Source organism: Musca autumnalis, unplaced genomic scaffold, assembly GCF_047663935.1.
Source record: "Musca autumnalis isolate F117 unplaced genomic scaffold, ASM4766393v1 scaffold_3, whole genome shotgun sequence".
In the NCBI taxonomy this organism is placed as follows: domain Eukaryota; kingdom Metazoa; phylum Arthropoda; class Insecta; order Diptera; family Muscidae; genus Musca; species Musca autumnalis.
In genome coordinates, this window is record NW_027411866.1 from 127,721,303 (window position 1) to 128,845,847 (window position 1,124,545).

At 35.4% G+C, this 1,124,545-nt stretch overlaps 10 protein-coding genes, 1 long non-coding RNA gene and 19 other non-coding genes across 32 annotated transcripts; 20 read left to right on the forward strand and 10 right to left on the reverse strand.

The window, feature by feature from the left end:
• Positions 1 to 8,842: 8,842 nt before the first annotated feature.
• LOC141397713 (nose resistant to fluoxetine protein 6-like) lies at positions 8,843 to 83,547 on the forward strand. Its single transcript, XM_073974348.1, has 9 exons — positions 8,843 to 9,409; positions 45,940 to 46,199; positions 65,762 to 65,934; positions 72,962 to 73,113; positions 79,016 to 79,503; positions 79,567 to 79,760; positions 79,828 to 79,953; positions 82,643 to 82,985; positions 83,055 to 83,547. The coding sequence occupies exons 1-9, from the start codon at positions 9,160 to 9,162 to the stop codon at positions 83,250 to 83,252; spliced, it is 2,184 nt and encodes a 727-aa protein (XP_073830449.1). The 5' UTR covers positions 8,843 to 9,159; the 3' UTR covers positions 83,253 to 83,547.
• Positions 83,548 to 107,539: 23,992 nt separating this feature from the next.
• LOC141397718 (uncharacterized) lies at positions 107,540 to 129,051 on the forward strand. Its single transcript, XM_073974358.1, has 9 exons — positions 107,540 to 109,040; positions 121,463 to 121,701; positions 121,763 to 121,986; positions 122,049 to 122,428; positions 122,495 to 122,870; positions 122,928 to 123,096; positions 127,467 to 127,660; positions 127,722 to 128,187; positions 128,251 to 129,051. Exons 1-9 carry the CDS (start codon positions 107,981 to 107,983, stop codon positions 128,671 to 128,673), a joined length of 3,531 nt encoding a protein of 1,176 aa, XP_073830459.1. The 5' UTR covers positions 107,540 to 107,980; the 3' UTR covers positions 128,674 to 129,051.
• A 3,905-nt stretch (positions 129,052 to 132,956) lies between these two features.
• LOC141400070 (uncharacterized) lies at positions 132,957 to 137,561 on the reverse strand. Its single transcript, XM_073979485.1, has 4 exons — positions 136,595 to 137,561; positions 134,407 to 134,639; positions 134,028 to 134,338; positions 132,957 to 133,968 (listed from the first exon to the last, which is right to left on the reverse strand). The coding sequence occupies exons 1-4, from the start codon at positions 137,453 to 137,455 to the stop codon at positions 133,154 to 133,156; spliced, it is 2,220 nt and encodes a 739-aa protein (XP_073835586.1). The 5' UTR covers positions 137,456 to 137,561; the 3' UTR covers positions 132,957 to 133,153.
• Positions 137,562 to 146,454: 8,893 nt separating this feature from the next.
• On the forward strand, positions 146,455 to 151,896 carry LOC141400071 (uncharacterized). Its single transcript, XM_073979486.1, has 5 exons — positions 146,455 to 147,446; positions 147,515 to 147,543; positions 150,355 to 150,487; positions 150,561 to 150,744; positions 150,805 to 151,896. The coding sequence occupies exons 1-5, from the start codon at positions 146,712 to 146,714 to the stop codon at positions 151,362 to 151,364; spliced, it is 1,641 nt and encodes a 546-aa protein (XP_073835587.1). The 5' UTR covers positions 146,455 to 146,711; the 3' UTR covers positions 151,365 to 151,896.
• A 19,124-nt stretch (positions 151,897 to 171,020) lies between these two features.
• Positions 171,021 to 905,206, reverse strand: rdgA (retinal degeneration A). 3 transcript variants are annotated; one of them, XM_073974355.1, is made up of 22 exons: positions 904,427 to 905,206; positions 867,498 to 867,609; positions 712,213 to 713,008; positions 655,321 to 655,396; positions 540,437 to 540,469; positions 394,734 to 395,676; positions 385,255 to 386,858; positions 248,287 to 248,425; positions 236,485 to 236,688; positions 218,851 to 218,977; positions 207,395 to 207,716; positions 191,478 to 191,658; positions 191,006 to 191,415; positions 190,619 to 190,915; positions 185,013 to 185,239; positions 184,740 to 184,949; positions 183,815 to 183,866; positions 183,627 to 183,680; positions 177,791 to 177,854; positions 177,278 to 177,435; positions 171,889 to 172,052; positions 171,021 to 171,291 (listed from the first exon to the last, which is right to left on the reverse strand). In XM_073974355.1, exons 6-22 carry the CDS (start codon positions 394,821 to 394,823, stop codon positions 171,239 to 171,241), a joined length of 4,356 nt encoding a protein of 1,451 aa, XP_073830456.1. In that variant the 5' UTR covers positions 394,824 to 395,676; positions 540,437 to 540,469; positions 655,321 to 655,396; positions 712,213 to 713,008; positions 867,498 to 867,609; positions 904,427 to 905,206; the 3' UTR covers positions 171,021 to 171,238. The 3 variants fall into 3 exon arrangements, with proteins under 3 accessions (XP_073830456.1, XP_073830457.1, XP_073830458.1); XM_073974356.1 differs by lacking the exons at positions 385,255 to 386,858; positions 394,734 to 395,676; positions 540,437 to 540,469; ... (2 more) ...; positions 867,498 to 867,609; positions 904,427 to 905,206 and adding exons at positions 255,079 to 256,208; positions 296,677 to 297,131; XM_073974357.1 differs by lacking the exons at positions 385,255 to 386,858; positions 394,734 to 395,676; positions 540,437 to 540,469; ... (2 more) ...; positions 867,498 to 867,609; positions 904,427 to 905,206 and adding an exon at positions 255,079 to 257,052.
• On the forward strand, positions 236,298 to 236,371 carry TRNAI-AAU (transfer RNA isoleucine (anticodon AAU)). Its single transcript has one exon. It is a non-coding gene; the product is annotated as a tRNA-Ile (tRNA).
• Positions 520,303 to 521,118, reverse strand: LOC141400072 (uncharacterized). Its single transcript, XM_073979487.1, has 2 exons — positions 520,887 to 521,118; positions 520,303 to 520,815 (listed from the first exon to the last, which is right to left on the reverse strand). The coding sequence occupies exons 1-2, from the start codon at positions 520,974 to 520,976 to the stop codon at positions 520,315 to 520,317; spliced, it is 591 nt and encodes a 196-aa protein (XP_073835588.1). The 5' UTR covers positions 520,977 to 521,118; the 3' UTR covers positions 520,303 to 520,314.
• On the forward strand, positions 551,544 to 551,615 carry TRNAC-GCA (transfer RNA cysteine (anticodon GCA)). The gene has a single exon. It is a non-coding gene; the product is annotated as a tRNA-Cys (tRNA).
• On the forward strand, positions 565,850 to 568,498 carry LOC141400074 (uncharacterized). Its single transcript, XR_012412075.1, has 3 exons — positions 565,850 to 566,023; positions 566,092 to 567,267; positions 567,325 to 568,498. It is a non-coding gene; the product is annotated as an uncharacterized lncRNA (long non-coding RNA).
• On the forward strand, positions 571,301 to 571,372 carry TRNAC-GCA (transfer RNA cysteine (anticodon GCA)). The gene has a single exon. It is a non-coding gene; the product is annotated as a tRNA-Cys (tRNA).
• TRNAC-GCA (transfer RNA cysteine (anticodon GCA)) lies at positions 571,814 to 571,885 on the forward strand. The gene has a single exon. It is a non-coding gene; the product is annotated as a tRNA-Cys (tRNA).
• TRNAC-GCA (transfer RNA cysteine (anticodon GCA)) lies at positions 573,000 to 573,071 on the reverse strand. The gene has a single exon. It is a non-coding gene; the product is annotated as a tRNA-Cys (tRNA).
• On the forward strand, positions 576,589 to 576,660 carry TRNAC-GCA (transfer RNA cysteine (anticodon GCA)). The gene has a single exon. It is a non-coding gene; the product is annotated as a tRNA-Cys (tRNA).
• Positions 577,981 to 578,052, forward strand: TRNAC-GCA (transfer RNA cysteine (anticodon GCA)). The gene has a single exon. It is a non-coding gene; the product is annotated as a tRNA-Cys (tRNA).
• TRNAC-GCA (transfer RNA cysteine (anticodon GCA)) lies at positions 580,984 to 581,055 on the forward strand. The gene has a single exon. It is a non-coding gene; the product is annotated as a tRNA-Cys (tRNA).
• On the forward strand, positions 584,603 to 584,674 carry TRNAC-GCA (transfer RNA cysteine (anticodon GCA)). Its single transcript has one exon. It is a non-coding gene; the product is annotated as a tRNA-Cys (tRNA).
• TRNAC-GCA (transfer RNA cysteine (anticodon GCA)) lies at positions 585,146 to 585,217 on the forward strand. Its single transcript has one exon. It is a non-coding gene; the product is annotated as a tRNA-Cys (tRNA).
• On the forward strand, positions 585,798 to 585,869 carry TRNAC-GCA (transfer RNA cysteine (anticodon GCA)). Its single transcript has one exon. It is a non-coding gene; the product is annotated as a tRNA-Cys (tRNA).
• TRNAC-GCA (transfer RNA cysteine (anticodon GCA)) lies at positions 586,108 to 586,179 on the forward strand. The gene has a single exon. It is a non-coding gene; the product is annotated as a tRNA-Cys (tRNA).
• Positions 589,416 to 589,487, forward strand: TRNAC-GCA (transfer RNA cysteine (anticodon GCA)). The gene has a single exon. It is a non-coding gene; the product is annotated as a tRNA-Cys (tRNA).
• Positions 601,784 to 601,855, forward strand: TRNAC-GCA (transfer RNA cysteine (anticodon GCA)). Its single transcript has one exon. It is a non-coding gene; the product is annotated as a tRNA-Cys (tRNA).
• LOC141397721 (farnesol dehydrogenase) lies at positions 614,180 to 615,476 on the reverse strand. Its single transcript, XM_073974364.1, has 2 exons — positions 614,500 to 615,476; positions 614,180 to 614,429 (listed from the first exon to the last, which is right to left on the reverse strand). The coding sequence occupies exons 1-2, from the start codon at positions 615,070 to 615,072 to the stop codon at positions 614,253 to 614,255; spliced, it is 750 nt and encodes a 249-aa protein (XP_073830465.1). The 5' UTR covers positions 615,073 to 615,476; the 3' UTR covers positions 614,180 to 614,252.
• TRNAY-GUA (transfer RNA tyrosine (anticodon GUA)) lies at positions 824,693 to 824,849 on the reverse strand. The gene is made up of 2 exons: positions 824,813 to 824,849; positions 824,693 to 824,728 (listed from the first exon to the last, which is right to left on the reverse strand). It is a non-coding gene; the product is annotated as a tRNA-Tyr (tRNA).
• Positions 841,405 to 841,559, reverse strand: TRNAY-GUA (transfer RNA tyrosine (anticodon GUA)). Its single transcript has 2 exons — positions 841,523 to 841,559; positions 841,405 to 841,440 (listed from the first exon to the last, which is right to left on the reverse strand). It is a non-coding gene; the product is annotated as a tRNA-Tyr (tRNA).
• TRNAY-GUA (transfer RNA tyrosine (anticodon GUA)) lies at positions 842,223 to 842,320 on the forward strand. Its single transcript has 2 exons — positions 842,223 to 842,259; positions 842,285 to 842,320. It is a non-coding gene; the product is annotated as a tRNA-Tyr (tRNA).
• Positions 862,620 to 862,717, reverse strand: TRNAY-GUA (transfer RNA tyrosine (anticodon GUA)). The gene is made up of 2 exons: positions 862,681 to 862,717; positions 862,620 to 862,655 (listed from the first exon to the last, which is right to left on the reverse strand). It is a non-coding gene; the product is annotated as a tRNA-Tyr (tRNA).
• A 116,571-nt stretch (positions 905,207 to 1,021,777) lies between the features above and the next one.
• TRNAC-GCA (transfer RNA cysteine (anticodon GCA)) lies at positions 1,021,778 to 1,021,849 on the forward strand. The gene has a single exon. It is a non-coding gene; the product is annotated as a tRNA-Cys (tRNA).
• A 10,502-nt stretch (positions 1,021,850 to 1,032,351) lies between these two features.
• LOC141398305 (uncharacterized) lies at positions 1,032,352 to 1,044,211 on the reverse strand. Its single transcript, XM_073975587.1, has 4 exons — positions 1,044,064 to 1,044,211; positions 1,037,237 to 1,037,460; positions 1,032,693 to 1,032,764; positions 1,032,352 to 1,032,508 (listed from the first exon to the last, which is right to left on the reverse strand). The coding sequence occupies exons 1-4, from the start codon at positions 1,044,124 to 1,044,126 to the stop codon at positions 1,032,352 to 1,032,354; spliced, it is 516 nt and encodes a 171-aa protein (XP_073831688.1). The 5' UTR covers positions 1,044,127 to 1,044,211.
• A 20,837-nt stretch (positions 1,044,212 to 1,065,048) lies between these two features.
• Positions 1,065,049 to 1,066,380, forward strand: e(r) (enhancer of rudimentary). The gene is made up of 2 exons (XM_073974365.1): positions 1,065,049 to 1,065,149; positions 1,065,225 to 1,066,380. The coding sequence occupies exon 2, from the start codon at positions 1,065,402 to 1,065,404 to the stop codon at positions 1,065,711 to 1,065,713; it is 312 nt and encodes a 103-aa protein (XP_073830466.1). The 5' UTR covers positions 1,065,049 to 1,065,149; positions 1,065,225 to 1,065,401; the 3' UTR covers positions 1,065,714 to 1,066,380.
• A 36,446-nt stretch (positions 1,066,381 to 1,102,826) lies between these two features.
• Rbm13 (RNA-binding motif protein 13) lies at positions 1,102,827 to 1,109,805 on the reverse strand. The gene is made up of 4 exons (XM_073974363.1): positions 1,109,632 to 1,109,805; positions 1,109,523 to 1,109,569; positions 1,108,658 to 1,109,450; positions 1,102,827 to 1,103,214 (listed from the first exon to the last, which is right to left on the reverse strand). Exons 1-4 carry the CDS (start codon positions 1,109,644 to 1,109,646, stop codon positions 1,103,026 to 1,103,028), a joined length of 1,044 nt encoding a protein of 347 aa, XP_073830464.1. The 5' UTR covers positions 1,109,647 to 1,109,805; the 3' UTR covers positions 1,102,827 to 1,103,025.
• Between the last annotated feature and the right edge of the window lie 14,740 nt (positions 1,109,806 to 1,124,545).

Genomic DNA, 1,124,545 nt, shown 5'->3' on the forward strand with positions numbered 1-1,124,545 from the left:
TTTCAATGGATGCACATTTCTAGAAATGTTAATTTTTCTTCCTTCGGTAAAGGACCTTGTGACAACAAACGAAATCTAAAAACTGATCGGAAACAGGTTCTTCCTCGTCAAACTCTTAACAAGTAGCACTCGACTTTGCGGATAGGAATATACCCTGAGCCTGTGTGAATTGCAACTTTCATCTATAGAGAGACATGTGACCATTGAGGTCCTAAGCTTACACATCTTATCCAGAGAGGTCTTAAACTGCACTTCGCTGAAAATTTTTGAAATACTCTGCGGAAGTTTGCCGAAAGAGTAGATCGATATGGCCCATCTTCGAAGTTGATCAAAATATCACGAAGGCCAAATTTTGAACCGAATTGGTTGATCTGTTTGAGAATTATCGTGCTCTCCAGGCGGCTACCCAGAGGAACGGACATAGCTAAGTCGACTCCAAGTTTTCTGGCCCTAAAGCCATTATTTCGATGGGGCACATATTGGCTAAAGCTGAGAGTATAAAAATGTAGATTGGGAAAAATTGTGTTTGTGGATTTTTGCTAAAAAAATGTATACATGTATAGACCTTGGATTGGGCGACATAATTTCATTTTAAAAGAAGTTAAGACTGGATTCCAGAGTTTTCCTTGTTCCTGATCAATTTATGAGAAAATCCACAATTTCTATAAGTGAAGTCCGACGATTGGACGCCAATATTAGTGTATTGACAGATGCACTATATGGCGACATAATTTGTCATTTACATAACCGCGATTAGGTGCTAGAATTTCTTGATGGATAGACTAACTATTGCTCAGCATTAGTTCTCGGCATTCAGAAATTCTTTGTGATAAGTAGACATCGGATTGTTCATATTTTTGAAAATTATAATGTTAAGATATTTGAAAATTAAATGTTATGATATTTCTAAGGTTTTTCGTTGTATTCGCTTTCTTTTGGTCTTACCGAAGTGATATCACTGAATTTCATAACATTCACTGTAGTTATGAATTATTTGATAGATGATACTCCCAAATATATGTATATGGGATTATTAATATATTCATTGTTTTGACCATATATTAACTGTGACATATTGTCAAAAAAGTTCTAAAGACAAGATAAAATCGGCCACGAAGACTTGTTAAAAATAGCATTTGAATTAAAAAATATTAATGAAAATTATTTCAGTAGAGTAAGTCTAAAATAAGGTTTACATCTTTGCTAAATAAGACATTTTCGCTAACATAAACTTTCAAAATTTTGGTCAGGTGCCCCCCCCCCGAAATGAAATCCTGGCTACGTCCCTGGCAGGAAGAACGAGTACCCGACGATTGGAACCTGAGTATCCTGTGCCCCGTCCACAAGAAGGGAGATAAGACTGTATGCTCTAACTATAGGGGCATAAGTCTACTCCCTATTGCCTACAAGATCGTGTCAGGGATATTGTGGGAACGACTAAAGCCTATGGTCAACGAGATAATTGGACCATACCAATGCGGCTTTAGACCTGGCAAGTTCACCATTGACCAGATATTTACCCTGCGGCAAATCCTGGAGAAGACCCAAGGGATGCAGATCGACACCTACCACCTTTTTGTCGATTATAAAGCAGCCTTCGACAGCCCGCTGCGTTTAAAGGTATTCCAAGCCATGTCTGAATTTGGTATTCCGCAAAGCTCATCCGGCTTTGTAAAATGACTTTAACTGACACGAGGTCCTCAGTTAAAATAGGAAAGAACCTCTCCGAAGAGTTTGGTACCAAAAGAGGTTTCAGACAAGGAGACAGCCTTTCGTGTGACCTCTTCAACATCCTGCTAGAAAAGGTTATACGAGAGGCAAACGTCAAAAGAAGTGGCACAATCTACACCAATAGTCACATGTTACTTGCTTATGCTGATGATATAGACATCATGGGCCGATCAGTAAAAGAAGTAACAGATACCTTTATAAAGGTCGAAGGAGAATCTGCTATGTGAGAAGACCAAGTTGATGGTGTCGACGCGCAATACGTCCATTGAGCTCGGACCGACTGTGGATGTTGGTTCCTATAATATTGAGGTAGTAAAAGACTTCGTCTACCTCGGCACCTCCGTAAACACAACAAACGACATCAGTTGTGAAATAAAAAGAAGAATTGTATTGGCCAACAGATGCTACTTTGGTTTAAGTAAGCAGTTTAAAAACAAAGCCACATCTCGTCAAACAAAAATAACGCTCTAGTAAACACTGATACTACCCGTGCTGATGTATGGCTCCGAAGCCTGGGTACTTGCGCAAGCAGACATGGCAGTGCTTTGGTTTGTTTGTATAACGGCTGTTACTTTCGATGATGTTATAGTGACAGATCCGAGGAGGTGTGCGTTTTAATTTAATCGACAATTTAGAGAGCACCCCCAAAGTGATAGAGCGAAGAGGAGTGTACTAGGCCGTATCAAAACCCTCTTAGCTGAGGAGTTACCACCACAATTTCTGATGAGCGTTGTTGCAGATTTCATCCGAAACGCGAAATTATCCAAAGCACTTAATCTCAATGCCAATGCTTAACCAATTTTATGATCCCGTAGTTGAGTATTTGGCATTTGTCCTCATATTTGGCATAGCCTCCCATATTGTACCAGAAGCCTAAAAAGCTCGCAGGGTAATCCCGCTACTAAAACAAGTTATGGATGCCAGCACAGACGAATTGAGAGGTCAATTTTCCTCCTGTCGCCAGTTGGGAAGATTCCAGAGCCACCTGTCGCTAGCAGGAAAGATTCTAGAGATATTTTTGAGTTGCCTGCCCAACATTAGCGTTGGGTGCCACCGTGGTGCAATGGGTCCCATATCATTGAGCTAAATATGAATCGGGGTGCACTCATTGATATGGGATGTTGTGGAACAATGTTTTTTTATGTTGCCCAACATTAGCGTAGAATGCGTAAAATGCACAGTACTACAACAGAATTACACGCCATATCCACACAACTATGCCATGCTATTCGATGACATAAGATTTCCCTTCAAATTGGGACAATTCACTGACTGTATCGCCTCCTTATAAAACAATGTCATGACTGCAATTTCCCAACTTAAACTTATATATCTCAAAAATTATACAACCTAGGAAAAACTAAAATAAACCTAAAAATTAGAACTTTGACCGGGATTTATTTAAAAAGCGTTCAGGCGATTTTTTCTTGTTTTTGATTTTTCTATGAACATTGCTGTTTCAGAATTCGCAAAACTTCTTAGGTGTAAGCGGTTTTTATCTAAAGTTAGTTAAGGCGCACAGTACATGACATTTTTTTATAAGTGAATGGTAAAACCTACGAAAATGTCATAAAGGACAATCTTGTGGAGAATTTTCACTGCTACAACATTTTCTTTAGTTCCTTGCGGTTTTTGAGCAAAATCGTGAAAACCTAAAAAAATAAGAATGTGAATTTTGACTGTGATTTATTTAAAAAGTGCTCCGGCGATGTTTTTTTTTTTTTTGATTTTTCTCATCATCCCAGGTGTAAGCTCCTTTAATTTAAAGTTGGTTTAAGAGCCTCATAAGTGCTTATATGATTTTATAATTGTCTATAAGGCATTATAGGTGCCAGTATTGGCCTTATAAGCACTTATAAGGTCTGATAAAGTCTTATAATGCCTTATAAAGAGCTTGTAAGGCCTGCAAAGACCTTATTAATGTTTATTTAACTGTCTTATGAGCCTCATAAACTCTTATGAGTACATATGAACGCATATTAGACAATATAAGTGCTTATGGGGCCTTTTAAGCATTTATAAGACACTTAAATAAACATTTGTAAGCTCTTATAAGTACTTATAAGCATTTATAAGGCCTTATAAACACATATAATGCATTATAAGTACTTATAAGACATTATGATTGCGTCTAAGACATTATAGGTGCTTTTATATGTCTTTACAGACACTTATAAAGTCTGATAAGCACTTAAAAGGTCGTGTAATATACTCTAATGACTTACAAAATTTATTAATGCTCATTCAAGTGTCTTATAAGCCTTATAAGCGTTTATGGCGTCTTAGAAGCTCTTATGAGCTCCTATAATGGCATATACGACATATAAGTGCTTATGGGCCTTTATAGCCACTTATAGGGCATATGTCATGCATTTTAAGTGGTTAGAAGAATTCATAAGTGCTTGTGAGTCCTTATGAATGCCTGTAAGACATTATAAGTTCACTTATATATTCTTATAAGCACTTATAATGCCTTATGAGGGATTATTATATATTTTAAGAGCTTGCCAATATTTATTTAAGTGTCATATAAGACGTATAAACATATGAGTGCTTATCAGGCCTTAAAAGCATTCACACATCACTTAAATAAGCATTTGTAAGCCCTTATAAGTACGTAGAAACACTTATAAGGTCTTATAAGCAAATTCAACACATCATAGGTGATTATAAGGCATCATAACGTCCTTATAAGACGTTATAATTGTCTGTAAAACATTATAGGTGCATTTATAAGGTCTTATAAGCACTTATAAGGGATTGTAAGGACTTATAAAAGGTTACTTATGTTTACATAACGTCTTATAAGCACTTATAAACGTCTATGAGCTCTTATAATGTCATGTAAGACCATATAAGGCTTTATAAGTTCTTATCAGGCCTTATAAGCACTTACAAGACACTTAAAAAGGCATTTTAAGCCCTATAAGCACATATAATGCATTATAAATGGTTATAAGGCTCCTGAATGCTTATAAGGCTTTATAAGACGTTATAATTGCCTATAAGGTATTATAGGTGCACTTATAACGTCTTATAATTACTTAAAATACCGTTTATAAAGTCTTATGAGCATGCATAAGGCATTATATATAAACACGGTGCTTTTGAAACAAATTTAAATGGGAGGTGCTTGCACCTGGGAAGTTTTTGCAGATTCTGAAACTACATTGTTCATAGATGAGAAAAATGAAAAAAAAAAAACAAAAAACTAGGTTTGGACTAAATATGACGAAGGCCAAATTTTGGACCAGATCGATTTTTCAGTTGGAGAGTTATCCATATTCAAACCTGATCTATATCTGGTAGATATGTGTAAAGTATGCACCAAATCGGTCGCTCCCTTCAAGATTTATCGTGCGCACAATTTTTCCGAATTTTTGTACTTTTGTTAGGGAGGTACCTGAAGGAGTGAACCGATATGGCTTACCTTCGAACGTAAACTTAGTTCGGACAAAATATTATGAAGGCAAAATTTTGGATCGAATCGGCAGATCCATTCGAGAGTTATCTTGCGCTCCATCCACTACACACGATGTCATAGGAATTTTTTGTATTATTCAGGCTATTTTCTCAGGAAGTATGGTTTTGCCCCTGATGAAACTTGTACCACCGTATAGGGGGCCGCGAATACAAGTTGTTACAACAAAAATGAAAACGATTCGAGAGCAGGTCCTAAAATGAACTTTTCCGAAATTTTGTGTGAGAGGTACCCGAAGGCGTGGACCGATTGAGTCCATATTGGAACCTCATCTAAGTTTGGTAGAAATTTTACGATGTGCAAAGTATGGACCAAATCGGTTACTTCATTCAAGAGTTATCGTGTTCAAATATTTTCCGAACATTTTCGAACTTTTGTGGGGGAGGTACCCGAAGGAGTGGACCGATATAACCCATCTTCGAACTTAAACTAAGTTTGTACAAAATATTGCGAAAGCCAAATTTTGGACCAAATCGGTTCATCCATTCGAGAGTTATCGTGCGCACCAGCCAGACAGACAGACGGACGGACATTGCTAAATAGACTCCGTCCAAACATACTTGGGGTCTAAAACCATTATTTCGATGAGGCACATTTTGCCCGTATGAAAGTGTATATACTCTCATTAGCATAAATGCTGAGGGTATAAAAACGCCGGAGCGCTTTTTAAATAAATCGCGATTCAAGTTGACGTTTTTAGGGGATGTTTATGTTATCACGATTTTTCTTAGAAACCGCAAGTCCTATCGAAATGGTGCTAAAAAATGTTGTAGCTGTGAAAATTCTCTAGAGGAATGACCTTTATGATTTGTTCCCAGGTTTGACCATTTTTTGAGATAAAGAAGCTCAGGATACATTTTATGGTTTTTTGTTAGAGTTTCGCGATTTTGCTTGAATGCGGCAAAATCTTAAAGCTGTGGAAATTCTCTACAATACTGGCTTATGTAACTTTTCCTAATTGTCCCAATTTGAACTTCTATATCTCAAAAACGGTAAAACCGACGAGATTACCATAGTGATCAATCTTGTAGAAAATTTTCATAGCTACAACATTTTCTTTATTCCCATTTTGATGGGACTTGCGGTTTCCAAGCAAAATCGCAACAACCTAAACATCCCCCAGAAATGTCAACGTGAATCGCGATTTATTTAAAAAGCGCTCCGGCGATTTCTTTTTGATTTTTCTCATCTATGAACATTGTAGTTTCAGAATCTGCAAAAACTTCCCAGGTGCAAGCACCTTCCATTTAAATTTGCTTCCAGAGCACAGTAGAGTTGGGTAATCTAGTTCCTAGTTATGTATACGCAGTCTGTTCAAAGAAAAATTGTTGGCCATTGGAACTGCGAAGTGAACTAGATAGTTCCATATAGTTCCTTTGGCACAACTCTAGAGCACAGTGTATATAAAAGAACTTAGTGATAAGTAAAAATCGAACTGAGAGTGCACAAAAAAGGTACTAAAATTTACTAAATTTGGTATCAATTGCATATTTTGAACGGATATAACTAGAATCTTGAAATTTGGTATGGTAATCAAGGTTGGAAAGTGGCGCTGATATAAGGAAATGGTTTTGGAATTTCGGACTAATGTATACGAAAGGTACTAAATTTAGTACAACTTGGATTTGTGTGAATGGATAGAGATGAAATCCTGAAATTTTGAATTAAGACTACTGTTGGAGCATAGGATTGAGATATTGAGGTAGTTTTGGAAACGCATACTTTCGTGTACGAAAAAGTACTTAATGGTACCAAATTTGGTACAAATTGCATTTGGGTGTGCTGCTAGAGTGTGGGATGAAGATATGGAAGTAGAGTTGGACATTAAAACTAAATTGTACTAAATTCGGATTTGGGTCAACGGATAGAGCTGGAAACCTGAAATTTGGAATAATGATTACTGTTGAAGTTAAGATTTAGGTCGTTTTGGAAAGACGAAATGTAGTAAAGGGTACTCAATTTGGTACAAGTTGAATTTTGAGACGGAATAGAGTTGGAAGCATGAAATTTGGAATTATGATTGCTGTTGAAGTTTAAAATTGAGATATGGAGGTGGTTTTGGAAATTCGTACTTATGTGTACGATAAGTACTAAATTGTACTAAATTTGATTGAACGAATAGAGATGGAATCCTGAAATTTGGAAATAAGATTACTGTTGGATTGAGGTAGTTTTAGAAATTCGTACTTATTGTGTACAAATAGTTGTAAATGGTACTAAATTTGGTCCAATTTGGATTTGGGTGAACGAATAGAGCTGGAATCCTGAAATTTAGAATTAAGAATACTGTTGGAGAGTAGAATTGAGATAGTTTTTTGAATATCGTACTTATGTCTAGAAAAGTACTAAATTTGGTACAATTTGGGTGAATGGATAGAGGAGGATCCTCGGAATCAGGATTACTGTTGGTGTGAAGAATTGATATATGGAAGCAGTTTTGGGAATTCGAACTTTTGTATACCAAGTAATACTAAATTTAGTACAATTTGGATTTTGGTGAACGGAATTCTGAAACTTGAAATTAGGATAACTGTGGGAGTGGATGATTAAGACAGTTTTGGAAATTCGTACTTATGTGAACGAAAAGTACTATGATGGGAACTAAAAAAGTTGCTGTCATAACAATAATATCGTCAAAAATGGTTTTATTGTATTCTTATGTAATCTCCAGCATGGACTGAATCTAAGATCCGAAATTGCAGCCAATTGGACAATGCCTATTCGGATTCTTTGTGTGTATCTGGGAAATGAAAACTCAGTTTTTGAAATTCGAATTAAAGGGAAATTAAATGCTGTGCGGTATTTAGCTAACGGGTAAAATAATAATTCTGAAATTTGAATGTGAAGGGGTGCGATAAGGCCGAACAGTACTTAAATGAAATTAAATGTCAATTAAAATAGGTATTATTTCATCAAAATGTTCAGTGTTCACCATTTTCATATTAAATATTGTTTATTTGTATATTATTTCCTTTTTGCGTACGAAGTAGCGGGTATTTTGCTAGTGTATTATAAAAGGTTGTAAGGCCTCTTAAGTCCTTATATACCCTATAATACCTTGAAAATTTTTTAGACGGAGCTAAATACCAGAATAAATTTGGATTTTTTATGGTTCTTTGACTTAAAAACTATTGACTACAACAAGGAGAATATAATAAAAACGGGTTTTAGGAACAACCAAAGATTATACTATGTTTACATTTACGAAATCCACTCCATTTCAACTGTCAATTCCATTGCTCAAACGTCAAATGAAATCCAATCGATTTCAGATGAGTTTTCATTTGACGTATACACAAAGGAATTGACAGATGAAATCGAGTGGATTTCTAAAATGTAAACATAGTCTTACAATAAAAGTGGATTTTTTAAAGGGTTTTAGGAACAAATGAAAGGCCATAATAAACAAATTATAGCTTCAATACTGTTGACAATATTTTCAATGGTAATTTTACTAACCAAACCAAAGACTTAAACTCAAAGTGCCAAATCAAAACACAACAAGTTGCAAAGCATTTCAAAAACAAGTTAGTATGATCAAACATGTTCGAATAGCCATAAATTAAAGCTAGTTGCGAATCCATGGGTAATGAAATTTCTAAGCTTGGAGCAGCAGCTTGGCTAGGCTGTGGTAATGTTATTAACAGTTGAGTTTTAAACATCAACGCGTACGGTTGGAAAAATCGGAAAATTTCAAATAAAAAAACAAATCTATGAAACGACTTAAAAGAAAATAAAAATTAAAAAAAATATTGAATAAAAATATAATATATAAATATAAAAGTGAATAGATATTTATGTGAACATATATCAGCATACACAATCTAATCGAAATCGAACACAGGTGTATGCTAAAGAAAATTTTGCATAAAATATAATTTCACTTGTAGTGATAGTGTGCAGAAAAATCATTCCAATCGACCGGGTGTGCAATAAATTCAAGTGTTATGAAAATGTTAAAATATTCTTATAATTTTCGTATGCCTTACGTTGGTTTTTGTTTATTGTTGCTGTTTGCATTTACTTCAAATACTGTGGAAGCGGCAGATCTTAATAATCATCATCGATCATATTTGACTCCAAATGAAGTTTTGCTATTTCGTGAAAGTTTGGAATTTATAAAGGATGCGCAGTGTCAGCGTGATTTAAATGTCACATTGTGGGGCCTATTGTCGAACGCCCAATGGGCGATATCCAGTAAGTAAAGTGTTTTCTCTATATATTAATGCGATGTCCACATACATACAATGTAATTGTAAATGCAATTAATCAAAGTAGTGATTCAATAATGAAATTATTTGATTTTCATATTGGTTTTTGTTTTTATTTTATTGTAAATATTGGAATCTCTTTGTGACGTTGGATGATGATGATATTTATATTTCATAAATATTCGGATGAATATCACCAGTACGAACGCCACTTTTGTCGACAATATTCAAATAACCAGAAAATGTCGCCTTTTTTTTCTCCAAAAATAAATAAGAACGGAGATACCTACATACATATGTATATCCTCAGCCAGTGTGAATTGAAACTTTCATCTATGGACAATATAGAATCGAATACCGGATATGCAACCAAAAATCCTTTTCCCCAATAATTATTTATTAGGTGGCTTCCAGATTTTGTGGTCTTTTTTTGACGTATGAACTTGCCGACAAAATGAAAACTATATACTTGGGTTAAAGATTAAAAGTCAATTTAGTAGTCCCATTTGGAAGTGGATCTTATTTTGGGAGTCAGAATCTTCTCAGAAATCTCAGGAAGTGTGGACTTGCCCCCGAAAACAAAATTGCAAACAAATTTCAAAACCATCCTAGACAAGCTGTTAAACTGTACTTTTTCGAAATTTTGTGTGGTATGTACAAGAAGGATTCTGCCGATTAAGTCCACATTCAAACCAGACCTATGCCTGCAAGTAATATTAACATATGAAATGTAACGACCAATTTGGTTACTGCCTTTGAGAGCTATAGAGCGCACAATTTTAGCGAACATTTTAGAACTTTTGTGAGGAGGTACCCGAAAGAGTGGACCGATATGACCCATCTTCGAACTTAAACTAAGTTTGGACAAAATATGTATTATGAATGCCAAATTTTAGACCCGATCGGTTGCTTCGTTCAAGAGTCTTTGCTCAATCGACTCAAAACTGTCTGAAACAGATTTGGTCCAAAAATACTTGAGGTCTAAACCTATTATTTCGTTGAGGTATATTTTTGGTTATCATAGTGTATATACCATACCATCTTTAGCCTAAAGACTGAGGGTATAAACAGTCCTTAAATTGCACTTAAGCGAATATTTTAAACTTGTTGTTCATATATGGCCCATCTTCGAACTTGATCTAAGTTTCGACAAAATATTACAATATCCAAATTGCATGCACATAATATTACCAAAGGACCAAACTGGTTGATCTGTTGGAGAGTTATCGTGTGCTCCAGCCAGACAGACGAACGGGGTAGGGCTTAATCGACTACATGTTGTCTGAAACGGCTTTCTTCCAAACATTGGCCTCTAAAACCATTATTTCGATGAGGCACAAAGTGAAAATACCTTTGTTAGCCTAAAGGCTGAGGGTAGACAAATCCACGTTTATTGTGGTCTTAAGCTTCATCCGAAAATCTTCAAAAATCCACTGGGTACATGTGGTCCATGTGGTATTTGGTTGCATCGAAACATTGTTGTTTAAAAAACCACGAACCTCTGAAAAATATTTGTTGAAAAATCCCCAACCCTTTTAAAAATATTTTTCCTTAAAGCCATGAGCCTCTAAAAAATATTTGTTGAAAAATCCCCAAGCCATTGAAAAATATTTTTTTTTTTAATCCATGAGCCTCTAAAAAATATCTTTTTTAATCTACGAGCCTCTGAAAAATATTTTTTTAAGAATCCACGAGCCTCTGTAAAATATTTTTTAAGAATCCTCTAATTTTTTTTAAATCCACGAGCCTCTGAAAAATATTTTTTTACATTCAGGAGCCTCTAAAAAATATTTTCTTTTTAATCTACGAGCCTCTGAAAAATATTTTTTTTAAATCCACGAGCCCCTAAAAAATATTTTTTTTTTAAATCCTCGAGCCTCTGAAAAACATTTTTTTTAAATCCACGAGCCTCTAAAAAATATTTTTTTTTAAATCCTCGAGCCTCTGAAAAACATTTTTTTTAAATCCACGAGCCTCTAAAAAATATTTTTTTAATCTACGATCCTCTGAAAAATATTTTTTTTTAATCCACGAGCCACTAAAAATATTTTTTTTTAATCCACGAGCCTCTAAAAAATATTTTTTTTTTTAAATCCACGAGCCTCTAAAAAATATTTTTTTTAATCTACGATCCTCTGAAAAATATTTTTTTTTAATCCACGAGCCACTAAAAATATTTTTCTTTAATCCACGAGCCTCTGAAAAATATTTTTTTTTAAATCCACGAGCCTCTAAAAAATATTTTTTTACATCCACGAGCCTCTAAAAAATATTTTTTAAAATCCACAAGCCTCTGAAAAATATTTTTTTTAATCTACGAGCCTCTGAAAATTTTTTTTTAAGAATCCACGAGCGCCTGAAAACTTTTTTTTAAGAATCCACGAGCGCCTGAAAACTATTTTCTTAAGAATCCACGGGCGCTTGAAAACTTTTTTTTTGAAATCCACGAGCCTCTGAAAAATAATTTTTTTTTAAAAATCCACGAGCTTCTGAAAAATATTTTTTTAAAAATCCACGAGCCTCTGAAATATATTTTTTTTTAAAAATCCACGAGCTTCTGAAAAATATTTTTTTAAAAATCCACGAGCCTCTGAAAAATATTTTTTGAAAAAAGAAAATTATTTTTTGAGAAATATTTTTTTTTCAAAATCCAGGAATGTCTGGAAAATATTTTTAAAAATCCACGAGCCTCTGAAAAATATTTTTTTTTTTAAATCCACGAGCCTCTGAAAAATATTTTTTTAAATCCACGTGCCTCTGAAAAGTATTTTTTTTAATCCACGTGCTCTGAAAAGTATTTTTTTTTTTAAATCCACGAGCCTCTGAAAAATATTTTTTTAAATCCACGTGCCTCTGAAAAGTATTTTTTTTAATCCACGTGCTCTGAAAAGTATTTTTTTTTTAATCCACGAGCCTCTGAAAAATATTTTTTTAAAAATCCACGAGCCTCTGAAATGTATTTTTTTTTTTTAATTCCACGAGCCTCTGAAAAATATTTTTTTTAAAAAGCCGCGAGCCTCCACGAGCCTCTGAGAAATGTTTTTTTAATCCACGAGCCTCTGAACAATATTTTTTGAAAAAAGAAAATAATTTTTTTAGAAATATTTTTTTTCAAAATCCAGGAATGTCTGCAAAATATTCTTAAAAATCCACGAGCCTTTGAAAAATATTTTTTGAGAAATATTTTTTTAAACATCCAGGAATGTCTAGAAAATATTTTTTTTTTAATCCACGAGCGCCTGAGAAATATTTTTTTAAATCCAGGAATGTCTGGAAAATATTTTTAAAAATCCACGAGCCTCTGAAAAATATTTTTTGAGAAATATTTGTTTAAAAATCCAGGAATGTCTGGAAAATATTTTTAAAAATCCACGAGCCTCTGAAAAATACAAAATCCAGGAATGTCTGGAAAATATTTTTAAAAATCCACGAGCCTCTGAAAAATATTTTTTAAACATCCAGGAGTGTCTAGAAAATATTTTTTTTTAAATCCACGAGTGCCTGAGAAATATTTTTTTTTCAAAATCCAGGAATGTCTGGAAAATATTTTTAAAAATCCACGAGCCTCTGAAAAATATTTTTTTTTTTAAATCCACGAGCCTCTGAAAAATATTTTTTTAAATCCACGTGCCTCTGAAAAGTATTTTTTTTAATCCACGTGCTCTGAAAAGTATTTTTTTTTTTAAATCCACGAGCCTCTGAAAAATATTTTTTTAAATCCACGTGCCTCTGAAAAGTATTTTTTTTAATCCACGTGCTCTGAAAAGTATTTTTTTTTTAATCCACGAGCCTCTGAAAAATATTTTTTTAAAAATCCACGAGCCTCTGAAATGTATTTTTTTTTTTTAATTCCACGAGCCTCTGAAAAATATTTTTTTTAAAAAGCCGCGAGCCTCCACGAGCCTCTGAGAAATGTTTTTTTAATCCACGAGCCTCTGAACAATATTTTTTGAAAAAAGAAAATAATTTTTTTAGAAATATTTTTTTTCAAAATCCAGGAATGTCTGCAAAATATTCTTAAAAATCCACGAGCCTTTGAAAAATATTTTTTGAGAAATATTTTTTTAAACATCCAGGAATGTCTAGAAAATATTTTTTTTTTAATCCACGAGCGCCTGAGAAATATTTTTTTAAATCCAGGAATGTCTGGAAAATATTTTTAAAAATCCACGAGCCTCTGAAAAATATTTTTTGAGAAATATTTGTTTAAAAATCCAGGAATGTCTGGAAAATATTTTTAAAAATCCACGAGCCTCTGAAAAATACAAAATCCAGGAATGTCTGGAAAATATTTTTAAAAATCCACGAGCCTCTGAAAAATATTTTTTAAACATCCAGGAGTGTCTAGAAAATATTTTTTTTTAAATCCACGAGTGCCTGAGAAATATTTTTTTTTAAATCCAGGAATGTCTGGAAAATATTTTTAAAAATCCACGAGCCTCTGATTTTTTTTTAAATCCACGTGCCTCTGAAAAGTATTTTTTTTTTAAATCCACGAGCCTCTGAAAAATATTTTTTGAGAAATATTTTCTAAAAATACAGGAATGTCTGGAAAATATTTTTAAAAATACACGAGCCTCTGAATTTTTTTTAAATCCACGTGTCTCTGAAAAGTTTTTTTTAAATCCACGAGCCCCTGAAAAATATTTTTTTAAAAATCCACGAGCCTCTGAAAAGTATTTTTTTTTTTTTTAATTCCACGAGCCTCTGAAAAATATTTTTTTTTTTTTAAAAATCCGCGAGCCTCTGAAAAATAGTTTTTTTAAATCCACGAGCCTCTGAGAAATGTTTTTTAATCCACGAGCCTCTGAACAATATTTTTTGAAAAAAGAAAATTATTTTTTGAAAAATATTTTTTTTAAAACCAGGAATGTCTGGAAAATATTTTTAAAAATCCACGAGCCTCTGAAAAGTATTTTTTTTAAATCCACGAGCCCCTGAAAAGTATTTTTTTAATCCACGAGCCTCTGAAAAATATTTTTTGAGAAATATTTTTTAAAAATCCAGGAATGTCTGGAAAATATTTTTAAAAATACACGAGCCTCTGATTTTTTTTTAAATCCACGTGCCTCTGGAAAGTATTTTTTTTTAAATCCACGAGCCTCTGAAAAATATTTTTTGAGAAATATTTTTTAAAAATCCAGGAATGTTTGGAAAATATTTTTAAAAATCCACGAGCCTCTGAAAAATATTTTTTTTAAAAATCCAGGAATGTCTGGAAAATATTTTTAAAAATCCACGAGCGCCTGAGAAATATTTTTTTGAAATCCAGGAATGTCTGGAAAATATTTTTAAAAATATTTTTTGAGAAATATTCTAATTGTATTGAGAAATATTTTTTTAAAAATCCAGGAATGTCTGGAAAATATTTTTAAAAATCCACGAGCCTCTGAAAATAATTTTTTTTACAATTTTTTTTAAATATCCAGGAATGTCTGGAAAGTATTTTTTTTAAATCCACGAGCGCCTGAGAAATATTTTTTTTTTAATCCAGGAATATCTGAAAATATTTTTAAAAATCCATGAGTCTCTGATTTTTTTTTAATCCAGGAATGTCTGCAAAATATTTTTTTTTAAATCCCCGAGCGCCTGAGAAATATTTTTTTTAAGTCCATGACGCGCAAGCCTTTGGAAAATATTTTTAAAAATGCACGAGCCTTTGGAAAATATTTTTAAAAATGCACGAGCCTCTGAAAAATGTTTTTTTAATCTACGAGCCTCTGAACTATATTTTTTGAAAAAAGAAAATAATTTTTTTGAGAAATATTTTTTTAAAAATCCAGGAATGTCTGGAAAATATTTTTTAAATCCACGAGCGCCTGAGAAATATTTTTTTTAAATATGAAAAATTTTTTTAAAGATCCACGAGCCTCTGGAAAATGCTTTTAAAAACGCGCAAGCCTTTGGAAAATATTTAAAAATCCACGAGCCTCTGGAAAATAATTTTAAAAATGCACGAAAATATTTTTAAAAATCCATGAGCCTCTGAAAAATATTTTTAAAAATTCACGAGCCTCTGGAAAATAGTTTGAAAAATACACGTTTATTGTGGCCCACATTTCAATCATATATACTAGGTCTGATCTGTTAGTAAAGTAATCGCCTCAGATACACTTATGCCAGCGTTTCTCCCAATTTTCAAAACTCTTATGAAATACGCTTTTTAGTATAGCCAACAGCTCTTGTTTCGAATTTTCTCTTATCTTCTCATTGTAACAAATCGTTTTCCTTTCATCGCTGCCTTCTGTTTTGGGAAGAGGGACAATTCAGCCGGGGCCAATTCCGGTGTATACGGCGGTTGAGGCATGATAACGGTTTTGTTTTTGGCCAAAAAACGCATGCATAAGCATCGATGGTGCAAAATTCATGATTGGTTTTCTGACTAATTGCAAACGGTGCATAACTTCAAAGTAGTATTCCTGATTGACCATATGACCTTTGGCAAGAAATCATGATCAAAACAAATTTCTCTCAAACTCACCAATAACAGCCTCAGGTCGTAGCCCCTTGTAAGGTCTTCTATAGATAAAAAAAAACATTAAAATATGCGAAGCCTACTATCATTTTTGGTACCAACAATATTTGCCTAAAAAATTCACTTGTGCGAACTTAGGTCCAATTTAAAAATCTAAAACAACAGATCTGCCACGGCTTTTCGAGAATTAATCTTTTTTGAATTGAATTAAATATAAATTTAAAATACGTTTTATGCGCGTAAAATGATCGAGCCGTACGACTATAGTAATTGCTTACCTGTTGTTAATGACATGTGTCCCATTAAAAACTATTAATTATTTAAATTAATAATTTTTAAATACAAAAATGTAAATTGAGAAACATGTGTATGAACATTGAACACACATTCTTCAAAAACTGAATTGAATGTAATCAAGTTCTACTAAGCATGTCAAACAACATCCCATCACTAGAATTTCTCTAACAAATCAAAAGACTTAAGCAATAAACTCGTTGACATTTGTACATCTCACCTGGAAGTGGTTATTGCACGCTGACACCTAATTTGTAAACAGTGTTTTTTTGTTTCGAAACACGTCCTTTTTCTTCGAACATAAATGGAATGGCTTATAAATATGACCACTTCTATTTACGTTAAATGCATTCAAAACATTTATATTTTTTTTTGCTACTGTTGCTACAAATTAAGTTCAATTGCATCATCATTAAAATGCTGCTGCAACAATGGACTCAAGTGGAGGAGGTGGAAGATGAACGTCCCGTTCACAAAAAGAAAGCAATACAGTGTTTGCATAAGCGGATATGAACAAGTACAAAAAGTGTCAGTCGGCTTTGCCGATAGAGATTTATCCGCAGCCTGTGTGAATTGCAGGTGCGCACCGATATTGCCCATCTTTGAACTTAAACTAAGTGTCGAAAAATTATTAAGTAGGGCAAATTTTGGACTGAATCGGCTGATCCGTTCAAGAGTTATCGTGCGCTCCAGCCACTACACATAGGGGTTTTTTACAGTTTCTCAGGAAACTTGTACCGCCCCTAAAAAACATGTACCGTCGAAATTGAGCAGCGAGCAGGCCTTAAACAGTATTTCTCCGAGATTTTGTGAGGGAGGTATACGGAGACTTTGCAAATCACATTATTTCTTCCAGACATGGATCAGGGTGGAATATGGACTATGTATATCGATACCTCCCCCACAAAAATTCACAAGTGCAGTTTAAGGAATTGAGTATCCGATTTGACTGAAACTTTACACATCGTGACATTTCTTTTAAACGTACATCAAGTTCCAAGAAGTTGTATATCGGTTACCTGCCTCACAAAAGTTAAATATTTTCGCCATAAGTACAGTTTAGGGGATACTCGAGGATAGTATTGAAATTTTTACCGTAGGTTTTCCTTGTGGTCCTATTTACAGCGATATATCTTTGATTGTGAGCAAGACCATTCATGCTGACATAATGGCCCGAAAGGTGTCACAAACACTTACTTACTCATAGTTGGACCTCTATTAAACTTTTGCCCAATAAGACGAACTAAGATACTTGTTGCTTTATTTCTCCAATTTGGAATACCGTGTTTTCGATCTCGTCTTCCACTTGTTTACTCCATCGAAGCCAATGTAGCATGTGTTGGCCTGATGTTGTTTGTTGTGTTTATGACAGTGCCTAGGATAGACCGCAAAATTATATGAAAGAACTTCCACAGTCCAATTTCTGTGCGTTGCGTCGTTATCATCGCAGTTTACTTCCAGATCCACTTTAACAGATTCTTCTTCAACCTTCCTAAAGGTACCACTTACTTATTTTACTGATATCAATATTGTCAGCATAAGCAGCAACATGTGGCTATTGGTGTAAGTTGTGACATTTCTTTTGACATTTGCATCTCATATAAACTTTTCCAGTAGGATATTGAAGAGAACACATCAAAGGCTGCCCCATTGTCTGAAACCACATTCTTTTTTTGTTTTGGTCTAGAGACAGCCAGAGGCTCTTATGAATGTCGAACTGCTAACTACCACGATGTTTGTCGCTGCAAAGTCTATCAGCCTCATTCCATTGTCAGATGTTTCACGGTGGAGACTGAATTTCCCGCAGATGTTTCATTCATTGCGAAGCTGGAGACCAGATGTTTTAAACTCCGACCATCTACAAATCTGCAACCAAACCCAGCAAAAATTCGGATCCGCTAGTCTTTACGTAACCCATTACAAAGTAATGTAAACAAGCTTCTTTTCGCATTACAAGTAATCTGAAAAGTAATGGGTTACTTTATAAAAAATTTGCAAGGCAAACCTACTTTTTTTGCTCTTCACTAAGTAATGAGGACGGTGACACAGTGTGTGTGTGTGTCCGACTATAAATCCTACGGTTGTGTGTTCAACACTCACTGTCGGCACGCGAGTTTTTTTTTAATTAAAAAATAACAGTTCATGGTGCACATGTGCACTACTCATTTAAGTTCTTAAGCAACCCTTAATATTCGTGTGCGTGGCACAGTGTGTAGAGTCTTTAGCTAGAAATCGGAGGGTTCATGGGTTCAATTCGGGCAGACAGCGAAATAAGATAAAGTAAAATAAAAGTAAGAAGTGTGATGAAATTAAAAACAAATTCTCCACATCAACTGTTCTAAAAATATAATTTTTTTCACCTTACTTTTCAACTTCTAGTAGCCACAGAATAACTAGTTATTCTAGTGGTCATTAAATAACTGGAAACTGAGTGCGACATGCCCTTGTAAAAATAATGGGGTAGAAAGGGGGTTTGTAAGTAGTTACGGCTGCCAAAAATCCCTTACAAAACCCATGATTTTGGGAGGACTTTTTTTGCTGGGAACTCATGCTTTATGTCATGGCAGCTTTAATACAGTGCGTCGCGTTTAGGTGGCATATTCCCCATATGACTGTAATATCGGTCTTGCATTTTATATCCTCAGTATTTATGCTAACGAGGGTATATACACTTTCCTACGGACAAAATGAGCATCATCGAAATAATGGTTTTAGACCCCAAGTATGTTTGGAGGAAATCCGTTTCAGATAATTTGGAGTTGATTTAGCCATGCCCGTCCGTCTGTGTGTCTGGCTGGAGCGCACGATAACTGTCGAACGAATCAACTGGTTCGGTCCAATATTTGGTCTTCGTAATATTTTGTCCAAACTTAGTTTAAATTCCCAGGTCCCAATATGGACCCTATCGGTCCATACCTTCCCGAGAAAATGGTCCAACATATTAACCGGTTATGTTCAAAAGTGGTCCAAAACCTCTAAGTTATACGGTGACCAACTGAAATGTCTCTCAAAATAAGATCCACTTCCAAAATAAAGTATGTCGATCCATTCCTTCAGGTGCCTCCTCCGCATCATTTGCGAGCTTTAGTTCATACGCCCAAAAGCTCCACAAAATCTGGGGAAATTAATTATTGGGAAAAAGGATTTTGGTTGCGTAGCCGGTATTTGATTCTATATCGTCCATAGATGAAGGTTTGAACTCGCACAGGCTGAGCAGGTATATCTATGTCGGCAAAGCCGACTGATACTTTTTCACTAGTTTCAGTGGCAAATCCATACTGCCTGAGAAAATGGACGGAAATCTGTAAAAATTCCTATGGCACTATGTGTAGTGGTTGGAGCGCATGGTAACTCCCGAATTGATCAGTCGATTTCGTTCAAAATTTAGCTTTCGTAATATTTTGTCCAAACTTGGTTAATTTTGAAGTTGAGCCATATCGGCCCAGTCCTTCAGGTACCCACCCCCACAAAAGTTCAAAACTTTTCGCTAAAATGGTGTAATATTTCTAAGATATGTAGATCAGATTCGAATATGGACTTATAATATGTCAACTCCTTCGGGTACCTCCCACACAAAATTTCCGAAAAGTGGAGTTAAAGACCTGGGGCTCAATTCTTGTTCTATGAAAATTTGAAATGCAAACTTTTATAAAAGAAATAAATGTCAAATGAAACAAGTAAAAAAGTGTCAGTCGGCTTTGCCGACAGATATGTACCCTCAGCCAATGTGAAGTGAAACTTTCATCTACGAACAGGTCAAATGCATTTAGAGTCTCTTAAGAACTGTGTGACCCTTTTTGAACATTTGAACTTGCCAACAAAAATGTGGATTAGGAATTAACTGCACTAAGGCACAAATGTTGAACCTTTGTGGGGGAGGTACCCTTAGGGAGGACAGATATGGGCCATTTTAGAAGTTAAACTAAATTTTGACAAAATATTAGGAGATCCACAGTGATCTCCTAATATTTTGATATTAGTGACATTTTAAATATTGGGGAGAAGTACCGGAAGTTGTGGACAGGTATTGCCGCATGAAACTAAGTTTGGATATAATATGACGAAGACCAAATGTTGGACCAAATCGGTTGAACAGTTCGAGAGTTATAGTGCTCTCCGACAGCCACATATGGTGACATAGGGATTTTTAACACCTTTCGGGCTGTTTTCCTAAGAAATATGGACTTGCCCCTGAAAAAACCTTTACCGTCGTAATTGAGGTAGCGAATGCAAATCACATCAACAAAAATCAAAATGATTCGAGAGCAGGTCTTAAAGTGAACTTATCCGAAATTGTGTGTGTGAGTTACCAGAAGGAGTAGACAAGTATAGTCCATATTCGAACCTGATATATATCTGGTAAATATATAAGGATGTGCAAAGTATGGATTACATCGGTAACTCCCTTCAAGAGTTAACGTGCGCAAAATTTGTCCGAACATTTTTGAACTTTTGTGGGGGAGGTACCTGAAGAAGCGGAACGATATGGCTTATCTTTGAATTTAAACTATGTTTGGCCAAATTGTGGAACGAATCGGCAGATCCGTTCGAGGGTTATCTTGCGCTCCATCCACTACACACGGTGTTATAGGGGCTTTTTGCATCTTTCAGGATATTTTCTCAGGAAGTATGGACTTGCCCCTGATGAAACTTGTACCGCCGTATGGGGGGCAATGAATACAAGTTGGTGCAACAAAACGCAAAGCGATTCGAGAGCAAGCCCTAATCTGAACTTTTTCGAAATTTTATGTGGGTGTAGTAGAAATTTCACGACGTGCAAAGTATGAGCTAAATCGTTTACTTCCTTTAAGAGTTATCGTGCGTACAAATTTTCCGAACATTTTCGAACTTTTGTGGGTGAGGTACCGGAAGGAGTGGATCGATATAGCCCATCTTCGTACTTAAACTAAGTTTGGACAAAATATTACGAAAGCCAAATTTTGGATCGAATCGGTTGATCCGTCCGAGAGTTATCGTGCGCACCAGCCAACCAGACAGACAGACGGACGGACATTGCTCAATCGACTCCAAATTGAATGAAACACATTTCGTCCAAACATACTTGGGGTCTAAAGCCATTATTTCGATGAGGCACATTTTGCCCGTATGAAAGTGTATATACCCACGTTAGCATGAATGCTGAGGGTATAAAAAATTATAAAGCAAATATTTGTCATTAAAAATTTTCATAGAACAAGAATCCAGCCCCTGCTCTCGAAACCCTTTAATTTTTGTTGTAATAACTTGTATTCGCTGCACCAACAACGACGGTACGATTATCTTCAGGGGCAATTCCATACTTCCAGAGAAATTGGCACGAAAGCGGTAAAAACCCCTATGACATTTAATGGCTGGAGTGCACAATAACTATCGAACGTATCAATGGATTGGGTCCAAAGGTTGGTGCAGTTGAAAACCTGCGAATTCCTTTGAAAATTTTTGCAACAACTTGTATTCGCAACGGTCAGGGGGAAGTCCCGTGAAAATGGCAAGAATGCTGTACAAACCCCATACGGCCACCATCAGTTTATTTGGTCAAAAATTTGGCCTTCTTTATATTTTTTCCAAACTCAGTATAAGTTCGAAGATGGGTCATATCGGTACACTACTTCGGGTTCCTCCCCCACAAAAAAAGTTCAACATTTTAGATTAAGTGTATTTTAGTGTATGTTCGAAGATCCTTTGGAAAACTATACCGATGCAACTCCCTTGTGGCCCTGTTTACAGTGCTATTATATTTTTCATGGGCAAGTCCATGCTTCTTGACATAGTGGTACAATAGCTCTAAATTATACGGCAGCCAACTGAAATGAATGGTGGTCGCGATATTTATCGAAAATATATGACTCCCAAAATAAGGTCTACTACCAAAATAGATTATGTCGATGTATTCTTTCAGGTACCTCCTCGTCAACACTTTTGAGCTTTAATCCGAATATATATTTTTGTCGGCAAGTTCTTACGTCCAAAAAGTTACAAAAAAATCTGTATACCCTCGAAAATATAATTATTGGGGAAAAAGACTTTGATTGCATAGCCGGTATTCAATTCGATATTGTTAATAGATGTCATTTTTTACTTGGTTTTTTTGGCATTTAATCATCACGCACAAAATATCAAATTTAGAAAAATTTGTATTCGAATCATTTTAGAGAAACAGGCCATAAATCTGTTTTTCCATTTTTTTAGAAAAAATATTTCAAAATATGAAGATGAATATATCATATCATAATATAAACAAAACATAAAAATATTCATCTTTGTGTGAGAGAGAGAGAAATTCAACATCTGTGATTCATGTCTCTGTTGCATAGCATCATCATTAAGACGTAGTAGATTAGACTGCACATTTATGGCAAAATCTTTGTTAATGATTTTATGAAATATTATCAGATTTATTATAAAAGGAATTCATTTCCAAATACCGGTTCGATTTTAAAACGAATTCAATTAAAAACTTAGGAGAGGACAAGAATTTCTATATTCCTTAAAATATCAAATTAACGATAATTCATAACAAAATCCAACAAAAAATGCCTATTAAGCTCACCGTAAAAAAATCCCCCCCAAATAAAGAGTGGATTTTTACTTTTGTTTCCTATTTTTTTACAAACAAAGCAAAAATGTCAACAACCTGTTTCCCATCTAAAGCCAAACATACGTCACTAGAAAGTGACTGGCTTATCGAGAGATGATGTGACTGTGATTCTGAAAAGTATCACTTTAGCACTTGAAATGAATTAAAAACTATTACTTGGCAAAATTTGTCTGTTGTCTGTGGATTTCTTATTTCATTTAATTGTTAAAATGCATCAGTCACTCCTGTCACCCCTCAATGACTCGCCGATGACAATTGTTAAGAAGAACACCACATGTTTGGCATGTGCGTTCCAGGTACTTTTGTCTTCTTAGTATTGAAAACAAAACAAAAAATAAATATTTGTTATTTTTTGTGTTCTTAGCGTTATAGTTACATCTTAAATCAATTGTTGCTGCTTTGTTTGGTTCTTTTTTAGATGATTTGACAAATAATGCATCTTTTTCACACTTTAAACAATTTTACAACGCGTTGTTAATTGAAGTGGTAATTTTTACATGCCTCCCATATTAGAGTTCCGTTTAATATTCGCATATATTTCTATTACATTAGAAAGAAATGTAAGATTTGAGTTGTCTAAAAATTAGACGACTTCCCAGGTGTGTATTTTCAAAACAGTAGCAGAAACTTAATTATCTAAATAATATCTGGCGAAGGGAAGTGCTTATAATTATGAATACACAATTTATATGCCTATTTATAAGAAACTTGTTGCTAGTTATCTAGTATTTGCATATACATACATACTACATACATATGTATGTACATCGTCAACATTTACTCCATTTGTGGTTGGTCACTAAGTTTGTTTCTTAAGTCTTTTGATTTGTTAGAAAAATGCTAACAAGTATATTGCTTAGATCTCTCAGATCACAGATCTCTTGACATTTAAATTATTTCAATTTATTACAATGCATGACTATTTTTTTGCCCACATAGTATTGATTAAAACTAATTCGCATGCGAAATGCACAATCCACTCGTAGAAAGAATTAAGTAATAATCAATGCATTTTATTACGGCATAAGTATGCAACTTACGTTCAATACTCTAAGGCAATTGACTTCAACAAAACATGTTTCAATTAAATACGTTTTTATTACACAATTGCAGATATAACAGTTTTCAGGGACCAAATAAAATAAAATACAATATAAAATCAGCGGGTAAGTTTAAGTCGGTTAATAATTGATGCCGGCAACGCATTTGTCTGGAAATTTATTTTTAGTTTTGTTTATTTTAAGTCGTTCACTCTCAATCAACAAAATTATGGTTTTAGATCCCTAGTATGGACGAAATCCGTTTCAGACAACTTGAAGTCAACGGAGTTAGTTCAAACCAGGGTTTCGGAGTCGGAGACTACGAGTCGGAGTCAAGCAATTTTGCTGGAGTCGGAGTCTGAGTCGAAAAAAATAACTCGACTCCGACTCCGGGCAAAATTTTTTCCACGTTATAGAAATATAACATTCAATTTGGAACAAAAGATTTTTTAAAAATCATTATTTATTTTAAATGAAAGCTTTAGTAAAGTTTTATGACAATTGAATTAAGATTAGACCTTCAACATCTTTTGACAGAAGACTTACTGGTCTTCTCACAAAGGTCTGATGGTTTTCTCATCTTTTTTTCTATTAGAAGACATTGTAGTCTCTATGGGAAAACCTACGGAATACCCTGTGACACAAAATGGAAGTCTAGATCTGAGGGTCGAAAAATTCCTTTTCGGAATGAAAGTCCCAATTGAGAACCCCATAGCTGAAATTTCTTACTTATGACATACGGAATTTTTTGGGGTCAATCAAAAAATGCAATCAATCATTGAGAAAGTATCTTTATATCTCTGCTTGGTGATATTGTTAAATCATTTTTAGATGACATGTTTTCAGTTAAATAGAAAGAGGAACCTTTCTCTCGAATATGCTGTCCTTCTAGCTCAGTTCCTTGCACTTCCTCTTTGTTCTTGAACTAAAAAAGTAAAACAAAATGCAATTTTCTACAAATTTTCCACCGAAAATTAAATTTAGATTTCCCATATCCAAGAAATGGATATTGCCACGTTTTCATTGTCCTTTATCAGTTTTACTCGTTACTTTCTCAAAAAACCGTATGTTTATGTATTTCGGTAAATTTCGCAAACACTATTAACTATATAGGAAATTCGTATGGTTACGCTTCTGAATTAGGTCATCATAAATTCGTTGTTGGTCAACGACAAATTCATCTCTCCATAACTCAGAAGTCTGACAAACGGCGAATCTTTCTTCTAGGATTCATTATATCCTCTATGAGGTCTTTAGATGTAGACATTCAAATAACCGGATCTGTACGCCAGGAACAGATATAGTTCATGTGTATCCGAGTTTTCTACATAATCATTAGCATATACAAAATTCAGTATCTCAAATATTTCAATAAAATTATCCACTCTACACCAAAGTTCAAAATGTGAGCGCTGAATTTTAGTTTAAGGGGTAATCCCTACTTGTAAAATTCAAAAAAAGTAGAAAGTATAAATAGCATAGAATATGTGGTCAAATTTTTAAGTCGATCGGAACAATATTGCCTTAGTATGAGCTTTGAATGGGAACAACTAATTTTATTTTGTATGCAGCATACAACGGCCTCAAAACTTCGTAATATTTTTGTCTTTCAGATGAACAAAAAAAAAAAAAACTGCCAAAAGTTTTCTCGGAAAAAATGCCCTTTCATTTTCACATATTTGGAAAGCTTAAAGATTTTCTCACGCGGAAATATTCCGTCCAGAATATGAATATAAAGAAAAACTAATACATTAGCCTAACTAGGCCAAAATATAGGAAAAAGTTAAACATTTGTGCACATTTTATTAATTTTTAGTGGTATAGGAATTCAACCTAGGAGTCGGAACCGGAGTCGTGAAAAAACTCGTCTGGAGTCGGAGTCGAGCCAAAAATACTTCGACTCCGAAACCCTGGTTCAAACTTTACACATTCTAATATTTTTTCACACTTAGCTCAGTAGGCCTATTCTGTAACCCCCCAGCAAAATGTTCGATGCCAAAGATGCCATTTAATCATGGGTGAAAGTGATATGGCATGTCATCTTTTATTATTATTATTATTATTTATTAATAGATTTTTCTTAACTTAACATATTTATTTACATATTAGTTTAAAACTATAATCTATATATAGGGCTAGCATTATGCTGTAAGCCATTATGAGATAATTATATTTAAAATTTAGTATGATCAGTTACAAAATGTATATGATTGTTTACATGAACATGTTTTTTTTTCTAAAAATTGAATTCATTTATTATTAGAGATCTATAGCTAATGGAATCTTCTAAATATTTATATAAGGATATGTTATTAAAACCATTTAGTATCTTACAAACATCTATTAGATTGAGGGTATTTTGGCCAAAGTATTTAAATCTGAAACATCTATATATCGGACAGACACCAATAAAATGTAAAGTGTCTTCAGGAACATTCATGTTGCATACGGAACAATTTACAGTATCGCCATTTCTAAAACATCTGGCGTTTAGATTAAGTAAGCCACATCTTGCTTTAACTATTAAACTGACGGCTCTAGCAGAGAGTTTGGTTGTATGTATTGGTTGAAGGTTATAATTCAATAGACGGTACAAATCATGATGTTGTGAGTTTAATGCATTTGTACAGAAATCTTGGTGTTCTTTTGTAACAAGTAATTCTATAATTTCTTTGGAATATAAACAAATTGGTACACTGCTATCATCGGGAGAGTATTGCAGAACGGAGCAAATATTAGCCCAGTCTCGTGCCCAACTTATTTTCTGGATTATGATTGCCTCAGCTAAAATTCGTGGAAGTCTTTGCTTGTTAAGCTTTAACACTTTATTTATGTAATCGAAATGAAGCTTTAACGTGGAGGTAAATAATGAATTCCAACCAGTTTCGATATGAAGAACATAGGTCGGAGTATTGTCTGGGAGGAACAAAATCTTCTTGATGAAGAAACGAAATAGCTTTTCAACTTCATCATATCGCTTGCAACCCCAAACTTGAGCAGCATAAAACATTATAGACTTGGAGCAAGCATCAAATATCTTTAACTTATTAACATGTGATATTTGTTTATGTGAAATATACTTCGACCATGAAGAGTTAATGGCTATCTTTGAGGATGTAAGTTTACTTTGTATGTGTTTGTTGAATGATAAGTTAAAGAATAAGTCTACTCCAAGATATTTATAGTTATTAACTATTTCAATTGGCTCGTCACCAAATTGCCAGTAAAGATTGCTAGATATTCTTCCGCCTATACGAAAAATCATAACTTTGGATTTAGAAAGGTTGACTTTTAAACTCCACAATTCGCAATAATTTTGTAATACATCTATCATTTCCTGGAGTTCTTGAGGTGTATTTGACAGTATAACGATGTCGTCTGCATACAATAAAATTTTTATGTTTGTATTTGCCACACTTATACCGTGCGGGAGAATATTTGGTAAATCATTTAAAAAGAGCGAAAACAATAATGGACTGAGGATACAGCCTTGCCTCACACCCGATTCCACTGAGAAAAAATCTGAAAAATTGTTTCCATCCCAAATCCTGCTGTTTGAGTTTGTGTATAAAGACTGTAAAATTCTGACAATTTTAGACGATAATCCTAGGCTTGACAGTTTATAAAATAAGCTGTTCCTTGGGATTAAGTCAAATGCCGAAGAGAAATCGACAAAGAAAACGTATGTACGATTGTTTTTGAGGTTATTGAGATTTACAATGCTAGTTAGATTGAAGATATTGTCAACCGTGGAGTACCCTTTTCGGAAGCCGGCTTGGAATTCGTTTAATACATTGTTTCTGTTCACCCATTCAGACACCCTATTTAGTAGGATGCTACAGAAGATTTTGCATAGAGTATTTATGAGGGATAGTCCTCTATAGTTGGTAGCCACGTTAGGGTCTCCTTTTTTGAATAATGGAATCAGTACTGATCTCTTGAAAGAAAATGGAATATCCTCGCGAAGGAAGATTCTATTGAATACTGTTAGTAAATAGTTACGAAAGTATGTGGGAGCGTATTTGTAGTATTCATATGGGATACCGTCTTCACCAGGAGATTTGTTCAATTGTAGTTTCTTCAAAACTGCATGGAGTTCGCATATCTCAATTGGGGAATCCAGAATAGGGTCAAGCCAGTAAGGCTGGCACCAAATTATTTTCTGTGCATCGTCTGTGCTTGACAACAATGCCCCAAAATGTGATTTAAAGTCATTGGCACTTAATGTACTTCCAGGAACGAAATTACGATTTTTCATAGAATTAGAGAGGTTCCACCAATCTTTGCTACAACTCACAGAATCCAACCGTTTTAAATTGTTATTGTATAATTCCAACTTTTTCTTTTTACAGATATTTTGAAATTTAGCTCTTGAGGTATAATATCTTGTTCTATTTGTAGTGCAATGACTCCTTCTATATTCTTTTAAGTTTTTACGCATTACTGTCCTTAGGCGGTAACAACTCCAGTCAAACCAGTTCTGTTTTGGCTCAAAAAACTTATTTTTTCGGGGTTTAACATTTGCTAGTTTTATCGCATCTGTCACCAATTTAACCATGCCATCCACTGATGTGTTATTTTGAAACGATTGTATATTCAAAATGTTTTCAAGATTCAGTTTGTATTGATCGTGGTATTTTGGTCTCCAATATAACCGTTCTAAAATAATCTGGGACTTTTCATAATTTATGTAAAGAGGAATCTTGATGTCAAGGCATAAGGGCATATGGTCAGAGAAAGGTTCAGAACCTATCTTGAAGTTATTAATGTAGTTAAGAAAATTTAATGAACAAACACAGTAGTCAATAACTGAGCTACCCATAACTCCACAGAAGCTATAATCCCCATTCTCATCTCCCAATGCTCTGCCGTTAACAAAGATTGTCATCTTTTTAGCATCTTCATCGATGAATTTTATATGAGCGTGGACCCCAAAAGATGCTATTCATTTTTGGATCCAAAGCTTGTCATTTACACCAATGCTTTGGCATGTCATTTTCACCAACCATTTGCAACTACATTATCATTACGACGAGAGTTTTAACAACGTTGGTTGTGATTTCGAGCCTCCGACAACATCAAGCCTATTGTAAATAATTAATCTTATATATTTAGAAAAATGTGTATAAATAAAAACACAAAATTCATCTCTATTGGATCGATGGAAAGGGTTCAAATGCTGATGAAAAGATGGAATCTTTCACGACTTCCTTTGCGTGGGTTCAAATGCTGATGAAAAGATCGGATCTTTCACGACTTCCTCTGCATTGGTTCAAATGATAATGCAAAGATCTGATCTTTCACGACTTCGTTTGAACCAATGCGAAAGATGCCATGAAATCACGTCATCACATGGAACACGTTCCTTCAAATTTTGCTGGGCCCCAAACATTACTTATTGTTAATTTTTATACTCTCAGGCTTTAGGCTAGAAATGGCACACTGAAAGAAAAAGTCACGTAATATGAATGAAATCCTACGTTGTACCAATGAAATTTGTCATTGATTTTGAACCAACGTGGAGCTTCATTGAATAAATGAAAAAAATGAAAAATAGTAAAATTAATGATTTTTTTCATTAACGCAATGAAACTCCTTCATTGATGCAATGAAACTTCTTCATTGATGCATTGGCACTTTTTCGTTAATGCAATGAAACTTTTCCATTAATGAAATGAAAATCCTTCATTGGTGCAATGAAACTTTTTCATTGTTGTAATGAAACTTCTTCATTTATACAATGAAGCCTTACGTTGATTCAAAATCAATGACACATTTCATTGATGTAAGATTTCATTCATGTTATGAAGTCATTTCTTACTCAAGTAATGAACAAAAATGAAGTCAATGCTAAATATGTTAATTTCGTTTTATTGCAATTAGTATTGACCATGAATACTCGTACAACAAGTCATTTTTATACCCTCCACCATAAGATGGGGGTATATTAAGTTTGTCATTCCGTTTGTAACTACTCGAAATAATCATTGCAGAACCCACAAACTATATATATTCTTGATCAGCGTGCAATTCTACATCGATATAGTCAACGTTTTGGTAAAGCTCCCATATAAAACCCTGTTTATAGTACACGTCACTTTACGATATTTTGAATGTATTAGTCCCATTTGACCTCAGAATCGGTTGTAACTTTGTATTTTGTGTTTTGAGAGGCTAAGAAACATTTCTACCATAAAATGTTTACATAGGTCCACGTCTTGCTATAGTCCCCATAGGACGCTACCTCCCGATTTTCGGTATTTTGAAGGTTTTACCCTCATTATCACACCGAAATGGCTGAAATTTGGTGTTTAGTCTTCGTTGGGGGTACAAAACTTTCCCCCAGAAATTTGTAGGTATAGAACGGTACCTCCTGATTTTCGGTATTTGAAGGTTGTGACCTCAATATCTCACCGAAATGATTGAAATTTGGTAGTAAGTCTTCGTTATGGGTATACAAATTTCCCCCTGAAATTCGTCGGTATAGGTCACTTCAATATAGTTCGTGGTGGAGGGTATAAAAAGTTTAGCCCGGCCGAACTTAACGCTTTTCTTACTTGTTAATTCTTCAGGTATTAACCACATTAATGATAGTATTGCACGTTGTCATCTGTAAGAAAAATTTAAATAATAAACAAATTGTTTACAAATTAACCGGTTCTCTAAACAATAACTAACCTCCAACTTTTGTGGCTGTGTCATTTATTTATTTATTTATTTATTTTTTTATTTATTTATTTATTTATTTATTTATTTATTTATTTATTTATTTATTTATTTATTTATTTATTTATTTATTTATTTATTTATTTATTTATTTATTTATTTATTTCTTTATTTATTTATTTATTTATTTATTTATTTATTTATTTATTTATTTATTTATTTATTTATTTATTTATTTATTTATTTATTTATTTATTTATTTATTTATTTATTTATTTATTTATTTATTTATTTATTTATTTATTTATTTATTTATTTATTTATTTATTTATTTATTTATTTATTTATTTATTTATTTATTTATTTATTTATTTATTTATTTATTTATTTATTTATTTATTTATTTATTTATTTATTTATTTATTTATTTATTTATTTATTTATTTATTTATTTATTTATTTATTTATTTATTTATTTATTTATTTATTTATTTATTTATTTATTTATTTATTTATTTATTTATTTATCTATTTATTTTTTTATTTATTTATTTATTTATTTATTTATTTATTTATTTATTTATTTATTTATTTATTTATTTATTTATTTATTTATTTATTTATTTATCTATTTATTTTTTTTTTATTTATTTATTTATTTATTTATTTATTTATTTATCTGTCTATATATTTATTTATTTATTTATTTATTTATTTATTTATTTATTTATTTATTTGGTTATTTATTTATTATATTAATTATATTATTTATTGTATTAACTTGTAGTAAATATAATGTTAATACGATATAGCATTGACTACAATGGTCATCAGCTATGAAATGATTGGAAGGCGCGCTATCTATCGAAAAGAAATGAGTCCAAAAATAGGATACACTTCCAAAACGGACCAAACCTCCTAAATACGTAATTATTGGGGTTAAACGATGTTGATTGTGTAACCGGTAGTTGATGTGCCCATAGATGTAAGTCTCAATTCACTCAGGCTGAGGGTATATCTCTGTCGGCAAAGCCGACTAATACTTTTTTCAAAGGACACCGTTCCCGAGGAAAAAGAAACCAAGGGGTATTCCTAAGAAGCTCAATAGGTCTTCTTATTAGATGCCCAATAGGTCTTCTTAATAGAAGACCAATAGGTCTACCTTATAGGCCGTCTAATGGCTATATCACACCATATGATTTTTGACATGTATGTTGTCACTTTGGTATACTAATATACAGACCAGCTAATGGCGTACATGTGAACAAGCATATGGTGTGATATAGCCATAACTAGAAGACCATTGTGTCATCTTATAGAAGATTTGAAAGCATTTTCGGAGATGTAAACAAACAAATGACAACGTTGTGACACACACAAAAAAAACATAAAATTTTTAGACCATATAAACATCCAATTCTATAAATACTTACACATAAAAAAGCTGAAAACAGAGAATTATACATACATTATGTAAATTAGATAACAAACTATTAGGCATTTCTTTAACCTTGACCTTCACAGAGTCATAACAGTAAATTTAACATGTAAATAAACAAATGAAAACGTGGTGACACACATTAAAAATATAAAAACAACATAAAACCACATAAACATCTAATTAAATACTTAAATACAGAAAAAAAAACTGGATCATGATAACAGAGCATTTTGTATGAATGTCTGTGAATTTGAAGTTAAATGGAAAACCTGCAATTTTGGGAAGCGATAAAAATGACATGTATGAACAAATATTGAGTAATTACATTTCAATATTGTATGCAATTTAACATTTCAAATTGTATTAACAACAAAAACAAATAGCTAAGTAAGTGTTAGCACATAGCTACTTCATCAGCCATGACTGTGAAATGTCAACAAACCGAAAAAGAAGAAGAGCTTACATATCACGGTCCAGACACGAAACTTGACACCGTTTAACTATTTATTTTCTTTTTATTTTAATAGACATGTAATTAAAAGAAAAAACAAAAACTTATTCTTTCTTGACTTAAAAGAGGTAGGTATAAATCATGTTAAGATCACATCAGCTCGCTTCATGCTAAGTACTACACGCTTAGTTAAGCGCCAATGTAATGAATGAAACCAGTTTTTTTATGAAGGTAGTCACATTTGTTAATGAAGAACTACTTAATAATGGGTGGGGTGTAATAAATGCATATACATATTTGAATAATTATGTAAAATGTTTGTTTTCCTTTGGCGCCTGAATTAGAGCACGTCAAATTTACATAACATGGCTAGCTATTACATTTTGGCAAATATGTGAATATGACATCCCACTTAACGCTTAATTTTAATGGGCTTATGTGTTTTTTTTGTTTTTTTTTTTTCTTTTTGAGGAAAGATTGATAAGTCCTCACTTTGATATGTGTCGAAATTCAATTGGATACGTGCATTTGTTTCCATTTCTACATTATTCAATTGCCATCATGATTGTATCCTTTTGAAGGACTACACCTCAGCGCTGTTTCAGCTAAGAACTCATCGGTTATAAATACCTATTAAGTATAGGTTTGGTTTTTAATCAATGCCACACGCTTATCTTACGGATTCTGTTTCTGAAATGTCCAAAATCTAAATAAGGAAAATCACATTAATGTATTACTTTTCAATATTTAATCTGCTAACATTTTGAAGACAGATTTACAGTGTTTTTTGCCATTTTGGGTTTCGCTAACAGGCCATATATAGGATTGTTATACTTGTGATTCTAAGTTATTTGATACGAATATTGTGGATGTAGTCTGCACAGCTCATAGAAATCTGCATCCAAATGCGAAAATTTTGTGCGAATATTTTTCTAAAAATCATATTTTTTGGGTCTAATATTTGCAATTGTCATAAGAATACTTAATACTCCATTTCATTTTAGTTTTTTACAACTGAAATGTGAAGAAATGTCCATTACTTTTGAAGTTTTTGATCCTTCGACCCATGTCCATGCTTCTCCCGTACGACCCGCCACTCCCACGAAGAATTAAGTATGACTGATATCAGTTTCAAAATTTTATTAACTTTTAATCTTACCAAAACAAATACAAATGATTTGAATCATACCAAAAAAAATTATATTTTAACAAAAATTTTGTAGATTTTTGTATCGGATTTGGTTCAGTTTCGTATGTTTTGACCGTTAAATTTTATGGCGTGTTATGTATTTTCATATTTTTTTCATAATTTTTTTCTATAATGTGTCAAAACTCTTTATTTTCTTATATTTGACGCAATGAGCTATAAATAATTGCAAAGCCGATATCGGCTTGATATCTTACCAATCATTAATATGTAAATTGTATATTCTACCAAAAAATGTGTCAATATCCTCTTAATTCAAGTCCAAACTTCGAATAATGATGTAAATACAACTTTTTCACAAGTCCGAATGTCCCTTTGGCTTGATTGAATATCACTATCCAGCATTTTAATATTCCACTAATGTAACCACTTTATTGCCACAATGGCCCAATGTTGCCCACAGGCAACTTTCAAATTTCAAAAAATTATAATTACTGATTGGAACTGTAAATTGTATGCTGTTTTTTTTTTTATTAGTTCAACATCTCAGTAAGATTTTTCAAAAATTTTTTGTTGCTACTTGTCAATTCATTTGACATTTAAGGTAATTTTTTAAAATTACTAAAATATTTCATGTCCAAAATTTTACTCGCAGATCCGTTCGAGAGTTATCTTGCGCTCCAACCACTACACACGGTGTGATAGGGTTTTTTGTATTTTCAGGCTATTTTCTCAGGAAGTACGAATTTGCCCAAGATAAAACTTGTACCGTCGTATGGGAGGAGGTGAATACAAGCTGTTACAAAATCGAAGTGATTCGAGAGCTGGTCCTATACGGAACTTTTCCGAAATTTTGTGTGGGAGGTATTCGAAGGTGTGGACCGATTGAGTTCTTATTGGAACCTCATCTAATTCTGGTACAAATTTCACGATGTGCAAAGTATGGACCACATCGGTTACTCCCTTCAAGAGTTATCGTACGCACAACTTTTCCAAACATTTTCGAATTTTTGTAGGGGAGGTACCGGAAGGAGTGGACCGATATAACCCTTCTTTGAACTTAAACTAAGTTTGTATAAAATATTACGAAAGCCAAATTGTGGACCGAATCGGTTGATTCGTTTGAGAGTTATCGTGCGCTCCAGCCAGACAGACAGACGGACGGACATAGCTAAATCAACTATATGTTTTTAGTTTTTCATGGCTCATGGACCGTTGAGGAAATTTGTAAATACATATGTCGTTTTTCTTAATAGGGGAGATACCATGCCACCTCCGAAATTCATGCTTACATTAACCACGGAACATTCTACAAACTTTCGTGACAATCGTTTCACTAGTTTTCGAGATATAACATACGTAAATACCGGCCGTGGTCGGGACTTCGGACACCAAAAAAAGAATATTTGCAAGCCGATGCATTCATAAGTTTAGCAAATATAGCTATTATAAAACAACAGGCCCCCGAATTTCACCAACATAGCATTTTGTACCACGGGTGATTCCCGAAAATTTCATGAAATTATGTTCAATAGTTTTGAAAAAAATGTATTGAAAAGAGTGGGCGTGGTCATCAGTTTTAAAGACATAACATACTTTAAAAAGCGAGCGTGGTCCCGTATTTTGGCTCCAAATATGTAAAGGGTGTTTTTTTAAGCTAGATAGAACTTTAAATTGTAAAAAGTAACACAAAAAATTAAATTTTGATGAAACTTTTTTTTATTTGTTTCAGTATACTCTGACAAATCATCATGAATAGACTCACGCTTGAACAACGCTACGAAATTATCCAAATTTACTTTGAAAATCAGTTGGCAAATGACCCGTTGTTTTATCGCAAAATTGTGTTCAGCGATGAGGCGCATTTTTGGCTTGGCTGGTTTGTTAATAAGCAAAATTGCCGCATATGGAGTGAGACCAATCCACAAGAGACCCTACAGACCCCATTACATCCAGAAAAATGCACCGTATGGTGCGGTTTTCACGCTGGTGGCATCATCGGACCTTATTTCTTCAAAAATGAGGCCAGAGCTCGCGTTACGGTTAATGGAGATCGTTACCGCACCATGATCAATGATTTATTTGTTTGAAAATATGGAAGACATTGATCCGGAGGAGATGTGGTTTCAACAGGATGGCGCTACGTGCCATACGGCGAACGCAACCATCGACTTATTGAAATCAAAATTTGGCGATAAGTTGATTTCGAGAAGTGGACCTGTCAATTGGCCTCCAAGGTCGTGCGATTTGACACCTCTCGATTATTTCCTGTGGGGCTACGTGAAGTCACTGGTTTATGCTGATAAACCAGCAACAATTGATGCCTTGGAGGCCAGCATTGTTCGTGTTATTCGTGACATACGGCCAGCAGTGCTCGAAAAAATGGCCAAAAATTGGACGTCCAGAATGCACTTCGTCAAGAACAGCCGCGGTGCCCATATGCCCGAAATCATTTTCAAATGTTAATGTCACGTATTGATCTTTCGATTACAATTTAATTTTTTGTGATATTTTTTACAATTTCAAGTTCTATCGGGCTTAAAAAAACACCCTTTACCTCGGAGACACAACCCCATTGTCTCCCAAAATTAATGGTGAAACCGATATAATCATAAGTTTTGGCATATACATATAGCGTTTGAAAGAAATGCGTGGGAAGTTACCCCACCTCCTCTGAAATGCATAAAGTACACATTGCCACGACAGACCTTGAGCATTTGCTACAAATTTTATGCAAAGTAGGTTGGCGTAGGTGGCCAAATAACGGAAATATCGCAATAATCGGTAATACGTCCCATTATTCCATTTTTCCATTTGTTGTTTGAAATCACGCTACAGGTCTGAATTTTGATCGCATCATCACGAAATGTTGGGGGTTGATAGGGTGTCTCGCCGAGAAAGAAGCCTATTGATGTTAATGATGGTCGGATAATATTCAGAGAATGGGCCCGGAATGGGCAAAAAACTTATGTGGAGAACATTCAACGTTTTATTCAGATGCGAATATCTCTGCTTCAGTAGGCGTATTCCAAAAGGAAAGATTTCCTTTACATTGTTGCAAAATAGGTTAGCATAGGTCGTCATACAACGGAGATATCGATCGATCACGATCGTCACGATATTTTGGTGGTTAATAGGGCTCCCAGAAAGGAAGAAGCATATTGAGTTTGGTAATGGTCGGATAATATTCAAAAGTCGAAATGGGCAAAAAACTTATGTGGACAAAAATTCAAAGTTTTATTCTTATAGTCCTATTCCAAAAGGAGCAATGAGGACAACACCAACTAGGGCTTTGGAAACAATTTTGTTTGTACACCCAATAGATATTCAAGTAAGATATGAGGCAGCCATCGCAGCTACAAGGCTAAAGTCGATGAGCGAGTGGATCGAAAAGAGCCACCAAACATACCACCAAAACATATTAAAGGTCACAATGGGTGAATCTATAAATCAGGTAGTATCGGACCGTATACCTGAAACTAATGAAGTAGCCATGTGTGAAGTGTCAATACCTGACAGAGACATGTGGATCGGGGGAGCTCTATCACAGATTCCTGCTGGAAGCTGTGGTTTTACGGACGGGGCTGTGCTAGGATTGAGAACCGGACTGGGTCTTTACATACTGGAACCGGAAACGGAAATCTCCCTCCGTCTGCAGGATCATAACACGATCCTGCAGTCGGAACTCCGGGCGATAACAGAGTGTCTGCTTTGGTTTGATACTCACACAAGGCCTACCACTGTAAATATCCTTACGGACAGCAAAGCAGCCTTTGGAGCTATATCAACCAAGACAGTGAAATCTAGAACTGTCTTGGAATGTATTAAATCTACAAATAATTACTCTCAACACGGTAAGGTAAACATTATATGGGTACCAGGGCATACCGGGATTAAGGGTAGTGAATTAGCAAACTCCTTGGCAAAACAAGCCAAGGAGCAACCCACGGTAAGTCTAGAAAACGCTAAGCCGTTTAAAGCTACGCGACTAGAACTAAAGACATGGGCAAAAATGCACATATATCCCTCTAGAGTTGTGAAGAGAAGGGAAAAACACAAAAATCCTATGGGGAAATCCAGACGAGGACAAAACAAAAGAATTACTTTTACTAAGTAAAAAAGATATTAGTAGACTGACAGGAATCCTTACAGGTCACATAGGTCTAAAAGCGCACCTGCACAAAATAGTTTGTGCAGAAAACAGTGAATGCAGAGCATGCGGAGAGGACGACGAAACGTTTTAACATTACCTCTGTCATTGTCAAGCCTTCACAAATCTGAGAACCCAGTTACTAGGGAATGACATTATACCAGGACTCGACCAAATTAGGACAATCGAGTTCAAAAAGATCAGAGACTATGTATATAGGACAGAGATCCTACACTAAGTCAAAAAAATTAAAGGAACTCTTCCATAACCAAAATTAGAGCGCACAACAGACCTACCTATAGCTTAAGTGTATGTCCACTTGAGCATGTGGTGATCTAGTATCACCCCTTTTTTCAGCCTAACCTAACCTAACCATTCCAAAAGGAAAGTCCGTCAATGGATGAGGAAAATATCACCTTTATTATGATGCAACATAGGTTGGCGCACATTCCACTTTCCCGTTTTTTATTTGAATTGCACTGACGAGTATCTCAGCTTTGGTTGGATGCGTTTCAACAATGAAGATATGTTCCCAATTGCTTTACCAAAATTGGTAAAATGCTTATGATGTTGATGGTAAAATGCTTATGGATATCCCAATTTCCAATTTATGCATGTTTATTTCCATGTCAGATATTTCTGCTTCCTTTGGACATATTCTAAGGAGATAGAGAGAGAGAGCTTGATAATGAAACTGAACCATCTGAGCTTTAAATTAATACAAAATGTGACATTTATGGTAAAATCTATATAAATAAAAATCAAATGTCGATCGTTGGTAATGGCATCAGAATAGAACGGCTGGATCGATTTGGATAATTTTTTTTGTTAAATGTTCGCCATAATCCGACTTAGGTTTTTATGTAAAGAAAGTTTAAACACGCCCACTTTTTCAATTTTTAATTTGTATCATTTCTACAATGAAATTGCCAGGGAATGTGCAGGGATGGCCTCCGGTTAAAATAGACTACAAGATTAGTTGAATTTCGGAGAGGGCGGGGTATTTCCCTATATACTATACCCTATTTCGTTAAAAATCCTATATATATATACAAATAAAAATCACAACATTTGCAAAATTGCATACGTGCAAAAATTATGAATGTTGAAGTTGGGTACCTTTCCCACGCCTTTCTTTAAAACGATATATGTATGTATAAGCCAAATTTATGATTTGGAGCCAAAATAAATATGTTATATCTAGAAAACTGATTACCACTCTCACTCTTTGCAATACATATTTTTCCAAAACTACTGAAAACAATTTCATGAAATTAAAAAAAAAATCAGGAATGTCCCGTGGTCCAAAATGCTATATATTTGTAGACGAATTTCGGGGGCCTATTGTTTTCTAATCGCTATATTTGCTAAACTATTGCAAATTGCGATGGTTGCGCCCCCGATAGGGAATAACGATATATTTACAACTTTCCTTACATGGTGAGGTTCAGCGGTCCATCAGGCATGAAAAACTTAAATTTGTTTAAACTTTTATAATTAGAATGCTTTATTGTAAAGACATGGGACCTGGACGATAATAAATCTTAAGCAGCATCAATGGGCACAAAATTCGACAAAGTCCATAAGAGAGATGAAAGGTTGGAGACAAAATCTGTCGATAAATTTTAAATCCTCCTCAGTTTGACAATGGACCGAAGAAGTAAATTAGAAAATATCTATTTTTGAATTTTCAAGCATAAAGTCCATAAAAAGTTGTAATTAAAACTCATTACGACGGGTCAGCAAAGTGGACCGGGTTCTGCTAGTTAAATAATGAAATTATAAATACATCATCTAAGATATCAAAAATAGATAAATATTTGTAAACAAATAATTTTATTTACTGAATTACTAATTTTGTAAAAAAATCATCTTCGTCCCCTTATTCAATCAACTTGCATCGTTCATTGTTTCAGTTTGAAAAATGTTTGTGTGTCTGGTAATTACTTTTATTTATTTACATATTTACTTCTATTATTTATATGCATTATTTATGTAAATTAAAAAAGTTAATACGTTCATTTGTATTAAACTCAGATCGTAGTTGCTAACTAGTTGTAAGTGAAATTAATATTTTGCAAAGTGAATAGTTGTTGACATAGAGCGTTGCAACGATTTCCATTGAAATTTTATGCGAATAAAAGTTACTCAATCGTGTATATCAGCATTTATTACGTGAATATTGTGTAGAACTATAAATCTACAATAACGTGAAACATCTCCTTTTTTCTTAAAATCGAATTTGTAATTTTGTCGCAGATATTACGAAAAAGTAGAAAATTATTATTTTTGCAGGTTGTTGAAGACGAGCAGCGAAGACAAATAGTGAATCATCCATAAATACATTTTTAAATATTTTTTTACTGCATTACATTAAGATATTATGTTGTTTACTTTCCACAACATTCGGACAATGACGTCTTCAGCGTGACAGTTTCCTGACAACCAAATGATTGGTGACAATTACTCCTCGAGTGCTTGCCAAAACAACAAATTGTCTACATTGCGATTGATATCAGACGCTCATTTAACACGAGAGAGTTGTTGGCAAAAAAGACAGTTCTAAATACAACAAAAACACTACGTAAAACAAGTTGTGTGATTTTCAATTTTCCGGTATTACCATTGAAAACAACAACAAATAGTTTTTTTTTAATTTATTTTGGTAAACCGGGTTTTTTAAATAGTTAAACCCAATATACGAAAATTGCAATACAAACAAATATTTGCGATATTCTAAACAAAAAATGTACTTACATTGTGCTGTGGGTTATTTCGATTTGAAAAGATGTAGGAAGAGAAAAAAATATTTAAAATGAAATAAAACTAGTTTTAAACTAAATCAATCAAATGTAATTACTGTAACACAACCCTGCATTGCAAAACCTGCATTTATTACACTGTGCAACAGAAAAAAATAATTGTAAGAATAGTCGAACTAACAAACGAACGAAAAATATAAATAATTTTGAAAAAGTAAGACAGTGGCACAAAATAAAACATATCAATATATGGGCAATGTTGTAAAAAATTTAACATACAAAACTGAAGTCAATTTTTGCCCTTTTATAAGTCCCGGAAATTATGACGTATCTGACATACATTTCTGACTGCGTATATTACATACATTACATACGTCAGAAACGTCGTAAACCTAGCCAAAAAACAAGGTTTTTGACAGAATAAACAATCTAATTTTATAATCTAAAAATCTATGTTTTTCATAATAATAAAACTCATTTTATTATTTCTTTTGAAATCCTTTTTTATTAAAAAACAGTTTTCACTCTAAAATATACATTTTATATATATTTTTAAAAGGTTTTATTTAGCTCACCCAGTTTGTTTTATTATTTATTCTTGGGTCAAATTTAGTAATTCAAATTTCACCCTCTTCCTGTCAACCGATTAATCTGAAATTTTGTATACACTTTGGATTTTGGTGACAATACAATTATGTTTATTCATTATCATTATAAATTCAAGATGGCGGCCGCTACAAAATGGCGGATAACGTAGGTTTTATCAATCCCATCAATATGGGTATCAAATGAAAGTGCTCAACCAGTAGAATACAATGTACTATATAAAATTAAAATCCAAGATGGCGGCCTCTACAAAATGGCGGATAACTTAGGTTTTATCAATCCCATCAACATGGGTATCAAATGAAAGGTCTCAACAAGTAGAATACAATTTACTATGCAAAATTGAAATCTAAGATGGCCGCCGCTACCAAATGGCTGATAACAATTTTTTATCAATCCCACCAATATGGGTATCAAATAAAAGGGCTTGACAAGAAGAATACAGTGCATCTTATAAACCCGAAAGCCATACAGTTTCTAGCTAAGTACAATTACGGGACGGCTGAAAGAAGAATGTTGCCTTTAATACTATCATGGGCTCCTACAATACATAAAATGCAGGGCAGCACTGTGGATCACGCAGTCGTATACTTAGGTGCGAAACTGTTTGAAGAAGGTCAAGCCTACGTGGCTCTTAGTAGAGTAAGATCTTTGCAGGGACTACGTATAGAGGAGTTGGACTGCAATAAACTAACGGGCAAGAAACCTTGCAATAATGAAGCACTAAATGAATTAAACAGAATGCGAAATAAAAACTAAAAACTAGAAAATAAAAATAGGTAAAAAAACTTTTTAAGTTAAACGGTTTTATGTTAAACATACATTGCAATGTTTAAGATAAATGTACTAAAAACCAAAAAATAATAAAATAGATACAGTCGTGGGAATTATAAACATATGCATAGACTAGACTAAAATAAAACCGTGGGCCACGTCAATTGTCTACAAATTATCGACTTAGTGTGCGATAGAAGAATCGTTTAATTCGTCGTTAGGCAGTTGGCCCGCAGACGCTGAGGAAATTACTTACTATTTTCTTGCTCATGGAAATTCCAATAGTTATACACTCCATGTAAATAAAAGAGATGTTTCAACTAGTTTGTCGTTGGACATTCACACTGCTGCCTGGCGAGGAAGCGTTTCACTGCTCGTAGTTTGTCTTTAATCCACAAAGTACTACTCGCTCACTACTATGAAACCTTAAAACTCGCTTATAATCGAGCTTGCTAGCTTGTTTCCACATTCTAGCTCTACTTATCACACGTCCATCGTTGTCGGTTGAACAACTGCCTAATTATAGTGTAACATTACAAAACAAACATTTTAATCAACGATTGTAGACAATTGACGTGCCCCACGGTTTTATTTTAGTCTAGTATCTATTTTATTATATTTTGGTTTTTAGTACATTTATCTTAAACATTGCAATGTATGTTTAACATAAAACCGTTTAACTTAAAAAGTTGTTTACCTATTTTTATTTTGTATTATATGAGTATTATACTTATGTTTGTTTAATACTTCACCCGCAAATTCTTTGAATCATACATAAAGTAGTGGTAGTGTTCGGAATATGTTGTAGGTGGCGTGCTAAATGAGTAATAAATATAATTTATTGTTTATTTATTTAAGTTTTTTTTTTATAAAATAAAATATTAATAAAAATATGCTTTTATTTGCAAACAAGTAAAAAAGTATCAGTCGGCTTTGCCGACAGCCCTCAGCATATGTGAAGTGAAACTTTCATCTACGGACAGATCGAATGTATTTAGGGTCTTTTCAGAATTGTTGTCCCTGTTTGGACATTTGAACATGTCGACAAAAATGTGGATTAGGATTAAAGTTCGCAAATGTTGCGGAGGAGGTACTTAAAAGTATTATGGAACTGGATCTTATTTTGGGAGTCATATCTTTTCGATAAATATCACGCCCACTGGTCATTTCAGTGGGTCATCGTATAACTATTGGGCCAGATAACATAATATCGCTGTAAACAGGAACACAACGAACAGCATCGGTATACGTTTTCAAAGGATCTTCGAACAGACCCTAAACTGCACTTTGACACAAATGTTGAACTTTTGTGGGGGAGGAACCCTAAGGAGAGAACCATTATGGGCCATTTTAGAAGTTAAACTAAATTTGGACAAAATATCAGGAGATCCAAAGTTTGGACCAAATTGGTTGCCCCGTTTAAGGGAAGGCCGAATTTTGGACCAAATCGGTTGATCAGTTCGAGAGTTTTCGTGCTCTCCAGCCACTACATATGGTGACATATGGGGTTTCTATACCTTTCGGGTTGCTTTCTCAAGAAGTATGGACTTGTCCCTGAAAAAACTGTTACCGTCTTATTTGAAGCAGCGAATGCAAGTTGCTTCAACAAAAATCAAAATGATCCGAGAACGGGTCTTAAAGTGAACTTATCCAAAATTTTGTATGTGAGTTACCGAAGGAGTGGACAAATATAGTCCATATTCGAGCCTGATCTATATTTCTACCAGATATATTAGGATGTGTAAAGTATGGACCAAATTGGTCACTACCTTCAAGAGTTATCATGCGCACAATTTTTCCGAACATGTTTGAACTTTTGTGTCGGAGGTACCTGAAGGAGTGGACCGATATGGAATCGGCATATCCGTTCGAGCATTATCTTGCGCTCCGTCCACTACACAGGGTGTCATAGGGTTTTTTTTGCAACTTTCAGGCTATTTTCTCAGGAAGTATGGATTTGCCCCTGATGAAACTTGTACCTTCGTATGACGGACAGTGAATACAAGTTGTTACAACAAAACCCAAGGCGATTCGAGAGCAGGTCTTAAACTGAACTTTTCCGAAATTTTGTGTGGGAGGTACCCGAAGGAGTTTACCGATTGAGTCCATATTGGAACCTGATCTAAGTCTGGTAGAAATTTCACGATGTGCAATGTATGGACCAAATCGCTTACTCCCTTCAAGAGTTATCGTGCGCACAAATTTTCCGAACATTTTCGAACTTTTGTGGGGGAGGTACCCGAAGGAGTGGACCGATATGGCCCATCTTCGAACTTAAACTAAGTTTTGGACGAATGCCAAAATTTGGAGCCGATCGGTTGCTTCGTTCGAGAGTTATCGTGTGCACCAGCCAGACAGACAGATGGAAGGACGTTGCTAATTCCACTTAAAATTATCCGAAACTAATTTCGTCCAAACATATAATATAATTATTCCACAAACATCCCAGGCGGGACAAGGGAGACGTCTCTCATATCAATGAGTGCATCCCGATTCATATTAGCTCAATGATATCGGACCTACAGTTTATCGCCGAGTCCGAACGGCGTGTCCTAAGACACTACTTGTAGAGAAGTGTTACATGGCTGCAATACTCAGGAAATGTCGCCAACATTACTGAGGGGTATTTTGCTACCGTTGAAAATTTGATGTTGCCTGGCCGGGGAATCGAACCCACGACATTTGGCGTGCAAGGCGGGTGTGCATACCATTGCATCACGGTGGCACCCAAACATACTTTGGATCTAAAATCATTATTTCGATGAGGCACATTTTGCCCGCATGAACGTTTATATGGTAAAAACCAAAAATGTTCTACAATCGATGAATCCGAGTTTCACCCTTCAGAAGTCGGGAACTGTTAACAAATTCTATATAGTATGACTGAAATTCTTTAAAATGAAGTGTTAACCTTACTTTTATAGACCTATGCCCAAAGAAAGACTCGAAGAATAGTCCATGGGCAACATGATGCTAGTGAATGATTTTTCGATACATCCACTGCATCCACCTAAAATTGATGCTGACATTTTGAAGCCGGAATTTCGGAGTTTTTTGAATTTGATAAAAAAAATTCAAAGATTCAATAAAAAATTTATCGATTTTCCGGGGATAAAAAAATTGTCATATCGACGAAATTCGATAAAATTATTTGATCGCAAAGTAAAAATACAACTGATAAAATATTTCACATATTGACAAAAATATTTATCAAAATATTCCACATTGTGTTTGAACAAAAATATTTTCTTGATAAAAAATTGTATAAAAAATCGATAAATATTTTAGTCAATATGTGAAATATTTTATCAGTTGTATTTTTACTTTGTGATCAAAAAATTTTATCGAATTTCGTCGATATGACAATTTTTTTTTATCGCCGGATTTGTTTCTGTGTATATATTTGGTTTCATCTTTTTCTATTCAATGTCTAGCTACTGTAGATATTTTAAATATATATTTTTTTAGGTTTATACGGACTCTGGGGCAGGATAATTTGGATTTACTTAAAGATTTTTTTATTTTTTGTTGATTTTTCGCGAAAATTAAAATACATTTAGTAAATATTTTAACATCTACGATTACATATGGAATGCTGTTAGCGATTTATGCATAATTTTTTTCATAAAAACAAATAAGACATTTTTAAATATTTTTTATTTATATGAGAATAAAAACCGCTATAACTATTGCGCGCATCAGCCGATTTTGTGAACGCGAACGAATTTGAAACCAATTTTTTTTTCCTTATAGTAGTTGTGCTGGCAAAATTTAGTTTTTAAATTTTTCAAATGGAATTGCAAATGAAATGGATTTAATAAAAGAAAAAATAAAAAAATTGAACTTTGTTGCACAGTGTAATCAATGAATCCTATCGGTTTGCATCATCACGACACCACAAACACCACAACACATCATATGCCAGCGATTTGTAAATTAATCGATTGGTTTTGTTACAACTTTCTTGTCGACGATAACACATCAACCTTATCTTCTTAAAAAAACAATAGGAATCGTTTCTAATGTATATTGTTGTTGTTATTAGCATTGTTATTTAATTACTATTATTTCAATTGTAATTAATTCATTTATTTTGCATTACCGTATTTCAGTGTATGATGCCTCGGTGCGAAATGCCATTGGTACCGGCAGTAAAGTCTACTATCAAATGGGACATTTTGATCAGTGCTTTGAATCATCTTCCACTAAGCCAACAACAACAACAATAGAAACATCATCGATTGGTGGTTGGAATTATCAGGAAGCAGCAGCAATACCTGTTCAATATTGTCTAGTCGATGTGATGATGACAACTGGAATATCATCGGTGGATTTAGATGATACATCCAAACAACGACACGAAGAAGAGGAGGTAAGAATTTGCATTACTTTAAATGTGGTGGCATTTATTCATAGTTTATTTGAAATAAACAAAAAATAAACATTTTTGTTTTAATTGACTTATTAATATGTTTTTACCACAAAAAGTCAAAGACTAGTCAATGAACTCAATGACTAATACAAAAATATTGTTATATGTATTAATATTCCACATTAAAAATTCATTTAAATATCTTTGGAAACTACTCACGGTGCTCTTGAACCAACATTAAATAGAAGGTGTTTACACCTGGGAAGTTTTTGCGGATTCTGAAACTACAATGTTCATTGATGAGAAAAATCAAAAAAAAAAAAAACAAAAAATTCGCCGGAGCGCCACGATTTTGCTGGGAAACCGCAAGCCTTATCAAAATGGCACTAAAGAAAATGTTATAGCAGTAAAAATTCTCTACAAGATTGTCCTCTATGATGTTTTTGTAGGTTTTACCATTTTTGTTATATAGAAGTTCAAATTTTGACAATTTACTGACTGTATGGTCTCCTTATAAAACTGCAATGACTGCAATTTCCCAACTTAAACTTATATATCTCAAAAATGGTACAACATAGGTAAAAATTACGAAAGCCAATCTTGTAGAAAATTTTCACAGCTATAAGATTTTCTCTAGTCCCGCTTCGTAAGACTTACCGTTTTCAAGCAAATTATGAAAACCTAAAAAAACACATAAAAATGTCATCTGAACTTCTATATCTCAAAAATGGTAAAACCTAGGAACAAATCATAAAGAGCAATCGTCGAGAGAATTTTCTCAGCTACAACATGGGGCTATTTCGATAGGTCTTGCGGCTTCCAAGCAAAATCCTGAAACCCTCAAATAAACCTAAAAATGTGAACTTTGACCGCGATTTACATATGTATATCAAAATACCTCCAGCGATGTTTTCTTGTTTTTGGATTTTTCTCATTTATGAACATTGCTGTTTCAGAATCCGCAACAACTTCCCCTATGTAAGCGGTTTTCATTTAAAGTTAGTTAAGGTGCACCTTTCATGACATTGCTAAATAAGGATACGATAAAGTCAGTGCATTGTCCCAATTTCAACTTCTATATCTCAAAAATGGTAAACCCTAGGAAAAAATCATAATGGCCAATATTGTAGAAAATGTTCACTACTACAACATTTTCTCTAATCCCATTTCGATAGGGCCTGCGGTTTTCGAGCAAAATCGTGAAAACTTAATAAAACCTAAAAATTTGAACTTTGACCGCAATTTATTTGAAAATCCCTCCGGCGATTTTGTTTTTTTATTTTTCTCATCTGTGAATATTGTAGTTTCAGAATCCGCAAAAACTTCCCAGGTGTAAGCACGTTTAATTTAAAATTAGTTAAAGTGCACCTTGATACTGTATAAATATGTAAGTCCAAGGATTCATTTTACTCACAGCATATAATCTGGATTCCCCAACAGGGTAGGGCTACTGATTTGTATATATTTTTAAGGACACCCATTGTTCGCGAACACAATGTCTCGCAGATGATCTCGATCAGCAGTCATCGATTATCGTTGATTTTTGAATCAGCGCCTATTCGAAGCATGTGTTTTTAAGAATTTTTCAAGCGCCTTTTTGAAGCTTGTTTTTTTTTAAATTTTAAGCGCCTATTCGAAGCGTGAATGTTTTAAAATTTTTTTCCAGAGCCTATTCGAAGCCTGGATTTTTAAAGAATTTTTCAAGCGCCTATTCGAAGCGTGGAGTTTTTAAGATTCAAGCACCTATTCGAAGCCTGGATTTTTAAGATTTTTTTCAAGGGCCTTTTTAAAGCCTTTTTTTACGAATTTTTTTAAACGCCTATTCGAAGCGTGGATTTTTTGATGAATTTTTTTCAAACTACTATTCGAAGCGTGTTTTTTTCAGATTTTTGTCCAGCGCCTATTCAAAGCGTGGATTTTTTAAGAAATGTTTTCAAGCGTCTATTCAAAGCTTAGATTTTTTAAGAAATTTTTTCAAGCGCCTTATTCAAAGCTTGGATTTTTTAAGACATTTTTTTAGGGGACTTTTTGAAGCGTGGGTTTTTAAGAAATTTTTTCAAGCGCCTTATTCGAAGCCTGGATTTTTTAGGTATTTTTTCAGGGGACTTGTTGAAGCGTGGTTTTTTAAGAATTTTTTAAACGCCTATTCAAAGCATGGACTTTTTTAGATTTTTTCAAAAGACTATTCGCAGCGTGTTTTTCTGAGATTTTTTTCTAGTGCCTATTCAAAGCGTGGATTTTTTAAGTATATTTTCAAGGGCCTTTTTGAAGCGTTTTTTTAAGAATTTTTGTAAGCGCCTATTCGAAGCCCGAATTTTTTCATGCGCCTATTTGAAGCGTGTGTTTTTAAACGCCTATTCGAAGCGTGTAATTTTTAAGAAATTTTTTCAAGCGCCTATTCGAAGTCTGAATTTTTAAAGTATTTTTTAAGGGCCTTTTTGAAGCGCTTTTTTAAGAATTTTTGTAAGCCTGGATTTTTAAAGAATTTTTTCAAGCGCCTATTCGAAGCGTTTTCTTTTAAGATTTTTTTAAGCGACTATTCGAAGCGTGTTCGTTTAAGATTTTTTTCAAGCGCCTATTCGAAGCCTGAATTTTTTAAGAATTTTTTCAAGCGCCTATTCGAAGCGTTTTCTTTTAAGATTTTTTTAAGCGACTATTCGAAGCGTGTTCGTTTAAGATTTTTTTCAAGCGCCTATTCGAAGCCTGAATTTTTTAAGAATTGTTTTTGAAGCGTGTTTTATATGTATTCAAAGCGTGTATTTTTTAAGAATTTTTTTCAAGCGCCTTTTTGAACCGTTGTTTTTTAAGATTTTTCAAGCGCCTTTTTGAAGCGTTGTTTTTAAGCGCCTATTCCAAGTGTGGTTTTTAAGATTTTTTTCAAGCGCCTATTCGAATCGTGAATGTTTTAAACAATTATTTCAAGCGCCTATTCGAAGCCTATTTGTAGAATTAGCCCTCCAGTTCATCCGGCATGAAGACATTGCCGCCTTCAATGATGTTATCGCCAGCATATGGGAAATGAACAAACTCAAGTTAGTGAGGAAAGGCCACATTCCTCAGGTCAATAAGTTGTTCGTGCTTGTCAGAGTTTGGGCAGTATGTTCTATACGAAGACTTAGACTTGAAGAGATGGGAACTCTTCCACAGTGAAAAGTAGGAGAACGATACAATGGCTCCACGGGCAGTCTGACAAAGTCTAAGGACATGGTATTTTACGTCTCCATCGCTGACTGCTTCCAAAGAGTAAAGGCGAGAATCGGCGTGGACGGAAAACCAGCAAAAACAGGGAGCTGAAATTCTATTGAAGACGCCCTTCGAGTTCGCCTGGAAACACTGGTCGTGTGGTGGCTCTTTTTTCTTCGTAGCATTGGTTGGTTTGATAAACTACCTTGGCAGTGGTATCATTCCGGATCTCAGTCAAGCAGAGGAGGTAGGAGGTGTGATTTGGGTCGGTTTGGACTTCGGATGTGGTTCCTCTGTTGTCCTTACACAATTTTTTGGTGGAGAAGATTTTCTAAGATTTTTTCCTTTTGAGGTTTCATCCTTCAAGAGATGTCCTGCTTGTGTTGTGGCAGAGCTTCTCGTTGAAGAAGTTGTTGGAGTCACCAAGATGGAATCACCCATTGCACGTGGAGCCAAATCAACATAACTCCCGATATGACCTTTAGGAGCTTTAGGATTAATGTTGAACTCAATTTGCCATCTATGGACAACGGAATGAGAAAGAGAGAGTTTGTTTTGATCTGGTTTTTTTCTGGACAAGTGTGCAACATTTGCTCAACACTTTCCTTTCGAATTTGTTCAACACTTTAAATTTTTTTCTTATAAAAAACTTGTTCTCTCTTAGCGTGATGAACGAGGCTTCCCTGTCGACGAACTTCTTGAGGTATTACCGCGGCATACCAAAAGCCACCTCTTCCTTAGCTATCCCAAATACAACACTAATTTAGGCGATGTGAACATTCTCGCCTAATTGGTTTATCGAGGTTTCTTTCTCAACTGCATTCTGACATGGAATTCTAATTCTACGAGTATAGACTTCAACCGATTTACCAATATCTTGGATTCACAATGAAACTGGCTTTATATGGTTAGTGCTGGGGCCGAGGGTAGTGATGGAGGTTTAGAGGACCACCATGACATAGCCCTCCTTTACCATGGCAAAAACTTCACAACAAAGTCTTTTCTACGTTGAAAGTTTAAGATCACCTCTCATATAGCTTTGACATTTTTACAACAGGTAGGCCTTTCGACACCGATTACGACAGTTTAAATTTTTCGTGTGTCACGTCCGTACTTCCCGAGATAATTAGGGGGCTAAGACTGTAAAAAACCTACAACCACCAATTGAAATGACTGATGGACACGATTACTTACGAACTGAATATTTGATTTGGCCGAAACTTTACACATGGTAAAATTTCCTTCAAGCGTATATCAAGTTCCAGGAAAGTCTATATCGGATAACATTTCGACCGTAGTTTTAGGGTTGTTCGAGAATAGTTTTGATTTGTTCACCGAAGGTACTACTTGTGGTGCTGATTACACCGATATAATGGTTTTCGTGAGCAAGTCCATGCTTTCTGGTATAATGGTCCAAAAACTCTACATTGACCAACAAACATTATATGTGGACCCGATAACAACCGAAAGGAGTGACTGACATGGGTTCATTTCACATTAACTTAAATAAAATAGAGAGATGGACGACATCGGACAACGTCTTCCCGCTATCATCCTGACAAGTGTTCAAAATCTTCGTATAAGTTCATAAGTGTCGTTTGAGGACTGTTTTGACATTTTAATCGTAAATAGTCCTTGTGATTCTGAAATAATTTTATTTTCGAGGGCAGCTCTTTGCTTTCTGACATAATAACCCAAAAAGCTTTAAAAAATCCTACTTTGATCAGAATTATCACAGTTTCTCTATAGGGAATATTCTTTGAAACACTGTAATTGGTTGTTTCCTAACTGCTGCGTTTAAGAGTGCTTTCGCTGCAATACCATTCTAACATTAAATATGGAATATTATTATTATTTTTTTGAATTATGCAAAAATGTGCAGCAACCATTGCGACAAAGCTATTAGTCCATGAATTGTTTCTAGAAGAAAAATAAAATTCTACGTTTATGCAATCGAGTGAATGATTACCGATCGTTTGGTTGCAAGTGACCGCCACATAAATACCAGTTTGGTAAATGACGTCCGACATATGGGGAAATCGACGACAAAACAAAACAAATATTCTGCAAATGTCCAACTGGCTGCCTTTCCGCTACTGTGACTAGTTTTAGTTACAACAACATTCAACTTACATACTTCTCTCTGTAAGAACTTGTCGTAGAACCGCTTTATGGGGGAAGTCATTAAGCAAAAAAAGAACCGGCTGGTTCGGTGACTAGTCACTGAAAGTGATAGTTTTTAGTCGGCATCATAGCTGAAATCAAATGAGAAACAAAACAAAAATAAAAAAAACGTTTTTTAGTACAGTAGTAGAAACCAAAAACAATGTATGTATGTCAATGTGTTTATAAAAACATTGCAAAAGTAGAACAATGATCTTTTTTGAGGAGATCAATAGGAACTATGGGAGAAGGAATAGAAGTTCTAAAAAAACCTACTGGTCCTCTATGAGAAGACTTATTGATCTTCATGATCTATGAGAAGACCTACTGGTCTTCTATGTGAAGACTTATACGAGGGGCACTAAAAAACCTTCTGGTTTAGGCAACACGCAGAGTCGACAGGCGTCATTTGACATTTTTTTTAAAGTTTGACATTTTTTAGCCTAAGCGTACTCAGGTCAGTTTGAAATACGACTATATGCTGGGTTGTTTAAAGTGACTCGAAAAAATCACTTTCCAAAAAATAAATGGAATTTACTTGTAAACATTTTCGTCCGATAATTTTTCACAAATTTTGACGTGGATAATCGCGACAAGAACGCATCGATCAAATTAAATCTTTGTATGTCCATAAAGGACCATTCTATAGCACTATGAAAAACTGGTTTAACGAATTCAATCGTGGCCGACACTCGCCAAAAAACGAATGTCGTGAGGGACGTCCAAAATCGGACGTTGTGCCGGAAAATAATAAAGCCGTGCGTGAACGGATAATGCTAGATCGCCATGATATTGCGACGCCGGAAGTCGGACGTCGTTTCCGGCTCACAATCGGATATCTATATTTGTATGTAAAGGATAACTACATATACATAAGTGAATTATACTTACCAATAGCCTCAACAGCTCAACATCCAACCAAACGCGCATGCTTATATCCATAGGCATTGATGTAAACAAGCAACAACTCGAGTGCTCGGACTTGAAAAACAAGTAGCAACAACTCGTGTGCTTTGACTTGGTTACGCCGGACCTGTAAACAAGTCGGACACGTAAACAGGTCGAACTGGTAAACAAGAAGCAACAACTAGCGTGCTTCGACTCCTGGGTACTTCGGACATGAAAAACAAGTAGCAACAACTCGTGTGCTTTGACATTGAGTACGCCAGACTTGTAAGCAAGTTGGACTTGTAAACAAGTAGGATTTGTAAACAGGTCGGCCTTGTAAACAAGAAACAACAACTTGTACGGTAGGCTCCAGGACGTTATGTTACAACTGGCGTCTGGTGACCCTATAAAAGGAGTGGCGAACTTACAGGACTGATTAGTCAGTGTGCAACCGTGCGAACCAGTAGCAACGAGAATCCAGAGAAAATCCAGGTAAGTAGAGTGGAAAGTGAATTGTGCGGACTTAGTGTGAACGGCGTAGAAGGCGAGTTTCCGTAAGCCGCCTTCTGAGGACCTCCCGAGCACTGGTGAGTTTTCATAAGCCACCATCACAAACCGGAGCCCCAAACCACGACAAAGGAGGCGAGTTTTCCTTCAGCCACCTCCCTAGTACAGCCCGCGAACCGGTGAGTTGTGAGTAGCCACCGTCACTAGGAAACCTAGTGTACCCCTGTACAAGGCGACGGAAAGTGAGTTTCCCACGCCACCCCCACCTACATACACGACTGTTACCGTGAGTTGTTGTAAGCCACGTCACAGGAGAACGGCGGCCCCTTGCAGAACCTCCGGCGGATCCCAGCTATTTAAGGACTAAGTCGAGATCGTATTATAATTTCAAATAAACCAGGTTAATCTACCCCTACAACCCTAACTCTCTTTATTCCTGTCACTGAAAGAAATAAATTTCTGTGACGAATTCTGGCCACTGCGAGCTAACCTCAGCCAACGGAGCCGGAGGTGCCGTTACACTATATACCATGAGATAGAGGCACTCTTGGGCATTTCTTCCATCAACTAATATTTGATATTGCATGAACTCCTGGCCGCAAAAATGAATTTTTATCGCTAGATCCATCAAAATTGGTCAACTGTTCAAAAAAGGCTCCTGTGGATTGGTGCAAAGAAATTGTGAATAAAAACTATCGCGGCGCTTCAAACGACGTTTATAACATCGTCACAGACGACTAGTCTTAGATCTATGCTTAGGAGCCCGAAACAAAATAGGAATTGTAGCGACTATACGGCTTGAGAAATGTAGGACGGTTAATTCTGAGTGTTATGCTACAATCTGTTTGCCTGAAGTCTCCTGAGAAATTCGAAAAACGAACAAGAGAAGACGAACCGTTCTCCAATATGACAATGCGAGCTCTCACACGTCGATTCAAACCTGTGCCTGTATGACCGGACAAAACGTGGAATAGTTGGGTCATGCGCCGTTCAGCCCTGACTTGGGATCCAATGACTTCATCTGATTCCAGCACATCATGAAAAAAGGCGTGGTCAACGATTTTCGCCGCCAATAGATGCTGTAAAAGCGTTCAAAAACAATGTTTTGGAGGGTTCTCAATCAAGTCACTGTAAACAACCCAACACATGGTCGTATGTCAAACTGTCCTGAGTACGCTTAGGCTAAAAATTGTCAAGCTTTTCAAAAAAAAGTCAAATGACTTCTGGCGACACTGCGTGTTACCTAGGCCAGAAGGTTTTTAGTGCCCCTCGTATAGCTTCTATTACCTATTGGTCTTCCATAAGAAGACATATCGGTCTTCTGTGAGAAACCATATTGCTCTTTTATGAGAAGACCTATTGGTCTTCTATGAGAAAACCTGTTTGGTCTTCAATGCGAAGACCAATTGGTCTTGGTCTTCTATGTAAATACCTATCAGTTTTCTCTATTAAGACCTGTTGGTCTTGTATCAGAAGTCCTGCTGGTCTTCTATGATATGACATATTGGACATCCTTGAGAAGATCTAGTGATATTCTTTAAGAAGACCTATTGGTTCTCTATGAGAAGACATGTTGGTCTATGAGAAGACATGTTGGTCTATGAGAAGACCTGATGTTGTTCTATTAGAAGCCATATTGATCTTATTGGCCTTCTATGAGGAGACTTTTTGACCTCTATGAGAGTTTTTGGCCGTCTATGAGGATACTTATTGATCTTCTATCGAGAAACCTATCGGTTTTTATGAGAGTTCCTGCTCGTCTTCTTTGAGAAGACATGTTAGTTTTCTTTTAGAAGACCTATTTGTCTTCTGTGAGAAAACCTATTGGATTTTTCTGAGAAGAAATATTGGATTTTCTGGGTGAAGTCCTATTGGTCTTCTATAAGAGGACCTATTGGTCTTCTATGGAAATACCTGTTGGTCTTCAATGAGAGGATATCCGTTGGTCTTCTTTGAGGAGACCTGTTGATTTTTTATGAGAAGATCCGTTGGTCTTCTTTAAGAAGGCCTGCTAGTCTTCAATGAGAGGACCTGTTGGTTTTCAATGACAGGATCTGTTAGTCTTCTATGAGAACACGTATTGGTCTACTATGGAAAATTTTATTGGTTTTCTATGGGAGTACCTGCTGGTCTTCTGTCAGAAGACATGTTGGCCTTCTATGAGAAAACCTATTGGTCTTCTATAAGAAGACATATTGGCCTTCTATAAGAACACCTATTGGTCTTCTATAAGAAGACATATTGGTATTCTATAAGAGGACCTATTGGTCTCCTATAAGAAGACCTATTCGTTTTCTATAAAAATACCTATTGTTCTTCTATAACAAGATTTATTGGCCTTCTATAAGAACACCTATTGGTCTTTTATAAGAAGACATATTGGTATTCTATAAGAGGACCTATTGGTCTTCTATGAGTAGATTTATTGGACCTCTATGAGGAGTCTTATTGGTCTTCTATGTAGAAACATATCGGTTTTCTATGAGAGTACCTGATGGTCTTCTGTGAGAAGACATATTTGAGAGGTCATATTGGTCATATATAAGAAGACTTGTTGGTCTTCTATTAGAAGACCTGTTGGTATTTCATTAGAATGTTAATTTGTCTTCTATGAGAAGATCTATAGGACTTCAATGAGAACACATGTTTGACTTGGTCTTCTAGGTGAAGTCCTAATGGTCTTCTATTCGAAGACATGTTGGTATTTCATTACAAGACTCATTTGTCTTCTATGAGAAGATGTATAGGATTTCTATGAGAACACCAATTGGTCTTCAATGGGAAGACCTTTTGGTCTTCAATCAGAGGACCCATTTGTCTTTTATGAGAGGAAGTAGCGGTCCTCTTTGAGAATATTTATAGATCTTAGTGAGGAAATCTACTATTTGGCCAGCTGTGAGAAGACTTATTGTTCTATAGACATATCAGGAGACATATGAGTGGGTTTTGTTGGACAGTTAAACAAATGCAGCCTGTCGGCGGTCTCAATCCACATGAATGGGTGCTGGTCTCCGAGTACGACATTTACACTGTACCTTTATACTGCCTGTGCAACTCCACCAGTGCGAATGCTATACATGCCTGTCAGATATATTGGTAGATCTGGAGCTTCTCGTTATATCTTTGGACATCTCTCTTTCTAGGCCATGAAGATCTCTCTTGACGTGCCTGAGTGGATAAACCTATCCATGAGATTGTGACAGGGATGCTCACCACGATAACACCCAATCAGGTACTGAATCGACAACATATTGTAAAATCGTGGCCTCCTCATGAAATTGCTCAACTGGTGTTATGAAGACGCAGATTTGAATATTTTTGCACTGAATTGTTCAAACATTTTCATACCCCACTGGTAGCCCATAGCTTACCACAGACCGGTCTATTGATTGTTAAGTGTTAGACAAGGTTTATTTGTCTGCAACCCAAGTGTTGTCGGCCAACGACTTGATGACCTTTTCATTGATCCATTCTCTATCTTTATACCCTCAGCATTTATGCCAACGAGGAAAAATGTGCCTCATACGGGCAAAATGTGCCTCATCGAAATAATGGTTTAAGACCCCAAGTATGTTTGGACGAAATCCGATTCAGACAATTTGGAGTTGATTTAGCCATGTCCGTCCGTCTGTCTTTCTGGCTGGCTTGGAGCGCACCATAACTCTCGAAGAGATCAACCGATTCTGTGAAAAATTTGGCTTTCGTAATATTTTGTCCAAACTTAGTTTAATTTCATAGATGGGTTATAACGGTCCACTCCTTCAGGTACCTCCCCCACAAAAATTCAAAAATGCTAGGAAAAATTGTGCGCACGATAACTCTTGATGGGAGTTACCGCTTTGGCTCATACTTTACACATCCTAATATATCTACCAGATATAGATCAGGTTCGAATATGGACTATATTTGTCTACTCCTTCCGGCACCTCCCACACAACATTTCGGATAAGTTCACTTTAAACCTGCTCTCGAATAACTTTGATTTTTGTCCACAAATGGTCCATATCGCTCTTCTCCTTAGGGTACCTCCCCCACAAAAGTTCATAATTTGTGTCTAAGTGCAGTTTAGGCTCTGTTCGAAGATTCTTTGAAAATGTATACCGATGCTGTTCGTTTTGGTCCTGTTTAATGCGATATTAGGTGTGTGCGATAACATTCCCAGCAATAATTACTCAGTCAGTTCCAGCACCCTCTCTCAGTGAATTTTACTCTCTCAAGCAAGAAAAAATTGCAGAAAGTTATCGAACAGCGTTTTGCAAAAACTTTCAAGAAAGTCAGCTGTTTCCGAAAATGTATGAAATTTGGTTTTGTTTCTTTTGATATTTTAAACCAAACGGAACAAAAACACAAATTTTAAAATTGCAGTTTACTTATTTAATGCTTTAATCCTATCCACTACGTTTTAGAATCGAAAAAAATGTGCAATTGTGAAATTTTCTTGGTCAAAAATGTTAACATTTCGAGTTGTTTACATTGAACAGGTGATTAAAAGTCAGCTGATCATTTGATGTTCTCAGTGACAAAACTCTCCAAAAATCTCTCCAAACTCGTTCTCTTTTGCTGGATAATTTTGTTATCGAACAGCATTCTGTAAAAATTTGTACAAGTTTTTGGGTTATCGTACAGACCTATTATTTTTCTGTGGACAAGTCCATGCTTCCTGGCATACTGGTCCAAAATTTATACAATGACCTACTGAAATGACTAGTGGGCGGGATATCTATCGAAACGATATGACTTCCAAAATAAGATCCACTACCATAATGGACTGTGTCGGTCCATTCATCCTCCACAACACTTTTGAAAACCAAAAAGGCCCACAAAATTCTGAAAAGACCTTAAATACATTCGATAAAGTTTCAATTACTTATATCACACAATATCACGCTTCCGACAAATACTTTAATTTTTGTAGCGGAAGTGTAAAATCCCAGACAAATTTATTTTTTAATTTACCCTTTCTCGAACCCAATTTAATTCATTAATAAAAAATGAAATTAAAATTCAAATTCGTAGCGTAAAAATATTTCCTATAACATTTCTATATGTTTAGCAGTTGAGATTTATTCCCGACATTCGAGTCGTTGACTCTTTGACGACAGCCCAATTAATAATCTTGTTTAAAACCGACTGGTGGCATGAATATATTTATTGCATGTTTTTGTGTGTAATAATTTATATGAATTATTCATAAATAAATATAACCTGTTGAAATTTTGGCAAACATTTTATCTACATTATATGGCAAATTATACGAAAATAATTTTTGCAGAATTTGTAATTCTATTCAAAGCGTGATAAAAGTGATTTAAAACAAAATGACATGAACTTTGCTTTGATGTAAATGTTTTATTGATTTTGTAAAATGTCAATGACCTTTTCAATATGTTTAACAGCATCTTAGTTATACATATTGAAAAGGGACGAAGGAAGGAATATTGAATTCAAAATGTGTACTATGTATAAACCCTGATGACCATAGAGGGCATGTAGCTGCATATTTCATATTTTACTCACTGCTACATTTGTCATACTGCATTATCACTTCTTTACATCTCAATTTGTACACAGTGGTGTTTTTCTTGTTCTGTTATACCAGCATTATCCCAAAACAGTAGTTATTTAAAATGACCGCTTTCCCTGAACTTAGTCCAGCCTATGATTATACCACGTGCTTAAAATAGTATTATTAAAATAAAAATAATATTTTTAAAATTACGTGACTAAATATATACCAATTATTTGATATAATATTGGAAATAATTTTAAACTGCTGTGAATTATGATAATGATAATTTTTTTTCTAATAGAAATTGCATAATGGAAATAAATTTAACAAATCGGTATTGTAATGAAAACAATTAATGCTGTTGTATAAAGTAAATAACAAATGATGACAAAATAAATGCAAATAAAAAATTTAATTTATTAATGATTCTATTTAATAATATCCTCTTAACACACGAGTTATGTAGGCAATAATCTAATGAGACCTAATAAAGAGGTTTAATTGAAATGTATGCATTTATCATTTGTGATGATGTAAATTAAGTACTTAGTTTGAATAATTGTAAAGGTTGTTGATGATCGTTTGAAATGTTGACATTGACACACTTTTAAGATAGTCCACAACAGTGCATAATTAGACCCTACACCACTATGTGGGGAGGGTATTATAAGTTGGTCGTAGATCGATACTTACATATACCAAAACAAGTAAAAAAAATCAGTAGACTTTGCCGACAGAGATATACTATAGCTGGCAAACTATCGATATTTTCAACATTAGATATCTTCGGAGGGTTGGCGTTTTTTTATTTTTTTTATTTGGGATGACGACTTCTATTTTGTTTTTCAAAATAGTCAGGCTTAATCCCATAGTCGTTTTTTTAATATTTTATTAAAACAACTTTAATTTATTAGTGGGAAAAATTGGCGATGTTTACCAAGGGGTAAGGCAGGGAAGACTATAGTTTCAGATCTCCCCACAGATCTTCCTCAGTTCCCTTGTTTCTTGTTTTTCAACAAGAAACTTTTTATAAAACAAGTAAAAAAGTATCAGTCGGCTTTGCCGACAGAGATATACCCTCGGCCTGAATATATTGAAACTTTTTTTCCCAAAAAAACGTATGTAATTAGGGGGTTTTAAAAATTTTGGGCGTTTGAACCGACAAAAATGTTGATTATGATTAAAGATCAAACGTTTTGCGGAGGAGATACAAAAAGGAATGGATCGACATTGACCACTATGAAAGTGGATCTCCAGCCACTACATATGGTGCCATAGGGGGTTTTTACACCCTTCGGATTGTTTGCTCAAGAAGTATGGACTTGCCCCTGAAACAACTTTTACCATCGCAATTGAGGCAGCGGATGCAAGTTGCTTCAACAAAAAGCAAAGTGATTCGAAAGCAGGTCTTAAAGTGAACATGTATCCGAAATTTTGTGTGGGAGGTACCGGATGGAGTGGACAAATATAGTCCATATTTGAACCTGATCTATATCTGGTAGATATATTAGGATGTGTAAAGTATGGTCCAATTCGGCCACTCTCTTCAAGAGTTATCGTACGCACAATTTTTCCGAACATTTTTGAACTTTTGTGGGGGAGGTACCTGAAGGAGTGGACCGATATGGCTTATCTTCGAACTTAAACTATGTTTGGACAAAATATTACTAAGGCCAAACTTTGGACCGAATCGGCAGACCTGTTCGAGAGTTATTTTGCCCTCCAACCTCCTCACACGGTGTCATAGGGGTTTTTGCAACTTTCAGGCTATTTTCTCAGGAAGTATGGACTTGCCCCTGATGAAACTTATACCGTCGTATGGAGGGCAGTGAATACAAGTAGCCAAAACAAAAATCAAAGCGATTCGAGAGATGGTCGTAAACTGAACTTTTGCAAATTTTTGTGTGGGAGGTACCCGACGGAGTGGACCGATTGAGTCCATATTAAAACCTGATCTAAGTCTGGTACACGCTCCACGATGGGCAAAGTATGGACCAAATCGGTTACTCCCTTCAAGAGTTATCGTGCGCACAAATTTTCCGAACATTTCCGAACTTTTGTGGGGGAGGTACCGGAAGGAGTGGACCGATATAGCTCATCTTCGAACTTAAACTAAGTCTGGGCAAAATATTACGAAAGCCAAAATTTGAACCGAATCGGTTCATCCGTTCGAGAGTCATCGTGCGCTCCAGCCAGCCAGACAGACAGACAGACGGACGGACATTGCTCAATCGACTCCAAATTGTCTGAAACACATTTCGTCCAAACATACTTGGGGTCTAAAACCATTATTTCGATGAGGCACATTTTGCCCGTATGAAAGTGTATATACCCTTCATAGCCTAAAGGCTGAGGGTATAAAAATGATAATAATTAATATAAAAAACGCCAACCCTCCTAATTGTGAGATCGGGCACCGTCAAAATGTTGTTTATTGCTGTAGTATGCAATACCAACAAATAAGTTATGTGTTTTTCGCTGAGAATCAACGAACGCATAGCAGTGGGAAAGATTAGGGTTTGTTTGCAAGTGAGGTTGGTCGAGTTTAGGTAGTGCCAAAGAAATTCTCGATCAGAGTGTGTCTTTGCACACGTATCTATTTGAGCGGGCAATTGACACTTGGGTATAAAAAGTTTCTTGTTGAAAAACAAGAAACAAGGGAACTGATGAAGATCTGTGGCGAGATCTGAAACTATAGACTTCCCTGCCTTACCCCTTGATAAACATCGCCAATTTTTTCCCACTAATAAATTAAAGTTGTTTTAATAAAATATTAAAACAATGACTATGGGATTAAGCCTGACTATTTTGAAAAATAAAATTAGATATTTTCGATATTTCATTTCAAAGAATCGATGGCTATCAATATTATCGATAATTTGTCATAACAATTAATTTGAAAATAAAAATGGCGAAATGTCTATGCTTTTGTTGACATTTTGCACAAGTACTTAACAGACTGTACATTAAATAAAAATACCGAAGAGTTAAATTTCAAAGACACACTTTTATTATTACTCGGAGCAAAGTTATCAGATATGTAGTTATTATGTAACGCGTTGGAATGGACTTTGCTGAATGAGTGAATTTTTTGGACGTGTTTCCACTTAGCTACTACTTATGAGAAGCGATATACATACTCGTCTAGAACTACATAGTTGCTTAAAATAGTAGTAATTAAAAATATTTACAGGGTTGCATTTAAGGGGTGTTTACACTAGCCATCAATGTCATATGACCTGAAATTTTCCATCGTTATACAGTCCCTAATGTGTGCAATATTGGGAATTTTCCTTACGCCATTTACTTTTTGCGTCCTCACCAGCAAAAATGCAGTGAAATTACGTATCCACATTGTCTGTGTGGGCAAATATGGAAAGTTTTTATTTCGGGTCATATGACATTGATGGTTAGTGTAAACGCCCATTTAGCTGTTAACTTTCAAATTTAATTCAGAGATGCATTTTGGAACTTAAACTAGGTTTACACTAATGTTTAAGTAAATATATACGTTTACATAGGAATTCATGATTTTTAATGTCATGTTCACACGAGCGTTTGAAGTATGTACGTTGTTCGCCTGTCGAACGACGTAGAAGAATTAACCCATTTCCACGACACCATTCCCAATTAAGAGAAACATAATTTATTTTTCCTTACTTTGTATTTCCTCGTTTTTATGAGAATTTAAACAAATAGCACGTGTAACATATATTAAATGAACAGGAAGAACACTAACATTTCCTGCGAATGTATATTTTACATATAATTGCACACCTTTCATTCAAATTTTCCATTAATTCTGAACATTTTGGCATTCTCATTTGTTAGAGATGGGACATATTTTATCGTTCGGAGAGTAATTCTACTTGAACAACGTAGAAAAATCGTCGTTCGTTCGCAAAATTTTGTATGGGGAATCAAGTAATTTATTCGTATTTGAGGGCCGAACAACGAATAGAGAACGAACGACGTTCCGTGGAAACGGGCTATAACTTAACATACTAAATAAAATATTTCCAAAATATATACAGTGGACCGCTTCAAATTGCTTTTATTTAATACAAAAAATACAAAAATACAATACAAATACACAGAAATAAAATTAACTTTTCCGAAAAATTGGTACGTGTGACTAGGGACTTAGCTTTCTCACGTCCACAACACCGAAATGTCGCTTAATTTCTATTCATTTCAATAGATTTTAGGTTAGGGGTCTTTAATCCGATAATATCGATAGAAAAATTCGATCGATATTATCGATAGTGCCATCGATTTTTTGCCAGCTCTAAGGTATACCCTCAGCCTATGTAAATTGAAACTTTCATCTGCGGACAGATCGAATGTGTTTAGAGTCTTTTCAGAATTTTGTGGCTCTTTTGGACATTTGAGCTTATCGACAAAAATGTGGATAGAATGGACGGACATAGTCTATTATGGAAGTGAATGTTATTTTGGGAGTCATATCTTTTCGAAAGATATCGCGCCCACCAGTCATTTCATCGTATTCGAATAACTTTTGGACCAGTATGCCAGGAAGCATTGAATTGCCCCGTTCAAAAGATCGGGAATAGCATTTTAGTGACATTTTTTTAAAATATTGGGGAGAAGCACCGGAATTTGTGGATCAGTATTGCCCATCTTCGAACTGAAATTATGTTTGGACAAAATATGACGAAGGCAAAATTTTGGTCCAAATTGGTTGACGAGTTCGAGAGTTATCGTGCTCTCCAGCCACTACATATGGTGCCATAGGGGCTTTTACACCTTTCGGGCTGTTTTTTTCCAAGAAGTATGGACTTGCCAATGAAAAAAACTTTTGCCGTCGTAATTGAAGCAGCGAATTCAAGTTGCTTCAATAAAAATCAAAGTGATTATAAAGCAGGTCTTTTGTATTGGAGATACCCGAAGGAGTGGACAAATAGGGTCCATATTCGAATCTGATCTATATCTGGTAGATATATTAGGATGTTTAATTGTTGACCAAATCGGTCAAACCCTCAAGAGTTATCGTACGCACAATTTTTCTGAACATTTTTGAACTTGAAGTGCTTGAAGGAGTGAACCGATATGGCTTACCTTCGATCTTATACTTTGTTTGGACAAATTATTAAGAAGGCCACATTTTGGACCGAATCGGCAGATCCGTTTGAGAGTTATCTTGCGTTCAAACCACTACACTCGGTGTCATAAGGGTTTTTAACCTTTCAAGCTATTTTCTCTGGAAGTATGGACTTGTCCCTGATGGAACTTGTACCATCGTATGGCGGGCTGTGAATACAAGTTGTTACAACAAAAATCAAAGCTATTCGAGAGCAGGTCGTAAACTGAACTTTTCCGAAAGTTTGTGTGGGAGGTACCCGAAGGAGTGGACCGCTTGAGTCCATATTGAAACCTTATCTAAGTCTGATACACATTTCACGATGTGCAAAGTATGGACCAAATCGGTTACTCCCTTCAAGAGTTATCGTTCGCACAAATTTTCCGAACATTATCGAACTTTTGTGGGGAAGGTACCGGAAGGAGTGGACCGATATAACCCATCTTCGAACTTAAACTAAGCTTGGACAAAATATTGCGATAGCTAAATTTTGGACCACATCGGTTCATCCGTTCGAGAGTTATCGTGCGCACCAGCCAGCCAGACAGACAGACGGACGGACATTGCTTAATTGACTCCAAATTGTCTGAAACGGATTTCGTCCAAACATACTTGGGGTCTAAAACCATTATTTCGATGAGGCACATTTTGACCGTATAAAAGTGTATATACCCTTAATGCTGAGGGTATAAAAAAATTAAAATAAAAAATAACATTAAAAAAAAGGAAAAATTATGAAAAAATAAATAAAAATACAAATAAAATAAAAATAGAATAAAAGTAAAATAAAATTAAAATAAAATAAACATAAAATAAAATAAAAAGAAATATAAGGTAAAAATAAAAGAAAAGAAAAATGAAATAAAAAAATAAAATTAAACAAAATAAAATGTTATATAAAGTGAGTAATGAAAAAATAAAATAAAAAATAAAATAAAAGTAAAAAAATTACAAATAAAAATAAAATGAAAATAAAATAAAAGAAAAATGAAATAAAAATAAAATAATAAAAAAAAATAAAAAAATAAAATAAAATTAAAATAAAATTAAAATAAAATAAAAATAAAAATAAAAATAAAATGAAAAGAAAATAAAAATAAAATAAAATAATCACTAGCAAATGATCACTTATCAAAAATACGGGTCCTGTGGAACGGAAAAATTTGCGAATTGTCAAAAATATTTTTATAAAGGAATAAGAATAAGTCTTATATAAGAAGACCTGGTAGTGTTCTATAAGAAGACCTGGTAGTCTTCTATAAGATGAATATCTGGTGCTATTCTAAAAGGAGACCTGGTGGCATTTTATAAGAAGATTTGGTGGTCTCTAAAACGACCTGTGGCTCTTATATATACAGACCTGGTGGTCTTCTATAAGATCAGGTGGGGTTTTATAATAAGCTCGGATGGACTGTTATTAGAAGGCCTGGTGGTCTTGTATAAGAAGACCTGGTTGTCTTCTATAAGACATGATGGTCTTCTATAATAAGGCTTGGTGATCTATAAAAGACTTGGTGGTTTTTTATAAGAAACCCTTGAGAAAAATAGGCCTTAAGTAAGTCGAACAGAATTCATAAAAAATTGTCTAATGAGTCTTCCAAAATTTTGCCGAGATTTCGGATATCCAAATTTTGGTTTACTGGGTACTTGAACTATACAAAAAGTTTAGCCTCCACCCCAATAAATATATATTTAGGCATATTTTTTATGTATTTTTCACAAATCGTCAAAGATTATTTATAGAAACAAAACAAACTGCATAAACAAATAATTAACTTGTTGGAAGCTACACGTCAGCTTCCAATAAATCAATTTATTGTTTTATTGCCTGCCTTACAGTAAAGCAAGGTAGCCAAGCCAGGGCATAGCAAAAAAAAATACAAAAAACACTGCAATTTTCATGCAAAACAAATTGAATTCAATGTAAATGCCAAACGGCAAATGGTGTAAAGTCGTCGTCAAGTCCCAATGCAACCCACTACAGTGGTTGGCCACCACTTGGTTGGTGGTGGTCTGAATCTTAACAATAACGAATTGAGTGAATGAATGAATGTCTCGAGCATTGTAATTACACAAATTAACTTGAGACGTACGACAGACCGGACAACATCAAATGTTAACATTTGCCTTTTATATGTAGTTTAATAACCACTATTGTTTTTATTTACTGTTGCTTTTATTTTGTTTTTATTGTTGTTTTTTGTTTTACAGACATTGATTTCGCACTGGGGCGAATGTGTACCGGCCTCCTGCAGTAGCTCAGATGTTGCAATTTTCTTGCACCATATTCTGCAACGCAATGTGACGGTCAACGATAAAATGTGCCAATTGTCACCATCGACGAACGGAAGCCGAACCATATCGGTTGGAATGTTTGTTTATGCGTAAGTACAATATTCTTGAGATTGATTTATGGTCATTGTTAAGGAGGGACAGGGGGTCGAACAGACTTAATTTCGATTTCAGTTGCTTGACACTTATTCGATTGTGTAATAACTGTTAAGTGCTGTAACTGTAAATGGTTGTTGTAGATCACAAAATAAAACAAAAACGACATGTAGACAGACTATGCATATATAGAAGACATAAATGGGTTTTTGTTGAAAGAATTTTGGATTAAAGACCTGAATTTCGATTTTTTAAAGGATTTTAGAATCCACCATTGCTAATGCTCTTATTTAACAAAAAGAAACAGTTGTCTTCGACACAATGAGCTAGATCGCTAGATCCTAAACTACTAAAACATCATATAAGAATCGGTAGCCGAATAAGAGCTCTCTTTGGGTCTGTCTAATGGATTGTTTTTGACATTCAGATCAGACTTATGGGCGCTAAGTCTGGGTTTGAATTTTGTTTTGGTAGTGGAAACGTAAACCTTTTGACATACATATATATGCGAGGTCAGATCAAAAAAACAATTAAAAAAGTATCAGTCGGCTTTCAGCCTATGTGAATTTAAACTTTTATCTACGGACAGATCGAATGTATTTAGGGTCTTTTCAGAATTTTGTAGCCCTCTTTGGACATTTGAACTTGCCGACAAAAATGTGGATTATGATTAAAGTTCAAAAGTGTTGGTGTATATACTTTCGTTAGAATAAATGCTGAGGGTGTAATAACCGTTATTTCCAAATTTCGTGAATTGTGTATGAGGAAGGCCCAGAAGGAAGGTCGAGGAGAAAGGCACGTTAAGTTCGGTCAAATGTGAAGATTTTGTTCAGTGTTTTCTTCGACTGTAATGGCGAAATGCATATCGAATTCTTTCTGCAAGGTCGTAAGGTCAATAAGGAATACTATCTTGAACTTATGCTCCGAAGCAATTCCTCAGAGGCGCACAGAATTGTGGAAAAAGCAATAATGGGTTTTGCACCATGGTAACGCACCCGCTCACACATTGATGCTTGAGCTTGAGCTTTTTGCCAAAAACCAACCACCGTATTCACCAGACTTGTCCCCAGCAGACTTTTTCCTCTTCCCAAAACTGAAGACACCAATGAAAGGAAAGCATTTTGCTACGATTGAGGTGGTACCAAAATCGAAACAGGAGCTGTTGGCTATACCGAAAAGAACGTTTTGGAAGGGGAAGACATACATAGTTATTGATGAATAAATACTTTTTGAAAAAAGTTTAATTCGAAAAATATGAATATTTTTTGATCAGACCTCGAAACCCTTGAAAACAATTCGTGATTGTAGAATTGATCTAAATTGTAGAATGATTCAGTAGTCTTATATTTCAGCAAACTTCTGGTGGTTGATGACCGATTGAACCCGGTTTTTTGAGGTAATTTATACCAAGTAAAGGGACAGCTTCGGCGCAATGTATGAATGTACCAAAATGAAATAGGGACTTCGAAGTTTTTACAGAAATGGATAGAACCCGTTTGAGGATTATCTTACGTAGTGCCGGCAGGCTTTTTTATCATTTGCACTATTATCTCAAGAAGTAAGGACTTGCATTTCAGAAACATGTACCGTCGTAATGGGGAAACGAATACAAGTTGTTACAACAAATACCAAAGAGATTTTAAATCCAAATTTTGGACCGATTCGGCTGATCCGTTCGAAAGTTATAATGCGCTCCAACCACTACACATGGTGCCATAGGGGTATTTTAAAACTTTCAGACTATTTTATCAGGAAGTATGGACTTTCCCCTAAAAAAAGTGAACTGTCCGCCGTAGTGGAGGTAGCAAATCCAAGTGGTTACAAAAAAAAACAAAACAATTTGAGAGCACAAATCTTGTGTGGGTAGTATTCGAAGGAGTGGACCTATATACTCCATATTCGAACCTGATCTATGTCTCGTAGAGATATTACGATACGAAAAGTATGGGCAAATCGGTTACTCTCTTCAAGAGTTATCGTGCGCACAATTTCTCCGAACATTTTAAAACTTTTGTGGGGGAGGTACCTGAAGGAATGGGCCGATATGGTATATCTTTGAATCTAAATTATGTTTGGACGAACATTATGAACGCCAAATTTTAGACCGAATCGTCTGATCCGTTCGAGAGTTATTGTGCGCTCCAACCAATACACATGGTGCCATGGTGAGTTTTTAAACCTTTTGGACTATTTTTTCAGAAAATATGGACTTTGCCCTGAAAAAAAAATTGTGTGGGAGGTACCGAAGGAGTGGACCAATAGAATTCATATTGAAATCTCATCTATATCTGGTAGAAATTTCACGATGTGCAAAGTATGGTTACTCGCTTCAAGAGTTATCGTGCGGACGATTTTTCCGAAAATTTGTTTTGTTGTTGTTGTAACAGAGATTATTATTATACGTTTGCATGTTCGTTCTTCTGCTCAATATGGCTATTGGTCTATCTCCAGTTCCAGGAAAGTGGCTGCTTCTATGGAATGTAACCAGAGGTCCACTGGAGTTAGATGAGAAGGTTTGGCAGGGCAGTTGAAAAGGGGCAGTGTGCAGATGTTTTGCACGTCGCGACCAATATCCACCCAATAAGAATTTAGGCGACTGCAATATCTCGAACGTAGTTACGCTAAAACTACTCTGGTTTGTGGTGGCAGCTGACGCTCCTCTGCTGTGATGTACTCAGAGGACTTTATTCACACTGTATTTGCTCATGGCCTTAGCAACTGAGTCCGTGTGAATGCTATTCAGACCTGCCTGATATGACTGTTGATCTAGGGGTTCTCTCCTATATTGTTGAACCTCCCTCTCTTGAGCATGAATATCCTTCCTGATATGCCTGGGTGTGTCGCGCCTAGCCAGCAAATGGTAAGTGGGATGGCTCTCACGGTAACACCCGAGCAAGTACTGCAACGGAAGCATCTCATTCTGTTGCTGTAATGGAAGAATCTTTGCCTCGTCATGTAGATGGTCCACTGAAGACTTGAGGAGGCAGCCTGTTGCTGTTCTCATTCTGACAAGTTTAAATCTCTTTCCAATGCGTATCAACTAAAATCAGGGACCAAACTGGCGCCGCATAGCTTACCACAGACCGACCTATCGCGATATACGTGGTCAACAAGGTTTCTTCATCTGCACCCCAAGTGCTGCCGGCTAGGGACTTGAGGACTCTGTTTCTGCATTTCAGTTTGTCGCAGGTAGCTGCGGCATTCGCGGACGACGTGAACGTAGTGTCGAATGTGATTCCTAGAATTTTGGGGCAGTTTGTGGTCGGAATTCTGCTACCATCGACCACGACATTCAACACTCTTCTATACAGCGCCGTCCATGTGGTGAACATATTCCTCGCGTGGAAAAAGGCGGTAAGATCGGCAAAATAGGAGTTCAGTCTCTCACAGACGTTACGATCTCAATGCCGTCTGTAGGGGGCGGCATACAGGAGAGGTAGAGGTTAAACAGTTCCGGAGATATCACCCCATCTTGGTGAACTCCCCGTTTCATTCAACGGGGTTTGGACTTCTTGTTCCTGCATTCCACGTACGATTGGCGACCACACATATAATTGATTATCAAACGTTTCAGACTTGGTCGGACGGTTGTTTGCTCAATGTCCTCAAAGAGTGTGGAATGCCTGAAGTATCCAAGGCTTTTGATAAGTCAAGAGCCACCATCTCCGTTCTATCACACGGCCTATCTTGGTTGAGTCCTCAACAGATATAGGTGGAGATGGCATGCAGCGCTGTTGTTGTGTTGTGCTGCTTACGGAATTCATGCTGACAATCGGTAACTGGATAGCTATTTGCTAATCCCGTCGCCTCTGCTGGGAAGTTTGGTCTCACTTTGGGTATAAGGCGAGCGGCTGCAGCAGTGAGGATGTATCGAAACGTCCTTTCCGCTACCTGAACATCAGGAGAATTGGGCAGTTCTCTGAAGCGGTGATTGGTAAACTCTCTGAAATCCGGTCAATCGGCTTTCTTATGATTGTGCGGCGTTCAGAGGTGAAGAAATCAGGTGTTTTGCTTATAGAGACAATCTAGAGTCATTTGTCAGACCCGTTGACACGATGGTTATGCCTGACGAACTGTGTCACTCTCCTCTAATTCTGGTAGGAGCGTCCTCATTGACCGTGCAAAACGTAGAGCTATCAATCTGCTCAGCCAGCGCTCTACCACCCCTCTGGTCGTTTCCAAGGGCCAAATATCACTTATAATGATGAGCATTAAAGTCCCCCAAGACCAGACGATTTTGACCTTCCATAAGCTTGCTAATGTTAGGCTTTTGTGGGGGAGGTATCTGAAGGAGTGGATTGATATGGCTCATCTTCGAACTTAAACTAAGTTTGGGTGAATATTACTAACGCCAAATTTTGGACCAAATCGGTTCATCCGTGCGCACCAGCCATACAGACGGACGAACATGGCTAAATCGACTACAAATTGTCTGAAACACATTTCGTCCAAACATACTAGGGATCTAAAGTCTATATACCCTTGTTAGGATAAAGGTAAGGTCACATTAGGCAAATACTTGCTCCAGCGACAGGCAGTGTGCGCTTACTGATAACAAGTGAGCATAAATTTCAATGCATTATTTACGCTCACTTGCTCTCAGTAAGCGCCACTGCCTGTCTATGAAGCAAATATTTGCCTAATGTGACCTTACCTTGAATGCTGAGGATATAAAAATGGGTGTTCTAGTATGACATACATTGGAGGTTCTGGTATGACATACATAGTTTTAGCAGTACGGTTTGACGTACGGCCATGGGTTGGAATTTAATTATCTTGTGAACAATTTTCACAACTTTCGACGTGGATTATCACAGTGCATCGATGAAATTAAATTTGTGTACGGCGATAAAGCACTATCCTGTAGCTCTGTGTAACACAGGTTTAATTAATTCAATCGTATCCATCGCTCGCTCAAAACCGAACGTAGTGAAGGTAGTCCAAAAACGGCAGTTGCTCCAGAGAACATTGATGCCATGCGTGACATACCGTGAGATAGAGGGCATTTCTTCCACCAGCATACATTCGAACATCAGTCCGTGCAAAAGGTTTGTTCTTGTTGGATCCTGCACAATTTGACAATCGCTGCAAAAACGCTCTTGTCGATTGTTGCAAGGAAATGTTAAAAACATATAACCACGGTGGTTCCAAAGACGTTTATAAGGTCGTCACATGCGACGAATCTTGGATCTATACGTATGTGACCGAAACAAAACAGCAACCGATCATGTGGATCTTCGAAGACGAGCCAAATCCAACGAAAGTTGTTCATGTTATAAGCATTGCGAAGCAAATGGTCGTCTGGTTCTTTAGTAAAATTGACCATGTGAGCAACGTAGGACGGTTAATTCTGAGTTATACACTATAATTTGTTTGCCTGAAGTCTTCGGATAATGCCCTAGACAGACGGCAGCGTTAATTTGCATTAAGATCGGCATTTAATTTTACCCTGACAGACGACAGTTTCTGCATTTACGAAACAGCTGATTGCTGGTGAACAATTGTTTTGTTGTTGTTTGCAATGTAAATTGTGCTCTCTCTCCTACATGAATATGGGTTCTCTTTTACAGTATTGCCATATTAAAATACCTAGATTCAATATAAATTCAGTTTGATTTTGTGCATTAATAATGTGGATAATGCACGAATTAATTTGAATTAAGGCAGTTAATGCAAATTATCGCTGCCGTCTGTCTAGGCTATAAAATCGAAAAACGAATAAAAGAAGACTAATCATTGTGCACAATAACAATGAGAGTTCTCACACATCGATTGAAAATAGCGACTTTTTGACCAAACAAAACGGGGAATTCAAAAACCATGTTTTGGAGGTGTTTTGTCTGTCTGTCTGTCTGGCTGGCTGGAGCGCACGATAACTCTCGAACGGATTAACCGATTCGGTTCTAATTTTGGCTTTCGTAATATTTTGCCCAAACTTAGTTTAAGTTCGAATATGGGCTATATCGGTCCACTCCTTCCGGTACCGCCCCCATAAAAGTTCGAAAATGTTCGTAAAATTTGTGCGCACGATAACTCTTGAAGGGAGTAACCGATTTGGTCCATACTTTGCCCATCGTAAAATGTGTACCAGACTTAGATAATGTTTCAATATAGATTCAATCGGCCCACTCCTTCCGGTACCTTCTCCACAAAATTTCCGAAAAGTTCAGTTTAGGGCCATCTCTCGAATCGCTCTGATTTTTGTTTTAGCAACTTGTATTCAATGCCTTCCATACGACGGTACAAGTTTCATTAGGGGCAAATCCATACTTCCTGAGAAAATAGCCTGAAAGTTGCAAAAAAAAAACCCTATGACACCGTGTGAGGTGGTTGGAGAGCAAGATAACTCGATTCGGTCCAAAATTTGGCCTTAGTAATATTTTGTCCAAACATTGTTTACGTTTGAAGATAAGCCATATCGGTCCACTCCTTCACGTACCTCCCCCACAAAAGTTCAAAAATGTTCGGAAAATTTGTTCATACAGCAACTCTTGAAAGGAGTGGCCGAATTGGTCCATACTTTACACATCCTAATATATCTAATAGATATAGATCAGGTTCAAATATGGACTATATTTGTCTACTTCATCCGGTACCTCCCACACAAAATTTCGGATAAGTTCAATTTAAGACCTGATATCGAATCACTTTGATTTTTGTCTAAGCAACTTGCATTCGCTGCCTCAATTTCGATGGTAAAAGTTTTTTCAGGGGCAAGTCCATACTTCTTGAGCAAACATCCCGAAGGGTGTAAAAACCACTATGGCACCATATGTAGTGGCTGGAGATCCACTTCCATAATAATCAATGTAGATCCATTCCTTTTAGTATCTCCTCCAAAAAAATTTTGATTTCTAATCCTAATAAACATTTTTGTTGGTTCAAACTCCCAAAATTAAAAAAAACCCTAAATACATACGTTTTTTGGGAAAAAAATTGTACCGGCTGAGGGTATATCTCTGTCGGCAAAGCCGACTGATACTTTTTTACTTGTTAAATTTTCAACATTTCCTTTAATTTCAGCGCCATCGTATTGTTCTTTGTAATGCTAACCATTTTATGTACCGGCTACCATATTTACTTGAAACAATCTACTCAAAGTCACGACGATCTGAAGAAAGCAATGAACAGTAATGATGTCTGGAAGACTGCACTATTATCCTTTTCTGTCATTGGTAAGTAAAACATTTCGGGAATTTGAATATTAGAAACACGGCTACAGAGAATTTCAGCCGACCTTCTAATATTTCCACAAGAACATCAATGACTATCTGCAGTAAAAACCTGGACTTAACTGAACTTGGTATTTTGGTATCATTTCTTGGGACCTATTGACTTTCCTTGGACAAAAATTATAGTATTGTAATCATGTTCACAGCGGCTACTCGCTATTAAAAACCCGATCCGACAAGATTTAAGAGCAGAAGGGGAAGGCTCAGGGCACACGATATAAGTTTGGAATGAAAGGCCTCGACACATAAGAAGCAGGGCATTCTTGCTTGAGTCATATTTGGTAAATGACTAAAGACCAAGTTCGACCTAATTCAAATTAGATCCTGAAATCTTTTTATTATGTCGAACTTGGTTTTTAGTCTTTTATCAGATATGACTTCAGCCAGAAAGCCATCCCTCTTATGTGTCGAGGCCTTAAAGGCCTGGGTACATAAGCTGCCTCGCCTGCTTACCTTGTTTGCCTGCTTCATTACTGACATTACAAAAATAAAAGAATAACGAAGAAAATGCAACCTAGATCGAAATTGGCTCGGCCTTCTTTATTCTTTTATTTTTGTTATGTCTGAAATGAAGCAATCAAGCAAGGCAAGCAGGCGAGGAAGTTGGGGCACGTTTCAAAGGAATATTACGATTTGCATAGTTTCGGCAAATCGGACACTCAGTTCCCAAGTGATTTCGTTCATAAATCAATTTAGTGAGTGCCGGCAGGGATTGTAGTAGGTCAGGTATATGATCTTAGATAAGAACAAAATACATCATGGTAATCAGTAGAGTTGGGCAATCTAGTTCCCGGAGCGGATAGATCTTTCTAGATCCTTTTTTCCAAAAGGAAATAGTTTCTTAATAGTTCCGAGACCGACATAGTTCAAGAATTTTTCTCTTTCATCGTTCTTTTCGTTCCAAATAGTTCCGAGACCGAAATAGTTCACCGAATCTTTCTCTTTCGTCGTTCTTTTTGTTTCCTTCGTTCCAAATAGTTCCGAAATGTTTTCATGGTTTGGTGGATGATTTGGCATAAAAATAAATAAATTGCAGTGAATAAACAGCAACGACGGAAGATCGACGTAGGCGTTTAATTGAATGAACGAGAAGAACGAAAGGAACTATATGAACTGAAGGGACTATATAAACGCAAAGAGCTGGATATAGTTTCAATAGTTAATTGTCCGAAATAGTTCCATGGAACTAGTTCGTTCCGTAACTACACAACTCGGTAAAATGGTAAAAATTCAAACTTTATTTTCGGACAGAATTTAAACTGGACTTACTCTTGTGCCAGACACTGAAAATAATACATGAAAATATGTTAGCTTTTGAAGAGAGCGGAGGTAAAGGAGCTCCCTTTCTTCCTTCTTACCCATAAGCTCAAAACATTTTCATGAAAATGTTCATAGTCTGGCACAAGACTTAATTAAAATTTTAGAACATTTATGGGAAGGTTGCCCTTGTGACTGTGTCAATATTGTTCCTCTTCAAACTTGATCGAAGTGTGGAAGAAATCGGTCACTCCAGTGAAGACATCAAACAGCGGAAGGGACAAAACTTTCAAGACCTAATAAATAAGTTATCATCTGTTAAGTCCAGTAAAGAATTCTGGAAAACGGCCTCGAACGTCTGGAAATATAGGCAGAACAAACCACCTAATAACTCGTGGGATGACCAACAAAATGAAGAATACCTACAGATGTTAGCTGCCAGCACGGAGAGCACCAACAATCAACAGACAAGAGCGGTTTCGACACAGCACCACTCATCTCCACCACCTCTCAATTTTAATGATTTCGTAACGTTTATCAAATCCAGAAGCTCTAATTCGGCACCCGGCCTTGATCGGGTCTCATATGAATTCCTTCAAAACTTATCCAATGACGCTTTAAGAGCATTTTTCAATCTGCTCGATGAGGTGTGGAACAGCGGAAAGATTCCAGAATCCTGGAGGGATGTGCGGATTTGTCCTGTGCCCAAAAGAAACAAAGATCCAACTGACATTGCGAATTATCGTCCCATATCACTTCTTAGTGTCCCTCTCAAATGCCTGGAGGCCATGTTAAAGAATATGTTACAAGTCCACGTTGAGAACAATAACTTATTACCAGCAAGGTCGTATGCCTTTAGACCCGGGCACTCGACATCTATGTGTATCAACGACTTGAGCAACAGCACTTATGCTTCTAAAGCCAAAGGTCACCATGTCTTGGGTGTTTGCTTGGATGTGGAGAAAGCCTATGAAAGAGCGGATAATAACATCCTACACCTGAAGCTGGGGCAAGCAAGAGTTAATGAACACATAACTAAATGGATTATTGATTTTTTAAGCAACAGAAACATTTGTTTGGGCAAAGGGAAGGTCACCATCAACAGCGGTCTGGCTCAAGGCAATTGTCTTAGTCCCCTGTTATTCAATTTGTATACTGCCGAACTTCACAGGATTGCAGATGACAACTGTAAAATTTACCAATTCGCCGACGACTTTTTTATACTGGTACATCACCGCGATTTTGTAACAAAAAAATATCCTCAACACGAAAATAAATCAGTTCGCGAGTCGCTGCGAGGAATTAAAAATGAAGTTCAACCCAGCCAAAACAAACACCATTCACTTCAATAGGAAAGCTCGACAGCTGGAAATCTTATGCAATGGTACTCCGATCCCCCAGGTTCCCAAAATTAAATACCTATGATTCTACATACCATCGAAGAACACGGCTAATGACCACATTGATTATACACTGAATAAAGTAGATAAAACAAGCCAATTTCTAAGTATCCTGGGTGGTTGTAGTTTTGGCATAGACCCCCGTAAGTCATTGCTATTATACAAGACGTGTGTCAGATCCAAGGTTGAATATGGGGCGGCAGCTCTGGGTAATGCGGATAAAAAGTCACTCACGAGAATTAAGATCGCAAACAACTCCTTCCTTAGGAAATCCCTTGGGTTAATCAAGGCAACACCTACACAATATGTATATCATTTAGCAGCGGAATTACCACCTGAATCGAGATTCCAACTTTCAGCAGCAAAGGAAATCATCAAGTCATATGCGTACGACAGACCCATTGTCATGACATTAGAAGAATTACCACAGAGCATTAAAACAGGTATCAGCAAAATCCTGAATAGATTCAGGCATATAATCAAGGATGTGGGGAAGTCGTCACCGATCCCCTCGAAGCCAACTAATGTCACTGTCTTGGATGACTTTTTCGAAGGCCAAGGGAACCGAACCAACAAGAGACTATCTTCAATGTCAGCGGAATTGATCGCCCGGATAAAGACCATCGAATTCGCAATCAATAATGATATAAGCAACGTGGCAATCCTTACGGATAGCCTAAGTGGCGCTCTGGCCATCAGAAATGGAGGGAAAGGTAACGCTTTGGTGCAGTCTTTTGTCAACTTGGCAAACCAAATAAACGGTAGGATCGAGATACACTTTATTCCTGGACATTCAAACATCTTTTTCAACAAGGCGGCTGATAAAGCAGCAAAGAGAGCGAAGGAAATGGGTACGGAATTGAACACCCCCTTAACCATTGATGATGCAATTAATATGGTCAGTGACGAACTATGGGCGGAATGGAATGATAAATACATCAACCTCACAAAACAGTAATTCACACTTTCTCCGTATATTTCCCCAAGCAAGGAAACGACCTTGGTTCGGGAAAATTGACATCAAGCCTATTAGGTGCAAACAGCTTAACAGAATTCTAGCAGACAACTGCTTCACTAACAGTACATTAGCTAAGATTGGTGTGAAACCCAGCGCTTTATTCGAAATCTGCAACACGGAAGAAACTGCCGATCATGTCTTATTTAAATGCTCAAGACATAACATAACTCGCAACTCATTTCAATCAATCAACTCAATGGAAGAATTTTTAAACGAACATGGTTTTGAGAAAATTTCAATAATTGCTGAGTTCCTGGATAAATCACATGTAGAACTATAGGCGACTAACTAAGTCGTCCACATCTATATCCTAGCGGTGTATTAGACACGAGCCAACGCTGCCCGGGGGTTGATTTTGATGTCGTCTACCTCCAATGCAGTTATAAAATTCAAAAAAAAAAATCGGTCACTCCCTTTGGGAGTAGTTACCATAAAAGAACCCGAAGAGCATACGCTCGTTACATACCCGCTGGTCGAATACCCCGACATTTGAACAAATTTCCCAACAAAGGCGACGGTATTAGCAAATGAAGTCAAAAGACTAGTAGGAGAGGCGGAAGAAGTGAAGCAATGCTACATTAGTACAGGGTAAAGTAAATTGTGGGCAAGGGTTAAATTACCCTTTATTTTCAACGTGAAATTGACAGATTCGAAGGGGGCGTGTTTTATTTAATTCGGCAATTTATGGAACACCTCGAGAGTAATTGGGCAAAGAGGAGTGTGCTACTCCGTAAAAGAGCCCTCTCAGCCGAGAAGGTATCACTACAATTTACGATGAGGCGATGTTGAGGAAGTCATCCAATGTTCTGGGTCCACACGGAATCTCAATGGTAATGCTTAAGCAACTGGATGAAGCTGGAGTTGAGTAATTTGACAAGTTTCCTCAAATTGTTGTTAACCAGGAAAGTTGGCAGAGTGGTCTCGCTACTTGAGCCAAGCAAGGATGGCAGCAGTGGTGACTCGTACAGGCCAATCAGCCTCTTGTCGCCAGTGGCAAAGATTTCAGAGGTAGTACTTTTCCCCTATGTCTACATACCTGACTTTCTACAGTTCCTCCATCTGAGGAATATGAAAATATCCGCAGGTAAATCCACTGCCACACTGTTCACCACCTGGACGGCTGAAATGAGGCTCCCTCTGAACATATTGGTGTCTTGATTCCGACTTCTAACTACCCCAAAATATTGGGTGTACAGTATGAGTACTCGGAGGAGAGCACACCCAATCCATCGCAGCAGAAGAACGCCAGCTGTCAATGTAAACACGATTGGATTTAGCGTAGTTGAGATCCTTACGATGCAATTTTTATTGGGCGAAAAAGTAATGGAACGATACTTAACACACGCCGCATTACATTCGGTATGTGTTTAATTGTCCAGCTAACCCCACTCACCCGCCTCCTGATTATTTTTGGACGCAGCCAGTCCATGTTGCAGAAGTTCTAGTTCCAAGAGGATCTATATTGGAAAACATCTTCCATGTACCTCCTTCACAAAAGTTCAAAATTGTCCCTTAAGCGCTATTAGGACTACCCCAGGTTGTAAATGAAGAAGTTTTTCGTGGGCAATTCCATGCTTCCCGAAATATTGACATTGGTACAACCTTTGCACATCGTGATATTTCTTTCACACTTAAATCATGTTCGAATGTGTTCGTCGGGTACCACCCACACAAAATTTCCATTTTTAGCAAATTTCCAGGATGGTTTTGAAAATCTCACAGCAACTAGTCCTCGCGGACTGACTGAAATAATTACCCTAAAGCTATTAATGTCCTACGACCACCAAGTATAGCTCTTAAAGGGAGTCTTCGAGTTGGTTCAATCATTGCACATCGTCATTGTTATTCCAAACTTACGTCAAATTCGAAGGTGGACTTTGTCGGTCCACTTCTTTCGCTAACTCCCGCACAAAGGTCCAAACATTTTGGCTTAAGAAAAACCTGTCGGCTGATAAATTCTAAACTTTTCTTATTTTTCCCGCCATCCTTATTACAACAGTAATGTACTGGGAAAACAACCCATACTTTTATTCATTATGGCACAGGCTGAGGTACATCTCTGTCGGCTGTCGACTGATTCGATTCGCTGTTACCCAAAACATCTACTGACATTTTTTACCTATTTTTCAACAAAAATTATTAATTTTTTTTTAACAAATTTATCTATCAGAAAACACCAAGAAACTGTTTCAACCCTGCCGAGATCAAAATGGTTTGAATCCTTTGAATGGTGTTAAAGCTTTGGCAATGATTTTCATACTCTTCGGACATGCAGCAATATTTATATACGGCAGCCCCTCTTATAATGTTGATTTCATGTCGGAGAATTTAAAGAATCCCTTCGTTGGTTTTGTTACCAATTCACTGCTGTTTGTTGATGTCTATCTGCTGTTGAGCGGTTATCTGTTCTTTCGCATAGCATTTGTGGAGGTAGAGAGGCGAAAGGGACGTTTAAATCCTCTGTTTTTATATCTCGGAAGGTATATTCGTCTAACCCCTCCATATATGGTTGTTATTGGCTTCTATATGACTTGGTTTGTGAGCATTGGAAGCGGTCCCATTTGGCAGCAGCGCATTGAACCGCAAGAGGAACGGTGCATTTCCTCGTGGTGGCTGAATCTTTTATATGTTAATAATTACATAAATACTGAGAAATTGGTAAGATTATTTTAATAAAAAGAAATAACAATATAATTAATATCCGAATGTCCCTGCTTATAGTGCATGTTTCAGTCATGGTACTTATCGGCAGATACTCAACTTTTCATCATAGCTCCGTTCATGTTACTGTTGATATACAAATACCGTAAATTGGGGTTATCTGTACTGGCAGCTTTAATTGGCCTCTCTTCAGCGATACCATTTGTGACCACCTATCTGAAGCAGGTACAGCCTACATTTATGGTCACCAGCAAGTAAGTAAATTGATCGTTTGTTTGCACAAAAAATGTAATATGTGTTTTACTTATTTCGCAATTATAGAGAGGCTGAAGATGTTGTTCTGGTCGAATACTACCGTGACAATTACATAAAGACTCACATGAGAGCATCAGCTTATTTTATCGGCTTGGGAATTGGTTATTTGGCACATCTAATCCAGTGTAAAGGGTAAGTTGAAAATCTTCTTCAAAAGAACTCAAAAGGTCTTCCGGGTGGTAAAAAGGGCAAAGGGTGTTCCGTAGTCTAGAGAAGTCCTCGAAGGGGACTCCTGTTGTCTACAGAAAATTTTAAGGGGTCTTCTGTTGACTACAGGCAATTTTAAGAGGTCTTATGTTGTCTACAAAAGACCTCAAATGGTCTTCTGTTATCTACGAAAGACCTCAAGAGGATTTCTGTTGCCTATAGATAACCTCATAAGGTCTTATGTTGTCCAAAGGAGACCTCAAGAGATCTTCTGTTGTTTATAGAATACCTCAAAATATCTTCAGAGGTCTAGAAGGCTTCAAGAGATATTCTTTTGCCTGTAGAAGACCTTAAATGATCTTCTGTTTCCTATAGAAGACCTCAAGAGTTCTTCTACCGCCTATATAATACACCAAGAAATCTTATGTTGCCTACAGAAGACCTCAAGAGGTATTATGTTGTCTATAGAAGAACTCACGAGTTCTTCTGTTGTCTATACAACACAAAGGTCTTCTGTTGTACATAGAAGACCTCAAGATGTCCTATAGAGGTCTTCTGTTGCCTATAGAAGACCTCAAGATGTCTTCTGTTGTTTATAACAGACCTCAAAATGTCAAATGGTCTTCTTTTGCATGTAGAAGACCTTAAAAGGTCTTCTTTTGTCTACAGAAGATCTCAGAAGGTATTATGTGGCCTATAGAAGACCTCAAGAGGTCTTACGTTGCCTATAGAAGACGTCAAGGTGTCTTCTGTTGTTTATAGAAGACCTCAAAAGGTCTTGTAAGGTCTAGAAGGCCTCAAGATGCCTTCTTTTGCCTGTTGAAGGCCTCAAAAGGTCATCTGTTATCCACGAAACATCTCAATAGGTCTTCTGTTGTCTTAACAAGACATCAGAAGGTCTCCTGTTGTCTATAGGAAACCTCATAAGGTCTTAATTTGTCTAAAGAATACCTCAAGAGATCGTCTGTTGTTTATAGAAGACCCCAAAAGGCCTTGTGAAGTCTAGAAGGCCTCAAGAGGTCTTCTGTTGTCTGCAAAAGATCTCAAAAGGCCTTCTGTTGTCTAGAGAAGACCTAAAAAGGCCTTCGGTTGCACAAACAAAACCTAACGAGGTCTTCTGTTGTCTAAAGAACACCTCAAGAGGTCTTCTGTTGTATATAGGAGACCTCAGGAGGTCTTCTGTTGTCCATAAAAGACCTCAAGAGGTCTCATATTGTCTATAGGAGACCTCAAGTGGTTTTCTGTTGTCTATAGAAGACCTTAAAATGTCTTCTGTTGTCTATAGAAGACTTCAAGAGGCCGTCTGTTGTCTATAGAAGACCTCAAGATGTCTTCTGTTGTCTATAGAAGAGCTCAAGAGGTATCTTGTTGCCTATAGAAGACCTCAAGAGGTCGTCTATTGTACAGAGAATACCTCAAGAGGTCTCCTCTTGTCTATAGAAAACTTCAAAAGGTCTTATTTTTTCTACAGAAGACCTCAAAAGGTATATACCTCTTGTTCCATAAAAGACCTCAAAGGGTCTTCTGTTGCTCATAGAAGGCTGGAAGGGGTCTTCCGTCTTCTCAGGAGGTCAGACGTTGTCCATAGAAGAACGTAAGAGGTCTTCTTTTGTCCATTGAAGGCGTCAGGAGGTCTTATGTTGTCTAAATAAGACTTCAGAAGGTCTCATGTTGTCTATAGAAGACCACATAGGGTCTTGTGATGTCTATAAAAGATCTCAAAGGATCATCTGCTGTCCATAGAAGGCCTCTATATTTCAACTGTTGTCCATACTAGACCTCATTGAATACCTCAAGAGGTTATCTGTTGCCGGTAGAAGGCCTCAAAAGGTTTTCTGTTGTCCAACTAGGACAGCAAGAAGTCTCTTATTTCGCCCATAGAAGATCTCAAGAGAATTTTCTTTGTCCATAGAAGAGTTTACAAGGTCTTCTATTTTCCATATGTCCATAGAAAATCTCAAGAGGTCTTCTTTTATCAATAGAAGTCCTCAATTAGTCTTCTTTTGTCCGGGGAAGAGCTCAGGGGCCTTAAGTTGTCTATAGAAGACCTCAGAAGGTCTTATGTTGTCTGTAGAAGACTTCAAGGAATATCTTGTTCTATAAAAGCCTCATGACCTCATGAGGTCTTCTGTTGTCCATAGAAGACCTCAAAATGTCTTCTATTGTCCGTTGAAGACATCAAGAGGTTATCTGTTTCCCTTAGAATCTCAAAGGATCTTCCTCTGTTATCCATAGAAGACCTCAAGCGGTTTTCTGTTATCCATAGGGGTCTTCTGTTGTCCACATATAAGTCTTCTATTATTCAAAGAAGTCTTCCAAAAGATCTCCTCTTCTATTTTACACAAGAAGACCTCAAGGGGTCTATTGTTATCAAGGGATCCTCCAATTTCTTTATAGGACCTCAAGAGGCCACCTGTTGTGTACGGAATATATCCAGAGGTATTCTGTTAATAACAGGAGATCTCATGGGTTATTTTGTTACCTACAGAAGCCCCCAAGAGGTATTCGGTTGTGTCTATAATACATATAGAGGCCTTCTGCTGTGCGTAAAAGACCTTAAGAAGTCCTATGTTGTCTAAATAAGACCTCAAGTGGGCCGCTGTTTTTGTACGAGCCCAAGGGGCTTTCTATTGCCTGATCCTATTAATATTTTATTACTTTCTATAAATTTCAGAATCAAATTGTCCAAAACCTTGGTGCGTACAATGTGGATTGCCGGTTGCATTATGGGAGTTGGTTCAATGTTTTCCCTAAGCCGTTTCTATTCAGATTCCTATACACAGCTTGAAAGCACCATTTATGCTGGACTACATAAATTAGCTTGGAATTTGGCAAGTGGTTGGTTGGTTTTAGCGGTAACCACGGGGCATGGTGGATGGCTACAGCGCATGCTAAGCTGGCGAGTGTTTGTGCCATTTTCACGTCTCACCTACTGTGCCTATCTGTGCAATGGCATTGTGGAACTTTATAGCACTGCAAGTCTAAGAACAGTGGAGCATACGGGCTACCTTGAAATGGTAAGTTAAGAAAAATATGTCAAATTACAAAAATTGAAAAAAAATCCTTTTTCCTTTTCCACCCTTCAGACAAACTACATGCTAATACACACCCTGAACACCTTTGCATTGGCCATTGTTTTAAGTCTGATCTTTGAGTCGCCTCTACATGCTGTAGTACGTGTTCTGATGCGCACTTTTGGTGTTCGTGGTGCAACAAATAAACCGCAGAGCAATAATTCGGCAAGTGACGCAACTCCCTCTACATCTGAAGAACAAGTAGCCTAAATTAGTTTTTACCATTAAGAATTACAACTGTGATAGTTTTTAAGTGAATTGAATCGGGTATATTTTTTTCTTTTTTTTTAAAGAGATACTTATAAAAACATTTCACATTCATTCATCCCATTTCATTCGTTGTGATAGAGAGTTCGTTCGACATACTATTCACTTTTGATTCATTGAACATCATCATTTTTAATGTTAATTTATGTAATATATGTTTGTATAATTTTTTATTTAATTAAGTATTTTTACTTGCCCCCCTAATAAATGGTAATAAAGGCCAAAGTGTTTTTTATAACTCTTTCTTGTTTTATTTATTCCGTTGTCTTTCGTTGTCTATAGAAAACAGGTCTTCCGTAGTCTATGGTAGACCTCAAGTGATTTTCCGCTATATATAGAAGACCTCAAAAGGTCTTCCGTTGTTTATAGAAGACCTCAAGGGGGTTTCCTTTGTCTATAGAAGACCTCAAGAGGTCTCCCGTTGTTTATAGATGTCTTCAATAGGTCGTCCGTTGTCTATAGAAGAACTTAAGTGGTCTTTCGTTGTCTATAGAAGACCTCAGGAGTGCTTCCGTTATCTATAGAAGACCTCAAGAGGTCTTCCGTTGCCTATAGAAGTCCTCAATAGGTCTTTAGTTGTCTATAGACGACCTCAAGGAGTTTTTCTTTATCTATAGAAGACCTCAAGAGGTCTTCCGTTGTTTACAGAAATCTTCAATAGGTCGACCGTTGTCTATAGAAGACCTCAAGTGGTCTTTTGTTGTCTATAGAAGACTTCAAAAAGTCTTCCGTTATCTATAGAAGACCTCAAGAGGTCTTCCGTTGCCTACAGAAGACTTCAAAAAGTCTTCCGTTATCTATAGAAGACCACAAGAGGTCTTCGGTTGTGTATAGCAATCCTCAATAGGTCTTCAGTTGTCTATAGAAGACCTCAAGGGGTTTTCCTTTGTCTATAAAAGTCTTCAATAGGTCGTCCGTTTTCTATAGAAGACCTCAAGTGGTATGTCGTTGTGTATAGAAGACCTCAAAAGTTCTTACGTTATCTATAGAAGACCTCAAGAGATCTTTTGTTGTCTATAGAAGACTTCAAGAGGTCTTCTGTTGTACATAGAAGGCCTCAATAGGTTTTCCGTGTTCTATAGAAGACCTCAAGGGGTCTTCTGCTGTCCATACAAGACTTCAAGAGGTCTTCTGCTGTCCATACAAGACTTCAAGAGATATTCCCTTGTCTATAGAATACCTCAAGAGGTCTCCAGTTTTCTATAGAAGACCTAAAGAATACTTCTGTTGTCTTTGGAAGACATCAAGAGGGATTCAGTTGTCTATATAAGACCTCAAGAGGTCTTCCGTTTTACATAATAGACCTCAATAGGTTTTCCGTGTTCTATAGAAGACTTCTTCCCTTGTCTATAGGAGACATCAAGAGGTCTTTTGTTGTCTATAGGACACCTCAAGAAGTCTTCTGTTGTCTATAGGAGACCTCAAGAGGTCTTCTGTTGTCCATAGAAGACTTCAAGAGGTCTTCCGTTGTCTTTTGAAGAACTTAAAAAATCGTCCATTGTCTATAGAAGACCTCAAGAGCTCCCAAGTTTTCTATGGAAGACCTAAAGAATACTTTTGTTGTCTTTAGAAGACCTCGACAGGTCTTGTCTCAAAGGATCTCCTATTATCACAGCATCGGTGAACTGCCCATTCCCACAAATCTTCGGGTAGCTGAGAGAATTTTCCGGGGCATCATCACAGTAGCAGGCGCTTACTACACACCTGCTTGTCGAATACCTGAAATTAGACCAAATTGCCCAAAAGAGGAGAAGGGACTAGCAAAAGAGTGTGTTTTAGCTACGTTGTACGAACCCTGAATATCCAACATTCGGGAACATACTCTTGAAGTCAACAGCCTAGTAGACGAGCATAAGTTAAGTAAATTTTAGGTAACGGTTAAACCACTCTCGAATCAGGAAAATATGGATGTTAGGACCACCGCTATTGTCAATGGCAGAGGAGGCACCACTACAATTTACGATGGGCGATGCTGCAGATGTCATCCGAAATGAGAAATCATCCAAAGCATTGGGACCACACGGAATCGCAATGGTAACGCTTAGGCAACTTGATAAATGCGGGGTTGAATTTTTTAAACAAGTGTCCTTAAACTATGGTTATCCACTAATATTCTACCAGAAGCCTGAAGTTGAAGAAGTTGTCAAGGTGGTTCGGCTAGCAAATCGTGTAGGCCAATCTCTCTCCTAACGGCAGTAGAGAAGATTCTAGAGGCACTACTTCTCCCCATGTTGAGAAGCAGGTTCCCAGGATGGATTCCGGAAAATGCACAGAACCACAACAACATTACACGCCATATCCACACATATCAGTTGAGAACTGGAGCAGAACAGACTGTGCGACTGAACATGGAGGCTCTTAACGTATCGATACCGTCATCTATGGCTAGCTGGTTGAAACTTGTTTGAAAAGTTGAATAATCAACTACATGTGTGAACGCCAGTCGTTTGTGGAATTCTGAAATAAGAAGTCCAATAACCGTAGAGTGAAACAGGCAGTTCCCCAAGGTTGGGTGATATCTCCGAAACTGTTCTACGTCTCCTGTATTCACATTAAGATCGTAACGTATGCGGATGAGGTACCTTGTCATTTGCGAAAGGCTGAACTCCTATTTGACTGATCTTACCACCTTTTTCCACGCAAGGAATATGCAATTTTCCGCTACTACATCTACGGCCACTCTGCTCACCACATTGACGGCAGAGGTGAGAACAGAGTTGAATGTCATGGTCGATGGTAGCAGAATTCCGACCACAAACTATCCCAAGATTAAAAGGGTCACATTCGACAGCATCTTCATGCCGTCCATGCCTGCCACAACTATCTGTGCAAAACTGAGATGTAGGAACAAGGTCCTCAAGTCCCTTGTTGACCACATACAACGCGATAGGTCAGTAAGCTATGCGGCGCTAGTATGGTCCGCGAATATAAGTGCAACGCTATGGAAAAATATGCAAACCTCTTAGAATGCCGCTCTGAGAACTGCAACAGGGTGCGTCCTCATGTCTTCTACTCTTCTACATTAGGAGACCAAGATTCTAGTAAAGCAACACAATGGCAGGCCTTCGTTGCAGTACTTGCTGGGATCTTACCGTAACAGCCGTCCCAATCTCAATATGGCTGAGAGGATCCCCGACCCCCAACTCAGGCATGTCAGGAGCGATCTTCATGATCTAGAAAAAGAGGTCAAAAATTTCAAGAGAGAGTGAGATGCCATAAACATATATCGTGTGAATGCAGTCCTCGCAGAACATCCCCCATCTATCGCATCTAAGGAGCGTCAGCTGCCACGACAAACCACAGAAGTTTTGGCTCAACTACGCTCGAAATTGTGCATCCATCTGAATTTCTATAGGGCAAGGATCGATAACACCCTGCAAAACATCTGACCAGCATAAGGCACAGGCCCGAACGACACACTGCACCTTCAACAGCATTGCCAAACTTACTCAAGTACATCGCATCGAAGCAGCTACATTCCTATAACTGGAGATAGATCCAGAACCAGATTAAGCAGAAGAACGAACATACACCATGGTTCAATTATTAGATAGATGTAATGATTATACCATGACATACACCATATCAAAATACTGTTACAACAACAATAACCACTTCGAGCTTATAATTGTGCATATAACTCCCAGGGTGGACTGGACCCACAACTCCGCACCCCTAGACGGTATAGAGATTTATGGCGATGTCTTCAAGACTGAAACGAGAATAGGGGCAGGCGTCTATATGATTATCCTCAATTTGCGGCTTTCATATAAGTTGAACGAAAATTGTAGTGTCTTCTAAGCTGAAATCTTTGCAATCACAAAATCTTCAGAACTGATAAACAATATTAAAAAGGGCATAGTTCGACCGGTTAATCCACACTATCAAGCCTGCGGCGGATTTGAACTGCAACTGCAAACAATAAAATCAATGATTACTATGTGTTAGGTCCCGGAACATTGCAGCATCGAAGGAAATTAAATAGCGTATGAACTAACGAGTCGCTGATGGGAGTCAAGCGATATCCGAATCGAGAAATCGGCAAAGAACCTAGCTGCTGCAATGTTTCCGGGCAATCCCCTCCAAACGAAGAACCACATTCCTACTGTGAAGAAAACCGACCAGAAATTTAAGGTAGGCATAACTACAGGTCACTACAGAATAAGATCAATGCCATGCTAATGGGAATGATATGAAATTGCCGACTACTACAGGCTGGGTGAAGATAAAGAAGAAACAGAGACAATCGAACAGTTATGTCTTTGCCCAATGTACACGGCTGTGGTTGAACACACAATCCAATCTCTGACAACTTTCTGTCAAACCTAGTCAACAAGGGTCTGAGATATCAGCAGCGTGTAGGAACGACCACACCACAAACCATTACAAATACTCTCTCTCTCTCTCTTAAGATGAACACAGTGGACCACATGGTTTCCAAGTGAAGTAGCTGTCTAATACAACAGTACTTAAAGTGTACTGAAGCAAAAATTTGGAATATGTATTTGTGATGGAGGTACCCAAAGCTGTTTTTTCATATATACTTACGGTGACCAATATTTTTGAATGAAAATAGAGTACACATACGAGGGCCACAACATAAGTTTCTGGGCTAGACAACAATGCCAGGCGGCATTTACCATTTCCATTGGAAAGCTTAACATTTTCTAGCATAAGCGTACTCAGTATGGTTTGACGTATCACGTATTGCGTTTTTACAGGACTTGAAGAATTAATTTGCAAAAAAATATGGAATTTACTTGTGAACATTTTCGTCCGACCATTTTTAACAATTTTCTACGTGATGACGACACGATGAAACAACATCCTATCGTCAGTAGTCAATAGGGTTTCGTAGTCCGAGTTGGAGTCGAGCAATTATGCTGTAGTCGGAGACTGAGTGGACAAAATAGCTTGGATCCAACTCCGGGCAACAATTGTTTTCTAAATTTATCAAAAATGAATTTCAAGAACTTTCTTGGTCCAATTAGTTACAACTTTAGCGTGAATTTGCAAGCTGGGTCGATTTCTTACTATTATCGTATAGAAATGTATAAATATGTTGGAATATCCCACACATTCTTGATCAAAAATATGATCAATAATATTCCAAGAAGATAAAAGCCTGCCCAATTCAGAACTTCTTACTCAGAGTTTCAAATTTCGGTGATTACGTATTTTTATTTTAATCGTAAACAAAGAAGTTTTGTAGTTGTGTATTGTAATCGACAAATGTTCTTTTCAAGGAGCACACCAGAAAAAGGCCAATATTTAGGAAAAAATTGGAAACTTGTATATATTTTATTCATATTCGACTCCGTAGTCGAAACAAAAATGGCTCGACTCCGTAACGTTGGTAGTCACATGTAAAAGGTTTGCCGTAAAGTAAATTGAGTTTTTGTGAAATTTATTGAAGAGGATAGAAGGAAGGGTAGATCCCGATCTCTACCAAACACTCAATATATTTTACGGCAAACTTTGTACGTCCAAGATAAACGACATCATTTGTCAGACCAGGTGACACGATGTTTATGTCTGTGACACTTGCCTCTAATTCTGGAAGGGGCGTCCTCATTGACCGTGAAAAAGGGAGATCCCTATCCCAAAAACTCAATTTACTTTACCGAAAAATTTGTACGTGTGACTACTGACATATCTCTGTGAAAACCCGGTTTAATGAACCGGACGCTTGCTCAATAAAGAAAGTAGTTGGGGTGGTCCAAAAACTGCCGTTGTGACAGAAAACATTGAAGCCATCCTTGAACATTTCTTTCACCGGCTTACATTCCATACTGCATGAAAACCTGGCCTGGCCTGGCGTGCAGAAGTGTTTAAATCAATAAACAGTAATTTGAAACGACTGATATAATTTCAACAAAAACTATATTTGGTTAAATTTCTGCCTAGGTTTCTCGGATTTCATTGTATTACCTTTGTATTCACATGTATTTGTAAAACAAATCAAAAATAGAGGACAAAAAGTGCATATGATGAAAATAGAGGACAAATAGAGTACGTTGAAAAAATGGAGTACGGACACCAAAAATAGAGTACTGTCCTCTATTATTTTATTTATTTAGCGTATGGATTTTCCGAAGATAGGTACAGAGTTTAGTATAAACTATATATTATATAATTTTTTTATTTTTAGCAGATATATAGATTTTAAAGGTTTAATGAACTGAGCCAGGATATTGCTTCTGGTGTAAGGGATTGGATTTCCTCAATGCGTCCTGGGAATGAAAGGATAGGGCAGGTGTGGATAATGTGTTCTATAGTCTGGGAAGGCGCACCACATACACAGCTAGCGTCATCGGAAAGGCCCCACCTTGTTAGAGACTCTGATGTTCTGGCTGTGGAAGTACGTAAGCGGTTTAGGTTGCACCATGTTTTTCTGGGAAGGTTGAATTCTGTTGTCCGGTTATCAGGATTAAATAGAGGGCTGCTGCGGCCGCAATCATTCCACCGCATCGACCATTCTTGTTGTATATTATAATTCTCGATATGGAGTTGCTTAGCTAACAGCAATGGCGGTTTTCTTGACTTGAGTCTCGATGCGTAGTTTATCGATAAGTCTTGATTAAGAGGGATACTGGGGTTTGCCACTATTTTTGTATACTCTTGGAGCAGAGATTGTCTTCTTCTTAAAGAGGGGGGTTGGATATTAGCTAACATTGGTAACCAATCTGTCGGTGTGGCCTTTAATGTTCCAGTTATGATTCTCATGGAGGTGTTCAATTGTGTGTCGATGCGTCTTACGTGAGGGCTATTCAGCCAGATCGGAGAACCATATTCAGCAGTCGGATACACCAGGGCCAGAGCAGACGTACGAAGGCAGCTGGCGGATGCTCCCCAAGTTGTTCCAGCGAGTTTCTGGATTAAATTGTTTCTTGTCTTCAGTTTTTGGGCCGATTTTTCTAGGTGCTGTTTGAAAGATAGGGTTCTGTCAAGAATTATACCAAGGTATTTCGGATTGAAGTTGTGACAGAGGGTGGCACCGTTAAAATTTATTAAAAGTTTCCTGTTTGCTTCGACGTGAGTGAGGTGGAAACAGCAGACTTCTGCTTTCGAGAGGCTAGATTTTAGTCTCCATTTGTGGCAGTACGATGATATTAAAGACAAATCTGATTCCAGAACCTTCTCTATGATTTCGAAGTTCGTGTTTTGAGTTGCGATTGCCATATCGTCTGCATAATTGAATTTACGGGAAGCTGTTTCCGGAAGATCATGGATGTAAAGATTAAATAGGGTTGGGGCAAGTACCGAACCCTGGGGAAGGCCGTTATTGAGTTTTTTGGTTCTGCTGGAGCTGTCGTTTAAGTGGACGGTAAAAAGTCTGTCGCTGAGCATAGCCTGTATAATGTTGCATATCCTACTGCAGGGGATTATTTTGTTTAGTTTTAGTAACAGACCATTCTTCCAGACTGTGTCGTAGGCTGCCGTTAGATCAATGAAGGACACTCCGGTTTTCTGCATTCTGTCGAAACCATTCTCGATGTAGTTCGTGAGTGCCAGTACTTGGTCGGTGCAACTTCGGCCCTTGCGGAAACCTGCTTGTTCGTTGGGGATGAATTTGTCAATTTCATCTTCAATGCGGCATAAAATTAGACGCTCGAAAAGCTTCAAGCACACCGAAAGAAGAGCAATGGGCCGATAACTCGATGCTTCCGCTGGATCTTTACCTGGTTTCAAAAGCGCGATTACTTTTGATCTTTTAAAGGAGCGGGGGAGGTGGCCAGAGTGCAGAATGTCTGTGTAAAATCTTGCTAGCCATGCTTTCGTACGTGGTCCGCTGTGTAGAATAAATTCAGGGTAGATGCAGTCGACGCCGGCGGCTGTTCCTGGTTTCATTTTTGAGAGAGCATGGTCGATTTCAGATGTAGAGAAAGGATGTGAATAGAGATCGTTTGGGGTTGTGTTGTTGCGTAGTTGTTTGACTTCGAGGTTGATTTTGCGTGAAAATGGTTTGTCTTGATCGGCTTTAGATAGTTTTATTATATGTGAAGCGATGGCATTTGCATTCACAGATGGTTTTGAAGATGGAGGAGGGTTAGCAGCTCCGAGCTTTCGTAGGAGACTCCAAGCTTTGCGACTGGAGTGCTTGAAGTTCATAGTGTTGACGGTGTTGACCCACTCCGAGGTCAAGGCTTTTTATTAATTCATCTGCAACTTGGGGGTCTTGTGTGGAACGGAACTCTTCCAGAAGGCGTTCACTTTCTTCGTTCCAGCAAGGGATGAAATCTTTTCGGTAACCACGGGGGATACACTTTTTTGCTGTTGCGATGATAAGTCCGGTGAGCCGATCGAAATTCCTTGCAGTTGGAGGGATGAATCTGATATCGCAATCAAGTTTTGTTGTGTATTTCGACCAGTCGGCTTTCCTGAAGTTCCATCTTGGTTTTGGGTTGGACCGTATGGCTGGTATTGTAACACCGATATTTATTATAGCTGGCCGGTGTTGACTTTGTGGGAAGTTGGGGAGTATATGTCGTGATGCATGGAGCGGTGTGCCGTTAACGCAGGATACAAAACATAAGTCAGGATTGTAATCGCGGTTCCATCTTGCCGAGTGAAAACTACCGGGATCTTTTGCGTCGAATAGCAGGTGCAAATCGTTCATTTCGGCCCATTGGGATAGTTGTTCACCATTTTCGTCTTCGTTGACGTACCTCCAGAGGCTATGGTGGCTGTTAAAATCTCCACAATATATAGCTGGGTGGGGATAAGTGGGGAGTACATTTTCAGACCAAAATATAGCAGGAGGTTTGTATATATTAGAGATATGCAGACCTTGAATTCGTGTTGTGATTAGGGATATATCACCTTCGTCTGTACATTGGATAACCTCGGCGCCGCTAATGTTGTTATGGATGTACGTCGCGATACCGTATTTTGGGTGGTTGATGGCTGCTAAAAGTTTATAGCCGGGGATGTGGCCTCTGTTGTCTAATATTTGCTGGGATGATGTGTGGGTTTCCTGTATTAGGACAACGTCAATTTTTTCATCTGCCAGTATGCGGGACAGATAGTCTGACTTAGCATTGCTGATGCCTTCAATGTTTAGTTGGCATACTCGGACCTGCGGTCCTACTGCTTTATTTGATTTTGCCATTTGTTCAATTATGTGTGCTTAGGTGGTTTCTGGTTCCTTTTTAACCTTTTTTTTGTGCTCATGTATATATAATTATCTTGGATAGATATCAATACGGATATCAGGCATATGTTCACCTGAGAATCGGACAGTTTTTTTTCTTTTATTTTTATACCCTCCACCATAGGATGGGGGTATATTAAGTTTGTCACTACGTTTGTAACTACTCGAAATAATCATTGTAGACCACACAAAGTATATATATTCTTGATCAGCGTGCAATTCTACATCGATATAGCTATGTCCGTCCGTCTGTCCGTCTGTGGAAATCACTCTAGCGTCCGAACGGATTGACGAAGGTTGATGAAATTTTGGGAAAATATGTTATTTTTACGTAGGACTTTTGGTATTGAAAGCGGGCTATGTAGGTCCACGCTTTCGTATAGCCCCCATACAAAATGACGCGTGACGCGTCGTCGTTTTAAGGAATTTTTAAGATATTTGGCCCATTTTACCACCGAATTGGTTGTAATTTGGTACTTTGTGTCTCCAGAGGCCAAAAAATATTCCTACCAAAGTTGGGTTATATAGGTCCACGTTTTGGTATAGCCCCCATATAAAGCCCCATATAAAGTACGCGTCATTTTAATATATTTTGAATGTATTAGACCCATTTGACCGAAGAATGGGTTGTAACTTTGTATTTTGTGTTTCCAGAGGCTAAGAAACATTTCTACCATAAAATGTTTATATAGGTCCACGTGTTGATATAGCCCCCCATAATACAATATCTCCCGATTTTCGATATTTTGAACGTTTAGCCTCATTATCACACCGAGATGGCTGAAATTTGATATTTAGTCTTCTTTAGGCGTATAAAACTTTTCCCCAGAAATTTTTAGGTATAGGTCCACGCCATCGTATAGCCCCCATAGAACGGTACCTTCCGCATTTCGGCATTTTGAAGGTTGTGGCCACATTAATCCACCGAAATGGCTGAAATTTGTGGTGGAGGGTATAAAAAGTTCGGCCCGACCGAACTTAACGCTTTTCTTACTTGTTATTTATCAATTTGTTGGGTTTTATTCGACATTTCTTGTAAACTCTGTGTATATTTTCTTCTTAAGCCAGGAGGTTCTCTTCGGTTGATATTGAATAAAACTTGATTCTTTGGCTTCCGATTCGCTGTAGTTCATTTAGCGTTACCCAGGATGCACCACGAGGAGGCGAACTACGGTTGCATCCCCTATTTCGTAATATATCGTGTTAATTGAGCATTTTTATACCCTCAGCCTTTAGGCTATGAAGGCTATATACACTTTCATACGGGCAAAATGTGCCTCATCGAAATAATGTTTTTAGACCCCAAGTATGTTTGGACGAAATGTGTTTCAGACAATTTGGAGTCGATTGAGCAATGTCCGTCCGTCTGTATGGCTGTCTGTCTGTCTGGCTGGCTGGAGCGCACGATAACTCTCGAAGGGATGAACCGATTCGGTTCAAATTTTGGCTTTCGTAATATTTTGTCCAAACTTAGTTTAAGTTCGAAGATGAGCTATATCGGTCCACTCCTTCCGGTACCTCCCCCACAAAAGTTCGAAAATGTTCGGAAAATTTGTACGCACGATAACTCTTGGAGCGTGTACCAGACTTAGATCAGGTTTTAATATGGACTCAATCGGTCCACTCCGTCGCATACCTCCCACACAAAATTTTGGAAAAGTTCAGTTTAGGAACATCTCTCGAATCGCTTTGATTTTTGCTTTAGCAACTTGTATTCACTGCCCTCCATACGACGGTATAAGTTTCATCTGGGGCAAGTCCATACTTCCCGAGAAAATAGCCTGAAAGTTGCAAAAAACCCCTATGACACCGTGTGAGGAGGTTGGAGGGCAAAATAACTCTCGAACAGGTCTGCCGCTTCGGTCCAAAGTTTGGCCTTAGTAATATTTTGTCCAAACATAGGTAAGCCATATCGGTCCACTCCTTCAGGTACCTCCCCCACAAAAGTTCAAAAATGTTCGGAAAAATTGTGCGTACGATAACTCTTTAAGAGAGTGGCCGAATTGGTCCATACTTTACACATCCTAATATATCTACCAGATATAGATCAGGTTCAAATATGGACTATATTTGTCCACTCCATCCGGTACCTCCCACTCAAAATTTCGGATACATGTTCACTTTAAGACCTGCTTTCGAATCACTTTGATTTTTGTTGAAGCAACTTGCATTGCTGCCTTAATTGCGATGGTAAAAGTTGTTTCAGGGGCAAGTTCATACTTCTTGAGCAAACATCCCTAAAGTTCTAAAAAACCCCTATGGTACTATATGTACCATTCTTTTTAGTATCTCCTCCGCAAAACTTTTTATATTAAATCCTAATCAACATTTTTGTCAGTTCAAACGACCAAAATTTTTAAAACTCCCTAAATACATGCGTTTTTTGGAAAAAAAATTGTTTCAATATACACAGGCTGAGGGTATATCTCTGTAGGCAAATCCGACTGATACTTTTTTACTTGTTTTAGTTGATCCCTCTTGTGTTGTTGTTGTTGTAGCAGCATATAATGCTGGGTTGGCAGCCGCTGGCCGAAACACTTTTGGTTTCGGGTCAATCCGGTACGTAAGAACCCGCTGCCGTGGGATTGTCGATATTGTGTCGATATTGTTTGTGCCGGTGAGGATTTTTGACCTTTAGTCCAAAAAAAATTTTATCATCGTGATTGAGGTCGCTGCAAAAAACAACAAAGCGAACGGGGAAATGTCCTTAAACTGCAGTTGTTCGAAAAATTAAGAAAATGTTCGTGGGAGCTACATGGAGGAGTGTACAGATATAGTTCATAATCAAACCTGATCTGTGTATAAATATTACGAGAAAAACATATTGGATCAGATTGGTTGATCCATTCGAGAGTTATTGTGCCTATTATTTCACCGATAAATTTGTGGACGAGATATCAGAAGGAGAGGACCGATATGTCCCACCTTCGAAGATAAGCTAAACAAAATATTAATAAATTTGCAACGAGTTATTGTACGCTTCAGCCAGACACAAGGACGGACATTGTCTCCAAATTGTCTATAACGAATATCGTCCAAACAATCTTGGGTTTTAAAACCATTAAACTATGAGGCACATTTTTTTATCGTATCTCATTAACCTAACGGCTGAGGGTATGAAATACATTATGAACGAAAAACAAGTAAGAACGGCGTTAAGTTCGGCCAGCCCGAACTTGTCATACCCTCCACCACGAGTTGTATTGAAGTAAAATGGAACAATTAGTTTCCTTTCGTATATGAAGAATACTAAATACCAAATTTCAGCAAGTTCTGGAAAACAACGTGGTTAACCTTCAAAATACCGAAATTCGGCAGTACCGTTCCATGGAGGCCATATCATCAAAACGTCGATCTATACCTACAAATTTCTGGTGGAATGTTTTTAGACTCAAAGAAGACTAAGTACCAAATTTCCGATATTTCGGTAAAACCTTCAAAATGCCGAAAATCAAGAGGTACGCTTCTATGGGGGATATAAGAACCCACAGACCAATACTGATAATTCTCTTCTGGAATATTTTATAACCCATGGGAGACTAAATAACAAATTTCAGTCTTTCGGTGGGATATTGACGTTAGAACCTTCAAAATACCGAAAATCTGGAGGTACCGTTCTATGGGGGCTATATCGAAACGTGGACCTATACCGACGAATTTCAGTTAGAAAGGCTTTTACTTCCAACAATAACTAAATACCAAATTTCAGCCGTTTCGGTGGGTTGCTGTGACCACAACCTTCAAAATACGGAAAATCTGGGGGTACCGTTCTATGGGACCTATATGAAGGCGTGGACATATACTGAAAAATTTTTTACAGAAGACTAAGCACCAAATTTCAACCATTTCGGTAGAATATTGAGGCCACAATCTCCAAACTACCGAAAATCGGGAGGTGCCGTTCTATGGGGGCTATACTAAGGCGTGGACCTATACCGACAAATTTCGTATGGAACAGTTAATACCCTAAATAAAGAACAAATACCAAATGTCAGCCATTTTGTTGGGATGCACAATTGGAAATGAGGACACAAGAACACTTTTGTACACTTTGGTGGTTTATTCACAACTGACGATCATTCTACAATATGTACAGGTACTTATATGTATACATCTTACAACATATTCAGGTATGTAAATATTTGCATTGGTACATTTCCAATACATTTCGGTGGAATATTGAGGCCACAACCTTCAAAATACCGGATCTAGGGGGTACCGTTCTATGGGGACCATACTAAGGCGTGGACCTATACCGAAAAATTTCCCGGAGAAAGTTGTAAACCCCCAACGAAGACTATGTACCAAATTTCAGCCATTTCGGAGTTATCATGAGGCTAAAACCTTTAAAACACCGGAAATACGGAGGTACCGTTCTATGGGGGCTATACTAAGGGGTGGACCTATACCGACAAATTTCATATGGAACGTTTAGTATCCCAACTGAAGACCAAATACCAAATTTCAGCCATTTAGCTGGAATATTGAGGTCACAACCTTCAAAATACCGGAAATAGGGAGGTACCGTTCTATGGGGGCTATACTAAGGCGTGGACCTATACCGACAAATTATATATGGAACGTTTAATACCCCAACATGAGGACCACGTACCTGATTTCAGCCATTTCGGCGGATTATTGTGGCCACAACCTCCAAAATACCGAAAATCGGGAGGTACCTTTCTATGGGCACCATATGAAGGCGTGGACCTATACCGACAAATTTCTGGTTGAAGTACTATGTACCAAATTTCAGCCATTTTGGTGTGATAATGAATGTCGAATGTGTGAAATCAAAATGTCGAAAATCGGGAGGTACCGTTCTATGGGGGCTATATCAAAACGTGGACCGATATATCCCATTTGCAATACCAAACGTCCTAGGAGTAATAGAAACTTCTATTCCAAACTACAAAGCTCTATCGTAAAAACTGCGAGCTGTATCTTGATTTCAACAGGCGGATGGACGGACGGACAGACGGAAATGATTACATCGACTTAGAATTTTACCCTGATCAAGAATATATCGACACCTCCAAATAATAGTATGCTAAGTCTAAAAAGTAAGTTTTTGTCAGGAGAAGCTCTCAAAGTGTGGAAATTTTTTTGAACTTCAGTACTATGCTAAGTCAATATTTGTTTATAACTTCTGTGCGGATTGACCGATCATTACCAAAATTTGACAGAATTTAAGTTAAAGGACGTTCGACACCTCCGAATAATAGTTTGCTAATTCTGAACAGTGAGTTTTGCAGAACAAGCTCTAAAAGTTTGGAAATTTCTTTGACCTTCAGTAATATGCTAAGTAAATATTTGTTATACCCTACACCACTATGTGGGGAGGGTATTATAAGTTGGTTTTGGCCAAAAAGTTTGTAACGCATCGAAATAATGGTCGTAGACCCATACTTATATATACCAAAATGAATGTCTCGACGAGCTGAGTCGATCTGGCTATGTGTGTCCGTCCGTCCGTCCGTCTGTCCGTCTGTCCATCTAAACCTTGTAATCACGCTACAGGTCGCAATTTTGATCGGATCCTCACGAAATTTTGGATGTTGATGGGGGTCCCGTAGGGGAAGAAGCCTATTGATTTTGGTGATGGTCGGATAATATTTAGGGGTCGGAATGGGCAAAAAACTTATGTGGATAAAAAGACAACGTTTTTTTCAAAAGCGAATATCTCAGCTTCTATTTGGGGTATGCCAAAAGCAAAACCTGACAATAAAAGTAGAAAATATCGCCTTTCTAATGATGTAAAGTAGGTTCCCTTAGGTGATCAAACAACGAAGATATCACAATAGTCGCAAATAAAACCCAATTTTTCAGTTTTGCAATTTTAATTATAATGACGAATATCACAGCTTTAGTTGGGAACTTTCCAAAAGCAAAGCCTGGCTGTGAAAGTAGAAGATCCCATCTTTACAATGGTGTAAACTAGGTCGGCGTAGGTGACCAAATAACGGAGATATCGCAATAGTAGGTACTACATCCCATTTTTCCACTTTTTTGGAAATCACGCTACAGGTCTCAATTTTGATCGGATCGTCATGAAATTTTGAGGGTTAATGGGGGTCACACAGATGAAGAAGCCTATTGATTTTGGTGATGGTCGGATAATATTTAGGGGTAGGAATGGGCAAAAAACTTATTTGGAGAAAAAGACAACTTTTTTTTCCAAAGCGAATATCTCAGCTTCAATATGGGGTATACCAAAAGCAGAACCTGGCCATGAAAGTAGAAAATATCGCCTTTCTAATGATGTAAAGTAGGTTCTCGTAGGTGGTCAAACAACGAATATATCGCAATAGCCGCTAATAGAACCCAACGTTTTATTTTTGCGATTTTAATAATAATGACGAATATCACAGCTTCGGTTGAGGATCTTCCAAAAACAAAGTCTGACTATGAAAGTAGAAAATCCTATCTTTACAGTGATGCAAAGTAGGTTGGCGTAGGTGGCTACATAACGGAGATATCACAATAGTCGACAATACATCCCATTTTTCATTTTTTTGTAATCACGCTACAGGTCGCAATTTTAATCGGATCGTCACGAAATTTTGGGGGCTAATGGGGATCCTACAGAAAAAGAAGCCTATTGATTTTGGTGATGGTCGGATAATATTCAGAGGAATGGGCAAAAAACTTAATTGGAGAAAAAGTCAACGTTTTATTTCAAAGCGAATATCTCTGCTTCTAAAAGGAGTATATCAAAAGCAAAACCTGCTGATGAAAGTAGAAAACATCACCTTTGCAACGATGTTACGTAGGTTGTCGTAGGTGGTCAAACAACGAAGATATCGCAAAAGCCGCTAATAGAACACAACTTTTAATTTTTGCGATTTTAATAACAATGACGAATATCACAGCTTTGGTTCCGGACCTTCCAAAAGCAAAGTCTGACAATGAAAGTAAAAAATCACATCACTACAATGATGTAAAGCAGGTTGGCGTTGGTATCCAAATAACGGAGATATCGCAATAGTTGGTAATACATCCCATTGCTACAGGTCGCAATTTTAATTGGATCGTCTCGAAATTTTGGGTGTTATTGGGGGTCCTACAGAGGAAAAAACCTTTTGATTTTTGATAATGGTCGGATATTATTCAGGGGTCGGAATGTGACACAAAAAATATTTGAAAAAAAGGCCAACGTTTTATTTCAAAGTTAATATCTCCCTTCTATAGGAGGTATATCGAAAGCAAAACCTGGTAAGGAAAGTAGAAAACATCACCTTTACAACGATGTGAAGTAGGTTGTCATAGGTGGTCAAACAACAGAGATATTGCAATAGTCGGTAATGCATCCCACTGTGCAATCACACTACGAAATTTTGATCGGATCCTCACGAAATTTTGGGGGTTGATGGGGGTCTAACACAGAAAGAAGCCTATTGATGGTTGGCATACATCCCACTTTTCCATTTTTTTTTATTTGATTGACCTGTGTTAATGTAGACATTCAGAGCAAAGGCGCTAAGCTATCCCAATTTTAATATTTTGAATTTTATTAGTCAAAAGCTTATGAACAGGGGTAGTGGTGTAGGGTATCGCATAGTCGGCCCCGACCCGACTATAGCCTTGGCTCACTTGTTTATAACTTCTGTTCGGATTGTCCGATTATTACCAAAATTTTACAGAATTTTAGTTAAAGGACGTTAAATATAAAACTGTAAAGAACTTAAAAACATGCTAAGTCGACTTAGCATACTATTGTTTGGAGGCGTCGATATATACCTTATAGAGTCTCCGATGAATATTTCGATGTGTTACAAACGGAATGACAAATTTAATTATACCCTCCATATTATGATGGAGGGTATAAAAACCCCTACGGCCAGCATGTGTAGTGGCTGGTGCGCACGACAACTCCCGAACCGAATACTGCGTTGGTCAACACTTTGCACATCGTAATATTTCTTAGAATATTAGATGAAATTCAAAAATTGGAAAACACCATGGAATGCGGTGGAAAAATAGATGAGTTAGGCAATTTTTATACCATCCACCATAGTTGAAGGGTATATTTAGTTTGTTTTTCCGTTTGTTACGCATTGAAATTCTCATTTGCAACCCTATAAAGTATTCATATTTTTGATCAGGATAGAATTCTGAGTCGATATAGTCATGTCAGTCAGTGCGTCTGTTGAAATCAAGCTGCAGCTTTAAAATTTCTAAAATAGTGCTTTGTAATTTGGTATAGAAGTTTTTATTATATCGGTTCAAAATTGGGTTAAGTTCGAAGAGGGCCATATCGGTCCACCCCTTAACTATTTGTGATGTCAAAATGTGTGGTGCCAGTTTTAAATATATATTTTGGTTTAATCATTGATGAAATTCTTTAAACTATGTTTAGACGATCTATGTCTCGTAGACATATTTTAGAGAAAGGTCTTGAATATTTATGGGGGAGGTACCTGAGGGAGTGGGCCGATATCTTCGAACTTAAACTAAGACCGAACCGGTTGATCCGTTATCGTTATCGTGTGGAAGGAAAGACATGACTTAAACTCCTCTAAATTGTCTGAAACAGATTTCCTCCAAACATATTTGGGATCTAAAACCATTGTTTCGATAAGGCACTTTTTGATCGAATTTAAAGTGTATATGGCCTCGTTAGCCTAAAGGCTGGGGGAATAAAAATGCCATACCAAAACGTGAACCTATGTTCGAAAATGTATGTTGGCTATTGTATATAATTTTCGGTGGATACATTTTTTGACCACCTTGAACTTAAAATTCCAAATTTCAGCCAATTTAGGACGAAATACCTTAACCATAAATTCAAAAGTAAAGCGCACGAGAGAGGTTTCGGGAGAAAAGGAGAGAGGAGAAACATCTTTTCCGCAAGAAAAAGAGAGAGATGGAAAAGCGGGAGTGTGAAAAAATCGAGATGTACATGAGCCAGAATGAAGTCCGACAAATCTACCAAAGAGTGAAGCATCAAACTGATGGCTTTGGTACAGGCACCTCCTCCTGTAGAGACCAGCAATGTAATTTGGTAACTGATACAGATAGTGTGCTCAGGATATAGAAAGAACACTTTTCAAGCCTGTAGGTATCCGATGGCTTACCAGCCGAGCTGTTCAAAACCGGAGGCGACACGCTGATAAGGTTTATTCATCAGCTAGTTACCACCATCTGGCAGGAAGAACGTGTACCCGACGATTGGAACCTGAGTGTCCTGTGCCCGGTCCACAAGAAAGGAGATAAGACTGTATGCTCTAACTATAGGGGTATAAGTCTACTCCCTATTGCCAACAAGATCGTGTCAGGGATATTTGCGAACGACTTAAGCCTATGGTCAGCGAGATAATTGGACCATACCAATGCGGCTTTAGACCTGGCAAGTCCACCATTGACCAGATATTTATCCTGCGACAAATCCTGGAGAAAACCAAAGATTTGCAGATCGACACCTACCACCTTTTTTCGGTTATAAATCAGCCTTTGACAGCCCACTACGTTCAAAGGTATTCCAAGACATGTCTGAATTTGGTATCCCGCAAAGCTCATTCGGTTTTGTAAAATGACTTTAACTGACACGAGATCCTCAGTTAAAATAGGAAAGAACCTCTCTGAAGAGTTTTGTACCAAAAGAGGTTTCAGGCAAGAAGACAGCCTTTCGTGTGATCTCTTCAACATCCTGCTGGAAAAGGTCATACGAGAGGCAAACGTCAAAAGAAGTGGCACAATCTACACCAATAGCCACATGTTTCTTGCTTATGCTGATGATAAGGACATCATGGGACGATCAGTAAAAGAAGTAGCTGATACCTTTATGAAGGAGAATCTGCTAAAGTGGGTCTGGTGTTAAAAGGCGGGAAGACCAAGTTGATGGTATCGATGCGCAATGCGACCATTGAGCTCGGACCAACTGTTGAAGTTAGTTCCTATAATTTTGAGGTAATAAAAGACTTCGCATACCTCAGAACCGCAGTAAACACAAGCGGACATGGCAGTGCCTGGTGTGTTTGAGAGAAAAATTCTTCGAAAGATGTATGTATCTATATCGACGTCGCATGAACCACGAGCTGTATCTGCTATACAACGACATCAATATAGTTAAACGTATCGAGATGCAACGATTGCGTTGGCTAGGCCATATCATAAGAATGGGCGATGATGAACCCGCTAAAAAGGTGTATAAATACGGGCCGCTTGGCGGTGCACGCAGAATTGGCAAGGAATAGATGGCGCAAACAAGTGGATGAAGAAAAGGCGCGGTATTTCAGAGTGCGAAGCAACAAATAGAGAGAATTGGAGATCTTTTCTTAGTTCGGCTTATAGAGCAAATGTTCTGTAATGGACCAGCTAAGTAAGTAAGTACTCCTAGTACAGGGCTACTAGCATATGTTTATCGTGAGCAAGCCCATGATTCCTGATATAATGGTCCTATCGAGAGGGATGAGTCTCAAAATAAGACACACTTCCACACTTTAGGTCCCTCTCCCCAGACTTTTAAGATTTCATCCTAATCCATATCTTTGTTGGCAAGTTCATACGTCCAAAATTCTGAAGACCACCAAAATACATGCGTTTTTTAGGAAATAGTTATTTCAATTCACACAGGCTGAGGGTATACCACTGTCGGCAAAGCCGATTGATCCTTTTTTACTTGTTAATAAGAATATTCCCCACAATATCATCAACTCTGCACTACCGTTAGGCAAATAAAGAACAGATCGTAGGAATGAAATTGTTCCATAAAAAAGCATGGTATAAGTAAAGAGGTAGATTTAAATGAAAAAAATCTATAGAACCCTTGTTTTTCCTGAATTCCTAATGTCATGTTCACACGAGCGTTTCAATTACGTTGTTCGCCTGTCGAACGACGTACACGAATTAACCCGTTTCCACGACACCATTTGTAATTAACAGAAACATAAACAAAATTTTCTTCATTTTTGTTTCCTTGTTTTCACGAAAATTGGAACCGAAAACACATAAAATACACATTAAATGAATAGGAAAAGCAATAGACTTTCCTTCAAATGTATCTTCTATGTTTAAATACACACATTTCATTCATTTTTTCCATAAATTCTCAATAATTTTGTATTTTCAATATATTTTTATATGTTTCTATTTTCAAAATTAAAGAGAGAGAGACATGTCATAACAATATTTGTGTATACAGACTTTCAGTTATTTGTTTCCTTTTTCTTTGTGATTTTTTACGCGATTTTGAACTAATGGCCAAGAAATGTGTGTGGAATTAAGAAGGAAACACAACCATCTTCCTTCTGCATATACAGTTGAACCTCGATTATCCGTGAATCGATTATCCGGGAACTTCCATTATCCGTGATAGAAAAGAAATATTGGACTTTTTTCCATTTCTTCTATTTTCGTTATAAAGTTCATTACCCAGGAGTAAAAACACACTTTCCAATTAATTTGATTAAGCAAACAAAAGGTAAACAAACGAAAACTGGAAATTCTCCCGTATTACACAATTTGTGTATTTATGGTATCACAAAAACCATGGGACAAAGTCAATTCAGATGAATCTGATGATAATGATATTATGTATCCTTCTAAAATTGGGTGGATTACCATAACAAATTTAATAAAAATTTCAGATTTTCATATTATTGTACAATATTATGCCATTTTTACTTAAAAATATTTTCAAAAACTGCATAAAAGCATTGCCTCCATTATCCGGGAAAATCGATTATCTGTAATGCCTCCGTTCCCGACCATCACGGATAATCGAGGTCCGACTGTATATAAAATGTTTAGTTCATTAATTTTCATTCATCTTTTTCCTTTTTTCTAAAAATGTTTGTGTTTTCAACAAATATTTCAATTTTGAATTTAGACATGTCATAATTATTTTTTCGATAAATTCTCTCATTTGTTATGGATGGGACATACTTAATCGTCGTTCAGAGAGTATTTCTAATCGAACAACGTAGAACAATCGTCGTTCGTTCATAGAATTTTGTGTGGGGAAATAAGTAATTTATTCGTAGTTAAAGGTCGAACAACGAATAGAGAACGAACGATGTACCGTGGAAACGGGCTATTAAACTTCAAAATTAAGCAACAAGTGGGTTTGTTTGCAACACCAATTTTGAGCATTTTATAAAAATCGCGAAAAATGAATGAAGGACCAATGTTTCTCCGCATAATCAAGTTGTGGATATGATAAAATGTTTGTTTCAGTGATAACCTGACGATTTATTTCCATACAAATGTTCCAAAAATAATTTTAAAAATCATTGAATTGGATTGTTATACCCTACACCACTATGTGGGGAGGGTATTATAAGTTGGTTTTGGCTAAAAAGTTTGTAACACATTGAAATAATGGTCGCAGACCCATACTTATATATACCAAAATGAGTCGAGCTGAGTCGATCTGGCTATGTGTGTCCGTCCGTCCGTCCGTCTGTCCATCTAAACCTTGTAATCACGCTACAGGTCGCAATTTTGATCGGATCGTCACGAAGTTTTGCATGTTGATAGGGGTCCCGGAGGCGAAGAAGTCTATTGATTTTGGTGATGGTCGGATAATATTTAGGGGTCGGAAAAGGCAAAAAACTTAGGTGGATAAAATGACAACGTTTTTTTCCAAAGTGAATATCTCAGCTTCTATATGGGGTATACCAAAAGCAAAACCTGGCAATGAAAGTAGAAAATATCACCTTTCTAATGATGTAAAGCAGGTGCTCGTAGGTGATCAAACAACGAAGATATCACAATAGAAACAAATAAAACCCCAATTTTCATGTTTGCGATTTTAATTATATTGACGAATATCACAGCCTTGGTTGAAAACTTTCCAAAAGCAAAGTCTGACTCTGAAAGTAGAAGATCCCCTCTTTACAATGATGCAAACTAGGTCGGCGTTGGTAACCAAATAACGGAGATATCGCAATAGTCGGTAATACATCCCATTTTTCTATTTTTTTGGAAATCACGCTACAGGTCGCAATTTTGATCGGATCGTCACGAAGATTTGAGGGTTAATGGGGGTCTCATAGATGAAGAAGGCTATTGATTTTGGTGATGGTCGGATAATAATTAGGGGTCGGACTGGGCAAACACTTATTTGGAGAAAAGTCAACATTTTATTTTAAAGCGAATATCTCTGTTTCTTTAAGAGGTATATCAAAAGCAAAACGTGGTAAGAAAAGTAGAAAATATCACCTTTACAACGATGTAAAGTAGGTTGTCGTAGGTGGTCAAATAACAGAGATATGGCAATAGTCAATAATGCATCTCATTTTCCGATTTTTTTGTAAACACGCTACAGGTCTCAATTTTGATCGGATCGTCACGAAATTTTGGGGGTTAATGGGGATCCCAAAGAGAAAGAAGCCTATTGATTTTGATGATGGTCGGATAATATTCAAGGTTCGGAATGGGCAAACACTTATTTGGAGAAAGGTCAACGTTTTATTTCAAAGCCAATATATCTGTTTCTTTAAGAGGTATATCTAAAGCAAAACCTGGCAAGGAAAGTAGAAAATATCACCTTTACAAGGATGTAAAGCAGGTTGTCGTAGGTGGTCAAACAACAGAGATATCGCAATAGAAGATAATGCATCCCATTTTCCGATTTTTTTGTAATCACGCTACAGGTCGCAATTTTGATTGGATCGTCACGAATTTTTTGCGAGTTGATGCGGGTCCCGCAGAGGAAGAAGCCTATTTAGTTTGGTGATGGTCGGATAATATTCAGGAGTCGGACTAAGCGAAAAGCTTATGTGGAGAAAAGTCAACGTTTTTTATGCGAATATCTCCGCTTCTGGTTGGAGTATTCCAAAAGGAATACCCGTCAATGGAAGAAGAAAAGATCTCGTTTATATTGATGCAAAGTATGTTGGCGTAAGTGAGCAAACCGAGATATTACAAAATTCAGTAATATACCCAATATTTCCATTTTTTGTAATCACGCTACAAGTTGGTATTTTGATCGGATAGTGACGAAATTTTTGGGGGTAGATGGGGGCCCCACAGAGGAAGAAGCCTATTGATTTTGGTGATAGTCGGATAATATTTAGGGGTCGGAATGGGGAAAAACTCATTTGGAGATAAATTCAAAGTTTTATTCTTTGTGAATATATCGGCTTCTAGTAGGGTTATTCCAACGGCAAAGCCTGTCAATGGAAGAAGAAAATATAACCTTTACATTGGTGTAAAGAAGGTTGGCGAAGGTGGTCAAACAAGGGAGATACCACAATAGTCGGTAATGCATCCAATTCTTCCTTTTTTTGCAATCAAGCTACAGGTCGTAATTTTGATCGGATGGTCACGAAATTTTGGTTGCTTATGGGGGTCCCAGAGAAAAAGAGGCATATTATTTTTGGTGGTAGTCGGATTATATTCCCTAAAAGAAATGTTTACCAGTGAAAAGTTTATGCACAGGGGTAGTGGTGTAGGGTATCACATGGTCGGCCCCGTCCCGACTATAGCCTTTGATCACTTGTTTTTAAAATTGTTTGACATATTATTCAAACACCACACACACATACACAGTTTGTGTATATTGTTTTGAAGTTTTAGGAATACTCGAATGAAAAAATTTAAATTGACATAAAGCTTTGGCTAATAGTACGTTTACATATAACCGGATTTAACAAACCCACTGGGTTTTAAATGTCAATTCCATTGCTTATATGTCAAACAAATCCTAATAAAGAAGGTTAACCCGAGAAAAAGCTCTAGTGTGTACGGAGTTTAACCTTTCTTATTAAACCATGTAAAAAAGTAAAGATAAAATTTCATTCCTAAAACATAAAATCAAAACAAAGTCCATATTTATATTAGGCAATTTTCCTTGCGACAATTGCCAGTTTGAAGGAGAGAGAGGTGAGGCATAAGTTAACCCTTTGCCTCTCAACGCCCTCCCTCACCAACAAACTGTCAATTGCGGCATATAAAATTGCCTGATGTAAATGCGGACAAAGTGAACGGCATAGATTTGCACAATAAATGTGGCAAAGTACTCACCAGCCGCCGGAGGGCTTTCTATGTGTTTTTGCGAAATTCGAAATTCGCCAACATTTAATTTTGACAATAATTTTTATTTTGACATGTGCAACAAGTGCAACGGCCTAATGGTCTCTATGTGGCAAACCACTGCCACACAATATTCAGTTGCAGCTGTATTTTCGAATTGAACGGTCGGTTAGGCAAGCACCACAAAGGCAGGCGCTGTCTGGTGAAGGGAGATCGGAGAAAGACGCGGGACGGAAATATAAAATATATATAAAATTTCAAACGAAACAAGTGCATATTTTTAGAAATTCTTTGCTGAAAATTTTACGAATAAGAAAAATTCATTCATAAATTAAAGAAAAACTAAAGAAATTTTTATTGGAAAATTGTTAATAATGAAAAATCACAATTAATTTATATAATCACAAGTGAAAAATCAAAAGCAACCTAAATACATATTTGTGAGTGTGAAAATTAAAGGGACACCCATCAATCCAACGAACCAATGAAAGTGAATCGATAAAAGAAAAAACAAAAACGAATAGCAGACGACATAAAAATGTCCCGGGAATCGTTCAAATATAAGAAGTGGTCTTGGTTTCTGGTGATTCTGTTGCTGGTCCTAACATTTTTGCCACCATCACAGGAATTTACCTTTGGTTGGGGTGATGGAGATGATGATGACGGCAAATCTAAGGAAGCTGCTTCCACCTCAACTGGCAGGGAGGCTCGTAAACAGCCAAAACGCCACCTGGTCGAGAAGAAACATAAATTTCACAAAATTGAACGTATTATACCCGAAGGCTATGAGGAAGAGGCCGATGATGACGAAGAGGGGGGAGGAGGAGAAGAAAACAATGAAAGCAACAACAATGAATCTACTAATGTTGAGGATGATGGCGGTGAGGAATTAGATGAAGATATGACAGCAGAAAACGGCGAAGAAGGGGAAGAGGAAGATGTTTCACGCAAGGAACGTGCAGCATCTATAAACAGTGCCAACAATGATGACGAAGAAGAAGAGTATCGTTTCAAAAAGGCGCGTAAAGCTGAAAAACCAGCACGTTCTTCTAAAAAGGCACCCGCCACTGCTGAAAGTCAAGAAAAATCAGGTTGGTTTTCTTCACTATTTAGTTGGGGTGGTGGGGGATCCTCTAAGGAAGCGTCGAGCAAACAACAAGAATCTGCAGAGGAAACCACGCCGGCTGCATCGAAATCAAACGGAATTATTGATTGGATTTTATGGTTGGGTGAAAGAACAGGTCGCCTAAGACCCGACTCCACAGAAGACACCTCTGTCCCAGCTGCTTCGGATAGTAGTGGTGAAACATTGATGGATTATTTAAATCGTTGGCCTTTTAATAGCCTCTTCCCTATTGGAAAACCACCTAAACCCATTAAAATGCCCAAAGTGGCCAAGAAGCCTAGCAAGGATGCGTCGCGTGATGAGGCGGCCACATCTACTGAACCACCAATGAGCCAAGAATCATTTGATAATTTACTCTATAGTTTGCCAAATTTTATTGTCAAACCTCAGGATATTGAAAATGGTGAATGTCGGGAGCAGTTGCAGATTTTCCAACGTCAATTAAGGGGTCACAAGTTATGGACTTTGCAGAGTAAGTTTGAAAGTAAAGGAAATACATATGTACTTATATTCTGAAATTGTGTGTTGTAAAGTAGGGGTAGTACCAGTGTCTGGTATATTGTGATTTTTTTTTTGTACTAGAGGTGTTTATCTCTTTAAACTGTTGGTCCGAGCCTTTTCGGGAATTTTCGTTTAGAATAACCCTTATAGTGTAGTACCGCCCAGAACAATACCGTCGACAAAAAACATGTGTGTATGCTTAGCGAATCTAATGTCGGATGTCCGAGACGCAAGGCGCTTCCGAAAAAGTCGTTCCGATTTCTTTTATATTTTTAAGCGATTTTTCATCCATTTCGTCCCAAATTTGGAATGATTGGTTTGCTGGGTGTATACGTGAAAAAAAACAAGTCAGATTTACATTAGGCAATTTTGCTTGCGCCAATTGTCAGTTTTATGGAGAGAGAGGTGAGTTATATGGTAACCCTTTGACTCTTAACACCCTCTCTCACCGACAAACTGACAATTGCCCCAAGAAAAATTGCCTAATGTAAATATGAATCAACAGCAAACCAAATGTTTCATGTCCGACGCGAATGAACGATTTCGGAAATATCATCTTAATTTTTTTTCGATTTAATCTCGATTTCTATTCCACTTTCATAAGTGATTTTTCACTCATTACGTTCGGAACGAAATGGATACGATTTTACTCCGACAATTTCGATCCGAAATCATGTGAACTTTCCCTACTATTTCGGATCCTTAATTGGACGTAGTATTCAACAATCGTTCAGAGAGGCTCGGATAGGTTGTTTTCTAATTTATTTTTTGATTTTGTGTTAGTTAATATTATCCTGCATAAAAACAACAAACATTGTTCCACAACATCCCATACGGGACAAGGGAGACTTCTCTCATATCAATGAGTGCACCCCGATTCATATTTAGCTCAATGATATGGGACCTACTGTTTATCGCCGAGTCCGAACGGCGTGTCCTAAGACACCACTTGTAGAGAAGTTTTTCAAGGCTGAAATACTCAGGAAATGTCGCCAACATTACTGAGGGGTATTTTGCCACCGTTGACAAATGTTTGGTGTTGCCTGGCCGGGGAATCGAACCACCGACCTTCTGCGTGCAAGGCGGGCGTGCATACCATTGCACCACGTGCCATCCTGCATAGTCTTATTAGTCTTCGCCTGAGTTTGGTATTACGGCAAAATTAATAAGGCAAAATTAATAATAGTCTTATTAATTTTGCCGTAATACCAAACTCAGGCGAAGACGGCTTTATAATCGACGAACAGGTGGCCTGTTTCGATCTTTAGACAACAAATACCGTATTCCGTCATGTGTGTACCCTGCAAACATTTTTCAAAAATATTAATCGCTTATAATAATATTCGCGGGGGTGATCAATTCAATCGCGGAAGAGCGCACCTAAGAATCTTCTGCGAATTTCCAGTATAAAGTAACTGTGTCTGGGAAGCGAATCCCGAGGAAGAATCACAGATAAATCATCTGGAAGATCTTCATAAGATCAAAATGTAAAGAAAAATTAAAAAAAGAATAGAAAAAATGAAATTTCTTGTTCACTCTTCTTTGAGTTTTGCTTTTTGTTTCTTTCATTTTTTGTTTAGTTTTCTCCTTTTATTTTCTTTTCTGCTTTGTTACTGTTTTTAATTATTCCTTTATGTTGTGGTTATTTGTTATAGGCACTGTACTCAGTTCTGTTTCCTCAGTCACTATGTTGTCTTTTAGTTTAACTTGGCAAAACCTGGACATGTATAGTTTGTCAATACTCATAATATTATACGTGCCATTTATATCAAACATCTGTAGAAAGTGTATATGAAAATTATAAGCAACAAAATAAAAAATGTTAGTAACAATCATCTTTTGCTCTTCCAGAAGAGTATTCTGTGATTCTCTAGGGCGGTCTAAGAAAAAAATTTAAACAATCGTCCAATGATCGCCTTTGGGAATCACAGAAGATTAATCTGAGCGAACAATCTTCCACAATTTTGAGAAATGTTTGCAGGGTAACGGAGCTTGCTTGTGCTGTGTTTGAAGCTTTTCGACATCCAGATTCAGTTCAGTGTTAGATCGCACTTTTGCCGCAATATTGAGACGGGTTCGTACCATGTCTGCCACAAGGAAATGTTTTGGCTCAGAAGTTAGTTTTGTCCCAGAATTTATAGCATATTGTAGTAATGGTCGTAGATCCACCTTAATATATACCAAAATGAATGTCTCGATGAGCTGCGTCGATCTGGCTACGTATGTTCGGCTGACCATCAAAACAGGTCGCAATTTTGATCGGATTGTCACATAGTTTTTGGCGATGTTGGTCATGGCCAAAGAAGGGAATAGAAGTCATCCTTAATGAGCTTATTTAGGATATGGTGGTCCATAGCAGAGCTCTATTGAACAAAATACCCCCATATGAGGCTTCTATAAAATAAATGACATCCATAGGACGCATCTATAGTATAGAAGACCCCCATAGGAGGCTACTATAGAATAGAAGAATAGAGGCTACTACAGAATAGAATACCTCCGTAGGAGGTTACTATAGCCTAGACGCCATCCATAAGAGGCTCCTTTAGAAAAGAAATCTTGCGTAGGACGTTTCTATAGAATAGAAGACTTCCATTGGAGGCTTGTATAGAATAGGAGTCCTACGTAGGAGGCTCCTATAAAATAGAAGAACTCCGTAGAAAACACTTTTGAGTAGAAGACCTCAGTAAGAGGTTCCTATAGAAAGAAGACTTACGTAGAAGGCTTCTATGAAATAGAAGACCCCCGCAGGAGGCTCCCTTAAAATTGAAGGCCTCCGTACGACGCTCCTTTTCAACAGAAGACGTGGTTCCAATAGAACCTTACGTGGTTCCAATAGAATAAAAGACTTTCGTAGAAGGCTCCTAATGAATAGAAGATCTCCGTAGGAGGCTTCTCTAGCAGAGAAGACCTCTGTAAGCTTCTATAGAATAGAATACCTCCGTATGAGGCTTCTAGAAGAACTCCGTAGGAGGCTTCTATGAAATAGAAGATATCCGTAGGAGGTTTCTATAGAATAGAAGACTTCCGTAGGAGGCTTCTATAGAATAGAAGACCACCGTAGGAGGCTTCTATAGAATAGAAGACCACCGTAGGAGGCTTCTATAGAATAGATGGCCTCCGCAGGAGGCTTCAATAGAATATAAGACCACCGTAGGAGGCTTCTATGGAATTTAAGATCTCCGTAGGTGCCTTCTATGGAACAGAAGACCTCCGTAGAAGGCTACTATGGAACAAAAGATCTCCGTAGGAGCCTTTTATAGAACAGAAGACCTCCGTAGGAGGCTTCTATAGTATAGAAGACCTCCGTAGGAGCCTTCTATAGAATAGAAGACCTCCGTAGGAGCCTTCTATAGAATAGAAGACCTCCGTAGGAGGCTTCTATAGAATAGAAAACCTCCGTAGGAGGCTTCTATAGAATAGAACACCTCCGTAGGAGGCTTCTTTAGAATAGAACACCTCCGTAGGAGGCTTCTATAGAATAGAAGACCTCCGTAGGAGGCTTCAATAGAATAGAAGACCACCGTAGGAGGCTTCTATGGAATATAAGATCCCCGTAGGTGCCTTCTATGGAACAGAAGACCTCCGTAGGAGGTTACAGAAGACCTCCGTAGGAGGCTTCTATAGAATAGAAGACCTTGGTAGGAGGCTTCTATAGAATAGGACGTTTCTATAGAATAGAAGACTTCCATTGGAGGCTTGTATAGAATAGGAGTCCTACGTAAGAGGCTCCTATAAAATAGAAGACCTCCGTAGAAAACACTTTTGAGTAGAAGACCTCAGTAAGAGGTTCCTATAGAAAGAAGACTTACGTAGAAGGCTTCTATGAAATAGAAGACCCCCGCAGGAGGCCCCCTTAAAATTGAAGGCCTCCGTACGACGCCCCTTTTCAACAGAAGACCTCCTTACGTGGTTCCAATAGAATAAAAGACTTTCGTAGAAGGCTCCTAATGAATAGAAGATCTCCGTAGGAGGCTTCTCTAGCAGAGAAGACCTCTGTAAGCTTCTATAGAATAGAATACCACCGTATGAGGCTTCTAGAAGAACTCCGAAGGAGGCTTCTATGAAATAGAAGATATCCGTAGGAGACTTCTATAGAATAGAAAACCTCCGTAGGAGGCTTCTATAGAATAGAAAACCTCCGTAGGAGGCTTCTATAGAATAGAAAACCTCCGTAGGAGGCTTCTATAGAATAGAACACCTCCGTAGGAGGTTTCTATAGAATAGAAGACCTTCGTAGGAGGCTTCTATAGAATAGAAGACCTTCGTAGGAGGCTTCTATAGAATAGAAGACCTCCGTAGGAGGCTTCTATAGAATAGAAGACCTCCGTAGGAGGCTTCTATTGAATAGTATACATGCGTAGGAGGCTTCTATGGAATAGAAGATCTCCGTATGAGCCTTCTATAGAACAGAAGACCTCCGTAGGAGGCTTCTATGGAATAGAAGATCGCCGTATGAGGCTTCTACAGAACAGATCTCCGTAGGAGGCTTCTATAGAATAGAATACCACCGTAGGAGACTTCTATAGAATAGAATACCTCCGTAGGAGGCTTCTATGGAATATAAGGTCTCCGTAGGAGGCTTCTATAGAATAAAAGACCTCCGTAGGAGGTTTCTATAGAAGAAGAAAGCTATAAATAAAATTTGAGAATTAAGAAAGATGAAAATGGGGATCGGCACAGCTTCCCAGAATGTTGCGAGAGATTGGATTGTTTGTTTACCAATCAGCTCGATTTTCCCTGAGGAAGAAGAACATCTTCGGATATCCTGTAGTAACACTTAACACTAATGTTGCAGTGGCCCGTGATTATTCCAACCGCTAATTTTAGGTCGCACTTCTTATTAGAATTAGCCAGATTGCCTTGAAAACCTTGCATCATGGTTCATTGTGCTAAAATCTAGCTAGCCTTACCCCCCTGTTCAGCCAGCAGCAAGAAATGGCATAAGCGTGACTTGACACGCCAGTTCAACCGCCCTTCTTTTCCTTCAAAGATGTAGTGACCTGAGACCGAACATAAAGTTACGATTACACCAAAGGTGTTCATACAATCGAAAACCAAAGTAGAATTAACAGAGTAGTCTCTGAATGTTTTAAGCTATACACATATATAGGTTAATCACTGGTCCATTGATGTCCCTTTTCCTATTTTTTATTAAATTTGCAGTCTTTTTTATGGCAAAGATTTCAGCTTGTCATTTAACTTAACTTACATAAGAATCTAACTTCGAGGGTATCGCTGTATACGCTTACACCTGATCCAGTTTCCATCTTATAACCGTCGGTATAAATTGTCTAATGTCGTCTATAAATGGGGTGTTGTCGCTGCAGACCTCTCTGTCGGGTATGTGTACAGTTGATGCCTCGAAGCTAATTTGTGGTGATATATATTCACAGTTTTGACCTCTGAGGACGATAGTAATTCTATTCACCGTAGGATCGCAGTACTACCATTCAAAATTAAGAGTCCGTTATGTTTTGTGTGTAGATTCACAACTTAAAACGCGTTTTTCACGAAATGGCATTTTTGGTGAGCTTATTAAATACATACAAATCTTGCCTTTAAGCGGGACTTGGACGAGCAATTTTGCACATATTTTACAAAACCGGTTTAATATGTGGTTACTGTTAAATTTTGAAAAAAATAAAGCCCTAATAAACATGTGCTTTTTTGATTTCAAATTATTAGGGATCCCAAATATTTTTGCAAGAATTCTACTATCTGCGAGAAATTATGCACTTAGTGGAATGATTTTGAAACATTCAAATTGAAAATGTAACTAATTTTCATTCATGTTTTTCAAAATATTCAATCAAATGTGAAAAAATTTTAGTTTTTTTTAATTGCAATCATTTATAGACATTTTCTTGTTTTGTTTACATATGCAGGTGACACTAACGTTACAAACAAAAACAAATTTCTATGTATTTGTTGTAGTATTTACTTTACCTTATATTGTTCTACCATGAATATTCACATTAAACGTTAATGCCAAGAAGATCTTCCTTGAAACTGCATTATCAGTAGACATCGGATTTTTGCATGTTTTTTATTTCTCATCCGATTGGACTCAAATTTTGGATCTAGGCATTTTAAGGGTCAATTTTTTGATATTTGGGGTCATATCAAAAACATGCAAAAAATATGCAAAAAATATGCAAAATATATGCAAAAAATATGCAAAAAATATGCCAAAAAATATGCAAAATATGCAAAAAATATGCAAAATATGCAAAAAATATGCAAAATATATGCAAAAAATATGCAAAAAATATGCCAAAAAATATGCAAAATATGCAAAAAATATGCAAAATATGCAAAAAATATGCAAAATATGCAAACAGATTTTGACCGAAAATCGTCATAAAAGTCGTGAAATTGACATTTAAAGTTGGAAAAACCATCAAAAAATACATAACAGTGTCAAAACTAAGACTGTTGACCGTATAACGTCGATTTTTTATGTTATTGAGACCTACAGTGTGGTGTAGGGTTTAAAAGAATTGTATTGTAATACAATTTTTTATTATTAAACTATGCAAAAATATAAAAGTTGATAAAATATCAAACGTTCTATGAAAATTCAATATTTTCTTTGTTATAATTTGTAGCGTTTGGCTGGTTATTGTGCAAAGGGAACAAATCGATGTCGGATTTTTTAAGGCTGCAAAAGTGTTTAGTTCGGTCAGATTTTAAGACTGCCAAAGTTTGAGCACAATTGGAATATGTTAAAATCTGCCACTGGGGCCTCGACATTATGCAAATCTCGATTTTTTGGCTATTTAGCGATTTCGGCAACCCATTTTTCTGGAATGGTTAAAGCTTTTTGTCCATATTAAGCATTAAATTAAAGGCCATTCTATTCTTAACATTTCTTGCTGAACAACAAAATATAAGTATATATAATAAATCTAATACTAAATAGGTATTACAGAACTCGAGATAATAAAGCCAATGTCCCGAAAAACGTGACTAGGTACGCCTTTGTGAGAAAATGGAGACTATTAAAAAAACATTTTCTTCATTGTTAACAATTTTTGGAATGAAAACAAATGTATTTTACATTTTGTTCTAAATTAAATTTATTCGTAGTCAGGCATCATGTGGTTTTGGAGCTATCTGGGTACAGCTGACTACTTGAAGAACGCTCTGCAAGTTGCTTACCATCCTTTGCGCCTTCTGGAAATTCGGAGTTAATGTTTAATCTTTTGAACAACAAGAATTATGCCAGAAAATTTTCAAGGATTTTCGGCAGTTGCTCTTTTGGAAGTTTAGATCGAATATTTCTGAAGAAATTTAAATCTTTACTTTTTAATATTTTTGTCGCCTTTTGGCTCTTTACGGCGTTTTGCACCGTTGGATCAAACAATGCCAGGTCAGCAAGTTCAGGACTAAGATACCACAGATTATTAATTATGTTGTTACTCCCTTTTTCGAAAATTTGTGTGTCAATGTTTTCATATTTCAATACATTTTCAATGATGCTGTTTTGATGCTAAACGTATCGTAGAATCTGAAGAACCATCTGTCCCGAAAACAATTAAGCGTGGCTTCAAGAAAAACGTAACTATGCAATTGCCATTGGTGCTGGACCCCTGTAAGGTGTATAAGAACGTTACTAGTATCATTATGACTACAGTAGAAGCTATCGGATAAGATCTCTAGAAGCTCTATCCGTGAACAGCGGTGAATAAACCGTGAAAAATAAACGCAACAGCTTCAAGGAACGAAGCTATTTGTGTGCACTGGCATGGAAAACTATTACCAAATATTCTCAAAACAGGGAAGAAAAAACGGGTTGCTGCTCTGGTATCACATGGGGGTAAAGAACAACTCCTAGGTGTTCCTGAAACTGACAGTAGCTCATGGGAGAAACAAGAACTAGCAGTGTACAAATGCCTAGAAAAATGGGGTCTCAACAGCTCGAGCAGATATTAGGTCGAGAGCTTCTGTACCACCGTACAAACTCGTTAGAAAATTATTGAGAGGGATTTTTGACTGCAAATTTGGAAGCACATCCGGACATCAACCAAATATATTCAAGCGATTTCTATAAGAATAGTCTGCGATTGACAAATCCAAGTACGAAGTAGGCGAGAGTGTTTTAGAACTACTGCCCAACCCACTTCCCAAGAACAAGAGGCCGTAGAAGCACCTTGCGTTTAAATCGTTCGAGACTGGACGCCCCCAGAATGTTTTTTCTATTTTATTTATTTATTTGGTATCCCACACGACAACAACTGAGTGTTATAAGTGAGAGTTTGGGTTATTCATTTTACATAACGTATAATGAACAAGATGCCAACGTGGTGCATTGGTATGCACACCCGCCTTGCACGCTGAAGGTCGTGGGTTCGATTCCCCGGCCAGTCAAACATCAAAGTTTTCAACGTTGGCAAAATACCCCTCAGTAATGTTGGCGACATTTCCTGAGTATTTCAGCCATGTAAAACTTCTCTACAAGTGGTGTCTTAGGACACGCCGTTCGGACTCGGCGATAAACTGTAGGTCCCATATCACTGAGCTAATATGAATCGGGGTGCACTCATTGATATGAGAGAGGTCTCCCTTGTCCCGTATGGGATGTTTGTGGAACAATTATTATAATGAACAAGATAATGTTTATATAGATATAATATAGGATATATTGGGTAAACATTATCAATAGGTTAAAAAGAACAAGAGACAATAGATTGAGTTTAATACAAAAAATAGTGAAAACGATATTCAGAAATATTTTTAGGTCCAAAATAAGACCTAAACCGCATTATACGAAAGGCATTCACAAACAAATATCAGATAAAGAAAATAACAAAATGATAAATCATATATGGTACCTTAGTCCTGAACTTATTGCTCTGGCATTGTTTGATCTCATAGTGCAAAACACCGTAAAGATCGAAAAGACGACAGAAATCTTAACAAAGCAAAGATAGAAAATTACCACATGATTTCAAAATTTAGACACCTCGGTAAATGGCATGTAGAAATTACCAAACGCGTAGGTAACGATAACTAATAGGTAGCTACCTACCCGTTTACCCAGGCGTTGAAATTACGGGCATAAGTAAATTAAAATATGTATGAACAAACTGTAAGCATTTGTCATTGAAGCCATACAATGAATGTACATTTAAAAAAGGAAATGGATAGCGATGCCATTTCACGCCCGATATGTCTGATGAGTCTCTACAAAAGGCGAAACATGTCACATAATGGTGGTTGTGGGGGTTCGAATCTTCGGCTTTCCTTTTTCACTTGCAAACATCATCGGTCAATAAGCTCGACTCCAACGAGAAATGAATTAAAATAGATCTTCGCCCTAATAGGCAGCATTTTCAAATAAAGTAAAATATATTCGTTTTCATTTGCAAAAATTTGATAATATAGGAAGAAAAAAGTTGTTTTTTTAATAGACACCATTTTTTCCCTAAGGCCTTTTTCGGGACATTGGGTTTATTATCTCGAATTCAGTAACACTTACGTACTTTGTTGTTCAGCAAGAAATGTTAAGAACAGAATAGCTTTTAATTAAATGCATAATACGGGCAAGTAGCTTTAACCGTTCCACATATACGGTCCGTCGAAGTCGCCAAATAGCAAAAAAAATAGATTTTCATAACTTCCAGTACCACGTTTTAACATATTCGAAATGTGCTCAAACTTTGTCAATTTTAAAATCTAACAATACTAAAAGGTTTAGGCGGCTCCCCGGCTAAAAAATCCGAGATCGATTTGGTCCTTTGAGTTAAAACCAGCCTTATGCTACAAATTAAATTAAGATGCTAAAAAAAGAAAATATTGAATTTTACATAAAACGTTTGATATTTTATCAAATTTTATATTTCTACAGAGTGTAATAATAAAAAATGGTATTACGATACCAAATTTTTATACCCTACACCACACTGTCGTAAACGGTCTCAATAACATAATAATCTGCTGAAAAAATCGACGTTATACGGTCAACAGTCTTAGTTTTGACACTGTTATGTATTTTTTTATGGTTTTTCCAACTTTAAATGACAATTTTACGAGTTTTATGACGATTTTTGGCCAAAATCTGTTTGCATATTTCGCATATTTTTTGCATATTCTGCATATTTTTTGCATATTTTGCATATTTTTTGCATATTTTGCATATTTTTTTGCATATTTTGCATATTTTGTGCATATGCAAAATATGCAAATATGCAAAATAAATACGAAATATGACCCTGCCATTGAATTTAGATTTCTTTGAAACGAATTTTGGTCCAATCAGAATCTTCGTATCTTTAATATTAAAAAATATGCAAATATGCAAAATCCGATGTCTAATTATCAGTTTTAAGTTTACCAGAACGCTACAAATCTGTTCGGAAACCCCAAACTATAATAATGGGGGTTAGGTGCCTAAATGCCCACAAATGGCACAACAAAACGCTTTTAAAAAAACGTGTAGCCATAACTATTTAATAATATTGGAAAAATTCAAGAAAAATTATTTTGTTGGTCTTCACATACATATATGGATAACCACTTAATAGAAAGGAATATAGGTTAAACGGTCTATAGTCTTTTGGAAATGTATTACTTGACTTTTTCCTTTGGGAATCCTCGTCACCGTAACATCCCTCCACAGAACCTGGATGAAATATTCTCCAAATTTCTGCAGCATTGCAGATTCAGGCTATTTGAAGGGTTTGAAGATGTTTATCGGACGGCATATAATTTTCTCGATATCACTCACTTCGCATGTGACATGTTAGCATATGATTGGATCACTTAAGTGATGTGGTACGTCCGTGCAGTTTTGAAAGTGAGTGTTAGATAGGATATCCTAGAGTCTCTACAATAGAGCTTATCTACATGCCATCTTCACATTTGATACTTCTGATAAATTTGGTATACTTCGAAATAATTCTGGCTACGTCCTTAATACTGGAATGTGGTTTTCTCGTTGGCTGGGTCCAGTCGCTTCCAGGGTCTCCATAAAGATCTACTACTCCTTATACATTGAAATACCAGGTTTCTCCCATTAGGGGTTAAATCAAATCTACGACGATCTAGAGTTACGAAGCTGATTGACAAATCGGGTTCTATAATGATCGGGTACAACGATTTAACGATTATATAATGGAATATGGGAGCAGCGTTTGTAACGCCTAACTATTATTACTACAATAACAGGCTACGATCTCGTACTTGGTTCCTCTACGAGCCGAAGCTCCTGAGATAGACAGAATACCGAAGTGTCTGTGGGGGACAGGAAGACGAAACCTCTGTGTATTCATACACTCGTCTATTGATTGGGGAGTACAATGACGTCATTAAGACTTCACCAATCTTCTTTTGCCGATCCAAATTCCTCCCTTTGAAGCAAATTGTCAGCTTTTTGGTTTCGGCCACTGATCCGGCTCGAAAGACCAATGTTAAACTAGGATCTAAGAAATGACAACAAAAGTCTTTCTTCTTTGAATACTTGCAGTGCTCTTTTTTGTTAACGTAAAAAATATGGTTAACAACTAAATATTACAATCTGACTTAACCTAACTTAGACTAGTGTGTAAAAGAAAGATAGATAGCATCTATCATACAATCTTATAGAAAACATACTTCGTTATCTCACATGTGGCATGCAAACTCGCTACACATAGCTATCATAGCATGCAGGATAGATTACAGGGAAAGTCTTACGAGTATCTCATTTTATTCAAACGACCTCCTACAAGAAGACGGTCTGTCTACAACATGTTTATCATTCTTAATTGGGCTGCATTTTATAAAAATAGATCCCTGCTTAACTAAAAACCTCTCACCTCGTTTTATTATAAAATCAGCCTGTTCGCGACGTGATCACTCTGTGCATACAGAATGCAGAAGTCCCTATGTTGTACAGGAAGCAGAAGCCTCTGTGTGACAGGAAGCCGATGTCTCTTTGTGAGACAGAAAATCGACACCGCTGTGTGGCAATGTATTGATATAATCGCCACAATAAGTAATCCTTACAACATTTGTAAACTTAATCTCTTACCCAGGATTACCTTGGCAAATGGCAAGTTCCCTGCACTAGCGAGATGCCTTTCAGCATACATTACTGAAATACTTATGTGACCAGTGACACAGGGTGAATGAGAATTATATCCTTGCAAGCTGTTAGCGTCATTAATTAAATTGCAACAAAGTTGATTAAATCCATACATACATTGTGTAGATGTATATATTGTATAGATTTAGATGTTCCAAAGAACTTAATCAATATTAATTACTGGTGCAATAAAAGGTCCTTTGTCATTTCGTTGGTTCAGTTCACATGAACACATTTCTTCTGAGAAATTCAAAACCACAACCCTTTCTGGCTTCCTTTTTTCAATACTCCTTTGTAATTATAATTTAAAATATCATTTGCAGTGTTGGATGCTACGGGAAAAGTTGGCCCCGGTCTGCTACGAGGCAACATCAATCAATTTGGTGACTTCAATATGTGTACCGATATTAAGACAATTGTTAAGGTAACGTCAAATCATCCGGTGAGGATACGTGGTAAATATTGTCTAGCCCACATAGAGACACAAACTTCGGTGAGTGAGCTAAAGATTCCGGTACATATGTTGCATGGTCGTGGTCTATTTAATAGTCATTTGGGAAATGTAAGTTATCCGTGGATGTTTAACTAATCAGTATCACAACAGAAAAGTTACTGCCTTTCAGCCCTACCATTTCATACCACGTTATGGTGTAGCAAATTGGGGTATTTGTGTTCCGAATGCTTGTGATGGTGATGTTGTGCGACAAATGTTACAATCCAGTTTGCAGGACTATAACAACACGGGAGTGGAGCTGCATGTGGATGTTGATGGCAACGACTGCTATGTCAAACAAAATCGTAAATTTTTCAAACTCCTGCAGAAGGATAAAAAGTTTTGTGCCACAGTGTAAGTAGTCAAGTTCATGGAGATTCCCTTTAGATTCCAACTTCTTCTCCATTTGTGTTTAGTTTATATATCCTTGGACTTTTCTTGCTCTCCTTATCTACAATGGCTTGGGAGAATTGGTCACGAATACAACCAATGCTGCAGCATGTCGTGGCTTTAGTAAAACTAGTTTTTGAGGCAATCAAATCAGGGGTACAGAAAATATCTGATCTTGTCAAAGCTTTAATGGACAAATTTAAAAAGAAAACAGAAAGTTCGGAAGAAGAGAAAACGGAAGATGAAGCCAAAGGTGGTGAAGAGAAAAGCGATGAAAAAGAAGAGGAAACAAATAAGGAGGAAGAACAAGAAGCTGAGGCAGAACCCGAAGCGAAAGAAGAAGAAACAGAACCCCAGAATGAAGAGGAAACCAATGCAGAAGCTGAGGAGGGAGATTCAACAAGTGGTAAATATCGAAAAATTTTCAATTAAATTGTGCATAATATAAATTTAACAAAATATTTTACTTCAGATAATCTCTCTTTCAATGCCTTGGCTTTGGAAATATTCAAATCATTTTCGCCCAAACGTAGCCTTGACATACTCATGGCCGATGACGATGCTCACGATGTACCATTTCCTTTGTTTCACGTGCTGAAAGTGGTTGCCACTTTTATGTTGTATTTATGTTTGAAATTTCTGATGATTGGCCATTTGCCAATAACAAATCGTGATCAACTTGTTCGCACCTTTGATAATCCTCTGACGATTTTAATACGTTCACCAATGATTTATGCCGATATTTTATTATTAATTAGTGGTTTCTTAACGGCCTATCAGCTATCCGAAGAAATGGAACAAAAATCCTATATTCAACTATTAAAACGTATGGCCTTGAAAGTTAGTCGGTAAGTTGGATTAAGGAAAAAATGATGTGGAAATTAATTTTCCTATTTTTATTGCAGTTATTTGCCGACAATTTATTTGTTGATATGCTTTCAAACTTGGATTCTGCCTCATTTGAATTCCGGTCCATTGTGGCCAAATCTGATTGGACACAATTCCCGTCTGTGTGATGACCAATGGTGGAGGAATATTTTAAGTCTACAAAATGCTATTGATTTTGAGGAAACGGTAAGACTAAAAACTTCATTATCTACTATCATATGGAAGGTCTTATGTCTTTTCATCATATAGAAACCTATTTTTGACATGGAAGAGCTCATGGTCCTCTAGATGTAGAACATTTTTTGGTCCTCTAACCTAAATAAGGCCTCATTGTTTTCTATTATATATCCTTTATCATATAGAATATCTCAAGATTTTTCATCAGACATTTTGTCTGTCTATTGTCTTTGTCTATTCTCATACGGTCTTTGTCGAATTTTTACGCCCATTGCTGCTGTTTAGGATTTTTTATCGTCCATGCCCCTTGTCTTTTTACTAAAGCGATCTATCCATGGTTTAATAAGAAAGGTTAGCCAAAGCTTTATGTCAATTTAACAGCGTGTTTTTGTAAAAATGATTGCCTGTCACACGAACCGTTCGTACTAAAACGTATACGTTCAAAATTTGGTTCTTGTAAAATTTTACGAACCATTCGTTTTTATCTGAAAGCTTTCGTCTATTTTATAAAAGCTTTTATTTTTCAGGGTTTCCATGATACTTGTTTTGTGAATTTTGCATAGGCATTTGGACGTAAAATGTGTTACTTGATGGCAACCCCGATAAACAGATGACAAACAAAAAATAAGAAAAAAATGTAATCAAATTTGTCCAAAAATAATTGTTATAATATGAAGAAACGGATGTACATATACGCGTGTGCTTCTATGGAAATAAATAAAATTGCATTCCCTTCCAGTTTTCGTGTGTTTTGTGCCATTTATTACTCAAATTATTTAATTTTTATTCAAAACGATGGGTCTTTTCCATTCGTTTATTTTTGACGTATTCGTTCGTCTGATTTTGTTACGAAAACCAAAAAAAAATTACGAAAATAAAAAGCTTTCATTTGTTTGTCACACGAATACAAACGTCAACCGCTATGAAAACCAAATTGTGTCTTCGTTCATGAAATCGACGAACGAATGGGCAAAAACTTTTTACAAAAACACGCTGTAAATTTTTTCAATCTACCTCTTTACTTATACCATGGATCTATCTTTATAATTATAAAAGTTAAAAAAAATGGTTAAGTCAAACTCTACCGCTTATACCCCGGTTACACAGTGGTCTTGGGTTTCAAATGTCAATTCCATAGCGCAAACGTCAAATAAATCCTCATGAAGCAGCAGGTTAACCCGGCAAAAAACTAATGTAACCGTACTATTATTGAGACTTACAGTCAACCAAAAAAGTCTACATATACCAATATATATACAAATCTCGAGTTTTAAGGATAAGGAAATATTTTTATGTACATAGTTATATTTCAAATCTCTAGTAAACAAAATTAAATACAACAAAAATATATTCCATAGTACGAAAAACAGTAAATTCTCTACAAATTAAAAACAAACAAAAATTGAGAAAAAGTGTAAATACACCCCAATATGGATATTACCGTAAAATGTATGGAATAAGCAATATATCTTTTACATTTTCTTGCTTTAGCGAATGCCTTGGATTAATTGCCGTCGTTTCAGGTCAGAGTTTGATGAAATCTCATTACAGTAGACCTATGCAGATTTCTTTGAGTTTTTGAGTTTGTTACTTTATAAAACCCCAGAAATTACAATGGGACTGATAATTTTGAGATCCTAGAGCGATTTGAATTTGTCCTTGTAGTCATTATATGATCCTGAACTTTGCAAAATGTACGAATTCCTGACTTTTTTATAGGTTTCACGGCATCAGAGAAGGTTACTGACGCCAGGATCGTGCAATCATCCGCATACGTTACGATCTCGATGCCGCACAGAGGGGAAACATATGCCTAAAGTTGCTCAAAACTCAAAATATGAAAATCGTTTTTTAATGAAAAAAATGTTGATAAACGGCAACCGGACTCTTTTCTACATTTGCTATAACCATCCTTGACTTTGTAAGATTAGCCATTCCAATGCAGCAGTCGATTGAACTCAGCCATACTGAAAACAAAAAGTAAATTTTCGAAAACTAAGAAATTGGGTGAACATTAAAATGACATTATTTTCGCGAAAATTTATATTTTTCAAGATTTATTGTTTTTGTACAGTCTCCGAACAAGATTAGCATTTAAAATTTTCAGATTGATTTTACATCTTTGCTCTTTAATAATGGTGATACATATCCTCTTTATGAAAATTTTTTATGATAATTTTTAAGATTACTACAATTTCAATAGTGAACAAGTCTATTTCCCCGTCGTTTCCCGACCATAGTTTCTTCTAACGTTTTATGCGCTTGAGTCTCAAATATCAGATTCAATCATAAAAAATTGCGCATATTTGCGCCATTCCGAAAAAATCGAATTATTCTCAACTAAAATATGAAATATTTTTATATGGCAAGGTTATGGCAAGGTTTACTCACACTAAATTTTGTTCCGCCTGATAACCGGGGCTCTTATTTATCAGACTAAACCAACACCTATCAAATATGTTTGCATTATTCAGAAACATTCACGGCTTTTCTCATGTGAATTGAGAAAAATTTAATTTAAGTAAGTTTCAAAAAATAAAATTTGAAATGAGATTTATGTATATGGGACTATATATACATCTGTACCGATTTGTTTGAAAATTGGCTCAATGTTTTTTAGGCTAGTTCAGGTTGCATGTGTCAAATTTCACTGATTTTGGTGCAATTTTATCTCATATCAGATGTGAATATATATGGAAGCTGCATCCAAATCTGGACCCATTTTCATTATTTTCTGTAGGATTAATCCTTGTACAGAAGATATGCTTTTTGCAAAATTTTATATTAATCCGACTGTAAATGAGCTTTCTAGGGCTTTTGATCAACTTTTAACACAAATTTTCCCTCTGTGTGCCGTCTGGAGGAGGCGGAATACAGTTTGAGAACTTTAGTGAGATACTGCACTCCCGGCTCATCCAGCTGTTTCAACATTACCATGGAAATTCCGTCAGGGCCCAACGCTTTTTTTAGCATTTAGCATTCCTGATGGCATTCGTAACATCATCCATTGTAAACTGTGGTGGTTTATCCTCGGCAGGAAGAGATCTCATGCGACGTAACACTCTTCTTTTCGCCCTGTCACTTTCGGGGTGCTCGACAACTGTTGATTGAAGTAACTTGTACTTCGGGTCAGTCAACGTAACGTCGCCAAACGTGACTGAGGTCCTGTCATACCTCCTTCCGGGGTTGCAACTATTCAGATGATTTAACCACGACGTAGTACTCTTTTCTTCATGTTACGTCGCATTAGATCTCTTTCTGCCGAGGATGAACCACCACAGTTTACAATGGATGATGTTGCGAATGACATCAGGAACGCTAAATCATCCAAAGCGTTGGGCCCTGACGGAATTTCCATGGTAATGTTGAAACAGCTGGATGAGCCGAGAGTGGAGTATCTCGCTAAAGTTCTCAAACTGTCGCTAGCCACCCTTATTGTTCCCGAAGTCTGGAAAATGGGCAGGGTGGTCCCGCTACTGAAGCCAGGCAAGGATGCCTGCAAAGGTGAATCGCCGTTTTCGCTTTTGTCACCTGTAGCGAAGGCCCTTGTGGGCTTAGTCCGTAAGCAGCACAGCACAACAGCTCTGCACACCATCTCCACACATATTTGTCGAGAACTCAACCAGGAGCGGCCGTGTGATAGAACAGTGATGGTGGCGCTTGATTTATCAAAAGCCTTTGATACTGTCAAGCACTCCACGCTGTTCGAGGACATCGAGCAGACCACCCTCCGGCCAAGTCTGAAACGTTGGATAATCATCTATGTGGAATTCAGGAACAAGAAGTCCCGTAGAGTGAAACAGGGAGTTCCCCAAGGAGGCGTGATATCTCCAGAAATTTCACAACCTCCGGACGGCATAGAGCTGGTAATGTATCCACAAGCTTTTCAAACAGGCTTGGATAACATTGACAATGATGCAGTTGCACGCGCAATTCAATGTATAGTGTGAATTCCGTATTCGGACACCACAAGGAGAATAACGCCAAATGCCGAGGTAAACAGAGTGGTTTTAGCTCTATTAAGAACCGGACGTATTGAGCCCCTCAATTCGTATTGAGCCCCGATGCACAGCATGAATCCAACACATGTCCTGCAAGTGGACTGGGACGGCATGATACCCTGCCTCTTTGACTAGCTAAGCTCACTTTCCTGCCTCGAGATTTTGTGTGTATACAGGCCGTCGTTGCAGAGTAAAGCTTAAGTGAATTTGAACATTTAGTAAAATTATAGTCAAAAGACCGAGACCATTAGAAGTCTATCCAAGTTCAGCTAAATAGCAAAAACTTATTTTCCTATAATATAAATAATTTCCAGCGATAACTTTCTTCGTACGTCTAATATTCTGCTTTTTCTTCTTTTTGTAATAATTTTCCTGTAGTGCTCACCCTCTACCATTCAACTAGCCTTGGAGGTGCAATTATATCTAATGGGACCACTTGTGGTATGGCTCTACTATACAGATTCGGATGCATCATTTTTTGTTTATGGTGGTTTGCATGCCATGTCTGTGGCGGCTCGATATGCCAGAACAAATAAGGAACATTTGTCGATGACCCTTTTCCATGGCATCAAGTAAGGATGGATTGCAGACTGTTCCAAATGTAAGTCTAATATATTCTTTTTTTCATTTCAGTGTCAGTAAATTCTATCGCACAGCCAACATTTTATATTCCTCTCCCATAAGTCGTGCCACTACCTATCTTTTGGGCATTGGAGCTGGTATCTTTCAACGTTCCAATAATGGTGTTTTGGATTTAACCCCCGAAATGGTGAAATTTGGTTGGTCACTGGCAAGTTTGGGTATATTTTGGTGTTTCTGGTCTCCAGCCTCAAGTATGCGCACTGATTTCATCTATACCTCATCGGATGCAGCCTCATATGCTTCATGGTGTCCTTTGGTATTTGGTCTAAGTCTTTGTTGGTTTATTTTTATGCTGCCAAAAGAAAGTGAAAATACGGTTTTGAAATTTTTAACAACATCCAAAGTGTTTTTGGTCCTTTCGCGTCTTATATTTCCCATACAAATGGTAATGTATATTGTGGTGCTCTATGGAACGGCAAAGGTCAAGGAAACGGATAAATTTCACATAAGCGATTTCGTAAGAAGAGTTAATAAAATGAATTTCAGATTTTTATTTAAATTTGTGTTTTGTTGTTCGTAGGTAAATTTCCCAGAAATTGCTTTGATTTTACTTGGTGCCCTTGCCGTGGCATTTCTCATTGATATACCCTCGCAAAATATTCGCCGTTTAATTATAAATCGCATATTTATTGAACGACCTCATTTGGATGGTGATGATCATGCCACAAGTGAAGGTGAACCAATTTCCGAGGCATCAGAGGAAAATAGTGAGCAGGTGCCAACCAGTGATACTCCAGAACCCCCAGATACTGTATGGGCTTCAGATCCTGAAGAGGAGGAACAAAAATATATTCAAAGGCGACGTAGTTCTTTGCTGGAAAGTGATACCGAAAAGGCAGCAGATAGTAAGAAACAGGAAGCTGCTGAAGAGGGAGAAGAAGAGGAGGAGGAGGAAGAAGAAGAGGAAATTAGTGAAAAAGAAGAAGTTAAAAAACGTCCCTAGACTCCTTACTCCCTCCCACTCCAAAGTTGTGTTCATAAGCCCAACGAAAAAGACAAATATCGCTTAAAGTAATCTCAATTTGAAAACACATTATATAAAATTTGTTATAATTGTTGTTAAAGTATCCTACCGTATTCATAGTTTTTGATTCCAAGATATGCATAAATTCTCCCCAAAAAATAGCATTTCCCATAAAACGAAAGTATCCCATATTAAATATAAACATATATATGTATTTCTTTTCAATCGTCCAAAATCAATTTTTGTATTTTATAGTTTTAATTTTTAATGTTATTTTATACAAGTGTTCATTTATTATTGTTAAATAATATATTATTTATTTAGGTAAATAAAGAATATGTTCAAAACCCTAACAAATTTATTCACAGATGGATATGGAATAAAAGTAAGAAGTAAACAAAATAAGAACGGCGTTAAGTTCATTCGGGCCAAGCTTATTATACCCTCCACCACGGTTGAAGTAAAATCGAACAATGAGTTTCCTTTCGTTTATAAAGAAGACTAAATCCCAATGTTTAATTACGAATAGTTCTATTCACTTTTCAAATTATGATGTTTCATTTCTTCCAGAAGTGTAACTTTGTGTTTTCGATGTGTGTGAAGATAAAGGGGTCGATTACGCATTGCCACTAAACTTGAGTTGCGTTGTCAATTGTCAGCACAACTGAAATCAAATGTTGTATTATTGGAGTCAACCCAACTGGGTAGTCGATGAACGTGTTATCGATCAGTGTTTTTTTCAAACTTGTGAACTCTATTAAATCAAAAAGGCACAATTCGCAAAAAAAACTATTTTAAAATGATAAGTTCAGTGGAATTATTTTTTTATGATTAGAAAATGTACAGGACATGACATCTATTAGAAGAAATTTGAGAGACAAGTCGAATCCATTGGAATTGCCAGCGTTGGTCTGTTTGCCGGCATATTTTTCAAATGAATTTGAATTTTTCGGCATCATGCCGAACAGTGTAAAAACGGCCAAAATGACAAAAAACTTTACCCAAACGTTGCATGTGTTTTCAGCTTAAACGTGTGCGCTGCGTTGTGATTTTTTGCGGAGGCAAGTTTCCAAAAATCCCATGGCAATGATTACAACAACAATTGCATGGCTCAATCTACATTGTCGAAATTATTGAAGGAAGTTGAAGTTGTCCACTTGATAGGGGACAAATTGGATCGTTTCGAAGTTGACGGAGGAGGAAAAAGACAAAACAAAAATCATTTTTATTCAAAAAACTAAATTCCCTGGTGTCGACTGTATAGATGGAACCCATGAGCACTTTGGATTTGGACTCAATTTATCAATTATTATTTCAAACTGTTGTTTTGTTGTTATTTTCACCAAATTTTTGATACACAAAATTAATTAATCATGCATATAATCCACAATTGTAAAAAAAATGTGATTTCCCCTTCAATTTTACTTCTTGTTTCTTCGAAAATATTCACTGCAACTGAAAATAACTGGTTGCTGAAAAATAGCCGGTTCGTCAACTGAGATTCGCAACTTCAGTTGAAGGTTGCCATACATAAAGTAATTTTGACAACTGGCAACTCCACTTAACGATAATTGCTATCGATAATCGACCCCAAAATCGATTTTTAACTAGCGGAGACAAAAACCACATAACTAGTGGTATAACAGATTCGTATGAAGGTAAAAACGATTTTGAAAAACGATTTTCAAAGATATATGTTTTAGGCTATTGCTCCTAGCGAAATCTGTGGGGGGTAGGAAAATATGGCGTATGCAGCTAACTAGAGCAATGGCTTGGCTATCAGTGATGCCTAATGGAGTCAATGTAGAAAGTTAAACAAAATCGAGCGATGATGAAATGCTTTCATATATGGGATGGGCCTATTGAGGGGCCTCCTAGACGAAATCTGAGGGGGTAGGAATATATGGCGTATGCAGGTAACTAGAGCATTGGCTTGCCTATCAGAATATGCTGATATCCAATGGATTCATTGTAGAAAGTTAAACAAAATCTAGCGATGATGAAATGCCTTCATATATGAGATGGTCCTATTGAGGGGCCTCCTAGCCGAAATCTGTGCGGGGTAGGAAAAGGCATAAATTAAATACTCTACCACCTGGCGGAAAAATCTGAAATGTTCACCACAGGTAGATTTTTACGTCCTGATTACAAAAATATAAAGTTTGTTGGGGGAAGTTCAAGTGCCCGAAATATGGGCCTCTAAAGTTCCAAAAATTCCCCTGTTAAAGTAAGAAAAAATATTAAATTAAAAAAATGTTGTTCCCGTGCCCTAAATTGGCTCCTGTCCATAGGAGAAAGTCGTAAATCCCCGGCCGATGGCCGGCTACTTAGAAAAAACTTACAATTAAAAAAAAAAACAGATTTATTTCCGACAGCTGGTAGAGTATTCAATTTGTTCAAATCTTGCTATAGGTAGAACTTTAAGTATAGTACACATTGACAAGCAAAACTGACAGTCATCGAGGTCTGTATCGTGAATATCAAAGCCAAACTGAAAATTTTCTTTGGTAATCTCTAAATAATACCGTATATATTGTATTTCAAACGTTTTTAGCTAAATACAAGTTGTTATTTGCCGGAAATTTGTCCTAAAAGTACGTTGACTGTCAGTTTTGAATGATACGACTTTACGACTGCTTTTTATACGTCGCTAACTTATCCAAAAACATCAGTAATTACGTAATTACCGAAATGATAAGCATTTTAATTTTACCGATTTTTGTCGGTAACTCAAAAAAACGAAATAGATAATCGCAATACAAAACACTGTGTAAACATCACCTAATCATTAATTAACTATGCATTTGTAATAAACATAATTTATTTTAAACTATTTTTCAACAAAATAAAAATACATAATTACCAAAATCACTTATTTAACGTACGAAAAGGCGCGACATGACAAACGAATTTCAAAAGGGAAAACAGCTGATCTTCTTGTTAGGGTAAACAGCTGATTTTTAAATAACAATGCAGCTTTAATCTGAATGAACGGCGTTGAAATTCTCTACACACATGACAGCAAAAATTTACCTCACATTAACGGTAATTTTATATGGAGAGTTTGGAAAACAGCTGGGCAATATCAAAGTCATGCGAATCACAATGACGGCGTTGTCAGAAATAGCACGGGAACATGGTACAATAATACAGATAGCATTATCATGCCAGCTGATGGTAACATAATGTGTCAACTGCATTGAATTGATGTCAAATTTTGACACCTTATGTTACCAACAATTGCCGATGCGGCTACCTGTGTATTTGTACCATGCACGGGAAGCAACAGTTTACTAATTAATTACAGTCGAACTTCTCTATAACGAAATTCTCTGCCAGGGGCCCATATCTCGGGAAGTATGGACTTCCCCCCAACAAACTTTACATTTTTGTAATCAGGACGTAAAGATCTACCTGTGGTAAACATTTCAGATATTTCCGCCTGCTAGTAGAGTATTCTATTTATGCCCAATATAGTCTCTTTATAACTTTTTTATAACGTATTAGTCTTTCATTCCCCACAGTTGCGTTATAGAGAAATTATGAAGATAGCGGCGTTATCGTGATAATAAACGTTAGGGTGATGACTTTTGAAATTTCGGAATTAACTTCCTTTTGCTTACTCTTAAGCCACACGTTGAAGCTTTCACAGCTTTTGGGAGAGAGCGGAGGTGAAGGAACTCCTTCATCCGTCCCGGGACAATATGGATGCACTCAGTTTGTTACATCCGCATTCACCACACTCGAACTTCGGTGAGATGCAATAAATGCCGGATATGGGTGCATCTCAGGGCTTGTTCTGGGCTTGTCGATGTGAAGGAGTACAACATGGACTAGTTGCTGCATTAGAATACGGAAGATAAATAAATACACACATGTACATTTAATGTAAGGGAGTAGCAGTCGGGTGTGCAACTGCCGAGGTAGAGTTGCCGAACGTATACATCCCGCCGATAAATAACTGTACTCCAAGTTATAGGCCCAACATTAGTCCGCTTTTGTAAGATCATAACCGTCTGGTCTTGGGGGACTTTAATGCTCATCATGAGCTGTGGCATTCGGTCTTCGGAAATGACTAGAGCAGTACAGTGTAATAAGAAGTCCAAGCGCCGAAGAATGAAACAAGGAGTTCCCCATTGTTTCTAAAAAAACTACAACTTTTTTAATACATACATTAATTAAATATCTATTTATTATAGATAAGAATGAGAAACATAAGTTACATAAAATTGTTGGTAAAACCACACACAAATTAAAAAATATTTTTGTTTTCTTTTTCAAAAAGGAACCAATTCAAGTTGAACATAAATTAATAAAATATTTAAAAACATTCTTTCAATGATAAAACATGTTTTAAAAGGCCAAAGTCAATGATAGCAACAAAACCATGCAAAATTTGTAAAAAAAGGAAAAAATAAAACTCATGAGTTACTCAAATAAAAAGTAATTAAAAGATATTTTATGGAGGCCCATAAGCGTTGAAAGGGTGATGGAGAGTGGGATTAGTCGAGGTATTGGGAAGTGATAGAGGTACTGCGTTTATTATATTGGCCACAAAAATTCCCGAGGATTGTGGTACTGTCGGGGTAGATGCATGTTGTGGTATAAATGGCATTGGTGCTAGTTGTTGCATCATCGTATGATTATCAATATCATTTGGGCCCGTCGAATCTTCTTCATGATTTCTCGGTTCATTTTGTGGTTGTTTTATAGATTCTGCATAAGAACATCCGGTAATCCACAATGGTGGCATCATAATACGTTGCGATGGATGATAGTATTGTGTACCGCCATAGAGAACATGACCCAAGACATGTGTTACAACAAATCGTGATTGTGTCAGGGCTACTGGTAATAGTTTCAAGGTAACATAACGCAACCCCTCACAACCTTGACCAAAATGACAAGCACGAAATGCTATATATTGCCGGGTAGGCATAGCTCCGTTGGTTCCAGTTGCCTTAAAACATAATGCCATTACAATTTGTGTATCATTGAGATTATACTTCAGCGGTGGTTTGTTGCGATATTTTGGCATTATGGTACCAAAGATGCGGTGGCCAATTAAAGGCCAATTTCTTAGATAAGTACAATCGCTTTGTACCCGAAAACTTTCCTTGTATGCCGCTAAGAGAACATCCTCAGAACAATAGGAGAGAGATATGACAGCAGAGCTTAAGTCAATCAGTTCATTGAGATCAAAATGAAAATCTGGAGGAACACCACTGGCAGGCACAAAGTCAGGGGAATATGGACCAAACGAGATCATGCCCACTGTGAAGGAAGAAATGATATATTAACCATCTACATATCTAATATTTAAATAAACTTACAAAGATGTGCTGAATCCTTCTCCACCATAAAAACATAATTGTGATCCGGAAAAGTTCCAATGGTTTCTATCAAAGCACACACCACTTCACACATACGTGAATGTATGTCGACCAATTCATTGGTGTTCATAATGCAAAATGTAGCACTTACACTACCGTGGGCATCGCGTAGTACCACCACACCATATTGTAAATGTTCCTGTTCATAGTAGCAGCCAAAGATTATAACAGGTATATGCCAACAATTGGCAATACATTTGAGACGTAAGACGGCATCAAAATCTGTACCACGCATGCGGTGTAAAGATTGTCTAATGCAAAATTGAAGAAAAACCATCATAAACCAATAAACCAAACTTGAAATGAAAATGAAACTTACTGTTCCGAAGGTTTTGCCCATTCAACATCCAAACGTCTTCCTCGTAGCTCGACACCTTGCAGTTGTTTTAGGCATATCTCGGCTGCTTCACGTGTGGTAAAATCGAAAAATGCTGTGGTACGAACTTTTGAGATTTTGCACACTGCTGTACGTGGCACATATTTGACCAGTAATTCAATAATGTCACGATTGTTCACGGTTAGGTCCACATTACGAACGAATAAGGTTTTGGACTGGAAAGATAGAATATAATCATTTTTCATGGAAGATTTTCGAAATTTGTATATTTGTAAGGATAAAAAGACTTTTTAAAGAATTTGTAAAGAATCATTTTTCATGGAAGATTTCATGGAAGATTTTCGAAATTTGTATATTTGTAAGGATAAAAAGACTTTTTAACGAATTTGTAAAGAACATTTTTTTTATAAAAAGTGGATATTTAGGGCGTATGTTTCCGTAAAATGTGGATGATCAAACGTGAATTTTTTAATGAATATATTCCTATCAAAACTTGGTTTATTATTTTCCGTATTTTCCTATCAAACGTGGGTTTTTAAAGTATATTTTCCTATCAAACGGGAAATTTTTAAAGAATATTTTCAAATCAAAATAGGATTTTTAAAACATTTTAAGGAATATTTTCCTTACGAAGCGTGGATTTTAAAGAATATTTTCTTAACAAACGTAGATTTTTTAAAGAATATTTTCCTATAAAACGTGGATTTTTAAAGAATATTTTCAAACGTGGATTTTTTAAACAATATTTTCATATAAAACATGAATTTTTTTTGAAGAATATTTTCCTATCAAAAGTAGATTTTTTTGGAGAATATTTTCCTATGAAACGTGGATTTTTTAAGAATATTTTCAAACGTGGATTTTTAAAGAATATTTTCAAACGTGGATTTTTTTAAACAATATTTTTCTATCAAATGTAGATTTTTTTGAAGAATATTTTCCTATGAAACGTGGATTTTTAAAGAATATTTTCTTAACAAAGAATATTTTCCAAAGAAGATCTCAGACGTGGATTTTTAAAGAATATTTTCTTAACAAAGAATATTTTCCAAAGAAGATCTCAAACGTGGATTTTATAAAGAATATTTTCAAAATGGGACTTCAAACATGGATTTTTAAAGAATATTTTCCAAAGAAGACCTCAAACGTGGATCTTTTTAAGGAATTTTTTCCTATCAAATGTAGATTTTTTCAAGAATTTCTTCCTATCAAACGTGTTTTTTTCAATATTTTTTTTCCTATCAAATGCGGATTTTTTCAAAAATATTTTTCAATGGGGGCCTAAAGCGTGGATTTTTTAAATAATTTTTTAATTTTTACTATCAAACGGGTGATTTCCTTTTTTTTTTAACAATATTTTGCTATGAAACGTGCATTTTTAACCAAAATTTTCCTATAAAACGTGGATTTTTTAATCAATATTTTCCTATCAAACGTGGATTTTTTAAAGAATAAATACTAATCAAACGTGGACTTTTTAAATAATAAATCCCAATCAAACGTTGACTTTTTAAAGAATAAATCCCAATCAAACGTGGACTTTTTAAAGAACAAATCCCAATCAAACGTGGACTTTTTAAAGAATAAATCCCAATCAAACGTGGACTTTTTAAAGAACAAATCCCAATCAAACGTGGACTTTTTAAAGAATAAATCCCAATCAAACGTGGACTTTTTAAAGAACAAATCCCAATCAAACGTGGACTTTTTAAAGAATAAATCCCAATCAAACGTGGACTTTTTAAAGAACAAATCCCAATCAAACGTGGACTTTTTAAAGAATAAATCCCAATCAAACGTGGACTTTTTAAAATTTATTCTTCAATCAAACCTGGATTTTTTAAACAATATTTACCTATTAAAATAAAATTGGAATTCTTTCCAAAGAACGTGTTTTTTACTATTTTCCAATATGACATCAAACGTGGATTTTTTAAAAGAATATTTTCCAAAAGAGGCCTCATATGTGCATTTTTTAATGAATACATACTTTGGAAAAAAGGACCTCAAATATTTTCCAAAAAAGAGCCTCAAATGGGAATATTTTTCAAAAAATTACCTCAAATGTGAATTTTTTAAGGAATATTTCTCAAAAAAATGCATCAAATGCCATTTGTTTGGACCAGAAAAATTTTGTATTTTTAAAATATTAATTTAAAGAATTTCTTACCGCTTTTGTTGCATTATTCTCGCGATCCGTATGGGCCCACACAACCTTCAAATCCTTATCCCACATACGTATCAATCCAGGTGTTATATTTTTCTTGGCCTCCAGAGCATGCATATGCGACGGAAAATGAACGAAAACATGACCACGATTTCCACTACCCTGTGTAGAGGAGACAGCATCACCATCACCACAACCGGCACCACTTTCACCACCACTATCATTTGATGAATTAGATGGTCGGGTATAGATACGTTCCATGCTAGGAAATATTTTACGAAATTGCATTTCAATTTCTTGTTCATCCAAATGTTTCGGTATGTTGGTAACAAACAGCCGACATTTCTCATAGGAATGCAGAATTTCCAATTTGCGTCCGATTTGAACATAATAATGATTTAAAACTTCCATGGCACATGCAGCATCCTCTTCATTGGTGTACTTAACATAGGCATAACCACGATATGATTGATTAAAGTCCATTGGAAGACGTATTTCATAGATTCGTCCAAATCTCAAGAATGGAGCAAGTAGTTTGTGTTCTTCCAAATCTCTTGGAATACGACGCACAAAAAGTTCGCATACGCTACTTGGTGGTGGCCCAACCCAGTCTTCAGGAGGCCCAAGTACCTTGCGGCCATTCATGTGCATCAATTCTAAGTTGGGTGCTTGTTGTTGCCTTTGTGTCGGTTCTCCTCCTGCTCCAGCCACATTGCCATATTCACAGTTATTACGAGGCGGATGGTGATTGGGAAAGCTTTCAACGCCGAAGTTGTTCACATTGTTGTTGTTAGTAGAGGTAACAATATAGTTTTGAATAGGAATTTGTGGCATAAAGTTGAAAGCCATTTGAGTGAAGTCCATTGTGTCTCAAATGCCGCGTTATATTTTCACAAGAACAAATTCTGATAAATTGTGTCGCATTTGCTCGCAGAAAATGTCGTTGAATGAATAAAAACCGTTGTCTAACAGTGCTGCCAAGTTTTAGCGAATGTAATCAAAGGCCCGTTAGTTAAATTTGACGCCGTCAGAAAATATGAAGTCCAAAGTATAGTACACATTGACAAGCAAAACTGACAGTCATCGAGGTCTATTTCGTGAATATCAAAGACTAACCCAATGATTACACATGCAAGTAACTTACAGACAGTTGTGTATACATATTATAGTCGAAACTTCAATTTTTTCGAACTGACACTTGCATGTGTAGACGTTCGGAAAAAAATTGAAGTTACTTTCAAAGCACTTACATTGATTACTGACAAGAAAATTTTGTCGGCAGTGAGGTTGTTAGTTGGTGTGGCAATGAATATGTGTGAGTGTATTTGTGTTTTTCGAACTGCCACTTGCATGTGTAAACGGGGGGTTACTGAAAATGTTCTTTTGTAACCTCTAAATATAGCCATATGTAATGTATTTCAAACATTTTTAGCTAACTAAAATTTGTTATTTGCCGGAAAAATGTCCTAAAAGTACGTTGACTGTCAGTTTTGAATGATAGTGTGTACTCCCCTCAACGTATGTAATAAGGTGGTATTTACACTACATGGTACAATAATACAGGTAGCATTATCATGCCAGCTGATGGTAACATAATGTGTCAATTGCATTGAATTGATGTCAAATTTTGACATCTTATGTTGCCAACAATTGCCGATGCGGCTACCTGTGTATTTGTACCATGTTACACTAGGCATCAATGTCGTACGAGATGTCACTTGTTTTATCCATTAGAGATTCTCTACAGTTTTGTTCCAAAACTAAAAAGTTTTTAAAATTTTTACGACTTTTATACATTTTACACGAAACCCCGTTCACGTACACAAAAAAGATGTAAAATGTTCACTTCTCTTTAAAGAAATGGCCTTCTGATTGGTTAAGAACGGGTACGTACGGGAACAAACATAATGTTTGTCAAAATTGGTGTCATCCAACTTTGGGTATGTGCGTCCACACATGCAAATTTATCTTCATATGACATGACCTTCAAATATAAATAACAGCTGTTTTTTCATTGTTTCAATTTATTGTTAAGGGGTAGTTTACACTATATGTAAATGTCTTATGACATGAAATTTTCCATCATTATATAGTCGCTAATATGTGCAATATTGGAGATTTTCCTTACGCCATTTACTTTGTGCGTCCACACCAGCAAAATTGTAATAAAATTTCGTCTCCACATTGCCTGCGTGGGTAGATATGGAATGTTTTTATTTTGCGTCATATGACATTGATAGATAGTGTAAACAAACTCTAACCCTGCGTTTACAAATGACAGGACAGTTGACTTCATGTATTGGTTGTCAAAATCCCAAAACTTGCCTTTATGACGTAGGCGTCCAGACAACTGCAAAAACAGTTGTAAAATTATGAATGAAAATCGTCGATTTCTTTTTGTTTTCCGTTCACATATTTTGTTTTTGTTCATGTTTTTTGTTTTCAACACATTTCAATTATTATCTCACACATTTTTACAAAAAATAGGTTCATTTGAATCAAAACCTTATAAATTATCCTCGGGTGTTCCACAAGGAAGCATATTGGGACCATTATTTTTTAATATCTTTATAAATGATATTTATACATGTTTTAAATATGCCAACTTTTTGATGTATGCAGATGATCTGAAAATCTTCCTTGCTACAAAATACCAAAATGACTTTTTGAAAATTCAATCTGATTTGAATAGATTCTCTGATTGGTGTAATAATAATCGTTTGAATTTAAATGTTAAAAAATGCGTTCATTTGTCATATTATCGTGTTCGCAATCCTTTGCACTATGAATTTACTATTGATCAGACAATTCTGAAAAAGGTTGAGGAAATTGAAGATCTTGGCATCATTTTTGATTACAAACTTTCTTTTACACCGCATTTAGATAAATTAGATTCAGCGATCCTTACACTTTTAAAATATTGTTCACTTCTTTTGTGAGAGCAAAACTAGAATATTGTTGCATTATTTGGAATCCTTTTATTGCAGTAAATGTAAATAGATTGGAGAGAATACAGAAGAAATTCTTAAATTCTTTGTACTCATTACATTTTACACGACCTCTACCAACATATGAGTCTAGGAGTATGCTAATTGGTTTGGAAACATTGGAAAAAAGGCGCAAAATGCATTCATTGATGTTTATATACGATTTAATAAATAATAACATTGACTGTCCATATCTTATGTCTAAAATATCATTTAACATTCCTCGTCGAAATCTCAGATCACACAATATTTTCTCGATTGATTGTTACCGCCAGAACTATATTATAAATAGCCCGCTAGTTGGTGCTCTACATAATTTTAATAATTTAAACAGAATATCTGTTATCGATTTTAATACTTCAAGAGAGTCTTTTAAATCTTTTTTAAAGCAATTTTTAGATTAAAATATTATTGTTTATATGTTTAAATATATAATTTTGTACATAATTGTATTAAGATTTTAAAAAATTTTAAAATTTATATTATAAAATTTAGAATTTGTATTTAATAAGGAATATTACATATATCGCAGTCTGTAAGGGAATTTGCCCATAGACTTAAGAAATAAAGAAATAAATAAATAAATAAAAAAAGTCAAAATCTTGTTAACCCGGCTGTCTTTGAAAGAATGATGGACAGCTGGGAGACAAACGACAAATGTATGTATGTGTTAGTAAATCAGAGTTGTATTTGAAGACAAACTGTCTAGTGTAAACGCCTAGTAAGGTGCAAATAATTAATTTTGGCTGGAGAATAATGAGTTTAACAATCGCTGATAAAGAAATTGCTGTGATCACTATTATATTAATGACATCTTCAAAAAAAATAGGATACAAGAAAAATTAAATTGAAGAAGTACAGTTCTTTATGGAGACATTAAGGCCGCAGCACATACGGTCCGTTGAGCTTTGCGTTACAACAACCACTTGGTATCACTTACACTTTTCATATGGTTGTTGAATATCTAAATATTGATGCCTTTTCATTTTCTTTATCCATTTTATTGTTTAAATGATTTATGATTCAATTATTTGCGTCTGCCAAACAAAACAGCCAATAAATTTATGTTTACATACGAGAGTGCTCCCTAAAGGTCTGCGTACATAAGCTGCTCTGCCTGATTGCCTTGCTTTCTTGCTTCATTTTTGACATAATAAAAATAAAAGAATAAAGAAGGCCGAGAAAATTTCGAACTGGGTTGCCCTTTTCTTTTTTATTCTTTTATCAGAAGTAAGCAAGGTAAGCAGGCAAGGCAGCTTATGTACGCAGGCCTTAAGGCCGCCATCAGACCATCTGCTTTTTCACATGTATGTTGTCACTTTGGGTATACTATTATTAGACATCGGATTTTGCATATTTGCATATTTTTTAATATTAAAGATACGAAGATTCTGATTGGACCAAAATTCGTTTCAAAGAAATCTAAATTCAATGGCAGGGTCATATTTCGTATTTATTTTGCATATTTGCATATTTTGCATATGCACAAAATATGCAAAAAATATGCAAAATATGCAAAAAAATATGCAAAATATGCAAAAAATATGCAAAATATGCAAAAAATATGCAGAATATGCAAAAAATATGCAAAATATGCAAGAAGATTTCGGCCGAAAATCGTCATAAAAGTCGTAAAATTGTTATTTAAAGTTGGTAAAACCATCAAAAAATACATAACAGTATTCTAAACTAAGACTGTTGACCGTATAACGTCGATTTTTTCAGCAGATTATTATGTTATTGAGACCATTTACGACAGTGTGGTGTAGGGTATAAAAATATGGTATCGTAATACCATTTTTTTATTATTAAACTATGTAAAAATATAAAATTTGATAAAATATCAAACGTTTTATGTAAAATTCAATATTTTATTTTTTGTAGCATCTTAATTTAATTTGTAGCATTGGGCTGGTTTTAACTCAAAGGACCAAATCGATCTCGGATTTTTTAGCCGGGGAGCCGCCTAAACCTTATAGTATTGTTAGATTTTAAGATTGCCAAAGTTTGAGCACAATTCGAATATGTTAAAACGTGTGGTACTGGGGCCTCGAAGTTATGAAAATCTATTTTTTTGCTATTTGGCGACTTCGACGGTCCATATATGTGGAACGGTTAAAGCTACTTGCATTACGCATTTAATTAAAAGCTATTATGTTCTTAACATTTCTTGCTGAACAACAAAGTACGTAAGTCTTACTGAATTCGAGATAATAAACCCAATGTCCCGAAAAAGGCCTAAGTGCAAAAATGAAGCCTATTAAAAAAACAACTTTTTTCTTCCTATATTATCAAATTTTTGCGAATGAGAACGAATATATTTTACTTTATTTGAAAATTTTGCCTATTAGGGCGAAGATCTATTTTAATATTAATTTTAATTCATTTCTCGTTGGACTCGAGCTTAATGACCGATGATGTTTGCAAGTGAAAAAGGAAAGCCGAAGATGCGAACCCCCACAACCACCATTATGTGACATGTTACGTCTTTTGTAGAGACTCATCAGACATATCGGCCGTGGAATGGCATCGCCATCCATCAAACATTCCATCAATGTAATTTTGTTTTTACAAAGATGGACATTTGTACATTCATTGTATGGCTTCAATGACAAACGCTTTCATTTTGTTCATACATATTTTAATTTACTTATGCCCGTAATTTCAACGTCTGGGTAAACGGGTAGGTAGCTTCCTATTAGTTATCTTTACCTACGCGTTTAGTAATTTCTCCATGTTATTTACCGAGGCGTGTAAATTTTGAAATCATGTGGTAATATTGGTGATTTTTATTCATGATTTCGCAAAATCATTGCCATATAGAAGTGTTTTACAACTTTTAACACATTGGCAACGATTAACCAGGTAAAATCCTTGGTGTAAGTAACACGGGCGTTTTTGACTCGATAACGTTACCTATGCGTTGAAATTATAAACCGTTGCTTACACGGGAGATATCTGTGAACTCATAGATAGCTAAGTCTTGAAATTACGGGCATTAATTGACTGACATAATATGGTTTTGGAGCCATCTGGGTACAGATGACAACTTGGTGATGAACTCGACTCCTTGCTATGTTCCTCAAAATTTTCAAGTTATTTACCATCCTTTACCCCCCCCTGGTAATTGATGTTCTGTGGTCAAGTTGCATTATCTTTTTCAAGAAATTCGGAGTTAAAGTTTAATCTCTTGAACAACAATTAAGTCTCACTTGTAATTATGCCTGGTAAACCTTTTTCTAGGAATTTCGGCAGTTGATTTTTGTAAGTTTGGATCGATTATTTCTGGAGAAATTCTTTGCTTTGTTAAGATTTTTGTCGTCTTTTCGATCTTTACGGTGTTTTGCACTATGAGATCAAACAATGCCAGAGCAATAAGTTCAGGACTAAGGTACCATATATGATTTATTATTTTGTTATTTTCTTCTCTGTTATTTGTTTGTGAATGCCTTTCGTATTAAATAAATCTTCAATGCGGTTTAGGTCTTATTTTGGACCTAAAAATATTTCTGAATATCGTTTTCACTATTTTTTGTAGTAAACTCAATCTATTGTCTCTATTTCTTTTTAACCTATTGATAATGTTTACCCAATATATCCTATATTATATCTATATAAACATTATCTTGTTCATTATACGTTATGTAAAATCAATAACCCAAACTCTCACTTATAACACTCAGTTGTTGTCGTGTGGGATACCAAATAAATAAATAAAATAGAAAAAACATTCTAGGGGCGTCCAGTCTCGAACGATTTAAACGCAAGGTGCTTCTACGGCCTCTTGTTCTTGGGAAGTGGGTTGGGCAGTAGTTTTAAAACACTCTCGCCTACTTCGAACTTGGATTTGGCAATCGCAGACTATTCTTATAGAAGTCGTTTGAATATGTTTGGTTGATGTCCGGATGTGCTTCCAAACTTGCAGTCAAAAATCCCTCTCAATAATTTTCTAACGAGTTTGTACGGTGGTACAGAAGCTCTCGACCTAATATCTGCTCGAGCTGTTGAGACCCCAATTTTCTAGGCATTTGCACACTGCTAATTCTTGTTTCTCCCATGAGCTACTGTCAGTTTCAGGAACACCTAGGAGTTGTTATTTACCCCCATGTGATACCAGAGCAGCAACCCGTTTTTTCTTCCCTGTTTTGAGAATATTTGGTAATAGTTTTCCATGCCAGTGCACACAAATATCTTCGTTCCTTGAAGCTGTTGCGTGTATTTTTCACGGTTTATTCTCCGCTGTTCAAGGATAAAGCTTCTAGAGATCTTATATTTGTAGGGATCCTCTCTGATAGCTTCTACTGTAGCCAAAATGATACTAGTAACGTTCCTATACACCTTATAGGGTCCAGCACCAATGACAATTGCATAGTTACGTTTTTCTTGAACAGATGGTTCATCAGATTCTACGATACGTTTAGCATCAAAACAAGACCTAGACCTCATTGAAAATGTATTGAAATATGAAAACATTGACATCCAAATTTTCGAAAAAGGAAGTAACAACATAATTAATAATCTGTGGTATCTTAGTCCTGAACTTGCTGACCTGGCATTGTTTGATCCAACGGTGCAAAACGCCGTAAAGAGCCAAAAGGCGACAAAAATCTTAAAAAGCAAAGATTAAAATTTCTTCAGAAATATTCGATCTAAACTTCCAAAAGAGCAACTGCCGAAAATCCTAGAAAAAGGTCTGGCATAATTCTTGTTGTTCAAAAGATTAAACATTAACTCCGAATTTCCAGAGGGCGCAAAGGATGGTAAGCAACTTGAAAGTTGCGAACTACATAGCAGAGCGTTCTTCAAGTAGTCAGCTGTACCCAGATAGCTCCAAAACCACATGATGTCTGACTACGAATAAATTTAATTTAGAACAAAATGTAAAAGACATTTGTTTTCATTCCAAAAATTGATCAAAATGAAGAAAATGTTTTTTTAATAGTCTCCATTTTCTCACAAAGGCGTACCTAGTCACGTTTTTCGGGACATTGGCTTTATTATCTCGAATTCTGTAATACCTATTTAGTATTAGATTTATTATTACTTATATTTTGTTGTTCAGCAAGAAATGTTAAGAATAGAATGGCCTTTAATTTAATGCTTAATATGTACAAAAAGCTTTAACCATTGCAGAAAAATGGGTTGCCGAAATCGCTAAATAGCCAAAAAATCGAGATTTGCATAATGTCGAGGCCCCAGTGGCAGATGTTACAATATTCCAATTGTGCTCAAACTTTGACAGTCTTAAAATCTGACCGAACTAAACACTTTTGTCGCCTTAAAAAATCCGACAACGATTTGTTCCATTTGCACAATAACCAGCCAAACGCTACAAATTATAACAAAGAAAATATGGAATTTTCATAGAACGTTTGATATTTTATCAAATTTTATATTTTTGCATAGTTTAATAATAAAAAATTGTATTACAATACAATTCTTTTAAACCCTACACCACACTGTCGGTCTCAATAACATAAAAAAATCGACGTTATACGGTCAACGGTCTTAATTTTGACACTGTTATGTATTTTTTGATGGTTTTTCCAACTTTAAATGTCAATTTCACGACTTTTATGACGATTTTCGGCCAAAATCTGTTTGCATATTTTGCATATTTTTTGCATATTCTGCATATTTTTTGCATATTTTTTTGCATATTTTGCATATTTTTTGCATATTTTGCATATTTTTTGCATATTTTGCATATTTTTTGCATATTTTGCATATTTTTTGGCATATTTTTTGCATATTTTTTGCATATATTTTGCATATTTTTTGCATATTTTTTGTATGTTTTTGATATGACCCCAAATATCAAAAAAATGACCCTTAAAACGCCTAGATCCAAAATTTGAGTCCAATATGATGAGAAATAAAAAACATGCAAAAATCCGATGTCTAACTATTATACAGAACAGCTGATGTCATACATGTGAAAAAGCAGATGGTCTGATGGCGGCCTAATGGCCCTGACGTTGTACGTCGCGTCACGCGTTGAAAGCAACAACCACATGCAAAATGTGTAAGTGATGCCAAGTTTGTTCTTGAAGTTTTCATGTGGTTGTTGTAACGCAACGCTTAACGCGCCGTATGTGCCGGGTCCATAATTGGTTGGGAACGGGTACGGCATGGGAACAAACATAATGTTTGTCAAAATTGACGCCATCTATACAACTTTGGGTATGTGCGTTCACACATGCAAATGTTATTTTCATATGGCATAACCTTCAAGCAACAACAAAGTTGTCATTCAGAACTGACAATGTGTACCCAGCTTTACTCAAACGCTGAATGTATTTACAGCTTTAATGCACAAAATCAAACTGCATTTAATGTGCATTTCGGTATTTTAATATGACAATACCGTAAAAGAGTGCCCATATTCATATGAGGGATAGAGATATTCATGCTCTGAGACACAAGGAAAACAAAAAATTACAGTACAAGCAACAACAAAACAGCAATCAGCTGTTTCGTAAATGCAGAAACTGTCGTCTGTCAGGCAAAAATTAAGCTGAAAACAGATACAATGTTTGATTAAAGTTTTGCGTTGGACGTCGAGAAAAAAACAACAACAACAACAGGGCGACGACGACACCAAAGTCCAGCGTTTATCTGTTTGTCGGCATATATTTCAAATGAATTTGAATTTTTCGGCATCATGCCCAACAGTGTAAAAACGGCCAAAAACGACACAAAACTTTACCCAAACGTTGTATGTGTTTCCAGCTTTAAATGCAAATTAAATTAGGGTATTAAACGTTCCAATTTGAATTAACGAAACGGGTGTAAAGTATGGCGCTACTACACTAACACAAGTTTGGCACCACTTTTACCAAGAAATCGTAAAATCGAAGCCATCATCTATGACTCACCCTGTTATTGTGACAATACAAAAGTACCGTTGGATTTTACGTCGCATTTCTTCGAATGAAAAAAGCAATGAATTGAAATCTGTAAAATACATTACTAGTGTATTACTACTATAAAAACTGTTTAATTGAAATGTTTAGACATTAATTCGTGAAAAAAATATTAGATTTCGATAAAAAAAAAACTTCGTACAACACAAACAAATTTAATGGCTAAATAAGAAGTAAATCCGTCAGCTTCAAAGTAAAACTTCCAAAATGATCAATAACGTCAGTGACCGCAACAACAATGGCGGTCCCTCTATGGTGACCAATGTAAATTTTGAACCTCTGCCAGTTATATTAGAAAATGGTCGCAAAGTGTATGGGCCACCTCCAAATTACAGCCACCCACCACCAACATATCAATGTGAATTGTATGTAACACGCATTCCCACGCACTTGGATGAATTGGCATTTTTAATGTGGTTGCATCGTATCGGTCGGGTCTATGAATTCCGCTTAATGATGGACACCGGTAGCTCTACTCGTGGTTATGCCTTCATACGTTTCTGTAGTGAGAGTGATGCTCTGGCTGCCTTTGAACTTCTCAAACATTTATTTGTGTGTGGAAGTGAAGATCGTCTTGGTGTTTATCGTTCTCAGGGTAAAAATCGTTTGTACATCAGTGGCATCCCCCGTTCCATACCTTTGCATATATTGCAGGAACAATTTAAGCTGTGCTTCCCACAAATGCATAATTGCACAGCTTATCCACCATTGAGGAACTATAATAAAGCAAAGTCGTCCTCAACATTAAATTTTGTAGGAGGCTGTGGTGGTGTTGGAGAAAAAGAAGAAAATCGTGGATTTGCATTTATCGAATTTAAAGATCATGAAATGGCACTGGAAGCAAAGAAGCGTTTAACTCCGGGTCGTGTACGCATGTGGGGTGTTGATTTGAAAGTTCAATGGGCAAAGCCGAAGGAAGAATTGCAGGCAGGTGGATTGAAGGTAAGTTTGTGTTTGCGTAAATATGTATTGTTAAGCAATAAATTAATTTGCTTATGTTTTCGTTACAGAATATGAATGGAGGATATCCTTACAATCGGTAAGTTTTGTAAAAGTATTATTGATATTTCAGATTTATATCAGCCAGGTTCTACAAATAAATAAGTCATACCCCCATTATTATAAGTCTTCTTTTGTTATAGTTTGGATTTACCGAACAAATTTATAGCGTTCCGGTTAAGTTAAATTTAAAAGTGATGATTGAATTTTAAGGAGGAGCTTCTTGCCATTAACTTTCAATGTGAGAATTATATTTTTATGCCTTCAAATTAGTTTATTTTGTATTTTAAAATCCGTCAGATAGTAAAAGAACACATGTAATAATGGCCCATAGATTTTTTCCATTTTTTGGGGGCTGTCAGATAACAAGTCCAGTTATAAGTTTTTAATTATTTCACAGGAACATGTTTTAGGAACCTTGGAGGTATCAAAGTTCCTTAACTACCTATGATTTGTTCTCAACAGACCAAGCCAATATTGGTGTCAAAGTAAAGCCACGATTAAATCTCCCCTCTATAAGTAAAAGTTAATAGGGATGTCCGCCCTTCTACCGGCAATTTAAGACTTTCAAACAGTGAAAATCATTAGGGAAACGTTTGAAATTACAATCTTCAAATAATTACATAACAAAGATCAATGAATAAAAAACAGGCCCCAGAGAAAAATTTGTTCCTTCGATATTCATACGACGTTATTCCAAAATCGTTCAGAAATCTTTACGGAGATTCGGAAGGTACCTCCGATTTTCATACCGCATTATTCCGTAATCGTTCAGAAATATGTACGAAAATTCGGTGACCAAATTTCCTAAGGATTTTCTTCCGATTTCGTTCCGAATTCTGACCAAAATCTATCCGATTTCGCTCCGACATTTTGTTCCGAAATTTCGTTCCGAAATTATGTCAACCACTTCATACAACTTTCGGAACATCATCTAATTTAAATTGTGATGGTTCCTACTCGGCAGAAAGAGATCTAATGCGACTTAGTATTCTTTTCTTCGCCCTGTCACTCCCGTGGTGCTCGACAAACTGTCGATTAACACGTTCGCGGACGTGAATGCTATAGCATTCATATTCATTTACTTGTATATAATCGTAAGTTAGGAGCAGGTTGAATGTTTGGACTGGATTCGGATCGATCTGAAATTTTTACCACAGGTAGGGCTTGCAGTGCTGATCACGCCAATATATATATATATATATATATCATGGGCAGGAATTCCTTACTTCCCAAGATATAGACTCCGAAAGTTCAAAAAATCCCTTGGTTTTGACGATAAGTTTAGTTTAAACCGAACTTTTTTCATATATAGCCGCCCTTCGGCCGGGGATTTAAGACTTTCTATGCCGTAAGTTTTTGTGATTAATATACATAATACGGCTTATTTCAAAAATATACATAATATAATAAATAATAAAACATAATTAAAAAAATTAAGCTACAGTGTTTTATTTATAAATGCCGCAATAAGTATATTCGTTTTCATGATGGAATCTCTTAAATAAACCCTTGCCGTTTAATTTTGTCACCATTTCTAATTTAAATGCAAGCGTTTTATTTGAGAGATCCGATCATGAAGAATATAATTATTGAGGCTAAGTGAAAAAATATTTTCTAGTTTTAAGCGCATTTTTAAATAAAACACTGTAGCTTAATTTTTTTACCGTTATATGGAGGCTATCGTAAAACCTAAACTTTTGTCCACAATTTTTGTGGGCAAGTGTCTGTGCCATTGGGAACACCAAATGCCAAGTAACAGCCAATTCGGGGTTAAACATGAAGATAAAAACCTCAAAATATCTGAAATCGGGTGGTACCGCTATATGGGGCTATATGATAAAATGGACCCATATTGGGGTTGATTGTCATCAGAATCTGAAAAGTGTGTAAAGTTTTTGTGTTAAAAATTAGTTACTAGATTTGAACTAAACAGACAGACAACAAGACAAGTTAAATAAAACACTGTAAAAAAGTTAGGGCCCGAGTATATAAGCTGTCTCGCCTGATAGCCTTGCTTGCCTGCTTCATTTCTGACATAAAAAAATAAAAGAATAAAGAAGTCCGAGCCAATTTCAATCTAGGACTGCCCTTTTCTTCTTCTTTTATTTTTGTTAAGTCAGAATTGAAGCAGGCAAGCAGTCGAGACAGCTTATGTACCCAGGCCTTTATTCTCAATGATATAGTATTTTAGCATTTGTGGGATTGGTTCATTGGAAGAAGAAAAGATCTAATGTTTCTCGAAAGTTAACGAAAAGATCCGATGTTTCACGACTTATATTTATCATTCAGGAAATAGGAATTGGCAAAGGCTGAACAAAAGATCGGATCTTTCACCACTGCGCTTACAACAATACCAAATATCCATTGAAATCATAGCATCGCACAGAACCACTTCGATAAATTTTTGAGATGTTGATTTAAAACTGCCAGGCATTTAGAATTTATTATTCGGTATATCTTTGTAATATTTTTGAATGTACCTTGTATTGTTCTAAATCTCTGCTATTGCAAGCCAGTTGTACAGGATCAGTGTACAGGCTTTTCAGTTTTGCTGTGGACATGGGTGTGTTGGCAGGACCGTATCGTTTGTCGGATGCGTCTTGGTGGATTCTGTACCACAATATGATGATTAGTATGATCAACCATACGAAATGCAGGGAGGAGCTGTTTTATGAGTTAGTTATTAGAGTTCGATTACTTTCAAATCGATGCCAGATGATAAAGGCATTAGTATCTGACGCAAATACATGCATATCCCGGTGTAACAATTTAAATTGAATACATATGTACATACATACATATCTAATGTCATTAATTTTAACAAACTTTTTTTTATTCCCATTCCTAGAATCCCTGTTCATCCCTTCATTCCTAATGATTTCTGTGCCAAATTGCGTCTATATTGTTTGGCCAATAACTTTTGTATTCCCATCGTGGTTTATGGGCCAATAAGTCCAGTTTATTATTTGCAGTATGCTGGGGTAAGTATGACACAACATACTAAACTTACCAAAAATCTACAACTTGCTTCTCATTTTTTCTATCTGTATTCAGATTCTACTCAAAGACAGTTCATCCGGTCATTATACAATGTTGATATTTGAAATACTATTCGATCGAATGTCCGACATACATTTGGCAATGTGTGAATTGGCTGTCAAAATGATTGAACGCCATGTGGGACAAATATTTGACCATGCCTTGTTTAGAATTGTTAGTGACAACAAAGCTGAATTGGGTAGGTAAACATGATACCTTACTGCAAAACACAAATTTTTGAATCGAATTTCTCTTTCAGTCCACACCTTTAAAAGTTACGAAGAACTTTGTAACGAGCGTACTTTGTTGGGAAATTTTCTTCAATCTAAAACTATTTTAAAATTGGCTTATTCCATGAAACTATTGGCCGAGCATAATTCAGAAAAACTTTTGCTGCTTTATAAGCGATCATTTCTCACCTCTCAGCAGGTAGCAGCATTTGAGTTGGATGTGGAAAATCCCTACACAAAGTTTTACTCAATTCTGCCAACATATCGTAATAATCAAAAATTAAATAATAATTTTAATAATATGGAAATTAATTTATTACAAAATCCCGATATTGAACATTTGCCATTGAATTTCAATGTGAATTTCTGTAAAGTTTCAAATTACAGAAATGAACGGCTATTGACCAAAATACGAATGGCCGAACATTTTAATTTGAAGTCACAACATGGCTATGGGGTCAAGTATCCCCTGCAATATGTTGATTACAATAGTTTGGCTCAGCGTACATGTTATCATGTAGAACAGCGAGTCAATTCGAATCCCATATGGATTGCTGGACAATCTTATCAAAAGTCGATTTATAATTAAGTTCAAAAGAGTATTTTGAAAACAATGACGAAACAACATAATATTAAAAACTATATTAAGATTATCTTTACGCACAGCGAATGAAACACAATTACGAACTTTATCACTTGATGCATTTTTTATCTGTTTATTTTCTTTTTTTATGAAAACTTGAAAGTGAAATTTTTTGTTTTAAAATTATTATTATTTTTATTTAATTTTATGTTAATGTATGTTTGTTTGACTCTTATACCTGTATGAGATTGCCTTCTGTTGTTTCGTCCCTCTTATTTTAGTTATTAAGCTATAAATTTCAAAAAGGAAGTCGAAAGTTTTGGTTTATTCAAATCGCTCATTTATTATTGTCTGTCTCTTATTACGTTAAGTCTCTACAACTTCACTATATTTACGCTGATATTAAGTTTAAGTTTTTTTGCACAAACACGTATGCCTTACCGCCGCCACACACCTACCGTATCGTATGTGAAGGAATAATATATGGTGGCTATTTATCATAATCCAATTCAAATAAAGTTTATTACTTAAAAAATTACCGACGTTTAAAATATTTTTTCGAGGGTGGGATATGGCATCAATTTTGGATTTTTTAAAACATTGTGTACGTCTGTTTCAGTCATGAAACGTGAATTTTTCTCAACGACGCAGTGGTTAAGAATTGTTTTTTTTTCTGGGCATAACTCGATGTTTTTGTAATCGTCGATTTCTAATTTATATGTGGAATTCGATGGTATTGTAACTAGGTTAGTTTTAAGGATGTGCAGCTCCAAAATAGTATAGTTACTATCTTGGAGGAATCCTTTGGTCCAGTTTGAAGATGGGCTGCCTTCCAAAACGTCAGTATCTTTGTAGTCGTGCATGAAACTAGGGGTTCTTGGTTCGAGTTTTATACTAGAGAAATTTTATGAAATTGCAGTAGTGGGGAACTCGACCTAAAAACCCCTAGTTTCATGCACCACTACAAAGTAACTGACGTTTCGGAAGTCAGCCATGATGATTGGAGAGTTTTAATGGTTATTGCTTGTTGTATTGAAGAAATTTCTGGAATATTGATTCATTGTTGACCGATGGTTTGTGTTGGAAATAGAAATAAAATGAGTAGTCATTAAAAAAGGATAATGGGTCTGATGAGAGTATCTATCTCGTATCTCGTCGGTGTTTTCTTGTGTGCAGCAAGGGGCAACTACAATCTCACGACGACGGGTCCTTCTATAAGGGATTGACTCGTAACCACACAACATCCGTGTAGTCGTTGTTGTTCCAATCTATAAAAATGAATTCTCTTTATAATTTAATTGCAATGGACCCCAAGGGTAAGATCGAGGAAATAGTGGACTTGATGAATTTGAAGACTATCATGGTAGCGCCGTTGCAGGTGTACCAAGCACAACAGCGTTGCGCTGTTTAACCGCTACCTCTCCTGTGTACCACCCACTACAGGAGACATCGAGATCGTAATGTATGCGGATAATTTACGATCGTGGCGTCAGGTGCCTTCCCTGGTGACAGTTGTGAAAGACTATTTGACCGATTGTACCACTTGTACCACATTTTTCCACTAAATCTACGGCCACTCTGTTCAAAACATGCACGACATAGGCGAGAAGAGTGTTGATTATCGTGGTCGATGGTAGAAAAATTCCGACCACTAACTAACCAAGATTCTAGTGGCCACATCCGCGCATGCCATAACTATCTGCGACACGTTGAGATGTAGGAACAAGGCGCTCAAGTCCCTAGCCGGCAACATTTGGGATGTAGACAAATAAATAAGTGCAACGCGATGGAAAAATATGCAAACCTGTTTGAATGCCGCCCTGAGAACTACAATAGGTGTCTCCTCGTGCCATCAGTGGACTGGAGATTAGGAAGCAATATTCTTCGAGTACAGCAACACAATGGCATGCTTTCGTTGCCGTACATGCTAGGGTGTTCATCCCAATCACCATATTGTGGATATGTCTTCACTCCTTCCTTCCCCTTCCCATAATAAAAACTCAATTATTGTTTTTTTTTTTAATCAGAAAAATTAGGTGTCTTTATTTTCGAATTGAGATTTTAATATTTCTTTAAATTGTTATTATTATTTTTTTAAATAAATTTATAATTTCAAAAAAGTTTGCTAATATTTACAATTTGTTGTTGAGAGTTTCTATATTATAAGTATTAGTTTTTTGTTTTTAATTTAAAAAAGTCTTTATTTAAGGTATTTATAATTAAGTTATTGTGTAATTTTGTTTGTAATGGAATGAGAAGGGGGACTATGTAGTGATTATCAAAAAAAAATTGTGGATTTGAAGCAAAAAAGTAATGCTGAATAAGAAGTATTAAAAACAATGTTCTGCAAAGAAAACATCTTTTTCCACCTTTAAATTCATTTAAGCTTAACACAGAGCCCAATGTTAAGATTAAAATCCATTGGTGGTGGTCTGAAATTAGGAAAAAAAATAATAATAATAAATTAAAATACTAACGTTAAATATATTGTTTTTAATATTTTTTTGTTTTAATATTTTCTTTAGAAATGTCTTAGATTATTTTAGAAAATAAAATTTGTTTATTTTTGTTGTTGTTTGTTTTTTGTTATCTTATAATTTAAAATTGAATCAAATTCCTCAGTGCTTGCAGTGCAGTATTTTATTTTTTTGTTATTATTTAATATGTTTCGTTTTTAGAAGTTTCAATACTTTTGCCTTTAATATTAAGTTTTCTTCTGTAAATTTATTTTTTAAAGTTATTGAATATTTCGTTTATTTCCTCGTGTGTGTATGTGTATTTCTTGTTTACAATTTACATACATATCATATTAAAATATGTATTTTTATCCCTTTTTTTGTTCAAAGAGTTATAATTTTCGAAAAGTAGTTTTTTAGTTTTGTTAGTCTATTTTTTGTTTTTGCTTTTATTATTTTGTATTTTTAGAAATATATTTATTTACAATATTTTGTTATTGATTTTCTTGTATTGTTGTTGCTGTAATTCTTGTCAATTACTTATAGAGGTGAATAGTTTTTTGTTTTGTGTTTTGGTTTCCACTATTTTTGTAGGTTCTCGCTAAGTTTAAGTTTTATTTTTTTTTCTTCTAAATAGTCAGACTTAAGTAATTTCATAAAATGAAATTTAATCATTTTTATAAGAAAACGAGAGTGAAATAATACAAAAACTACAAATGATACAGAGGAAACTTATATAATAAATTAAATACAATATTTTATTATAAATTATATGTGTGTCCCCGTACTTTTTAATGGTAAAAGCAGTAGTAAAAGAGCGAACTGCGAAAAATGAGACGCACACACAACTTTATTCTAAATGTACGGGAACGGAAAAATGAAAAAAACGTCAAAAAACTTGAACGAATGTCAGAGTCGGCCTACCAGCCAAGCAGGAGGCGACAACAATTGGCCTGTTCCCGTACTTTATAAAGTGGTAAATGTCGTAAAAGTTGTAAAAGTCGTAAACGATTTTCATATAAATTTTGTGTACGGGAACGCAAAATGTGTAAAAGTGGTAAAAATTGTAAAAACTTTTTAGTTCCTGAACAGAGCTCATGTTACTATTTTTACATGCTCAAATTTGTCCTGTAAAAAGTTTTTAAAGAGAGCGTCATGATGCGCCATTTTTGTTTAAAGAGAAGTGAACATTTTACAACGTTTTTGTGTACGGGAACGGTTTTTCGGGTAAAATGTGTAAAGTTGTAAAAATTGTAAAAACTTTTTAGTTCTGGAACAAAGCTTATATTTATGTATATTATAAATTATAATTTGTAATTCATTTGAGAAGATTATAGGCGATGGTCCTAGGGGATCTTCTTTCGTTTAGCCACTCCTCTCAGAAAAATTTCAAAAATTTTCCATAAATACCCATAATTGCCTTCAAAATTATAAAGTTTTTTCGATATTGGCGGGTTTGGGTCGCTTATTTAAGACTTTCTTCTATGGACAAGAGGTGCAAATCTCGGGTACAAGAAACAATATTTTTTAATTGTACATTTTTTCTAGGTAGTTCGGAGAGGATTTAAGACTCTCTCCTCTGGACAGGTGCAAATATCGGGTACGGAAACAAAATATATTTAAAATTGTTCTGTGTTTAGCCGGTCATTAAGCAAGAAAATTGTTGGAACTTCAGACGGCTATATCTCGGGAAGTATACATTGCCCAGAAAAAATATCACAAATCAGTAAAAAAACACTATCTGTTGAAAAAAGGTTCAAATATTTCTGAGCGCTTGGCTAAAGAGAAGATAAGCCATCCCAGTTCATCGTTTTAACCTACTGGTTTGGACCATTTTCTTGCCGCAGCAGCCAATGTATGATCAAACATCGTTGTAATCAGAATCACTATCTTTGATGAAAGTTTTAAAACAGTCCTCGGAATAACATGAATGTAATAGCTGAACTCAGAAAATTTTGTCCACAGGTAGGTCTCGGAATGCCTAAATATCAAGCCAGGGAAGTCCGTATTTTTCGTGAATGTTTCGAAAAACATACATATGTATGATTTTTGGCAAAAAATAATTTTGAAAAAAATTATGATCGCATTAGCCTAGTTTAGAATCTATCCGTAGGAGAATGAAGTCGAGGGGGTTTTACATGCTTCTCGCTTTGTTCTAACCATGTTGGACCATTGCACCGGGGGTCGCGATACAATGCGTCGGCCAACGCCCCCTTGAAATTACCCAGAGTACTCTCAGAGAGTGGTAGCTCTCCACAGAGTCCCCAAGTCTATCCCGCAGGTACCAATTCGAAGATCCACAATTATGGGCTTCACTTCCCTCTTGGTAAGGGGTTGAATCCGTAGGTGAATGTCAACAAAAGTCCCGGCAGAAAAAAAATTAATTTTTAGTTTTCTGTGGAAAAAATTTCATGTCCAGCCGCCACACTCATCTTGCTCCCAATCCACGAACAGCCCTTAAAATGCGCTTAAGGGAAAATTTTGAACTTTTGTGAGGGTGGTATCGGAAGGAGTTGCCCGATATAGTCGAAATTGGTGTAGAAAGGTTGGAACAATTTCAGTTTCAGTCACCGTATGATTTTGTATAGCATTTTGGTCATTATGTCCGGAAGAATGGACTTGTCTACAAAAGACAATATGTTGCTGTAAACAGGGCCACAACGAGTAACTTTGGTAAACATTTCAAAACGATCCTCGGTCAGGACTTAAACTGCGCTTAGTCGAAAATTTAAGACATTCGAGAGGGAGGTACCCGAAGGTGTTGTCTAATATAGGGACATTATTGGAAGTTGAGTTACGTTTAAGAAGCCATTTTCACGATGTGCTCAGCTGTAGCCTGAAAACAATTAACATCTTATTGAGCTTGTTAATCATTTTAGTTGACTCTGAGAAATCTTTGATCAGGGACTATCACCTCAACAACTATGTTTTTGTGTTCGTATATTCTTCACCATGGAAGTGGCAATGTACCCCAGAATGACTGTTCCGAGCTTTTTTGGTGCCGGCAGGGATATGAATCTGTTCCGTTTACCACATGTCAACATCAGTGAGATGTAATTGGTGCACTTCCGATGTTGCTCTGGACTTAGCTGCCCGCAGGATAACTGTGCTACGAGTTATGTTGCTGCTTGTTGTTCAGGAAGATCTCCCAACAAAGGAAGCATCTTAAACAAAATGTTTTTGTTGAGCGCCCGGGAATGTATTGTTCCTGCAATTCAATTTAAACGGTCTTCGCAACAAAGTCAGGGAAATTGTAGACTTTGTGAGTCTAGAAACATCATGGTCGCCGCGATCCAGGTAACAAAGCACAGCCTCAGCTGTAGCTTGGCATGGTGTTATAATGTTTTGCGAAAGGATCTGTCAAGAAGGGGGAGTAGAACATACCTTTACTATACACCAGGCTGTCCAGTACAGACCTACCACGCTTTACTCTAGTGACCCATACGTGGAGTGTACGGTACAGTGTGGAAATGCCAAGGTGGAGTTGTTAAATGTGTAAATGCCGCTGATGAATAGTTGTGTCCTACGTTTTATACCTGATATTAGTACACTTTTGGATGGCAATAACCGTCTGGTGATATGGAACTTCAATGGCCATCCTGAGCTTTGGCATTACGGCCCATTCAATGGCCAGGGTATAGCGCTGATCTAGCAAATTTTGCACGGTGAATGAAAACGTTTATACGAGAATAAGAGGAGTTTTCCATAGCTCGCCAGACATCACCATTGTAACACCCAGTCTGATAAATTACGTGACCTGGCAACCCGTCGTTTTCCTTGCCTTAGAAAATCTTTCTACCATCGTCTCGTTAGCAGCCCACCGGACTTCATAACTTCAGACCGCCTCTAAACCATGGAAAATCTGATTAGCTAGGTTTCAGAGAATTTACCAATCACCGCTTCAGGTAGCTGCCCATTCCTTTAGATCCTCGTGTAGCTGAGTAGATTTTCGGGTACATAATCACAGCTGCACGTACCTGCTGGTCTAATACCCGAAATTGGACCAAATTTCCCAGCAGAAGCGACAGCACTAGCAAATGAGTGAGTCTTACAAATCCTGAATACCCACGATTTAGGGAACTTACACTTGTAGTCAACAGCTTGGTAGGCCAGCATAAGTGGATCAATTAAAGCAGGATTAATAAAACTGTGGACAAAGGTTAAATCAATCTGGAATCCGGGAAAGAAGGACGAAAGAAATACTGTAACTGTGATAGGGTTAAGAGGTGTGTGCTATCTTTCAGAGGATGTCCCACCACCATTTACGATGAGCGATGTTAGAAATTTCATCCGAAACTTGAAATTATCCAAAGCGTTAGGCCCACACGGATTGGTAATGCTTAAGCGATTTGATGAACCCGGAGTAGAGTATTTGACAAGTGCCCTACAATTCAGAAGCCTGAAACGTTCACAGACAGGTTGCGCTACTGAAGCCAGTCAAGGATGCCAACAGAGGTGAATCGTACAGGCCGATTTCTTTCGTGTCGCCACTAGCAAAGATTTTAGAGGAACTACTCCTCCTCAGCATTCTGCGATCTCCATATCTGAAATAACATCCAAAAAGGTATTTCCACATGGATTCCCCCACCTACCGTGGACAAAGAGCTCATACTGAAAATGCCGGAGCTTCAGAATTTATATCTCTTTACATCTGGCTGTAATATCACTAAGTATAACCCCTTGTAAATATAATGAAGTTATGTATATTAAGGTGCGTGAGGGAAAGCTTCATTTCGGCTTGGGATATATTCGGCTCCATCCTGACGCAATTCAGTAAGAGGAGGGAAGCAACAAGACCCTACCCATCTTGCAGATTAATCAGCAGCATTGTAATGCTGCTACCGCTGAACTACTCTTGTCTACAAAAAGGGAGGGAGGTCCAACAATATAGGAGAGAACAGCTAGATCAACAGGCATATCAAGCAGGTTTAAATAGTATTCACACGGATGCAGTTGCTAAGGCCATAAGCAAATATAGTGTGAATAAAGTCCTGGAAATAAATCCCCCATCTATCGCAGCTGAGGAGCGTCAGCTGCCACGACAAACTAGAGTTGTTTTGGCTCAACTACTCTCGGGATATGGCAGTCGCCTAAATTTTTATTGGGCGGAAATCGACCGCGCCGTACAAGATATATTTTCAACTGCCCAGCCAAACCTACTTATCTAACCCCAGTGGAACTGTGGTTACATCCCATTGAAGCAGCCACTTTCCTGGAACTGGAGATAGACCCAGAGCCAGATTGAACAGAAGAACGAACATACCCAGCGAAAAGTTTGCCTCCAGAGAGACAGTTAAATGATATGTACAAGTGATTTGGAAGTGCATCAAATTATGCATTTTCACTCATGATTTTTACAAGGGAGTGACCCCGGAAAGAGGCAATGTGAGGAATGGAGTGAATTTTCACAACTCCGTTTGAACTGCATAAAAACAGGCCGTGAAAGAACTAGTCTACATTGCACTACTTCCAATTTATTTTGCTGGGTACCAACATAATAAACACTGTTTCAACAACAACAAGAATATGGTTTCAGGACTAAGCACTGCCAACTTTGACGTCTCCGTTTCGTCCGAGGGGGATAATAGGTAGGAAAAGCTTCAATTAATATTTCTATCTAATGCCTTTTCAGGACCTGATCTAACTCTCTCCAATCTAGATGACTCTGTCATCGAAAACTTGAAGCTATCTCACAGTTGTTCATTTCCGGACCAAATGAAGATAATTTTCGAAATGCTTTTTAAAGGAGGCTGCCAAAGGGATAGGTACACAGACTCTAATCCGTTATCTATTGGAAATATAGAAACAGCTGAAATACTTGGACAACTTGACTGACGCTCTTCTTTGCAGCCATAAAGATGTCTCTCCATTTGTTTACCGTGCTAGGAAATCCCAACCGGTTTGGTGGAACAAGGATCTTTGCGAAATGAGGAAAATCACAATAAGTTGATATAGTAGAGAATTTGATTGGGACTCATTCAAGGCGAGTTTCAATAAATACCCTCCATCTGAGGAATATGAAAATATTCGCCGCTAAATCCACTGCCAAATTGTTGACCATCTGGACGGCTCCCTCTAAACATATTGGTCGACACCATCGAGTCTGGCCACTACCCCAAGATATTGAGGGTATTGAACGACTTAAACGTTCGCGCAAGCCTAAGCTATTTGCGATAAGACCAGAACTAGGAAAAATGTCCTCAAGTCGCTGATCGCTGACAAAGAAACCTTGTTGTAAATCAATAGGCGACCGATATTTGGTATGCTATACGGAGGTAAGTAAATGTTGTCGCTATGCATTGGAAGAATATTCAAAACTGTCAGAAAGCCGCACTGGGGATTGTAACAGGGTGTTACCTTATGACAGCAGTGGACTATGTTCATGAGGAGGCGAAAATTTTACCGGTGCATCTGCACAACATTATATTGTCGATGCAGTACCTGCTTTGGTGCTACCACCGTGAGCATCTTTACTGCCCTCTCTTTCTGAAAGAAAGGGTTCTTCTGCAGACCCTTTAGAAGAAGAAAGAGTGCTTCTATAGACTCTTTCGGATACAAACGCTAACCTTTAGATCAACGAACCTATCAGTTAGGCTTAGGCAGCATTCATCCTGATGTATTTGCATCCCATTTGCAAAAGAATAAATAAAAAATTAAGAGATCAAACAAAAACTTACTTTTTTGGGGTAAAAGCAAATAATTCATGAAATAAAACAAAGAAATTATTTTTTAAAAGTTTAATTTCATTGATATTGAAATAAAATTATTAAAAATTAAAGAATTTTTTGAAAATAAATAATACATAAATAATTAATATATAAATTGTTTATAATTATTTACAATACACCATTTGTATATATTTACTTCTACTTCAAATCCAAATATCATTTTTAACGAAAAAAAAATATTTAAGTATTTAAATAAAAAATACTGAAAATCCCAAAAAAAAAATCATTAGAGTACAAACAAAAATATGGACGATTGAAATATATATTTTTGTTGCTGTTTCAAAAATCAATTATTAAACATGAATGGTGTTCTTAATTTCAAAGAATCATAAGACTTTCGTTACAAATGTTTATATTTATAAATATTTATATTTGTTTTACACACACAAAAAAACAGAAAAAGAATGGGGGTTATTCTGAACGAAAATTCCCCGTGAGTTTTGTCTTTTCGCCTTGTCAACATAAAGGAGAGAGTGAGAAAATTTCTCGGGAAATTTTCGTTCACGATAACACCCATTGCTTTTGTTTTTCTCGTTTCTAATAAAAGTGTTGAACTTTATCTAATAAATTTATTGAACGATTTTCAATATATACTTGGAGCAAAAATTGTTATTGTTTTGAATGTTGTGGGATAATACAGTACGAGCCGACAGACAACCGGGAATATTTATTTTTTTCCAAAGCGACATTTCCGCAACAGTAGATATGACATCGTGATATTATGCAATAAAACAAAATGATAAAAATAAAATTTTGTTAAAAATTTTGAAGCAATTTAAGGTGAAAATATGAATGACAGAAATTTACACTTACAAAATTGGAATAAATGATGATAATACGCAGCTTCAAATTCAACTCGTACTGCCTATCAGCTATTTTTTCTTTATACAACTGCTCATCCCAAGTAAATGAGAATTAAACTTACTTAAATGAGAATCCAAAGTCTAATTTGTGAACAATATTGTATTTAATAGAGAATATTACTTCAAACCACAAATAATTCTCATTTAGTTTGGACTGCAATATGCTATAAAGGTTTGTTCAATTTTGAATTTGCAAATTATCGTATCGTTTTTAAAGTATTTCTTCTGGTTCTTCATCAAAAAGGTGTTTTGAGTAGTTCTTCTTCTTCTCCTTCTTCGTTTTTAAAAATAGTTTTAGTTCCTTGGACCCGGTTAAACTCCGAACAAGTGATTTGATTTTATATAATGTTAAGTGTTTAAGTGTTTCAATATTAAAAATAAATACGATTTTTCTTTATTAAGGTGCTTTTATATAAAAAGTAATGGATTTTAGTTTTTATTAAGGAAATATTTTGTTTATAAATCATTTTTTAGGGTCTTCTTAAATTTTCTAAAAAAAGTGTTGTTTGACAATTTTCGATTTTTTTGTTTTAGATAAATTAATGCTAAATTGCTTTTTGTTGTTGGTATTTTTTAATTAAAATGTTTTGAATAAGTTTAGCAAATGTTTTTTAGTATTATACAAATTGTATTTGTATTTAGGATTTTTTTTATAAAAATAGGAGAAATCGTTTAATAAATTTCCTTTGAAATATTGTTTTAGTTGTTATTCTAATATTAGGGTTTTTTGTTTTCTATTATTTTCATTTGTTTTCGCTAATTAAAGATTGTCTTCGTCTTCTACAAATATGAGTTGTTTGTTGTTAGTGGAGAGTTTTGGATTTTTTTTTTGGAGCAGAAAACAAACTCAAGTTTTTTATTTTTGATTTTAAGTTTCAAAAACAATGTATTGCCAAATTTTTAGGGGCTACAAAATTTGCAATAGATTGTTTTTTTTTTTTATTCAAAAATATTTTTTTACTTTATTTTCTTTTAAACAAGCAAAAATACCTTAAATTATATGGTAATAAATTATAATATTTATTGTTAGTGTTTATATCATTCGTCAATTGTTGGTCTTTTAAAGAAAGTCATATTTAAAAATTTTGACAAATTTTTAAAATTGAGTTTCTTTGGATCTCTCTTTCAAAAAAAATTCTGGCAGATTTATTATTTTTTGGACATTTTAATTAATAATTCTTTATTAAAATAATTTTCTTGGTTGTGTAACTTTAAAGTTGTGTTTTTTTTTTTAATAAAAGGTATAAGTATTTTATTAAATTTAAAAATATGTGATTTATTTTACAAATTTATTTTAATTAATTATTTGGTCTTTTTTAATTGTTATTTTTAAATAAATAAAATTTTATTTTTTTTTTTCAATAAGTAGAATGTTATTAAGCAAGAATGGGCATTTGGGCATTGAATATATTTTGACAAGACACCTTTTACCCCCTGTTTTTGTAAAAAACTTTTTTCTTCTCACACGAATTGTCAAATTTTGTAGATCGATTTACTTGCCTAAGCGCAAATGTAGACCGCTAATTTTTATATGAGGAACTCTTTACTAAATATGGAACGCGTCTACGAAAAATTAGGTCTGTATGTCATCTGGCGGCAGAGCTATGGATGCCTAAATTATTACGAATATAGACGAACGAACAAAAATTAGTTACAAAAACTGGGGGTTAGTAGTTAAAAAATTTCAAACTAATATCAATGCTCATTTTTGAACAACTTTTTACAGAAAAAAAAGAGAAGAACAAATTCAATGGAGGAGAGCCAATTTTAAGAACGTAAGTTAGAAAATTCTTTGAAATATTGGCCAACATTAATAGAATTTTTGTTTTTATACCAGAGTCTGAAGAAATAGAAATGGCGATTGCAAAGCATAAGGGGGAATTTGCCCTGGAGAACACAGAGAATTTGGTGCGGAGACAGTAATGGATGAAGAAATTGGATTCAAAGTCCACCAGATCAGCTTATACCAGCGAACACGTCTGGATAATCATTGAACAGTTCCTCGAATGTAGAACCTCTGCTATACCTAGAATTCTAAACGTCCTACTCTATGCATTTCTTATATGGTTCACTATATCGCCTACATTGTAATGAGGAAGATGGAAGTTTTTGAATGAATATATGAATCTTCCTCAATTACTAAAATTTCGAATTATTGATCAGATTTATTCAGACTTCTTCAAATACTTAGCAATTTTGAAGGTAATGTCGTACAAAGCATCTTGATTTTTGAAGAGAACTTTAGTTGAATTATTTGTCGACCATTGGCATTACAAAACATCTCCCAGCATGTCCCCAACTTCGTCATTGTATTCATAGTGTGTTCAATACAGACCTACCTCACTTGAGCTATACTCTAGTGACCAATACATGGAACGTATGGTGGCGGTAGCACCATATTTTGTTGATGAGTGTAAATAATTGTGTCCTGTGTTATATCTGATATCACTTCACCTTTTGAGGACAATAACCGACTGGTGATAGAGGACTTTCTTTACTCATGATGAACTTTGGCATTTCGTCTTAGGCAATGACCAGAGGCTTACAGCGCTTACCAAGCAAATTGATTGCTTTACATTTTGCATGGTCAATGAAGCCGATTCTATAAGGAGTAGATATTCGTTGCTGGCCAGACATCACCATTGTTGCACCCGGTCTGATAAATGACATATCCTGGCAACCTGTTATTTTCCTTGGCTCAGATTATCTTCCGATCATCATCTCCGTTAACAGACCACCTGATTTCATAACTTCTGATCCCCCTACTTTTCTGAACCATGAAAACGTTGATTGGCAAAAATTCAGATAATGTACCAATCACTTCTTCAGAGAGCTGCTTATTTCCTTAGATCCTTGGGTAGGACATCATCATAACTGCAGCAGCTCACTACATACCTTCTGGTGGAATACCCGCAATTAAACAACATTTGGCAGCAGTGGCAACGGGACCAGCAAATGAATGAGAGTGATGAGCTTCGTCGTACGAAACCTGAAGACCGAAGAGTTAGGGCACTTACATTTGAGGTCAACAGGCTAGTAGGTGAGCATAAGTAGGAAAAGTAGATAAACCTCCTGAGCAATGGTGGCAGTAACCATTTACCTATTTTCCTAGTGATTAAGGAGAGGTGTATTTCGGAAAGGAAATTTCTGCATAAACGTAAACTAATGGATTCCCTGGGGAAGGTAAATCTGGAACCAGACTTCGCTGCTATTGAAGAGGTGCTGGGAGGAGAAATCGAAGATGCTGTCTCAACACTGGATCCAAAAAGGGTACCCAAGTATTGGTGGGATAATGAACTCTCAATCAAATATAGGAAACAATTAGCAGCGGTGAAGAAAGCGAGGAAATATCCTAATTATGTTAACCTTACTGATGCCAGGAAGGAGGTAGAAGAATGGAAGGAGATGGTGGTCAAGGCAAAGAACAACAGTTTTCTTGCAAAAATAGACGACCTGAACAAAAATTCAAATACCCGAGAGGCGTGGAGATTTATCAAAAATGTGCGGAACCGAGATGTGGCTGCGGACAGACCATGGAACAGTGAGAATGATGCGGAATACTTGAGACTGCTGAAAGATGAAGTGCCTGATGATGGTAGCGGAAATGTGGTGATGTCTGAAGTTGGTGAGAATCAGGATGTTATCACTTTTGATCTGGACCACCTTGAACGGATTCTAGCCAAGAAGAAGAAAGGTTCAGCGGCTGGGCATGACAAAGTGACTAATGAAATGATCAATGCTCTTCCTGGTATTTCCAAGAGAGCTATTCTAACGGCCATGTATGATGCATTTTTGGAAAATTCTATTCCAGACAGCTGGAGAATCATTCGTATTGTTCCTATTCCCAAACCCAACAAGAATCTAAGTCAAATCAGGAATTATAGGCCAATTTCCCTAATTCCGGTCTTCATCAAATGTATAAACCTAATGTTGAAGGATATGTTGATGGAGTTTTTAGATGACAATCTGGTGTTACCAATTCGTTCCTTTGCCTATAGGAGTGGCATGTCCACTTCTAGTTGCCTAAATGAATTCTTACATAGAGTTGCGCTACTTAAGGCGAATAATTACAAAGTGTTGGTTTTGTCCCTGGACATTAACAATGCCTATAATTGCGTTAAAATTGATATTCTGGCAAAGCTAATGAATAAATATGGCGTAAACGGACGGATTACGAACTGGATCGTTAACTTTTTCTCCAAAAGGATCTTAAGACTCGGCAACAATGAAATTGAAGTAAATAATGGGATTCCCCAGGGTAGCTGTTTGTCACCAATCTTGTTTAATATGTATACTGCGAAACTTCATGACCTGGAAGATTCTAACACAATGATTTTTCAATATGCTGACGATTTTTTATTGATGGTTTTCAACAGAGACTTTGATATGGCGGTCGAACACCTTCAAAGGAAAACAGTCTCTTTCCAAAGAATATGTGATACATTGAATCTTTCTTTGAACCCAGAAAAATCTAAGACCATCTATTTTGCAAAAAACAGCATTAAACAAATCTCTTTGACCATTAATGGTAGTCTGGTTGAGCAGGTCAAAAAGATGAAATTTTTGGGCAGGATTGTGTCTAATTCTCTGTCGGTGTATGACCACTACTCCTTTATTGACGACTCCGTGAAAAGGAGGACTAACTTACTGAGATGCCTTATGTCTGTCAAAGGTGGCCTTCATCCCAATGTGTCATTGAAGACGTATAAAAGTATTGTGAGATCGAAGATTGAATATGGAAGAACGTCCACGGCCCATTCACCTGTTTACGTCAACAAAAAAATTGAACGGCTACAAAATGATATGCTGCGTAAGTCCTTGGGAGTCCCCAAATCGGCGCCAACGCATGCTGTGTACGCACTGGCTGGTGAATTGCCTCCAAAATATAGAGCCAAAATCCTAACTGTTAAAGAGATTATAAAAATTATGCTTAAAAATGAAAGATTATACGACATCATATCGGACAACCCTAAAGTCAAGTCCAGTTATAGCACTGTGTTTTATGAATTTGCTGACATTCTCCAGAACATTAAAGTCACTCGATACTGTTACCAGACGAACTTAACCATTCGCCTCAATGTCCTTCAAACTAGCAAGAATGATGCGTCTAGCGAAAGTATCCAAGCCATTTATATAAGTGAAGTGGCTTACTATAAGAGTAATAACTTCATTATTTTTGCAACAGATGCCTCGGTGAAGGATAATGCCACAGGTTGTGGGGTTTTCAACGTGAGTCGGGGTCATAGATTCCTCTTCAAAATATGCAGTAAAACTTCTTCGATGTTCGGTGAACTTTTCGCCAAGCGAAAAGCATTAGAAGTTGCCGTCGAAGATCGTTATGAAAATTGTGTCATTTTTACAGACAGCCTTGCGGCCTGTAAGGCTCTGGGCTCTGATAAATCTGACAATTTTCTGGTTGCAGAGTTTCACAATATGCTTCAAAAATCTTGCATACAAAGGTGCCATGTAATATGGACACCTGGTCATAGAGGCGTTCCCTTCAATGAAGAGGTAGATTGGTTGGCCAAACATGCTGTTGAGAATGGTGCTCCTGTTTGCATTGGCCTTACCCCTTGTGAGGCAATAAAGAGTTAAGGACAGAGTTCTTAATGACTGGAATGATGAATTTACCGAATTATCAACGAATAAAGGAGGGCATTTCTTTCAATTTGTGGACAATGTTTTTGATAAGCCGTGGTACAAAGATATCGAGCTGAGCTCTTCCGCGAAGAAGCTGATTAATAGGCTGATAATTGGTCAAACCTATGACAAGGTTTTCCTTCACCGGATTGGAGCCTGCGAGACTGATCTGTGTGAGGTATGTGATGTCCAAGAAAGTGCGCAGCACATTATCTTTGATTGCCCTAAATTTTCTACTGCACGTACACAATTCCTAGAACTATTTTCCCAATACCATGAACTTGCTTCTCTTCTACGTTCTAAAAACACACACTTCTATAAACTCCTTACAGACTTCATCGTTTCTTCCAATATTCACCTGTGATCCTTTTCAACCTATACTGTGATTTTTATCTGTGATATTTAACCTAAGATGCTATGCTATAAGACTGAACTAATGAATACTCTCCGATCCCCTTCCCCAAATTGCCCTTTTGTTCTATTTTCTCAACAGATCTGGAGCCTTCGACGTTACATTGCTGGTCACTGCGGGCGGTGCCCTATCGATTTTATGGATTTTTACCTGATGCTTTTGTGTGCTTCCTGCCGGATTATATCTAGCCCACACTTCGTTAATACACTATACCTTTTCTCAACCAGGTGTTCGTGAATGTCTTGTTATGTCTATCTGTATGTTTTGAATGTTAACTTTGTTTGCCGTATTTTTTTGGCTGTTTATTTAAGCAGCGCTCGAATAATTTTTATACACTGACGTACTGGATTCTTGTGGAGTTTCAACCTGGCGTTTTGCATCCTAAGGGTCGCCATTTTGTTCCCTGATTGTTGGGGAGTCGCTTAAAATCCAAAAAAAAAAAAAAGAGTTAGGGCACATACATTTGAAGTCAACAGGCTAATAGGTGAGCATAAGTAGGAAAAGTAGATAAACCTCCTGAGCAATGGTTAAATTACTCTCGAATCCAAGAAAGAAGGATTGTAGAACGGATTCTACTTTTAACAGCGTGACACTGACAGAACTGAACTGCGCGTGTTATTTTAACCGGGAGAAGAGGAGTTTGCATCGAATCAGGGCTGTTACTTTCAACGACGCGACAATGACATAATAGAGGAAGTGCGCATGATATTTTATCCGGCAGTTTATAGAGTATGTGGTAGGGCGAAGAGAAATGTGCTACCGTCGTATAAGAACCCTCTCAGCCGAGGAGGGGAGGTATCACTACAATTTACGATCATCCAATGCGTTAGGCCCACCTGAAATCTAAATGGCAATGTTTAAGCAACTGGTAGAAGCCGAAGTTGCTTATTACAGGCCGAATTCCCTCGTGTCGCCAGTAACTTTTGAGACACTACTCCTTCCCAGTTGCTCAACATCAGCATTGTTTCTGGAAAATGCACAGTTCTAGAACACCATTACACACCATATTCACACCTATAAGTCGAGGACTGAACCAGAACAGGTCGTGCGACTGAACATTCATGTTCGTGGACATAAAGAAGACTTCCCTCTGGCCGTGTTTGAAACACTAGATAATCAACTATATGTGTGGACGCCAGTCGTTTATGGAATTCAGAAATAGAAAGTCGAAATTGGAAATACACACCCTCTAGACGGCATAGAGATTGCAAATTATGAGGATGATTGCACGATCCTTATCATGATCTACATAGCTCGCTTAGTTCAGTTCTTCCATTGGAAGAATACGAAAATATTCGCCGTTAAATCTACTGCCGTAGTGTTCACCAAGTGGACGGCTGAAAAGAGCCTCCCCCTGAACATATCGGTCGATGGTGTCCTGATTTTTTGTAGGAACAAGTTTCTCAAGTCGCCGGTCGGCAGCACATAAGGTGCTGACAAAAGTCAGGACCTTGATAAAGCTATTGGTCAGTCTGTGGTATGCAAATGTTGCAACATGTTGCCTCTGCAACATGTTGCCTCCTTATTACATCAGTGGATCATCTTCATTAAGAGACAAAGACTTTATATGTACAACAACAGAACAAGATGATGTCAATGCAGTATCTGCTTCGGTCTTATCGCCGTGAACATGTCAGCCGCAATTTTGTGTACAGCTTTCCCGACCCAGGCACGTCAGTAGAGACATAGAGGTACAAAGGAGAAACCTAGATCAAGGAGCCTATCAGGCAGGCCTGGATATCATTCGTACTGATGCAGTTGCACAGACAGTTCAACGGTATAGTGTGAATGGCGTACTCGGATACCACCTTCAATCCATGGCAGTAGAACAACGTCAGCTAAATTAAGATCCGTAATGTACAACCACCTCGAATTCGCAGCATAATACCATATAGACTATGTCCGCGCCATACGCTGCATCTGTTTAATTTCCCAGGTATACCAACTCACCTGTCTCCGGATTCTTTATGGATTCACCGAGTCCATGTTGCAGAATTTTTGAAACTTTGCACAGATATTAAAGAACAGTGTGATTCTGCGGTCGTCATTCGATTTATCCCTAAATATCAGTTTTTTGCCAATGCGACATATTTCAGTTATTGTTCCATACCCCTTATTTAGCCATATAGTAGACAGTGACAGTAGGAATACATTAACGCAATCGGTAAGTAAATGAAGTTTTGCAAATCATGATGAGCATCGTTTTACCACGACATTGGCAGCTCAACAGGTCATTAATTGATTACAGCGAGCGATCATGGGAGGTATAACCCTAATGTTTTCTGAGTGCCAGGTTCTCTAAGCTCCTCTTCCTCGCAACTGAACTATACAGAAACAAAATAAATAAAATCTCCCAGGAGGCCACAGGCAGATGCTAAAGCGTCTACCGTGTCTGAAAGGGAAAGCTTTAATGGAAAAAGAGGCCAGATAATTCGAATGCTGCAAGATTCCTACCGAAAACAGTAAATTGTGGGTAAAGCACACTGCGATATCTGTAAAGGTGATTGAACGGATCGGGTCCTAACGTTGATGACATTTGACAATGTTTAAACATCCATTTAGTCGATCTTACCAGCCACTTCCAAGAAAGGAATTTATAAATAACCACCAGTAAATCTAAGGTCACACTGTTTACTACAAGGTCTTAGGCCATGTTTATATTATAGTCTTTTGGAGGGTTAACCTTCTTCATGAGGATTTGTTTGACGTATATATAATGGAATTGACATTTAAAACCCAGTGGGTTTGTTATATAAAGGTACTATTAGGTGCCAGAATTTGATGAACAGAAACATAACCCTCTCGGACATCTTATAGAGAGGGTTTATGGTAAGCTATAAGTCGTCAGTGTGGTCTACGAATACAGGTGTAATGCAAAGAAAGAGTATTGAAACGTCTCATAATGTCGTCCGTAGAGATTCAAAAGGATACCTTCTCAGAACCTCCTTTAGTGAACCCTATCACGGACAATACTTTACGCAGAGAGATTGAAATAAAAAGCGAATTAGTTCAGTTACCTATTGACGTATGTTAAAACTCTCGGCTTGGTTTCGAATATTGTAATTGCTCTTCTTGGGCCAGAACTAGTTGTAGAACTGCTTTTTTTTTCTTAAATTTTTTAAAGGATATCTTGTCGAAATATATTTCTTAAAAATTTTGACATCTTTTTTTTTGCAAATAAAACCACATAAGAATTCAATTATTTTTTAATAAAAATTACATGTTTACGTTTTCAATGATGGTTAATATCATATTTCATTCCTCCAAAAATAGAAATTTGCCAATTTTAAAATTAAGTTCTGTTATTATTTTGTTTGATTAAAAATTTCTTTAAATAATAATGTTTTGTCTTTTTTAGTTCAAATTTCATTTCATTGTGTTTTTTATTATTTTTTTAATTTTATATCACAATAATCGTTTTCAAAATATTTCAAATCTAAATTTATTATTATTATTTTGTTTTTGTCATTTTTAATTTGTGGAATTCTTAAAGAATTTTAAAGAAAAAAAACTAATAAAATTGCTGGGAGTTTTTAAATTTAATAAATTATTTTTAAATATAGTTTTTTTGCATAAGATTTTATTATTTTAATTTTATTTTAGACCGTTAAACCTCTTCCATTCATTTTTAATAATAATTTCACTTAAACTTAATTACATTTGTTTGCTTAAAAACTACAGAAAAGATCATCGTTTATAATTATCATAAATATTAAATAGTTTTTAATTTTAGATTTTGCCAAAAAAATATTAAATTAAAAAAATCGCAAATTCATTTTGTTTATTTTTTCTTCATGTTCACGTTATTTCCCATATTTAAAAATCGTTCTTGGCCTTAAGTTTTACAAAATTAAAATAAAAATTTTATATTAAGAATTATCATTGTTTTTAAATTATATTATTATTAATATTAAATGGAATGTTTGTTTTTTTTTTAATTTTAATAATTAATTACAATTAATGTTCAGTATTGTGTTGGTGTCATAAGAAATTTGTTGTTTGTTGTTGTTTTTATGTGACAAAATATTACATCCGTATGAAAAAATCGTGTGCATTATTTGGAAAAAAAGTAAAAAGTAGAAAAAATTTAGTTAATTATGATTTGTATTAATCTTCTAGCATCTACGGTGAATTGAAATTATTTTTTCCATGGGACTACTACCTCAAAAGCTACAGACACAATTATTTGTTTTTTTTCTAATAATTCAAAAAAATATATCTTAATTTTTAATTACATTACACTATTTTTAAAGAAAAAAATTAAGAAACTAATGATTGTTGTTCTTGTTGGTTTTCTATGTATGAGTATATTGGTTTTGTTTTCAATAAGTGGTCTTTTTTTGCTGTTGTTGCATCATCAGTTATTGTGGATTTTGTGTGTTCCTAGTTTTACATATTTTTTTTTTAATTTTTATTCTTCTGTGCCCTTACTTTCCAAATATGTGGCAATCTCAGTGTGATTTTTGTTGAATGCCACCATCATCGCGGTATTTCCATTCAAATCCCGCAACTCCACATTAGCTCCGGCTGCAACTAACATTACGCACAAATCGCGTCTGCCAAGTTGGGCTGCTACATGCAAAGCTGTTTGTCCCCTGAAATTAAAAAAATAATAAATGTGCGATTAGAAAGGTTTTAGCCAAGTAGAAAAAATTTTTATCCAAGGGCCAATTAGCATTGAAAACCACTTTTGATAAGGAAGGTAATATCTTCTTCAATATTCTAAACACATTTAGTTGAGGTTGTAAAAAAGTCATAACCTTAGTGTACATTTGCCCGACATTAATTCGCTTTTGGAGGACAACAACCATCTATCACAAGGGGACTTTAATGCATTCAGCCCTTGACAATGAGCACTGGCCGAGTAAATTGATAGCTCCACTTTTTGCACGGCAAACCAAGACGCTCCTACGATAAAAAGGGGATATTTCCACAGCTCGGCAGACATCACCATTGTGGCAAACGGAGTGATAAATGAAGTGTCCTGTCAACCCGTCATTTTACTTGGCTCAGACCACCTTCCGGTCATCGCCTCCATTAACCCGACTTTATGACCTACGAAACAGATTAGCAGGAGTTCAGATAATTTACCAATCACCGCTTCAGAGAGTTTCCTATTCCCTCAGCGTCTCTGTTAGCTGAAAGAATTTTTCACGTCATCATCACAGCTGCAGACGCTCACTAAATACCTGCTTGTTTAATACCCGAAATTAGACGAAATTACCAAATGAGCATCATTAACTTTGTCGTACGAACCCTTAAAACCCAAGAATTACGGAACTAACTCTTGAATTCAACAAACAAGTGGGTGAGCAAAAGTCGCTAGACCACCTGAAGCACTGCAAACAACATTCGTACAGGATTAAGTAAATTGTGGGCAATTGTTAAATCACTCTCGAATCTTGGAATGAAGGATGATAGAACGGCTGTTACTTTTCAGCGTGGCAGTGACAGATGCTATTGGCTACAAGATCAGAAGTAGAAACAAGATACCTTGATTCCACTTTTGAGCTGCCTTATTGAGCTCTTAGAAAGCAATAGGCCGGTCTATGCTAAGCTAGGTAGCGCAAGCAACTGCTATTTGCTTAAAAGTTGGAACAAAGTCTTAAAGCCGCTGGCCGGGGGTGCTGACAAAGATACCTTGTTGTCCTCTTATAAAGAAATAGACCGGTCTGTGGTAAGCTATGTGGAGCCAGTGTGGTATGCAAATGTTAGCGATACTCTATGGAAGAATATTCAAACCCGCCAAAATGCCGCCCTGAGGACTGCAAAATGGTTGCTGTAACAATGTTTTTATTGTGGGTTTGCGTGTTCGTTCTTCTGTTCAATCTGGTTCTTCATCTATCTCCAGTTCCAGGAAAGTGGCTATATCTATGGGATGTAACCACAGATTTACTGGAGTTAGGCGAGTGGGTTTGGCAGGGCAGTTGAAAATGTGCGGTGTGTCGTGCGGGCCCATGCCGCATTCTGGACAGATGTTTTGCACGGCGCGACCAATATCTGCCCAATAAGAATTTAGGCGAGTGCAATATCCCGAGCGTAGTTGAGCCAAAACTACTCCGGTTTGTCGTGGCAGCTGACGCACCTCAGCTGCGATAGATGGGGGATGTACTCCGAGGACTTTATTCACACTGTATTTGCTTATGGCCTTAGCAACTGCGTCAGTGTGAATGCTATTCAGACCTGCCTGATATGCCTGTAGATTTAGGGGTTCTCTCCCATATTGTTGGACCTCCCTCTCTAGAGCATGAATATCCATCCTGGTATAGCCAGCAGATGGTGATTGGTATGGCTCTCACCGCAACATCCAAACAAGTACTGCAACGAAAGCATCTCATTGTGTTGCTGTACTGGAAGGGGTTCTCTCCTATATTGTTGGACCTCCCTATCTAGAGCATAAATATCCTTCCAGATATGCCTGGGTGTGTCAGGCCTAGCCAGCAGATGGTGATTGGAATGGCTCTCACCGCAACATCCAAACAAGTACTGCAACGAAAGTATCTCATTGTGTTGCTGTACTGGAAGAATCTTTGCCTCGTCATGTAGATTGTCCACTGAAGACTTGAGGAGGCACCCTGTTGCTGTTCTCAATGCGTCATTCTGACAAGTTTGCATCTCTTTCCAATGCGTATCAACTAAATTCGGGGACCAAACTGGCGCCACATAGCTTACCACAGACCGACCTATAGCGTTATATGTCGTCAACAATGTTTCTTTATCTGCACCCCAAGTGCTGCCGGCTAGGGACTTGATTCTGCATTTCAGTTTGTCGCAGATAGCTGCGGAATGAGCGGACGACGTGAACGTAGCGTGGAATGTGACCCCTAGAATTTCGGGGCAGTTTGTGGTCGGAATTCTGCTACCGTCGACCACGACATTCAACTCTCTTCCAAAGTGCGATGTACATGTGGTGAACAGAGTGGCTGTAGTTTTTGTGGCGGAAATCTGCATATTCCTCGCGTGGAAAAAGTTGGTAAGATCGGTTGAATAGGAGTTCAGTCTCTTACAGATGTCATCATCGTACATATATCGTCATGGGTCGTACAATCATCCGCATACGTTACGATCTCAATGCCGTCTGGAAGGGCGGAATACAGGAAAAGTAGAGCTTAAACAGTTCCGGAGATATCACCCAGCCTTGGGGAACTCCCTGTTTCACTCTAAGGGGTTTGGACTTCTTGTTCCTGAATTCCACGTATGACTGGCGTCCACACATATAACAGACTATCCAACGTTTCAGACTTGGCCGCAGGGTTGTCTGCTCAATGTCCTCAAACAGCGTGGAGTGCCTGACAGTATCAAAGGCTTTTGATAAGCCAAGCGCCACCATCATTGTTCTATCACACGGCGGTCTCTGGTAGAGTCCTTGACAAATATATGTGGAGATGGCGTGCAGCGCTGTTGTCGTGCTGTGCTGCTTACGGAATCCATGCTGATGATCGGTAACTACATAGCTATTTCTGACGCTGGGGAGGACTAAGGCCTCAAGGGTCTTTGCTACAGGCGACAAAAGCGAAATCGGCCTGTACGATTCACTTTGCTGGCATCCTTGTCTGGCTTCAGTAGCGGGACTCCCCTGTCCATTTTCCAGAGTTCGGGAACAATGTCGGTGGCTAGCGACAGGTTGAGAACTTTAGTGATATACTCCACTCCCGGCTCATCCAGCTGCTTCAGCATTATCATGGATATTCCATGAGGGCCCAACGCTTCGGATGTTTTAGCGTTCCTGGTGGCATTCGCAACATCGTCCATTCATTGTAAACTGTGGTGGTTCATCTTCGGCAGGAAGAGATCTGATGCGACGTAGTACTCTTCTCTTCGCGATGCCACTCCTGGGGTACTCGATAAACTGTCGATTGAAATAACTTGCGCATCTCTTCGGGTCAGTCAACGTAACGTCGCCAAACGTAACTGAGGACCTATCTTCCCTCCTTCCGGGGTTCGAGTGTCACTTAACCGTTGTCCACAATTCACTTAAAACGGCACCAATGTTGCAACTCTTTAGATGCAACATGGTGCGTCCTCATGACAACAGTAGAGACGAATATATTACCGGCGCATTTGCACAGCCAGATGTTGTCGATGAACTAACCCAGGCACGTCAGGAGAGATTTTCATGTTCTGGAGAGATAGGTCCACAGGTACAAGCGAGAGCGTCTAGATCAACGATCTTATCAGGCAGGCTTGAATAACATTCCCACTGATGCAGTTGCGTAGGTAGTACAAAGATACAGTGTGAATGCCGTACTCGAAGAATCACTCCACATCCATTGCTGAAAAAGATCTATTCGTATTGGGTGCGAATTGATGGCACGTTACCCAACACATGTGGATGTGGACCACATGATGTACTGCATTTGTTTAATATATATAATTGTTCCACAAACATCCCATACGTGACAAGGGAGACTTCTCTCATATCAATGAGTGCACCCCGATTCATATAAGCTCAATGATATGGGACCTATCTATTGTTTATCGCCGAGTCCGAACGGCGTGTCTTCTTCAGACACCACTTTGTAGAGAAGTTTTACATGGCTGAAATACTCAGGAAATGTCGCCAACATTACTGAGGGGTATTTTGCCACCGTTGAAAATTTTGATGTTGACTGGCCGGGGAATCGAACCCAAGGCGGGTGTGCATACTATTGCACCATCTAAATCGACTCACCTGCCCCTGATTCTTTATGGACACAGCCGGAACCTGAATCAGGTAAAGAAATACGAGCGAACATAAAGGCGTTGCTATAAAAGCACAAACCTTTTGGCAGCGTTCTAAGATGGCTATGATGACATCTTAGAGCCCCCTGGCTTTCAGGAAAAAGTAGAATGTCTCAAGTTCGTTAGGGTTGATATCATAGAACCCAGAAGAAGGAAATCCTATAGGTGCTCCTATAAAGCTTACTCTCAAGGAGCAGAATGGCGGAGCAAATTGTCGGTTCATATTTTTCTTTTGTGCATGCATCTTCCAGAGGGACCACATAGACGCTCGATACCAAAAAGGCTCTGTACCTGGGTCGTTCCTTCAATGACTTTGTTGCTACTTTGATTTCGATTTCTTCCTAACATTTGCCACTCTGCTACATTTCCAGTATAAATTGATTTATATTTGGCATTTAGTTTTCCCAGAGGTCAGAAAACTTCTCCACCTAAAATTGTGGACGAAGCTCCACGTTTTCGTATAGCCTATTGCTGTAGCGTCCGATATCAGGTATTTTGACATTTACCAAATTAGCTGCATTTTGGTTTACAGTGTTAAAAGAAACCTTTTCCACCACTAATTTTTCCATTATTGTATACTTCATGGTGGAGAGCATAAAATAACTAAATGCTCATTTTTTGGCGGATTCAAAGTGGTTTTGGCCAGTGGTTTGACTATATCGCCACAACAAGCAGAATGATATTTTTAGGTTATTTTAAAGCCTACGCCTACGGGCTTTACATGCAATTTTATGTCTTCACGGTGAGCCGTCCAAAGACGAACTGAGCGGTCGGTTCAGTTCTCCTAGCTGGAAGGGTTGGTCGTGTCCTTAGATGTGTACATAGAAAAAGGAACTAAGTGCTTAATTTTATTTGTTCTGATTGATGTGGTGCGTATTAGTAATATAAATTCGAATATAGGTTGCGTATGCTTTTTGTCGTTACTCATTCACACAAAAGGTTTTATGTTGACAACTTGTGATCTATTTGAGTATTGTTTCACAGTTTTTTTCTTAGAAGGAAGACACTCACATTTAAATTAAATAATAAACGCGGTATAGAATTTACCACTTCCGTGTAATGTAAAAATACATTTTTCAAATAATATTTTTTTACTTACATTTCTCTATCTTTAATATTAATTAAGCGACGTGATGCACACGATACAATATATTTAAGAATATCCTTATGATTATATTTGCAAGCGAAATGTAAAGCAGTTTGTCCACTGCGGTTAACTGATTGTAATGAGTATCCTTGTTCATGTAGTGCACGTAACTGAAACAGCAAATTGAAAAGAAACGAAAAAATAAATGGAAAAAGAAAATTAAATAAATTATAATATAAATAATTATACAGACAAATAACCAAATCAATAATTAAAATTAATAAATATTTGCAACAAAAATTAAAAATCAATCAATTTACAATATCGGGTAAAGGGATAGGAATGATTGTGAGGATTTTAATTTTCTTTTGTTGGTGCCAATTGTTTATGAATTAAGAAACAATAGACAGGTACTATGACAAACAATGGACTTGGGAAATATTTTTCGTTTTTTTTTGCATAAATTTGGAATTTTAGGAACATGAATTTTTAACAAATAAAAAGGAAAAACCATTATTTGAATACCATCAATAAGTCGCCACTTTGAGCAGCTAATAGTATGGCATCGGAAGTTTGCTCCAATATAGGACTGTTTGTTGTAGGATATTTGTTGGATGAGATTTTTCCACAAAATGTTGATAAAATAGAACATAAATTTAAAATAATTAATAAATATAAGAATATACTAATTTTGTCAAGTTTAAAGAAATCTTGAAGTACATAAATAAAACTTGATATTACAAATATTTTAAAGTGCACGTGGTTAATGTAAAATAGTTTTTGTCTCTCCTAAAGTAACGAATGCGTTCTTAATTTTATAATTAAATGTTGTATGGGATTCGAAAAAAAGCAACGAATGCATTCTTAGTTTTGAAAATTTCGTAATTAAAAGTTGTATGGGATTCGGAAGACAATAAAAATCTGTTTTCCGCGAACATCCCTCGAATGACAAGGGGAGACTTCTCTCATATCAGTGATTACCGATTCTGTAGTCAAATTACTCATGAAGATATTGACCGATATATTTTCCACCATTAAGCGGAACATATTGCTAATATAATCAAATAAAATTAAAACAAGTAAAAAAGTATCAGTCGGCTTGGCCGACAGAGATATACCCTCAGCATCGGACCTAAAGAAAAGAAGTGAGACACTATGGGGGTTATCATGAATGAAATTTCCCCATGAGTTTTGTCTTTCCGCCGTTGGACTTAAGGGAGAAAGTGAAAAAATTGACGGGGAATTGCAGTTCATGATAACCCCCTAAACTTCTGACGTCTATATAATACAGCGTCGCCCATAATATTTCCATCATTACTAAAGCATGTGTGTATGCATGGGTGAAAAAAACAACAACCACATGATGTTCATCTTTTGTTTATGTACACGTACACTGTACGTGAGAGAGAGAGAAGCATATGCAAAAACAACTCAGTGGGCGCCCTCACTAAACTGTCTTTGCAAAGAATCGCGTCCCTGATAAAATACGATGTACAACGTTTGGAACAAATCGCTTTTTCCCTTCGAGCGTTATGTTTTTTTTAGCTTTTTGGCCATTATCTTAAGAAGTAAGGACTTGCCCCTGAAAAAGCATGTACCGTCGTAATGGGGAAAGCGAATAGAAGTTGTTACAACAAAAAACCAAAGCGACTCAAAATACATTTTTTGGACCGATTCGGCCGATACGTTCGAGAGTTATCATGCGCTCCAGCCACTACACATGGTGCCATAGGGGTATTTTAAACCTTTCGGGCTATTTTCTCAGGAATTATGGACTTTCCGCTGAAAAAACGTGTACTTTTGTAATGGAGCATTTGCAAGTTGTTACAAAAATAAGCAAAACGATTTGAGGACAGGCCTTAAACTGCACTCTTCACAAATTTTTTGTGGGAAATAATCGAAGGAGTGGACCTATATAGTCCATATTCGAAACTGATCTATGACCCATAGAGATATTACAATACGAAAAGTATGGACCAAATAGGTTACTCCCTTTAGAATTATCGTGCGCACAATATTTCCTAACATTTTCTACCTTTTGTGGAGGGGGAATCTGAAGGAGTGGACGGATATGGCCCATCTTCGAACTTAAACTAGGTTTGGACAAAATATTACGAAGGCCAAATTTTGGACCAAATCGGTTCATCCGTTCGAGAGTTATCCTGCGCTCCAACCACTCACATGCTTCCATAGGGGTTTTTGCAACTTTCGGGCTATTTTCACAGGAAGTATAAATTTGAAATTTGTATCGTCGTATGGGGGGGCAGTGAATACAAGTTGTTATAACAAAAATCAAAGCGATTCGAGAGCAGGTCCTAAACTGAACTTTTCCGAAATTTTTTATGGGAGGTACCCGAAGAAGTGGACCGATTGAGACCATATTGGAACCTCATCTATGTCTGGCAGAAATTTCACGATGTAAGGAACAAATCTTTTACTCCCTTCAAGAGTTATCGTGCGCCTATATTTTCCGAACATTTGTGAGGGAGGTACCAGAAGGAGTGGACCGATATAACCCATCTTCGAACTTAAACTAAGTTTGGACAAAATATTATAATAATTATAAATAATTGTTCCACAAACATCCCAGATGGGACAAGGGAGACTTCTCTCATATCAATGAGTGCACGCCGATTCATATTGGCTCAATGATATGTGACCTACTTTTTATTGCCGAGTCCGAAACGGCGTGTCTTACGACACCACTTGTAGAGAAGTTTTTCATGGCTTAAATACTCAGGAAATGTCACCAGCATTAGTGAGGGGGAATTTTGCCACCGTTGAAAATTTGATGTTGCTTGGCCTGGGATTCGAACCGCAGACCTTCTGAGTGCAAGGCGGACGTGCTAACCATTGCACCACGGTGGCCCCACGGTGGCCCCAATATATTACGAAAGCCAAATTTTGAACCGAATCGGTTGATCCGTTCGAGAGTTATTGTGCGCTCCAGCCAGCCAGACAGACAGACGACGGACATGGCTAAACCAACTCCAAAGTGTCTGAAACGTATTTCGTCCAAATATTCTTGGGGTCTAAAAGCATTATTTCGATGATACACATTTTACCCTCGTTATATATACCCTCGTTAGCATAAATGCTGAGGGTATAATGACACCTTAACTTTGGACACCCACCAACATTCTTACATACTTAATTGACCCTCTACAGAACATTTGCCCTAAAAGCCGAACTTAGAAAAGATTTCCTCTCTATTCGTTGCTTTATTTCTCTAATTTGGAATACCGCGCTTTTCTATTTCGTCTTTCACTTGTTTACTTTTACGAAGCCTTGGCCTTCCAGTTCTGCGTGTGCCGCCATGTGGGTTCATCATTATCTCAAATACACCAATCACTGACCTATCTGCTTGCGCAAGTATCCATGCTTCGGAACCATACATTAGCACGGGTAAAGTGTTTTGTAAAATGTTATTTTTGTTTGACTGCCTCTTCCAGTCTTTAAACATCTTACATAAACCAAAGTAGCATCGGTTGGCCAATACAATTCTTCTTCTTATTTCACAACGTGTTTATGACTGTACCGAGGTAGGCGAAGTCTTTAACTACTTCAAAATTATATGAACCAATTTCCACAGTTGGCCCGAGTTCTATGGATGCATTGCGCGTCGACACCATCAACTTGGTCTTGTCGTCGTTTACTGCCACTTTAGCAGTTTCTCCTTCAACTTTCTTGTAGGTATCAGTTACTTCCCAGCAGTATGTCCATATGAATTTCGAGATGTTCGCTGTGGAGACTGAATTTCCCCACTGTTGGGCCAAAGATACTCTCCTTTCCAATTTTGGATTTAAACTCGCATAGAAAAAATTAATATCATGGGCAGGAGAAAGGTCCTAAGTTTCTTCTAAGCGCTCTTAAAATATATATTTGGTCTGTTCGTCCTTGTCTTTAGTGGGAGCATGAGCGTAAAGAAAGCTGATGTTGACGAATTTTGCTTTTATCCGTATTGTATGTAGCAAGTCTTTCATCCACTGCGGTGAAGGACACCAGATGTTTAAACCTCCGACCAGATGTTTAAACCTGTTTAAGTGTGACAGTTTTTAGCTTTAGCGGACAGTTTGACATGCGACCATCTTTTGGGTCGTTTTCAGTGGCTTGATTGAGACACCCCCAAAATATGGTTTTTGAACGCTTTTACAGCAACTTCGTTGACCACGTCTTTTTTCTTGATGTGCTGCAATCAAATGAAGTCATTAGATCCAGAGTCAGGGCTGTACGGCGCATGACCCATCAATTCCACGTTTTGTCCGGTCAAACAGGCACTGCTGTGAATCGATGTGTGATAGCTCGCATTGTCATGATGGAGAACGATTCGTCTTCTTTTGTTCGTTTTTCGAATTCCTCAGGAGACTTCAGGCAAATAATTTGTAGCGTAACACTCGGAATTACCCGTACTACATTTCTCAAGCCATATAGTCGTCACACGATCAGTTTTGCCGAAGAAACAGGCAACCACTTGCTTGGAAGGTCTTCTCTTATGCACAACTTTCGTTGGATTTAGCTCGATTTCGAAGACCCAGCCGGTCGATTCCTGTTTTGTTTCGGGCTCCTAAGCATAGATCCAAAATTCGTCGTCTGTGGCGATCTTATAAATGTCGTTTGAAGCACCGCGATTGTTTTTGTTCACAATTTCTTTGCACCAATCCACAAGAGTCTCTTTTTGAGCGATTTTTGCAAAAAAATCCATTTTTGCGGTCAGCTGTTCATGCAATACCAAATTTTAGTTGGTGGAATAAATGCCCAAGGATGGCTCAAACTCACGGTATATAACATGGCGATCTTGTATTATCCGTTCACGCACGGCTTAAGTTTTTTCTGGCACAACGGCCAATTTTGGTCGACCCTTACGATCTTCGTTTTTCGGCGAGTGTCGGCCACGAATGAATTTATTAAACAAGTGTTTCATAGTGATATAGAACGGTATTGATCAATGCACTGTAAACAACACAACACATGGTCGTATGGCAAACTGTCCTGAGTACGCTTAGGCTAAAAAATGTCTGGCGACACTGCGTGTTATTTATGGATTAATCGAGCTAACATGGCCTAAGGAGTTTTGTATTGAAAAATGAAAAATTCTAGCTTTATACCACAACACACATTCAACCAATTACCCGTTTCGCTTGGTGGTTGCCAAAGCTCGTCAGGAGTATTTTGAATGTTAATTAATGGCTAGAAGACAAAGGCTGATTTTGATAACTTCTATTTATACAAACATTTTTACAAATTTGTAGATATGAAGTATTTTATTGAAGTCTTTTTCTTTATCAAGTCACCCTAGTGTCTTGTGTAGAAATCAATTGCTCAATACATACACATGTACAATCGAAGGGGGTTTTCCTTCATGAATTGCAATGCCTACTTTTTCAGTAGTTATGATAGATTGGCTGTGGTCTAGAGCGCTAGGACATCGACAACATTGTCTATTTGTTGGAGAGGACCCAGGTTCAAACCTCAGCTGGGGCAGCCGGGCCAGGTTTTCTAGTACCCCTCGTATAGATAATAAATGTCATGGTGAGGGTTGCGTGTGTACAGAAAAGAGATATCTAGTTAAACAGGGATCTATTTTAATAAAATACAGTCCACTTGAGAATGATAAACATGTGGTAGGCGGGCCGTTTTCTTGTAGGAGATCGATAGAGTAAAATGAAATTAGAATTTCCATTGTTACGTGTGGTATGTTTGATTACGGGATGTAATCTATGCTGCAGACTGATAATGTGTAACGAGTTTGCTTGCCACATATGAGATAACGAAGTATGCTTATGGCGTCTCCATAACGTTTTATGGCAGATGTTTTCGTACACATATGTATGTGCTCTCTCCCTCTCTCTTTTACACACTAGTCTAAGTTAGGTTAAGTCATATTATACTATTTAGATCTTGAGATTATTTTTGAAATTAATAAAACAGTGCACTACAAGCATTCAAACAGGAAACACTTAGTGCAGTTTTCTTAGATCCCAGTTTAACAGGTGTTGTTGTGACGCCTTTTCCAATCCAACATATTTCCTGTATGGCAGTAATATTGGCCTTAAACTGCGCCTTCTGTATAAAGAGTGCGAACATTATAGGTGCAGATTCGTAGATCATGGTCCTTTAAACGTTTGCCGGGGTTGTCGACTTTAGAGGATTTTTTTTCTTTTTCTTTGTTTTTTTCTTCATAGAATGCTTTTTGAATGAATGGGTTACAAGCCCATCCCGACTTATTACCATTCTTATGGATGAACGGCCGTCTTCTATAACACTAAGGAATTTTATAAAAAACTTCTTACATTTACTATTGAGTTACTTATATACTGATGAATATTTATATATGAGATATTCATTGAACTAAATCATGTACCTGAATCCATAACCAAATACATCTTCACTGAAGCTGAAGAGACGATCCTGTGGGCTGCAGCACAAAATTAGAATATGTTTAAAAAACAACTTCCAAGTTCTTATTCTAACCAATTCAAAAGTTTACAAAGCTTTAGGGATATTCTAGCGATAAATTGCATATTTTTTAATGAATCTCTGAAAGTTTACCTCTTAAATTTAATGACTTTAATGGGTCTCGATCCAATGGTTAAGTCATCATCTTTATTTTAAAACAATTGAAAATAAAAATTAGAAAAATAAATATTTCAGATCGTTGATTAAAAAATTATTTTTTTCACTCTTGACTGATATATAAGAAGAAATATGTTTAGTGATAGAGCATCAATGAGATTTGGAATGTATTCTACACCATTCTGGAAAACATGTTTTGAATTTATTACTGATACTGAAGTACTTAAAGAATAAAAAACAAAATGTTCCAACGTGGCATGTTATTTTGGCCTTTGAATGATGTAGAATTACCGTCGAACTGTGGCACATTTCTAGCAATACTCATTAGATCAGACGAACCTACCTATAAACGGAGTTAAGGAGTTAACTAGAGGTTGTTTTGATAGGTTGGTTGGTTGTTTGGTAGAGTGGTGGTTTTGGTGTATGAGGTTTTTTGAGTGTGGTTTTTGGTTACGAGGAAGGATCTCGGTATACGGTTTAGCCTTTGCTGTCAAGATGTGATGTTAGTTAACTCTCTCTATTGCTCCCCACGCTTTTTCTCTCTTTCTCTTCGAAACAAACATACTCAATTCAGCAAGGACTAAGCTGTATGCTGAAATCTCATAGATGATCAGCAAATGGAGGAGATAATTATTTTTTCTTTTAAATATAAAAATGTTATAAACTAAAATTGTGTGTGTCTTGTTTTGTCGTTGTTATTGAGGATTTGTTGGGTTTCTGGGGGGAGGGGGAAATTGTTTTCTCTCCCCCCTTTTTCATGTGTTTTTTTGTTTGTTTTGTTTTCTTTTTGCGGCTAGCTTTTTCTGTAGTTATTGTTTGTTTTTGCCTTAAACTTGTACCGGTTTCTTACGATAATAATAATGGCAAAACATTCGTTTATATACATATGGAGGATTCGTACCGGTTGCTTGACCCTGTTGATCCATTTGACGGCGTTCATTTTGTGCCTGCCTCTGTGAATAGGCAGCAAATGAACGCTCCTGGTCGGGAGTCTGTGGCATTGTGGCCGCCTCATGATCCAAAATGTATAGTTCATCGACGGCAATGTCACAAATGTAATGGAGATGCTCCTGGGCACGATCTATGCGGAAATAGTGTTCGGCGGTGCAGGCTGGAAAATAAAGACGATAATTGGGTTTTATTTGAAGAGTATTTTTTTTTGTCTTTTACTTACAATCAATAAAACACCAATCTTGCGACACCTTAGGATAATGTATCGATTCTTCAAATCTCTGTGTTAAAACATTGCGAACATGTTCGAGATCATTTTGCGATTCAACATCCATTCTACCCAATTTATTGGCCAATTTACGCAGCATATCCTTATCGTAATGATATTTTTCATATTGATCCATTGTAATGCGTAGAACGGTCAAATGCAAGACTTCCAAGGGATTTACTCTGTAAGAGAAGATGAAAAAAAAATATTTAAATAAAGTTTGAAATCTACATATTGAATATGGGAATTGAAGTTAAACAATTCTATAAAACTTAAGTTGTTTAGAAACATTGAAATAATTCGCATTAAAAAACCTCTGTTAACGAAGCGAACAGCCTTTTTTCAAATAAAGATAGTGATTATCTTGGTAAAGGGTTTTTGCGTGGAGGAGGGAGAGATATTTACTTAAACAGAGATATATTTTTTAATATACAGTCCACTTAAACGCCGTAAATATGTTTTAGGGGTACAGGAAGTTTGATTTGATTGGTCCTTCGAGTCTGATCAGTGGTCAAAACCAAAAACAGGGAAAGCTGACAATGGTTCAGCAGGAGGTAACAGTGAGAATTCATAATATCCAAGTGTGGATATTGTCCTTAAGGGAAGAGATATTCACTATGCTGTGTTAAAATGGGTCGGCGTCAGGAATTAAATATGAAGTGGAACGACTTTTTGTTCTCATAAACTTAGCTATTGAGGAAGTCAATGAAAGCCAGTCTGAGGATTACAATGAAGCAATTTATGAGTACGTTAATAGTCAGTGGGCAGCAGCATCGAAGCTGGCAGCAAAAAATGTAACGAGAAAATTCTCCAATTTTTAACAAAGAAACAGGAAGTGGCACCAGTGATATAAATGATAATGGACAAATATAAAATATTCCATTTTGCCACTGTAATGCGAGAAGATCCGAGAAACAGAAAACCAGCATATGGAGCGCAAAATGTCGGAAGCAAAATTAAGAGTCATGAATATGAAACTTAAAATAAACTGAAAGAAAGCTGAAGAGGCTAAAACAAGCCTTGAAGCTAAAGAGAGCGATCAGTGTGACGTGATTCGAGACCTACACATTAAAAATGAAGAAGCCAAAAATAAATTCCAGGTCGTTGAAAACCAAGTGGTCGAGCTTCAGAAAAATTTGGACAACGAGCTATTGTCCATCATGGAGATAAAGAAAGCGAAGACCCAGATAATGAAAGATGTCATGATCTGGTTAAAATAACGAGAAGAAAAGAGGCAGTCAAGCTTGCCAATATTTTACAAGAGCAAGTTAAGAATGCTCTGCACGATGCCGAGGAAAGCAAGGTAGCCAAGAAATAATTAATATCGGCTAACCTTGAGGTGAATCGCGAGGTCTAGACTTTGAAGGCAGAAATTATTCAATTAAATAAAGATCTAGTTATATGAGAAAAGCCAAGCCGTGTAGGCGAAAGGGAGCTTGAAGAGTTTGTTGCAAAACTAGCAGCTAATGAAGACACAACAATGAAGGGCAAAGGATTAGCAATTTCGGAGAAGGTGTGTCGAGCACCTGAAGCCTGAAAATGACTATTGGGTCGCACACAGCACACAGGTGACGATGTCTTAAAAGAAGCTAACCTCACAATAAGAAAATATCTTATAGTGAAGCTAGTGTCAATGGAATCAACGAGAAGGACGGATTCAGGCGATATTGTTGCCATTAAATCCCAATCTACATTAAGTAAGTTTACTTGCGGCAATCCTCAGATTGTAGGAGAGAGCTAAAATGTGCCGCGCGTTCACCCATAAGAACGTTAAAAACTTGGGTTTGGGCGCGGGGTTAGTAACCCTCCCCTAGAAAAAGCAGCCTTCTATGAAAAAACAAAAGAAAAGAAAAACAAATACCTCTAAAGTTGACGACCCCGCAAACGTTTTAAGGACCATGATCTGCGAATCTGCACCGGGAATGTTCGCACTCTTTATAGAGAAGCTGCAGTTTACGCATTGGCAGATGTACTTGAAAAGTACAAGGCCGACATTACTGCCATACAGGAAATACGATGGAACGGGAAAAGCGTCACAACAACACCTAAAGGTGACGCACTCTATTATAGCTGCCATGACATAAGGCATGAGTTTGGTTGCGGATTTGTAGTTGGTCGGAGGTTAAAGCACCTGGTCTCCAGCTTCACACCAGTGAATGAAAGACTTGCTACAATTCGAATAAAAGCAAAATTTTGCAACATCAGCTTTATTTGCGCTCATGCTCCCACTGAAGGAAAGGACGAACAGACCAAAGATATATTTTACGAGCGCTTAGAAGAAACATATGACCGTTGCCCTGCCCATGACATTAAAATCATTCTAGGCGATTTTTAATTCCAAAATTGGAAAGGAGAATATCTTTGGCCCAACAGTCGGAAAATTCAGTCTCCACAGTGAAACATCTGACAATGGTATGAGGCTGATAGACTTCGCAGCGGCAAAAAACATGGTAGTTAGCATCACCAGATTTCAACATCTCGACATCCATAAGGGCATCTGGCTGTCTCCAGATCAGAAAACAAGAAATCAAATTGATCACATTGTGATAGATGGAAGATATTCATCGAGCGTGTTGGATGTGCGTTCGTTCCGAGGAGCGAACATAGACTCGAACAACTACCTTGTTGCAGCAAAGGTACGCACCCGGTTAAACGTTGCAAATAAAGCACGAACAGACACAACACGGAAGCTGGATATCGGTAAGCTGCAATCACAACAGATAGCCACAGCATATTCCACTCAACTAGCCCAATTGCTTAATCAAAGCACTCCTCATCCCGATAACATATCAGCGCAATGGCAAAGTATTGCCCACTCCATGCAAACAGTTTCAAAATCCATACTTGGATACCAGAGACCTCCACCAAGGAATCCATGGTATGATCAGGAGTGTCGTGCTGCTACCGAAGAGAAAAATTCGACATATAGGGCTACTTTACAAGCCGTAGCAACGCGTAGCGCACGAGAGAGGTATCGGGAGAAAAGGAGAGAGGAGAAACGTCTTTTCCGCAGGAAAAAGAGAGAGATGTAAAAGTGGGAGTGTGAAAAAATCGAGATGTACAGGAGCCAGAATGAAGTCCGAAAATTCTACCAAAGAGTGACGGATCAAACTGATGGCTTTGGTACAGGCACCTCCTCCTGTAGAGACCAGCAAGGTAATTTGGTAACTTACACAGATAGTGTCCTAAGGATATGGAAAGAACACTTTTCAAACCTGTAGGTATGCAATAGCAGCAAAGACGACGAAGGTACCACAGATCCAATCCCAGAAGATGGTATTGAATGTATACCGCCCGGCCAAGATGAGGTAAAGTCAGCAATAAACCGGCTGAAGAATAATAAGGCAGCAGGAGCCCATGGCTAACCATCCGAGCTGTTCAAATCCGGAGGCGACACGCTGATAAGGTGAATTCATCACCTAGTTAGCACCATCTGGCAGGAAGAACGAGTAACCGACGATTGGAACCTGAGTATCCTGTGTCCCGTCCACAAGAAAGGAGATAAGACTGTATGCTCTAACTATAAGTCTCCTCCCGATTGCCTACAAGATCGTGTCAGCGATATTGTGCGAACGACTAAAGCCATGTCTGAATTTGGTATCCCCGCAAAGCTCATCCGGCTTTGTAAAATGACTTTAACTGACATGAGGTTCTCAGTTAAAATAGGAAAGAACCTCTCCGAAGAGTTTTGTACCAAAAGAGGTTTCAGGCAAGGAGACAGCATTTCGTGTGATCTCTTCAACATCCTGCTAGAAAAGGTTATACGAGAGGCAAACGTCAAAAGAAGTGGCACAATCTACACCAATAGCCACATGTTACTTGCTTATGCTGATGATATAGACATCATTGGACGATCAGTAAAAGAAGTAACCGATACCTTTATGAAGGTCGAAGGAGAATCTGCTAAAGTGGGTCTGGCGGTAAACGGTGAGAAGACCAAGTTAATGGTGTTGACGCGCAATACGTCCATTGAGCTCGGACCAACTGTGGAAGTTGGTTCCTATATTTTTGAGGTAGTAAAAGACTTCGTCTACCTCGGCACCTCCGTAAACACAACAAACGACATCAGTCGACGGTGAATATCGACGTCGCATGAACCACGAGCTGTATCTGCTATACAACGACATCAATATAGTTAAACGTATCGAGATGCAGTGATTGCGTTAGCTAGGCCATATCATAAGAATTAGCGAAGATGATTCCGCTAAAAAGGCGTATAAATACGGACCGCTTGGCGGTGCACGCAGAATTGGCAGGCCAAGGAATAGATGGCGCAAACAAGTGGATGAAGAGACGAAAAGGCGCGGTATTCCAGAGTGCGAAGCAACAAATAGAGAGAAATGGACATCTTTTCTAAGTTCGGCCCATGGAACAAATGTTCTGTAATGGGCCAGCTAAGTAAGTAAGACAAAAATTGCCGCAAGAAAACTCGCCCAATGGAAAGCAAAATAATCAGAGAAGGATGACTTCCTTCGGTGAAAGAAAACGATGTCCAAGCCCAGAAAGGTAAAGCTGCTAAAAACAAAAGACGACAATCTTCTACACTGGAAGAAAACGTTGTACAATACCCCGGAATAACCCAGAATGAAGATGCATTCAAATGGACATGGTTTAGCTGGCAGTTTTTATCATTGATTTTTTTTTTATATTTAGAATTTTAATTGATTTTTTATAATTTGAATATTTTGAAATAACTTTTGATACTCATATGCATACATAATTTTTGGGCCCCCAAGAACGGTAGTTTTATCTTCTTATTTATTCTTCCTTACTTATAGGTTGAAAAGATCCACCCTTGTCGTCATATCAAAATCCACTTCTGTTAAAATTGACAAATTGTAATGAAAATTCGCTTTTATGCAATACTGCTTAATCTCCCTGACTTCTAATACCGAATGCACTTGTTTACCGGTGATATCCAAATACTGTGTATGGGTTACCGCATCATCTACTGCAATGTTCTAACCGTTACAAATACATATGTATGTGTAGATGTGTTTACAGAACACACAACGTGAAAGTTTGTGTCCGTTTTAATTAAGTTTTTTAAATTGATGATGCTGTGGGGAATATATATTGCATGTCAAAGTCCTTACATGTTATCTGGATGAAGGTGGTGGTAGTTGGTTCATGGTAGAAGATTGACGATGTAAACATCTACAAGTCATCTAACTGTGGCATAACAATTTTATTGCATGTTTTCAAACCCTCACACACATACACGCTCGCTAGCTTTCAAATGGTGTAATATCTTGAAAATTGACCTGAATTAAGAGATTTCTACTGCCATAGCCTTTTCATTGCATATACCTACCCGCCACCACACAGTCATCCATATTGGCTTGACACATTTCAAATGCAAGGACAACAAGTAGTTTCTTACTATTTTTGGCATGAAAGCACAACGGCATTTGTTTTCTTTTAAGCGAGGGTGTGAAAAGCGGGCGAGGAAAAGAATCTCACGTATGATTTCAAAATCTCTCCCCTCACACACACCTCGCCTCCATTCACTCTCTATTTTTGTATGACCAATTACACTTGTGTATAGTAGTACTACTTACTGGACATCGGCAGGACGACGACTTTTACGTTTGGCCAACATAATGGCCTTATTCAACAATTCCATTTCGATGATGGAGGGTTTCACACGACACGCCTCACCATCCACTTGCATTGGTATGGTCTTACGAGTGGTTATACGTGCCGTACGACACTGGCATATGCATGTACCATGGAGACCGGCTTGTAGCATTGGCAATTGATAGGTTGTAAGGCCAACAACTTCAATGAGACCATCATCAATGGCCGGTTTTGATTGTCCAAATGAGTCATTCCAGGGATGAGTGCCACCGCCATAGCTGCAAAAATGAAATGAAAGAAAAGCAATTTTTTATTATTTTGCAATTTCCCACAAAATTCATTTTTCTTCTCTCCACCCCATCCCTTACCTTGGAATATTAAGAAATAATACAGCATGACATCCCGCATCCTTCAATTTCGCCGTATAATCTTGGCCATCACATTCCAATGTCACCCATTGTGATAAATTACGATATTGACGCAATATCAAATCTTTGCCACCCATTTGTCCGTAATACATTTTATTACGCAGCCGAGAATTGAATCGCTCCGGATGAGCCTCTCGTGCCTCATGAAATTCCAATGCAATATGGGCATCAACACCAAACGAAAAGTAATTATTGATCACATTTAACGGTACATTATCTTTACTCTTGTCGACATTATCATCTTCGACATCCTCATTGGGTGTTACCTTTAGGCGCCAACGATCCATTAGAACAGACTGTGACATACCGATTTCTTTTAAGATTTTACCAATCGGTTCATCGGTATAGCCCTGAAATAGAAAATGTAAATTTTTAGGGTTTTTCGTAACATCTCTACGGGCTATATACTTACACCTCCCCATCCTAGGGCTCGAGCCAAATCATTTCCAGTACCCAATGGCAAAACACCAACAGCAGGTGGTGGCTGAATTGGGGGATTCAATTGATCCAAAACGGAAAGTACCCATCCAACGGTACCATCACCACCACAGGCCAAGATACGTAAATTGGGAGCTTTGCGGAATAATTCCAGGCTGGAAGAGAGGAAAAAAGGAGGTTTAAAAATATTAAAATCTTGAGTTTTGAAGGTGATAAATAAACCAGAAATTTGCACTAAATATGAAGTTGGGGCAATTGAAGTCGGCAAACAAAAGTAGTGGGACCTACAAAAGGTGGCTAGAGCGATGAAGGCGTTACGTTGGGGTGACTACCTAATTGTAATTTTGTTCGAAATTTTTTTGATATTTCTAATTTTGGTTTTATTAGTGTTTTATTTTTTAATATAGATCCCCGTTTACACTGGTCGTTCGAGCCGGATTAGTGATCGAAATCATGAACGCTGGAAAGCTGAAGAATTTATCTCAAAAGGGAGGATATTCGGTCAGCAAGAAGAGCTAGTGGTGAAGTCTTACAAACTATCTTCTAAGTCTGGAGATTGCCTTCAATAAGTTGTTGTCCCTTTTTGCTATTTAATTGCAAAGATCGAGGAAATAGAAGATTTCATGAGTCGGAGGAATATCGAGGTCGCTGCGGTGCAAGAAACCAAACTCAACAACAACTGTAGCTTACAACGTTGCGATGCTAAAGAAAGATCGCACCAGAAGTGGAGGTGGGGGATTGGCTTTCCTATTACACCAGTCTGTCCAATACAGACCTATCTCGCTTGAGCCTGTCTCTAGCGACCGTACATGGAATGTATGGAGGTAGCAGTCAGGTGTGGAACTGCCGTGATAGAGTTGCTGAACGTATACATCCCGCCGAGAAATAGCTGTATCTCAGATTACGTGCCTAACATTAGCCCGCTTTTGGAAGGTCATAATCGTTTGGTCCTGGGGTACTTTAATGCGCATCATGAGATGTGGCATTCGGCCCTCGAGAACGACCAGAGAGGTACAGCGCTGGCCGAGCAGATTGACAGCTCTACGTTTTGCACGGTCAATGAGGACGCCCCTACCAGAATTAGAGGAGAGTGTCACAGCTCGCCAGACATAACCATCGTGTCACCTGGTCTGACAAATGACGTTACCTGCCAACCCGTCATTTCCCTTGGATCAGACCATCTCCCCATAATTGTCTCCATTAGCAGACCACCCGATTTCATTACCTCTGAACGCCGCACATTCGTCAATTATAAGAAAGCTGATTGGCCGGGTTTCAGAGAGTTCACCAATCACCGCTTCAGAGAACTGCCCAATCCTTCTGATGTTCGGGTAGCGGAAAGGACGTTCCGAGACATCATCACATCAGCAAAAGTGAATCGTACAGGCCGATTTCGCCATTGTCGCCCGTAGCAAAGACCCTTGAGGCCTTAGTCCTCCCCAGTATCAGAAATAGCTATAAAGTTGCCAATCATCAGCGTGGATTCCGTAAGCAGTACAGCACGGCAACTGCGCTGTACGCCATTACCACACATATTTGTCAAGGACTCAACCAGAGACGGCCGTGCGATAGAACAGTGAAGGTGGCGCTTGACTTATCAAAAGCCTTTGATACAGTCAGACACTCCACGCTGTTTGAGGACATTGAGCGGTCAACCCTCCTGCCAAGCTTGAAACGTTGGATAGTCAATTATATGTGCGGACGCCAGTCGTACGTGGAATTCAAGAACAAGAAGTCCAAACCCCGTAGAGTGAAACAGGTAGTTCCCCAAGGTGGGGTGATATCTCCGGAACTGTTTAACCTCTACCTCCCCTGTTTTCCACGCCCTCCAGACGGCATCGAGATCGTAACGTATGCGAATTACTGCACGATCCTGGCGTCAGGTACCTATCCTCATGACATCTGTGAGAGACTGAACAACTATTTAAGCGATCTTACCACCTTTTTCCATTCGAGGAATATGCAGATTTCCGCCACAAAATCAACAGCTACTCTGTTCACCACATGGACAGCGCAGTTTGGAAGAGAATTGAATGTCGTGGACGACGGTAGCAGAATTCCGACCACAAACTGCCCCAAATTTTAGGGGTCACATTCGACACTACTTTCACGACGTGCGCGTACGCCACAGCTATCTGCGACAAACTGAAAAGTAGGAACAAGGTCCTCAAATCCCTAGCCGGCAGCACTTGGGGTGCAGATAAAGAAACCTTGTTGACCACATATAACGCGATTGGTCGGTCTGTGGTAAGCTATGCGGCGCCAGTTTGGTCACCGGGATTATGTGGTACGAATTGGAAAAAGATTCAAACCTGCCAGAATGCCGCCCTGAGAACAGCAACAGGGTGCCTTCTCAAGTCTGCAGTGGACCATCTACATTAGGAGGCAAAGATTCTTCCAGTAAAGCAACACAATGAGATGCTTTCGTTGCATTCGTTGTCACCATGAGAGCCATCCCAATCACCATCTGCTGGCTAGGCCCGGCACATTCAGGCATATCAGGAAGGATATTCATGCTCTAGAGACGGAGGTCCAACAATATAGGAGAGAACCCCTAGATCAATAGGCATATCAAGCAGGTTTAAATAGTATTCACACGGATGCATTTGCTAAAGCCATAAGCAAATATAGTGTGGATAAAGTTCTCGGAGTACATCCCCCATCTATCGCAGTTGAGGAGCGTCAGCTGCCACGACAAACCAGAGTAGTTTTGACTCAACTACGCTCGGGATATTGCAGTCGCCTAAATTCTTATTGGGCGGAAATCGACCGCGCTGTGCAAGACATCTGTCCAGTATGTGGCATGGGCCCGCACGACACAAAACACCTTTTCAACTGCCCAGCCAAACCTACTCATCTAACTCCAGTAGATCTGTGGCTACATCCCATCGAAGCAGCCACTTTCCTGGAACTGGAGATAGACCCAGAGCCAGATTGAACAGAAGAACGAACATACAAACATAATAATTAACACTGTTACAACAACAACAACGACTTTAATTTATCGTCAGTGATATTCCGGGATATAGGATATCCAGAGCCTGGAGATTCAGCATTGTACTTAGAGCAGGCTGAGGATATTTTGTGTGGTAAAATTCAAAAACCATCCCGTAGGGTATTTTTTATCTATCCCAGTCACATGAGCCGAATAACCAATTACAAAATAATGTAAACAATATAACTTTGGAGTGCAATCATAAAATCAATTTTTTTATGACCAGAAGAAGACCTAATGATCTTCTATCAGAAGAAGTCTCAATGATCTTCTATTAGAAGACGACATAATGACCTCCTACAAGAAGAAGCTATGATGGCATTCCATAAAAAGAAGACCTAATGGTCTTCTATCAAAAGAAGACCTAATGGTCTTCAACCAAAAAAAGACATTATGGTCTTCCATTATAAGAAGAAGATCTGATGCCTTCTACTGGAAGAAGATTTGATGGTATTTTGTCAGAAGAATACCTAATGTCATTTTATCAGAAGAAGACCCAATGATCCTTTATCGAAAGATGGCCCAATGGTCTGCTATCAGAAGGTGACCCAATGGTCTTCTATCAGAATACCTAATGCCGTTTACCAGAATAAGACCTAATGCTATTCTATCAAAAGAAGATCTTATGTTCTTCTAATGGTCTTCTATCAGAAGAAGACCTAATGATCTTTCGCCACAAGAAGGCCTAATTGTCAGAAGAATACATAATGGAGGCCTTATGGTCTTCTTGATAAGACTAAATGGTATTCTATGAGATGGTCTAATGGACGTATATAAGACAACCATGTATGATAAGGACTGGTGCGTATACGCCTTGACAACACTAATACGCCTTTGATTACATGGAATTTGGTATTCCTTGAGAAGAACTTACGGATTGCTATGAGACGGACTTACGGCCTTCTATGACAAGGACTCATGGGTCTTTATGAGACGGACTCACGGTCTTTTATGAGAATGAATTTTCTTCCTTTTTCCCTGATAAGACCTTGTGGCCATCCGCCAGAGGACATTTTAGTCTACTATGAATAATCATATTAGTCATTAATGAGAAGACTATCTGGTATTCTCTGAGAAGATCCGCTGGTTGAAAAATATTTAGAAATCCATGAAACATTTAATAATAGAAGGTGTTGGTATGACGAACGCTTATGCGTATACGTTTTTTTAAGAAAGATCTAAAGTTCTGTAGGTGAATGTTTTCGATCTCTTCAAAATTTTATTTGTGTAGAAAACCCCTTAGCTAATAAAAATCAAAATTATTTGACTGATTTAATAGAATAAAAACACAATCATCCCTGAGAATTAGTTGATTCCTGAAAGAACTTATAGGTTTTCAAATGCTTTATTTATATTCCAAATTATTGCAAATATTTGTGCGGGGTTTCATTTGTTGTCTATGCCAATTTTTGTGACGCGACAGACCAGCCGATTGTTGATAGGATTTGCCACAAATATCACATTTGTATTTCTTTTCCGATGAATGAGATTCCAGGTGATGCCTTAAGGTGGTGCTATCCGAAAAGATTTCGGCACATATAATACAACAATGCCTGGAGCTATGCTGTTTCACATGGACATCCTTGTGCGCCGTCAGCTGATACGATGATGGAAAACTCAAAGCACAATATTCACAATAATAAGGCCTTTCACCGGTATGTTGACGTCGATGCACCACCAAATTACATTTAATCCTTGTACGATAGCCACAATATTCACACATATAGGATTCTCGATTTGAATGATAGCGTCTCTTGTGTTCACTTAAACGTTTGGGGTTTTTAAATAGGCGACTACATTGCGGAAAAGTGCATGGGAATTTTCCAGGACCCTTGGAATGTTGGGATAGGGTGTGGTACTGGAGATTTGTACGGCATTTGAAAATTTTCTCACATTGTTCACAGCTATAGGAGACCTTTAAAATAACATATTTACTTTAAGAATATTTTTGTTTGCAATTTTTAGTCTGCTTTACCTTTCTGACCATCTCGTGGTTGTCTGTGAAATTTGTGGTAGCTTGTGGTCTTGCCCTAAGTAAATGCCCAAGTCAATTGATTCTGTGTGAAATTTATTCGCACGGAACGTGTAATGATCAACGATTTGTGTTAAAATGAGAGATTATCTTAGAGGTTTTATTGTTAGTTTTTTTCTTTTGTTTATTTCAAGCAGCATCTGAGCAGAGAAACTGAGAACGCTGCAAATAAATTGTGAAGGTCTAATTTTAACAATAAAAACATTTATTTGCAATTCTATGCAAACTCTTTAGGACTTCTGCTGCTGCTACTAGATGCAATGAAATTAATCAATTCACTTTCGGTGTAAAACAAATAAATTAACTAAGCGGTGACGATTAAAATGTGTGTGGCATTTGAATGTACACTATGAGGCAAAAGTTGGTGGCACCAACAAAATGTTTCGGAAATAGTGATGAGACTAAAGTATTTACGCACTTTAAGAAAGTTGAAATATTTAGTTTGAAAACTGTAAAAACTCTTTTTTTTGAGCTACCTACTATGTGGTCGAATGAGTGGTATTTTAGTAGGTGTTGAGGTCTATGAGACCTTTCATGTCATTACCATGAGGTCATGCAATCTTCTGTAGTCTTATAGAAGGCTTTCTTTGTCTAATATAGAACTATGAAAAAGCTTCTATGGTGTCGACCATGAGGTCTTTTGTAATTTTCTAAAAAAACTCTGTGACGTCCTTGTTCTTATTGAAGAACATGAGGTATTCCCACCAGCTCTTCTATACTCTTTTTAGAGACTATAGAAGATCATCGTGTTTTTAGAATTATAATGGACCATAAGGTATTCTATGGCCATATGGAATACCAAAGCGTCTTCTAAAAGATTATTGAGCAGGCAATAATATCTTCTACATTCGTCAAAAAGACTCTAACTATGGAAAAATAGTAGGATATGAGGTAGAATAAACGGAACGGAAAAATTGAAGATCGTATGAACTTTGAAACCTTCAGTGGTTTGATAAAAGATTTTTAGTTTTTTCATAGTCTAAGCAGAGCATGAAAAAATTCATGGGATCTACTATGGCCTTAAAGAAGACCATAAGGTCTACTATAGTCACCTAGGAGATTACGAGATCATTAATGATTTTAGAAATGGTTGTCAAGTCTTCTATGGGGATATGGAAGATCGTGAGGTATTCTAACCTTATAAAATACCATGATAACTTCTTATGGTCGTATTAATGACTACGAGGCCTCATTGAAGTCCGTGAGGTTTTCTAGGATCCTTTACAAGTTTATGAAGTATTTTATAGAATAAAATTTATTTACCTTCTTTTTAAACATTTATAGATGAAATGAAGCAAGATGTCAAATTGTTGCAGAAATTAAGTAAGGAAGTCTGTACAAATATTGTTCTGATTTATGTAGATTTTTATTTTTATAGAATATAAATCATTCGTTGAGAAAACGATCATACCCATGTCCTAAGAATTTTCTTTTCTCCTAACAGAAAGCTTTGTATTTTAAATGAAATTATTATCTAATAATATTCTTTTGTTTCATTGTAGATGTACCACCGAAGATTTTTCGATAAAAAATAAAAAAAGTGTTGTTTCCATTAACGAATCCGCTACTTTATAATATCTCTATTCTGCATCTACGATTTTTTTGAATCTTGAAATTGAAATGTATATATGTACATACAAAGCACAATATTCACAATAATAAGGCCTTTCACCGGTATGTTGACGTCGATGCACCACCAAATTACATTTAATCCTTGTACGATAGCCACAATATTCACACATATAGGATTCTCGATTTGAATGATAGCGTCTCTTGTGTTCACTTAAACGTTTGGGGTTTTTAAATAGGCGACTACATTGCGGAAAAGTGCATGGGAATTTTCCAGGGCCCTTGGAATGTTGGGATAGGGTGTGGTACTGGAGATTTGTACGGCATTTGAATATTTTCTCACATTGTTCACAGCTATAGGAGATCGTAAAAATAACATATTTACTTTTAGAATATTTTTGTTTGCAATTTTGTGTCTGCTTTACCTTTCTGACCGTCTCGTGAAATTGTCTGTGACATTTTTAATAGCTTTTGGTCTTGTCCTAAGTAAATGCCAAAGTCAATTGATTCTGTGTGAAGCTTATTCGCACGGAACGTGTAATGATCAACGATTTGTGTTAAAATGAGAGATTTCGATAAAAAATAAAAAGTCTTGTTTCCATTAACGAATCCGCTACTTTATAATATCTCTATTCTGCATCTACGATTTTTTTGAATCTTGAAATTGAAATGTATATACATACATACTATATAGAAAAAAATCTTGTTTTCATTAACGAATTCCCAAAAAGAAAATGAACGTGAAATATTCAGGGTTATTATGAATGTAAACTCCCTGTGAGTTTTGTCTTTCTGCCGTTTCAACTTAAAGGAAAAAGTGAGAAAACTCACTGGGAGTTTATTAAAAATATTTCTATAAATATATTATACTAGCGGACCCGGCGAACTTCGTCTCGCTATTAAGGAATAAAATTTCATACAAAAACTCAATTTTCGATTTTTCCAATTTTCCGACTTTTCCAGAGGGATTTTCCAAAATTTTCTTCTGTAAAGACCTTCTCCTTGAAAATGCGAATAACTGACAAAAAATTTTACAGAAATCGGCCTAGCCGTTCTCATTTTATGAATTACTATACATTTTTTACACCATTTTTATATATACCCAGCAAAATTTGACGGAAGGGGTTCTTTGCGATGACGTGATTTCATGTCATCTTTTGCATTGGTTCAAAGGAAGTCGTGAAAGATCCGATCTTTTCATTAGGATTTGAACCAATGCAAAGGAAGTCGTGAAAGATCCGATCTTTTCATCAGCATTTGTACCCATTCCATCGATCCAATAGAGATGATGTTTGTGTTTTTATTTACACACCTGTTTATTTTCATTTTGGTATGCTCCAGTACTGCAAAAATCTACTAATTTTTTCTATTTTTTCCGATAATATAAAGGAAAAATTGTTATCGTAGTAAAAATAAGTAGATTCTTGCAGTTTCTGGAACAGACCAAAGTTGTTAGAACTGTCGTCGTGATGTTGTCTTACATTTCCTGCATATCAAAGAACTAAAACTTCTAAACAATTGGTATTATATGAAGTCCCAACCATCGAGCTAAAAATAGAATCGGACTGCACACATTTCTATTTTAAAAGTTCCCTTCTCTGTTCTAAATCTGACATAGAATGAAATCAATCAAATCTCGCTTCTTGGAATTTGAAAAAAAAGCCCGAAACGAAAAGAAACAAGAATCTGAAAATAAAGAAGAAACTACTTTTGGAAAGAAACAATTAAAAATAAATAAATTAAGCATAAATGGTATTTTCCATAAAAAGTCTCTCCTCCCCGTTCGTTACATTTTGTTCTTAGAAATCCCTAAAGCAAGCCGGGTTGTAGATCCCTACATATTTCCGTCACTAAACAAAAGAGTATAAATTACCAAAATGTTGTTATAAAATAACAAAATTATAAAATAAAAGTAATTTACGAAATAAAAATACTTAAAGGAGTGCATTTGGAGTCCATGTCGAAATCTGAACTGGTGATGGGAAGATAATTGAAAAAACCTTTTGTAAGATAAAAGAATATCAGTTGTGGAGAACGGAGGAAGTAATCTTTTGCGTTGCAGCGGTGGTGATTACATTGCAATTTTGGATGTAAACTTTTGAAAAACTAAACTGATAAATTAATTGTAGTTATTTCATGAATTCGTTTGAATTAATAAAGAGTTTTGTTTTTCATGAAAACCATATTTCAATACAGCATTTCCATTTTCCAAACAATACATGAAAATTTCATGCCAAGGGGTTGGTGAAAATGACATGCCAAAGCATTGGTTAAAATGACATGTCAAAGCATGGGTGAAAATGACGTGTCAAAGCATTGGTGAAAATGAAATTGGTGGAAATGACATGTCAAAGCATTGGTGGAAATGACATGTCAACGCATTGGTTAAAATGACATGCTTAGGATCCAGAAAAGAACGTCATCTTTTGGGGTCCACGCTCATATAATATTCATCGATGAAGATGCTAAAAAGATGACATGCTAGATCACTTGCACCCATGATTGAATGTCATCTTTGGCATTGAACATTTTGCTGGGTATATGGTAACATGGGGCGCCTTCGCCACGTTTTTTTCAAAATGTTCTCATATCGACATCATTAAAGTTTTTCCAAATATTATTTTTGGTAAGAATATTAGCATGTCTTGACTATAAGTTTTGATATATAAATGATTATAATTTTGTTTTTAAAATATTATTTTTGAGCATTTACAAAATGTCTAAAAAGTGGCGAAGCCTCCCCACCCATGGGGTAGCTTCGCCATCGACATAGGACATATATCAAGGGACTCTAAAAATGGCATTTACCATACTTCCTTCCCAAATATCAACATTATGCATAAAAGAAACATGTTTTCTATTTAATAATCAAAAATGATTCTAAAATTTACAAAAAGAAAGATATTCTAGCCGTTAATTGAAGTAGGTACCTTGAATTTAGGCATAAAAATGAAATTTTTGCCAAATTAGATAGGTTTAGAACAATATTTGATTTCAACTTCACATTATAGCGTGGTATATCAATAGCATAAACAATTTAAGTTAAACCTGACATATTTCTCACATTAACCCACAACACACCTATCATGGCGTAGCCGCCCCACCCCCTACATAGTTCATAATATGAATATATTAACATTTATAATTACTTTTATCATGCAAATTATTTGGATTTTTATTCTTCAGTAGTTGTCTATTAACGGTATAAAATAAAATTTTGATATCACAAAAGGTATACAAGATATCACAAAATATACCTACCATAAATATTTTTCGCAATACCCCAAAAACATGAAACCGCGTGCATCAGCAATCATATATTTGATAGAAATGCCAATTTTTGGGAGATGAAAGATCTTCGTTAAACTCACAATTTTTCCTTTAACGGCATTTCTGTAGCAGTTATAATTATCAAGAAAATCGGTGCTGGCGAAGGCGCCCCAGTGGCGAAGCCGCCCCATGTTACCATATATATAAATTATAATTATTTATTAAAAACTTCCATGAGGTCTCATAGTAGACGGTGAGGTCTTCTATGAAGTCTTCTAAAAACTCCATGAGGTCTTCTGCAATCTTTTATATAAATCCATGAGGTTGACAGCACGGCTGCTATAGGTAGAGCTTAACGACTACGTTCTTTTAATCGCTTACTTATCGAATCCACGGAAGTCCCACACATTCAAAAAGTCAGTTAAAGAATCGCATTACTGGACATCATGTACAAATAACTTTGTATATACTTTTGGGTCATGTTAAGACGCTGGAAAATCCAACAATTAATAATAAATCTTCAATTAAAAACCAAACCAAAGATTTTGTTAACATCACAAATCGTAAATTATGTTTCCACAAGTCTTATCGGGTTGGTATTAAATCTTCAGAATACGCAGTTGTAAATATTTACTGCATATGACAACGTTTATAAATTATAAAGTTTTTGTTATGATCATCACAAGTCGTAAGCACTCAGGTTAAAGCCCCTTAAAAGGGTCACAGTAATCTGTAACGTATTTAAATAGCAAGAGAGAGAGAGAGAGAGGCACGATCTGTTTATCTTTCCGACTCTTAGACTTCTTTAATCTGAATTTCACATAAAGGAAGAAGACTTCAAGAGTCCGATGGCGATATGGGTGTGCCTCGCTTGGAAAAAGCTGGGACAACTCATTGCCGGTCGTTATTTGTAATTACCTAACCATTTTTTTGTCGCACCAACATTGCATGATCGATTGTGCCAAAGGCATTATCTAGGGCTACTACAAACCGTTCATTCGGCGGACGTTATGATTCTCCTTCGCTATCTGGTTTGTATGGTTTTGTTAGCGGAATTATCCTCGTTATTTTCCAAGTCTATGAAATCACTGACCTATTGACCGATAGAGTCCGGATTGCTGGAAAAAGGCTTTTTATGCTGGGCCGATATTTCAGCAGCACTCAAATGCCATTAGGTTCCAGGACTTTCGATAGTTTAGCTCTTCTGATTGCAGTGTTGATGTTATAAATGATTTTGTAAATAGGACAAGGCCTCTCTATTGGAATTTAGGGCTCTCCTCTGGGATTTCGGACTGCTCTTTTTGTCCTGTTCTGCTCAGTTGGATGTGCAATACATTGATGGTGATGGTTGATAATGAGTTTAGCGCACATTATTTTGCATCGATGATGTTAGCACCTCCAAAACTTACAGCCGTATTTCCTCTCGGTGTGTTGGCTATGAGACTTTTTACTGTGGCCCGGAGCTTGGTGTGAACCAATTTTACAGTTGTCCAGATGTTCCACCCATTTAGCTCTGCGATGCTGGCTGACGAGGTTGTTGACTTCGTCATACAGATTGGAGATTCTTTGATCATCTGGAGATGACTGGCGGATCTCGTCTCGTTGTTGTGCGAAACGAGTTTTTTTACAAGCCGAGTTTATTAGAAGAGTAGTTTCCAGCCTCACAGGGTCTGTGACTATATACATATTCCGAGAGTCAGCCGGCTACTAAATAACGAACCATAAATTGACGAACAATCTATGATTTCAGAATGATTCTGCATGATGTGTATAAATATCGTTAAACTTTGTTTGGTTCCAGGTGATAACAAAATAATGGGAATCGAATAAGCTGATGAACTATTGGTGAATCGATATTGATGAAGCCAGTGCCGCTACTATATACACACACTTCGCAGTGACAAATGGAATATGAATGCAAGGCAATCTGGCCTGACATCTTGCAATGTAGAACTAATTTTAATTTATTAGAGTTTGTAGCGGCAGTAAATTTCAAATATCATTTAACACATTTAAAAGTCAATACTTCTTTCAAATAATGAAATAAACGTTTTACAAATGTGATTAGGTTTGTCCTTGTACTTTCTCAGTAAATATTACTCAGTAACTTCTTTTTAGAGAGGAAAGCATTTTATACTCTTTCAAAGGAAAAAATTAAAAAAGTAAAAATACAACATTCAGTAAAAATTTTCAATTTGATTAATATTTACGATTATGATATTTGAATATTTTAAACTTTTGACAACTGCCTAAAGCTACAAAATGTTACTGAACAAAATTCCTTCAGTAAAAATTATAAGTTCTCAGTAATAAAAATTTCAAAACAAGTCTCTCAATTCATTCACTTTTACTGAACATTTGTGTAAAAAACAACATTCAGTAATAATTTGTAATAATTATTACAAATTATCGAGTACGCAGACACACTTATTATGTGCCTCTGTCACCAGTCTATGCATGATCATTCAAAATTGCCCATTCGTTTATATGCAAAATTTAGTTTTGAGTGTAATAAGCGCTCTTGAAAAATATGTTGACACCAACCAAATGAATTTGTTTGATTACAATTGTCAAACATTTGTTACAATGTGTTTTGGTTTTTTCGCATAAAAAATGTGAAAAAGTTGTTTTCAGACATTTTATTAGCGTGGCGTTTTTTTGTGTGAAAAGTGAAATTTGTTAAAACAACAAACTGAACATGAAAATTTTGACACTATAGAAAGAGCACTGTATTGGATTTTAATTTTAATGCATGTATTGGTCATACCACACCATCAGGTATTCTATGCTGTGACTTTCGATGATAATATCAATAGCCATCCTATGAAAGTTTTTAAGAAGACATCTACTTGTCTATTATTCTATTAGAAGACCTTCTTGTCACGACAATAACTTCTGGTCATCCATAAGAAGTGCTCCTGATCTTCTATAAGAAACACTTGTGGTTTTCTATGTGAACATCTTTACGCATTCTTTGAGAAGGTCATCTCCTGTTAGAAGGCCTTCTGGAGATCAAAATTCTGAATGATGGTGTTTTATGGAAACACGTTTTCATAGAAATCCTTAAAATAATTGAAATATGTATATAATTTGAAAAAAAAAAAAATTTAAACCAGTAAGGAAAGGATCAAAGTCGGGCGGGGCCGACTATATGATACCCTACACCACTGTGAATATGTAAAATATAAATCGGAGCTATATCCAGATCTAAACCGATTTTGATATAATTTGGCACATTTATTTCCAGACCGAATTCAGTCACACATTCCAAATATCATTGAAATCCGACTTATATAGCGTGTTTGGAGCAGGAAATACGCGAAATCGGCCGAAAATATATATGGGCGCTATATCCAAATGAACCGATTTCGATATAATTTGGCACATTTATTTCTAGACTGAATTCAGTCACACATTCCAAATTTCATCGAAATCGGAAATATATAGCGTGTTTGGTACAGAAAATACGTGAAATCGGCCGAAAATATATATGGGAGCTATGTCCAAATCTGAACCGATTTCTATATAATTTGGCACACTTATTTCTATACCAAATTCAGTCAAACATTCCAAATTTCATTAAAATCGGACGTATATAGCGTGATTGGTACATCGCATACGTGAAATCGGGCGAACATATATATGGGAGCTATATCCAAATCTGAACCGATTTCGATATAATTTGGCACATTTATTATACCCTCAGCCTTTAGGCTAAGGAGGGTATATACACTTTGATACGATGAAAATGTGCCTCATCGAAATAATGGTTTTAGACCCCAAGTATGTTTGGACGAAATGTGTTTCAGACAATTCGGAGTCGATCTAGCCATGTCCGTCCGTCTGTCTGTCCGTCTGTCTGTCTGTCCTGCTGGCTGGAGCGCACGATAACTCTCGAACGGACAAACCGATTCGGTTCAAATTTTGGCTTTCGTAATATTTTGCCCAAACTTAGTTTAAGTTCGAAGATGAACTACATCGGTCCACTCCTTCCGGTACCTCCCCCACAAAAGTTCGAAAATGTTCGGAAGGTTTGTGCGCACGATAACTCTTGAAGGGAGTGACCGAGTTGGTCCATACTTTGTATAGCGTAAACCTTCTACCAGAGTTATATGAGGTTTCAATATTGTCTCAATAGGTCCACTCCTTCGGGTACCTCCCACACAAAATTTCGGAAAAGTTCAGTTTAGGGCCATCTCTCGAATCGCTTTGATTTTTGTTTTAGCAACTAGTATTCACTGCCCTCCATACGACTGTACAAGTTTCATCAGGGGCAAGTCCATACTTCCTGAGAAAATAGCCTGAAAGTTGCAAAAAACCCCTATGACACCATGTGAGGTGGTTGGAGCGCAAGATAACTCTCGAACGGATCTGCCGATTCTGTCCAAAATTTGGCCTTAGTAATATTTTGTCCAACATAAATTAAGTTCGAAGATAAGCCATATCGGTCCACTCCTTCAGGTACCTCCCCCACAAATGTTGAAAAATGTTCGGAAAAATTGTTCGTACGGTAACTCTTGAAGGTAGTGTTCGAATTGGTCCATACTTTACACATCCTAATATATCTACCAGATATAGATCAGGTTCAAATATGAATTATATTTGTCTACTACATCCGGTACCCCCCACACAAAATTTCGGATAAGTTCACTTTAAGACCTGATATCGAATCACTTTGATTTTTGTTGAAGTAACTTGCATTCGCTGCCTCAATTACGATGGTAAAAGTTTTTTTAGGGGCAAATCCATACTTCTTGAGCAAACAGTCCGAAGAGTGTAAAAACCCCCTATGGCACCATATGTTGTGGCTGGAGATCCACTTCCATAACGGTCAATGTCGATCCATTCCTTTTAGTATCTCTTCCGCAAAACTTTTGATCTTTAATCCTAATCAACATTTTTGTCGGTTCAAACGCCCAAAATTTTTAAAACCCTCTAAATACATACGTTTTTTGGAAAAAAATTGTTTCAATATACACAGGCTGAGGGTATATCTCTGTGGGCCAAGCCGACTGATACTCTTTTACTTGTTTTAGACCAAATTCAGTCACACATTCCAAATTTCATCGAAATCGGACATATATAGCGTGTGTGTTACAGAAAATACGTGAAATCGGCCGAAAATATATATGGGGGCTATACCAAAACTTGGACCGATATAGCCCATCTTCGAACTTGATCTTCCGACGGCTAAAAAAATGGTATTCCTGTATGTTGCGAACGGACGGACGGACATGCATAAATCGACTCAGAAAGTGATTCTATGTATATCCCTAGAAGGAACTATGGGTCTATCTCGCTTCCTTTTGTATGTTACATACAAATGCACTAACACATAATACCCCTTACCACATAGTGGTGTAGGGTATAAAAATCCAAGAAAACTACATAAACGATGGTTTTTGCTTGTGCGTATACGTTTTGACAACACTAATTCGCCTTAGATACTGTGAAGGTCAATTGAAATTATGCACAATACATATTTACAGGTAGTCGGTTCTCTATGAAATCACTTTCTGTTTTCTATTCAAAGTTCTATTGCCCCTTTTCGAAATCTTGTTATCTTCTATAAGAAGATTTCGTGGCCTTCTATGAGAAGGCCTTTTCTATGGAGTCCAATTATACATGGAATATATTTAAGGGGTTGGTTACCTCTAGTTATCACTTTCAAAAAATAAAAAAAAAAATGGTTTATTTTGATGTACATGTAGTATAGAGTATGCCGCAAAAACCAAGTCGATCTTGAGAGGCTGTAATGGTTCACCTTAAGAAGGAAATATAGGAAAACAATTAAAAGTCTTTGAATGAGAGCAGATTGTTCGTATACGTGTTGACATCACTCATACGCCATATAAGATTAGCTTATTTTAAAATTGACAGATATGAAAGAATATTTTCTTCCTTTAAACAAAAATTTCTAATTTTTTCCGCAGCCCCCATTATTTTCGCAGAATTAAGACTATACAACATTACCCCATCACTTTGTTCCCCAAAAATGTTAAACGCAGTTGTTCTGTTTACTTACCCAAATTTCGGTCCACCTTGTGTCAAATCAAATACTTGTCTTGGATTTAGGATATTTTGGAATTTTCCCAATAATTTGACACCTTGATTGCCACCCGATTTGGGATTAATATAGACAATGACGGGTATAACTTCAGTCGATGGTATGGGCTTGACAATGAATGCTCGCTGATCCTTCTTTTCATCTTTTTTGCCACGTTTACTGGCCACTCTGGCTTTTTTATCCTTGGCACTGTTATTGACACGAATCGATGATTTGAAATTTCCCTTGCTGGGCAATTTGACAATCCATGAAGGTGGCACAATAATGGGGGCATAATTACCTGAGTGTAGAGAGAGAGAGGAAGAAAAGAAGAAAAATATTTTCAAATTAGTGGATTAAATAAAATCAATTTTCTCTTTTGATTTTTTATTTTATTAAAATGTTATTTTTAGCACATTTAGAGCGTAACAAAATCACATGGTGGCTGTGTTGCTGTTGTCATTTGATATTGACTCTTAACGATTTGTCGTTGTCCATGATGCAACATTCTATTATTATTTTTATTATGGTCTGAAGTGTTGCTGCAACTGCACTTGAAACGGTATGTGGCAGTTTGATTGGCATTAAGTGTCAACTCATGCAGTTCAAGTATGCTTTTTGTACTTTGACGGTGTATACAAAGTGGAACTGTAGCCAAGCCACCAAGTTGATAAGTACCGGCATCACCAACGACGACATCACATTGAGATTGTAAATGATTATGATTCTATTCCATTTTGTCACACCATAATAATCAGCACATCACATCAAATGTCCTCTGCAATCACCAGGATATTGAGGACTCAATGAATGAATGCAATGGTTGTGCTATGTTACCCAAGAGAATTTAGGTTAGCGGTTAGAAGAGTGAGATAATTGGAAGAAATGTGAAAGTACTAAAAAGAAAATCTTTTTAACATTTCAAATATTGGAAATCCATTAAGTTGTTGATGGTGGACTAGGAGCAAGGACATTGCCCAGAAAAGTTTTTTAGATATATGTATTTAGTAAATACAATCATGGTTTAGAGGTTTTACCTTTATGTTCTGTGGTGTGAGGACTACAGACTATTACGTCTAATATCGTGTACCGTGGACTTTGTGTGCAACACACATATTCTAAGATAAACAGATTGTGCAAAGGAGAATTGATGGATGCCATAAAATAATAATAATTTAATAAATACAACTATTCTAAGAAGGTCCATTAGAGGGAGAAATAAATCGAAATGTCATTGGATACGCTCGCAGCCATTAAGGTGATGCGGAGATATGTTTTTGCAGCAGTTCTAAGACATAATAATAAAATTGCTCGCTAAAAATCAATTCTGCTCTGATGATCCCTTACTGAAAGATTTTCTATAACGACCACCGGTGCGTATACGTGTTGACAGCAATAATACGCCTTACGTGACATGAAAACTTTAATTCTTGAAAAATGTGAAACTCAAAAAAGATTTCTTACGCGTAGTCGGTTATATATCTGTCCACGTGTTAAAGTCGAAGTTCGTATTATCTTTTAGAGAAAATTAATTTAAAAATTTTTGGGATAAACGTCCTAAAATTGGATTGGGATTTAGATTAGAATTCATAGTCTTCTATGGAAAGTTCTTGTAGCTGTCTGTAAGAAACCTTTCCTTGGGTATTAACAAGAAGATCTTTCATGAGAATTGGACTTCTATGATAATGCCATATTTTTTCTACGCGAAGACCTTCTGATCTACTGTCAGAAGTCCCATTTTAGTCTTGATGTGGAAACATAATTGTTTGAATAAGGACATTTCTTTATTACATTAATCGAAATGAAATCGCATTGCGGAAAGCATACCTACCCTTAAATCTCATTTCATAAATCACTATATTTAATACGGGTGTACCTGAATGCGTATAACTACCGTCAATAATTATACGCTCAGATAAATAACAAGATATTGGATGATCCTTAGAACGATATTTGTGAAAAAATGCCAAGAAAACTTAAAATTAATAGACTTTGTACGACTACTACCGGTTCGTATACGTGTTGACACCAATAACACGCCTTAGGTGACATAGAATTTTATGTTAACAGGTCATCATTTTTTTTTTCTTATGAACAATTTTGTTGTCTGTTGACCTTCGAAAAATATGTATGTTTATTATTTCTTAATGGTTCGAAGGCTATAATAAACCAGTTCGAACTGCCCACAAGATGGCTAAGTTCAGGACATTTCTATGAGAAGAACTTGGCGTTTTATATGGGAATAGTTGTACTTTTAATATAAAACCAAATACTTACCGATGGGCTTCTATGAAGAAGATCTAATGGTCTTCTATCAGAAGAAGATCTAATGGTCTTGTGTCAGACGAAGGATGAATGGTCATTTATCAGAAGACAGCCGAATGGTCCTGGCTCGGAAGAAGGACGAATGGCCTTCTATCAGAAGAAGACCTAATGGGCTTCTATCAGAGAAGACCAAATGGTTTCCTATCAAAACAACACCTAATGGTCAAGAAATATTGTTCTTATACCAGAAGAAGACATGAAGATCCTATTATCTTCTATGAAAATTCCTATTGGTCTTCTATCAGAAGAAGACCCAATGGTTTTTCATCAGAAGAAGACCTATCGGTCTTCTATCGAAAGAAGTCCAAATTGTCAAGAGTATGTTCTTAAACCAGAAGAAGACATGAATAATAGTCTTATATAGGAGAAGACCTAATTGTCTTCTATCAGAAGAAGACTTAGCGATATGCTATGAGGTGACCTAATGGTCTTGCGTTATAAACTAGAATGGTCTTCTATGAGAAGAACTAATAGCCCTTTCTATGAAGAGTTGACCAAATGGTCTTCTATGGAAAGATTTGATGACATTTTATGAGAAAACATGATGGTCTTCTATAAAAAGACCTAATGGTTCTATGAGAAGGTCTAATGGATATATCGACACCTCCAAATAATAGTATGCTAAATCTAAAAAGTGAGTTTTGCAGGAGAAGCTCTCAAAGTTTGGAAATTTGTTTGAACTTCAGTACTATACTAAGTCAATATTTGTTTATAACTTCTGTTCGGATTGACCGATCATTACCAAAATTATACAGAATTTAAGTTAAAGGACGTTCGACACGTCCAAATAATAGTTTGCTAATTCTGAAAAGCGAGTTTTGCTGGACAAGCTCTAAAAGTTTGGAAATTTCTTTGACCTTCAGTACTATGCTAAGGAAATATTTGTTTATAACTTCTGTTCGGATTGTCCGATCATTACCAAAATTTGACAGAACCTGAAAACATGCTAAGTCGACTTAGCATGCTATTGTTTGGAGGCGTCGATATGTAAGACGACTATAAAGGCTGGTGCTGCGTATACGTGTTGACAACACTAATACGCATTCTCTGACATTTTGTGTTTTACGAGAAGACTTAATGGTCCTATATGAGAAGTTCCTTTGCTCTGCTATGAGAAGATTTTAGGGTCTTCTAATTGTCTTCTATGGAAATACCTAATGATCATGCTTGAGAAGATCTAACCTAATGACCTAATGGTTTTTTATCCAAAAATACCTATTAGTCTTCTATCAGAAGAAGACTTAATGGTCTTTCATTAGAAGAAAATCTAATGGCTTTTTATCGGAAGAAGCCGTATTGGTCTTCTACCAGGAGAAGACGTAATGATCATCTATCAGAAGAAGACCTAATGGTCTTCTATCAGAAAAAGATCTAATGGTCTTGTGTCAGAAGAAGGACGAATGGTCATCTATCAGAAGAAGACCAAATGGTCTTGGGTCAGAAGAACGACGAATGGTATTTTATCAGAAGAAGACCTAATGGGTTTCTATCAGAATAAGACCTAATGGTATTCTAAAAAAATAAGGTCTAATGTTCTTCTAATGGTTTTTCTTTATCGGAAGGAGCCGTAATGGTCTTCTACCAGAATAAGACCAGAAGTAGTCCTGATAGTTCCTATAAGAAGATCTAATGATCTAACAGAACAAGTCATAATGGTCTTCTATCAAAATAAAACCTGATGGTAAATCAGAAGACCTAATGGTCTTCTATCAGAAGAAGGCCTCATAGTCTTTAATCAGAAAAAGACCTATGGTATTCTATCAGAAGAAAATCTAATGTTTTTTTTTTATCGGAAGAAGCCGTAATGGTGTTCTATCAGAAGCAGACCTAATGGTCTTCTATCAGAAGAAGATCTAATGGTCTTGTGTCAGAAGAAAGATGAATGGTCATCTATCAGAAGACCAAATGGCCTTAGGTCAGAAGAACGACGAATGGTCTTCTATCAAAAGAAGACCTAATGGCTTTCTATCAGAGGTAGACCTTATGGTCTTCTACCAGAACAAGACCTGATATTTCCTATAAGAAGACCTAATGATCTACCAAAAGAAGTCATAATGGCCTTCTACCAGGATAAAACCTAATGGTAAATTAGAATAAAATATAAAGTCTACTATCAGAAGAAGATCTAATGGTCTTCTATCAGAAGAAGGCCTCATAGTCTTTAATCAGAAGAAGACCTGTGGTCTTCCATCAAAAGAAAATCTAATGTTTTTTTTTTATCGGACGAAGCCGTAATGGTCTTTTATCAGATGAAGATCTAATGGTCTTCTACCAGAAGAAGACGTAATGATCTTCTATCAGAAGCATACCTAATGGACTTCTATCCGAAGAAAATCTAATGGTCTTGTGTCAGAAGAAGGACGAATGGTCATCTATCAGAAGAAAACAAACGGTTTTCTACCCAAAAAAAGACCTAATGTTCGTCTATCAGAAGAAGACTTAGTCATCTGCTATTAGAAGACCTTGCGTCATAAATTAGAATGGTATTCTATGAGAACACCTAATGGCCCTTTACATGAAGAGTTGACCAAATGGTCTTCTATGTGAAGATTTAATGATATTTTATGAGAAGACATGATGGTCCTCTTTAAAAAGGCCTAATGGTTCTATTAGAAGGCCTAATGGACATACATATACATATAAGACGACTATGTGCTATAAAGGCTGGTGCTCCGTATACGTGTTGACAACACTAATACGCTTTCGCTGACATTTTGTGTTTTACGAGAAGACCAGTGGTATTCTATGAGAAGTTCTTATGGTCAGCTATCAGAAGATTGATGGTCTTCTATGATAAGACATTATGTTCTTCCACGAGACGACCTATCTTCTATGAAAATACCTAGTGACCATGCTTGATAAGATATAATCTTCTTGTATGAGAAGATCTAATGGTCTTTCACAAGAAGAAGACCTAATAGTCTTCTTCTATAAGAAGAATACCTAATCGTCTTTTATCAGAAGAAGACTAAGGGCTTTTCCTTGCGAAGACCTGTTGGCCTTCTTTGAGAGGACATAATGGCCTTCTCTGAGAAAACCTACTGGTCTTCCATGAGGTGAACCAGTGGTCTTCTAATAGAAGACCATTATATTTCTTCTCTATTAGTAGATCCTATGATATTTTAAGCTACTAATGGTTTGTTTTACTAAGACGATTCGAATTCAAATTCTAACTACTAGGAAACTTCTGTTTTTGAAAAATATTTCATTCATTTTTGTTTTCAAACTAACAAAAAATTTCTACAAGAGTTTGGTAGAAATTCGTGCGAATTAGAATTCGAATCGTCTTAGTGAAACAAGCTATAAGTAAAATGATAACGTGTCTTCACCCTTCCCCGCTTAAAAAATAAAGCAAATTTATGTGTTGTCACTTGAGGTAGGATTTCAGAGTAAATTGTACATAAATTAATAGGGAAACCGGTGGCTTATGATTTATGTCGCTACCTATATGCATCAATGGACCACTTGAATTTCATTCATATATTTATGGAAGTATACTCTCAAAAATATATAATAATAAAAATAAAAGCAATGTAAAGAAATAAGTAAGTACCCAACAATCTCAGTGACATATTTGTTAAAGAATAAACATTGAGGATATCTAGTGATTCCATAAATTGCATATAAAAGTCCACTTCGTCCTATAAAATATAACACACATTATATGCCACCTTTGACATTATTAATATTAATTATACGTATCAGTTTTAATTAAATATTTTAATTTTCCCCCTACCAAAGAGAACCCCATTTTGTTTCTATCAAACATTTTTACAATAACTTCAACATATTTGTGCATATAAATTCCTGTTTTAACATACATAACCGTTGGTGGCTGTGTGTTTGAAAACCTGTTTAGTTTATTCATAGAATATGTAAACATGGTCACCAAAAATTTTGTCAAATTTTAATCAATTCCACCATAGCTGTCACCATTGAGAAAAACAACCAGAGTTGATGTGATGAAAAACCAACCTAGAGTTAGAAAAACTGAATTAAATGATATCTTTCATAGAATTTAAATATGAAATTAAGTTAAATGGACATACATGATATTGACATCATCGCACCTATGGATTCTATTTAGTTTGATTAGCTTTTGTTGGATACTTTCAATCTTTTCAGTTTTCATTTAAAACACGAGAGGTAATAAAAATGCCAGAGTATAAAACTTGTTTAGATGCAGGAAACTGCTATAATTATTATCCTGTCATATCACAAAGTTTTATGAGAAGAATATTGCATTTATAGTGTCCACACATGTACATATACCAAAGCTTCATAATTTCAAAGTAAAGTGCTACGATATATGAGGTCAATTTACGCACACACATTGAGTGTGTAAACTGATTGCATCAAATACATATTTTAGCACTTGACTAAATGGAATCTAATTTCCATAGACTTCTGTTTTCTTGACCACATATAGAGTTCCATGTTCAACTGACATTTGGTTATTTTAATGTCAAGGATGTGTTAGGAAATTTGTTATGCCAAGGTGGGGTGAAATATAATTAACATACAAAGATTTGATTCAAAATCGATATTAAGAATTTCTCACTATTTTAATTAATTTTGAAGAATCCTATTACAAAATGTAATTGAATTCAAAGATTTTGTCTCTAATGAGAAACTTCTTGTCAATTCATATTTATGCATTTGTTTGTGTGTGAGAAGAAGGATGAGAGCTTAACTTAAATCAAAAAATTAATATATTTACTTTATATTGGATTTGTGGTTTTGAAGTGGCAATTAAGGTAATTGCCTTAATATAAATTTGTATTTTCTAGAAAAATACTAAAAACTTCCATAGATTGCGCTGTAACAAAATTTGTCCATTGCAGCGTATAAGTAGTGACATATATCATACGCCAACGGCAATCCAATTAATTTCGTTTTGATTAGATCTCTTTACTATCTCAACTGGCAACACATAAAACTACATTTATTTTCAATAAAATGAAGTGTAAATCTGTATGAGGTCGTGGTGTGGGCTTCAATGTTGCCAACAAATGTATTCTTTGCCACCATCATCATCCAGTTGAGAAATGTAATTAAAATGAAAGGATTAATTTTAAAATATTCCGTTCTAACTATTTTAATTAAATTCAAGCCTCCACTTAATTGCTGGTCTGAGAAGAAGAATTTAATTTGAACCTTTGAATTAAGAGATCTTCTATAAACTAAATGTATGGTAACTTGAGAGTATCTTACTTCACTCAATAAATTTACTACAACATTTCATTTGCTATTTGCTATTATTTCTTACCACTAAAGATAATGAGGGAAATTAAAGTGGTCCATTGATGTGTATAAGTAGCGACATAAATCATACGCCACCTGATATCCCTATTAGTTTACCTTCAATTTGTGCTCAATAGCCACTTCAAGTGGCAACATACGTGGATTTTTTAAAGAATATTTTTTTCCAAGGACGAACAAAAAAAGATTTTTAAAGAACATTTTTTTCAAGGACCAACAAAACGTGAATTTCTTTTAAAGAATTTTTTCCAATGACCACCAAACGTGGATTTTTTAAGGAATATTTTTTCCAAGAACCAACAAAACGTGGATTTTTTAAAAAAAATCCATGGATCAACAAAACGTAAATTTTTGCAAAATTTTTTCCAATGAGCAACAAAACGTAAATTTTTTATTTTTTTAATGAGCAACAAAACGTGGATTTTTTTAGGAATATTTTGCCAAGGACCACCAAAAAGTGTTTTTTATGAATATTTTTTCCAAGGACCAACAACACGTGGATTTTTTTAAAGAATGTTTCCAACGACCAACAAAACGTGGATTTTTTATAGAAAAATTTTTCCAAGGACCAACAAAAATTGGATTATTTAAAGAATATTTTTCTAAGGGAAAAAAATCCAAGGATCAATAAAACGTGGATTTTTTTTTAAAATATTTTTTTCCAAGGATCCACAAATAGTAGATTTTTTAGGAATTTTTTTAAGGCCCAACAAAAAGTAGATTTTTTAGGAAAATTTTTTCCAAGGACCAACAAAATGTGGATTTTTTAAAGAAAATTTTTTCCATGGACCAACAAAATGTGGATTTTTTAAAGAACATTTTTTCCATGGACCAGCAAAAAAAGATTTTTTAGGAATATTTTTTCCAAGAACCAATAAAAAGTAGATTTTTAGGAATATTTTTTTAAGGACCAACAAAATGTGGATTTTTTAAAGAATATTTTTTCCAAGGATAAAAATCGTGGATTTTTTCAAGAATATTTTTTCAAGGGCCAACAAGAAGTAGATTTTTTAGGAATATTTTTTCCAAGGACCAACAAAATGTGGATTTTTTAAAGAAAATTTTTTTCGCGAATTTTAAAAAAAATATTTTTTTAAAGAATATTTTTTCCAAGGAACAACAAAAAGTAGATTTTTTAGGAATATTTTTTCCAAGGACCAACAAAATGTGGATTTTTTAAAGAAAATTTTTTTCGCGAATTTAAAAAAAAAAATATTTTTTTAAAGAATATTTTTTCCAAGGGGCAACAAAAAGTGGATTTTTGAAGAATATTTTTTCCAAGGACCAACAAAAAGTAGATTTTTTAGGACAATTTTTTCAAGGACCCACAAAATGTGGATTTTTTAAAGAATATTTTTTCCAAGAACCAACAAAACGTGGATTTTTTTAAAGAATATTTTTTCCAAGAACCAACAAAACGTGGATTTAAAAAAATCCAACGATCAAGAAAACGTGGATTTTTTAAATATTTTCTCCAATGAGCAACAAAACGTGGATTTTTTTAAAGAACATTTTTTCCATGGACCAGCAAAAAAAGATTTTTTAGGAATATTTTTTCCAAGAACCAACAAAAAGTAGATTTTTAGGAATATTATTTTAAGGACCAACAAAATGTGGATTTTTTAAAGAATATTTTTTCCAAGGATAAAAATCGTGGATTTTTTCAAGAATATTTTTTCAAGGGCTAACAAGAAGTAGATTTTTTAGGAATATTTTTTCCAAGGACCAACAAAATGTGGATTTTTTAATGAAAATTTTTTTCGCGAATTTTAAAAAAAAATATTTTTTTAAAGAATTTTTTTTCCAAGGACCAACAAAAAGTAGATTTTTTAGGAATATTTTTTCCAAGGACCAACAAAATGTGGATTTTTTAAAGAAATTTTTTTTCGCGAATTTAAAAAAAAAAATATTTTTTTAAAGAATATTTTTTCCAAGGGGCAACAAAAAGTGGATTTTTGAAGAATATTTTTTCCAAGGACCAACAAAAAGTAGATTTTTTAGGACAATTTTTTCAAGGACCCACAAAATGTGGATTTTTTAAAGAATATTTTTTCCAAGAACCAACAAAACGTGGATTTTTTTAAAGAATATTTTTTCCAAGAACCAACAAAACGTGGATTTAAAAAAATCCAACGATTAACAAAACGTGGATTTAAAAAAATCCAACGATCAACAAAACGTGGATTTTTTTAAATATTTTTTCCAATGAGCAACAAAACGTGGATTTTTTTTAAATATTTTTTCCAATGAGCAACAAAACGTGGATTTTTTTAAAGAATATTTTTTCCAAGAAGCAACAAAACGTGGATTAAAAAAAATCCAAAGATCAACAACACGTGGATTTAAAAAATCCAGAGATCAACAAAACGTGGATTTAAAAAAATCCATAGATCAACAAAACGTGGATTTAAAAAATCCATAGATCAACAAAACGTGGATTTAAAAAAATCCAGAGATCAACAAAACGTGGATTTAAAAAATCCAGAGATCAACAAAACGTGGATTTAAAAAAATCCAGAGATCAACAAAACGTGGATTTTTTTAAATATTTTTTCCAATGAGCAACAAAACGTGGATTTTTTTAAATATTTTTTTCCAAGGACCACCAAATAGTGGTTTTAAGAATATTTTTTCCAAGAACCACCAAATAGTGTTTTTTTAAAGAATATTTTTTCAAAAAAAATATCTTTTCAAGAACCACAAAACGAGAATTTTTTAAGGAATAGTTTTTCCAAGGATCAACAATACGTGGATTTTTTAAGAATATCTTTTCCAAGGATCAACAAAACGTGGATTGTTAAAGAATATTTTTCCAAGAATCAACAAAACGTGGATTGTTTAAGAATATTTTCCCAAGGATCAACAAAACGTGGATTGTTTAAGAATATTTTTCCAAGGATCAACAATACGTGGATTGTTTAAGAATATTTTTTCCAAGGATCAACAAAACGTGGATTGTTTAAGAATATTTTTCCAAGGATCAACAAAACGTGGATTGTTTAAGAATATTTTTCCAAGGATCAACAAAACGTGGATTGTTTAAGAATATTTTTCCAAGGATCAACAAAACGTGGATTGTTTAAGAATATTTTTCCAAAGGAGCTCGCCTTAAAGTCTTAAATTTCTTCCATTTTACGTCGTCAATAAAGAACCTCTTCTTTCTCATCATATTTTTCGGTTTGTGAATATAACTAGCGAACTATTAAAATGTCTTGTATTTATGTACCTCAACTTTTCAAATTCTTTTGAGTTTTATAACGAAATGAAATATGTTGAAATAATTAATCTCCTCTAATTAATTGCATTTTCATCGGCCAAGTTGACCCCTGGGAAAATATAACCGAAAAACTTATATTTCTTGTGTATGATTAAGTTACTTCTTGCAAAAGAAAATTTGTAACGAAAGACAAATGTTCCGGCAAAGTGTACATGCAAACATTTCATTTGTAACTTTTAAATGACTTTTGACAGTGCAGCATCAGTTAGAACTTTCTCCGTGTGTGCGTCACTTGTTGCATGACCCAAGACAATCGAAATGAACGAAGCATAAATTACAGCACAAATGGCCTGACATTTGTAATGTGTTTATTTAAAGGATATTATGTGTCAAAAGAAGAAGATGAAGTTCAAAGATGACGGCATATATAGTCTGGCTAATGGCACAAATAGTTATTGTAGCTTTTCCTAAATAAACACTTAACACTTGCTTTCAATGACATTTCTAAAGAATTGTATTTTTGCGCCCTTTTACTTAGCACTTGATGGCGTATGCGTGTTGTCACTACTTATACAGCCCAGAGGACTTTGAACAAAACCCTTTCCCTTATTAATTCCACCATAATACTTACCCATTTTACATTCTTCGCCAATTTTCGATTGATTGAAACAGGATTCTTTATTATGATAGACCTCATGACACCAGGCACAGGATAATGCAACAATTTCCTTTGAACCAAACAGTTTGCCTTGCACAGCCTGAAAAAATACAAAACAAAACATTTGTATTTAAACTAGGGCAGTAAAAACCAACAAATTCAATTGCCAACAATTGGACAAAAAATATTTATAAAAAGTAAAATTCAAGATTTTGTTGCAATCCAACTAAAAAAAGAAAAATTCAGCATGAACTGCATGCATGTCCTCCTCCTTTAGAACTGTAATGACTAGATATAACCACTACTGACATCACTTGCATTTTAAGAGTTGACGATGATGATGAGAATGACGTGTCTGTGTTTCGGAACAACAATGTTCAACTGATTCAATACGTGATGCATTCAGTGGTAATAAAATAACTGGCATGTCCTTCAGTGGTATTGTCTTTGTATATTTTCTTCTTTTATGTGGAGAAAAGAAAACATGAAGATTTCTAGGAGTAAAATCTAACAACGACCACCATCATCGCAACGTAAATTGTGAAAACGCAATAACAACATTTTTATTAAAACCACTTGTGATGAACAAACACCCAGACAAAAACAAATGTCGGGTGTGAACCCAATTTATTGTGATTTGAGTGCGTAAGCACTGCTGCGAAGTAGCAGCTTTATTATCGTGTTTTATTGCAGAAGATGTGGGAGGTAGATGGTATCTGCACTTCGTTTTTCTCCTCATCAATCTTTGTAAGGTTTATTCTTTTATCTTTGTGTTTTTGCCAGGAGCAATAAATTTTATGCTTGTGTAAAAAGAATACAATATTCATCCTCTAGTAAAAAAGCACCAAATATTATGACATGCCTTCTGAGAGGGTAAATGTTTTTTTGGTCGTATACTTGATACGACGATTGTGACAATCTGTAATAAGCATACGCCACAATTATGATTATTAATATTACGAATATACATTGTAGCAATTGAAATATTTTTTTACATTTACAATCATTCTTTGGATAATAATTCCCTCGTGGAATACACAGATATTATATATAAGCCTGTTCTTCAGACTGATAAATATTGCTGAACAAATATCCTGGAAAAATGTTGGATTAAATATTATTTATAAAAACTATAAACAACTTTGAAGGGTCAAACATTGCTTAAACTACTTGGCGCATTAGTAACGACAACACTCATACGTCACATGAGTACAGGTCGTCTATAAAGACTCACTTCAGTTCATCTATAAAGACTTACCTACAAAAAAATATTGTTCCAAGGATCAACAAACGTGGATTTTTTAACGAATATTTTGTCCCAAGGACCAATAAAACGTGGATTTTTTAACGAATACTTTTTCCCAAGGACCAACAAAACGTGGATTTTTAAAACAATATGTTTCCAAGGACCAACAAGACGTGGATTTTTCAAAGAATATTTTTCCAAGGACGAACAAAACGTGGATTTTTTAAGAATATTTTTCCAAGACCAACAAAGCGTGGATTTTTTAAGAATATTTTTCCAAGACCAACAAAACGTGGATTTTTTAAGAAATTTTTTTCCCAGAACCAACAAAACGGATTTTTTAAGAATGTTTTTTCCAAGAACCAACAGTACCTGGATTTAAAAAAATAATTTTCCCAGGATCAACAAAACGTAATTTTTTTAATTTTTTTCCAATAAGCAACAAAACGTGGATTTTTTAAGAATACTTTTTCTAAGGGCCGCCAAATACTGGACCACCAAAAAGTGTTTGTTTAAGAATATTTTTCCAAGGACCAACAAAAAGTGGATTTTTTAAAGAATATTTTTCCAGGGACCAACAATACGTGGATTTTTTAAAGAACATTCTTTCCAAGGACCAACCAAAAGTGGATTTTTTAAAGAATATTTTTCCAGGGACCAACAAAACGTGGATTTTTTAAAGAACATTCTTTCCAAGGACCAACCAAAAGTGGATTTATTAAATAACATTCTTTCCAAGAATCAAGAAAACGTGGATTTTTTAAGAATATTTCTCAAAGAAACAAAAAAATGGATTTTTAAGAATATTTTTCCAAGGACCAACAAAACGTGGATTTTGTTATGAATATTTTTGCAAGGACCAACAAAATGTGGATTTTTTAAAGAATATTTTTTCCAAGGAGCAAGAAAACGTGTTTTTTTTTAAACAATATTTTTTTTTCAGGGACCAAGAAAACGTGTTTTTTTAAGAATATTTTTCAAGGACCAACAAAACGTGGATTTTTTAAGAATATTTTTCCAAAGAACAACAAAACGTGGATTTTTTAAGAATATTTTTCCAAGGACCAACAAAACGTGGATTTTGTTATGAATATTTTTGCAAGGACCAACAAAATGTGGATTTTTTTAAGAATATTTTTTCCAAGGAGCAAGAAAACGTGGGTTTTTTAAATAATATTTTTTTCCAAGGACCAAGAAAATGTGGTTTTTTTTAAGAATATTTTTCCAAGGACCAACAAAACGTGGATTTTTTAAGAATATTTTTCCAAAGAACAACAAAACGTGGATTTTTTAAGAATATTTTTCCAAGGACCAACAAAACGTGGATTTTTTAAGAATATTTTTCCGGTGACCAACAGAACTTTGATTTTTTTAAGAATATTTTTTCCAAGGACCAACAAAACGTGGATTTTTTTAAGAATATTTTCCAAGGACCAAAGAAACGTGGATTTTTTTAAGAATATTTTTCCAAGTATCAACAAAACGTTGATTTTGTAAGAATATTTTTCCAAGGACCAACGATACGTGGATTTTTTTAAGAATATTTTTCCAAGGACCAACAACGCGTTGATTTTTTAAGAATATTTTCCAAGGGCCAACCAAAAATGGATTTATTAAAGAATATTTTTTCCAAGGACCAACAAAACGTGGATTTTTTAAGAATATTTTTTCCAAAGGCCAACAAAACGTGGATTTTTTTAAGAATATTTTCCAAGGGCCAACAAAACGTGGATTTTTTAAGAATATTTTTCCAAGGACCAACGATACGTGGATTTTTTTTAAGAATACTTTTCCAAGGACCAACAAAGCGTGGATTTTTTAAGAATATTTTTCCAAGAGCCAACCAAAAATGGATTTATTAAAGAATATTTTTCCAAGGGCCGACAAAACGTGGATTTTTTAAGAATAATTTTCCAAGGGCCGACAAAACGTGGATTTTTTAAGAATAATTTTCCAAGGGCCGACAAAACGTGGATTTTTTAAGAATATTTTTCCAAGGGCCGACAAAAAGTGGATTTTTTAAAAATATTTTTCCAAGGGCCGACAAAACGTGGATTTTTTAACAATATTTTTCCAAGGGCCGACAAAAAGTGGATTTTTTAAAAATATTGTTCCAAGGGCCGACAAAAAGTGGATATTTTTTTTTCAGGGACCAAGAAAACGTGTTTTTTTAAGAATATTTTTCAAGGACCAACAAAACGTGGATTTTTTAAGAATATTTTTCCAAAGAACAACAAAACGTGGATTTTTTAAGAATATTTTTCCAAGGGCCGACAAAACGTGGATTTTTTAAGAATATTTTTCAAATAAATGTTCTTCGTCTATAAGAATATTTTTGTAAGAATATTTTTCCAAGGACCAACGATACGTGGATTTTTTTAAGAATATTTTTCCAAGGACCAACAACGCGTTGATTTTTTAAGAATATTTTCCAAGGGCCAACCAAAAATGGATTTATTAAAGAATATTTTTTCCAAGGACCAACAAAACGTGGATTTTTTAAGAATATTTTTTCCAAAGGCCAACAAAACGTGGATTTTTTTAAGAATATTTTCCAAGGGCCAACAAAACGTGGATTTTTTAAGAATATTTTTCCAAGGACCAACGATACGTGGATTTTTTTTAAGAATACTTTTCCAACGATCAACAAAGCGTGGATTTTTTAAGAATATTTTTCCAAGAGCCAACCAAAAATGGATTTATTAAAGAATATTTTTCCAAGGACCAACAAAACGTGGATTTTCTAAGAATATTTTTTCCAAAGGCCAACAAAACGTGAATTTTTTAAGAATATTCTTCCAAGGGCCGACAAAACGTGGATTTTTTAAGAATAATTTTCCAAGGGCCGACAAAACGTGGATTTTTTAAGAATAATTTTCCAAGGGCCGACAAAACGTGGATTTTTTAAGAATATTTTTCCAAGGGCCGACAAAAAGTGGATTTTTTAAAAATATTGTTCCAAGGGCCGACAAAAAGTGGATTTTTTAAAAATATTGTTCCAAGGGCCGACAAAACGTGGATTTTTTAAGAATATTTTTCAAATAAATGTTCCTTTCAGCTTTCTGCAGGTAGTCTATAAAGACGCCCTTCAGCTCGTCTATAAAGACCCCCAGATTCAGCTCGTTTACAAAGACTTCGATCAGCTTGTCTATAAAAACTATCTTCAACTTGTCTATAAAGACTTCCTTCAACTTTTCTAAAAATATTCCATTAAGCTCGTCTATAAAGACTCCTTTTCCAAGGACCAAAAAAACGTGGATTTTTTTAAGAATATTTTTCCCAGGACCAACTAAACGTGGGTTTTTTAAGAATATTTTTCCAAGGATCAACTAAACGTGGATTTTTTAAGAATATTTTTCAAATAAATGTTCCCTTCTATCGTCAATAAAGACTTCCTTCAGCTCGTCTATAATGACTTTATGCGGGTAGTCTATAAAGACTCCCTTCAGCTCGTCTATAAAGACTCCCTTCAGCTCGTCTATAAAGACTCCAATCAGCTCGTCTATAAAGACCCCTTGCTTCAGCTCGTTTACAAAGACTTCCATAAGCTTGTCTATAATAACTATCTTCAACTTGTCTATAAAGACTTCCTTTAGCTTTTCTAAAAATATTTCCTTCAGCTCGTCTATAAAGACTCCTTTCAGCTCTTCTATAAAGACCGGACCGCACGAGAGAGGTAACGGGAAAAAAGGAGAGAGGAGAAACGTCTTTTCCGCAGGAAAAAGAGAGAGATGGAAAAGAGGGAGTGTGAACAAATAGAGATGTACAGGAGACAGAACGAAGTCCGAAAATTCTACCAAAGAGTGAAGCATCAAACTGATGGCTTTGGTACAGGCATATCCTCCTGTAGAGACCAACAAGGTAATTTGGTAACTGATACAGATAGTGTGCTCAGGATATGGAAAGAACATTTTTCCAATCCGATTTATCCGATAGCGAAGACGGTGAAGATACCACAGATCCAATCACAGAAGATGGTATTGAATGTGTACCGCCCAGCCAAGATGAGGTAAGGACAGCAATAAACCGGCTAAAGAATAATAAGGCGGCAGGAGCAGATGGCCTACAAGCCGAGCTGTTCAAAACCGGAGGCGACACGCTGATAAGGTGTATGCATCAGCTAGTTAGCTGACGATTGGAACGTGAGCATCATATGTCCAGTCCACAAGAAGGGTGATAAGACTGTGTGCTCCAATTACAGGGGCATAAGTCTGCTCCCTATTGCATATAAGATAGTATCTGGCATATTGTGTGAGAGACTAAAGCCTATGGTCAATGAAATTATTGGACCCTATCAGTGCGGCTTTAGACCTGGCAAATCCACCATTGACCAGATATTTACCTTGAGACAAATCCTGGAAAAGACCCAAGAAATGCAGATCGACACCTTCCATCTTTTCGTCGATTATAAAGCAGCATTCCACAGCCCTATACGTTCAAAGGTGTTCCAAGCCATGTCTGATTTTGGTATTCCTGCAAAGCTCATTCGGCTTTGTAGAATGACATTAACTGAGACGAGATCCACAGTTAAAATAGGAAAGAACCTCTCCGAAGAGTTTATTACCAAAAGAGGTTTCAGACAAGGTGACGGCCTGTCGTGTGATCTATTCAACATCCTGCTGGAAAAGGTCATACGAGACGCGAAGGTCAAAAGAAATGGAACGATATACACGAACAGCCATATGTTACTGGCTTATGCCGACGACATTGACATCATGGGTCGATCGGTAAAGGAAGTAACTGACACCTTTACAAAAGTCGAAAGAGAATTTGCTAAAGTTGGTCTGGCAGTAAACGGCGAAAAAACCAAGTTGATGGTATCGACGCGTAATATTACCACAAACCCCGCACCATTTGTGAATGTTGGTACCTACAATTTTGAGGTAGTAAAGGACTTCGTCTACCTCGGCACCGCCATAAACACAACAAATAACATCAGTTGTGAAATACGAAGAAGAATTGTGTTGGCTAACAGATGCTACTTTGGGCTGAGTAAGCAGTTTAGGAATAAAGCCACCTCTCGTCAAACAAAAGTAACACTTTACAAAACACTGATACTACCCGTGCTAATGTATGGCTCCGAAGCATGGGTACTTGCTCAAGCAGATAAGGCAGTGCTTGGTGTGTTCGAGAGAAACATTTTTCGAAAGATCTACGGGCCACTCTGTGTTGAAGGCGAATATCGGCGTCGTATGAACAACGAGCTGTACCAACTATACAATGACATCAATGTAGTTGAACAAATCGAGATACAACGATTGCGATGGCTAGGCCATGTTATAAGAATGAGTGATGATGAACCCGCTAAAAAGGCGTATAAATACAGGCAGCATGGAGGTTCTCGCAGATCTGGAAGGCCAAAGCTTCGTTGGAGCGAACAAGTGAAACGAGTTATCAGTAAGCTACATATCCCAGATTGGGAAAATACAGCAGGATTGGAGATTTTTTCTTAGTTCGGCTTATGGAACAAATGTTCTGTAAAAGGCCAGCTAAGTAAGTAAGTAATACTTCTGAAAAGAAATAGAAATTCCTAGACTTCCTTGAAACTTGATTTAAGTTTGATAGAAACATTTCCGTTGAAAGAGGTTGGACTAATAACTAATTTAAGTTCGGGTCTAAGTAAACGAGCTGTGAACTTTGGACGAAATCGATTGATCCGTTTGAGAGTTATCGTGAGCACCAGTAAAACATACTGACTATTTGGCGTATTAGTAACGACAACACTCATACGTCACAGGTATATCTACAAAACTTTCAGTCAGGTCGTTTATAAAGACAAAGACTCTCTCTCGTAATCTGCTGGCGCTACTCGTATATCTTTGCTATAAATTTTCAACAACTTTCCATTGACGTATTATTAACGACAATACTTATACGTTACATGCATCCCTTAGTTTAACAACAAATTTTCACAGAAGTCCCAGCTGCATTTAATTTCATAATATATGCAACAATTAGCTTTAGTAAATCTCTACTCTCTACAATATTCGTATACTCGTATTTGAATGGTGTTCTACATAATAATCCATCTATAAATTAGTTTCTTAATCTGCAATGCATTGCTTTGGGAATTATCAAAACCCAAAGATGCCATGAACGATGCACACAAAATATTCTTAAGGAAATGTGCACACACATCTATATATAACTATGGTAGATGGTTACCAATTGGAAAGGGAGTAAGATACTATTCTAGATGCAAATCATTTGCTACCCCACACAAATGCTTTAGTAGCAACCAAGTGTATATCAATGTTATTTGCTGGGGTATTTTCTTTGCAGTTCAGGTGTATTCTATGCATGTGTGTATATCCTGCATAAGACTTGAAGTTTATGCACAAAGGATATAAACCCCATGATAAAGGAAAATCAGAGAATACTTTGGTTATTACAGTTTGGATGGATGGAATATATGAAATACATAATTATATGTGCGTTTTGTATACGTGAAATATAAACCACCAAAGAGTGTCTGAAGTTTCGTGGGGCATATATGATTTGCTTTGGCAACTTTGTAAATTGGGGGTCAAGTTGTAGCAAACTGGTCTTATAATATTGACATGAAATATAATACTGATGATATTGGGCTGAATTTATGAATGATCACACATGCGTATAAGTGTTGACGCAACATATACGCTACCTGTTTCTGTAGAATACTTAAGTATAGTTTTAGGGTTTCTTATAGACGAGAGTATCATTATGTCTCATCATATAGGGAGAAAATCATTAGGTCTTCTCATAGAAGGGAAGGCCATTTGGAATTTTTATATTTTTAGGGATCTTTCTACACAAAAAGATGAAGTTTTCTCGCAGAAGACCATATCATGTAATAACATAGATGAGAATATCATTGGGTCTCATGATATAATTAGTTCTGCTCATAAAAAAACCAAGTCTCCTCATAGAAGGCTATAAGTTTTTTCATATAAAAACATTAGTTCTTATCAGAGGAGACCAATAAGTCTCCTTATAAAGACTATATTTATACCCTCAGCCTAACGAGGGTATATACAAGTTGATGATGCGATAAAAATGTGCCTCAAGGAAATAATAGTTTTAGGCCCCATATAGGTTTGGGCGAAATCAGTTTCAAACAATTTGGCTGTTTGGAGCACACGATAACTTTCGAATGGATTAACAGATTTTGTTCAAAACCTGGCGTTCGTAATGTTTTACCCAAACTTAGATCAAATTCGGAGATGGTCAGGTACCAAAATGAGTGAACCGAACCTTCCGGTACCTCCCAAACGAAAGTTAATTTTTTCACTATAATGGTGCGCACGATATCTCTCGAATAAATCTACCGATTTGGTTCACAATGTGTTCCCTGTAACATTTCTTCCAGATATGTATCGGATTCGAATATGGACTATATCAGTCCACTATTTTCGGTACCTTCCACACAAAATTAAAAAAAATGTTTTTCACAAGTTTGTTTGCACGATAACTAAGAAAAACTCCCAAAATCAGATCCGGCTTCAAGATGAACTATGGATTGTTCTTCAGCTCGTCTATAAAACATTTTTTTAGCTGGTCTCTAATACTCTCTTCCGTTCCGTAAACTCCCTTCAGCTCGTCTATAAATTTTCACTTCAGCTCGTCAATAAGGACTCCCTTCGTCTATAAAAACTCTCTTCAGCTCGTCCATAAAGACTCCCTTCAGCTCATCTATAAAGACTGCCTTCAGTTCGTCTATAAAGACTGCCTTCACCTCATCTATAAAGACTCACTTAAGCTCGTCTATAAAGACTCCCTTAAGCTCGTCTATAAAGACTCCCTTCAGCTCGTCCATAAAGACTCCCTTAAGCTCGTCTATAAAGACTCCCTTCAGCTCGTCCACAAAGACTCCCTTCAGCTCGTCCATAAAGACTCCCTTCAGCTCATCCATAAAGACCCTTTAACCTCCTCTATAAAGACTCGCTTAAGCTAGTCTATGAGGACTCCCTTGAGCTCGTCTACCAATACTCTCGTCAGCTCATCTATAGAGACTTCCATCAACCCGTCTATAAAGACTCGATTTAGCCCGTCTATAAATACTCCCTTCCGCTCATCTATAAAGACTTCCCTAAGCTTGTCTACAAAGACTCCTTTCAGTTCGTTTATATAGACTCTTCTCAGTTCCGAGATCCGTTATCGTCAATAAAGTCTCGCTTTAGGTCGTCTATAAATACTCCCTTAAGATCGTCCATAAAGTCAACCTTCAACTCGCCTGTAAAGGCTTTCTTCAACTCGTCTTTAAAGGCTGCCCACAGCACGTCTATAAAGAATCCCTCCATCTCGTCTATAAAGGCTCCCCTCAGCTCGTCTATATAGGCTACTTTAATCTGACTTTTACTCAGCTATAAGGTCTGGATTCCCTTCTTCTATAAAGTCTCGCTTCACTTCGTCTATAAAGTCTCGCTTCGGCTCGACTGTAAAGACTCCTTTCAGCTCGTCTAGAAGAAAACACATTTGTTCTTGTTCTTTGTCTATAAAGACAGCATTCAGCTCGTCCATAAAGACAGAATTCAACTCATCTAAAAAGACTACCTTCAGTTCGTCTATAGAGACTCCTTTCAGCTCATCCATAGAGACTCCTTCCAGCTCGTCGTTAAAGACTCCCTTCAACTTGTTTATAAAGACTTCCATCACCTTGTCCAGGGACTAACAGTGGATTTTTAATATAAGTTTTATCATGGCTATAATCGCGGATTTTTAAAAGATTTTTTCAAGGACTATCATAGCCACTATCGCCAGAATTCAAGGATAATTTTTCAGGGACTAGTATTTGAGTCATATCCATCGACTTTTAAGATTTATAAGCGCTGAGTATTTTTTAGGAATATTTTCAGGGACTATCGGAGACACAATCGTATAGTTTTTTAGGAATATCAGAGCAATACCGTGGACTATTTATCACCTTTTTTAGGGATTATCGTGTAGAATTTTTTACAATAAATTTTAGGAACAATGGAAGCTACATCCTTGGTATTTTAGGACTATTTGGTCAGACATAATCTTGGATTTTAACGAATATTTTTTAGATACTATAGCAGCTATAACCGTGGAATTTTCAGTAATATTTTTCAGGGGCTATCAAATCCATAAACGTAGAATTTTTATACCCTCAGCCTTTAGGCTATGAAAGGTATATACACTTTCATACGGGCAAAATGTGCCTCATCGAAATAATGGTTTTAGACCCCAAGTATGTTTGGACGAAATGTGTTTCAGACAATTTGGAGTCGATTGAGCAATGTCCGTACGTCTGTCTGTCTGTCTGGCTGGCTGGAGCGCACGATAACTCTCGAAGGGATGAACCGATTCGGTTCAAATTTTGGCTTTCGTAATATTTTGTCCAAACTTAGTTTAAGTTCGAAGATGAGCTATATCGGTCCACTCCTTCCGGTACCTCCCCCACAAAAGTTCGAAAATGTTCGGAAAATTTGTACGCACGATAACTCTTGAAGGGTGTAACCGATTTGGTCCATACTTTGCCCATCGTGGAGCGTGTACCAGACTTAGATCAGGTTTTAATATGGACTCAATCGGTCCACTCCGTCGGGTACCTCCCACACAAAATTTTGGAAAAGTTCAGTTTAGGAACATCTCTCGAATCGCTTTGATTTTTGCTTTAGCAACTTGTATTCACTGCCCTCCATACGACGGTATAAGTTTCATCAGGGGCAAGTCCATACTTCCTGAGAAAATAGCCTGAAAGTTGCAAAAAACCCCTATGACACCGTGTGAGGAGGTTGGAGGGCAAAATAACTCTCGAACAGGTCTGCCGATTCGGTCCAAAGTTTGGCCTTAGTAATATTTTGGCCAAACATAGTTTAAGTTCGAAGATAAGCCATATCGGTCCACTCCTTCAGGTACCTCCCCCACAAAAGTTCAAAAATGTTCGGAAAAATTGTGCGTACGATAACTCTTGAAGAGAGTGGCCGAATTGGTCCATACTTTACACATCCTAATATATCTACCAGATATAGATCAGGTTAAAATATGGTCTATATTTGTCCACTCCATCCGGTACCTCCCACTCAAAATTTCGGATACATGTTCACTTTAAGACCTGCTTTCGAATCACTTTGATTTTTGTTGAAGCAACTTGCATTGCTGCCTCAATTGCGATGGTAAAAGTTGTTTCAGGGGCAAGTTCATACTTCTTGAGCAAACATCCCTGAAGTTCTAAAAAACCCCTATGGTACCATATGTAGTGGCTGGAGATCCATTCTTTTTAGTATCTCCTCCGCAAAACTTTTGATATTAAATCCTAATCAACATTTTTGTCAGTTCAAACGCCCAAAATTTTTAAAACTCCCTAAATCATGCGTTTTTTGGAAAAAAAATTGTTTCAATATACACAGGCTGAGGGTATATCTCTGTCGGCAAAGCCGACTGATACTTTTTTACTTGTTAAAAATATTTTTCAGGAATGATCGCAGCCATAATCTTTAATTTTTAATTATTTTTTTTTTATGGGCGGACAGATCCATTCCATATTTAAGAATATTTGTAGGTACTATCACAGCTATAACCGTGGCATTTTCAGTGATATTTCTCAGGGGCTGTCAAGTCCATAAACGTGGAATTTTTTAAAATATTTCTTAGGGACGTTCGCAGCCAAATCGTTAATTTTTAATTATTTTTAGGGACGGACAGTTCCATTCATTTGGGCTTTTAAGAATATTGTTGCAGATACCATCGCAGCTATAATCGTACATTTTTTAAGGGATTTATCCTAAGGACTATCAGAGCCATATTCGTAGAAGTTTTAAATAATTTTCCAGGTACGATAGAATATGTTTTCCAGGGACTAATGGGGTCCCAACCGTAAATTTTTCAGCATATATTCATTAGGGATTATCAGGTCTGTAATGCTGGATTTTCAGAAGTTTTTATGTAATGAATTTGTTTGTCCCCCTGTAGCGTATGAGGGATGTCAACACTTATACGCCTCTAGGCCTACAACAAATAATTGTTTTAATTTTATAGAACGACAGAACCACATTATTTCATGAAGTGATTCATGTACATGTTAATAAACATTATCTGGTAAGAAGGACACATAGACCGTGAATGGAATCGAAACAGTAGGCATATGAGGTGGCAAGAGAGTGGGAACGCTTAAGTCTCTGGATGTGCATGAAATCTACCTTACCTCTGATTGTGGAGAAGACAGGTAAATCATAAACAAGGACTTTTTAAATTATAATGATAAAGGTCATAATAGTCCATGTTTATGGAGTATGTTCTAAGGGACTATCTGTTCCTCCTTAACGTATAAGTAATGTCAAAACCCATACGCCCCAAAGTCTTAATGAACTATCTAATCACTCTATTTTTAATTAATGAAATATTTTCTTAAATTACTACTGCGAAGCAAATAGTATAAATAACTTTTGAACCACTAATTTCCTCTTCAAACAATTACTTACATACATTTCAATTTTCCTAAATACAATTTTTACTAGACTTCTTTCTACCGCATCAGCATTTTATACGAGCGTATTTTCAACATTTTATGCAGAACAAATACCGACAAATCCCTTATTTACGACATTTGCGCTTAGATCACACCACATTACATTCGTTTCAATGCTTGCAGCAGGTACACAAGAATTTAGTGGCATTTACCGATACTCCAAGGATTTTGCAGTTGCATTTGCTAACTATTATAAAAGAAGACGAAACGAGAAGAAGAAAACTAAGATCCCAGCATTATTTCTAGTCTACAGTGTCTCATTTTGTGGCGAGGAAAACTATAAAAAGTGCTTACTTAGTGATGTTGTTGTTGGTGGTGGTTAAAACTTTCCCATGGAACGATTTGTTGTTGTTGTTGGAGAAAAGGAGGGAGCAGTAGTTGATAGCAAGGATTTTGTCATTTTACTTTTATTTGAATTGCCATTAACGTTTTCATTTGAGTATTTTCCTTTTTGTCGTATAAATGTTCATGACATGTTTTTCTGCTGAATGGTTTTACTGGAATAAGGAAGGCCACGATGTTTTCACTTCGATTTACAATACTTATGGGAATTTCATTTGTAAGATGAAATTTAAAATATGTAAAAAAATTAGTTTAAGTTGGGAGACGATAAGATACTTTAATCGATAAAAACCACCTGCAGAGGTAGCCATAAAAAAAATTAAGCCATAATTGTGGAGATTTTCTGGAATATTTTTCAGGGACAATCAAATCGAGAATTTTTTAAGAATATTTTTTAAGGACTATCACAACCATAAGCAAGAATTTTCAAGGAAATTTTTTAGGGACTATCATAGCCATAATTGTGGATTTTTTAAAGAATATTTTGAAGGACATTTCAACGTAATAATAGTGGATTTTTCTAAAGAATATTTTGAAGGACATTTCAAGGCAATAATCGTGGATTTTTCTAAAGAATATTTTGAAGGACAATAATCGTGGATTTTTCTAAAGAATATTTTGAAGGACAATAATCGTGGATTTTTCTAAAGAATATTTTGAAGGACAATAATCGTGGATTTTTCTAAAGAATATTTTGAAGGACAATAATCGTGGATTTTTCTAAAGAATATTTTGAAGGACAATAATCGTGGATTTTTCTAAAGAATATTTTGAAGGACAATAATCGTGGATTTTTCTAAAGAATATTTTGAAGGACAATAATCGTGGATTTTTCTAAAGAATATTTTGAAGGACAATAATCGTGGATTTTTCTAAAGAATATTTTGAAGGACAATAATCGTGGATTTTTCTAAAGAATATTTTGAAGGACAATAATCGTGGATTTTTCTAAAGAATATTTTGAAGGACAATAATCGTGGATTTTTCTAAAGAATATTTTGAAGGACAATAATCGTGGATTTTTCTAAAGAATATTTTGAAGGACAATAATCGTGGATTTTTCTAAAGAATATTTTGAAGGACAATAATCGTGGATTTTTCTAAAGAATATTTTGAAGGACAATAATCGTGGATTTTTCTAAAGAATATTTTGAAGGACAATAATCGTGGATTTTTCTAAAGAATATTTTGAAGGACAATAATCGTGGATTTTTCTAAAGAATATTTTGAAGGACAATAATCGTGGATTTTTCTAAAGAATATTTTGAAGGACATTTCAAGGCAATAATCGTGGATTTTTAAAAATTTTCTAGGACATTTCAAGGCGATAATCGTGGATTTTTCTAAAGAATATTTTCAAGGACATTTCAAGGTGACAATCTTGAATTTCTAGAGAATATTTTCAAGGACATTTCAAGGCAATAATCCTGGATTTTTTAAAGAATATTTTGAAATATTTTTTAAGTTTTTGCCTTTTTAGGGGCGAAGGCCATTATTTGTGAGATTTAATTAATTTAATTAATCGAGCTTTTTATGACCTAAGGAGATTACATTCGCTAGATATCGTGGATTTTTTAAAGAATATTTTCAAAAGACATTTCAATGCAATAATTGTGGATTTTTAAAGAATATTTTGAAATATATTTCAAGACAATAATCGTGGATTTTGTAAAGAATATTTAGAAAGACATTTCAATGCAATAATCGTGGATTTTTTTAAGAATATTTCAAGGTAATAATAGTGGATTTTTTAAAGAATATTTTGAAGAATATTTCAAGGCAATAATCGTGGGTTTTTTAAAAAATATTTCAAGGCAATAATCGTGGATTTTTTAAAGAATATTTCAAGGCAATAATCGTGGATTTTTTAAAGAATATTTCAAGGCAATAATCGTGGATTTTTTAAAGAATATTTCAAGGCAATAATCGTGGATTTTTTAAAGAATATTTCAAGGCAATAATCGTGGATTTTTTAAAGAATATTTCAAGGCAATAATCGTGGATATTTTAAAGAATGTTATGAAAGACATTTCTAGGCAATAATCTTGGATTTTTCTAAAGAATATTTTGAAGTACATTTTAAGGCAATAATGTTGGATTTTTCTAAAGAATATTTTGAAGGACATTTCAAGGTTATCTTGGAAGAATATTTTGATGGACATTTCAAAGCAACGATCGTGAATTTTTTTAAGAATATTTTGATAGACACTTCAAGGCAATAATCTCCAATTTTTTTAAGAATATTTTGATAGACACTTCAAGGCAATAATCTCCGATTTTTTAAAGAATATTTTGAAGGACATTTCAAAGCAATAATTGTGTTTTTTTAAGAATATTTTGAAGGACATTTCAAGGTAATAATCGTGGATTTTTTAAGAAAATTTTGAAGGACGTTTCAAGGTAATAATCGTGGATTTTTTAAGAAAATTTTGAAGGACGTTTCAAAGCACAATTATTGTTTTTTAAAGAATATTTTCAAGGACATTTCAAGGTAATAATCGTGGATTTTTTAAAGAAAATTTTGAAGGACATTTTGAGGCAATAATCGTGGATTTTGCTAAAGAATATTTTGAAGGAGATTTCATGACAATAATCGTGGATTTTTTAAAGAATATTTTGAAGGACATTTCAAGGTAGTCTTGGATCTTTTAAAGAATATTTTGAAGGACATTTCGAGGTAATAATCGTGGATTTTGCTAAAGAATATTTTGAAGGACATTTCATTGCAATAATCGTGGATTTTTCTAAGGAATATTTCGAAGTAAATTTTAAGGCAATAATTGTGGATTTTCTAAAGAATATTTTGAAGGACATTTCAGGCAATAATCGTGGATTTTTGAAAGAATATATTAAAGGACATTTTAAGGCATTAGTCGTGGATTTTTCTAAAGAATATTTTGAAGGAATAATCGTGGATTTTTAAGGAACATTTCAAGGCAATAATCGTGGATTTTTAAGGAACATTTCAAGGCAATAATCGTAGATTTTTAAGGAAAATTTCAAGGCAACAATCGTGGATTACTTAAGGAATGATTTGAAGGACATGAGGATGATTCTCGCACGGATCAACCGATGGGGTCAAAACTTTGCCAGATCCAATACAAAGATGGGCCATATCAGATCACAATTTCTTTTACCTTCCCCACAAATCTTCTGAGTTTTTCGCTACATATGTTCACAAGATTACTCCCATAGACAAATAAAAGAATAGACAAAGAAATCCTCTCACCATAGACTAATGAATTTATCGACGTCAGATTACTCAATTTTTCCGCGGTCAAGTAACTCAAACCCGAAAACTGAAAAAAGATCGAAAACGATTTTTGAAGAAAATGCCAATATTTTCTTTGGTATTTTTATCTGCGAATAAAGTTTCCCCCATCAAAAATTAACCTTATGTAGTCTTTTGCCAGAACAAAATGTTAAGTTGTATTTTTTTGGCATTTTATATTGAGTTTCTTAGTTACCACACTCAATTCGAACATACTCGGTGAGAGCAATTCGTCGTCTATAAATCCATTGCAATAACAATACATTTTTAAACTATTTATGCTGGTAAGAGCCAACATTTGGGTAGTCTTTGACCAGATCTACATCCTCGTATAAACAAATTCAAATTCAAAATCTTACAGTTATCCCAAAACAAAATGCAATTGAGTGAGATGTCTGCGTAGTTTTTGTTAGAGCGACCCCTACAAAAAACAAGCACACTACAATTTCTCTTTCTATTCTTTTATTTGTTTATGTTACTCCTATAAAAATATTCTGAATTTTTATTTTGATTTTTATCAAATGTTTGTTGTTACATTCCCTTTATTGTCACAAATGTATGGCAACATTAAATTTTTAAAAAAACTCAACTGTTCTCTTTGTTTTTTCTCTTGCCACTTTCCTTAAACACACAGTTTATTTTATTTGCACTAAAAGAGATGTCTTTAGTAAAGGAAAAAATGTTTTGTTTTCAAAACGAAGAAATGTAAACAAGAAAAGCATGCAAATGCCGCCCTTTCCAACCTTTCCCAACAAAATGAAAGTGTTATTTTCAGTTCACACTTTTTCCGTGTGTGTTTGGCTGTGAATTCATGATATTCTTCACACATACGTTCGTTATATGGACTCATCAAGTATTTGTTAGGTAGTGATAAAAATTTGTTTTTGTCTCTCAACTAAATATAGAACGCCATAGACCGCCAATATGTGAAGAGAAATAACCCAACATAACATTTCTTGATAATGGGGTAGGTTGATGTGTTTGGTTGGTGTCTCGGCTAACATTAGCACAAGGGTGTGAGACACATAAGTGCCTGTGTGTGTGCATGTGCTTGTGGTCTGTGGTCATTTGTTTGTTTTGTTTTTTCAACCGGCCCATTAGCTCAGTTGGTTAGAGCGTCGTGCTAATAACGCGAAGGTCGCGGGTTCGATCCCCTCATGGGCCATATAATATAAATAATGTAATTTTTTAGTTTTTGTTTTTTCTGATTTCATAGTGATTTTTGTTGAATTTTTAAATGATAGTAAATATACATATATTTTTAATAGGGGAACTTACCTTTCCACATTGTTTACATTTGCCCTTTTCCATTTTACGATGCACCCAATGATGATGGGTAACCGATTGTTCCCTGTATTGCCGTACACCGACATCACGATACGTTGGCTTACAAGCTAATTGAGTCTTTTCATTAACAAATGGAATGCAATTTTGATGCGCAATTAATTGGCATGCCGAGCATTTCATGCGTTGTCCACTTTTCTGAAAGTTAAAAATAGAACAAATGTGAATTAGTAAAAAAAATAATTAAAAACACGACAGAAATTATCAGTCGTTTGCTGACAGAAATATAGTCTCAATGTATTAAAATTAGAGTCTTTAATATATGGATAGATTAAATAATAGTTTCCCCTGAGAATCTATTAAATAAAATATAAGTTTTGGTTTTTAGAACTTTCGAAGCCTGGTATCGAACAATATGACTTTTGGTAAAAGAATCCGTAAAAATTCAAAGCTATCCAAATAAACCAGATCTAAAACTGGATCTAAGCGCAAAATGTGGATTGAATGGTACCAGATTATTATATTTTCTTTCTGAATTATAAATCATTTTCAAAGGTCGTTGGACTTATCAATTTCTTAATTGACGAGCCACTAATTGTTGCTGTATTCAACATTTTTCTGTAATTTGTAAAATAATTTAAGAATCCATTAATATTCATAAATACCAAAAACAAAAACATTGTCTGACAATTGATATTGTTGATCTTAACGAAAATGGGAGACAACAACAATTACTCATCACATCAGTTTTTTGTTTGTTTTTAAAACGACAATTTGAACATTACCAGACATATGACAAATGAAATCGATCAATCAACAAATTAAAAGATACAAAAAATAATTGCAGACAAAATATTCGTTATTTAAAATAAAAAGTATGCCTCGCTGTCTGGCAAAGGGGAATTTCTACGGACCAATAAAAAATCTAATTTAGTTTTCAAAAATTTCATTGCTAATTGAAGTAAATAAAACATTTACATTTTCCATTTTCAGGCAGTGTTAAATACAGAAGTCAATGGTAAGACGAATTTAATTCTTATTTGGCCACGATTTTCAAATTGTTATTATTCATAAATTATCTAAGGCCGTATAACTTATCTATTCTCAAATTAACAACAAGTATACGCACTGAGTAACAATTTAATAATATTAGTCATACGTCACCCAAGTCATAAAAATTTATATTTAGATTTGATGGAGAATTTCTTGCTATTTTTAATCGAATACACTTTTAGATTGCTAATCATAATTTTTATTAGGTGCCTATAAATTTAGCATCAAGTATTTCTTCAAAATTTATATTTAAATTTTATGAGATTTATTTTAAAAATGCCTTGCGCTAATAATGCAGTAAATATTTCAATGTTGTGACCATCATGTGCGTATTGGGAATATTGGTGAATAAAATTTGTACTTGTTAATGTTATGTATGAGTTTATTTTTTATTGTGCTTGTGCCCAATAATGAAAAGATTGAAAATGCATTTTTCTTTGGAAAAAATATTTAAAGTCTGATTACTACATTCAACTATGAAAATTTGGATGGAGACTTCTTTGGTCAGGTATTGTGATTTGACACAGTGACGTATACGAGATGACAGTAATTATATGGCGACCTTGTTTTGGTTTTTATACCCTCCACCATAGAATGGGGGTATATTAAGTTTGTCACTACGTTTGTAACTACTCGAAATAGTCATTGTAGACCCCACAAACTATATATATTCTTGATCAGCGTGCAATTCTACATCGATATAGCCATGTCCGTCCGTCTGTGGAAATCACTCTAGCGTCTGAACGGATTGACGTAGGTGGATGAAATTTTGGAAACATCTTTTATTTATACGTAGGACTTTTGGTATTGAAAGCAGGCTATGTAGGTCCACGCTTTCGTATAGCCCCCATACAAAACGACGCGTGACGCGCCGTCGTTTTAAGGAATTTTTAAGATATTTGTCCCATTTTACCACCGAATTGGTTGTAATTTGGTATTTTGTGTCTCCACCAAAAAACATTCCTACCAAAGTTGGTTTATATAGGTCCACGTTTTAATAAAACCTCCATATAACGCCTCATATAAAGTACGCGCCATTTTAATATATTTTGAATGTATTAGTCCCATTTGACAACAGAATCGGTTGCAACTTTGTATTTTGTGTTTCCAGAGGCTAAGAAACATTTCTACCATTAAATGTTTATATTGGTCCACGTTTTGATATAGCCCCCATAGGACGATATCTCCCGATTTTCGGTATTTTGAAGGTTTTGGCCTCATTATCACACCGAGATGGCTGAAATTTGGTATTTAGTCTTCGTTGGGGGTATACAACTTTCCCCTCCCCAGGAATTTGTAGGTATAGGTCCGCGCCATCATATAGCCCCCATAGAACGGTAACTTCCGATTTTCGGTATTTTGAAGGTTGTGGCCACATTAATCCACCGAAATGGCTGAAATTTGTGGTGGTGGGTATAAAAAGTTCGGCCCGACCGAACTTATTTTTATAAAATACAAAATGGTAAATATATAAAAAATAAGTTATACAAAATATAAAACATAAAATGTAAATAATTAAATATACAATATAACATATAAAAAATAAATTGTGAAATATAAAACATATAAAAACTAAAATAATATATAAAACTATAACAAATAAAATATAAAATATAGAATTTCAAAAATATAAATTGTAAAATAGATAAAAAATAATTTAAAAAAAATTAAGTTTCAGTGTTTTATTTAGAAATGCACTTAAAATTAAAAAATAATTTGTCGCTTAGCCTCAATATATATATTCTTTCTCATGATAGAATCTCTCATATAAAACGCTTGCATTTAAATTGTGAATGGTGGCAAAATTAAACGGCAAGCGTTTTATTTGAGAGATTCTATCATGAGAAAGAATATATATATTGAGGCTAAGCGACAAATTATTTTTTAATTTTAAGTGCATTTCTAAATAAAACACTGAAACTTATTTTTTTTTAAATTATTTTTTATCTATTTTACAATTTATATTTTTGAAATTCTATATTTTATATTTTATTTGTTATAGAATATATATATTGAGAATATATATATTGAGGCAAAGCGACAAATTATTTTTTAATTTTAAGTGCATTTCTAAATAAAACACTGAAACTTAATTTTTTTAAATTATTTTTTATTTTTAACTTTTTAGTAAATACAATTTTTGACCACTGAGATCCCCAAATGCCGAATTACAGTCCATTTGAGCAGAAAATGTAGATTAAAATGCTTGAAATTGGGTGGTACAGTTATATGGATGCTATATTAAACCTTGACCTACGTCCACAATTTTTAGTGGGAAAGTTCCTGGACTATTGAGAACTCCAAATGCCAAGTTACAGCAAAATACCAGAAGTCGGGTGGTACCGTTATATGGAGGCTATAGGAAAAAATGGACCCATATTGATTTTGGTTTTATATTCATGTATTGTCATCTAAATCTGAAAAGTGTGCAAAGTTTTAGTTCGATTGGTCAACTACAACCGTGTTAAAGATCAGTTACCACATTTGAAAAGGGGGTCAAGTTAGACACCGTAAAAACACTGTTAAAATGGACCAATATTAGTTTTGATTTCATATTCATGTATTGTCATCCAAATCTAAAAAGTGTGGAAATTTTAAGTTCGATTGGTAAACTGCAACTATGTGAAAAATGAGTTACCAGATTTGAAAAGCAAATTAGATAAAACACTGTAAAACAGTGTAAAAATGGACCAATATTGGTTTTGATTTCATATTCGTGTATTGTCATCCAAATCTGAGAAGTGTGCAAAGTTTTAGTTCGATTGGTCAACTGCAACCGTGTCAAAAATGAGTTACCAGATTTGAACTAAACACACACAAAGGCAAGTTAAATAAAACACTGTAAAAATATAAAAATAATGTAAAAATATTAACTATAAATAATAAAATACAAAATTTGTTTTGTTATAGTTGACGATTCTATGATTTGATTGCTTAAGTCTGGGGTATTCCCCCATTTACAGAGAGTAATGTTTACAAAACGCACATAATGTAACATATAAAATTAAAATAAAAAATTTGAAATAAATTATGCAAAATAAAAAATATATATCTTATGCAATATGAAATATAAAGTTAAGATATAAAATAAAAAGATAAATATAAAATTTAAACCATATAGAATGTAAAGTATAAAATATAAATACAACATATAAAATACAAAATACATATAAAATTATAATAATGTAAAATATAAAATAAACAAGTAAAAAAGTATCAGTCGGCTTTGCCGACAGAGATATACCCTCAGCCTGTGTATATTGAAACAATTTTTTTTCCCAAAATACGTATGTATTTAGGGTTTTTTTTTTAAATTTTGGGCGTTTGAACCGACAAAAATGTTGATTAGGATTAAAGATCAAAAGTTTTGCGTAGGAGATACTAAAAGGAATGGATCGACATTGACCGTTATGGAAGTGGATCTCCAACCACAACATATGGTGCCATAGGGGGTTTTTACACTCTTCGGGCTGTTTGCTCAAGAAGTATGGACTTGCCCCTAAAAAAACTTTTACCATCGTAATTGAGGCAGCGAATGCAAGTTGCTTCAACAAAAAGTAAAGTGATTCGAATCAGGTCTTAAAGTGAACTTATCCGAAATTTTGTGTAGGAGGTACCGGATGGAATGGAAAAATATGGTCCATATTTGAACCTGATCTGTATCTGGTAGATATATTAGGATGTGTAAAGTATAGACCAATTCGGCCACTCCCTTCAAGAGTTACCGTACGAACAATTTTTCCGGACATTTTTAAATTTTTGTGGGGGAGGTACCTGAAGGAGTGGACCGATATGGCTTATCTTCAAACCTAAACTATGTTTGGACAAAATATTACTAAGGCCAAATTTTGGACCGAATCGGCAGATCCGTTCGAGAGTTTTCTTGTGCTCCAACCACCTCACACGGTGTCATAGGGGTTTTTTTGCAACTTTCAGGCTATTTTCTCAGGAAGTGTGGACTTGCCCCTAATGAAACTTGTACCGTAGTATGGAGGGCAGTGAATACAAGTTGCTAAAACAAAAATCAAAGCGATTCGAGAGATGGCCCTAAACTGAACTTTTCCGAAATTTTGTGTGGGAGGTACCTGAAGGAGTGGACCGATTGAGTCCATATTGAAACCTTATTTAAGTCTGGTACATATCGCACGATGGGCGAAGTATGGTCCAAATCGGTTACTCCCTTCATGAGTTATGGTGCGCAAATTTTTGAACTTTTGTGGGGGAGGTACCGGAAGGAGTGGACCGATATAGCCCATTTTCGAACTTAAACTAAGTTTGGGTAAAATATTACGAAGGCCAAAATTTGAACCGAATCGGTTTATCCGTTCGAGAGTTATCGTGCGCTCCAGCCAGCCAGAGAGACAGACGGACGGACATTGCTCAATCGACTCCAAATTGTCTGGAACACATTTCGTCCAAACATACTTGGGGTCTAAAACCATTATTTCGATGAAGCACATTTTGCCCGTATGAAAGTGTGTATACCCTCGCTAGCATAAATGCTAAAGAAATAAAAATATAATAAAAATTAAAAATAAAATATATATAAATAAAAATCAAATGTCTTTCATTGGTAATGGCATCAGTTGAGTACGGCTGGACCGATTTGGATAATTTTTTGTTTTAAATGTTCGTCATAACCCAACTTAAGTTTATATGCAGAGAAAAGTTTGACCACACCCACTTATTTCAATTTTTCAATTTTAATCTTTTCTACAAAAACTACTGAACTGATTTTTCGGAAATTGTCAGGGACCCCGGTTAAAATAGGCTACTAATTTTGTTGAATTTTGGAGGGGCGGTGCACTTCCTCTTATAACCTATTTTTTAAAATGCTATATTTAAAATAATTACGAATGTATCGATTTGGAAATTAATTTGCGAGACAATTGTGGTTGAATATCCGACCTTACGTACTTTTTTTGGATCCAAAGGCTTGACCATGCCCACTTTTTAAAATATGTTACATCTACAAAACTACTGAACCGATTTTTCTTTTCAGGGAATGTGCAGGGATGACTTTCGGTGGAAACAGGATGGATATTTTCTTGAATTTCGAAAAGGGCGAGGTACTTGCCTTTGCCATATGTAAAAAAACACAATATCTTTATGAATAAAAATCAAATGCCGTCATAACCCAACTTATACCCTAGACAGACGCCAGCCTTAATTCAAATTAATTCGTGCATTATCCACATTCTTAATGCACAAAATCAAAAGGAATTTAAACTGAATTTAGGTATTTCAATATGGCAATGCTGTAAACACAATTTGCATTGAAAACAACAACAAAACAGTTGTTTACCAGCAAACAGCTGTTTCGTAAATGCAGAAACTGTCGTCTGTCAGGTAAAAATTAAATGCACATGTTAATGCAAACGTTGTCTTCTGTCTAGGGTATTAGGCTTTTAGACCACTTTTTTCAATTTTCATTTCAATTAAAATTTTCCACTTAAAGTTTTTCTGCAAAAACTACTCAACAGATTTTCCTAAAATTGTCAGGGCAAAGGCTACATATTTTATAGAATTCCAGAGGGGGCGGGGTACCTCCCCTATGCGATATTTTTAAAAACGCCATATTTGCAAAAATTATGAATGTATCGGTTTAAACATTTACGGATTAATCTACAATGTAGTACTTATTTGGAGCCGAAAGACCCAACCACGCCTGTTTTTTAATGTTATATCTCCAATACTACTGAACCTATTTCCATCAAATTTGCAACAAAAGCCCAATGTTTGCCTTGTTATGTATATTTTATGAATTTCGGAGGAGTTGGGGTACCTTCCTCACGCCTTTCTTTTAAATGCTATATGTATAAGCCAAACTTATGATGATATTGGATTCAGCATAAATTTTGGGATGCAATGGGGTTGAGTGAACCCAAGGTACATATTTGGAGCCAAAATACCAGACCACGCCCACTTTCCACTTTCAGCATAAATTTTGGGAGGCAATGGGGTTGAGTGAACCCAAGGAACATATTTGGAGCCAAAATACCGGACCACGCCCACTTTTTTAAATATGTTATATCTTGAAAACTAATGACAACACCCACTCTTTTCAATACCTTATTTTTCCAAAACTATTGAACCTTATTTCATGCAATTTTCAGAAAATGTTCAGGAATATCCCGTCATCCAAAATGCGGACGAATTTCGGGAGCCTATTTTTTTAAATCGCTATATTTGCTAAACTTATGAATGCATCGATCTGCAAATTAATTTTCGAGACAACGGTGGTTGCGCCCCCGATCAAAAAAAAAAAAAAAAAAAAAAAACGATATATTTACAAATTTCCATAAATGGTGAGGTTCAACGGTCCATCAGCCATGAAAAACTAAAACATATAAGTCTCAATAAGCGGGAGAATTCGACTAAACCATTTTTTAAACTTTTGTAATTATATCGTTTTAGGATAAAGACGATAATAAATTGTGGTGTACGTTTTACCAAGAAAAAGCTAAAAAGACCTTGTCACTCACATACCTTGTCACTCAATATAGCAGATTACCTTTTGAAGTCTCTGAAACTTTAACAAAAAAAAGACAATAAAATTCCACCCTCCGGAATATCTTATCTGAAAATAGTTCCAAAAGTAGCTGGACGTATTGTGAAGTGCATTAATCCTCGTCAATGGGGAATGTAAATACGCTTTAAATTCATTACCTTCTACATCGGGTTTCACAATCACTTACTCCAAGCTGGAACTATGCAGATTTCTTTTATTCTAAACCTGCCCAAAACAAAAAAAAGTTGAGAGATGGTGGGGGATCTCTCAACTTTTTTAAAATCTTCTCCAATTTCACTTGATTTTAAATTATGTCTTCGAGGTCTTCGCTTGTTCAATTATAGGAACAAATACTAACAATCTATTCCTTTGGTCACATAAATCTAAACCTTGAAAAACAGATAATACAAACCGAGATAGTAGTGTAAACGACCGTGATTTATTGGCAACTTAGAATTTTAATTTTGTTTGTTTCATTTTATTTGTTCGGATTAAGGTATGGAATACTCTTAATCATTAATTTATGCCTTCTTTATGATCATATTTTATTTGTAAACAAACATCATTGGAACTCCAGAAGTCGATAAATCTTGAAATTGACAAATTCCAACAATAGCAATCTGTGACCTATAACATTCATCAATTCGGCTTCAGCAAAATGTTCCTTCTATTGGCATTGATAAACAAAGAAACGATGGCACGTCTCGTTCATGCTCCACTGGGATTCTCAGCACAAAGTATTTCAATTTATAGATTTTGCATCCATTTAGCCTGTAATCAGGGAAACACTGAATTAAGAGAAAGTCAATATCACTTTCACTACACTCACTTTTTTCTGCTTTTTAAATGAGCATTTTCTATTTAGAATTCACTAGACTTGAATTTTGCTTTTTTCTCCTCACTCCATATCACTTATAGTGTTTTGTTTTGTTTTTGTCGTTTATCACTCCATGCTCATTCATATGTTCTATTCATGGTATGTCTTGATCTCTCATCTTTCGTATTCACCACTGAAGTAGATAAAAGGTGATTGTCTCGGATATATGTAATCACAGTGTAGAACATTTAATTAATTGCATTTAATTTCTTAAATACACTGGAAAAATAAATTAAATGGCGATTTTCAAAATCTACGCAATTTATTTCGTAGATTCAATCATTTTTTCATTTTAATTTATAAATTATTTTTCGATAAAATTATCGATAACAATTAGATATTGAAGTGGCAACTTCACGCACTGACCTGACGTTTCTGTATACGATATTTCATATTTTCCTTTGCACAGACTTTTAACTACAGCCAACATAGCTGTGGTATTACATTAAAAAATTTAATTCTTTCTTTCTTTCGGAAACAGTTAATCAAATCACATCTAGAGTGCAAAAAAAAAATCTAAAAATCGTCAAAGTCTTAAACATAACCTGAATTTCAAGTGATAAACTGTGATATTATCATCCAACAATTATTCAATATTTTACACCTGAAGGTAAATTTCTTATTTCGGCCCAGAAAGAATCCTATTGTTAACCAAAGTGATTTTTAGGGAATCAGTGAGCATAACCTGTACAAAACCAGACGTATTGAAAAAACCGTGTGTGTGGTAATAATTGCCTGATCCTGAATATTTTTCTGTCTGCCTGTGGCAAAAGCAATTATATTAAATATAATTTTCAAAAACCTCCAAACCTCTACAGAAGATCACACTACCCACGGGGTAGCTGTGGATCTGGAAATATTTATACGGTGCCTTTTCCGACGCACTTTAAAAAATTCGGCCGCTTAGAAGTCTTCCCAACGGTACCATTTCGATCTTTCTGTTGGCATATATTGGAGTCTCCGATAAGAATTTCACGTTATGACTTGGAAGTTGCATAACCACATAACCACATAACCTACATTCGATTCGCCATCATATTACTTTAACCTTGAAGTGATCTAATCAAAACCTAACCTTAATTGAAAAGGTTCAAAATATTTGGTCTACTGCTACGAATATTCATTTAGTCCAAGCATTTTGGTTATTGCCTATTCGGAAGACAGAAGTGCAAATAAAACACCATTCTACTATTCCAATGTACCATTATCTGCCTGGCAACATATTCTAATTTGGCTGGTTTCCGTTTGAACTCCCAACAAAGTTTGCCAAATATGTCCCAAAGGAGTGAAGGTTTAGTCTGACATAACCCCATAACTATCTCTGAAGTCCCACTTCTATACATGCTGCTTTGAGGAACGAAGACTATAAACCTGCAACTAAACTGAGCATGCATCAAAAATTGGAAAAATTCCATTCAACTATCAATAATTAGCAACCCCAATGACCATTAGGCAAATGGTATAGCGATGATGGAATATATATACTTATTTAAATAAGGCTGATCAAATTCATAACCATAAAACAAGTATCGTTTAAATATTTTTCATTAAGATAAAATTGAACATGATATGCAATTTAGTAATATTTGATTATTTAAGCGTAAATATCTTTTAAAAAGTGTTTTACTGAATTCTTTATACAACACTTGAATTTATCATATATAAATGTATGAAATTAAACATATTTAATATATGATTAAATATCTTTCATAAATGTAGATTTTATTTCTCCAAAGATTGCATATCAAGTTCAATTATTTTCAATTTCGATGATTAATTTAAATTTAATTCATTTATTTGCACGATAGATAAATTTAATGACATATCGCATGATAGAAAAACATCACCCAATCTAGAGTAATATTTACACCTTCCACCATAATTACCTAGCAAACTGTACAAGCATCCAGAACTTGAGAAGGCCTTCATCAATTCCGGAGATTGTGGTAAGTCGTACAAACCAACGTATTTGTATTGTATAGATTAATGAGAGCAATTATGCAAATAAGAGATATTTCATTGTCGAAACTCAGTGTGCTCTCTTCAATCAGTGAGAACCCACTATAGTTTTTTTTTATCTCTTAATCAATAATTTAACATAATGCACTCATTTTATGCTCTTGTGTGGTGATTTCTATCGTTGTTTTTTTTTATTCCAACCTAAGTATCAATTAATTAGACATTAGAGGTATTCACTCTTAAAGCTCTTTTTTTCGTGCATAATTTTTAAATTTTAAAATCATTATTATGTATACTAGTATTTTTCTTTTCGTCTGAATTTTCTTTAATATTAATATAACATATTGTCTACCTAACTATGAATTGAATAAAATTATGATAGAATTCAAAATGAATTGGTAATTGAATTATAAGACGTTTTCTTACATAAAGGGATGATTGTCTAGTTTTGGAGTGACATATAATAGGGGTCCATATAAATGTAGCCATTATGGACATAGGATGGAGTGGGTTTTGAGGCAATTTCTCAACACCATCAGAGAAATTGAATCATCTATAGCTTTTATTTTAACAACCAAAGTTCATTTAACCATAACTTCCATTTCATTTTCGTTTATTGGGGTCATAGTTTACAGACTTATTTCTTGCTTATATTATAATTGGTCCACCTTTAGATTATTCGATTTTTTCTTGTTAGTTTGTTTATGAGGGAGTCTAAAATAATATCTGTTTTGTCAAAATACATTGATCTTAGAAGGACAAGAACCCCCCTATCCCGACTGCAGCTACCTAAAATGGCTCCCGCTGTCCTATCCTAGATCAAAGGTCCTGATGCATTGTATACAATAAAATTGCATCCTAACGAAGGTTCCCTTCGGTACATTACAAAATCCGTAAGAGGAAAGAAAGGTTACAGACAAAATCTGCTAGTAAATTTGAAATCATGCTCGGTTTGACAATGGACCGAAGAAGTGAGGTAGAAAATACTTATTTTTGAATTGTCAAGCATAAAGTCCATAAAAAGTTGTCATTAAAAATAATTACGACGGATCAGCAACGCGGACCCGGGTCAGCGAGTATAAAATATGAATTATAATAATAAAAATAAAAAAAATATTATAGATAAAATATAACCTATTAACGTATGTCTGTGACTTCGGATGTGGTCATACTTTCTGAGTATTTGATTGAGGTGAGTGGTCTCAAAAGCATGGTTACATAGAAACGCAAATGATATGGCAATTTCCTTAAATCTGAATTTCTTACAGTTTAGAAAAAATTCTTCATTTTGAGAAAACTTTCAAGAATTTCAATCATTGTACGATGACGTCTGGGTTTCGAAATTCTTATTATATCTCTATTTATTTCTTAATTGAGTCCATATTCTAATACTTACAATGCATTCCTCATTGAGGCAGCATAAGTCACCCGACACTGATGTTGGTTTCCAATAATGTTCACCTTGAATGGCATTTTCCGTCCAATCGGGAACAATGCGAATGGGTCTTCTGGTGCCCAGTGATGGACCAGTTCTTCTGCAAAGAAAACCAGAAGAAACAAAAAATTATTTACAAGAAATTCCCAAATAAAAATTATGAATAATACAAGAAAATAAAAAACATTATCTACTAAACCGATATTAAGTTATACACATAGCAATATACCGGAATTATCTTATTATACAGTCAACTTACTGTGATTTATATGCATTAATGTTTAACAACTTTCTAAGGGCGTATTAGTAGCGGCATAACTCATACGCTACCTTTTTTCTTCAATATATTGCCAAGTGAATAAATGTTCAATGAATTTTTAGTGCAAATACAGCTTCGAGGAAATACACGAAAATTAAAAAAATAAAAATACAATAGCATGAGATAAGTTACATTGTTATATTCTTCCTCACCCATATGTACATAAATCTGATTTAAACACATCCATGCAAATACCTTTAATATTATTATTTTTTTGCCAAATAACCACAAACACAAAATGACAATACTAACGGGTTCCATGAAAAAATACATACATATGTATATCCACTTATCCGTGTAGACAGATAACGATCGCATGCCACAAAAATGTTGTCGTTAGGGATTATGTTATAGGATGTAATGACATTTGCAGTCTATTATTTTGAGAATGGGCAACTTCTTTGCATAGGCTTTTTTTGGAAAATCTTGAAGATTGCTTTAGGCGCCATTGTTGTGTACTTTCACGCGGAGGGTCAATGGTTATGTCTATGCTAAACATGACATATGGGCTCACCGATAAGGAGGAGGTCTTATTTTATGGGGACAAGATCAGTAATAAATTTCTGCTGTGATAAAATCCCTCCGCGGAATGCTAACATTCTTTGCCATGAGCCAAATCTCTCCCCATTTTCATTTTAGGATACTCGTGGGAAATATTTTTGGTGGGCAAAGATTGAAATCTGTTGGGTAGGTTATATAGATCTAAGTTTATGAAAAAGACTTCCTATAATTTTTCTTAATTTCTTGCAAACCTTTTGCCCCACATTTTCGTTACAATCTAATATTTTTATTATTATGTTTTTTTTTGTCATACAAATTGAATAATTTTACATACAATTCTGCTTGACTTTTTATGTTGGCTTTGTAGCCTTACATATTTTGTAAATAAAGCTGGAGATTTTCAACAACAGAGTTTATTACGTGTAATGTGATGAAGTGTAAAAGGGAATTATATTTTGGTAGTTGTGCTGCGATTTCAGCAGATGTTGGTAATGTTGGCAATTGTCGGTATGCTGTATACGGTGATAATGATGATGACTTCCATAAAAAAACAAGTTTATAAAAAAAAGGTATCTGAACATAACTTTGCTGTAAGGCAAAATAAGGATTCTTTAACTTTTGGTGGTGCGTATAAGTGGTGACGTTGATCATACGCAATCCATTTGTATGTCTTAATATGTAATAAATTTCGTTTATTTTGTTTTAATAAAATGAAATTATAGAACAAAAACTAACCTCACCTCTAAATACCGGAGATATTCCTCCATGACTGAAACATTTAAAAAAATTTCGAAAGAAAGGGTATCGCGAAAATTTTAAAATAATTAATTAATAAAAATAATCATTGGCTAACCTCATGTAGTCTTGTCATATTTTCTGAGGTTTTAGTAGAGGTGATAGCTCTCAAAAGCATGCGTACATGCAACATCAGATGAGATTGTACTTGAAATGCTCATGGGTATTTTTTCGAAGATGATCGCCAGGTTTTCTAGAGTAGACCATGAACATACTGAAGACCAGACTTTGGCCTACAGAATGCCATGAAGTCTTACAAAAAACGATGAGGTCTTCCGTGATCTTCGAGAAGATCACAATGATGGCTTTTTTGGTCTTATTGATGTTAATGGTCTATGGACCATGAAGTTTTATACGATGTGATATATGGTATAGTTTTATGGAATACGATGACTTTTTCTAGGGTCTTATGGAATATCTTGAGGTCTTCTATAAAGAACACAAAGTCATGAAATGATCTATGTAGACCAGTATATCTTCAACGGTCGTCTAGAAGTCCATGAGCTCTTCCATCGAACTATAGAAAACCATGAGGTCGAACAAATGGTATTTTAGTACATTTTGAGGACTATAAGACCTTCAATGGCCTGATCATGAGAACTGCTGTGGTTTTACAGAAGGTATTCTTTGTCTTATAGAAAACCGCGAAGATTCCTACGGTCCAGACCATGAGGTCTTCTATTATCTTCTAAGATAACTCTGTGGCGTCCATGGTCTTGTAGCAGATTTTCATGTGTTTCAGACCATCAGCCTTTTTTTAGAATTATAGGGGACACTGAGGTTTTCTGTGGACTTTTGGAATACCAAAACGTATTCTATAAAGATCACAAAGTCGTCTAAACGATAATTGAGTTTTCTATGAAGACATACATTCTACATTCATCTAGAATTCTCTAAATATGGAACTTTAGTAGACCATGAGGTAGAATAAACGGACTGTAGAAGATCGTAAGGTCTTTGAGATCTTCAATGGTGTGATAAAATATCTTTAGGTTTTCTACAGTCTAGAGCAGTGCATCAAGAAATTCATGAGATTCTCTGTGGCCTTAGAGGAGGCCATAAGGATTTTAAAAATGGTTGTCATGTCTTCTATGGGGATATAGAAGTTCGTGATTTATGTTATGACCTTATAAAGTGTCGTTATAACTTGTTATGGTCTTATTAAAGACCACGAGGCCTTCAAAGATGTTTACAAGTCCATGTGGTCTTATATATATAATAAAATTCTTTGGATATGACATAAATGTAGAATTCTCTTTTCTCTTAATTAACAGCTTTTGTATTTTTAATCAAATTATTATTGAATATTTAATAATATTTTTTGTTTCATTGTAGATGTATGACTGAAAATGTACCAATAAAAAGTCTTGTTTCCATTAACGAATCCACAACTTTATAATTTCTTAATTCTGCAGCAAGGATTGTAGATCTAGATCTTGAAATCGAAATTTTCCTGTTAAAAATGTTTACTCCCAAACAGAAAAAAATCTTGTTTCCATTAACGAATTCCCAAAAAAAATGACTATAAAACATTGAAAATATTTATAGAGATATATTATTATAATTTTTTTAAACTTCCGTGAGGTCTCATTGAAGACCGTGGGACCTTCTCCTTAAAAGTCCATGAGGTGTTCTGCGATTTTTTTAAAAAATCAATGAGTTTTCTAGGATCTTTCACTAGTCGATGAGGTCATTGCAAAATACCACCCGGTCTCCTTTTTAGATTATCATAAGAAATTCTATAGTCTGTTCAAGCAGCATAAGGGCTTTTGTAATATTATAGAAGATCATTAGCTCTCCTATAGGCTATAGAATATCATAAGGGTTTTGTTCACTCGTCGAACAGGCAGATTTTGTAATAATGTTTTGGTGAGGTTATTTTGTGTAGAGGAGAGAGATAGATAAACAGGAATCTATTTTTAATATACAGTCCACTTATAGAGATAAGAGTATGGTGGGGTTCTTCTCACCAAGAGTAGAATAAAGTGAGGTAAGACTTTCTATAGGCAGAATACCTCCTAAGGTCTTCTATAGCCGGAAGACCTTGTAAAGGTCGTAGTCAGAAGATTTGCTAAAGGCCCTCTGTGGGCATTATACCTTAATACCTCCTAAAGTTCTTCTAAAATCAGGAGACCATCTAAAAGTCTTCTATAATCAAAAGACCTACTAAAGCTCTTCTAATGATCGTCTAAAGGCAGAAGGCCTTCTCAAGGTCTTCTATAGTCAGAAGACCGTTTAAAGGTCTTCTATAAGCAGAAAACTTTCTAATGATCTTCTATAGTCAGAAGACCTACTTAAGGAATATGTCTGATATAGATTACTGGATGTAATCTATGCTGCAGACTGATAAGCATTTGTAGCGATTTTGCTTGCCACACATAAGATAACAAAGTATGTGTATGACCCCTCCAAAATATTATATGGTAAATGCGTTCGTACACATTTATGCACGGCAACCATTCAAATAAGAAAGTCGCATTGTCCTCAGTCGCAGATCTCAGTCTCATTGAGCCCAAAAATTGCTAGCAAGCCTCAAAAGTGAGGAAATTGGTTCAGCTGGGAGAAAAAGTGGTGTAGTGCCTCATAAGCATTCACTGAGAAATAACTTTTTGTCTTTGTTAGAAATATAAATTCAGTTTAACACTGGTCCTTTGAGTTGGTTTAGCGGCCTACACCAAGAAACTGAGAAAGCTGTGAATTTGCTGCAGTCCTATGAAACTGGTGAAGTATTCATATCCAAGTGTGGATATTGTCCTTAAGGAATATTCACCAGGTCCTTAAGGAATATTCACCAGGGTGCGTCAGAAGAAGACGGCCGCAAAATTCGAATATGAAGTGGGGAGATTTCTTGTTCTCATCAACTGGGCTATTGAGGAGGTCAGTGAAACCCAGACTGAGGAGTACAAAGAAGCCGTATATAATTACGTTGAAAGTCAGCGGGCTTCAGCATCGATGCTGGCAGCAAACAATGGAATAGTAAACATGGTCTAATTAAAGCACTAGGCCTACATGGTCTTTCAGGATGATGTATTTTATGGTGTAATAGACTACCACGAATTTTTCATAGATAATTTGGACATAGAAAAGGCAGCGAAGTATTTTCTGTTCTCATAAAAGACCGCGAGACCTCTAATTGACTTGTGGAATACCGCAAAAGACCATGACAAATTCTGAGACCTTATAAGAGATCATGGGGTATCTTATGGTCAGAAAGAATATGTCTTAAGAATACCATGGGCTACTATCTAATTTTGTTTCAATAAATTCTTTCTCTTGGGATATCATACGTAATACGTCGTGTCACTATCCTAATTATACCCTCAGCCTTTAGGCTATGAAGGGTATATACACTTTCATACGGGCAAAATGTGCCTCATCGAAATAATGGTTTTAGACCCCAAGTATGTTTGGACGAAATGTGTTTTAGACAATTTGGAGTCGATTGAGCAATGTCCGTCCGTCTGTCTGTCTGGCTGGCTGGAGCGCACGATAACTCTCGAAGGGATGAACCGATTCGGTTCAAATTTTGGCTTTCGTAATATTTTGTCCAAACTTAGTTTAAGTTCGAAGATGAGCTATATCGGTCCACTCCTTCCGGTACCTCCCCCACGAAAGTTCAAAAATGTTCGGAAAATTTGTACGCACGATAACTCTTGAAGGGTGTAACCGATTTGGCCCATACTTTGCCCATCGTGGAGCGTGTACCAGACTTAGATCAGGTTTTAATATGGACTCAATCGGTCCACTCCGTCGGGTACCTCCCACACAAAATTTTGGAAAAGTTCAGTTTAGGAACATCTCTCGAATCGCTTTGATTTTTGCTTTAGCAACTTGTATTCACTGCCCTCCATACGACGGTATAAGTTTCATCAGGGGCAAGTCCATACTTCCTGAGAAAATAGCCTGAAAGTTCCAAAAAACCCCTATGACACCGTGTGAGGAGGTTGGAGGGAAAAATAACTCTCGAACAGGTCTGCCGATTCGGTCCAAAGTTTGGCCTTAGTAATATTTTGTCCAAACATAGTTTAAGTTCGAAGATAAGCCATATCGGTCCACTCCTTCAGGTACCTCCCCCACAAAAGTTCAAAAATGTTCGGAAAAATTGTGCGTACGATAACTCTTGAAGAGAGTGGCCGAATTGGTCCATACTTTACACATCCTTATATATCTACCAGATATAGATCAGGTTCAAATATGGACTATATTTGTCCACTCCATCCGGTACCTCCCACTCAAAATTTCGGATACATGTTCACTTTAAGACCTGCTTTCGAATCACTTTGATTTTTGTTGAAGCAACTTGCATTGCTGCCTCAATTGCGATGGTAAAAGTTGTTTCAGGGGCAAGTTCATACTTCTTGAGCAAACATCCCTAAAAACCCCTATGGTACCACATGTAGTGGCTGGAGATCCATTCTTTTTAGTATCTCCTCCGCAAAACTTTTGATATTAAATCCTAATCAACATTTTTGTCAGTTCAAACGCCCAAAATTTTTAAAACTCCCTAAATACATGCGTTTTTGGAAACAAATTTTTTCAATATACACAGGCTGAGGGTATATCTCTGTCGGCAAAGCCGACTGATACTTTTTTACTTGTTTTTAAGTTCCAGTTTGCCTTATTATGCTGATGGTTTTCATCGAGATTTTCGCCTTGATAAGTTAAAATATCCATTTCATTGGCTTCAACGTCCCACCTTCTCACCAATGTAAGATTTTCTGATACAATCCAGAAGAAACCGGACATATGTTCAAAATTGGAACATAACTCTAAATTGAATGCAACGTCCCGTCATTTGCTAATAAACTTAAAGTTTTATTTCAAACATAGAAAACCGACCAACTAACATTTTCGTTACGCGCCTAAAAGTATACACCACTTATCGGAAAACGAAATAATTGCAAAATTACATTTACAATATACCACACCTTTTAATTTTTCCATTTTTATATTTTACCCGAACAAAAAGCATTGTCATATGTTCCTTATGCGCCTAAAAGTATACACCACACATGCGTTAATAACACTAATTAATGGTAATATGATTATATCACAAATATTGTTGAAATTTTCTTCCTGAAACTACTTCAAAGCTTTTCCCTTCCAAAAAAAAAATATAAACATGTTTCATCACTTACCGCTGACGTCGCATGGCACCCAAGGAATCTAATTTCCTTTGGCGAAATGCTGATTTCCTTTGCATACCAATCGATGAGCGACGAAATTGACGCGTCAACAGATCATTTGAATTGGTAGCATATAAGGCGGCCGGCGAGGGAGAGGGTGATTTAGTGCTACGTTCCAATTCTGAATCTGAATACATGGCGGGAGGTGTTGGTGAATAATCACTAAACACAGAATCACAAGTATTATTGCCATTGTCATCAGAACTTTCCAAAGACATTGGATTACTTGGATGCTGATGACGGTGGTGGTGGTGAGGTCCATGGTTATGATGATGGTGGTGGTGATGATGTTGTTTGTGTCTTCTTTGCTGCCCATTATGATGGTCGTTTTGATCCGCCACATCGCTAAATTCTTCATAGCTTGAGATGCAATCATCATCAGTTTCATCCTGCATACACAGCAGTAAATGGTCCAAGTTAAAAATATCGGAATGACTATCACTGCTGGTTGTACTGCTGCTGCTACTACTACTACTGCTGCTGCTGCTGCTCGAGCTACTATCATTATTGCTACTGCAATATGTAATGCAAATACTTGTTGTGGTAGTTGTGTTATTGTTGTTGTTATTATACGCCACAACTTGGTTGCAAGCAGGGCTAGCTGTTATATTGTAATTTTGTTGATTATTGTTATTGCTTTCGTTGGTTTCCTTGGAGTTTTGATTATTAGCTGTGTTATTATTATTATTGCTATTGCTTTCATTAGTCCCTCTAATGCTACTTCTCGTAGTAGTGGTAATGCTGGTAAGGTAATCACTGCTGCTAGTTTGGGTCGACATGTTAGTCATTGTTTTTGTTGTTGTTATAATTAGGGCAGCCATAGTTGAAGTTGTTGGTGTTGTTGTGGTGGTGGCTTTGTTGTTTAGGGTTGTTGCTGGTGCTGTGGCCATTTTAAATTCTTGCAATTTGTTGATTTCCTCACCAAGGGTCTTTTCATCCAAAGTCAAGTGTGAAATAAACATTTACGTTGCGGGGTTAGAAACTCACTTTTTGTTATTGGCACAGAAATTGCGGGTTTACGTTATGAGTTTTTATCACAGATAATTGTTATGGTTTTCACAAATTATTGCCTTTTAGTTACGCTATTAAAATAATTATTTAAAAATTATCATTAAGTTTTACTTTTTTCTGGCTTACATATTGTCTTCTATATTTTCCAATTCCCCGACAAGATTGTTGCTTTCATTCATTATTCAAAAACAAAATATATTGCCACTTTTTATCACTTAATCTTAATAATCATTTGTTTGGGAGTTTCATTACGAAATTGAGTTCCACTAATCAAAATATTAATAACTTAAGCTACGCAGTGTGCAGTGCGCGGTGACACGCTTGACTTTACCACAGGTTTAACGTTCAACCCCAAAGAGAGAAAATGAAAATACGAATGAAAGATAAATTGCCATGAGAGAGATAAAGATAAACACTTACAAACAAATCGAGAAAAAACTAACAATACACATAAAATATAAAAATCCAATGAATATAATTATGAACAATAAGAACAACAGCAACAACAACAACATTGTCAGCGGCAACAAACGAATGAATCCAGGTGCATTCATAAAGTAATTAAGTTGGTTTTTATTCTACACATGTGGGCTATACATATTAGGGTGGATTTTCTATTATTCATGTCCATTGTTGCAAACAAAAATGCCATTCTTTCTTCTTTGTTTCATAATTCATTTCATTTTTTTTTATTTCAAATTTATAGATGATATGAAGCAAAATGACACATTGTTGCTAAAATTAAATAAGGAAGTCTATAAAAATATTATTGTGATTGATGTAGATTTTTATTGTCATGGAATGTAAATCATTCGTTGTCAAAATGATATACATTCTGTCATATCCATGTCCCAAGAATTTTCTTTTCTCTTAATTAATGGCTTTGTATTTTAAATGGAATTATTATTTAACAATATCTTTTTGTTTCATTTTAGATGTGTGTATAACTGAAGATGTGTCGATAAAAAGTCTTGTTTCCATTAACGAATCGGCATCATGTATTAAAAAATTGTTTTTAAATACAAACTGAACAATCTTGTTTCCATTAACTAATTATCAATTCTCAAAACAAAATAAACATGAGCATGAAATATTAAAAATATTTCTAGAAATATATTTAAATATTTATTGATAAATTCTATAGTAAAAGTACCCTAACAAATATTTAAGATATTTATGTGATTTCTTTAGAATATTTTAATGAGAACTAAATGTTTCGCTGTAATCAAGGATTGTATAAGATTTTCTTTGAAGGGCTATTGTTTACTCTTTAACAACATTTCTGCAGGACAAACAGACGGACAATTGTGGTTTCCTTAAGAATATATTCAAAAATAATTAGGTACGAAATCGTACATTTAAGGGTCTATAAGAATTTCTTTCAAGGACCATTTTTAAGACAATCAGAAAACTATGAGGTTTAAAATCGTACACTCTTTAAGAACATTTTGCAGGGCGCACAGACGGACAATCGTAGTTTCTTTAAGAATATTTTCAATCACTGTTGGGTACAAAATCGTAAATTTAAGAATATTTCAAATTTAAAAGGTAACATTTATTTCATAAGTTTACGTTGCAATACCTAGGAATCCATATAAAAAAGTATAATTTCGAAAGGTGCATCGAAAGAAAGAGAAAAAAACTATATGCGAATGAAAAACTTCACAAAATTTTGCTCGAATAGTCGTGTTAACGTGCAGGTTTAGTGTATTTTACAGGGATTGTGCGTGCCAAAATCTGGGATATAATTTTCCTTTTCTTGAGAATATATTTTGAAAAAGAATCAGAGAACTATCAGGATCAGACTTGAAATATTTGAATTGAGAGATTACCAGAGCTATTCGTAAATCTTTAAGAATATTTTGAAAGATTTTCAAAGCTGTAAAAGCAGATCTGAGAAATTATACCAACTGAAGAACAAAGAAGAAAGGTCAAATGAATATTCATATACGAGCTTGAGACGTTAACTAACGACGCAGCAAATAAAAATTATATCGAAACTGATTATAAACTAACAAAGAAACTTATTGGAATAAATATTTCTTCAGACATGCCAATAAAATCTAGAGATGGAACTCTCCTTTTTGAACACCGATGATCAAATAATAAGTTGGGGGAGATAATATCATGGAAACTTTCAATAACTATCCTGATATCTCTATTCTCGAAGTGTACAAAAGTTTAACAAATCGTGATGAAATTTCCACTCCGGACATCCGAAAGTGCTTCTCACTACTGGAAATATCTCTTTTAGAACTCCTTTTTAAGTTGTCGTGTGCATTTAGGGTGAAGTAAATTGACGTCCAATTCGCTCATAATTAGTAATGCGTTCTAACATTGAAAAAAAAAAAAAAATAACGATGAAATATGGAATCTCAAGGTAGCAAAAAATCCTAGAAAATATATCTTATACGTCGTGGTGTTTAATGTGGGTACCTGCCATGCGGCCTACCCCACAGTGCTCTTAACACCGGGTGAATACAATGCGTCTACCAACGCCCCCGCACGGAAAGTACGGGTACCAATTCGCTCACACGTATTTGGACGAAATCGCCTCCTTGGTCAGGAGAGGAGCCTCTCTAAACTCCTGCCTTTCTTTGGGACAGGCACCCTGTTGAAGTGCAACTCCACACTGGAGCCGAAACTCTACCCGCGATTTGGGTCTAAACCACAGACACCGCGATGCTCCCACAAGGGGGCCAACACCAACTGCCAGGCCAGATCCGAAGATCTGGGGGCACCTGGCCACCGGTACCAGAATATAGCCTCCGGTCAGGCTTCGTGGCCAATGACCACTATCAGTTGGACTCCAAACAGCCCCGGACTGGTGACCTCCTCCATATAGCCAGCGGATCAACAAACAATACAGGACCACAAATAATTAACATGCTGCCCTCACGGACTGCACAATGGGCCCACAGGGACCGCGGCAACGGACATACGTTATACCCATATTGGCTAAAACTCTGATGTCATCATTGTAAGGACATTCCGTCAGTATATGCCTCCAGTCCTCAGTCGTCCCACACCCACATAAATCTGTCCTGGACAGGCCTCTTGCATATAAAAATGCATTTAGAGAGCCATGCCGCGTCAGTAAGAATCCCAGACTCATGCTAAAGGGCGGTCCAGTACGAACGTTGCGTCACGAATAACTTCGTACGTCACCCGCCCTTTGTCACTGTCCGTCCACCTAGTCCGCCACCTAACAGCAGCACGCTCCCGAAGGATTGCACTGCGCCGCCTAACATCCCCATCCACCAGATCAGAAGGCCCGAGCCAATCATCCTCAGACAGTTGCAAGCCACGCTTCAACTTGTACAGAACAGTCCTACATCTCGCTTCCAGGTCAAAGGGCAGGGCGCCAAGTAGCACCTTCATTGCGTCCGTGGACACAGTGCGACACACTGGCAGGCATGCTAACATGACCACACGTTGACACGACAAGAGCTTCCTACGCCCAACAACAGATTCTGCTGCCGCACACCATACAGGCGCCCCATATGTTGCACAGGAAACAAAGAGTCCACCATATATGGTGCGCACGGAGCGTCTGCTCAAACCCCAGTCGGTCCGCAAGACCCTTCTAACCATACCAGCTACAGCAGTTAACTTGTCCTTCAAGCGATCGAAGTGCGACAGGAAATTCATTCTCTCGGCCATAGTTATCCCAAGGTACTTGACTTGCTTGACATACCGTATGCCGTGGTCACCAAATCGAACGTGGGGAGGTCGACTGTGTGCTAATCTGCCTTTCAGCAGCATAAGCTCAGTCTTCTCCTTTGACACCTCAACACCCACTCGGTCACTCCAGACCCCTACGATGCCCGTGGCCTCCTCAGCACGACGTTCCAGTTCGACACGAGTCTCACCTTCAATCATAATGAGGAGATCATCAGCATACGCACAGATCTTGAAAGTGGTCGCTAACTCCCGCATCAGAAAATCCATCATGAGGTTCCAAATAAATGGACCACAGATAGACCCCTGAGGGCAGCCCCGCTCCACATCTGTCCAGTGAAATAACTGGACCAGAGAAGAAACTCCCGACACCCGATCTCAGACAGCTTTACGAGCACGCTATCCCACGAAAGGAAGTCAAATGCCTTTGAAGTCAACAAATATACCTAAGACATATTTGGCACTTGACCCGCTCAGACAGTTCTGCACATGCATCCACGCGTCCACAGTACCTCTACCCTCGACAAAGCCGAACTGATGCGGTGAAGGACTCACGCCGCGGCACTCCCCAAGCCTTGCCACCATAATCCTCTCCAGCACTTTTCCAAGCACTGGGAGAAGGCTTATGCCCCGATGCGAGCGAGGATTACTCCTTACCCGATCAGGCGACTTGAGGAGCACCACGACACGAGCTTCCTTCAACGCACGCGGGAAGTACCCCTGGTTAATGCAACCACCAAGAACGGACTCAATATACTCAGGCATGACCTTCCAGATGACTTTATACATCCTTCCGGTCATGCCGTCGATACCTGGCGATTTTCTACTCCTAATCCGGCAGATACTGTCCGCAACTTCACTACGCTCCAAGTCTGGAGGCTCACCCAACTCCCACACAAGCGGGGGAGATGAATGAGTCTCCGACCGTGGGAAGGAATTAGAATCCACCGGAAGATCATGGAGCGAAATAAAAGCAATAGCAAAATTCAGATCATTGTGGAGGATGTTTGTAGAGGAAGAAGAGAAAAAAAAGAAAATCAGATTATTTAAAAATACTTTTGAATGAGAGTCGGAAGACAGTCAGGCCCACAACTGTAGAATGTTTTTGAAGGAATGTCAGGGCCATAATTGTGAATATATTTAGAATTCTCGCGACTATTATCGTGCAAACTTTTAGAATTTCTTTAATGACAATTATAGGTATGCTAGGACTTCCATTGAACCCTTGATTGTTTCGCTACACTTCTTTCCATATTATTTTGATAAGATATGGTGTATTTTCCCAATAAATTGTTTGTGAGATTTGAGTGACAGAAAAAAATCTACTAACGTTAATTTGTCTTGTCTGAAAGTTCCTTAGTTGATGATAGTTGGTCTCGATGTTATATTAAACACGTTCAGACAATTTGTGATCGCTTAGATCTGCATCTGCTGAATCGTTTTATGCTCTTTGAGAGCAAAAGTCCCGTTTCCCCCTATCATCTAGTTCATCCATTTTCAATATTTAGTTTCACAATGTGGTATTTTTTGCTCTTTCGTGGATATGGGTTTTCCAGGTTTGTTACCTGTAAAGTATCACTGCCAGCTGCTTTTTCACGTTGTAAAATCTTTCAATGAAATTCTTCGAGTATTTCAGCAGTTCAGAACTCGGCGATAGTCGAACATCATTCATTCAACCTTTAAAATGGTTAATCTCACGATCCCACATTATTAGAAAAATCCGCACTTCTCTTATTTAAGAATTTACATTTCTTCTTCAGGCGTAGTTAGAACACCCTGCATATATCATTACAGCCCGAAAAGATATTTGGACGATTATGCAAAACTAGAATTTTTTAGCTTTGTTCCTTTTTTAATAGCAAAAGTAGCAAAAGAGAGATCTGTCAAAATTGCTCCCACGTAACAAGTTTTGCACAAAAGTAAAGGAACGGAAACATAGTAGATTTGGCAGCAATTTCAAAAAACAAACATGGCTGCGTAAAAAAAGTAACAAAATAAACTTCACTGTTTGTAATTCTTTATTTCACTCATTTAATTTTTTTTTTATTATTTTTATTTTATTTCTTTTTATTTTGCTTTGACAGTGTGTGTTGTTTTATTTTTTCTTTTGCCGTAATTATCAAATCAACAGTTTGACAGATTTGTCGAGCAGAAAGCAGTAAAAGAGAAAGCATTATTGGCATGCTCTCTCTTAAATTTTGCTCCAAGTTTTACTACTTTTTGGGGGTAAAGGAACGCTTTCCCAGTTAAAAATGGTAAAACTGGCAAAACTTTAACGTAAAGGAATAAAGCTTTTATTCGAACTAACACCAATTTCCTCCCTAATAAACGTTAATTTATTTGTTCGGAACTTGCGATTTCTACCATTGGAATGAATGTATGTACGTAGTCATGTTCAAGTCTTTATCAATACATCTCTGATGTTTATCTTTAGCGAGGCGTTACCAGCGTCAGAGTGCTACTTTTCGATGACATACAGACACACAAACATTTTACAGTTGTAGGTAGCTCTTATACTGTTGGTGTTGTAGCTGTTGCTTTTTATTATCCGTCTTTAATTGTAGCATTTTTGATTAGCAGCTATTTATTTATGGGGTGTGTACCCTCGGTGTGTATGAATGAATTTTCAGTAGAGAATGGTGTAAAAAAAAAAACAAAATAGTAAACATTACACTATCTGACGAAATAGAAATTTACAATGGAATAGGAATTTTTACAACATTAAGTAATGAGAGCGCAACAAATTGACCTTACGTAAATTTTTGTTTTTGTTTTTTTTTTTTATAGAAAAAAGTTGGTTTTCCCTTTTGTATAGTTTAAAAGATCAGTAGTGTTGGTAACATTTTCTTGAGTATTTCAGCCATGAAAAACTTCTCTACAGTTTGGACTCCGCGACAAATATCAGATCCCATATCATTGAGCTAATATGAATGGGGCATAGATATAAGAGAAGTCTCCCTTGTCCCGTATGAGATGTTTGTGGTACAATTACATAAAAGATTAGATTTCTACAGACAATTCCCAAACAATGAATGAGTGGTTTGTATATTGGAAAGTTATCTTCGAGCCTTAGGCAATAGATTTTACATATTTTCCACGAGCATGGTCGAAGGAACAAGGAAAAGATTTATCTGCATTTATCAACATATATTCTTTATGAATATTCCAACCATCGATCGTTATTACTGTTATTACTTTTTTCTTTGGAATTTCTATATTCATTCATTATCACGCTGGTTGCCAGTTCATACAATGTTGAACGTTTGATAACGTCATGTTTACATTAGAGATTTTTGTCGGGTTAATTGTCTTTATGAGGATTTATTTGTTGTATAGTCATTGGAATTTACATTTGATATCCAGGGGAATTACTAAATCCAGTTATATGTAAACGTACTATAACAAATGTAATAGAAAGTTGTTGGTCCCAGTTTTATTTATTAGTTTTGTAATGTACGCCAATTTAAATAATTACAAAGAAACCACCAAAATGTCATAATTACTCTAACAATATTTTCTTAAGAAGAAGTTAAGAAGCCTATTGCTGATGGTCGGATAATATTCAGGGGTCGGAATGGGCAAAAAAACTTCTGTGAGGAAAAAGTCAAGGTTTTTCTCTAATACGAATATCTTCACTTCTATAAAAATAATTGCAAAAGCAAATGCTGATAACACTATGCAACACTGAAAATACAAACAACTTCTAGTACGAATTTTTTGAAAGTACATATTGAGACCACAAAAACCCTAGTAGGGTTTCGTCCTTCCAGATCCAGTTCGGATTTTATGGCCTCATCTAAACCGGGCTAAAACTAGAGTTTTTTTTTGCATTTATCGGGCTTTTATCTCAGAAACGATTAGGAATTTGGCCTGACTGTATTTGGCAATATTGTAGCCCTAAACTAGTTGAACTTATCTTTTAAAAAAAACACATAAGAAAAACTCCATCTAGGGCATCAAAATCTATAAAATATAGAAAATTTTACATAATTGCTGAAATTCTGGTCAGTATCGGCTAAACTATTGGGAGTTGAACCAAGTAACTTTTTGCAAAAATCTTCCATATAAATTTCTCAACAATTCTTTAGAACATTCTGAAACTCTAAAATGCTTACTTCGTGTTGTTTCAGCGGTATTTTGCATCATATCTTTTACAACACGTATTTCAAACATAGTTCCACCAACAGTTTATTCTCGCATTTCGGATTTCACTACATTATTGACATTTTTATTAAATCGTCGTTGAAAAATGTACTGAAAACAACGGCATAGAGGCACTTTACAACAATGACATGCAACGCAACGGGGAATATTTTTCCAAAAGAAAATATTCAGAAAAAATTAAGCGTTTTGGATATACGGTGCAAAATGTATAAAAATTGTGGAATTTTTGTATATATTTTGAAATTTAAGGCAATAAATGTTTTATTCTTGTCCTTATCTACAAATTTGCTTCATGTTTCGATGGGGCCATAAAATCTGAGCTGGCGTGGTATAATTAAATTTGTCATACCGTTTGTAACACATCGAAATATTCATCGGAGACCCTATAAAGTAAATATATTATTGATCAGGGTAAAATTCTAAGTCGATATAACCACGTCCGTCCGTCTGTTGAAATCAAGATACAGCTCGCAATTTTTAAGATAGAGCTTTGTAATTTGGTATAGAAGTTCCTGTTGCTCCTTGGATGTTTGGTATTGGAAATGGGCTATGTCGGTGCACGTTTTGATATAGCCCCCATATAATGGTACCACCCGATTTTCGGTATTTTTAAGATTTTAGCTTCAATATTCCTCTGAAATATCTAAAGTTTGGTATTTAGTCTTCGCTGGAGGTATTAAACTTTCCCCCAGAATTTTGTCGGTATAGGTCTACGGCTTCATATAGCCCCCCTAGAACGGTACCTCCCAATTTTCGGTAATTTGAACGTTTTGGCCTCAATATTCCTCCGAAATGGGTAAAATTTTGAATTTAGTCTTCACTGGAGGTATACAACTTTCGATATGAGTTTTGTCGGTATAGGTCCACGCCTTAATATAGCCCTATAGAACGATACCTCTCGATTATTGATATTTTGAAGGTTGTGGCCTCAATATTCCATTAAAATGGCTGAAATATGGTATTTAGTCTTCATTTGGGGTACAAAACTTTCCCCCAAAATTTTGTTGGTACTGGTCCAAACCTTCGTATGGCCCCCATATTACGGTATGTCCCGATTTTCGGTATTTTAAGGGTTGTTGCCTCAATATTCCTCCGAATTGGCTCAAATTTGGTGTTTAGTCATCATTTGTGGTATAAAACTTCCCATATGAAATTTGTCGTTATAGGTCCACGCCTTTATATAACCCCCATAGACGGTACCTCCCGATGTTCGGGATAATCCATCGAAGTGACTGAAATTTGGTATTTAGTGTTCGTTGGGGTTACTCAACTTTCCCCTCTAATTTTGTCGGTATAGGTCCACTGCTTGAACAGTACCTCCCGATTTTCGGTATTTTGAAGGTTGTTGCGTCAGGGTGTTATAAGGTATTCCAGGGTGTTATAAGGTATTCCTGAAAAGAATTATTAGTATAGGTTCACGTCTTCCTCTATTTCCCATAGAAGCATACCTCTTGATTTTTGGAATTTTTTAAGTTTTTTTTACCGAAATATCGAAAATTTGGTAATTAGTCTTCTTTGAGTCTAAAAATTTTCCACAGGAATTTGTCGGTATAGATTGACGAAATTTGCTGAAATTTGGTAATTAGTCTTCTTCATTAACAAAAGGAAACTAATTGTTCCATTTTAATTCAATACAACTTGTGGTGGAGGGTATAACAAGTTCGGCCCGGCCGAACTTTACGCCGTTCTTACTTGTTATTTTTTACCTATCTCACTACAGATATCAATTTTGATCGAATCGTCACGAAATTTTGGTGGTTATTGGGAGTCGCGGAGAGGAAGAAGCCTATTAAGATTTGTGCTGGTCAGATAATATTCAGGGGTCGGAATAGGCAAAAAGCTAATGTGGAAAAAAATTCAATGTCTTAATCCTATGCCAATATCTACGCTTCTAGTAGGGGTATTCCAAAAGGAAAGCCCTTCAATGAAAAAAGAACAATAATGTGAAATAGGCAGGTGTGCATCCCGCTTTTTTATTTTTTTACTTTGAATTGTATTGATGAATGTTCCAGATTTGGTAGGGCGCATTTCAACAAAATTCAAATCTTCGGCTTTTCTTTTTCACTTGCAAAAATCATCGGTCATTAAGCTCGATTTCTATGAGAAATTAATATTAATTATTAATCTTCGCCCTACTAGGCAATTTCTTCAAATAAATAATAATTAGCTTGAACCAGGCGGCGGTATGGACCCACGTTCTTGAAAAAAACATGGAAAAAATTGTTGTCAAAGCGTGGTAACGTTGAGATCCATGCTCATATCTTCAAAAGACTACGCTAAGCCATACAATGAATGCACAAATATCCACCATAGTAAAAAATAAATTGCATTCGAATGAGGAAAGGTTAGATGATAGCGAAACCGCTCCACAGCCGATATGTCAGATGAGCCTCTACCTAAGGCGAAACATGTGGTTTGTGATTCGTATCTTCGGCTTTCCTTTTTCACTTGCAAAAATCATCGGTCATTAAGCTCGACTCCAACGAGTAATTAATTAATTAAAATTAATATTAAAAACGATATTCGCCCTAATAGGCAACATTTTAAAATTAAATTAATATATATTAATAAAGACATTCTGAGCTTGCGTTGCCAAAAGTGGTAAAATATTTTAAATATAGAAAAAAAAAAACGCTCAGGTAACCCAATTTCCAATTTGTGGAATTTTATTAATTAATTTGGTTCAGTTAGCCCTACGTCATTTTGTACAAAAGCCAGGTTGGCTGATACCCTTCGTATCTCCACAAAAGAAATGTTTATCAATGGAAAGCTTATACCCAGGGGTAGTGGTGTAGGCTGTCACATAGTGGGCCCGTCCTGACTTTAGCCGACGATCACTTGTTCTAATCCTAATATTTTAGGATTATTTTTTTTTCCTTTTGCTGCGAACCACTTACATAATCATGACAAGAATTAAATTTTTTTATAATTCAATTATCCAATAATTCATACAAATTGTTAACCTTACAACATTGTAACTCCTGACATATATTTATGACTTTGAATTCGGTTTGATAGTCTACTTTTGGTGACATACTTTGCTGCGGTTTTCCCGAGTTTGTTATAAATGGTGGATTTATTTTCTACACCTCCTTTTTTGCATTCATTTGAATAAATCTTTACATTGACTTTTTTATTATTCTCTTTGAAGCTGTATTTTTCCGCCCAGCCAGTCATTTTGCTGCCATGACCGCAAAGCAATTAAAACAAATGACAATTTTAATGGATGTGGATGGGATGGGTTCGTTCATTGGTTGCTCGGATGGTGACATTAATGACAAGCAAGTCTACGATTGCCAGAGTCGAGTTGAGTAGACTCGGGACGTTATGGTTGATTTAATGCATAACATATCATTAGCTAATTGAGCAGAATCTGCCTTTTTCCGCTTAGCTGTCTGGATGATAAAAACCACAATGTAAATTTTACAGGTAGCTAATGATTTCAAAGTTTGTTTAAACCGATATTTAGAAAGTTTAGTAACTATAATTGTTGTATTAACCTCAATTTTAATTATGACAACAAAGGAACTTAGAACCTACTGTTTGCCCAATATAATGTAGGATAGGTTGGGTTTTAAAATCGATGAAACTTGTATCATCTGTTGATAGTTATGTATATATGTATAAACGCTACTGCAGTAAAATTGGGGGTAAATACACAAAATGAAAGCTTAACCCTGACCACGGATTTTGGAAAATGTTTAGGCAACAATTTGCCATATTTTGACTCTGGTTGTAATTAACAATTAAGAACCATTTACCGCAGACGTCTTTGAAGGGAAAAGGTCAGAAGTTTCTAATATCAGTATCTCATAGCACGTATCTATTTTCGGATCATTCATAGGTAGATTTTGAATTCTTTACATACTTTCTGCTCGCTCAATTAGAATAGGTTTTGTATAAGGATAAACAAATTAAATCAAATAATTTGTTTGCAAAAAATATACACACAATTGTAGATTTTTAAAAATATTTATTTTTTATTTTTATATATCTTGAATTTTGTAAAACTTTTTGTATTTATTGTTTATTTTTCGTGGATTTTTAAAAATATTTGTATTTTATTTTTATAAATCGTGGATTAAAAAAATATTTATATTTTATGTTTATAAATCGTGGATTAAAAAAATATTTATATTTTATTTTATATAAATCGTGTATTTTTTAAAAAAAGATTTTTTATAAGTCGCGGTTTTTTTAAAAAAATATTTGTTAGAAATTGTGGATTTCTCAAAAATATTTATTTTTTTAATTCGTAGACTTTTTTAAACACCTTTTTTTTATAAATTTTGAATTTTTTATAAATATTTTTTGTAAATCGTGGATTTTTTAAAAAATGTTTTTTATAAATCGTAAATTTTTTAAAAAAATATTTTAATAAATCGTGGATTTTTTAAAAAATATTTTTTTAAAACGTGCATTTTTTAAAAAATATTTTTTTAAATCGTGAATTTTTTAGAAAATATTTTTTATAAATCTTATTTTTTTTTAATATTTCTTATAAATCGTGGATTTTAAAAAAAATATTTTTTATAAATCGTGGATTTTAAAAAAATATTTTTTTAAATCTTATTTTTTTTAATATTTCTTATAAATCGTGGATTTTAAAAAAATATTTTTTTAAATCGTGAATTTTTTAAAAAATATTTTTTTTAAATCGTGAATTTTTTAAAAATATTTTTTATAAATCTTTTTTAAAAAAAATATTTATTATAAATCGTGGATTTTTTAAAAAAATATTTTTTATGAATCGTGGATTTTTTTTTTTTTAAATTGTATTATTTAAAAAAAACTTTTTTTTAAAATCGTGTTATTTAAAAAAAAACAAAACATATTTTTGTATAAATCGTAGATTTTTTAAAAAAATAATTTTTGTATAAATCGTAGATTTTTAAAAAATTTTTGTATGAATCGTGTATTTTTTTTTAAAAATAACTTTCGTATGAATCGTGGATTTTATTTTAAAAATAGTTTTTGTAAAATTTGTGATTTTTTTAATATTTTTAAAAACCGTGAATTTAAAAAAAAAAAAACGCTGTCAGGACCTAATACTTTGGATGATTTAGCGTTCTTAATGACATTTGCAACATTATCCATTGCAAACTGTGGTAGATATACCTCGGCGGGATGATATCTAATACGCCGTAGTACTCTTCTCTCCGCCGGGGGGCGGGGAACAGTCAGTGTAACGTCACCAAACGTGACTGAGTTCCTATCTTCTTTCTTTCAATTGCACACAATTCGTTTATTCCGGTTCCAATGTTGCAACTCTTAGTGCTGACCGATAATCCTGTAACTTCCAGTGTCAGCACCCTTACTCTCGTGTCACTTGGGTTGTCTCAACTACGCTCATCACACACATTTACTAGTACCGCCGTCTCTGCTGCGAAATGCGTCCCTGCTGGAATATTAACCTTCAAAATACCGAAAATCGGAAGGTAAAGTTCTATGGGGGCTATATGAAGGCGTGGACCTATGCCCTATGGAAAATTGTATATCCCCAACGAAGACTAAGTACATAATTTCAGCCAGTAGCATATTGAGGCCACAACCTTGAGAATACCGAAAATAGTGAGGTACCGTTCTATGGGGGTTATATGAAGACGTGGACCTATACACACAAATTTCATGTGGAAGGTTTTGTACCCACAAGGAAGACTAAATACATAATTTCAGCTATTTCGGTGTGAAATATCGAAAATCGGGAGATGCCGTTCTATGGGACCTATATAGACAAATTTCAGCTAGGAGGTTTTATACTACCAACAAAGACTCAGTACCAATTTTCCCCATTTTGGAGGGATAATGAGGCTAAAACCTTAAAAATACCGAAAATCGGGAGGTACCTTTCTATGGGGGCTATATCATTTTTTTTTGCATCCATGAAGAATTAAAGTAATTTTTTCACCATGTCACTATTTCCTATAACCCTCATTAGTACAAATAAAATACATTGATCAACTTAAAATCGTGCAAATAAAACCAAAGAAAATATATATTTTCATATTTACATTATCAACATATCGGATTTAAAATCTCCAGTAGTGCGTTTCTCTAACACATTTTTAGAGTTACCGACAAAAATCGGTAAAATAAAAATGCTTATAATTTCATTAACTATATTATTCGGTAAGTTAGCGATCAATAAAAGGTATTAGTAAAGTTCTACCGATAGCAACAATGTTGTCAACTTTCATTTGAGCTTTTAATTCATAATTTTACGTTTTAAAGTTACCGATTTTTGTCGGTAACTCAAAAATGAGTTAGAGAATCGCACTACAGTTTAATTTACCTGAGAACTCAAACATTCTGTGTATATAATTCAGTATTTTTTTGTGAATTTTCATTTCATACGTTTTTTAGTATGATAATCGCTGAGATATTTCTGGGGATAAAGATTATCGTCCCTTAGTTCACATATTTTTTCTTCAGCAAAGAAACACTTCTTGCTTTCTTACATTGAACACCGTAGTGTTAACGTAATAATTATAATTACGTATACGCCTCATTGTCCCACCAATTAACATTAATCATAGACCACCATGTCCACAGTCATTCTGAAATTCAACTTATATATATTTTTCTTTAATATGTATTTTATGTGAAAGAGTTTAGATGTTACTGTTCCTACTAAACTATCCAAAGACAACTTTTCATGGCCAATTTACTTCAGCAGAAATTGCAATTATGTATACGCCCTATTACCACCACAATTAATATTATTCATAAACAACCATGTCCACAGTAATTTTGAAATTTTAATGATAATGTTTTCCTATATATTTCAGGTACAAATATTTAGATTTCACCGTTCATACTTAAATATGCAAAGCCATCCTTACATGACCAGTTTAATTCAACCGAAAAAAATACCTCCAACGCACCTTATACTTACGAATCATTTAATATTCCCCTTCGGTTTCATATAATTTAATAATTGCAACTCATTTCTGAGATAATGGAAAAATGAAATTAAATTTTCATACGAAACAATTTATTTAAATAAACAACATAATGTGTTAATAAAGAAATTCAAAGCACTCTTTCTAGTAAATGACATCCTGTATGTTTCCGATGCCATAGAAATTCTCTAGCCAATAGGATGAAGCAACAGACATTGCTTTCTCATATTATCATCACCATTATCATAATCATCATCTAACACATTATTATTGACTTCATCTAACTCATATTATAGACATCGTAATGGCAATGAAGTTTTGCTTTGAAAATGGTTGCATATATTCTCAGAAAAAAATTAAAATATAAAACACTTGATTTAAATACGCCTTCTTCTCTTTTAAGTATTTTAATTTCCACAACTTCTAATTTACGACGAAAAATAAAATAAATGAATAACTTTTTTTACGACTTCTTCGCCGGAAGTTTAACAACTGCAGCAGTAATAAAACACATTAGGAAAAAGTTATTTTTCTCTCGGGAAAGTTTCCAGACATAACTTCTATACACAAATATGGTAAATTACGAAAGTTATACAAACATTATATGTATATCTTACAAAATAAGAAGTTGTTTACCATTACTAAGTTGGAAAGTCTGCATATTTTTTCAATATAAGAAAGAAATGGAGAACTGATCTTGTATTCCGTTTCATCATAAATTAAAACAATTTAATTTTATTACTAATACGTCACAAATGCCCTCAAAAATTGTCCATAAATTTGTTGATAGCATCAACAAGTATACGCACCAAATGGTTGCCTATTAATAACACGTATACGTCACACAAACACATTAATATTAAAATTTAAGTGTTATGGACTTTCCTCGTTCTTTTTGGTAACGAAATATATCACACATGTTGCTATGGAAGAAACCTTGTAAATTGTGAACAAATCTTTCAACAAAAGTAGATTTTTTTATTTTGTTTTAATTGGCAAACTATTTAATCAGGTCAATGTTCTCTAGTCCATAATATTTTTCGCAGTCGATTTTTGGATTTGTTTATTTTTCATGACAAATATTGATTTGGAAGTGTCAATTGATGAGAATTGAAAATTAATTACTCAGCGAATGAATGAAATAAAAATGAATCGATTTTTGATAGACAGGGTGCTTCTAGAGAGACTTTTTGATAGAGAATATTTTGATAGAAAGGGTGCTTCTAGAGACCCTTTCTCATAGAAAGAGTGCTTCTGGGGACCATTTCTCATAGAAAGGGTGCTTCTACAGACCCTTTTTGATAGAAGGGGTGCTTCTAGAGACCCTTTTTGATAGAAAGGGTGCTTCTAGAGACCCTTTCTGATAGAAAGGGTGCTTCTAGAGACCCTTTTTGATAGAAAGGGTCCTTCTATAGACGCTTTTTGATAGAAAGGGGGCTTCTAGAGACCCCTTTTTGATAGAAAGGGTGATTCTAGAGACCCTTTCTGATAGAAAGGGTGCTTCTAGAGACCCTTTTTGATAGAAAGGTTGCTTCTAGAGAACATTTTGATAGAAAGGGTGTCTCTAGAGACCCTTTCTGATAGAAAGAGTGCTTCTAGAGACCCTCTTTGATAGAAGGGGTGCTTCTAGAGACCCTTTTTGATAGAAAGGGTGCTTCTGGGGACCATTTCTCATAGAACGGGTGCTTCTACAGACCCTTTTTGATAGAAAGGGTGCTTCAAGAGACGCTTTTTGATAGAAAAGGGGCTTCTAGAGACCCCTTTTTGATAGAAAGGGTGATTCTAGAGACCCTTTCTGATAGAAAGAGTGCTTCTAAAGACCTTCTTGATAGAAGGGGTGCTTCTAGAGACCCTTTTTGATAGAAAGGGTGCTTCTAGAGACCCTTTCTGATAGAAAGAGTGCTTCTGGGGACCATTTCTCATAGAAAGGGTGCTTCTACAGACCCTTTTTGATAGAAAGAGTGCTTCTAGGGACCCTTTTTGATAGAAAGGGTGCTTCTAGAGACGCTTTTTGATAGAAAAGGGGCTTCTAGAGACCCCTTTTTGATAGAAAGGGTGATTCTAGAGACCCTTTCTAATAGAAAGAGTGCTTCTAAAGACCCTTTTTGATTGAAAGGGTACTTCTAGAGTCCCTTTCTGATAGAAAGGGTGCTTCTAGAGACCCTTTTCGATAGAAAGGGTGCTTCTAGAGACCCTTTTTGATAGAAAGGGTGCTTCTAGAGACCCTTTCTGAAAGAAAGACTGCTTGTAGAACCCCATTTTTATAGAAAGAGTGCTTCTTGAGACCCTTTTTGATAGAAAGGGTGCTTCTAGAGACCCTTTTTGATAGAAAGGGTGCTTCTTGAGACCCTTTCTGATAGAAAGAGTGCTTCTAAAGACCCTTCTTGATAGAAAGGGTGCTTCTAGGGACCTTTTTGATAGAAAGGGTGCTTCTAGAGACCCTTTCTGATAGAAAGAGTGCTTCTGGGGACCATTTCTCATAGAAAGGGTGCTTCTGCAGACCCTTTTTGATAGAAGGGGTGCTTCTAGAGACCCTTTTTGATAGAAAGGGTGCTTCTAGAGGCCCTTTCTAATAGGAAGGGTGCTTCTACAGACCCTTTTTGATAGAAAGGGTGCTTCTAGAGATCCTTTTTGATAGAAAGGGTGCTTCTAGAGACGCTTTTTGATAGAAAAGGGGCTTCTAGAGACCCCTTTTTGATAGAAAGAGTGATTCTAGAGACCCTTTCTGATAGAAAGAGTGCTTCTAAAGACCCTTCTTGATAGAAGGGGTGCTTCTAGAGGCCCTTTTTGATAGAAAGGGTTCTTCTAGAGACCCTTTCTGATAGAAAGAGTGCTTCTGGGGACCATTTCTGATAGAAAGGGTGCTTCTAGGGACCCTTTTTGATAGAAAGGGTGCTTCTAGAAACCCTTTCTGATAGAAAGAGTGCTTCTAAAGACCCTTCTTGATAGAAGGGGTGCTTCTAGAGACCCTTTTTGATAGAAAGGCCCTTTTTGATAGAAAGGGTGCTTCTAGAGAGCCTTTCTGATAGAAAGAGTGCTTTTGGGGACCATTTCTGATAGAAAGGGTGCTTCTACAGACCCTTTTTGATAGAAAGGGTGCTTCTAGGGACCCTTTTTGATAGAAAGGGTGCTTCTAGAGACCCTTTCTGATAGAAAGAGTGCTTCTAAAGACCCTTCTTGATAGAAGGGGTGCTTCTAGAGACCCTTTTTGATAGAAAGGGTGCTTCTAGGGACCCTTTTGATAGAAAGGGTGCTTCTAGAGACCCTTTCTGATAGAAAGAGTGCTTCTGGGGACCATTTCTCATAAAAAGGGTGCTTCTACAGACCCTTTTTGATAGAAGGGGTGCTTCTAGAGACCCTTTTTGATAGAAAGGGTGCTTCTAGAGACGCTTTTTGATAGAAAAGGGGCTTCTAGAGACTCTTTTTGATAGAAAGGGTGATTCTAGAGACCCTTTCTGATAGAAAGAGTGCTTCTAAAGACCCTTCTTGATAGAAGGGGTGCTTCTAGAAACCCTTTTTGATAGAAAGGGTGATTCTAGAGACCCTTTCTGATAGAAAGAGTGCTTTTAAAGACCCTTCTTGATAGAAAGGGTGCTTCTAGGGACCTTTTTGATAGAAAGGGTGCTTCTAGAGACCCTTTCTGATAGAAAGAGTGCTTCTGGGGACCATTTCTCATAGAAAGGGTGCTTCTGCAGACCCTTTTTGATAGAAGGGGTGCTTCTAGAGACCCTTTTTGATAGAAAGGGTGCTTCTAGAGGCCCTTTCTAATAGGAAGGGTGCTTCTATAGACCCTTTCTGATAGAAAGGGTGCTTCTATAGACCCTTTCTGATAGAAAGGGTGCTTCTATAGACCCTTTCTGATAGAAAGGGTGCTTCTATAGACCCTTTCTGATAGAAAGGGTGCTTCTATAGACCCTTTCTGATAGAAAGGGTGCTTCTATAGACCCTTTCTGATAGAAAGGGTGCTAGACCCTTTCTGATAGAAAGGGTGCTTTTATAGACCCTTTCTTATAGAAAGGGTGCTTTTATAGACCCTTTCTGATAGAAAGGGTGCTTTTATAGACCCTTTCTGATAGAAAGGGTACTTTTATAGACCCTTTCTGATAGAAAGGGTGCTTTTATAGACCCTTTCTTATCGAGTGGTAGAAGTCTATAGACCCTTTCTAATAGAAAGAGTGCTTCTATAGGCCCTTTCCGATAGAGAGGGTACTTCTATAGGCCCTTTCCGATAGAGAGGGTACTTCTATAGGCCCTTTCCGATAGAGAGGGAAGAGTGCTTCTATAGCCTATTCTGATAGAAAGGGTGCTTCTGGAGACCCTTTTTGGTAGAAAGGGTGCTTCTAGAGACCCTTTTTAGACGAAAGGTGGTTCTAGGGACCCTTTATGATAGAAACAGTGCTTCTACAGAGCCTTTTCGATAGAAAGGGTGCTTCTATAGACCCTTTCTGATAGAAAGGATACTTCTATAGATCCTTTCTAATAGAAAGGGTGCTTTTATAGACCCTTTCTGATAAAAAGGGTGCTTCTATATACGCTTTCTGCTAGAAAGGGTGCTTCTACAGACCCTTTCTGATAATAAGGGTGCTTCTATATACGCTTTCTGCTAGAAAGGGTCCTTCTACAGACCCCTTCTTATAGAGTGGGTACTTCTATAGACCATTTCTAATAGAAACGGTGCTTCTATAAACCCTTTCTAAAAGAAAGGGTGCTTCTATAGACCCTTTCTAAAAGAAATGGTGCTTCTATAGACCCTTTCTGATAAAATGGGTACTTCTATAGACCATTTCTAAAAGAAAGGGTGCTTCTATAGACCCTTTCGAAAAAGAAAGGATTCTTCAATAGACCCTTTCGAAAAAGAAAGGATTCTTCAATAGACCCTTTCGAAAAAGAAAGGATTCTTCAATAGACCCTTTTGAAAAAGAAAGGATACTTCAATATACCCTATCCGTTAGAAAGGGTACTTCTATAGACCCTTTCCGTTAGAAAGGGTGCTTCTATAGACCCTTTTTGATAGAAAGGGTTCTTCTATAGACAACTTCTGTTAGAAAGGGTACTTCTATAGACAACTTCTGTTAGAAAGGGTACTTCTATAGACAACTTCTGTTAGAAAGGGTACTTCTATAGACAACTTCTGTTAGAAAGGGTGGTTCAATACACCCTTTGTGAAAGATTTCTTTCTTTCGAAATAGATTTCTTTCTTTTGTTCTTGTTTTCCAACTTATGTTTGCCAATATTTTTGTCTGTATCTTATTTAGCTATTCCTTTTGTATTTTCCGCTTTCTAAGAACACAAATGTGTAGTAGTCGTTTGTTTGCTTTGAAAGACACCTATTCTTGATTTTTTATTATCACCATATTGTGTATACGTCACAGGTGCCCTCAAATACAAATTACGTATACGTTCGGAGAGAGGGACAACCCCATACAAATGCTATTAATAATAATTATACGTCACCTTTAATTTTGATTCCGTTCTTGTTGAAAATAACAAAGGAAGGCGAAACAATAAAAATTATATAAATACATTTTCAATTCTCAAGAAATGCCATAGATTTTCTCAAACAGATGTCAAGATGTCAAAATAAGAAAAATTATTAAATTTTGAAATGCTATACACATATACACACTATCAGAAAAAGGAGAGTAATAGTCCAATGTATTAATAATAAATTGAATGGGTGGAGATAGTTAAGATTGGCACACATAAGGAGTATGATATTTGCGTCTCAGTTATCGGTTATAAAAGGAAAATATTAAAAAGCAATTCAAATCTGGCTATGACAGACCTTTATTATTTTACCCGAAATGCTTTAAGCACGAAATTTATTCTCCTATTAGATTATTATTTGTTTGTGTTTTTGTTTTTTTTTTTTGTTGACACTCATAAATGCTCTTATAATGAATTGTAGAAATAATCTACAATATTTATTTTTATATAAAATGATTGTTAAAAATAAATCCAAAAGTGGAACACTATTATTAGATGCTGAGACACATTCGTTTTTTTAAGTAATTATATTTACAAATATATGTATATATATGTACATAAACATATTGAGGAGGTGTATAATTTTCGCTTTTGTGACGTCAATCGCATCAAATTGTATTTCTTTCATATGCATGCATGTCATTTGAAATTTTGCATACAATTCAAATGTTCACATGCAACATTTACTGCATATTTAAAACAAAAAACAAAAAATCAAATTTGTGTTGTTTTTAATTTGTTTTTCTAGTTTAGATTTGGAACGACATTTTTATTTTTATATTTACACAAAAATATCACTCAAACCACCTGGCGTGTAACATATTTTTGCACTCATCTATTAAAAAATAAAGCTAATAAATAAAAGTGAAAAATTAAATTTGTTGGCTTACATCCAGTCACTGCATACCACCACAGAAAAGAAAAACAGGAGGAATTTGTTATTAGAAACAAACTCACTATAGATGTTAATATTAGTATCCGGGAAAGGAGTGAACTTCTATGGAATTACGCCGAATCGATTAGTGACATACACATTTCCGAGGATAAAATAGATTCTACTGTTAGCATTGGTCTATTTCAGGAGGAGTCCTAGAGATATGTCGAAGATTATATGAACTCACTTAAAGAGAAATGTTTCATTGCTCATTGAGCCCATCATGGTGCTATGGCGATTTATCTGCCTTGTGCACTGTATGCATATCCAGGTATGATTCCCAAAACATATCACATTACAAATGTAGTGGTGAAAATAGCCGCATATAGTAAGCTATATTTCCTGAGTATTTTAGCCATATAAAACATCGCTACATGTGGTGTCTTAGAACACGGGAGTGTATTAGGATGTCCTGATATCACATTGTGTGTTGTATGTAGCCATGTTCTACTGCATCTTATTTTCAATTGTTAAGGCAAATTAAAACACTTTCACTGCGATGATAAAAATATATTTCAATGATTTATTTTTATTAGATTTCTTTATATATTTTTTATTTTAATATATTTTAGCCCACGTAATAACAAGCATGTGCGACAAAACAATATGTCTGGAAAAACATCAGATTATGCATATCAAAATGTTATGACAACTTCTCTACAATTCAAGGACAAATCAAACAGATTTTATCTTAAATTTATATATATTTTTTTTTAAAAAGAAAATGAGGTAATATTTCTGTGGGTAAAGTTGATTTTGCTGGAAACTGCAAATAGACCAAAACCCAAAGGTACTCTTATCAGGATTGCTGCTTAGTATCGTTCATTCCCTACATGCAGAGAAGATATTTTGTAGGATCAATCATATTCTAAGTACAAAATACTATATTTTAAAAATCTGAAAATATATATTGTTGATCCAACTCAAAAAAAGATTTCAAGCTTATTTTGCTTGCAAATCACACATGAATACCGGCGTAATTGTCGCGCCACAACAATAGTATGCACGTTCTGATTCTCACAAAAACACAATTTTTTGGCTACCATCTGTAACAAAGCAAAAAAATAAAAAAATTGAATCGAATCCCACAGAAATAAAGTACCAAACTTAGCCAAGAGGAGGGCAAATAAATAACGCAGCACCGCGAACAGAAAACAACAACAGAACACAACTGTTGAAAATACCCCATCAAGACAATTTTGAAATTTAAAAATAAATTCAAAATAAAGAATAAATCTTTCTATTTTTTTGAAAATTTAAATGTCATGGTCGTCGTTGTGTCGCCATGTCGAATTTTTTTGTAGTTTGCATTTGAGTGCCGTTAAACCGTGTTGTGTTGTAGACCTCCTCTTCTACTTAAAAGCATTTTATGCATTACATGGGAATTTGATGAGTATGTGACAGGCAAAAATACGGACAGACACACACAGACAGAGTGTAAAAGGGTGACAAACTGTTAGTCTGAATGGCTGACATATGGGACACATTTTCCGTTAATGGTTTATTTCTTTGATGTGTGTGTGTTTTTTTTTTGTTAATTTTTCGTTTTTAATAAGCAAAAGCATTTGGTTCCATGTTTTCTGTAATGGGACAATGCGATAAATTATTTTTCTTTTTTTTTTTTGAATATTCAATGGAAACATTAATTTTTAGAAATTAAACAAGTGACAAGTTGAAAGGCATTTAGTCTTTGAGCCATTAGCTTATTTTCTATTATTAAAGGGAAAAACATATTTTCTGTACAACTCTTCGGAGGATCTAAGCTTCAGAGGAGAGTACATTACTTTCCAATAGTTATATACTGTAACTGTATTCCCGGAAACAATTATGGAAATAGGGTTCATTTTGTTAGGTTGGTTGTTTTGTTATCTTTGGGAAACGGTAAAATATCAGGGATTGTTTGAATGTGTTTGCCGCTAAGGTAACACAAGTTAGAAGACCCTTAAGGGGTGACCCCCGACTTGTAAATTTTAGAAATTCCAAAAATTTTTTTTGGCTTATTTTAAAGTAAAAGTAGATAAAAATATGTGGTAAAATTGTGTTTTGTATGCAATATAGAAACTAAAAACGTGATTTTCTCGAAATGTGAATTTGAAATCGGTGCCAACTCTAACTCGAAAACTAATGAACCGATTGTCATACAATTTTGTAGGCTTATTAAGGACATCAAAATCTAGGCCTTCCTTCATCGATCGATATTATATAAAAAAATTGACCTTTTTATGACCAGAAAACGTAAATGTTTAAGCCAAAAATTAAAATTTTGCCTTTTTTAAGCCAAAAATTTCAGTAAAATCGGATCTATATAAATAAAAATCAAATGTCGTTCGTTGGTAATGGCATCAGTTTAGAACGGCTGGACCGATTTGGATAATTCTTTTTTTTTTTTGAAATGTTCGTCATAACCCAACTTAGGCTTTTATGCAAAGAAAATTTGACCACGCCCACTTTAACGCCCACTTTTTTCAATTTTAATCTTTTCTTTTCCTGAAATTGTCAGGGAATGTACAGGGATGAGACGCGTAATTTTTAAAAAACCCTATATCTGCAAAAATTACGAATGTATCGGTTTGAAAATTTACGGATTAACCAACAACCTGGGTACATCTTTGGGGCCAAAAGACCCGACCATGCCTGTTTTTTATACCCTCAGCATATATGCTAACGACCCAGCAAAAAATTGGATCCGTTAGTCATTATTTAACCCATTACAACGTAATGTATGCAAAAATAACTACTTATATTACTCATTACTAAGTAATGAGTACGGTGGCACAGAGCTTGTGTATCCAACTGCAAAACCGAGGGTTGTGAGTTCAACGCTCACCGCCGGACGTGTGTTTTTTTGGTAAAAAAAAAAACAAGGAACAGTTGGTGGTGCACATGTAAGTCATTAAACAATCCTTAATGTTCGTGTGTGTGGCCGAGTGTGTAGTGTGTTGGGCTACATAGCACAAGTTCGTGTGTTCAAATCCGGGAGAGGGCGAAGTAAAAAAAAAATAAAAAATATGAAGTTTGTTGAAATTGAAAACAAATTCCACCTCAACTGTACTAAAAATAGAAAATATAATTTTGTACCTTATTTTTTTTAGCTAATTTTTCAACTTCCAGTGGCCATGAAATAACTAGTTATTCTATCGGTTATATTGGTCATAGAATAACCAGTGCGACATGCCCTTGTTAAAATAATGGGTTAGTAGGGGGTTTTGTAAGTAGTTACGACTACCAAAAAGTACTATAAAACCCATTATTTTGGGAGCACATATTTGCTGGGGAGGGTATACACTTTCATACGGGCAAAATGTGCCTCATCGAAAGAGCAAGTTCGGAAGAGGGTGGTCGGAGGTCCAGAGGAGGTTGTTCCGAAGTTCGGAAGAGGGTGGTCGGAGGTCCAGAGGCGGTTGTTCCGAAGTTCGGAGCAGGGTTGTCGGAGGTCCAAAGGAGGTTGTTCCGAAGTTCGGATGAGGGAGGTCGGAGGTTAAGAGTAGGTTGTTCCGAAGTTCGGAGGAGGGTGGTCGGAGGTCCAGAGGAGGTTGTTCCGAAGTTCGAAAGAGGGTGGTCGGAGGTCCAGAGGAGGTTGTTCCGAAGTTCGGAGGAGGGTTGTCGGAGGTCCAAAGGAGGTTGTTCCGAAGTTCGGAGGAGGGTGGTCGGAGGTCCAGAGAAGATTGTTCCGAAGTTCGGAGGAGGGTGGTCGGAGGTCCAGAGAAGATTGTTCCGAAGTTTGGACGAGAGTGGTCGGAGGTCCAGAGGAAGTTGTATTTTTCACTCGCGAGTAAAAACGAGTAAATCGGAGCTCTGAATTTAGCCATGTCCGTCCGACTGTCTGGCTGGAGTGCACGATAACTTTCATAATATTTTGTCCAAACTTAGTTTAAGTTCGAAGATGGGTTATATCGGTCCACTCCTTCCGGTACCTCCCCCACAAAAGTTCGGAAATGTTCGGAAAATTTGTTCGCACTTTCTTGAAGAAAGTAACCATACTGTGCACTTCGTGAAATTTCTACCAGACTTACATAGATCAGGTGCTAATATGGACTCAATCGGTAAACTCCTTCGGGTACCTCCCACACAAATTTTAGGAAATGTTCAGTTTAGGACCTTCTCTCGAATCGCTTCGATTTTTCTTGTAACAACTTGTATTCATTGCCCCCCATATGACGGTATAAGTTTCATCAGGGGCAAGTCCATACTTTCTGAGAAAATAGCCTGACAGGTGCAAAAAAAAACCCTATGACACCGTGTGCAGTAGTTGGAGCGCAAGATAACTCTCGAACTGATCAGCAGATTCTGTCCAAAATTTGGCCTTCGTAATATTTTATCCAAACTTAGTTTAAGTTCTATGATAAGCCACATCGGTACACTCTTTCAGGTACCTCCCCCATAAAAGTTGAAAATGTTCGGAAAAATTGTGCGCAAAAATTGTGTGCCCCTGTAGTACCATATGTAGTGGCTGTAGATCACTATAACCCTCGAGCTGGACAACCGATTAGGTCCAAAATTTGACCTTCGTCACACTTTTGTCCAAACTTAGTTTCAGTTCGAAGATGGGCTATACCGGTCCACAACTTCCAGTACTTCCCCCCAATATTTAAAAATGTCACTTGAACAGGGTATCCAATTTGTTCCAAACTTTGGATCTCCTAATATTTGTCCAAATTTAGTTTAATTTCTAAAATAACTCATATCGGTCCTGTCCTTACGGTACCTCCTCCACAAAAGTTCAGCATTTGTGTCTAAGTGCAGTTTAGGATCTGTTCGAAGATCCTTTGGAAATGTATACTGATGGTGTTAGTTGTGGTCCTGTTTACAGCGATATCCACTTCCATAATGAACTATATCGGTTCATTCCTTCAAGTACCTCCTCCGCAACACTTTTGAACTTTAATCCTAATCCACATTTTTGTTGGCAGGTTCACAAAATTCTGAACAAAACCCTAACTACATTCGATCTGCCCTTAGATGATAGGCTGAGAGTATATCTCTGCCGTCAAAGTCGACTGATACTTCCTTAAGGCCTCGACACATTAGAAGCATGTCATTCTTGCTTAAGTCATATCTGGTAAATGACTAAGGACCACGTTCGACCTAATTTAATTGTGATTCTGTAATTTTTTTATTAGGTCGAACTTGGTCTTTAGTCTTAAATCAGATATGACTTAAGCAAGAATGCCATGTTTCTTATGTGTCGAGGCCTTTACTTGTCTTAAATATGTTATATCCCCAAATACTACTGAACCGAGTTCCGTGAAATTTGCAGAAAAAGCTCAATGTTTGCCGTTATTATGTATATTTTATGAAACTGATGACCACGCCCACTATTTTCAATACATTATTTTTCCAAATCTACTGTACCTAATTTCATGTAATTTTCAGAAAATGTTCAGGAATGTTCCGTGGTCCAAAATGCTATATATTTGTAAACGAATTTCGAGGGCCTATTGTTTTATAATCGCTATATTTCCGAAACTTATGAGTGCATCGGCTTGCAAATTAATTTTCGAGACAACGGTGGTTGCGCTCCCGATCAAGACAAATGACTTATTTACAAATTTCCTTAAATGGTGAGGGTCGACGGTCCATCAGCCATTAAAAACTACAACATATAAGTCTCAACAAGCGGGAGAATTCGACTTAACCACTTTTTTAACTTTTATAATTAGATCGCTTTAAGATAAAGACAAACGACATAGAGGATAATAAATCCTAAACATCATCCATGGGCGAAAAAATACGACAAAGTTCGTAAGAGAAAAGAAAGGTTACAGACAAAATCTGGTGATAAATTTAAAATCCTCCTCGGTTTGACAATGGAACGAAGAAGTGAGGTAGAAAATACCTGTTTTTGAATTTTCAAGCATAATGTCCATAAAATGTTGTCATTAAAAGCCAGCAACGCGGACCGGGGTTTGTTAGCATTTTTAAAAGAAAAATCGACCGATGAAGGACTAGATCTTTATGTTCTAATTAAGCCCACAAAAATATATGGTGTACAAAGAAGACGTTACGTGGACGGTCATTTGCCACAAAACCACATAATATTTTTTCAACAAAAAATATTTAGACACTAGATTAAAATGTGCTATTTCGGATGAAAAAAGATCTATCAAAAAAGTTTGGTAGCTTTCTTGGACAAAATCGTGAAAAAAACATTTTTGGGCTTTACAAGAGCAAGTAGGAAACACTTTCGTGATTTCGCCCTTCAACCGTTTTTCCAGCCATCTCCCCGAGATATAATCAAACTCACATCCTTATGCTACCAATTTGAACAAAACAGATTCTCTTTATTTGATAATGACAAGCATAGATCCTAATGTAATAATTTATATTCTTACTTCTTCATAAGCTTCGCCAGTGTCTTCTTCACATTCATCTCCTTTGTTTTTATTTATTTATTTTTTTTAACAACAGTACTATTTGTTTACTCAGAATCCACGAGGATGCTTCTTCTTCCTCCACAAATTACTCATTAGTAACAAGAATCGTCTTTATTTTCCATTGTTGAATCGTTTTTCTTTGAACTTTGTATTACAGGGGTCTGTCTGTTCGTTTGTTGGCAATGGACATCATCACCACGACCGCAGACTGTTCGGTGACTGATTGATCAGTCACAAGATTTGAATTGTTTTATTTCAATTTTTTTCAATGCCAACACAGATTGAAATTTGCCAAGAATAATTAATTTACACATTGGACGACTGTTCGCATTTTCACACCCCGATGATTGAACAACAAGTGGTTGGTCAAATGAGTGGGTCAGCGGCGCACAGTGGTTCAGGATCGTTTTTTCCTGTTCAAAACTATGTAACTTTTGAACGAATAGAGATATTTTCATATTTCAGATCACATAATCAGCTTTCCAATGCATTAAAAAGATTCGAATTCGGTTTATTACGGACAGGTTTAGTTGCAGAGAAATTTAAGAAATTTAAAATTAAAAAATTGAGTTTTTGATATATTGCATCAAAATATGAGTTTTTTAAATTTTTAAATATGTTTTATCTATTTAAAAAAGGTCAAATACCATAAAAAAAAACAAAAATAAAAAATTGTAATTTTTTGTAATTTTTTTAAGGGTTGACCCCCACTTGTCAATTTCTGAAGATCGAAAAAAATATTGGGCTATTTTAAAGTATAAGTAGCATAGAATATGTAGTAATATGTAGATCGGAAAAAATTGACCAAGTTATGAGTGTTGGAAGGGAAAAATTCATTGTGATTTGTATGTAGCATAGAAACTTAAAACGTGTTTTTCTCGAAATAACATTTTGAAAACGATGCCAACTCTAGCACAAAAACTAATAAACCGATTGTCATATAATTTTGTGGGCTTATCAAGGACATCAAATACGATAGTTTTTCTTTTTAATCGATCGTTTTTTATTTTTAAATTTTTTTGCCCGTTTTATGACCAAAAAACGTTAGTTGATTTAGTCAAAAATTGAAAATTTGATTTTTTGACTCCACCATTTCGTAAAACATAATATCTTTTTATAAAATCGATCGATGAAGGACTAGATCTTTACGTTCTAAATAAGCATAAGAAATATACGACGATCGATTCATAAGCTTTATAGCTAGAGTTAGCACCGCAAATCGCTTTAATAAAAACAGGGTTTAGACGGACGTAACATTTTTCAACAAGAAAAATTCAGAAAGTAGATTAAGTTGTGCCCCTTCAGATGAAAAAAAAAACATCTACTAAAAATTGTTCATAGTTTGCTTGGAAAAAATTCATGAAAAATGGATTTAATTGGTCTTTACAAGTGGGGGTCACCCCTTAAATTTTTTTTTTTTCAACAAATTTATTTTTTTTTCCCCGAAATTGAAAAAAACTCCTTATATAACTCTCATGTAATTTCAAAAAAAATTAAAGAAGTGTTTAACGGACGAAACGGGGCGGGTACGAAAGTATATATGGGCTGAAAGAGGACACTCTCGGACATCATTCTGTGAAAACGGAACTTTGTTCCAAGCTATTCCCTAGAAGTTCTAGTTTACTAAAGTTGGAATTTCACTAAAATTTACTACCTGAGGGGAAATAAAATAGCTCACATCATGTAAACGCAATGAACACAATATCAGTTATAGTTTCCGAGAATATCTATTTCTTTCCCTAAAAATTTGCATGAATGACGTATTTTCAAAATTGAGAAAAAATGGTCGTCTTTACGAGCACGCCACGTCCACATCTTCCAACATTTTGCCCTATTTTTATACCCTCCACCATAGTGTGGAGGGTATATTAACATAATTTTTCTGTTTGTAACACATCGAACCAATCACTTGCGATTATATAAAGAGCGCTATATTTTTGCACCCGAGTGTCTTTTTTCCATAGGCAGGTCAAGTTCGATGGGCTGAATTGGACCACTTTTTGGTATGGCCCCCATATAACGATACCTCCCAATTTTCGGTATTTTGGGGACTGTAGCTATTTTTTGACCGAACTACCTGTAATTTCACGTTTGGGGTTCCCAGTGGTCACGAAATATCTCCACTAAAAACCCTCCTATTTTCGGTATTTTGAGGATTTTAGCAAAAAAATTTGACCGAACTACCTTTAATTGGACAGTTGAGGTTCCTAGTAATCACAAAATATCTCCACCAAAAACTGTGCAATTGAACATTTGAGGTTTCCTGTGGTCACAAAATATCTCCACTAAAAACCGTCAACATAGGTCCATGTTTTGGTATAGCCCCCATATAACGGTACCTCCCGTTTTTGGTATTTTCAGGATTTTGGCTAAAATTTTTCACCGAACTACCTGTTCCTTAGGTTCCAAGTGATCACAAAACTTCTTCATTAAAAACTGTCAACGTAGGTCCATGTTTTGGTATAGACCCCGTATAGGGGTACCTCCCGACTTTCGGTAGCTTTTCCCCGATTTTCGGTTTTTTGCGTTTTAGCTAAAATTTTTGGCCCAAGTATATGCAATTCGACATTTGAGGTTTCCAGTGGTCACAAAACTTCTCCACCAAAAACATAGGTCCACACTTTTTTATGTTTTTTTACGTTATTTAGGTATTAGTGATCACAAGATATCTCCGCGTAAAATTGTGGACAAGAAAGAAAATAATTATTCCGTTTTAGTTTAGAATATTTTATGGTGGAGGGTATAAAAAGTTCGGCCCGGCCGAACTTAACGCTTTCTTACTTCTTTTGGTTTCATTAGTTTCAATATGTTTACTATCGAATCCCATATAGAAATTAACAATCGGTGATGAAAAAAAATTGGGGTTTTGGCCAGGAAAATCGATTCCTGAACCACTGTGCAACGGCAACTAGTGAATGATTCTACCGTTAGCCAGCTACGATGTGAAAGATAATTACACATTTGAGATGTAGAGCAATTTCATTAGAATTACTTTTCCGTAATCTTAGCCGAGGGGATGGTGATGATTCTCAAGAAATGTATGGTTCTAATTGGTTTTAACGTGGCAAACCCCCAAGGCTAACTTTGTCAATCTTTCGTCTCCTAATCGTATATATGTATAAGTTCTTTTTATTTGTTACATATATCTTGTTATTTGTTACATATATCTCCTAATCGTGCACTTCTCCATACTCTCCTCAAGGTGACCAATTGATGTGTGCCGGATGTTTACTTACAGATTTTTCAGTAATGGCAAAAAAGTCCTCAGCGCAATGTATTTGAAATCTCCTGTATATCTCAGCTATGTAAAACTTCTGTTGTGTCGTTAGACGAGATGCGGTTCGGAGTCAGCTATAAAAATGAAGTTCTGTATCACTGAGCGACTAGAATTATTAATGCTTCGCTAAAAGGACTGCGAAGGGGAACAGATTTAAAACCTCAGAGGGTCAAGGAGAAAGAAATTTATTTAAATGAAAGTGAATGAGGAACCCCCGAGAGCAAGAGTGTGAGATAAACAATAGAAACGGAATTTTGTAACAAATGAATTTCTCTAGAAGAGAATTTACATTGAAACAAAACGTAAATTAATAACGTAATTAAAACCGCAAACAAAAAACATGAAGAACAACAAAACACAATAATATTAATAAAATAAAAAAAAAAACACCAAGTCACAAAAGCAACAATTAATGAAACCCACAACAATAATACGTGATGCCACAAAACTCTCACACACACAAATAAAAATATTTTCTTTTATTATTCTTTTTTTGTATTGCTCGCTGAGGAAGCTTATACACACTTCCCGTTGAATAAATATTTTATTTAATTTTTTTTGTGTGTCTTTCCTTATCCACCATTCAAACAAAGATAAAATAGCTTAAAAAAAGACAACTCTATGCCATGAAGATAAAAGAAAAATTTATTTAACATTTAAATTTTAAAATGTTCATTAAAATTCCACTCCCTACCGAAAGCAGCAGCATAAAAAATGGGCTAAAACAATATTGCCTCACAATGCAATGAAACAACAATGGTGGGTGGGAAGAGGTAGATTTTAAGTACACACAATAGCAACAACAAAAAAATGCTTTTAATTATGTACACATGTGAGTATGTATGATATGGACCGGTACTTATTACTCAATTATATGACAATTGTTTATTAGGGTCAACCACTAATACAACATGTTTTTTCCCCAAGAATCTGATGATTATCAGAATCAAAGCTGCATCTTTCAGTGATTATGAAACCAAGGCTAGGGGGTCAAAGTCTAGCAAATTTTGCTAGGGTCGGAGTCGTGAAAATCGACTCTGACTCCGAATGCATTTCGTATTTTTAAGACAGTTATCCCTAACCTATTTTTTTAAATAATCACATTGATAGATGTCGAAAAGTGTGTCAGTGAATTTAACGGCGAATATTTTTCATATTCATCGGATGGAAGAACTGCACCATTATCTAGGACCCGACGTTATATCGCATGTTTTATCTCTATGCTGTCTGGGGGTAGTGGAATTTTAAAAATGTAGAATTTAAACAGTTCCGGAGATATCACTTATACGGGTCGTACACTTTTTATTTCTGAATTCCATAAACGACTGGCGTCCACACGAATGGCTTAATATCTACTCGTAACGTTTCAAACACGGCTGGAGGAAAGTACATATTAGCAATATCGTCGAACAGTTTGAAATGTCAGGTCAAGAGCCGCTGTTAGGTCGCACGGCCTGTTCTGGTACAGTCCTCGGATAACATATGTGGATATGGCGTATAATACTGTTGTGGTTCTGTGCATTTTGAGGAAGCCATACTGACGTTTTCGATAAAGGTAAACTGATCCCCATCATGGGGAGGAATAGTGCTTCTAGTATCTTCGACAGAATGGAAATCGCCCTATACGATTTGCCTCTGCTGGCTGCAGTAGTGGGTCCACCCTGCGAACTTTCCAGGCTTCTGGTAACAAAAGGATGGCTACCAGAGTTTTTATACCCTCAACATTTATGCTAACGAGGGTATATACACTTTCATACGGGCAAAATGTGCCTTATCGAAATAATGGTTTTAGATCCCTGTATGTTTGGACGAAATGTGTTTCAGACAATTTGGAGTTGATTGAGCAATGTCCGTCCGTCTGTCTGGCTGGAGCGTACGATAACTCTCGAACGGATGAACCGATTCGGTTCAAATTTTGGCTTTCATAATATTTTGCCCAAACTTAATTTAAGTTCGAAAATAGGCTATATCGGTCCACTCCTTCCGGTACCTCCCCCACAAAAGTTAGAAAATGTTCGGAAAATTTGTGCGCACGATAACTCTTGAAGGGAGTAACCGATATGGTCCATACTTTGCCCATCGTGAAATGTGTACCATACTTAGATAAGGTTTCAATATGGACTCAATCGGTCCACTCCTTCGGGTACCTCTCACACAAAATTTCGAAAAGTTCAGTTTAGGGCCATCTCTAAAATCACTTTGATTATTGTTTTAAGAACTTGTATTTACTGCCCCCCATACGACGGTACAAGTTTCATCAGGGACAAGTCCATACTTCCTGAGAAAATAGCCTGAAAGTTGCAAAAAAAAAAACCCTATGACACCGTGTGAGGTGATTGGAGCGCAAGATAATTCTCGAACGGATCTGCCGATTCGATCCAATATTTGGCCTTAGTAATATTTTGTCTAAACCGGTCCACTCCTTCAGGTACCTCCCCCACAAAAGTTCAAAAGTGTTCGGAAAAATTGTTCGTACGGTAACTCTTGAAGGGAGAGGCCGAATTGGTCCATACTTTACACATCCTAATATATCTACCATATATAGATCAGGTTCAAATATGGACTATATTTGTCCACTCCATCCGGTACCTCCCACACAAAATTTCGGATAAGTTCACTTTAAGACATGCTCTCGAATCACTTTAATTTTTGTTGAAGCAACTTGCATTCGCTGCCTCAATTACGATGGTAAAAGTTTTTTAGGGGCAAGTCCATACTTCTTGGGCAAACATCCCGAAGGGTGTAAAAAGCCCTATGGCGCCAAATGTAGTGGCTGGAGATCCATTCTTTTTAGTATTTCCTCCGCAAACTTTTAATCTTTAATCCTAAGCAACAAGTTGGTTCAAACGGCCAAAATTTTTAAAACCCTCTAAATTGTTTCAATCCACACCGGCTGAGTGTATATCTCTGTCGGTAAAGCCGACTGATACCTGTTTACGTGTTTATCGGCATTTCCCGCTAATTTTTCACTTCGGAAATGATGCTGTCTATCATATCTATTTATCGGGACATGTTATATACTAAAAACGCTCTATATATACATATGTATGTATGTAATATATACGTCCATCCAGTTGCTTAAGCATTACGATTGGGATTCCTTGTGGGCCCAAAGGTTTGGATCATTTTGCGTTTCGGATGAACCTCTTCTGCTGAGAGGTCTCTTATGCGGCGTAGCACACTATATAACTCTTGAGGTGTTCTATTAATTGCCAATAAAAATATTACGCGCCCTTATTTGGATCTGTAAATGTCACGCCGTTGAAAGTAACAGCCGATCTACCGTCACTCTTCGAAGAATTTAACCATTGTCTACAATTTGCTAAACCAATGCTGCATTATTCAGGTGGTCCAGCCATTTTTCCGCGTATGCTCGTCTACTAGGCCTTAGGGACATCAAGAGTAAATTCCCTAACTTTTGGGTCTTTAGGGTTCGTTCGACAAAGTGCGTCACTCTCATTTGCTAGAAACGCTCTAAGCTTCTCGAGAATCTGTGGGAATGGACAGCTCTCTTAAGCGGTTATTTGCTAAATCCTCAGAACCCTTGCCAATTAGCTTGTTCGTGGCTCAAAAAAAGTCAGAGGTCACTAAATTGGGTGGCCTGTTAACGGAGACGATGGTAGGGAGTTGGTCTCAGCCAAGAGAAATTACGGTTTGCCAGGACACATTATTTATAAGACCGGATGTCAGAATGGTGATGTTTGGCGAGCTGTGGCAATCTACTCTTTTCTTCGTAGGAGCGCGATTTCGTTAACCGTGCAAAATGTGGAGGTGGTACTACTCGACCAGCGTTGTACCCATCTGGTCGATGCCTAGGACGCTATGCCAAAACTCATTATGAGCATTGAAGTCCCCAGGCACCATACGGTTTTTGACCTTCCAAAAGCGAACTAATACAGCGTTACGCAAGAGAGCGCCCACGTACTTGTAGCGAACGTTTCTCTCTCCACACATACAATTTAAATTGAAAAAGTATGCAATATAAAAGTATGGTGCCTATCGCTGAACTAACATCAGTCATATAACGCAGGGTACAACTACAAATTAAGTAATGCTTCCTCGGGAGTTTCACACTTTACACCTACCCTCTACGAACAAAAGGCACACAATTATTGAGATGACGTCCCAAGGTAGAAGATTCCTCCTAGTTAAAAACTGGCCAAAAACTACTCAAGGGTACTTGAACGAATCTTAAACTATACATAAGTGAACATTTTGAGGTTTTATGGGGAGATGATCGTTGCAGTTGTCCGATAGAGTCGATCTTTGAACATGATTTAAGTTTGAGAGAAATATTACGCTGTGCAAAGTTTGGGTCAATGTCAGTGACCCCTTGCAATAGATATAGAGCTCGGAAGTCATTATTTATTTATGCATTCTAACTCCAATGCGAAGCATAGGACCGCAACAAAATTATTCCATGCTAATCTATTTAATGCTAAATGTTTGATTTCACTCCAACTTCGTCCCATACTCGCAGCTTCAGCCTCAACAGACCTTCGCCAAGTGTTTGCAGCTCTACCTGTCCTGCGGCTACCTTGCAGATTCTACTCAAGCGCTTGTCTGGCAATGTCCTATATCTTTCTATAGGGTATGACCTATCCATTTCCATTTTCGTCTCCTTATTTCTAGGATAACCGGTTCCTCTTTCGTTTCCCGCCTCAGTAAAATGTTTGATGTGGTATTGGGTCAGAACATGCCTATTATTCTTTGCAAACACCTGTTTATGAACACTTGCTGCGATTTTCTCATCTACGAACATTGCTGTTTCAGAATCCGCGAAAAATTCTCAGGTGTAAGCGGTTTTCATTCAAAGTTAGTTAAGGTGCACCCTGCATACCATTGTTTTATAGGGGGCCATACAGTCAGTACATTGTACCAATTTGAACTTCTATATCTCAAAAATGGTAAAGCGAACGAAAATACCATTGAGGTCAATCTTGTAGAGAATTTTCACTGCTACAAAATTGTTTCTAATCCCATTACTATAAAATTTGCGGTTTCCAAGCAAAATCGTGAAAACCTAAAAAGGCCCTACAAATGTGAACTTTGACCGCGATTTATTTGAAAATCCCTCCGGCGATTTTTTTGTTTTTTTATTTTTCTCATCTATGAACATTATATTTTCAGAAACCGCAAAAACTTCCCAGGTGTAAGCACCTTTCATTTAAATTTAGTTAAGGCGCACCGTGGGCACTTTTTGGTAGTCGTAACTACTTACAAAACCCCCTACTAACCCATTATTTTAACAAGGGTATGTAGTTCGGAATAACTAGTTATTCTATGGCCACTAGAAGTTGAAAAATAAGCAAAAAACATATGTTCTGGAATAGAACAGTTGAGGTGGAATGTCTTTTCAATTCCAACCAACTTCATATTTATTTATTTTCTTGCTCTCTGCTGAATTTGATCATGCGAACTTCTGATTTGCAGCGGAAAACACTACACACTATGCTACGCGTACGAACATTAAGGGTTGTTTAAACGCTAACATGTGCACCACCAAATGTTTATACCCTCAGCTTTTATGCTAACGAGGGTATATACACTTTCATACGGGCAAAATTTGCCTCATCGAAATAATGTGTTTCAGACAATTTGGAGTCGATTTAGCAATGTCTGTCCGTCTATCTGGCTGGAGCACTCGAACGGATGAACCGATTTGGTCCAAAATTTGGCTTTCGAAATATTTTGTCCAAACTTAGTTTAAGTTCGAAGATGGGTTAATCGGTCCACTCCTTCCGGTACCTCCCACACAAAAGTTCGAAAATGTTCGGAAAATTTGTGCGCACGATTACTCTTGAAGGGAGAAACCGATTTGGTCCATACTTTGCACATCGTGAAATTTCTACCAGACTTAGATGACGTCTCAATAAGAACTCTATCGGTAAACTCCTCCCACACAACGTTTCGAAAAAGTTCAGTTAAGGACCTGCTCTCGAATCGTTTTGATTTTTGTTGCAACAACTTGTATTCACGGCCCCCCATACGGCGGTATAATTTTCATCAGGGGCAAAACCATACTTCCGGAGAAAATAGCCTGAAAGTTAAAAACCCCTATGACACCATATGTAGTGCTTGGAGCGCAAGATAACTCTCGAACCAATTCGATCCAAAAATTTGGTCTTCATAATATTTTGCCCAAACTTAGTTTCAGTTCGAAGATAAGCCATATCGGTTCACTGCATCAGGTACCTCCCCAACAAAAGTTCAAAAATTTCGGATAAGTTCACTTTAAGACCTGCTCTTGACTAACTTTGATTTCTGTTGAAGCAACTTGCAATCGCTGTCTCAGTGGCAAGTCCATACGTCTTGGGAAAACAGCTCGAAAGTTGTAAAAAACTAAATTTGGCCTTCGTCATATTTTGTCCAAACTTAATTTAACTTCTAAAATGGCCCATATCGGTCCTCTCCTTAGGATACCTCCCCCACAAAAGTTCAACATTTGTCTCCAAGTGCAGTTTAGGGTCTGTTCAGAGATCCTTTAGAAATTTATACCGATGATGTTCTTTGTGGTCCTGTTTACAGCCATATTATGTTTACTGTGGACAAGTCCATCCTTTCTGGCATACTGGTCCAACAGACGTACAATAACCCACTGAAATGAATAGTGGGCGCGATATGTATCGAAAAGATATGACTCTCAAAATAAGATACACTTCCGTAATGCACTTTTGTCGGTCGATTCCATCCTCCGCAAAACTTTTGAGATTTAATCCTAATCCACATTTGTGTCAGCAAGATCAAATGTCCAAAAAGTGCCACGAAATTCTGGAAGGACCCTAAATACATTCAATCTGTCCATAGATGAAAATTCCAATTCACATAGGCTGAGGGTATATATCTGTTGGCAAACCCGATTGATACTTTTTTACTTGTTTTTTTTTATATGTTATCAGTCATTTAACTCGGTGACAACAGGAGGTATGGACTTGCCCACGAAAAACTGTACCTCAATGTAACCAAGGACTATATTCTAGTGTTGTGAAAATTTTAATTGAAAAAAATGATACCCTTTGTATTGGGAGAACCAATAGAGCTCGTATCCTGAAATTTAGAATAAAGATTACCGTTGGAGTGTGGGATTGAGGTAGTTTTGGAAATTCGTACTTATGGATACGAAAAGTACTAAATTTGGTACAATTTGATCTGAGCGAACTGATAGAGCTGAAATCGTGAAATTTGAAATTAAGATTACTGTTAAAGTGAATGATTGAGGTAGTTTTGGAAAACCATACTTATGGTTACGAAGAGTACTAAATAGTAATAAGTTTGGCATTGGATTTTGTATGGGATAACCGCATGCAGCTGAAATCCTGAAGTTTGGAATTAAGATTACTGTTATTATTTCGTACTAATGTCAGTGTAGGATTGAGATATGTGGTTGTCTAAATACGTACCATAAGTATACGAAAATCTTTATAAATAAAAAATCAAATGTCTTTCGTTGGTAATGGCATCAATTGAGAACGGCTGGACCGATTTGGATAATTCTTTTTTTGAAATGTTGGTGATAACCCAACATAGGTTTTTAATTTGACCACGCCAATTTCAATTTTCAATATTCATCTCTTCTACAAAAACTACTGAACCGATTTTCCTGAAATTGTCAGGGAATGTACAGGGATGGCACTGTAAAGGATGCATATTTTCTTGAATTTCGAATGGGGCGGTGTACTTCCTATTGCCATATTTAAAAAGACGCCATATCTTTATGAATAAAAATCAAATGCCGACATAACGCCCCCGAAAACAGGCTACATATTTTATTTAATTCCAGAAGGGGCGGGGTACCTCCCCTATGTGATATTTTTAAAAAACGCTATATTTGCACAAATTACGCATGTATCGGATAAAAAATTTACGAATTAATCTTCTTTGGGGCCTAAAGACCCGAGCACGCCTGTTTTTTTTAATATGTTATATCTCCAATACCACTGAACCGATCTCTATCAAATTTACAGCTGTTGTTGTTATGTATATTTTACAAATTTCGGAGGAGTTGAGGTACCTTCCCCACGCCTTTCTTTTAAACGCTATATGTATAAGCCAAATTTATAATTAAATCGGTTTCAGCATACATTTTGGGAGGCAATGGGGTTGTGTGTAGCCTAGGTATGTACATATTTGGAGCCAAAATACTGGTCCACGCCCACTTTTTTAATATGTTAAATCTTGAAAACTGATGACTACGCCCACTCTTATCAATACATTATTTTTCCAAAACTACAGAACTTGATTTCATGCAATTTTCAGAAAATTTTCAGGAATGCCCCGTGGTCCAAATTGCCATATGTTTGTAGACGAAGTTCGGGGCCTTTTGTTTAATAATCGCTATATTTGCTAAACTTATGAGTACATCGGCTTGCAAATTAATTTTCGAGACAACGGTGGTTGCGCCCCCGAGCAAGAGAAAAGATATATTTACAAATGTCCTTAAATGGTGAGGTTCAACGGTCCATCTGCCATTAAAAACTAAAACATAAAAGTCTCAATAAGCGGGAGAATTTGACTTAACCATTTTTTAACTCTTACAATTAGATCGCGTTAGGATAAAGACTGGGAACATGGGCGATAATAAATCGTAAACAGCATAAATGGGCAAAAAAACCGACAAAGTCCGTAAGAGACAAGAAAGGTTACAGACAAAATCTGTTGATAAATTTCACAATGGACCGAAGAAGTGAGATAAAAAATACCTATTTTTGAATTGTCAAGCATAAAGTCCATAAAAAGTTGTCATTAAAAATCAATACGACGGGCCAGCAAAGCGGACCGCCGTCAGCTAGTGTTTTATAAAATTCTTCATTTGACATTTGTTTTCTGTTTAACAGAAAATTGCTCTGTTTCAGAACATGCAAGAAGCTATTGTTTTTTACTTCGAAAATAGTAAAAATTAGTAGATTCTTGCAGTTCTGGAACAGACCAATCATTTCGCATTAATAAAATAAGCATTAAACCCAGCAAATACATTTTTACAGTTTTTTAATACATACATATTATATAAAATTCCTTAAATGTTTGAATTTTTAAATCAATAAATTATGGCTCACTGATAGATTATTTATCATTATTCAGTTCAAGAAACTGAAAACTGCTGTTTTATAATGTTGCAATGTACAAATACAAGTTTACAATTATGACAACGCTGTTAACACAAAAGGTACATAACTCAGCATACCACCAAGTTATTTTAATAGCTGGACTCTTTAAAATCCTGTATTAATACTTAATGTAAAACAAAGACACAAAATACCGAAACTTTTCATCCCATGTGTTACACTATGGAAAAATTAAACAAGCGTCGCACCGCACACACACCACATTATTATTATTTTTAAGCAGCAAATTTTTATGACCAAAAAAATAAATTGGACTCAATTTGAAATAATTCCATGATTATTACTGCCGCCACAAGCAAATGATTTCGTTGCATTGAAAATTCACGTGTTGTTTTATAAAATAAATTGAAACAAACAACATATTTCCACTTTTTCAATAAAAACTACATATTGAACTTTTTTCACATTAACCCATATAAAAATTTCAATATTTTATTAATTTTTCACATCATTAGCAAATTGATCAGACACAAAAACAATTTCCCTCAAATAAACAACAACAAATTTCGACATATCCCGCTGTTTGTTATTGTTATTATTTTAGTTGTCACATCTAGTTGTGTTTACACTTTACGTCACAAACATTACAACACGTTACCGAATAATAATGAAAAACAATCTTATTTTCTTCTTCTATTCTCTCTTTATGTTGCTCACTTCGTTTCGAATGAGGGTTTTTGTGTTTTTATGCGCCTTCTTCTTTGCAGTGGCTGGCATCAAACTTAAAAACCGCGTATCCGCATATAAAAATATATCCAACGTCAGACTAGAGACTGTTGATTGTATGGCCAGATTCTACCGCTGATACTTGAAAAGCCTTTTTTTCGGTTTTTATTTTATTTTTTGTTGTTGTTGCTGCTTGAATTTTTGTCGCAGCCATTGTGAGAGAGAACAAACGTTTGTCATTCATGGATGACTAGGGGGTTGGATGGAGCGGCATTGTCATCCTCATCATTCACAAGATCATCGTCGCTATTTTGTCGTAGTTTGTAGTCATTATTGTAGCCACTCTTTGTTTTTGATGTTCTTTGAGAGACCAACCAACCAATAATGGATGTGTTAATGTCGCCAATGCGGTGTGCTGCTGCATCGCACGTTTCGTAGAGATTCATTATTAGCTTCTCTCATACTCATAGAAGCTTAACCACATGAGAACAAAACACTGACAGTCAAAATTAATCACAATTCTTATTCATATATTTTTCCTTCTTTTCTTTTTTTCAGAAATCCTGACATTCTTGGTGATGATTCTAGTGAAACAAGTGATGGAAAAATTACAATTGTTTAATCTTATGGGGACACAGAGTAAAAGTCGTTGTGTATATATTGTCAAAAATTTTGTTTCCATATTTTGGTGATATATTAACTGAAACAAAATAAGTAGAAAGCTATGGCATTTATTATTTTGGAGCAAGTTGAGTTGAGCCGCTCAGCTAATTTTTTATACCCTCAGCATTTATACTAAGGAGGGTATGTATATACACTTTCATACGGGCAAAATGTGCTCATCGAAATAATGGTTTTAGACCCCAAGTATGTTTGGACGAAATGTGTTTCAGACAATTTGGAGTCGATTGAGCAATGTCCGTCCGTCTGTCTGGCTGGCTGGATCGCACGATAACTCTCGAACGGATCAACCGATTCTGTCCAAAATTTGGCTTTCGTAATATTTTGTCCAAACTTAGTTTAAGTTCGAAGATGGGTTATATCGCTCCACTCCTTCCGGTACCTCCCCCACAAAAGTTCGAAAATGTTTGGAAAATTTGTACGTATGATAACTCCTGAAGGTAGCAACCGATTTAGTCCATAATTTGCAACTCATAAAATGTCTACCAGACTTAGATGAGGTTCCAATATGGACTCAATCGGTCCACTCCTTCGGGTACCTCCCATACAAAATTTCGGATAAGTTCAGTGTGATGTTCCGTGTGATGTGGTTGAAACGCAAGATAACTCTCGAACGAAACTGCCGATTGGGTATTAGTAATATTTTGTCCAAACATAGTTTAAGTTCGAAGATAAGCCATATTGGTCCACTCCTTCAGGTACCTCCCCCACAAAATTTCAAAAATGCTCGGAAAAATTGTTCGTACGATAACTTTTGAAAAGAGTGGCCGAATTAGTCCATACTTTACACATCCTAATATATCTACCAGATATAGATCAGGTTCAAATATGGGCTATATTTGTCCACTTCATCCAGTACCTCTCAAACAAAATTTCGGATAAGTTGACTTTAAGACCTGCTATCGAAACACATTGATTTTTGTTGAAGCAACTTGCATTCGCTGCCTCAATTACGATGGTAAAAGTTTTTTAGGGGCAACTCTACACTTCTTGAGCAAACAGCCCGAAGAGAGTAAAAACCCCCTTCCATAATGGTCAATGGCGATCCATTCCTTTAAGTATATCCCCCGCAAAACTTTTGCTCTTTAATCCTAATTAACTTTTTGTCGTTTCATACGCCCAACATTTTCAAGACTCTCTAAATACATACGCTTTTTGGGAAAAATTGTTTCAATATACACAGGCTGAGGGTATATCTCTGTTGGCCAAGCCGACTGATACTTTTTTACTTGTTTTCTTTAAATTGTACATGGACAGGAGCAAATTTAGGGCACGGGAACAACATTTTTTTTAATTTAAAATTTTTTTCGTAGTAGCTGGGCTTTAACCAAGGGATTTTTGAACTTCAAAGGACCATATCTCGGGAGGTATGGATTTCGTGATCAGGAAGTTGAGATCTACCTATAAAAAATTTCATCACGATCGGAGCTGAGCGGCTCAACTCATCTTATGCCATTATTTTTAGTCTTTGGAAACAAACAAATTTTGAAATTATGTGGAGAAAATACTTTCGATTCATTGTGTCAGGAAGCACGGATCATAAAGAACATAATATCGCTGTAAATAGGACCACAAGATGTACATTCGGTAAAAATGTACAAAAGATAATCGAACAGATAGAACAGACCTTAAACTGCATTTAAACAAAAAATGTTAAACTTTTGTGAGGAAGGTAACCTAAGGAGTAGACCGATATGATCCACTTTCGAACTCAAACTAAGTTTGGACCACATATTCCGAGATTCCAAGTTTGGACTATCAGGCAGGTTTGAATAGCAGCACAAATGTACAGTGTGGATGCCGTCCTCGGCAAATCAGACACTAGTGATTTTAGCCCAGTTAAGATCCGAACGAAAAGATATGGATAAGCGGGAGTGTATGTTCTAACTATGGGGGCATAAGCCTTCTCCCCATTGTCTACAAGATAGTGTCAGGGATATTAGGCGAACGACTAAAGCCTATGGTCAATTAAATAATTGGGCCCTACCCATGTGGCTTTAGATCTGGCAAGTCTACCATTGACCAGATATTTACCCTGCGGCAAATCCTGGAGAAAACCCAAGATTTGCAGATCGACACCTACCACCTTTTTGTCGATTATAAGGCAGGCATCGACATCCCGCTACGCCTAAACGTATTCCAAGTCATGTCTGAATTTGGTATACCCGATAAGCACATTCGGCTTTGTAAGATGACTTTAACTGATACTAGGTCCTCAGTTAAAATAGGAAAAAAGCTCTCCGTAGAGTTTAGTACCAAAAGAGGTTTCAGACAAGGAGAGAGCCTTTCGTGTGTGCTGTTCAACATCCTGCTGGAAAAGGTTATTCGAGATGCAAATGTCAAAAGAAATGGCACAATATACAGCAACAACCACATGTTATTGCTTATGCTGATGATACCTTTAAGAAGGTCGAAAGAGAATCAGTAAAAGTGGGTCTGGCGATAAACGGCGAAAAGACAACGTTGATAATGTCGACGCGCAATGCGTCCATAGAGCTCGCACCAAGAGTGGAAGTTGGTTCTTGTAATTGTGAGGTAGTAAAAGACTTCGCCTACCTCGGCAACGCCATAAACTCAACAAACAACATCAGTTGTGAAATAAAGAGAAGAATTGTATTGGCCAACAGATGCTACTTTGGCTTAAGTAAGCAGTTTAAAAATAAAGCCACATCTCGTCAAACAAAAACAACACTTTGGCTAAACCATATCATAAGAATGAGCGATAATGAACTCGCTTAAAGGCGTATAAATACGTGCCATATGTCGTTACACGCAGAACCTGCAAACTAGTGGAAAAAGAGATGGAAAGACGCGGTATTCCAAAAAGCGAAGCAACAAACCCGGGGAATTGGAGATATTTTCTTAGTTCGGCTTATGGAACAAATGTTCTGTAGTCGGCCAGCAAAGTAAGTAAGTATGGAATCTACACAAAATTTCAAAGTTTTCCTACATGTGCAGTTTAGGGCCATAACTAGGATGGTTTTGAAATTTTTGCATAGGAAGTCCTCGCGGCTCATATTTCGACGGTTATTGGGCTGATGTGGCTGCCCAATATCTTAAATTGTCTATACAAATTAATTAGTCCCTGAGCTTAAGAATAGGTAGGTCTCAATGTATTTTAGATCTGTGAATCACAATGGAAATAGTAGATTTTTAATAAAGATTTTCGGTATAATTTTATCTTCTAACGGTGATTTTCTTAAATTTTAATTGGAATTATTTATTTATTTCCCTATTTAGTTTATACAAATTAAAGATCGCAATTATAATTCCATGCATCGCATGGTCATGTCACTTTTCAAAAGCCCCGAACATTTTCATTAATACATCAAGACAGTATGGTAACATATGACTCCTTTTGATTGATTCCGATTTCTTTGTCCATTTACATTGGATATGCGCATTATTTTACATACTACTACTGCATATAAAAATGTTTTGGTTTGCATATCTTTTTACCGCAACTGAATGACTTTTTTTGAGTCATAGAATGTGGATACCTACTTCAGACGCACACGAACAGTGATATTGTTTTGAGCAAATGATTGTTTGTTAATCATCAAGAAGTGACGTTGGACGTTGCGATTTATTTACGTCAATCAATAAGTCCGCCCTTACGTCAGTGCTTCGAAACATGGCATTTCTCATAATGTTGCATATGGTTTTTTTTTAATAATTTGCATACGGAAGAAACACATTTTTTATAGAAAAAAATACTTGAAAACAATTAATATAATGAAAAATTTTATTGTTATTTCCGATTTTATTTTTTATGCCTGAATGAAACCTCGCTGGTCTTTTCTTTGTCACGAAACAGGATAATATATACCACAAAAAGTTTGCATACAGAAATGGTGTTCAATCAACAATGTACAGGTATGTGCCTCTGAACAGCGCATTTTTACATTACTCATGATTTGTTCAAGAAGGTCCTTCCGACTTCCCCTTTTTTGCAGGGATAGCACAAAAATGTACGTGAAGTATTCAAATTTTAATGCCGTTCTATTTTTTCTTTCAACTCTGCAATCTGAGAGATGCAAAAAATGTATCTAAACAAACTAAACATTTCAATAGATATTTTGAAACCAAATTTGTCACAAAAGACTCGTGTGTTCCCCACCCATTCCCCATATAAAGCTACACGACAAATATTATATGTCAACACCAAATTTCGAGTAAGGTGAATATCTGAGTTATTCTCTTTCATATTTCATATGTAAGATATTGTCTTTCACTCATTTTATGAGAGTAAGTTAACAACAAATAGTGTTTTTGTTGTTGTATTCAGTTTGTTCTGACAGTGGACACGGCTGCCAGATTTGACGATTTATCGCCATTTGACGATTTTTTGGTAAAAAATTGATAAATGACGATTTTTGGAAATTTTGCTAATACAGTCATAAAAAATTTTGCAAAATTGAATTTGTAAAGACTTAGTTGATTTTAAAAATTAATTGTTAAACAATAATCACAATAATCGTTATTTTTGAACCTTGAAATTTTACCAGAACATGTATTTTAGCTTTATGTATCAGATTTCATCAATGGTTACGATATGTTTGGGTTCATATGCAAAGGAATTTTTAACTAGAACCAAACTGAATTCAATGAAAACAAGCAAAATATATAATTGCACTGCTCCAGAATCTGCAACAATCTCCTATTTTTTTGGTAAATTTATAAATGAACAAAAAGTCAAAATTTCAACAATAGTAGATTCTGTTCTGGGCAATTAAATGCGTTTTATTAAGCTTTGTGCAGAAATTTTAAAAGTTTAATAGATTTGATTTTGCAAATAGTTTTATTGATTTTTCGACATCCTTAACGAACTTTCACATTTTGTCAACAAGAAGGAGAAGCAAAAATTGGATTCAGAATTTCGTGAACTAAAGCTTTTGGATTTTGAGGAAATGTTTGAAGATAATGACACGGATTTATTTCGCATTTTAATATATGATTTGAAACGTGTTGATGGTTCATATGTTTTTCCTATAATAACAAAATTGTTAAAGAAAATAATAATACATAGGTATTACCACATTCGCCAGCACATGTTCAACGTGTTTTCAGCCAAGTAAATCTTCACAAAACGAAATATGTATCGAAATTCTTTTCATAAGGATTCAATGTAGAATATACTTATCAAAATAAATTGTTTGACACATTGATTAAACACGACTTGTTAAGAATGTTAACTCAAATATTTAATTACAAAATCGTTTAATTAATCATTTAATTTAATACTGATTTGATGTAAAAATATGTTCACTAACTCGAAAATCCATTTAAAGCTTATTTCAATTAAAAATATATTTTAATATAATTTAATATTACCATTTTAATTTTTGACGATTTTATAAAACACATTTGACGATTTTAATCTTAAAAATTGTCATTTTGACGATTTTCCATAAAAATAATCTGGCAGCCCTGACAGTGGGGCGAGCAAAAAACTCACAAACAATGTGAGAATGAGCGATCGCAAACGAATGTAAGAATGTATAAATAAGCGTTGACAGCCCAGCTATGTGTTTATTTATCGGTCTGCCAGCAGTATGGACTGTTTTCGTTTTGTTGCCTATTGCGGTATGGAACGAGCTGTTGTTTTTGTTGTCTTTTCGTAAAATGGGGGCTTGTTTTCAAGTTCATTGCTACGTCAAGTATAATGAAATAATTAATTGACTTTTGAACTATGAGGTGGTGGTGTGTTGTGTACATCTTACAGCGGGTTCTGATTTCATCGCTAAGAGATTATAACAAAAATAATAAATTATGAGTAACTATTATTTTCTTTGGGCGTTAAGAATTTTGTATCATTGTTACACATTAATTAATAATGGAACAGGAATGCTGAGCAAGTTTCTGCTTCTTGGAGAGGTTTTAGAAAAAACAAGTAAAAAAGTATCAGTCGGCTTTGCCGACAGAGATATGTAATACCCTCAGCATGTCTGTGAAATATTCCCAAAAAACGTATGTATTTAGGGGGGTTTTCAAAATTTTGGGCGTATTAACCGACAAAAGTATGGATAGGATTAAAGCTCAAACATTTGAGAGGATATCGACAGATAGGGCTTTTTTATCACACTAGCCTACGAAAAACATAATATCGCTGTAAACAGGGCCACTAGGAAAACCTTCGGTAAAAATGTGCAAAGGATCCTCGAACAGACCCTTAACTACACAAAAATGTTGAACATTTGGGTGGGTGGTACCACAAGGTTTGGACAGATAGGACCAAAATTTGAACATAAACTTAGTTTCGACAATATTTAAAGATCCAAGGTTTGGATTAAATCGTCTATGAGAAATCGCGCGTAACATTTTAGCGAATATTTTCAAACTTTTGTGGAGGAGGTACCGGAAGAAGTGATAGGTCCACTTTAAGCACCACATTCGAATTGCATCTTATATTCGAAGAAATACTACAATATCCATAGTGTAGACGAACGCAGTATTCGGTTTGAGCTCTCCAGCCACTACATATCGACGCCTCCAAACAATAGTATGTTAAATCGACTTAGCATGTTTTCAAGTTCTTTACATTTTTATACCCTCAGCCTTTAGGCTATGAAGGGTATATACACTTTCATACGGGCAAAATGTGCCTCATCGAAATAATGGTTTTAGACCCCAAGTATGTTTGGACGAAATGTGTTTCAGACAATTTGGAGTCGATTGAGCAATGTCCGTCCGTCTGTCTGTCTGGCTGGCTGGAGCGCACAATAACTCTCGAAGGGATGAACCGATTCGGTTCAAATTTTGGCTTTCGTAATATTTTGTCCAAACTTAGTTTAAGTTCGAAGATGAGCTATATCGGTCCACTCCTTCCGGTACCTCCCCCACAAAAGTTCGAAAATGTTCGGAAAATTTGTACGCACGATAACTCTTGAAGGGTGTAACCGATTTGGTCCATACTTTGCCCATCGTGGAGCGTGTACCAGACTTAGATCAGGTTTTAATATGGACTCAATTGGTCCACTCCGTCGGGTACCTCCCACACAAAATTTTTGAAAAGTTCAGTTTAGGAACATCTCTCGAATCGCTTTGATTTTTGCTTTAGCAACTTGTATTCACTGCCCTCCATACGACGGTATAAGTTTCATCAGGGGCAAGTCCATACTTCCTGAGAAAATAGCCTGAAAGTTGCAAAAAACCCCTATGACACCGTGTGAGGAGGTTGGAGGGCAAAATAACTCTCGAACAGGTCTGCCGATTTGGTCCAAAGTTTGGCCTTAGTAATATTTTGTCCAAACATTGTTTAAGTTCGAAGATAAGCCATATCGGTCCACTCCATCAGTTACCTCCCCCACAAAAGTTCAAAAATGTTCGGAAAAATTGTGCGTACGATAACTCTTCATGAGAGTGGCCGAATTGGTCCATACTTTACACATCCTAATATATCTACCAGATATAGATCAGGTTCTAATATGGACTATATTTGTCCACTCCATCCGGTACCTCCCACTCACAATTTCGGATACATCTTCACTTTAAGACCTGCTTTCGAATCACTTAGATTTTTGTTGAAGCAACTTGCATTGCTGTCTCAATTGCGATGGTTAAAGTTGTTTCAGAGGAAAGTTCATACTTCTTGAGCAAACATCCCTGAAGTTCTAAAAAAACCCTATGGTACCATATGTAGTGGCTGGAAATCCATTCTTTTTAGTATCTCCTCCGCAAAACTTTTGATATTAAATCCTAATCAACATTTTTGTCAGTTCAAACGCCCAACATTTTTAAAACTCCCTAAATACATGCGTTTTTTGGAAAAAATTGTTTCAATATACACAGGCTGAGGGTATATCTCTGTCGGCAAAGCCGACTGATACTTTTTTACTTGTTATATTTAACGTCCTTTAACTTAAATTCTGTCAAATTTTGATAATAATCGGACAATCCGAACAGAAGTTATAAACAAATATTTACTTAGGATAGTACTGAAGGTCAAAGAAATTTCCAAACTTTTAGAGCTTGTCCTGCAAAATTCACTGTTTAGAACTATTTAATTACCAAACTATTATTTAGTGGTGTCGAACGTCCTTTAACTTAAATTCTGTCAAATTTTGGTAATGATCGGTCAATCCGAACAGAAGTTATAAACAAATATTGACTTAGCATAGTACTGAAGTTTAAAAAAATGTCCACACTTTGAGAGCTTCTCCTGCAAAACTCACTTTTTAGACTTAGCATACTATTATTTGGAGGTGTCGATACGTGTGTGTCATGGGTGTTTTGACACCTCTCGGGCTGTTTTCTCAAGAAGTATGGACTTGCGCCTGAAAAAACATTTACGGTCGTAATTGAGGAAGCGAATGGAAGTTGCTTCAACAAAAATTAAAGTGATTCGAGAGCAGGTCTTAAAGTGAATTTATCCAAAATTTTGTGTGGGAGGTACCCGAAGGAGTGCACAAATATAGTCCATATTCGAACCTGATCTATATCTGGTAGATATATTAGGATGTGTAAAGTATGGACCAAATCGGTCACTCCTATCACGAGTTATCGTGCGCACAATTTTTCCGAACATTTTTGAACATTTGTGCGGGGGGGTACTTGAAAGTGTGGACCGATATGGGTTATCTTCGAACCTAAACTAAGCTTGCACAAAATATTACGAAGGCCATATTTTGGACCGAATCGACAGATCCGTTCGAGAGTTATCTTGCGCTCCAACTACTACATACGGTGTCATACTGGGTTTTTGTAACTTTCAGGCTATTTTCTCAGGAAGAATAGACTTGCCCCTGATGAAACTTATACCATCGTATGGGGGGCAGTGAATACAAGTTGTTACAAAAAAATCAAATCGATTCAAGTGCAGGTCCTAAACTGAACATTCCTGAAACTTTGTGTGGGAGGTACTCGAAGGAGTGGACCGATTGAGTCCTTATAGGAACCTCATCTAAGTCTGGTAGAATTTTCACGATGAGCAAAGTATGGTCCATATCGGTTACTTCCTTCAAGAGTTATTGTGCGCACGATTTTTCCGAACATTTCCGAACTTTCGTGGGGGTGGTACCGGAAGGAGTGGACCGATACGAAATATTACGAAAGCCAAATTTTGGACCGAATCGGTTGATCCGTTCTAGAGTTGTTGTGCGCTCTAGCCAGCCAGCCAGACAGACGGGCGGACATGGCTAAATCCACTCCAAATTGCCTGAAACACATTTCGTCCAAACATTCTTGGGGTCTAAAACCATTATTTCGATGAGGCACATTTTACCCGTATGAAAGTGTATATCAGCAAAAATGTCTAAAATCGTATTTTCCATTTCAAAAAAATCAAAAAAAAATTTTGATACTACATCTATGATTTTTGGTACATAGATTAAGAAAAAAATCGTCATTCCAAATCTGTTTTCGTTACCAACATTGATTGTTGCGCGCAAAAGATATGACCGTTTTAATTATGCTAATTAGAAAAAATTCTAAAAAAATCGCGGCTTAATATAGTAAGCTGTTATATCCAATTGTCGTTAACTGAATTCGCACCCTTTGAGAATATGCAAAAAAAAATTCAAAAAGTTTCAATGGATTCGCGAAAAATTAAATTTGTTAAATAATTTCACGTATTTACAAACATATTTTTGAAACAATAGCGCTTATACTTACAAAAAAATATATAAAAAAATTATAGCAGCATCCAGACATTGTGAGGAATAAAATGAAACCTAAGTCGTGAAGTTTGGAGCTACTGTATTCGTGTTATTTGCAAAAATACAATGAAAATGTGACGAAAAAAATAAAAATTATGTTATTCTAATTTTATTTTTTTATGGCTTTATAGGAAATGTTGAAGAAAAAATGATTGAGTTCTTCGTCATTTTCGTCCAAATTTCACGCAATAATGAAGATATTCCGTTGCAACAACTTTTTCACTTATAGTTTTCCTATTGGCGAATATTTTTAGAACATTATATTAAATCACATGGAATTCCAATTGTGGCATAACATTAAAATAATGTTATATTGAATATTACAACATTTGAAACGCATAGAAACCGCGTAATAGTGGAAATCACAAGATGCGCATCCGATTTTCCAAAACAGCGAATCAATCCCTCTTATTTGATATACACTTTGTGAAATTCCATTTGACGACCACGATGTAGCATCAGTTGCATGTTAGGGTGCAAAAAACAGTAAAATGCCCATAATTTCCACGAAGTACATTTGCATTTTATGCGCATCCGATTTCAATGATCACCATTAAAAAATACATTATACTATGTCATTTCAATGCGATCCATCAAGAACCGTGGATGTAGCATCGCACTCAGTTTTTAGAAAAAATCTATTATATCTCCGGATTCGCGAACGTTTTTCAATATCTGTTTTCGCACATTGTAAATATGCGTTTCGCTCTATTTATCTATGTAGGAATAACACATCTAAAACGCGTCTAAATACGCGATATTTTCAAAAATATTTTTTGCATATTTTCGAAATTTGAGGGGTATCATATCCGCCGATCTAATGGATGGATTTAGACGCGCAAAGATTTGTTAGATTCAGAACGTAAAAAAACTAAATTCACGCGGGTTTCCACAGAAATCGAAAGGCATTTGTAAGTTTTGAATCCAAAAAACTGGTTTTTTAAAAAAAATTACGCACAAAAATTTCGATTTTAAGCTGAGATTGTTGTGAACCTTTGAAGGCTACACGCCCGAGTTATACATCAAACAATGCGTAATCGCGAGTACTACAATCTCATAATCAGTTTTTAAACGAGTACAGTTGCGCGTTCCGATTAGAGCAAAATTTCAAAAAACCAAATTTTTCAGTCTTCAAAATGTCAGCATCCGTTTGAGATTGAAGCGGTGGTTATATTAAAAAATCATACATTAGAAACTTCATCTCTGAAGTGTATTCTTTAACTTCTTCTTTGAACATTATACTCTACATTGTATTGTAAAGCCACTAATTGAAAATTGACTTAAAAAAAACTCGTTTCCTTCAACGATTTTTTTCTATTTTTTTACATTAATATGACCACAGCTTCCGCTCAAATTATAATTTTAAGAAATCCATCGGTGAATCGTGCTAAAACAGTTTATTTTATCTAAATGCCTTCAAAAGTTATGGTATATTACAACAACAAGTTACAATACCCCGTACCTCAGTTTCAACAGAAGTAAATTTTCTACAAAAAGGCCGATATACCCTCGTTAGCATATATGCTGAGGGTATAAAAAATAAATAAAAAAGAGAAACTTGTGGCGGATCATCACAAAATGTATTTACTGGGGTAAAGAGGTTTACATTTTTATACCCTCAGTCTTTAGACCAATACCCTCATTAGCCTAACACACTCTGATAAAATTAAACTATATGCACTATGTACGTCCAATCCTTCCGGTACTTTTCACACAAAATTTCGGGAAGTGCAGTTTAAGGCCAACTCTCCTATCGTTTTGATTTTTTTTGCAAAGATACAGTCCATTGTCCTAATTTGAACTTCTATATCTCAATAACGGTAAAAACTACGAAGATATCATAAAAGTCAATCTTTAAAAAAATGTTCGTAGTTACACCTTATTTAGTCCCATTTCAATAGGACTTGCGGTTTCCAAGCAAACTCGTGAAAACCTAAAGAAACCCTTAAAAATGTCAACTTGAATCGTAATTTATTTAAAAAGCGCTCCGGCGATTTTTTAAGTTTTTTGATTTTTCTCATCTATAAACATTGTAGTTTCAGAATCCGCAAAAACTTTGCAGGTGTAAGCACCTTCCATTTAAATTTGATTCAAGAACACCGTGCTGTGTATATGAAATAATGTTTAAAATTTATAGGCGAACGGGTCTCAACCTGTTCTTAAGTCTAAATGTTTGAACTTCTGTGAGGAAGGTACCGAAAGAAGTAGACCGATATTGTCCACCTTGGAATTTGATATAATGATTGGACCAAATCCAGGACTCCATTTAAGAACCATTTTGGTTGATCGTTGTAGGTTCTTTACAGCTTTAGCAGCTTTATTTTAGTCAGTATGAACTAATCCACGATAAAAATTGTACAGTCATAATATGAGACGAGAGCACAATCTGCTGTAACAATTTCAGAACGATACGATGGGCATGTACCTCAACTGCAGAAAATTTTAAATTTTATGTGAGAGGTACACGAAGGAGTGTATCGTTATAGTCCATATTTGAACAAGATTTATGAGTGAAGCGAATGTGATGATGCGCATAGGTTAGACCAATGTCAATCACTCCGTTCGATAGTTATAGTACACATCAGGCAAAGAACAGTCCTTAAACTACACTTAGGCAAAAAGGAGGGAACTTTTGCGAGGGAGGTACCCGAAGAACTTCTTGAAATTACTGTACGTTTGGAAGAAATTTTACGATATGTTTCCGTTAAGTTTCGGCCAAATAGAATACTCAAAATGGTTTATTTTTGTTATGTTTGTAAATGTTCGGGCTAATCAGTCATTTGAGTTGGGCAGGCTTATTTAGAGCTTTTGGGACATTATTTCAGAAAGCATGGACTTACCACCGAAAAAAATTGTACCGTAGACCAAATCTGGTTCTCCCTTCAAGGGTTATCGTTTGCGCCATTTTAAAGAACAATTTTGAAATTTTCTGGGGAGGTACCCGACGGTTTGGCCTATCTTCGATCTAAAACTATGTTTGAACAAAATATTACGAGAACTATATGTCGGACCGAATCGTTCCAATATGTTCAAGAGTTGTCGTGCGCTCAAGCCAGCCAGACAGACAGAAGGACGGACATGGCTAAAGGACGGAAATGACTTAATCGATTCCAAATTGTCTGTCTAATTTGATTATTTCGATGAGGCACATTTTCATAGTATTAAAGTGTCTGAGGTTGGTTTTGTGTACCGGATTGACCTGAGGAAACATAAATTGGACATGTACCGTTACCCCAGAAAATACATGTTCGTGTCAGTGTTGGTTTTTTATTCTAAAAGAGTAATGTCTAATAGTGCCTGCTGCGGATTCGGTACTGGTCCGCGCCGGGATAGAGAGTAACCCCCCTGACCATTGTTTTGCTCTATTTGTCACCGTCCGATGCCTTGAATGGGTACATGTCAGGAATTGTTTAAACCTGACCTAACTGAGCGAGTACAGATATAGGTACTATGCTGCATCGTGCAGCTCCAAAATCTTCGTCGTTGTCAACAGATTATGAAGCTCCCCAGCAATTTCCCCAAAGCACGATCAGTAATGATTTACACCGAGTATTGCTGTTCCAGTTCCTGGCAATGTAACATTCCTGCAGTTAAACTGTGATAGTCTTCGTGAGAAGATTATTGATTATTGATACAGGAGGAACGAAGATGGACAACACCTGCAGTCTTCGAAGTTGTGATGGATAGATCTAAATACTGCATTTGGAGTGATACGTAAAGGAAAAACTTACAAACTTGTCAGAAGGTAATCCTGAGAACTGCAACAGGGTACCTTCTTATGTCTTTGTTGGTCCACTTACAGAAGAAGACTGAGATTTTGCCGGTGCGTCGGCACAACAGGATGATTTCTGTTTGGGTTCAATGGACAAAGCCATTCAAATCACCACCTAGTGGAATGGAAACGCCACGAAGGGATGTCAGGAAAGATCTTCATGATCTGGGAGATAGAGGAGTGCCCAAACATACATATACCTGGGAGATAGAGGAAGGTCCAAACATATAAAATAGAACCTCTAGACGAACAAGGATATATTTATTTTTTAGCCACTAAAATAAGTAATATGACTTTTTTACCTTTCTGAAAGAAAGGGCGTTCCTAGAGACACTTTCTGAAAGAAACGTTGCTGCTATAGACCCTTTCTGAAAGAAAGACGCTATCTGAAAGAGATGGTGCTTCTATAGACCATTTCTGAAAGCAAATAAAAAAGCTCAAAACAAATGCCCAACCCATTATTTTAAAAGGGACATGTCGCAAGAAATTTGTAGTTATCTGTTGGTCAGTAAAATATGTTGTAGTTCTAGAGACGCTTTTTGAAAGAAACGTTGCTTTTATTGACCCTCTCTGAAAGAAAGGGTGCTTCTAGAGACCCTTTCTAAAAACAAAGGGTACTTCTAGGGACCCTTTGTAAAGAGGGTGCTTCTATAGACCATTTCTTAAAGAGAGGTTGCTTCTATAGACTGAACGGCTGAACACTGCATAAGCGATTCATGCAAAAATATGCAGAGAGATAGAGGCACCTTTTCTGCTGTTTGAACTTCATATGTGAAGTTCAAATGTGATGTGATGTTTTCTTTTAACATGTCTATTTACACAGAACTCAGACTATTAGTGCGTCTGTTTACTTGCTGGTTCTCAGAAGAAGAAAAGTCGACATTGGTTTTAACAGATCATATCCCAGGAAGATTTGGTAACAATTGTTACTATATATTGAGTAAACATACCTAGCTTAGTTTAACGTCCCTAAAACATTTCCGCATAATATTTTCCCAAGAACTTTTACTTTTGTCATAAATAATCACGCGCTACTGCAATAAATAAAGCGATAGTGGAAAGAAAATGGGCAAGGGGCCCTACCAGCAGATAAGTAACACAGTTTTTAAATTTCGGTGGAAAAAAATAAATTAATCTCCGTCAAGACTAGGTCAATATTTGTCACTATATATTTTTTTTGTTCGTTTATCAAAATACACAATATCTTATTAAAGCCATAAACAAATGCAATCATCAGGGTTTCAGAGATTTAGTGTCATAATTTATCAGCGAAAAATGACACACATATTATTTATGGCAGCAGGAAATGTGGGACAGAAAATACAAGCGAGAAGTAGAACAAGAGAATCATAGAATACTCGTGACTATGGTGGGATATAAATATGATAAGGTGTGGCTATATGTGTGTCATAGTTGTATCGTATATTGGTCTTTTGTTGTCCATATTCGAACCTAACTTAAGTCTGGTAGAAATATTACGATGTGCCAAGTTTGGACCATGACGGTACAAACAATACAGACAGTCGGAGGGGTAGGCTAAATCGAAATTGTCTGAAATTGATAAAATTGATTTCGTCCAAACATATTTTGGTCTAAAGCCATTTTTTCAATGAAGCATGTTTTTGATCGTATCAAACTGTACGTACCCTGGTTATACCAAAAAGCTAAGGTTAAAAGTTCTTAAAAAAATAAATTTTTTTATGGTCTGTTCCTCTATGACGCACAGTGCGAAATATGTGAAGTTTTTAATTCAATTTTTATTGAATTCCTTCTGCTTCACTGCAAATGGTCCGTACTCTTTTTGGCGATATACTTAGCGAAACGACTTAAAAATTCACAAAAAAGTTGCACTTTTGTTTCATAATTTGTATACCCTCAGCATTTATGCTAACGAGGGTATATGGGAAATGTTGCCAATTATTTCATATTCCATTTCCAAAAAATGGATTTTTTCTTTTCGCACCACATTAACCATTTTTGGTACATAGGTAACAAAAAATTCCCCAGTACAAATCCGCTCGCGAGCAAATTTTTGGTTGTTGTGGACAAATGTTATCGCGGTTCTACTTCTGCTTTTAAGAAAAAATTATTATAAAAACGCTAATTATTTTATTGAGCACAATTGTCACTAAAAAGTTATCACGAAAATGTATTTTATATTTTGTTCATACTTAGTTTAAGTTCGAAGATGGGTTATATCGGTCCACTTCTTCCGGTACCTCCCCCGCAAAACTTCGAAAATGTTCGGAAAATTTGTGCGCATGATAACTCTTGAAGGGAATAACCGATTTGGTCCATACTTTGCGCATCCTGAAATTTCTACCAAACTTAGATGAGGTTCCAATATGGACTCAATCGGTCCACGCCTTAGGGTATCTCCTACAAAAAATTTCGGAAAAGTTCAGTTTAGGACCTGCTCTCGAATCATTTTGATTTTTGTTGTAACAACTTGTATTCATGTCCCCTCATACGGCGGTACAAGTTTCATCATGGGCAAGTACACATTTCCTGAGAAAATAGCCTGAAAGTTGCAAAAAAAAAACCCTATGACCGTGTGAGGTGGTTGGAGCGCAAGACAACTCTCGAACGGATCTGTCGATTTGGTACAAAATTTGGACTTAGTAATATTTTGAGCAAACATATTTTAAGTTCGAAGATAAGCCATATCGGTCCACTCCTCCAGGTACCTTCCCCACCAAAGTTCAAAAATTTTCGGAAATATTGTTCGTACAGTAACTCTTGAAGGGAGTGGCCGAATTGGTCCATATTTTACACATCCTAATATATCTACAGATATAGATCAGGTTCAGGTGGGTGACGTAGGGGATGGAAGATACCAAGGAACGGTCCTGACCGGTTTTAACATGGCAAAGCCCAGGATTTATCTTGGTCCCTCTTTCATCCCAAGTGGACACTGACCTCCCCGTGGTGTCACCTGGGGAACTGCCTTTAACACCCGTTAAAGGTAGTGAGCTAACATGTGCCGCGCGTTCACCCATAAGAACGTTAAAAACTTGGGTTTGGGCGTCGGGTTAGTAACCCTCCCCTAGAAAAAACAGCCTACTATGAAAAAACGAAAGAAAAGAAAAACAAACCCCTCTAAAGTTGACGAACCCCGCAAACGTTTTAAGGACCATGATCTGCGAATCTGCACCTGGAATGTTCGCACTCTTTATAGAGAAGGTGCAGTCTTCGCATTGGCAGACGTACTTGAAAAGTACAAGACCGATATTACTGCCATACAGGAAATACGATGGATTGGGAAAGGCGTCACAACAACACCTAAAGGTGACGCACTGTATTATAGCTGCCATGACGTAAAGCATGAGTTTGGTTGTGGATTCGTAGTTAGTCGGAGACTAAAACATCTTGTATCCAGCTTCACTCCAGTGAATGAAAGACTTGCTGCAATTCGAATAAAAGCTAAATTCTTCAACATCAGCTTTATCTGCGCTCATGCTCCCACTGAAGAAAAGGATGAACAGACCAAAGATATATTTTACGAGCGCTTAGAAGAAACATATGACCGTTGCCCTGCCCATGACATTAAAATCATTCTAGGCGATTTTAATGCCAAAATTGGAAAGGAGAATATCTTTGGCCCAACAGTCGGGAAATTCAGTCTCCACAGTGAAACATCTGACAATGGTATGAGACTGATAGACTTTGCAGCTGCAAAAAACATGGTAGTTAGCAGTACCAGATTTAATCATCTCGATATTCATAAGGGCACCTGGCTGTCTCCAGATCAGAAAACAAGAAACCAAATTGATCATGTTGTGATAGATGGAAGACATTCATCGAGCGTGTTGGATGTACGATCGTTCCGAGGCGCAAACATTGATTCGGACCACTACCTTGTTGCAGCAAAGGTACGCACCCGCTTAAACGTAGCAAACAAAGTACGAACAGACACAACACGAAAGTTAGACATCGGTAAGCTGCAATCACAACAGATAGCCACAGCATATTCCACTCAACTAGCCCAATTGCTTAATCAAAGCCCTCCTCATCCCGATAACATATCAGCGCAATGGCAAAGCATTGCCCACTCCATGCAAACAGCCGCAAAATCCATACTTGGATACCAGAGACCTCCACCAAGGAATCCATGGTATGATGAGGAGTGTCGTGCTGCCACCGAAGAGAAAAATGCGGCATATAAGGCTACTTTACAATCCGTAGCAACGCGTAGCGCACGAGAGAGATACAGGGAGAAAAGGAGAGAGGAGAAACGTCTTTTCCGCAGGAAAAAGAGAGAGATGGAAAAGCGGGAGTGTGAAAAAATCGAGATGTACAGGAGCCAGAATGAAGTCCGAAAATTCTACCAAAGAGTCAAGCATCAAACTGATGGCTTTGGTACAGGCACATCCTCCTGTAGAGACCAGCAAGGTAATTTGGTAACTGATACAGATAGTGTACTCAGGATATGGAAAGAACATTTTTCAAATCTGTTGGTATCCAATAGCAGCGAAGACGACGAAGATACCACAGTCCCAATCCCAGAAGATGGTATTGAATGTATACCGCCCAGCCAAGATGAGGTAAAGACAGCAATAAATCGGCTGAAGAATAATAAGGCAGCAGGGGCCGATGGCTTACCAGCCGAGCTGTTCAAAACCGGAGGCGACACGCTGATAAGGTGTATTCATCAGCTAGTTAGCACCATCTGGCAGGAAGAACGAGTACCCGACGATTGGAACCTGAGTATCCTGTGCCCCGTCCACAAGAAGGGAGATAAGACTGTATGCTCTAACTATAGGGGCATAAGTCTACTCCCTATTGCCTACAAGATCGTGTCAGGGATATTGTGCGAACGACTAAAGCCAATGGTCAACGAGATTATTGGACCATACCAATGCGGCTTTAGACCTGGCAAGTCCACCATTGACCAGATATTTACCCTGCGGCAAATCCTGGAGAAGACCCAAGAGATGCAGATCGACACCTACCACCTTTTTGTCGATTATAAAGCAGCCTTCGACAGTCCGCTGCGCTCAAAGGTATTCCAAGCCATGTCTGAATTTGGTATTCCCGCAAAGCTCATCCGGCTTTGTAAAATGACTCTAACTGACACGAGGTCCTCAGTTAAAATAGGAAAGAACCTCTCCGAAGAGTTTGGTACCAAAAGAGGTTTCAGACAAGGAGACAGCCTTTCGTGTGACCTCTTCAACATCCTGCTAGAAAAGGTTATACGAGAGGCAAACGTCAAAAGAAGTGGCACAATCTACACCAACAGTCACATGTTACTTGCTTATGCTGATGATATAGACATCATGGGTCGATCAGTAAAAGAAGTAACTGATACCTTTATAAAGGTCGAAGGAGAATCTGCTAAAGTGGGTCTGGCGGTAAACGGTGAGAAGACCAAGTTGATGGTGTCGACGCGCAATGCGTCCATTGAGCTCGGACCGACTGTGGAAGTTGGTTCCTATAATATTGAGGTAGTAAAAGACTTCGTCTACCTCGGCACCTCCGTCAACACAACAAACGACATCAGTTGTGAAATAAAAAGAAGAATTGTATTGGCCAACAGATGCTACTTTGGATTAAGTAAGCAGTTTAAAAACAAAGCCACATCTCGTCAAACAAAAATAACGCTCTACAAAACACTGATACTACCCGTTCTGATGTATGGCTCCGAAGCCTGGGTACTTGCACAAGCAGACATGGCAGTGCTTGGTGTGTTTGAGAGAAAAATTCTTCGAAAGATCTATGGACCAATCTGCGTTGACGGTGAATATCGACGTCGCATGAACCAAGAGCTGTATCTGCTATACAACGACATGAATATTGTTAAACGTATCGAGATGCAGCGATTGCGTTGGCTAGGCCATATCATAAGAATGAGCGATGATGAACCCGCTAAAAAGGCGTATGAATACATGCCACATGGCGGTGCACGCAGAATTGGCAGGCGAAGGAATAGATGGCGCAAACAAGTGGATGATGAGATGACAAGGCGCGGTATTCCAGTGTGCAAAGCAACAAATAGAGAGGAATGGAGATCTCTTCTTAGTTCGGCCTATAGAACAAATGTTCTGTAATGGGCCAGCTAAGTAAGTAAGTAAGTATAGATCAGGTTCAAATATGTACTATATTTTTCCCCTCCATCCGGTACCTCCCACACAAAATTTCGGATAAGTTCACTTTAAGACCTGTTATCGAATCACTTTGATTTTTGTTGAAGCAACTTGCATTCGCTGCCTCAATTACGATGGTAACCATTTTTTCGCAAGTCCATTCCAACAGCACGAAGGGTGTAAAAAAAACCCTATGGCACCATATGTAGTGGCTGGAGATCCACTTCCATAATGTCGATCCATTCCTTTAAGTATCTTCTCCGCAAAACTTTTGAACTTTAATCATAATCAATATTTTTGTCGGTTCATACGCCCAAAATTTTTAACAATTTTTTTTCCAAAAAACGTATGTATTTCGTTTTTTGTTTCAAATTATTTCAATATATACAGGCTGAGGGTATATCTCTGTCGGCGACTGATACTTTTTTACTTGTTTCTCTGCCTTTCAATAAACCATCACCATTTATAAATGTGCGTACATGATTGAGATAGCCAGTGAGAGCTTACTGAGAGCAAGTGAGCATACATTTCAATGTGTTGCACATTGAAATTTACCCTCCCTTGCTTTTAGAAAGCGCCCACTGGAGCATGTGTTTGTTTTTTTGGTGGCTTTTGGGTTTGTATTTATTTGCACCCAAACATATAATTTGTTTGCAGGGCCAAAACTCATGTTATGTTTGGGACTGATTGCAAACAAATATGTTTGATACATATGTTAGAGAGGCCTTTTTCACTCCGTGTACTTTCTGAAAAGCGAATAGCGCGCGAGGCGAAAAGATTTTTAAAAAAATCGCGCGATTTTTTTTAACAAATATTTTCACAATTAAAGAAAATACAAAATGTTTGTAAAAATAAGCAAATACTTTAAAAATCGCTCGAATAAAAAAAAATAATTGTTTCTTACTACTCCAAATTAAGAAAAAAAGACAAGGGAGGATCTGTGGCGAGATCCGAAACTATAGTCTTCGCTGCCCTTGGTAAACATCGCCAATGTTTTCCCAAATTGTTTTAATACAATAATAAAACAACAACTATGGGATTGAATCTGACTATATTGAAAAGCGAAAAAATATATATTTACATGTCTATATTGAAAATTTTAAATAATTATCATACAAAAGGTCTTCGTCGAACACCGTAGTATGGTAAATCTTCTCCTAACTGCTACTGATAAAATTTCGTTTTTAAATAATCTTATGAAATCAGGAGGATTTTGTGGATACTTTGGCATTGGTTGGCGTTCAGGAATGGACCGACATAGACCATGGGGATGCCATAGGGGGTTTTTACACCCTTCGGGCTGTTTTCTCAAGAAGTATGGACTTGCCCCTGAAACAACTTTTACCATCGTAATTGAGGCAGCGAATGTAAGTTGCTTCAACAAAAATCAAAGTGATTCAATAGCAGGTCTTAAAGTGAACTTATCCAAAATTTTGTGTTGGAGGTACGGGATGGAGTGGCCAAATATAGTGCATATTCGAACCTGATCTATATCTGGTAGATATTCTGAGAATGTGTAAAGTATGGACCAAATCGGTCACTCCCATCAAGAGTTATCGTGCGCACAATTTTTCCGAATATTTTTGAACTTTTGTGGGGTAGGTACCTGAAGGATTGGACCGATATGGCTTACCTACGAACTTAAACTAATTTTGGAAACAATATTACGTAGGCCAAATTTTGGTCGGAACCGGCATTTCCGTTCGAGAATTATCTTGCGCTTCCATCCATAAACATGGTGTCATAGGTTTTGTTTTTCAACTTTCAGGCTATTTTTTCAGGAAGTATGTACTTGCCCCTGAGGAAACTTGTACCTTCGTATAGCGGACAGTGAATACAAGATGTTACAACAAAAACCAAGGCGATTCGAGAGCAGGTCCTAAACTGAACTTTTCCGAAAATTTGTGTGGGAGGTACACGAAGGAGTGGACCGATTGAGTCCATATTGGAACCTCATCTAAGTTTGGTAGAAATTACACGATGTGCAAGGTATAGACCAAATCGGTTATTCTCTTCAAGAGTTATCGTGCGCACAAGTTTTGCGACAACTTTTGAACATTTGTGGGGGAGGTACCTGAAGGAGTGGACCTATATGGCCCATCTTCGAACTAAAATCGAATCTGGACAAAATATTTCGATACCCAAAATTTGAACCGAATCGATTGATCCGTTTGAGAGTTATCGTGCGCACCAGCCTGCCAGACAGACAGACAGACGGACGGACGGACATTGGTAGATCTACTCAAAATTGTCTGAAACGGATATCGTACGAACATACTTGGGGTCTAAAACCATTATTTCTATGAAGCACATTTTTGGTCGTATCAAAGTGTAAATACCCTCTTTAGCCTAAAGGCTGAGGGTATAAAAATCGTTGGGAGTTATGTCCGCTTTTCTTCGAGGACATAACTTCCAACGAATTTTGGGAGTTATGTCCGCAAAGCAAAATTAAAATTATTTTTTTTTCTGGCTTAATTTATGAAATTATGTCAGTATCAGTTCGATGAAGTTTTACCAAACTATGATATTCGACGAAGACACATATTAATTGTTATTATGTACTACCAAACACCTGTTATTGGAAAATTTTTGGTTTGATTGAAAACAAAATGAAATCAAATATTTTTCAAAAAACAGAAGTTGAGTAGTAGTTTAAACGAATTTGACTTGGAATCGTCTTAGTGAAACAGGTCATTTGTATTTTTTTTTTGTTAAAACCACATGTTTAAAACCACCTAATTATCCTGAGCAAAATCCATTCATAAATCATTTACATTAAAATATAATCTATACTTTTCATACATGCCAGTTGATAATTGCCTTTCACTTTATTACATATTTTGACAGATAATTTATTTTAAAACTTAGTGAAAAATTATGCATGACATTTGAATGCAGTCAGACTGAAATTTACTAAATTTATGGCCAATGTTCATTTCATATTATTTTGTTGTGTTTGTGTTGGTATGTGTGTGTGTGCATGAATTTGAAATTGAACATCAATCATCGAAAGTGAAATCAAGCGTTAATGTGAAAAATAATTACAAAGGGATTTTATTTGAAATGCTTTTATCAGATTTCGTATGCAATAAATAATTCTAAATTCTACAATTTTATCGAAATATATTATTGGGAATTTGTTGAAATTCCTAATTTGCATGGGAATTTTGGGGATTGCATATCACATTTAATTTATACTTTGATTGAAATTACAATGAAAATAAACTAGTTATCAATAAAATTGGAAAATATTTGATAGAAAACATGTTAAACAGTTATTCATTTGGGATGGCCTGAGTATTGAGGTAAGCTTAAAGCTTTTAAAGCATTTTAAATCGGAAAACGGAGCTAAAAGTTTTCTACTATGAAAAGGTCATTCATAAGGCAAATTAATGTATTTTTTTGTTTATTTCAAAGTTAAAATTTACAAGTGTGGCTAAAACCTTTAAAATATATGAAATAGGCAAATAACGTTATAAGGTCTATACCAAAACATGGTAAGGCGGTCCCCCAAGAAATTAGGTAACGGTTCTCAAAACCTTGGACTATTGTGGCTTGATATGTGTTGAGGATGGTTGATAAGTCAGATCTCAGTTGTACAAATATGCCTCTGATGCCTCTGAGTAGGGTTCTCTCGATATCCGAAAACCACTGGAGTATGTTGCTGTGGGATTGATTGTGTTCATACCCGCTTACAGTGACAGTCTGTCGATGTAAGATAGACTGACGTCCTGGATGTCGACGTGTATTTCCGTATGTACCTGGGGGTGGTTGGGATGTTGCATAATGTGGTGGTTGGGATGCGTTAGTAGATAACATGACATCAGGAACTGGCACACTCGACATCTGGGCACATCCGGTTGCGAATCGAAGACCGTTATTCTGGGTGACTTGCAAAGATTTCCACGGGGTATCGCTAACAAATGACGGCGACAACTCCACGACTAGCGGATCTACGTTCCGGAGGAACCCAAGCAATCGGCCAGGGATCGTCATCTCAGTAACATCTCTTTCCAAGCTGCAATTTTTGTTGATATTCTTCCGATTCATAAAGTCCACTATGTACTCGATATCACGTCGGAGTCCATTGCTCCCAACACAGAAAAAAAAACTACACAAATACCAACATATCTTTACTAAAGTGGTAGGCGCTGTCGGAAATGCTGATATATTGAGATTCCGGGTCAATCCGGCGTCGAAGAACCCGTCACCCTGCGATTGAGTAAAAGAGTTATTGTTGTTGTAACACTGTTTTTATTATATGTTTGTGAGTTCATTCTTCTGCTTAATCTGACTCTGGGTCTATATCCAGTTCTAGAAATGCGGCTGCTCCGGTGGTCCATCCTCAGCAGAAAGATGTCTAATGCAATGTAGTACTCACCTCTTCTAGGTTTGCGCGACAAATTGCAGATTAAAATAAAATGAGAACCTCTTTGGATCAGTCAGCGTAACGTGACTGAGGTCCAATATTGCTTCTTTCCACGGTTCGAGAGTGACCTAACCGTTGCCCATAATTCAATTATTGCGGCACCAATGTTGCAACTATTCAAATGATTTAGCCACTTGTTCCGCTTATGCTCACTAACCAAACTGCTAACTTCCAGTGTTCGCTTTCTGACTTTGGGGATTACTGTGGTTGGCACGACGAAGCTCATCACCCTCATTTGCTAATCCCGACGCCTCTGCCGGGAAATTTGATTTGATTTGACTGCAGCAGAGATAATACATCGGAACGGCTTCTCTGCTGCCCGAAAATCAGAAGGGTTGGGCAGGTATCTGAAGTGGTGATTAGTGAACTCTCTGAAACTAGGCTATGTTAGGTTTCACATGGTTGATGAAAGTTTGGCGTTCAGAGATGATGAATTTGGTCGGCCTGCTGATGCAGACAATAATGGGGAGATGGTCTGACCAAAGAGAAACGACGGATTACAATGTGACTTTATTTGTAAGACCAGGCGACTCGATTGTTATGTTTGGCGAACTATGACACTTTTCGCTAATTCTGGTTGGGGCGTTCTCTTTGACCTTGCAAACCGTACAGCTGCTAATCTGCTCAGCCAGATCCTGCTGAACATTAAAACTCCCCAAGACCAGATGGTTATGGCTTTTCAAATGCGGGCGTATGTTGGGCCTATAATCCAGATAGTAGGTATCTATCAACGGGATGTTTACGTTTAGTAACTTTACCTCGGCAATTCCACACCTGACAGCTTTCCCATATATACTATGTACGGGTCATTAAAGCCTGGCTCAAGCGGGATGGCTCTGTAGTGATTAGACTGGTGCTATCCTTACCCAAGATACTCGTATTCTTCCGATTCATAAAGTAGACTATTTCATTGTAGTCTATTACAACTACATTGCAGAAGTGCCTCACATGGACAAGTCCAGAGCAACCACTAAGATGCATCCGCTCTCAACACTTATTTCATCTCTCCGAAGTTTGAATGTAGTGGATGCGGAGTGTAAAAAAACGAGATCTAAAACCGAGCACATCCAAGTTAGTCTCGAACGAAGCAACCGACCAGGTCCAAAAATTGGCATTCGTAATATTTTGCCCAAACTTAGTTTAAGTTGGAAGATGGGCCGTATAGGTCCACTCATTCCGGTACATCCCCCACAAAATTTGAAAAATTTCGCTTCCAGACATAGATCAGGTTCGAATATTGACTATATCGGTCCACTCCTTCGGGCACCTTCCACACAAAATTCGGAAGAAGTGAAGTTTAAGATCTCCTCTCGGATCGTCTTGAATTTTTTTCAGCAGGTTGTCTTTGCCGCCTCCTTTACCATAGGAGCATTTTTCGCGGGCATGTCCATACTTCCTGAGATAAAATCCGAAAAGCTCCAAGAAACCTTGACAGCACCAACTTCAATTGCAAGTCGGCAAGATAACTTTCGCAGTGACATTCTATGTGGTCCAAACATTATATAATTTCATCTAGTCTTGCATCAGGATGGAATATGGACGGTATGGCAAAATTTGGGAAAAGTGCAGTTTGAGAGCTCATCTTGGATCTTTTTGAATTTTCCCCAAAAATTTCTTCTTGCAGGCCCCCTGTTACGAGGTCTGAATTTGTTCGTGGGGTAAGTCCATACTTCCTGAAATAATGGCCCAAAAACTAAAAAAACCTGCTGGTACCAACTAAACGGGGTAGTACGTAAGACAACCCTCGAAGGGAGAAACCGATTTGGTTGAAACTTTGTACATCGTACTATTTCATACAGCCTCGAATTATGTTCAAATATTGACTACGTCGGACCAATCTTCCCACACAAAGTTTAGAAAGAGTGTAGTCTAAGGACCTGTCTGGTATCGTTTTTAAATTTTTGGCAACATGTTGTGTATGCGGCCCTAGTTAAGACGTAAAATTTTGTTGGGGGATAAACCCATATTCATGACAGATTTACCCAAAAACTCGTTTTCTTCTTTAGGGCAGAGGCTGAGGGTATATCTCTGTCGGCACAGCTGACTGATACTTTATTACTTCTTCTCCATATCGGCAGAGACCAAAAGTATCTGGAGCAGGCTCCCAAATTTTTTCCTTGGTAAGAACATTAAGGGTTGTGTAAAGATTTACATCTGCATCAGATTTACCCAAAAACTCGTTTTCTTCTTTAGGTCCGAGGTTGTGGGTATATCTCTGTCGGCACAGCTGGCTGATACTTTATTACTTTTTCTCCATATCGGCAGAGACCAAAAGAATCCGGAGCGGGCTCCCGATTTTTTTCCATTGTGCATTAGCGAGTTTCATTCATGACCTCGACCTAAGCTTTAAGGAAGTATTTATTACGGAGGAATATCTTTCAAAATATATGTTCCTGTCTGTAGTATATAACTTTTTGAAAACTTCTTTGGCTACGATGCGATTTATTCGTAATCAAATTCGAATACTTATTCTGTTTTGCAGTAGCTACGTTTAATTTTAAACTAAACGGATTTATTACTATGGCAAAAATAAATTCTCTGAAATATGGGTAGAAATTTAAAATTGTATCAGAATATCGCACAGATACATTCATTATTAAATCTCTAATTGCTGACATAAAAAAAGATTTAATTACCACATTATATTTAAAATATTGTAAGTATTCCGTTTTGCTCATCTACACTTGATATATATTAAATGTCAATTTAAATAATTCATGCAATCTGCAGATTTCAAACGATAAAGCACTTTCAACTTAATTCATTTGCTTGCTGTTCACTTATATTTGCAATTTGCCACAGTTGGCTATTAAATGCAACAAAATGATAAGCCAAAAGCAAATAAATGTTCATGCAATAAAATGTTAATTGGAAATACAGAAATAAAGTACACAGCAAATTTGATGGCATGACATTTAAATAAGTAGATGTTTTTTTTTTCCTAACTAATTTTCTGATTAATTATATTTTTGAAATTATTTTACTAGTAAAAAATAACATTTCGATCGTCGTTATAAACGTAAATTTTTACAAACGAAAGCAACTGTGCGTATAATGTATGTCAACACTTATACGCTCGGTATACCAGATTATTAATAATAATAATACGCCCGGTTGGCGAAAAACTTATTCTCATTTCAGCATTAAAGCTAATAATTGTTGCATTTTATATAACGATTTTCACCACCATTTATGTTTTTCTTTTGTCCCCTTGCCTAATTTATCGCACCTCTACATAATTACCATTCAATTCGTAAAACATTGAAAACCCTTGTTAAAAAATCCTCATCATTTTGCAAACAATTTAAATAAAGTCATAAACAGTTGGACTTTATTTAAACTGCCTGTGGCGTGGAATACTTAAAATCAAAATCATTAATAATTTCAAATAAATTGCAATTTATGGTCATATCATGGTTTTCAAATGCACGTGTTGTTCCAAATGAAAAAAAAAACATAACTATAAAAATAAGCCACAGTTGCAAAGCGGCGTTAGGTTTTGTCGGAATTACATACACAATATTCTCATATCTTCAATTTATTTTTGTGTGCAAAAAAATGTTCATTCATATCACGATGATGATAACGATGACAATCACAATAATGGCGCTGCTGCTGATGACGAAGAAGAATATTAAAAAACGTAATGGCGCGCAAAATTGTGTTCACTGATGGTGACTTTGTGGAATTTTTAACGCTTGTTTTTGTAATGGTTTGTAATGACGATGAAAATACTTTATAATCTGACCCGCAAAGGATGCTCCTAGACTCTTTCTGAATGAAAGGGTTCTTCTATAGACTCTTTTTGCAAGAAAATGTGCTTCTATAGACCGTTTTTGCAAGAAAGGTTGCTTCCATAGACTCTTCCTGAAAGAAAGGTTGCTGCTATAGACCCTTTCCGAATGAAAGGCTGCTCCTATAGAGCCTTTCTGAAGAAAAGGCTGCTTCTATAGAGCCTTTCTGAAAAAAGGGTGCTTCTATATAGACCCTTTCTGAAAGAGAGGGTGATTCTATAGACCCTTTTAGAAATAAAGAGTGCTTCTATAGACCCATTTTTAAAGAAAGGGTGCTTCTATAGACCCACTCTGAAAGAAAGGGTGCTTCTATAGACCCACTTTAAAAGAAAGGGTGCTTCTCTAGACCCTTTCTGGAGGGAAGGGTGCTTCTAAAGACCCTTTCTGAAAGAAAGAGTGTTTCTATAGACTATATCTGAAAGAAAGGGTGCTTCTATAAACCTTTTCTGAAAGAAAGGGTGCTTCTATAGAACCTTTCTGAAAGAAAAGGTGCTTCTATAGAACCCTTCAGAAAGAAAGGGTGCTTCTATAGAACCTTTCTGAAAGAAAAGGTGCTTCTATAGAACCCTTCAGAAAGAAAGGGTGCTTCCATAGAACCTTTCTGAAAGAAAAGGTACTTCTATAGAACCCTTCAGAAAGAAAGGGTGCTTCTATAGAACCTTTCTGAAAGAAAAGGTGCTTCTATAGAACCCTTCAGAAAGAAAGGGTGCTTCTATAGACCCTCTTTGCAGAGCTTCTATAGAACCCTTCAGAAAGAAAGGGTGCTTCTATAGACCCTCTTTGCTGTGCTTCTATAGACTCACTCTGAAAGAAAGGGTGCCCCTCTAGACCCTTTCTGGAGGAAAGGGTGCTTCTATAGACCCTTTATGAAAGAACGCGTGCATCTATAAACTCTATCTGAAAGACAGTGTGCTTTTATAGACGCTTTCCGAAGAAAAGGCTGCTTCTATACTGCCTTTCTGATGAAAAGGCCTTTTGAAAGAAAGGGTGTTTCTATATAGACCCTTTCTGAAAGAGAGGGCAATTCTATAGACCCTTTCTGAAAGAGAGGGCAATTCTATAGACCCTTTCTGAAAGAAAGGGTAATTCTATAGACCCTTTCTGAAAGAGAGGGTGATTCTATAATAGAGCCTTTCTGAAAGAAGTGGTGCTACTATGGACCCACTCTGAAAAAGGGAACTTCTCTAGACCCTTTCTTAAAGAAAGGGTGCTTCTATAAACCCTTTCTGAAAGAAAGGGTGCTTCTATAGACCCTTTCTGAAAGAAAGGGTGCTTCTATAGACCCCTTCTGAAAGAAAGAGTACTTCTATAGACCCCTTCTGAAAGAAAGATTGCATCTACATACCCTTTCTGAAAGAAGGAGTGCTTCTATAGACACCTTCTCAAAGAAAGGGTGCTTCTATAGACACTTTCTCAAAGAAAGGGTGCATCTATAGACCCTTTCTCAAAGAAAGGGTGCTTCTCTAGATTCTTTCTCCAAGAAAGGCTGCTTCTCTAGACCCTTTCTTAAAGAAAGGGTGCTTCTATAAACCCTTTCTGAAAGAAAGGGTGCTTCTATAGACCCTTTCTAAAAGAAAGGGTGCTTCTATAGACCCTTTCTAAAAGAAAGGGTGCTTCTATAGACCCTTTCTGAAAGAAAGGGTGTTTTAATAGACCCTTTCTGAAAGAAAGGGTGTTTCAATAGACCCTTTCTGAAAGAAAGAGTACTTCTATAGACCCCTTCTGAAAGAAAGATTGCTTCTACATACCCTTTCTGAAAGAAGGAGTGCTTCTATAGACACCTTCTCAAAGACCCTTTCTCAAAGAAAGGGTACTCCTATAGACCCTTCCTCAAAGAAAGAGTGCTTCTATAGACCCTTCCTCAAAGAAATGGTGCTTCTATAGACCCTTTCTCAAAGAAAGGGTGCTTCTATAGACCCTTTCTCAAGGAAAGGGTGCTTCTATAGACCCTTTCTCAAAGAAAGGGTGCTTCTATAGACCCTTTCTCAAAGAAAGGGTGCTTCTATAGACCCTTTCTCAAGGAAAGGGTGCTTCTATAGACCCTTTCTCAAAGAAAGGGTGCTTCGATAGACCCTTTCTCAAAGAAAGGGTGCTTCGATAGACCCTTTCTCAAAGAAAGGGTGCTTCTATAGACCCTTTCTCAAAGAAAGGATGCTTCTACAGACCCTTTCTCAAAGAAAGGGTGCTTCTATAGACGCTTTCTCAAAGAAAGGGTACTTCTATAGACCCTTTCTTAGGGAAAGGGTGCTTCTATAGATCCTTTCTTAAAGAAAGGGTGCTTCTATAGACACTTTCTCAAAGAAAGGGTGCTTCTATAGACCCTTTCTCAAAAAAAGGATGCCTCTATTGACCCTTTCTTAAAGAAATGGTGCTTCTATAGACCCTTTCTTAAAGAAAGGGTGCTTCTATAGACCCTTTCTTAAAGAAAGGGTGCTTCTATAGATCCCTCCTCAAAGAAAGGGTGCTTCTATAGACCCCTTCTCAAAGAAAGGGTGCTTGTATAGAACCTTTCTCAAAGAAAGGGTGCTTGTATAGAACCTTTCTCAAAGAAAGGATGCTTCTATTGACGCTTTCTTAAAGAAAGGGTGCTTCTATTGACCCTTTCTCAAAGAAAGGGTGCTTCTATAGAACCCTTCTCCAAGAAAGGGCGCTTCTATAGACCCCTTCTCAAAGAAAGGGTGCTTCTATAGACCCCTTCTCAAAGAAAGGGTTCTTCTATAGACCCTTTCTCAAAGAAAGGGTGCTTCTATAGACCCTTTCTCAAAGAAAGGATGCTTCTATTGACCCTTTCTTAAAGAAAGGGTGCTTCTATAGATCCCTCCTCAAAGAAAGGGTGCTTCTATAGACCCCTTCTCAAAGAAAGGGTGCTTGTATAGAACCTTTCTCAAAGAAAGGATGCTTCTATTGACGCTTTCTTAAAGAAAGGGTGCTTCTATTGACCCTTTCTCAAAGAAAGGGTGATTCTATAGAACCCTTCTCCAAAAAAGGGCGCTTCTATAGACCCCTTCTCAAAGAAAGGGTGCTTCTATAGACCCCTTCTCAAAGAAAGGGTGCTTCTATAGACCCCTTCTCAAAGAAAGGGTTCTTCTATAGACCCTTTCTCAAAGAAAGGGTGCTTCTATAGACCCTTTCTCAAAGAAAGGATGCTTCTATTGACCCTTTCTTAAAGAAAGGGTGCTTCTATAGACCCTTTCTCAAAGAAAGTGTGCTTCTACAGACCCTTTCTCAAAGAAAGTGTGCTTCTACAGTCCCTTTCTCAAAGAAAGTGTGCTTCTACAGACCCTTGCTCAAAGTAAGTGTGCTTTTTTAGACCCTTTCTAAAAGAAAGGGTGCCTCTTAAGACACTTTCTATAAGAAAGGGTTATTTTATAGACCTTTTCTGAAGAAGGGGTGCATTCTTTCTTTCAGAAAGGGCGCTTCTATAGACACTTTCGGAAAGAAAGTGTTCTTCTATAGACACTTTCAGAAAGAATGGGTTCTTCTGTAGACACTTTCGGAAAGAAAGGGTTCTTCTATAGACCCTTTCGGAAAGAAAGGATTCTTTTATAGACTTCTTCGGAAAGAAAGGGTTCTTCTAAAGACCCTTTCGGAAAGAAAGGGTTATTTAATAGACCATTTCGGAAAGAAAGCGTCCTTCTATAGACCCTTTCGGAAAGAAAGTGATCTTCTATAGACTCTTTCGGAAAGCAAGGGTTCTTCTAAAGACCCTTTCGGAAAGAAACGGTTCTTCTTAGACCCTTTCGGAAAGAAAGAGTTCTTCTATAGACCCTTCTTTAACGGAGCTGTAGTCAGATAACGTGTCAGAAGTCTTCCTTAGCCAGATGACGTTTCGTTGGTCTTCTATAGATAGAAGACTAGTTACAGGTCCTTTCATGGGTCTTCTATACATAGAAGACATTTCACAGATCTTCTATTGATAGTAGACCTTTTGCAGATCTTCTATAAATAGAAGACCTATTTATAGATAGAAGACCTTTCAAAGTTCTTCTATAGTCTCAAGACCTTTCACAGGCCTTATATACCCAGAAGACCTTACAATGGTCGTCTATAGCCCGAAGATCGTTACGGGTTTTCTATAGCCACCCAGCAAAGTGTTCAATGCCAAAGATGCCATTCAATCATGGGTGCAAGTTATCTGGCATGGCATCTTTTTAGCATCTTCATCGGTGAGTTTTATATGAGCGTGGACCACAAAAGATGATATACATTTTTGGATCCAAAGCTAGTCATTTACACCAATGTTTTGACATGTCATTTTTACCAACCCTTTGCAATGACATCATTACGACGAGAGTTTCAACATCGTTGGTTGTGATTTCGAGTCTCCGACAACATCAAGACTACTGTAAATAATTAACCTTATATATTTAAAAAAAAATGTGTATAAATAAAAGCACAAAATTCATCTCTATTGGATCGATTGAATGGGTTCAAATGCTGATGAAAAGATCGGATCTTTCACAACTTCCAACCAATGGTTCAAATGATAATGAAAAGATCGGATCTTTCACGAATTCGTTTGAAACAAAAGATGCCATGAAATCACGTCATTGCATGGAATCCCTTCCTACAAATTTTGCTGGGCAGAAGAACTTTCACAGTTCTTCTATAGCCACAAACCATTTCAGGAAAAAAATCCTAGAAATACACACGTAACATTACGCAACAAAAGATTTGCTCTCAACCCCTAAACAAAACACCTTTAAATAGTTAATATAGTTCAATGACAAATGTGCTGTGGTGCGCAGACCACAACAAATAACACAACAAGAAAAATCTTGTAATTGTGTAAATCATTCATTCACCTTTTTTATTCGTGTCATGTTTTAATCCATTCTTTGTTATTTGTTTTACCTGTGGCGAAACAGTTGCCTTAGGTCGTTGTTTTTGTTTACGGTATCAGTGTCATTTCAACCTCTACAACAAGAGGTCATACAATTTTACTCACACAGTGCTTACAAACCACACACACACACGAGGCTCTTATTTAAATAAACTTCTTATTCATGTCAAATGTGTGAAATGATATATAAGTATGTATATGTGTGGTTTATTTGATGAACTGTCACCTTGTAACATTAACCACAAATTCCAACACATAATACGTCTTCCATATACCTACTTACAGACATACCTCTACCTTCCTTTCTTTCAAAGTAATAAACCCAGGGAGACTGTAGGATTTGCAATAACAAAGTAAATTTGTGATATATGGTAAAGAAAAATAAATTACACATTTCTGATGGTCGACGATGCTAAAAGTAGGAAAATGTTAAACAAATTTTAATTCTGTCGTATAAGTTATATAACACGCATACGTCACATGGCACGCATATTTAAAACACTAATACGCCACACTAGACAGGCTACATATTTATGCAATTACAAAGGTATTTTCATTTGCTTGGTATCATTTCAGAGAATACCGTAGATTTCTTGGATTTCATTAAAGTACGAGGCCTAGATGTATCTGATGTTTAATTCAAATTAATCTCACTTTCATCCCATAATATTTTTTGCTTCCGTACACATGTGACACAAAGTTGATTTGCGGTTGTAATCTCTCTGATGGAAGACTTTTTATGGTAAATTCTTTTTTAACGAATACCGGAAACCTTCCCTAGAAAAACATTAACCATAATCCATTTAGCTACCCTCAACCGCCACCATGACAAAGGTAAAAAAAAAATAAAAAATAAAAACCTTTATGCCCCGGCATCAGTTTTTGGGTAGCTTAATAGGCTAATGATTCCCACCACAAAAACGAGGAAATTAAATGGCATTTTCTCTCACCCAAAAGGGTTTCTTGTCTTATTTCCTACATTTTTTTGAAGGGATGTCATGCGCAGCACCTTTATGATGGCTTTGATTTATGTCAGGAAGGCCATGGGTTCTTTTTTCGCACCTTCTGAAAAGTATAATATTTTCTATCTATTATAGAAAAATGTTCATTGTTTTGTTTGTTTAATTGTTTGTACCGTATGGACTCAAAACCGCTGAACTAATTTTCCAGAAATTTTCATAGAATTTAGCATTCTTTCTATTTTGCGCACAGTTTTATCTAATCTAAAATAATTATACAATATTTCTTGGAACTTACAATGTAAGTTTAACACCAACCACATAATCTAATCTCTTTCTTAGCAAAAGCTAAGCAGAAAATTAATTATAAATGTATTTTGCTGGACAGGAGTCTTATCTATTAGTTGATAGATTTATTTATTATTAATTAGAAATTCTTTATAAAGAACATACATATCTAATATTTCTAAAAATTCTCAAAATTGAATATCGTTATCTAAAAAAAGAAACACCAGAATGTAATTTTAAGATAAATTTGGTAGCAATGGATAAAAATTATAAATAACACTGTACAACACAAAAAATAATTACAAGATAATTCGGCCAGATTATGAAAGAGGACCGAAAAAAAGAAGACACGTGTATCGCCGTTTTGAAAGTTTACCTCGGGAAGTAACATAAATAGGCGTGGCAAGTTCCTCCCATTTCTACAGGTATTGAAATATTCGACATCAGAATCCTTGGAATCCTTGCATTTTAGGTATAAAGTGTCTTTGGCAATATTACTGACAACAATACGGGGTATCTTTTTATGGAAAAAATTAACCCTCATACGAGTCGCTAAAGGGGTCTTTTTGGTCCATTTTTCCAAAAACGTTTAAAAACATTTTTAAAATGTGATCGTATCGGTCAATTTTATCAGAGCAGGAGTAGCTGCCATCATTATAGTATGGATGTTAGGACTCGTATGTCAGATATACAGTGGCTCCAAGCGAAAGTCGTACACCTAATGACATTTTTTTAATTGACTTATATCTCCGATACAAAAAGGGATATGAAGAAAGTATTTACGCAGCTTTATAGTGTATTTAGTCGACAATTTAGAAACACGATATAATAAAATAATCAACCCGTTTACATTGTTATAAAGTTAAAATATCTGAAATACTAAGAATTTTAGCACCAAGCGAAAGTCGTACAGCAATTATAAAGACAAAATATTTATAAATATAAATCGTCCTTCGGCATATTTCTGGTTTCAGTTGAATTCTGCAATCGATTTAGAATATTTTTGACCAGTTTTGAACAGCTGAAGTTTAAACTATGTCGCTGTTTGTTTGGAAAATCTCTCCTATAAAGATGTCTGGAAGTATAAGTCTTCTGGGACATTTTCCATTTATAGAACCACTATAGACGATTTATTGTTCAAGCTTGGACTACAGTCCAGCCAACCCATGTTATTGAAACAATTATTTAATACCAGTGGTCGCAAATAATAAGCTTTTATGCTTGAAGTCAGAGTTTTGGCAGAAAGAACAACGCTTACCTTGACCAATATATTATTCGACAGGTAGTGAGAACTAATTTTAATTATAAAATCTCACAGTTTGATTCCCAATGACTTCAGAAAAATTATAAAACAAAGATTCAAATCTGAAAGATAAGCCCCACACGCCCACAAATACACTGATGCGTTATGTTCTATTATTCGTGTATTAGACATGAAGCAATTTGTGGGATTTTTCACAATGTAATGTCAGGTTTCGGACAGAACTTGTTGGATCTATGAAAATTACACTCTTTTAAGAAAATTTATGCATTCATCGCTATTATTTTGATATTCTAAACATCGCTCTTGGATAAATTTATGTATAGCTTTTTTGCGACTTTTTTATCACCAATTGACAAGGTATTTATGTTGTAAAAATTTGAGTGCACATTGGAAAAATAAGCTTCCAAATATTTTTCTCAATCGATTAGAGTGTCGGGACACTAAAAATCAACTCATTTTGCACTTCGTGTATTAAACTATCCAAAAGAAAATATTGTTTTTTTAATGTTTTAGTTATTTTAAATATTTCATATGGTTTTTTTTCTTATTAGTAGACATCAAGGTATTGAATAGCTTTGCAGTTTTAATTTTCGATATCTGCTGAATCTAAAAAAAATTGTTTTTGTAAAGTTAAATAAATAATTTTCTCATGTTGTTTCATAAAAATAATTTTTATTTCATTTTTACGCTTCTTTCCCATTTAACCTGATACAAGTTTCCAGAATGGACCCTGTCAATTGTAAAGAAGCGCAGATGTTACGCTAAATCGATCGTAGGATTTAACAAAAAACAGGAACATGTACTAGAATTAATTATTTTAACAAATAGTTTGTCTTTATAATTGCTGTACGACTTTCGCTTGGTGCTAAAATTCTTAGTATTTTAGCTAATTTAATTTTTCAACAATGTAAACGGGTTGATTATTTTATTATATCATGTTTCTAAATTGTCGACTAAATGCACTAAAAGGCTGCGTAAATACTTTCTTCATATCCCATTTTGTGCCGGAGATATAAGTCAATTAAAAACATTTCATTGGGTGTACGACTTTCGCTTGGAGCCACTGTATATTCACTGGACAATAGCCGTAGACTATGCTCAGGAACATTATTTTAGTTAATGGTACTAAAATACGTAATTTTTCAAAGTCCGATTTGGGTTATCAATCTTTTCCATATATATATATTCATGGCAAAGCCCAGGATTTATCTTGGTCCCTCTTTCATCTCAAGTGGACACTGACCTCCCCGTGGTGTCACCTGGGGAACTGCCTTAAACACCCCTTAAAGGTAATGAGCTAACATGTGCCGCGCGTTCAACCATAAGAACGTTAAAAACTTGGGTTTGGGTGTCGGGTTAGTAACCCTCCCCTAGAAAAAACAGCCTACTATGAAAAAACGAAAGAAAAGAAAAACAACCCCTCTAAAGTTGACGAACCCCGCAAACGTTTTAAGGACCATGATCTGCGAATCTGCACCTGGAATTTTCGCACTCTTTATAGAGAAGGTGCAGTCTTCGCATTGGCATTGGCGTACTTGAAAAGTACAAGGCGAATATTACTGCCATACAGGAAATACGATGGATTGGGAAAGGCGTCACAATAACACCTAAAGGTGACGCACTGTATTATAGCTGCCATGACGTAAAGCATGAGTTTGGTTGCGGATTCGTAGTTAGTCGGAGACTAAAACATCTGGTATCCAGCTTCACCCCAGTGAATGAAAGACGTGCTGCAATTCGAATAAAAGCTAAATTCTTTAACATCAGCTTTATTTGCGCCCATGCTTCCACTGAAGAAAAGGACGAACAGAACAATGATATATTTTACGAGCGCTTAGAAGAAACATATGACCGTTGCCCTGCCCATGACATTAAATTCATTCTAGGCGATTTTAATGCCAAAATTAGAAAGCAGAATATCTTTGGCCCAACAGTCGGGAAATTCAGCCTCCACAGTGAAACATCTGACAAAGGTATGAGGCTGATAGACTTTGCAGCTGCAAAAAACATGGTAGTTAGCAGTACCAGATTTAATCGTCTCGATATTCATAAGGGCACCTGGCTGTCTCCAGATGAAAGAACAAGTAATCAAATTGATCATGTTGTGATAGATGGAAGAGATTCATCCAGCGTGTTGGATGTACGATCGTTCCGAGGCGCAAACATTGATTCGGACCACTACCTTGTTGCAGCAAAGGTACGTACCCGTCTAAACGTTGCAAATAAATCACGAACAGACACAGCGCGGAAGTTGGACATCGATAGGCTGCAAACACAACAGATAGCCACAGCATATTCCACTCAACTAGCCCAATTGCTTAACGCGAGCACTCCTTGTCCCGATAACATAACAACACAATGGCAAAATATTGCCCACTCCATGCAAACATCCGCAAAATTCATACTTGGATTCCAGAGACCTCCACAAAGGAATTCATGGTATGACCAGGAGTGTCGTGCTGCTACCGAAGAAAAACATGCGGCATATAGAGCTACTTTACAATCAGTAGCAACGCGTAGCGCACAGAGAGAGATAGGGAGAAAAGGAGAGAAGAGAAACGTCTTTTCCGCAAGAAGAAGAGAGAAATGGAAAAGCGGGAGTGTGAAAAAATCGAGATGTACAGGAGCCAGAATGAAGTCCGAAAATTCTACCAAAGAGTAAAACATCAAACAGAGGGCTTTGGTACAGGCACATCCTCCTGTAGAGACTAGCAAGGTAATCTGGTAACAGATACAGATAGCGTGCTCAGGATATGGAAGGAACATTTCTCCAATCTGCTAGTATCCAATAGTAGCGAAGAAGATGATACCACAGATCCAATCCCAGAAGATGGTATATAACTATACCGCCCGGCCAAGATGAGGTAGAAACAGCAATCAACCGACTGAAGGATAATAAGGCAGCAGGAGCCGATGGCTTACCAGCCGAGCTGTTTAAAACCGGAGGCGACGCGCTGATAAGGTGTATGCATCAGCTAGTTAGCACCATCTGGCAGGAAGAACGCGTACCCGACGATTGGAACCTGAGCATCCTATGTCCCGTCCACAAGACAGGAGATAAGACTGTATGCTCCAACTATAGGGGCATAAGTCTTCTCCCTATTGCCTATAAGATAGTGTCAGGGATATTGTGCGAACGACTAAAGCCTATGGTCAACGAGATAATTGGACCATACCAATGTGGCTTTAGACCTGGCAAGTCCACCATTGACCAGATATTTACCCTGCGGCAAATCCTAGAGAAAACCCAAGAGATGCAGATCGACACATTTCACCTTTTTGTCGATTATAAAGCAGCATTCGACAGTCCCCTCCGATCAAAGGTATTCCATGCAATGTCTGAATTTGGTATCCCCGCTTTGTAAGATGACTTTAACTGATACTAGGTCCTCAGTTAAAATTGGAAAGAACCTCTCCGAAGAATTTTGTACCAAAAGAGGTTTCTGGCAAGGAGACAGCCTTTCGTGTGACCTATTCAACATTTTGCTGGAAAAGGTAATACGAGATGCAAATGTCAAAAGAAATGGCACAATTTACACAAATAGCCACATGTTACTTGCTTATGCTGATGACATAGACATCATGGGACGATCAGTAAAGGAAGTAACTGATACCTTTAGGAAGGTCGAAGCAGAATCTGCGAAAGTGGGTCTGGCGGTAAACGGCGAAAAGACCAAATTGATGGTGTCGACGCGCAAAGCGTCCATAGAGCTCGGACCAACTGTGGAAGTTTTGTACCTACAATTTTGAGGTAGTTAAAGACTTCGTCTACCTCGGCACTGTCATAAACACAGCAAACAACATCAGTTGTGAAATAAGAAGAAGAATTGTATTGGTCAACAGATGCTACTATGGTTTAAGTAAGAAATTTAAAAACAAAGCCACATCTCGTCAAACAAAAATAACACTATACAAAACGCTGATACTACCCGTGCTAATGTATGGCTCCGAAGCATGGATACTTGCGCAAGCAGATAAGTCAGTGATTGGTGTGTTTGAGAGGAAAATTCTTCGAAAGATCTACGGGCCGGTGAATATCGACGTCGTATGAACCACGAGCTATATAAGCTATACAAAGACATGCATATAGTTAAACGTATCGAGATGCAACGATAGCGTTGGCTAGGCCATATCATGAGAATGAGCGATGATGAATCCGCTAAAAAGGCGTATGAATACATGCCACATGGCGGTGTACGCAGAATCGGCAGGCCTAAGTTTCGATGGAGCATACAAGTGGATGAAGAAATGAAAAGCGCGGTATTCCAAAAAGTCAAGCGAAAAACAGAGAGGAATAGAGATCTTTTCTTAGTTCGGTCTATGGAACAAATGTTCTGTAATGGGCCAACTAAGTAAGTAAGTAAGTAATATTCACCATAGATATTTCAAAAACAGTTTGGAGCGACCACACACAATGTTCTGAAAGAATTTATTATGAAAAACATCAATAAAATATTCAACAAAAATGTGAATAAAAACGGTAGAATATGGTCCTAAATCATATATAAAAAGCGAAAGCTTCTGGAGATGTTAAATATTATAACTACAAATTTCTTTTGTTCAGAGACACATAATGAAATTTGATTTGGAACATTTCTTCTTTTGACACAACCCCCAAAAAGTGAGGTATTTTAGGAGATTTTTGACTCAGTATTGAATAAATTTTAATTAAGAGTCGAAAAGTTTAACAAATAATTTCTACCTATAATATCTAATTTTGTAACGTCATTTTCTAAACAAGGTATTTTACTTAGATATCTAGTTTGTTTTGGGACTTACAATGTAGACTATTTCTTCTTTTAGCACCGTTCGTCTAGAATTAAATTTCATGTTACTTTCATGCATCAACTCGAAAAAAGGAACAAAACAAATTTATAAAAAAACCTAAGGGTGTTTTGTTGGCAAACTTGATGTATATATTTTATTGATATATATTGCAAACATATATTTTATTTATTCGGCGACTTATATTGAAATTTGATGGAGATTATTTTTGTCTTTGACGTCTTCTATCTAGAATGAAGTTTTGTTGGACAAAACTTAATAAACTCAGATAAAGTACAACATTAACCCTAAGACGTGATTTTACTTTTGGCAGATTCCTGGCATTTAGGTACGATTTAGAGTTCTGGTGTATTCGAGGACCTATAGTAAAATTTTATGACAAATGATTTTGTAGAATATTTTGATCTGATACGATCACATGTTAAAGGTGTTTTTAAACGTTTTTGGAAAAAGGGACCAAAAAGACCCCTTTAGTGACTCGCATGAGCGTTAATTTTTTGCATAAAAAGATACCCCGCATTGTTGTCAGTAATATTGCCATAGACACTTTACACCTAAAATGCAAGGATTCCAAGGAATCTGATGTCGAATATTTCAAAACCTGTACAAATGGGCGGAATTTGCCACGCCTATTTAGATTACTTCCAGACGTAAACATTCAAAACGCCGATACACGTGTCTTCTTTTTTCGGTCCTCTTTCATAATTTGTGCGGGGTATCTTGTAATTTTAAAAAAGTTAGATTTGTTGTTGTACTGTGTAAAAAAAGTAGCAGTTGGCTTTGCTGACTGAGATATACCCTCAGCATATGTGAATTGAAACTTTTATCTACGGATAGATCGAATATATTTAGGGTATTTTCAGAATAGTGTGGCCCTTTTTGGATATTTGAACTTGCCGACAAAAATGTGAATTAGGCTTAAAGTTCAAAAGTCGCTGTAAACAGGACTACAACGAACAGCATCGGTATAGATTTCCAAAGGATCTTCGAACAGACTCTAAACTGCACTTAGACACAAATGTTGAACTTTTGTGGGGGAGGTTCCCTTAAGAAGAGGACCGATATTGGCCATTTTAAAAGTTAAACTAAATTTGGACAAAATATTAGGAGACATAAAGACCAAATTGTTTGCCCCGTTCAAGAGATATCGTGCATACTATTTTAGTGACATTTTTTAAATATTGGGGGGATGAAACGGAAGTTGTGGACCGGTATTTCCCATCTTTGAATTGAAACTTAGTTTCGTATGGAAACTTAGTTGTTACAACAAAAATCAAAGGGATTCGAGAGCATGTCCTAAAGTGAACTTTTCCGAAAATGTGTGGGGGAGGTAGGCGAAGGAGTGGACCGATTGAGTTCATATTGGAACATCATCATGCAAAATATGGATGCATCCAAAATATGGATGTGCTAAATTGGATTTGTTGGAAGATGCAATAATTTAATGCTTATAAGGGTTATCCCTTATCGTTAACCGATCGTCATAAATTTTTGTAGGATTCGTTTTTTAGCCACAGCAAAGAACTGCTAGAGTTTTTTCATCGATTGGCCTTTAGAGAAGTTTCGTGAAAATGCACCTTTGGACCCATACAAATTACTATGGAAACAAAGATCGCTAGGTTGGCACTGGTCAACGTTAACCGATCGCCATTAAATTTGGATTTTTGGGTTTTTGGATCAAATAGAAAAAAATTAGGGGATAGGAGTTCTAAAACAAGTAAAAAAGTATCAGTCGTCTTTGCTGACAGTGATATACCCTCAGCCTGTGTGAATTGAAATACTTTTTTCCCAAAAAAAAACTTATGTATTTAGTGGGTTTTCAAAATTTTGGGAGTATGGACCAACAAAAGTATGGATAGGATTAAAGCTCAAAAATTTGCGGGAATATCGATAGATATAGCTTTTTATCACACTAGCCTACGAAAAACATAATATCGCTGTAAACAGGGCCACTAGGAAAACCTTCTGTAAAATTGTCCAAAGGATCCTCGAACAGACCCTTAACCACACAAAAATTTCGAACATTTGTGTGGGCGGTACCACAAGGATGAGACAGATAGGACCCTAATGTGAACATAAACTAAGTTTCGACAATATTTAGAGATCCAAAGTTTGGACCAAATCGGTTGCTACGTCTATGAGAAATCCAGCGTGCATTTTAGTAAATATCTTGCGCTCCAACCACTACACACAGGTGTCATAGGGGTTTTTTGTAACTTTCAGGCTATTTTCTCAGGATGTATGGACTTGTCCCAGATAAAACTAGTACCGTCGTATGGGGGGCGGTGAATACAACATGTTACAACAAAAACCGAAGCGATTCGAGAGCAGGTCCTAAACTGAACTTTTCCGAAATTTTGTGTGGGAGGTACCCGAAGGAGTGGACCGATTGAGTCCATATTGAAACCTTATCTAATAATGGTAGACATTTCACGATATGCAAAGTATGCACCAAATCGGTTACTCCCTTCAAGAGTTATAGTTCGTACAAATTTTCCGAACATTTTCGAACATTTGTGGGGGAGGTACCGGAAGGAGTGGACCGATATAACCCATCTTCGAACTTAAACTAAGTTTGGACAAAATATTACAAAAGCCAAATTTCGGACCGAATCGGTAGATCCGTTCGAGAGATATCGTGCGCTCCAGCCAGCCAGACAAACAGACAGACGGACGGACATTGCTCAATCGACTCCAAATTGTCTGAAACACATTTTGTCCAAACATACACTTGGGGTCTAAAACCATTATTTCGATGAGGCACATTTTGCCCGTATGAAAGTGCAAATACTCTCGTTATCATAAATGCTGAGAGTATAAAAATAAATTTTGTGTGTTTTTTGGGTCACTCTAATGTACATATTCTGGCGAACAACCTAAAATAATCGGAGTAACGGAGATTGTTTAGTAGAGTTATTCCATGTAAGAGTAATTTTTTGCCAGATAAGCCAATTCAAGCCGCACGTGAAATCGTAGGCGTAACGGGAACGATTCCAATGAAAATACTCCGATTTTTGGAATCGTTTTTAAATGTTTGGTAACATGTTGTTCTTGCGTTACGACGAACAGTGACCAATTTTGCCAAAAACCTGGCCAAAAATCTAAATATTATTGGATTTTTACCTAATCTTGGGTATTCATGTTTTTTGGATCGCTGATTTCATTATACCCTCAGCATTAATGCTAACGTGGGTATATACACTTTCATACGGGCAAAATGTGCCTCATCGAAATAATGGTTTTAGACACCAAGTATGTTAGGACGAAATCTGTTTCAGACAATTTGGAGTTGATTTAGCAATGTCCGTCCGTCTGTCTGTCTGGCTAGCTGGCTGGAGCGCACAATAACTCCCGAATGGATCAACCGATTGGGTCCAAAATTTGGGTTTCGTAATATTTTGTCCAAGCTTAGTTTAAGTTTGAAGATGGGTTTATCGGTCCACTCCTTCCGGTACCTCCCCCACAAAAGTTCGAAAAATCTTGGAAAATTTGTGCACCCGATTTCTTAAAGGGAGTAACCGATTTGGTCCATATTTTACACATCCTAATATATCTACCAGATATGGATCAGATTCGAATATGGACTATATTTGTCCACTCCTTCGGGTACCTCCCACACAAAGTTTCGGATAAGTTCACTTTAAGACTTGCTCTCGAATCACTTTGATTTTTGTTGCAGCAACTTGCATTCGCTGCCTCAATTACGACGGTAAAAGTTTTTTAAGAATTGAAAACATTTTTGGTTAATTGCCTTCAGTTTTTTGTGGCTCATTAAATTGTATTCGATTGCCCTCTCTCAGACTTTTTGGTATCCTTGCAATTTTGCCGCATGATTAGACAATTTGTCTGTTTTGCTGCTTCAATGGTTTTATTTTTCTAAGATTTCGCATCATTTGTTCAAAAGAAGAAATGAAACACAGTTCACCATCCACCCAAGCGGAAGTCAATGGTCATTGGACACAGTTAAAATTCAATTCAGTCAAGGTTTCATTAATTACTTGTTGTTGTTGGTTGGGGTCTGTTAGGTTGCCAAGTGTACGGGCGGGCTATGGCGGCATATCTGTTTTGAACATTTTTGCCAAGCCATTAAATTAATGTAACCATTTCATATATTTTTTAATTTTTTTTTGTTTTTTTGTAACTACAGTAAGTAGGATAAATGCCATTCATACCAAAAAAAAATGTTGGTGTGTCCTTTACCTTTTTGTTGGATTTATGAACATGAAAAGAACAACTAAAACATTTATCAGACGTTTGCTTTCCTTTAATAAAAATTAGATGAATTGTAAAAGGGAGATGGAAGAGCGGATGGAGTGTATTTCAAGTTGGTTGGCATTTTCTTTTTTTTTTTGAAATATTGAGCATTGAATGGTTTGAGTTTTGGTAATTTGTTACAGAAATCAAAAGTGAGTGACACCACCCATTCTGTATTTTACTTCATTCGGTTTTCAATTGTTGAAGATTTGTTTGAGAAATCATTTAAGCCATATGATAGCTGTCATGAACAGGTGTTATTTAATCTCTTCATGATGCAATACTTCAGCATTATTTTCTCATTTTGCCACATTCTTAGCTAATAATGCTTTTTTCGTTTATTTATTTTAATTATTTTTCAATCACATTTTTTGATGAAAAATCATAAATGTTTCTTGATACAAAGAGCAGGAGCAGTTTGGGTTTTGCCAAGAGGTAATTAGAACACAAAAACAACTAAACTAACTAAGGTGACGACTTTTGACCTTTTGTTCCCACAACTGTTTCTTTCTGTAGCAGGACTAATTTAACTTTTGCTTATTTATGACTAAAACAAGTAAAAAAGTATCAGGGATATACCCTCAACCTCAGACCTAAAGAAAAGAAGTAGCATAAAATAGTTCAATATAATACGACGTACAACGTTTGGACTAGATCTATTTCTCTCTTCGAGGGTTATCTTACGCACTACCCAGTTTAGTTGGTGCCGGCAGGATTTTTAGAGCTTTTGGGCCATTATCTCAAGAATGGGGAAAGCGAATACAAGTTGTTACAACAAATATCAAAGGGGTTCAAAGGCCACAATTTGGGGCGATTCGGCTGATCCGTTCAAGAGTTATCGTGCGCTCCAACCACTACACATGGTGCCATATAGGTTTTTTACAACTATCGAAATATTTTATAAGGAAGTATTGACTTGCGCCTGATAAAACTTGTACCGTAGTAATGGGACAGCAAATACAAGTGTTACAACAAATGTCAATGCGATTCGAGAACAGGTCCTAAACTGAAATTTTCGGAAATTTTGTGTGGGAGGTATCAGAAGGAGTGGACCCATAGAATCCATATTGGAATCTCAGCTATGTCTGGTAGAGGTGTCACGATGTGCAAAGTGTGGATGAAATCGGTTACTCCCTTTAAGAGTTATCGTGCGCACAATTTTTCCGAACATTTTCGAACTTTTGTGGGGGAGGTACCTGAAGAAGTGGACCGATATGGCTCATCTTCCAACGTAAACTAAGCTTGGACAAAATATTTAGACTGCCAAATTTTGGACCGAATCGGTTTATCCGTTCGAGAGTTATCGTGCGCTTCATCCACTATACATGGTGCCATAGCGGGTTTTTACACCTTCCGGTCCATTTTCTCATTTTCTCCGGGCCCCTCAAAAACGTGTACCGTCGTAATGGGAGCAACGAATACAAGTTGCTACAACAAAAATCAAAACGATTCGAGAGGAAGTTCTAAACTGCATTTTTCCGAAATTTTGTGTGGGAGGTACCCTAAGGAGTGGACCGATTGATCTATGTCTGGTAGATTTCGTACCGATTTCTAAACGATTTTTCGTAGGGGAATTCGATTAGATTTCGTTCCGATTTCAGAGAGAGGGCCTGTTTATGTATGTCGATAAGAGTGTGTATTTCAAATTTGTTTTTTGTTTTGAAGCAAAAGCAAATGAAATAATATTTCAAAAACTAAAGTTTGGGTGTCTTTCATGCGCACACATTTTCGCTTCGAAATACATAAACTGGGGGTAAATTTGCCTTCGAATATGATACTGTTTTTCTTCCGATTTCGGTACGAATTGCGATCGATATATCGGAAACAAATTTCCCTTCGCACAGCAACCACCTTTTGTATATATCAAACAAGCAACATTTTACTTTGTTGTCGAAAAACAAAATGCTTGGTCTTAAAATTCGCATATACAATTTTTAAATATTTTGAATATAAATGCAACATATAAATATTGAACCTAGTGCTGATAGACTCAACATATTCGTATACAAAGTTTACATCGTTCTACTATAACTACAAAATGATATCAACAGTGACAATCATTAGATACCTTTGAAATTATAATCTTCCAATAAAAAACATAACAATGAATAATTGATCAATAAAAAAGATGCGTCAGAAAAAAAATTTTCCTTCGATATTCATACGACATTATTACAAAATCGTTTAGAAATCTATACGAAGATTCGGAAGGTACCTCAGATTTTCATACGACATTATTCCGAAATCGTTTAGAAATTTGTACGAAAATTCGTAGGAAAAAATTCGCATTCCGAATTTCCCAAGAATTTTCTTCCGATTTGGTTCCGAATTCTGACCGAAATCGATCCGATTTTGCTCCGAAATTATGTCAACCACTTCATACAACTTTCGTTAAGATATCGTTACGATTTCGGATGCGAAATCGGACGTATCGTCAGAATTTTGTTCAGATTTCGTTACGATTTCGGTACGATTGGTTTGCTGAGAATCGAGCGGGTTATGTCTAGCAAGATGAACTAGTTCAGTATCGGAAATAGTTCATTTCTCTTACGCAATCCCACCGTATCGGGTTCTTTCGTACCGAATTGACCCGGAACCACACAACACCCGTGTTCCGGCAAGCAGCTGCCACCTCAGTGTACACAAGTTTGTATTTGTTGCGTTTTTCTGTGTTGGGAGCAGCACATCCTGTGTCGGAACGTAGGAAAACCCGGCGCCAATGCTCAGTTTTTCACATCCGCATCCACCACACTCAAACTTTGATGAGATGCAATAGATGTCGGGAGGGTCTCAGGGATTGTCCTAGACTCGTCCTTACAAGGGACTACGACAGAGCCTATGTTGCTGCATACTGTGTGCACACAGCGCCCGGCGAGTGGTCGTAATCAGAATAAACCACAGAATATGGACAGGTGGTCCTGTTACTGAATCCTGGCAAGGATTCCAACAATCAGCATAGTTCCACTTTAGACCCCTCGCAATGCAATCAACTGTAAATTTTTACATGGGCATGTCCTAGGAAGTAACCAATTGGCAATTTATGCACTACCCCTAGATGGTACTGCACTAGTTCCAAGTTTACACTGTAAACTTTACAGTATGTTGAATCGTTCCTCCCCTCTGTTTTTATTCGTTTAGTTCGGGACAGAGAGGTGTCAATTGGTTCACGTCCCATTACTTAGGGTTTAATTTTGTACTAGTACGGAGTAGAACTTTGGTACAACTGATTTAAGGATGGTTTAGAAGATGTCAATGACGATGTTCACCCTGGTAGCCCGAGCACATCAACAATCGATGAAAACATCGATGCAGTGATGAAAATGATTTTGAATAATTGTCGACATGAATTCTTGCCACATAGTCGTACGATCAATAAGGAATATGTACTACCTTGCGCTACCTTGTTTCGCAGAATTGTGGAAAAACCAATGATGGATTTTGTACCACGATAACGCATCAGCCCACACATCGATGCTTGTGTGTGAGTTTGTGGTCAAAAACAAAATCGTTATCATGCCTCAACCACTTCTTGGCCGCGAACTTCTTAAGGCGAACTGAACCAAAATAATTAATAATTAATTTTATATTTGACTACTGTCGACATCTGCTTGGTACTGATTGAAAGGTTTGCTGGTATATTTGGTTAGTATTTTACATGTCTTTAATACACAAAATAGAAGCAAAGGTATTTGTGATTAAAGTAAAAACTTCAAAATATTAAAATTGTGATACCTTAGCGCCTTTTGCAACTCTGATATTTTACCATAAAATGTCATATTTTGTATTTATTGAAAGCTCAGATGGTTTTGTTTCATTATCAAGCTCTCTCCTTGGAATATGTCCAACAGAAACAGAAATATCTGACATGGAAATAGAATTCAATAAATTGGAAATTGGGATATCCCAGCGTCTTTTTCAACATCACAAGCATTTCACCAGTTTTGGTAAGGCAATTGGAAACATTTTAAAGCTCAGAATGTCTTCATTGTTGAAACGCATCCAACCAAAGCTGAGATACTCGTCAGTACAATTCAAATAAAAAATGGGAAAGTGGAATGTGTGTCAACCTATTTTGCATCTTAATAAAGGTGATATTTTCCTCATCCATTGATGGGCTTTCCTTTTGGAATACGGAGATATTCGCATAAGAATAAAACTTTAAATTGTTGTCCACATGAGTTTTTTTGCCATTCTGACGCTTGAATATTATCCGACCATCAACAAACCCTATATTCTTCTATTCTTCCTCTCTGCGAGCCGTATTAACCACCAAAATTTCGTGACTATCCGATCAAAAGTGAGACCTGTAGCGTGAATAAAAAATGAAAAAATGGGATGCATTACTGACTTTTGCGATATCTCCGTTGTTTGACCACCTACACCAACCTACTTTGCAACATTGGAAAAGAGATCTTATCTTCTTCCTTTTGGAATACGCCTACTAGAAGCGTAGATATTCGCATACGAATAAAATGTTGAATGTTCTCCATCTAAGTTTTTTGCCCATTCCGACCCCGGATTATTATCTCGCAATCACCAAAATCATTAGGCTTCTTCCTCTATGGGACCCCAATTAACCCTCAAAATTTCGTGATGATCCGATCAAAATTTCGACCTATAGCGTTATTAAAAAATGGAAAATGGGATGTATTACCGACTATTGCGAACCAAAGCTACTTTGCATCATTGTAAAGATGGGATTACCTACTTTCATAGTCATGATTTCTTTTTGGAACTGTGATTTTGTCATTATAATTAAAATCGCAAAAATGAAAAGTTGGGTTTCATTAGCGACTATTGCAATAGATTGTTAGAAAGATGACATTTTTTTCTACATTCATTGCCAGGCTTTGCTTTTGGTATACCCCTTATAGACGCTGAGATATTTGCTTTGGTATAAAAGGTTGTTTTTTTTCCAAATAAGTTTTTTGCGCATTCCGACCCCTGATTACACTGTGAACCGAAATTTTAGGGGGTCGAAAATTCCTTTTGGGGATGAAAGCCCTTGGTGAGTACATACAGAACCCCGAAGGACAGATCCGCCGTGAGTCGAACTTCTGATTTATGACGTGATGAATATTTTGCTAAAGACCCAGACTTTGTTCGCTGCTGTTTGAGCTTATTTTTAAGATGACATGTCTGCATCCAAATCAAATGAAGATTATTTTCGTAGAGTATTTCGTTCTTCTAACTCGCTTCTCTCAATGTCCTTTTCGTCCCTTATTTTAACAACCGCTATAAAAATACCACAAGACAACGTTTTTCAGCTTCGAAACGTTCCTCACAAATATCGCTCAGAAAATTTTAGGTACGGCTCTCATTGACAACAAATCGATTTTGCCGCATTACAAAACCAACTTATAATACCGTCTCCACATAGTGGTGTAGGGTATAAAAATCGAACCGAGAGATGTTGACTATACCAAAAAGCACGTTTCAGAAGTGTTTCGAGGAAGTAAAAAATCGCTAGCAGACATTGCATTATATATCTACGTAGAGTGCTTTCAAAAAATTGTCAAGATAAAAATTTTAAAATTATTTTGTGCATGAGGTTTTTTATCGAATCACCTTATATGTAAGATTTTATCTAATCTTTGTAAAATAGTCATCACCCTATTATCCACCACCTTCCACAAATATATTTTCGTAATTCAAAAGACCTTCAAACCAGGGTTTCGGAGTCGAGGTAATTTTAGCTCGACTCCGACTCCAGACAATTTTTTTCACGACTCCGGCTCCGGCTCCGATTCCGGGCCGACTCCGAGAGTGAATTCCTATACCACTAAAAATTAATAAAATGTGCACACATTTTTAACTTTTTCCTATATTTTGGCCTACATAGGCTAATGTGTTAGTTTTTCCTTACATATTCATTAGAAAGGGCATTGGTTCGAATACATTCGAACATATCAATATTTTTTCTGCCGAATCTTACATTGAAAATAGCAAATTTAGAAAGTTTTGTTTTTGAAAATTTTGCCTTTTTAGGCGAAGATAATTTTTAGTATTAATTTGTAAGTAATTTCTCTTTCGAAATTGAGCTTAATGATCAATAATGCATGTGAAAAAGAAAAGCCGACGACTCGAAAGTTTTTGTCGGTTTTCCTTTTTTGCACGAGTATATTCTGGACGGAATTCTTCTGCGTGAGAAAATCTTTAAGCTTTCAAAATATGTGAAAATTAAGGGGCAATACAAATCATAAGGACTACATGCAATACAAATTATAAGCAATTCAAACTGGATGTAACCCAACATTTTAGTGCGCTTACCCTTAAATGGAGACCCCCAGTTGTAAAGCTCAAGAAAAGCCATTTTTCATGTTTTTTTCCGAGAAAACTACGTAACTTTTAGCGCGATTTTTTTCTTCATCTGAAAGCGAAAAATATTACGAAGTTTTGAGACCGTCTACGAAACCCTGTTTTTATTAAAGCATTTTGCGGTGCCAACCAACTCTACCTCGAAAACTGATAAGCCAATTGTAATATGTATATTTTGTTGGTCGATTTCGAGAAAAACACAGTTTATTTACTGCATACAAAATAAAATAAATTCTTCCCATCCAACGCTTATACTATGGCAATATTGTTCCGATCGACTCAAAAATTTGATCACATTTTGAACTTTGGTGTGGAGTGGATAATTTTATTGAAATATATGAGATATATTGTGTAAACAACCCAATCTAGTCCGGTCAAAATAGACATGCGTATAAGGGGGAAATAGCAAAAATTCCCACAAAGCTGAATTTTGGTGGATAGCTAGGGTTAGCCATTAGAAGCAACGTCCTAAAAGTCCCCATCGATCCCATGTGTGCAAAACAAGTTATTCGGTGTCAAAGGTCATTTTTGGAGGCATTATTCAGTTTTTTTTAATTTTTCTCAAAAACGGTAAGACTTAGCAAAAGCCGGCTAAAGTAATAGTTGTAGATTCAATAATTGTCTGCAAGAGTGGTCTTTATGATTCTTAAAAAAGACTTACAATTTTCGAGATATCGCGATCTAAAGGTCAAATAAAAAATTAGCCGCGTAAGTACATTATGAGGCGAACCGGTTAAAGTAACGACACTATGTGTTAGATACTTCCGTAAGCTTTCAAACGATATCCACTTTGCAGTAATCGGTTCAGTAGAACAGGGTATAACCCGGTTTTTAAATTTGGCCTTTCGCGTCGAATAACCGGCGAACCGAATCCGCAACCGTTGAAAATTATACATTTCCGTAATCAGTGCAACAAACCCTACCTTCGGACACAACTTGAAAAAAATCGGAGAGTTTTCGTTGGGGTCGTTCCCGTTGGGCTTTCGATTATACATGTGGGTTAAATGGGCTATTTTTGCATAAAATGACTCTAACATTGAATAACTCTACTAAACACGCTCCGATTTTGTTGGAAATTTTTTTAAGAAGATAGCTATAATTTCGCTCTTCAAGAAAATATATATTTTTTTGGGGGACAGACCCGATTATTTTAGCCGGTTCGGTTCCCTTATAAGTGCATAAAAATCATGTGTTTTTTAGAACAACTATTCCTTAAGAATGGTTCCTTCTAGGAAAAAAATTATAAAGGTCAAACTTGTAGATAATTTTTCTATCTACAATATTTACTTTAGTCACTTTTTGATTAGATCAACCGTTATCAAAAATAAATAAATAAAAAACCCTTAAAATTTGACCCCGAATATTTTTTTTTTTGCACACATAGGATCGAAGGGGACTTTTAAGACGTTGCTTCTAATGGCAAACTCTAGCTCTCCACCAAAATTCAGCTCTGTGGGAATTTTTGCTATTTCAATGTCTATTTTGACCGGACTAATTAGCACACGATAAAATTAGCATGAAAATATTCTACAAAAATGTTGCTAGGAAAATTTTATGTAGGGTCGGTCCACTAAGACAAGAAATCGATATTGTCATGTTTCCATTGTCCTTTATCACTTTTACCCGATCCTTTCTCATGAAAACTCTATGGTTATGTATTTCATTGAATTTCGTATATGCTATTGATTGTATAGAAAACTCGGATACACATGAACTATGTCTGTTCCTGGCGGACAGATCCGGTTATTTGAATGTCTACATCTAATGCCCTCATTGAGTACATAAAGAATCCTAGAAGAAAATAGGGATGAATAGACTACACTTCAGAGGATAGTAAATATCCTGTGAATTGTCCTTTAAATTAGTATAAAATACCGTTTGCATATATGTTTTCTTATAATTTTCTTTTAAAATAAATAATGAATTAAAAAAAGTTCTTGTTCCAAATTTAATCTTATGTTTCTATAACGTGGAAAAAAATTTGCCCGGAGTCGGAGTCGAGTTATTTTTTCCGACTCAGACTCCGACTCCGACTCCAGCAAAATTGCTCGACTCCGACTCGTAGACTCCGACTCCGACTTCGAAACCCTGCTTCAAACGTTCTAACGCAATTTAATTCACCATTTTAAACAAATTTTAGGTTTTCCCGATTTATAGAGTTTAACGATTTCCGGAAATGAAAAAAGACGGGAATTCACAAACTCTATATATTTATTATCGCAGCCTTTTAGTACCACATTACAATTAACTCCCCATGTAATGGTTAAATTCCAAGTGGTCATAAGCATCGAATTTCTAAAAAATATGATTAACCCACATAAAGCCATTGGTCGTTTAAACGTCACAAAAAATGGTTGCAAAACTTTACGTAAAACTCGGATATCTTCGCAGATGTTTGTGTGTTTTTTGTTTTGCATTTGATTATAGTATTGTTTGTTATCTGTCATTCCTGGCTTATAAAGGTTAATTGGGTGTATGCATTTCCACGCAATTGGCCACATACGCAAACAATTAAAAAAATCGATTTTTTTGCAGTTTTCGACTTTTGATGAAAAATTTAAATATGCCATATCGACACCTCCAAATAATAGTATGCTAAGTCTAAAAAGTGAGTTTTGCAGGAGAAGCTCTCAAAGTGTAAAAATTTTTTTGAAGTTCAGTACTATGCTAAGTCAATATTTGTTTATAACTTCTGTTCGGATTGACCGATCTTTACCAAAATTTGACAGAATTTCAGTTAAAGGACGTTCGACACCTCCAAATAATAGTTTGCTAATTCTGAACAGTGAGTTTTGCAGGACAAGCTCTAAAAGTTTGGAAATTTCTTTGACCTTCAGTACTATGCTAAGTAAATATTTGTTTATAACTTTTGTTCGGATTGTCTGATTATTACCAAAATTTGACAGAATTTAAGTTAAAGGACGATAAATATAAAAATGTAAAGAACTTGAAAACATGCTAAGTCGACTTAGCATACTATTGTTTGGAGGCGTCGATATAAATTTAATCATAAAAGATACATTCATATAAAATCAGGGATTTGTTAGGAATGTAACAAAAGTATTTTCTCAATCAAAAACCAAGGGATTGGCATGCAACAATACACCTGTATTACCCTTCAAAGTTTTCGGGACTTTTAAAAGAAGTCCCAATTGCTGGAAAACTATACTCTTAAGAGAAAAAAAGTTTTTTATTAAAAAAGCTAAAAAAGTCTCAAAAATATCATTTTCACATATAATTTTAAGTTTTCTCAGAACAAAAACTCTCGGCGCTAAGTGGGTTAATTAGCATGACCTTCATATTTCATTGCATTTCTTTACTCAACATTTTTTTGCGCAAAAGTTTAAAGACGAAGCGATTATTTTTCTTTGATAAGAACATCAAAGATATATTCTAGGAATTGTAACAAAAAGTTTAAACATTTCCAGTGTAATTTTTTCAATCATCTTATATAAGTTACCGACAATTTTAAGATACTTATCATATTGTAAAGTTTCCTTGGAGATGAGAACTACATATTTCAGATAATTAATTACGTACCTGAAAAGGGTGAAAAAAATAAAAGCAAAAATTAGTATTAAAAATATTTTTCTTTAATATGAATAAAATTAGATTAATAATAAACTAAAGAAAGAAATCACAAAATGGATCTGCCAACAATAAAACATGCAAAAAATCTGTGGGGGAGAAAAATAAAACTTAAAAATAGTATTTATTTAGAAGAAAATAAAACAGTCTTATTATAAATGCTGAAAATTAATAAAAAAAATGATTATTAGTAAGGAAAACATTGCAAAATATACAGCTTTGGTTTTTACAGAAAACTACATATGTTGAAAATTAAAATTAAGAAAAACATAGTTTTATTTCCAGTATTTTGAAATAATTTCTAATGTGTGTCAGTAAAAACATACATTCTGAGAAAAAGGATTTCGGCTAAGTAGCCGGTAAACATTATTTCTGTTGATGAAAGTCTCAATTGACTGAGGCTAAGGGTATATCTCTAACTTACTGATACGTTTTTACTACGTTTTTATGTTTGGTGTATACACCCAGAGAACGGATATTTCATTATTATTAAAAATTTTGAAAAAAAATATATTGTTGCTTCCATATATTTTATGGCATGCATCCTAATAACACAAAATATCTTGTTGAAGCAACAATATACATTGTTGTCTTTTTAAAGTATCCTATTTTGTTCCCAAAATTTGATTGCTCCCACGATATCTCTTTAATAATTGCTTCTGCTTGACGACAAAAAATAAATAAATAAGAACAAAACCATATGTGATCAAATGTTTTAATTCCCATATAATGTTCTTTTCTTATTCCATACATTTAATAAAAATGCAATAAAATTTAAGAGATATTTAATTTTCGGTTACGAATTATTGCAACACTTGTTAACCCCAAGTCTTCACACCACTGCTACCCAGTACGAAAGCATGCCTGCCTTTTGTTGGTCACTGTGTGCATTTATGGCTGCACAACAAAGTTTACGACAGACAACGACCATCAAATACTAGTGGCAATACACAAGAATACAAATAAAAAAATTAATTGGACCCCAAAAATGTTTTATGTCTTTATTATGAGCTTTTGTGGCACTTGTTTCTTCCGCTTACAATTTTTATAACCTTTGTCGGGGGAGTTTTGAAACCGCCACCGCAACATTGGCGGTAACATTTTAAGACAATTTTATTGGCATACAGAGACCAGGAGAAGAAAGGTATTCCTTTTACGAAAAAGAAAAAATAAACTACATCACATCTTGATATTATGATGGAACAAAACAGACATAAAATGTGGATAAGGAATGACCCTTCTTCTTTTGGACAACAAATTGTATGAACATCGAAATAGGTGTTAAGTATTATATCAGGTATCCGAGTATTTAAATAAAACAGATTTGTTGGTCTCTTAAATACGTACATACTAAATATACACGTGGTAATGATTAAAGATTCTATAAAAATATTATATTAAAATTTTTGTGAGAATTTAAGTTTTTGCAAAATATTGGAACTCATCGAAATAATGAAGAAGATCTACCAGTAAATTTCAGTAATAAACGTTCGACAAATATTTGAAGTAAAATCCGCAACCTCGAAAGGTATTTAAAATAAAATCCACGATTTCGAAAAATATTTAAAATAAAATCCACGACCTCGAAATATATTTCAAATAAAATCCATGTAATTAAAATAAAATCCGTTCTTTAAAAATATTTAAAAAAATTCACATCATTTAAAAATGTTGAAAATAAAATCTAACTCCTTTAAAATTTTTTAAAAAAATCTGCGTCATTTAAAAATATTTAAAACAGAATCCAGTTCCTTTAAAAAATATTTTAAATAAAATTCACGTCCTTTAAAAATATTTAAAATAAAACCCACGTCCTTGAAAAATATTTAATATAAAATCGACATCCAGGAAAAAACATTTAAAATGAAATTCATGTCCTCGAAAAAATATTTAAAATATTATTCACGTGCTCAAAAAATATTTAAAATAAAATCCAAGTCCACGAAAAATTATTTAAAATAAAAATCAAGTCCTCGAAAATATTTAAAATATAATTTACGTCCTATAAAAAATATTTAAAATAAAATGCAAGTTCGCGAAAAACTAATTAAAATAAAATTCCCTTTTTTTTAAAAAAATATTTTTAATAAAATTCAAGACCTAGAAAAAATATTGTAAATAAAATACACGTCCTCCAAAAGATATTTAAATAAAATTCAAGTCCCCAAAAATATTTAAAATAAAATCCACGTCCTCAAAAAAATATTTAAAACAAAATCCAAGTACCAAAAAAAAAAAAAATAATTAAATTCACGACTTCGAAAAAATATTTAAAATATCATCCACGTGCCCGAAAAATATGTTAAAAAAAATCAATGTCTTCAAAAAAATATTTAAAATAAAATCCACGTGCCGGAAAAAATATTTAAAATAAAATTCAATTCCTCGAAGAAATTTTTAAGATATAATCCACATCCTCAAAACAGAAATATTAAAAAAATCGATGTCCTCGATAAAAATTAAATAAGATCCACGTTCTCAAAAAAAAAAAAAAAAAAATATTTAAAATAAAATCTGCGTCCTTTAAAAATATTTAAAAATATTTTGAATAAAATCCACGTAAAATCTTTTAAAATATTTAAAATAACATCCATCATCTTTAAAAAAATATTTAAACTAAATTCCATGTCTTCTAAACATATTAAAAATAAAATAGACGTTTTTAAAATATGTAAAATAAAATCCACGGCATTTAAAAATATTAAAAATAAAATCCACGTTCTTCAAAAATATTTAAAATAAAATCCACATCATTTAAAAATGTTTAAAATAAAATCTACGTCCTTTAAAATGTTTAAAATAAAATCTGCGTCCTTTAAAAATATTTAAAATAAAATGCACGTGCTTTAAAAAAATATTTAAAATAAAATCCACGTCCTTTAAAATATTTAAAATAAAATCCACGTTCTTGAAAAAATATTTAATATAAAGTCGACGTCCAGGAAAAAATATTTGAAATAAAATTCACGTCATCGAAAAAATATTTAAAACAAAATTGACGTCCTCGAAAAAATATTTAAAATATAATCCACATGGTCAAAAAATATATTTCAAATGAAATTCAAGTTCACGAAAAAATATTTAAAGTAAAATTTAAGTCCTCGAAAATATTTAAAATATAATTTACGTGTATTTAAAATAAAATACAATTTCTCGAAAAATTAATTAAAATAAAATTTCATTTAAAAAAAATATTTTTAATAAAATTCACGTCCTAGAAAAAATATTTTAAATAAAATACACGTCCTCAAAAAGTATTTAAAATAAAATTAACGTTCTTAAAAATATTTAAAATAAAATCCACGTCCTCAAAAAAATATTCAAAACAAAATCCAAGTCCTCAAAAAAAAAATTTTAAATAAAATTCACGACTTCGAAAAAATATTTAAAATAAAATTCATTTCCTAGAAGAAATTTTTAAAATATAATCCATATCCTCAAAACAGAAATATTAAAAAAATCGATGTCCTCGATAAAATATGTAAACAAAATCAACGTCCTCGAAAAAAAAAATTAAAGAAGATGTACGTTCTCAAAAAAAACACATTTAAAATAAAATTTAAAATATTTAGAATAAAATCCATGTCCTTGAAAAAATATTTAAAATAAAATCCACGTCCTTTAAAAATATTTAAAATAAAATTCACGTCCTTTAAAAATATTTAAAATAAAATCCACGTCCTTTAAACATATTTAAAATAAAATCCACGTCCTTTAAAAATATTTAAAATAAAATCCACGTCCTTTAAAAATATTTAAAATAAAATCCACGTCCTTTAAAAATATTTAAAATAAAATCCACGTCCTTTAAAAATATTTAAAATAAAATCCACGACCTTAAAAAATATTTAAAATAAAATCCAAGTCCTTTAAAAATATTTAAAATAAAATCAGCCTCCTTGAAAAAATATTTAAAATAAAATCCACGTCCTTGAAAAAATATTTAGAATAAAATCCACGTCCTTGAAAAATATTTAAAATAAAATCCACGTCCTTGAAAAAATATTTAATATAAAATCGACGTCCAGAAAAAAATTTAAAATGCAATCCACGTACTCCAAATACAAATATTTAAAATAAAATTCAAGTCCTCGAAAATATTTAAAATAAAATTCAAGTCCTCGAAAATATTTAAAATAAGATTCACGTCCTAGAAAAAATATTTTTAAGAAAATCCACTCCTCAAAAAATATTTAGGATAAAATTCACGTCCTCAAAAATATTTAAAATAAAATCCACGTCCTCAAAAAATATATAAAACAAAATCCAAGTCCTCAAAAAAAATATTTAAAATAAAATTCACGTCCTCGAAAATATATTTAAAATAAAAATAAAGTCCTCGAAAATAATTAAAATATAATTCACGTCCTTGCAAAAATATTTAAAATAAAATCCACGTCCTTTAAAAATATCTCAAATAAAATCAACATCCTTTAAAACCATTTAAAATAAAATCCACGTCATTTAAAAATATTTAAAATAAAATTCAAGTCCTCGAAAAAATTATTAAAATATAAACCATGTGCTCAAAAAAAAATATTTAAAAAAAATCCACAAAAAATTATTTAAAATAAAATTTAAGTCCTCGAAAATATTAAAAATATAATTCACGTCCTCGAAAATATTAAAAATATAATTCACGTCCTCGAAAAAATATTTAAAATAAAATACAAGTTCTCGAAGAACTATTGAAAATAAAATTCACGTCCTCGAAAAAAATATTTAAAATAAAATACAAGTTCTCGAAAAACTATTGAAAATAATATTCACTTTCTCAAAAATATATTTTAAATAAAATTCACGTCCTAAAAAAATATTTTAAATAAAATCCACGTCTTCGAAAAAATATTTAAAATAAAATCCACGTCCTTCAAAAAAATATTTAAAATAAAATCCACGTCTTCGAAAAAATATTTAAAATAAAATCCACGTCCTTTAAAAATATTTAAAATAAAATCCACGTCCTTGAAAAAATATTTAAAATATAAACCACCTGCTCAAAAATAAAATCCACGTCCATGAAAAATTATTTAAAATAAAATTCAAGTCCTCGAAAATATTTAAAATATCATCCACGTGCCCGCAAAAATATGTTAAAAAATCAAAGACTTCAAAAAATATTTAAAATAAAATAATAAAAAATAAAATTCACGTCGTCCAAAAAATATTTAAAATAAAATTCACTTCCTTGAAGAAATATTTAAAATAAAATTCATTTCTTGGCAACAATTCTTAAAAAAATCTATTTCCTCGCAAAAATAGTTGAAATAAAATTAATTTCGTCGCAAAAATTTTTAAAATTAATTCCACGTCCTCGAAGAAATATTTAAAGTGAAATCCAAATCCTCAAACAAAAAAAAATATGTATATATAAAAAATCGGTGTCCTCGATAAAATATTTAAACAAATATCAATGTCCTCGAAAAAAAAAAAATAAAATAAAATCCACGTTCTCAAAAAAAAAAAAAAAAAAAAATCATAATTTTGTCTGAACCCACCAAACCTCTCTGCTTAAAAACATTAGAATTTTAAAAATCATAAACCGCATTTAATATTTAAATATATTTGCACAGATGCTTTGTTTGTTTTAAGTTAATATTAAGTTTTGCATATCTTTCAATTTTTTTAGTGTCTCAAAAACCTTCATTAGGGCTGGGTTTATCCTTCCTAAAAATGTCTTCATTGTAGTTGTTGAAAAATGTAAGGCTGATAAACAAAATTAAGCAATATTTCTTCTTTTGAAAATAAATGTCAAGATAACAAGCTAAACATACAAATTTATGAATCAGCAAATAAAACTGAGTTTGCAACAATTTTGCTTGTGTTGCTGATCATGTTTGTTAACTGCCACTTAACATAACAAGAAAGCTATGAATTGTTGACATAATCATAAACTAAACAAATACAGAGGCAGCTGACAAATCATAAAAAGGGCATCATCATTACCGTTATCATTTACATAACATACATACATAACCGATTCTATGTAAAGATTTTCAACTATCCCTTAGAATGATATTTTGTGTATTTTCTTTCGTCGAAAGAAAAAAAAAACACAAAACTTATTTCCAAATAATTTTTATTTATTTTCCTTAAGCCCAATACCACCACAATTCATTTCCTTTTAACTTCCATTATCCATGAAATTGTCCTTTGTTTGCCTCCCCACATTCAAGGCAAATCCATATTTCTGCCACATTCTGGAGGGTTTTACTTCGATGATAGCTGAATACATTTACTATTGGAAATTGAATCACTTGATATACCACAGACCTTCACACACCAACTGACAGACAATGTTTACCAGAATAACGATAACAGCAACAACAACAGCCGGATGAATGAGAATGAATGATATAGACGTATAAATGGTTAAATGAATGAGAATCAATGAAACAACTTCCCTTGAAATTATACCGACGAGAATGACATGAACGTCTAGGCGTAACAAAAAGGAAATTGAAGAATAGAATATCATGTAATTTTTGCCTATGGCAAACAACAAATATGTAATAAGCAAGTCATTGTAGATATATGTATGTAGTTGTATATTTTATAAAAGGATATTTACGAAATACGACTATGTATAGTAACGTAAGAGGTCGTTAAGCTTATAGTCTCAATAGAGGAAATTATGATAGTTGTACGATTTAATAGATGTTTAAACTTCGACATCTATAAAATTGAGAACTTTAGATTTAATACATAGGTCAAGTTAGAGTTAGGTTGAAAAGAGGGGCGAGAAATCGAACCATCTCCTATGGACAAAAGCGTAAACCACAGTAGATCTTCATGACCTTTTGTGTCCTTCTGGCGGTTTATATCTTATACCACATTGGAAATTGTTAGTTAATTTTAGATCCATAGCTTGCAATATTGGCACCAAAATGATTGTTTCGGGGAGCTAAGTCAATCTGGCTATGCCTTTCATTCCGCCCGTATGTTCATATAAATCGTGTAATAAAGTAAGAGGTCGCAATTTTCGTCAGATCGTCTCGAAATTATTGTTGTTGTTTTTTTTTTTTTCTTTTTGTTAATGGTCAGAATTGACCATTACCTTGTGATACAGGTAAATTTGTATTCTTTTACGTATATATCCGCACATATTAGACGAGGATCAACCGTAACAAGCCGTTCTTCATGGTTGCGCTTGATTTATCAAAAGCCTTTTAAACAGACCAATGGCGTAGCCAGAGAGAGGGACCCGGGGCCGGGATGCATTTCTGGCTACGTCCCTGGAACAGACTACACTCTGGCCATGTTTAAAACGTTGGATAATCAGTTATATGTGTGGACGACAGCCGTACGAGAAATTCAGCCCGAAGCCCCGTATATTGAATTAGGTAGTTCCCCAAGGTGAAATGCAGTATTCCATGCCCTCCAAATGGCGCAGAGATCGTTAACCATACAGATGATTGTACTATCTTGGCGGGTACCTTCCCCAATCAATCTTGTAAAGTTTTCGCTCGAGAAAATATGCATCATGAGAATGAACCGCGGAAATTAGCACAGAATTCAATGTCGTTGCCGACGGTAACATAATTCCGACCACTAACCATCCCAAAAATCTAGGCGTAATATACGACAGTATGCTCAAGTCTTCCACTCATACCAAAGCTATCTAGGCGTAATATACGACAGTATGCTCAAGTCTTCCACGCATACCAAAGCTATCCGCGACAAGCTGAGAAGTAGGAAAAAGGTTCTCAAGTCCCTAGGTGGCAGTGGACCGCGAAACATAAATGCAAAGAGATGGAACAATATTTAAACCTGTCAACAGGGTACCTGCTCATGGCATCAGTGGACCATTTGCATGATAAGACGAAGATTTTTTCTGTTCCACAACACAATGCAATGCTAGGGTGTTACCATGAGAGTCATCTAATCTCAGTATGGTGGATAGGTGTCCCGCACCTAGCTTGTCAGGAAGATCTTCATGATCTAGGGAGAGAAGTCCAACAAACCTATCATACATGCCTGGTTGGAACTCCCACAGCTCTAGTCGTAGACGTGGATTTTATTTTTTTTATGTTGAACATTTTTCGAGCACTCGAATTTTATTTTCAATATTTTTTGGGGTGGCCACCGTGGTGCAATGGTATACACGCCCGCCTTTCACGCTAAAGGTCGTGGGTTCGATTCCCCGGCCAGGCAACATCAAACATTTTTCAGGTGGCAAAATACCCCTCAGTAATGTTGGCGACATTTCCTGAGTATTTCAGCCATGTAAAACTTCTCTACAAAGTGGTGTCTTAAAACACGCAGTTCGGACTCGGCGATAAACAGTAGGTCCCATATCATTGAGCTAATATGAATCGGGGTGCACTCATAGATATGAGAGAAGTCTCCCTTGTCCCTTCAGGGATGTTTGTGGAACAATTATATTATATATGTATATGTTTTTTCGACGACGTGGATTTTAAATATTTTTGGAAGTTGTTTTAAATATTTTTTCGAGAACGTGGATTTTATTTTAAATATTTTTTCGAGAACGTGGATTTTATTTTAATTTTTTTTCGAGGACGTGGATTTTATTTTAAATATTTTTTTCGAGGACGAGTATTTTGTTTTAAATATTTTTTCGAGGACGAGGATTTTATTTTAAATATTATTTCGAGGATGTGGATTTTATTTTAAATATTTTTTTCGAGGACGAGGATTTTATTTTAAATATTTTTTCGAGGACGAGGATTTTATTTTAAATTTCGTGGATTTTATTTTAAATGTATTTGAGGTCATGCGATTTAATCTTTAATGGTTTTTTGTGTCGTGGATTTTTTCGAGGACGTGGATTTTGTTTTAAATGTATGTTCGATGATGTGGATTCTATTTTAAATATTCCCTCGAAAAGGTGGATTCTATTTTAAATATTTTTCGAGCTCAGGGATTTTATTCTAAATATTGTTTCGAGAACGTGGATTTTATTTTAAATATTTTTCGAGGATGTTGATTTTACTTTAAATATTTTTTGAGGATGTGGATTCTAATTTAAATATTTTTCTAGCTCATGAATTTTATTCTAAATATTTTTTCGAGCTCGTGGATTTTATTTAAATTATTTTTCGAGCTCCTGGATTTTATTTTGAATATTTTTTCGAGCTCGTGGATTTTATTTTAAATTTTTTTAGAGGATGTGGATTTTATTTTAAATATTTTTGAGCTGGTGGAAGTTTTCGATTGTATTATAAATATTTTTCGAGCTCGTGGATTTTATTTTAAATATTATTTCGAGGACGTGGATTTTATTTTAAATATTCTTTCGAACTAGTGGATTTTATTTTAAATACTTTTTCTAGCTCGTGGAATTATTTTGAATATTTTTTCGAGCTCGTGGACTTTATTTTAAATATTTTTTCGAGCTCGTGGATTTTATTTTTGGAGGTCGTGGATTTAGTTTTAAATGTTTTTGAGGCCGTGGAATTTAATTTTTTAGGACGTGGACTTTAAATATTTTCTGAATTTATTTAAAATATTTTCCGAGAATTTGGATCTTATTTTAAATTTTTTTCGAGAAGGTGGATCTAATTTTTAATATTTTTTCGAGCTTGTGCATTTTATTCAAAATATTTTTTCGAGCTCGTGGAATTTATTTTAAATATTTTTTTCAAGCTCGTGGATTTTATTTTAAAAATTTTTTCGAGGACGTGGACTTAATTTTTAATATTTTTTCGAGATTGTGGATTTTATTCTATATTTTTTTTTTGAGGACGTGCATTTTACTTTTAATGTTTTTTAGTGCTTTTGGATTTTATTCTAAATATTTTTCGAGCACTTGAACTTTATTTTAAATATTTTTCGAGCACGTGAATTTTGTTCAAAATATTTTTTCGAGGACGTGTATTTCATTTTAAATATTTTTTTGAGCTCGTGGATTTTATTCTAAATATTGATTTTATTTATTTTTCGAGCTCGTGGATTTTATTTTTAATATTTTTTTGATCTCGTGGATTTTATTTTAAATATTTTTTAGAGCTCGTGGATTTTATTTTAAATATTTTTGAGCTGGTGGAAGTTTTCGATTGTAATATAATAATAATTGTTCCACAAACATCCGATACGGGACAAGGGAGACTTCTCTCATATCAATGAGTGCACCCCGATTCATATTAGCTCAATGATATGGGACCTAGTGTTTATCGCCGAGTCCGAACGGCGTGTCTTAAGACACCACTTTGTAGAGAAGTTTTACATGGCTGAAATACTCAGGAAATGTCGCCAACATTACTGAGGGGTATTTTGCCACCGTTGAAAATGTTGATGTTGCATGGCCGGGGAATCGAACCCACGACCTTCAGCGTGCAAGGCGGGTGTGCATACCATTGCACAACGGTGGCACGATTGTATTATAAATATTTTTCGAGCTCGTGGATTTTATTTTAAATATTTTTTCGAGGATGTGGATTTTATTTTAAATATTTTTTTCGAACTCGTGGATTTTATTTTAAATATTTTTTTCGAACTCGTGGATTTTATTTTGAATATTCTTTTAGAGCTCGTGGATTTTATTTTAAATATTTTTTCGAGCTCGTGGATTTTATTTTTTGGAGGTCGTGGATTTTAAATCTTTTTTGAGGTCATGGATTTAGTTTTAAATGTTTTTGAGGTCATGGATTTAGTTTTAAATGTTTTTAAGGTCATGGATTTAGTTTTAAATGTTTTTGAGGCCGTGGAATTTAATTTTTAGGACGAGGATTTTAAATATTTTCTGAATTTATTTAAAATATTTTCCGAGGATGCGGATTTTATTTTAATTTTTTTTTCGAGAAGGTGGATCTAATTTTTAATATTTTTTTCGAGCTTGTGAATTTTATTCAAAATATGTTTTCAAGCTCGTGGAATTTATTTAAAATATTTTTTTCAAGCTGGTGGATTTTTTTTTTAAATATTTTTTCGAGGACGTGGATTTCATTTTTAATATTTTTTCGAGCTTGTGGATTTTATTCTAAATATCGATTTTATTTTTAATATTTTTTGAGTACGTGTATTTTACTTTAAATATTTTTTAGCACTTGTGGATTTTATTCTGAATATTTTTCGAGCACTTGAACTTTATTTTTCGAGCACGTGAATTTTGTTCATTTTGTATTTTGCCACCGTTGAAAATGTTGATGTTGCATGGCCGGGGAATCGAACCCACGACCTTCAGCGTGCAAGGCGGGTGTGCATACCATTGCACAACGGTGGCACGATTGTATTATAAATATTTTTCGAGCTCGTGGATTTTATTTTAAATATTTTTTCGAGGATGTGGATTTTATTTTAAATATTTTTTTCGAACTCGTGGATTTTATTTTAAATATTTGTTCGAGCTCGTGGATTTTACTTTGAATATTCTTTTAGAGCTCGTGGATTTCATTTTAAATATTTTTTCGAGCTTGTGGATTTTATTCTAAATATTTTTCTGAGCTCGTGGATTTTATTTTAAATATTTTTTCGAGTTCGTGGATTTTATTGTAAATATTTTTTCGAAAAGGTGGATTCTATTTTTAATATTTTTTGGAGAAGGTGGATTTTATTTTTAGTATTTTTTTGATAAGGTGGATTTTATTTTTAATATTTTTTTAAGGGGGTCTCCTATCTATGGAAGACATTTAGGAGGTCTTTTATCTATGAAAGATCATTTGATTCCTAGAAATACTTTCGAAAGTCTTCTAAACATACCGCTAGGAGAGCTTCGCTCTAAAAAAATACTTATAGGAGGACTCCGCTCTATTATGACAAATAGTTTTAATCTCCTCATTTAACTTATTTGTATATTTTATTTCTACGGATACCGTTTTGCGCAACGTATTTCTAGTATGGCCTGGGCTTCTGTAGCCTTGAGGACTCCAATCTAGGGCGATTCTGATAATGCTTTCTAGATGAAGTGTGTTCCCGATTCAATTTTATTTTCTCTTAGTGATTTGACGCCCCATGGATTCTTAATTTTTTATTCCATAGTTATATATATTCGATATTTCGGTCAAAACATACGGAAAATTATGCACAGACTTGGAGTCTTTGTATACGTTTTAGAGTGCTCAAGTTTTACTTCCGTAAAGTAATTTTGTTCTTAGACATGCGTTGACAATTTGGAGTTTAGTTCGAAGGGATATTTGCGATGATTTCCATGTTTTATTTAGTTGATCAAATGCGGATATATCCAGCAAAAAATCTCATTACAAAACGCCCTACTAGCCCATTATTTTAAGAAGGGCATGCCGAGCAAAATAGGTTATTATTTTTGGCCTACTTATATAAGTAGTCACGAGTTTTAGTAACTACTTATTTACGTGGTCCGATCGAGCAATTGAAGTAAATAGTGAACTATGAATTAGAGTAGTGAACTAGTTCAGTCGAAAGATCTGAACTTTATTGAGCAACCTTTCAAATGAACAAAAATTTACTGTACCCCATAATGCGCAGCGAGAGTAGTTGTTGATTGTGTCTAAAGAGTCCAACACAGTTCTACTTATAACACATACCCCCATTATTATAAGTCTTCTTTTGTTATAGTTTCGATTTACCGAACAGATTTATAGCGTTCCGGTTAACTTAAAGTTAAATGTAATGATTGAATTTCAAGGAGGAGCTTCTGGTCAGTAACTTTCAATGTGAAAATTATATTTTTAATGCCTCCAAATTAGTTTATTTTGCATTTTCAAATCCATCAGATAGTCAAAGAACACATGTAATAATGGCCCATAGCTCAGCAAATCAACATACATATCATAAAATCTGTGACAATACAATGTCACAATAGGCCAAGAGCATCTTTACATACAGAATACAATTGGCAAACACCTCTACTCTGGCAACTGTCTTTTAATGTGAACTTCTTTATGGTCGCAACTCAACATTGTTAGCAAATTTGTGTTATCAGCATTTGTGTCACATTTCAGTGAAGTTAAATAGAAAACTGATAACCATAACTTAACTTGACTCGGCTATAATGGTTGACAATTGTTCTTGTCAGTTTTCTTTCTTTCGTCTTGAGAAAGTAAAGTCATTGTGAATGACCCATTTATTTATTTCTTTCTCTGCGTGGCACCCTTGAACCTTGACAAAAAGGCGGAGGTGACATGTTTGTTTTTGCAAGATATTAAAGGAGACGTTTAACACGACGTTTTTGTTGTGATGCTTAGAGGTAAGAAAATGTAAAGCTGAGATTCGATATCGTGTGTCAATTGGAAATAAATTTATTGACAGTCATTTATTCCAACACACGTGCATTATCAGCTCTATTATGATACGTTTACAACAATTTCACATGTGATTTTTCTCATGTTCTCACTTTTTTCTTTTTCTTTTATCTTGTATTTTATGTTTGTATTTCATTTCGATTGATTGTTATGGTAAGAGAAATTGAAACATGTTGCAGGTGTGTTAATTCACGATTATTTTTACAACATCATTGAGTTGAATGTTCGGCAAATACTTTATTTAAATAAACGTATTATGGAGCTACTTAAACGAGTGCATGTGCCAACGATTTTTACCACTAAAGTTAAAAACAAGTATCTGAATGAAAGTTATCCAAATATGATTTGCGTAGAAAATTAAATTATTGGCAACTTTCACAAAATGCCTTTTTAAGTCCCAGCATTAGGTAATTTTCCTTGCTACATTTGTCAGTTTAATGGAGAGGAGGTGAGGCATGTGGTAACCCTTAGCCTCTCAACGCCTTCTCTCACTGATAAACTGACAACTGCATCAAGGAAAATTACCTAATGTAGATATGGACTAAATTTTAATAACTTACAAAAAAATAATACTTATATTACACTGTGCAACACTGGAAATACAAACAACTTCTAATGGGCATTTTCTGAAAGTACATATTGAGACTACAAAAACCTTAATTGGTTTTTGTGTTCTTAGATCGGGTTTAGATTTCATGGCCTCATCTAAACCGACCTAAAATTAGCATTTTTTCAGTGATCGGGCCTTTATCTCCGAAACTAATAAGAATTTTGCTTTGACGTAGGGGATGAATGATACCAAGCAACGGTCTTGACCGGCTTTAACATGGCAAAGCCCAGGATTTATCTTGGTCCCTCTTTCATCTCAAGTGGACACTGACCTCCCCGTGGTGTCACCTGGGGAACTGCCTTTAACACCCCTTAAAGGTAGTGAGCTAACATGTGCCGCGCGTTCACCCATAAGAACGTTAAAAACTTGGGTTTGGGCGTCGGGTTAGTAACACTCCCCTAGAAAAAACATCCTACTATGAAAAAACGAAAGAAAAGAAAAACAAACCCCTCTAAAGTTGACGAACCCCGCAAACGTTTTAAGGACCATGATCTGCGAATCTGCACCTGGAATGTTCGCACTCTTTATAGAGAAGGTGCAGTCTTCGCATTGGCAGACGTACTTGAAAAGTAAAAGGCTGATATTACTGCCATACAGGAAATACGATGGATTGGGAAAGGCGTAACAACAACACCTAAAGGTGACGCACTGTATTATAGCTGCCATGACGTAAAGCATGAGTTTGGTTGCGGATTCGTAGTTAGTCGGAGACTAAAACATCTGGTATCCAGCTTCACCCCAGTGAATGAAAGACTTGCTGCAATTCGAATAAAAGCTAAATTCTTCAACATCAGCTTTATTTGCGCTCATGCTCCCACTGAAGAAAAGGACGAACATACCAAAGATATATTTTACGAGAAGAAACATATGACCGTTGCCCTGCCCATGACATTAAAATCATTCTATGCGATTTTAATGCCAAAATTGGAAAGGAGAATATCTTTGGCCCAACAGTCGGGAAATTCAGTCTCCACAGTGAAACATCTGACAATGGCATGAGGCTGATAGACTTTGCAGCTGCAAAAAACATGGTAGTTAGCAGGTCACAGATTTAATCATCTCGATATTCATAAGGGCACCTGGCTGTCTCCAGATCAAAGAACAAGTAATCAAATTGATCATGTTGTAATAGATGGAAGACAGTCATCCAGCGTGTTGGATGTACGATCGTTCCAAGGCGCAAACATGGATTCGGACCACTACCTTGTTGCAACAAAGGTACGTACCCGTCTAAACGTTGCAAATAAATCACGAACAGACACAGCGCGGAAGTTGGACATCGATAGGCTGCAAACACAACAGATAGCCACATCATATTCCACCCAACTAGCCCTATTGCTTAACGCGAGCACTCCTTGTCCCGATAACATAACAACACAATGGCAACATATTGCCCACTCCATGCAAACAGCCGCAAAATCCATACTTGGATTACAGAGACCTCCACAAAGGAATTCATGGTATGACCAGGAGTGTCGTGCTGCTACCGAAGAGAAAAATGCGGCATATAGAGCTACTTTGCAATCAGTAGCAACGCGTAGCGCGCGAGAGAGATATCGGGAGAAAAGGAGAGAAGAAAAACGTCTTTTCCGCAAGAAAAAGAGAGAAATGGAAAAGCGGGAGTGTGAAAAAATCGAGATGTACAGGAGCCAGAATGAAGTCCGAAAATTCTACCAAAGAGTGAAACATCAAACAGATGGCTTTGGTACAGGCACATCCTCCTGTAGAGACCAGCAAGGTAATCTGGTAACAGATACAGATAGCGTGCTCAGGATATGGAAGGAACATTTCTCCAATCTGCTGGTATCCAATAGTAGCGAAGACGATGATACCACAGATACAATCCCAGAAGATGGTATAGAATGTATACCGCCCGGCCAAGATGAGATAAAAACAGCAATCAACCGGCTGAAGAATAATAAAGCAGCAGGTGCCGATGGCTTACCAGCCGAGCTGTTTAAAACCGGAGGCGACGCGCTGATAAGGTGTATGCATCAGCTAGTTAGCACCATCTGGCAGGAAGAACGCGTACCCGATGATTGGAACCTGAGCATCCTATGTCCCGTCCACAAGAAAGGAGATAAGACTGTATGCTCAAACTATAGGGGCATAAGTCTTCTCCCTATTGCCTATAAGATAGTGTCAGGGATATTTTGCGAACGACTAAAGCCAATGGTCAACGAAATAATTGGACCATACCAATGTGGCAAGTCCACAATTGACCAGATATTTACCCTGCGGCAAATCCTAGAGAAGACCCAAGAGATGCAGATCGACATATTTCACCTTTTTGTCGATTAAAAAGCAGCATTCGACAGTCCCCTCCGATCAAAGGTATTCCACGCAATGTCTGAATTTGGTATCCCCGCAAAGCTCATCCGGATTTGTAAGATGACTTTAGCTGATACTAGGTCCTCAGTTAAAATTGGAAAAAAAATCTCCGAAGAATTTTGTACCAAAAGAGGTTTCAGACAAGGAGACAGCCTTTCGTGTGACCTATTCAACATTTTGCTGGAAAAGGTAATACGAGATGCAAATGTCAAAAGAAATGGCACAATTTACACCAATAGCCACATGTTACTTGCCTATGCTGCTGACATAGACATCATGGGACGATCAGTAAAGGAAGTAACTGATACCTTTAGGAAGGTCGAAGCAGAATCTTCGAAAGTGGGTCTGGCGGTAAACGGCGTAAAGACCAAATTGATGGTGTCGACGCGCAAAGCGTCCATAGAGCTCGGACCAACTGTGGAAGTTGGTACCTACAATTTTGAGGTAGTTAAAGACTTCGTCTACCTCGGCACTGTCATAAACACAGCAAACAACATCAGTTGTGAAATAAGAAGAAGAATTGTATTGGCCAACAGATGCTACTATGGTCTAAGTAAGCAATTTAAAAACAAAGCCATATCTCGTCAAACAAAAATAGCACTATACAAAACGCTGATACTACCCGTGCTAATGTATGGCTCCGAAGCATGGGTACTTGCGCAAGCAGATAAGGCAGTGCTTGGTGTGTTTGAGAGGAAAATTCTTCGAAAGAATCGACGTCGTATGAACCACGAGCTATATAAGCTATACAAAGACATGAATATAGTTAAACGTATCGAGATGCAACGATTGCGTTGGCTAGGCCATATTATGAGAATGAGCGATGATGAACCCGCTAAAAAGGCGTATGAATACATGGCACATGGCGGTGCACGCAGAATCGGCAGGCCTAAGCTTCGATGGAGCAAACAAGTGGATGAAGAAATGGAAAGCCGCGGTATTCCAAAAAGTCAAGCGAAAAACAGAGAGGAATGGAGATCTTTTCTTATTTCGGTCTATGTAACAAATGTTCTGCAATGGGCCAACTAAGTAAGTAAGTAAGTAAGTCTTCAGCAATATTGTAGCCCTAAAGTAGTAGAACTTACGTATCAAACAGATGAACTAGGAAAAGCTACATCTAGCGCATCAAACTCGTTAAAATATAGAAAAATTACATAATTTCTGAAATTCTGGTCAGTAACAACTAAGCTGTTGGGAGATGAAACAAGTAACCATTCTAAAATTTGTTCAAATATTGTGACCATCAATTCTTCAGAACATTCTGAAACTCTAAAATTGTTACTTCACGTTGTTTAAGTGGTATTTCATAACATACCTTTTACAAAACTTATTTCAAACAATGTTCACACAGGCTGTTTATTCTCATGTTGGGGATTTCAATGAATTATTGAAATATTTACCAAGTTTTTGTTGGAAAATTTGCTATAAACAAGGCGACAGAGGCATTTTACAACAATATGATGTTCTGAAGAGTTGTGTATTTCATTCCAGAGAATAATTTCCCAAAAGGTAACATTAAGAAGAATTTCACATTTTGTAAGATACGCTGCGAAATATACACAAATTATAGTATTTTTAGATATATTATAAAATTTGAGGCAATAAATGCAGTTTTTCGAGTTCACTATTTCTCCAAATATTTTCTTCTTGCTCTTATCTACACGCTTGCTGCAGATGTCAACACAAGATGCTATTGGTTTCAGAGATACAGCCCGATTTGTTTAAAAAATTCGATCTTTAACCATGTTTAGATGAGGCCACAAAAACCGAACCCGATCTAAGAAAACAAAACCCAAATATGGTTTTTGCCTATTGGTCCTCTACTTTCATAAAATTCTGGACAGAAGTTGTTTGCACGCGATTGGATCAACAATGTTGCACAGTGTTATTATATTAAAGCAAATTATTGTACCAGAAAAAGGCCATATGTGTTTTCTTTCTAATAATAAGATTGATTTTCTGCAAAAAAAATTACAATTTATCTCAAAAAGAACTGAAAAATGCACGTGTTTCAAATTTACGTTTGTTTCCACGAAATTGTAAAGATTTTTTTGTTTTACAAAGAGGATTTTCACGAATGGTGTATTACAGGTGATTGTGTTTTTTTCAATCCAAGAGTAACGGTACATTCTTCATGCCAATTACAAAAAATCCCCATAAAATCAAACACGTGTGGAATTTGTTTTTTTTCTGGTTGGTATTCTCAGCTTGGATTCCTCTTCAATTATCCTTTAACTGATGTGCTTTTTTATTTCACTCAAGTGAAGTGGATTACTTACTTTGCATGTCGAATTGAAAAATCTTGGACAAATTTTATGTATTAAAAAAAACAAATTGAAAATACGTGATTATTTTTTTTCAATTAGATCTAAAGAATCATGGAGATTTCGCAATAAATTGAGGTATGGATTGGCGTATAACCAATATATAAATAATACGACCTAAGGACTTCTATTCAAATCAATTATACGTAACAATGTACAAACATAAGAAGAGAAATAAAAAGTTAATTAAACCAAAATAAAAAGTTTATTTAACCAGAGAGGCTAGGCTGTAGTCGGTACGGCGACGACTAACTGATGCCCTACAGATACTAAAGTTATTTGCTGGCTGGATTCTAGTTCTACGAATATTTGAAATGAAAAATATTTCTTTTATACAATTTTTCATTTGAAAATATTTCTTTTTATAATATTTTTTATTGGACATTGTTTCCTTTATTAAAAGTTTCTTTTCACATTTTACAGAAACATAAATGTGCTTCCGAGGCTAACTGAACCAAAATAGTTACATTTGTCCAATTGAAGTTAATATATTTTTATAAATTTACATCGATTACACTGTGTGTAATTTTTTGAGTCATGTTTTATTAACCATGTTCGGACTCCACAGTGTGATAGAACACAAAAAACGAGAAGACACGTGTCTCGCCGTTTTTCCCTATCTCATCAACTTTCGCGGTTATAGGCCTACAAATGTTTGAGGCTTTGATGTAAAAAGGGTCACTTAGTCAGGGCTATATCTTCTAAACCGTTAGGAAATTTGAATTTATCTCAGAGGCAAAGTTGTAGCTCTTGTCTTAAAGAACAAAAATTGTGAACACATATAATCCATCAAACTTCATCTGCAAGGTCAAAATCGCTATGGTCAAATTTCTTTAAAAATGTTGTCTCAAGTTTTGTTATACAGCTATCAAACCGATCAAATTTAAAGCAAACCAACAACTACAAAAATGTACCTCAGATCTCAACAAACATCTTTCTAGAATATACGAACTCTGTAGAAACGGATCTTAATGGTCAAAATAGCAAAACAATTTCGATTTTTATCCTCTTTTCTCGGTCCCTGCTCCATAGATACTAAACTGTTCAAAATTCAAGAAAACAATGGACCACAATAATGTAGCAAATATATCAGCAAACAACTTTCTGGGACATACGAAATGTCTGTGACCGGTTATTAAATGTGAAAATAGCCAAAATCTTTTGAAAATATCCAATTTTTATACTTTTTCCTCCGACTCTGGTCCAAAGATACGCAACCGCCCAAAAATTAAGGATACCGTCAACCACAAAAATGAGCTTGAACAATCGTTCCTAGAATCTTCATATGTTCTAAAAAGTTGTTTATTGAAATCTTAGCTACATTTTTGTGGTTGACGGTATCCTTAATTTTTGGGCGATTCGGTATCTTTGGACCAGTCGGAGAAAAAGGTATAAAAATTGGATATTTTCAAAAGATTTTTGCTATTTTTAAAGATTTTTGCTATTTAAGAACGTTTCATAGACATTTCGTATGTTCCAGACAGTTGTTTATGGATGTCTTTGCTACAATATTGTGGTTGATTGTTTTCTTGAATTTTGAACGGCTTAGTATCTATGGAGCAGAAGCCGAGAAAAGAGGATAAAAATCAAAATTGTTTTGCTATTTTGACCATTAAGATCCGTATTTACAGAGTTCGTATAGATCTAGAAAGATGTTTATTGAGATCTGAGGTACATTTTTGTAGTTGGTTGTTTGCTTTAAATTTGATCAGTTTGATAGCTGTATAACAAAAGTCGAGAAAAAATTTAAAAACAAGTAGGAAAAGCGTTAAGTTCGGTCGGGCCGAACTTTTTATACCCTCCACCACAAATTTCAGCCATTTTGGTGGATTAATGTGGCCACAACCTTCAAAATACCGAATATCGGAAGGTACTGTTCTATAGGGGCTATATGATGGCGTGGACCTATATAAACAGTTTATGGTAGAAATGTTTCTTAGCCTCTAGAAATTCAAAATACAAAGTTACAACCGATTCTGTTGTCAAATGGGACTAATACATTCAAAATATATTAAAATGACGCGTACTTTATATGGGGCGTCATATGGGGTAATACCAAAACGTGGACCTATAAAAACCAAGTTTGGTAGGAATGTTTTTTGGCCTCTGGAGACACAAAATACCAAATTACAACCAATTCGGTGGTAAAATGGGACAAATATCTTAAAAATTCCTTAAAACGACGACGCGTCACGCGTCATTTTGTATGGGGGCTATACGAAAGCGTGGACCTACATAGCCCGCTTTCAATACCAAAAGTCCTACGTACATACAATAGATTTTCCCAAAATTTCATCCATCTACGTCAATCCGTTCGGAAGCTAGAGTGATTTCCACAGACGGACAGACGGACAGACAGACAGACGGACGGACATGGCTATATCGATGTACAATTGCACGCTGATCAAGAATATATATAGTTTGTGGGGTCTACAATGATTATTTCGAGTAGTTACAAACGTAGTGACAAACTTAATATACCCCCATCCTATGGTGGAGGGTATACAAATTAGATGAATTATATGTGTTCACAATGTTTGTTCCTTAAGACCAAAGCTACAACTTTGCCTCTGAGATGAATTCAAATTTCCTAACGGTTTGGAAGATATAGTCGTAACTAAATGACCCTTTTTACATTAAAGCCTCAAACCTTTGGAGGCCTATAACCGCAAAAGTTGATGAGATACGAAAAGACGGCGAGACACGTGTCCTCTCTTTTTTGGTCTTCTATCACGCTGCGGTGTCAGAATATGGTTAATAATTTTCGTTTTGCACAGTGTTAACTTAAAGGTATATCATAGAGAAAAACTAGAGCAACAATCTCAACACAATCTGCATTAATTTAGATATGAAAGTTGTTTGAAAAATATGACTAACTTATGTAAAGTTCCACGAAATTTAAGGCCTAGTTGTTTGAGGTTTGACATCTTTCTTCGATTAATCAAATCAAAAGTAATTATTTTTAATTTTTTCTCTTTTGCGTTCAACTTTTATGACCTAAGAGGTACATTGAAAAATTAGCAGTCTGCCGAAGTCCCACACACCAACCATTATTATGCTATATTTCACGGGTGGTTAAGTCCGATCATTAGTAGAGGAAGACTAAACTTGGTAACTATCCACTGGGATTCGATTCCATTGCATAATCGAATTTACAATGGTCGTTTTGTATTATGTTCGTTCGTGTATTATATTAGTTACCAGGTTCTGGTTCCTCTGTATCCACATTCAAGAATTCTGTAACCTGGACTGGTTGTGTTCATAAAAAATCAGGAGGCAGGTGCAGTTTATGTTCAAATCCACATGCCGGGCATGTGTTGGGTATCGTGGCATCAATTAAGGCCAAATACGAACTGATGCGGCTGCATCGTCCGGATCGTAAACTGGGCTAAAACCACTCGACTTTGACTTGGTAGCTGACGTTCTTCTGCTGCGATGGATGGCGGTGGTCCCCAAGTACGTCATTCACACTGTATATCTGTGCTACCTGCGCAACCGATGATATCCAAGCCTTCCTAATAGGCTCGTTGGTCTAAAGGTTCTCGTTTATACCTCTGGACCTCCCTTTGTAGATCATGAAGAGCTCTCCTGACATGCCTGGGTGGAGGAAACCCATTCATTAAATCGTGACAGGGATGCTAACGGCGATAACACCCAAACAAACACTGCATCCAAAATGTCATGTTGTTCTGATGCACCGTAAAAACCTTCGTCTCCTCATGGTTCACTGGTGTCATGAGTAGGCACCCTGTTGCAGTCCTCAGAACGGCATTATGGCAGGTTTGAGTATTCCACTGCGGAGCGCTAACATTTGCATACCACGTTGGCGCCGCATATCTTACCACAAACCGGCCTATTTATTTGTAAGAAGTCAACAGGGTTTCTTTGTCAGCACCTCAAGTTCTGCACGCAGAGAAAAAATATTTTTCGTTTTTGTTGGAACAAAAATATACGTTTTGGTTCCAAAAATGTATTTGTTTTGTTCAAACATTGCAATCAAAATCCAAAAATACCATCTTTTGTTCCAAACATAGAAAACAAAAACAACTTTCGAATTTCCGCAATATTGTTAAAATCGTTAACAATACCGATTTTAGGAACTATCATAATCTAATTTTGTTTACAAAAAGTATTGTCAATACAGAAAACCGGCCCAGAAATTTTTGATTTGAGTGCATATACTTCTCATATACACTTTTCGCATAACTTGGATATAAATGTCGCGTATAATATTGCAATCTTTGATGAACACAATACATGGTTTGCTGCATTGGCTGACAACAAAGACAAACAAAAAGCCACAAGAACCCACCACAACATAAGGAATAATAAACACCATAACAAACATGACAAGGAAAGAAGAATGAAACAAAACAGAAACAAATAAAACAAGAGTCTCACAAGTACATACACACAAAAACAAAGGCAAAGGCAGCATGTGTCATACAAAAACACACCACAACTCACCAAAATTGTTTTTTTCAACACGGCATCGAATAGCGAGAGAAGAGAAACAAATTTTCGAAGAAAAGAGAGAAATATTGTTCAGTTGACACAAACTATTTTTGGATTTACAATACTACATGAGGAATCCAACAATATGTTAACAATACATATTTTGCTCTTGGAATATTGTTGGATCAAACATATTTTTTTCTCTGCGTGTGCCTGCCAGCGATTTGAGGGCCTTGTTCCTACTTCTGATCTTAACGCAAATAGCTGTGGCTTGCGTGGACGACTTAAACATACTATGGCAGGTTACACCCAATATTTTGGGCTTGTTAGTGGTCGGAATCAGTACACCATCCACCAATATGTACAGTGGGAGCCTTATTTCAGACATCCAAGTGGTTAGGGGCGGATATTTTAATATTCCTCAGATGGAAGAACGGCACTATGTCAACTATGTAGACATTTAACCTATCAAATATGTCATCTACGATAGGACCCGACGCCAAGATCGTACAATCATCCGCATACATTACGATCTCTGTGCCGTCTGGATAGAGCTGGCAAACTATCGATATTCGAAACATTAGATAGTTTCGACATTTTATTTCAAAAAATCGATTACCATCGATATTATTGTTAATTTGTCATCACCATTAATTTGGCAATGAAATTGGCGGAAATGTCTATGCTTTTTTGACATTTTGCAAAAGTAGTTCACAGAATAACGGGACAATTGTTTTTATTTAATATACAAAAATACATCATATTTTTCTGGAAATTTTGTACGTGTGACTACGGACTTACTTTCTCACATCCACTAAACCGAAAAGCCGCGAAATTTATATTTATTTCAATGAATTTTAGGTCTGCGGGTTTTACTCTGATAATATCGATCTATTATCGAATCTGAATTTTTTAAAATAATCAATATTATCGATAGTGTCATTGATTTTTTGTCAGCTATACGTCTGGAGGGTGTGGAATTTCAGAAAGTTAAAGGTTAAACAGTTTAACAGAGATATCACCCCTCCTTGGGGAACTCCATGCTGCATTCTACGGGTTTTGGACTTCTTGTTTCTGAATTCCACAAACGACTGTCGTCCGCACATATAGTTGATTACTCAACGTTTCAAACACAGCTGGAGAGTAGTATTCTCTATGTCCTCGAACAGCTTGGCATGGTTGACGGTATCGAATGTCTTCGATAGGTCAAGAGCCACCATGACTTTTCGGTCGCACGGCCTGTTCTAGTTCGGTCCTCTACTGATATGTGCTGATAAGGCGTCCATGTTGATGTTGGGCAGCTGGAAAACAGCTTCTCAGGAGTGAAATCGGCCTATACGATTCCCCTCTTCTGGCATCAGTAAAGGGACCACCCTGCCAACTTTGAGAACACATGTTAAATACTTAACTCTGGCTTCATCCAGTTGCTTAAGAATTACCATCGATATTCCGCATGGGCCCAACGAGTTGGACGATTTCGCGTTTCGGATGGCATCTGTAACATCGACCATAGTAAATTGTGGTGGTACCTCCTTGTCTGGGAGGGCTATTCTTATACGGCGTGGCACACTTCTCTTCGCACTATCATTCTCGGGTTGCCCTATGAACTGCCGGTTAAAATAACACGCGTACATTTTTTAGACAGTTACTGACACGCCGTTGACAGTAGCAGCCATGCTGTCATCCTTTTTTTCCCGGATGCAAGATTGATTTAAACGTTGCCCAGAATTTAATTAATCCTGTACCAATGTTGCAGTGCTTCAGGTGGTCTAGCCACTTTTTCCGCTTATGTTCGTCTACTAGCCTGTTGACTTCATGACTTGGGTCTTCAGGGTTCGTACGATGAAGCTCATCACGGTCATTTGCTAGTCCCGTCTGCCGGAAAATTTTGTCTTATTTCGAGTATTCGACCAGCAGTCATGCAGCCAGCGGCTGCTGCAGTAATAATATCCAGAAATTTTCTCAGCTACCCGAGAATCTGAGGGAATGGGCTGCTCTTACTTGGTTCAGGAAAGTAAGATGTTCAGATGTTATGAAGTCAGGTGGTCTATTTACGAAGGCAATGATAGGAAGATGGTCTGAGGTAAGGTAAATCACAGGATGGCTGGTCGTAGTCATTGTTTACGCAAAAAAATACTTTGATGGCAAGCAGCTTTATAATGTATTTTCTTTCCTCATTGAAGACATCAGCTTTCGTCGGCTTCCCTGCTGTTCCATTTCTCATCTCATTATTCGCCTGAAATTTGTCGCATAGTTCTTCCACCTTCTTACACATGGCAGTTATTGTATGGATACGTTATCCTCTACTTTCTACTGTCTATGGCATAGATTTTAAAGCTTCAAAGACTGTACTTTGTTCTCAATATAGCTCCTCGCGACTTGGTATTATGCAAAGTTAGTTTTGTCGTTTGTAACGTTGATTTTTTTCTCGATTTCGATCATCATATGATTTTCATCGTTCTTTGTTCTTCGTCGTAGGATTATTTATTATACTTATTCTTTTCTTGTCGTGATCGTTCTTCTTCTCATCATCGTTATATAAATAATACGAAAACATTTTCCCGTCGCCGCTATTACATTCGAATATGAATCCGGTTCGAAGGACCAAAATGTAAATATGTGGTCCATTCAAGTCACGCAGAAGTTCCATTTTTATACCCTCAGCCTTTAGGCTAAGGAGGGTATATACACTTTGATACGATGAAAATGTGCCTCATCGAAATAATGGTTTTAGACCCCAAGTATGTTTGGACGAAATGTGTTTCAGACAATTTGGAGTCGATCTAGCCATGTCCGTCCGTCTGTCTGTCCTGCTGGCTGGAGCGCACGATAACTCTCGAACGGATGAACCGATTCGGTTCAAATTTTGGCTTTCGTGATATTTTGCCCAAACTTAGTTTAAGTTCGAAGATGAGCTACATCGGTCCACTCCTTCCGGTACCTCCCCCACAAAATTTCGAAAATATTCGGAAAGTTTGTGCGCACGATAACTCTTGAAGGAAGTAATCGATTTGGTCCACACTTAGCACGTCGTGAAATTTCTATCAGACTTAGATGAGGTTCCAATATGGACTCAATCTGTCCACTCCTTCGGGTACCTCCCACACAAAATTTCGGAAAAGTTCAGTTTAGGACCTGTTCACGAATCGCTTTGATTTTTGTTGTAGTAACTTCTATTCACTGTCCTCTATACGACAGTACAAGTTTCATCAAAGGCAAGTCCATACTTGCTGAGAAAATAGCCTGAAAGTTACGAAAACTACTATGACACCGTGTGTACTGGTTGGAGCGCAAGATAACTCAAGAACGGATCTGCCGATTCGGTCCAAAATTTGGCCTTCTAATATTTTGTCTAAACTTAGTTTAAGTTCGAAGATAAGCCATATCAGTCTACTCCTTCAGGTACCTCACCCCCAAGAGCTCAAAAATGTTCGGAAAAATTCTGCGCATGAGAACTCTTGATGGTAGAGATCGATTTGGTCCATGCTTTACCCACCCCAGTATATCTACCAAATATATATCAAGTTCGAATATGGACTACATTTGTCCACTCCTTCGGGTACCTCCCACACAAAATTTTGGATAAGTTCACTTTAAGAACTGCTTTGGAATCAATTTGATTTTTGTTGAAGCAACTTTCATTCACTGCCTCAGTTACGACGGTAAAAGTTTTTTCAGGGGCAAGTCCATACTTCTTGAGAAAACAACCCTAAAAGTGTAAAACACTCTATGGCACCATGTAGTGGCTGGAGAGCACGACAACTCCCGAACCAAATACTGAGTTGATCCACACTTTGCATATCGTAATATTTATTCGAATATTAGATGAAATTCTAAGGCGGTGCTTGTAGGTCCACTCCTTCCGGTACCTCCCCCACCAAAGTTCGATAATATTAGCTAAAATAGTACACGCGATATTTGTCGGTTCATACTCTTAAAATTTTCAAAACACCTCAAATATATACGTTTTTCGAAAAAAGTGTTTCAATTCACACAGGCTGAGGGTATATCTCTGTCGGCAAAGCCGACTGATCCTTTTTTACTTGTTTATTTACATATTCATAGACGAGCTGCGGCTGGTCCCTTGAGCCGGATCACATATCATTATTTTTACATGTTGGTCCTTCGAGCCGGATATAATATCATATCCAGTTTTCCTTTTGAATACATCCAACAGAAGCAGAAACGTCATGGCAATAACATTTTACAAATTGGAAATTCGGATAGCTGAGAGTATTTTGGTATTTTACCACTTATAGTAATTTTGCTCACTCCAACGTCTCCAAAAACAGTTGGGATAATCATCAATGCAATTAAAATTAGAAAAAATTGGATTTATTGGACATCTCTGTGGTTTGACCACCTATGCCAACCACCTTTTATTTTAATACCCCTAATATATCAATAAATCTATATAAATATTAAAATCAAATGTCGTTCCGATTTTCAAAAAATTGTCAGGGAATGTACCGGGGTGGCCCCCGGTGAAAATTGCCTATACATTTAGTTGAATTTTGGAGGGGGTGGGGTACCTCCCCTATATAGCATTTTTAAAAAAATGCTATAGTTACAATAACTACGAATGTATCGATTTGGAAATTAATTTGCGAGACAATGGTGGTTGTGTCTACACCCGTACGACTTATTTGGGACCGAAAGACTTGACCACGCCCACTTTTTAAAATATGTTACATCTACAAAACTACCGAACCGATTTTTCTGAAATTGTTAGAGAATATACAGGGGTGGCCACCTAAAACATGCTACATATTTTATTGAATTCCAGAGGGGGCGGGGTACCTCCCCTATGCGATATTTAAAAAAACCCTATATTTCGATGAAAATTGCAACAAAAGCTCAAGGTTTCCCATTGGTACACGCAGAAAAATATATGTTAGAAATATGTTTGGATCCAAACAAATATTTTTTGGGACTGATTGCAAACAAATATATGTTTGGAACCAAACATAATTTGTTTGTGTCCAAACAACATTTTGTAACATATCTCAATTTTATTTGTTTGGGTATCAACATATTTTTTATGTTAGAACATATTTTTAATAGGTGGAGAGAGGATTTTTGTCAAAGAGAGTAACAAGAGGGCTCTCGCGGCTGCGGAATGTTGTTTTATAATAAAGAGCTGTGTGTATGGTGTAATAAGAGACGCAGAAGCTTTTCGTGCTTAGTTGTTTTTAACCAACGTAGCAAACGAAGAGGAAAAGAAAAAAATGAAAATAATTGTGTTATTCTTTTTTCTAAATACAATCGTTGAGTAAAGACGGTTAAGTGAGTGAATAAATCAGTGTTTTGTCTTTTCTTAAATTAAATGGCCAATACATTTTATAATTGTATCAAAAAGGTGAATGGAAATATTTTATTGGACATTAATACATTTTTCATATACATATGGGGAGTGAAATCGGACAATTTGGTTTGATTTCCTTTATTTTTTGTTATGGTGATTCTGCTGATTAACAAAATATTTTAGTATTTATCAGATTTTTTTTTTTTTTTTTGACTAACGGTTCCAGAGATATCGCGCCTTGAAAAAGCCAAATTCTCAGAAATCCCCATATGTATATTTGAAATATGGATGTATCTATTTATTACCTTATATAATCATTTGATTCCAGATGCAGATTTCCCGCAGATGATTTGAACTTTGAAGAATATGTGTTTTATTTCACAACTAAGGAGAAGCGTTCAACGATGCTTCTATATCATTTTTGTCTTTTTAAAAGTGCGACTTTTTATAAGTTATTTCATTTAGTTTTTTCTGTTATTAAAGTCTGTTTTGTCTTTCTTTGGAATTTGTTATGTACCTATGTGTCTGCTGTGCTTTTGTTTTTTGCTATGCCTTTCAATAAAACACCACCTCTTATAAATGTGTGTATATGTTAGAGGTATCCAAATAAAAACCCCAAAAGCCACATAAAAACCAAACACCTTCACCAGTGGGCGCTTTCTGAGAGCAAGGGAGCGTAAATGTCAATGTGAAACACAATGAAATGTGTGCTCACTTGCTCTCAGCAAACTTGAAAACTGATGACCACTCCCACTCTTTTCAATACATCATTTTTCCAAAAATACTGAACCTAATTTTATGCAATTTTCAAAAAATGTTCAGGAATGTCCCGTAGTCCAAAATGCTAGATATTTGTAGACGAATTTCGGGGGCCTATTATATTATAATCGCAATATTATCGCAATCCTAAACAGTGAAAAATCCGACAAAGTCCGTGAGAGAAAAGAATGGTAACAGACAAACTCTGTTGATAAATTTAAAATCCTCCTAGGTTTAACAAGGGGCCGAAGAAGTGAGGTGGAAAATATATATTTTTGAGTTGTCATGCATAAAGTCCATAAAAAATTATCAATTAAACTCATTACAACGGGCCAGCAATGCGGACCGGGGTCTGCTAGTAATAGAATAAATATTCGTAAATAAACATTGTATTTTCCCCCACAAAAGTTTTTTTGCACATTCAACCCCATATACCCCATCTTTAGCGACACAACAAAGAATTTTTTCCGCAAAAAGCTTGTGCACAGAAGTGTCGCCTTGGTCAGCTCCGTCCCGACTATAGCCTTTGCTTACTTTTTATTTAATTTTTTTCTTGAAATATATTTTTAGTTTCAAACGCAAAAAAGCTTATTTCTTGCTTATATAAACCCTTTCCACTGCACGTGCCATCAATTTTAAGTTCCTTCTGAATATAGCTATTTTGTTTTTGATGTCATATTTAGAGCTCAAATTCATTGGTGTGACACAAATATTACGTTTAAATACATTTACTTAAGATCCAGAGGAGGCTTAGAATATGAAAAGAAGGACAAGTCAGGTAACAACATACATTCAAATGAAGAACTGTACCCACATAATACTCCCGCTTCTATTGCGTTTCTAATACCATTGTTACCACAGTTAAAAACAGCTTATGGTAATATACCATAAAAGTAATAAGCAGAGAAGAGAAGGGGAAAGCTGGAATGCTAGAAATGTGTTACTTCAATGCAGAGAATAATGTGCGTAGAGATGCAATGGAATGAGAACAATTTGAAATGCCAGAAGTTGGTCTCTAAATCACCATTACATTTCTCTGAAACGTTATTTCATTTGAAATAAAACCATAAAGGTACTAAACATCTGTGTTTCCATAAATTAAACACAAGAAACATATTGACTTGAATATTTGAATACTTTGTTGGGTATTTTGATGTTGTTTCTGAATCCAAAACTTCATGCCAGCCAGCCTGCCAATTATAAGGGACTTATTTATGGAAATTTAATTAAAATTTCTATGCCAAATGAAATTCCTGCCAGTACGTTTTTCTGCTCTGAAATGTTTTATTTGTTTTAATGCTGAAATAGAATATAGAAATTCTGTTAACTTTTTATGAAGTCTTGCAATTAAAAGGACAACCGACGTACAGTGGTTCAGAATCATTTTTTCTGGTCAAAACTTTGTAATAACATAATCAGCTTTCTAATGCATTAAAAGCATTCGAATTCGGTTTAGCAGTTGCAGAGGAATTCAAGTTCAAAGTTAACCAGTAAAGAAAGGATCAAAGTCGGGCGGGGCCGACTCTATGATACCCTACACCACTGTGAATATGTAAAATAAAATAAATATATTCGATATAATTTCGCACATTAATTTCCAGACCGAATTCAGTCACACATTCCAAATATCATTGAAATCGTACTTATATAGCGTGTTTGGTGCAGCAAATACGCGAAATCGGCCGAAAATATATATGGGAGCTACATCCAAATCTGAACCGATTTCGATATAATTTGGCATATTTATTTCTAGACCGAATTCAGTCACACATTTCAAATTTCATTAAAATCGAACATATTTAGCGTGTTTGGTACAGAAAATACGTGAAATCGGCCGAAAATATATATGGGAGCTATATACAAATCTGAACCGATTTCGATATAATTTAGTACACTTATTTTTAGACCGAATTCAGTCAAACATTCCAAATTTCATCAAAATCGGACGTATATAGCGTGTTTGATGCAGCAAATACGTGAAATCGGGCGAAAATATATATAGGAGCTATATCCAAATCAGAACCGATTTCGATATAATTTGGCACATTTATTTCTAGACCGAATTGAGTCACACACAAAAAATTTCATCAAAATCAGACGTATATAGCGTGTTTGGTGCAGCAAATACGTGAAATCGGGTGAAAATATATATGGGAGCTATATCCAAATCTGAACCGATTTTTACCAAAAGCAATAGCGTTCTTCCTGTGGCTGAAAAATTATATAATTTGGCATATTTATTTTTAGACCGAATTCAGTCACACATTTCAAATTTCATTAAAATCGAACATATTTAGCGTGTTTGGTACAGAAAATACGTGAAATCGGCCGAAAATATATATGGGAGCTATATACAAATCTGAACCGATTTCGATATAATTTAGTACACTTATTTTTAGACCGAATTCCGTCAAACATTCCAAATTTCATCAAAATCGGACGTATATAGCGTGTTTGATGCAGCAAATACGTGAAATCGGGCGAAAATATATATAGGAGCTATATCCAAATCAGAACCGATTTCAATATAATTTGGCACATTTATTTTTAGACCGAATTTAGTCAAACATACCAAATTTCATCAAAATCGGACGTATATAGCGTGTTTGGTGCAGCAAATACGTGAAATCGGGCGAAAATATATATAGGAGCTATATCCAAATCAGAACCGATTTCGATATAATTTGGCACATTTATTTCTAGACCGAATTGAGTCACACGCAAAAAATTTCATCAAAATCAGACGTATATAGCGTGTTTGGTGCAGCAAATACGTGAAATCGGGTGAAAATATATATGGGAGCTATATCCAAATCTGAACCGATTTTTACCAAAAGCAATAGCGTTCTTCCTATGGCTGAAAAATTATAGTCCCTAATTTTCAGCTGAAGCGGACAAAAAATGCGACCTGTACGTTGCGAACAAAAATACATGGACAGACGGAAGGACATGCATAAATCGACTCAGAAAGTGATTATATGTATATCCCCAAAAGGAACTATGGGTCTATTTCGTTTCCTTTTGTATGTTACATACAAATGCACAAAGACATAATACTCTTACCACAGTGTGGTGTAGGGTATAAAATTTGGGCATTATACATACTTTCATACGTTAGCACAAAGAAAAATTGATGAATAAAAATGGCGTCAGAGAAAAAATTGTTTCCTTCGATATTCATACGAAATCGTTCAGAATTCTTTACGAAGACTCGGAAGGTACCTACGATTTTCATACGACATTATTCCGAAATCGTTCAGAAATCTGTACGAAAATTCGGAATAAAAATGGCGTCAGAGAAAAAATTGTTTCCTTCGATATTCATACGAAATCGTTCAGAATTCTTTACGAAGACTCGGAAGGTACCTCCGATTTTCATACGACATTATTTCGAAATCGTTCAGAAATCTGTAAGAAAATTCGGAAAAAAATCGATTTCCGAATTTCCAAAGGATTTACCTCCGATTTCGTTCCGAAATCTGACTGAAATCGATCCGATTTCGCTCCGACATTTCGTTCCGAAATTATGTCAACTACTTCAGATTTCAAATCCGAAATCGTCCGTATTTCGTATCGGTTTCGTTCTATGTCGGTTAATATTGGTTTGCTGGGAAGACACCACTTGTAAAAAAGTTTTACATGGCTGAAAAGCATTACTGAGTGGTATTTTACCACCGTTGAAATTGTTGAAGTTGCCTGGCCGGTGAATCGAACACACGAACTTCAGCGTGCAAGGCGGGTGTGCATACCATTGCACCACATCGGCACCCGGCATTCTATAATTAGTACCGTTTAACGTTCTTATAACTCCATACAGGATTAAGTTAACAAGTCCTAGAGACTTTTTCATTCTCTTCTTCACTTTCTTATCTATACAGATTCACCGAGCCTCCCGGTTTGGAGTCTTTGCAGCTCGGCTGTTGGGCTTCAAATATAACCAAGCCTTGACGCAAATATTGTCCCTCATTTATGTAAGTTTCCTTGAGCGATATATGTGTGTATTAAAAGGCCATCTGTCTCATATACAAACCTATCTCAAAAAAAAGTTCTAACATCCTCATCAAAGCCGAAGTCTTGGGGCCATGCTAGAATTAATGATATCACATAACTTGTTAATGTTAGTCATCAACAAAATGACTCTGTAGAAAAGTTTTAAAGATTTGTTTAGTTTCAATGAAGCAAAAAAAAATGAAAATGTGATGGCCTAAAAGAACAGACTTGAAATAATTGTCATTAACATTTTGGCTCCAATGGGGGGCGAAGAGAGAGATAGGCACTTTGCAAAAATAAATGTTTTACAAAACTTTGTACAAATAAACAACAACGGAAAAACTGTTTAACATGGACAATTTTAAGCATTAATTTTTTACAAGTTGCCAACAACCAAAAGAAAAAGTTGGTCATTTCATCCTTATCGCTCATTCGTTGTCGTCGATGTGGAGGATCTCTTACAAAATGTGTCTTTCAATAAATTATGAGGAAATTAAAATTTTAAAGTTTTGACCACAAGTAAAAACTGAAAAAAAACAACAAACAAAAAAACGGCCAACAATGATGTAAGGCAAATGACAGCAGACTGTGATGACAGAAAATGCCACAGACCTTTAGGCAAAAAAGAGAAGAAAAACGCAAAAAATAAACAAAAAGAACAAAAGACCAAAAGTGTCCCCGCTTCCACCAAAACCACATCACATCAAAATGTGATGGAAGGAAACGGAAACAAAGTAACCACAAAGTAACTGTAAAAACAACAAGGAAAACCACATGCATGCAAACTTAAACGGGCACACACACACACATAGACATGCCAACCCACCCCCTTAATACATACCCATCTGCATACATGCCAGCCGTTGTACCGGCCATTGCCAATGCCTTGTAACGTGCCTGCTCATCGGTTGGCAAAACAATATCCACTGAACGTGAACGTGTTGCATTTATATTGGGTACGGCCAGGAAACAACCATCACTGGGTTGCAGCTCTTCCGTTTTATTACCCGACGATACTTTCGAAAAGCAGGAATCAACAGAGGCGGCACGATCACGTCTCAAATCAGGTACAGTTAAATAAATATCACGCACAACTAGGGCATGTTTGTTGCTGGGTGTTATTGTTGCTGATGTTGTTGTTGCTGTAGTCAAGGGTGTAGCACCACCACCAGGTGGAGCGGGTGAACCACATATGGCCAGTGTGGAAATCTCATCAATTGATGAATTAACCCCATCCATGGAAGATTTCAGTTGTTCCTCTTGCGAAACATTCTCGAGGGAGTTACCTGTGGGTTCAACAAATATAGCTTCTTGGCGGGATATGGAACGTCTGCGTGGTCTTTGACTGGGAGATGATAATGGCGGTGGCATGTCATCATGACCTAGTGTAGGCATTGTCGCCGACATGGCGCAGGCAGAGGAGGCGATAGTAATGGCAGGTGAAAAGTCATCGGTACTGAAGGCTGGTGGTGGTGGTAAAGTTACATCGAATGATGGCGCTTGTGGCAGTAATTCTAGGGGTGATATGGGTGGTGGCGGTGGCAATTCCATAATTGGACTATCGCACACAGATAAAGCAAATGAAGGCGATGCCGGCGGTGAACCCGGATCTATGGGAAATGAATAGGAGGGAAAAGGCGGGTAGTCACCGTTGGTCGGGGATAGCGTAAATGTTATGCCGCAGGGTGTGGTCGGTGGCGGGGGCATTAATGTATTACCAAAATGTGGTGAATCATGCTCGGACTCTTCGAGACCCTCATCCTCGGATGTGGTCACAGAACTACCAATGGTATGACGTCGCATTTGACGGGGCAATCGAGCTCGGGTCTCATCTATACTACTTGTAACCATACCACCCAGACGTATATCCATTTCTAGGGCCGCATCGTCGTACACATCTAACGTTTCAACACTCTGCTTATCATCATCGGGGCAGGCATTTAATAAATCGTCATCAGTGGCTTCACCTTCTTCCAGCAGACCAACATCCGCCGCCTCCACTCCCTCCTCTTCGTCTTCTTCCACCAGATCTTCATCGATTTCGGCAGTTTCATCTTCATTGTCATCGCTAAGTTCAGAACTTGTTAAACTATAGCTGGGCGTTTTCATTTCATGACGATCGAGTAGATAACGCTGTTGAGCTCTCATCTGTTTCTCATATTCTTCCAAATAGAAACAGTGGATGCAGGGCGGTGGTGTTTTGCTCGATGAACTTCGACGATTTTTACCACGACGCGGCACTTCGAGAAATGTGCCAGAATCATCACTGCCCGCTGAGGCAGCAGCCGAATCAAAGGAGTGCGAACGTTGGGCATGCATGGCCTGCGGCACTTGCAGGAAGCCTCCCTCCGAGGAACGTTCATCCGATGAGGATTGTTGTTTCAGGAAATGCGAAGACATTCGTTGTGACTCCAGTTGCATTTCATCAAAAGAGGCTGAACGAACCTGCAATGGGGGTAGAAGAAAGAGAGGGAAGATTAGAAAATTATCACGAAAAAACAGAATATAATATAAATTATGAAAAACTGGTGATAAAACTTGAAATTCTCTTCTTGAAATTCTACGCTTGTGGTGCTTAAAGTCTTCTTGAAAAATTAGGTAAAACATCCACGCTTGTGGTGCCTAAAGTCTTCTTGAAAAATTAGGTAAAACATCCACGCTTGTGGTGCCTAAAGTCTTTTTGAAAAATTAGGTAAAACATCCACGCGTGTGGTGCCTTAAGTCTTCTTGAAAAATTAGATAAAAATCCAGGCTTGTGGTGCCTAAACTATTCTTGAAAAATTAGGTAAATCATCCACGCTTGTGGTGCCTAAAGTCTTCTTGAAAAATTAGGTAAATCATCCACGCTTGTGGTGCCTAAAGTCTTCTTGAAAAATTAGGTAAAACATCCACGCTTGTGGTGCCTTAAGTCTTCTTGAAAAATTAGATAAAAATCCACGCTTGTGGTGCCTAAATTATTCTTGAAAAATTAAATAAAAATCCACGCTTGTGGTGCCTATAGTCTTCTTGAAAAATTAGGTAAAAATTCCACTCTTGGGATGCCCAAAGTCTTCTTGAAAAATTAGGTAAAAATCCATGGTTGTGGTGCCTTAAGTCTTCTTGAAAAATTATATAAAAATCCACGTTTGTGGTGCCTAAACTATTCTTGAAAAATTAAATAAAAATCCACGCTTGTGGTGCCTAAAGTCTTCTTGAAAAATTAGGTAAAAATTCCACTCTTGGGATGCCCAAAGTCTTCTTGAAAAATTAGGTAAAAATCCATGGTTGTGGTGCCTAAAGTCCTCTTGAGAAATTAGTTTAAAATTCTACGCTTGTGGTGCCTAAAGTCCCCTTGAAAAATTAATTCAAATATCCACACTTGTTGGGCTTTTTTACAAATAAAACTTGATGGCGTATACGTGGTGTCATCAGTCATACGCAACAAATAACACGCTATTTAATTCTGGCTATTTTGGTAGGAAGTTATAAGTTTTAACTAGACATGCAATGAAAATGGATGAGAAAAATAATTTGGTCCCACCTGAATATTACTTTAAAATTACAACCATGACACATTCCTTTTTTTTTTTTTTTGAAACAAGGACGATAAGATGAGTGATGGCGATTTCTCACAAATCCTTATTCGTAGTTTTCTTTTTTCGTTTTCATTTTGTGACGGAATATATTGCGATGAGGTAATGTGTACAACAAACAATGTGTTATTGTTGTAATGAAACCCAAAGAGGCTGTCGGTCAGCTAGTCCCCCTCCAGCAAAAGATGTAGACATACGAGTATGTATATGGCAGAACGATAAAAGACTGCAGGCGCCATCCAAGCTATGTGTTTTGTGCATGTCATAAATAATACCAACAAAAATTGCGTGTGTGCGCGATACATGATGCAAATATTTTGCGTGTGTCTGGGTTCACAAAAGGCTACGATACAATCCTCTCAAATACATGCACTTACATCTGAGCAACAATGTATATACTTATTGTTAAATTTAAATTAATCCCTAAAGTGGTTGCCTTCTATGGTTTGCATCTTTAGTAACACTGCTCTTTTGTTATGACACATGACCGTAGGCATGGTAATGATGAATGTTTTCAGAGACCTCGGGCATAATAAAAGTAGATTTTATAAGAGAACTCAGAGTTTGTAATCTCAGGATTTGTAAAGAAATTCTTCAAGATGACCTCAGATATGACAAACGTGGATTTTAAAGAAAATTTTCAAGAGGAACTCATGTATGGCAAACGTGGATTTTAAAGAAATTTTTCACGAGGACCTCAGGCATAATAAACGAGTATTTTTTAAGAAATTTACAAGAGGACCTCAGGCGTAATTACCGATGATTTTTAAGTAATTTACAAGAGGACCTCGGACCTAATAAACGATGGGTTTTAAGAAATTTAAACAAAGATTTTTAACAAATTTTACAAGAGGTCTTCGGACATACCTCAGGCGTCATAAACGTGGATTTAAAGAAATTTTCAAGAGCTCTCAGGCATAATAAACGTGGATTTTTAAAGAAAATTTTCAAGAGGACCTCTGGTATGACTAACGTGGATTTTAAAGAAATTTTTCAAGAGGATCTCATGTATGGCAAACTTGATTTTTAAAGAATTTTTTCAAGAGTATCTCATGTATTGCAAACTTGATTTTTAAAGAAGTTTTGATTTTGTACCGTCTTTGCATAGAAAAGCGTGATACTGTAGGCCCATTCCACCGGAAAGGATGCTTTTGTAGACTCTTTCCAAAGAAAACGGCTCAAGGCATGGTAAACGTGGCATTTTAAAGAAGAAATTCAAGGTATGATAAACGTGTATTTTTAAAGAAAAGTTTCAAGAGGACCTCAGGCATACTAAACGTGGATTTTTTAAGAATTTTTTTCTAAAAGACCTCAGGCATTATAAACGTGGGTTTCGAAGGAATATTTTCAAAAGGACCTCAGGCATGATAAACGTGAGTTTTTAAAGATTTTTTTTCAAGAAGACTTCTGGCATTATAAACCTGCGTTTTGAAGGAATAAAAACGTGGATATTTTAAGAGGACCTCAGGCATCATAGACTTGGACTTTTTTTAAGAATTTTTCAAGAGGACCTCAGGCATCATAAACTTCGATTTTTTAAAGAATTTTTCAAGAGGACCTCAGGTATCATAAAGTTGGAATTTTTAACGAATTTTTTCAAGAGATGCGTCCTCCTCATAAACTTGGATTCTTTCAAGAATTTTTTCAAGCGGACGTCAGACATCATAAACGTAGATTTTTTTAAAGATTTTTTTAAAGAGGAACTAATGCATCATAAACTTGGATTTTTTAAAGAATTTTTTTTTAAAGAGGACCTAATGCGTCATAAACGGATTTTTTTTAGGAATTTTTTCAAGAGGTCCCAAGCATCATAAATTTGGATTTTTAAAGAATTTTTGCAAGAGGGCCTCAAGCATCATAAACTTGGATTTTTTAAGAATTTTTCAGAGGACCTCTGGCATCATAATGTTGGATTTATTAAATAATTTGTTCAAGAAGACCACAGGCATCATAAAGTTGGATTTGTTATAGAATTTGTTCAGGGAGACCACAGGCAGCATAAACGTCGATTCTTTGAAGAATTTTTTTAAGAGGACCTTAGGCATCATAAACGTGGATTTTTTTAAAGAATTTTTTCAAGAGGACCTCGGGCATCATAAACATGGATCTTTTAAAGAATTTTCTCAAGAGGACCTCAGGCATCATAAACGTGAATTTATTATAGAATTTTTTCCACAGACATCATAAACGTGGATTTATTATAGATTTTTTTCAAGAGGACCTCAGGCATCATAAACGCGGGTTTAAAGAGGACCTCAGGTATGACAAACTTGGATTTTAAAGCAATTTTGCAAGAGGGTCTCGGGCTAAAATTGTACGTTTTGAAAGAAATAATCAAGAAGACCTTCGGCATAATACACGTGAATTTTAAGGAAAATGCTTAAGAGGACATTTCCGAAGGAGTTTTCTTCTACAGACTCTCTCCAAAGGGAAATGGGTTGCTTCAGATCCTCTCGAATGGAAAGGTTGCTTCCACTGACCATTTTCAATGGATTCATTCAAAGGAATGGGTGCTTCAGCAAACCATTTACAAAGTAAAGCGTGCTTCTACAAAATCTTTCCAAAGGACAGGGTGCTTCTACAGATCCTTTATAATGGAAGGGATGCTTCTATATGCCCTTTCTAAAAGAAAGGGTGCTTCTACAGACCCTTAATGGAAAGGGTGCTTCTACAGACCCTTCAATGGAAGGATTGCTTCTACAGATCCTTACTAAAGGAAGGTGTGCTTCTAAAGACCCTCTCCAATGAATCCACAGGCTCTTTCCAACGGAAAGGATACTTGTACAGACCCTCTCATATGGAAAGGGTGTTTTTAACATAAGGGGTGTTTATACCTTTTCAAAGGTAAGGGTCCCTCTTCAGAGATTTTCCAAAGGAAAGTGTGCTCCTACAGAGGTTTTCCAAGGAAAGGGTGCTTCTGCAGAAACTTTCCAATGGAAAGTGTACTTCTAAAGACCCTCTCCAAAGGAAAAAGGGAGTTTTTGGATACGATTTTCAAACCCCTTCTAATGGAAAATATGCCTCTACATAATTATTGCTTCTAGACCCTTTCCAAGGAAAATGGTGCGTTTGTACAGCCTTTGCATAGAAAATCGTGCTAATGTAGACCCATTCCACAGGGAAGGCTGCTTTTGAATACTCTTTCCAAAGAAGCTCTCATAGACTCTTTCCAATGGAAAGTGTGCTCCTTTAGACTCTTTCCCAAGGAAAATGTGCTCTGGTAGACGCTTTTTAAATGAAAGTGTGCTTTTACAGACTCTTTTTTAAAGGTCCTTTCAAGGGAAATGTTGCTGCTACAGGCCCCTTCAAGACAAATGGTGCTTTTACCGACTCTTTCCGAATTAAAAATCTTTTCTACTGGCCGTTTCAAGGGGAATTGTGGAAAAGACAATGGAACTTTAATGCAGCTGGCAATATATTGTAACCACTGTTCCAATAAGTGGTTCATGCATTATTTTCCCACCTATGTATGTACCTGATTACTGAAAAATGACACTACTTACGTTGTTGTTGTTGATAATGATGACAAAGTAGTTGTATAAACAAACACGCATTGTTAATAATGATGATTGACATCGGTCATCATTGTCAAAGGGGGATTTGTTGACATATATGCCATGTAATATTTAAACAAACATATTAAATATGCTCTTTTGTTCATATACATATGTGTGTCCGTGTGACATTATTAACACACTTTATGGGTATCATTTTATTTAAAATTCTGGCAAGTGGACAATGAAGGACAAAAATCATGTTGTAATGTCACATGATGTTTTACAACAATAACAATAAAAATAACATGAAATAATAACTACAGTCTGTTATGTGGAAGAAAAATCTGTGAAAACATTGTTTGTCAACAACAACAGCAACAACAATGAAGATTGTGGTTGTAATGATACAACAATGGCAAAGAGATGTTACAAAACCCAAAGAGGGAAAGGCCAGAGGGAAAGGCCTGTGGAGGTGGAACATCATTTAAAATTCTTTTGATATGCCATATCAAATCATATACACCCCACGCACACACCCATACACAGGAATAATGAATTACTGCTTAACATTCTTTTGTCATTAAAGACTTATGTCCATTTTAATTATCCCAGAAGCGACCACATTATCTACATGTAAATTTGCAGTAGTGGGTTTTCTTTTTCGCTTATCCTTTTGTGCATTGTTTCGTTTAATAAGCTCTACTCAAAATGGCCATAAAGCATAACTAGCTGGCTTGCTGTTATATATAATGACAAAGGTAAAGAATCCCGAAATAAAGAATAATGTATAAAATAGTTGAGCTATAAATTACCATATAATGACATCTTTTTGTTGTTTTAAGGATAGTTACCCAAAAAGGTGTATATACTCTATCGGTCGCTTTATTACCAAGAAGTTTTTGAAGAAATAATTAAGGAACGAATATAAATTGAGAAAGGTATTACATAGGACATTAACATGTCCGTTTGAACAGATTTAACACGAAAAAGAAAGGGAATCATATGGAGACACTGAGGGGCTTGATTAAAAATTCAATTAAAACAAATAGAGATCTGTCACCTTAGAATATTTGCAATTAAGTTTTAAGGTGCGAAAGTTATGACTGGCCAAATATATGTGACGCATGGTATTGTTGTTCATACCTACGTTATGTATGATTCTGATCGAATTTAATACAATAAAATCCAGGATTGACATTGATTCCACTTCCTCCCTTTTTTGAAAATTAAACCCTCGTAATATTTTGTTGAAACTTAGTATAACTTCGAAGATGGGTCATATCGGTCCACTACTTCGGGCACCTTCCTTTCCACTAAAATGATGTGCACGATAACGCTCGAAGGCAGTAACCAATATGTACCATATTTTGCACATCGTAATATTCATACGAGATATAGATCAAGTTAGAATATGGGTCATGTCGGTCTATTCCTTTCCGTACGTACCCCACAAAAGAAAAAAAATCGCTAAAATGATGTGCACTATATTTCTCGAACGGATCAACCGACTTGGTCCAACGTCTCCTTGTAATCTTTCTTCCAAACAAACACCAGATTCGAATATGTTCTATATCGGTCCATTTCTTCGTGTGCCTCCTATTCAAAAGTTCACAAAATTTCCCATAAGTTTATGGGCATGTCTCGCGACTTTTCGCAAACTTTTGCAACAGCTTGTCTTCGCAGCCCCTATACTTTATCAAGACCTCTTAAAGATATTCTATCAACAGAATACCTCAGAAAAGTATTGTATCTACAGAATACCTCATAAATATCTTCTATCTGCAGAAGCATTGTCCCAATTTGAACTTCTATATCTCAAAAATGGTAAAATATACGAAAATATCATAAAGGCCAATCTTGTGGAGAATTTTCTCTGCTACAACATTTGCTTTAGTGCCATTTACATAGAACTCGCGGTTTCCAAGCAAAATCGTGAAAACCTAAAGAACCCCTAAAAATGTGAACTTAAATCGCGATTTATTTTAAAATCCCTCCGGCGAATTTTTTTTTTTTTTTGTTTCATGATATTTCTCATCTATGAGCATTGTAGTTTCAGAATCAGCAAAAACTTCCGAGGTGTAAGCACCTTCCATTTAAAATTAGTTAAGGCTCACCGTGTGGAAGATCTCATAAAAGTCATCTATCTACAAAAGACAGCGTAAAGGTCTTTACTACAGAAGACCTCAGAATGGTCTTTTATGAACAGAAAACCTTACAAGACCTCAAAAAAGTTCTTCATCAATAGAAGACCTCTTAAAGGTTCTCTCATGCTCATAAATGTCCTCCATATACAGAAGACCGCATAAAAGTTTTCATCTACAGAAGACCTCAGAACGTCCACTATCAACAGAAGCCATTACATTAGTGTTATGGCTTTTTGAAATTTTTTCTCAAAAATGATTTCCTGTAGTGAAAATGAATGAACTTTAGCTTATTAATGCCTAAAATAACATTCATTCCATTTTATTATAAAAAAGGTTTTGTACAAAACACTTACCCCCAGTTTTTGTAAAAAATTTTATTCTTCTCACACGAATTGTCAAATTTTGTAGATCGATTTATTCGACTTAGCACAAATGTACAGCGCTGATTTTTAAATGAGGAATTCTCTACTAAATATGGAACGCGTCTACGAAAAATTAGGTCTGTATGTCATCTGGGGGCAGAGCTATGGATAACTAAATTATTACGAAAATAGACGAACGAACAAAAATAAGTTACAAAAACAGGGGGTTAATTTTTTTTTTTGAAAAACTATTATGAAATGGAAACAATTTCAGTAGAATACCCTATAAAAAACTTTCTATTAACTTTCTTTTGTTCAATTTACATTAGTGTTGACTGAATTTTATTTAAATTTAATTAATTTTTTCATAGAAATATATTGTTCTTCAACATTTCAAATGTCACCTGAAGGCAAATGCATAACTGCTGAATTGCGAATATTTTATTTCACTCAAAAATACGTAAGTGCAAAAATTAAAATAAAAAAAAAAAATCTACAAAACAATGAACGAGTAAAACGAACAGCTTGAAAACAGAATTTTAAATTGCGAACCAAATAAAAGCAAGAATAGATGCTAAAACAACAAAAAAAAACATGTCTCTATAAAATTTTATGGAAATTCTATGCATAACAATTGTTGGTTGTTGAGTTAGAAAAATAAAACAAAACGACAAAAAAATGAACACTCAAACATCAAATCATAGTTAAAATATTTTCTCTCCCTGTTACAAGGATTCATTCGCACCTGTTTTGGCACTTCCAGACTGTTTTGAGTTTTCATTTCGGCACCAGTTGGGGTACGCGAACGCGTAAATGTTGTTCTTAAACGCTGCATTGTTGAGATGTCGTTGTACGAGTAGCAGCACTTTTGGGTTTCGGCTTAGCGGGGGAAAACACAAATGTTCCTGTTATTGTAGCTGTTGTTTTTGTTTTGTTTTATAAAGCTTTTAAAGGACAACAATTTGTTGTTTGATGTTGTTGTTGTTGTTTTTGATGATATTTTATTACAGGTATATTTTTGAAGTTTTTACTTTTTGTAAATGATGATGCGAATTGTAGTGCGGGTGTAGCTGCCGATGTCTGCTGTGATGCGATAAAATTACTTCGGCTTCTGTTGTCTGCCTTAAGTGCAATACTGCTCTCACCGTGAATGTCCTTGAAATGTTGGTTGGTTTCAAAGAAAAACCTTTTTATAAAATTTTTATTTTTATTGCTGTTGTTATCGATTGTTATTTTATCGTCTGTAAAAATGGTATTATGTTTGTTTTTGTTGTCTCGTGTTCTTTCCTTTGCTTCTTCTTTTTGCACTTTCTTTGCTATAGCCACCAATAATGTTCTTAAGGCCTCTGTCGTTATGGCTTCTATCAATATGGTGGCTGCTGCTATTACTGTTGCTTCTATTGTTGTTGTTATTTCCTTTAAAACCCTTGAGGTTACCAACTCATCAAATCCCATTTTTTATTTTAAAGAAATGGCTAACGACGGAGCACAAACAGGCTTTTAATAAGCGTAAACAACTTGTTTTTACCTCCTTAACTGGAAAAAGAAAAGGGTTTAATATCCATTTTCAAGGATGTTTTCCATTGCCAGATTTATCAGAGATGACATTTGTATCGTTTTTCCTTTATTTATTTTCTCAAAATCCCCAATTGATGTTTGTCTTTTTCCTTTAGGCCAAGCGTTGTAATCTACAAATATACAATAAAAAATATGAAAGAATTGTTATTAATTTTTTGTCATATATTTGTTATTTTAAAATAATTATGTATATGTAAATATTTACATAATCGTAAACAAATTGTTTATAAGACATTAAAAATGTGAAACAAATCAGGGCAAAATATTTCTCATTCATACGCGGCAAAATTGTCGATGCCAAAGATGCCATTCAATCATGGGTGCAAGTGATCTGGCATTTCATCTTTTTAGCATCTTCATCGATGAATTTTATATGAGCGTGGGCCACAAAAGATGCTATTCATTTATAAATCGTGAATCTTTTAAAAAATATTTTTTATAAATGGTGAATCTTTTAAAAGAATTTTTTTAATATTATGGATTTTTTAAAAAATATTTTTTTTAAAATCGTTGGTTTTTAAAAAATATTTTTTTAAAATCATTGGTTTTTAAAAAATATTTTTTTATAAATCGTGGATTTTTTAAAAATATTTTTTTATTAATCGTGATTTTGTTTTTCAAAATAGTCAGGCTTAATCACATAGTCGTTGTTTTAATATCTTATTAAAACAACTTTAATTTATTAATGGGAAAAAATTGGCGGTGTTTACCAAGGGGTAAGGCAGGGAATACTATAGTTTCAGATCTCGCCACAGATCTTCATCAGTTCCCTTATTTCTTGTTTTTCAACAAGAAACTTTTTATACCCAAGTGTCAATTGCTAGCTCAAATAGATACGTGCGCAAAGAAACACTCTGATCGAGAATTTCTTTGGCACGTCCTAAACTCTAGCAACTTCACTTGCAAACAAAACCAAATTTTTCCCACTACTATGCGTTCGTCGATTCTCGTGATTTTTTTAAAATATTTTTTTATTAATCGTGGATTCTTTAAAAATATTTTTTTATTAATCGTGGATTTTTTAAAAATATTTTTTTATTAATCGTGGATTTTTTAAAAATATTTTTTTATTAATCGTGGATTTTTTAAAAATATTTTTTATTAATCGTGGATTTTTTAAAAATATTTTTTTATTAATCGTGGATTTTTTAAAAATATTTTTTTATTAATCGTGGATTTTTTAAAAATATTTTTTTATTAATCGTGGATTTTTTAAAAATATTTTTTATTAATCGTGGATTTTTTAAAAATATTTTTTTATTAATCGTGGATTTTTAAAAATATTTTTTTATTAATCGTGGATTTTTTAAAAATATTTTTTTATTAATCGTGGATTTTTTAAAAATATTTTTCATTAATCGTGGATTTTTTAAAAATATTTTTTATTAATCGTGGATTTTTTAAAAATATTTTTTTATTAATCGTGGATTTTTTAAAAATATTTTTTTATTAATCGTGGATTTTTTAAAAATATTTTTTTATTAATCGTGGATTTTTTAAAAATATTTTTTTATTAATCGTGGATTTTTTAAAAATATTTTTTTATTAATCGTGGATTTTTTAAAAATATTTTTTTATTAATCGTGGATTTTTTAAAAATATTTTTTTATTAATCGTGGATTTTTTAAAAATATTTTTTTATTAATCGTGGATTTTTTAAAAATATTTTTTTATTAATCGTGAATTTTTTAAAAATATTTTTTTATTAATCGTGGATTTTTTAAAAATATTTTTTTATTAATCGTGGATTTTTTAAAATTTTTTTTTTATTAATCGTGGATTTTTTAAAAATATTTTTTTTATTAATCGTGGATTTTTTAAAAATATTTTTTATTAATCGTGGATTTTTTAAAAATATTTTTTTATTAATCGTGGATTTTTTAAAAATATTTTTTTATTAATCGTGGATTTTTTAAAAATATTTTTTTATTAATCGTGGATTTTTTAAAAATATTTTTTTATTAATCGTGGATTTTTTAAAAATATTTTTTTATTAATCGTGGATTTTTTAAAAATATTTTTTTATTAATCGTGGATTTTTTAAAAATATTTTTTATTAATCGTGGATTTTTTAAAAATATTTTTTTATTAATCGTGGATTTTTTAAAAATATTTTTTTATTAATCGTGGATTTTTTAAAAATATTTTTTTATTAATCGTGGATTTTTTAAAAATATTTCTTTATTAATCGTGGATTTTTTAAAAATATACTTTTTAAAAATATTTTTTATTAATCGTGGATTTTTAAAAATATACTTTTTAAAAATATTTTTTATTAATCGTGGATTTTTAAAAAAATACTTTTTAAAAATATTTTTTTATTAATCGTAAATTTTTTAAAAAAATATTGTTTTAAATTGTGGATTTTTTAAAAAATATTTTTATAAATTGTAGATTTTTTAAAAAATATATATTTTTTTTTTAAAGTCTTGAATTTTTTAAAAAATTTTGTTTATAAATTGAGGATTTTTTAAAAAGCATTTTTTAAAAATCTTAGATTTTTTAAATAATATTTTTGTTTAAATCATGCATTTTTTTAAAAAATATTTTTTATAAATCGTGGATTTTTTAAAAAAATATTTTTGTATAAATTGTGGATTTTTAGAAAAATATTTTTGTATAAATTGTGGATTTCTAAAAAAATATTTTTATTAAAAAAAATATTTTTGTATAAATCGTGGATTTTTTTAAAAATAATTTTTGTATAGATCGTGGAATTTTTAAAAATAATTTTTGTATAAATCGTGTTTTTTAAAAATAATTTTTGTATAAATCGTGTTTTTTTTAAATAATTTTTGTATAAGTCGTGGTTGTTTTAAAAATAATTTTTATATAAATCGTGGATATTTTTTTAAAAATAATTTTTATATAAATCGTGGATATTTTTTTAAAAATAATTTGTGTATAAATCGTGGATTTTTTAAAAATTATTTTTGTATAAATCGTGGATTTTTTAAAAGTAATTTGTGTATAAATCGTGGATATTTTTAAAAATAATTTTTGTATAAATCGTGGATATTTTTAAGAATATTTTTTTATTATTCGTGGATTTTTAATTTTTTTTTTTTATTTTTCGTGGATTTTTTAAAAATATTTTTCGTGGAGTTTTTAAAAAAACATTTTTGTATAAATCGTGGATTTATTGAAAAATATTTTCTAAAAATCGTGGATTTTTTAAAAAATATTTTTTACAAATCGTGGATTTTTTAAAAAATATTTTTTACAAATCGTGGATTTATACTTTTTTAAAAATCGTGGATTTTTGAAAATATTTTTAACTTGTAAGAAAGTATCAGTCAGCTGTGCTGACGGAGTATACACTCAGCCACTGACCAAAAAAAAAAACAACAACAACAAAACTAAACCCAATAATTATGCCGTATAAAAAAATATTGATTTCATATCTGTAGGTAACGTAATGTGGGCTATATTTAGTATAGCCATTGACATATACCAGCATTTTAATCTTGCGGATTTGCCATTTTGGTTGGTGCCGTCAGGGTTTCTGGAGCTTTTAGGCCAATATCTCAAGAATAAGGACTTCCGCATGAAAACAAGTGTACCGTCGTAACTCCGCCAAAGACGGTCCCAAGCCCGGTTGCAAAAGGAGGAGGGAATTGTCACGAGCCCAGAGGGTGGACTGATTTATCCACAGTTCACCTTGGGACTAGCGACATATATAAAAACACTTTTAAGATCAAGGTAGTGGGAGTTGTGCTGAGGATCTGAATGGCCGACAAGTGTCTAAAGAAGTCTGGTCGCTAGCAATTCCCCCTCGACGCCAGGGCACGGGTCGAGCTGTACTTATTTATAGCCTAGTCTGCGCAAGCCGTCACTGCGTACGATGGTCCATCCCCTTACGGCACACTCGTGGGATCAATACATGGAGAAAAATACAAAAACAAACAAACACCAAAACAAAACTCCTCGGTTGCAGCCTGGCAACTCCTCCGAGGATGAACTCTTAGCATCCAGCCAGGAGCTGGTAGCTAGCCAACTAAGTGTAGTCAGCTCTGCAAACAGCTGTGACTCACTTCAACAACAAAATACCAACAAAACAGCGACTCTGTCCGTCAAGAAAGATGGACAATCTACTGAACCCAACCTAAAAAAGAAAAGTCCGTCCGACGTTCGGAAATCCCTGTACCAAAAGGCGAAGTTTATTCTCGGCAAGATAGCCAAGAATGCTGCTAACGGTACAGTGGATGAACGGGATGAGGCGGACAAGCTCAAATATACACAAATTGTTGAGGAGTATGAGAAAGCCAAAATCTCACATATCAACGATCGCCCATCTTCTTCCAAGCGAGAGCGTTCCCGGACGGAGGACACAAAGCCCGCAAAGCGAAAGAAGCTCAAACACAACACCACTACATCATCTACAACAAAACGCCCCTTCAATGAAGTTGTTAAGGACAACATGCTGGTTGCCATAGCTAACGAAAAGGAGGGTAAGCTGTCCCCTATCACCACGGCGGAATGGGGTACTGTAGAAACCAAATTGTCGGAACTGGTTATGGAACACGTTGATGCATATACTGCCAATAGATCTACACATCAAAGCAACTGCGGCCTCCAATGCTGCAAGGCTACGTGCTCTAGGCATGTGGAGAGATAGAGCCTACGGACATGCCTGCGTGCTTCTCAAACTACCAAGAAAAATAGCAACCAACGCTGATTACTGTACTCCTGCAATAACCTTTGATCAGCCCTTTAAAGTTCAATTTCCAAGCAGGAAAGAATGGAACAATAGTACACCACTGAAGGGGTACGACATCAATGTATACACGGACGGCTCTAAGATGAACTGTGGAGTCGGCTCTGGTGTCTACTCGGAAGAAGCAAATATATCTACATCAATAAAGCTACCAGAAGATTGCAGTGTTTTTCAGGCAGAGATACTGGCTATTAAGGAAGCTTGCAAAATACTTCTACAGCATCACTCACCAAACTCAATAGGAATTTTTGTCGACAGTCAAGCGGCGCTCCTAGCATTGAGTTCAAATATCGTCACATCAAAGCTGGTGAAGGAATGTAAAGAAGAACTCGCTGAGCTAGGACGTCTGACCAGAGTAGTTCTCATTTGGATTCCAGGTCATAGGGGTCTTGAAGGTAACGAAAAAGCAGACGAACTAGCTAGAGCGGGATCTGCCTCTAACGAACTCTCAAGGGCGTCAGTCGCAACACCATTGGGAGTAGTTAAAGGGTATATCTTCAAATACTATCTTTCACAAGCTGAGATCAGATGGGACAAGACTGAAACTCGTAAAATATCAAAATCTACATGGCCACACTACAACATCAAACGTACAAAGTTCCTGATCAGCCAAAATCGACGGAACCTGGCAAGGCTAATTGCGGTACTAACAGGTCACTGGGCCATTGGTAATCACGCAAAGCGTCTACATATTCCATACAATGACTACTGTCGCAGCTGCGGAAACGAAGAAGAGGAAGAAACGGTTGAACACCTCCTCTGCTCCTGCCCTGCACAACTGCAAAAAAGACTGAAAACCCTGGGACGGCCGTTCCTGCACGATCTTACCGAGATAACCGAACTAGATCTGGGAGACCTTCTGAGGTTTCTCACTTCATCAGGCTGGATATAAATTATCAACACAACAAACATAATAACAGTCTCTACACGAGTGGTGTGGTTTTCAAAACGGTATATTTAAAATACTAATTGAGGCTATGAAGGCTATAGCCACCACGTAAACCAACCAACCAACCGTCGTAAAGGAAGCCGCAAGGACAACCTACTGAAAAAAATCAAAACGATCCGAGAAGAGCTCTTAAAGTTCACTTTATCCGAATTTTGTATGGGAGGTACCTTAAGGAGTGGACCGATATAGTCCATATTCGAACCCGATCTATATCTGAAAGATATAATACGATGTGCAAAGTTTGGATCAAATCGGTTGCTATCTTCGAGAGTTATCGTTCACATCATTTTAAAGAAAATTTTTGAATTTTTGTGGGAGAGGTACCCGCAGTAGTGGACCGATATGGTCCAAAATAAGTTTTAACAAAATATTACGATACCCAAAAAATTTGGTTCGAATCGGATGATCCGTATCGTGTGCACCAGCCAGCTAGCCCGACGGACGGACGGACGGACATGTCAAAATAGACTCCAAATTGTCTGAAACGAATTTCGTCCAAACATACTTGGGGTCTTAAACCGTCATTTCGACGAGGCACATTTTTGGTCGTAACAAAGTGTGTACACCCTCTCTAGCCTAAAGGCTGAGGGTATAAAAATCGTGGAATTTATAAATAATATTTTTATAAATCGTGAAATTTAAAAAAAATATATATTTTATAACAATTCAAGGTGCACTTGAACCAACTTTAAATAAAAGGATCTTACACCTAGGAAGTTTTTGCGGATTCTGGAACGACAATGTTCATAGATGAGAAAAATCAAAATAAATCGTGATCAAAGTTCACATTTTTAGGTTTTTTTAGGATTTCATGATTTTGTTTGAAAACCGCAATTCCTATTGAGATGGGATAAGAGCAAATATTGTAGCTGTGAAAATACTCTATAAGATTGAACTTTATAGTATTTTCGTAGGTTTTAAAATTTTTTGAGATATAGAAGTTCAAATTGGGGCAATGCACTGACTGTATTGCCTCCTTTTAAAACGATGTCATGTACCGTAAAAAATGAACAAATCATAATCATAACATAGGAACAAATCATAAAGCAAAAAAGATCGTGAAAACCTAAAAAACCCTAAAAATTTGAACTTTGACTGCAATTTATTCAAAAAGCGCCCCAGCGATTTTTTTTTTTTTTTTGATTTTTCTCATCTATGAACATTGTAGTTTCAGAATCCGCAAAAATTTCCCAGGTGTAAGCACCTTCCATTTAAAAACTATATCTTATAAATCTTGGAATTAAAAAAAAATAAAAAATATTTTTTATAAATCTTGGAATTTAAGAAAATAAAACATATTTTTTATAAATCTTCGAATTAAAAACTAAAAAATATTTTTTATAAATCGTGCATTACTTAAGAAAATATTTTGGGCTTAATAAGACCTACATGAGGTCTTTTATACAAAGAATATCTTTAAGAGGCATTATATACACATACGTACAAGTATATTAAGTCCTTTTTCCGCATGTGATATGTATTTTGATTTAAAATTTCTCTACGCTTTTTATACCCTCCACCATATGGAGGGTATAATTAAATTTGTCATTCCGTTTGTAACACATCGAAATATTCGTCGGAGACCCTATAAAGTATATATATTATTGATCAGCATAAAATTCTATGTCGATTTGATCATGTCCGTCTGTCCGTCCGTCCGTCAGTCCGTCCGTCTGTCTGTCTGTTGAAATCAAGATACAGCTTGCAATTTTAAAGATAGAGAGTCAAAATTTGGTACAGAAGTTTTTATTACTTGCAGGATGGTTGGTATTGAAAATGGGATATATCGGTCCACGTTTTGATATAGCCCCCATAGAACGGTACCTCCCGATTTTCGGTATTTTTAAGGTTTTAGCTTCATTATCCTACCAAAAAGGCTGAAATTTGGTACGTAGTCTTCTTTAGGGGTATAAAACTTTCCCCCAGAATTTTGTCGGTATCGGTCCACACCTTCATATAGCCCCCATAGAACGGTACCTCCCGATTTTCGGTATTTTTAAGGTTTTAGCTTTATTATCCTACCAAAATGGCTGAAATTTGGTACGTAATCTTCATTAGGGGTATAAAACTTTCTCCCAGAATTTTGTCGGTATCGGTCCACACCTTCATATAGCCCCCATAGAACGGTACCTCCCGATTTTCGGTATTTTGAACGTTGTGGCCTCAATATTCCACCGAAATGGCTGAAATTTGGTATTGAGACTTCGTTGGGGGTACTCAAACTTCCCCTTTAAATTTGTCGGTATAGGTTCACGCCTTCATATAGCCTCCATGGAAAGGTACCTCCCGATTTTTCGTATTTTGAAGGTTGTGTCTTCAATATTCCACCAAAATGGCTAAAATTTGGTATTTAGTCTTCAGTGTGATATAAAACTGTTCGACAGAAATATGTCTGTACAGGTCCACGCTTTCATATTGCCCCATTTCTGACTAAAATTCGTCGGTATAGGTCCACGTTTCGATATAGCCCCCATAGAACGGTACCTCCCGATTTTCGTAATACTGAAGATTGCGACGTCAATATCCAACCGAAATGGCCGAAATCATTTATTTCGTCTTCCAAGAGTTATAAAATATTCGAGAAGAGTATTATCAGTATAGGTATTTTTTAAGTTTTAGCCACATTCTCTTACCGAAATATAGGAAATTTGGTATTTAGTCTTTTTTGAGCCTACAAACTTTCCGTAAGAAATTTGTCGGTATAGATCGACGTTTTGAAATAGCCTCCATAGAATGGTGCCTCACATTGTTTTACCGAAATTGCTGAAATTTAGTATTAAGTTTTCTTCATACACGAAAGGAAACAAATTATTCCATTTTACTTCAATACAACTTGTGGTGGAGGGTATAACAAGTTCGGCCCGGCCGAACTTAACTCCGTTCTTACTTGTTATTATTACTATTTTCTTCTTAGATTGTCTCCAAGGCCAATTACTATGTTTTTGCATGCAACAAAACAAAATAGAAACAAATGCAGCTCAAAAAAAATCAATTCCCTGCCAATTTGTTCACTTATTAACCGATTTTTTATTTACTCTCTTTCTTCTATTGCCTTTTGTTTGGAACTGAAATCACAATTCAATAAATTATAATGTTCTATTCAGATTATTGCCTACATAGCTATGAACCCTGGACTACTTACAAGAAATTCCCATAAAATTGGCTAAAGAAATCAATGTTTAGAATAAAGCAAAAATGAAATGTCCTGAATTGCCGTTGGTTACCGTTTAAAGTTTTTTCTTTAAACATACATACATATATACAATGTACATATCGTCACCATAAATGCCAAAACTCGTAACTAACAAAATAATAATTTTATAGGAGAAGCACAAAACGTTATAAAATGAAAAACAGTTTTTTTTGGAATATTAATCTTATGAAGGCGAGTATATGGGATATTATCAATCATATACGAATGGGAGTAAATAATGAAACCAAAACCGCGAAAACGCTTGGTTTTGGGATTCATCATTACAACAAAATCTGCAATGTTATTTCATTTTCCGAAATGCCTTTTCTTGAATAGGATCGTTATATTTTAACGTAGAAGCTTGAAATTTTGCAATGTATTTTAGTCTTATGTATTAGATTCAGTTATAAAACTAATTTTGACTTTTTTGGAGATACGACTACGGGCATTTATGGTGACGATATGAATGTTTCTTGTAGACAATCTCTATCGATAACAGAATTTGTTTAAGTGATGACATGATTTTGATAAATTGCTGCACTCAAATAACATAGATCTGACCCAAAAGAAGAAGTAGAACAAGTATTGAATAGGAGAAAAAAATTCAACACATTCAGTTGTTTTCTTTTTCCATTCTTTAAAAAAAGGATAAGTGTTACTTAACACAAAAGTTTAGTTTCCTTACATGTTGAGAGGTCCACTCTGAGACTTCTACCGTACACACACATTCACATACACATATTTGCCAAAAATCATTGATAGGTTCTTAACTTTGTTAAAGTTGTTTTTTCTTGTTTTTCTTTTTCCTATTTGTGTTTCTCTAAGCCTTCTACTCGAACTAAAGCAATATGGATTACTATGTTGTCTAAATGTAATAGAGAGAGAAACGAATGTGAATGGAAAATCACAGGTAGTAAAACTAATACAGGTTAAGTGGAAAAACTTGTTTTACATTCTGTTTTTCATTGATTTGATTTTAGTACCAATTTGTGTTTGTATTTAAGATTCACAGAGATTTGTTAAGAGGAATTATAAACACAAGCTAGATTTTGTAAGGATAATTCGGTGTAGAGTAACGGGGTTATACACATGACTTTAGAGAAATGTTTTAGAGGGCCAACAGAAGAGGGTTTCAGATCCTTTAAGGCCCGAGGTACTAATAAAGGGAGCCAAAGGTCTTAGGTACTAAGAATATCCAATATTTTTAAAGATTTCTACTGAGATAGTAGATGAACACTGGCCTAAAGACTGTTTTGTCAAAAGGTGAAATTGTCAATGTACGATGGGCAGACCAAGTAGAATATCTCCCTCCAAAAAGTATTTGTAGAAAAAATCGAAAAATTGTGAAGCAAATATTGTTCAAAATCTTGGAATTTTAAAGAATATTTTTAACATTCCTATTCACCTCTCTACCATAAACTAGCCACAAAACATCTTAAATTTTTGGTTATTCATTTGCCTACCAAAAACAAAAAAAAAACGCAGTACATCAATTAACTTCTTCCAACTGCTATTTGGTTTTTGTTGTGTGTTGCAACGGTGTTCCAATGTTTACTTTTCAGTTTTTTTCTCATCTCCTTCCTGTCTTCATCAAACAGTCAACTACCTGCCATTTCTACAGAGCCTGGGGACATGTTATTTGCTACATTTTGGCCAACTTCATTGGGACCAACTCCATAATTGTTGGATGATATATTTCTCTCATAAGGCCAGCCAGTGAAGTGTAGGAATTGTTTACAATGCTGAATATGAATCTTGTGAGCAGAAAAAATCCATATAACCCCTGAAACTATGCACGTGTTTTTGTGTTCAAATAACGTACTTCAATGACTGATGTTGTTAGTGGTGGACAACAACAAAAAATTTAACTGAGTTTTTTTATTTACAGTTGGTCAATTTGTTGTTGAAATAAAATGAAATTTTAGTAAAAAATTGTGTAAAGCAGACCAAAAATGTAGTTCTTAAATTGCAAAGTGTATCTTTGTATGTTTATTTTTTCTGGTTGCTCTCAGCTAAATTAAATAAAGTTGTTGATTAAAATAGTTTTTGTCGCCACAGGAATACTACCATAAATTTAGAGTTTGGAACTTCGAATTGTATAAAAAAAATGGAAGTTGTCTTGTGGACAAATGATCGATATACGAAAGGATTTTTGATTTATACGGATACGTCCAACAGTGACTAGCCACATCTTAGAGGTAGGAGATAAGACACTAAACATGAAATATCGGCGAGCTATGGAGTTCAAATAAAGGAAAACATCTCGAAAAATTGTGAAAGTTTAACTAGCTCAAAAGTCTCAAGTCTAATTTTTAATTGCCAAAACAAAGTGGCACAACTTTTAAGGAGGTCCCACATCAATAAATTGAGATTTAACAAGTAAGAATCAGACAGCTGTGCTGATGGAGATATACCCTCAATCACGGAAAATAAAACAATTAAGAACGTCGTTAAGTTCGGACGGCCCGAACTTATTAAACACTCCACCACGAGTTATATTGAAGTAAAATGGAACAATTAATTTCCTTTCGTTTATAAAGAAGACTAACTACCAAATTTCAGCAAATTCGGTAGAGCAATGTGTCTAACTTTCAAAATACCGAAAATCGGGAGGTACCGTTCTATGGGGGCTATATGAAGGCGGGGACCTATAAAGACCCATTTATGGTAGAAATTTGTTAACCCACATAAAGACTGAGTACCAAATTTCAGCCATTTCAGAGGAATATTGGGACCACAACCTTTAAAATACCGAAAAACGGGAGGTACCGTTCTATGGGGGCTATATGAACCTATACAGACTAAATTCTGGGTGAAAGTTGTATACCCCCAACGAAGACTAAGTGCCAAATTTCAGCCATTTCGGTGAGATAATGAAGCTAAAACCTTCAAAATACCAAAAATCGAGAGGTACCGTTCTATGGGGGCTATATGAAGGCGTCGACCTTTACAAAAAAAAAAAAAAAAAAAAAAATCTGGGGAAAGTTTTATACCCCCAACGAAGAATAAGTACCAAACTTCCGCTATTTCGGAGGAATATTGAGGGCACTACCTTCAAAATACCGGAAATCGGGTGGTACCGTTCTATGAGGGCTCTATGAAGGCGTGGACTTGTACCGACAAATTTCATATGGAACAGTTAATACCCTAAATGAAGATCAAATACCAAATTTCAGCCATTAGGGTGGAATATTGAGGCCACAACCTTCAAAATACCGGAAATAGGGGGTACCGTTCTATGGAGGCTATAATAAGGCGTGTACCTATACGGACAAATTTCTCGGAAAAAGTTGTGAACCCTCAACGAACACTTTGTACCAAATTTTAGCCATTTCGGAGGGATCATGAGGCTAAAACCTTTAAAATACCGAAAATCGGGAGGTACCGTTCTATGGGGTACCGTTCTATGGGGGCTATACTAAGGGGTGGATCTGTACCAACAAATTTCATATGAAACGTTTAGTACTCCAAATGAAGACCAAATACCAAATTTCAGCCATTTAGCTGGAATATAGAGACCACAACCTTCACAATACCGGAAATAGGGAGGTACCGTTCTATGGGGGCTATACTAAGGCGCAGACTTGTACCGACAAGTTTCTGGCGGAAAATGTTATACCCCCAACGAAGACTAAATACCAAATTTCAGCCATTTCTAAGGAATATTGAAGCCACAATCTTCAAAACACCAAAAATAGGGAGGTACGTTCTATATGAAGGCGTGGACCTATACCGACAAATTACATATGGAACGTTTAATACGGATTATTGTGGCCACAACCTCCAAAATACCGAAAATCGAGAGGTACCGTTCTATGGGGGCAACATGAAGGCGTCGACCTATACAAAAACAAGTAAAAAAGTGCCAGTCGGCTTTGCCGACAGATATATACACTCAGCCAAAGTGAAGCGAAACTTTTACCTCCGTGGAAAATGTGGAATAGGAATTAACTGTGCTAAGACACAAATGTTGAAATTGAGCATTTTAGAAGTTTATTGAGCATTTTAGAAGTTTAACTAAATTTTGATAAAATATTAGGAGATCCAAAGTGATATATTTTAAATATTGGGGAGAAGTACCGAAAGTTGTGGACCAGTATTGCCCATGTGACTAAGTTTGGATATAATATTACGAAGACCAAATGTTGGACCAAATCGGTTGAACAGTTCGATAGTTATCGTGTTCTTCGACCGCCACATATGATGACATAGGGGGTTTTACACCTTTCGGACTGTTTTCGCAAGAAATATGGACTTACCCCTGAAAAAACTTTTACCGTCGTAATGGTGGTAGCGTATGCAAATAGCTTCAACAAAAATCCAAGTGATTCGATAGCAGGTCTTAAAGTGAACTTATCCGAAGTTTTGTGTGAGAGGTACCAGAAGGAGTAGACAAATTTGGTCCATATTCGAACCTGATCTATAGGGTTTTACACCTTTCGGACTGTTTTCGCAAGAAATATGGACTTACCCCTGAAAAAACTTTTACCGTCGTAATGGTGGTAGCGTATGCAAATAGCTTCAACAAAAATCCAAGTGATTCGATAGCAGGTCTTAAAGTGAACTTATCCGAAGTTTTGTGTGAGAGGTACCAGAATGAGTAGACAAATTTGGTCCATATTCGAACCTGATCTATATCTGGTAGATATATTGGGATGTGCAAAGTATGGATTACACCGGTCACTCCCTTCAAGAGTTACCGTGCGCAAAATTTTTCCGAACATTTCTGACGTTCTGTGGGGGAGGTACCTGAAGGAGTGGACCGATATAGCCCATCTTCGAATTTAAAATATGTTTTGGTAAAATATTACGAAGGCCAAATTTTGGAACGAATCGGAAGATACGTTCGAGAGTTATCTTGCGCTCCAACCACTACACATGGTGCATCTTTCAGGCTATTTTTGCATCTTCAGGGTATTTTCTAGGGAAGTATGGACTTGCCCCTGATGAAACTTTTACCTTCGTATAGGGAACAGTGAATACAAGATGTTACAACAAAAACCAAGGCGATTCGAGAGCAGGTCAGAAACTGAACTTTTCCGAAATTTTGTGTGGCAGGTACTCGAAGGATTTTACCGATTGAGTCCATATTGGAACCTCATCTAAGTCTGGTAGAAATTTCATAATTTGCAAAGGATGGACCAAATCGGTTACTCCCTTCAAGAGTTATCGTACGCACAAATTTTGCGACAATTTTTAAACATTTGTGGGGGAGGTACCTGAAGGAGTGGACCTATATGGCCCATCTTCAAACTTAAATCGAATCTGGACAAAATATTTCGATACCCAAAATTTGAACCGAATCGATTGATCCGTTCGAGACTTATCGTGCGCACCAGCCAGACAGTGTAAACACCCTCTTTAGCCTAAAGGCTGAGGGTATAAAAATCTGGGGAAAGTTTAATACCCCCAACGAAGACTAAGTACCAAATTTCAGCTATTTCGGAGGAATATTGAGGGCACTATCTTCAAAATACCGGAAATCGGGTGGTACCGTTCTATGAAGGCTATAATAAGGCGTCGACCTATACGGACAAATTTCTCGGAACAAGTTGTGAACCCCCAACGAACACTTTGTACCAAATTTTAGCCATTTCGGAGAGATCATGAGGCTAAAACCTTTAAAATACCGAAAATCGGGAGGTACCGTTCTATGGGGGCTATACTAAGGGGTGGATCTGTACCAACAAATTTCATATGGAACGTTTTTTACTCCAAATGAAGACCAAAAAGAAATAATCGATTGCTCCCTTTGAGAGTTGTCGAGAGGGGCTCCAGAACTTCACTTTATACGAATTTTGTGTGGGAGGTACCCAAAGGAGTAGACATATTCGAACCCGATCTATGTCTGGAAGGAATAATACGATGTGCAAAGTTTGGACCAAATCGATTGCTCCCTTCGAGAGTTATCGTTCACACATTTTACAGAAAAATGTTGAACTTTAGTGAGGGAGGTACACGAAGTAGTGGACCGATATGGCCCATCTTTGGTCAAAATATTGCGATACCCAAAATTTGGTTCGATTCGGTTGTCTCGTTGGAGACTTATCGTGCGCACCAGCCAGACAGACGGACGGACATGGCTAAATCGACTCCAAATTGAAACGAATTTCGTACAAACATACTTGGGGTATAAAACCGTTATTTCGATGAAGCACATTTTTGGTCGTATCAAAGAGTATATACCCTTTCTAGCCTAAAGACTGAGGGCATAAATAGGGTCTCACTAATTGAGAGGCGACTTTAAATGAAAGGTGCTTACACCTGGGAAGTTTTTGCGGATTCTGAAACTACAATATTCTTAGATGAGAAAAATCCAAATCAAAAAAAATGCCAAAGCAACTTTTATATAAATCGCCTTCAAAGTTTAGTGTTTTTTCAAAAACCTATAAAACCCAAAAATTGGACCTGGAACTATGTCCAAAATGGTTAAAACTAGAAAAATATCATAAAGGTCGATCTTGTAGAGAATTTTCACTGCTACAATATTTTCTTTAGTCCCATTTCGATAGTTCTAGCGGTTTCCACGAAAAATCCTGAAAACTAAAAAAAAATAAATATGTAAACTTTTTTTCTCATCTATAAATATTTTAGTTTCAATACTTTATGATTTTTCTAACAGAGGAGGGGTGCTTTTCTTTAGCATTTCGGGAAGGTTTAGTGGTGTATTCTGTTCCAGTCTTCAATCACCGTAAGAGACGATTTAATTTTGCAGAACTGAGGCATATGTTGGCGATATTTCGGTTTCGATTTTTGGTTGAATCAATTCCGAAAATTAAAGATTTGTTTCCTCTTTCCAATTTTTAAACCTGCACCACATAATATAGGGTATATATTTTTTGTCATTCCATTTGGAACTCCTCGAAATAATCATTTTAGATCCCACAAAGAATATATTCTTGATCAGGGTGAAATTCTACATCGATATAGCCATGTCCGTCTGTCTATCCCTCTGTAGCAATCACTTTTGCGTCAGAACGAAAGTATAACCGACATTCGATCAAATTATGTTAGGTCTGTAGAACTTTTGGTATTGAAAATAGGCCATATAGATAGGTCCACAACCAACCAACCAACATAACCCGATGCATTGCTTTAAGAAATTCTTCTAAATTGGTTGTAATTTGGAATTTTGCGTTAAAGAAAGCTCTCTTCGTTCGTCTATCTGTCAGGCTGGTATGAACGATAACTCTCGAACAGATCAACCTAATCGGTCCACACTTTGCACTTCGTAATCTGTTGTCCAAACTTAGATCAAGCTCAAAGATCCACTGTTTTGGGTACCTCCTAAGTGGCGCTTAACTTCAAGGTATTCAAGAATTCATGATGCACCATGTCATTGACGTCGATGAAAACAGTGAGCAAAACCTTCTTTGATCCATACATTACTCGCAAAAATATAAAATAAACATTTTTGATCAGACCTCATAGATGCGAGTATGGGTCTTCATTAACATTTTTCAAAAAATAAACGCCGTTCTTCTCGTCCCAGCGGCACCTATAATGATGGTACAATTTCGGATTCAAGTCCGGATATACTTACTTACTTACTTAGCTGGCCCATTACAGAACATTTGTTCTATAGGCCGAACTAAGAAGAGATCTCCATTCCTCTCTATTTGTTGCTTTGCACACTGGAATACCGCGCCTTGTCATCTCATCATCCACTTGTTTGCGCCATCTATTCCTTGGCCTGCCAATTCTGCGTGCACCGCCATGTGGCATGTATTCATACGCCTTTTTAGCGGGTTCATCATCGCTCATTCTTATGATATGGCCTAGCCAACGCAATCGCTGCATCTCGATACGTTTAACAATATTGATGTCGTTGTATAGCAGATACAGCTCGTGGTTCATGCGACGTCGATATTCACCGTCAACGCAGATTGGTCCGTAGATCTTTCGAAGAATTTTTCTCTCAAACACACCAAGCACTGCCATGTCTGCTTGCGCAAGTACCCAGGCTTCGGAGCCATACATCAGCACGGGTAGTATCAGTGTTTTGTAGAGCGTTATTTTTGTTTGACGAGATGTGGCTTTGTTTTTAAACTGCTTACTTAATCCAAAGTAGCATCTGTTGGCCAATACAATTCTTCTTTTTATTTCACAACTGATGTCGTTTGTTGTGTTGACGGAGGTGCCGAGGTAGACGAAGTCTTTTACTACCTCAATATTATAGGAACCAACTTCCACAGTCGGTCCGAGCTCAATGGACGCATTGCGCGTCGACACCATCAACTTGGTCTTCTCACCGTTTACCGCCAGACCCACTTTAGCAGATTCTCCTTCGACCTTTATAAAGGTATCAGTTACTTCTTTTACTGATCGACCCATGATGTCTATATCATCAGCATAAGCAAGTAACATGTGACTGTTGGTGTAGATTGTGCCACTTCTTTTGACGTTTGCCTCTCGTATAACCTTTTCTAGCAGGATGTTGAAGAGGTCACACGAAAGGCTGTCTCCTTGTCTGAAACCTCTTTTGGTACCAAACTCTTCGGAGAGGTTCTTTCCTATTTTAACTGAGGACCTCGTGTCTGTTAAAGTCATTTTACAAAGCCGGATGAGCTTTGCGGGAATACCAATTTCAGACATGGCTTGGAATACCTTTGAGCGCAGCGGACTGTCGAAGGCTGCTTTATAATCGACAAAAAGGTGGTAGGTGTCGATCTGCATCTCTTGGGTCTTCTCCAGGATTTGCCGCAGGGTAAATATCTGGTCAATGGTGGACTTGCCAGGTCTAAAGCCGCATTGGTATGGTCCAATAATCTCGTTGACCATTGGCTTTAGTCGTTCGCACAATATCCCTGACACGATCTTGTAGGCAATAGGGAGTAGACTTATGCCCCTATAGTTAGAGCATACAGTCTTATCTCCCTTCTTGTGGACGGGGCACAGGATACTCAGGTTCCAATCGTCGGGTACTCGTTCTTCCTGCCAGATGGTGCTAACTAGCTGATGAATACACCTTATCAGCGTGTCGCCTCCGGTTTTGAACAGCTCGGCTGGTAAGCCATCGGCCCCTGCTGCCTTATTATTCTTCAGCCGATTTATTGCTGTCTTTACCTCATCTTGGCTGGGCGGTATACATTCAATACCATCTTCTGGGATTGGGACTGTGGTATCTTCGTCGTCTTCGCTGCTATTGGATACCAACAGATTTGAAAAATGTTCTTTCCATATCCTGAGTACACTATCTGTATCAGTTACCAAATTACCTTGCTGGTCTCTGGAGGATGTGCCTGTACCAAAGCCATCAGTTTGATGCTTTACTCTTTGGTAGAATTTTCGGACTTCATTCTGGCTCCTGTACATCTCGATTTTTTCACACTCCCGCTTTTCCATCTCTCTCTTTTTCCTGCGGAAAAGACGTTTCTCCTCTCTCCTTTTCTCCCTGTATCTCTCTCGTGCGCTACGCGTTGCTACGGATTGTAAAGTAGCCTTATATGCCGCATTTTTCTCTTCGGTGGCAGCACGACACTCCTCATCATACCATGGATTCCTTGGTGGAGGTCTCTGGTATCCAAGTATGGATTTTGCGGCTGTTTGCATGGAGTGGGCAATACTTTGCCATTGCGCTGATATGTTATCGGGATGAGGAGGGCTTTGATTAAGCAATTGGGCTAGTTGAGTGGAATATGCTGTGGCTATCTGTTGTGATTGCAGCTTACCGATGTCTAACTTTCGTGTTGTGTCTGTTCGTACTTTGTTTGCTACGTTTAAGCGGGTGCGTACCTTTGCTGCAACAAGGTAGTGGTCCGAATCAATGTTTGCGCCTCGGAACGATCGTACATCCAACACGCTCGATGAATGCCTTCCATCTATCACACCATGATCAATTTGGTTTCTTGTTTTCTGATCTGGAGACAGCCAGGTGCCCTTATGAATATCGAGATGATTAAATCTGGTACTGCTAACTACCATGTTTTTTGCAGCTGCAAAGTCTATCAGTCTCATACCATTGTCAGATGTTTCACTGTGGAGACTGAATTTCCCGACTGTTGGGCCAAAGATATTCTCCTTTCCAATTTTGGCATTAAAATCGCCTAGAATGATTTTAATGTCATGGGCAGGGCAACGGTCATATGTTTCTTCTAAGCGCTCGTAAAATATATCTTTGGTCTGTTCATCCTTTTCTTCAGTGGGAGCATGAGCGCAGATAAAGCTGATGTTGAAGAATTTAGCTTTTATTCGAATTGCAGCAAGTCTTTCATTCACTGGAGTGAAGCTGGATACAAGATGTTTTAGTCTCCGACTAACTACGAATCCACAACCAAACTCATGCTTTACGTCATGGCAGCTATAATACAGTGCGTCACCTTTAGGTGTTGTTGTGACGCCTTTCCCAATCCATCGTATTTCCTGTATGGCAGTAATATCGGTCTTGTACTTTTCAAGTACGTCTGCCAATGCGAAGACTGCACCTTCTCTATAAAGAGTGCGAACATTCCAGGTGCAGATTCGCAGATCATGGTCCTTAAAACGTTTGCGGGGTTCGTCAACTTTAGAGGGGTTTGTTTTTCTTTTCTTTCGTTTTTTCATAGTAGGCTGTTTTTTCTAGGGGAGGGTTACTAACCCGACGCCCAAACCCAAGTTTTTAACGTTCTTATGGGTGAACGCGCGGCACATGTTAGCTCACTACCTTTAACGGGTGTTAAAGGCAGTTCCCCAGGTGACACCACGGGGAGGTCAGTGTCCACTTGGGATGAAAGAGGGACCAAGATAAATCCTGGGCTTTGCCCTGTTAAAACCGGTCAGGACCGTTCCTTGGTATCTTCCATCCCCTACGTCACCCAAGTCCGGATATAACGACCCAAAAACTCTAAAAAAAAACTCGGACACCAACACAAATGGCCCATGAGCACGAATTGAGTATCCAATGTGGCCAAAACATTGAACATCGTAAAATTTCTTCTAAACGTACTCGTATATGAAGTTCGAAAAAGGTCTATATCAAGCTACAACTTCGATTAGTTTACAATTTTCGCAATCTTTGCATTGTTTTCCCAAACTTAAATCAAGTTCGAAGATGAACTATATCGGACAACACCACGAATCTCCCTAACAATTTTAAAAGTTTTCTAATGTACAGTTTAAGGTCTGTTCGAGGATTATTTTGAAATTTTCGTTGAAAGCAGTCCCTGTTTACTGATTACAACAATATAATTTTTAACGGGGACAAGACCATACATCTCTACACAATGCTCCAAAAGTTCTAAAAATGCTACTACAATCAACTAAAATGGCTGGTTACAGGGTAAATATCGAAAGTAAGTAATAACTCACAAAATTAGATCAAGTTCCACGTTAGACTATTTCGGTAAATTCTTTCATGTACCTCATCCGCAGAAGATCAACTCGGTTGTGCGCTTATTCAAATCAATATTTTTGTTTTAACTCGAAATCCAACCTGTTAAAATGTCTCTTTTTTGATGATATTCTCAAGGAGTACAGTAAGAAGTAATCCATAACAAATTTATTTTAGAGAAATTAAAGATGTTAGGAGTAGATATGAACACATTTGGTACCAAAAATTATACTTTTTTTTCAATTTTGGCCAATGGCAGCTACCACTGTGAGGTGTGGCCTTTCCAACAAACATTATCCAAATATCTGTATATGTTCACAAATTGCAGGGAAAAAACGATACTGAATCATTGCGACCCCAATTTAGTAGCCAATTATCCTCAACTAAAGAACAAAATGGATGCAATTCAAAAACCAATGTTGTAATAAATAATACAGAATATGTTTTGAATTTAAGGCAACCTTGAAACCTTTTTCAGAGTGAATAAACTTAGTTAAATCTTTTTCAATCTCAAACTTTGTTTTGCCACAATAAAATTGATTTTCCATTGAAATTTGTCTTTAAACAAACCTCAATTTATTGGGTATTTACGAGCAGCAGATTATTAAATGCAATTTTTGTGTTCATTTATAATTTTGATATTCCTCTTCTTGGAAACTGAAAAGAACAATCCTTGCAAGTCAGTTAATTTAGAAAAAAGTTCTTCTTGAAACATAAAATATTCTAAAAGATTTTCTCTGTTTTGTGCTGTGTTGTTGTCGTTTCTACTTTGGAGAATAAATATTGAAAAAAAAAAAACATTTTATCATTGTGTTGAGAATAGTGGGATGGATGGTGCATTGAGACGCTTTATATGGATTTTTATAGCATATTTTTAAGAACATCAATTTCTTTTCAGATGTTTGTTTTTCTTTTACTTCATTTTTAAAACTCTATAATATTTTATAATACGCCAGAGATATACATATTTCGCTGGAAAGCACTTGTAGTTTTATTGATGCTTAGATTTTTGACACAACGCCCCTGAGGCAATGGAAATTTTCAAAAGAAATTCTTATCATCAACACATATAAAGGAACAAAAATTGACTTTTCAAAAATAACCTGTAAACCTGTATGTAAAGTCCACATAAACCTCAGTGGTTAAAATGTAAATGAAACCGTACTTGTCATTGTTCCTTGTTGGGGGTGGAGGGCAATGTTTATATTTAATTTATACTAGTTGTATGTGTGTGGATAGGTGGGTGGTTTAACGGAAATGATATACGTATCCGTTTACCATTGTAATTTCCCTTTAGTGTTGTTTTGACCCTCCCCTCTTGGCTATTTCACATGAATGAAATACATTCTTCTACTCGCATTCCCATTCAATATTCCACAAAAACTTGTTAAAAATTTACCAAGAACTCATTGAATATTTATATGAAAACCGACAAAAATATATGGCGAAATTTGTCGTTGGTATTTTATATGTGTGTGCGCTTGTCCTCATGCCCTCCTGTTTTGATTCATCCAAGGTTTGTGTGGGAGTGATGGGGCGGCGAACAATCATAAAGTCAAATATTACAACCAAAAACCTAAAAAGAAGAGCTATACACATAAACAAACCATTTAAATCGCCATCACAGTAAATTTTCATTTTAACGAGTGGAAAAAAGGTCTTTTTGTGTCTGTCCGGGAGCTAAACGAAAAAAAAACATGTATGGCCTTGATACGATTGCTGGCCCTCTCTAACCTAGCCTGAAATTGTTGTTAGATCATCCTGTTTTGAGTGGAACTTTTGTTTTGTAAAATAAGTCAAGTCACGTCTGTGTGAATTTTTAATGCCGTTGCACACATCCACACACACGTGGATTCTTTCCAGCTCACACTTTGTGATGTTTGACAACAATTCCATATGTCACACGACCACAGAACAACATCATCATCACAGTCAGCATGGCACACATGACGGCCAAAATAGTCACACACACACACTCACTCAAGTGAAGTCCTTTCTAAAATTATTTGAATATTATCGGGGGCCATATCAACGTTGCTTGGTGAAGTGGCTGTAGCATCAGAGGCAGCTGCCAAGAAACGATACACTACTTCTCTCTTCTCTACTTCTCTGTTTGGCCTTTGGCAATGACAATGATCACTTCACAAATTCTAGACCCTGAAACGCAATTTTCCAAAAATGTCACAATATGCGGCAGTGTAACCTAAATGCATTAAACCGTTAACATGTCATTACAAATAACATTTTTCTTAGGATAATCTTGTTCGTTACCACTGCCAAAATTTCATGAATATGGAAACCAAAACATGTCCCTCTCGAACATTCACATCATCGTCATAATTTTCTATCGAATACTTATTGGCCAAAGGGGAAATTATGTTTTAACTTTATTACGACAGTATTGAACAAGCACGTATTATTGACGTTATATACATTTGTATATGTATGTAACATAGACCTATTTACATACTAAAATAATTTTTAAAGACAATTATTTTCAATTTCTGCATGTTGTAAACTTTGTAAGTATCCGAATGTGTTGTCCGATATATGCCTTCTAGGAGAAGAGAGATACATATTACGATTTGAGAGAAATATTACGATGTGCAATAGTTGGAGCAATGTCAGTCAGCCCTTTCGATTACCATGACCACCGTCCATTTGTGCTGGTCACCGTAGGATTTTTTACAAGCTTTTTTTGGGCCATGATGTCTGGAAACATGGACTAGTCCACAAAGTACATTATAATTGTTCCACAAACATTCCGAAAATGACAAGCGAGACTTCTCTCATATCAGTGAGTGCATCCCGATTCATATTAATTCATTGAGATGACACTTCCTTTCTTGTCGCCAAGTCCGAACGGCGCACAATGCACAGTGGTCCCACTTGCGACAAAAATATATATCGTCGGATCAATCTGATTTTTCAGTATATGCTAAAAATAAGTAAAAAATACTTTAGCCAAAAAATCTTCAATATGGGTCCAGTTTTTCCTATAGCCCCCATGTAGCGGTACGATCCGATTTCAGGTATTTTGAAGCTTTTATTTACATTTTCGACCCTAATTGGCTGTACTTTGGTATTTGGGCTTCCCCATGGTCAAAAACCTTCTGCGCCAAAAATTGTGGTCTTACGTCCAGGTTTCGGTATAGACCTCATATTACGCTACCTCCCAATTTCAGGTATTTGGAAGATTTTATCAACATTTTCGGCACGAAGTGGTTGTAATTTGCCATTTTGAGTTCTCAATGATCAAAAACCTTCTGTGCCAAAAATTTTGGTCTTAGCTCCAGGTTTCGGTATAGCCCTCATATTGCGGTACCTCCCTATTTCACTTATTTTGAGGTTTTTACCTACAGGGAAGAGAGCGCACACGTGCTCTCAGTAAACGGTTCTCCTTCCACACATAATCCAACTAATTGAAAAACATGCACTCACACAATCACACCCCGAAAAGTATGCAACAGAAATAGATGGTGCCTATCGCTGGTCTACATCAAGAATGGTCACAGAAAGAGCGTACAAAAGAGAACAAATGTTTTGATTTGTTATTGTTTTATAGCTTGCGTGAATACAAACTTACCAACACACTTGTATAAGTTGCCAATATTTTGAATACATTCACATTTTCTCCGTTCTCTTTTTGGTCATGCCTGGTCTACATCAGTGCCGCACAGCCATTTGTCGCTGGTTACGAAGATTTTCGGCAATTCACACACACACGACCCGAACACAAAAAATGAGCGTGCAAGAGAGAACAAATGTTTTGATTTGTTTTTGTTTTGTAGCCTGCGTGCCCAGCAAACCCAGTATGAAGTGGTTGACATAATTTCGGAACGAAATGTCAGAGCGACATCGGATAGATTTCGGTCCGATTTCGTAACGAAATCTGAAGAAAATCTATGGGAATTTCGGAAAGGCAATTTCTTTTCGACATTCGTTCCGAAATCGGAACAAGAGCCACCATAACTGTTCGGTTCAATCCTAGGCTAATATGAAGATGTGCATTTTCCGGAATCCAAGTGGATATTGGCCAATTGTTTTAATATTACCATCTTTATTCCCCATCTACCAAAGCGTTTTGGATAATTGGGCGCCACTTATAACGTATGTAATCAGTCATTCATTGTAAGGCTGCAATGGTACATCTTCGGCTGAAAGAGATCATGTAAACCACTCGCCTCTTCGCGGTTTCACTCCTGGGATGCTCTATCGACTGTTGGTTAACATAACATGCGCACCTTTTCGGATATGTTGTCTGTACGACGTTAAATATGATAGATGTCCGTCCATTCTGTCACAGGGTTCGAGAACGCCTTTACTATAATTTGGTTCGAAATTGTTGATCCGTTTGCGAGTTATCGTGCGCACCAGTCAAATTGTCCAAATTGTCTGAAAGGAATTTCGTCCAAATATACTTGGGGTCTAAAACCATTATTTCGATGAGGCACATAAGCTGAGGGTATAACAACGCGGCATGGACATCGCTCAGACGCTGTTGCCCATCGTCAACGATGATGCAGACAACTGGTGACGAATCATGGGTGTATGGCTATGACATTAAAACCACAGCCCAATCATTCCAGAAGAGCCAAGACCGAAAAAGCACGTCAAATTTAAATGTCGTAATGAAGAATACTACCTGGAAGTTATGCTCCGTTTGCGCGAAGCAATTCGTCGTTAAAGCACAGAATTGTGGAAAACCCTATAATGAATTTTGCACCATGATGACGCAACAGCTCACACATCGATGCTTGTTTTTTTTTCGAAAAGTTCGGGAACGCAAAAATGGAAAAAACGTCGAAAAAGCTGGAACAAATGTCAAAATCAACGTACCAGCAAATCAGACGCCGGCAGCCATGTTACTTTTTTTTATACGCTCAAATTTGTTGTGTAAAAATTTTTTAAAGAGAGCGTCATTCAGCGCCATTTTTGTTTAAAGAGAAATCAACATTTTACACATTTTTTGTGTACGGGTTTTCGGATAAAATGTGTAAAAGTCGTAAAAATTGTAAAAACTTTTTAGTTCTGGAACAAAGCTCTAATTTTTTTTTGAAATGTTCGAGTTAAGATATCTTGTAATCCTTGCGTTTTAGGTATTTAGAGTTTTTGGCAACATTACAAAGAAGGATGTGGGGAATATTTTTGTTAAAAATTTTAACCCTCAAGCGGTTTATCAAAGGGGTCTTTTTCCCCCTTTTTTCGAAAATCTTTCAAAAACTCTTTTAAACTTTGATTATATAAAATACAAATATTCTACAAAATTGTTCTTAAAATTTTACTATAGGTCTCAGAATACACCAAATCTGTAAATCCTATCTAATCGCCAGGAATCTCTAAAAATTAAAAACACGTTTTAGGGTTAAAGTCGGACTTCATCTGAGTTTATTCAAAACATAACACATAATTTTAGAGAGATGACGCCAAAGACAAAAATATTCTTCGTCAAATTTCACTATGGGTCACCAAATGAAATGTTTTTTTACATTATATATCATGAACATACCAGTATAAATTTTGCTGAAAAAAAACATGAAAACATTTTCCATTTTTTTATGATTTTCTTTTTCCTTCTTTTTTCGAGTTGATACATGAAAGTAATATGAAATTTTGTTCTAGGTGAAAAGTTTCAAAAAAAGAAAAATTCTACTCAATATTTCACTATAAGTTTCAGAATAAACCATATATCTAGGTATACTATTTTCTTAAGAAAATTAGATTACAAATTTATAAAATTTAGGATGAAATTATTTGTTTTAATTTTGGACTGTTAATTTTACATAATTCCATACTGGATCAAAATCTAATAAAATTCTTCACGGATTACAAGGTAACTTAACTCGAATATTTCGAAAAAAAAGTAGAAATGGGCCGAACTTGCCCAGCCTACTTTGGTTACTTTCCGATGTAAACTTTAAAAATAACGATACACGTGTCTCATATTTTTAGCTCTACTCTCATAATCTCCTCGGTTTTCCAATCATTAAAAAAATTTTTTGTATATCAAGTATTATCTTTAAATAAGATCAATCAAGCCAGTATTTAAAAATGTGCAATTAATATTAGCATAACTACACTAATAACACAATAATAGTATTTGACAAACAAGTTCAACACACATTTCTCATAAAACAACATCTGGGCCAGTGTTTTTTTATAAAAAAAAATTCATATCTTTATATTGACACAAATCTTCTGCTGAGTGTCCCTAATACCAAAAAACGATACCAGAAGTATTTTGTCTTTTTGGAATAAACTAACATCAAGGTGTGATATTACTTCTTGTTATAACATCAAAAATAAACATTTGTTCTTAAGTTAACATGAAATTTCCTTTGTTAAATATTTATGGGACACAAACCGTTGGACCAGGTATAAAATATCACGAATGAATGGATACGTATTTGTAAACATCACAGCCATTTAGTTTGAATTCAGTGAAGCAACAAACATTTGTTTCTCCATGCAATCCCTCCTTTGCTGTTTATATTTCATTCATGCATTCTGCTGGCTGGTAAGCTGTAATATTTTTTTTTCTTCTGCTGTTGGGGTTTTATTCATAATTTTTTGTAATAAATAATACTTTGTGCCCTGTGACAAAATGTAGCCCACAAAATCGGTCTCTGGTTTCTCTCTCCTTCTCCGTTTTCCGATGCAAAAAAGCCAAAACCAAAAGTACAATATCGCTAACGCCAGAGGCGGCATATCTGTGTACAGTTGTTGTTAATGTACTATCCATCTTCATTTCATTTCGATGTCACACCTTTCTTTCCCCCTCATTGTCGTCATCATTGCTGCTATCGTACAACCACGAAGACCACAAAAAACAGCTATAAAATTTTTTAACACATTTCGTTTTTTTCCATTCATTTTTTCATTGGAATTCTTTACATTTCAAAGGTGTGCAACGAAATTCAAAGCATACTTTAAGGAGGAGGCAGACATTAAAGCTTGTGGCGCTGACATTCGCCCTCGTTTTTAATGTTCATTATGTTGAATTAAATTTTAAAATTACACAATTAAATTTAAATTGAGTGGAAAGAATGGCATTTAATTATATTTTGTTTCTTTGGCAAGGCATTTGAAAAAGAATTCACAATTATTTCGATTATGGGTTTTGGCCCTTTTTACCAACTAAATATTTTACGATCATCACCAAAAGTTATAGGGAATCTATTCTGGTTGGAACCCGATCACCATTCAAAATTTAAACTGATATTGCAGTGACACTGATCCGTAGCGAGATCCGAAATTATAGTTTCACAAACCAAACGGCCAGTAATAAATTAGTTGTTTTAATAAAATAACATTGCAATTAAGACAATCTAATTTTGATTTACCAAAATAGGAATTTAATCACTAATTAAAATTATTTAAAAATACAAAGTTTTTGTTATTATTAAATTCACTAAGGTCCACAACATAATCTCATTTATAATTCAGCCTTCTTGAAAACTGCATAAACATAATTAAAAATGGTCATAATTTATTATGGTGGCAAAGTTTTCATCACAAATTAAACAAAGTCCAATATTTAACTTTAAGTTTGCAAATAAACGGTTGTTTTTTCTCTTCTTCTTGCTTACTTATTGTCCATTAACATGGTTCAACTTTAACAATAATTTGTACTTAAAGTTCACTTTTTTAAAACAACAAACAATTTATTTGCACCAAAAAGTTTACTTTGTATTATTTATTTATTATCTTCGAATCGAATTTTAAAAGGAAAAAAACTTTTATCCCCCAGCAGATAGTACAAGAACAACAACAAATTATCCCTAATAGTCATGTTGTTGCTGTTGAGGTAGAGGTATGGATAAGTTACAAAGTATATTTTGTGCAACAAAACCAATCAAAGTAGATTAAGTAGATAAAAGATGGTGTTTGCATTGCATTGCATTTTAAGATGAGAGAGAAAATTAAGAACATATCTCTTTAATAAAATTATTTAATGAAAATTTTATAAAATTTGGACCATTATCGAAAGAGGTATGGAGAATAATATTATAGGCAACAAAGATAAAGACTACTAAGCACTTTAGTGCGAGAGGTATAAGAAAAAGTGGGCCTAACTAAATACCCGGAAATTTTTTGGAGCCCATATTTCACGAAGTGTTGGTTTCCCCGTAGCATAAAGAGTATCGAATTGGGTGATGACATTCGACTTTTTTTTAAATAAAAGTTCCAGTTGAATAATGAACTTTTGTTTATCAATGACTAATTAAAGTTTATTTTATTTTAACAGTGAAAAAAGTCACACACAAACCACTTAGTAATTATATTTTAGTGAAACATTAAACTATTTGCGTTTTTAAATAATATACATAAAAAAATAAAACAAGTAAAAAAGTATCAGTCGGCTTTGCCGACAGAGATATACCCTCAGCCTGTGTATATCGAAAAATTTTTTTTTTCCAAAATACGTATGTATTTAGGAGGTTTTAAAAAATGTTGACGTTTGAACCAACAAAAATGTTGATTAGGATTAAATCGACCGTTATGGAAGTGGATCTTCAGCCACAACATATGGTGCCATAGGGGGTTTTTACACTCTTCGGGCTGTTTACTCAAGAAGTATGGACTTGCCCCTAAAAAACTTTTACCATCGTAATTGAGGCAGCAAATGCAAGTTGCTTCAACAAAAATCAAAGTGATTCGATATCAGGTCTTAAAGTGAACTTATCCGAAATTTTGTGTGGGAGATACCGGATGGAGTGGACAAATATAGTCCATATTTGAACCTGATAGATATCTGGTAGATATATTAGGATGTGTAAAGTATAGACCAATTCGGAAACTCCCTTCAAGAGTTACCGTACGAACAATTTTTCCGAACATTTTTGAACTTTTGTGGGGGAGGTACCTGAAGTAGTGGACCGATATGGCTTGTCTTCAAACTTAAACTATGTTTGGACAAAATATTACTAAGGCCAAATTTTGGACCAACTCGGCAGATCCGTTCGAGAGTTATCTTGCGCTCCAACCACCTCACACGGTGTCATAGGGGTTTTTTGCAACTTTCAGGCTATTTTCTCAGGAAGTATGGACTTGCCCCTGATGAAACTTGTTTCGTCGTATGGAGGGCAGTGAATACAAGTTGCTAAAACAAAAATCAAAGCGATTCGAGAGATGGGCCTAAACTGAACTTTTCCGACATTTTGTGTGGGAGGTACCCGAAGGAGTGGACACATTTCACGATGGGCAAAGTATGGACCAAATCGGTTACTCCCTTCAAGAGTTATCGTGCGCACAAATTTTCCGAACATTTTCGAACTTTTGTGGGGGAGGTACCAGAAGGAGTGGACCGATATAGCCCATCTTCGAACTTAAACTAAGTTTGGGCAAAATATTACGAAAGCCAAAATTTGAACCGAATCGGTTCATCCGTTCGAGAGTTATCGTGCGCTCCAGCCAGCCAGACAGACAGACAGACGGACGGACATTGCTCAATCGACTCCAAATTGTCTGAAACACATTTCGTCCAAACATACTTGGGGTCTAAAACCGTTATTTCGATGAGGCACATTTTGCCCGTATGAAAGTGTATATACTCTTTCTAGCCTAAAGGCTGAGGGTATACAAAAAAAACAAGTAAAAAAGTATCAGTCGGCTTTACCGACAGAGATATACCCTCAGCCTTTGTGGGCTGAAATACTTTTTTTCCAAAAAAAACGTATGTATTTAGGGGTTTTTTCAAAATGTTGGGCGTATGAACCGACAAAAATATGGATAGGATTAAGGCTCAAAAATTTGTGATAGGGTTTTTTTACCATACTAGCCTACGAAAACCATAATATCGCTGTAAACAGGGCCACTAGGAAAACCTTCGATAATAATGTCCAAAGGATCTTCGAACATTTGTGTGGGTGGTACCCCAACGATTGGACAGATAAGGCCCAAGTTTGAACATAAACTAAGTTTCGAAAATAGTAAGAGATCCAAAGTTTAGTCCAAATCGGGAGGTACCGGAATGAGAAAACTATAAGCACCACTTTCGAATTTCATCTAATATTCGAAGAACTATTACGATATCCAAAGTGTGAAAGAACGCAGTATTCGGTTCAACCTCTCCAGCTACTATACATATATGGTGCCATAGGGGCTTTTTACAACTTTCGGGCTGTTTTCTCAAGAAGTATGGACTTTCCCCCGAAAAAACTTTTACTGTCGTAATTAACTGAGGCAGCGAATGTAATTTGCTTCAACAACAAGTAAAAAAGTATCAGTCGGCTTTGCTGACAGAGATATACCCTCAGCCTGTATAAATTGAAACAATTTTTTTTCCAAAACACGTTTTAAAAATTTTGGGTGTTTGAACCAAAAAAAAGTTGATTAGGATTAAAGATTAAAAGTTTTGAGTAGGAGATATAAAAAGGAATGGATCTACATTGACCATTATGGAAGTGGATCTGCAGCCACTACGTATGGCGCCATAGAGGGTTTTTCCACCCTTCGGACTGTTTGCTCAAGTATGGACTTGCCCCTGAAAAACAATTTACCGTCGTAATTGAGGCAGCGAATGCAAGTTGCTTCAACAAAAATCAAAGTGATTCGATAGCTGGTCTTAAAGTGAACTTATCCGAAATTTTGTGTGAGAGGTACCGGATGGAGTGGACAAATATAGTTCATATTTGAACCTGATCTATATCTAGTAAACGTATTAGGATGTGTAAAGTATGGACCAATTCGGCCACTCCCTTCCAGAGTTACCGTACGAACAAATTTTGCGAACATTTTTGAACTTTTGTAGGGGAGGTACCTGAAGGAGTGGACCGATATGACTTATCTTCGAACTTAAACTATGTTTGGACAAAATATTACTAAGGCTAAATTTTGGACCGAATCGGCAGATCCGTTTGAGAGTTATCTTGCGCTCTAACTACCTCACATGGTGTCATAGGGGGTTTTTGCAACTTTCAGGCTATTTTCTCGGGAAGTATGGACTTGCCCTTAAGGAAACTTGTACCGTCGTATGGGGGGCAGTGAATACAAGTTGCTAAAACAAAAATCGAAGCGATTCGAGAGATGGCCCTAAACTGAACTTTTCCGAAATTTTGTGTGGGAGGTACCCGAAGGAGTGGACCGATTGAGTCCATATTGGAACCTCATCTAAGTCTGGTAGATATTTCAGGATGTGCAAAGTATGGACCAAATCGTTTAATTCCTTCAAGAGTTGTCGTACGCACAAATATTCGGAACATTTCCGAACTTTTGTGCGGGAGGTACCGGAAAGAGTAGACCGATATAACCCATCTTCGAACTTAAACTAAGCCAAATTTTGGAGCGAATCGGTTGATCCGTTCTAGAGTTATCGTACGCTCCAGCCAGACAGACGGACAGACATGGCTAAATCTACTCCAACTTGTCTGAAACATACTTCGTCCAAACAAACTTGGGGTCTAAATCCATTATTTCGATGAGGCACATTTTGCCCGTATGAAAGTGTATATTCCCTCGTTAGCATAAATGCTGAGGGTATAATTATATAGAAATATCGTTGAACGGTTCTTCTTAGTTGTGAAATAAAACACACTGCACAAATGCTTGTCTTTCGTAATATTTATAATTTTTTACATACAAATAAACTGTTTTATAGGACCTAGAGGGGAGGGGGAGGCAGCTGCCCCTCCCTAGCTATTCATGGCTACGCCCATGTTGGTCACCGCAGCAGTTTTAGAGCTTCTGGGCCATAATCTGTAGAAGTATGGACTTGCCCTCCGAAAAGAAAAATTGTTTCGTTTTAATAGGGGCTTGATGAAAATGTAAAGTGCACTTTTGCGAAAAATTTTGAAGCAGCAGATCGATATGGTCCCTATTAGAAGCTGATCTACATGTATGTCTGAAAGAAATATTATGATGAGCAATGTTTGAAACAAACCTTCAAGAGTTATCGTGAGTACAACTTTAGCGAAAAATTTTGAACTTATGTGGGGAAGGCATCCGAAGGAATGGACCAAACTTTGATCTTGATCTATATTTGGACAAAAGATTACGATGTACAATTAGATGCCGCCGTGATGCAATTGATTTGATCCAAAGACACTTGGGGTCCAAAGCCGGTAAATTCGGACGACTTCATTTGAGTCACAATATGGGATTCACAACATTTTCCAATACAAGGAGAGATTTAAGATGAATCAACTCCCTATTTTCCTTAGTTTAAACCAATTTCTTTGACTTGCCGATATGCCATAATTTTAATATTTTAACAAAACTCACACAGAGAACATAACAAATTTACATATTTATATATGTATGTGTATGTTTGAGTATAAATGTGAGAAGATGTTATTTTCCACTCGTTAAGAAACAAGTGGCATTTCTTTCATTTTCTGTTTCTTCTTTTCTGCTACTGGGTATTTGGCTGCTAAATTCAAATACAATATTTCTTTTTTTCTCGTTTCAAAATCAGGTGTTAATTGCTTCGACATACACTCGAGAAAACAAGTATGTGGTAATTGTCTCGTTTTCTTGTCTCTCGTTATGTGGTTCAAGTTATGACCATGTGTCGTTTTTTTTTTCATTTTACGGTAGCAACCAAATACAGCAGCAGTAGCATGGAAGAGCAGTAGCATCGGCTTGTTAGCCTAAATGCGTTAATGAATGGCTGAGTGGATGGATGAGGCGGGCAAAGGGTGAGAGCCAAGAGATTTTTTTGGGATTTGTATGGATATTTGGTTGGTGCATGATTTTTTCACACTGAATAATTTCAGAAAGAAACAGAACACACAACTAGACAAAAACGCACACACCTTGACATAACAAGGTGTTCTCGGTGTTATTCCCAACTTTGGCTTCCATGTGGGGAGGGAGATTATTATACAAAGTTAGGCTTTATTTTTTTACAGAAGACTTTTTTTGTAGTTTCTTCTTAAATTCACACTTCCAATTGTCTGAAATTTGTTGGCTTATGATTTGGAATTTTGTAAATCAGTTGATCGTGAGATTTCTTGGCGTTAAAGTGATTTGAAAATATATTTTTGGTGGTGTCTTGACTATTGAATAATAAGTCTTTGGTTGGTGTCTTTTATCCTGCAAAAAACAACAATTAAGGAACTTGGCAAGATGTCGGAATAGCTGATTGTTTTTTTGACTAACAAAATTTTGTTATACGGCTATGCCTCATCTAGTCAATTGCTTTAATTGGAAAACAACGATGCGATGCCGGAGTTTTTTGGAATAATATTAAAACCAAAAAAGTGATAAAAAAATTGTGTTTCGAATATTATTTTGAAGTTTATTGGAGGATAGACTTCCTAAATTAAAAAGGATAGTAAAGGAATCCAGGATTGAATAAAATAAAGAGTTAATTTAACCACTAACCCCGTGCCTAATTTTTTCATGGATCAACATTTCTTTTAGGGAGATACTAAAGTTATTCGCCACCGTGGCCTTATACCTTATAACCTAATCTGTTCTCTGAAACCATGACTAAGGACTGCAAAGTTGCACGAAATTTAAAGTCTAATTGTTTAATGCTGAATATTTGTCTTCGCCCTCATCAAATGAAGTGCAATTACCCAGTTTATCACAAAGTGTTTCGATGAGATGAATTACGAACTACTAAATCTACTTGTACTTATTTTCAAAAGTAATGCTATAGCTATTGTCTCGGGCTACAATTTCCCTCAACATATTAATTTTTCTAATTAATACTTTTTTCATGGTCAAAAAGTAATGAATGTAGAAAATTCACAATTTTGTTTTTTATATTTGTGCCTTTAACGAGCAAACCACTGAGATTTTCGTTCCAATACTAAGACAACAATTGCAGCTGAGACGTTAGGTAAGAACTCTCTAGTACATCGCAAAAGCATTGGAACGCTCCTTCACAAGACAATGGCCTTGTGAAAGTTAAATGTTTTCGTAAAAATATTGATAAGTTACCATTTGCTCTTTCACAAGGCCAATGCTTTTGCGATGTACTAGAGAGTTCTTAACTATTGTTTTGACTGCATTTTTTGTCTTAGTATTACAACGAAAATCTCAATGGTTTGGCTGTTATAGACCAAAATATATAAAAAAGAAAAAAACAATTAAAAAAGTATTAGTCAGCTGTGGCGACAGAAATTTACCCTCAGGATCGGGCCTAAAGAAACCAAACAAGCACAATGCTTCTGACGCCTAAAGAGTTTTTGAGTTTTTGCCCCAATTTCTTAGGAAGTATGCATTTGCCCCCGAAAAAAATGGGCATACAAAACATGTTGTCAAAATTATATTATAAATACGTTTATATATAATCGGATTCAACAAACCCACTGGGTTTAAAATATCAATTCTTTTGCGTATACGTCAAATAAATCCTCATTAAAAAGGTTAACATTGCAAAAGGCTATTATATAAACATGGCCCTACCCAAAAAAAATTCTCCCAAAATAATGGGTTTTAATAGTACTTTTTGGTAGACGTAACTACTTACAAAACCCCCTACTAACCCATTATTTTAACAAGGGTATGTCACACTGAATAACTAGTTATTCTACGATCACTAGAATAACTACCTAGCAAACCAAATGTCGGATGTCCAACGCATTTGAACAATTTCGCTCCGATTTCGGAGAGAATGTCGGAAGTAAATTTCCCTTCGAATATACCAATGTTTTTTTCCGATTTCGGTACGAATTCGGAGCGAAATGTCGGAAACAAATTTTCCTTCGCACAACAAAATCAAGGGGTTGCTTTAATTTTAGTTTTTTGTCGAAAAACAAAGTGGTTGGTTATAAAATTCGCATATACAAGTTTTGAATATTTTAAATATAAATACAACAAATAATAACACTGTGCAACATTTTTAAGGTGATCTTGTGCAAACAATTCGAACTGAGGATTTTTTGAAAGTGCAGACCCAAACGACAGGAAACCCTAATTGGGTTTTGTTGTGTCAGATCCAGCTCGGATTTTATGGCCCCATCTAAATATTGAGTTTTTACAGAAATTCGGGGCTATATCTCTGAAACCAATGCGAATCTTATTCTGACCTCTGAAGCAAATTTCTAGATAAGGACAAGAATAAAATACTTCGAGAAATAATGAACTCGAAAAACTACATTTATTGCCTCAAATTTCAAAATATATGCAAAAGTTCCACAATTTTTATATACTTCGCACCGTATCTCCAAAACCGTTAATTTTTTCTGAATATTTTGGAAAAATATTCGCTGGAATGTAACACACAACTCATCAGAACATGCCATTGTTGTAAAATGCCTCTATCACGCTTTCAGTACATTTTTCTTCGACGATTTAACAAATATGTCAATAATCGAAATGAGAGAATAAACTGTTGGTGTGAACTGTGTTTGAAATACGTGTTGTAAACTATATGATGTAAAATACCGCTAAAACAACATGAAGGAAGCATTTTAGAGTTTCAGAATGTTCTAAAGAATTGTTGAGAACTTTATTTGGAAGATTTTTGCAAAAAGTTACTTGGTTCTACCCCCAATAGTTTAGCCGATACTGACCAGAATTTCAGCAATTATGTAAAATTCTATATATTATAGATTTTAATGCCCAAGAGTTTTTCTTATGTGTTTTTTCAAAAGATAAGTTCTACTAGTTTATGGCTACAATATTGCTAAAGACAGCAAGCAAATTCCTATTAGTTTCTGAGATAAAGGCCTGATAAATGCAAAAAAGTGTAGATTTAGCCCGGTTTAGATGAGGCCATAAAATCCGAACTGGATCTGACAGGACGAAACCCTACTAGGGTTTTTGTGGTCTAAATATGTACTTTCAAAAATGCATACTAGAAGTTGTTTGCATTTTCAGTATTGCATAGTGTAATTTAAGCTAGTGAACTTAACATATTCATACACAAAGTTTACGTTGTTCTACTACAACAACAAAATTATAACAACAGTGAAAATCATTAGAAACGTTTAAAATTACAATAAAAAAATATAACAAAGAAAAATTGGTCAAAAAAGAGGCGTCAGAGAATCATTTTTCCTTCTTTATTCAGGTAAAATTCAAATTCTGAATTTCCCATGGATTTTCTTTCGCTGTCATTCCGAAATCCGACCGAAATTTCGATCCGAAATTATGTCAACCAATTCATACAACTTTCGTTAAGATATAGTTACGATTTCGGATTCGACATCGGACGTAGCGTCAAAATTTTTTTCAGATTTCGTTACGATGTCGGTACGATTGGTTTGCTGGGTAGTTATTCTATGGCCACTTGAATTTGAAAAATATGCTAAAAACATATGTTCTATTTTTAAAATATTTGATTTGGAATTTGTTTTCAATCTGCAGGATTTGATCTTGCGAACTTCTGATTTGTAGCCGAACACACTACACACTAGGTCACGCGTACGAACATTAAGGATTGTTTAAACGCTTACATGTGCTTGAATGTGCACCACCAACTATTCTTTGTTTTCTTTAACAAAAAGTACCCGGCCGACGGTGAGCATTGAACACACAACCCTCTGATTTGTAGTCCGATATTGGGACATAATTCGAGGCTGTGAGATATAATACGATGCATAACATTTGGAACAATTTAATACCCAATCGATACCGGCAACCTGTTTTTGAGATTTTGGACCATTATCTCAGGAAGTATGGACTTGTCTCCCAAAAATATTGCGCCGTCGAAACAGGATCTGCAAGAATTGTTTTTGGGAAACAATTCAAAACGATCTGCGATAAGCTGTTAAACTGCACTTTTCCAAAATTTTGTGTGCGAAGGACGGGACCGATATAGTCCATATTCTAACCTGCTAGATACATGACTAGATCATATAATACGATGTAAAAAGTTTGGACCAATCAGAAACTCCCTGTAAGAGTTATCTTGCGGATTTGCGATTTTAGTTGGTTCCGTTAAGGTTTCTTGGATCTTTTAGGCCATTATCTAAGAAGGTATGAAATTGCCCCCTAGAAAATTGTACCATCGTAAAAGGGGCTGCAAGAACAATCTGCTTAAAAATTTTCAAAACAATCAGAGAGGAGATTTAAATGTCACTTTTTCTGAATTTTTGAAGTAATATTACCATATGCAAAGTTATGACTAAATCGTTTACTCCATTCGAGGGATATCGTGCGACCATTTCAGCGAATTTATTTAAGTTTGGGGGGAGGTACCGAACGCCAAATTTTGGACCCGATTTTTTGCTTCGTTCGAGAGTTAGCATGCGCATCAGCCAGACAGACAGACGGACGGACATTGCTCAATCGACTCCAAATTGTCTGAAACAGATTTCGTCCAAACATACTTATTTCTATAAGAAACATTTTTGGTCGTATCAAAGTCTGAGGATATAAAAATGTTCAGAGAAGTAATATGTACAGAGAACGAGACAATAGCTACAACTTTGCTTTTGCAAATTAAAAAAAAAACAAGTAAAAAACGGTAAGTTCAGCCTGGCCGAACTTTGTATACCCTCCACCATAAAATACTCTGATCGGTCCGTCGTGGACCTATGTCCATAATTTTTTTAGGGAAGTTTCTTGATCACTGGGAACCCTAAATGACCAATTATAGCTAATTCGGTCTGCAAATTTAGCTAAAAATGTTAAAATACTTTAAATCGGGCAGTACCCTTATATGTGGGCTGTACCAAAACGTGGACATATATTGACAATTTTTAGTGGAGAAGTTTGTAGTCCATTAAGAACCTCGAATGTCAAATTTCAGCTAAAAGCCTCAAAACACTTTAAATCGGGAGGTACTGTTATATGGGGTCTATACCAAAACGTACACCAATCTTTGGAATTTTTGGCAGACAAGCTTTTTGGTCATTTGAAACCTTAAATATCAAATTTCAGATAATTCGGTCAAAAAATGGGGAGCTAAAAAGCCTTAAAATACCTTAAATCGGTCGGTGCCGTAATATGGGGGCTATACCAAAACGTGGACCTATTTTGACAATTTTTAGTGGAGAAGTTTCTAGTCCATTAAGAACCTCAAATGTAAAATATCAGCTAATTCGGACAGAAAATGTAGCTAAAAGCCTTAAAACACTTTAAATCGGGAGGTACCGTTATATGTGGTATATACGAAAACGTGGCAAATTTCAGCTAATTCGGTCAAAAAACATAGATAAAAATCCTAAAAATACCTTAAATCAGGTGGTACCGCTATATGGGGGCTATACCAAAACGTGGAACTATATAGCCCATTTTTGAACTTCACCTGCCTATGTAAAAAAGACACTCGGGTGCAAAATTTTAGCGTTCTATCGCAATTATTGCGGACGCTTGGGTTATTACATTACATTAGACGGACGGACAGACGGACATGGCTAGATCGTATTTGAATTTTATCCTGATCAAGAATATATATATACTTTATAAGATTGCAAATGATTAGTTCGATGTGTTACAAACAGAATAACAAACTTAATATTCCCCACCCTCCATACGAGTACTATGGTGGAGGGTATAAAAATATTGCAAGTCAAACAACCCCAAGAATTGGAAACGCGAAGCGCCATACATAAGCAGATAAATTTGGATTTTTTCTTCTTTTACTCCATATAACAGTTGTTATATCTGTTGTATTTTATTAATTACAATTTCTGACAACTTTTTCCATAAATTTAAAAATCCAATAAAAATAACTTTGCATTTCAATTGATTGCTAAATAGTAAAACAATCGTTTTTGTAATTCATTCGCTAATTGAAGTGAAATTGATACGCAAAATTACAATTGCAATTTTCATTTGTATTAAACATACATGTTTATTGCCCTCCCAGTTAGTTGCTAACAATAAACCAAAACTTTTTTTCGTTTCAATGAAATTCATTTAACTGATTAGAAAGTTTTCGTATTTTTCTCTCGCGCACTAATGAACAAATTTTCCCATTTTACCCCACTAATGACTTTGGTGAACAAATGCATTTCAATGAGTTGTAGTTGGTTGCGAGAAATGCAGAGGATTTGAAAATATTTAAACTTTGTTGTCAAACTCTGTTTGGTAAATTTTACTAGCGAGGGAAGTTTGACATGTTATGACAGCATTATTTTTAAATACTGTCAATAATAGTTTTGCAAGGGGTTGCAAACTTTTGCCGTAACAAGCATATCAGTTATGTCATGTGAGGAGTTTTATTTTTCGTGGGGATTTTTGGTAATTCGAAGCTAAAACATAATATTCTTACGTTTCTGTGAGTGGAAGACTAGTGACATTCCTAAAGCTAAATTAAAATTTAAATGAGAAATAAGATAGAAAGAACCTGTTCTAGTTCGTCTGTTTTTTTGTTATCATGACCTCATGACCACGTTCGAAATACTCTAGTCTGCTCTATCTTAGTTTTTCTTTCCGCTCTTTCACTAGCTTTGATTTTACAGTATTTGATTTCAATGCTATTGAGTTTATTGCATGGCCAGTCTCTTCGCCTGAAATATACTGCTTGTTCCGAGAAGACACTCGATTCGACTCCACAATTCATCTTAGAGCAGTCCGTGTATATCTTGAAATTCACTAGGAAATTCACTCGAAAAGGCCGGTCAAAGGTCATTGCAGAAGTGCACTAGTTAGTATTAATTCTATCTCTCACGAAACACACATGCATGCATGTCCGTATGCTCTATCTCTTCACATTCCGAGAGCACCTAGCCTGGCAATATTACAAACCGCACTTGCTTTGATGTATATATCCATTGTAATATCGACGCCTCTAAACAATAGTATGCTAAGTCGACTTAGCATGTTTTCAAGTTCTGTCAAATTTTGGTAATGATCGGACAATCCGAACAGAAGTTATAAACAAATATTTACTCAGCATAGTACTGAAGGTCAAAGAAATTTCCAAATTTTTAGAGATTGTCCTGCAAAACTCGCTTTTCAGAATTAGAAAACTATTATTTGGAGGTGTCGAACGTCCTTTAACTTAAATTCTGTCTAATTTTGGTAATGATCGGTCAATCCGAACAGAAGTTATAAACAAATATTGACTTAGCATAGTACTGAAGTTCAAAAAAATTTCCAAACTTTGAGAGCTTCTCCTGCAAAACTCACTTTTTAGACTTAGCATACTATTATTTGGAGGTGTCGATATGCACCATTATGTCAAAGGCGTCAGCCGGTAAAGTCTGCATTACCCCTTGTGACTTATTTTATAAAAAAACGTTCATCTTCACTGACTGGCGAAATTTTCATTAGACTTTGTCAATAGAAAAAACTTCAGTCCTCTCTGACTGACGTTATCTAGAAAATCTTCTGTTCCAAGGTATTGATGATTTTTCAGTTTTGAGTCCTGATGATTTTCTTCGTTAGAAAACCACTGAGTGATGACTTTTATAAGAAAAAATGCCAATCCCCCGTGACTGATGCATTTTCATATAGTCAAAAATACAGTCCTTGCTGAGCGATGAATTTTTCGTTAGATAAACTTCAGGCCCCATGGGTTGATCACTGTTTTGCACTTTTTGGTCCGGACTGATGACTTATTTTATAAAAAAACAAAACTTTCATCAATTTTGAACTGATTAAATTTTCCTTTAGAAAAACTTGACGCTTCACTGGCTAAAGACTTCTACCATAGAAAAACAACGTAAGTTTCAAGAAAATGAGGACTTTTTTCCAGTCTTGAGCCCTGATGACTTCCTTCTTTAGAAACAAAAACTTCCGTCCCCATTGACTGACAACTTTTATAAAGAAGAAATGTCAATGATGACTGATGAATTTTCTTATAGATAAAAAATCGATATTCTCCGATTAATGACATTTTCGGAAAGAATAACTTAAGTGTTTACTGACTAAAGTTTTTTTTTCATATGAAAAACTTCATTCCGCATTGACTGATGACTTTATCAATGGGAAAAACTGTAGTCTTCGCTGATTGTATTTTTTTTTCTACACAAAAAATACACTTGACTGATGACTGACTGATGAATTTTCTTATAGATACAAATTCAGTCCTCGATGCCTGATAATTTTTGTCTCGAAAAAATCTTCAGTCCCAAACAATTAATTTGTTAGACTAATGACTTTTTGTAAAATACAACAAAAGAAAAATGTATTTGACTGATGACTGACTGATGAATTTTCTTATAGAATCACTTGTAGAACTAAAACTCAAATTATTATACTTAAGTCTTTACTGACTGATGATTTTTTTCTATATTAATAACTGCTGTACTCACCGAAAAATGAATGAAAAAAATCTTCAGTCCTCGCTAACTGTTGACTTATTTCTATAGAACAAATGCATTTGACTGATGACTGACTGATAATTCGTCCTATAGATAAAAATCCAGTCCAGTGTTTTTCTCTAGAAAATCTTGATTCCAACAGATTGATCATCTTTTCAATCTTCATTTCTCTCTCCTCCGCATCACTTTGGAACTTTAATGTTAATACACAGTTTTGTCGGCAGTTTCAAATGTCCAAACAGGGCCGTATATAAAACTTTTTATTCACATAGCTGTGGGTATATCTCGGTCGGCAAAGCCGACTGATACTTTTTTTACTTGTGTTTTCTTTTTTATTTGTAGAAAAAATGACAGCCCTCGCTTAATGTTGGATATTTTCTGTAGAAAAACATCAGCCTAAGTAATTTTGCCTGTTGACTATTTTCTATAAAAAAAAACAAATCAGTCCCGAGGTATCGCTGATTTTTTTATTGAAAAACTATAATTTTTTTAGACGTATGACTTTCTTAAGGATTTTTCGACACTTCCTATTATACACCTCAACAACAATTACACATTCACGTTTATCTCTTCGTTTTTGTCAATGACACAGCATGTGTGCTATTGCTGCTGAATAGCTTATTTCAGGGAGTTCATGTTCTGGTAATTGCATTCTTAGCACATGGCAAACAAAAATACGAGCTTCATCAAAGGTACAAATAATGATTATGACTTCTAATTTTATATGTAGGACAGGGTGCTAAACGTCCATACTTCAATTCAACAGTTCTAAAATATAACATATGTTTTCTTCACATTATTTGTATTATTTGGTAATGGAAGTTGTTGCAGAGAACGTAAAGACCCCCAAACCTCTTCCAATTATGAAATCTCAAAAATCGTTCGAATTATGTCAAAACAACGACTTAAAGTACAGCATACAAAGTTTTTTATTATGACTGCAGAATTCACAGGAAACGTAAACAACATATTGTGCCACATTGTTCAGAGTTTTACATTTTGCTTAATTATTTGCAAAACAGTTAATTGGGCTATGTGTGGAAGCAACGTTTACATAACAAAGCCTCAAGTTATATACTTTTACGTTAGCGTTAATCAGTTACAAAAAAGTTTTCTCCTTCTCGTCCTTACTTTTGTGGATGTTCATTAAATATTTAACATGCCATCTGATGATGAAGAAGTTGAAGATGATTATGTTGTTCATGATGTGATTATGTCGTTGTTCTTGAGTCAAAATCTTTTGTACATATATACATGTGTCATCGTAAATGTTTTTATGTAGCATAAGTATAATGCTAATGATACGTTTGAGGAGCAATTCTCAGCTTAACACAGTTCAAAAGTGTTTATGTAATGTATAAAAACATAATATTGACACAATTACACATTTTGTTAATGACAATAATGACACTTATTATGTCAATAATAATATAATATAAAAGGTAATATGTAATTATATATTAAGGTGTACTAAGCACAGTTTAAAAAATATGGTTACTGGAATCAGTTTCTGAGAGCATAACTTATATTGTAACCATTTAACAGAACATATTGTTGCCTTAAACCATACTATGGTATTTGTCAAAAAATGAATGGTTCCAAAAAATATTTATAGTTCCCATAAAATGTTTACTGTAACCACATTTGTCCTCTGCATGTATGATAACTAGAGGTTTTACGGAGTATACATAAACGAACTCTGATGTCCGAAAGCTATTATGTTCTCAAAATATGTTTCCTCTGACCATATATTTCCTCTGTGTGAATATTAATTAAATATTTTACTGTTTTTACATAATCCAATATTCATTACAAAAAGGAGAAAAATGAAATGAAAAAAGTGAACTGCAATAAATTATTCCACTTATATGTCCCAGCCCCAACATATGCAACAAAATGTTATTATTTTCCACTCCCCACAATTGACCCTTTTCTTCTTTAATCAACAGTTTATTCAACCTCAATGTTTTATAGCAATTTGCCATTTTTCTACCTCGCTCACTCTACTTCTAATAAAAAGGGTACAATTTATTTGTTCGTTGTAATGGAGAATATAATAAATAAATCCAGTCATAGACAACAGTTGTTCTGGGCGTCCTCCCCAACCACAAAACATTGAAGTATGGACAACGGTTAGCATATAAGTAATAAATATGTAGTTACTATAAAAATGCCCTGCTCTACATATAAAATTAGAAGTCATAAATATTATTTGTCCCTTTAGTGAAGCTCATAAATTTTTTGTTCTTGTTTTTTGTTGCCAGAGGACTTAGAAAGCAATTACCAGGACATGAACTCCCTGAAATATGCTGCGCAATAGCAACAGCACACATGCTATGTCATTCACAATAAAGGAGAGATAAACGTGAACGGGTAATTGATGTTGTGGTGCACAATAGGAAGGGTCGAAATATCATTAAGGAAGTTATCAGCTTAAAGAGATTGGCATTTTTCTATTAAAAGTCTTCCGTCCGTTGGGAGTAAAGTCTTTTTTTTTTTTTTTGTTGAAAGTCATCGGTAGAAAGATCTTGGACTGATGTTTTTCTACAGAAATTATTTATTAGTGAGGGAGCATTGGAATTTTTTTCTAGTGAACTAAATAATAGTCTTTGTGAACTGACATTGTTTTCTACCAAAAAAATAACAGTCAGCGAAGTTAATAATTTCTTCCTATAGATAAAGTTGTCAGTACATGTTTCATGAATGTAAAAAATATTTTTCACAGAAACTGCCAATATTTTTAAGTAGTTATTTCTTTCATCTGAAGGAGCATATCTTATACTGTTTTTGGAATTTTTATTGTTGAAAAATATTGCATAGTTATGTGGAAAATTGCCATCTGCGAAACCATTTTTTGTAAAAGCGTTTTGCGTTGCCAACGATAGCTCGAAAACGAATTCGCCGATCTTCGTATATTTTTTGGGTGTTTTAAGAACATAATAATGTTGTCTTAAACAAAAACAGAATCAATTTTAAAACAATTGTAAACAAAGTCAGAATTTCGATTTTAACAAAAAAATTACCGTTTCTTTTGTCCAAAACAAATCTGTTTCGCTTAAAGACAAGACTTTTATGTATATATTTAATAAGCTCACCAAAAGTATATGCGGTCGATTCATTCGTTTTCGACATATTTTTGGCACCGACAAACGCGTTTTAAGTTGCACCTCTACACTAAAGATAGGCAATGGAAAGCAATAATCGATTTTTGACTTTTCGACTTTGGTCTAAAACTAAAAATGCGATTTTTCGGTCTGGCGATTATTTAAGTGGTCTTCAAACTCGCCTTTCGACTTTATCACAACCACAGAAATTCGATTATAATCGAATATTCGTCGATTTTAAAGTTTTCTTTTGAAACTGTTAAACCGTCAAGTCAAACATTTTGCCCAAAAACTCGAAAAACGATCACAAGACAATCGACTATGCTATTCTCCCTCCAGACAAAAGTCGGTTGCGATTTTTAGACTTTTGACTGCAAAAAGTCATTTAATCTAAAGTCGATTTACTAGAGTTGGGCAATATTTCGATCTTTCTAGTTCCTTTTCCCAAAAGGAACTAGTTCCTTAATATAGTTCCAAAGTTCCAAATAGTTCCGAGAGCGATAAAGCTCAATGAATATTTCTCGTTTATCGTTCTTTCCATTTCCTTCGTTCCAAATAGTTCCGAGAGTGAAGTAGTTTAACGAATCATTTTTTGTTTTAATCTTTTGGTGGATGAATTGACATAAAAATAATTAAATTGAAGCGATATAACGAGGAATTAAATGAAGAAAATAAATTATACAAATGAAAGGAATTATATACACGGCTGGAACTATATGAACTATATAAATACAAGAGCCGGATATAGTTCCAATAGTTCCTTGTCCGGAATAGTTCCTTGGAATTAGTTCGTTCCGGAACTACACAACTCTGCGACTTACCTATCCCTACTCTACAGACAACACATAACGGGGTTCTTCACTTTGAACGGTCATATCTCAGCCAATTTCGCTCCGATCGACTTAAATTTTTTTTGGACTACCTGTACTTCAAAATAAGTCAATATTTTTTAAATTTTTTGAAAGTGATAAGTAGAGGGAACCCCATAAGAAGTATTTCATCAGCCCAAGCGGATTGAAGTTTTTTAATACAAAATGTCAATAGTCCCACAAGTCAATCCCTTTGGATTAAAGTTTTTCTAGAGAATAAAAGTCATCAGTCAGCGAGGACTGAATTTTTATCTATGCGAAAATTCATCAGTCAGCCATCAGTCAAATGCATTTTTTTTTCTATAGAAACAAGTAAAAAGTCAGCGAAGACTGAAGTTTTTAACGGAAAAAGGTTACAGTCAGGGAAAGCTGAAGTTTTTCCTATACACAAAGTCATCAGTCGGTGACGACAAAGTTTTTCATAAAGAAAAAAAAAATTATCAGTCAGTAAAGTCTTAAGTTTTTCTAAAAGAAAATTCCATCAGTCAGAGAGGATTAAAGTTGTTTTTTATATAAAGTAAGTTATCAGTCCCACAGAACTGAAGACAGAAAAATGTCCAATTCTTTGGGACTGCAGTTTTTTTTAGAGAAAAAATAATCGACCAGCGAGGACTGCAGTCTTATCTATAAAAAAAATTATCAGTCAGTGAGGACGGAAATTATTCTAATAGATCAGACCTACAGGAATGAAAACTGCAAAAAATATCTATCTATCGGTACGGATGTTTTTTTTTTTTTTTTTTCTACAAAAAATCATTATTCAGTTTTTTTTCTTTAACAAAGTCATCAATCAGTGAGGACAGAAATAATTCCAAAGAAAAAAAAGCATGAAGGCTGAAAAAGTCATCAGTGCTTTGGAACTGAAATTTTTTCTAGATAACATCAGTCAAGAAGAACTGAAGTGTTTCTATAGAAGACCCATGACCTTCTAAAGGAAAATTTCAGCAGTCTAAGAGGATTAGCGTTTTATTATTCAAAAGGTAATTAGTCCTACAAGTCAATTCGTTGGGACTAATGGTTTTCTAGAGAAAAAAGTCATTAGTCAGCGAGGACTGAGAATTATCAGCCAAGTTGATTTTTTCTATAGAAACAAGTCAAATGTGAGCGAGGAATAACATTTTCCAACCGAAAAAAAAATCCGCAAACGATTGACGACTGAGGTTTTTCATGTAGTAAAGAAAAAACAATCATCAGTCAGTAAAGTCTCAAGTTCTTCTAAAGCAAAATTTCATCAGTCTAAGAGGATTGGAGTTTCTTTTTTAAGAAGTTATCAGACCTACAGGTCTAAAGAGTATTAAGTTTTCTTCTTTAAAAGTTTATCAGTCAGAAGATTTAAAAGTCATCAATTCTTTGCTACTGTCGTTTTTTCTAGATAACATCAGTCAGCGAGGACTGAAGTTTTTCCATAGTAAATATCATCAGTCACAGAAGACTCATGTTTTTCTAAATTAACATTTAATCAGTCTGAGAGGATTGAAATTTTTTTATAAAACAAGTCATCTACCCAACAGAACTTAAAAAAGGGATCAATCCGTAGGAACTGATGTTTTTATTTAGAAAAAGTCATCACTCAACGATGACTGAATTTGTATCTATAAGAAAATTCATCAGTCAGTCATCAGTCAAATGCATTTTTCTACAGAAAAAAGTCAACAGTCAGCGAGGACTGAAGTTTTTCTGTTGAAAACGTCATCCATCAGTCAGTGAAGAGTCAAGTTTTTCTAAAAGACTGAAGACTGAAAAAACTGAACGGGTTTGAAGTTTTTCTAGAGAAAAAAAGTCAAAAGTTATAGAGGACTGAATTTGTATCTATAAAAAAAATCGTCAGTCTGAAGTTTTATTTTCTTTAACAAAGTCATAAGTCAGTGTTTACGGAAGTTTTTCTACAAAATTGAATTGAACTGAACCAGCTACGACTGAAGTGTTTCTATACGAAAATTCATCAGTCAGCGAGGACTGAAGATTTTCTTTATGCAAATTCATCAATCAGTAAAGAGGGTTATTTTTCTAAAGAAATGTGGCATACAATAGTGTAATTCGCTATGTTTACGACTTGAGAAGAATGCAACATAATTACACCTTTTTCTAAATCTCTATACGGGATAAGTTTCAGTTCCCTCTTAAAAACTAAATCATTTCTTTTTCTACACAAGCTTATTCATAAGCAAACCCCAAAATACCTATTTCAGAGACTTGGATTTAACAGATCCAACAGAGTCTTGTTTCAAATTAGTTCTTTATTGGCTCTATGCGCCTATGGAACACTCTACCCTGCGAATTACAAGGCATCAGCAAATCCTGCAATTTTAAAACAAGTCTTTTTAAATATTTTAAACATATTGAAACGGTCACTGAAATGTAAACACTTTAAATTTTATATGTAAACAATATTCCATTTCCCAATTTTGTTTAACTTTCTATTTTTTTTCTTTATTTTTTTTTGTCTTATATGTATTAACTGCATTAAAATGTAAAATTTGTATTAGTGTAAGTTGGATATTATAAATAATTTACAAATCCTTCACTGTAATTTTAGATCCATATCTTGTTGTGTAGGAATAAACAAATAAAATAAATAAATAAAATAAAATAAATAAACAAATCATCAATCCCAGAGGACTGAAACTTTTTTTATAGAAAAATGTCAAGGACTAAAATTTTATCTATAAGGAAAAGTCCTCAATTCCCTAGGACTTATGGTTTTCTATAAATGAAAGTCATCGATCAGCGATGATAGAAGAATTTTTCTTAAAAGATCAACGGCCAGTGATGACTGAATTTTTTCAGTAGAAAATGTCTTCAATCAGGGATGTGTGATGTTGTTTTTTTCTATAGAAAAAAAAGCCCTACACGATACAGATAAAGCCCTACACGATGTTGTTCAATAATGTTAGTACCTAAGCGATAGATAACTAGATAACTTCGGCGTGGAACAAATCAAAAGTAATTAGTTAACCACCATGCTGCAAAGTGGAGCCGTTAATGCCACACTAGAAATAAGCTTGTAAATCAAGGAACTCCACAGTGTGGGGTGATTTCACCACAGCTTTGGCTCCTTGTTATATGTAAATGAAATCCCAGTTAAACTCGGCCACATGGGTTTTAAGATGGTTACTTTTGGTAACGATGAGCTGAATGACATCTTGAACGAAGTTAGACTACAGGCATTGAATTTGTTGTACTTTCATTCATGTTTGTTTTCATAGTTCAATGACGTCGTCATTGCTGTTTTCTCGTTTCTCTTGTATTTGTCGCTTAGTGCGTGTTTTTGTGTGCTTGCCGCATTGTTAAATTGGTGGTGGTCTAGAAGCTAACAGATCTTCTGTCTAGAAACATCGAGAACGAGAGGTGATTGGGATAAATACAGAGGAGTGGCGAGACTGTCAGTCAGTTGTGATTGAGACGACAAACTGAATAGTCGGTTAAAAATGAAGTAAAGGAAAGCTGTGTGCTTACTAGAGCCAAGCTGTGTGCTTAGTAATTAAAGTCAGTCATGAATTGTATCGCGACTTATAATCATCGATTAGTAAAGAAGTAAGAGAAAGCTCTGCGCTACGAGTATTAAGTATTGAAGTCGTTTGTGAATAAGTGTAATAAAGTAAATAAAGCATTGTAGAACCGTAATCTAAAACGAACTCTGCTTTATTTGGTACAAATCGTATCGAAAAAATGAAACATCGTCTACATGGGATTAAGTTAAATCTAATTCCGTAACAATATGATTAAAAGCCCACCTGCTTACAGCAAACGTTACCCTCCCTCTTCCTACAATTTAACTTGATACAAGAACCCTGCACTTACGCAATTACAACAATGCGAGTTTCCTGATGTAATGTTACTAAATTCTTTACATTTTACGAATATTTTCTTAACATCTGTATGTGCCCTAAAAGTATGCAATACGTTTTGCTCATAACTTTTTCAAGTCAAGTATGTGTATGTACATACATACATATGTATGGTCTTAACATTCTTTATCAAACTATGTCCTGTTTGTCGTTCTCCTAAACGTATGCTATGAATTTCTTAAAATACATACACTTCAAATATTTCAATATACCTTTTTTTAATTAATAACAAAAAATTTCATCTCTTTTCAAGTACATAGAATGAATAAAAAATATTTGTTCAAAGTTCTAAATATGATGTCAACAACTTTATTCGTGCATTTAGTCGTTTTCACCTCCCTTCCGCACGCTGCGTTCACAGTCACCCGCACACACACGTGTTATACTTGTCGGGTATGCTTTGCACGTCAGCATTTTAGATATGCTATACATTTTTACTTTAGTTTTGTAGTTATTCTAGACTCTTTGTAGTTCAGTCAGGCGCAGGCATGTCCAATGGTTACGTGCATAGGTATGCCGCCGTCATGTATGTGTGTGTAAATATGTTTGAGGTATGTGATATTTTACGAGTTCTCTCTCGGCTGTATCTGGCTGTGCGTGTGCAAAATTTCCATATTGTTGTTTTCCTTTTCTTCATATAACACTTAAAATTTATTGTCTGTACAATATTATGTGATAAGTGTGTGTGTGTGCGTCATCCGCAAAGTACTAGATGAGTGTGCTTTTTACCGGAGATCTTTCACAGTTTGGATATGCATACTTTTAGGTGGCAATAAATCTAGGTATCTATTAGGGTGAGTTTGAAATCTATTAACAATAAATATTATTACATTTTATAAAACTGGAACCATATTATCTGTAGCATACTTTGGGGAGCAGGTATTTTATGAGTGCATGATTTTTAATGAATTAATTCAGTTGCGTGTTGAAAACACATGTGCCCCATTTGTGTTACGATGCTATAAAACTTTGTAAACTATGGTGAATCGCAAGCTTAGTAAGGTTTTTAACATTTTGAACGAAATATATTTCTCAGAACTATCAATAGTATCTTGGTGTAGTATTTCAAGTCTTTTTGGATTGGCCACACCACCCTAATATTTTCACGAATAAAGTTAATATCACTTAGACAAATATTTTCTCTGCATATACATCATGTATCAAATATGCATATATGGATTCTGCAAGATTTTAACTGACTTTCTTTCTAATGACAAATATGTATATTCATATATGTATATGCGGTTTTACGTATGTTGGGTTTTAATGAGTTTAATTTTTAAAAGGAAGCAAATATTTAATTAAAACACATAATTTTCATGAAAGGTCTGCGGGAGTTGTAGAAATGCGTAGTAACATGGGTATAAAGGCTAATAACAAAAAAAATATAACTGAATTAATTCCTTAATTCGAAAACGTTCACCTACAGTAACCCATTTTTAGAGAAAAAACAAACAAGGACGGCGTTAAGTTCGGCCAGGCCGAACTTGTTATACCCTCCATCACGAGTTGTATTGAAGAAAAATGGAACATCTGCACAGTGGATCCATCCATTGGCCAAAAATAAAAAAAATTAATGTCAAAATTTTGGTACAACATCTGACATGGACCTTTTTAAAAATATATTAGTTTTTGTTTCATTCGAACGTGATCTTCTTAAGAATAGCTTCAAAAGTCGGAACATTTGACTAATATTTTTTGTTGTGAGTACAACCTATATTTTAAGTGCAAGTAAATATATTCAAAATATCGCGAAACTAATACGTGTAGCAAAATATTATTGTGGATTTTGAAGGAGGGGGTAATAGCTTAATTTTCATTAAAAAGTAGTGTTTTAGCATGTTGTGGAATTCTAGTTAGCTACATATTTTCTTAGTGTATTTTGTAATGCCAAATCGATCATATACTTAAATTTGACCTAAGGTTTTAGTCATGATGCCCACAAGTGCCCACCTCGGGAATTATTTCCAAAGTAGGTCATAGGTTTAAGATTATTCAGTATTAAAATCAGCTGCCATCTAGTGCCAGACTATAAATGGTGGGCCGTTGACTAAAGCTGCCTTAGAATAGGGTTTCTATGGATATATTAGCGCATAACTCTGTTATCTGACCACGTACATTAACATAATTGGCATCAGTGGCAAGATGAAGAAATCTCCTTCCAAATTTGTCTTACGTTGGCTGTAGGTGCCTTTCAGGAAGAGCGCTATAAGATCTATATAAAAACTTGTACCAATTTTCAGACAAAAATTTTGATTTTTTTAATCCGTTAAATTGGTTGGATTTTATGTTGTTTTGGAGATTGTTTTGTTTCCCAAAGCCTATTTTTGCATCATAAGATAATCGGGACCTTTGTACATGTCATTTTGTATTAACATCATTAAACAATTCTTACCATATACCCCCTCCAGAGGGGAAATGGGGGGAGAATGTTACGCTCGTGGTTTCTTAAAACACTCTTCGCAGCAGCACAAAGCTGTAACCTGCGCATTGGCTTGATTTTTACACTCTAAATATTTTTGGCCACTTTTTCCACACAAGTGGATCCACTGTGATCTGGTTTCCTTTCGTTTATGAAGAAGACAAATACCAATATTTCTGTAAGATAATGTGGCTAAAACCTGAAAAAATCAAATATCAAGAGGTATGCTTCTATGGGAATATACAGACTGTTTCTGTATGTCGAAAGAAGAATGTGTGCGAACGAAACACGTTCAAACTCTTGTGTGTTTTTCAAATTTGTTTTTTGTTTTGAAGTAAAAGCAATGGTAAAATTATTTCGAAAACTGAAGTTCGGGCGTGTTTCATTCGCACACATTCTTTTTTCGACATACAGAAACAGGCTGATAGTAAGACGTGGACCTATACTAATAATTCTTTTCTGGAATAGTTTATAATCCAATGGAAGACTAAATAACAAATTTCAGTCATTTCGGTTTGATATTCTATGGGGGCTATATAAAGGTGTGGACCTATACCGACAAAATTAGAAGGGAAAGTTAAGTACCCCCCACGAAGACTATATACCAAATTTCAGCCATTTCGGAGGAATATTGAGACCAAAACCTTCAAAATACCGAAAATCGGGAGGTACCATTCTATGGGGGCTATATGAAGGCGTGGACCTCTACCGACAAAATTAGAAGGGAAAGCTAAATACCCCCAACGAAGACTATATACCAAATTTCAGGCACTTCGGTGGATTATTGTGGCCATAACCTTCAAAATACCGAAAATCGGGTGGTAACGTTCTATGGGAGCTATATAAAAACGTGGACCAATATAGATCATTTGCAATACCAAACATCCTAGGAGTAATAGAAACTGCTATACAAAATTGCAAAGCTCTATCTTAAAAATTACGAGCTGTATCTTGATTTCAACAGACGAACGGACGGACGGACATGGTTATATCGACTTAGAATTTTACCCTGATCAAGAATATATATACTTTTCGGTCTCCGATGAATATTTCGATGTGTTACAAACGGAATGACAAATTTAATTATACCCTCCATATTATGATGGAGGGTATAACAAGAAAAACCAGTAAGGAAAGGATCAAAGTCGGGCGGGCCGACTATATGATACCCTACACCACTGTGAATAAGTAAAATATAAATCGGAGCTATATCCAGATCTTAACCGATTTCGATATAATTTGGCACATTTATTTCTAGACCGAATTCAGTCACACAGTCCAAATTTCATCGAAATCGGAAATATATAGCGTGTTTGGTACAGAAAATGCGTGAAATCGGCCGAAAATATATGTGGGAGCTATATGCAAATTTGAACCGATTTTGAAATAATTTGGTACACTTATTTCTAGACCGAATTCAGTCAAACATTCCAAATTTCATCAAAATTGGACGTATATAGCGTGTTTGGTGCAGCAAATACATGAAGTCGGGCGAAAATATAGATAGTTTTTTCTGAGCCAAAACAGGGTAAATGTCAAAAATGACCACGAAAACGCGACAAAATCGATTAGTTGTCAATAAGAGTCGTACCTAAAATTTTCTGAGCGACATTATTGCAGAACATGTCGAAGTTGAAAAATTCATCTTGTGGTACTTTTATTGTGGTTCTTGAAATAAAGGACGAAGAGGACATGGAAGGAAGCGCGTTAGAAGGTCGAAATGTTCCACTAAAAAGATCCTCATTAGATTTGACTGAAGACATGTCATAATAAAAATAAGCCAAAACAACAGCGAACAAAGATAGAAGGCTATTTTCTGATGGGTTGTAGGGTCTCCAGTGAAAAATTCATCACGCGATAACTCAAAAGTTCGACTCACGGCGGATCTGCCCTTTGGGGTTCTGTATATACTCATCAAGGGCTTTCAACCCCAAAAAGAATTTTCCATCCCCCAAAATTTCGGTTCACAGTGTAATTATTTTCTTTCCTGTCCACCACGCAAACCTAAATAAGGTCAACAAAGGAATCTAAAAATGTTTTCAATCGGGCGGCACCTTTGTATGGTGCTATATTAAAGTGTGAAAATTTTGGGTGGAGAAATTTACGGGTTGGCAAAATAATCTTAATATAGCCTCCATAAAATGTAAACAGCTTCAAGAACAGTGGTTGGATACAAAAACATTCACGAAACAACGCATGGTACGATGAGGAGGGAAGAATGTTACATGCAGAGCTACCTTACAATCAGTATCGAGAGAATAGAAGAGAGCAGAAGGTCTTGGCCCGAGAAAAATGAAAGAATGGAGAAGCGCTAGTGTATAACTTTTGGACTAGTATGTCAGGAAACATGGATTTGTCCACGGAAAACATAATATCGCTGTAAACAGGACCACAACGAACAGCATCGGTATACATTTCCAAAGGATCTTCGAACAGACCCTAAACTGCACTTAGACACAATTGTTGAACTTTTTTGGGGTTATCTAAGGCGAGAACCGGTATAGGCCATTTTAGAAGTTAAACTAAATTTGGATAAAATATTAGGAGATCCAAAGTTTCGACCAAATTGGTTGCCCCGTTTAAGAGATATCGAACATACCAATTAATTGACATTTTTATATATTAGGAGGGGGGACCGGTATTGCCCATCTTCGAACTGAAATTAAGTTTGAACAAAATATGACGAAGGCCAAATTTTGGGCCAAATCGAGAGCTATCGTGCTCTCCAGGCACTACATATGGTGCCATAGGATTTTTTACACCTTTCGGACAGTTTTCTTAAGAAGTATGGACTTGACCCTGAAAAAACGTTTACCTTCGTAATTAAGGCAGCGAATGCAAGTTGCTTCAACAAAAATCAAAGTGATTCGATAGCAGGTCTTAAATTGAACTTATCCGAAATTTTGTGTATGAGGTACCCGAAGTAGTGGACAAATATAGTCCATATTCGAACATGATCTATACCCGCCATGCACGATAAAGTTCGTGTATTCGATTCCCCGGCCAGGCAACATCAAACCCTTTTCAACGGTGGCAAAATACTCCTCAGTAATATTGGCTACATTTCCTGAGTATTTCAGCCATGTAAAACTTCTCTACAAGTGGTGCCTTAGACACGCCGTTCATTGAGATAATATGAATCGGGGTGCACTGATATGAGAGAAGTCTCCCTTGTCCCTTCTGGGATGTTTGTGGAACAATTATATATAAAAAGTATGGACCAAATCGCCACTCCCATCAAGAGTTATCGAGATACCTGAAAGAGTGAACCGATACGACTTATCTTCGAACATATACTAAGTTTGAATAAAATATTACGAAGGCCATATTTTGGACCGAATCGGCAGATCCATTCGAGTGTTATTTTGCGCTCCAAGCACTACACACGGTGTCATAGGGGTTTTTGTTTGCGCCTTCCAGGCTATTTTCTCAGGAAGTATGGACTTGCCCCTGATGAAACTTGTACCGCCATATGAGGGGCAGTGAATATAAGTTGTTACAACAAAGCGATTCGAGAGCAGGTCCTAAACTGAACATTTCCGAAATTTTGTGTGGAAGGTATCCGAAGGAGTGGACCGATTGAGTCCATACTGGAACCTCATTTAAGTCTGGTAGAAATTTCACAATGTGCAAAGTATGAAGCAAATCGGTTACTCCTTTCAAGAGTTATCGTGCGCACTAATTTTCCGAACATTGCCGAACTTTTGTGGGGGTGGTAGCGGAAGGACTGGACCGATATAACCCATCTTCGAACTTAAACTAAGTTTGGACAAAATATTCCGACAACCAAAATTACGTCCAAACATACACAGAAAAAAATATTTCAAGAATTTTTACATATTTTCGTTCGTGATGTAGTTTTTTCATACTGTTCAGGTACCTCACATAAGATACATGTGCAGTTTCTTATTTCCATCCGAAAGCCACTATTTTTTTCAATAATATGTAAGATTTTCATGAGATTCAAACTCACTTTCCTATTTTTCCCTATATTCCACTATTCGTTCTCATATTTCCTCTCTTGGTTGAAAAATGCTCTCAACATTGTTCTCGTTTTCTTTGGAATGGACCCGTATTGACAATGTACCCTCCAAACATTAGGAAGTTAAATATATCTTCTCTCCGTAAATGCGTCTCCGTAAAGTGCCTGCATTCAGTTAAAAATGCGAATGTTGTCTATTTACAAGAACAAATATGTTGTTATCGCTTTTTTATCCGAATGTGGTCACAACTGCGCGACTTACAGTATTATAAAAAGCGACACTTTATGTTGTACAAAAACAAATGCTTAAAGTCTGGAGTATTGATACTAGAGTTGTGTCGTTCATGAACGAACCGGTTCAAAGGAACGATTCCGTGAAAAGAACGAACGGATCCGTATCCAGCTCATTCTTTTATATCGTTCATTTAGATCCCCGATGGACGAGTCATTGCTGTCAAAACAAAACCACCACCATTAGCTTTGCATACACACAAGCACACAAGCAAGCAAAAAAAACAAATGCATTGGTTTTGCAGTCAAACTCTAAACAAACGCTGCGTTAGCGCAAGAGCACAAATTTCCACAAAAAACAATGATTCAGAGAGCTACTCTCGCTCAGTAACAGCACATCTCGGTCATATCTTTCTTTTGCATCATTCGTTCATCTGGTTCTTTCATATCAAAACCACCACCACTACGTTCAGAAACAAAACCACCCCATTAGCACACAATGTGTCATTCGTGAACGAACATTTTCAAAAGAACGATTCGGTGAAAAGAACGACGGAGTCATATGCAGCAGAGAACGAACGACTTCAAAAGAAAATAACACAGTTAAATGTATTGTGGAACGAAAAAGAGCCAAAGAACGAACTAAACGACCCGGATCTTTTTGGTGAACGGAATGAAAAAGATCGATCCGCTCAATGAACGAGATTGTCCAACACTAATTGATACTACTCTCTATTATAGAGAGTAATGTTTTCAAAACAATAGTGGCAGCATTACAAAAACAATTTATCTTACAAAGAGTTAAGCGAATTGTAATGAAAGCAAATAAGTACAATAAAAAATGAGTTGATTGAAGTGATGTCTTCAGTTCTTGTGATGTTCTGTTACCAATCGGTACAAACTTGATACAAAAATTTAAATGAAAATAAAGCTGTTTAGATTCTTTATTGTATATTAACAACTTTTATAAAAAATTAAATCAAACGTATTATTATTCACTTGAATTCAATGTTAATGCGGTTATAAAGGTGCATTGTATTATAAAATTTGTTTCTTTTTTATCAATTGTATAATAAAATGCATCTTTTATAACCGCAGTAGTGGAACAGTTTCTTTAGTCATTTTTGTCTTTTCGGAAACAAATGCGACTGTCGCAGTAGACACAACAATCCGTTTTCAGTGACTTTTGCGTCAAGCAAGCGATAGAAAATGTTTGGAGGGGTATCAACAAACCAGAACACAACCCCCACCATCGTCTCACCAACACATTGAGACTACATCAACAAACCACACCACACACATACATACCACAACAACATACCTAAACTACCACTCTACCACTGTAGGTGGCAACAATTTTGTTGTTACTCGTAGTTAACTGAGAAAGCAAATAACGACAGTGCGTTTGGTGTCGAAAAAAAAACAAAGGGTTTGGCTGTATAGTTCGCAACTACAAATTGCTGATAACGTGCTGATAGACTCAACATGTACCCTGCCAGCAATTGGAAGTGAGTTTCGCACTCCCTTGCCTAAGAGGTCACTCCGGAGACACCCCAAGGAAGATCGTCGGTGAATTACACAAACAATTTCTATTGCCTTATTGTGACTACGTTTTATCGCGTATGCCGACACTTCGGAGTGACTTCTGAGTGACTTCCAAGGCGATTGTTTACATTTATTTAATGATTCAACACGTTTGAACAAATATAGAACATCTGATGATTATATGAGACGGTGGTGCAGTGGTAAGCACACTCGCTTTGCACTCTGAAGGTCCACACGGTGCTCTTGAGTCAAATTTAAATGGAAGGTGCTTACACCTGGGAAGTTTTTGCGGATTCTGAAACTACAATGTTCATAGATGAGAAAAATCAAAAAATAAAAAAAAAAATCGCCGGAGCGCTTTTTAAATAAATCGCGATTCAAGTTGATATTTTTAGGGGTTATTTAGGTTTTCACGATTTTTCTTAGAAACCGCAAGTCCTATCAAAATAGTACTGAAGAATATGTTGTAGCTATGAAAATTCTCTACAAGATTGACCTTAATGATATTTTCTGAAATTTTGCCTGTTAGGGCGAAGATCATTTTTTAATGATTTTATTAATTTTCTCGTTTAGAGTTAAGCTTAATGATCTGAAATTATTTGCAAGTGAAAAAGGAAAGCCATGGATTCGAACCCACATAGTCACCAAATTACGTTACCTGGTTTCATTGGTGGTAAAGCAAATCTTCGGACGTATCGACTATGTAATGGCTTCTCTGTCCTAGAACTTATCGTTTTTCAAATGCAAATGTGTTTTTATACATTAACGGATATTTGGCCGTTGAAATGTATTTTCTTCACAACAACCGCTTTTTGCGATGCCTTTGAAGTTATGAGTTTTGGCTTTGAACGCTAACACGCCGTGACAACATTTTTTTGATATGTTTTCAAGGACGTGGGTTCAAATCCCAGCCGGGCTCAGCCTATTTTTTATTTTTTGAAATTTTGCCTGTTAGGGCGAAGATCATTTTTTAATGATTTTATTAATTTTCTCGTTTAGAGTTAAGCTTAATGATCTGAAATTATTTGCAAGTGAAAAAGGAAAGCCATGGACTCGAACCCACATAGTCACCAAATTACGTTACCTGGTTTCATTGGTGGTAAAGCAAATCTTCGGACGTATCGACTATGTAATGGCTTCTCTGTCCTAGAACTTATCGTTTTTCAAATGCAAATGTGTTTTTATACATTAACGGATATTTGGCCGTTGAAATGTATTTTCTTCACAACAACCGCTTTTTGCGATGCCTTTGAAGTTATGAGTTTTGGCTTTGAACGCTAACACGCCGTGACAACATTTTTTTGATATGTTTTCAAGGACGTGGGTTCAAATCCCAGCCGGGCTCAGCCTATTTTTTATTTTTTGAAATTTTGCCTGTTAGGGCGAAGATCATTTTTTAATGATTTTATTAATTTTCTCGTTTAGAGTTAAGCTTAATGATCTGAAATTATTTGCAAGTGAAAAAGGAAAGCCATGGACTCGAACCCACATAGTCACCAAATTACGTTACCTGGTTTCATTGGTGGTAAAGCAAATCTTCGGACGTATCGACTATGTAATGGCTTCTCTGTCCTAGAACTTATCGTTTTTCAAATGCAAATGTGTTTTTATTCAGATCATTAAGCTTAACTCTAAACGAGAAAATTAATAAAATCATTAAAAAATGATCTTCGCCCTAACAGGCAAAATTTCAAAAAATAAAAAATAGGCTGAGCCCGGCTGGGATTTGAACCCACGTCCTTGAAAACATATCAAAAAAATGTTGTCACGGCGTGTTAGCGTTCAAAGCCAAAACTCATAACTTCAAAGGCATCGCAAAAAGCGGTTGTTGTGAAGAAAATACATTTCAACGGCCAAATATCCGTTAATGTATAAAAACACATTTGCATTTGAAAAACGATAAGTTCTAGGACAGAGAAGCCATTACATAGTCGATACGTCCGAAGATTTGCTTTACCACCAATGAAACCAGGTAACGTAATTTGGTGACTATGTGGGTTCGAGTCCATGGCTTTCCTTTTTCACTTGCAAATAATTTCAGATCATTAAGCTTAACTCTAAACGAGAAAATTAATATTTTCGTAGGTTTTACCGTTTTTAAGATATTGAAGTTCAAATTGGGACAATGCACTGACTGTATCGCCCCCTTATAAAACAATGTCATGAAGGGTGCGCCTTAACTAACTTTTAATGAAAACCGCTTACACAGGGGGAGTTTTTGTGAATTTTGAAACAGCAATGTTCATAGATGAGAAAAATCCAAAAACAAGAAAAAAATCGCTGTAGGGATTTTTAAATAAATCGCGATCAAAATTCACATTTTAGGTGTTTTTTAGGTTTTCACGATTGTGCTTGGAAACCGCAAGTCCAATCGAAATGGAGCTAAAGAAAATGTTGTAGCTGTGGAAATTCTCTACAGGATTGACGTTTATGATTTGTTCTCAGGCTGTACCATTTCTGAGATAAAGAAGCTCAGTTTACATTTTTAGGTTTTTTTTGTTAGGGTTTCGCGATTTTGCTTGAATACGGCAAGTCTTATCGGTATGTGACCTGAGAAAATCGTATAGCTGTGAAAATTCTCTACAATGTAATTTTTCCTAGGTTGTACCATTTTTTTAGATATATAAGTTTAAGTTGGGAAATTGCAGTCATGACATTGTTTTATAAGGAGACGATACAGAATTGAATTGAATTTGAATAGTCTCAATTTCAACTTCTATATCGCAAAAGTTGTAAAACCTACGAAAATATTATTAAGGTCAATCTTGTAGAGAATTTTGATAGCTACAACATTTTCTTTATTCCCATTTTGATAGGACTTGCGGTTTCCAAGCAAAATCGCAAAAACCTAAACAACCCCAAAAAATGTCAACTTGAATCGCGATTTATTTAAAAAGCGCTCCAGCGATTTTTTTTTGTTTTTTGATTTTTCTTATCTGTGAACATTGTATTTTCAGAATCCGCAAAAACTTTCCAGGTGTAAGCACCTTCCATTTAAATTTGATTCAAGAGCACCGTGCCGGGTTCGCTCCCAAGTCAGGCAAAAAAACATCACATTTTTAAAATGACAAAATTAATGTAGGTGGAAATTGCAAAGAATAATTTCTCTAAAAGAGAAGAGAAATAAAAAAATAAATAGAAAATAAAAAATATTAAAAAAATAAATAAAAATAAAAAAATTAAAATAAATAAATAGAAAAAAATATATATTTTTTAATTTCTAGAACTATCGCGGAAATGATCTTCCAGAAGTGTCGCTGGAGTGACTTCCAAGACGACACACCGGCGTGGTTCATTTCTTCACAACGGAGGTCACTTCAGGGTGACTTCTGCGACTATCGCCGCGACTGTTTTCATCGCCCTGGGCGACACGCCTAAGTCACTTCCGCGATAGTTTTTGCTTGGTATGTACATATGGTTCGTATTGTTCTGTTATGTTCACAAGAGGATAACAACTTTTGGTTGGTGGTGTGTGGTGGTTGTTAAGTCTATAATAACAAAAACAAAAACTCGCCAAAATTGTTTTTTTTTCAATCTCTCAGAAAAAAACAATATTTTTTTTTGCTTTATGAAAGGCGTTCATGAAATGCAGAAATTTGAACTTTGGCAAGACTTTATGAACACTATTCCTGAAATGCAGTAATTATTTTTTCTGTGTACTTGGGGTCTAAAACCATTATTTCGATGAGGCACATTTTGCCCGTATGAAAGTGTTATATACCCTCGTTAGCATAAATACTATTTTTCGCCATCGATTAGTAAAGTCGCTTAAGGACAAACTTTTTATGTAAAACTTCGATGTTACATAAAAATCACAATGATTTTTTCCTTTATAACGCACATATCTCAGTTTTTTTGCTCAATACACTCGAATTTTTTGCAACGTATTCTTTTCTACCTGTATTTTAAAATGAGCCAATAAAAAATCGATTTTTTAAAATTTGAAAGTGGCTATAACACCCTAATAAATAATTTTGTATCTGTTCCTGAGCGAGCTGTGTTTTGCGAAATATATAATTTTTATTTGTATTTTTTTTTATAAGAATAACTATCAATTTGAAATCCAGAAAAAATTACATTTATATATACCCAGCGAACCAAATGTCTGATGTCCGACACGTCTGAACAATTTCGGAAGCAAAGTCGTTCAGATTTCGTTCCGAATTCTAAACGATTTTTCGGAGAGGAAATAGTTCAGATTTTGAACCGATTTCGTTCAGATTTCGGAACGAATGTCGGACAGAAATTTCCTTTCCGAATTTCTTAAGGATTTTCTTCAGATTTCGTTACGAAATCGGACCGAAATCGATCCGATGTCGCTGCGACATTTTGTTCCGAAATTATGTCAACCACTTCATACAACTTTCGTTAAGATATCGTTACGATTTCGGACGATACGTCCGACATTTTGTTCCGATTTCGTTACGAAGTCGGTACGATTGGTTTGCTGGGTACATATGTACATACGTATGTATGCGTATGTGTACAAAGGAATTACAATGCAAAAAAGCTTTCAACTAGTTATTAACATAAATATATGAAACATATTCATATTTCCATATTTCATGGTAACTAACAATTAGACACAGGTAAGTTTATTTAGAAATTCCGACATAAAAAAGCTCTATCATTAATATTTCTCTTTTTTTCACTAACAACATAAATGGCATAAAATATACATATTTTATAAGGACATTTACATGTATACACGTTTTGGTTGTCAATGTGTTTGTATAACACAACAATTATTTCCAGGATATAGTACTTTTTTTTGTGTGACAAATAATTTGTCACTGAGACGACGAAGTTAATAATTTGTAAAAGTTGCACACAATATGTCAGACAGCTATAACCGGACTATTCGAAATGATTTATGATTTAATTTTTTTCCTATGAAAATTTTCAGAGAATTACAATGACAGCTAAGGTTATATGGTATAAATCTGTTTGTTTGGGAAGGTGGAGGGAAAATATGGAAAAATATTTGAAATTAATAACCAAAAAATAATTGTTTAATTAAAGACCATAAAGCAATTATTGAGCTTGGATAATATATAGAGAATACACAACATATAATTTACAATAGATTGAACCCATAAATAACATATTATTAAGCGGTAGACAGTTCCAGGTTGCCGGTTGTCACTGTGGATATTTTCTAGGAATCTGCTATTATTTATTAATCGTTAAAACTTATAGCTGTTAAAAGCTTAAAATATTAATCATTATGCCCCATCTCTGCTTTAATTTTTTTCTATTTGCTTACAGAATAAATATACCCATATGTTATGTGCTACAGATAAACTTGTATGTAGTTTTATGCATTTAGTTCTTCTAGGATTTACGCCACCATATTTTTGCTTTAGTGGAACAAACAAGTATATTTTTTTTTAATTTCACAGAGGAAATTTGACACGTGCCGTAGTAAACTCCGTTAATGGGTGTTCATGGAATTTACTACCACATTTCATATTCGTAGAATGCTATGAATGATATATAAAGGAAAAACACATGGGAAAAACTTAGATTTTTTATATAAGGCCGCGAGATTGTTTTTAATATTTACGGAATTCTAACGAATTCACGTTGAATTTATTCTTGATGAAATAGTGTCGATATAAAATTGGAGAAGAGTTGTTTGATTCTGTTCAGAAAAAAACTAAGAGAACTTCTCTACCTTAGTTTGACGCCTTTTACACAGAGCCAGGGTTCACATTTCTACATTTCATGAACGCCTTTCATAAAGCAAAAATACTGGTAGATAGTTCTAGATTGAAAAAAAAACAATTTTGGCGAGTTGTATTGTTTTTATACCCTCAGCATTTATGCTAACGAGGGTATATACACTTTCATACGGGCAAAATGTGCCTCATCAAAATAACGGTTTAGACTGCTATGGCACCATATGTAGTGGCTGGAGGGCTCGAACCGAATATATTACCGAATATAGCTATATTATGGTTTTCGCAGGCTAATGTGATAAAAAGGCCCTATCTATCGATATCCTACCTATACTTTTGTCGGTGCATACGGCCAAAATTTTGAAAACCCCCTTAATTCATTAGCTTTTCTTTTTTTTTTTTGGAAAAAAAGTATTTCAATCCACACAGGCTGAGGGTATATCTCTGTCGGCAAAGCCGACTAATACTTTTTTACTTGTTATTGCTCTTTTTTATAATGCTGTTATTTTGTATTATTGTAATTTACCCTTTCTTCTAATGATTTTTACTGTACATGTTGAGTCTATCAGCATTGGTTGAGATATTAGATGTTGTCTTTATATTAAAGAAATAAAAAAAATGCAAATGCGAACTATATCGTTCAGTCAATCACTTTGTTTGTTTGTTGTTTTTTTTTTTTTTTTTTTTTTGACAACAAACGCACTGTATGTGTTTGGTTAGTTGTTGCGACGGTGGTAGTTTAGCGTGAAGCGTTTAGCTGTATTTCAATCAGGTTGTTGTGTTGTGGTTTGTTGATACAGAGTCAATGTGATGATGATGATGAGACCATTCAAAAGAAAAAGAGAACAAAGTTGAGAGCATTTACCAAACAAGAGAGGAAATATGAGAGCAAATAATGGGAATGTAGGGAAAATTATGCAAGTGATTTTGCATCTCATGAAAATCTTACATATTTTTGAAAAAATATTGGCTTTCGGATGGATGTGATATAAGAAACAGCAAATGTATTTTATGTGAGGTACCTGTACGGTGTGAAAAAAACTACACGAAAATATGTAAAAACTAATGAAATATTTTTTCTGAGTATTATTTGACCACATACGACAAGCCATGTGGTACTGATTTAAAGCTCAGTCACTCTTCTTAATTAGCATGTTACATGTTATTAATACACCAACTAGAAGCAGAAATATAATGCTTTCAAAATATGGACATTGGGTTAGCTTATCGCATTTTCCCTTAACGGGGTATCAACACTTTTGGTATTGGTTTAAGGCTCATTAGGTCTACTTTCAGAAGCAGAGATATGTACCATGGAAATAAAATTCTACATACATATATATGTTCCCGCAACATCCCCGAAGGGACAAGGGAGACTTCTCTCATATCAATTTGGGATATCTGAGGATGTTTTTCTATGTCTCCTATATTTGGCCAATTTTAGTGGCAATTTAAAACTCAGAAGGTCTTCTTAATATTGTTCACATTTATTGTCCTCGTACATCATTGTTTGAACTCCTACACCAACCTACTTTGCATCGTTGTAAGGCAGATGTTATACGAGTACTTTCAACGTTGTTTTCAATGTTGTCTTTTCCTCATATAATTTTTTGCCCATTTCGACCTGAATATGATCCGATTATACCGATACCTATAATTTGTTATACATACAGGTGGGTCTGTGACCCGATGTATCCCAGCAAAAGTTCGGATCCGTTAGTCATTATGTGACCCATTACTAAGTAATGTAAACAAAAATAACTACTTATATTACTGTTTACTAAGTTATGAGTACGGTGGCACAGAGCTTGTGTTTCCGACTACAAATCCTAGGGTTGTGTGTTTAAAGCTGACCGTCGACCGGGTACTTTTTGACTTCGTTATAGCCATTTCAGACCCTTGGCAAGAAGAAGCAGATTTGTTGGATGGTTCGGCAAAATGATGTCAAAGATTAGATCGCGTGTTTAACCACGATTCGCAGTCCCCGAACGGTGAGCACGGGATGCTCGATTGTCTCTGTCTCTTCTTCATCTTCACATAACCTGCAGTAGTCTATTTACAGGGCATTGATCTTTCTCTGCAGTGACGCGTAATTATTCCCACCGTTAGTTGTAGGTCAGATTTCTTCCTAGAAAACAGAAATATAGTTCTTCATTTGGAGAGGAATGGCTCGATTGCCATGAATACCTTACTTCTAGCTTCATTGTGCCAGATCTGGATAGCCTTGTCCCAAGATCCCTGTTCCATCAGCCGCACGAAATGGCACAACAGCCATATCGGTTGACTCTAATCCGCAACGCGCCAGTTCATTTCATTATATGTTGCAATGACCCGTGACCCAACACAAGGTAACGATTAATTTTAGTGTCTCCAGTAGGTCTATTCTGTAACTTTTATCGATTGAAAAGTTGTTAAAATTTCATTTGTTTTTGTAACCAACTACAAAACAAACAAATGAAATTGTTGTAAAATAAACAATGAGTAAAGTTGTTAAAAAGTTACTGAATAGGGGGGCAGGCCCCCTATTCAAATGAAATTTTAACAACTTTTCAATCGATAAAAGTTACAGAATAGGCCTACAGGGCGTTCTTGCAGTCCAATACCGCCGCAGACTTGATAGTATGGGAAAAGAGTTATAAAAGGGCCTCGTGGATTTTTTAAAATATTTTTGAATGACCATCAGAGGTATAATCACGAATTTTTGAAAGAATATTTTTGATGAACCATCAAAGGTATAATCGCGATTTTTTAAAAAATATTTTAAGAGGAAGAACGAACAGAGCTGAAATCGTTGTTTTTTTTTTAAAGATTATTTTTAGATGGACCTACAGAGCTATATTCGTGCCTTTTTAAGGATATTTTTAAAGAGTCCAACAGAGTTATAATCGCGGATTTTATAAAGGATATTTTTAGAGGGACCTCCAGAGCGAATTTTTTAAGGATATTTTTAAAGGGGTCTATAGAGATATAATCTTGGATTTTTGAAGAATATTTTTCATGATCCAGGTATATATTAACCGATCCAACTATGTCCCTCTTCAGGTTAGCTATCAATTCCGCGGCTTTTTTGATTAAAAAGATCTTTAAACTGTATGACAGCTGTATGTTGGGATTATCGCTGTAGACGCCTGCTCCTGTTCCCGTTTTCATATTGGTGCCATCGGTATATACCTCTATTCCGAATAGATGTGAGAATTGCGGGTCCAGGCCTCCCTGTGGGATATGTGTACATTAATCTAGCCGAAGGGCAATTTTGGTGATACATAATCACAGATTACACCCGTTCCAAGTGGTATAAGTATTGATCTATTTGGAGTTGTGCCATAAATTAATCTCCTTGAGCCTAAGTGCACTCTTGGCTGCCAGTTCCTACACTACGAGATTCAATGGTTGAAGATCAAGTTGTACATTGAGGGCAGCTCATAGCACCGGTGCTCTTCATAGCACCGGAAAGGGTCTTAACAAGCACTCTTTGCTTTGAATAGGGTCTTTAGAAGCATGCCTTCCTTTGGAAAGGGTTTTTAGAAGCATGCCTTCCTTTGGAAAGGGTTTTTAGAAGCATGCCTTCCTTTGGATAGGGTTTTTAGAAGCATGCCTTCCTTTGGAAAGGGTTTTTAGGAGCACCCTTTCCTTTGGAAAGTGTCTTTAGAAGCACCCTTTCCTTTGGAAAGAGTCTTTAGAAGCACCCTTTCCTTTGGAAAGAGTCTTTAGAAGCACCCTTTCCTTTAGAAAGTGTCCTTAGATGCACCCCTTCCTTTCGAAAGAGTCTTTAGAAGCAATATTTTTTTGGAAAGGGTCTTTAGGAGCACCCTTTCCTTTGGAAAGTGTCTTTAGAAGCACCCTTTCCTTTGGAAAGTGTCTTTAGAAGCTCCCTTTCCTTCGGAAAGTGTCTTTAGAAGCACTCTTTCCTTTGGAAAGTGTCTTTAGAAGCACCCTTTACTTTGGAAAGTGTCTATAGAAGCACCATTTCCTTTGGAAATTGTCTTTAGAAGCACCCTTTCCTTTGGAAAAGGTCTTTAGAAGAACCCTTTGCTGAAAAGGTCTTGGGAAGCACCCTTTCCTTTAGAAAGGGTCTTGGGAAACATCCTTTCCTTTGAAAAGGTGTGTAGAAGCACCCTTTCCTTAGGACATTGTCTTTAGAAACACACTTCCCTTTGGAAAGGGTCGTTCGAAGCAACATTTCCTTTGAAAAGTTGCTTAGAAGCACCCTTTCCTTTGGACATTGTCTTTAGAAACACCCTTCCCATTGGAAAGGGTCTTTGGAAGCAACATTTGCTTTGGAATTGGTCTTTAGGAGCACCCTTTCGTTTGTAAAGCTTCATTAGAAGCACCCTTTCGTTTGTAAAGCTTCATTAGAAGCACCCTTTCTGTTAGAAAGGGTCTTTAGAAGCATCCCTTCGTTTGGGAAGGGTCTTTAGAAGCATCCCTTCCTTTGGAAAGGGTCTTTAGAAGCATCCCTTCCTTTGGAAATGTTCTTTAGAAGCACCCGTTCACTTTGTACTGTTATAGCTATTTCTGGTAGTAATTGTTTTGTACATAATTCTACTAAGTAACTTTATTTTAATTACTTATTTACCACATCAATTGTTTGCACTTCTTTACCTCTCTCAGCTTCTCTCTATATATGTATCTTGGTATTTTATTATAACTTTCCAAATATACTTGGTAAAGGTGGTATTTAAGACATGATGAAATTGTAGGTATTTTCAGGTGCTCACAACACACCCACTTCGCAACACTTGTTTTACAATCTTCAGTTTTCATGCATGTTTACCTAATATTAAAAAAGAAAAATTTCAAACAAAATAAACTTCTTTAAATTACTTGCCAACACAAACAAAGAACATTTTCTCCTAGTAGATAATTATATTTTTGTTTTTCTCTCAATGGCCATTTATTCGTTAGAATTTCCAAGTTTCTAGAAAGCTTTATTTTCGCCAGCCATAAAAAATTAAGCAAACTTCATGAAAAATTATTATTCTATTATGAGAGATAATTTGAAAGTACAAAATAGCACGCACGATGAACATCACCCTTAAAGTATGCAACAAAATATAGTTATGCCCCCCCAAACAAGCAATTTAAAGAGTAAAGAGATTGAGAAACTGCACACATGAAATGGATGGATTAATGTGATGTTTTGTGGGTAGTTCTTATACTAGTTGTAAGCGGAACTACTAAAGAACATTTTTCTAAAGCAACACAGCCAGAAACCGAGTAAACTAATGACACTGATCGATGAGTGTATAGTACAATACAGAACCCGATAACGCAGATGTACACTTTTAGTTATCTATTCTATCACAGTTTTCTTATGAGGCACATTATCCGCCAGGAATTAGGACATTCATCTATAGCCAAAAATACTTCCTTCTAGAAAATTATTTATAAAGGTCAAACCGAAACTGTAACACCCTCCCCACATTGCAGTGTAGGCTATAAAAAAATCCTTTAATATTTCCCACCACAGTAGATGAAACCTACATGCCAAAAAATTAATATTCTTTCTTCACGTGTAATTTTTGCTTCTCGGCTAACTCATTTTATTTGCAATTAAATCCCAACATATGTACGTGAGAGCACAAGATAACACACAAACTTTACCCAACACAAATTACAAAGAAAGAAACATAAAAGTTATGGGCAGCAGAATGGACTTTCAGTCACGTGATAAAATGAAATTTATTATTGCCACATGTTTTTCGTTTTGTTTTCATGGGGAGACACATCTGTGATGATGTGGTTTCAACAAGTTAGTCAATTGGTGGGTCTTAGTAGACTTATGTAAAGAATGTAAAAAAATAACAAAAATACTGTAAGACAAATAAAATTGCTGGACCAACAACCAATTACTTTTTTCCTTTATGTTTAACAGCAGCAAAAACAACAACAATAACATGCATCAAGGACATCTCATCTGCTTGTGCATCTTTTAATAAATAATTTTGTGGCTTTCTACGTCCTATTTTTGTATTTGCTTACCTTTATTGTGCCATCATTAATATACATGTTTCCATGTCATGCCGAAATTAATTTACTTGTTAATCCTTATATTTAAGGTGAACGTGGCTATCCTTGAAACAGATGCCATTTCTAACATTATGAAGTGAAGATAGAAGTTTTTGGGGTAAATTAATGACACTCAAATTGAGTTGTAAGTGGATACTTAATTTTCATTATTTATTTTCGTAAGGCTGTAGTCGTTTCTCATACTCTTATTTAATTTATGTATGTAGCCTAGCTTAGAAGTTTTTTTTTCATAAAATTGAAAGCAAGATACGTCAAACGAGAGAAACAAGACAATTTCTTAGTAATTATATAAATTATACTTTATACTTTGTAATTTATAAATTATAATATTGTAACTTATAATTTTGTAATTTATAATTTTGTAATTTACAATTTTGTAATCTATTATTTTGTAATTTATAATTTAAAATTATGTATTTTATAATTTTGTAATATACGATTTTGTAAAATATAATTTTGTAACTTATAATTTTGTAATTTATAATTTTGTTATATATTATTTTTTTAATTTATCATTTAATAATTAATAATTTTTGTAATTTAAAATTTTGTAATTTATAATTTTGTAATTTATAATATATAATTTTGTAATTTATCGTTTAATAATTTATAATTTTTGTAATTTATAATTTTGTAATTTGTAAATCATAATTTATGATTTTGTAATTTATAATTTTGTAATAAATAATTTTGTAATTTGTAATTCATAATTTATAATTTTGTAGTTTATAATTTTGTAATTTATAATTTTGTAATTTATAATTTTGTAAATTATAATTTTGTAATTTATAATTTTGTAATTTATAATTTTGTAATTTATAATTTTGTAATTTATAATTTTGTAATTTGTAATTTTGAAATTTGTAATTTATAATTTTGTTATTTATAATTTTGTAATTTATAATTTTGTAATTTATAATTTGTTAATTTGTAATTTTGAAATTTATAATTTTGTAATTTATAATTTTGAAATTTATAATTTTGTAATTTATAATTTTGTACTTCATAATTTTTTAATTTATAATTTTGCAATTTATAATTTTGTAATTTATAATTTTGTTATTTGTAATTTTGAAATTTATAATTTTTTAATTTATAATTTTGCAATTTATAATTTCGTAATTTATAATTTTGTAATTTGTAATTTTGAAATTTATAATTTTGTAATTTATAATTTTGTTATTTATAATTTTGTTATTTATAATTTTGTAATTTATAATTTTGTAATTTATAATTTTGTAAATTATAATTTTGTAATTTATAATTTTGCAATTTATAATTTCGTAATTTATAATTTTGTAATTTGTAATTTTGAAATTTATAATTTTGTAATTTATAATTTTGTTATTTATAATTTTGTTATTTATAATTTTGTAATTTATAATTTTGTAATTTATAATTTTGTAAATTATAATTTTGTAATTTATAATTTTGTAATTTATAATTTTGTAATTTATAATTTTGTAATTTGTAATTTTGAAATTTGTAATTTATAATTTTGTTATTTATAATTTTGTAATTTATAATTTTGCAATTTATAATTTTGTAATTTATAATATTGTAATTTGTAATTTTGAAATTTATAATTTTGTAATTTATAATTTTGAAATTTATAATTTTGTAATTTATAATTTTGTACTTCATAATTTTTTAATTTATAATTTTGCAATTTATAATTTTGTAATTTATAATTTTGTTATTTGTAATTTTGAAATTTATAATTTTTTAATTTATAATTTTGCAATTTATAATTTCGTAATTTATAATTTTGTAATTTGTAATTTTGAAATTTATAATTTTGTAATTTATAATTTTGTTATTTATAATTTTGTTATTTATAATTTTGTAATTTATAATTTTGTAATTTATAATTTTGTAAATTATAATTTTGTAATTTATAATTTTGCAATTTATAATTTCGTAATTTATAATTTTGTAATTTGTAATTTTGAAATTTATAATTTTGTAATTTATAATTTTGTTATTTATAATTTTGTTATTTATAATTTTGTAATTTTTAATTTATAATTTTGTAATTTATAATTTTGAAATTTATAATTTTGTAATTTATAATTTTGTACTTCATAATTTTTTAATTTATAATTTTGCAATTTATAATTTTGTAATTTATAATTTTGTTATTTGTAATTTTGAAATTTATAATTTTTTAATTTATAATTTTGCAATTTATAATTTCGTAATTTATAATTTTGTAATTTGTAATTTTGAAATTTATAATTTTGTAATTTATAATTTTGTTATTTATAATTTTGTTATTTATAATTTTGTAATTTATAATTTTGTAATTTATAATTTTGTAAATTATAATTTTGTAATTTATAATTTTGCAATTTATAATTTCGTAATTTATAATTTTGTAATTTGTAATTTTGAAATTTATAATTTTGTAATTTATAATTTTGTTATTTATAATTTTGTTATTTATAATTTTGTAATTTATAATTTTGTAATTTATAATTTTGTAAATTATAATTTTGTAATTTATAATTTTGTAATTTATAATTTTGTAATTTATAATTTTGTAATTTGTAATTTTGAAATTTGTAATTTATAATTTTGTTATTTATAATTTTGTAATTTATAATTTTGCAATTTATAATTTTGTAATTTATAATATTGTAATTTGTAATTTTGAAATTTATAATTTTGTAATTTATAATTTTGAAATTTATAATTTTGTAATTTATAATTTTGTACTTCATAATTTTTTAATTTATAATTTTGCAATTTATAATTTTGTAATTTATAATTTTGTAATTTGTAATTTCGAAATTTATAATTTTTTAATTTATAATTTTGCAATTTATAATTTCGTAATTTATAATTTTGTAATTTATAATTTTGTACTTCATAATTTTTTAATTTATAATTTTGTAATTTATAATTTTGTAATTTGTAATTTTGTAATTTATAATTTTGTAATTTATAATTTTGTTATTTATAATTTTGTTATTTATAATTTTGTAATTTATAATTTTGTAATTTTGAAATTTATAATTTTGTAATTTATAATTTTGTAATTTACAATTTTTAATTTATAATTTTGCAATTTATAATTTTGTAATTTACAATTTGGTAATTAATAATTTTGTAATATATAATTTTGTGAAATATAATTTAATAATTTATATTTTTTATTTATAATTTATAATTTTGCAATTTATAATTTTGTAATTAATAATTTTGTAATTTATAATTTTGTAATTTATAATTTTGTAATTTATAATTTTGTTATTTATAATTTTGTTATTTATAATTTTGTAATTTATAATTTTGTAATTTGTAATTTATAATTTTGAAATTTATAATTTTGTAATTTATAATTTTGTTATTTATAATTTAAAAATTTGTAATTTATAATTTTTTACTTAATAATTTTTTAATTTATAATTTTGCAATTTATAATTTTGTAATTTACAATTTGGTAATAATTTTGTAATATATAATTTTGTGAAATATAATTTAATAATTTATATTTTTTTATTAATAATTTATAATTTTGTAATTAATAATTTTGTAATTTATAATTTTGTTATTTATAATTTTGTAATTTAAAATTTTGTAATTTGTAATTTTGAAATTTATAATTTTGTAATTTATAATTTTGTTATTTATAAGTTTGTAATTTAAAAATTTGTAATTTATAATTTTGTACTTAATAATTTTTTAATTTATAATTTTGCAATTTAAAATGTTGTAAATTATAATTTTGTAATTTACAATTTTTTAATTTATAATTTTGCAATTTATAGTTTTGTAATTTAATAATTTACAATTTAGTAGAGTATTGAGAAGGATTCAGAATCAATTAAAAATCTCAAATTACAAGTCATATAGTAATTAAAAGTATCAAATTACATATCTTAAGTAAACAAATGGGGTAAAAAGGGTCGCAGACTCATTTATAAAGTAAACAAACAGCATACCATGAGATGGGGTGACCGTGGGAAATTCTTGGAATTCCTTATGCTTGGGGGAAGCATGTCCACTATCAACGTGGGGTGGCTTCGTTTGTCCGTCCGTCTGTCCGTAAGCATGCTGGATCGTGTCCATGATCAATGTGGGTGGTCTCGTTTGTCCGTCTGTCTGTTGATTGATCTAATTATGAAGCATTGACCATTGTTGAGGCATTGTGTTTATTGTATGTTTGTGTGTATGTCGTTTGGTTCCTTTTGCTTAGCATTGGATCAGCAGCCACGATAGCTTTATTGTATGTTTGTGTGTATGTCGTTTGGTTCTTTTGCTTTACTTTAAGTCAGAGGACAAGTGTACTGAGTATTTACTGTGTGTTTGAATATGAATTCGATCGATCTTTTCGATTTGTTTATTATTATTATTCGATGAAGGCGACAAAATCTTTAATATTGAATTGAAGGGTGGATTGAATTTTTGGTTGCTTCAAATTGATCTTAGCAATGGATTTGGATATGTATGCAAATATGATTGGGAGAGTTAAGGGGGAAAGGGGAACCAATGTGTACAAATGAGAAATCGGTGACCATTGTTGGGGCATAGCGTTTGTATGTATGTTATTGAGCTTCCTTTAAATTTATGCTGTGTATGTTTGCATTAAACCTACATTCAGCATTATACAATATCGGATTTGTTTTGATTAAATGTTATGAAGCTGGGTTATTGAATTTTTTAAAGACGACACCACGTCTGGTTCTTTAAACCATATATATATTTATAGATGTATGTATATTTCATATTCATATGTTCACATTGGCCTTGAAAAGGAATATGTTTAGATTATGACTTTGATTTCCTTACATCTGTGTATGGAAGAGTGAAGAAAGATTTATAAAGCTACTGTAGGAATCAGTTCCTCACTTTCAATTGAGAGTTTGAAGGAATAACATATCCCATTCAACATCAGCTTAAGTTAAAGTTCCTTAACGATTTCAACAAATCCAAAGATTTCTAAATAGTGAACTCATACTATAGTATAAAAGGAACAAGTGCAAAAAAAGTTTAAGATTTAAAGTGCTTTTGAAAAAAAAAAAATGGAAAGATTCGAGTGTAACGTTTGCTCCAAAAAGTGTGTGTCTAACGCTGCATTAAGGAAGCATTTGCAGTCCCACAAAATTTGCAATATATGCAATAGAATACTGCTACATTCGCAAGCGCTTAGAACACACTATGCTGTTTATCATCCGGAGTATCCGCAAGGACTACAACGTCAGGTTAATCATCAGCAGCAGAGATTAAGACAGGTGCCTCAATACCAACAACAACAACCTCTTCAGAATCATGGAATATGGCAAAATAATGGATTTTGGAATCAAGATAATCGATTATGGCAGCGATATAATCAACAGCCTCAAGCACTCCAACAATATCAAGACTTATGGAATAACTCTCCTGGATTTTGGCAGCCGTACAATCAACAGACTCAAGCACCCCAACAATATCAAGACTTATGGAATAACTCTCCTGGATTTTGGCAGCCGTACAATCAACAGTCTCAAGCATCCCAACAATATCAAGACTTATGGAATCACTATCCTGGATTATGGCAGCAATATAATCAACTGCAACATACACCACAACAACAAGTCAATCAAGATTTCGGATTATGGCAACAAAACAATCAACAACAGCAGGTGCCCCAACAATATACAGGTATATGGCACCAAGGTCATCGGTTATTACAACAACAACAAGCAGAATTTCAACATCCATATACTATGAATCAACATCCTCAACAATTACCGCAACAACAGGAACAACAAGTTGATCAAAGCACTCCTATATTTAAATATTGCGAATATTGCAAACTTTTTATAATAAGCACAAATTGGCTTCAGCACTGTAAAACAAAAAGCCACAGACAGAAAGTAGGTGGACGAATTAATGATGATATGACATTGGTCAAAAGTGGCTTCAGCAATAGGGTGCAAACTTTCCAATATAAAATAAAAAGGGATACAATTGATGTCGACTACATATTTCGTGAATCGAAAACAGCTCTAATGAATCAGCTTGATGATGCCTTAATCCGCCATGATTTAATAAAATTCTATTTGGAGCTTGGAGGAAAATATGTCAAAATTTCTCAAGAAAAGGTGATAGAAAAAAATATTTACCACAACACAAAAATGAAACAACTCTCTAGATCTGATAATATAGAGAGTCAAATAAATGATCATTTTGACTGCATTAAAGTTAAAATGTCTGAATTTCAAGAACGGGGATCTGGTTGGGCTCTTTCAAACATAATGAGCCTGAAAATTCACATTAATAAGTGTTGTCCTATAAGAGGTTCGCACTACATACCAACCCCCGAAGAACTGCTTGATAGACATGCATGCATAAATGTATACAATAAAGATATATATTGCCTAAAGTGGAGTATAATTGCAGCGTTGCTAAACCCCAAAAACCCCTCAAGAACGTCATCATACGGGAGGATTAATATTGAATCAGATTTAGTCAGTTTGCAGAATGGCATAGTCCTTAATTTTAAAGGGATGGAGTTTCCGGCGGATGTCAAACAAATAAAAATATTTGAGGAAAATAATCCAAACATAAGTATAAATGTGTTTGGATATGATTATAAATCAAAAGCTATCGTTGGTCCGTATTACATCACTCAAAAGGAAAAAGATACGCATATAACGCTGTTACTTCTAGAAAAGGATGATAAAGCTCACTATATTCTAGTGAAGCATATATCTAGGTGAGTTATAATAGTTCAAGTATTATTTTAACATCGTTATACTAATTTTTTATTTTCCCTTAGGTTAATACGTCCACAGATAACTAAGAATAAAAGACGTGTATACATCTGCAACCAATGCTTACATTATACGTTTAATAAAGATTTAATGGATAGACATAAGAATATATGCAGCAGGATTGTGACCAGAATGCCTGTAGAAGGTAAATCGACCTTAGCATTTAAGAATTTCAAAAAACAAATGTATGTACCTTTTGTTATATATGCAGACTTTGAATGTATTTTAGAAAAATCAGGTAATAATGACAATATTGTTAATAAGCACATTCCCTGTGCTTTTAGCTTTTATATAAAATGTAGTTTTGACAGTAGCTTAGATAAGTTTTTTATATACACTGGTGAGGACGCAGCCAAAAAATTTGTTGAAATGTTAGATAAGGAATGTAAAGAAATCTATACAAACTATTTAAGCGTCAATAAACCTATGTCACCTTTAACTCAATCACAATTAGAAGATTTTGATGCAGCAGTAAATTGTCATATATGTGAAAAGAAATTAGACAATGATAAAGTTAGAGATCATTGTCACATTACTGGCGAATATAGAGGGGCTGCACATAATGAGTGCAACCTCAACTATACAGTTCCAAAATTTATCCCAATTTTATTTCACAATTTTTCATCGTATGACTGCCATCTGTTTATAAAAGAACTCATTAAGTATATACCTAGGAAGAAAACTAATATAATTCCTCAAAATAAAGAGCTTTACATCTCCTTATCTCATATCATTGATATGGGAAATAATGAAACACTAGAATACAGATTTTTGGATAGTTATAGATTCATGGCGGCAAGTTTAGACACTCTAGCCAGAAATTTGAAAGATGACGACATGTTATCGGTAAGATCACACTTTCCTAACAATAATGAATTCTCGTTAATGAGGAGGAAGGGCATATTTTGTTATGAGTATTTAGATTCATTTCAAAAGCTCAATGAATCAACTCTTCCTCCCATAGAGGATTTCTATAGCAACCTAAATAATAAACATTGTGATAAAGACGATTATGAGCATGCTAAGAAAGTGTGGGAAAACTTTAATTGTCGATCATTGAAAGAATATATGGAATTATATTTAAAAACAGATGTGCTCCTACTGACTGACGTTTTTGAAAATTTTCGCAAGTCTTGCAAAAAGGATCACCAGCTCGATCCTTGTCAGTATTATACTGCGCCAGGGCTAGCTTTTGATGCGATGCTGAGACATACGAATGTATCGCTTGAACTGATTAGGGATTTAGACATGTTTAATTTAATTAAAAAGGGTATACGGGGTGGTCTAACCCAATGCTCAAAAAGATATGCCAAAGCTAACAACAAATACATGAAGAATTTCGATAAGGATTTACCGTCAAACTTTTTATTATACCTAGACGCTAACAATTTGTATGGTTGGGCTATGAAACAATTTCTTCCCATATCAAATTTTAAATTTCTGGAGCCAGAAGAAATGATTATAGACGAAGAAGAAATAAAGAAGCTTCAACCAGATTCTGACATTGGATACATATATATAGTTGACTTGGACTATCCAAAAGAACTTCATGATAGTCATAATGATTTGCCCTTTTGTGCACAAAATAAAAAGGTAGGGGGTTCTAAATATGAGAAGCTTATTGCTGATTTTGCTCCAAAGAGGGAGTATCCAATTCATTATATGGTTTTAAAGCAATGTCTTGAAAATGGACTTAAATTGAAAAAAGTTCATAGCGTTATTTCCTTCAAACAAGCTCAATGGCTTGAGCCATATATAGATAAAAACACCGCTAAAAGAAAAGAAGCAACCAATTCGTTTCTTAAAGATCTATATAAATTATATAATAATGCAGTATTTGGTAAAACGATGGAAAATGTTGACAAACGAAAAATTGTGAAATTAGTAACTGAGTGGGAAAGTGAAGATCGGCGCACATTAGACGCCAGAAAATTAATTGCAAAGCCAAATTTTCATAGTATGTCGCAATTTGATAATGATCTTTGGGCAATACAAATGAATAGAGTAAATGTATTATATGATAAACCAATCTATCTAGGATTTTGTATTTTAGAATTAGCAAAGTGGAAAATGTATGATTTCCACTATAATTACATTAAGAAAAAATTCGGAAATCGGGCCACTTTATGTTATATGGATACTGATTCTTTCATTTATGATATTTTATCGGAAGATGTTTACGAAGAAATTAAACCTGATATAGATTTATACTTTGACACTTCCGATTATCCTGAAAATAATATTTACAACATACCACGGAAAAACAAAAAAGTAATCGGAATGATGAAAGACGAGAATTGTGGCAAAATAATGAGTCTTTTCGTGGGTTTAGGAGCAAAAATGTATTCTTTTAGAACTGAAGAGGATGAAGAGGTAAAAAAGGCTAAAGGTGTAAAGAAGAGCGTCATATCAAAATATTCCATATATGATTATAAAGATTGTTTATTTAATGAAAGCACTACTAGTGACATAACACTTAATTTTAGATCTAAGATGCATCAAATATATACAAATATAATGCATAAAGTTGTCTTAAGTTCTAAAGATACTAAGAGAAAGATTATGCCAGATAAAGTACATACTTTAGCTTGGGACCATTATAGTATAGAATTAAATGATTTAAATAACGGGCCTGAATTGAATGATTTAATAAATTTACCTGAATTTGTAACCGATATGGATATTGATTTAGATTTAGATACAACACTCAGTACCGAAGATTTTAATAACTTACCCCCATTTTAAGGTATATATTGTTATTGTAATACCTAAGAAAATACTTACATTATGAAAAAAGAACATCTAAATAAAACAAAACTTGTATATTGTTATATAATAAACATGTGTTTTATTTCATTATTGAATTTGCATGATGCAAAGGTAAGTATACAAATACATACAAACTTATACTATTTTTCTGACAATTCCAGTCAATGGAACATACTCTACCAGACGATCATGGATAATTAAGCAGTATGCTGAGGTATTTGGAGGAATTGGTGTATTGGTTTCAAATTGAATTTTTAAATCGATGGGTCCATTCTTCACAGTTTCGTTTTGATTGCTGATGTCAATAACGGCAATGGGGTTGTCTTTAAAACTTGAATATGTGAGAAGTGGTTGTGGTTCCCTCATATAATAAGATTGTTGAAACTTGGCATACATGTCATAGAGTACTGCATAACGATTTTCTCCAAACTTTAGATTCAAATCATCATACGGATAAGTTTCAGAGTTCAAGTGAACTTTAATATTTTGAAGTTCACAGTGTTGTAGCTTGTTGTCTCTTTCAAATATCAAAGCAACGTATCGAGGTCTTTCGTGATTGGCAGACAATTTAACACTCCAGCTGTGTTGCCTTCCACCAGCAAAAGTTGGATTAAAGTAGCAATCCCAGCTGCGGAAAGCTATCGGTAAAGTTTTTCCATCCTTGATTGTTTTCAAGAAACTAATCTTTCTATAGTCTGACAAATGAATGTGTTGTACTTTCCAAACAATGTTTGTAATAGTGAGTTGAATTTCTTCGTTTTCAGCAGTTGAATAACATACATTTTTATCGTTGGCGCTTCTTAAGAGAATCAAGTCATGTTTACTATTGCAAATTACTTTATTAAAGTCCTCTGCAAAACCCAATAGACGATTCAAGGGAACACAAAAATTGAATGAGCTTGTATTTACGTCACCATCTGGATTCCAGCCTGCATTACTCATAACCTTGCTTTCAGATTCACTTAGAGAAATCCAATTTTTAACTTTTGTTGTTGTACCCAGATAACGAGTACGATCAATTTCAATTCCATTTAGCTCATAGCGAATTTCATCAAACATGTAACCCACACAATTATTCCTCAGTTTAGCATTCTGTGAAACATCCCCCTTTGTATTTTTCAAATTTCCTTCAATGTATAGATAGCTCCCCGATGGTAGTATGTAAAGATCTTGATTTTGTATACTTATACGAATTTCATCGTTGTTTTTAAATGATTGGATGTATGGAACATAGCTGTGGTAGTCTCTCTTTACAATATTCTCATCAGAGATTGGACGTTCATTAATATCGAGTATTTCAGACATTTCGTTTAACTTTTAATTTAATGAGTTTTAAAAATTCTTTATTTTCCTTGGTTAGGAGAGGTCTTGTCGGTTTGACACCTTGATGTTGAATGTGTTTTGGTGTTTGTTTATGGTTGTATTTATTGTAAATAATCATGGTTGTCTTGGTCTAATATGAATTCGTAGAGTAATTTCTTCTCCTCTAAAGTTTATCAAGCGTCCTTCTTGGTCTAATATAAGTATCTCCAGATGACTTATTTCTTTGACGTTCACCGGCAAATAAATGAGATTCATCGGTCTCTCAGCCAATTTATATCCTGGAGGGACATCAAGTGCAAATTCGTGTAGAATATGCGCAGGCGACCCATTCATGAATGATCCAGTAACAATGTTGCAATGTATTTGTATAGCATTGACCTTTAGAATGTTTACCGGAAGGTTTGAAGTATGCTTTTTACCTGGTTCTAAAATTTTTTCGGTAAAACCAAAGAGTTTTGCTATAGATTTCTCTTTATCAAAGTATATGGGATCATGAGAGGATAAGATCTCTATTTGTAGCGTATTATTGTTGGCTTTAATTTCAATTGATCTATTAATGTGGATTGCTCTATATTGTGTTTCCAAGTAGTGAGCAATATCTTGTAGTTCATATGAACCTATGGGTATCTTTATAATTTTGTCGCCGATATGGAAGAGATTGTTATCATTATCCACATTTGGTATGGAATTGTAGGATTGAAAATCAATTAAACAACACTCATAACTACCCTCTCCCAATTCAATAGGAGGTGAATAGTTTGAGTGTAAAATTGATGATTTACCCGTCAAAGTAAACGTTCTTGACATTGTCAGTTCCTTTCTAGTAATAAGTAAAAACAACAAATATGCATATGTTTATATAGGTTTTTTTTTTTTTTTTTTTTTTTTGTATTTATTAAAATACTAAAATATATAAAGTTTACAATACATTTGTCTTATCTATCCAGGAATTATGCTTGCTTGAAAATCCCAGCCATTTTACAAAGACTTTATCACCCTTTGTTTTTAATATTTTTTCTACTAAGTATGTGTTGGGATATTTTGTGGGTAAAAGTTCTTCTTTATAGAAACATCCATGTATGGGATTTCCTTCGTAGTCTTCTAGTAAATAAGTAGCAGGGTTGGTTAATCGTATTCCTCTTATTTTGAATATTTCTGTAGTCCAATTTGGCGTATACCCCTTTTCAAATTGATGTTTATATTTGCTGATGCGAACATGATCACCCACACGGAGATTTTGCCTCTTAAAGATTTTTATATGGTTATACACAGTTTTTAACAACATCTGCTCATTCGATGGATTTACTTGAATAGGTGCCATTTTTATCGTTCGATGACGTGTTTTGTTGTATTGATCAACCAGGTCTCTATAAATATCAATCCATTGATAATTTCCATTGTAGCTAAACTCCTTCCACATCATGCCCTTTAAAGTTCTATTGAAGCGTTCAACAATTGAGGCTTTCAATACACTATAAGTAGAGTAGTGGTTTATTGAATGTTTCTGAATTAATTTTTTAAATTCCTTGTTGAAAAATTCTTTTCCATCGTCGGTTTGTAAATTCTTTGGAATTCTTCCATCTTTTAAAATTTTTTCAAATGCTCTATATACTTCCGTTGCTGTTTTTGTTTTAAGTGCTTCGCACCAGGCAAATTTCGAAAAGGTGTCGATAACAGTAAGCATAAATCTGTAGCCCTTGTTTGCTTTAGAATAGCTGCCCATTTCAACTAAATCAGCTTGCCAAAGATCATCGATGCCTTTTGTAATAACCCTTCGTCTTTTAAAATTTCTTCGTGCTTGAGAGTGGAGTTCGTTTACCAATCCTCGCTTTTCCATTATTCAAGTTTTGGGGGATATATTAGAGCAATTGAGTTGAATGGGGGTTGAGATAAGACTTTAAAAATTTCCTTATGTGATTGTTTGAGATGGGATATTTCTTCTCTTAGTTGAGTACACTCCCGAATAATATTTTGGTTTAATACTTCTTGTATGTGCTTGATTTGTGAATGTATGTATGCTTGGTTGACTGCATCCGTTCCTTCTGTTGGGGGTGCAACGTTCCTAACTTTTTTATTTTGCACGTCAAGGTTGTTATCTTCGTCAATATTAATTCCCAGTATTCTCGAAACATTGTCTCTTACTTCTATTGAGTGGGTTTTTGGATTATAATGATGACCAAACTTGTCAACAGTCATAGGTTGTTTGTTTCCTTTAAAGTTTACTTAATAGATTATGTTGCCTTCTCGCAGTTCTTCGATAATCGAAACAATCTCATTAGTATGATTATTGTTTCCGGCTTGTTGTGATGCCATCAACAGCTTTAATCGTTCTACCAACTCGTTGGGATCGTCCCAGTATATATAGTTGGGTTTACTTGGACTTAGTGTCATTAAGCCTTTGCCACTGTGAGTATCCCCCATTAACTTTTTAATTATCCGCTTATATTTTTGTCCTTTGTTCCCCTTGATTCTACCATTAGGGTCATAGTTTATTTTAAATGCATTTGAGTCCAACAAGATTGTTTTATATATGTCGAGTTCTGTAGGATCATATTTTTTGGGGTTTTGATAAAATAAGAGTTCAAATAGTCCTGGTGTAAATGCCCAATTTTTATTTCCAATCGTAATCTTTTCATTACTGATTTTCAGTGGTTTATCTCCAAACATCCATTCACCATTTTCATCTTTATGCGGTCCATATACTGTATCTAGTTTTTATTTTTCTTCAAGAGTGTTAGACTAATAGGATCGTCTTCATCATCCTCATTTTCTGAATAAAATGTGTCATCTTTCGAGGTGTTGTAAGTATCATAATTTTGTGAATAATCTCCTTTGTCATCTTTTTCCTCCAAAATGCTTGGCTCTAGCTTAATCTCCGGTTTATATTTTTTAAAGGGTGTACTCGCAACAAAAGATTCTCTAAATGAATCCATATTCTCCTTCTTGGGTGCAATCATTTTGCTGGCATTCTCAGTTGAAAGCTTTAGTAGTTTGTTTATGGGTTCTGTTAGTGGTTTAAAAGTATTTGTCAATTCAGTAGTTTTAGCATCTTCGCCCATTTTAATGCTTTGAAATTTTCTTTTCAAAACATTTTTGGACTTTACAAGTCGTTTCAACATTGCTTCCTCCATGGTTGCAGGTGTACTAATGTAAATAAACTATATGTCATCTTTTAAATAATATTATGGTTGAATAAATGTATGAAAGCCTTTCCGATATCTCCCAGAGTGAATTTCATCATCTTTAGAAATCGTCAGAAATCCATACTTTTCTTTCCAGCATTCATGACACATGTCTTTGAAGATATCAAAACTCATGTCACATCCTACATGATCGTTGTATATGTGTCTTAAATTCAGATCGTCTTGTTTAAACATGATTATCATATTGGCATTATCACGCAACAAATGCTTTGGGATACGGGTGTATGTTTGACATAAGTAAAATGAGTCAACACTCTTATGTCGACCCATACTAAAATAGTTTTTAATATTGTTCTGTTTATCACATGATACATCGTCAAAAATCATGATTGAGTTTGGTTTTATTTCATCTGGTTGTATAACATCATCATTGTTGGTGAATGTAAACAATCCCATCCCTTTTACAGAGGAAATCAGTTTCTTTAGGTACTCATATTTAGGTTGATATAGCGATTTTGAATAAATGTAAACATTTTCAAATTTTAATCCATTTGGGCTTTCAATCAAACTAAGCATAACATTCGTCTTTCCACAGTTTGATGGACCCACTATTAATGCTCGTATAGTATTGGGTAACAAAGTACTATGTCGTGGGGTTTTCCTTTGTATAAAGTCCCCATTTCGTACTGTAATTTTAGCTTGTTGCTCAACTAATCTCATGTTTACAACTAATGATTAGTATAAGAACACATGACTATTTATAATATATTAAACCAATTTACATATATCTTTTGTTTAGGAGCTGTAAAAAAAAAAGTATAAAATGATTGTTTACAACGCAAATCGATTTATTAGAAAGAAAGCCGTTAAAGGAGGAGGACTTGTAAATAAGTTGATAAACTCTCTTCCAGTCGAACTTCATCTACCAGGCTATCAATTTTGTGGACCAGGTACAAAGCTAAGAAAACGTATACAAAGAGGAGATCAAGGTGTTAATCCACTGGATGCTGCTTGTAGAGTACACGATATTGCCTATTCGCAGAATAAAGATATTGAACAACGTCATATTGCTGATCGTGAACTAACTGAACGAGCTTGGGAACGAGTAAAATCAAAGGATAGTAGCATTGGAGAAAAAATAAACGCATATCTTGTAACTAATATAATGAAGGCTAAGACTAAGCTTGGCATGGGGTTGGGAACCAAAAAACCCAAACAATTGATAGGACAACAAATTTTTAAAAATGCTGTAAAGAATGCTACGAATACACTTAAAAGCGTTAAACCAACTGATATTAATGCTGCCATAAAAATAGCAAGGAAAGAAATACAAAAGACATTCCGAGGAAAAAAGTCAAAGGTGGTCATACCAAGAATAATAAGGGTACCCAAAAGGGGAGGATTTCTTCCTCTCATACCTATTCTAACTGGTTTGGGAGCGTTGGGTGCATTAGCTTCGGGCAGTTCAGCGATAACCAATGCAGTTTTGAATGCTAAAAAAGCCAAACAAGAGTTGCAAGAGCAAACCAGACATAACAAAACCATAGAAGCTATAGCTATGGGTAAAGGTCTCTATCTCAAACCATACAAAAAAGGCTATGGAATTTATGTTGATGAAAATGAAAATCCAAAAAACTAATAAAACAGCTGCCCAAAGGTCCACTTGCCGATACACATATAAATACCTTTGGAAAAAAATACATACCTCACTTTAGAGGTGTTTATATGCGAGATAAACTACCTAAAAAACCGTATCGAAAAGAATGTGGTATCATAAATTTAGATATTGACAGTGGTCCAGGTACCCATTGGGTAGCATATTATAAAAATAACAATATCATCGACTATTACGATAGTTTTGGGAACCTTCAACCTCCATTAGAAGTTTTACATTACTTGGGACCAGCTACAACATATAATTATAAAAGAGATCAACGATTTAATACATACAACTGCGGCCATCTTTGTTTAAAGTTTTTAATGGAAGTGAGCAAGATTTTATAAATAAAATACACCAACAACAAAAGTATTCTCTACAGTCTAATTCAACTAATCCAAGATGTCGTATCTAATCCAAAGATCGGATGTAGCATTTGCCGACTTTCAATATTGTCATGGAAATGATAAAAATATTTTCATGAAGGAACTCTCATTTATGTGTGGAACTTCTGTTATTCCGAATCATTTTTTGTTTCGACCACCTTATAGTGCAAAGGAGCTTGATGGAGAAGCACTCAGAACAATCAACTACACCAAAGCACATGTGAATGGATTAGACTGGACCGATGGAGAAATCTGCTACAATGATATCGAGGATGTTCTCTCACCATTAAACAACTATCAATACGTTTTTGTAAATGGGAAAGAAAAGAAATGCTTTTTGGAAAACTATCTTCAAACTAATATTGTTAATTTAGAAAGTAATATGAATCTTAGAACTCGTCAAGATTATTTCACCAACTGTCCAATTCATTTAGATTCTAAGTATAAATGTGCTGTTAATAATGTATTTAAGATATTTGTATTCATTGAACAGAAATGGTATTATATTCGTGATATAATACAAGATGGATTATAAAACCCAAAATTAAATAAATAAAGTAAATTAAAATAAAAGCAAAACAGATTAGTGTGTTTTTTTTTATTTTTATTTGTTTAAAATTTTATTCAGAGAAGTACAGACAATGAATGTGAACAATAATAAGAATATTGTTGAAAACTTATTTACTCTACTGGTTCCGCAAACATCTGTACCAATTTCAGGAAGGATACGATCTAAAATGTCTGGGTTGATGGGAATATTGTTCGTAACACGTCTTCTCATCAAGGGGCAACTGTATGACCATCGTAAATGTTCTTCCGTCGGATCATCAGTTTGTTCCCAACGATGAATATCCACTTTACAAAAATGGCATCTAGTCAAATCTCCTATCCCAGTATAATAAAGTCCCACTGCAGCCATTTTCTTTGTATCTGGATACGATAACGGCCAACGATCAAACGTTTTTAAGCGATGATTTTCCCTATTAAGCGCAGGCATCTTTCTATCTAAAGATATAATTTCAAACTGAAACCTCTATCCCCCCAAATTTAAATAAAAAGACTTGAACATTTTTAGTTTATTAAAGTTCTTTATTTGTTAATTTCTTTTTGCTTAATACGGTGGATAATAAAATGTTGGAATTTCCAACTGTTTTAATTCTAATTTATATACATCTGTTCCGCTACCATCTTTCAAGGTTGATTTTATAACGGCATATCCTCCACCAGCCAATTGCCTTATATGTTCGTCTCCTAGTGAGAGAAATCTTGTTGGCAAGTATAGAATAGAGTCATTTATCCGCAATACAATTCTCTCCCCGTATTTTGTTTTGGCCTTGAATGCACCAGTTATGATGTAATCCTTATTGTCCTCCATATCCTTCAAAGGAATTATTGATTTGATGTTGAAGGAATTGAAGAAGCTAATTAGGTCTCGGCTCGCCATGTTTTCACTTGTAATTTAAATTTAATACTGTGATTCCTAATTAAAATTATTTGCTTTTTATACTAAAATTGTAGTGTGATTAACATTAATTTTGCAATATTGTGAAATTCGTTAAGCATACATATGTTAAGCCAACTAAAAGTTCTTGTCGATTTCTTATTTGTAAAGATTGATTTCTTTTTTTCGCTATTCCCCTTTCCCCCTTCACTCTCCTAAAATAAGTCTATCGTCACTTTCCATACACAGACGTAAAGAAATCAAAGTCATAATCTAAACATATTCCTTTTCAAGGTCAATATCACCACAAACATACATACATCTATACATACATATAGGATTTAAAGAACCAGACGTGGTGTCGTCTTTAAAAAATTCAATAACCCAGCTTCATAACATTTAATCAAAACAAATTGAATATTTAGTAATATTGAACGTAGGTTTAATGCAAACATACACAGCATAAATTTAAAGGAAGCTCAATAACATACATACAAACGCTATGCCCCAACAATGGTCACCGATTTCTCATTTGTACACATTGGTTCCCCTTTCCCCCTTAACTCTCCCAATCATATTTGCATACATATCCAAATCCATTGCTAAGATCAATTTGAAGCAACCAAAAATTCAATCCACCCTTCAATTCAATATTAAAGATTTTGTCGCCTTCATCGAATAATAATAATAAACAAATCGATAAGATCGATCGAATTCATATTCAAACACACAGTAAATACTCAGTACACTTGTCCTCTGACTTAAAGTAAAGCAAAAGAACCAAACGACATACACACAAACATACAATAAAGCTATCGTGGCTGCTGATCCAATGCTAAGCAAAAGGAACCAAACGATATACACACAAACATATAATAAACACAATGCCTCAACAATGGTCAATGCTTCATAATTAGATCAATCAACAGACAGACGGACAAACGAGACCACCCACATTGATCATGGACACGATCCAGCATGCTTACGGACAGACGGACAAACGAGACCACCCACATTGATCATGGACACGATCCAGCATGCTTACGGACAGACGGACGGACAAACGAAGCCACCCACGTTGATAGTGGACATGCTTCCCCCAAGCATAAGGAATTCCAAGAATTTCCCACGGTCACCCCATCTCATGGTATGCTGTTTGTTTACTTTATAAATGAGTCTGCGACCCTTTTTACCCCATTTGTTTACTTAAGATATGTAATTTGATACTTTTAATTACTATATGACTTGTAATTTGAGATTTTTAATTGATTCTGAATCCTTCTCAATACTCTACTCAATTTAATAATTTATAATTTTTTATTTATAGTTTGGTAATTGATAATATTGTTATATATAATTTTGTAATTTATAATATCGTAATTTATAAATTTACCTGACTGTCTCCAGATCAAAGAACAAGTAATCAAATTGATCATGTTGTGATAGATGGAAGACATTCATCGAGCGTGTTGGATGTACGATCGTTCCGAGGCGCAAACATTGATTCGGACCACTACCTTGTTGCAGCAAAGGTACGTACCAGTCTAAACGTTGCAAATAAAGCACGAACAGACACAACGCGGAAGTTGGACGGCAGACACAACAGATAGCCACAGCATATTCCACTCAACTAGGCCAATTGCTTAATGAGAGCACTCCTTGTCCCGATAACATAACAACACAATGGCAAAATATTGCTCACTCCATGCAAACAGCCGCAAAATCCATAACTTGGATACCAGAGACTTCCACAAAGGAATTCATGGTATGACCAGGAGTGTCGTGCTGCTACCGAAGAGAAAAATGCGGCATATAGGGCTACTTTACAATCCGTAGCAACGCGTAGCGCCCGAGAGAGATATCGGGAGAAAAGGAGAGAAGAGAAACGTCTTTTCCGCAAGAAGAAGAGAGAAATGGAAAAGCGGGAGTGTGAAAAAATCGAGATGTACAGGAGCCAGAATGAAGTCCGAAAATTCTACCAAAGAGTGAAATATCAAACAGATGGCTTTGGTACAGGCACATCCTTCTGTAGAGAACACCAAGGTAATTTGGTAACAGATACAGATAGTGTACTGAGGATATGGAAGAACATTTTTCAAAACTGTTGGTATCCAATAGCAGCGCAGACAACGAAGATACCACAGTCCCAATCCCAGAAGATGGTATTGAATGTATACCGCCCAGCCAAGATGAGGTAAGGACTGCAATAAATCGGCTGAAGAATAGTAAGGCAGCAGGGGCCGATGGCTTACCAGCCGAGCTGTTGAAAACCGGAGGCGACACGCTGATAAGTTGTATTCATCAGCAAGTTAGCACCATATGTCAGGAAGAACGAGTACCAGACGATTGGAATCTGAGTATCCTGTGCCCCGTCCACAAGACGGGAGATAAGATTGTATTATCTAACTATAGGGGCATAAGTCTTCTCCCTATTGCCTATAAGATAGTGTCAGGGATATTGTGCGAACGACTAAAGCCTATGGTCAACGAGATAATTGGACCATACCAATGCGGCTTTAGACCTGGCAAGTCCACCATTGACCAGATATTTAATCTGCGGCAAATCCTGGAGAAGACCCAAGAGATGCAGATCGACACCTACCACCTTTTTGTCGATTATAAAGCAGCCTTCGACAGCCCGCGGCGTTCAAAGGCATTCCAAGCCATGTCTGAATTTGGTATCGCCGCAAAACTCATCCGGCTTTGTAAAATGACTTTAACTGACACGAGGTCCTCAGTTAAGAAGATAAAAAGTGTTTGTACAAATATTCAAATACTTTTTGAATAAATAGCGCGATTTTCTTAACAAATATTTTTACAATGTAAAACTTCTCCTAACTGCTACTTACATAATTTCGGGCATAATTTCGTTTTTAACTAATTTTATGAAATCAGAAGGATTTTGTGGATACTTCGGTATTGGTTGGCACTTAGGCCTTCTCAAATCCATAATTCCGCTTACATTCTAACTTCTACCTCCAGATCTTGTATAAGTAGACCTCCAGGTCTTCTATAAGGAAACCTCCAGATCTACCATAGGAAAACCTCCAGATGATGTATAACAATTCTTGCAGATTTTCTAAAATAACTCCTCCAGATATTATATAAGATGGCCCCCACGTCTTCTACAAGCTGACCTCCAGCCCTTCTATAGGATGACATTCAGGTGTTCTATAAGAAGTCCTTCAGATCTGCTATATAAAGACATTCAGGTTTTCTATAAGCAGTCCTCCAGTTTTTCTAAAAGAAGGCCTCAAATCTTTCATCAGAAGACCCTAGGTTTTCTATAAGAATATCCTAGCTTTTCTATAAGAAGACCCTAGGTTTTCTATAAGAAGACCCTAGGTCTTCCATAAGAGGCTTTAAATGTTCTAAAATAAGATCTCCAGATATTCTATAAGAAGACCTTCTATGTGAAGACCCCCAAATCTTCTAATAGTAGACCTCCAGATATTCTATGAAAAACCTTCATGTCTTCTATAAGTAGACCTCCTGGTCTTCAATGAGAAGATCTTATGCTTTTCTATAAGAAGGGCCCCTGCTCTTCTATAAGAATACCTCTTGCTCTACTATAAGAAGACCTCCTGCTCTTCTATAAGAACACCTCCTGCCTTTCTATATGCAAACGTCCTGCTCTTCTATGTGAAAACATCCTGTCCTTCTATGAGACGACCTTTTGCTCTTTCAGGAGAAGACATCCTGCCCTTCTATGAGAGGACCTTCTGCTCTTTTATGAGAAGACGTCCTGCTCTTCTATAGGAAGACCTCTTCCTCCTGGTCTTCTATAAGATGAAATTTAATTAAAAACTTGAATATTTTAGTTTTGTTTTTTTTTCCTTTAAATACATTCTATGCCATATGGCATAGTGTCCAAAAACCACTTTTCCAAATAAAATGTTAAAAAATTAGTTTTGATTATTCATATACTGGGCTTAAGTATATATAAAATTGGAAAAATATATTTTTCAGATCAAAAACAAAAAAGAAGCACCGAAAGGGTTAAAATAGGAAAGAACCTCTCCGAAGAGTTTGGTACCAAAAGAGGTTTCAGACAAGGAGACAGCCTTTCGTGTGATCTCTTCAACATCCTGCTAGAAAAGGTTATACGAGAGGCAAACGTCAAAAGAAGTGGCACAATCTACACCAATAGTCACATGTTACTTGCTTATGCTGATGATATAGACATCATGGACCGATCAGTAAAAGAAGTAACTGATACCTTTATAAAGGTCGAAGGAGAATCTGCTAAAGTGGGTCTGGCGGTAAACGGTAAGAAGACCAAGTTGATGGTGTCGACGCGCAATTCGTCCATTGAGCTCGAACCGACTGTGGAAGTTGGTTCCTATAACATTGAGGTAGTAAAAGACTTCGTCTACCTCGGCACCTCCGTAAACACAACAAACGACATCAGTTGTGAAATAAAAAGAAGAATGCTACTTTGGTTTAAGTAAGCAGTTTAAAAACAAAGCCACATCTCGTCAAACAAAAATAACGCTCTACAAAACACTGATACTACCCGTGCTGATGTATGGCTCCGAAGCCTGGGTACTTGCGCAAGCAGACATGACAGTGCTTGTTGTGTTTGAGAGAAAAATTCTTCGAAAGATCTACGGACCAATCTGCGTTGACGCTGAATATCGGCGTCGCATGAACCACGAGCTGTATCTGCTGTACGACGACATCAATATTGTTAAACGTATCGAGATGCAGCGATTGCGTTGGCTAGGCCATATCATAAGAATGAGCGACGAAGAACCCTCTAAAAAGGCGTATGAATACATGCCACATGGCGGTGCACGCAGAATCGGCAGGCCTAAGCTTCGATGGAGCATACAAGTGGATGAAGAAATGAAAAGGCGCGGTATTCCAGAAAACGAAGCGAAAAACAGAGGGAATTGGAGATCTTTACTTAGTTCGGTCTATGAAACAAATGTTCTGTAATGGCCCAGCTAAGTATCTAAGTAATTTATAAATTTGTAACTTATAATTCAGAATTTGTAATTTATTATTTATAATTTATAGTCTCTATTTTATAAATTTTGATTTATATTTTGTGTTTTATATTCCATATTATATATTTTGTATTTCATATTTTATATTTTACATATTACATTTTATATTATATATTTAATACTTTATACTGTGTATTATATATTTTATACTTATATTGATCTACAGTTGGTTGCAAAATATTATTCATATAAATCCAAGTTTATAAATTGTTTAACTTACCTCGGAAAAAAGTCTGAAAAAGAATAAATAAAATTTTTGTTATAAATATTATTTCATAAGTAAACTATATATAATAAAAAGTTAATTATCAAGACAAATTAAGATTACTTTATTCTATTCGTTTTCGAAATGTTTAAAGAATTACATGGATCTGCAAACAGATCAAAACAGAATCCGTTTTAATATAATAGCGGTATTCACTCATGTTGGTAAAGTGGCATTGTAGATCTTGTACATCTTGTTAATATTGTAGATCTACAAGTGTTTACAATACCATAACAACAAAATACATGAAAGTTTAATTTACCCCAGGGTTGTTAATTTACTCGACCTAAAAGTATTGTAAACATTCCCTTGTACTTTTACAAGGGTTAGAACAGCTGATTGTTGTGTCGTCACTTTGTCGTGAGTTTTATTTATTTCGGAGTTTTGTTTTTTTTGGTAGAAAAATGGGAAAATCAAAAGAATAAAATAATAAAAGAATGGAGGCCAAGAAAAAAACAATTTTTTATGAAAAAAGTGTAATAAAACTGAAACTAAAAGATAGACTTACGGCGACGTTATGATGCTTTGATTTGTTTACGATATTCACAAAAAAGACATTCACACTTCGTTGTAAAAAACCCTGGTACATATAGTACATTAACAAGAGTTGTAAATCTACCACAATGAGTGAATACCGCTAATATTTTTTTTTATAATTATTGTTTATTTTGATGCAAACGAGTATTAACTAACTCCCTCTCAAAAAAAAAAAAACATGTTGTTCTAAAATTCCAAACAGCAAAACTGCCTCAGTTTAAGCCGAATTAATTTACAAATAATAAAAGTTCGTTGAATAAATAAAAAATAAAAATGTCCAATCCAATATTTAAAGCCTGTAGATACCGTTATTGTTTTATACAAATCTCGTGGATTAACTACAGCGTAATTAAACAAATCAAATTGTTTTATTTTGAAAAAAAAAAGTGAAATTGAATTGCAAATTAATGCCAATTATTTTCTGCTTTCAATTGTTCTTTTCCGTACATCCCTAAATATGTATGTCATTATTGCATTCAGATGTCATTATTGCATTTTTAATTTGCCCTTTGTATATGTAAACCATTGTTAAAATTCAACAAATTATTAACACATTTACAATACCCACACACAAAATGGCCACATATCAACAGCTACAACAATACTGTAATGTCAAATTGGCTAATTCCAATCTCATTATAAGGATTAACAACAAATCGATACAAATAATTTGTAAATTATAACAAATTTTATTTTGCATACATGAAAGCAACAACTCTTTAATGTTGTTGCATTACGAATAGCATAATTTTCATCTTATTGAATTGCAAATGAACTCCCCCTCGCACCATTTCGCATATTCGCCCATGTGGAACCCATGTTTATGGGGTATTTGTTTCATAGTGGCTTTACATGTGTTCTACAGTGTATTGTGTGGTTATCATTCTATTGACAAAGAGGCAACAGTAATAGAATTTAAGTCATTTTAATCCAACATACATACCGTAAAACCGATTATGATAAAATATTTACATAACATTTACATATGGATAGACAAACAAACGTATGTCCATATATGCATATATATGGGCACAATGGGCGCACTCGAGATATGCGTACAAGAGCCAAAACATAACATATTCAATGTAAAGGATTTTAGGTATGCTTAGAATTCTATGCCGTTTCATGCATATCTAATGTAGCAGATGACGGACTTCGACTGAATGTACACTCGAAGAAATTCCTGGATATGCAAAATATTAAAACAAGTAGGAAAAGCGTTAAGTTCGGTCGGGCCGAATTTTTTATACCCTCCACCACAAATTTCAGCCATTTCGGTGGATTAATGTGGCCACAACCGAAAATAGGAAGGTACCGTTCTATGGGGGCTATATGATGGCGTGGACCTATACCTACAAATTTCTGGGGGAAAGTTTAATACCCCCAACAAAGACTAAATACCAAATTTTACCCATCTCGGTGTGATAATGAGGCCAAAACCTTTAAAATACCGAAAATCTGGAGATATCGTCCTATGGGGGCTATATCAATACGTGGACCTATATAAACATTTTATGGTAGAAATGTTTCTTAGCCACTGGAAAAACAAAATACAAAGTTACAACCGATTCTGTTGTCAAATGGGACTAATACATTCAAAATATATTAAAATGACGCGTACTTTATATGGGGCGTTATATGAGGGCTATACCAAAACGTGGACTTATATAAACCAACTTTGGTAGGAATGTTTTTTGGCCTCTGGAGACACAAAATACCAAATTACAACCAATTCGGTGGTAAAATGGGACAAATATCTTAAAAATTCCTTAAAACGGCGACGCGTCACGCGTCTTTTTGTATGGTTGCTATACGAAAGCGTGGACCTTCAAAACCAAAAGTCCTACGTACATATAATAGATTTTCCCAAAATTTCATCCACCTACTTCAATCCGTTCGGACGCTAGAGTGATTTCCACAGACGGACGTTTGTGGGGTCTACAATGACTATTGCGAGTAGTTACAAACGGAATGACAAACTTAATATACCCCCATCCTAAGGTAGAGGGTATAACAAGCAGTTAATGGAGTTATTACTGCTCCCCAATAGGATAGATCTCGCTTAAAGCTCTGTTGTTCCACAAAATTAATCTTTAATACTCTGTTTCTCTATATCTTCTTAAATGAAAGCGAATGAAGGACTCTTTTATTCGAGTTGTCGTTCCTTACATTCTTCAGAACTCGAGCTATAAAACACCAGTTCCAATATTTTATATTTATACACTCAGCCTTTAGCCTAAGGAGGGTATATACACTTTGATACGATGAAAATGTGCCTGATCGAAATAATGGTTTTAGACGCCAAGTATGCTTGGACGAAATGTGTTCAGACAATTTGGAGTCGATGTAGCCATGTCCGTCCATCCGTCTGTCTGTCCTGCTGGCTGGAGCGCACGATACCTCTCGAACGGATGAACCGATTCGGTTTAAATTTTGGTTTTCGTAATATTTTGCCCAAACTTAGTTTAAGTTCGAAGATGAGCTACATCGGTCCACTCCTTCCGGTACCTCCCCCACAAAAGTTCGAAAATGTTCGGAAAGTTTGTGCGCACGATAACTCTTGAAGGGAGTGACCGATTTGGTCCATACTTTGTATAGCGTAAACTTTCTACCAGAGTTATATGAGGTTTCAATATGGTCTCAAGAGGTCCACTCCTTCGGGTACCTCCCACACAAAAGTTCGGAAAAGTTCAGTTTAGGGCCATCTACCGAATCGCTTTGTTTTTTGTTTTAGCAACTAGTATTCACTGCCCTCCATACGACGGTACAAGTTTCATCAGGGGCATGTCCATACTTCCTGAGAAAATAGCCTGAAAGTTGCTATAGCCCCTGTGACACCGTGTGAGGTGGTTGGAGCGCAAGATAACTCTAGAACGGATCTGCCGATTCCGTCCAAAATACGGGCTTAGTAATATTTTGTCCAAACATAGTTTAAGTTTGAAGATAAGCCATATCGGTTCACTCCTTCAGGTACCTCCCCCACAATAGTTCAAAAATGTTCGGACAAATTGTTCGTACGGTAACTCTTGATGGGAGTGGCGAATTGGTCTATACTTTATACATCCTAATATATCTACCAGATATAGATCAGGTTCAAATATGGACTATATTTGTCCACTCCATCCGGTACCTCCCACACAAAATTTCGGATAAGTTCACTTTAAGACCTAATATGGAATCACTTTAATTTTTGTTGAAGCAGCTTGCATTCGCTGCCTCAATTACAATGGTAAAATTTTTTTTAGGGGCAAGTCCATACTTCTTTAGCAAACAGTCCGAAGAGTGTAAAAACCCCCTATGGCACCATATGTTGTGGCTGGAGATCCACTTCAATAACGGTCAATGTAGATCCATTCCTTTTAGTATCTCTTCCGCAAAACTTTTGATCTTTAATCCTAATCAAAATGTTTGTCGGTTCAAACGCCCAACATTTTTAAAACCCCCTAAATACATACGTATTTTGGAAAAAAAATTGTTTCAATATACACAGGCTGAGGGTATATCTCTGTCGGCAAAGCCGACTGATACTTTTTTACTTGTTTATAGTATTTTTTATATTTTCAATTTATACATTTTTATTTTTTATACATATTTCATATTTTTGATATTCATATATACAATATTTTTTATTTTATTTTTTTATATTATACTAGCTAACCCGGTTCCGCGTTGCTGGCCCGTCGTTTTGGATTTCCGTGTAAGGCTTAGTAATCTATCTACAATTTGTATATCTAATAGATAGATATTCGAAACGAATTGACGATAAATCGACGTTTTGGTATAACCCTCATGCAATGGTATCTTCAGATGTAAAATAGAAAATTACTTTTATTATAGCCTCCACCATAATATGAAGGGTATAATTAACTTTATGATTCTGTTTGTAACAAATCGGAATATTCTTCGGAGAACCTATTAAGTATATATTCGTGATCAACATAAAAAATAAGTGAATATAACGATGTCCGTTTATCTGTTGAAAACAAGATACAGCTCGCGATATTTTACATAGGACTTTTCAATTTGGTACAGAAGTTTCTATTTTTTTTTTTTTTTTCGTAGTATGTTTAGTATTGAAAATTGGTTATATCAGACCACATTTTGATATAGCACCGACTGACCGCCCGATTTTCCAAATTTTCTAGGTTTTAGCCGCAAACCGCCGAAATGACAATACTTTAGTATTTAGTCTCCCTTAGAGACATAACGCATTTTTGCAAAGGATTATCAGCTTAGGCCCACGTTTTGATAGAACTACACTAGAACGGTACCGCCCGAGTGTCGATATTTTGGAGGTTTTAATCCATTATCCCGCCGAAATGGCTGCAATTTGGTATTTAGCATTCTGTGTGGGTATAAAACAATGTCGTGCTTTGGTATTGTTAAAGTTACGAAGTTTTTCGGCAATTCACACACACAAGAATTATCGGCATATAGGACGGTACCTCCCGAGTTTCGATAATGTTAAGGTATTAGTCTCATTATTCCACCGAAATGGCTATGGCAATTTGGTGTGTTGTCTGCATTGTTGGTATATAACATTCCCGCATAGAATATTCGGTAGAAGTTTTTTATGTAGCCTTCATTGAACGATACCTTCCGATTTTCAATATTTTCAAGGTTTTAGCGGCATTATTCAACAGAAATGGCTATATTTGGAGGTATCAAATATTTTAGCAGAGAATTGTCGGTATAAATCCATGTTTTCATTTATAAAACGATACCTACCGATTTTTTTTGGGGATTTTGAATGTTTTAGCCACATTATTCAACCGGAATGGATTAAACCTGATTTCAATATAATTAATGGTGGTGTGCATAAAAGTTGGGGCCGGCCGAACTTAACGTCGTTTTTGCTTCTTGTTAACAGAGAGATGTTTCATTGAACACGTTATTATTTTGCACTCCTAAACATGAAAACCTCTGTGATTCATAAAAAATGACTTCAAAATGCTATTGGGTTTATCTGGACTTTGCTGTATTAAAAAAACGTGGTCTTGATCGAGTTATTCCAAGCACTGAAGTCAATGTTCATGCCATGTTTGCTGTCCCACTTACGAAATTTGTAAATCGCGTTATTTTGCTTCCAAAACACCCATTAATGGCAGATTGCAATTGTATTGAGTACCAATACGTGTAAAAATTTCTGATATTTAGCGATTTGTTAAAACCCGTTGTTGGGGAGGTCCCCCATACCCTCCATTTTCGGTATTCTCCCACCTTATGAACCTACACACAATTTCATCCAATTCGGTCCAGCCGATTCGGAAGTTTAATTTAGGAAATCATGCCAGTCTTAAAAAAACCCTATATGCATTTAGATAGGTTATAATAGATACACCGAATTGCTGGCCCATCGCTTTAGTGACCAATGCACATTTTTTAGACGTTCTTGTTATTTAATCATCTTTGAAATTATGTTTTGCCTGATTTCTCAATCGATTTTTTGGAATTTCGGTCAAGGGACATTTAACATTATATGGGTTGTATCGTATTCCAAAATGTGGGGTTGATCGCGCTTTCCAAATTATTGAAGCCGACGCTTACTAAAATTAAGGATATTACCTATAATTACACATTTTAAAAAAAGAATTGGGCTGACCGCGATATTCCACTTCCGAGATGGCCATTCAGGATCAAGACAGTTATTACGATAGTATTGGAATACATTTTTAAACAGCACGTTCAAAATTATCTTTGATTTCACGTCTTCTTAAAAAATTTTGTGGGGGAGGTAGCCTGGTCACTCCACTGACCAGTATAAAAAATAGCTAAAAACCTATTCTCAGACCTAAAAACTCAACATAAACAAGTAAAAAAGTATCAGTCGGCTTTGCCGACAGAGATATACCCTCAGCCTGTGTATATTAAAAAAAATGTTTCCCAAAATAAGTATGTATTCATGGGTTTTTTAAATTGTGGGCGTTTGAACAGACAAAATTGTTGATTAGGATTAAAGATCAAAAGTTTTGCGGAGGATATACTAAAAGGAATGGATCGACATTGACCGTTATGGAAGTGGATCTCCAGCCACAACATATGGTACCATATGGGGTTTTTTTCACTCTTCGGGCTGTTTGCTCAAGAAGTATGGACTTGCCCCTGAAAAAAAAAACTTTTACCATCGTAATTGAGGCAGCGAATGCAAGTTGCTTCAACAAAAATTAAAGTGATTCGAGACCATGTCTTAAAGTGAACTTATCCGAAATTTTGTGTGGGAGGTACCGGATGGAGTGGACAAATATAGTCCATATTTGAACCTGATCTATATCTGGTAGATATATTAGGATGTGTAAAGTATAGATCAATTCGGCCACTCCCTTCAAGAGTTACCGTACAAAAAATTTTTCCGAACATTTTTGAACTTTTGTGGGGGAGGTACCTGAAGGAGTGAACCGATATGGCTTATCTTCAAACTTAAACTATGTTTGGACAAAATGTTACTAAGGCCATATTTTGGACCGAATCGGCAGATCCGTTCGAGAGTTATCTTGCGCTCCAACCACTACATACGGTGTCATACACGCAGAGAAAAAATATTTTTCGCTTTTGTTGGAACAAAAATATTTGTTTTGGTTCCAAAAATGTATTTGTTACGTTCAAACATTGTAATCCAAATCCAAAAATACCATCTTTTGTTCCAAACATAGAAAACAAAAACAACTTTCGAATTTCCGCAATATTGTAAAAATCGTTAACAATACCGATTGTAGGAACTATCATAATCTAATTTTGTTTACAATTTTTGATTTGAGTGTATATACTTCTCATATACACTTTTCACATAACTTGGATATAAATGTCGCGTATAATATTGCAATCATTGATGAACACTATAGATGGTTTGCTGCATTACCTGACAACAAAGACAAACAAAAAGCCACAAGCACCCACCACAACATATAAGGAATAATTAAACACCATAACAAACTCCGGTATAACACCAAACCTCAAAACACAATGAAGATAGAAGAACGAAATAAAACAGAAACAAATAAAAAAGAGTCTCATTGTTGGTATACATACACACAAAAACAAAGATAAAGGCATCATGTCATACAAACAAAACTCACCATAATTGTTTTTCTCAACACGGCATCGAATAGCGAGAGAAGAGAAAAAATTTTCGAAGAAAAGAGAGAACTATTGTCCAGTTGACAAAAACTATTTTTGGATTTAACAAAACCCAATGGTTGCAATCACAATACCACATTTGGAATTTAACAATATCTTTACAATACATTTTTTGCTCTTCGCATATTGTTGGATCAATCATATTTTTTCTCTGCGTGTAGGGGTATTTGCATACTTCAGGCTATTTTCTCAAAGAGATTGGAGAACAGGTCCTAAACTGAAATTTTCCGAAATTTTGTGTGAGAGGTACCCGAAGGAGTGGACCGATATAATCCATATTCGAACTTGATGTATGCCTAGAGGTAGTATTACCATATGCAAAGTTTGGTTCAGTTCGGTTACTGCCTTCGAGAGTTATCGTGCGCACAAGTTTTGCGACAATTTTTGAACATTTGTGGGGGAGGTACCTGAAGGAGTGGACCTATATGGCCCATCTTCGAACTTAAATCAAATCTGTACAAAATATTTGCATACGCAAAATTTGAACCGAATCGATTGATCCTTTCGAGAGTTATCGTACGCATCAGCCAGACAGAGCGACAGACAGACGGACGGACATTGCTAGATCGACTCAAAATTGTCTGAAACGTATATCGTACAAACATACTTGGGGTCTAAAACCATTATTTCGATGAGGCACATTTTTGGTCGTATCAAAGTGTAAATACCCTCTTTAGCCTAAAGGCTGAGGGTATAAAAATGTCATCGAATTCGATCCAGCCGTTTCGAAGGAGTTTAATTTCGAACATTATATTTTATATTGTATATTTTGTAATTTATTTTTTAAATCTTATATTTTAGATATTATATTTTGCATTTTATATATTATATTTCGTATTCTATATTCTATACTTTATTTCATATTTTTTTAATTTAAAATTTTATATTTTATTTTTATATCCTGTATTGGTAAAATAAACATGTTCTGTTAATAACACTGTACAACGAAATTGAACTTTTTTAAATTACAAGAAACCCCGCACAGATTATGAAAGTGGACCGAAAAAAAGAAGACACGTGTATCGGCGTTTTGAAAGTTTGCATCGGGAAGTAACCTAAATTGGCGTATCAAGTTCCGCCCATTTATTTATTTTTTTTTTTTATTTCTAATATGGTCCTAAATTCTATAATGATGGCAGCTACACCTGCTCTGGCTAAATTGACTGAGTTAACCCTAGAAACTGACATAAATGTGTGTATCATGAATGATCATAACAAATTTAGTTAGGATATGGCTAGTTACTTCGATTTCAAGGGTTAATTCAGTCAATTTAGCCAGAGCAGGTGTAGCTGCCATCATTATAGTATTTAGAACCATGCCAAAATCATGGATCTTAGGACTCGTATGTTAGATATATTCACTGGACAATAGCCGTAGACTATCCCCGCATTTTCAAATACAATATCAGTAACCTATGATTTATCCTGATGACGTTATTTTATTTTATAGTACTATCAATATTTATCAATATTTTCCCTTTATATATTCACCATAGATATTTCAAAAACAGTTTGGAACGAGCACACATAATCGTCTGAAAGAATTTATTATGAAAAAACATCAATAAAATATATTTTGTGACTGTAAATAACGAAAATGGGAATAAAAATGGTAGAATATGGTCCTAAATCATATACATATAAAAAGCGAAATCTTTTGGAGATGTTAAATATTATAGCTATAAATTTCTTTTGTTCATAGACTCATAATGAAATTTGATTTGGATCAATTCTTCCTTTGACACAATCTCCAAAAAGTGAGGTATTTTAGGAGATTTTGACTCAGTATGGAATAAACTTTAATTAAGAGTCTTAAAGTTTAACAAATAATTTCTACCTATAATATCTAATTTTGTAACGTCAATTTCTTAACAAAGTATTTTAATTAGATATCTAGTTTGTTCTGAAATTTTGTGTAGAATATTTGTTCTTTTAACACCTTTCGTCTAAACCTAAACCTACTTTCATGCATCAACTCGAAAAAAGAACATAACAAATTTATTCAAAAAATATTTGGTTGTTTTGTTGGCAAATTTGATGCATATATTTTCTTGATATGTATTCTAAATACATATTTCATTTATTCGGCGACTTATATTGAAATTTAATGGAGAGTCGTTTTGTTTTTGACGTCTTCTATATAGAATGATGTTTTGTGGGACAAAACTTAATAAACTCAGATAAAGTACAACATTAATCTTAAAACATGATTTTACTTTTGGCAGATTCCTGGGGTTTAGGTACGATTTCGAGTTTTGGTGTATTCGGGGACGTATAGTAAAATCTTATGAAAAATAATTTTGTAGAATATTTTGATTTGATACGATCACATTTTAAAGGAGTTTTTACACGTTTTTGAAAAAAGGGACCAAAAATATCCCTTTAGTGACTCACATGAGGGGTAATTTTTTCACAAAAGACACTTTATACCTAAAATGCAAGGATTCCAAGGAATCTGATGTGGAATAATTCAAAACCTGGAGAAATGGGCGGAACTTGCCACGCCTACTTAGGTTAATTCCCGACGTAAACTTTCAAAACGCCGATACACGTCCACTTTCACAATTATTTTTTGTGTTGGACAGTGTAATCCACTACAATCACATTTGTGTGCCTGAGAAGTTCATGAAAATAGTCTTACGAAATTCCGCAACACCGACACGTAGGTCTAACCCGGTGTTGCCGAATTTGACAATTTATCGTCATTTTGACGATTTTTTTGCGCAAAATTTAAAAAGACGATTTGACGATTTGATTTGATTTATGGTCCGAAATTACGATTTTTCACGTAAGCCAGAAATGCATGAAATAAAAGACCACAACTACATTTTGACCAAAATTTCATGAACGATTTTAAGGAAAACAATGTTCCAAACTCGATTTTTGAGCTATTTTAATGTTTTATAGCAATTTCTAGACGGATTGGCTATATTTAGGCACATATCAGGAATACAGGTATTTTCATAGTTTTTGTTGCCCCATATTCAAATTACATCAGCTGAAAAGTTTCGTTTAGTTTGTTAATGGAAGAAAATCTTCCTTAAAAAGTTTTCTAGTTAAAATATTAATTAATTAATTATTAGCTTTAATAACTTCCTACTTCCTAATAACTTCCTCTTTAAGCTGCCTTACAACGAAAATGTACGTGTACCGACAAACATGGACGGTCACACTGTCAAGCAAGCGATATTTGAGCTAAGCTGTCATTCAAAATGATGCGTACCCAGCTTTTCATGCTGCATTACTGCAAACTCGATAACCATAGGAAAACTATCATCTTCTGAGAGCTGTTTTTATAGCGGTATTTAGGTGATATCGGGTTAGATTTATGGCTCAGGGTTGTTTATCTTATGTTGTCAGTCGCATACACAAAAATATCAGCGAGAAATCGCATTAAACTGTAACCAACCGAGTTTTGGACCCTGTTGCCGATTTTTTGACGATTTTCCAAATTTTGTTGACGATTTGACGATTTCCGAACAAAAACTGTCGGCAACGCTGGTCTAACCCCAATATTTGCTCCGCTGTAGTTTTGAATATTCCTCTAATCTCTAATCTCAATTTTAGTAGAATGCATATTAAGTCTTGAAACCACAACAACAACACGAGAATGCGCTTTCCCCGCAAAGATTTGATTTTTTTCATTTTAAATATTTTGGTTCTCCATTCATTGCATACTTTAGCAAAAATTTTCCATGATAGTTCGAGTGCTAAGCGAAGAGGAAAAGCTTGCATTTGTTTGGTTGACCTAACAAACATTTACATTAACATTTATGAAATGGAGTGAAACGAGGAGGAGCAGTGGCATTAAAAAGAAAGCAAGAGATAAAGTAAACCTTAAATGGGAATACCAACTATTCTCCGAAGCATTTTACCAATATGACTGTTTTTTTTTCGGTTTTATGTCTTTACCATATCGAGCTAAGCAGACAACCAGTCCGCATACGATTTACGGACAGATGTGCAGTAAATGCAAATTCAAAACTGGTTTCTTTAGAAATATTTGCATAGATATGTAAATATCCTCGAACCATTCTGTGATTTTTTTGTATCGAGTATTTTTTCTGATTTTGTTTATTCAACAAAATAAAAGCTCTTCAATTTGAATAGATTGAATGGCGAAGAATTAGCAAAGCAGAAAATGTAATTGGTAAACTAATTGTTCAGAGTGGCTGGAATGAATACCTTGCTAGCTTTGAGTTCAACAAGGAAAGCCCTCGAATGGGTACTTCAAATTATCTCTCCCTCTTTTAAACTTTTGACTGTTATATGTGGTTAGGTAAGCTGAATTAATTTAAAATACATATGGAGTCAATTTATTCTATTCTAAATGAAGTTAGTTGAGTAAATTCAATTTCCTTTCAAAATAATAATTGGTATTTCTTCCCTACAAGTAACAACTTTAAGGCCCGGGTACATAAGCAACCTCGTCGCCTGGCTTTCTTGCCTTGCCTTATTTCTGAGGCAATAAAAATAAAAGAATAAAGAAAGCCGAACCAATTTCGAACTAGGTTGCTCTTTTCTTCTTTATTCCTTTATTTTTATTATGTCAGAAATGAAGCAAGGCAAGAAATCCAGGCGATGAGATTGCTTATGTACCCAGGACTTTAGAAATTTGTATTATTTATTAACTTCCCGAGGTCTGCCCTGGGGACATACATATTTCGTTCGTTATTAGAAAAATGTTTCCTTTAATTAGCATAATTAAACTCATTATAATGGAAAGATTGACCCCTTCAAATGCTAATTTTGCCAAAGTTTGTTACACACCTCTTAAATGGCAGTTAATTATGGTCATAATCAAATTTAAATCATAGCAATATGGTCAACACAAACAAATGTGTATTAAAATTAGACGTCACAATGCAGAATGTTTCCACAGAATATTTTATTCTAAACTTTTTCCAAGTTTTGCATAACTTCTTTCAAGTTTATTTTTTCCATTTTTTATAAAGTTTGAAAATAGGGGTAGTCAACTTATGAACCACAAAAAGGTTAACCAAGTTGTTTTAAAAATCAATATCAAGAAATGATTTTTTATTTCGTCAACCCTTTCTGTTTTACATTACTAAACTCAAAATCCACCCTGTTTTTTCCTTTTAACCCTTCCTACCTTTAAATCATCCCATTAAAATATACAAGTTTATGCCAAGATGCAAAACGTTTAGAACTTAATTAAGCTTCTTGTCCGCTTGTTTCCCAAAGATTTCATTTTGAAAACTCTAATGAATTCCAACTTTCTACCCTCCACAATTTAATTATAAAGTTACCGTTTTTAAGGTACAAAATTCCGTTGAAACAATACCTTAAGAATTAGCTTGAATCTTGTGGACAATTGAAAAGAGCAAAGTTTTACGAAGCATTTCACAGTGTTTAATAAAAAAAGCACACACAGACACAGATGCAAAATAAAAAGGCTGTTAAAATCTACCAAAATCTTTATCGCCAGTTAATGGTTTATAGAGAATTTTTGGGTCGACACAAAATTATTGTGGAGTTTGGGGCAAAAAGAGGGTAAATGATATTTCAATGTTAGCAAATCATTAGCTAAAAAATTAAAATTTCTTTCTTTGTAAATATCTTGAGGCATTGATAAAAACTCTTACTCAACTTTTAATAGAAACATATTTTGATTAATTTGGTGTTGTGACGGACGACATAATGGGACCGGATATCACAAAGGAGAGATGTAACATATTCAAAATTAAATAAAGAAGTTAAAACCCTTTTCTATTTCGTGGTGAAAGGTATAACAATGAGTTGGGTTAAATGTTTAAAAGACTAAAGTGTACGTTTTTTTTAATTCATTAAAAGACCGTCATCGGGTATTGGAAGAGCTAATAACAACAATTGTAACCTAAAATCGTAAACGGCTATAGCAAAATATAAGGTTCACGTTTCTATAATTCTGCAATCGTATGATCGCTTTGATAAAATAGGAGTAAAATATTTTCGACTGGAAGAAATAATGACCCAAACACTACAAATAATGACCCAAACAAGGCTTAAAGGTTTGTAAGGCTGGCTCACCCCCTAAATTGTTTCCATTTGATCCAAAAACATTAAATATAAAATTTTATTTTCAGCAAAAAACAAGTAAAAAAGTATCAATCGGCTTTGCGGACAGAGATATACCCCCGGCCTATGTGAGTTGGAACTTTCATCTACGGACAGATCGAATGTATTTAGGGTCTTTTCAGAATTTTGTGGCACTTTTTGGACATTTGAACTTGCCGACAAAAATGTGGATTAGGATTAAAGTTCAAAAATTTTGCGAAGGAGGGAATGGACCCACATAGTGCATTACGGAAGTGGATCTTGTTTTGAGAGTCATATCTTTTCGATAGATATCGCGCCCACAAGTAATTTCAGTGGGTTATCGTACACCTGTTGGACCAGTATGCCAGGAAGCATGGACATGTCCACGGAAGAAATGGGCAAATATAGCCCATATTCAATCCTGATCTATATCTGGTAGATATATTAGGATACGTAAAGTATGGACCAAATCGGTCTGTCCTTTCAAGAGTTATCGTGCTCACATTTTTTCCGAACATTTTTGAATTTTTGTGGGGGAGGTACCTGAAGGAGTGAACCGATATGGCTTATCTTCGAACTTAAACTAAGTTTGGACAAACTATTATGAAGGTCAAATTTTGGATCGAATCGGCAGATCCGGTGTCATAGGGTTTTTTTTGCACTTTTCAGGCTATTCTTTCAGGAAGTAGGGTTTTGCCCCTGATGAAACTTGTACCGCCGTATGGGGGGCCGTGAATACAAGATGCTACAACAAAAATCAAAACGATTCGAGAGCCGGTACTTAACTAAACTTTTCCGAAATTTTGTGTGGGAGGTACCCGAAGGCGAGGATTGAGTCTATATTGGAACCTCATCTTAGTTTGGTAGAAATTTCACGATGTGCAAACGTTGGACCAAATCGCTTACTCCCTTCATGAGTTATCGTGCGCACAAATTTTCCGAACATTTTCGAACTTTTGTGAGGGAGGTACCGGAAAAAGTAGACCGATATAACCCATCTTCGAACTTAAGCTAAGTTTGGACAAAATATTGCGAAAGCCAAATTTTGGACCAAATCGGTTCATCCGTTCGAGAGTTATCGTGCGCACCAGACAGCCAGGCAGACAGACGGACGGACATTGCTAAATCGACTCCAAATTGTCTGAAACACATTTCGCCCAAGCATACTTGGGGTCTAAAATCATTATTTCGATGAGGCACATTTTGCCCGCATGAAAGTGTAGCATAAATGCTGAGGGTATAAAAAGGCCTACCAACGACAAAATCGAAACCCTAATCACAATACTAACTCATAATGCACGGGAGAGTAGTAAGTTAAATGAGAACTGAAAATATCAGTTAATGAACACCATCCCGAAGTAATACGAGAGCGGTTCTCTCTCAAGAGAGATATATGCTTGAAATGCTCCACATCATCAATGTACCGACGGAGAAAAGGATGAATTTTAAAACAGATACAGAACACTGGGCAGCAATTTATAGAAATGTCATAGAAAAACATAAATGTGGCAAAAAACTTTAGTTAGAAGTCATCTGTGAAGAAAGAAGGTTTAAGTTGTCATCTATTGACTTGTAACAATGTAATTATTACATATTTGATAAATATTTTTGTTTATATTTACATATAAGTAAATGTTGTTTTTGTTGTTCTTTTACTTAAAGACAAATCTCCCTGATGATGATCGTCGAAGGCGATCGAAATATCGGAAATAAATACACATATAAAACAAAATAAATGTTTGTTTTATTATGAGGACCTTGAGCCGAACAATAGATTGAAATAAAAACTTAAAGATCAAAGGTCAACTAAAAACTACATCCAAATTGATTAAAATATTTATCCATTTTTTTTATTTTGAACTGATAAATCATTTCACATATTGACAAAAATATTTATCAAAATATTCCACATTTTGCTTGATAAAAACAAAATATTTTCTTGATTAAAAAAATTGTTGAATGCATTTTTTCCAATCAATAAAAAAATATTCATATTCACAATTTTTTTTTTTTTTTTTGTTAAATACAAACCCAAACGCCACAAAAAAAGATACATACACACATTTATAAATGGAGGTGGTTATTTATTATTTGAAATGCCAAGAACAAAAGCAACACCAGACGCATAGGTACATAAAAAATAACAGATGAAAGAAAGAAAAACGGAATGGAATAATTAATAACAGAAGTACATAATTATTTAGTGCCACACCTTAATTTGAATATAAGAAAAGAAATAAATCACTTTTAAATATAAAATACAGGGAACATCATTAAACGTTGTGAAATAAAAAACATTCTTCTGCCACATTGAAAATCATCAGCGGAAAATAGGTATCTGTAATGTGAGAATTAGTACATCAATATATATTTGAAATATATAAAATGTTTTGATGTTATTACCAATATCACATGCGGTTGCTTCTTTGTCCAATAAAATATTCTTATTATCCTTTTTCATATTCGTGAATTCAATTATAAAATGTATTAGCCATTTAATTTACTTCAAAAGCACCTTTACTTTAAGAAAACACACAAACACAGATTTATGCACTACCGATCCACATACAACGACTGCTCTAAAGGAACTGCCAAAATAAACCAAACTGATGGGTAACAAATGTTATCTGCCTTCCTAAACAACCTAGCAGAAAAAAACATGAGAACTCGTACCGTTTTTTCTTTCCCTCTCCGTTTGTTAGGTTCATAAAAATCAGCAACAAAAAGCAGTAACAAACTTACATACAAGCCTTCACCCGAGCACAAATAAATAAACAAGCCAAATGCCACACAAAAAAATGCAAAATATGCAAAATATGCAAAAAATATGCAAAATATGCAAAAATATGCAAAATATGCAAAAATATGCAAAATATGCAAACAGTTTTTGGTCGAAAATCGTCAAAAAAGTCGTAAAATTTACAATTAAAGTTGGAAAAAAGCATCAAAAAAACTTTAAAGTGTCCTAAATTAAGACTGTGGGCCATTTAACGTCGATTTTTTAGCAGATTATTGTGTTATTGATATCTCTTACGACGGTATGGTGTAGGGTATATGATATTGTAATACTATTTTTATTCTTAAACTATGCAAAAATATAAAATTTGATAAAATATCAACCATTTATGTAAATTTAATATTTTCTTTGTCTTAATTTGTAGCTTTAGGCTGAAATCGATGTCGAATTTTTTTAGGCGGGGGTGCCGCCTAAACTGTTTACTTAGATTAGATTTTAGATAGATTTAAGATTAAGATTGCCAATTGAGCACCATTGGAATAAGTTAACACGTGCTACTGGAGCCTCGAAGTTATGAAAATCTCGTCTCTCTCGGCGACCCATATCTGTGGAATGGTTAAAGCTATTTGCCCGTATTATGCATTAAATTAAAAGCCATTCTGTTTATTTTATATTCAAAAACAAAACGCGTAAGTATTACTGAATTCGAGATAGAAAGCCAGTGTTCCGATTAGGGCGAAAATAGAGCCTATCTGGGTATAGCCGACTACTTAAAGAACTTAATTGGTTGTAATCTGTGGTGAGCTCGACTCGGAGTTAATGTGACTTTTTTATGAATTTCGAACAGTTGTTCTTTTGTAAGTTTGGGTCGAATATTTCCGGAGTAGTTTCCATCTTCGCTTTGTTAAGATTTTTGTCGCCATTTGACTCTTTACGGTGTTTTGCACTGTCGGATCAAACAATGCCAAGCCAACAAGTTCAGGGCTAAGATACCACAGGTGATTTATCATTTTTTATTTCCTTTTTCTGTCAATGTTTTCGTATTTCAATAGATTTTCAATGAGGTCTAGGTCTTCTTTTGATGCTAAACGCTTCGTAGAATCTGAAGAACCATCTGTCCCGAAAATAATCAAGCGCAGCTTCAACAAAAACTCCTAACCATGAAATTGTCATTGCTGTTGGATCCCTGTAAAGTGTCCTATAGGAACGTTAGTCGTATCATTTTTTCTACAGTAGAAGCTCTCGGAGAGGACCCCAACAAATATATGATCTTTAGAAGCTTTATCCGTTTATTCTGGAGAATAAATAGTGAAAAATACTAGCAACAACTTCAAGGAAGATACCCCAAAACAATGCTATTTGCGTGCCCTGGCATAGAAAACTATTACCAGGTATTCCCAAAACAGTGCAGAAATAACGGGTTGCTGTTCTGGTATCATCTGGTATGGGGGTAAAGAACAACTCCTGGGCGTTCCTGAATCTGACAGTAGTTCAGAAGAGAAACAAGTCTTAGCAGTGTACGATTGCCTAGAATAATGGGGTCTTACCAGCTTGAGCAGATGTTAAGTCGAGAGCTTCTGTAGCTGCGTACAGATTTATAAGAAGTATTGTTGAGAGGGATTTTTGACTGCAAGTTTGGCAGCACATGCGGACATCAAACAAACATATTCACGCGATTTCTATAAGAATAGTCTGCGATTGACAAATCCAATTTCGATGTAGGCAAGAATATTTTAAAACTACTTCCCAGCTGACTTCCCAAGAACAAGAGGTCGTAGAAGCACTTTGTGTTTTCATCTTTCGAGCCCGGTTTAACGCGCCTAGAATGTTTCTTATTTTGTTTATTTATTTTGTATCAAAGGACAACAACTGAGTGTTATAAATGAGAGTGTGGGTTATTGATTTTACAAAACCTATAATGAACAAGATAATGGTTATGTAGATATAATATTGGATGGATTGGGTAAACATAATCAATAGGTTGAAAAGGATTAGAGACAATAGATTGAGTTTAATACAACAAATAGTGAAAGCGAAATTCAGAAATTTTTTTAGGCCCAAAAAAAGACCTAAACCGCATTGAAGATTTATTGAAATACGAAACAAATATTAGATAAAGGAAATAACAAAATGATATATCATCTGTGGTATCTTAGTCCTGATCTTGTTGGCCTGATCTGATAGTTCAAACCACCGTATAGAGCCAAATGCCAAAAATCTTAACAAAGTAAGCAGAAGAAGATGGAAAAAACCAAACTAATAGTACGGTTATACTAGAGTTTTTTGTCGGGTTAACCCACTTCGAGAGGATTTATTTGACGTTTGCGCTATGGAATTGACATTTGAAATCCAAACCCACTGGGTTAATCCGGCTAAGTGTAACCGGGGTATAAAAAAAGAACAACTGCCGAAATTTCCAGAAAATGTCTTCCAGGCGTAATTACAGGGTATACTAACTTGTTGTTCAAGAGATTAAGCATTAACTCCGAATTTCTTGAAAAAGATCCTGTAACGTGACCGCAGAACATCAATTACCAGGAAGGGTAAAGGATGTTAAACAACTTGAAAGTTGTGAACGACATAGCAGAGCAAGGAGTCGAGTTCATCACCAAGTAGTCATCTTTACCCATCTTAAATAAATTTAAATATGAACAAAATGTAAAAGACATTTGTTTTCATTCCTAAAAATTGATAATATGGGAAGAAATAAGAAATAATTTAAAAAATTAAGTTACAATGTTTTATTTATAAAAGCACTTAAAACTAGAACATAATTTTTAATGATGGATTCTCTCAAATAAAACGCTGGTGGCCGTTTAATATTGCCACAATTCTTAATTCAAATGCAAGCGTTTTATTTGAGAGATTTAATCATTAAAAAATATTTTCTAGTTTTAAGTGCATTTGTAAATAAAACACTGTAGCTTATTTTTTAACTATTTTTTACTTTTAACTTTTCAGCATTTAATTTGTTTGACCACTGCGAACCTAATAACAAAATTAAAGCCAATTTAGGCCGAAAATGTAGATAAAAACTTTAAAATACCTGAAATCGTGTTGTACCGTTATATAGGGGCTATACCAAAACCTTGACCTGAGTCCAACATTTTTAGTGAGGAAGTTTTTGTACCATTCGGAACCCCAAATGCCAAGTTGTAGCCAATTCGGCCTAAAATTTTAACCAGAATCCTTAAAATACTTTAATCCGGTGGTACTGCTATATGGGGGCTCTAAGAAAAAAATGGACCCATATTGGTTTCGGTTTCATATTCATGTATTGTCATCCAAGTCTGAAAAGTGTGCAAAGTTTTAGTTTGATTGGTCAACTACAACTGTGTGGAAAATAAGTTACTAGATTTGAACTAAACAGACACAAAAGCAAGTTAAATTAAACACTGTAAAAAGGGTTTTTTCACAATAGATTCCATTTTCACCCTAAGGCGTTTTCGGGACATTGGCTTAATTATCTTGAATCCAGTATTACTTACGTATTTTGTTGTTCGGCAAGAAATATTAAGAATAGTATGGCATTTAATTTAATGCATGACACGGGCAAATAGTTTTAACCGTTTCATAGATATGGGTAGCTGAAGTCGTCAAATAGTCAAAAAGTCGAGATTTTCATAACTACGAGGACCAAGTGGCATGTGTTAACATATTCCAATTGTGCTGAACCTTTAACAATCTTAAAATCTAACCAAACTAAACACTTTAGGGAAGTGCCGCATAAAAAAATCCGACATCGATGTTTTCCCTTTGAGTTAAAACCAGACTAATGCAACAAATTAAGACAAAGAAAATATTGAATTTTAAATAAAATATTTGACTATTTAACAAATTTTATATTTTTTAATAGGAATTGTTTTGGCTCGAGGTCAGATGAAAATAAAAACAAAGAATTGTTTTTTATTTGATTTTTATTGTTCCGATATTTCGATCATATTCTATGATCATCATCAGGGAGTTGACTTAAAAAAGAAACAATGACAAGAATTTTTACATTATTATATTAGCAAAAACTTAAACAAATTTTAAAAATTGTTTACATTTATTTGTTGTTTTTCTTTTTTATCACCACATTTGATGTTCTGTTCTCGTTTGAGTTAGGTTTTCAACTAAATTTTTCCGTGCTTTTTAATAAGGTTTCTGTATATTTGTGCACAGTGTTCTTTGTCAGTTTTATAGTTCATGCGCTTTTCTGCAGGGATATTAATTATATGTAACATTTCTAACATATATCTTCGTTTATAGTTGTTCTCCTGTGTTAAAATATCGACTTTTTCAAAATTGGGGGTATGTCCTGTTAAGGAACAGTGAGCTGCTAGGGCTGTTTTTTGTTCAATGGGCTTGTTTCTTGCTTTTTGGTCCGATTTATGACCACTTATCCTAGTTTTAAGTTTAGTTTTTGTAGTGCCAACATATACCTTTTGGCATATGTTGGACTTGTCACCATTGCAGCTTATTTTGTAAACAACGTTAGATTTGTCTTCAAGTGGTATTTTGGATTTTGTTCGACTAAAAACATGTAAAGTCCGAGAAAGTTAAAAATAATGAGCCAAGGGCAGAAAAAGTATACAAAAGATCAACATACGTACCCGGTTTCTCAGAACGGTTTTCCAAATCAAATCTATATAACAAAGATGAATTTCAATTAGAGAGAGGATGTCGGAAGTAAATTTCCCTTCGAATATGCTAATGTTTTTCTTCCGATTTCGGTACGAATTCGGATCGATATGTCGGAAACAAATTTCCCTTCGCACAACAACCACCTTTTGTATATATCTAACAAGCAACATTTTAGTTTGTTGTCGAAAAACAAAATGGTTGGTTATAAAATTCTCATAAACAATTTTTATATATTTTAAATATAAATGCAACATATAAAAATTCAATGTAGTGATGATAGACTCAACATATTCGTACACAAAGTTTACATTGATCTACTATAACTACAAAATGATAACAACAGTGAAAATCATTAGATACATTTGAAATTACAATCTTCAAATAAAAGACATAACGAAGATAAATTGATCAATAAAAAAGAGGAGGCGTCAGAGAAAATTTTTTCTTTCGATATTCATACGACATTATTCCAAAATCGTTCAGAAATCTTTACGAAGATTCGGAAGATAACTCAGATTTTCATACGACATTATTACGAAATCGTTCAGAAATCTGTACGAAAATTCGGAGGAAAAAATTCGAATTCCGAATTTCCCAAGGATTTTCTTCCGATTTCGTTCCGAATTCTGACCGATATCGATCCGATTTCGCTCCGACATTTCGTTCCGAAATTATGTCAACCACTTCATACAACTTTCGTTAAGATATCGTTACGATTTCGGATCAGATATCGTACGTAACGTCCGAATTTTGTTCCGATTTCGTTACGATGTCGGTACGATTGGTTTGCTGGGCTTTTTAGCATCTTCATCGATGAATTTTATATGAGCGTGGACCCCACAAAAATGCTATTCATTTCTGGATCCAAAGCATGCCATTTACACCAATGCACAGTGCGAAATATGAACACTTTAGCGGAACTTTACTAATAACTTTTAAAGGAAAAGGTGTAGATTCCTAAAATTTTGCACAAATGTTTCTTATATTAGTGGAGAGTGTGGGACTCAAATTGGGCCACATAGACCCGAGGTTTCCTGTAGCGGACATGTAACGGTGGCTGCCGTTTTTACGTTTTACATTCATTTTTCAATCGATTTTGATGCAAATTGGTATATTGAGTTTTCAGCGGATAGAAAACTTATGCACAAAATATTTTTAATATAGGTTCGCGTTTTGGAATAGCCCCACATGCCGGGTTCCCTCATACTGGGTATTTTAAAGGTTAAAGACAAAAATTGCAGCCGATTTTGATGCAAATGTTAATTTTAAGATGTTAGCGAATAAAAAACCTCCTCACACAAAAGCTGTCAACATAGGTCCACTTCTGGGTGAAGTCCCCACAACCCTACACATCTTTTAAGGAGTAAAATATTAATTTTTTTGTTTTCATTTGTATCTATAATGTTTATTGGTCCATTCAGCAGGTCTGGTATTTGCACCGCAGCATCTAAAAATGTTGCACTATATGTATGTAAATCACCAACATTTAGAGGTCAAAACTATCAAAAATTGCGAGAGGTTTCTTAATTTTACAGAAATTATCACTGTTAGAATTAGTGAGTTCATTTCTTCAAAACACAGTCAACAATGGCGTTCATTGTCGCGTTTACCTTCCACTTTTGGAAAATGCAACTGAATGGAATTCCAGAAGTCTTTTTAGAAAATCTTGAATATCTCCAAAGACCGCGCGATACCGCACCAGTTTTATAGCTTTGTAAACAGAGGAGAATCCAAGCTTTCAGATTATATATATCTTAACACGTGAATGTACGTAATTCACTTTTGAAATGACCACGGAAAATAAAAAATTACAAATTTGAAAACTTCAAAAAATCACTTCTTTCCGACTAAAATTGCACGAAAACAATAAGGGGTTTTTGCGTTTTTTTTAAGTGTAAAATATCATAATTATTTTTTAAAATATTAAGAAAAATAAATCATGGCATACTGACTTACCATTTGTCCGCGCCACTCCATTTTTTTTTAATGAATCAAAAATACATTTCTTACAAAAAATAAATCATTAAACAAAAGTGCAACTTTAATTGCATTTTTTAGCCGTTTCGTGGAGTAAATCGGCAAACTGAGTATGGACCATTTGCAGTGGAGTACTTAGCTAACGAATTCAATAAAAGTTTAATAAATTTCATTACTTTGAAAATCCCTTAAAGTTCCACTAAACTTCCCAAATTTCGCACTGTGCAATGCTTTGACATGTAATTTCCACCAACCCTTTGCAACGACATTATCATTACGACGAGAGTTTTAACAACGTTGGTTGTGATTTCGAGTCTACGACAACATCAAGCCTATTGTTAATAATTAATGTTATATATTTAAAAAAATGTGTATATATAAAAACACTAAATTCATATCTATTGGATCGATGGAAGGGTTTCAAATGCTGATGAAAAGATCGGATCTTTCGCGTCTTCCTTTGCATTGGTTCAAATGCTAATGAAAAGATCGGATCTTTCACAACTTCGTTTAAACCAATGCAAAATATGCCATGAAATCACGTCATCGCATGGAACCCCTTCCTTCAAATTTTGCTGGGTATCTTTTTCCACCGTCTTTGGGTCCTTTTGTCTATATGTATCTTTATGTACATGTATCCTTATGTACATGTATCATTATGTACATGTTTCCTTTTTTCTTGGAATTTCCTTTACCAGTTAAAACAAACAATGTTATTTATTTTATTTCGAAGGAAACTTATAGCAACGAATGATTGTTGTTGTATACGTGACGAACAAGATTATCTAGTGAAGAAATGTATCACCTACAAATTAATGATGGCAAAACAATAAATATTTACAGAAGTGTTAAGACGCAATACCGGAAGTTATTTTTCTAATGATGTTTAAATAAAACAAAAATATTGTAAAAGAAATTCAAATGTTTTTCGAACGGGGGGAAAAACACCTACAAATCCTAGGGTATTGAGATATACAATGTGTCTATCATTCTCCTCTCACTTCTTTTACATTTCCAAGGCTTTTGAATGAAATTCAAGCTAATGCCATGTTTTACACTCATCACATCCTTTGCCTTGAGCACACATACAAATGTACCTACATGTGCACATATTTCTTTTATTTGCAGATTTTTGCCCCTAGCTACAAAAAGAAATCATTCACCGGAAAAAATCAACACTTTACATTCCTGACATTGTATTTGTGTTTCCTTTTGTAACGTCCATATTTACACAAAGTTGTCTTATAGTTTTTTGTTCCTAACGATGTAGAAACAACAACAAGAACTGCAGAAGTCGGAAATCTATGCCATTTTAAAGGTCTAGACAAAGATATGCCGACTTAAATCACGGAAAAGATGTGAAAAAAGAGAAAAAAGCTAACTCCTAAACACATGCATGTAGACCATGAAGAAGATGTTACACTTCACACATTTTAAAACAAATTGTATTCAAGCCCATCGCATTTTAGTATCTTTGGACCAGAAAAGTGTAAAAAATGAATATTTTCAAATGTTTTTTGCTATTTTCAACTTTAAGAACCGTTCATAGACATTTCGCATTTTCCAGAAAGTTGTTCATTGATGTCTTTGCTACATTATTGTAGTTGGTTGTTTTCTTGAATATTGAACGGTTTTGTATCTGTGGACCAGAACCAGAGAAAACAGGATAAAAATCCCATTTGTTTTGTTACTTTGACCTTTAAAAACCGTCTATAGAAAGTTCATATGTTCTAGAAAGATGTTTATTGCGATCTGAGGTACATTTTTGTAGTTGGTTCTTTGCTTCAAATTTAATCGGTTTGATAGCTGCAGACCAAATCCCGAGAAAAATTTTTAAAGAAATTTGACATTGGCGATTTTGACCTTGTATATGAAGTTTGATGGATTATATGTGTTCACAATTTTTGTTCCTCAAGACAAGATCTAAAACTTTGCCTCTGAGATAAATTCAAAATTATCAACGGTTTGGAAGATATAGTCTTGCAAAATGGCACCTTTATACATCAAAGCCTCAAACTTTGGAGGCCTACAACCGCGAAAGTTGATGAGATAGCGAAAAACGGCGAGACACGTGTCTTCTATTTTTTGGTCTTCTATCACGCTGCGGCGTCAGAATATGGTTAATAAATTTCGTGTTGCACAGTGTAAGTCAAAGCTTAGGACTGGCATATGGTTGTATGTTCTTCTTTAATCTCAAGTGTTCACTGGCTTTCTTAGTGAAATAAGTGGTGTTGCATTGTTAAAGTTTACTGTTAGCTGTTTTATAAAAATTATTTTTCATCCTTCTTAAAATGCAAAAGATTTGCTTGTTTGCATTGCTTTGTACTGGGTTATTTCCTATAGTTGGCCCCCAAAGTTTAACGGCCAATGTTCATCCTCATATTTTTGTGCAAAAAATATTGTTAAAGTTCAATTAATAATAAAGTCATTATTATCAACTTGTATTTTACTCGTGTAGAACAAAGTAGCAACAATTTGTAGCAATTTAGATATTAAACAATAAAACAAAATATTTTAAAATAACAACAAAAAAAAAAATAAATTACCAAAAATTTTCATTATTATTCAATGATGCATTAAATTGGAAAACATTTTTAGCAGGCGGTTAAACTGAAGCGGCTGATTATTAAAAGTTTCTGAAAGGCATCATTCGAATGGAAAAACATTACAACAAGTCATGATTTTTATAAAAATAGGGCTTATTAGCCTGGCCATAATATATAACAACATAACAAACGTGGATGGGGTAAGAGAGTGAGAGAGACACACTTTAAATTATAGCAATTCTTAGCAGTTATCTTATGTGTTTATATCTTTAGGCCAAACGGTGCTATGACGTAACCTTAACTACCTTTCGTACTACCGAAACTGCGGAATATCGTTTCTATATGCGCATGAATAAAAACAATTCGCTGTATGCTGTAACACGTGTCCTGCGTCCTGTCAACCTGCCAACATGGAATTTCATTTTGTTACAATATAATCGCAACTCACAAAATGTCTTATTTAATACAACGGTAAATGTTTGTAATTTTTGGATGAATATGAAACGTTTACGACTTGTCGCCCAATTGGCTGAATACCTGTTGAAGCGGCCAAATTCGGGTAATTTAAGTCTTACATGTCCACTGGCCATCGGGACATATACTATGGAAAATATACATGTTCCCGATGATTTGACTTTGTTTAAGTTATTCTATAGACCGAATACAACATTTGGACTGTTTGGAAATGTCTACGATCAAACGGCTAAAAAACAAATGTTGCTAAAATGTTCATATGAAATAAATGCTACAATTCATAAGATATGTTAGATACGAGAGGAAAATAATTACCGCTCTTTTGTGGATGTTAAGACGTGTTACTGGCGTGTTGTGAAGTGAAGATTTGTAAAAATATTTTCAATAAAGTGTTTTCTTTATAAATAAATATATCAATAATTATATGCGATGCCAAGGTTTTAATGTGAATTTAATTTACTTTATTATATTGATTTAAAAAAATTGGCGCCCAACATGGGGACATGGGTTGCCATGGATAAATAATGATGTTTAAATGCAAATTCTTTGTGTAATACAAGAAGAGATATTTTACATTTCAATAAAAATGGGAGAGTACAGCACCTTTTGTAATAACTACAAAGTATGGACTTGGTATTGAGTTAACGAGAAGAGAAATATACGGCATATAAGAATTCTCTTCTTGTCTGCAAAACATAGCACTAGGGAGAGGTTTTTTAATAGCTCTCATAGGGAAGATCCCAAGCAAGGGTCCCGATTGGTTTTAACATGGTAAATAGCAGGACTTATCTTGGTCCCTCTTTATTTTCATGAGATGCAAATTCACTTTCCTAAGCTTCCCTACATTGTTGTTTGGTAAGTGCTCTCAACTTTGTTCTTTTCTTTTGAATGGTCTCATCGTCTCACCACCACGTTAACACAGTATCAACAAACCACAACAACACACAACCTTACTGAAATACAACTAAATGCTTTACGCTAAACTACCATCGTCGCGACGCGTCCTGACAACTAACAAACCAAACACCTACTACAGTGCGTTGGTGTCGAAAAAAACAAAGTAATTGGCTGTACGATATAGTTCACATCTACATTTTTTTATCTCAACCTGCTGCATATTGACTCAACATGCATGTACATATGTTTCGTATTGTTCTGTTATGCTCATAAGACGATAACAACTACAGTGAACGTCATTAGAAGAAACAGTAAATTGCAATAATACAAAATAAAAGCATTAAAAAGCAGCAAAATTTGTCTCTGGTTTGGTTGGTTGGTGTGAGGTGCTTGTTAGTCAATAAGAACAAAAAAAGTAAACAAGTATCAGTCGGCTTTGCTGACTGAGATATACCCTCAGCCCATGTGAATTGAAACACTTTTTGGACATTTGAACTTGCCGACAAAAATTTGGTTAGTTCGAAAGTGATGCGGAGGAGGTACTTGAAGGAATGGACCGTCATAGTCCATTGTCGAAGTGGATCTTATTTTGGGATTCATATCTTTTCGATAGATATCGCGCCCACTAGTCATTTCAGTTGGTCATCTTATAACTTTTGGACAGTATGCCAGGAAAAAAAGGTCCACGGAAAACATAATATCATTGTAAACAGGACCATATCGAGCAGCATCGGTATGCATTTTCAAAGGATTTTCGAACAGACCCTAAATTGTGGACACAAATGTTGATCTTTTGTGGGGGAAGAAGTTTAACTAAATTTGGACAAAATGTTAGGAGATCCAAAGTTTGGACCAAATTGGTTGACTCGTTCAAGAGACATAGTGCATACCACTTTAGTGACACTTTTTAAACATTGGGGGAAGTACCGGAAGTTGGGAACGGTATTGCCCATCTTCGAGCTGAAACAGAAGCTTGGACAAAATATGACGAAGGCCAAATTTTGGACCAAATCGGTTGATCAGTTCGAAAGTTATCGTGCTCTCCAGCCACTACATATGGTGCCATAGGGGTTTTTACACCTTTCGGTGTTGTTTTTTCAAGAAGTGTGGACTTGCCTCTAAAAAACTTTTACCGTCGTAATTAAGGCAGCGAATGCAAGTGGCTTCAACAAAAATCAAAGCGATTCAGAAGCAGGTCTTAAAGCGTACTTATCCAAAATTTTGTGTGATAGGTACCCGAAAGAGTGGACAAATAAAGTCAATATTCGAACCTGATCTATATCTGGTAGATATATTTGAATGTGTAAAGTATGGACCAAATCGGTCACTCCCATCAAGAGTTATTGTGCGCACAAGTTTTCCGAACATTTTTGAACTTTTGTGGGGGAGGTACCGGAAGGATTGGACCGATATGGTTTATCTTCGAACTTAGACCATGTTTAGACAAAATATTACGCAGATTTATCGAGATTTATCTTGCGCTCCAACCACTACACACTGTACCACAGGGGTTTTTCACCTTTAAGGCTATTTTCTTAAGAAGTATGGACTTGCCCCTGATGAAACTTGTACCGTCGTTTGCGGGGCAGTGAATACAAGTTGTTGCAATAAAAATCAAGGCGATTCGAGAGCAGGTCCTAATCTGAACTTATCCGAAATTTTGTGTGGAGGTACCCGAAGGAGTGGATCGATTGAGTCCATATTGGAACCTCATCTAAGTCCGGTAGAAATTTCACGATGTTTGGATAAAATCGGTTCCTCCCTTCAACATTTATGGTGCGCACAAATTTTCCGAACTTTTGTGGGGGAGGTATTGGAAGGAGTAGACCGATATAGCCCATCTTCGAACTCAAATTAAGATTTGACAAAATATTACGAAAGCCAAATTTTGGACCGAATCAGTTGATCCATTCGAGAGTTATCGTGCGCTCAAGCCAAACAGACGGACACGGCTAAATCAACTCCAAATTGTCTGAAACGGATTTCGTCCAAACATACTTGGGGTCTAAAACCATTATTTCGATGAGGCACATTTTGCCCGTGTGAAAGTGTATATACCCTCGTTAGCAAAAATGCTGAAGGTATAACAAAACTCCCAAAAAAAAATTGTTTCAATCTCTCAGAAGAAACCAGTATTTGTTGCTTTATGAAAGGCGTTCATGAAATGCAGAAATTTGAACCATGGCAAGACTTTATGAACACTTGGCAAGACTTTAACAAACATAAATATTGTGTGGGTCTGGCAGTCAACGGCAATAAGACGAAGTTTATGGTATCAACACGCAAGACGTCAAGACGATTTTAAAGTAGTAAATGATTTCATTTACTTCGGCAAAGCCATAAGAAAACCAACAACATCAGATTTTAAAGAAAAAGAAGAATAATATCGACCAATCGATGTTACTTTGGTCTGAGTAAACAGTTTAAAAGCAAAACCACCTCTCGCCAAACAAAAATCATACTCTACCAGACACAGATCCGAAGCAGATGAGGAAGGACATGGTGTATTTGAGAGAAAAATATTTGGAAAGATTTACGGACCAATATGCGTTAACTGGCGTCGTATGAACCGCGAGTTGTACCAGCCTACCGACATTGATATAGTAGAGCGGGCAAACTACCGATGTCAGCAACATTTGATAGTTTCGATATTTTCATTTCAAACTATCGATAGTATCGATACTATCGCCCTTTCGTTTAAACACACAGTGGAAAGAGGTGACAAAAATATTTGTAGATCTTAAATTTCCAGTATTGGTTCCTGGTGAAGAAAACACATTAAAACCGCAAAAGTCAACTTTGTAGGTCCATATAAAAGTTCCGCATGCTATAGGGTATTTTGAGCTGTTTAGACACGTTTGCACTTTCTAAAAATATGTCTGTTCCAGAACTTCAAGAATCTATTAATTTTTACTATTTTTTCGAATTATAAAGAACAACAATTTTATCGTAGTAAAAATTACCAATTCTTCGTCTGTTCTACTATTTTGAAAAAAAAAAAAATATTCTGGATCTCAAAACACTGATATGCATTCTGATGTTGTCTTATAGCATGTTTATATTATAGGTTTTTACCGGGTTAACCTTCTTTATGAAAATTTTAAACCCAGTGGGTTTATTAAATCCGGTTATATGTAAACGAACTATTAGAAAACAATTGAATACTAACATTTTGGTTTACATAATGGATACTCCATGAATTCTAAATAAATACCATGGCGGAATGATAAATACCCAAAAATACATTGGAAATTTAGCCAATTCAGTTTTGTCCGATAATATCGATTGAAAAAACTATCAATCGATAGTGACCTTCAAAAAAAAGTATTGATATTATCGATAGTACCATCGATTATTTGCCAGCTCTATGATATAGTAAAACGTATGGAGCTACAACGTTTGCGTTGGTTGGGCCATGTCAACATAATGGATACACGCAAAAAAAAATCGGCCTCTCTAACATATGTCCCAAACATATTTTGCAGCAAACATGTATATGTTTGCAACAGTCCCAAACATAATATATGTTTGGGTCTGCAAACAAATATATGTTTGGGTCTGCAAACAAATATATGTTTGGGTGGAAACAAATATATGTTTGGGTGCAAACATATATATGTTTGGGTGCAAAGATATTTATGTTTGGGTGCAAAGATAAATATGTTTGGGTGCAAACAAAGATATGTTTGGGTGGAAACAATTTTATGTTTGGGTGCAAAAAAATACAAACCTAAAAGGCACAAAAAAAACAAACACACGCACCAGTGGGCGCTTACTGAGAGCAAGGGAGCGTAAAATTCAATATAAAACACTTTAAAATGTGTGCTCACTTGCTCTCAGTAAGAACTCGCTGGCTATCTCTATAGTATACACACACATGTTGTGGTTTTTTATTGAAAGGCAAAAGAACAACAAACACATAGGTACATACAAAATTCCAAAGAAATACATAACACACTTTAATAAAAGAAAAACTGATTGAAATAATTTGTAAATAGTCACACTTTTAAAAAGGAAAAATATATAGAAACGTAGTTGAACGCTTCTCCTTAGTTGTGAAATAAAACAAATTGTCCTCATAGTTGAAATCATCAGCGGAGAATCGGCATCTAGAATCAACGGATTATGTAATGTAATAAATAAATATGGATATGTCATATTTCAAATATACATAAGTATGTATGCAATTACCAATATTAAATGCGATTTCTTCCTTGCCCAATAAAATAATTCCATTCAACTTTCCGATTCAATTATAAAATGTATTGGGCATTTAATTTATTAAAAACCACAATTTCTTTAAGAAAACACAAAACACTGATTTATTCACTCACTTTACCGTCTTGTCTCTACAAAGGCAACTAAAACACTGAAGAAAGAAAAAAATATAATTCATATCATTTTTTCTTTTCTTCTTCTCCAGCTAAGTTGGTTAACAACAACAAAACAAGAAACACACGAGTTTGACGCATACATGCCACCAAAGCCCCCTTCTTCGCTTCTACGTCTTCTATTATACAATACACACAACTCTTTATTATAAAACAGCATTCCACAGCCGCGAGAGCACTGTTATTACTCTCGTTGACAAACATCCTCTCTCCACCCATGAAAAATATGTTTTACCCAAACATATCAAATTGATATATGTTACAAAATGTTGCAAACATATATTTGTTTGGACCCACACATATTATGTTTGGATCCAAACATATATTTGTTTGCAACCGGTCCCAAACATATATTTGTTTGGATCCAAACATATTTCTAACATAAATTTTTCTGCGTGTAAAGATGCCACCGCCAGAATGACATATGAATACGAACCATCTGACGGTATACGAAGGGAAAAACTCCAATGGAAAGACCATGTTAAATATGAAATATTGGAGAAGTAAAGTAGAAGATCGGTGCGTTTTGAAATTTATTCCTATTCACCTTATGGGACAACAGGGTCTGTTTAGAATAAAAGCCATCTAAGTAAATATAAATGAGACCACCAAAAAATGGTTACTATTATAGAACAGGTTGCGTGATTAGGGTCTGTTCTAAAAGACATCAAAATTGTCGGCCAAAAATTAAGTAGTTTTATTATCCACGAAGCATTATGCCTATGATTGTAGAAATCATTCTAAATAAAGTTGAGTTTCTTTCGATCCGTTGAAGAAGACACATCAGCCCGCGTGTTTTGGTCTTTGCCCCCGTAGTTTTCTTGGTGCATTTGAAGCGACGAGGAGTCCGTCGCATCAATAACAGAATTCAAATTTATACTAGATTTCCCAAATGATGAGCCTGGTGTAGAGATTGGCACATGATTCGCCGAATATTGGAAAACGGAAACCCAAGTTGAAAGAAATATCTTGCAGGCATCGAACGAGGTAAATATGATTTTGGCAAATCAATATAATATAACCTTGAAAAGAAAAATAATATCTGGTGATAGAAATCATCTGTGTATTGAATTCTTATTAGTTCAACAAATTACATAATTTTACTGCAAATTTCATTCCTGATTGGTGAAAATCCGAAGCATTGGTGCAAAATGTCATGACAAAAAACTGGTGGTAAATGCCATGACAATAAACTGGTGCTAAATGCCATGACAATGAATTGGTGAAAGCGTATGTCACTACTCCCTAGTAAATGTCATCGGTGATTCACCTAAATTTTCCACCGATGACAAGTCATTTGCACCCATGATTCAACACATGATTTGTCATCGAACATTTTGCTAGTCTGCTATTTTTTTAACTTGTTAATTCTATTTTCCTCTATTCCCAATGACGACATCTTCTATCTTTGTAGAGATATCTTAACTATATAGACCTTTGAAACATCTTCTATCTATATATGTCCTTCAATGACCTAATGAGTCGAACGAGATTTGGATTAAAAAATATTTGTTTGCTACTCGTATTTCAATAAACTCATTTTATTAAAAAAAACTTTTGGATATAATTGCCAGTTTCAAATATATTTATATAATATATTATACTTTTTTAATAATATTTAATATTTTATACTTTTTTCCTTTAACACGATTTTGTAACGGTTCCATTAATTTCATACGAACATTTCAAGACCAGTTTCTTATTTTTCAGTTGGGAATAGACATTTCCGAATAGCCCGTACATAGTGTTCGGACGATAAATGTAGCGCAAAACTCCAGTGTCTGTCGGTACATGAATATTCTTCATAACATATGTACCCACCTCCAGGGGACAGGCTAAACTCATATTGCCAGAATTGGGATTTTTGAACAGGGCATTGCCCAAATTACCAAAGAAACGTATACGCTTCATGTAACGCCAAAAATCACAAACTTTAAATGTGGTATTATAGAAACTTTTCGTCAACTCCTTGCGACCCTCTTTGGTGTATTGGACCAAATAAATGTTCCACATGGGTGTTGGTATGGCTTCCAATACCTTTGTTACCGAAGACAGAGTTTGATTGGCATGTTTCACCATGGTAAAGCGATAATCCGGGGATTCAGTTGTGCGAAATGTAAAAATCTGCATGCGATAACAGTCCTGGTGGTGTTCGAGGAAGATCACAGAATTAAAGGAAATAAGATAAGAGCTGGGTTAATTTATCAACTTACCGCCTTACAAATAACTACCAATTGCTGGATTATGAGAAGTCCCATTAGACAGAATCTCATTGAGTTTGTTATCGGAGCAAATGACGGCATTGGGATTTTATTTAAAAACTAAAAACAAGCATAATGCTTCAATTTCAATGTGAACAAAAGCCCCACCAAGCTTTTACCTATATTTTAGTATTTTTCGCTTTTTTATCGTTTCTTCCAGATTTTTCCAAGCCAAATGCCCGGATGGCTATTCGTTACTCAAATGAAATGGTTTGATTTCATGTGAACACATGGATATAATTGATTTTCGGTAATTGTTTTTTACGAATCCATTGTTTTAATAACTCATTTTGTTTGTTTGTTTGTGTTATCAGAAAGGTTCATCTGTCTGGGGGCAAGCTTTATTGTTAGGTTATGCCGTACGTGAAGCGATTATCATCGTTTCAATGGTTAAAAATAGTTGTTCATGTTGGGTTATTTGAAAATAATTTCTTTAAATATAAAAAATTAAATTTATTGTGATTTACAAAATGGAGATTTGTGGTAATCACACAAACAGTTATTAATTTAAATGTTTCACGGATTGTTAATTTTAAATTATTTATTTAAAATGGTATATTTGTTTTCAGCAGAACTCTACTTTACTTGTTTTTAAAATTCTTGGGGCTAACAATTGTTTCCCTATTTGCAATTTAGATTTTTAATTACAATTATCATTCATGCGATACGTACGCTTCCTCTTCCCACTTCGTTGGCGATTTAAAATTACCCATTGTTAAACAGTCAATGCTTTTAAAGTAATGAACTTTTAGATCTAAAACTGACTTCTGGAAAACATATAAAAACGTTTACCAATGAAAATAAAGTAAGATTTCTAATAACCAATAAAAAAGAAACTCCCTCCAGCAACATTCCTGTTGGTCATTGACCCCCATTTGTGTCATTCATAATAATAACCGACTCAATCAGCCAAATGCATTTGGCTAATATTTTTTGTTCAATTTGCTTTGCTCAAAGTTTTTTCTCCAGAATGAAAAATAGTTTTCTCTTTTTATGGCAGAAAGCCAACTAACGAAACCAAAGAAAGCCATTCAATTGCATGCAAAGTTACATTTATTATTTTTCCGCAATTGCACAAAAAATGCAATAACATTTAAAAGGAAAAAGGAATTTTCACTTGAAAAATAATGCAAAGGATTCAGCCAGTGGTACCAACAAGTTAATACACGGACGAAAAAAAAACGGTCTCTCTAACATATTTTGCAGCAAACATACAAGGTGGCGCAAAAGTAAACTTCCTATGTTTTTTGGCTGTAATTAAAAAAAAAAAAACTTTGATTCTTCTTGTAGATTATTTTTATTTGGTATTTTTATTTTTTTACATCAAGTCCAGAATATAATGTCAGATAAATGGCGGCCACCACAGTTTATTGTCATTTGAGCCATTTTTATGGCATTTTCCATCACTTTGGCCAAAACTTCCGGCGATAGGTCCTTATATTCTTGACGGATATTGTCTTTAAGAGCTGAAAGAGTCTGAGGCTTGTTGACATAAACCCGCGACTTCAAAAAGCCCCACAATAAGAAGTCTGGAGCGGTCAAATCAGGCAATCTTCACGAAATTCAAGTTGTGCCAAAGTCACCGACCGATTATTGGTCAAATAAATAGTCACCAATATTCCGCGTTCTGCAGCAGTGTAGCGCAACGTTCCTTACTAACGTGTATTTCGCATGTGTTTACTACACAAATGTCAAAACAGAAATGACATTAGGAACCAATCACAAAATTTATAGCATTTTCTGAAAGAAGGATTACTTTTGCGCCACCTTGTATATATGTTGTATCATAAAACCAGTGAGGAAAGGATCAAAGTCGGGCGGGGCCGACTATATGATACCCTACACCACTGTGAATATGTAAAATATAAATCGGAGCTATATCCAGATCTTAACCGATTTTGATATAATTTGACACATTTATTTCCAGACCCAATTCAGTCACACATTCCAAATCTTATTGAAATCGGACATATATATCGTGTTTGGAGCATAAAAAAAACGAAATCGGCCGAAAATATATATGGGTGCTATATCCAAATCTGAACCGATTTCGATATAATTTGGCACATTTATTTCTAGACTGAATTCAGTCACACATTCCAAATTTCATCGAAATCGGAAATATATAGCGTGTTTGGTACAGAAAATACGTGAAATCGGCCGAAAATATATATGGGAGCTATATCCAAATCGGAACCGATTTCGATATAATTTGGCTCATTTATTTCTTGACTGAATTCAGTCACACATTCCAAATTTCATCGAAATCGGACATATATAGCGTTTGTGGTACAGGAAATACGTTAAATCGGCCGAAAATATATATGGGAGCTATATCCAAATCCGGACCGATTTCAATATAATTTTGCACACTTATTTATAGACAAAATTCAGTCACACATTCAAAATTTCATCAAAATTGGGCGTATATAGCGTGTTTGGTGCAGCAAATACGTGAAATCGGGCGAAAATATATATGGGAGCTATATCCAAATCTGAACCGATTTTCACCAAAAGCAATAGCGTTCTTCCGACGGCTAAAAAAATGGTATTCCCCAATTTTCAGCGAAATCGGTCAACAAATGCGACCTGTATGTTGCGAACGGACGGACGGACGGACATGCATAAATCGACTCAGAAAGTGATTCTATGTATATCCCTAGAAGGAACTATGGGTCTATCTCGCTTCCTTTTGTATGTTACATACAAATGCACTAACACATAATACCCCTTACCACATAGTGGTGTAGGGTATAAAAATATATGTTATAATAAAAAATATATTTGGATCCAAACATATGTTATGTTAGGGACTGTTGCAAACATATAATATGTTTGGATCCAAACATATTTTATGTTTGCATCCAAACACATTATATGTTTGCTGCATTTTTTTTCTGCGTGTACCATACAGAATATGTACACGCACAATTATACAAGGGTAAAAATAAGTTATTGCACATCAAAAACTAAGTCGAAATAAGGTCTAAGCACTCTATAGGTTGAAGATACACGCAGAGAACAAATATGATATTAACTTAAAATATATGAAGGGAAAAATATTTATTTTAAATACAAACGCATGAAAAAATGCCTCTCTAACATATGTGCCAAACATATATTTGTTTGCAATCAGTCCCAAACGTAACATAAGTTTGGGTCCTGCAAACAAATATATGTTTGGGTGCAAACAAATACAAACCCAAAAGCCACAACAAAATTAACACATCCACCAGTGGGAGCTCTCTGAGAGCAAGGGAGCGTAAATTTCAATGTGAAACACATTGAAATGTATTCTCACTTGCTTTCAGTCAACGCTCACTGGCTATTTCAAACATATACACACATTTATAAATTGTGGTGGTTTATTGAAAGGCATAGAAAAAAAGCAAAAGCGACAACAGACACATACATAGGTACATAAAAAATTTCAAAGAAATACATAACAGACTTTAATAAAAGAAAAACTGAATGAAATAATTTATAAAAAGTCGCACTTTTAGAAAGAAAAAAATTATACAGAAACATCGTTGAACGTTCTCCTTAGTTGTGAAATAAAACACATTTTCCTCAAAGTTGAAATCATCAGCGGGAAATCGGCATCTGGAATCAAATGATTATGTAATGTAATAAATAGGTACATCCATTTTTCAAATATGCATATGTATGTATATAAAAAATATATTGATGTAATTACCAATATTAAATGCGATTTCTTCCTTGTCCAATAGAATATTTCCATTCACTTTTTGATTCAATTATAAAATGTATTGGACATTTAATAACTAAAAAGCACCATTTCTTTAAGAAAAGACAAAATACTAATTTATACACTCAGTTTAAACTCTTTACTCAATGATTGTATTTAAACGACTGAAGAGAAAAAGAACAACATAATTATTATTTCTTTTCCTCTTCGCTTGCTACGTTGGTTAACAACAACAAAGCACGAAACACACGTGTTTTACCGCACCACCCCACCAAAGCTTCTACGTCTCCTATTACACCATACACACAACTCTTTATTATAAAACAGCATTCCGCAGACGCGAGAGCCCTGTTGTTACTTTCTTTGCCAAAAATCCTCTCTCCACCCATAAAAATATGTTCTAACATAAAAAATATGTTGGTACCCAAACAAATAAAATTGAGATATGTTACAAAAATTTGCAAACATATATTTGTTTGTACACAAACAAATTATGTTTGGATCCAAACATATATTTGTATGCAATCAGTCCCAAACAAATATTCGTTTGGATCCAAACATACTTCTAACATATATTTTTCTGCGTGCATACATTGGAAGATTCTATATGTAACATTGTTCCTATAACAAAATTGTTTGTCACACACGGTGCGCCTTAACTAAATTTAAATCAAAGGTGATTACACCTGGGAAGGTTTTGCGGATTCAGAAACTACAGTGATCATAGATGAGAAAAAATCAAAAAAAAAATAGCCGTAGGAATTTTCAAATAAAGTTCCCATTTTTAGAGGTTTTTTCTTTTGTTTTTACGAATTTCTTATTTGAAAATTTTGCCTTTTAGTATTATTTTTTTAATTTTTTTTAATCGAGCTTTATGATCTATATTGAAAGTGAAAAAGTTTTCAGAATTTTGCTAGGAAACGGCAAGCTCTGTCGAAATGGCACTAAAGAAAATGTTGTAGCAGTGAAAATTCTCTACAACATTTTCTTTAGTGTTACTTCGACAGGGCTTGCCGTTTCCTAGCACAACCTTAGGATTTGTAGTCGGAAGCACACGCTTTGTGCCACCGTACTCCCCTGCAAACATTTTTTCAAATTTTTAATCGCTTAAAGATAATCTGCGATTCGCGGGGAAGATCAATTCAATCGCGGAAGAGCGCGCCTAATGATAACCTGCGAATCGCCGACATAAAGTAACTGTGTCCGGGAAGCGAATCGCGAGGAAGAATCGCAGATTAATCATCTGGATGATCTTCAGAAGATCAACATGTAAAGAAAAATTAAAAAAAGAATAGAACAATTGTTTTTTGTTTCTTTTATTTGTTGTTTTGTTTTCTGCTTTTGTTTTCTTTTCTGCTTTGTTATGGTTTTTAATTATTCCTTTATGTTGTGGTTATTTGTTATAGGCACTGTACTCAGTACTGTTTCCTCAGTCACTATGTTGTCTTTTGGTTAAACTTGGCAAAACCTGGACATGTGTGGTTTGTCAATACTCATAATATAATACGTTTATATCAAAGTTCTGTAGAAAGTGTATATGAGAATTATATGCAACAAAATCAAAAATTTTAGTAACAATCATCTGTTGCTCTTCCAGAAGAGTCTTCTGTGATTCCCAACGGCGATCATTTGAAAAATGTAAGAAAAAAATGTAAACAATCACCCAATGATCGCCGTGGGGAATCACAGAAGATTAATCTAAGCGAACAATCTTCCAAAAATTGAAAAAATGTTGGCAGGGTCATTACTTAGTAAGTAGTAATATAAGAAGTTATTTTTGTTTACATTACTTTGTAATTGGTTACATAATGACTAACGGATCCGAATTTTTGCTGGGTTAAATTCATTTTCATGTATAAAATTGCTACAACCAAATTTTTTAAACTTAAATAATGTGGCGCTAGAATGTAAAAAAAAATTCAACAATAATGGTAAAGACCAAAATTCTTTTACAATTCCGTTTGAAAAAAAAAATTTGCGCGCACGTCTACGATTTTTGGTATAGAGGTTAAGGAAAAAATTGGTTTCAAATCCGTTCGCGTTGGCCGATGCGCGCAGAAGTTATAGCGGTTATTGTTCTCATATAAAGAAATGTTTTTTTCAAAATGAATTATTTGTTTTTATGAGAAAATTGACATGTACATGTTAAAATATTTACAAAATTTATTTTTATTTTTGTGGAAAATCGACAAATAAATATTTAAATATTTTGCTAAAACCCCATACAATAATGAATGTATTCTGCTAAAACTTCATCAAGAAATGTGGTTTACAATCACGAAGGCTTAGTTTCTTACAGGGATATCTTATAAGGATAGGAAATTAATAGTAATATAGAAATCATTCAATACAATACAATCATTCAAATATGAAAATTAAAAGAATGCCATTGGTTGGTGCGCATTCGACATTGGATACAGAGAATCAATCTCTTCAAATATCTGTGCATGCTGGTTTATAATAAAGAGCTGTGTGCATGGTGTAATAGGAGACGTAGACGTTTTGTGATGTGTATGCGTAAAACACGTGTGTTTCGTGCTTTGTTGTTGTTAACCAACGTAGCAGGAGAAGAGGAAAAGAAAAAATTGTATTAATTATGTTGGTCTTATTTCTTCTGTGTTCTAGAGACAAACGTTGAGTAAAGACGGTAATGTGAGTGAATAAATAAGTGCTTTGTCTTTTCTTAAAAAATTTTGCTTTTTAGTAAATTAAATGTCCAATAAATTTTATAATTGAAACAACAAATATTTTTTTCGTTTGTTTTTTTTATTGTTGAAGATTCAATCTCATTTGATTGCTTGAGTTGGAGAAGTTGAGAGAAGTTGAAGTTGAGCCATTGCACTGTGGTTTAGCTTGTATGGGAGAGAGCGACAAAAATATTTCTAATCAAGATATCGATCTCAAAATTTTACAGTAAACTCGTAGTGACTAGAAGATAATTTTCCCCAAAATTCGTCAGGATTGGCCCGCTTTTAGATATAGACCCCTCATAACGGAACTTCCAGTTTTTTATTAATTTCAGGATTTTGTCTACATATTCAAAGTTAATTCGCTGTAATTTGACATTTTGTGTTCTTTGGTGATATTAAACATCTTGCGTAGGTCCATGGTCGATAGAGGTCCATGTTTTGGTATACCCCCATGTAGACGTTTCTCCCGTTTTTTATAATTTCACGATTTTGGCCAAATTTCCAACTGAATGTGCTGCTATTTTACATTTCTAGTTTATAAGTTGTGTATTGCCAAAATTCATCAATATATGTCCACATTTTGATGTAGTCCTATATCTTGTTAACTCCCGATATTTGGCACTGTGTGGAGCTTAGATCTACGCAGGACTTCCGTGTTTTTACTTTCAACGGCAGATAATTCTTGAAGTGACATGTATGTTTCAAAAATAATGGTGTCTTTTATAGCGATAGTGTATACGATCTTACCAGGGTTTAAAATGCTAACGCCATATTAGCAAAAGCACCGAATTTTTGCAGCTTTGCCTGCTAAAATTTCTTCGAAATATGTTTAGCAACAATGAACAACGGCAACATGTAGCAACAAATTTCACAAAAATATTGCTAGCGATGCTGATGCTATTTGATATCGTCGCTGTCATAAAATAGTATCATACACGCATACTCATATTTTGCAGCACACATGATCAACACATATCAGAAAAGACAATAAGCAACAAAGTTTCAACGGCTTAGCCAGGTTTTCAGCAAACAATTGTTTTTGATATCAGGGTTACCAGTGTAATGCATTAAAAATCACGATATAATTATTTCCAATTTTTCGTTCAAAGCTCATGTGAATTTTTGGTGAAGCCGTTTAATATATATTTTTTTTATTTTTAAACAATAATTATTAGTATTCTTTAGGTTCTACCATATGATGGAGACATTTTGACATTAAATGCTACATTTTTTATTACTGCGTTGGCAACTCTAATCAGAAAAACACACTCTGTTGCTATTTTCCTGCGACGTATGGTCAGCCGACTGCTAAATATGTAGCGTGGTTGTCGATTATGCCTAACGAAAAAAAGATTAGGCGTCGAAAACGAAATAAGTAAAAATGCACAAAAATAAATATGCGCTTGGTTGCTTATTTAGCCATGTGTGTCAATATTGTGTAGCAGTTGAAGTGTACCGCTAATGCTAATGGTTTTAGATGCTGGCTTTTAAACCCTGGATCTTACAACTTAGAGAAATCATATCTCGCAATGCTGGCATTGACAAAGTTTTTTGAACACCATATTTCAAAACATACAAATGTGAAAACACAAATTCATAAAGTAGTCCCAAAAACATAATTTTTTATAAAAAAAGATCGAAACAAAATGCAAAACACCAACACCGATTGCTTGAAAACACCCAAAAATCCTATACTAAACATTCACAAAACTCGGAGTATACTCAGTATAATGAAAACTGAAAACCGCTCGCAACTTTCGGCAGACGAGATAATTTTTTTCTAATTCCGGACACTTCCACGAACATTTAAGTAAAAATAACGTGAGGATCCGCGAGGATCCAAGGTACTAAAAGTCTATTTCTTTTCACAATATTAAATTAAAAACTCTCACAAAATTACATTTCAAAAGAGATCAATTTTACTACAAAATAAAGATACAACTTTATGATGTTATCAATTAAAAACAATAACAATACCATTAACTTTAACTTCCATTTCTTACTATAGTAATTTTACACATTACTTTTTTGTGATATCAGTTGAAACTTGTCACTACGTTAATGGAAATTTCAATGTCTCAATTTCTTCAAATGGAAATGCTCACTTCTGTGGCTCTGCTTTAGCAAGTACCGTTAGAAGTTGTAAAAAGAAAGCCGAAATACTACAATTTGATGTGTCTACGAAAGATTTGAATAGTTACAATCATAATTTGTAGACATCTATTTTGGTATTTTTGTCGCGGGCTGGGACCACAGTGCATTGGGGGAATACTCCAACTCAAGCAATCAAATGAGATTGAATCTTCAACAATAAACAAAATAAACAAAAAACAGGGGAGGCACGCTCAGGGGAACTTTGTACCTATGTGTCTTTGTTGCTTTTGTTTTTTTCTATGCCCATCAATAAAAAACATCACCATTTATAAATGTGTTTACATGTCAGAAATAGCCAGTGAGCGCATGATGAGAGCAAGTGAGCGCTTGCTGAGAGCAAGTGAGCATGCATTTCAATGTTATTCACATTGACATTTACGCTCCCTTGCTCTCTGAAAGCGCCCACTGGTGCATCTGTTTCTTTTTTTTGTATTTGTTTGCACCCAAACATATAATTTGTTTGCACCCAAACATATATTTGTTTGCAGGACCCAAACATATGTTATGTTTGGGACTGCTTGCAAACAAATATATGTTCGCTGCAAAATATGTTTGGGACATATGTTAGAGAGACCATTTTTTTTTGTGTGCATATTTCGATGTTTAACTTCAAGAACCGTGGAAGTGCCTCCGCATTCTATTTTAGGTAAAAGACCCATATTATTCGCGAATCTCGGTAATTTATGACACGATATTTCGCGAATTAACTAAGCGCGCATAAAGGATTCCACACGAAGGACAAAACGCCTCTGTAACATACACTGCCGCTCACTTGAATGGAACCCCCCTGCAAAATTTTATTCAAGCTGAAGTTTTTAAGTTTTATTATATTTTGCTTCATGTGTTTGGAGTAAACATAGTCACTCATTTGCATTCAAATCTAATTTGTATAAGAATTATACAAGGAAATTTACCACTGTAGAATATGATGGCCTCTCTAGGATATCCGCATTTCTTTTCAAAAATTTTAGTTTTGATGACTCAAAGTGTACAAAAGTTTATAAAATTTAAGTATTGATGACTCAAATTTTATAAAATCGTGATGAAATTGGCACTCGGGATATACGAAAATGCTTCTCACTACTGGAAATGCCTGTTTTAGAACTCCTTTGTAAATTTTCGTGCGCATTTAGAGTGAAAGAATTTGACACTTTTCACCTAGTACTAAGTTTCATATTACTTTCATGTATCAACTCGAAAAAGAAGGAAAAAAATCATCAAAAAAATGGTAAATATTTTCACATTTTTTTAGCAAAATTGATACTTATATTTTCATGATATGTAATTTGTGCTTTTGATGTTATCTCTCTAAAATTATGTTTTGAGGGACAATTTTGAAAAAAATCAGATGAAGTTCACTTTAACCCTAAAACGTGTTTTTCATTTTTAAAGATTCCTGGCGATTAGATAAGATTTATAGATTTCGTGTATTCTGAGACCTATAGTAAAATTTTATGGCGAACAATTTTATAGAATATTTGGATTTGATAAAGGAGTTTTTGAAAGATTTTCGAAAAAAGGACCAAGAAGGCCCCTTTGGTGAACTGCATGAGGGTTAAAAAAGTTGACAACGACACTATATACCTAAAATGCAAGGATTCCAAGATATCTTAACTCGAATATTTCGAAAAAAAAAACTAGAAATGGGCGGAATTTGCCCCGCCTACTTTGGTTACTTTCCGATGTAAACTTTAAAAACGCCGATACACGTGTCTCTTACTTTTAGCTGGAATTTTGTTGTACAGTGTTATTAAGCACCTCTTAAAAAGTCAAGAAAAAATCACAGTGATTTTCATTGCAATTTTCAACAAATAATTTAGAGTGCAGTGGCTGGATTCTTTTTCTATGAAAATTGGAAATGAAAAATGCATATTTCCTTTATAATTTTTTCATTTGACAGTTTTTTTTTTAGTTTTTTGAGCCCCAGGTCTATAAAATGTACGGTTAAGCCAAAAATCGGAAGAGAACATAAAACAGTTTTTATACATTGATGCCAACACAACTTCCGCGTAAATAAATTTTAATGGTCGATATTATGTTTCAGTTTCAGTCATACTATATAGAATATGTTAACAGTTAGCTAATTCTGAAAGGGTAAAACTCGGATTCATCGATTGTAAAACATTTTTGGTTTCTATCGTATATAGGGGACCCGGCGAACTTCGTCTCGCAGTCTGTTAGATTTTTGGTTTGTTAGAGCTCATTTAAATTTGCGTTTTAATAAATTAACCTATTTCGAACAGAGGGATCCGATCACTCCGATACTTGATAAAAGTAACCACCTTCGTCTTCATTTCTTTCTGACTTCTCTGTTTAAAGTGAACTTCCGAATTCGAAAGTCCGGAATTTAATCATAGGTGAACACGGAGAGTGCATTTGTATGCAGAATCCTAATTTAAATTAGAGGTACGCTCTGAATTAGATGCAATGGCTCTGGTAAGACGGTCAACTGCGGTAATTGTACCAATATAACAAATTAATATGTCGCCCGATAAAAAATATTTGTCCATAATTCGATCAAAACATCTTCAGTACCTCCTATTTCTTGCTTTTTATACCATCAGTCTTTAGGCTAAATGTGCCTCATCGATATAATAGTTTTAGACCCCAAGAGTGTTTGGACTAAGTTTTTTCAGGCAATTTGGAGTTGATTTAGCCCTGTACGCCAGTCTGGCAGGTGTGCACGATAACTCTCGAACGGATCAACCGACCCAAATTTTGAACTTCGTAATACCTTGCCCAAACTTAGTTTATGTTCGAAGTTGACCCATATCGGTCCACTCCTTCGGGTACCTCCCCCACAAAAGTTCGAAATTTTTCTGTAAAATGGTGTGAACGATAACTACTGAGGGCGCAATCGATATGGTCCAAACTTTGCAAATCGTATTACACCTTCCGTATATGGATCGGTTTTGAATATGGACCATATCAAACTACTCCTTCGTGTACCTACCACACACAATTCGGAATAAATGTAGTTTAGGAGCTTCTCTCGGATGGTTTTGACATTTGTTTTCAGCAGATTGTCCTTGCGGCCCCTTTACCGAGGTACATTTTTTTTGGAGGCAATTCCATACTTCCTGAGATACTGGCATAAAAACTCCAAACAACCCTGACGGCACCATCTAAAATGCCAAATCCTGAAGATAACTTTCTCAGGGAGTTTCTGATTGGTCCAAACTTTGCACATCGTATTATTTCATCCAGTCCAGTCGGTCCAGTCCTTCGGGTACCTCCCTCACAAAATTTGGCAAAAGTGGACTTTGAGGACTCGTCTCGGATCTATTTAATTTTTTTTTTTGTTGAAGGTTGGTTTTGCGATTCCTCTTACAACGGTTCATTTTTTTCCGGAGTAAGTCCATGACACCCTGCCGGCACATAAGTACTTAAACTGCTGTACTTAAACTATGAAGGAAAACTCTCAATTTTTTCACAATTTTTTCCAAACTTGGTTTAAACTTGTGTTTGCCTCACTTTTGTTGTTGGTCAAAGGCTGAGGGTACAGCTGACTAATACTTTCTTATTTGTTTCTTTCCAATTTTGAATATCATACCTTTTCGATATACATACATATGTTTGTATTTGATCATTTGCAATTGCGTCCCAGCTCTGCGGGAACTAAACTGATTGAATTCATACTCCTTTTCAGTGGGAATATCACTTTTTAGTAACATGATAGGACCTAGACAGTATCAATGTATATCTGGTGCCGCCCAAATTTTATACGACATAAGTCGAAAGTAGATATATGCCACAACCTCATTTCCAATGAAATTACCTCCGAGCTCTAGATTTTTCAAATAACCCACCAATTTTGTGGATTTTGTACTTTTTTCCTCAAAACTGTGGAAACCATTTCCTGCGTTATCATATTCATCTTTTTAATCGGAATCAGACCGGAACTACTACTAATCTTTACAAACTCTAAACTAAACTCTCTCTTTTTATTAACAAAGTTTTCGCTGTTAATTTTCTAAAAAGACGATTAAAAATAAATGAAAATCGATTTGATAGTGAATAAAAAAATGTCTATACAACTTTCAGAAACTGACAAAACAGAGTAGTACAATGGACCCTGACAATTGGTGCATATAGAATTTTTGCCAAAAATTGCAAAAAAAAAAGTGGCACGGTATACTCCTAACATGAAGCTACATAGAAATGTGTCAAAAATATTATTTGCTTCTATTTTATCCCTCTTTCATAATCCATCAGATTTTTGTAGTAATTATTTGTTGCGTTACACAGTGTATGGAGGATAGGTGTGTACTTTACTCACAACTTTATAACTTTCAGAACTTTAAACACTTTACTTAACATAATCACTTGTTACAAAATGTTAAATTATGTAATTAGTAGACATTTCGCAGGCTACTTAGTCTTACAGTCATACTAAGTCATTAACCAAACATTAATTTTAATAAAATCAGTAGTTTTTAAAATAAAGTTATGGAAGAGGATTATCACCAAGGAATAACAAGTAAAAAATAAATCTCTGTGGACTTTTGCAAAAGCACAGAAAATGATGAATGTTCGTCTACCAACTTTTATTTGGCTTAACTTATTCGACAACGAAAAATGCGTTTTAGGGGTAATTAGGAACTGAAAGTGGGTAATTAATGAATTTAATAGGAAAAAATTCGATATGGGCATCTGAAATGCCCAAATATTTAACTCTCAAAGATTTACGTTGAGGGTTACGCCTTTGGCTATTTCAGGTGACGATATGTTTAATTTCAACTATATACAAATTATGCAGAACTTTTCATCTAGAATCAAAAATCCAATCAAAAGCAATATTCTCTTAAAATATCGACAAATAAATGAAAAATACATTAACTTGATCAAAGTACCTTGTTATATACTAACTGTGGCACTTCTTCCATCTTCTAATCCAATTTAAGTTCACATTTTAAGTGAATTTAAGTGTTCTTAAATTGGCTTTCTTTCAGTGAACAATAATGTCATGGCAACACTTGTGGCAGTTTTGCAAGGCATGGTCGATGGTTGTCGATTGCCTTTGATGCCACCACTTACATAGCTTATAGGAAGGAATCAACAAACAACCAATCATACACAGACACAGAGCCGAGCATTTATTCTAAGGCTTAACGGTTTCTTTTGGAATTACGTTCAAATATCAAAAAAAGAGCCTTCTCTAAGAAAAATGAAAAGAAACAAAAACAAAGCAAATATTTTTAGAGGCGGTAATACCGGAAAACAATTACATTAGAGGTAGTAAACCTCGGTAAAGGAAAACAAGAAAAAAAAATAAAACTAATAGAAACTAGGTTTCATTAAAATGGCATGGAGGAGAAACTCTTCATTCGTCCTGCTTTGACTTCTTCTTGTTATTATCCATGCATTTATTGCCTTCTAGCAGTCAAAGTTCAATTTTGATTTTTCCATTTTTTCATAATGGGGTCAAAAGTTTTTTTTCTGGTTTACTTAGAATCAACAGCAACCATTCATTAAAGAGCCGCGTTTATTTGCTCCCTAGGTTTATTAAGAGGCAGCAAAAAACTCCTGCCACACCAAAGGAAACAATCAAATGAACGGTGCGGCAATGTTATATTTTGCGCGCTTTCCACCACACTTCATTCTTCTTCCATCAATCGTTCAACGTTTCATCCTTGAAGCATTCAATCTTTGTGTATCTACTAACCACACGCTTGGTTAAATATTCGTCCGTTTGGTCTCTAAGTACGCCCCGACCATGTTTCAAAAGTTAAACAAAGTTGAAAGTGAATAATTTGCATATGGCTTACTTAATCATTGACCAAATCCCTTAGAGGCAGACGCACACACACAATTTATATGTTCGACAAACGAGCGTGCAAAAAAGAAAAGAAAACGAAAGCAATCATAATAGAAGTTTTCTATGCAAAACTCTTGCCTTCCCATTTCCGCCATAAAGGTATACAAATGGATGGATAGATGGTTGTTTGGTTAGTTTGATGGTTATTAGCCCCAAATCGTTTGGTCTGTCTCAACATTCGCTTACAAGAAAATCCTCATATTGGAAAATACAATTACAAAATTGTAGGTTAACCTCCAAAGCCATATCTCCGTGTATATGTAAATTTGAAAGTAAAATTAGAAATGTTCGGCGTTCTGTGTTTCATTACGTTACGCAATTTCCCCATTGGATTATTCTAAAAATGTTGTAAGCGGATATGTCTGAAGATGGTTGAAATTTAAAAAGTGTAGAAATTAAATTTTGAGTACTTGAATTCAATTGGTAGCCGCAGGATTTTTGGAGCTTTGGGACGTTATGCCAAGAAGCATGACCACGAAAAATATCGTAATCAGAACCACTTTCTGGGACCTTTTTAGGAGAAAGGTTAAGACCCTTGCTAGCTGAAAGGGTGCTTCGTAGGGCTATTACTAGCAGAAAGAGCGAATCGTACGACTTTTTCTAGCAGAAAGGGAGCTTCGTAAGACCCTTTCTATAACAAAGGGTGCTTCGTAAGATCATTTATAGCATAAAGGGAGCTTCGTAAGACCCTTTCTGGCACAAAGGGTGTTTTTAATACCCTCTCTAGCAGTAAGGGTGCTTCGTAAGACCCTTTCGTAAGACGCTTTGTAGCAGAAAGGGTGCTCCGCAAGACCTTTTCTAGCAGAAGGGATGCTTCGTAAGATCTTTCTAGCAGAAAGGGTGCCTAGTAAGACCCTTTCTAGCAAAAAGGGAGCTTCGTAAGACCCTTCCTAGAAGAAAGGGTGCTTCGTAAGACACTTTCTTGCCGAAAAGGTTGCTTCGTAAGAACCTTTCTAGCAGAAAGGGAGCTTCGTAAGACCCACTCTAGCACAGAGGGTGTTTCGTAAGACCCTTTCTAGCAGTAAGGGTGCTTCGTAAGACCCTTTCTAATAGAAAGGGTGCTTCGTAAGATGCTTTGTAGCAGAAAGGGTGCTCCGTAAGACCCTTTCTAGCAGCAAGGGTGCTTCGTATCATCCTTTCTAGCAGCAAGGGTGCTTCGTATGACCCTTTTTAGCAGAGTGGGTTACTTCGTATGACCCTTTCTATGGGTTATTTCGAAAGACACTTTTTAGTGAAAAGGGTACTTCTTAAGACCCTTTCTAGCAAAAGGGTGCTTCGTAAGACCTTTTCTAGCAGAAAAGGTGCTTCGTAAGACCCTTTCTAGCAGAAAGGGTGTTTCGTAAGACCCTTTCTAGCAGAAAGGGTGCTTTGTACGACCCTTTCTAGCAGAAAGGGTGCTTCGGAGGACCCTTTCTAAAAGAAAGGGTGCTTAGTAACACCCTTTGTAACAGAAAGGGTGCTTCGTAAGACCCTTTCTAGCAGAAAGGGTGCCTGGTAAGACCCTTTCTAGCAGAAAGGGTGCCTGGTAAGACCCTTTCTAGCAGAAAGGGTGCCTGGTAAGACCCCTTCTAGCAGAAAGGGTGCTTCGTAAGGCCCTTTCTAGAACAAAGGGTGCTTCGTAAGACCCTTTCTAGAACAAAGGGTGCTTCGTAAGACCCTTTCTAGAACAAAGGGTGCTTCGTAAGGCCCTTTATAGAACAAAGGGTGCTTCGTAAGACCCTTTCTAGAACAAAGGGTGCTTCGTAAGACCCTTTCTAGAACAAAGGGTGCTTCGTAAGGCCCTTTCTAGAACAAAGGGTGTTTCGTAAGACCCTTTCTAGAACAAAGGGTGCTTCGTAAGACCCTTTCTAGAACAAAGGGTGCTTCTTAAGACCCTTTCTAGAACAAAGGGTGCTTCGTAAGACCCTTTCTAGAACAAAGGGTGCTTCGTAAGACCCTTTCTAGAACAAAGGGTGCTTCGTAAGACCCTTTCTAGAACAAAGGGTGCTTCGTAAGACCCTTTCTAGAACAAAGGGTGCTGCGAAAGACCCTTTCTAGAACAAAGGGTGCTTCGTAAGACCCTTTCTAGAACAAAAGGTGCTTCGAAGGACCCTTTCTAGAACAAAGGGTGCTTCGTAAGACCCTTTCTAACAGAAAGGGTGCTTAGTAAGACCCTTTCTAACAGAAAGGGTGCTTAGTAAGACCCTTTCTAACAGAAAGGGTGCTTAGTAAGACCCTTTATAACAGAAAGGGTGCTTAGTAAGACCCTTTCCAGCACAAAGACTCTTAAGACCCTTTCCAGCACAAAGACTCTTAAGACCCTTTCCAGCACAAAGACTCTTAAGACCCTTTCTAGGGTGCTTCGTAAGACCCTTTCTAACAGAAAGGGTGCTTAGTAAGACCGTTTCCAGCACAAAGACTCTTAAGACCCTTTTTAGGGTGCTTCGTAAGACCCTTTCTAGCAGAAACGGTGCTTCATAAGACTGTTTCCAGCAGAAAGCGTACTTCGTAAGATCCTTTGTATCAGAAAGGGTGATTCGTAAGACCCTTTCTAGCAGAAAGGCCGCTTCGTAGGACCCTTTCTAGCAGAAAAGGTGCTTCGTAAGACCTTTCTAGCAGAAAGGGTGCTTCCTGAGACCCTTTCTAGCAACAAGGGTGCTTCGTAAGACCCTTTCTAGCAGAAAGGGTGCCTGGTAAGACCCCTTCTAGCAGAAAGGGTGCTTCGTAAGACCCTTTCTAGCAGAAAGGGTGCCTGGTAAGACCCCTTCTAGCAGAAAGGGTGCTTCGTAAGACCCTTTCTAGCAGAAAGGGTGCTTCGTAAGACCCTTTCTAGCAGAAAGGGTGCTTCGTAAGACCCTTTCTAGCAGAAAGGGTGCTTCGTAAGACCCTTTCTAGAACAAAGGGTGCTTCGTAAGACCCTTTCTAGAACAAAGGGTGCTTCGTAAGACCCTTTCTAGAACAAAGGGTGCTTCGTAAGACCCTTTCTAGAACAAAGGGTGCTTCGTAAGACCCTTTCTAGAACAAAGGGTGCTTCGTAAGACCCTTTCTAGAACAAAGGGTGCTTCGTAAGACCCTTTCTAGAACAAAGGGTGCTTCGTAAGACCCTTTCTAGAACAAAGGGTGCTTCGTAAGACCCTTTCTAGAACAAAGGGTGCTTCGTAAGACCCTTTCTAGAACAAAGGGTGCTTCGTAAGACCCTTTCTAGAACAAAGGGTGCTTCGTAAGACCCTTTCTAGAACAAAGGGTGCTTCGTAAGACCTTTCTAGAACAAAGGGTGCTTCGTAAGACCCTTTCTAGAACAAAGGGTGCTTCGTAAGACCCTTTCTAGAACAAAGGGTGCTTCGTAAGACCCTTTCTAGAACAAAGGGTGCTTCGTAAGACCCTTTCTAGAACAAAGGGTTCTTCGTAAGACCCTTTCTAGAACAAAGGGTGCTTCGTAAGACCCTTTCTAGAACAAAGGGTGCTTCGTAAGACCCTTTCTAGAACAAAGGGTGCTTCGTAAGACCCTTTCTAGAACAAAGGGTGCTTCGTAAGACCTCTTCTAGAACAAAGGGTGCTTCGTAAGACCCTTTCTAGCATACAGTGTGCTTCGTAAGACCCTTTCTAGCATACAGCGTGCTTCGTAAGACGCTTTCTAGCATACAGCGTGCTTCGTAAGACGCTTTCTAGCATACAGCGTGCTTCGTAAGACCCTTTCTAGCAGAAAGGGTGCTTCGTAAGACCCTTTCTAGCAGAAAGGGTGATTCGTAAGACCCTTTCTAGCAGAAAGGGTACTTCGTAAGACCCTTTATAGCACAAAGTGTGCTTCGTAAGACCCTTTATAACATAAAGGGTGCTTCGTAAGACCCTTTATAGCACAAAATGTGCTTCGTAAGACCCTTTATAGCACAAAGGGTGCTTCGTAAGACCCTTTATAGCACAAAGGGTGCTTCGTAAGACCCTTTATAGCACAAAGGGTGCTTCGTAAGACCCTTTATAGCACAAAGGGTGCTTCGTAAGACCCTTTATAGCACAAAGGGTGCTTCGTAAGACCCTTTATAGCACAAAGGGTGCTTCGTAAGACCCTTTATAGCACAAAGGGTGCTTCGTAAGACCCTTTATAGCACAAAGGGTGCTTCGTAAGACCCTTTATAGCACAAAGGGTGCTTCGTAAGACCCTTTATAGCACAAAGGGTGCTTCGTAAGACCCTTTATAGCACAAAGGGTGCTTCGTAAGACCCTTTATAGCACAAAGGATGCTTCGTAAGACCCTTTATAGCACAAAGGGTGCTTCGTAAGACCCTTTATAGCACAAAGGGTGCTTCGTAAAACCCTTCATAGCACGCACAAAGGGTGCTTCGTAAGACCCTTTATAGCGTAAGGGTGCTTCGTAAGACCCTTTATAGCACAAAGGGTGCTTCGTAAGACCCTTTATAGACCCTTTATAGCAGTAAGGGTACTTCGTAAGACCCTTTCTAGCAGAAATGGTGCTTCGTAAGACCTTTTCTAGCAGAAAGGGTGCTTCGTAAGTCCCTTTCTAGCATAAAGGGTGCTTCATAAGACCTTTTCTAACAGAAAGGGTGCTTCATAAGACTTTTTCTAGCAGAAAGGGTGCTTTGTAAGACCCTAACACCCTTTCTGGCACAACGGGTGCTTTAACGCCCTTTCTAGCACAAAGGGTGCTTTAAGACCATTTAAAAGACAGAAAAAGTGCTTTGTACGACCCCTTCTAGGAGAAAAAGTGCTTCGTGAGACCCGTTCTAGCTTAAAGGGTACTTCGTACGACCCTTTGAAAGACTCTTTCTAGCATAAAGGGTGCTTTATAAGACCCTTTCTAGCAGAAAGGGTGCTTCGTAAGAGAAGGGGTACTTCGTAAGCCCCTTTCTAGTAGAAAGGGTACTTCGTAAGACCCTTTCTAGTAGAAAGGGTACTTCGTAAGAGCCTTTCTAGCAGAAAGGGTACTTCGTAAGCCCCTTTCTAGCAGAAAGGGTACTTCGTAAGACCATTTCTAGCAGAATATACATATATATAGCTTCGTATATAATTCGATGAAGCACATTTTTGATCCTATCGTATATCCTAAGGGCTCCCTAGATTGTGGTTTGGCGAAGTTATATTTTTTCAGATTTGTCTTATAAAAACATGAAGTTGTTTCTAAACTTGTATGTTGTACTTACCACATAAGCGATCTTGAAGCCCTCGCGAGCTGAAATAAAATAAAATAAAACATCATTGTATTAAAAATTCGTTTAAGATTAATAATCTATACTTATATTCATACGTATGTATATATGTATGCATGTATAAGAGCTCGGGGTTTCTATGTGTCTTCATAAAATTCTATAAATTTCTGTCATCGTCTTTGTCCTTTTTTAGTATCAATTAAATTTTAGAATAACAAATTGTAGTCCTGTTTATTCTCCTGGCTGATTGCAGCAATGAATCCCAATGGAAGTTATTTGCGTCCCAAAAGAGGACTGGTGCTACCTTTGTTCTAATTCTCTGTTCTTTTTTTTTGTAATTCATAAATAGTAATTTGTCATAATACCTGGGTAAAAATAAAAACAAAAAATATTATACAAACGGAGAGGTATTCATTTTTTTTGTAGGACTTTAGTTCAATGGCATGCTGCTCACATTTCAAATGCAAGTCCCCAATGAAACATTTCTATGTCTCATTTTTCCTTTCTGGTTGCCTTCAATGAAAGAATGGATGGATGAATGGGCCAACAAACAAATGGATAGATGTCCTTTTTAACGGCGGCCCAGTCAACATTAACATTTTAAATGAGTTTCATGTGCAATTGGGACTTGTTAGTTTGGGTTAATGAAGAAAGAGAGAGAGAGGGCCGGTATGTGTTGAGAATTATAAACAAGAAAAAGTCCACACAAAAACATATAAAAGCCATTTGCTAAATATATTCCTAGACATTTGTTTGCGACCTGAATTTTTGTGTGAATTTAATAGCGAATGGGCAACAAAGCCAGAAAGATACACAGCACGGAAAGGTGATTTCAGTTTAGTGGACAGTAACTCCATTTTTACATGGACGGTATTAAATGAATATATAACTTAATGTATAACCCCACATGTCTTACCATGTCTCATTACAGAAAACATTCCCCAGGTCATTAGTGAAAAGGAGAGAAAAATGTTACAACAAAACTGATGATACTTGTCGCCGCCAGCCAGCATGCACATTAAGAACACCTTAGACATGGAAGAAAACAAGCAAAGAGGGTTGTTGCTTACACAGTGGCTTAACGGCCAACAAATAGTCACAATTACAGATTAAATGATAATTAAACATTAAGAGGGAGCAGGGAAGGAAGATACAGAAGCATAAAGGCTAAAAAAACATCATGTTATGTTGGTTGTTATTAGATGGGGGAGGGTCGTTATTGTCGTTGTGGAATCCTTTTACCAAAATCCTTTTATAAAAACAATCAAATAACATGACTTTCCTCTTTTTATGGATGGGCGTGTATTCATGAATTAACGCACGGACTGCTGTGGTAGAGAACGAGTGGTAGGCTTTGGACTGTAATGAAAGTGAAACATCTGTGAGTTGCTGTAATTTAAGTCCCCACTGAATACACGAGACAAAAAAGACATAAAATGGGAGGTGTAATTAGCACCTTTTTTCGGGGGAAACTTTAATGAGTTGTTTAATTTGTTCTCCAAAAATGTACCTAAAATAAGAAAGGAAATCTTGGTAAGGGAGGAAATCTATAGGATACGCAAATCTTAACAACAGTGTGAGGTTGTGTTAATATGCATGTTGTCCCGGCAATAACTTGCATTTCCAAGTAAGGGGTTTATATACATACAACTTTTTGGTACCTGTAACTACTTACAAATAAATGTACTTGTTATTCTATGGCCACTAAAAATCGACAAACAGCTTAACATGTGTTCTATTTTCAGGAATGTTGGGTTGAAGTTATGTTCAATTTTAGCACTCTCCATATTTTTAAACGCCGCACCAAAATCATAACCTTTGGGGTTTTAACCCGGTACACACGCTCTATGCAACTGTACTCAATACTTAATGTGTAAAATAAGTAGTGTTGCATTGCAAATTTCAAACAATTGGGTACGTGCTGTGGACATAACCCTTATTGATTTTTCAAAGCCATTTTTTGGAAAAAAAAACTTCAAAACTAGAAATTTCTAGCCAAATTGCCTACAAAAGGACATTAATTACAATCATGCCAAAATTACGTCAGGAACATCATTTTTATCGGAATCAAGCTACTGAAACGATAGGGAACGAATTATTCCACCATTTTACTTACTAAAATGGCATTAAAAGCGAAAAAATTTGGAAATTATTAATCGATTATTGTGGTGCCTCATTTTCAATACTCAATAAAAAATTCCCATTTTGTGTTTCCGGTAAAATTTTAGTATAACGGAATATTTTTGTATGTCATCTTAAAGGCAACTTTTCCGCCTATAAACTTGTTTTTTGAACTGTCAAAAAATCCCTCCAGGTTATCAACGTTTACATTTTTTATTTCAGGTCGCATCATTGAAAAATGAAGTAAAAAGACATTTAAGATTTTTTGTGTTTTTACCCTGTTGACCTTTTAAAGGACATTCAAGTTTCAAAGGACAAAATTTTTCAAAAAAAAATATATATATATTTTAAATACTTGTACTCACCGCACGAAGCTAATGTCAGTATGATATTAAAGAAGAGAGTATTGGCTTTATGTAATAATTATAAATTATTGCATTCAAGGATAACAAGGACATCAAAATGTCCTTGAACACTTAAATACTAAAAATCGTTTGAATATCCTTTAATATACTTTATGTAGTGCACACTTCCTAAAATTTCAATATCCCAGCTTTGTAAGTTATTTTTTAATAAATATTTACACGAAATTCTTCAAAGAATAAAAAATAATTTAAAAAAATTAAGCTTCAGTGTTTTATTTATAAATGCACTTAAAACTAGAAAATAATTTGTCCCCTAGCCTCAATAAGTATATTCTTTCTTATGATGGAATCTCTCAAAACGCTTGCCGAGAAAGAATATACTTATTGAGGCTAAGCGACAAATTATTTTCTAGTTTGAATTTATAAATACAAAACACTGAAACTTAATTTTTTTAAATTATTTTTTTATTTTTAACTTTTTAGTAAATAATTTTTTTTTTTATCACTGAGCACAAAATTATACATCAATTTAGGCCGAAAATGTAGATAAAAGCTTTAAAATGCCTGAAGTCGTGTGGTACCGTTATATAAAGGCTATACCCAAAACCCGGACTTATGTCCATAATTTTTGGTGAGGAAGTTTCTGTACCATTGAGAACTCCAAATGCCAAGTTACAGACAATTCTGCCTAAAAATGAAGATAAAATCTTTAAAACACTTGAAATCGGGTGGTACCGCTATATGGGGGCTATACCAAAACCTGGATCTATGTCAACAATTTTTAGTGTAGAAGTTTCTGTACCATTGGGGACTAGAAATGACAAGTTAGAACCAATTCTTCCTAAAAATGAAGATAAAATCCTTCAAACACATGAAATAAGGTCGTACCTCTATATTAGGGCTATACCAAAGCCGGGACCTATATCCACAATTTTTGGTGGGGAAGTTTCAGTACCATTGGGAAACCCAAATGCCAAATTATAGCCTATTCGGTTTAAAAATGGAGATAAAATGCTTAAAACACTTCAAATCGGGTGGTACCGCTATATGGGGCCTATACCAAAATCTGTACCTACATATTTCCATCAACTTTAGTAAGGAAGTTTCTGTACCAATGGGGGGTTTCATTGCCAAGTTACAGCCAATTCGGACTAAAAATGAAGATAAAATCCTCATAATACTTGAAATCGGGTGATACCGCTATATGGGGGCTATACCAAAACGTGGACCTTTGTTCACAATTTTTGGTGGGGAAATGTCTGTATCATTGGGAATCTCAAATGCCAAATGACAGCTAATTCGGGCTAAAAATGAAGATACAATTCACAAAATACCTGAAATCGGGTGGTACTGCTATATGGGGGCTATAGGAAAAATGGGCCCATATTCAGGTATTGTCATCCAAATCTGAAAAGTGTGCAAAGTTTCAGTTCGATTGGTCAACTGCAACTGCGTTAAAAATGAGTTACTAGATTTGAACTAAATCTGGTGGTACCACTATATGTGGGCTATATAAAAAAATAAACCCATGTTGGATTTGGTTTCATATTAATGTATTGTCATCCAAAGTGTGCAAACCCAGCAAACACAATGTCGGACGTCCGATGCGTCTGCTCAAAGTCGGAAGTTTTTTCCGACGCGTCTGACCGACTTCGGTCCGAACTCTGTCCGAGTACGTTGACGAACTTTTTTCCGTTCTCTCTCTCCCTCTCTGAAGGGAATTTTTCTATTTTCCCTTGTGCTTCTTTAGCAAAACTAAGTGTAAATAAGCAGAGAGAAAAGAATTGTACATGTTTCGCTCGCACATTGTAAATGTGTAATTGTTGATGTGCGGCGTTGATGCAGTACAAACGAAAATTTGAGTGCTCGGGTTTTAATTTCTGTATCGGAGAACAAATTTGGTTTATTTTTGTTATGCGTGATGATGCATGATAGTGCTTAAATGTTATTCATAGTGATCGGTTGCATACATATTTATTTATTTTTATGAAGTTAATGAAAGTAAAGATTTTCTTCGTCAAACTTCAACACTATTCCGTGGAAAGTCACATGTTTTATATTTGTACATGGCCAAAGTTAAGTTTCTTAACACTTTTATGTGTATCAAAATGTTTTGCATGTGAAGACATGTATTTTTTCATATGTATACTAATAACAATTGTTTTACATATTTCACAGATCGTGTTGACGAATTTGTTGTTCTCCACAGTTTGTTTTTCCATATAACACAGCAAAATATGATATTAAAACCTTTAATATGTTTATAGTAGATAAACTTTCATGGGATTGGGATATTTCATGAACTAACTGTTTATTTTCAACATCTTTTAATAATAATGATGGTAAATAAATCAAAATGTCATACGATAGTTCATCTGACTTCGCAAACACTTTCGAATTTCATAAGATTTTACTTCCGAATTCGGACCGATATCTGTCCGAAAGTCGGTAAATAAATCATCAGAGTTCGGACTGAATTCGGTCCGAAAGTCGGCTAAAACTTCCGATTTTCATCCGAATTTCGGTCAGAGAACACGTCAACCACGCCATATGACTTTCGGTCAGAGTTCGGACCGAATTTGGATCCGAACTCGGACGTTTCATCCGACTTTCGGACCGAATTCGGTCCGAACTCTGATGTTTCTTCCGATTTTGGTTTGCTGGGAAGTTTCAGTTCGATTGGTCAACTGCAACTGTGTGGAAAATGAGTTACCAGATTTGAAAAGCAACCTAAACTAATCCAAATAAAACACCCTAAAAACCCTGTAGAAATGGACCAATATTGGTTTTGATTTCATATTCATGTATCACCACCCTTAGTCTTCTTACGACGCTTCGACTTCCTCGATTTGGGCATAGGCATCATTGTGCCGACCCACCCTAATATACGTTAATAAACGTGAACAAATTTCAATCTTCAAAACGTATACCAATACCCAAGTTGAAAAAATAAAAATAAAAAAGGTCGACCCACCCTAATGTAGGTTTAAAAACTTACAATAATGAAAGTTAAAAACACTTCCACCAATACAGCGGGTGACCAATAGGTGGTGAAAAGTGGGCAAAGTTTCAGTTCGATTGGTCAACTGCAACTTTGTAAAAAATGAGTTACCAGATTTTAACTAAACGGACACCAAAGAATGTTTAATAAAAAACTGTAAAAAACATTTTATTATGTATCACTGTGCGACACGAACAAAATTAAAAAAAAAAAACCATATTCTGACACCCCAGCATGATAAAAGACAAAAAATAATAAGACACTTGTCCCGGTGTTTTTAACCATAACTTCCCTCAAACGTTTGAGGCGTTGTTGTCAAAAGGGATCAATTTGTCAAGCTCATATCTTCTAACCCGCTAAGAATTTTAATTTGCTCTCGGAGGCAAAGTTGTAACTCTTTTCTTAAAGAACTAAATTCGGAACACATAAAATCTACCAAACCTCAGGTCAAAATAGTCAAGGTCAAATTATCTTTAAAATTTTTTCTAGGGTTTGGTTTACTAGCTAAAACACATATGTTTTAATTTTAGAACAGTTGAGGTGGAATTTGCTTTCAATTTCTACACACTTCATATTTTTAGTTTGCTCTCTGCTGGATTTGATCATGCAAACTTCTGACTTGTAGCCGAACACACCATCACCATTTATTTTGTTAACAAAAAACTTGAGTACCGACGGTAGGAGTTGAGCACACAACCCTCGAATTTGCAGTCGGACACACACGCTCTGTTCCACCGTACTCATTACTTAGTAAGGAGTAAAGTAAGTAGTTTTGCCTTGTAGAATTTAAAAAAAAAATAACCCATTTTTTTCAGCTTACTGGTAATACATAAAGCAGCTTTTTTACATTACTATGTAATGGGTTACATAATGACTTACGTATACGAATTTTTGCTGCCATATCACCCCAACCGATATTTTTATTTTCCGTCTGCCGGATATTAACATACAAATTTCGGATTTTTAGCCAAACTTAATACACACTGTGACACGCTTACGAACCTTAATGCTGAAAACAAATCTAATGTTTGGGTAAAGTTTTGTGTCGTTTTGGCCGTTTTTACACTGTTGGGCATGATGCCGAAAAATTCAAATTCATTTGAAATATGTGCCGGCAAACAGATCAACGCTGGACTTTGGTGTCGGCGTCGCACACTGGTCGAAACCACTGATCTAGCGGCGCGAAAGTCAAAAAATCGAACTATAAAATTGCGAAATATTTTCCATTGTATCGATAACAGACACTTTGCAGACAAAGATTTTGTTTTTTCATTTTTGTTGTTGTAAATATTCACTCAGTTATTCACTATCAAATACAAGAGTTTTTGTTGCATCAGATTTTAAAAAATTTTTGCAAAAAATTAACTTCATATTTGTTTAAATGTTAAATAAACTCGTAATGAAAATTGACAAGATATATTTTTAATTTATAGCAGAGGGTGTGATTTAAATTATAAAAATTAGTTTGGGGTCTGGAGGTACTTAGTTATATAGCAATAAATTTTGAAAAAATTAAATTTTTTAGTGTTTTTTATGGGTTGTACGCGCTTGTTCCATAGAGTGCATCTTGTAAACTTGGCCGAACTTAGGTACGATTATTTTTTGGGAAATGAAATTGGACTCTCTGGATACTGAATAACCACATTCGGGCTGCAAATATTTGCAAATCTTTTGATGACTGCACTTTTAAAATAAGGGATTTTGCATGAAATTCATACAAATTTAGCTGTGCATTTGCATGGAAGCTAAATCAAAATATGGACCTATCTTGAGAAATGTTTGCAAGGAGGAGTTCTACCCCCGGAGTCACTATAATACCATATTATAGCTAAATATGTTATTAAATATGGGATAACAAGTAAAAATTCAACGAATCGGGGGTACCATAAAAGGGGCTACATCGAAACATAAATCCGTATTGAAAATGTTTTGCAGGAAGATTTTATATGCAGTGAGAACACGGAATGCAAAATTACAGCCAAGTTGAATTAAAAATATGGTCATGATATTCAAAATACCTTAAATTATGAGGTACGGTTACATGGGGGCTATATCAAAACGTGGACCTATGTTCATAATTTTTGGTGGAAATATTTTGTGACCACTAGGAAACCTAAGTACCAAATTACAGCTAATTTGCTACGAAATTGTGGCTTAAATCCTCAAAATACCGAAAATCGGAAGGTACCGTTATATGGGGGCTATACCAAAACATTAGCCGATATTGTTCATATTTGGCCCATTATTACCCACAGGTACAAGCTGAGTTTGTGCAAAATTTCAGTGACGTATCTCAATTCGTTTGCAAGTTATGAATTTCGCGCCGCTAGATCAGTGGTTTCGACCACCGTGCGTCGCCCTGTTGTTGTTTTTTTTTCAACGCCCAACACAAAACTTTAATCTAACATTTGATGTGTTTTCAGCTTAAGATCTTTAAATGCCGCAACAAATTCAAAATTCTTGGTTTTGTAATAAATAATTAATTTTGCATTGCAAATTTTAAACAAATAACCAATAAGCCTATTGTAATTCGGAAGGTACTTAGTTTTTATTACCTTTTAATGTGTTCATAACCAAATAATGGGGTTCTTAACCACTTACTTATTAACTACTTACTTACAAACAACTTACCCTGCGTTTACAAATGCCAGTATTGGCAAGACAATAGCAAAAATACAAACAAACACATTTATAAATTTGTAAATACCCAGCAAACCAAAATTGGAAGAAACATCAGAGTTCGGACCGAATTCGGTCCGAAAGTTTGATGAAACGTCCGAGTTCGGATCCGAATTCGGTCCGAACTCTGACCGAAATTCATATGGCGTGGTTGACGTGTTCTCTGACCGAAATTCGGATGAAGATCGGATGTTTTAGCCGACTTTCGGACCGAATTCGGTCCGAACTCTAATGAACTATCTGATAAATTTCTGATTTATTTACCGACTTTCGGACAGATATCGGTCCGAATTCGGAAGTAAAATCTTATGAAATTCGAAAGTGTTTGCGAAGTCAGATGAACTATCGTATGAAATTCTGATTTATTTACCATCATTATTATTAAAAGATGTTGAAAATAAACAGTTAGTTCATGAAATATCCCAATCCCATGAAAGTTTATCTACTATAAACATATTAAAGGTTTTAATATCATATTTTGCTGTGTTAAATGGAAAAACAAACTGTGGAGAACAACAAATTCGTCAACACGATCTGTGAAATATGTAAAACAATTGTTATTAGTATACATATGAAAAAATACATGTCTTCACATGCAAAACATTTTGATACACATAAAAGTGTTAAGAAACTTAACTTTGGCCATGTACAAATATAAAACATATGACTTTCCACGGAATAGTGTTGAAGTTTGACGAAGAAAATCTTTACTTTCATTAACTTCATAAAAATAAATAAATATGTATGCAACCGATCACTATGAATAACATTTAAGCACTATCATGCATCATCACGCATAACAAAAATAAACCAAATTTGTTCTCCGATACAGAAATTAAAACCCGAGCACTCAAATTTTCGTTTGTACTGCATCAACGCCGCACATCAACAATTACACATTTACAATGTGCGAGCGAAACATGTACAATTCTTTTCTCTCTGCTTATTTACACTTAGTTTTGCTAAAGAAGCACAAGGGAAAATAGAAAAATTCCCTTCAGAGAGGGAGAGAGAGAACGCGAAAAAGTTCGTCAGAGTAGTCGGACAGAGTTCGGACCGAAGTCGGTCAGACGCGTAGGAAAAAAATTCCGACTTTGAGCAGACGCGTCGGACGTCCGACATTGTGTTTGCTGGGTATGTATAGAGAAAAGTATGAATGTATTGGTGAAAATGGTTTGTAACTTTGCTATTGTCTTGCCAAAACTATCTGTGTGTAACAGCCTAGTTACATAGGAAGAAGTACTTTATTTCATGTGAACAGTGAACAATTTATTGAAGACATAAAAATTACATAAATGTCCTCTTGAATGTAAATATGTCATAAATAAGTAATTTTTACGCAGCATATAAAAAATTAAGAAAATAAAAACTAACTATATATGTTATTATGCGGGTCATTTTGAGTAAGGTTTTATTAGAAAACTTTTAGCAATGCAGAGTTGTCATTACATTGTAATTCATTAAATAATTAATTGTGGCTACCAATGTTTGCGCGTTAACATGTGACTTTCTCTTTTGTAATAGCAATAATATGTTTTTTGATCACTCTTTCCGAGATACCATCAGTGTTGCCGAATTTGCTGATTTATCGTCATTTTGACGATTTTTTGGCCCAAAATTGAAAAATGACGATTTGACGATTTTATGGTCCAAAATGACGATTTTTCACGTAAGCCAGAAATGCATGAAATAAAAGACGATAACTACATTTTGAACAAAGTTTCACGAAAGATACTAAGAAAAGCAATGTTCCTAACTTGATTTTTGAGCTTTTTTATGTTTTGTAGCAATTTCCGGACGGATTGGCTATATTTAGGCACATACATATCTGGAAAACAAGTATTTTCATAGTTTTTGCATGAGCTGAAAACTTTCGTTTAGTTTTGTTAATGGATGAAAATCTTCCTTAAAAAGTTTTCGAGATAAAATATTAATTATATCTATTTTGTTATAAAAAAATATGAGTCAAGCTTTATTAGCTTCCTACAAATGCCCTCTTTAAGCTGTCAGCCAGTTTGAATGACAATTTTTGTCGATTTCCGACTGCCCAACAACCAAAATATACGTGTACGGACAAACATGGACGGTCACACTGTCAGGCAAGCGATATTTGAGCTAAGCTGCCATTTAAAATGGCAATATGTACCCAGCTTTACCATGCCGCATTACTGCAATCTCGATAACCATAGGAAAGCTATCATTTCTGAAACCAGTTTTTATAGCAGTGTTTAATTGATATTGGGTTAGATTTATTGCTATGTGTTGTATATTATATGTTGTCAGTCTCATTCACAAATATATCAGAGAAAAATCGCATTAAACGGTAACCAAACCGAGTTTTGGACCATGTTGACGATTTTTTGACAATTTTTCAAATATTGCTGACGATTTGACGATTTTTTTGACGATATCCGATCAAAAACTGTCGGTAACGCTGGATACCATACATATTTTTAAGGGGACATTTGTCGTAATTTGTTCAAAGCTTTAAATTGTGGGAGTAATAAAATATATTCCTATTTAGGAAATTTATTCCTATTTAGGATTTAGAAAAATATTTTTCACTATGACAAAAACTATTGTTGTAGGTACAATATTTCATACCAATCTGACTTGTATATCTTTACAACAACATTTTGTTCTTTAAATTTTGACGGATCAATTAATTTTTTTTTCGCTGCATGTAGCATTTTTAAGATTATAAATGTTAATTTATTTCCAGGACTTAATGTAGTGTAAGCTTTTGAGAGCCACTATATAATGTCCATAAACAATTGACTATTTGTCTAGAGACAATTGATTACTTCAATTTATTATCTTATCTTCGCAGCAAATACTTATATAACTCTGATGCAGACAGCAATAATTATGATGAGTTATAGAAGGAGTTATATATTTTATGACTAGATAATTTTGGGGAGTTTTCAAGTTGGGGATATAGCTCAGTGGTAGAGCATTCGACTGCAGATCGAGAGGTCCCCGGTTCAAACCCGGGTGTCCCCTAAAGTCAACTTTTTTTGAACTAGTTTACTTAATTTTCATTATCAACTGAGGAAGATGTTCTCAGCATCCTGATCGAATGGTTTGGATTTGTTTGAACGGATAGAGCTGGAATCCTGAAATTTGGAATTAAGATTACTGTTGGAATGTAGAATAGAGATGTGTAGGTAACTTTGGAAAATCATACTAATGTGCACGAAGCAGTACCAAATGGTACTAAATTCGATACAATTTGTATTTGCGTGAACAGATTACTGTTGGAGTGTAGGATTGCGGTAGCTTTGGAAATTCGTACTTATGGAAAAGTGCTAAATTAAACAACATTGGCTATAATTTGGATTTAGGTAAACGGATAGAGCTGAGATATGAAAGTAGTTTTTGGAAAGTCGTGTAGGAAAGTGCTAAATGGTACAAAATGTTGTACCTTTTGGTATTTGCTATATGCTACAGAATTTTTTACAATTAGTGATTTTGTAAAGGGGTAGAACTGGATTTGAAATTCGGTATTAGATTATCAATTGTTGTTTAGAGTGGAGGTAGGGAGGAGGTTTTGAAGACTCGTACTTATTTATACGAAAAGTACTAAATAGTACAATAATTAGTCTTCCCCTGAAGATATAAATTCTGAAACGTTTTCTTATTTGTACGAAAAGTTTGTTATCATGTTGGTACCAAAACCATTTTGGTATTGTGTAAACGTTTAAAGTAAGAATTACCTACTATAGGGGAAGGAGAAGTACTAAATAGTACTAAATTTGGTGTTGGGTGTAGGAACAAAGCTTGGATTATATAATTTAGACAAAAAAATACGAAATGGAAAAATATTTGTTATGAATATCACTCTAAAATTTGAGATACAGTTCGGAGTTTGAAAAATTGTACTGAATATTGTTCCATTGATTTTATGTTAACGCCAAGGCGTTTCTAAATTATGTACTGGAATTATGTAGTCACACCCCAGCAAACCAATCGTACCGATATCGTAACGAAATCGGAACAAAATTCGGACGTTACGTCCGATATCTGATCCGAAATCCTAACGATATCTTAACGAAAGTTGTATGAAGTGGTTGACATATTTTCGGAACGAAATGTCGGAGCGAAATCGGATCGATTTTTTGTTTTTTGTATGTAAATTTGAAAACGTGGTCCAATGCGAAAGTTTTGTTAACTAGAAGGTTGTTACCCCCTGATAAAAAAGGCCTACATTTAAATGCTTCAAACAAATTTACCGTTATATACGTTTGTCACACCCGTGCACATTAAGTAACATTTTTGTATAATAGTTTTTTTTCTAACCTTTCATGCCACAAATTCCGAATTTCGGTTTGAAAATGTGCATAAAATCTTCAAAATATTCTAAATTTTCAAAATATCTCATTTCTTAAATTAAACTTTTATATCCTTTGAGTATTCAAGGTCCAAATTAAAAAAAAAATTGACAATATAGATTTGTTCTATTTTTAAAATACACTATTCGTTCTTGGTGAAACCGCTGAAGCTAGAACCATGAATTGTGAATGTGCGTTATTGTTGTTGTGAAGGGGTGAGATAGAGTTTAGCGTTTGGAAATTCCTACTGAGAGCGAATGCTGTGTTAGTGATGGGTAGACATCGGATTTTTGCATGTTTTTTATTTCTCATCTGATTGGACTCAAATTTTGGATCTAGGCGTTTTAAGGGTCAACTTTTCGATATTTGGGGTCATATCAAAAACATGCAAAAAAATATGCAAAAATATGCAAAATATATGCAAAAAATATGCAAAAAATATGCCAAAAAATATGCAAAATATGCAAAATATGCAAAAAAAATATGCAAAATATGCAAAAAATGCAAAAAATATGCAAAATATGCAAAAAAAAATATGCAAAATATGCCAAAAAAATATGCAAAATATGCAAAAAATATGCAAAATATGCAAAATATGCAAAAAATATGCAGAATATGCAAAAAATATGCAAAATATGCAAACAGTTTTTGGCCGAAAATCGTCATAAAAATCGTAAAATTGTCAATTAATGTTGGAAAAATCGTCAAAAATCTTCAAAGTGTTCTAAATTAAGATAGTTGGCCGCTTAACGTCGATTTTTTAGCAGATTCTTGTGTTATCGAGACCTCTTACGACAGTGTGGTGTAGGGTATAAAAGAATGGTATTGTAATACAATTTTTTTATTATTAAACTATGCAAAAATATTAAATTTGATAAAATATCAAACGTTCTATGTAAAATTCAATATTTTCTTTCTTATAATTTGTAGCGTTGGGCTGGTTATTGTTCAAAGGGAACAAATCGATGACGGATTATTTAAGGCGGCAACCGCATAAAATTTTTAGTTTGGTCAGATTTTAAGACTGTCAAAGTTTGAGCACAATTGGAATATGTTAACATGTGCCACTGGGGCCTCGACATTATGAAAATCTCAATTTTTTGGCTATTTAGCGATTTCGGCGACCCATTTCTCTGGAATGGTTAAAGCTTTTTGTCCATATTAAGCATTAAATTAAAGGCCATTCTGTTCTTAACATTTCTTGCTGAACAACAAAATATAAGTATATATAATAAATCTAATACTAAATAGGTATTACAGAATTCGTACCCGAAAAACGTGACTAGGTACGCCTTTGTGCGAAAGTGGAGACTATTAAAAAAAACATTATCTTCATTTTTATCAATTTTTGGAATGAAAACAAATGTCTTTTATATTGTGGTTTTGGAGCTATCTGGGTACAGCTGACAACTTGAAGAACGCTCTGCTATGTAGTTCGCAACTTTCAAGTTGTTTACCATCCTTTGCGCCTCCTGGAAATTTGGAATTAATGTTTAATCTCTTGAACAACAAGAATTATGCCAGACCTTTTTCCAGGATTTTCGGCATTTGCTCTTTTGGAAGTTTGGATCGAATATTTCTGAAGAAATTTTAATCTTTGCTTTGTTAAGATTTTTGTCGCCTTTTGACTCTTTACGGCGTTTTGCACCGTTGGATCAAACAATGCCAGGTCAGCAAGTTCAGGACTAAGATACCACAGATTATTAATTATGTTGTTATTTCCTTTTTCGGAAATTTGTGTGTCAATTTTTTCATATTTCAATACTTTTCAATGAGGTCTAGGTCTTGTTTTGATGTTAAACGTATCGTAGAATCTGAAGAACCATCTGTCCCGAATACAATCAAGCGTGGCTTCAAGAAAATCGTAACTATGCAATTGTCGTAATCGTAACTATGGACCCCTGTAAGGTGTATATGAACGTTACTAGTATCATTATGGCTACAGTAGAAGCTATCGGAGAGGATCCCTACAAATATAAGATCTCTAGAAGCGTTATCCGTGAACAGCGGAGAATAAACCGTGAAAAATAAACGCAACAGCTTCAAGGAACGAGGCTATTTGTGTACACTGGCATGGAAAACTATTACCAGATATTCTCAAAACAGGGAAGAAAAAACGGGTTGCTGTTCTGGTATCACATGGGGGTAAAGAACAACTCCTAGGTGTTCCTGAAACTGACAGTAGCTCATGGGAGAAACAAGAACTAGCAGTGTACAAATGCCTAGAAAAAAGGGGTCTCACCAGCTCGAGCAGATATTAGTTCGAGAGAGGGATTTTTGACTGCATCCGGACATCAACCAAACATATTCAAGCGACTTCTATAAGAATAGCCTGCGATTGCCAAATCCAAGTTCGAAGTAGGCGAGAGTGTTTTAAAACTACTGCCCAACCCATTTCCCAAGAACAAGAGGCCGAAGAAGCACCTTGCGTTTAAATCGTTCGAGACTGCACGCCTCAGAATGTTTTTTCTATTTTATTTATTTATTTGGTATCCCACACGACAACAACTGAGTCTTATAAGTGAGAGTTTGGGTTATTGATTTTACAAAACGTATAATGAACAAGATAATGTTTATATTGATATAATATAGGATATATTGCGTAAATATTATCAATAGGTTAAAAAGAAATAGAGACAATAGATTAAGTTTAATACAAAAAATAGTGAAAACGATATTCAGAAATATTTTTAGGTCCAAAACAAGACCTAAACCGCATTGAAGATTTACTTAATACGAAAGGCATTCACAAACAAATATCAGATAAAGGAAATAACAAAATGGTAAATCATATGTGGTACCTTAGTCCTGAATTTATTGGTCTGGCATTGTTTGATCTGATAGTGCTGTTATGTCACCCTTCGATGCGCCGAACGTGAAGGATCACCTTCACTTTACACCGCTGTATTTTAATCAGCTGTTCAACGCCGTCCAAATGTTTGTCGGCACCGCGCTGATCAAATCTGACATTTTGCTTGCAAAAAAAAAAGGCGCCATGATTGCAAAAATCATTGCAGTAGAAAATTCTGAAGAGGCAACAAGCCGAAAAAAAAGGAGAATAACGAAGAAGTCATAAAACTTCTTCTCGCAAGTGTGGCTGTACACAATTTTATTAATTCTTCAAGAACAAAATTGTTAACACCATTTGTTCCTATTCTTCGAAAAATAATTGCAGCATCAAATGGTAAGTTGCTTGCTTTCGCGGAAAATAACTCGGAGGAAAATTCTCATTTTTTTTCTGGAAATTTACAGAACGTTGCAACTGGGCAGGATAACTGTACTTTACACGCGGTTGGCCGTTCATCATTAGGCCTGACCACGTGCATCTTCCCATAAGACACACCATCTCCACCAATACGCCCCAAACACCTATGAATTCGTTGCACATGCAATAGTTTCCATAACCTAAAAATTGCATGCAGCCACACACCACACAACACGTTTGCCTCTTCGTCCAAAAATTATTCCCGACAGCAACACCAGTCGCCATGTGTTCCACACAAACACACTTCTAGTTTGTGGTTCACGTCTGCAATTTAATTGTATCGTATTGTCACCCCGCCAATTGTGACACCAAACATAATTGAAGACATCGTATCATCACTGGAATCTTGCTGGTTGACCATAAGACAGTCGTTCGCCCATCCACCATTTTGGAATGGCCTTGTACAACTTTACACGTGTCATAATGACGGCTTCCAGAACCATCTAACCTTTGGGCTACGCACAGCAACTTAGTAAGCCACAAATTAGTGCAAGCAGTCGTCTACAAATTTTCAACCCAAAATTGGATTACAATAAGGCGGAATCCTGCATTTCTAATTCGTGAACACGCCACCTGATCGACCATTTGTCTGTCCATACTGTTCTGGAAAAATCTAATAAATTGCATCGCTTCTACATCCCAGTGCAACAGCAGTTCATTTTGTTACGTCACCAACTCGGATTATAACCACCTGTTGTGGCACACATCTGTGCACAACATAAACCCTGGTAAGAACACAGTGTTGACAATCAAAAGTCATCAAGTCGATTTCCACGTGAGAATTAACAACAACCCGATCGGTGTCATCATAAAATTCCTGCTGTTTAATTAAGTGATGTTCAGTGGTTCTGGGCCGCAACATTATTACCATTGTGTAAAATTAACAACACTTAACTGGCAACATAAGATTTTGTGAAACATTAACTTGCTCTGTTAAGTACACCTCATCAAGAAGTTGGAATAAACACCACCATTCTCATGCATTTTACCTCCACCTCTCTGTTTGCATCAACGTTCTGTTAGAACATTCTGTCCTACGTCACCACATTCATCTATAATGGACGGTCTCAATTGTAGGCCATAAAGGCAATAGTTAGCTGTTATAGTCTCCAACAATAGTCAACAACGGCAGTGCTTTCAACGTATTCATTACAACAACAGTGGTAAATAGTCAACAACAACAGCGCTAAATATCATCAAAATTATTTTGGCCACAACAGAATTCTACAGTAGTGATCGTCATCAACAAACAACATCCCTCATTTTATTCATCACAAAGGCAACAGTCAACAAAAGCAGTGTTTGTTTCCAGCAAAATTATCTCGTCGGAACTGAAGTCCACACTACGCAGTCAACAGCAACAGTAACTGCAAGAATCAACAACTGTTCAACAACAACAAGTCCAGCCTACCATCGTCTACATCTGGCAGCAAAAGCAGTGGTAAATAACATCAATATCATCTGGCAGCAACAACAATTTAACAGCCGTGACGTTTACATCATTCATCCAGCCTTATGAACACACAAGAGTTATAAGTATAGGAAGTTTGCGTAAGTCTTAAAATATTGAAAGAAAAGTTATGGACAGTATAATGGGAAGCCATAGTATATCATTTTGCATGGTTTACCATACGTGGTCCAAAAGTTTTGTTAAATGATTATTGACTTTTAAATGATTCATATTTATATTTTGCAATTATACAATTCACCTGTTGTCTAGTTGTAAGATATATACCTTTTCGATTTCCTATTTATACCACCTGGCCTTATATTCTTTCCTATACAATCTTATACGATTATTTCTTGCCATCTATCTGATCTATAGTATTATTCTAATTTATACTGCTATACACAGACTCCTATTTCAGTTTAACTAATAGTTTGTTTTTTTTTTATCTGAAATCTAATCTTTTGCAAAGTTATCTAAATTACGCTTCCTCGAAGCATACTTTTAGGCTTATAGGAATTGTAATTTATCTGATTTCTTTTTATACATAAACTTTTATCTTTGTTGATGTTTACCAACTTTTGTTTTGGTAATCCCATTATCTAAAATAACAACACCATCTGTCTTTGAGATAGAAAAATCATTTCCTTATCTTTTCGAGCTCGACTAGGCAGGGAAAAATTTTAATGTTACCATATCGCTTGTGCAAATTGGCACATATTGATGGGAAGACCAAACCGGTTATTAATTTTTGCTTTATATTTAATTATATAGATTTTAAATAACTTTAAAAGATATTTCATCCTAAGGATGAACAAGTTGTATAATGAAATACCTGTTATCATTAACTTAAGCTTAATTTAATTAATAAGTTAAGATAAGTTATATGAAATTGTTTGAGCCCTACTTAGGCACAATAAATTGTTTGAAGTCATGAATGAAATGAAGATGCTTGAGTAGAATGTAATCATGAATCGGTAAGGTAAGAAGGTATAAGGGTCAGTGAAGAAAATAGTTTGGGGGTCCTCTTAGTTCAGAGGCCCATTAGGGGGTTCATGTTAGGAACCCATAGGGAGGGCACAGGGTACCCAAATTCCACCTAGGGGTACCAGCAACAACAACAACAACCAAATTCAATACAACAACAAGGTTTTTCCTGTTTTTCTTATAAATTGATATATTTTTTTTGTATGTGCCCAAGTGCACCTCCTCGCCGCTAGAGCTTAAGCCGGAGCCAAAATAGTCAAATGCCATTGTCACCTTGGTAACCAATAGAGGTCATACTTGCCAGGCACGTTACAAAATGGCGCCCAACGTACAGGCCGATGTCTTAGGTTCAACTCCCCTTAATGGGAATTGTTCCTGAACATTAGGTGTATGAATTTTTGTTTGATTGGTTTTCAGTATGTCTTGAGTTGTTGTTATATTACAACATACCAATTGCGACTTAAGGTCAATTAAATTTTAACATCATTTCTTGAATTCCATCTTAAAGGAAAAGAATTTTAGTCGTCTTGCAAGCCTGAGTTTATGTCAAGCTGCAATTTTGTGACAAAACTTCTGCGTTATTGAATTCATACTTCGACTTTCTTTAAAGCTTTATAATATATTGTCATCTGCAGTTGATTATTTATGATCATTTGCATGATTTGCGATATTATAGATGCTTTAATATATTGATTTATTAGAATTGAAATTTTTGGGGAAAATTTTTGACTGCGCTTTTCAAAGATAAGGAAGATTGTTTGTTGTTGTTGTTTATTCTTTTTTTATCTTGGCTGATACCTTAACCTTCTACCAATTACCTTATACATTTTATGAGCAAATTTTGACCTGAGATTATTGGAAAAATTTTCTGAAAGTTATTGAAAATTAAATTTTTGATATTTATTCGATTGTTGGCACGTTTAAGACATAGTGAGTTACCCAGTTTTTTTTGGCACCTGCACTAACGAATTCTTTTGGCACAACTTTTTTTATTTCTGTCTCCGGTTTGAGAATTGTATATAGCACTTCGTCGTGGAACCTGGTGAAATTTTCGAGATTTTAGTCGAGTGTGAGATTTACTTTTGAATTTCTCGGGACCTTTTGATAGTAAAGGGGCCTTCGCTATTTTACTATACACTTTGCTTGAAGTTTTCTACAGTAGAATTACTATTCCAATTCAGATAGCTAGAAGCATAGGGTCGTCGCCCACAAGACTTTTGTTTTTTTTTCTTTGTTTTTAAAAGACTACAGGAGGGGTTTGATAGGCTCAAACTACCGATTGTTAGTTCTTACTTTTTAAAATATACAGGCTTTAAGTAGTAGTATATTTTTGTTTGTTTTCACGTACACACAGGGTGTACACAGAACTGGACTAACTGTACCCGAAGACTGGTCTTCAGTTCGACTCGAGGTCAGCTGAAGTACCTTAAGGTTGTAGGGGCGGTATAGTCTGGAGAGCCTTCGGACGGCAGCGCTCAACCTTGAGTTGGAGCATTTTCCGTAGGACGGATTGTTGTCTGGTTGTCGATTTCCCAGTGTCTCTTTAGAAAGCCGTTCTATGCTTAACTAAGGATACACTGAAGAGACCTCGAGAAACTTTTTGAGGAAATTCTAACCGGCAACAACCACTCCTACGTTTGAACAGTCTACTCCATAGAACAATAGGGGTAGGCGAAGAGAACTGAAGAGCCTATCGAAGTTCTATTTTCCTTTTACCAGCCAAGACTTTATTCGAATATTATTCGAACTAATTTTACCCGGACTTACAAACTTTTACCCTGATCTACCACAGCCTAGATAATCTACTGTCTCAATTTATTCTGTTTTTCAGGATTTTTGAGTTTTTTTTTTTTCCTGCTTATGAGAAACTTTGCAAGATTTATTGTTTTTTTGGTTAGATCCTTTTTTGAAATACCTGACCTGTTGGAACCATTTAAATTTTCATATTGAGTTTTGTTGCGTATGAGATTTTCTATATTGGACTTTTCGGAACCTTAAGGCAGTAACCGTGATTGACTGTTTCATCTATATATCTTTGGTATTTTTGTTGAATTTATGGTATCATACCTACCTTTTTGAAAACCTGTCGGTCATTAGAGAAGACATTTTTGGATTTTGAGCTTTTTATTGAAATTTCTTGTTGGACTGAGTAGTACAAGGACATTTTTTTTTGTGTAACTTTTGTTGATTTGTGGGACATCATGCAGCCTGCGACAGGTGCTAAGCCAAAAACTTACAGCATTATTACCAGGTCGACAAGCCAAGCAGTAGGAGAAGCTGCTGGAACAGAACCAGGTACCGGATCAGGTATCCCAGCTAGCGCTGATGGCAATGATCCGCCTACACCAAACGAATTTGCAAGTCCACCTACTCTTTCGCAAGTAAATGAGCAACCAAGTACAATTACTAGGCCTTCGTTTAGTCCCTTGACCATTCGAGGCAATGATGATGAGCAAATTGAAAGACTTAGTAGCACAGGAGTTCTTGAGGTAGTTCAGTCCGCCTTAGAGGCCACCCAAGCATCAATGGTTGAAACCATGAAAAAGGAAATGCAGAAAGCGGTTGCTGCTGCAGTTCAAGCTGCTTTTTCTCAATCTTCCGTTCCTCCAGCTAATCCTATTAACAGACAAGAACCACATTCTCAAAGCATTGATTGGCCTCATGATTTGCCACCACTACAAACCGATACCAGACATGCAGGATCGGGTAGTAGAAACCAGGAAGTTCCAAATCGAAATAGGGAAGATTTTAGTAGGCCCAGGTATCCATATCTCAGTAAGTGGGGCATTAAGTTTGATGCTACCCCAAAGACACCAAATGTCGAAGATTTCATCTTTCGAGTAGAAAGACTTCGGAATAGTTATGGCTGCCCAGAACAAGAATTGGTTGATGAATTTCATCATTTACTGGAAGGCCGTCCTTGTCAGTGGTACTGGGGTCTGATCCGTCAATATCCAAATTTGAACTGGGAGATGTTAAAGCTGTGTATAGTTAGGGAATTCCAGCGTTTTCAATCAAATCTTGATGTAATGAGGCAGATTATGGACAGGAAGCAGGGGAGAGATGAGTCTGCTACACAATATATAGACGCTATAAATAATCTGCGTACTCAATTAAGGGAACCTTTGAAAGATTTTGAAGTTATAGACATCCTCAAAGCTGGATTGAAACCCAAACTTGCCCATTTAACATTTAGTGGCACTTTTTATTCGGTGGAACAATTCCGAAATGAAGTTAGGAAAGCTGAAGAGTTTCTTGAAAGGGAATCGTCGATGAGATTCAGAACAGGCCAACCCCCTCGAATGATAAATGAAATTAACGATTCTGATTTTGATGATTTAGTCCATGATGTTGAGGAGTTGCGTTTACGGCAGAAGCCAACTGGTGTTTCCAAAAATGAGCCTTCACGGTGTTGGAATTGCGGCAGCAATGGCCACATTTTTAAGAATTGTTCTAGTTCTCATCGTTCAGTATTTTGTTTCCGCTGTGGATCTCCAGGGGTTACCACTCCACAATGCAATAATTGCAAACAAATTAGTCGTCCTTCTAATGCCTCTAAGTCCGTGGACTGACTAAGCTCATCCGATGTTTCCACTTCTATAGACCCAATCTTTTCTGATCCGTGTAGAATATTACCCAGACTTTCCAATAACTTAGACAAAACGAAACCTGATTTTACCCTACCATTCCATGTACGCATGGCGAACTACAGGAAGGCCCGCGAGCGCATTTTTAACTCGGAAATTTCGACAAAACCTGAAATTTTCGTTTCCAAAAGAATCTTGAAAGCTCGTGAGAGATATAAACTTAGATGTCAGAAGAGATTATCGTTATCTTCTACCAATTTTTGTGATTTTCATTCCAATGATCCTCGACCATTCCGAGAAGTTTTGATTAATGGTATTCCCGTATTAGCACTCTTCGACAGTGGGGCTACTGTTACCTGTTTAGGTAAAAATTGTTTGTCGTTTATTGAAAAATTGAATTTGAAGGTTATCCCAATTTATAAATGTAGTGTCGGTACTGCTAATGGGCAGAGAGTTTCGTGTTCAGGCAAAGTTCAAGTAGAGCTCACGTACAATGGCCAGACGGAGACCATGGACATCTATTTGATTCCTGGTCTAGAGAATCCAATGTACTGTGGTGTTGATTTCTGGAAGAAATTTAGTGTTGCACCTAAACTTGTAAGCAGTGTAGAGATCAAGTCCGATATTCAAGATTCTGATATGCATACATTGTCTCCAGACCAAATGCTGATGCTTGACAAAGCAAAAGAAAGTTTCAAAGATTTTGAACAGTTTGGTCTTGGGAAGACAAATCTGGAAGAGCATATTATAGATACGGGAGATGCTCCTCCGATTAAACAGCGCCACTACCCAGTGTCTCCAGCTGTTGAATCCTTGATATATTCGGAACTTGATCGCATGCTAAAGTTAGGTGTGATAGAACCCAGTACTAGTCCTTGGAATTCGCCGGTCACGCTCGTACGCAGAGGAGAGAAGAATAGGCTCTGCTTGGACGCGCGGAAACTGAATGACGTTACGATTAAGGATGCGTACCCACTACCCTTTATAGACTCTTTGCTAGGACGCTTACAAGACACATATTTTATCTCAAGCATCGACTTGAAAGACGCGTTTTGGCAGGTCCCTCTGGCAGCTGATAGCCGTCCGAAGACTGCGTTCACAGTACCGGGGAGACCACATTATCAGTTCACCGTCATGCCGTTTGGGTTGTGTAACGCTGCCCAACGGTTATGTCGGTTAATGGATAAAGTGATCTCACCGGAACTGAAGAACAAAGTCTTCGTATACCTTGACGACCTTTTGGTCGTATCTCCAGATTTCGAGACTCATGTCGATCTGTTGAGCAAGGTAGGCATGATGTTGTCCAGAGCAAACCTGACCATAAACCTGAAAAAGTCGAAGTTCTGTCGACGTCAGCTGAGATACTTGGGATACATCGTCGGTGAGGGAAAATTAAAGCCCGACCCTTCAAAGATTGATTCAATAACCGACATACCAGTACCGAAGAATACGCGTGAGGTCCGTAGATTTTTAGGAATATCATCGTGGTTTAGGCGATTTATTAGGAATTATGCCGAAATTACAACTCCTCTTACTCGCACCTTGAAGAAGGGCAAACAGTTTTCCTTTGACGAAGAAGCAGTTGAAGCGTTCAACAAACTTAAGGCAGCTCTCACTACAAGCCCAGTGTTAAGTCATCCAATTTTCGATAAGCGGTTCTACGTCCAATGCGACGCATCCAACATAGGGATTGGTGCCGTCTTATACCAGCTAGACGCTGAAGGTCTTGAACGTCCCGTCGCCTTTCACTCCGCTCAGTTATCCAAGGCTGAACGGAATTATAGCGTAACTGAGCGGGAGTGCTTGGCCGTTATCAGCGCAATAAAAAAGTTCAGACCGTTCATTGAACTTATGCCCTTTACGGTGGTAACGGACCATAGCGCTTTGAAATGGCTGATGGGACAGAAAGATCTCAGTGGTCGGTTGGCAAGATGGAGCCTAAAACTCCAAGCCTTTAATTTTGAGATACAACACCGAAAAGGTTCCCAAAATGTGGTCGCCGACACCTTATCGCGTGTTCATATGGATGAACTTAACATGTTTGTGGATGAGAAACCTTTAGTCGATTTAGAGTCACCCGAATTCAAGAGTGAAGAGTATTTGAAGTTAATCGATATGGTCAAAGAAAACCAGGACAGTCTTCCAGACTTAAAAATTTGCGATTCTTTCGTTTATAAAAAGACAATCCCGTCGGATGGCACCCAGGTGCATGAGAATTTCATATGGAAGTTATGGATTCCTTCAGATTTGACCAGATCTTTAATCGAAAAAGCACACATGTCCTCGGTAAGCAGTCATTGTGGGATAGGTAGAACCATCGCGGGGCTTAAACAGTATTTCTATTGGCCGAAAATGGCAAGTCAAATTCGTGAGTTTATAAATTCTTGTATTGTTTGCAAGGAGACAAAAGCTCCGAATCAAATCTTACGCCCGAAGATGGGAAGTGAAACTGTGACTGACAGGCCTTGGCAGAAAATTTTTATAGACTTTATCGGACCATTTCCGCGATCGAAATCAGGCAATACTTATGCTTTCATCGTTTTAGATCATTTGACGAAGTTTATTTTGCTGAAACCGCTAGCGAAAGCTAATTCGAGAAACGTCATTCGATTTTTGGAGGCAGAAGTGTTTCATAAATTCGGTGTACCGCAGATAGTTCACTCGGATAACGGTAAACAATTCGTTTCTTCAGAGTTTACTAGTTTCTTAAAAAGATATGGTTGTCAACCGATGCGAAATGCCGTGTATTCGCCACAGGCGAATGCATCGGAACGCGCAAATCGTACAATCATAGCGGCGATTCGGTCATATGTATCCGAAGACCAAAAAGATTGGGACCGATATCTTTCGGCCATCGAATGTTCACTTAGGTCTACTGTGCATACATCAATCGGATGTTCGCCTTATTTTGCACTCTTTGGAACGCATATGGTCACTCACGCCAGCGCATATGATTTGTCAACGAAACTAGGAACTCTTGAAGACGGAGCTGTTGAAATTATACCGAAACAAAACATGCTGGAAATAGTCAGGAAAACGATCAAGGAAAAACTTCATGATTCTTATGACAAATCGGCAGCCCGATATAATACGCGATCTCGAGAGGTAGATTTTAAACCAGGGCAAGAAATCTTGAGACGCAATTTTGTCTTAAGCGATGCTTCGCGCAATATTAATGCGAAATTGTGTAGAAAATTCGCAAAGTGTAGAGTGGTTCGGAAAGTGGGAAACGCATTATACGAAGTTGAGGACATGCAAGGCCGGAGTATAGGGAAATATCACGCGAAGGACCTACAGCATATAGTCCCCGCGAAATAGTTGCCCGGCTTTATTCGATTTTTTTTTGTCGTTGTGAGATTAATCTCAGGGTCGCAGTTCTTCCTCACCACATGCGGCATATTAAGGCTGACTTCCCGAATCAGTGGACCTGCGACTGGTCTTCGGTAACTTTTCGGGTTTGTTATGTCACCCTTCGATGCGCCGAACGTGAAGGATCACCTTCACTTTACACCGCTGTATTTTAATCAGCTGTTCAACGCCGTCCAAATGTTTGTCGGCACCGCGCTGATCAAATCTGACATTTTGCTTGCAAAAAAAAAGGCGCCATGATTGCAAAAATCATTGCAGTAGAAAATTCTGAAGAGGCAACAAGCCGAAAAAAAAGGAGAATAACGAAGAAGTCATAAAACTTCTTCTCGCAAGTGTGGCTGTACACAATTTTATTAATTCTTCAAGAACAAAATTGTTAACACCATTTGTTCCTATTCTTCGAAAAATAATTGCAGCATCAAATGGTAAGTTGCTTGCTTTCGCGGAAAATAACTCGGAGGAAAATTCTCATTTTTTTTCTGGAAATTTACAGAACGTTGCAACTGGGCAGGATAACTGTACTTTACACGCGGTTGGCCGTTCATCATTAGGCCTGACCACGTGCATCTTCCCATAAGACACACCATCTCCACCAATACGCCCCAAACACCTATGAATTCGTTGCACATGCAATAGTTTCCATAACCTAAAAATTGCATGCAGCCACACACCACACAACACGTTTGCCTCTTCGTCCAAAAATTATTCCCGACAGCAACACCAGTCGCCATGTGTTCCACACAAACACACTTCTAGTTTGTGGTTCACGTCTGCAATTTAATTGTATCGTATTGTCACCCCGCCAATTGTGACACCAAACATAATTGAAGACATCGTATCATCACTGGAATCTTGCTGGTTGACCATAAGACAGTCGTTCGCCCATCCACCATTTTGGAATGGCCTTGTTCAACTTTACACGTGTCATAATGACGGCTTCCAGAACCATCTAACCTTTGGGCTACGCACAGCAACTTAGTAAGCCACAAATTAGTGCAAGCAGTCGTCTACAAATTTTCAACCCAAAATTGGATTACAATAAGGCGGAATCCTGCATTTCTAATTCGTGAACACGCCACCTGATCGACCATTTGTCTGTCCATACTGTTCTGGAAAAATCTAATAAATTGCATCGCTTCTACATCCCAGTGCAACAGCAGTTCATTTTGTTACGTCACCAACTCGGATTATAACCACCTGTTGTGGCACACATCTGTGCACAACATAAACCCTGGTAAGAACACAGTGTTGACAATCAAAAGTCATCAAGTCGATTTCCACGTGAGAATTAACAACAACCCGATCGGTGTCATCATAAAATTCCTGCTGTTTAATTAAGTGATGTTCAGTGGTTCTGGGCCGCAACATTATTACCATTGTGTAAAATTAACAACACTTAACTGGCAACATAAGATTTTGTGAAACATTAACTTGCTCTGTTAAGTACACCTCATCAAGAAGTTGGAATAAACACCACCATTCTCATGCATTTTACCTCCACCTCTCTGTTTGCATCAACGTTCTGTTAGAACATTCTGTCCTACGTCACCACATTCATCTATAATGGACGGTCTCAATTGTAGGCCATAAAGGCAATAGTTAGCTGTTATAGTCTCCAACAATAGTCAACAACGGCAGTGCTTTCAACGTATTCATTACAACAACAGTGGTAAATAGTCAACAACAACAGCGCTAAATATCATCAAAATTATTTTGGCCACAACAGAATTCTACAGTAGTGATCGTCATCAACAAACAACATCCCTCATTTTATTCATCACAAAGGCAACAGTCAACAAAAGCAGTGTTTGTTACCAGCAAAATTATCTCGTCGGAACTGAAGTCCACACTACGCAGTCAACAGCAACAGTAACTGCAAGAATCAACAACTGTTCAACAACAACAAGTCCAGCCTACCATCGTCTACATCTGGCAGCAAAAGCAGTGGTAAATAACATCAATATCATCTGGCAGCAACAACAATTTAACAGCCGTGACGTTTACATCATTCATCCAGCCTTATGAACACACAAGAGTTATAAGTATAGGAAGTTTGCGTAAGTCTTAAAATATTGAAAGAAAAGTTATGGACAGTATAATGGGAAGCCATAGTATATCATTTTGCATGGTTTACCATACGTGGTCCAAAAGTTTTGTTAAATGATTATTGACTTTTAAATGATTCATATTTATATTTTGCAATTATACAATTCACCTGTTGTCTAGTTGTAAGATATATACCTTTTCGATTTCCTATTTATACCACCTGGCCTTATATTCTTTCCTATACAATCTTATACGATTATTTCTTGCCATCTATCTGATCTATAGTATTATTCTAATTTATACTGCTATACACAGACTCCTATTTCAGTTTAACTAATAGTTTGTTTTTTTTTTATCTGAAATCTAATCTTTTGCAAAGTTATCTAAATTACGCTTCCTCGAAGCATACTTTTAGGCTTATAGGAATTGTAATTTATCTGATTTCTTTTTATACATAAACTTTTATCTTTGTTGATGTTTACCAACTTTTGTTTTGGTAATCCCATTATCTAAAATAACAACACCATCTGTCTTTGAGATAGAAAAATCATTTCCTTATCTTTTCGAGCTCGACTAGGCAGGGAAAAATTTTAATGTTACCATATCGCTTGTGCAAATTGGCACATATTGATGGGAAGACCAAACCGGTTATTAATTTTTGCTTTATATTTAATTATATAGATTTTAAATAACTTTAAAAGATATTTCATCCTAAGGATGAACAAGTTGTATAATGAAATACCTGTTATCATTAACTTAAGCTTAATTTAATTAATAAGTTAAGATAAGTTATATGAAATTGTTTGAGCCCTACTTAGGCACAATAAATTGTTTGAAGTCATGAATGAAATGAAGATGCTTGAGTAGAATGTAATCATGAATCGGTAAGGTAAGAAGGTATAAGGGTCAGTGAAGAAAATAGTTTGGGGGTCCTCTTAGTTCAGAGGCCCATTAGGGGGTTCATGTTAGGAACCCATAGGGAGGGCACAGGGTACCCAAATTCCACCTAGGGGTACCAGCAACAACAACAACAACCAAATTCAATACAACAACAAGGTTTTTCCTGTTTTTCTTATAAATTGATATATTTTTTTTGTATGTGCCCAAGTGCACCTCCTCGCCGCTAGAGCTTAAGCCGGAGCCAAAATAGTCAAATGCCATTGTCACCTTGGTAACCAATAGAGGTCATACTTGCCAGGCACATTACAGTGCAAAACACCGTAAAGATCCAAACGACGACAAAAATCTTAACAAAGCAAAGATAGAAATTTCTCCAGAAATAATCCATCCAAACTTACAAAAATCAACTGCCGAAATTCCTAGAAAAAGGTTTACCAGGCATAATTACAAGTGAGACTTAATTGTTGTTCAAGAGATTAAACTTTAACTCTGAATTTCTTGAAAAAGATAATGCAACTTGACCACAGAACATCAATTACCAGGAGGGGTAAAGGATGGCAAATATCTTCAAAATTGTGAGCGACATAGCAAGGAGTCGAGTTCATCGCCAAGTTGTCATCTGTACCCAGATGGCTCCAAAACTACATTATGTTAGTCCCTTAATGCCCGAAATTTCAAGACGTAGCTATCTATGAGTTCACAGATATCTCCCGTGTAAGCAACATTTTATAATTTCAATGCATAAGTAACGTTACCGAGTCAAAAACGGCCGTGTTACTTACACCAAGGATTTTACCTGGTTAATCGTTGCCAATGTGTTAAAAGTTGTAAAACACTTCTATGTGGCAATGATTTTGCGAAATCATGAATAAAAATCACCAATACTACCACATGATTTTAAAATTTACACGCCTCGGTAAATGGCATGTAGGAATTACCAAACGCGTAGGTAAAGATAACTAATAGGTAGCTACGTACCCGTTCACCCAGACGTTGAAATTACGGGCATAAGTGTCTGATGTGCTTCTACAAAAGGTGAAACAAGTCACATAATGGTGGTTGTGGGGGTTCGAATCTTCAGCCTTCCTTTTTCACTTGCAAACATCATCGGTCATTAAGCTCGACTCCAACGAGGAATGAATAGAAAAAATAGACCTTCGCCCTAATAGGCAACATTTTCAAATAAAGTAAAATATATTCGTTTTCATTCGCAAAAAAATTGATAATATAGGAAGAAAATTTTTTTTTTTAAATAGACTCCATTTTTGCCCTAAGGCCTTTTTCGGGACATTGGGTTTATTATCTGGAATTCAGTAACACTTACGTACTTTGTTGTTCAGCAAGAAATGTTAAGAACAGAATAGCTTATAGTTAAATGCGTAATACGGGCAAGTAGCTTTAACCGTTCCACATGTATGGGTCGTCGAAGTCGCCAATTAGCAAAAAAAACAAAAAAAAATGATTTTCATTACTTCGAGGCCCCAGTACCACGTTTTAACATATTCGAATTGTGCTCAAACTTTGGCTATCTTAAAATCTAAAGATACTAAAATGTTTAGGCGGCTCTCCGGCTAAAAAATCCGAGATCGATTTGGTCCTTTGAGTTAAAACCAGCCCAATGCTACAAATTAAATTAAGATGCTGCAAAAAAGAAAATATTGAATTTTACATAAAACGTTTGATATTTTATAAAATTTTATATTTTTACATAGTTTAATAATAAAAAATGGTATTACGATACCATATTTTTATACACTACACCACACTGTCGTAAATGGTCTCAATAACATAATAATCTGCTGAAAAATTCGACGTTATACGGTCAACAGTCTTAGTTTAGAACACTGTTATGTATTTTTTGATGGTTTTTCCAACTTTAAATGACAATTTAACGACTTTTATGACGATTTTCGGCCAAAATCTGTTTGCATATTCTGCATATTTTTTGCATATTTTGCATATTTTTTGCATATTTTGCATATTTTTTGCATATTTTGCATATTTTTTGCATATTTTGCATATTTTTTGCATATTTTGCATATTTTTTGCATATTTTGTGCATATGCAAAATATGCAAATATGCAAAATAAATACGAAATATGACCCTGCCATTTAATTTAGATTTCTTTGAAACCAATTTTGGTCCAATCAGAATCTTCGTATCTTTAATATTAAAAAATATGCAAATATGCAAAATCCGATGTCTAGTGATGGGATAAAACCAGCAGTCAAGTCTGAAATTGGCAATATGAGTCGCTGTTGGTGTATGTTTGTGATATGAGGTAGTAGTTTTGGAAACTCAAAATAAAAAAATATGGTAGCTGTGAAGGGGTGCGATACGGCAGATATTTTTTTTTTTTTTTTTTGAAATTCAAACTACAGTGTACAGTACTAAAAGGAATTAAATCGATTAAATGTTGGTATTAAAAATAGGTTTTGGTACAACAGAATCACCAGTGTTCACCACTTCCATATTAAATATTGTTCATATATATTTTATTTCCTTTCCGCATACAAAGTAGCGGGCATTTGCTAGTACATTATAAAACTATGAAGTAGGAGATGCTTATACCCTCAAATTCTCCCTCTCAGTGCAAAAGGGAAATCATCGACCACTGTGATTGTGAAGAAACTTAACCTAATTCGAATAAAATTTATTTTGAGTTATGACACTCTTTGATTAAATGTGTGATATGTTTATGTTTGTTATTTGTTTGAAGAACTTTGTCGACTGCAACGAACGTTACATCATCAGAGGGGATATAGCTCAGTGGTAGAGCATTCGACTGCAGATCGAGAGGTCCCCGGTTCAAACCCGGGTGTCCCCTGGCCAAAATTTTTTTCATGTCTAGGTCCCTTCAGGACTTTATCAACATCCATCCTTACGATGATGCACTAAGTGACCAAAAAAGAAAACAATTTTGTACATATTCACTTTATGAAGTCGACACATTGATAAGGAAAGGCTCGTTTACTTTGAAAGTTATATAAAAATTAAGCAATTTTGGAAATTTACAATATCACATCGTTCGAATTTGATATTAAAGAACGACTAATGAACGACTGACGTTTATAAAAAAAAACAAGTCGAAATTAATTCATCCAAAAAATATCGTGGCCAAGTTAAAAAAATCTCATACGATTCAATGAAGTTGTTCATTTCAACTCCTATTTTAATTTTTTTTTACATATTTTTCATTCAAAGAATTTTTTGATTTTATTCCAAGTCCCAAATTGAATAAAGACATTATTTTCATTGTGTTAAATATGGGGATATAGCTCAGTGGTAGAGCATTCGACTGCAGATCGAGAGGTCCCCGGTTCAAACCCGGGTGTCCCCTAAAAAGAAAATTTTGCAAGCTATGGTACTAAAGATTTCACTTTAATGTCCTCGGTTACACTTAACCGGATTAACCCAGTGGGTTTGGATTTCAAATGTCAATTCCATAGCGCAAACGTCAAATAAATCCTCTCGAAGTGGGTTAACCCGGCAAAAAAACTAGTGTAACCGTACTATAAACTTTAAATATAAAATTGTTGTTATTGTAAAACAAATAATTATTGTGGAGTGTATCGAGTAAACTCATTTAATAAACAGCTACTTTCTCAAAATAGGCTATTTGCAATTATAATAATAGTGCCTGTCTGTCCTGTAAACAATAATTTATTTGCGGCTTTTTCCTAGGCTTTTTCCTAACCTCATTTTTATCCTTGTATCTTTAATAAATAGCTACTCATATATTTGACATGACAGACACATTGTTCTAATAGATACCTTTCCATCATTTAAATGCACAATTATTTACCATTGAAGTTTGATGAGCTTTATCAAAGGGAATGTTTTAACGCAGCTACCAAGAAGAAAACGTTAATTGCAAATTCTCATTATCAATGTTAAATTTCTTTCTTTCTTTTCCTTTTCATAGGCAGCCTGCCAATCAATAACGTAGAGTGAAAACGAAGATAAAGTAACAAATGACAATCATCAAAACCTCATTTGCATTTTTATCTTTGCCAATGAAGGAAAGTTGAGATGTTTTTTTGTGACTCTGTGCAAGAAACACATTTTTCTATGTGACCTGACGAATATGAATCAATTGGAAGATGATAAATTTTATTAGGTATATTTATGGTTTTTGATATGTAAATTAGCTATGGAATGATGTATTCAAAAATCGTTTAATGATAAAAAGTAAAAAGGAGAGAATCCATGTGCATACAGTTTTTCGTGGAAATAAATTTTTTCTTTATAAATTAGGATTCTCCAGGTTACATAGAATCCTAATTTATAAGAAAGAAAGAAAATTTAATAGAACGTAGGAATTTTTTAAAAGCCATATCATGGGTGTATGAACGTCAATGTAGCTCGCGAACTGTTTTTCCAGCTGTTGTTCGACAAATATGAAATGTAAATAAATATTATTTAAGAAGAATAAAAAATAAAAAAATCTAATTAGGGGACACCCGGGTTTGAACCGGGGACCTCTCGATCTGCAGTCGAATGCTCTACCACTGAGCTATATCCCCCACACAAACACATTGAGCTCAGTGGTGTTGTGGGTTTGTGCTGTCTCACAGATATTCCGACAAATAAGAAAGTGTTTATTATTTTCCCAGCTATTTTGTTCTAAATCTGAGGGAGAACCTCATCCTAGTCATAATAGCATCATGGTATGGAAAATTGCCACTTGACATGTTGCACTACAAAAAACAGACATGCCAATCTGCAAATATTCGGGTCATGGATTATGAAGTATGAGAAATAACAACCCTGCAAACATTTTTTTTAATTTTCAAACGCTTAATGATAATCTGGGATTCGCGGGGAAGATAAATTCAATGGGAAGGGTGCAACTAAAGATCTTCTGCGAATCCCCAACATAAAGTAACTGTGTCTAGGAAGCGAATCCCGAAGAAGAATCGTAGATTAATCATCTGGAAGTTCTTTAGAAGATTAAAATATATAGGGGGTTATCATGAATGAAATTTCCCCGTGAGTTTCGTCTTTCCGCCGTTGCAACTTAAGGGAGAATGTGAAACAATTCATGGGGAATTACCGTTCATGATAACCCCCATAGTAAGAAGTAAAAAAGAAAGAATAGAATTATTCATTGGGTTTTTTTTTATTTGTTGTCTTTGGAGTTTTATTTACCCCCTTTTTGTTTTCTTTTCTGCCCTTGTTATGATTTTTAACTATTCCCTATGTTGTAGGTGGCGGTCAGTTATATACTGCTTTCTCATTCACTTTGTTGTCTTTCTAGTTAAACTCTGCAAAACCTGGGCATGCGTTGTCTTTGTTAATTCTCTTAATATTATGCGTGACATTTATATCAAAGTTCTGTCGAAAGTGTATATGAGAATTATATACAACCAAATCAAAAATGTCAGTGACAATCATATGTTGCTCTTCCAGAAGAGTATTCTGTTATTCTCTAGGGCGATAATTTGAAAAGTATAAGAAAAAATTGTGCTTGCAGGGTACCCTGCAACATTTTAATTTTCTAAAGATCTTCCAGATGATTAATCTGCGATTCTTCCTAGGGATTCGCTTCCTAGACATAGTTATTCGCAGAAGATTTTTAGGCGCGCTCTTTCGAGATTGAATTGACCTTCCCCACGAATCCCAGATTATCGTTAAGCGATTGAAAATTTAAAAAAAAATGTTTGCAGGGTAGAGTCACACTAAAGCGAAATACGTCTGTATTGGACAGAGTTGCTGTTGAATAGGATTGCAAGTCCACCGCTACATTCGCTGCGCTACATTCTTCGACTCATAAAATCCAGAATATCCTTGATTTTCCCACTAAGATCATCACAGTTAAACTGCATGAATGTCAGGAAGGGGAACAGCAATACTTCGCCTTAATGACTGCGGCTGGTACTACTGTTTGGGAGAATGTAGGGGAGATTCATAATCTTAAGGCGACAACGAAGACTCACTGGGGATTAAGTTGACGCAGTGTTAAGCAACATAATCCTATCGCAGAACTTCCTAGGAAGGTCAGGCCTGAACCATTCCTGAAATGTATCCATTTACAGCATCCGTTACACCTCAGCAATATTTTAGTTTGTTTTCGAAAATCAAAATCGTTGGTTATAGAATTCGCATATACAATTTTTAAATATTTTAAATATAAATGCAACATATAATAATTGAAGCTAGTGCTGATAGACTCAACATATTCGTACACAAAGTTTACATTGTTCTAATGTAACTACATAATGATAAGAGTGAAAATCATTAGATACCTATGTTTGAAATTATAATCTTCTAAAAAAACAGAACAAAGAAAAATTGATCAATAAAAAAGAGGATGCGTAGAGAACAATTTTTTTCCTTCGAAATCATACGACATTATTTCAAAATCATGCAGAAATCTTTACGAAAATTCGGAAGGTACCTCAGATTTTCATACGACATAATTCTGAAATCGTTCAGAAATCTGTACGAAAATTCGGAGGACAAAAATTCACGTTCCTCATTTGTTCCAAAGATTTTCTTCCGAATTCTGAACGAAATCGATCCGACATTTCTCGTTCCGAAATTATGTCAACCACTTCATCTTGTGTACCCCAACTTTATAGTAGAACAATGTAAACTTTTTGTGTGCGAATATGTTGAGTCTATCAGCACTAGCTTGAACTATTATATGTTGCATTTATATTTAAAATATTTAAAAATTTTATATGCGAATTTTATAGCCAACCAATTTGTTTTTCGACAACAAACTAAGGTGAAACCAACCAACTTTCGTATATATATAACAGCAAGGAGTTAGATCAGTGATAGCCACCAACAACAACTTTCCTATGCCCGCGGGCACACGACACACACACGTACACTGTAAACACCTTCGTTCGGTTAACGCATTGTTTACGTTTCCACACCCACTAGCGCAAGTTATAATCTGCAAATGAGTGATTTTGGCCATCACTGAGTTAGATACATATATACGAAAGGTGGTTGTTGTACGAAGGGAAATTTGTTTCCGACATATCGATCCGAATTCCTACCGAAATCAGAAGTAAAAAACACTGGTATATTCGCGAGCAAGCAAAGAGAGCTTCTCTTTCTATTAACGCATTGAAAGCAGGGGTGCCAAGTTGGCGGTTTTCCCGCTACTTGTAGTGATTTTTGACGTACAAAAACCACTGTTTAAGCAGGAATATCAACTGTTTTAAGGTAAAAATCGCTACAGACCTATGGTGCGTATGTGGCTGTAGCGATTTTTACCTCGGAACATTTGGCATCCCTGATTGAAAAACCATGTAATCACACAATTGCTCTGTTCCAGAACCTGCAAGAAGCTACTATTTTTTACTTCGATAACATTTTTTCCTTTATGTTATCGAAAAAATAGTAAAAATTAGTAGATTCTTGCAGTACTGGAACAGACCAAATGTTTGCTCAATTTTGTTGTGTGCCGATTGCTGCTCTAAACTCAAACTGTGACCAGTTTTGTCATGCATTTCATAGTCATTTTGGTGATCAAATGCATGTGCTATTTTAGCTCACTACCAGTTCGCCTAACTCAATATTGTTGTAGTACAGTGTATTTTTTGTGTTTATCAAACATAGACCATCCAACGCCCACAACACAATTTTGAACAATAGAACAAAATCGATACAAAAGCCGACATCAAAACAAAAACTGTCTCAAATTGCATTTCAAACCCACACATTTGGTCTGTTCCTTTACGTGCAAGAATCTTAAAGTTTTACTACTTTTTACTCGAAAAGCGTTCCTTTACTTCAGACACCATACAATTCATATGGGGGCAGTTTTCAACTTTTTCTACTTTTGCCGGTTTTACCATTTTCAAAAGTAAAGGAACAGACCAATTTTGTTCTTAAAATAGACTTAGAAATGAAATAATTTGATAAAAAATATTTCAAACATGAAAACTACATTTGTAGTTTTAAATCTTATCTTAAAAGTTGGGATGTGATTTTAGAATCGCAGTTTTGTAAAGCAAAAAACAATGAAACAATAATCGAAAAAAATACTACAAAATTGAAAATAAATGGAATCTAAATATAGAAGGGGATATAGCTCAGTGGTAGAGCATTCGACTGCAGATCGAGAGGTCCCCGGTTCAAACCCGGGTGTCCCCTTAAGTTTCAATTTTTTTCTTTATGTTTTTTTTCATAGATATGTATGTATGTACCCAGTGTCGGATGTCCGACACGTCAGAAAAATGTCGGAAGGAAAATCGTTCAGATTTCGTTCCGATTTCTAAACGATTTTTCGGGGGGGAAATAGTTCAGATTTTGTACCGATTTCGTTCCGATATCGGAGCGAATGTCGGTCGGAATTAAATTTCCCTTCCGAATTTCCCAATGATTTTCTTCAGATTTCGTTCCGAAATCGATCGGATTTCGCTCTGACATTTCGTTCCGAAATTATGTCAACCACTTCACACAACTCTCTTTAAGATATCGTTACGATTTATAGATTTTTGACGTAAAAAACCATTTCGGACACACAGTTCCCCGATGAAATTGAAAAACTATGCCAAAGGAAATGTCCGATGTATTTAGAGTCTACTTTCGTTTTTGCTCTTTTAAATGGGCCACATTTTTACTGAAAAATTTAGCACGATCGTGACCAACGTGCAAGTTGTGATAAATCTTGTCATGCAGGATTCAAATTTTACAAAAAACGTAGTTTTTTGTGAAGGCACGAACACGCACTAGTCACGGCACGACACGCGCCCTCTACATTCTTCGATCCCTTCCAAAAAATGAATTAAACCATAGAATTGCTTGTACAGTTGAACGTGTGCCAAAGTTATTCTACAATAATTTCTTCACGAAAATACTTTTTATTTCCAAATGTAAATTATTCGCTTAAATGTGTTAAATTCACACGTACAAATTTTGCAGCAAAGTAAGTTTGTACGTGTGAATTCAGACTATAAGTATGACCAAAGAAACCTTCGATTTGAGAATTCCTTTGGCCTTATCTGAACTCAAAAAACTGTATTTATAAACATGACAAAGAAAATATAAGGCTTCCCATAGTTTTTTTCTTATGCATTTCATAGTAATTTTTGTGACCAAACTTAGCTTAACCTTTTACCACCACTAACAGTTCGCCTAACTCTATATTGTTGTTTGTTGTACAGTGCATTTTGTATGTTAATCAAACATAGACCAACCAACACCCACACAATTTCAACAATGGATCAAAATCGAAACAAAAACTGTTTCAAATTGCATTTCAAACCCACACATTTTGTTCTTAAAATAGACTTCGAAATGAAAAAAATTGATAAAAAATATGTCAAACATGAAAACTACAGTTGAAGTTTTAAATCTTATCTTAAAAGTTGGGATGTGATTTTAGAATCGCAGTTTTGTAAAGCAAAAACAATGAAACAATAATCGAAAAAATACTACAAAATTGAAAATAAATGGAATCTAAATATAGAAGGGGATATAGCTCAGTGGTAGAGCATTCGACTGCAGATCGAGAGGTCCCCGGTTCAAACCCGGGTGTCCCCTTAAGTATTCATTTTTTTCTCCTTATGTTTTATGCATATGCACGTAAATATACATATTTGGCGTGTAATAGGGATGTGTAGTGAGGAATATAAAAGATACTACGATACTGTGAAACATATATGTAAATATTCATAAATCCCACAACATAGGCATATAAAATTGACTTAAAAATAAAAGACTTCTTTGCATTCTGAAATACGGTGAAGGAAATGTGTGAACTGATGATAAATTGAACCCATAGTATTGAAATAAATTGTTCTCTGAATCAAAACACTTTATTATTAACCTCTGTTGTTACCAAATCTCCTAACACATTATACAGAGATTAATTGTAAGTATTTCAGAGAGATTAATTGTATCATTACCAGTTCGCCCTCATTTTAAACATCTAACAACATTTTCCCAAAAATTGCTGCGAACATTTCGACACCTCCAAATAATAGTATGCTAAGTCTAAAAAGTGAGTTTTGCAGGAGAAGCTCTCAAAGTTTGGAATTTTTTTGAACTTCAGTACTATGCTAAGTAAATATTTGTTTATAACTTCTGTTCGGATTGACCGATCATTACCAAAATTAGACAGAATTTAAGTTAAAGGACGTACGAAACCTCCAAATAATTGATTGCTAATTCTGAAAAGCGAGTTTTGTAGGACAAGCTCTAAAAGTTTGAAATTTCTTTGACCTTCAGTACTATGCTAAGTAAATATTTGTTTATAACTTCTGTTCGGATTGTCCGATCATTACCAAAATTTGACAGAATTTAAGTTAAAGGACGTTAAATATAAAAATGTAAAGAATTTGAAAACATGCTAAGTCGACTTAGCATACTATTATTTGGAGGCGTCGATTTGTAGTGTATTGTAATGTCTTTACAACTGATAATGATGATGAGTTTGCTCCCTCCTACACATTACATGTTTTTTAGGACAAACTAAATGTGTTAATTTTTTTCTTCAAAAATAGACTTCCCCCAAAAAAATGTATTTGATAACAAGTGAGCCAAGGCTATAGTCGGGTCGGGGCCGACTATGTGATACCCTACACCACTACCCCTGTTCATAAGCTTTTGACTAATAAAATTCAAAATATTAAAATTGGGATAGCTTAGCGCCTTTGCTCTGAATGTCTTCATTAACACAAGTCAATTTTTTTGAAACGCATTTAAGTGCATCGACAGTACAACCCAAATAAAAAATGGAAAATTGGGATGTATGCCAACCATCAATAGGCTTCTTTCTCTGTTAGACCCCCATCAACCCCCAAAATTTCGTGAGGATCCGATCAAAATTTCGTAGTGTGATTGCACAAAAATGGAAAAAGGGATGCATTACCGACTATTGCGATATCTCTGTTGGTTGACCACCTATGACAACCTACTTCACATCCTTGTAAAGGTGATATTTTCTACTTTCCTTGCCAGGTTTTGCTTTCGATATACCTCCTACAGAACGGAGATATTAACTTTGAAATAAAACGTTGGCCTTTTTGCCAAACATTCAAAAATCAAAAGGTTTTTTCCTCTGTGGGACCCCCAATAACACCCAAAATTTCGTGACGATCCAATTAAAATTGCGACCTGTAGCGTGATTTCCAAAAAAGTGGAAAAATGGGATGTATTACCGACTATTGCGATATCTCCGTTATTTGGATACCTACGCCAACCTGCTTCACATCATTGCAATGATGGGATTTTTACTTTCATTGTCAGACTTTGCTCAGGTCAGGAACCAAAGCTGTGATATTCATCATTATTATTAAAATCGCAAAAATGAAAAGTTGTGTTCTATTAGCGGCTTTTGCGATATCTTCGTTGTTTGACCACCTACGAAAACCTACGTAACATCGTTGCAAAGGTTATATTTTCTACTTTCATCAGCAGGTTTTGCTTTTGATATACCCCTTTTACAAGCAGAGATATTCGCTTTGGAAAAAAAACTTTGTCTTTTTCTCCAAATAAGTTTTTTGCCCATTACGACCCCTAAATATTATCCGACCATCACCAAAATCAATACGCTTCTTCATCTGTATGACACCCATTAACCCTCAAAATTTCGTGACGATCAAAATTGCGACATGTAGCGTGATTACAAAAAAATGAAAAAATGGGATGTATTGCCGACTATTGCGATATCTCCGTTATGTGGCCACCTACGCCAACCTACCTTGCATCACTGTAAAGATGAGATTTTCTACTTTCATAGTCAGACTTTGTTTTTGGAAGATCCCCAACCGAAGCTGTGATATTCGTCATTATTATTAAAATCGCAAAAATAAAAAGTTGGGTTCTATTAGCGGCTATTGCGATATATTCGTTGTTTGATCACCTACGAGAACCTACTTTACATCATTAGAAAGGCGATATTTTCTACTTTTATTGTCAGGTTTTGCTTTTGGTATACCCCGTATAGAAGCTGAGATATTCGCTTTGGAAAAAAAACGTTGTCTTTTTATCTACATAAGTTTTTTGCCCATTCCGACCCCTAAATATTATCCGACCATCACCAAAATCAATAGGCTTCTTCCCCTCCGGGACCCCCATCAACATCCAAAATTTCGTGACGATCCGATCAAAATTGCGACCTGTAGCGTGATTACAAGGTTTAGATGGACAGACGGACAGACGGACGGACTGACGGACGGACGCACATAGCCAGATCGACTCAGCTCGTCGAGACATTCATTTTGGTATATATAAGTATGGGTCTACGGCCATTATTTCGATGCGTTACAAACTTTTTGGCCAAAACCAACTTATAATACCCTCCCCACATAGTGGTGTAGGGTATAAAAATGTTTAAACATTTAAACTACATTTGTATTTAAAATCTTAAAAGGAAGTTGGGATGTGAACTTGGAATCCCAGTTTAGAAGAAATTTAATTTTAAAAGAAATTAACTAGAAAATTACAATTAAATTCATTATTAATATAAGAGGGGATATAGCTCAGTGGTAGAGCATTCGACTGCAGATCGAGAGGTCCCCGGTTCAAACCCGGGTGTCCCCTTAGTAATTCTTTTTTTTTTATAATTATGACTAATGGAATAGAGTTGGTAATATTAAAAACATACTATATACAGTCGAACCTCGATTATCTGTAATGGTCGGGACCGGAGGAATTACGGATAATCTATTTTCCCGTATAATGGAGTAACACTAGCCTAAACAACCACCACTACCACACTAAAAAATCAAATATTTATAGATTTCGTTTGTTGTCGGAAAACACTCACTATATCAACAGCATTATTTCGCATATACAATTTTTTTAATTTCTTTAATATAAATGCAAGATCTAATCACTCAAGCTAGTGCTGATGGAATCAAAATTTATGTACATATGGTTCACATTGTTCTGATTTACAAGATATACAATTCTTCATTAGGAAAAATCAATTAGAAGAAAAACGTTTAAAGAACAATATTCACAAAGTTAAATAAAAAAGCTAATTTCAAAATAAAATAAAAAACTAATTTCAAAATAAAATAAAAAAGAAACTAATTTCATCAAAATAAAATAAAAACAAAAAAACAAAATTTTTATAGAAAAAATAATCTTATAAAAAATATAAATAGAGTTTCGAATATACATAATTAACTTTTTCTTGCTTTAAAGAAGGTTATTTTGAAATGAATGAATTGGTTCATATTTTGCAAAAAAAATCATATATTCCATGTTTATGCTTCATTCGAAAAAGAAACCAGTATTAATTGCTTTATGAATTAGGTTCATACAATGTAAAAATCTGAACATTGGAAACAATTTTAGAACACTATTCATAAATTGCATGAATTTGTTTTTTTCTGCGCTGTTTCTGATGTATTTTTAATCAAAAAATATGGGCTCTTACAAGTAGCTATAAACAAAACCAATTTTGAATTTAATGTGGAGTTTAAATGATTGAAACTGTTCTAAAATAATTCGTTTTTGTATTATTTCCGTCCATTGAAATTTCATAGAATAATTCCGGATCATAAAGATTTTCGCGGTTAATTGCCGTAAAATGAACAAAAAATGCTGTGTTTTCCATTCCAGGATAATGTAGGTTTACGTATAGCATTTCCAAATTAAATGAAACCTTTTCCAAATTGAATGAAACCTTTTCCAAATTGAATGAAACCTTTTCCAAATTAAATGAAACCTTTTCCAAATTAAATGAAACCTTTTCCAACTCAAATGAAACCTTTTCCAAATAAAATGAAACCTTTTCCAAATTAAATGAAACCTTTTCCAAATCAAATGAAACCTTTTCCAAATTGAATGAAACCTTTATTTTTATTGAAAGAAAAAAGTCACAATATTTTGAAAAGAGAAAGAAATAAAAAATTATATGGGTTTTTAACGATTTTTTACTTAAATTCTAATGTTAAGTAATAATATTAAGGTGTAACTCCCTGCATGTTTTGCTTCCTTGAACTTAAACATTTCATCATTTTTGGGAATCAATTAAGGTTATAGCGAAATAATCCTAAAAAGAGAATTTAGGCTTATAGAATTCCTAATAACACTGTGACACAAAATGGAGGTGAAAATCTGGGGCAGAGATAATTCCTTTTAGGGATGAAAGCCCTTGGTGAGTATATTAAGAATCCCGAAGGACAGATCCGCCGTGAGTCGAACACCGTGCACGGTGTGCCTTAAGCAAATTTAAATGGAAGGTTGTTACACCTGGGAAGTTTTTGCAGATTCTGAAACTACAATGCTCATAGATGAGAAATATCAAGAAACAAAGAAAATCGCCGGAGGGATTTTGAAATAAATCGCGATTTAAGTTCACATTTTTAGGGGTTCTTTAGGTTTTCACGATTTTACTTGGAAACCGCGAGTCCTATGTAAATGGGCCTGCAAAAAATGTTGTAGCTGTGAAAATTCTCCACAAGATTGACCTTTATGATATTTTCGTAGGTTTTACCGTTTTTGAGATATATAAGTTCAAATTGGGACATTGCACTGACTGTATCGCCTCCTTATAAAACAATGTCATGCACCTTAACTAACTTTTGCTGAAAACCGCTTACATATGGGAAGATTTCGCGGATTCTGAAATAGCAATGTTCATAGATAAGAAAAATTAAAAAAACCGAAAAAATCGGCGGAGGGATTTTTAAATAAATCGCGGTTAAAATTCACAATTATAGGTTTTTTTATGTTTTCACAATTTTGCTTGGAAACCGCAAGTCGTATCGAAATCAGTCTAAAGGAAATGTTGTAGCTGTGAAAATTCTCTACAAGACTGACCGATAGTTTTTTCGTAGGTTTTACCATTTTTGAGATATAGAGGTTCGGTTCAAATTTTTAGGTTTTTATCTTAAGTCTTCAAGATTTTGCTTGGAAACCGCAAATCATATCAAAATGGGACTAAAGAAAATGTTGAAGCTGTGAAAATTCTTTTCAAGATTGGATGATTAATTTTTTCCTAGGTTGTACCATTTTCAAGATATATAAGTTTAATTTGCGAAATTGCAGTAATGACATTGTTTTACAAGGAGGCGATACAGACAGTGCATTGTCTCAATTTGAACTTCTATATCTCAAAAACAGTAAAAGCTACGAAAATATCATAAAGGTCAATCTTGTGGAGAATTTTCACAGCTACAACATTATTCAGGCCCATTTACATAAGACGTGCGGTTTCCAAGTAAAATCGTGAAAACCTAAAGAATCCCTAAAAACTTAATTCGCGATTTATTTGAAAATTCCTCCGGCGATTTTTTTTTTTTGTTTCTTGATATTTCTCATCTATGAGCATTGTAGTTTCATAATCTGCAAAAACTTCCCAGGTGTAAGCACCTTCCATTTAAAATTAGTTAAGGCGCACCGTGAATAGTATTCTTGAAAGAATAGTTATAAATGTTAGATACCTTTAAATTTTAAAAAAATATTTTGAGTAAAATGTTCCTAAAATTACCGCTGTAGCTACAATTTAAAACAATTTTTGGGCGAAGTCTTTTCATAATTAACACGATCTTTGGTCGAATGCGAGATTCTTCTTTTGGTACACAATATTATATTTGTAAGGTCTTTTACTATTCGTAGATCACAATTTCTGTTTTAATTTTTCAGTGGGAACAGCAAAACTAAAACAGAGGTTGAATTGCAATTAACAAAGAGATTACGAGATTATTATATAATAACGAAGTCGTTGTACATAATTTTTCAACTGTCGCACATTTTTAATCAAAAATTTATCTATTATGAACAATTTTGTAAACCGAAAACCGGGTTTTGCAAAAAAAAAAAAAAAAGGAAAATTTCAGTTAACCGAAAACCATTTTGTTTGGAAACCCCATTTTTCTGGACACCCTAGTAAAGATACTTCATACAATCCGTCGGAAAGGATGCTGAAACAACCTGTTCTATTGAACATGACTTGATAGACTTGTTGGTAAGGCTTCGACCAATGCGACTAAGTTAAGTCTTAAAAGAAGACTGTGAAATAACCTAAATTGAAAAAAATATATTTTGACTTAAGACGCTCTTTGAGTACATGTACGATATGCTTGTTATATCTCTGCAGAAGTTTGTCAAGGACAACGACTATTACATCATCAAAGGGGATATAGCTCAGTGGTAGAGCATTCGACTGCAGATCGAGAGGTCCCCGGTTCAAACCCGGGTGTCCCCTGACCAACGTTTTTTCATGCCTAGGTCCCTTCAGGACTTTATAAACGTCCATCCTTACGATGATGCAAGTGGACAAAAAAGAAAAAAAAATTTACATATTCACCTTATAAAGTCGACACATTGATAAGGAAAAGCTCGTTTAACATACAAATTTTTTAGGTAACGTACATTAAAAGTTATGTATGTATATAAAAATTAAGCAATTTTGGAAATTTACAATATCACATCGTTTGAATTTGATATTAAAGAACGACCAATGAATGAATGAACGACGTTTATAAAAACAAGTTGAAATTAAAAGTTGCATACAAAAAATATCTTTGCCAAGTTAAAAAAATCTCATAGATTCAATGAAGATGTTCATTTCTACTCCTATTTTAATTTTTTTTACATATTTTTCATTCAAAGAATTTTTCGATTTTATTCCAAGTCCCAAATTAAACAAAGACATTATTTTCATTGTGTTAAATATGGGGATATAGCTCAGTGGTAGAGCATTCGACTGCAGATCGAGAGGTCCCCGGTTCAAACCCGGGTGTCCCCTTGTCTATTTTGTGTTAATATAAACTATTAATACCAAGTAAGACTTATAGAAAAGACAGTTATTTCTTGAACTATAAATCATAAAAAGAAAGATTTCAGGATAATAAGTTGGAATTTTACATAAAAACAAAAATTAACCCTGGAGATTTTCAAGTGAATAAAACTTAGTAACAACTCGAATGACTTTATCACATTTTGTCATTGCACATTTGATGATGCAGCTCAGTGGTGGAACGGTAGAGCATTCGACTGCAGATCCGAGAGGTCCCCGGTTCAAACCCGGGTGTCCGTCCCCTGCATGAGACTTTTTTCGGCTAAAAACTTTTAGAATATTTGTTTCTAAAGTCAATAAAATTAACAAAAGACAAAGAATTTAATGACTTTTGTAATTTACTGAAGTCATTAAAATTAAAAAAAGAAAAATTATTCGAAATGGCAGTCATCGTTTTTATCTCGTCAGTGCTAATGTTTTAATGGAAGACATTTGATGCATATAATTCCAATTTTCATTGTGCACACATACAAGAAAACCAATGTCAAAATAAATGTCATAATCAACATCAGTTGCCAAGATAAGGCATGGGGATATAGCTCAGTGGTAGAGCATTCGACTGCAGATCGAGAGGTCCCCGGTTCAAACCCGGGTGTCCCCTTGACTGTTTTTTTATTTATTACACAAAAGAAAAATGTTAAAATTTTTATTTTTTGATTTATTACACAAATTCCGAGAATTTTTAATTTTGTATTCAAAATTTTGGTTAATCAAAACTTATGCAAAGATATGCAATTAATTAATGTTGATTTCATTATATTCAGTGCATAAAATTCGCATTTCCTTTTTATGTATCGAAGTCACTAATCTATCGGGCATATTTTGCCCGTTCGACACATGGGGATATAGCTCAGTGGTAGAGCATTCGACTGCAGATCGAGAGGTCCCCGGTTCAAACCCGGGTGTCCCCTGAATCGATTTTTTTATTTTTTTTTATAATAAATATTTTTTGTTTAATGTTATAATTTAAATGACAATTATATAACCAGCAAATAGTTTGACTCGAAAATTACAATTAAATAACCAAGTGTTCCTATACTGCATCTTGTTACATAAATCTAATCATTCTTGTTTTTTTCTTGTTGAATACATGAATCAACCTTAAAAATTTAAGAAAGGCAAATTAGTTTTCATATTCTTATGGAATAGCCTTTGCAAAATATCTCAGAATGAAAATTTGTATCAGTGCTTGTAGGTAGCTAAAAATTAACATGGATTTGAGTAGAGTTCAACAAATGATGTTAAAATTTAACAAATGTGGTGCCATTTTCACGACTTCGTTTGTATCGCATCGAAACAGACAGTGCAGTCAAGACTGATCTAAAGTCATTTCTTGATAGACAGATTTTGTATTATAAGTCGTTTTACTACAGCGGGAAGTCTAGTTTATAGCTGTTTTAGCGTATGATTTAAGTATTATAAAGGATGTTTTTCGGTCATTGAAGAATATAGTCGATTTTGAAAGTTAAGTTTGCTTCCTAACTCAAATCCTCGATATTATAAATTACTTGAGAAATTACTTTTGATATATCTGGAAAAAGATTAAATGCTATTATCAGGGAATCAGAAATATTCAAATTTAGAATTATTGTAACTTAACTTTTACCCAACTACCGATGTATAAAAATGTATACATATGGTAACATTGCACTATAGGTAATTTGCCCTGTTTTTGAGGCAAAAAGTCGATTTTGCAACTTTTAATAATAATAATTTTTTAGTTGGCATGGAAAAATAACATGTCAAAATTTATTAATATGAATGTACTTTTTCAAAATAGCGTCATTATCGCGGTTTATATTGCAGTCAAAGTGAGAATTTCGAAGAAGAACTAAAAAAATATATATTGTAAGGCATATTTCAATGTACTTAGCACCGCGGAAAAATAAACCAAATATAAATATATGTAAAATGGAACAGATTGGCAATTGCGAGAAAAATTTATTTCATATATAATATAGCTTAAACATTTTGGGTAGCGACCAAAAAACAAAAAAAGGTCAGAAATAAATATTTTATTTTTGTTAAACTCACTTCATATAGACTTATACTAAATTGGCCGTGTTTGGCCGTGATTTTGCCACCTAGAACACATTACTGAAAGTCTTCTGCATTGGTATTACTAATATTTACAATGTTTAAAAAAAGACTCAATAAATATAAACTTAAACTTAAACTTGGTATTACTAGGTTTCAAACCCCGATTTTGCCCGTTTTTTGATATTTATGAGATTTTATTAGGTTACTTCTCAATAAAAAGTCTTAAAATTGTGTAAGTTTGGTTTGAGGAAATAAATAATGAATATAAAAAATATTGTTGTCTACAATTTCATTGCAAGTAAAATAAGTAATAGCGACAAATTGTTCGTTATATCCGTGGTTTTCTATGAACGGTGCGGCAGTAGTAAGGTTTATTTTATCTCTCTTTAACATTTTTATCATTGATACGGTTTAAAGGAGTACTAAACTCGTCTTTATTAACATATGTTCAAAAAATATACAAAATTATTATAACAATTCGTTGGAAAATCTTCTCGCGGGGACAAAATTTGTGTTACTTACTACCGTGATCGCTTTCATCAGTTTGTTGTGTATAAGAAACCTAATGAAGATGGCATTGGAAAAAATAGCTTTGTTCGTTATATACGTAGTTGCTTATAACCGTTGTTCCTTATATCCGAATTTATCTGTAAAAATCTTTGTTTTATCTCACTTTTACACATAAATAATTTAAAAAGTTAAAAAAATCCTTTAATTCCGCTTTTATTAATTTTTGTCTCAAAAACAGGGCAAATTACCTATAGTGCATTGTATCGTTAAGGATACTTGCATACTGGAATTGATCCATAGTACCCTTAACCTTGTGTAATGGTCTGGCACCACGTGATGATACAGCACCCCAAAGCATAATGGATCCCCCGCCGTTTTAAGAGTACCACGGGTATATTTTGAATTGTACTCGGTACACTTATGCCCTAAACACATCCAACGTTTGATTAGTTTTGTGTCATTTCTGATAGAAGAATAGATGACAGCATTTTGCCTTTTATTCATCTACCAGAAGTGACGCAAAACTTTACTCAAACGTTGGACATGTTTTCAGCTTTAGGGCGACGTACATATTTTTCCATCTGGGGAGACTCTATTGATCTTCGTCCCATCGAAAAATAATACAGATGTCCAGTGGCGTTGCTTTCTTGCAAATTCCAAACGCAGCTTTCGAATTCGTTCTGACAGTAATGGCTTCTTCCGAGAAATTCGCCCAAAGAGTCCAGCTTCTCTTAAACGACGTTTTACAGTGTCTACTGATGGCTTTGTTGCATGTCCACCCGGATCTCGTTTGCGAATTTATGGGGATGTTTTTTTGATTCGCGGACTATTTTCATATCATCCCAGGCTGTCGTTATTCTGCTTCTTTTTTTACGGGGCAATTTTTCTGTAGTAAAATTCGTCTTAAAATATCTTATGGCGTTGTGCACCTGGTTTTGGATACTTTTAAGGCAGATGCAATTTGTCTACATGTCCCTCCATCACGATGCATTTGCACTACAATCTTCCTAGTACTGACGTCACAAGATATATTTCTACCCATGATAAACAATGGTATTTTTATTCGGCAAACTGTGTAATAACTAACCGTTAATAACTCTATTAATATGTATTAAAAAGATGTATATTTGCAATTTTTACTAAATGAACGGTCTGCGGGCGGAATTATATCTTCAAAAGTACTATATGACCTGCTTTATGGCTCTATGATTGCGGTCAGGACGGTCATATAGACCAGAATTCATTTTCGTCTATATGTTTCTCAAATAAATTATAGGATTCCATGTGGATAAATCGTGCTTATTATGAATGGATTTGATTTGAAAACTCTCGGATGAAAAGCTCGGCTTTCAATGAATGACCCATAGTGAAGCAATGAAATATATGTATGTACATCAGAATACTTGAGTAAAGTCATTAACAATGGGTAAGCAATTCCCTATATCTAAGACATTCAGCATTACATTTCAAAAACTTTGACTACATCACTCGTTCACTTCAAGAATGACTGATAAGAGACACTGAATTGACTTAAATGGCAAACAATGGCTTGAAAATCGAGACACTTTTTTGCACAATGTGAATTTTAAGCCCCGTTGGGGATATAGCTCAGTGGTAGAGCATTCGACTGCAGATCGAGAGGTCCCCGGTTCAAACCCGGGTGTCCCCTTATTGAGAGTTTCGTTCTTCGTTCAAGTCTATGACTTCCGGTAGACTTGAACTTTTTACTCAAAACCATGATTTATGTAAGAATTTGATAGATGTTATAGAGAAGCAGCATAAGATGACCTGTTGTTGGATATGGCGGTGGTTTCTAGAGGCGGGAGAAACATTGCGGCGAGGCTAGTCAAAAACTGCATAAAATATAATCCGTTTGAGCGAAACTGGACTTAAATGTCCTGCACCACCTTGCAATTAAAGCAAAATATTTCTTTTACATTGGATCGATACAGTGTATGCAAAGTTGCAAGTTTAATTAAATAATTTGATTTACTTTATCCATCACCTATTCTCCCCAGAAGTTTCTTGTTTTCTTTTGACATCAAAATCTAACAAAAAACTTTCCATTAGATTTGCAAAATAAAATCATTCTCAAATGACTTGTAATAAAAGAAAAGCAAACCAAATATTACAGTCATAAATATGTATCTAAATGACAAATATGTATGTAATTTCATCTCATACTAACATACGCACATACATATACCATTTGTTATTTAAATAGAATGAATGAATAATGGGGCATGACTAGAGATCAGGGAGTTCATATTGATATTTGCCTCGTAAGGAATATCAATAACATGGGTACTTCGGCAGAATCACACAAGCATCACTGGTACATACATACATATATGCTTTTAATGACCTCAAGGATGTTCTATAATGTTATGGTTTGGCATGTTATTTAGTAGACAAGATGAATGAGAAGGGGTAATGATTTAGGTGAAATTTATATTATGGTCATAAATTAAACAATAACATAAGACCAAAGTCATACCAAAGAAGGACATGACAACTGGGAAACATAATAAGACTAGTTAGGTATAAGTATTGTAAAAAAACGAAATTGAAAATTATGGCAAAATGGAATATTCATGTAAAGGGGAATATAGAAATTAATGTTTATGTAGACATATTAAAGGATGCTTATATTGAGGAGTAAAACAAAAACACACTCAATGGGAATAAGCTAAATGTTATTTAAATGACAAATTAAACCTTGAACTATGACATTTCTCTGTTGGGAAACTTGACGGAATGTAGGATTATAAAGACGTATAATATCAATGGTTTTTGAAGAACAAAGCCATAAGAAATTTTACAAAATTCACAACAAGGATAATTTGTATTCCCAGCTAACAATTTTTTCCGATGGCATTGATTTCCGAGATTTTCTGAATATTTTTTTTTAATTTTCCGATTTCTCCAAAGAATCTCTGCTCATATTCTGAAAAATCTTAAGAGTATTCGTTCCGATTTCTAATCGATTTTTGTTCAGTTGTCTAAATTTCCCCAGCATTATCCAGAATTTTATTTCCAGATTCGGACCGATTTCTTTCAGAAAATCTAAATTTTCCTTGCAAAAAATACCTTATTTCTAACGATTTTTGCATTCTACTACAATGTAGTAACAGAAGTCCACTACAATAGTGAGAGCATTTGCCCTGCAAACAAAAACTATCGCGGAAGTGACTTAGTGTCGGCCAGAGCGATGAAAACAGTCGAGGCGATAGTCGCAGAAGTCACCCTGAAGTGACCTCCGTTGTGAAGAAATGAACCACGCCGGCGTATCGTCTTGGAAGTCACTCCAGCGACACTTCTAGAAGATCATTTCCGCGATAGTTCCAGAAATTAAAAAAACATTTTTTTATTTTTTTCTATTTATTTTTTAATTTTTTATTGTTATTTATTTTTTTATTTTTCTTCTCTTTTAGAGAAATTATTCTTTGCAATTTCCGCCTACATTAATTTTGTCATTTTAAAAATGTGATGTTCAGATAGAAAATGTTCAATATTTGATCAAATATGTTGAATCATTAAATAAATGTAAACAATCGCCTTGGAAGTCACTCCGAAGTGTCGGCATAGGCGATAAAACGTAATCACAGTAAGGCTATAGAAATTGTTTGTGTAATTCACCAACGATCTTCCTTGGCGTGTCCCCGGAGTGACCTCTTAGGCGAGGGAGTGCGAAACTCAATTGCTGGCAGGGTGTAACAATGTTAAGACGGAATTACCGATACATATTTAACAATAAGTAAGTAAATAAAAAAAAGATTTTAATTAACTTATTTTGTTTTGGCAATAACTGGTATTACTTTTTAAGTGCATATTTTGTATGTAAATTGCAAAAGAAATAATTTTAATTTTTAAGTTTTACCTTTCTAGGACTAAGGCTCTTATTTGTGAGATTTTTAATTATGTAATTGAATTAATCGAGTTATATGACCTAAGGACATTCAATTAAAAAATTGATATACAGTCAGGGACAAAAGTTTACATACACCCCCTAAATCTCGGGTATTAGGGTTAGTAGTGATTTTTATGAAATTCCAAGTATGCAGTTTTATTTCGTCTAACTAATAAACAATATTTAATAGAACAAAAGTATATTCCATAATACAAATAACGGTACATTTTACAAAAACCTAAAAATGATGGGGACAAAAGTTTACATACACCCCAAGGAAATAAGCGTATTGCCGTGCAATTTATGGAATTAACAGCAAAATTTATACATTTTATTGTTTTGGCGAATGCCTCTGGGTGTTTGAGATATATTTTAGAGAAAAGAAAATAATTCTTGGGGGTCAAATGCCGTTATTTAAGGTCAAACTTCTTGTATAGCTTGTTGAAGCCGACCCTTGCTTAAGTATTTGCGTTTTTAGGTATTGCACTTAAAAAAAAAACACAAAATTAGTGTCAGATTACAAAATATTGAGACCCTAGAAAGCTTTGGAACTGTTCTTGTGCGAAATATTGCTTCTTGGACGTCGATAAATGCTCGCTTTTCATCAGATTTCTGAAGAAGTTAATAGATTCCGCGGAATTCTTGGTGCAAATTACATATATAAGGCCTTGAATTGCCTTGTAATATGGTCTGATACAATCCTCTGGCATCAATTGAATCAGAAATGTGAAATATTCTGTTACAAACCTGTTCCCGAAGCTTCCAAAGCATCAAAATGTAAGCACTACCAAAAAAGCATGCAATTTGTACTGTGAACAACGTCGCTTTCGTATTATGATCATTACCGTCACTATAGGGGCGAAAAGTTTCGTATAATTGTACATTTCTGAGTTAATTGATGCCAGAGGATTCTATCAGACCATATTACAAGGCAATTCAAGGCCTTCTATATGTAATTTGTACCAAGAATTCCGCGGAATCTATTAACTTCCTTAGAAATCTGATGAAAAGCGGGCACTTATCGACGTCCAAGAAGCAATATTTTGAACAAGAACAGCTCCAAAGCTTTCTAGTGTCTCAATATTTTGAAATCTGACACTAATTTTGTGGTTTTTTTAAAGTGCAATACCTAAAAACGCAAATAATTAAGCAAGGGTCGGCTTCAACAAGCTATACAAGAAGTTTGACCTTAAATAACGGCATTTGACCCCCAAAAATTATTTTCTTTTCTCTAAAATATATCTCAAACTCCCAGAGGCATTCGCCAAAACAATAAAATGTATAAATTTTGCTGTTAATTCCATAAATTGCACGGCACTACGCATATTCCCTTGGGGTGTATGTAAACTTTTGTCCCCATCATTTTTAGGTTTTTGTAAAATGTACCGTTATTTGTATTATGGAATATACTTTTGTTCTATTAAATATTGTTTATTAGTGAGACGAAATAAACCTGCATACTTGGAATTTCATAAAAATCACTACCAACCCTAATACCCGGTATTTAGGGGGTGTATGTAAACTTTTGTCCCTGACTGTACATTAGCCATGAACAAAGCAGTACTCTAGCGTCGATTCATGGCACAAATACTACAGTCACACATATTATAATAACACAAAATATCCCTGCCAACATTTGCTATCTGTTTATTGTCCAATGAGTCACTTCAATTAGATTGCACAAACGAATGCGATAGTCGCATTCTTATCCAAAAAGATAAAGCTCTCGGGAAGAACTGTTCCACTCATTAGATACTTTTTTGAGTGTCTAATTGGACACTTCAGAAAGTTATAAAAACGATAATATCGGTGGAGCAGTGGTAAGCATGCTCGCTTTGCAATCTGAATGCCCGGGTTCGATTCCCAGGCCAGTCGACATTTTTTTAATGACAAATCTTTTTTTAACTATAAAACATTTATATAGCTAAAAACTTGATAAAAATAATAATAAATAAAAAAGAACAAAATTTTATTTTGATTTTCTTTTTAACTTAATTTAATTCCTTTTTATTTTATGTTTTGTTTTATTGTTGTTGTTGTTGTGTCGTTAATCCATTGTTTGGGTTATTTTTAACTTTTTGGTTTTTTATTATTTAATTTAATTCATTATATTTTTATAATTGTTTCAGGAATTGTAGCTTATATTATTAATTTTGTCATTTGAAAAATGTGATGTCGCCTGACCTGGTAATCGAACCCCGGACATTCACATTGCAAAGCGAGCATGCTTACCATTGCACCACCTGAGTATATAACCATCTGTGTACAAAAGTCTTATTTGTTCAACTTACAACAATTCTAAAAATAAATGTAAGCTGTCTAATTTGTATCCAAATAAAGGATGGAAAATAGATATGTCTATCTAATTTCCATCCTTCATTGGGATATAAATGAGATAGCTTACATTTATTTTTAGATACATATGTTATTGTTGTTATTTGTCTATCGTATTCTTTTCTAAATGGTGACTGGATACGATACAAATGGGATAACAATGCAATTGTTATTGTATATTAGACAAATGTCGCATTTTTACAGAAAATTAGACACCAAAAAGATCCTCATTTATAAAATTAGATAAAACTCACTTCCAATTGCTGGCAGGGATATTTTGTGCATCATTGATATACATACATATGTATATAAAAAAATATATGAATTTAATTTTCGACTAAGTTAACATCACTTGATTCGAACATGTATGAGTTGTAATCTGATGAATGTTGCCAGAATTAGGAAAAATCATACAAATTAAGATTTTCCTCAAAGTCGACCAATAGTCCAACAAGTAAACAAGTCGGCTAAGTATTTAGGGTCTTTTCAGAATTTTTGGCCCTTTTTGGGCATTTGACTTGTCGACAAAAATGTGGATTAGGATTAAAGTTCAAAAATGTTGCAGAGGAGTTACTTAATGGAATGGATCGACATTGTCCATTATGAAAGTGGATCTTATTTTGGGAGTCATAGCTTTTCGATAGATATCGCGGCCACTAGTCATTTCAGTATAGCCATCATGGCAGTAAGCATTGACTTCTCCACGGACAACATAATATGTCTGTAAACAGGACCACAACGAACAGCATCGGTATACATTTTCAAAGGATCTTCGAACAGACCCTAAACTGCACTTAGACACAAAAGTTGAACTATTGTGGGGGAGGTATCCTAAGGAGAGTACCAATATGGGTCATTTTAGAAGTTATACTAAATTTGGACCAAATATTAGGAGATCCAAAGTTTGGACCAATTTAGTTGCCCCGTTCAAAGATATCGTGCATACAAATTTAGTGAAATTTTTTAAATGTTAGGGGGAAGTACCGGAAGTTGTGGACCTGTATTGCCCATCTTCGAACTAAAACTAAGTTGGGACAAAATATGGTTCCTTAGGGGTTTCTTACACTTTTCGGGCTGTTTTCTCAAGAAGTATTTACTTGCCCCTAAAACTGTAAAATATATTTTGTGACCGCAGATAACGAAAATGTGAATAAAAACGGTAGAATATGGTCCTAAATCATATATAAAAAGCGAAATCATCTGAAGGTGTTAAATGTTATAGCTACAAATTTCTTTTATTCAGAGACTCATAATATAATTTGATTTGGAACATTTCTTCTTTTGACACAACCCCCAAAAAGTGCGGTATTTTAGGATATTTTGACTCAGTATGGAATAAATTTTAAATTAGAGTCTAAAAGTTTAACAAATAATTTCTCCATATAATATATAATTTTGTAACGTCATTTCCTTAACAAAGTATTTTACTTAGATATATAGTTTGTTCTGGGACTTACAGTGAAATTTTGTGTAGAATATTTCTTCCGTTAACACCTTTCGTCTAAAACTAAATTTCATGTTACTTTCATGCATCAACTCGAAAAAAGAACAAAACTAATTTATTCAAAAAATATTTGGGTATTTTGTTGGCAAACTTGATGTATATATTTTCTTGATATATATTGTAAATGCATATTTCATTTATTCGGCAACTTATATTAAAATTTGATGAAGAATATTTTTGTCTTTGACGTCTTCTATTTTGAATGAAGTTTTATGGGACAAAACTTAATAAACTCAGATAAAGTACAACATTAACCCTAAAATGTAATTTTATTTTTGGCAGATTCCTGGCGTTTAGTGCGTTTTAGAGTATTGGTTTATTCGGGGACCTGTAGTAACATTTTATGACAACTATTTTGTAGAATATTTTTATGTGATACGATCACAGTTTATAGGAGTTTGTAAACGTTTTTGAAAAAAGGACCACAAAGACCTGTTAAGTGACTCGAATGAGGGTTAATTTTTTTCATAAAAAGATACCCCGCATTGTTGTCAGTAATATTGCCAAAGACACTTTATACGAAAAATGCAAGGATTCTAAGGAATCTGATGTCGAATATTTCGAAACCTGTAGGAATGGGCGATACTTGCCACGCCTATTTAGGTTACTTACCGACGTAAACATTCAAAACGCCGATACACATGTCTTCTTTTTTCGGCCCTCTTTCATAATCTGTGCGGGGTTTCTTGTAATTTTAAAAAAACTTTTAAAAAATTTTAAAAAAAACTTTCAACTTTGTTGTACAGTGTAATGAATAAAAGAAAAACAGACAACTAACTGAAGAGGTTGCCGACGTCTGAGCGTTCTAAGCCACCACCAGCTTGTCTAAACTTCCGCAGACAAACATTTATGATCAAATCTCCTAATGCAAATGAGGTAGGAAAACCTAACATAGTAATTGTAGAGAACATTGAATAATATGGTCAATGTCGGACATTAACATTAATATATGGTAAAAACGAAAAATGTTTTACAATCGATGAATCCGAGTTTCACAGTTAGAATGACTGAAATTATTTAAAACAAGTAAAAAAGTATCAGTCGGCTTTGCCGAAAGAGATATACCCTCAACCTGTGCAAATTGAAACACTTTTTTCACAAAAAACTTATGTATTTAGGGGGTTTCAAAATTGTGGTCTCGTATGAAACGACAAAAATGTTGATTAGGATTAAAGTTCAAAAATTTTGCTGAAAAGGTACTTAAAGGAATGGACCGGCATAGACCATGGGGGTGCCATAGGGGATTTTTTCAAGAAGTATGGACTTGCCCCTGAAACAACTTTTACCATCGTAATTGAGGCAGGGAATGTAAGTTGCTTCAACAAAAATCAAAGTGATTCAATAGCAGGTCTTAAAGTGAACTTATCCAAAATTTTGTGTGGGAGGTACCGGATGGAGTGGACAAATATAGTCCATATTCGAACCCGATCTATATCTGGTAGATATTATGAGAATGTGCAAAGTATGGACCAAATCGGTCACTCCCATCAAGAGTTATCGTGCCCACAATTTTTCGGAATATTTTTGAACTTTTGTGGGGTAGGTACCTGAAGGAGTGGACCGATATGGCTTATCTACGAACTTAAACTAAGTTTGGAAACAATATTACGAAGGCCAAATCTTTCAGGCTATTTTCTCAGGAAGTATGGACTTGCCCCTAATGAAACTCACAGCGTCGTATAGAGGACAGCGAATACAACTTGCGTAAACAAAAATCAAAGCGATTCGAGACCAGGTCCTAAACTGAACTTTTACGAAATTTTGTGTGGGAGGTACCCGAAGGAGTGGGCCGATTGAGTCCATATTGGAACCTAATATAAGTTTTGTAGAAATTACACGATGTGCAAAGTATGGACCAAATCGGTTATTCCCTACAAGAGTTATCGTGCGCACAAGTTTTGCGACAATTTTTGAACATTTGTGGGGGAGGTACCTGAAGGAGTGGACCTATATGGCTCATCTTCGAACTTAAATCGAATCTGGACAAAATATTTCGATACCCAAAATTTTAACCGAATCGATTGATCCGTTCGAGAGTTATCGTGCGCACCAGCCAGCCAGACAGACCGACAGACATACAGACAGACGGACGGACATTGCTAGATCTACTCAAAATTGTCTGAAACGGATATCGTACAAACATACTTGGGGTCTAAAACCATTATTTCGATGAGGCACATTTTTGGTCGTATCAAAGTGTAAATACCCTCTTTAGCCTAAAGGCTGAGGATATAATGAAGTGTTTAGGAGGGATCTCATAATGTCGACCATTAAAAATTATTTTAAGTGGAAGCTGTATTGGCATCAATGTAGAAAAATGGGTTGAATCCAACAGGTTTTTTATGCTCCCTTCCGATTGCTGGCTTATTCTTACATTTTATAGACCTATGCCCAAAGAAAGATTCAAAGAATACTCTATGGGCACAACATGATACTAGTGTATGATTTTTCGATATATCCACTGCATCCACCTAAAACTGATGCTGACATTTTGAAGCCGAAATTTCGGGGTTTGTTGAATTTTTTTTATAATCCGGATGCGCAACAATGTGATGTTCAAAACTCACAATAGGATTATAGAACTCGTGATTATACGTCGTTTAATGTATATCTCATGAGTGTGCTCCGTACAGCATCCTAGTAATTGGAGTCTAAAAGCCAAAATTTGATGCGTGAATTTTCTTTAAATTTTTTTTTTTGGTGTAAAATTTACAAGTGTCATTCAATTTCCTTTAAATCCCTCGTGATTTTAGTTTTTTTTCGCGACGGATCTAATGAGTTTTTCCGTGCTCGAATCCATCCACTAATACGGTGAATATGGATACCTAGAATATAGGAAAATCTGGAAAAATTTTGAAATCGGCGTACTAAGCCGCGACTTTTTTTTTAAATTTTTATGTATATGACATCCTTTATGCGCTATTATAACATTTGCGAAAAGGCATGTCATTAATTACAGAGATACGCGAGTAATATGAGTCTTTTACCGAAAATAGAATGTGGAGGCACATCCGTGGTACTTGCAGAAACTATTTGAAATAGGTGTATACTGACGTATTTTTGATCAAAATCATATGCACATTGTGCGAATTTTACCCACATTAAGGTTTTTTGCATTGTGTGATGCAACTGACGGCACACTTTGCCGCTGAGTGAAACATGGAAATATGCATAGATATTGAAAGAGAGATTCGCTGTATCCAATCGGATGCGCATCAAATAATTTTAAGTAATTCGCGAATGACAGTCTTTTTCATTTTCATATTTTTTGAATGATTGTAATTTCAATCTTACTCTTAATTTCCTATTCTTATAAGTTATCACAGTTTGCAGTTAAGCTTTTGTGATGATAAACCATATTTATTGAAGAAGTTTTAGCAGAATTCATGAATTATTGTATGGGATTTTAGTGAAATAGTTGGATAACTCCCAAATATTTGATTTTCTAATTTTTCTAATCAAACCAAGAAATGTATTTGAAACAATATTTCAACAATACGTTTCTTCTCTTTTGTTGTTGCTATAATATGCAATTTGCATTGCATTGTGTAGTTTCTGTAGATAGTTTTAATTTATTTTTTAGAGATTTGTACGGACTCTGGGGCAGGAAAATTGGGATTTACTTGAATTTTGTTATTATTTGTTGATTTTTGACGAAATTAAAATTGAATTTAGTAAATATTTAAACATCTACGAATAAATTCTCTCATAAAAATTAATACGTCATTTCTTTAAATGAGAATTAAAACCGCTATAACTTTTGCGCCATTGGCCAATTTTGTGAAAGCGAAAGGATTTGAAACCAAAATTTTTTTCTTAAACTCTACACCAAAAATTGTAGACGTGCTCGCAAAAAAAATTTAATATTTTTTTCAAATAGAATTGCAAAAGAAATTTGTGTTTTACCATATACAACGTTCGAGCATAAAATAACATCATAATATGCCTGATGATCGGACTTAACAATCGTAGTATAATGATTGGACGTGAGGGACTTCAGTAGACTCGCAATTTTTCAATGTTCCTCATAGGTCATTATAGGCCGAACGTGGACCGATACCGGTCAATTTTTGGGGGAAAGTTTTGAACCCCGAAAAAGACTTAATACCAAATTTCAGCCGCTTTGGTGAAACAATGAGGCTCAAACCTTCAAAATACCGAAAATCGGGAGATACTGTCCTATGGGGGCTATATAAAATTTTTTTGGTAGAAATGTTTCTTAGCCTCTGTAAACACAAAATACCAAATTACAACCAATTCTGTGGTCAAATGGGACTAAAACATTCAAAAATCTTAAAGTGATGTTTACTATATACGGGGTGTTATATGGGGGCTATACCAAAACATGTACCTATATAAACAATTTTTGGTACAAATGTTTTTAGTCTCTGGAGACACAAAATACCAAATTACAACCAATTCGGTTGTCTAATGGGACAAATATCTTAAAAATTCCTTAAAATGACGACACGTAATGCGTCACTTTCTATGGGGGCTACACCAAAACGCGGACCTAAATAGCCCGTTTTCAATACTAAAAGTCCTACGTATATACAATAGATCTTACCAACATTTCATCCACATACTTCCGACTTCCACAGACGGAAAGACGAACGGACATGCCTATATCCATATAGAATTGCACGCTGATCAAGAATATATATAGTTTGTAGGAAATAAAATTATTATTTCGAGTAGTTATAAACGGAATGACAAACTTAATATACCCCATAGTATGGTGGAGGGTATAAAAATAGTATAAATTCCTTATGAGGGGGAATCGCTTATGTTTAAATAATTATTGAATTAATTGTTATACTGATTTTTAAGCTTCTCAACTTATTTTCCTTCACCACGTTACACTGTGGTTCCGCCCGTGGACAAAAATCAAAAAAATTATGTCGACAAATTTGATTACGATTGAATGAAATATTCTCTAAACACATTAAATTTTGATTACCCAGTAATATTTTTGTCAATTTACAGCGGTAATATGCCAAGTTAAGTCGAAGAAGTTGAGATTTGTATGTGGTGCCTTAAAAACGAAAAAAAGATCCGCAAAGCATTCGTAGCTTATGAGTGAAATTATAAAAAAATTAAGAGGTAAATGTACAATTTCCAAAATGAAAATTATAGTTGATGGCATTGAAAATATTCTACAAAAAAAAACAAATTCAAAATTCGTTTTCTAAGTTCCTTAAAAATAAATTCTTTGTAAATGACTTTTTGTGCAATTTTTAATATCATTGCTATAAAAAAGCTATAAATTTATGTTGAGTTTTACTAATGTTGGCCCCCGTAAGGGCAAGTCCCTATTTTTTTTTTAAATACAGGGGAAAGTCTCTAGTTAACGATAAAAAGAAATCCATCTGCCACCCTGTAAGTTATTCCCCTTATACCACGTCTGTAAAATCGTCAAAATACCAAATATAGGTAGGTACGTTTATATGGGAGCTACATCTAAACATGGACCTATATTGAACATTTCTTGCAAGGTGGTATGTTGTTCCCTCAGAACACAAAATGCAAAATGACAGCCAAATCGATTGGAAAATTTGGCCAAAATCGTCAAAATATAAAAAATCGGGCGGTACCTTTATATGGGGGCTACACCCAAATGTATACCTACATCCATTAAAATTGTTTCTCTCTCTCTTTTGGGCTCGTTATAAAACTATGTTTAAAATTTCGAGGCATTAGCTCGATTAGAACTATTTTTGGCACTCCTTTCCAGACAAGTGGGACCACTGTGCGTAACTTAAATTTTTTTAGCTAAATTGAATCTTTATTCACAGAAGGCTCTTGTCCACAGGTAGTGGTGTAGGTACGTTTGTATGTTTATCGAAAGAATTGGAACCAAAAAAATATTGAAGCGGAAAATCCGAACACAAAAGACAAAATCAAGAATTTTAAAATAAACTCAATATTTCTTTAAGTATTATTACAAAAACACCAAGAAAAAAAAATTCCTAAATTAAAACAAAATAATCAAAGTGGTAACGCTATCTATGATGTACACAACCTACCAACAAGTTCGTTCGTTTGATTGTTGTTTCTCTTTTATCTTGGCAGAATTATTTTTAGCTGTTCTCGCTGCTACGGTTTCATGACTGTGCTGTAGTTGTTTGTGTGTGGTCATCAACAGTGAAAACGATCATGTGTGTGTTTTACTTTACATTCATTTTATGTAAGCGAGTAAAGCACTTTAGAACAACGTGGGGATATAGCTCAGTGGTAGAGCATTCGACTGCAGATCGAGAGGTCCCCGGTTCAAACCCGGGTGTCCCCTGTATGAACTTTTTATTTTTTTATTATTTATATTTTATTTAAAATAAAATGATTTCCAAATATGAACACGTTTTATTGCAAATAATTTATTTTAATTAACAAACAAAACAATTATCATTTTATAGTTTAATTATGTTTCAGTATTTTTTGAAAATTTAAATTGTTTAAATACCTACCTATTTAAATAAGCTTTTAACATTTACCATCAACCAATTTGATGTAGACAAATGGATTATTTGTTTAAAACCCTCTGCTTTCAACCATTCAATTTAATTATGACCAGCAGGACAAAGTAACCACAACACACTACCTGCCACAATGCACTAATTGCGAATTTGTGAACATGTGGTCGGTCTGCATGTTCAAATTTCGCTAACATTTTATTTACATACCTACATACATATGTATGTACATATGCATGTATGGATAAAGTTACTGTCCCACCTATTGAATAAATTGAAAATTGAATAAATCACATCATTGGAGAAAAAAATTAGTGTGCTTTAACCGAAATTATACTGGTCAAGGGAACGTACAGTGTTGGTCACACAATTAGCACACCCCACTACCAACATTTATTTTGCCTAAAAAGTCCTTCAAAAGTAGTTGTATTTAATAAAATATTTGTACTAATATATTCTCAGTAGTATGCTTAAAGAATACAACGCAATACAGAAACTGAAACATTATTGTCAATTTGAATAACCTCCAAAATGTAAAAAATGTCCTAAATTCACTGGACACGTAATTAGCACACCTTAAAAGAATCGCTAATATTGTGAATAGTTTCAATATTTTCGTCCATATTCAGTTTTAAATCCCTTTCGTTTGGGAATAAGTTCCAGTCTGCTAGTTATACTCTCCTGCAGTCTCCGAAATTTTAGTGTCAGATTTGTTCACATGTAACAAACGCATTGAGGCAAGTCGTTCATAGAAACATCAAATAAAACATCATATTCTTGTTCATCTTTGTAAATTTGCGAATAGTGGGATGTACCCACCAGCAGTGTGCATCTGTAAAGTCCGCTTGACACAAAAATTTTCATTAAAAAACTGTAATATGATGCGTTGAGCTATTGATTTTATAAATACTTATCCATCTGGACTGAATTTTACCGATATGTCGTGATGTATGTCACGGTAAACCTATGTTCATCTCTATGGGACCTACACAAATTTCAATAATTTTCTAAACATAAGACAAATGGGAGATAGTCTAGTGAGAACGCAAGGTAATATGTTTCCCGGAGCTTAAAACGATTAAATTTGAAATCAATAATCCAGAAAACATTTATCTTCAATAGTATATGCCTACTTTTATGGATTTTAACCAATTTCAGCAAACCTCAAAATCCCTTATGGCCAGAGAGGGGTTATACCTTTAAATATACCCACGTGCCACGTGTTCATCTAGTGCTTAATTGACAGTTTTGTAATGATAGGTCCTTGGTGTTATTCAGACGTGTAATTTTGAATTACAAATGGTGTTATAAGTTGATTTTTCTTCACATAAGGGTGCATTTTATTGATCTTCTTTCTATAAACCCCTTCCAAATCGAAAATTTTCTTGAATGAATCATCGACCTTAAACACTTTTGGAAAAGTTTTTGCACTTTATATTTAAATTTCGGTAATCGGTTAACAATTCCAATAATTTCCGATCCAATTGTACATTTGTTTTTAAAGTTTTGGCGACTTTCTGACGTTTAAGTGTACATTACAAAAAATGGTCCGCTATTGGGATATATTTTGAGATTCCGGGGTGATAAATTATTTTTTCTTTCAAAAAATGATTTATTCAATACGTTTTGAATATGAATTAACAGCAATATAAATTAATTTTTGTATATTAACTGAAATAAATTAAAAAATCTTATGGTGTGCTAATTAAATGTCCCCTTGATAATTTGGGCGTCTTCACAAAACTTTTATTTTCAAAAAACCACTGATAATACTATTCACTTATATCATTAAATCTGTTAAATACATTATAGAAAAGGATTTTGTTTACGAAAATATTTCAATTTGTCCTATCAAAACTCTTAGCTGACTGAAATCATTTTGCACCAAAGGGGTGTGCTAATTCTGTGACCAACACTGTATTTTATAAAAATGAATGAATTTTCTCAAAAACTGATCTTGCAATCAGGACAGATAATAAATTTACAAATTATATACCTTTTTTGAAAAACAATTGTAATAAGATTTGTTTCGATTTTGGTTGAATTGGGTAATGTTCAGTCGTAGATACAATAGTGGCAAGTATTTACACAACAATTAGAAGAACAGAAATATTTGTCATTAAAATAAATATTTCAAAATATTAAAACTGAAACAACTCTGATGTTTGACAATCAAAACCAATATTTGGTGTTCATGTAAAACTCAGATGAAGTATGTAATTTCATTATACGAGTATTATATATTTTATACCTTATATTTTAAATATTATATTTTATTTTACGTTTTGTATATTATGCTTTATATTTAATATTTTATATGTATATTAGACTTTATATTTTATGTCTTTATATTTTATATTTTACATTTTACATTTTACATTTTAAATTTTATATTTTATATTTTACATTTTATATTTTATCTTTTATATTTTATATTTTATATTTTATATTTTATATTTTATATTTTATATTTTATATTTTATATTTTATATTTTATATTTTATATTTTATATTTTATATTTTATATTTTATATTTTATATTTTATATTTTATATTTTATATTTTATATTTTATATTTTATATTTTATATTTTATATTTTATATTTTATATTTTATATTTTATATTTTATATTTTATATTTTATATTTTATATTTTATATTTTATATTTTATATTTTATATTTTATATTTTATATTTTATATTTTATATTTTATATTTTATATTTTATATTTTATATTTTATATTTTATATTTTATATTTTATATTTTATATTTTATATTTTATATTTTATATTTTATATTTTATATTTTATATTTTATATTTTATATTTTATATTTTATATTTTATATTTTATATTTTATATTTTATATTTTATATTTTATATTTTATATTTTATATTTTATATTTTATATTTTATATTTTATATTTTATATTTTATATTTTATATTTTATATTTTATATTTTATATTTTATATTTTATATTTTATATTTTATATTTTATATTTTATATTTTATATTTTATATTTTATATTTTATATTTTATATTTTATATTTTATATTTTATATTTTATATTTTATATTTTATATTTTATATTTTATATTTTATATTTTATATTTTATATTTTATATTTTATATTTTATATTTTATATTTTATATTTTATATTTTATATTTTATATTTTATATTTTATATTTTATATTTTATATTTTATATTTTATATTTTATATTTTATATTTTATATTTTATATTTTATATTTTATATTTTATATTTTATATTTTATATTTTATATTTTATATTTTATATTTTATATTTTATATTTTATATTTTATATTTTATATTTTATATTTTATATTTTATATTTTATATTTTATATTTTATATTTTATATTTTATATTTTATATTTTATATTTTATATTTTATATTTTATATTTTATATTTTATATTTTATATTTTATATTTTATATTTTATATTTTATATTTTATATTTTATATTTTATATTTTATATTTTATATTTTATATTTTATATTTTATATTTTATATTTTATATTTTATATTTTATATTTTATATTTTATATTTTATATTTTATATTTTATATTTTATATTTTATATTTTATATTTTATATTTTATATTTTATATTTTATATTTTATATTTTATATTTTATATTTTATATTTTATATTTTATATTTTATATTTTATATTTTATATTTTATATTTTATATTTTATATTTTATATTTTATATTTTATATTTTATATTTTATATTTTATATTTTATATTTTATATTTTATATTTTATATTTTATATTTTATATTTTATATTTTATATTTTATATTTTATATTTTATATTTTATATTTTATATTTTATATTTTATATTTTATATTTTATATTTTATATTTTATATTTTATATTTTATATTTTATATTTTATATTTTATATTTTATATTTTATATTTTATATTTTATATTTTATATTTTATATTTTATATTTTATATTTTATATTTTATATTTTATATTTTATATTTTATATTTTATATTTTATATTTTATATTTTATATTTTATATTTTATATTTTATATTTTATATTTTATATTTTATATTTTATATTTTATATTTTATATTTTATATTTTATATTTTATATTTTATATTTTATATTTTATATTTTATATTTTATATTTTATATTTTATATTTTATATTTTATATTTTATATTTTATATTTTATATTTTATATTTTATATTTTATATTTTATATTTTATATTTTATATTTTATATTTTATATTTTATATTTTATATTTTATATTTTATATTTTATATTTTATATTTTATATTTTATATTTTATATTTTATATTTTATATTTTATATTTTATATTTTATATTCTATATTTTATATTTTATATTTTATATTTTATATTTTATATGTTATATGTTATATTTTATATTTTATATTTTATATTTTATATTTTATATTTTATATTTTATATTTTATATTTTATATTTTATATTTTATATTTTATATTTTATATTTTATATTTTATATTTTATATTTTATATTTTATATTTTATATTTTATATTTTATATTTTATATTTTATATTTTATATTTTATATTTTATATTTTATATTTTATATTTTATATTTTATATTTTATATTTTATATTTTATATTTTATATTTTATATTTTATATTTTATATTTTATATTTTATATTTTATATTTTATATTTTATATTTTATATTTTATATTTTATATTTTATATTTTATATTTTATATTTTATATTTTATATTTTATATTTTATATTTTATATTTTATATTTTATATTTTATATTTTATATTTTATATTTTATATTTTATATTTTATATTTTATATTTTATATTTTATATTTTATATTTTATATTTTATATTTTATATTTTATATTTTATATTTTATATTTTATATTTTATATTTTATATTTTATATTTTATATTTTATATTTTATATTTTATATTTTATATTTTATATTTTATATTTTATATTTTATATTTTATATTTTATATTTTATATTTTATATTTTATATTTTATATTTTATATTTTATATTTTATATTTTATATTTTATATTTTATATTTTATATTTTATATTTTATATTTTATATTTTATATTTTATATTTTATATTTTATATTTTATATTTTATATTTTATATTTTATATTTTATATTTTATATTTTATATTTTATATTTTATATTTTATATTTTATATTTTATATTTTATATTTTATATTTTATATTTTATATTTTATATTTTATATTTTATATTTTATATTTTATATTTTATATTTTATATTTTATATTTTATATTTTATATTTTATATTTTATATTTTATATTTTATATTTTATATTTTATATTTTATATTTTATATTTTATATTTTATATTTTATATTTTATATTTTATATTTTATATTTTATATTTTATATTTTATATTTTATATTTTATATTTTATATTTTATATTTTATATTTTATATTTTATATTTTATATTTTATATTTTATATTTTATATTTTATATTTTATATTTTATATTTTATATTTTATATTTTATATTTTATATTTTATATTTTATATTTTATATTTTATATTTTATATTTTATATTTTATATTTTATATTTTATATTTTATATTTTATATTTTATATTTTATATTTTATATTTTATATTTTATATTTTATATTTTATATTCTATATTTTATATTTTATATTTTATATTTAAATATTTTATATTTTATATAAATGTACGTTTAAGATTTTAATTAATATTTCTCCTTTATTAATTCATATACCTCGAACAAAGTTATAATTTTAAGATTAAGATAATAGCTTTGTTCCTTTACGTTAAAGTTTCTTCAAGTTTTCCATTTTTACCATTTTTAACTCGGAAAGCGTTCCTTAACCCCAAAAAGTTGTAAATCTGGAAGCAATTTTTAAGAGAGTGAGAGAGCTAAAATGGCTTTCTCTTTTACTACTTTCTGCTCGACAAATTTCGTTGGAAAATCTGTCAAACTGCTGATTTGACATTTATTTGACAATTAAGGCAAAAGTAAAAAAGAAAACTACGCGCTTTGTCAAAGCAAAATAAAAAGAAATAAAATAATAAAAATGTAATCCAGTGAAATAAAAAGCAGTAAAATTTATTTGGTTTGTTATTTTTTTGAGCAGCCATGTTTGTTTTTTGACATTGCTGCCAGATCTACTATTTTCGCGTTTCTTTACTTTTGTGCAAAACTTGTTACGTGAGAGCAATTTTCACAGTTTTCTGAGAGAAGAGAGAACATCCCTTTTTTGCTACTTTTACTATAAAAAATTAAAGGAACAAAGCTAATAAATCAAAAAAGGCCTTGTCATGTCCATAATTCATTACTAGACATCGGATTTTTGCATGTTTTTTATTTCTCATCCGATTGGACTCAAATTTTGGATCTAGGCGTTTTGAGGGTCAATTTTTCGATATTTGGGGTCATATCAAATATATGCAAAAAATATGCAAAATATATGCAAAAAATATGCAAAAAATATGCCAAAAAATATGCAAAATATGCAAAAAATATGCAAAATATGCAAAAAATATGCAAAATATGCAAAAAATATGCAAAATATGCAAAAAATATGCAGAATATGCAAAAAATATGCAAAATATGCAAACAGTTTTTGGTCGAAAATCGTCAAAAAAGTCGTAAAATTTACAATTAAAGTTGGAAAAAATCATCAAAAAAAATTTAAAGTGTCCTAAATTAAGACTGTTGGCCATTTAACGTCGATTTTTAGCAGATTATTGTGTTATTGATACCGCTTACGACGGTGTGGTGTAGGGTATATGGTATTGTAACACTATTTTTATTGTTAAACTATGCAAAAATATAAAATTTGATAAAATATCAATCATTTTATGTAAATTTAATATTTTCTTTGTCTTGGTTTGTAGCTTTAGGCTGGTTTTAACTCAAAGGGAAGAAATCGATGTCAGATTTTTTAGGCGGGGGTGCCGCCTAAACTGTTTACTTAGATTAGGTTTTAGATAGATTTAAGATTAAGATTGCCAATTGAGCACCATTGGAATAAGTTAATACGTGCTACTGGAGCCTCGAAGTTATGAAAATCTCGTCTCTCTCGGCGACCCATATCTGTGGAACAGTTAAAGCTATTTGCCCGTATTATGCATTAAATTAAAAGCCATTCTGTTTATTTTATATTCAAAAACAAAATGCGTAAGTATTACTGAATTCGAGATAGAAAGCCAGTGTCCCGATTAACGTGACTACGTACGCCTTAGGGTGAAAATGGAGCCTATCTGGGTATAGCCGACTACTTGGAGAACGCATTGTTTTAGTTGTTCGTCCTTTGTAATTAATTGGTTGTAATCTGTGGTGAGCTCGACTCGGAGTTAATGTGACAGTTGTGAACAGTTGTCCTTTTGTAAGTTTGGGTCGAATATTTCGGGAGAAGTTTTCATCTTCGCCTTGTTAAGATTTTTGTCACCATTTGACTCTTTACGGTGTTTGATAATATGGGAAGAAATAAAAAATAATTTAAAAAATTAAGTTACAATGTTTTATTTTTTAATTTTTAATGATGGATTCTCTCAAATAAAACGCTGGTGGCCGTTTAATATTGCCACAATTTTTAATTGAAATGCAAGCGTTTTATTTGAGAGATTTAATCATTAAAAAATATGTTCTAGTTTTAAGTGCATTTGTAAATAAAACACTGTAACTTATTTTTTTAACTATTTTTTATTTTTAACTTTTCGCATTTAATTTTTTTGACCACCGCGAACCTCATAAACAAATTATAGCCAATTTAGGTCGAAAATGTAGATAAAAACTTTAAAATACCTGAAATCGTGTTGTACCGTTATATAGGGGCTATACCAAAACCTTGACCTGAGTCCAAAATTTTTAGTGAGGAAGTTTCTGTACCATTAGGAACACCAAATGCCAAGTTATAGCCAACTCGGCCTAAAAATTTAACCAGAATCCTTAAAATACTTTAAATCGAGTGGTACTGCTATATGGGAGCTCTAAAAAAAAGGACCCATATTGGTTTTGGTTTCATATTCATGTATTGTCATCCAAGTCTGAAAAGTGTGGAAAGTTTTAGTTCGATTGGTCAACTACAACTGTGTGGAAAATAAGTTACTAGATTTGAACTAAACATACACAAAAGCAAGTTAAATTAAACACTGTAAAAAGTTTTTTTTTTACAATAGACTCCATTTTCACCCTAAGGTGTTTTCGGGACATTGGCTTTATTATCTTGAATTCAGTATTACTTACGTATTTTGTTGTTCGGCAAGAAATATTAAGAAAAGTATGGCATTTAATTTAATGCATAACACGGGCAAATAGTTTTAATCGTTTCATAGATATGGGTAGCTAAAGTCGTCAAATAGCCAAAAAGTCGAGATTTTCATAACTACGAGGACCCAGTGGCATGTGTTAACATATATATACTTTAACAATATTAAAATCTAACCAAACTAAATACTATAGGGGAGTGACGCATAAAAAATCCGACATCGATGTTTTCCCTTTGAGTTAAAACCAGACTAATGCAACAAATTAAGACAAAGAAAATATTGAATTTTAAATAAAATATTTGACAATTTATCAAATTTTATATTTTTTTAATAGGTTAATAATAAAAAATGGTATTACAATATACATATAACCATATTTTTATATCCACACTGTGGTAAGGGGTCTCAATTGCTTAATAATCTGCTAAAAAAGCGACGTTAAACGGCCAACAATTGTAATTTAGGACACTTTGATGATCTTTCCCAACTTTAATTGTCAATTTTACGACTTTTATGACGATTTTCGGCCAAAAACTGTTTGCATATTTTGCATATTTTTTGCATATTCTGCATATTTTTTTGCATATTTTGCATATTTTTTGCATATTTTGCATATTTTTTTGCATATTTTGCATATTTTTTGCATATTTTGCATATTTTTTGCATATTTTGCATATTTTTTGCATATTTTGTGCATATGCAAAATATGCAAATATGCAAAATAAATACAAAATATGACCCTGCCATTGAATTTAGATTTCTTTGAAACGAATTTTGGTCCAATCAGAATCTTCGTATCTCTATTATTAAAAAATATGCAAATATGCAAAATCCGATGTCTATTCATTACGAATATCAAGAGAAAAAGAAGTAAATAAATTATATTACAATTTATATCAATAATTTGGTTATTTATCCCGTATATGACATGTGTGCGTTTTTATTGGTTTGGTCTGTTCGACAGCAGGACATGCCACAACAACATTTATCTCGACATTAAGAGCCGCAATACCATGATGACAACATGGCGGTAAATATATTGACAGTGGTATTTTAATAATTATATGAGATGACATGGTGGAGAAGGGATACCATTATAGACAAAAAACGCTAAAATTTTATCTATAAAATATACAATTGTAATTTTTACAGTGCAAACTTAGAAATGTGTTTTTTTCGTATAAAATTTAGTCTTGATTATTGTGGAATCTAGAATCAGCAAGATTTTTTCATGTAACATACGAGAATTTGTAATTTTTGTATGTATATTTATGACGTTTATAAATGTTACAATCGTCAACAACATTTCCATCCCTGACCATTAACGTTGAAAAAATGGACGAAATAAAAAATGGCACATTGCCAAGGAAATGATAACAATGATGATGAGATTGGTGTAAAATAGTCGTTGAATAAGGATAATGACGCAGTGAATTTATTATAAGGAAAAAAAAAACACAAAACGAAATCAATACATCCTTAAAGCTCACTCTTCCACAACATACGCGAATATTGTGTGAGAAAATGCAAAATATCAATTAAGAATGCAAAATTAATTGCATTAATATTTAATTCTTATTATTATGTGGTAAATGGAATTTAATATGACCTTAAGTTTATATTCATTCATATCTATGGCCATATTGGTTTTGTATTATAAATAAAATTTGAAATAAATAATTAAAAGATGGCTGATAACAATTTTTCCTATAGAATATTTAACGGAAAATGCCAATGTTGTCCCATAACTTTAGAGTATTTCTATAACAATATTTTCTTTTCAACAGAGCTTCGATAAAATTTTTCCTACAGAAAAGTATATTCGATAACAATTTTTCCTACTGAAAAGATGTTCGATAAGAACATTTCCTATTTAAAAGTTGTTCGATAATAACTTTTCTCATTCAAAAGTTGTTCTATAGCAACTTTTAAAGTAGATGCTTTGTTCAATAACAACTTTTCTTGTTGAAAAGTGGTTCGATAACAATCTCTCCTATTGAAAAGTAGCCCGATAACTACGTTTCATATTAAAAAAGTTCGATAACAAATTTTACTATAAAAAATTGTTCGACAACAATCTTTGCTATAGAAAAGCTGTTCGAAAACAAATTTTCCCATAGAAAAGTTGTTCGATAAAAACTTTTTCCATAGAAACGTTGGTCGATAACAACTTTCCCAATAAGAAGTTTGTTCCATAACAACTTTTCGTATAGAAAAGGGTTCCCATAACAGTTTTGCCTATAGAAAACAACAACAACAAAACAAAATTTCTCAAAGAAAAGGTGTTCGATAACAAACTTTCCTATTAAAATATTGTTCGTAAGAACTTTTTCTATAAAAACTGCTTTTCCTATATAAAACTAGTTCGATAACAACTTTTTCTTAAAAAAAGTTGTTCGATAACAGCATTTCCCATAGAAAAAAGTTCGATAACATTTTTTTACAGAAAAGTTTGTCGATAACAAATTTTTCTATAAAGAAATTGTTCGAAATTCCTATAGAAATTTTTTTCGATAACAACTTTTCTTATAGAAAAATTGTTCGATAACAATTTTTCCTATAGAAACAAATTCGATAACAAATTTTCCTATAGAAAAATGGTTCGATAGCAACTTTTTCTACAGGAAAGTTATTCGATAACAACTTTTGCTATAGAAAAGTTTTTCGATAACAACTTTTTCTACAGGAAAGTCATTCGATAACAACATTTCCTATAGAAACTTGTTCGATAACAACTTTTCCTATATCAAAGTTATTCGATAACAACTTATCCTATAGAAAACTTGGTCGATAGCAACTTTTCCTATATAAAAGTTGTTCGATAAGAACTTTTCCTTTAGAAAAAATGCTCGATAACAAAGTCGTTCGATAAGAAATTTCCTATAGAAATTTCCTATAGAGAAGTTGTTCAATAAGAACTTTTCCTATAGAAAAGTTGTTTGATAAGAAATTTTCCTATAAAGAGATTGTTCGATAACAACTTTTCCTATAGAAAATTTCTGTAGAAAAGTTTTTCGATAACAATTTTTGCTACTATTGCTATAGAAAAGTTTTTCGATACCAACTTTTCCTATAGAAAGGTTGTTCGATAACAACTTTTCCTATAGAAAAATTGTTCGATAACAATTTTTTCCTATAGAAACAAATTCGATAACAAATTTTCCTATAGAAAAATGGTTCTATAGCTACTTTTTCTACAGGAAAGTTATTCGATAACAACTTTTGCTATAGGAACGTTTTTCGATAACAACTATTTCTACAGGAAAGTCATTCGATAACAACTTTTGATAGAAAAAATGTTCGATAACAAATTTTCCTACAGAAAAGTTGTTCGATAACAGCTTTTGCTATCGAAAAGTTTTTCGGTAACAACTTTTCCCATAGAAAAGTTGCTCGATAACAAATTTTCCTGTAGAAAGGTTGTTCGATAACCACTTTTCCTATAGAAAGGTTGTTCGATAACCACTTTTCCTATAAAAAAGTTGTTCGATAACAACTTTTCCTATAGAAAGGTTGTTCGATAACAACTTTTCCTATAGAAAAATTGTTCGACCACAACTTTTCCTACAGAAAAATTTTTCGATAACGACTTTCCGTATAGAAAAGTTGTTCGATTACAACTTTTGTGTCTTGAATAATACTTCGATAACCACTTTTCCCATAAAAATGTTCATCGATAGCACCTTTTTCTTTAGATATCTATACTATTTCTTTCAACTTGCACTTGCTAAAAATCTACATACGCATTTCACTAAAAAATGTTTGTTCCTATTGTTTGTTGACGTTATCAAAATAATTGCTTATTAAAATTTTACACTTTGAGATTTTTGTTTATTTTTTTTTTTTTGTTTTTATCAGTCTAAAGCAATTTTGTCACACAGTTCAATACCATTCACCAACAGCTCTCAAGGTAATCTCTTGAACTTGACAGTGGGGACCACTGGAAAGGGCATAGATAACAGCATTCGCAACATCATCAGCTTGAAGAATAACATCTCCCAACATTTCTTTAGTTTCATCGGGAACAATTTCAGTGGATACCCAACCGGGACTAATATTCTAGAGGGAAAATGTATAACAATATTTTCATTCCACATTATCTCTAAAGAAAAATCACTTCTCAACTCACTGTGGTCTTAACCTTAGTCTTCAGGGTCATAAGTTCTTGGCGGCAAATTTCATTAATGGCATTCAGTGCAAATTTAGTGGGGGTGTAAACATTTAAGCTTGGATAATCTGGACCTGGATTATAGCCAGCCAAGCCAGCGGTACTGTTAATAAATATCAAATGTCCGGCCACGTTACGTGCCTTCATGCTCTTAAAAGCACCTTGGGTACAATAAATGGCACCCATAAAATTAGTGTTCACCACATCCTTGATATCTTTCATGGGCATGTCCACAAGATTACCATCACGTATGGTACCGGCATTATTTACCAAAATATCAGTACCACCCAACTTTTCATCAATCCATTGGAATGCCGATTTGACATCATCTTCTTGGGAAACATCACATTTCTTGTAGAAGAAACGATTTTGTTGTTCCGTAGGAAGAGATTTTTTCAATTCTTCCATACGTTCTACCCTACGAGCTAAACCGACAACTTTAACTCCGGCTGCCAGAATTAGTTTGGCACAGGCAGCACCAATACCGGAGCTGGCACCTGTTACAACTGCTACACGATTTTGCCAACGTTCCATTTGGGAATAACAAGAAACAAATTCGCGAAAGATGTACTTAAGCTATGGCGATCTAATCGCAACTAATTGAACGAAAAACGTTTAAATTTTGTGTTTATTTTTCCATAATGCTATCAGCCGGTTGGCTGATTGACTGGCTAGCTGATAACATGAGTCAGCAGCGGGTATAGACTGCGAATGCAAGCGTCTGAAGTGGCAGAAACATGTGTTATATACCACGTCACTTGTTATAACTTCTGCCGATAAGTATTTATTTCTTTATCAGCAGCAATACATTGTCATCGATACTTATCTCGTAAACTTACAGAGAAAATAAACAAAACTATTTTTAAAGATTTAGTCTTATTCTCAATGATGCCAGATTCGTCAAAAAATTATAACTGTAGAATTTAAAATGAGTTTAAAGCGGGATACACACGATCAGTATTGACTGTCGATTTTTCGGAAATATCGATAAATGTCCAACTGTCCAGCAACCACAAAATATTTTGTGGTTGCCTGATGATTGACAAAAACGAACGGCCAAACTGGCAAGTAACCGATTATTTGAACAAAAGTGACAGTCAAAACTGATCGTGTGTACCCCACTTAAGGATTATTGTAATAATGAAGTAATTCGTTAACAACTATTTATATAGATGAGTAGTCCGATAACAACTTTTCCTATCGAAAAGTACACCGATAAGAATTTTGTCTATAGAAAAGTTTTCCGATAACAACTTTTTCTATAGAAACGTTGTTCAATAAAAACGTTTTCTATAAAAAAGTTGTCCGATAACAACTTTTTCTATAAAAAGTTGTCCGATAACAATTTTTTCTATAAAAAAGTTGACCGATAACAACTTTTCCTAAAGAAATGCTGTTTGATAAAAACTTTTCCTATAGAAAAGTTAGCCGATAACAACTTTTTTCTATAGAAAAGTTGTCCGATAACAATTTTTTTCTATAGAAAACTTGTCCGATAACAACTTTTCATATAGGAAAGTTGTCTGACAACAAATTTTTTACCGATAACAACTTTTCCTATAGAAAAGTTGTTCGATAACACCTTTTCCTACACAAAAGGTGTTCGATAACAACTTTTCCTATAGAAAACTTGTCCGATAACAAATTTTCATATAGGAAAGTTGACCGATAACAAAATTTTTTATAAAGAAGTTGTTCGATAACAAAATTTCCTATAAAAATGTTGTTCGATAACAACTTTTCCTGTATAAAAAACAATTTTTTCTTTAAAAAAGTTGACCGATAACAACTTTTCCTAAAGAAATGTTGTTTGATAAAAACTTTTCCTATAGAATATTAGCCGATAACAACTTTTTTCTATAGAAAAGTTGTCCGATAACAACTTTTTTCTATAGAAAAGTTGTCCGATAACAAATTTTTTCTATAGAAAACTTGCCCGATAACAACTTTTCATATAGGAAAGTTGTCTGACAACAAATTTTTTATCGATAACACCTTTTCCTATAGAAAAGTTGTTCGATAACACCTTTTCCTACACAAAAGGTGTTCGACAACAACTTTTCCTATAGAAAACTTGTCCGATAACAACTTTTCATATAGGAAAGTTGTCCGATAACAATTTTTTTTATAAAGAAGTTGTTCGATAACAACATTTCCTATAGAAAAGTTGTTCGATAACAACTTTTCCTGTAGAAGAAAAAAATTTTTCTATAAAAACGTTGACCGATAACAACTTTTCATATAGGAAAGTTGTCTGACAACAAATTTTTTATAGAGAAGTTGCCCGATAACAACTTTTCTATAGAAAAGTTCTTCGATAACAATTTTTCCTATAGAAAAGTTTTTCGATAACAACTTTTCCTATAGAAAAGTTGTTCGATAACACCTTTTCCTACACAAAAGGTGTTCGATAACAACTTTTTCTATATAAAACTAGTCCGATAACAAATTTTCCTATAGGAAAGTTGTCCGATAACAAATTTTTTATAGAAAAGTTGTCCCATATCAACTTTCTCTATAGAAAAGTTTCCGACAACAACTTTTGCAATAGATTAGTTGTTCGATAACAAATTTTCCTATAGAAAAGTTGTTCGATAACAACTTGTCCTATAGAAATGTTGTCCGATAACAACTTTTCCTAAAGCGGGGTACACACGATCAGTTTTTACTGTCGATTTTTCGGAAATATCGATAAGTGTCAAACTGTCCAGCAACCACAAAATATTTTGTGGTTGCCTGATGACTGACAAAAATGAACGGCCACACTGGCAAGCAACCGATTATTTGAGCAAAACTGACAGTCAAAACTGATCGTGTGTACCCCACTTAAAGAAACGTTGTTTGATAAAAACTTTTCCTATAGAAAAGTTAGCCGATAGCAACTTTTTCTATAGAAAAGTTGTGCGATAAAAATTTTTCCTATAAACAAGTTCTTCGATAACACCTTTTCCTATAGAAAAGTTGTTCGATAACAACTTTTCTTATAGAAAACTTGTCCGATTACAGCTTTTCATATAGGAAAGTTGTTCGATATAAAGAAGTTGTTTTCCTATAGAAAAGTTGTTCGATAACAAAGTTGTCTGACAACAAATTTTTTATAGAGAAGTGGTCCGATAACAACTTTTCCTATAGAAAAGTTCTCCGATAACAACTTTTCCTATAGAAAAGTTGTTTGATAACACCTTTTCCTACACACAAAAGGTGTTCGATAACAACTTTTCCTATAGAAAACTTGTCCGATAACAACTTTTCATATAGGAAAGTTGTCCGATAACAAATTTTTTTATAAAGAAGTTGTTCGATAACAACATTTCCTATAGAAAAAATTGTTCGATAACAACTTTTCCTGTAGAAAAGTTATCCGATAACAACTTTCTCTATAGAAAAGTTTCCGCCAACAACTTTTGCAATAGATTAGTTGTTCGATAACAAATTGTCCTATAGAAAAGTTGTTCGATAACAACTTTTCCTATAGAAAAATTGTTCGATAACAACTTTTCCTATAGAAAAGTGGTTCGATAACAATTTTTCCTATAGAAAAGTTGTTCGATGACATTTTTCCCTATAAAAAGTCGTCTAATAACAACTTTTTCTATAAAAAAGTTGTCCGATAACAAATTTTCCTATAAAAATGTTGTCCGATAACAACGTTTTCTATAAAAATGTTGTCCGATAACAACTTTTTCTATAAAAAAAGTTGTCCGATAACAACTTTTTCTATAAAAAAGTTGTCCGATAACAAATTTTCCTATAAAAATGTTGTCCGATAACAATTTTTTATAAAAAAGTTGACGGATAACAACTTTTTCTATAGAAAAGTTGTCCGATAACAACTTTTTCTATAAAAAGTTGTCCGATAACAACTTTTTCTATAAAAAGTTGTCCGATAACAACTTTTTCTATAAAAAGTTGTCCGATAACAACTTTTTCTATAAAAAGTTGTCCGATAACAATTTTTTATAAAAAAGTTGACGGATAACAACTTTTTCTATAGAAATGTTGTCCGATAACAACTTTTCCTATAGAAATGTTGTCCGATAAAAAATTTTCCTAAAGAAACGTTGTTTGATAAAAACTTTTCCTATAGAAAAGTTAGCCGATAACAACTTTTTTCTATAGAAAACTTGTCCGATAACAACTTTTCCTATAGAAAAGTTGTCCGATAACAACTTTTTCTATAAAGAAGTTGTCCGATAACAACTTTTTCTTTAGAAAAGTTGTCCGATAACAACTTTTTCTGTAGAAATGTTGTTCGATAGCAACATTTTCTGTAGAAAAGTTGTCCGATAACAAGTTGTTATCCGATAAAAACTTTTCTAAAGAAAAGTTATCCGATAACAACTTTTTCTACAGAAAAGTTATCCGATAACAACTTTTTCTACAGAAAAGTTATCCGATAACAACTTTTACTATAGAAAATGTTTCTGATAACAACTTTTTATATAGAAGAGTTGTTCGATAACAAATCGCTTAATGAAAACAAAGGTGTCCGATAACTAATTTTCAGTTAGAAAATTTGCAACTTTTCCTATAAAGAAATCGTCTTATAAGACTTTTTTATTACACAAAATTTGTCCGATAACAACGTTTCGTAAAGAATTAATAAAAAAACTTACGTTATAAAAATCTGAGAATTTACCTGAAATAAAGAAAAGATATTTATATATTAAAAAATTGTATACAACAGTATATAGTTTATATTAATGGTGCATTATTATATGAATTGCGATGGTAGCGTCTGAAGTTAAGTTTCTTGGGGCCTCTGTTTCCTTTTGTACACTCCAAGCCTAACAAGAAGTTTCAATGTTAATTCAATAATTTGTTTTGAATTGATTCGCTTAGAAATTATTCAATTTCTCATTAGACCTATTTTGAAAAGATTAACAAATTTGTGGTGCCATATTCAATTCGACATACGAAATATTTTTTTCGATTTTTGGTTAAATAAAAATTCCAAAACAATAATAAAATACCGACAACCAACCATAAAAACAATGATGATGGGCATCACAAGAATACCAGCACCTACGTATCTCCATTATTACAATTATTGCTGACAATGACGGTGTTTGTCATGACGGTGGTGGTGCTGATGATGATGACGATGATGTCAGTGACAATAATGATGACAGAGATGCCTACACCAAAAGCCCACAGAATATGGAGCACATATTGAATATTTGTTGGAATTTTAATAATTATTTGTTGAACAACAAACGTCAGTCAGCCGCATGTGATGTGAAGCGATGGTGTTGTGTTTGCCCTCGCCTATGTGTGGGTTGGCTGATTCCATGGACTTGGCGGCATGCGCCATAGAGAAGTACGCAGGAATAAAAGTTTTCAAGAGACCAGCAAATTTACAAATTTAAAATTACTTTTTGAACATGGAAATCGTGGAAAAAGAGCAGCAACATACTTCAAGATATGGAAATGAAGGAAATGTTGGTAGATGGATGGATGGATGTATGGAATGGGTGCCGGCAAGAAGTTTGCTGATTTTTGAATTTTGAAAGAAAATCAACAAACATCACAAACACGTACTCAACATATTTTAAAGAATATCAAACGACGACCTATTGTTGTTTTCTGTAGTTGGCCCAATTCTTCTCTTGTTGAGGTTAAGTTGAATAATAATTTCCTCTTTTTCCCTCATTGCCATTTTCAACAAAAAGTGTTAAGTACTGTTTGTTTTAAAGTACTTTGCCATGTTTTGCCCTTAATGGGGCCACCTCATATAAAGAATTGCTTAACTTTTTCGTGGCAAATAAGTGTATATGATGAGGGCTGCCAGCCACCAACCAGTCAACACCCCTCTTTCTCTCTCTTCAAACGCCATTTCCTTGGGATATTAATGGCTCAAACCAAGATTAAGAAACCCTCGTGGTAAATGGAAAAACTTCATCCGAAACTTACACACATCCAAAAAATATACATACATGTGTATGTACATACTTTTCGACTTCATGAGCAAAAGTTGGAAATTTTTATTAAATTTTGTTTTTCTCTTGTTTGGATGTTCATTTACAAGTTTAAGTGAAAGCAACAAAGTTGAAATGCATAAAATTCTTTAAAAAGTAGTTAATTTTTTCGTGATAAATTTAATTTTTCATCCTAGAAAAAATTAGATTATAACAAAAATGCCACACTACAATTTTGATTTCATGAGAGAGACACGTGGTTGTCGACCGTGGAATATTTAAAAAATATTTTTCAAGCGTAGATTATTTAAGGAATATTTCTACAAACGCCATCATCAGGGCGGGGATTATTTAAAGAATATTTTTCAAGGGTCGTCATCAGAGCGTGGATTATTTAAAGAATATTTCTAAAATAGCCATCATCAGAGCGTGGATTATTTAAAGAATATCTTTACAAAAGCCATCATCAGAGCGTGGATTATTTAAAGAATATTTCTACAATAGCCATCATCAGAGCGTGGATTATTTAAAGAATATTTTTACAAAAGCCATCATCAGAGCGTGGATTATTTAAAGAATATTTTTACAAAAGCCATCATCACCATTATTTAAATAATATTTCTACAAAAGCCATCATCAGAGCGTGGATTATTTAAAGAATATCTTTACAAAAGCCATCATCAGAGCGTGGATTATTTAAAGAATATTTTTACAAAAGCATCATCAGAGCGTGGATTATTTAAAGAATATTTCTACAAAAGCCATCATCAGAGCGTGGATTATTTAAAGAATATTTTGTTAAGGACCATCATCAGAGCGTGGATTATTTAAAGAATATTTTGTTAAGGACCATCATCAGAGCGTGGATTATTTAAAGAATATTTTTACAAAAGCCATCATAAGAGCGTGGATTATTTAAAGAATATCTTTACAAAAGCCATCATCAGAGCGTGGATTATTTAAAGAATATTTTTACAAAAGCATCATCAGAGCGTGGATTATTTAAAGAATATTTCTACAAAAGCCATCATCAGAGCGTGGATTATTTAAAGAATATTTTGTTAAGGACCATCATCAGAGCGTGGATTATTTAAAGAATATTTTTACAAAAGCCATCATAAGAGCGTGGATTATTTAAAGAATATTTTTACAAAAGACATCATCAGAGCGTGGATTATTTAAAGAATATTTTTACAAAAGCCATCATCAGAGCGTGGATTATTTAAAGAATATTTTTCTAACGGCCATCATCAGAGCGTGGATTATTTAAAATATATTTTTTTAACGGCCATCATCAGAGCGTGGATTATTTAAAGAATATTTTTTAACGGCCATCATCAGAGCGTGGATTATTTAAAGAATATTTTTTTAAGGGCCATCATCAGAGCGTGGATTATTTAAAGAATATTTTGTTAAGGACCATCATCAGAGCGTGGATTATTTAAAGAATATTTTGTTAAGGACCATCATCAGAGCGTGGATTATTTAAAGAATATTTTTTTAAGGGCCATCATCAGAGCGTGGATTATTTAAAGAATATTTTGTTAAGGACCATCATCAGAGCGTGGATTATTTAAAGAATATTTTGTTAAGGACCATCATCAGAGCGTGGATTATTTAAAGAATATTTTTACAAAAGCCATCATCAGAGCGTGGATTATTTAAAGAATATTTTTACAAAAGCCATCATCAGAGCGTGGATTATTTAAAGAATATTTTTACAAAAGCCATCATCAGAGCGTGGATTATTTAAAGAATATTTTTCTAACGGCCATCATCAGAGCGTGGATTATTTAAAATATATTTTTTTAACGGCCATCATCAGAGCGTGGATTATTTAAAGAATATTTTTTAACGGCCATCATCAGAGCGTGGATTATTTAAAGAATATTTTTTTAAGGGCCATCATCAGAGCGTGGATTATTTAAAGAATATTTTGTTAAGGACCATCATCAGAGCGTGGATTATTTAAAGAATATTTTTAAGGACCATCATTAGAACGTGTATTATTTAAAGATTTTTTTACAAAAGCCATCATCAGAGCGTGGATTATTTAAAGATTTTTTTAAAAAAGCCATCATCAGCGCGTGGATTATTTAAAGAATATTTTTACAAAAGCCATCATCAGAGCGTGGATTATTTAAAGAATATTTTTTTAAGGACCATCATCAGAACGTGGATTATTTAAAGAATATTTTTAAGGACCATCATCAGAACGTGTATTATTTAAAGAATATTTTTACAAAAGCCATCATCAGCGCGTGGATTATTTAAAGAATATTTTTACAAAAGCCATCATCAGCGCGTGGATTATTTAAAGAATATTTTTACAAAAGCCATCATCAGCGCGTGGATTATTTAAAGAATATTTTTACAAAAGCCATCATCAGCGCGTGGATTATTTAAAGAATATTTTTACAAAAGCCATCATCAGCGCGTGGATTATTTAAAGAATATTTTTACAAAAGCCATCATCAGCGCGTGGATTATTTAAAGAATATTTTTACAAAAGCCATCATCAGCGCGTGGATTATTTAAAGAATATTTTTACAAAAGCCATCATCAGCGCGTGGATTATTTAAAGAATATTTTTACAAAAGCCATCATCAGCGCGTGGATTATTTAAAGAATATTTTTTTAAGGACCATCATCAGAACGTGGATTATTTAAAGAATATTTTTTTAAGGACCATCATCAGAACGTTGATTATTTAAAGAATATTTTTACAAAAGCCATCATCAGAGCGAGGATTATTTAAAGAATATTTTTTTAAGGACCATCATCAGAACGTGGATTATTTAAAGAATATTTTTAAGGACCATCATTAGAACGTGTATTATTTAAAGATTTTTTTACAAAAGCCATCATCAGAGCGTGGATTATTTAAAGATTTTTTTAAAAAAAGCCATCATCAGCGCGTGGATTATTTAAAGAATATTTTTACAAAAGCCATCATCAGAGCGTGGATTATTTAAAGAATATTTTTTTAAGGACCATCATCAGAACGTGGATTATTTAAAGAATATTTTTAAGGACCATCATCAGAACGTGGATTATTTAAAGAATATTTTTACAAAAGCCATCATCAGCGCGTGGATTATTTAAAGAATATTTTTACAAAAGCCATCATCAGCGCGTGGATTATTTAAAGAATATTTTTACAAAAGCCATCATCAGAGCGTGGATTATTTAAAGAATATTTTTACAAAAGCCATCATCAGCGCGTGGATTATTTAAAGAATATTTTTACAAAAGCCATCATCAGCGCGTGGATTATTTAAAGAATATTTTTACAAAAGCCATCATCAGAGCGTGGATTATTTAAAGAATATTTTTACAAAAGCCATCATCAGCGCGTGGATTATTTAAAGAATATTTTTACAAAAGCCATCATCAGCGCGTGGATTATTTAAAGAATATTTTTACAAAAGCCATCATCAGTGCGTGGATTATTTAAAGAATATTTTTACAAAAGCCATCATCAGCGCGTGGATTATTTAAAGAATAGTTTTTACAAAAGCCATCATCAGAGCGTGGATTATTTAAAGAATATTTTTTCGTGGGTGGGTTATTCAAAGAATATTAACATAATTCCAAGAAAATAAGTAAAGTTTCCTTAAAAATATTGAAAAATAATGACATATTATCTTCTTCGAAATTCTTGGAATATTATATTTCTGCCTAAAGATATACACATCAAATATGTATGAGTATTCCGTGTAAGCCAAAGAATAACACTTTGTATAAGAATTAAAATTCCAAATACTGTCTTTCATGGGTTTGGAACTGCTCATTGTAACTTAGAAGGTGGGTAGAAAAATATTAACTTAAATATTGTTAAGTTACTGTTTTTTGGATAGACATTTACAAAATTAAGCACATGAAAATTGAATGACGGCATGTTTATCCCAATTGATATGGGAAGACAAAAGTGGTGATGGCCAAAAGAAAGAAAACGAAATGTCAGAAAAAACACTGTTTCAGAAAATACTCGAGAGCCAAATTAACAACAATAGCAAACATATCAGTTGTGTTCGCTGAGAGAGGATAACGCTTGACAGGCATAAATAAACACTCATGTTACTGTGTTCTGGGAATATGAAGAAAACCCCTTGGCGAAGCATTCAAAAAAAGTATTATGCTTCTTATATTATCAACATACATACATACATATGTATATCATCCCGAGAAGTATGCTATAGATAAAGGGGATATTTAAATGTTTAACTGGATATAATGTTAAGATGATGATAAATATAAATAAATTTTCCTGTTACTTCCATCATTTTGTTTCTATTTCCATCACATTTTAAATTAATTAAATTTAATAAATTTAATAAGTTTTAAAGTTGATAAAAATAACTTTCAGTTATATTAAATTTTCGTATCATCCAATATTATATTCAATTATTACTGCAATTCTTATGTAACTTTTGAAAGTTTGTTTGTTTTTTTTTCTTAGAAGACAAATACGAAAATACATATTTATACTCGTTGAAATTTATGTATGCGTTCGTTCCTCTGTTAAAATTTCTCGGCCTTCCTGCATGTCGGAAGTAAACCACTGCAAACTGCATGTAATGAAAGTAAAACTCTGACATAAATCAAAGCAGAAAGTAAAACAAGACAAAAACAACATGCGTAATGAATACACATGACAAAATACATATGGTAGGTAAATACATACATTTTTAAGTCAGTGTGTTTAAACAAAAATTAATATGTCATAGGGATATAGTTAACCCAGCAAAAATTTGAGACCCACTTGAGGCGATTAACCCCATTACAGTAGCGAGTCTTCGTAGAAGCCCTGAAGGGAATCTTTCCACGCTCTGATGATGACCCCTGAAAAAATATTCTTTAAATAATCCTCGCTCTAATGATGGCCCTTAAAAAATATTCTTTAAATAATCCACGGTCTGATGATGGCCCTTGAAAAATATTCTTTAAATAATCCACGCTCTGATGATGGCCCTTGAAAAAATATTCTTTAAATAATCCACGCTCAGATGGGCCTTAAAAATATATTTTAAATAATCCAAGCTCAGATTGGACTTGAAAAAATATATATTTTAAATAATCCACGCTCTGACGGGAATTGAAAATATATATTTTAAATAATCCACGCTCAGATGGGCCTTGAAAAAACATATTTTAAATAATCCACGCTCAGATGGGCATTGAAAAAACATTTTTAAATAATCCAAGCTAAGATGGGCCTTGAAAAAATATATTTTAAATAATCAGATGGGCCTTGAAAAAGTATATTTTAAATTATCCAAGCTCAGATGGTCCTTGAAAAAATATTTTAAATAATCCACGCTCAGATGGGCATTGAAAAAACATTTTTAAATAATCCAAGCTAAGATGGGCCTTGAAAAAATATATTTTAAATAATCAGATGGGCTTTGAAAAAGTATATTTTAAATTATCCAAGCTCAGATGGTCCTTGAAAAAATATATTTTAAATAATCCACGCTCAGAATGGCCTAGAAAAAAAAATATATTTAAAATAATAAAAGCTAAGATGGGCCTTGAAAAAATATATTTTAAATAATCAGATGGGCCTTGAAAAAATATATTTAAATAATCCACGCTCAGATGGGCCTTGAAAAAATATATTTTAAATAATAATGGGCCTTGAAAAAATATATTTTAAATAATCCACGCTAAGATTGGCCTTGAAAATATTATTTTAAGTAACCCACGCTCACATGGGCCTTGAAAAAATATTTTTTAATTAATCCACGCTTAGATGGGTCTTGAAAAAATATATTTCAATTAATCACGCTCAGATGGCCCTTGAAAAAATATATTTCAATTAATCACGCTCAGATGGCCCTTGAAAAAATATATTTTAAATAATCCACGCTCAGATGGGCCTTGAACAAAAATATGGGCCTTGAACAAATATATCTTAAATAATCCTTTGAAAAAATATTCTTCAAATAATCGACGCTCTGATGGCCCTATAAGACTGCCTTCATGGCGTCTATAAAAACTCCCTTCAGGGGAGTCTATATAGAGGGCTTGGAGGAAGTCATGAAGGGACATCCCTAGAGATTTCCACACTTTTATACACATCCAAAATACACAAAAAAGAGAAACTCTAAATAAAAATAATGCAATTGAAACTAAAACAAACCATTTCTGTTTTCCGAACAAAAGGACACCCATGCGTATGCAAATATGAGAACTTTTACAACTTCTACACACGCACACATCTATACATTTTCAAATATCCCTACAAAGGACAAATAGATTGAGAACAAACAACCCGAAGAAAAAAACATGTGTTGCATACTTTATGACCGACCATTGTCGTTCTCTACAGGTGTGTCGTTCGTTGTATGCGTGGCAAAAGTTTCCTTCGTTGTCAACATTAAAATGTAGATTTTTTCTGTTTTGGAAATTCATATTTGTTCGTCCGTTTGATTTCTACAAGCTGCTGGTGGCACAACTACAGATAAAGTCCCACCAACGAGTGACAACGATGAAGTATATTAAAAACTACCATTGAGGGAGCAAAATACAAATGCAACAAATGACCATTTGTTATGTGCCTTTTCAGGTCTCCTTGTGGTGGCGGTATGCATGGTTGAGCTTGGGGGGTATGTGGGTGTATGTGTCCTTTTTAACCATTGTTGACAGTATAATTTATATTCTTTTTCATATTGCCATTTTTATGAGCTTATATTTGTGGCAGTTGTTTAAAACAGGCACTAACCGATGTGGATGGACACGAGTATCGAAAGTGAGGAGGAGTATTTACATGGGAAATGTGTACTTAGGGAACCAAGACTATTTGAGGGAATCTTTACAGACGAGAATGTCTATATAGAATAACTATAGTACGTCTTTAAGTCCTGAAGGACGTATTTATAAATGTCCTGAAGTGAGCCTTTAAAGGTAGTCTTTATAAAAAAACCCAGAAGGAAGTTTCTATAGAGGTCCTGAAGGGGTATCTATAGAAGCCGCGTTTTAATTTTACGGATTTTTGTTACAGAATTTTACTATTGAAGAGAGTCTTTATAGAAATATATAATTTACCTCAACTGATATTACCACACCCCTTTTTGAAATCAATGTGCAACCATTGTCATAATGGTTGCAAATTGTGACAATGGTTGGTGAGCTATTTTTAGGAACCGACATAAAGCCACAGGTTGTTGCAGTTCAAACAAATGAATGGCCAGAGAAATATGGTATGATAAAACAATAATATGGTTGTTATGAACAATTATTCACTTCACATATGGCACAACTGATCAGTCGGGCCATCCAGCCAACCTACATGCTGTATTGATTTTAAAAATTCTTTGATTGTGTAAATGGCTGAGGCAATAAAAGCTGTAGGGTAATGTTCATTTATAGCAATCGAAGAATTTTGTGAAATATGTGAATGGTTAAATCGAAGGATGAAGGATACATATGAAAATAAAACAAGTAAAAAAGTATTAGTCAGCATTGCCGACAGAGGTATACCCTCAGGTTGTGTGAATTGAAACACCATTTTCCCAAAAAATAGGAATGTATTTAGGCGGTCTTCAGAATTTTTTGGAGCATGAATTTGCCAACAAAGATATGGATTAGGATAAAATCTAAAAAGTTTTGTGGGGGAGGTACCAAAAGAAATGGGCCGACATAGTCCATTTTGGAAGAGTGTCTTATTTTGGGAGTCATTCCTCCCGATATGGATATGGAAACATGGACTTGCCCACGAAAAACATCATATCGCTACTAGGAGTACCTTTGGTAAAAATTTCCAAAAGATAGTCGCTTCGAAAGTTATCGTGGGCATAATTTTTGCGAAAATTTTTGAAGTTTTGTGGGGGAGGTATCCGAGGGAGTGGGCCGTTATGAACAATCTTCGAACTTAAACTAAGTTTGGACAAAATATTACCAAATTAAACTTTGGATCGGTTAATCCGTTCGAAATTTATCGTGCGATTCAACCATTACACATGGTGTCATATGGGGTTTTTAAACCTTTCGGATTATTTTCTCAGGAAGTCCACTCTTGCCACTGGTAAAAATGTGGGCAGCGAATACAAGTTGTTACAATAAAAATCCAAGTGATTCGAGAGCAGGTCCTAAACTGAAATTTTCCGAAATTTTGTGTGGGAGGTACACGAAGGAATGTACCGATAAAGTCCATATTGGAATCTCATCTATGTCTGGTGGAAATTTCACGATGTGCACAGTATGCACTATGTAGCTTTAAGAGTTATCGTGCGCACAATTTTTTCCGAACATTTTCGACCGATATGGCTCATCTTCGAACTTAAACAAAGTTTGTATAAAATATTACTAACGCCAGAGTTATCGTGCGCACCAGTTAGCCAGACAGGCAGATGGACAGACGAACGGGTCGGAGTGGATCGATATAACCCATCTTCGAACTTAAACTAAGTTTGGACAAAATATTACGAAAGCCAAATTTTAAACCGAATCGGTTGATCCGTTCGAGAGTTATCGTGCGCTCCAGCCAAACAGACAGGTAGACAGACGGACGGACATTGCTAAATCAACTTCAAATTGTCTGAAACGGATTTCATCCAAACATACTTGGGGTCTAAAACCATTATTTCGATGAGGCACATTTTGCCCGTATTAAAGTGTATATACCCTCGTTAGCATAATTACTGAGGGTATAAAAATATCGATTTTTAGGTTATAAAATTCGAAAGTTTATTCTGTCAAAAACCTTGTTTTTTCCTAGGTTTACGAAGTTTCTGACGTATGTAATATACGCCTGAAATGTATTTCAGATACGTCATAATTTCCTACAGATCATGGTTTAGGGTCCGTTTGAAGATCCTTTAGCAAAACCCACTGATACTTTTTTACTTGTTTTATCTGAATTTACCAGAATATTGCTAATTTTATTTCAATAATTTTAAATTAAGACATGGAAAGAGCTTACACGTGGGAAGTTTTTGCAGATTCTGAAACTACAATGCTCATAGATGAGAAATCTCAAGAAACAAAAAAATCGATTGGAGGGATTTTCAAATAAATCGCGATTTAAGTTCACATTTTTAGGGGTTCTTTAGGTTTTCACGATTTTGCTTGGAAACCGCGAGCCCTATGTAAATGGACCTAAGGAAAATATTGTAGCTGTGAATTCTCCACAAGACTGACCTTTATGATATTTTCGTAGGTTTACCGTTTTTGAGATATATAAGTTCAAATTGAGACAATGCACTGACTTTCGTTAGGCCCATTTACATAGGACTCGCGGTTTCCAAGCAAAATCATGAAAACCTAAAAAACCCCTAAAAATGTGTACTCAAATCGCGATTTATTTGAAAATCCCTCCGCCGATTTTTTTGTTTCTTGATATTTATCATGTATGAGCATTCTAGTTTCAGAATCTGCAAAAACTTCCCAGGTGTAAAAGATTTTATAATATTTTCATTTTTTTTTTTTTTTGACTAAAGTTTACTCATAGCAATCACAGTTTTAGTGAAAGGAACTGAAGTGGATACTTTTGAATGTGACTCACGGTATGTTCGTCGTTGTCTCGTGGGATGAAAGAAAAACCAATACCCGTCCTGAATTTCGCATTTTAAAGCCGATCACAACTCATGCTTAGTGTATTCAATATCCGAGTTTACGGCCCACTTTTTGGTCAATAGCGATTTATTGCTTTAATGCAATTTTTTCAATTTACTGAAGCTATTATTTGTGTGTTCCTTTTAATCCCAATTTTCTTCACATTATTATTGTTTCACATCTATAAATTATTAATTCCCTCAATTTGTTCCATTGATCTGCACATCACTATGTCTGGATGTACATATGTATGTGTGCCTATTTATTTGTAACGTATATTCCCCACAGATTAATATGTTTTTGGGTAGAAAAAATTCCAAAAAAGTTATTTATTTTATTGATTGTCAATAAATCTGCTGATTGAATTCATTTATAAACAGAATTAAGTGAAAGTGAAATGTAAGTATTTGACACAACAAATGAGGCGCTCAGCGCCAAAACGGCCTAACCCACATGTCCCAAAAAATCAAACAGACTATAAAAAAAATTCCATATTGCATTGAATAACACTAGGTAATACTACCCAGCAAAATAAATTGGAAGTAGTGCAATGTGGACTAGTTCTGTCACGGCATGTTTTGATGCAGTTCAACTGGAGTCGTGAAAAAGGCACTCCAGTCCTCACATTTTAACCGCATTTGGATGCAATCCAAAGAATCAAATCCACTTGTCACATTTTAACAACATCCGGATGCAGTTCAACGAAGTCGTGAAAAAGGCACTCCGTTCGCTACATTTTATTAGCAGTTCTTAGAGATCCCTATATGTACATAAATCAGATTGTACATCTCTACAGGCAGCGGCTTTCATTTTCCAAAAAGAGATAAGCGTGTTAACATGTCCAAACATTAGTTAATACAAACTAAATAATATTTAATATTTAAATAATATTTAATTTGTGAACATTTTTCCGGCAACTCACCAGAAGAAAATTTCCGAATGGAGTGCTGTTGGAGTAAGTGTCGAAATCTTAACTGGTGATGGGAAGACAACCCATTTAGCAAATGAAGCAAAAACAGTTCAGCTTGGAACAAATGCAAGCGGAGGAAACACGCATGTTTGCGATTGAATTCAATGGAGAATTTTCATAATTTGTGTTAATGTAATAAAGTTGTTAATATTTTTGTTTTGCACAAATAATAAATGCATTTTATTTGTTCTGGCATATTTTGTAATGGCTTGCACAATTTCCGCAGAATGCCTGTACCAAACACGTGCTTTGGACTGCCTCCTATTCTACCCCAAAGGGTTAGTTAAAATGCAATGCCAAAGGGTCAGTTAAAATGCAGTGCCAGAGGGTCAGTTAAAATGCAGTGCAAAAGGGTTAGTTAAAATGCAATGCCAAAGGGTCAGTTAAAATGCAGTGCCAAAGGGTTAGTTAAAATGCAGTGCTTTGGAGTGCATCTTTCTGTAGTCACGCTCTTGTAAAAATCATCAGTGAAAATGCATAATTTGATGCACATCCAGATCACATGTACATATCATTTAACTGCATCTTTGGAGGCAAACATTTTGCTGGGTACCTTCTAAAATAATGCAATATGAAATTTTTTTAGAATTTATTTCAAAAGGTTTCAGTTAAATCTTTACAGTCAGTTTGATATTTTTGGGCATGTGGGTCAGGCCGTTTTGGTGCTGAGCGCCTCAAATACATATTCATCCTTATTTATAGCGGGATTGTTTTAGGTGCCCAAAATTAGGCATTACGAAAATAAAACAATTATTTCAATGATTATGTCCATTAGATGAAATTATTCCTAAAGAGGAAATATCAAGTGTAGAAAATTTATTATTACTTTGAGTTGGGAATTAAATCAGCGTTGCCAACTACCCAGCAAAAAAAGTCCTCCCAAAATCATGGGTTTTGTAAGGGATTTTTGGGAGCCGTAACAACTCGCAAACCCCCTTTTTCCCCATTATTTTTACAAGGTCATGTCGCACTCAATTTGTAGAGTTGTGTCGTTCATGAACGAACCGGTTCAAAGGAACGATTCCGTGAAAAGAACGAACGGATCCGTATCCAGCACATTCGTTTATCTCGTTCATTTAGATCTCTGATGGCCAAGACATCGCTGCTTACAAAATTTGCAGCAAAACCACCATAATTAGTTTAACACACAAAATCTACTTACGCGAGCTGCGTTAGCGCAAGCATCACAAATTTGTACACACAAAACAATCAATGATTCAGTTGGCTCGTATCGTTCAGTAGATCATTTCGTTCATCTCGTTATTTTAGATTCCCTGGTTCTTTTTGCTTCTTTCGTTCATATTCAAAATCACCACCACCACGTTAAGAAAACAACCACCATTCTTTGCACACAAACTGCGTTACCGAAAGCATCACAAACTGACACACACAAAACAATCAATGTAGAAAAGAGGAACCATGAACGATATTCAAAAGAAAATGATGGACTAACATGTTTTATTGAATGAAAAAGAGCCAACGAACGAAGTGAAGGACCCGGATCTTTTTGGTGATCGGAATGAAAAAGATCGATCCGCTCAATGAACGAGATTGCCCAACACTATCAATTTGTAGTTATTTTATGACCACTAGAATAACTAGTTATTCTGTGGCCACGAGAAGTTGAAAAGTAAGTTGAAAAAATTCTATTTTTAGAACAGTTGATGTAGATTTTTTTTAATTTCATCACACTTCTTACTTCTTACTTTTATCCTATGCCACGCACACGAACATTAAGGGTTGCTTAAGAACTTAAATATGCAGTGCACATGTGCACAACGAACTGTTATTTTTTAATTAAAAAAACTCGAGTGCCGACAGTGAGCGTTGAACACACAACCCTAGGATTTATAGTCGGACACACACTCACTGTGCCACCGTCCTCATTACTTGGTGAGGAGCAAAGTAAGTAGGTTTGCCTTGTATTTTTTTTTTTTTAAGAAGTATCCCATTACTTTTCAGATTACTTGTAATGCGAAAAGAAGCTTGTTTACATTACTTTGTAATGGGTTACGTAATGACTAATGGATCCGAATTTTTGCTGGGATATATTGCATACTTAAGGGCAGCATGCGGCAAAAAGGGGCCCTTAATGAGAGTGACAACAAAACAACCACCATTTGGCCTTCACTCAGAAGTCAACGAAGAAGGTTGTGCCGTCATTTGTCTTGTTGTTTTATTTAGGAATTTATCTTAAACATCGTAAAAGAGGTAGAAAATCAGCTGTGCAATAAACAGAAAGCGAAGTGTTGTAAAAATAAGTAAAAAAGTATCAAAGTATCAAAAAGTAGCCTATGTGAATTGAAACATTCATCTACGGATAGATCGAATGTGTTTAGGGTCTTTTCAGAATTTTGTGGTTCTTTTTGGACATCCGAACTTGCCGACAAAAGTGTGGATTCGGATTAATACCCCGGTTACAATTACCCGGATTAACCCAGTGGGTTTGGATTTCAGATGTCAATTCCATAGCACAAACGTCAAATAAATTCTCTCGAAGTGGGTCAACCCGGCAAAAAACTCTAGTGTAACCGTACTATAAAGTTCAAAAGTACTGCGGTTTTGTTCATTGTGGAAGTCGATCTTATTTTCAGAGCCATATCTTTTTGATAGATATCGTGCCCGCTAGTCATTTCAGTGGGTCATCGTATAACTTTTGGACCAGTATGCCAGGAAGCATGGACTTGTCTACGGAAAACATAATATCGCTGTAAACAGGACAATAGTACACAGCATCGGTTCCACACATTTCCAAATAATCTTCGAACAGACCGTAAACTGCACTTAGACACAAATGTTGAACTTTTGTGGGGGAGGTACCCTAAGGAGGAGATCGATATCGGCCATTTTAGAAGTTAAACTAAATTTGGACAAAATATTAGAATATTCAATGTTTAGACCAAATTAATTGCCCCGATATTTTGCGAAAATTGGGGGAAGTACCGGAACCATCTTCGATCTGAAATCACATTTTGGACCAAATCGGTTGATCAGTTCGAGAGTTACCGTGCTCTCCAGCAAGTATGGACTTGACTTGACACTGAAAAAAATTTTACAGTCGTAATTGGGACAGAGAATGCGAGTTGCTTCAACAGAAATCAAGGTGATTCGAGAGCAGGTGTTAAGTTGAACTTACCCGAAATTTTGTTTGGGAGGTACCCGAAGGAGTGGACAAATATAATATATTCATATTTAAACCCGATTTATATCTGGTAGATATATTAGGATGTGTAAAGTATGGACCAAATCGGTCACCCCCCTTTAAGAGCTATCGTGCGCACAATTTTTCCGAACAGTTCTGAACTTTTGTGGGGGAGGTACCTGAAGGAGTGGACCGTTATGGCTTAAATTCTAACTTAAACTAAGTTTGGACAAAATATTACCAAGGCCGAATGTTCAACTGAATCGGCATATCCGTTCGAGAGTTATCTTGCGCACCAACCACTACACACGGTGTCATAGGGGTCTTTTGTAACTTTCAGGCTATTTTCTCAGGAAGTATGGACTTGACCCAGATGAAACTTTTACCGTCGTATGGGAGGCGATGACTACAAGTTGTTATGATAAAAGTCAAAGCAATTCGAGAGCAAGTCCTAAACTACTCTAAATTAGGCCTGCTCACACACATACAAACACATTTTGTTATTGTGATGGTTTTGAAACAAAACATTTTGATAGTTTCCCACTCTACAATTACACGGATAAGCTAATAATTAGCATACACATTCATTAATTTCAAGAGAATCAAGTTTCGTTTATTCTCCAGTGGCTACACAAGAATTTATAATTCAAATATGATGTTTTGTTCGAGTAATGTTGGTTTGTTGTGTTGTCTTGTGTAATGGTAAAAAAGTGTATATTGAAAAAGTGTATACTGAATGTCATGCAAGCAGGTTGATGCCGTTTTTTTTTTTTTTTTTTTTTGGGTACACTGAAAAGATTTTGCAGTTTACAGCATATATGTGGAGGGAAAAATTTGAAAATGATTTTTGTTTTGTATTAATATTTTAATGACGCAGAATGCCTCGTCTGCAATGCAACAATAAAAAATGTATGTATGCTTAGAAAGTTTTAAAAAATCATTTTTATATACAATTTGTTTTTCTCTCAAAAAAATTAACATATGAAGAAAAATACTCTTCAAATTATGAAGTTATTTATAGAATTTTTAATTTAAGTCATACAAAGCGAACGCGCCAACGATTTTTTCATTTCACACTCAATATGAAAATCATCACCCTGTTCTATCAGTGTAATTTTACCCACACATAAACAATTCTATAAATTGGTTTATTTTTCTAATTCTCTAAATTGGTTTATTTTGCGTTTTCAAATCCATCAGATAGTAAAAGAACACATATACTCGTATAATGGCCCATAATGTTATATTTTATTGGTGTGCAAATATTACCTCACAAATAGAAGTTTATTCCAGCGTTAGGCAAAAGAGCGCACACGTGGTCTCAATGAAAGTGTCTCTCCACACACACACATTTCAACTAATTGAAAAAGCATGTACTCACACAATGGTAAACCCTAAAGTATGCAATAGAAAAATATTGTGCTTATCCCTGGTTTATTCTCATAGTTAAAGTCAAATAGAATAAAAACTTCTTGCACAAACTTGTGTTTATCATCTTTGGCATAAACATTAGATCCTAAAAGTATGTTTAAATTCTTTAATTAGCAAAACAACAAACACATACAAGTGCAATAAATTAACAATTGGAATTCGGTTTATTTTATGATAAAGTGTAAGTGATTACAAAATACCTATAAAAACCAGTTCGTCATTGAATATGATCTTGGTTTTCCTAAAAGTATACTTCAATTAATTTTATTATTCCTGAAATAGCCATTAAAAATAACAAAATAAAGTGAACAAATTAAAAGCTAACTACAGTCGAACTTCTTTATAACGAACTACTCTGTAACTAATACTACTCTATAACGAAGTTGTTTTTAAGGCACAAGGTGAAACTCTCTCACAAAATAATCCCTCTATAACGATTTTTTTCTATAATGTGGAGAAGTTCGACTGTACTTCAATATAATTTAATCTTAGGACAATGCTATTTCGTATGGACATTGTTTAAAATTCTATAAATAAAGTAAATAGAATTCATGTTCATTGCTGTTATGGATACTTAACTTCCAGTTCATAAAAATAATTATTTGCTCAATTTGAAAGACCAGCAATCATTGTCCTGACATACACTTTGTTTGTTCACTTCGACCGTAGGCTGTGTTGAAATTTCTTATAATTTATTAACAAAGTTTGTCGGTACAAAAATACAAATTTTCTTACAAAAGATGTAACAAATTGCTTTTGTTAAAGTCTGTTATTTCTAAGAACTTAAAAAATTATAGAAATGGCTGAACAGAACAAAAAGCTTTGTCTGGTGTTTTTAAAAGACTTGCTTTTGTAGTGTAAAAAAAGTTTCCTTGACTGACAAATATGGATGAGCTGCCTTACGCTCCGCCGCACAGTGGTTCAGAAATCGATTGTCCTGGTCAAACCCCAAATTTTTTGTCGTCACCGATAAAAAATTTGGGGGGTTTTTTTTTGTCGTCACCGATGGATTTCCTGAAAGCCTTTGAACGAAGCAGACGTGTTTTTAAACTTACGGAAAATTAATAAAACAATTTTCAAAAAAAAAAAAAAAAAAAAAATCTGAGCAAATTTTCTTTCAAATCTTGAAATGGATTTGAATTCAATAGGCAGTGTCGCTAGCGATCCTGCTGAAAACATACCTCCTGATAAAGGCAACCAGATATCGAGATCAAAATCTAGAATCGGCATGCTTTTGCATGCAGCTTGTTTCAATGAACATGTGTCGCCAGAACCTGAATCTATTGATGAAGATCAAACGCATTTGAACCCTACAGCTACGAATACAAGACGCAATGAGGAAAATTCCACGAATCTAATAATAAGTTTGGAAAATCTGCCTTCAATTGATACAAAGAATTTGCAAAACCCAAATTCCATGCAAGACCCTTCAACAAGAATTTCGTCATTAGACGCTGATAGCAACATGGAACACGAAGAATTGAACTTACCTGATGATGACGATGATTTCCAATCGCAATTAGCAATAGAAAGGCTAAGGTAGATTTATCAAATGTTAAATTTAACACTACTAAAAACGCAGCCGGTCAATCGACCGCATCATCAAATAGATTTGCATTATTAGGCGATCTTGATGTAAGATCAAGTAACACGTTTCAAAACAAAGTTCCACTGAAGGGCACATTAGATGTAGAGAAGCCTGTTGGCAATAAAAAACCTTTCTGTCCCCCAATTTTTCTTTTTGGTGTAGATGTCCATAGTCTGATCAAAGATTTAAAATCGAGGAATATTGTATTTAAGGTAGTAAACAAAAGCAGAGTTAAAAGTAAGCTTTATTTACAAGACACACAAGTACATACTGAATTAATGAACCTCCTCCGCGAAAAAAAAAATAGACTCATACTCTTTCACACCTAAGGAGTTAAAACGCCAATCCATTGTTTTGCGTGGCCTTTTGCATGAAACAGCTGTTGATGATATTAAAGCGGATATTGATATGTTGGTACCTGGTACAGTTCAAAATGTCTCCAAGTTCACTACTTCATTCTCGAGGAAAAACGATATAGACACGGGTCTCTTTCTTGTTACTTTGCTTCCTGGTAAATCGGTATCAGAATTAAAATGTCACAGGTACGTACTAGAACAAAGAGTATATTGGGAATTGCCTAGGAAAAATTTGGGTAATGTGCAATGCTGGAGATGCCAAAAATGGGGGCATATGTCTAACAATTGTAATAGTGAAACCCGCTTGCGTAAAATGCGGAAAAAATCATGCGAAAGGAGAATGCCAATTTGTACAAACTGCGGAAAATTTACCATTTTGCGTAAACTGTGGCAATCATGGTCACCCGGCAAGTTTTAGAGGTTGTCCTGAGTATAAGAAATATGTTGAGCTTAAGAAGAGAGCTAAAGCAGTTGCACTAAAGAGGACAGAACAAGTTCACAATAATGTCGTAAACACTTTAAAATCTTTTACTAAGCCAAGTATATCCTTTTCGGATGCCTCTCGTGGAATTGTTAATGCTCGTACTCAAATTTCTTCAACAAAACCTAAGATTATTGAAGAATTTTTAAAGATTGCAAAAGAAATTTGCCCACCTAAAGTAATATCATTAGAAGACAAGATATCTAAATTTATAAGAGAATTTAAATCATTTTCAAAGGATGAGGCTGTGCACCAATGTGTCAGTCTCCTACGCGAAGTAAACGAAGTTTATGGTCCATAATTTTCTTAATTTAATAACTTTTAACGTCAGGTCACTAATTGTGTATGGCCGTAGATTCGAACTATATAATCTAATCAACAAGTTTGATGTTGATATTGCTTTCCTTCAAGAAACGCACTTGCGCCCGGGAGTGAGAGTTTGTTTCGAGGGTTGTAAATTTCTTCGGGACAACAGTTCACAAGGTGTTGCCATAGTGCTTAGGCAAAATTACAAATTTAAAATAGAAGTTATTTCCGATTTCTGTTTTCCTAGTCTTTTTGTCTCTATTGATGTTTCTATTAATGGGATTCCTAGAAAAATATTGCAAGGCTCTATTTATATCCCTGGGAATTCAAATCGTTCTCAAATAGTAAGTTCTTTAATGTGTTTAGGTAATTATTTAAGAAGTTTTGATTTCACCATTGTTGGTGATTTCAATGCCAAGCATGTTTCATGGGGGGATTCTATGAATAATTCAAACGGCATTCAGTTGCATGATTTTCTTGAACAACACCCGCATCTTTTTACTAGAATTTCTTCATCTAATCCAACTTTTCCAAATGGTACGTCTTACTTGGATCATTTTATCTTCAATTCAAATGCATCGGACTTACCCAACCCATCCTATTCCATCTCAACTTTGCCCACATTTTCAGACCACTTCCCTCTTAAACTTAATATCACGCTTCCATGTGTAGAAATGGTTCTTCAACCTCCACCTAGTTTTATGAGCTACAAAAACACGAACTGGATCGATTTTAAACATGAGGTAACACAAGGTATTATTAATGATTATCCAAGTTCTGTTAATAACTTAACAAACGAGGAAATTGACCAGCATATCGAAAAGTTTACTTCAGTCGTATGCTCAGTCTCGGAATCTCATTCGGAAAAAATTGAAATGGGAAGACGAAAGTTTTTAATTTCTGATAGAATTAAGAACCTTTACAGAATAAAGTATGGTTGGCAAAAACAACTTAAACGAATTTATCAACGTTCGAGTGATAGACATAATCCGGAATATCGTATGTTATCGAAGCAGATTCAATTGTTGGGTATCATGATTAAAAAACAGGTTGAAATGGAACAGACCGAAATTTTCAGAGAAAAACTACGGGAAATTAAGCCCGGGCCTAACGCACATAGGCAAGTTTTTAAGATCATTGGTCATCGGAAGAGTCTCCCTCTACAAAAATTATCTGTTGATGGCATAATGATAACTAATGAGTCGGAATGTCTTGATCGTTTAAGATTGTTTTTTTCAAGTTTATATAATAGTCCTGTTCGTCAACCTTCTAAAGAAGCGCTTATAAATAGCTACATTGCCAACCTTCCACAACATAGTATTTCTTTTTCAAATGACGTAGATTCCAGAAATCCAGACGGGTGTGAAAGTCTTACAACTATGGATGAAGTTTTGGGCATATCTAATGAAATTAAGAATAAAAAGTCGGCCGGTCTCGACGGACTATCTAATTTTATTATACGTAAGCTTCCTGTCAAAGCATTTGAATTTTTAACCATAATTTTTAATAATTGTATTTCTAATGGATATTTTCCAGATTCTTGGAAAATTTCCAAAATAATACCCATTAAAAAAAAGGCCAATACTGCAGACATCTCTAATCTGAGACCTATCTCTTTGCTTTCAAATTTAGGTAAACTTTTTGAGGTAGTTATTCGGAAAAGAATGGATTTTGGAGTATCGTTACCATATATTCCAAATTCACAGTTTGGTTTCCAGAAGGGTCATTCAACAGTTGATGCTATGACAAAATTCCATAATGATATAGTCTTGAACTTAAGAGATAAAAAATGTACTGTCGCTGTATTTCTTGACGTTGAAAAAGCTTTTGATCATGCTTCTCACTATGGGATATTAGCAAAAATGATAAACATTGGATTTAGTCCTCAGATCATAAGGCTGGTTAAAAGCTTTTTCACAAACAGACAGTTCTGCGTGCAATTTAAAAATAAGTTATCAGATCTATCAAATGTTCACTGTGGTGTCCCCCAGGGATCAGTTTTAGCGCCCCATTTGTACAACATTTTTATGTACGATTTCCTCCACGATTATGAAAACTCCTCAAGCATTTTATATGCTGACGATTCCTTGCTATACTCGCACCACGAATCACCTTTGAACCTTGTCTCCCAATATCTCAATGAGGTGCATCAGTATTTCAATAATTGGGGTATCAAAATAAACACGTCAAAATGTGAAGCCATTTGCATAAGAAATGCTTCTGGAAAATGCAAACGTTTTGTGGTTCCAGAAAGTAAAACTTTAAAGCTTGTTTTAAACGGCACTGAAATTCCATTTAAAGACAAAGTAAAATATTTAGGTGTTGAGTTTAATAAACTTTTTAAGTTTAATGCTCACGCGAGAAAGGCGCGTAATAAGGCTCAAGGTGTCTTTGTTTCTTTTCTAAAAATTCTTAGTAACAAATATTTACCAGTTAATACGAAAATTTTATTGTACAAAACTTGCATAAGACCCATTATTCTTTATGCGTTCCCAATTTGGTTTAATATTTCGCCGACGGTAATGAAGGAACTTGAGATACTTGAGAGAAAAATTTTAAGGTATTGTATCGGGAAGAACTTTATTTCTACCAATAAAAGATATTCCAATAATTTTATTTATTCCAATTCTAATGTGAAACGGCTTTCCAAATATGTTTTTGACATTTTGGACAAGTTCAACTTAAGATTGGAACTTCATGAAAATGCACATATGATAGAAGTAGTAAACAGTCAGGCAAACTTTGGATTGTCGAACACACAATATCTGTCTCCCTTAGGTTACGCAAACGAGGATCCTTCCGGTATTACCCGCTTTTATGAAAGGGCGCTCGCCGGGACAAATCGTGGGTAGATACAGGATTACCTATTTTTTTATCAGTTTTTGTTTGTTTTATTATAATTTTTTATTATTCTTAGTTTTAAGTTTCAACTCCTAGATTTAAGATTTGCACTTTATGTAAAAGTCCCGGGAGCAAGGGCGTACACTTTTCCATGTTATTTCACCATATTGTCATCCTATTAAGTAACGCATGATGCTGTATAACAAACAATGTTATTAAGATAATACATTATAGTCTTAAGGTTTTTTTTATCATATTGTACCAATATCATCTTATTGTTGAAAAAAAGACTCAATAAATTAACTTAACTTAACTTGTCGTCACCGATTGTTAATTCGATAGTAAACATATTGAAACTAAGGAAACCAACAAATTAGGTCAAAATATTGAAAGGTGTGGGCGTGGCGTGCTCCTAAAGACGACAATTGTTTCGCCATTTTGGAAAATGCGTAATTTTTGCAAATTTCTGAAGAAAGAAACAACTATTTCTCGGAAACTATAACGGATATGGTGTTCATTTTTTTGTTAGGTAGGCAGGATTGTTGTCTTTAAGAACCGTTCCAATAAATTACCGTTGCGTTTACACGAAGTGAGCTATTTTATTTTTCCTTAGGTACTAAATTTTAGTGAAATTCCAACTGTTCTAGTCCACTAACTAGACCTTTCAGGGAACAGCTTGGAACAAAGTTCCGTTTTCACAGAATGATGCCCGAGAGTGTTCTCCATATATACTTTTGTACCCGTACCGTTCCGTCCGTTCAACACCTTTTTATTTATTTTTTTTTTGAAATTACATTGGTAAACATTTGTGTGTTTTCCATACCATTTCCCATATAAATTACAGCTTTTTTACATAAATGGACCTTTTTTATATATTAGTTTTTATAATAGAATATAATATAGGGTGTTTTTTTAAGCTAGATAGAACTTTAAATTGTAAAAAGTAACACAAAAAATTAAATTTTGATGAAACTTTTTTTTTATTTGTTTCAGTATACTCTGACAAATCATAATGAATGGACTCACGCTTGAACAACGCTACGAAATTATCCAAATTTACTTTGAAAATCAGTCGTCGATTCGCGCAACTTATAGACGACTTCGTCATTTGTATGGCGTACATAATCGTCCATCATTTTTTGGCTTAACGGGTTTGTTAATAAGCAAAATTGCCGCATATGGAGTGAGACCAATCCACAAGAGACCCTACAGACTCCATTACATCCAGAAAAATGCACCGTATGGTGCGGTTTTCACGCTGGTGGCATCATCGGACCTTATTTCTTCAAAAATGAGGCCGGAGCTCGCGTTACGGTCAATGGAGATCGTTACCGCACCATGATCAATGATTTTTTGTTTGAAAATATGGATGACATTGATCCGGAGGAGATGTGGTTTCAACAGGATGGCGCTACGTGCCATACGGCGAACGCAACCATCGACTTATTGAAATCAAAATTTGGCGATAAGTTGATTTCGAGAAGTGGACCTGTCAATTGGCCTCCAAGGTCGTGCGATTTGACACCTCTCGATTATTTCCTGTGGGGCTACGTGAAGTCACTGGTTTATGCTGATAAACCAGCAACAATTGATGCCTTGGAGGCCAGCATTGTTCGTGTTATTCGTGACATACGGCCAGCAGTGCTCGAAAAAGTGGCCAAAAATTGAACGTCCAGAATGCACTTCGTCAAGAACAGCCGCGGTGCCCATATGCCCGAAATCATTTTCAAATGTTAATGTCACGTATTGATCTTTCGAATAAAAAAAAATTGATTACAATTTAATTTTTTGTTTTTCAAAATAGTCAGGCTTAATCCCATAGTCGTTATTTTAATATTTTATTAAAACAACTTTCATTTATTAGTGGGAAAAAATTGGCGGTGTTTACCAAGGGGTAAGGCAGGGAATACTATAGTTTCAGATCTCGCCACAGATCTTCATCAGTTCCCTTATTTCTTGTTTTTCAACAAGAAACTTTTTATACCCAAGTGTCAATTGCTAGCTCAAATAGATACGTGCGCAAAGAAACACTCTGATCGAGAATTTCTTTGGCACTACCTAAACTCTAGCAACTTCACTTGCAAACAAAACCAAATTTTTCCCACTGCTATGCGTTCGTCGATTCTCGACGAAAAAACACATAACTAATTTGTTGGTATTGCATACTACAGCAATAAACAACATTTTGACGGTGCCCGGTCTCACAATTAGAAGGGTTGGCATTTTTTGTTTGGGATGACGACTTCTATTTTGTTTTTCAAAATAGTCAGGCTTAATCCCATAGTCGTTGTTTTAATATTTTATTAAAACAACTTTAATTTATTAGTGGGAAAAATTAAAGTTGTTTTAATAAAATATTAAAACAACGACTATGGGATTAAGCCTGACTATTTTGAAAAACAAAATAGAAGTCGTCATCCCAAACAAAGAACGCCAACCCTCCTAATTTAATTTTTGTGTTATTTTTTACAAATTCAAGTTCTATCGCGCTTAAAAAAACACCCTTTAAATTGAGTAATTATTCAAGCTCGAGGTCATGTTTAATTTTTAAAGTTTTCTTTATTAATCGATATTTCGCAATTTCGTCAATTGCATCTTCAGGATGATCTACAATAGATAAGTATAAACACACAATAAATTAGTATCACAGAGGGTTTCTTTAGGCACTAAGAATTAACTTACAAAAATCGCAAAAAACACGTCAAAACAAAACTTAAATATTTACTTATAAACTAAGGTAGCATCACTACCATCGTCAGCTGATGTAAATATTGCACTAATGTTTCTTATCGTATTGCGTTTTCTTCATATTCTTAGCTTTGCCTATTAAGCCTCTGTAACTCAATGCGCTGTTGTCGACGTCTGTCTTAAAATTCATTCGTTGTGTTGTTGGTACATTTAGAACATAGATGGGCTTTCTTGCACGCCAGCGTTGCTGTGTTTTGTTTGTCTTTTTCGTTGTTACAACATAAATAAACATTTACGGGTCATTTTGCAAATTTGTTTTTAATATCATAGTTTTTTGGACTTGTTAAGATACGTTTAAAAATTATTAAAAAAGCAAACAAATTTTAACAAAAACCCAGTTCTAATTTTCCCTTAAATTCTATTTAAGAGAAATTTTGCCCATCTATGATTTAGAATACACCATAGATGGGCAAAATGTCTCTTAAATAGAATTTAAGGGAAAATTAGAACGGGGTTTTTGTTAAAATTTGTTTGCTCTTTTAATATTTTTTAAACACAGACGGTATCTTAACAAGTCCAAAAAACTGTTATATTAAAAACAAATGTGCAAAATTACCCGTAAATGTTTATTTATGTTGTAACAACGAAAAAGAGAAACAAAACATAGCAACGCTGGCGTGCAAGAAAGCCCATCTATGGAATACACAACATCTCCATCGTATACCGTTTACTGTGATTAGACTCATTCTCAAGTACTCTCACATTCTCAAAGTTTGGGTAATGTGAGTTATTAGCACAGTGGCTCACAAGTGCTGTTTTTGGTTTTTCATTGTTCTGTCTTTGTTTTAAATCAGACTTGTGAGCTGAAAGTCTTGTTTTTAGTTTATTTTTAGTTGTTCCAACATATAATTGTTGACATTGTTCCTTTTCATTGCCGGCGCACGGTATTTGGTATACAATATTGTTTTTTTCGGTTTTTTCTATCTTTGTTTTTGTGTTTGTGAATAGTTTATTTAAAGTGTTATTGCATTTGTGAGCTATAGTACATTTTTCTCTGTCAAATATATTAGATTTTTGAATCCTCTCTGATATATTGGGTACATATATCATGGATTTATATATTTTCTCAGCGTTGCTTTTTACATCTTTTTCCAGTTTTTGTTGATTTTTAATGTGATCATCAATTAGCGTGTTTATTAGATTTGTTGTAAAATCATTATTATATAATGAATAATTTAAAAATTAAACATGACCTCGAGCTTGAATAGTTACTCAATTTAATAACATAAAAAGGTCGATAATACACAAAATTTGAAAACACCCTTTATATGAATTTTATGAAAACCCAAGCAGTTTTTTTAGTTTTAGAAAAAAATAATTTTTTTGAAAAAAAAAAACTATTGATAAAATAGTAAAAAAAAATCTTCCAAAACATTTTTTTAACTTTTTATACCCTTAGCATTTAGGCTAGAGAGGGTATATACTAGGCCGTGGCGATTTGAAAACCTTAATGGGCCCTTCGCGTTTCTGATTCCTGGGATTTAACTGATCAAACAAGTCCACTAGACCATAGGTCTACGGTCGATAATACACAAAATTTGAAAACACCCTTTATATGAATTTTATGAAAACCCAAGCAGTTTTTTTAGTTTTAGAAAAAAATAATTTTTTTGAAAAAAAAAAAACTATTGATAAAATAGTAAAAAAAATCTTCCAAAACATTTTTTTAACTTTTTATACCCTTAGCATTTAGGCTAGAGAGGGTATATACTAGGCCGTGGCGATTTGAAAACCTTAATGGGCCCTTCGCGTTTCTGATTCCTGGGATTTAACTGATCAAACAAGTCCACTAGACCATAGGTCTACGGTGAAAATCGAGCCTCCCGATTTTGACTTTAAGTTTTTTATCCACTTTTTTGATATTTTGGCATATAACGGCCAAACCATTGAGATTTTCGATCCAACACAAAGACAAAAATTATAGTCAAGACAGTAATTAAGAACTATCTAATACATCGCAAAAGTATTGGAATGCTCCTTCAGACGGTTTTGGAATTGAGAAGGTGCAAACTTTTCGGAAAATGTCGATAAATGGCACTGTGCTACAAAAGTTGACCAGAAAAAAATTCAAGCGTTCTGATGCAAAATTCTATCGTGTTGGGATCCATGGAGAACTAGAATGCCTTTAGTTCGTTTGGGTCACTTCGTTTTATTTTTTATAGCGGCAAAATCAGTGATAATCTGGGTTTCTTACATTTTCAAATTTAAACGGACATATCTTCTTTTTTCACAACGGATTTCTATTGATCCTTCTTCCTTTCAAAGGGGTGAATTATATCTTTCGATAAATTTTTCGATTTTTGTCCACGGGCGGAACCGCAGTGCGCAGTAGGTTTGTGTTTGGAGCTTCTCCACTATGATCTTCCCACACGTCTTAAATAGCGCGATTGGAGCAACATTAAGACGAGTTGGACTTTTGTGAAAAATAAGTTTGGATAAAATTTTAAGAAACATTATTTCGATGAGGCATTAAATTGTATGTATAAAAAAACTGAACAAACATTGTTCGGACAATATGCAAAATCCTTATTGATTTAATTTGTTGATTTCAAATTAGTTAAGTTTTGATAATCTGGTATGGTTATAGCGAAGTCCCCCTTGTCCCTTCTGGGATGTTTGCGGAACAAAATAGCGAGTAAACCCCAAATCTATATATATATAAAGTAGAAAAATGTTTGTACGTTTGTTTGTTTGAAGTTTATGGATTCAAAAACCGCTAAACCGATCTTCCTCAAATTTTCAGAGTATATCACTATATGACCTGAAAGTAACATAGACTATAAAATGTTTTGAAATTCCGCGTTGATCCGGGGATATAGCATCAGAATTGGAGGTACCTCAAAAAATTTAGATGTTGTATGCAAATATCTATAGAATGGTATCTTTTACCATCTCCAAATTTTAGATGTGTGAATGAATTTGGTCTAGAAATACATTTGCCAAGTTATATTGAAATCGGCTCAGACTTGGATATAGCTTCCATATATATTTTCGGCCGATTTTAGGTATTTGGTGCACGAAACACGCTATATATCTCCGATTTCAATGAAATTTGGAATGTGTGACGGAATTCGTTATAGAAATTAGTGTGCCAAATTATATCCAAATCGGTTCAGACTTGGATATAACTCCCATATATATTTTCGTCCGATTTCATGTATTTGATGCACCAAACACGCTATGTATACCCGATTTTAATGAAATTTGGAAGAAAATTGGCCTACAAACAAATGTGTCAAACTATATTATACCTTAGTCGGGGTAGCGAAGCGCACTGGGTTCAGCTAGTTTAATATATTTTAGCAGCTTTTTCGCCATTTGTCCTCTGTCCCAATTGTTAAAAATATTCTTCTTTCCAATTTCTGTTTAAAATCGCCTACAATAATTTTTAAATACACCTTAAACATATCATTGGTCCGTTAGTCCTTCCCAGCAAAAATTCGGATCCGTTAGTCATTATGTAACCCATTACAAAGTAATGTAAACAAAAATAACTACTTAAATTACTGCTTATTAAGTTGTGAGTACGGTGGCACAGAGCTAGTGTGTCCGACTACAAATCCGAGTGTTGTGTGTTCAACGCTCACAGCCGGCCGGTTGCTTTTTGTTAAAAAAAAGAACAAGAACACTTGGTGGTGACATGTTGGGGTTGTTATCATCAGGACCATAGTCGCACATAAAACCTTCTGCCATTTATCAGAATTGTAGACAGTCTTTTCATCAAGATTTGTTAGCCTTTAGCAAAACACAGAACCTCAGCTAAACTCACATCTTATTTCAGCAGGTTTAATTCAAATATAGACTGTCAATCCTGAAATTAGTTATTGTACTATTACTAGACATCGGATTTTGCATATTTGCATATTTTTTATTAATAAAGATACGAAAATTCTGATTGGACCAAAATTCGTTTTGAAGAAAACTGAATGCAATGACCGGCTCATATTTTTTATTTTTTTGCATATTTGCATATTTTGCATATGCACAAAATATGCAAAAAATATGCAAAATATGCAAAAAATATGCACAATATGCAAAAAATATGCAAAATATGCAAAAAATATGCAAAATATGCAAGTAATTTTTTTGACAAAAATCATCAAATTAAATTTGGAAAGTCATCAAAAAGTGTTCTAAATTAAGTTTATTGTCGTTAAACGTCGATTTCTTAGCAGATTATTATGTTATTATATATTATTCCGCCACAGCAATAAATCTGGACTAAAAGACTTAGAAAATTTCCTATAACCCAGCCTTCTTATTACAACATATGTTGCTTTCTAATACAAATTTGTTCAAAAACTCAATCAGAAATGTCAAAATGTACGTATCCAAATATGTTGATTGTTTCTGCTTCTGACAGAATACCAAATGAGCTAGAAATTAAGACTAAGAAAATATTGAATATTACATAAAATATTTCATATTTTATTAAAAACATATAAAAAAAAACATATATGTACGGTATTGTATGTATTTTCCTCTGAATTTTCCACACGGAAAATAATTTCAAAAAGTGAAATTTTTTTAAAATCAATATTTGTTAAAAGTTGAAAACTACTAGATTCGCTTCATTATGACGTATTCTAGACAAATCGACAAAAATATTCCCTTTTTGGGCATAAATACGGAAATAAAAAATTGTGAAATTGGGGAAAGGAAACAAATTCTGCACGGAATTTTTATTCATGATTGCACTGATAACTATATTTTAATACCCTAAGGGTATTATGTGTTAGTAAATGAGTTTGCAACATGCAAAATGAAACGAAATAGACCCACAGTTCCTTTTGATGATCTGCATAGATTCGCACTTATCCATCTCGCCATGTCTTTCTGAAAACAAAGCACAGGTCACATTTATAGACCACTTCGCATAAATATTGGGGATTTTTTGGCCCTAGTGCGATCCCTATTTTGGTAAGAATCGATTCAGATTTGGATATTGCTCCCATATATACAGTACATTCGCGATAATCCCTACACCACAGGTTTCGGCGGTATCCAAATTATCAAATTGTTCGGATTAACGAATTGTAAGGAAAATAAATTATTTTATATGATTAAATTACTCGTGGAAGTTATATAATAATAGTTTTTTAAATTGTAATTGCTAATAACGAACACTTAAATGTAAGTGCTCTACGTGTAAAAAATAGTGAGATTTTTCTACTCGACAATCCGAAAAAAAGCCAATCAGATTGTGAAAGTAGTGCTAGAAATATGGCGTTTTTAAAGTTTAGATCAGGATGTAAGCAAACCTAGAGACACATGTGGAATTTCATCGTTTTGTAAATTAATATTCCTTGAAATCTTTGCCTTTTAGGTGTATAGTGCATTTGGCAACTTTATTGACAATATTGCGGCGAATATTTTTCTTAATATATTTATTTATATCCTATACAACAAGACTAATGTGTCATGAAAGGTTTGTCCTTGTATTCGATAATTTTTACTAAATGTTGCTGAAACATTTTTTTACCAACTTCTCCATTAAACAACTGTCAAAATTCGAAGCATTGGTAATAATTAGTACAAATTATCGAGTACACGGACAGGTATAAATTAAACAATTGTCTATACAAAAGGACTTTTCGATTGTGTTTTTCTAAGTGATGTCATTTTGCACTAATCATTGGGCGTTCTTCATTTTGCTTATTATTCATCGTGGATGGGTATAACAATAATGCATTACTTTTCGCCGAGGAGTGAATATTTTCCAATTCTGCATTAAGCGGTTGTATGCGTACCATAAAGATCGATATTATAAAATTATGTATTTTTAGTGCATTAAACTAAAACCATGTCAATATTAAAGCGGCAATTAGAGCATTTTTCAAAGAAGCTTTTTGACCACAAAGAACAAAAATTGCCAATTTATGTCTGTATATACTGAATAAAGGTCTAAACACTATAAAATATATTCAAATCTAATATGTGGATATTCAAAACGTATACTTCTAATTATAGTTATATTCCAGAACCTGGAATCGTAAATGGAACTTTAGTACTTTTTCGCATTTTGCGCTAAAAAGCGAACCCTTTTTCCAAAAACTAGAAAAAATTGCGCTTTTATCTAAACAAAAATAGCGATGACTAACTCTAGCTCCTTTGTTTTTCTGCAAGACAATTTTGGCCGATTAGAAACTATCACCATATTTGGACACGTTGATTTTGACATTTCTGATTGAGTTTTTGAAATTTTTCCATTATCTACATTCGTATAGGAAGCAAAATATGTTGTAATAGGAATGCTGGGTTATTTGACATTTTCTCACCTTGCGAAAACTGATTTAAGTCTTGTTAGTCTAGATTTATTGCTGTGGCGGAATATCTGGAGAGTCTCCATAACATAATAATCTGCAAAAAAACTATGTTAAACGTCAAAAAAATTAATTTAGAATGCTTTTTTGATGATTTTCCAAATTTAATTGACGATTTTTGACAAAAAAACACTTGCATATTTAGCATATTTTTTGCATATTTTGCATATTTTTTGCATATTTTTTGCATATATTTTGCATATATTTTGCATATTTTTTGCATATTTTTTGCATATTTTTGATATGACCCCAAATATCGAAAAATTGACCCTCAAAACGCCTAGATCCAAAATTTGAGTCCAATCGGATAAGAAATAAAAAACATGCTAAAATCCGATGTCTAACTATTACTTTAGGCCTTTGAATTTTCCCTTTGTTATGTACATGATTTTCATGATTTATTATAATAAAATAAACTAACAACAAACAGACAACATGCACATGTGTTGATTTTTCTACATACTTCCGTGCATGAATTATTTAGCAAATAACAAAAATAAACTTTCGTTTCCTATATCCGGTTGTCGGTTGTCTGCAGAAACGTGTGCTTAGACAAATATGTATTTATGCATGCAGGTAAGTAGGGCAGTTAATAGTAGCTGTATTTGAAATGCTGATTTATTGACCATCAATATTTCATGATATGTTATTTCGATTTCCTTGATTCATTTTATTTTATTGTGTTAGCTGGGAATTTCTATGCCACAAAGAATGGCTGATAAGGGGATTAAATCTATGAATGGTAGAGAATAAAAGCTTAAGGACATAAATATATGTATGTTTTCCCTTGTGTAGAGCCTATCAAACTCTTGGGGAAACAGTGCTCCGTGTTGGCATATAAAAACAAACATGATAATGTGTGTGTGTGAGTGTAGGCAATGAAAGGCGGTGAAGTTCTAGTGGGTATGGGATTGATGTATGTATATTAGGGTTATGACTTTTTTACAACCTGGTATCCCTGTATCATATTCTGATAAACTTTTACCTAAGATTAGATAGAAACTTAATTATAAGGTGATTCGATAAAAAACTCAAGCACAAAAAGCTTTTAAAGTTGTTGTATATGAGCTTTTTGAAAAAATTTTGTAGTCCATTTAAGCACATGTATAACTCGAAACATGCTTTAAAGCCACACGACATAACCAAAATGACATATGCTTTTGTTTCTCACCAATTTTATCGCCATATCATTACATACATATATATAATTTTTTATCAAATACATACACTCCGGTTCATCTGAATAGAACCAACCAATATTTTCCTACAAATACCGTTATATCTGACGATAAGAGAGGAATTGTAAATTATTTTTTGTGGACATGTAGAGTATATCGACACCTCCAAATAATAGTATGCTAAGTCTAAAAAGTGAGTTTTGCAGGAGAAGCTCTCAAAGTTTGGAAATTTTTTTGAACTTCAGTACTATGCTAAGTCAATATTTGTTTATAACTTCTGTTCGGATCGACCGATCATTACCAAACTTAGACAGAATTTAAGTTAAAGGACGTTCGACACCTCCAAATAATAGTTTGCTAATTCTGAAAAGCGAGTTTTGCAGGACAAGCTCTAAAAGTTTGAAAATTTCTTTGACCTTCAGTACTATGCTAAGGAAATATTTGTTTATAACTTCTGTTCGGATTGTCCGATCATTACCAAAATTTGACATAATTTATGTTAAAGGACGTTAAATATGAAAATGTGAAGAACTTGAAAACATGCTAAGTCGACTTAGCATACTATTGTTTGGAGGCGTCGATATAGTAGCCGATGTTTTCAATACCTAACATGTTTCACATATGCAATATAACGGTACTTTTTACTCGCGTTATGAAAAATTGTCAAAATATTAGAATGTTTTAATGGTTCACCAGGATAGAACCACCCTAAGAATTTACACAAATCCTTTGTTAAATGTGGTAAACTTTTACAAAAAACTATTTATAATTATAAATAAAGGCCGTGAGAGTGATTGCCAACAAATATTGTGTAAACAATTTGTATTAGGGTCTCGGAATTTTATGAAAATCGATGCTTAGAGCTCCAAAAAATATTCATATGAAGAAATCGGTAGAAACAATTTACAAAGTCAAAATTTTATACTGAATTATGTTCAAAAATTTCAAGACTACAATTAAATTACAAAAAAGTCAAATTTGATAGGCATATGATTATGTAACAGAGAAAATATGGTAAAGATAACTCAAATTTCTACCTTTCCAATCCAAAAATTGATATTTTATCTCAGGAAAGTGAATTCAAATCGATAGTTTCCACACAGTTTTGTTAGCTGTGGACATCTTTAGGTCAAAAAAATAAATAAAATCCCACCGACGAACGCTCTATGTCACCATCAAGTCCTTGGAATTTCAAAAGGTTCTAAGTCATTTGATGTGAAGAACCAACTTAGGGATAGGGGAAGGCAGACGTTAATTTTTTCCAAAGGAAAGGGTTTAATTTTATTGTGATGGAGTTCACATATTTTTTACTCATGGTATAAGTACCGAAAAAATATTTCTGATCCGTTATTACGCAAAAAAGAGCGCCTCTGTTTCTGTGCTTTCCATGTCATGCGATATCTTCTAAATCAAAGCCCTTGATGTTGACATGAAGCGTTGCGCGGTGTGATTTTCTTAATTTTTTGGACCTGTAGATGTCCACAGACAACGAGACCGGGTGGAACACACCGATTTGCATTTACATTCCTGAGATAAAATATTAATTTTTGGATCGGAAAGGTAGAAATTTGAGTTATCTTTTCCATATTTTCTCTGTTTCGGACTCATAAGCCTATCAAATGTGACTTTTTTGTAATTTTATTGTAGTCTTGAAAATTTTGAACATAATTCAATATAAAATTTTGACTTTGTATATTGGTTCTACCGATTTCTTCATATGAATATTTTTTGGAGCTCTTAGCATCGATTTTCATCAAATTCCATGACCCTAATACAAATTTTTTGCACAATATTTGTTGGCAATCACGCTCACGGTTTTTATTTATAATTACAAATAGTTTTTTGTAAAAGTTTACCACATTTGACAAAGGATTTGTGTAAATTCTTAGGGTGGTTCTATCCTGGTGAACCATTAAAACATGCTAATATTTTTAGCTTTTTCCCAAAAGCGAGTAAAAAGTACCGTTATAATGCATATGTGAAACATGTTAGGTATTGAAAATATCGGCTACTATATACTCTACATGTCCACAAAAATATAATTTACAATTCCTCTCCTATCGTCAGATAAACGGTATTTGTAGGCAAATATTGGTTGGTTCTATTCAGATGAACCGGAGTGTATAACTTTATTCCATATATCATATCAATTGAAACTGGTTTGTGCGTGAACTTTTTCAATATTCAAATGGAATAAACGTTATTTCAGTTATTAATAGGCAAAACGTCATTGATTCGTGCAACAGGTAATAAGTTTTTTGAGATTTTTTTCTTTCATAGTAAAACAGATACCACAGATCCAGTCCCAGAAGATGGTATTGAATGTATACCACCCGGCCAAGATGAGGTAAAGACAGCAATAAAATGGCTGAAGAATAATAGGCAGCAGGAGCTGATGACCTACCGGAGGCGACACGCTGATAAGGTGTATGCATCAGCTAGAACGCGCACCCGACGATTGGAACCTGAGCATCCTATGTCTCGTCCATAAGAAAGGAGATAAGACTTTATGCTCCAACTATAGGGACATAAGTCTTCTCCCTATCGCCTACAAGATAGTGTCAGGAATATTGTGCGAACGACTAAAGCCCATGGTCAACGAAATAATTCGAACATACCAATTCGGCTTTAGACCTGGCAAGTCCACCATTCACCAGATATTTATCCTGCGGCAAATCCTGGAGAAAACCCAAGAGATGCAGATCGACACCTACCACCTTTTTGGCGATTATAAAGCAGCCTTCGACAGCCCGCTACGTTCAAAGGTATTCCAAGCAATGTCTGAATTTGGTATCCCCGCAAAGCTCATTCGGCTTTGTAAAATGACTCTAACTGACACAAGATCTTCAGTTAAAATAGGAAAGAACCTCTCCGAAGAGTATTGTACCAAAACAGGTTTCAGGCAAGGGGACAGCCTTTCGAGTGATCTTTTCAACATTCTTCTAAAAAAAGGTTATACGAGAGGCAAACGTCAAAAGAAGTGGCACAATCTACACCAATAGCCACATGTTACTTGCTTATGCTGATGATATAGACATCATGGGACGATCAGTAAAAGAAGTAACCGATACCTTTATGAAGGTAGAAGGAGAATCTGCTAAAGTGGGTCTGGCGGTAAACGGCGAGAAGACCAATCTGATGGTGTCGACGCGCAATGGGTCCATTGAGATCGGACCAACTGTTGAAGTTGGTTCCTATAATTTTGAGGTAGTAAAAGACTTCGTATACACAACAAACGACATCAGTTGTGAAATAAAAAGAAGAGTTGTATTGGCCAACAGATGCTAGTTTGGCTTAAGTAAGCACTTTAAAAACAAAGCCACAACTCGTCAAACAAAAATAACGCTTTACAAAACACTGATACTACCCGTGCTGATGTATGGTGCTTGGCGTGTTTGAGAGAAAAATTCTTCGAAAGATCTACGGACCGATCTGCGTTGACGGTGAATATCGACGTCGTATGACCCACGAGCTGTATCTGCTATACAACGAAATACAGCAATTACGTTGGCTAGGCCATATAATAAGAATGAGCGATGATGAACCCGCTAAAAAGGCGTATAAATTCGAGCCGCATGGCGGCGCACGCAGAATTGGCAGGCCAAAGAATAGATGGCACAAACAAGTGGATGAAGAGATGACAAGGCGCGGTATTCCAAAAAGCGAAACACTAAACAGAGAGAATTGGAGATCTTTTCTTAGTTCGGTCTATGGAACAAATGTTCTGTAATGGGCCATCTAAGTAAGTAAGTATTTTTTCAAAAAAAGTTTATTCCAAAGTGGTTTGTGCGTGATCTTTTTAATAATTAAATGCAATTAACGTTAGTTTTGGCATTAATAGGCAAAAGTTCAGTCAGTCTCGCTACAGGAAATCATTTTTGAGAAAAAAGGTAAAAAAGTCATAACCCTAATGTATATATCACATTTAATAAATGCTCTTACCTTCAGTGATTTTTGTGCAGGATAACTTTGTTACAGGACAGGGATTTTCCACAAAAATTCCGTTGCTTAAAATATGCTGTAATGAAAAGGTAGAAAAGAAAGAAATATTAAATTTTTAATGTAGGTGTTAGAAGGGTAATATGTTGTAAATCGGTATTATTAAATTTAATATTGACGTTTGTTTAGACTGAATGAATGTCATTTGGCAAAGAAAGCGAATATGTATTCTAGAACTTGTAAAATATACTATTTTTCGAATTTTATGCTAGAAAAGTGGTTCAGTACTCCAAAAAGTAGCAAAAAAGGAACAAGTTCAATTCCAAAAGCAGACATAATAGAAAAGTTCAAAACATTTGGTGACCGATAAATAACTACTTAATGTTTATGACATCCCAGCCAGCATTTTTTGAAAATTTTAATCAAATTCGAGTCTTTTTTGATCCGACTGCACGATTAAAAAGCTGGAATATGAGCTCATTTTCTGATCATAAATGACTCCTTTGTCGAGAGGAAAACGTAACCTCAGGCGACTCTTCTAAACAAATCACAAATTAGTCTTTCTCTGCATTATTTTCGAGTCGTTTTTGCCCATTTTCTGATGGTATATAAAATTTTTTTCGAGTCGTTTTTGCCCATTTTCTGATGGTATATAAAATTTTTTTCGAGTCGTATTTTAATCATTTATTGGTGATTTGTTGATTATTTTGGGACTCTTTTTCGAGTCTTTTTTGGGTCATGATTATTATCGTTTATGAGTCTTTAGGGAGTCATTTATGAGTCTTTTTATTATTTTTCTATTCTTCTTTGTTTTTTTGTTCCTTTCCTTTGTTGTGTTGTCTTTTCTGCTTTGCTATGGCTTTTAATTATCCCCTTTACATGAACATGTGTTGTGTTTGTCTATACTCTTAATTTTATACGTTACATTTATATCAACGTTTTGTAGAAAGTGTATATGAGAATTATTTTCAACAAAACAAAAATAAAACAAAACAATCAGTATTTAATCACCTATCTGTTCAAAATATGATCAGAAGATACATAATTATAATCGCTTTTCAAACACCTGGATGACCATTTTTTGATTAAGCATTTTTCAATCTTCTGATGATCAAAATGTAACAATAAATACGAAAAAATAGTCACATTTTAAACGCCTAAATGATTTATTTGTGATTACTACACATTTGTTGTTGTATTTTAATTTTAACTCTTTTCAATCGTTACAAGGAGTCACTTTCGAGTCCCTTTCTGATCATACAAGCGACTTAAACATTTTTTGATCACCAAAAGGACTCTAAAATGACCTCAATGTGATTTTTGAAAAAAAAACAATCTTCCAAATGCTGGCTGGGATGTCTTTATTAAAATTAGGTGTATGTTGTTGTTGTAGCAGCTACTACACATGTATTGGTATTTATTTTCTTCTTTAACTTCCCTGTAGGGACTGTGGCCGATTTAAAGCTCACATAAAGCTAGCTTTTTTTAAACATAAGTGGCGTTTTATCGATCATTTTGCCTTATGCCAACTGACTAATTTTACAAGGCGATGAGCGCCTGAGTAGTCAGTATTGTCCAACGCCAGATAACTTTTCGACTGATAATAAACTAACTTTTTTTGCCTATTTTTAGTCAGTTTAAAACATAATGTGAAAAAAAAAAACAATTTTTGTTTCTGTGTGTTTTTTATTTTTGACTTTTCATATTCTCTCTCTCCCTCTCTTTGTCTCTCTCTCTATTTTTTGTTAGAGAGAAGAAGGGGCAAATTTGTACATTTCCTTTGTGTTCCTTTTTAATTCCAGAATAATATGAGTAATATGTACGAATATGTTCAGTCCATCAACACTGTATTCTATAACTGGATGCTGCATTTATACGAAGAATATTAAGAAAAAGCAAGTGCGAATTATTTATGCATTTGTGCCTTATTTCTTCGACAAACACAAATACTTTGCAGACGGTACATGTTTCTGTTTTCAGAGTGGTTAATCTCTAGATAACTTTTCGACTAACTTTATATTGGTCGAAAAGTTATCTAGACATGGACAATTGCCGAAAATTTTTTCTGTTCAAAGTGGTTCATCTCTAGATAACTTTTCACCCAGTTTTTAGTCAGTTTAAAAATTATCGATCTATTACACTGCTCAACAAAATTGAAAAAGTTGAATGTTTCAGACGAAGTTGCAGTTGTTTCTAGATGAAATCGGCGAGTTATTTTCAAATCCGGTCCCGGTTTTTCCCCATCAGCTCTTGTTTTTGAGATATAGCTCAAAATCGGTTTTTACGAGTTTAACCCAGACTTTCGTTATTTTCGGATACAAACAAATATTTTTTTGTGGGTTTTTCGACATTAATATATTAAGGAGATGTTGTACGCTCGATACAAATCGGTTTTGAAATAGTTATGGTGAGTATATATCAAAAAAATATAGAAAATATACGACGGACCTTGTAAAAACAAGAGCTGATGGAGAAAAACCGGGGCCGGATTTGAAAATAACTCGCCGATTTCATCTAGAAACAACTGCAACTTCGGTTGAAACAAAAGTCCTGTTGACCAGTGTTATCAATCATTTTATCAACTGGTTAATAAAAGTCCGACAGGGTTCAAGTCCTGAAATGACTCGATCTGAATAGGATTAGTCCATATTAAAACAAAATATAGGTGAGTTGTTTTGTCTGGGAAGGGATATGGACTCATGTTCCGCATTACGCCATCAATTGTGACCCACTGAGAATTGTTTGTCTTGGCAGCTGTTAAGGTATAAACAGAATCAATCGTTGCTTGCTTTGCTTGCTTCCAAATGTCAAATTATAAAGGAATGCCAGAGCCTCTTTGCAATTCCGCCGGCTTTCACCCACCACCATAGTATGGAGCGTATGTTAAGTTTGTTTTTCTGTTTGTAACACATCGAACTGATCATTTGCGACCATATAAAGATCTAGCCAAGTCCGTCCGTCTGTTGTAATCACTCAAGCGTTCGCAATAATTGAGTTAGAGTACTATATTTTTGTACCCGAGCGTCTTATTTCCATAGGCAGGTCAAGTTCGAAGATGGGCTATATCGGAGCACTTTTTGGTATAGCCTCCATATAACGGTACCTCCCGATTTTCGATTTTAACTAATTTTTTTACCGTACTACCTGTAATTTCACGTTTGGGGTCCCAGTGGTCACACATCATCCAAAAACTGTCAACATAGGTCCATGTTTTGATAGAGCCCCCATATAGCGGTAACTCCCGATTTTCGGTATTTTGTGGATTTTTACTAGATTTTTGGCCGAACTATCTGTAATTTCAGGTTTGGGGTTCCCAGTGATCACTTAAAACCGTCAACATGACCTATGTTTTGGTATAGCCCCCATATAGCGGTAACTCCCGATTTTCGGTATTTAAAGGATTTTAGCTAAAATGTTTGATTGAACTACCTGTAATTTGACATTTGAGGTTCCTAGTAATCACAAAACATCTCTCTATATAACGGTACCTCCCGATTTTCGGTATTTTGTTGATTTTAAATACATTTTTTTTACCGAACTACCTGTAATTTCACGTTTGCGGTTTCCAGTGGTCACAAAATGTATCCACTAAAAACCATCAACATAGGTCCATGTTTAGGTATACCCCCATATAAAACTGTACCTCCCGATTTTCACTTTGATATAGCCCCATATAAGGTTCCCTACCGATTGAATACATTTTTAAGTTTTTTTTACCTTATTTAGGTATGGTCACAAAATATCTCCGCCTCAAATTGTGGACAAGAAAGAATATAATATTTTGTTTTAGTTAAGAATATTTTGTGGTGGAAGGTATAAAAATTTCGGCCCGGCCGAACTTAACGATTTTTTACTTATTTGGTATTGGGATTTTATGGTGTGTTATGTTCCCAATTCATTCTCCCGCTCACTGTAAATGACAAAGGCAAACTTTCGTCAACAAAATAGTTTTCGTATTTTATGAGCCATTAAGAGACACTTGATTGATTGTTCATCATAGAATCATAATTCCATTATTTGCAGTTTGCGTAAAAATTCGATAATAGCTAAAAGCCAATAACTACATCAAGCATTTGATTGTTTTGTGTACCTTTCACCTCTCCTCCATCTCTCTGTCTCTCTTCCTACGTTTATTTGCTTTCAATTTACTTTTCCTTTGGGGGATTACAATTATAGCTAACGTGTACATTGTAGTTACAGGTATAGGGAAACAAATCTACAGCACTGGGAAAATAGTACTGTCAATAGTACCAATATTTAGTTTTTGATTTGTTGGAGATTTGTTTCGGTTGCTTCTTTATTATTACTTTGCTTTGGGTGAATTTTTTTTTTGGTTCTCGAAAACTGGCAAAACAAGTAATCGAAATCATTTCATTTATGGGATAATGTGATTTTTTGTTTTTCGTATTCCCCCATCTTTCGTGAGGTGTGTGTGTGTTTTCAGATTATTTGCGGACGACTGCAAATGGTTTGCCTTTGTGCTATTATTTGGAATATTGCTTTTAAGAAATTATAATGAATTCTTTTGATTTGGAGGAACCATTGAAATATGTTGTTTTTTGACCAAACAAACATTTTCCCAGTTCTTTTTGAAGAAGCCCTTTACGCATGACTTCAATGGTGATTGATATGTATTGATGGAATTTTTGTATTTTCTGGGGCTTGCGATAGCATTTTTTGCTTGGTTTTGTAATCTACGAAAAAATAGAATTGCTTCAAGGATTTATTACAAAACGTGGGATAACTTCACGTATTTCTGTATATGTCAATGACCGTCTATATTATATTAAGTATTAAGTTTAGTTTAATGATTATGTTTACGACAAAAATGAAGAAATATAAGGGAAGGCATATCGATATATCCAGCAAAACCATATGCCTTGGCTTTGAGGTGAAGTAAAGTTTTCTCCCATTCTTTGGAATGAGTTTAAATTAACTCACGATTGATAAAAACAAGTAAGAACATATCACTCAGCTTTGCTGACGGAGGTATACTCTCAGCCACTGGCGAAAAACATAACATAATACAGTCAGACCTCGATAATCCGTCATGGTCGGGACCGGAGGCATTACGGATAATCGATTTTCCCGGATAATGGAGTCAATGTTTTTATGCAGTTTTTGAAAATAAGTTTAGGAAAAACTGCATAGCATTGTACAGTTTTGTACAAATATATTTAAGTGTAATAATTTTATTATATTTGTTAAATGAAAAATTAAGAATTCAAGAATTTACATCCACAGAAAAATATTTAGAGAAAATAAAGCAATTTATTACTCCCTTACATAAGTACTGTTTAAATATATTATTTTTGTGCCATTTTTCGCATATATTAGAATGCATTTCGTCCTTTTAGTTACTCTATTTCGGTTTTGTTTCCCTTTTGTTTGTTTAATCAAAATAATTGGAAGGTGGGCTTTTACACACGGATAATACAGTTTATAGCGGATAATAAATAGAGGTATTGTAAAGAAGACCAACATTTCTTTTCTATACCGGATGATGGAGGTTCCCGGATAATCGGTTCATGAATAATCGAGGTTCGACTGTAATTATGCCGTATATAAAATACTAGCAAATGCCCGCTACTTCGTATGCGGAATGGAAACTAAATATATATAAACAATATTTGATACGGGAATGGAGATTACTGGAGATTCTGTTGTACTAAGACCTATTTTTATTGACAATTTTTTTTTCGATTGTAGTCAGAATTAAAAAAAAAAAAAATTGCCGTATCGCATCCCTACACAGCTACCATATTTTTTATTTCGAATTTCCAAAACTACGTATCATATTGCAAATTTCAGATTTGACTCCTGGTTTTACCCCTTCACTAACACAGCATTCTCTTCCATAACGAATTTCCAAACACTAAACTTTATCTCACCCCTTCACAACAACAATCACGCACATTCACAATTCAAGGTTCTAGCTTTAGCGGTTTCGCCCAGAACCCGAATAGGTCCGTTAAATTTTCGGCCACGTTTTCGTATATCCCCATATAACGGTACCTCTCGACTAAGTGTATTTTTAGAGAAGAACAAATGTCCAATTTTCTTTAAATTTGGACCTTGAATACTCAGAGGATATAGAAGTTTAATTTAAAAAATCTTCACTTCAATCCACGTTTATTAGAAGAGAGATTTTGAAGATTTAGAGTACTTTGAAGATCTTCTGCACATTTTCCAACCGAAATTCGGAATTTGTGGCATGAAAGGTTAGAAAAATTCTTTACAAAAAATTGTACTTAATGTGCACCGGTATGTCAACCGTATATAACGGAACATTTTTTGAAGGCATTTCAATTTAGGATTTTTTAATATCAGGGGTAAATACCTTCTAGTTAACAAAATTGTCGCATTGGACCACGTTTTCAAATTCACATACCAAAGCGGTCAGAACAAAAAACATTTTTTGAAAAGATACTTCACGTTTGACTACTTAGTTTCAGTACATTATTTAGAAACTCCTTGGCGTTAACATCAAATCAATGGGACAATATTCAGTACAATTTTTCAAACTCAGAACTTTGTCTCAAACTTTAGAGCGATCTTCATAACAAATATTTTTCCATTTCGTATTTTTTGTACAAATAGCGTATTTTTAAATTATATAATCCCAGCTTTGTTCCTACACCCAACACCAAATTTAGTACCTTAACTATTTAAAATGGTTTTGGTATCAACATGTTACCCAACTTTTCCTACACATAGGTAAACGTTTCAAAAATTACTTCCTTATATTCAACATATATCCTAACTCCAATTCAGTTTTCCAGTTTTACCAGTTTTTGTATAAATAAGTACGAATTTTCAAAACCTCCTCCCTACCTCCACTCTAAACACCAATTGCTAATCTAATACCGAATTTCAAAATTCCAGTTCTACCCTTTACAAAATCACAAATTGTACAAAATTATATACCATATAGCAAATACCAAAAGGTACCAAATTTTGTACCATTTAGCACTTTTCGTACACGATTTTCCAAAATGTACTTTCATATCTCAGCCGTTCAGCTAAACCCAAATTATAGCCAATGTAGTTCCATTTAGCACTTTTCCATAAGTACGAATTTCCAAAACTACCTCAATCCTACACTCCAACAATAATCTGTTCACGCAAATACAAATTATAGCAAATTTCGTACCATTTAGTACTACTTCGTGCACATTAGTACGATTTTCCAAAGCTACCTCCATATCTCAATTCTATATTCCAACAGTAATCTTAATTCCAAATTTCAGGATTCCAGCTCTTCAAATGCAAATCATACTAAACTCACTACCATTTAGGACTTTTCGACCTTTGGTACAACTTTCTTACTCTTCATCAGTGACCCCCATTCCAAATTTCAGGATTCCGGCCCTATTCGTTAACCATTTAGTATTCTTCGTATAATTTTAATTCGAATTTCCAAAAACCTTTCTTTTTTACTCTCCATCAGTGACCTTCATTTCAAATTTCAAGATTCCAGCTCTATCCGTTCACCCAAACCCAAATTGTACTAAATTTACTACCATTTATTACTTTTCGTACACTTATAGTTCGAATTCCAAAAACCTTTCATTTTTACTCTTCATCAGTGATCCTCATTCCAAATTTCAGGATTTCAGCTCTATCCGTTCACCCAAATCCAAATTGTACTAAATTTAGTACCATTTAGTACTTTTCGTGCACTTGTAGTTCTAATTTCTTAAAACCTTTCTTTGTTACTCTCCATCAGTGACCCTTATTACAAATTTCAGGATTCCAGCTCAATCCGTTCACCCAAATCCAAATTGTACCAAATTTAACCTTTCTTTCTTAATCTCCACCAGTGACCCTAATTTAAAATTTCAGGATTCTAGCTCCATCCGTTCACCCAAATCCAAATTGTACTAAAATTTAGTACCATTTAGTACTTTTCGTACCCTTATAGTTCGAATTTCCAAAAACCTTTCATTGTTACTCTTCATCAGTGACCCTTATTCCAAATGTCTGTATTCCAGCTCAACCCGTTCACCCAAATCAAAATTTTACTAAATTTAGTACCATTTAGTACTTTTCGTACCCTTGTAATTCGAATTTCCAAAAACCTTTCTTTTTTACTCTTCATCAGTGACCTTCATTCCAAATTTCAGGATTCCAGCTCTATTCGTTCTCTCAAACCCAAATTGTACTAAATTTAGTACCATTTATTACTTTTCGTATACTTATAGTTCGAATTCCAAAAACCTTTCATTTTACTCTACATCAGTGATCCTCATTCCAAATTTCAGGATTCCAGCTCTATCCGTTCACACAAATCCGAATTGTACTAAATTTAGTAAAATTTAATACTTTGCGTGCACTTATGGTTCGAATTTCCAAAAACCTTTCTTTTTTACTCTCCATCAGTGGCCTTCGTTCCAAATTTCAGGATTCTAGCTCTATTCGTTCACCCAAACCCAAATTGTACTAAATTTAGTACCATTTAGTACTTTTCGTACCTTTATAGTTCGAATTTACAAAAACCTTGCATTGTTACTCTTCATCAGTGACCCTCTTTCCAAATGTCTGTATTCCAGCTCAATCCGTTCACCCAAATCAAAATTGTACTAAATTTAGTACCATTTAGTACTTTTCGTACCCTTATAGTTCGAATTACCAAAAACCTTTCATTATTACTCTTCATCAGTGACCCTCATTCCAAATGCCTGTATTCCAGCTCTATCCGTTCACCCAAATCCAAATTGTACTAAATTTAGTACCATTTAGTACTATTCGTGCACTTATAGTTCGAAATTCCAAAAACCTTTCTTTGTTACTCTCCACAAGTTACCCTAATTTAAAATTTCAGGATTCCAGCTCTATCCGTTCACACAAATCCAAATTGTACTAAATTTAGTACCATTTAGTACTTTTCGTATCCTTGTACTTCGAATTTCCAAAAAACCCGTTGGTACATCTTTCTAGCTCTCCATCAGTTACCCTCATTCCAAATTTCAGAATTCTAGCTCTTACCGTTTGCCTAATTCAAAGGGTACCATATTTAGTACCTTTTAGTACTTTTCGTACACTTCTAGGTCGAATTTGCAAAAACCCAGCCTTATCTCACCCCTACACACCAACAGCAACCTACACCCAAAATTTCAACTTTCTAGCTTCAGCGGTTTCGTCTGGGCGCTGATGAATCAGTCAGTCAGTCAGTCACTCACCTCACTACTCTTTTATATATATAGATATTGATTTTGTATCACGAGTTTGCTTCAAAATACGTGGAATCAGTAGGTACCGTAATGTGGGGTTATATCAGATCTTTGACATATATCAGCAAGTTTTAGTAAGCAAACTTCTGATTCATAGGGAACTCGAAATATTAAATTAAGTTAAACCATGGCACAATTACCAAGGTAGTGGTGTAACACAAGCTGTTCGAATATGAAGTGTCAAATCACTTTATAAAAAAAATATTTTTGTTGTAATTTCCCCAACAACATAAAGACAATTTTGAAATAACATATTACAAATATGTCGATGCCACTACCTGGTCGATATGCCTTGAGTTAAACTAAGTTTGGAAGAATTGTTTGAAAATGTTTTAGAGTTATCTTGCACTAGACAGACAGACGGACGGGCATGGGTAAATCGACTCCAAATTGTCTGAAGCAAATTTCGCCCAAACATATTTGGGTCTAAAACCGTTACTTCGATGAGGCACATTTTTGATTATATCAAAGAGTATATTCCCTCCTTAGCCTAAAGGCTAAGGGTATAAATATATTAAACAAGTGAAAAGTATCAGTATTTCCAAAAACCTTTCTTTTTTACTCTCCATCAGTGACCTTCATTTCAAATTTCAAGATTCCAGCTCTATCCGTTCACCCAAACCCAAATTGTACTAAATTTACTACCATTTATTACTTTTCGTACACTTATAGTTCGAATTCCAAAAACCTTTCATTTTTACTCTTCATCAGTGATCCTCATTCCAAATTTCAGGATTTCAGCTCTATCCGTTCACCCAAATCCAAATTGTACTAAATTTAGTACCATTTAGTACTTTTCGTGCACTTGTAGTTCTAATTTCTTAAAACCTTTCTTTGTTACTCTCCATCAGTGACCCTTATTACAAATTTCAGGATTCCAGCTCAATCCGTTCACCCAAATCCAAATTGTACCAAATTTAACCTTTCTTTCTTAATCTCCACCAGTGACCCTAATTTAAAATTTCAGGATTCTAGCTCCATCCGTTCACCCAAATCCAAATTGTACTAAAATTTAGTACCATTTAGTACTTTTCGTACCCTTATAGTTCGAATTTCCAAAAACCTTTCATTGTTACTCTTCATCAGTGACCCTTATTCCAAATGTCTGTATTCCAGCTCAACCCGTTCACCCAAATCAAAATTTTACTAAATTTAGTACCATTTAGTACTTTTCGTACCCTTGTAATTCGAATTTCCAAAAACCTTTCTTTTTTACTCTTCATCAGTGACCTTCATTCCAAATTTCAGGATTCCAGCTCTATTCGTTCTCTCAAACCCAAATTGTACTAAATTTAGTACCATTTATTACTTTTCGTATACTTATAGTTCGAATTCCAAAAACCTTTCATTTTACTCTACATCAGTGATCCTCATTCCAAATTTCAGGATTCCAGCTCTATCCGTTCACACAAATCCGAATTGTACTAAATTTAGTAAAATTTAATACTTTGCGTGCACTTATGGTTCGAATTTCCAAAAACCTTTCTTTTTTACTCTCCATCAGTGGCCTTCGTTCCAAATTTCAGGATTCTAGCTCTATTCGTTCACCCAAACCCAAATTGTACTAAATTTAGTACCATTTAGTACTTTTCGTACCTTTATAGTTCGAATTTACAAAAACCTTGCATTGTTACTCTTCATCAGTGACCCTCTTTCCAAATGTCTGTATTCCAGCTCAATCCGTTCACCCAAATCAAAATTGTACTAAATTTAGTACCATTTAGTACTTTTCGTACCCTTATAGTTCGAATTACCAAAAACCTTTCATTATTACTCTTCATCAGTGACCCTCATTCCAAATGCCTGTATTCCAGCTCTATCCGTTCACCCAAATCCAAATTGTACTAAATTTAGTACCATTTAGTACTATTCGTGCACTTATAGTTCGAAATTCCAAAAACCTTTCTTTGTTACTCTCCACAAGTTACCCTAATTTAAAATTTCAGGATTCCAGCTCTATCCGTTCACACAAATCCAAATTGTACTAAATTTAGTACCATTTAGTACTTTTCGTATCCTTGTACTTCGAATTTCCAAAAAACCCGTTGGTACATCTTTCTAGCTCTCCATCAGTTACCCTCATTCCAAATTTCAGAATTCTAGCTCTTACCGTTTGCCTAATTCAAAGGGTACCATATTTAGTACCTTTTAGTACTTTTCGTACACTTCTAGGTCGAATTTGCAAAAACCCAGCCTTATCTCACCCCTACACACCAACAGCAACCTACACCCAAAATTTCAACTTTCTAGCTTCAGCGGTTTCGTCTGGGCGCTGATGAATCAGTCAGTCAGTCAGTCACTCACCTCACTACTCTTTTATATATATAGATATTGATTTTGTATCACGAGTTTGCTTCAAAATACGTGGAATCAGTAGGTACCGTAATGTGGGGTTATATCAGATCTTTGACATATATCAGCAAGTTTTAGTAAGCAAACTTCTGATTCATAGGGAACTCGAAATATTAAATTAAGTTAAACCATGGCACAATTACCAAGGTAGTGGTGTAACACAAGCTGTTCGAATATGAAGTGTCAAATCACTTTATAAAAAAAATATTTTTGTTGTAATTTCCCCAACAACATAAAGACAATTTTGAAATAACATATTACAAATATGTCGATGCCACTACCTGGTCGATATGCCTTGAGTTAAACTAAGTTTGGAAGAATTGTTTGAAAATGTTTTAGAGTTATCTTGCACTAGACAGACAGACGGACGGGCATGGGTAAATCGACTCCAAATTGTCTGAAGCAAATTTCGCCCAAACATATTTGGGTCTAAAACCGTTACTTCGATGAGGCACATTTTTGATTATATCAAAGAGTATATTCCCTCCTTAGCCTAAAGGCTAAGGGTATAAATATATTAAACAAGTGAAAAGTATCAGAGATATATCCTCAGTCTGAGTGAATTTAAACTTTCATCTATTGACAATATCGAATCGAATACCGGTAACGTAAACAATAATTATGTATTAGGGAGTTTTCAAATTGCATGGCCCTTTTTGGACGTATGTACTTGAGAAGGAGATACCCGAAGAAATGGATCGACATAGTCCATTTTAGAGGTGGATCCTATTTTAGGAGTCATTTATTTGCAATAAATATCGCTCCCATCAGACTTCTCTCATGCTTCCTGACATAGTGATTCAAAAGCTCTAAATTAATCGGCGACCAATTAAAATCGCCTATTAATTTAGAGCTTTTGAATCTCTATGTCAGGCAGGAAGCATGAGAGAAGTCTCCCTTGTCCCGTATGGGATGTTGTGGAACAATGTTTTTTTGTTATGTCAGGAAGCATGGGACCACAAGGAAAAGCAAAGGGTCTTTGAACAGAATGTTGAACTTTTGAGGGAGAGGTACTCTAAGGATAAGACAGATGTGGACTATTTTCGAACTTAAACTAAAGTTGGACAAAATTTTAGGAGTTTGGATGAAATCGGCTTCTCCATTCAAGATGAAACTATGCAATACTGAAAATGCAAACAAATTTTGGTATGCATTTTTTGAAAGTAAATATTTAGACTACAAAAACCCTAGTAGGGTTTTGTCCTGTCAGATCCAGTTCGGATTTTATGGTCTCATCTAAACCGGGCTAAATCTACACTTTTTTGCATTTATCAGGCCTTTATCTCAGAAACGAATAGGAATTTGGCCTTGCTGTCTTTAGCAATATTGTAGCCCTAAACTAGTAGAACTTATCTTTTGGAAAACCCACATAAAAAAACCCATCTAGGGCATCAAAATCTATAAAATATAGAAAATTTTACATAATTTCTGAAATTCTGGTCAGTATCGGCTTAACTATTGGGAGTTGAACCAAATAACCTTTTGCAAAAATCTTCCCAATAAAGTTCTCAACAATTCTTTAGAACATTCTGAATCTCTAAAATGCTTACTTCATGTTGTTTCAGCGGTATTTGGTATCATATCGTTTACAACACCTATTTCAAATACAGTTCACACCAACAGTTTATTCTCGCATTTCGGTTTTCACCACATTATTGACATTTTTATTAAATCGTCGTTGAAAAATGTACTGAAAACAACGGCTAAGATGCATTTTACAACAATGACATGTACTGAAGAGCTGTGTATTACATTCCAGGGAATATTTTTCCGAAAGAATATATTGAGAAAAAATTAACGGTTTTGGAGGTACGGTGTGAAATAAATAAAAATTGTGGAATTTTTGCATATATATTGCAATTTGAGGCAATAAATGTAGTTTTTCGAGTTCATTATTTCTCCAAATATTTTATTCTTGTCCTTATCTACAAGTTTGGTTCAGAAGTCAGAAGAAGATTCGCATTGGTTTCAGAGATATAGCCCCGAATTTCTTTAAAAACTCAATATTTAACCATGTTTAGATGTGGCCATAAAATCCGAGCTGGATCTGACACAACAAAACCCAACTAGGGTTTCTTGTCGTTTGGGTCAGTACTTTCAAAAAATCCTCAGTTCGAATTGTTTGCACAAGATCACCTTAAAAATTTGCACAGTGTAATCGTGCGTACCATTCCCCTATGGACCCAACTCGCATTCTTCTTACCAAAATTGTTTCTAGGTAAGTTTTTTTATTGATATTTATTATTATTCATAATAATTGTCACAAAACATTGATTCAGAATTATTTTCAGCCAAAATTTCAAGAAACCATAAAAATACATTGAATAGGGTGATCCCATTGTATGTGGTCTAAACTACAACTTTGAGCTATGTTGATAATTTTTGGTACGAAGTGTTTCTATCACATACGATGTCAAAATGTTAAATTTCAGCAGAATCGGCTTAAAAATGTTCCTAAAATCTTCAAAATACTTTAAATTGCAGTTGCCCTTACGAGGGCAGTTCGCTAACTTCTTAGGCTAGCACAAAAAGTGCGGTATAAACAGAAAAAAGTTAAGTGTTTTGGAAACTTCCATCTCTGTTATGAACACATGTTAAATTTTGTTTCGGTCTGGCAACTCCTTCATATAGAAACAGGTGTTCAAAAAAGACGCATCCGCAATTTTTTTACAATGGAAAAATTAGAAATGCGTGCTGTCATTAAATATTTACCTAAAAAAGGTTTATCGGGACAAGTAATTCATAATGATATGGTGAATGTGTTAGGTGAAAGTGCTCCTTCATATGCAACAGTAAAAAATTGGGTTGCTGAATTTAAACGTGGTCGTACAAGCATTGAAGATGAACCACGTAGTGGACGTCCAAAAACAGCAACAACAACAGAAATTGTAGCCAAAGTGCATGATATGGTATTAAATGATCGACGGATAAAAGTGCGTGAATATGCTAATATCATGGGCATCTCAAATGATCGAGTCCATTTAATTTTGCATGAAGAACTACAGATGAAAAAGCTTTCTGCAAGATGGGTGCCGCATTTGTTAACAGTCGATCAAAAACGCATAAGAATGAACATTTCTCAAGCTTGTTTGGATCGTTTTAAGCGAAATAAAATGGATTTTAAGCGTCGTTTCAGAACTGTTGATGAGACATGGATCCACCAGAGACAAAAGAACAATCCAAACAATGAACTGAAGCTGGAGGAAGTGCCCCAAAGAAGGCAAAAACAATTCAATCGGCTGGTAAGGTTATGGCAACGGTTTTTTGGGACTTCAAAGGTATTTTATTGATTGACTATCTGCAAAAGGGTAAAACAATAAATTCAGAGTACTATTGCAACCTTTTGGATCAATTAAATGTACAAATTCGGGAAAAACGTCCTGGCTTACAACACAAAAAAATAATTTTTCGTCAAGACAACGCACCAGCGCACAAGAGTGTTTTAACAATGGCTAAAATCAACGAATTAAAGTACGAGTTGCTTGACCACCCACCTTATTCTCCTGATTTAGCTCCCAGTGACTTTTACTTGTTCCCAAATCTAAAAAAATTCCTTGCTGGCAAGCGTTTTACCTCAAATGAAGATGCAATTACAGTTGTAACGCACTATTTTGAAGACCTTGAGGAAAACTATTTTAATCAAGGGATAGAATTGCTAGAAAAGCGTTGGACTAGGTGTATTGAAGTTTCAGGAGATTATATTGAAAAATAAAAATATTTTTGAAAAACTAACTATTCTCTTTCATTGGAAGGTTGCGGTAGGAATGGTCCGATATGGCTTTTCTTTGAACTTAAACTAAGTTTGGAGAAATATTAAGAAGGCAAAATTTTGGATCGAATTGGCAGAACCTTTCGAGACTTATCGTGCACTCATTGTTCCGTAGGGCTTTTTACAGATTTTGTGCCAATTATCTCAGGATGTATTGTCTTGCCCTTGGAAAAAATGGAACATTACGAGGTTACAAGTTTTTGCAAAAAGAATCAATGCGGTTCGAGAGCAGGTCCTAAACTAAACTTGTCCGAAATTTTGTGTGGGAGGTGGCCGATGGAGTGAAACCATAAAGTTCATATTGGAACCTCATCTATGTGTGGTGGATATTTCACGATGTGCAAAGTATGGACCAACTCAACTCAAAGTATGGACCAACTCAACACAAATTTTTCAACTTCTGTGGGGGAGGTACCCGAGTTAGTGGAGGTGGGGGAGGTACCCGAGTTAGTGGACCGAACTTAAACTAAGTTTCGAGAAAATATTACGAATGCCAAATTTTGAACCGAATCGGTTAATCCGTTCGAGAGTTATCGTGCGCTCCAGCCAGTAAGACAGACGTACGACAGGGATAAATAAACTCTAAATTGCCTCAAACTAATTTCGTCCAAACATGCTTGGGGTCTAAAACCATTATTTTGATGAGGCACATTGTGCCCATATGAAAGTATATATACCCTCGTTAGCATAAATGCTGAGGGTATAAAAATTAATTACCATTCAAAACATTTAGTTAAGATGTATCAGGATTGTGGTATATATATACATCTATATATATAAAAGAGTAAAGTGATGATGTGATCTACAACGCCCAGACGAAACGGCTGAAGCTAGAATTCCCAAATTTTGGGTGAGGATTAGTCTTGGGGAGAAGGTGCTCGATAAGGCTGGGTTTTTTGAAATTCGTCCTACAAGGGTGCGAAAAGCACTAAAATGTACTAAAAATGGTCAAATTTGTGTGGGGGCCGACTAGGAATCAACGCCCAGACGAAACTGCTGAGGCTAGAATTCCCAAATTTTGGGTGAGGATTAGTCTTGGGGCGAAGGTGCTCGATAAGGCTGGGTTTTTGGAAATTCGTCCTACAAGGGTGCGAAAAGCACTAAAATGTACTAAAAATGGTCAAATTTGTGTGGGGGGCCGACTAGGAATCAACGCCCAGACGAAACGGCTGAAGCTAGAATTCCCAAATTTTGGGTGAGGATTAGTCTTGGGGCGAAGGTGCTCGATAAGGCTGGGTTTTTGGAAATTTGTCCTACAAGGGTGCGAAAAGCAATAAAATGTACTAAAAATGGTAACATTTGTGTGGCTGACTGATTAATAATCAATGCCCAGACGAAACGGCTGAAGCTAGAATCTTGAAAATTTGGGTGAGGGTTAGACTTGTGGCGAAGGTGCCCGATAAGGCTGGGTTTTTGGAAATTTGTCCTAGAAGGGTGCGAAAAGTACTAAAAATTGTCTCATTTGTGTGGCTGACCGCCTTATAATCAATGCCCAGACGAAACGGATGAAGCTAGAAGCTTGAAATTTTGAGTGTAGGTTGGTGTTGGTATGTTGGCGTGAGATAAGGCTCGGTTTTTGGAAATTCGTACTTTTGGGTACGAAAAGTACTAAATGGTACCAAATTTGGTACAATATGAATTTAAGTGATCGGATAGAGCTGGAATAGTGAAATTTGGAATTAAGATTACTATTGGAGTGTGGGATTGGGATACTTTTGGAAATTCGTACTTATGGCAACGAAGAGTACTAAATGGTACCAAATTTGGTACAATTTGGATTTGGGTGATCAGATACATTTGGAATCCTGAAATTCGAAATTATGATTAGTTTTGGAATGTTGGATAGAGGTAGGTATGGAAATTCGGACCTATGGGAACAAAAAGTACTAAATGGTACTAAATTTGGTACAATTTGGATTACGGTGATCTGATGCAGCTGTAATTCTGAAATTTGGAATTAAGATTACTGTTGGCGTGTAAGATTGAGGTAGTTGCAGAAATTCGTACTCATGGGTACGAAAGTACTAAATGGTACCAAATTTGGTACAGTTTGCAATTGGGTGAATCGATATAGCTGGAAACCCGAGATTTGGAATAAGGAGTACTGTTGGAGTGTACCATTGATAAAGTTTTGGAAATTTGTACTTATGGGTAGAAAAAGTACTAAATAGTACTAAATTTGGTACAATTTGGATTTCAGTGATAGGATACATTTGGAATCGTGAAATTCGGAATTAAAATTGATGTTGGAGTGTTGATAGAGGTAGGTTTAGAAATTCGTACTATGGATACGAATAGTTCTAAATGGTTCCAAATTTGGATTTGAGTTATCGGATATATCTGGAACCCTGAAATTCGGAATTAAGCTTATTGTTTGAAAATTTGTACTTATGGGTACGAAAAGTACTAAATGGTACTTAATTTGGTACAATTTGGATTTCGGTGATCTGATGTAGTTGCCATACGCAAGTTTGGAATTAAAATACCTGTTGAATTGTAGGATTGATAAAATTTTGGAAATTTTTAGTTATGGGTAGGAAAAGTACTAAATAGTACTAAATTTGGTACAATTTGGATTTGAGCGAACGGATAGAGTTGGAATCAAGAAATTTGGAATTAAGATTACTGTTGGAGTGTAGGATTGAGGTATGGAAGTAGTTTTTGAAATTCGTACTTATGAGTACGAAAAGTGCTAAATTTGGTACAATTTGGATTTGAGCGAACGGCTAGAGCTGGAATCTTGAAGTTTGGAATTAAGATTACTGTTGGGGTGTAGGATTGAGGAAGTTTTGGAAATTCGTACTTATATTTACGAAAAGTACTAAACGGTACTAAATTTGGTACAACTTGGATTTGAGCGAACGGGTAGAGCTGGAATCAAGAAATTTAGAATTAATATTACTGTTGGAGTGTAGGATTGTGATATGGAAATAGTTTTGGAAATTCGTACTTATGAGTACGAAAAGTACTAAATTTGGTACAACTTGGATTTGAGCGAACGGTTAGAGCTGGTATATTGAATTTTGGAGTCAATATTACTGTTGGGGAAATGCGTGCTTATGCTTACCAAAAGTACTACATTTTGTACAATTAGGATTTGGATGAAATTATAGCTCTCGAATCCTAAAATGTGGAATTAGGTACACTTAGGGGTACAAAATGGTTCCATGTATGGTACAATTTTGTATTGGATGAACGGATAGATCTGGATTCGATTTAAGAAATATGTGCCATAAATATACGAAAAGTTGTAAATGGCACAGGATTTGGTACAATTTGTTATTGTGTAAAGGGAATTTTGAAATAATTGGAGGAGGTTCGTATTTATGTATTTACATGTAAAGTACTAAATAGTTCTATAATTGGTTTTGAGGGAACAGATAGAGCTGGAAATGAGGATGGCCGTTGTTGTGTTAGGCCATATTTGCGCTGAGAACCTCAATTAAAATATCTCAAAAAATGTGGATTGCTCTTGTGTAGGCGTGACAAAATGTTTCCACCATTCTATATTATATATTGTTTGTTTTGCATATTTAACGCATACGAAGTAGCGGGCACTTTGCTAGTATATATATATATGACACGAGGCACGTCATTAAGCTGCATCGTGGGTATAGAAGCAATACCGTATCAGCGATTGCTTGCTTGCTCCATAGCAATATTAAATGAAACATATTTTCTTAATAATTATTTCTTAATTATTAATAATTAACTTCATTATAAAATTCCAATTTCACATTTTCATGAAGCAAACATTGAGCCCCAGATTAAAGTATTATTCTTATGTCAGATTTAAATTGTGTTGGTGTATTGTATAAAAATGTATTTACTCTTCAATTGAATTGTCTTTCATTTGACATTTTTATGGATTTACTTTAATCCTACATTTTTCTACGAATGGAGCATTTTTTATGCATTTATTTCCGTTTTCCTTTAATTTCCTGTTTCATACATTTATCTTGGTATCGTTTCAATCATTTCTGAAGAAAAATTTCAATGTTTATACGCTGTTCTGAACACGATGATAATGTTGAAGAAATAGCATCATAAAAGAACCACAAAAAAAAAACAATGATGGATAGTAAAATAAAATATAAGAACAAAAAAATGCTGGTTGAAAACACGGACGAATGACTGAGTGACAGTAGAAAATATGTTCAAGCAAAACAATGCTAAATATTCATCACATAGCATGGTGAAATGGTAGTGTAAAGTTGTTGGCGGCCGTTTGGAAGAAAAGGAGGAGAACGCAAGGGAATAGAAAGTGAAACAAAAAGTTAACGTTTCCATTTTGTCACTTACTTTACTATTTCCTGTTTTGGTATTTTTTTTCTTTTTTTTTTGTGTTCTAAAGAACACTATGATATGCCTTTGCTGTGGGTAATTTATTACCCTACTATGCCTTGTTTCCATGTAAATGGAGAATTATTTGCTTCTTCTTGGTAACATAAATTATTTCTATAATTTATTTACGTTATAGCAAAGAGAAAAAATTAGCAGCCAAAAAGCCAGAGAAAAATGAAGATGGTGTAATGATACCGTAGTAAACAATTTAACACTATTTTTTCCAGTTCCCTTTTTTTCTGAAGGAGTTCGTTTTATGTTGCCTTGAATTAATGTCTTTGTGTGAAAATTATCGTCATAAAATATTTTATACGTTTCCGGAATGTGAATGGCAATTTTCTTTTTAGTAGGGGGAGTTAATGAGTGTACATTTAAGATTTGGTTGGATTTGTCCTCAATTTGGTTTTCTATAGGAAACGCTGTCTTCTATAGAAGGAACACTACTAGTTTTTTTATTGCTTAAGCCTATAGATTACAAAAATCGTTACAGACTACATTAAATACAAAATAACTATATACAGAATTTATTAACAGAGTATGAACAATTTAAGTATTTAGGAATAATATTATTTTATTTTTTACCGAATGTCGATTTTCAGACAGATCAATGCGATGATAAAACTTATTAAATTGGACAAAGATACGTCGCAAAGGATCGTTATTAGCACAGTTGGAGGTGAAATAGTTTATTTGTAGAAATTGATAATGACGAGTTGGCCTGAAAGGAACGTTTAAATAAATTTTTTCCAAAATAAATTCTGATTTATCGTCCCCTGAATGACATTTAGTAAAAATGTAACATTTAGCATCGTGCGTCTACTTTTTAAAGTTGGTAATTTAATCAAATTTAAGCGAAATTCGTAAGATGGCAATGTCTGTGGGTTCCAACCTCGATTTCTAAGACAGAACATTAAAAATTGCTTTTGTACAGATTCAATAGAATTGGAGTATGGAATATGCTGGATCATAAACTACTGATCCATATTCCAAAGGAGAACGAACAAATGAGATACATAGCTGTTTAGTAACAGCTGGATCGGAAATTTCTTTGCTCTAACGTTTGATAAAGCCAAGGTTTTCTATAGCAAAAAGGCCACTTTGCCTTCTTTATGAGGCAAACCAACTCGTTTTCCATAGAGGGATGACATTAACTCTTTAATATGAAAAAACCACTTTGTCTTCCATATGAGGAGGACCACCGAGACTTCATTATGAAGAAGACCACCTGGTTCACTTGGTCTTCTATATGAAGAAGACCACCTGGTCTAAATGAACAAGAGCACCTCTTCTATATGAAGAAGTCCACCTTGTTTTCTACATAAAAAAGAACAGAGGGTATTCTATAGGAGGAAGAATATCTGACCTTCTATAGGAAGATGAAGACCTGTAGTGGAATTTTGTAACTCATTTATCGGTAAAATGCATATAATTTCGGTAATTATCGAAATTTTTCGGTAAGTTAACAACCAAAAAAAGCTGTTGCTAAATCCTACCGACAGCAACAGTGCTGTCAAGTTTTATTGATGGGCTAGGTCAGGTTAGGTTGGAAAGAGGGGCGAGTAATCGCTACATGCCCTGGTGGACATACACTTAAGCCAGAAGTAGGCCTGTTGTGCGCTCTAAACTATGTTTGTTTGACGATCTTATTTTATTTAAGGAATTCTGTGCCCTTAACAAAATCCCTTAATTGTTTCAGGTCGTTTACAATTACCTGATTAAGATCTGGTATTGTGTCGTTGCCTAAAAACTGGGATGTGATGTTTACGAAAGCGGGGCATTGGCAGAGAAAATAGTCCAGTGTCATCTTCTCCGCATGCCCTGCATATGCTGTTATCTGCACAATTAATTTTGTGCAGATGAGCTTGTAAACCCAGGTGACCTGCAAAGACACCTGTAAGCCTACTCAACTCTCTCTTTCCTAGCAGTAATAGGTTTTTAATTTTTTTGATTCTTTTCTTTCATAATTTTGTGTTTTAATGCTACCGATTTTTGTCTTCTATAAAATTATTTTTACCACTTGATCTTCCATATGAAAAATATCAACTGATCTTCTCAATGGAGAAGACAACCTGGTAATTTATAGGAAGAAGACCACTTGATCTTCTATATGAAGAAGGAACCCTTGTCTTTTACATAAAGAAGAACACCTGGTCTTCTAAAGGATTAAGAATAATAATAATATAATAATTGTTCCACTAACATCCCAGAAGGGTCAAGGGAGACTTCTCTCATATCAATGAGTGCACCCCGATTCGTATTAGCTCAATGATATGGGACCTACTGTTTATCGCCGAGACCGAACGGCGTGTCTTACGACACCACTTGTGAAGAAGTTTTACATGGCTGAGATACTCAGCAAATGTCGCCAACATTACTGAATGTTGGAATGTTGCCATAGTTGAAAATTTTTGATGTCTCCTGACCGGGGAATCGAACCCACGACCTTTAGCGTGCAAGGCTGGTGTGCATACCATTGTACAATGGTGGCCACGGTGAAGGATTAAGAATACCTGTTCTTTTATATGACGAAGTCCATTCCTACTATCGCTTGGTCTTCCTACTATCGCTTGGTCTTCTATACGAGGGCTACTACATATGTTTCTGGTCCATGCACTACTACATATTGCCAAGCGCTATTTGACATTTCCAGTACGGGTTGACGTACGACCATGTGTTGGATTGTTTACAGTGACTTGAAATATCAATTTACCAAATAACCAAGTAAAAAAAGTATCAGTCGGCTTGGCCGACAGATATATACCCTCAGCCTCGGACCTAAAGGAAAATAAGTAACACAATACTTCTGACGTCTATATATTACGATGTACAACGTTTGGACCAAATCGTTTTCTCCCTCCGAGGGTTATCTTACGTACTACCCAGTTTAGTTGGTGCCGGCAAGCTTTTTTGGAGCATTTGGGCCAATATCTCAAGAGGTAAGGATTTGCCCCTGAAAAACATGTACCGTTGTAATGTGGAAAACGAATACAAGTTTTTACGACAAAAACCAAAGGGATTCGAAGTACAAATTTTGGACTGATTCGGCTGATCCGTGGTGCCATCGATTTTTTTAAAACTTTCGGACTATTTCTTCAGGAAGTATGGACTTGCACCTAATAAAACTTGCACCGTCGTAATGGGGCAGGGAATACAAATTGTTACAGCTAAAATCAAAGCGATCTGAGAGCAGTTCCTAAATTGAACTTTTCCGAAATTTTGCGTGGGAGGTACACGAAGAAGTGGAACCATACAGCCCATATTGGAATCTCATCTATGCCTGGTTGAAATTTCACGATGTGCAAAGTATGGACCAAATCGCTTACTCCCTTTGAGAGTTATCGGCGGTGCAATTTTTCCGAACAGTTTCGAACTTTGGTGGGGGAGATATCTAAAGGATTTGGCTCATCTTCGAACTTAAACTAAGTTTGGATAAAATATTACTAAAAACTAATTTTGGACCAAATCGAGAGATATCGTTCGTACCACACGGTGTGCCTTAACCAAATTTAAATGGAAGGTGCTTACACCTGAGAAGTTTTTGCAGATTCTGAAACTACAATGCTCATAGATGAGAAATATCAAGAAACAAAAAAATCGCCGGAGGGATTTTCAGATAAATCGCGATTTAAGTTCACATTTTTAGGGGTTCTTTAGGTTTTCACGATGGGTCTAAAGAAAATGTTGTAGCTCCGAAAATTCTCCACAAGATTTACCTTTACGATATTTTCGTAGGTTTTACCGTTTTTGAGATATAGAAGTTAAAATTGAGACAATGCACTGACTGTATCGCCTCCTTATAAAACAATATCATGCTCAGTGCGCCTTAACTAACTTTTGATGAAAATCGCTTACACATGGGTAGATTTCGCGGATTCTGAAACAGCAATGTTCGTAGATAAGAAAAATAAAAAAACAGAAAAAATCGCCGGAGGGATTTTTAAATAAATCGCGATCAAAATCCACAATTTTAGGGTTTTTAGGGTTTCACGATTTTGCTTGGAAACCGCCGTATCGAAATGAGTCTAAAGAAAATGTTTTAGCTGTGAAAATGTTCTACAAGACTGATCTTTATGGTATTTTCGTAGGTTTTACAATTTTTGAGATATAGAGGTTCCGGTCAAATTTTTAGGTTTTTATCTTAAGATTTTGCTTGGAAACCGCAAGTCATATCAAAATGGGACTAAAGAAAATGTTGAAGCTGTGAAAATTCTCTATAAGATTGGATGATTTATTTTATCCTAGGTTGTACCATTTTAAGATATGTAAGTTTAATTTGGGAAATTGCAGTAATGACATTGTTTAATAAGGAGGCGATACAGTCAGTGCATTGTCTCAATTTGAACTTCTATATCTCAAAAACGGTAAAACCTACGAAAATATCATAAAGACCAATCATCTGGAGAATTTTCACAGCTACAACATTTTCTTTAGGCCGATTTATATAGGAATCGCGGTTTCCAAAAACCTAAAGGACCCCAAAAATGTGAACATTAATCGCGATTTTTTTGAAAATCCCTCCGGCGATTTTTTTTTGTTTCTGATATTTCTCATCTATGAGCATTGTAGTTTCAGAATCTGCAAAAACTTCGCAGGTGTAAGCACCTTCCATTTAAAATTAGTTAAGACGCACCGTGACCAGCCAGCTAGACAGACAGACGGACATAGCTAAACCGATTCCAAATTGTCTGAAACACATTTCGTCCAAACATACTTGGGGTGTAAAATCATTATTTTGATGAGGCACATTTTGCCCTATGAAACAGAAATGATTTTCGGTAGTGAGAATGAATTAACTTTTGGCTATTAATGCCTAAAATAACATTCATTCCATTTTATTATAAAGAAAGGTTCCGCACAAACAACTTGATTTTTTTTTAAAATCTATGAAATGAAAAAAAATGTTCTCAAAAAATATTTTTTGTTGCACGAATGAATGGTCTTTTTCCTATTAATGACTAAAATAACTTTTATTCCATTTAAATTTTAGAAAAAGGTCCTGCACAAACCACTTTAGATTTTTAAGATATACGAAATAATGTTATATAATATGAAATTATATATATGTTATAATACGATGATAAAATTAGTGAGAAACAAACGGTTATGTCATTGTGGCTATGTCGTGTGCCCCTATGCCAATTTTTTCAGTTAAATATCTACTTACTTAATAAACTTTAAAAGCTTTTTGTGCGGAAGCTTTTTTCATCGAATCACTTTATAATTAAGATTTTTTAGGTAAACAGGCCAAAAAACAAAAACATATATAGTAGCTCTCGTATGAAGAAGAAAACCATCATCTGATTAGAGCTGTGACAGTTTTGAATTTGTTACTTGAATATTTCAGGCAAAACAGAAAACTAAAAAAAAACTGAAAATAATCGATACTTTTTGATTGGAAACAACCCATCAGGGATATCATAAAATAAAGCATCATAACATGTCAACGTGTACGTCATTTTCTAAAAGGATTAGAAAGAAACAAATGTACCAGCAACAACCATATCCAACAATAGTAGAAGTGTAGGCACAAAAAGGATTTGACGACAAACTCTATTCAATTAAAGTAATTGATAATCGTTTATATAACTAAAGATGGAAATATGATGATGTGGTCAGAAATTTTCTGAAAATATTGAAACACATATTTTTGGAAATATTGAAACACATAATAGGAAAGTACTTGAACATTTACTGAAATATTTTATTAGGAATATATTTATGAAGCAATATCTATAAATTATATTTTTCATTTGAAAAATGTAAATTTTAGAAATTTTCTATATGAAAATTGCAACTTGAGAAATTTAAAATGTCTTCATAAAACATTTCTCACACAAATTTACAAAAATATCACAAACATTTACCTTTGTCCTAATAAGCAAAAATACAATTTAATTATTCAATATTTTAAAGAAAGTAAAGATAAACTGAAAATGCAACCAACTGTCCAAAGACAACCGCTGCCAATGTTCAACAATTAAATAAATACACGTTGCGATATTTTCAATTTACCAAACGAAAACAATGTTGCATTCAAAACGATTTACAATTCAAATTCGTTTTTACTTGGCAACAGATTTTTAATATTGGATATTTTAGGCAATTGTGTTCTAAATTAATTTTTCTGCCAGAACACCCCTATTAAGGGTGAGGCCCACTTGTAAATTTCACAAAATCGAAACATTTTTTATTGACTTAATTTAAAGTAGAAGTAACAATGAATATGTGGTAACATTTTCAAGTCGATCGGAAGAATATTGCCTGAGATATGAGCTTTGGAAAGGGGCGGTCAGATCGAATGTATTTAGGATCTTTACAGAATTTTCTGGCCCTTTTTGGACAAAAATTAGGATTAGGATTAAAGTTCAAAAGTCTTGCGGAGGAAGTACTTAAAGTAATGGACCGACATAGTCCATTATGGAAGTGGATCTTATTTTGGGAGTCATATATTTTCGATAGATATCGAGCCCACTTGTCATTTCAGTGGGACCAGTATGCCAGGAGCCTGGACTTGTCCAGGGAAAACATATCGCTGTAAGCAGAACCACAACGACTAGTATCTGTATGCATTTCCAAGACAGACCGTAAACTGCACTTAGACACTAATGTTGAACTTTTGTGGGGGATGTACCCTAAGGAGAGGATCGATATGCGGCATTTTAGAAGTTAAACTAAATTTGGACAAAATATTAGGAGATCCAAAGTTTGGACCAAATTGGTTGCCCCCATTTTAGTGACATTTTTTTAAATATTGGGGGAAGTACCGGAAGTTGTTGTGCATCTTCGAACTGAAACTGAGTTTGGACAAAATATGACGAAGGACAAACTTTGGAACAAATCGGTTGATCAGCTCAAGAATTATAGTGCTTTTCAGCGACTACATATGGTGCCATAGGGGTTTTACACCTTTGGACTGTTTTCTCAAGATGTATGGATTTCGAGAGCAGGTCGTAAAGTGAAGTTATCCAAAATTGTGTGTGGGAGGTATCCGAAGGAGTGGACAAATATAAAACATATTCAAACCTTAGATACGTCTGGTTGATATACTACGATGTGTAAAGTATGGACCAAATCGGTTACTCCCTTTAGGAGTTATCGTGCGCACAATTTTTCCGAACATTTTTGAACTTTTGTGGGGGAGATACCTGAAGGAGTGGACCGATATGGCTTAACTTCGAACTTAAGCTTAGTTTGGACAAAATGTTACGAAGGCCAAATATGGACCGAATCGGCAGATCCGTTCGAGAGTTATCTTGCGCTCCAACCATTGCATACGGTGTCAAAGGGATTTTTTGAAACTTTCGCGATATACCGTCGTAGGGGGGCAGTCAGTACAAGTTGTTACAAAAAAAATCAAAGCGATTCTAGAGCCGGTCCTAAACTGGACTTTCACGAAATTTTGTGTGGGAGGTACCCGAAGGAGTGGACCGATTGAATCCATATTGGAACCTCACCTAAGTTTGGTAGAATTTTACAATGTGCAAATTATAGAACAAATTGGTTACTTCCTTCAAGAGTTATCATGGGTACACATTTTTCGAACATTTTCGAATTTTTGTGGGGGAGATAGCGGAAGTTGTGGACCGACAAAACTCATCATCGGTTACTCCCTGTTCGGAAAATTTGTGCGCACTATAATTCTTGAAGGGAGTAACCGATTCGGACCAGGGTATAAAACAACACACAAAAATATGCGAAAATACCAGAGTTTTACGTCAATTTTTGCAACCATTTTTAGTGGCATTTAAACGACCTGTGGCTTTAAGTGGGTTAAATTGAAATCTATTTCTTGAGAACAATCTCCCAGGCTGTTTACCTACCTGTTTTTCATATGAAATAATGGGCACTAAGAAAAAACAGAAACGAAATGCAATCAATTATAAAAAAATCCAATGAAAGTTCAGTTGTAAAAAATGTCAACAGTTACAGATGTATGTTGGTATGTACGAATGTATAAATGTTTCTGTCGCAGTTGCCTTTCCATGTCTTTTGTTGGCATATTTCTTATTTTGCATTAAACGAGAAAAATTCCTTCAAGCTAAATAAAAACTACGACGAAGCAGACAATGACGACGACGAAAAAAAAAAGAAATAAATTGTTCTCTTTTTTTTTCTTCAGAGAAACACTTATTTGTCCAGTGACAAATTAGTGCCATTTGCCTAAAGGACAATGAATGTTTGCATTTCGTTTCGCAAGAGTAATGCAAATACTCGACCGAGCAGATGGTCTGTTAAATTGTTGCATAAATAATTGAAAATGAAATTTAAGGAGAATTGCAAAGATGAGAAATGGCTAGCAAAAATTTTAAACAGAAGTCGCAACTTTCAAGACAAAATACAATAAATAATTAAAATGTTGATATAAGAAGATTTAACTGTTTAAAAACTTTTATGACATTTTCAAATTTATAAACCATTTAGCTTAGTCGTATCCACTTGCATGAGTACTTCTCCCTGTCGCACTTTCATTATTTAGTTCCAATTAAATTTTTGTTTATTTTTATTTGATTTCAACCTTTTGTTGATGGACTCCTGTGGTTTACACACACATCCAATCTATCAGTCATATCCAAACTTTGATGTGGTCAAATGGTATATGAACATACATACATATGTTACAAATATTTATTTGTGTTTCCTACTTTTTTAATAGAATACAAACTAGCATTTTTTCCTCTAAAAATAAATATACTTTTTGTACAAATTAAAAACCACTACCTAAAATAAAAATCCTAACCAAATGTGAAATAAGTTAAAAGGTTTTCCGTAGAAATGCAAATAACTATAGGTGAGGTAGTTATATGTGCAAACATTTTTTCTTAACGATACTCTGGGATTAGCGGGGAAGATCAATTCAATCGCGGAAGAGCGCATCTCAAGATCTTCTGCGAATCCCTAACATAAAGCAACTGAGAAAGAAACGAGAAAGAATCGCAGATTAATCATCTGTAAGATCTTTGGAAGATTAAAATATAAAGTAAAAAGAAAAAAGAATATAAAATTATTCTTTGGGTTTTGTTATTTTTTCATTTGTCGTCTTTGAGTTTTATTACCCCCTTTTGTTTTCATTTTGGCCTTGTTATGATTTTTAACTATATAGTATAGAGTTATACTGCTTCCTCATTCACTTTGTTGTCTTTCTAGTTAAACTCGGCAAAATCTGGTTATGCGTTGTGTTTGTCAATTTTCATAATATTATGCGTGACATTTATATCAAAGTTCTGACGAAAGTGTATATGAGAATTATATACAACCAAATCAAAAGTGTCAGTGACAATAATCTGTTGCTCTTCCAGAAGAGTATTCTGTTATTCTCTAGGGCGATCATTTGAAAAATCTAAGAAAAAATTTAAACAATCGACTAATGATCACCGTTGGGAATCACCGAAGATTAATCTGAGCGAACAATCTTCCACAATTTGGAGAACTGTTTGCAGGGTACAAACTAGCATTTTTTTCCTCTAAAAATAAATATACTTTTTGTACGAATTAAAAACCACTACCTAAAATAAAAATCCTAACCAAATGTGAAATAAGTTAAAAGGTTTTCCGTAGAAATGCAAATAACAATAGGTGAGGTTGTTATATGTGGTTAAAACATGATATAACAAGTAAGAAAGTATCAGTCAGCTGTGCTGATGGAGATATTATACACTCAGCAATTGAAAAAAAAAACAAATGCAATAATTAGAAAACACAATTATAAAATATATTGATTTTTGTATCACGAGAAAAAATATTTTTCGCTTTTGTTGGAACAAAAATTGATATTTTAAATTGTATTTGTTTTGTTCAAGCATTGTATTGCAAATAAAAAATTCAATATTTTGCTTCAAACATAAAAAACAAAAACAACTTTCGAAATTCCGCAATATTGTAAAAATCATTAACAATACCGATTGGTAGGAACTATCATAATCTAGAATTTTTACAAAAAATATTGTCATTTAAACAATTAGCTTTTGTTGTAGTTTTAAGTACATATTATTATCTTGTTTTTTCAGTAGATACACAATTTTGGATTGAAAATTTCTATTATTAGTTCAAAAATACATATTTTTGACTACATATACTCTCTCCCTTTAACTTGTTGAGCATTTGCTCTGGATTCTAGTAGCTGCATTCTTGTTTTGCTCTCTTTAGTTTATGTGTGGCAGCCGGTGAAGTTATTTGTGTTTGTGCATTCTTTCTCCATAATTACACTGCACCCCGGTTAACTACCTTTCATAAAATTCCAAAAATTGGGGTAGTTATGCGGGAAAGGCAGTTACGAAAATCTCGCATATCCACCACATGTGGGTAGTTAAATCGCATCTCAACCTTACAAAAAACTACAACAATTAGAAAACAATAAGTCAAAAAATAAAACCAAGTCTATAGGCCATTTTTATATGTGTTCTTTTACTATCTGATGGATTCGAAAACGCAAAATAAACCAATTTGGAGGCATTAAAAATATAATTTTTACATTGAAAGTTAATGCCTCCTTGAAATTCAATCATCACTTTTAAAATAAAGTTAACCGGAACGCTATAAATATGTTCGGTAAATCCAAATTATAACAAAAAAGGGGTAAGAGTATAATGTAAGTTATATTATTTAATCAATAAGAAATTTATTCATCTGAGATCATAACACCATAACATAACACTGGACATCTTTATCACAATCGATTGTCTCAGAAATATACCATTGCGGGTAATAAACCGAGAAAAGTATTAATAAATGTTGTTTTTGGGAAAATATTTGACGGACAAATATCCGAATTGGGTACTTATAGAAAAGTAATTAACCGGGACAGTTTGAACTCATTTATATGAAAAACTTTTGGGGATTTATATTATAAGGCAATTAAACGGAAAAGGCAGTTAAGCAGAGAGGTAAATAACCGGGGTGAAGTGTAGTTTTTGTTTGACAGTCAAAGAAAGTGGATCAAAAAAAGTAAAAGTATAAAAGGAGATATTAAAGAAGAATTCAGATAATTCATACATCTTTGACACAATAAATTAAATTTTCTCGAAAACGTCGATCCCTTTTGGGTTTTTTTATATTTTACCTCAACTGTTCTGAATTCTAACAATATTTATGGTGCATTTGGCCAAAACTATTAAAAATTCTAACAATTGCAACTTATTATACGAAGAGAAAATAGAAATATATTTTTTTTAATTTGTGATTTATCATTTAAAATATAAAGAGCGCGTTGCAACAGTCTAATAATTTTTGCAATGCATGCTCAATGAAAACCAAAGAAACGACTACTGCTGACACTTGTTTTTAACTAACTTCATGATGCTATTTTTTTTTTTTAATTTAGCGGGTTAAGCATTGTTTTGCTGCAGACTTTTTAAATTTAGTTAAGAAAACATAAAACTAATCACCGACAGCTGAAGTTGAAATTTTTAATAAGAATACTCTCTAAAACCAGTTATTCATTAATTTGGTGCAACAATACATTTCTTCAACAGATTTTGTTGTGGGCATAAAATTAATTAGTAAGTATCTTCTTTTTGTACTTTTACAAAGCGATATTTCTAACACATTTTTTTCTATTTTAGCTTCAAATTCTTCTAACGACTTGGATTCACAATGTTCCTGACCGAATAAATCACAAGAAATAGTTTACCAACATGCTTTATTTGCACATCAGGAGACGAATCTTTGTTAAACTAAATATAATTAGCGTCAATCGAAATAAAAATTATCTCAAATCAGTGTTATTTAAATTTTTTAAAAATCATATATGAAAAATTAATAATAACATAAAGGAAAAAATGTTATCGTAGAAAAAATAGTATCTTCTTGCAGGTTCTGGAACAAAGCAAAAGTGCAACTTTTTATATTTTTTTAAATGTAACACATTAAAAAGGTAGGTATACAATTTTTATTCCAACCAAAACAATTGTAAGTTCTAACAATATTTATTGTCCATTTGGACAAAAACTATTGTGAATTACAACAACAAATATTGTTACCTCCAACCAAAACTATCGTAATTACATGTTTGGTACAAAACGTTATAGTGTCAAAGTGACAATACATATTTATATTTAGAACACATAATATAGTCCCATAAGAACGTTAAAAACTTGGGTTTGGGCATCGGGTTAGTAACCCTCCACTAGAAATAACAGCCTACTATGAAAAAACGAAAGAAAAGAAGAACAAACCCCTCTAAAGTTGACGAACCCCGCAAACGTTTTAAGGACCATGATCTGCGAATCTGCACCTGGAATGTTCGCACTCTTTATAGAGAAGGTGCAGTCTTCGCATTGGCAGACGTACTTGAAAAGTAAAGGCCGATATTACTGCCGTACAGGAAGTACGATGGATTGGGAAAGGCGTCACAACAACACCTAAAGGTGACGCACTGTATTATAGCTGCCATGACGTAAAGCATGAGTTTGGTTGCGGATTTGTAGTTAGTCGGAGACTAAAACATCTGTTATCCAGCTTCACCCCAGTGAATGAAAGACTTGCTGCAATTCGAATAAAAGCTAAATTCTTCAACATCAGCTTTATTTGCGCTCATGCTCCCACTGAAGAAAATGACGAACAGACCAAAGATATATTTTACGAGCGCTTAGAAGAAACATATGACCATTGCCCTGCCCATGACATTAAATTTATTCTAGGCGATTTTAATGCCAGAATTGGAAAGGAGAATATCTTTGGCCCAACAGTCGGGAAATTCAGTCTACACAGTGAAACATCTGACAATAGTATGAGGCTAATAGACTTTGCAGCTGCAAAAAACATGGTAGTTAGTCCGGTCAAAATAGACATGCGTATAAGGGGGAAATAGCAAAAATTCCCACAAAGCTGAATTTTGGTGGAGAGCTAGGGTTGGCCATTAGAAGCAACGTCCTAAAAGTCCCCATCGATCCCCTGTGTGCAAAACAAGTTATTCGGGGTCAAAGGTCATTTTTTCAGGCATTATTCAGTTTTTTTAATTTTTCTCAAAAACGGTAATACTTAGCAAAAGCCCGCTAAAGTAAAAGTTATAGATTCTATAATTGTCTACAAGATTGCTCCTTATGATTCTTAAAAAAGACTTACCATTTTCGAGATATCTCGATATAAAGGTCAAATAAAAAATTAGCCGCGTAAGTACATTATGAGGCGAACCGGTCAAAGTAACGACAGTATGTGTTAGATACTTCCGTAAGCTTTCAAACGATATCCACTTTGCAGTAATCGGTTCAGTAGAACCGGGTCTAACCCGGTTTTTAAATTTGGCCTTTCTGGTCTAATAACCGGCGAACCGGATCCGCAACCGTTGAAAATTATACATTTCCGTAATCAGTGCAACAAACCCTACCTTCGGACAAAACTTGAAAAAAATCGGAGAGTTTTCGTTGGGGACGTTCCCGTTGGGCTTTCGATTATACATGTGGGTTAAATGGGCTATTTTGCATAAAATGACTCTAACATTGAATAACTCTACTAAACACACTCCGATTTTGTTGGAATTTTTTTTAGAAGATAGCTATAATTTCGCTCTTCATGAAAATATATATATTTTTGGGGGACAGACCCGATTACTTCGCTTATTTTAGCCGGTTCGCCTGAATATGTGCATATTTCCCTTATAAGTGCATAAAAATCATGTGTTTTTTAGAACAGCTATATCTCAAGAATGGTTCCTTCTAAGAAAAAATTGTAAGGATCAAACTTGTAGATAATTTTTCTGTCTACAATATTTACTTTAGTCACTTTTTGATTAGATCAACCGTTTTCAAAAAATAAATCCGAAAACCTAAAAACCCTTAAATTTTGACCTTTGACCCCTAATAATTTTTTTTTGCACACATGGGATCGATGGGGACTTTTAGGACGTTGCTTCTAATGGCAAACCCTAGCTCTCCACCAAAATTCAGCTTTGTGGGAATTTTTGCTATTTCAATTTCTATTTTGACCGGACTAAGTTAGCAGTACCAGATTTAATCATCTCGATAGTCATAAGGGCACCTGGCTGTCTCCAGATCAAAGAACAAGTAATCAAATTGATCATGTTGTGATAGATGGAAGACATTCATCGAGCGTGTTGGATGTACGATCGTTCCGAGGCGCAAACATTGATTCGGACCACTACCTTGTTGCAGCAATGGTACGCACCCGTCTAAACGTTGCCAATAAAGCACGAACAGACACAACGCGGAAGTTGGACATCGATAGGCTGCAAACACTCAGCCACAGCATATTCCACTCAACTAGCCCAATTGCTTAATGAGAGCACTCCTCATCCCGATAACATCCCTGTAGGAATTGTGGGGTCATGTGTTGACATGTCGCCACTTTGTCTACTAATATGGTGACAAAGTCAGCACTTTGTCACCAGGTTGTGAAAATCAATAAAATATCGTGAAAACTTAAAGCATATAATTTCAATAACAAGTATGAGCAAAAGAAAATATTAAAGACATGGGAAAAATAAACAATTCTATAGTACGAATTCTGAGGCGACTAACAATATTTGTGGTGAATTTTCGACAATTAGACATTATGTGGAACCTTTAGAGAAGATTGTGGAGCCTGATGTATATATTGTCCCGTCTCGCTGGAAATGCTGAATGCAACTAAACATAATAATGAATTACAATGTTGAAGAATTATTTGGCAAAAATCGATTGTGAGATTTTTCCAATGTTATACAGCTGTAATAGGCATGCAAATTGAAGGACATATTGTTTATGTTTATTTATACATACATGTTTATTCTTTTCAATTCCTAGATGTTATATCAATATTCAGCGAATCGCCCGATAAAACGTTAAGTGCAACAGAAGAAGACCTATTTTAAGCAGATAAGTCATTGGTGCGACTTGGCCAAGAAAATAAAACAAAAACGTTTTTTATTATTTATATGTTAAAATGTTTAGGCAGCCTTGAAAACATTGTCTTTATTTACTAATTTTTACTTATGTGGTATCTTTGGCTTAGCCATTTAAAAAGATAAAAATACTGTAGTACGCAATTTGTAAATTTTTAGCATTTTCAATATTATTTGTTTTATTCTTTAATGAAATATAGTATTTAAACAAATGTGTAGCTTCACCTTCTTATTAAAGGTACTATATAGCTGTTTTATCTATGAAAAGTTCCAAATAAGCTGAAAAATTTAGTATTGAAAATCTGATACTATTGACTCACTACCTCCAATGTCTATACTGACTTATACCGCAAAATCCATTCTTGGATACCAGAGGCCTCCACAAAGGAATCCATGGTATGATCAGGAGTGTCGTGCTGCCACCGAAGAGAAAAATGCGGCATATAGGGCTACTTTACAATCCGTAGCAACGCGTAGCGCACGAGAGATATACAGGGAGAAAAGGAGAGAGGAGAAACGTCTTTTCCGCAGGAAAAAGAGAGAGATGGAAAAGCGGGAGTGTGAAATACTCGAGATGTACAGGAGCCAGAATGAAGTCCGAAAATTCTACCAAAGAGTCAAGCATGAAACTGGTGGCTTTGGTACAGGCACATCCTCCTGTAGAGACCAGCAAGGTAATTTGGTAACTGATACAAATAGTGTACTCAGGATATGGAAAGAACATTTTTCAAAACTGTTGGTATCCAATAGCAGCGAAGACGACGAATATACCACAGTCCCAATCCCAGAAGATGGTATTGAATGTATACCGCCCAGCCAAGATGAGGTAAAGACAGCAATAATTCGGCTGAAGAATAATAAGGCAGCAGGAGCCGATGGCTTACCAGCCGAGCTGTTCAAAACCGGAAGCGACACGCTGATAAGGTGTATTCATCAGCTAGTTAGCACCATCTGGCAGGAAGAACGAGTACCCGACGATTGGAACCTGAGTATCCTGTGCCCCGTCCACAAGAAGGGAGATAAGACTGTATGCTCTAACTATAGCTCTACAAGATCGTGTCAGGGATATTGTGCGAACGACTAAAGCCAATGGTCAACGAGATAATTGGACCATACCAATGCGGCTTTAGACCTGGCAAGTCTACCATTGACCAGATATTTACCCTGCGGCAAATCCTGGAGAAGACCCAAGAGATGCAGATCGACACCTACCACCTTTTGTCGATTATAAAGCAGCCTTCGACAGCCCGCTGCGTTCAAAGGTATTCCAAGCCATGTCTGAATTTGGTATCCCCGCAAAGCTCATCCGGCTTTGCAAAATGACTTTAACTGACACGAGGTCCTCAGTTAAAATAGGAAAGAACCTCTCCGAAGAGTTTGGTACCAAAAGAGGTTTCAGACAAGGAGACAGCCTTTCGTGTAATCTCTTTAACATCCTGCTGGAAAATGATATACGAGAGGCAAACGTCAAAAGAAGTGGCACAATCTACACCAATAGTCACATGTTATAGACATGATATAGACATCATAGGTCGATCAGTAAAAGAAGTAACTGATACCTTTATGAAGGTCGAAGGAGAATCTGCTAAAGTGGGTCTGGCGGTAAACGGTGAAAAGACCAAGTTGATGGTGTCGACGCGCAATGCGTCCATTGAGCTCGGACCGACTGTGGAAGTTGGTTCCTATAATATTGAGGTAGTAAAAGACTTCGTCTACCTCGGCACCTCCGTAAACACAACAAACGACATCAGTTGTGAAATAAAAAGAAGAATTGTATTGGCCAACAGATGCTACTTTGGTTTAAGTAAACAATTTAAAAACAAAGCCACATCTCGTCAAACAAAAATAACACAATACAAAACGCTGATACTACCCGTGCGCAAGCAGATAAGGCAGTGCTTGGTTTGTTTGAGAGGAAAATTCTTCGAAAGATCTACGGGCCGATTTGCGTTGACGGTGAATATCGACGTCGTATGAATCAAGAGCTATATCAGCTATACAAAGACATGAATATAGTTAAACTTATCGGGATGCAACGATTGCGTTGGCTAGGCCATATCATAAGAATGAGCGATGATGAACCCGCTAAAAAGGCGTACGAATACATGAAACAGAATCGGCAGGCCTAAGCTTCAATGGAGCATACAAGTGGATGAAGAAATGAAAAGGCGCGGTATTCCAGAAAGCGAAGCGAAGAGAGAATTGGAGATCTTTTCTAAGTTCGGTCTATGGAACAAATGTTCTGTAATGGGCCAGCTAAGTAAGTAAGTAAACTAAGTTTGAAAAAATTTTTTGAAAAAGTTTTACAGTTATTGTTTTACAATAGCCATTTTAGTATGTGCCAGGAGGGTTATAGACTTTGGACCATTATCTCAGAAAGTATTGACATACTCCGGAAAAAGATTGTACCGTTGTAAATGAGGCTTGTTCTAGCAGCCTACTGAAAAAAGAAGCAAAACGATGCGAGAGGGGTTCTTAAAATTCACTTTATCCGAATTCTGTGTGGGAGGTACCCGAAGGAGTGGACCGATATAGTCCATATTCCAACCTGATACATGACTGGATGAAATAATATGATGTGCAAAGTCTGCACCAATCAGAAACTCCCTGCGAGAATTAGCTTGCGGATTTGCCATTTTTGTTGGTGCCGTTAGGGTTTCTTGGAACTTTTAGGCCAATACCTCAGAAAGTATGGTCTTGCGCAAAAAATATTGTACCGTCGTAGAGGCAGCCGCAAGGACAACCTGTTGAAAAAATCAAGACGATCCGAGAGGAGATCTTTAACTTCACTTTATCTGAATTCTATGTGGGAGGTACCCGAAGGAGTGGACCGATATAGTCCATATTCCAACCTGATACATGACTGAATGTAATAATATGATGTGCAAAGTCTGCACCAATCAGAAACTCCCTGCGAGAATTATCTTGCGGATTTGCCATTTTGGTTGGTGCCGTTAGCGTTTCTTGGAACTTTTAGGCCAAAATCTCAGGAAGTATGTACGTGCGCAAAAAAAGTGTACTGTCGTAAAGGGAGCCGCAAGGAAAACCTGTTGAAAAAGAATCAAATCGATCAGAGAGGGGCTCTTCAAATGCACTTTATTCGAATGTTGTGTGGGAGGTACCCAAAGGAGTGGACCGATATAGCCCATATTCCAACCTGATACATGACTGGATGACATAATATGATGTGCAAAGTCTGCACCAATCAGAAACTCCCTGCGAGAATTATCTTGGGGATTTGCCATTTTGGTTGGTGCCGTTAGGGTTTCTTGGAACTTTTAGGTCAATATCAAAGGAAGTATGAACTAGCGCACAAAAAAAATATACCGTTGTAAAAAGAACCGCGAGAAGGCCTTACTGAAACAAATTTCGAAACGATCCGAGAGGGGCTCTCAAAATTCACTTTATCCGAATATTGTGTGGGAGGTACCCCAAGGCGTGAACCAATATAGTCCATATTCGAACCCGATCTATATCCGGAAGGAATAATACGATGTGCAACGTTTGGAGGACTAAACCGATTGCTCCGTACGAGAGTTATCGTTCACACCGTTTTACAGGCTAATTTTAAACTTTTGTGGGGGAGGTAACCGATGGAGTGGACCGATATGGCCCATCTTCGAACTTAAATTAAGTTTAGACAAAATGTTACGATACCCAAAATTTTGTTGGAATCGGTTTATCCGTTTGATTGCTCCGTACGAGAGTTATCGTTCACACCATTTTACAGGCAAATTTTGAACTTTTGTGGGGGAGGTACCCGAAGGGCAGCGAATACAAGCTGTTACAACAAACAAATCAAAAGGTTTCGAGAGGAGGTCTTAAACTGCAATTTTTCGAAATTTTGTGTGGGAGGTACTCGAAGGAGTGGACCGATATAGTCCATATTCTAACCAGATCAATGTCTCGTAGACTTATTACGATGTCCAGAGTATGGACCAAATCGGTTGCTCCTTTCGATACTTATCATGCGCACAATTTTTGTACTTTTGTGGGGAAGATACCTAAAGGAGTGGACCGATATGGCTCATATTCGAACTTAAACTAAGTTTGGACAAAATATTACGAATGCCAAATTTTGGAGCCGATCGATTGCTTCGTTCGAGAGTGATCGTGCGCACCAACCAGCCAGCCAGCCAGACAGACAGACGAACCCAGCAAAATGTTCGATGCCAAAGATGACATTCAATCATGGGTGCAAGTGATCTAGCATGTCATCTTTTTAGCATCTTCATCGATGAATTTTATATGAGCGTGGACCCCAAAAGATGACGTTCTTTTCTGGATCCTAAGCATGTCATTTTAACCAATGCGTTGACATGTCATTTCCACCAATGCTTTGGCATGTCATTTTCACCCATGCTTTGACATGTCATTTTAACCAATGCTTTGGCATGTCATTTTCACCAACCCCTTGGCATGAAATTTTCATATTGTTTGGAAAATGGAAATGCTGTATTGAAATATGGTTTTCATGAAAAACAAAACTCTTTATTAATTCAAACGAATTCATGAAATAGCTACAATTAATTTATCAGTTTAGTTTTTCAAAAGTTTACATCCAAAATTGCAATGTAATCACCACCGCTGCAACGCAAAAGATTACTTCCTCCGTTCTCCGCAACTGATATTCTTTCATCTTACAAAAGGTTTTTTCAATTATCTTCCCATCACCAGTTCAGATTTCGACATGGACTCCAAATGCACTCCTTTAAGTATTTTTATTTCGTAAATTACTTTTATTTTATAATTTTGTTATTTTATAACACCATTTTGGTAATTTATACTCTTTTGTTTAGTGACGGAAATATGTAGGGATCTACAACCCGGCTTGCTTTAGGGATCTCTAAGAACAAAATGTAACGAACGGGGAGGAGAGACTTTTTATGGAAAATACCATTTATGCTTAATTAATTTATTTTTAATTGTTTCTTTCCAAAAGTAGTTTCTTCTTTATTTTCAGATTCTTGTTCCTTTTCGTTTCGGACTTTTTTTTTCAAATTCCAAAAAGCGAGATTTGATTGATTTCATTCTATGTCAGATTTAGAACAGACAAGGGAACTTTTAAAATAGCAATGTGTGCAGTCCGATTCTATTTTTAGCTCGATGGTTGGGACTTCATATAATACCAATTGTTTAGAAGTTTTAGTTGTTTGATATGCAGGAAATGTAAGACAACATCACGACGACAGTTCTAACAACTTTGGTCTGTTCCAGAAACTGCAAGAATCTACTTATTTTTACTACGATAACAATTTTTCCTTTATGTTATCGGAAAAAATAGTAAAAATTAGTAGATTTTTGCAGTACTGGAACATACCAAAATAAAAATAAACAGGTGTGTAAATAAAAACACAAACATCATCTCTATTGGATCGATGGAATGGGTACAAATGCTGATGAAAAGATCGGATCTTTCACGACTTCCTTTGCATTGGTTCAAATCCTAATGAAAAGATCGGATCTTCCACGACTTCCTTTGAACCAATGCAAAAGATGACATGAAATCACGTCATCGCAAAGAACCCCTTCCGTCAAATTTTGCTGGGAACGGACATGGCTAAATCGACTCCAAACACTCTGTAACACATTTCGTCCAAACATACTTGGGGTATAAAACCAACCACATTTTGCCCGTATGAAAGTGTATATACTCTCGTTAGCATAAATGCTGAGACTATAATTAGGTACACTTTTTCCCAAAGAGAATCTTACCCTAGTACTTTTACACTCAAAATGGAGAGAAAACTCCCATTCTGCTTAAAATAGTTAATATTCCTTTCTTTGTCCTTTTTCTTTATATTCATAGGCTGAAGATTTACAGCTGTCAGCAGCGGCGGCCACTTTTAATTTATTGCAACAACAAAAGTTTTTTTCACAATTTAAAAGTTAAACTCTTGTTTTATAACTTGACCAATCAACGTAACACCTTGCAATGGACCATTTATTTAATTTGCAAGAACGGCCAACACTTAACAGCATCCATGTTTACTTGAATTTTATGCACGTGTGAACACTGATTTAACGATGATTGTCTAGACAAAATTTAAAGCAAAGTGCCGCACTTAACAAAGACAATACCTGGCCAAGTGGTCTGACAGACAGACATCAACACCTGGCGCCGTAGTAACAAAAACTTGGGTGTTGTTGATTTTTAGTGTTGTCGTTTCAGGATGTAAAAATGGCCGATAATTTAGGAAAATTTTAGCAATTATGGACAGCTTTGGCGTCTAGAAGAAAATTTGTTTAGAAATATCGAAAATATTAAATTATTTTTGGACTTTTTGCAAATACATACCTCTAAATATTTATTCTATTACTTTGAGAACCTTAGGTTAATTTTCAAAAGAGAAATTTAACATGTACTTAGATGGCAACACTGCTTTAGCATGAAGATTATAGATTATTTAAACTTTTGCCATAAACTTTCTAAAACAATTTAGAATATTTAGCTGCAAGTCCATACTACCAACCAGCCAACAATAGGGATAAAGTTTTCGACATGATTTATGACCGACCCAAAATAACCCAAAATGAAATATTTAAAAAAAAACCAAGGTGTTAAAACTTTTAATCCAAAACAAAAAACAAGAAAGGGGAAAACAGATTAAATAAAAAACTTTACATTATTTTATAATTTTATGCACATTCACCGAAGGTCTTTAGTAACAGAACAAATTGTTTTTAAATTTCAAATTGAATAGAGAGCCAATAAAGCTATTGGCAAAAAAATTAAAAACTTTTTATCGAACAAATTACATTGAATAAATTGATGTCCTTCCACAGGAAATTACCTACTTTGTTTAATAAAAAAGCAATAACCTCCGAACAGATACAACATTATATTTAAGTGAATAAATATGAATAAAATTATTTCCATACGAACAAAATATTAAAAAAATTAAAATAAAAAAAAACAAAAAAGCAGCCTCAATGCAAATTGCTTAATGGATATATAATTTGTATAGAATTTGTCACAGTTGTTACTGTGGGTTGTATGTAAATTGCAAAAGTAGTGGCATAGTGTTCGGAAAACATGTTTATTATGGGAAAATAAGATTCTGCCTCACATAAAACACTCACAGTGCTCTTGAACCAAATTTAAATGGAATATGCTTACACCTGAGAAGTTTTTGCGGATTCTGAAACTACAATGTTCATAGATGAGAAAAATAAAAAAAGAATCGTCGGAGCGCTTTTTAAATAAATCGCGATTCAGGTTGTCATTTTTAAGGGTTTTTTAGGTTTTCATGAGTTTGCTTGGAGACCGCAACTCCTATCGAAAGGGGCTAAAGAAAGTGTTTTAGCTATGAAAATTCTCTACAAGATTGTCTTCTATGATATCTTCGTAGTTTTTACCATTATTGAGATATAGAAGTTCAAATTAGGACAATGGATTGACTGTATCGCCTCCTTATTAAACAATGTAATGACTGCAATTTCCCAACTTAAACTTATATATCTGAAAAATGGTACAACATAAAACCTAAAAAAACGTTAAAAATGTCAACCTGAATCGCGATTTATTTATTTTTATACGCTCAGCCTTTAGGCTAGAAAGGGTTTATACACTTTCATACGGGCAAAATGTGCCTCATCGAAATAATGGTATTTTGGACGAAATGTGTTTCAGACAATTTGGGGTTGATTTAGCAATGTCCGTCCGTCTGTCTGTCTGTCTGTCCGTCTGTCTGGCTGGCTGGTGCGCACGATAAATCTCGAACGGATGAACCGATTCGGTTCAAATTTTGGCTTTCGTAATATTTTATCCAAACTTAGTTTAAGTTCGAAGATGAGCTATATCGGTCCACACCTTCCGATACCTCCCCCACAAAAGTTCCAAAATGTTCGGAAAATTTGTGGTCATGATAACCTTTGAAGGCAGTAACGGATTTGGTCCATACTTTGCACATCGTGAAATTTCTACCAGACTTAGAAAAGGTTTCAATATGGACTCAATCGGCCCACTCCATCGGGTACCTACCACACACAATTTCGGATAAGTTCAGTTTAGGACCTGCTCTCGAATCGCTTTGATTTTTGTTGCAACAACTTGTATTCACTTCCCTCCACACGACGGTACAAGTCTCATCAGGGGCAAGTCCATACTTTCTGAGAAAATGGATGGAAAGTTGCAAAAAGCCCCTATGTGTAGTGGTTGGAGCTCAAGATAACTCTCGAACGGATCTGTCGATTCGGTCCAAAATTTGGCCTTCGTAATATTTTATAAAAACATAGTTTAAATTCGAAGATGGGCTATATCGGTCCACTCCTTCAGGTACCTCCCCCACAAAACTTCAAAAATGTTCGGAAAAATTTTGCGCACGATAACTCTTGAAGGGAGTGACCAATGTAATCTATACTTTGCACATCCTAATATATCTACCAGATATAGATCAGGTTCGAATATGGACTATATTTGTCTACTCCTTCTGGTACCTCTCACACAAAATTTCGGATAAGTTCACTTTAAGAACTGCTCTCGAATCACTTTGATTTTTGTTGAAGCGATTTGCATTCGACGGTAAAAGTTTTTTTCAGGGGCAGGTCCATATTTCTTGGGAAAACAGCCCGAAAGGTGTAAAAAACCCCTAGTCACCATATGTGGTGGTCGGAGAGCACGATAACTCTCGAACTGTTCAACCGATTTGGTCCAACATTTGGTCTTCGTCATATTACATCCAAATTTCATGGGGCAATACCGGTCCACAACTTCCCGTACATCTCCCCAATATTTAAAAAATATCACTAAAATGCTAGGACAATATCACTTGAATGGGACAAGCAATTTGGTCCAAACTTTGGATCTCCTAATATTTTTTCAAAATTTAGTTTAACATCTAAAATGGCCCATATCGGTCCTCCCTAAGGGTACCTCCCTCACAAAAGTTCAACATTTGTGTCTTGGTGCTGTTAATTCCTAATCCACATTGTCGGCAAGTTCAAATGTCCAAAAAAAGGCCACAACATTCTGAAGAGACCTTAAATACATTCGATCTGTCCGTAGGTGAAAGTTTCACTTCACACTGGCTGAGGGTATATCTATGTCGGCAAAGCCGACTGACGCTTTTTTACTTGTTTGTTTTGTTTTTTGATTCCGTAAAAACTTCGCAGGTGTAATCACTTTTTTCTGATTTTATTTTTAAAGTTCTGCGACTGAGGAATTTTTATATTACAAAAAATTAGTATAGAAAAAATGTTTATATGACTAAATACCAAATCTCAGCCATATCGGTGGGATATTAAGGCTTACTACTTAGATGGCTTTTATATTAAACAGAACGTCTTGTTCCATAAGCCGAATTAAAAATAGATTTCCAAACGCACCGATTTTTTACTTTGCTTCTCCAATTTTGGATGCCATGTTTTGTGATATCTTCTTCAACTTGGTCTTTACCCATACATAAGTACGGGTAGTATCAGTGTCTGGTAGAGTGTAAGTTTTTGTTTGACGAGAGGTGATTTTACTTTTAAACTGTTTACTTAGACCAAAGTAGCATCTGTTGGCCAATATTATTCTTCTTTTGATTTCAAAACTGATGTTGTTCGTTTTATTTATGGCGGTGCCGAGGTAAATAAAGTCATTTACTACCTCAAAATTGTAGTTCTGAACACCAACAGTTGGTCCAAGTCTACTGGACGTCTTGCGCGTTGATACCATAAACTTTGCCTTAACGCCGTTGATTGCCAGACCCACTTTGGCAGACTCTTTTTCAATTTTTGCAAAGGTGGCTGTTACGGATCGAGTTGATCGACCTATTATATCAATATCGTCTGCGTAGGTCAGTAACATTATATCCTTATTGTATATAGTGCTATTTTTATCTCTATCGGTATATACATTCGCTTCTCGTATGTCCTTTTCCAATAGAATGTTAACTAGGTCACCCGATAGGCTGTCACCTTGCCTGAAACATCGTTTTGTGTCAAAAGGTTCCGAGAGGTTCTTTCCTACTTTAACAGCTGATCTTGTATTAGGCAATGTCATCCTGCATAATCTTATAAGTTTTGCAGGGATACCAAACTCAGACATGGCTTGAAACACCTTTGATCGAATTGGGCTGTCGAAGGCGGCCTTATAGTCGACGAACAGGTGGTATGTGTCAATCTGTCTTTCGTGGGTCTTCTCTAGTATTTGGAGCAGTGTGAAGATTTGGTCAATTGTCAATTTACTAGGTCCAAAACCGCATTGGTATGACCCGATTATGTTATTGACCATGGGTTTTAAACGTTCCCACAGCACACTCGACAGCACTTTGTATGCGATTGGCACCAGACTTATACCTCTGTAGTTTGTACACACCGTATTGTCTCCTTTCTTGGGTTGAGGTTCCAATCGTAGGGTATGCTCTCTTCCTACCAAATTTCGGTAATTAACTGATGCATACTCCTTATCAGCATTTCGCCACCGGTCTTGAACAGTTCGGCGGACAGCCCATCAGCTCCTGCTGCTTTATGGTTTTTCAGCCAATTAATTGCTGTCATGACCTCGCATTGGCTAGGTGGAAGACATTCAACGTCGTCCTTTTTTACTCTGGTAAAATTTGCGGACTTCATTCTGACTCCTGAACATCTCGAGTTTCTCACGCTCACGTTTTTCTTGCTCTTTCTATATTCTTCTGAAAATACGCTTCTCCTCTCTCCTCTTCTCCCGACATTTTTCTTTCGCGCTTCGTGTTGCTACTGAATGCAGGGTTACTCTGTATGCCGCGTTCTTTTCTTCAGTAGTCTTACGGCACTCCTGATCGTACCATAGATTTTTAGGTGGTGGTTTTTGGTACCCAAGCACAGATTTTGCGGCAGTTTGAAGTGAGTGGGCTATTCTTTGCCACTGCGCTTCCACATTATTGGGACAAGTACTTACGTCTTCCAGCATGTGAGTCAGTTGAGCGGAATAGGCTTGTGCTATCTGTTGTGTTTGCAGTTTCTCGACATCCATCTTCCGTCCTGTGTTAGATAGCACTTTTGCCGCAACATTAAGGCGAGTGCCTACCTTTGCTGATACAAGGAAATGGCCCGAATCGATGCTCGCTCCTCGAATCGATCGGACATCTAACACACTGGACGAGTGTCTTCCGTCTATCACAACATGATCAATTTGGTTTCTTGTTTTCCCATCTGAGGATATCCACGTGGCCTTGTGTATGTCGAGGTGTGGAAATCTGGTAATGCTCACTACCATGTTTTTTTGCCGCTGCAAAATCGATCAGCCTCATTCCGTTATCGGATGTTACCTCATGAAGGCTGAACTTTCCGATCGTGGGACCAATGATATGTTGCTCTCCCAATTTTAGCATTAAAATCTGCTAGAAAAATCTTAATGCCATGGCTAGGGCAGCGGTCATATGCTCTCTCTAGGCGCTTGTAGAATATATCCTCGGTCTGTTCATCTTTCTCTTCGGTCGGGGCATGGGCACAGAGGAGACTGATGTTAAAAAACTTTGCTTTTATTCGGATTGTGGCAATTCTCTCATCAACAGGATTGAAGCTGGAGACGCGATTTCTAAGCCTCCCATTTACCATAAATCCAACACCTAGCTCATGTTTCGTTTCATGACAGCTATAATGCAGTGCGTAATCGTTTGTTATTCCATCGCACTTCCTGTAAGGCGATAATATCGGCTTTGTACTTGTAAAGTATATCCGTATATTTCGGTGTTATAATGAGGCTAAAAACTTCTAAATACCGAAAATCGGGAGGTACCGTCATATGGGGGCCGATATAGTCCATTTTCAATACCAAACACCCTAGGAGTAACAGAGACTTCTATACAAAATTATAAAGCTCTATCTTAAAACGGACATGGATTATACCAACCATATTATAGTGGAGGGAAAAAATGCATAGAACTTGTTTCGAGCTAGTTGTCAATAAAGAAGATAAAAATACATCACCACTGCACTATGGTTTCAAGATCTCAGTGCTTATCACGCTCCCAGCTTACAGCAAGCTCTCAGCGATTGGCACACTCGCAGCCCTTAGCAAGCTCCCAACTCATAGTAAGCTCTCAGCTCTTAGCACGCTCCCAGCTAAGTGCAAGCTCCCAGCTCAAGCTCATAGCCAGCTCCCATTAACCGATACCTTCCCCCTCAGCAACACGAGCAGATTCACACACCCGATGACTACCGACAACAACCCCAATGCCACAGAGCCGAGACACATACCCAACGATTGCCGACAGCAACACGAATACTACAGAGCCGAGCCACACACCCGACTATTGCCGAGGAGCCGACAGCAACTCGAACCCAACCGAGCCAAGGCACACACCCGACGACTGCCGAGTTGATAGCCACCCGAATAGCGCAGGACCGAACTTCAAATCCGATTTCAACCGAGCCGACATCACCCGTCTACATCAGAACTGTAAGAAGTAATTTCTAGCGTTAGTTTTGTTTGAAGAATTTAAGGTTATCATGGGTTCATCTGGGATTAGATGTTTCAGCCTTATGCTAATCACAAATAAACTTTTTAACACCTTTGACATTCAATCCCTATTCCTATAAAATGGTTTATACCTTCTTCCACATGTCATTGCTCTTCAACTATCGTTTTTATATTAGCCTAGTGTTTTTCAAATTCATAAGTTTTGATTTAGCTTTTAAAATACTTCTTGAAACTATATGTGACAACAAAGCTAATTTTACACCTACATATCTTTAATGTTTGATTTGAATTCGTCCTTAAGGATAATAATCTATGTCTTACAATATATATTTTTCCAAGACTGTGTTTGACAGCACCCTTCACCACGGGACAGAAGGGATATTTTTATAAAGAAAAATTTAGTAAAAATAGAAATAAAAAAAGCAAAAAATAGGTGTTGGAGCATAATACTAATCATGAACATGACGAAGCATTTTAAAATGAACTCCAACTTCAGAAGATCATCATATGATGTGGAACAATATTTTACAACATGCCTAAAAGTATACATCATACATTGCTACATCTCTTCTTTATCGCCTCACTGTGGTCATTTATGAAATCACAATGTAAATACGACAGATAAACGAAAAGATGAACAAAAAATTGTTAAAAAAGAAACAGAAACAGAAACTACTAACGACTATTTGTGACCAGCTAGTAATAAAGTGTATTCAGGTGAAATGGTGGTAATTAAAATATTAAAATCAAATTAAAAATGTTTCAGAGTTTCACACCCAGGCCAAAAGGAACAAAAACTGCGAGCTAACGAATCAATTAACTGTAACAAAAAAGAACAGAAAAAAGATAAGCTGGGCTTTTTCCCTCTTTGCTGAAATGAATCATAAATATTACATGGCGGTTGTATGCAAAAAAGGGAATAAAAAGAATTGCGGTGATGAAAAGGAGAAAAAAAGCAACAACGGCAAAGCATATAAAATAGTTGATTCAACAAAGGGAAACTAATGAAAAGATAATTAAATTGTATTGCAAAAAGAAAGGAAAAATACAACAAAGGAAGAGTGAAAGTGATAGAAATTTAATGAAAATTCATTATAGGGGATAATGTCAAGCAATAGCAAATAGTCGTATTAAGTAGAAAAATAGTTGCAGTTGAAATTTATATGAAATGTTAAGAGGATTGGGAAATTATGGGTTCATGATTGAAGCAACTAAACATCATAATGGAATGGACACAAGTAACGGCTGATTAGAAGTTTCCATTAGGAAATCTACTATTCAGCCTGGCTGAATAGAAGTTTCCACAGGAAATCTGCTTTTCAGCCTGGCTGAATAGAAGTTTCCACAGGAAATCTGCTTTTCAGCCTGGCTGAATAGAAGTTTCCACAGGAAATCTGCTTTTCAGCCTGGCTGAATAGAAGTTTCCACAGGAAATCTGCTTTTCAGCCTGGCTGAATAGAAGTTTCCACAGGAAATCTGCTTTTCAGCCTGGCTGAATAGAAGTTTCCACAGGAAATCTGCTTTTCAGCCTGGCTGAATAGAAGTTTCCACAGGAAATCTGCTATTCAGCCTGGCTGAATAGAAGTTTCCACAGGAAATCTGCTATTCAGCCTGGCTGAATAGAAGTTTCCGCAGGAAATCTGCTATTAAGCCTGGCTGAATAGAAGTTTCCACAGGAAATCTGCTATTCAGCCTGGCTGAATTGAAGTTTCCATAGGAAATCTGCTATTCAGCCTGGCTGAATAGAAGTTTCCATAGGAAATCTGCTATTCAGCCTGGCTGAATAGAAGTTTCCATAGGAAATCTGCTATTCAGCCTGGCTGAATAGAAGTTTCCATAGGAAATCTGCTATTCAGCCTGGCTGAATAGAGGTTTCCATAGGAAATCTGCTTTTCAGCCTGGCTGAATAGAAGTTTCCACAGGAAATCTGATTTTCAGCCTGGCTGAATAGAAGTTTCCACAGGAAATCTGATTTTCAGCCTGGCTGAATAGAAGTTTCCACAGGAAATCTGATTTTCAGCCTGGCTGAATAGAAGTTTCCACAGGAAATCTGCTTTTCAGCCTGGCTGAATAGAAGTTTCCACAGGAAATCTGCTATTCAGCCTGGCTGAATAGAAGTTTCCACAGGAAATCTGCTATTAAGCCTGGCTGAATAGAAGTTTCCACAGGAAATCTGCTATTAAGCCTGGCTGAATAGAAGTTTCCACAGGAAATCTGCTATTCAGCCTGGCTGAATAGAAGTTTCCATAGGAAATCTGCTATTCAGCCTGGCTGAATAGAAGTTTCCATAGGAAATCTGTTATTTAGCCTGGCTGAAAAGAATTTTCCACAGGAAATCTATAGATTTTTCATAGGAAATTTCGTATTCAGCCCGGCTGAATAAGAAAGAAATATTCAATATCTATTACGGTCACAGTAATAATGTGATATAAATGAAGTAAAGCCGCAATTAGTCGCTGAAAAAGAAATTACCATAACAATTTTAACAATCTCCAACCACAAAAATGTGTGGTGGTGACTAAGCTGTTGCTTCTAAGAGGATTTCTATTTTCAATTTCCATTTGTTGCCTTTAATTAGGACCTTCCAACAACTTCTCTGTGGGTGTCTGCTCAGGCGTTTCCTTGCGTGTTACAATGAATCAGGATAAAGATACACGAACGCATAGCCATAGAATGTAAGAGAGTGCAATAATTGGTTTGATAGACTACACACATGCACATGTTACGTCGGCCACGATATCGTTGAGCTTTGTGGCTATGCCAAGCAGCTACATTATGTTTGCTAAATAAATCAAAGGAACCGCAATAAAGGAAAACGGATTTTATGCACTTTTTGTAAATCACTCACACACACACACTCTCAACACCATATTTATGCCATGTTAAAAACACGCTAAATACAATGTTGCAGTAGCATGTCTTTTGTTTGGTCCAGTATTTGAGCTGGCAGACTGACCTGGGTTTTGCATGCAAATAATTACATGGTAATGCAAGAGGTGGGTGTGTGTGTGTGTGAGTGTATTATACAAAACCTAGATTTCCCTACCAACATACACCCCCTGAATGCCAATCCAAATCCGTGGTTTGTGTCTGAGTTGCTTCGTTCGGTTATGATACAAAATCATGAAAATGTTCAAAACATGTTTGAGGCGTGTTAAGGATTTAGACAAGTCCTTTCAGTTTAGTAACCTCTCTCGTGCAATCATTTTATGGCATAGTTATGTTTTAGTGTTTTTTTTTTTGCTTCATTCATTCTTTCTTTCTATGTTTTCATCTGATGTATGGCCACAATAATTGAGTGCACTTTAGTGTGTGTGTGTAGGTGTGTGCGTGTAAGGATAATGAAAGAGAGGAAGGAGAAAAAAATACCTTACATACTTTATGGCAACAACAACCAACCGACACTGAATACACAATGAATGGCATGAATGCATTTTCCACTAAACAAAAGCATAGACCGAACGTTGTTATGTGAGAAAGAAGAAAGAGATCATGTGTGTGCGTGATACTAAAACGTGAGGTTTTTGAAGCATACTTTTGGGCTGCATGTTTTATTATTTTTTTATATTGCAGTGGCCTACATTGTTCGTTTTTTTGCTGTTGTTCATTACAGTAAAATTGATGTTAATTATTCAGAATAATTAAAATATATTTGTAGGCAGAATAATCTGAAGGGGGTGGTTTTGGCGACAGAAAAATTTGTCAGTATCCAACAACAGAAACAATAGCATGGTTGGCAATTAAAATCACCGCTACACCTGCCATCGAACTTCTCTAAAACGATGGTAGTTTATAAGAAGTCTGCTGATTTTCTACAAGAAGAATTTATGGCTTCTAGTCGTATATAAAACGATCTTCTGGTCTTCTATAAGAAGGTTTTCTGTAGTATTCTAAGAGGTGAAGTTCTTCTATAAGAACACCATCTGGTCTTCTTAAAGAAGATCTCCTGTTATTCCATAAGATGACATTCTGGCCTTCAAGTCTTCTATAAGAAGGCCATCCAGGCTTCCATAAGAAGATCACCCGGTTTTCTATAAGAATCTTTCTAGTCTTCTACAAGAAATCTCTGGCCTTTTGCCAGAAGAACTTCTGGTCTTCTTTCCTTCTATAGGAGACCTATTGGTCTACTACAAGAAGGTATTTTGATCTAGCATAAGAAGACCTTCTGGTCTTCTATAACGGCGCCTTTCCAACGAAAATTCGGATCTGTTAGTAATTACGTTGCCCATTACAAAATAATGTAAACAAGCTACTTGCTGCATTACCATTAAGCTGAACAATAATGAGTTATTTATTTAAATTTTACAAAGCAAAACTACTTACTTTACTCGTTACTAAGTAATTAGAATGGTGGCATAGAGCGTGTGTGTCCGACTACAAATCCGACGGTTGTGGTTTCAACCCTCATGTCGACACGTGCGATTTTTATTAACAAAATAAAGAACAGTTGGTGGCGCACATGTCAGCGTTTAAACAACGCTTAATGTTCGTAGGCGTGACACAGTGTGCAGTGTGTTCGTCTAAAAATCAGAAGTTCGCATGATCAAATCCAGCAGAGAGTAATTTAAAACAAAATAAAAATATTGAAGTGTGGTGAAATTGAAAACAAATTTTACCTCAACTTCAATAGTAATTCGAGTGGCTATAGAATAACTAGTTATTTAGTGCGACATGTCCTTGTTAAAATAACGGGTTAGTAGGGTGTTTTGTAAGTAGTTATGACTACCAAAAAGTACTACAAAAACCCTTTATTTGGTAATGATTTTTTGCTGGGTTCTAGTCTTCAATATGAAGAGCTTCCAGTCGTACACCACATGAGCTTCTATTATAAGACCAGAAGGTCTTCCTTAAGTAGAAATTCTTTAGAATACCTTCTTTTCTTCTGTAAGAAATCATTTTGGCCTTCTACGAAAATACCAGATTTCTTAGAGAAGAGCTTTTGGTATTTTATAAGAATCCATGTGGTCTTCTATAAAAAAACTTTCTTGGTCTGCCCTGCTTTCTAGAAAAACATAGCATTGTGGTCTTCTACAAGAAGAAGACCTTTTGTCATCTATAAGAATAACTTTTGTTCTTCTATAAGAAGAATTCTGTACTTCTATAAGATGGCATCCTGTTCTATTAGAAGAATTTCTGTTGAAATGTGCACACTTTGGACAAAATCGTTTCCTCCTTTCCGGACAGAACGAAGAGCAGCACTAAATCGGCTCCAATTTGTCCAAAAATACTCAGGTCCGTCATTTTTAGGTCAGACACAGAAATCTTATAAAAATCGACTTTGGGTCCACCCAAAGATCTGTAAAAATTAGTTTCATTTCACAATTTTAGGTGTAAAAATGTTCGACCATGAATACCCCAAACGCCTAAATTATCTAATCTAATCTAAAAAAGGTGTTCAGCCAGGTGGAAAGTACCACCTGTATTTGTTTCATTTTTCTGTGCTGGGAGCAGCATATCCCGGGATGTCTGCTCCGGTTTCTATTGGTCCGTGCCGGGACGGAGGAAAACCTAGGACCAATTTATTTGTGCTCGGTTTGTCACATCCGCTTCTACATCCATATCCAATCTTCGATGAGATGCAATAGATTTCAGGAGTGAGTGCTTCACTTGCCACGCGAGGGACTACGATAGGGACTATGTTGCTGCATGCTGCGCGAACACAGCCCCCAGTGAGTCGTCGTCAGATTACGAAGTCCCCCCAACAGCAGCCGCACGCGCAGCACTTAACACCAGCCGTTGTTGTTCCAATCCCAGAAAATGCATACTTTTTGCAATTTAATTGCAATGTGATCCGAGGAAAGATCGATGAAAGAGTGGAATTTATGAATCGGAAGAAGATCAAAGTCGCGGGACAGGGAACCATGCTGAACGACCACAGCTCGTTGCGATGGTTACAACGTAATAGGGAAGGATCGCACCAGATGTGTAGGTGGGAGATTAGCTTTCATTTTGCACCAGTCCGTTGAATACAGGCCTATCTCGCTTGAGCCTGCCTCTAACAACCCGTTCATGCAATAGCTGCATCTCAAATTATAAGCCTGACATTAGCCCGCTGTTGGAAGGCCATAATAGTCTGGGCCTGGTGGACATTAATGCGCATCATGAGATGTGGCATTCGGCCCTCGGAAATGAGCAGAGGGGAAAGCGCTGGCTTAGCAGATTGATAGCTCTACGGTTTGCTCGGTCAATGAGGACGCCCCTATCAGAATTAGAGGTCCCGCTACTGAAGCCAGGCAAGGATGCCAGCAAAGGTGAATCGTACAGGCCGATTTCGCTTTTGTCACCTGTAGCGAACACCCTTGAGGCCTTAGACCTCCCCAGCATTAGAAATAGCTATCAAGTTGCCGATCATCAGCATGGATTCCGTAAGCAGCACAGCACAACAACAGCGCTGCACGCCATCTCCACACATAGTTGTCGAAGACTCATCCAGGAGCAGCCGTGTGATAGAACAGTGATGGTGGCGCTTGGCTTATCAAAAGCCTTTGATACTGTCAAGCACTCCACGCTGCTCGAGGACATCGAGCAGACAACCATCCGGCCAATTCTGAAACGTTGCATAATCAACTATATGTGTGGTCGCCAGTCGTATGCGGAATTCAGGAACAAGAAATCCAAGCCCCGTAGAGTGAAACAGGGAGTTCCCCATGCGGATGATTGCGCGATCTTGGCGTCAGGTACCTTCCCTGATGACATCTGTGAGAGACTGAACACCTATTTAACCGATCTTACCACCTTTTTCCACGCGAGGAATATACAGATATCCGCCACTAAACCGACATGGACGGAGCAGTATAGAAGAGAGTTGAATATCAGGGTCGATGGTAGCAGAATTCCGACCACAAACTGCCCCAAAAATTTAGGGGTCACAGTCGACACTACATTCAGGTCATGCCCACACGCCACAGCTATATGCGATAAACTGAAATGTAGGAATAAGGTCCTCAAGTCCCTAGCTGGCAGCACTTGGGGCGCAGATAAAGAAACCTTGTTGACCACGTATAAAGCGATAGGTCTGTCTGTGGTAAGCTATGCGGCGACAGTTTGGTCCCCCAATTTATGTGACACGCAGTGGGATAAGATTCAAATTTGTCAGAGCGCCGCCCTGAGAACAGGGTGTCTCCTCAAATCTACAGTGGACCATCTACATGAGGAGGCAAAGATTCTTCCAGTACGACAACATAATGAGATGCTATCGTTGCAGTACTTGCTCGGGTGTTACCATCCCAATCAGCATCTGCTGGATATTCATGCTCTAGAGACGTAGGTCCAACAATATAGGAGAGAACCTCTAGATCAATAGGCATATCAGGCAGGTTTGAACAGCATTCACAAGGACACAGTTGCTAAGGCCATAAGCAACTATTCTGTGAATGCAGTCATCGGACTACATCCCCCATCTATCACAGCTGAAGAGCGTCAACTGCCACGACAAACCAGAGTAGTTTCGGTTCAATTACGCTAGGGATATTGCAGTCGCCAAAATTCCTATTGGGCGGAAATCGATCGCGAAGTGCAAGACATCTGCCCAGTATGCGGCATGGGCCCGCATGATACTAAGCTCCTATGCAATAAAACACTGTTACAACAAGGGAATGAATCAGTCCCAGCTAATATCAGGGATGAAGAATGCTGGGAAGTCTGACCCGGTTTCTTCGTGGTTGCTATGTGGTTTCTGCTTCTAAAAGAATAAAAGCAGGTAGCCTCACAAGCTAAACTGAGTCACAAGGTATCTTCCGGATCTCTTGCGCTGAAAAGAAAACCAGACTAGAGGAAATATCAGTGCCAATCCATGGCTGCTTATCGAAGATCATATACTTGACATTGTGTCCTCGAAAGGTTTGGAACTTACCAAACACACGCTGTTCGTCATCGACTAACTGACGGACATGCATAGATCGACTCAAAGCGTTACAAACGGAAAGCAAACTTAATATATCCTCCATACGATGGTGGAGGGTAGAAGTTTTGTGACCACTGAGAACCTCAAATGTCAGATTACAGCTAGTTCGGTTAAAATATTGTAGATAAAATACTCAAAATACCGAAAATCGGGAGGTATCCTTATATCAGGGCTATACCCAAACATGGACCTATGTTGACGATTTTCGGCGAAGAAGTTTCGTGACCACTGAGAACTTCAAATGTCATATTACAGCTAGTTCGGTTAAAAATTGCAGCTAAAATACCCAAAATACCGAAAAGCAGGAGGTATCGTTATATATAAAGCAAACTTTACATATCCTCCATACTATGGTGGATGGTGTAAAAACAACACACACGGTGCTCTTGAAACAATTTTAAATGGAAGGTGCTTACACCTCGGAAGTTTTTGCGGATTCATAGATGAGAACAATCAAAAAACAAAAAAAATCGCCGGAGCGCTTTTTAAATAAATCGAGATTTAAGTTGACATTTTTAGGGGTTTTTTAGGTTTTCGCGATTTTGCTTAGAAACCGCATTTCCTATCAAAATGGGACTAAAACAAATATTGTAGCTATGAAAATTCTCTACAAGATCGACCTTTATGGAATTTTCGTAGTTTTTACCATTTTTGAGATATAGAAGTTCAACTTGGGACAATGCACTGACTGTATCGACCCCTTATAAAACAATGTCATGTAGGGTGCGCCTTAACTAACTTTTGATGAAAACCGCTTACACAGGGAAAGTTTTTGTGAATTCTGAATCAGCAGTGTTCATAGATGAGAAAAATCCAAAAACAAGAAAAAATCGCTGTAGGGATTTTTAAATAAATCGCGGTCAAAATTCACATTTTTAGGTGTTTTTTAGGTTTTTACGATTTTGCTTGAAAACCGCAAGTCCAATCGAAATCGAGCTAAAGAAAATGTTGTAGCTGTCAAAATTCTCTAGAGGATTGACGTTCATCATTTGTTCCCAGCTTGTACCATTTTTGAGATAAGGAAGCTCAGTTTACATTTTTAGTTTTTTTTGTTAGGGTTTCGCGAATTTGCTTGAATACGGTAAGTCGTATCGACATGTGACCTGAGAAAATCTTAAAGCTGTGAAAATTCTCTACAAAACTGGCTTAAGTAACTTATCCTTAGTTGTAAAATTTTTTTAGATATATAAGTTTAAGTTGAGAATTTGCAGTCATGACATTGTTTTATAAGGGGGCGATACAGAATTGAATTGAATTTGAATTGTCCCAATTTGAACTTCTATATCTCAAAAACGGTAAAACCGACGAGAATATCATAAAGGTCAATCTTGTAGAGAATTTTCATATCTACAACATTGGTTTTAGTCCCATTTTGATAGGAAATGTGGGTTCTAAGCAAAATCGCGAAAACCTAAACAACCCCTAAAAATGTTAACTTAAATCGCGATTTATTTAAAAAGCGCTCCGGCGATTTTTTTTGTTTTTTGATTGTTCTCATCTATAAACATTGTAGTTTTAGAATCCGCAAAAATTTCCGAGGTGTAAGCACCTTCCATTTAAAATTGTTTCAAGAGCACCGTGCACATTTATTATCCCCAAACTTTAATAAATCCACGTTAATTGTCTTCAATACCAATTGAATTTTGTTATGTACCTCGAATAACTCCAACCCCAAAAGTTCTACCCGTAGGACAAATGTTATAACCCAAGTCACACAAAGCTGTTTAACAATATAACTTTATCCCTTAGCTTCTGTTTTATCTCTCACCCTTCGAGTACTTTGTTTTATTATAATAAGTTTAATTAAATTAGTTTATATTCTTTTCTTGGCTTTTGTTCATCTGTTTTTGTGTCTGTCCTAACGAACAGAAGAGAAGTCACTTTCAAAGTTTGCATCTGTTCGGCAATGTGTTCTAAACTAAAACAAAGGCAAAGTGCAAGAGAAAGGAGGTCGAAAAAAGTGAGCGGAGATGAAGAAACGGGAACAACAGCAAAGCGATGAAAGGATATTGTCAAAGACAAAAGGACTATTTATATGGAGCAACAAGTTTTCTAATTGTTTTGTTAACATACCTCTTCGTTCGTTGTTTTTTTTTTCCTTATGGTCACGGTAATTGTTGTCCCAGAATTTATGTTGGATAGTAACTTGGTGGCTGAGGATAACTTTCTTTGCTTTGCTATGCAGACGGTAAGAGTTTACCTAGTTTATGTAAATTATGTCTGGCATATGGAAACGCATTTTCTCTAGAATTTCTTTCTTGTTTTTAGAATCTGTTCTGGATGTTAGCTGGAATTACTTCGTTTTTGTTTTACCAGACAACCTCCATAAACTTGGAGAGATGATAATGTCTGGTATCCTTGTTGATAGCAGCAACAACTTTTGCTGCTATATTTCCTTCGGTAAATTGTTGTAAAACATAAATGTAATGCTGCTGGTGGCAACAATTGCAACTTCTGGTTTGGCTAGAAGAAGCAGGAGCAGAACAACTTCGACAAGTTTCTTGATGTTGTTTTAAAACTTGTCGTCTTCTTTTTTTTTTCTGTTACAATTGTAGATTCTAGAGGCAGCACACAAATACACATAGAATAAAATATGCAGCTATGCTTATTGTCTTCAGTGTTGACTTGTTATTGTTGTTCAATGTTTCAATGCTTAACATGACAAGTTTACTTAACATCCTCTTTTAGGCTCCTTTACGCTTTCCTTCCTTTCCTTTGCATTGTAATTTGTTATCTTAAGGAAAGGCAACAAAGCAGCAGCACTACACATTTGTTGTCTATTTATTTATAATTCGTTCGTTGCTATTCACAAATTGCTTTTAGCAACGAAATGTAAATTTTCCTCTGATGCCACTTTCAGCATTGAAACCTGAAATGTGAGAAGAGCAAAAATAACGTAGGAAATTAGATATGGTGAATGAATACATTTTAGACAGTGAAGATAATGCGGGTTATTTTAAACTATAAACTGAAAGAGGATTAAAGATATTTATATATGTGTTAAGAACTAAGCCGTAGATTTTCATATATAATATTTATTATACTCCTAGACTTATGGCTACAGAGGGTATATACAAATATACAGTCACATACATATGTTAAGACCAAATCCGTACCAAACAATTTGGAATGAATGTCTGGCTTGTTTGTTCCGATTGAACAAGTATGGAATAGTCTATAGCGGTGCACTACTTCTGGAGCCTCTCCCTCAAAAAAATTCAAAAAAAGTTTGATAAAGGAGAGTTAAAGACCTGTAAAAGAATGGTTTGGATATTTTTAGCTAAGACTGTCCTTGAGGTTAAGATTTCAATGGTATAATTATACCCTACACCACACTGTGGTAAGGGGTAGTATGTCTTTTGCATTTGTATGTAACATACAAAAGGAAACGAAATAGAGCCATAGTTCCTTTTGGGGATATACTTTCTGAGTCGATTTATGCATGTCCGTCCGTACGTCTGTCCATGTATTTTTTTCGCAACGCACAGGTCGCATTTTTAGTCCGATTCTGCTAAAAAATTGGGGACTACAATTTTTGTAGCCATAGGAAGAACGCTATTGCTTTTGGTGAAAATCGGTTCAGATTTGGATATAGCTCCCATATATATTTTCGGCCGATTTCACGTATTTGCTGCACCAAACACGCTATACACGTCCGATTTTAATGAAATTTTGAATGTGTGACTGAATTCGGTCTAACAATAATTGGGCCAAATTATATCGAAATCGGTTCAGATTTGGATATAGCTCTCATATATATTTTCGGCCGATTTCACGTATTTTTTGTAGCAAACACGTTATATACGTCCGATTTCGATGAAATTTGGAATGTGTGACTGAATCCGGTCTAACAATAAATGTGCCAAATTATATCGAAATCGGTTCAGATTTGGATGTAGCTCCCATATATATTTTCGCCCGATTTCACGTATTTGCTGCACCAAACACGCTATATATACACGTCCGATATCGATGAAATTTGGAATGTGTGACTGATTTCGGTCTGGAAATAAGTGTGCCAAATTATATCGAAATCGGTTCAGATTTGGATATAGCTCCCATATATATTTTCGACCGATTTCACGTATTTTCTGTACCAATCACGCTATATACGTCCGATTTTAATGAAATTTTCAATGTGTGACTGAATTCGGTCTAACAATAAATGTGCCAAATTATATCGAAATCGGTTCAGATTTGGATATATCTCCCATATATATTTTCGCCCAATTTCACGTATTTGCTGCACCAAACACGCTATACACGTCCGATTTTAATGAAATTTTGAATGTGTGACTGAATTCGGTCTAACAATAATTGGGCCAAATTATATCGAAATCGGTTCAGATTTGGATATAGCTCTCATATATATTTTCGGCCGATTTCACGTATTTTTTGTAGCAAACACGCTATATACGTCCGATTTCGATGAAATTTGGAATGTGTGACTGAATCCGGTCTAACAATAAATGTGCCAAATTATATCGAAATCGGTTCAGATTTGGATATAGCTCCCATTTATATTTTCGACCGATTTCACGTATTTGCTGCACCAAACACGCTATTTACGTCCAATTTTGATGAAATTTGGAATATTTGACTGAATTCGGTCTAGAAATAAATGTGCCAAATTATATCGAAATCGGTTCAGATTTAGATATAGCTTCCATAGATATTTTCGCCCGATTTCTCGTATTTCCTGCACCAAACATGCTATATACGTCCGATTTCGATGAAATTTGGAATGTTTGACTGAATTCGATCTAGAAATTAGTGTGCCAAATTATATCGAAATCGGTTTAGATTTGGATATAGCTCCCATATATATTTTCGGCCGATTTCACGTATTTTCTGTACCAAACACGCTATATATGTCCGATTTCGATAAAATTTGGAATGTGTGACTGAATTCGGTCTAGAAATAAGTGTGCCAAATTATATCGAAACCGGTTCAGAATTGGATATAGCTCCCATATATATTTTCGCCCGATTTCACGTATTTGCTGCACCAAACACGCTATTTACGTCCGATTTTGATGACATTTTTAATGTTTGACTGAATTCGGTATAGAAATAAGTGTGCCAAATTATATCGAAATCGGTTTAGATTTGGATATAGCTCCCATATATATTTTCGGCCGATTTCACGTATTTTCTGTACCAAACACGATATATATGTCCGAGTTCGATGAAATTTGGAATGTGTGACTGAATTCGGACTAGAAATAAATGTGACAAACTGTATCGAAATCGGTTCAAATTTGGATATAGCTCCCATATATTTTTTCGGCCGATTTCACGTATTTTCTGTACCAAACACGCTATATATGTCCGATGTCGATGAAATTTGGAATTTGTGACTGAATTCGGTCTAGAAATAAGTGTGCCAAATTATATCGAAACCGGTTCAGAATTGGATATAGCTCCCATATATATTTTCGCCCGATTTCACGTATTTGCTGCACCAAACACGCTATTTACGTCCGATTTTGAAGAAATTTGAAATGTGTGACTGAATTCGGTCTAGAAATAAGTGTGCCAAATTAAATCGAAATCGGTTAAGATTTGGATATAGCTCCCATATATATGTATTTTACATATTCACAGTAGTGTAGGGTATCATATAGTCGGCACCGCCCAACTTTGATCCTTTCCTTACTGGTTTTTGTACTGAGCAAATCCATACTGAGACTGAGACAGTTATGTGTTTGTGTTGGTATACTTTTATCACCATGGGAGCGGCAATATATGCTGTAATGACTGCTCCGAGCTCTTTTGGGATAGAGAATAACCCCGGGCCATGCATCTGTTCCATTTGCCAGATCCCCAACCACCATCAACAGCAGTGAGATGTAAATGATGTAGAGAATGTGTGCACTTCAGAGGCCGCTGAGGTCTTAGTCGCATCCAGGACTACTACGATAGGAGTAATATTGCTCCTTGCTGTGTCAGAGCATTTCCCAGCGTGTCTCCAACTTCGTCTCCCCGCGTCTACCCAACAACAAACGCAGTATCTAACACCCCCAAGTTGTTGTTCAGCGCCCCGGAAATGCGTTATTCCTGCAATTAAATATGGTGAGGCAGGATTGCCTTCCTTATACACCAGTACAAACCTATCTCTACATAGTGACCCGTTCATGGAATGTATGGGGGAAACAGTGTACATTAGGGTTATGACTTTTTTAGAACCTCACATCCCAGTATCATATTTTGCTGAGCTTTTACCTAAGATTAAACAAAATCTTAATTATGTATAAGGCGATTAGATAAAAAAGCTTCCGCACAAATGAATACAATACAAATGAAATAATTCGAATTACAAATGGAATATGTTTTTGAAGTCGAGTCATTTCACTAGCCCCCAGTTAGCTGTGAGTCTTTGTGCGACATCTATGAGAGATTTTGTTTAGTATGTATATGCAGGGTGGTGAATAACTTTAGTATCTCTTTCTAAAAGAAATGTTGATTTATGTGAAGCTTAAGGATAGGGGTAGTGTTGGTGTGTATCACATAGTATGTAGTAGGTCCTGTCCCGACTATTGCCTTTGCTTACGTGTTTTAATTTTAATGTCAGTAGTAATTCGTCCAGTGATTTCTTTGCCCTCTTAGTCTTGGAACAAGCAATCTTTATGTCAAGGTTCAGCAAATACCCACCACGAGATGATGAATGATACGCTGTGCTCAACAGCAACAAAGATGATGGACAACATAATTGTCCATGCCTAACAATTGTAGGCATAACAATGACGACGATGATGTCAATTAAATGAGAAAAGATTCTTCAATGAAGTATCTCAAAAAAAAAAAAAAAAAAAAAAAAAAAAAATAAGACAGAACAAAATCATTATTTGTCTGGCTATCTTCTTGACCGGCCACCACTCACGCTGAATCAAAATCAATTGAGATTTGCATTAAAATGAAATGACAGAAAATATTCTGCACCAACATTAATGGAAGTTTATCGTCATCATCAGCGAATGTTTACAAAGCTTGTTTGGCAAAAAAGAAAGGAAAGCACAAATTATTTGGTTATGGCTGAGTTCAGGGAACAGTGGCGTAGGTTGGGGAAGACTATTTTTGTTCGCGTGCACAGTAAATATTGCAATTTGTATTAGTCCACTTAGCCGATGATGGTCTAACATCCTCCTAGTAGTGAAAGTAAAGATTAATGGGTTCCTTTGGGACGATCCCTTCTAACCACCCTTTGCCAATGTTATGCCACGACTTGTCATTGCCTGCAATGATCTTGACCATTGACTTTCTCGCAGTAATTTTTGATTTCTTCGCTTTTTTGTTGTTGTTGTTATTTGTTTGGTTCTTGTCTTGCCTTAATGGTTTCTTCAAATAGAAGGACGTAAATTAAATTCCACTCTGTTTTAAACAAAAAAAAAAATCGCCATAAATTGTATGTGATTGTTTGTTTGTTGGAATACTTTTCTGTAAATAAATTAAATTAAAACGCAAGATTGATGACTGTTGGTTGGGTGGATGACATTGAAAATCTATTGTAATTTCGCCAGCAAAAGTAAAGCAAAAAAAACATCACAAATCAGCCATGACCGATTGGTGATGTGGCACATGGCGTTAATAGTTTATCACATGATGTGATTGGTTAGTGTTAAATGTTCAATTCAGGGACGTGGCCAGGGTGTTGTGTTTATTTTTAAAATTTTTATCTTGAAAACGTGCATTTTATCCCAGCACTGCTTTTGTTGATTGACACTATTTATCAAAATTCTGAAAGTGTCAATACGTAAAGAAACTTTTCCAACCCATTTGGTTAGATGATGTTGAAAATATCACATTAATCAATGTTATAGCCCTTTTAAGGCAGTTGGAAAATAAATTTTGATTAATTTACAAAATGTTCATGTTTTCAGATCATTAACGGCAGCTTTAAGTTGGAATCGATTGAGGGAAGCGTTTTTATAAATGCGTTATTTAAATTTATTTATGTTGCATAGTAAAACTATAACTTTATTCTCGAAATTGTAATTGATTTTGGTTTAATCACATTTTTTTTTTTTGAAGATTAAAATTAATTTTGAAATGTTGATACCCAATAATCCCAAAAATATTTCAATTAAAATCCACGTCCTCGGAAAATATTTAAAATGAAATCCACCCCCTCCAAAAATATTTAAAATAAAATCCACGCCCTCCAAAAATATTTAAAATAAAATCCACGTCCTTTAAAAATATTTAAAATAAAATCCACGTCCTTTAAAAAAATGTAAAATAAAATCCACGCCCTCCAAAAATATTTAAAATAAAATCCACGTCCTTTAAAAATATTTAAAATAAAATCCACGTCCTTTAAAAAATGTAAAATAAAATCCACGTCCTTTAAAAATATTTAAAATAAAATCCACGTCCTTTAAAAATATTTAAAATAAAATCCACGTCCTTTAAAAATATTTAAAATAAAATCCACGTCCTTTAAAAATATTTAAAATAAAATCCACGTCCTTTAAAAATATTTAAAATAAAATCCACGTCCTTTAAAAAAATGTAAAATAAAATCCACGTCCTTTAAAAAAATGTAAAATAAAATCCACGCCCTCCAAAAATATTTAAAATCCACGTCCTTTAAAAATATTTAAAATAAAATCCACGTCCTTTAAAAATATTTAAAATAAAATCCACGTCCTTTAAACATATTTAAAATAAAATCCACGTCCTTTAAAAATATTTAAAATAAAATCCACGTCCTTTAAAAATATTTAAAATAAAATCCACGTCCTTTAAAAATATTTAAAATAAAATCCACGTCCTTTAAAAATATTTAAAATAAAATCCACGTCCTTTAAAAATATTTAAAATAAAATCCACGTCCTTTAAAAATATTTAAAATAAAATCCACGTCCTTTAAAAATATTTAAAAAAAATCCACGTCCCTTAACAATATTTAAAATAAAATCCACGTCCTTTAAAAATATTTAAAATAAAATTACATCGTCGAAAAATATTTAAAATAAAATCCACGTCCTCGAAAAATATTTAAAATAAAATCACGTCCTCGAGAAATGTTTAAAACAAAATCCCCGACCTCGAAAAATATTTAAAATAAAATCCACGTCCTAAAAAAATATTTAAAATAAATCCACGTCCTCAAAAAAATATTTAAAACAAAATCCACGTGCTCGAAAAATATTTAAAATAAAATCAGCGTCCTTTAAAAACATTTAAAATAAAATCCACGTCCTCTAAAATTATTTAAAATTAAATCCAGGTCCTCGAAAAATATTTAATATAAAATCCGCATCCTCCAACAATATTTAAAATAAAATTCACGTCCTCCAAAAATAATTAAAATAAAATCCACGTCTTCAAAAAATATTTAAAATAAATTCCACGTCCTCAAAAAATATTCAAAATAAAATCCACGCCCTCGAAAAATATTTAAAATAAAACCCACGTCATCGAAAAATATTTGAAATTAAATCCACATCTTCGAAAAATATTTAAAATAAAATTCACGTCCTCGAAAAATATTTAAAATAAAACCCACGTATTCGAAAAATATTTGAAATTAAATCCACGTTCTGGAAAAATATTTAAAATAAAATCCACGTCCTCTAAAAATATTTAAAATTAAATCCACATCTTTGAAAAATATTTAAAATAAAATCCACGTCCTCTAAAAATATTTAAAATTAAATCCACATCTTTGAAAAATATTTAAAATAAAATCCACATCTTTGAAAAATATTTAAAATAAAATCCACATCATTTAAAAATATTTAAAATAAAATCCACACCCTTTAAAGTATCTAAAATAAAATCCACGTCCTCTAAAAATATTTAAAATAAAATCCACGTCCTCTAAAAATATTTAAAATAAAATCCACGTACTCTAAAAATATTTAAAATAAAATCCACGTCCTCTAAAAATATTTAAAATAAAATCCACGTCAGCTAAAAATATTTAAAATAAAATCCACGTCCTCTAAAAATATTTAAAATAAAATCCACGTCCTCTAAAAATATTTAAAATAAAATCCACGTCCTCGAAAAATATTTACCCCCAGTTTTTGTAAAAGTTTTTATTTTTCTCACACGAAATGTCAAATTTTGTAGATCGATTTACTCGTCTCAGCGCAAATGTAGAGCTCTGATTTTTAAAAGAAGATTTCTTAACTATATATGGAACGCGTCTACGAAAAATTAGGTCCGTATGTCATCTGGTTGCTGAGCTATGGATGCCTAAATTATTACGAATATAGACGAACGAACAAAAAATAGTTACAAAAACAGGGGGTTAATATAAAATCCACGTCCTCGAAAAATATTTCAAATAAAATCACGTCCTCGAGAAATATTTAAAATAAAACCCACGTCCTCTAAAAATATTCGAAAAAAATCCACGCCCTCTAAAAATATTTAAAAAAAAATCACGTCCTCGAAAAACATTTAAAATAAAATCCACGTCCTCTAAAAATATTTAAAATTAAATCCACGTCCTCTAAAAATATTCAATATAAAATCCACGTCCTCGAAAAATACTTCAAATAAAATCCAGGTCCTCAAAAAATATTTAAAATAAAATCCACGTCCTCTAAAAATATTTAAAATAAAATCCACGTCCTCTAAAAATATTTAAAATAAAATCCACGTCCTCTTAAAATATTTACAATAAAATCCACGTCCTCTAAAAATATTAAAAAAAAAATCCACGTCCTCTAAAAATATTCAAAAAAAAAAAAAAAAATCCAGGTCCTCGAAAAATATTTAATATAAAATCCCCGTCCTCTAAAAATATTTCTAATAAAATCCACGTCCTCTAAAAATATTTAAAATAAAATCACGTCCACGAGAAATATTAAAAATAAAATCCACGTCCTCTAAAAATATTCGAAAAAAATCCACGCCCTCTAAAAATATTTAAAATAAAATCACGTCCTTGAAAAACATTTAAAATAAAATCCACGTCCTCGAAAAACATTTAAAATAAAATCCACATCATTTTGAAATATTTAAAATAAAATCAACGTCCTCGAAAAATATTTAAAATAAAATCCACGTCCTCGAAAAATATTTAAAACAAAATCCGGGTCCTCAAAAAACATTTAAAATAAAATCCACGTCCTCTAAAAATATCTAAAATAAAATCCACGCTCTCGAGAAATATTTAAAATAAAGTCCACGTCCTCGAAAAATATCCACGACAAAATATTTTAAATAAAAAAATTTTAAAATCGAAAAATATTTGAAATTAAATATAAGTCCTCGAAAAATATTTAAAATAAAATCTTAGTCCTCGAAAAAAATTTAAAAAATATCAACGTCCTCGCGCATTATTTTTTGTTTTTTATGTCTACTTTTTATGCCTCGTTATTCCTTGAGGATTTTAAATTTATCAACACAGATTTTATCTGTAATCTTTCCTTCTTCTAACGTACTTTGTCGCTCAATGATGCTGTTTTGGGATTGATTGGAAGGTAGGTGGAGCAATGGATCCATGAATCCATTCATGTTCACATAATACCCAAATCTGTCATATACAAAAAAATATTCATCTCCTCCTAACACCCCTGCGTTTAGTTACAAACAAACACTATTTAAAAAATAAAATAAAATTAAATTCCAATAAAACAATCATCAATTTCGAATTGTAAAGACGGAGGAAGAGCTGGTAGTGAAATAAAAAAGCGGAATCAAATTAATCGAAAAAATCAATTCATTTCTCTCTCACACACCCAACAAAAAAAGCAAACAGCAAATTAACAGAACTCAGCATATTTTTTATTTGGTTAGGTACCTCCCACACTCCCTCCCAGCTAGTAGTATCTAGATGGTGCTTTCCCATGCCATGCCATGTGGTCGGTCACACTTTTTATTATCAAACTGCACTGCAACCCACACGTCTAACCCCCTCTAGGGGTCAATGCCAAACAAGGTCCCCGAAAATATTTCACACATACCGTATAAAATTAAAACGACATTGTTTTTCTTTATCTAAAAAAAAAATAAAGACTGTGGCAAAAAGAATACAAAAGACGTTTTTATTGATCAAAACCATCTGTTATTTGCAAATATAGCAAATTTAAATTTTTTTGGGGATTTTAATAAATGAAAGGTCAGTAGAGGGATGACTGCATTGAAGGTGGTGATTAAATATTTAAACCATTTGTAAAGGGTAAACAATGACCAATTAAAATTCGAAATGGAATGTTGGTGTTTCAGCTTCTGTAAATCTATCCACAAAATATATTAATCCTGATGTTATCCATCCCCCTGGTCAAAAGTAATCGCGAATAATAATAAATACAATGTATTAGTGTTTTTGCCGACTGCTGCATACCCTCAGACTATGTCAGGGAAATGAAAAAGCGGGGGACAAGACCCTGATTTGGAGATCATTCGCATGGACCGCAAGGAGTAGCATCGGTATAATTTCCCAAAGCATCTTCAAACAGATTCTAAACTACACTTAAACGAAAATTTTGAACTTTTGTGTGGAGGTGCCCTAAGGAGAAGGCCAATATGGATCATTGTTATTGAAGATAAACTAAATGTGGAGAAAATATTAGATGATCCAAAGTTTGGATCTATAAAGTTGCTCCGCTTTCAACGTACCATTTTAGTGATTTTTTTGCACCGATATTACCCATCTTCGAACTTAAACTAAGCTTTGGCTGGTAGCCTTCGACTCCTCATTAAAGTGGCCCACTGGTGTCCTGAGGAGGCATCCTGACATAGCATTCATACTGATGCAGTTGCGCAAGCTGTACAGTTGCAGCAATAGAACGCCAACCGTTAAGATAAAAATAGTCGAGACTGCCGCCCCAATTCGTTTGGGCCCGAATTGATGTCGCGATACTCAACACATGCCCGGCATGTGAATTGGGACCACACAACTCGCTGCATTTGTTTAGCTCACTCATCACTGTCTCCTGATTCTTTATGGACGCAACTAGTCCATGTTGCAGAAATGTTGAGTCTGGATACAAAGGAACTAGCACCAGATAACTGAAATATGTACATATTTGCGTTGCTACAACAACAACAACAACAACAACATCTGTAGCAGCAACGGTTTTAGTAGATCCGCTTAAAAATTATTTGTTTGTTCTTTATTTTGAAGCATTTCATTAATTTTAAATTATATGAAAAAAACAACACCACGGTGCTCTTGAATCAAATTTAAATGGAAGGTGCTTACACCTGGGAAACTACAATGTTCATAGATGAGAAAAATAAAAAAATCGCGATTCAAATTGAGAATTTTGATAGCTACAACATTTTCTTTATTCCTATTTTGATAGAACTTGCGGTTTCCAAGCAAAATCGCAAAAACCTAAACAACCCCTTAAATTTCAACTTGAATCGCGATTTATTTAAAAAGCGTTCCGGCTATTTTTTTTTTGTTTTTTGATTTTTCTCATCTATGAACATTGTAGTTTCAGAATCCGCAAAAACTTACCAGGTGTAAGCACCTTCCATTTAAATTTGATTCTAGAGCACCGTGAAACTTGAAGTTTGTCACCATAGACAATTTTAAAAGGAAGCGGGCATACGTGTAGCGTTGATTTTCTATGGTTTTTTCAAACCTGTTGTACCTTCTCTATTGTACAATGTGACGAAGATATCAAAAAGAAAACAAGTAAGAACGGCGTTAAGTTTGGCCGGGCCGAACTTGCTATACCCTCCACCACGAATTGTATTGAAGTAAAATGGATCAATTAATTTCCTTTCGTTTATGAAGAAGACTAAATACCAAACTTCAGCAATTTCGGTAAAACAATGTGGCTATCTTTCAAAACACAGAAATTCGGGTGATACCGTTATATGGGGGCTATATCACAACGTCGATCTATACCGACAAATTTCTGGCGGAAAGAAGACTAAATACCAAATTTCCGATATTTCGATAAGATAATGTGCCTAAAACTTTCAAACTACCGAAAAGCAAGAAGTACGCTTCTATGGGGGTTATAAGAAGACGTGGACCTATACAGATAATTCTCTTCTGGAATATTTTATAACCCCATGAGAGACTAAATAAAACATTTCAGTCGAAAATCGGGAGGTACCGTTCTATAGGGGCTATATCGACTCGTGTACCTATACCGACGAATTTTAATCGGAAAGGTTTTTACCTCCAACGTAAATACCAAATTTCAGCCATTTCGGTGGATTGTTGGGGACACAAACTTCAAAATACCGAAAATTGGGAGGTACCGTTCTATGGGGGAAAGTTTTATACCCACAACGAAGGCCAAATACCAAATTTCAGACATTTCGGCTTAATATTGAGGCCAATGTCTCTAAATTCCGAAAATGGGGAGGTACTGCTCTATGGGGGTCATATTAAGGCGGGGACCTGTTTCGAGAAATTTCTGGGGGAAAGTCGAATATCCCAATCAAAGACTAAATACCAAATTTCAGCCATTTCGGTGAAATATTGTGGCAAAAACCTTCAAAAAAACCGAAAATGGGGAGGTACCGTGCTATGGGGGCCATATTAAGGCGTGGGGGAAAGTCGAATATCCCAACAATGATTAAATACCAAATTTCAGCCTGTTCGGTGGAATATTGTGGCAACAACCTTCAAAATACCAAAAATCGGGAGGTATCGTTCTATATGGGCTATATTAAAGCGTGGACCTGTACCAACAAATTTCTGGCGGAAAGTCGAATATCCCAAACAGAGACTAAATACCACATTTCAGCCAATTCGGTGGAATATTGAGGCAAAAACCTTCAAAAAACCGAAAATCGGGAGGTAACGTACTATGAGGGCCATATTAAGGCGTTGACCTGTTTCGAGAAATTTCTGGGGGAAAGTCGAATATCCCAAACGGAGACTAAATACCAAATTTCAGCCAATTCGGTGGAATATTGAGGCAAAAACCTTCAAATAACCGAAAATCGGGAGGTAACGTACTATGAGGGCCATAATAAGGCGTGGACCTGTTTCGAGAAATTTCTGGGGGAAAGTCGAATATCCCAAACAGAGACTAAATACCAAATTTCAGCCAATTCGGTGGAATATTAAGGCAAAAACCTTACTATGGGGGCCATATTAAGGCGTGGACCTGTTTCGAGAAATTTCTGGGGGAAAGTCGAATATCCCAATCAAAGACTAAATACCAAATTTCAGCAATTTCGGTGGAATATTGAGGCCAAAAACTTCAAAATACCGACAATCGGGAGGAACCGTCCTATGGGGGCTATATAAAGGCGTGGACCTGTACAGAGAAATTTCTGGGGGAAAGTCGAATACCCCCAACAATGATTAAATACCAAATTTCAGCCTGTTCGGTGGAATATTGTGGCCACAACCTTCAAAATTCCGAAATCGGGAGGTACCGTACTATGGGGGCCATATTAAGGCGTGGACCTGTTTCGAGAAATTTCTGGGGAAAGTCGAATACCCCAAACAAAGACTAAATACCAAATTCCAGCCATTTCGGTGAAATATTGTGGCCACAACCTTCAAAATACCGAAAATCGGGAGGTACCGTACTATGGGGCTATATTAAGGCGTTGACCTGTACCGACAAATTTCTGGCGGAAAGTTGTATGCCCACAGCGACGACTAAATACAAAATTTGTGCCATTTCTGTGGAATATTGAGGCCAAAACCCTCAAAATACCGAAAATCGGGTGGTACCGTTCTATGGGAGCTATATCAAAACGTGGACCAATGTAGCCCATTTGCAATACGAAACATCCTAGGAGTAGTAGAAACATTCATACCAACTTAAAATTGAGAGCTTACTCTTGATTTCAACAAGCGGACGGACGGACATCGTTAGACTTAGATTTTTACCCTGATCAAGAATATATGTACTTTATAGGGTTTGGGTGCCACCGTGGTGCAATGGTATGCACACCCGCCTTGCACGCTGAAGTTCGTGGGTTCGATTCCCCGGCCAGTCAACATCAAACTTTTCAACGGTGGCAAAATACCCCTCAGTAATGTTGGCGACATTTCCTGAGTATTTCAGCCATGTAAAAACTTCTCTACAAAGTGGTGTCTTAAGACACGCCGTTCGGACTCGGCGATAAACAGTAGGTCCCATGTCATTGAGCTAATATGAATCGGGGTGCCCTCATTCATATGAGAGAAGTCTCCCTTGTCCCGTATGGGATGTTTGTGGAACAATTATTATAGGGTCTCCGATGAATATTACGATGTGTTGCAAACGGAATGACAAAAATATATATCCAAATCGGTCCAACTGTTTTCAACTGGTGCAATTACCAACGAACGACATTTGATTTTTATGTATAAAGATTTTAAAGATACTGAATTCAAATTCGAATTTCTACTAAATTCTTGGAAAATATTTTTTGATTGAAAAGAAAAATGAATCGAATGTTTTTCATAAAACATAAGTTTAGCAGTGTTTGAACGAATTTGTTTTCAAAATCGTCTTAGTGAAGTAAATAGACAAATAGCTTTTGTGTAATTTCCATTTTATTGCCAATTTTACCCGACCCAATTATGTTTGTCCACATCAATGATATTACAAAGTATTTTTTAAAATTCAATTTACTAACTTCAAATCTAAATTGAAAAATAAGACGACACTAAAACTTATACCACATTTCACTTAGATGAAATTCGCTGAAAAATTCCCCTGGAGATATAAAAAAATAAATAAATAAAATAACAGGCGAATTAAACCACAACAGTTTGGAGAATTTCAGTTTAGTTTATTTTTTTTTTTTGTTTTAAAATTTTTGTTAAAATGTTACAAATGTTTTGCCGTTGGTTTTATGTGTTAGAGTTACATTGTTATTGTTGATGGTCATACTGATGATGATGGTGCTGACCACAGACCAAACAAAGAACACACAAAACTAATTCATTTTCATTTCAAATTGAATAGAAGAAAATAGGGAAGAAAACTACATAAAGCTCAAAATAGGGATGTCGAATTTATAGAAAATTAAGTATTAACAAGTGGGAAAAGCGTTAAGTTCGGTCGGTCCGAACTTTTTATACCCTCCACCACAAATTTCAGCCATTTCGGTGGATTAATGTGGCCACAACCTTCAAAATACCGAAAATCGGAAGTTACCGTTCTATGGGGGCTATATGATGGCGCGGACCTATACCTACAAATTTCTGGGGAGGGGGAGTTTTATACCCCCAACGAAGACTAAATACCAAATTTCAGCCATCTCGGTGTGATAATGAGGCCAAAATCTTCAAAATACCGAAAATCGGAAGATATCGTCCTATGGGGGCTATATCAAAACGTGGACCTATATAAACATTTTATGGTAGAAATGTTTCTTAGCCTCTGGAAACACAAAATACAAAGTTGCAACCGATTCTGTTGTCAAATGGGACTAATACATTCAAAATATATTAAAATGACGCGTACTTTATTGGGCGCTATATGGGGGCTATACCAAAACGTGGACCTATATAAGCCAACTTTGGTAGGAATGTTTTTTGGCCTCTGGAGACACAAAATACCAAATTACAACCAATTCGGTGGTAAAATGGGTCAAATATCTTAAAAATTCCTTAAACCGATGACGCGTCACGCGTCATTTTGTATGGGGGCTATACGAAAGCGTGGACCTACATAGCCCGCTTTCAATACTAAAAGACCTACGTACGAATAATAGATTTTCCCAAAATTTCATCCACCTACGTCAATCCGTTCGGACGCTAGAGTGATTTCCACAGACGGACAGACGGACATGGCTATATCGATGTAGAATTGCACGCTGATCAAGAATATACACTGGCGCTCACTTGAATAGAACCCCCCTGCAAATTTTTGTTCAACCTCAATGTTTTCCGAATTATACAAAATATGAAGTTTTTAAGTTTTACTATATTTTGCTTCATGTGTTTGGAGTTAACTTAGTCATTATTTGCATTCAAACCCAATTTGTATAAGAATTATGCAAGGAAATCAAAATAAAGTCAAAAATTGAAGTAAAAAATTTGGTTCATTTGAATAGAACCCCCCTTTAAAACTTGGAAATACAGAAAGATTGTATTAGAATATCGATGCATATTCACTCTATATTGAAAACGAAGTACTTTCAGTAATATTCAGTAAAAGTATATCCCTCCTGATTAAGGATACACCCGTATATCCTGCTTTGGCAAGGATTCTTTAAATAATGTCCAACAAAGCTTGATTTTTTCATTCAACAAGTTTATTTTTGGAAGCGTGCTGTGTCCTTTAGTCGTATGTTTTACGCATAAGTCATTCCAATACATTTTAGAGAATATTTACCACTGTAGAATATGGCGGCCCCACAAGGATACCCGCGTTTCTTTTCAAAATGTAAAGTTTTGATGACTCGAAGTGCACAAAAGTTTATAAAATCGTGATGAAATTTCCACTCGGGATATCCAAAAATGTTATTCACTACTGGATATGTCTGTTTCAGAACTCCTTTATAGGTTGTCGTGCGCATTTAGGGTGAAGTAAATTGACGTCCATGTCCTTAATAATTAGTAATGCCTTCCAGCACCATAAAGGCACATTCATCGCTACAGAAACAATTTAGAAGATGGTCTTCCATTCAATAGACGCGAAAAAAATAGATATATAGTTTTTCAATTGTTTACTTAATGAGGATAGTCCTTACTAATAATGGAGGACTTGGGCGTCAATTTCTTTTACCCTAAATGCGCACGACAATTTACAAAGGCATTTCCAATAGTGAGAAGCATTTTCGGATATCCCGAGTGTCAATTTCATCACGATTTTATAAACTTTTGTACACTTCGAGTCATCAAAACTTAACATTTTGAAAAGAAATGCGGGTATCCTTGTGGGGCCGCCATATTCTACAGTGGTAAATATTCTCTAAAATGTATTGGAATGACTTATGCGTAAAATATACGACTAAAGGAGGCAGCACGCTTCCAAAAATTAACTTGTTGAATGAAAAAAGCAAGCTTTGTTGGGCATTACACCTGATTATTCAAAGAATCCTTGCCAAAGCAGGATATACGGGTATCCTTAATGGAGGTTGAAAAAAATGTTGCAGGGAGGTTCTATTCAAGTGAGCGGCAGTGTATATAGTTTGTGGGGTCTACAATGATTATTTCGAGTAGTTACAAACGTAGTGACAAACTTAATATACCCCATCCTACGGTGGAGGGTATAAAAAATATTTTTATTACAAATATTTTAATTTATTTGCAATTTTTGCCTATTAGGGCGAAGATCATTTCAATATTAGTTTTAAATAATTTTTCGTTGGAATCGATCTTAATGATCGAAGATTTTTGGCAAGTGTAGAAGGAAAACCGACGATTCGAACCCGCACAATCATCATTATGTGACCTGGTTTCGCTGTTGGTAGCAGCTCATCACCGTAAAAACACATTGCATGTGAGAAATGAAAAATTCGATGACAGAGAAGCCACTCCATAGCCGATATGTCTGATGAGCTGCTACCAACAGCGAAACCCAGTCACATAATGGTGTGGGTTCGAATCTTTGGCTTTGCTTTTTCACTTGCAAACAAATTTCGATCATTAAGCTCGACTCCAACGAGAAATTAATAAAAACAAGTAAAAAAGTATCAGTCGGCTTTGCCGACAGAGATATACCCTCAGCCTGTGCAAATTGAAACACTTTTTTCACAAAAAAACTTATGTATTTAGGGGGTTTCAAAATTTTGGTCGAATGAACCGACAAAAGCTCTGTATTTATACCCTACACCACTATGTGGGGAGGGTATTATAAGTTGGTTTTGGCCAAAAAGTTTGTAACGCATCGAAATAATGGTCGTAGACCCATACTTATATATACCAAAATGAATGTCTCGACGAGCTGAGTCGATCTGGCTATGTGTGTCCGTCCGTCCGTCCGTCCGTCTGTCCGTCTGTCCATCTAAACCTTGTAATCACGCTACAGGTTGCAATTTTGATCGGATCGTCACGAAATTTTGGATGTTGATGGGGGTCCCGGAGGGGAAGAAGCCTATTGATTTTGGTGATGGTCGGATAATATTTAGGGGTCGGAATGGGCAAAAAAACTTATGTGGATAAAAAGACAACTTTTTTTTCCAAAGCAAATATCTCAGCTTCTATACGGGGTATACCAAAAGCAAAACCTGACAATGAAAGTAGAAAATATCGCCTTTCTAATGATGTAAAATAGGTTCTCGTAGGTGATCAAACAACGAAGATATCACAATAATCGCAAATAAAACCCATTTTCATTTTTGCAATTTTAATTATAATGACGAATATCACAGCTTTGGTTGGGGACTTTCCAAAAGCAAAGCCTGACTGTGAAAGTAGAAGATCCCATCTTTACAATGATGTAAACTAGGTCGGCGTAGGTGACCAAATAACGGAGATATCGCAATAGTAGGTAATACATCCCATTTTTCCACTTTTTTGGAAATCACGCTACAGGTCTCAATTTTGATCGGATCGTCACGAAATTTTGAGGGTTAATGGGGGTCACACAGATGAAGAAGCCTATTGATTTTGGTGATGGTCGGATAATATTTAGGGGTCGTAATGGGCAAAAAAATTATTTGGAGAAAAAGACAACGTTTTTTTCCAAAGCGAATATCTCAGCTTCAATATGGGGTATACCAAAAGCAGAACCTGGCCATGAAAGTAGAAAATATCGCCTTTCTAATGATGTAAAGTATGTTCTCGTAGGTGATCAAACAACGAATATATCGCAATGGCCGCTAATACAACCCAACTTTTTATTTTTGTGATTTTAATAATAATGACGAATATCACAGCTTTGGTTCCCGACTTTCCAAAAGCAAAGTCTGACAATGAAAGTAAAAAATCCCATCATTACAATGATGTAAAGCAGGTTGGCGTAGGTATCCAAATAACGGAGATATCGCAATAGTCGGTAATACATCCCATTTTTCCACTTGGAAATCACGCTACAGGTCGCAATTTTAATTGGATCGTCACGAAATTTTGGGTGTTTTTGGGGTCCCACAGAGGAAAAAAGCTTTTGATTTTTGATAATGGTCGGATATTATTCAGGGGTCGGAATGTGACAAAAAAAAATATTTGGAAAAAAGGCCAACGTTTTATTTCAAAGTTAATATCTCCCTTCTGTAGGAGGTTTATCGAAAGCAAAACCTGGCAAGGAAAGTAGAAAATATCACCTTTACAACGATGTGAAGTAGGTTGTCATAGGTGGTCAAACAACAGAGATATCGCAATAGTCGGTAATGCATCCCTTTTTCCATTTTTATGCAATCACACTACGAAATTTTGATCGGATCCTCACGAAATTTTGGGGGTTGATGGGGGTCTAACACAGAAAGAAGCCTATTGATGGTTGGCATACATCCCACTTTTCCATTTTTTATTTGGGTTGTACTGTCGATGCACTTAAATGCGTTTCAAAAAAATTGACCTGTGTTAATGAAGACATTCAGAGCAAAGGCGCTAAGCTATCCCAATTTTAATATTTTGAATTTTTTAGTCAAAAGCTTATGAACAGGGGTAGTGGTGTAGGGTATCACATAGTCGGCCCCGACCCGACTATAGCCTTGGCTCACTTGTTTTGTTATGGAGTAGTTTAACATCCCTTTCATTTCCTGGAGTATAATAATTCAATCAATCAAAATGTTTTAAATTCAATATAGATTAATTATAATTACTACCTATATTTTTATACATAGTAATTGAGTTTTGGAGTAGTATTGTTCCCTCCCTTAAATTACTTAATTTTAAATTATAATGGAATTATATTGTAGTGTACAGCCTTAAGGTCGAAAGACTGGGCATAAGAGAATTGAAACAAATTAAATTAAATGTTGATTAGGATTAAATCTCAAAAATTTTGAGGAAAACGTACTTAAAGGAATGGACCGACATACACCCTTCGGGCTGTTTTCTCAAGAAGTATGGACTTGCCTCTGAAACAACTTTTACCATCGTAATTGAGGCAGCGAATGTAAGTTGCTTCAACAAAAATCAAAGTGATTGAATAGATAAGTGAACTTATCCAAAATTTTGTGTGGGAGGTACGGGATGGAGTGGACAAATATAGTCCATATTCGAACCTGATCTATATCTGGTAGATATTATGAGAATGTGTAAAGTATGGACCAAATCGGTCACTCCTATCAAGAGTTGTCGTGCGCACAATTTTCTGAATGACACAATTTTTCCGATATGGCTTATCTACGAACTTAAAGTAAGTTTGGAAACAATATTACGAAGGCCAAATTTTGGCCGGAATCGGCATTTCCGTTCGAGAATTATCTTGCGCTTCCACCCATAAGCATGGTGTCATAGGGTTTGTTTTTCAACTTTCAGGCTATTTTCTCAGGAAGTATGGACTTGCCCCTAATGAAACTTACAGCTACGTATAGAGGACAGCGAATACACCTTGCTTAAACAAAAATCAAAGCGATTCGAGACCAGGTCCTAAACTGAACTTTTCCGAAATTTTCTGTGGGAGGTACCCGAAGGAGTGCACCGATTGAGTCCATATTGGAACCTCATCTAAGTTTGGTAGAAATTACACGATGTGCAAAGTATGGACCAAATCGCTACAAGAGTTATCGTGCGCACAAGTTTTGCGACAATTTTTGAACATTTGTGGGGGAGGTACCTGAAGGAGTGGACCTATATGGCCCATCTTCGAACTTAAATCGAATCTGGACAAAATATTACGATACCCAAAATTTGAACCGAATCGATTGATCCGTTCGAGAGTTATCGTGCGCACCAGCCTGCCAGACAGACAGACAGACAGACAGACGGACGGACATTGCTAGATCTACTCCAAATTGCCTGAAACGGATATCGTGCAAACATACTTGGGGTGTAAAATCATTATTTCGATGAGGCACATTTTTGGTCGTATAAGTGTAAATACCCTCTTTAGCCTAAATGCTGAGGGTATAAAAATTCGTCCTCCAGAGCATAAATAGTGTAATGTTTTAAGCAGTTTCCCTTTGGATATTGAAATAACATATATTTTTTAAATTACTGACAAAAGTCATTGAGAATTTCAAGCAGAACCTACCCTAGTTCTTCTTATATCTAGCAAATATAAAAAAAAAATGTACTCCTTGTACAGGTATGGTTTCATTTAATTCCCATCCTTTTAACTTCTCTACACATTCTGGTTTATTTATTTGGTACCAGATAAAAACATTGTACAGGGAGGAAAGTTTACTCATTTCCTTAGAAAGAACTCCAAAAAAAAAAAAAAGAAACATCATTTCACTTTTAATTGTTACTTCGTTAGAAGCTCGGATTTTTTACTGCTTTGCAACCAAAGAAGATTTTTCTATTTACAGTTTTCAAGTAAATGTTTTATTGTTGAAACGTGGGCAAGTGTAGTCATTTATTTCATATACATTCCACAACAAAAAAGGATTCATTAACAAAAGGGATACAATCTATGGAGAAAAAAACTACATCAAAACAAAAACCAAACAAACGTGCTTGCTGGACTGAACATAAACATCAACAACAATAGAACAGCTAAATAGAGAAAATAAAAAAAAACCTTTCAACAACTTCAGTTGTGAGAACGAACATCCATTGAAATTCTCTGAAGGTTGCCAGGAAAAATGACCATTAAAACCTCAATGTTTTTCATTGTAAGCTTGTGATGCGTTTCAGCTTCAGCTTATTGTGAAATTTTGCCAAATAAACACGCAAAATTTAAGGTAATCACCGTTCATGCCAAAGTGGATGTTGTGCTTGTGATTAGTGAGTGCTACCTAGAGGAGGAGATGAGTTCACATTTCGCACATTTCGTTTTAATTGTTTGTAAAATAAAAACACAACTCTGTTGCATAGTTTTTGTTCAGCAGCAACAGCATATTAGCAAATTTATATAACATTTTTAAAGGTAACTGGGTGTAAATTAGAATTGTATTTCAAATGTTTGTTTTATTCTTTTTTTGGGGGCGTGAGAGGTTAATGGTGCATAAACAACAGCATGAAAACTAAATTGCAGTTAGAAGCACTCTGTTCTTATGAACAATGTGTTAGTCGAAATGTTTTGGGGGATTTTCACATCTGATGGACAGTTTTTTAATGGGAATGTTTGGAATTTTTTTTTAAAAAGAGGAATCCATATGAGTAAGTGTATATTCAAGGAGCTACATGGTGCTCTTGAATCAAATTTAAATGGAAGGTGCTTACACCTGGAAAGTTTTTGCGGATTCTGAAACTACAATGTTCATACATAAGAAAAATCACAAAACAAAAAAATCGCGGGAGCGCTTTTAAAATAAATCGCGATTCAAGTAGACAGTTTTAGGGGTTGTTTAGGTTTTTTACGATTTTGCTTAAAAACCGCTAGTCCTATCAAAATGAGACTAAGGAAAATGTTGTAGCTATGAAAATTCTCTACAAGATTGACCTTTACGGTATTTTTGTAGGTTTTACCATTTTTTGAGATATTGAAGTTCAAATTGGGACAATGCACTGATTGTATCGCCCCCTTATAAAACAATGTCATGAAGGGTGCGCCTTAACTAAGTTTTAATGAAAACCGCTTACACAGGGGAAGTTTTTGTGAATTCTGAAACAGAAATGTTTATAGATGAGAAAAATCCAAAAACAAGACAAAATCGTTGTAGGGATTTTTAAATAAATCGCGGTCAAAATTAACATTTTTATGTGTTTTTTTAGGTTTTCACGATTTTGCTTGGAAACTGCAAGTCCAAGCGAAATGGAGCTAAAGAAAATGTTATAGCTGTGAAAATTCTTTACAGGATTGACGTTTATGATTTGTTCTCAGGCTGTACCATTTTTGAGATAAAGAAGCTCAGTTTACATTTTTGGGTTTTTTTGTTAGGGTTTCGCGATTTTGCTTGAATACGGCAAGTCTTATCGGCATGGGACCTGAGAAAATCTTATAGCTGTGAAAATTCTCTACAAGACTGGCTTATGTAATTTTTCCTAGGTTGTACCATTTGTTTAGATATATAAGTTTAAGTTGGGAAATTGCAGTCATGACATTGTTTTATAAGGAGACGATACAGAATTGAATTGAATTTAAATTGTACCAATTTCAACTTCTATATGTCAAAAGTTGTAAAATCTACGAAAATATCATTAAAGTCAATCTTGTAGAGAATTTTGATAGCTACAACATTTTCTTTATTCCCATTTTGATAGAACTTGCGGTTTCAAAACAAAATCGCAAAAACTTAAAGAACCCCTAAAATGTCAACTAGAATCGCGATTTATTTAGAAAGCGCTCCGGCGATTTTTTTGTTTTCTGATTTTTCTCATCTATGAACATTGTAGTTTCAGAATCCGCAAAAACTTCCCAGGTGTAAGCACCTTCCATTTAAATTTGATTCAAGAGCATCGTGGCCATCAAACGTGGATTTCTTGTAGCATATTTTTTAGGGAGCCACTAAATGCGGATTTTCTTAAAGAATATTTTTTTAAGTAGCCATAAAACGTAGATTTTAAAGCATTTTTTTAAGAACCCATCCAACACGAATTTATTAAATAATATTTTTTTAAGTAACCAAGAAACGTGGATTTTTTAAAGAATCTTTTTTAAACATGGATTTTTTTTCCAAAATCTTTTTAAACGTGGATTTTTTAAGGAATACTTTTTAAAGATGAATTATTTAAAGAATATTTTTTTGAACGTGAATTTTTAAACATTTTTTTTTTGAACGTGAATTTTTAAAGAAATTTTTTTAAAGTTGGATTTTTAAAGAATATTCGTTTAAACGTGGATTTGTAAAACGTTGATTTTAGAGAATATATTTTTAAACGTGGATTTAAAAAAAAAATATTTTTAAACGCGGGTTTTAGATAATATTTTTTTAAACGTGGATTTTTAAAAAATAATTTTTTTATGAATCGTGGATTTTTTAAAAAATAATTTTTTTATGAATCGTAGATTTTTTAAAAAAAAAATTTAATTAATCGTGGATTATTTAAAAAATTTTGTTTTATGAAAGGTGTATTTTTAAAGAATATTTTTTATAAGCGTAGATTTTTTAAAGAATACTTTTTATGAAACGTGAATTTTTTAAAGAATACTTTTTTATGAAACGTGGATTTTTTAAAGAACACTTTTTATGAAAAGTTGATTTGTTTAATTTTTTTTATGAAATGTGGATGTTTTTAAGAATATTTTTTATGAAACATATGTTTTTTAAAAGAATATTTTTATGAAACTTGGATTTTGTAAAGAAAATTTTTTATAAAACGTGGATTTTTTAAAAAATATTTTTTATGAATCGTGGATTTTTTAAAAATATTTTTTATGAAACTTGGATTTTTTAAAGAATATTTTTTATAAAACGTGGATTTTTTAAAAAATATTTTTATGAAACGTAGATTTTTTAAAAATATTTTTTATGAAACTTAGATTTTTTTAAAGAATATTTTTTATAAAACGTGGATTTTTTAAAGAATATTTTTTATAAAACGTGGATTTTTTAAAAAATATTTTTTATGAAACGAGGATTTTTTAAAGAATATTTTTTATGAAACGTGTTTTTTTTTTAAAGAATATTTGTTATGAAACGTGGACTTTTTAAAGATTTTTTTTATGAAACGTGGATTTTTAAAGATTTTTTTTATGAAACGTGGTTTTTTTTTAAAGAATATTTTTTATGAAACGTGTTTTTTTTAAAGAATATTTGTTATGAAACGTGGACTTTTTAAAGATTTTTTTTATGAAACGTGGATTTTTAAAGATTATTTTTTATGAAACGCGGATTTTTTAAAGATTTTTTTTTATGAAACTTGGAGTTTTTAAAGAATATTTTCAGAGAGTCATGGGAGTCAAGGGAGCCATAAAACGGGGATTTTTTTTTTAAATATTATTACAGTATACAAATAATAATCCAAAACATGCATATATTTAAATCAATAATCATTGCGAATATAATCCTAATAAACTACAAACCCCTTTTACTTGTTAAATATTAAATAGACTGTTACCAAAAAAAAAAAACTATTCTTGGAAATATCTGTCCACTGTGAAATATGTGTGCAAAACTTAACAAAACAATATTTTAATAAATGTTATTTAACAAAATTTCCTCAACAATATGAAATTTCCATAAAAAATATTTTTAATTGAAGATATAAAAACAAAATCAATTGTGAAAAACCATTTACGTTTTGTGTCGTGGCATACAAATTGGCTTTTTTTAGATTCGATTTTGCACATCATTGGGATTCAAAGCACATATTTCCCTTTTATCTTTCCCTGAATTGCCTACATTTAGGCATACATATTTATGTTTATTGGCATTTAATAAAGACATTTTTCTATTCACTTTTTATTGCATGTTTTTCGGGATAATGCCAAAAAATGTTTGCATACTTTTTCCAATTGTACTATAATAAAGAAATGCTAAATATGTAAAAATATGCAGTACTTAGGAAAGGTCAGCTAGAATTGGTTATGTGCTTGTATATGGCATACTTTTTCAAGTTATATATAAAAAAACATGTTTGCTTGAAATTAATTTTATGTTGGAAACATTTTTTTGATTCTGTTTTTGCTGTTCTGTAATTGAATAAACTTGTTTTCCCATTTGTTATAGATTGCTATAGTTTCAGTTTGTTTTCTCATAAATTTAATTTCCTAGTTCTAGAACAAAGAAGCACAAATTTAATTGATTTTATTGCATACTTTATGGGATAAATGTCGTTTACATCCCAGTTAAATGAAATGGAATTGGTTCCATGTAATGTAATGATTTCTCTGTTTGTTTGGTATGAGTGTTCACGTAGGGAACAGGCATATTATATAATAAAGATAGTGTCTTGGTGAGGGTTGCGAGTGTAGAAGAGAGATATTTTAGTTAAGCAGGGATCTATTTTTATAAAATACAGTCCACTTGAAAATGATAAACATGTGGTATGCAGGCCATCTTCTTGTAGAAGATCGTTTGCATTAAATGAGATAAGATTTTCCCTTGCTACATGTGGTATGTTTAAGTTAGATAACGTTGTGCAATCTATGCCGCAGACTGATAACCATGTGTTGGGTAATCAAGTATATGTGTGGACGCAACGTTGGGTTCACGAACAAGAAGTACTCGAAGAGTGAAATACACAGTTCTTTAACACGCAGAAAAAAATATGATTGATCCAACAATATTTGAAGAGCAAAATATGTATTATAAAGATATTGTTCGATTCCGTATGTAGTATTGTGTATCCAACAAACGTTGTTGTCAACTTTTGCAATTGTTTTTGTCAAATCCAGCAATAATTTTTGTCAACTGAACAGTATTATTATCTTATATTCGAAAATGTCATTATCTTCTCTAGGTAATCGATAACCGAGTTAAAAAAAAAAACAATTTTGGTGAGTTTCGTTTGTTTTTTTGTATGAGTTCACACCGGTACAATCTGAGAGAGGGGAGAAAACCTGCCTGGTCGTAAACTTGTGTTTTCTTTTCATGTTTCTTATGGTTTTAAATTATTCCTTATGCTGTGGTGGGTGCTTTGTTAACATTTAAAGCAATAAAACTTCATCATGTATTGTGTTCATTAATATTCGTAATATTATATGTGATATTTATACCAAAGTTATGTAGAAAGTGTATATGAGAATTATATACAATCTAATTAAACATTTCACTAACAGGTTTTCTGGGCTGGCAATATTTTTTGTAAACATTCTAGATTATGATAGTTTCTACCATCGGTATTGTTAATGATTTCTACAATATTTCGGAATTTCACAAGTTGTTTTTGTTTTTTATATTTGGAGCAAAGATGATATTTTTGGATTTGCAACTACAATGATTGAAAAAAAAAAACAAACAAATAAATTGTTAGAACAAAAATAGATATTCTTGTTCCAACAAAAGCAAATAGTATTTTTTTTCTCCATGAAGTTGGCGTGAAATCTACGGAACTGTCCAGTCTCTAAATATAATGTATTCCGCCATCTATAGACGGCATTGAAATTGTTACCTATGCGGGTGATTGCACGATCTTGGCGTCGGGTACCTTCCCTAATGTCATTTAATGGCTGAATTCCTATTTGGTCGACCTTACCCCCCTTTACCGCACGAGAAATATGCAGATATCCGCTACTAAATCTACGGTAATATATTTCTGACCACTAATTACTCCAAAATCCCAGAGGTAATATTTTACAGCATGTTTACGTCGCACTATGTCGCGAGTTCATATTAACTGTGGCCAAAAATAGAAGGAGTTATCGTAGGTTCATCAATTTTGGTACACGTACTTATTGTTGACTTACAATCTCGAGGACAAAAAAAACTGGGATGTTCGGCCTACGTTTTGATATAGCCCCCATAGAACCGTACCTCCCGTTTTTTGGTATTTTGGATGTTTTAGACACAACAACCAAGCGAATTGATTGAAATTTGGTGTTTAGTTTTTGGCAGAGGTATGAAACATTCCAACAGACAATTGTGGGTGTAAGTCCACGTTTTGATATAGCCCCCATATAGCGGTACCTTCCGATTTTCGGTATTTTGAAGGTTTTAGCCTCATTATCACACCGAAATTGTACTTATTCTTCGCTGTGAAAATTTATTTTAGAACGATAAATTACTTTAAGTATGAAAATATTGGAGCATAATAAAAGTTATTAATTTTAGTAAAATAAGGACAAAAATGCATATTTCCAACAATTATCGGATTTGAACCATCACATGGACAAAACTACTTGACAAATCAATACGATATATCAAATTCCTTCAATCTGAAATGTTTACTATCAATTCTCATCAATAAATTTGTATTCCGAAGTACTTGCTTTTGTCCATTTTTGCGCACATTCGTGACAGTGTGCGTCGCACGGTGGTTCAGAAATCGATTTTCCTGGCCAAACCCCGAATTTTTTGTCGTCACCGATTACCAATTTCCATATGGGATTCGATTGCAAACATATTGAAAGTGAGACGTGGTGTGCTCCTAAAGACGAATTTTTTTTTCGCAATTTGGGAAAATACGGCATTTTTGCAAATTTCTGGAGAAATAAATAGCTATTTCACGGAAACTATAACATATATTGTGTTCAGTGTTTTTTTGTTGGATACGTTGGATTGTTGCCTTTAAGAATCGTTTCAATAAATTACCGTAGCGTTTAATCGAAGTGATATATTTTATTTTTTGTAGTAAAATTCCAAATTTAGTGAACTAGAACTTTTAGGGAACAGCATGGAACAAAGTTCCGTTTTCAAAGAATGATGCCTGAGAGAGTCCTCGTTCTGGTCGTATATACTTTTTGAAAATCCATGGAGTAGTTTTTATAATTTTGGAACAACTTTTAAATTAAAAAAAAAAAAAAAAACTAAAAAAAACAACAGAAAAAATGAATATTTTCACATTGACCTTGAATTCCTCTTCAAATACTAGACCAAATTTGTTTGTTTTTAATGCATCGGAAAGCGGATTGTTTTCAAAAGTTAAAGGGTTTTGACCATGAAAATGCGATTCTGAACCACTGTGTGTCTTCAGCGCATGCCACAGCTATCTGCAGTAACAATGTCCTCAAGTCACTTACCGGCACACTGGTCTTGTATGCGATGAATGAATCGTTTTCAATTCATTCTCGTGTGTCGTTCTCGAACAAAATATCCGCAAAACTATCGACAAGCATTCGAAAACGATATCGTTTTCGATAGCAATGGTATGGTGGGTGTGAAAAATGTTTACACACTACTAATAATAAGTGCAAAAGTTGACAAACAAACGGCCTGCTCTATAACGAATTTTCTCTATAACAAAGTAATTCGTCGGTCCCCAAGTGCTACGTTATAGAGAAGTTCGAAAGTATATATTAAGTCTCATCTGTGAGCAAATAAAAAAAGCTTCCCTTGAAAACTACCCCCACCCCCCTCGATGGTTGTGGTACATGTTTGAAACCTACATTTTTGGATACTTTTTTCTACACATTTTTTCATTCAAAAATTATAAAATATATCAATAAAATAGGAAATAAATCAATTTTTTTACTCCTAATCATATAGGATAGGCGCCAGTGTTCGAAATTTCCGGGAAAACGAAAAATGAAAAAAAATTTTTGAGTAGATTTTTGACATCAGTGGGTCCTAATTAAAAAAAAGTATTTTTTTTCTTGAAAAATAAATAAAAAAATTGTCTCGGGACGAAATGGGTTAAGTCTGGAGTATTACTCCAACAATTTATTCCTTCCCATTAAACTAAAAAATAGAACTTTTAAAAAAATCCATAAACTAAAAGTACAGTTGAACCTCGATTATCCGTGAATCGATTATCCGGGAACATCCATTATCCGTGATAGAAAAGAAATGTTGAACTTTTTCCATTTCTTCTATTTTTCGTTGTAAACTTCATTGCCCGGGAGTAAAAACACACTTTCAAATTAATCTGATTAAGCAAACAGAAGGTAAACAAACGAAAACTGGAAATTCTCCAGTATTACACAATTTGTGTATTTATGGTATCACAAAAACCATGGGACAAAGTCCTTTCAGATGAATCTGATGATGATATTATTATTATGTATCCTTCCAAAATTTGGTGGATTACCGTAACGAATTTAATACAAATTGCAGATTTTCACATTATTGTACAATATTATGTCATTTTTACCTAAAAAATATCTTAAAAAACTGCGTAAAAGCATTGCCTCCATTATCCGGGAAAATCGATTATCCGTAATGCCTCCGGTCCCGACCATCACGGATAATCGAGGTCCGACTGTATATCCAATTAAACTACAACATGGCTACTTAACAACTAAAACGTTTCGTGCCTATTGCAATAAATGTTCACATAGCAGCAAAAAAAATTTTACAAAAACATCGGCACTTGAAAGTCACTGAAAATGTAGGTGAATGTTCTGTTTGACCCACAAAACATGAGAAGAATAATGCAATGCAATGACGACACGACGATGGTGACAATTATGAACATGAACAACATCATCATCGGTACAGCCTGGTCACACAGAAGCCAAAGTCACTCAAAAGTTTCTAAAAACCACAAAATCATTCTCATCATTGTGACACAAATGGGCATTTTTGTTAAGAGCCAAAAAAGAAAATAAAAACAAGAACAAGCAATTTGACATGAGACAGAAAATTACAGCCACATTTTTTTGGAAAAGTATAAATTCCAAAATTGACATTAGTTTTAAATTCAAGCAACTAATCCAGATTGATGGCGCGGTAAATATGATTGAAAGTGGCGTTGTAGATATATCCAAACTTGGCTGATACATAATAAGCAGATTGGAATAAGTTGTAAACTTTTTTGTACCTCCGCCTAATAATCATCCCGCGAATGTAAATTTTAAACTAATTACTTTCCATTGTTCCGTCAGACAATCGGTATAAACGTAATTGATACTAACAGCTGAATATAAACTGAAATGCAGTCAACTGTCGCACAAAGAGAAGTGAAAAGTAAGAAACAAAATAAAAACTAATTTACTAATGCCAGCAAATCTTTGCCGGCTGATTGCTGTTTTTCTTTTTCCTGATCTTTTTTTTTCATAACCTGAAAATACCTAAAAAAGAAACTATGAAAAGTACAACAATGGACTACCGGTGAAAATAATTTTTTTGTTGGTTATCCAGACATTGAGATTTGCTGTTATGTTGGGTTGCCGTAAAATTTATTTATTATTATTTTTTTTTTTTAATTTATTTTAAATTTCTAATTAATTCAATATGACAATATAGTCAAGTATTTTGACCTAATTTTTTATACCCTCAGCCTTTAGGCTCCCTTATTAGCCTAAAATCTGAGGGTATAAACATTTTAACTATACACAGAAAAAAATAATTACTGCATTTCAGGAATAGTGTTAATAAAATCTTGCCAAGGTTAAAATTTCTGCATTTCATGAACACCTTTCAAAAGCAAAAAAAAAATACTGTTTTTTTCTGAGAAATTGAAAAAAAAAACAATTTTAGTGAGTTGTTGTTATTTGGAGTTGATTTAACAATGTCAGTCCTTCTGTCTGTCTGGCTGGCTGGAGCGCACGATAACTCTCGAACGGATAAAACGATTCGGTTCAAATTTTGGCTTTCGTAATATTTTGACCAAACATAGTTTAAGTTCGAAGATGGGCTATGTCGGTCTTCTCCTCCGGTACCTCCCACACAAAAGTTCGAAAATGTTCGGAAAATTTGGGCGCACGATAACTTTTGAAGGGCGTAACCGTTTTGTTCCATAATTTGCACATCCTGTAATCTGTACCAGACTTAGATAAGGTTTCAATATGGACTCAACCGGTCCACTCCCTCGAGTACCTCCCACACAAAATTTCGGAAAAGTTCAGTTTAGGGCCATCTCTCGAATCGCTTTGATTTTTATTTTAGCAACTTGTATTCACTGCCCCCCATACGACGGTACAAGTTTTATTTGGGGCAAGTCCATACTTCCTGAGAAAATGACATGAAAGTTGCAAAAAACCCCTATGACACCGTGTGAGGTGGTTGGAGCGTAAGTTAACTCTAGAACGAATCTGCCGATTCGGTCTAACATTTGGCCTCAGTAATATTTGGTCCAAACATAGTTTATGTTTGAAGATAAGCCATATCGGTCCACTTCTTCAGGTACCTCCCCCACAAAAGTTCAAAAATGTTAGGAAAAATTGTACGTATGGTAACTCTTGAAGGGAGTGGCAGAATTGGTCCATAATTTACACATCCTTATATATCTACCAGATACATACGTTTTTTGGGAAATAATTGTTTCAATATACACAGGCTCAGGGTATATCTCTGTCGGCAAAGCCGACTGATACTTTTTTACTTGTTTTTGTTATTATTTACTAACCATTTTGCTACCTTTATTAATTCTTTTATTTTGTTTTATTGTAACTTACCGTACATACATGTTGAGTCTATCAGCACTAGGTTGAGATATTAGATGTTGCATTTATATTAAAGAAATTACAAATTTGTAGTTGAGAAGTATTTGCCTAAACGAACTTTGTTTTTTCGACACCAAACGCACTGTAGTTGTTTGGTTTTTCAGTTAACTAAGAACACTGGTAGTTTAGGTACGTTGTCGTGGTGTGTATGTGTGTGGTTTGTTGATACATTGCCAATACGATGGTGAGACGACAAGACCACTCAAAAGAAAACGAGAACAAAGTTGAGAGCATTTACCAAACGAGAGAGGAAATATGAGAGCAAATGGTAGAATATCGGGAAAAATAGGAAAGTGATTTTGCATCTCATGAAAATCTTACATATTTACTTACCTGTACAGTATAAAAAAATACATCAAGAACGAAAATATGTAAAAATTCATGAAATATTTTTTTCTGTGTATATACTGAACTATATACACGCAGACAAATATCTGTTAGAGATATGTTTGGATCCAAACAAATATTTGTTTGAGACAGATTGCAAATAAATATATATTTGGATCCAAACATAATTTGTTTGTGTCCAAACAAATATATGTTTGCAAAATTTTGTAACATATCTCAATTTTATTTCATTGGGTACCAACTAATTTTTTATGTTAGAACATATTTTTTATGGGTGGAGAGAGAATTTTTTTCAAAGAGATTAACAACAGGGCTCTCGCGGCTGCGGCATGCTGTTTTATAACACAGAGCTGTGTGTACCCTGTCAGACTTTTATCAACCAGTTGATAAAATGGTTGATAATAAATCGATTATTTTTAAACTGACTATAAACTGGTTGAAAAGTCATCAAGAGATCAACCACTCTGAACTGAACAAATTTTCGACAATTGTCCATTTTTGCATTACTTTTCAACTAACTTTAAATTGGTTGAAATGTCATCTGGGGATCAACCACTTTGAAAACAAGAACATGCACCTTCTACAAAGTATTTGTGCATGTTTAAATAATTCACATGTGCATTTTCTTAATAACTTTCATATAAATGCAGCATCCAATAATAGAAACCAGTGTTGATGGACTGAACATATCCGTACATATTACTCATATAGTTCTGGTATAAAAAAGGAACACGAAGGAAATATAAAAATTTGCTTTCTTCTTCTCTCTAACATAACATAACCGAGAAAGAGACTTTGACTTTCCAAGTTATAAAAACACACAAAAACAAAATTTGTTGTTTTTTTCAGATTATCATTTAAACTGATTACAAATTGGCTAAAAACAGTTAGTTTATAATCAGTTGAAAAGTAATCTAGCGATGGACAATACTGACTAATTAGGCGGTCATCGCCTTGTAAAGAGTCAGTTAAGTTTACAAAAAAGCTAGTTTTAAGTTAACTTTAAATCAGTTTCAGTCCCTACATTGTATTGTGTAATAGGAGACACAGAAGTTTTGGGGGTGTGTGTTTGTGTGTTTTACCACATGTGTTTCGTGTTTTGTTGTTGTTGACCAACGTAGCAAGCGAAGAGGAAAAAAATTGTATTAATTAATTATGTTGTTCTTTTTTCTTCAGTTTTATAAATACATACAATCGTTGAGTAAAGACGGTAAAGTGAGTGAATAAATCAGTGTTTTGTCTTTTCTTAAAGAAATTGTGCTTTTTAGTAAATCACATGCCCAATACATTTTTTAATTGAATCAAAGAGGGAAATATTTTATTGGACAAGGAAGAAATCGAATTTAATATTGGTAATTACATCAATACATTTTTCACATTTTTGTCTTTGACGCCATTCTTCTAAAATGATGCTTTGTATGACAATTTTGCAAAAACCCATATAAAGTACGTCCTTAACCCTAACATGTGTTTATAATTTTGCATATTTCTGGAGTTTAGGTAAGATATAGAGTTTTGGTGTATTCTAGGACCTATAGTAAAAATTGATGGCGAAGAAATTTGTAGAATATTTTGATTCGATAAGATCACATTTTATAGAAGGAGGGACCAAAAAGACCCCTTAAATGACCGCCTGAGGGTTAAATAATATCAAAAATGTAATCGGCGGCCCGAAAAACATAAGAACCAAAGGTTAGGTCAAAATCCATTCATTTTTAGAGTTTTGGCCAGGTTTTTCGGAAAATCGGACACTGTGCAATGGCAAGGAAACTGTTCCAACACTTTGCCACAATACTGATCCGTTTTCTAGTAAAATTTTCAAATATGCGAAATCAATTTCTTCTCCGCTTTTAAATGTGTTTCTTAAACTATTTGCCATATGCTTTCCTATTCATAGTCATTTATTCTCAGGTATTTATTTGTTTTTCTTGATGATTTTCCTCTTGTAATGAAACGTTCAAATTCTTGACACTTGGCACAAGTGGGTTGTTTAAATGTGACACAAATTTGTATTAAACTTGAAATTTTTTGTTTTGCTGTAGATGTGTTTATGAAATATGTCGCAGTTGCCATTCACCTTGAATGACAGATACGCGACAGATGTACAATTTTTAAACCATTTCATAAAAATTTGCTAAAATGATTGATAGACAAAATTTTACACAATTTTGTTTTAAATGTTCAGTGCGTAATATTAAGACAAATTATGGTTTCTTGGTGTCACATTGATTAATTGCGGAGGTTAGGATAAATAAGGGTTAATGTCCCCTTTCAAACCCTAACCTTAAGGCCGGTAGGACAGTATAACTGTAGGGCTTACACCAGAACTTGAGGTTCTCCTACTATTTACTTTTGGTGGGAATATGAAAAGGGGCAACATTTGTGAGAAAATTACTCAAAAGGAAAGTCCTTATGTGCAAGGATTAAGGATTATTACATGTTTCAAAAGGACAATGGCCTCAAAAGTATGGGTTTCCTTCAAGAAAGTCCCGTTTTTTCAAACAGGACAAGTCGAAACTCGATCAAGATCACCCCATATTGAAACTTTAGAGCTATTCTGATCATTTCATGGCTTTAAAATTCATAAGCAGGACATAACACTCGGAATTTTGTCGCTACAGTTGTTGTATTTGTACATTATCAATTTTTGTGGATTTTACGATCCACTGTACGTTGGACTTATCACTATAAGTACTATAACTGCCATTAAAACCAATTAATATACTCTTTGTGATCTTAAGTACAGATTTAGTTTCGTTTTTTTCAAAAATATCAAGAATTTTTTAAACGGTTCAAAGGGGATTCTCCGTTGTATACTAACTTTTGCGATATAAATTTTGGTCTTTTTTGGATTCGAACCGTACATTTGCTAATGTATGCAAATATTGCGCACTTTTAATTGTTATTACCGAAGACGACTTTCGTGTCTCTCAAATAAAACTAATTGTTTGTTGTTTTCAATAAGTATTGTGCTTTTTATCCCTAATACATTTTAGCTTCAACGGGGTATACTAACTTTTGCGACAGAGTGTATATCATGAAAATATATACATCAAGTTTGCCAACAAAACACCCAAATATTTTTTTAATAAATTTGTTTTGTTCTTTTTTCGAGTTGATGCATGAAAGTAACCTGAAATTTGGTTTCAGACGAAAGGTGTTAAAAGAAAAAATATTCTACACAAAATTTCACTGTAAGTCCCAGAACAAACTAGACATCTAAGTCAAGAAAATGACGTTACAAAATTAGATATTATAGGTAGAAATTATTTATTAAACTTTTAGACTCTTAATTAAAATTTATTCCATACTGAGTCCAAATCTCTTAAAATACTTCACTTTTTGGGGATTCTGTCAAAAGAAGAAATGTTCCAAATCAAATTTCATTATGAGTCTCTGAACAAAAGAAATTTGTAGCTATAATATTTAACATCTCCAGAAGCTTTCGCTTTTTCTATATGATTTAGGACCATATTCTAACGTTTTTATTCACATTTTCGTTATATGCGGTCACAAAATATATTTTATTGAAGTTTTTTCATAATAAATTCTTTCAGAATGATCCATCCATGATTTTGGCATGGTCCTAAATACTATAATGATGGTAGCTACACCTGCTCTGGCAAAATTGACTGAATTAACCCTTGAAATCGAAGTAACTAGTCATATCTTAACTAAATTTGTTATGATCGTTCATTATACACACACATACATGTGTGTATAATGAACGATCATAACAAATTTAGTTAAGATATGACTAGTTTCTAGGGTTAATTCAGTCAATTTTGCTAGAGCAGGTGTAGCTGCCATCATTATAGTATTTAGGACCATGCCAAAATCATGGATGTTAGGACTCGACAAATACCATCTCAACTGTTCTAAAAAGTTATATTTTTAGAATTGTTTAGCCTATTCTTCAACTTCTATTGGCCATAGTGGTTATACTATAACTAGTTATTCAGTGCCCTTGTTAAAATAATGTGTTAGTAGGGGGTTTTGTTAGTAGTTACGGCTACCAAAAATAACTTTTAAAACCCATTATTTGGTAATGATGTTTTTTGCTGGGTTGGTCTTCTACTTGTTCTTCGTTATGTAGAAGCCCACGCAAAACATCATATCCGTTAGTCATTACGTAACCCATTAAAAAGTAATGTAAACAAAAATAACAATAATTGTTACTAAGTTATTAGTGCGGTGATACAGAGCGAGTGTGTCTGACTACAAATCATAGAATTAAAAAAGACTTACCATTTTCGAGATACCGCAATCTAAAGGAAGGGGAACCGGTTAAAATAAATACACTATGTGTTAGGTATTTCTATAAGTTTTCAAACAATATCAACTTTGCAGTAATCGGTTCAGTAGAACCGGGTCTAACCCGGTTTCTAAATCTGGCCTTTCGGGTCGAATAACCGGCGAACCGGATCCGCGGCCAATGAAAATTATATTTTTCCGTAATCAGCGCAACAAACCCTACCATCGGACAAAACTTCAAAAAAAACAAGTAAAAAAGTATCAGTCGCCTTTGTCGACAGAGACATACCCTCAGCCTATGTGAATTGAAACTTTAATCTACGGACAGATCGAATGTATTCAGGGTCTTTTCAGAAATTTGTGGCACTTTTTGGACATTTGAACTTGCCGATAAAAATGTGGATTAGGATTATAGTTCAATAGTTTTGCGGAGGAGGGAATGGACCGACATAGTGCATTACGGAAGTGCATCTTATTTTGAGAGTCATATCTTTTCGATAGATATCGAGCCCACTAGTCATTTCAGTGGGTTATCGTATACCTGTTGGACCGGTATGCCAGGAAGCTTGGGCTTGTCAACGGAAAACATAATATGGCGGTAAACAGGATCACAAAGAACACAATCGGTGTAAATTTCCAAAGGATCTCCGAACAGGCCCTAAAATAGACCTGGACAAAAATATTGAACCTTTGTGGGGGAGGTATCCTAAGGAGAGGACCGATATGGGCTATTTTAAACTAAGTTAGGACAAAATATGACGAAGGCCAAATTTTGGACCAAATCGGTTTATCAGTTCGAGAGTTATTGTACTATCCAGCCACTACATATCGACACCTCCAAATAATAGTATGCTAAGTCTGAAAAGTGAGTTTTGCAGGAGAAGCTCTCAAAGTTTGGAAATTTTTTTGAACTTCAGTACTATGCTAAGTCTATATTTGTTTATAACTTCTGTTCGGATTGACCGATCATTACCAAAATTAGACAGAATTTAAGTTAAAGGACGTTCGACACCTTCAAATAATAGTTTGCTAATTCTGAAAAGCGAGTTTTGCAGGACAAGCTCTAAAAATTTGGAAATTTCTTTGACCTTCAGTACTATGCTAAGTAAATATTTGTTTATAGCTTTGACAGAATTTAAGTTAAACGACGTTAAATATAAAAATGTAAATAACTTGAAAATACTATTGTTTGGAGGCGTCGATATGGTGCCATAGGGGTTTTTTACAACTTTCGGGCTGTTTTCTCAAGAAGTATGGACTTGCCACTGAAAAAACATTTACCGTCGTAATTGAGACAGCTATTGCAAGTTGCTTCAACAGAAATCAAAGTTAGTCAAGAGCAGGCCTTAAAGTGAACTTATCCGAAATTTTGTGTGGGAGTACCCGAAGAAATGGGCAAATATAGTCCATAATCAAACCTGATCTATATCTGGTAGATATTATTAGGATGCGTAAAGTATGGACCAAATCGGTTCTCCCCTTAAACAAAATTTTTAAGAAAATTTTTGAACATTTGTTGGGGAGGTACCTGAAGGAGTGGACCGATATAACTCATCTTCCAACTTAAACTATGTTTGGACAAAATATTACGAAGGCCAAATTTTGGATCGAATCGGCACACACGGTGTCATAGAGTTTTTTGAACCTTTCAGGCTATTTTTTCAGGAAGTAGGGGTTTGCCCCTGCTGAAACCTGTACCGCCGTATGGGGGGCCGTGAATACAAGGTGCTACAACAAATCTGAACCGATTTTGATATAATTTGGCAACTATCCGCCAGAAATTTGTTGGTACAGGTCCACGCCTAATATAGCCCCCATAGAACGATACCTCCCGATTTTTGGTATTTTGAAGGTTGTGGCCACAATATTCCATCGAAAAGGCTGAAATTTGGTATTTAATCATTGTTGGGGTATTCAACTTTCCCCCAGAAATTTCTCCGTACATGTTCACGCCTTAATATAACCCCCATAGAGCAGTACCTCCCGATTTTCGGAATTTGGAGACATTGGCCTCAGTATTAAGCCGAAATGTCTGAAATTTGGTATTTGGTCTTCGTTGTGGGTATAAAACTTTCCCCCATAGAATTGTACCTCTCGATTTTCGGTATTTTGAAGTTTGTGGCCCCAACAACCCACCGAAATGGCTGAAATTTGGTATTTACGTTGGAGATAAAAATCTTTCCGATTAAAATTCATCGGTATAGGTACACGTTTCGATATAGCCCCCATAGTTCTGATGGTTATGACCTCAATATCCTACCGAAATGACTGACATTTTTTATTTAGTCTTCCATGGGGTTATAAAATATTCCAGAAGAGAATTATCTGTATAGCTCCACGTCTTCCTATAACCTCTATAGAAGCGTATCTCTTGATTTTTGGTAGTTTGAACGTTTTAGGCCATTATCTTAACGAAATATCGGAAATTTGGTATTTAGTCTTCTTTCCGCCAGAAATTTGTCGGTATAGATCGACGCTGTGATATAGCCCCCATATAACGGTACCACCCGAATTTCAGTGTTTTAAAGGATAGCCACATTGTTTTACCGAAACTGCTGAAGTTTGGTATTTAGTCTTCGTCATAAACGAAAGGAAACTAATTGTTCCATTCTACTTCATTACAACTCGTGGTGGAGGGTATAACAAATTCGGCCCGGCCGAACTTAACGCCGTTCTTACTTGTTTTTTGTTGCCTTTGTTTCAATGTGATTACTAGAAAGTAAAAATCGGTGACAAAAAATATGGGATTTGGCCAGGAAAATTGATTTCTGAACCGGTGTGCGGCGGTATATTTGCCATTTCATTGTTGTGCATTCATTCATTTACTATGCGTTAACATATTTTTTGTTTCTATAAATTATATTATGCACTAGGGTTATGACATTTTTATAACCTCGTATCCCTGTATGATATTTTGATGAGTTTTTACATAAGATTGCATAAAATCTTAATTATAAAGTGATTCGATAAAAAAAGCTTCCGCACAAAAAGCTTTTAAAGTTTTTATTTTTCAGAACTGTTGATAATCTTTTTTGAAGTTACTGTTAGCAGATATTTAACTGAAACCAAGGTATAAGGGCACACGACATAATCAAAATGACATAACCGTTTGTTTCTCACTAATTTTATCATTGTATTATAACATATATATCATTTTATATTATATATAACTTTATTTCATATATCATAAAAATTAAAAGTGGTTTGTGACCTTTTTTAAAATGTGAATGGAATAAAAGTTAAGGCCTCGGCACATAAGAAGCATGGCATTCTTGCTTAAGTCATATCTGGTAAATGACTAAAGACCAAGTTCGACCTTATTCAAATGTGATTCTGAAATCTTTTTATTAGGTAGAAAATTTTTTTTACGTTTATATATAACCGGATTTAACAAACCCACTGGGTTTTAAATGTCAATTCCATTACATATACGTCAAACAAATCCTCATAAAGAAGATTAACCCTGCAAAAGGCTATAATATAAACATGACCTTAGTTTAGGCATTAAAAGGCAAAAGTTCAATCGTTCTCACTACAGGAAATCATTTTTAAGAAAAAAATGTGAAAAAGTCATAACCCTATTATGCACTATGAAATATTCATTCATGTAAAACCAAAATAATGTTGAATATTTTTATTGTTGCTATTAAAATACAATAATGGTAAATTTTAATTGTCCATGCATGACATTGTGCAAAATAAATGAAAATGCAAGTTTTGGATGGGGAAAAAATTCGAAGGATGATTTGAGGAATTTTTATGTTACGAAAAAATAGAATTTTAAACATTAATTCGAAAATATTTGGGTTAACAAAAAACAATGCGAATGAACTTTTTCAAACTAAGAATCGTGCAGCATCGTGGAGAGTATTTTTTTTTTAAAGATGTTCTGACTAAAATTTTTTGCAACCACAAACACGTGAGATGCAACTTAAAGCTACAGCAACCCCTCCCCCACATTTAACAAATAGATAACAAAAGGGCGCACACAAATGATGGTAATAAAAAAATTAAATTGTTTGAACGTGAACAATTTAGTTTGAAATTTTATCTCTGCCACCTTTTTTGTAAATCTCAGTAAACCGAAAGAAGTTTAATGGTGTCCGCCCCCGCTCCCTCATAACAGCTTCAACTTGATGAGAGATAAGGCAGGTATTTATGACTGCCTCGCTATTGTCTAAAAATGGCAATTTAAGCCATTTTCTTGGCTAAATTGATGCGAAGTCCTTTAAACAATGCCAAAAAGAGAGGACAATGGGAGTCTGTTAAAAATGAATGGCTGTTAGATTTTATGAACAAAACCTGAGATGAAATCTAATTTGGTTGTCATTTCATGTAAAGAAAAATAACAAGAAACAAACAAAAGAAAAATGAGAAAATATGTTTTTAGTGTTCATGGGTTTGAATGCGTCGTCTGTCGTAGTCTTGTTGCCAAAATGAATCTGCAATGTGCAAAATTTAAGGCAAACAAATGAAGTTATAAATCACTGTCAGATTTTTTTGTTCCGCTATTTTTTACATCGTGGTTTTTTGGTGATATGAGAATTGCAAAAAAAAAAAACAAAAAAAAATAGCTGTGAGAAAAATATTTTTTTGTGTTTTGAAGCAAAATGTCATTTAAACGAAACACAAATTTGCAAATATACAGCTTTACTGAAGGAGAGGTTTTTTTAACCTAACATCAAAGACACAATTTACCACATGGAGAGCTGAAACAAAGCTTCACCTTAATATATTAGTTGACACTTCGTGGGAAATATTTGTTTTATGCGGACTGGGACCAAACTTTATACCGCATCTGCACACAATAATACCTCGATCAACACTTCTGTTCCCACATTGAACAATTTTCAATTACTTTTAATATATTTTTACTATTTTTCACGAGGAAAATTCTTTGAAATTCGTAGTTTGTCATTTACAAAGGTTTTAGCTTTAATTAAATGCAAACAATATCATTGGGTTAAAATCGCCCTAATCCAAATAGCTAGTAATAATTTAGTCCATCCAATTCGCGCTGAACACCTTCAAATAGACAGAGTTTTGTAAAAATGCATTGTGTTTAGAAGCGCAAATGATACCCACACGAAATTTCAACGTTTTTAATTTTCAATCTCAGCGACAAACAAACACTGAAAATAGATTGACTTGAACAACGCACAGTTTTGCCGCTTCCATACAAAAGTGGACAAAAATATAAGGCGTTGACCTAGGTTGATGAATTTTTGCACAATTACTTTTGAGGCACAGGAATGAAAAATATGAACTTTGGTTCACATCGGTTTAGATTTGGATATAGCCCCATATATGTATGTATATATTTCCCCGATTTTGCTATAACTACGTCAATTTAAATCGAATAGCCTTCAAATTTAATATGTGATATTTTCTTAAGCCCCTGAGTAGTTTCACCAATTTCCCCAAAAATCGGTTCAAATTTGGATATAGCTCCCATATATATCTTTCCCCGATTTTTCTATAAATCGCTCAATTGAACCCATCTATCCAACGATTGATGGCCTTTGAGCTCATCTATCCATTGATAGATGGCCTTTGAGCCCATCTATCCATTGATAGATGGCCTTTGAGCCCATCTATCCAACGATAGATGGCCTTTGAGCCCATCTATCCAACGATAGATGGCCTTTGAGCCCATCTATCCAACGATAGATGGCCTTTGAGCCCATCTATCCAACGATAGATGGCCTTTGAGCCCATCTATCCAACGATAGATGACCTTTGAGCCCATCCATCCAACGATAGATGGCCTTTGAGCCCATCCATCCAACGATAGATGGCCTTTGAGCCCATCTATCCAACGATAGATGGCCTTTGAGCCCATCTATCCAACGATAGATGGCCTTTGAGCCCATCTATCCAACGATAGATGGCCTTTGAGCCCATTTATCCAACGATAGATGGCCTTTGAGCCCATCCATCCAAAGATAGATGGCCTTTGAGCAAATCTATCCAACGATAGATGGCCTTTGAGCCCATCCATCCAACGATAGATGACCTTTGAGTCCACCTATCCAACGATAGATGGCCTTTGAGCAAATCTATCCAACGATAGATGGCCTTTGAGCAAATCTATCCAACGATAGATGGCCTTTGAGCCCATCTATCCAACGATAGATGGCCTTTAGGCCCATCTATCCAACGATAGATGGCCTTTGAGCCCATCTATCCAACGATTGATGGCCTTTTAGCCCATCTATCCATTGATAGATGGCCTTTGAGCCCATCTATCCATTGATAGATGGCCTTTGAGCCCATCTATCCAACGATAGATGGCCTTTGAGCCCATCTATCCAACGATAGATGGCCTTTGAGCCCATCTATCCAACGATAGATGACCTTTGAGCCCATCCATCCAACGATAGATGACCTTTGAGCCCATCCATCCAACGATAGATGGCCTTTGAGCCCATCTATCCAACGATAGATGACCTTTGAGCCCATCTATCCAACGATAGATGGCCTTTGAGCCCATTTATCCAACGATAGATGGCCTTTGAGCCCATCCATCCAACGATAGATGGCCTTTGAGCAAATCTATCCAACGATAGATGGCCTTTGAGCAAATCTATCCAACGATAGATGGCTTTTGAGCCCATCCATCCAACGATAGATGGCCTTTGATCCCATCTATCCAACGATAGATGGCCTTTGAGCCCATCTATCCAACGATAGATGGCCTTTGAGCCCATCTATCCAACGATAGATGGCCTTTGAGCCCATCTATCCAACGATAGATGGCCTTTGAGCCCATCTATCCAACGATAGATGGCCTTTGAGCCCATCTATCCAACGATAGATGGCCTTTGAGCCCATCTATCCAACGATAGATGGCCTTTGAGCCCATCTATCCAACGATAGATGGCCTTTGAGCCCATCTATCCAACGATAGATGGCCTTTGAGCCCATCTATCCAACGATAGATGGCCTTTGAGCCCATCTATCCAACGATAGATGGCCTTTGAGCCCATCTATCCAACGATAGATGGCCTTTGAGCCCATCTATCCAACGATAGATGGCCTTTGAGTTCCTTGAGCCCATCTATACAACGATAGATAGCCTTTGAGCCCATCTATCTAATGATTGATGACCTTTAAGTCCATGATGGCCTTTGAGTAAAAATTCTTTCTCAACCGTTTAGCGAGTTCCTTCCTTTGAGATTTTTGTTTGCCGTGTGTGGTTTCCCTGGATTGCGGTTGGCTGGTCGTAGGAGGTCTTACATCAATAGATGATCCATTTAAGAGGTCTTCTATCTATAGTAGACCCCTTCTTTCCACTGTGCAATAGCTGCAATCCTGACTATCTAGCTGACTGGCATATTTGTCATCCATCCATCTGTTGAATATTCAGATAAATTCGCAACAACCTCACTTTCTCATCTGTCAGTTGTAGAGATCCGACCATCACACAACTGACTTTATGCAAATATTCGCATTGAAATTATTAAATGTTGACAGATGGCCCGTGCCGTCGCCTCGCCCACAAGTGTTTGGGGTGATGAGCAGCAACAAGGACATGGGAAGCACAAAAAAACAAAGAGACACACAAACACCGAGTGCAAAGTCATTCACAATGATGGCAATAGAGGACAGTATCCAGTCATTTATGGGGACAAAGAGAAATTTTTAAAATTAAAATGCTCTAGAAGAAGGATGTGCGAAACATTTTTCCCCATTCGAACGTTTTCTGTAGTTTTAAGATATAGAGTACAAGAGAGAAATTCTCTCATATCAATGATTGCATGCCTATTCAATTTTAGCTCCATTAGTCCAATTGGTACAAAAATAATATTTATAGGCTAGCTGATATACTCAGAAAATTTAGATTGCCCTAAATTTGATTTTTTTTAGAACGGATATGCAAACCCTCGGCCTTTTGTGTGCAAGACGGGCTTGTGCAACGGTGGCATCCATAAATATACCATGTCCAGTTCTCTCTCATTATTGAATTTCCATAACTCTTTGAAGAATTATGAACTCATCGAATCCTAATTATAACATCCTCGACTGTTTTTGTGTAATGGCATTGCAAGAACTACGCGAAATAATGACTGCGGTTTGAAGCGATAACACCACATCATTAGCATCAACGACCTGACGACACCGCCAACCAACCTTATAACATGGAAAGTTCAAAGGGCCATTGTATTAGAGTTCATTTTTCAGTCATTAATCAATTCTAGACCAAAAGCTAAACAAACTCCATTGAAATGATTGCAGTTATGGATCCGTGGAATTCGTGGCGTATTTGAAAGGAAGTAGGGGAAAGGCGAGGAAGAAACAAAATATGCGTTTGGCTGCATGAAGAAAATACAAGTGATGATATGATGTTGATGACAATGGTGTGTTCAAATTCTGATAAAAATGCAGATGCAAACGTTAGCATAATAAAGTAAACGCAAACAAAATTGAAGAAGGACGTTTAGGCTAAACTAAATTAAAGCAAATCTTTTTGTCTGCAATTATTCGATGAGTGTTTAGACTTGAATAAAATATTGTTACGAATGCAACTAATAGGTTTAAGTTAGTCTAGATGAATTTCCGTTAATTTAAAAAGTCTAATTGTAACGTATATTTTTATTAAACAATTGTTTTTTGTTTATTTATTTTTACAACAAAAACTTCTGAATGTAATTTTCCACAGTCATAAATTTGTCGCGTAGACTTAGTTTACGGCATGGCTGCTCAAAATGGCGTTTTTCACACAAAAGAGAAAAAAACACCATTCAATACAATGTTAATTATGATACATTAAAACCATAATAAGTTGAAAACACGGAGTTTTACGGGATTTGTATGTGAAATATTTTATGAAAATGTTCAATTACTGAAGACTGGGATGTTTTAAGGACGGGAGTATGTTTAGCTTTGCATGCAAACTGTTTTTTGTAAATGGGACCAGATAGATTTGTAGTTCACCAAGAAAATGTTCAATTACTGGCCTGCCCTAACTCTTAAAAGATTGCGATCTTTAAGCCCGGGAGTATGTACAGTTTGGCATAGACAAACAGTGAATTTTATTATTGGGTGAAAAAGTAACTCATTTGTAATGTAGAAAATAGAAAGTGAATTGACAGTGAAATACGATAGTGATAATCAACACATGGTCTTCATTTATGTATGTTTATCGCCCTTTCACATTATGTATTTGAGTTCCCATTCAGCCGTGGGACCATCAACATAATGCTTCTTTGTTCACATTTATTGTAATGAGATTATGAGTCAGTTTCATCATTTGGTGGCCGCCGACTTGAAATAACCGCGAGCATTTCAGTTCTAGTGAAAGAAAATGTTCAATTACTGAATACTAGGCTCTATTAAGGCCGGGAGTGTGTTTAGCTTTATTCGTATACTATTTGGTGTAAATGGAATCAGATAGATTTGTAGTTCCTCCTCCAACAGTTGAAACATTAGGATCTTATAAGGTCGGAAGTATGTACAGTTTTGTAGAGAAACATGAATTTTATTATTAGATAAAAAAGTTGGTCATTTTTAAAGCACAAAATAGAAAGTGTATTTCCAGTAAAGGTGGTTTCACTTTTTGGTGCGCTCACATGGCGATGGTGACAATAAAATCATGGTCTTCATTTATGTATGTTTATTGCCCTTTCACATTATGCGATTGAGTTCCCATTCAGCCGTGGGACCGTCAACACAATCCTTCACTGTTCACATTTTCTGTAATGAGATTAGGAGTAGGTCTCATCATTTGGCGACACCGACGTGATAGGGTCGCGGTTTCAGTTTCAGTTCAAGTGAAATTTCTGCAGTTTATTCCTGGCTCGCATATTAGGTCAGAAGAGTAAAACCCTAATAACGTTTTCAATTCTCAGGTAATTTTTTTATTTTATGACAAAGTCCCCATAACAGAGCACCCCCCAAGTCTAGGTTCCGAACCGATTTGGTATGGTGTGTGGTAAATTTAAAATGGATACTAGGCCAGAAGAGCAAAACCCCGAAAGGGTTTTGAATTCTCAGGTCAACTTTTTCATTCATAGGCATTTGCTGAATTAGTATGTACTTCTATACCCGTATCTGATTCTCGTAAAGGGTAAAAAAATTCTCATAAATGTTACCTTGATAAAACTTATTTAGTACTCTCTACATCTAAACTGCAATAATTCAGGATTTTTGAGGCCAATGTTGCGTATGTAAATAGAGTCAGATAGATTTTTTAGTTAACCAAGAAGCGGTTCAATTACTGACCTGTTCTAACAGTTGAAACATTAGGATCTTTTAAGGCCGGGAGTATGTACCGACAAACTTTGAATTTTATTATTAGGTGAAAAAGTAGGTAATTTGTAAAGTAGAAAATATAAAGTGTATTTTCAGTGAAAGTGGTTTCACTTTTTGGTGCGCTCACATGGCGATGGTGACAATAAACTCATGGTCTTAATTTCTCATTCATCTCCAAGGCGTGTTTTCCATTCCTGAGTTTCTTTGTTCACATTACAGAAAAATGAGATTAGGAGTCGGTCTCGTATGAAGTAGTATGTACTTCTATAGCTATATCTTATTCTCGTAAAGGGTAACAAAATTCTCATAAATTTTACATTGGGAAAACTTATTTACTACGCTCTACATCTAAACTGCAATACTTCAGGATTTTTCAAAATAACATGCAGAAAAATGTAATTACCTTTTGATTACAACGAAGACAATTGGCCTCAGAAGTCAACCTCCTGTTTTGGGTTTTACTCTTCGACCTCACTCACTTTTCACCACCACGAGTGGACTTGGGAAGTACTTTTATCATAAAATAATAAACTTGCCTGAGAATTCAATGTCCTTTCGTGGTCTTGCTCTTCTTGATCCTTTTACAATGTTGGTAAGCTCCCCAAGATGCACAATTGCGAAAAAATGGAAGAAGTTGTACATATTCGAACCTAAGCTACGTCTTATGATGTGCAAATTTTGGACCCAAGCGGTTAATACCTTCGAAGGTTCTTCACGCATCGGACAGGCTAATATTCAAATGAAGATATCGATAATCTTGGCGAGGTTTGCGTATGTAGAGAAGTGTGATATTTAGTTGAACAGGGATCCATTTTTAATACAGTCCAGTGGAAAATGATAAATATAAATGTGGTATGTCTGAGTTATACTACTGGAAGTAATATAGGCTGCAGACCGATAAGCATGTGCAGCAAGTTTGCTTGTCATCTGTGGGATAACTAAAGGTAAGGTCTCATTAGGAAAATGTTTGCACCAGCGACCGGCAGTTTGCACTTACTGAGATGCAAGTGAGCATAAATTTCAATGCATTATTTACGCTCACTTGCTCTCAGTAAGCGTACACTGCCGATCGCTGGAGCAAATATTTGCCTATCGTGACCTTACCTTAAGTGTGTTTATGATCTCTCCATACGATTGTATGTCAGATGCATTCGTACACATTTATGCACTCTCCCTCTCTCTATTTTACACACTAGTGACTAGTGTAAGTAAGGTTAAGTCAAATTGCAGCAATTTCAGCTTAAGATTCTCTTTTAATTTATAGAAAACAGTGCATTCACTACAAGCATTCAAAAAGGAAGGACGTGTGTTCTCTCCTGAACACATGATATGATGAACTTCGTTTAGGTATGGACAAAAGCTGCAAAGTTTGGACCAAATCGGTTTGTTTAGCCATTTAAGATCAGACAGAAGGACGGAAAGGGCATAATCGATTCCAAATTGTCTGAAACGGGGTTTGTCCAAACAATGAGGTATCGTATAAATACCCTCATTATCTTAAAGACTGAGGGTATAAAAAATTATTTACGATTCCAACATCGTAGCATACTCTTCTTTAACATCTCCAATTATGGCTTAACCTCAAGGTTTTAAGGAGGTTATTAACAAATAATAATTAGTATCTATTTGATATGGCGCATTGGCAATTGTTTGGCCCCTTAAAGACGCCACAGAGATTTTGCACGCTTCTTTTGCTATGAAATTGCTGTCAACAAATTGTTATTGCAATTGTTGTAATCTAAAGTAAATAATCATTAAAGAAGGGCAAAAAAGGATTTAATAAGCCCAGCAAGTGGTGGGTGTTGTTATGAACAGACTTGTCTTTGGCACTCTTTTGGCGACATTGATTTCCTTCATTTAAGAGACTCTATCTTTTATTTCTTTCGTGTTCGAGTTGATTGCAGTGCGTTCGTTGTTGTTGTTGTTAATACAGAATAGAAGAGCAAATAGACTTTAGGCAAAGTCCTGTGGCAATATTATGTGGGTGGGCGAACTTTAGACAAGAAGTAAAGGAAGGGGTTTTAGCGGTGTTAGACTAGTTATTGAACTTTGTTGCCTTATCACGTCAAGCGGAAATGTCGCATTGAAACGGCGACAAATAAGTGTTATATATTATAAGTAAGTATAAGTAGACAAGTGTTTAACAACCCTGCTACGCATTGATTGCAGCCGTTTTGTTGTCTAGTTATAGATGGATAATGGCTTCCTGTGTTCAAGAGAAAATTATAAGTAGAGTATTTTTGAGAAGAGGAACGTGTTGAACAAAGATGTCCTTTCGTAATGGGGAGATTTTAAGTGAAGAAAAAAACTAATATTGAAATAGGATTTAATTTGCTTTTGGGAAGGAAAGTTATTGCAGTAAAAAAGGCACTGCAATGTTAAGAGGATAAATGTTAATGTTGATAAGAAAAAAGAAACTTATTATTGGAACCATTTTCTAATTTTCAAGGGAAAGCTAAATATGATTATCACAGCAGTTAAAAAATAGGTTCAGAAATTCTTCAGAGTTTGGTCAGAAAAGTCTTAAATCAACCTAAAAATATAATCTATATATATAAAAGAGTAGTGAGGTGAGTGACTGACTGACTGACTGACTGACTGATTCATCAGCGCCCAGACGAAACCGCTGAAGCTAGAAAGTTGAAATTTTGGGTGTAGGTTGCTGTTGGTGTGTAGGGGTGAGATAAGGCTGGGTTTTTGGAAATTCGACCTAGAAGTGTACGAAAAGTACTAAAAGGTACTAAATATGGTACCCTTTGTATTAGGCAAACGGTAAGAGCTAGAATTCTGAAATTTGGAATGAGGGTAACTGATGGAGAGCTAGAAAGATGTACCAAAGGGTTTTTGGAAATTCGAACTACAAGGGTACGAAAAGTACTAAATGGTACTAAATTTAGTACAATTTTGATTTGTGTGAACGGATTGACCTGGAATAATGACATTTGGAACGAGGGTCACTGATGAAGAGTAACAATGAAAGGTTTTTGTAAATTCGAACTATAAGGGTACGAAAAGTACTAAATGGTACTAAATTTAGTACAACTCGGATTTGGGTGAACGGATAGAGCTGGAATACAGGCATTTGGAATGAGGGTCACTGATGAAGAGTAACAATGAAAGGTTTTTGGAAATTCGAACTGTAAGGGTACGAAAAGTACTAAATGGTACTAAATTTAGTACAATTTTGATTTGGGTGAACGGATTGAGCTGGAATAATGAAATTTGGAACGAGGGTCACTGATGAAGAGTAACAATGAAAGGTTTTTGTAAATTCGAACTATAAGGGTACGAAAAGTACTAAATGGTACTAAATTTAGTACAACTCGGATTTGGGTGAACGGATGGAGCTAGAATCCTGAAATTTGAAATTAGGGTCACTGGTGGAGAGTAACAAAGAAAGGTTTTTGGAAATTCGAACCATAGGTGCACGAAAAGTACTAAATGGTACTAAATTTAGTACAATTCGGATTTGGGTGAACGGATAGAGCTGGAATCCTGAAATTTGGAATGAGGATCTCTGATGAAGAGTAAAAATGAAAGGTTTTTGGAAATTCGAATTACAAGGGTACGAAAAGTACTAAATGGTACTAAATTTAGTACAATTTGGATTTGGGTGAACGGATTGAGCTGGAATCCTGAAATTTGTAATGAGGGTCACTGATGGAGAGTAGCAAAGAAAGGTTTTTAGAAATTCGAACCATAAGTGCACGAAAAGTACTAAATGGTACTAAATTTAGTACAATTCGGATTTGGGTGAACGGATAGAGCTGGAATACAGGCATTTGGAATGAGGGTCACTGATGATGAGTAACAATGAAAGGTTTTTGGAAATTCGAACTGTAAGGGTACGAAAAGTACTAAATTTAGTACAATTTGGATTTGGGTGAACGGATTGAGCTGAAATCCTGAAATTTGTAATGAGGGTCACTGATGGAGAGTAGCAAAGAAAGGTTTTTAGAAATTCGAACCATAAATGCACGAAAAGTACTAAATGGTACTAAATTTAGTACAATTCGGATTTGGGTGAACGGATAGAGCTGGAATACAGGCATTTGGAATGAGGGTCACTGATGAAGAGTAACAATGAAAGGTTTTTGGAAATTCGCACTGTAAGGGTACGAAAAGTACTAAATGGTACTAAATTTAGTACAATTTTGATTTGGGTGAACGGATTGAGCTGGAATACAGACATTTGGAATGAGGGTCACTGATGAAGAGTAACAATGAAAGGTTTTTGTAAATTCGAACTATAAGGGTACGAAAAGTACTAAATGGTACTAAATTTAGTACAATTTGGATTTGGGTGAACGGATAGAGCTGGAATACAGGCATTTGGAATGAGGGTCACTGATGAAGAGTAACAATGAAAGGTTTTTGGAAATTCGAACTGTAAGGGTACGAAAAGTACTAAATGGTACTAAATTTAGTACAATTTGGATTTGGGTGAACGGATAGAGCTGGAATACAGGCATTTGGAATGAGGGTCACTGATGAAGAGTAACAATGAAAGGTTTTTGGAAATTCGAACTGTAAGGGTACGAAAAGTACTAAATGGTACTAAATTTAGTACAATTTTGATTTGGGTGAACGGATTGAGCTGGAATACAGGCATTTGGAATGAGGGTCACTGATGAAGAGTAACAATGAAAGGTTTTTGTAAATTCGAACTATAAGGGTACGAAAAGTACTAAATGGTACTAAATTTAGTACAATTTGGATTTGGGTGAACGGATGGCACTAGAATCCTGAAATTTGAAATTAGGGTCACTGGTGGAGAGTAACAAAGAAAGGTTTTTGGAAACTTGAACTATAAGTGCACGGAAAGTTCTAAATGGTACTAAATTTAGTACAATTTGGATTTGGGTGAACGGATTGAGCTGGAATCCTGAAATTTCTAATGAGGGTCACTGATGGAGAGTAGCAAAGAAAGGTTTTTAGAAATTCGAACCATAAGTGCACGAAAAGTACTAAATGGTACTAAATTTAGTACAATTCGGATTTGGGTGAACGGATAGAGCTGGAATCCTGAAATTTGGAATGAGGATCACTGATGAAGAGTAAAAATGAAAGGTTTTTGAAATTCGAACTATAATATACGAAAAGTAATAAATGGTAATAAATTTAGTACAATTTGGGTTTGGGTGAACGAATAGAGCTGGAATCCTGAAATTTGGAATGAAGGTCACTGATGGAGAGTAAAAACGAAAGGTTTTTGGAAATTCGAATTACAAGGGTACGAAAAGTACTAAATGGTACTAAATTTAGTACAATTTTGATTTGGGTGAACGGATTGAGCTGGAATACAGACATTTGGAATGAGGGTCACCGATGAAGAGTAACAATGAAAGGTTTTTGTAAATACGAAAAGTACTAAATGGTACTAAATTTAGTACAATTTGGATTTGGGTGAACGGATGGAGCTGGAATCCTGAAATTTGTAATGAGGGTCACTGATGGAGAGTAACAAAAAAAGGTTTTTAGAAATTTGAACTATAAGTGCACGAAAAGTACTTAATGGTACTAAATTTAGTACAATTTGGATTTGGGTGAACGAATAGAGCTGGAATCCTGAAATTTGGAATGAAGGTAATTGATGGAGAGTAAAAAAGAAAGGTTTTTGGAAATTCGAATTAAAAGTATACGAAAAATACTATATGGTACTAAATATAGTACAATTTGGATATGGGTTAACGAATAGTGCCGGAATCCTGAAATATGGAATGGGGGTCACTGATGAAGAGTAAGAAAGATGTACCAAAGGTCGAAAAGTCCTAAATGGTACTGAGTTTAGTATGATTTGGATTTGAAGAGCTGGAATCCTGAAATTTGGAATTAAGATTACTGTTGGAATACAGAATTGAGATATGGAGGTAGCTTTGGATAATCGTACTAATGTGCACGAAGTAGTACTAAATGGTATGAAATTCGCTATAATTTGTATTTGCGTGAACAGATTATTGGTGGAGTGTAGGATTGAGGTAGTTTTGGAAATTCGTACTTATGAAAAAGTGCTAAATTAAACTACATTGGAAATCGTGTACGAAAAGTGCTAAATTGTACAAAATTTGGTACCTTTTGGTATTTGCTATATGGTATAGAATTTTGTACAATTTGTGATTTTGTAGAGGGTAGAACTGGAATTTTGAAATTCGGTATTAGATTTGCAATTGGTGTTTAGAGTGGAGGTAGGGAGGAGGTTTTGAAAATTCGTACTTATTTATACAAAAACTACTACATAGTCCCCAAATGGGTAAAACTGGAAAAGTGAATTGGGGCTAGGATATATGTTGAATATAAGGAAGTAATTTTTAAAACGTTTACCTATGTGTACGATAAGTTGGGTAACATGTTGGTACCAAAACCATTTTAAATAGTTAAGGTACTAAATTTGGTGTTGGGTGTAGGGACAAAACTGGGATTATATAATTGGGAAATACGCTATTTGTACAAAAAATACGAAATGGAAAAATATTTGTTATGTAGATCGCTCTAAAATTTGAGACAAAGTTCTGAGTTTGAAAAATTGTACTGAATATTGTTCCATTGATTTGATGTTAACGCCAAGGAGTTTATAAATAATGTACTGAAATTAAGTAGTCAAACGTGAAGTATCTTTTCAAAAAATGTTCTGACCGCTTTGGTATGTAAATTTGAAAACGTGGTCCAATGCGACAATTTTGTTAACTAGAAGGTATTTACCCCCTGATATTAAAAAATCCTAAATTGAAATGCCTTCAAAAAATTTTCCGTTATATACGGTTGACATACCCGTGCACATTAAGTACAATTTTTTGTAAAAAAGTTTTACGTAGTTTTGGAAATTCACAATAAAAAATATGGTAGCTGTGTAGGGATGCGATACGGCAGATTTTTTTTTTAAATTCTGACTACAATCGAAAAAATATTGTAATAAAAATATGTCTTAGTACAACAGAATCTCCAGTATTCACCATTCCCGTATTAAATATTGTTTATATTTATTTCGTTTCCTTTCCGCATACGAAGTAGCGGGCATTTGCTAGTAATGTATATTCACACTATTTCATTAGTTTTAAGACATTTTCTATACCCATTCATGCAAAGAGTTAAAAAAAAAAAACTTTTTAAAAAAGTGGTTTCTGATTTCCTTTATTCTTTGCTGCGTTGCTCCTCAGCAGAACATTTCAGTACATTTTCACGTGTTTCTTTACTACCGCACTGTGGTCGAAATTCAAATTTAACGGGGAAAAAGTCCCAAAACAGACCAGGAGCTAAGAAAAAATCATTAGTACAGTAATTTTCCAAACACACTGCTGGACCGAAAAATAATATATAGTATTCATTTAATGGCAATTGGCCGTTATAACGGTATTAGGATTTTTTGCAAGTTTATAAAATCGACAATTTTTGATAATTTGTATGTTGCCAAGTAATATGGAAAAACAAGTAAAGCTGGTTACACATTGTCAGTTTTGAATGACAGCTTTGTTGTTGCTTGCTAGTGTGGCAGTTCATTTTTGTCATTCATCATGCAACCACAACATATTTTGTGGTTATCGATAATTGCAAAAAATCGTCATTCAAAACTGACAATGTGTACTGCACTTAAGAACGGCGTTAAGTTCGGTTGTTATACCCTCCACCAGGAGTTGTATTGAGGGCCATATTAAGACATGTACCGACAAGTTTCTAGGGGAATGTTTATACCACTAACGAAGACTAAATACCAAATTTCAGCCATTTCTGTGGATTATTGAGGCCACAACCTTCAAAATACCGAAAACCGGAGGTACCGTTCTACGGGGGCTATATGAAGACGTGGACCTATGTTGGCAAATTTCTGGGGAAAGTTTTATATTACAAACTAGCAAATGCCCGCTACTTCGTATGCGGAAAGGAAACGAAATAAATATAAACAATATTTAATACGGGAATGGTGAATACTGGAGATTCTGTTGTACTAAGACATATTTTTATTACAATATTTTTTCGATTGTAGTCAGAATTTAAAAAAAAAATCTGCCGTATCGCATCCCTACACAGCTACCATATTTTTTATTGTGAATTTCCAAAACTACGTAAAACTTTTTTACAAAAAATTGTACTTAATGTGCACGGGTATGTCAACCGTATATAACGGAAAATTTTTTGAAGGCATTTCAATTTAGGATTTTTTAATATCAGGGGGTAAATACCTTCTAGTTAACAAAATTGTCGCATTGGACCACGTTTTCAAATTTACATACCAAAGCGGTCAGAACATTTTTTGAAAAGATACTTCACGTTTGACTACTTAATTTCAGTACATTATTTATAAACTCCTTGGCGTTAACATCAAATCAATGGAACAATATTCAGTACAATTTTTCAAACTCAGAACTTTGTCTCAAATTTTAGAGCGATCTACATAACAAATATTTTTCCATTTCGTATTTTTTGTACAAATAGCGTATTTCCCAATTATATAATCCCAGTTTTGTCCCTACACCCAACACCAAATTTAGTACCTTAACTATTTAAAATGGTTTTGGTACCAACATGTTACCCAACTTATCGTACACATAGGTAAACGTTTTAAAAATTACTTCCTTATATTCAACATATATCCTAGCCCCAATTCACTTTTCCAGTTTTACCCATTTGGGGACTATGTAGTAGTTTTTGTATAAATAAGTACGAATTTTCAAAACCTCCTCCCTACCTCCACTCTAAACACCAATTGCAAATCTAATACCGAATTTCAAAATTCCAGTTCTACCCTCTACAAAATCACAAATTGTACAAAATTCTATACCATATAGCAAATACCAAAAGGTACCAAATTTTGTACAATTTAGCACTTTTCGTACACGATTTCCAATGTAGTTCAATTTAGCACTTTTTCATAAGTACGAATTTCCAAAACTACCTCAATCCTACACTCCACCAATAATCTGTTCACGCAAATACAAATTATAGCGAATTTCATACCATTTAGTACTACTTCGTGCACATTAGTACGATTATCCAAAGCTACCTCCATATCTCAATTCTGTATTCCAACAGTAATCTTAATTCCAAATTTCAGGATTCCAGCTCTTCAAATCCAAATCATACTAAACTCAGTACCATTTAGGACTTTTCGACCTTTGGTACATCTTTCTTACTCTTCATCAGTGACCCCCATTCCATATTTCAGGATTCCGGCACTATTCGTTAACCCATATCCAAATTGTACTATATTTAGTACCATATAGTATTTTTCGTATACTTTTAATTCGAATTTCCAAAAACCTTTCTTTTTTACTCTCCATCAATTACCTTCATTCCAAATTTCAGGATTCCAGCTCTATTCGTTCACCCAAATCCAAATTGTACTAAATTTAGTACCATTAAGTACTTTTCGTGCACTTATAGTTCAAATTTCTAAAAACCTTTTTTTGTTACTCTCCATCAGTGACCCTCATTACAAATTTCAGGATTCCAGCTCCATCCGTTCACCCAAATCCAAATTGTACTAAATTTAGTACCATTTAGTACTTTTCGTATTTACAAAAACCTTTCATTGTTACTCTTCATCGGTGACCCTCATTCCAAATGTCTGTATTCCAGCTCAATCCGTTCACCCAAATCAAAATTGTACTAAATTTAGTACCATTTAGTACTTTTCGTACCCTTGTAATTCGAATTTCCAAAAACCTTTCGTTTTTACTCTCCATCAGTGACCTTCATTCCAAATTTCAGGATTCCAGCTCTATTCGTTCACCCAAACCCAAATTGTACTAAATTTATTACCATTTATTACTTTTCGTATATTATAGTTCGAATTTCAAAAACCTTTCATTTTTACTCTTCATCAGTGATCCTCATTCCAAATTTCAGGATTCCAGCTCTATCCGTTCACCCAAATCCGAATTGTACTAAATTTAGTACCATTTAGTACTTTTCGTGCACTTATGGTTCGAATTTCTAAAAACCTTTCTTTGCTACTCTCCATCAGTGACCCTCATTAGAAATTTCAGGATTCCAGCTCAATCCGTTCACCCAAATCCAAATTGTACTAAATTTAGTACCATTTAGAACTTTCCGTGCACTTATAGTTCAAGTTTCCAAAAACCTTTCTTTGTTACTCTCCACCAGTGACCCTAATTTCAAATTTCAGGATTCTAGTGCCATCCGTTCACCCAAATCCAAATTGTACTAAATTTAGTACCATTTAGTACTTTTCGTACCCTTATAGTTCGAATTTACAAAAACCTTTCATTGTTACTCTTCATCAGTGACCCTCATTCCAAATGCCTGTATTCCAGCTCAATCCGTTCACCCAAATCAAAATTGTACTAAATTTAGTACCATTTAGTACTTTTCGTACCCTTACAGTTCGAATTTCCAAAAACCTTTCATTGTTACTCTTCATCAGTGACCCTCATTCCAAATGCCTGTATTCCAGCTCTATCCGTTCACCCAAATCCAAATTGTACTAAATTTAGTACCATTTAGTACTTTTCGTACCCTTACAGTTCGAATTTCCAAAAACCTTTCATTGTTACTCTTCATCAGTGACCCTCATTCCAAATGCCTGTATTCCAGCTCTATCCGTTCACCCAAATCCAAATTGTACTAAATTTAGTACCATTTAGTACTTTTCGTACCCTTATAGTTCGAATTTACAAAAACCTTTCATTGTTACTCTTCATCAGTGACCCTCATTCCAAATGTCTGTATTCCAGCTCAATCCGTTCACCCAAATCAAAATTGTACTAAATTTAGTACCATTTAGTACTTTTCGTACCCTTACAGTGCGAATTTCCAAAAACCTTTCATTGTTACTCTTCATCAGTGACCCTCATTCCAAATGCCTGTATTCCAGCTCTATCCGTTCACCCAAATCCGAATTGTACTAAATTTAGTACCATTTAGTACTTTTCGTGCATTTATGGTTCGAATTTCTAAAAACCTTTCTTTGCTACTCTCCATCAGTGACCCTCATTACAAATTTCAGGATTTCAGCTCAATCCGTTCACCCAAATCCAAATTGTACTAAATTTAGTACTTTTCGTACCCTTACAGTTCGAATTTCCAAAAACCTTTCATTGTTACTCATCATCAGTGACCCTCATTCCAAATGCCTGTATTCCAGCTCTATCCGTTCACCCAAATCCGAATTGTACTAAATTTAGTACCATTTAGTACTTTTCGTGCACTTATGGTTCGAATTTCTAAAAACCTTTCTTTGCTACTCTCCATCAGTGACCCTCATTACAAATTTCAGGATTCCAGCTCAATCCGTTCACCCAAATCCAAATTGTACTAAATTTAGTACCATTTAGTACTTTTCGTACCCTTGTAATTCGAATTTCCAAAAACCTTTCATTTTTACTCTTCATCAGAGATCCTCATTCCAAATTTCAGGATTCCAGCTCTATCCGTTCACCCAAATCCGAATTGTACTAAATTTAGTACCATTTAGTACTTTTCGTGCACCTATGGTTCGAATTTCCAAAAACCTTTCTTTGTTACTCTCCACCAGTGACCCTAATTTCAAATTTCAGGATTCTAGCTCCATCCGTTCACCCAAATCCGAGTTGTACTAAATTTAGTACCATTTAGTACTTTTCGTACCCTTATAGTTCGAATTTACAAAAACCTTTCATTGTTACTCTTCATCAGTGACCCTCGTTCCAAATTTCATTATTCCAGCTCAATCCGTTCACCCAAATCAAAATTGTACTAAATTTAGTACCATTTAGTACTTTTCGTACCCTTACAGTTCGAATTTCCAAAAACCTTTCATTGTTACTCTTCATCAGTGACCCTCATTCCAAATGCCTGTATTCCAGCTCAATCCGTTCACCCAAATCAAAATTGTACTAAATTTAGTACCATTTAGTACTTTTCGTACCCTTATAGTTCGAATTTACAAAAACCTTTCATTGTTACTCTTCATCAGTGACCCTCGTTCCAAATGTCATTATTCCAGGTCAATCCGTTCACACAAATCAAAATTGTACTAAATTTAGTACCATTTAGTACTTTTCGTACCCTTGTAGTTCGAATTTCCAAAAACCCTTTGGTACATCTTTCTAGCTCTCCATCAGTTACCCTCATTCCAAATTTCAGAATTCTAGCTCTTACCGTTTGCCTAATACAAAGGGTACCATATTTAGTACCTTTTAGTACTTTTCGTACACTTCTAGGTCGAATTTCCAAAAACCCAGCCTTATCTCACCCCTACACACCAACAGCAACCTACACCCAAAATTTCAACTTTCTAGCTTCAGCGGTTTCGTCTGGGCGCTGATGAATCAGTCAGTCAGTCAGTCAGTCAGTCACTCACCTCACTACTCTTTTATATATATAGATGAAGACTAAATACCAAATTTCAGCCATTTCGGTGTGATAAAGAGGCTAAAACCTTCAAAATACCAAAAATCGCTTGGTACCGTTCTATGGGAGCTATATCAAAACGTGGACCGATATAGTCCACTTGCAATACCAAACATCCTAGGAGTAATAGAAACTTCCATACCAAATTACAAAGCTCTATCTTAAAAATTGCGAGCTGTATCTTGATTTCAACAGACGGACGGACAGACGGACAGGGTTATATCGACTTTGAATTTTACCCTGATCAAGAATATATATACTTTATGGGGTCTCCGATGAATATTTCGATGTGTTACAAACGGAATGACAAATTATGTTATACCCTCCATATTATGGTGGAGGGTATAAAAAGGAAGAGTACACTCATTGATAAAAATTTAATTTAAATATTAAATCGCGAAAATTTCATCCAAGTACACTGTGAAAATTTTTTTTATTTGAACTTTTTAATAGACTGGAATATACATGAAAAACTCAAAAACATACATCTGAGGATTTTTTTCTTTTGAAAAAAGTTATCTGATATTTTTTTCTAATGAAAAAATTATCCTTAGGAAATTTTTTTTCTATTTTTTTTTTTTCAAGTACACTGTGCAAACTTTTTTTCTGTGTTTTATTAGATAGCTGATAAAAAAAACATAAAAAATAAAACAAATTCTATTTGGAGTCATATTAAAGAAGTTATCAGTATTTCTTTGCATATGGTTTTTAAGAATTCGACTTTTTCAAGGCCCGATATCTCGGGAATAATTAGTAAAAAAAAAAACTAAAAAAATATACTGAAATGATTTGCTGCGGAGCAAGATCAACACAGCCAAAAATAAAGGAAATTAAAAACAACTTTCTAAAAAAGTGTCCGGTTTCACTCAGAAATCCCCCTTTTTAATATTCATTGTAACAGAATGCAATGAAAAAAATCTCCCGCACAGCATTTGCGTCATAAAACCCACAATATGAGGCTTAAAACAATTTATTTCGCCTAACAATAGACTTTGTTTTAAAGTAAAAAACAAACGAGTTAATGAGTACCGCTCATAAAAGCATGGTGGCATGGTTGCAAAAGAATAATGGGCTAATTAAGATTTTAACAATTTGTGAGTAATTGCATTAAATATTAAAGAAATATTTGAACAATGAATTGTTGCAAAAGCAGATGGTGAGAGAAATAGAGGGAGAGGGAGAGAACACAGACACAACGCCTACAATGATACCAATAATAATATCAGTCAACCAGCCTAACGGTATGCAACAAACTGATTTTTAATTAATTAAAAACAATTCAAGGAAACACAATGATAACTCAATCAATAGTGAGGCGAATAACACAAATTGTTACACACCACTTCTATTCAAATATCTCAAACTATTTTTGTTTTCGAATTATTGTTATTTTCCTTTTCAAAGAAAATAATTAACTTCATTAAAAATAAGTACTATAGGCCATCATTTATCTTGGCTAATAGAAAATATTTTGTGAAAAGTCTGTAAATAATTTATTGATAAATTTTAATTAGAAAGTATGAATGATGGGCAAAAGGTAAGTGCGGCTGGATCAATGTCATTTTTTCGCTGAGGTTTGAAAGATGGTTTTGTTTTTTAGAGGGGATTTTTATTCATTTTTACAGGGTGTAATGAGTGGAAGGCAGTACTTTTGCTATGAAATTCTATATTTAAATTTAAGCTGAGGGCTATATTACGTAGTTTCTTGGGCAATATTATCACAAATTAATTTAATTAATTTCATAACCTTATAGGTAAGTAATACGAACTTTGACATAATTACAGTTAATTAATATGCACATTAGGTTTATGACTTTTTTACAACCTCGTATCTCTGTATGATATTTTGATGAGTTTTTACCTAACATTGCATAAAATCTTAATTAAAAAGTGATTCGAATTGATTGAAAAAAGCTTCCGCGCAAAAAGCTTCTCAGAACTTTAGACAATTTTTTGAAGTCACTGTAAGCAGATATTTAACTGAAAGCAAGGTATAGAGGCACACGACATAACCAAAATAACCATTGTTTCTCACTAATTTTATCATTGTATTATAACATACATATATATTTTAAATTTAACTTTATTTCATATATCATAAAAATTAAAAAAGGTTTGTGCGGGACCTTTTTTAAAATGTGAATGGAATAAAATTTATTTTAGTCACTAAAAGGCGAATGAATAGCCATTCGTCCAACAGGAAATATTTTTTTGAGAATTTCTTGCTTTATTTCACAGAATTTGTTCAAAAAAATTTTTTTTCAGTGTGGTTTGATCGGAACCTTTTTTTATAACAAAATGAGTGTTATTTTAGGCATTAATAGGCAAAAGTTCATTCATTCTCACTACAGGAAATCATCTTTGGTTATCATTAATTTTTCGTATCTATATTTGTATCCTAAACTTTTGGCAAGAGCGATGCAGGATATGAAAGATACCAAGTACTACTTTGTTGCAGCAATGGTACGAACATACACATGACGGAAGTTGGACATCGGTAGGTTGATGCAATAACATCAGATAGCCACGGTGGAGAGCAACCACGTTCTTATAGCATATCAGCGCAGTGGCAAAGTATTGTCCACGTCAAAAATCCATAACATTGGACAACAGAGACCTCCACCATGTACAGTGGTTCAGAACTCGATTTTCCTGGCCAAACCCCAAATTTTTTGTCGTCACCAATTGTTAATTTCTATAGAGGAACTTAAAAATTAAGCCAAAATGTAGGAAAGTGTGGACGTGGCGTTCTCCTAAAGACGAACAGTTTTTTCCAAATTTGGAAAAAAAGTCGTTTTTGCGAATTTCTGGAGATAGAAATAGCTTTTTCGCGGAAACTATAACAAATATTTATTGTTTTTATTAGGTAGTTAGGATTATTGCCTTTCTCAGCTACTAAATTTTAGTGAAATTCCAACTTTATTGGACTGAAACTTTTAGGGAACAAAATTTGGTTTTCGAAGAATGACAGTTTTTTAAATTTTTTGAAATGGGTTTCATGGGTTTCCAGAAGGGTTAGTTTCTAATACTAAGGAAGACGGCGAAGATGCCACAGATCCAAGATCTTCGCGTCGGGTCATATCGACAATGACATATGTGATAGGTATCCACGGACAAAAAAAACATTGTTTACCCCTTATAAGGCAATATGCCGGTCGGTGGTAAACTAAGCGGCACCAGTGTGGCATGAAAATGTTAGAGCTACGCCGTGGAAGAATATTCAAAACTGCGCCTGGCGCCTTGTGCACTGCCGCCTAATGAATTTTTTCATAGAAAAAGGTCATCTTATAGGGTTTGAGGATTCTATAGAAAAATGTCATTTCAAGATTTTTTTGTATAGAGAAAAGTCATCTGAGCAATTGATTTTTTTTTTCTACAGAAAAAAATCCTCTGAGTAATTTTTTCTATAGACATAAGTCATCTGAGTATTTTTTTTATTGAAAAAGTCATCTGAGAATTTTTTCTATAGAAAAAAGATATCGGAGAATAATGACATCGGAGATTTTTTTCTATACAAAAAAGTCATATGAGTTTTTTTATAGAAAAAAGTTATCTGAGTTTTTTTCTATAGAAAAAAAGTCATCTCAGGATTTTTCTTGTGAAAAAAGTCATCTGCGGATTTTTTTTCTATATAAAAAAGTCACCTGCCTTTTTCCAAAAAAAAAAAAAAAAATATATACTCAGTGTCTAAGGAAATTTTTTTCATAAAAAAGGTAATCCAATAGGGTTTTATGATTCTATAGAAAAAATGTCATTTAAGGAATTCTTTTCTACAGGAAAAAAACATTTGGGGCCATTTTTTTATAGAAAAAGGTAATTTGAGGATTTTTTCCTAATCTGAGATTTTTTCTGTAGAAAAAAGTCATCTGATTATGTTTTTCTATTGAAAAATGTTATCTGAGAATTTTTCTATTGACAAATTCAACCTAGGATTTTTTCTATAGAAAAAGGTCATGTGAGGAATTTTTTTTAAGGAAAAAATTATCCTCAGGGCCTTAGGAAATTTTTTCTACAGAAAAAAATTTTCCAATGGGAAGATTCATCTGAGTAAATTTGTTCTATAGAAAACATTTCATCTGAGGATTTTTTTCTATAGAAAAAAGTAATCTGCGAATTTTCGAAATTTTTGCCTGTTAAGGCGAAGATAATTTTTAATGATTTTATTAATTTTCTCGTTTAGAGTTAAGGTTGATGATCGGAAATTTTTTACAAGTGAAAAAGGAAAGCCTATGACTCGAACCCACACAGTCACCAAATTACGTGACCTGGTTTCGCTGTCAGTTGAGCAGCTCTTCAGACGTATCGACTGTGGAATGACTTCTCTGTCCTAGATTTTTCCTATTGAAAAAAGTCATTTGAGGATGTTTTTCTGTAGAAAAAAGTCATCCTCAGGGTCATCCACAGGGTATGAAGATTTGTTTCCATGAAAATAACCATCTTCGGTGTTTGATTAAGTTTTTCTGTATAGAAAATAGTCTTAATTAGATAAAATCATTCTCAGGGTCTTATGATATTTTTCTATAGAAAAAAGTAAATTTTTCTGAGATTTTTTATAGAAATAGTCATCCTTAGGGCCTGAGGATTTTTTTCCTCAGGGTCTGAGATTTTTTTTTCAAAAAGAAAAAAGTCCTCAACAAGTTCTAAGGATTTTTTCCAAAGACAAAGAAAAGAAAATTCATCTTCAGGGTCGTAGGAATTGTTTTCTAAAGAAGAAGGTCATCCTCAGGGACTGCGGAATTTTTTTCTACAAAAAAGTCATACTCGGGTCATCCTCAGGGTCTTAAAAACTTTGTGTATATAAAAGGCCATCTCATGGTATGAGGATTTTTTTCTATAGAAATTCATCTTTTTTTCATTTGGAAAACATGTCATCCTCAGGGAAATAAGCCATCCTGTAGAAAAACGTAAACTCAGAGTATGAGAAAAAAGTCATCTTAAGGGTCTGAGGATAGAAAATTTTTTTCTATAGACAAGGCGGACATTTTACTGGTGCATCAGCACAACAAGAGGTTGTCGATACAGTGGCTGCATGGGTGTTACAGCGGTGAGCATCCCTGCCACAATCTTGTGGAAAGTCATCCACACAGAAAAAAAAAGCCACCCTGAAAATTTTGATTAAAAGCTTTATCACCATATTTTTGTCGAATGGTGATAAAATATTATGAATATATAGGGAAAATGTTTATCAAACATGAAAATGTTACTAGAAAGCGATCGATAAACGATTTCAAACAAAAAATTTATTGAAATTTGTTTATGGTTATTAATGAATTTCTGTTGTTAAAATGGGTTTCAACGTTTGTCGCATGTTCTCGCTCTCAAGAGCGAGCGAAAAAAACTTTTTTACGGCATAGAGAGAGAGCGCGCTACAACAATGTGCTGTTTTTTCATGAGATGTGAGTGTCGTTGCTATGTTTATGGGCATTTTTGCGGAATGGAGGAATGATGCGTTTGTTTGGCATTTGGTTTGTTTATCTACTTGTGCTCGGGTGAAGGCTTGTATGTATACAATAAGTTTCTTACTGTTTTTTATGAACCTAACAAACGAAGAGGGAAGGAAAAAATGGTACGAGTTCTCATGTTTTGTTCTGTTTGGTGGTTAAGTTAGGCAGATAATATTTTTTAACCGTCAGTTTGGGTAATTTTGGCAGTCACTTTAAAGCAGTAGTTGTGTGTGGATCGGTAGCGCAGAAATAAATCAGTGGTTCTGTGTTTTCTTAAAGTAAAGGTATCTTTCAAATAAATTAAATTCCCAATACATTTTATAATTGAATTCACGTATCTGAATAAGAATATTTTATTGGACAAAGAAGCAACCGCATGTAATAACGTCAATACATTTTATTTATTTCAAATATGTATGTAATATATTTGTAATTACAGATATCCATTTTTCCGCTGGTGATTTTCAATGTGTTTTATTACACAACTAACGAGAAGCGTTCAACGATGTTTTTTTGTTTTCTTTTATTAAAATTGAAGTGTGGCACCAAATAATTATTTACTTCTGTTATTTATTATTCCATTCCGTTTTTCTTTCTTTCATCTGTTATTTCTTGTATGTATCTGTTATTTTTATGTACCTATGTGTGTGCTGTTGTTTTTGTTTGGCATTTTTATGCGTTTTAATTAAATAAATAACCACCACCACCATTTATAAATGTGTGCATGTATCTTTTTTGTGGCTCTTGGGTATGTATTTAACAAAAAAAAAACAACGAAATAATTGTAAATATGAACATTTTTTATAGATTGAAAAAAATGCATTCAACAATTTTTTTAATCAACAAAATATTTTGTTTTTATCAAGCACAATGTGGAATATTTTGATAAATGTTTTTGTCAATATGTGAAATATTTTATCAGTTCAAGATAAATAAATTCGATAAATATTTTAGTCAATATTACAATTTTATTTTATCAAAATGTATTTTTACTTTGTGATCAAAAAATTTTATCGAATTTTGTCAATATGACAATTTTTTTTATTGCCGGAAAATCGATAAATTTTTGGTTGAATCTTTGAATTTCTTTATCAAATGGCTACAATTTTTTTTCTGTGCAACTCCCAGGCATGTCTGAAAAGATCTTTACGATTTTAAGAGACGTGACCAAAGGTAGAACAAGAACCACTAGATCAACGAACCTATTAGACAGTCTTGTATAACATTAAACCCGATACAGTTGCCCAAGCAAATTTGAGAAACATGGCAACGTGCACTATAGTCCTACAAGAATTCGATTAGTAAAAGTTGGAAACTGAGACAACAAGCAATACGAATTTTGAGGACTATATTAAAAGCAAGTCTTACTTATGAAGCTCTGCGTTAGGTAGGAATGACGCCTTGAACCTATCAACATTATCATCTCACGTCATACCGACTCGATGACAAAAATGCTGTCATTGGGCTAAAATTGAGAACGGTTTTTACACTTTGATATAAGAAATGTCTTCCTTACTCCTATTTGGGCTATTTATCGGAAAAGATATTTTTTGTTCATTAACTTTGGTAGTGGTTCCACTGTAAATATTTTAAAACTAAAATATATGTATAATATCTTAAAGTTTTTTCTTTTTTTTTAATTTAATTAATTTTTTTTTAATTAATTTAATTATTAGTCGAGCTGTATGACCTAAGGAGATTATATTAAAACATTGATATCTAGCGAAGTCTTACACACATCAAGCGCTATGCGACGATCGTTTCGTTAACTGGTTCGGTTAACATCATCAGGCATATTAGATGTTGTTGTTGCTAGACAATTTTCGTCATCTGGACCCCCTATTTATACGTACAACATTCCATTTGAAATTCAAAATTTTCAGAATTATTCCATTTGAAATTCGAATTATTTCAATGGGTATTCAAATTTGGTCATTTTAAATTAAAATTACTTTATTAAAAATATGAAATATTTTATTTGAAATTCAAATGTGTCAAGTGAAGCGTTATATTTCCAAAGACTAGTCATTTGTCCCCCCTTCCATTTCTTGAAGTCAATAATATTTTATAACCCATGTTATAGCCCCGATATAACAGTAAACGAATGCCAACTAAACTTTCTATTAACCATAACCGACTTTACAAACATCTTTAAAATACGAATTACTTAGCATATCTTAAGGAGCTAACAAACATGAATTATTTATTGTAAATATTATGGCATGAAATGACAACAAACAAAAAAATATTTTTTTTATTATTTCTAAATGTTATACAAATATAAAAATGTCATTAGCAGTTATGTTGTTTTGTGTTTTTTTTTTCGGCAGGATGAAATAATAACCTGATAAATGGCATTTATGTGTAAATACATTACATACATACATATTTATGAATCCGTATATAGTTATGTTGTGACAGTTAATGTTAGTTTTTCCTGACATTTTATAAACACGAGTGTCGTTGGGCTTAAGGCTATGTCGACACTTGCCTGCTGTGCCTGTTGTAAAGTTCTACAACAAACAAAAGTTGGCGGAAATTCGACAAAATGATTTATAGAGAAACTTTGCGATGAGAATAAAAGTATCAGCTATTCCCATGTAGGTAGGTGTAAGTGTGTGCATGATATATCATGTCGATTTTCATGGTTCAAAAGAAAAGCAAAGTTCTTAAGTTAATTTACCATGACATAAAATGTATGTGTGTCAGCCAAATCTCTAAAGCATATTTAAAGTCTTTTGAGAAATGAACTGTTAAGCCTACAGGGGGAGGAGGGAATATGGCATACTTTTGTTATGACATTCATACAGAAATGGGGTTGAGAATCATTACGTGAATTTCTAATTAACAATTTCAATTTGTTTGTTCATTTGAAATGTTTTGGAAACCCCTCTATGGTGAATTAAAATGTAACAATTCAAGGGTAACAGTTTTCAGATTGTTTTCAAATAAACAGTATTGTTTTGTTTGTTTTAATTATAATGAAAATATGTAGTATTGCCTATTTTGGGGCTCAATTTCAAAAGGGAGAATATATAGCATACTTTTGAGAGCCTTTTCTAGAATATTTGCATAGTAAGCATGGCCCACATTAATGTGTGCGTAGGGTTTTGTTAAATTAATTTGGTGGAAATATTCCTAGAGCTGTTAGTGAAAATACTATGGACAGTTTCAGTAAGACGATTCATTTATTCGTTTTTTGAACTACTACCAAACTTCGAACTAAACTAAAAATCGACAATAACGATTCCAAAACGGCAAAAGAAAAATAATTCATACAAAATATGTTGGCTTCTTTTATTTTTTCCTTATTGAGGCGAAGGTCATTAGAATGTTATTTTAGTGGGTGAACGAAGGCATTTACACGTACAGTGAGTCACAGGCAAAAGTATGCACTTAAGTTTGTTTTATTAAAACTGCGACTGCTAAGAGTAAATTAATGAAAATAATTTTATTCTTTTTTATATTTTAAAATTAGTGTCTTAACTTAATATAAATAAAATAAAATTAGCAATATTCTGGTAAATTCAGATAAAAAATAATTATTAAAAAAAACTTAAATTTTTACCTCACAGTGAAAAGTATCCACCTGGGCCCTATTCCTCGAAACAATTTATCGCTTTTCATTTTGCACTTATCAAAAAGTAGTTATTTTGAAAAGTGATAAACTTTTTTGTTCCACAAAATTAATTTTCAATTTCCCTTGCACTTAGCAAATTTGTCTATCACTGTTTTTTTAGCACAGTTGTTGTGCTCTCCTGCTCAATTTTTCCGCCATATTGGTAAGTCTCTCAGTTCTCTTGCAAAGTGTGAATGAAATTTGTTCCACAGAACGTTTTATCATCTTTGCATTATTTTTACTTGGCAATAATAAATAAGACATGTAAAATTAAGACGGGCAAAAAAATGAAAAGAAACTGATATTATTAAAAGTAAATAAAATTAAATAAATTAAATTATACTGTAATAAAATGAAATAAAATAAAATAAAATAAAATAAAATAAAATAAAATAAAATAAAATAAAATAAAATAAAATAAAATAAAATAAAATAAAATAAAATAAAATAAAATAAAATAAAATAAAATGAAATGAAATAAAATAAAATAAAATAAAATAAAAATAAAATAATATAAAATAAAACAAAATAAATTAATATGAAATAAAAATAAAATAAAATAATCCAAATAAAGATTAAATAATAATTAAATGAAATAAATTAAAATAAGATCAACATAAATCAAATGAAGTAAAATAAAATAAAAAATAAAATGAAATAAAATAAAATAAAATAAAAAATAAATAAAAGTAAAACAATATAAAATGAAATGAAATAAAATAGAATTAAGTGAAATAAAGTAAAGTAAATTGCTATAAAATAAAGTTAAAAAATAAATAAAATAAAACAAAATAAAATTAAGTGAAATAAAATAATTAATAATTTGGGAATTAATTAAAGCTCGAGGTCTGAAATGACAAACCTAATATACCCTCCATATTATGGTGGAGGGTATAGTAATGAATAAAAATAGTCTCTCAAATAGAGTTTAGTCTAAAAGTAAAATCGAGAAACATCGATTTGTGAGGTTGTTCGCAGGGTGGAAGTTCAGAATGCTCGTAGGGTGGAATTTCGAATAGTGAGAATTCGAAGTAGGATTGTTGATTCAGAGGGTAGAAGTTCGGAAAAAACTTTACAATTTCTTGTCATAGCCGTGTTTTCACTATTTCCGAACAAAATCTCGCTTTAACAATGTACATTGGCAAAGAGAACGTTTACCTCGCAAATTTAAGGCAAACTTATCAAAATTTGATTTGTAAAATCAAAATGCAGAGTTTTCTGTGGAACGAAAGGGCAAATTTTTTTGCAAAATCTTAGTAAAATAAGCTTTGCCGTAACAACTTTTCACTTAGCAGAAATAACGTTTGTGGAACAGAAATCAAAAAAAGAGCTACATTTTTTTTTTTTTGAAAAGTAAGCAAACTCGCTTTATAATTAGCAACTTATCACTTATCAAAAATAGTGGCTCTGTGGAACACTTAACTTTGAGAATTGTCAAAAATATTGATAAGTGCAAAATGAAAACTTGATAAGTTGTTTCGTGGAATATGGCCCAGGTAATACTTAACATTTTTTAACAGATACGAGTTATTTTTGTGTTGAAATTACAAGTACAATATTAGGTCTGTACGATAACTTTGCAAGTAAAAAGTACTTGCAAGTTCTCAGTAACTTCTCTCCACTAATTTTACTCTCTCGAAGCTAAAAACAACAATTTGCAAAAACTTGCAAGAAGTCAGCTGATTTGTCAAACAAGAAATTTAATTTTATTTAATTTAACAATTGAAGGTTGTTTACGAAAATTATTGGATTATCCATTGCTACAAAAATAATTCACTTTCCATACCATAAATTAACACGGTGCGGCTTAACTAATTTTAAATGGAAGGTGCTTACACCTGGGAAGTTTTTTCAGATTCTGAAACTACAATGCTCATAGATGAGAACTATCAAGAAACAAAAAAATCGCCGGAGGGATTCTTAAATAAATCGCGATTTAAGTTCACATTTTTAGGGGTTCTTTAGGTTTTCACTATTTTGCTTGGAAACCGCGAGTCCTATGTAAATGTGCCTAAGAAAATATTGTAGCTGCGAAAATTCTCCACAAGATTGACCTTAGGATACTTTCGTAGGTTTTACCGTTTTTGAGATATAGAAGTTCAAATTGGGACAATTCAATTTGGGACAAGTCTCCTTATAAAACAATGTTATAACTGCAATTTCCCAACTTAAACGTATATATCCCAAAAATGGTACAACCTAAGAAAAAATAAATCAGACAATCTTGTAGAGAATTTTCACAGCTACAAAATTTTCTTTAGTCCCATTGTATCATGCATCAAGCAAAATCTTGAAGACTTAAGATAAAAACCTAAAAATTTGAACTGAACCTCTATATCTCAAAAATGGAAAAACCTACGAAAAAACCTAATCGTCAGTCTTGTAGAGAATTTTCACAGCTACAACAGTTTCTTTCGTCCCATTCCGATAGAACTTGCGGTTTTCAAACAAAATCGTGAAAACATAAAAAACACCTAAAAATGTGAATTTTGACCGCGATTTATTTAAAAATCCCTGCAGCATTTTTTTCTAGTTTTGGGATTTTTCTCATCTATGAACATTGCTGTTTCAGAATTCACAAAAACGTCCCCTGCGTAAGCGTTTTTCATTAAAAGTTAGTTAAGGCGCACCCTTCATTATATTGTTTTATAAAGGGGCGATAACAGTCAGTGCATTGTCTCAATTTGAACTTCTATATCTCAAAAACCTACGAGAATATCAGGAAGGTCAATCTTGTGGAGAATTGTCACAGCTACAACAATTTCTTTTGGCCCATTTGCATAGGACTCGCGGTTTCCAAGCAAAATCGTGAAAACCTAAAGAACCCCTAAGAATGTGAACTTAAATCGCGATTTATTTGAAAATCCCTCCGGCGATTTTTTTTGTTTCTTGATGATTCTCATCTATGAGCATTGTAGTTTCAGAATCTGCAAAAACTTCCCAGGTGTAAGCACTTTTCATTTAAATTTGGTTAAGGCACACCGTGTTAACTAACGGCTGGCCATCCACACAGTGTTCCTCGTACTCCATGGATGCACCGCCTTTTGCTGGGATTTGATACCTTAGAAATAAAACAATCACCACAAACTACAAAATAAGTTATTTTACAAAATAAGTCGTTTTCCATAATATATTTAGTTACAACAACATCGTCATTATCATCTGTAATATCAATCGCACAAATCTGAGTAAGTTGATTTAAATTGCTGTGCTTTTTTTCTTTGTTCTTCATGTTTAACTTTATTTTATTTGTGTTTGAAATTTGTAATGGAAATTCACCAATGCCAAAAGCCAAGTGCATGAGTGAAATTTATTTATTTTATAGAATTTTTTTTATTGCGCTGCAAAAAAGACAGTCATCTGACGATGTAGCATTACATTTCCTACGTTTATTATTCCTTTGGTCAAGGTCAGATGTCTGCAACATATTTAAAATGAAGTAATATTTTTTTGAGTGCGAATTTGTATTTGAATTTAATAATAATTGGAATCAATTTGTATATGCTTCAATATACTGAGAAACACGTCAAATTGATTTTGTCTGATTCAACAGTTTATTATATTTTATTTAATTCAAAATTCACTTCGGCAGTTTTGTTGAGATGTGTGTATACTTATTATTTGTAAAGTAAGTCAGCTTAATCTCATATTTGTTGTTTTCAAATTTCGTATAACTTTTTTATTTCGTGATTATTTTAATAACCAAATGTTTGTCTATGTTTTTACAAAGTCCGCCACAAAACATTCGAATTTAAATCAGCTGATCGAACTTGCAAATTCTTACAAGAAACTGTGCTTGCAAAATCTTGTAAGGTCTCAGTCACAAAACTGTCCAAATTTCTCTCACAATTCTCTCCAAACTCGCTCTCTTTTACTTTACAAATTTGTTATCGTACAGCATTTTGTAAAAGTTTGTACAAATTTGTACAAAATGTTGGGTTATCGTACAGACCTAATGTAATAATTGTTTTTTTACACATTTCGCATAAGTTTGCCGGTTGTGAGAATTTTTTTTTTTTTGTCGAATTAAAACCATGGGACGCCATGCAGCAATTGCCGAAAGAAAATTAGTTATTAATCATGCTGAAATGGGAAAATATCAACAGAAAATAGCAGAAATACTCAAAATTAATCGATCTACTGTTCAAAAAATCGTATTGTGGCATAAAACTGAGAAAGTCGAAAAGCAGCGAGAAAAAAATTCACTGAAAGATACGTAAACTGGTTGCTTGGACAGGTGACCGATAACCCGAAGCTTAGTCCACCTAAACTAGCTGAAATGACGGAGAAATATTTTAACAAAACAAGTAAGAACGGCGTTCAGTTCGGCCGGGCTGAACTTGTTATACCCTCCACCACTAGTTGTATTGAAGTAAACTGGAATAATAATTCGGTAAAACAATGTTTATAACCTTCAAAATACCGAAATTCGGGAGGTACCGTTCTATGGGGGCTATATGAAGGCGTCGACCTGTACGGACAAATTACAGGTGGAATGTTTAATACCACCAACGAAGACTAAATACCAAATTTCAGCCATTTCGGTGGAATATTGAGACCACAAACTTCAAAATACCGAAAATTGGGATGTACCGTTCTATGGGGTCTATACGAAGGCGAGGGCCTATACTGACAAATTTAGAGGGGGAAGTTGAACACCCCCAAACGAAGACTACTTACCAGATTTTAGCCATTTCTATTGACTATTGTGGCCACAACCTTCAAAATACCGGAAATCGGGAGGTACCGTTCTATGGGGGCTATATTAAGGTGTGGACCTGTACTGACAAATTTCCGAGAGAAAGTTATGTACCCCTCACGAAGACAAAATGCAAAATTTCAGCCATTTCGGAGCAATATTGAAGTCATAACCTTCAAAATACCGAAAATCGGAAGGTACTGTCCTATGGGGGCTATATTAAGGCATGGACCTATACCGACAAGTTGTATATGGAACGTTTAATACCCCAAGTGAAGACAAAATACCAACTTTCAGCTATTTAGGTGACATATTGGGGCCACAACCTTCAAAATACTGGAAATCGGGAGGTACTGTGTTATGGAGGCTATAAGAAGGCGTGGACCTATACCGACAATTTTTTCATGGAATGTTTAATACCCCAAGTTAAGAATAAATACCAACTTTCAGCTATTTAGGTGATATATTGGGGCCACAACCTTCAAAATACTGGAAATCGGGAGGTACTGTTCTATGGTGGCTATAAAAAGGCGTGGACCTGTACCGACAAATTTCATGTGGAGTATTTCGTACCCCAAATGAAGACTAAATATCAACTTTCAGCCATTTCGGTGGAATATTGAGGCCACAAAATACTGGAAATCGGGAGGTACTGTTCTATGGGGACTATAAGAAGGCGTGGACCTATACCAATAAAATTCTAGGGGAAAGTCGTATACCCCCAACGAAGACTAAGTTCCAACTTTCAGCCATTTCGGTGTGATAATTAAGCTAAAACCTTCCAAATACCGAAATCGGGTGGTACCGTTCTATGGGGGCTAGATCAAAACGTGGACCGATATAGATCGTTTGCAATACCAAACATCCTAGGAGTAATAAAAACTTCTACAGCAAATTACAAAGCTCTATCTTAAAAATTGCGATCTGTATCTTGATTTCAACAGACGGACGGACGGACATGGTTATATCGACTTAGAATTTTACTCTGATCAAGAATATATATACTTTATAGGGTCTCCGATGAATATTTCGATGTGTTACAATGACAAATTGAATTTAATTTAGATTCTGGATTACTCTTTTGTATACCCTCCACCATACTATGGAGGGTCACGGTGCTCTTGAGTCAAATTTAAATGGAAGGTGCTTACACCTGGGAAGTTTTTGCGGATTCTGAAACTACAATGTTCATAGATGAGACAAATCAAAAAATAAAAAAAATCGCCGGAGCGCTTCAAGTTGACATTTTTAGGGGTTTTTTAGGTTTTTCACGATTTTGATTAGAAACTGCAAGTCCTATCAAAATTGGACTGAAGAAAATTTTGTAGCTATGAAATTTCTCTACAAGATTGACCTTAATTATATTTCGTAGGTTTTACCGTTTTTGAGATATTGAAGTTCAAATTGGGACAATGCACTGACTGTATCGCCCCTTTATAAAACAATGTCATAAATGGTGCGCCTTAACTAACTTTTAATGAAAACCGCTTACACAGGGGAAGTTTTTGTGAATTCTGAAACAGCAATGTTCATAGATGCGGAAAATCCAAAAACAAGAAAAAATCCCTGTAGGGATTTCTAAATAAATCGAGATTAAAATTCACATTTTTAGGTGTTTTTTAGGTTTTCAAGATTTTGCTTGGAAACAGCAAGTCCAATCGAAATGGAGCTAAAGAAAATGTTATAGCTGTGAAAATTCTCTACAGGATTGACATTTATGATTTGTTCTCAGGCTGTACCATTTTTGGGATAAAGAATCTCAGTTTACATTTTTAGATTTTTTTGTTAGGGTTAGGGTTTCGCGATTTCAACTTCTATATCGCAAAAGTTGTAAAACCTACGAAAATATGATTAAAGTCAATCTTGTAGAGAATTTTGATAGCTACAGCATTTTCTTTATTCCCATTTTGATAGGACTTGCGGTCTCCAAGCAAAATCGCAAAAACCTAAACAACCCAAAAAAATGTCAACATGAATCGCGATTTATTTAAAAAGCGCTCCGGCGATTTTTTTTCTCATCTGTGAATATTGTAGTTTCAAAATCCGCAAAAACTTCCCAGATGTAAGCACCTTCCATTTAAATTTGATTCAAGAGCACCGTGGGGTATTATGGTGGAGGGTATAAAAAAGAGTAATCCAGAATCTCTTTGGAGAATATTGCGTAAGCATGATCTTTATGCCAGAATTGCACTGGAAAAGTCATTCATAAATCCTAAAAACCGCCAAATTCGATTGGAGATCGTTCAGGAACACAAAAACGGGATTTTGAGTCTTAAAAGACTGTAATTTTTGTAGATGAAAGCAAATTTAACTTGTTTGGTTCGGATGAACTAAAAAAATCGGCATAGTTAATGACTTTATTCAGCTCAGAATCGTAGAGTGAATCTAATTTCTTTCAAACGGTGGAGACGTTTAACAACTTCGGGAGAATTTATTCGACTGTTTTGGGTGCTATAGAGGGTAATAGACACATGTTCACCATCAAAGATGTGAATAATCAACTTTATTTTATCGTTCGTCTGTCTGACTGACTGTCTAGCGCGCATAATAACTCTCGAACGGAGTAACCGATTTGGTCCAAACTTTGTACAGCCTAATATATTCTTACAAACTCATTTTAATTTCGAAAATGGACTCCAATGGTCAACATTTTGGTAGAGCTATCACATACATATATAATATTCTGAAGAATAATATTAAGATCTGAAGATGTGTTCGCGTTAATATAACCGGAAGTTTATAAAGCAACCCGAGATTAATGGAACGTAAGGGAGTGTGCGATGTCGTATGGGAGCCTTCTCAGACGACGAAAACATTGAGAACTCATGAAGTCTCGGAATGATGAACACGGAGCTGAGCATTTGACATGTGCCCTCAATTTATCGTTAGCTACCCTAATTGTCCCAGAATCCTGGAAAATTTGCATGGTTGTTCCGCTACTAAATCCCGGCAAGGAAGTCAGCACAACAACAACACCAAGAGGTCCCACGGTGTGATTCTTCGGCTTATACATAAACAGGGCTTTCGGGTCAACTGTTTCACCAGTTCCACAGGTCCTTCGGGTCAGCAGTTCCACAAAACCTTTTGGCAGCTGGTCCACTAGGCCTTCGAGGCTGCAGTTCCACAGGATCTTCTGTTCCACTAGGCCTTCGTGTAAGCTATTCCACTAGACCATCGAGTCATCAGTTGCACAGTCTCTTCATGCATACATGACATTGTTTTATAAGGAGGCATTGTCCAATTTGAACTTTTATATCACAAAAATGGTAAAACATACGAAAATATCATACATGTTAATAACAGCTACAATATTTATTTTTCCATTTTGATAGGGCTTGTGGTTTCCAAGCAAAATCGTGAAAAACCGAAAACACCCCCTAAAAATGTGAACTTTGAATGGGATTTATTTAAAAAGCGCTCCGGCGATTTTCTTTATTTTTCTCATCGATGAACATTGTAGTTTCAGCGTCTGCAAAAACTTCCCAGGCGTAAGCACGTTCCATTTTAAGTTGGTTCAAGAGCACCGTGATTTTATTCCAGGTCATCTACAACCGAATACATCGTGTGCCCGATTATTTCACAGCGAATAAATCTTTTCCCGCGTTATCAGCTCCACAGTCCCTTCGGGTCTGCTGTTCCACCTTGCCTTCGCGTCTGCAGTTCTACAGGACCTTCGGCTCAGCTGTTCCACAGGATCGTTTTATTAGCTGTTCCGTATTTAGAAACTACTAGCGCATGGTAGAGCCTATATCGTATATAGGCTTACTCCCGAAAACACCGCGTACATAGTGTTCCCAATCATCAACATCCGAACGCCGAATACATCGAATTTCCACTCATCTACAACCGAACACCGAATATATCGTATTCCCGATCTTCTACGGCCGAACGCCCAATACATCGTGTTTCCGATTATTTAACCTCGAACACCGAATAAATATTTCCATTGTCGTTTACCCTCGAACACCGAATACATCTTTTCCCATGTCGTTTAGCCTCGAACATCCATCTCACGGTCGCCAGCAATATGTCACGTTTCCTGATGATCAACAAACCATCATTACGATTATCTACAAACCACCATTAACGCACAAGATTCCCGATTCACTATGAACAGCCATCCCGATTACTAACATATCATTCAGCAACCACTTATTTACCCGAGCCGTTAGAGCGAACATAATTACCGTCTGGAATATAACCCCCCAACTCGCCACGAACTCCCCAGACTTCCTAGGATGTCTTCAAACCAACGATCTCTCAATCCCAATCTATACCCATCGAATAAATTTTATCGCATTTAAACACAAGTAGAAAAAATTTCCGATAAAAATCTGATTTAACCTCCAGCAAAGGGAGAATTCGGGTCTACAAATAGTTTAGTGGGTCCTTATGGAGACCGTGGACGTGACTGAACTTACCCCAGTCAAGGAAAAAACCACGTTACATCGCAGCAAAAAAAAAAAAACGTCAGTTGGCAAGGCACAATTAAAATACGGACTGTGCAGTCGCATCAATTCGTAATTTGAGCGAATTGACAGCACGACACCCAATGCATGTCCTTTATTTGGAGTGGCATCACACGGTACACAATATCATTTTAACTACCCAGCTGAACCCACCCACATGACTTCTGATTCTTTATGGAAGCATTTAGTCCAGATCCTGGAGGATTAAATGTAGCAATTTCTGACCGAAGTTCCCAAATTCCACCAAGTAAATTATTGACGAAACTACTACCTCACATGGAACCTCTTCCATTTAATTTTGCTGGGATGCGAATAATAGTTATCCCACAAAGTATGCAATAAAACCAATTAAAGTTGTTTTTCTTTGTTCAAAAACTAGGAAATTAAATTTATGTTAAAACAAACTGAAGAAGCAAAGGATTTTTATAGGACTACAGAACAGCAACAACAGAATCCTATCATAATTTACAAAATAAAGAAATGAATTTCAAGCAGGAATGCATTTTATATTTAAGCTGAAAAAGTTTACAATCGACATACCTAGAACCAATTCAAGTTGACCTTTCCTAAATTCTTCTGTATGTTTTTTTCTTATATTCAGCTGTTTTTGTCATGATACAATTAGAAAAGTATGCAAAAATGTTATGGCATTATTCCTAAAAATATGCAATACAAAGTTAATAGAAAAATGTCTTTATTAAATACCAATAATAAACATGTAAGTCTAAATGTAGGCAATTCAGGGAAAGATAAAAGGGAAATATGTCCATTGAATTCCAATGATGTGGAAAATAGAATCTAAATAAAGCCATTTAGTTTGCAACGACATAAAACATAAATGGTTTTTCACAATTGATTTTCGTTTTTATCTAAAATTAAAAATAAATTTATTGGAAAATTGCATATGTGCGGAGGTTATTATTATTATTTTTTTAATGTTAGGAAATACTTTACAGTACAAAAAAATAGAACAAAAATATACTGAAGGCATGGGTACATATGCAGCCTCGCCTGCTTACCTTGATTGCCTGCTTCATTTCTGACTTAATAAAAATATAAAAATAAAGAAGAAAAGGACAACCTAGCTCGAAATTGGCTCGATCTTCTTTATTCTTTTATTTTTATTATGTCAGAAATGAAGCACGCTAGTAAGAAGGTAGGTAGGTGAGGCTGCTTGTGTACCCAGACCTTGATTATGAAATAAAACAATAATTTAAAAATTAAGTTACACTTTATTATTTATAAATGCACTAAAAACTAAAAAATGATTATTCTCTTATCCTCAATAAGTATGTTCTTCTTCATGATTGGACCTCTCAAATAAAACGCTTGCCGTTTATTGCCATTTAATTTAAATGCAAGCGTTTTATTTGAGAGAGAAGATTATTTTCTAGTTTTTAGTGCATTTTTATAAATGAGACACTGTAACTTATTTTTTAATTATTTTTTATTTTTAATTTTTTACGAAATAGTTTTTTTTTTTTTTTTGAGAGAGAACCCCATAAACGAAATACAACCAATTTAGGTCAAAAATGCCTATAAAACAAGTAAGAACGGCGTTGTTATACCCTCCACCACGAGTTATATTGAAATAAAATGGAACAATTAGTTTCCTTTCGTTTATGAAGAAGACTAATTAGAACATTTCAGAAAACTTCGTCGATCTATACCGATAAATTCCTGAGAATAGTTTTTAGACTTCAAGAAGACTAATTACCAAATTTCTGATATTTCGGTAAAATAATGTGGCTAAAACCTAAAAAATACCAAAAATTGAAAGGTATGCTTCTATGGAGTGTAATGGAAGACGTGGACATATACTAATAATTCATTTTCAGGAATACTTTATAACCCCCTGGAAGATTAAATAACAAAATGCAGTCATTTCGTAGGATATTGACGTCTCAACCTTTAGAATTACGAAAATCGAGAGGTACCGTTCTATGGGGGCTATATGAAGGCGAGGACCTATACCGACGAATTTCATATGGAAAGTTTTATACCCCAAATGAAGATTAAACACCAAATTTCAGCCAATACGGTGGAATATTGGGGCAACAACCTTCAAAATACCGAAAATCGGGAGGTACCGTTCAATAGGGGCTATATGTAGCTGTGGACAGATACCGACAAAACTAAAGGGGAAAGTTGAGTGACCCCAACGAACACTAAATACCAAATTTCAGCCACTTCGATGGATTATTGTGGCCATAACATTAAAAATACCGAAATTCGGGTGGCACGGTTCTATGGGGGCGTAGACCTATACCCACAAATTTCATATGGAAAGTTTTATACCCCAAATGAAGACTAAACACCAAATTTCAGCCAAATTCGGAGGAATATTGTTGCCACAACCCTCAAAATATCGAAAATCGGGAGGTATGGTACGGGAGGTACGGTTCTATGGGGCTATATGAATGCGTGGACCTATACCGACAAAATTTTGGGGGAAAGTTTTATACCCCAGCGAAGACTAAATATCAAATTTTAGCCATTTTGGAGGAATATTGAGGTCACAACCTTCCAAATACGGAAATTGGAAGGTACCGTAATTTCGGGGCTGTATGAAGGCGTGGACCTACATCGACAAAATTCTGGGGGAGAGTTTTATATACCCAGCGAAGACTAAATACCAAATTTTAGCCATTTCGGCAAAATATTGAGGCCACAACGTTTAAAATACCGAAAATCGGGAGATACCGTTCTATGGGGCCTATATGAAGGCGTTGACCTATACCGACAAAATTCTGGGGGAAAGTTTTATACCCCCAGCGAAGACTAAATATCAAATTTTAGCCATTTTGGAGGAATATTGAGGTCACAACCTTCCAAATACGGAAATTGGAAGGTACCGTAATTTGGGGGCTGTATGAAGGCGTGGACCTACATCGACAAAATTCTGGGGGAAAGTTTTATATACCCAGCGAAGACTAAATACCCAAATTTTAGCCATTTCGGAGGAATATTGAGGCCACAACCTTCCATAATGCCGAAAATCGGGAGGTACCGTTCTATGGGGCCTATATAAGGCGTTGACCTATGCCGACAAAACTCTGGGGGAAGACTAAGTACCAAATTTCAGTCATTTCGGTGTAATAATGAAGCTAAAATCTTAAAAATACCGAAAATCGGGTGGTACCGTTATATGGGGGGGCTATATCAAAACGTGGACCGATATAGCCCATTTGAAATACCAAATGTCCTAGGAGTAATAGTAACTAATGTACCAAATTATAAAGCTCTATTATAAACATTTCGAGCTGTATCTTGATTTTAAAAGACGGAAGGACGGTCAGACGGACATGGTTATATCGACATAAAATTTTACCCTGATCAAGAATATATATACTTAATAGGGTCTCTGATCAATATTTCGATGTGTTACATACGGAATGACAAATTTAATTATACCACCCATACTATGGTGGAGGGTATAATAAAAAAGTATCAGTCGGCTTTGCCTACAGAGATATACCCTCAGCTGTGTGAATTGAAACGTTTTTTTCCAAAAAACTTATGTATTCAGGGGGTTTTCAGAATTTTGAGCGTATGAACTTGCTGACAAATATATGGATTTGGATTAAAGCTCAAAAGTTTTGCGGTGGTGGTACCTAAAGGAATGGACCGACATAGTCCATTTTAGAAGTGGACCATATTTTGGGAGTCACTTATATCGATAGATATCGCGCCCACCAGACATTTCAGTTTGTCACCATATAATTTAGAGCTTTTGGACCATTATCAGGCATGTCACTTGCCTGTAAATCAGGAAAAATGGATTTGTCCGATAGGGCCCACTTTTGAAAATAAACTATGTTTGGACAAAATATTTCGAGATCCAAAGCTTGGATCCGTTTAGAGATATTGCGCGTACCATTTTAGCGAATATTTTCGAACTTTTGTGTGGAAGGTACCGGAAGGAGTGGACCTATAAGCACTATCTTCGAATTTCATCTAATATTCGAGAAAAATATTACGATATGTAAAGTGTGGACCAACACAGTATTCGGTTCGACAGTTGTCGTGGACATCGGCAACTACACATGCTGGCCGTAGGAGTTCTTTACAGCTTTCGGGTCATTTTCTCAAGAAGTATGGGCTTGCCACTCGTAATAGGAGCCTTCAGTACAACTTGTTGCAAAAACAATCAAAAAGATTCGAGAGGAGGTCCTAAACAACACTTTTCCGAAATTTTGTGTGGGAGGTACCTGAAGGAGTTCACATCTTAGTACATATTGTAACTTGATCTATGTCTGGTAGAAATATTAAGATGAGCATCAAGTGCATCAAGTCGGTAATTGCCTTCGTGAGTTACCTAAAGTACCATTTTAACCAAAAGTTTTTAACTTTTGTGGGGGAGGTAGCCAAAGGAGTGAAATGATGTGGCCCATTATAGAACTTGATTTAAATTTGGGCAAAATATTATGAAGGAAGTATGGACTTGCGCCTGAAAAATTTTGTACCGCTGTAATGGGGGCAGCAAATACCAGTTGTTACAACAAAAATCAAAGCGATTAAAGAGGAGGTCTTAAACTGCACTTTTCCCTAAGTATGTTTGGGAGGTACCCGAAGGAATGGACCGATATAGTCCATATTCGAACTTTATCTATGCCTGGTAGGAACATTACGATGTGCAAAGTTTTGAGAAAATGTTTGCGAGCAAAATTTAACTTTTGTGGGGTGGGTACCTGTGGGAGAAGACCGATATGACCCATCTTCGAAATTCAACTAAGTTTGGGCAAATATTGCAAAAGACAAATGTTGGACAAATTGGTTAATCCGTTCGAGACTTATTGTGCGCTCCAGCCAGCCAGCCACACAGAGAGGCGTACGAACATTGCTAAATCGACTCCAAATTATCTGAAGCGGATTTCATCCAAACATACTTAGAACCATTATTTCTATGAGGCGATAAGTGTACATACCCTCGTTAGCATAAATGCTATGGGTATAAACATGAAAATACCTGAAATCGGATGGTACCTTTATATGGGGGCTATACCATAACCTGGACCTATGTCCACAATTTTTGTTGGGTAAGTTTCTGGGTAGGTTGACGATTTTCACCTTGAAGACAAGGCTGAATGGATTTTATGTGTTCGCAATTATTTTTCCTTAAGACGAGATTTACAATTTTGCTTCCACGAGTCAATGCAAATTCTTAGCCATTTAGAAAATATGAGCCTCACAAAATGATACCCTTTGACATCAAGGACTCAGGTCTTTGGGTGCCCACAACAACGAAAGTTGAAGTGACAGGGAAAACGCCGCGACCGTATCTTCTTATTTTTGGTCTTCTACGCTGCGGTGTCAGAATATGGTTAATAATTTTCAAGTCGCATAGTGTTATTATTTAAAAAAATGATGGTTGTTCTTAAAGCCCTTCAAAATATTGTTAAGGGATAAAATATTGATAAGCTGATAACCATTGGAAAAGAAATTCATATAAATATTTACGATTAAGGGGTCCAAAAGGAATTCATGATTATTGGCTAAACATACATCCCCCCCTTACAAATATCCCTCCCTGATTTCAATTTCAAATAATAAAAATATTATTGCCTATTTTTAGGATCAATGTTAATGTACCACTTTACAACATACTTAAGAGGGTAATTTCGTCATATTTCCTTATCTCTATATAATAAGTGATCGATATCTTTCTTTCCTTATAATTCCCAATCAACCAAGCGTTAAATAATTTTATTGTAGAATTATTTTCTTATTTTTTCGATATCCTTCATTTTTTTGGGGTTTAATTAATTATTCAAACAACGAAGAACATTCTTAAGGTCGTCAATAAAAACCCTCAAAGATGACGCAAACGAAAGGGAATAAACTTTGATAAACAGAACAGCAAAGCATTAATCTTATTGGACTTAAGGAAGACATTGAAAGTCATTGGCATTGAGATGTAAGAGATTAATATGATAATTGTTAATATGTATGTATGCGAATTTGCAGAAGAAAGGAACGAAAGTGAATGAGGAGAGGAAGTGACTGTTTGAAAGAGTGGCAGGAATAAGTGATTGCTGATTTATTGCTATTGAAAGGGAGTGGGAGGTAAATACACAAAAAAAAGATAAACATGTTTGGTGGTGCAAATGATAATTTAATTGATTAACACAACTCAATGAGTTGGCATTAAAGTATGTAATATTCACCATATGTACAATGATTGGAAAAAGATGAAGAAAAATAAAAATGTAAACACAAACAAGGCTGAAAATTAAGTACGTAATGTGAATCAATAAATTGTATACACAATTCTCATTATTAAGATAAAAACGAAGAAAGTTAAGTTGTTTTTTTAAAAATTATAATCCACTGCTTATAAAAAAAAACAAAATCCTCATTAAATCTTCATAAAATAGCACCCCACCATATGTTCTGTCCTTGGTTTCGCAACCATCCTAAAAGTATGCTGTAAACTTAATCCTCAACATATGTTTTGTTAATTTAAGTTTTGACAAACATCATTTTCATTTTCACAAACCCATGCTGCTGTTGCTGCTGCTGGTGACGATGGGTGATTCATTTATTTTAATCGAAAATAATATTTTTTTCCTGAACTTTTAATTAGACAGATTAAAATGAAGAAATCTTCAAAAGAACATGGTTCTGTTGCAGTAGAAAAGAAATCAGAAGTTTTCTTTCGTTCAAACATCACATGAAAATTGTAACAATTAAAAAGTTTTTAACTAAATAATGCGCATCAGAGTATGGGATAAATCACTGAAGAAATTTCTTTCGAGGGTGTGAAAACATTTTGTTGAACTTAAATCAGTTAAACCTTGTGTAGCAAACAATTTTTAATTAGGGAAAAAAATAAACTTTAATGAGAATTATTTGTCGTGACAGAATATTTTAACAATGACATTGAATTTTGTAATATATATATATACATATATATATATATATATATATATATATATATATATATATATATATATATATATATATATATATATATATATATATATATATATATATATATATATATATATATATAAATTAAAGAATTAAGTAAAAGACGTTAGTGAGGTGAGTCTTGAGCGATTATATTTTGAGAAAAAAACTATTTATAATATTCGGATTTCTTATAATAAAATTCATCTCATAAATATGCATTTCTAGAAAACAATTTCGAGTCAAATTTAACGACTGAATGAAAATGAATCCTCAACTATTGTGAAACACCTTTGTCTTTGCTAATGCCTCCTAAAAGTAGGCACATAACGGATTTTTCTATTTGAGCATCAATACTTTTACCCAGTATAACATTTTCCCTTAAACCATATCAAAATATGGCAGGCCTTTCCCAGGGCCACTAGGACCCAAAAGGGATGAGATAAATCGGGCCATACTATTATATTCGCTATTGCTTCCTAAAAGTATGCACACAACATGGTATATACTTCAAAGAATTTTTCTATTTAAAACATCTATTTAAAATATTTGCCGGCTTTGTTTGAGCGCAAATCGCCTTAAGGCTTGACTTTGTCAGTGCCTTCGACTCAATATGGCATGGAGGAATCTTTTCTAAACTGTAGCAATTTGGTTATGACATCCAGACATGCAAATTAGGGGCAAGTTTTCTCAAGGACTGGAGCTTTAAATTAAAATTTGCTGACGACCTTTCATGTAAAAGAACCGTTCCCCAGGACTCCCTCTGAGACCTATGCTCTACAATATTTTTGTGAGTGATAAGCCTGAACCGCCCCGAGGATGCCTGCACTCCTGTAAAAGTAAACACTGTGACTTTCCGTCTTAACGCTTGGCTTCAAGACTTACACAGCTATTGAATAGGTGGGGCCTCAAACTGAATGTAGGCAAATGCTCAGCTATCGTGTTCAGAGGCAAACATCGAGTCGCATATCCGAATTTTAGGGGTTTCTACCCTATCCTCAAATAAATGGTGAAGTAGACATAATTAAATACTTAAGGTGTAGACCCGAATTTTTATTGCCTACCAAGGTGTCCTTCGGTACAATGATGGCCTTTCTGATGGAATAAAGCTAATGTTATACGAACAGATTATCAGGCCTATTGTCTCCAGCGACTTCCCGGTCGAGTTCCTTATGCCTTGATGTCAGATTGAAAGGCTTAGGACAGAGACGTAGTCAGAAATGCCTCTCGGCACCACTTTGGGGGCCCACTGGATAAAATCTGATATGTAAAATCGTCTAAAAATTACCATTTTGGGGCGGGCCCGGGCCCCTGTGTCTCCCTCTGGCAACGTCGATGACTTAGGAGATGGAAAAGATCGATATTAAACTACTCCTTGGGTCTTAGACCAACAGTTTGACGGGATGAGTCGGTATGATACAGAAGTTCTACGAACTAAGAAACATGCGCAGGAGTTTTTTCGATAGTTAGTCACCGTAGGAGTTTTTAGAGCACGGACTTGCTCTCGATAAAAATTGTATCGACAAATAGAAAAATTACTCATTTTATTTAGTGTCTTTAGAGGTTGGACTCAGGAAGTATGGGCTTGCAAACAAAAAATGCACCGACATAAAAAAAACATTCTTCACAAATAATTCAAACGATCCGAGATATGTTCTTAAACTGCAAATTTTTAAATTTTGTGTAGGATGTACTCGTGATCCGATATGGGCGATATACATACATACATTAATAAGACCTATTACAATATGGCCCGTATTCAAACCCGATCTTATTACGGACAAGATATAACGAGGACTAAATTTGGACAAAATCGGTGGACCCGTTCGAAAGGAAAGAGTTTTCATGAAACGCCTTTCCTTTGGAAATGGTCTTAAGAAGCACCGTTTCCATTGGAAAGTGTTTTCATGAAACCCATGAAATGGTCTTAACAAACAGCCTCTCCATTGGAAAGAGTCTAAAGAAGCACCATTTCCATTGGAAAGGGTCTTACGAAGTACACTTTCCATTGGAAAGGGTCTTAAGAAGCACACTTTCCATTGGCAAGGGGTCCTAAGAAGCACCCTTTCCACTGGAAATGATCTTAAAAAGCATGCTTTCCATTGGATTTGATCATAAGGAGGATGTTTTCCAATTGAAACGGTCCTAAGAAACACCCTTTCCATTGGCAAGGGGTCTTAAAAAGCATAATTTCCATTGGAAAGGGTCTTAAGAAGCACTCTTTCATGTTTTCCATTAGAAAGGATCTTAAGAAGCATGATTTCCATTGGAAAGGGTCGTAAGAAGCACCATTTCCATTGGAAAAGGTCTTAAGACGCACCCTTTCCGTTGGGAGGAGTTTTAAGAAGCACCCTTTGCATTGGAAGGGGTCTTAAAAGACACCCTTTCCATTGGAAAGAGTTTTAAGAAGCACCCTTTGCATTGGAAGGGGTCTTAAAAGACACCCTTTCCATTGGAAAGAGTTTTAGGAAGCACCCTTTGCATTGTAAAGGGTCTTAAAAAGCATCTTTTCCATTGGAAAGGGTCTTAAGAAGCACTCTTTCCATTGGAAAGGGTCGTAAGAAGCACCCTTCTATTGGGAAGGGTCGTAAGAAGCACCCTTCTATTGGGAAGGGTCTTAAGAAGCACCCTTTCCATTGGAAGGGGTCTTAAAAAACACCCTTTCCATTGGAAAGGGTGTTAAGAAGCATGTTTTACATTGGAAAGAACCTTAAGACGCATGCTTTCCGTTGGAATGCATTTTAAGAAGCATGCTTTCCATTGGAAGGGGTCTTAAGAAGCATGGTTGCCATTTGAAAGGGTCTTAAGAAGCATGGTTGCCATTTGAAAGGGTCTTAAGAAGCATGGTTGCCATTTGAAAGGGTCATAAGAAGCACCTTTTCCATTGGAAAAGGTCTTAAAAGACACCCTTTCCATTGGAAAGAGTTTTAGGAAGCACCCTTTGCATTGTAAAGGGTCTTAAAAAGCATCTTTTCCATTGGAAAGGGTCTTAAGAAGCACTCTTTCCATTGGAAAGGGTCGTAAGAAGCACCCTTCTATTGGGAAGGGTCGTAAGAAGCACCCTTCTATTGGGAAGGGTCTTAAGAAGCACCCTTTCCATTGGAAGGGGTCTTAAAAGACACCCTTTCCATTGGAAAGGGTGTTAAGAAGCATGTTTTACATTGGAAAGAACCTTAAGACGTATGCTTTCCGTTGGAATGCATTTTAAGAAGCATGCTTTCCATTGGAAGGGGTCTTAAGAACCATGGTTGCCATTTGAAAGGGTCTTAAGAAGCACCTTTTCCAATGGAAGAGGCCTTAAGAAGCACCCTTATCATTGGGAATAGTCGTAAGAATCACCCATTCCATTGGAAGGGGTTTTAAAAAACACCCTTTACGTCGGAAGGGGTCTTACGAAGCACCCTTTTCCATTGGAAAGGGTCGTAAGAAGCACTCTTTCCATTGAAAAGGTCTTAAGAAGCACCCATTAAATTAGAAAGGGTCTTAAGAAGCACCTTTTCCATTGGAAAAAGTCTTAAGAAGCACCCTTTCCATTGGGAAGAGTTTTAAGAAGCACCCTTTGCATTGGAAAGGGTCTTAAAAAGCATCCTTTCCATTGGAAAGGGTCTTAAGAAGCACCCTTCCATTGGGAAGGTTCGTAAGAAGCACCCTTCCATTGGAGCACCCTTCCATTGGGAAGGGTCTTAAGAAGCACCATTTCCATTGGAAGGGGTCTTAAAAAACACCCTTTCCATTGGAAAGGGTCTTAAAAAACACCCTTTCCATTAGAAACGGTCCTTTCCATTCTTTCCACTGGCAAAAAGGGTGATAAGAAGCATGCTTTCCATTGGAAAAGATCGTAAGAAGCACCCTTTCCATTGAAAAGGATCTTAAAAAGCACCCTTTCCATTTAAAAGGATCTTAAGAAGAACCCATTAAATTAGAAAAGACCTTAAAAAGCATGCTTTCCATTGGAAAGGGCCTTAAGAAGCATGCTTTCCATTGGAAAGGGTCTTAAGAAGCACTCTTTCCATTGGAAAAGGTCTTAAGACGCACCCATTAAATTAGAAAGGGTCTTAAGACGCACCCATTAAATTAGAAAGGGTCTTAAGAAGCATGCTTTCCATTGGAAAGGGTCATAAGAAGCACACTTTCCATTGGAAAGGGTCGTAAGAAGCACACTTTCCATTGGAAAGGGTCGTAAGAAGTACCCTTTCCTCGGGGAAGGGTCTTAAAAAGCACACTTTCCATTGGAAGGGGTCTTAAAAAACACCCTTTCCATTGGAAGGGGTCTTTAAAAACACCCTTTCCATTGGAAGGGCTCTTAAGAAGCACCCTTTCCATTGGAAGGGGTCTTAAGAAGCACCCTTCCATTGGAAAGGGTCTTAAAAAGCATCCTTTCCATTGGAAAGGGCCTTAAGAAGCACTCTTTCCATTAGAAAGGGTCGTAAGAAGCACCCTTCCATTGGGAAGGGTCTTAAGAAGCACCATTTCCATTGGAAGGGGTCTTACGAGGCACCCTTTCTATTGGAAAGTATCTTAAGAAGCATGCTTTCCATTGGAAAGGGTCATAAGAAGCACCTTTTCCATTGGAAAACGTCTTAAGAATCACCTTACCATTGGAAGGGGTCTTAAGAAGCACCCTTCCATTGGAAAGGGTCTTAAAAAGCATCCTTTCCATTGGAAATGGTCTTAAGAAGCACTCTTTCCATTAGAAAGGGTCGTAAGAAGCACCCTTCCATTGTAAAGGGTCTTACGAAGAACCCTTTCCATTGGAAACGGACTTAAGTAGCATTCTTTCCATTGGCAAAAAAGGTCATAGGAAGCATGCTTTCCATTGGAAAAGGTCTTAAGAAGCACCCTTACCATTGGGAAGGGTCGTAAGAATCACCCTTTCCATTGGATGGGGTTTTCAAAAGCACCCTTTACATCGGAAGGGGTCTTACGAGGCACCCTTTCTATTGGAAAGTATCTTAAGAAGCATGCTTTCCATTGGAAAGGGTCATAAGAAGCACCTTTTCCATTGGAAAAGGTCTTAAGAATCACCCTTACCATTGGGAAGGGTCGTAAGAATAATCTTTTCCATTGGCAGGGTTTTTAAAAAATACCCTTTACATCGGAAGGGGCCTTACGAAGCACCCTTTCCATACGAAGCACCCTTTCATAAGAAGCACCTTTTCCATTGGAAAAGGTCTTAAGAAGCACCCTTTCATTTTGGAAAGTGTCTTAAGAAGCACCCTTTTCATTGGAAAGGTTCTTTGTTCCTGCCCAGCCCAAATACGACGCAGATTTAACAAATCTAACTAGGTAGACCTTCTGAGATTTCATGAGTTATGTGATTTTCTACCGTTCGGAAAACAACATCACTTGTGAAATTAAACATATTTAAACAACTATGTGGTTTTCTTAAGGATAACTCCTCCTTGTAGTATTTATAAGGACACGGGAAGTGCGTTCATGTTTTGTATGGGAATACCTTCTAGGATTCTGTAAGCAGACAACTTCTGTTCTTTTGTGAGACTATTTTCTGGAAGATTTGTTTTGTTTATATAAAAGTCTTCTGATCAGAAAACGGATGACCATTTGGTTCTTTGTAGTATGACCTTCTTTTTTCAAGTAAAATTTTAAAACTTTATTCATATCTTTTAATGTCAACTGACGCTTATCCGCATTTGAATAAATATCATATATTTTTGAGCATAACTCTCCCTTAATGACATTTTTCTAAGAGGGTTTTTCTACTTCTGATTAGCATATTCCCAATATATGTAGATCTAACTGCAGCTAGCCACAATTAATGCAGCTATTACAACGGGATTTGCGTCTCCCTCTCTTTCTCTTATTGTTATGTGTAGCATGTCTCTTTAAGATATGTATAAATCCCCAAGTTCTTCTTTCATTTAAATATTTTTTTGCCAAAACCCCATCAATTCACAAGACTGACGACCCACAATCATTTCATCTCGGTAGCCAAGAAAATTTTCGACATGATTTGTGTGCGGTTATGGGGTAGACAACATGATAAATAGCTAAGCATTCTATTACGTGTGGCTAAAGTGTTATTTTGGCCAATGCGTTCGTCCATTTGTTTGGTCCACCACAACCCAATCAGTCTTCTGCAATTCCCCAAATGGGTAAATGCGTATGACTATTATTATTGTTGGGATGACAAGATGGCTGGACGCAGAGGAGAGTGGACTTTTTTTAGTGGAACTGGGAAAAATCACTTGTGATTGAGCATAGCTAACTAACTGGCTAGTTGTGTAGAGTGTGTGCGAGAGCAGAATAACTTAAAGTGTCTTCAAGACACTTGTGAAAGTGTGCTGGAACTTAGAAGAAGAAGATTGAGCCATGCTATTTTTCCCCACTTTCTTCGTCTTGCCAGTAATAAATTTGCGTTTCTTCTGCTGTTTTTGTGCAGACATTATAAAGTGATACTACTCTTGTCCTTCAGGGCACTTTTGTGTTTTTTTCATATTTTTTATTTGCTTTGCATCATCACTAGCAGATGCAGGAGAAAGTGATGCGAGACAAAGAGGACAATGGTGAGACCAAACGATGTCTTCCAAGTAGTACGCAGAAGAAAAAAATAAATAAACGACAAATGGAACACGTGTAATCTAAAACTGTTGCAGTTTAGTACACTTGTCTCGTCGCTTGTATTGCAGTATTTTAGTTTTTTTTTTTTTTTTTTTTTTTTTTTTTTTTTTTTTTGTAAATCTTTCTTAAGGACTTCACGTACTTGCACTGTACTGACATTTATAAAAAAACTAGTATAGTTGTGTTTTTTGTTTCGTTTTTTACTGGCCATGTTAAGAGCTTTTTCGACTAAAGGGGATTGCTTGAGTAACTCAGGGTGTGAGTAATGCGCACTCACTCAACGACATACATTATGTGCTGCATTAAATCTAAGAAAAAGTGATACAGCAGTGACTTATTTTTTGCCACTTTCTAAATCGAATGCAAATTACTGAAAATATTGCAAAATTTTACCGCCTGAGGAGACACTTGAGTGAAATATAATTTTGGCAAATGGATAACATTAAAAAGTACAGATCATATGGTTTTTAACTGAATACGTTTTATTTGACTATTGTGTGGTGCATACTTTCAGGCGCTGAACAAAATGCTAAAGATATTTCACAATTTTATCCCGTGAGGAAACACTTGAGTTAAATTATGTATATATCTTTAACATTCAACAAATTGTAAAAAACGCCGAGCATAGGTTATTTATCAGATGCTGTTTTATTTGACTATTTTGTGGTGCATAATTTTAGGTGGCTGGCAAAAAAATACATATTTGCCGAATCCCATGAAAATCTTAGAAGAAATACATGAAAAGTCAGTTTGTTAGAGAATATTATTCAAGAGCAATCGGACTAACCCAAACAAGTTGTTACACATAATTATTGAAGTGACGGCTCCTGGTCGAAAATTCCTCAGAGTCAATCCGGCACATAAACCGATCTAGACTGGATCTGTTTAGTTTGCCAGATCCGCATCCACCACATGTCAACAATGGTCAGATGTAATGGATGTAGGGAATGGGTGCACTTCCGAGGATGCTCTGGCCGTAGCCAGACAAGTATATTGCTGCTTGCTGGGCCAGAACATCTCCCAGTGTGTCTCCAACATCGCCGTCCGACTCTTCGTCGTCGCCGGAATACGAGACGCCCCCGCAGAAACTGTAGCATACCTTAACTGCCTACTCAACAATAAAACGACCGTTCAACGAAGTCTTTACATACAACGTGATGTTTGTCGTGGTTAGCGATAAGAAGGGAAAGCTTTCCCCCATCATCACTGGGTACTGGCGTAAAGTAGAAACTAGGATGTCTTGTGGAACATGTTTTCACAAACAATGATTTTTTTGTGCCCCATTTCGATCCTAGCGAGGTGCATGGCAGTAGAGTTCTCGAAGGGACTCCTAGAAAAACCGTAGCTAAACTTAGCGATTCTTGAGGCGACATCAGCCTGAGGCTAAACCAGGTCCAGGAAATTCCAATGAGACCTCGTGCTAGATTTTGGTTGCCCATAATGGAATGCGACAGCTTCAAACTGCTGAATTATCTGGCGAAGATGAACAAGGATGTTCCAATGGACCAGTGGTCCATAATCGCCACTGAACCACCAAACAAGAAAGGGTCCATAGAAGCAGGGTTTATAAGAAGCACCCTTCCTTTCCGAAAGGGTCTAGAGAAGCACCCTTTTTCAAAAAGGGTGTATAGAAGCAAATTTTCTTTCAAAAAGGATCTATAGAAGCACCCTTTTTTAGAAGGGGTCTATAGAAGCACCCTTTTTCAGAAAGGGTCTATAGAAAACACCCTTTTTTTCAGAAAGAATTTATAGAAGCACTATTTCTTTCTGAAAGGGTCTATAGAAACATCCTTTCTTTCAGAAAGGGTTTAAAGAAGCACCCTTTCTTTCAGAAAAGGCCCATAAAAGCATCCTTTCTTGCAGAAAGGGTCTATAGAAGCGTCCTTTCTTACAGCATAAATCTATAGAAGCACTCTTTCCTTCAGAAAGGATCTATGAAAGTACACTTTTTCAGAAAGGGTCTATAGAAGCATCCATTTATTTTCGAAAAGGTCTATAGAAGCACCTTTTCTTTCAGAAAGGGTCTAAAGGAAGCACGCTTTTGTCAGAAAGAATCTATAGAAGCACTCTTTCTTTCAGAAAGGATCTTAGGAAGCACACTTTTTCAGAAAGGGTCTATAGAAGCAACCTTTTTTCAGAAAGGGTCTATGGAAGCATCCTTTTCTTTTCGAAAGGGTCTATAGTAGCACTCTTTCTTTCAGAAAGTGTATGGAAGCACCGTTTTTTCAGAAAGGGTGTAGAGAAGCACCCTTTTTTCAGAAAGAATCTACACTCTTCCTTTCAGAAAGGATCTATGGAAGCACGCTTTTTCAGAAAGGGTCTATAGAAGCACCCTTTTTCAGAAAGGCTCTATAGAAGCACCCTTTTTCAGAAAGGGTCTATGGAAGTATCCTTTTCTTTTCGAAAGGGTCTATGGAAGCATCCTTTTCTCTTCGAAAGGGTCTATAGAAGCACCCTTTTTCAAATAGGGTCTATGGAAGCATCCTTTTCTTTTCGAAAGGGTCTATAGAAGCATCTTTTCTTTCAGAAAGGGTCTATGGAAGCACCCTTTCTTACAAAAAGTGTCTATGGAAGCACCCTTTTCTATCAAAAGTTTAACCTTTCTTTCAGAAACGGGTCTATAGGAAGCACCCTTTTCTATCAAAAGTTTAACCTTTCTTTCAGAAAAGGGTCTATAGGAAGCACCCTTTGTTTTAGAAAGGGTCTATAGGAAGCACCCTTTGTTTTAGAAAGGGTCTATAGGAAGCACCCTTTGTTTTAGAAAGGGTCTATAGGAAGCACCCTTTGTTTTAGAAAGGGTCTATAGAAAGCACCCTTTGTTTTCGAGAGGATCTATAGGAAGCACCCTTTGTTTTCGAGAGGATCTATAGGAAGCACCCTTTGTTTTCGAGAGGATCTATAGGAAGCACCCTTTGTTTTAGAAAGGGTCTATAGAAAGCACCCTTCCTTTCAGAAAGGGTCTATAGGAAGCACCCTTTGTTTTAGAAAGGATCTATAGGAAGCACCCTTTGTTTTAGAAAGGATCTATAGGAAGCACCCTTTGTTTTAGAAAGGGTCTATAGAAAGCACCCTTTCTTTCAGAAAGGGTCTATAGGAAGCACCCTTTCTTTCAGAAAGGGTCTATAGGAAGCACCTTTTTTGTAGAAAGGGTCTATAGGAAGCACCCTTTGTTGTAGAAAGGGTCTATAGGAAGCACCCTTTGTTGTAGAAAGGGTCTATAGGAAGCACCCTTTGTTGTAGAAAGGGTCTATAGGAAGCACCCTTTGTTGTAGAAAGGGTCTATATGAAGCACCCTTTGTTGTAGAAAGGGTCTATAGGAAGCACCCTTTCTTACAGAAAGTGTCTATGGAAGCACCCTTTGTTGTAGAAAGGGTCTATATGAAGCACCCTTTTCTATCAAAAGTTTAACCTTTGTTATAGAAAGGGTCAATAGGAAGCACCATTTGTTGTAGAAAGGGTCAATAGGAAGCACCATTTGTTGTAGAAAGGGTCAATAGGAAGCACCATTTGTTGTAGAAAGGGTCTATAGGAAGCACCCTTTGTTGTAGAAAGGGTCTATAGGAAGCACCCTTTGTTGTAGAAAGGGTCTATAGGAAGCACCCTTTGTTGTAGAAAGGGTCTATAGGAAGCACCCTTTGTTGTAGAAAGGGTCTATAGGAAGCACCCTTTGTTGTAGAAAGGGTCTATAGGAAGCACCCTTTGTTGTAGAAAGGGTATATAGGAAGCACCCATTGTTGTAGAGAGTGTCTAAATGAAGCATCCTTTCTTTCAGTAAGGGTCTTCAGAAGCACCCTTTCTTTCAGTAAGGGTCTACAGGAAGCACCCTTTGTTGTAGAGAGTGTCTAAATGAAGCATCCTTTCTTTCAGTAAGGGTCTTCAGAAGCACCCTTTCTTTCAGTAAGGGTCTTCAGAAGCACCCTTTCTTTCAGTAAGGGTCTACAGGAAGCACCCTTTCTTTTAGTAAGGGTCTACAGGAAGCACCCTTTCTTTAAGTAAGGGTCTACAGGAAGCACCCTTTCTTTCAGTAAGGGTCTACAGGAAGCGCCCTTTCTTTCAAAAAGAGTCTATAGTCTTTCTTTCAGAAAGGGTATATAGAAAGAAGCACCCCTTCTTTCAGCAAGAATCTATAGAAGCACTGTTTCTTTCAGAAAGATTCTATAGAAGCACGCTTTTTTCAGAAAGGGTCTATGGAAGCACCCTTTCTATCAAAAAGCGTCTATGGAAGCACACTTTCTTTCAGAAAGGTTATTGAAATACCCTTTTTTCAAAAAGGTCTACGGAAAACCCCTTTCTTTCAGAAAGGGTCTATAGAAGCATCCATTCTTTGAGAGAGGGTTTATGGAAGCACCCTTTCTTACAGAAAAGGTCTATAGAAGTAGCCTTTTTTCAGAAAAGGTCTAGGAAGCATCCTTTCTTTCAGAAAGGGTATATAGACTCTCCCTTTTTTTCAGGTCGTTTACATTACCTTGAAATAGGTTAATTGGCACATGTGGCTTCTGGGTTGTTTAATTTGCAATTCTCCCACTGTCAATTTAACAAAATAAATATTGTCTGTCACAAGAAACATCTTACCACAACTATTTACCCATGTGACTGATTATTTGATTGTGCGAAACAATTGTATTAAAGATGTCATTTGGTAAGGGCCTGTGGAGCAGACAAGTGGCAATAACAGTAAACCACAAAAACCAAACAACACAATGGATAAGGGAGAAAGAACGAAAAAAGGATGCAAATACTAACCAAGAGTGATAACAAAGTGGGAGAAACTAGAACGGAAAATCGAACCGAACAGAAGAAAAGAAACAATAACAATGCAAACTAGAATCTGGCGACAGCTTCCAGAAAGAAACATCATTGATTGGAACTCAGGTCAGAAAAAAACTTGCATTCACTTGTGTCAAGTGACAAGCAAATGCAAAATACCACATGTTTGGATACACCACCAACGAACAAACCAAACATCAGTGCCATTAACAAAGGCAGTTAGCAGAATGAAGGGTAAGGAATGAAATACATATACATTTTCTTTGGAACGGAAATAGAGTAACCATTGAAAACAGGAAATGAAAAACAGTGTTACAATATTTTTTATGGCAAAAGTAGGTAAAACTTTTTCTGTGTTCAGTTATCACTTGTTAAGACAGCAAGCTAACAATAATGTTTGTTAGAATGTGTGTGCTAAAAGTGTATACGCATATTTGTGTGTGAATTTTAATATTCTATGTTGTTGTGCGTATATGTAAATGAACGTACACTTATATAATCAATACAGTAAAATATGGTGTGAATGAATAACGTGCATATCTTTTTCGTCATAAGAAGGGTTAATCAGTCAATATAGTTTAGATTTTCAAAAAGGCATTAAAGGACCTCTTGTTGTGTATTGAAAAAGTATTGTCTCATATTTGATAACTATAGTTACATATGAATAATTAGGCACATACATACCTCTGGTAGTTTACTACAACATTGCTTCTAACGTGTTACATACCTGCAATAACAAAAAAGAAAACAAAAAAAATAATTAATTTTTTTAAAGATTTTAATTTTTTGTGTAAAATACCTTCGTTAGACCTTTAATATATACCTTTCTATTCGAATGAATAAGGAAAGAAAACAAAACTTTGCAATCCTTTGAGTCTGATTGCTCGTTTGTATAAATGTTATAAATGCCAGCTTTTCTGTTATAAAAACATCAGTTTTCAATGTGTAAAATAACAGAGGCCATACTGTATCGCAGCTTTTTCAAATGTAAATATACTGACTGAATGTGATATGCATTCACTTGTCAATGGAAAGTTCGATACTCTCCTTTTGCTCTGTCATATGCAACGAAAGCGAAAGACTCGAATTTCACAAGGATAAAAGGGCGAAAAGCGGCAACATTTAAGGATGGTTATAGTAATTGTTGTTATTGTTACCAAACCTTGTTTGGTTTATTTGTTATTCTATATTATTGTAAATCAATCATATTGTCATAATCACAAAACAAGAAACAACAAAAATTAAAAAAAAAAGTAGTCAATATGTAAAGTCAATAAAAAACAAGTAAGAAAAGCGTTAAGTTCGGCCAGGCCGAACTTTTTATACCCTCCACCGCGAACTGTATTGAAGTGAATAGGAACAATTAGTTTTATTTCATTTATGAAAGTATTAAACTCTTCCTTTTATTCCCTTTAAAAATTGGGCAAAACCGACTAGACCTAAACCTCGATATTCTGAATTTTGATAGTTATCAACATCGGGAGCACCGTTCTATGGAGGCTGTATAAAACGTTAACCTGTACCGCTAAATTTCTGGAGGAAAGTTTCGTAACTCCAGCGATGACTAAATACAAAATTTCAGTTATTCCAATTGAATATTGTGGTTAAAACTTTCAAAATACCGAAAATTGGGAGGGATTTTTCTAAGGGGGGTATATTAAAACATGGAACAATACCGGAAACTTTCAGGTGGGAAGTTTTATACAACCAACAGAGATTCAATATTAAATTTCATCTGTTTCGATGCGATATTGATGACACAACCTTAAAATTCCGCAAATCGGGAAGTACGCTTCTATTGGGGTTATTTGAAGAAAAGGGCTTATACAGATAATTCTCTTCTGCAATATTTTGTAGACCCATGGCAACTTAAATACTAAATTTCAGTCATATCGGCGGTATATTGAGGCCACAACTTTCAAAATACCGTAAATCGGAAGGTACGGTCCTATGGGGGTATTTGAGGACCTAAACTTAATACCAAATATCAGCTATTTTGGTGGAGAACGAGCTATATGCAGAAAATCGGGAGGTACCGTTCTATGGGGGCTATATGAACCCGTGGACCTATACCGACAACTTTTAGGTGGAAAAATTCATACCCTCAACGAAAAGACTAAATACCAAATAATAGCCTCATTATTCCACCGAAGTGGCTGAAACCTTCAAAGTACCGAAAATCGGGCGGTGCCGTTCTATGGGAGCTATATGGAGACGTTGACCTATACCGACTAATTTCAGGTAGAAAGTTTTATACCAACAACGAAGACTATGCACCAAATTTTAGCATTTCGGTGTTATAATGAGGCTATACCCTTCAAAATGGGGTGTACATTAAAGCGTGGACCGATACAGATAAATTTCTGGGAGAAAGCTTTGCATTCCAAAAGTGGACAGGATATCAAATTTCTGGCATTATGGTAGTATATTATAGCTAAAACCTTCAAAAATACCGAAAATTGGGAGAAATCGTCCTATGAGGACTATATGAGGGTGTGTGACCTATACCGACAAATTTCATATGGAATGTTTTATACCCCAAATGAAGACTAACCACCAAATGTCAACCATTTCGGTGGAATTTGAGGCCATAACCTTCAAAATACCGAAAATCGGGAGGTACCGTCCTATGGGGGCTATATGAAGGCGTGGAACTATACCTACAAATTTCTGGGGGAAAGTTTTATACCCCCAACGAACACTAAATGCCAAATTTCAGCCATTTCGCTGCGATAATGAGACTAAAACCTTCAAAATGCCGAAAATCGGGAGATATCGTCCTATGGGGTCTATATAAAAACCTGGACCTATATAAACATTTTATGGAAGAAATATTTCTTAGCCTCTGGAAACACAAAATACAAACTTACAACCGATTCTGTGGTCAAATGGGACTAATACATTCAAAATATCTTAAAGTGACGCGTACTTTATATGGGGCGTTATATGGGGGCTATACCAAAACGTGGACCTATGTAAACATTTTATGGTAGATATGTTTCTTAGCCTGTTGAAACGCAAAATGCAAAGTTACAACCGATTCAGTGGTCAAATGGGACTAATACATTCAAAATATCTTAAAATGACGCGTACTATATATGGGGCCTTATATGGGGGCTATACCAAAACGTGGACCTATATAAACAAACTTTAATAGAAAGGTTTTTAAGCCTCTGGGGACAAAAAATACCAAATTACAACCAATTCGGTTCTCAAATGGGACTTATACATTCAAAATATCTTAAAATGACGCGTAATAAATAATGGGCGTTATATGGGGGCTATACCAAACCGTGGACCTATATAAACAAAATTTGGTGAAAATATTTGTTAGCCTCTGGAAACACAAAATACCAAATTACAACCAATTCGGTGGTCAAATGGGACAAATATCTTAAAATTTCCTTAAAACGACGACGCGTCACGCGTCACTTTGTATGGGGGCTATACGAAAACGTGGACCTACATAGCCCGCTTTCAATACCAAAAGTCCTACATACATATAATAGATTTTCCCACAATTTCATCCACCTACTTCATTCCGTTCGGACGCTAGAGTAATTTCCACAGACGGACAGACGGACGGCTATATCGAAGTAGAATTGCACGCTGATCAAGAATATATATAGTTTGTGGGGTCTACAATGATTATTTCGAGTAGTTACAAACGTAGTGACAAACTTAATATGGTGGAGGGTATACTAATAGTATGAAGGGTGGCACCATAATCCAGGTCACCCAAAGAGCCCTGTAACCGATTACCCAAAAAAATATTTTTTACTTCGTACGCGGAAAGGGAATAAACAACACTGATGATGAACACTGGATTTTTGTATACTAATAGCTATTTTAATTTCATTTAAGTAATGTTCCTTCATCTTTAGTTGGATTTCCAAAAAATCGCAGCACACACCATCAGCGCCCCAAATTTTAAATTTCAGATTTAGTGTTTTACGCATTCGTTAAAAATCGCACAGCATTTAATTCCTTTTTAATTCGAATTTCCTTATATCAGGAATACATACCTACAATGACTTGCGTTGGAAATTTCATAATTTTGGTTTTGCCTTTCATTAACAAAGAATTTGGTACTTTTCGTACCCTTCCAGTATTTCCAAACACCTAACCTTATCCAGCCCCTACACACCAACAGTAACTCACATTCTAAATTCAAGGTTCTAGTTTCAGCGGTTTAGCCAAGAACCCGAATACTTCCATAAAATGTCCGGTATTCAAAATGGCCATAGAAGTCACGTTAACCAACAGAGACAGAGTCAAAAGAAAGTTAACACCTAACATTTTAGTTTAAATTTCATTATTTTACTGATATAAGGATATGATACATATAAAATGTAAATAATTTTTTTAGGTATTTAGTGGTGAATTGAAGTCCAGAAAATATTAGAACTTCAAAAGCTTCATTAGAGAAATAATGAAGAATTAACAAAAAAACCCACAACTTTACGAGTCAAAAGAAAGTTAATGCCCTAGTAAAAGGTAAGAAATTTTTTTTTGTACTTATTTAACTTGGTATGCTTCTTTTCATCACTTTCGAGTATCCAAACTTTGTACCAAATTTAGTAACATTTGGTACTTTTCGTACCCATAAGAACGAATTTCCAAAACTATCTTAATCCTACACTCCAACTGTAATCTTAATTCCAAAGTTCAGGATTCTAAAAGTATCCGATAACCTAAGACCAAATTGTACCGAATTAAGTACCATTTAGTACTCATCGTACCCATAAATACAAGTTTCTAAAACTACCTCAATCCTAAACTCCAACAGTTATCTTAATTCCAAATTCCAGCTCTGTTCGTTCACCCAAATCCAAATTGTACCAAATTTAATAATCCGTGCCCATATGTGCGAATTTCCAAAATTACCTCAATATCTCAATCCTACATTTCAACAGTTTTAATTCCACATCTCAAAATCCTACCTCTATCAATTCATTCAATTCCAAAATGTACCAAACTAAGTACCATTTATTATTTTTCGTACACATACGATAACCCAAATCCAAATTGTACCAGATTTGGCAACTTTAAATACTTTTCGTATTCATAAGTACGAATTTCCAAAACTACCTCAGTCTTACACTCGACAGTAATCTTATTTCCAATTTTCATTATTATAGCTGTATCCGATCACCCAAATCCACATTGTACCAATTTTCGTACCATTTACTACTTTTCGTACCCATAAGTACGAATTTCCAAGAGTATTTCAATCCTTCACTCCAACAGCAGTCTTAGTTCCAAATTTTAGGATTTCAGGATTACATAAGTACGAATATCCAAAACCACCTCCATATCTCAATCCTACCTTTCAACATCTTAATTCCAAATTTCAGGATTCCAGCACCTAAATCCAAATTGTACCAAATTTGGTTACATTTAGTACTCTAAATTTCAGGATTCCAACTCTACCGCTTAGCCCAAATCCTAATTGTACCAAATTTAGTAACATTTAGTACTTCACGTACACATGAGTTCACAATTTGCAAATACACCACCAAGTATCAACTTTAGCACGAATTTACTACATCCATATCTCAATCCAACAGTAGTCTTTCCAGCTCTATCCGTTCACCCAAATCTGTATTGTACCAAATTTAGTACTTTTCGTACACATAAGTATTTCCAAAACTACCTCCATATCTCAATCTTATACTCCAACAGTAATCTGAAATCCAAATCAGGATTTTAATTCTATCTCTTTACCCAAATCCAAGTTGTGCAAAATTTAGTACCATTTAATACATTTCGTACACATAAGTACGAATTTCCAAAACTACATCCATATATAAATTCTGCGCTCCAGCAGGAATCTTAATCCCAAACTTCAGGTTTCCAGCTCTGCCCGTTCACCCAAATCCACGTTGTACCAAATTAAGTACTACTTAGTACTAGTCGTCCGCATATGTACGAATTTTCAAAACTGCCTCCATATCTCAAACTTACACTCCAACAGTAATCCTAAATTCAAATTTCTGGTTTGTAGCTCTATCCGTTCATCCGAATCAAAATTGTACCAAATTTATTACCATTTAGTACTTTTCGTACACATAAGTACGAACTTCCATAACCATTTCCTTATATCAGCACTACTTTCCAACCTTGATTCCCATACCAAATTTCAAGATTCTAGCCACAGCCGTTCAAAATATACAATTGGTACTAAATTTAATACATTTTAGTACTTTTCGTACACTTATAGGTCGAATTTTCAAAAACCATTTGGTACACCTTTCTAATTCTCCATCAGTGACCCCTCATTACGAATTTCAGAATTCTAGCTCTTCCGGTTCGCCAAATACAAATGATACCATATTTAGTACCTTTTAGTAATTTTCGTACCGTTCTAGTTCGAATTCCAAAAAAAAAACCGCGACCGGATTTGAAAATAACTCACCGATTTCAGAATTTTGTGGCCCTTTTTGTACATTTGAAATTGCCGACAAAAATGTTGATTAGGATTAAAGTTAAAAAGTATTGCGTAGGAAGTACTTAAAGGAATGGACCGACATAGTCCATTATGGAAGTGGATCTTTTCGATAGATATCGCGCCCACTAGTCATTTCAGTGGATCATCGTATAAATTTTAGACCAGTTTGCCAGGAAGTATGGACTTGTCTACGGAAAACATAATATCGTTCGAAACAGGACCACAACGAACACCATCGGTATACATTTACAAACGACCTTCCAACAGAGCCTTAACAGCACTCAAGGTAGAATTAGACGTGACATAACCATAACGCCATAAGGCCATATCAATCAGCTGATTGAACCAAACCTATGGACATCAATGTATTCGATTAGTAGTAACATACCATAATGCCATAGCCATAACCATAAGAAACCAATTGGGTTTTGGTTTTCTATGGTTATGGCGTTATGGCTATGTCACGTCTAATTCTACCTTTAGGCACAAGCGTTGAACTTTTATGGGAGAGTTACCCAAAAAAGAGGACCTATATGTGCCATTTTAGAAGTTAAACTAAATTTGGACAAAATATTAGGGGATCCAAACTTTGGACCAAATTGGTTGATCGGTTCGGGAGTTATCGTCCTCTCCAGCAACTACATATGGCGCCACAGGGGTTTTTACCCTTTTCTGGATGTTTTCTCAAGAAGTATGGACTTTCCCCTGAAACAGCAAATGCAAGTTGCTTCAACAAAAATCAAAGTGATTCGAGAGCAGGTCTTAAAGTGAACTTATCCAAAATTTTGTGTGGGAGGTACCCGTAGGAGTGGACAAATATAGTCCATATTCAAACCTGATCTATATCTGGTAAATATATCGTGTCCACAATTTTTCCGAACATTTTTGAACTTTTGTGGGGGAGGTACCTGAAGGAGTGGACCGATATGGTTATCTTCGAACCTAAACTAAGTTTCTACAAAATATTACCAAGGCCAAATTTTGAATCAAATCGGCAAATCCCTTCGAGAGTTATCTTGCGCTCCAACCACTACACCACTGCAACTTTCAGGCTATTTTCTCAGAAAGTATGGACTTGCCCCTGATGAAACTTGTACCGTCGTTTGGGGGACAGTGAATACAAGTTGCTACAACAATAATCAAAGTGATTCGAGAACTGGCCCTAAACTGAACTTATCCAAAATTTTGTGTGGGAGGTACTCGAATGATAGACATTTCACGATCGGTTACTCCCTTCAAGAGTTATCGCACGCACAAATTTTTCGAACTTTTGTGGGGGAGGTACCGGAAGGAGTGCACCGATATAACCCATCTTCGAACTTAAACTAAGTTTGGACAAAATATATCGAAAGCCACATTTTGGACCTAATCGGTTCATCCTTTCGAGGGTTATCGTGCGCTCCAGCCAGCCAGACAGACAGACGGGCGGACATGGCTAAATCAACTCCTAATTGTCTGAAACACATTTCGCCCAAAAATACTTGGGGTCTAAAACCATTATTTCGATGAGCCACATTTGCCCGTATGAAAGTGTATATACCCTCGTTAGCATAAAAGCTGAGGGTATAAATATGAAATATTAAATTTAAAATATAATATATAAAATATAAAATAAAAAATATTTTTATAATTTATCATCATAACCACCCATTATCAAATTTCACTTCCCAAAATGTTCAATTCCATACATCGTTCTTGCTCCAGAATTCTCATTTTATGCTGTGTTTACTTGTTTACTTTTACATTATAAAATAAACAAAAAAAAAACAACAACAAAAACATTATATTACAACAACATAAAATCACAATGTAATACAATGTCATTGATTCAATCTTCAGAATATACAATAACATGCATGTCAAACAACAGCAAAATAAACGAAGAAAAAAAAACTGTGGCATAACAAAAATTCTCGAAAATTGTATATGAAGTTTTTCTCTTGACAGATTTCTGTTACAATAACATCAAACGAGTACAGCAAACATAATTTGTAACCATTATTCTTTAATTGTCAATTTACAAATTACAAAGAAATTCGATTTGAGCCTGTGTGGCAAAAGATTTCATATTGGTTGCACAACCATATTCAATACAACAAGGGTCGTATAGAATTACATGCTAACAGAGGGAGTGAAAGATAAACAAAAAATATATATTTTCTTTGAGTTATTCAGGGAATGGATTTTTAAATATGTACATTGAAAAATTTAAATGTGAATAGATATGCAGTAAATAAAAAATCATGGTCATGCCTAAAAGTAGGCAATGCTTTAAAATTAAAGTAGAAAAATACTAATATTTAAGTTAAATTAAAAATTATCAAATTAATATGTTAATCAGATTTTTTTCCTATTTTAATTTAATCATTTTAATTTAACTTGAATATTAGTATTTTTGTACATTAGTTTGAAACCATTGCCTAATTTTAGGCATGACCATGATTTTTTATTTACTGCATATGTATCACATTTCAATTTTTCAATGTATTTAAAAATCTATTTTCTGAATAACTCAAAGAAAATTTATATTTTTTGTTTATCTTTCGACGATATAAATATTGTATACTGTTGGTTAGTTTGTTTGTTCTTTATCCCCTACGTATTTGTCCCACATTTTAATGTTTTTCATATTACTAATAAATTTATCACTTATTATTTTAAAAACACTTCATATATTTTTATTTTGGATGTTCACAGTGGGGAAACCAACCTAGGAAAGTACAATATTTGCCATAAACATAGATACATTACATTGCACTTTGAAATATTGTATTTTGTGTGGCACCTGAATAAAGCCACTCAAATATCCCCCAGGGCAATTATTCTAATGGAAAATTATTACTCTTAAAATGAAAATAGAAATGTAACCTCTGTCACAACACAATATCCATAGAGAGCCTAAATATATGTGGTGGGAAAACATAAATAAGACAGCATATGCCTTAATATATGCTAAGAGTATATACATTAATTTTTCATAATTTAATTAGAGCAAATAACACGGTACATACATGTTTCTAATGACAAAAACGCTTAGGTAACTCCCTCAGAATTTTATCAGTGACAACCTCCTCTCTCACACTTTGAAATCTCAATAGCAATTGAGAAAAATGTCATTATTGTTTATGTTAATAGTAATTCCCACTTGAAATCAAGTACCAAATGTGACCAATTAATTCAATACTGACGTCTACAACAAGTGCGTGTAAATAATATTGATTGAAGCTACTTACAGTTGTACCCTGAACTGAAGTAGTGTCGCAGATAACAACAAAGTGTTAAATGGTGTCATTCACTCGAATGATAGTGACAAGTGTACTACATTATATATATTGGAATTTTGTTGTAGCTGCTCATCGCATTAAAGGTAACAGTGAAAGTTTGTGAAATTTTTTTAACAGAAAATTGCGAAGTAAAAAAATAAGGGTAATTACACGACGAATAAGTAGTTACGACCTATAGTTGCCAATGATTAACTACTTATTTTGTCGACTTTTAGTGACCAAAAATAACTATTTCTAGCGAGATGCGCTTGTTAAAATAATGGGTTGGTAAGGAGATTTGTATTGAGTTTGTTGCTGGATATTTATCGCTTCTGAAATGTTAGGGGGAATATTTTTCTAAAGGTATATTTGCAAATAAAGAAGTAAAAAAGTATCTCTCGACTTTGCCGACAGAGATATACCCTCAGCCTATGTGAATTGAAACCTTCATCTACGGACAGATTGAATGTATTTAGGGTCTTTTCAGAATTATGTGGCCCTTTTTGGATATTTGAACTTGCCGACAAAAATGTGGATTATGATTAAAGTTCAAAAGTATTGCGGAGGAGGTACTTAAAGGAATGGACCGACATAGTCCATTATGGAAGTGCATCTTATTTTGAGAAACATATATTTTCGATAGATATCGCGCCCTCTAGTCATTTCAGTGGGTCATAGTATAACTTTTGGACCAGTATGCCAGGAAGCATGAACTTGTCCACGAAAAACATAATATCGCTGTAAACAGGACCAAAACGAACAGCATTAGTATACATTTCCAAAGGATTTTCGAACAGACCCTAAACCGCACTTAGACACAAATGTTGAACTCTTTTGGGGGAGGTACCCTAATGAGAGGACCGATATGGGCCATTTTAGAAGACAAACTAAATTTTGACAAAATATTTGGAGATCCAAAGTTTGGACCGAATTGGTTGTCCCATTCGTTCAAGAGATATTGTGCATACCATTTTAGGAACATTTTGTAAATATTGGGGGGAAGTACCTGAAGTTGTGCCATCTTTGAACTAAAACTAAGTTTGAACAAAATATGACGAAAGCCAAATTTTTGATCAACGCGGTTGATCAGTTCGAGAGTTATCGTGTTCTCGTGCTTAGGGATTTTTTACACCTTTCGGGCAGTTTTCTAAAGAAGTATGTACTTGGCCCTGAAAAACTTTTATCGTCATAATTGAGGGAGCAAATGCAATTTGCTTCCACCATCAAAGTGATTTGAGAGCAGGTCTTAAAGTGAACTTATCCGAAATTTTGTGTGGGAGGAAGGAGGAGTGGACAAATATATACCATATTCAAACCTGATCTATATCTGGTAGATATATTAGGATGTGTAAAGTATGGGCCAAATCGGTCACTCCCTTCAAATCGGTCACTCCCATTTTTGAACTTTTTTTGGGGGAAATAACTGAAGGAGTAGACCGATATTTCCCATCTTCGAACTTAAACTAAGTTTGGATAAAATATGACGAAAGCCAAATTTTGGACCAAATCTGTTAATCCGTTCGAGAATTATCTTGCGCTCCAACCACTACACAGGGTGTCATAAAGCTTTTTTGGTCCTTTCAGGCTATTTTCTCTGGGAGTATGAACTTGCCCCTGATGAAACTTGTAGAGTCGTATGGGGGCTGTGAATGCAAGTTGTTACAACAAAAATCAAAGCGATTGGAGAACAGGTCCTAAACTGAACTTTTCCGAAATTTTGTGTGGGTGGTACCCGAAGGAGTGGACCGATTGAGTCCATATTAAAACCTCATCTAATGGTGATAGAATTTTGCACGATGTACAAAGTATGGACTAACTCGGTTACTTCCTTCAAGAGTTCTCGTGCGCACAAATTTTCCGAACATTTTCGAACATTTTTGCGGGAGGTACGGGAAGGAGTGGACAGATATAACCCATCTAGGAACTTAAACTAAGTTTGGACAAAATATTACGAAAGCCACATTTTGGACCGAATTGGTTGATCCGTTCGCATGGGCGTAGCCAGAAATTAATGGGTGTTTTTTTAAGCTAGATAGAACTTTAAATTGTAAAAAGTAACACAAAAAATTAAATTTTGATGAAACTTTTTTTTTTATTTGTTTCAGTATACTCTGACAAATCATCATGAATAGACTCACGCTTGAACAACGCTACGAAATTATCCAAATTTACTTTGAAAATCAGTCGTCGATTCGCAAATGACAAATGGCAAATGACCCGTTGTTTTATCGCAAAATTGTGTTCAGCGATGAGGCGCATTTTTGGCTTAACGGGTTTGTTAATAAGCAAAATTGCCGCATATGGAGTGAGACCAATCCACAAGAGACCCTACAGACTCCATTACATCCAGAAAAATGCACCGTATGGTGCGGTTTTCACGCTGGTGGCATCATCATCGGACCTTATTTCTTCAAAAATGAGGCCGGAGCTCGCGTTACGGTCAATGGAGATCGTTACCGCACCATGATCAATGATTTTTTGTTTGAAAATATGGATGACATTGATCCGGAGGAGATGTGGTTTCAACAGGATGGCGCTACGTGCCATACGGCGAACGCAACCATCGACTTATTGAAATCAAAATTTGGCGATAAGTTGATTTCGAGAAGTGGACCTGTCAATTGGCCTCCAAGGTCGTGCGATTTGACACCTCTCGATTATTTCCTGTGGGGCTACGTGAAGTCACTGGTTTATGCTGATAAACCAGCAACAATTGATGCCTTGGAGGCCAGCATTGTTCGTGTTATTCGTGACATACGGCCAGCAGTGCTCAAAAATGTGGCCAAAAATTGGACGTCCAGAATGCACTTCGTCAAGAACAGCCGCGGTGCCCATATGCCCGAAATCATTTTCAAATGTTAATGTCACGTATTGATCTTTCGAATAAAAAAAAAATTGATTACAATTTAATTTTTTGTGTTATTTTTTACAATTTCAAGTTCTATCGGGCTTAAAAAAAATACAAGGCCGATATTGCTTCCATACAGGAAATACGAGGGAATGAGGAAAGGCGACACACTCTATTATAGCTGTCATGACGCAAAGCGTGAGTTTGGTTGCGGATTTGTAGTTGGTCGGAGATTTAAACATCTGGTCTCCAGCTTCAGCCCAGTGAATGAAAGACTTGCTACAATGCGGATTAAAGCAAAACTCTTCATCATTTATTTGCGATCATACACCAACCAAAAACAAGGACGAACAACCAAAGACAAATGTAACGAGGGCTTAGAAGAAACATATGACCGTTGTCCTGCACATGATATTAAAAATATTCTAGGCGATATTAATGCCAAAATTGGAAAGGAGAATGTCTTTGGCCCAACAGTCGGGAAATTCAGTCTCCGCAGTGAAACATCTGGCAATGGAATGGGGCTGACAGACTTCGCAGCGGCAAAAAACATGGTTGTTAAGCATTTAAGCATCTCGATTTTCATAAAGGCACCTGTCTGTCTCGAGATCAAAAAAACAAGAAATCAAATTGATCACGTTGTGATAGATGGAAGACATTCAACGAGCGTATTGGATGTACAACCGATCCGAAGAGGAAACATAGGCACGGGCCACTATCTTATTGCAACAAAGTACGTACCAGATTAAACGTAGAAAATGAAATACGAACAAACACAACACGGAAGTTGGACATGGGTAGCTGCAATCACAACAGATAGCCACAGCATATACCACTCAACTGGTCCAATTGCTTAATCAAAACACTCCTCGTTAAAATAACATATCAGTACAGTGGCAAAGTAATGTCCACTCCAGGCAATCAGCCGCAAAATCCATATTTGCATACCAGAGACCACCATCAAGGTCTCTGCTACCGAAGAGAAAATGCGGCATATGGGGCTACTTTACAATCAGTAGCAACCCGCTTGAAAGATGGACTAGTTCGGCATCGGAAACTCGTCGATTCTCTGGGTTATAGTAACTAGTTCCACTTAAGACCCCTCACAGTTCAATCAACTGTAAACTTTAACATGAGGATGTCATAGGAGGTAACCAATTGACCCTCTATGCATTACCTGTTGGTGGTATTGTACTAGTTCCAAGTTTACAGTCATATACCACTACCATTAAAAAAGTGGTCGATTTTATTTAAGAGTAAAGAATCGCAACTGGCTCCTCGTCCTTTACTCGCGGATAAAAAGTTGTCAATTGATTCCCTTCGCATTACTTAGGGGTCAGTTTTGTACTAGTACCACTTAACTCTAGTTTAGGACTATTTAAATTGCGACAATTGAAATTGCTAGCGGGTAGAGAGAAGAAGATGGCGATTTCTATATTTCCTTCGTATTCCTTTTTTATACCAGAACGATATGAATAATATGTACGAATATGTTCAGTCCATCAACACTAGCTTCTGTTGGTATCCAATACTAACGAAAACGACGAAGATACCACAGATCCAATCCCAGAAGATGGTATTGAATGTATACCGACCGGTCAAGATGCCGTAAAGACAGCAATAAACCCGCTGAAAAATAACAAGTCCACAGGAGCCGATGGCATACTAGCCGATCTGTCCAAGACCGCTGATAAGGTGTATGCAAGAACTAGTTAGCACCATCTGGCAAAAAGAATGCGTACGCGATGATTGGAACTTGAGCATATTGTGTCTCGTCCACAAGAAAGGAGATAAGACTGTATACTCTAACTATATGGGCATAAGTCTTCTCCCTATTGCCTACAAGATAGTGTCAGGGATATTGTGCGAACGACTTAAGCCTACGGTCAACGAAATAATTGGGCCATACCCAGCAAAAAAAGTCCTCTCGAAATAATGGGTGTTTATAGTACTTTTTGGTAGTCGTAACTACTTACAAAACCCCCTTCTTACCCATTATTTTAACAAGGGCATGTCGCACTGATTAACTAGTTATTCTATGACCAATATAACCACTAGAATAACTAGTTATTTTATGGCCACTGAAAGTTGAAAAATGAGCTATAAGTTCAAAAATTATATTTTCTATTTTTAGAACAGTTGAGGTGGAATTTGTTTTCAATGACCAGCAACTATTCTTTGTTTGTTTTTTTTTTTTTTTTTTAAAGTACGCGGCCGACTATGAGCCTTGAGCACACAACCCATGGATTTGTAGTCCGACACACAAACTCTGTGCCACCGTACTCATTACATAGTAAGGAGTAATATAAGTAGTTATTTTTGTATACATTACTTTGTAATGGGTTACATAATGACTAACGGATCCGAATTTTTGCTGGGTACCAATGCGGCTTTAGACCTGGCAAGTACATCATTGACCAGATATTCACCCTGCGCAAATCCTGGAGAAGATCCAGGAGATGTAGATCGACACCTTTCATCTTTATGTCGACTATATAGCAGCCTCCGACAGCAGATCTCGCCAAACTAAAATTAAATTAACTTCCGTGTTAATGTGTGTTTCTAAAGGTTAGATACTTGCGCAAACAAATAAGCAGTGATTGGTGTGCTTGAGAGATTTTTTAGAATAATCTACGGGCTAATCTTCTTGGACGGTTAGTAACGACTTCGTATGAATCACGAGCTCTATCGGCTATATGACGACATAAGTAAAGTTAAACATATCGATTTACGACAATTGCGTTAGCTAGGCCATGTCGTAAAAATGAGCGATGATGAATCCACTAAAAAGGCGTATAAATACGGGCCACATGGTGGTACGCGCAGAACTGAAAGGCCAAGGCTCCGAGTGAAACACGAAAACAAAAACACGATATTCCAAATTGAGAAAAAAAAAACAATTAATACAGATGAGAGGAAATCATTTCTTAATTCGATATATCAAACCAATGTTCTGTAGAGGGACAACTAAGTGAGCAAAAAAACTCTAGCTAATGGTCTAATGGTTTTAGACTTCAAGTATGTTTGGAAGGCATCCGTTTCAGACAATTTGGAGTTGATTTAGCAATGTCCGTTCGTCTGTCTGTCAGGCTGGCTGGAACGCTCGATAACTCTCCAACGGATAAACCTATTCGCTCCTAAATTTGGCTTTCGTAATAGTTTGTCAAAACTAAGTTTAAGTTCGAATATCGGTCCGCCCTTTCGGTTATCTTCCCCACAATAGTTCAAAACTGTTCGCAAAAATTGTTCGCACGATAACTATCAGAGGCAGTAACCGTAAATTGTCTAACAGATATAGATGAGACTCCAATATGGTCCCTATCGATCCACTCCTTCGGGTACCTCCCACATAAAATTTTGGAAAAGTGCATGTGTAAGTGTGCTCTCGAATCGCTTTGATTTTTTTGTAACAACTTGTATTTGCTGTCCCCTTAACGAAGCTGCAAGACTTTTCAGCTGCAAGTCCATACTTCCTGAGAAAATGGTCCGAAAGCTCTAAAAAGCCTTATGGCATCATGTGTAGTGGTTGGAGCACGCGATAATTCTCGAACGGATCAGCCGATTCGCTCCAAAATGTGGTCTTGGTAATAGTTTTTCAAAACTTAGTTTAACTTTGAAAATGCTCCATATCGGTCTTCTCCTTGGGGTACCTCCCCCACAAAAGTTATTTTTTCTTTTTTTAAGTAGCTGAGGGTATATCTCTGTCGACAAAGCCAACTGATACCTTTTTACTCGTTTTTCTAGATTACTTAGAGAGAATTTCTAACCATTTTATACCATAACACAAAAAAATAGTCGTCGGAGACCCTATAAAGTATATATATATTCCTTCTTAGCAATGAAATTTACGTCAATATAGCAAGATCTGTCTTTCCGTCTGTTGAAATCAAGATACAGCTTTCAATATATAAGATAGAGGCAAATACCATAAAAGGGTACCTCCCGACTGCCGGTGTTTTGATGGTTTTAGTCTCATTTTCCAATCAAAATGGCTGCAGTTTTGTACTTGGTCTTCTTTGGAGTATAAAACATTGACGCAGAGAATGGTCGGTACAGGATATAGGCGCATTTTTCTACCAAAATGGCTTAAATTTGGTATAGAGCCTTCGTTGGGTTAAATTTGGTATAGAGCGTTCGTTACCGCAGAGAATTGTCGGTATAGGTCGACGTTTTTGATATTGCCCCTATAGAATAGTATATATCGAGAAAGCTGCACCTCAAAATTTTTGAAATATATATCATTTCCACGATGTGTTTATTATGGACTGTATTTGCCAACTACCTGCCATGGCATAACCTCATATTTCAAAAACAAGCTTCATTTTAACATAATACACAATTTCAATATAATTGTCGAATGACTTTTCATATGGGTTTTCTGGTTTTTTGCATAGAAGAATAGTAAAATATATGTATGAAAATTCGTCTCCTTCAATATTTTATAAAAATGCAATCTAAATATTTTTTTTAAATGTGTCTAAAAAAATATTTTCATTTCTCCTTCGAGCCGGATTTGAACCAGCGACCTATGGATGTCTGCATAGAAGTTTGTTTGTATTCGTCGCTTTTGAGGGCAACGAATGCGAACCGAATTTTTGATGTTTGAATGCATCCCGAACTACAGTCCACCGCTCTACCAACTGAGCTATCGAAGGCACTTGCGAGCGAGTGATCAACAATTAGTCAAAAATTTATTATTGCGATGAGTGGCTGGCTGTCTGGCTGCTTGGCTATTTATAAAATTTTAAATTTTTGGTGCTTTTAGTTAATTGACCAATATGGAATTCCAGCCATTCATGTACTCGTAGTGTATGTATGTATCTTATATTCAAATTGTATTTATGTTTATTTGTATGTTTACGGCTGAGATAATTAACATACTTGTGGGAACAAATGAAGGCAAAACGGAACACAGTAAAACCAATTGTGTGTAGACACATATTCCTACAATTGAAGCACTCATATGTTTCATACCCACATACATACATATGTATATATATTTTAGCTAGAGTTTTCATTGAATTTTGAGTATAATTGCTAAATGAACAGTTCATATAGAAATAGATTACCACCTATAGATAGGCCTCTTTTATTATAACTTATATAAACCACATAAGAATTAAAAAAATCAATGAAAATAAAAACTGACGAGGATCTGTGGAGAAATCAGTCTTCTTCGCCTTACCCTTGTTCGCCAAGGAGCTAAATTTCTTTCCCTAATAAATTATATGTTTTAAGAAAATATCAAAACAACAACAATGGGATTATTTCAGACTATTTGAAAAACCATATTGTAATAGCAATCCCAATGTTCTATTCGAAAATAAAAACCTCTAAAAATATGTAATTAAATCCAATAATTTGCCTTGATTCATACATCATTTCTTCCCAACCACCTCCTTTTATATCGCAAATTAAAATTCTTTCAAATTCAATTTCCTTTACAGACAACCGACCCTCGCATCGTATTATTAATGCTGTTTAATATGGTTAGAGTAGCACATTATTCCTTCATGATTCTCTGGTTAGTAGCTGCAACAACTACTATTCACTACTACCAATCAACAGCAACAACAAGAACAAGTAAGAAAAGCGTTAAGTTCGGTCGGGCCGAACTTTTTATACCCTCCACCACAAATTTTAGCCATTTCGGTGGATTAATGTGGCCACAACCTTCAAAATACCGAAATTTGGAAGGTACCGTTCTATGGGGGCTATAGGTCCACGCCAACCTATGCCTACAAATTTCTGGGGGAAAGTTTTATACGCCTAAAGAAGACTAAATACCAAATTTCAGCCATATCGGTGTGATAATGAGGCTAAAACGTTCAAAATATCGAAAATCGGGAGATATTGTATTATGAGGGCTATATCAACACGTGGACCTATATAAACATTTTATGGTAGAAATGTTTCTTAGCCTCTGGAAACACAAAATACAAAGTTACAACCGATTCTTTGGTCAAATGGGTCTAATACATTCAAAATCTATTAAAATGACGCGTACTTTATAAGGGGTCTTATATGGGGGCTATACCAAAACGTGGACCTATATAACGCAACTTTGGTAGAAATGTTTTCTGGCCTCTGGAGACACAAAATACCAAATTACAACCAATTCTGTTGTCAAATGAGTCTAATACATTCAAAATATATTAAAATGACGCGTACTTTATATGGGGCCTTATATGGGGGCTATACCAAAACGTGGACCTATATAACCCAACTTTGGTAGGAATATTTTTTGGCCTCTGGGGACACAAAGTACCAAATTACAACCAATTCGGTGGTAAAATGGGCCAAATATCTTAAAAATTCCTTAAAACGACGACGCGTCACGCGTCATTTTGTATGGGGGCTATACGAAAGCGTGGACCTACATAGCCCGCTTTCAATACCAAAAGTCCTACGTAAATATAACACATTTTCCCAAAATTTCATCAACCTACGTCAATCCGTTCGGAAGCTAGAGTGATTTCCACAGACGGACAGACGGACAGACGGACAGACGGACAGACGGACGGACATGGCTATATCGATGTAGAATTGCACGCTGATCAAGAATATATATACTTTGTGGGGTCTACAATGATTATTTCGAGTAGTTACAAACGTAGTGACAAACTTAATATACCCCCATCCTATGGTGGAGGGTATAAAAATCGAATTGCAGATAAGACTTAAGGCCATGTACCCTGAAGCTAGAGATAAGTACGTTTTTATTGCTTCACATTTATGCTACCAACCAAAAATACAGACGACTATTTTTGGTAATTGGTTTATTCGTAAACACTTCAAGACGAGAGACACTGAAAAAACAGAACCATTGGACGGAGGGATAAATTCAACAACTACTTTTGACGCCAAAATTAATTCAATTATTTTGTGCTGCTAATGTTGTTAATAATGGTGTGGGTAATTTTAGGGAGAAAACAGTAATGGAAATTATTCGAATTTAATGCAATCGGATAATAGCCATCATAGGAGCACAAAATAAAACAGAAACAAAGAAAGAGCGAACGTGCTATTTTATTTTTTCTTCAAATACATGATGATATATTAGGGAATTATGACGAAGCGACATATCAAAAGAAGAGATTTAAAATAATTAATAATTAAGAGGACCATGTCTTCTACTAGATAGAAGACCACTTCTATAGGATAGAAGACCATGTCTTCTACGGGATAGAAGACCACGTGTTCTATAGGAAAGATGACCACGTCTTCTATAGGATAGAAGACCACGTCTTCTGTAGGATAGAAGACCACGTCTTCTATAGGATAGAAGAACACGTCTTCAATGGGATTATTTCAGACTATTTGGAAAACCGTATTGTAATAGCAATGTTCTATTCAAAAATAAAAATCTCTAAAAACTACTTTTAAATTTGTAATTAAATCCAAAAATTTGCCTTCGATACATACATCATCATCATACATCTTCCCCGCGCACCTCGTTTCATTTCCCCAAATTAAAATGCTTTCAAATTCGATTTCTTCTACAGACAACCGACCCTCGCATCGTATTATTAATGCTTTAATATCGTCTTCTACAGGATAGAAGATCACGTCTTCTACAGGATAGAAGAACACGTCTTCTATAGGATAGAAGACCACGTCTTCTACAGGATAGAAGACCACGTCTTCTATAGGATAGAAGATCACGTCTTCTACAGGATAGAAGACCACGTCTTCTATAGGATAGAAGACCACGCATTCTATAGGATAGAAGTCCACGTATTCTATAGGATAGAAGACCACGTATTCTATAGGATAGAAGACCGCGTCTTCTATAGGATAGAAGACCATGTCTTCTATAGGATAGAAGACCACGTCTTCTACAGGATAGAAGACCACGTCTTCTACAGGATAGAAGACCACGTCTTCTATAGGATAGAAGACCACGTATTCTATAGGATAGAAGACCATGTCTTCTATAGGATAGAAGACCACGTATTCTATAGGAGAGAAGACCACGTATTCTATAGGATAGAAGACCGCGTCTTCTATAGGATAGAAGACCATGTCTTCTATAGGATAGAAGATCACGTCTTCTACAGGATAGAAGACTACGTATTCTAAAGGATAGAAGACTACGTATTCTATAGGAGAGAAGACCACGTATTCTATAGGATAGAAGACCACGTATTCTATAGAATAGAAGACCGCGTCTTCTATAAGATAGAAGACCATGTCTTCTATAGGATAGAAGACCATGTCTTCTATAGGATAGAAGATCACGTCTTCTACAGGATAGAAGACTACGTATTCTATAGGATAGAAGACCACGTATTCTATAGGATAGAAGACCACGTCTTCTATAGGATAGAAGACCACGTCTTCTATAGGATAGAAGACCACGTCTTCTATAGAATAGAACACCACGTCTTCTATAGGATAGATGACCACGTATTCTATAGGAGAGAAGACCACGTATTCTATAGGATAGAAGACCACGTCTTCTATAGGATAGAAGACCACGTCTTCTATAGGATAGAAGACCAGGTCTTCTATAGGATAGAAGACCACGTCTTCTACAGGATAGAAGACCACGTCTTCTACAGGATAGAATATCACGTCTTCTATAGGATAGAAGACCACGTCTTCTGTAGGATAGAAGACCACGTCTTCTGTAGGATAGAAGACCACGTCTTCTGTAGGATAGAAGACCACGTCTTATATAGGATAGAAGACCACGTCTTCTATAGGATAGAAGACCACGTCTTCTATAGGATAGAAGACCACGTCTTCTATAGGATAGAAGACCACGTCTTCTATAGGATAGAAGACCACGTCTTCTACAGGATAGAAGACCACGTCTTCTACAGGATAGAAGACCACGTCTTCTATAGGATAGAAGACCACGTCTTCTACAGGATAGAAGACCACGTCTTCTATAGGATAGAAGACCACGTATTCTATAGGATAGAAGACCATGTCTTCTATAGGATAGAAGACCACGTCTTCTACAGGATAGAAGACCACGTCTTCTATAGGATAGAAGACCACGTCTTCTATAGGATAGAAGACCACGTCTTCTATAGGATAGAAGACCACGTCTTCTATAGGATAGAAGACCACGTCTTCTATAGGATAGAAGACCACGTCTTCTATAGGATAGAAGACCACGTCTTCTATAGGATAGAAGACCACGTCTTCTATAGGATAGAAGACCACGTCTTCTATAGGATAGAAGACCACGTCTTCTATAGGATAGAAGACCACGTCTTCTATAGGATAGAAGACCACGTCTTCCATAGGATAGAAGACAACGTCTTCTATAGGATAGAAGACAACGTCTTCTCTAGGATAGAAGACCACGTCTTCTATAGGATAGAAGACCACGTCTTCTATAGGATAGAAGACCACGTCTTCTATAGGATAGAAGACCACGTCTTCTATAGGATAGAAGACCACGTCTTCTATAGGATAGAAGACCACGTCTTCTATAGGATAGAAGACCACGTCTTCTATACGATAGAAGACAAGGTCTTCTATAGGATAGAAGACCACGTCTTCTATAGGATAGAAGACCACGTCTTCTATAGGATAGAAGACCACGTCTTCTATAGGATAGAAGACCACGTCTTCTATAGGATAGAAGACCACGTCTTCTATAGGATAGAAGACCAAGTATTCTATAGGATAGAAGACCACGTCTTCTATAGGATAGAAGACAACGTCTGCTATAGGACAGAAGACCACGTCTTCTATAGGATAGAAGACCACGTCTTCTACAGGATAGAAGACCACGTCTTCTATAGGATAGAAGACCACGTCTTCTATAGGATAGAAGACCACGTCTTCTATAGGATAGAAGACCACGTCTTCTATAGGATAGAAGACAACGTCTGCTATAGGATAGAAGACCACGTCTTCTATAGGATAGAAGACAACGTCTGCTATAGGATAGAAGACAACGTCTGCTATAGGATAGAAGACCACGTCTTCTATAGGATAGAAGACCACGTCTTCTATAGGATAGAAGACCACGTCTTCTATAGGATAGAAGACCACGTCTTCTATAGGATAGAAGACCACGTCTTCTATAGGATAGAAGACCACGTCTTCTATAGGATAGAAGACCACGTCTTCTATAGGATAGAAGACCACGTCTTCTATAGGATAGAAGACCACGTCTTCTATAGGATAGAAGACCACGTCTTCTATAGGATAGAAGACAACGTCTGCTATAGGATAGAAGACCACGTCATCTATAGGATAGAAGACCACGTCTTCTATAGGATAGAAGACCACGTCTTCTATAGGATAGAAGACCACGTCTTGTATAGGATAGAAGACCACGTCTTCTATAGTATAGAAGACCACGTCTTCCATAGGATAGGGTAGAAGACTACGTCTTCTATAGGATAGAAGATCAAATCTTCTATAGGATAGAAGATCAAGACTTCTATATGATAGAAGATTGCGTCTTCTATAGGATAGGGTAGAAGCCCACGTCTTCTATAGGATAGAAGACCATGTCTTCTATAGGATAGAAGACCATGTCTTCTATAGGATAGAAGACCATGTCTTCTATAGGATAGAAGACCATGTCTTCTATAGGATAGAAGACCATGTCTTCTATAGGATAGAAGACCATGTCTTCTATAGGATAGAAGACCATGTCTTCTATAGGATAGAAGACCATGTCTTCTATAGGATAGAAGACCATGTCTTCTATAGGATAGAAGACCATGTCTTCTATAGGATAGAAGACCATGTCTTCTATAGGATAGAAGACCATGTCTTCTATAGGATAGAAGACCATGTCTTCTATAGGATAGAAGACCATGTCTTCTATAGGATAGAAGACCATGTCTTCTATAGGATAGAAGACCACGTCTTCTATAGGATAGAAGACCACGTCTTCTATAGGATAGAAGACCACGTCTTCTATAGGATAGAAGACCAAGTATTCTATAGGATAGAAGACCACGTCTTCTATAGGATAGAAGACAACGTCTGCTATAGGATAGAAGACCACGTCTTCTATAGGATAGAAGACAACGTCTGCTATAGGATAGAACACCACGTCTTCTATAGGATAGAAGACAACGTCTGCTATAGGATAGAAGACAACGTCTGCTATAGGATAGAAGACCACGTCTTCTATAGGATAGAAGACCACGTCTTCTATAGGATAAAAGACCACGTCTTCTATAGGATAGAAGACCACGTCTTCTATAGGATAGAAGACCACGTCTTCTATAGGATAGAAGACCACGTCTTCTATAGGATAGAAGACCACGTCTTCTATAGGATAGAAGACCACGTCTTCTATAGGATAGAAGATCACGTCTTCTATAGGATAGAAGATCACGTCTTCTATAGGATAGAAGACAACGTCTGCTATAGGATAGAAGACCACGTCATCTATAGGATAGAAGACCACGTCTTCTATAGGATAGAAGACCACGTCTTCTATAGGATAGAAGACCACGTCTTGTATAGGATAGAAGACCACGTCTTCTATAGTTTAGAAGACCACGTCTTCCATAGGATAGGGTAGAAGACTACGTCTTCTATAGGATAGAAGACCATGTCTTCTATAGGATAGAAGATCAAATCTTCTATAGGATAGAAGATCAAGACTTCTATATGATAGAAGATTGCGTCTTCTATAGGATAGGGTAGAAGCCCACGTCTTCTATAGGATAGAAGACCATGTCTTCTATAGGATAGAAGACCATGTCTTCTATAGGATAGAAGACCATGTCTTCTATAGGATAGAAGACCATGTCTTCTATAGGATAGAAGACCATGTCTTCTATAGGATAGAAGACCATGTCTTCTATAGGATAGAAGACCATGTCTTCTATAGGATAGAAGACCATGTCTTCTATAGGATAGAAGACCATGTCTTCTATAGGATAGAAGACCATGTCTTCTATAGGATAGAGGACCACGTCTTCTGTGTATAGAAGAAGACCATGTCTTCTATACATAGAAGACCATGTCTTCTATACATAGAAGACCATGTCTTCTATACATAGAAGACCATGTCTTCTTCTTCTATGTATAGAAGACATGGTCTTCTATGTATAGAAGACATGGTCTTCTTCTATACACAGAAGACGTGGTCCTCTATCCTATAGAAGACATGGTCTTCTATCCTATAGAAGACATGGTCTTCTATCCTATAGAAGACATGGTCTTCTATCCTATAGAAGACATGGTCTTCTATCCTATAGAAGACATGGTCTTCTATCCTATAGAAGACATGGTCTTCTATCCTATAGAAGACATGGTCTTCTATCCTATAGAAGACATGGTCTTCTATCCTATAGAAGACATGGTCTTCTATCCTATAGAAGACATGGTCTTCTATCCTATAGAAGACATGGTCTTCTATCCTATAGAAGACATGGTCTTCTATCCTATAGAAGACATGGTCTTCTATCCTATAGAAGACATGGTCTTCTATCCTATAGAAGACATGGTCTTCTATCCTATAGAAGACATGGTCTTCTATCCTATAGAAGACATGGTCTTCTATCCTATAGAAGACATGGTCTTCTATCCTATAGAAGACATGGTCTTCTATCCTATAGAAGACATGGTCTTCTATCCTATAGAAGACATGGTCTTCTATCCTATAGAAGACATGGTCTTCTATCCTATAGAAGACATGGTCTTCTATCCTATAGAAGACATGGTCTTCTATCCTATAGAAGACATGGTCTTCTATCCTATAGAAGACATGGTCTTCTATCCTATAGAAGACATGGTCTTCTATCCTATAGAAGACGTGGGCTTCTACCCTATCCTATAGAAGACGCAATCTTCTATCATATAGAAGTCTTGATCTTCTATCCTATAGAAGATTTGATCTTCTATCCTATAGAAGACATGGTCTTCTATCCTATAGAAGACGTAGTCTTCTACCCTATCCTATGGAAGACGTGGTCTTCTATACTATAGAAGACGTGGTCTTCTATCCTATACAAGACGTGGTCTTCTATCCTATAGAAGACGTGGTCTTCTATCCTATAGAAGACGTGGTCTTCTATCCTATAGAAGACGTGGTCTTCTATCCTATAGATGACGTGGTCTTCTATCCTATAGCAGACGTTGTCTTCTATCCTATAGATGACGTGGTCTTCTATCCTATAGCAGACGTTGTCTTCTATCCTATAGAAGACGTGGTCTTCTATCCTATAGAAGACGTGGTCTTCTATCCTATAGAAGACGTGGTCTTCTATCCTATAGAAGACGTGGTCTTCTATCCTATAGAAGACGTGGTCTTCTATCCTATAGAAGACGTGGTCTTCTATCCTATAGAAGACGTGGTCTTCTATCCTATAGAAGACGTGGTCTTCTATCCTATAGAAGACGTGGTCTTCTATCCTATAGAAGACGTGGTCTTCTATCCTATAGCAGACGTTGTCTTCTATCCTATAGCAGACGTTGTCTTCTATCCTATAGAAGACGTGGTCTTCTATCCTATAGCAGACGTTGTCTTCTATCCTATAGAAGACGTGGTCTTCTATCCTATAGCAGACGTTGTCTTCTATCCTATAGAAGACGTGGTCTTCTATCCTATAGAATACTTGGTCTTCTATCCTATAGAAGACGTGGTCTTCTATCCTATAGAAGACGTGGTCTTCTATCCTATAGAAGACGTGGTCTTCTATCCTATAGAAGACGTGGTCTTCTATCCTATAAAAGACCTTGTCTTCTATCGTATAGAAGACGTGGTCTTCTATCCTATAGAAGACGTGGTCTTCTATCCTATAGAAGACGTGGTCTTCTATCCTATAGAAGACGTGGTCTTCTATCCTATAGAAGACGTGGTCTTCTATCCTATAGAAGACGTGGTCTTCTATCCTATAGAAGACGTGGTCTTCTATCCTATAGAAGACGTGGTCTTCTATCCTAGAGAAGACGTTGTCTTCTATCCTATAGAAGACGTTGTCTTCTATCCTATGGAAGACGTGGTCTTCTATCCTATAGAAGACGTGGTCTTCCTATAGAAGACGTGGTCTTCTATCCTATAGAAGACGTGGTCTTCTATCCTATAGAAGACGTGGTCTTCTATCCTATAGAAGACGTGGTCTTCTATCCTATAGAAGACGTGGTCTTCTATCCTATAGAAGACGTGGTCTTCTATCCTATAGAAGACGTGGTCTTCTATCCTATAGAAGACGTGGTCTTCTATCCTATAGAAGACGTGGTCTTCTATCCTGTAGAAGACGTGATCTTCTATCCTATAGAAGACATGGTCTTCTATCCTATAGAATACGTGGTCTTCTATCCTATAGAATACGTGGTCTTCTATCCTATAGAAGACGTGGTCTTCTATCCTATAGAGGACGTGGTCTTCTATCCTATAGAGGACGTGGTCTTCTATCCTGTAGAAGACGTGGTCTTCTATCCTGTAGAAGACGTGGTCTTCTATCCTATAGAAGACGTGGTCTTCTATCCTATAGAAGACGTGGTCTTCTATCCTACAGAAGACGTGGTCTTCTATTCTACAGAAGACGTGATATTCTATCCTGTAGAATACGTGGTCTTCTATCCTACAGAAGACGTGGTCTTCTATCCTATAGTCTTCTATCCTATAGAAGACTTGGTCTTCTATCCTATAGAAGACGTGGTCTTCTATCCTATAGAAGATGTGGCCTTCTTTCCTATGGAAGACGTGGTCTTCTATCCTATAGAAGACGTGGTCTTCTATCCTATAGAAGACGTGGTCTTCTATCCTATAGAAGACGTGGTCTTCTATCCTATAGAAGACGTGGTCTTCTATCCTATAGAAGACGTGGTCTTCTATCCTATAGAAGACGTGGTCTTCTATCCTATAGAAGACGTGGTCGTCTATCCTATAGAAGACGTGGTCTTCTATACTATAGAAGATGTGGCTTTCTATCCTATAGAAGATGTGGTCTTCTATCCTATTGAAGACGTGGTCTTCTATCCTATTGAAGACGTGGTCTTCTATCCTATAGAAGACGTGGTCTTCTATCCTATAGAAGACGTGGTCTTCTTTCCTATATAAGACGTGGTCTTCTTTCCTATATAAGACGTGATATTCTATCCTATAGAAGACGTGGTCTTCTATCCAATAGACGACGTGGTCTTCTTTCCTATATAAGACGTGATATTCTATCCTATAGAAGACGTGGTCTTTTATCCAATAGACGACGTGGTCTTCTATCCTATATAAGACGTGATATTCTATCCTATAGAAGACGTGGTCTTCTATCCAATAGACGACGTGGTCTTCTATCCAATAGAAGACGTTGTCTTCTATCCTATTGAAGACGTTGCCTTCTATCCTATTGAAGACGTTGGTCTTCTATGTATAGAAGACATGGTCTTCTTTGTGTAGAAGACATGGTCTTCTATGTATAGAAGACATGGTCTTCTATGTATAGAAGACATGGTCTTCTATGTATAGAAGACATGGTCTTCTATGTATAGAAGACATGGTCTTCTATGTATAGAAGACATGGTCTTCTATGTATAGAAGACATGGTCTTCTATGTATAGAAGACATGGTCTTCTATGTATATAAAACAAGGTGTCTTCTATGTATATAAAACAAGGTGTCTTCTATATATAGATGACAAGGTCTTCTATATATAAGGCAAGGTTTTCTTGAAGACAGTGTCTTCTTCTATGTATAGTCAGGTTTTACTATTGGCAGAATATAAGGTATTTTATAGTTAGAATACAAGGTATTCTATGGATAGAAGACAAAAATAAATTGAAAATTATTCATTCCACCCTAAGTTCTCTAACCAAATTTTGTTGTGTGTTTTATGTAAAGTATGGCTGAAATATGATGCCACCAACGAAATAAAATCTTAATTTTTGTGTTAAAAAAACTGTCAAACAATCAAGCCATTGACAATGTTCAAAAGTATTGAAGATAAACAAAAGCGAACAAAGAACACCACCGCATAGTCGTCTTAATGGGGAAACTAGATAAAAGTAGCAGCACAACAATGGCTTTGGTTTTCTGTATAAATGTCTGTCACTGAAATGTCGATGACCTTTTAATTGTCGAAAATCTTGAACAGAATAGCTTTGAATCAGATAGACAAGAACTCTTCTAAAGAGGTCAAAGTGTTGGGTTTCCAAGTCAAAAGTAACTTGAAGACAAGGTCTCATGAAGTGCGACAAATAAAGATGTGAATTAGGTAGTAAAGAGGTGATAGTAGAAATCAAGGTCAATACGATAATGTGAGATGATTAAAAAGAAATAGAAAAAGAAAATAGCATTGAAAGGTTGTTGTTGTGGCAGCATGAAACCAACGTACTGGGTTGGCAGTCGCTGGCCGAAACACTATGGTTTCGGGTCAGTCCGTTACGAAAAAACCAGCTGACGTGGGCTTGAGCATTGAAAGGAAGCTTTTGTAGAACTATGTTAAAACAAATTTACTATTAGGGAGCAAAAAAAGAATTGATCTTCTATGGACTGTTTTTTCCAGGACAAAAGATAAGACCGTGTAAAATTCTTGAAAGGAGTTACAATAAGGAAATATTGAATGAAGTTTTTGATGAAGTCGAGAAAGAAGTCTTGTAAAAGTATGGCAAAATCCCACATTATAGGACTTGTAACTGTTTGGCCTTACACATGCCCCCACAAAAGTCTAATTTAATACTTTGTTAAAGACTTCAAAATAGCCACGTCTAAGTCCTTGTAAAAGTCGTCAATGAAGTTAAGTCTAAGTCTTCAAAGAAGTCATGTCTAAAGTCTTTTAAAAATCTTCGATGAAGCCACGTTAAGAACATTGGGAAAGTCTTCACAGAAATCCAGTTTTAAACCTGGTAAAAATCTTCAAATAACCCACCGTACAGGGCTTGTAAAGGTACTTATTAAAGTTTCATCAAAGTCTCTAAGAAATTACACACGTCTACCGTCTTGTAGAAGACTTCAATAAAGCCAAGTCCAACGATTTTTAGAAGTCTTCACAGAAACGCAGTGTAAATGTAGTAAACGATTTCAAAGGAGAGACTTTAAAGGGCTGTTGAAGGTTTTTATTAAGTTATTATTTTGAATTATTATTTTTTTAATTATTAGTTTTTAAATTACTATTTTTTAATTCTTATTTTACTTCGTATTTGTATATTTTTTTAATAATTATTTCTAATAATTATTTTTTATTTATTATTTTTTAACTATTGATTTGAAATTATAATTGTATTATTTTGGAATTATTATTTTTTAATTATTTTTGGTCTAATTATTATTTTTTAATTATAATTATTTCTTAATTATTATTTTAGAATTATTATTCTTGAATTATATTTTTTAATTTTAAATTTTATTATTATTTAATTTTAATGGGATTGAATTATTTTGTTTTTTTTTTTTTTTTAATTATTATTTTAAATTATTATTTTTGAGTTGTTTTTTTAATTATTGTTTTAAAAATTATTTTTTGAATTTTTATTTTTAAAATTTTTTAATTATTATTTAATAATTATTAACTTTAATAATTTGTTAGTTATTATTTTTTGCGCTTTATTTTGTATTAAAAAACTATATTATTATTTTTTAACCCTTTCGGTGCTTATTTTTTGTTTTTGATCTGAAAAATATATTTTCCCAGTTTTATATATACTTAAGCCCACTATATGAATAATCAAACCTAATTTTTTAACATTTTGTTTGGAAAAGTGGTTTTTGGACACTATGCCATATGGCATAGAATGTATTTAAAGGAAGAAAAACGAAACTAAAATATTCAAGTTTTTAATTAAATTTCATCTTATACAAGACCAGGGGGCCTTATAGAAGAGGAAGAGGTCTTCTTATAGAAGAGCAGGACGTCTTCTCATAAAAGAGCAGAAGGTCCTCTCATAGAAGGGCAGGATGTCTTCTCCTGGAAGAGCAAAAGGTCGTCTCATAGAAGGACAGGATATTTTCACATAGAAGAGCAGGACCTTTGCATATAGAAGGGCAGGAGGTCTTCTTATAGAAGAGCAGGAGGTCCTTTTCTTGAAGAGCAGGACGTCTTTTCATAGAACAGCAGGACGTTTGCATATAGAAGGACAGGACGTCTTCTGATAGAAGAGCAGGACGTCTTTTCATATAAGAGCAGGACGTTTGCATATAGAAGGGCAGGAGGTATTCTTATAGAAGAGAAGAAGGTCTTCTTATATAAGAGCAGGACGTCTTTTCATAGAAGGGCAGGACGTTTGCATATAGAATGCGGGAGGTATTCTTATAGAAGAGAAGGAGGTCTTCTTATACAAGAGCAGGAGGTCTGCTCATAGAAGAGTAGGACGTCTTCTCGTAGAAGAGAAGGACGTTTGCATATAGAAGGGCAGGAGGTATTCTTATAGAAGACATGAAGGTTTTTCTTAGAATATCTGGAGGTCTACTATTAGAAGATTTGGGGGTCTTCACATAGAAGGTCTTCTTATAGAATATCTGGAGGTCTTCTTTTAGAACATTTAAAACCTCTTATAGAAGACCTAGGGTCTTCTTATAGAAAACCTAGGGTCTTCTTATGGAAGATTTGAGGCCTTCTTATAGCAGATCTGAAGGACTTCTTATAGAACACCTGAATGTCATCCTATAGAAGGGCTGGAGGTCAGCTTGTAGAAGACGTGGGGGCCATCTTATATAATATCTGGAGGAGTTATTTTAGAAAATCTGCAAGAATTGTTATACATCATCTGGAGGTTTTCCTATGGTGGATCCGGAGGTTTCCTTATAGAAGACCTGGAAGTCTTCGTATAGAAGACCTAGAGGTCTACTTATACAAGATCTGGAGGTCTTCTTATGGAAGACCTGGAGGTCTATTTATACAAGATCTGGAGGTCTTCTTATAGAAGATCTAGGGGTTTTACAATAGAAGATGTGTGAGTCAAACAAAGTGAAACATTTCCGTTGGGAAAAATCTATGCCATATGGCATAGTATGAAATATAAAAAATCTGACAGCTCAATTGAACTATATTTGGGATATTTTTTTCGTTTTAATTATTAAGGCAATGATTATCTACTAAATTAAATACAAAAAGTTAACAAAAAAATATTTTTGTTAATAAAATATATAAAATTATAAGATGGTATTTTCATGCAAATTTTAAATCGAACGAGGAGCGCTTGCTCTTTGAGACATAACAATGTATAGGGTCCACTATCAAAATTTTTTGTCGAATTATTTTTAGATAACACTTTAGGGAAAAATACAAAATTATTAAAAAAGAGTGCCCATAAGCATTTTGCCTTAAAACGGGCTTCAAAAACTGGTTATGCCATATGGCATAGAATCACCGAAAGGGTTAATTGTTATTTATTAATTACTTACTTAGTTGGCCCGTTACAGAACATTTGTTCCATAGACCGAACTAAGAAAAGATTTCCATTCCTCTCTGTTTTTCGCTTGACTTTTTGGAATACCGCGCCTTTCCATTTCTTCATCCACTTGTGTGCTCCATCGAAGCTTAGGCCTGCCGATTCTGCGTGCACCGCCATATGGCATATATTCATATATTCATACGCCTTTTTAGCGGGTTCATCATCGCTCATTCTCATGATATGGCCTAGTCAACGCAATCGTTGCATCTCGATACGTTTAACTATATTCATGTCTTTGTATAGCTTATATAGCTCGTGGTTCATACGACGTCGATATTCACCGTCAACGCAAATCGGCCCGTAGATCTTTCGAAGAATTTTCCTCTCAAACACACCAAGCACTGCCTTATCTGCTTGCGCAAGTACCCATGCTTCGGAGCCATACATTAGCACGGGTAGTATCAGCGTTTTGTATAGTGTTATTTTTGTTTGACGAGATGTGGCTTTGTTTTTAAATTGCTTACTTAATCCATACTATAGTATTAATTACTATTTTTTAAATATAATCTAAAATATTTAATTATAATCGAAAACCTTATAAAAATCTGCAAAGAACCCAACTTAAAGGGCTTGTAAAAATACTTATTGAAGCCATTGGAAGTAGCCACGTGCACCGTTACAGGATTTGTTGAAGTTATCACAGAAACCCAGATAAATGTAGTAAAAGACTTCAAAGAAGAGACTTTAAAGGGCTGGTAAAGGTCTTTATTGAAACCTCGCTTAAGGTCTCGCAAAAAATCTGCAAGGAAGCTACGTTGAAGTTCTTGTAATCCTCTTCAAAGAAATCACGTTGAAGGACTTGTAGAATACTTTAAAGAAGCCAATCCTAAGGCTTCATAAAAGTCTTTAAAGAAGTCTTGTGTAAGGCCTCTTAAAACCCTTCAACAAAGAAATGATAGGTCTTCAAAGAAATCACGTTAAAAACCTTTTACAATACTTTAAAGATGCCAAGCCTAAGGCCGTGTGAATGTTAAAAACACGGTAAAAATCTTCAAAGAAACCACCTGAAAACTTTCAATGAAGCTACTTGAAATGTCTTGTAAAGTTCTTTATCGAAGGCTTGTTTAAGGCCTCGTAAAGTCCCAAGAAACCCACGATAATATAGCTGGTAGAAATCTTGAAAGAAGCTACTAGAAAGTCTTCAAGAAAGCCAAGTTATGTGCCATACGAGAGACCTCACAGGAGTCGTATTTAACGCCTATTAAAATTTTTAAATAAACCACGGTGAAGGCCCAGCTAAGTTATCCAGAGCTGCCACATTGAAGGCATTGTAAAAGTGTCTAAAGAAGCCAAGTTAAAGGCCTTGCAGAAATCTTTAAAGATGTCACGTTAAATACCTAACGTCAACAATGACGTCACTTTAAAGGCCTTGTAAAATTCTGCAAAGAGGGTCTTACAAAAGTCTTAAAAACACGCTATTTATCATTTAAAAATCTTCGATGAAGACACTTTCAAGGCCTTGTAAAATTTTCTAATGAAACCTGGAAAATTTAAAAAAATAAAATTGACCTTAGAAGAAATCAAGGCCGTCTATGAATACATGGTCATGTATGGGGACAAAGTCATATATGGTAACATGGAGGCACGATCTTCTAGGTATAGATATTCTATGTATCTATACTTAAAATTCACCTTGTTCGCCTTTAATGATTCCACCATAAAGATCTGAAAAAAATCTCCCAAAAACCACATAAAAATTTCTTCGAAAAGGTCTCGTTGAAAGTCATCGAAGAGGCTTCATGTACATACAGCCTTAAAAAGGGCTTCGAAAAATCTACTGAAAATTCTTTAAAAATCTATAAACAAGGAACGCCTTATAAAAAATCCTAAAAATCCGTGTCTAAAGTGTAAATTTTTTATATTTTTTCTTTAAAAAATATTGAATTCTCCTTCGAGCCGGATTTGAACCAGCGACCTATGGATGTCTGCACAGAGTTTGTTGTATTCGTCGCTTTTGAGGGCAACGAATGCGAACCGAATTTTTTGATGTTTGTTGCATCCCGAACTACAGTCCACCGCTCTACCAACTGAGCTATCGAAGGCAGTTGTCATCAGTCAGCTCAAATACAATTTGCTGCTTTCACACAAAGCGAACAAACAATCCAACAGCAATTTGTTAAAAATAAATTTATTTGGACAAAAAAAATAAACTAAAAATAAACGTATCCACCCAGCAAAAAATGGTGGAGAAGAGTGAGATACATTCAAATAATTGCTAAAAATATCATGCACTCAACAACAAAAAACCCATAATTGGCCCTCTTGTCCATAAAGCAAACAAGCCGGCAAGCAAGCCAGCACACACAGTAGCTAAGTGTAGTCAGTCAGCAAGCAAAAAGCTAGAGAAATTATTCCTCGTTTCCTCCTCCCCATTTTCCCACAAACGTATATAAATTATACGCCCACCCGTAAGCACCACCACTGCTTTCTCTTTTTTGCAGTTAACAAATCAACACACACACACTGCACGAATAAAAACATCTTCGTCATCGTCGTGCATTTTATTCATTCGGTTTCTTCTTCTTAGCACAATCGCATTTCATAGATACTTTTCGGTTTCGTGTAATGACGATGGAGAAGTGTGTGAGTGTTGCCCCATAGTATCTGTTGTTGTTGTTGCCTGTTAGATCACTTTCTTCTTCGTTTTTATTTTGTTTATTTGTGTGCGCTGGTTGTATTGCCATTTTGTCCAACGTTGAACACAACCTTCGATAGCTCAGTTGGTAGAGCGGTGGACTGTAGAGATTGCAAGTGAACAAATGTAGACATCCATAGGTCGCTGGTTCAAATCCGGCTCGAAGGAGTAATTTTTTTATTTTTTAATTCTTAATTTATTTTTTATTACTTTTTAATTATTATTTTTAATTCTCATTCTAAATTAATATTTTGTATATATTTTTAATTATAACTTTTGTTGTTATTATTTTTTTAATGGGATAGCCGTTGCAATTTTGTTTTGTTTTCTTTTTTTTCAAAATAGTCTAGCTTTATTTATATACATAATTATTATTATTTTTGAATTATTATTTATTAATCATTATTTTTTATTATCTTTTAATAATTATTTTTTTAATTATTTAATTTTTATTTTATTGATTACTTAATTTTTTAATTATCGGTTTTTATTATTTATTTTTATTTAAATATTTAATTTGTTTATTTATTTAATTTAATTTGATTTACTATTGAATTATGTTTGAAATATTATTCAAATCCGGCTCGAAGGAGTAATTTTTTTATTTTTTAATTCTTAATTTATTTTTTATTACTTTTTAATTATTATTTTTAATTCTCATTCTAAATTAATATTTTGTATATATTTTTAATTATAACTTTTGTTGTTATTATTTTTTTAATGGGATAGCCGTTGCAATTTTGTTTTGTTTTCTTTTTTTTCAAAATAGTCTAGCTTTATTTATATACATAATTATTATTATTTTTGAATTATTATTTATTAATCATTATTTTTTATTATCTTTTAATAATTATTTTTTTAATTATTTAATTTTTATTTTATTGATTACTTAATTTTTTAATTATCGGTTTTTATTATTTATTTTTATTTAAATATTTAATTTGTTTATTTATTTAATTTAATTTGATTTACTATTGAATTATGTTTGAAATATTATTATTGAATTTTTACTTTTGTATTATTATTTTTCGATTATTTCTGAATTGTTATGTTTTAATTATTATTTTTGAAATACTGTTTTTGAATTATTTTTTTTTTTAATTATTATTTTTGACTTACTATATTTGAATTATTATTCTTGAAATGTTATTATTGAATTTTATATTGGTTTTATTTTTCCTTATTAATTTTTATACCCTCAGCCTTTAGGCTAAGGAGGGTATATACACTTTGATACGATGAAAATGTGCCTCATCGAAATAATGGTTTTAGACCCCAAGTATGTTTGGACGAAATGTGTTTCAGACAATTTAGAGTCGATCTAGCCATGTCCGTCCGTCTGTCTGTCTGTCCTGCTGGCTGGAGCGCACGATAACTCTCGAACGGATGAACCGATTCGGTTCAAATTTTGGCTTTCGTAATATTTTGCCTAAACTTAGTTTAAGTTCGAAGATGGGCTATATCGGTCCAGTCCTTCCGGTACCTCCCCCACAAAAGTTCGAAAATGTTCGGAAAATTTGTGCGCACGATAACTCTTGAAGGGGGTAACCGATTTGATTCATACTTTGCCCATCGTGAAATATATACCAGACTTAGATGTGGTTCCAATATGGACTCAATCGGTCTACTCCTTCTGGTACCTCCCACACAAAATTTTAGATAAGTTCAGTTTAGGACCTGCTCTCGAATCGCTTTGATTTTTGTTTTAGCAACTTCTATTCACCGCCCCCTACACGACGGTAAAAGTTTCATCAGGGGCAAGTCCATACTTCCTGAGAAAATAGCCTGAAAGTTGCAAAAAAAACCCCTATGACACCGTGTGAGATGGTTGGAGCGCAAGATAACTCTCGAACGGATCTGACGATTCGGTCCAAAATTTGGCCTTAGTAATATTTTGTCCAAACATAGTTTAAGTTCGAAGATAAGCCATATCGGTCCACTCCTTCAGGTACCTCACCCACAAAATTTCAAAAATGTTCGGAAAAATTGTTCGTACGGTAACTTTTGGAGGGAGTGGCCGAATTGGTCCATACTTTACACATCTTAATATATCTACCAGATATAGATCAGGTTCAAATATGGACTATATTTGTCCACTTCATCCAGTATCTCCCAAACAAAATTTCGGATAAGTTCACTTTAAGACCTGCTATCGAATCACTTTGATTTTTGTTGAAGCAACTTGCATTCGCTGCCTCAATTACGACTGTAAAAGTTTTTTTCAGGGGCAAATCCACACTTCTTAAGCAAACAGCCGGAAGGGAGTAAAACCCCCCTAGTGGCACCATATGTAGTGGCTGGAGATCGACTTCCATAATGGTCAACGTCGATCCATTCCTTTAAGTATTTCTTCCGCAAAAGTTCTGCTCTTTAATCTAATCAACATTTTTGTCGGTTCATACGTCCAAATATTTTAAAACGTTTTTTGGGAAAAAATTGTTTCAATATACACAGGCTGAGGGTATATCTCTGTCGGCCAAGCCGACTGATACTTTTTTTACTTGTTAATTATTATTCTTTATAATTATTATATTTTAATTAGAATCTCTTAATTATTACTTATTGCCTTATAGTTATTTTTTTAATTATTATTTTTTAATATCATTTCTTTAACATTATTTTTTTAATATTTCTTTTTAATACAACTTTTTAATTATTAGTGTTTTTACTTTTTAAATTATTGTTTTATCTATTATTTTATTAACAATTATTTCTCATTATTATTCTTTAATTGCTATATTTTAATTATTATTTTTTATTATTTTTAATTTTATTTTTTAATTGTAATTTTTGTAGTTATTATTTTTTAATTAATATTTTATATTAAAAGTTTTAAATAATTTTTAGATAATTATTTTTAATTATCATTTTTAATTTATTACTATATTTGTTGAATTATAATTTTTTAATTAATATTTGTTATATATTAATTTTTTATTATTGTTTCTTAGTTATTATTTTTTAATTATTATATTTGATTATTTTTGAACTGCTATTTTTTAATTTTTATTTAAAAAAAATTTCTAGCTATTATTTTTAATTATTGTTGTTTTTTTATTTTTTAATTATAATTTTTTATTATTATTAAATAATTGTTTTTTTATTATTATCTTTTAATTGTTGTTGGCGTTTTTTATTGTTGGACTGCAGAATTTTACATCTTTGTGTTTATTTCAGCTTTAGTCCATATTTTGTTGTATTCAAGTATTTGAATAACAACAAAATGTTTTACAGTGGATATGAAATTGATTAGTTGCGGGCGGAGGGTAGGGAATACTATAGTTTCAGTTGTCACCAAACAACTTCATCAGTTCCCTTTTTCGCCGACTCTGTATCGATAAACAGGTCAATAAGCCCATCCAGCAAATTAAACAAAATGAGAAATTTGCTATATGGCCCTAAAACTGATTACCCTACAATTTGAGTCGAACTAAAGAATTTTATACCCACCACTGTTTTTATGTCGTCTTTGCTTTGCAAAGAATACGAACATAGGAGTGTTGCTTCAATAAGCGGGGGTAAAACAACGCCCGCAACTAATCAATTTCATATCCACTGTAAAACATTTTGTTGTTATTCAAATACTTGAATACAACAAAATATGGACTAAAGCTGAAATAAACACAAAGATGTAAAATTCTGCAGTCCAACAATAAAAAAAACGCCAACAACAATAATAGGCATCAGCACGGCCTTGTTGATCAATGCGTAATGCAAAAACAACAACTTTCTCGTTGTTTTACCCCCGCTTATTGAAGCAACACTCCTATGTTCGTATTCTTTGCAAAGCAAAGACGACATAAAAACAGTGGTGGATATAAAATTCTTTAGTTCGACTCAAATTGTAGGGTAATCAGTTTTAGGGCCATATAGCAAATTTCTCATTTTGTTTAATTTGCTGGATGGGCTTATTGACCTGTTTATCGATACAGAGTCGGCGGAAAAGGGAACTGATGAAGTTGTTTGGTGACAACTGAAACTATAGTATTCCCTACCCTCCGCCCGCAACTAATCAATTTCATATCCACTGTAAAACATTTTGTTGTTATTCAAATACTTGAATATAACAAAATATGGACTAAAGCTGAAATAAACACAAAGATGTATTATCTTTTAATGATTATATTTTAATTAATTTTTTACTTATTACTTTTTTATTGTGAATTTTTATTTACTATTTTTGAGTTATTATTTTTAATTATAATTTGAGTAGTTATTATTTTTTAATTAATATTTTATATTAAAATTTTTAAATTATTATATTAATTGTTATGTCTTAATTATTGTTTTAATTTTTTTTTAAATTATTATTTTTGAATTATAATTTTTAAATTAATATTTTTTATATATTATTTTTTAATTTTTTAATCATTATTTTTTAATAATTATTTTTGAACTATTATTTCTTAATTTGTTATTATTAAAATATTTTTCTATTATTTTTAATTATTTTTTTTTATTTTTATTTGTATTAAATTATTATTTTCTGATCATTATTTTCTAATTTAATTGTTATTTTTTATTATTATTTTCTCATTATTATTTTTTAATTATTATTTTTAATTTTTAATTTTATCAATTATAATTTTTTAATTGTTATGTTCTAATTATTACTTTTTAATAATTATTTTTAATTGTTATTTTTTACATATTACTAATGTTTTAATTTTTTTTATTTATGTATTTATTTTTTATCTATTTTTTTATTTATTCATTCAGATTCATTTTCTGTCACAGTTTCATTATAAAGTTTAATAACAAAACACACCATAATGCCACCATAAAAGTTATAAACTTGATTACAGAAAGTATAATATGCACTAAATACCTGTTAAGAAGGGTACGTAGGAACTGATGACACATTGAAAAGGACACCAATGCCTAACCGCACTATTAATATGTTCCTGTTTCGTTGTCACTACAGAATATGTACCTCATTTCATCAATTTAATACTCCAAACACACACACACACAAATATAAAAGTCTAACCCAATTTACCGTAATAAATTCAATAAATAATATAATAGAAAGGAATATATGGTGAGATACTAAAAAAGAGCTCATAAGGAAATACATATTTATCCTTAATAACAAAAGAAAATGTATGGTTTTATGTAAATGATATTAAATTATTTTTGTTCGTTCGTGTGTGTGTGTGGAAATTAATAACAATTTCTAAATGATATTAACAACACTCTTTGTGTTTGTAAATATTTACATAGGATAAATAAATGACAAAAGCTGGTTGACAGTAAAATAGCCAAATTGCAAATAGACCCAAAAACTGACAGTGGCAAACAGCAATAAAGAAGGCTGCTGGCTGGCTAACTCGATAAAACAATCTATGAAATGCTAACATGAGGTTATTGTGTTGGTAAATAAATTATATGTACGTTACCACTAAGCGGCATATGTAAATATATAATAGGGTGTATCATTTTGCTTGTATTAAATATTGTATGAAACATACATATGCATATTCATAGTAATTCCTTTCGACAGTGGCTTCTAAATATGTGCTGAAATGTTTTTTTCAGGAAAGGCAGTAGAAATAGTAAAATCCACCATTAAAATTCCAATAAAAGGTCAGCACCTGCAATATAGGAGATACATCGAGACGAGAATGGAAACATAACTTCTTTTCATCGACCTTTCCAAGCCGGGTTAGTGATCGTCAGCTTCCAATAGTTGCTATCAAAATGAGCTGGTTTATAGAATTTCGCTCAGCATTTAACCCACTTAAAGCCACTGGTCGTTTAAACGCCACCAAACATGGTTGCAAAAATTGACCTAAACCTCGGGAATTTTCAAATATTTTGGTGGAGTTTTTTGCATTTTGTTATTGTATTGTCTGTTATCTGTCATTCTACGCCTATAAAGCTTCATTTGTCCTACGCATTTCTATGCATTTGGCATGCAACGCAAGCAATTCAAAGAAATCGACATTTTGTAATTTTCGACTTTTGATGAAAAATTTAAATATGCCATAAAAATTTAATCAAACATTTTACAATCATAATCCTTCAGGGATTTGTTGGGAATGTAGTAAGAGTGTTTTCTCAGTCAAAAACCAAGGGGTTGTCATATAAGAATGCACTTATATTACTCCCCAAAGTTTTTGGCACTTTTAAAAGAAGTCCCGATTACAGGAAAACTATACGTTTTAGAGAAAAAAGTTATTTATTAAAAAAGCTTAGAAAGTCTCAGAAATATAATTTTCATACAAAATTTTAAGTTTTCTCGCAAAAAAAAATCTCATGTGGACGCCATTATACACGTTATTATGGGCATCTGTCTTCAGCTTGACGGTCACTTTTGTTGGCCGCTCTGCACGCCTAGGAAAACTCCCTTTGGCTTCATAAATGTCGTCCATAATGGTTAAATGCTCGGATATAAGACCCCTCTGAGGGCTTCTAAAAATACACTCTTTAAGGCGTCTATAAAGACTTCCTTAAGGCGTCTATAAAGAATCTCTTCAGATCTTCTATAACGTCTCGTTTTAGCTCGTTTTTAAAGCGTCAGAGCATTTAAAAAGACTCCCTTCAGAGCGTCTAAAAATACCCCTTTAGGGAGTCTTTAAAGACTGCCTTTAGGCCGTGTACAAGGGCTCTCTTCAGGGCATCTATTAAGACTCCGTTAAGGCGTCAATAAAGACTTCGTTCAGGGCGTCTATAAAAATTCGCTTCAGCTCGCCTGTAAAGACTCGCTTCAGCTTGCCTGTAAAGACTCGCTTCAGCTCGGCTGTAAAGACTCGATTCAGCTCGCCTGTAAAGACTCGCTTCAGCTCGGCTTTAAAGACTCGATTCAGCTCGGCTGTAAAGACTCGCTTCAGCTCGTCTATAAGGACTGCCACCAGCTCGTCTATAAATTCTCACTTCAGCTTCTATAAAGTCTCGCTTCAGCTTCTATAAAGTCCCGCTTCAACTCGTCTATAAAGTCTGGTTTCAGCTCGTATATAAAAGCTCCCTAAAGCTCGTCTATAAGAACTCCCTTCAGCTCGTCTATAAAGACTCGCCTCATCTAGTCTATATAGTCTCGCCTCAGCTCGTCTATAAAGACTCCTTCACGGTCGTCTATAAGGACTTCCTTAAGATTGTACATAAAGACTCCCTTCAGCTCGTCCATAAAGTCTCGTTTCAGCTCGCCTATAAAGACTCCCTTCATCTCATATATAAAGTCTTGCTTCAACTCGTCTATAAAGTCTTCCTTCAGCTTGTCTATAAAGTCTCGCTTCAGATTGTCAATTAAGTCGCACTCGTCTATGAAGTCTCTGTTAAGACTCCCCTCGGTTCGTCTATAAAGACTCGCTTCAGCTCATCTATAAAGTCTGGCTTCAGCTCGTCTATAAAGACTCGCTTCAGCTCGTCTATAAGACTTCGGTTCGTCTATAAATTCTCGCTTCAGCTAGTCTATAAAGTCTCGCTTCAGATCGTGTATAAAAGCTCCCTAAAGCTCGTCTATAAGGACTTCCTTCAGCTCGTCTATAAAGACTCCTTCACGGTCGTCCCTTAAGATTGTACATAAAGACTCCCTTCATCTCATATATAAAGTCTTGCTTCAACTCGTCTATAAAGTCTTCCTTCAGCTTGTCTATAAAGTCTCGCTTCAGATTGTCAATTAAGTCGCAATCGTCTATGAAGTCTCTGTTAAGACTCCCCTCGGTTCGTCTATAAAGTCTCGCTTCAGCTCGTCTATAAAGTCTGGCTTCAGCTCGTCTATAAAGACTCGCTTCAGCTCGTCTATAAGACTTCGGTTCGTCTATAAATTCTCGCTTCAGCTAGTCTATAAAGTCTCGCTTCAGATCGTGTATAAAAGCTCCCTAAAGCTCGTCTATAAGGACTTCCTTCAGCTCGTCTATAAAGACTCCTTCACGGTCGTCCCTTAAGATTGTACATAAAGACTCCCTTCAGCTCGTCTATAAAGTCTCATTTCAGCTTGTCTATAAAGACTCCCTTCATCTCATCTATAAAGTCTTGCTTCAGCTCGTCTCATTTCAGCTCGTCTATAAAGTCTCTTTTCAGCTCGTCTATAAAGTCTCGTTTCAGTTCGTCTATAAAGACTCCCTTCATCTCATCTATAAAGTCTTGCTTCAGCTCGTCTATAAAGCCTCGTTTCAGCTCGTCTGTAAAGACTCCCTTCATCTCATCTATAAAGTCTTGCTTCAGCTCGTCTATAAAGTCTCCCTTCAGCTTGTCTATAAAGTCTCGCTTCAGGTTGTCTATAGTCTTCTGTCTATTAGGTCTCCCTTCAGTTCGTCTACAAAGATTCTCCTTCCAGATTGTCGTCGTTGTCATTTCCAACGACTCCTTCCTTTATTTCCAGCCCATGTTACTTCCGTCCCACAGTAAATAATGTTAAAAAAAAGGGAAATGCTAATTCATATTTGATGTCCGACGCGTGACACAAAGCTTTCGACCAGGCCGTTAATCATTTTCTCTGGGCACAAACAACTTGTTAAAATATGGCAAGACAAGAAGACCCTTAAATTTCACGCCCACAACTTATTGCTGTTGGCTTTAAAATTACACATATGTATCTCCGCTTTTAGTCTAGCTTGTAAATTGTTTATAGCTACGCCAGGAAAGGCCTAAAACAAGAAGAAGAACTCAACTCTTTCATATAAAACAAACCACATTATCACTCACACATGTTAACGTAAAGATGGGTGTATGTAGGACATGTCTGACGTCGTTTGACTTTTGTTTAGAGGCCGGTCTTTGTCCTTTTGGCCATAAAAACAAACACATGCACACATGTGTGCGTGTGTGTGAATGTGGCCTAAAAATGGAAACAAGGACATGTGTCACTCACCGGCCAAACATTTATATAAACATATCTAAACAAGTGTCACACTTGTGTATCCAAATCTAAAGTGTCCAACAAGTGGAAACGTGAACAAAGAAGGAAGTGGGTGGATAGTGGTGACCACCAGCATAGGCCGGGCATTCAATAAAAGTCAAAATAGAATTGTTTACAACGTCTGACAATGATGTTATCAAAACCTTTAAAATAATTTCCCTTTCATAAGAAAAATGTGTGTTGAGGAATAAATGTTGGAATAATGACAGGCCTTGCTTCATTGTGTCCTAATGCGACGAAGGTGGTCTGGAGGCAAAGTGTTTTTGTTTAATTGAAATACATATGTAGGGGAAAATGGTTAATGACAGTTGGCTGCATATGATTACTGAACGATTAAATCAGTTATATTCAATTATAAAGACATGAATAATGTAGATATTTTAGGAAAATTTGACGTGGAGGAGGGATAAAAAAGGAAACAAAATAATGTTGTCTGATGTTATCTTGAGCTAAAATTATATCGTAAGGTGGTGGAACTTATTTTGGTATCACATGGCAACAACGTTCCCTTTCTATAAAATTTTCTACCCTGCAAAGTAGTAAGAATAACTTTGCTAGAACTTCGCTGAAATTTTATTCAATAAATTCTATGTACACACATCTTCCAATTCCTTCACCTGCTACCAAATAAATTCAGGGCATACCACAAGAAATAAACTTCATTCAATCAAAGTTCTTCATGAAGAGTCATTGACTTATATAAATGTCTCTCTTCGATTAAACAAAAAAAAAAACCATACCAAAATCTTCTTCCATTGTCCTCATAAAGAAGCCACAAGAAGTTATTTTCTTTTCTAACTTCATAGTTTCTTTGAAAGAAAATCTGCTCAAACCGCCAAAATCCTGATCTAGAATAAATGAATAAATTTATGTGTTCCTAACAAAAAAAGAATTGGCCAAAAATGGATAAAGCAGACAAATCACTGAACCGCAGACACGAGCAAACCAACTCGCAATAGATTCAGACCAACGACCTGCCAATAGCATTTTGGAATAATGTGTGGAAATCTTTTGTGCCACAGCATAATCATTGCCATCGAAAGAAGAAGGAGAATGCCAAGTGACCGCAATAAATGAAGAAAGAATGTTGCCATTCAATAACAGCTATGAATGAAAAGGAAACCCATCTTGTTTTTAGTCTTATTGGCCAATCAATTTACTATTCATTTGAAAAGAAAATTGAACTCGTTTGGCTAGTTCAAGTGTTCGAGACAGGATGTCATCAAGACAACTTGGCGGGCAATTTATTTTGGGAACACAAAATTGATAGTTTGTGAGTTTTTGTATTTTGGAGGGCTTTTAAGAAAAAAAAATGAGGCCCAAACCTAACCTATACGTTTATACTTTTGTAGCGAATTAAATTGTCTTCAGAAAGACTGGAAGGACTCCCTGTAGACACGCAAGTAAGTCTCTATAGAAGTTCTGAAGGCAGTCATTATGGAAGTCCTGAAGGGAGTTCTTTATAGACGCCTTGAAGGACGTCTCCTCTATGGACGTAGTATGACGATGTCCTGAAGGGAGTCCTTATAGTCGTCCTGGATGGAGTCTTCATAGGCACCCAGAACATGTTCCTTATAGTCTTCATAGACCCACTGAAGGGGGTTTTTGTAGACGCCTGGAAAACAGTCTTTATATACGCGCTAAAGGGAGTCCTAATAGATTCCCTGAAGGAAGACTTTATAGACGCCCTGAAGAAAGTCCTTATAGACGCCCATAAAAGGAGTTTTTATAGACGTCCTGACGCGAGTCTTTATGGACGCCCCGAATTGGGCCTTTATACACGCCCTGAAGGGAGTCCTTATAGATGAACACAAAATAAGTCTTGAGAGATTACCTGAAGGAAGTCTCAGTAGACCTGACGGAAATATCTAAAGACGTACTGAAGGTAATCTCTTGAAGGGAGCCTGTATGGATGCCATGTCAGGAGCCTTTGTAGACGCCCTGAAAGGAGTTATTATAGGCCCCCTGAACGGAGTCTTTATAGACGCCCCGAAGAGAGTCTTTGAAGATGCCGTGAAGGGACTAGAAGGAAACTGGTAGGGAGTATTCCTTTCCTTGAAGGTAGTCTTTATAGACGTCCGAAGGAAGCTTTGATAAACGCCCCAAAGAATGTTTTTGTAGACTCCCCGAAAGACTTACTAAAGACCTCACGCGTTTATAAAGTCTCCAACAGGCCGTCTATAAAGACTCATTCAGGACATATATGCAGGGCGAGCATAAGGACTTTCTTCAGAACGACTATAAATTCTAACTTCAGAGCGCCCAAACAGACCCCCTTCAGGGCGCCTATAAAGATTGACTTCGGGTCATCTATAAAGAGCCCCTTCATATAGTCTATAAAGACTCACTTCGGGGCATCAAAAATACTTCCTTCAGCGCGTATATAAAGACTGTCTTCAGGGCGTCTGTAAAACATGATTCATGGCGTTTCCTTTGGAAAGGGTCTTAGGAAGCACCCTATCCTTTAAAAAGGGTCTTTGGAAGCATTCTTTCCTTTGGAAAGGGTTTTAGGAAGCACCCTTTTTGGAAAGGGTTTTAGGAAGCGCCCTTTTTTGGAAAGGGTTTTAGGAAGCACCCTTTTTGGAAAGGGTTTTAGGAAGCGCCCTTTTTTGGAAAGGGTTTTAGGAAGCACCCTTTTTTGGAAAGGGTTTTAGGAAGCACCCTTTTTTGGAAAGGGTTTTAGGAAGCACCCTTTTTTGGAAAGGGTTTTAGGAAGCACCCTTTTTTGGAAAGGGTTTTAGGAAGCACCCTTTTTTGGAAAGGGTTTTAGGAAGCACCCTTTTTTGTAAAGGGTTTTAGGAAGCACCCTTTTTTGGAAAGGGGTTTAGGAAGCACCCTTTTTTGGAAAGAGTTTTAGGAAGCACCCTTTTTTGGAAAGGGTTTTAGGAAGCACCCTTTTTGGAAAGGGTTTTAGGAAGCACCCTTTTTGGAAAGGGCTTTAGGAAGCACCCTTTTTGGAAAGGGTTTTAGGAAGCACCCTTTTTTGGAAAGGGTTTTAGGAAGCACCCTTTTTTGGAAAGGGTTTTAGGAAGCACCCTTTTTTGGAAAGGGTTTTAGGAAGCACCCTTTTTGGAAAAGGGTTTAGGAAGCACCCTTTTTTGAAAAAGGGTTTTAGGAAGCACCCTTTTATGGAAAAGGGTTTTAGGAAGCACCCTTTTTGGAAAGGGATTTAGGAAGCACCCTTTTTGGAAAGGGATTTAGGAAGCACCCTTTTTGGAAAGGGATTTAGGAAGCACCCTCTTTTGAAAAGGGTTTTAGGAAGCACCCTCTTTTGAAAAGGGTTTTAGGAAGCACCCTTTTTTGAAAAGGGTTTTAGGAAGCACCCTTTTTTGGAAAGGGTTTTAGGAAGCACCCTTTTTTGGAAAGGGTTTTAGGAAGCACCCTTTTTGAAAAGGGTTTTAGGAAGCACCCTTTTTGAAAAGGGTTTTAGGAAGCACCCTTTTTGGAAAGGGTTTTAGGAAGCACCCTTTCCTTCCTTTCCTTTGCAAAGGTCCTAGGAAGAACCCTTTCCTTTGGAAAGGGTCCTAGGAAGAACCCTTTCCTTTGGAAAGGGTCCTAGGAAGAACCCTTTCCTTTAGAAAGGATCTTAGGAAGCACCCTTTCCTTTGGAAAGGATCTTAGGAAGCACCCTTTCCTTTGGAAAGGATCTTAGGAAGCACCCTTTCCTTTGGAAAGGATCTTAGGAAGCACCCTTTCCTTTGGAAAGGATCTTAGGAAGCACCCTTTCCTTTGGAAAGGATCTTAGGAAGCACCCTTTCCTTTGGAAAGGATCTTAGGAAGCACCCTTTCCTTTGGAAAGGATCTTAGGAAGCACCCTTTCCTTTGGAAAGGATCTTAGGAAGCACCCTTTCCTTTGGAAAGGATCTTAGGAAGCACCCTTTCCTTTGGAAAGGATCTTAGGAAGCACCCTTTCCTTTGGAAAGGATCTTAGGAAGCACCCTTTCCTTTGGAAAGGATCTTAGGAAGCACCCTTTCCTTTGGAAAGGGTCTTAGGAAGCACCCCTTCCTTTGGAAAGGGTCTTAGGAAGCACCCCTTCCTTTGGAAAGGGTCTTAGGAAGCACCCCTTCCTTTGGAAAGGGTCTTAGGAAGCACGCCTTCCTTTGTAAAGGGTCTTAGAAAGCACCCTTTCCTTTGGAAAGGGTCTTAGGAAGCACTCTTTCCTTTGGAAAGGGTCTTAGGAAGCACCCTTTCCTTTGGAAAGAGTCTTAGGAAGCACTCTTTCTTTTGGAATGGGTCTGAGGAAGCACCCTTTCCTTTGGAAAGGGTCTTAGGAAGCACCCCTTCCTTTGAAAAGGGTCTTAGGAAGCACCCTTTCCTTTGGAAAGGGTCTTAGGAAGCACTCTTTCCTTTGGAAAGGGTCTTAGGAAGCACCCTTTCCTTTGGAAAGGGTCTTAGGAAGCACTCTTTCCTTTGGAAAGGGTCTGAGGAAGCACCTTTTCCTTTGGAAAGGGTCTATGGAAGCAGCCTTTCCTTTTGAACTCTTTCCTTTGGAAAGGGTCTTAGGAAGCACTCTTTCTTTTGGAATGGGTCTTAGGAAGAACCCTTTCCTTTGGAAAGGGTCTTAGGAAGAACCCCTTCCTTTGGAAAGGGTCTTAGGAAGCACCCCTTCCTGTGGAAAGGGTTCTAGGAAGAACCCTTTCCTTTGGAAAGGGTCTTAGGAAGCACCCCTTCCTTTGGAAAGTGTCTTAGGAAGCACCCCTTCCTTTGGAAAGGGTCTTAGGAAGCACCCCTTCCTTCGGAAAGGGTCTTAGGAAGCACCCCTTCCTTTGTAAAGGGACTTAGAAAGCACTCTTTCCTTTGGAAAGGGTCTTAGGAAGCACCCTTTCCTTTGGAAAGGGTCTTAGGATGCACTCTTTCCTTTGGAAAGGGTCTGAGGAAGCACCCTTTCCTTTGGAAAGGGTCTATGGAAGCACCCCTTCCTTTGGAAAGGGTCTTAGGAAGAACCCCTTCCTTTGGAAAGGGTCTTAGGAAGCACCCCTTCCTGTGGAAAGGGTCTTAGGAAGCACCCCTTCCTTTGGAAAGGGTCTGAGGAAGCACCCCTTCCTTTGGAAAGGGTCTTAGGAAGCACCCCTTCCTTTGGAAGGGGTCTTAGGAGGCACCCCTTCCTTTGGAAAGGGTCTTAGGAAGCACCCCTTCCTTTGTAAAGGGTCTTAGAAAGCACCCTTTCCTTTGGAAAGGGTCTTAGGAAGCACTCTTTCCTTTGGAAAGGGTCTTAGGAAGCACCCTTTCCTTTGGAAAGGGTCTTAGGAAGCACTCTTTCTTTTGGAATGGGTCTGAGGAAGCACCCTTTCCTTTGGAAAGGGTCTTAGGAAGCACCCCTTCCTTTGAAAAGGGTCTTAGGAAGTACCCTTTCCTTTGGAAAGGGTCTTAGGAAGCACCCTTTCCTTTGGAAAGGGTCTTAGGAAGCACCCTTTCCTTTGGAAAGGGTCTTAGGAAGCACTCTTTCCTTTGGAAAGGGTCTTAGGAAGCACCCTTTCCTTTGGAAAGGGTCTTAGGAAGCACTCTTTCCTTTGGAAAGGGTCTTAGGAAGCACCCTTTCCTTTGGAAAGGGTCTTAGGAAGCACTCTTTCCTTTGGAAAGGGTCTGAGGAAGCACCTTTTCCTTTGGAAAGGGTCTATGGAAGCAGCCTTTCCTTTTGAAAGGGTCTAAGGAAGCACCCTTTCCTTTGGAAAGGGTCTTAGGAAGCACCCTTTCCTTTGGAAAGGGTCTTAGGAAGGATTCTTTCCTTTGGAAAGGGTCTTAGGAAGCACCCCTTCCTTTGGAAATGGTCTTAGGAAGCACCCTTATCTTTAGAAAAGGTCTTAGGAAGGATCCTTTCCTTTGGAAAGGGTCTTAGGAAGCACCCTTTCCTTTAGAAAGGGTCTTAGGAAGCACACTTTACTTTGGAAAACGTCTTAGGAAGCACCCTTTACTCTGGAAAACGTCTTAGGAAGCACCCTTTACTTTGGAAAGCGTCTTAGGAATCACCCTTTACTTTGGAAAGCGTCTTAGGAAGCACCCTTTCCTTTGGAAAGTGTCTTAGGAAGTACCCTTTCCTTTAGAAAGGGACTTAGGAAGCACACTTTACTTTGGAAATCGTCTTAGAAAGCACCCTTTACTTTGGAAAGCGTCTTAGGAAGGATTCTTTCCTTTGGAAAGGGTCTTAGGAAGCACCCCTTCCTTTGGAAAGGGTCTTAACCCCTTCCTTTGGAAAGGGTCTTAGGAAGCACCCCTTCCTTTGGAAATGGTCTTAGGAAGCACCCCTTCCTTTGGAAATGGTCTTAGGAAGCACCCTTATCTTTAGAAAAGGTCTTAGGAAGCACCCTTTCCTTTGGAAAGGGTCTTAGGAAGCACCCTTGTCTTTAGAAAGGGTCTTAGGAAGGATCCTTTCCTTTGGAAAGGGTCTTAGGAAGCACCCTTTCCTTTGGAAAGTGTCTTAGGAAGTACCCTTTCCTTTAGAAAGGGTCTTAGGAAGCACACTTTACTTTGGAAATCATCTTAGAAAGCACCCTTTACTTTGGAAAGCGTCTTAGGAAGGATCCTTTCCTTTGGAAAGGGTCTTAGGAAGCACCCGTTCCTTTGGAAAGAGTCTTAGAAGCATTTCCTTTTTAATTATAAATATTTCAAAATTGCTTTTCAGAAGAAACATATGGTTTGTTCCAGTACTGCAAGAATCTACTAATTTTTACTATTTTCTTCGATAACATAAAGGAAAAAATGTTATCGTAGTAAAAAATAGTAGCTTCTTGCAGGTTCTGGAACATAGCAATTGTTTTTCAATGACAGAATTTTAAATTTGAACAGAAATTGATTTTTGAAAACTGATATTTACAAAATGTATATCTTTTGTCTTGATAAGCTGATGTTGTAACTATGGTAGCCGCCGTCTGCACCCTTTTCCAACAGATTTATTCCAAAAACATTTTGTCATTATACCTGAAATTGAAGGAAATCGTTTAAAGAAAATATATAATTTCAAAATATATCCAAGTTTCAGCACAGAATTTCTTCTTCTTTCAACATAAATATAATTCTCACACATAGTATATTCCTGTAGTGTGTGTAAAGGAGTATAATTTCAAAGGATAAAACTTGTTCCCAAAGAAAACATGAACAAGCAAAAAAGAAAACAAATATCAAAAGTGTTTTATCCAATTATCTTTCTGTTTGCTTTATGTTTCGACATATCTCAACTCGTAACAACATCACAAACACAGACAATCGTTTAAATATTTGATAAAATTGAATGATGAAAAACAAAAAAAAAGTATAAATTTTAAAGAAAACAAAACGGATAACAATCTTTCACGATGGGAATGGGAATTAAGGTTATTTTAACTTTTATTGGCAGTTGAAGTTCTTAACAAAACAAATACTATTTTGGAGAATCTTTTGACAAGTGTGGGAGAAAGCACAGCGTTCAAATATGACAGCTGCAAATTAAATTGTAGTATTTGAGGATATGACAACAATCGAAGAAGAAATGGTGGCAGATGTGAGACGATAATCGCAGCGATTAGCCTATGACAAAAATATTATTTAAATATTATTTAAATAACCCACGCAATAATGGCCCTTAAACAATTTCTTTTAATGATCCACAAAGTTATGGCCTCTTGAAAAGTGTTCTTTAAATGATCCCCGAAGTGATGGACTCTGAAAAAATATTCTTTAAATAATCCATCCAGTGATGGCCCTTGAAAAAAATATTGTTTAAATAACCACCGTTCTGATGATGGCCTTTGAAAAAATTTTCCTTAAATAATTCATGCAGTGATGACTTTTGAAAATTATTCTTTTAATAATCCACGCCGTGAGGGCCTATAAAAAAATATTCTTTAAATGATACACGATCTGATGGCCCTTGAACAAAATATTTTTAAAAAAATGCAATCTTTGGTGACCCTTGAACAAAATATTTTTAAAAAATGCGATCTTTGATGACCCTTAACAAAAACATTCTTTAAAAAATCCACACCGTGGTGGCCCTATGGAAAAATATTCTTTAAATAATCCATGCAGAGATGGCTTTTGAAAAAATATCCTTTAAATAATCCACGCCGTGGTGGCCCCATGAAAAAATATTCTTTAAATAATCAACGCTCTGATGATGGCCTTTAAATAATCCAAATTTGGTGGCATACTTTTTAAATAATTCAAACTTTGCTGGTCATTTAATAAATTTTTAAATTATCCACACTTTGGTGGCCCTTGAAAAAAATTTTTTACAATAATCCACGTTTTGGTGGGCTTTGAAAACAATATTTTTAAATAATCCACAATTTGGTGGCCAATGAAAAAATATTTTTTTAAATAATCCACACTTTGCTGGCCATTGAATACATTTTTAAATTATCCACACTTTGGTGGTCCTTGATTATTTTTTAAATATGTTTTGATAGGCTTTGAAAACAATATTTTTTAAATAATCCACGCTTTGGAGACATTTGAAAAAATATTTTTTAACTAATCCACGCTTTGGAGGCATTTGAAAAAATATTTTTTAAATAATCCACGCTTTTGAGGCATTTGAAAAAATATTTTTTAACTAATTCACGCTTTGGAGGCATTTGAACAAATATTTTTCAAATAATCCACGCTTTGGTGGAATTTGAAAAAATATTTTTTAAATAATCCACGCTTTGGTGGAATTTGAAAAAATATTTTTTAAATAATCCACGCTTTGGTGGCATTTGAAAAAATATTTTTTAAATAATCCACGCTTTGGTGGAATTTGAAAACATATTTTTTAAATAATCCACGCTTTGGTGGAATTTGAAAAAATATTTTTTAAATAATCCACGCTTTGGTGGAATTTGAAAAAATATTTTTTAAATAATCCACGCTTTGGTGGCATTTGAAAAAAATCACGCTTTTGTGGCATTTGAAAAAATATTTTTTAAATAATCCACGCTTTGGTGGCATTTGAAAAAATATTTTTTTAAATAATCCACGCTTTGGTGGATTATTTGAAAAAATATTTTTTAAATAATCCACGCTTTGGTGGCATTTGAAAAAATATTTTTAAATAATCCACGCTTTGGTGGCATTTGAAAAAATATTTTTTTAAATAATCCACGCTTTGGTGGCATTTGAAAAAATATTTTTTTAAATAATCCACGCTTTGGTGGCATTTGAAAAAATATTTTTTTTAAATAATCCACGCTTTGGTGGCATTTGAAAAAATATTTTTTTAAATAATCCACGCTTTGGTGGCATTTGAAACAATATTTTTTTAAATAATCCACGCTTTGGTGGCATTTGAAAAAATATTTTTTTAAATAATCCACGCTTTGGTGGCATTTGAAAAAATATTTTTTTAAATAATCCACGCTTTGGTGGCATTTGAAAAAATATTTTTTAAATAATCCACGCTTTGGTGGCATTTGAAAAAATATTTTTAAATAATCCACGCTTTTGTGGCATTTGAAAAAATATTTTTTAAATAATCCACGCTTTGGTGGCATTTGAAAAATATTTTTTAAATAATCCACGCTTTGGTGGCATTTGAAAAAGTATTTTTTAAATAATCCACGCTTTGGTGGCATTTGAAAAAATATTTTTTTAAATAATCCACGCTTTGGTGGCATTTGAAAAAATATTTTTTAAATAATCCACGCTTTGGTGGCATTTGAAAAAATATTTTTTAAATAATCCACGCTTTGGTGACATTTGAAAAAATATTTTTTAAATAATCCACGCTTTGGTGGCATTTGAAAAAATATTTTTTAAATAATCCACGCTTTGGTGACATTTGAAAAAATATTTTTTAAATAATCCACGCTTTGGTGGCATTTGAAAAAATATTTTTTAAATAATCCACGCTTTGGTGGCATTTGAAAAAATATTTTTTAAATAATCCACGCTTTGGTGGCATTTGAAAAAGTATTTTTTAAATAATCCACGCTTTGGTGGCATTTGAAAAAATATTTTTTAAATAATCCACGCTTTGGTGGCATTTGAAAAAGTATTTTTTAAATAATCCACGCTTTGGTGGCATTTGAAAAAATATTTTTTTAAATAATCCACGCTTTGGTGGCATTTGAAAAAATATTTTTTAAATAATCCACGCTTTGGTGGCATTTGAAAAAATATTTTTTAAATAATCCACGCTTTGGTGACATTTGAAAAAATATTTTTTAAATAATCCACGCTTTGGTGGCATTTGAAAAAATATTTTTTAAATAATCCACGCTTTGGTGGCATTTGAAAAAATATTTTTTAAATAATCAACGCTTTGGTGGCATTTGAAAAAGTATTTTTTAAATAATCCACGCTTTGGTGGCATTTGAAAAAATATTTTTTTAAATAATCCACGCTTTGGTGGCATTTGAAAAAATATTTTTTAAATAATCCACGCTTTGGTGGCATTTGAAAAAATATTTTTTAAATAATCCACGCTTTGGTGACATTTGAAAAAATATTTTTTAAATAATCCACGCTTTGGTGGCATTTGAAAAAATATTTTTTAAATAATCCACGCTTTGGTGGCATTTGAAAAAATATTTTTTAAATAATCCACGCTTTGGTGGCATTTGAAAAAATATTTTTTAAATAATCCACGCTTTGGTGGCATTTGAAAAAATATTTTTTAAATAATCCACGCTTTGGTGGCATTTGAAAAAGTATTTTTTAAATAATCCACGCTTTGGTGGCATTTTAAAAAATTTTTTTTTTTTTAAATAATCCACGCTTTGGTGGCATTTGAAAAAATATTTTTTAAATAATCCACGCTTTGGTGGCATTTGAAAAAATAGTTTTTAAATAATCCACGCTTTGGTGGCATTTGAAAAATATTTTTTTCAATAATCCACGCTTTGGTGGCATTTGAAAAAATATTTTTTAAATTATCCACGCTTTGGTGGCATTTGAAAAAATATTTTTTAAATAATCCACGGTTTGGTGGCAATTGAAAAAAAATATTTTTTTAAATAATCCACGCTTTGGTGGCATTTGAAAAAATATTTTTTAAATAATCCACGCTTTGGTGGCATTTGAAAAAATATTTTTTAAATAATCCACGCTTTGGTGGCATTTGAAAAAATATTTTTTAAATAATCCACGCTTAGGTGGCATTTGAAAAAATATTTTTTAAATAATCCACGCTTTGGTGGCAATTGAAAAAAATATTTAAATATATATATATATATATAAATATATATTTAAATAATCCAGAAATATTCTTTAAACAATCCACGCCATGATGGCCCTATAAAAAAATCTTTAAATAATCCGCGCAGAGATGGCTTTTGAAAAATATTCTTCAAATCGTACACGCTCTGATGGTCCTGGAAATAATATTTGTACAAAATCAAAGATTTGGTGACCCTTAATAAAAATATTTTATAAAAAATGTACGCCGTGATGACCCTTTGAAAAGATTTCTTTAAAAATGTTTTGGTGGCCCTATGAAAATATATTCTTTTAACAATCCACGAAGTGATGGCCCTATTAAAAAATATTCTTTAAATAATACACAGTGATGACCCCTGAAAAAATGATATTTTAATAATTCAGGCCTTGATGAAACCATGATAAATATTCATTGAGTTCGTTGAGTGGCCTTTGAGAAATATTTTTATACTGCCAAAAAATAAAATTTTTAATTTTTCAAATTAAAAAAAATCTCCTTCGAGCCGGATTTGAACCAGCGACCTATGGATATCTGCCAATCGAATACATCTTATACTACAGTCCACCGCTCTACCAACTGAGCTATCGAAGGTGATGTCAGTGAGTTGACAATTGCTCAATAGAAACTTGTGGCTGTAGTTGGATGATTTTGTTATCATGAGCTGGACGACGCACACACATTCTCATACAAGTACCTCTGATCTTTGTCTGAATGATCGATTATTACTGCACGTTTCAACAATGCCCCCAGATTAGAAAACGTGGCCACATAACAGGGTTGTATGAAAATAGTATTGCATTGAAGAGTGAGGAGCAAAAATGTGAAACATTTTTTTTAGATGAGCTTTCAGTGGGTACTTTTTAGTGACCCCGCTCAATCGGTATAATCGAAGATTTTATTCTTATTTCTATATTCGATATCTCAAAAATAATACACTGTTATTATTAACAATCAATTCTACAATCACTTGAAATCTAATTCACTCTTTGTAATCGCCAACCTATAATTTCATTATTTACAGAGAATTTCAGCCAAGAAGAAAGAAATTAAATGTGAATTACCACAATTAATTAGCCATAATTTAGGTTTAATGTGCCATAACGACGACAACAACAATAACATGAATATGCGAGGTTTTGTGGTCAGGTCAGATTTAATAAATGTTGTCTTCTTCTTCATTTTCATTGGTCGTTAATAAATTAATAGTTGCAATGAGAACAATAGTCGGGCTAATAAGAAATGCGTTAAGCTCCCAGCGTTCTAATTAAACTGTGATTGCCTTAGTTCATGAAACTTGTATTAAATTTTTGTCTAATTAATAGACAATTATAAGTAAATTAAAGCAAAATTAAACGAAAATGTGCGAAATTGGTGGAGTGAATCAAAATATCAAAGGATTAAATTTCACAACAAATTTCACAGCTTACGCGCATGAAAAGTACGAGTGTTACTTAGGCGGCCATCAGACCATTTGCTTTTTCACATGTATGTTGTCACTTTGGGTACACTAATATACAGAACAGCTGATGTCATACATGTAAAAAAAACAGATGATCTGATGAGGGCCTTACTATCCTCTAAATTTAAATTTAAGAAAATTAAATGTAAAGAAAATAAAATCATAATCAGACAGAGTGATTACGGCATTATAAAATAGGAGTAAAAATATTCTTTAATAACTGGTCCTTGAAAAAATATTTTTAAATAATCCACGCTCTGATGATGGCCTTTGAAAAAATATTTTTAAATAATCCCCGCTTTGATGATGGCCTTTGAAAAAAAAAATATTTTTAAATAATCCACGCTCTGATGAATGCCTTTGAAAAAATATTTTTAAATAATCCACGCTCTGATGATGGCCTTTGAAAAAATATTTTTAAATAATCCACGCTCAGATGATGGCCTTTGAAAAAATATTCTTTAAATAATCCACGCTCTGATGATGGCCTTTGAAAAAAAAACATTTTTAAATAATCCACGCTCTGATGATGACCTTTAAAAAAACATTTTTAAATAATCCACGCTCTGATTATGGATGGCCTTTGAAAAATAGAAAATATTTTTAAATAATCCATGATCTGCTGATGGCCTTTGAAAAAAATATCTTTAAATAATCCAAGCTCTGATGATGGATGGCCTTCAAAAAAAGATATTTTTAAATAATCCACGCTCTGATGATGGCCTTTGGGAAAAAAAATATTTTTAAATAATCCACGCTCTGATGATGGATGGCCTTTGAAAAAAAATATTTTTAAATAATCCACGCTCTAATGATGGCCTTTGAAACAAATATTTTTAAATAATCCACGCTCTGATGATGGCCTTTGAAAAAATATTTTTAAGTAGTCCACGCTCTGATGATGGCCTTTGAAAAAAATATTTTTAAATAATCCACGCTCTGATGATGGATGGCCTTTGAAAAAAAATATTTTTAAATAGTCCACGCTCTGATGATGGCCTTTGAAAAAAATATTTTTAAATAGTCCACGCTCTGATGATGGCCTTTGAAAAAAATATTTTTAAATAATCCAAGCTCTGATCATGGCCTTTGAAAAAAAATAATTTTAAATAATCCACGCTTTGATGATGGCCTTTGAAAAAAATATTTTTAAATAATAAACGCTCTGATGATGGATGGCCTTTGAAAAAATATTTTTAAATAATCCACGCTCTGATGATGGATGGCCTTTGAAAAATATATTTTTTTAAATAATTCACGCTCTGATGATGGATGGCCTTTGAAAAAAATATATTTTTAAATAATTCACGCTCTGATGATTGCCTTGAAAAAATAGTCTTTAAATAATCCACGCTCTGATGATGGCCTTTGAAAAAATATTTTTAAATAATCCACGCTCTGATGATGGCCTTTGAAAAAATATGTTTAAATAATCCACGCTCTGATGATGGCCTTTGGAAAAAAATATTTGTAAATAATCCACGCTCTGATGATGGCCTTTGGAAAAAATTATTTGTAAATAATCCACGCTCTGATGATGGCCTTTGGAAAAAAAATATTTTTAAATAATCCACGCTCTGATGATGGATGGTCTTTGAAAAATATTGTTAATAATCCACGCTCTGATGATGGATGGCCTTTGAAAAAAATTATTTTTAAATAATCCACGCTCTGATGATGGCCTTTGGAAGAAGAAAAAATCGTTAATAATCACGCTCTGATGATGGCCTTTGAAAAATATTTTTAAATAATCCACGCTCTGATGATGGATGGCCTTTGAAAAAAAAATATTTTTAAATAATCCACGCTCTGATGATGGCCTTTGAAAAAAAATATTTTTAAATAATCCAAGCTCTCATGATGATCTTTGGAAAAATAATTTGTTAATCACGCTCTGATGATGGCCTTTGAAAAAATATTTTTAAATCATCCAAACTCTGATGATGGCCTTTGGAAGAAAAAAAAAATCGTTAATAATCCACGCTCTGATGATGGCCTTTGAAAAATATTTTTAAATAATCCACGCTCTGATGATGGATGGCCTTTGAAAAAAAAAATATTTTTAAATAATCCACGCTCTGATGATGGATGGCCTTTGAAAAAAAAAAATATTTTTAAATAATCCACGCTCTGATGATGGATTGCCTTTGAAAAAAATATTTTTAAATAATCCAAGCTCTCATGATGATCTTTGGAAAATAATTTGTTAATCACGCTCTGATGATGGCCTTTGAAAAAAATATTTTTAAGTAATCCACGCTCTCATGATGATCTTTGGAAAAATAATGTGTTAATCACGCTCTGGTGATGGCCTTTGGAAAAAAATATTTGTAAATAATCCACGCTCTGATGATGGCCTTTGAAAAATAAATAATCCACTCAGGGATGGCCTTTGAAAAAAAAATATTTTTAAATAATCCAAGCTCTGATGATGGCCTCTGAATTTTTTTTTTAAATAATCCACGCTCTGATGATTGATGGCCTTTAAAAAAAATATTTTGATGATGGATGGCCTTTGGAAAAAAATATTTTTAAATAATCCAAGCTCTGATGATGGCCTCTGAATTTTTTTTTTAAATAATCCACGCTCTGATGATTGATGGCCTTTAAAAAAAATATTTTGATGATGGATGGCCTTTGGAAAAAAATATTTTTAAATAATCCACGCTCTGATGATGGCCTTTGGAAAAAAATATTTTTAAATAATCCACGCTCTGATGATGGCCTTTGGAAAAAAATATTTGTAAATAATCCACGCTCTGATGATGGCCTTTGGAAAAAAATATTTTTAAATAATCCACGCTCTGATGATGGCCTTTGGAAAAAAATATTTTTAAATAATCCACGCTCTGATGATGGCCTTTGGAAAAAAATATTTTTAAATAATCCACGCTCTGATGATGGCCTTTGGAAAAAAATATTTTTAAATAATCCACGCTCTGATGATGGCCTTTGGAAAAAAATATTTTTAAATAATCCACGCTCTGATGATGGCCTTTGGAAAAAAATATTTTTAAATAATCCACGCTCTGATGATGGCCTTTGGAAAAAAATATTTTTAAATAATCCACGCTCTGATGATGGCCTTTGAAAAATAAATAATCCACTCAGGGATGGCCTTTGAAAAAAAATATTTTTAAATAATCCAAGCTCTGACGATGGCCTCTGAAAAAATTTTTTTAAATAATCTACGCTCTGATGATTGATGGCCTTTGAAAAATATTGTTAATAATCCACACTCTGATGATGGATGGCCTTTGAAAAAATATTTTTAAATAATCCACGCTCTGATGATGGATGGCCTTTGAAAAAAAAAATATTTTTAAATAATCCACGCTCTGATGATGGCCTTTAAAAAAAAATTTTTAAATAATCAACGATCTCATGATGATCGTTGGAAAAATAATTTGTTAATCACGCTCTGATGATGGCCTTTGAAAAATAAATAATCCACTCAGGGATGGCCTTTGAAAAAAAAAATTTTTTAATAATCCAAGCTCTGATGATGGCCTCTGAAAAAAAAAAATTTAATAATCCATGTTCTGATGATTGCCCTTGAAAGAAATATTCTTTAAATAATCCACGCAAGGATGGCCCTAAGACAAAATATTCTTTAAACAATCCACAGTGATGGCCCTGCAAAAAATACTCTTCAAATAATCCACGTTCTGATGATGGCCTTGAGAAAATATTCTTTAAATAACCCACGCTCTGATGGCCTTTTAAAAAAAATATTCTTTAAGTAATTCACGCAGTGATAGCCGTTGGAGAAAATATTCTTTAAATAATCCACGTTGAATACGAATAGTAATACGATGGCATACTCATTATTTGAAGATAATTAACATGTAGTAGAACAGTGAAAATGATATAAAGAGGAGAATAATAAAATGCAAATAGCAATGCACTTACCTTTTGTTTACATTCGATGCAAAATTTCCATGCTGAAGGTTAATGCTTTGTAAAAATTGCCCATTACCGGAGTAGCAGCTATGAATTTTAAGGACATTGTTGTCATTGTTAGCTAAAAAGAAAAAAAAGGACAAAAAGAAAGAAAACATTTTTAGGGCTCTCGCTCGATATTTTTATAACTTAAAATGTTTGTTGTTGTAAAAGAAATAAAATTGGAATTTATGCTAATGGCGGGTACTTTGCCTTTTTTATTTACTCTAATTCTATGTTTAAGAGTTAATAAACTTTAGGAATTTAAGTAAAGATGGATTACAGTAGGAGGAGAAACAGAAGCAGAAAGTTCTGCGTCATCGTTCCTTATTGTTGTTTGCTCAAGAGGAAAATGCAGCGTTGCTAATAAAATCACACACACACAAAGAGAAAAAAGTAGTAGAGAAGGCAGGCTGTAAAAAACCAGAGGAATAAAAACCAACGTAAACTATTGCCTCCTTTCACTTTATGCGGCAGTTACAATGTAAAAGAATACGTTTTTTAAGTAAAACGTTTTGTAATCATTTTCTTGGCTTTAAAAAATATTCCATTTTTTTCTTGGCTCTTTTATGTGGCACATGCAGTCCTACAGGTCTTGATAGAATAGTAAAAGGTAACAGAACAAACAAAGCTACTATGCAAATTTGCCTAAGGGAGATTTTCCCTTCATTCCATGTAAAATTCTTTGGGGAAAACCATGCAGAAAAAACTCAACACACACAGAAGAAGAATGCTAGGCTAAGGAGAAGTATTAACAATGAGGAAATTAGCATAAAACTGCATAATAATACACAATAGCGTATGGGTGAAGCCAAAAGCTAGGCAGGCACTCGCTTGATAAACCTGGCGTTACAAAACCTTTGAAGACTATCAGACAATCGTTAGTCAACTAGGCAGGCAGTCAGTCATTCAATTGAGTAGACGATGTTAGTCAATCAAGTGAATGAATTGTCAATAAGTTGAGAAGAAGGAAGAGAGAAAAAGTAAGAAGTGGAAAGCTAAAAATGGTTTACGGAGAACACGTGTATAAAAGCAACTGACACCCCCACAACGACTACAGTATGTTTGGGGATTATACATTACAGTAGTTTTAAAGGATTGGAGTAAGCCACATAAAGACTTATCCAGCCACGAAAGTGGATAAAATTATCCTCGTTGGTCAATAATTCACGGAAAAAATTATTTTATCCACCAACGTGGATAATTTCATCCACCGACGTGGACAATTTTGTTCACCAACGTAGATAATGTCATCCACAAATGTGGACAGTTTTATCCACAAACGTGGATAATTTTATCCACCCATGTGGATAATTTTTTCACCAACCTGGATAATTTTATCCACCCATGTGGATAATATTTTCACCAACCTGGATAACTTTATCCACCAGCGTGGATAACTTTATCCACTAACGTGCATAATTTTATCCACCCACGTGGATAATTCTATCCACCAACGTGGATAATTTTATCCACCATCGTAGATAATTTTAGACACCAACGTGGATAATTTTATCCACAACGTTGATAATTTTGTAAACCAACGTCAAACGTGAATAATTTTATTCACCAACGTGGATAATTTTACCTACAAACGTGGATAATTTATTCTCCCAACGTGGATAATTTTATTAACCAACTTGGATAATTTTTTCAACAAACGTGGGATATTTTGTTGACAAAAGTGGATAATTTTATTCACCATCATGGATAATTTTATTCACCAACGCGGATAGTTTTGGATAGCTTTATCCACCAACGTCGATAATCTTGGCTAACTTTATCCACAAACGTGGATAATTTTGGACAATTTTATCCACCAACTTGGATAATTTTTCCTCCAACATGGATAATTTTATTCACCAAAGTGTATAGTTATATCCACCAACGTGGATAATTTCTATCTACCAATGTGAATAATTTTATGCACCAATGTGGATAATTTTGTTCAACAACATGGATAATTTTATCCACCAACGTGGATAATTTTGGGTAACTTTATGCACAAACTTCGATAACTTCTCATCCAACGTGGATAATTTTATCCACCAACGTGAATAATTATATTATTATTATGCACCAATGTGGATAAATTTATCCTTATCCACCAACGTGGATAAGTTTATCCACCAACGTCGATAATTTTACCCACCAACGTGGATAACTTTATCTAGCAACGAGGATAATTTTATCTTCAACGTTGATAATTTTATCCACAAACGTGGATAATTTTATCCACAACGTTGATCATTTTATCCACCAACGTGGATAATTTTACCCACTAACGTGGATAATTTTATCCAGCAACGTGCATAATATTATCCATAGCGTTGATAATTTTATCCACCAATGTGGATAATTTTATCCACCCACGTGGATGATTTTATCCACCAACGTAATTAACTTTACATACAAACGTGGATAATTTTACCCACAAACGTGGATAATTTTACACACCAACGTGTATAGTTCTATCCACCAACGGGGATATTTCTATCCACCAATGTGGATAATTTTATCCACCAACATGGAAAATTTTACCACCAACGTGGATTATTTTATCCACCAACGTGAATAATTTTACCCACCAACGTGGATAATTTTATCCACCAACGTGGATAATTTTATCCACCAACGTGGATAATTTTATCCACCAATGTGAATAATTTTATTCACCAAAGTGGATAATTTTTTCAACTAACGCGGGTTATTTTGTTCACCAAAGTGGATAATTTTATTCACCATCATGGATAATTTTGGATACCTTTATCCACCAACTTGGATAATTTTGGATAACTTTATCCACCAACGTGGATAATTTTGGATAATTTTATCTACCAACTTTTATCCACCAAAGTACATAGTTCTATCCACCAACGGGGATATTTCTATCCACCAATGTGGATAATTTTATCCACCAACGTGGATAATTTTATCCACCAACGTGTATAATTTTATATACCGTTATCCACCGACGAGAATAATTTTGGATAATTTTATCCATAAGTTTACCCACCAACGTGGATAATTTTGGATAATTTTATCCATAAGTTTACCCACCAACGTGGATAATTTTATCCAGCAACGTGCATAATTTTATCCATAGCGTTAATAATTTTATCCACCCACGTGGATGATTTTATCCACCAACGTGATTAACTTTACCCACCAACGTGGATAATTTTATCCACCAACGTGGGTAATTTTATCCACCAACGTGGGTAATTTTATCCACAACGTTGATAAATTTATCCAGCTCCGTGGACAATTTTATTCACCAACGTGGATAATTTTACCCACCAATGTGAATAATTTTTTCCCCAATGTGAATAATTTTATTCACCAACGTGGATAATTTTTTCACCAACGTGGATAATTTTTTCACCAAAGTGGATAATTTTATTCAACATCATGGATAATTTTGGATACCTTTATCCACCAACTTGGTTAATTTTGGATAACTTTATCCACCAACGTGGATAATTTTGGATAATTTTATCTACCAACTTTTATCCACCAAAGTGTATAGTTCTATCCACCAACGTGGATAATTTTACCCACCAACGTGGATAATTTTATCCACCAACGTGGATAATTTTACCCACCAACGTGAATAATTTTATCCACCAACGTGGATAATTTTACCCACCAACGTGGATAATTTTATCCACCAACGTGGATAATTTTATCCACCAACGTGGATAATTTTACCCACCAACGTGAATAATTTTATCCACCAACGTGGATAATTTTATCCACCAACGTGGATAATTTTATCCACCAACATGGATAATTTTATCCACCAACGTGGATAATTTTATCCACCAACGTGGATAATTTTATCCACCAACGTGAATAATTTTATCCACCAACGTGGATAATTTTACACACCAACGTGGATAATTTTATCCACCAACGTGGATAATTTTATCCACCAACATGGATAATTTTATCCACCAACGTCAATAATTTTACCCACCAACGTGGATAATTTTATCCACCAACGTGAATAATTTTACCCACCAACGTGGATAATTTTATCCACCAACGTGGCTAATTTTATCCACCAACGTGGATAATTTTACTCTAATAATGTGGATAATTTTACTCTAATAATGTGGATAATTTACTCTAATAATGTGGATAATTTTATCCAACACCATGGATAATTTTACCCAATAATGTGGATAATTTTATCCACCAATGTGGATAATTTTAAACACCAACGGGGATAATTTTATCCACCAACGCGGATAATTTTAATTACCAACGGGTATAATTTTATCCACCAAAGTGTATAGTTCTATCCACCAACGGGGATATTTCTATCCACCAATGTGGATAATTTTATCCACCAACATAGAAAATTTTACCCACCAACGTGGATAATTCTGTCCACCAACGTGGATAATTTTATCCACCAACGTGGATAATTTTATCCACTAACATGGATATTTCTATCCGCCAATGAGGATAATTTTATCCACCAACATGGATAATTTTACCCACCAACGTGGACATTTTAATCCACCAACGTGGATAATTTTACCAACCAACGTGGATAATTTTATCCAACAACGTGGATAATTTTATCCACCAACGTGGATAATTTTATCTACCAACGTGGATAATTTTATCCACCAACGTGAATAATTTTACCCACCAACGTGGATAATTTTATCCACCAACGTGGATAATTTTATCCACCAACGTGAATAATTTTACCCACCAACGTGGATAATTTTATCCACCAACGTGGATAATTTTATCCACCAACGTGAATAATTTTACCCACCAACGTGGATAATTTTATCCACCAACGTGGATAATTTTATCTACCACGGGGATAATTTTATCCACTAACGTGGATAATTTTATCCACCAACGTGGATAATTTTACCCACCAACGTGAATAATTTTATCCACTAACGTGGATAATTTTACCCTCCAACGTGGATAATTTTATCCACCAACGTGGATAATTTTACCCACCAAAGTGAATAATTTTATCCACCAACGTGGGTAATTTTACCCACCAACGTGGATAATTTTATCCACCAACGTCAATAATTTTACCCACCAACGTGGATAATTTTATCCACCAACGTGGATAATTTTACCCACCAACGTGAATAATTTTATCCACCAACGTGGATAATTTTACCCACCAACGTGGATAATTTTATCCACCAACGTGGATAATTTTATCCACCAACGTGGATAATTTTACCCACCAACGTGAATAATTTTATCCACCAACGTGGATAATTTTATCCACCAACGTGGATAATTTTATCCACCAACATGGATAATTTTATCCACCAACGTGGATAATTTTATCCACCAACGTGGATAATTTTATCCACCAACGTGAATAATTTTATCCACCAACGTGGATAATTTTACCCACCAACGTGGATAATTTTATCCACCAACGTGGATAATTTTATCCACCAACGTGGATAATTTTATCCACCAACGTGAATAATTTTACCCACCAACGTGGATAATTTTATCCACCAACGTGAATAATTTTACCCACCAACGTGGATAATTTTATCCACCAACGTGAATAATTTTACCCACCAACGTGGATAATTTTATCCACCAACGTGAATAATTTTACACCAACGTGGATAATTTTATCCACCGACGTGGCTAAATTTATCCACCATCGTGGATAATTTTACTCTAATAATGTGGATAATTTTATCCACCAACATGAATAATGTGGATAATTTTATCCACCAGTGTGGATAATTTTATCCACCAACGCGGATAATTTTAACCACCAACGGGGATAATTTTATCCACCAACGCGGATAATTTTTACCACCAACGGGGACAATTTTATCCACAAACGTGGACCCTTTAATCTACCGACGTGGACAACGTGGACCCTTTAATCGAACAACGCGGATAATTTTGTCCGCCTGTTGGGATAGTTTCATCCATTCCCATGTATAATTTTATCCACCAACAGTTTTTTATATCCACCAACGTGGATATATAATGTGGATAATTTTATGCACCTACGTTGAAAAATGTATCCACCTCCGTGGATTTTTTATCCAGTAACGTGAATAGTTTTATCCACCAACGCGGATAAGTTTAATCTACAAACGTGGATTATCTAGAATAAATGCGAAAGTAAGAAAAAGTCGATACGTGCAGGTGTCCGATTAACGATGACGAAGTTACCAAATAGCCACTATTTAAATGTGATAGTGAACGTAAACACCTAGCCAGAATGACGTTGAGAGAACAATTAGCTGAACTGTTTAAGGCCGGATACAAGGCTTTGTGATGCAACTACAGAGTTATAAATAAGTCTCCTCTCAATGAGCGGGCCAAATCTACACATACCCCATTTTTATCGACAAATAAGTCAGCTTTTGTAGGTTCCTGAAGTTCTGCAAGTTTATATGGTTTAAAAAAATTACAACAGAAGTTCTCCTCTCAAACAGACTTCCAAAATATATTGCTTCACAACAACACAAAAAATCTTTTAAGATAATCAAATCAAAGAAAGGATTATGAAGTCAAATTAAGTAAATAAATTCCAAATCATATTTGAAAAGATTTGAAATAACATAAATCATTGACTTTATAATCCCCACAATTGTATGCATTTCTGAGTGAATTAAATTACACTTACAAGATGGCAAAGTAGTTCTCCTCTTCGCTTCTAAATGGATTTACAAAATCCACAACAACAAAATAAATAAATAAATAACCACAAGAAAAACTAATAAATTTTTGCAATAATTTGTGATGAATTTGATTTGAATTTCATTAGCTGTCAATGTAAATTTTCTTTTAGCAGGCAGACAGCAGGAGGCCTGGCGGGCGATCAGGCAAGTAACAACCATACACGCAACACGCAACAGTACATTGACTTTTTATGCAAAATGAACAAATTCTCTAGAATTCACAGTTCTCAGCACCAACACCAGAGCAACACTTGAAAATGCCGATAAAATGATTTATGGCATATAAACAAATTTTTCGATAGAAGAAAGGGATGACAATGACTGAAAGGAAGCAAAGAAAAGGCAACGAACAAACTAATCGCTCAAGGATGTATTGTATATATGTATATGAGGAAAAGCAAAAAAAGAGGAATCTTTAGAAGAAGAAGAATAATAACAACAACATACTTGTACATACTATGTAGATATATAGGGTTGATTATATATGTACCATATGTAATAACTTTATTATAAACATAATCAATATTGTAATACTTGTTGTTGTTGCTAGGTATTAGAAAATACTAAGAAGCAGCATGCCACTTGGGGAATTGCCAAAGCAGTTTTTCGATATTGAAAAATGATAGAGAAGAAATTGTGTCACAACTAAAGTAGCATTAAGGATTATAAAATGTGTAATTCCATGGAAACCCAATGAGGGGAGCTATTCAATTTTTCTATATAATATTTTGTGTTGATTTATAAATTGTTTGCTTTTTTCTTTTTCTCAAATAGCAAAATGTTTAAAAGAATTTTTCCATTTGTTAAGATGTAAAAAGTGATTTATGTTGTTTTTTATTTTCATTCCCTTTTTTTTTGTGTAAGAAAAGATATCCATTTGACGGAAGCTCAATATCTTTCTTTCAGAACAAATAAAATAGTATCAGTAGACTTTGAAGACAGTAATATACCCTCACAGCGTGTCATTGCATTATTTAAAAGGATATATGTTGGAAGTCATTTATTTTCGACAGATAGCGCGCCCTCCAGTCATTTCAGTTAGTGATCGTATAACTTATAACTCAGGAAGCAAGCCCTTGGCCACGAAAAAACATCAACCCACTTTCGTTTCGTTTCCTTTCGTTTATGAAGAAGACTAAATACCAAATTTCAGAAGGATCAGTAAAACAATGTGACTAACCTTCAAAATACCGAAATTCGGGAGCTACCGTTTCTAGATGACTAAATACCAATTTCAAAGAAGGCTAAATACCAATTTTCCGATATTTCGGTAAAACCTTCAAAAAACCGAAAATCAAGAGGTACGCTTCTATGGAACCCGCGGACCTATTGTGATAATTCTCTTCTCGAATATTTGATAACCCCATTTGAAGATTAAATAACAAATTTAAGTCTTTCGGTGGGATATTGACGTCACTACCTTTAGAATTACGAAAATCGGGAGGGTTCTATGGGGCTATATCGAAACGTAGACCTATACCGACAAATTTTTGGGAGAAAGTTTAATATCCCGAAACGAAGTCTAAGTACCACATTCCAGCCATTTCGGTGTGATAATGAGGCTAAAATCTTCAAAATACCGAAAATTGGGTGGTACCGTTCTATGGGGGCTATATGAAAGCGTGAACCTATACCGACAAATTTCACATGGAACAATGGGAGGTACCGTTCTATGGGGGCTATACTAAGGAGTGGATCTGGAAAAGGGGGAAAGTTTTATACCCTAAACGAAGACTAAATATCTAGTTATTTATATTTATTATTGAGACCACAACCTTCAAAACACCGAAAATAGGGAGGTACGTTCTATGGAGGCGTGGACCTATACCGACAAATTTCATATGGAACGTTTAATGCGCCAAATGAAGACAAATTCCAAATTTCAGCCATTTTGGTGTAATAATGAAGCCAAACCCTTCAAAATGCCGAAAATCGGGGTGTACCGTTCTATAGGGGATATATCAAAACGCGGACCGTTATAGACCATTTGCAATACCAAACTTCCTAGGAGTAATAGAAACTTGTATACCAAATTACAAAGTTCTGTCATAAAAATTGTGAGCTGTATCTAGACGGACATGGTTATAACGACTTAGAATTTTACCCTGACCAAGAATATTTATTCTTTACTAGCAGACCCCGGTCAGCGTTGCTGGCCCGTCGTAATGAGTTTTAATGACAACTTTTAATGTACTTTATGCTTGACAATTCAAAACTACATATGTAATTTCTACGTCAGTTCTTCGGTCCGAGAAAGATTTTAAATTTGTCAACAGCTTTTGTCTGTAACCTTTCTTTATTCTTACAGACTTTGTCGGATTTTTTCGCCCATTGATGCTGTTTATGATTTATTATTGTCCATGTCCCCTGTATTTATCATAAAGCGATCTAATTATAAAAGTTAAAAAATGGTTAAGTTGAATTTTCCCGCATATTGAGACTTATATGTTTTAGTTTTTCTTGGCTGGTGGACGATTGGAAGTCACCAATTAAGGAAATTTTTAAAAATATCGTTGCCTCGAAAAATAATTTGCAAGCCGATGCACTACTCATAAGTTTAGCACATATAGATATTATAAAACAATAGGCCCCCGCAATTCTTCTACAGATGTATAGCATTTTGAACCACGGGACATTCCTGAAAATTTTTTGAAAATTTCATGAAATTTTTAAATTAATTTCTTGTTGGAATCGAGCTTAATGACCAATGATGCAAGTGAAAAAGGAAAACCGAAAATGCGATCCCACACAACCACCACTATGTGACATGCATGTTTCGCCCTTGGCAGAGGCTCTTCAGACATATCGGCTGTGGAGCGGTTTCTCTGTCATCGAACTTTTCCTCTTTCAAATGCGTTTTTTGTTTTTTTGCAACAACAATGGGTATTTGCCCATTTAGTTGTGCTTTCATGACAAACGCTTAGCGCTGCCTTTGAAAGTAATGAGTTTAGCTCTGAACACTCATACGCCGTGACAACACCTATTTTCTTATGTTTTTCAAGGACGTGGGCTTAAACGCCAGCCTGGCTTAGTTGATTTTTTATTTATTTGAAAATTATGCCTTTTAGGGCGAAGATCATTTTTATACCCTCCACCATAGGATGGGGGTATATTAAGTTTGTCACTACGTTTGTAACTACTCGAAATAATCATTGTAGACCCCACAAAGTATATATATTCTTGATCAGCGTGCAATTCTACATCGATGTAGCCATGTCCGTCCGTCTGTCCGTCTGTGGAAATCACTCTAGCGTCCGAACGCATTGACGTCGGTGGATGAAATTTTGGGAAAATCTATTATATGTACGTAGGACTTTTGGTATTGAAAGCGGGCTATGTAGGTCCACGCTTTCGTATAGCCCCCATACAAAATGGCGAGTGACGCGTCGTCGTTTTAAGGAATTTTTAAGATATTTGGCCCATTTTACCACCGAATTGGTTGTAATTTGGTACTTTGTGTCTCCAGAGGCCAAAAAATATTCCTACCAAAGTTGGGTTATATAGGTCCACGTTTTGGTATAGCCCCCATATAAGGCCCCATATAAAGTACGCGTCATTTTAATATATTTTGAATGTATTAGACCCATTTGACCACAGAATTGGTTGTAATTTGGTATTTTGTGTCTTCAGAGGCCAGAAAACATTCCTACCAAAGTTGGGTTATATAGGTCCACGTTTTGGTACAGCCCCCACAGAAGGCCCCTAATAAAGTACGCGTCATTATACCCTACACCACTATGTGGTAAGGGGTATTATGTGTTAGTGCATTTGTATGTAACATACAAAAGGAAGCGAGATAGACCCATAGTTCCTTCTAGGGATATACATAGAATCACTTTCTGAGTCGATTTATACATGTCCGTCCGTCCGTCCGTTCGCAACATACAAGTCGCATTTGTTGACCGACTTCGCTGAAAATTGGGGAATACCATTTTTTTTAGCCGTCGGAAGATCAAGTTCGAAGATGGGCTATATCGGTCCAAGTTTTGGATAGCCCCCATATAACGGTACCTCCCGATTTAAGGTATTTTAAGGATCTTAGCCGCATTTGTTGCCCAAACCAGCTGAAATTTTACATTTGAGGTTCCCAATGGCCGCGAAATTGCTCACTAAAAATTGTCAAGATAGGTCCACGGTTCGGTATAGTCCCCATATAACGATACCTCCCGATTTAAGGTATTTTATGGATCTTAGCCACATTTTTTGCCCAAACTAGCTGAAATTTTACATTTGAGGTTCTCAATGGCCGCGAAATTGCTCCACTAAAAATTGTCAAGATAGGTCCACGGTTCGGTATAGTCCCCATATAACGATACCTCCCGATTTATGGTATTTTAGGGATCTTAGCCACATTTTTTGCTTGAACTAGCTGAAATTTTACATATGTGGTTCCCAGTGGCCACGAAATTTCGCCACTTAAATTGAGCCAAATTATATCGAAATCGGTTCAGATTTGGATATAGGTCCCATATATATGTTCGCCCGATTTCACGTATTTGCTGCACCAAACACGCTATATACGTCCGATTTTGATGAAATTTGGAATGTTTGACTGAATTCGGTCTAGAAATAAGTGTGCCAAATTATATCGAAATCGGTTCCGATTTGGATATAGCTCCCATATATATTTTCGGCCGATTTCACGTATTTTATGTACCAAACACGCTATATATTTCCGATTTCGATGAAATTTGGAATGTGTGACCGAATTCAGTCTAGAAATAAATGTGCCAAATTATATCGAAATCGGTTCAGATTTGGATATAGCACCCATATATATTTTCGGCCGATTTCGTGTATTTTCAGCTCCAAACACGATATATAAGTCCGATTTCAATGATATTTGGAATGTGTGACTGAATTCGGTCTGGAAATAAATGTGCCAAATTATATCAAAATCGGTTAAGATCTGGATATAGCTCCGATTTATATTTTACATATTAACAGTGGTGTAGGGTATTATATAGTCGGCCCCGCCCGACTTTGATCCTTTCCTTACTGGTTTTAATATATTTTGAATGTATTATACCCACATAACCAAAGAATCGGTTGTAACTTTGTATTTTGTGTTTCTAGAGGCTAAGAAGCATTTCTACCATAAAATGTTTATATAGGTCCACGTGTTGATATAGCCCCCATAATACAATATCTCCCGATTTTCGATATTTTGAACGGTTTAGCCTCATTATCACACCGAGATGGCTGAAATTTGGTATTTAGTCTTCTTTAGGCGTAGGTTGAAGGTTGTGGCCACATTAATCCACCGAAATGGCTGAAATTTGTGGTGGAGGGTATAAAAAGTTCGGCCCGACCGAACTTAACGCTTTTTTTACTTGTTTTAATTAATTTATCTTTGGAATAGATCTTAATGACCAACTATGCAAGTGAAAAAGGAAAGCCGAAGATTCGAACCCACACAAACACCACTATATGACATGCATGTTTCGCCTTAGGCAAAATCTCTTCAGACATATCGGGTGTGGAGCGGCTTCTCTGCCATTGGGTTCTGTATTTTTGGAAACAAATATATTGAAAACAGTGGACGTAGTCATCAGTTTTCAATATATAACATATTTAAAAAAGTGGGCGTGATCCGGTATTTTGCTTCATATATGCACCTAGGGTACAAACAACTCCATTGTCTCTCAACATGTAAGCTGAAATCGATATAATCATAAGCTTGGCTTATACATATAGCGTTTAAAAGAAAGGCATGGGGAAGTGGGGTACCCTCCTCCGAAATTCATAAAATATACGTATGTACATACATTTTTTTAAATATTGTGGGCGTGGTAAAATGTTCTTTCCATAAAAACCTAAGTCGGGTTATGACGGCATTTGATTTTTATTCATAAAGACATGGCATTTTTTTAAATATAGAAAATGGAAGTACCCCGCCCTCTTCGAAATCCAAGAAAATATGCGTCCTATTCTCACCGGTGACCATCCCTGTACATTTCCTGAAAATTTCAGGGAAATCGGTTTAGTAGTTTTGTAGATGTAAAATATTTTAAAAAGTGGGCGTGGTAAAATCTTTGGGTCCTAAAATAGTAGGTAAGGACGGAGACATAACCACAATTGTCGCGCAAATTAATTTCCAACCCGATACATTCGTAATTATTGTAATTTTTAAAGAAATAGGGTATAGGGGAAGTAACTCGCCCCCTCCGAAATTCAACTAAATTTGTAGCCTATTTTAACCGGGGTCATCCCTATCCCCGTACATTCCCTGACAATTTCAGGAAAATCGTTTCAATAGTTTTTGTAAAAATGGTTAAAAGTGAAAAAAATGGCCGTGGTCAAATTTTCTTTGCATAAAAACCTATTTCAATAAAAGAATTATCCAAATCGGTCCAACCTTTCTCAACTGATGCTTACCAACGAACGACATTTGATTTTTATACCCTTAGCCTTTAGGCTAGAAAGGGTATGTATATACACTTTGATACGACCAAAAATGTCCCTTATCGAAATAACGGTTTTAGACCCCAAGTATGTTTGGACGAAATTCGTTTTACACAATTTGGAGTCGATTTAGCCATGTCCGTCCTTCTGTCTGGCTGGCTGGTGCGCACGATAACTCTCGAACAGATCAACCGATTCGAACCAAATTTTGGACGTCCTAATATTTTGTCCAAACTTAGTTTAAGTCCGAAGATAGGCCATATCGGAACACTCCTTCGGGTATCTCCCCCACAAAATTTCATAAATTGTCTGTAAAATGATGTGAACGATAACTCTCGAAGGGAGCAATCGATTTGGTCCAAACTTTGCACATCGTATTATTTCTTCCAGGTATAGATTGGGTTCGAATATGGACTATATCGGTCCACTCCTTCGGGTACCTTCCACACAAAAAAATTTGGATAAAGTGAAGTTTAAGAGCTCCTCTCGGATAGTTTTGAAATTTTTCTTAGGTGGTTGCCCTTGCGGTTTCCTTTACGACGGTACAATATTTTTCTTGCGCAAGTCCAGAGATATTGACCTGAAAGCTCTAAGAAACCCTGACGGTACCAACCAAAACGGCAAATATGCACGATAATTCTCGCAGGCAGTTTCTGATTGGTGCAGACTTTGCACATTGTATTATTTCATCAAGTCATGTATCAGTTTGGAATATGGACTATATCGGTCCACTCCTTCGGGTATCTCCCGCACAAAATTCGGAAAAAGTATACTTTAGAAGCTCCTATCGCATAGTTTTGATGCTTTTTTCGTAGGTAGGTTCAACGGTACAATTTTTTGCCGGAGAAAGTCAGTACTTCCTGAGATAATGGCCGAAAACCCTGCCCTGGACCTATATAAACATTTTATGGTAGAAATGTTTTTTAGCCTCTGGAAACACAAAATACAAAGTTGAAAGCGATTCTGTTGTCAAATGGGACTAATACATTCAAAATATATTAAAATGACGCGTACTTTACATAGGGCGTTATATGGGGGCTATACCAAAACGTGGACCTATATAAACCAACTTTGGTAGGAATATTTTTTGGTCTCTGGAGACAAAAAATACCAAATTACAACCAATTCGGTGGTAAAATGGGACAAATATTTTAAAAATTCCAAAATTTCATCCACCTACGTCAATCCGTTCGGACGCTAGAGTTATTTCCACAGACGGACAGACGGACGGACATGGCTATATCGATGTAGAATTGCACGCTGTTCAAGAATATATATAGTTTTTGGGGTCTGCAATGATTATTTCGAGAAGTTACAAACATAATATACCCCCATCCTATGGAACAAGTAAAAAAGTATCAGTCGGCTTTGCCCACAGAGATATACCCTCAGCCTGTGCAAATTGAAACACTTTTTTCACAAAAAACTTATGTACGAGTATTTAGGGGGTTTCAAAATGTTGATTAGGATTAAAGTTCAAAAATTTTGCGGAAAAGGTAGTTAAAGGAATGGACGGACATAGACCTTGGGGGTGCCATAGGGGGTTTTTAAACCCTTCGGGCTGTTTTCTCAAGAAGTATGGACTTACCCCTGAAACAACTTTTACCATCGTAAATGAGGCAGCGAATGTATGTTGCTTCAACAAAAATCAAAGTGATTCAATAGCAGGTCTTAAAGTGAACTTATCGAAAATCTTGTGTGGGTGGTACGGGATGGAGTGGACAAATATAGTCCATATTTGAACCTGATCTATATCTGGTAGATATTATGAGAATGTGGAAAGTATGGACCAAATCGGTCACTCCCATCAAGAGTTATCATGCGGACAATTTTTCCGAATATTTTTGAACTTTTGTGGGGTAGGTACCTGAAGGAGTGGACCGATATGGCTTATCTACGAACTTAAAGTAAGTTTGGAAACAATATTACGAAGGCCAAATTTTGCCCGAAATCGGCCTTTTCGGATCGAGAATTATCTTGCGCCTCCATCCATATAAATGGTGTCATAGGGTTTGTTTTTCAACTTTCAGGCTATTTTTTCAGGAAGTATGGACTTGCCCCTTAGGAAACTTGCACCTTCGTATAGGGGACAGTGAGTACAAGATGTGCAAACAAAAACCACGGCGATTCGAGAGCAGCTCTAAACTGAACTTTTCCGAAGTTTTGTGTGGGAGGTACTCGAAGGAGTTTACCGATTGAGTTCATATTGGAACCTCATCTAAGTCTGGCAGAAATTTCATAATGTGCAAAGTATGGACCAAATCGGTTACTCACTTCAAGAGTTATCGTACGCACAAATTTTCCGAACATTTTCGAACTATAGTGGGGGAGGTACCGGAAGGAGTGGACCGATATAATCCATCTTTGAACTTGAACTAAGTTTGGACAAAATATAACGAAAGCCAAATTTTGGACCGAATCGGCAGATCCGTTCGAGAGTTATCTTGCGCTCCAACCACTACACACGGTGTCATAGGGTTTTTTGTAACTTGCAGTCTATTTTCTCAGGAAGTATGGACTTGCCCCTAATGAAACTTACAGCGTCGTATAGAGGACAGCGAATACAACTTGCGTAAACAAAAACCAAGGCGATTCGAGATCAGCTCCTAAACTGAACTTTTCCGAAATTTTGTGTGGGAGGTACCCGAAGGAGTGGACCGAGTGAGTCCATATTGGAACCACATCTAAGTATGGTAGAAATTACACGATGTGCAAAGTATGGACCAAATCGGCTATTCCCTACAAGAGTTATCGCACAAATTTTCCGACAATTTTTGAACATTTGTAGGGGAGGTACCTGAAGGAGTGGACCTATACGGGCCATCTTCGAACTTAAATCGAATCTGGACAAAATATTGCGATACCTAAAATTTGAACCGAATCAATTGATCCGTTCGAGAGTTATCGTGCGCACCAGCCAGACAGACAGACGGACGGACATTGCTAGATCTACTCAAAATTGTCTGAAACGGATATCGTACAAACATACTTGGGGTCTAAAACCATTATTTCGATGAGGCACATTTTTGGTCGTATCAAAGTGTAAATACCCTATTTAGCCTAAAGGCAGAGGATATAAAAATTGTATGGGCGTATGAACCGAAATATGGATTGGATTAAAGCTCAAAACTTGCAGAGGATATCGATAGATAGGGCTATACTAGCCTACGAAAAGCATATTATCGGGCCACTAGGAAAACCTTTGGTAAAAATTTCCAAAGGATCCTCGAACAGACCCTTAACTACACAAATATGTTGAACATTTGTATGGGTGGTACCCCAAGGATTGAACCAATAAGGCCCAAATTTAAACATAAACTAAGCTTTGACAAATACTTTGGAGATGAAAATGTGGACCAAATCGGTTGCTACGTTTGTGACATATTGTGCTTATAATTTTAGCGAATATTTTCGAACTTTTGTGGGAGAGGAGAGGACCTATAAGCACTACCTTCGAATTTCATCTAATATTCGAAGAACTATTACGATATTCAAAGTGTGGGCGAACGCAGTATTCGGTTCGAGCTCTACAGCCACTACATATGGTGCCATAGGGGTCTTTTACTCCTTTCGATGTATGGACTTGCCTCTGAAAAAACTTTTACTGTCGTAATTGAGGCAGCGAATGCAAGCTGCTTCAACAAAAATGATTGGAGAGCAGGTCTTAAAGTGAATTTATCCAAAATTTTGTGTGGGAGGTACCCAAAGGAGTGGACCGATTGAGTCCATATTGGAACCTTATCTAAGTCTGGTAGGAATTTCACGATAAGCAAAGAATGGACCAAATCCATTACTCCCTTCAAGAGTTATCGTGCGCACAAATTTTCCGAACATTTTCGAACTTTTGTGGGAGAGGTACCGGAAGGAGTGGACCGATATAAGCCATCTTCGAACTTAAACTAAGTTTGGGTAAAATATTATTTTGGACCGAATCGGTCAATCCAATCAACTCCAAATTGTCCGAAATACATTTCGTCCAAACATTCTTGGGGTCTAAAACCATTATTTCGATGAGGCACATTTTGTCCGTACGAAAGTGTATATACCCTCGTTAGCATAAATGATGAGGGTATAATTATACTCTCCATATTATGGTGGAGAAAATAAAAATGTCAAGGGTTGCTAAAAATGACATGCTTTGGATCCAAAAATGAATAGCATGTTTTGAGGTTCACGCTCATCGATGCAGATGCTAAAAAGATAACATGCCAGATCACTTGCACCCATGATTATATGGCATCTTTGGCATCGAACATTTTGCTGGGATATAACCAATTAATATCGCATTTTTCCGTCAGACACAATTCCCTTTAAAGAAATTTCCCAATTCTTTTTTTCATTTCTTTCAATTTATTTTACGAATTGTTACATTTTTTATAAATTCACAGACAGTATCACCCATTCAAATTAGCAAGGCGTTCTGCGCCTACGCCAACGCTCAAAAAAAATATTAATTTTCAAATGAATTGGCTTTTTTGTTATCCTCACGAGTATATTAGCAACAAAAAACAAGCCAACTTTTGTAATAATTGTCTGGCAATTTGTTGACATTTAAATAATATTGGGCTACGCGGAATTAAAATGTCATAGTCGTCGTGGAGAGGAGATCATTATTTTTAATGGTCTTCCATTTTCATGTTTTTCTTTTTTTTCTATTTGCATAAACCTTAAGACTTTTCCTGTTTATTTTCGGTGTTTTTCTTGAGACATTTGTCTTGTTTTTTTTTGTAGCGGATTTGAATAAAATATGTACTGGCCTCACCTGCTTTGCCGACCGAGCGCCATTTGTGATTATGTCACGTCACATTGTTTACATACGGCAGAGTGTCAAGGGAATTTTGAGGAAAATCTGTCAAACTTCAATGTGAGTTCATAAATATTTTATTACTTTTGTCACACTTTTTGGGTACTAAAAGGGTGGGTAGGGAAGAGAACAACAGGAGATATGGTTATTTTTCTTTTGCTATTTGTAACATGAAGGAAAAACACAAACAACAACAACATTTTGGGGTTTATTTAAGAGATTTATGATGTTTTATGACGGTGGTGATGCTAATGTTCTTGAGCTTTAATAATGGTGAATCTTCCTTCCATTTTACACATCCATGAGGGTAATAATGAACCAAAGAGAGCTCCATAAAATCACAAATAATATTCCACCTTAGATATGTTTTGTAAGCCATTTAGAATAAAACTGACTCTGTGTTGTTATTCAAGGAACTCTTGTTGTTTGCCCAGCCACCCACACATCCCCAACTCTACCCATAGAAGCCACCCCTCCTCCGTTCCCGCATGCCATGAATTGTAACTAAGCAAATAAAACAAGGAATTTACCAGGAATGAACTGGTAAATACTCTTAAAATGCGCCAGTAGATAATGTTTTCCACATTGTGAAGAGGATGTCCCCCGTCCCATTCCAAGAAACTGTTGTGTGCCTTTTGCTTGTGGTGAGTGGATAGCCTGACAAAGTTGCTAGGAAATTTGATAAGACTCTATTTTCATGTTTCCTTTTATCGTTGGTGGCTGTTGTTGTTGTCGCGTTGCAATGAATTTTGTTAAGTACTCCTCGTTGTGATGCAAAGTGTGTGAGGTTGTGTGCAACTGAAGAGCACTTCTATTGAAAAAGCTTTTCTATGTGTGAAGTAGGATTCTTAGACATGGAAATACTTTGAGTAACAACTTTTCTATTTGCTTTTATCATTTAAAGGAGACGGATATACGGGCATCGTGATCCACATTGTTTAGAATTTGTTTTTTTTTTTTCCTTTTTGTTCTGTCGAAGTTGTTGAAAAAGAAGAAATTAGAAGAACAGGGAAAACTAAGTTGTACAAAAGGCATAGGAAAGCAAAGTTCTAAAAATTTGATTCCTTGAGGATTTAGTTACACTCAGAAAAACACATCAAGAGACTTCGATATTTACATATGTAGGGTGTGATGGATAAAAAGTTTCGTGTTTCCAATTAAATTTTTGTAGCAAAAGAGCTCACATGGGGTGTAATCTGTGTTCTTTCCAAAACATGGACCAATTTTTACAATTTTCGAATTGAACTTTTGTACTTTCCGCTGACAACTCACAATACAAAATTACGGCACTCTCGGTTCAAAAATTTGAAAAAAAGTCTCGAAAGACATAAAATTGGCCAAAACCGATTCATGAGGGCTAAACTAAAATCCGGATATACATGGATAGTTTTTTGCGAATAATTTTTTTTCTGGGAACACAAAAATCACAATTAACAAACAATTCGGTAGAAAAATGTGACTAAAAAAACAAGTAAAAAAGGATCAATCGGCTTTGCCGACAGAGCCTGTGTGAATTGAAATTTTTTTTCCAAAAAAAAACTTATATATTTAAGGGGCTTTGAACATGTTGGGCTTATGAACCGACAAAAAAATATGCATTTGGAAAGAAGCTCAAAAAGGAATGGACCGATATATCCCATTTTGAAAGTGGGTCTTATATTGGGTGTCTTCCACCTCGATAGACATCACGACCACCTGTCGCTTCAGTTGGTCACCATATAATTCAGAGGTTTTGGACCATTATATTAGGAAGCATGTACTTGCCTACGAAAAACAGGATATCGTTGTAAACAGGACCCCTAGGTAAAAATTTTCAAGGTATCCTGGCACAGACCTTTAACCGGGTTGCTATGTTTATGAGATATCGCGCATATTATTTTAGCTAATATTTTCGAATTTTTGTGGGGGAAGTAACGTAAGGAGTGCACCTACAAGTACCACCTTCGAATTTCATCTAATATTCGAAGAAATTTTACGATATGCAAAGTGTGGATCAACTCAGCCACTACATGGTGTCATACAGGGTTTTCTTTATACTTTTCGGGCTGTTTTCTCAAGAAGTATGGACTTGCCCCTGAAAAAACTTTTAGCTTCGTAATTGAGAAAGTTGCTTAAACAAAAATCAATGTGATTCCAGAGCAGTTCTTAAAGCGAACTTATCCAAAATTTCGTGTGGGAGGTACCCGAAGTAGTGGACAAATATAGTCAATATTCGAACTTGATATATATTTGGTAGATATATTGGGATATGTAAGGTATGGACCAAATCGTTCACCACCATCAAGAGTTATCATGCGCACAATTTTTCCGAACATTTTTGAACTCTTGGTGGGAGGAACCTGAAGGAGTGGACTGATATGGCTTATCTTCGAACTTACGCTAAGTTTGGACAAAATATTACGAAGGCCAAATTTTGGACCGAATCGGCAGATTCGTTCAAGAGTTATCTTGCGCTCCAACCACTACACACGGTGTCATAGGGGTTTTTGCACCTGTCAGGCTATTTTCTCAAGAAGTATGGACTTGCCCCTGATGAAACTTGTACTGTCGTATAGAGGCCAGTGAATAGAAGTTGATACAACAAAAATCAAAGCGATTCAAGAGCAGAACCTAAACTGAACTTTTCCGAAATTTTGTGTGGGAGGTACACGAAGGAGTGGACGGATTGGGTGCATTTTTGGAATCTTATCTGAGTGTAGTAAAAATTTCACGATGTGCAAAGTAGGGACCAAATCGGTTCAAGAGTTATCGTGCGCACAAATTTTCGGAACATTTCCGAAGTTTTGTGTGGGAGGTACCGGAAGGAGTGGACCGATATAACCCATCTCCGAACTTAAACTAAGTTTGGACAAAATATTACGAAAGCCAAATTTTGGACCGAATCGGTTGATCCATTCGAGAGTTATCGTGCGTTTCAGCCAGTCAGACGGACGAGTATACAAAGTTTAAATCTGATGGTACAATTTTATGGGGGATATAGCAACCTATACTGTCTGTTTTATTGTAGCATCCGATGGTTGTGTACCCCTAGCGAAGACTAAATACAAAATTTCAGTAATTTCTGTTGAATAAAACTTTCAAAATACTGAAAATGGGGAGGGACCGATCTATGGGGGCTATGTGAAGACGTGGACCTATACCGACAAACTTCTGGTGGTTGTATACCTCCAACAAAGACTAAATACCATATTTGATCCATTTCGGTTTGATAACGGGATGTGGAGGAATAAGTGAATGGTGGCAATGCACAATGGTTCAGAAATCGATTTTCCTGGCCAAATCCCCCATTTTTTCTTGTCACCAATTGTTAATTTCTATATGGGATTCGATATTAAACATATTGAAACTGAGGAAAGTCAAAAATTAGATCAAACTATTGAAAGATGTGGGCGTGGCGTGCTCCTAAAAACGAAAAATATTTCCCAATTTTGGAAAATAGGTAATTTTTTCAAATTTCTGGAAAAAGAAACAGCTATTTCTCAGAAACTGTAACAGATATTGTGTTCTTTGTTTTTTTGGTTTGTAGGTAGAATTGTTGCCTTTAAGAATCGTTTTAACAAATTACCGTAGCGTTTACACGAAGTGAGCCATTTTATGTTTCCTTAGGTACTAAATTTCCTTGAAATTCCAAGTTTAGTGGACTTTAAATGTTAGGGAACAGCTTGGAACAAAGTTCCACCTTTTTTAAATAATTAGAACATATGAAAAACTCAAAAACACTCATATTTTGATGCAAAACATAAAAAAATTAAAATTTTTTACTTTGACCTTGATTTCCTCCGCAACCGCTAGACCGAATTTTGTGGCTTTTGATGTGTCGGAAAGCTGAATTATGAAAATATCTCTAGCCGTTCAAAAGTTTCTGAGTTTTGACCAGGAAAAAAGATTCTGTGTAACGGTTAAGTCATCCTCGAACACTGGGAAAGATGAAGGGTAGGACATCAGTCACGTTTGGCGACGTAACGCTGTCTTATCCGATGAGATACGCAAGTTATTTCAATCAACAGTTTGCCATCCAGTTCCCGATCATCAGCATGGTTTCCGTAAACAGCACAGCACGACAATATCGCTGCAGTACAGCAACACAATGGTATGCTTTGATTGCAGTACTTGGTCAGGTGTTACCATATGGTGATTAGGATGGCTCTTATCCTAATCACCATATGGTAGATAGGACCACATTCCTAGAACTGGATATAGACACAGAGCCAAATTAAGCTGAAAAATTAACTTACAAACATAAAATAAACCACTGCTACAACAACAACAAAATACCGAAAATCTGGAGATAAACACGTACTGATAATTCTCCTCTGGAATGTTTTATACCTCCTTCGAAAACTGAGTACTTCCTTCATCTATTGCGGTTTACTAATGACGGTGAAACCTTCAAAATACCGAAAATCGGAAAGGACTGTTCTTTGGGGGCTATATGAAGACGTCAATTTCAATACAACGAAGGTTATATGGCGACTAGACAAAACCATACAGATAAATGTCTTCTGAAATGTGTTATGCCCCCAATCGATGACCTAATACAAAATTTCACCACATCGGTCTGATAATGACGAAAAACCTTCAATATTCTGAAAATCGGGAGGGAGCCTTCTATGGGGGCTATATGAAGACATGGACCTATACGACAGATTTCTGGTGGAATGTTTCATACTAAGAAGAATTCTTTCCTTTGAAAAGGGTATGTAGAAGCATCTTTTCGTTTGGAAAGGTTATTTAGAAGCACCCTGTCCTTTGGAAGGTTCTTAAAAAGCACCCTTTTCTTTGAAGGGTCTTTAGAAGCACCCTTTCCTTTGGAAAAAATCTGCAGTAGCACCTTTGTTTTGGAAAGGATCTGTAGAAGCATCCTTCCTTTGGAAATTGTCTTTAGAATCACTCTTTTCTTTGGAAAGGGTATTTAGAAGAACCCTTTCCTTTGAAAAGGATCTTAACATGAACCCTTTCCATTGAAAAGGATCTTAACAAGAACCCTTTCCCTTGAAAAGGGTCCTTAGAAGTACCCTTTCCTTTGAAAAGGGTCTTGAGAAGCACACTTTCCTTTCAAAGGGCCTTTAGAAGCGCCTTTTCCTTTGAAAAGGACCTGTAGTAGCACCCTTTCCATTGGAAAGAACCTGTAGTAGCACCCTTTCCATTGGAAAGGGTCTGTAGAAATGGTCTTTAGAAACACCCTTTCCTTTGGAAATGGTATTTAGAAACACCCTTTCCTTTGGAAATGGTCTTTAGAAACACCCTTTCCTTTGGAAATGGCCTTTAGAAGCACCCTTTCCTTTGGAAATGGTCTTTAGAAACACCCTTTCCTTTGAAAAAGGTATTTAGAAACACCCTTTCCATTGGAAAGGGTCTGTAGAAATGGTCTTTAGAAACACCCTTTCCTTTGGAAATGGTCTTTAGAAACACCCTTTCCTTTCGAAATGGTCTTTAGAAACACCCTTTCCTTTGGAAATGGTCTTTAGAAACACCCTTTCCTTTGGAAATGGTCTTTAGAAACACCCTTTCCTTTGGAAATGGTCTTTAGAAACACCCTTTCCTTTGAAAAAGGTATTTAGAAGCACCCTTTTCTTTGGAAAAGGTATTTAGAAGCATCCTTTCTTTTGGAAATGGTCCTTAGAAACACCCTTTCCTTTGGAAAGGTTATTTAGAAGCGCCCTTTCCGTTGGAAGGTTCTTTAAAAGCACCCTTTTCCGTGAAAGGGTCTTTAGAAGCACCCTTTTCTTTGGAAAGGATCTGCAGAAGCAATTTTTCTTTCGGAAAGGATCTGTAGAAGCATCCTTCCTTTGAAAAGTTTATTTAGAAGCACCCTTTCCTTTGGAAAGGTTATTTAGAAACACCCTTTCCTTTGGAAATGGTCTTTAGAAACACCCTTTCCTTTGGAAATGGTCTTTAGAAACACCCTTTCCTTTGGAAATGGTCTTTAGAAACACCCTTTCCTTTGGAAATGGTCTTTAGAAACACCCTTTCCTTTGGAAATGGTCTTTAGAAACACCCTTTCCTTTGGAAATGGTCTTTAGAAACACCCTTTCCTTTGGAAATGGTCTTTAGAAACACCCTTTCCTTTGGAAATGGTCTTTAGAAACACCCTTTCCTTTGGAAATGGTCTTTAGAAACACCCTTTCCTTTGGAAATGGTCTTTAGAAACACCCTTTCCTTTGGAAATGGTCTTTAGAAACACCCTTTCCTTTGGAAATGGTCTTTAGAAACACCCTTTCCTTTGAAAAAGGTATTTAGAAGCACCCTTTTCTTTGGAAAAGGTATTTAGAAGCATCCTTCCTTTGGAAAGTTTATTTAGAAGCACCCTTTCCTTTGGAAAGTTTATTTAGAAGCACCCTTTCCTTTGGAAAGGTTATCTAGAAGCACCCTTTCCTTTGGAAAGGTTATTTAGAAGCACCCTTTCCTTTGGAAAGTTTATTTAGAAGCACCCTTTCCTTTGGAAAGTTTATTTAGAAGCACCCTTTCCTTTGGAAAGGGTCTGTAGAAGCCCTATTTCCTTTGAAAAGGGTCTCTAGAAGCAACTTTCACATGGAAAGGGTAAACAAAGCGCCTTTTCCTTTGGAAAGGGTCTGTAAAATCAGAAAAAGCGTCTTAAATACCACCCTTTGGAAATACCAAGTTGCAGCCATTTTGGTGGGATATTGAAGCCACAACCTACAAAATCCTGCAAATCGGGAGGTATCGTTCTATATATCTAAATGTGGACCGATATAGCCCAATTCCAATACGAAACATCCTAGGAGTAATATGAACTTCTATAACAAATTATAAAGCTCTATCTGAAATATTGCAAGCTGTATTTTAATTTCAACAGACAGAAGGACGGGCGATCGGATATGGTTATACTGACTTATAATTTTAAGGTGATTAAGAATATATATACTTTTTAGGATCTCCGGCGAGTATTGCGATGAATTACAAACATAATGACAAATTTAATTATACCCTCCACATTTTGGTGAAGGGTATAAAAATGTATCTCTTCGAAATAATCGTTTTAGACTCCACATGTGGTTGGAGGAAATCCGTTTCAGACAACTTGGAGTCGATTTAACCATATCCGTTGGTTCGTCTGTCAGGATGCAGAGCACTCTCTCGAAAGAATTGTCTAAAATTTGGTCCGACTAATATTTTGTTTGAACTTAGATCATCCAAACATAGATCAGGTTATAATATAGACAATGTTCGTCCACTCCTTCGAGTACCCCAATACAATTTTTCACAAAAAAAGCAGTTCAAGACCACCTATCGGATTGTTTAGAATTTTTCAACACATTATCCTTGCGGCACCCATTACAATGATACATTGGCTCGTATCGTCTTTTGTTGGTGTCCTACTACCTGCTCAACAACTCTGTTTCATCTCCGGTTCTTACCTAACTATTGCATGCAAATGGAAAGATATTTCTGTCATCGGATCTTTTGTCATGGGAACGGATCTTAGGAATCTAAAACGCGTCTCTCTCATTCTCTCTGGCCAGACAATTTTTCTCCACACTTCTCTGAGAATATATGTACTCTATTTCCATATTTTTTTCCTTGAGACTAAAACAAGCCATTTGTGTGGCAGATGAAAAACTTCCATTTTAAATTTAAATGCTGGTGGTAGCTGGTATCTTCTTGAACATGTTTCGAGTTTTTCATTTGTTTTTGTTAGCCTACAAAAGTTAAGAGTCATCCTCCACAGAAAGTCAAAAATAGACAAATTTTGTTCCCTACTTTTTTATTTTTGTATTGGACAGGAAAGCAAATTGAAAATGCCCTTTTGGCAAATGATGGTATGGAGGCTTTGAGTGACATTACAGCCCGTAACACCATCACAACGCATATACATACATACATATGTATGTTTGAACGTAAAATCTCAATAGCAAATCCTTTGACATCAAAAGGTGCTGCTATTAAAATAGAACCGTTTCTTAAGAAACACAAAACATTTCTTTCCGCCTTAATTAAGGGAATAAATTAATTGTTAAATCGCGGTAATTTGAATCTTGTCACCGGAAACGCAAAGCTTTTACAACGGTGTTGAGTTCTTTTCCAGCGTTAGATAATAATATATGTTTTTGCGTAAAAAGCTATTTATAAACATGACATACTATTTAAATTTTATGAATTAGTTGACAGATACTTAGAAACAAAAGGATGAAGGAAGGAAAAATAGTGGGAGATAAAAATAATAAGTTGAACAAAAAAAAAAAAAAAACAGAAAGGGTTAGAAGATTGGAAAAACTTCTCGGATGTAAAAATTTATTTTGGTTTGCAATAAGATTTTTTTTTATTTGAAGAAGTGGAACAGAACTGAGATCATCCAATAGTATAACGTGTATCCAAACGAAATTGAAAAAAATATTTAATGTTTAAGCAATCAAAACGTAGATAAAACTAGATTCCAAGGAAAGGTCCTGACCGACTTTAACATGACAAAGCCCAGGACTTGGTTTCTCTTTCATCTTCAAGGGGCACTGAACTTTCCCGCGGTGTCAACTGTGGAACTGCCTTTAACGCCTGTTAATTGGTCAAATTATAAATTTTGAGAGTAAAACTTACAAAAAATGTCTAGAAATTACAACTACGGAGCGGCACGTGACGTATTTTGAAGTAAACTCGTGATACAAAATTAGTGTATTTTATATACGCCATAATTATTGTGTTTGCTTCTTTTTGTCATAAGCCACCGTGCTCGTGAACCTACTTTAAACAAGTGAGCCAAGGCTATAGTCGGGTCGGGACCGACTATGTGATACCCTACACCACTACACCATAAGCTTTTGACTAATAAAATTTAAAATATTAATATTGGGACAGCTTAGCGCCTTTACTCTGAATGTCTTCATTAACACAGGTCAATTTTTTTGAAACGCATTTAAGTGCATCGACGGTACAACCCAAATAACAAATGGAAAAGTGGGATGTATGCCAACCATCAATAGGCTTCTTTCTCTGTTAGACCCCCATCAACCCCCAAAATTTCGTGAGGATCCGATCAACATTTCGTAGTGTGATTGCACAAAAATGGAAAAAGGGATGCATTATTGACTATTGCGATATCTCTGTTGTTTGACCACCTATGACAACCTACTTTACATCGTTGTAAAGGTTATATTTTCTACTTTCCTTGCCAGGTTTTCTTTCGATATACCTCCTACAGAAGGGAGATATTAACTTTGAAATAAAACGTTGGTATTTTTTCCAAATATTTTTTTGTCACATTCCGACCCCTGACTTTGCTTTTGGAAGGTCCCGAACCAAAGCTGTGATAATCTTCATTATTATTAAAATCGCAAAAATGAAAAGTTGTGTTCTATTAGCGGATTTTGCGATATCTTCGTTCTTTGACCACCTACGACAACCTACGTAACATCGTTGCAAAGGTGATATTTCCTACTTTCATTAGCAGGTTTTGCTTTTGACATACCCCTTTTAGAAGCGGAGATATTCGCTTTGAAATAAAACGTTGACTTTTTCTCCAAATATGTTTTTTGCCCATTCCGACCCCTGAATATTATCCGACCATCACCAAAATTCTTCTTTCTCTGTAGGATCCCCATTAGCCCCCAAAATTTCGTGACGATCCAATCAAAATTGCGACCTGTTTCGTGATTACAAAAAAAATGAAAAAATGGGATGTATTGCCGACTATTGTGATATCTCCGTTATGTGGCCACCTTCGCCAACCTACTTTGCATCACTGTAAAGATGGGATTTTCTACTTTCATAGTCAGACTTTGTTTTTGGAAGATCCCCAACCGAAGCTGTGATATTCGTCATTATTATTAAAATCGCAAAAATAAAAAGTTGGGTTTTATTAGCGGCTATTGCGATATATTCGTTGTTGGATCACCTACGAGAACCTACTTTACATCATTAGAAAGGCGATATTTTCTATTTTCATGGCCAGGTTCTGCTTTTCGTATACCCCATATTGAAGCTGAGATATTCGCTTAGGAAAAAAACGTTGTTTTTTTCTCCAAATAAGTTTTTTGTCCATTACGACCCCTAAATATCATCCGACCATCACCAAAATCAATAGACTACTTCATCTATGTGACCCCCATTAACCCTCAAAATTTCGTGACGATCCGATCAAAATTGAGACCTGTAGCGTGATTTCCAAAAAAGTTGAAAAATTGGATGTATTACCGACTATTGCGATATCTCCGTTATTTGGTCACCTATGCCGACCTAGTTTACATCATTGTAAAGATGGGATCTTCTACTTTCATAACCAGGCTTTGCTTTTGGAAAGTCCCCAACCAAAGCTGTGATATTCGTCATTATAATTAAAATCGCAAAAATGAAAATTTGGGTTTTATTTGCGACTATTGTGATATCTTCGTTGTTTGATCGCCTAAGAGAACCTACTTTACACCATTAGAAAGGTGATATTTTCTATTTTTATTGTCAGGTTTTGCTTTTGGTATACCCCGTATAGAAGCTAAAATATTCGCTTTGGAAAAAAACGTTGTCTTTTTATCCACATAAGTTTTTTGCCCATTCCGACCCCTAAATATTATCCGACCATCACCAAAATCAATAGGCTTCTTCCCCTCCGGTATACCCATCAACATCAAAAATTTCGTGACAATCAGATCAAAATTGCGACCTGTAGCGTGATTACAAGGTTTAGATGGACAGACGGACAGACGGACAGACGGACGGACGGACTGACGGACGGACACACATAGCCAGATCGACTCAGCTCATCGAGACATTCATTTTGGTATATATAAGTATGGGCCTACGACCATTATTTCGATGCGTTACAAACTTTTTGGCCAAAACCAACTTATAATACCCTCCCCACATAGTGGTGTAGGGTATAATGAAGCTTACACATGGGAAGTTTTTTCGGATTCTGAAACTAAAATGTTCATAGATGAGTAAAATCAAAAAAAAAAAAATCCCCGGAGTGCTTTTTAAATATATCGCGGTCAAAGTTCACATTTTTAGGTTTTGTTTTAGGTTTTCACGATTTTGCTGGGAAACCGCAAGCCTTATCAAAATGGCAGTGAAAATTCTCTACAATATTGTCTTTTATGCTATTTTCGTAGGTTTTACCATTTTAGAGATATAGAAGTTCAAAATTGGGACAATTTACTGAAGCTATCCTTTCTATATAAAACAATGTCATGACTGAAATTTTCCAAGTTAAACTTATATATCTCAAAAATGGCACAACCTAGGAAAGTCCTAGTCCCATTTCGATAAGACTTGTGGTTTCCAAGCAAAATCGCGAAAACCTAAAATATACCTAAACAAGTGAGCAAAGGCTATAGTCGGGATGGGGCCGACCATGTGATACCCTACACCACTACCCCTGTGCGTAAGCTTTTCACTGGTAAACATTTCTTTTAGGGAATATAATCCGACTACCACCAAAAATAATATGCCTCATAAGCAACCAAAATTTCGTGACCATCCGATCAAAATTACGACCTGTAGCTTGATTGCAAAAAATGGAAGAATTGGATGCATTACCGACTATTGTGGTATCTCCCTTGTTTGACCACCTTCGCCAACCTGCTTTACACCAATGTAAAGGTAATATTTTCTTCTTTCATTGACAGGTTTTGCCGTTGGAATATCACTACTAGAAGCTGATATTTTGACAAAGAATAAAACTTTGAATTTGTCTCCAAATGAGTTTTTCCCCATTCCGACCATTACATATTATCCGACTATCACCAAAATCAATAGGCTTCTTCCTCTGTGGGGCCCCCATCTGCCCTATCTGATCAAAATTCCAACTTGTAGCGTGATTACAAAAAATGGAAAAATTGGGTTTATTACTGAATTTTGCAATATCTCGGTTTGCTCACTTACGCCAACATACTTTTCATCAATATAAACGAGATCTTTTCTTCTTCCATTGACGGGTATTCCTTTTGGAATACTCCAACCAGAAGCGGAGATATTCGAATAAGAAAAAAACGTTGACTTTCCTCCACATAAGCTTTTCGCTTATTCCGACTCCTGAATATTATCCGACCATCACCAAACTAAATAGGCTTCTTCCTCTGTGGGACCCGCATCCACTCCCAAAAAATTCGTGACGATCCGATCAAAAATGCGACCTGTAGCGTGATTACAAAAAAATCGGAAAATGGGATGCATTATCGACTATTGCCATATCCCTGCTATTTGACCACCTACGACAACCTACTTTATATCGTTGTAAAGGTGATATTTTCTACTTTCCTTGCCTAGTTTTGCTTTTGATATAGCTCTTAAAGAAACAGAGATATTGGCTTTGAAATAAAATGTTGACTTTTCTCCAAATAAGTGTTTGCCCATTCCGACCCCTAAATATTATCGGACCATCGCCAAAATCAATAGGCTTCTTCATCTGTGAGACCCCCATTAACCCTCAAATTTTCGTGACGATCCGATCAAAATTGCGACCTGTAGCGTGATTTCCAAAAAAATAGAAAAATGGGATGTATTACCGACTATTGCGATATCTCCGTCATTTGGTTACCTACGCCGACCTAGTTTGCATCATTGTGAAGACGGGATCTTCTACTTTCATAGTCAGGCTTTGCTTTTGGAAAGTTTACAACTAAAGCTGTCATATTCGTCAATATAATTAAAATCGCAAAAATGAAAATTGGCGTTTTATTTGCTACTATTGTGATATCTTCGTTGTTTTATCACCTACTAGCACCTACTTTACATCATTAGAAAGGTGATATTTTCTACTTTTGGTATACCCCATATAGAATCTGAGATATTCGCTTTGGAAAAAAACGTTGTCTTTTTATCCACCTAAGTTTTTTGCCCTTTCCGACCCCTAAATATTATCCGACCATCACCAAAATCAATAGGCTTCTTCCCCTCCGGGACCCCCATCAACATGCGAAATTTCCTGACGATCCGATCAAAATTGCGACCTGTAGCGTGATTACAAGGTTTAGATGGACAGACGGACAGACGGACAGACGGACGGACGGACGGACTGACGGACGGACACACATAGCCAGATCGACTCAGCTCGTCGAGACATTCATTTTGGTATATATAAGTATGGGTCTGCGACCATTATTTCGATGCATTACAAACTTTTTGGGCAAAACCAACTTATAATACCCTCCCCACATAGTGGTGTAGGGTATAAAAAGTGAACTATGACTGCGATAAAATCCCATCAGCGATTTTTTTCATGTTCTTGGATTTTTCTCATCTATGAACATTGCTGTTTCAGAATCCGCAAAAACTTCCCAGGTGTAAGCGGTTCCCACAAAAGGTTAGTTAAGACGCACAGTACATGGCACTGTTTTATAAGGAAGCGATACAGTCAGAAATATGATCGCTATTTATTTTAAAAGCGTTCTGGCGATATTTTAAAAGCGGCTGACGGACAGATCGTATATCGGCTGCACAACAAAAATTCATTTCTTTAAAAATTATGTATTTATGGGGTTTCAGATTTTGTGGCCCATATTGGACTTATGAACTTACAGACAAAAATATAGATTTGGATTGGAAGTTCAAAAGTTTTGCGGAGGAGATATCTTAAGATATGGTCCATTTTGGAAGTGTATCGTATTTTGGGAGTCATTCCTTTCGATAGATATCGAATTTAGAGCTTTTGGACCACTGTGTCAGGAAGTATGGACTTGCCCACGAAAAACATAATATCGCTGTAAATGAGACCACAAAGAGTACTTTCGGTAAAAATTTCCAAAGGATCCTCGACGAACTGCACTTAAACAACAATTTTGAACTTGTGTGAAACAGATACCCCCAAGGGGTGAACCGATATGTTGTGAGATCAACATCGGCTGCTCCGTTCAAGAGATATCGCTCGTACCATTTTAGCAAAAAAAATATAACTTTTGTGTGGTAGGTATCGGAAAGAGTGGGCCGATGAGAACCATCTTCGAGCATTATCTAAGATTCACAGAAATATTACGACATGCATAATTGAGACCAACGCGGTATCCACCTCGAAAGTTGTAGTGCGCACCAGGCGGCCATAGGTAGCGGTTGAAATATGAACTTGTGCCTGTAAATATGGGTAGAAATATTACGACGTGGAATGGACCAAATCTGTTGCTCCCTTCAAGAGTTATTTTGCGCATAATTTTTGCGGAAAAATTTTGACTTTTGTGGAAGAGGTAGCCGAAGGAGTGCACATAAGGACACTACAAAAAATTGTTTTGGAACTCCTGTCCCCTATTTTTTCCATTTGATACAAAAACCTTATATATGAAATTTTATGGGGATCGGTTAAAGTTAACCCGTGCCAATGTAGCGATCTTTGTTTCCATAGTAATTTGTATATTTGACCGATTTTGGGTATTTTGTGACATTTATAGCTATATCAAATTACAATCCGATTTTCACAAATTTTGTAGAATTCTTTTTTTAGCCATCTTTGAAATGTAAGATGCGCATAAATATTATGATAAGCAAAATTTGAGCCAACGCAGTTGTCGTGCCCACCAGGCCATAGGGGGTTTTTACAGCTTTCAAAGCATTTTCTTAGGAAGTATGGCCTTAAACTGCACTTTTCACAAAGGAGTGGATCGATATAGTCTATATTCGAATCTGATCTATGTCTGGTTGAAATATTACGATGTCGATGGTATGGACTAAATCTGTTACTCTCTTCGAGAGTTATCGTGTGCATTATTGTTGCCATAATTTTGAACTTTTGTGGGGGATGTGCCCGTTCGAGAGTTATCGTTGCGCTCCAGCTAGCCATACAGACGGATGGACATTGCTAAACCGACTATAAACCGATTTCGTCTAAACATACCGATTTCGTCTAAACATACTTGGGGTCTAAAACCAGTATTTCGATGAGGCACATTTTTGGTATTCGGTATTTTGAAGGTTTTGGCCTCAATATCCCAGCGAAATGGCCGAAATTGTCGGTGCAGGTACACGCCTTCATATAGCCCCCATAAAACAGTACCTCCCGATTTTCGGTATTTCGAAGGTTGTGGCCTCAATATCCCACCGATATTGCTGAAATTTGATACGTCATCTTAGCTAGAGATATAACACTTGCCACCTGAAATTTGTAGGTATAGGTCCACGCATTCATATAGCCTCCATAGAACGGTACCTCCCGATTTTCGGTATTTTGAAGGTTGTGGCCTCAATATCCCAGCGAAATGGCTGAAATTTGGTATTTAGTCTTCGTCGATGGTATAAAACTTTCCACCTGAAATTTGTAGGTATAGGTCCACGCCTTCATATAGCACCCATAGAACGGTGCCACCCGTTTTTCGGTATTTTGAAGGTTTTATCACACCGAAATGGCTCAAATTTAGTACTAGGTCTTCGTTGGAGGTATAAAACCTTCTCCCAGACAGACCATAGAACGGTACCTCCCGATTTTCGGTATAATGAAGCTGGTGGCCTCAATATCCCACCGAAATGGCTGAAATTTCGTATTTAGTCTTCGTCGATGGTATAAAACTTTCCACCTCAAATTTGTCGGCATAGGTCGAAGTCTTCATTTATAAAATATTCCAGAAGGGAATTATAAGTATAGGTCCATATCTCCCTATATCCCACAAAGAAGCCTACCTCTTGATTTTCAGTATTTTGAAGGTTTAAGCCACATTATCTTTCCGAAATATCGGAAATTTGGTAATTAGTCTTCTTTAAGTCTTAAAACTTTCCGCCAGAAATTTGTAGGTATAGATCGATGTTTTGATATTTTATTATATTATGATATATTATTATATAATTGTCTAAGTCTGGAGTTTCCCCCATTGGCTTAACTTCATCACTTTCCTCTTTGCAGAGAAAAATGTTTACAAAACGCACTGACAGCTTGCAAAATTAACTGATCGCTACCAATATCATGATTTCATCCCGGCGAAGGAGAAAGCCGAAAAGTGAGCATCATTCTCATTAACATGAGAATACTCGATGCTTAAAGAGTTCAGGTTTTCACTAAAAATTCATCATTTCAAAAACAGAAAAGCCAATTGATAATTCCCTTCGCCGGGATGAAATCATGATATTGGTAGCGATCAGTTAATTTTGCAAGCTGTCAGTGCGTTTTGTAAACATTTTTCTCTGCAAAGAGGAAAGTGATGAAGTTAAGCCAATGGGGGAAACTCCAGACTTAGACAATCATATGATTGAATCTTCAACTAAAACAAAACAAACACAAAACAGCGAAGGCTCGCGCAAAACGGAATTTTGTAAATAAAATTCCAACGACATACTCACAGGTAACTGTGTTGATGTTATTTCAACTTAACAGAAATCGATGATTTCTTATGGGCCGATTCCGTACAACGAGGCGAGTCGTGTCGCGTTGCCAGATGCAATTTTTAGATTCCGTACAGCAATATTCGCCTGACGCCGTCAAATTTTGTCGCCGTAATGTTCATTTTCCGGCGACAACAAATTAGCTGTCGCCGTTCATTTTTACTAACGAATAAAAACGAAAAATTGAATCGTAAGTAACATTTTCATTTATTTTAAGTGAATTTACTTAATATTATATACGTTTTTGGTGTTTCAGTACTTATAATGGTGAAAATTACTACAAGACAGTAATTTGAAATGCTGGTTCAAAAAATGGAAGCCCACCCAAACGTAGCTCGTGGAGTCAGACTTTTTGGGGAAACTAAAGACACTTTTGATGAGGTGTGGAAGGATGTTGCGGAGCAATTAAATAGTTGTGGTCCACCAACCCGTACACCAGATGAATGGCACAGAGTGTGGACTCATTTTAAATCCAAACTAAAGAAAAAATGTCTCAAAATAAGAAGAACATTACAGCTACAGGAGGTGGACCATCACAAGAAATATCTTTGTCGTCAATGGAGCAAGCGGTAGCAGACTTACTGCAAATTAATATGGTTTCAAATCCTGCAGGTGCAATGTACGGAATTGAAGAGACATGGGATGATAATAACAGTGAAATTGGACAATATGCTGAAGTGGAAAATGAAAGACCTCAAAGTGAAGTAGAGATTGACAACGCATTCTCCACTCGCAGGAAACGAAATAAACCACAAGACCAAAAGATCCACATTCTTAAGGAGCAAACCGCAACTCAAAACGAACTTTTAAAATCTCTAACCTCGCTTGAAAGTGCTATTAACAAACAAAAAAAGAAACAAACAACATTTTAACAGAAACAAAAAACGTTCAAAAGAAACAATATGATCTTTTAAAAGATACCAAAGATCTAAAAAGAAAAAAATATGTAATTTTAAAAGAACTTAGAGATATGAAAAAGAGGAAATATGAAGCTTATGCCGCGGAGCAAAAAAATAATATTAAAATTAAAAAAGCCAAACTTGAACTTCTAGAAAAGCAATTGAACGCTTTGGGATTTTTGAAAGCTTCCTTCGGCAAAAAACCTTAAAGCAGCACACACTTTAAGGAGTGGCTGTATTGCTGTTGATCTGCAGGTTTGTTTAAAGTCATTTTTTAATGCCTCTACTATATAAATAACAGCGTCTTTTGGAAGCCGAAAATAGGCTTTAAACCTAAAAAATTAACAATTATTTTGATGAATGTTGATAACCAAACATACTCACAATACTGATGGCAGTTCTAAAGGATTCGATTTATCTCTTAAGTGTCGTCTGATGGATGCTACGTTAACTACATCTTCGTCGCTATCATCAAAAAATAGTTCCACCGAGCTTATCATTTTAGAAAACTATAACTTTTGTGTACAACTTGCTTTGATATTTTTTTCTGATTTATTGAAATCAAAACAAAAAACGCTCCACAACATCACCGATAACTTGTTATCGACGATTATTTTCTATCGCTGTACGTAGTGCATTTTTTAAATTTTGTCACAGAGACGATAGACGACGCGACATGACTCGCCTCGCTGTACGGAATCGGCCCATTAGTTGAATCGTGCTGTCAGCTTGCAAATATTTTGTTCTGGTGTTTTTTGGGGAAGCCGAAAAGTGAGCATCATTCTCATTAACATGAGAATACTCGATGCTTAAAGAGTTCAGGTTTTCACTAAAAATGCATCATTTCAAAAACTGAAAAGCCAATTGATAATTCCCTTCGCCGGGATGAAATCATGATATTGGTAGCGATCAGTTAATTTTGCAAGCTGTCAGTGCGTTTTGTAAACATTTTTCTCTGCAAAGAGGAAAGTGATGAAGTTAAGCCAATGGGGGAAACTCCAGACTTAGACAATCATATGATTGAATCTTCAACTAAAACAAAACAAACATATTATTATATATTTTTTTAATTTTGAATTTTATTGGATTTAAAACTCTAAAACTGGAATTGTCATGGAATAATCTTCTTCCTTCCGCAATGGATACAAAAACCTCTTGTTCCTATAGACACATAATAAGAGTCTTCTTTTTTAAATATAATATTTAAAAATAATATCTAATATTTAGAAAAACGGGAGATATGAAGCTACAGTTTTGCCCAGATACATCCTTAATTTGCAGGCAGGTTATGTATGGACTTTATCGTCCATATTTTCTTATAGACCACATATAACGGTACCTGCCGATTAATAATCAAAAGAAAAAATCTCCACGAAAAAATTTTGACATGAAGTCAAGTTTTGGTATAGCCTTCATATAACAGTGCCTTCCAATTTCAGGTATTTTGATAACTGAAAAAGTTCACTTCCAATATTTCAATTTAATATTTGTAAATTTGTTCTTCTCTTTTTAAAGTAAAGCACGCGATTTACAGGACATTCTTAAAAAAATATTCTTAAAAACTCCTGAGACATTAATTTAGAATACGATTCTTAATTGGTTTGGATTTTTCATAAAGGAATTACAAATTTTTTGACATTAGATTCTGAGGACAAGTTACGGATAAATCCTGCAGCATTCCACACAACCATTGAGGATTTAAGTCAAGTAATTTTCTCTAAATTTTAATTTTGGATTTTTTGAAATACATAATATTGGTATATCCATTTGGGAAATACAAAAAATCTATGTATTCGAGCAGAGTCAACTCTTAAATTAAACTTTTGTTAAACCTACATTTTCGAATTCACAGTAGGAAGCGGCGTGCTTCTCAGATGCATTTACATTAGTTTTTTTTTTTTATATATTTAAACCTTATTTTTTATTGTTGAGAAATTAGCGATAAAAACACAAAACACTGATAAATTATATCCACACACACATACAAGTATATATTTTTTTAAATTTAATTATGTACACGTTTCTATTAGTTTTCTAATTATTAATATTAATTTTTAAATTAAATTTTACACAATTACATTTTACTTATATATTTGCAAAAAAAAACGTAAATTTATTTCCACACTTTCACCGATGCGTTTTTTTATGAGAAGTACTTTTTTGCTTTTTTCTTACAAACAATTTTCCACCGATGGTTTGCTTAATTTAAATATTGAATTTAATTTCTTTGCTACGATTCACTTGAAGGACCACTCACTCTTTCAGAAGAATATACGAAGATGAAAGGCAGCAACAAAAATAATAACCGACGCGATAGAACGTTCCGTGTTTATTCTTCCCACATCTGCCTTTATATTTTTGTTATGATTTTTTATTTTGTTTGTGTTTTGTTTTTTTTTTAACACTTCTTAAAACGTCTTTAACGCGTTTAAGGATTTGAACGATCCGCCGTGTTACCGTTCATACCGCACGAAGGTTTAAAAACAACTGAATGAAATGTTCTTCCTGAAAACACAACAGTTGTTGGAGCAACAGCAACATGGCCAGGGTGTTGTTGGAGAGAGGGCAACGACAGCCGTTTGTCGTATGAACTGTTATGAAAATATTCATGAAAACAAAACTCCCAGAAATTCAAACAAGGCAAAGGCAAAGGCATCGGTCGGTGGTGGTCACGTCAAGTTAAGAATTCCTTTACTTTTTACATATTTTGGGAGCCATAAAGCTTTTTTATAGCAACGAGAAAAAGCTTTTGGGGGTAACAATTGCGGAGCGTTGTAATGAAACGCTCCCAGAAAAAGAGAGAATTGATGTACTCTCTTGTTTTGGGTTGTTGGTATGCAATTTTCACCCGGGGGAAAATGTGAGGGTTGAAATATTCAGACAGGCAGGCTGAACGACCAGCCGGGGAAACATCAACAATGCCAACGACCACAAAAACAAAAAATAAACACCTGTAACACTTTGTGACATAAATAAATGTGGTCGCTGTAAATCACATGGGACAGTGGGTGGTAATGTTATGATTTTTATAATTTTCCTTAATAAGGTTAGTTTTTCAGTTCCATTTAAGAATAGAGAAATTTCTAAAGAATATTCAACGTGGATTTTTAAAGAATATTTTTTTCAACAAATATCAGACGTGGATTTTTTAAAGAATATTTTTTGCAAGGACTATCAAACGTGGATTTTTTAAAGAATATTTTTTGCAAGGACTATCAAACGTGAATTTTTTAAAGAATATTTTTTCCAAGGACTATCAAACGTGGATTTTTTAAAGAATATTTTTTTTCAAGGACTATCAAACGTGGATTTTTTAATGAATATTTTTTTCCAAGGACTATCAAACGTGGATTTTTTAAAGAATATTTTTTGCAAGGACTATCAAACGTGGATTTTTTAAAGAATATTTTTTTGCAAGGCCTATCAAACGTGGATTTTTTAAAGAATAATTTTTGCAAGGACTATCAAACGTGGATTTTTAAAGAATATTTTTTTGCAAAGACTATCAAACGTGGATTTTTTAAAGAATGTTTTTTGCAAGGACTATCGAACGTGTATTTTTTAAAGAATATTTTTTGCAGGGACTATCAAACGTGGATTTTTAAAGGATTTTTTTTGCAAGGACTATGAAACTTAGATTTTTAAAGAATATTTTTTTGCAAGGACTATCAAACGTGGATTTTTTAAAGAATATTTTTTTGCAAGGACTATCAAACGTGGATTTTTAAAGAATATTTTTTTCTAAGGACTATCAAACGTGGATTTTTTAAAGAATATTTTTTGCAAGGACTATCAAACGTGGATTTTTTAAAGAATATTTTTTGCAAGGACTATCAAACGTGGATTTTTTAAAGAATATTTTTTGCAAGGACTATCAAACATGGATTTTTTAAAGAATATTTTTGGCAAGGACTATCAAACGTGGATTTTTTAAAGAATATTTTTTGCAAGGACTATCAAACGTGGATTTTTTAAAGAATATTTTTTGCAAGGACTATCAAACGTGGATTTTTTAAAGAATATTTTTTGCAAGGACTATCAAACGTGGATTTTTTAAAGAATATTTTTTGCAAGGACTATCAAACATAGATTTTTTAAAGAATATTTTTTGCAAGGACTATCAAACGTGGATTTTTTAAAGAATATTTTTTGCAAGGACTATCAAACGTGGATTTTTTAAAGAATATTTTTTGCAAGGACTATCAAATGTGGATTTTTTAAAGAATATTTTTTGCAAGGACTATCAAACGTGGATTTTTTAAAGAATATTTTTTTGCAAGGACTATCAAACGTGGATTTTTTAAAGAATATTTTTTGCAAGGACTATCAAACGTGGATTTTTTAAAGAATATTTTTTTGCAAGGACTATCAAACGTGGATTTTTTAAAGAATATTTTTTGCAAGGACTATCAAACGTGGATTTTTTAAAGAATATTTTTTGCAAGGACTATCAAATGTGGATTTTTTAAAGAATATTTTTTGCAAGGACTATCAAACGTGGATTTTTTAAAGAATATTTTTTGCAAGGACTATCAAACGTGGATTTTTTAAAGAATATTTTTTGCAAGGACTACCAAACGTGGATTTTTTAAAGAATATTTTTTGCAAGGACTATCAAACGTGGATTTTTTAAAGAATATTTTTTGCAAGGACTATCAAACGTGGATTTTTTAAAGAATATTTTTTGCAAGGACTATCAAACGTGGATTTTTTAAAGAATATTTTTTGCAAGGACTATCAAACGTGGATTTTTTAAAGAATATTTTTTGCAAGGACTATCAAACGTGGATTTTTTAAAGAATATTTTTTGCAAGGACTATCAAACGTGGATTTTTTAAAGAATATTTTTTGCAAGGACTATCAAACGTGGATTTTTTAAAGAATATTTTTTGCAAGGACTATCAAACGTGGATTTTTTAAAGAATATTTTTGCAAGGACTATCAAACGTAGATTTTTTAAAGAATATTTTTTGCAAGGACTATCAAACGTGGATTTTTTAAAGAATATTTTTTGCAAGGACTATCAAACGTGGATTTTTTAAAGAATATTTTTTGCAAGGACTATCAAACATGGATTTTTTAAAGAATATTTTTTGCAAGGACTATCAAACATGGATTTTTTAAAGAATATTTTTTGCAAGGACTATCAAACGTGGATTTTTTAAAGAATATTTTTTGCAAGGACTATCAAACATGGATTTTTTAAAGAATATTTTTTGCAAGGACTATCAAACATGGATTTTTTAAAGAATATTTTTTGCAAGGACTATCAAACGTGGATTTTTTAAAGAATATTTTTTGCAAGGACTATCAAACATGGATTTTTTAAAGAATATTTTTTGCAAGGACTATCAAACATGGATTTTTTAAAGAATATTTTTGCAAGGACTATCAAACGTGGATTTTTTAAAGAATATTTTTTGCAAGGACTATCAAACGTGGATTTTTTAAAGAATATTTTTTGCAAGGACTATCAAACGTGGATTTTTTAAAGAATATTTTTTGCAAGGAATATCAAACGTGGATTTTTTAAAGAATATTTTTTGCAAGGACTATCAAACATGGATTTTTTAAAGAATATTTTTTGCAAGGACTATCAAACATGGATTTTTTAAAGAATATTTTTGCAAGGACTATCAAACGTGGATTTTTTAAAGAATATTTTTTGCAAGGACTATCAAACGTGGATTTTTTAAAGAATATTTTTTGCAAGGACTATCAAACGTGGATTTTTTAAAGAATATTTTTTGCAAGGACTATCAAACGTGGATTTTTTAAAGAATATTTTTTGCAAGGACTATCAAATGTGGATTTTTAAAGAATATTTTTTGCAAGGACTATCAAACGTGGATTTTTTAAAGAATATTTTTTTGCAAGGACTATCAAACGTGGATTTTTTAAAGAATATTTTTTGCAAGGACTATCAAACGTGGATTTTTTAAAGAATATTTTTTGCAGTACTATCAAACGTGGATTTTTTAAAGAATATTTTTTGCAGTACTATCAAACGTGGATTTTTTAAAGAATATTTTTTGCAGTACTATCAAACGTGGATTTTTTAAAGAATATTTTTTGCAGTACTATCAAACGTGGATTTTATAAAGAATATTTTTTGCAGTACTATCAAACGTGGATTTTTTAAAGGATATTTTTTTGCAAGGACTATCAAACGTGGATTTTTTAAAGAATATTTTTTGCAAGGACTATCAAACGTGGATTTTTTAAAGAATATTTTTTGCAAGGACTATCAAACGTAGATTTTTTAAAGAATATTTTTTCCAAGGACTATCAAACGTGGATTTTTTAAAGAATATTCTTTTGCAAGGACTATCAAACGTGGATTTTTTAAAGAATATTCTTTTCCAAGGACTATCAAACGTGGATTTTTTAAAGAATATTTTTTTCCAAGGACTATCAAACGTGGATTTTTTAAAGAATATTTTTTGCAATGACTATCAAACGTGGATTTTTAAAGAATATTTTTTGCAACGATTATCAGTCGTGGATTTTTTAAACAATATTTTTTGCAACGATTATCAGTCGTGGATTTATTAAAGAATATTTTTTGCAACGATTATCAGTCTTGGAAGTTTATAAAATATCATTTTTATGTATTGCATAGCTTCACTGTAGCATGGTCAGCTTTCGGGCATGTGTAGGTAATACAGGAACAACAACAATAACTTTCCACATTTTTGCATCTTATTAAAGTGCCGGCATAATATTTCATAGTCTTAATAAACAAATAACAAAAAATTCAATATTTTAAATGAGAAAAATTATAGCAAATACTACTTACTGTTCTCTCTCAACTTATCAAAGTTATTACATACAAAATTATAGCATTAATTTAACCACTCTGACTAAGTTAACTTAGAACTGACAATGTTAATCTCAGAATACCTACCTCTCTATTCAGCAAACGTAAAAGAAAATTGGGGAAATGTGTTATCATTTTTGCCCCAAACAATCTGAAAATCGAACTGTGAAAATCTATGAAAAGTTTTGTAGAAGACCATACTTAGAAAAATGTTAAAGAAAAGCTGTTGAAAAAGTCTATAGAATGCCTTTGAAAAATGCCATTTTAACCTTTTGAACAGCTCCACAGATGACCCGCTCAAATGTCTATAGAAGACCTTTTGAAAAGGTCTATAGAAGACCTTTTGAAAAGCTCTATATAGACCATATGAAAAGCTATATAGAACACCTATAAAGGACATTTGGAAATAGTCTACAAAAGACCTTTAGGAAAGTTCTATAGGAAAAAGTTTGAAATGCTCTATGGAAAACCTTTTGAACAGTTCTACAGAAAACCTATTGAATCGCTGAGTGTGCTATATATAGTTGGACTTTTAAAAAGATCTATGGAAGACTTTCGAGCCTTTCAATAGAACAGCTCTATCTTGAGAAAAGAAACTGATGGCAACCCTGTTACATTCAGCAACACGAAAAGAGAAAAGAATTCTATTGTTTTGTTTTGAAATTGAAATTATTGAAAACCAAAAAAAAAACATTTCTATACAGCATTCATCATCCAAACTGTTGGTAGGTATAATACATACCTGCAGGTTACAACGAAATACCGCAATATGTTATCCATGCAACCGTTGTTGTTTTGATGTTGTTGTTGTCAAAACAACATAAAAAAGTAAAAGTAATTTAATGTAAGTTTAACCGTGAAACACGTTTATCACTCCTGGATGAAAAGCCACGGCTCCATTTCTTGCTAGGAAAACAACAACAGTAATAAAAACATCACCAACTCAAACCCCAATTATCACACAGTAAGATGCCTAACATCACCCACTCCCTCCCCATTACATTCAACCGAAAAAAACGTACATATCAATGGAAATGTGCGAAAAAAAGAGTCGACTTTTTCTTCTTTCAGTTCTTGTTAAGCGGAAAACGGAAGCTCAACAGTTGGTACATTATTTTACTTGAGGCGAGTGTTGTTATTCTTCTTCTTCTTTGCCTCCTTCAATTCCAATATGCGTGATAAAAGACAGTAAAAGTTATATTATATGTGTGAGTATGTAAGTGGGATTGTGTATATTTTTGTGCTGCGGTGTGGGTGAGGAAGGATATCTCTTGCTGAGAACGTGCTTATAATTTTTTTTGTTTGTTTCTTTGCTGCTATACACGTTCCTGTTATGTCCCCTTCCACCGTTTCGAAGAAAAAACAAAAACAACAACAAAGACAAACAATGTTTGTTTTGCCTTCTGACAATACACGAGTGTAGGTGGGTTGGTTAGGTGAGGTGAGTTTATTTGTGCATGAAATGAGGTCTTGTGGGCAGGACCCAAATGTATGGAATGTTACCATTGTAACATGTTTTTATTCCTTTTTAGATGCCATTGTCATTATGTTATTTAATCTAAATGTAATGATGAATGTATGTATTTAATGGGGTGGAATGGAAGATATTTATTCAAAGAATATTTTGATCATAAAATGATCAAGCTCTCAATGAAGTTCATGAAATTATCAGCTGTAATCATAGGTGATCAGCTGTAGAGTCAGTGATGTAAGACTCTGTCTGCTGTATAGGCAGAGCTAATTAGCTGTAGAGTCAGAGCTAATCACCTGTAAAGTTGCATCCGATCAACTGTAGAGTCAATGCTGAGAAGCTGTAGAATCTGAGCTGCTCAGCTGTAAAGTGACAGCCGATCAGCTGTAGAATAAGAGCTGATCACCTGTAGGGTCACAGCCGAACAGCTGTAGAGTCAGTTTTGGAGTTCAAGCCAATAAACTGTTGAAACAGTGCTAATCAGCTGTACTTTCAAAGGTGATCAACTTAATTATTCTCTGATTAAAGAAAAACAGAACCATTCTAGTTACAGTTCTGTATTCAAATTCATTTTTAAACACACTGCATTCGCTCCAACCCAATAAACAATTACTTTTGTATACCCAAATGTATGCATGATATTTTTTGTGGTATATTGTACGAGTAATGTATGTACGAGTGCTAGTGACAACATTTATGCGGTACTTAAATAATTTTGAGCTTCAGTAAGTCCATTAAAAATGCCAATTTAAAACTTAATTAACTTTAAGACTTTTATTACAGCAAAAAAAAACGTCAATAAACCACAATGACATTTGTATGTGTCACAGAACTATCTACCCAACCCTAAAATAGAAACAGGTAAAAAAGTATCAGTCGGCTCTGCCGACAGAGATATACCCTCGGCATATGTAAATTCGCCTCTACGGACAGATCGAATGTATTTTGGGTCTTTTCAGAATTGTGTGGCCCTTTTTGGGACATTTGAATTTTCCGACAAAAATATGGATTAGAATTAAAGTTCAAAAGTGTTGCGGAGGAGGTACTTGAAAGAATGGACCGAGATAGCCTATTACGGAAGTGGATCTTATTTTGGGAGTCATATATTTTTGATAGATATCGCACCCACTAGTCAACTTGTCCACGGAAAATACAATATCGCTTTAAATAGGACCACAACGAACAGAATCGGTATACATTTCCAAAGGATCTTCGAACAAACCCTGAGCTACACTTAGACACAAATGTTGAACTTTTGTGGGGGAGGTACCCTAAGGTACCTAAGGTACCCTAAGGCATGGGCCATTTTAGAAGTTAAACTAAATTTGGACAAAATATTAGGAGATCCAAAGTTTGGACCAAATTGGTTGCCCCGTTCAAGAGATACCGTGCATACAATTTTATTGAAATTTTTTAAATTTGGGGGGAAGTACCGGAAGTTGTGGACCGGTATTGCCCATCTTCGAACAGAAACTAACTTTGGACAAAATATGACGAAGGCCAAATTTTTTTCGTGCTTCATATGGTGCCATTGGGGGTTTTTATACCTTTAGGGCTGTCTTCTCAAGAAGTGTGGACTTGCCTCTAAAAAATTTAACGTCGTAATTAAGCCAGCGGATGGAAGTTGCTTCAAAAAAATCAAAGTACAGGTCTTAAAGCAAATTTATCCGAAATTTTGTGTGGTGGTAGCAGAAAGAGTGGACAAATATAAATATAGTCCATATTCGAACCTGATCTATATATGGTAGATATATTAGGATGTTATAGTCCACGAAAGTTAGACATCGGAAAGCTGCAATCATAACAGATAGCCACAGCATATTCCACTCAACTAGCCCAATTGCTTAATCAAAGCACTCCTCATCCCGATAACATATCAGCGCAATGGCAAAGCATTGCCCACTCCATGCAAACAGCCGAAAAATCCATACTTGGATACCAGAGACCTTCACTAAGGAATCCATGGTATGATCAGGAGTGTCATGCTGCCACCGAAGAGAAAAATGCGGCATATAGGGCTACTTTACAATCCGTTGCAACGCGTAGCGCACGAGAGATACAGAGAGAAAAGGAGAGAGGAGAAACGTCTTTTCCGCAGGAAAAATAGAGAGACGGAAAAGCGGGAGTGTGAAAAAATCGAGATGTACAGGAGCCAGAATTAAGTCCGAAAATTCTACCAAAGAGTCAAGCATCAAACTGATGGCTTTGGTAAGGCACATCCTCCTGTAGAGACCAGCAAGGTAATTTGGTAACTGATACAGATAGTGTACTCAGGATATGGAAAGAACATTTTTCAAATCTGTTGGTATCCAATAGCAGCGAAGACGACGAAGATACCACAGTCCCAATCCCAGAAGATGGTATTGAATGTATACCGCCCAACCAAGAAGAGGTAAGGACAGCAATAAATCGGCTGAAGAATAATAAGGCACCAGGGGCCGATGGCTTACCAGCCGAGCTGTTCAAAACCGGAGGCGACACGCTGATAAGGTGTTTTCATCAGCTAGTAAGCACCACCTGGCAGGAAGAACGAGTACCCAAGGATTGGAACCTGAGTATCCTGTGCCCCGTCCGCAAGAAAGGAGATAAGACTGTATGCTCTAATTATAGGGGCATAAGTCTACTCCCTATTGCCTACAAGATCGTGTCAGGGATATTGTGGGAACGACTAACGAGATAATTGGACCATACCAATGCGGCTTTAGACCTGGCAAGACCACCATTGACCAGATATTTACCCTGCGGCAAAACCTGGAGAAGACCCAAGAGATGCAGATCGACACCTACCATCTTTTAGTCGATTATAAAACAGCCTTTGACAGCCCGCTGCGTTCAAAGGTATTCCAAGCCATGTCTGAATTTCGTATCCCCGCAAAGCCCATCCGGCTTTGTAAAATGACTTTGACTGGCACAGGTCCTCAGTTAAAATAGGAAAGAACCTCTCCGAAGAGTTTGGTACCAAAAGAGGTTTCAGACAAGGAGACAGCCTGTCGTGTGATCTCTTCAACATCCTGCTGGAAAAGGTTATACGAGAGGCAAACGTCAAAAGAAGTGGCACAACCTACACCAATAGTCACATGTTACTTGCTTATGCTGATGATATAGACATCATGGGCCGATCAGTAAAAGAAGTAACTGTTACCTTTACAAAGGTCGAAGGAGAATCTGCTAAAGTGGGTCTGGCGGTAAACGGTGAGACGACCAAGTTGATGGTGTCGACGCACAATGCGTCCATTGAGCTCGGACCGACTGTGGAAGTTGGTTCCTATAATATTGAGGTAGTAAAAGACTTTGTCAACCTCGGCACCTCCGTAAACACAACAAACGACGATTGCGTTGGCTAGGCCATATCATAAGAATGAGCGATGATGAACCCGCTAAAAAGGCGTATAAATACGGACCGCTTGGCGGTGCACGCAGAATTGGCAGGCCAAGGAATAGATGGCGCAAACAAGTGGATGATGAGATGAAAAGGCGCGGTATTCCAGAGTGCGAAGCAACAAATAGAGAGGAATGGAGATCTTGTCTTAGTTCGGCCTATGGAACAAATGTTCTGTAATGGGCCAGCTAAGTAAGTAAGTAATATTAGGATGTGTAAAATACGGTCCAAATCGGTCACTCCCTTCTAGAGTTATCGTGCGCACAATTTTTCCGAACATTTTTGAACTTTTGTGGTGGAGGTACCTGAAGGATTGCACCAATATGGCTAATCTTCGAACTTAAACAAAGTTTGAACAAAATATTACGAAGGACAAAGTTTGGACGGAAGCAGATCCGTTCTAGAGTTATCTTGCGCTACAACCACTGCACACGGTGTCATAGGTGTTTTTTGCAACTTTCGAGCTATTTTCTCAGGAAGTATGGACTTGCCCCTGATAACCCCCTTGCTACAACAAAAATCTGAACTTTTCCGAAATTTTGTGTGGGAGGTACCCGAAGGAGTGGAGCGATTGAGTCCATATTGTTACGTCATCTATGTCTGGTAGAAATTGCACGATGTACAAAGTATCGACCAAATCGGTTACTCCCATCGAGAGTTATTATAATTGTAACTATCAGACCCCGGTCCGCGTTACTGGTCCGTCGTAATGAGTTTTAATGACAACTTTTCCATTGTCAAACCGAGGAGGATTTGAAATTTACCCAGCAAAAATCCTCATTACAAACCTCCTTTCCCACCCATTATTTTAACAAGGGCATGTCGCGCGAAATATCTGGTTATTTTGTAACCAGTGAAATAAGTAGTCAAAATCTACTCAGTATCTACTTATTTCAGTGGTTACCATCTACCTATTTCAGTGGTTATAAAATAAGCAGGCATTTCGCGCGACATGCCCTTGTTAAAATAATGGGTGGGAAAGGAGGTTTGTAATGAGGATTTTTGCTGGGTATCAACAGATTTTGTTCGTAACCTTTCTTTTCTATACGGACTTTGTCGGATTTTTTCGACCTTTAAGGCTGTTTAGGATTTATTTCCGCCCATGTACCCTATATTTATCCTAAAGCGATCTAATTATAAAAGTCTAACAAAATCGTTAAGTCGAATTCTGCCGCTTATTGTGACTTATATGTTTTAGTTTTTCACGGCTCATGGACCGTTGATCCCCACCATTTAATGAAATTTGTAAATATATCGTTTTTGTTGAACGGGGGCGCAACAACCGTTGTCTCGAAAATTAATTTGCAAGCCGATGTACTCATAAGTTTAGCAAATATAGCGATTATAAAACAATAAGCCCCCGAAATTCGTCTGCAAATATATAGCATTTTGGACCACGAGGCATTCCTGAGCATTTTCTGAAAATTGCATGCAATTAGGTTCAGTAGTTTTGGAAAAAATAATATATTCAATAGAGTGGGCGTGTTCCGGTATTTTGGCTGCAACCCCATTGCCTCCCAAAAGTTATGCTGAAACCTATATATAAGTTTGGCTTACACATATAGCGTTTAAAAGAAAGGTACCCAACCTCCTCCGAAATTCATAAAATATACATAACAACGGCAAACATTGAACTTTTGCTGGAAATCGGTTCAGTAGTATTGGAGATAAAACATATTTAAAAAAAAAACAGGCGTGGTCAAGTCTTTAGACCCCAAAGTAGTACTACATTGTAGATTAATCCGTAAATTTTTATACCGATACATGAGCAATTTTTGCAAATATAGCGTTTTTTAAAATATCGCATAGGGGAGGTACCCCGCCCCTGTGGAATTCGATAAAATATGTAGCCTGTTTTCGGGGCCATCCCTGTACATTCCCTGACAATTTTAGAAAATCGGTTCAGTAGTTTTTGCAGAAAAACTTTAAATTTAAATGAAAATTGAAAAAAGTAGGTGAGGTAAAATTTTCTTTCCGTAAAAACCAAAGTTGGGTTTTGACGGCATTTGATTTTTATTCATAAAGATATTGCATTTTTTTAAATATGGTAAAGGGAAGTAGAAAGTATGCATCCTATTTCCACCGGAGGCCATCAATGTACATTAACTGACATTTTCAGAAAAATCGGTTCAGTAGCTTTGTAGATGTAACATATTTTAAAAAGTGGGCGTGGTCAAGTCTTTGGGTCCTAAACTTCAGGTAAGGTCGAAGACATAATAACAATTGTCTCGCAAATTAATTTCTAAACCGATACATTCGTAATTATTGTAAATATAGAATTTTTAAAGAAATAGGGTATAGGGAAAGTACGCCGTCCCTTCCGAAATTCAACAAAATATGTAGCCTATTTTCACCGGGGGGCATCGCTGTACATTCCCTGACAATTTCAGGAAAATCAGTATAGTAGTTTTTCTAGAAAAGATTAAAATTGAAAAAGTGGGCGTAAAAGTGGACATGGTCAAATTTTCTTTGCATAAAAACATAAGTCGGGTTATGGCGAACAACGGTCCAACCGTTCTCAACGACGTTTGATTTTTATTTATATAAATTAGTCGAAATTTTTAAAACTTTTGTGGTCGAGTCACCGGAAGGAGTGGACCAATATTACCCATCTCCGAACTTAAACTAAGTTTGGATGAAAGCCAAATTTTGGACCGAATCGGTTAATCCGTTCGATAGTTATCGTGCGTTCCAGCCAGCCAAACAGATAGACGGGCGGACATAGCTAAATCAAATCCAAATTGTCTGAAACGAATTTATCCCAATCATACTTGGGGTCTAAAACCATTATTTCGATGAGGCATAAATGCTGAGGGTATAAAAACCCAGTTTTGCTAACAATGCGAACGAAGTTGGTTTCAATTTACCTTAGTGAAACCGGTCCTTAATGTTTATAGATATCCTAAAGGCCTCCTATCGACAAACGGAGGAACAAAATTTTAAAAATAGAATACCCTCTATAGAATTTATATGGATAAATTGTCTTCCCAATAGCATTTATGATACTCGTATAAGCCCACCTATATGCCTCTATAGAAGACTTCATAGAGGCATCCTATGGATAGAAGACCTCCGAAATACCCCTTAGGGAAAGAAGACCTCCTTAAGGTTTCCTGTGAATAGAAGACCACTTAGCACAAAAGTCCTTCTTTTAATAGAAGGCCCCCTATTAGCCTTATACACTGATTAGGCCGGGGCGATTTGAAAACCTTAATGGGCCCTTCCCGTTTTTGATTCCTGAGATTGAACTGAGCAAAAAAGTCTACCGGACCATATGTCTACGATGAAAATCGAGCCTCCCGATTTTGATTTTAAGTTTAACACAAAGCGGTTTACAAATCGCTAAGTTATAGTGGTTTAAGTCTGAAAAAGCCCACAAAAAACCTATAACTGAATTTCTCACAATTTTCAAAATAAATATTGAACAAAACAAAAAACATTATATTTTTGAAAATTATGAGAAATTCAGTTACAGTTTTTTTGTGGAGTTTTTCAGACTTAAACCACTATAAATAACTTAGCGATTTGTAAACCGATTTAAAACAATAATAGCTTATTCAAAAGATATTATTCACCCCTTTAAAAGGAAGAAGGATCAAAAGAAATCCGTTGTGGAAAAAATATGATATGCCCGTTTAAATTTGAAAATATAAGAAACCCAGATTTTCACTACTTTTACCGTCATAAAAAAATAAAACGAAGTGACCCAAACGAACTAAAGACATTGTCGTTCTCCATGGATCCCAACACGATGGAATTTTGCATCAGAACGCTTGATAATTTTTCTGGTCAATTTTTGTAGCACAGTGCCATTTATCGACATTTTCCGAAAAGTTTGTAACTTCTCAAGACCAAAACTGCCTGAAAATGCGTTCCCATGCTTTTGCGATGTATTAGAGAGTTCTTAATTACTGCCTTGGCAACAATTTTTGTCTTTGTGTTGGCTCGAAAATCTCAATGGTTTGGCTGTTATATGCCAAGATGTCAAAAAACGTAGATAAAACAAGTAAAAAAGTATCAGTCGGCTTTGCCGACAGAGATATATCCTCAGCCTGTGAATATTATAACAATTTTTTTCCCAAAATACGTATGTATTTAGGGGGTTTTAAAAATTTTGGGCGTTTGAACCGACAAAAATGTTGATAAGGATTAAAGATCAAAAGTTTTTCGGAGGAGATACTAGAAGGAATGGATCGACATTGACCGTTATGGAAGTGGATCTCCAGCCACAACATATGGTGCCATAGGGGGTTTTTACACTATACGGGCTGTTTGCTCAAGAAGTATGGACTTGCCCATAAAAAACTTTTACCATCGTAATTGAGGCAGCGAATGCAAGTTTCTTCAACAAAAATCAAAGTGATTCGTTATTGTGAATTTTGTGTGGGAGGTACCGGATGGAGAGGACAAATATAGTCCATATTTGAACCTGATCTATATCTGGTAGATATATTAGGATGTGTAAGGTATAGGCCAATCGGCCACTCCCTTCAAGAGTCACCGTACGAAACATTTTTCCGCACATTTTTGAACTTTTGTGGGGGAGGTAACTGAAGGAGTGGACCGATATGGCTTATCTTCAAACTTAAACTATGTTTGGACAAAATATTACTAAGGGCATATTTTGGACCGAATCGGCAGATCCGTTCGAGAGTTATCTTGCGCTCCAACCAACTCACACGGTGTCATAGGGTTTTTTTGCAACTTTCATGCTATTTTCTCAGGAAGTGTGGACTTGCCCCTGATAAAACTTGTACCGTCGTATGGAGGGCAGTGAATACAAGTTGCTAAAACAAAAATCAAAGCGATTCGAGAGATGGCCCTAAACTGAACTTTTCCGAAATTTTGTGTGGGGAGGTACCCGATGGAGTGGACCTATTGAGACCATATTGGAACCTCATATTACTCTGGTAGAAAGTTTTCGCTATACAAAGTATGGACCAAATCGGTCAATCCATTCAAGATTTATCGTGCGCACAAACTTTCCGAACTTTTTCGAACTTTTGTGGGGGAGGTACCGGAAGGGGTGGACCGATGTAGCTCATCTTCGAACTTAAACTAAGTTTGGGCAAAATATTACGAAAGCCAAATTTTGGACCGAATCGGTTCATCCGTTCGAGAGTTATCGTGCGCTCCAGCCAGCAGGACAGACAGACAGACAGACAGACGGACCGACATGGCTAGATCGACTCAAAATTGTCTGAAACACATTTCGTCCAAACATACTTGGGGTCTAAAACCATTATTTCTATGAGGCACATTTTCATCGTATCAAAGTGTATATACCCTCCTTAGCCTAAAGGCTGAGGGTATAAAAACTTAAAGTCAAAATCGGGAGGCTCGATTTTCATCGTAGACATATGGTCCAGTAGACTTTTTTGCTCAGTTCAATCCCAGGAATCAGAAACGCGAAGGGCCTATTAAGGTTTTTTTCCTTCCACACACATCGCCCCGGCCTAATACTGATAGTTTGCCAGCTTCAAATATAAAACAATTACTCACAAAATCTAAATACGTATATCATCTAAATATAAAGCTTTCTATTTTTGGAAATATTTTCATTACATAACTTTCCCAATATTACAAAATTAAACAATACCCAATTTATTTCTAGAGAAATGTAACAATTTCAAATTCTCAATTTTTTTTTCTTATTTTTTTCTGGCAAAATCAATTTAACAATACTTTACTTCTGCTTTTTTGGATAAGTCAATAAGCTTTAGCAAACGAAAAGTGCAATGCACATTTCACCCAGCTAGAACAAAAAAAAAAAACAACAATAATACCAAACAAAATCAATAAAATTAATTTTGCATGCCAAACAAATTTTATGCCAAAAAAAAAAAAATGAAAGACGAAAAAAGATGTAAGGCAACAAAAACACTCATGTCGAGTGTTTATGACGCAAGTGGTGCGTGTGTTCCCAGCAAGCCAAATGTCGGATGTCCGAACATCGGAACAATTTCGGAAGCAAAATTGTTCAGATTTCGTTCCGATTTCTATACGATTTTTCGTAGGAGAATTCATTCAGATTTCGTTCCGATTCGGAGAGAATGTTGGAATGTTCTTTTCGAAAATACCAATATCTTTCTTCCGATTTCGGTCCGAATTCGGATCGATATTTCGGAAACAAATTTCCCATCGCACAATAACCACCTTTTGTATATATCTAACACCTTGTTTTAGTTTGTTGTCGAAAAACAAAATGATTGGTTATAAAATTCGCATATACAATTTTTAAATATTTTTAATATAAATCACGGCGCTCTTGAAACAATTTTAAATGGAAGGTGCTTACACCTCGGAAGTTTTTGCGGATTCCGAAACTACAATGTTTATAGATGAGAAAAATCAAAAAACAAAAAAAAATCGCCGGAGCGCTTTTTAAATAAATCGCGATTTAAGTTGACATTTTTAGGGGTTGTTTAGGTTTTCACGATTTTGCTTAGAAACCGCAAGTTCTATCAAAAGGCGACTAAAGAAAATGTTGTAGCTTTGAAAATTCTCTACAAGATTGACCTTTATGGTATTCTCGGCGGTTTTACCGTTTTTGAGATATAGAAGTTCAAATTGGGACAATTCAAATTCAATTCAATTCTGTATCGTCCCCTTATAAAACAATGTCATGACTGCAAATTCCCAACTTAAACTTATATATCTAAAAACATGTTACAACTTAGGATAAGTTACTTAAGCCAATCTTGTAGAGAATTTTCACAGCTGTAAGATTTTCTCAGGTCCTATATCTGAGCTTCATTATCTCAAAAATGGTACAGGTTGGGAACAAATGATAAACGTCAATCCTATAGAGAATTTTCACAGCTACAACACTTTCTTTAGCTCCATTTCGATTGGACTTGCGGTTTCCAAGCAAAATCGTGAAAACCAAAAAACCACCTAAAAATGTGAATTTTGACCGCGATTTATTCAAAAATCCCTACAGCGATTTTTTCTTGTTTTTGGATTTTTCTCATCTATGAACACTGCTGTTTTAGAATTCACAAAAACTTTCCCTGTGTAAGCGGTTTTCATCAAAAGTTAGTTAAGGCGCACCCTTCATGACATTGTTTTGTAAGGGGGCGATACAGTCAGTGCATTGTCCGAATTTGAACTTCTATATCTCAAAAATGGTAAAAACTACGAAAATACCATTAAGGTCGATCTTGTAGAGAATTTTCATAGCTACAACATTTTTTTTTTAGTCCCATTTTGATAAGATTTGCGGTTTTTAAACAAAATCGTGAAAACCTAAACAACCCTTAAAAATGTTAACTTAAATCGCGATTTATTTAAAAAGCGCTCCGTCGATTTTTTTGTTTTTGGATTTTTCTCATCTATGAACATTGTAGTTTCAGAATCCGCAAAAACTTCCAAGGTGTAAGCACCTTCCATTTAAAATTGTTTCAAGAGCACCGTGAAATGCAACATACAATTCTAGTGCTGATAGACTCAACATATTCGTATCCAAAGTTTACATTGTTCTACTATAACTACAAAAATGATAACTACAGTGAAAATCATTGGAGAAACGTCTAAAATTACAAATTAATAAAAAAAGAGGCGTCAGAGGAAAAATTTTTCTTTCGATGTTCATACATTATTTCAAAATCGTTCAGAAATCATTACAAAAATTCGGAAGGTACCTCCGATTTTCATACGACATTATACCGAAATCGTTCAGAATTCTCTACGAAAATTCGGAAGAAAAAATTCGCCTTCCGAATTTCCCAAGGATTTTCTTCCGCTTTCGTTGCGAATTCTGACCGAAATCTATCCGATTTAGCTACGAAATTTCGTTCCGAAATTATGTCAACCACTTCATACAACTTTCGTTAAGATATCGTTACAATTTCGGATCTGACATCGGACATATCGTCCGAATTTTGTTCCGATTTCGTTACGATGTTGGTACGATTGGTTTGCTGGGTTGTGCCGTCGTTTTGTGTATGTGTGTGTATTCTTTGTTTTTGTGACTGACAAGAAAGTTCATCTCCTGCTGCCGTTTGCCTCCTACAGTTTTAGCACATGTCTAAAGTTTTGCTGTTTGCCCCAGAATACCGAATGCAGTGTTAAAGGCGGCAGCATCATCACTGATGATGATGCATGCGTGTGCTCTACAGTTGCTACTGTAAATGATTTGTAAACAAAGAGCATACTCGATGCATGGAATACCTCTTAAGGATGAGAAGATTTCAAAAAGATATTCAATGATTAGAAAACCTTATGAGAAGACCTACTTAAGATTTTCTATGGACCGAAAACTCTTCAAGGAATTGCGTTGATAGAAGGCTAATGTGCTCCTCTTTAGATATGAGTAGAAGACATTCTCTAGAGAGATGAAATGCTTGTAATATCGTCTATAGACAGAGGTATACATGAATAGATATATACTAAATATTTACTAATGCTAGAATACCTCCTAAGGGCCTTCTACTGATAAAAGTCCTTCTAATAGACATCTATACGAAAAATCACCCTATCGGTCTTCCAGAAAATTAGATAACGTCCCAAGTGACTTTTAAGTTCTTTCATTGATGTAAGACCTGCTAATGTCGCTTATGGAAAGCACGCTAAAAATCTTCCAAAACGAATTTTACGGATAAAAAACTTCATAAATATTTTCATGGATTGAAATTTTTCCAAAAATCGTCGATTACTAGAAGATATTCTTTGGACAGTAGTCCTCGTAAATTCCTTCCATTGCTACAAGACCTCCGAAAGGTATCCATTGGATGTTACTTCAAAATTCGACTATGTATTGAAGTCTTCTTAAGCGGTTTCTGTTGCTAGACGAATAGAATTCATTAAGCTGAGCGAAAAAAGACTTTGGAAAACCTACTAAAGCTCTCGTTTTGGTAAAAATACCTACCTTAATGTCTCCTATAGCAAGAAGACCCCCTAAAGACATGTAAAGAACAACTTCTAAGGACCTTCGATGGATAGAAACCCTCCTAAAAGCTTTCTATGGGTAGGAACCCCATAGGGGGTTTCAATAATAAAACTACTTCCCTAAGGTCTCTTGTAGTAAGAAAGATCGAAACCTGCTAGGGGTTATCAATGGATAGAAGGCTTCCTAATCACCTTATATTTATAGAAGGCTCTTTAAAAATTCTTCTATGGATAGATTAACTCCAAAAGGCCTTCAAGGATGGGAATTTACCTAAAGTTCTTCTAAAAGTGGAAACAATTTAATGGAAGTATTCCCAAAGACATCCTACAATAAAATGGTATTTTAAAGGCCTTCTACAAGTAAAAGACAAGACCTGCTTAACACTACTGCAAACAGAAATTCACCTAAAGGCCTTTGTTGACAGTAGATCCCTACAGACCCTCCATGGTAAAATACCCCCTAAACGTGCCCTGGTAAAAATACCTCCTTGTATAGAAGACCTTCTAAATCTCTCGTATGAATATATAGATAGAACCTCTTAAAGGCCTTAATAAGTCCATTAAGAAAAGACCTCTTAACGGCCTCCTATAAATGGAATGCCATCGATTTATAGAAAAAATACCTAAATACCTCCTACGGTAAGAAGGCCCGCTAAAGGCCTTTTTTGGATAGGATACCCCCTATGGATAGAAACTTCTTAAAGTCTTTAATGACTAGAAAAACTCCTACGGAGGAAAGCTAACCTTTTGGATAGAAAACTATCTGAAGTTCTACTATGGGCATAAAAGGATCTTATGTGTGTCCACTACAGACCTTTCCTAATGGAGGAGTTTTATTTAAGACTTCTACGTACAAAATTCTCCCTATAGGATTTCTATGGATGGAATACCTACTAAATAATTCTAATTACGAGAATACCTACCAAAGACCTTCACATATTGAAGCTCATCTAAAGATATTCTATGGTATTCCTCCTAGAGGATTCTAGTGGCTAGAAGACCAACGAAACCTTCGTATATTGAAGATTATCTAAGGGTCTACTATACCCTTCGTATTGACTAGGACCGACCAGGGGACATCACATCAACTATTATATGTGATGTTGGTGCGATCGACTATTTTGGTCGGTTCCGAGATAGAGAAGAGTACCGGCCCATGAATCTGTTTAATTTGACAGATTCACATCCACCGAATGGGTGCACTTCCGATTATACTCCGGTCTTTGCAGCCTTTAGAATTACGGCGATAGTAGTTATGTAGCCACTTCCTGCGCCACAACATCACCCAGCTTGTCTCCAAATTCGTCGTTGTTGTTGTAGCAGAATGAAACCTATGTGGAAGGATAGGTTTGATGCTGGGTTGGCAGCCGCTGGCCGAAACACTATGGTTTCGGGTCAATCCGGTGGTTTCATTGTCGTCGTCGGAATACGAGACACCTCCGAAATCGCCCCAACGACAACAAACAGAGCATCGGAAATGCATCATTCCTTCAATTCAGGACACCTTGAGGAAGGATCGTACAATAAGCTAAGAAAGATGACTTGGCTTCCTTATACCAGTGTGTCCATTACAGACCTTTCTCACCTGGGCCTAATTCTACCCCGTTCCGAAATCGTGATGATTTCTGATCCGACATCGTGACGAATTCATAAAGAAAGTTGTATGACATGGTTAACATAATTTCGAAATGAAATGTCGGAACGAAATCGAATCGCATCGAATTCTGTTCTGCTCGGAAAGAAATCGGAAAAAATTATTTCCAGCATTCGCTCTGAGTTCGATGAAAAGACCGTTACAAAAAACCGAAAAGAAATCGGAACGGTTTTTGCCGTACATCCGATATTTTGTTTTCGGGGTAGTACAGATACATGGAATGAAGGTTGGTAGCAGTAAAGTCTAGGACTGCTGAGGTAGAGGCGCTTGGTGTGTATATACCGCCGATGAATTGTTGATAGTAGCTCGTTTTTAGAGGGAAGCAATAATCGTCTGGCGCTAGGAGGTTACAGCACGCTGAACCTTCCTATCATCGTCTATGTTAACAGACCACTCGATTTCTGAACCACGGAAAAGCTAGTTTGCAAGGGTTCAGGGCATTTACCAATCACCGCTTACGACAAGTGCCCAGTCCCTTAGATACTGGGGTAGCTGAGAACTTCTTCAAAGCTGCAGCCGTTCGCTACATTACTCGATCTCAGATTACCTTCCTATCACCGTTTCCGTTTTAAGACCACCCGATTTCTGAACCACGGGAAAGGTAATTTGCAAGAAAGCTGCCCAGTACCTCAGATCCTCGAATATCACAACTGCAGCCGCTCGCTACATACCTGCTGATCGAATACCCGAAACTAGGTCAAATTTCCCAGCATAGGCGACGGGACTAGCAAATGAGCGTGATGAGATCCATCGTATGAACCCTGAAATCCCAAGAGTTAGAGAGCTTACTCTTGAAGTCAACAGGTTAGTAGGCGAACATAAGCAGAAGCAATGCAACATTGGTGCAGGAATAAGTAAATTGTGGGCAACGGTTAAATCACTCTCGAGTACGGAAAAGAAGGATGACAGAACGGCTGTTACTTTCAACGGCGTGACAGTAACTGACCCAAAGATGTGCGTGTGTTAATTTAACCGGAAATTTATAGTGATAGGGAGAAGAGGTGTGTGTTATGCCATATAGAGGAGATACCACAACAATTTACGATCCGAAGCGCGAAATCATACAAACATAGTTTAAGATAAAAGAAGGGCCATATCGGTCCACTCCTTCCGCTACCTCCCCTACAGAAGTTCAAACTTTTCCCCAAAGTGGTGCTCACAATAACTCTCGAAAGCAGAAACCGTAAAAATCCTTAGAAACATATATCAAGGTCGAATGTGGACTATATAGGACCACCCTTTAGGTACTTCCCACATAAAATTTTGAAAAAGTGAAGTTTAACACCAGCTCTCGAATCGATTCGCTTGTTTACAAGTTCAGGGCTAAGTCCACACGCAGAAAAATATATGTTAGAAATAAAATGCGCCTCATCGCTGAACACAATTTTGCGATAGAACAACGGGTCATTTGGCAACTGCGTTGCGCAAATCGACGACTGATTTTCAAAGTAAATTTGGATAATTTCGTAGCGTTGTTCAAGCGTGAGTCTATTCATGATGATTTGTCAGATAATACTGAAGCAAATAAAAAAAAAGTTTCATCAAAATTTAATTTTTTGTGTTACTTTTTACAATTTAAAGTTCTATCTAGCTTAAAAAAACACCCTTTATGTTTGGATCCAAGAAAAGTTTTGTTTGTTACTGATTGCAAACAAATATATGTTTGGATCCAAACATATTTTTTTTTGTGTCCAAACAAATATATGTTTGCAACATTTTGTAACATATCTCATATTTTTATACCCTCAGCATTTATGCTAACGAGGGTATACACACTTTCATACGGGCAAAATGTGCCTCATCGAAATAATGGTTTTATACCCCAAGTATGTTTGGACGAAATGTGTTTCAGACAATTTGGAGTTGATTTAGCCATGTCCATCCGTCTGTCTGCCTGCCTGGCTGGCTGGAGCGCACGATAACTCTCGAACGGATCCACCGATTCGGTCCAAAATTTGGCTTTCGTAACATTTTGTCCAAACTTAGTTTAAGTTCGAAGATGGAGTGAGCACCTCCCACACAAAATTTCGGAAAAGCTCAGTTTAGGACCTTCTCTCGAATAGCTTTGATTTTTATTGTAGCAACTTGTATTCACTGCCCCCATGCGACGGTACAAGTTTCATCAGGGGCAAGTCCATACTTCATGAAAAAATAGCCTGAAAGATGTAAAAAACCCCCTATGACACGGTGTGTAGTGGTTGGAGCGCAAAATAACTCTCGTACAGATCTGCCGATTCGGTCCAAAATGTGGCCTTCGTTTAAGTTCAAAGGTAAGCAATATCGAATATGGACTACATATATTTGTCCACTCCTTCGGGTACTTCCCACACAAAATTTCGGATAAGTTCACTTTAAGACATGCTCTCGAATCACGCTGATTTTTGTTGAAGCAGCTTGCATTCGCTGCCTCAATTACGACACCAAAAGTTTTATTCAGGGGCAAGTCCATACTTCTTGAGAAAACAAGTCGAAAGTTGTAAAAAAAAACCTATGGCACCATATGTAGTGGCTGGAGAGCACGAACCGAATATTAGATGAAATTCGAAGATGGTGCTTATAGGTCCACTACTTCCGGTATCTCCCCCACAAAAATTTGAAAATCGATTTGGTCCAAACTTTGGATTTCTAAATATTGTCGAAACTCAGTTTATTTTCAAATTTGGGCCCTATCTGTCCAATTCTTGGGGTACCACCCACACAAATGTTCAACATTTTTGTGTGGTTAAGGGTCTGTTCGAGCATCTTTTGGACATTTTAACCGAAGGTTTTCCTAGAGGCCCTTTTTACAGCGATATTATAATTTTCGTAGGCTAGTATGATAAAAAAGCCCTATGTGTCGATATCCCCGCAAATTTTCGAAGTTTAATCCTATGCATATTTTTGTCGGTTTATACGCCCAAAATTTTGAAAACCCCCCTAAATAGATAGGTTTTTTTTTTTGGAAAAAAAGTATTTCAGTCCGCACTGGCTGTGGACAAAGCTGACTGATACTTTTTTACTTGTTTATGTTAGAACATATTTTGTATAGGTGGAAAGAGGATTTTTATCAAAGAGAGTAACAACAGGGCTCTCGAGGCTGCGGAATGCTGTTTTATAATAAAGAGCTGCGTGTATGGTGCAATAAGAGACGCAGAAGCTTTGGTGTTGTGTATGCGGTAAAACATGTTTCGTCCTTTGTTGTTGTTAACCAACGTAGCAAGCGAAGCGGAAAAGAAACAAGTAAAAAAGTATCAGTCGGCTTTGCCGACAGAGATATACCCTCAGCTTGTGTATATTGAAACAATTTTTTCCCAAAATACGTCTGTATTTAGGGGGTTTTAAAAATTTTGGGCGTTGGAACCGACAAAAATTTTAATTAGGATTAAAGATCAAAAGTTTTGCGGAGGAGATACTAAAAGGAATGGATCGACATTGACCGTTATGGAAGTGGATCTCCAGGCACAACATATGGTGCAATAGGGGGTTTTTACACTCTACGGGCTGTTTGTTAAAAAAGTATGGACTTGCCCCTAAAAAACTTTTACCATCGTAATTGAGGCGGCGAAATCAAGTTGATTCAACAAAAATCAAAGTGATTCGAAAGCAGGTCTTAAAGTGAACTTATCCGAAATTTTGTGTGGGAGGTACCGGATGGAGTGGACAAATATAGTCCATATTTGAACCTAATCTATATCTGGTAGATATATTAGGATGTGTAAAGTGTAGACCAATTCGGTCACTCCCTTCAAGAGTTACCGTACGAACAATTTTTCCGAACATTTTTGAACTTTTGTGGGGGAGGTACCTGCAAGAGTGGACCGATCTGGCTTATCTTCAAACTTAAACTATGTTTGGACAAAATATTACTAAGGCCATATTTTGGACCGAATCGGCAGATCCGTTCGAGAGTTATCTTGCGCTCCAACCACCTCACACGGTGTCATAGGGGTTTTTTGCAAATTTCATGCTATTTTCTCAGGAAGTATGGACTTGCCCCTGATGAAACTTGTACCGTCGTATGGAGGGCAGTGAATACAAGTTGCTAAAACAAAAATCAAAGCGATACGAGAAATGGCCCTAAACTGTACTTTTCTGAAATTTTGTGTGGGAGGTACCCGAAGGAGTGACCCATTGAGACCATATTGGAACCTCACATTACTCTGGTAGAAAGTTTACGCTATACAAAGTATGGACCAAATCGGTCACTCCCTCCAAGAGTTATCGTGCGCACAAACTTTCCGAACATTTTCGAACTTTTGTGGGGGAGGTACCGGAAGGAGTGGACCGATGTAGCTCATCTTCGAACTTAAACTAAGTTTGGGAAAAATATTATGAAAGCCAAAATTTGAACCGAATCGGTTCATCCGTTCGAGAGTTATCGTGCGCTCCAGCCAGCAGGACAGACAGACAGACAGACGGACGGACATGGCTAGATCGACTCCAAATTGTCTGAAACACATTTCGTCCAAACATACTTGGGGTCTAAAACCATTATTTCGATGAGGCACATTTTCATCGTATCAAAGTGTATATACCCTCCTTAGCCTAAAGGCTGAGGGTATAAAAAATGGTATTAATTATGTTGTTCTTTTTTCTTCGGTTTTCTAAATACAATCGTTGAGTAAAGACGGTAAAGTGAGTGAATAAATCAGTGTTTTGTCTTTTCTTAGTAAATTAAATTCCCAATACATTTTTCAATTGAATCAAAAAGGTGAATAGACAAGGGAGAAATCGCATTTAATATTGATAATTACATCAATACATTTTTCATATACATACATATGTATATTTGAAATATGGATAATATGGATGTACCTATTTATTACGTTATATAATCATTTGATTTCAGATGCCGATTTCCCGCTGATGATTTGAACTTTGAAGAAAATGTGTTTTATTGTACAACTAAAGAGAAGCGTTCAACGATGTTTCTATATAATTTTTTTTCTTTTTAAAAGTGCGACTTTTTATAAGTTATTTCATTCAGTTTTTTTTTATAAAAGACTGTTTTGTCTTTCGTTGGAATATTTATGTACCTATGTGTCTGTTGTGCTTTTGCTGTTTTATGCCTTTCAATAAAACACCACCATTAATAAATGTGTGTATATGTTAGAGATAGCCAGTGAGCGCTTGCTTAGAGCAAGTAAGCATACATTTCGATGTGTTTCACATTGACATTTATGCTCCCTTGCTCTCAGAAAGCCCCCACTGGGGCATGTGTTTGTTTTTTTTTTTTTTTTTTTTGTGGCTTTTGGGTTTGTATTTGTTTGCACCCAAACACATATTTATTTGCAGGACCCAAACATATGTTATGTTTGGGACTGCTTGCAAACAAATATATGTTTGCTGCAAAATATGTTAGAGAGGCCTTTTTTTCTGTGTGTGTAGACCCCAAGTATGTTTGGACGAAATCTGTTTCAGACAATTTGAAGTTGATTTAGTAATGTTCGTCCGTCTGTCTATCTGACTGGCTGGGGCGCACGATAACTCTGTAACAGATTAGTTGATTCGACTCAAAATTTGTGCAAACTTTGTTTAAGATAGAAGAAGGGCCATATCGGTCCACTCCTTCGGCTACCTCGCTCACAGAGGTTCAAACTTTTCCCCAAAATGGTGCGCACGATAACTCGAAGGCAGAATCCGTAAAATTCCAAGGTCGAATGTGGACTATATACGATCACTCTTTTTTGGTACTTCCCGCATTCATTTTGAAAAAGTAAAGTTTACAAGTTTTTTTTCAGGGCTAAGTCCATACTTCCTGAGGAAATGGCCCGAAATGTGTAAAAAAAACCCTATGGCACCATGTGTAATGGCTAAAGCTCACGATAACTCTCGAACGGATCTGCAAAGATGGCTTTTTAGGGGTATTCTTTGGAACAAGACCTCTATAAATATAATACATACATATGTATATCTAAACTATACTAATACATATGTAATCCAAATTATATGTAAAAGATTCTTCAGGTCACCATGGCCTGTTATTCGTTAACTTTTATCTACTGCATTCAATATGTTAGTTCATATTAAAGTTTTGTGCGTTTCTCTTCATATGAATATTCCTTTCAAGGCAATAAAAAACAAGTAAGAACTTGTTATACCCTCCACCACGAGTTGTTGTATTGAAATAAAATGAAACAATTAGCTTCCTTTAGTTTATGAAGAAGACTAAATATCAAATTTCAGCAATTTCGTCGATATATACCAACAAATTCCTGCAGAAAGTTTTTAGACTCAAAGAAGACTAAATACCAAATTTCCGATATTTCGGTAAGATAATGTGGATAAAACCAAAGAAATACCAAAAGTCAAGAGGTATGCTTCTATGGGGGATATAGGAAGACGTGGACCTATACTTATAATTCTTTTCTGGAATATTTTATAACCCTATGGAAGACTGAATTACAAATTTCAGTCCTTTCGGTGGGATATTAACATCACAACCTTTAGAATGGGAAAGTTTTATACTATAAATGAAGAGAAAACACCAAATTTCAGTCATTTCGGTGATATTGAGGCCACAACCTTCAAAATGCCGAAAATCGGGAGGTACCATTCTATGGGGGCTATATGAAGGCGTGGCCCTATACCAACAAAATTAGAGGGAAAAGTTAAATACCCCCACCGAACACCAAATACCAAATTTCAGCCACTTCGATGGATTATGTGGACGTAACCTTCAAAATCAGGATGTACCGTTCTATGGGGGCTAAATGAAGGCGTGGACCCATACCGACAAAATTTAGAGGGAATGTTCTATACCTCTAGCGAAGACTAAACACCAACTTTCGGTCATTTCGGAGGAATATTGAGGCCAGAACCTTCAAAATACCGAAAATCGGGAGGTACTGTTCTATTGGGCCATATAAAGGCGTGGACCTATACCGACAAATTTCATACGGAAGTTTTATACCCCAAACGAAGACTAAATACCTAATTTCAGCAATTTCGGTGGAATATTGAGGCCACAACCTTCAAAATACCGAAAATCCGGAGGTACCGTTCTATGGAGGCTACATGAAGGCGTGGACCTATACCGACAAAATTCTGTTTGAAAGTTATATACCCCCAACGGAGACTATGTACCAAATGTCAGTCATTTCGGTATGATAATGAAGCTAAAACCTTCAAAATACCGAAAATCAAGTGGTACCGTTATATGGGGGCTATTTCAAAATGTGGACCAATATAGCCCATCCTAGGAGTAATAGAAATTTCTATACCAAATTACAAAGCTCTATCTTTAAAAAATGCGAGCGGTATCTTGATTTCAACAGACGTACAGACGGACATGGTTATATCGAGTTAGAATTTTACCCTGATCAAGAATATATATACTTTATAGCGTCTCCGATGAATATTTCGATGTGTTACAAACGGAATGACAAATTTAATTATACCCTCCATATTATGGTGGAGGGTATAAAAATTCATTTTACCAAGAACAAAATTATTTTCCCATTGATAATAAAAGAAAACGAAGTACAAAAGAGGAAAAGGGAACATCCAATAGACGGCAAATGGAAATGGTTAAGAAAGATAACAAATTTTCAATTCGGTTAAAAAGTTCTTTTCTCTCTCTCTCTCTCTTGTTCCAATCATAAATTTATTGAAAACTGTAATTTATTTATTGCTTCCTTCTTTTGCAAATCTCATAGCTGGGAGCAACAAAAACTGGTTAAGAATGGAATTGAAATCAAATTCAATTTATTTTTGAAGACAAAAAAATACATTGACAATAATGTCCATCATATGGGAGTTAGTTATGATATAAAGAATTTTTGCTGTTGAATAAAATCAGTTTCTCGGGGCTTATGACATGTTTATGATGGCCTATGTGGAAGGGGTCTAGCAAGTTAAAAGATGTTTTTAATTGCCTATAGCCAAATTTCCAAACAAATGATAACCATAATCAACCATATATAAAAGTTTATTACGCATCAAAATTTACAATATTTGCGTTGTACAACCACTTGCATTTTATTAAACAGTTGTCTTTTCATTCATCTTCCAACTTTATCCATACCATTGGTACAAAAAAGTCTTCCTTGTGCAAGAAACCCAATCACTTTTAAAGCATCCCCAAAGACAGTTTTAAGGAAATCACAGTTCTTACATTGGAATAGAAAAAAAAACTCAACATCGAAGGTCATAGGTATTGAATTGTAGCCGTCTGGCAGACGGAAAATTATGGCTTTAGGATGCTATTCAAAGGATTTGAAACTAAACCACAACGGAATGAAAATACGCAAACAAGAATGAAATCCTATAACACTGACACAATCATCATCATCACCATCATTTACACTATAAACATCCTACACACAACGTACAACAATCGTATGGCACACAACTACAAGCCTACACATAGACATTTCTCGCCTAACATCCCAGTGAACATATTCTGTGAAGTTGGCTAGTGCTTATATTTTTGTTGTCTATTTTTTCTCGTCTGTAGACGCTTGGAAATATTATTAACTAATGCAATTTAGAAATTGATGTTACCTTATAAAGCTTAGCCTATGACGACCTTTATCTCTTTGCATGAGAATGTGTCTCTGGTAAAATGTTCTGATTTCATACTGCATTCTGAAAAACTCGAGTTTCTCACGTCATGTTTTTCCTTCTCTTTCTTCTATTCCTTTGCAAATATGCTTCTGCTCGTCTTCAGATATTGTTTTTTTTTTTGCACTTCATATCACAGAAGGCAAACAAACGAAACGATTCAATCCCATGACGGTCGGTTCTATGCACCGGATTGACTCTGAGGAATCTTCGACCAGGGGCCGTCACCTCAATAATTATGTTTTTGTGTTCATGTATTTTCTTACCATGGGAGTGGCAATTTATCCCGGAATGCCTGCTCCGAGCTCCTTTGGTCCGTTCCAGGTTAGAGATGAACCCCGGGCCAGTATGGATCTGTTCCGTATGCCAGATCCGCATCCACCACATGTCAACAATGGTGAGATGTAATGGATGTATGGAATGGGTGCTCTGGCCTTAGTCGCACCCGGGATTACAGCGATAGGTATGTTGCTGCTTGCTGCGTCAGATCATCATCCAGTGTGTCTTCAACTTCGTCGTCCAACGTTTTGCGGAAGGATCGCACCAGAAGCTGAGGAGGAGGACTTGCCTTCCTAATAAGCCAGTCTGTCCAGTACAGACCTATCTCGCTTGAGCTTGTCTCTAGTGAGCCATACATGGAATGTATGGGGGTAGCAGTAAAGTATGGTACTGCCGAGGTATAGCTGTGTCCGGTGTTATATGCCCGATATTAGTTCGCTTTTAGAAGGCAATGACCGTCTGGTGCTAGGGGACTTCAATGCTCATACCGAGCTGAGGCATTTCGCCCTAGGTAATGACCAGAGCGGTACAGCGCTGGCCGAACAAATCAATAGCTCCATGTTTTGCACGGTGAATGAAGACGCTCCTACAAGGATTAGAGGAAATTGCCACAGCTCGCCAGATATCACCATTGTGGCACCAGGTCTGACAAATGACGTATCCTAGCAATCCGCCATTTCCACCCGATTTCATTACCTGGTTTATACTTTCCTGAACCATGGGAAAGCTGATTGGCAAGGGTTCAGAGAATTTACCAATCACCGCTTCAGAGATTTGTCCATCCCCTCAGATCCTAGCTGAGAGAACTTTCCGGGTCTAATACACGAAATAAGACCAGCGGAGGCGACGGGACTAGCAAATGAGCGTGGTGAGCTTCGTCGTACGAACCCTGAAGACGCAAGATTTAGGGAGCTTACTCTCGAAGTCAACAGGCTAATAGTCGAACATAAGCGGAAAAAGTGGCTAGACCATCTGAAGCAATGCAACATTGGTACAGGATTAATAAAATTGTGGGCAACGGTCAAATCACTCTCGAACCCGGAAAAGAAGGATGACAGAACGGCAGTTAGTTTCAACGGAGTGATAGTGACTGACCAAAAGAGGTGCGCGTGTTATTTTAACCGGCAGTTCATAGAGCACCCCGAGAGTGATAGGGCGAAGAGAAGTGTGCTACGCCGTATAAGAAGAGCCCTTCCAGCCGAGGAGGTACCACCACAATTTACGATGAGCGATTTTGCAGATGCCATCCGAAACGCGATATCATCCAATGCTTAAGCAACTGAATGAAGCTGGAGTTGTGTATGTAAAAAGTCTCCTCCACCTATCGTTAGCCACCCATTTTACACCAGAACCCTAGAAAGTTGGTAAGGTTGTCCCGCTACTGAAGCCTGGCAAGATTTTCATCAAAAGTGAATCGTACAGGCCGATTTCGCTCCTGTCGCCAGTAGCAAAGATCCTAGAGGCGCTACTCCTCCCCACAAAGAGAAGGTGTTTTCCAGTTGCCCAACATCAACATGGTTTCGGAAAATACATAGTACTACCACAAAATTAGACGCCATATCCACACATATCAACAGAGGGCTGAACCAGAAAAGGTCGTGCGGCCGAACAGTCATGGTGGCTCTTGACCTATTGGAGGCTCTCGGTAGCGTTAACCATGCCAAGCTGTTCGAGGATATAGACAAGACTACTCTCCAGCCATGTTTGGAACGTTGGGTAATCAGTCGTTTGTGGAATTCAGAAACAAGAAGTCCAAACCCCGTAGAGTGAAACAAGGAGTTCCCTAAGAAGGGGTGGTGTCATCTCGGGAACTGTTTAACATCTACCTTTCTGAAATTCCGCATCCTCCAGACGGCATAGAGATCGTGATGTATGCGAATGATTGTACGATCTTGGCGTCGGGTCCTATCGTCGATGACATATGTGGTCGTTTAAATGTCTAAATAGCTGACCTAGTGCAATTCTTCCATCTGAGGAATATGAAAATATCCGCCGCTAAATCCACTGCCATACTGTTCACCACATGGACAGCTGAAATCAGGCTCCCACTGAACATATTGGTCGATGGCTCACTGATTTCGACCACTAACTACCCCAACATACTTGGTGTAACGTTCGATAGCACGTTTAAGTAGTCCGCGCAAGCCACAGCTATTTGCGATAAGATCAGAAGTAGTAGAGCTGATAAAGAAACCTTGTTGACCACCTACAATACAATAGGCCGGTCTGTGGTAAGCTATGCGGCACCAGAGTGGTCTGCAAAGGTTAGCACTACGCAGTGGAAGAAGATTCAAACCTGCCAGAATTCCGCCCTGAGAACTGCAACAGGGGGCCTTCTCATGACACTGGTGTCTTCATTAGGAGAGGAAGATTTTACCGGTGCATCAACACAACAAGATGTTGTCGATGCAGTACCTGCTTGGGTGCTATCGCAGTGTCACGATTTAATGGACAGGATTCCTCCGCCCAAGCACGTCAGGAGAGATCTTCATGATCTAGAGAGAGAGGTCCAAAGGTATAAAAGAGAACCTCTAGACCAGGGGTGCTCAGAATAGTTGGTGTATTAGTAGTGGTAAGACACTCTCCCCATTGGTAAGCAATGGGAAAAGAGAAATGAACAGAGAAAACATGTGGTTTGTTTTTACGCTACCGTAAGGAAGCACCAATGTTCTAGACCAACGAGCCTATCAGGCAGTCTTGGATACAATTCAGACATGGTTGCGCGGGCAGTACAGAGGTACAGTGTAAATGTCATCCATCGCAGCAGAAGAACGCCAGCTGCCAAGGCAAACACGAGTGGTTTTAGCCCAGTTAAGATCCGGACGGTGCAGCCGACTCAATTCGTATTGGGCCCGAATTGACGCCACGATACCCAATACATGCCCAGCATGCGGATTGGGGCCACACGATACACTGCATTTGTTTAGCTGTCCAGCTAACCCCACTCGCCTGTCTCCTGACTCCTTATGGACGCAACCAGCCAGGTTGCAGAATTCCTGAGTCTGGATACAGAGGAACCAGAATCTGTATAACTGAAATAATAAGCGAACGAACATATTTGCGTTGATACAACAACAACAACGAAACGATTCCCGTAACATTCACTTATAGTCACAAACTTTTCGTTTTGTTTGTACTCACGAATTTTGGGGTAGTTTGTGGTCGGAATTCTGCCACCATCGAGCATGACATTCAGCTCTGTTCTCACCTGTGCCGTCCATGTGGTGAACAGAGTGACCGTAGATTTAGTGGTGGGTATTTGCATATTCCTCGCGTGGAAAAAGTTTGTAAGATCTGTTAAATAGGAGTTCAGCCTTTCACAAATGACATCAGAGAAGGGGTGCTCGACAAAGTGTTGATTGAAATAACTCGCGCATCCCTTCTGAGCAGTCAGCGTAACGTCGCCAAACGTGACTGAGGTCCTATCTTCCTTCTTTCGAGGGTTCGAGAGTGACTTAACCGTTGCCCACTTTTTAACAACTGATCTAAAGAGTTGAAACATTGGAGCCGGAACAATGTTTCAACTCTTCAGATCACCTAGCCACTTGCACCACTTGTGTTCACCAACCAACATATTAACTTCCAGTGTCAGGTCCCTATTTCTGGGGTCACTAGGGTTGGCTCGACGAAGATCATCACATGCATTTGTTGGTCCCGCTGCTTCCGTTGGGAAATTTGGTCTTATTTTGGGTATTCGATCAGCAGGTATATAGCGAGCGGCTGTAGCTGTGATGATGTCCCGAAACATTATTTCTGCTACCCGTAAATCAGCTCTCTGAAGCGGTAATTACCATAATTGATGAAAAAGCGGTGTTCAGAGGTGATGAAATTGGGCGGTCCGCTGATGGGTGGGTGCCAGGTGACGTCATTTGTCAGACAAGGTGACACGATGGTTATGTCTGGCGAACTATAGCACTCTCCGATAATTCTGGTAGGGGCGTCTTAATTGACCGTGCAAAACGTAGAGCTATTAATCTGCTCAGCGAGCAATGACAGAATGCCAAAACTCATTATGAGGATTAAAGTCCCCCAAGACATTCCAAAGGCGGGCTAATGTTAGGCCTATAACCTGGAGTACAGCTATTTATCGACGTGATATATACGTTTGCCTTTGCTACCTCGGCAGTTCCACACCTAACTACTAGCCCCATACATTCCATCCACGGGTCATAAAAGCCAGGCTCAAGCGAGGTAGGTATGTATTAAATAGACTGATGAAATAGCAAAGCTAATTCCCCACCTCCATTTCTGGTGCAATCCTTCCTCAGTACGTTGCAATTATCACAACGCTGTAAACCGCAGTTGCTGCAGGGCTTCTGAAGGGTTTCTACCGATAGAAGTCTTCCGAAGGGTTTTTCCCTGCCAAAGACCTTTAATTATAACAGAAGTCTGACAATGATCAAACTATCCTATATCTCTAGAAGTAATTCTGGCATTCTTCGAACTATAAAGACCCCTAAAAGTATTATATCTGTAGACTAATTGTAATGGTGACATTCTTCCAACATCAAAACCCCTTTGATAGTCTTCTTTTTATTGAAGACTTCTAAAGACTTTTGAATGTCTTTTACTTATAGGAGATATCTAAAATTGTGGACGTATCAAGGACTTCTAATATTTGAAAGGCTTTATAGTGCTCTATCTTTACACCTAGAACAACTCTAAATGTCATTTATCTATAGCAGACCTCTGACGTTGTATTTCTATAGAATACCCAACAAAGTCGTCATTCAAATTGCCAAAAGTCTCCGAAATTAAAGATCCTATCTTCTATCTATAGCGGCTTGTAAAAGACATCATTTTATAGAAAACATCTGAAGACATTCTATCTAAAGAAACTTCTAAAAGTCCTCTAAAAATGTTAACTGGATGATTAAAATGAAGAAATACGACAAAAATATTGCTCAGGAATTGCCGGCAAATGTGCCTGCCATTCATAGTGTAGCTCAGATTTGTCTTAGCATAGCTGGCTCTGTTCTTGTTGCTGTGCTTATTGTTGCATTTGGTTTTTGCAAAGTGTCGCGACAACGGAAAAGAATGAAAAATGGAGGTATGACTGAGACCACAATAATAACAATAAAAACCGGCTAAATAACGATGTTGCCACAAAATGTAGCAACAAGAAAAAGAAGAAGAAATAACAACACCATCGAATATACGTGTTAGTGGACCGCTCAACTGGGCTGAGATACAATACTATGGCTGGTGTTGGATTCGTTGGTCTGTTATTTCGCACATAACGATTTGTGTTAGTCTGTCTGTCTCCCACTTTTACACAGACAATGGGGACATTTTAAGAGTCTGCTATGCTAAGCTACATGTCAAGGTTAAATAATATACACAGCCGCCCTTGGCAAATTATTTCACCCACGTAGAAGCAAGGAGCTTTGGCATGACATCTGTGTAGCTGCCATCGTCGGCGTTGCTCTTGTAAACAGATAACAATGAATTTAAGAAACAATTAAAGAAATGAGTGAATGTTCCGAGAGAAGGTCTTAGGGGAAGACAATTTAAATGTAAAAGTTTAGTTTTAGATTTTCTTCAACAATTGAATTGTTAATGTTTTTCTTCTCGCAAACAATGGCCTGTCAGTGTAGCTTTGCATTCAAATGCAAGAAGATTGGCTATTTTTAAAGGGGGGGTTTTGTGTTGTCTAGAATTTCTATGAAGTAGAAATGTCAATGCGAATAGAATTGTATAGACATGTTTCAAACATTTGTGGGAATAATAGCCCAACAAAAGAGGAAGCAAACTAAGTTATTTTTGGTGAAAAGAAGGATTTTAAGGCAAACGTTGCATAGAAAGGTCTTCCAGGAATAAACGATTTTAAGAGAAATGTCAATGATATTATAAAAAACATAAATAATACCACCATGATACATGCTGGCGTACGACGATTGTTGAAAAAATATTTTTAAAAAATCCAAGTTCAAAGGTCTGTTGATGGTTAAAAAATATTTTTAAATAATCCACGCTCAAAGGTCTGTTGATGGTTGAAAAAATATTTTTTAAAAAATCCACGTTCAAAGGTCTGTTGATGGTTGAAAAAATATTTTTAAAAAATCCACGCTCAAAGGTCTGTTGATGGTTAAAAAATATTTTTAAATAATCCACGCTCAAAGGTCTGTTGATGGTTGAAAAAATATTTTTAAAAAATCCACGCTCAAAGGTCCGTTGATGGTTGAAGAAATATTTTTAAAAAATTCACGCTCAAAGGTCTGTTGATGGTTGAAAAAATTATTTTTAAAAAATCCACGCTCAAAGGTCTGTTGATGGTTGAAAAAATTATTTTTAAAAAATCCACGCTCAAAGGTCTGTTGATGGTTGAAAAAATTATTTTTAAAAAATCCACGCTCAAAGGTCTGTTGATGGTTGAAAAAATTATTTTTAAAAAATCCACGCTCAAAGGTCTGTTGATGGTTGAAAAAATTATTTTTAAAAAATCCACGCTCAAAGGTCTGTTGATGGTTGAAAAAAATATTTTTAAAAAATCCACGCTCAAAGGTCTGTTGATGGTTGAAAAAAATATTTTTAAAAAATCCACGCTCAAAGGTCTGTTGATGGTTGAAAAAAATATTTTTAAAAAATCCACGCTCAAAGGTCTGTTGATGGTTGAAAAAAATATTTTTAAAAAATCCACGCTCAAAGGTCTGTTGATGGTTGAAAAAAATATTTTTAAAAAATCCACGCTCAAAGGTCTGTTGATGGTTGAAAAAAATATTTTTAAAAAATCCACGCTCAAAGGTCTGTTGATGGTTGAAAAAAATATTTTTAAAAAATCCACGCTCAAAGGTCTGTTGATGGTTAAAAAAAATATTTTTAAAAAATCCACGCTCAAAGGTCTGTTGATGGTTAAAAAAAATATTTTTAAAAAATCCACGCTCAAAGGTCTGTTGATGGTTGAAAAAAAAAAAATGTATATATGTAGGTCTGTTGATGGTTGAAAAAAATATTTTTAAAAAATCCACGCTCAAAGGTCTGTTGATGGTTGAAAAAAATATTTTTAAAAAATCCACGCTCAAAGGTCTGTTGATGGTTGAAAAAAATATTTTTAAAAAATCCACGCTCAAAGGTCTGTTGATGGTTGAAAAAAATATTTTTAAAAAATCCACGCTCAAAGGTCTGTTGATGGTTGAAAAAAATATTTTTAAAAAATCCACGCTCAAAGGTCTGTTGATGGTTGAAAAAAATATTTTTAAAAAATCCACGCTCAAAGGTCTGTTGATGGTTGAAAAAAATATTTTTAAAAAATCCACGCTCAAAGGTCTGTTGATGGTTGAAAAAAATATTTGTAAAAAATCCACGCTCAAAGGTCTGTTGATGGTTGAAAAAAATATTTTTAAAAAATCCACGCTCAAAGGTCTCTTGATGGTTGAAAAAAATATTTTTAAAAAATCCACGCTCAAAGGTCTGTTGATGGTTGAAAAAAATATTTTTAAAAAATCCACGCTCAAAGGTCTGTTGATGGTTGAAAAAAATATTTTTAAAAAATCCACGCTCAAAGGTCTGTTGATGGTTGAAAAAAATATTTTTAAAAAATCCACGCTCAAAGGTCTGTTGATGGTTGAAAAAAATATTTTTAAAAAATTCACGCTCAAAGGTCTGTTGATGGTTGAAAAAAATATTTTTAAAAAATCCACGCTCAAAGGTCTGTTGATGGTTGAAAAAAATATTTTTAAAAAATCCACGCTCAAAGGTCTGTTGATGGTTGAAAAAAATATTTTTAAAAAATCCACGCTCAAAGGTCTGTTGATGGTTGAAAAAAATATTTTTAAAAAATCCACGCTCAAAGGTCTGTTGATGGTTGAAAAAAATATTTTTAAAAAATCCACGCTCAAAGGTCTGTTGATGGTTGAAAAAAATATTTTTAAAAAATCCACGCTCAAAGGTCTGTTGATGGTTGAACAAAATATTTTTAAAAAATCCACGCTCAAAGGTCTGTTGATGGTTGAAAAAAATATTTTTAAAAAATCCACGCTCAAAGGTCTGTTGATGGTTGAAAAAAATATTTTTAAAAAATCCACGCTCAAAGGTCTGTTGATGGTTGAAAAAAATATTTTTAAAAAATCCACGCTCAAAGGTCTGTTGATGGTTGAAAAAAATATTTTTAAAAAATCCACGCTCAAAGGTCTGTTGATGGTTAAAAAAAATATTTTTAAAAAATCCACGCTCAAAGGTCTGTTGATGGTTGAAAAAAAATATATATATAGGTCTGTTGATGGTTGAAAAAAATATTTTTAAAAAATCCACGCTCAAAGGTCTGTTGATGGTTGAAAAAATTATTTTTAAAAAATCCACGCTCAAAGGTCTGTTGATGGTTGAAAAAATTATTTGTAAAAAATCCACGCTCAAAGGTCTGTTGATGGTTGAAAAAAATATTTTTAAAAAATCCACGCTCAAAGGTCTGTTGATGGTTGAAAAAAATATTTGTAAAAAATCCACGCTCAAAGGTCTGTTGATGGTTGAAAAAAATATTTGTAAAAAATCCACGCTCAAAGGTCTGTTGATGGTTGAAAAAAATATTTTTAAAAAATCCACGCTCAAAGGTCTGTTGATGGTTGAAAAAAATATTTTTAAAAAATCCACGCTCAAAGGTCTGTTGATGGTTAAAAAAAATATTTTTAAAAAATCCACGCTCAAAGGTCTGTTGATGGTTGAAAAAAATATTTTTAAAAAATCCACGCTCAAAGGTCTGTTGATGGTTGAAAAAAATATTTTTAAAAAATCCACGCTCAAAGGTCTGTTGATGGTTGAAAAAAATATTTTTAAAAAATCCACGCTCAAAGGTCTGTTGATGGTTGAAAAAAATATTTTTAAAAAATCCACGCTCAAAGGTCTGTTGATGGTTGAAAAAAATATTTTTAAAAAATCCACGCTCAAAGGTCTGTTGATGGTTGAAAAAAATATTTTTAAAAAATCCACGCTCAAAGGTCTGTTGATGGTTGAAAAAAATATTTTTAAAAAATCCACGCTCAAAGGTCTGTTGATGGTTGAAAAAAATATTTTTAAAAAATCCACGCTCAAAGGTCTGTTGATGGTTGAAAAAAATATTTTTAAAAAATCCACGCTCAAAGGTCTGTTGATGGTTGAAAAAAATATTTTTAAAAAATCCACGCTCAAAGGTCTGTTGATGGTTGAACAAAATATTTTTAAAAAATCCACGCTCAAAGGTCTGTTGATGGTTGAAAAAAATATTTTTAAAAAATCCACGCTCAAAGGTCTGTTGATGGTTGAAAAAAATATTTTTAAAAAATCCACGCTCAAAGGTCTGTTGATGGTTGAAAAAAATATTTTTAAAAAATCCACGCTCAAAGGTCTGTTGATGGTTGAAAAAAATATTTTTAAAAAATCCACGCTCAAAGGTCTGTTGATGGTTAAAAAAAATATTTTTAAAAAATCCACGCTCAAAGGTCTGTTGATGGTTGAAAAAAAATATATATATAGGTCTGTTGATGGTTGAAAAAAATATTTTTAAAAAATCCACGCTCAAAGGTCTGTTGATGGTTGAAAAAATTATTTTTAAAAAATCCACGCTCAAAGGTCTGTTGATGGTTGAAAAAATTATTTGTAAAAAATCCACGCTCAAAGGTCTGTTGATGGTTGAAAAAAATATTTTTAAAAAATCCACGCTCAAAGGTCTGTTGATGGTTGAAAAAAATATTTGTAAAAAATCCACGCTCAAAGGTCTGTTGATGGTTGAAAAAAATATTTGTAAAAAATCCACGCTCAAAGGTCTGTTGATGGTTGAAAAAAATATTTTTAAAAAATCCACGCTCAAAGGTCTGTTGATGGTTGAAAAAAATATTTTTAAAAAATCCACGCTCAAAGGTCTGTTGATGGTTAAAAAAAATATTTTTAAAAAATCCACGCTCAAAGGTCTGTTGATGGTTGAAAAAAATATTTTTAAAAAATCCACGCTCAAAGGTCTGTTGATGGTTGAAAAAAATATTTTTAAAAAATCCACGCTCAAAGGTCTGTTGATGGTTGAAAAAAATATTTTTAAAAAATCCACGCTCAAAGGTCTGTTGATGGTTGAAAAAAATATTTTTAAAAAATCCACGCTCAAAGGTCTGTTGATGGTTGAAAAAAATATTTTTAAAAAATCCACGCTCAAAGGTCTGTTGATGGTTGAAAAAAATATTTTTAAAAAATCCACGCTCAAAGGTCTGTTGATGGTTGAAAAAAATATTTTTAAAAAATCCACGCTCAAAGGTCTGTTGATGGTTGAAAAAAATATTTTTAAAAAATCCACGCTCAAAGGTCTGTTGATGGTTGAAAAAAATATTTTTAAAAAATCCACGCTCAAAGGTCTGTTGATGGTTAAAAAAAATATTTTTAAAAAATCCACGCTCAAAGGTCTGTTGATGGTTGAAAAAAAATATATATATAGGTCTGTTGATGGTTGAAAAAAATATTTTTAAAAAATCCACGCTCAAAGGTCTGTTGATGGTTGAAAAAAATATTTTTAAAAAATCCACGCTCAAAGGTCTGTTGATGGTTGAAAAAAATATTTGTAAAAAATCCACGCTCAAAGGTCTGTTGATGGTTGAAAAAAATATTTGTAAAAAATCCACGCTCAAAGGTCTGTTGATGGTTGAAAAAAATATTTTTAAAAAATCCACGCTCAAAGGTCTGTTGATGGTTGAAAAAAATATTTTTAAAAAATCCACGCTCAAAGGTCTGTTGATGGTTGAAAAAAATATTTTTAAAAAATCCACGCTCAAAGGTCTGTTGATGGTTGAAAAAAATATTTTTAAAAAATCCACGCTCAAAGGTCTGTTGATGGTTGAAAAAAATATTTTTAAAAAATCCACGCTCAAAGGTCTGTTGATGGTTGAAAAAAATATTTTTAAAAAATCCACGCTCAAAGGTCTGTTGATGGTTGAAAAAAATATTTTTAAAAAATCCACGTTCAAAGGTCTGTTGATGGTTGAAAAAAATATTTTTAAAAAATCCACGCTCAAAGGTCTGTTGATGGTTGAAAAAAATATTTTTAAAAAATCCACGCTCAAAGGTCTGTTGATGGTTGAAAAAAATATTTTTAAAAAATCCACGCTCAAAGGTCTGTTGATGGTTGAAAAAAATATTTTTAAAAAATCCACGCTCAAAGGTCTGTTGATGGTTGAAAAAAATATTTTTAAAAAATCCACGCTCAAAGGTCTGTTGATGGTTGAAAAAAATATTTTTAAAAAATCCACGCTCAAAGGTCTGTTGATGGTTGAAAAAAATATTTTTAAAAAATCCACGCTCAAAGGTCTGTTGATGGTTGAAAAAAATATTTTTAAAAAATCCACGCTCAAAGGTCTGTTGATGGTTGAAAAAAATATTTTTAAAAAATCCACGCTCAAAGGTCTGTTGATGGTTGAAAAAAATATTTTTAAAAAATCCACGCTCAAAGGTCTGTTGATGGTTGAAAAAAATATTTTTAAAAAATCCACGCTCAAAGGTCTGTTGATGGTTGAAAAAAATATTTTTAAAAAATCCACGCTCAAAGGTCTGTTGATGGTTGAAAAAAATATTTTTAAAAAATCCACGCTCAAAGGTCTGTTGATGGTTGAAAAAAATATTTTTAAAAAATCCACGCTCAAAGGTCTGTTGATGGTTGAAAAAAATATTTTTAAAAAATCCACGCTCAAAGGTCTGTTGATGGTTGAAAAAAATATTTTTAAAAAATCCACGTTCAAAGGTCTGTTGATGGTTGAAAAAAATATTTTTAAAAAATCCACGCTCAAAGGTCTGTTGATGGTTGAAAAAAATATTTTTAAAAAATCCACGCTCAAAGGTCTGTTGATGGTTGAAAAAAATATTTTTAAAAAATCCACGCTCAAAGGTCTGTTGATGGTTGAAAAAAATATTTTTAAAAAATCCACGCTCAAAGGTCTGTTGATGGTTGAAAAAAATATTTTTAAAAAATCCACGTTCAAAGGTCTGTTGATGGTTGAAAAAAATATTTTTAAAAAATCCACGCTCAAAGGTCTGTTGATGGTTGAAAAAAATATTTTTAAAAAATCCACGCTCAAAGGTCTGTTGATGGTTGAAAAAAATATTTTTAAAAAATCCACGCTCAAAGGTCTGTTGATGGTTGAAAAAAATATTTTTAAAAAATCCACGTTCAAAGGTCTGTTGATGGTTGAAAAAAATATTTTTAAAAAATCCACGCTCAAAGGTCTGTTGATGGTTGAAAAAAATATTTTTAAAAAATCCACGCTCAAAGGTCTGTTGATGGTTGAAAAAAATATTTTTAAAAAATCCACGCTCAAAGGTCTGTTGATGGTTGAAAAAAATATTTTTAAAAAATCCACGCTCAAAGGTCTGTTGATGGTTGAAAAAAATATTTTTAAAAAATCCACGCTCAAAGGTCTGTTGATGGTTGAAAAAAATATTTTTAAAAAATCCACGCTCAAAGGTCTGTTGATGGTTGAAAAAAATATTTTTAAAAAATCCACGCTCAAAGGTCTGTTGATGGTTGAAAAAAATATTTTTAAAAAATCCACGCTCAAAGGTCTGTTGATGGTTGAAAAAAATATTTTTAAAAAATCCACGCTCAAAGGTCTGTTGATGGTTGAAAAAAATATTTTTAAAAAATCCACGCTCAAAGGTCTGTTGATGGTTGAAAAAAATATTTTTAAAAAATCCACGCTCAAAGGTCTGTTGATGGTTGAAAAAAATATTTTTAAAAAATCCACGCTCAAAGGTCTGTTGATGGTTGAAAAAAATATTTTTAAAAAATCCACGCTCAAAGGTCTGTTGATGGTTGAAAAAAAATATTTTTAAAAAATCCACGTTCAAAGGTCTGTTGATGGTTGAAAAAAATATTTTTAAAAAATCCACGTTCAAAGGTCTGTTGATGGTTGAAAAAAATATTTTTAAAAAATCCACGCTCAAAGGTCTGTTGATGGTTGAAAAAAATATTTTTAAAAAATCCACGCTCAAAGGTCTGTTGATGGTTGAAAAAAATATTTTTAAAAAATCCACGCTCAAAGGTCTGTTGATGGTTGAAAAAAATATTTTTAAAAAATCCACGCTCAAAGGTCTTTTGATGGTTGAAAAAAATATTTTTTAAAAAATCCACGCTCAAAGGTCTGTTGATGGTTGAAAAAAATATTTTTAAAAAATCCACGCTCAAAGGTCCGTTGATGGTTGAAGAAATATTTTTAAAAAATCCACGCTCAAAGGCCCGTTGATGGTTGAAGAAATATTTTTAAAAAATCCACGCTCAAAGGTCCGTTGATGGTTGAAGAAATATTTTTAAAAAATCCACGCTCAAAGGTCCGTTGATGGTTGAAGAAATATTTTTAACAAATCCACGCTCAAAGGTCCGTTGATGGTTGAAGAAATATTTTTAAAAAATTCACGCTCAAAGGTCCGTTGATGGTTGAAGAAATATTTTTTAAAAATCCACGCTCAAAGGTCCGTTGATGGTTGAAGAAATATTTTTAAAAAATCCAAGCTCAAAGGTCTGTTGATGGTTGAAGAAATATTTTTAAAAAATCCACGCTCAAAGGTCCGTTGATGGCTAAAAAAATATTTTTAAAAAATCCACGCTCAAAGGTCCGTTGATGGTTGAAGAAATATTTTTAACAAATCCACGCTCAAAGGTCCGTTGATGGTTGAAGAAATATTTTTAAAAAATCCACGCTCAAAGGTCCGTTGATGGTTGAAGAAATATTTTTAAAAAATCCACACTCAAAGGTCCGTTGATGGTTGAAGAAATATTTTTAAAAAATCCACGCTCAAAGGTCCGTTGATGGTTGAAGAAATATTTTTAAAAAATCCACGCTCAAAGGTCCGTTGATGGTTGAAGAAATATTTTTAAAAAATCCACGCTCAAAGGTCCGTTGATGGTTGAAGAAATATTTTTAAAAAAATCCACGCTCAAAGGTCCTTTGATGGTTGAAGAAATATTTTTAAAAAATCCACGCTCAAAGGTCCGTTGATGGTTGAAGAAATATTTTTAAAAAAATCCAGTCTCAAAGGTCATTTGATGGTTGAAGAAATATTTTTAAAAAATCCACGCTCAAAGGTCCGTTGATTGTTGAAGAAATATTTTTAAAAAATCCACGCTCAAAGGTCCGTTGATGGTTGAAGAAATATTTTTAAAAAATCCACGCTCAAATGTCCGTTGATCGTTGAAGAAATATTTTTAAAAAATCCACGCTCAAAGGTCCGTTGATGGTTGAAGAAATATTTTTAAAAAATCCACGCTCAAAGGTACGTTGATGGTTGAAGAAATATTTTTAAAAAATCCACGCTCAAAGGTCTTTTGATGGTTGAAAATATATTTGTCTTATCTGTGTCAAAAAAAGGAACGTCGACTTTAAGGGGTTATGGCCACTTATTGAGCAGCTATTCTACCTGTACTTTAAAATGAGACAATATTTTTTTCGATTTTGTAAAATTTCTAAGTGGCCATAACCCCTTTAAGAACATTTTTCAGGCCACCCCCAAATAAGTGTGTAACGCCTTAGCCAAGTTTTCGGTAGTTAAATAGAAACTCTTTTCTGGTTTGAGTGTTCATTTGCTACGCAATAATCCATAAATCTGTCTGACAGCAATTAACGCTTGGGGGGTGTTAAAATCCAGACACGTACAAAACAATCGAAAACAACAAAATTCATAAAGCCACCATCTAAGTTTTGTTGGAAAAGTTACGGGTTACGTTTTTTTATTTGTATTTTTGTCATAGACTTGTTTGTGAATTCCTTGAAAGGATTCCCCAAAACACAAACAAAAAGCGAACGGAGATGTTGTTCCACAAAATAAAAATCCAAACAGTTTTTTGCTCATTCATCTTATGCTCCCTGTAGAGATAAATCCCAAAGCGTTATGACTGCACAAAAACTTATACTAACCAGACTTATGTTCTTCGAATGTTCAATGGTATTTTCTCCTAAAGAAACCTAAAGGATCCTATGACTAGAAATAAACCGGAGAAAAAGTACATCATGTTGTTGGTTGATGGCTTGTTTGATATATCCCATAATAAGGTAGGTAATATCCTCTGTGCACCTTAACAAGTTAACAGTAAACTAACAAACATTTTTATCTTTCTTTACTCTCTACTATCGCCACCACAAATGGAAGTTTGCAGTTTTACAGGCGACAACGACACTTAAGCCTTTAAGGTAGGACATCATGATGGAATATGAATTCCTTTCGACTACTTGGTTAGTTTATGAAAAAATCATCAGTAGAAACGAAGTCATTTTGGTAAGCATAGCTTTACAGGTTTGTTTGCTCATGTGCCGAACAAATCGACCCAGAGACACAGAACAACCTAGACCACACGCCCTCCAAACAAAGTTTGATATGTGTGTTTACGTTTGAGGAACACTTTGGGGTAGGAAAATATCCCATATGTGCTGTCACTTATGGTTGAATTAACAAGCTCAAGGAAAAATGTTAATCAAAAAAGTAAGTACTTGAAAAAAAAGTTTTCTTAAAAAATACACGCTCCAAGGTCGGTTGATTTTTGGAAAAAATATATTCTTAAAACCACACTTCCAGGTCTGTTGAGGTTTGAAAAAATATCCCTAAAAATCCACGCTTCACGGTCTTAAAAAATCCACGCTTCAAGGTCTGTTGATGTTTGAAAAATATTCTTAATTCACGATTCAATGTCCGTTGATGATTGAAAATCTATTCTTAAAAAATCCACGCTTCTGGATCTGTTGATGTTTAAAAAAATATTCTTAAAAAATCCACGCTTCAAGGTTTGTTGATGTTTGAAAAAATATTCTTAAAAAATCCACGGTTAAAGGTTTGTTGATGTTTGAAAAAATATTCTTAAAAAATCCACGGTTAAAGGTTTGTTGATGTTTGAAAAAATATTCTTAAAAAATCCACGCTTCAAGGTTTGTTGATGTTTGAAAAAATATTCTTGAAAAATCCACGCTTCAAGCTTTGTTGATGTTTGAAAAAATATTCTTAAAAAATCCACGCATCAAGGTTTGTTGATGTTTGAAAAAATAATCCTAAAAAATCCACGCTTCAAGGTTTGTTGATGTTTGAAAAAATATTCTTAAAAAATCCACGCTTCAAGGTTTGTTGATGTTTGAAAATCTATTCTTAAAAAATCCACGCTTCAAGGTTTGTTGATGTTTGAAAAATATTCTTAAAAAATCCACGCTTCAAGGTCTGTTGATGTTTGAAAAAATATTCTTAAAAAATCCACGCTTCAAGGTCTGTTGATGTTTGAAAAAATATTCTTAAAAAATCCACGCATCAAGGTTTGTTGATGTTTGAAAAAATATTCTTAAAAAATCCACGCTTCAAGGTCTGTTGATGTTTGAAAAAATATTCTTAAAAAATCCACGCTTCAAAGTCTGTTGATGTTTGAAAAATATTCTTAAAAAATCCACGCTTCAAGGTCTGTTGATATTTGAAAAAATATTCTTAAAAAATTCACGCTTCAAGGTCTGTTGATGCTATAAAAAATTCTCAAGAAATCCACACTTCAATGTCTGTTGCTTTTAGAAAAAAATATTTTTTCTTCGAGTGTTATTTATATGTGACACCAGAAGTTTATGGCATAATTCCGGCATGGGGTTTATTATTATTTATCCAGGCACATGTGTTTACATGTTGGTTATGAAAAAATATTCTCCTTCTATACTGACTTTATTTATCTTACTTTATCGGAGAACAGTTAATGCCTAAGTAGAAGAAGTGGGTGGGAAGGGGACCTGGGATGTTTGTTGTGCCGGTCCGTTTGTTTGTCTTTGTGACTTATCGTTTTTTTTTTTTTTTCTTTCTTTCTTTACTACTGCTGTTTATTGGATTTACCATTAAAATTCCAGAGCAAACACGTGAAAAGGAATTTTTTCGCTTTAGATGCATGGCATTTGGTTTGTCGTATGTAAGTGAGAATAGTGTAAAAAAGAAGAAAATCTAAAGGAATATATGTATGTATGTATAACGATTAGGAACAAGAATTTAAAATTTTATATTATCACACATATGGAATGAAAACAGAATGGGAAAATTAGAAAGCGGAGAATCAATAGGAAGACAAGGTTTTGATGTTTTTAAATGATGAATGAATTCAAAGCCAAAGGGCCAAAACCAACTCAATATACATTCTAAACGAAGTAATATAAGGTATAACTGGCTTACAAATTCCCCCCAATGCAATCATGTAGGGTATACCACCCACCACATTGGATTCACTTTTCTTCATTGACATTAAAGTTCATAATTTTGTTGTAATTTTTGTCATACGAAGGTCATATTAAATTTTTAAAGACAAGGATGGTGGGGTTGCAATAATAAAAAACACAGTCACTTTTCTTTTGAGAATTTCTGATGTAAGAAAGTTACAGCTTGTAAATATTGTGTGTTTTCGTTTCTTATTAAATGACAAATGAAAATATTTATATTTGTTATACGATATTACTGTTGCTGTGGTAATCTTCTTTTATATATTTTTTATTTTAAAATCAAATAAATAATTTGTAACTCACATGGAAGAAAGTATATGCCATTGAAATACTAGGAACTTATGTTTGATTTATAAGCATGAGCATTAGGCCGGGGCGATTTGTATGGAAGGAAAAAAGTGTTATCGGGCGCCTGGAGTTTCTGATTCTTGGGATTGTACTGAGCAAAAAAGTCAACTAGACCATATGTCTACGGTGAAAATCGAGCCCCCGGATTTTGACTTGAAGTTTTTATTCAAGGATTTTTGGATATTTTGACAAATAACACCCAAACCACTGAGATTTTCGATCCAACACAAAGACAATAATTGTAGCCAAGACAATAATAAAGAACTCTCTAGTACATCGCAAAAGCATTGGAACGATCCTTCAGGCAGTTATGGCCTCGAGAAGGTGCACATTTTTCGGAAAATATCGATAAATGACACTGTGCTACAAAATGGGACTCAAATTCAGTGGGTGCAAAATCCCTTTTGGAGATGAGAGCCCTTGGTGAGTGTACTAAGAACCCAAAAGGAAATTTTCACCATAGGTCAAGTTTCCGAGATTTTGCGTGATTAATGGTTTAATTTTGGACCCTTAATTTGTGAGAAAATGGCTTTATATCTCTCTAAAGCGTTATTGTAGCTTCATTTTGACATTACATGTCTTCAGTCAAATCGAATGGTGAATCTTTTTGTAGAATATTTCATCCCTCTATCTCCATTCCTTTTATATCCTTTTCGTCCTTTATTTTTTGAACCGTAGTAAAAGTACCACAAGACGAGATTTTACAGCAGCCAAATATTCTACAAAAATGTTGTTCAGAAGATTTAGGTGAAATTTTACATCAAAATCGGTTTAAGAAAGCGGTTTTTTTTGTTCTAGCTTCGGAACCAACACAGTTGTAATCAGCTACTTGCTGTCATTTGACTAACCATTTTATTAGCTTCCTAATGATATACATATACGGTTAATCAGTTACTTAAAACCGGTTCCAAAATCGGTTTTGATATCAGAATATCCGGTTCAAAAACGTAGATAACCGGATCTATCCTTTAATAAATTTTTTTATTAATGTGTTTGTCATTACCAGAGCTATTTACGGTAAGTATTTCAGAAGCACCACAGACCAATAACGAATATACATAAAAACAAAACATAGTTTTCTGAACAAAAACCGAAGAAATGTCAAAAAGAACAATGAGAAACGTACCTAAAATCTTCTGAACAACATTTTTGTAGAATATTTGGATGCTGTAAAATCTCGTCTTGTGGTACTTTTACTAGGGTTCAAAAAATAAAGGACGAAGAGGATATAAAAGGAATGGAGATAGAGGGATGAAATATTCTACAAAAAGATTCACCATTCGATTTGACTGAAGACATGTAATGTCAAAATCAAGCTACAATAACGCTTTAGAGAGATATAAAGCTATTTTCTCACAAATTAAGGGACCAAAATTAAACCATTAACCACGCAAAATCGCGGAAACTTGACCTATGGTGAAAATTTCCTTTTGGGTTCTTAGTACACTCACCAAGGGCTCTCATCTCCAAAAGGGATTTTCCACCCACTGAATTTGAATCCCATTTTGTAGCACAGTGTCATTTATCGATATTTTCCGAAAAATGTGCTTAGTCGGCCCCGTCCCTATAATAGCCTTTGCTCACTTGTTTTTTATTTAGGGTTGCGAATAACTAATAAAATGTTTTGGATTGCAAAGGGACTCAAACACCCGACCGACACAACTCTACTACCGAAAGCTATTAATATATTTTCCAACGCAAGACTCTAAGCATTTTAATTTCTATCGATTTATGTCGACAACTAAAAAAGATCAATACCACACATCGGATTTCATAAAATATACCAAGCAATTGAAAATGTAGAAAGTTGTTGTGTTTTTTATACCCTCAGCCTTTAGGCTAAAGAGCGTATTTACACTTTGATACAACCAAAAATGTGCCTCATCGAAATGGTTTTAGACCCCAAGTATGTTTGTACGATATCCGTTTCAGACAATTTTGAGTAGATCTAGCAATGTCCGTCCGTCTGGCAGGCTGGTGCGCACGATAACTCTCGAACGGATCAATCGATTCGGTTCAAATTTTGGGTATCGAAATATTTTGTCCATATTCGATTTAAGTTCGAAGATGGGCCATATAGGTCCACTCCCTCAGGAACCTCCCCCACAAATGTTCAAAAATGGTCGCAAAACTTGTGCGCACGATAACTCTTGTAGGGAATAACCGATTTGATCCATACTTTGCACATTATGAAATTTCTACCAGACTTAGATGAGGTTCCAATATGGACTCAATCGGTAAACTCCTTCGAGTACCTCCCACACAAAATTTCGGAAAAGTTCAGTTTAGGACCTGCTCTCGAATCGCCTTGGTTTTTGTTGTAACATCGTGTATTCACTGTCCCCTATACGAAGGTACAAGTTTCTTCAGGGGCAAGTCCATACTTCCTGAAAAAATAGCCTGAAAGTTGAAAAACAAACCCTATGACACCATGTTTGTGGGTGGAAGCGCAAGATAATTCTCGAACGGAAATGCCGATTCCGGCCAAAATTTGGCCTTCGTAATACGAGTATTGTTTCCAAACTTACTTTAAGTTCGTAGATAAGCCATATCGGTCCACTCCTTCAGGTACCTACCTCACAAAAGTTCAAAAATATTCGGAAAAATTGTGCGCACGATAACTCTTGATGGGAGTGACCGATTTGGTCCATACTATACACATTCTCATAATATCTATCAGTATGGACCAAATCGGTCACTCCCATCTCATAATATCAGATCAGGTTCGAATATGAACTATATTTGTCCACTCCATCCCGTACCTCCCACACAAAATTTTGGATAAGTTCACTTTAAGACCTGCCATTGAATCACTTTGATTTTTGTTGAAGCAACTTGCATTCACTGCCTCAATTACGATGGTAAAAGTTGTTTCAGGGGCAAGTCCATACTTCTTGAGAGAACAGCCCGAAGGATGTAAATTGGTCCATTCCTTTAAGTACCTTTTCCTCAAAATTTTTGAACTTTAATCCTAATTAACATTTCTGTCGGTTAATACGACCAACATTTTGAAACCCCCTAATTACATAAGTTTTTTGTGAAAAAAATGTTTCAATTTGCACAGGCTGAGTGTGTATCTCTGTCGGCAAAGCTGACTGATACTTTTACTTGTTTTAACAAGAAACCAACGCGAAAGGCGCTTCACAAAAATATCAACAGACATTAATTGTTCTGACATTTCAATTTCTATTCATTGCGGTCAGTTTATGTCCTCACAACCGCCAAAATGTTTATTTCAAATGCAAAATCTTGTTACCATTGGCCTTTTTTCATGCTACACTTCCTTCTCTCTCACTTTGTGTTCCGAATGTCCCAGTGTCATGTGCACGATAACAGAGTCATGTACACGCAGAACAAACAATAATCACCGGAACATGGTTGTGAAAACAATACAAAAATTAAACATTTCACGAGTTGTTGAGGATGTTGGAAAACAAGCCTATAGACATCAGTTGGGTAGAGCGGAGGAAAGGCAGGCATACTCGGCGAAAATGAAAACAAAAACTTTATGAAATGACTTCTTTGTTGTTAGCCTTCAAGTAAGTTTTTCCTCGTGCCTATCAGCCTATCTGTTATTCTATCGTCTTTTGTCTGCCTTAGAGGTTGTTATTGTTTATATTTTCGTTGTTGTGCTTTATTCCAATATAGCAGAACAATTCAAACGATGAAATTCGTTTCTCTGCTTTGGCACATATAGTGAACATCCATGCCATTGCCAAATGTTGTCATATGACGGTATTCACCATCCTTTTTTCCGATATTCAATTTGTGGTTGTTATTCCTTATTATTTTATCATTGACGTGGCTGTTTACTTCTCTTTATAGGAACCGCTGAAGGCACATGCTTCCGGTTAATTATGTGTTTTTAAAATCTCTATTTTCGTCTAGAAGTTTTCTTTGTATTGTTTTTGATTCAATTAACGGATTGTTTTTGTATAATTAGCCTTTGTTTCATTGATGCGAATAAGGCAGGCGAAAAGTTATGTTCTCCGATATGAAACGTGATATGAAAATATTTTTGTTGTAATAATTGATGGGCCTATATTCTAGCTAATCTATATTGGTTTGATATTTTCCTTGTGTATTTGATGGAAAATCTTCGAACAGAAATCTTAAAAAAAATCCACGTTTCGAATAGTCAAAGAAACAAATATTCAAATATGCAAGCGCTTTGAATTGCTAATAAAAAAAATTGAATTTCAAATGGACTAATTCGAATTTCATGTGGAATATTTCGAAATTCAATTGAATTTCAAATGAATAAATTGACTTATAAATAGACAGCGGAATTTTATGCAACCCCTATTTTTGATCCGATTCAGGTCAAATTTTGGGACTGGGCATATTTTTGGCTTCTGATTGCATTGCAATCGAAACATATGACATATGCAAAATGTATAAATAGAGAAATATATAACCACAGCCACAACCTTCAAAATACCGAAAATCGGGAGGTATCGTTCTATGGGGACTATATGAAGCCCAGTACCTAAAGCGAGAAATTTTAGGTGGAAAGTTTTTTAATTCCAAATTTCAGCCGTTTCGGCGGGCTATTGAGGCCACAACCTTCAAAATACAGGAAAATAGGAGGTACTGTTCTATGGGGGCTATATGAAAACGTGGACCTATACCGACAAATTTCAGGTGGAAAGCTTTATACCCCCAAGGAAGACTTAATATCAAATTTCAGCCAACCTTCAAAATAACGAAAATCGGGAGGTCCCGTTCTATGGGGGTTATTTGAAGACGTGGACCTATACCGATTGCAGGTGGAAGGTTTTATACCCCCAACTAAGACTAAATACCAAATTTCAGTCATTATGGTGGGATATTGAGGCCACAACCTTCAAAATACCGAAAATCTGGAGGTACCGTTCTATGGGGGCTATATGAAGAGGTGGACCTATACTGAAAAATTTCAGGTGGAAAATGTTATACCCCCAACGAAGACTAAATGCCAAATTGCAGTCATTTTGGTGGGGTATTGAGGCCACAACCTTCAAAATACCGAAAATCGGGAGGTACAGTTCAATGGGGGCTATATGAAGACGTGGACCTATACAGACAAATTTCAGGTGGAACGTTTTATACCCCCAAGGGAGACTTATTACCAAATTTCAGCCATTTCGGAGGTATACTGAGGCCACAACCTTCAAAATACCAGAAATCCGGAGGTACCGTTCTATGGGGGCTATATGAAGACGTGGATCTATACCGACATATTTCAGGTGGAAGGTTTTATAGCCCCAAGGAAGACTTAATACCAAATTTCAGCCATTTCGGAGTGAAATTGAGGCCACAACCTTCAAATTACCGAAAATCGGGAGGTACCGTTCTATGGGGGTTATATGAAGGCGTGGACCTATACCGACAAATTTCAAGTGGAAAGTTTAATACCCTCCACGAAGTCTAAATGCCAAACTTCAGTCATTTTAGTGGGATATTGAGGCCACAACCTTCAAAATACCGAAAATCGGGAGGTACCGTTCTCTGGGGTCTGTATGAAGACGTGGACCTATACCGACAAATTTCAAGTCGAAAGTTTTATAGCCCCAAAGAAGTCTAAATGCCAAATTTCAGCCATTTCGATGGAATATTGAGGCAACAACTTTCAAAATACCGAAAATCGGGAGGTACCGTTCTTTGGGGACTATATAAAGACGTGGACATATACTGACAAATTTCAGTACGACTAAGACTAAATACCAAATTTCAGTATTTTCGGTGGGATATTGAGGCAACAACTTTCGGAAATCGGGAGGTACCTTTGTATGGGGACTATATGAAGACGTTTTACACCCCTAAGGAAGACTTAATACCAAATTTCAGCCATTACGGTGGGATATTTAGACCACAAATCCTTATATATATTTTTGCATGTGATTTTGCATATGCTCATTTTATGCAAATCTGTAAATATATGTCAAAATATGCACGGATAAGCAAAATATTCAAAAATTTCTGGGCCTAATTTGTTTTTTTATATACCAGCACTATAATACACTTTTACACGGGCAAAATGTGGCGCCTCATCGAAATAATGGTTTTAGACCCCAAGTATGTTTGGACGAAATCAATTTGAAGTTGATTTAGCACTATCCGTCCGTCTGTCTGTCTGGCTGGAGCGCACGATAACTCTCGAACGATTTGGTTAAAAATTTGGCTTTCGTAATATTTTGTCCGAACTTAGTTTAAGTTCGAAGATGGGTTATATCGGTCCACTACTTCCGGTACCTCCCCCACAAAAGTTCAAAAATGTTCGGAAAATTTGTGTGCACGAAAACTCTTGAAGGCAATAACCGATTTGGTCCATACTTTGCAAATCGTGAAATTTCTACCAGACTTAGATGAGGTTCCTATATGGACTCAATCGGTCCACTTCTTCGGGTATCTCCCACACAAAAATTCGGAAATGCCCAGTTTAGGACCTGGTCTCGAATCACTTTGATTTTTTGTAACAACTATTCACCCCCCTCCATACGGCGGAACAAGTTTCATCTGGGGCATGTCCATACTTCCTGAGCAAATAGTCTGAAAAGTGCAAAAAAAAACCCTATGACACCGTGTTTAGTGGTTGGAGCACAAGATAACTCTTGAACCGATCTGCAGACTCTGTTCAAAATATGGCCTTAGTAATATTTTGTCCAAACTTAGTTTAAATTCGAACATAAGCCATATCTGTCCACACCTTCAGGTACCTCCCCAACAAAAGTTCATAAATGTTCGGAAAAATTGTGCGCACGATAACTCTTGAAGGGAGTGACCGACTTTTTAGAAGACCACCAGATTTTTAATAAAAAACTACATGATTTTCTTAAGTAAGAGATCTCCTTATAGAAGAGCAACAGAATTTCTTATAGAAAAACAGGTCATTTTATAGAAGACCACCAGGTCATCCTGTATCAGACCACCGGATTTTGGTATAGAAGACCACCAGATCTTAAAGAAGACCACCAGCTATTTTTATAGAAGATCACATGGTCTTTCTATAGAACACCACCAGATGTCCTTATAGAATACCACCTGGTCTTCCTATAGAAGACCACCAGGTCCTTTACGGAAGACCATCAGGTCTTATAGAAATCCACCAGACCTTCTACAATGCCTATAGAAGACCAGCAGATCTTGTTACAGGAGACCACAAGGCCTTTTTATGGAAGAACGACAGGTATAGAAGAACACCAGTTCTTCTTATGGAATAACATCAGATCGCCTTATGGAAAAACACCTCGTATAGAAGACTAATCCGATCCTACTTAGGATGCTACCTGGTCTTCTTGTAGAATACCACCTAGCACTATTATAAAAGACCATCTGTATTGTGATTCTAGAAGACTATTTTTTGAGTTAACGACAAATATCGGTAAAAATTAAAACGCAGAATTATGAATGAAAAGTTTATAGCACTCTCGCTATCGGTAGAACTTTACATCTACTTTTTATTGGTCGCTAACTTACCGAAATTTTTCGTTAATTATCGAAATTATTAGCACTATAATTTTACTGATTTTTGTCGGCGACATACAGATTGACTTGGAGAATCGCACTACATGTCCTCTTAGAGAAATCCACTACGACCAGACCACCAGGTCTTGCCATTGAAGACATCCAGGTATTTTTATAGAGGACGACTAGATCTTCTTATATAAGACCATCAAGTATTCTTATGGAAGACGGCTGAAACTTATTACCACCATCTGTTCTTATAGAAGAGCACTCAGTCTTTTTATGGATGAACACCAAATCTTCGTATAAAGACCACTAGCTGTATTTAGAGAATACCAAGACGTAATCTTATAGCATGTCACCAGGCCTTCTTATAGATGACTACCATGTCTTCATATAGATGACCACCAAGTCTTCTTGTAGAATACTACAGCTCTTTTTATAGAAGACACCGCTCATCTTATAGAAGACCACCCGGCCTCCTTATAAGATGCCACCACAAACCATCAGGTCTTGTTGTATAAGATCACAAGGTGTACTTATTGAAGACTCCAAGGTCTTTTTATAGAAACCTCAAGATCTTCGTATAGAATCCAGTAGATCGTGTTAAAGAAGACCACTAAATATTCTTAAAGAAGACCACCAGATCGTTTTATAAAATACTACGGAGTCGTCTTATAAAAGACCACCAAATCTTCTTACAGAAAACCACCAAGTCTTCCTATAGATGATATCCAGGTCTTCCTAGAGAAGATCACCAAAATGGAGATCTGAAAAAAAACTTATAAACAGTGGTAGTGTTATAGGGTCGGCTCCATCCCGACAATACGAGGGCTGGCAATACTGTGTGTTGCAACGCGCCATTTTACGTTTCTTTTTTTTGGAAAGTTTGACAGTTTTTAGCCTAAACGTACTCAGGACAGTTTGACATACAACCTGTTGTGTTGGAAATTTCATGTTTGAATAGAATTTACTTGTGAACCTTTTTTTCTTTGGATCATTTTTCACAACTTTCGAAGTGGATAATAACGGCAAGAGTGCATCGATCAAATTAAATCTCTATGAAAAACTACGTTTATATATTGCATGAACACCTGGCCGCAAAACAAAACAAAGCTCTTGTCGATTGGTGCAACGAAATTGTAAATAAATACGATCGCGGTGCTTCAAACCACGTTTATATGATCGTCACAGACGACGAATCATGGATCTATGCGTATGAGCCCGAAACAATGCAGAAATCGACGGTGAGGGCCTTCAAAGGCGAGCGAAATATAACGAAAGATGTTTATGGAGGAAGCAAATGGTCGCCTCTTTCTTCGGCAAAACTGACCATGTGGCGACTATTCGTAGAACGGTTAAATCTAAGTGTTACACTGCAATTTGTTTGCCGGAAGTCTCTTGAGAAATTCAAAAAACAAACAAGTAAAAAAGTATCAGTCGGCTTTCCGACAGTGATATGCCCTCAGCCTGTGTGAATAAAAACTTTCATCTACGGTCGGATCGAATGTATTAAGGGTTACCGTCGAAATTGAGGCAGCGAATGCAAGTTGCTTGAAGAAAATCAAAGTCAAACCAAATCGAACCTGAACTATATCTGGTAGATATATTAGGATGCGTAAAGTATGGGCCAAATCGGTCACTCCCTTTAAGAGATATCGTGCGAACAATTTTTCCGAACATTTTTGAACATTTTTGGCGGACGTACCTCAAGTAGTGGAACCAGGGACGTAGCCAGGATTTCATTTCGGGGGGGGGGCCACCTGACCAAAATTTTAAAAGTTCATGTTAGCGAAAGATGTAAACCTTATTTTAGACTTATTCTACTGATGAAATAATTTTCATTACTATTTTTTAATTCAAATGCTATTTTTAATAAGACTTCTTGGTAAATTTTATTTTGTTTTTAGAACTTTTTTGGCAATATGTCACAGTTAATATATGGTCAAAACAATGAATATATTAATAATCCCATATGAAATGAAATTCAGTGATATCACTTCGGTAAGCGAATACAACGGAAAACCTTAGAAATATCATAACATTTAATTTTTCAAAAATCTTAACATTTTAATTTTCAAAAATATGCAAAAATCCGATGCCTACTTATCACAAAGAATTTCTGAATGCCGAGAACTAATGCTGAGCAATAGTTAGTCTATTCATCAAGAAATTCTAGCACCTAATCGCGGTTATGTCAATGACAAATTCTGTCGCCATATCGTGCATCTTTCAATAGACTAATTTTAGCGTGCAATCGTCGAACTTCACTTATAGACATTCTGGATCTTCTCATATATTGATCAGGAATAAGGGAAACTATGGAATCCAGTCTTAACTTCTTTTAAAATGAAATTATGTCGCCCAATCCAAGGTCTATACATGTACATATTCTTTCAGCTAAAATCCCTAAACACTATTTTTCCCAATCTACATTTTTTAGCCAAAATGTGCCTCATCGAAATAATGGCTTTAGGGCCAGAAAACTTGGAGTCGACTTAGCTATGTCCGTTCGTCTGGGTAGCCGCCTGGAGAGCACGATAATTCTCAAACAGATCAACCAATTCGGTCCAAAATTTGGCCTTCGTGATATTTTGATCAGTTTCGAAGATGGGCCACATCGATCTACTCTTTCGGTAAACTTCCGCAGAGTATTTCAAAAATTTCCAGCGAAGTGCAGTTTAAGACCTCTCTGGATAAGCTGTGTAAGCTTAAGACCTCAATGGTCATGGCTTCACTTCCTTTATGCTAATAATTTAGTTATAAGTAGACAGCGGAATTTTATGCAACCCCTATTTTTGGTCCGATTTACGTCAAATTTTGGGACTGGGCATATTTTTGGCTTCTGATTACATTCCAATCGAAACATATGACATATGCAAAATTATGCAAAATGCATAAATTTTTGCATATGCAAAATTTATGCATTTTACATATTTTCGTATGCAACAAATATTTCAATAATAGGTACAAAAATGTTTGTGTGTACAATTTTTATACCCTCCACCATAGGATGGGGGTATATTTAGTTTGTCACTACGTTTGTAACTACTCGAAATAATCAGTTGGAAAGTTTTATGCCCACAGCGAAGGCAAATTGCCAAATTTTAGTCATTTCGGTGGGATATTGAGGCCGCAACCTTCAAAATACCAGAATTCCGGAGGTACCGTTCTATGGGGGCTATATGACGGCGTGAACCTATACCGACAAATTTCAGGTGCAAAGTTGCATACCCCTAACGAAGACCTAATACCAAATTTCAGCCATTTCGGACGGATATTGAGGGCAGAACCTTCAAAATACCAGAAATCCGGAGGTACCGTTCTATGGGGGCTATATGACGGCGTGGACCTGTGCCGACAAATTTCAGGTGGAATGTTTTATACCCCTAACGAAGACTTAATACTAATTTTCAGTCATTGCGGTGGGATATTGAGGGCACAACTTTCAAAATACCAGAAATCCGGAGGTACCGTTCTATGGGGGCTATACGAAGACGTGGACCTACGCGGACAGATTTCAGTTGTAAAGTTTCATACCCCTAACGAAAACTTAATACCAAATTTCAGCCATTTCAGTGGGATATTTATACCATAAATCCTTGAATATATTTTTGCATATGGTTTTGCATATGCTCATTTTATTCAGATATGTACAAATATGTCAAAATATGCACGATATGCAAAATATGCAATATATGCAAAAATTTCTGGGCCTAATTCGTTTTATTTTGTAATAAAACGAGTTTCTGTCTAATCAGATTTTCTCTACGACCATCCTAACCATATATGCATTTGCATAGGATTCCGCTGTCTAGTTATAAGTAAAAATATGAAATGAATAAATTAATAAATAAAAAAATCTCTCTGGAAACGCTTTGCTTTTTTGCAACAAGTGTTCTCGGGGCACCTATTACTACCGTACAAGTTTTTCAGAGGCAAGTCTAAACTTCCAGAGAAAATGGCCCGAAAGCTGTAAAGAACACCTAAGGCAATCTTATCGCAATATTTCAGCGAGCATTATATATACAAAATTCGAAGATGGTGCTTATCGGTCTACTTCTTCTGGTATTTTCCCCCCAAATTTCAAGAATTTTAGCTAAAGTAGTATGCGCGAGTTTTCTGGAACGGAGCAACAGATTTGGTCCAAACTTTGGTTTTGGTAATATTTTTTCCAAACTTAGTTTTTGCTCGAAAATGCGCCATACTGGGGTACCTCCCTCACAAACCTTCAAAATAGTTGTTTAAGTGCAGTTTAAGGTATATTTGAGGATCTTTAGAAATTTGTAGTGCAGGTATTCCTTGTGTTTAGAGCGGTATTATGTTTTTCGTGGGCAAGTCCATATTTTCTGACATAAGTGTGAAAGGTGAAACTTGTGATCAATGATACAAATCCATATTTTGTTTGCAAGTTCATTCGTCCGAAAAAGGCTAAAAATTTCTGATAATCTCCTAATGCATAGTTTTTGGGTGTAAGGATTTTGGCTGTGTAGCCGCTATTCGATCTGTCTATACATGAAAGTTGCAATTCACACTGGCTCAGCGTACCTATATTCCTATCCGCAAAGTCGAGTGGTACTTGTTAAGAATTTGACAAAGAAGAACCTGTTTCCTATCAGTTTTAAGATTTCGTTTGTCGTCACAAGGTCCTTTACCGAAGGAGGAAAAATTAACATTTCTAGAAATGTGCATCCATTGAAAGTACTTCCCAAAATACAATTGCTGTGGGTTTATATGACGGTTTCTTCTGGTTTTATTCAAAGAGTAATCGACAGAAAAATCCATGAAGATGAAATTCATTGTAATTTTGAAATATTGGAAATAAATGTAATAAATCAATATCAATATACATATATAAAGTAGAAAATTGTTTGTACGTTTGCTTGTTTGAAGTTTATGGGCTCAAAAACCGCAGAACCGATCTTCCTGAAATTTTCAGAGTATATCACTACATGGCCTAAAAGTAACATAGGCTGTAAAAATTTCTGAAATTCCGCGTTGATCCGGAGATATAGCATCAGAATCTGAAGTACCTCCAAAAAATTTAGATTTTTTATGCAAATATCTATAGAGTGGTAACAGATAATGTCTTCAAATTTTGGATGTGTGCAAGAATTTGGTCTAGAAATAAATTTGCCAAATTATATTGAAATCGGTTCAGATTTGGATATAGCGCCCATTTCATGTATTTTATGCATTAAACACGCTATGTATGTCCAATTTCAATTAAATGTGGAATGTGTGACGGAATTGGGTCTAGAAATAAATTATCCAAATTAAATTGAAATCGGTTCAGATTTCGATATAGCTCCCATATATATTTTCGTCCGATTTCATGTATTTGATGCACCAAACACGCTTTATATACCCGATTTTAATGAAATGAGTGAGAAAATTGGCCTACAAATAAATTTGTCAAAATATATTTTACCTTATTCGGGGTAGCGAAGCGCACCGGGTTCAGCTAGTAAAATATAAACATTGACCTCAAGCTCAAAAAGCTTGATTTTATTAACATTCGAAAGGTCGAACAAAACATAAAAATTCGGCAAAAAAATCCTTTTGTCAAATGCTTAATATACATAGTTTTTTTTTTATTGCAAATTTCAAAAATAATAAAGAATTTGTACTTGTTATAAATTTCAAAATAGTTCATTATAAAAACGTGTTAGAGAAAATATACAAACACTTAAAACCACAAAGATTAAGCAACGGTTTTACCTTTTATTGTTGAATTGCTCTTATAAAAAATTTCAAAAACAAAATATCGCAAAAATGTTTTTTTCTGGATGCTGTTTATAAGCCAAAGTATTGGGCGTAATATGTTACAAACGTTCAATAAATACAAATAAACGTATTGTTCTGAACTAAGTAACACTTACAATCAGCTTAAAATTCCGATTAAACAACACCTTCATTATTTTTATATTTTCAAATATGTTGGACAATAAGATGTGCGTGAAGATAAAATCGATTTTGACTAGCGGAGACAAAAACCACATTGGTGGTGGTATAACAGTATAACAGATTCGTACGAAGGTAAAAACGATTTTGAAAAACTATTTTCAAGAATATATGTATGTTTTAGAATATTGCTCGGAATATAAAAAAGATGAATGCATGCATAGCACTAAGTATTTCATTGTGGAAATTTTGAGAAAATCGGAAATTTTTGAAAAAAAAAATATTATTACACAAGAAAGTTAAACAAATCGACCGATGATGAAAAGCCTCCATATATGGGATGGACCTATTGAGGGGCCTCCTAGGCGAAATCTGTGGGGGGTAGAACATTTTGGCGTATGCAGCTAACTAGAGCATTGGCTTGGCTATCAGAATATGCTGATATCCAATGGATTCATTGTAGAAAGTTAAACAAAATCGACCGATTATGAAAGTCCTTCATATATGGGATGGACCCATTGAGGGGCCTCCTAGGCGAAATCTGTGGGGGGTAGGAATATTTGGCGTATTCAGCTATTTAGAGGATTGGGTCGGCTACTAGAAAGTGCTGATAGCTAATCATTTGATTGTAGAAAGTTAAACAAAATCGACCGATTACAAAATGCCTTCATATATGGAATGGACCCATTGAGGGGCCTCCTAGGCGAAATCTGTGGGGGGTAGGAATATTTGGCGTATGCAGCTATTTAGAGGATTGGGTCGGCTACTAGAAAGTGCTGATAGCTAATCATTTGATTGTAGAAAGTTAAACAAAATCGACCGATTACAAAATGCCTTCATATATGGAATGGACCCATTGAGGGGCCTCCTAGGCGAAATCTGTGGGGGGTAGGAATATGTGGCGTATGCAGCTATTTAGAGGATTGGGTCGGCTACTAGAAAGTGCTGATAGTTAATCATTTGATTGTAGAAAGTTAAACAAAATCGACCGATTATGAAAGTCCTTCATATATGGGATGGACCCATTGAGGGGCCTCCTAGGCGAAATCTGTGGGGGGTAGGAATATTTGGCGTATGCAGCTATTTAGAGCATTAGGTTGGCTACCAGAAAGTGCTGATAGCTAATCATTTGATTGTAGAAAGTTAAACAAAATCGACCGATTATGAAATGCCTTCATGTATGGGATGGACCCATTGAGGGGCCTCCTAGGCGAAATCTGTGGGGGGTAGGAATATTTGGCGTATGCAGCTATTTAGAGGATTGGGTCGGCTACTAGAAAGTGCTGATAGCTAATCATTTGATTGTAGATCTAGTAGCCGACCCAATCCTCTAAATAGCTGCATACGCCAAATATTCCTACCCCCCACAGATTTCGCCTAGGAGGCCCCTCAATGGGTCCATCCCATATATGAAGGACTTTCATAATCGGTCGATTTTGTTTAACTTTCTACAATCAAATGATTAGCTATCAGCACTTTCTAGTAGCCGATCCAATCCTCTAAATAGCTGCATATGCCAAATATTCCTACCCGCCACAGATTTCGCCTAGGAGGCCCCTCAATGGGTCCATCCCATATATGAAGGCATTTCATAATCGGTCGATTTTGTTTAACTTTCTACAATCAAATGATTAGTTATCAGCACTTTCTGGTAGCCAACCTAATGCTCTAAATAGCTGCATACGCCAAATATTCCTACCCCCCACAGATTTCGCCTAGGAGGCCCCTCAATGGGTCCATCCCATATATGAAGGACTTTCGTAATCGGTCGATTTTGTTTAACTTTCTACAATCAAATGATTAGTTATCAGCACTTTCTGGTAGCCAACCTAATGCTCTAAATAGCTGCATACGCCAAATATTCCTACCCCCCACAGATTTCGCCTAGGAGGCCCCTCAATGGGTCCATCCCATATATGAAGGACTTTCATAATCGGTCGATTTTGTTTAACTTTCTACAATCAAATGATTAGCTATCAGCACTTTCTAGTAGCCGACCCAATCCTCTAAATAGCTGCATACGACAAATATTCCTACCCCCCACAGATTTCGCCTAGGAGGCCCCTCAATGGGTCCATCCCATATATGAAGGCATTTCGTAATCGGTCGATTTTGTTTAACTTTCTACAATCAAATGATTAGTTATCAGCACTTTCTGGTAGCCAACCTAATGCTCTAAATAGCTGCATACGCCAAATATTCCTACCCCCCACAGATTTCGCCTAGGAGGCCCCTCAATGGGTCCATCCCATATATGAAGGACTTTCATAATCGGTCGATTTTGTTTAACTTTCTACAATCAAATGATTAGCTATCAGCACTTTCTAGTAGCCGACCCAATCCTCTAAATAGCTGCATACGCCAAATATTCCTACCCCCCACAGATTTCGCCTAGGACGCCCCTCAATGGGTCCATCCCATATATGAAGGCATTTCGTAATCGGTCGATTTTGTTTAACTTTCTACAATCAAATGATTAGCTATCAGCACTTTCTGGTAGCCAACCTAATGCTCTAAATAGCTGCATACGCCAAATATTCCTACCCCCCACAGATTTCGCCTAGGAGGCCCCTCAATGGGTTCATCCCATATATGAAGGCATTTCGTAATCGGTCGATTTTGTTTAACTTTCTACAATCAAATGATTAGTTATCAGCACTTTCTGGTAGCCAACCTAATGCTCTGAATAGCTGCATACGCCAAATATTCCTACCCCCCACAGATTTTGCCTAGGAGGCCCCTCAATGGGTCCATCCCATATATAAAGGACTTTCATAATCGGTCGATTTTGTTTAACTTTCTACAATGAATCCATTGGATATCAGCATATTCTGATAGCCAAGCCAATGCTCTAGTTAGCTGCATACGCCAAAATGTTCTACCCTCCACAGATTTCGCCTAGGAGGCCCCTCAATAGGTCCATCCCATATATGGAGGCTTTTCATCATCGGTCGATTTGTTTAACTTTCTTGTGTAATAATATTTTTTTTTTTCAAAAATTTCCGATTTTCTCAAAATTTCCACAATGACATACTTAGTGCTATGCATGTATTCATCTTTTTTTATATACCGAGCAATATTCTAAAACATACATATATTCTTGAAAATCGTTTTTCAAAATCGTTTTTACCTTCGTACGAATCTGCTATACAACTGTTATACTGTTATACCACCACCAATGTGGTTTTTGTCTCCGCTAGTCAAAATCGATTTTATCTTCACGCACATGACAATAAGTATACCAATGTAGTTAAATAATTCTCTGTAATGCTTCCAACTACTTTGCATATTTCTTGAACTATTTAAAACAGTTTAAAATTTTAATCAAAAATTAAAAAATGTGTAACACAAGCTAATATCCTATGGGAACTAAAATCATTTCGGCCCGGCCCCCCCCCCTCCCTGGCTACGTCGGTGAGTGGAACGATATGGCTTATCTTCGAACTTAAACTAAGTTTGGGCAAAATATTACGAAAGCTAAATTTTGGACCAAATTGGTTCATCCGTTCGAGAGTTATCGCGCGCACCAGCCAGCCAGACAGACGGACGAACATTGCTAAATTCATTCCAAATTGTCTGAAACCGATTTCGTCCAAACATACTTGGGGTCAAAAACCATTATTTCGATGAGGCACATTTTGTCCGTATGAAAGTGTATATAACCCCGTTAGCATAAATTCTGAGGGTATGACAAGAGAATACGAATCATTGTGCGCCATGACAAACATCGATTCAAAGCAGCGCCTTTTTGACCGATCTTAACGTGGGTCATCCTCCGTACATCCCTTACTTGGCACGAAATAACTTCATTTGATTCCTGCACATCATGAAAAAACAAGTGGTTAACAATTTTCGTCGCCAGCAAATGCTGTTGAAGCGTTCAATAACCATGTTTTGAGGTGTCTATATCGGTGTGGAAAAGGTGCTTCAACAATTGGTTTGAGCGCGTTAAAAAGTATATAAATCATGCTGGAGACTTATTAAGAAAACAATAAAACTATTTTTGATGGTACATATTCGCGTTTTCATTGTTTGGCCAGAAAGTTATCGAGCAATCCTCGTAGTCCTTACTATACTATGCCTGAATTATGGGCATCATTTTTTGAATTGAAATGAATATATAACAAGTAAGGAAGAATCAGTCAGTTGTGACCAAAAAAATTGATTTTATATCACGAGTTTGCTTCAAAATACGTGAAATTTGTAGGTACCGTAATGTGGGGCTATACCACATTTTTAGTGAGCAAACTTTTGATTCATAGATCACTCGAAAGATTAAACTACGTTAAACTAAGTTTGTAGGAAGATTTTGAAAAAATTGAGAGTCATCTTTTACAATAGCCATTTGTATACCAGCCTGCAGGTTTTTGGAGCTTTTGGGTCATTATCTCAGGAAGTATGTATTAACTTACTCCGGAAAAAATTTTCCGTTGTAAAGGGGGCCGCTAGGAGGTACCCGAAGGAGTAGGCCGATATAGTTCATCTTCGAACTTAAACCAAGTTTGGGCAAAATGTTACGAAGTGCAAAATTTGGTGCGAATCTGTTAATCCGTTCGAGCGTTATCGCGCGCACCAGACAGCCCGACAAACGGACGGACATGGCTAAATCTACGCCAAATTGTCTGACACAGATTTCGTCCAAACATACTTGGGGTCTAAATACCATTATTTCGATGAGGCACATTTTTGGTCGTATCAAAATGTATATCCCCTCATTAGCATAAATTCTGAGGGTATAACAAATTGCGGTCCTATGTGAAGATTTCATAACTTATTAAATTATTTTAAAATATTTTAAAGTTCCTCATAAATAGAAATATACCGTTCCGTAGTTGTAAACCTCTGGAAGCTCAACTGTATCTACAAGCATGAGTAATTATCAATGTAATTGTTGCCATAGAGTCAATTCGGATTCTGATAATTAGAGCAGACCCAGATTACAAAGGAAATAAAAATTAAAAAGAAAACAAAGTGAAGTGAGGCACAAAGTGGAATATATATGTCGCTCATCCTTTGCTTAAGACCACCCCCCACAAACCAAGCAATTTATGAGTTCCCATATGCTCATCAACACTGACATTCTCATACACAACACCAATATCATCATCTCAGTTAGCATCATCATACATTTTGCACATGCAGGTGGTATATGTATGTCGACCCAGCTATACAAAAGCTCACACATTATGCTGCACAGTGGTTCAGAATCGTTTTTTCCTGGTCAAAGCTTTGTAACTTTTGAACGGATAGAGATATTTTCATAAAAACGTTTTGTTGCTATAAAACAAATTAAAATTTGTTAAAAACAAGTAAAAAAGTATCAGTCGGCTTTGCCGACAGAGATATACCCTCAGCCTGTGTATATTGAAACAATTTTTCCCAAAATACGTATGTATTTAGTGGGTTTTAAAAATTTTAGGCGTTTGAACCGACAAAAATGTTGATTAGGATTAAAGATCAAAAGTTTTGCGGAGGAGATACTAAAAGGAATGGATCGACATTGACCGTTATGGAAGTGGATCTCCAGCCACAACATATGGTGCCATAGAGGGTTTTTACACTCTTCGGGCTGTTTTGTGAAACTTTCAAGCTATTTGCTCAGGAAGTTTGGACTTGCCCCTGCTGAAACTTGTACCGTCGTATGGGGGGCAGTGAATGTATAAATGTTGTTGCAAGTAGACGGACGTGTAAAATAAGCTCCACTTATTCTGCTACTAAAAAACCGGAACACACAAATATCACGCGTACACTTGGAGTTAATATTGAAATTTATCACACATTCCACCTCATTCATATCAATTTATCTTACACCAAGGATCTGGTGAGCTGAAATTTACAATTTTTTCCAAAATTTTTTGCAAAAAATATTTTCACTCAATGTAAAAAACAACGAGTAAACAAACACCGGCACAACAAATTAAAATATCAGCTGACCTTGTCCAACCAAGTTTGGTGATCACAAAAATTCGATAAAGTGAGAATATCTATCGATAACAAGCAATCGGTTTTGTTATTGATCAACAGCATTGCCATTCATGGAAACTGGCAGGGTTCGGAAATATGCAAAATAACGTGCAAACACCCAAACGAAAGTGTACCGAAATAACATCACCTGAAAATAATAATATAAAGTCAAACATGGAGCCAAATGATTTAATAAAAATTATAAAGGAAACTATCTATACAAACCTGGATGAAAAACTTAAAAATCTCCCCACAAAAGCGGATATTGAAGATATAAAGGTCGAAATAACTAATGTCAGCACGGATATAAATGCACTTAAAAGAGAGAATCAAGAACTTAAAGATAAGCTAAATAAAGTACAGCAGGAAAATACACAGTTTAAGAGAGATATTAATTGGCTCCAAAATCAAATAAAGCCAAGTAAATTATTCATAAAGGGACTCCCAAGTTCCAAGAATACAATAGAGGAAGCGAAAAAACTATTTCGAGACAAATTGAATATAACCCCCATAATTAAAAACGTGCAGAAAATATTTGATCGCAATTCAAAAATGGCAATTATAGTTGAGCTTGAAAATGAACAAGCAATACAGGAAGTATTTAGAAATACCAAAAAACTAACAGGATCAAGCATAACCATTGAACGCGATATGATTCCGAATAAGCAACTGCATAAAAGGGTTTTCCTACTTCTAAAGAAAAAAATACTATATCTCAGTAAACAGCATAAAATTGTTGTAAGAGAAGACAAAATGAAAATAAAGGATCGTTGGTTTAAGTGGAGCGCCAATAACAAACTTGTATCAGAAAATTGTGATGGCGAACAAGAACTTGAGAAGCTTTATGGCGATGTTATGAAAGAAATCTGTGTGAATTATGAACAGCTAAATGAAGAACTTTATCCAAAAAACCAATAGATGCTATAAATGTACACAAGCCGCAAAACCTTGCGATTTTATCTTACAATATAAATGGCCTGGAAAACAAATACTTATACCCAACATTCTTTCATTATATCAAACAATTTCAAATATTTTTCTTATTGGAAACCCATTTAGAGTCAGATAAAGAAAAAAGAGCTATGTCATATTTGAGTGGATTTGATCTCGTTTTTGAACCTGCAATACGTATACACAGATTTGGCAGAGCTATAGGCGGCAAATTAATAGGAATAAGTAAACAGTTATCAGATAAAGGCGTTAAATGGGAAATTATTGACTCAAATGGAAGTATCTCAATAAAACTGCAAACTAAAGAATACACATGCACCATAATACCCCAATACTTAAGGCCTGCAAACTGGGACAATGATATAAGAAAATTAAAACAGTATTTACAAGAAGAAGTCCAAAACCCTGTTATAATCGGAGATTTTAATGTTAGAATCGGTGAAATTAATCAAAATGTTGGTGAAATGTACAAAGAAACTTTTTACTCAGGATACGACATACGAAAATCAAAAGATAAAACCATTAATCAAAAAGGCATTCAATTAATGGAATTATGCGAAGACTATCACTTGCTTATTCTAAATGGGATTACAAAAGGTGATAAGGAAGGTAATTTAACATATGTTACAACAGTTGGTCAGTCGGTAAATGACTTGTGTGCAATGCCTAAAGAACTTCTCGGATATACTGAAGAATTCAGAGTTGAAGATAAAGTATGGTCTGATCATTTCCCTATATCAGTGACAATAAATATTAGAAGTGACTTACAAACAGTAGAGAAGATGTCGCTGCTTCCAAAGCTAGTATGGGAAGATCGAGATAAAAGTAAGTACCAGCAGAGGATAACAACAAATCTGAGCAGTATTACAGATATAAATGATGTCTGCCTTAATGACATTTGCGAAATTATTAAGAACTCCTGTCCAAATCGAGGTATCAAAAAGCGGTTATTTAAGTCAAAGAACAAATGGTATAATAATGATTGCAACAAGGCAAGAAATTATAGCTTCAAAATGCTGAAAATCTACAGAAAAACTGAGAATGTGGAAGACAAAAACCGGTACGTAGAAGTCCAGAAAAAATACAAAGATATATGTAGCAGAAGCAAAGAAGTATATTATAATAACGTTGCCAGTAAGCTGAATTGTATTTCGAACTCCAAAGAATGGTGGAAAATGGCTAGGGAAATACGAAATCAGCAAAACCTTGTCTCATCAACCATCACACCGGAAGCTTTCAGAAGTTACTACGAAGGATTACTCAATAGCTGTGAAGAGAAAGTTATGATATATTACGCACCTCCATATAAAGAAGACACTGATTTAGATATACCGTTTACTGCAAACGAACTAAAGAACATTTTATCAAATCTAAAAACAAATAAATTCTTTATAAACGGCACAGAACAATTTCATAACCTGCTCTTAACGACATACAATAGAATATATATCAACGGAAAAATAGACCCTTTATTCTCAAGAATACAAATTGCTAAAACAAAAACGAAAGCGATTCGAGAGCAGGTCCTAATCTGAACTTATGCATAATTTTGTGTGGGAGGTACCCGAAGGAGTAGACCTATTGAGTCCATATTGGAACCTCATCTAAGTCTGGTACATATTTGACGATGAGCAAAGTATGAACCAAATCGGTTACCCCCTTAAAGAGTTATCGTGTGCACAAATTTTCCGAACTTTTTCGAACTTTTGTGGGGGAGGTACCGGAAGGAGTGGACCGATATAGCCCATCTTCGAACTTAAACTAAGTTTGGGCAAAATATTACGAAAGCCAAAATTTGAAACGAATCGGTTCATCGGTTCGAGAGTTATCGTGCGCTCCAGCCAGCAGGACAGACAGACAGACGGACGGACATGGCTAGATCGACTCCAAATTGTCTGAAACACATTTCGTCCAAACATACTTGGGGTCTAAAACCATTATTTCGATGAGGCACATTTTCATCGTATCAAAGTGTATATACCCTCCTTAGCCTAAAGGCTGAGGGTATAAAAAATACCCTTGTGTTTTTAAAAACTCTATAACTCATTAAAAAACTAATTAATTTAAAAAAATGTCCATCTGTATTAAAAAGCAATAATTCATATGGACACTCTTGGGCATCTTTCTGTGAAAACAGAAAATTTTGCCATGCTGTTCCCTAAAAAGTTCTAGTCCACTAGAGTTGGAATTTCACTAAAATTAAGTACCTGAGGAAAAATAAAATAGCTCATTTCGTGTAAACGCTAGGGTAATTTATTGAAACGCTTCTTAAAGCAATGATCCTACCTACATCACAAAAAACAATGAACACAATATCAATGAACACACCACGACCACATCTTCCAATATTTTGACCTAATTTTTTTTGGTTTCCTTAGTTTCAATATGTTTACTATCGAATCCCATATAGAAATTAACAAATGGTGACGACAAAAATTTGGGGTTTTAGCCAGGAAAATCGGTTTCTGAACCACAGTGCGCCGGTAAAGCAGAGGCATGGAAAATTTTCTATCTATGCATGTGTGTATGAATGCGTTTACAGGTTATTACCGTAAATTCTACAATTATATGTGTGTTTGTTATTCAATTAAAGAAGGAAAAGGAAAACATGAAGAAAATTATATCAGAAACACATGGCAAGGATCAAAGCTAAGAATTATTTCAAATGGATTATCATGGATTTCATCATTTGAATGATTTGAGTGTTTTTGTCTTATTAAATGAATATAACAAGCCGATGGAAGAAAATAGAGAACTAAAATAGGTCTCCATAATTAAAGCACTTTTAAGGCAAGTAAAAAATATAATTTCAATTAATATTAAATTAAATATTTTATCGAAATAGTGAATAATAAATTGAATTTAGTTTTCATAGGAGGAAGAAAGAACAAGTTATGACATTAGAAATTGAAAAAATTACCTAGGCATACATGATACTTTTTTTTTAAGAAAACAAGTTCATCATTTTTTTATACCCTCAGCATTTATGCTAACGAGGGTATATACACTTTCATACGGGCAAAATGTGCCTTATCGAAATAATGGTTTTAGACCCCAAGTATGTTTGGACGAAATGTGTTTCAGACAATTCGGAGTCGATTTAGCAATGTCCGTCCGTATGGCTGGTGCGCACGAACGGATCAACCGATTCGATCCAAAATTTGACTTTCGTAATATTTTGTCCACGAACTTATCTTAAGTTCAAAGATGGGTTATATCGGTCCACTCCTGCCAGTACCTCCCCCACAAAAGTTCTAAAATTTTCGGAAAATTTGTATGAACGATAACTCTTGACAGGAGTAACCGATTTGGACCCTACTTTGTACATCGTAAAATATCTACTAGACTTAGATGAGGTCCCAATATGGGCTCAATCGGTCCACTCCTTCGGGTACCTCCCAGACAAAATTTTGGAAACGTTCAGTTTAAGACCTGCTCTCGAATCGCTTTGATTTTTGTTGTAACAACTTGTATTCATTGCCCCCATACGACGGTACAAGTTTCCTCAGGGGCAAGTCCATTCTTCCTGAGCAAGGTACAAAAAAAACCCTATGACCACGTGTTTAGTGGTTGGAGCTGCTGATTCGGTCCAAAATTTGGCCTTCCTAATATTTTGTCTAAACTTAGTTTAAATTCGAAGATAAGCTATATCGGTCCACTCCTTCCGGTACATCCCCCACAAAAGCTCAAAAAATGTTCGGAAAAATTGTGCGCACGATAACTCTTGATGGGAGGGACCGATTTGGCCCATACTTTACACATCCTAATATATCTACCAGATATAGATCAGCTTCGAATATGAACTGTATTTGTCCACTCCTTCGGGTACCTCCCACGCAAATTTTCGGATAAGTTCACTTTAAACCCTGCTATCGAATCACTTTGATTTTTGTTGAAGCAACATGCATTCGCTGCCTCAACTACGCAATACAAGTTTTTTCAGGGGCAGGTTCATACTTCTACATAAAACAGCAGGAAAGGTGTAAAAACTCCCTATGGCACCTTATGTAGTGGCTGGAGAGCACGATAACTCTCGAACTGATCAACCGATTTGATCCAAAATTTGACCTTCGTCATATTTTGTCCAACTTAGTTTCAGTTCGAAGTTGGCAATACTGTTCCACAACTTCCTATACTTCCCCCCAATATTTAAAAAATATCACTAAAATTGTATGCACGATATCTCTTGAACGGGCAGCCAATTTGGTCCAAACCTTGGGTCTCCTAATATTTTGTCCAAATTTAGTTTAACTTTTAAAATGGCCCATATCGGTCGTCTCCTTAGGGTACCTCCTCCCCCACAAAAATTCAACATTTGTGTCTAAGTGCAGTTTAGGGTTTGTTCGAAGACCCTTTGGAAATGTATACCTATGCTGGTCGTTGTGGTCCTGTTTAAAGCGATATTATGTTTTCCGTGGACAAGACAATGCTTCCTGGCATACTGGTCCAAAAGTTATACGATGACCCACTGAAATGATTAGTGGGCGCGATATCTATCGAAATGATATGACTCCCAAAAAAACATCCATTTCCATAATGGACCAAGTCGGTCCATTCCTTTGAAGTACCTCCTCCTTTAAGTACCTCCTCCATCTAATCTTAATCCACATTTTTGTCGGCAAGTTCAAATGTCCAAAAATTATATCTGTCCGTACATGAAAGTTAAAATTCACATAGGCTGAGGGTATATAGCGACTGATACTTTTTTAGATCGATTAATTTAATTAATTAATAAATAAAAAATTATTTGTAAAATAAGTCAGCTTTATCTCACATTTGTTGTTTTCAAATTTAAAAACCACAAGTTTTTTTTTTTTAATTGGTGTAGTTAAAATTGATTTACTTTGGGGAAAGGCAGAGAAGACTAGTTTCCTTTTCCAAGAGCCACTTGTAGTCATCAGTTCTCTTAGTTCTTGGTATTGAAACAAAGAACTCTTCCGACGACTCGAGTGAGCCCAAGAATAAATGTTACCGATGAATTCTTTTAAATGCGAATTCAACAGAAACATTCAAAAACTCTCGTAGCCGCATATGCAAACCAAATGAACTACTCCCACTAGTTTTCTCTGCCTTTACCGAAAGTAAATCAATTTTAACTACACCCACTTTAAAAAAACTTCTTGTTTTTAAATTTCAAAACAACAAATATGAGATTTAGCTGACTTACTTTACAAATAATAAGTAAAAACACATCTCAACAAAACTGCCGAAGTGAATTTTGAATTATATAAAATATAATAAACTGTTGCCTCAGACAAAATCAATTTGACGTGTTTCTCAGTATATTGAAGTATATACGCATAGATTCCAAGTATTATTAAATACAAATACAAATTCGCATTCAAAAAAATATTACTTCATTTTAAATATGTTGCAGACATTTAACCTTGACCAAAGGAATAATAAACGTTGCGAATGTAAAGCTAGCCTCTTTTGCAGCGCAATAAAAAAAAATTCTATAAAATAAATAAATTTCACTCATGCACTTGGCTTTTGGCATTGGTGAAATTTCATTACAAATTTCAAACACAAATAAAATAAAGTTAAACATGAAGAACAAAAAAAAAGCACAGCAATTTAAATCAACTTACCCAGATTTGTGCGATTGCTGGCGCTTGTTATCCTTTAAAAGCTCGATGGATGTATTATCCCACTCCACGCTGTTGATGCCGAAGCTGTTGTTGTTTTCGTTGATATTGCAGATGATGACGGTGTTGTTGTTGCTGATCCATTTTGTGACTTCGCCCGTTGTATTCCTGTGAAATAAATATACTTACTCATCACTGCAAACAAAAAGAAAAAGAAAATAACACATTAAATTGATTAAATATTAAATTAACTTAAAAAATAAAAATTTTCTCAGGAAAATTATGTTTTTTTGTTTTATAATATTATTATAAGAGAAAGGGGTAAATATGAAACATTAGCTAAATATACCACAAGGTACAAGACCATAAGCTCATCTTATAGAGCGTCACAAGGTCTCCTTATAGAAGGCCACAAGGTCTTCTCAGAGAAGGTCAACAGCTCATATAACAAATACTGTGACACAAATTGGAACCCAAGGTCTGTGCGGTGGAAAATTCCTTTTGAAGATGAAAGCCATTGGTGAGTATATTAAGAACCCAAAGGAAATTTTCGCCATAGGTCAAGTTTCTGAGATATCGCGCAATGAATATTTTGAAATTTCCCCTACTGTACTTGAGGAAATAGCTTTATATCTCTGTTTGGCTTTATTCTAGCTTCGTTTTGAGATTACATGTCACAAGTGAAATCAAATACCGAATATTTTTGTAGAACATTTTATCCTTGTAACTCAATTCCTTCCATGTCCTTTTCGTCCTTTTTCTCATGAACCATAGAAAAAATACCACACGATGGGATTTTACAGCATCCAAATATTCTACAAAATTGTTACTCAGAACATTTTAGGTACGGTTCTCATTGACTGCTAATCGATATTGTCTCGTTTTCATAGTCCTTCTTAACATTTGTGGAGATCTTGTGGTCTTCTAAAAGAAGACCTGGGTTTTCCATCAAATATTTTTTTGAGTTACAGACAAAAATATTAAAAATTGAAACGCAAAATTATGAATGAAAAGTTCATATAAAATTTGACAACACTCTTGCTATCGGTATACTTTTTATTCGTCGCTAATTTACCGAAAAATATCGTTAGTTACCGAAATTATAAACATTTTAATTTTACCGACATTTGTCGGTAACTCAAAAAGTGAGTTAGAGAATCGCAATACTGGTGGTCATTTATTAGAAGGCTTGATGGTCTTCCATAAAAAGACCTATTGATACAAGGACCTGGTGTTCTGAAAACCAAAATTATTCTTACAGAAGACCACCAGGTTATCTTATATAATACCACCAAAATTTCTTATATAAGACCGGCAGTTCTTTTTATAGAAGACCAAAAGTCTTTTTATAGAAAAACAGGTATTCTTAAAGAACACCACCGGGTCTTCGTATACAAAACCACAAGGACTTCTTAAATAAGACCACCAGGTATTCTTCTGAAAAACCACCACTCTTCCTTAGAGAAGACCACCTGGTATTAATAAAAAAAACCACCAGGCTTTCTTATAGAAATCCACAGGGGCTTCTTATAGAAGATAACCATGTTTTTTTCTTAATAACACCAAGACCACAAAATCTTTTATGGACCACGCATTCGTGTAGAAACCGCAAGGTCTTCTTATAGAAGGTCTTATAGAGGTCTTCTTATAGAAGACTAGAAGGTCTTCTTATAGAAGACCAGAAGGTCTTCTTATAGAAGACTAGAAGGTCTTCTTATACAAGACCAGAAGGTCTTCTATAGAAGACCAGAAGGACTTCTTTAGAAGACCAGAAGGACTTCTTTAGAAGACCAGAAGGTCTCCTATAGAAGACCAGAAGGTCTTCTATAGAAGACAAGAAGGTCTTCTTTAGAAGACCAGAAGGTGTTCTTATAGAGGTCTTCTTATAGAAGACTAGAAGGTCTTCTTATAGAAGACCAGAAGGTCTTCTTATAGAAGACTAGAAGGTCTTCTTATAGAAGACCAGAAGGTCTTCTTATAGAAGACCAGAAGGTCTTCTATAGAAGACCAGAAGGACTTCTTTAGAAGACCAGAAGGACTTCTTTAGAAGACCAGAAGGACTTCTTTAGAAGACCAGAAGGTCTCCTATAGAAGACCAGAAGGTCTTCTATAGAAGACCAGAAGGTCTTCTTTAGAAGACCAGAAGGTGTTCTATAGAAGATCACCGAGAAGGTCTAGAGAGAGCACCTTAAAAGGACTTCTGTCCACAAAAGAAGACCTTAAAAGTTATTATGTACAAAAAGATCAGTTGCCTGTCTACTATAGAAGACCTACTATAGAAGACCTTTAAAAATCTTCTGTCTACTGTAAAAAACTTTAAAGAGTCTTCTGTCTACAAGAGAACACCTTAAGAGGTTCGTTGCCTACTAAAGAAGACTTTAAAAGGCATTTCTTCTACTAAAGAAGACCTGAAAAGTTCTTCTTTTTTCTAGAGAAAACCTTAAAAGGACTTCCGTCAAGTAGATAATTCCTTAGAAGGTCTTCTGTCTACTATAAAAGGTCTTAAAAGATTTTCTGTCTAGAAGAGAATACCTTAAAGGTCTTTTGTCTACGAGGGTTCGTTGCCTACTAGAGAAGACCTTAAATGGCCTTCGATCTACTAGAGAATACCTTAAAAGGTCTTCGGTCTACTATAGAAGAAGCTAAAAGGTCTTCTTTCCACTAAAGAAGACCTGAATAGGTCTCCCGTCTTCTGGAGAAGACCTTAAAAGGTCCTCTGTCTACTAGATAATACCTTAAAAGATCTTCTGTATGCTAAAGAATGTCTTAAAAGGTTCATTGCCTACCAGAGATGACCTTGAAAGGTCTTCTGTCTACTCTAAGGTAGAACACCAGATCTTATTATGTAACACAACCAGGTTTTCTTATAGATGACCATCAGGACTTCTTATACAAGACAACCAAGTCTTCCTATAAAAGACACAACACCTTCTTAAAGGAGACAGCTAGGTTTTCTTATGGAATACCGCATGGCCTTCTTATCAAAGATCAAAAGGAAATCGTATGGAAGGACACAGGTTCTTAAAAGACCAGCAGATCAGGTTTTCTATTTTTGAAGACCACTGGTGTTCCCTTAAAGGACCAGTAGGTCGTCCTTTAGAGGACTACCAGGTTTTCTGTTAGAAGCCCAACCCAAGGCCTTTTTAAAGACGAACACAAGGTCTTCTTTTAAAAGACCACTAGGTATTTTTATAGTAGACCGCCGGGTCTCCTTATAGAATAATGCCTTCTTATAGAACACTCCAAGGTCCTCTTATAGAGGAGAATCCAAGGTCTTCTTATACGTTTAGAAGACCACAATATCGTCTTAAAGAACACCCCAAGTTCTTCTTATAGAAGACCACAATGTCTTCTTATAGAAGATCCTCTTATAGAAGAACCGAATATTTTCTTATAGAAGTCCCTATAAGGTCTTCCTATACACACAAGGTCTTCCTATACACGACCCCAAGGTCTTCTTAGAGTCTTCTTATAAAAGACCCCAAAGTCAACTTATAGAATACTCCAAGGTCTTCTTATAGAAGACCCCATGGTCTTCTTATAGGAGACTCTAAGGTATTCTTATAGAAGACCACAATATCTTCTTAAAGAAGACTCCAAGGTCTTCTTATACAAGACCCCAAGGTTTTTTTAAAGAAGACCCCAAGGTCTTCTTAGACAAGGAACCAAGGTCTTCTTATAGAAGACTCCAAGGTCTTCTTATAGAAGACTCCAAGGTCTTCTTATAGAAGACCCCATGGACTTCTTATAGAAGACCCAAGGTCTTCCTATAGAAGACCCCAAGGTCTTCCTATAGAAGACCCCAAGGTCTTCCTATAGAAGAACCCAAGGTCTTCCTATAGAAGACCCCAAGGTCTTCCTATGGAAAACCCCAAGGTCATCTTATAGAAGACCACAATATCTTCTTATAGAAGACCCCACGGTATTCTTATACAAGATACCAAGCTTTTCTTATAGAATACTCCATGGTCTTATTATAGAAGACTCTAAGGTATTGTTATAGAAGACCACAGAAGACAGACAGAAGATCACAATATCTTCTTATAGAAGACCCCAAGGTCTTCATAAAGAAGACCCCAAGGTCTTCTTATAGGAGACCTCAAGGTCTTCTTATAGTAGACCAAAGGTCTAATTATAGAAGACTACAAGGTCTTTTTATAGAAGACCCCAAGGTCCTCTTATAGAAGAACCCAATATTTTCTTATAGAAGACCCTAAGGTATTCCTATAGAAAACCCCAAGGTCTTCCTATACAAGACCCCAAGGTCTTCCTATACAAGCCCCAATGTCTTCATATAGAAAACCCCAAAGTCTTCTTATAGAAGACTACAAGGTCTTCTTATAGAAGACTCCAAGGTCTTCTTATAGAAGACTCCAAGATCTTCTTATAGAAGAATCCAAGATCTTCTCCAAGGTCTTCTTATAGAAGACCACAATATCTTCTGAAAGAAGACTCCAAGGTCTTCTTATAGAAGAACCCAAGGTCTTCTTATAGAAGACCCCAAGGTCTTCTTATAGAAGACCCCAAGGTCTTCTTATAGAAGACCCCAAGGTCTTCTTATAGAAGACCCCAAGGTCTTCTTATAGAAGACCCCAAGGTCTTCTTATAGAAGACCCCAAGGTCCTCTTATAGATGACCCCAAAGTCTTCTTATAGTAGACCCCAAGGTCTTCTTATAGTAGACCCCAAGGTCTTCTTATAGAAGACTCCAAGGTCTTCTTATAGAAGACTCCAGGGTCTTCTTTTAGAAGACCTCATGGTCTTCTTATAGCAGATCCTAAAGTCTTCCTATAGAAGACCCAAGGTCTTCCTACAAAAGACCCTAAGGTCTTCTTATAGAAGACCCCAAGGACTTTTTACAGAAGACCACAATATCTTCTTATAGAAGACCCCAAGATCTTCTTATAGACGACCCCACGGTATTCTTATACAAGACACGAAGCTATTCTTATAGAAGACTTTATTGTCTTCTTATAGTAGACTCCAAGGTCTTCTTATAGAAGACCCCAGGGTCCTCTTATAAAAGACCACAACGTTCTCATATAGAAAACCATCAGAACTTTTTACAGAAAACTAGAAGGGCTTTTGGGCTTTTCCAAACGTTTGGGCTAAAAACAAAATTTGCAGGCAGTGGTGTAGGATATAAAAATATGTACATAAGTGTCTACTGCTTTCTATGAAAGAAAAAATATTGTTTAATTGTGACAGAAATGATTTATATTCACCTGTCTGCTAATGTCTAGCCATGTAAACCATGGTCATAATTAATAAGACCAATGCCATTGGAAAACAATGAATGAGTCTCTGTTTTAGGTTTCAACAAAATCGTCTTACATTAAGACCTGAAAGAAAATATTTGCTCTGTTGTTTGTTTGTCAAGGACGCAATTAAATTGCTGAAGAAAAAAAGGAAGTCTTAATTAACAAAGAATTTGTTAGTGTTTGTTGACACGTGTGAATGTTGTGGGAAGAGCAACTTCAACCTTAAAAAGGTTTCAAATTATCCTCAATTTCTAATGGATAAGGAGAAGAATGGAAAAACAGAATTGATAGGTGTTGCTATGTTTCAAATTACGTTTTTCAGTGAAAATGAAAATATTTTAATGTTTCTGTTAGTAAAGGATTTTTTCAAGTTCCCCATGAAAATATTTTTTTTTTTGTTCGCCACACATTTTCAGTACCTAAACGAAATAAACAAACGAAAAAAATACGTAGTGTTTTAATTAGAATTAATGAACTCTGCCATGATTTGTTTTTTAGTAGGGTTTTATTTTTTGTTCTACTTTTTTTACTTTTGAGGTGACAACAACAATAAATTAGCCACCAAAGCTGTTTTGTTGGGCCACACACGCGTTACCAGCATTATTTTGAGTTTGTGTTTGTTTCTTTGCTAGGACAACAACTTGCCAGTTGGGTGCTTCGTTTTTTTTTTAACATCATCCTTTTTCCAGTCTGTAAACAATGAAAGGCATGCCGAGAATTTTTTTTTGTTCAAGCGTACTCATTTTGTTGTAAGCTGAAGGACAACTATGTGCAAAATTTAATATTCTTTAAAGAGTGATGGGCGTTGAAAAAATGTTGTTTAAATAATCCACGCAATGATGGGCGTTGAACAAATTATTCTTTAAATAATCCACGCAATGATGGGCGTTGAAAACAATATTCTTTAAATAATATACGCAGTGATGGGTGTTGATCTTAAAATCTTAAGAATTTCATTTTCAATTTTTTTCAATATTTTTCAACTGTTAGTTTTTATTTTTTTTATATTCGCTAAAATCAATTGCTTGCGCCTCTGAAAGATGACTTTTGCGAAAATCTTATTTGTCATCAACCTTGCCATTACTCTTGTCATTGTCAAAAGGATGCCAAACACAAAATTTGTTTTTCTTATTCTGTTATGTCATTCACTGATGTCAAAACATTGTCAAGTTTAATAAATTTCAGTCAATACCATGAGTATGTATTGATTTGTCCAGCTTTCAGATATTGGAATAGTAGAAATTGTCGTTTCATTGCTAACTCAAAATTAAATTGTTCAAAAATAGTCATTGGAAAAGGACTACACACAAAGTGTGTGTATTTATAAAATTCCAATCGAAATATTTTTTACAGTGTTTTATTTAACTTTCTTCGGTGTCCGTTTAGTTCTAATCCGGTAACTCATTTTTAACACAGTTGCAGTTGACCAATCGAACTGAAACTTTGCACACTTTTCAGATTTAGATGACAATACATGAATATGGAATCAAGACCAGTATTGGTCCATTTTTATAGTGTTTTAACGCCCCCATATATTGGTACGACTCGATTTCAAGTGTTTCAAGGATTTTATCTTCATTTTTAACACCACTTAAATGGACATTCCATTATTGCAGGAAGTATTGACTTACTCCGGAAAAAAATTGTACCGTTGTAAATGAGGCCGCTAGAACAACCTACTAAAAAAAAAAAAGATCAAAAGATGCGAGAGGAGCTCTTAAACTTCACTTTTTCCTAACTTTGTGTTGGAGGTCCCCGAAGGAGTGGACCGATATAGTCCAAATTCGAGCCCGATATACATATATCTGGAAGGAATAATACGATTTGCAAAGTTTGGACCAAATCAATTGCTCCCTTCAAGAGTTAATGTTCTAACCATTTTAGAGAAAAATTTTGAACTTGTGTGGGGGAGGTACCCGAAGGAGTGGACCCATATGGCCAATCTTCGAGCTTAAACTAAGTTTGGACAATATATTACGATACCCAAAGTTTGGTTCTAATCGGTTGATCTGTTCAAGAGTTTTCGTGCGCACAAGCCAGCCAGATAGGCAGACAGACGGACGGGCATGGCTATATCGATTCCAAATTGTCTGAAACCGTTATTTCGATTAGGTACATTTTTGGTCGTATCAAAGTGTATACAGTATAATTTCGATAATCCTGACACCACAGGTTTCGACGGTGCACAGTGTTGTCGCTTCCATACAAAAGTGGCCAAAAATAGAAGGCGTGGACCTAGGTTAATGAATTTTTGCACCAGTACTTATGAGGGCACAGGCATGAAAAATATCAACTTTGGTCCATATCGGTTCAGATTTGGATATAACCCCCTCGAATATCCTTCAAATTTAACATGGGATGTTTCCTCAGGCCCCTGTTCAGTTTTACCGATTTTGATTTGATTTCGCAAAAATCGGTACAGATTTGGATATAGCCTCAATATATATCTTTCACCGATTTTGCTATAAATCGGTTAATTTTTGAAATATAGCCTTCAAATTTAACGTGGAATGTTTTCATATGCCCTTTTTCAGTTTCACCGATTTTGACAAAAATCGGTTTAGATTTGGACATACAATGTATGTAAGATATTGATTAAATTAGGAAAATGTGTCGTAATTATTCGCAATTGAGTGACATCGGCCGAAATTATATATGGAAGCCATATTAAAACCTGAACCTATATGAACCTATATGAAATTTGATGTTTTTCATTCCCGTGCCCTCATAAGTACTTGTGCAAACATTCATCAACTAGGTCAACGGTAAAACTGAACAGGGGCCTGAGAAAACATCCCATCTTAAATTTGAAGGGTATTCATCAAAAATTGAGCGAATTATAGCAAAATCGGGGAAAGATATATATGGGGGCTATATCCAAATCTGAACCGATTTTTGCGAAAACCGGTAAAAGTACTCAGTCCTAAGAAAATGTCACATATTAAATTTGAAGGCTATTCGATCAAAATTGAACGAGGGGCTATATCCAAATCTGAACCGATATATCTCAGAAGGTTGCAGGGATGGGCAGAATGTTTTTACACATTTCGCTTCGGAGGAGATGTCCAATTAACGGAAATTAAGAGCCAAGGTGGCAATCAAAAGATATACTCTACGAAATATTAAGAATATATATTTTTTTATCAAATTTAAATTTTTAATTCTTGATAATGTCTAGTTGATGTCAACTAAATGTACTAAAATTTTATATCAAATTCTCATCGAAAACTTTTAATATTATCAACAAAATTTTCAGAAATAATTACATATTTTAGTGTTCTTCTAATTTTCATATGATTATCGCTTTAGATTTCCTGGGAAATATTTTTCATATTTAAAGAGCTATAACTTCGTTATGGATACGCATATCGATGAAATTCTTTCAGATTCGTGGCACCTGATGTGTTTACTGTAAGAAAGAAACGTAAACATACCCAGCAAAAATCCTCATTACAAACCTCCTTTTCCACCCATTATTTTAACAAGGGCATGTCGCGCGAATTATCTGGTTATTTTGTAACCACTGAAATAGGTAGATGGTAACCACTGAAATAAGTAGATACTGAGTAGATTCTGACTACTTATTTCAGTGGTCACAAAATAACCAGATATTTCGCGCGACATGCCCTTGTTAAAATAATCGGTGGGAAAGGAGGTTTGTAATGAGGATTTTTGCTGGGTATATAAAAGTTAACATCACATTTTCAGATTTTTGTTCACTGCGGCAACACTGTGCGGTGTTCGGATTATCGAATTGTCCGAGTTACCGAGTAGTAACAAAAACATATAACCTGGAAGTTAAAATCATTAATAAGGGACGTTTACTAGATAATAACCTGGTATCTAAGGTAAACGAATTCATATTAAGCAAATATCAAGGGTTGCGACCATTTTTAGATCGGGACTTCTTATATTCTTCCAGCGTAATTTAGGTGACATTTGCTGAGTGTCATCTAAAACTTCTCTACAAATGGTGTATATTAATTCATAGTTTTTTTTAAGGATACAATCTTCATAGCCCAGATACATAAATATACATGAGCCTCTTATGATTCGCGACAGAACTTCAGAATTCAAATGCATTCATCTTGTTATGGTGAATATTTAGTCATTTCTATGAACATCACCAAATGAATTCATCTCGTCGACGAAACCAAAAATAGATATTGTTTTATATAAATGCTATAGCTAATCTATTAATACCAACTCTTCAAATGATTTAAGCATTTCCAAGGTATAATATCATTGGAATACATTACATGCCCCAAGGACATGGAACATCGATCTTTCAGGGAATTATCCTACCCAACACTGGGTTTTAAATACTGTTGCTTATCATAGCCAGTCATCAATGGTTGAGAGTTGGGAAAATCATTTGACTGATTCAGATTGTTAATTTCATATTGACTGTATAACTGAGTCAACACTGGCTAGCCAGAAAGTCGAGATTTGGAACGAAGACTTTGAAAAACTTAATTTTTCTTATTTATACACCAATTGATATTGCTAAGAACGAAAACGTCAATGAATAAATAAGAATCTAATGCTCAAGGTAGGAAAAAAAACTATTGGTGTCCGGATTATGGGGGTAAGAAAATATATGATGTCCGGATTACAGAGTCTACAATGTAAAAAATTCTAGGGTATAAAAACGTAGTTCATATCCTCAATCCACACAAATACAAACAAATCATACAGTAGTGCGATTCTCTAACTCATTACTCTGCTACCGACGAAAATCGGTAAAATTAAAATTTCCTATCATTTCGGTAATTAACGATATTTGTCGATAAGTTAGCAACCATTAAAAATAGTCGTAAAATTCTACCGATATCAAGAGTATTGTCAATTTTTATTTGAATTTTTCATTCATAATTTTACGTTTTTATGTTACCGTTTTTTTGTCGGTAACTCAAAATTAGTTAGAAAATAGCACTACAGTTCACAATTTCCAAAATTTCATAACAAGAACTTTTTCTAAGGAATATTGAGATTAAATCACAATAATGTAAAATCTATTATGTTTGTGGTCAATAGTTGTTAACAGAATTCTGAATGGCCGACCTTCTGTAGGCTTTGCAATAACTTTTACTAAGGTGTCTTGGGGTTAAGAAAAACATTCCGTAACTACATCCTCATAAAATGTCTAAGTTACTTGAGTTTATAATTTTATATTTTTATTGGCATTGGAAAGATGGCTTGTTGTCTGAGAAAAATAAAAATAACAGGGAATATTTAATTCGCAGTCTACATCGTGTATATATCTGTATAAAATACTAAGGGAACCTAGCACCTCGTCAATAGAATTAAATATATTTTGGTACCAAAAATGTATTTAATACCCAAAAATATTGAAATCTACTTCCTATGCAAAGCCTGGTAAGTCTGATCTCTAGTGGAAAATGATTCCGCTAAACTTCGAACGAAGCCTCAATTTCTCACAGAGATTTAGTGTTCTTCCAGAAAACTTAATTTAATTTAAGCATATAAACGCTTAATTAGAATAAAAATACGATACAAATAACTGATTTCTACCTTGATTTCCCGCTACCGCATTAAAGACAAACCAAGTTATCAAAATAAGGCCAACCCGCCAAGTAAATAACAACATCCACTTCTAGCTAGCAGTTTACAGCTTAATTGGTATATATTTTCACACAAAAGTAAATAAATGTGTGAAATGCATAGGTTGTGTGACATTGAAGGATTACATTTGCTGTGCATTAGAGTATGCAATCGGTGAACGGCGCAACTTGAGATGATATGTATGCAGTAGGGTTATGACTTTTTTACAACCTCATATCCCTGTATCATAGCGTGATGAGTTTTGCCATAAGATTACATAAAATCTTAATTATAAGGTGATTCGGTGAAAAAACCTCACGCACAAAATGATTTTAAAATTTTTTGAAGTCACTGACAATTTTTTGAAGTCACTGAAAACAGATATATAATTGAAAATAAACCTTAGAGCCTCATGAGACAATTAAAATGAAATAACATTTATTTCTCACTATTTTTCTTCAATTCTGAGAATCGTAAAAATGTCGTAAACGCTTTAATTCAAAAATATAATTTTTTAACAAAAAACAAAAAAATTAAAATTTTTTCAAAGTGACTTTTTTCGCGACTTTTTTAATATTTGAATGAAATAAACGTTATTGTAGTTATGAGTAGGCTTATATTTATTCATTCGTGCAACAAAAAATAATTTTTTGAAACATTTTTTTTTTTCATTTCATATATTTTTTCAAAAAATTATTTTTTTAAAATCGATTTGTGCGTGAACTTTTTTTATATTTCAATGGAATAAACGAAAGCAAAGTGATTAATAGGCAAAAGTTCATTCATCCCTGCTACAGGAAATCATTTTTGAGGAAAAATGTCAAAAAGTCATAACCCTAGTATGCAGCCACCCATCCAACCACCATCCATCCACTTATGTTGTTCTTGTTATACAAGCAAAGGATAATCGTATCCTTTGATGTCGTCTCTAACGAAGACATCGAAAAGTCAATGTTTACTTTCTTAGAATTTCAAAAGATAGATGGCATCAACTTCTGTTCAATTTAGTTAGAAACTATAGACACTTGATTAAGTTGGCGAGTCAATAAAAATTTAATTTAAATCAATGAGAATTTTAAAATAATGGGCCAAGAAAAAAATAATTCATACATATTATGAATATTATTCAAAAAGTCTGGCTAATATTCATATTCATGCATACTATGAACGGTGCTCCTATTATTATACCCTCCACCATATGGAGGGTATAATTAAATTTGTCATTCCGTTTGTAACACATCGAAATATTCGTCGGAGACCCTATATTGATCAGCATAAAATTCTATGTCGATTTGACCATGTCCGTCTGTCCGTCAGTCCGTCCGTCTGTCTGTTGAAATCAAGATACAGCTCGCAATTTTAAAGATAGAGAGTCAAAATTTGGTACAGAAGTTTTTATTACATGCAGGATGGTTGGTATTGAAAATGGGATATATCGGTCCACGTTTTCATATAGCCCCCATAGAACGGTACCTCCCGATTTTCGGTATTTTTAAGGTTTTAGCTTCATTATCCTACCAAAATGGCTGAAATTTGGTACGTAGTCTTCTTTAGGGGTACAAAACTTTCTCCCAGAATTTTGTCGGTATCGGTCCACACCTTCATATAGCCCCCATAGAACGGTACTTCCCGATTTTCGGTATTTTTAAGGTTTTCGCTTCATTATCACATAGAAATGGCTGAAATTTGGTACTTAGTCTACCTTGGTGGTATAAAACTTTCCCCCAGAAATTTGTCGGTATCAGTCCATGCCTTCATATAGCCCCCATAGAACGGTACCTCCCGATTTTCGGTATTTTGAACGTTGTGGCCTCAATGTTCCACCGAAATGGCTGAAATTTGGTATTTAGACTTCGTTGGCGGTACTCAAACTTCCCCTTTAAATTTGTCGGTATAGGTTCACGCCTTCATATAGCCCCCATGGAAAGGTACCTCCCGATTTTTCGTATTTTGAAGGTTGTGTCGTCAATATTCCACCAAAATGGCTGAAATTTGGTATTTAGTCTTCAATGTTATATAGAACTGTTCGCCAGAAATATGTCTGTACAGGTCCACGCTTTCATATTACCCCATTTCTGACTAAAATTCGTCGGTATAGGTCCACGTTTCGATATAGCCCCCATAGAACGGTACCTCCCGATTTTCGTAATACTGAAGATTGCGACGTCAATATCCAACCGAAATGGCTGAAATTCGTTATTTCGTCTTCCAAGAGTTATACAATATTCCAGAAGAGTATTATCAGTATAGGCAAACGTCTTCCTATATCCCCATAGAAGCGTACTTCTTGATTTTCGGTATTTTTTAAGTTTTAGCCACATTCTCTTACCGAAATATAGGAAATTTGGTATTCAGTCTTCTTTGAGCCTAAAAACTTTCCGTAAGAAATTTGTCGGTACAGATCGACGTTTTGAAATAGCCCCCATAGAATGGTGCCTCACATTGTTTTACCGAAATTGCTGAAATTTAGTATTACTTCAATACAACTTGTGGTGGAGGGTATAACAAGTTCGGCCCGGCCGAACTTAACGCCGTTCTCACTTGTTTTTTTTTTTCTTCTGAGAGAGATTGAACAAAAAATAATTCATACACATTATGAATATTCTTCAAAAAGTCTGGCAAATGTTCATGTTGGCGTATATTATGAACGCACGTATGTAATTAACCCAATGTCATCGGAAGGCGCGTAGAGAAGAGTATAGGTTAAACAGTTCCGCAGGTATTACCCCTCCTTAGGGAGTTCCCAGGTTTACTCTATGGGTTTGGTCTCCTTGTTTCAAAATTCTACGTATGATGTTGACCCAACGATTCAAACAAAGAGATGTTTAGTCAAGTCTATTGCTACCATTTATATTCTGTTTGAGATCTCGGCTAATATGTGTGTGAAAATTGATACGAAACTTCATAACACGCTCCGATGCTGAGGAAAAGTAACGCCTCAAGTATATTTGCTACTGGAGACAAAAGTGAGGTCGGCCTTTATGATTTGCCTTTTCTGGCATCATTGCGAGGGTTCAGTAGCTGCACCACCCTCGCCATTTTCCAGACTTCCAAGGTGACTTTAAGGGGTATGGAAAATGGCCAGGGTGGTGCAGATACTGAAGCCTCGCCTGACGATAAGTTGATGACTTTACTCAGATGCTAGACTCCGGCTACATCCACCTGCTTTAGCATCGTCAGGCCTGAGGCACTTTGGATGATTTTGCGCCCCGGATAACATCGTAAACGGTGGTGGTTCCACCTCGGCTGGAATCGCAAACAACATAAAACACTACTTTTCGCTCAATAAACTGTCGGCTAATATAAACCGGGCACCTCTTCGGATTTGCTAAAACCACACCGATAAACATGACAGATATCCAATCATCCCTTTTTTCCCAGGGTTCAATAACGATTTAACCGTTGACTTAAGCAGCTGCAATGTTGCAGCGCTTCGTAGCCATATTTTTCCGTTTGTGCTCACCGACTAATCTATAGACTTCCAATATTAGCCTTCTGACTCTGGGTCCGCTAGGTTTTGTACGGCGAAGCTCATCAATGAATTGCCGGCTAACATAATTCGCACACCTCTTTGGATCTGTCACTACCACATCGTTAAACATTATAGACATCCGTTCATATATTTATACCCTCAGCATTCATGCTAACGAGGGTATATCAGCAAAAATGTCTAAAATCGTCATTTCCATTTCAAAAAAATCAAAAAAAAATTTTGATACTACATCTATGATTTTTGGTACATAGATTAAGAAAAAATCGTCATTCCAAATCTGTTTTCGTTACAAACTTTGATTGTTGCGCGCAAAAGATATGACCGTTTTAATTATGCTAATTAAAAAAAATTCTAAAAAAATCGCGGCTTAATATAGTAATCTGTTATATCCAATTGTCGTTAACTGAATTCGCACCCTTTGAGAATATGCAAAAAAAAATTCAAAAAGTTTCAATGGATTCGCGAAAAATTAAATTTATTAAATAATTTCACGTATTTACAAACATATTTTTGAAACAATAGCGCTTATACTTACAAAAAAATATACAAAAAAATTATAGCAGCATCCAGACATTGTGAGGAATAAAATGAAACCTAAGTCGTGAAGTTTGGAGCTATAGTATTCGTGTTAATTGCAAAAATACAATGAAAATGTGACGAAAAAAATAAAAATTATGTTATTCTAATTTTATTTTTTTATGGTTTTATAGGAAATGTTGAAGAAAAAATGATTGAGTTCTTCGTCATTTTCGTTCAAATTTCACGCAATTATGAAGATATTCCGTTGCAACAACTTTTTCACTTATAGTTTTCCTATTGGCGAATATTTTTAGAACATTATATTAAATCACAAGGAATTCCAATTGTGGCATAACATTAAAATAATGTTATATTGAATATTACAACATTTGAAACGCATATAAACCGCGTAATAGTGAAAATGACATGATGCGCATCCGATTTTCCAAAGCAGCGAATCAATCCCTCTTATTTGATATACACTTTGTGAAATTCCATTTGACGACCACGATGTAGCATCAGTTGCATGTTAGGGTGTCAAAAACAGTAAAATGCCCATAATTTCCACGAAGTACATTTTCATTTTATGCGCATCCGATTTCAATGAACACCATTAAAAAATACATCATCCTATGTCATTTCAATGCGATCCATCAAGAACCGTGGATGTAGCATCGCACTCAGTTTTTAGAAAAAATCTATTATATCTCCGGATTCGCGAACGTTTTTCAATATCTGTTTTCGCACATTTTAAATATGCGTTTCGCTCTATTTATCTAAGTAGGAATCACACATCTAAAACGCGTCTAAATACACGATATTTTCAAAAATATTTTTTGCATATTTTCGAAATTTGAGGGGTATCATATCCGCCGATCTAGTGGATGGATTTAGACGTGCAAAGGCTTGTTAGATTCAGAACGTAAAAAAACTAAATTCACGCGGGTTTCCACTGAAATCGAAAGGCATTTGTAAGTTTCGAATCCAACAAACTGGTTTTTTAAAAAAAATACGCACAAAAATTTCGACTTTAAGCTGAGATTGTTGTCAACCTTTGAAGGCTACACGCCCTAGTTATACATCAAAAAATGCGTAATCGCGAGTACTACAATCTCATAATCAGTTTTTAAACGAGTACAGTTGCGCGTTCCGATTAGAGCAAAAATTCAAAAAACCCAATTTTTCAGTCTTCAAAATGTCAGCATCCGTTTGAGATTGATGCGGTGGTTATATTAAAAAATCATACATTAGAAACTTCATCTCTGAAGTGTATTCTTTAACTTCTTCTTTGAACATTATACTCTACATTGTATTGTAAAGCCACTAATTGAAAACTGACTTAAAAAACTCGTTTCCTTCAACGATTTTTTTCTATTTTTTTACATTAATATGACCACAGCTTCCGCTCAAATTATAATTTTAAGAAATCCATCGGCGAATCGTGCTAAAACAGTTTATTTTACCTAAATGCGTTCAAAAGTTATGGTATATTACAACAATTCGCGAGATACAATACCCCATACCTCAGTTTCAACAGAAGTAAATTTTCTACAAAAAGGCCGATATACACTTTCATACGGGCAAAATGTGTCTCATCGTAATAATGGTTTTCGACCCAAATCAGAAATCCGTTTCAGACAATTTTGAGTAGATATATCTGGAGCGCACGATAACTCTCGAACGGATGAACCGATTTGGTCCAAAATTTGGCCTTCGCAATATTTTGTCCAAACTTAGTTTAAGTTCGAAGATGGGCCATATCGGTTCACTCCCTCGAACCCCACAAAAGTTCAAATTTGTTCACAAAAATTATGCGCATGAAGGGACTAACCGATTTGGTCTATACTTCGATTTGGTGAATACTTTGAACGTCATGATATTTGTACGAGACATAGGACCTACTACGATGGTACAAGCTTATGAATGGCAAGTCCATACTTCTTGAGAAAATTACCCGAAAGGTAAAAGACTCCTACGGCCAGCAAATGTTGGGGCTGGTGCGAAGGACAACTCTCAAACCGAATACTGCGTTTGTCCATATTTCTCCGAATATCAGATGAAATTCGATGGTGGTGCTCATAGATCCACTCCTTCCGGTACCTCCCCCACAAAAGGTCAAAAATATTCACTAAAACAGAGAAAACGATTTCGTCCAAACTTTGGATCTCGAAATATTTTGTCCAAACTTAGATTATGTTCAATAGTGGGCCCCATCGGTACACTTCTACCACCCACACAAATATTCAACATTTTTGTTTAAGTGCGGTTAAGGGACTGTTCGAGGATCCTTTGACAATTTTTACCGAAGGTACTCCTAGAGTCCTGTTTACAGTGGGCAAGTCCATGTTTACTGATATTATGGTCCAAAAGCTCTAAATTATATGGTGACCAACTGAAATGACTGCTGGGCGCGATTTCTATCGAGAGAAATGACTCCCAAAATAAGACCCACTTCCAAAAAGGGGTATGTCGGTACATTCCTTTAGGTACCTCCCCTTCAAAATTGTTGAGCTTAAGTCCAAGTCCATATTTTTGTAGACAAGTTGATACACCCAAAATTCGGAAAACCTCCCAAATAAAAAAAAAAGTTTTTGGGAAAGAAGTCGCCTGTTCTGTAAAATTAGGCATTGTTTCAGGTATTCGAGCAGCTGCTGCAGTGATGATGTCTCAGAAATTCCTCTTTGCTAGGATACGCATTCACTCACTAGAGTCCAGATTAAGCAAGTTAGGTCTGTACTGGATTGACTGGTGCACTAGGACTGGATTACAAGTCACCTTTATCTTTACTACTCATACGGTGCAAACACAGTACTTTGTATCCATAACAACTCTGAAGAATGCAAGTGTGGTTCAGCTTCGTTTTTGAACCCCACGACCAGTAGGAACTGACAAGCCGGTGCATAAGTGATGATATTTCGGAAATTCCTTTCTGCTTACCAAATATCACATGATTGATTGGTGAATTCTCTGAATCCTTGCCAATTGGCTTTCCGACGCTTAAGGGAAGGACTACGTTCAGAGGTTATGAAAACTGGTTTTCAAGATACATATCCATACATATACATATACATATCCATCTTGTCACCTGGTCACGCATACTATGGTCGTCTCCTTTTATCCCGTTGAGAGCACCTTCGTTCATGGTGCAAAGTGTAAAGTCTGTTTATCGCCTTCCAACAATGGCCTGCTGTCAGGCGATAAGGGGGGACATAGTTGTTAATCGGCGGGATATATACATTCGGGATATCGCTTCCAACAGTAGCCTGCTGTCACGCGAATAAAGCGAGACATAGTTGTTGATCCGCGGGAAATACACATTTAGCAATTCTATCTCGACGGTACTACACTTGACCACTAACACCCCCCCTTTCATCTCCCCCATACACTTCAAGTACCTGCCAATGGATAGACTGGTGCAATAGGATTGTTAGTCCACCAACTCCACTTCTCGTACGATCCAGCCGCAGTACTTTGTATCCATTACAAACACAAAGATTGCAGGTGTTTTGCAGCTTCGTTTCTTGAATCGGCGCGGCCATTAAGATCGAAATTGAGCTGCTGAAGGGGCTGCATAAGTGATGATGTCTCGGAAATGCATATCTGTCATCTGAACATCAGAGGATTGATTGGTAAATCCTCTGAATCCTTGCCAATTGGCTGTCCCACACCTAAGGAAAGTACAGCGTTCAAAGGTTATGAAGCCTCGTAGTTTATTGCTGAAGATAAGAAAAGGGAATGGTCCGACCCAAGTGACACGATTGATAAATGGTAGGCAAACAAAATAGTCTCCTCTAATCATGGCGGGGTCGTCTTCGTCCACGGTGCAAAATGTGGAACTATTTTCTCAGCCAGTGCTACGTCTCTTTGGTCGAAAGACATAGCTCATGATGCACCTAAAAATCACCTAAGAACAGCTGGTTATAGCCTTCCAACAGTGACCTGATGTCAGACGAATAATGCGAGGCACAGCTGTTAATCGGGGGGAAATTTCGTTGGTTCCAAACCTGGCTGCCACCCCCGTACACTCCATGTTTGGGTCACTAGACTTGAGCTCAAGAGAGATATGTCTGTAGCTATGGACAGAATCGGTGAAATTGTATTGCAAGCCCCCCGTATCCACTGTAGTACGATCCAAACGTAGGTTTTCCGCAGCTTTGATTCTTAAATCGCCGCGACCATTATCCTTCTCGGACACATAGAATCCAAAATCTAGTGGAAAGATCACGAAGACCATCCAAGTTAAATTGCAGAAATGTCACATTGTCAGCAAGTGGAACAGCAATACTCGGTGTACGTGACAGCGGCGGGTACGGCTGTTGGGGAGATTGCTGGAGAATTTCAAAATCTGCTGACGACAACGGAGACTCACTGGGGACCATGTTGGCGCAGCACGATGCAACATAATTCCTATCGATATACTCTCTCAGGAAGAACCCTGAACAATTCCTGGAGCAAAACCATGGGCCGATGTTACTCTCTATCCCCGCACGGACCAGAAGATACCGGAGCAGGCATTCCAAGACATACCGTTACCAATACCAAATAATACATATAAAGAAAAAATATTATGTTTCATTATGTCAATCCGACACATAGAACAGGCCGTCGCTTGAAGATGAAGAGTATTCCTTACTGGCGATAGAAGGGTAATTGTTATGTGCGGACTTCGTTGGCGTCCTGTCTTGCTTAGTTAGGGACAGGGACTATCTTCACAATGTTCCATATATCGGAGATCTCAACAGCTCTGGTGCACACGCTGAAGTGCTTCAGGATCCTGTCGCCAAACCATCCGCATCATTTGCCAACGGTGGTAAATGGAGCAAAACCATGGTCCGGGGTTACTATCAATCGCTGCTCGGACCAGAAGATTCCAGAGCAGGATTCCAGGAGATATATCTCCGATACATAGAACCTGGATTTAAGAAGGGCGATTGTGTTCCTTATTCGCGATATAATGGTCTTCCGTATGACCTTCGTTAGTGTCTTTGTTTGGTTAGTTAAGGACGGGGACTACCCAATTGTCTGATTATTTATTTTCGTATCATTTATATTCATGACGGACCATTGCACTGCTGTGGTATACCGGTGGATGAAAGTACTCCATGACAAAAACTAATTGATTTCGAATGATTCACACACTTGGAGAGGAGAAAACTTCCATGGAATCATTATATCAGTTGGAGTAGCATAGAAACCTAAAGCCCTGGGAAGTCTATCATGAATTCCGCTGCAAGAGCTAATGTTATTCTATAACTACCCAACGAAATACCAATGGTGGTTTCAATCCAGATATCACCAGTATATTTTTGTTGCATACTTTAAGGAGCTTTAATTGTATAAGTACATGGGGTTTCAATGGGTTGAATTGTGGTGAGATAAACTTTCTTTACATGTTTTAATCTCAATTCTCAAAATTTTAATTTCTTCCATATGGTTGAACGGCCTAAAAGTATGCACCGCACGTTAAAAATTAAAAAAAAATATTTCATTTGTGTGTCCACTAAATGGATTACGTTGACGCTGTCTGCTAGATTTAGAGAGCTTCTTAGCCACAGTGGTCAGATTGATTTTGCTGAGCTGGCTAAAAATAAAGTAAGGAATTTCGCGTACACCACCTCCCCCACCCCCTACCCCCCTCCATGAACAATCACGACTCAATACTTGTTAGCATGACCTAATAATTTCTCAAAACAAAACAAAGTCTGAATAAAGAAGAAGACGAACAGAAAAACATTCACCATATGGTGAATACAGTTTGCGCATTCCCAAGAAAGTCTAAATACTCATCTTACTATGATGTCAATATGTGAGTAATATATGCAATGCATATATAGAACAATTTCCGTTTTGACAACTTCTTTATTGTGCTAAATTCCCCAAAATTGAACTTACAAGTCAACCATTTCCAATTCATCGTCAGTTTCTACGTATTCTTCGTCATCGTCATCGCCGGATAGTCGGCGATTTTCGGCACGATAATCCCTTGCCGTGCTGGGACGACGACTGCCGGAAACAGATGGAACACGTACTCCAACTCCTTGCTGCAATTCATCGTCCTCATCATCATCGAATTCGAGTTCGAATTCTTCATCTTCGTAACGCTTACCGGCTGGCATTGTGACTTTCGATATTTTCTTCTGGTTCTTTCACAACAAGCAATTGCCAAAAATGCGAATGCGAATATTTTTAAGTATCGATTTAGTGATTGCTATATAATCAAATTAATTTCTTTTTCACCACCACAAAATTCCTTGGTGGGGTATTAAACGCTCAAGGTTTCTTTTTAGTTATAAACGAAGGATAGATTTTTCGATTTCAAGGATTTCTTTCACTGAACTTGGCTCAATTGGAATGTAACGATATAGTTTTACTATTATTCAAGTTTGGAGATTATTATTTTTTTATTTTAAATCAATATTGGACAATTGCACTATGAAATTTAACTTTTGTTAAGAAAGTGTATTTTAAATTAATTTTTTATGGAAATAATTTATTTAATGAATATTTCTTTGTAAATGTTTTCAACAAATTATTCAAATATTATTTTAATTTTTAATATATTTTTAATCAATCAAATTCACGAATATTTTTGTAAGTATTTTCTACATTATTTTTTATTCCAAACTTTGCTATGACATGCAATATTTTATTGAAGAAAATATTGATTGTTTTTTGTTTTAATTCTCAAATATTTCTTTGAAATATTACGCAATTTATTTTATAGTAAATATTTTAAACATATGTATTATTTAACAATTTTTTCACTTTTTAATTTTTGGTCAATAAATTGTATTTTAAGTCAGATTTCGAACTATCAATTTATTTTTACGAAAACATATTCACGATTATTTTTTAAAATTATTTTCTTTCAAACTTAGCGATGTGCTCTATTTTTTGATTTATGCAAATATTGTTTAATTTTTAAATTCTCAAAAATATTTCTTCGAAAAAATTACGTAATTGATTTTAGTTAGATAAAGCTACGAACTGACAATCGCTTTAAATAACCACAACTACCGCTTGGATCTCACAGCAAAACGCTTTAAACTTCACTTGCAAAAATCTATGTTTAACTTGAAATTGCTCTAAAACACTTATGACTTTTTAATTTATTTTGGACTCAATTTCGCAACCACGAGAAACGACTTTGTGAACTCGAAACACGATAAAGACCACGTAAGAACGCAAACTGCAATTCTAAAATTGTAAAATGCTTCCATTATGCCTCGGGTAGTCAAGTTTCAAACCATCAAAAACGCTTGTACGGCTTCAAAATGAGGTGAATTTCGCCTTAATCCAATTAACGTTGAAAATGTCACAACTGTCTTTGTCCTAACGATAAATGTCATAGCAAACAAATGTCGAAAACTATGCAGTGAAATAAACAATGAACATAAACAAAAAGAACATTGGAAGAATTATGCTCAAGAAAAGAGAGGACGTTGATAGCAAAAATCATTGGTTAGAAGGTGTGAATGTGTAATTTCCGGTGTTCATATAAGAAAACAAAACATTGACTGCCTCAATGGTGAAGATATGTCAAACTGACATCCTATCAGTTAAATTCCCACATCAAGTGGTGTAGCCTGTCAAGGGCCCTATGGAGATTATGACTGTGGAAATCCCCAGTTCCAATGACACGACGGTTTCGAGGAGGTGTCAAGGTCATCGGTTACCTCCTCTAACAGAAAACGGAATCTGAAGGTAATAACACAGCCGCAACGTCTAAAGATTGAGAAAATAAAATATAATATATAGAATATAAAATTTAAAACATAAACTGAAAATATTATTTATAAAAATAAACCATAAAATATAAAATGTAAAATATAAAATAGAAAAAAAAAAAATAAAATATGAAGTAAAAATACCTAAAAAATGTAAAATATAAAAAATATATATAAAATATGAAGTAACAAGTAAAAAGGTGTCAGTCGGCTTTGCCGGCAGATATACATACACCCTCAGCCAATGTGATGTGAAACTTTCACCTACGAACAGATCAAATGTAATTAAGATCTCTTCGGAATTTTGTGGCCCTTTTTGGATATTTGAACCTACCGACAAAAATGTGGATTAGGAATTAACTGCACTAAGACACAAATGTTGAACCTTTGTGGGGGAGGTACCCTTAGTGAGGATCGATATGGGGCATTTTAGAAGTTAAACTAAATTTTTACAAAATATTAGGAGATCCAAAGTTTGGACCAATTTGGTTGCCCCATTCAAGTGATACCGTTCTAGCATTTTAGTGACATTTTTTAAATATTGGGGAGAAGTACCGGAAGTTGTGGACCGGTATTGCCCCATGAAACTAAGTTTGGATATAATATGACGAAGACCAAATGTTGGACCAAAGCGGTTGAACAGTTCGAGAGTTATCGTGCTCTCCGACCGCCACATAGGGGGTTTTTCACAAGAAATATGGACTTGCCCGTGGAAAAAACTTTTACCTTCGTAATGGAGGTAGCGAATGCAAATCGCTTCAAGGAAAATCAAAGTGATTCGAGAGCAAGTGTTAAAGTGAACTTATCCGAAATTTTGTGTGAGAGATACCAAAAGGAGTAGACAAATAGAGTCCATATTCGAACCTGATCTATATCTGGTAGATATATTAAAATGTGCAAAGTATGGATTACATTGGTCACTTCCTCCAAGAATTATCATGCCCACAATTTTTCCAAATATTTTTTTAACTTTTGTGAGGGAGGTACCTGAAGGCGTGGACCGATATGGCTTATCTTCGAATTTAAACAATGTTTGGACAAAATATGACGAAGGTTAAATTTTGGACCGAATCGGCAGATCCGTTCTAGAGTTATCTTTGCCTCCAACCACTACTCACGGTGTCATAGGGGGTTATTGCATCTTTCAGGCTATTTTCTCAGGAAGTATGGACTTGCCCGTGATGAGACTTGTACCGTTGTATGAAGGGCAGTGAATACAAGTTGTTGCAACAAGAATCAAAGCGATTCGAGAGCAGGTCCTAATCTGAACTTATCCGAAATATTGTGTGGGAGCTACCCGAAGGAAAACCATTATATCGATGAGGCACATTTTGCCCGTATGAAAGTGTATATACCTCGTTAGCATAAATACTGAGGTATAAAAAAAGTATCAGTCGGCTTTGCCAACCGACGTATACCCTCAGCCTATGTGAACTTAAACTTTCATCTACGGACAGATCGAATGTATTTAGGGTCTTTTCAGAATTCCCGAAAAAAATGTTGATTAGTTCAAATGTGTTGCGACAAAAATATACCCTCAGCTAGGGTGTCCAAAACCGAAACCGGTTAACCGGTTACCCGGTTTTGAGTTACAAAACCGAATCCGGTTTTCGCCAAAAACGTCATTTTCGGTTAACCGAAAAAACCGGTTATTTGTGTCGGTTAACCGGTTTTAAAAAAATAGTAATATTTTTAATATTTCATTACAATTGTATTCTTGAAGGTAAACTAAATTAACTAACACAAGGTACGGCAAAGTTTTAAATGTCAGATACCTTTAAATTTGAAAAATATTGTGTGTAAAATGTAGAGTTGTGCCAATTTAGTTCACTACGCAGTTCCAATGGTACACACCATTTGTATGACAAATCTGCGTATACGTTATATCACACGTTAGTTTTTATGAAGTTGCTCATACATTTTGGAACTAATGCAGTGAACTAGGAACTATAGCTATAGTATCTACAATATAAAACGAATGTTTGGTTCTACTTAGTCATTAATCAATTTGCCGCCGAATTTTCAATAATTTTACGATAATTTGAGATTGGCAAAGCAAGACGAAGAATCCGAACATAATAAAATGTAAACTCATTTCTTTTGGTACACAATTTTATATTTGTAAGAGCTTTTACTATTCATAGGGCAGAATTTCGGTCCTAATTTTGCTGTCCCCACTTCGAGGTTTATTGTCAAATAACAAGGATATTATGAGATAATTATATAATAACGAAGTCGTTATACTTAATTTACCCCTTGCCGCACAATTTTAATCAAATATATATGAATTATGGGCAAATTTGTACCTATTTAAACAAAACCGGTTTAAACCGGTTAACCGGTTTTGAAAATTTTTGAAAACCGAAAACCGGTTTTTGAAAATATTGAAAATTTCGGTTAACCGAAAACCGTTTTGTTTGGAAAAACCGGTTTTTTGGACACCCTACCCTCAGCCTATGTGAATTGAAACTTTCATCCACTGACAGATAAAATGTATTTAGGGGGTTTCAGAATTTTTGGACATTTGAACTTGCCGACAAAAATGTGTTTAGGTTTAAAGTTTAAAAGTGGAGGTACTTAAAGGAATGGACCGACTTGGTCCATTATGAAAGTGGATCTTATTTTGGGAGTCATATCTTTTCGATAGATATCGCACCCACTAGTCATTTCAGTGGGTCATCATATAACTTTTTGACCAGCATGCCAGAAAGCATGGACTTGTCCACGGAAAACTTAATATTGCTTTAAACAGGACCATAACAAACATCATAGGTATACATTTCCAAAGGATCTTGGAACAGACCCTAAACTGCCTATAGACAAAAAAGTTGTATTTTTGTGGGGAAGTACCCTATGGAGAAGACCGATATGGGTCATTATAGAAGTTAAACTAAATATGGGCAAAATATTAGGAGATCCAAAGTTTGGACCAAATTGGTTGCCCCGTTCAATAGATATCGTACATAACATTTTGTGTGGGAGGTAACCGAAGGAGTGGACAACCTGAACCTGAGCTATATCTGGTAGATATATTAGGCTGTGTAAAGTATGCACCAAATCTGTCATTCCCATCAAGAGTTATCCTGCGCACAATTTAATAGATATCGTACATAACATTATGTGTGGGAGGTAACCGAAGGAGTGGACAACCTGAACCTGAGCTATCTCTGGTAGATATATTAGGCTGTGTAAAGTATGGACCAATCAAGAGTTATCCTGCGCACAATTTTTCCGAACAATTTTGAACTTTTATGGGAAAGGTACCTGAAGGAGTCGACCCATATGGGTTATCTTCCAACTGCAACTTATTTTGGAAAAAATATTGCGAAGACAACATTTTGGACCGAATCGGCAGATCCGTTCGAGAGTTATTTTGCGCTCCAACTACTACACGCGGTGTCATAGCGGTTGGACTTACCCCTAATGAAACTTATACTGTCGTATAAGGGACAGTGAATACAAGTTGTTTAAACAAAAATCAAAGTGATTCGAGAACAGCTCCTAAACTGAACTTTTCCGAAATTTTGTGTTGGAGGTACCGGAAGGAGTGGACCGATATAACCCATTTTCGAAGTTAAACTATTTTATAGAAGCCTCCTACGGTGGTCTTCTATTCTATAGAAACCGCCTACGGAGTTCTATTCTATAGGAGCCTCCTACGGAGGTCTTACATGATGTTGCAGCCTCCTTCGGAGGTTTTTTTCTATAGACGCATTCTACGGAGGTCTTCTATTCTATAGGAGCCTCCTACGGATCTGCTACGGCTTCGAGAGTTATCGTGCGCTCCAGCCAGACAGGACAGATGGACGGACGGACATTGCTAAATAAGTCCAAATTGTCTGAAACGGATTTCGTCCAAACATACTTGTGGTCTAAAACCATTATTTCGATGAGGCACATTTTGCACGTATGAAAGTGTATATACCGTCGTTAGCAGAAATGCTGAGGATATAAAAATACCTATGAAATACAAATCGAAAGCATTAACTGCTGCAACAGCTTAAAGACGGGCATCATTTCATATTTCCGTCACCTTCGCAACAGATTGTAACCATGATATATGTAGGTCACATTCTTTATAAATTTCCTTGTAAAAACAAAACAAAATTCAATGTAGTAGAGGGAAGAAAGTGAAAACACTTTTATTGATTCTTAAATTCCGCCTGTCTTTCATTGAGCAATGACAATTTGCATGTTATTTTCTTCGACGACATTTGTTTTGTTACTTACTTGTTTTTTTTTTTCAATATTTCTTATTGTATGGCAATTGTTGTTGTTGGTGATGCTGACACAGAACAAAAGAACTATTGACACACATAATAGGATTACGACTAACTGACAACAACTACTGCTCGGGAGGTAATAGAAAATAAAATACCAATAAAAAAGCAATTGCGTTATTTAATATTTTTCACGTGTGATTTTCTTGTAACAGTTGTTGTTGTCAAAAAAAACAGATGAAGGAAAATAGATACCGAAAACATGACCTTATTATTTAAATAATTATGGAAACCATGTTTAGATAATTTAAGTGCACGCAAACATAACCACAGAAACCCAAAACAAACCATTTCACCTCAGTACCGTTTGAGGTTATGACCGTAAATTTGGCGCCGCCTTAGCTAATCGACACCTTTTTAATGACTCAAACATTGACAGATGAAAATCAATTACTTTAGAATAAAATCGCAAATTAAATATGCATGTATCCCCCTGTTCCATCTCCCATGGTATCCTCATTTTCTTTTGTCAGAACGAACCACAACAACCTGCAGGTAATTAAATTTTAATAGCATTTCAATAAATTTTGCAGCCATAAATATTTAAGGGGTTTTTGTTGGCACTTAATTGGCGCCCATGAGGAAATATTTGAATGCAATCAATTGATTTTAAGCGCTAGTGAAATTCGAGTGCATTAAACATTAAAAATTCCATCAAAATATTTATTTATGTGGGAAGATTGCTTAAATTATGAGAAAACAAGCAAATAAGATTCCTTCGGTTCTGTCAGCTGCTAAATTCTTTTTGCCGCCATAAACAATGTAAGGAGTGATTGACCTAATTCCATAATCTTTCAACATCATAATGCTTAAACTGGATCTAAACACACTGTGCTCTTGAAGCAACTTTAAATGGAAGGGGCTTACACCTGGAAAGTTTTTGCGGATTCTGAAACTACAATGTTCATAGATAAGAAAAATCAAAAAACAAAAAAATCGCCGGAGCGCTTTTTAAATAAATCGCGATTAAAGTTGTCATTTTTAGAAGTTTTTTAGGTTTTCACGATTTTGCTTGGAAATCACAAGTCCTATCGAAATGGGACTAAAGAAATTTTTGTAGCTATGAAAATTCTCTACATGATTGACCTTTATGATAACTTCGTAGGTTTTACCGTTATTGTGATATAGAAACTCAAATTGGTACAATGTATTGACCGTATCGCCTCCTTATAAAACAATGTCATGACTGCAATTTCCCAACTTAAACTTATATATCTCGAAAAAGGTACAACCTAGGAAAAAAATACGAAAGTCAATCGTATAGCTAAAAGACTCTCTCTAGTCCCATTTCGATAAGACTTACCGTTTCCAAGCAAAATCGTGAAAACCTAAAAACCTCTAAAAATGTCAACTTGAATCGCGATTTATTTAAATAGCGCTCCGGCGTTTTTTTTCCTGTTTTTTTGAATTTACTCATCTTTGAACATTGTAGTTTCACAATCCGCAAAAACTTAACCACCTTCCATTTAAAGTAGCTTCAAGAGCATCGTGAACATACGTGTTTAGGTACCTGAAGAAATGGAAAACTTAGTCGGCCTTGCAACTAAATCTAAGTTTGGGAGTTAGGCGACCGCGTGTTCTTAGGTTTGCAGTAGAGTACCAATTGTATTCTAAAGAAGCCCCGTTGATACTTGGGAACCTCAACGAGTACAGGCTTTGTTGTCGAGTCCTTACCATGGTAGAGGCGGGCTATGCCATGGCCGACCTCAGTTCCGCCAATATACAATAGCACATGGACAAGACAACGAACCACTTCAACAGATGGCGACTCAGCAATTCAAAATAAAAACGGAAATACTTCAACTGGTGAAAATCAGTCATCGGCCAAAAGGAACGTACAGTTGGGAGGGGAAGAAGTAGCATTTCTTGACCTGGAAGAAATCCACGACAACTTGACAGAGCAAAGCAAGCAGATAGACCTTAGCCCTTCAGGATAAGACTCTGAATCTGCAACTCAGTCAGGGCAGATCTTTTACTAACAATCTCGGATTTCCATCCTCATCCACAAACGAAGTGGATGGGTCCATACGCAACCGTATGAGAGTATGTCGAAGGAGAATAAAGGCGTGACATCCGTCTTTGTTACACCTTTTTCAGATGTAATTCGAATCATTTGAATTGTAATTCGAGAATTCCATTTGTAATTGGTAACATTTTATTTGTAATTCGAGAATTCCATTTGTAATTCGAAACATTTCCATTATATAATAATTCCATTTGTAATTTGAATTATTCTGTTTGTTATTCGAATTATTCCATTTGTAATTCGATTTATTTCATTTGTAATTCGATTTATTCTATTTGTAATTCGAATTATTCTATTAGAAATTTGAATTATCCTATTTGTAATTCGAATTATTCTATTTGTAATTCGTATTATTTTAATTGTAATTCGAATTATTCCATTAGTAATTCGAATTATTCCTTTTAAATAGAATAATTCGAATTACAAATAGAATAAATCGAATTACAAATAGAATAATTCGAATTACAAATAGAATAGTTCGAATTTCAAATGGAATAATTCGAATTACAAATGGAATTACAAATGGAATTCTCGAATTACAAATAAAATGTTACGAATTACAAATAGAATAATGGAATTACAAATGAAATGTTACGAATTACAACCGGAATGTTTTGAATTACAAGTGGAAAAATTGTAGTCCAGGGTCGGAATCTATTGAGAAGGGCTGGTTGTCGACAGCATTCCGTCTGGACTCTCCAGACAAGATGCTATCGAGACAGGAGGGCCAACGGTTGATAAATCCCACAGCATTAGAACTGTGGATAGGAAAAGAAGTAGGGGCTATAGGAGGGAACTCAACTTCCTAAGGAAAATTCATTAACGGAAAGAGAGGGGAAATTGATACATCTAAACCTTAAGGTGATTGAGAAGTTCGAAAGAAATCATCCTCATATACCCAAAAGGTCCTACAGTATACAGGAGATCGAAGACGGAGGATTCACTCATCCACACACCTCCTAACCCTGAGCCTACGACCAGGCCAACTCACAGTGAAGTCTCAAAGCTGATCACGGTTACGTGCGCAGAAGGGAGCATGATCAACTCTTAGGCTGGACCCAAAACCGGAAACACCGGGAGTACCCATCAGAAGAAACTCGGAATGTCAACGCTTGCTTGAACTGACTCGGGTTGGTCTCTGCCCTAAAGAATGTGAACCAAAGGATACACCACACCAGATCTACAGAGGAGCCATATCCTTCCTCAAAGAAGCCAACCACGAGACAGGTAGTCTAACCTAATTCTAATTAATTCTTCCGTCTTCTACTCACAATCGTAGCTGAAGAAGAATACCAAACGTTAGGACAACAGAGAATGTTAGTTCTATCCACAGGGTATCCTACAAAGCCTCGAAAATCGGTAGGAAAGACGTTAAACCACTCTCAACCCGAACTTTGACCCAGCTAGTCTTCGCGTAACCGTAATTGACAAATCTGCCCCCGAGGGTCAAATCGTAGGAAGTCGATGGTGTCTATTCGAGGAACGTCTGAGAGACATTGTTTTCTTGGCAGAAGAGGACATCAATGCCAGCACCCATTTCTGGATCGCAACTCTATAAGGGTGTAAAGGTGATTGGCTGTGAAATCACGTAATCATTAAACTTGCTGCTGTGTCCTATGCAGGAGAGTCTTGATAGCATGGGTGCCACCACCACCACCAGTGGACCCAGCAAAAATTCTTACACAGAAGTTGTCCGATACAGATCTTCCTGGAACTTGATGTACATTGGAAAACTTTCAACCAAATGTGATCTCCCTCTAGATCTTCTGACGTACCTTAATGGGGGAAAGCCTGTCCAAAAAATTGCTAATGGCAATAACACCCAATCTGGTACTACATCGATAACATCTTGTGGTGCTGATGTAGCGTTAAAATCATTGCCTACTCATGAAGATGGTCCATTGGCTTCGTGGCATATATAGAAGATGTTAAGGACGTCATCTACCTATAGAACACCTACAGGGGTCTTCTATCATTGAAGAACATTAGGAGGTTCTATCTATAGAAGTCCTTTAGGAGGTCTTGTACCATTTGGGTTCAACTAGAAGTCCATTAGAAACCCTTTAGTATGTATTTTATGTCTAGAAGTCCTTTAGCGGGGTTTTCTATCTGTGGAAGGAATTCTATATGATTTAGGCCATTAGGAGGTGTTCTAACTGCCTATTGCCTTTTGCAGGCTGGTATTCTATCTATAGAAGTCCTTTAGAAGGTCTTGTACCATTTGGGTTCAACTAGAAGTCCATTAGAAGTTCTTTAGTAACATTTGCATACCACGCAATGGTGCTTCATACGACTTACTGGGCTATCGCTTTATAAGAGATCAATAATTTTTCTTTGTCAGCACCCCAAGTACTGCAAATTAGCAACTTGAGGACTTTATTCCTACTTCTGATCTTGTCGCAAATATCAAGGGGCGTAGTTAGTGGTCAGAATCAGGACACCATCTACCAATATGTTCAGGGGGGGGGAGGGCTCATTTCAGCCGACCAGGTGGTGAACATCGTGGTAATGGTTTTAGCAGCGAATATTTTCATATTTTTTTAGGTGGAAGAATTATTATACCCTGAGTCAAGTTTTACAATCACCCGCATAAATTATGAAATCTATGCCGTTCGAAGGGTGTGAAATTTCAGATTTCTAATTATAGAAAAGACTAGCGTCCACGTTTCTAGTTTGTCTTAGAAGAAGTTTGGCATGGTTGACAGTATCAAAGGCCTTCGATAGGTCAAGAGTCAAAATGATTGTTCAGGTGGTCTAGCCACTGTTTCCGCTTATGCTAGCCTATTTACTTCAAGAATAAGTTCCCTAACTCATGGATCGTAGGCATTCGTACAACGAAGCTCATCGCGGATAGTCTGTTAACGGAGATGATCATAGGAAGGTGGACAGAACCAAGCGAAATGATTGATGGCTTGCCTTCAAATTATGTACATACCATTTTGCTTTGTCAACGCTGGACCCCTTTGATCACTACCTACAACTTAATACCAAAGCTTATGATGAGTTTTGTTATCTGGATCCCAATGGCGTCCAAGATTTTTATCCGATTCATAAAGTCTACAACGTCGCTGAATTTGTTGGTGAGACCATTGCAGTCGAATTGAAGGAATTATGAATGTTCTGGGCTTTGGGTGTAAGCTGCTGCGTTTGTTGCTGCTGGAAATTGGAGACAACTTGGAAGACGTTCTGGCGCAGCAAGCAACAATGAAACTCCTATTGCAGTAATCATGGAGGTTGCTACGACCGGATCAGTGATTCCTTCTAGTCAATCCAGTGCTTAGAAGTGGCCGCTGTGGGATTGGTAATCACCAGTCATTTTAGTTGTTGCCGCCAGTTGTTTTTAAAGCTTTTAGGGCTCTATCTCAGGATGTCCGGACTTGTCCAACAAAATATTTGATTGTAATCAGGGCCACAAGCATTACCTAAAGCAAACATTTTAAAATGATTTCGAACAGCCCTTAAACTGCACTTATTTTGAGGGGTATTTGAACCTTTGAGGGGTAGTGAGTCCATATAGTCCATCTCCTGTAGTCATTTGGGATTTCAAAATACGGTAGTGTGTTTCTAAGATTTCCTCTTACGTCAAAATTACAATCTTATGAAATATAAAGATTAAATTAAAAAGCTGAACTAAATAACAAAGCATCTACAATTATATCGTCATTTCTCATAACCACAAGCCGTCACACATGCCCGAACGAAAGAAACGACGTTTCATATGACCACCAAACAGTTCCAGTTAAAATGGAAGATAACTTGTTTGTGTCTCCATCGAATTAATGACAATTAGTTGGCGTTCAGTTGGTTGGACGGGTGATTGGTTGGTTGGCATGAAACCCCAAAACCGACAACATCTGCAATGGACACAATGACCAACCAAGCCGAATGAGTGAGTAATGAATGAATGAGTAAATTGAGAAACATGTGGATGGATGGCTGTATAAAAATCCAGCCGCGATAGGCAGACAGACAAATCAATGAACGTTGGAAACTTTTTGCGTTTGGCTCACAAAAAAAAAACAACTAAACATCAACCATGCGCTCACGACGACGATGACGAACATGTTCGTAAACTTGACATTGAAATTCAGTTTTAAGACTCATTACTCACTTGCTGTCATTAAATGCGTAACAATGACAACTAAAATGTTGCGCAAGGTCATTTCATTGTATTTGTTCGGAAGGGGGTAGTAAAAAGAGGCAACAAAATGCTTTACACGCTATATAATTAAAACATGTTACAGCAGATAAGAAACGCTCATACGCAAAGAGGATCAACAAAAAAGTTATGACGTAACAGTGACAGATCCGAAGAGGTGAGCGTATTATTTTAACTGGTACTCCGAAAATGATAGGGCGAAGAGTAGTGTGCTACGCCGTATAAGAGTCCTTTCAGACGAGGTGTTACCACCACAATTTACGATGAACCATGTTGCAGATGTATTCCGAAATTGAAACAGTCCAACGTTGGGCCCACGCGGTATCTAATTGGTGATGCTTATACAACTGGATGAAACCGAAGTTGATAATTTCACAATAAGTTGTCCTCAATTTATCGATAGCCATATTGTACCAGAAGCCTAAAAAGCTGGTAGAGTGGTCTCGCTACTGAAGCCAGGTTATGATGCCAGCGGAGGCAATCGTACACTAATACCTCAATTTGCGTCAACAATTGGTTCCGCCGAATTTTTGCACGGAGGAAAAAAGGCCTCTCTAACATATGTCCCAAACATATTTTGCAGCAAAACTATATTTGTTTACAATCAGTCCCAATACATAACATATGTTTGGGTCCTGCAAACATATATATGTTTGGGTGCAAACAAATTATATGTTTGGATGCAAACAAATACAAGCCCAACAGATGTCAATTAAGATAAATTCGTATTAAACTAGCGAAGACACAAATCACTCTAGCGAAGACACAAATCGCTCTAGCGAAGACACAACTCACTATAGCGGAGACACAAAGAGCTCTGTTAACGCTTTTGCTAACGGCGCGTTATCCGAGCACTGTTAACGTAAACAGAGCTATTCAAAAACGGGGTTCTTTGTAAAAAATATCTTTTTTAGGGTATTTACGGAAAATTCTGCGCTTATAAAATCTTTAAAAAATATTGCCTGATGTCGCGATATTTACTGTTTTTGGAATAAACCCTGCAATAAGGATATTTGGTCCACAGATCCTTTAAGGAAAATTCTGCCGGGACGACATCGGTACCATTGGAAAGCTTATCGAGACAGCCTTTATCCCAAAAACAGTAAATATCGCGACATTGGGCAATATTTTTTAAAGATTTTATAAGCGCAGGGGATAGTTATGTCGATAAGCTTTCCAATGGTACCCATGTTGTACCGGCAGAATTTTCCTTAATATCCTTAATATTAAAATAATTACATTATTACATGGTTTAACCCAAAACCCCAAAATGTCGCGAAATCGGGCAATATTTTCTAAAGATTTTACTAGCGCAGGGGATAGCTATCTCGATAAGCTTTTCAATAGCACTCATGTTGTCCTGGCAGAATTTTCCTTAAAGACCCTAAAAAAGAAAATTTTTTACAAAGAAACCCATTTTTGAATAGCTCTGTTAACATTAACGGTGCTCTGCTGTTAGCTAAAGCGTTAACAGAGCGCTTTGTGTCTCCGCTACAGTGGTTTGTACCTTCGCTATAGTGATTCGTGTCTTCGCTAGTTAAATACTAATTTATCTTAATGGACATACCCAAAAGCCACAAAAAAACAAACACATGCACCAGTGGGCGGTTACTCAGAGCAAGGGAGCGTAAATTTCAATGTGAAACACATTGAAACGTATGCTCAGTGAGCATTGCTCACTTGCTCTCAGTAAGCGCTCACTGGCTATCTCTAACATATACTTACTTACTTAGCTGGCCCATTACAGAACATTTGTTCTATAGGCCGAACTAAGAAGAGATCTCCATTCCTCTCTATTTGTTGCTTTGCACACTGGAATACCGCGCCTTGTCATCTCATCATCCACTTGTTTGCGCCATCTATTCCTTGGCCTGCCAATTCTGCGTGCACCGCCATGTGGCATGTATTCATACGCCTTTTTAGCGGGTTCATCATCGCTTATTCTTATGATATGGCCTAGCCAACGCAATCGCTGCATCTCGATACGTTTAACTATATTCATGTCGTTGTATAGCAGATACAGCTCGTGGTTCATGCGACGTCGATATTCACCGTCAACGCAGATTGGTCCGTAGATCTTTCGAAGAATTTTTCTCTCAAACACACCAAGCACTGCCATGTCTGCTTGCGCAAGTACCCAGGCTTCGGAGCCATACATCAGCACGGGTAGTATCAGTGTTTTGTAGAGCGTTATTTTTGTTTGACGAGATGTGGCTTTTTTTTAAACTGCTTACTTAATCCAAAGTAGCATCTGTTGGCCAATACAATTCTTCTTTTTATTTCACAACTGATGTCGTTTGTTGTGTTGACGGAGGTGCCGAGGTAGACGAAGTCTTTTACTACCTCAATATTATAGGAACCAACTTCCACAGTCGGTCCGAGCTCAATGGACGCATTGCGCGTCGACACCATCAACTTGGTCTTCTCACCGTTTACCGCCAGACCCACTTTAGCAGATTCTCCTTCGACCTTTATAAAGGTATCAGTTACTTCTTTTACTGATCGACCCATGATGTCTATATCATCAGCATAAGCAAGTAACATGTGACTGTTGGTGTAGATAGTGCCACTTCTTTTGACGTTTGCCTCTCGTATAACTTTTTCTAGCAGGATGTTGAAGAGGTCACACGAAAGGCTGTCTCCTTGTCTGAAACCTCTTTTGGTACCAAACTCTTCGGAGAGGTTTTTTCCTATTTTAACTGAGGACCTCGTGTCAGTTAAAGTCATTTTACAAAGCCGGATGAGCTTTGCGGGAATACCAAATTCAGACATGGCTTGGAATACCTTTGAGCGCAGCGGACTGTCGAAGGCTGCTTTATAATCGACAAAAAGGTGGTAGGTGTCGATCTGCATCTCTTGGGTCTTCTCCAGGATTTGCCGCAGGGTAAATATCTGGTCAATGGTGGACTTGCCAGGTCTAAAGCCGCATTGGTATGGTCCAATAATCTCGTTGACCATTGGCTTTAGTCGTTCGCACAATATCCCTGACACGATCTTGTAGGCAATAGGGAGTAGACTTATGCCCCTATAGTTAGAGCATACAGTCTTATCTCCCTTCTTGTGGACGGGGCACAGGATACTCAGGTTCCAATCGTCGGGTACTCGTTCTTCCTGCCAGATGGTGCTAACTAGCTGATGAATACACCTTATCAGCGTGTCGCCTCCGGTTTTGAACAGCTCGGCTGGTAAGCCATCGGCCCCTGCTGCCTTATTATTCTTCAGCCGATTTATTGCTGTCTTTACCTCATCTTGGCTGGGCGGTATACATTCAATACCATCTTCTGGGATTGGGACTGTGGTATCTTCGTCGTCTTCGCTGCTATTGGATACCAACAGATTTGAAAAATGTTCTTTCCATATCCTGAGTACACTATCTGTATCAGTTACCAAATTACCTTGCTGGTCTCTACAGGAGGATGTGCCTGTACCAAAGCCATCAGTTTGATGCTTGACTCTTTGGTAGAATTTTCGGACTTCATTCTGGCTCCTGTACATCTCGATTTTTTCACACTCCCGCTTTTCCATCTCTCTCTTTTTCCTGCGGAAAAGACGTTTCTCCTCTCTCCTTTTCTCCCTGTATCTCTCTCGTGCGCTACGCGTTGCTACGGATTGTAAAGTAGCCTTATATGCCGCATTTTTCTCTTCGGTGGCAGCACGACACTCCTCATCATACCATGGATTCCTTGGTGGAGGTCTCTGGTATCCAAGTATGGATTTTGCGGCTGTTTGCATGGAGTGGGCAATGCTTTGCCATTGCGCTGATATGTTATCGGGATGAGGAGGGCTTTGATTAAGCAATTGGGCTAGTTGAGTGGAATATGCTGTGGCTATCTGTTGTGATTGCAGCTTACCGATGTCTAACTTTCGTGTTGTGTCTGTTCGTACTTTGTTTGCTACGTTTAAGCGGGTGCGTACCTTTGCTGCAACAAGGTAGTGGTCCGAATCAATGTTTGCGCCTCGGAACGATCGTACATCCAACACGCTCGATGAATGTCTTCCATCTATCACAACATGATCAATTTGGTTTCTTGTTTTCTGATCTGGAGACAGCCAGGTGCCCTTATGAATATCGAGATGATTAAATCTGGTACTGCTAACTACCATGTTTTTTGCAGCTGCAAAGTCTATCAGTCTCATACCATTGTCAGATGTTTCACTGTGGAGACTGAATTTCCCGACTGTTGGGCCAAAGATATTCTCCTTTCCAATTTTGGCATTAAAATCGCCTAGAATGATTTTAATGTCATGGGCAGGGCAACGGTCATATGTTTCTTCTAAGCGCTCGTAAAATATATCTTTGGTCTGTTCATCCTTTTCTTCAGTGGGAGCATGAGCGCAGATAAAGCTGATGTTGAAGAATTTAGCTTTTATTCGAATTGCAGCAAGTCTTTCATTCACTGGAGTGAAGCTGGATACAAGATGTTTTAGTTTCCGACTAACTACGAATCCACAACCAAACTCATGCTTTACGTCATGGCAGCTATAATACAGTGCGTCACCTTTAGGTGTTGTTGTGACGCCTTTCCCAATCCATCGTATTTCCTGTATGGCAGTAATATCGGTCTTGTACTTTTCAAGTACGTCTGTCAGTGCGAAGACTGCACCTTCTCTATAAAGAGTGCGAACATTCCAGGTGCAGATTCGCAGATCATGGTCCTTAAAACGTTTGCGGGGTTCGTCAACTTTAGAGGGGTTTGTTTTTCTTTTCTTTCGTTTTTTCATAGTAGGCTGTTTTTTCTAGGGGAGGGTTACTAACCCGACGCCCAAACCCAAGTTTTTAACGTTCTTATGGGTGAACGCGCGGCACATGTTAGCTCACTACCTTTAACGGGTGTTAAAGGCAGTTCCCCAGGTGACACCACGGGGAGGTCAGTGTCCACTTGGGATGAAAGAGGGGCCAAGATAAATCCTGGGCTTTGCCATGTTAAAACCGGTCAGGACCGTTCCTTGGTATCTTCCATCCCCTACGTCTCTAACATATACACACATTTATAAATGGTGGTGGTTTATTAAAGGGCATAGAAATACCAAACAAAAGCAACAAGAGACACATAGGTTAGGTCGGGGCGATTTGAAAGCCTTAATGGGCCTTTGGCATTTCTGATTCCTGGGATTAAACTGAGCAAAAAAGTCCTCTAGACCATAGGTCTACGGTGAAAATCAAACCTACCGATTTTGACTTTAAGTTTTTTATACACGTTTTTTTTTGACATTTTGGCCAAACCATTGAGATTTTCGATCCAACACAAAGATAACAAGCATTGGAACGCTCCTTCAGGCAGTTTTGGCCTTGAGAAGGTGCAAACTTTTCGGAAAATATCGATAAATGGCACTGCGCTACAAAAGATGGCCAAGAAAATATTTAAGCGTTCTGGTGCAAAATTCTATCGTGTTGGGATCCATGGAGAACGAAAATGCCTTTAGTTCACGCAATGAAAAAATATTTTTCGCTTTTGTTGGAACAAAAATATCTGTTTTGGTTCCAAAAATGCATTTGTTTTGTTCAAACATTGTAATCCAAATCCAAAAATACCATAGAAAACATAGAACACAAAAACAACTTTCGAATTTCCGCAATATTGTAAAAATCGTTAACAATACCGATTGTAGGAACTATCATAATCTAATTTTGTTTACAAAAAGTATTGTCAACCCAGAAAATCAGCCCAGAAATGTTTGATATGAGTGTATATACTTCTCATATACACTTTTCACATAACTTGGATATAAATGTCGCGTATAATATTGCAGTCATTGATGAACACAATACATGGTTTGTTGCATTGACTGACAACAAAGACAAACAAAAAGCCACAAGCACCCACCACAACATAAGGAATAATTAAACACCATAACAAACTCCGGTATAACACCAAACCTCAAAGCACAATGAAGATAGAAGAATGAAACAAAACAGAGACAAATAAAAACAAGAGTCTCATTGTTGGTATACATACACACAAAAACAAAGATAAAGGCATCATGTCATACAAACAAAACTCACCATAATTGTTTTTTTTTCAACACGGCATAGAATAGCGAGAGAAGAGAAAAAATTGTCGAAGAAAAGAGAGAACTATTGTCCCGTTGACAAAAACTATTTTTGGATTTAACAAAACCCAATTGTTGGAATCACAATACTACATTTGGAATTTAACAATATCTTTACAAAACATATTTTGCTCTTCGAATATTGTTGGATCAATCATATTTTTTTCTCTGCGTGTTCGTTTGGGTCACTTCGTTTTATTTTTTATAACCGTAAAAGTAGTGAAAATCTGGGTTTCTTATATTTTCAAATTTAAACGGGCATATCTTCTTTTTTCGCTACGGATTTCTATTGATCCTTCTTCCTTTAAAGGAACAAGTTATTATTTTTTTAAATCGGTTAACAAATGGCTTTGTTATAGTGGTTTAAGTCTGAAACCCCCTACAAAAAAACTATAACTGAATTTCTCATAATTTTCAAAAATATAATGTTGTTTTTGGAGGTCTTCTATCTATAGAAGACCTTTAGGAGGTCTTCTATCTATAGAAGGCCTTTAGGAGGTCTTCTATCTATCTACAGAAGAACTTTAGGAGGTCTTCTATCTATAGAAGACCCTTAGGAGGTCTTCTAAATATAGAAGACCTTTTGGAGGTCTTCTTTCTATAGAAGACTTTAGGAGGTCTTCTTTCTATAGAAGACTTTAGGAGGTATTCTATATATTGAAGATATTTACGAATTATTCAACCTGCCTTTTGGAAATCTTCGATCGTTTGAAGAACTTTAGATGGTCTTCTATCTATAGATACATAATATAATGAATATCTATAGAAGAGCTTTAGGAGCTCCTCTACACGCGGAGAACAAGAAAATTATTGATCCAACAATATTCGAAGAGTAAAATATGTATTGTAAAGATATTGTTAGATTCCGAATGTGGTTTGTGAGTCCAACAATCGTTTTTGTTAATTACGAGTACAACAACTGTTTTTGTCATATCCAACAATAGTTGTTGTCATACCCAACAACAGTTTTTGTCTGCTGGACAATATTATTCTCTTTCTTTGACCATTTTATTCTCTTCTCTCGCTATTCGATGCCGTGGCGAAAACAAAAAACAATTTTGGTGAGTTTTGTTTGTATGAGTTCCCCTTATCTTTGTTTTATTTTTATTTTTTGTATTTCATATTTGTTCTTTTTTTGTGTATGTACACCATGAGATTCTTGTTTTTAGTTGTTTCTTTTTTCTCGTTCTTCTTTGTGTTTTGATAGTTGAGTTACACACCACACTCCGAGAAGTGTTTTTGTTCGTAATTTATTTTTTCTTTTCATATTTGTTGTGGTTTTATGGTATTCCTTATGTTGGAGTAGGTGCTTGGAGGATGAGTGCAATGGAGTAGTTATGTTTCTTCATTCAATTTGTTGTCTTTTTAGTTAGACCTGGCAAAACTTGTCCGCCATTTGTAGGGTTTGTCAATGCTCATAATATTCTAAGTGACATTTATACCAAAGTTATGTGGAAAGTGTATACGAGAATTATATACGATTAAATCAAAAATTGCAGTAACAGGTTTTCTGGACTGACAATAGTTTTTGTACAAATTCTAGATTATGATAGTTCCTACCATAGGTATTGTCAATGATTTTTACAATACTGAGGAATTTCGCAAGTTGTTTTTGTTTTGTATGTTTGGAGAAAACGATAGTATTTTTGAATTGCAATTGCAATGCTTGAACAAAACAAATGAATTGTTGGAACAAAAATAGATATTGTTGTTCCAACAAAAGCGATAAAATATTTTGTCTCTGCGTGTATCTGTAGAAGATCTTTAGGAGGTCTTCTACCTATAGAAGACCTTTAGAAGGTCTTCTAACTATAGAAAATCTTAAGAAGATCTATCTACAGAAGGCCTTTAAGGGTTTTTCTATCTATAGAAGACTTTTAGGAGGCCTTCTACGATATTAGAAGACCTTAAGAAGACCTATTGACTTAATTTTAGAGGATTTTCTTTGGGTTCTATAATGATTTCTTCTACCCTAGGGAAAATACTTTTCCTCCTTTGATATATTTCCTCCTTTGATTATTATAAACCATGACACATATATTTCACACTTTATTAACGCAGCTTGTCATATTTATACCCTATACCACAATGTGGAAAAGGGTATTATAAGTTTGTTTTGGTAAAAATTCATGTAACACCGCGAAATATTCGTCGGAGACCCCCAATGTGGTATACCAATCTTCATATCTCGACGAGATAAAGCGATTTTGAGATGTGTGTCTGTGCGTCCGTCCGTCTGTCCATTATAAATTGTAAACACGCTATAGGCCGCAATTATGGACCGATCGTCACGAAATTTTGTATGGAGGTCGGGTTCAGATCAGAATTGATCCCTATTCTTATTGGTGATGATCGAGAAATATTAAGTGGGTGAAATGGACCAAAAACAAAATTTCCTCGAAATTTAAGACTATCTGACAAAGAAGAAGCTTGCAATTTGAGATGGTGATCGGATGATGTTTAGAGGGTTAAATGGACCACAACTTTTGTGTGAAAATTGTGAAAATTTTTAATATACCGGTAATATCTTTATTCCTGGACCACGCATTCCGCCCACATAAATAATATTTGGAAGGACAACTCTTGCCCTTTCAATTAATGCCTATTATGTTGATTTATGTGGTCAGATAACAGAATTACAGCCTAATATATCGAGTGTTTTGCTTGTAATAGTCACGAAATTTTGCACGAGGTAGGGGTTCAGGTCGAAGAAGATGCCTACAATTTTTGATGATGAGTTGATATTATTTAGCGGGTGCAATGGACCATTACTTTTGTATGATAAATAAATACATTTATTTTTGGTCCATATTTGAATCCCTGGAGGCCATATACCGGCAAGGTCGCCTATATATGAAAAATTACTTGCCGATCTTTCCTCTGATGAAAATTGTATAATGAGTTTTGTGAAGAGAACCACATCTTCCTCCCATGCTACAATTTTCTCTATCATGACAGACAAATTCCCACTTCTTACAAATTGCGTGGAACCCTATCATATTACCTGTCCAATTGTTCAAAATTTAAAGATGTAGCAGAAATTGCTAAACAACGCCAATTTTCAAATTTAAGAATATTTCTTAAAATGTACTGTATACAGCTTATATCTTAATTCTTGGAAGTGACATTCCGGACAAGTGAGATATACTTGAAAGTGGAACGCTTGGCCTTTCAATTGATGCCAATTATGTTGGTGTGCATGATCAGATAACAGAGTTACAGCCTAATATATTCCGTTATTTGTGTATAGTGTAATAATAAACTCGCTAGAAGTCGCAATTATACATCCATAGTCACGAAATTTTGCACCGGGTAAGAGTATAGGTCGAAAAAGATGCATACAATTTTGAATGATGATCTGATATTCTTTAGCGGGTGAAATGGACCATTACTTTTGTATGAAAAATATAATTTTTTTTTGTCGATATTTTAATTCCATGAGGACATACATATATATTTCGCAAAGTAGCCTACATATGGAAAAAACTACTGACCTTTCCTCTGATGTAAATTGCAATAAAGTGTTTGCTTTGATAACGGGCCTACTGCCTAATATATGTATAATGGGTTCTATGTAGAGAACCACATTTTTATCCCATGCTACATATTGTCTCTCCAAAAGTTTATGTAACACCACGAAATATTCGTCCTAGACCCCTTATTTGGTATGCCAAAATTCATATCTCGACGAGATAAAGCGATTTAGCGATGTGTGTCCGTCCATTAAAAATTGTAAACAAGCTTAAGGCCGCAATTATGGACCGATTGTAACGATTTTTTTAAGGAGGTTGGGTTCGGGCCAGAGTAGATACGATTAGTTTACGGAAGTAGTAGTACTACATAAGTGGGTTTCATTACATTTTAGTTTGTGTGAACTAAATTTTCCTTTCCTGCTACAAATATGTCTTTGTCATGCTAGACAACTTTTTGGTTTTGGTCATAAGTATTATACATTACATCTCTGATATTTGATAATGAAATATTCACAATCATTGAAAATAAGTTCCGTGTAGAGCGATTGTCCAGGGATAGTGGTATAGGGTATCCCATGGTCGGCTCCGTCCGACTATAGACTTTTCTTACTTGTTTTCATTTATTGTTTGTCTGAAAGTTAAACCTTAGTGGATGGTTGCTGTTCATTAGCATGATTCGGTTAATGAGATAGTCTACCCGAACTGTGCCACAACTAAAAATATTGCAATGAACTTGTTTTCATTCCGAAAAAGTGTGAGAGGGAAAATAATACGATAATTGCTAATTAAAAAAAACTACTCTACTAAAATTAAGCAAAATATGGTCATTACAGCTCATTGTTATTTGGTTAACCTTGGTAGGTAAGCGTTCTCGTTTTAAGACAGAAGACAACATGTTTTACTGCCACACAACACTTCCTGTACAAAAATAGGTATGTAAGGATGAAAAATGCTTATCGCTAATTCCTTATAGAAGGGATGGATTTTATGAGACACGGATTATTTTTATTTTTGGCGCTTTTGTAGGGTACAGCAGGAAAATATAACTGAAAAAAACAACTGCATTTATATACATAACTAAAGCTCCTGCTTAAAATTATTTTTTAAATTCTTTCACTTTCATTTTTAATTTTCCAGTGTAACACTTCACATATAGCAGCATTTTCTCAATGATTTGATAGATATAACCTTGTGTTGTTGCCTCTGTCAACAAAGTTTAAATGAAATAAAAATTCAGAATTGTTTAATTTCAATAGAAATTAAATTAAATGCAGAAAAAGGCAAAAAACAATTGTAAGTAATAGGTTGGGTTCCTAAAGACAAAAACGATGCCTCACATCGATCGATGCTGACTGATTGAATTGACTAAATAGGTAGACAGACATCCAAATACAAAGATACATAGCTGATACTATTCTCTATTCAAAATAAATTGCGAATATAAAATGTGTGTTCGACAAATGTATTTTACTGTTTGTTTTTATTTTGCTTTTTTTCAAATATAAATTGAGATTATTTATAAGCACATCACGTAAGATAACTACTTGTCATGTCGATAACACTCTGCCAGCCAATTGCATTGTCTACGGCAATTTATAAAATACGTTGAGAATTATGTGCCAGATAACGTTTATCCGACTATGGCAAATATTTTCAAAATTGTTTTTGGAAGGAAAATAAACCAATTGCAGATAAAAAATACAGAAACAAGTGGTAAAATAAACAATTTACAGATAATAGCTGTTGAAAAATGGGCGTAAAGTGTGTGTTTTAAATTGTGAAAATTACCATGAAGCGACAACACATATTTTCCTAAAGCCGTATAGTATAGATAGGAGGAAATAGAGATTAAATTTATGATGATTTGAGCCGCATGGGGGTTAAAACTTTTAACAAAAATATTCCCCATATCCTTCTCAGTAAAGTTGCCAAAGACACTATATACCTAAAATGCGACGATTACGATCTTAACTCGAATATTTCGAATAAACTAGAAATGGGCGGAAATGTCATTTGTCGCATAGTGTTATCTTCGCTGACTTTATAATTCTTTGAGCCACTGTAATGTTTCAAAATGGAATATTTGAAAAAAAAAAAAACGAAATCGATTGCTTCTATTTATCTAATCTTTTACGTACATATGTATGTACATTATAACCCACGATGGAGATGGACATAAATTATGGTTTGTAATAATGTGTATTTTATGTGTTGACAACTTTTGTCAGCTTTCAAGTTGGGGATATAGCTCAGTGGTAGAGCATTCGACTGCAGATCGAGAGGTCCCCGGTTCAAACCCGGGTGTCCCCTGACTTTAATTTTTTTTTTAGTTAATATTTTATTTATTACAGAAGTAAAGTTATTTTTATGACCATGGACAATTTTGAATTGTTTACAAGCCACAACAAAATGAAAAGGGATGCATTTTTTTTGCATAAAGGCTCCAGAGATATCACGCCTTAAAATAGTCGAATTCTGTAAAAACTATATGTAAAGAAATGCTCATAACTTCTTTAATATTGTACCAATATCAAAAACAAATTTGTTTGTATGTTTTGTCGTTTTATCTGCTATTTAAATTTGCACGGTGATTTTTAATATTAAATGTCGAAAATTGCATACAAGCCCACTGTGCATATTTTTTATATTTTTATTAAATAACTGATAAAACAACAAAACATACGAAAAAATATTTTTTGAAATTGGACCAACATTGAAAGAGTTATGAGCATTTCTTTACATATCATAGTTTTTACAGAGTTCGACTTTTTCAAGGCCAGATATCTCTGGAGCCGTTGGTCAAAAAAAAATCTGAAAATATACTGAAATGTTTTGCGGATAAGCAGCATCACCACAGCAAAATATAAAGGAAATCAAAAACCTCATTATGAAAAAGTGTCCGATTTTACTCAGATATCCCCATATATTAATTTGTATAAATCTGCATGTTGAAAGTTTTACTACATTTTCACATCGGAATTTTTATAAGATACAAGAAAAAGAAGGAGATTTAGAACTTATATTGTGTATATTGTATCATGTAAATTTATATTAATTTTATAGTATATTAATTTTATATTAATTTTATTTATATTACTTTCCATTTTATTCATGTTCCGCCAAAGTATTTCCACAAAAAATGTGACGAAGTTGAAGGCTAATGAACTTTATCCCCCCTCTCTAGCCATTTAAGTATCCACTTCGACATTATTTGAAGTGCCTACCAACAATGGCGTTATCTTAGCTATTTGTATAGTTTTATGATGGCATTAATAAAAAATTGGAATAATAAAATTAAATATTCATTAATGCAAATTAATTTTCACTTCTGAAGGTGGTAATAACATGACACACAATTTGATTATGTTACCATTTAGTAGCATGACTCTATAAGATTTATATTTTATAGGCAAATTAAAGTTTATTAACCTCTAGATGAAAGCAAGAATACATTTGTAATTTGTATTGTGTCATTATTTGACATATCTCCTGTGGGATTTAGTTTGAAAAATGTACCTTAACTCTTCTAATAACTAATTCCGCTAGGAACAACCTATTCGGTTGGAAATTTGCCAAATATGTTCTACGTCAACTACTTTTGGAGTACACGAAATGAAAAATTACAGATGATTCGGTAAAAAATTTAGCAGCATAGAGAATCTGCCCCTGGAATGTTCGGACTCGTTATGTACTTGTAAAGTTCAAAAATACCGTCGTTTGCTCCAAACATACAAAACAAAAACCAGTAAGGAAAGGATCAAAGTCGGGCGGGGCCGACTATATGATACCCTACACCACTGTGAATATGTAAAATATAAATCGGAGCTATATCCAGATCTAAACCGATTTTGATATAATTTGGCACATTTATTTCCAGACCGAATTCAGTCACACATTCCAAATATCATTGATATCCGACTTATATAGCGTGTTTGGAGCAGCAAATACGCGAAATCGGCCGAAAATATATATGGGTGCTATATCCAAATCTGAACCGATTTCGATATAATTTGGCACATTTATTTCTAGACTGAATTCAGTCACACATTCCAAATTTCATCGAAATCGGAAATATATAGCGTGTTTGGTACAAAAAATACGTGAAATCGGCCGAAAATATATATGGGAGCTATGTCCAAATCTGAACCGATTTCGATATAATTTGGGACACTTATTTCTATACCAAATTCAGTCAAACATTCCAAATTTCATTAAAATCGGACGTATATAGCGTGATTGGTACATCACATACGAGAAATCGGGCGAAAATATATATGGGAGCTATATCCAAATCTGAACCGATTTCGATATAATTTGGCACATTTATTTTTAGACCAAATTCAGTCACACATTCCAAATTTCATCGAAATCGGACATATATAGCGTGTGTGTTACAGAAAATACGTGAAATCGGCCGAAAATATATATGGGGGCTATACCAAAACTTGGACCGATATAGCCCATCTTCGAACTTGATCTTCCGACGGCTAAAAAAATGGTATTCCCCAATTTTCAGCGAAATCGGTCAACAAATGCGACCTGTACGTTGCGAACGGACGGACGGACGGACGGACGGACATGCATAAATCGACTCAGAAAGTGATTCTATGTATATCCCTAGAAGGAACTATGGGTCTATCTCGCTTCCTTTTGTATGTTACATACAAATGCACTAACACATAATACCCCTTACCACATAGTGGTGTAGGGTATAACAACTTGCGAAATTCCTCAATATTGTAAAAATTGTTGGCAATACCTATGGTAGGAACTATCATAATCTAGAATTTTTACAAAAACTATTGTCAGTTTAGAAAACCTGTTACTGAAATTTTTGATTTGATCGTATATAATTCTCGTATACACTTTCCACATAACTTTGGTATAAATGTCACGTTGAATATTAAGAGCATTGACAAACACTACACATGCCAGGTTTTGCCAGGTCTAACCAAAAAGGCAACAAATTGAATGAAAAAACATAACTACTCCATTGTGCTCATCCTCCAAGCACCTACCCCAACACAAATTACGACCAAAAACACTTCTCAGAGTGTGGTGTGTAACTCAACTATCAAAACACAAAGAAGAACGAGAAAGAAGAAACAAATAAAAACAAGAATCTCATGGTGTACATTAGGGTTATGACTTTTTTACAACCTCATATCCCTGTATCATAGCGTGATGAGTTTTGCCATAAGATTACATAAAATCTTAATTATAAGGTGATTCGGTGAAAAAACCTCACGCACAAAATGATTTTAAAATTTTTTGAAGTCACTGACAATTTTTTGAAGTCACTGAAAACAGATATATAATTGAAAATAAACCTTAGAGCCTCATGAGACAATTAAAATGAAATAACATTTATTTCTCACTATTTTTCTTCAATTCTGAGAATCGTAAAAATGTCGTAAACGCTTTAATACAAAAATATAATTTTTTAACAAAAAACAAAAAAATTAAAATTTTTTCAAAGTGACTTTTTTCGCGACTTTTTTAATATTTGAATGAAATAAACGTTATTGTAGTTATGAGTAGGCTTATATTTATTCATTCGTGCAACAAAAAATAATTTTTTGAAACATTTTTTTTTTTCATTTCATATATTTTTTCAAAAAATTATTTTTTTAAAATCGATTTGTGCGTGAACTTTTTTTATATTTCAATGGAATAAACGAAAGCAAAGTGATTAATAGGCAAAAGTTCATTCATCCCTGCTACAGGAAATCATTTTTGAGGAAAAATGTCAAAAAGTCATAACCCTAGTGTACATACATACAAAAAAGAACAAAGATAAAATAAAAAAACAAAGATAAGGGGAACTCATACAAACAAAACTCACCAAAATTGTTTTTTTTCACCACGGCATCGAACACCGAGAGAAGAGAATAAAATTGCGGAAGAAACGAGAATATTATTGGCTAGCAGACCAAAACTATTGTTGGACATGACAACAACTATTGTTGGATATTACAAAAACAAACGTTGTAATTAACAAAAACGATTGTTTGAGTCACAATACTACATGCGGAATCTAACAATATCTTTACAATACATATTTTGCTCTTCGAATATTGTTGGATCAATCATATGTTTTCTCTGCGTGTACCCGTACTTACCCAGCAAAATTTGAATGAATGGGTTCTTTGCGATGACGTGATTTCATGTCATCTTTTGCATTGGTTGAGAGGAAGTCGTGAAAGATCCGATCTTTTCATCATCATTTGTACCCATTCCATCGATCCAATAGAGATGATGTTTGTGTTTTTATTTACAAACCTGTTTATTTTCATTTTGGTATGTTCCAGTACTGTAAAAATCCACTAATTTTTACTATTTTTCCGATAACATAAATGAAAAATTGTTATCGTAGTAAAATTAGTAGATTCTTGCAGGTTCTGGAACAGACCAAAGTTGTTAGAACTGTCGTCGTGATGTTGCCTTACATTTCCTGCATATCAGACAACTAAAGTATAGTACACATTAACAAGCAAAACTGACAATCATCGAGGTCTATTTCGTTAATATCAAAGACTAATTGAAAAATTTCTTTTATAATCTCTAAATAATATCGTAAATATTGTATTTCAAACGTTTTTAGCTAAATAAAAGTTGTTATTTGCCGGAAAATTGTCCTTAAAGCACGTTGACTGTCAGTTTTGACTGTTAGTGTGTACTCCCCCTAAAACTTCTAAACAATTGGTTTTGTATGAAGCTCGAAATGTCTGCAATACAAATGAAGTTCCAATCATCGAGCTAAAAATAGAATCGGACTGCACACATTGCTATTTTAAAAGTTCCCTTGTCTGTTCTAAATCTGGCATAGAACGAAATCAATCAAATCTCGCTTCTTGGAATTTGAAAAAAGTCCGAAACGAAAAGGAACAAGAATCTGAAAATAAAGAAGAAACGACTTTTGGAAAGAAACAATTAAAAATAAATTAATTAAGCATAAATGGTATTTTCCAGAAAAAGTCTCTCCTCCCCGTTCGTTACATTTTGTTCTTAGAGATCCCTAAAGCAAGCCGGGTTGTAGATTCCTACATATTTTCGTCACTATGTCCCAATTTACATTGGGCGAGTTTACTTGCGGCAATTGTCATTTTGTAGGAGAGAGAGGTGAGGCATATGGTAACCCTTTGTCTCTCAGCACCCTCTCTCACCTACAAACTGACAATTGCCGCAAGTAAACTCGCCTAATGTAAATTGGGACTAACAAGTAAAAAAGTATCAGTCGGCTTTGTCGACAGAGATATACCCTCATCCTGTGTATATTGAAAATTGTTTTTCCCGAAATACGTATGTATTTAGGAGGTTTTAAAAATGTTGGGCGTTTGAACGACAAAAATGTTGATTAGGATTAAATATCAAAAGTTTTGCGGAGGAGATACTAAAAGGAATGGATCGACATTGACCGTTATGGAAGTGGATCTCCAGCCACAACATATGGTGCCATAGGGGGTTTTTACACTCTTCGGGCTGTTTGCTCAAGAAGTATGGACTTGCCCCTAAAAAACGTTTACCTTCGTAATTGAGCCAGCGAATGCAAGTTGCTTCAACAAAAATCAAAGTGATTCGATATCAGTAGTGCGATTCTCTAACTCATTTTTTGAGTTGCCGACAAAAATCGGTAACATTAAAACGAAAAATTATGAACGAAAAGTTCAAATAAAAGTTGACAACACTGTTGATATCAGTAGAACTTTACGACTACTTTTATTTGGTCGCTAACTTACCGAATAATATCGTTAATTACCAAAATTATGAGCATTTTAATTTTACCGACATTTGTCGGTAAACTCAAAAAATGAGTTAGAGAATCGCACTACAGGTCTTAAAGTGAACTTATCCGAAATTTTGTATGGGAGGTACCGGATGGAGTGGACATATATAGTCCATATTTGAACCTGATCTATATCTGGTCGATATATTAGGATGTGTAAAGTATAGACCAATTCGGCCACTCCCTTCAAGAGTTACTGTACGAACAATTTTTCCGAACATTTTTGAACTTTTGTGGGGGAGGTACCTGAAGGAGTGGACCGATATGGCTTATCTTCAGACTTAAACTATGCTTGGACAAAATATTGCTAAGGCCAAATTTTGGACCGAATGGGCAGATCCGTCCGAGAGTTATCTTCTGATCCAACCAACTCACATGGTGAAACTTGTACCGTCGTATGGAGGGCAGTGAATACAAGTTGCTAAAACAAAAATCAAAGCGATTCGAGAGATGGCCCTAAACTGAACTTATCCGAAATTTTGTGTGGGAGACACCCGAAGGAGTGGACCGATTGAGTCCATATTGAAACCTTATCTATGTCTGGTAGAAATGTCACGATGTGCAAAGTATGGACTAATTCTGTTACTCCCTTCAAGAGTTATCGTGCGGACAATTTTTCCGAACATTTTAAATCAAATCTGGACAAAATATTTCGATACCCAAAATTTGAACCGAATCAATTGATCCGTTCGAGAGTTATCGACAGACAGACGGACGGACGGACATTGCTAGATCGACTCAAAATTGTCTGAAACGGATATCGTACAAACATACTTGGGGTCTAAAACCATTATTTCGATGAGGCACATTTTTGGCCGTATCAAAGTGTAAACACCCTCTTTAGCCTAAAGGCTGAGGGCACAGTTTATACAGTTGGCCATTCAGAGTTCTGTTAACAACATTTGACAACAAACATAATAGATTGTTCATTATTGTGATTTGATTTCCTTTGTATTTTATGTATTTGACAGCAAACTAAATAGTCAGGGCTAACTAGTTTGGGCTGAATGGCCAACTGTATAAACTGTGGCTGAGGGTATAAAAAAAGAGTATAAATTTCCAAAATGTTATAAAATAACAAAATTATAAAATAATAGTAATTTACGAAATAAAAATACTTAAAAGGAGTGCATTTGGAGTCCATGTCGAAATCTGAACTGGTGATGGGAAGATAATAGAAAAAACTTTTTGTAAGATGAAAGAATATCAGTTGCGGAGAACGGAGGAAGTAATCTTTTGCGTTGCAGCGGTGGTGATTACATTGCAATTTGGATGATCAATTAATTGTAGTTATTTCGTGAATTTGTTTGAATTAATAAAGAGTTTTGTTTGTCCACATTTCAATAGAGCATTTCCATTTTCCAAACAAGACAGGAAAATGACATGTCAAAGCATTGGTTAAAATGACATGTCAAAGAATGGGTGAAAATGACGTGTCAATGCATTGGTTAAAATGACATGCCAAAGCATTGGTGAAAATGACATGTCAATGCATTGGTTAAAATGACAAAAAGAATGTCATCTTTTGGAGGTCACGCTCATATAAAATTCATCAGTGAAAATTACAAAAAGATGACATGCCAGATCACTTGCACCCATGATTCAACTCATGATTTTTCATCGAAGATTTTACTGGGTATGTATGGATCTAAAGCATAGGTACTTGCGAAAGCAGATGAAGCAGAACATGGTGTGTTTGAGAGAAAATTTCTTCGGAAGATTTATGGACCAATATGCGTTGACGGTGAATACCGACGTCGTATGAGTCACGAGCTATACCAACCGACCGACATCGATCGTATCGAACTACAACGATTGCGTTGGCTTGGCTATGTCAACAGGATGGATAAAGATGCCCCCGCCAAAAAGGCATTTGAATACGAGCCATCGACGCCCCACGGAAGGCCAAAACTCCGATAGAAAGACCAAGTTGAAGAAGATATCACAATACATGGCATCCAAAATTGGAGAAGTAAAGCAAAAGATCGGTGCGTTTGGAAATCTATTCTTAGTTCGGCTTATGGAACAAAACGTTCTGTTTATTATAAAAGCCATCTAAGTAAGTAAGTAACAATGCTGACTCTTCAGCATCAGTCTTGTTTGTGCCAATGCCTTTATCGAAGACAGGGACGAGAAAACCAAAGATATAGATATTTTAAAACAAAAACATATAACTAGTGTCCAGGCAATGACATTAAAATTATTCTAGACCATTTTATTGCCAAAATTGGAAAGGATTATGTCTTTGGCCCAACAGTCAGGAAATTCAGTATCCTCAGTGAAACACACCGGCAAAAAACATGGTGGTTAGCAGGACCAGATTTAGGCATCTGGAGAGTAGAATGCGGCACATGGTACGGTATTTTTACCAGCCGTGCTGCTCAAATGAACCTGAGCATCCTGTGTCCCGTCCACAAGAAAGCAAATAGGACTGTGTGCTCAAACTGAAAGTATGCTCCCTATTGCATATATGGTCACTGAAATACTTGGGCCATACCCATGCGGCTTTATACAAAGCAAATGTGTCATTAACCAGATTTTTACATTGCGGCAAATCCCAAGAGATCTAGATCGACACCTATTATATTTGTGACCATTATATAGCAAGCAGCTCATTTTACTTTGTAAGATGACATTAACAACAGTGTACTCAGGGAGGGACTACGCAAGGACAATGTTCCTGTACGCTGTGTGAACGCAAGTCCCACACGAAGAAAAAATATATGTTAGGGATATGTTTGGATCCAAACAAAATTTGTTTGTGTTCAAACAAATATCTGTTTACAACATTTTGTAACATATCTCAATTTTATTTGTTTGGGTACCAACATATTTTTTATGTTAGAACATATTTTTTATGGATGGGGAGAGGATTTTTGTCAAAGAGAGTAAAAACAGGCCTATCGCGGCTGCGGAGTGTTGTTTTATAACGAAACACGTGTGTTTCGAGCTTTATTGTTGTTCACCAACGTAGCAGGCGAAGAGGAAAAGAAAAAATGGTATTAATTATGTTGCCTTTTTTTCTTCAGTTTTCTAAATACAATCGTTGAGTAATACTTAAAAAGTCTCCGTCACCCAATAGTTTGTAGTATGCTGCAATTTCTAAATCCAATAATCCTTCCATATCCCTTGAATGTGAAAAAGCTTGCAGCTGTTGTAATATTGCATTGCGTAACCGTTGCAATTCAGCTTCCATATTGGCTATATCCGACTTATGACGTGTACGTTCTTTTTCTTGTAATTGCTCCAAATCCTGATTGCGGGCATTCAATTCAGCATTCATGCTATCAATACGTGTACGAGCATCAAGTAATTCTTCGTCGTTATTGGAGTTACAGTTGGCCGCAGCTTGAAGATCCTCAATCTTTTGCTCGAACGTCATTTTTATTTCCTCACGCATCTCCTGCAGAGCTTGTTGAAAATTGGCCTCACCCTGTCTAGCGAGACGATACTCAATTTCACTTATTTCCTCTTGGTGAAGAGAATGTATCTCATTGATTTCCAGTGAATGAATATGATCGTTGAAGTTATGTGCCACACGTAGAGTTTGCATAGTGCTTTCTATATCCATACGAATGATTGATTCATTTTCCAAACATTTTTGAGTTTCACTTAATTGTTTGCGTAGAACCACCATTTCATTTTGCACTTCATTGCGGTCAGCATTTGCAGCATTGTACTTGGCAGTAAGATCAGCGGCCTGTGACTCTTTTTCCATGTTTATAATAATGACATCCTCGTCGTGGGAGGTATTCTCGGGTTGATAGTGGTCTTCAAAATTTACCTCAAAATGAGGACTTGCCGGAGGCCAACTCTCCAGCTCTTGATATTTTCGGCTGGCCACGGTAATGCATCCGTCACATTCACAGTTGTGGGGGTAGAAGATCCAATATTTTTCAGCCATCCAGAGTCTCTCCATTGAATCCTCCTCCCACATCTTATCCTGTCTACCTTTGTCTACGGGACAGACCATTTCTCCTTGGAATAAAGCCTGGAAAGCCTTCACCAATTCTCTAAGGCGGATTTGCGCATCTTCGGCTAACTTTAATCGGCCTTCTAGCTCTCTATTTCCAGCCGTTAGTTTATTCAACATTTCCATGATTGTTTTTTTTTTATTGGGACTGGTATGTTATGTATCCTCTTTTCAAATTTATTAAAATGGGACATTTGTTGTCCTCTTTTCTCTTAATTTGTATTTTTTAAGATTTTGTCCTTGTGGCTTTCTTAATATATGTATATTAATTTTTGCCCCTATGACTTTTTAAAATTTTTCTATGGCTTTTTATAGATCTGCTCCTTTACGTGCAAGAATCTTCAAGTTTTACCACTTTTTACTCGAAAAGCGTTCCTTTACTTCTGACACCATACAATTCATATGGGAACAGTTTACAACTTTTACTACTTTTTCCGGTTTTACCATTTTCAAAAGTAAAGGAACAGACCATATATTTGTTTTTACTGTTGGGAGCCTTTGTCCTCTTTTAATATTAGTATTTTTGTGCCCTTTTGGGTCTTTTTCAAAATTGCCTCCTAGGGTATTTTCTCAATTGAATTCTGAGCTGAGCACTGAAATGAATGTCATGGCAGCACTTCGGGTGCAAATAAAGAAACCTTGCTGACCACATATAACGCGATAGTTCGGTCTATGGTAAGCTATGCGGCGCCAGTGTGGTCCGCGAATATTGCCGCCCTGAGAACTGCAACAGGGCGCCTCCTCTTGTCTTCAGAGGGCCATCTGCATGAGGAGACAATGATTTTTCCAGTATAAGACAGTAGAATGTTTTCGTTGTAGTGAGAGCCATCGTGATTAGGATATATGGTTAATAGGACCCCCATACCCAGGTATGTCAGGAGGGATCTTCATAATCTAGAAAGAGAGGTCCAACATTACAAGAGAGAACTCCTAGATAACCAATCCTATCAGGTTTAAATAGTGTTTGACGGACGCAGTAGCAGATGCCATAAATAACGATAGTGTGAATATGTTCCTCGGATAACATCCCCCATCTGTCGCAGCTGTGGAGCGTCAGCTGACACGACAAACCAGAGTTGTTTTGACTCCGTGCAAAACATCTGCCCAGCATGCGGCACAGGCCCGCACGGCACACTGCGCCTGTTCAAGTAGCTTTGTGGCTACCTTTCTAGTAGCTTTGTGGTTACAACCCATCGAAGCAGCCGCATTTCTATAACTAAAGACCGACACAGATCCAGATTAGGCAGCAAAACGAACATATTGTTACAATAAAAACAATTGATAACTTTGAAAATATCGAAAGAAAATCTGCTTGAGTCGGTCTGGAATCAACAAGCGACAAGACTAAGCTGATTGTATATATAAAAATAAGCGATCCCAGATGTATGCAAAACCGTAAATCCCCCAATTCATTTTTGGTTAAATTGGAACATTGACTAGACTGCACTTTAATGACTACTTTATGACTCTAATTCATTTGTATAGCTATTATGTGTCATAGATAAAAAAACACCACTCAAATCAAAACGTGACCTGAAAATTAAATAAATCCACAAAAAAGTGGAAGTGCTGGTGGCGAAGTTGCTAAAGATAAAAATGTCATTAATCATTGATTCATTCACGTTTTCTTGTTATATTGTTTTGTTTATATGCGAAATAATTACATACATGTATATTTGTATGTATGTAAAACTAAATAAACAAAGTGGCGCTTCTCTACCTCTTATCTGGTTGGTCATAGCGGTAACAACAAAATAAATTATATTTGTTTAGATTTGAATTTATTTTTATTTGATTTTAGATGTTTTTTGTTAACTTTTTTGTTTTTTGAAATTGTGCCAATATTTACTGTTGCTGTTCAGCGCAGAAAGTTCATTTGTTGACTACCTGCCGGTTATTTGTCGTATCAATGTTAATTCTCACGCCCCTTTTTTAAGTGTTTTTCGTTTCGAGTTGTTGTATTTTATTGTTGGTTATCTAAATGAATGAATGTGGAATGGACAAGTCTGTCTCACTTGTCATTTGTTCTGTTATAATTTATTACAAAATTCGTTTTATCAGTGTCAATGAAATGTGTGTCGGAGTGTGTGTGTCAGTTATGCATGTCTAGTTGAGTGGTTATTCTGTGGATTAAAGTGTTATCAATTATCAAAGTCAAGTGAGCTTATAGAAATGACAATTCAACGTCATAATAGAAGTGTTGTGATTTTGATTGAATAACGAAAGGAATTCCCCAACAATAAACAAATCGTCATTCTACACCAGCGTCGCCCATAATATTTCCACATGTACATGTGTCATCATGGACCATCTACATGAGGAGGCAAAGATTCTTCCAGTACGACAACATAATAAAATGCTATCGTTGCAGTACTTGCTCGGGAGTTACCGTGAGAGCCATCCCATTCACCATCTCCTGGCCACCGATACACCCAAGCATATCAAGAAGGATATTCATGCATTAGAGACGACGGTCCAACAATATAGGAGAGAACCTCTAGATCAACAGGCATATCAGGCATGTTTGAACAGCATTTACACGGACACAGTTGCTAAGACCATAAGCAATTATTGTGTGAATGCAGTTATCGGAGCACATCCCCCATCTATCGCAGCTGAAGAGCGTCAGTGTAGTAGTGCAGTAGTTTTGGCTCAATTACGCTCGGGATATTGCAGTTGCCTAAATCTCATCTGCGGCATGAGCCCGCACGATACTAAGCACCTATTCAACTGCCCCGCCAAGCCTACTCATCTGACTCCAGTGGATCTGTGGTTACATCTCATCGAAGTAGCCAACTACCTGGAACTGGAGATAGACCCTGAGCCAGATTGAACAGGAGAACGAACATACAAACATAATAATAAAACACTATTACAACAACAACATGTGTATGCATGGGCGAAAAAACAACAACCACATGATGTTCATCGTTTGTTTATGTACACGTACACTATACTTGAAAGAAGCAAATGCAAAAACAACCCAGTGCACGCAGTGCATATTTTTCGCTTTTGTTGGAACAAAAATATCTGTTTTGGTTCCAAAAATGTATTTGTTTTGTTCAAACATTGTAATCCAAATCCAAAAATACCATCTTTTGTTCCAAACATAAAAAACAAAAACAACTTTCGAATTTCCGCAATATTGTAAAAATCGTTAACAATACCGATTGTAGGAACTATCATAATCTAATTTTGTTTACAAAAAGTATTGTCAACCCAGAAAACCAGCCCAGAAATTTTTGATTTGAGTGTATATACTTCTCATATACACTTTTCACATAACTTGGATATAAATGTCGCGTATAATATTGCAATCATTGATGAACACAATACATGGTTTGCTGCATTGGCCTACAACAAAGACAAACAAAAAGCCACAAGCACCCACCACCACAACATAAGGAATAATTAAACACCATAACAAACTCCGGTATAACACCAAACCTCAAAGCAAAGAATGAAACAAAACGGAAACAAATAAAAACAAGAGTCTTATTGTTGGTATACATACACACAAAAACAAAGATAAAGGCATCATGTCATACAAACAAAACTCACCATAATTGTTTTTTTTTTTCAACACGGCATCGAATAGCGAGAGAAGAGAAAAAAATGTCGAAGAAAAGAGAGAATTATTCTCCAGTTGACAAAAACTATTTTTGGATTTAACAAAACCCAATTGTTGGAATCACAATACTGCATTTGGAATTTAACAATATCTTTACAATACATATTTTGCTCTTCGAATATTGTTGGATCAATCATATTTTTTTCTCTGCGTGTGCCGCCGGTCCGCATTGCTGACCCGTCGTAATGAGTTTTAATGACAACTTTTTATGGACTTTACGCTTGACAATTCAAAAATATGTATTTTCTACCTCTCTTCTTCCGTCCATTTTCAAACCGAGGAGGATTTTAAATTTATCAACAGATTTTGTCTGCAATCGTACTTTTCTCCTACGGATGTTTTTTGTTTGTCGGATTTTTCGCCGATTTATGCTGTTTAGGATTTATTATCGTCGATGTCCCTTCTCTTTATCCTATCTAATTACAAAATTTAAACAAAATGGTTATGTCGAATTCTCCCGCTTATTGAGACTTATATGTTTTAGTTTTTCATGGCTGATGGACCGTTGAAACTCACCCTTTAAGGAATTTTGTAAATACATATATAGTTTTTCTTGATCGGGGGCGCAACCACCGTTGTATCGAAAATTAATTTCCAGGCCAGTGCACTCATAACCTTAGCAACTATAGCGATTATAAAACAATAGGCCCTCGAAATTCGTATACAAATATATAGCATTTTGGACCACGGGACATTAATGGACATTGTCTGACAATTGCACGAAATTAGGCCCAGAAGTTTTGGAAAAATATGTATTGAAAAGAGTGTTTTATCCTGAAAACTGATGACCACCGTTTTAAACATAAAAAAAGTGGGCGTGGTCCGGTATTTTGGCTCCAAATACACCCAGAGAAAAAATATTTTTCGCTTTTGTTGGAACAACAATATCTATTTTTGTTTTAACAATTCATTTGTTTTGTTCAAGCACTGCAATTGTAAATCCAAAAATAACATCGTTTGCTCCAAACATACAAAACAAAAACAACTGGCGAAATTCCTCAATATTGTACAAATTATTGACAATATCTATGGTATGGTAATCTAGAATTACAAAAACTATTGTCAGCCCAGAAAACCTGTTACTGGAATTTTTGATTTGATCGTATATAATTCTCGTATACACTTTCTACCTAACTTTGGTATAAATGTCACGTAGAATATTATGAGCATTGACAAACACTGCACATGGCCAGGTTTTGCCATGTCAAACTAAAAAGACAACAAATTAAGTGAAGAAACAAAACTATTTCATTACTCTTATCCTCCAAGCACCTACCCCAATATAAGGAATACCATAAAACCACAACAAATATGAAAAGAAAACACAAATTACGACCAAAAACACTTCTCAGATCGCGGTGTAACTCAACTATCAAAACACAAAGAAGAAAAAAATAAAAACAAGAATCTCATGGTGTACATACACAAACAAAAAACAAAGATAAGGGGAACTCATACAAACAAAACTCACCAAAATTGTTTTTTTTTTACCACGGCATCGAATACCGAGAGAAGAGAATAAAATTGTCGAAGAAAAGAGAATTGTTGGATATGACAAAAACAATTGTTGTAATTAACAAAAACGATTGTTGGACTCACAATACTACATGCGGAATCTAACAATATCTTTACAATACATATGTATGTTGCTCCTCGAATATTGTTGGATCAATCATATTTTTCTCTGCGTGTATGTACCTAAAACCACATTGTTGAATTATAACAGCATTTAAAATTATTCAAAAGATATGGCGTTATTTTTAAATATAGCAAAGGTAAGTACACCCGCCCCTTCGAAATACAGGAAAATATGCATCCTATTTTCACCTGGGGCCATCCCTGTACATTCCTAAAAGTAGGTAAGGCCAGAGACACAACCACAACTATCTCGCAAATTATTTTCCAACCCGATACATTCGTAATTATTGTAAATTTAGCATTTTAAAAAAATAGGGTATTCCCCTATACCCCGCCGGCACCGAAATTCAACTAAATTTTTAGCCTATTTTAACAGGGGGCCATCCCTGTACATTCTCTGAAATTTCAGAAAAATCGGTTCAGTAGTTTTTAGAAAACATGAAAATTGTAAAAAAGTGGGCGTGGCCAAATTTTCCTTGCAAAAAAATTTTATTTATATAGATATAGCATTTTTAAAGAAATGACTTACGGATCGAAATTATCGTTGCTACAAATAGGAGATTATGATACAAGGTCTTATCCCAGCATGACAAAAGAATCATCCTTATAGGACTATTTAAAATAGTTTCTCCTCAAAAATAAATCAATATGAATAATGTCTTCACTTACCACTCATGTGTTGTTGTTATTCCATTACTGTGTCCATTTGATTTCTCCGTTTCAGGAAATTTCGGCCTATAGATGAGTGGTTTGACACTTGGATTATCCACTTCATCCAAGAACACCACATCATGAACCGGCGTAATTCGATGATCGGTAACGGTAAAATGTAAATCGCGAAACGGTCCATTTAATATACAACGTAATGTGGGGGTGGCGGATTCCGATGGTATCTAGAAATAAAATTCGAATTAAATAATTTAAATAATATTTGTAAATATTTTAAGCGAGAATTTGATAGAAAAATACAAACAAGCTAAAGATAATTCACATTTGGAGTAATCACAAAAAAATGTTGGGAATAAATATTTTTTCGACAGAGTTCCGAAGAGTTTTCTTTGGAAAACAATTTGTTTTGATGTGAAAAATATTCCACAGCATTACTAATAACAATTTAAATTCAAATAGAAACTGAAGTTTTTTCCAAGAAAAGTGAACATATCCTTATTTTTTGAGGTTCTAGTGTGCACCTATGGACCCTTTTCCCTCCCTCTCACTCTCTCTCTCTTTCTCTCTATAGATCATGAAGATCTGTCCTGACGTGCTACAATATTGTGGCTGTGATGTTTACGTCGGTAACACCTAAGCATGTGCTGCATATACAACATCTGCTTCTGCTGATCTACCGGTAAAATCTACTCCTCCTCACGTAGATGACCCACTGGTGTTTTGAGGATGTACCCTGTTTCAGTCCTCAGGGCGGCAGGTTTGAATATTCTTCCACTGCGTAGCGCTAACATTGACAAAGCACACTAACACCGCACAGCTTACCTCAGACTTGCCTATTGCTTTACAAGAGGTCAACAAGATTTCTTTGTCAGCTCCACCAGCTGCCGGCCAGCGACTTGAGAACATTGTTCCTAGTTCTGATCTTGTCGCAAATAGCATTGGATTCTGCGGACGACTTAAACATGTTTATGAAGGTTACACCCAATATCTTAGTGTAGTTACGGATCGGAATCATGAGACAGATGTTTTCATATTCCTCAGGTGGAAGAACTGCACTAGGTTAGCTCGGTAATATTTTACTACATATCGCTCATTTACTCAAAGAGTGACACATCTCGAAAAACCCGGTTTCGAGAAAAACGCGTGTAAGTTAGCGATTGAAATTTGACTTCTCCACTTAAAAATGTTATTACACAAAAACTAAAATAACTACATGCACCATATTTTGGAAACAGCTAACCAGATACCATGCTAAATTTCTGTGCAAGATCAAGCATGATTTGAAGTGTTCTAGTGCTTCATAAACTAAAAAACTTTTGTGTTGAATTATGCGAAACTTATAGTAAATGAGCTATAACTGGTCGAGTTTTAGAGATATCAGTAAGAAAATTTCACACAAGATGAAGTAGAAGTCGTAGAAAAAATAGAAATTGCTAACTCAGAAAACGTATTTTTTAAGTTAATGAGCGATATGTTATCAATAGACATCAGAATTTTATGCAACCCATATTTTTGGTCCGATTCGTGTCAAATTTTGGGACTGGATATATTTTTAGCTTCTGATTAAATTGCAATCGAAACATATGACATATGCAAAATGCATTAATTTTGCATATGCAAAAAATAATGTGTGCATATGCAAAATTTATGCATTATACATATTTTCTTTTGCAACAAATATTTCAATAATAGGTACAAAAATGTTTGTGTGTATAATTTTTCTGTTCAAAATTTTTTTCAGACAAGTCAATAAAATTGAGAAATGTATAACCACAGCCTCAACCTTCAAAATACCGAAAATCGGGAGGTATGGTTCTATGGTGGCTATATGAAAGCCTGAACCAAAACCGACAAATTTCAAGTGGAAAGTTTTATACCCCCAACGAAGACTTGATACCAAATTTCACCCATTTCGGAGGGATAGTGAGGCCACAACCTTCAAAATACCACAAATCCGGAGGTACCGTTCTGTGGGGGCTATATGAAGACGTCGACTTATACCGACAAATTTCAGGTGGACAGTTTTATACCGCGAAGGAAGACTTAATACCAAATTTCTGCCATTTCGGAGGGATATTGAGGCCACAACCTTCAAAATACCAGAAATCCGGAGGTACCGTTCTATGGGGGCTATATGAAGACGTGGAACTATACTGACAAATTTCAGGTGGAAAGTTTTATACCGCGAAGGAAGACTTAATCCCAAATTTGTGTCATTTCGGCGGGATATTGAGGCCACACCCTTCAAAGTACCAGAAATCCGAAGGTACCGTTCTGTGGGGGCTATATGAAGACGTGGACCTATACCGACAAATTTCAGGTAGAAAGTTGTATACCCTAAAGGAAGACTTATTACCAAATTTCAGCCATTTCGGCGGGATATTGAGGCCACAACCTTCAAAATATCGGAAATCGGGAGGTACCGTACTATGGCGGCTATATGAAGACGTGGACCCAAGCGGATAAATTTCAGGTGTAAAGTTTCGTACCCCTTACGAAGACAAAATTTCAGCCATTTCGGTGGGAATTTTAGACCTCAAATCCTTGTATATATTTTTGCATATTGTTTTACATATGCTCATTTTATGCAAATATGTAAAAAATATGTCAAAATAGGCACGATATGCAAAAATTTCTGGGCCTAATTAGTTTTATTTTGTGATAAAACGAGTTTCTGTGTAATCAGATATTCTCTACGACCATCCTAACCATATATACATTTGCATAGCATTTCGTTGTCTAGTCAATGATAGGACCCGACGTCAAGATCGGAAGGCCATCCAGTTGCCAGTATATCGTATAACCAGTTGCCCCTACAACGCACGATGGGGCCGATGACATGTTTTTGAGGCAAAAAATCACAGGGGCAAGCTAGACCTTCAACATTTCGTGCAGATGTTTATAATCGGCCTAGAAGCTAATCTGCCAAATTTGGTTGATATCGGTTCATATATAGATATAGCTCTCATATATATGTTCGCCCGATTTCGAGTAATTGATGGACCAAACACGAAAATTCTGTCCAATTATGATGATATTTGGAATATGTGGTGGAATTCGGACTGGAAATAAGTTTGCCAAGTTATTTTGAAATCGGTTCAGATTTGGATATAGCTCCCTTATATATTTTCGCCCGATTTGAGGTATTTCGTGCAACAAGCACGCAATTTCTGTCCAATTTCGATGAAATTTAAAATGTGTGTCGAAATTACGTCTAGAAAAAAAGTATGCCAAATTATATCGAAATCGGTTCGGATTTGGATATAGCTCCCATATATATTTTCACCCGATTTTAGGTATTTCGTGCAGCAATCACGCTATATATGTCCAATTGTGATGAAATTTAAAGTGTGTGACTGAATTTGGTCTAGAAAACATTATTGAGACATCATATTGAAATCGGTTCAGATTTAGATATATCGTTCATAAATTTTCTCTGTCGAAGTTAATTGTTTTCTCAATTTAGTTGGTTGATACCGAACTTCCTTGAGAACATAGTTTAAATATTTTTCTTTTGACAAATTGGCCGAAACAGAGGCGGCATGAATCAAGGGTTTTGTATTGTTGCCGTGTTCATAGCAGACTTCCGAAGCAAGTTTTCTTCCTTCACTATAATCCACATTAGGGCGCCCTCTCTTATTTTTATCATTACCTTGTTCTAGCGTAAATACTGTGTCGCTGGCTAACCATAAGCTTTCAAATTGTAATACACGACTTTTTGACCTCCAATTTTTTATCCATTTTTGGTTAAGGCGTGCACAAATATTATAAATTTGCTTTTTAACTTCGGTCATGAAGTTGTCTTTGACACCTCGATTAAATTTTGCAGAAATCCATTCTATAAGGTGTTTAGGTTTTCGCTGATTTTCCAACCAAAAATTAAAAATATCCAAATTTTTAAGTTTTACGAAATCTGGAAGTTGATAACTTTTTTATTCGCAAGTATACGCAAAAATTCTTTTCAAAATCTGTTAGCCGACATTGTCACCTTTCACCAGATACATATTTTTACGACAAAGCACCCTGAAGCCGAAAGTTATACTCCAAAGAACACATGGACGATACCACAGACTACATCAAAAACCATCACTTACTGACACAACAAATTATTGACCACATCTAATATTACATTTACACTTTTAATAATAATCTTAATTTACATAACATTTCCCGTATTTTCCATTTTTAAAAAATAGATAATATCAACAGATCAGGTTTTGGCGCCAAAATACTTAAATTGTTTAATTACGACTGAATGTCAGAAATAAACGGAATTATAATTATGACATCTTTGACAGCTTGGCATGTCGCCGTGGGTCGTTGCCAGATTGTAATTTTTTGGTTTTGGAGGTTTGAAAGTGTTAAGAATATAATTCTGTTATTATTTGATTTCAATCGTTGACTTGAAAAAATGACTTTTTGCCTCAAAAACTTGCCATTGGCCCCATCGTGCAACGGTACCTCCCAATATTTGGTATTTTAAGGATATGTAAAAACTTTTTTGTTTTTTTTTTAATAGTCAGTCTTAATCCCATAGTCGTTGTTTCAATATTTTATTAAAACAACTTTAATTTATTAGGGGGAAAAAATTGGCGATGTTTACCAAGAAACAAGGGAACTGATGAAGATCTGAAACTATAGTCTTCCCTGCGTTACCCGTTGGTAAACATCGCCAATTTTTTCCCACTAATAAATTAAAGTTGTTTTAATAAAATATTAAAACAACGACTATGGGATTAAGCCTGACTATTTTGAAAAAAACAAAATAGAAGTCGTCATCCCAAATAAAAAACGCCAACCCTCCTGATATATGTATAAAAACTTTAAAAGTTTTCTGTGGGTGAGCTTTTTTTATAGAATCACCTTATAATTGAGATATTTTCTAATCGTAGGCAAAAAAGCTCATAACAATATTATGCAGGGATATTAGGTTTTAAAATAAAGTCATAGCCCTACAGCTGAAAACACATCCAACGTTTGAGTAAAGTTTGGAGTCATTTCTGTAGGCATATTCTGTAACTTTTTAACAACTTCACTCATTGTTTATTTTACAACAATTTCATTTGTTTGTTTTGTAGTTGTTACAAAAACAAAAGAAAATTTAACAACTTTTTAATCGATAAAAGTTACAGAATAGGCCTACTGGTAGAAGAATAAAGAAAAATTTAAAGTTGACAGCACAAAAATTTACTTAAACGATGTGTTTTCAGAGTAAAGGCCTACGTAAATAAGCTGCCTCGCCTGTTTGCCTTGCTTGTGATAAAAGAATAAAAAAGAAAAGGGCAACCCAATTCGAAATTTGCTCGGCTTCCTTCATTCTTTTATTTTTATTATGTCAAAAACGAAGCTGGAAAGCAAGGCAACCAGGCAAAGCAGCTTATGTACCCAGGTCTTTACTCTACTATGGAACTCGATCTAGAACCGCATAATTTCATGATTTTTTTTTTCATTGAAATAAATCTAGTGTGGACCGGGACTTAAGCTGAAAACACATCGTTTAAGTAAATTTTTGTGCTGTAGTGAGAAGTTCGATCTAAGAACGCCTAATTTCATGAAATTTTTTTTAACTAAAGGCCTGGTAAGTTAAGCAGGCGAGGCAGCTTAGGTACTTGCTTGCTTCTGATAAAAGAATGATAAAGAAAAGGGCAACCCAGTCCGAAATTTGTTCGGCCTTCTTTATTCTTTTATTTTGTCAGAAATGAAGTAGGAAAGCAAGGCAACCAGGCGAGGTAGCTTATGTATCCAATCCTTTATACCCTAGACAGACGGCAGAGTTAATTTGCATTAACTGCCTTAATTCAATTCATGCATTATACACATTCCTAATGCACAAAATCAAACTGAATTTGAAGGGCATTTAGGTATTTCAATATGGCAACACCGTAGAAGAGAGCCCATATTCATATGAGGGAAAGAACATATTCATGCTCTGAGACACAATTTACATAGCAAACAACAACAAAACAGTTGTTTATCGTTTACCAGCTGTTTCGTAAATGCAGGAACGAGTAAAATTAAATGCAGTTCTTAATGCAAATTAACGCCGCTCTCTGTCTAGGGCAGAATTCGGCACCTCTTTACTCGCGATCAAGCAAAGAGAGCTTCTCTCTCCACTCACTAATTGAAAAACCATGTATTGACAACAGTGTTTGCTTAAATTGTCGTTGTTGTGTGCCGAATGCTGGTCTAGGGCATTGGTGATCACTTCCTTACGGTAGCGTAAAAACAAACCACACGTATTCTCTCTTTATTTCTCATTTTCCATTGCTTAGTAATGGGGAGAGTGTCTTACCACTACTAATACACGAACTATTCTGAGCACCCCTGGTCTAGGGCAGGTATCGGCACCCATACAAATGAAGTATGCGTAAATTTCGATCTCTCCACCAACTAGTGTGCGTTATTGCATTGCTAAAACAGAAAAATCTAAATCAGGGGTGCTCAGAATAGTTCGTGTATTAGTAGTGGTAAGACACTCTCCCCATTACTAAGCAATGGAAAATGAGAAATAAAGAGAGAATACGTGTGGTTTGTTTTTACGCTACCGTAAGGAAGTGATCACCAATGATCTAAATGGTGGTTGTTTTATTGTTACTCTCATTAAGGGCACGTGTGCCGCTTTTTGCCGGATGCTGGTATAATATACATATGCAGGTACCAATAACTTTCATTCCAAACGTTTAACCTTAATATCTCAACCACCCAAAAAACTTGATATAAACCTGTCTTAATATTTATTTAGTTTTATTATTGTTTTTTTTTTTACAAATGAGCCTACCTATTTTCACTTTTTTACATAATTTATAACAAGTGGCTATAATTCTCACCTTAGTCTTTACTTTGTGTTTGTGCAATGAAGACGATGATGAAGAAAACATTGGGAATTTCATTGATTTTATAAACCACAAAAAAATGTAAACAAAACCCCACTAAACAAAACACAAAAGGCGGGAAATTTCAAAGAGATTTGTGTTGAACTTATTATTTTTATTTTGTATTATTATTTATTTCTTCTTTTTCCATACACTTAATTTTATTTAATTAGATACAAATTATAAACATTATCCACGCCACTTTTCTATTACACCCACTCTCTCACTATTTTTTGGAGCCTTATTTTTTATTTGGGTAGAAATGTAAACAAAAGTCAAACACAACAATATGACAAATTGTATCGCACTCCCACTCTCTCACACACGAAGATGGGCCCCACATTTATGCACTCGCGAAAAAGAACATTGACCTTTTTTTGTCCAAATCAAAACAAAGGCCATCGAAAAAACGGAAACACATGAAAAGGATACAACCGAACAACGACAATATCCACCGGCGACACGATCTAACGAACCGTAAACCACGACCCCACACCACCACCTGTTTTGTTGTTGCACCATACACACTCGTTATGCGAAACAAAAAACACCGGCACCACAACCGACTCACAACAAAAACTACAAGGTAAACGACTTTTGCTTTTTAGAGATCAATAATTTTTCAAGACTGATTTGAACTTTTTTCTTTTCTTCTTTTAATTTGTGGGTCGAAAGTAGAAACATCCAACAAATTTGGTTTTCTAATCTTAGAACGTTACCCCCTTTTTGGCGATTAGCTGTTATCACTTGTTAGGTATTATTATTATGTATTTTTATTGCCCAATATTATGATTTTATTGGCATGAAACTACTTTTTTGGTTGCTTTGGGTTGTCGTTTGTTTGATGGTTGCTTGACACTAATTGTGGGAAGGTGAAAGATAAATGTTTGGGGGAGGGGAAGGGGACACTTTAAAAATGATCTCACAAATAATATACTGGCCTACCAGCCTGCAACACATAACAACAAACACATATTACCCGCGTAACACTCTTCAATAAACGATAAGAATGACGATGTGAATGAAGATAGCCCGAAATAGAAGAAAACAACAAAAAAGTGAACAACAATGGTTGGTAGTTACTTCTTTACTTTAACTTCTTTTTTAATATTTTATTACTTTTTTAGCACTTCTTCACCTCACAATTTGGAATTTGGTGGATTATTAGGTATATTTAAAAATTTATATTTTCTTATTAGATTTTCACTTCTTCACTTCATTTTTTTTTGTTTGCAAAATCACTTTATTTTTTCACTTCTCCATGCTATTTCTTATTTCTTTGTGTGGTGTGGTCAATGCTGTTAGAGTTGCGGCTTGAAAACTACTGACATCTGTTTTGTTTTCATTCGTCTGAGACTCGTACACTACTCACTCACCTGGGCTCCATTTGTTTTGTTTGGGGAGAGAGAGTTTATGTTGGTGCCATAGATGGGCTTTCACGCACGCCAGCGTTGCTGTGGTTTGTTTCTCTTTTTCGTTGTTACAACATAAATAAACATTTACATGTTGTTTAGTTATTTTATTATTTATAAAATCGTTTTTTGTAATTGTTTAGATGTCGTCTGTGTGTTAAAAATATTAAAAAAGTAAAAAAATTCTAACAAAAACGCTGTTATATTTTTCCCTTAAAACATATTTAAGAGTAATTTTGACCATCTATGGTTGGTGCTCAGCTGTTTGCAAGATAGTGAGGGTGAGAGAGCTCCACATGGGGAGCAGATATACAAAACAATAACAAACGTGTTTCTTATGTTATTCACCACATTAAATTGTGATCGTAAGTGGTAAAATGGGGAATAAAATCGTTGTAATTTAATATGGGGATATATTTAAAAAATATTTAGAAAAGATCGCTATTATTTTATGGAGAAATAATAGGAACAAATTAAAACTTAAAACGGATTCAACAAAGGTTAAAGGGTCAATCAGAGATTTTGACATATACACGAATGCAGTTATATTAGGGGTTAATAATTAGACAGCGGAATTTTATGCAACCCCTATTTTTGGTCCAATTCATGTCAAATTTTGGGACTGGCCTTCTTTTCATCGCCGTAATACCCTCAGCCTTTAGGCTAAAGAGGGTGTGTACCCTTCGATACGACCTAAATTGTGACTTATCGAAATAATGGTTTATGGTGGATGTATGGTGGACGTAATCAATTTGGAGTTGATTTAGCCATGCCCGTCCGTATGACTGGTTGGCTGGAGCGCACGATAACTCTCGACCGTGGGTATCGCAATACATTGTCCAAACTCAGTTTAAATTCGAAGATAGGCGGTACCTCCGCCACAAAAGTTAAAAAAAAACTTTCGCTAAAATGGTGTGCACGATAACTCGGAAGTGATTACTGATTTGGTCCATAGTTAGCATAAGTCTTGTTCCTATACGTGCATTGGTCCATTTCTTAGGGTACCTCCATCACAAAAGTTCAGCATTCTTGTTTAAGTGCAGTTTAGGGTCTGTTCGTGGTCATGTTTAAAGCGATATTATGTTTTTCGTTTGCAAGTCCATACTTCTTAATGTAATTATCAAAAAGCTCTAAGTTATACGGTGACCCACTGAAATGACTGGTGGGCGGGATATCTATGGTAAAGAATGACTTCCAAAATGGATTAAGTCGGTCCATTCCTTCAGGTACCTCTTTGGCACTTTAAGCGTGGGAGCTGACGTTCCTCTGCTGCGATAGATGGGGGATGTTCTCCGAGGACCGCATTCAAACGATAGTTGTTTATGGTATCTGTGACTGCATCCGTGTGAATGTTATTTATACCTGCTTGATTGGCTTGTTGATCTAGAGGGTTTCTCTTGTAAGGTTGGACCTCCCTTTCTAGAACATGTAGATCCCTCCAGGGATCGGTAAAGATCTATGGTCTGTTTGGTCAGTTGAATCCCTGCTTAATCCGTGGGTTTTGTGCGTCAAAAATCACCACAAGTAGCGGGAAACCACCATCACTGGATCCCTCCTGGCATGCCTGGGGGATTAGAATGACACTCACACTAACACTCGAGCAAGTACTGCAACGAAAGCATGCCATTGTGTTGCTGTCTTTATCTCTTCTTGACATGAGAAGGCACCCTGTTGCAGTTCTCACGGCGGCATTCTGATAGGTTTGAATGTTTTTTCATCGTGTTGCAACTATGTATATTAGAATTTTGCGGTAGTTTGTGGTCGGAATTCTGCTACCATCGACCATGACATTCAACAAGTGCTCACCTCTGCAGTATATTGGTTGAATTGTGTGGTCGTAGATTTAGTGGCGGATATTTGCATATTCCTCGCTTGTACCAAGATCATACTATCATCCGAATACGATCTCAATGCCGTCTGGAGGGAGTGGAAAACAGGAGAAGTAGAGATTAAACCGTTCCGGAGATATCAACCGACTTGGGGGGAACTCCCTGTTTCACTCTACGGGGCCTGGATTTCTTGTTCTTGAATTCCGCGTACGTCTGGGGTCTACACATATAATTGATTATCCAATGTTTCAAACATGGCCGAGCAGTAATCTGCTCGACGTCCTCAAACAGAATGAGGGAGGTGCTTGACAGTGTCAAGGGCTTTTGATAAGTCTAGCGCCACCAACTCTGCTGCTTATGGAGCCCCTGCTGGTGATTGGCAACTGGATAGCAACTTCTGACGCCGGGGGAGGGGTAAAGCCTTAAGTGTCATTGCTAAGGACGACAAAATCAGTGTGTACTATTCACCTTTGCTGGCATCCTTGACTGGCTTCAGTAGTTGGACCATTTTCCAGAACAATGTGGATTGCTATCGACAGATTGAGAACTTGAGTGAGATACTTGGCTCACATCACATCTAGCTGTTTCAGCAGGAGATTTCATCAGGACCCATCTCTTTGGATGACTTAGAGTTCTGATGACAGTCGCAATATCATCCATTATAAATTATTATGGTTGCTCCTTTCCAAGAAGAGATCTAATGCAACTTAGTACTCTTCTCTTTGCCCTGTCACTCCTGGTGTGCTCGACAAACTGTCGATTAAAAGAATTGCGCACCTCTTGGGATCAGTGATTGAGGTCTTATCTTCCTTCTTCCCAGGTTTCGAGAGTGACTTGATTTAACCACTTATTCCGCTTACGATCAGTGGCCATCCTGCTAACTTCCAGTATCAGCTCACAGACTATAGGTCACTGGGATTGGTTATATGAAGCTCAACACTTTCATTTCGTAATCCCACCGGAAAGTTTGGTCTCACTTTGGGTATTCGACCAGCAAGTATATGGCGAGCGACTGCAGCAGTGATGATGCCTCTGAATGTCCATTCTGCTACCCAAACATCAAAAAGCTTGGACAGATCTCTGAAGTGATTATTAGTGAACTCTTTGAAAATTGCGGCGTTCAGAGGTGATGAAGACATTGTTAAACCAGGTGACGCGATTCTTATGTCTGGCTAACTGCGACACTCGCCTCTAATTCTGGTAGGGGCGCACAGTGGAAAAAAATACCGATCTAGCGCGCCAAAAGTACAAAAACTCACATACCCCAATTTAAAAATTATTAGTGCAGTATTGATCTAAGGTGTCCACAAAATGTAACGGCATTTAAAATAATTTGTTTTCCATCAGTCCGAGCGGAGTAACGGTTCATTTTTTGTTGACAATTTATGAACTGGTTTTCATAATTGCTCTGTTCCTTTACGTACCTGAGGTTACCATTTTTAACCTGCAAAGCGTTCCTTTACTTTAGAATAAATACAATTTATATGAGAGCAGTTCACCACTTTTACCATTTTTTGCCACTGTTACCATTTTTAAAAGTAAAGGAACAGACCTAATATGTTTTAGTAGTAAATTTGCGATCGTGTCTTGCAGTAGTACACATTGTTCTTAACAAGTTTGTAAAATTTTAGCTGCAACAAACTGCAACAAAAAATTTTATAACTGTTTTCATTATTATTATTATACCCTCAGCATTTATGCTAACGAGGGCCAAAATGTGCCTCATCGAAATGATGGTTTTAGACACCAAGTATGTTTGGACGAAATGTGTTTCAGACAATTTGGAGTCGATTGAGCAATGTCCGTCCGTCTGTCTGTCTGGCTGGCTGGAGCGCACGATAACTCTCGAACGGATCAACCGATTCGGTCCAAAATTAGCTTTCGTAATATTTTGTCCAAACTTAGTTTAAGTTCGAAGATGGGTTATATCGGTCCACTCCTTCCGGTACCTCCCCCACAAAAGTTCAAAAATGTTCGGAAAATTTGTACGTACGATAACTCTTGAAGGGAGTAACCGATTTGGTCCATACTTTGCAAATCGTAAAATGTCTACCAGACTTAGATGTGGTTTCAATATGGACTCAATCGGTCAACTCCTTCTGGTACCTCGCACACAAAATTTCGGATAAGTTAAGTTTAGGACCTGCTCTCGAATCGCTTTGATTGACGAAAATTAGACGACATTTAAAATAACATTTTCTGAAAAATTTGTTGATAATACTAAAAGTTTTGGATGGGGATTTGATGAGTGGGCTATAAATATAAAATTTTAGTACAAAAAGCTGATATTAACTGCACATGGGAAATGTACCGTTATCAAGAAATCAAAATTTAAATTTGATAAAAAATTCAAAATTCTAATTATATTTAGTAGAGCAGATCTTTTGATTGCCACCTTGGCGCCTATTTTCCGTTAATTGGACATTTCTTCCAAATAAAAATGTGTAAAGACATTCTGCCCATCACTGCAACCTTCTGAGATATAACGGTTCAGATTTTATATAGCCCCCATATATGTATATCTTTTCCCGATTTTGCTACAACTCAATTTTTCCTAAAATCGGTGAAACTACTCAGGAGCCTTAGAGAATATCACAAATATCACATATTAATTTTGAAGGCTATTCGATTAAATTTGACCGAGTTATAGAAAAATCGGGGAAAGATATATATGGGGCTATATCCAAATCTGAACCGATATGTCGTACTGCGTGATGAACCTAGAGACCCCAGATTCAGATAATTGAGACCTGGTAAAAAGGATGATCGGCTTTAGTTCTCCTAGGTGTCAGAGATAGCCATCCAGTTGCAGATCATCAGCAAGGGTTCCGTAAGCAGCACAGCACTAAAACAGCACTGGATGCCATTCCCACACATATTAGCCGCGTGATAGAACAGTGATGGTAGCATTGGACCTGACTAGAGCTCCGAAATACTCGCTCGAATTCTACTCGGGAGTGAAATGCGAGCGAGTTCGAGCGAGAGTTCTCGCCCGAGTATAAAAAATGAATCGAGTGTACTCTATTTTTACTCGTGAAGCATATTTCAGACTTGCTCGTTTTTTACTCGCGAGTGAAAAGTGTTTTGCAAGAAAAAACGAGTGGAACGCAAATGCTCGAAATATAGTACGAGTTTACTCGAAGAGTAATATCGAGTGAAAAAATATTTTTTTTTGCTGTTTGTGTGTTGTTTCGTGTGTAGTAGCGAACAGGTTTTGATGTTCCTTTGGCTAAATATGGAAAGAGCTAGTTGTTCGGAGGTCCAGAGGAGGTTGTTCCGAAGTTCGGAGGAGGGTGGTCGGAGGTCCAGAGTAGGTTTTTCCGAAGTTCGGAGGAGGTTTGTCGGAGGTCCAGAGGAGGTTGTTCCGAAGTTCGGAGAAGGGTGGCCGGAGGTTGTTCGAAACTCCGAACTCCTTCCTCTTAACCTCCGACCACCCTCCTACGAACATGGGAACAACCTCCTCTGGACCTCCGACTACCCTCATCCGAACTTCGGAACAACCTCCTCTGGACCTCCGACCACCCTCCTCCGAACTTCGGAACAATCTCCTCTGGACCTCCGACCACCCACTTCCGAACTTCGGAACAAGCTCCTCCGGACCTCCGACCAAGCTCCTCCAAACTTGGAACAACCTTCTCTGGACCTCCGACCAACCTCCTCCAAATTTCGGAACAACCTTCTCTGGACCTCTGACCAACCTCCTCCGAACTTCGGAACAACCACCGCTGGACCTCCGACCACCCTCCTCCAATCCGATTTTTGATCTGCTCTTGTATCCGAGATATCCACTTTTCGGCTCCAAAGCTTAAGTTCTTTTCGGGTATGAAATTAATATTTTAATAACTTACAAATTTAAAAACACTTTCCAAAAATCAGAAGTTTAATTTTCGATTTAGAAGATTTGAATTTATGGAGGCAAAGATGGGCAAAATTGTTTGTCACTTTGTTCCATGTGATTTGGAATATTTACTTTTGAAAATGGCAAAGCCGGGAAAAGTAGTAAACGTTGTACACTGCTCTCATATGAATTAAATGGTGTCTGAAGTAAAGGACGCTTTTCGAGTAAAAAGTGGTAAAACTTGAAGATTCTTGTACGTAAAGGAACAGAGCTAAACCTAGTCAAAAATCTAAATATTTTCTTCAGTAAGTTCCTAGCAGTTGTGACTCAAACATTAAAATGCGATTATCTCGAAACGTGAAAATGGCATATGGAACACTTAAGAATGACACCGACGAAATGTTGTACCGCCTATATGAGTGGTGTTATAGTGTGCGGCACGTTGTTCGGACATATATTCCTAATTTACATCGAACATTGAAATAAATATAAAAATTTCGTATAGAACACTAACATTACAGCCCAGTTCAGTCAGCTGGGTATTACTGTTACCTTATATTGTTCTACCATGAGCCACACTGTTCACCATATGAACGACAGAAATGAAGCTCCCACTGAATGTGCCGGACGATGAGTCAATAGTTCCGACCACTACTACCCCAATGTCCTAGGGGGCAATTTCGACAGCATGTATAAGCATGCCACAGCTATCTGCGACAAGATGAGAAGCACAACACACAACAATATTTGTTTTGATGTTATAGGCAAAACCATAAACCAGGTGACTCAGGCATGTCAGGAAAAATCTTCATGATCTAGAGAGGGAGGTCCAAAGATACAAAAGAGATCCTCTAGATCAATAGGCTTATCATGCAGGTTTGAGAGATATTCATACTGATACAGTCACCGAGGCTATTAAGGCGTGGGTGCATAAGCTGCCTCGCCTACTTGCCTTGCTTCTGCTTTATTTCTAACATAACACAAAATAAAAGAATATATAAGGTCGAGCCAATTTCGAACTAGGTTGCCCTTTTCTTCTTTATTCTTTTATTTTTGTTGTCAGAAATGAAGCAGGAAAGCAAGGCAAGCAGGCGAGGCAGCTTATGTACCCAGGAGTTAACAGCCTATCGTATGAATAGCATCCTCGGATATCACCCACCATCCGTTGCAGCGGAAAAGCAAACGCTTCCTAGACAAGCAAGAGCTGTTTTGGCACAACTGAGATCCGGTTGGTGCAGCCGCCTCTATTTGGATTGATTGCACAACGCAGAACATCTACCCAGCATGCCACACCAGTCCACATGATACCCTGTACTTTTTCAACTGCCCAGCCAAACCAATTCACCTAAATCCAGCTTCAGCCCAGCTGATGTACTGCGAGCTGTCAAAAAAGTTGTAATTGAAAACACAAAATTATAGTACGTTTATATATAACCGGATTTAACAAACCCACTGGGTTTCAAATGTCAATTCCTTTGAGTATACTTTAAATAAATCCTCATTAAGAAGGTTAACCCTGCAAAAGGCTGTAATATGCTGTTTATATTAGAGCTTTTTGAGGGGTTAACCTTCTTTATGAGGATTTGTTTGACGTATATGTAATGGAATTGACATTTAAAACCCAGTGGGTTTGTTAAATCCGGTTATATATAAACGTACTATAATATAAAAATGGCCTTAAAATATAAAACTTTAAATGAAAAATTGAGATTTTTTGTAAATTTTATGTGTTCCTATGTAGCCGGCTTCGACTAGGAAATTAATACATTCTCCTATAAACAGGTGTAAAAATAGGTAGCACCCAGAAAAGTACTCTCCATAAGCTTTAAAATGATACCCATATTGCCCACGGTAGAATTGCAAAATGTCAAGACCTATATCTCGGGAAGTATGGACTTCCCAGGTCCCAAGGGCTGCTTATGGTAAAAATTTCAGCCCGATCCCAGAGGTACCCATAAACAACCTTATGGGCCTAATGGTGTAAAAGTACGAAATTTCGGAAATATCAGGACCCATATCTCGGGATGTATGGACTTCCCACCGAAAAATTTTATATTATTGTATTCAGGATGCCAAGGTCTATCTACTGTAAAATTTCATCCCGATCCGAGAGGTGCCCCTAAGCGACATTTAAGCCACATTTCGCAGTAATGAACTGGTTTCTGTTGTAGTTGTTGGCCGATGCATCTACCTTGGTAAATATGCATTGGTGTCGTGATACAACAACCACATGAAAAATATATAAGTGATGCCAAGTTTCCATGTGGTTGCTTTTTAACGCGTGACGGGACCAATCCTATACAGGTGAGACCAAACGTCAAAATTCATCTGATTTCATTCATAACAATGACAGCTAGTAGATGACCAATATTTCACAAGAAGCTACTAATTTTTACTACGATTACATTTTTTTCCTTTATGTTATCGGAAAAAATAGTAAAAATTAGTAGATTCTTGGAGTTCTGGAACAGACCAATTTATATCAAAGTTTTGTAGAAAGTGTATATGAGAATTATTTACAACCAAACAAAATAAAACAAAACAGTCAGTTTTTAATCACCTAACAGTTCAAAATATGATCTGAAGATACATAATTATAATCACTTTTCAAACACCTGCATGACCCTTTTTTGATTAAGCATTTTTCAGTCTTCATGAAGATCAAAATGTGACAATAAATAATGAAAAGGTAGTCACTAGGGATATAACTTTTTGCACTTTTTTGCAAATATCAAAAATACCACCACATAGCCGTGTAGAGCATGAAAAACTATTATGAAAAAAGGTGTAATTTTTTCTCTATCGCGAAAAAAGTTTCCGCACCAAATGCATTGAAGTTCAGTAATGCATTTTTTAATTTTAGCTGTTATGACAACATATTTGCTTTTTATTACATTTTTTATTTTTTTGTAATCTAATTTAAAATCATTACCAAAGCGTTCTGGACCAATTTGTTCTCAAATCGCGCCATTTCGGAGCATTTTAGGAATTTTTGACACTATTGCAATTTTTTGATTTTCTTTATAAACTCGTGAATTTTATGTTTATATTTATTGTACCTATCGGACAAGAGAATATGGTGCCATTTGCAACAAATTCGCGAAAGTTACAGACCATTTTAATGACTTTGCCTGTGAGAATCGTATTTATTTTCTATAAATATTTATTCAGACAAAGCCAATTTAAAATTTTAAGTAGAAAAAATATCAAAAGGGTTTTAGTAATCACGGTCGGTGCGGAACCTTTTTTCACCGAATCGATCTTAGAAACGCGTTTTCGTTATTAGGACAAAATTCCCCACGTGGTACTGGTGTTGTATTTTTGTAAAAAACATATACGATTCTCACAGGCAAAGTCAACAAAAACAGCCTGTAACTTTCGCGACTTCGTTGTAAATGACCCCATAATCTTTTGTCTGATAGGTACAATAAATATAAACATAAAATTCACGAGTTTATAAAGAAAAACCAAAAATTGCAATAGTGTCAAAAATTCCTAAAATGCTCCGAAATGGCGCGATTTGAGAACAAATTGGTCCAGAACGCTTTGGTAATGATTTTAAATTAGATTACAAAAAAATAAAAATTTTAATTAAAAGCTAATATGTTGTCATAACAGCTAAAATTAAAAAATGCATTACTGAACTTCAATGCATTTGGTGCGGAAACTTTTTTCGCGATAGAGAAAAATTGACGTCGTATTTCATAATAGTTTTCCATGCTCTACATGGCTATGTGGTGGTATTTTTTTGGTTATAGCCCTAGTAGTCACATTTTAAGTGCCTGAATGATTTATTTGTGATTACTACGCATTTGTTTTTGTATTTTAAATTGAACTCTTTTTAATCATTACAGGGAGTCACTTTCGAGTCCCGTTCTGATCATACAAGCGACTTAATCAGATTTTGATCACCAAAAGGACTCTAAAAAGACTCCGCAATGTGATTTTTGAAAAAGCAATCTTCCAAATGCTAGCTGGGATGTGATTTGGAATATTTTGTATTTGTGTCATAAGTGTGGATATGGAACAATTCGACTAAAATTCTATTTTAAAAAAAATCTCTGCAACTTTTATATTCCAACAGATTTTCCTGTGATTTTCACCAAAGAAAATGGCAAAGCCGGAAGAAGTAGTAAAGGCCTGGGTACATAAGCTGCTTTGCCTGGTTGCTTTCCTGCTCCATTTTTGACATAATAAAAATAAAAGAATAAAGGAGGCCGAGCAAATTTCGAACTGGGTTGCACTTTTCTTTTTTATTCTTTTATCAGAAGCAAGCAAGGCAACCAGGCGAGGCAGCTTATGTGCGTAGGCCTTTAGTTTTCGAGATAGAGTTGGCACCGCAAAATGTTTAATAAAAACAAGGTTTCGTAGACGACTTCAAAACTTCGTAATATTTTTCTCTTTCAGATGAAGAAAAAAAAAGTACTCTCCATAAGCTTTAAAACGATACCCATATAATGTCAAACCCATATCTCGGGAAGTATGGGCTTCCGCCGCGAAATCTATATATCGTTGTGTTCAGGGTCCCAAGGGCCACCTATGGTATAATTTTCAGCCCGATCCCAGAGGTACCCATTAACAACCTTATGGGTCGGTCTAATGGTGTAAAAGTACGAAATTTCGGAAATATCAGGACCCATATATGGAGAGGTATAGACTTCCCCCCGAAAAATTTTATATCGTTGTATTCAGGGTGCCAAGGTCTATCTTCTGTAAAAAATTCATCCCGATCCGAGAGGTGCCCCTAAACGGCATTTAAGCCACATTTCGCAGTAACGAACTGGTTTTTGTTGTAGTTGTTGTCTGATGGTGAATATGCATTGGTGCGTGTTAGGGCGAAACGTATAGCTCTGCGTGTTGCGTGTGCGTTCAAAAATACAAAAACAAAATACACGTGCAATTTATGGAATTAACAGCAAAATGTATACATTTTATTGTTTTGGCGAATGCCTCTGGGTGTCTGAGATATATTTTAGAGAAAAGAAAATAATTTTTGAGGGTCAAATGCCGTTATTTAAGGTCCAACATCTTGTATAAAAATGAAATATGACCCCAAACATTAAAAATGCAAAAAGGCCCCAAAGTTATTTTCTGTCGATGTTTGGGGCCTTTTGCGTTTCTGAGATATTTTTCAAAAATGAAAATTAAATTTTACAAAAATTTGTTTTGTGTGTGATACCACTACCAGTAGTGGAATTCTGTAACTCATTTTTTGAGTTACCGACAAAAATCGTTAAAATTAAAACGCAAAATTATAAATGAAAAGTATCAATAAAAGTTGACAGCACTGCTGCTATCGGTAGGATTTAACAACAACTTTATTTTGATTGTTAACTTACCGAAAATTTTCGTTAATTACTAAAATTATAAGCATTTTAATTTTACCGATATTTGTCGGTAACTCGAAAAATGAGTTACAGAATTCCACTAATGGTAGTTCTGCCTTGTTACAACCATATACAATTTTGACAGAGTGATTGTCATTGTTCCAACATTGCATTAAGTTTCAAGAAGATCTATATCGGACAATACCATTTGGTACCTCTCTCATAAAAGTTCGAAACTTTGTTTAGGGCGAAACCTATAGCTCTGCGTGTTGCGTGTGCGTTCAAAAATACAAAAACAAAATACACGTGCAATTTATGGAATTAACAGCAAAATGTATACATTTTATTGTTTTGGCGAATGCCTCTGGGTGTCTGAGATATATTTTAGAGAAAAGAAAATAATTTTTGAGGGTCAAATGCCGTTATTTAAGGTCCAACATCTTGTATAAAAATGAAATATGACCCTAAACATTAAAAATGTAAAAAGGCCCCAAATTATTTTCTGTCGATGTTTGGGGCCTTTTGCGTTTCTGAGATATTTTTCAAAAATGAAAATTAAATTTTACAAAAATTTGTTTTATATTTATAATCGTACAATAGCAATTTACGTTTTATTCCGTTGTAAAATATATCAACTTTGCAAACCATTTATTCTTAGATGTTCTGTGGAAGTCGTAAGAAGTGTGAATTTGTAATTAAAAAAAGGAAAGAAAAAGTATAGAGTGCGTATTGGAGAGCATTTGATGTTAGTATGTTTATAAGATAACTGAAGTATTATAATAAAAAACAGATATTATGAACGGTTTGAAATCGATTTTTATTTGTAATACTAGTGAAGGAGCATTGGTGAGATTGTTTTAAAAATTGCGCGATTTTTAAAACAATCTCACCAATACTCCTTCACAAGTATTACAGATAAAAATCGTTTTCAAACCGTTCATAATATCTGTTTTTGTTTTAAAAATTGATTTCAAATTTGTGAATGAGCATTGGTGAGATTCTTTAGCGATTTTTAAAACAATTTCAACTATGCTCCTTCACAAGTATTACAAATAAAAATCGATTTCACACAGTTTATAAAATCTGTTTTTATGTGAAATAACTATGCGGAGGAAAGATTGTATGATTAATAAATCGGAGAAGCCACTAGAGAAACTTAAAAAATCGCGCGATTTTTTAATTTTCTCTAGTAGCTTCTCCGATTTATTAATCATCCAATCTTTTTCCCGCTTAATTATTAAATATTAAAATAGATTCTAGTTTGCAATATCATACAAGTTACTCCAATTGTATCTGTTTAAATTGTGTCGATATATTTAGATTTTTATCAGAAAGTTAGAAAAAATGGTGTGAATATGTATTATGGAAGGACAATTTTTAAATTGTTGTGATGCTTCCTTGCAAACAGTTAAAGTGTTGTTCAACATTGGGTAAATCGAAACATTTTATTTGTCCTTACTGCATAGAAAATGTAAACGATACTATGGTTGGTATTTTTTATATTACCAATAAAAATTATAAAATTTTTGGGGCGAAATTGCATTTTTTATTTTGGGGTAAAACTTCATTAGGCAAAATTACCCCAAACTTGGGGCAATTTTTCATTTTATTGTTGGGGCAATATTACATTATTTTGGGGTATATTTCGAGGTATATTGGTGTCAAAATTCATTATACAGTTTTACCCCAAATTTGGGGCCATTTTTCACAATGCCTTTTGGGGCCACATTTCCTGGGGCCATTTTTCGCGGAGCCAAGTTTATGTATAACCGGATTTAACAAACCCACTGGGTTTCAAATGTCAATTCCTTTGTGTATACCTCAAATTAATCTACATTAAGAAGGTTAATCCTGCAAAAGGCTATAATATAAACATGACCTTAGCAACAAATAGGAATTTGGACTTGTTGTATTTAGCAATATTGTAGCCCTAGACTAGTAGAACTTATCTGTTGAACGGACCACATAAGAAAAACTCCAATTAGGCCATCAAATTCGACCAAAAATAGAAAATTTTACATAATTTCTTGAATTCTGGTCAGTATCAGCTAATCTATTGGGAGTTGTACCAAGTAACCTTTTTCAAAATGTTCCAAATGATGTTCTCAGCAATTCTTCAGAATATTATGAAACTCTAAAATGCTTCCTTCATGTTGTTTCAGCGGTATTTTGCATCATATCTTTTACAACAGCTCTGTTCCAGAACTAAAAAGTTTTTACAATTTTTACCACTTTTACGCATTTTGCGTTTTTCAACTTTTACGACTTTTACCACTTTATAAAGTACGGGAACAGGCCAAACATGTATGTATTTCATACACAGTTCACACCAACAGTTTATTACACCAACATTAGTCGTGTTCCTTTACGTGCCAGAGGTTACCAGTTTTTACCACTTTTTACCCGCAAAGTGTTCCCTTACTAAAAAAAGCATACAATTTATATGATAGCAGCTCACCACTTTTAACAAATTTTTGCTACTGTTACCATTTTTTAAAGTAAAGGAACAGACCAATTATTGACATATTTATTAAATCGTCGTTGACAAATATACTGGAAACAACGTGATAGAGGCATTTTAAAACAATGGTATGTTATGAAGAGTTGTGTAATATATTTCAGCGAATATTTTTCCAAAAGAAAACTTTAAGAAAAAAGCTCTGTTCCAGAACAAAAAAGTTTTTACAATTTTTACCACTTTTACACATTTTGCGTTCCCGTACACAAAATTTATATGAAAATCGTTTACGACTTTTACCACTTTATAAAGTACGGGAACAGGCCAAAAATTTACGGTTTTGGAGATATGGTGCGAAATGTAGAAAAATTATGGAATGTTCAGATATATTAAAAAATTTGAGGCTATAAATGTAGTTTTTAGAGCTCATTATTTCTCAAAATAATTTATTCTTGTCCATACCTACAAACATGCTTCAGAGGTCAGAAGAAGATACGCATTGGTTTCAGACATATAGCCACAAATTGCTTTAAAAAGTCAATATTTGACCAACCCAAACCCAAAAACCCAACTAAGGGTTTTATTGTTGAGGTCTGTACTTACATATAACCATCAGTTCAATTTGTAAATACAACAGTGTATTTAATTGAATATTATAGGGGAAGAAAACAACTGAGAGAGTTTTTTTTGAACCGGCGGTGTTCAATTAGACTAGACAAGTTTTTTTTTTCAAACAAGTAAGTTCATATTTACATTAGGCAATTTTCCTTGCGGCAATTGCCAGTTTGTCGGTGAGAGTGGGTGTTGAGAGGCAATTGGTTAGCATATGCCTTACCTCTCTCTCCACAAACTGCCGGAATGTGCCCTCAGCCTACGACAGTAAACAAAATTGGATAAGCAAACCAAAATCAATTTCCAAAAAAAATGAAACTAATATTTGGGTTGGACAGTATTTTCGAACATTTTATCTCGAGAAGAATACGCTACCCATCAAACAAAAATTATACCATTGTGATTAAAACGCTACTGACTGCCTGTGATAAAAATTGTAAAGCAATGCAAAACCAGGCCTAATGCTGTACCGAAGCCCACAATTTGGAATATTTATGGAAGTGAGATAACACGATTTTGTTTGGTCGATAACCACCAGGATCACAAGGTCTGTAAAGAAAATTATGCAAGAACGATCTTAAAACCGAATCAGGCAGACCAACGGATTTTTGGAAACTGATGTCCGGGTTAAAGAGAGAGATGGAAAAGCGGGAGTGTGAAAAAATCGAGATGTACAGGAGCCAGAATGAAGTCCGAAAATTCTACCAAAGAGTCAAGCATCAAACTGATGGCTTTGGTACAGGCACATCCTCCTGTAGAGACCAGCAAGGTAATTTGGTAACTGATACAGATAGTGTACTCAGGATATGGAAAGAACATTTTTCAAATCTGTTGGTATCCAATAGCAGCGAAGACGACGAAGATACCACAGTCCCAATCCCAGAAGATGGTATTGAATGTATACCGCCCAGCCAAGATGAGGTAAAGACAGCAATAAATCGGCTGAAGAATAATAAGGCAGCAGGGGCCGATGGCTTACCAGCCGAGCTGTTCAAAACCGGAGGCGACACGCTGATAAGGTGTATTCATCAGCTAGTTAGCACCATCTGGCAGGAAGAACGAGTACCCGACGATTGGAACCTGAGTATCCTGTGCCCCGTCCACAAGAAGGGAGATAAGACTGTATGCTCTAACTATAGGGGCATAAGTCTACTCCCTATTGCCTACAAGATCGTGTCAGGGATATTGTGCGAACGACTAAAGCCAATGGTCAACGAGATTATTGGACCATACCAATGCGGCTTTAGACCTGGCAAGTCCACCATTGACCAGATATTTACCCTGCGGCAAATCCTGGAGAAGACCCAAGAGATGCAGATCGACACCTACCACCTTTTTGTCGATTATAAAGCAGCCTTCGACAGTCCGCTGCGCTCAAAGGTATTCCAAGCCATGTCTGAATTTGGTATTCCCGCAAAGCTCATCCGGCTTTGTAAAATGACTTTAACTGACACGAGGTCCTCAGTTAAAATAGGAAAGAACCTCTCCGAAGAGTTTGGTACCAAAAGAGGTTTCAGACAAGGAGACAGCCTTTCGTGTGACCTCTTCAACATCCTGCTAGAAAAGGTTATACGAGAGGCAAACGTCAAAAGAAGTGGCACAATCTACACCAACAGTCACATGTTACTTGCTTATGCTGATGATATAGACATCATGGGTCGATCAGTAAAAGAAGTAACTGATACCTTTATAAAGGTCGAAGGAGAATCTGCTAAAGTGGGTCTGGCGGTAAACGGTGAGAAGACCAAGTTGATGGTGTCGACGCGCAATGCGTCCATTGAGCTCGGACCGACTGTGGAAGTTGGTTCCTATAATATTGAGGTAGTAAAAGACTTCGTCTACCTCGGCACCTCCGTCAACACAACAAACGACATCAGTTGTGAAATAAAAAGAAGAATTGTATTGGCCAACAGATGCTACTTTGGATTAAGTAAGCAGTTTAAAAACAAAGCCACATCTCGTCAAACAAAAATAACGCTCTACAAAACACTGATACTACCCGTGCTGATGTATGGCTCCGAAGCCTGGGTACTTGCGCAAGCAGACATGGCAGTGCTTGGTGTGTTTGAGAGAAAAATTCTTCGAAAGATCTATGGACCAATCTGCGTTGACGGTGAATATCGACGTCGCATGAACCACGAGCTGTATCTGCTATACAACGACATGAATATTGTTAAACGTATCGAGATGCAGCGATTGCGTTGGCTAGGCCATATCATAAGAATGAGCGATGATGAACCCGCTAAAAAGGCGTATGAATACATGCCACATGGCGGTGCACGCAGAATTGGCAGGCCAAGGAATAGATGGCGCAAACAAGTGGATGATGAGATGACAAGGCGCGGTATTCCAGTGTGCAAAGCAACAAATAGAGAGGAATGGAGATCTCTTCTTAGTTCGGCCTATAGAACAAATGTTCTGTAATGGGCCAGCTAAGTAAGTAAGTAAGTATGTCCGGGTTAAATAACATTATTTCAATGAGGCAAATCCGAGGGTCTAATTACCCACGTTTGATGCCCGTAATTTCTAGCCCTAGGTAACCGGGTAGGTAGCTACCTATTAGTTATCTTTACCTACGCGTTTGGTAATTTCTTCGTGCCATTTGTGTAAATTTTGAAAACATGTGGTAACATTGGTGATTTTCATTCATGATTTCGTAAAAACATTGCCACATATAAGCTCTGTTCCAGAACTAAAAAGTTTTTACAATTTTTACCACTTTTACTCATTTTGCGTTCCCGTACACAAAATTTATATGAAAATCGTTTACGACTTTTACAAGTTTTACGACTTTTACCACATTATAAAGTACGGGAACAGGCCAATAAGTGTTTTACAATTTTTAACACACTGGCAACGATAAACCAGGCAAAATCCTTGGTGCCATTTTCGACCCGGTAACGTTACCTATGGATTGAAATTATGAAATTTTGCTTACACGGGGTATATCTATGAACTCATAGATAACTACGTGTAGAAATTACGGGCATGAATATGCTATGAGACTAGTGTTGTTGTAGGAATATTTGATATGGTCGTGTGGTTACGGTTTAATCTGATTTCGGTTTTAGGAATGTGGCTGCAGTAATTGAAATTGAGCAATTGCAAAATTCAGAACGTAGGTGAGTCAAAACGACTCTGGTTTTTATATGTAGCTGAAATTCTTCAGCTCTTCAATTCTCAGGTCAAGGTTCTGACTGGCCTTAATAATCCTTCATAGCGTTGCTCTATATTTCCAGATTACGAATGCCTCTAATCTTTTTATGTCTGCAGATTTTAAAGTCCATGTTTCAACGGCATATACGAGGGTAACTAGAACATTTTCTGGCCTAACAATGAAAACGCGAATTTTTACCATTAAAAATATTTTTATTGTTTTCTTAAGTAGTGTCCAGCATGATTTATACACTTTTTCATGGGCTCAAACCCATTGTCGAAGCACTTTTTCCACTCAGATTGAGACACCTCCAAAACATGGTTTTTGGTCGGTTTTACAAGATCTTCAGCCGATTGCCACTAGTTTTCGGGTTCATACCATTAGTTCCATCTTATAAATGTCTTTTGAAGCACCGTCATCTTATTTTTTTCGAAATTTCATGCACCAATCAACACGGAATCCAACGAGAAAAATCCCATTTTTGCCGTCAAGTGGTCATGCAATATCAAATGTTTTTTCTGGCACAACGGCCGTTTTTTGACGACCCTCACGACCATAGTTTTTTAGCTACTGTCAGCCACGATTGAATTCATTAAACTAGTTTTTCATAGTGCTATAGGATGGTCCTTCATCGACATACACAGATTTAATTTCATCGATGTACTCTTGCCGTTAATATCCACGTCGAAAGTTGTGAAAAAACTTTCAAAAAATGACAAACGGCGTCTGGAAACACCCAGTGTTGCCTAGGCCATGAAACTTTTCAAGTTCTCCTTGTAGCAAAACTGACCAAACATATGATTTTATAAATCGTCGCTTTGTTGTATCATATACATCAACATCAATGTAAACTACTGTGGTAGCTCCTCGACACGAAGAGATCATATATGATATCTTCTTTTCGGCCCGTAACGCTGGATGTGCTTGACAAATTGTCGGTTAAAGTAAGTTGTGCACCTCTTTAGGATAGTCAACGTGACTTATGTATCTTTGCCGCATTCCTTTCTTCCACATTTCCATGGTTCGAGAGTGACATAAGAGTTGTTAATAGTTTACTTCCTCCGACTCTAATTCTTCAACACTTCTTACGATCTAATCACTTTTTCCGCTTTTGCTCATCGATCCAGTGTCAGTACCCTGAAGCTGCTGTCATTGGGATTGGTTCTAATATTAATGGGCCGATTCCGTACAGCGAGGCGAGTCGTGTCGCGTTGCCAAATGCAATTTTTCGATTCCGTATGGCAATATCGCCTGACGTCGTCAAATTTTGTCGCCGAAATGTTCATTTTCCGGCGACAACAAATTAGCTGTCGCCGTACATTTTTACTAACGAATAAAAATAAAATAAAAAAAAGTAAAAATAACTTGTTATCGACGATTATTTTCTATCGCTGTACGTAGTGCATTTTTTAAATTTTGTCACAGAGACGATAGACGACGCGACATGACTCGCCTCGCTGTACGGAATCGGCCCATAAGATTATATCTTGGAGTACAGCTATTTGTCGATCGGTAATTCAAGTAAAGCAAATTTATCTCGGCAGTTCCGCACTTAATTGTATGGGTCAGCGCGATAGATCTGTATTAGACTGTTGATATGGAAATCCTTCATTTCCACTCCTGATGCAATTTTACCTCTGTACTCATCACAATGCTTGCTTCTTGCAGGTTCTGGAACAGAGCAATTATCTACCTGTTTCATCATATTTTTTTACAAATAAAGGTGTTCTTCAAAACATGACTTCTATGTACCTGTTAATAACAAAAGGTATTTCCCTATTTCATAAAAATCTTTCTTGAAAAATTTACGCTGGTAACGCAGGTATCATCTTACCTTCAGGTGGTAAGAATTATTACATTATTTTTTACATGGCATGCGCGCATGAGGCAACAATTTTAACAACGCATACATTTTACTCAATTTTATGGGATTCACAAGTATTACTTTTTTAATTTTCAAATACAATACACACATAAACCTTTTTGGTACATTTATGTAAAACCGTACTTCTTTTTGTTCAAAAAGTACGCTTGTATAAAGTGACTTCAAAAACGCAACACTAGATGTGAAAATTACGAATGAGAGTCAAAACGGAAACCACGTTTTTGAGCAGTCAAACCTTATCGTCTGAAAACCCGCGTTCATACATATTTCGTTCATTACTCGTTTCTCCTTACTCACTCATTCAGTTGTTTTCGTTTAGTTTAAAGCACCCTTAACGTACTTGTTTTCCATTATGCATTTTGTAAATGGCAACTCTGTTCTCTCAACTCTTGCTAAAAAGTGCCAAAACTGTACAACTCTGCGCATTTGACAGATTTATTTTACACTGGCAATGCTGTAAACAAAAAATGCCGTATATTTTTTTATTGACAACAAGCGAGCAATTTGTGGGCTAATTTAATAAGTAATACAAATTAACACAATAAAAGCAAATACAAAGTTGAAAAAATAGTAATAGTTCCATTATTTGTGTTTGCAGATAACAAATTAAACATCAAATACCGCAAAACACAAGAAAATAAGCTAAAATTCAATCGAAACAAACCCAAGTGAAGAAAATACTAGAAAAGTATTGTACAGAGGGGTGAGCTGTGCTAACAAGCAAGCTATTACAAACGTTGAGAACAACACACACATCAGAAAAGTTCCGGCAAAAATGTCACATACTATTTTGTTGGTACAACCTGGTTCACGTCCAGAAACACGTACATACAGTGATTATGACAGTGTCAACGATTGCATGGAGGGTGTTTGTCGCATCTATGAAGAACACCTGAAACGCATCAATCCCAATACACCCACCATCACATACGACATCAGTCAACTGTTCGATTTCTTAGATCAATTAGCTGACATCAGTTGCCTCGTGTATCAAAAATCCACCAATACATATGCACCCTACAACAAGGAATGGATAAAGGAAAAAATCTATGTGCTTCTGAGACAGGCTGCCGGCAGTACAAATTGATAGGAAAATTCGGTGTAAACATAAGAAGAACACGGGACAATTGGACAGCAGCCGTCAGAATTGTGCAGTAGTCCAATAGCAGCATCATGTCCTTTTTGTATAACAACAACAACCATTGAATCGTCAATGTTTATATTCAGTAGCATTTTTTATACTGAGTATATGTATTAGGAATATTTAATTTTTTATTTTCCTTTCTCTTTTTTTATTTTTTAATATTTATATTTGAATTCCTGTTCACATTAAAGTCAATATCTTTTTTTGTTTCTTTGTAAATGAGACCGACGACGACCATGATTTCTTTCTTCAAACTCAGAATCTTTATAAAATATTATTTAAAAATGGATAATATAAGACAAATATTATCGTCCTATCAGAACATGAATTACTCCATAGAATAATGTATACAGTAAAATGACAAAATTAAAAACAACAAAAAAGCCTATGACTGCCCCCATGTATTACAGACTTTCATTTTGTTTCAAATGTATTGAAGTTTAATTTCAACTTTCTTCCTCTCAATTGATCATTTTTTGTTTGTTCCTGATTGCAAAGAATATGTAATAAACAAATACAAAAACTAAAAATCATTAGTTTTAAGACATTCGATAATTTTGTAAGTGTATTAAATGATAAAAACAAAAAATAAATTAAACTAATAACAAAATGATTTTTGATGCACCTCATTTTAATATATTGAAGTAATTAAATACCACAATATAAAGATTTTTAGGTGCCACCAAAGGTATAACATATTTTAAGGATCACACGAAACGTGTATTGTGGCTTTATCTGTTCCAGTCGTTCGATAGGCTCGACCATTCCATGATGATTTCTGATATCATGAACTCCACTGCTCCTATTGAAGTCACGTAGGATTGCTAACTACCTCAATGGAAGGCAGACCTTGCGGTGTTAACATTGACGACAGGTTTTTATCCACCAATAAATTTTTCCGGGAGCGAGATATGTCAGAACACAACTTGATATTTTCGTCTTTTCATAATCTAAGATCCTTGGATAGTCGTTGATAATCTCCTTCACGTCACCCCAAAGGAACAAAGTCCTAAAACCATTAGCTGGCACTCTCCTAGAGGGAAAATTATAAGGGGATATTGATAGTGGCATATAAGGCCATTGGTTTCTTTTCAATTTTACCGTCCCGGTCCGGACTTCTTTCCTGATCGACTCACCATAGAGAATCCTAAAAACGTCCCAAAATAATGTTCTCCGAATTGCTCTCGTTTCTCGTTCTCTCTTTTAAGTTGAGATTTGTCTCTCACATTGTGTTGATGATTAGAAATTTCCTGCTGGCATGTTATCAGCTGAGTCATCATAACCATCACATCACACCTAGGCGAATCCCTAAGGACTTGAGATGCTATCGTGAGGACCGGCGATGGCAAATGCACTCAGTATAATGTTGCGTTACGTTTCCAGAGTATTTCAGCCATGGACAACTTCTCTACAAAGTGGTGTCGTAAGACAGGCCGTTCTGCTCGGCGATAAAAAGTATGTTCCATTGGATATGAAAGAAGTCTCCTTTATCCCTTTGGGGATGTTGTGGTTTCAACCAAACCACTACAACAATTATACAGTTTAAAGCATTGTGATGAGTACAGAGGTAAAATTGCATCAGGAGTGGAGATGAAGGATTTCCATATCAACAGTCTAATACAGATCTATCGCGCTGACCCATACAATTAAGTGCGGAACTGCCGAGATAAATTTGCTTTACTTGAATTACCGATCGACAAATAGCTGTACTCCAAGATATAATCTTATGGGCCGATTCCGTACAGCGAGGCGAGTCATGTCGCGTCGTCTATCGTCTCTGTGACAAAATTTAAAAAATGCACTACGTACAGCGATAGAAAATAATCGTCGATAACAAGTTATTTTTACTTTTTTTATTTTATTTTTATTCGTTAGTAAAAATGTACGGCGACAGCTAATTTGTTGTCGCCGGAAAATGAACATTTCGGCGACAAAATTTGACGACGTCAGGCGATATTGCCATACGGAATCGAAAAATTGCATTTGGCAACGCGACACGACTCGCCTCGCTGTACGGAATCGGCCCATTAATATTAGAACCAATCCCAATGACAGCAGCTTCAGGGTACTGACACTGGATCGATGAGCAAAAGCGGAAAAAGTGATTAGATCGTAAGAAGTGTTGAAGAATTAGAGTCGGAGGAAGTAAACTATTAACAACTCTTATGTCACTCTCGAACCATGGAAATGTGGAAGAAAGGAATGCGGCAAAGATACATAAGCCACGTTGACTATCCTAAAGAGGTGCACAACTTACTTTAACCGACAATTTGTCAAGCACATCCAGCGTTACGGGCCGAAAAGAAGATATCATATATGATCTCTTCGTGTCGAGGAGCTACCACAGTAGTTTACATTGATGTTGATGTATATGATACAACAAAGCGACGATTTATAAAATCATATGTTTGGTCAGTTTTGCTACAAGGAGAACTTGAAAAGTTTCATGGCCTAGGCAACACTGGGTGTTTCCAGACGCCGTTTGTCATTTTTTGAAAGTTTTTTCACAACTTTCGACGTGGATATTAACGGCAAGAGTACATCGATGAAATTAAATCTGTGTATGTCGATGAAGGACCATCCTATAGCACTATGAAAAACTAGTTTAATGAATTCAATCGTGGCTGACAGTAGCTAAAAAACTATGGTCGTGAGGGTCGTCAAAAAACGGCCGTTGTGCCAGAAAAAACATTTGATATTGCATGACCACTTGACGGCAAAAATGGGATTTTTCTCGTTGGATTCCGTGTTGATTGGTGCATGAAATTTCGAAAAAAAATAAGATGACGGTGCTTCAAAAGACATTTATAAGATGGAACTAATGGTATGAACCCGAAAACTAGTGGCAATCGGCTGAAGATCTTGTAAAACCGACCAAAAACCATGTTTTGGAGGTGTCTCAATCTGAGTGGAAAAAGTGCTTCGACAATGGGTTTGAGCCCATGAAAAAGTGTATAAATCATGCTGGACACTACTTAAGAAAACAATAAAAATATTTTTAATGGTAAAAATTCGCGTTTTCATTGTTAGGCCAGAAAATGTTCTAGTTACCCTCGTATATGCCGTTGAAACATGGACTTTAAAATCTGCAGACATAAAAAGATTAGAGGCATTCGTAATCTGGAAATATAGAGCAACGCTATGAAGGATTATTAAGGCCAGTCAGAACCTTGACCTGAGAATTGAAGAGCTGAAGAATTTCAGCTACATATAAAAACCAGAGTCGTTTTGACTCACCTACGTTCTGAATTTTGCAATTGCTCAATTTCAATTACTGCAGCCACATTCCTAAAACCGAAATCAGATTAAACCGTAACCACACGACCATATCAAATATTCCTACAACAACACTAGTCTCATAGCATATTCATGCCCGTAATTTCTACACGTAGTTATCTATGAGTTCATAGATATACCCCGTGTAAGCAAAATTTCATAATTTCAATCCATAGGTAACGTTACCGGGTCGAAAATGGCACCAAGGATTTTGCCTGGTTTATCGTTGCCAGTGTGTTAAAAATTGTAAAACACTTATTGGCCTGTTCCCGTACTTTATAATGTGGTAAAAGTCGTAAAACTTGTAAAAGTCGTAAACGATTTTCATATAAATTTTGTGTACGGGAACGCAAAATGAGTAAAAGTGGTAAAAATTGTAAAAACTTTTTAGTTCTGGAACAGAGCTTATATGTGGCAATGTTTTTACGAAATCATGAATGAAAATCACCAATGTTACCACATGTTTTCAAAATTTACACAAATGGCACGAAGAAATTACCAAACGCGTAGGTAAAGATAACTAATAGGTAGCTACCTACCCGGTTACCTAGGGCTAGAAATTACGGGCATCAAACGTGGGTAATTAGACCCTCGGATTTGCCTCATTGAAATAATGTTATTTAACCCGGACATACTTACTTACTTACTTAGCTGGCCCATTACAGAACATTTGTTCTATAGGCCGAACTAAGAAGAGATCTCCATTCCTCTCTATTTGTTGCTTTGCACAAAATCGCGCAATTTTTAAAACAATCTCACCAATGCTCCTTCACTAGTATTACAAATAAAAATCGATTTCAAACCGTTCATAATATCTGTTTTTTATTATAATACTTCAGTTATCTTATAAACATACTAACATCAAATGCTCTCCAATACGCACTCTATACTTTTTCTTTCCTTTTTTTAATTACAAATTCACACTTCTTACGACTTCCACAGAACATCTAAGAATAAATGGTTTGCAAAGTTGATATATTTTACAACGGAATAAAACGTAAATTGCTATTGTACGATTATAAATATAAAACAAATTTTTGTAAAATTTAATTTTCATTTTTGAAAAATATCTCAGAAACGCAAAAGGCCCCAAACATCGACAGAAAATAATTTGGGGCCTTTTTACATTTTTAATGTTTAGGGTCATATTTCATTTTTATACAAGATGTTGGACCTTAAATAACGGCATTTGACCCTCAAAAATTATTTTCTTTTCTCTAAAATATATCTCAGACACCCAGAGGCATTCGCCAAAACAATAAAATGTATACATTTTGCTGTTAATTCCATAAATTGCACGTGTATTTTGTTTTTGTATTTTTGAACGCACACGCAACACGCAGAGCTATAGGTTTCGCCCTAAACAAAGTTTCGAACTTTTATGAGAGAGGTACCAAATGGTATTGTCCGATATAGATCTTCTTGAAACTTAATGCAATGTTGGAACAATGACAATCACTCTGTCAAAATTGTATATGGTTGTAACAAGGCAGAACTACCATTAGTGGAATTCTGTAACTCATTTTTCGAGTTACCGACAAATATCGGTAAAATTAAAATGCTTATAATTTTAGTAATTAACGAAAATTTTCGGTAAGTTAACAACCAAAATAAAGTTGTTGTTAAATCCTACCGATAGCAGCAGTGCTGTCAACTTTTATTGATACTTTTCATTTATAATTTTGCGTTTTAATTTTAACGATTTTTGTCGGTAACTCAAAAAATGAGTTACAGAATTCCACTACTGGTAGTGGTATCACACACAAAACAAATTTTTGTAAAATTTAATTTTCATTTTTGAAAAATATCTCAGAAACGCAAAAGGCCCCAAAACATCGACAGAAAATAACTTTGGGGCCTTTTTGCATTTTTAATGTTTGGTGTCATATTTCATTTTTATTGAAATGTAATTATGCCCCAATTATTTGGTGCAAAAATACCCAAAAAATTTGTGAAAAACTGCCCCAAATTGTGTGTTGTTGTAATGTACACAATTTTTTGGGGTCATTTTGCACTTTTGCTTTGGGGCAATTTTGCATTGGGGCCATTTTTCGCGGAGCCTATAAACTTACTATAAGCCCCGATAAATGCAAAAAAAAAATAGTTTTAGCCCGGTTTAGATGAGGTCATAAAATCCGAACTGGATCTGACAGGACAAAACGCAATTAGGTTTTTTGTTCTCAATATGTACTTTCAAAAAACGCATACTAGAAATTGTTTGCATTTTCAGTGTTGCATAGTAATAACTTTTAACAATTCTCTAAATTTCTGTAAACATGCAAATTTTTTTAAATAAAAACCAGTAAGGAAAGGATCAAAGTCGGGCGGGGCCGACTATATGATACCCTACACCACTGTGAATATGTAAAATATAAATCCAGATCTAAACCGATTTTGATATAATTTGGCACATTTATTTCCAGACCGAATTCAGTCACACTTTCCAAATATCATTGAAATCCGACTTATATAGCGTGTTTGGAGCAGCAAATACCCGAAATCGGCCGAAAATATATATGGGTGCTATATCCAAATCTGAACCGATTTCGATATAATTTGGCACATTTATTTCTAGACTGAATTCAGTCACACATTTCAAATTTCATCGAAATCGGACGTATATAGCGTGGTACATCGCATACTTGAAATCGGGCGAACATATATATGGGAGCTATATCCAAATCTGAACCGATTTCGCTATAATTTGGCACATTTATTTTTAGACCAAATTCAGTCACACATTCCAAATCGAAATCGGACATATATAGCGTGTGTGTTACAGAAAATACGTGAAATCGGCCGAAAATATATATGGGGGCTATACCAAAACTTGGACCGATATAGCCCATCTTCGAACTTGATCTTCCGACGGCTAAAAAAATGGTATACCCCAATTTTCAGCGAAATCGGTCAACAAATGCGACCTGTATGTTGCGAACGGACGGACGGACGGACGGACATGCATAAATCGACTCAGAAAGTGATTCTATGTATATCCCTAGAAGGAACTATGGGTCTATCTCGCTTCCTTTTGTATGTTACATACAAATGCACTAACACATAATACCCCTTACCACATAGTGGTGTAGGGTATAATAACTATATTTTTAAATGTGTAACTGACATGCCTCTAGAAATAAAAACCACTTTTGACTATTTTTGCGTGTAAATCTTTTTCGTGTATACACGTTTTATACTATAACAAATTATACTATAACAAATATCATATAATTATTTTCTTAGCAAATTATAAGCTGTAATTGTTTGATGTTATGAATAGTTACGCTTTCGTTTTGGGGGGAAGGACACTAAATTTATAAAGTGAAAATTTGGGGTGTAATTGATCACGCTCCTGCTCCTTGTCCACATCGGTACTCTGAACATATTTTAAAACAAATTAATTGGAATATAGTTTTCCGAGAAAATGGAGAAACAGTGAACATAGTAATCACCTTTTGTAATATTTATCGTTTTTATTCATTTCTGAACTAACATGTCCACAGTAGATGGACATGTTAGTTCATTTAAGTCAATATACATACACATATGCATTTTCATTTTTTTTTTTGTTTTAAACACTCTAATGTGTATTTTAATTCAATAAATAAAACAATAATCTTGAAATGCATTTTTATTTGTATTTACTTCGCAACTACAGTTGAGTACATTATTATTTACAATGGGTTTTTGTATTTGCTTGGCTACTTACAGCATCTGTTCTAATGAAGTCACGATTCGATTTGGGTTTTCATCAAATGAATTTTAAGTAATCCTATTAATAAGGTCGTAAAAAAAGTAATTACGTATGAAAATGTTCACAACAACTAAAAAAGTGTGGGACGGATTCTCAGTGCAATTTTTAACATTTTTGAGAATTTCAATTTCGTAGGGTTTTTATGGAATCTTCAGATTACTTTTCTCTCCTTCCCGAATAAAAAATAGGTTTTCAACGACTATAATGTTCAACTTTTGCCGGGGAGGTACCCTAAGAAATGGATCGACATGGTTTATTTTGAAATAAACACCTGCATGGATACAACTGAATATATCAGTTCCGACATTTTTCAACATTGAGTGAGTATGGATATGTAGAATGTAGTTTCAGTTACAAGTTGATACTGATACTTTTTCAAACAGGTATGATATGAGTTGGTATAGACAGAAAAAAAGTAACATATTTGTTTATATCTGGTTTGTACAAACTGATATAAATGGATATTGGTGTGATACAATAAGTATTTATTGTATGTAGCCCAAACAAAATAGGAATTGAAATAGAAAAATTCCCACAGAGCTGAATTTTCGTGGAAATGTAGGATTTGTCATTACAAATGAGGTCCTAAATACTCTGTTGATCCTATGCGTGCAAAGAAACTTATTCATGGTCATAGGTCATATTTTTGGGTTTTTTTTATATATCTCAAAAACTGTGAGCCTTACCAAAAAGTGACTGAAGCAAAAGACAACGACCGTAAAATTCTCTATAAGATATCGCGTTCCTAAAAGTCACATAATAATGATATGCACATATAAAGCACCTATAACTTATTTGACCCGAAAGTCAGGATACAAAATCTGGTTAGACATGGTGCTACTGGACCGACTACTACAAACCAAATCAAAAATGTGAATTTCGAATTTCTTCAGAATCATTCCATGGACCAATAACAAATTCTGCATTATGAAAACCATTAGGAATAACAAAATCGTTTTATTTGTTATGGAGGGTATATTATGTTTGTTAATCTGTTTGTAACTCCTCGAAATAATAATTTAAGATCATATCAAGTGTATATGTTCTTTATCAGCCTGTTTCTACACCGATATAGCCCCATGACTGTACTTCTGTGGAAATGACTTTAATGTCCGATAAAAGTAGGTCCCATATCATTGTGCCAATATGAATCGCTGTGCACTCATTGATATGGAAGAAGTATGCCTTCTCCCTTCCAGGATGTTGTAGGCACATATAATATGTAAGTATTTGTTTAAACTAACCATAGGAAAGCAAATATGTTATGCTTGGTTTACATTTACGAAATCCACTCGATTTCAACTGTCAAATCCATAGGTTAAACGTCAAATGAAATCCAGATGAGATTTCATTTGACGTTTGAGCTATGGAATTGACAGTTGAAATCGAGTGGATTTCGTAAATGTAAACTTTGCATTACTCTCTCTATCCCCTCTCTTTTTAATCAGTACCACACCAATTTAAAAATGTAACAAGCTAACGGGAAATAAATTGGTTTAAAGGTATTTTAAACCTAGTTTTGAAATAACCACAAAAACGCTTCAATATAACAAAACTATTTGCAATAAATATTTGGAATATAATAAAACTTTTTTTGATAAATATTCGCGTTTTCATTATTAGGTCGGAAACTTTTCTAGTAGCCCTCGTACATTCCACTCACTGAATCCAGAAAAACATTCGAATTGATGCGTTCAGTTATAACAGTTCATGTCTTTAATATTTATTTATCCCCTAAATAATAAAAATTTTTAATTTTTTTTATGAAATTTTCCTTAGAAGTTATTCACACAAGCCTGTTACACCTATAGTATCTGTTGGTATCTGTAGTATTTGAAAAATATCTGTTGTACAACAGATACTTGAGAACGAAAAAACAAATAAAGTTCTCACTCGTTCATATACAACACAGAACTGTTTCTAACAGTTATGTTATTGTGAGTATACACAACCCAAACAATATCATAACTGTTACACTCATTCCCACATTTATATCATATTATATCTGTTATGTATATGATATATCTGTTTTGTTGATATAAACAGTTATACCATTGCACGTGTTTATTTTGAAACTGGATCTAATTTTGGGAGTCTTTCCTTTCGACAGTTACAGTGCCCACCGGCCACATTAATTTTTAACAGTAGGATTTTCTTTTATGTTTTTTTTTTCTCATTATTTATCTATTCCATAATGTAAGTCCCAATTTACATTAAGCCATTTTTCTTGCGGCAATTTTTCTCGTTCTCTTTTAAACTTGCCTCTTGCGTTTATACAAGCAATTCGGTTTTGGCGAGTTTCGTTTTTAAAACATTGGAAATAATGTCAAAAATGAAAAATATAAAAGGAATTGCCTGAGAATTGCCGGTACGAGCAACTTCCACTTGCATACCCCTTACGTGTCTCTCCAACAAACTGAGACTTGCCGCAAGTAAACTTGGCTAATGTAACTTGGGACTAGTATTATGTCAGAAACCATGGACTTGCCCAAAGAAAAAAAATATGCATCTTATTAATTAGAATCCCATGGACTATATTCGATGAAAATTTCAAAACAATCCCCGAACAGGCCTTAAAATGCACTTAAGGGCGAAACATATAGCTCTGCGTGTTGCGTGTGCGTTCAAAAATACAAAAACAAAATACATGTATTTGTTGTTGTTTTCAATTTGAAATACATGTATTTTGTTTTTGTATTTTTGAACGCACACGCAACACGCAGAGCTATAGGTTTCGCCCTAAACAAAGTTTCGAACTTTTATGAGAGAGGTACCAAATGGTATCGTCCGATATAGATCTTCTTAAAACTTAATGCAATGTTGGAACAATGACAATCACTCTGTCAAAATTGTATATGGTTGTAACAAGGCAGAACTACCATTAGTGGAATTCTGTAACTCATTTTTCGAGTTACCGATGCTTATAATTTTAGTAATTAACGAAAAATTTCGGTAAGTTAACAACCAAAATAAAGCTGTTGCTAAATCCTACCGATAGCAGCAGTGCTGTCAACTTTTATTGATACTTTTCATTTATAATTTTGCGTTTTAATTTTAACAATTTTTGTCGGTAACTCAAAAAATGAGTTACAGAATTCCACTACTGGTAGTGGTATCACACCAGCTGATCGAATATGAAAAGTCAAATCCCTTTATAAAAAAATATATAATATGACAATTTCATGATGAAGTTATAAAGGTGGCGTAAAACGGCCAGCTGATTGGTTTCAATCTGTCAAATTTTTTGTTATTGTGAATAAATTGTATGAAAACGTAAACAAACATTTTGACATATTGAAGAATTTTTGGCCAAAATAGAGTTGTTGTTGTGCTACTTACGTGACCTGGTAAATAGATCTTGGACAATTTTCATGTACGTGAAAATGAGTTTATAGGCAAGAGGTGTGAAGGGGGTGAAACTCTGTACACAAGGTTCTGTAATCTGAAATTATTCTTTGTGTTTAAATTCGTAACTCTCAAACGAATGTAAGCAAGGGAAATATCAAAATGTTCATTTGATTTCATATACATGTGTGGATGTCAATGAAATTTTAGAAGAAAATGACAAAGAGTTTTCAATGAAAATTTTCATAGTCTTGCATAAGACAAAGAAACTTTTGACATAACATATTCAAAATTTTACGATGCCACTACCTGTGTAATTGTGCCATGGGTTGTAATCACAAGTACTACCTTCGATGAAAATGTCGAAACAATTCTCGAACAGACTTTTAATTGCACTAATATCATGTTCATACCAGATTGAATCACGTTGCTCGTTCTCATAATTTAGTACACGAATTAAGCCGTTCAATAGACGTTTGGAAGACATTTCACTATGTGCAAAGGTTCGACCAAAATGGAAATGGAAAAAAATTAGGCAAGTTTACTTGCGGCAAGTCCCTGTTTGTAGGAGAGACAAGTAAGGGGAATGGAAATTGAAAAAAATTGCTCGTACCGGCAATTCTCTGACAATTCCTTTTATATTTTTCGTATTTGAAATTATTTTCATTGTTTCGAAAACAAAACTTGTCGGAACAGAATTGCCTTTTATAAACGCAAGAGGCAAGTTTAAAAAGGAGCGAGAAAAATTGCCGCAAGTAAACTCGCCTAATGTAAATCGGGACTTAATTCATAGGTTATCGCACCTTTGCACCTTTTCAACAGCCCCGCTAAACCTACTCATCTAACTCCATCGCATCGAAGCAGCCATTTTTCTGGAACTGGAGATACATAGATCCAGAGCCAATAATAAACACTGTTACAACAACAACAAAACTTGACAAACTTTTTAAAATAAAAATATATTTTAAAAATCTTATTTTTATTTTCTTGAAGATTTAAAATTTTTTCGAAATTATCCTTCGTATTCTCTCCAAGTCCAATGATAATTCTGTTTTTTTTATAATTACGGCGTAGCTGTATGAGGAACTACTCCACAAATTTAACTCGTTGAGCCCCAGTTCACTCATGGATGCCAGTTCATCTACTACGATATCTAATGGTTGGAGATTCAGTAGCGCATTTAGATTAGCATGTGGAGTGTTATACCGCCAGTGATTGGAATTGGACGTTTTGTGCGGTAAATGTTAGAATGTTTCGTATAAATGATTTCAAGATTTTTAGCTTTAAATGATATAACACGAAAAAAAAGTTTATCAACACACATTGTTTTTAGTTTCGATTCTGCTATTGATAAATCAAGTATCCATAATTGGTCACTTCGTTTATTTCATCTGAAGCTATCTAAGACATTAAACGAAAATGTGTTGTACAAAACAATTTGTATTTGTTCCAATCTCCTTATATGTGACGTTGATGTGGTCAAGATCATCATTCAGCCAACATACCATAAAAAAGACAATAAAAATAAAGTGATATTTTTATTGTGGTAACAAAGTGAAATTACACTGTGCAACATTTTCAAGCGTTTAAAGTACAAGCAAATTCCACTGCGTATTTTCTGTAAGTACACGATCAAATTAAAAAATACAATTTTGGATTTTTTTCTACGGTTTTCTAAGGATTTAGTTTTATGGCAGGCCTTAATTTTTCACAAATCTGGACCAAATCTCCGCCAACAAGCCAACCCCGGTTTTGTATTATAGGTATTTATTTTATTACATTTTAGAACTATTACTAAAGTATTCGATAAAATTTTAGCTGTAGTAAAAAATATGTTTATTAGGAGTTGTTTGCATTTTAGTGTTGCATTGTGTTCTGATATGAACATTAAAACTCATCGAAATTTTTTAGAAACGAATACAATTGCCTTTCTCTGTGGAATGTCCACTACTTTATTCAGTTGTTCGCAACATCATAGTAATTATTTAATCTCTCTATATTCAACAATTTAAATACAATATGATTTTATGAAATATACAACAATCAATAACTGGACCTAGTTTTGTTAATTCTAAATTTAAAAACTTATCATATACATACATATGTGTGTATGTTTTATTTATCCAAAATTGTTGCATATAATTTAATCTAGTAAGTAAGGCTGAAATAAAGTGCAAAACATTTTCTTTAAAAACTGGTTTTAAGTATGTGGCGTCAATCATTTTATTTTATGGCATATTAAATTGTTTAGATGAAACTGTTTTGGAATCTTTTATGATTAAGAATCATCAGAATTTTGTTTTAAAGGGGTGAACTCCACTTGTAAATTTAAGAAAATTGAAATTTTTAGTCCCAATTTACATTGGGCGAGTTTACTTGCGGTAATTGTCATTTTGTAGGAGAGAGAGGTGAGGCATATGGTAACCCTTTGCCTCTCAGCACCCTCTCTCACCTACAAACTGACAATTGCCGCAAGTAAACTCGCCTAATGTAAATTGGGACTTATTGGATTATTTAAAAATATGTAGAAGTAATACCCCGGTTACACATAACCGGATTAACCCAGTGGGTTTGGGTTTCAAATGTCAATTCCATAGCGCAAACGTCAAATAAATCCTCATGAAGTGGGTTAACCCGGCAAAAAAAATTTTAATTTATAAAAACTAAAAAAAAAAGAATTAAAAAATTAAGCGACAGTCATGGTATAATAAGAAAGGTATGCCACATACAATAAGGAAGGTAGAACAGGTTCGAAATTCCTTTCCTTTTAAGGCAAAATATAAAAATTTTGTATTTTCCCTGAAGTGTTATCTAAAAATAAATTGACATACATTGTAATGTCTTAATGCCTTGTTCAGACTGACGGTGTTTCGCTCTCTATTCGTTGTTCGACCCCAAATAACGAATGGTCTGTTCCAGAACTGCAAGAATCTTCTAATTCCCAGCAAAAATCCTCATTACAAACCTCCTTTCCAACCCATTATTTTAACAAGGACATGTCGCGCGAAATATCTGGTTATTTTGTAACCACTGAAATAAGTAGTCAGAATCTACTCAGTATCTACTTATTTCACTGGTTACCATCTTCTTTGTTCAGTGGTTACAAAATAACCAGATAATTCGCGCGACATGCCCTTGTTAAAATAATGGGTGGGAAAAGAGGTTTGTAATGAGGATTTTTGCTGGGTTGTTACTATTTTTTCCGATAACATAAAGGAAAAAATGTTATCGTAGTAGAAAATGGTAGCTTCTTGCAGGTTCTGGAACAGAGCAGATGTAATTACTTCATTTCCCATACAAAATATTGAGAACGAACAACGATTTGTGTACATTGTTCAATTTAAATTACTCTCAGAACGACGATAAAATATGTCCCATCTCCAACAAATGAGAGAATTTATCGAAATAAATTAATTATGACAGGAAAAATACAAAATTTAAAAATTTATTAAAAACCCAAACATTTTTAGAAAAACTGCAAAATATGAATGAAAAGTAAACGGTTTAACGACTAGTATATATTCAAATCATATCAAATTGTGTCTTCTCTTTAATTGCACTTGCATTTCTTGTCCATCGTTTCAAATTCGCGTTCAGATTTAGAAACAACATCAAACGCCTGCCGGAAAGTCTGTGTTTAGGTGAGGGAGGGGAAATCCATAGGTATTGTCTTCAATTCAACGATAGCTCAGGATACCGTTTATTGAGCAGTGAAGGGAGAAAAGAATAAAAGAAATAAAAACAACCAGTATTTATTCTTAATATAAATATAATTGAAGTTTATTTGTGATTCTTTTCAAACAACAAAGTAGATTACCTTTTGTAATCGGTGGTAGTGGCGACAGAGGCCTTTTAGTAATAACGCGTAGACGTTATTCCTCGACAAGTGCTAGATGACAAGTGAACGCAGAGGTTCTGAGTGATCGCAGAGGATCTCATGTCATATACTAATACAATTACAATTATTCCAGTGAGAGCAAAGTGTAACAAGGCGAGCAAACCGACAACAACCGATGCCCAGCGGCGATCCGCACACTACGGTATCCGCAGAGAGAATTGTAGAGGAGATGCCAGTGCGCCAATCAGCATCCGTGATTGATCGAGCAGGGGAAGTTGTGGGACAAAGTATCTAACTTATACAGTCTGTATACCAAAAAGTTATTCTGGCAGGTCTCTCTCTCGTTAATTATTAAAATAGAAAAATTTGAAAATATACTGAAAACACCAAAATTGTGAGAAAAAATAGAAAACATGAATGAAACTAATATAATTTAATATTAAATAGATATGGTCCCTCGCCAGGGATAACAATCTTGACGCGATGCGGGGGCTTAAGGTCACAGTTTCCACACTCAACACCCTGGAAGTGTTGAGTTGGGGAACTGTGACCGACCAAAGGTTATCCAAGTAGCGGTCTCCTACTTATTAGAGACCCCCTAACGCCGGGGTGTCAGGCGAAACCGTGCCCATCGGTGTTCTAAGGTTTGCAGTTAGGGTACCAACTGTATTAGAACGGAGCCTCGTTGATACCTGGGCATCTCAACGCAGTAATGGCTTAGTTGTCATGTCCTTGCCATGGTACAGGAGGGCTATGCCATGGTGGACCTCACTTCCCCCATTAAATCTATGACGTATGGAGAGCAAAAATTTAAACAAAAAAACAACCAAAACTAATCCGATTGATGACAACAATGCAATGCCAAAGGACAATTCTTCAAAATCTATTACCAAGTCTGGGGCAACCCAGTCAACGGTTGACGGGACGGTAGTGTCGGGAGGGGACGGACCGAAGGTACCCACTCTGGGAGCTGTCACTGACAGTTTGGCTGAACAAAGCCGGAAACTCCTGGAGATACTGGAGCAGACGTTGGCCCTGCGTCTCAGTCAGGGTGGCTATTCTACTGGGGCCGAGGACGGCTCATCGGATGACGAAATGAACACCACAGTCATTCCAGCGACTGTAGTCAACGATGAGTCGGCCTCGACCTCAGTGGAAGCAGCCACCTGTATGAACTCTGGACCAACCGATGCACCAGCTACCCAACCATCGGCCGCAGCCGATGTTGCTGGCTCAAAAGGACTGGCTGCTGTTGAGGAAGGAGCTCCGACCAAAATACCGGCCGGGAAAGCTCCCACCACCTCAGATAGCTCTGCTAGTAAATGGGCCAAAAAGAGGAAGGCGTACCACAGAGCAATGCACTTCCTCAGGAAGTTCATTGACAGGGAACCCTCATCTATAACGCTGAGAGAATCCAAGCTGATCAGGATTAATCTCAAGGTAGTGAAAAAGATCGAAAGATCTCACCCTCACTTACCCAAGGGAAAACCTGATATCAGCAAGCTTTCTCTTATTACGGCAAACGAAGAGGTTAGGTCAATGCCTACATCGACTCCCACAGCCCCCAAGGGCCAAACTGGGAGCGATGTTGACATGATCCGTAAACCATCAAATGATTCGCCTCCTTCGACCTCAAAGCTCTCTTCAAAGGGATGTCCCGTCACACAGACAGGGCAAACCTCAAAGAAGAAGGCAGCCAAGCCGAAGGGGACGCATCATAAGAGTTCAAAATCGGGGAAGTCCGACCGAACACCGGTCTCCGCACCTGGGGGAGCACCTACCAAGCCCAATCCATCTCCACCAAAAATCGCGGTGAAGAGAGACAGGTCAATGGAGGAGCCACTCCCCAGTGCAAAGAGGCCCACTTCAGGTCAACAACCCATTATTCATACCTCCCCAGCCGGTTGCCCTAAGACTGGGAACAGGAAAGATGCCGCAGCCAGTTCAGCCTCACAAGCTAACTTGGGCCACAAGGAATCTTCCAGTTCCCATCTCAAGACCAACAGCAGGGGAAAAAGAACAAGCAGACCGATGGTGCCGGATGAGTTGCGAGCAGCGGTCATCGATAAATCTGACCCTGATTGGATAATCAGAGAGGATCGATGGCTACTTATCGAAACTCGTCTGCGTGACATCGTGTTCGCAGGAGAAGGGGAACCTCCTAAACACACCCAATTTGGCAGTGCCGCTCCATACAGAGGTCATGGGTTGTGAAAATAGGGAATCTCTGGATTTCCTCACTTCCACGATAGAGGGTCTTGGCGAACTCTGGGAGGGATGTCAATTGGCAGTCGTTGGGGTCAACGAGGTCCCTTTCAGAAGAGTGTTGTCAGCTTGGGTGCCACCTCCACCTGTGGATCCCGCGCGCATACTGACCATACTCGGCAGACAAAGCCCCAATCTCCGGACCAGCACATGGAATCTGGTCAGCCACAATCCGGAAAATGGAGGTGTTGCCATCAGGGTGTCAATAGACACTCAGGGGCAAGAGTACTTAAGGACTCGTGAGGGCAAACTACATTTTGGTCTAGGATGGATCAGATTCCGCCTAGGACGAAAGTAGTGGAGGAACGGAGGCAGCAGCCGCTTCGCATAATGCAGATTAATCTGCATCACTGCAAAGCGGCTGCTGCTGAACTTCTTCTAGCCCTCAAGAAGTCTGAAGTTGACATCGTCTTAGTCCAGGAGCCTTACTTATACAAGAATAAGGTTGCTGGGTTAAACGATAGCAACTACACCACCTTCGCCACATCCAACGGGGACAAGGTAAGAACCTGTGTAGTTGCTAAGAAGAGTCTTAAACTAATATTCCTCTCTAATTTCAGCGGAGGTGATATTACGGCTGTAAGGATGGAATGCAGCTCCCATGGAGCCACCATATTCTCGTCCATTTACATGCCATTCGAGAGCCCTAACCCACCGGGTAATGACGTGGAGAAGCTTGTCAAAGAGATGGGTAGCACTTGCCTCATCATCCTAGGATGTGATGCCAATGCTCACCATTTCCACTGGGGCAGCAGAGACACAAATGCCAGAGGTGAGTCCGTATTCGATTTTATCTTAAAATATAATCTCAGAATATGCAACAGGGGAAATGAATACACTTTTCAAAATAGAATCAGGGGGGAGGTTATAGACATAACCCTCACTAATAAAGACGAATCTATTATCAGTGACTGGAGGGTATCGGAAGAATGCTCCTTTTCGGATCATCGGAAGATATTCTTCCAAGTCTCTGTTAATGGCATTCGACAGCCACCATTTAGAAATCCACGGAAAACCGACTGGAACAAATTCAATGAACTAGTAAGCTCCAAGCTGGGAGTGTCACGATACCCCCAAACAGCCACAGAGGTTAATAGTGCAGTGAATCACGTGACAGAGGTTTTGGTGGACAGCTATGAGACCGCCTGCCCACTCACTTACCCAGGCAGAAGATGTCAACCGGTCTGGTGGTCGAAAGATCTGGCTAATCTCAGGAAGATTAGCAGAAGGCTCTACAATAAAGCCAACAAAACGAAGTTGTCCACAGATTGGGAGAACTACAAGGTATCTTTCAATAAGTACAACAGCGAAATAAAGAAGGCTAAACGCAGATCTTGGGTCTGCTTTAGCGAGTCTATAGAGGGAGTAAAGGATGTAGCCAGGTTTCGTAGAGTACTGTCGAAGGACCCTAAATCGATCGGCAGTATCAAGTGGGATGATGGCACATGGACTAACTCCGGTCTAGAAACTCTGGATCTCCTGGCCAAAACCCACTTTCCCAACTGCATGGATGCACCAGATCGCTCAGCCGATCCACCAATGTGTAACCAAGCCACAGGGGAAGTGAGTGTCATCGAGGAGATCATAAGTCACACAAAGATAGCTTGGGCGATAAACACTTTTAAGCCCTTTAAATCACCTGGTCCAGATAGTATCTTCCCTGCTATGCTACAAAATGCATTGGAGGTGTTGATACCACACCTGGATCATATTTATAGGGCCTGTCTACGTTTATCGTTCACACCGGTTCTGTGGAGGGAGGTCACGGTGACATACATCCCCAAAGCGGGGAAGTCAAGTCACACGCTTCCCAAAGACTACAGACCAATCAGCCTATCTTCCTTTCTATTGAAAACGTTAGAAAGATTGCTTGACCTAGGAATAAGGTCCAAACTTGGAAACAGTGTTATTAGTCCTGCCCAACACGCCTACATCAAAGGCAGATCGGTGGAGACTGCACTTAATGAAGTCGTTGGTTTAATCGAGAGGAATATGATGGGCTCAAACTATACGTTAGCAGCGTTTCTAGATATAGAAGGCGCCTTTAATAACGTCAAACTCGAATCCATCCACAATTCACTCTTGAACTTAGGTGTTTCCACTACACTGATCAATTGGATCGATGGAATGCTCAGCGGCAGGATAATCAATTCAAATATCGGTGAGACCTCCATTCGGAAGTCTGTCACCAGGGGCACACCACAAGGAGGTGTATTATCACCACTGCTGTGGCTCCTGGTGATTAACGAAATACTTAAGGAATTTGACCAACTACGTATAAAGACTGTAGCTTATGCTGATGACGTGGTCATAATGATCACCGGGAAGTTCCCACAAACGCTATCGGAACTCATGCAAGGAGCTCTGGACAAATTATCAAGATGGGCACACAACAATGGACTTGGGGTGAACCCATCTAAGACAGAGCTGGTTCTATTTACGAACAAGAGAAAAGTCAAACCATTCACCCTACCAACGCTGGATGGAGTGGCCCTAAAGCTCTCCCTAGAGGCCAAGTACCTTGGCATTATCCTGGACCACCAACTAACGTGGAAAAGGAATGTCGAGGAACGTGCCAAGAGAGGACTTATAGCCCTTTATTCTTGCAAGAACTCTATTGGTAAGAGTTGGGGTTTGAAACCACAGGTCATACACTGGATTTTTACGGCCATAGTTCGCCCCATTCTAACTTATGGTTCATTGGTATGGTGGAATGCTTTGAGTAAGACATCCCTTCTCCGTAAGATTAATGTCGTTCAAAGAGCGGCATCTCTTCTAATTACCGGTGCCATGAAAAGCACTCCACAGGCTGCTCTCAATGTATTACTGGATCTTCATCCGATGAATCTCGTAGTACAGGAGTTGGCAGCAAAGAGTGCTCTCCGACTCAAGGAGTTAAATTCATGGCGTAACTTCGACTACGGCCATGCTGCTATCTTACGACTATCTGGACTATCGGTGGGTTTGGAGGTAATCAGTGACTATATATCACCACAATTACACTTCGACGACATTGAAGTTCGGATACCTGACAGAGAAGCCTGGACCCACAACTCCCTACCTCTACCCGGTATAGAGATTTATACCGACGGATCCAAGATGGAAAAGGGAACAGGAGCGGGCGTCTACAGCGATACCCTCAACTTACGGATCTCGTACAAGCTAAGCGAAAATTGTAGCGTCTTCCAAGCCGAAATCTTTGCGGTCACGCAGAATTGATTAAAAACATGGAAGGGGATATAGCCGGACCGGTGACTATCTATGTGGATAGCCAAGCGGCCCTAAAATCACTTAGATCCCATTCAATCAAATCTGCTGCAGTCTTGCACTGCAGGAAAGCTTTGGAGGCCCTACGATCAATCGTTACCTTGTGCTGGGTCCCGGGGCATTGCGACATCGAGGGAAATGAAAAGGCGGATGAACTGGCACGTCGCGGATCTGAGTCAAACGACATCGAAATCGATAACTCAATCAGGCCACCCCTGTGTCACTTCATGCGGCTCCTAGAACAAACATACAGGGAGAAGGCTGGTCAGATCTGGAATAACGGACCTGGCTGCAAGGTATCAAAGGCAATCTGGCCCAACCTCTCTAAAAGGAAGACCACTTCCCTACTCTCTATGAGAAAACCCGATCTAAAACTAATGATTGGAGTTATCACGGGACACTGCAGGATAAGATCAATGACCTGCAAATGGGATAGAGATGACCCCACGGACTACTGCAGATTATGCGAAGACGAAGAAGAAACAGAGACGATTGAGCACTTATTATGCCGTTGTCCAATGCTCAGGACCAGGAGAGTTCAAACAATGGGTGAACACACATTATCATCTCTGACAACATTCTGCCAAGCCGAGCCGACAACACTGCTTCTTCTCGCCAAGGGTCTGAAGTGGCTTCAAAACGAACAAATTACAGCATTTTAATACTGCTAACCTCCTTACTCGCTCTCTCTCTCTCTCCTTACAAATAATCTCTCAATCCATAGCACTTACTTAATCATTCTCAACTATCCTCTAACTTACTTAATTATTCCTTTTTCCTATTTCTAAACTCGATATGCTATAATTTCTTTTCTTTTCTCCTACCCTTACTATAGGATGAACACAATGGACCATAAGGTCTCCGAGTGGAGTGGCTGTCCAACACGACAGCTGCGCGTCCTTTAACCTAACCTAACCTAAATAGATATGGTAATATTCAAAAATGTTTTACAATCGTTGAAGTTGAGGTTCACCATTTAATAAGTCGCGAACTGTTAATATATTTTATAAAATATGAATATATTTACATGAACTGAAGTGTTTTAGCCACGATCTTATAATATGTATCATAACAAATAATTTTCGTGGAAGCTGCGTTGGTGGTAATATAAAAAAAATGGGTAAAAATGTGTTGAAGTTAGCAAGCTTTTTTGTGTTTTTTCTTGATTTCTGGTCAAACTAGGGAAAATTCAGACCTGAGCTCAAAGAAAGGATTGAAGAATACCCCTTGGGCAACATGATGCTAATGTGTGACTTCTCGATATATACAGTGCATCCCTCTTAAATCGATGCTGACATTTTGAAGTTTTGAAATCGGGGTTTTTTGAATTTTTCTTATAATTGGAGGGCGCAACCAGATAATGACCTAATCTATTTCTTGGATTGTAGAACTCGTGATTCCACGTCGTTTGATGTATATCTCATGAGTGTGCTCCCCACAGCTCCCTAGTAATAGGAGTCCAAAGTCGAATTTTTGGTGCGTAATTTTTCTTTAAAAACCTATTTTTTGGCTTCAAAATTTACAACTATGACTCAGGTACCCTTGAACCCCGCGTGATTTTAGTTTTTTTCCGCGCCGGATTCAATGAGCCCTACCGCGATCGAATCCATCCACTAAAACCGCTGATATAGATACCCTGAAAATAGGAAAATAAGCAAAATTTTATTTTGACTTATCCGCATACTTAACCGCGATTGCCCTTAATTTTTTTTACATAAATGGAATCCTTTATGCACGATTATAATATTTGTCAAAAAGGTGTGTCATGAATTTCAGAGATTCGGGAGTAGTATTCGTATTTAACCAAAAATAGAATCAGGTAGCACATCCGCGGTTCTTGACGAATCTGTATAAAATTTGTCTTATTGACGTATTTTTAACAGGGGGTCACTGAAATCGGATGCGCCTTATAATCATATGAACATCGCGTTATTTTTACCCACATGAAGCATTTTGGTGCAGAGCTCCGATTTGCTCGTTTTTACTCGCGAGTGGGAGTACTCGAAGAGTGGGAGTAAAAAGTCCGATTTGCTCGTTTTTACTCGCGAGTGAAAAGTACCAGCGAGTGGGAGTACTCGAAGAGTGCGAGTTTTAAAAGAAGTTTACTCTCCACTCTTTTGTTTTATTTGAGAGCACTCGCGAGTACTCGGGGTTTAAAAATAAGAGTGGAAGTGAAAATACGCGGAATAGAGTACGAGTTCACTCGAAGAGTAAAATCGAGTAAAAATGAATTGATATATTTTTGGAAAAATTTTTTGTGTAATCCTGGTGGGAAATTTAGGGGGGGCAAGTTGAGGGCGGGGAAGTTGAGGGGGGGCAAGTTGAGGGCGGGGAAGTTGAGGGGGGTTAAGTTGAGGTGGGGCAAGTTGAGGGCGGGGAAGTTGAGGGCGGGGAAGTTGAGGGGGGTTAAGTTGAGGGCGGGGAAGTTGAGGGGGGGCAAGTTGAGGGCGGGGAAGTTGAGGGGGGGCAAGTTGAGGGCGAGTACTCCCGCTCGAACTCGCTCGAATTTCACTCGCGAGTAGAATTCGAGCGAGTATTTCGGAGCTCTGTTTTGGTGTAGTAAGATGCAACTGATGGCACACTTTTGCGGTTAAATTAAACATGGAAAAATGCAAACATATTGACAGAGATGCACTCGCTCTATGCGAAAAGCACATGCGCCTCAACTGATTTTAACTATTTCGCGCGTTATACGGTTTTTAACTTTTATGTTTTTTCTTTGATTGTTATATCAATATCACTCTTTATTTCCTAATTCTATTGCTTATCACACTATGCAAATATACTTTCACGATGATAAACTATTTTCCTTGAAGAGGTTTTAGCAAAATAATTCAGGTTTTGTTAGGAAATTTAGCGAAATAGTAGAATAACTCCAAAAAATTTTCTCAAATTTTTCGTATTAAACCAAAAAATATATTCTTGAAATAATGTTCCAACAATAAACTTTTGTCTTTTGTTGTAGCTGCAATATGCAATTTAAAATCCTAATCAATAACATTTTGGTCTCACATTTTTCTGGACATTGTCAAGATTCTGTACGTATTTTTAATTTATTTTTTAGAGATTTTTATGGACTCTAAGTAAGAATAAATAAAATTTACTCCAAGATTCCTTCATTATTTTTTGATTTTCCGCGAAAATGAAAATAAATTTAGCTAATATTTAGGCGTCTACGGATAGATATTAAATGTTGTTACCGATTTATAAATACATTTTGGTATTGCAACACAAAGGGAATTTTTAAATATTTTTTCTTTATAAGGGAATAAAACCCCCCATAACTTTTGGGCGCAGCATCCAATTTTGTGAACGCGAACATATTTGAAACCACGATTTTTTTCTTAACCCATGTAACAAAAATCGTGAATGTGCTTGTCAAAATTTTTTTAATTTTTTTCTCGATGGAATTGTAAAGGAAATTTGAATTTTACCATATGTATCTGAAAGAAGGACAAATATTTTTTCAGTTCATATCAATTAACTTTACTCGTCTTTTGGCTGAAACTTTCTTTAAAATCAGTAAATAAAAAGTCTGAAAATATGAATCGTGTTGCTATGAATTGTGTACCATGTCGTATGAACGGGTTAATTCGTGTACGTAATTACGAGTATGAGAACGAACGACGTTATTCAAATGCTGGTATGAACATGGAATTTAAAGAGCGAGCGCTCCTCGTTCGATTTAAAATTTGCATGAAAATACCATCTTTTAATTTTATATATTTTATTAACAAAAGTTATTTTTTTGTTAACTTTTTGTAATTAATTTAGTAGATAGTGATTGCCTTTATAATCAAAAGGAAAAAGCGAACCGAAATATAGTTCAATTGAGCTGTCAGATTTTGTATATTTCATACTATGCCATATGGCATAGATTTTTCCCAACGGAAATGTTTCACTTTGTTTGACTCACAGATCTATATAAAAACCCCTAGATCTTCTATAAGAATACCTCCAGATCTATCATAAGAAGACCTCCAGATCTACCATAAGAAAACCTCCAGATCATGTATAACAATTCCTGCAGATTTTCTAAAATAAGTCCTCCAGATCTTCTATAAAATGGCGCCCACGTCTTCTACAATATGACCTCCAGCCCTTCTATAGGAAGGCATTCAGGTGTTCTATAAGAAGTCCTTCAGATCTGCTATAAGAAGACATTCAGGTTTTCTATAAGAAGTCCTCCAGTTTTTCTATAAGAAGGTCTCACATCTTTCATAATAAGGACTCAAATCTTGCATAAGAAGACCCTAGGTCTTCTACAAGAAGCTTTCAATGTTCTAAAAGCTCCAGATATTCTATAAGAAGACCTTCTATGTGAAGACCCCAAATCTTCTAAAAGTAGACCTCCAGATCTTCTATAAAAAAAACCTTCATGTCTTCTATAAGTAGACCTCCTGGGCATGGTAGAACAAATACAAGGTAAAGTTAATACTACAACAAATACAACTCAACAACAACCACATTGAAATTTGTTTTTGTTTGTAAACCTTATAAATTATTGGAATTTAAAAAACTAATAATTTTTCACATTTGATTAAAAATTTTGAAAAACATGAATGGAAACTCGTTAGATTTTCAATTTGAATGTTTCCATATCATTCCACTAAATGCATAACTTCTCGCAGAAAGTAGAATTCTTGCAAAAATGTTTGGGGTCGCTGGTAATTCATTGAAAAAAGAGAAGCTGCTTCAATCGTTTGCTTTTGAAAACAAAAAAGCACATGTTTATTAGGGTTTTATTATTTTCAAGTTTAACAAAATACCACACATATTAACAAATATTGTACCGCCAATATAAGCGGTGTTTTAGTGCGCGGCATGTCGTTTGGACCTGTAGGAGGTTACAATCAATGATATGAAGCTGTCTTTATGGGAAATAGTTTTTTTTTTTTTGATGAATAAATTTGTTCTTCAAAAATATATATCCCTAACATACATCGAACATAGAAATAAATACATAAAATGTCGTATGGAATTTGACACTAACACTACAACCCAGTTCAGTCAGCTGGGTATTGCTGCTACCTTTTCTTGTTCTACCATGCCTCCTGGGGCTCAATTCTGTTTCTATGAAAATATGAAATGAAAAATTTTATAAAGGAAAAAACTGTCAAATGAAAAAAATTATAAAGAAAATATTTTTCATTTCAAATTTTCATAGAACAAGAGTCCAGAGCCTGGTCTTCAATGAGAAGACCTTATGCTTTTCTATAAGAAGGGTCCCTGGTCTTCTATGAGAAGACCATCTGTTTTTTATAAGAAGGTCTCCTGCTCTTCTATGAGATGTATCCTACTTTTCTATAGAAAGATCCCCCAGCTCTTCTATGAGAAGGCCACCTGCCCTTCTATGAGAGGACCCTCTGCTCTTTTGTGATCTTCTATGAGAAGACGTCCTGCTCTTCTATGAGACGACCTCTTGTTCTTCTATGAGAAGACATCCTGTTCTTCTATGAGAAGACATCCTGCTCTTCTATAAGAAGACATCCTGCCCTCCTAAGAAAAAACGTCCTGCTCTTCTATGAGAAGACGTCCTGCTCTTCTATGAGACGAACTCCTGCTCTTCTATGGGGAGACATCTTGCTCTTCTATGGGAAGACATCTTGACCTTCTATGGAAATACATCATTCCCTTCTAGGATAGGTCTTTTGCTCTCAAGGAGAAGACATCCTGCCCTTCTATGAGAGGACCTTCAATGAGAAGACCTTATGCTTTTCTATAAGAAGGACCCCTGCTCTTCTATGAGAAGACCATCTGTTTTTTCTAAGAAGGTCTCCTGCTCTTCGATGAGATGATCTATTGCTTTTCTATAAAAAAAGATCCCCCAGCTCTTCTATGAGAAGGCCACCTGCCCTTCTATGAGAGGACCTTCTGCTCTTCTATGAGAATACGTCCTGCTCTTCTATAAGAAGACCTCTTCCTTCTCTATAAGAAGACATTCTGCCCTTCTATATGCAAACGTCCTGCTCTTCTATGAGAAGACGTCATACTCTTCTATGAGAATACATCCTGCCCTCCTATGAAAAGACGTCCTGCTCTTCTATGAGAATACATCCTGCCCTCCTATGGGACGACCTTTTGCTCTGCAAGGAGAACACATCCTGCCCTTCTATGAGAGGACCTTCTGCTCTTCTATAAGAATACCTCTTTCTCTAAAATAAGCACCAAAAGGGTTAACTGAGCTAAAACCAATCGTGTTTGCCTTGGCGGCTAGCGTTCTTCTGCTGCGATAGTTGGTCCCAGAGTACGACATTCACAATGTACCTTTGTACTGTCTGCGCAACTGCAACTGGTATTCAAGCCAGCCCCTTCTCTTCTCCAGACTATAAAGTTCTCTCCTGACGTTCCTGAGTGGGGAAGCCTCTACACTATATTGTGACCGAAATGCTCAGAGCGGTAACGCTCAAGCAGTTACAGCATCGACAAGGACACATTGTGTTGATGTGCCGGTAAAATCTACGTCTCCTCATGCAGAAGATTTCATACGGTCATGTGCAGCTACCCTTTTGTCCATACTGTATCTCTGTTCCCTATTGTACCAAGGCTATAGTGTTTTATTTATAAATGCACTAAATGCTAGAAAATAATTTTTCGCTTAACATCAAGTAGTATATTCTTCTTCAGGATGGAATCTCTCAAATCGTTTAATTTTGTCATCATTTTATTTTAGAGATTCCATCATGCCCATTTTATGAGCAGCAAACGTCAGTTTTTAGGCCAAAAATTGAAACACGTCTAAACTCTTGTGTGTTTTTCAAATTTGTTTTTTGTTTTGAAGCAAAAGCAAAGGTAAAATTATTTCCAAAACTAAAGTTGGGCGTGTTTCATTCGCACACATTCTTCTTTCGACATACAGAAACTGGCTGTAAATAACAAAACAAGCATATATGACGATCGGTTAATTAGTTTTCAAGCTAGAGTTGGCACCACAAAACGCTTTTACAAAAAAGGTTTTCGGCCATTTGTCACAAAAACAGATGAAAAAAATCTAGCAAAAAAAGGGTATATTAGTATACCCAAAAGGACAACATACATGTGAAAAAGCAGATGGTCTGATGACCGCCTAACTTCCTTGGAAAAAATTCATGAAAAATTACCTTTTTTGGGCTTTACATGTGGGGTTCACCCCTTAATCACAAACAAACATGACACATAAGCTGGCAAAAACCCATTGGATTACTTTCACTGTCGATAGTAAAAAAAGATACATCTCAATCACCAGCCTAAAGGGCTGTTTACACCATATATCAATGTCATATGAGATGTCATTTCTTTCACCCATTCGACATTCTCTATGTTTGTCAAAATTGACGTGTTATTTTCGTATGACATAACCTATAAATATAAAAACAGCTGTTTTTGTCATTGTTTACATTTATTGTTGAGTGGCAAATTTGGGCAAATTTTAATTTTAGTTGAAGGAAAATGAATATCTAGCATGTTTGTTGTGGTAGAATAGGTTTTTAGGGTTATAGAGGCATTCATGTTTTTGCCACAAAGCAATCATTTCCAAGACTGCTTCTTTCGACCAATCGATCTGTAAATAACACCCTTTATTTACTCTTTCTAAATATTTATTTAAATATACATAACTTTCCATTTTCTTTTTTAAAAGATTTTGTTTTTCAATTTTTTTTTTGAGAATGCCAGAAAACAGCTGATAAATTTATGTTTACATACGAGAATGCCGTATCAAATAGAGCGCTCCCTAAATGAAAAATGTACATATGAGTTGCCAAATCATTTTGATAGATGAAAATTTTCATAGTGGTCACACTATGTGTACAACATTCGCAGGTAGAAAATTTAACATCTCATACGACATTGATAGATGGTGTAAACAACCCTTAAGATTCTCTAACTGCATTTTCCTTGTTTTTACAAGAGAATGCGCGCTTTGGAACAGGCCTCCTCCCAAGCACGTCTTTTTGTCAGGTTTTCTCATTAACTCGGGTAAGTACACTTGCTTTGATTCAATACATTTACACGGCTGCTCCCAGTGTATTTTCTTTGGCCATATGTGGCTTTGATTAATTCTCTGGCTTTGTTTTTATTTTGCTTATTTATTATTTGAATACTCATCTCACATAAATATTGAGTTCCGAAATGTTAGTTGCTTTGCAAATGCCTTAAGTATTGTGTTTCATATCGTCGCACATAGGAGAAATGTATGTTAAAAGTTGATTAAAACTCCTATAAACCTTATTTATAATACGATTGCTATAACCTTTTGCACAAATCATATCTTCGGTCGAAGGACTATTTCTGTAGAAAATAATGAAAATGTTTGGACATAGCTCCCATATATATTTACATCCGATAGGTAAATAATGCACCAAAAGCGCAATATAGGTCCAACCAAGCCGTAAATTGATACATGCATCTAGATTCTAGAACTAGCTTAGAATACAGTGTGTCGATTTTGGTTCAAATCGGTTCAGATTTATATAGTCCTACATATATCCATTTGATTTTTTTATTTTCACTTAAATTATTCCAATTTTATATGAGAAAACCGTGATTTTTCGGAATGGCGCATATATATATCAATAGTTTTGATTTAGTCTGGTACATAGGTGTTCAGGGCTGGGCAGTTGAAAAGGTGTTTTGTGTCGTGCGGTCCCATGCCGCATACTGGGCAGATGTCTTGCACGGCGCGGTCGATTTCCGCCCAATAAGAATTTAGGCGACTGCAATATCCCGAGCGTAGTTGAGCCAAAACTACTCTAGTTTGTCGTGGCAGCTGGCGCTCCTCAGCTGCGATAGATGGGGGATGTTTTTCGAGGACTTTATTCACACTATATTTGCTTATGGCCTTAGCAACTGCATCTGTGTGAATACTATTTAAACCAGCTTGATATGCCTGTTGATCTAGGGGTTCTCTGCTATATTGTTGGACCTCCCTCTCTAGAGCATGAATATCCTTCCGGATATGCCTGATATTGGCAAAAATCTATACTAACAACACAAAATATTTTACCTCAAAAAAATTATTTTGCCTTTTACATATTTTTTGAGAAAAAGACATTTTTGTTACACGCTAAAGATTTTTATAGTAACCGTTGGATATTATCACATTATACAACTGTTTCGGCACCAGTTCCACCATCTTGCGACATATTTTCGCGGTTATTTTCTCCAATTTTCCTACATTCATTTCTTTGACAATATGTTTTATTAATTTTGGTCATTACCGACATTAATCTCTAAGAAAATCAGTGAAAAATGATTCGCCGCTACATTCAAATCCTAACAAAAGCGTAAAACATAAATAAAAAGCTATGATGCATCGCAAATAGTGAAAGAAATTACAGTTTGGAACTATGAAAATTGAGTGAACACAAATTCACGAACCCCTAATCAACAATCAAAAGTGAATTCACGAACCCTGCTTTCCCCCTTATTACAACCAGTTTTCCCCCCTATTTTTAATATATTGCCTGCGCCATCTGAATAAAATTTTGTGGGAGTTTTTTCCCATTTCCCATCTCCCCTCATTCTGAATGAAGTTCGAATTGGGAATTTGTTCCCATGGGAAAAAAGTATACATTAGGTCTGCACGATAACCCAAAAGTTTGTGCAAATTTGCACAAACTTTTACAAAATGCTGTTCGATAACAAACTTGCAAAGTACAAGAGAGAGAATTTGGAGACAATTGTGAGAGAATATTGGAGAGTTTTGGAGACTTTTGTTTACAAGTTTTTGCAAGGAAAACTTTTCTTGTAAGAATTTGCAAGTTTGATCAGCTGATTTAAATTCGAATGTTTTGTGGCGGACTTCTTGGCAAAAACATAAACAAACGTTTGGCTATTAAAATAAATAGATATAAAAAAGGGAAAAAATATTAATTAAATTATGGAAAACGGTTATGTAAGTAAAATAACTTATTTTGTAGTTTCTGGTGACTATTTTTTTTATTTTAAAGGTATCAAACCTCAGCAAAAAGCAGTGCATCCATGGAGTAGGAGAAACACAATGTAGACGGCCAGGTATTCCCAAAGATATCAATAAATATTTATGCCAAACATCGCACTGCGTTCCAGTATGTTTTATATTTGTGCATTGGAAAGGGAATTATAAGGGCCTCGTCACATAAGAGGCAGAAATGATTTCAGCCTTATGTACCGAGGCCAGGACCACAACGAACAGCATCAGTATACATTTCCCAAGGATCCCAAATGTTGAGCTTTTGTGGCGGAGGTACCCTAATGGACCGATATGGGCCCTTTTAGAAGTTAAACGAAATTTGGACAAAATATTAGGAGATCAAAAGTGTGGACCAAATTGGTTGCCCCGTTCAAGAGATATTGTGCGTACCATTTTAGTGACATTTTTTAAATATTGGTGGACCGGTATTGCCCATCTTCGAACTAAAAACTAAATTTGGACAAAATATGACGAAGGCCAAATTTTAGATCAAATTGGTTGATCAGTTCGAGAGTTGTCGTGCTCTCCAGCCACTACGTATGGTGCCATAGAGGTTTTTACAACTTTCGGGCTGTTTTCTCAAGAAGTATGGACTGCCCCTGAAAAAAAATTTTACCATCGTAATTGAGGCAGCGAATGCAAGTTGCTTCAAAAAATATCAAAGTGATTCGAGAGCAGGTCTTAAAGTGAACTTATCCGAAATTTTGTTGGAGGTACCCGAAGGAGTGGACAAATATGGTTCATATTCGAACCTGAAGTTGGGGAAGGTACCTGAAGGAAATGGAAAATAAACAAGTAAGAAAGTATCTCTCTTAAAGGGTTATTTTACACATTAAACGCCGTACACATCAGAACATTTTTGCCGGGTTAACCTTCTTTGGGAGGATTTATTTGACATATAACCAATGGAATTGACATTTGAAACCCAGTGGGTTTGTTAAATCCTATTATATATAAACGTACTATTAGCCAGTTTAGGTGGTGCCGGTAGGATTTTCTGAACCTTTTTGGGTCATTATCTCAGGAAGTATGGACTTGCCCAGAAAAAAATACAACGTCGTAACAGGGGTCGCAAGTGCAACCTGCTGCATCACAAATTAATAAGATCAGAGAGGAGTTAAACTATACTTTTTTCAAATTTTGTGTGGGAGGTACCCAAATGAGTGGACCGATATAGTCCATATTAGAACACGATCTATGCCTGAAAGTAATACAGTAATTTCTGGTTACCTGCATTATTCATAGCTGCATTTTGGCGTTACCTGACCAAAAATCTGTTTATAGGCAACTATTCTCTAGATTCCGTTCAATATATTATGTTTTAGTGCACATTCAATAGCTGCATTTTCGCCATAGCTGCATCAAAATTTTGGTGATTTTACTTCAATTTGCTTGTAAAATTTACATATATCTGCACAAGAAAAAATTAAATTTTGTTTGCGAACTCAAAACAAGGATAAAATTCAACCACTCTGATTTAGTACTGATAAGAAGTGTGCAAAACATATACAACACAAGAAAAGATAAATTGTAAAAAATTGTAACGTTTTCTTTCCGAACTTGAAATGTATCACAATTTATTATTTCAACATTGATTATAGCTGCACATCATATCGCTCATTTACTCAAAGAGTGAGACATTTCAAAAAATCCAGTTTCGAGAAAAACACGTTTTAAGTTGGCGAGTAAAATTTGACTTCCCAAAATTAAAAAGATTATTGCATAAAAACTAAAAGAAGTACTTGGACAATACTTTGCAAGCAGCTAGCCAGATATCACAACTAAATTTCTGTGCAAGACCAAGCATGATTTGAAGTGTTTTAGTGCTTCATAAACTCAAAAAACATTTTTGTTGAATTATGCCAAACTCTTAGTAAATGAGCTGCAACTCATTGAGTTTTAGAGATATCAACATGAAAATTTGACACAAGATAAAATAGAAGTCGTAGAAAAAATAGAAATTGCTAACTCAGAAAACTCATTTTTTGAATTATGCCACTCTTTGAGTAAATGAGCGATATGTAAGTAATATTGAAGATATCGGCCTTGTTGGGCAGTTAAGCGAATTTAAGCTTCCTGCATTTTGGGGATTGCTGCACAAGAAGTCGTGCAATTTTTGATTGTGCAGGTAAGCAAAAAATACTGTACTACCAATAGCAAAGTTTAACTCAATTCGGTTACTCCCTCCTAGAGTTATCATGCCCACATCTTGGCGAAACATTTTGAATCTTTGTGGGGGAGGTAGCGGAAGGAGTGGACCGATATGGTCTATCTTCGAACTTAAACTAAGTTTGGACAAAATATTGAAAGACCCAAAATTTGAACCAAATATGTTGATCCGTTCGAGAGTTATCGTGCGCTCCAACTACGACACATGGTATTATATGGGTTGTTTGCAGTTTTTGTGCTGATTTCTGAGGAAGTATGGACTTGCTCCTGAAAAAAATTATATCGTCGTAAAGGGGGGTAGTGAATACAAGTGGCTGCAACAAAAATCAAAGCGATTCGAGAGCAGGCCTTTAAATGCATTTAAGCAAAATTTTGTGTGGGAGGTACCCGAAAGAGTGGACCAATAGGGTCCATATTGGAACCTCATCTATGTCTGGTAGAAATGTCACGATGTGCAAAGTATGGACTAATTCGGTTACTCCCTTCAAGAGTTATCGTGCGGACAATTTTTCCGAACATTTTTGAACTTTTGTGGGGGAGGTACCTGAAGGAGTGGACCGATATGGCCCATCTTCCAACTTAAATCAAATCTGGACAAAATATTTCGGTACACAAAATTTGAACCGAATCGATTGATCCGTTCGAGAGTTATCGTGCACATGGACATGGCTAGATCGACTCAAAATTGTCTGAAACGGATATCGTACAAACATACTTGGGGTCTAAAACCATTATTTCGATGAGGCACATTTTTGGTCGTATCAAAGTGTAAATACCCTCTTTAGCCTAAAGGCTGAGGGTATAAAAAATGAAAAATAAAAAAAAATGGTAGACACCTTCAATTGTTAAATTTAATCTTTTCCGCCAACTTCTTCTTGTTTGTCCAATCAGCTGACTTCTTGCAAGTTTTTGCAAATTGCTGTTCGATAACAATCTGAAAAATTTTTGCTTCGAGAGAGTAAAATTGGAGGAGAGAGATTACTGAGAACTTGCTGAGTGCTTGCAAGTACTTTTCACTTGCGAAGTTATCGTACACACCTATTCTCTATCTTGAATTGTGGGAGAATTTTGTGGGAAAAATCTCCCTGCAAACAGTGTGGGAGTTTGAAAAAAATTTTCAAGAAATTTCATATTTTTATGAAATTTCATATTTTAAGACATCTACACGACAAAATTATTGCAAATATTTATAATCGCCATGTGTTTGCTTAATAAAAGCATACAAAATGTACTGTAAAATATGTCATTAGTAGACTTCGGATTTTGCATATTCTTATATGATACAAAAACCTGCAAGAATCTAACATGTTTTACACCGATAAAAAATTTTCCTTTATGTTATCGAACAAAACAAAAAAAGTAGTAAAAATTAGTAGATTTTTGCAGTTCTGGAACAGACCATATGTATTGAAATACGAGAAAAAGAGTCATGGTTGATTCTGTTAACGCAGCAAAGCAAGTAAAAACAAATCAATTTCAAAAGAATTTTTGGCAATAATTATTAAAATATATTGGAAAATAACCATAATATATACAATCTTTACAACTTCTATTCATTTTCGTAATATAACCTTCGGGTTTTTTAAATCAGACGACTAACGTTCTATTGAAAACGTGTTAGTCTCCTCAACGACACGACAACGATCACACAGACGTACATACATATATGCCAAATTATTGCAATGCTATTCCATTTTCCGAAATGCCTTTTCTTGAATAGGATCGTTATTTTTGAACGTAGAAGCTTGAAATTTTGAAAGGGCATGTGTTTTAGTTTTAGATTCCATCAAAAACGTATTTTATTTTATTTATTTATTTTTTGAGATACGTCTTCGGAAATTTATGGTGACGATATGTAATAATACGCAAAAATATGTAATAAACTTAAAAATGTCCTATTACTTTATACACGAAAATTATGTTTGCCTACTAATTAAAAAAATGCTTACACCAATTCGCACATTCTGAAGAAAATGTGCTTTTTAGAACAACACCACACATCGTTGACTCCATTAACTTAAAAAATCCATAAATCAATGCACGGTTGTTGAATTAAGTGAGTTGTGCTTTTGCTAATCTAATTCAAAAACCGCGAATTCAATGCAAATAGGCATTTTGTATTACAAAACAAAATTACAGCCCCCAAAAGTATGCTATAGTTACACCAAATTATTGTAACTGATTTCGAATTTCGAAATTCCAGCTCCCATCATTTGCTGTTCCCACGTCGTTGAGAATATGGAAAACGTGGGAATGGGAAATTTCGCTCCCATGGGAATGTTCAGAATAGGGCTGAATATTTTGTCCAAACTTAATTTAAGTTCGAAGATGGGTTATATTGGTCCACTCCTTCCGGTACCTCCCTCACAAAAGTTCGAAAATATTCGGAATATTTGTGCGCACGATAACTCTTGAAGATTTGGTCCATACTTTGCACATCGTGAAATTTCTACCAGACTTAGAAGAGGTTTCAATATGGTCCACTCCTTCGGGTACCTCTTACACAAAATTTCGGAAAAGTTCAGTATAGAACCAGCTCTCGAATCGCTTTGATTTTTGTTGTAACAACTGGTATTCACTCCCCCCATACGACGGTACAAGTTTCATCAGGGGCAAGTCCATACTTCTTGAGAAAATAGCCTTAAAGGTGCAAAAACCCCTATGACACCATGTGTAGTGGTTGGAGCGCAAGATAATTCCCGAACGGATTTGCCGATTCGCTCCAAAATTTGGCCTTCGCAATATTTTGTTTAAGCTTAGTTTAAGTTCAAAGAAAATCCATATCGGTCCACTCCTTCAGGTAGCTCCCCCACATAAGTTCAAAACTGTTCGGAAAAACTCTGCGCACGATAACTCTTGAAGGGAGTGACCGATTTGGTGCATACTTTGCACATCCTAATATGTCTTATAAATATAGATCAGGTTCGAATATGGACTATATTAGTCCACTCCTTCGGGTACCTCCCACACAAAATTTCGGTTAAACTCACTTTAAGACCTGCTCTCGAATCAATTTGATTTTTGTTGAAGCAACTTGCATTCGCTGCCTCAATTACGGCAGTAAAAGTTTTTTCAGGGGCAAGTCCATACATCTTGAGAAAACAGCCCGAAACGTGTAAAACCCCCTACACCACTGTATCCCTAAAATGGTACGCGCGATATCTTCCCAGCTAACAATTTTTTCCGAGGGCTCTGATATCAGATTTTTTCTGAGATTTTCTGATTTTTTTTAGAAATGTGGCCGATTTCTCTAATATTTTCCTAGAAATTGGACCGATTTTCTATAAGTTTATTTTAAGAATCTCTGCACATTTTCTAAAGAATCTTAAGAATCGTCATTCCGAATTCGTTCCGATTTCTAATGGATTTTCTAAGGGAATTTTTTTTCGGTTGATGTCGAAAAACAGAATTACTGGTCTTAAAATTCGCATATACAAATTCACAATTTTTTAAATATAAATGCAACATATAATAATTCAAGCTAGTGTTGATAGCTTCGACTTACTTCTGCACATTGTTCTACTGTTAATCATAAAATGATAACAACAGGCAAAATCATTAGAAAGTTTGAAATTATAATCTTCCATAAATAGTACATTAAAAGAAAATTGTCTCTGAGTGGGGGTTGTTCAGTACAGTACACGTGTTGTGTCAATATCAAAGGCGTCAGCGTCAGAATTGTTTCCGATTTTTTTCAGAATATCTGAACTTTTCTCCGAATTTTTCCAGAATTTCCTTCCGAATTCGGACGGATTTTCTTAAGAAAATCTAAATTTTTCATCGAATTTTCCAGAATTTTCTTCCGAATTCGGACCGAATTCTGTCAGAAAATCTAAATTTTTCTCCGAATTTTCCAAGAATTTACTTCCGAATACTGACCGAATTCGTCGCGAAACTCTAATACTTTTTAAGAATTTCCTTAGAAAATTCTTTCCGAATTCGGTGACCACGTCCATACAACTTTCGTACCGAATTCGGTACGAATTCGGCATCAGAATCGGATATTTTTTCAGAAATTCTGTCCGAATTCGATACGAATTCGGAAAAAAATGTTAGCTGGGTTATAGACGCAGCAACCTTGGGGTACCTACCACTCACACAAATGTTCAACATTTTTGTGTGGTTAAGGGTCTGTTCGAGGATTCTTTGGAAATTTTTACCCGCGAATTTTTGAGCGCCAAATTTCATGAGCATTTTTATTGAAATTCATCACGCTAGTGTGGACCGTGACTAAGGAACAATATTTAACCTGCAAACCTATTTTCAAAGCGATGTGGACATGAATTCATTATAATAAATGCATTTTATACAGAGTTTATTTAGTTTTAGTTGAATAGTTTTTATATGATAATCAAATTGTATATTATAATGCTTTAAAAGATTACTTTTTCAAATTTATTTTCAAAATAAGTAGCGTTTTCTTACCGTGGAATCAATTTCGGAACTTTATATGGTTTTCCATAGAAAATCTTAATTCGCTTTGCGCTGTTTTACTTTGAGTCGTGTTTTTTTGGAACGTATTAACGGCGCAAAGCGAGGTCTTGGTGTAAATTCATCGTTTGCAATAATTAAGTTGACTAACTGTAACTATATTTTTATACCCTACACCAACCACACTGTGGTAAGGGGTCTCAATAACATATAATAATCCTCTAAAAAATCGACGTTAAACGGCCAACAATCTTAATTTAGGACAAGATTTTTGACGATTTCCAAACATTATTGACAATTTTAACTTTTATGACGATTTTCGGTCAAAAACTGTGCATATTTCGAAAAATTTGCCCTTAATACGACTAGATCCAAAAATGTGAGTCCAATCGGATAAGAAATAAAAAAAACATGCAAACATCTGATGTCTACGTTTAATCAATCACCGGATAATCAAGGTTTGACTGTATGTATTTCATGCACATGGGAGATGTAAAACAAACTGGAACCTACTTAAGGCTGCAATGTAGGTCATACTATTGTGGTGCTAACATTTAGTTAACAGTTCAAAAACAAAAACTAAAAAAAAACAGTTTTATTTGGCTTTAGTTGAAATCTCTTAATGAGTAATATAAATACAGTCATCTCCGATGTTTTTAACCCCAACAAATTTAATTATTTATAAAGTAATTGTTTTTGTTGTCACAACAAGGTGAATAACAAAAACCGAATTATTGCGGTGGACAATATTAAGACAGGTTAATGAATAATTATACAGAGTTTTTGTTTATGTATTTTTATTTAGGTTGTATTTTTTATACAACTCACAACATGTGGTTTTTTACTTTACATTTTTTTTCTTATTTAAAAATAAATTTATTATAAATTTTAATAGAGGAGACGACTAAATACAAAATTAAAATTGCAATTGTAACACAGTTTAATATTATGCCACAATAACAATTGATTAACTACTACCTCAGTTATGTATCCTTTGCCGGTTTGTTTCAGTTTCCATTTCATATTCAATTTCAACTTTAGGCTTTTTAAGACGTCTTTTCGTTTTAGTTGAGGCAGATGTACCATTGGTGCTTTTACTAGCCTTGTCGGCGGCGGATTTTTTAGGTGATTTGGCGGGGGCACGAACAAAAGCGCCGGCTGGTGTATCCTGTGATGGAATGATGTTTTTTTATAAAGTTTATTTGTTGTTAAGAAGTTCTTTATATTTTGTAATGGTTAATTATAAAACACTCAATGCAAAACAATTAACTTATGTTTATATACTGTTTGAACTTCAAACCAGCTGAAAAAGGGGAACACAATACTGATTGACCATGACATTCATTGCGATAAGTGAATCACAACTAACACGTTTTTGCCGTTTTGCTTTTTTTGGGAATAAACACAATGTAGTAGACGAGTATCGCACTCTCGATATTCTTATACTTGTTATCTTTAATTAAACCGGATTTTCTTTATCTCATTAACAGATTTGTGAATTTGTATTATTTTTATCTGCCAATTTATATTAAGGGTAGGGTTTAGTTAATATTTTCTGATTTCGTTTTTATTCCAAGCGAAGAATTTTTTGTCAAATGCTATATTCAATTTCTATAAATATGTTCTAAATCCGTAAATCCCACACCACAAACCACGCACACTATTATTACGCACCGCACCGGCTTTTTTAGAAAGAATCTCGGAAAACTTTATTTCATTTTTAAAAAATAACGTAATATGAAGACGACGACAACAACTTCGCTTTATACGCAGATCAAACGCGCCAGGCATACTGTTAAATTGCTGCTGAATGAAATTCTTTGCAGGTCTCATCCGTGCACACAACAACAAAAAAGTAAAAATAAATAAATTTGAAAAACCAAAACAAAAAACAACAACAGATTGTTGTTAACAATACCAAAAGTAGTAGCGGCCAGCGTCAGTTAAGAGCAATGCCATTGTTATTGTTGTCAGAGGAGAGATATAAAAGTAGAAGCGTTCTGCGAAACAACAAGCATGACAATCTGTATGTAGCGGCATCAGCAGCAGAAGAGGAACACTGCCAACAGCCAGAAACAACTTGCATACAAAACTCAATTCAATCGGTATTCGTTCGTCTCTGGTTACTACTGATATGGCTAGATAAAAGTTTTGTGTTTTTTCACACAAGTAAAACTACCCTCCCTCAATATTTAGTTAGTTTCTGTTTGGACTAGGGGAACAAACAATGAATATTACAATGTAGATCTGATAAAAAAAATTGGAAAGAAATTCTTTTTTAGAGAGCTGGAAGTAGCCTTGTACGAGGAAATTAGAATAGACCAACGCCTACCTGTCAAATTGTCGATCTGGAACAACTCGTCCAGAAACTGTCAATAGTGAAACCATTCCTTCCCTCGCGACAGTTTCCCCTCACAGCGTTGTGATATTCACAACGTTCAAAAGAAGGATCACATATAAAGGACTAACTTGGCACAGATCTATGTTGCTAGTGACGTAAATAATATCTGGCTGGACGTAGAACATGGTCTCTTCTCTTATTTCGGAAATCAGTGATCAGAATTGGGTGGCACCGTGGTGCAATGGTATGCACACCCACCTTGTACGCTGAAGGTCGTGGGTTCGATTCCTCGGCCATGTAAAACTTCTCTACAAGTGGTTTCTTAAGAACGCCGTTCGGACTCGGCGATAAAAAGTAGGTCCCATATAATTGAGATAATTTGAAACGGGGTGCACTCAGTGATATGAGAGAAGTCTCCCTTATCCTTTCTGGAATGTTTTTGGAACAATTATATATAATAATCAGAATTGCTGTAGGGATCATCTCTGGTCATTGAGGCATAATATCTATGACAAGCAAGTGATAGGACAACAGCATTGAGTATGGCAGGCTTTGTGAAGATGCAGAAGAGATTGAAACAATTGAACACCTTCTGTCGGTGTCGTAGGCTGACAAACAAAATACACAATCTGTTTGGAGCTCATGAGATTTCATCGGTCTCGTCCTTTTCTTCCATAGATCTGCGGCCCTGCTATGCTATTCTTATATCACTTTCCTGTCCCCTTTTTCTCTCTTTTCAGGATGAGCCAGAGGCCTGCTTTGAATCACCGTAACAAGGTAGTGTATACATAAAATCATTTCATAAACAAATCAATCATTTCACAGAGTAAACAAATTACGTTAGCATAATCGAATATGCAAAAATCAACATTCGCCAAAGACTACCAATGATAATCTTTGTTTTGCTCAAACAATCGTTTTGATCGTTCACAAATATGTATGCATTAAAACAGGGCTGAGCACGTCTGTGTGCTAGCACATAAGCAAGATGTAGGGCGTTAAATATTGAATCAATATTGACTCTCAGCAGAGTGTTGATTACATTCTAACGCAAACAATACCAATTGAAGGAGTACGTAACAGGCCTTTTACATTGCCTTCGATATACATACAGTCAGGGACAAAAGTTTACATACACCCCCTAAATCTCGGGTATTAGGGTTAGTAGTGATTTTTATGAAATTCCAAGTATGCAGTTTTATTTCGTCTCACTAATAAACAATATTTAATAGAACAAAAGTATATTCCATAATACAAATAACGGTAAATTTTACAAAAACCTAAAAATGATGGGGACAAAAGTTTACATACACCCCAAGGAAATATGCGTATTGCCGTGCAATTTATGGAATTAACAGCAAAATTTATACATTTTATTGTTTTGGCGAATGCCTCTGGGTGTTTGAGATATATTTTAGAGAAAAGAAAATAATTTTTGGGGGTCAAATGCCGTTATTTAAGGTCAAACTTCTTGTATAGCTTGTTAAAGGCAACGCTTGCTTAATTATTTGCGTTTGTAGGTAATGCACTTTAAAAAAACCACAAAATTAGTGTCCGATTACAAATTTTGAGACCCTAGAAAGCTTTGGAGTTGTTCTTGTGCAAAATATTGCTTCTTGGACTTCGATATGCCCGCTTTTCATCAGATTTTTCAGGAAGTTAATAGATTCCGCGGAATTCTTGGTGCAAATTACATATAGAAGGCCTTGAATTGCCTTGTAATATGGTCTGATACAATCCTCTGGCATCAATTGAATCAGAAATGTGAAATATTCTGTTACAAACCTGTTCCCGAAGCTTCCAAAGCATCAAAATGTAAGCACTACCAAAAAAGCATGAAATTTGTACTGTGAACAACGTCGTTTTCGTATTATGATCATTACCGTCACTATAGGGGCGAAAAGTTTCGTATAATTGTACATTTCTGAGTTAATTGATGCCAGAGGATTGTATCAGACAAAGAAGGCAATTCAAGGCCTTCTATATGTAACTTGCACCAAGAATTCCGCGGAATTTATTAACTTCCTGAGAAATCTGATGAAAAGCGGGCATTTATCGACGTCCAAGATGTAATATTTTGCACAAGAACAACTCCAACGCTTTCTAGGGTCTCAAACTTTGTAATCTGACACTAATTTTGTGGTTTTTTTAAAGTGCATTACCTACAAACGCAAATAATTAAGCAAGCGTTGCCTTTAACAAGCTATACAAGAAGTTTGACCTTAAATAACGGCATTTGACCCCCAAAAATTATTTTCTTTTCTCTAAAATATATCTCAAACACCCAGAGGCATTCGCCAAAACAATAAAATGTATAAATTTTGCTGTTAATTCCATAAATTGCACGGCAATACGCATATTTCCTTGGGGGGTGTATGTAAACTTTTGTCCCCATCATTTTTAGGTTTTTGTAAAATGTACCGTTATTTGTATTATGGAATATACTTTTGTTCTATTAAATATTGTTTATTTGTGAGACGAAATAAAACTGCATACTTGGAATTTCATAAAAATCACTACTAACCCTAATACCCGGGATTTAGGGGGTGTATGTAAACTTTTGTCCCTGACTGTATATGAGGTACGAGGACCCCGACCCACCAGACAAGGTCACGCAGGAGTTATTGGACGAGCTGCGGAGTATAGGCTTAGTAATCCTTGAATGTGACTCGAATGCTCGCCACTTTCACTCACTCGGAAAGCAGTAACACAAATGTCAGAGTGAAAATCAACGATCAGACAGCAAAAAAATATTCCAGAAACGCCTTCTCTTCATCATCTTCAATTCAACAAGCAATAACCATGAAATATTCTCGTCATCACCATTTTAAAATCTATCCAGGATGAACACAATGGACCAAAGGTATCCGTGTGAAGGATTCACTATATTTATAGACGACTGTGCATCCATAAACCTAGTGATGCAGTAATATCACTACATACTCATTCCACACATATGCATCAAAGGCTTAATCAGATCAGCAAACTACCCACCTGACCAGTTGGTGATGTTGAAACTATAAGAACTGCAAAAAGCAGCATTCCCATAACATGAGAATATGAAGATTGCTGAGCGTTTTCGTGAGAGTTAAAATTAAGTTAAGAATAATTTCCATGAACTTGAGAGAGAAGTTTAACTCTACAAGAGAAAGTGGAGAATCAACTAAGGCGATCAGGTCTGAATGAAAATGCTTCCCAAGTTTGGAGTTACTCCCCAAAAGACACACAATGAACAAAAATCCATGTTCCAAGCTATACATCTTCTGGTATTTAAAATTGAAGTGAATCAAAATTTCACATCTAAAGGGATGGACTATCGAATGGGCTTATGAACTTAATAGCTAAAAATTTTCATTTTATGAAATTATAGTAAACCTTAATGCACATGATTAAAGAATATAAAACAAGACTATAAAACTTAGTCGTCAAATTAGGATAACATTTTTGGCTTATCTTTCCTTTACCGACCCACCTCAGAAAATTATGAAAAAATTAAAAATTTTCTGCGGTGGTTTGCAAAAATTTTAGACTAGGGCCATTGTGGAACTTTGAAGGCCCATATCTCGGGAAGTATACATTTCCGCAACAAAAGCAATACTTCGTTGGAATCGGGATAAAAAGCACTATCTGTGGTAATTGTTTTCATAATTTTCTGCGATGTTTTGCCAAAGTTATAGGTTAGGGCCTTTGTGGATCTTTGGAGGCCCATATCTCGGGAAGTATACATTTCCGCAACAAAAGCAATACATGGTTGGAATCGGGATAATAAGCACTATCTGTGGTAATTTTTCATAATTTTCTGCGGTGGGTCGGTAAAGGAAAGGAGTTCCACATTTTTTTCTGCACTCGCTCAAAATGGTATTTGGTAACATCTCTTATTAAATTATACCAAAAATTCAAACTCCTCTTTCATAATAAAATAAAACTTTCCACAGATATGTACATATATGTATTTTAAAATAAAATATCATCAGCAAAAAACATTGTTTTCACGCTTGAATGAAGCATAAAACTACAGAATGTGGGTCATTAAAATAAATATTCATTATAAGCCATAATTTGACCTTCCAATGAAGCATTAAAAACGAAAACAAAACAGACAATAAATATAAATGAGATTATCATTTCTAACGGATGGAAATTTTCAAAGCTTTACAAATATTTCTTAAATTACAAAGTTGGAGTAATTTTTAAAATGTTTTAAAGTACTCAAACAATTGTTTTGCATCTGTGTTTTAAAAATGCTAAAATACCAAACATTTACACTTACCTCAATATCAGAACCTTCCTCATCGTCTGAAGCTTCAAAATCACTATCAACTTCAACTTCTTCTTTTTCACCGGAATCACTAAGGGCATCTTCATCATCACTATATTCTTCATCATCATCGTCACTATCATCCACTTCTTCTTCGGAATCAGCTTCAACAAATTCTTCATCGAGTAAGTCTTTTCGCAACTCTCTTGATTCTTCATCCATTTCATGTTCCAATTCTTGTTCCTGTTCTAGATCTTCCTCCATATCCTCTTCCTCATCGTCTTCAACTTCTTCTGCAGCCAAGGCCTTATTAAAGGCAGCCTGTGAGAAATTATAGATATCCTTATAGGTGCCACGTTTTAAACGTTCCATCAATTCCTTTTCAATGTGATTTTCGATCTTGGCAGCAATCAAAGCCTTTTGTTCACGTCTACTTTCACGACGTTCAATCTTACGTGATAGCGGCACAATCAATTTCTGTCTCCTCAATTTCAATTTACGCATACGTATCAAATATTGTGTGATTTTCAAAAATCTTTGCTTATTTTTTGCTATCATATATTTTGGCCAAAATACTAAATTTTCATTAATTTGTTGTATGGCCTTTTCAAAGTTTCGTGATAGCTTAACACGTTCCCATAGCTTGCTGGGCATGTGGGCTCTTTCAGCTGTTTTCATATAGAGATAAATTACACCTTTCTCTTCGCGTACTGTGGCATATTGGGAATTGGCCAAAGGACATGTTCTACGTGTGCATAAACCTGTTAAGTTATATTCATGACGACAGAAGGTACGTGTATCAGTTCTGAAATGAAGAAATGTCGAGAATTAGTTATGGAGTTTTTAAATTCAGAACAACAACAACACGACAACTTACTTGACTTTGTGTGAACAGAAAGATTTATTGATGATGCTCCAAACAACCTGTAATTATGTCCAGTTATTAATTGAATATTATTTCAATGTTATTGGCAAGTGGTACTTACATCATCGTGCTGCATTTTGATTTATTTTAATTGAATATTTCTTGTAATAAATTGAAAGAAAACAAAATAAATCGGCAAAACACAAAAACACGTGCAACTCTCAACAATTTAGAATTGTTGTGTTTCTCCGTTCAATTTGACAGTTCACAATGGGGGAGAGAGCTCACTGTAATTGAATGGTTGTATTTTTTAGTACCAAATGATAACATCGATAACGATAAAATGTACCACACTAGTTGCCGAATAATCGACAGTATGAAATGATTAATGAATGGTCTGTTCTACCCCGGTTACACTATTGAAGGTTAACCCACTGGGTTTAATAGATCCAGTGGGTTAATCTTTGCTGGTTACACTTAGCTTTTCGAGGATATAAACTGTCAGCTGATGTTTGTTTACGTATACATACAAAATAACTAATAAAGTCGTGTTTTACACTTTTACAATTTCTCGTATGACAATTTCTCATATTGGTATATTTTACACGCAGGGATACATTTTTGTATCATGGTATCAAGCGTACTTTTTGTTTAAAAAAGTGTCTAAATTAAAAAAATAAATAATTTTATGATTTTCAAATATTTTTAGATTTATTAACTCCATAAAATCTCATGCGACCAATCGTAAACGTGTAAAACACGACTAACTCTGTTGCAAAAACAGTTGCAACTTTTGGTACTTTTTGAGTAGAGTTGGATTTTTTTGCACAAATACCGAATACAACACTGTATTTTTGGTGGATTTGTGCCGGATTTAAAATAAACCCAGTCGTGAGTGGATTTAATTTTTGTATGGCAAATCTGGTCAGATTTGACCAGATTAAGCAATAAATCCTCATGAAGTGGGTTAACCCGGCAAAAAGCTGTAGTGTAACCGTGCTATTCCTTTACTTTTAAAAATGGTAACAGTGGCAGAAAATGGTACATTAGGCGAGTTTACTTGCGGCAATTGTCAGTTTGATGGAGAGAGAGGTGAGGCATATGGTAACCCTTTGCCTCTCAGCCCCCTCTCTCACCTACAAACTGACAATTGCCGCAAGTAAACTCGCCTAATGTAAATTGGGACTTATGTCAAAACTTTCCATGGTACAATAATACAGGTAGCATTATCAAGCCAGCTGATGGTAACATAATGTGTCAATTGCATTGAATTGATGTGAAATTTTGACATCTTATGTTACCAACAGTTGACGATGCGGCTACCTGTGTATTTGTACCATGAAACTTTCTTTATGTTGTTGGGAAAATTACAACAAAAATAATTTTTTTATAAAGTGATTTGACTTTTCATATTCGATCAGCTGGTGTGATACCACTACCTGGTAGTTCTGCCATGATTATAACAAAGTAATTTAATAATTTTGTCACATTGTTTACAAATTTTTATAGTAACATTTTTTGTTGCAGCAATTGACCATCTACCTTATTTATTATGATACGTGAAAAGTGTTGCAACTTTTGGTACTTTTTTAGGCAAAACCAGGGTTGTATATCATGTGTACTGTGATTTCGATGTTGATTTCGCTGAAATCACGAAATGAGATGATTTCATTTTTGTATGCGAAATCATGATAAATTTAGCTTGATTCCGCGCGAAATTACGAAACGCCTTCGAAATCACGAAACGACGCCGAATGTAAACCAAACATAAGTCTACCACTGTATGCATGAATGAATTACTGCACAGATTGGCCTTGTAAAAAGCCAATGGTTATAATGTCCAATTTACATTAGCAACTTTTTCGTCATTTGGAGCTGTTTCGTCATTTATTTGCTAAAACAGGCAACATTTTGCGTCATTTACCATTCAAAAATAAATGACGATAGCTGCGTCATTTATTCTAAACAACGCACGAAAACACCATACTATTATAAGCAGCCCAGTTTTTTTTTGTCATAAACTACCAAAAAATGCAACTGTTTTATGATGTCTTTGTTTGTTTGTGTGTGTTGTAGAAAAACAAAAATACTCAAACGATGACAAAAGTGAAAATAAATAGGTGTGTACCCTGCCAACATTTGCTATCTGTTTATTGTCCAATGAGTCACTTCAATTAGATTGCACAAACGAATGCGATAGTCGCATTCTTATCCCAAAAGATAAAGCTCTCGGGAAGAACTGTTCCTCTCATTAGATACTTTTTTGAGTGTCTAATTGGACACTTCAGAAAGTTATTAAAACGATAATATCGGTGGAGCAGTGGTAAGCATGCTCGCTTTGCAATCTGAATGCCCGGGTTCGATTCCCAGGCCAGTCGACATTTTTTTAATGACAAATCTTTTTTTTTAACTATAAAACATTAATATATCTAAAAACTTGATTAAAATAATAATAAATAAAAAAGAACAAAATTTTATTTTGATTTTCTTTTTAACTTAATTTAATTCCTTTTTATTTTATGTTTTGTTTTATTGTTGTTGTTGTTTCGTTAATCCTTTGTTTGGGTTATTTTTAACTTTTTGGTTTTTTATTATTTAATTTAATTCATTATATTTTTATAATTGTTTCAGGAATTGTCGCTTATATTAATTTTGTCATTTGAAAAATGTGATGTCGCCTGACCTGGTAATCGAACCCCGGACATTCAGATTGCAAAGCGAGCATGCTTACCATTGCACCACCTGCGTATATAACCATCTGTGTACAAAAGTCTTATTTGTTCAACTTACAACAATTCTAAAAATAAATGTAAGCTGTCTAATTTGTATCCAAATAAAGGATGGAAAATAGATATGTCTATCTAATTTCCATCCTTCATTGGGATATAAATGAGATAGCTTACATTTATTTTTAGATACACATGTTATTGTTGTTATTTGTCTATCGTATTCTTTTCTAAATGGTGACTGGATACGATACAAATGGGATAACAATGCAATTGTTATTGTATATTAGACAAATGTCGCATTTTTACAGAAAATTAGACACCAAAAAGATCCTCATTTATAAAATTAGATAAAACTCACATCCAATTGCTGGCAGGGTACGATAACTTCGCAAGTGAAAAGTACTTGCAAGCACTCAGCAAGTTCTCAGTAACCTTTCTCCACCAATTTTACTCTCTCGAAGCAAACAATTTGCAGATCGTTATCGAACAGCAATTTGCAAAAACTTGCAAGAAGTCAGCTGATTTGACAAACAAGAAGTTGGCGGAAAAGATTAAATTTAACAATTGGAGATGTCTACCATTTCTTTTTTATTTTCCATTTTTTATACCCTCAGCCTTTAGGCTAAAGAGGGTATTTACACTTTGATACGACCAAAAATGTGCCTCATCGAAATAATGGTTTTAGACCCCAAGTATGTTTATACGATATACGTTTCTGACAATTTTGAGTCGATCTAGCAATGTCCATCCGTCTGTCTGTTTGGCTGGCTGGCTGCAGCGCACGATAACTCTCGAACGGATCAATCGATTCGGTTCAAATTTTGGGTATCGAAATATTTTGTCCAGATTTGATTTAAGTTCGAAGATGGGCCATATCGGTACACTCCTTCAGGTACCTCTCCCACAAAAGTTCAAAAATGTTCGGAAAAATTGTCCGCACGATAACTCTTGAAGGGAGTAATCGAATTAGTCCATACTTTGCACATCGTGATATTTCTACAGACATAGATGAGGTTCCAATATGGACTCTTTCGGGTACCTCCCACACAAAATTTTGCATAAGTGCAGTTAAAGGCCTGCTCTCGATTCGCTTTGATTTTTGTTGCAGCCACTTGTATTCACTACTCCCATTACGACGATATAATTTTTTTCAGGAGCAAGTCCATACTTCCTCAGAAATCAGCACAAAATCTGCAAACAACCCATATAATACCATGTGTCGTAGTTGGAGCGCACGATAACTCTCGAACGGATCAACATATTTGGTCAATATTTTGTCCAAACTTAGTTTAAGTTCGAAGATAGACCACTCCTTCCGGTACCTCCCCCACAAAGGTTCAAAAACTTTCACCAAGATTGTGGGCATGATAACTCTAGGAGGGAGTAACCGAATTGAGCCAAACGTTGCTATTGGAAATATTACTTTCAGGCATAGATCGGGTTCTAATATGGACTATATCGGTACACTCATTTGGGTACCTCCCACACAAAATTTGGAAAAAGTATAGTTTAATAACTCCTCTCTGATCTTATTAATTTGTGATGCAGCAGGTTGCAATTGCGGCCCCTGTTACGACGTTGTAATTTTTTTTTGTGGGCAAGTCCATACTTCCTGAGATAATGACCCAAAATAGTTCAGAAAATCCTACCGGCACCACCTAAACTGGCTAATAGTACGTTTATATATAATAGGATTTAACAAACCCACTGGGTTTCAAATGTCAATTCCATTGGTTTTATGTCAAATAAATCCTCACAAAGAAGGTTAACCCGGCAAAAAAGGTCTAATGTGTACGGCGTTTAATGTGTAAAATAACCCTTTAAGAGAGAAATCGGTTTAGCTCAAACTTTGTATATTGAAAAGTAAAATTGTAATACATTTAAATTTCAAAAATTAAGTACAACATTTTTTATTATATAGTCTGTAATAAAGAACAAAAATATTTCCTACAGATTTGTATTAGGTCCGAATATATACTACATCGGATCACTCCTACGGGATCATTCTGAATTTTGTTCCAGCATGTAGTTTTTTGCGGCCCTTTCTATCCTGGAAAATTTTCCTAACAGCTAAAAAACCTACAGAAGTATTGTGTTAACTTTTTTTCTTCGGGTACGTGGCTGAGGGTATATCTCTATCGGCTCAGCTGACTGATACTTTCTTACTTGTTTATTTTCCATTTCCTTCAGGTACCTTCCCCACAAAAGTTCAGAAATGTTCGAAAAAATTGTGCGCACGATAACTCTTGATTTGGTCCTAATATATCTACCAGATATAGATCAGGTTCGAATATGAACCATATTTGTCCACTTCTTCGGGTACCTCCCACACAAAATTTCGGATAAGTTCACTTTAAGACCTGCTCTCGAATCACTTTGATATTTTGCATTCGCTGCCTCAATTACGATGGTAAAATTTTTTCAGGGGCAAGTCCTTACTTCTTGAGAGAACAGCCCGAAAGTTGTAAAAACCTCTATGGCATACGTAGTGGCTGGAGTGCACGATAACTCTCGAACTGAACCGAACAACATCGTCATATTTTGTCCAAATTTAGTTTTTAGTTCGAAGATGGGCAATACCGGTCCACCGATATTTAAAAAATGCCACTAAAATGGTAGAACAATATCTCATGAACGGGGCAACCAATTTGGTCCACACTTTTAATCTCCTAATATTTTGTCCAAATTTCATTTAACTTCTAGGGTACCTCCGCCACAAAAGCTCAACATTTGGGATCCTTGGGAAATGTATACCGATGCTGTTCGTTGTGGTCCTGGCTTCGGTACATAAGGCTGAAATCATTTCTGCCTCTTATGTGACGAGGCCCTTATAATTCCCTTTCCAATGCACAAATATAAAACATACTGGAACGCAGTGCATTTATTGTGTTTCTCCTACTCCATGGATGCACCGCTTTTTGCTGGGATTTGATACCTTTAAAATAAAAAAAAAATAGTCACCACAAACTACAAAATAAGTTATTTTACTTACATTATCGTTTTTCATAATTTATTTAATAATTTTTTCCCTTTTTTATATCAATTTATTTCAATAGCCAAACGTTTGTTTATGTTTTTGTCCAGAAGTTCGCCACAAAACATTCGAGTTTGATCAAACTTTTAAACAAAAGTCTCCAAAACTCTCCAATATCCTCTCACAATTGTCTCCAAATTCTCTCTCTTTTACTTTGCAAGTTTGTTATCGAACAGCATTTTCGTAAAAGTTTGTGCAAATTTGCACAAACTTTTGGGTTATCGTACAGACCTAATGTTTAAAAAACTTGCAAAAATAATAGCTCTGTTCCAGAACTAAAAAGTTGGTATGTTCCAGTACTGCAAGAATCTACTAATTTTCACTATTTTTTTCGATAACATAAAGGAAAAAATGTTATCGTAGTAAAAAATGGTAGCTTCTTGCAGGTTCTGGAACAGAGCAAGTTTTTACAATTTTTACCACTTTTACACATTTTGCGTTCCCGTACACAAAATTTATATGAAAATCGTTTACGACTTTTACAACTTTTACGGCTTTTACCACTTTTTTAAATTACGGGAACAGGCCATATGTTTTTTTGTTTTTAGAATTAATTTAAGTTATTCGATACACTTTTGTGTTGTGAAATTCCTATTTCTCTGAATAAATATATTGTGTGCGTGTGCGTGTGTTTGTGTTATTGTATAAGTGTGTATGTGCGATTGTGTGCGTAAGCAAATGACGCAAAAAAACAGATGTAAATACACTTCATTTGATTCTAGGATTTCGTAAAACGAAATCATTTAATGTGCATATGTAAATTGGACTTAAGGTATTGATTTTATCGTTATGCTTGGTTTACATTTACGAAATCCACTCGATTTCAACTGTGAAATCCATAGGTTAAACCATGGTAAAATAATTCATAGGTAGGCCAGGTATGAGAATCGCCAAAAAAATACAACCCTGTCGCTATGGCTTAAAACGTCAAAATTGTTTTGATGAATGATAACGGATGAGTAAACAAAGAAGAAGAAGAACGAAATGTTGAAATAAAAACAAAACAGAGTTGAATTTTTTGATCAATAATAAATATCAACTCTGCATGTCAACACGGTTTTGACAGATTAAGCCATAACAAAAAAAAATTGTAATCAGCTGTTAGCTGTGGCCTACCTAAGAATTATTGTACCATGGGTTAAACGTCAAATGAAATCCAGATGCGATTTCATTTGACGTTTGAGCTATGGAATTGACAGTTGAAATCGAGTGGATTTCGTAAATGTAAACCAAGCATTAGATATTAGCAATGCATATAACTGTGTAAGGAACGACATTCTAATAAGAAAACTCAAGCAGTATGGAACCAATAATTACTACTGTCGTTGGATTCAAAACTTTCTATCAGAAACAGTTTTGACTTTAGGGGATGCTAAAGTAACGGTGAAGGATGGTCTTCCTCAAGGCAGCTGTCTTTCCCCACTCTTGTTTAACATTTATACGGCAGAGTTGCACGACGTCGAAGATTATTGTACAATGGTTTTTCAGTACGCTGACGATTTCGTCATATTAGCTCTGTTCCTTTACGTGCAAGAATCTTCAAGTTTTACCACTTTTTACTCGAAAAGCGTTCCTTTTCTTTGGACACCATACAATTCATATGGGAGTAGTTTTCAACTTTTACTACTTTTGCCAGTTTTACCATTTCCAAAAGTAAAGGAATAGACCATATGACATTCAGTAAGGACTTTGATCTTGCGGCCGGCAATTTCTTCTTTAAGACCTCAAGGTTTAACAACCACTGTAGAGAACTTTTCTTACTTTCAATCCTTCCAAGTCTCACACGATGTATTTTACCAAAAACAGCATCAAAGAAATCAACCTTATTGTGGATGGCATAGCTGTCCCTCAGTAACGCAAACTAAATTTTCTGGGAAGAACTATTACTAACTCCCTCACTGTCAGAGATCATTATGAGAGAATGGCTCCTGAAGTAAGTCATCGAGTCAATATGATGAAATGCTTGACTTCAATTAAAGGTGGGCTACATCCAAAGGTTGCCTTACATATTTATTAAGCTGTTGTAAGATCCAAACTTGAATATGCCAGAACAACTACAGCGAACTCTCCCCAATATATAAACAACAAGATCTAGATTCTACAAAATAATATGCTTAGAAGATGCCTCGGACTCACTAAATGGACCCCAGTGCATGTGATTTATGCCCTTGATTAGAATTACTACCTATTTACAGAGCCAGATGGCTTGAATCTAAAGAAATTGTCAAAATTAAGATGCAAAAAAACCGGCTTTATGACATTAGCTTCATTCCCGTACTTTTTAATAGTAAAACTCGTAAAAGAGAGAAAGAGAGAAAAATTGCTGTCACACAAAAGTTTTTTCAAAAAGTTCGGGAACGCAAAAGTGGAGAAAAGGTCCAAAAAGCTGGAACAAATGTCAAAGTCGGCGTTCCAGCCAATCAGACGCTGGCAACCATGTTACTATTTTTTACACGTTCAAATTTGTCGAGTAAAAAGTTTTTAAAGAGAGCGTAATTCAGCGCCATTTTTGTATAAAGAGAAGTGATCATTTTACAACTTTTTGTGTACGGGAACGGAACAAAGCTATTATCTCCGACAATCCTGAGGCCAAAACGAGCTACAGCTACATCTACCACTGTTATAAACAAATTTTTTACTACATTATATCTGTTCCTGATTCAGCAGTCACACGCGCAAAATTTGCGGTAAAGAAAATTGAGTTTTTGAGTTAGAGCGGGGAGGAATAAATAGAGAGGGGCTCTTTCATCTCCGCTCTCTCCCAAAAACTATGAGTACACGAAAAAGTCAAGTCTACACTGCAAACTCAACCTATAGCCAAATACAAAAATCAACACACCGGTGGAAGCCATGGTACAATAATTTGGAAGGTAGGTCAGGTTCGAACAAATTGTGAAAAACAAGGCCTGCCTGGGTGTATTTGCTTATTCTGTCAGAATTACGATAACTAAATATGCAACAGGTTGTACTGTTTATTTGATATTTTGGATCATTAACTAAAAACGCGAAAAATGAATGGGAAGTTTTCTTTACAGAGTCAGCTTCTGTATATGTTCAAAAGTTTGTTTCATCACAATGTTGTAATAAATATAAATAATAAATGTTATAATAACAATTTTCATTTCGACTGAATTTTAATATGTATAACATATTTTGTCATATTTTTTAAAGCCATACACATATATACACAATTTTTGTATGCTGATTTGAAAGAATAAGCAAACCAATAGAAAAAAAATTGTAATTAGCTGTTTTCTATGCCCTACCTTGTAATGATTCTACCATGGGTGGAAGCCATAAAAGCTACATATCTACGCCAATAAAATTGCCTACTACAAAGATAGAAACTCTACAATATTTGCCACAGATGCTTCGGTTACATTGAACTCTATAGGATGTGATGTCTTCAATTACACTCATGGGCACAGATTCTACTTCAGAATTGGGCTTTGGGCTTTACTCAAAGTTCTGGATATAGCCATCGAGGATGGATACAAGAAATGTGTTATTTTCACTGACAGTCTTTTGGCCTATAAAGAGCTGCTCAGGGGAAATAGTGACAACTATTGTGTGGCGTTATTCCACAACAAGCTAGCTGAATCAGGAATTGAAGCTTTACATCTGGTATGTGCACCAAGTCACTGTGGTATATGCATCAATGAAGAGCCTGACTCAATTGCTAAGGTGGCTGCTACACTTGGGGCATGACTCAATGTTAAACTTACACCCAACGAAGCCCTTATAGTAAGTTTACATTTACGAAATCCACCCGATTTCAACTGTCAATTCCATTGCATAAACGTCAAACGAAATCCAATGGATTTCAGATGAGTTTTCATTTGACGTAGACGCAAAGGAATTGACAGTTGAAATCGAGTGAATTTCGTAAATGTAAACCAAGCATTAGCTCACAAAAAATTATTAATTTTGGAAACACTTACGGCCTGTTTCACTATGTCGAACGAAAATAAAAACGAAGGAAAAACAACTAAACTCGTGTATGATTTTTAAAACAAACACAAAGTCAATATTGCCATGAAAACCAAAGTTTAGGTGTTTTTCGTTCGCAATCATTTTCTTTCGACGTAGTGAAACATGCCCTTATGCTTGGTTTACATTTACGAAATCCACTCGATTTCAACTGTCAAATCCATAGGATAAACGTCAAATGAAATCCAGATGAGATTTCATTTGACGTTTGAACAACTAAACTCGTGTATGATTTTTAAATTTTGTAATTGTTTTAAAACAAACACAAAGTCAATATTGCCATGAAAACCAAAGTTTAGGTGTTTTTCGCTCGCAATCATTTTCTTTCGACGAAGTGAAACATGCCCTTATGCTTGGACTATGTTTACATTTATGAAATCCACTCGATTTCATCTGTCAATTCCTTTGTGTATACGTCAAATGAAAACTCATCTGAAATCGATTGGATTTCATTTGACGTTTGAGCAATGGAATTGACAGTTGAAATCGAGTGGATTTCGTAAATGTAAACATAGTATTGGTTTACATTTACGAAATCCACTCGATTTCAACTGTCAAATCCATAGGATAAACGTCAAATGAAATCCAGATGAGATTTCATTTGACGTTTGAGCTATGGAATTGACAGTTGAAATCGAGTGGATTTCGTAAATGTAAACTTATGTTTGGTTTACATTCGGCGTCTTTTCGTGATTTCGAAGGCGTTTCGTGATTTCGCGCGGAATCATGCAAAATTTATCATGATTTCGCATACAAAAATGAAGTCATCTCATTTCGTGATTTCAGCGAAATCAACATCGAAATCACAGTACACATGATATACAACCCTGTTTACCAAAAGTTGCAACACTTTTCACGCACCACAATAAACAAGGTAGATGGTCAATTGCTGCAACAACAAAAATTTAGTATCAAAATTTGTAAACAATGTGAAAAAAATATTAAATTACTTTGTTACAATGCTATTTTTCATTGTGTTCTCGAACTTTTTTGATGGTAATGTTAGAAAAAAGCGAATTGTCAAAGATTGTTTCCCCATACAAATTTCTTATAAAATACGGGAACGAAAAAATTACGGAAATTGCAAAGACTGCAGCAGAAATGTCGAAATCAAAATCGTATTTAGATGATAATTAACATGTTGCTATTGTCTACTATGCCAAAATTGTATGCAGAAAACAGGAGAAAAGGGTGTTATTCGGCGCTATTGTTGTTTAAGGAGAAGTGCAAATCTTGCTAGATTTCGGAGTACGGGAACGTATTTTTAGCACTAAATGGGAAAACTGCTGCAAGTATTAATATTTTGCAAGTTCTGAATACAAATTTAATCTATCAAAATTTATTATTATGATGTCTCATCGATAAAATCATTTTGTATTTTTTCATTTGTTAGTACTATACACAATTTATACGATATATAGTTAATTTTACGATAATTTTAGAAATAAAGTTGTAAAGTTCTATATTGTCGTATATTTTTGATGACGAAAGGAATTGACAGTTGAAATCGAGTGGATTTCGTAAATGTAAACATAGTATAATTCTCTTTACAACAACTTGTTTTGAAAATTCATGTTCGATCAGCAGCACATATGCATCTACCTTGATTATTGTGATATGTTTGAAATCAACAAAAAAGTAGTATAAACAACGGGGTGTATTTCAGGATTTCGTGAAATCCAGTGGATTTTAGAGAGCAAGTGTAAACTTGGCATTAGCATTATGGTAGAAACACAATGACTTTTGTTGCTTGCTTCACGCTCAGTTTCATGTAAACGAATAAGGGCCAAGTACTACCTTATTCAATTGCGTGATTTCTGGATTGATAAGCAATGATGAAATTAAGCTGAAAACACATCCAACGAGTTTTGGGTGGGACGTTGAGAAAAAAACAACATCAACAGGGCGACGCCGACACCAAAACCCAGCGTTGATATGTTTGCCGGCATGGTTTAATAATAAAGGTTAGCCAAAGCTTTATGTCAATTTAAATTTTTTCATTCGAGTATGCCTAAAACTTCAAAACAATATAAACAAACTGTGTATGTGTGTGTGGTGTTTGAATAATATGCCAAACAATTTTAAAAACAATCGAATTCAATGATTTTTAAAATTGTTTTTAGACCATTTGTATGGAAGAGATTGGTGAGATTTGTATTGAAACAATCAGTTGATCATATTCACAATTCGATTATGTGGAGAAAACATAAAGCTTAAAACAGATACAACGTTTGATTAAAGTTTTGCGTTGGGCGTCGAGAAAAAAACAACAACAACAGGGCGACGACGATGCCAAAGTCCAGCGTTTATCTGTTTGTCGGCATATATTTCAAATGAATTTGAATTTTTCGGCATCATGCCCAACAGTGTAAAAACGGCCAAAACGACACAAAACTTTAATCAAACGTTGTATCTGTTTACAGCTTTACTCTTCATTCATTTTTCTCGTTTTTTAAAAAATGCTCAAAAAATGCATTGTAAACAAACTCACTTGTTGCTTTTATTTTGAAGTTTTAGGAATTCAAGAAAAACAAGGGTTCTATAGATTTTTTTCATTTAAATCTACCTCTTTACTTATACCATGTTTGCCGGCATATATTTCAAATGAATTTGAATTTTTCGGCATTATGCCGAACAGTGTAAAAACTGCCAAAACGACACAAAATTTTACCCAAACGTTGGATGTGTTTTCAGCTTTAAACTTTATTAAACATTCATGGCTCAAGTTATAAATGTGTGATAAACTGAGCCCGGGAACAGCTTATGATAACTCGAATTTTGAAACCATCTATAACTGTTAAGCTGAAAACAGATACAACGTTTGATTAAAGTTTTGCGTTGGGCATCGAGAAAAAAACAACAACAACAGGGCGACGACGTTACCAAAGTCCAGCGTTTATCTGTTTGTCGGCATATATTTCAAATGAATTTGAATTTTTCGGCATCATGCCCAACAGTGTAAAAACGGCCAAAACGACACAAAACTTTACCCAAACGTTGTATCTGTTTACAGCTTTACATTTCAGTCGGTTTCTGTATGTCGAAAGAAGAATGTGTGCTAATGAAACACGTCCAAACTCTTGTGGGTTTTCCAAATTTGTTTTTTGTTTTGAAACAAAAGCAAAGGTACAATTATTTCGAAACCTAAAGTTTGGGCGTCTTTCATTCGCACACATTATTTTTTCGACATACAGAAAAAGGCTGTATAAAGTAGGCTACACACAATCCATTTGGATTGACCGTTTTGCTCAACTAATCGGTTGCTTGATAATGTGGACATTAATTTTTGTCAGTCATCAGGCAACCACAAAATATTTTGCATATTTACCATTGACAGCCATGGTAGAATAAGAAAAGGTAGCAGCAATACACAGCTGACTGAACTGGGTTGTAACGTTAGTGTCAAATTTCATATGACATTTTATACATTTATTTCTATTTCGATGTACATTAGGTATTTTTTGAGAAAAAAATATCATTCGGAAAAAACCATTTCCCAGAAAGACTTCTTCATATTAATGATATGTAACCTCCTCCAAGTTCGAACGATAAGCAGCGCAGTGAATCCCCGCTTGTAGAGGCGATACAACCACAGTTTATACAGTTGGACACTATGCCCACCTGATTGTTATGTTTGTTGTCAAAAACATTATTGTGATTTAAAATACAAAGAAACTCAAATCACAATAATATAAAATCTATTATGTTTGTTGTCAAAAGTTGTTAACAGAACTCTGAATGGCCGACCTTCTATAGGCCTTGGATACAACGTTTGATAATATGTTAGGTATTTTGTTAAAATAAAAAAAATAAAGCCCTAATAAACATGTGCTTCTTTGATTTCTAAAACAAAACATTGAAACAGCTTCTCCTTTTTCTATGAATTTCCAGCTACCCCAAACGTTTCTGCAAGAATTCTACTTTCTGCGAGAATTTATGCATGTAGTATAATGATGTGGAAACATACAAATTGAAAATGTAACGAATTTTCATTCATGTTTTCCAAAATATTCAACCAAGTGTGAAAAATTATTTGTCCAATAATTCCAATAATTTATAGACATTTCCTTGTTTTGTATACAAATACAACTGGCAGTAACGTTACAAACAAAAACAAATTCCTTTGTGGTTGTTGTTCGAGTTGTATTTGTTGTAGTATTAACTTTACCTTATATTTGTTCTACCATGATTGACGCCATGGATCTAAGCTTTACTTCCTCTTGTGCCAGACTATGAAAAATTTCATATACGTGAAAATGAGTTTATAGGCAAGAGGTGTGAAGGGGGTGAAACTCTGTACACAAGGTTCTGTAATCTGAAATTATTCTTTGTGTTTACATTCGTAACTCTCAAACCAATGCAAAGCAAAGAAAATATCAAAATTTTCATATGATTTCATATATGTGTGTAGACGTCAATGAAAATTTGGAAGAAAATGGCAAAACGTTTTCAATGAATTTTTTCATAGTCTGGCATAAGACTTCTGAAAAAATAAATGCTCGGATGAGTCAGCAATTATTTTCAGGAAACTGCGGAGATAATAGCTTCGTTCCCGTACTTTTTAATAGTAAAACTCGTAAAAGAGAAAAATAGAGAAAATTTGTTGTCAAACAAAATATTTTTCAAAAAGTTCGGGAACGCAAAAATGGAAAAAACGTCAAAAAAGCTGGAACAAATGTCAAAGTCGGCGTACCAGCCAATCAGACGCCGGCATCCATGTTACTATTTTTTACACGCTCAAATTTGTCGAGTAAAAAGTTTTTAAAGAGAGCGTCATTCAGCGCCATTTTTGTTTAAAGAGAAGTGAACATTTTACAACTTTTTTGTGTACAGGAACGCTTTTTCGAGTAAAATGTGTAAAAGTCGTAAAAATTGTAAAAACTTTTTAGTTCTGGAACACAGCTAATTTGTTCCAACAAGTAATGCATGTGTAGAAAGGGTTTTTTCTATTATGAACTTTATTAAAGGTATATTAGTACGTTTATATATAACCGGATTTAACAAACCCACTGGGTTCCAAATGTCAATTTCATTGCTTATATTTCAAATAAATCATCATTAAGAAGGTTATAGTACGTTTATATATAACCGGATTTAACAAACCCACTGGGTTTTAAATGTCAATTCCATTGGTAATATGTCAAATAAATCCTCACAAAGAAGGTTAACCCGGCAAAAAGGCTCTAATGTGTACGGCGTTTTAAGCCTGCAAAAGGCTATAATATCAACATGGCCTAAGAATAAGTAAGAATAAGTACTTTACGAATGCGAATTGAATTTCA

Bases quoted from the DNA above. Each gene is read 5' to 3' on its own strand.
- LOC141397713 (XM_073974348.1), top strand. From the start codon at position 9,160: ATGAAAATGTTAAAATATTCTTATAATTTTCGTATGCCTTACGTTGGT. The intron at 65,935-72,961 runs GTAAGTACAATA...CTTTAATTTCAG, and splicing joins GTTGGAATGTTTGTTTATGC to CGCCATCGTATTGTTCTTTG. The intron at 73,114-79,015 runs GTAAGTAAAACA...TTTATCTATCAG, and splicing joins ATTATCCTTTTCTGTCATTG to AAAACACCAAGAAACTGTTT.
- LOC141397718 (XM_073974358.1), top strand. From the start codon at position 107,981: ATGTCCCGGGAATCGTTCAAATATAAGAAGTGGTCTTGGTTTCTGGTG. The intron at 109,041-121,462 runs GTAAGTTTGAAA...TATCATTTGCAG, and splicing joins CAAGTTATGGACTTTGCAGA to TGTTGGATGCTACGGGAAAA. The intron at 121,702-121,762 runs GTAAGTTATCCG...ACTGCCTTTCAG, and splicing joins TTAATAGTCATTTGGGAAAT to CCCTACCATTTCATACCACG.
- LOC141400070 (XM_073979485.1), bottom strand. From the start codon at position 137,455: ATGGACTTCACTCAAATGGCTTTCAACTTTATGCCACAAATTCCTATT. The intron at 134,640-136,594 runs GTAAGAAATTCT...CTATCTTTCCAG, and splicing joins AGAATAATGCAACAAAAGCG to TCCAAAACCTTATTCGTTCG. The intron at 134,339-134,406 runs GTAAGTTTCATT...ATTTTGCATTAG, and splicing joins TGGGCAAAACCTTCGGAACA to ACAATCTTTACACCGCATGC.
- LOC141400071 (XM_073979486.1), top strand. From the start codon at position 146,712: ATGATCAATAACGTCAGTGACCGCAACAACAATGGCGGTCCCTCTATG. The intron at 147,447-147,514 runs GTAAGTTTGTGT...TTTTCGTTACAG, and splicing joins TGCAGGCAGGTGGATTGAAG to AATATGAATGGAGGATATCC. The intron at 150,745-150,804 runs GTAGGTAAACAT...TTTCTCTTTCAG, and splicing joins TGACAACAAAGCTGAATTGG to TCCACACCTTTAAAAGTTAC.
- rdgA (XM_073974355.1), bottom strand. From the start codon at position 394,823: ATGCAGCGTTTAAGAACAACATTTACGCGTTCGCGTACCCCAACTGGT. The intron at 207,717-218,850 runs GTAAGTATTATG...CTCTACACTCAG, and splicing joins TGGCGAAGAATGTAAAATGG to GTAATTATGCCCCCATTATT. The intron at 172,053-177,277 runs GTAAGTAAAAAA...TTTTAATTTCAG, and splicing joins AATATTAAAGATAGAGAAAT to GGGACAAACAGCTTTGCATG.
- LOC141400072 (XM_073979487.1), bottom strand. From the start codon at position 520,976: ATGCCGTCATTTGCTCCGATAACAAACTCAATGAGATTCTGTCTAATG. The intron at 520,816-520,886 runs GTAAGTTGATAA...GAACACCACCAG, and splicing joins TGGTAGTTATTTGTAAGGCG to GACTGTTATCGCATGCAGAT.
- LOC141397721 (XM_073974364.1), bottom strand. From the start codon at position 615,072: ATGGAACGTTGGCAAAATCGTGTAGCAGTTGTAACAGGTGCCAGCTCC. The intron at 614,430-614,499 runs GTGAGTTGAGAA...TTTTCCCTCTAG, and splicing joins AGACTAAGGTTAAGACCACA to AATATTAGTCCCGGTTGGGT.
- LOC141398305 (XM_073975587.1), bottom strand. From the start codon at position 1,044,126: ATGAAATTCCCAATGTTTTCTTCATCATCGTCTTCATTGCACAAACAC. The intron at 1,037,461-1,044,063 runs GTGAGAATTATA...TTTTATTTCTAG, and splicing joins AACACAAAGTAAAGACTAAG to ATACCATCGGAATCCGCCAC. The intron at 1,032,509-1,032,692 runs GTTTTGCATACA...CTTTAGTTATAG, and splicing joins AATGAATTGGGGGATTTACG to AAATGCGGCTGCTTCGATGG.
- Rbm13 (XM_073974363.1), bottom strand. The intron at 1,109,451-1,109,522 runs GTAAGTTGTCGT...TCTTCATTTCAG, and splicing joins TTCTGTTCACACAAAGTCAA to AACTGATACACGTACCTTCT. The intron at 1,103,215-1,108,657 runs GTAAGTGTAAAT...ATTCCATCACAG, and splicing joins AGGAAGGTTCTGATATTGAG to GATACACCAGCCGGCGCTTT.